The sequence below is a fragment of the Geotrypetes seraphini genome, chromosome 1 (genome assembly GCF_902459505.1).
Source record: "Geotrypetes seraphini chromosome 1, aGeoSer1.1, whole genome shotgun sequence".
Classification (NCBI taxonomy): Eukaryota; Metazoa; Chordata; class Amphibia; order Gymnophiona; family Dermophiidae; genus Geotrypetes; species Geotrypetes seraphini.
In genome coordinates this window covers 148463060-149616492 of record NC_047084.1, presented here as the reverse complement: position 1 = coordinate 149616492, position 1153433 = coordinate 148463060, and the positions used below count along the sequence as shown (strand labels likewise).

General features: G+C 45.0%; 1 protein-coding gene across 7 annotated transcripts; it reads left to right on the top strand.

The window, feature by feature from the left end:
* The first annotated feature begins 230102 nt into the window (after positions 1–230102).
* On the top strand, positions 230103–1042862 carry INPP4B (inositol polyphosphate-4-phosphatase type II B). 7 transcript variants are annotated; one of them, XM_033939865.1, is made up of 23 exons: positions 230103–230249; positions 240818–240862; positions 300845–300963; positions 310712–310828; positions 471882–471932; positions 527857–527936; positions 601926–602037; positions 619550–619622; positions 649874–650021; positions 680753–680883; positions 697661–697765; positions 721661–721769; positions 787909–788086; positions 866318–866527; positions 883165–883309; positions 901621–901793; positions 905625–905748; positions 919949–920066; positions 941065–941205; positions 942814–942911; positions 976529–976641; positions 1009823–1009977; positions 1042523–1042862. In XM_033939865.1, exons 1-23 carry the CDS (start codon positions 230174–230176, stop codon positions 1042653–1042655), a joined length of 2754 nt encoding a protein of 917 aa, XP_033795756.1. In that variant the 5' UTR covers positions 230103–230173; the 3' UTR covers positions 1042656–1042862. The 7 variants fall into 7 exon arrangements, with proteins under 7 accessions (XP_033795756.1, XP_033795746.1, XP_033795765.1 ...); XM_033939855.1 differs by lacking the exon at positions 1042523–1042862 and adding an exon at positions 1037511–1038225; XM_033939874.1 differs by lacking the exons at positions 230103–230249; positions 240818–240862; positions 1042523–1042862 and adding an exon at positions 1037511–1038225 and having other exon boundaries at positions 300581–300963.
* Positions 1042863–1153433: the final 110571 nt, after the last annotated feature.

Sequence of the window (1153433 nt, the reverse complement as noted above, 5' to 3'; positions counted from 1 at the left end):
TACTTGGCACACGTAGGAGATTAAGAACATCCTTACTAGGTCAGACCAATGGTCCATCTTACTCTATAGCCCATCCTCACAGTGGCTAATCCAGGTCACAAGTACCTGGCCAAAACCCAAGGAGTAGCAACATTCCATGCTACCGATACAGGGCAAGCAATGGCTTCCCCCATGTCTTTCTCAATAACAGACTCCTACTTCTCCTAGACACTAATTTTTCTGTATAAAATTAACTTAAATAGGCACCTGGGAATATTCTTATGCTAGATCCCCCCCCCTTACAAAATTAACCTTCACAATCATTTATTTTCTCTACAGTCCCCCATGATGCCCATTTCTTCTTGGTTTGCCTTAATTTTGTTGATAAAGGTTCTGGTATTGTATAAAGCATAGTGGCGTAGCTAAAAACCTCTACATCTAATGCTCAACAGATTCTTAAACTGTAGTATTAGGACTCTATGTGGAAATTATAATCATATCTATGATTTAAGTGTATTATCAAAGCATGTGAAACTTGTTATTATAATAGCAGTATTCCGCTCTACCACAGATTTTTTGCATTTTGCAGGATAATTACAAGGTTTTTCATAGACACAAATTTCTGCATGAGATACCTCATGTTCCTACAATTATCTGAGAACCTTCTGCAATGAATTACATTTAGTTAAGGTACAATGTTTTCTTGCAGAATATCTTAGATATCCAGTGCCTAAGATATTTTGTAGATATTGTGATCTTTGTCTCAGAACAGTAAGAGCATCATGGTGACAGAGAGGGAGTGGATGAGGAATAGAAGGGCTTCACCTACATTCATGTTTATGAACCAGAACTGGATTTCTGAAAACTGGCAGAGATCTGTTCCCTATATTTGTATTTAAACCCAAAATTAAGGGTTGCTAGAATGTAAGCCACAGCTACTTGCAGCAACAAAAAGACTTTGCTAGCCACACAGCAGTGGGCCTCTACTAAAAATGAGGACAGATAAAACAAACAAAGGGAAAGGCGACAGGATTTGGCTAGGGTTACCAGAAGTCCGGATTTCCTCTTTTTGAAGTCTAGAAGATAGGAATAAGTTATTTAGCCAAATGGAAAATCTGTTAACCCTAGATTTGGCATACTGTCTTTCTGTGGTTACTATCAAAGCAGTTTACATATACGAGGGCAAATCAAAAATTAAAGGCAATTGTTAAATTACATGATAATCGGAACAGAGCTAGCGAAATGCAACATAAATACACATACATTGCCTGTTGGATTGTTCATCCACGCACAGTGCAGCACTCGGCCTTTTTCCGTGTTTCGCAGCAATAAGGTCAGAAACATGGACTCTCCATTGCAAGATTGCACCATGGAAGAACAATACATAGTAGTGCACTTTGGCCAGAGAGAGTGAAACCTGTGGAAATTCACCATCGGATACTGACTCAGCATGGTCATAGCACCGTGAATCAACGAAAGATTTATGAGTGGGTAAAAAGGTTTAAAGCAGGAAGAACAGGGGTAACCGACGAAGGTCATTCTGGTCGCCCATCAACATTGCGCACACAAGAGCACATTGACAGGGCGGATGCCTCGATTAGAGAAGACCGATGGATAACGGTGTCTCAATGGGCTGCAAATTTGGATATTAATATTGTGCTTATTAACATAAAACATAGTAACATAGTAGATGACGGCAGATAAAGACCCGAATGGTCCATCCAGTCTGCCCAACCTGATTCAATTTAAATTTTTTTTTATTTTTTTTTCTTCTTAGCTATTTCTGGGCGAGAATCCAAAGCTTTTCCCGGTACTGTGCTTGGGTTCCAACTGCCGAAATCTCTGTTAAGACTTACTCCAGCCCATCTACACCCTCCCAGCCATTGAAGCCCTCCCCTGCCCATCCTCCTCCAAACGGCCACACACAGACACAGACCATACAAGTCTGCCCAGTAACTGGCCTAGTTCAATCTTTAATATTATTTTCTGATTCTAAATCTTCTGTGTTCATCCCACGCTTCTTTGAACTCAGTCACAGTTTTACTCTCCACCACCTCTCTCGGGAGCGCATTCCAGGCATCCACCACCCTCTCCGTAAAGTAGAATTTCCTAACATTGCCCCTGAATCTACCACCCCTCAACCTCAAATTATGTCCTCTGGTTTTACCATTTTCCTTTCTCTGGAAAAGATTTTGTTCTACGTTAATACCCTTTAAGTATTTGAACGTCTGAATCATATCTCCCCTGTCTCTCCTTTCCTCTAGGGTATACATATTCAGGGCTTCCAGTCTCTCCTCATACGTCTTCTGGCGCAAAGATTATAAACAATGAGCATAGTCTAGAAGATAGGAATAAGTTATTTAGCCAAATACTTTGATAAAAGGTCAGCTATGGATCTGCGTTTGCCATAATGCATAATGACTTGGGATACAGGAAAGTCTGCGCACGATGGGTTCCCAAACAGTTTACTTGATCTGCACAAGCAACAGCGTGTGGAGGTTGCGACCCAGTCCCTGAAATGGTATGAAGAAGATCTGAGAATTCTGGAGAGAATTGTCACCGGCGACGAGACGGGTGCAATCACTGGGACCCAGAGACCAAAAGACAAAGCATGATGAAGTAAAGGAAGTGATGCTCACCCGGCTTTGGGAGCAACCGAGAAACTTCTTATCTGCAGGAATGCAGAAGCTATTTGAATGATACAAATGTGTTGTCTTGCATGGGGACTACGTGGAAAAGTGATACGTTCAATTGCTCACAGTTGCTTCTGTTAAAGTCGTTAAATGTATTTTGCCTTTACTTTCTGATTTACCCTCATATACAGGTGCTTATTTTGTATCTGGGTCAATGGAAAGTTAAGTGCCCAGTCACAAGTTGCTGCAGTGGAAATCAAACAGGAGTTCCCTGGTTCTCAGGCCACTGCACTAGCCATTAGTGGAGGAGTTTTAGGAAGGACATATAGATGTTGAAAAGGATAGGGGATAGTGGAGAGCCTTGCGGGACTCCACAATTCGGTTTCCAGGGGGAGGATGAGGTGCCATTCATGTTAACAATGTAAGAACGAGAGCGGAGGAATTTAGAGAACCAACCTAGGACTGTGGAGTTGATACCTATCTCAGAGAGTTGGTAAACAAGAATATAGAATATGGAATTCGTTGCCGGATAATGTGGTGAAATCAATTAGGTTAACAGGGTTTAAAAAAGGTTTGACTAATTTCCTAAAAGAGAGGTCCATAAGCCATTATTAAGATGGTTTGGGGAAAACCACGGCCTATTCCTAGGATAAGCAGCATAAAATCTTTTTTTCTCCTTGGGATCTTGCCAAATACTTGTAACCTGGATTGGCCACTGCTGGAAACAGGATTCTAGGCTTGATGGACCTTTGTCCTGTCCCAGTGTGGCAATTCTTATGTTCTTATGATTACACCAAGATCACATATGCCATCTTTTTGGATTCCCTTTGACCTAAGCTGGATGTGATCTGGTGAAGATGGAGGCATCTAATAACCACTTTCGCTTCCCAGTTAAACATCAAAGCAAAGCACCTTGGAATGTGTTATCTTCCAAGATTAACAACCAGAATCTTATAAAACTGTAAACATTTTATTGAATTCCAGTTTGTCATTAGATTTAAGAGCTCAGAATATGCCATCCATTCTCCACTAAAGAATTCAGACTCAAGCTGACTGTCAGAGCTGGTTCTTTTCCATCATCATCTAGGCCAGGGGTAGGGAACTCCGGTCCTCAAGAGCCGTATTCCAGTCGGGTTTTCAGGATTTCCCCAATGAATATGCATTGAAAGCGGTGCATGCAAATAGATCTCATGCATATTCATTGGGGAAAACCCGACTGGAATACGGCTCTCGAGGACCGGATCTAGGCCATAGGCAGTCGATGGCTCTGCTTCTTGGGAGGCTAAGTTGGGGGTGGGGAGAAGGTGAAGTGGGACGGGATGTGGCAGGGCATGTTAGAATCCTTAGAGTGGGGGGGAGGGAGGGGGTAACACCTATGTTAGCAATAAATGGACAGTGGGGGGCACTGTTGAACACAGCAGGGAAGGACCCTTCACTGTATAACGCTACAGAAGCACTAGGACCCGGATTCTCTAACCAATGCTGATATCAGCAGTCACTTAAAAAGTGGCCGCTGATCGTGTGTCAGTCACACAACGGCACCATTTAGAGAATGGCGCCTCCAGGAAAGATAGGTGCCAGAAACGTAGGCCGGAGTTTTCAAAGGACTACATTTCTGGCGCCTATCTTTACCGTGAATTGCGCCTACATAGGCGCTTTATATGGCACCTAATGCCACTTCCGGCATTAGTGGTGTTAGGCGCCAGTAGGCACCTCCGGCGGTGCGATTATGGCCCCTTTAGTGTAGACGCCGGTCGACGCTTTAAATTTAACATTGCTTGCTGTTTCAAATGGCATTTCCCAATTAAATTAGGCGCCTTTTATAGAATTTCCCTCTAGCTGCCTCCCCCAGAGCCTCTGGTATTAGGCACACTGAACGTACTTCAGGGAATTATGTGTGGGGGGGGAAAAAAAATCTAAAAAGTGCACCAAAATAATGCATGGCATTCTCAGTGTTGATTAGCTTTCAATCAGTTTCATATTCAAATTCAAAAAAAATGCGATCATGTAACGCCCCCTACTGCTCAAAGCGCACTGGCTTCCCATCTCACATAGAATTTCGTGTAAAATAATCATAATAATAGTAACTTTATTCTTCTATACCGCCATAGTCGTGAGACTTCTGGGCGGTTCACACCGAAGAGAGCTGGACAGTCAGCGAGTTACAATATGTAGAAATCCGGGATACAGTGTTTAGAAAACTTACAAAAAAGCACTTTCAAAACCCTACAAACAAATGTCCCAGAATTCATAAATAGACTCCTATTTCCCTACACACTCTCAAGATCACTCCAATCTCAATCCCATCATCTGCTGACAATTCCTTCATTATGCCACATAAATTATGACACAACCCAAACTTCTATTTTTTTCAGTAACTACCCCCCGACTGCGGAATTCTATACCGATCCATAGAAGAGAAGAACTCCTCCTAGACCGCTTTAAATCAAAGTTGAAGACCTTCTTATTCAAGGACGCCTTCGATGTAAGCCGTTGACAGAATTCCTTCATATTGTAGTCACCTTAACTGTCTCACTGTCCTATTTACCGATGGATCTAATCTTCCATTTGTGAGTTGCACAAACCTATACAAGCTCAAGGCGACAGATCAAAGAGGAAGAAGAAAAAGGAGAGGGAAGGGGCCTCGGAGAAGCAGGGGAGGGGCCTAGGAGAAGGGAGTGATATACAGAAGCTGAAACAGAGCTAGATTCACGAACCTACCCGATCGGGCCTGATCCGGGCCCGATCCAGGAAGGTCCAATGAATTCCCTAATATGCAGATGGGGGCGATCGGAGGAATGCCACCATCTGCCGGCACGGATCGCAGGTCTGCGATCCCAACACATGCGCAGACCATCTGTAGATGGTCTGCGCGTGCATCTAGACCCGACCAGCTGCAACTTTTTTTTCTTCACGCCCGCTGACTCTCTTGCTCTCCCCTTCCAGCCAGTCTTGCCGCCCAGACTCTCCTGCTCTGTGCCGCCTTCCCTTTAGTGCGAGCCCTTGGGTTTAAAACGGGGCTGCACTGTGGCATGCAGCCCCACTTTAAACTCACGGGCTCTCACTAAAGGGAAGGCGGCAGAGCTGGAAGATCGGGACTGGACAGGCTTCTTTTTTTAAATTCTGAAACAGGCTCATAAGTGGAGTAAAGATTAAATGTGGGATCCAGAACCATTTCTACCACCTTTGCGCAACTGTCCAGTTATTGGATAGAAAACAGAGGGTAAGGTTACATGGTCATTTTTCTCAATGGAGGAGAGTAAACAGTGGAGTGCCCCAGGGGTCAGTTCTGGGACCGATGCTATTTAACTTATTTATAAATGAACTGGAAATTGGAATGACGAGTGAGGTGATTAAATTTGCAGATGACACTAAACCGTTCAAAGTTGTTAAAGCGCATGCGGATTGTGAAAAATTGCAGACAGACCTTAGGAAATTGCAAGACGGGGCATTCAAATGGCAGATGAAATTTAATGTGGACAAATGCAAAGTGATGCAGTCCCATAATAAGAAAGTCCTGGTTTTCTGTCACCATCCCCCGTCTTTCCTGATTCCATTTTTGTGCGAGCAGCAGAATTGCAAGTGCCACCGTGTATTGGGATGTGAGTCTGACAAGATTCAGTGCAGGAACTGGCGGCTTTCACAAATGTTTGAAGGGAAATGAAACGCTTAGGAAGTGCTAGCTAGACCCACAAAAGCCATCTTTTCAAAAGTTCTATTGAAATTCCGCTGCTCCATCCCTTATCTTCCTTCTGGCATTTGAGGGCACGCTTGATATAAAGGTGGAAAATAAACAAGACCCTATTCCTGCCCTCTGTGAATTTGTACAGTAGTATCAATGAGCATATAGAAAAAAATAGGCTGATGAGAACAAGCCAGCATGGTTTCTATACTGGAAGATCTTGTCAAACGAACCTACTGCACTTCTTCGAGGGGATAAGCAAACAATTGGACAAAGGTGACCCCATAGACATAGTATACCTGGACTTCCAGAAAGCCTTCGACAAGGTACCTCACGAGCGCCTACTAAGGAAACCACGGGGTGGAAGGGGACATACACAGATGGATCAGAAACTGGCTGGCGGACAGGAAACAGAGGGTAGGAGTAAAGGGACACTATCCTGACTGGAAAGGGGTCACGAGTGGCGTCCCGCATGGGTCAGTGCTGGGACCACTGCTGTTCAATATATTTATTAATGACCTGGAAACAGGGACCAAGTGCGAAGTTATAAAATTCACGAATGACACAAAACTCTCCGGTAAGGTTAGATCTGTAGAGGAATGTAAAGAACTTCAAAGGGACCTGAACAAACTGAGTGAGTGGGCAAATAAATGGCAGATGAACTTCAATGTAGAAAAGTGTAAAGTCATGCACATAGGGAAAGGAAACCCAATGGGGGGGATGATATTGAGGAAGGCAACCTAGAAAAGGATTTGGGGGTTTTGGTAGATAAAACAATGACACCGGCGGCACAGTGCGCATCGGCCTCAAAAAAGGCGAACGGAATGTTGGGCATTATCAAAAAAGGTATCACTACCAGAACCAAGGAGGTTATCCTCCCGCTGTATAGGGCGATGGTGCAACCGCATCTGGAGTACTGCGTTCAGTACTGGTCGCTTTACCTTAAGAAGGATATGGCGATATGCGAGAGGGTCCAGAGAAAAGCAACAAAAATGATAAAGGGCATGGAAAACCTTTCATATACTGAGAGGCTGGAGAAGCTGGGGCTCTTTTCCATGGAAAAGTGGAGACTTAGAGGGAATATGATAGAAATTTATAAGATCATGAAGGGTATAGAGAAGGTAGAGAGGGTCAGATTCTTCAGACTGGCGGGGACAACAAAAACTAGAGGGCACTCAAAAAAATTGAAGGGAGATAGGTTCAGAACAAATGCTAGGAAGTTCTTCTTCACTCAGAAGGTGGTGGACACCTGGAATGCGATTCCAGAGGAGGTGGTAGAGCAGAGTACGATTTTGGGTTTCAAAATGGGATTGGACGAGTTCCTGAAGGAAAAGGGGATTGAGTGGTACAATTAGAGTGTTACTATACAGTACAAAATGCTTTAGAGTAATAGATCACTTACAGGTTATTGACCTGGGGGGCTGTCGCGGGAGCGGACTGCTGGGCATGATGGACCTATGGTCTGACTCGGCAGAGGCGATACTTATGTTCTTATGGTGTATTCATGACAGTAAAGTTTTTAGCTTCAAAAAATTCCCCAAGACTGAAGATCGGAGCAGAGTGCAGGGCGGCAGTGGAAGATCGGGGCAGAGTGCAGGGCAGCAATGGAGCAGGAGAGTCGGCAGAGACGTGTGCGACTGGTCCCCAGCAGTCACTCCTATTCTTGATCAGCCAGCCCAATCGGTGTACTAAATTTGTTTGGTGAATCGCGACCCTGCCCACTTTGCATGTGTTTCCCCTCATTTGCATGCACGGATTTGAAGCGGATCACAGGATAGGTTTGTGAATCGGGCCGGAAGGAAATCTGCTCGCTAAGGGGTCGCAAACCGATCGGTTTGCTTAGTGAATCTAGCCCTTAGTTGGTAAAGAGGTGAGCTCCCCCCCCAACTTCATGTCCCTTGTACATCAGTCTTGACCCACAAGTATGTATTACCCCCCGATTATATATTTCTGTACCCCGCTTAGAATTATGATAAGCGGAATAACAAATGTTAAATAAACATGGAAACTTGGTATGGGATAAGGGTACAACCATAATGGTTTACATATAATCAGGCAGGATTAATTCTTCGAGGGCCCCTAGGCACACAAGTACACCGGGCCCCCCTGGGCCTGCCCCGCCCATGCCCCGCCCCCATTTATCTGTTTTCATTTCCACTTATATTTTTTTTTAATTCAAAACAAAGATTAGCATACCAGTGCACAGTTTTTCTTCTATGCAATCCCCCAAACATCTCTGAACAAATCCCCCTTCCTTCCCTTCCTACCTACTTACTATCCGAAATATAAGTCTATATTAATAACTACATTTACACCGCCTAACTGCCTCACTCTACATCAGGGGTGTCAAACTCAATCACATAAGGGGCCAAAATCTGAAAAAAGGCTAAGTCGCGGGTCAAGTTTTTAATTAAGATACTTAGGGGCCCTTTTATTAAGGTACGCTAACTGATTTTGCGCATGCTAAATGTGCACCTTAATAAAAGGACCCCTAAGTGACTAAGGCTTAGTCTTAGCAGACATATAGGGTTACAAAATCTCCAACCCCACACCGGCTCTAGGGTGTAAACAAAATAAATATTGTAATCACAAAACAGAAAATAAAATTATTTTTTCTACCTTTTGTTGGTCCCAGGCTCTGGTTGTCTTCTGATCACTCACTTGCCAGGGTCTCCTGCCCATTTATCGTTTTCTTCTTTCTCTGTGCTAACCATCCATCTTCCATCTCTGTCCTCCCCTTCCGTTTCCCTTCCCTCCCTCGTCCATATCCGCAGCTTCAGCAGTGGACCCCACCATCCCCAAATCCACGATCTGTCCTTTTCTCAACTACCCTTTCATCCAGCATCTCTCCCTCCTTCCCCACCACCCCAAGGTCTGTCATCTCTCCATTTCTCTTCCCAACTACCCTGTCCTATGCCACTTCCATAAACTGTATGCCTCCCCTTCCATCTTTCCCTTCACCCCCATTGGTCTGGAATCCATCTTCTTCCATTCCCTCCTCCAATGATCTGGCATCTCTTTCCTCTCCTCTCCTCTCCTCTTCTTCCCTTCCCTCTCCCACACCCACACCCCCATGGTCTGGCATTTCATTCTCTTCTCTCTCTTCCCCCCATTTCCATCAGCATCTGCCCCCATTCTTTCTCTCCAACCTAAATCCATCCAGTATCCTTCCCCCTTGTTTTCCCCCTTTCCCTGCACACCAATTCCATCAACATTAGTCCCCTTTCTTTCCCTCTAGCCTAAATCCATCCAATATCCATCCCCCTTGTTTCCCCCCTTTCCCTGCACACCAATTCCATCAACATTAGCCCTCTTTCTTTCCCTCCAGCCTAAATCCATCCAGTATCCTTCCCCCTTTCCCTGCATACCAGTTCCATCAGCATATGCCCCCTTTCTCTCCTTTCACCACCCTTTCCACACGGCAACGGGCCCCCCTCTTCACTCCCTACACAGCAATGGGCCCCCATCCGATGATGACAACACCGCCCCCCCCCACAGCAATGGGCTCCCACCCAACGACAACAACGCTGGCCCTCCCCCCAGCATTGACCGACGGCAACGCAACCAATGAAGCTTGAAGAATATCCCACGATGACTGCGTCTGCTGGAAGAAGTAAGTGACGTCGGAGGGGGATGGACCGGCAGACGCATTCATCGCGGGATCTTCTTCAAGCTTCATTGGCTACATTGCCGTCCGTCGATGCTGGGGGGAGGCCGACGTTGTCATCGGGTGGGGGCCCGTTTCTGTGGAGGGAGGGAAGAGGAGGGGGCCCGTTGCCATTTGGTATGTCGTCCTTCAGTGGGCTCCCCTTACTATTTCAGGCCCTAGGCACGTGCCTAGTTGGCCTATTGGGTAATCCGGCCCTGCATATAATATAGAGGCCCATTCTCTGTCCCTAATGGGCTCACAATGTAAGTTTTGTACCTAGGGCAATAGACAGTAAGGAATTTGCCCAGAATCCAACCCAGAACTGGGTTTATGACTGAAGCTATATGCAGTGAGGGCCTGATTCTAGAAACAGCAGTGTAAGTTAGGCAGTGGTAAGCGCTGTACCACCGCCTAACTTAACATAACATCGTGCTTATCAACCACGTAGCCATAAGTTCAACGCAGTTTACAAAAGACTATAAACAAAGAACAATATTATTAAGAACAGAATAAATTATTTAACCAAGTATATTAATCGCGTTTAAGGAAGTGCCTTAGGTCAAAGTAGGCATGGTTAGGGGCAAAGATGACCTTAAGCGCCGTTAGAGGTGATTCTCAAAAGAATTTAGGCGTCTGCAATGTAGGCCAGTAGAACCTCGGCCCGCGTTGCAGACACCTAAGTTTTGTGGTCGGCGCTGCTAGCCGTGATTCTTCAAATGGCACTGAAGCATGATGGACATGCTGCTGGTGCCGTTTATGTGGGTAGCCGCCAATTTAGGTTTCATTTACAGCAGTGTTCTTCAACCGCAGAACTTTCCCACCAGTCTACAGGGCTGGCACGTGCATCGGGCCCAAGACAGCGTTCTTCAGCCGCCGGTCCACGGTGCGATCGATGCGGCGCTATCTTCGGGCCAGCTCCCTCTTCCTTAGTGTTGCAGTGCACAAAGCAGCGGGCAGCGGTTCCTACGCACGACCTGTGTCTGAACCGGAAGCCTTCTCTTTGATGTCGCAACGTCAGAGGGAAGGCTTCCAGATGAAGCGTGGGACGCGCGAGGAGCCTGTTTGCACTGCGTCAGTCAGGAAGAGGGAGCTGGCCCAAAGATAACACCGGGGGGGGGGGGAAGGCATAAAATGGCCAGGCGACAGCAGGCCAGAAGGTAAGGCACAGAATGGAGGGAGGGAGACAGGAAAGGTAGGGGGAATGATCTTACTTTGAAATTTAGTGATTGAATTGTGTCAGTTTTGTGAATTTACATCTGCTGTCTGTATTTTGCCCTGTTCAGGAATAAATGTATTTGTTTCTTTTTCTCTGGGGTTCTACTTCATGCAGAGTCTTGACTCTTAGGGTTTCATTTATATATATCAGTAGTTTTAGCTTTTAGTCCTGTATTTGAATGGGGTTATCTGTTTTCTGGTAGGAATGAATGTTGAGAAGCATACAGTGTGCTTTGTGTGGTTTAATTTTGTGGTTAACCATTATGTGTTGTTAATAAGATTATATTGTGTGTGTATATGAGAAAAATGAATAGAAAAAATGGTGTTACAATTAGTACTGTTATGGGGGCGGGGTCTGGGGTGGAGATTGGGCAGAGATGGGCGTGGTCTGTCCCATGACTTTGCCCGGTGTTCTTCAACCACCAGTCCACAAAATAATTCTTTTATTTCTGCCGGTCCATAAGTGTCAAAAGGTTGAAGAACTCTGGTCTACAGAATCCGGCCCTGAATGTTAAGCCAGTAACGTTGCGGGCTGCTGAAGATAAATTCCTGTATGTCCCCTTCCTCTCATCAAGTAACATAAAACATAGTAACATGGTAGATGACGGCAGATAAAGACTCGAATGGTCCATCTAGCCTGCCCAACCAGATTCAATCTAAAAATTTGTGGTTTTTTTTCTTCTTCTCCTTAGCTATTTCTGGGCAAGAATGCAAAGCTCTGCCCGGTACTGTTCTTAGGTTCCAACCCCTACCTTTGCCTACCACTGGTGTTTATTTCTCAACAGATCGCAACCTTATCATTTGGAGCGGGGGGGGGGGGGGAGGGGGAAGCAGAGAAAACATCTAATATGTATTAATTAGGCTGTGCTTACTATGCCACCATAAGAGTTCAAATTAGCTACGTACCAGCTGGTCAATCCTATTACACTTGAAGAACAATTAATTGAATTACTTCATTAAAGAAATGCTTAATTCACAAAATCGCCCATCTACTGGTTATTTGAGCCTGGCTGTCAATGTCTTTGGTCAATGGTATATAACACTAACACTGCCTAAATGTTGGCAACGTGTAATTTATAACATTTTATTGAAGGAAATAATTAAATATAATATCATACAAATAGATTTCATTTCAAATAGATTCACAATTATAATATTTTCATACATATTTCTATCATCCCTCCAAAATATATTTCCATAAGACCCATATCAACCCCCCCTACTACTCCCACCTCCCTTCCCCCCTTCCCCCTCCTCTTCCCCCCTCCTATTCGCATTGTATTGAAGTAATTAATGAAATTATAATAAAATATGAAATTTATCATTCCTTCAATAAACATTTCTATATGACCTATTTCATCCTACTGTTGTAATTGGATCAAATAAAAAGAGAAGTTTATTGCCAGAGAGTCCATAAATAGAATTAAACAAAGAACAGCAACATTTCAGCAAACTGTTTTCACAGTCGGTGACAAACCTGATATATTGACTATCTCACTAAAATAAACCATCTCTCTCCCCTTCAATCTGTTCAAAATTCTGCTGCATGGTTTATCTTTTGCCAGGGTTGCTGCACTCACGTAACCCCCTTCTCTTCGAGTTACGTCATCTGTTCCCTCTCCGTTTCTGTATATGGTTCAAACTCCTCTTCCTGACTCACAAGTGCATTCATTCTGTAGCTTCTCAGTCTCTCTCCTCTCTTATCTCAGTTCATCTGGTAAGTCACTCTTATCTGAACTCTTCTCCTCCAGTACCAACTCTGGACTCTTATTCCTTTTATCTTGCTTTGCCATATGCCTGGAATAGCCTTCCTAAGTCATTAGTCAAGCTTTTTCTCTGGCCCTCTTCAAATCTTGGCCAAAAAGCCCACCTTTTTGAGGCTGTTTTTAACTCTTAACCTCCTATTTCCCTGCTTTTATCATTCCCATAATAAGTAATTCCCTAGTCCCTTATTTAGCCTTTTCCAATCCCTGGGTTAGCTCCCATTTCTTTCTTTTTTTTTTACAGGTAAATAGTATATTTGATTCACTAGGGAATATTTTCAGGAGAAAATCTCAAATCCTCAATTAAATACTATTAAAATAATTCCATAGGAGTTATTCCCAAAGATTTCGAGAAATTCAGAAGACGCATAATCAGTCTATGATTATGATTTGCTAACTGCTCAATCTTTCAATTAAGTAATTTTTTTATCTTTTACAATACCAGGGGGAGAGTATGGCACAGTGATTAAAGCTACAGCCTCAGCGCCTTGAGTTGTGGGTTCAAACCCACACTGCTCATGACCCTGGGCAAGTCACTTAATCCCCCCATTGCCCCTGTTACATTAGATAGGTTGTGATCCCAGCAGAAAAGACGGAAAAATTCTTGAGTACCTGAATAAATTCATGTAAACAATTCTGAGCTCCCCTGGGAGAACAGTATAGAAATTTGAATAAATAGTGTGAAAAGGTTCAGCCTATGATAACCAGAGCTGGTATTGTGACATCATAATGCCTCATTCCACCAATGCCTCATGAGTGATGTCACAATGGCTTGATTGTCCTATACTTGGCTCACTTTTACTACTACACAGTGGTTAAAGCTAGATCCTTAACACCCTAAGATTGTGGGTTCAAACACACACTGCTCCTTGTGACCCTGGGCAAGTCACTTAATCCCCCCACTGCCCAAGGTACATTAGATGGATTGTGAGCCCACTGGCACAGACAGGGAAAAATGCTTGAGTACCTAAATAAATTCATGTGAACTATTCTAAGCTCCCTTGGGAGAACTGTATAGATAATTTTTTTTTTTTTAATTTTTTTATTCATTTTCAAGATTACATAAGTGTTAAAATATATTCAATCACATAAACAATAAATACATCACTTAGAAATAATCATTGACACATCTCACAAATTCTTATACCCATCCCTATCCCAACCCTCCCTCCCATATATTTCATTATCATATAAAACATGTGATAATAAAATACCCCCCTCCCTGCACCTTAAATTAACAAATAATATAAGGGAACCAATTTTAAATTAATCTTTACAATATTTCGTTAATGGTTTCCACACATTCTGAAACTTTTTAAGATAACCCCGCTGTACTGCAATAAACTTTTCCATTTTATATATATGGCATAAAGAGTATAGAGAATTAAATAAATAAATATTGAAGGCTTTCCATGCAATCCTTAACTTGCTTCAATTAGAAGAAAACTCTTCTTTTAAACCATCCCATTTTTTACCCCAAGCATCCACAGTACTCACAAGTAAAGCAACATTTTGAGACTTGGCTACTATCGTGTTCAACTTCAAGAGTGCGTCCCAAATGCTCTCCAGCGTCACCACCGCCAGTCTCGTCAGATGGGAGCAAACTTCTACTCCAGCTCCCAACTCTCTCTGCTCCCTCAAACTTCTCACAGTAACAGCCCCTCGAATTGGGGTTTCCCCCCGCAAAGGAAACTTCACAGGGTTCCCCTAGCTGAGCAGGGCATGGTGGCGGGACAGAATCTGGAGGAGAAAGCGGCATCTCTCCTTGCCGAGGAAACAGCGGACAACTCTCCGGAATCCCCATGCAAACCAGAGGCAGCGGTGAACTCCCGAATAGATTGTTGCACAGGGGGAAGAGGTCCTCGCCGCCGAGGGATCAGCTTGAATATTCCCTTTACGTTTAGAATGAGGCATGTCGATAGAAGCAGTGGCGTACCTAGCATATGTGACACCCAGGGCCCATCATTTTTTGACCCCCCCCCCCCATCTGTACAAAAAACATGATTTTTAGTAACAAGCCACACGTCACACATGAGTACCTAGGAAAAGGCAGCATCTTACATATTGCAGTGAGCAGTACAACATCAATACACCCATTGTACAACTAAACAAGCCAGACTAGTTTCTCCCCACTTCCATCATCTGCCCCTTCTCCCCACTTCCATCATCTGCCCCTTCTCCCCACTTCCATCATCTGCCCTCTTCTCTCTCCTCCTTCTCCCCACTTCCATCATCTGCTCTCTTCTCTCTCACCCTTCTTTCCACTTGCATCATCTGCCCTCTTCTCTCTCCCCCTTCTCTCCACTTCTATCATCTGCCCTCTTCTCTCTCCCCCTTCTATCATCTGCTCCCTTCTCTCAATCTCTCCATCCACCACAGGCCCATCTCTCTCCCTTCCTCTCACCTTTCCAATTTTGGCATCGGTGGTCCCCCCGCGATGCAATTCATGATTGGCAACGCCCCCCCCCCCGTGATGACACTTAATATCGGCAAGGGGCCGCCTTCTACCCCCGGCATCAATAGAACTTCAGAGCGGCAACACAGTTTTCAGTCCAAAGCTTCCCTCTGACTCAGCTTCCTGTTTCCGCCCAGGCAATTCAGTCAAGAGGGAAGCTTTTGACTGAGCACTGCATTGTCGATCTGAAGCACTGTTGATGCCGGGGGTAGGAGGCCCGTTGCCAATCTTAAGTGTCATCATGGGGGGGGGCGTTGCCAATCATGAATTGCATCGCGGGGGGGCCACCGATGCCGCTCATTGCCGTTGCAGCCCAGATGCTGCCGATGGCCCCAATGTGATATTGCCAACCCTGCGCGGACCGGCACCGGACGACCCGAATCTGGCTGGCTGTGCACTCCCCCTAAGGCGTGCACCTGGGGCGGACTGTCCCCCCTTCCTTGGTACACCACTGGATAGAAGGTAAAATTTTTGCAATCCTCTGCCAAGCTAAGTTGGAGACACTATCATCTTGCTGCCGCTATCTTGGACCTTTGAGGACCTGATTTGTAATCCATTCTGGGCTCCTGTGGGAGGACGGCTAAAAAAAATCTAATAAATTAATAAAATATTCAAAGCCATTCATCCAGATTTTCTTCATAATAACATTAGGGCTCTTTTACCAATCTGCAGTAAGTGTTAGGGCATGCTTACCACCATAGGAGCCATCTTCTGAAAATGTTTAGGGGTGCTCAATTCACGACAAATTTCCCTTCGCCCAGCAAAGATAAACAAGGGGGAAAAAAATACATCTGTAGCAAAAGGTAGTGGCAACCAGCCTGTACCTAAATGTCAAAAGCAAGGACGGGGAATGCAAATAAATCAAAAGCTATAGTCCAGTCACTCTCCCTCCCTCCCAGAGTGTCAGCATCATTCTCTCTCCCTCCCTCCCTTCATCCATTCAAGCCACATATAACAATTTTCTACAACCTTTTCCCTCAACCAGTGACGTAATAAGGGGGGGCAGTGACATATGATACAATGCTGTTTGGCACGTTATTGAGGGCCAAGAGTCCAATAACCTCATGCAATAATAGACTACTTTTCATCATGAGGGAAGTTGCCATACAGCTCATTTTAAAAATTGTAAAAATTGGGACACGTTAAACTATAGTTTTTGGTGGGAATCCTTGTGCCAAAGTTATAAATTTGAACGTATGAGTGCAATACAATTGGGACATTATAAGAAATCCAAGGAGGTTTGGGACCCATTCACAAAATTTTGTAAAGATTGAATATTAGTTTTAACCCTTTGATTATACACGTCCAGGATGGGTGGGTGGGAGGGGAGGGGGGATATGCCTTTAATCTATTATTTGATCGCATTTTGCTTGTCTTGATCATTGGTGTTACTCTTGATTTTCTTTATGCTGTATGAAAGGGTGGGTGGGTGGGGGAAGGGATATGTATTTATTATATCATTATATCATTTGATGGAATTATGTGCCGTTTATTTGTACATTGTTTGATAATTTATTGTACTTGATGTTAGTTTTTAAAATGAATAAAGATTAAAAAAAAAAAAAGAAAGTCCATCCGAGAACCGAGACAGTTCTCTAAAAAGAGGATATGTTTGGGTCTTCACGGTGCCAAGAAATCTCTAATTGTAAGAGCTCTCAGAAATATAAACTTGGCTTTCCCACTGTTAAAGGAATAAAAACTATGGCCAGTTTTTGTTGATCATTTTTTTTATTTGTAAAAGTTTGGAATGTCCTTCCTTCTATAAGTAGAGTTCTCTCTCATCTACTCACTTTCATGAAGTACTGAAGACATATTTATTTCAGAAATTTACTAATGATCCTTCTATTTTAAATAATCAATCATAAAAGATAAAATTCTGGCCTAAAAGATATACCATAGTTTCTGTTCTAATCTCCTGTATAATTTTATTAATATTTTGTTTACCGAATCAAGCCCTTCTGTTGGAATGAATCGGTATAAAAAATGAAAGATTAGATTAGAATTGCCTAGAAAGCAACTAGGTTGAGAGCAAACCAGAACAAAACCAAGATGTTATAGCACTGAGCACAGTTTTGATTTGAAAACAGAAGAAAATTCTAACTCTGGAATGCTAGTTGCAAATGTGATAAGTTAGCCTAATTAAAAAGTAGCTCGTTCAGCTTGTCTGTTGATTTTAAAAAGGATGAGCAAGGTTATTGTAAAACTCTAGGCTTGTCTTAGGGATGGAACTCTAAAGGCAATGAAGCAATGAACACCACTTCTGTTTAGTCTACCTCTGATAATATGGTATATAATATAGAAGTTATTCCTACATCTCCACTACCAGCTAAGAACATACATAGAATTATTTCAGCTTGAACTTGGATTTGAACGATGAAAGACCCAATTGTATTCCACTGAATTGTATGATGTAATGAAAATCTGACAAAATGAAAAATGTAAATCTTTTAAGAGCAGACTCAACACTTTTACTCAAGAAATATTTCTGGCTATATATCCACTCAGATGGGTTTTAAATTAGTAGTTTCTACACCACATAGCAGATTCCCTGAAAGAGAACAAATTGGCATGGATGACGTTGTTCCAAGTGTAGTCTAAACTGACGGTTTCCAATTCCCGCTCAAGGCACCAGGAGGCATCTAATACACAGTAGCACAGTAAATGACTGCACAGTCCATCCAGTCTGGCCAACAACATAACATAACATCGTACTTGTAAACCTTGTAACAGTAAGTTCAACGCGATTAACAAAAGATTAATAATAAAATGACATAAGAAACATATAAATTAATTCACCAGGTACTTTGAAAAAAAGGTAAGTTTTCAATTGAGTTTTAAAATGTTTGTAAGAATAAGCGCTACTCAACAAAGGTCGAAATTCCTTATCGTAGGAAGCAGCCTGGAATGCTAATGTATGATCCAAAGATTTCTTGCTTTCACAACCCTGAACAGATGGAAAAAGAAACAAAGCATGTGATCCTCTTCTAGGTTTATAAGATGCTACAAGGAATCTATCAGTTATATAGATCGGAGCAATACCATGCACAGTCAACCCAACTTAAACAAAATGCGAACCTCCACCGGAAGCCAGATAGAAGGGCATCACATGGTCATATTTCTTCAAACCATAAATTAATTTCATAAGGTGGCCAGAGTCACACCTTCTACTCTGTGCGGGCCCCAGCTACCCATGACTAAATCTGTTGCCATAACTTTAGGCTCAGCTTCCAAACAGTTACGCACAAATCTAACTTTCTTAGACAACACTTGTCTGAGCTCATGTTCCAATACCTAGCTTTTTGCTCATTTAGGCCCAGATTCTCTAAATGGTGCCGATATCAGTTTCCACCTAAAAATCTTTTGTCAGTCACGCAATGGCGCTGTTTAGAGAATCGCACCTCTGGGAAAGATGGGCGCCGGAAAAGTAGGCCAGAGTTTTCAAGTCCTACATTTCCAGTGCCTATCTTTGCCAAAAATTGGGCCTATATAGGCACTTTATGGTGCCTAATTCCACTTCCAGCATTAGCCATACCTATAATGGCATTTGGTGCTTGTAGGCGCTTCCGGAGGCACAATTCCAGTGCCAATAGTTACTTTAAATTTAACCAAAGTCAATCCAACAGAAGAAAACACAATATTTCCACAGTGAGTCAACAAACCAAAGCAAAAGAGACTGTGGAAAGGATGTTCTCGATGCAGGCTTTTATTAAATCTATATTAAAAGTAGTAACAATCCACGTAGAAAAGATGAAGGAGACCCAACACGGTCCATGCTTCGACTAACATGTCTTTCTCAGAGGTCCTAGTGTTTGCTATTAGATCAAAGAAACAAATGTGGACATTGAGAGATCAACACAAGCCCAGATGCGTGGATTGCGCTCCAAAGTCTGCATTCCGACAGAACGGCATCTTAAGTTTAATTACCGTTTATATAATTTCCCTCTTAGTGCACTAATCTTCAGGATCCCAGGTCTCCTGTGTCCAGAATATAGAAAGAGGATGGAAAGAGAACAAAACTGAGCAGAGCCTGCTCGGCAACTCCAGTGGTCAGGAACTAAGGCCGGTAGCGGGCAGATTTCTACGGTCTCTGACCCAATTATGACAAGACAGAGCTAGGCGGGCTAAAGTAGGCTTGAACAGTAACTCCAGCAATTGAAAATAAGGCCGGGCAGACTTCTGAGGTGTGTTTTCTGAAAATGGCAACGATGAATGAGGATCGAGTATGAGTATTTTATGTTCATATTCACATCTTACGACATGAGTTCAGGAGCTGGCGATGACATCGTAAGGTTAAAATTAGCAAATAAAATGGGTTGTTGGTTTAATCGTTAATTTACAATAAATGTGGTCAGGGTTGGTTCAAGGGTCTGTGACGCTTGGGCGGCGTCAACTTTTGCTGTGGTGCCTCCCCCACCCCTACAATCTGGTATCTCTCTCCTCTCCCTCCCCCCCCCCCCACACACACAACATTGGTCTGGTATCTTCCCCTTTTTCTCATGTCTCTCCTCCTGCTGGACCAGGTAAAGCACTGGCTCAGGGCACTGATGATAAAGGAAGCCTAAATCCCAGTCCAGCATCTATCCCTCTAGAAGTTTAAAGGTAGACTGGATTAGGATTTTGACACCTTTAATCACCAGCACCCTGGGCCAGGGCCTCACTTGTTCCATAGGTTGAGCCAGCCCTAATGAGGCTAAGCTGTGGACAAATACCAGCAGTGGAGACAGTCACCTCTGCACGAGTAGCAACAAGTCCAATGGAACCAAGCAGAGCGAGCCTGGTCTTCAATTCACACTTTAATAGCAACCAATGGTAAAAAAAAAAAAAAATCGTCTTGTCAATCATAAAAACATCTGGAAAATTATGGACTCGACTAATCTTCCTTTATTTTTTTTTTTTGAGAGGGATAACGTTCCACTATACTTTTAACCTTAAGGATCTGGCTTTCATTTTTGATTTGTAACTAACTAATAGGAACTCATGATGCAGGCATTTTATCCGAAACACGGTCAGTGTCGAGTCCATGATTTGCCAGATGTTTCTATGATTGACAAGCCAATTTTATGGGGGGGGTGTTTGTTTGTTTTTTAACCATTGGTTGCTATTAAAGTGTGACTTGAAGACCAGGTCCACACTGCTCTGTTCCATTGGTGTGGACAAAACACAAAACTACTCTTCCACGATTGCATCATACTCGTATCTAACTATCTTTCTGTAGCTGATGAATTGACAACTTCCATGTCTGTGATGCCAGTGTTTAACCATGTAAGAGTGTGACCTGCACAGTGTGGAGTACAGCTCAGGCCACCTTGATGGACAGACTGGTAACCTCTAATCTAGTGTTTATAAACTTCCAGACTAGTCCTACCCAGTGTCTTGCTGAGAGCAGAAAGGGCTTTAGCCCCTCCTTGTTCCTTGCACTCTGTCCAAAATATCCCAACAATAAAAAAGCTTTTTCCTTACATAATTTTCCCATTTTTCTGGTGCAGGGCTGACATAAGAATAGTCTGGGTCAGGCCAAAGGTCCATCACGCCCGGTAGCCCGTTCTCACAGTGGTCAATCCAGGTCACTAGTACCTGGCCAAAACCCAAAGATTAGCAAGATTCCAGCATCTCAAAGAAGAGCAAGATTCCGGAACACCAATGAGAGCAACATTCCAGAGCTGAGATTGTGATGTCATAATGCCTCATTCCACAGTGCCTCAGAGCCAACCTCATCAGTGATGTTACAATGGCTTCATTGTCCTTACTTGGCACACGTAAGAGGATAAGAACAGCCGTACTGGGTCAGACCAAAGGTCCATCAAGCCCAGTAGCCCATTCTCATGGTGACCAATCCAGGTCACTAGTACCTGGCCAAAACCTAACAGTAGCAAAATTCCATGCTACGAATCCAGGGCAAGCAGTGGCTTCTCCCATGTCTTTCTCAATAACAGACTATGGACTTTTCCTCCAGGAAATTTGCATTTCCTCCTATACAGACATAAGTAAAAATTGTCTTATCTCCTCATTTTACTATATTGGTTATTTTTTTATTCCATCTGCATCTTTGCTTTCCTGGCTATTCTACCAGCTATTCTTAGCTTTCCTGGATATTGTCTCCTGCCTTCCACTTTCTGTGATCTCTTGTAGTTTATGAAGGTTAACCTGTTTATCTTTACCTTTCCCACTACTTCTTTTGAAAACCAAAGTGGTCTTATTTTCCTCTTATTTTATTTACTGTCCTTACATAAAGGTTTGCGGTCCTTAAAATAGTTCCTTTCAGTTTTGCCCACTGCTTTCCTGCTTCTTCTAGATGTTTCATTCCAATTAACAACTTCTTGAGCTAATTCCCTATCTGAACGAAGTTAGATTTTTTTGACGTCTAGGACGTTCACTTTTGAGTGACCCTTCTCCACACCTGTCGTAAACCATACCAGCCGGTGATCAGTGGATATCAGATGATCGCACTCTTTTCATTTGTAAGCACTAAGTCCAGTATGGCCCTCTCCTGTGTGGGTTCCATTACTACACAGCAACAGTTCATCCTGTAGAGAATCCAGGACCTCCCTCATCCAAAGCGCCTACCTAAAATTGGGCGTGGTTAGGGGGCAAATCAAGGAGTGCTTTGGAGTTAGACACTATTTTGTGCCTAGCTTAGGTGCACACATTTAGACCAAGAAAAACCTTGCGTAAATATGGTGCATTTTAAAGTTAGGATACCTAGCAATGCCTAACACCGCTTAGGTAGCGCTAAGCATGATTCTGACCTTTATAGAATTGCACTTTATAGAATTGCACTAGTTGGCGCCAATTTTATAGGCGGCCTATATAGAATCGGGCCCCAGAATGTATAAATAATGCAACGATAACAACAAAAGACTGTGGATGTGGATGTTCTGAAAGGTCATTTATTATACGCTCTTCACAATAAAAACATAAAAATAAAAATAAAAGTCCGAGTTTATAGTACACGTGTGATTGTCCTACCGGACCCTACATGGTCCGTGTTTCGGCTAAACCGCCTTCCTCAGGGGTCCAAATAATATAGGGTACACAGGTAAAAATACGAAAATGGCTTGATACAAGTAGAGTAGTGTGTAAAATTACGATTTTACATGCTACTCTGCTTGTTTCAAGCCATTTTCGTTCTTCTGCTCAAAGAAGCATACATTGTTTTTAATTTGCATTTTTACCTGTGTACCCTACATCATTTGGACCCCTGAGGAAGGCGATTTTGCCGAAACACGAACCATGTAGGGCAGTGTTCTTCAACCGCCGGTCCACAGAAATTTTCTGCCGGTCCACAGGGCCCAAGGCAGTGTTCTTCAGCCGCCGGTCCACAGTGCAATCAACGCGGCGTCTTCGGGCCGGCTCCCTGAGTGCTGCAGTGCACAAAGCCATGGGAAAAGGCTCCTACGCGCAGTCTGCGCCTGAACCGGAAGCCTTCTCTCTGATGTCGCAACGTCAGAGGGCAGGCTTCCAGATGAGGCGTGGGACGTGCGCAAGGAGCCGCTACCCACAGCTTTGTGCACTGCAGCACTCAGGGAGCCGGCCCGAAGACGCCACGTTGATTGCACCGTGGACCCAAAGATAACACTGAGGGGCAGGCCAGAAAGCAAGACACAGCATGGAGGGAGAGAGACAACAATTATAGGGGGGAATACATTTATTATTTTTATTGATTTACATCTGCTGTCTGTTCAGGAAGAAATGCATTTGTTTGGTTTCCTCTGGGGTTGTACTGCTTGCAGAGTCTTGCATCTTAGGGTTTGTTTGTATATATTAGTATTTTTAGTTTTTGGTCCTGCATTTGCATGGGGTTATCTGTTTTCTGGTAGGAATGAATGTTGAAAAGCATACAGTGTGCTTTGTGCATTTTAATTTTGTGGTTAACCATTATGTGTCGTTAATACAATTATATTGTGTATATATGAAAAATGAATGGAAAAAATGATGTTACAATTAGTACTATTATGGGGGCGGGGTCTGGGGCAGAGATTGGGTGGAGATGGGCACGACTTAGCCCAGTGTTCTTCAACTGCCGGTCCACAAAATAATTATTTTATTTCCGCCGGTCCATAGGTGTCGAAAGGTTGAAGAACACTGGTGGAGGGTCCGGTAGGACAATTACACGTGTACTACAAATTCAGACTTTTTATTTTTATGTTTTTATTGTGAAGAGTGTATAATAAATGACCTTTCAGAACATCCACATCCACAGTCTTTTGTTGTTATCGTTGGATTGTTTTTACTGTGGAACATTGGGTCTTCCTTTTTGCTTTGCGGTATAAATAATGCATAAGAAATAAAACATTCAGAAATAAAATAAAAAGATTTCTCGAGCAAAAGGTCATGTAGGAGCTTGAAAGGAGATAGACTCAGAAGCGACTTCAACAAATTTTTACACTGACTGATTCACGGTGTCAGTGGCATAGTGAGGTCCCCTCCCCCACCCTCATCTCCACCCCCCCGCTAATCTAATCTAATACTTGGCTTTATATACCGAGTGTTCATTCTAAGAAAGCTCGATCTGGTTTACAATAGTTAACTTAAAAAAATATAAACCATAAAAGAAAAATTTCGAAAATAATTAATTTCCAAAATGTTTAGTGAATAAAGAACATAAGAACATAAGAATTGCCGCTGCTGGGTCAGACCAATGGTCCATCGTGCCCGTCCGCTCTCGTGCCCTAACCGAGACTAGCCTTAACAGCGCACGTTCTTGTTCAGCAGGAACTTGTCTAACTTTGTCTTGAATCCCTGGAGGGTGTTTCCCCCTATAACAGCCTCCGGAAGAGCGTTCCAGCTTTCTACCACTCTCTGGGTGAAGAAGAACTTCCTTATGTTTGTACGGACTCTATCCCCTTTTAACTTTAGAGAGTGCCCTCTCGTTTTCTCTACCTTGGAGAGGGTGCACAACCTGTCCTTATCTACTAAGTGTATCTCCTTCAGTACCTTGAATGTTTCGATCATGTCCCCTCTCAATCTTCTCTGTTTGAGGGAGAAGAGGCCCAGTTTCTCTAATCTTTCGCTGTACGGCAACTCCTCTAACCCCTTAACCATCTTAGTCGCTCTTCTCTGGACCCTTTCGAGTAGTACTCCAGGTGAGGGCGCACCATGGCCCGGTACAGCGATGTGATAACCTTCTCTGATCTCTGATAAAGTAGTCTTCAAAAGCTTATGAAAAAATAGAAGAGAACCAGAGCTTCTTATAAGGAACGGAAGATCGTTCCAAAGTTGAGAAAACTTAAAAATCCTCATTCCTCGAACCCCCCCCTGCTGTTCGCGCGCATCCACCCCCTTCCCAGTTGTTCACCACTGCGCTCAACAGCTTCAATGTGCTCTCCGCAACCGCATCCTCTCCCTCTGATATCACTCCACATAAAAAACGCTTCTATGAAGCAACTCCCATTCCTTGGTGTTTTCCCCCCACCCCTCATACCTCCATTTACTTTTATTCTTATGATATAATTATTAACTCTCCTTTTCCCCAACCCCTTCAAGTCCAGGGATGTCTTCATCCTCAACTACTTTATGGCTCGCCTTTTTTTTTACCCCATTTTTATATTTACTTTTATGCTTTTAGCTTTGTAAACTGGCCAGATATGCGTCGATGGACGGTATATTAAAATGTAAATAAACTTTGAAACTTCCTACGCAAAGCACCCAGAAGTGATGTCAGCGGGAGCCGACACGGTCACGGAAGGGAAGGGGAGCGCGCATTCGACGGGGGGAGGAGAAGAGAAGGGGTGCCAGTGCCCCCACCATGAAGGTGCTCGGGATCGACTCCCCACCCCCCACCCCTTACTGTGCCACTGCATGGTGCGCAAACAACGAGGCAATCAAGCACAACATGAGCTAAATGAGACGGAGAAAATGGTCTAAACCAGTGGTCTCAAACGCGTGGCCCGGGGGCCACATGAGGCCTGCCAGGTACTATTTTGAGGCCCTCGGTATGTTCATCAGAATCACAAAAGTAAAATAAAACAGTTTCTTGATCATAATGTCTCTTTAGTTATAAATGACAATATTATTATTAAGACTTAGCCAAAAAGAAAGATTTATAAACTATAAAGAGTTTTACCTCATGAAAAATTGTCATTTCTTTAATAAGACATGAGCTATTTTTTTCTGCGGCCCTCCAAGTACGTACAAAATCCAAAATGTGGCCCTGCAAAGGATTTGAGTTTGAGACCACTGCTCTAAACAATATAGACAAAGGGAAATGGGATGTCGGAGAGATGTAGGCAATCTTTGCATCTAGTTTTAAGCCTCATCACTCCACCCCAAAAAGTGTAGTTATGAAAAAAAAAAAACTCAACCCCCTCTCCTTACAAATTATGTAAATGGAAATAGCACTCAAAAAAAAAAAAAGGGAAGACTAGATGAAAAAGATTATATATACAACGGCACATCCACCCACAATATATTCAAAATTCATAGCACAGCTTCCCAGTGGAGGTAATTAAGGCAAAAATGGTTTTGAGTCCAAGAAACAAATACTAAATCATGGAATATTAGTCAGATACGAGGGACCTTCAATAATTTATCTACCTGAGCATGAAAGAAAGTAGCAAGCGTGCTGAAACAAGTCTGTGCATGTTGTGACATGTCTCAAGGCTACTCATGCACGGTTGCGGCTCAGTGCGAGTCTAACATTCCAAGAGACAGGATGTCAGGAGAGTCCTTCTGTGAATCAAGTAACAAACTGCTAGATCTGGAGCACTATTCGGTGATAAAATTTCTCACAAAAGAAGGAAAATATCCAAAGGAGATCCATGAACGCATGACTGCAGTTTATGGTGAATCTGCCCCATCATCCTACAAAGTAAACTTTTGGAGTAAGCAGTTTAAGTGGAGTAGAGAGTCCATTGAAGATGACCCTCACTCATGCTGGATAACCTGTGGAAGCAATTTCTACAGAAATGTGGAAGAGAGCCGACGATTTAATTTTTTCATTCAGACAAATTAAGGTTTCCCAGAATAGCTGAAAAAAATAAGCATCTCAGCAGGTACAGTTTGGAAAATAATTCATGAAAAAAGTTGGGCATATCCAAGGTTAGTGCAAGATGGGTTCCAAGAATGCTGACGCCAGATCAGAAGGCCATCCAGTGCTGTCAGAACAACTTGGAGATGTTCCATGAAGACCAAGTGAATTTTGTTCATCATTTGGTGACTGGAGACAAGTATATCAGATTTTAGGTCTATCACAGAGATCCTGAGTCCAAACTGGAGTCAATGTAGTGGAAGCATCTCCCACCCCAAAAAAGTTCAAGACAGAAAAACAACCATAACCAGCAAGAGTTACGCCAACATCATGATCGCTTTGCAGGAGTCAATCAAGGAGAAAAGATGAGGAAAAGTCACATGAAGAGGCTTGCTGCTTCTTCACAACAATGCGCCGGTGAACATGTCATGACGATCACAGGCTACCATCCGAGAATGTGGGTTTCAGCAACTGAACCATCCACCCTACAGTCCTGACCTGGCTCCTTCGGATTATTTCCTGTTAGACATAACTGGGGACTGCAAAGCCCAGGCAGTGCTTCTTTAGCTTCCAGCTGGCTTAGGGCTCTCTCTGACCAGTGGGCAATTGCCCTAGTTGCATTCCCCTAACACTATTCCTGTCATGTGTGGCTACGGTATTCTGTTAGCATGATATTTCTGTGTAGCATTCTGTAATAATTTGACTTATTCAGTTTTCTTGATAGTAGAGGGGATATATGTGAAGGGGAGGGGAGACAGGGGTTTTGTTGATCCTTGCTCTGTATTTTTTGTATTTATAAAATGACAATTATACAGAATATTGTTTCTATTTATAATTTAATAAAATCCGTTCAATATAAAATCATAACTATTTGAGGCTTGTGCGGATGGGATCAGATGGTTTGCAGGGACGGGGTGGAAACGTTTTTTTTTAAAATTTCAGTCTTGATAGTTTGCCAGTCCACAAAATAATTCTTTTATTTCCGCCGGTCCATAGGTGTAAAAAGGTTGAAGAACACTGCTCTAGAGCATATATATTCAGGTCTTCTCGTACATCTTTTGGCGCATACCCCCTACTATTTTCATAGCCTTCCTATGGTTTGGGAGTAACCGTCTGAATGCTAGCTTGTCCTGAGGAGTCAGATGAAGAAGTAGGTTTTTATTGCTTTCACTAGCTGATGCCCCGGCGTTGCACGGGTATTTTATTATAGCAATAACACTGTAAATGGATTCAAATAAAGATACTTTATAGTGGTGAATGAAATTATTTTTTAACAGCTTTATAAAAAGTACAATATTCAAATTATAATGTGAAATATTTGACAAAATGAATACAATACAACTAACACAAAACTTGATTATAAACAACATTTTTAGTTTCACCTCCAGGAGCAAGAACATATAAATTCTTGGGTGAACCCTCCCTTGAGCAAGCAACATAGAGTTGTCCATGGGAAAAACAGGGGGATCTTAAATCCACTCCACAGTATGTAATAGTCTGTCCCTGTGATTTGTTGATTGTGATAGAGAATGCAAGTCTCACTGGAATTTGCAATCTCTTAAACTGAAAAGGAAGATCTGTTGGAATAAGTGGCATCCAAAAGTTTCAGTATTGATTTAAACAACTCAATATGTGGAAACTCAGGTTGAAAAGAAACTCCATGCAGTTTTTTCCCGGTTCAGAATGGAACCTGTGTTCCTAGTTCAGCATATGTGAGTACTCATGTAATGTAATAACATTATGAACTGGGGTGCATGAAGGAAACAGTTACAAACACAGTTAGAACATACAAACTCTATATGTCTGGTGTCCGTGGTAGAATAGAAACGATGTCCCTAGTGGTTATAGTGTCATAGAAAGTGTTTTATAGTTGGAATTACTGTGAGAATGGCAGCTTTTTACATTTTTTCCATTGACATGAATGGGTGAAATCTGATTTTATGTTTGTAGCTCCGCCCACGTGTGCAGGTGGGACACGAGACCCCCAGAACATATCACCCCAGGTAGTGAGGGATCAGCATACCAAGTTTCGTTCAAATCGGTCAAGCTGTTTTTGATTTACTGTGAGAATGGCAGCTGTTTACATTTTTGCCATTGACATGAATGGGTGAAATCTGATGTTCTGTTTGTAGCTCCGCCCACGTGTGCAGGTGGGCTGCGAGACCCCCAGAACATATCACCCCAGGTAGTGAGGGATCTGCATACCAAGTTTCGTCCAAATCGGTCAAGCCGTTTTTGCGTGATCGCGGCACATACACACACACATACATACACACATACATACCTCCGATTTTATATATATAGATAAAGCTCAAAAGCTCATTAAGAGATCTGATGTTAGGAGGTATCACTTTTGTCCTTTCCCCAGGCCCCTGCATTTCAGTCACTTGAATATTGTTCTATACAGAGCTATTCCTGTACTTTTTTTGACCATCTCTGTCAAACAGTTCTGTAGGAGGGGCTAGCAATGAGTCACTGTGACAATCAAATTCTGCTGGAGTCTACCTTTTCTCTTTTATATCCAAATATCCCCAATAAATATAGCAGTTTCTGCAATGTAATCTCTATCTGCATATTAGACCAGCTGTAAGACTTAAAGCTCCTTTTTTTTTTTTTTTTTAGTTAAATCTTTTTTATTAAGCAGTGACAATAGCAGGATTGGCAATGGAAAATAAACCTTGCAGAGCTTATCTACATTTCAGGAACCAAGTTAGGAATTTTGAAAGACAAGAATCAGTTTGAAAAGTGTATCACCTAGCCAGAGGATGTGGTAAGAGCGGATAGCATAGCTGGTTTTAAGAAAGGTTTGGACAAGTTCCTGGAGGAAAAGTCCATAGTCTGTTATTGAGAAAGACATGGGGGAAGTCACTGCTTGCCCTGTATCAGTAGCATAGAATATTGCTACACCTTGAGTTTTGGCCAGGTACTAGTGACCTGGATTGGCCACTGTGAGAACAGGCTACTGGGCTTGATGGAGCATTGTTCTGACCCAGTAAGTCTATTCTTATGTTCTTAGTTAGCGAGGAGCTGACGACTGTACATTATAAGAAAATTAGGGCTTCCATTATCTCAGTGGCAGGAGTATTGTTATGGAACAATTTGGCAGGACCTCTTTGGTTGTTTACAGAAGGTTTTGAAGACAACTTTATTTGTAGAGGCTTTTTCTAAATGATTGATTGAAGAACATTTAAGAGTCTGAACTATGTTTTATGTCTTTTTTTGTTGTTTGACAATAATGTATGTGTTTGTGTGACCCGCTCAGGTGTAAGCAGGCTAAAAGAATTTTTAAATAAATAAATAAATAAAATTAATCCCTCCTTTAATTAAACCGCGATAGCGGTTATCAGTACAAAGAGCCACGCTGAATCTCCCGCGCTGCTCCCGACGCTCATGGAATTCCTGTGAGCGTCGGGAACAGCGCAGAGCATTCAGTGCGGCTCCCTGCGCTAATAACCACTATTGCAGTTTAGTAAAAAGGGGGGGGGGATTAGGTGTCAATCTAGGTGCCTCAGGGCCTGACTAATTCAGTTATATTCATATTTGAGATCCCCACCTAAATCTGGATACAGATTCCAGGGATAAGCTTGCCGTTTGGCACATCATTGCACTCATAGTAGAAGCAGACATCCATGCTTTCTGCATTGACCTTTTAGGCAGCTAAAGCTGACAATTTTGCTCTACAATTCACTGCTGTAGCAGTAGGAGCAGATGAGGGGAAAAGGAGGAAGAGGCAGGGGGCGAAACACACAGCAAAGAGACTCCTGCCCAGGTGTACAGTATTTGTGATTTTTTTTTTTTAAACTTTATTTTTATATAGGGTTACCAGACCGCTGAGTTTTGGCAGGCCTCCAGGTTGGGTCCACGTCTGATGGGCATCCACGCATGCTCGGAGACCTTACAGATGCAGCCCAGACTCGGGGAAGGAGAAGAGACTTTTTTTCCCTGAACAAATCTGGTAGCCCTATTTTGGTTTAATTTTTGTTTTTACAAAACTTCAAATTTTAACGCATTTATTCATGTTGAAGCTTTGGTTTTAAAAAAAAAAAAATAGCATCCACAGACTGCATTTTTCGCTCTGGCGAAAAAAATTGCTTTCTTTCTTATGCCTATAAATGTTAGATTATAATTACGGTTGTTCATTTTAACTGGCTAGAAGCTCACATGTTTTGGGCCTGCCCCGCAATCCAACAGTTTTGGAGACATCTTGGCCTATATACCACATCGCTTTGGGGAAGGCGATGGCTTCCGCAACCGAGGGCGTTATTTGGATTTTATAATAAAGCCTCGCCCAAACCCAGGGGAATGTCAGCATTTATCTCCAGAGCCCTTTTGATGGGAAAAAAAGCCATCCTCACCAACTGGCTCTCCCGCGATCCCCCGTCATATGCACAATGGAGATCCCTAATGATAATGAACGCAACACCGGAGAGACGCATGGTGGGAGACTTGACTCTTGGCCCGGGTCGCAAATTTTGTCAGGTGTGGGAGCACTTCTGGCAGGACCTCACACCGCGTGCTCGCAGTAGACTTTTGAATCTTTAAGATTTTATTCCCACTCTCAGCTGTTGGACTGGCCATGGATTCTTGGGGAGGGGAGGGGAGGGGGGGATGGGAAGGGAACTGATTATATTGTTGAAAATGTTCTTTCCTGAATGGTACTATTTTTGTATTTGCTTATTACTGCTGGAATAATAAAAATAATTTAAACATAACTGGCTAGAAGCCTTGTCTCTTAAACTAGCCAAATTCTGCTGTAACAAATTCATGGATTCCTCACCTCCTTGTCCCAAACGGAGGCCACTGTTTATTTCATCTTGTGTTTATACAGAGCTGTAGAAAGTGCAGATTAAGAGGGGCAGCCACTCCAGGCCCTTCTCGGAAGAGGGTGTCAGATAGGGTCATGACTGCTCATTTATTAATCCAGAGCTGGAACAGCTTGTAAACTTTCTAAGCCTTTATACCTAAATGGGGGAACTGCCTCACTGACATCCTGCTCCCAGGAGTCAACATGGCTTACTGGACTCGGATTTTTAACATAGATTAATGCATTCCTTGCCAGTTTTGTTACTGCGTTGCCATACGTGATAAAGATAGGGATGCCAAAACATGGAGCAGAAAACCTTTGGCAACAAGGAGCATCTCATACAGTGCATATTAAATTATTATTAATATTCATTTCCCCCTCCTTTTGTAGATAAGTGATTAAATTCCAGACTGTTCTTCCTTTCAGTTAGACTAACATGTATGCTCTTCGTGGGTTGCCAGTCCACCGTAGAATCCAATTTAAATGTGCAAGCACAGTATTCCAAATTTTGAATGGAATATTCTTGCCTCTAGTCCCCATTTCCTTTAATTCTCTTTGTACTCTAAGATCAAGAACTGTTTGAGGGGTACAGATAGGAGTAGAGGTAAGGTTAGAGGGATAGGATTAGAGGTAATTTGTAAAATTAGTCAGAGACCACTGATGGGCCGCTGCAGGAGCGGACCGCTGGGCGAGATGGACCTCTGGTCTGCCTCAGCGGAGGCAACTTCTTATGTTCTTACAAACTTTCTTTTCCCTCAATCAAGGGAATAAAAGTACTAGGCTCTATGTCTCTCGCTCCTTTGCATTTACCTTTACTTCTTTCTGGATCCCCCACACCCACACCCACCCCTTCCGTACTATGCCACTGCATGCATCCTCACGGTGCTTACCCAGTCTGGTCATGTATTTTGGCTGCTAAACCCCAAGGGCAGTTTGGGTGAAGAACTTGGGTGCATGAAAGAGGAGCGGGACATGGGTGGGATTGTATGTGGTGATCTCAAGGTGGTCAAACAGGTTGAAAAGATGATGGCGAAAGCTGAAAGGATGCTTGGGCATGCGTAAGGAGAGGAATGGCCATTAGGAAAAAGGAGGTATTGATGTTCCTGTATGGTGAGACCTCATTTAGAATATTGTGTGCAATTCTGGAGACCATACCTTCAAAAATATATTGTTTGATTGATTCAATTTTCTATACCGTTATCCCAAGGGAGCTCAGAACGGTTCACATGAATATAAAAAAGGTTGGAGTCGGTCCAGAGGAAGGCTGCTAAAACGGTTCCCAACCCTGTCCTGGAGGACTACCAGCCAGTCGGGTTTTCGGGATAGCACCAATGAATATGCATGAGAAAGATTTGCATGTAACGGAGGTGACAGGCCCGCATATCTGGCCCATCCATATTCATTAGGACTATCAGAAAATCTGAGTGGCTGGTGGTCTTCCAGGATTGGATTGAGAACCACTGGTCTGCATCACAAGGCATACGTGGACAGACTTAGAGAGGAGGAAATGCGAGAGACGGGAAATATGAAAGATGCAGAGGCGCTTTAAATACTTATGTGGCTTAAACGTGCATGAGGTGATGTTCTTTCAATTGAAAGAAAACTCTGGAATGAGGGGGCATAGGATGAAGGTGCAAGGTGATAGATTCAGATGCAACCTCAGAAAATACTTTTTCACGGAAAGGGTGGTGAATACTTGGAATGGAGGAGAAGGAGACAAGAAAGTGTATCTGAATTCAAGAAAGCTTGGGATAAGGACGTGGGATCTCTAAAGAAGAGCAGGGGATAGTAGATGGCACGGTTAGGCAGACAAGATAGGCCATAAGGTCTTTATCTATCTTAATTTCTTTTTATGTTTCTGTCTCTTTGTTATTTCCCAGTTGCACAAAGAATCAGTTTATTCCAAAGCTGGCCTTGTGATATGTAAATCCAATCAGTAATGCCCAAATTTCCAATCCCTTCTTGTGGTGTATTTAATTTTTTTTTTTTTCCCCTCACCTTCTACCTGAACAGAGGAAGAGGAAGTGGCTTAATGGTTAGAACTGAGGGCTGAGAACCAGGAATACCAGGACTACAGGTCTTGCTTCTATGTTCTATTACTGATACTGTTTGTGACCACAGGGCAAGTCACTTTGAGGGTAGTCCTAGAACTGGGTGCTTTAGAGCATCGGCAGGAAAATTTCCATGAAAGTAAGACTGGTTAAAAAGAGATTTACTTGCAAGGAAACCTTTTGTGCATCTGGTCCAACTTACTAACATCCTAATCATAAAATGCTTCCACATACTGTGGGAGCTCCACACACTAAAACCATTATTTGACTTCACTTCATTCAGGCTGTTGGTCCAATCTCTGGTCCTAAGCAACATAATCTACCTAGGATCTCACAAAAAAACATCAAGAAATTGAGATTTATCTAGAACACAGCCGTCCGACTTATCTTTGGCTTGAAAAAATCTGACCACATCACCCCATACTACAAGAAACTCCACTGGTTACCTATAGAGGCAAGAATAATTTTCAAATTCGGAACCACACCTACCTACCTCCTAAATCAGTGTTCTTCAACCTTTTTACACCTATGGACCGGCAGAAATAAAAGAATTATTTTGTGGACTGGCGGTTAAAGAACACTGGGCTAAGTCATGGGCAAGAACCTGCCCATCTCTACCCAATCTCCACCCCAGACCCCGCTCCCATAATAGTACTAATTGTAACACAATTTTTTTCCATTCATTTTTCATAGATACACACAATATAACAACACATAATGGTTAACCACAAAATTAAACTACACAAAGCACACTGACAGCAGATGTAAATTCTCAAAATTGACATAATTCAATCACAAAATTCAAAAATAAAATCATTCCCCCTACCTTTGTTGTCTCCCTCCCTCCATGCTATGCCTTACCTTCTGGCCTGCTCCCTCCTGGCCATTTTATGCCGCCCCCGGCGTTATCTTCAGGCCGGCTCCCTCTTCCTCACTGATGCAAAGCGCAAAGCTGCGGGCAGCGGCTCCTTGCGCGTCCCGCGCCTCATCTGGAAGCCTTCCCTCTGATGTTGTGATGTCAGAGAGAAGGCTTCCGATTCAGGCGCAGGACGCGCGTAGGAGCCACTGCCCGTGGCTTTGTGCACTGAATCAGTGAGGAAGAGGGAGCTGGCTCGAAGATAACTCCGCATCGATCGCACCGTGGACCGGCGGTTGAAGAGCACTGTTTTGGGCCTGATGCACGTGCCGGCCCTGTGGACCGGCAGGAAATTGCTGTGGACCAGCACCGGTCCACGGACCGGTGGTTGAAGAACACTGTCCTAAATCACCTCACCCTGCTGGACAATCTCCACTTCTCACACAGAACACTGCTGGTCTCACTCCCTTCTCCCAAAGGACGCAAACTCACAATGTTTCCTCAACAGAACACTCTCCTTCAAGTTTAATAGTTTCAAGTTTAATATTCATTTGATTAATCGCTTATAACAATATCTAAGCGATGTACAATTTAAAAACCATCAGAATGTGGTAATACATTTAATTTACAAATATGAAACAAAAGACAGACAAATTTGGACAAACAGGAAAGGGTGGGGAGGAGAGGGGAAAGTTACAATTTTGTTATGTATTAGAATTTAACATCAAAAGGAAAGCACATTGGGTAGTAATGGGTTAAAAATGAGATAAGAAGAATGCGGGAACCATGAAATGTTGCGTTTTATGAATCAAATGCATCTTGAAATAAATATGTTTTTAAAACTTTCTTAAAAGAGACAAGATCTGTTTCGTTTTTAATAAAATTTGGAAGGGAGTTCCACAATGTAGGGGCTTTCACGGAGAACATATCATTACGTCTTGTGCCTATAGTTCTTAGTGAAGGGATTGAGAGCAATTGTGATGAGGAAGATCTTAAAGAACGAGGAGATTTATATGGGACAATCATTTTGGCTATAAATTGGGGTTCATTGAAGCTCAATGTTTTGTATACCAAAAATAAAATTTTGAAAGTAATTCGATGAGTTATAGGGAGCCAATGTGATTTAATAAGTAAAGGGGGTGACGTGGTCGAATTTTTTTGCATTGTGAATTAATTTAACTGATGTATTTTGGATGATTTGGAGACGTCTATTTTCTTTCTGGGTTATGTTGATTAGAAGAGAATTACAATAGTCCAATTTAGAGATAATAAGAGAATGAACTAAGATATTGAGTGATTTAGAATCTAAAAAAGTAGAGATTGAACGTAGGAGCCGTAATCTGTAAAAGCATGATTTGACTATTTCGCTAATATGGTTATGAAATGAAAGATCTACATCGATTATTACACCGAGAATTTTCAGCTTAGAGACCGATTCTATAGAAATGTTATCAAGCAGGGGTCTGGAACAACACCTTAAGTGACCTTATCCTGAACTCCCTAACATACCACTCTTTCAGAAAAATCACTAAAAACCCACCTATTCAACAAATTTATCTGATCCTCCAAATCTGCGCCACACCTACCTCATTTTACACACCTCTTCCTCCTTCCCTCTACCACCTCATCACACAACTGTCTTTCTACCCCTCCCCAATTCCAACTGATGTTACCTCGCTGATATCTTAATGCATTCTGCTTCATTTTTTCAATCAAGTTCCTTATATTCAACTTGATGTATTTTATCTGTTCTATGTATTACTTTTTTCCCTGCCATGCCGGTATTTTCTGCATTGTATTGCAAATGCTTTCTGTCTTTATCTGTTTTTAAGTCCATTCCTCTAATTTGTATTTTATCTGTATCCCATGTATTAGCTCACCTTGTTGTGAACCGCCTAGAACTTTTTCGGTATGGCGGTTTATATGAATAAAATTATTATTATTTTTACAGCACCTCTTGTACACCTTCTTGAACTGAAAAGGTATGATGGGATATAAATTATTATTATTATCATTATTACCAGGTCAGTGGGGTTTAACCAGGTGGGAGCTTCTCCTGCCCAGTTAATATCTTTTAAATATTTGATCCCAAAGAACATAAGACTATTAAGTGTGGCTATTTACCTGATCCACTGAACTCCCCAAAATCCTATTTGAGGTCTAATGTTAGCCTTGCAGGCCCTTTGCTAAGGATTCCCTGTGTTTTTCCTATTGCTGTGACATCCGGTATCATTTCAATATACAGTATCTTCTGCTTGTCAAGAATATAATACAATACAATACAATAAAGCATTAAAGTACTTATATTCTGTGATTATCCATCAGTTTGGTTCAGTCTGGATCACAATTTAACAGAGACTAGAATAGCTGCTTTGGTTGTACCACAAAAAGACGGTATATTAAATCCACAACCCATTTGTAATACTTAAAGTAACATTTAGGGTTTTCCAACATAAGTAATCTATCACTGTACAAGTTTCTTACAAGGAATGTTTTCAGTTTTCTGTGAAACCACATTTAATTGGTTTCTAGTATTATATCCAGTGACTGACTGATTAATTGCCATCAAGTCAAAGCTGACTCCTGGCGACCATATAGATTGACTTTCTCCAGAATGTCCTGGCTTCTATTTGCAGAAACATAGAAAAATGATGGCAGATAAAGGCCAAATGGCCCATCTAGTCTGCCCATCCACAGTAATCATTATCTCTTCCTCTCTCTAAGAGATTACATTACATTACATTGGTGACTTCTATTCCGCCTGTACCTTGCAGTTCTAAGCAGATCACAGTATAAAATAGCTGGACATCTCCAGGAAGTTACAATTTAGGGGGGCGCTTACACAGTAGATGCAGGGGAGTTACAATTTTGGGGGCGTTAAATAGAAGAGGCGAAGGGGAGAAATTGAGGAAGGGGGAGAATTGAGGATTACTAGAAGGGAAGATGAAGTTTAGGGTTGGTTACTTGATAGGGTCATTGGGGAGATATTAGTGGAGGGGTAGGAGGTCAGCGGTAGTTTGCATAGAGGGGGGAGGATGCGAGGGGGGGGATGTGAAGGTTGTATAGTCTTTTTGAATAGCAAAGTTTTGATTTCTTTCCGGAATGATTTAAAGTCACTTGAAGTTGTCAACAGAGATCCCACGTGCCTATCCCAGGCTTTCTTGAATTCAGACCACCTCTTCTGGGAGACTGTTCCACACATCTACCACTCTTTCTGTACAAAATGTATTTCCTTAGATTACTCCTGACCCATCCAGTCTGCACATCCACAGTAACCATTATCTCTTTGTCTTTCCGAGAGATCCCACATGCCTATCCCAGGCCCTCTTGAATTCAGAAACAGTCTCTGTCTCCAGCACCTCTTCCGGGAGACGCTTCCACGCATCTACTACCCTTTCTGTAAAAAAGTATTTCTGTACATTATTCCGGAGCCTATCTCCTCTTAACTTCATCCTATGCCCTCTCATTGCAGAGTTTCTTTTCAAATGAAAGAAACTAGACTCATGCGCATTTACGTAGGTATTTACGTATCACGTAGGTATTTAAACGTAGGTATTTAAACGTAGGTATTTAAACGTAGGTATATCACGTAGGTATTTAAACATCTCTATCATATCTCCCCCTTTCCCGTCTTTCTTTCAAAGTATACAGACTTAAAGATCTCAATCTGTTTACTTTGGAAGAAAGGTGGAAGAAAGGAGATATGATAGAGATGTTTAAATACCTATGTGATGTAAATGCGCATGAGTCGAGTCTCTTTCATTTGAAAGGAAGCTCTGGACTGAGAGGATGTACAAAACAGCGCTATCCTACTCCTAAAAAACTTGGGCTTCCGAGACCATGTCGCCCCTGCACTAGCATCCATGCACTGACTGCCTATCCAAAAACGATGCGCCTTTAACCCTTTCAGGACCAAGGGACATATTTGTCCCATAACTTTAAAATCCTATAAATTTTGATTGGGATAGTCTACAGTTCTAAATTTGATATGTACGGATTCCATATGATACTGCCTTTATGTAAACAAACTGGTTCCGACATTCATTCATTAGCGTCGTTGCTAGATTGACGAGAAGATTCACTTGCCACACTGTCCATAAGCCAGAAGTGTGATTTTTTTAAATAAAAATAATGATATTTCACCAAAAAAAATCAATTTTTTGGCATCTGCAAGCCCTTTTTACCATAAAAATGTCGTCAAAACCACAAAAATTGGCCTACGATCCTTATGGTCCTGAAAGGGTTAAAGCTTTGGTGTTAGCCTCCAAGACTTTCCACAAAATGACACCAAACTACATTGCATCAAAACTACAAATTTATGTCCCCAACCGATCTTGCCACTTGGCCACTCACTCACGTCTGAGACAGCCTGAAGACGATCGTATTCTCACTACCTACCCAGAATGTGGCACATCATCCCCCCCCCATCCATTAGATCACTAGACAATCTTTGGAACTTCAGAAAAGCCGTGAAAACCTTCCTCTTTACAAACTCAGCTCCTTGAAGACCCACGTCTACACCCCCGATGGATGGATCTCAAAGACATGACCTAATACTCTAAACGGAATCTCTCTAATACTCGCATGCCACCGCAAATATAACCTGAATTACTACTACATTCTCCGACGACAAATATGCACCCACTTGCTAAGAAAGCTATAATAACAGTTTATATACCGCAGGACCGTGAAGTTCTATGCGGTTTGCAATGATTAAAAATGCTACAAATTGAGTAGAACTAACAAAAGTTAAAAACTAGTGACCAACAGCTCCAGAGATCAGTTATTGTGGGAAAGATTGTACAAATCAGCTACCTAAGTAATTCAGGAACAGATATGTTTTTAGGTGTCCAAAAACTGCTTTAAGTTAAGCAATTTTTGGATTTTCTAATATTTATTTGGTATGAATTTGGCACAAATTTGGCACTATTTAATGCTTTAAAGTATGAAAGATTCAGCAATGATTTTCTGGTAATGCTCTGATATTATAATACAGTACATTCATCTTTAGCATTAACTTTTAACATTCAACGTTCTTCCATTTTTCTGCTTTCTTCTCAAAATCTACTTTGCCATGTCTTCCCATCTATCCATGTGTACCATCTCCTCCCTCTTTCTTCTCCCCTACTCCTATCTATTCATAAGAAGCATTTCTTCTTATCTCTTCTGTGCTGCACCCATTGCTGTGCACCATCTCCTTCCTCTGTCTCCCCTTTCCCTCTATCCCTATGCACCATCTCATCCCTCTCTCATGGTCAGGCATCTCTGTCCTCCCCCTTCCCCCTCATATGGTCTGGTATCTTTCTCCTCTCCTTCCCCATGGTCTGGCATCTCGCTCTTCTTCCCTCCATCTTCCCGAGGTCTAACATCTCTCTCCTTTCCTTTCTACCATCTGGCATCTCTCTCTCTCCTCCTTCCATTCCATTTTGTGGTCTGGCATATCTCTCTCTCCTTCCCATTCTAGTGGTCTGACATCTCTCCCTTCTTTGGGTCATCTCGTCTCCCTCCCAGTGTAACATTTCTCCCTTCCTCCTCTCCACCATTATCATGTCCAACAATTCTTCCTCTTTCTTCCTTTCACCATATACATCATCTCTCTTTCTCTCTCACGCCACACACCTATGTCCAACAATTCTCTGTTCCTTTTTCCTTCCCCACCAGCAGGATTTCTTTCTCTCCCTTCCCACTACACCTGTGCAGTATCTTTCTTTTCCTCCTTTCCTAACCCTCCCATCTGAGCATTTGTCCTTCCCAACCCTCACCCAGTATGTGACATATCTGTCTTCCCAACCCTCTGAACATCTGTCCTCCCTGCCTTCCCAACTCCCTACCTCCTGCACCCAGCCTCTCCCTGCCAGGCTCTGCACCCAGCCCCCTTCCCTCCCCCCTGTCAGACTTTGTACCCAGCCTCCTTCCCTCCCCCTATCATATTCTGCACCCAGCCCCCTCCCTGCCCTGCCCTTCTACTTTGCTGCTAACCCGGTGGGTGGTGGCAACCGCAGGATGCGTTTTCTTCTGCTGCTCAGCAGCGAGCATAAGCGCACTTTGGTGCTTCTGCTCGGCACTGAGCGGCTTTTTGACTGGCTCCCGCGAATGTTCATGATTCATGAGAATACGTGGGAGCCAGTCAAAAATACTGCTAAGCGCCGAGCAGGAGCACCAAAGCGCGTTTGTGCTCATTGCCACTGAGCGGCAGAAGAAAACCCATCCCGAAGCTGTCACCACCCACCAGGTTAGCAGCAGGCAGGAGCGCGGAAAGCTTGCTTCTGCCCGCTGCACCTCTGGACCATCAGGGCTAAATTTTGGGGAGGCCACAGCCCCTGTGGCCACTTCTGTTCCAACGTCTATGCACTCATCGATGTTACATGGTAATACTTTTAAAACGATTAGGAGGAAATATTTTTCACTCAATGAATAGTTAAGATCTGGAACTCGTTGCCAGAGGATGTGGTTACAGCAGTTATCTTATCTGGGTTTAAAAAAGGTTTGGACAAGTTCCTGAAGGAAAAGTTCATAGTCTGCTATTGAGATAGACATGAGGAAAGCCACTGCTTGCCCTGCAATTAATAGCATGGAATCTTGCTACTATTTAAGTTTCTGCTAGGTACTTGTGACCTGGCTTGACCACTATTGGAAATACGATACTTGTCTAGATAGTAGAGAATGACAAGGGGACACATTTATCCCCGGCCCCGTGGGAACTCATTTTCCTGTCCCATCTCAGAGAGTTTTTTTCCTGTCCCTACCTCATTCCTGCAAGCTCCGTCCTCATCTGCAAAAGCATCAAACACTTTAAAATCCTAAGTAGCAACATTCTAGAGCTTAGATTGTGATGTCATAATGTCTCGTTCCACCAATGCCTAAGCTCCGTCCTCATCTGCACAACCTCAAACACAATAAAATCCTAAGTAGCAACATTCTAGAGCTCAGATTGTGATGTCATAATGCCTCGTTCCACCAATGCCTAAGCTCTGTCCTCATCTGCACAAGCCTCAAACACTTTAAAATCCTAAGTAGCAACATTCTAGAGCTCAGATTGTGATGTCATAATGCCTCATTCCACCAATGCCTAAGCTCCATTCTCATCTGCACAAGCCTCAAACACTTTAAAATCCTAAGTAGCAACATTCTAGAACTCAGATTGTGATGTCATAATGCCCCATTCCATCAATGCCTAAGCTCCGTCCTCATCTGCACAAGCCTCAAACACTTTAAAATCCTAAGTAGCAACATTCTAGAGCTTAGATTGTGATGTCATAATGCCTCGTTCCACCAATGCCTAAGCTCCGTCCTTATCTGCACAAGCCTCAGTTTAAAATCATAAGTGTTCAAGGCTTGTGTGGTTAAGGCAGAGCGTACAGGAATAGGACAGGGACAGCAACAAAACTCACGGGGATGGGACGGGGAAATTGAGTTCCTACAGGGAGGGGGACGAATTTATCCCCGTGTCATTCTCTACTAGATAGACTATCAGTCTGACTCAGTATAGCTGTTCTATGCTCTAATATACTGTAATGTGCATAATTTGAAAAACGTGTGGGCCTCTATGATGAAAAGGGGAGCTACCCAATCAATCCTTCTCGCTTTGCATAATAATCTTGCAGCAGTGCTTTGCACTTAATCCCCCAGTGCCCCAGGTACATTAGATAGAGTGTGAGCCCGCCGGGACAGATAGGGGAAAATGCTTGAGTACCTGAATAATTTGTAGGGTATGCGGAATATAAATTGTAAAAAAATAAAATAAATCTTACATTAAAAGCATTGCATTAATCCAGCTGCATAAGAATCAAAGCCAAGTCTGAACCATCATTTCAAATTGTTTTGAAATCAGTGGAGTTGTCTCAACTTAATAATAATAATAATACTTTATTTTTATATACCACCATACCCGGAGTTCTAGGCGGTTCACATCAATCAATCATTATACATAAAGTACAAATAGATATTTAAAATTGAAATCATCTAAAATTTCGGCAAAGTTAAAAGCTTACAGTGGGAAGACACAAACAATTTAAAATGAGATAAAAATTATAAGTAAGTAATAAGATACATTAGGTTGCCAGTCTATTGAATAATTGAGTTTTTATCTGTTTTCTAAAATCAAGATAAGAGGAAGCTTCTAACGCAATTTTGGCAAGCCATGTATTTCAGTGTGGCCACCTGAAAAGGTTCTGTCAAGGAACCAAATGACAGGATTTTATTGAGGGATATGCAAACAAGTGTACTCTTCGAGAGCTCTTATTAATGTAACTCAGGGTAAAATGAGGGGTAAGATAGCCTGGCAGCATGCCAAATACTGCTTTGTAGCAGATACATGGGAACTTAAATAAGACTCTGGATTCCAATGGCAGCCAATGAAGCTTTTGATAGATTGGAGTACCGTATTTTCACGTAGATAACGCGCACCCTTGTAAAACGCGCACACGGGTATAGCGCGCGGGAAACCGACATATATATGTAAAAAAAAAATTTATATACCGCGCACACCCATATACCGCGCATGCTGCCCCGACTCTCCCGTCGCCACCTGACTCTCCTTTCGCCCGCCCCAACTCTCCTCTGACCACCCCGACTCTCCTTTCCCCCGCCCCGACTCTCCTCTCCCCCTTGAAGTCCTGTCCCCACCCTGAAAGCCTGATCCCCCCGCCATCCGATTCCCCCCCCCCGCAGGACCGCTCGCACCCCCACAGCCTCCCGACCCCCCCCCCCCGCTCATCATGTAGAAGCTCCTACCGGTGTCCTGCTGCTTCCTCTTGGCGGTCCTGGCCCTTCTGTGAGCCCTGCGTCTGCGCTGCTTCGTCTTCCGGCGGTCCCGCCCTTTCTCTGACATCAGAGAAAGAGCGAGACCGCCGGAAGACGAAGCAGCGCAGACGCAGGGCTCACAGAAGGGCCGGGACCGCCAAGAGGAAGCAGCAGGACACCGGTAGGAGCTTCTACATGATGAGCGGGGGGGTCGGGAGGCTGTGGGGGTGCGAGCGGTCCTTCAGGGTGGGGGTGCGGGTGGGAGTGCGTGCGAGCGGTCCTTCGGGGTGGGGGTGCGGGTGCGTACGAGCGGTCCTTCGGGGTGGGGGTGCGAGCGGTCCTGCGGGGGGGGGTGAATCGGACGTCGGGGGGGGAACTATGTAAAAAAAAATTTTGTAAAACGCGCTCACGCATATAACGCGCAAGGTTATGCACGGTTTGTAAAAACCGTGTATAACGCGCATGTTATATGCGTGAAAATACGGTAATATACTCCCATTTTTTTAAACCCTAAATAAGCCGAACAGCCGTATTCTGAACTACTCTCAACTTTTTGAGAATTTTCTTAAAAGCACCCAAATATATGATGTTACAGTAGTCCAGAATACTTAAAATGGAAGATTGAGTTAACAAGCGAAAAGAAGCTTCATCAAAGTACTTCTTGATGGTACGGAGCTTCCAAAGCACTGAAATGCTTTTTTTTTAAATATTAAATCAGAATGTTTATCCAAAGTTACTCCCAATATTTTTAAAGACCTTTTTGTATCAATATGAATCCAATGTAATAACCAAAATCTTCAAAGTAGAATCAAGTGGAAATTTTATGTCGCTAATTACCAGGAGTTTCAAAAGCAACTCATTCACAGAACGGCCACCAGGATGGTCTTGGGGCTCAAGGATCTCACGTATGAAGAAAGATTTAAAAAATTGCGGCTGTACTCACTTGAGGAAAGAAGAGAACGGGGAGATATGATTGAAACATATAAGTACATCACGGGACGTATCGAGTCAGAAGATGATATCTTCTGGCTCATGGGACCCTCGACCACCAGAGGGCATCCGCTGAAAATCAGGGGAGGGAAGTTTCATGGCGACTCCAGGAAGTATTTCTTCACCGAAAGAGTAGTGGATCATTGGAACAAACTCCCACTCCAGGTGATAAAGGCCAGCAGCGTGACGGATTTTAAGAGAAAATGGGATACTCACGTGGGATCTTTAAGGGAGTAAATTCAGGGGAGGGGATCCTTGGAATGGGCAGACTTGGTGGGCTATAGCCCTTTTCTGCTGCTTTTTTCTATGTTTCTAATCCTAACTCCTTATTCAGCTTTAAATTGTTAAGAGCCAGCCCATTTTTCTACTCTGACTAAACATTCCTGTATTCATAATGAAATCTTTTCTAGGGACAAGTAAAGCGATGTCATCTACATAGGTAAAGAAATTAGCTTCTTTGTATTTTGTGCACTGTCAGGGTCTTGAAATATCTATATGATATTAACATCCATTGTCTCTGCCTTCCTCCTAGATGAATATGCATGTGTGGTTCTGTGGTGAGAGCAACAGCCTCAGCACCCTGAGGTTGTGGGTTTAAATCCCACACCGCTCCTTGTGACCCTGGGCAATTCACTTAATCCCCCATTTCTTCAGGTACATTAGATAGCGTGTGAGCCCACCAGGACAGATAGGGAAAATGCTTGAAGTACCTGAATGTAAACCACTTAAATTATAAGTAGTATATAAATACTGAAATAAATATTTCTCTTCTTATAGAATAATGATGCAAATTCTCCTGGATTATCTCTATTTTATATCAATGCAGAGATGTGGCCTCCAGAACTAGACAGACAAGGTCACACTAATTTCTTATATACTTTTTCTCTTCTTGATCCCTTCTGTCAGAACTTGGATTGTTTCATTCCAGTGCATTTGGGCTGGGTTTTTTTTTCCCAAGTGCACAATTTTCTCGCCTCAGCCACACTCGCCTGTCATGATGTCATGCATCTTCATGTTCATATCATCCATGGAGATTGCTTTTTGGCACGATTAACCTTTCCTTCCTGCCGTATGAACTCTATGTCTGTTGATCAAGTAAAATCTGTTTCCATATTTCCTAACTGAGTCTTTTCTGTCCTCTCAGAGGACAAATTTCCAAGTCATTCCTTTGGTAAGAAACATTTTGCTAGTGTTAATTGGCTGTCTGAAAGTTGACCTCCATCAATGCTGCTAGAAGTCCATGCAGTCTTCCTCAATGAACGTACTTTTAGCTACTTTGAGTAGAAGCATTCGCAAGTGTATGTTTAGGTCAGAGGCAGGCAAGAGGAATAATGGGTAGAATGCATTTTCAACGCTGTAAACATTATTGATCATGAGAAAAGTACATGTATATTTTGTTCACACAGCAAATATCAAACCCTGAAGGACAATTCTATGACTGGGCACCTGCAATTTACATGCCCCCTCTGCAGGGGCGCTCTATAATGAGGCCAACTTGAGGCGGCAGCCTCAGACAGCACTGTTGAGCGAGCCATCTTGCTGCCAGCCAGCCTACTTGCTGGTTGGCTCTCTCTGCTGCGCCTCTTCCCGGCGTCTAATGCTTTCACCCTTCTCCTCCCGCCCCCAATCAGTATTTTCCCCCTCCCCCCTCGCATCTACCTTCAATTTGGCGTAAAAGTTGCCTATACGGCGGTAGCAATTCACAGAGCTACCCTGCTGCCAGTCCCGACGTCTTCACTCCACTGCGGCCCACCCTCTCTGACAACTTCCTGTATCTGCTGGGGTGGGCCGCAGTGGAGAGAAGACGCCGGGACCGGCAGCAGGGTAGCTCTGTGAATTGCTACTGCCTTTAGGCAACTTTTACGACAAATTGTGAAAGCGGAAAGCCTAATAGTTGGGACAACCCTTGTCCCATCCCCCTTGTCTCCAATATGTCTGTAATGTCCTGTCTGTTTAGATTTATATTATTAGTTTGTAATTCTCCTGATTTTTTTTGTTTATTTTATATTCTGTATACCACTTAGAAGTACGATAAGCGGTATAACAAATTTAAATAAACTATAACTATATAGGGGAAGATGTAAAGTCGTAATAAGAATTTGTAATAAAGAATCATTAAAACTCTCCCACTGTTGAAACAAGTTATTGTAATGTTGCAGTAATTTAGTTCCAACTCATATGCTAGACAGAGCCCCTGAGGAAACTTGGAGTGAAACGGCTGGGTAGCCGTCGGGCTCAAGCGAAGTGCTCGTCTTTATCGAATATATTGAATTTATACTCCAGATTGTTAAACTAGAGCCTGTCACAAATGATTCAAGTCTATAGCTTCAAGTTTGTCTATTTTTGATATACCGTCTATCAAAACAAATGTCTAAACTGTGTACAATATTTAAAAAATTGTAGAAAACTGTTAAAATGGGTAAATAAAAACAATATTTTGTCATATATTAGAATACTAGGCAAATTCACATTAACGTACATGAAACAAAAGGGAAGTTGGGAAGGGAGAAGTTGTTTAAAATACATCGAAGTAAAATTAATTAAAAAAGGGGAGGTAAAAGGGGAGTGGCAAGCCATTAGGGAGGGGATTGCTTCAGAAGAACATAAGCAATGCCTCCACTGGGTCAGATCTGAAGTCCATCGTGCCTAGCAGTCTGCTCACGTGGCGCCCCAACAGGTTCAGGACCTGTGCAGTAATCCTCTATCTATACCCCTCTATCCCCTTTTCCAGCAGGAAATTGTCCAATCCTTTCTTGAACCCCAGTACCGTACTCTGCCCTATTACGTCCTTTGGAAGCGCATTCCAGGTGTCCACCACACGTTGGGTAAAGAAGAACTTCCTAGCATTCATTTTGAATCTGTCCCCTTTCAAATTTTCCGAATGCCCTCTTGTTCTCTTATTTTTCAAAAGTTTGAAGAATCTGTCCCTCTCCACTTTCTCTATGCCCCTCATGATTTTGTGAGCCTCTATCATATCTCCTCTAAGTCTCCTCTTCTCCAGGGAAAAGAGACCCAGTTTCTCTAATCTCTCAGCGTATGAAAGGTTTTCCATCCCTTTTATCAAACGTATCGCTCTCCTCTGAACCCTCTCGAGTAACGCCATGTCCTTTTTAAGGTACGGCGACCAATATTAGACGCAGTACTCCAGATGCGGACGTACCATCGCCCGATACAACGGCAGGATAACTTCTTTCGTTCTGGTAATAATACCCTTCTTGATTATACCTAGCATTCTATTCGCTCTCTTAGCGGCCGCTGCGCACTGTGCCGTCGGCTTCATTGTCATGTCCACCATTACCCCCAAGTCCCTTTCTTGGATACTCTCATTCAATAACATCCCTCCCATTATATAGCTGTACCTCAGGTTTCTGCTTCCCACATGTAGTACTTTACATTTCTCAACGTTGAACTTCATCTGCCATCTCGTCGCCCATTCCCCTAGTTTGTTCAAGTCCCTTTGCAATTCTTCGCAGTCCTCTTTAGTCCAAGCTCCACTAAAGAAGCTTTTGTTTCAGATGTTTCAGAGCTTCACAGAAATTAGAAGTTTGAGAAGCGGAAGCTGGTACTAAAGATTAAAGGCATCTTTAAAGAGAAAAGTTTTGAGCTTGCTTTTAAATTTTCCAAGCGAGTTCTCTAATCGAACATCTAATGGGAGGGCATTCCACAAGCACAAAAACAGAGTGGAATTGTCCCAATCAGAATGGTGAGCACCAAAAAAGTGTCCTTCAACTCATCTGATACATGCAAATGCCGTTATTCTTCCAAAATCTCGTATATACATCCAATGACTCAACAACCCGACATGCACATGTCTTTTAGGGCATTCCACAAGACCTGTGATAAACACGTTACCCCAGTAAGGACACGAAAACAATTAAGTAATGTCTTGGGTGTTTGAGGTCTTGGGAAGAAATCATTTGAACTCTGCATCAGTTTGTTCTCTGTTTGTTGCTATTATCATGGTTTTGAACAAATTGTTGTTTTCCATATTCCGTCTCTATAAAGGGCAGCCAAAGTTGCACACGATCCTGAATGGCACACGCAACTAATTGGCTAACACGCCAATTAGGGCCAATAATTGGGCGCTAACGATCAATTCTTGGCATTAATTTGGCAACATTTTGGATTTGTGCTGTCCTATACAACTCCACATGCAAATCCTATGGTGTGCACGTCAAAAGAAGGCGTGGCGGGTCGGTACCATTCCCTAAAGATGCGTGCAGTATTACTGAATTCTTGAGATCCATGTCCAACTTGAGCGCTGACATTTACACCGGGTTTCAGCAGGAATAACTCCGGCGCCCAAATTTATGGGCAAGATTCACGCTTAAGACACCGTTCACTCCCCCCCACCCCAAATCAGAGGCCTACAGTGCAAGAAAATATATGATGGCCTACTTGCCACTCAAGCAGCAAAACTAGACCACCACCTCTCCAATCTACTGATCACAACACGATTTACAATTGCTGGCCTATCTGGAGCATTCTCAATCAGGTTTTAGGCCTCTATTCATAACGAGACAGTATTGGCTTCTATTTTGGACAGTTTGTATGGTTGGTTCAGTAAGGGTTCTAGTGTCCTGATAATGCAGTTAGATTTAAGTAGTGCATTTGACCTAGTTGATCAAATGTTAAATGTTAGAATATCTGGATGCCATTGGTGTATATATGGTGACGTTCTTGAATGGCTTGAAGGATTTCTCACATCGTGTACTTATCAAGTCCAGTTCAATGGCGAAAATTCCAACAGCCGGAGTAATTTCAGTGGTGTACCGCAGGGTTCTCCACTGTCTTCTTTGCTCTTTCATGTTTACCTGTCAACATTGGGTAATAGATTTCCTCATTTGAAGATCAAATTATTTAGTTATGCGGACAATATCACCATTTTGATTCCTATTTCTGTTTCACTTTTGCTGATTAGCAGTACACGTGCTGAGATTTTTCAGATAATTGAGCAATGGATGGCTGAGTTTAAATTAAAGCTCAATTCAGAAAAGACGAAATTCTTTTACGCGTCTCCGTATCAGAATTGTATTGAGACAACGGCAACGTTAAATAATAAAATCTATTCCATCCAACCCACCATCAAGATACTGGAAGTAGTTCTGGATCGGAGTTTGTCTATGAAGAATCAGGTTGATGCCCTGGTATGAAGAGGTTTCCATATTTTGTGGAAACTGCGCACCATTAGAGCATATTTTAATCCGTCATCTTTTAGGCTTTTGGTGTAATCCCGGGTTCCTGGTTCTGAGCCAGCTTGACTATTATAATATAGTCCATCTTGCGGGTACTCAAAAAATTCTTTATAGACTATGTATTATTCAGAAAGCAGCAGTCCATATGATTTTTGGTCTGAATATGCTTAACCACGTCACGCCTTCTTTTAGGCAAGTGCATTGGTTGCCAGTTGAGGCCTGTGTAGTGTTTAAATTTGGTTGTTTTTGCTTCAAGGTGTTTGGCAGGTCTTGCACTGAATTATCTTGTTGATTCATTTACATCTTAGGCATTCTCATGCTTTATTTTTCTTTCCATCAGTCAAGGGCTGTAAACTTAAAAAGTATCAACGCCTTTTCTCCTAGCAGGCAGCATCTTGGGGCAAGGACCTGAATCATTTACGTAATTCTGTCTTCAGACACCTATCATCAATTTAAATGACTTTTAAAAACATATTTGTTCTCTAGATTTTTGGGGGTAATTGATGCATCCACTTATTATTTTCACTAATTCTTTTGTAAACCGCATAGAACTTAACGGTTATGCGGTATTCAAGTGAGTTTTTATGTTATGTTAAGAACATAAGAATAGTCTTACTGGGTCAGAGCAATGGTTCATCACCGTTCTCACGGTGGACAATCCAGGTCACTAGTACCTGGCCAAAACCCAAAGAGTAGCAACATTCCAGCATCTCAAAAAATAGACAGATTCCGGAAACCCAATGAGAGCAACATTCCAGAGCTGAGATTGTGATGTCATAATGCCTCATTCCACAGTGCCTCAGAGCCAGCCTCATCAGTGATGTTACAATGGCTTGACTGTCCTTACTTGGCACACGTAAGAGCACAAGAACAGCCATACTAGGTCAGACCAAAGGTCCATCAAGCCTACTAGCCCGGTCTCACGGTGGCAATTAGTACTATTATGGGGGCGGGGTCTGGGGTGGAGATTGGGTAGAGATGGGCGGGGTCTGGCCCACGACTTAGCCCAGTGTTCTTCAACCGCCGGTCCACGGACCAATGCCAGTCCACAGAATAATTCTTTTATTTCTGCCGGTCCATAGGTGTAAAAAGGTTGAAAAACACTGCTATATAGTATAGCACGCCACATCGATTTTCAACACCCAAATTTGAGTACCAATTACTGAATCTACCCCTTTTGACTAGATTGAAGGGGTAGATTTTCATACAGATATTTCAGCAGTATAAATCACAATTTACTCATGCAAAGGAATTTACTCTCATAAAGTGAATCAATTTTTTGTACTCCATCAAAAATGACAAAGTTACTTTTAAAACCAATAGGAGGAAATATTTTGCACTCAGAGAACAGTTCGGCTCTGGAGCGCGTTGCTAGAAGATGTGGTAACAGCGGTTAATGCAGCTGGGCTTAAAAAATGTATGGACAAATTCCTGGAGAAACAGGCACTGGGGAAGCCACTGCATGCCCTGGGATCAGTAGCATGGAATCTTGCTGCCATTTGGGTTTCAGCCAGGTACCTATGACCTGGATGGGCCACTGTGGAAACAGGAAACTAGGCTAGATGGACCAATGGTCCGACACAGTATGGCTATTCTTGTTACTACTACACTTCCCCCTCCGTATTCGTGAATTCCATATCTATGGATTCGCTTATTCGCGGTTTTAAATCAAAAATTTTATTTTAATTTTTCGGGCTATTTTAAGCCCTTCCCCCATTCCCCCCTTAAGCCTTACCTGATGGTCTAGCGTGTTTTCGGGGTAGGAGCAATCTTCCTACGCTCCTGCCCCGTGCAGATCGCTCACACGAAATGGCTCGGGAGACTACGGGAGCTCAAGGCAGCCATTTCCTGTGAGCGATCTGCATGGGGCAGGAACGTAGGAAGATTGCTCCTACCCTGAAAATCCGCTGGACCACCAGGTAAGGCTTAAGAGGGAACCTTCAGGGCTTAAAATAGCCGGGGGTTAGGGGCAGAACCGGCCCAAATATTATTCGCGGCCGGCTCTGTCCCTAACTCCCGTGAATACGGAGGGGAAAGTGTACTTCTACTATTAATTATTTCTATAGTGATACCAAACGCACGCAGCGCTGTACAGAGTCACAAAGAGTAAGAAGACAGTCCCTGCTCGAAAGAACTTACAATCTAAACAGGCAAGACAGACAAACAGGATGCCATGGATACAGTTATGGGGAAATGGTTAATCAGCTGGCTGGGTTGGAGGGCAGAGCGGAGTACAGGACAATCAAGCCATTGTGACATCACTGATGAGGTTGGCTCTTATTGGTGGAATGAGGCATTATGACATCACAATCTCAGCTCTGCTTCCCAAAGGCAAACAGGATGTCATGGATACAGTTAAGGGAACATTTAATCAGCTGGGTTAGAGGGCAGAGGAGTAGGGTTAAGGATTGAAAGCTATATCAAAAAGGTGGGTTTTTCAGTCTGCTTTTAAACAAGGGAAGGGAAGGGGCTTGACGGACAAACCCGGGTAATTTATTCCTGGCATAGGGGGCAGCTAGATGAAAGGAACGAAGTCTGGAATTGGCAGTGGAGGAGAAGGGTAACGCTAAGAATCACTTATCTGAGGAACAAAGTTCTCTGGGAAGTGTGTAAGGAGAGAGACGCGAGGAGAGATATTGAGGGGCAGCAGAATGAACATACTTGTAGGCCAGCAATAAGATCTTGGACTGTTCTTAGTTCCTAAGGCATTGAACCAACCACAGTATTGCATTAGATTACACACCTCTAATTTCAAAATGTTTCCATACAGTGGGAAGAGTAGCCGAGCCATTTCTCTGGCGCAGGTGAAATATGTGCTGCCGTTTTTACAAGGTGCAAAGTACGTGGAAGGGCTCCGTCTCGGCTGCAGAGATGGAAATGAGTGTCTGAGGCCTCAGGCATTTTAGTTCGGAACATCCAAATTCAATCTTTATCTGGAGAACAAACACACATTCTTCTTTGATTTGATTTCTTGTCTTTTATACTTCTTTCAAAACATAATCAGGCCCTGGAATCAAGAAACTACAAAGCTCATAATCCCAGACAGAATCCGAACAAGAGGCATAAAGTGCAGGGTGATAGTGCAAGCCTGTGTGTTCGAGGAGCGTACAGGAGAATGGGAAGGGGTAAAACGCGGACCTCACGGACCTGACGGACCTCGCGGATCTAAACCCGTACGGCCTTAAAAATCTGAGGTCCGTGTCAGTCCGTGTCCCTGCCGCTTGTACTTTCTGTCGCTGACAGATCTTGATTGAGATTTGAGCGCTGACGGATCCGTCTCAGCATAGGGAGGGAAAAGTGTTAGGATCCGTCAGCGCTAAAAATCTCTTTGAGGTCTGTCAGAGCCAGAGACTAGTGCTGGAGCGGCAGAGCAGAAGCCAAGAGAGCGGGGAAAAGAAGTCTCCAAACTCCAGCACTAGTCTCTGGCTCTGACAGACCTTGAAGAGATTTTTAGCGCTGACGGATCCTAACACTTTTCCCTCCCTATGCTGAGACGGATCCGTCAGCGCTCAAATCTCAATCAAGATCTGTCAGCGACAGAAAGTACAAGCGGCAGGGACACGGACCGACACGGACCTCAGATTTTTAAGGCCGTACAGGTTTAGATCCGCGATGTCCGTCAGGTCCGTGAGGTCCGCGTTTTACCCCTTCCCCAGGAGAATCTTTCAAGCTGTGTCTTTTGTGCCGTCGGCACGTCGCCATCTGAAATATTTGCTAGAAATCCTCTACGCTGCTAAGCTGAAGACAAGCAAAGTTATTGATTATAAAACGCTTCTATGTCATATAAATCAATCATATTGCATTCCTCTAATCCAGATACATCAATACCACCATACAAAAATATATTTGATTTCATGATTGCCTTAGCTATCCACCATATTGTTTCCAATTGTAATGTAATGTAATGTAATTTATTTCTTATAATCTTTTGTAATCCGCCTTGAACCGCAAGGTAATGGCGGAATAGAAATCCCTAATGTAATGTAATGTAATGTAATATACCGCTAATTTCTAGGTTCTAAGCGGTTTACAGAAAATATACATTAAAATTATAAATAAATAAGAAAGGTACTTAGAAATTCCCTTAGTGTCCCAAAGGCTCACAATCTAACTAAAGTACCTGGAGAGTAATAAAGAAGTGAAAAATAGAGACAGAGGAAAAAATAAGAAAATAAACATTCTAACAAGACTGCATTGATCTAAGTACTTTGGAAGGTAGAAGAGAGGAGAGAAAGGAATAGATGCAGAATGGAGGAACCATTGAACAATAGAATTCTGGAGAAATTTAAATGATAAAAATAGAACAAAACAAAACAAGTGGCAAAACAATGAATAAGATTAAAAATAATTCATAAACTGGAAAGAAAAAGAAAATTAAAAACATTGTCTTCAATCCACGGTTTCAGCGTCAGTGATGAAGTGGAGCAAGTAAGTTTAGGAGGAGCGATGACGTTCCCAGAAAAAGGGCTTCAATTCTAGGCTTCATTTTTACGAATGGTGGCATCACCTTTGTGTCATCAGAAAGTAGGAGGAAATAATAGCATTCTATCAAAATAACATAGCCAGATTCACAAAAATTTGGACCCCCCCCCCCCCTCTTGACGAATATGTAAGGACTCATGCAAATCCTAATTAACTTTACTTTGCATATTAACTATACTATGGGCTCCTTTTACAAAGGCGTGCTAGCGGTTTAACGTGCGTAATACCGCACGCTAAAACGCCGGCCACGCTAGCCGCTACCGCCTCCTCTTGAGCAGGCGGTAGTTTTTTAGGCCAGCGCGGGGGTTAGCGCGTGATGAAAAGTCGTGCGTGTTAACCCCGCTAGCGTGGCATAATGAAAGGAGCCCTATATTTTGCATATTATTATATATATTTTGGTGTCTGCAGCTTATTGTTTTGTTTCGTTCTTATACTTTTGTATTTGTAAAATTTCAATTAAAAAAAATAAAAATAAAAAAAAAGCGCTTTTATAGTTTTATAAAGAGCAGAGGTCTGTGATTTTTGTTAGTGCACTTGGAAATTTGGAAATAATGGTCAACAAATGCATTCTTTTTATTGGAAGAACTTATATCTTTGGCAAGCTTTCAGGGGTCATTCTCTGTTCATCAGGTCAGTGGCAAGACAATACAATTACACTGGCTTTAATTAGCCCAGACTCATCTAGATCTCTGTCTGTTTGCAAATGCAGTAAAAGGAGATGAAGAGTAGACAAAGCTGACGAGATTCAGAGGAAAGGGAAAGGGACTTCGGTACTAGAGAATGACACGGTGACAAAATTCATCACCGTTCCCGTCCCCGCGGATAACCGCGGGAAATAATCCCATGTCATTTTCTAATGTCTATTTCAACCTCGGTCCTTCTACACCAGCATTCTTCAAAGCAAAGCTTGCGGGTCAGTGGTTGTGGCCATTCATACTCTGATTCTTATGTGAGCCAAGGATAATGAAGCCATTGTGACATCACTGATGTGATTGGCTCTTAGGCACTGGTGGAATGAGGCATTATGACATCACAATATCTGCTCTGGATACCAGAGACTGTCATTCTTTAGTGTCTATTTCAATCTCAATCCTTCTACATCCTTCAAAGCAAAGCTTGCGGGTCAGTGGTTGTGGCCATTCATACTCCGATTCTTCCCTCTCTCCTTAAAGAACGACATGAAGATGGTTTCTCGCGGTTATCCGCGGGGACGGTGATGAATTTTGTCACCGTGTCATTCTCTATTCGGTACCAACTTTTTCTAGTTTTACAACCACAGTCAAAGCAGTTAACATACAGGTACTTCAAGCATTTTCCTTATCTGTGCCAGTGGGCTCACAATCTGGGCAATGGAGGATTAAGTAGCTTGCCCAGGGTCACAAGGAGGAGTGCAGGGTTTGAACCCACAACCTCAGGGTGCTGAGGCTGTAGCGCAAACCACTGCACTACACTCTCCTCCAGTACAATATCAGAAGTGAGCCAAGTATAGAACAATGAAGCCATTGTGACATCACTGATGAGGTTGGCTCTTATTGGTGGAATGAGGCATTATGACATCAGGGAAAGAGATTGGGACTTGTATACAACCAAAGAGGTTTACATACAGGTACTTCAAGCATTTACTCTGTCTGTCCCGGTGAGCTCACAATCTATCTAATGTACCTGAGGCAGTGGAGGATTAAGTGACTTACCCAAGGTCAGAAGGAGCACTGAAGAGTTTGAACCCACCATCTCAGGGTGATGAGGCTGAAGCTCTAACCACTGCGCTACTGCACTGGTCAGCCAGGCGGCTAGGAGAGGCACATTTAGGAGAAAAGATAAGGAGTTCCTTCTTGGCCAAATTTAACTTCAGATAGTGCTGCATGGCAGAATTCTATAAATGGCACCATACCAAATGGCGCCTATGAGTTAGACTATTCATAGAATCAGAGTCTTTAGGGGGAAATTCTGTATAGAATGCCAGTTTGTGAAGCTGCCTGAGAAGCGGCTGAGAATTGTACACTGGCATCCTATACAGAATCACATCTGCCCAAAGGGACAGATTCCCAAGCCCGCCCATGTCACAGGCACCGGTTAGAGAATTGTGCCTGATCCCTTCCCATCAGCTGATCACAGCAAGGGAATTCCCCTGCCACGATAAGCTGAATGAATACGGCAGGGAACCCCCGAACCCATCCCCTTGAACTCAGACAGCAGAAGAAATGCCCAATCCCTCCCACCACCACCCCCGAACCCCTACCCAACACTGTTTGCAGCAGGAGGAATGCCCAATCCCTCCCGCCGTCACCCACGAACCCCAACCTGACACTGTCTGCGGCAGGAGGAATGGCCAATCCTCCCCGCCTCCACCCCCAAACCCCCCCCTTTGAAGTTTCCCAGCAGGATGGATGCCCACTCCCTCCTGCCAGACCACTGAAACCACTCCCCCTCCACTTGCGATAGGCAGGAGAGATACCCACTCCCTCCTGCGAGCAGGCCTCCCCCTTGAACCCATGATACCACCCCAACAAACCCAAACCCCCACCCCTCATTCTAGCACCCCAAAACCCACCCCAACACTCCCCACCCAGTACCTTCTGTCCACAAAGCCCATTTCTTCACAATGGCGGGTCTTCCCCTTCACGGTGCATCCATGGGCATGGCCTTTGGTATCTGGCCAATTGGAGTCTTAGGCCACGCTCAGTGCATCAGAGAGGGGCCATAGGCATCTGAGACAATCAAGATACGGGGGAAGGGAAGGGGGGCACACGCGGCAGGGGGGATCAGGGAAGGAGCGGTGGGACAGAGGCGAGGGCAGGGGGAGGAGCGCCACCACTCCAGGCGCCTCTCACCCTCGCTAGGCCACTGATATTCGATGTGCATCCTCCACCCACATTCAGAAGTAGGTGCACATTAAGAGAGGGAAAATGAAGGTCATTTCAATTGCAACAAGACTGATAACGTGTAGACAGAATTCCGAGTTTAGTCTAAAACAGACATGGGCAACTCTGATCCTCGAGGGCTGAAATCCAATCGGGTTTTCAGGATTTCCTCAATGAATATGCATTGAAAGCAGTGCACACAAATAGATCTCATGCATATTCATTGGGGAAATCTTGAAAACCCAATTGGATTCCAGCCCTCGAGGACCGGAGTAGAGAGTTGCACGGGGACAGAAATCCCACCCATCCATGCCCGTCCCCGCCAGGATCCTCTCCGTCCCCACCCGTCTCCACCAGGATCCTCTCCGTCCCCACCCGTTCCCGTCAGGATCCTCTCCGTCCCCACCCATCCCCACAAGGAATTACCTCCAGCCCCGCCCGTCCCCATAAAAAGCAGCAATTACTTCTGACAGGATCATCAATTCCACAGTTTCCTTGTGGAATCTCTTTGGTGGAACCCTTTTTTTGTTTTCTGTTCAGGTAATTAACTTATAAACCCCCCTCTTTTACTAAGGCTGACGTGTCAATTATATTATATGGACAAACCCTGCTTCCAAAGCCTTCTATCCCCGTGGGAGTCCCGTTGGCTAGAGGGGGGTCCCCGTGGGAGTCCCGTGGGTTAAGGGAGGGATTCCCGCGGGAACCCTGTGGGACCTGCGGGATTCCCACGATCCCCGTTCCCGTGCAGACCTCTAGACTAGAGTTGCCCATGTCTGGTCTAAAACCTTGTTATAAACAAAAGTAGTTTATTTGTTTTTCCTGAGTTACTTAGGGCCTCTGGGAATTATCTTTTTAAAATAAAGAATGTGATTATTTTTATTTGCAAAAGTAGTCAAATGCATTACTAGTGAAAAAAAAAGTTCTAATTCACAGATTTGCCAGAATCAAGCGTAATAAAATGGCTTATAACTCTTAACGATTTGATCTTGGAATGTCTGAAGAATGGATGATGAGATTAACTAGAACATGATTTTCTCCTTTATTTAAAAAAAAAAACAAACCACAAGATGTAGACATAGTATAGGTAAAAATTTCCATCCTTGAACAGATATACATTGGCGAGGAATTTTAAAAAAAGCCTGGAGAAAAGGAGATTTCCATGTTTTCTGTCTCAATAATTCCAGAGGCGCAACGGTTTTAAAGGGAAATTTTCGTATTACCGGCAGCGTTTGCTTTTTGTCTGCAGGCCTACAAACCGCGTTACCTTTTGAAAATTCAGAACACCAGGAGAGCGTAGGAGTTTTGTACTAGTGTACTTGCATCTGCTTTGAAGCTTGTCAAAATGAAATCCCTGAGGGGGGGCCATGGCAGCTGGTTAAGAAGCAGCCGTGCAAACTCCACTGCCCATGGCCATTTTTTGCTACTGATATCCTCTCCTGACATTTAAGTTTAGGGAAGAGGAAGAGACAGACTAGACAATGTCCCTCCATACTTATTGCAAGTCTTGTGTAGAAATAAAGTCCTCTTTGAGGCCTGTCAGGCTTGATCTGCTTCCTAGAAGGTTGTTTCTTTTGCTGCACTTTCTGCAGGGGTCAGAGGTAGCAGTGTAGAAGGGGCATCCTCGAGTCCTAGTAGTTCGGAAAGTGTATTTCCATCTTCAGTTAGTGAATGGACTTAGGTCTTCTTTGATGGCTCCTCTGTTTAGGACAGTGCTGCAGACGATGGTATTATCTGTTTTTGATTATTGTCGCCTGGTGTTCCTGGGAATGCCGCCGTCAGTTTTGGGTGCGCTACAGGTTCCCAGAATTCGGTGGTATGATCTCTGTTTAGAATGGGCAGACGTGAGAATGTAACGGAGAACTATATAAGTTTGAATTGGCTGAAGATAAGGGACAGGATATGTTATAAGTTACTGGTAAATATTTTCAAGTGCTTACAGAAGTTAATAACATAAGAATTGCCGCTGCTGGGGTCAGACCAGTGGTCCATCGTGCCCAGCAGTCTGCTCCCGCGGCGGCCCTTAGGTCAAAGACCAGCGCCCTAGCTGAGACTAGCTTACCTGCGTACGTTCTAGTTCAGCAGGAACTTATGTAACTTTGTCTTGAATCCCTGGAGGGTGTTTTCCCCTATAACAGCCTCTGGGAGAGCGTTCCAGTTTTCTACCACTCTCTGGGCGAAGAAGAACTTCCTTACGTTTGTACGGAATCTATCCCCTTTTAACTTTAGAAAGTGCTACCTCTCGTTCTCCTTACCTTGGAGAGGGTGAACAACCTGCCTTTATCCACTAAGTCTATTCCCTTCATTATCTTGAATGTTTCGATCATTTCCCCTCTCAGTCTCCTCTTTTCAAGGGAGAAGAGGCCCAGCTTCTCCAATCTCTCACTGTACGGCAACTCCTCCAACCCTTTAATCATTTTAGTCGCTCTTCTCCGGACCCTTTCAAGTAGTACCGTGTCCTTCTTCATGTACGGCGACCAGTGCCTGGACGCAGTACTCCAGGTAAGGGCGCACCATAGCTCAGTACAGCGGCATGATAACCTTCTCTAATCTGTTCGTGATCCCCTTCTTAATCATTCCTAGCATTTTGTTTGCCCTTTTCACTGCCACCGCATATTGCACAGACGGCTTCATTGACTTGTCGACCAGTACTCCCAAGTCTCTTTCCTGGGGGGTCTCTTCGAGTACTGCACCAGACATCCTGTGTTCATGTATAAGATTTTTGTTACCAACATGCATCATCTTACACTTATCCACATTAAATCTCATTTGCCATGTCGCAGCCCATTTCTCGAACGTATTTATGTCACATTGCAGGTCTTCGCAATCCTCCTGCATCTTCACTACTCTGAATAACTTCGTATCGTCTGCAAATTTAATCACCTCACTCGTCGTACCAATTTCCAGGTCGTTTATAAATATGTTGAAGTTGGCTCCCAAATACCTGATCCAGAGTATCTTGCCACACGATTCGCCTCAATTGCTTCGGTCTATTGACCATTGTGATCTGCAAATTCCATCTGTGCAGGATCTGAGGCTATTGTCATCCAGGGATAGTGTTTTCCATTGCATTGGTCCCAGAGAATGGAACAACCTTTTTAAGAAATTACTCAAAAGATAGCTGTTCTGTCAGATGAAATACGAGGGTCTGAGACTGGTTAATTGAGGAGGAGTGGAGACTGTTGAGTGCAGGGTGCTGGTCACTGATGTATTCTATGGTCTGGACTGTTTTATGGTTATAGTGATGTTTGTTGTTGATGCGACCTGTATATCATTTTATAATAATAATAATTATTTATATGCCGCCATACCGGGGAGGTTCTAAGCAGCTCAAAGCATGAAAAAACAATACATACATTTCAATAAAAAATCTTAATAAAATACAGCAAAAAAGGCAATACATACATTTCAATAAGATTGATCAGAATAGAAGTACCGACATTTCAGTAAAATTGATCAAAATAGAAGTGCAAACCATGCAGGTAAGAAACGTAGGAATGAAATGCAGCATGGTTGAAATGAAAAGAACAAGACAAAAACATTACGATATCAGCCTATTAAATTTGTAACAGATGCAAGAAAACTTAAACAATATTCTAGACTCCACTGGCAGCCAGTGCAGTTTGTGATAGAAAGGGGTGATATGCTCCCATTTTTTTAAAACCAAAAATGAGCCCGTTGGTGCCAGGATCTGGGGATAGCACGGGACGCTTTAGATCTCCCTTCCTTGATTGCAAGAATCCCGGGAGTCTCCGCTAATGCAGATCTACGGGAGTGTCAGTTTAGGGTTCTTCATCGGGGCTATTTTACGAAAAGTCAGTTATATTATTCGGGTTACACGGACTCTCCTTTATGCCCTAAGTGTCTCCAGCAACCCCATTCGTTTATCCATGCCTTCTGGTCTTGTGTGAAAATCAAACGTTTTTGGCGGCAGGTTGTAACTTATGTGGAGAGCGTCTTAGGCAATGCATTACCTTTCTCTGCCGCTGGTCTCTTGCTGGATAAGTATGAGGCCTTCCGCTTGTCTGATTCGGGTCAGCGGCAGTTTATGAGACGGGTGGGTGTCTTGGGGAAGAAGGTAATTCTATCTGTTTGGATTGGGGAACCTTCTCCATCCTTTTGGGACTGGAGGAATCGTTTGCATGCTCTGCTGCTGCTGGAGTGTAAAGATGCGTCTTACAGCTTACGACGAAGGCGACTCTTTCTTCGGATCTGGGATTCTTACCTTTTTTCATTATCACCACGGGCTAGAAGTGACATTCTAAATTCCTTGTGACTTTTTCTGAGACCTGGGCTTGTTTTCCATCTTTGAGGGGCGCCAGGTATACTTCTCTTTCTTTCTTCTCCTTCTTTACTCTCTTTCTTCTTTCTTTCAGGGTTGGTGTTACTCATTGTCTTGGGCAGTGGGCTATCTGAGTCCAAGCCTACTGCACTACACTTTTTCTCGTTTCAGACTAGGGGGTTTGGGGAGGGGGGGTGGTGCGGGTGGGATTGTTGGATCTCCTATTTTGTTTCTGATGTTTTCTTCTGTTACTGTGGTTCTGACATATTGGTCTGTTCTGTGTTATTTGATAATAAAAATCGATTCAACATAAAACCAAAAATGAGGCGAACAGCAGTATTCTGGACTACTCTTAATCTCTTTAGAATTTTCAAATAAGACCCTACATATACAATGTATATTTTGTACGTAAGTGTATAACTCACCCTGGATAACGGCAGGGGTTAAACAAACAAACGAGCAGGCCAGAAGCATTACCTGTGAGGAGTTTGCTCCAGTTACTGCTGTCGAAGGGACATCCTGGGCTGTGGTCCTCTCCTGTGGAGAAAGCAGATTTGGGGGAAGGAGTTGTGCAGTTACATTTTTTAAATTTATTTATTCGATTTTCTATACCGTTCTCCCCAGGGAGCTCAGAATGGTTTACATGAATTTATTCAAGTACTCAAGCATTTTTCCCTGTCTGTCCCGGCGGGCTCACAATCTGTCTTATGTACCTGGAGCAATGGGGGGATTAAGTGACTCGCCCAGGGTCACAAGGAGCAGTGTGGATTTAAACCCACAACCTCAGGGTGCTGAGGCTATAGCTTTAACCACTAGGCCACACTTTCCCCTCTCCATCAGACTGTGAATTATCTCGTCAAGGGGGATGGGGGTGAAATGCTTCTAGATGGGGGGGGGGTAGAGAAATTTCAAAAACCAGCCACTGTAACTTGAGAGTCGCTCTCCATTATCAACCGAGTTTGGTAAAGTTTTTCTAGGATAAAACTGGAATTTGAAACATCAAGTTTCTACCCTGTTTCCCCGATGATAAGGCAGGGCCATCAAATAAGACAGCCCCCCCTTTTTAGAAAAAAATGTAAAATAAGGCACCCCCCCGCAAATAAGCCACCCACCGATACCTGCGCTTACCCGAATCGGGTGGTACGGTGGGTGACTCCGTGTGGTCCCTCCGTCTACCGTATTTGCCTCCATGGCTGCGTGCCGCGCCTCGTCATGAAGTGAAGAGGAGGAAGTGACAGGACTGCAGCGCGCGCACGTGACTCCACGCAAGGAAACACAGGCAGGTTCCCTCATCCCTCCCTAACGGAGACTGCAGGAGTTTGTTCACGGCCAGAACATCCAAAAGTGAGACACGCAGACAGGTTTCTTTTGCTGTGAGCAATACCACTTACTGTATATAAAGCCTGTTTAAAATGCATACGGTATATAAACAATGGTTTCACATTGTCAAGTCCCCTCTAATGCTGCACTACAGAATAATCTCTTTACTGTGTTTCCCTGATGGAGAACATTGGGGACATTAAATGGTACAATATATGGTATGATGGATAAAGCTGGCCATACACGGTACGATTTTTCGGCCGACCGATTCTTCAGCCGTCAAATAAGACAGCCCCCCCCTTTTTAGAAAAAAATGTAAATAAGGCATCCCCCCGAAAATAAGCCCTAGAGCATATTTTGGCCTTCCAAAAAAAATAAGACAGTGTCTTACCATCGGGGAAACAGGGTAGGATTGGTTCTTTATTTAGTATTTATAAGAACATAAGAATAGCCTTACTGGATCAGACCAATGGTCCATCTAGCCCAGTATCACATCTTCACGGAGGCCAATCCAAGTCACAATTACCTGCAAAAACCCACATAGTAGCAGCATTCCATGCCACTGATCCAGGACAAGCAATGGCTTCTCCCATGTCTGTCTCAACAGTAGACTCCAGGAATTGGTCCAAACCTTTTTTTTTAAAAACCAGCTATATTAACCCAGTGGTTCCCAACCCTGTCCTGGAGGAACACCAGGCCAATTGGGTTTTCAGGCTAGCCCTAATGAATATGCATGAAGCAAATTTGCATGCCTATCACTTCCATCATATGCAAATCTCTCTCATGCATATTCATTAGGGCTAGCCTGAAAACCCGATTGGCCTGGTGTTCCTCCAGGACAGGGTTGGGAATCACTGCATTAACCACTCTTACCTCTAGCAACGCATTCCAGAGCTTAACTATTTCTGAGTGAAAAAAATATTTCCTCCAATTAGTTTAAAATATATTACTCTGTAACTTCATTGAGCATCTCCTCATCTTTGTAAATCTTGATGCAGTCCAAAAAAATCAGTCCACTTATACGCGTTCTACACCACTCAGGATTTTGTACACTTCGATCATATCTCCCCTCAGCTGTCTCTTTTCCAAGCTGGAAAGCCTAACTTTTTTAGTCTTTCGTCATATGAGAGGAGTTCCATCCCCTTTATCATCTTGGTCGCTCTTCTTTGAACCTTTTCTAGTTCCACTATATCTTTTTGAGATAAGGAGACCAGAACTGAATGCAATCCTCAAGGTGAGGTCACACAACTGAGGCATTATAGCATTCTTAGTCTTGTTTACCCTCCCTTGTCTAATAATTCCCAGTATCTTGTTTGCTTTCTTGGCCACTGCCGCACATTGGGCAGAAGGTTTCAGCATATTGCCCACTTTGACACCCAGATCGTTTTTCCCAAGGAGGACCCTAGCATCTGATAACTATGATTTGGATTATTCTTCCCAATGTGCGTCACTTTGCATTTGCCCACATTAAATTTCATCTGCCATTTTGATGGCCAGTCTTCCAATTTCCTAAAATTTTTCATAGTCTGCAAGCATTTTACAACTTTGAACATATTAAAAATTAAAAAGATCTTCTTTCTTTTAAAAAATCCTTAAAAACGCACCTTTTTAAAGATGCCTTTAATACTCAATATTAATATTTTTATTTTTTAATTTTTTAACTACCCCCGTTTCCTTCTGTTTTTTTCCATATTTGGTTTTCTCGATATAACAGATGTAACTTTTGCCCTTCTTCCCTCCCCAGTTCAAGTCTGTCTTGTCTTAAATTTGATGTTAACGAATTTTTTAATTTGTATCTTTATAATCTTATCCTTTTTTTACTTGTGTACATTGCTTTGTAAACAGATTCAGCGATACATCAAATATTACCGTATTTTCACGCATATAACACGCGCGTTATACGCGTTTTTACCTACCGCGCATACCCCTCGCGCGTTATACGCGTGAGCGCGGTATACAAAAGTTTTTCTACATAGTTCCCACCCCGCCCGACGCCCGATTCACCCCCCCCAGCAGGACCGCTCGCACCCCCACCCCGAACGACCGCTCGCACGCGCTCCCACCCGCACCCGCATCCACGATCGGAGCAAGAGGGAGCCCAAGCCCTCTTGCCCGGCCGACTCCCCAACTCCCCGACAATATCGGGCCAGGAGGGAGCCCAAACCCTCCTGGCCACGGCGACCCCCTACCCCCACCCCGCACTACATTACGGGCAGGAGGGATCCCAGGCCCTCCTGCCCTCGACGCAAACCCCCCTCCCTCCAACGACCGCCCCCCCAAGAACCACCGACCGCCCCCCCAGCCGACCCGCGACCCCCCTGGCCGACCCCCACGACACCCCCACCCCCCTTCCCCATACCTTTGGTAGTTGGCCGGACAGACGGGAGCCAAACCCGCCTGTCCGGCAGGCAGCCAACGACGGAATGAGGCCGGATTGGCCCATCCGTCCCAAAGCTCCGCCTACTGGTGGGGCCTAAGGCGCGTGGGCCAATCAGAATAGGCCCTGGAGCCTTAGGTCCCACCTGGGGGCGCGGCCTGAGGCACATTATCTTCGTGAAAATACGGTAATAAACCTTGAACCTTGAACCTTTAGTGTCATCTGCAAATTTAATCACCTAACTCGTCGTTCCAATTTCCAAATCATTTATAAATAAGTTAAATAGCACCGGTCCCAGTACAGATCCCTGTGGCGCACCACTATTTACCCTCCTCCATTGAGAAAAATGGCCATTTAACCCTACCCTTTTCTGTCCGATAACCAATTCCTAATCCACAACTGAACGTTGCCTCCTATCCCATGACACTTTAATTTTCTCAGGAGCCTCTTGTGAGGAACTTTGTCTAAAGCTTTCTGGAAATCTAGATATGCTACATCAACCGGCTCACCTTTATCCACATGTTTATTTACGCCTTCAAAGAAGTCAAGAAAATTGGTGAGGCAAGATCTCCCTCGGCTGAACCCATGCTGACTCCATCTCATTAAATCATGTTTGTCTACATGTTCCACAATTTTATTTTTTATAATTGTTTCCACCATTTTGCCCAGTTCTGTTGTTAGGCATACCGGTCTGTAATTTCCCAGATCTCTCCTGGGACCCTTTTTAAAAATTGGCTTAACATTGGCCACCCTCCAATTTTGGGCACTATTTCCCAGTGTTTTAATGCAATCTGCAGAGATGGCATAGAAGGGAGGCAAAAGCAATCTGCAGTGTTAAAATACATACAAATATTCAGACCTTCATGTGGGACTAAAACTAGACATTGTAGCATCTGGGCAAGTTGCAAAAAAAAAAAAACCCAACAAACCATACCCTAGCTCCACCTCAACACATACCCACCCACCACACAAGTATTTCTATTTTACACTGGAGTTGAAAGGTTGGCCAAGGGCACATCCACCAATATGCAGTGTAAATCTTGGTGAATAAGATAGGAGCAGATCTCCGGTATTCAGTAATACTATGTGCATCTTTAGTGAACACCCCTGACTCAGCCATGCTCCTCCCACAGCCCTGCCCCCTTTAAACAGTGCACTATAAGATTTATGCATGGATCTTTTATAGAATAGTACTTAGCAAGATGTGCACCCAAATCTACATTGTTACCAATTAATGCCATTATTTGATTGCTAGCATCCAATTTGTGGTGCTAATTGGCTCGTTAGCCATAAGAACATAAGAGCTGCCATACTGGGACAGACTGAAGGTCCATCATGCCCAGTATCCTGTTTCCAGCAGTGACCAACCCAGGTCCCAAGTACCTGGAGAAACCCAAAAAGTACCAACATTCCCAGAGTTCAGATTGTGATGTCATAATGCCTCATTCCACCAGTGCCTAAGAGCCAAACTCATCAGTGATGTCACCATGGCTTGAATGTCCTGTTCTTAGCTCATATAAGAGCATAGCTGCTATACTGGGACAGACAGAAAGTCCATCATGCCCAGTATCCTGTTTCCAACGGTGGCCAATCCAGATCCTATGTACCTGGCAGAAACCCAATGAGTAACAACATTTCAGAGCTGAGATTGTGATGTCATAATGCCCCTCATTCCACCAATGCCTAAGAGCCAACCTCATCAGTGATGTCACAATGGGTTGATTGTCCTATACTTGGCTCACATAAGAACATAAGAGCTGTCATACTGGGACAGACTGAAGGTCCATCAAGCCCAGTATCCTGTGTCCAACAGTGGTCAACCCAGGTTACAAGTATCTGGCAAAACCCCAAGCAGTAAAACAGATTTAGTTGCATTCACATCTCAGGATAATGTGCAGTTTTACAATGGAAATTTTGTACACCATTTATAGAATCCAGAGGCAAATGTTTAATATTCTATCCTTAATGCTTAGCTTATATTTGATATACACTTCCCCCTCCATATTCACGGGAGTTCGGGGCAGAGCCAGCCCACAAATATTTAAAAAATGTGAATAATATTTGGGCTGGTTCTGCCCCTAACCCCCGCTTCTCCCAGCTATTTTAAGCCCTGAAACCCCTTCTTAAGCCTTACCTGGTGGTCTAACGGGTTTTCGGGGCAGGAGCGATCTTCCTATGCTCCTGCCCCATGCAGATCGCTCACAGGAAATGGCTGCCTTGAGCTCCCGTAGTCTCTTGAGCCATTTCCTGTGAACGATCTGCACAGGACAGGAGCGTGGGAAGATCGCTCCTGCCCCGAAAACCCGCTAGACCATCAGGTAAGGCTTAAGGGGGGGGGGGGGGCTTACAGGGTTTAAAATAGCCTGAAAACCGAAAATGTATTTTTTGATCTAAAACCGCAAATAAGCGAATTCGTAGATACGGAATTCAGGGATACAGAGGGGGAAGTGTACATCTTTAGTAATTTCCATGTGTGGGTCAGACTAGCGTGTCTCATTATCTTTTAGTGCAGTTTTCCTGGGATGTTTTCCTGGGATGTTTCTTCCTGTCTGAGGTATCAACTGATTTCGTCTCAGTGAACTTTTACGTGTTGCTGTTGAAAGAATAGGATATTCAGAACAGCAGAACGCACAGGTACCCACGGCAAAGACCATGCCATTTGGATTAAATTCATATCTCTGGAATAGAGATCTGTCCTAGGCAGGATGCCAGCCGCAACTACTATCTCCTGGGAATAATTAGAGTAACGGTTGCGTAATTAGGTGGCAACTTCAGTAGCAAATGATGAAGCGGCAACTGTGGATTCGAGTAGAAAACTCATTCTTTTGGGACGCGCTGGGGATAATCTACTGTAAAGCTAAGGGCTCCTTTTACTAAAGTGCACTAGCGTTTTTAGCGCACACACAAGATTAGCGCACGCTAGCCGAAAAATTACCGCCTGTTTAAAAGGAGGTGGTAATGGCTAACGCTCTAGAGTTTAAAGCGGCAGTGGCTTTTTTAATTGGACTAAAATGATACTTTAGTCTCTTTTTTTTTTTTTTATAATTCTTTATTCATTTTCACAAATTACATTAAGTGTTAATATTTTCATTCACAGTAACAATAAATACATCACTTATACACAATCATTGGTATATTACATAGATTCTTATCCCTTTCCCTATCCTAATTTGGGACCAAATTAATAATTTATTCGAGAACCCAACGGCATTATCCTATGATACTGTGATATTTGGTATGGATATGAGAGCAAAAAGTCAGATTTCTGCGAATAACAATAAATTATTACTAATAATGACAGGGGTTGCCATTCAACAAATCACATATAATTGGAAAGACTGGAGGAGATTAAATTATAACTTTTGGTGGAATTCTTTATGCCATATCTATAAAATGGAAAGATTTACTGCGTTACAAAAGGGATATTTTAAGAAATTTCAGGATGTGTGGAAACCATTAACAAAATATTGTCAGGATTAAGAAGTATTTCCCTTATGTTTATCAGTTTATGAGGTAGGGAGGGGGGTATTTTATTATTACATATATCATTCAATAATGGAGTATATGGTTGGGAGGGATGGGAGAGGGATAGGGATAAGAATCTATGTAATATACCAATGATTGTGTATAAGTGATGTATTTATTGTTACTAATACTTTAGTCTCTATTTAAGCCCTTTTATGTGACTTCTGTAATGCTGATAATTCTTTTTTAAAAAAAAAAATATATATATCTTTATTGGAGTAACAAGAAATATACATCTCCACAAAGACAACAATAATGCACAATAAACAGGGTCATCAACAGCAGAAAAATACAAACATGTGTGCCAAAAACCAGTCTTATGTTTTTGTTTAAAAAAAAAAAAAATTTATATTCCGCTTAATCTTCAATTCTATGCGGATTACAAATTATTCAGGTACTCAAGCATTTTTCCCTAACTGTCCCGGTGGGCTGCCACGCTATCTAATGTATCTGGGGCGATGGGGATTAAGTGACTTGCCCAGGGTCACAAAGAGCAGTGCGGGATTTGAACCCACAACCTCAGAGTGCTAAGGAAAGTGAGATCCTGCTTCCATCATCATCACTTTGCTGTCCTCGTACAATCCATCATTCTTTCCAGACTGGATTACTGTAACTCTATCTACTTAAGCCTGACAAAGAAAAGCCGTCACAGACTCCAGCGGATCCAGAACACTGCGGCTAAACTAATCTTCGCAAAAAAGCAAATTTGACCACATCTCCCCGCTTCTGTCTAAGCTTCACTGGCTCCCAGTAATCCTTAGGGTTCACTACAAATGCGCCTGCCTAACCTTCAAGTCTCTACACGGTATCCTGCCTCCCCTTTTTCCACTATCTTGGAACTCCTCTAATCCCAACACCACCAGATCCACTCAAAAAATTCAAACTATCCTTCCCCTCTTTAAAAGGCATATCCCATACAGGAAAACTAGGGACTTCCCTCTCCTTCAGGATCACCGAACTCTGGAACAGTTTTACCACCCCGCTTCATAAGAACATAAGAACATAAGAACTGCCATCTCCGGATCAGACCTTCGGTCCATCAAGTCCGGCGATCCGCACACGCGGAGGCCCTGCCAGGTGTACACCTGGCGTAATTTATAGTCCACCATATCTTTATATGCTTCTCTTAAGGAGATATGCATCTAGTTTGCTCTTGAAGCCTAGGACGGTCGATTCCGCAATAATCTCCTCTGGGAGGGCATTCCAGGTGTCAACCACTCTCTGAGTGAAGCAGAACTTCCTGACATTAGTCCTGAACCTGTCCCCCCTTAGCTTCATTACATGTCCTCTAGTCCGTGTCAATTTGGACAGTGTAAATAATCTTCTCTGCTCTATTTTGTCGATTCCTTTCAGTATTTTGAAGGTCTCGATCATATCCCCACGCAGTCTCCTTTTCTCAAGGGAGAACAATCCTAGTGTTATAAGTCTATCCTCATATTCCAGTCTCTCCATACCCTTCACCAGTTTTGTTGCTCGTCTCTGCACCCTCTCCAGCAGTTTTATATCCTTCTTTAGGTAGGTGCCTGTCCTCCCTCCAACTCTTCCGAAAACATCTGAAAACTTGGCTCTTCTCCAAAATGCAATGACCTCTCCCTCATCGATTTACTAATTCCCTCTAAACCTCTCTTTCTTAAGCCCTTCTACTTTTCATTGTAGTTTCTTTCTATACCAATTACTGTAAACCGTGGCGAGCTCTACTTCTGTGGAGATGATGCGGTATACAAACTTAAGGTTTAGTTTAGTTTTTAGCATGTGGATCATAAAGTCATCATTACTATGGCCTAGTCTTGTTCTCTCTTAAAACCCTCATTCTGTTTGATGGGGGATTGCACTTTTTTGGGGGGGGGCTACATCTTCGGTTCTAAATAATACAGGACCAGTGTCCATTTTTTTTTTTTTTTTTTTTTCAATTAGCAAATGATATTCACTTGTTCCTTTTCTGTGATCAATTCGTGGTCGATATTTAAAGTGATCCTGGGCTAACTGCAAGCTTTCTGTGTCACTTAACCAGTTACAGGCTGATTCTGTATAGGACGCTGGCCTAAGCAGCTGCCTTAGAAGCGGCTGAGAACTGCACGCCGGCGTCCTATACAGAATCGGTCATACTCTCACTTTTTACCGAAGCACTGGAATCGTCTACTTCCTAACATCAAATCAGCCTTAGGAAAGCAATAAGAACCTACCTCTTCACCTGACCCCTCAGGACAAGCTAGCATTCAGACAGTCACCCCCAAACCACAGTATATATTCAACTGACTCTCTCCCTTTGCACACACCGACTCGCTTCCTGGGCATGCTTCAGGCTCCAAGTGTCTGCTAATCCAGAACAACTGTACCCTCCTGTCGCCTTGGTCTTCTGTTTCTTGTTGTTAACTGTTATGTGTCTTCTTTGCTACTGTTATGTATGTTACACGTTTTCTGGGGCTCCTCAGGGAGGACGAGCCAAAAATCGAACTAAATAAATAAATAAAACCAGACACCTTACCTCCCGATTCTGTACCCACGGCAAGGGAATCCCCGATCAGCTGAGCCGGCTTCGGGGATTCCTGCCGGCTCAGCTGATCGGGGGAAAAAATACCCCAGATGACATCAGCAGGAGGGATGCCCACTCCCTCCTGCCAGAACCCCCGAACCCCTCCCCCCCCCCGTGAAATAGGTCGGCAGGAGGGATGCCAAATTATAGGCCGTGTATAATAATTAATTGTTAATGCAGCAGATAATGAAGAGCAGCTAACACCACTTCACGAGATGTAGCTGACCACTACGCACACTGTATTGCTGGGAACGCTCCCGACAGCTAATCCAGAGGCTTTACAGGTACTGCATGTTAATTTGACTATTAATGTACGGTAACCTTAGAAAATAGAGACTTTCCATGCATGGAAAAAATATCATTATATTTGGTCCTTGTTACAATTTTATAGTTCTTCCAGAAAAAAAAGGGTTATTTTTTTTTGTTTTAGCAGGAGAATAATATTAAGAAGAGTGATAAATCTAATTAGTTAGATTGTCAGTGAAGAAAAACTGATTTACTGACTGAGGACAACACCGAGGCCTATTAAATCACTGTGAGTGATTATCAGACAGTGAATAATTAATGGAGTTATCATTTTGCCTTGCACACCATTTCAGGCTTTGGTGATATGGCGCACTCTGACATATTCATGTCCAGTGGTTTATTTTCAGGCTTGCCAGGTCAATCTAAGTTGGGGGAAACAGCATTTAAGGGTCCTTGAGGGCAGGGGTAGGGAGTCTTATCCATTGTCAGACACTCAGGGAGCATGCATACCCGGCTCTTCGAGGAGTTGCAGTCCGTAGCCCTTGGCCAAAAACTATTATTCAAATGGCTGGGTTAGATGATTTAGGCCCTCTTTTACAAAGCTAAGGTAGAGGTTTCCACAGCCCGGAGCGTCACATGCGCCAACACTGCTCCGACGTTCATGGTTGGAGCAACGTCGGAATATTTAGCACTCTAGGCCACAGTGGCCAATCCAGATCAAAAGTACCTGGCAAAAACCCAAAGAGTAGCAACATTCCATGCTACCGATCCCAGGGCAAACAGTGGATTCCCCTATGTATGTCTCAATCGCAGAATATGGACTTTTCCTCCAGGAACTTATCCAAACCTTTTTTAAAACTAGGTACATTAACCGCTGAGTGAAAAAATATTTCCTCCTATTATTTTTTAAAGTATTTTTCTGTAACTTCAAGTGTCCCTTAGTCTATGTAATTTTTGAGGGAGTAAAAACATCAATTCATTTGTAAATTAATGTTCATGGTGTCATAACTCATTACAGACTACTTGCCATTCAGCTGAAAATCTGATCTACCCTCATTTCTTCCCCACTCTCCTGCAATGAAAGTCAAATCAACAATCCAGCAGTAAGGGAACACAGTAAATATGCACTCCTAGAACATTGTAGCATCATGGCAGATAAAGGCCAAATGGCCCATCCAGTCTGCCCATCTGCAGTAACCATTATCTCTTCCACTTTCTAAGAGATCCCAAGTGACTATCCCAGACTTTCTTAGAATCAGACACAGTCTCTGTCTCCACCACTTCTTCCGGGAGACTGTCCCACGCATCTACCACCCTTTCTGTAAAAATGTAGTTTCTTAGATTACTCCGGAGCCTATCACCTCTTAACTTCATCCTATGCCCTTTCATTCCAGAGCTTCCTTTCAAATGAAAGAGACTCGACTCATGTACATTTATGCCATGTAGGGATTTAAACATCTCTATCATATCTCCCCTCTCCCGCCTTTCCTCCTGATCAATGTGCTGCTTTTTATCCCCTTATACTTCCTGTTTAAAAAGGAAGTGAAATTTTTGAATAAAATTGAAGTCAGAAGCAGCAGGATGCCTTTTTGTTGGTGGGGCAAACCTCCACTCATAACCCAGCATCTCTCCTCTTCCCTCCCATAGTTCAGCATCGCCACTTTATTCCCACCCCCCCTCCCATGGTGTCTAGCATCTCTCTCCTTCCCTACCCATCAATACCCCACAATGTGATGTCCAGCATTTTCTCACTCACTGACTGTCAACTTCCCCCTCCCCTCCATGATCTCTAGCTTCCTTCCATCTCTTTCCCTCCTTTTTTTTAGGTGTCCATCATCTTACCTCCCAGGGCAGTAATGCATTACATAAGATACATCACAGCTGCCTGTGTGCAGTGCTGTGCTAGTTACTGTAAAAAGTTACTAGTTACATGGAATAAAAAGTAAATAGTTACTGATTTCAGTTACTCTTCACTAAATGTAAATAATTACAGTGGAACCTCGGTTTGCGAGTAACCCGATTTGCGAGTGTTTTGCAAGATGAGCAAAACACTCAGCAAACTTTTGACTCGCAAACCAAGCACTGCCCCGATAAACGAGCACTTACAGCCCAGGAAGCGCCGCTTCGGGGGATTCCTCTTCCATCTTCTGGCCAGCCTTCCACGTTGGGTGCCTTCCGCAGGTTGGAGGACCTCTGTCTGGGCCTACGCGGCTGGGTGCCGTCCCGCCTGCGCGTTGCGTGTGACGCGCACAGCGTCAATCATCAGCGTTGTGCGTGGCGTGCGGGTGGGGCGGTGCTCAGCCACGTGGGCTCGGGTGGGGGCTCTCCAGCAAGCGGGGGGCATTCGACGTGGAGGGCTGGTCGGCGGATGGAGGAGGCATCCCTCTGAAGCGGCACTGCGGAGTTCTTCGGCGGCTGGCGGACATTAGAGGCATCCCCCCTCCCCGAAGCGGCACTGTGGGGTTCTTCTTCGGATGACGGATGGAGGAGACGGCGCTGCAGCACCCGGCACCCGACAGATACAGACCCCGGGTTCTGGAACGAATCGTCAGTGTTGCCACTATTTTCTATGGGGAACTTTGCTTTGATAAACGAGCATTTTGGATTACGAGCATGCTCCTGGAACGGATTATGCTCGTAATCCAAGGTACCATTGTACTATTAAAGTACCATTGTACTAAAAAGGTACCATTGTACCAAGGTACCATTGTACTAAAAAGAATTAACTAGATAGTTAATATTTACTTTGTTTATTAATTATAATTATATGAACTATAGGAAAATTACAATGAGTACTTTATTTTTCAGTGAGTTTCTTATTGGCTCTGAGCATTGAAAACATGTCAAAATGCTCATCAGTTAAAGTTCCCGCTTGGTGTAAGAATCTATCCATTGATGTTGAAAAGTCTCTCCACTAGTGCGCTTGATGGAAAGTTCATATTCTTCAGGATAAACACTTTTTTTTCACAGGTGGATAGCACTGAAGACTGGATATATCACGTGCAGCATCATTCAAGAAGTGGTCTAGTTCTGACTGCATAGCGTTATCCCCTTTATTTGATTCACAGAAGTAAAAAAAGCTGATGTCTTCATAAGAACATAAGCAGTGCCTCTGCTGGGTCAGACCAGAGGTCCATCATGCCCAGCAGTCCGCTCACACGGCGGCCCATCAGGTCCAGGACCTGTATAGTGATCCTCTATCTATACCCTTCTATCCCCTTTTCCTTCACTGGAAGTTGGTGCTGCATTCGGAGTACGGTAGTGCTTGCAGTGTCAGCCTGAGTCTGCATTGCTTGCATCAGCAAGTATTTGGCACCGGTTCTGGCAGCATCTGACTGGATCCAGCGCAGCTTGAATTGCGGATGTGAAACGCTTGCTACGGTCAAATCATCCTTAGCTTCAAATGGATCAAAGTGCTTCATGATTCCATTCATTAGAGCATGAACTAGTGGACTGGCAAATTTGAGCAAAGGCTTGATGGAGGTAAGATGTGCACGCAGGGAAGAAATCATTGGCAGAAGAAATCCCATGAAACACTGGTCTTCAGCCTCCAGTGTGTCCAGTGCCCCATAGCAATCAGTTTCATCGCTTTTTTTTTTTTGTAAATCTTTATTAGTTTTCAATTATTAACAGTGCAATACAGTGAATTTAAACATAAACGAATCAAACAAAAGCACTTTAAATATACAAATATTTCAACAACAAACATTTTCACCCCCCTCCACTTAACTAATGAAAATAAAACCACACGTATAATTTCAATAAAATAGATATAATGAATAATAATTATAATGTTTTCCCATCTCCCTCCCTCCCACCCTGGATGTGTAAGGAGGACACCTTTCATCACCTTAATATACTCTGCCATGAAAGCAATTTCATTTGAGCAGAAAGCTGTTAGGGAAAGCTTCTCACAGAATACAATTTGCCAACAGCATAATAGAATGAATGCCATCTAGTAACATTTGGTAAACCAAGTGTGGTTTCTGAAGTTTTGTACACTATTTCAGCTGCTTGTGCACTTTTACTGCACTTGTTCCAGAGGGCACTGAATTTTGCCAAGGGTCTACAGCTTAGCTTTTTGGGATTTGCATCTTCGTTGGCCCCTTCTGAATCAGACACAGCAATCGAGTTCATTGTGTGGGGTACTACAATGATGGTGAGATGGAAGGGCATACTCTGTTGCTTCTGCATCTATTTGGTTGTCTAGGATGTCTACAATGTTTCTGAAGGTTACCTCTCCATTGTTTTTTTGTGAGGGCACAACTTATGTTGGCGCTATGCCCATTGTTTCTGTCTCTGAGAATGCCTTGAGTGCCTTAACAAAGTTTGATTTGTTGTCAGTAACTGTGCAGAGAACTTGGTCAGTGATACGAAATTTGGAGTGGATCCTTCTCGAGTGTGGGTGCAATCAGGTCGAAAGTATGTCGTCCTCGCAAACGTGAACATGCCAATGCTGCAGACTTTTGTTTCAGTGTGCTGATCTCGATCCAGTGTAATAATAATAATAATAATAATTTTATTTCTTATATACCGCTATACCATAAGTTCGAAGCGGTTTACAAAGAAGGTCGTGCAGTGTTTACAGCAGGAGACATATGTTTACAACAAGATACATATGTTTGGAACAGGAAATAAGCTAGGAATTGGAACCAGGGATTTGAGATACATAGGCTAAGTGGAAGAGTGTGCATAATAAGTCGGAATTACAATGAATAATATACAGGGAATTACAATTTGGAAGCGATAATGGGGGAAGTTTACAGAGAGGAGAGGATATTGCAAAGAGAGCAGGAACAAGATACAGGAACAGGAGATGATTACAATGCGATACAGGTTAATACAAATTGAATAGGATATTACAAGGTGAACAGGAACAGGAGAAGTTTACAATACGATACAGGTTAATACAAAGTGAGCAGGTACCGGGGAGGTTTGCCATAGGATAAAGTGATTTACAGAGTGGACCGGTACAGGATTTTTACAGTAAGATACAGGATATTACAATTTGAACAGGATGCAAGAGTTAAACGCTGAATTACGGGAGGAAATAAACAATGTGACAACTCCAAAAAAAGCTTCTGTATGTCAGATGTTGTGCAGACTTCAGTCACAAGTGACAGTTTATTCTGAAAGCTGTCTGTCATCTTACAATACTGGCCCTCAACGTGTCCAATAAGAGCCTTGCGAGTCAATAGGGTTTTGAATGGTTGAAGACCAGTGACCAACTGAATGAATTCTGGTGATTCAACCACTGAGAAGGCTTGCATGTCCCCCAATAACAAAATTTGTGATGAGATCATTGATCCTTTTCTGTGACGAGGCAAAACACAGAAAAATCCAAAAGGTTTGCAGTAAAAGGCGAAGACCAAAAACAAAAAAAAGGACTGCAAAATGGAATGTACAAGGTACAGGAATGTTTATTAAAAGTCTATACAAAATTGTAATCCAAAAAAATGGTTCTCATATACATTGAGTTACGGAGCCAACAAGGTCCGTGTTTCGGAGAAACACTCCTTCCTCAGCGGTCCAAGATATCCTATGTATCACAATTGGAGAGTCTTATGGAGAACAACGTAGTTGGATAAAATGATAAAATTCTTAAGTCTCTCATATCAAGCTCACACGCTTCTGTGACACAATGATGCCCCCGTTACTGCTCCATGAAGCAGCCAAAGTTTGCTGTTTCTTTGGCAGGGATTCTGATGCAGCTGATGAAAAACAGCTTTGCTGATCTCTTCAACGAAGGCGGTTTATCATGCGCAGCCAGGTGGATGTTTTGCAGATGTTTCTTAAGATTTGCTTTAGTATTGATTGCACAGCTGTAGGTCTGCTTCAAAGCCGGCAGACAAAGTTTACAACATACACAGATATTTGTGCTGTCTGATCCCAATAACAAAAAAAAAATTAAGTGAAGACTGAACGCTCAAATGAGCTTGCATTCTGATTATCATTTTTCTCCACTGTGGGCCCTATTGAGGGTTAGGCCACAGGCAGCATTCATTTCCTCAAAGTTCACCCGGAGAGTACCAGGATTCTAATAAGGTGTTGTTCCAGTCCACAGGTCTTTGTCACCGCCTCCTTTTTTATCTCAGGGTGAGAATATCTTATGTCCACAGTAGTCCTTCTTGGAGGCTTCCTTTTGGAATGAGGGGAACTCCCCCTCCCCTTTTGGGGTTCTCTCCCCAGTGTTTAGGGCCTCTTAGCCAGTTCAGAGACCCTTTTTATTACTGATAGCAGTACATGCAAATTAGTCTCTTTAAGTGTGCAAAAACAGTCCAGCCCTTTATGAAGCAATTTTTTTCATTTCAGTAGAGCCCATTGTGGCTGGCTGTCACCACTGATAGCCAGTACATGGAGAGTTACTGTAACGCACTGTGACGAGGCAAGAGAAACGAGTTGAATTGGAGGCTTAATCAGTAAAATAGCACGAATGGTTATTTGCCATCAATTGTTCTGCAAGCTATGTAAACAGCAACGCAAAAGTAATTTGTAAATTTTGTTAGTAGTTACTAAAATAAAGTAACTAGTTACTTAATTTTGTCAATCTTATGGAAAAAGTAACTAGTTACTGTAATTAGTTAACTTTTTAGGTAACTAGCAATGTAACTACCCAGCACTGCCTGTGTGGAAACTTGAACATCTATCTATATACGTATGCGGAAGGCTTGCTGTCACCCAACCCCCTCCAAACTTCAGGCTTCAAATATTTCTGTAATGTAGTGTTGCTGCGCCCGGGTGAGGGGAGAAAAAATTGCTGGTTCTGTGGAATCTGTAGCGTCCATCGTTATACCCCATTCTCGTCCAAAATTTTTTCCAAGTCAAATACGCCCAGAACAAGACCTTTTGGACGTGGGCAGGGTCAGCAAAGTGATGGACTGGACGCCCAGACATTGCACCAGAGTAGTGGGGTGCCTTACAGGGCACTGCTGTGAACTTCACAAAAAGGGTGCCACATAAACATCTTACCACAACTCCTTTTTAGGTCATGGTGAGCCCCCCCCCCCAAAACACCCCTAGATCCTACTAGACCCACCTGTCTACCACCCCAATAGCTCTTATGGCTGCAGGTGCCACTTATATTACATTACAGTGGTGCCTCACACAACGAACTTAATCCGTTCCAGGAGCAAGTTTGTTATGTGAAACGTTCGTTGTGTGAAACGCGTTTTCCCATAAGAATACATGTAAAACAAAATAATTCGTTCTGCAGCCCTGTTTTCCCATAAGAATACATGTAAAACAAAATAATTCGTTCTGCAGCCCTACATTTCCCTCCCTCCACCTCACCTTATATGCAGAGTTTGCCAGCTTTCTTTTTCACCCAGCCGCACGCTTTCAAAAAGCTGTGCACGCGCAGCTGCTGGAGTTGATCAATGTTCTCCTCTCCTGCAACTTCCGGTTTCCGGTTGCGTCAGAGGAGAAGATTGAACAACAGAGCATGCGCGCATGTGCTGCTCTTTGAAAGTGTGTGGCTGGCCGAAAAAGAAAGCCGGAAAACTCGGCATCTAAGGTAAGGTGGAGGGAGATGATGGAACACTGCATTCAGACAGGAGGGTGCTGCTGTTCCCGGCTCACATTAGGAAGCGGCGAGAGTAGTTCCGCCCCCCCCCCCCGGGCCCCTCGGGCGACTTCGTTGTGTGAAACGAAGTTCGTTATAGGGAGCAAGACAAAAAGTTCGTTATGCGCAGCGTTCGCTGTACGAGGCGTCCGTTATGCGAGGCACCACTGTACATTACATTAGAGATTTCTATTCCGCCTGTGCCTTGCGGTTCCAAGCGGATTACAAAATTGGGTGAAAACTGGACATTTCCAGGGAGTTTACATATCAGGTATATAACATATACATAACAAGTTTACATAACAATAGCAATACATACAAATTAGGAAGATTATTACATAACGTTGAGGGACGGAATATTCTGGTTACAGATGCAGGTTGTTTGATCTCCATGTACGAGAGATGGGATCACTGTGGTGAGTCTTAGTGCAAGTAATTTAGCCATAATTTTGTAGTCCAAATTAAGAAGAGAGATAGGACGAAAATTTTTAACCAGAGTAGCATCTTTGTCTGGCTTGGGAATAACTACAATCGTGGCCTCAGCAAAATTAAATTGTTTGTCCGGAGTGGAGTGAAGGAAATCATAATATGCAAGGAGTTGAGGAGTCAATAGGGTTCGAAAGCATTTGAAAAACTCATTTGTAAAGCCATCCGGGCCAGGAGCTTTCTGTATATTACTTATAATATTCAATAAAATTAATGAACTAAAAAAAAAAAAATTATATATACAGATGCAGGTTGTTTACATAGTATTAAGGGAAGCAATATTCTGATCCCGGGTGGAGGTTGTATTTTTAGGTTTCTGAGTATGATTTTGGGGAAGGTTTGAAGAATTTGGCTAGGGGATACTATAGGGGTGGTGTTTATGAAGGGGTATGCGTGTGCGTGTAGGTTAGAATGATGGAAGGTGTTTTTTGAATAGAAGAGTTTTGATTTCTTTTCGGAAAAGTTTGATGTCTGTTGTTGTGGTCAGCAGTTTGGAGACGGTTGGGTCAATTTTCGCAGCCTGTGTCGCTAGAAGGTTGTCGTAAAGTTTCTTGCGTTGAGTACCATTGAGAGGTGGGTGTATGAATAGGCTTTGAGTTGTCCTTGTTCTGTGTGTGAGGTTTTGGTATAGACGGTTGTTAAGGTAACTTGGTGCATCTCCATGGGTTACTTTGAATAGTAGACAGTAGAATTTGAATTGTGATCTTGCTTTTATCGGAAGCCAGTGCGAGTCTAAGTATGCATTAGTGATGTGGTCAAATTTGCTAAGAGAGTAGATGAGTCTGAGGGCTGTGTTCTGAACGGCCTGAAGTTGTTTTATCATGTTGTTTGGGCATGATAAGTAGAGACTGTTGCAGTAGTCTACAATGCTAAGCACCAGGGATTGGACGATGATTCTGTATTGATCTTTGTTGAAGAATTTTCTGATTTTTCTTAGGTTTCGCATGGTGAAGAAAGCTTTTTGGATGATTTTGTGGATTTGTGTCTGCATGGTGCAGCGTCTGTCTAGTTGTATTCCCAGTACAAAAGAGTTTTGGGGGATTTGAGGGGTGCACATGTTTCACCATGAATGCAGTGATTAGAGCCTGCGTCCTCCTCTCCATTGTTCACTAACCCTTCCCCAAGACCACTTATGCCACCTCTATGCAGCTCTACTAGACTTTCCTATGCCAGGCTTGCAAGTGCTGATGTACTGGAGGCTTTTATTACATTTTTTATGGTGGAGGAGGGGTCTGTGATCACTGGGGCAGTGTGTGGGGGTCTGTATCTGCAGTGCTTTTCTGGTCACTTTGGCTACCTTTTTGCCACTTTGACCTGTTTTTACATGGCCTAAGTCACAACGTACAACTTCTGTCCAGGCAGCCTCATTAAACTTTCAGTTATACTTGCATTCCGACTAATCTTAGATCAGCCCACGTCCACCCAAATCCCGCCCTCACCACTCCTCCTAAAACACCCCTTTTAGTTCTGGTCGGACAGCAGCACTGACAAGGCCTAAGTTGTTTTTAAGTACGTCTAAAGCCCGTTTCAATTATCAGCACTTGGAGAACTTGTCTTACTGATCGTTCAAGTGCCGATTTAGGCCAGTTTTTAGACGTATTTATTTTTTGATTATGAGCCCCCTAGGCTATAAGCGGTGTAGAAATTTTTTAAATAAATAAATAAATGAGTTGAACAGTATTTGGCTTTGATAATTTTTCAATGCTATCCTGTGTCTTTAAGTTCCTACTGATAATTGAAATCACCCTTTATTATACTGTTGCCCAATTTGCCTGCTTTCCTAATCTCTGAAAACATTTTTTCATCTGTCTGCTCATTCTGTCCTGGGAAATGGTGTATAACTCTACCTAAATATTCCTTCCCTTCGCACATGGAATTTTTATCCATATGGATTGCACACTGCTATATGGCATGGAGAATGTTTATTTTGTTTGATTCATTTCCCTCTGTAACATTCAATTCCCTCTTTAACATAGCGCAACCTCCCCTCCAATTTAATCTTCTCTGTCCTCACAATATAATTTGTACCATAAGTAACATATTGTCTCATTGATTGTCCTCTTTTAACCAGGTCTTTGAGATGACTATTATATCTACCTCATTATTCAGTGCTATATAGTCTAACTCTCCAATTTCATTTTTTAGGCTTCTAGCATTTGTGTACAGACATTTCAAATTGTGTTTTCCCCTTGTATCTACAGGCTGCTGAGAAAATGACAGGGATAATTTGAGTCCTTTACTCTGCCTTCTTCTTAAACACTCCTGTGTTAGTCTTCTACCTTTTTCTTTGTAATCACTGCATTCCTTTTAAGAACGAGCTGCTAAAATATTGTTTACTTAGCACTTCTCAACATGGTTGTCTCATCCTGTCATTTCCCTGTTGAACTGCACTATACCCTACAAACCAGTGGGAGCACAGATGGAGGTCTGAAATATGAAAAAAGAAGATGATAAAGATTCCAAATCTATCCAGGTTTTAATATTTCAGTTAGAGGTGAAGCAAGGAGGAGAAGCAGACATGGCACTACTGCTACCCCCCTGCAAATCTCATGGTGAATATTCCAGCTAGATGGGCAACAGAATATAAGTAGATAAGTTGAAGCAAGACTTGCTATAACCCACAAGGAGTTACAGCTTTGCTGCTGAGTGCTTATCATTACTGTTTGTTGCTTAGTGATGTTGTCAGGTCCTGTGATCTGTGACTGGAACGTTGTCTGCTGCAGCTTACATGCAGATAATAGCCTCATGAAGAGAAGGGAAAAGCACTAGACCAGAGAGATCCTTGAGAACGTAAATAATCCTTCTCCTACACATGAAAGGGAAATGGTTTATATTGGGCTCTCGTGATATCCAATCACCTCCTTAAACTATGGATATTCCTATACCTCAGCTATATTTGTGGATTACAGCTACATTCAAGATCTGTATTGATTTCGCTGTTTAACCCTTGCATTTCTGGTGCCATCATTATACCCCATGGGGAGAAGGTGAATCCCTTTGTATGAGGCTCATTTTCAAAAAGTGCAGATGTCCCAAAAAAAAATGGTATAAGCCATCACTTGGACATTTTAATTGCCAAAACATCTAAGTGCCGATTTTCAAAACTACATTTTTAGATGTCTTGCAGGGCATTCACCTTCCAGGACATCCATATTGTAAGGGAGCATGTAAAAAGTGTGTTTTGGACATCTTGTAGGGATACTCAAACCTTTTTTTCAAGACATCCGGGGTGTCATTTGGATGTTCAGAGTTAGACCTGTTTTCAAGCATCTAAGTGCCAGATGACCACTGGAGGGATGAAAGCATGGCCCTTCCACGCTCCACCAGCGGTCACTGATCCCCTCACCCCCCCCAAAGATATGAAAGAAATAGTACATACCAGCTTCAGTGCAGCTGCAGATAATACAGGACATCCTAGAATAGCAGCAAGCAGGTGTAGTGAACGGTTCATAGACAACCCCGCGAAAGACAAAGGCGCGCGCCGACAACTGAGCGTAAGACGGAGGCGCGCGCCGAAGAAAATTACAGTTTTTAGGGGCTCCGACGGGGGGTTTTGTTGGGGAGCCCCCCCAGTTTACTTAATAGAGATCGCGCCGGCATTGTGGGGGGCTTGGGGGGTTGTAACCCTCCACATTTTACTGTAAACTTAACTTTTTCCCTAAAAACAGGGAAAAAGTGAAGTTTTCAGTAAAATGTGGGGGGTTACAAACAACCCCCCAAACCCCCCACAACACGGCGCAATCTCTATTAAGTAAAGTGGGGGGGTTCCTCCCCACGCCCCCACGTCGGAGCCCTAAAAACAGTAATTTTCTGTGGCGCGCGCCTCCACGCTGCGCTCAATTGTCTGCGCGCGCCTTTGTTCCGGCGCGCTTTTGACCTGACACCGTAGTGAACCATAGAGAGGGGGGATCCTGGCCTCTACCCCACACTAACCACCACATTTATAGAGGTAAGTGTGAGCCTACTAAAACCCACCCAACACCTACTGTACTGCCATATTGGCGACACCTAAGAACATGAGACCATAATAGCCTTACTGGGTCAGACCAATAGTCCATTTAGACCAGAATCTCGTCTTCACAGTGGTCAATACAGGTCATAAGTACCTGGAAACCCCCCCAATAGTAGCAACATTCCATGCCACCAGTCCAAGGCAAGCAGCCATAAGGGCTATTGGGGTGGGGATAGTAGCTTTTGGAGGAGTTTTGAAGGGTTCACCATACACTAAAAGGGGGCTCTGGTGAAATATATATCTGGCACCCTTTATGTGAAGTTCACAGCAGTGCCCCTAAGGTACCTCATTGCCCTGCTGGCATGTCTGTGTGGCCATTGCATTAAGATGCTGGTCCCTCCCTCGTCCAAATGGGCTCGATTTGGACATTTTGAAATTTGGACAATTTTGTATTTGAAAATGGCTCCAAAACATTAGACATCCTAAGGGTTTTGAAAATGGACATCCTAAGTGGTTTTGAAAATGGACATCTCCCCACCCAGGCATTTGGACCTCTTGCGGGAATTGTTCAAAGCTGGATTTAGATGGACTATTGAAAATGCCCCTCCGTGTATTTATTTATTTGTTTAATTTCCATTCTGCTTGGAACCTAAGTGGATTACAATAAAAAAAGACACAGACATTACATATCAACTTAACAACAACAATTACAAATCTCACAAACTCTTCCTTGCAAGTCCATCTAATGAAATTATGGAGTCCTCTTTAGTGATAAATGGAATTAATCATATGCCAGGCTGCCAAGTGCTGATGTTCTGGAGGAGATATGTAAAGTTGTTATTCTCATTTTTATGGCAGTGGGAGGGGGGAGGTTAGGGTTAGGGGGGTCAGTGATCATTGGGGGAGTGTGTAATGGTCTGTACTTTGTCCCTACAGTGGTTATCTGGTCACTTTGCATACCTTCTTGTGACTTAGACCTGGTTTTAGATGGCCTAAGTCACAATGTCCAAGTTCCGTCTAGACAGTGATGTAAAACTTTCGATTATACATGCAGTATGACTAAATCTAGGACAGCCCACGTCCCGCCCTCACTACTCCTCCCAAAACGTCCCTGTTAGCTCTGGGCGTACTGCAGCACTATGAAGGCCTAAGTCATTTTTAGATATGTCTAAAACCAGCTTCAATTATCGGCACTTGGACGACTTGTCTCACTGATCATCTAAGTGCCGATTTAGGCTGGTTTTTAGACGTATTTCTGTATCGATTATGAGTCCCATAGACTCAGAAGTAACCTGAAGAAATACCTCTTCATGGAAAGGGTGATGAATTCATTGATCAGCCTTCTGGTGGAACTGATGGAGAAAATTCAAGAAAGCTTGGGGCTAATGCACATAGGATCTCTAAGTGAGAGGAAGGGTTAGTAGATGGCATGAATGGGAAGACTGCATAGGCCTTCATTTTTCTATATAAAGCATTGCATTCAGTCACTTCTTCATATCTTGCAGCAAAGTGGTGGAATACAATTCCTGTTGAATTGAGATGTATACCCTCATTACTATACTCCAGAAAGCTCTTCAAACCTATTTTTTCAAAAGTACGGTATGTGACTTGAGGATAAGTGATGATGAAGGATAATCTGTAAATGTTGAATTCTTTATTCTGTTGTAATTCCTAGTTATGACAACTTATGACCAGTTTTTATTATTGTAAATCGCATTGAATTCCCACTTGGGACATACTAGCGATTAATTCGAATAAATGTAATGTAATCTTTTAGAAGTCAGATGAAGTGGGAAATAATTTTTTTAATTGAGAGATAAGTGTAGACGGGGTGTCCTAGGCATCAAGAATTTTTAAAAAGATATCAGGTAGAAGATTGTGTGGGTGACCCCTAGGTCAGATGGGGGAAGGTTGACCTAGACGTCAGGGTATTTTTTTACTTTTTAAATTTTAAGTCAAGATTGAGGGAGAGTCAGTCGGGTCCAGTAGGGGCCTTAGGGAGGTTGCTGGTGCAGAAAGATAACCAGCAAGGAGATCAGGTCAGGCTATGCTTGTCCTGAACCTGGCGAAACATTTTGCATGATAGCAATGTGTCGGAGGCTATGTTTGTTTTGGGCATCAATGCAGCATATCTAATGACCTCATATGCATTCATTTGAATGCATTCTGCAGGCATGTGTTCCACACTGATGTAAACCCACGTAACTTATGCAACCCCTTCCTGCGCTGCTCATCGGCTAATACCTTCCAGTATTCACGTGACTTGAGTTTGCAGTAATTTTCTGCATTGGCCCTCACAGACAGTAACTTGGAGAGATGCACAGGCTTTTACTTTAAGCCCAGAAGGTGACTTTTCCTTCTAAAATTAACCCCCTTTTATTAAACATAGGAACATGACAGCAGATAAAGGCCACATGGCCCATCCAGTCTGCCCATTCCACAGTAACCATTATCTCTTTCTCTCTCTGAGAGATCCCACATGCCTATCCCAGGCACATAGAAACATCCGCAGCATCCACTGTCTCCTCCTCTCCCTATTGGCTAAGGCTCTTAACATTTGCATCTCCTCTTCCTATAGGCTAAGGCTCTGTGCACCTGCATTGTGAGGTCATCGAGCTGCCCATCCACAGTAACCATTATCTCTTTCTCTCTCCGAGAGATCCCACATGCCTATCCCAGGCACATAGAAACATCTGCAGCATCCACTATCTCCTCCTCTCCCTATTGGCTAAGGCTCTTAACATTTGCATCTCTGCTTCCTATAGGCTAAGGCTCTTTACAACTGCTTTGTGATGTCATAGAGCTTTATGGTTATAGAAACATGATGGGAGATAAACTGAGCGCTTAAGCATGCTTAAGAGCAGCGATTCTGCAATAAGGGGCCTAATACGTAGCCACGCCCATGCCAAATAGGCGTAGCGCCTATTTTTTTTGAAGGCTGCCTAAATTTTTAGAGGCGCCTTATTGCAGAATCGCTCTTTCTTGCTAGGCGCCCAAGTTTCAATTATTGCTGATTCAAAAGCTTAATCAATTTAGCTAGGCGCCTATCTAGTTGGCGCCTCCGAAATAGGAGCCTAACATTAGGCGCCGGTTACAGAATTTGGGCCTGAGGCTATAAGTGGTCTATACGTGCTTAAATAAAACAAATATTCTCAGAATGATTCAGAACTTGCTCTATGGGTGAAAGATCATCTTCTTTAGAAAGGGAAAATGTGCATCATTTTATTTAGTACCTTGATGAGAGCTAAAAACCAAATATCTAATCGAAATAACAAACTTCTGTTTCTAATGACAGGGGTTGCCATACAGCTCATTTTAAGGAATTGGAAGAATTGGGATCGATTAAGTTACAATTTTTGGTGGGAATCTCTGTGTTACATTTTTAAAATGGAACGTTTCATGGCCATACACCAAGGGCGTTACAGAAAGTTTATGGATGTTTGGGAGCCATCGGCTAAATTTTGTAAGGAAGAATAATTGATTTTATTTTATAGGCTTGTAAACATACACATCCAGGGTGGGTTGGGAGAGGTGGGGGAAGGGAGTTGCATTGGAACTTGATTCAGAGTATATATGCCCTGATTTGCTCTGCCGTGTCGGGCAGAGCAAAGCTGCGAAGCAGCGTGTTTAGAGTGCTGCGGCCGCTGCTGGAATCAAGACATTTGTCGGGACCGCGGGAAGGAAAGAGGGGCGGCAGCAAGGGACTAAGGGAGCCGGCCAGACTGCGGAAAGGGAGGGTCGGATGGGAGGCTGAACGGGGGTTTGGGTGTGTCGGGGAGAGGGGCGAAGACGCCGCCGACAACCGTTACAATTGGGGCCTTGACTCCCTTAGTTCTGACCGAAGTTATTTTTAAGTTCTAAGCCGCAGCAATGGCTTCTCTCACGATCCCTGCTTGTGTCGGAAGCCTTCTCCAACGCAGGTGCAGCTCATGAGAGGAGCCGCGGCGGCGGCTTAGAACTTAAAAAATAACTTCAGGTCAGAACATTACCTTGGGTTCCGCAAGTGTGGTACAATTTTTCCTGGTCTCTGATCGGGTCCTATTTGGTCTGCCACTGCCTGGAGGAGCTGAAGAGCAGGGAGTCCCGCGTACAGATTCTCTGCCGGCCACTGTCACCGCTAGGCGCGCATGCGCACTCCTGTGGCCACAGACCTACAGATCATGGAAGCACGCAGTTTAGAGTGCGCATTCGCGGCTAGGGTTTTATTATTATTGATTGGGTTGGAGGGTGGGGAAAAATTTAATTGTATATTAATGTCTGAAAGTTTATTGTGCTTGTCTTGTGATATTTTATGTATATGAATTACTTGTTGCACAATTGTAGTTTGAAAATCTAATAAAGATATCAAAAAAAAGAAAGGGAAAGGGAAAATGCTACATATAAAGAATCCTTTTACGCCAGATCCAAAAATTATATCTCACATGTTCGCATTCTGGATTGTGGAATGGACAGAGGCATTTCTCTGTCAGCTGGTGATACAAGTGGCTCCATCCTCAGCATCTGTTCTTTCAGACTCTGTATTTGTTAATTCCCAGATGACAAGGACTTGTGGTATTCAGATGCACAAATGCCAGTCTGGCTCCCCAATCAGATCCCTAACACCGTGACACTCATTTCCTCCACAGACATGTATTCCTCAGGCAAGGCGTAAAATTGGAATAAATTACCATATGAAATTGAGCTTTGATAGATTTGCCGTGCTCCGTAAAGCTCGTTAAGACAGTTATTCTCAGTTGCTTTTTAACAATTTTATTTATGATGTACAACTCTGTCTTATTTTTGTGATCAAGACTTGTGATCATTTGCTTAATTTGATTTATTTTGGTTAGTACTGTATTAATTTGTACAGTTTGGGGTGTTTTTTTAATGCAATTTTACAAGCTTTATAGTTATCTACTAGCTGATTACCCGGCGTTGCCCGGATATTTATTTATCCCAAAATGTCCAACCTCCTACATGTCCCACCCCACTATGTCCCACATGTCCCACCCCCCACGTTACCCCCCCCCCCCCACATGTCCCATATGCCCCACCCCCATGTCCCAACCCCCTACCCTCCACATGTCCCAAAGGAATGTCCCTCTCTATGGGGCTGAACTTAGACTTAAACGGCATCAGGAGTGTCGGTATTCATCTCTGCGAGCCCGAAAACTATGGGTTGGACATTAATATCTGTCGCTTTTGATAATAGTAACATATCACCCCCTTCCCACCCCCACAGTATTTTACCCCGTCCCACCTGCACAATATTTTTCCCCAGATAGTAAGTCATATGTGTACCAAGTTTGGTTGAAATCTCTCCATGCGTTTCAGAGTTATGCTGAGTATTCATCTGTGAGCCCGAAAACAGTATGGGGTAGATACTAAAATCTGTCATTTTCAATCATTTTTACATATCCCCCCCTTCCCACCCCCACAGTGTTTGTCCTCAGATAGTAAGTAATGTGTATGTCAAGTTTGGTTGAAATCTGTCCATGCATTGAAGAGTTATGCTGGAACATACATACATACACACATACACATATATTCAAATTATAATGTGAAATATTTGACAGAATGAATACAATACAACTAACGCAAAACTTGATTATAAACAACAATTTTAGTTTCACCTCCAGGAGCAAGAACATATAAATTCTTGGGTGAACCCACCCTTGAGCAAGCAACATAGAGTTGTGGGCCGCGAGACCCCCCAGAACATATCACCCCAGGTAGTGAGGGATCTGCATACCAAGTTTCGTTCAAACCGGTCAAGCCGTTTTTGATTTACTGTGAGAATGGCAGCTGTTTACATTTTTTCCATTGACATGAATGGGTGAAATCTGATTTTCTGTTTGTAGCTCTGCCCACGTGTGCAGGTGGGCCGCGAGACCCCCAGAACATGTCACCCCAGGTAGTTGGAATTACTGTGAGAATGGCAGCTTTTTACATATTTTCCATTGACATGAATGGGTGAAATCTGATTTTCTGTTTGTAGCTCCGCCCACGTGTGCAGGTGGGCCGCGAGATCCCCAGAACATATCACCCCAGGTAGTGAGGGAACTGCATACCAAGTTTCGTTCAAACCGGTCAAGCCGTTTTTGAATTACTGTGAGAATGGCAGCTTTTTACATTTTTTTCATTGACATTAATGGGTGAAATCTGATTTTCTGTTTGTAGCTCCGCCCACATGTGCAGGTGGGCCGCGAGACCCCCAGAACATATCACCCCAGGTAGTTGGAATTACTGTGAGAATGGCAGCTTTTTACATTTTTTCCATTGACATGAATGGGTGAAATCTGATTTTCTGTTTGTAGCTCTGCCCACGTGTGCAGGTGGGCCGCGAGACCCCCAGAACATATCACCCCAGGTAGTTGGAATTACTGTGAGAATGGCAGCTTTTTACATTTTTTCCATTGACATGAATGGGTGAAATCTGATTTTCTGTTTGTAGCTCCGCCCACGTGTGCAGGTGGGCCACAAGACCCCCAGAACATATCACCCCAGGTAGTGAGGGATCTGCATACCAAGGTTCGTTCAAATCGGTCAAGCCGTTTTTGAATTACTGTGAGAATGGCAGCTTTTTACATTTTTTCCATTGACATGAATGGTTGAAATCTGATGTTATGTTTGTAGCTCCGCCCACGTGTGCAGGTGGGCCGCGAGACCCCCAGAACATATCACCCCAGGTAGTGAGGGATCAGCATACCATGTTTCGTTCAAATCGGTCAAGCCGTTTTTGAATTACTGTGAGAATGGCAGCTTTTTACCTTTTTTCCATTGACATGAATGGGTGAAATCTGATGTTCTGTTTGTAGCTCCGCCCACGTGTGCAGGTGGGCCGCGAGACCCCCAGAACATATCACCCCAGGTAGTTGGAATTACTGTGAGAATGGCAGCCTTTTACATTTTTTCCATTGACATGAATGGGTGAAATCTGATTTTCTGTTTGTAGCTCCGCCCACGTGTGCAGGTGGGCCACGAGACCCCTAGAACATATCACCCCAGGTAGTGAGAGATCTGCATACCAAGTTTCGTTCAAATCGGTCAAGCCGTTTTTGAATTACTGTGAGAATGGCAGCTTTTTACATTTTTTCCATTGACATGAATGGGTGAAATCTGATTTTATGTTTGTAGCTCCGCCCACGTGTGCAGGTGGGCCGCGAGACCCCCAGAACATATCACCCCAGGTAGTGAGGGATCAGCATACCAAGTTTCGTTCAAATCGGTCAAGCCGTTTTTGCGTGATCGCGGCACATACACACATACACACACACATACACACATACATACCTCCGATTTTATATATATAGATTCATTGCATGTTTATAATTTTGTACATTTTGTAATACTCGGCCTGGAAGACCGTGGGGTGCCGCAGGGCTCGGTGCTTGGACCCGTGCTCCTCAACATCTTTATAAACGATCTGGACATTGGTATGACGAGTGAGGTGATTAAATTTGCGGACGATACAAAATTATTCAGAGTAGTGAAGACACAGGGGGATTGCGAAGATCTGCAACGTGACACAATCAGGCTCGAGGAATGGGCATCGACATGGCAGATGAGATTCAACGTGGATAAGTGTAAGGTGATGCATGTAGGTAACAAAAATCTCATGCACGAATACAGGATGTCCGGGGCGGGACTTGGAGAGACCTCCCAGGACAGAGACTTGGGAGTTCAGATCGACAAGTCGATGAAGCCGTCCACACAATGTGCGGCGGCGGCAAAAAGGGTGAACAGAATGCTGGGAATGATAAAGAAGGGGATCACGAACAGATCTGAGAGGGTTCTCATGCCGCTGTACTGGCCATGGTGCACCCTCGCCTGGAGTACTGCATCCAGCACTGGTCGCTGTACATGAAGAAGGACATGGTACTCGAAAGGGTCCAGAGAAGAGCGACTGAAACTACGTATTATTCGTTCCCTCAGATCTCTTTTAACTAACGACTCGATTAACATACTAATTCATTCCCTAGTCATCTCACACTTAGACTATAGTAATTCTCTTCTCAATGGACTCCCCCAAAAAGAACTACGACGGCTGCAACTTGTTCAAAATACTGCTATTAAACTCATTTACAATGTCGGCAAGTTCGAACATGTTACTCCTCTTTTCAAAGAGGCTCATTGGCTCCCCATCTCTCATCGGATACATTATAAAATTATACTACTTACATTCAAAATTAAACATTCACGCCTACCTCTATTTCTTGATAAACTTTTAATCCCCCAAAGTTCTTCTCGTTCATTAAGATCATCTGATCAAAAACTCCTTTTCATTCCCTCTCTAAAAGAATCCTTTTACACCAGGAATACTAACTTCGCCATAACTGCACCCACATTATGGAACTCTCTCCCCCAATTTCTTAGGGACGAAACTCAATTACCAAAATTTAAGATTATTCTTAAAACTTATCTATTTAAAGATGCCTACGCCAATTCTTAATCTTTTTCTCGTCCATTCGTTGATTTCTTTTTCAATCTAATTATCATTCTCAGAGCATATCACTCATACCAGGCACCCCCGCCCCCCATGTTATATCCCTTCCCTCTATCTCATTTCTCCTACGACTATGTAACTTTTTCCTAACCCTCCCACTTACCCTCACTGTCAGGTCTGTCTATACGTATTATATGTTTCTATTTTTCTCACTACTCTCTCTAAACACAATTAAATATATCTTGCTTTCCTTTTTAAATTTTATTGTTAACCGGTCAGATATTTGTTTTTATGATCGGGGTATAAAAAACCAATAAACTTGAAACTTGAAACTTGTTAAGGGGCTGCAGGAGTTGCCGTACGGTGAAAGATTAGAGAAACTGGGCCTCTTCTCCCTCGAACAGAGGAGATTGAGAGGGGACATGATCGAAACATTCAAGGTACTGAAGGGAATAGATTTAGTAGATAAGGGCAGGTTGTTCATCCTCTCCAAGATAGGGAGAACGAGAGGGCACTCTCTAAAATTGAAAGGGGATAGATTCCGTACGAACATAAGGAAGTTCTTCTTCACCCAGAGAGTGGTGGAAAACTGGAACGCTCTTCCAGAGGCTGTTATAGGGGAAAACACCCTCCAGGGACTCAAGACAAAGTAGATAAAGACAGACTGTTCACCCTCTCCAAGGTAGGGAGAACGAGAGGCACTCTAAAGTTGAAAGGGGATAGATTCCGTACGAACATAAGGAAGTTCTTCTTCACCCAGAGAGTGGTGGAAAACTGGAATGCTCTTCCGGAGTCTGTCATAGGGGGAAACACCCTCCAGGGATTCAAGACAAAGTTAGACAAGTTCCTGCTGAACCAGAACGTACGCAGGTAGGGCTAGTCTCAGTTAGGGTGCTGGTCTTTGACCAGAGGGCCGCCGCGTGAGTAGACTGCTGGGCACAATTGACCCCAGGACCCCAGCAGCGGCAATTCTTATGTAACATTTCTCCGTTGTTCTTTCATGCAGAAGACCTTGCGTTTTATGAGCATGTAAAAGAACTGATCTGCCAAGGTTCCAAGAGATGATTTGCAATGCATGTGTCCATATCTACGATGTGGCAGGGAAAATCCTGAGAACACCGAAGTGCACAGGGTAAAGCAGGCTTTAAAGAAAAGTAGCTCCTGCCCTGTTCCAGACACCTAGAGCTAGCAAGCCAGTGCCCAGCCCTAGGGCATGTAATACTGGTGCCCTTAAAGAAGTATAACACGATATCAATTTTCAGTAGCATTGTAGACAATTTCATTATGCTACAAGCAAGTTCATGCTGATGCCTGTGGGATTTCAGACCACCCCCCCCCAAACTTCATAACTCGCTGGGGTTCAATTCCTCATTCGTCCCGGCAGTGCAGAAAATGAGATACAGTAAAACCTTGGATTGCAAGTAACTTGGTTTGCAAGTGTCTTGCAAGACAAGCAAAACATTTTATTAAATTTTAACTTGATATACAAGCCAGGTCTTGCAATACGAGTACATAGAATATACACGTGTCACATCATCACCACTGAGCCGATGGTTCTTCTCTCTCGGACGCTGCGGGAGTGTAGTGACTGTTCTAAACGAGCGAGGTCTTGCAATACGAGTACATATAGTATACACGTGTCACATCATCACAACTGAGCTGATGGCTCTTCTCTCTCTGACGCTGCAAGAGTGTAGTGACTGTTCTAAACGAGCGAGGTCTTGCAATACGAGTACATACAATATACACGTGTCACATCATCACCACTGAGCCGATGGTTCTTCTCTCTCGGACGCTGCGGGAGTGTAGTGACTGTTCTAAACGAGCGAGGTCTTGCAATACGAGTACATATAGTATACACGTGTCACATCATCACAACTGAGCTGATGGCTCTTCTCTCTCTGACGCTGCAAGAGTGTAGTGACTGTTCTAAACGAGCGAGGTCTTGCAATACGAGTACATACAATATACACGTGTCACATCATCGCAACTGAGCCGATGGTTCTTCTCTCTCTGATGCTGCGGGCGTGTAGTGACTGTTCTAGATGAGCGAGGTCTTGCAATACAAGTGCGTATAGTATTTTGGATTAATGTTTTTGGGTTGTGGAAGAAATCGTCTGAGTTTCCATTATTTCCTAGGGGGAAATTCGTTTTGACATACAAGTGCTTTGGATTGCAAGCATGCTTCTGGAACAAATTATGATCCCAAACCAAGGTTTGACTGGACTTAGTGGCCCTCAGAGTTTGACTGGACTTAGTGGCCCTCACAGCCAGTAACTTGGAGAGATGCACAGGCTTTTACTTTAAGCCCAGAAGGTGACTTTTCCTTCTAAAATTAACCCTCTTTTATGAAACATAGAAACTTGGATAAAGACAAAGCGAAACGCGTTGGTATAGGGGAGAATTTTGCTGAAATGCTGAAAAGCTGTTATTTATTTTAAACTATTTATTTAAATTATGAAGTAAAGAAAATTAAATTAAAATATATGTAAGCTTTTGCAACTTTGGGAAGAATGAGGAATTGAACCCCAGCGAGTTATGAAATTGTTTACAACGTTACTGAAAACTGATCTTGTGTTGTACTGACTGAAAGTGAATTAATAAAGGGAAGATGGCTCAGATGCACTTAAAGAAGGACAGTCACAAGAGAAAGGGTTTCCTACTAAACAGGCCTATTTTATCCTTTCGTAAGGAAGCTACCAGCATGCCAAGGAAGTTCCAGGCAGTGGCGTAGCGAGGGTGAGAAGCGCCCCTCCCCGCCCTCATTTCCACCTCCGCTTCTTCCCCAACCCCCCCGCCGCGTGCGCCCCCTTCCTTTCTACCTCTAGTTGTTCACCGCCGCGAGCGACAAGAACTTCAACATGCTCCTCGCAACCCCATCGGCTCCCCCCCTCTGATGTCACTTCCTGCGCATGGCATCCGGAAGTGACGCCAGCTGGAGAGTTGACGTGGACGTGAGGCGCACGTTGAAGTTGTTGCTTGCGGCGAGGGGAGGCAAGAGGCGGAGAGGAGGAGGGGTGCCAGTGCCCCCATCAACACGGTGCCCGGAGCCGACTGCCCCTCCCACCCCTTACCACGCCACTGGTTCAAGGAGACTCGCAGACCAGGGGTAGTGCAGGAAGATTAACACTTTATACAGGATGTGATTCAGAGTCGGTCCACCCTGGTAATAACATGCATGAGCGAGATGGACAAGATGTTGATAATGAAACTTTACTTCAAAAACAGGTTAATGAAATTTTGTGGGGATTTGGTTAGGATATTTCCGGATGTATCTAGAACCACTCAGTTGAGGAGGAAAGAATTTTTGAAATTGAAGGATAGAGTGTTGGCACTGGAGGCATCCTTTTACCTGAAATTTCCCTGTAAATGTTTGGTTAAGTTACAAGATATTGAGTACGGCTTTTGGGATCCTATACAACTACAACAATTTTTAGTTGCAAGAGAATAGAAATGAGATTTGTTTCACCTAGCGGAGAATATGAGGAGATTTAATATACTGTAAATAATATCCCATCTTAAGGAATGATTCAAGGTTCTTTAGTGTGAACCAAGAATTATTGTCCTTTATTTTCTTAAACTTTATTTAATTAGAAATAGTAAGATGTACTCCCCATTAATGTGGGCTTAAAAGGAATTATGTATGTATGATTTGATTATGTATTGTTTTACGTGGATTTCCTTTTTTCCTTTGAATTATTGGATATTGTAAATGTATTCAAAATTATAAATAATAAAAATAAATAAAAAAAACACTTTATACAAGTCAGCAGACTGTTTCGGTCAAAGCTCCAATCTTCAGGTCCCATGGATGACGTTAATGATAGTGTAAATAGGGAAGAAGTTGGGGGGGAGGGTCCAACATCATCATGGATCCTGGAGTTGAAGGCTGCTGGCCTGGGAAAGAGCCAGCAGTGAAGAGGGGAAAGACACTGTGCAGGCTGCAAGTGGCAGTGAAAAAGAGCCGGCAGCCAAGAAATAGGGAGTCGCCAGTGTCAAGGAGGCCCAAGGTGGAGGCTGCTGGCTCGGGGCAGGATCCATCGGTAAGGAGGAACCCTGGTGTGTAGGCTGCTGGTGGTAGAGAGGAGCACCCAGCAGCCAGGCAGGAAGAGCAGCCAACAATCTCCCTCCCTGCCCCCCCCCTGCACGAACCCAAAAATTCAAATTGGTGATCAACGGACTCTTCTGCCTCATTCACTTCAAGCCCCAACCAATTGGTTTTCAGGACCAGCTATATAAAGACAAACTGCAGACCTCACAGCATACCCTGAAGAAAACCACAGCATGATGGTTGACGCATTGGTCCTACCTGACAAGACACAGCGAGACCCGGAAACCTGCAACAAACATAAGAGCTGCCATACTGGGACAGACTGAAGGTCCATCAAACTCAATATCCTGTTTCCAACAGTAGCCAACCCATGTCCCAAGTACCTGGCAGTAACCCAAAGAGTAGCAACATTCCAGAGCTCAGATTGTGATGTCATAATGTCTCATTCCACCAATGCCTAAGAGCCAACCTGATCAGTGATGTCACAATAGCTTGATTGTCCTACACTTGGCTCACATAATAATATAAGAGTTGCCATACTGGGGCAGACTGCAGGTCCATCAAGCCCAGTATCCTGTTTCCAATAGTGGCAAATCTAGGTCATAAGTACCTGGCAAGATCTCAAAGAGTAAAACAGATTTTATGCTGCTTATCCTAGGAATAAGCAGAGGGAAAGATGTTGGACCAGGGGGAAGAGGGATGGGGCATCTTTTAATCATGTGATTAAGCGTGATTAAAAATTTTAAACTTCCTGCAGTCCTACTATTTCCCCCCCTACCAAAAAAAAAAAACAACCCTTCTCCGTCCCATCTTAATAGTAATCTACTTCACTGCCCATTTTCATAAAACGTAAAATTAAGAAACCTGAATACCTGCAGTGTAGTTATATTAAACAATTAATATATTTTATAAATTAAATAGCAGAATTGTACTTTCTGAACATTATAATTCTGTTACTTTATTTCCCCATGCCACGAAAAAAAAAAAAAAAGAAATGCTCTAGAGAATCTTCCATGGCATTAACAGGATTTATAATTGAAATTTGAAAAGAACAGTCTGTCTGTTTTTTATTCTCTGTCTCGATAATTGATTATAAAATGATTTTACTCACCATGCTTCATGATATGAATCTTTAAATTATTTTAGCAAGGAACAGTTTGCTGTAAAAATTAGACTCCAAAGCTCTTGTCATAGGTAACCGCTGGTAAAGGGAAATGGATTTTTTTGGGGTTTTTTAAAAATCATCTTTCTTTATTCCAAGTTCATAGAAACATAGAAAAATGACGGCAGATAAGGGCCATAGCCCATCAAGTCTGTCCACACCACAGACCCCCCCCCCCCAAGTCTGCTCTCCTGGAGATCCCTCTCCTAATGACCCATCCTTAACTCCACCCTCTTAGGGACCCCACATGGGCATCCCATTTACCCTTAAAATCTGGCACGCTGTTGGCCTCGATTACCTGTATCGGAAGCTTGTTCCAATGATCAACCACTCTTTCGGTGAAGAAATACTTTCTGGTGTCCCCATTAAATTTCCCGCCCCTGAGTTTAAGCGGATGCCCTCTTGTGGCTGAGGGTCCTTGGAGAAGGAAAATATCTTCTTCCACCTCGATACATCCGGTGATGTATTTAAATGTCTCGATCATGTCTCCCCTCTCCCTACGTTCCTCGAGAGAGTAGAGCCGCAGTTTGTTCAGCCTCTCTTCGTATGAGAGATCCTTGAGCCCCGAGACCATCTTGGTGGCCATCCGCTGAACTGACTCTGCACATTTTACGGTAATGTGGCCTCCAGAATTGCACACAGTATTCCAGATGTGGTCTCACCATGGTTCTATATAACGGCATGATGACCTCAGGATTCCGGCTGACGAAACTTCTGCGGATACTACCTAACATTTGTCTTGCCTTCGATGAAGCCTTCTCCACTTGGCAGCTTTCATATCTGCACTGATGATCACTCCCAAATCTCGTTCTGTTACAGTCCTAGCTAAGGTTTCACCATTTAAGGTGTAAGTTCTGCACGGATTCCTACTGCCGAGGTGCATGACCTTGCATTTCTTGGCGTTGAAGCCCAGCTGCTAAACCGGAACATACGCAGGTGGGGCTGGTCTCAGTTAGGGCACTGGACTTTGACCTAGTGGCCGCCGCGTGAGCGGACTGCTGGTCACGATGGACCGCTGGTCTGACCCAGCAGCGGCAATTCTTATGTTCTTATGAAATTGCTACATATTGAGCAAGTGATATGGAGGGTAATATTAAAACAGGTTGCGTGGGTCTAAAGGTCAAGTACCGAAGGCATCTATTTCAACGCAATCTCATAGTCAAACGACAGAGAGGGTTTAAAGTAGAAAATACAAAATCAAAGCAGAAACGGAAAGAACAAGGGATCCAAGATGGCAATTTGAAGTGAGGACGTATTTGTTTGAGCTCTTGTCCTCCGACGCTGTAGATGTCAACATAAGAACATAAGAATTGCCATATTGGGACAGACCGAAGGTCCATCAAAAGTATCCTGTTTCCAAAAGTGGCCAACCCAGGTCCCAAGTAGTAAAACTGATTTTATGCCGCTTATCCTAGGAATTTGCAGTCGATTTCCCCATCTCAATAAAGGCCTAGGGACTTCTCTTTTAGGAAAGTATCCAAACCTTTTTTAAACCCTGCTAAGCTAACTGACTTCACCACATTTTCCGGCAAAGAATTTGAGAGTTTAATTACACACTGTGTGAAGAAATATTTTCTCCGGTTTGTTTTAAATCTACTTAGGGCTCCTTTCACGAAGGTGCGCTAGCGTTTTTAGCACACGCACCGGATTAGCGTGAGCTAGCCAAAAAACTACCGCCTGCTCAAGAGGAGGCGGTAGCGGCTAGCGTACGTGGCATTTTAGCGTGCGCTATTCCGTGCGTTAAGGCCCTAACGCTCCTTCGTAAAAGGAACCCTTAGTAGCTTCATCGCATGCTCCCTAGTCCTAGTATTTTTGGAAAGAGTAAACAAGCGATTCACAGCTACCCTTTCCACGTAAGAGTTTCCCTACTGGGACAGACCGAAGGTTCATCAAGTCCAGTATCCTGTTTCCAACAGTGGCCAACCCAGGTCCCAAGTAGTAAAAGCATGTCAAAGCAGCTCCTGATTGGTGTAGCCCGACTTTAGTACAGGAAGAGGCGGTCGGAGCATACCGCGAGTGATTTTCTTCCCTTGCCGGTGCTCCAGCTGCCCTCTCCTGCCTCCCCAGGAGAAAAATCATATTTGCAGGGGAGTACTGTACCTGAATGTAAACCACTTAGGCTATAAGTGGTATATTTTTTTTTAAAAAGCTGAAATTACATTACATTAGGGGCTTCTATTCCGCCTATACCTTGCAGTTCAAGGCGGATTACAAAAGAGCTAACTGGACATTTCCAGTGAAGTTACAACGGTATTGGTTGGGGTTTTTTTTGGTTACAAGGGAGGAGAGGTAGCTGGATTAATTCCGGAAGAACTTGCAAATTTTCAAAATTTTAAATTGTATTCGAAATATAATTGGGATCCAATGCAGTTTCTTTCAAACTGGAGTAATGTGCTCAAAGCGTGATTTTCCCATCAGAAGCCAAGCTGCCGAGTTCTGTACAATCTGCAGCGCCTTCAGTCGGGCAGAAGGAAGCCCTAGTTAAGCTTCGAAAGCACCATGGATTGTTACACTTGTCTAAAATCCCAGTCTGGCAAAAAAAAATATATATATTCTTCAATTGCAGTAGCTCTCCCGTTGTAAAATACGCAACCTGTACCACTCTCGCTGTTTGCGATTTTAATGATAATTTTGCATCAAGGATTATCCCCAGTATTTTCAACTCTTCCCTGATCACAATCAGATGTTCATTCAGAGACATTTCACGGGGCCATTAATGCTCATTGCATTCTCCTACAATCAATAGTTCCATTTTCGCCACATTCAAAATGAATCTATTGCCATACATCCAGTCATTGGTCTTATTCAGTTCGGAAATTATCAAGGATAGCAGCAATGCGTGGATGGATAAATGTTCCAACATTGAGTGTACAGAGTGGTTCTATCTTAAAATGAAGAAATAAGAGAATACAATCTGTGATATGAGTACGGAACTACAGTTCATTGTCAAAAGTGACCCCCCTGGAATCTTGATGGAGATTTTGATTGGGAGACTCCTTAGTCAACTGTAGAGCAGGGTAATCATGCTGATTGTCTTTGGCTAAATGCAAAACTAGGCAAAGTACCTGAAAGAAATTGCCAACTGTGGGAATCCAGCCCTTTACGAGCTGGCCCAACACATTTTGAAGATCAGGATTCCAATTAATTGCCCTTCTGGATGTAGGCCAAGGCCTTCGCCGAGTTGCAGAGCTGATTTCTTTAATGGATTTTCCAAGAAATCCTCTTTTTTTTTTTTGCCATTTTCTATTCGTTGCTAATAAATGTTCTATATTTTAAAACCATATCTAATGCTTTATATTGTAATAGGATGTATTTCCATATTTTAGTAGAGAACTGTAAAATACTTCTGCTAGGCATTTGAAGGTATGCTGTAGCATTAGAAGAGGTGCTGCATATTAATTCTTCATAGAAATTACTTTTATGTCTGGGAGCAGGCATTTATGACTCAACAAATTGTACATCCGTCCGCTGAAAGTAGATGCCCTATATCAGTTAGATATCTGAAAGTAACTTAATTCCGTTACGTCTACATCTAATAGTTTCTGGTTTTCAAATCGGTATATTTTTCAGTGAAAAACGAAGTACTACATGTTCTTACTGTTTTATTGTTTTCAGTGCACCATAAATGGTCCAGCTGCCCCACAGCCACCCAGCCCAATTCCTGATTTAATTTTACTTTTTATGAATCATCCATGCCCATACTCTCGTAACCTCACGCTTAGACTACTGCAACCTACTTCTAACAGGTCTCCTGCTGCACTGCCTCTTCCCCCTGCAATGTGTACAAAACTCTGCCGCACGACTCATCTTCTACCAACCTCGCTACCCTCTCCTCGCTCCTCTCCTCCAATCACTTCATTGGCTCCTTATCCGCCTTCGCACACAGTTCAAACTCCTATTACTAACCTACAAGTGTGTTCGTTCTGCAGCCCCTCAGTATCTCTCCTCTCTCCTTATACACCTCCGTTCCTCAGACACCTTGCTTATAGTTGTACCCTTCTCCTCCACTTCCAGCTCCAGATTTCGTTCCTTTCAGCTCACTGACCGTACGCCTGGAATAAACTACCCGAGTCTGTCCATCACTTCCCTTCCTGTGCTCAAAAGTAGTCTGAAAGCCCACATTTTTGGGACAGTGTTCAACTTAGGCCCTCTTTTACTAAGGTGCGCTAAGCGTTTTAGCGCGTGTTTAGTGCACACTAAATCAACGTGTGCACTAACTGTTAATGCATCCATAGTAAAAGAGGGGGTCAGTGCCATAGCAGGAGTGAATGGTGCCCCTCCAGGGATTCAAGACAAAGTTAGACAAGTTCCTGCTGAACCGGAACGTACACAGGTAGGGCTAGTCTCAGTTAGGGCACTGGTCTTTGTCTAGAGGGCCGTCGCGCAAGCGGACTGCTGAGCACGATGGACCCGGCAATTCTTATGTTCTGCCCATGCCTCCCCCACTCCTTCCCCGATGCCCCCCTGCTACCCACGTGCCCCCTTCCCTTCCTCTGTATCTCTTGTTGTCCACCACCACAAGCAACATTAACTTCAGTGTGCTCCTTGTGACCTTGTTGGCTCTCCCTCTGATGTCACTTCCTACACATGGCATCCAGAAGTGACGTCAGCAGAAGAGATGATGCGGTCACGAGGAGCGCGTTGAAGTTCTTGCTCACAGCGGTGAAGAGCTAGAGGTATGGGGGAAGGGAAGGGGCACACGCGTGGCAAGGGGAAGAGCGGGAAAGGGTGGAGAGGAAGTGGGGTGCCGATGCCTCACCAACATGGCCCCCAGGGTGGACTGCCCCCCCTTACTATGCTCCTGCTTCAACTCATAACCCTACTCCCCTCTGCTCACCACCCTAGCCAGCAGTTTAACCATCCCCCCTAACTGTAACCCCTACCCTGGCATCCTGTTTGTCTGTCTTGATTAGAAACATAGAAACATAGAAGATGACGGCAGAAAAGGGCCATGGCCCATCAAGTCTGCCCACTCTAACAACCCCACCCCCTTGAATTTACCCCCTAGAGATACCACATGTGTATCCCACTTCCATTTTTACCCCCCTAGAGATCCCACATGTGTATCCCATCTCCTTTTAAAATCTGGCACGCTGCTGGCCTGAATCACCTGAAGTGGAAGTTCATTCCAACGATCGACCACCCTTTCGGTGAAGAAGAACTTCCTGGTGTCGCCATGAAATTTCCCACCCCTGATTTTCAACGGATGCCCTCTTGTGGCCGAGGGACCTTTAAGAAAGAAGATATCATCCTCCACCTCAATAAGGCCCGTGATATATTTAAACGTCTCTATCATGTCTCCTCTCTCTCTACGTTCCTCGAGTGAGTATAGCTGCAATTTATTCAGCCTTTCCTCATATGGGAGGTCTTTGAGTCCCGAGACCATCCTGGTGGCCATTCGTTGAACCGACTCAACTCTCAGCATATCTTTTTGGTAATGTGGCCTCCAGAATTGTACACAATATTCCAGATGAGGCCTCACCATGGATCTGTACAACGGCATTATAACTTCGGGCTTCCGGCTGATAAAACTTCTATGGATACAACCCATCATTTGTCTTGCCTTTGATGAAGCCTTCTCCACTTGATTGGCAGTTTTCATGTCTTCGCTAATGATCACCCCCAAATCACGTTCCGCCTTGGTCCTAACTAAGGTCTCACCATTAAGTGTGTAAGTTTTGCATGGATTCCTGCTGCCAAGGTGCATGACCTTACATTTTCTAGCATTGAAGTTTAGCTGCCAAGTTGAGGACCAGTGTTCCAATAGAAGTAGGTCCTGCGTCATACTGTCTGGTAAAGTGTTCTCACTTATTATGTTGCATAGTTTGGCATCATTGGCGAATAATGTGATTTGCCCCTGAGTCAGATCTCCCACAAATATGTTGAAGAGGATTGGGCCCAAGACTGAGCCCTGCGGCACTCCACTGATCACCTCTGACATTTTTGAAGGGGCACCATTCACCATCACTCTGTAAAGTCTACCGTTTAGCCAATCACTGACCCATGTAGTTAATGTCTCTCCCAGTACCATTGATTTCATCTTGCTCAATAGTCTGTGGTGTGGGACGCTATCAAAAGCTTTACTAAAGTCCAAGTACACGACATCTAGGGACTCACCCACATCCAGTTTCCTTGTTATCCAGTCAAAGAAACTAATTAGATTGGATTGGCAGGACCTGCCCTTGGTAAATCCATGTTGGCGGGGATCCCGTAGATTCTTCTCATTCAGGATCGTATCCAATTTATGCTTAATTAGTGTTTCCATGAGTTTACACTATGGATGTGAGACTCACCGGTCTGTAATTCTCAGCCTCTGTCCTGCAGCCCTTTTTGTGGAGTGGGATTACATTGGCTATTTTCCAGTCCAAGGGGACTCTTCCCGTCCTCAAGGAAAGATTGAAGAGCACAGATAACGGCTCTGCCAGGTCATCACAGAGCTCTCTAAGCACCCTGGGGTGTAGATTGTCTGGTCCCATGGCTTTGTTCACTTGGAGTCTTGATAGTTCACAGTAGACGCTGCTGGGAGTAAACTCGAAATTCCAGAACGGGTCTTCTGATCTTTGTTTAGATTGTAAGCTCACTTGAGCAGGGTCTGTCTCCTTTGTGACTCTGTACATTGCTGTCTGGTAGCACTCTAGAACTAATTAATTAGTAAGAACATAAGAATAGCCTTACTGGGTCAGACCAATGGTCCATCAAGGCCAGTAGCCCATTCTCATGGTGGCCAATCCAGATCCCTAGTACTTGGCCAAAACCCAAAGAGTAGCAATATTCCATGCTACCGACCCAGGGCAATCAGTGGCTTTCCCCATCTCTTTCTCAATAACAGACTATAGTATCTAATAGCAGAGTTCTTATGTTTAATTACATCCCTTCAAGCCATTTTGGAAGCAGGTTTGGGATCTAGTGCCATAAACTAGAGAATAACACAGGGACCGTTTACCGTGGTAAACTGTGAGTCACCGCAGTAAATCCGCAGGAATGGAGACTTTTGCAACTGGTTTACCGCAGGAATGGGGACAAGACCTTTCACCGCCCAGTGGGAATAGGGATAAGACCTTTTATCGCCCCGTGGGAGCGATGCAAAGTCTTACTCCTGTGGTAAAAAAAATTACGCCCGTGTCAGACTTGGCATCTTCTCCCCAGCTCCTCTTGCGCCTATTTTACCTTCAGGAGACAGCAAAGGATGACGTTAAGAAATGATAGGCTCAGGAGTAATTTAAGGAAATACTTTTTGACAGAAAGGGTGGTGGAGACAAAGACTGTGTCTGAATTCAAGAAAGCATGGGAAAGGCATTTTTAGGGTTACCAGATTTTCCCATAGGAAAATCTGGACCCATGGCCATGCCCCCCAGGCCCATCTAGTTCCGCCCCATTCCTCCCCCAGCCCCACCCCCAGACGGCATCCGCGCACGCGCAAACGCGATGCAATGATGTCACCTGCACACATGTGTGTGATATCACCGCATTGTGTCTGTGCATGCACGGATGTCCCTTTCCAACGCAATTTTGACAGGAAGCTTATCAAAACCCAGACAAAGTGCTGGGTTTTGAAAAGCAGTCTGGACTCCTGGACATGTCCTCAAAATGTAGATTTGCATCTTCAAGGAGGGAGTGCATGCAAATCCATCTCGTACATATTCATTGTGGATATCCTGAAAACCTGACCTGGCTCCTGCTCTCGAGGACCACGATTGCCTACCCCTGTTCTAGATGTTTTTGCCTCATTGAAAGGAAAAGTGTCAAGAAAAGTGCGGAATAACTTGTAAGTTTCATGGCTCCACATTATTCTCTTCTGGGCTGAGCAGATAATTTTTCAGTGGCTCCTCATATTGTGATGTCATAATGCTTCATTCCACCAGTGCCTAAGAGCCAATCTCATCAGTGATGTCACAATGGCTTGGTTTCTCTTTACTTGTGCTCATTTACTAGATCAGGGGTAGGCAATTCCGGTCCTCGAGAGCCGGAGCCAGGTCAGGTTTTCAGGATCTCCACAATAAATATGCATGAGATAGAGTTGCATCTCAAGGAGGCAGTGCATGCAGATCCATCTCATACATATTCATGGTGGATATCCTGAAAACCTGACCTGCCTGTGGCTCTCGAGGACCGGAATTGCCTACCCTTGTTTAATGTGATTGAAACAAGCATGGTCAGTAGGGTGAGCAGCAGGAGAGCTTTTGTTGGACATGTGATGTATTGTTGATAATTATTTTGTATGTTGATTGTAAACTGCCTAGGTTTTTAGGCGGTACACTTCTCCCTCCAGATTCGCGGGGGATAGGGGCAGAGCCGGACCGCGAATGGCGAAAAACCGTGAATATCTGGCTCTGACCCACCCCCGCCTCCCTCCCGCCTTCCCGGCCTTCCCTGGTGGTCTAGCGGGTTTTCGGGGCAGGAGCAATCTTCCTACGCTCCTGCCCCGTGCAGATCGCCATTAGGAAATGGCTGCTGTGAGTTCCCGTAGTCTCTCGAGACTACGACGGGAACTCCCTACAGCTATTTCCTAATGGCGATCTGCACGGGGCAGGAGCATAGGAAGATCGCTCCTGCCCCAAAGGCCCGCTAGACCACCAGGTAAGGCCGGGATGCCGGGGGAAGACTTAACAATGGGTTTTTTTTTCTTTTTTCCTCCTCCCTCCAAAATCTCAAATATGTGAAATCGCGATTACTGAAACCGCGAATGGGGAGGGGGAAGTGTATATAATTATTAAAAAAAAATAATTAGCAACATTGGCTCAGGTGGTTTTCTTGGAGAAGTCCGTCTATAAGTTTGTGAGCAGTAAGGTTTATAGAATCACGCTAAGCGGCAGGTTTTTTTTTGGTCACCAATTATTTTGCCATCATATATAGAATTTGGTCCTAAATGGACAAAAACTCAGTCTGCCCAACAAGGTGGCCAGAGCTGCACCCACTACTCTGTGTAGGCCCCAACCACCCAATTGTATTAATTAATGTTATAAATAGGATTAGCAGATTTTCGGGAATGAAAATCCAGACCCATGGCCCCGCCCGTTCTGCCTGAGTCATTCCACACCCCCAGCCCCACCCCCTCGACCTGGCCTCATGGCAGGAAGGCATCTGCGCATGCGCTGGGAGAGCGCGATGTCACCGCATGGCATCTGTGCATGCGCAAATGCCGTACCGACGTCGCTGCTAGCTGGAAAGCTTTTCAAAACCTGGACATCTGGTAACCCTAGTTATAAAAAATATTTCTGTCCTTCAGACAACTTATTGATGTAGAATGAATGCCTGTCTCACCAAACATGTTCCTTGTTCATGTATGTTACATTTATTCTCCACCAACACATTTTTTTGTTTTAGAGCTGATCTTTGAGATTGTTGATATGGTCTTGTCTTGCTAGAAATACAGTGAGTCATGTGTACATAGAAACATAGAAAATGACGGCAGAAAAGGGCCATCTAGACTGCCCACACTAATGGCCCACCCCCTAACTACCTCCATGAAGAGATCCCACATGCCAAATAGAAACAGAACATGACGGCAGAAAAGGGCCTCGGCCCATCCAGTCTGCCCACCCTAATGGCCCACCCCCTAACTACCTCCATGAAGAGATCCCACATGCCAAATAGAAACATAGAACATGACGGCAGAAAAGGGCCTCGACCCATCCAGTCTGCCCACACTAATGGCCCACCCCCTAACTACCTCCATGAAGAGATCCCACCTGCCAATCCCATCTTTTCTTAAAATCTGGCACGCTGCTGGCCTCAATTACCTGTTGTGGAAGATTATTCCAGCGGTCAACCACCCTTTCGGTGAAGAAATATTTTCTGGTGTCGCCATGAAATTTCCCACCCCTGATTTTCAACGGATGCCCTCTTGTTGCCGTGGGTCCTTTAAGGAAAAAAGAGATCCTCTTCCACCTCGATACGGTCCTTGACATATTTGAACGTCTCGATCGTGTCTCCCCTCTCTCTGCGTTCCTCGAGTGAGTACAGCTGCAACTTACCCAGTCGTTCCTCAAACGGGAAGATCCTTGAGACCTGAGACCATCCTGGTGGCCATTCGCTGAACCGACTCAACTCTCCGCACATCTTTTTGATAATGCGGCCTCCAGAACTATACACAGTATTCCAGATGGGGTCTCACCATGGATCTGTACGACGGCTCCATGGTGAGACCCCATCTGGAATACTGTGTACAATTTGGAACTACTTCATATTCAGCAGGGAAGTTTTTGTGGCCACTTAATCTACCAATGAGAAGATCTGACATCATGATACTGAATTTTAATATAGAGGAAATCGTTAGGCCACTTTAATAAAACAATCAGTCTGAAATCTATGGCCAAGCTTGTTTGTTTAAAATTGTATTGCATCTGTAGCACTTGACGATTAAGGCAATTTTTCCTAGTGGCTTTCGGGTTTCAACAAAATGAATGTTGATCACATTATAATGAAAATTGACTGTCCTGCTTTTTTGAAAAAGACACATCCATCTGCAGCTTTTGTTGTTTTTTTTCCCCCAATCAGCTTTAATTTCCTGAGGGTTGCTTAAATGGCTCCCTGAAGCAAAAGAGCTAATGAAGTGCATAGGTTTTGCCTGTGTCAACACTATTTCACATTTAACGACCAGAGTCTTGAGCTGTCGGGATGCCACAAGCCAAGGTTGTAAAGAAGGCGACAAGTCACGGAAAAACATATCCTTTTGCTCGGTATATGCTCCGCACCTGCAGACAGAAGGGAAGAGAAGGATTCTTTTGTGGTTACATTTTTTAAAGTTATATTTCCTCCTCACGCAGTCCTTAACGGAAAGCGCTGAGCAATCATTTCTGCTGGAAAATAACAGAGCCAGCAGCACAGATGACGAGGATAAAAATAAAGAAAGGAACTAAATCCATCTCCGAGGCAAATTAATGTAATTAGTTTGCCACTAATGTCACACCGAATACTTGTTTTCTTATATTTTTTTTCCTCAACGTTCAGATTGTGTACAGGGGGGGGGTTAAGATGTTTAAGTGTATCTTTCCATGTAGGATTCATGGCGGGATATATGCATCCAACCATCGGCACAATGCGCGGCAGCGGCAAAGAAAGCAAACAGAATGTTAGGCATGATAAAGAAAGGAATCACGAGTAGATCGAAGAAAGTCATAATGCCGCTTTATAGAGCAATGGTCAGACAGACCACACTTGGAATACTGTGTCCAACATTGGTCTCCCAACCTAAAGAAGGATATAAAACTGCTGGAGAGGGTGCAGAGACGAGCAACGAAGCTAATAAGAGGTATGGAGAACTTGGAATATGAGGAACGACTCAAGAAACTGGGACTGTTCTCCCTTGAGAAGAGGAGGCTGCGAGGGGACATGATCGAGACGTTCGAAATACTGAAAGGCATCGATAAAATAGAGCAGGAAAATAAATTATTTACATTGTCCAACGTGACACGGACAAGAGGACATGGTTCGAAGCTAAGGGGGGACAAGTCCAGGACAAATGTCAGGAAGTTCTGCTTCACGCAGCGAGTGGTAGACGCCTGGAATGTTCTCCCAAAGGAGGTTATTAAGGAATCCACTGTGCTAGGATTCAACGGCAAATTAGATGCACATCTCCTTACGAGAGGCATAGAGGGATATGGGTGACTAAAACTACATCAGGTGTTTACCTGAGTGGGCCTCCGCGTGTGTGGATCGCCGGACTCGATGGACCATGGGTCTGATCCGGAGATGGCAGTTCTTATGTTCTTATGACCATGGTCTTTAGACCTATGCTGTCACCCTTTGATTCCCGTACAGTTGTTCGAGCGATGGTTTTGTCAAGGCTTGACTACTGCAATGCCTTGTACCTTGGAATAACCAAGGCAAGGTGCAGGGCATTGCTAGTTGCCCAGAATGCAGCAGCAAGATTGCTGAAGATAAGGTGAAATGTGATCATATTTCGATCTTCCTGTTATCAATTGGCGGCCAGTTGTTTCCAGAATTCAGTATAAAGCAGTAATGATTTGCCATCAATTTCTGTATGGTATTATACCTGAATCATTTCAAAGCAACAAGACCGATTAACCAAATAGATGTTTGTGTTCCGAAAACTCAGCTTTATTGAAAACTAAATGCTAATCCAAAATACGTTGAGCCCAGTAAAATGACCTTCTGTTGTGCAGCCAGACATGGGCAACTCCGGTCCTTGAGGGCCAGAATCCAATTGGGTTTTCAGGATTTCCCCAATGAATACGCATGAGATCTATTTGCATGCACTGCTTTTTCAATGCATAGTCATTGGAGAAATCCTGAAAACCCGATTGGATTCCGGCCCTCGAGGACCGGAGTTGCCCATGTATGGGTTAGAGTACCAGGGGTAGGAAACTCCGGTCCTCGAGAGCCGTATTCCAGTCGGGTTTTCAGGATTTCCTCAATGAATATGCATTGAAGGCAGTGCATACAAATAGATCTCATGCATATTCATTGGGGAAATCCTGAAAGCCCGACTGGAATACGGCTCTCGAGGACCGGAGTTCCCTACCCCTGGATTAGACTGTGGAATTCACTTGTTAGCCAATTACGAAAATGTTGCAAAGAGGGCAGTTTCAGAAAACTACTTAAAACGCAGTTATTTGTAAACGCCTTTTTCTTGATAATGATTCTTTATGACTGCTGCTGGTTGAAGAATTTTTTAATGACTCTTTGCATAAGCCTTTTGGCTTTCATTCTTATAGTTGGTTTTCTGAGGATTATTTGTTTGTCTGACTAATTTTATTTCTTTTATTGCATTGTGTATGTAAACTTATGTAAACCATTTAGGTCTAAACATAGAAACATAGAAATAGACGGCAGATAAGGGCCAAGGCCCATCTAGTCTGCCCACCGCAATGACCCTCCCCTACCTATCTCTGTGAATAAATCCCACGTGTCTATCCCATTTGGCCTTAAAATCAGGCACGCTGCTGGCCTCAATGACCTGAAGTGGAAGACTATTCCAGCGATCAACCACCCTTTCAGTGAAAAAGAATTTCCTGGTGTCCCCGTGCAGTTTCCCGCCCCTGATTTTCCACGGATGCCCCCTTGTTGCCGCAGGACCCTTGAAAAAGAAGATATCTTCTTCCACCTTGATGCGGCCCGTGAGATACTTGAATGTCTCGATCATGTCACCCCTCTCTCTGCGTTCCTCGAGTGAGTACAGCTGCAACTTATCCAGCCGTTCCTCGTACGGGAGATCCTTGAGTCCCGAGACCATCCGGGTGGCCATTCTCTGGACCGACTCCAGTCTCAGCACATCCTTACGGTAATGTGACCTCCAGAATTGCACACAGTATTCCAGGTGGGGCCTCACCATGGATCTATACAATGGCATAATGACTTCAGGTTTACGGCTGATGAGACTCCTGCATATGCAACCTATGATTTGCCTTGCTTTGGAGGAAGCTTGCTCCACTTCATTGGCAGTCTGCATGTCCTCACTGATGATCACGGTATAAAATTTTTTAAAATAAATAAAGAGAAGTCTACCCTTTGCTCCTTGGTCTTTTATTAGTTTTTGCATGTATGAAATAGAGAATCAGGGCTTTTAGTTTAGGGCTACTATATTCTCATTTTAGGTGAGTTACAGTTAAGTTTATCTGATATACTGCTTTTCTTAACAATTTTTGTCAAATCAAGGCGGTTAACAAAGTTAAAATAATAGGCACATTAAAACTACGCTCTCTGTCCCAATTGGGCCCACAATCTAAACCAGTGGTTCCCAACCCTGTCCCGGAGGACCACCAGGCCAGTCGGGTTTTCAGGATAGCTCTAATGAATATACATGGAGCAGATTTGCATTCCTGGCACCTCCATTATATGCAGATCTCTCTCTTGCATATTCATTAGGGCTATCCTGAAAACCCAACTGGCCTAGTGGTCCTCCAGGGCAGGGTTGGGAACCACTGATCTAAGCTAAGTGCCTGGGAGGAAAACAATACCTTTGTAAAAAATAAGTTAGGAAAAGGAGAAGAATCCCCAGAGGAAGCATAGGATATCACTATAAGGAACCCCAGTATCCCAAAAAAAAAGTAGATTTCATAAGGATAAAATGAAAAATAACAAAATAAATGTATAAATCAAAATCAATCCAAAAAGAAGAGTCGTCAAGGTATTTTCCCACTAACATAGCAAATTGGAAAAAAGCCCTGATAAATTAGTTATTTGGGAAGCAGTTCTATAAGTGATTGCGTACTTTCAGTACACCGTCAATAGTGCGCAGGACATTGGTGCGCCGACAATGCCGCTCGGTCAAATGTGTGAAGCGACAAGCGTGCGCGTGAAGGGAGCTGAATTGTCGAGGCGGAATTGTCCTCCCTGGAGCGAGTTTTACATGATGAGAGCGCGAAATGTAAGTGCAGTGGGGGTATTTCCCCTCCCCCACACCCCCTGAATGAAAGCGCAAGTTTTTTAATGACTCTTTGCATTGTAGTGCAGGGTTCCCCCTCTCCCCACCCTACGTTAGAACGCGCGTGAGTTGTAAGTGTTGTGGGGGTTTTCCCCACACACACACCCTGAACAAGAGTGCAATTGTGTAGTGGGGGTTCCCCTCCCCCCACTCCCCCCTCAGAGCACAAATGGGAAGGCACAGAGAGGCATAGAGCAGCGCGCGCATTAGTCCTGCGTTCAAATATAGGTTGCATACGCAGGGGTTTCGTCAGCCGTAAGCCAGAAGTCATTATGCCATTGTATAGATCCATGGTGAGGCCCCACCTGGAATACTGTGTGCAATTCTGGAGGCCGCATTATCGCAAGGATGTGCTGAGGCTGGAGTCGGTCCAGAGAATGGCCACCCGGATGGTCTCGGGACTCAAGGATCTCCCGTACGAGGAACGGCTAGACAAATTGCGGCTGTACTCGCTCGAGGAGCGCAGAGAGAGGGGGGGACATGATCGAGACGTTCAAGTATCTCACGGGCCGCATCGAGGCGGAGGAAGATATCTTCTTTTTCAGGGGTCCCGCGACAACAAGGGGGCATCCGTGAAAAATCAGAGGCGGGAAACTACGAGGTGACACCAGGAAATTCTTTTTCACTGAAAGGGTGGTTGATCGCTGGAATAGTCTTCCACTGGAGGTGGTTGAGGCCAGTAGCATGCCTGATTTTAAGGCCAAATGGGATAGACACGTGGGATCTATTCACTGGGCAAAGGTAGGGGAGGGACAGTAGGGTGGGCAGACTTGATGGGCCGTGGCCCTTATCTGCCGTCTATTTCTATGTTTCTAAATGTCGGGGCGGAATTGTCGGCGTTCCAATGTCCTGCGCTCATTTGATAGGTCACCTTATTTTCAGGTGTGCTGTTGCCATGTAGAGCAGGGATGTCAGTCCCTCCTCAAGGGCCGCAATCCAGTCGGGTTTTCATGATTTCCCCAATGAATGTGCATGAGATCTATTTGCATGCACTGCTTCCATTGTATGCTAATAGATCTCATGCCTATTCATTGGGGACATCCTGAAAACCCGACTGGATTGCGGCCCTCGAGGAGGGACTTTGACACCCCTGATGTAGAGGAAGCCAACTACAACATCATCTGGCTGGCATAAGTGCATGCAACTAATTTTATAGATACACATTTTCACTGCTGCTCTGGTATTCCTTAGTAGGCCTGTCACAGTTCAGCCCTTGAAGGCCGCTAACTGGCTAGATTTTCAGGATTTCCCTAATGCAGTGTGTCGCAAACTGTGTGCCGCGGCGAGATTCTGGGTGTGCCGGCTGACTGCTTACTGGACGTGCCTCTCGCGGTTCTGTAGGCAGTCAGCCGGCGCCTCTCCTCCTCCAGCGCCCCCCACCGGCATAGGGATAGCAAGTAGAGAATGACACGGTGACAAAATTCATCACCGTTCCCGTCCCCGCGGATAACCGCGGGAAACCATCTTCATGTTATTCTTTAAGGAGAGAGGGAAGAATCAGAGTATGAATGGCCACAACCACTGACCCGCAAGTTTTGCTTTGAAGAATGCTGGTGTAGAAGGACTGAGGTTGAAATAGACACTAGAAAATGACATGGGATTATTTCCCGTGGTTATCCGCGGGGACGGGAACGGTGATGAATTTTGTCTCCGTGTCATTCTCTAATAGCAAGCTCAGGGCCCCATCCGGAGGGTCTCCGTGCATGCGCTGAGGTCAACGTGATGCCCTGTGATGTCACTGCGTCGACGCCCCCCCCCCCCCCCCCCCGTTTCCGTATGCCATCAAGCCGCGGCGTCAAAAGGTTTGCGGGATGCTGCCCTAATGAATATGCGCCAGCGAGATTTGAACAAGTCTTCTATACAGGAAGGCAGTTGCCCACACTTCTTTTCAGAACAGGATCCTTATCAGGTGCCCAGTTATAGAATTACCTCCCATGTGTCTGGTCAGTTGAAAGAAAATTCTATTAATTTATTCTACTTAGATACAGTAAAGTCATCTTTCTGCAGAATCATGAGTCATTAGCTTAGAATAAATACAACCTGAGTCAATAGCAGTGTATGGGAAGCACAAGCAAAGCCCGGTGGTGAGAATGCTTTGGTAAGTAATATTTTTTTCTCTCTATCATTCTGAAAACTATTTTGGACTGGGCTATTTTAAAGAAAGCTCAGCATCCTGACATGTAATAATTTATCCAGACTGTGTTCAGAGACAAGTAAGAAGTAATTCCCAAGAGCTTTAAATAAAAGAAGTCCAAGAAAAAAAACAAAGTGAGATTATCCAAGCCTAGAGTGTAAGGAACAGAAACTGGTAATCGGTTTTTACAAGCGCAGACAACACAGGGATTAAGTGTAAAGCATACAAATAGAATCTTATATAAAAGATATTATTAAAACCTGTTGAAAAATGTATAAGGGTAGCAGATATGCAGGAAAAAGATACAATTACAAACAGGTAAGCATTAAGTTGGTAGCAACGTCTATACCCGATTCAGCTCATGCTAAATCCCTGTACAATTCTGGAGCCAGCCCCCTTCAAAAACATAGAAACAGGAGGTCCAGAGGTGGCAACTAAAAAAGGTCAGTGGTCTGCAATAGAGAGGCATTTTCAATATGACGTCTAAATCTGAGCTTAAGACTTTTTGTGGAGCACGCACAAAAATCTAGTACCAAACATGGCCATTTTCAAAACTGCGAAACATCTGTCTTGGGGGTTTTTTTGTGCTCAGTGGATCTATCTTTTTGATCCATTTTCAAAAAAGCATGTTGTGGTCATGTGATCGGGCTGAGTGGTCAACATCCCTTACACATCTGTCTCCAGCCACCGCTGGTCTTCCTTCTGGGCTCTTCTAAAACAACAACAATAGTTAACATTTCTAAAACATGTGACCAGGTCTCTTCAAACACTTCCTGGTCTCCACCAAGTCCTTTGGGTCCTCATTGGCCCTCTGGGTCTCCTTGCAGCTTCTGGTACCATTTAACAGTCTCTGCCAATCGCCACTGGTCACTCGCCAGTAACCTATGGCCAGCGTTCTCCTGGGTCTATCAGCTGGTTGCCATCGGTCCCGGTGGTCCTTATGTTGGTCACTCTCCAGACCCCTCTCAGCCTAGGACCTCTATTCTTCTGACTGTTCTTGTGGGGCCACCGCCAGTCCCTTACTGCCCAGCCTCCTGGGTCCCCATGGATCCTGGATACTTCACCAGTCCCACCGCCGGTTGTCAAGCATAAGCTCCCCTGGACTCAAGGCTCTACCAGGCCCCCAGCTACTCCTTCTCCCAGGCCCTTCCCAGCCAGTCACTCTGTGAGGATAACCCCATCACTCACTCCCCTTGTCATATACACAACTCCACCAGGCCCCCTGCCGGTCGTCAAGCTTGAGCCCTCCCTTGGACTCCAAGCTCTACCAGGCAGGTCGTCATACCAAGGGTTAGGCCGGCTTACCAAGGGTTAGGCCGAAGCCAACATTCCTCCCTTTGAGGGTCACCTGACTCCCACAGGAGCTCCTATTTTTACATAGAAACATGATAGCAGATAAAGGCCAAATTGCACATCCAGTCTGCCCATCCACAGTACCCATTATCTCTTCCTCTCTCTACGAGATCCCATATGCTTATCCTCCGCTTTCTTGAATTCAGACACAGTCTGTCTCCACCACCACTTCCGGGAAACTCTTCCATGCATCTGCCACTCTCTCTGTGAAAAAAAATATTTTCTTTGATTATTCCTGAGACTATCATCTTGTTAACTTCATCCTATGCCCTCTCATTCCAGAGTTTCCTTTCAAATGAAAGAGACTCGACTCATGAGCATTTAGATATTTAAATATCTCTATCTTATCTCCCCTTTCCCGCCTTTCTTCCAAAGTATACATATTGAGATCTTTAAGTCTGTCGCCATAGGCTTTATGATGACCAAGCACCATTGTAGTAGCCTTCCTCTGGACCGACTCCATCCTGTTTATATCGGTTTGAAGGTGTGATCTCCAGAATTGTACAGAACAGCAGAAAGAGGCACTGGAGATGTCACAACCAACAAAGGGATACAAGTCTTTTATTGAAGTAAAGCTACTATAATATGTAAAAACAAACGAAATCCCAACTAGGACCCAGTTTCGGCAACTGCTTCGCCTTCCTCAGGGGACAATATCAATCATGTCGGCATCTCTGATTCATGAATGAGGCGCCAGGAGCCTCTTGACGCCTCATTCGTGAATCAGAGACGCCAACACAATTGATATTGTCCCCTGTGAATCAGAGACGCCGACATGATTGATATTGTCCCCTGAGGAAGGCGTCACAGTCGCTGAAACTGGGTCCTAGTTGGGATTTCATTTGTTTTTACATATTTTAGTGGCTTTACTCCAATAAAAGACTTGTATCCCTTTGTTGGTTGTGACATCTCCAATGCCTCCTTTTGCTGTTCTTTTCATAGTAGCTCGAGGCTTTGTTTCTTCTTTTTTTGTTCTCCAGAATTGTACACATTATAATACCATTCTCTCCTCTGCTCTAGATACCCTTGCTCCTCCAGGCATGCCAAACCCCAACCCTGGCTCACACCCTAAATCCACTACCTGTGTTAAATCCCATGCACACGTCAACTTCATACACTTCAAATTCATGCTGACATCATTCCAGCCTGCCCTTTCGCTGGCCAAACAGAATCCACTTAACCACTTCTCTTAGCTCCAATCCTTGCCATCTCTTTAGCACATTAAACTCCCTACTCAAAGCAATCTCACCGCCTACCCCCCTTAAATTTCTCCCCAGACAAAGGCAGAGTTCTTCTACAATAAGATTCAGGTTGAATTGTTTAACAAATATTTGTGTTCCGTGTTCACGGCTGAAGTGTCGGGAGCGGGACCACAGAAGATAAACATGAATAGGGATGGAGGAGTGGTAGACCCTGATCAATTTTCAGAGGGCTGTGTTCGTGAGGAGCTAGCTAAAATAAAAGTAGACAAAGCGATGGGGCCGGATGGTGTACATCCGAGGGTGCTGAAGGAACTTAGGGAAATTCTGGTGGCTCCGCTGACTGGCCTTTTCAATGAGTCTCTAGAATCTGGAGTGCTACCGGACTCTATGGTTCACTGCACCACCCACTAGACTACTCCAGGAACCTGTTTGCTGCTGTACTAGGACTGACCATAACACCTGAACCTGTCATTCAGACAGGTATATACTGTTTCATTCACATTCCACACTGCTTCTTGTGATCCTGAGCAAGTCACTTAATCCCCCCATTGCCCCAGGTACATTAGATAGAATGTGAGCCCGTCAGGACAGACAGGGGAAAATGCTTGAGTACCACTTAGGCTATAACTGGCATTGTAAATACTAAAATAAATAAAAATCTTAGGAGGGAGGAAGGAAAGGGGTCAGTGACCACTGGCTTTGTTTTTTTTGGGGGGGGCATGCCTACATCCTCCACTGGTCATCTGAACAGTTTGGGCACATTTTTGGCACTTAATCATTATTAAAACAGGTCTAGCCGCAGACATCTAAATTGTGCTATGGATGTATTCTTTAATTTTCGATTATGGCAGAACGTCCAAATCATAAACCCTCCAAAAAGTCACAAAAAAAAAAAAATCCAAGTTGTTAAGATGCTACAAACAAGCAGCACAGCTCAGAAGACTGCAATGTAGGCTGGATTTTTTGTGACTTTATGTTTTTATATTTAAAACAGCCAAGGACCCTATAAGACCCCTGAGGAAGACATTTTTATTTTGCCGAAACATGGCCCGTGCTGGGTCATTTTCATTTTATACATTATTTGGTTTCTATCCTGTGGGTCACTTGTGATTGTACGTACCCTTTGTGTATTGTTTTTAAGATGATTGTTTTTTAAGTTATTTGAGCGCTTATTAAACAGCAGGCTGGTACATCCGATCTTTTGTTCCACAATCTTTTTGTTGTTACGCTGCTATCCACAAGTACACACTCAGTGACTCCCCAAAGAACCAAGTGCCTCTTGTCAGAGCAGAGGTATTCTTTGTGGAGGGTCACAATATATTTTTAATGTTTAAAATTTTCAATAAAAAGAGGGGTTGTACTTAGCCTCCACTCGGTGGTTGTTGGGAAGAACTGCAATACTCAGACACTGGGTGAGGGAACTAATTACTGTAGACCATGATGCTCATGTTATAATGCTGGAAAGTTAATCTGTTTCCGTCGCAGTCCTGTCTCAATTCAATTATCGTGTGGCTCACTTCCCATAAGCTTCAACTTAATCCTGAGGAAACAACAGCACGTTGGATCTCTGGGTCTCTGCACCAGCCCCCCTGAAGATTTAGACACACTGGAGACAAAACAACCAGAAAGATATCTAAAAAGTCAGTTTTGAAAATGCCCACTTGGATGTTTTGACTAGTAAGATGTCCAAGTGGCGATTTAGGCCATTCTTTTTGGACGTCTATGTTTTTTTGAAAATCAGCCCCACAGCGACTCATCCTTTTCTTGTTTCTAAGACTATTGCAATTCTATCTACCCTGGTCTGCTGATATGTCAGATTGCACGTCTTCACGTCTCTCCACTTCTTCGTGTGCACCTTAGAATCTAGTTTAAGATCCTCATACTTGCACATAAAGCCTTCTAGTCAGGCATTCCTTCCTATCGCTCACCTTTTACCATTCCCTAAGCTCCATCTGGTGCTTTAGCCTCTAAAGAATGGTTCTCCCAGGCAGTGGCGAAGTAAGGGGGCAAGGGGGTGGACCGCCCCAGGGGTACACCATCAATAGCGCGCAGGACAATTGCGCCCTGACAATTCCGCTCCATCAAATGCGTGTAGCAAGTGCGCGCATGAAGGGAATGAGATTTTCGGGGCACAATTGTAAGTTTACTGTGGGGGGTGGGGGGCGGTTCACCTTTATCCACATATTCTTTCACCCTTTCAAAGAAATGCAGTAGATTAGTGAAGCAAGATGTTCCTTAAGGCGTCTTTTCTAGAATCAGGGCCGTTGTGCCTTTACAGAATACGACTGTACATGTTCCCAGCTTTTGGGCAGCCAGATGCTGTATTTTTGATGCCCTATTGGTGTCTAACATTTATAGAATTGCCTAAGGGTTTTCCCTTTATAACCTCAAAGGGAACTCTAGCAAACAACCCTTTCAAATGCCAGACTTGAGAAACCAAAGTGTAAACGGTGACATCTGTCTTAGAGAGTTGCACGGGGACAGAAATCCCACCCATCCCCACCCGTCCCCACCAGGGTCCTCTCCGTCCCTACCCGTCCCCGCCAGGATCCTCTCCGTCCTCACCCGTCCCCGCCAGGATCCTCTCCGTCCCCGTCAGGATCCTCTCCGTCCCCACCCATCCCCGCAAGGAATTACCTCCATCCCCGCCCGAAACCCATAAAAAGCAGCAATTACTTCTGACGGGATCATCAATTCCACAGTTTCTTTTGCTGTTTTCCTTGTGGAATCTCTTTGGTGGAACCCTTTTTTTGTTTTCTGTTCAGGTAATTAACTTATAAACCCCCTCTTTTACTAAGGCTGACGTGTCCATTATATTATATGGACGAACCCTGCTTCCAAAGCCTTCCATCCCCGTGGGAGTCCCGTTGGCTAGAGGGGGGGGTCCCCGTGGGAGTCCCGTTGGCTAGAGGGGGGGTCCCCGTGGGAGTCCTGTGGGTTAGGGGGGAATTCCCGCAGGACCCCCGCGATTTCCGCTATCCCCGTTCCCGTGCAGACCTCTAATCTGTCTGAAATCCCTGAGAAATTTGTAGTTATACCAGCACCAGGAATAAGAACAATTAAGTGAGGACTAGAATTGTTTTATTTAAACCTGAAGCATTTGTTTCACTGTAGGGTGATTTAAAAAAATAGAAATAATAATTAAAAAAAGGTGACCACCCTATAGAACAAGTGATCTTGAATTACAAGCATCACTTAATGTGTTTTGAGAGACTATCGAATTAGCCTGCCAAACAGAGTTCCAGGCACTATTTTTAAGCATCATTTGAGAGGCAAACAACGTTTACTTATTTTTTTCTACAGGATAAATAGCAAGTTCCACTTATTTTGTTGCAAGTCAGATAATACGCAAGGCATGCATTTAAAATAAGGCGTATGGTTATAACCCTATATGTACCTTATTAACCGGAATTCATATTTTACTGTCCCTTTGCTCTCCTAATGAAATTGCATGCTTGTGCCCTGCAAAACATAGACTTTAAAAATATGATTGATATGACTGAAATTCATTTAGAAAAGCTGTTGGCTCCACGGGGCTCAGACAGCAGGGTGCTTGTTGGGATGAGATCATAACTCTTGTCAGCTATAAAAATATTCAAGCCTAGGGATCGCATTACTGGCTGGAGCCAGACGCGGCTGTATAGACTATTTAAGTACAAAGTTGGGTTTGGCTCTCTGGCAGGGTTATAAGTAAGTGTTAGAATCATGTGACTAACAGAGTTTGATACTAAGACGGAGGAGCTATTTGCATGTTACTAACAAATGCATCCTAACGGGCCAAGCTTAGGAGAATTTGAATGGAGCACGAGCGTACATACGTCGGAAAGCTGAGGCACTAGAACTCAGATATCAAACTTAGCATAAAGTCACACATTTGATTTCAACACAATAGCTAAAAAGGGTCGGTATGCTTAAATCCTGAAATTCTCTGCCTGCTGCCATAAGGGAGAGAGCCCATGAAGGGGAGTTTAATTCCAAACAGAGAAATTCATGGCAAACATTAGTATTATAAACCAGTGTCTCTCAAACTGTGTGTCATGGCACAGTGCTGTACCCCAAAGAGATTCTGGGTGTGCCATGAGACGTTTCCAGAATTCTATTTTTAAAAATTCCCTTCGTAAGTATACACTAGAATCATGCAAGAGTGCGTCAATGCCCAGTCAAGCATCATTCTTTGACGTGACTGGTCCTTGAAAACTAATGGCAAGGAATTTTAGTTTTATTTTTTATAAGAATATAAGAATAGCCTTTCTGGGTCAGACCAATTGTCCATCTAGCCTGGTATCCCGTCTTCACAGAGGCCAATCCAAGTCACAAGTACCTGGAAAAAACCTTTTTTAAAACCAGCTACTTTAACTGTTCTTACCAAATCCTCTGGCAATGCATTCCAGAGCTTAACTATTCTCTGAATGAAAAAATATTTCCTCCTGTTGGTTTTAAAAGTATTACTTTGTAGCTTCATTGAGTGTCCCCTTGTCTTTGTTGGTGTAGTGAATAATCGATCCACATGTACCCGTTGTACTCCACTCAGGATTTTGTAGATTTCAATCCTATCTCCCCTCAGCCGTCTCTTTTCCAAGCTGAAGAGCCCTATCCGTTTTAGTCTTTCCTCATACGAGAGGAGTTCCATCTCCTTTACCATCTTGGTCGCTCTTCTTTGAACCTTTTCTAGCGCCGCTATATCTTTCTTGAGATAAGGAGACCAGAACTGAACGCAATACTCAAGGTGAGGTTGCACCATGGAGCAATACAGAGGTAGTATAACATTCTTAGTCTCGTTAACCATCCCTTTTCTAATAATTCTTAGCATCCTGTTTGCCTTCTAGACTGCCGCCGCACATTGGGCAGAAGGCTTCAGCATATTGTCTACAATGATACCCAGATCCTTTTCTCCTGCAGTAGTCATCCTAACTTGAGCAATCAAGGCTTTGTTACAGCTTGGGTCTTCTTATCTTTGAGAATTTGGATTTTCAGCTTTGACAGAAATTAAAACGATTGCAGATGGTGGATGATGAAATGCATATTTTCTTGTTGACTATCAAGCCATGTTTTGAGTTTATTTGCACTCAAAAATAAGCACATCCATTGCATTGATAGCAGTTCTATTCCATCTACTTTAGTTTCACCATTGTTATGATGGCGCTAATTGAATTAAGCAGGATATAAAGAAGGGGACCCCCATAATCCTATGTGTATGTGACACCCCTTGCCTAGAACTTGAAAAGACACTAATATGTATATATTGTCACAAGCCCGACTCCCATACCAGCCTTGTGCCAGTTAAAAGACACAGAAATAACCCCAAAGCTGGTTAGGGCAGAATCCAGAATATTATGATCTCACTGAGCCCAGACCGAACACTAGGCACAGAATACTACCTGCACTACATTACAAGCACAGCCAGGGAAAAAAGGACTCTGCTCCTTTAAGTACATCCATTTTGAAGTTGCTGACTGGACAGATTGGGAGGGAGTCAGAGCTGAGGAGGGACCATCCCCAGCGCAAGGCTGGGCGTGGCTCTGCAGCTCTACAGGATTTAGATGCCTGGAAAACTCAAGTCAGGGGAGCAGCACGGGGAAGCTCCCATGCAGGAGAACCACTGCAGCCACAACAGCCAGAAAATATTGAAATGGTATTTCCTTTTGTGAAAATAGTTTGAGTGAGGACTCCATGATTGGCCTGCTCTGCCAGGTCAGGAAAGCCCTGTGTTTTTTTTTTGTTGTTGTTAAGATATGATCTGCTTTATTTCCTGAACAATCTTGTTTGGAAAATAAATGAACATATTGAAAGCTTACCTGTTTGCCACTCTGACCTTTGTTTATTGTGGTAAGCCCACCTGTACAGGGACTTCCTCCTATTTGGGAAAGCATGCCGGGCCCATATTGTTGCATCATGCTGATCTCTGCTGTACCCTCAGGGACGGCCAAGCTACAATATGAAGAGGTAAATGAATGATAGAAATGCTTCAGAGATTTGTGACACAGCGTAGTATAAATAAGGTGACCATACGTCCCATTTTGAATGGGACAGTCCCGTTTTCAGATCCCCTGTCCCGTTGTCCCCACACACAGCTTCGGGATGCCAAAATGTCCCGTTTTCAGGGACAGCGTCCTGAAGCTGTGCGTGGGGACAACGGGACAGGCGATTGCTTCCTGTCCCTCCCCTGCCGCACCAAAAAAAAAAAAAAGCCACCCTCCAGGCCCGATTTAAACTTCTCCCCTGGTCCACTGCCACTGCTCCTCTGCTGCCACTACTCGCACCCGGAAGCCTTCTTACCAACGTCAATTCTGACGTCGGAGAGGACGTTCTGGGCCAGCCAATCGCAGATGAGCAGCGGCGGTGGACCGGGGAGGAAGTTTAAATTGGGCCTGGAGGGAGGCTTTTGTTTTCCGTGGGGGGAGGGAAAGGAGGTAGGCAGGCTGGCTGGCTGGCTCTGGGGGAGGGAGGTAGGTAGGCAGGCTTTGGGGGAGGTAAGCAGGCAGGCTTTGGGGGAGGCAGGCAGGCTCTGGGGGAGGTAGGCAGGCAGGCAGGCTGGCTGGCTGGCTGGCTGGCTCTGGGAGAGGGGACGGGAACGGTGATGAATTTTGTCACCGTGTCATTCTCTAATTCCCATGCAAGTGTATGATTAAGTACTTGGGAGTGAAATATATCTTCTATGCACCAGAACAACTGAGAACATTCTTGGATGTGAAGAAGTTGGTGACGTGAATGTTTGGGAGAGATTAAGAGCTGCTCTTATGGATATTGGAACCTTCCGTTAAGCCCTTTTGGGTCTTAAATGTGATTCTCTTCTCTTTACCAAGATTTGTCCTCCTTATTAATGGGGTCTGAGGAAGATAGTAATTTTCATGTTAATTGAAGATTTCATTTATTACTTTGATTTTCTTTCTGCATTTCTTGTGCAAGAGTTTATCTTGTTGAATTTGTTAAATTTCAAAAAAATTAAAAAAAAAAAAAAAAAAAAAAAAGGGCTGCGAAAAGTGCTCTGTTTAGTGTGCCGGAGCTAAAAAACACTCTGAGAGACATTATTATAAAAGAAACTTATTAAGGAGATACAGGGGTTAATTTTCAAAACAGAAAAACGTCCAAACAATGGCACATTCACATTTTTCACCCAAATATTCAAATCGCTATTTTTGAAACCCATTTTAAGACTTTTTTTTTTTTTCTGAAGTTCATCCAAAGGCGATCTAAATTTCAAGGCGCTATGTTGGGGATATGTTTTGGGTGGGACTAGAGCAGGCTTATGAGATGTCTTTCTGCAATAAAGGAACCTTGCAAAATAAAGTGGCACGGACCTCAGGACAAAAGTTTTGCCACTTTTAGTCTCAGCATAGGGAGGAGAAGCATTAGGGTCCGTCAGCGCTAAAGTGTCATGGAGGTCCATCAGAGCCTTGACCTATGCTGAGACAAAAAGTGGCAAAACTTTATTATTTCACAAGCTAAGAAAGTAGCCTAGAGGTTAGGACAGCTGTCTTGGGCCCTGCTGATCTGTGTACAAGAGAGGGTTGAACCAAGCAAAGATGCATTTTCCTTACGCAGCTCTGGGGTAAAACGCAGATCTCCCTTAGCTGAAGTGTTTCCTCAAATTAATTATTATTAATGAGACTGTCAGCACAGATCCGTGGGGACAGAAACGGCAACAGTTACAGCGGTGGAATGAGGGGCTACAACGTGGACCTGCAGACATGAAATCTGAAACCTCAGCTGTCAATAAATGAAGATTTTTAAGGACGTGCGGTTGAGATCCTCAAGGTCCGCGTTTTACCCCTTCCCTAATACTTTTTGAATGACAGAAACTCAAGTCAGCTGCGTGTGATCACTGAACTAGAGGCGTAAACATCTTGCAAGGACTGTGCCACCTGGAAATCTAACATAGTAACATAGTAGCATAGTAGATGATGGCAGATAAAGACCCGAATGGTCCATCCAGTCTGCCCAACCTGATTCAATTTATATATATATATTTTTTTTTTCTTCTTAGCTATTTCTGGGCAAGAATCCAAAGCTTTACCCGGTACTGTGTTTGGGTTCCAACTGCCAAAATCTCTGTTAAGACTTACTCCAGCCCATCTACACCCTCCCAGCCATTGAAGCCCTCCCCTGCCCATCCTCCACCAAACGGCCATACACAGACACAGACCGTGCAAGTCTGCCCAGTAACTGGCCTAGTTCAATATTTAATATTATTTTCTGATTCTAAATCTTCTGTGTTCATCCCACGCTTCTTTGAACTCAGTCACAGTTTTACTCTCCACCACCTCTCTCGGGAGCGCATTCCAGGCATCCACTACCCTCTCCGTAAAGTAGAATTTCCTAACATTGCCCCTGAATCTACCACCCCTCAACCTCAAATTATGTCCTCTGGTTTTACCATTTTCCTTTCTCTGGAAAAGATTTTGTTCTACGTTAATACCCTTCAAGTATTTGAACGTCTGAATCATATCTCCCCTGTCTCTCTTTTCCTCTAGGGTATACATATTCAGGGCTTCCAGTCTCTCCTCATACGTCTTCTGGCGCAAGCCTCCTATCATTTTCGTCGCCCTCCTCTGGACCGCCTCAAGTCTTCTTATGTCTTTCGCCAGATACGGTCTCCAAAACTGAACACAATACTCCAAGTGGGGCCTCACCAATGACCTGTACAGGGGCATCAACACCTTCTTCCTTCTACTGACTACGCCTCTCTTTATACAGCCCAGCATCCTTCTGGCAGCAGCCACTGCCTTGTCACACTGTTTTTTCACCTTTAGATCTTCGGACACTATCACCCCAAGGCCCCTCTCCCCATCCGTGCATATCAGCTTCTCTCCTCCCAGCATATACGGTTCCTTCCTATTATTAATCCCCAAATGCATTACTCTGCATTTCTTTGCATTGAATTTTAGTTGCCAGGCATTAGACCATTCCTCTAACTTTTGCAGATCCTTTTTCATATTTTCCACTCCCTCTTCGGTGTCTACTCTGTTACAAATCTTGGTATCATCTGCAAAAAGGCACACTTTTCCTTCTAACCCTTCAGCAATGTCACTCACATACATATTGAACAGGATTGGCCCCAGCACTGATCCCTGAGGGACTCCACTACTCACCTTTCCTTCCTTCGAGCGACTTCCATTAACCACCACCCTCTGGCGTCTGTCCGATAGCCAGTTTCTGACCCAGTTCACCACTTTGGGTCCTAACTTCAGCCCTTCAAGTTTGTTCAACAGCCTCCTATGAGGAACTGTATCAAAGGCTTTGCTGAAATCCAAGTAAATTACATCTAGCATATGTCCTCGATCCAGCTCTCTGGTCACCCAATCAAAAAATTCAATCAGGTTCGTTTGGCACGATTTACCTTTTGTAAAGCCATGTTGCCTCTGATCCTGTAACCCATTAGATTCAAGGAAGTACACTATCCTTTCTTTCAGCAACACTTCCATTATTTTTCCAACAACTGAAGTGAGGCTCACCGGCCTGTAGTTTCCTGCTTCATCCCTGTGACCACTTTTATGAATAGGGACCACATCCGCTCTCCTCCAATCCCTAGGAATCACTCCCGTCTCCAGAGATTTGTTGAACAAGTCTTTAATAGGACTCGCCAGAACCTCTCTGAGCTCCCTTAGTATCCTGAGATGGATCCCGTCTGGTCCCATCGCTTTGTCCACCTTCAGTTTTTCAAGTTGCTCATAAACACCCTCCTCCGTGAACGGCGCAGAATCTACTCCATTTTCTCGTGTAACTTTGCCAGACAATCTCGGTCCTTCTCCAGGATTTTCTTCTGTGAACACAGAACAGAAGTATTTGTTTATCACATTTGCTTTCTCCTTATCACTCTCCACATATTTGTTCCCAGCATCTTTTAGCCTAGCAATTCCATTTTTTATCTTCCTCCTTTCACTAATATATCTGAAAAAAATTTTATCTCCCTTTTTTACATTTTTAGCCATTTGTTCTTCCGCCTGTGCCTTCGCCAAACGTATCTCTCTCTTGGCTTCTTTCAGTTTCACTCTGTAGTCCTTTCTGCTCTCCTCTTCTTGGTTTTTTTTATATTTCATGAACGCCAACTCTTTCGCCTTTATTTTCTCAGCCACTAGGTTGGAGAACCATATCGGCTTCCTTTTTCTCTTGTTTTTATTGATTTTCTTCACATAAAGGTCCGTAGCCATTTTTATCGCTCCTTTCAGCTTAGACCACTGTCTTTCCACTTCTCTTATGTCCTCCCATCCTAACAGCTCTTTCTTCAGGTACTTTCCCATTGCATTAAAGTCCGTACGTTTGAAATCTAGGACTTTAAGTATCGTGCGGCCGCTCTCCACTTTAGCCGTTATATCAAACCAAACCGTTTGATGATCGCTACTACCCAGGTGAGCACCCACTCGAACATTAGAGACACTCTCTCCATTTGTGAGGACCAGATCCAATATCGCTTTTTCCCTTGTGGGTTCCGTCACCATTTGTCTGAGCAGAGCCTCTTGAAAGGCATCCACAATCTCCCTACTTCTTTCCGATTCCGCAGACAGTCGGAGGTCTGTAGACTACACCCACGTAGATAGAAGTTCCATCTTCTCTTTTCAGAGCAATCCATATCGCTTCTTCCTCTCCCCAGGTCCCTTGCATTTCGGTCGCTTGGATATTGATCTTTACATAGAGAGCTACTCCTCCACCTTTATGACCATCTCTGTCCTTCCTAAAAGGATTATATCCCGGTATGTTTGCATCCCATCCATGTGATTCACTGAACCATGTCTCTGTGATAGCAACAATATCTAGATATGCCTCTAATATCAGGGCTTGCAGATCATGAACTTTGTTGCTTAGACTGCGAGCATTTGTGGTCATTGCTTTCCAGCTATTTTTCAGCGATAATCTCCTTTTTCGTATGGATTTTTGTGTCGTTTCACTTTCTGTTGCAATACTAAGAAATGAGTTGCTGATATTGCTTATGTTGCAGCCTTTACTACTATCACATCTTTTCTTTTGCTGGGGGTGGTCTCTATAATTGTCCTTCGTACATACACCACCCCCACCTTCTAGTTTAAATGCCTAGAAAAATATTATCTAAATTTCTCTGCAAGGTTTCTTTTTCCTGCTGTAGTAATATGTAGCCCATCAGTGCAATATAGCTTCTTGTCCTTCCATGTATTTCCCCATCCTCCTATGTACCTGAAGCCTTCTTGATGACACCAGGCTCTGAGCCATCTATTAAAGTCCTCTGTGTTTTTCACTCTTTGCTCTCCCTTTCCATATGCACTGACAGGGCTGGATTTAGATGAAAAGAGCCCTAGGCTATTCCACTTATGAGGCCCTTTCATCTCCCATTTTTAAGTTTGTAAATTACATGAGAGATAATAAAATACATCATTACTCTGATATATATCAATATGTTAAATGAAACATGTTGTTATTGGTACTAACCTTTATAAAAAATGTGACAAGGATAATAAATAAAAAAAAGTCGAGAACACTTATTTGAACATTTATTCTCAGCACCATATATAGTACTTGTAACAATAACTAATCAAACATAACACACAACATTGCCCCTTTCTATGTCCATAGTGCCCCCAGTGCGTCCTTCCTCACCTCACCCCCCCTCTGATGCCCGCCTGCCTCCCATCCCTCTTCCATTGAACACCCCCCATGCCATCCTGCCTGCCTTCCATTAAACCCCCCCACTCCCCCTCCGATGCCAGCCTGCCTGCCTCCCATCCCCCTTCCACTGAAACCCCCCCCATGCCAGTCTGGGCCGCCCTGTCCTGACGGATCCACGTTTTGCCTCTCTCCCCGCGGGGCTGGGCTTTGCCCAGCTGTTTCCGGACTGATGTCTTTCCCTCTCCGATCCTCCTCCCAGGGCGAGAAAAAGAAAGGGAGAAGCCGAGTCGGCGCCCTGTTGCGGCCGGAGTTCCGAACCCGAAGCGTAGAATTTCTCCTTATTTTCGGTTCAGTGTTTTAGTGTTCACTGTTTTTAGAATAGTGTAATTTTAATTTTGCTAACAATTTGAATGTAGGCCCCTCTTGATCTTGAGGCCCTAGGCTGAAGCCTAGTTAGCCTATAGGAAAATCCGGCCCTGGGCACTGAGAGCTTGAAACCCACATCCTTGATTAAGGTTCTGTCCTGACAGGAATTAAACCATAGAGAGAGCTTTCATGAGCCTCTCACCACAAGAAATGATCCAGGCTGCTAGAAGATCTAACCTGCAAAAGAGGCTACAACGGAAGGCACCCATTACACGTGAATTTTAATCTGTTTCAAGTTTCTTCATGGCTTGATATACCGACCATCACATGTAAAAAGGTCTAATATAATTTTTGATTTAGGTGAGATAAAATAAAAAGAGGGTAAATAAGAGACTAGATGTGTCTTATTATCAAAAGATGGATATGTTCACTTCAGTTTATTTACCACATCAAGCATGTCAAACTCAAAGGCTGACACGAGCCAAATAAACGAGGTTTAAGTTTATGTGGGCCGCAGAAAAGCAAAAACATCATTTTTCATAGAAACTTAGGGTGCCTTTTACTAAGCTGCGATAGCGGTTTTAGTGCGTTCTAAATTGCTGCGCACACTAGTCGCTAACGCCAGCATTGAGCTGGTGTTACTTCTAGCCACGTATAGTGGGTTTAGCGCGCGCAGCAAATCTGCGTGTGCTAAAAACACTATCGCAGCTTAGTTAAAGGAACCCTTAGGTTTCTTTAGAAAAGTACAGTATATATATAAAAAAAAGAACAAGAGCAAAGATAAAATTAATGTTTTCTTCCTGACACTTGGCTTCTCTTCTCTGCTACTATTTTACCTTTTTCAGGGGAAATCTTGTCCTCAGTGATTACTTTTAAAACTGACCCAAGGTAATTCTGGATCTGATAGGAGACTTATTGCCTTTCATAAGTGTAAATAACTGCTCGATGCCGATGAATTGCGGGAGAAATTTCGCAGTTATCATGGGCGACTTCAATTATCTGGGGATAGACTGGAACCTAGGCACCTCCGGCTGCGGTAGGGAGACCAAGTTCCTGGATGCTGTAGGCGATTGCTTCCTGGAACAACTTGTCAAGGAAAATACGAGAGGAAATGCGATTCTGGACTTAATTTTAAATGGACTATGAGTACCGGCACAAGGTGTAGAAGTAGAAGGGACGCAGGGAAGCAGGGATCACAATATGATCTGCTTCAGCCTGGACACAGGGGCATAACATCGATCCAGAACGACGGCACTGAACTTCTGAAAAGAGAATTACGAAAGGATGAGATTCATGGTGGGAAAGAAGATAAGCACTGTAAAAATGCTAAAGTAAGCATGGTCCCTTTTTAAGGACACTGTCACCAAGGCGCAGAATCTATATATACCACGTATCAACAAGGGATCCAAGAGGAAAAAGAACAAGGAACCAGCGTGGCTCACTGTAGCAGTGAAAGAAGTGATCAGAGACAAGAAGATTTTGTTTAAGGAATGGAAAAGGTCAAAAACGGACATAAACTGAAAAAAGCAGAAACAACATCAAAGCAGATGCCATGAGACGGTAAAAGGGGCCAAAAGAGACTAAGAGGATAAAATAGCCAAGGAGGCAAAAAACTTCAACCCGTTCTTTCGATATATTAAGGGGAAACGACCTGTGAAGGAAGCGGTGAGGCCGTTGGATGATCATGGAATAAAGGAGTGCTAAAGGAGGACAAAGCCATCACCGACAAACTGAACACTTTTTGTGTCTGTATTTACCAAAGAGGATATACACAACATACCGGAAGCCGACAGGCTATACACAGGAAACAAAGACAGGAAACTGACTGGGTTGACAGTCAGTCTAGAAGAGGTATGCAGGCAGATTGATAGGTTTAAAAACGATAAATCTTCTAGACTGGATGGCATCCATCCAAGGGTAATCAAGGAATTGAAAGGGACTATAGCTGAACTGCTTCAACTAATAGCCAAACTGTCCATCAAATCAGGAAGGATTCTTGAAGACTGGAAAGTGGTGAATGTTACGCCTATCTTCAAGAAAGGTTCGAGGGATACTACAGACCTCGATACCGGGAAAGATGGTAAAGGCGCAGATAAAGGACCGCATCATTGATCACCTAGATGGACACAATCTGATGAGGACCAGCCAGCACGGCAGCACGGCTTCAGCAAAGGAAGATCTTGCTTGACGAACTTGCTGCACTTCTTCGAGGGAGTAAACAGGCAGATAGACAAGGGTGACCCTGTCGACATTGTATATCTGGATTTTCAGAAGGCATTCGACAAGGTCCCACATGAACGACTACTTCAAAAAATTGCGAGCCATGTAATTGAGGGTGAAATACTCACGTGGATTAAAAACTGGTTGGCAGATAGGAAACAAAAAGTGGGGGTAAATGGACAATACTCGGACTGGAAAAGCGTCACTAGTGGAGTGTCGCAGGGTTCGGTGCTTGGACCCATGCTCTTCAACATATTTATAAACGACCTGGAAATTGGTACGATGAGCGAGGTGATAAAATTTGTAGACGATACGAAGTTATTCAGAGTAGTGAAGACACAAAGGATTGCGAAGACCTGCAACGTGACATAAACACGCTCGAGAAATGGGCTGTGAGGTTTAATGTGGATAAGTGTAAGGTCATGCATGTCGGTTACAAAAATCTTTTACACGAATACAGGATGTCTGGTGCGGTACTCAGAGAGACCTCCCAGGAAAGAGACTTGGGAGTACTAGTCGACAAGTAGATAAAGCCATCTGCGCAATGCACGGCGGTGGCAAAAAGGGCAAACAGAATGCTAAGAATGATTAAGAAGGGGATCACGAACAGATCGGAGAAGGTTAACATGCCGCTGTACTAGGCCATGGTACGTCCCCACCTGGAATACTGCATCTAGTACTGGTCACTGTACATGAAGGAGGACACAGTACTACTCAAAAGGGTCCAGAGAAGACCGACTAAAATGGTTAAGGGGCTGGAGGAGTTGCCGTACAGTGAGAGGTTAGAGAAACTGGGAACATGATCGAAACATTCAAGATAATGAAGACTTAGTAGATAAAGATAGGTTATTTACCTTCTCCAGGGTAATAATAATAATAATAATAACTTTATTTTTATATACCGCCATACCACAAACAGTTCTAAGCGGTTTACAAGGGAAGAGACTGTATACAGACAGCGACATTACAGCGAACTTTCGAAATTACATTGGCATGTTAAGTTTAGTCAGGTTTATCTGGAAGTGTATTGGGAGTACATCAGGTTGAGGTGGAGTCAGAAAAATTTGTCAAAGAGATAGGTTTTTATTGACTTTCTAAACGTTTGGTACAAGAGTGCGTTTGAGATGAAGTTGGTTAAACATTTATTCCATTTGCCTGCTTGGAAAGATAGTGTTCTGTCGAGGTATCACTTGTAGATGCAGCCCTTTAGGGATGAAAAACGAACAAGTAGGTACTGCGTGTATTAGTTGCACCTGGGAATTCGAATTGGTGGGATAGATAGGTTGGGGATGAGCCTGTCATGGTTTTGAAGTGAAGGCAAGCAAACTTAAAAAAGACCCTTGTTTCCGCAGGCAGCCAGTGTCGTTTTCTGTAATATGGACTTACATAGTTTGATTTCTTGTGGCCATAAATGAGACGGACTACAGCATTTTGGACGACTCTCAGTCATTTGATGGTTTTTTGAGAGATCCCAAGTATATAATGTTGCAGTAGTCTAAGGTACTTAAATTCAAGGATTAACCAGCAGTTGAAAGGAAAAGAAATCGAAGTATTGTTTAATGGTACAAAGTTTCCATAGGGTGAGAAAGCATTTTATGACTTGAGCATTAGTGTGATCTTCAAACGTCGGGTTTCGGTGCAGGGTGACGCCAAGGATTTTGGTTGTGGGATTAATTGGGTAGTCTGCTCCGTTTAGTCTCAAGGAGGTGTTCACGATCTTGTTATTGGGACTTGCCAAGAAAATCTTGGTTTTTTCGGGATTTAGTTTTAGTTTGGAGTGCATAGTCCAATGTTCAACCTTGGTAAGGACAGATGAGATGAGTTGTTCTGTCTCTTGGGTCAATGAGGTTATGGAAATGATAATTGTTATATCATCCGCGTATAATAAAAGGGAAGATTTCAACTACCCCAATATTGACTGGGCAAATGTCACAGCTGACCCAGGAATCAATGAGAGGAAGCATTTTAGATGTGATCTTGAGCAGAATACAGTATTTGGTGTAAGATGTAAAGGTAATAGGGAATGGGAACTAATATATTGCTTTTTTGTGTTGTTAGAATCAAAGCAGTTTACATATTTTTTTGGAGAGATAATTATTTTGTATCTGGGGCAATGAAGTGTTAAGTGACTTGCCCAGAGTCACAAGGAGCTGCAGTGGGAATTGAACTCACAACCTCACGGTGCTGAGCAGCTGTTCTAACCACTAGGCCACTCCGCCACTCCATTACTTAATAACTGGATGGAGGGACACTATAGAAAAACTACTATATTAGCATTGAGCTTTCCTGCCAGGACAGAGAGGTAAAAATGCTTAAGTTGCTGAATAAATTCATGTAAACTGTTCTGAGCTCCCCTGGGAGAATGGCATAGAAAATTGAATAAATAAATAAGGAAAGTTTGGGAAAAACACACTAAAAAGGAACAACTGAGCTTACATCAGGCATAGATATAGTTTAAAAGTGCCATATTGGAAGCACAGAGTCAACGTATTCCATAAAATAAGGTTGAAAAAAAGCCAAATGACTTCCGCTGTAGTTAAGATGTGAGATAAGAAAGGCTGTTATAATAATAATAAAAAAAATCTTTTATAAATGCAAAGTGGATACAAATGGAGAAACTAAGAAAAGCATTAGTACTGATATGCTAGATTCAAAGCTCTGAAAAGACAGGCAAAACGGGAAAAAAAAAAAAAAAAAGAATCTTTCTGATGCCTGCCATAGAGAAAAAAGCTAATAAAGGTTTTTCAGGTACTTTCAAAGAAGTCATGAGACTTATTCTGAACCAATATGTATTTAAGGCTCTTTGCTTACTATTTAAATGACTGGGTGATGCCGGTCCCGTGGTGGTGCGTTCGATGCTGCACTTTTATCAGCCGTCACTTACCTTATGTTCAAAGGACGCGTGATGTCTGGATGTGCCCTTCTTGACTGTAGTGAAACGCTCGAGCTACCGTAAGTCGATGTTTTCTGTGCAGGAACCCACCTGGGTTGGAAGAAGCTACCAGTAGATCTTAAGACAAGCCTCCTCTGTATTACAGTTCAGGAAAGGGCTTAAAAAACTGTCCTGTTTTCACGCATTTTTATAAACTGAAGCTGTGAGTCGCATGCCAATAGCCATTTCTCAGTCACCAAAAGATATCAGGGGTAAATACTTCAAACTACAAAGTTGTAATTGTAGAGTGACCAAAGAGATATAGTGATGCTTAAAAAAAGTCACTACAACGCCATCAAGACAATGTAAATTCAAAAATAACTTATTGACAATTTTTTCTTTTTTGAACTCGTGACTTTAAGAAGAAGTACATGCTTAGCGAACCAGTTTTTCAAATCTATGTGACTTCACCTCCAGCTTTAAGTTAGCTGTCTTGTCGGTTCCCTGACGCAGCAAGGAAACGTGGCACGTCGGACCCAAAAGCAGGAGGTAAAAATGTATTATTTTAGGGTTGCTTTCATTTTGTTTTTTTTACTTTTTATTTTAATGTGTTTTTTGGGTATTTGCAAGGTTATAATTTGTGATCTGTTATGTCTTTTTTTATTTTGGATGTTTTATTTGAATCCGCATAGAATTGCAGGATATATTGAATCTAAATTTTTAAAATAAATATTGGGAGACCATTCCACAAGATGAGAGCTACTATGCTGAAGCAATGTTGTGTCTGGTCTAACTGCGCTTTCTGATGGGAATGTCTAACCAAAAGAGACGAGCTGAGTAATATGGAATTAGTGAATTGAAATGGAATTGAGCCTGAATAGAATGCTTGGCTTGTGATAGTGAGAAATATGTTAGTATGATGTAACAAGGGCAAGGCCAAAGGAGGAAATCTAGCCACCCTGACTTTGCTGGGCACCGACCACTCTCTTATGACTATCTTGTTGACAGACATCACAACTCTTGCATTACACAGTCTGCTATTGTACCAAAGCACACAAATATGAGCTCTGCACTCAAACCAAAAGCTTTTTTAAAGTAACCAGCTGTCTTGAGGTTCACTTCAGATCCCATGTGTGAGGCTTACATGTATATGCTTTGGAAGCTGGAGGATTAAAAAAAAAAAAAAAAAAAGGAGCAGAGGCAGCTCAGTTTAGCACAATTAGGCTCTTTAGCTTCTCCTAGGGAAATACCCATGCAGGGAGAACGAGAGGGCACTCTCTAAAGTTAAAAGGGGATAGATTCCGTACAAACGTAAGGAAGTTCTTCTTTACCCAGAGAGTGGTAAGAACATAAGAAGTTGCCTCCACTGGGTCAGACCAGAGGTCCATCGCGCCAGCGGTCCGTTCCCGTGGCGGTCCATCAGGTCTATGACCTGTGAAGTAGTTCCTGACCATTTTTATAACCTACCTCTACTTCTATCTGTACCCCTCAATCCCCTTAACCTTTAGGAACCTATCTAAACCTTCCTTGAACCCCTGTACTGTGTTCTGGCCTATCACAACCTCCGGAAGCGCGTTCCATGTGTCCACCACCCTCTGGGTAAAAAAGAACTTCCTAGCATTTGTTTTAAACTTGTCCCTTTTCAGTTTCTCTGAGTGACCCCTAGTACCTGTGGTTCCCCACAGTCTGAAGAATCTGTCCCTGTCTACCTTCTCTATGCCCTTCAGGATCTTGAAGGTTTCTATCATGTCTCCTCTAAGTCTCCGCTTCTCCAGGGAGAACAGCCCCAGCATTTTCAATCTGTCAGCGTATGAAAAGTTTTCCATACCTTTTATCAGTTTAGTCGCTCTTCTCTGGACCCCCTCAAGTACTGCCATGTCCTTCTTGAGGTGTGGCGACCAGTACTGGACACAGTATTCCAGATGTGGGCGCACCATTGCACGATACAGCGGCATGATGACTTCCTTCGTCCTGGTTGTGATACCCTCTTTAATGATACCCAACATTCTGTTCGCTTTTTTTGATGCTGTCGCACACTGTGCCGATGCTTTTAATGTTGAGTCCACCATCACCCCTAGCAATGATCCCCCCATTTTGTAGCTGAACATCGGGTTCTTTTTCCCTACATGCATGACCTTGCATTTCTCTCTGTTAAAACTCATTTGCCACTTTTTTGCCCATTCTTCCAGTCTCGTTAGGTCCCTTTGCAGGTCTTCACAGTCTTCCGTGTTTCTAACCCTGCTGCAGAGTTTGGTGGAACGCTCTTCCGGAGGCTGTTATAGGGGAAAACACCCTCCAGGGATTCAAGACAAAGTTAGACAAGTTCTTGCTAAACCAGAACGTACACAGGTAAGGCTAGTCTCTGACCTAAGGGCCGCCGTGGGAGCGGACTGCTGGTCATAATGGACTACTGGTCTGACCCAGCAGCGGCAATTCTTATGCTCTTATGACTTATTGGATTACATCGGCTGGGCCGCAAAGATATTTGTTGTGGGCCGCGAGCTTAAACTACATGGTCTTTTCTCTTAATACAAAGCCCTCTTTTCTTTTGACTTCTTTAGGCTACAAAGACACTGCCTTCTATTAGTCTAATTGGTAGTTAGCATCAAAACAATTGACTTTTCATTTGCTTTGCTGAGCCGCACAATGCTTTAGGACCGCTTCTCTTGCCTGCTTAGAGAAGTCTGACCTCCCTGACCCTCCTTCTCTTCTCTCTCACAGAGCCCCTCAAAGAGAGCTGTACTCCATTTTCTGACTATTGTTTACAATCAAGCTAGGCTCTGAAGGGAATTACAGTATGAGCAGTAACGCAACATAAATCTTTTAAATAAAAAGGAAGCATATTTGTAAATCCTCTGTATGCCTAAGGCCACAATATTCCCAGAATAGTTTTCCCCTGATTTTTTTATATATATATATACATCAGATTCCAAGTGCTGCGGCATAAAAAACATCTATTGCTTTGTAAACTGTTTCTAGTTCTACTGGCTCTCTGCTCTTGCTGTTATACCTCAGAAGCACCCTGCAACCTTGAAAACCACAAATAGGAGACAAATGCACTAGGCTTAGATTCATGGCCTTCAAGGAAAGTTCATAAAAGGGGTACTCTGACTTTTACAGTGGTCCTTTCATATCGTGATCATTTTTGTGAAGTATCTGTAAACAAAGGCTTGACGTGACACGAGTATGAAACTCGGGCCCAGCAGAACTGCTCCTCAAGGTTTCATTTTTACAGCTTTCTTGAACATTAGCATTAACCTTTTCGCCCCCGCTTTGAAACGCATCCTATATTCATCTCCAAGTAGATGACTCCTTTTAGGTGCTCCAGTTCGGGCGCCATGAGAGCCTATTCTAGATTTATTCCAAAAAACAGGTAATAGATGTTTGACTCTAAGAGAGGAAATAGGGTCTCAGAAACCTGCTCAGATACTGATAGAAATCAAAATGGATTTAAGTCTGAGACTTATCAGTTCCAGCTTTGACTGATGGACCCTCAAGAAACCTCTCATGTATACAGAAACTCCAACCTAATAAGTTAATATGTGAACCTTAAATAAATAATCTAATAGTGAGTTGAGTGTTTCTTATAGATACTCTTTCATTCTTCTCTAATATTTATTTTAATATAGTATTTTACTATTTTTTAATTTGATTTTTCTTTCAATCTTTTCCTCACTAATAGTGTATTAAAGTGCCAATAATGATGTGTGTTTATCACAATATGTAACACTTCAACTACATCTGAACGCTTATAGCAGTAAACAGCAATGCGGCAATATAGTCAACCACTCGTAGGTATCAAAGATGGCAAAGGCTTGAAACCATCATAACTATTCTGACGTTAAATCAAATGAGTGCCTGTGAACGTATCTTCAGTTTCAGTCCACTCCCGATGGAGCCCATTTCTCCGACTAAAAGTCAGCTTCATCTGAGGATTGTCTGCGGACTGAGGCGCATCCACAATTATTCCATTTTCTCACTGCTCTTGCAGTCTCAGACTTACATCATTTTGATTTCTATCAGTATCCGAGCAGGTTTCCGAGACCCTTTTTCCTCTTTTACAGTCAGACATCTATTACCTGTATTTTTGGATAAGCCACTATTCAGTTCAAGTGCAGACTTTGGATTGGCTTTTGATTCCATCTCGGTTACAGTACAGGGTGGCCACAAAAACACTCCTTGATTCTTCGGTTTGGGAGGAGGACTCTTTAAGGGAGTGGGGGGAATTGGGATTCATTTTGCAATTACTTTTTATTATTGATTTATGCTGCTCTATAGATTTTACTTTCTGCTCTGTATTGAGTGTATTTTTGTTACTAGAATGTTATGACTATTGCATAAGATCTATATGAAAATCTTTAATAAAGAAATGTGAAAAAAAAAAAAAAAAAAAAGGAGGAAATATTTTTTCACTCAGAGAATAGTTAAGCTCTGGAACGCATTGCCAGAGGTTGTGGTAAGAGTGGATAGCGTAGCTGGTTTTAAGAAGGGTTTAGACCAGTGGTCTCAAACTCAAACCCTTTGCAGGGCCACATTTTGGTTTTGTAGGTATTTGGAGGGCCACAGAAAAAATAATTAATGTCTTATTAAAGAAATTACAATTTTGCCTGAGGTAAAAAACTCTTTATAGTTTATAAATCTTTCCTTTTGGCTAAGTCTTAATAATAATATTGTCATTTATAGCTCCCTCTCTCTGGAATAACCTTCCATTAGACATCCAAAGTGAGCTTACTTTTAAAAACTTTAAGGTAAAGATAGAAACTTTAAAAGGTTTAAAAGGTTACAAAACCAACATTTATTGGACTATTCTTTCACCTTTGAGGCTACAATTTCATCAACTCCTAAAGTTTCATATGGTATCTGTTGATTACATGCACTCGATGTGGTCCCGCCTGTTACTCGGCTAACATCGACGCGATAATCGAGCTTGGACCAGACTCTCCGAAGCATATCCGGCGTGATCGCGTTTATAGCTTCAGCGATGCATTCCTGCAGATCAGAGCCAATATCTAACTACTTCCTCAGATGGTGATATGGTAATATGAATGAAATGATAACTATATATGCATCAATGCACTGGCATGGTAGGGATTTTCAGACATCCACCTGAGTAACATAGCTCATGGTAGTAGAGATCCTCATTACTCCCACCCTAGCATTTAAAGCGTTTTAACAATTTTTTTTTCTTCTTCTTTTTCTCAATAAGTACTTTTTTCAAGAAATATTCTTTCAATATACTTCATATAAAATTGGTTAATGTGAAGCTTAACTTAGTTTAACCCTTTCAGGACCATAAGGATCGTAGGCCAATTTTTGTGGTTTTGACGACATTTTTATGGTAAAAAGGGCTTGCAGATGCCAAAAAATTGATTTTTTTTGTGAAATATCATTATTTTTATTTTAAAAAATCACACTTCTGGCTTATGGACAGTGTGGCAAGTGAATCTTCTCATCAATCTGGCAACGACGCTAATGAATGAATGTCGGAACCAGTTTGTTTACATAAAGGCAGTATCATATGGAATCCGTACATATCAAATTTAGAACTGTAGACTATCCCAATCAAAATTTATAGGATTTTAAAGTTATGGGACAAATATGTCCCTTGGTCCTGAAAGGGCTAATGTGTAGTTAATATCCCCTTGTCGACCCGTTTCGCATTTACTTCTTCAAGGACGGGGAATCTTAATTCATCTTTGCTTCTTGATTCACATTGCCTGCAGATCATCCATAGTTGCAGGTAGTGGAGGTACCCCCCAAAGGAAAAAGTCACAAACAGCAATGTCCCATGATCTCAGGGGGGCCACTTGAGGATCACCTGGTCATTTTGTCACGTTGCATTGTCTGAAGGTTGCAACTTCTGCACCATATTGTACTGTTTTCTGTTATGATGTTTTATTTATATTGTGCTGATATTACAAGTTTTGTAATTTGTGTATTTCCAAGTGTACTTCACTGTGTTAATTATGTATTTGGTCATTTTATAGTGTCTAAAGTTAGATATGCAGGGGCCTGGTGCAGAAACCAGGTGGGGGCCTCTGCAGACACAAATCATACATGTTGTAAAAGGAGCGTTCTTTCAATTTACGGTTGCACTTCTCCCTCCGTATTCGCGGTTTTGATTATTCGCTGGCTCCTCCCCCCAATTACATCAGCTTGCACAGAGAAATCTATGATTCCCAGCGTGCACAGAGACAGTCGCCGATTCCCAGCACTTTCTTCACCGTGTTTTGCCTCTCCTTCAGGAACAGGCCAGGTCTCCCACCATGTTATTCGCGGTTTCACCATATCCACGGATGGCTTTTAATAGAAAACAGCGAATAACATATGAAAAAGTTATTCGCCATTTTTCTGTATTCGCGGGTCTGTTAATCCCCCGTCGCAGCGAATACGGAGGGAGAAGTGTACTGTCAAGAGTGAGAAATATGATGTCTAGGTTAGATTTCCAAATTGTGGGGCGGAGCATGGTGCTGTCCAGGCTGGATTTTTGCAAATCTTTACTAATAGGCATTGCAAAAAATCAAATCAAAGCACTCCAGGTTGCGCAAAATGCAGCGTCAAAAATTATTAAGGGGTTAGGAAAGAATGAGCATACAACACCAGTATTGAAAAGTCTAAGGCAGGGATGTCAAAGTCCCTCCTCGAGGGCCACAATCCAGTCGGGTTTTCAGGATTTCCTCACTGAATATGCATGAGATCTATTAGCATACAATGAAAGCAGTGCATGCAAATAGAACTCATGCATATTCAGTGAGGAAATCCTGAAAACCCGACTGGATTGTGGCCCACGAGGAGGGACTTTGACACCCCTGGTCTAAGGGAACAAGCTTCAGATCACGGAGTTTTACCCATTGCGGGTTTTCTCAAAGAGACAGACAAATCTGTTCTCTTACTCCTGCTTACATCACCGGCTTGAGCCCATCCGCCCTACCTTTAACTCAATTAATTAATTTATTACTTTAATTCATTATTCTTTTAATCTTCTATTAATCAGTGGTAAAATTCATCTGAATTAATTCTCTCAATTCATACTACAGTAAATACTAAAAACCTACAGCTCATTTCAGAACCCAGAACCAACAGAAAAAAAGTTTTACTTATCTTGAAAAAGTGCACTGGTGCTTTTAAGTGCTTTATTGAAAAGTGCAATTGTTCTGTAAACTGCTTCAATTCATTTCCAGTTTTTGTAGGTTAAAGCAGTGATTCCCAACCCTGTCCTGGAGGAACACCAGGCCAATCGGGTTTTCAGGCTAGCCCTAATGAATATGCATGAGAGAGATTTGCATATGATGGAAGTGATAGGCATGCAAATTTGCTTCATGCATATTCATTAGGGCTAGCCTGAAAACCCAATTGGCTTGGTGTTCCTCCAGGACAGGGTTGGGAACCACTGGGTTAAAGTGCTTAGCTCTTGCTCTAAGGCAGTGGTGTCAAAATCTCTCTTCGAGGGCCGCAATCCAGTCGGGTTTTCAGGATTTCCCCAATGAATATGCATGAGATCTATTAGCATACAATGAAAGCAGTGCATGCAAATACATTTAATACATATTCATTGGGGGAATCCTGAAAACCCGACTGGATTGCGGCCCTCGACTTTGACAGCCCTGCTCTAAGGTAACCAAGGCCGTTGCTTTTTACTTTCAGTCATCCAACGCGGCCTGCGTTTTGCGGGATACAATACACCCCCGCTGCTTCAGAGAAAAGTCTCTCTAGCAATGCTTCTCTAGGCTAGTGTTTTTCAACCTTTTTTGGGCAAAGGCACACTTGTTTCATGAAAAAAATCACGAGGCACACCACCATTAGAAAATGTTAAAAAATTTAACTCTGTGCCTATATTGACTATATATAAAGTAATTCTCTTGAATAGGAATCAAATAAATACAAAGAAAGTATTTTATAATTACTTTATTATGAAATATTAAGTAAACAGAATAGTGAAAAATTATAAAATACTTTATTCAGTGCGAAACCTGGGCCTGTTTGGCTGAACACAAAGCTGATATTCTGGCTGGAATCGAAGAAAGACACACACGTAGCTCTTCGTCAACAGCTCTCAGTCTCTCTCTGGATTTGGTTTTTATAGCATACAAAAATAGACAAATATACCCTCCATCCTTTTTATTAAACCACAATAGCAGTTTTTAGCGCAGGGAGCTGCGCTGAATGCCCAGCGCTGCTCTTGACGCTCATAGGCTCCCTGCGCTAAAAACCACTATTGTGGTTTAGTAAAAGGTGACCATATTGTAAAATATAGACAGCAGATATAAATTCAGAACTGTGCATAGTAAGTGAAGGGAAGTTTTCATCTCTGGGAATTTACCCAGTTAACTATTAAGTTATTTGGGCAAATTCCTTTGAAAACTGTGGTAATACTGCCTCCACTTTGCTAAATTTAAAATAAAATCATTTTTCCTACCTTGTCTGGTGATTTCTGGTTGCACTTTCTTCTTCTGACTGTGCATCCAATCTTTCTTCCCTTCTATCAGCCTGTATGCTTTCTCTCCTCCACACCTCATTCCCTCCCCCAACTTTTTCTTCCTCTCTCCCTGACCTTTCTTTCTTTTTTTCTGTTTCTCTTCTTTCCTTCTGTTTCCCTGCCTGCTCCCTTTCTTTCTTTCTCCCTGCCGTTCCCCAAGCCACTGCCACTGCCGCTGCCATCGGGGAACAGGACCCACCAATGGATAACAGGCCCCAAAGCCGACGCCGACGCATGCTCTTCCTGACGTCAATTCTGCAATCGGAGAGGAAGTTCCGCCCAGCCAGGCAGCGATTGGCTGGCCCCAAATTCCTCTCCGACTGCAGAATTGACATCGGGGAGAAGAAGACTTATCGGCTCGATAGATTAGATCGCCAAGACAAAGTGAGTCCTGGGTGATCGACTCACTTTGCCTTGGCGAGCTACTGGCGCCCCTGCCTCGGGCCCCATGTCAGCTCCGGGCCCCTGAATGCAGGACTGGTAGTACTGCCCTGATGGCGGCCCTGCGACACACCAGGCAACATCTTGCGGCACACTAGTGTGCCGCGGAACAGCGGTTGAAAAACACTGCTCTAGGCTATAAACATACTCCTGCTGGTTCCGAGCAATCTGGGCCATCTAATATAATAAAATGATAGGCCGCGCATGCGCATTAAAAAACGTGTTCCCTGATCCCGTCGCGGAAAACACGAGTGCGCATGCGCGGGTTTCACGTCACAGCCACCTCACAATATGGAAGTTTCTTCACACGCTGACGATCGCCTCCACAAGCCTTCTCCCAGCCAGCCGACGATCGCCTCCACAAGCCGGGACTGGGGTACAAAGACCGCCTCCTCCCCCCCCCCCCCGAGACGAACCAAAAAACTGACCCCGCCGCCCGGGACCCAAGTCCTTTGCCACCCCACCCTTCCCTTCCCGCGGACCCCAGGAGGAGTTGGTTTCCGTGTCGTCATCGCCCCATCCCCCCCCGGCCCACACGAACCCCTTCACGCGGTCTGACCGCTGCCCTTACTCCCTTGCCGCCCCCCTTCACGCGGTCCCCACAAACCTCTCGCCTGTAGCAGCGGCCGCAGCACTCTACACACGCTGCTTCGCTGCCTTCAACTGCCCTGATTGCTCCACCGTGTCCCTGATGACATCATCAGATATGCGGCAAATCAAATCAGGGCAGTTGAAGGCCGTGAAGCAGCGTGTGTAGAGTGCTGCGGCCGCTGCTACAGCCGAGAGATTTGTGAAGAGTTGCTGCTGACCAGGGGAGCAGGGAAGAGAGACCGGGGGAGCAGGGAAGATGTGCTACTGACTGGGGGAGCAGGAAAGAGGTGCTGCTGACCGGGGACGCAGGGAAGAGGTGCTGTTGGACCGTGGTGGGAGGGAGGGGCGTAAAAATGGGTTTGGAGCTGGGGCTGAAAATAGGGCACATGTGAGGGAAGGAGGCTCTACTAGCACCCGTTAATGTAACGGGCTTAAACACTAGTATTCTATAAACGGCGTCCACTTAATTGTTTTAATTGACTTTAGTCGTTGTGGTAATTGATTGCGTCGTTGATAACTCGTTTAAAAAAAAAAAAAAAAAGGTGCCGGGGGCATCTACAGCATAGGAGCTGGAATCGCCTTTACAGAAGGATGCCTAACGCCACCTTACGACTAAGTGGGTGAAGTTGGGGCTGAACAGGACTTAGGCACTGTTAAGCACGATTCCCTAAAGAACTGAGACACCTGCAATGTAGGCCAGTATAACGCTGGCCAACGTTGCAGGCGTCCTAAGGTTTTTTTCCTTAGGCGTCATGAGCCGTAATTCTGTTAATGGCGCCTACGTGTGATTTGACATGTGGCCGGCGTCCGTTTTCGTAGCTGCTGCTGATTTAGGCGCTGTTTAGAGAATCTGGCCCTCTTTGCCGAGATGTTACCCATGCATGTCGTTCTTAAATATAATCAATCTTAAAAGTTTGGAAACATCATATCCAACTTAGCCATGGTTTTCTTTCAATTCTGCATTTAAGTAAAATAATACATTTCCCTAGGGTTGCCAGATTTTACTAAAGTAAAATCCGGACCTCCCTAGACCCGCCCCAAACAATTCCACCCATCCCCTCCCCGTTAAGCCCCAATCCCCTCCCCCCCCCCCCCCCCCGATGCCTGCTCTCATCGGGCAGGAGGCAATCTGCTCATGCACGGATGCCACACAATGTAGAGGAGGCTTTTCAAAACCCGGACGCCTGGTAACCCTACACTTCCCATCCCCAAGCCAGCCTTAAAAAAATGTGTTGGATTAAGCCTCGTCTTGAATTTTAACTTTCAAGGGTTTATATTTTGATTTGATTTCGATTTTATTTCTTATATACCGCTATACCGTGAGGTTCAAAGCGGTTTACAATGAAGCAAGCCTGGGGACTAGCGCCTTCATACCTACAAACTCACTTCAGCCTACACAACCCCACTAGAACGACCAGAAAGAAAAACATCTTTGCTTACCCAAAGATTACAGGCTGCAGATACAAATCCTTCTTGGACAGAACCTTTAAGTTCCAAGCGAACAGACAGCAAATCTGGCTGAAAAACCACATAAACGAACCCAATACGACTTATAATGCATTCCGCAAATCGATCAAAACCGCCCTATTCGCAAAATTCATTGACTAAAACAGTCCCCTCCCCCTCTAAGACTCCCCTCCCCAACAAACGCCCTTCTCTCTCTCAAGAAGCCCCTCTTTTTCTGATCTCCTCTACCCTTAGAACTCCAACTTATGGATGTCCTAAATCTCTCAGATACTCTTCGCCCATAGTTCTCCAATTTAACACGTAAGTTTCCCATTTAGACTATCGTACTGCATTAAGACTCCTTGTACGGTATTATATTTAGACTTTTATATGTTATTGTATTTAGACTCACTGTATTATATACTATTGTATTTAGACTGTATTATATGTTATTGTATTTAGATTCACAGTATTGTATTGTAAGTGGATCTATGATATCGTATTATATTAAGATTTCTGCTATTCGCTGAATGTCCAGCCTTCTTATAATGTAAACCGCCTAGAAGTCGCCTGACTATGGTGGTATAGAAAAATAAAGTTATTATTATTATTATTATTATTATAGATTAAAAGATACATTAAAATTAAAGAAATAAAAATGGTACTTTGGATTTCCCTAGCTGTCCCGAAGGCTCACAATCTAGCTAAAGTACCTGAGAAAACAATAAATAAAAATGAAATAAATGAAATCAAGTAAATTCCAGTCAGACAATAGGATCTGATGTTAGAAGTTCATAAAGACGATATGCCAAGGAGCGAAAGCTGGTATGCTCCTTGAGCCCTGCAATGTTCCCTCTAAGCTGAGCGCATGAGCGATTGCTCACTATTTTCATTGGCATCGCTCATAATTTTTCTCGTGTCACTCACTAAAATACGCAGTGGGCGCGACTGGAATCGAGCGCGGGCGGAGGTGAGAGGAAGCGGCGGCGGCTCAGGCCCAACGCCGGTGCGGCACCGCGAAAGGGGACGGAAGCGGCACGAGTCTGGCGCTTGTCGTTCTCCTCGGGCGACGCCGTGCCTGCGCATCCTCCTCAGAGCCTTGTTTTTTTCCATCTGCCGCTCCGCACCGCCGCCTGAAATGTTTTTTGAAGCTTCGGTCTGCCCTGCTCGCCTTAGTGTATTTTAAGTTGAAAGATGCAGCGGCGGCTCCTCTCAAGATCCCCGACTGCATCGGACTTCCGACGCAGGTGGGGATTGTGAGAGGAGCCGCTGCCATGTCTTTCAGCTTAAAAATACACTAAGGCAAGGCAAGGAGCAGGGCAGACCGAAGAACAGCATGAACATACCAGTAAGGCTGGGGACTCGCGCATGGGGACATGATTGAGACCTTTAAGTATATTACTGGGCGTATAGAGGTGAAAGATGATATCTTCAGTCTTATAGGGCCCTCAGTAACCAGAGGTCACTCGCTGAAAATCAGGGGAGGGAAATTTCAGGGTGATGCGAGGAAGTACTTCTTCACTGAAAGGGTGGTAGATCATTGGAACGAGCTGCCTCAGAGGGTGATTGAGGCCAGCAGCGTGTTAGATTTCAAGAGAAAATGGGATATTCATGTGGGATCTCTAGGAGAGTAGGAATCAGGGAGTGGGTCATTGGTATGGGCAGACTCGATGGGCTATAGCCCTTTTCTGCCGTCAATTTCTATGTTTCTATGTGCACTCCTGCGGTCACGGACCTATACCTCACAGAACACGCAGATAGGAGCGCGCATGCACACCTGCTCATAAATTTGTGGAGTATGTAACTTGTCGCTCATGCATATTTTTTTTTTGCACACACCTCATCAATCCTTAGAGGGAACATTGGCCCTGACGTATGCAGCCAAGTCAACACACAATATTACAGCCATGAGGTTTCCCAGGAAGTAGTAATGAGTGCCAAAATACAGGCTAATTTTCCATATATCATTGGCCCTATATATTATATATGGTGGTTGGGGTTTTTTTTTGAATTTTTCAAGTTATTGTGGAAGAAAGGATATGAATATTTCACGAGATTTCCTCGATAGCTCTGCTATTCAAAAGTGTCCTGTAAAGTGAATGCAAATTAGCAGCATTATATTGTCAGCATGATGTTGGTAGCTTTTGGCATTGCATGATGGATTAATCATGGTGGTTAGGGCATTGTCTGCTCAAAATGACGGAGTATCTTTCAATGAGCTGACACAGTCTGTTAAAGCAGTGTGAGACAACTAGCAGTTCATTGCTTTTTGCAGACTAATTACACCATTTAATCAGGCCTTCCTAGAACACGCTCTGATTACATGGTTTGGGTCATGAAGGTGTAAAATTCGTAGGATCCTAGATTAGAACAAAGGCCTGGAAAACATAAAAGGAAGAATGGCGAGACATTAAACAAGAGTTTAACAGCGGAAAGTTAAGCGTCGTAGATTCTCGGTGAATTATATTCAGCTAGCTTTGTAAAACGTTAGTTGGCAGTCGTACAGTGAACTAAATTTAAATTTTATTTCCATTTTGCTTTTCTTTCATACGCGCAGATGTTGCCTGGTGGACCTTGCACAATAGTTCGGTGGTCCGTGTAGAAAGGTGGCTTTTGTTCTGTGAAACTTAACCAGTTGGTGCAGCTTGTGAGTTGTCTGAGGCCCATCCACTCCCCTGGATGCCACCTTCAGATGTTCCCCCGCCTTTGGGCAGCTCTAGGCCTTCCCTTTCCCCACACCATATTTCTCACATCTAGCATCTCTTCTTCCCTTCTGCACCCTTCCATAGTCCAGCATCTCTCCTTTTCTACAACCCCCCTTTGTGTCTAACATCTCTTTCCTTCCATACCTGTCCTTCAATATGTGGTGTCTAGCATCTCTCTCCTCTCCCCACCCCAATGCCAGCGTTTCCCTATGTATTTGTGGGTATATCCATGTGCCATTGTTTCTCTGTGCATGTGTGTGTGTGTGTGTGTGTGTGTGTAGTGTGTGTGCGGGGTGTGGGGGGAGGGGTGTGTGTTTGGGGGGTGGGGTGTGTGTGCCATTGTTTCTCTGTGTGTTTGTCTTTGGGGGGGTATATGGGTATCTGGATATGTTCTATGCTAGTGTTTCTCTGGTTGTGGGTGTTGGTGATGTATCTTTCCTCTCTTTCCCCCTCCCTTCTCTTTCTTTCTTTCTTTTTTTTTATTTATTGAAAAATAATGCATTTAAAAACATCTGACTTATACAATTGTATACAAAACAATACGTTAATACATTATGGGGCTCATAATCGAAAGAGAAAAACGTCCAAAAACCGGCCTAAGTCGGCACTTGGACGAACATTGTCAAAATACATCCAAGTGCCGATAATAAAAACGGGTTTTGGACATATTTCTAAACTACCTAGGCCACTATCCCCATTGCTCTTCAACGTCTACATGTCCTCACTGAGCACGAAGCTATCCCAGCTGGGGATAAAACTATTTAGTTATGCAGATGATTTTACGATTATCATTCCATTCACCAATTCTGTCTCCGAAACTATTCCCAAAGCTTCAGAAGCTATAAACATGATGGAACAATGGATGACAAACTTTAGGCTCAAACTTAATTCAGATAAAACGACTTTTTTCATTGCTTCACCACATCCACTTGACATTAAATCACCCCTCTGTATCAATAACCTTAGTTACCCTATCCAGCCCTCCATAAAGATACTAGGTGTAACTCTGGATCAATGCCTAGCCATGAAAGACCAAGTAGATTCCTTAATCAGAAAGGGATTTTTCACTCTCTGGAAACTCAGATCCCTTAAAGCTTATTTTGTTACATCGGTTTTTAGAATCCTAGTCCAATCCCTCGTACTAAGCCTGCTTGACTACTGTAACATCGCCTATTTGGCAATTTCCCAAAAAAATATGCGACGCCTACAACTGTTGCAGAATGCGGCAGTCAGACTAATCTTTGGACTAAAAAAAAATTTGACCACGTGACACCCTACTACCGGCAGCTACATTGGCTGCCGATGAAGGCACGCGTAAAGTTCAAATTTGCCTGTTTCTGCTTTAAAGCATTACACGGACTTGCCCCCAAATACATTACTGACCTTTTCTCCTTCTCAACCAACAGACACAAGAGAAGTTCACATTCCAACTTCGTTTCCCCCCCCCCAGTGAGAGGTTGCAAACTGAAAAAACACCATGAATTCCTTCTCTCACACCAAGCAGCATCATGGGGTAAAGACCTAGAACAATTACTTTCGCCCTCTACTTATGAGGAATTTAGGAAACGTCTAAAAACATCTGGACAACTGATCCACTTATCTCTTTCCCCTCAATAGCGACCTACTGTCCTTTTGATCACTTTTCTCCTCAACAATGAATTTCCTGTCTAATTACTTCCCCTCTTGAAGTCAGTCAATTTGTACCTTTGCTTAATCTTTTGTAAACCGCATAGAACTTCACGGTATTGCGGTATATAAGCTGTTATTATTATTATTATTATTCATAGTGCCGCTGAACGACCAAACGGTGCGATTCAGGAAGAGTGTCGAGGGCGGGATTTGGGAAGGATGTGGGCAGGCTTAGACTTAGTCATTCTGCATGTATACAGCACAGGATCGACAGAACTTGGACCTTTTGACATTTAAAACATGGTCTAATTCACAAAAACCCACCTAAAGTCACCAGATAAGCACGGCAAACACATAATACAGACCCACACACACTACTCCAGTGATCACCGACTCCACCCCCATCCCCATAAAAATATTAATCACATCTTGAAAATTGTGCCTCCAGAACGTCATCACCTGGCAGCCTGGCATAGGGAAGCCTAGTCATGCTGCACAGAGGCGTCTTAAGCCGTCTTGGGGATGGGTTAGGGACCCATGGAGAGGAGGACCCATGCCCATAAGCCCCTGTAATCACTGCATTGATATTGAAACATGTGCACTCCCCTATATGCCCCCCCAACCCTTTTTTACTGGCATATGAGTGGCTCCTGCAGCCCTAAGGGTTATTGGGGTGGTAGATAATTGGGTCTAGGGCAGGGGTAGGCAATTCCAGTCCTTGAGAGCCGAAGCCAGGTCAGGTTTGCAGGATATCCAAAATAAATATGCATGAGATAGATTTGCATCTCAAGGAGGCAGTGCATGCAGATCCATCTCATACATATTCATGGTGGATATCCTGAAAACCTGACCTGGCTGTGGCTCTTGAGGACCGGAATTGCCTACCCCTAGTCTACGGGATTCTGAAGGTGGTTTGGTTGGGCTCATCATGACCTATAAGGGAGCTGTAGTGAGGAGAAGACATGGCACCCTTTTTGTGAAGTTCACAGCAGTGACCTGTAAGGTACCCCACTATTTAGGTGCCATGTCTGGGTGTTCAGTCCATCACTTTGTAGACCCCTCCTAGGCGTTTTTGACTTGGACGGAAATGTGGTATAAAGATGGACGATTTAGCGACTTGGACGATCAGATTGGCAGGACGTATACTTAGACGATTTTCGAAACAAAAAATAAATGTGGACATATTTTTCGAAAATGTGTCCTAAGCTGTTTTTTTACTATGGATGACTTGTGACTTAGACGAAAATGGACTTAGACGTTTCTTTCAATTATGCCCCTCCACATATCTTATTATATAATAAATACTAAGAATTTTCAAATTGTCAATAAATCTAATATATCTCAGTCCTCCCACCCCTGCCTCCCTCTCCCCAACCCCGGTGGAAGGATGTGTGCAGGAGATTCATAAAATATAGGGAAAAGATTACATGTTAAGGATCAATGGGGCTATCATTTTGGGAATTAATCCAAGTTTCATAAGCACTCCAAATGGTGTTATAATTCTGTATCTGGTTTCTCCGGAGAGCAGTTAACTTAGACATCTGCTGTATATATTGAACTTTAGTCAATAATACTCGTAACACTGGTAAATCTAATTATTTCCAGGCTGATGCCAGGACCTTCTCTCCCTTTCTCTTCTATTCTTGTCTCTAGTTCTTTTCTTTCCTTCTCTTTCCTCTTTTTTTCCTCTCCCTTTCTTTTCTATTCTTCTCTTCTTTCTTCTCTTTCTTCTTTTTTTCTCTTCCTTTCTTTTCTATTCTTCTCTCTAGTTCTCTTCTTTCCTTCTTTCTTCTCTTTCCTCTTCCTTTCTTTTATTTCTCTATATTTTCTCTGATCTCTTTTTCCCTTTTCTCTCTTTTCCCCCCTTCCTTTCTTTCTTTCTTTTTTCCACATGACCCTCTTATCAGCATTCTCTACATTTTTATTGCTGTTTATCTTGCCTTTGTCCGAATACAATAGCTCAATTTTATCTTTATTATTATGAATGTTGATTTTTCATTTTCAACTTTTTTAGAATGCTGCATTTCTATTTTTTGTGGTTTCATAAGAACAGTGTGTTCCAAATCAGTGAGCCTCTGTCGGTTCGGCCTTTTGGAACTTGCACCATTTTATTACCTTCCTCGGCTTTCCAATTAAATATCACAAGGCCTACTCACTGAATGATGATTGTCCGATGTCGCTGCGATCATCGTTGAGTTTATATCAGCCAAGGCGGAATCTTCGTTGCATGGCCAAGTTGTGTCTGGATGTGCCGTCTTTGAGTGCAGTACGGTTGGCAGGGATTCGGAAAACCGTGTTCTCGGCGCAGGGGCCTGCGTGTTGAAATAAGCTACCGTTGGATTTGAGGCAGGCCAGCAGTGTGTTACAGTTCAAGAGTGAATTGAGGACAGTGTTGTTTGTGCACTCATTTGCTGTGTTGCTGTGTTCACTTAGCAATATTGTGGTTCAGGTCAGGGCAGGATTAATTAGGCCCCGCCCCACCCCACCATGCACCCAGGCGGAAACAGGAAGCTGCGTCAGAGGGAATTGGGCAAGCAGCACCGCTTGCACAATTGCAGATCCCGTTGCCTTTCTTACCCGCGTTGCTTGCTTGTCTTACTTTCCGTCGATAGGGGGGGCTGCGTTACCGATCGGGGTGGGACCCGCGTTGTCCATCGCCGTTTGGAAAAAAACAATGTTGATGCCCTCCTTCATTGGGGCCCCCCTCCTGACCTTTTCGGGCCCTAGGCACGTGCCTACTTGGCCTATTGGTTAATCCTACCCTGGTTCAGGTCCTTGATGGGAATGTTAGGAGCAGGCTGCGTTTCACTACGCAAAGACCAGCCCACTTCCAACTGCCCTAAGTCGCAATTTTAAAAGTCTCGCATGCAAATTCTATAATGTGCAACATACAAGGGGGGGGGGGGCTGTTAATGTGGGAGGGGCATGGGCAGGTCAGGGACTGCCTAGATGTTAAGCACACGTGTTATAGAATATCAGGAGTTATGCATCAAACTGTCAACAGACGCAAGCACTTACATAGACAAAAGAACATAAGAATAGCCTCACTGGGTCAGACCAATGGTCCATCATGCCCAGTAGTCCATTCTCATGGTGGCCAAACCAGGTCCCTAGTACCTGGCCAAAACCCAAAGAGAGCAACATTCCACCATCTCAAAGAATAGCAAGATTCCGGAACCCCAATGAGAGCAACATTCCAGAGCTGAGATTGTGATGTCATAATGCCTCATTCCACAGTGCCTCAGAGCCAACCTCATCAATGATGATACAATGGCTTCATTGTCCTATACTTGGCTCACATAAGAACATAAGAATAGCCCTACTTGGTCAGACCAAAGGTCCATCAAGCCCAGTAGCCCAATCCAGGTCAATAGTACCTGGCCAAAACCCATGGAGTAGCAAAATCCATAGAGTAGCAACATTCCATGTCACCGATCCAGGGCAAGTGGTGGCTTCCCCCATGTCTTTCTCAATAACAGACTATGGACTTTTCCTCCAGGAACATGTCCAAACCTTTCTTAAAACCAGCTATGCTATCTGCTCTTACCACAACCTCTGGCAACACGTTCCACAGCTTAACTATTCTCTGAGTGAAAAAAAAATTTCCTCCTATTGGTTTTAAAAGTATTTCCCTGTAATTTCATCGAGTGTCCCTTGGGACTGAAGACTTATGTATATTTTACTAGTACAGTGGAACTTTGGTTTATGAGCATAATTTGTTCCAGAACCATGTTCGTAAACTAAAATACTCGTATATCAAAGCGAGTTTCCCCATAGGAAGTAAGGCAGGGGTGCCCAACGCGTAGATCGCGATCGACCGGTAGCTCTGGAAGGCAACGTGAGTCGATCGCAGAGCCCATCCCAGGCTCTGTGATAGACTCTTGTTGCCGTCCCGATCTACCGGGCCTATCAGCCTTCCTCTCCCCGACGTCAAAGATGCCGACGCCGGGCATTAGGCTGTTTTTTGTCATTTCGGGGGGGGGGGGCGTAGTGGCGTGGCGGCGGCGGCAGCAGCAACAGCCTGAAAAATAAATCATCCTGGCCCGGGTCGGTGTCATACTCCGGAACTTCTACCTCTTCCAGCAGCCCTCTCCCTTCTACCTGCTTCCGGCCACACCCCCTGCCCCGCGGCTCTCTTCGGCAACTCAGCAGCAGCGATCGACACAAGCTTCTGACGTAGGGGCCTACCCTCTGCGAGTCCCGCTTGTTTCAACTTCCTTTTTCCACAAAGGCGGGACTCGTAGAGGGAAGGCCTCGATGTCGGCAGCTTGTCTTGATCAACGCTGCTGACGAGTTGCTTAAGAGAGCCGCGGAGCAGGGGGGTTTTGCCAGGTGCAGGTAGAAGGGAGAGGGCCAGATGCAGGACTCGTGGGTGAGGAAGCAGAAGAGAGAGAGAAAGAGAGAGAGAGGGGAGGGAAACAAAAGGAAATATTTCATACTGGGCTGGGCCGGAGTGGAGGGAGGGTGGAAAGATTCTGGCTACAGGGTGCATTAACAAAGGAAAAGGGGGGAAAGCTGAAAATGGAGATAGTGACACAAAGAAGAGAAAGAGAACATAAGAACATAAGAACATAAGCAATGCCTCTCCTGGGTCAGACCTGAGGTCCATCATGCCCAGAAGTCCGCTCACCCGGCGGCCCAACAGGTCCAGGACCTGTGCAGGAATCCTCTATTTATACCCTTCTATCCCCTTTTCCAGCAGGAAATTGTCCAATCCTTTCTTAAACCCCAGTACTGTACTCTGCCCTATTACGCCCTCTGGAAGCGCATTCCAGTTGTCTACCACTCGTTGGGTAAAGAAGAACTTCCTAGCATTCCTTTTGAATCTGTCCCCTTTCAACTTTTCCGAGTGCCCTCTTGTTCTTTTATTTTTAGAAAGTTTGAAGAATCTGTCCCTCTCTACTCTCTCTATGCCCTTCATGATCTTATAAGTCTCTATCATATCCCCTCTAAGTCTCCTCTTCTCCAGGGAAAAGAGACCCAGTTTCTCCAATCTCTCAGCGTATGAAAGGTTTTCCATCCCTTTTATCAGACGTGTCGCTCTCCTCTGAACCCTCTCGAGTAACGCCATATCCTTCTTAAGGTACGGCGACCAATATTGGACGCAGTATTCCAGATGCGGGCGCACCATCGCCCGATACAACGGCAGGATAACTTCTTTTGTCCTGGTTGTAATACCCTTCATGATTATACCTAGCATTCTATTTGCTTTCTTAGCGGCCGCTGCGCACTGTGCCGTCGGCTTCATTGTCATGTCCACCATTACCCCCAAGTCCCTTTCTTGGGTGCTCTCATTTAATAACATCCCTCCCATCGTATAGTTGTACCTTGGGTTTCTGCTTCCCACATGCAATACTTTACATTTCTCAACGTTGAACTTCATCTGCCATCTCGCCGCCCATTCCCCCAGTTTGTTCAAGTCCCTTTGCAATTCTTCGCATTCCTCTTTAGTTCCAGCTCCACTAAATATTTTTGTATCGTCCGCAAATTTTATTATCTCACACTTCGTCCCTGTTTCTAGATCATTTATGAATATATTAAATAGCAGCGGCCCGAGCACCGAGCCCTGCGGAACACCACTCGTGACCCTCATCCAGTCCGAGTAGTGGCCCTTCACTCCTACCCTCTGTTTCCTACCTGCCAACCAGTTTCTGATCCATCTATGTACGTCTCCATCCACCCCATGATTCTTCAGTTTCTGGAGTAGACGTTCGTGAGGCACCTTGTCAAAGGCTTTTTGGAAATCAAGGTATATGATGTCTATGGGGTCTCCCCTGTCCATCCTTTTGTTAATTCCTTTGAAGAAGTGCAATAAGTTAGTTAGGCACGATCGCCCCCTGCAGAAACCATGTTGGCTTGTTTTCAGAAGTTCGTTTCTATCCAAATGTTCATCGATATTTTCTTTTATCAGTGCTTCCGCCATTTTCCCCGGAACCGAGGTCAGACTCACCGGTCTGTGGTTTCCCGGGTCACCTCTTGATCCCTTTTTAAAGATGGGCGTGACGTTGGCTATCTTCCAATTCTCCGGGATCATGCCTGTTTTCAAGGATAGGTTGCAAATTTGCTGCAGTAGTTCAGCTATCTCCTCCTTTAATTCTTTCAAAACCCTTGGATGGATTCCATCCGGACCAGGGGATTTGTCAGTTTTAAGTTTTTCTATCTGCCTGTGTACATCATCAAGGCTCACTTCCATGAATGTTAATTTTTCTGCTTGATTTCCATTGAAGATTTGCTCAGGTTCCGGTATGTTGGTTGTGTCTTCGTTTGTAAATACAGACGAAAAGAACATGTTAAGTCTTTCCGCGACTTCTTTCTCCTCCTTCACCGCTCCCTTCCTGTCTCCTTCGTCCAGCGGTCCCACCTCCTCCCTAGCTGGCTGTTTCCCTTTAACATATCTGAAGAACGGTTTGAAATTTTGTGCCTCCCTGGCTAGCCTCTCTTCGTACTCTCTTTTGGCTTTTCGAACGACACTGTGACATTCTTTTTGATACTTCCTATGCTCTTTCCAGTTCTCCTCAGTTTTGTCCTTCTTCCATTTCCTGAATGAATTTTTCTTATTGGCTATCGCTTCCTTCACTATTTTAGTCATCCATACCGGGTCTTTTGTTCGACTCTTTTTGCACCCCTTTCTGAATCTGGGGATGTACAGATTTTGTGCCTCGCTCACCGTGTCCTTGAAAAAAGACCAGGCATGTTCTACCGTTTGCCATTTCTTGGAAGTGTTCCTAATTTTCTTCCTTACCATTTCCCTCATTGCTTCATAGTTTCCTTTCCTGAAGTTGAAAGTTGTCGCTATGGTTCTCTTTCCGTTCGGTATTCCTACTTCAACCTTGAACTTGATCATATTATGATCGCTATTTCCCAACGGTCCCACTACTTCCACTTCCTTTGCAGGTCCCATTAGCCCATTTAGGATTAGATCCAAAGTTGCATTTCCTCTCGTCGGTTCTCTAACAAGCTGCTCCATGAAGCAATCTTGTATAGCCTCCAGGAATTCTGTCTCCCTGGCGCATCTTGAGCTTCCAAGACTCTAGTCTATCCCGGGGTAGTTGAAGTCTCCCATAACAACCGTGAAACCTCTTTTGAATTCTCGCTTCATCTCGGCATCCATTTCTTTATCAATATCGTCCACCCGGGCAAACCAGAGGGTTTGCCCGGGTGGACGATAGTATAAGCCCATCTTTATTTCATGCCCTTTCCTACCCGGTATTTTAACCCATAGCGATTCCAGTTTGTTGGTCGTCTCCGCTGTGTCCATTCTTGTCGATTGTATGCTTTCTTTTACGTATAGGGCTATTCCTCCTCCTTTCTGTCCTGACCTGTCCTGGAGATAGAGCTTGTATCCCGGCAGTGCTGTATCCCATTTGTTTTCCTCATTCCACCACGTTTCAGAGATTCCAATGATGTCTATGTCCTCTGCATTGGCCATGGCTTCTATTCCTCCATTTTGTTTCTTAGGCTCCTTGCATTAGCATATATGCAATTTAGATCCTGGCATTTCGTCCTTCTCATTTCCTTTCCCTGTGCTTCGGTCTTTGGTGTCTTCTCTTTTGCTACAATCTTTCTAACCTCCACTTCTGGGTTAGTCGACTCCTGTAATTTGTCCCTTGTTTCTTCCCAGACTTTTTTCCCCTTAGTATCTTCATGGGATACCGTCTTCCGAATCGTCGACGCTAGGTCGACTGTCAGCTTTCCCCTTCCTCTTAGTTTAAAGTCTGTTCTATTCCTCTCTTGACGTTGTTTGCTAGAAGTCTTGTTCCCGCCGCGCTCAGGTGCAGTCCATCTCTCCTGTAGAGCTTGCTCTTGCCCCAGAACGTTGTCCAGTTCCTCACGAAGTGGAACCCTTCTTCCTCACACCATCTCCTCATCCACGCATTTATTGATTGTAGTTCTTCCTGCCTTTTCACCTCTGCCCTTGGTACCGGTAGGATCTCTGAGAATGCTATCTTCTGGGTCCTCATCTTCAGTTTCCTTCCCAGAATCTTGAACTGTTCTATCAGCGTGCCTCTTCTGTAGTCTCTCCTGCTGACATCATTCGTCCCGATGTGGATCATTACTGCGGTCTCTTCCGTCTCCGCTCCTTCCAGGACCTTCCCAATTTTGTCCACGATGTCCTTGGTTCTCGCTCCTGGGAGGCAGGTCACCAGTCGATCCTCTCTTCCTCCTGCTATGTGGCTGTCCACATGCCTCAATATCGAGTCTCCCACCAGGATCGCTGACTTTCCCTTCTTCAATTTTCTTATCGGTCTCAGGTCAATGTCCTCGGTGTGCTTCGCTCTCTCTTCTTCTGGGCATCGACTAGCCAATTCTTCCCCCTCGTGTGGTATTCTTCTGTGGATGTCTTCTTTGAGGTCATCTGCTTCTTGCTCCCCCTTCCATGTTGGTGTTGCATCATCTCTCATCTGGAGTTCGTTCTCTTCCACCCTCCTCCTGTATGCTTCCTCAATGAATTCCTTGAGTTCCCTGACTTCCTTCTCGATGTGTTTCTCACTCCTGAAGTCTTCAAATGCCCTGGTAGGGTCCTCCGTGGTGTAAAGTTCTTCTAGCTCCTGTATCTTGTCCTCAAGTCGCTTGACTTCTTTCCTCAAGCTTTTCAGCTCCTGACACCGACTGCATAAGTATGACTGTCTCCCCGAGGGGAGGTAGTCATACATATGACAGTCCGCGCAGAACACTGGAAAGCTCATCTTCTGGTTACCTTCTGCTTCCATCAGGGTTACTACTTTAAGAAAACAGATAAGTTTACGTGTTCCTTCGGTGCCTGCTTCCTTCTGCACCTGCTTCTTGCCTTACTGCCTTCTGCCTTTGTATGGACTGCCTACGCTCTACCTTTCCTTACTTTTGTTTGTGTGATTGTTCTTTCTGTGCCTGGTGCCTTTACACAACCTTGCCTAACTTTTCTTGAGTGTGGTTGTTCCTTCTGTATCTGCTTCTTGCCTTGCTGCTTTCTTGTGTGTGCTGTCTTTTCTCTTCCTTACCTTACTGCTGCTTGTGTGTTCGTCTCTTCTGCGCTGCTTGCCGCTTCCTTACCTTTCAGTCCTTCCCTGTGCTCTTGGGTGTAGTGACTTGGCCCTTCTTGAGGCCCTTCGCAAAGGCGCTCTCGCTAAGGCGAGCGCCTTTGCCGCTCGCCTTCGCCGCGCGCCTAACGGCTGTGTGCCATTGGCTCCGCCCCCTTTTATGGGGGGTTCGGGTGCTGACTCTTCCGACGCGGTGGGGGTGGGCGGAGATAACATGGTATGGTTCAATATCAGGAAAGGTTTCACTAAATCTACTACACTAACCAAAGTCCTCAAATTCAAGGACACAAATTTCAAAGAAATGGGAGACTTCGTTCACCAGGCGCTACAAAGCCAAGAAGAAACCGATAACGTGGAAGACATGTGGTCAACTTTGAAAGCAACCATACAAGAAGCAACAAACCGCTATGTAAAATCAGTAAGTAAACGGCGAAGGAACAATAAGCCACAGTGGTTTACTGCGGAGATCTCAGACCTGATCAAGGAGAAGAAAAAAGCATTCATCTCTTACAAACAATCAGGGAAGCAGGACTCTAGAGCAGACTACCTGGCCAAATCAAAAGCCGTCAAAACAGCAGTCAGGGAGGCTAAATTCCTCATGGAGGAGTCTCTAGCAAAGAACATCCAGAAGGGAGATAAATCCTTCTTCAGGTATATCGGTGATAGAAGAAAAAACTCAGGCGGGATTGTACGTCTTAGGAAACCAGACGGAGACTATGTGGAAAAGGATTCGGAAAAAGCCCAACTATTAAATGAATACTTCTGCTCAGTCTTCACCCGAGAAGCGCCAGGGCTCGGCCCTCAGCTACAGACAAGGGTTGGCTCAGTTGACCCGTTTAGTAACTTTGAGTTTACACCCAGCAGTGTCTACGGTGAGTTGTCAAAGCTCAAGGTTAACAAAGCAATGGGGCCGGACAACTTGCACCCCAGGGTGCTTAGGGAGCTGAGTGATGTCTTGGCGGAGCCATTGTCCGCGCTCTTCAACCTCTCCCTTAGTACAGGCAGCGTCCCGTTGGACTGGAGGACGGCTAATGTCATTCCACTCCACAAGAAAGGCTCAAAGATGGAGACAGCAAACTACAGACCAGTGAGTCTAACATCGATAGTGAGCAAACTAATGGAAACTCTAATCAAACACCAATTAGATAAGATCCTGGATGAGGAGAATCTACGGGATCCCTAACAACATGGATTTACTAAGGGGAGATCCTGCCAATCCAACCTGATCAGCTTCTTTGACTGGGTGACGGGGAAGCTGGATATTGGGGAGTCCCTGGACATCGTGTACCTGGACTTTAGCAAAGCATTCGATAGCGTACCACACCGCAGGCTACTGAGCAAGATGAGTTCTATAGGATTAGGTAACACATTGATGAAATGGGTTGGGAGCTGGCTTGGAGGTAGGCTCCAAAGGGTGGTGGTGAACGGCACCCCCTCCGAAATGACGGAGGTGATTAGTGGAGTACCACAGGGCTCAGTCTTGGGCCCAATCCTATTCAACATCTTTATAAGAGACTTGGCAGAAGGGCTTCGAGGTAAAATAACATTATTCGCCGATGACGCCAAACTGAGTAATGTAGTGGGCAAATGCACAACAGACGAAGATTCAGTGCCCGACAACATGATGCACGACCTATTCCTACTGGAGCGATGGTCTAGGACATGGCAACTCAACTTCAATGCCAAAAAATGCAAAGTTATGCACCTGGGCAGCCAGAATCCATGCAAGTCTTATACCCTTAATGGCGAGATCCTAGCAAAAACGGTAGCAGAACGAGACTTGGGGGTAATCGTCAGTGAGGACATGAAGTCTGCCAATCAAGTGGAGCAGGCTTCGTCCAAGGCAAGACAAATCATGGGCTGCATACGAAGGGGTTTCGTCAGTCGTAAGGCGGAAGTCATTATGCCATTGTATAGATCCATGGTGAGGCCCCACCTGGAATACTGTGTGCAATTCTGGAGGCCGCATTATCGCAAGGATGTGCTGAGACTGGAGTCTGTGCAAAGAATGGCCACCCGGATGGTCTCGGGACTCAAGGATCTACCATATGAAAAACGGCTTGACAAATTACAGCTATACTCGCTCGAGGAGCGCAGAGAGAGGGGAGACATGATCGAGACGTTCAAGTATCTTACGGGCCGCATCGAGGCGGAGGAAGATATCTTCTTTTTCAAGGGTCCCACGACAACAAGAGGGCATCCGTTGAAAATCAGGGGCGGGAAACTACGAGGTGACACCAGGAAATTCTTTTTCACTGAAAGAGTGGTTGATCGCTGGAATAGTCTTCCACTACAGGTGATTGAGGCCAGCAGCGTGCCTGATTTTAAGGCAAAATGGGATCGGCACATGGGATCTATTCACAGGGCAAAGGTAGGGGAGGGACATTAAGGTGGGCAGACTGGATGGGCCGTGGGCCCTTATCTGCCGTCTATTTCTATGTTTCTATGTTTCTATGCCCTGCCCCTAGCCTCCTGCTCTCCTCTGTCTCCCTCCTCTGCTCGTTTTTGCTTCTAAAACTGCTTTTCTCCCTTGCTGCTTCTACTCCTCTTGCCTGATGCTGTGCACCACGTTCGTCGTTGGCTCCGCCCCCTTTTATGGGGGGTTCGGGTGCTGACTCTTCTGACGCGGTGGGGGTGGGCGGAGCTAACTCTCGCCCTGCCCCTAGCCTCCTGCTCTCCTCTGTCTCCCTCCTCTGCTCGTTTTTGCTTCTGAATAAGGATAGAGATACAGAGGGGACATGAAGAGGAGGTGAAATAGAGACATAGAAGTAATGCTGAAAAAGTGTGTGGAGGGGGGAGATAAAGACATTGAAAGGGCAAATGGTGATCATGGGGTAAAGACAAGGACAGAGACAAATGAAGATTCTGAAAAAGTGGTGAGATAGGGATATAGGTGAGATGGACACAAAGAAGGGTGAATCTGGAAAATAGGTGGAATGGTAATTCTGACATACACAGAAGGGAAATGCTGGATCAAGGAGAGATGGGGCTCAGGCTGGATGGAATGAGGAGAAATGCCTTGTTGGCCCGGAACTTCCTCTCCTACGTCAGAATTGACGTCACGGAGCGGAATGCTGGTCAGCGCGACGCTTCTGCAGGGAAAGCTTGGGACGGCGGTGGCTTGGGGGCTGTTCCCCGATGGCGGTGGCAGCAAACCGAGTGGCTTGGGGGAGGGCAAGGAGAAAGAAAGAAAGGGGGCAGACAGGGAGACAGAAAGAAGGGGGAACAGGGAGACAGAAAGAAAAAGTTGGGGGAGAGAATGAGGTCTGGAGGAGAGGAAACATACAGGAGGCTGAAAGAAAGGAAGAAAGATTGGATGCACAGTCAGAAGAAGAAAGTGCAACCAGAGACTCATGAAATCACCAAACAGCAAAGGTAGGAAAAATGATTTTATTTTCAATTTAGTGATCAAAATGTGTCGGTTTTGAGAATTTATATCTGCTGTCTATATTTTGCACTATGGCTCCCTTTTACTAAACTGCAATAGCATTTTTTAGCGCAGGGAGCCTATGAGCATTGAGAGCAGCACGAGGCATTCAACGTAAATCCCTGTGCTAAAACCTACTATTGTGGTTTAGTAAAAAGGGAGGGGGTGTATTTGTCTATTTTTGTATTTTGTTACTGAGGTGACATTGCATAGAGTCATCTGCCGTGACCTCTTTGAAAAAACCTGGAATATGAATAATTAACATTTTCTCTGCCTTTCAATGTGCTTTGTGTTTTTTTTAAATTTTATTGTTGGTAGATCATTTTGACTTAGTCATTATAAAAGTAGCTCGCAAGCCCATAAAGTGTGGGCACCCCTGAAGTAAGGGAACTCACTTGATTGGTTCCACCTCCCCTCCCCCCAGCCACTGGCGCTGCTCCACCCCACCACATCTCCAAAAGACCCCCCACCCCCGAGGCCACTGGTCTGCTTCCACATCCTCCCCCTACGAACCGGCATCGTCCCCCCCTCCCCCCGCAGGCAAACGCCGACCCCCCGCAAACTCCTCTCTGCAACACATCGCTCTCTCTATCTCTGGAACCCGAAGCTTAGACCATCACCCTCCACCCCCCCCCCCTCCTTTCTCTCTCTGGCTCTCCCTAGAACATCACCTTCTCTGTCTCTCTTTCCTCTGGACTCTATAAGGCAGGGAAACTGCTTTGCTCTCTCCTTAATTGTAATGATTAATTGTAATCTTTATGAATATTGCTTTTCTGTAAGCCTATTTCTATAATATATTCTTTATGCCATCACTTCTGGCTGTGCTTATCATTTGATTCTACTTCCTGGTGAATCTTTTGTGAGGGTATTGAACTCGGGACCTTGCGGAGTATAAGGCCGCTTCAATATAACCTCTCCAACCTTACACCGGCATCGCCCCCCCCCCTCATGAATGCCCCCCTCCCCCCCCCCCCCCGCGTGAATCGGCATCCTCCGCCCATCCAAACTGAATGCTTACCCCAATGTGGCACCGGCATGCAGCACCAACCACAGGAGGTGCCCGAAGATCGTACCTCTGCCCTGACTGGGCCTTGAACATCTGTGCATGCTCAAGGCCTTCTGGCTCTCGTTCTCTCCGAGAATCTCGGAGAGAGGCGGGATCCAGAAGGCAGTTCCATGTGAAACCATCATTTCACTTAGAGTGCATCATCTTGGTGCCTACATTTTGGGACTCTTTCTAGAAATCTACCTCTGTCTGTGTTAGCAGAAAAGAAAAATCTGGGGATAGTTATGGATGCTTGACCAGTTCAGTCTCCAAAATTTCTACTTCAGCCTGACAGCTTTGTATTGGTCCTGCAAACTATGATCATTACTCATCCACACTGTTGCAATGCATTATGTATCTTGGTTTTTAATGCGAGCAATCCAGCTGATTCATAACCTTGCAACGCGTGCACTGACTGGCAACAAATACCATGAGCACATCTCTGTAATACCCTACAATCTGGCTACTAGACCTTTGGAGAATGAAATTTAAAATTGGAACGCTCATTTCCGGTGCTTAAAGGATAACTTCATTGCTTGTGTTCTATCTCGTATGAGGATGTCTTTACAAGAAATTTTTGCATCGAACAATTGCATATCAGGCTGCTAGTTGGGATTCGGAGCTGCATATTTTGTTTGCTTCTTCAATTTTCATATATGCATTTCCGAAAACTATTAAAGACATCTCTTTTTGTAAAATTCTTAGGAAAGTAAGGAAGATGATATTTCTCTTGAACTTCACTCTTGATGATGTAAACCACATCGACCTGGAAGGTATTGCAGTCTAGAAATGTATTTTAATGTAATGTAATGCTGTTCCTCATTTTACTTAAAAATGGTTTCCCAGAATGCTCCCCTGTTTGCCAGCTACGATCTGCTTTAAAGACCTTGTTCACTGTTCCTACTGTGAAAAAGCAAGGTAGATATTCAGCTGGTGGAGCTCACACTTTGCTGAATGCCGCCAGCATTTTCTCCAGAAATTTAATGCCTGGTCATGTCTGGGCTCTGACATTTAATTTCCGAGTATGTGCAGGTGGCAAAAAACATGGCTGCTTAAGTACAATATTCAGCACTTACTGAATATTGCTATGGCGAATAGCTGTGGCGAATCATATAACTAGGACAGTGTATTATGCAGTCTTATTTATTCAATTATCCTAATAGCATAAGTGCTGAATTTCAACACTTAATCAGCTAAGGGCTGACTACCCCGGAAACTCCCAACAAAATAGCCAGTTCTGGCATAGCAGTAGTGTAGCAAGAGAGGTTGGCACCCGTCACCACACTATGTGCCCCCCCCCCCCATTCTTTCCTACCACGCCATGCACCCCCTCCCCATTCTCTCCCCCCCCCCCCCCCCCGCATACCTCATGAAGCATTCGCCAGCATGACCAGTATCTTGCACCTGCTGCACACACCAGCTTCGGCCCCCTTCTGATATCACATCCTGGTCCCGCAACCAGGAAGTGATGTCAGAAGGGAGCCGAGGCCAGCACAAGCAGCAAGTGCAAGATGCTGCACTTGCCAACAAACTTTTAAAGAGGTAAGGAAGCTGGAGAAGAGGAGAGGTACTAGAAACAACCCCCCCCTAAAGACGGCATCTGGAGCAGTCCATCCCCCCCCCCCCCCCCACTACTATAGCCAGGCATTTTCAGCAGCCCTGTCCGGTTAAGTGCCACTGAATATGCCATTTCCGGCTGTTTAAATCACTTTCAATCCCTGTCCCAGCATGACTAGTTGAAACCCATTTTCAGTTTCTCCTTTGCTGGCTCCAGCCTATGGCATAGCTTTTCCTTGGATTTCCACCTCACAGATGTGTACTGTATTTTCACGCATATAATGCGCATACGTGTATAACACGCATATGCGTATAGCGCGCGGGAACAACGCATTTATGTAAAAAAAAAAATTCTATATAGCACGCACACGTGTATACCGCGCATGCTGCTAAAACCTCCTCCCGCCACCCCCGCTTTCTCCCTCTTCTGGCCCTGCGAACCGGCATTCTCCCCCCCCCCCCCGCTTGCGTCACCCCCGCATGCTCAAAGCCCAGTCCAGCCCAGCACAGGGAAGAGGGAGGATCTCCCTCGCACTGCCCAGCCCAGCCCAGGCGAGGGAGGATCTTCGGGCACTGGCACGTCCTGTGCATTGATGCTGGTGCCGGTGCCCAATCGGGGTAAGCGATGTCTTTGCGGTGCTGGGGGGGATGTAGGATCGCGAGGGAGGGGGGGTGATGCGAGCAGGAGAGGATGCCGGATCGCAATGAAAAAAAAATTGTATAACGCGCTCACACATATAATGCGCATGATTATGCTCGGTTTGTAAAATCGTGTATAACGCACGCGTTATATGCATGAAAATATGGTACACACTCTTTGGAAAATAACTGAAATATTTCTTCTCAAACCTGGGGCTCTGTGTAGCCAGTCTCTGTCTCTTGGACTCGATTTCCCTAACCCTGTTAGTTTTAACTGCATCTTTTTGTTCCTGAAATCATTGCTCATGTTTTACGGCAAGATCCTGGAATATTATTTTGTTGGATGCATTCAAGTTGATGTATTATTACGCATTCTGCTGAGTTTGCAATATGTGGGATCAGCAGACTATAAGTATGCAAAATAAGTACAGTCAGCCCTTTGGCATATAAGTTAAATGCTAAGAAAGCAAATAGAATGTTAGGAATTATCAGGAAAGGAATAGAAAACAAATATGAAAATGTTATAAGACCCCCTTATATCGCTGTATGGTACGGCCACACCTCAAATACTGTGCGCAGTTCTGGTCGCCATATTTCAAAAAAGTTATAGCAGAATTAGAAACGGTACAGAGAAGAGCGACAAAAATGATAAAAGGGATGGGATGGCTTCCCTACGAGGAAAGACTAAAGCGACTAGGGCTTTTCTGCTTGGAGAAGAGACAGCTCAGGGGTGATATGATAAAAGTCTATAAAATAATGAATGGCGTGGAAAGGGTAGATGTGAATCGCTTGTTCACTCTTTCCAAAAATACTAGGACTAGGGGACATGCAATGAAGCTACTAAGTAGTAAATTAAAACCAAACCGGAGAAAATATTTCTTCACACAACGTGTAAATTAAACTCTGGAATTCGTTGCTGGAGAATGTGGTAAAATCAGTTAGCTTAGCGGGGTTTTAAAAAGGTTAGGATAATTTCCTAAAAGAGAAATCCATAGGCCATTTTTGAAATGGATTGGGGAAATCCACTGCTTATTCCTAGAATAAGCAGCTTAAAATCAGTTTTACTACTTGGGATCTGGGTTGGCCACTGTTGGAAACAAGACAGTGGGCTTGAAGGACCTTCGGTCTGTCCCAGTATGTCCCAGTATCCTAACCCTTCCAGTTGGTAGTACACTAGATCTGTTTCTTGTTCCCTCTGTAGCCCCTACCCTCTCTACCTCTATCTACGTTAGATAGATTGTGAGCCCACCGGGACAGAGAGGGAAAATGCTTGAGTACCTGATTGTAAAAACCGCTTAGATAACCTTGATAGGCGGTATATAAAATCCTAATAAATAAAAATCCCTTTTTATTTCCTTCCATGAGCAGCATATATTGATTCACCCTTTGTTCTGTGTCCTGTAGACTGTAAGCTCTTTTGAGCAGGGACCACCTCTTATGTGTTTAATGCACAGCGCTGCGTGCATGTGGTAGCGCTATAGAAATAATAAATAGTAGCAGAGATCCAGCCCCTTGTTCTAGAAGCTGTGGGAATATATAAAAAGGTCAAAACCACCCTGGTAGAGCCACTGGAATAGGGACGGGCCACCTCAGTCACAGAGCCGTAACCAAGTGGGGTTTTCAGGATTTCAAAAGATCATATGCTAGACACGTACCCCGGTCTGACTAGTCACTAGAACCCCCCAGGGTGTCTAAAGTTAATCCAGACTAGAGCAGCACTATCAGACCTCCGAAGAGCACCCAACATCAATAGAAAAATTTTGAGTGGACCAGCAGAAAGCAGAACATCGCTGGATCCTGCACAGAAGCTAAGTGCCCCCCCCCCCCTTCCGCTTTGGCTATAAATAGCAGTGCTGTGTTTTTTTTGTGATTTACAGCACATTTTGATGTTCAGCGGTCTTCTGGGACTTTCCCCTGAGGATGTGAATTGAAGACTTTAAGAACATAATCTATTAAACCGAGCCAGTAGCACCAATTGTGGAGTTTTTTTCAGACCCAGGAAGCCCTTTAACTGAGGTCTTTTTCTTCTCCCCCCCCCCCCAATTTTTCTATTGATGTTAGGTGCTCTTCAGAGGTCTGATAGTGCTGCTGTAATCTGGATTAACTTTAGACACCCTGGGGGTTCGAGTGACTAGTTAGACCGGGGTACATGTCGAGCATATGATCTTTTGAGATATATATATGAGTGAAACATTATATGCTTCTCAATTTTTAAAATAGTAAGTTTTCAGGATTTCCCCAATGAAAATGCATGCGATCTATTTGCATGCATTGCCTGCCATTGTATGCAAATAGATCTCATGCATATTCAGTGGGAAAATCCGACTGTGCTTGCCCACCTCTGCACTTGAGGTCTGCTCTCAAAGGAGCAGAGCCTTGGTCCCGCTTCCCAGTTTATAATTATTTAACATGTGCTGCAGGAAAAAAAAACCACAACACTCTCTAAGTTACATTGCTGATACTTTTCTTAGCAATTAATTTGCCTGTTATTGCTTAATGAAGCTTAATACATAGTGACCTAATGTAAATCTTTTGGTTTTCTTTGTGTGTTTTGTGCTGTCAATTCAGATTTTTTAGGCTCCTTCGGGTACAGTCGAAATAAAACCCCATTAAACTGTGACTGCGGTAATAATTTATGATACATGGTTAAGTATTATGCAGCGACACTGTTTTGCTCAAAGAAGTTCATGTAGCGATATACTGCAAGATGTCACCGTACAACATGCAGCAACTTCTAAATTAACTCCTGTCTACCCTGTACAATGAAAACGCGTGGTCTAGTATTTAAAATGTTGAACCGTGTTTCAAGCGAAGACTTGGAGTAAAAGCCTGTCCTCTGATGCCGAATCTCTGACCTTGGGCAAGTCGTTTTGTGTCCCTGTGCCTCTGGGATCTGGTCAAAAGTATGGCGTTTGTTTCCCTCTGGGCTTTCTCAGTCAACAAATTAAGTTTGTAGTTCGTAGTTCAGATCTTGTCAGCAATCATAAACTATAAGAACTTAGGGGAGGGGAATTCATCAAGCAGTGCTAGGGCCTTCAGGCTGGCATTAGGGCCTTAATGCACACTAAATGCTAAGAAACCATGGCGCCTTAATATTTACAGGTCGGCGCTCAGAACCTAATGCCGTTGCTAGAGGCAATTAGCGCTGGATATAGGTTGCACACAATGTTCAGAGGGCACCAGCGCAGGGAACAGCATGGGTGCTGAAGATCAGCGCAAAAAGTATGTAGATGTATTCAAATGAGCTGCTTAGTATTCCCTCCCAGTGCTCAGTAACAGCACGCAAATCAAACTCTGTCCTTACCGCATGAAACCTAATGCCAGCTTGGAGCTGGCGTTAGGATAGCATTTCAGGGAAGCTAGAGCTAAGGGTAATCCTGTCTGCACTTTCTCCATCTTCAGCACACTCTGGTCAAACTCCGAGAAAAGGATCCTTCAGCTGGCCTCCCCCTCATCCTTCTCCACCAACGTGTGAAGATGAATGAGCCACTCTAGGGATTGTCCACCCCTGCCTTGGCCTCTGCATGAGGGAGGCAGCAGAGGCTGAGGGCTCATCACTGTTCTTGCGTTTGCATGATGGTGGCAGGTCACTGATCATGCTCAGTCCCAGATAGTCTGCAGTGGGGGCCTTCTTGTGGCAGCATGGGTTTACCACTTCTTGGTACATGGGATACATGCAAGGGCTAGCAAGAGAAATGTGAAAAGACAGGCTGAAAATCTTTTCATAAACAACTGACCTTGCAACAATCCAATTGCTGTTATAATTTAGCACATTGGGCTAAAAGGATAACATACATACAAAGTGTCCAACTTCTTTCATGGATCCATTCCCACCCCTTATTTTGTCATCCGGAATGCCACTTATATACTTTAGTTCAGTAGCCTAGGGTACCAACTAGTTACAGATTACATACTCACTTTCCTTTGGTTTGTCACATGCATCATTTCTATTGGCTATATGGTCTATACACTTATCATGGAGCCATATTGAAACATGACATCACCTAGTGTCAAAAATGACCTTTCTATTTCCCTGACACTGCATTCTTAATACTAGGGTCAATAATTTCTGAGAGCCAGCTTCCTTTGTCCTGAGCTTGATAATAGTTCTGATAATTCTTTGGTAGGACATTTTATCCTGTACTGTTGCTTGAGTTTATCCAATGATGTCACAGTCAGCAGATTTCTGCCAGTTACTAGAGCAAAGGTGAATCTCATAGAGTATATTGTCTCCTGCTGACAGGGAGAAATATGATTGTCCAGAAACTTGAATTCAAAAGCACAATGTCTCTCTTAAAAATATAACTTTTTGGGGTCTCAGGGGTCTTCGCCTACATTTTCATGTAGGTCTTATTCCTGATTCTTCCTCAGGTGGAGATGATGTGTTGCTTTGGCAAGATGCTCAATGATCAAGGTTATAAAAGGGGTGGCAGACAGGGGGCCAGGGTTCTGAGCATCGGCCTGAATGCGCTTGTTAATTCCCTTAACACATGTTAAGGCCCTAACATCTGCCCAAAGGCCCTAACACTCCTTGATGAATTTCTTCCCCCTAAATCTCACAATGAAGTGGAAGTACAGCACTCGAGTTGTGGAATCTACTACCTCTAGATAGGGTTACCAGACGTCTGAGAAAACCCCAATGTGTCCTCTTTTTAGAGGACTTTCGGAGCTCCTGGATGTATTTTTCAAAACCTAACATTTGTCCGGATTTTGGAAAGCCCCTACAGGCTCCAGCCACATCTGGAGGGCTTCTGAGCATGTGCAGATGACGTCGCACACATCCGCATCTGCTCCAGGCCCTCCAGACGCAGCCAGAGCTTGTTGCAAAGAGAGGAGGCTTTATGGGGGTGGGTCTGGAGGGCAGAATAGGGAGAGAGGCGGAACCAGGCAGGGCTGGAGGCAAAATGGGGCGGAGTCATGTGTCTAGGGTTTTCTTTTTTTTAAATATGATAACCCTACTTTTAGAGCTTTGGAAACAGGAATCATATGTTTTCTTTAATCAATTGCTCCATAAGACGCACCCTAGATTTAGAGAAGGAAAATAAGAAAAAAAACATTCGGAACCAAATTCTCCCTGCCAGGCTCTGCATCCAACCCCACACTCTTTGCCAGGCTCTGTACTCTGTCCCCCTCTGGTGGTCTAGTGGTAGGCTGGGACAGGGCAGACCTAGTGACAGGCAGGCAGGCAGGGCCCCCCACCCCGAGGCAAGCAGACAGGCAGGGCTCTCCCCCCATCTTATTTTTGTTCCTCTGGCGGTATGGTGGCCTGCCTTTCCCTCCAGCTTAATCTCGAACTAGCTGCAGCAGCAGCGGCACAAAAAGGCAGACACAAGGGTTAAGTGACTTGCCCAAGGCCACAAGAAGCATCAATGGGAGAAGCAGAATTTGAACCTAAGCTTCCCTAAGTCTCAATCCACATTGCTCTACACCTCTGAAAGAAATGCCATTTTTTTCTTCTTTGATTTCTCTCTGCAAGTAAAAATCGCTGCACTATTGAAAATCGCTGCACAGAAATGGCTGACTCTGGATGCTGCTTCCTGGAGCAGCTTTGGTGTTGCGTAAACTCAAGACAGTCCCAGCCCACAGTCCTCGATCCTCAATCTGTGCCAATCCATGCCAGTGTTACCTACCAGTTTCCTGGGCCCACTATACAAACTTTCCAAGGAGCAGCCATTCTCAGTGGTGAGACAGGGCAGGTGCACTGACAAAACCGCCCCCAGTTTTTGGAGAGCCTGAGCCAACCACAACGCCTAGGACCCACCCCTCTCCGCCCCACCCTCCTCCCCCCGGCTCCACATTTTCTCCTTTGCAACAGTGAGCGGAACAGGGCTCCGTCCACTGTGTCATTTAGCCTCCACCCCCACGCACTGATTGGCTGTTTCCTGTCTATTTCCGCCCTATTGCCTTTAAAGGAAGATGAATGCGTAGCGCCCGCCCTCACGTGAGGTCTGTAAATAAAGTCGCTTTCTGCTTCCAGTGCAGCTCGGAGTGTAAAAATACATTAAACACATTTGTTGATAGGGAAGGGCAGGACCGCCGAAGGAACTAAAACAAGGTAAGGGTATTCGCGCCATAAGGTTGGGTATTCTCACCATAAGACACACCCTTATTTCCACCCAATTTGGGGGGGGGAAAAGTGCGTCTTATGGAGCAAAAAATATGGTAAATCGGTTTCAGTTTAAGAAAGTTAAAAACTCAGCTGTTTGTTACTGCATTTTTGTGATCTATTAGTAGGTATTTGAAGAAAAGAATCTGTTTAATCATATTTACTGTTTGTAATCTTGCAATTTATTAGGTGACATTTGAAGAGAAGAAATTGTTTAATTATGCAGATTTTATAACATGGTTTATTTTTATCTTATGTATGTTTTAATTGATATAAACCGTTTAGTTTATTTGTAGACTAGTGTTTAAGCAAATGATAGGCTGTATCAAGAGAAGCTTCGTCAACAGGAAACCTGAAGTCATGATGCCACTGTACAGAGCCATGGTGAGACCACATCTGGAATACTGTGTTCAATTCTGGAGGCCACATTACCGTAAGGATGTGCTCAGAGTCGAATCGGTTCAGCGGATGGCCACCAGGATGGTCTCGGGACTAAAGGGTCTCCCGTACGAAGAAAGACTGAGCAAATTGCAGCTCTACACTCTCGAGGAGCGTAGGGAGAGGGGAGACATGATTGAGACATTTAAGTACATCACGGGACGGGTAGAGGTGGAAGATGATATCTTTCTTCTCAGGGGACCCTCGACCACAAGAGGACATCCGCTCAAGCTCAGGGGAGGGAAGTTTCGTGGAGACACCAGGAAATACTTCTTCACGGAGAGAGTGATTGAGCATTGGAACGAGCTTCCAGTGCAGGTGGTCGAGGCACGCAGCATCTCAGACTTCAAGAACAAATGGGATACCTATGTGGGATCCCTACGAGGTCATGCCAAGGGACAGGGTCACTAGGACTGAATGAGCGGGTCAGTAGAGTGACAGTATAATTACAATTATTCTTTAGGGGGTCAGTAGATTTAAGAGGGTGGGTAAATAGTGTGGGCAGACTTGATGGGCTATGGCCCTTATCTGCCGTCATCTTTCTATGTTTCTATGTTTCTAAGCCCGTTAGATTAACGGGTGCTAGAATATATGTGCAGACTTAGGCTTTTCTTTTCTTTCTTTCTTTTTTTCTTTCTCTCCCCCCTGTCCAGCGGCACCCCTTCCCTGCTCCCCCTGTCCAACAGTAGCCCTTCTCTCTTGCTTTTACCCCCCCTGTCCAGTAGTACCCTTTCCCTGCTCCCGTTCTCCCTTGCTTTTACCTCCCCCCTGTCCAGTAGTACCCTTTCCCTGCTCCCCCTGTCCAGCAGTAGCCCTTCTCCCTTGCTTTTACCTACCCCCCTGTCCAGTAGTACCCTTTCCCTGCTCTCCCTGTCCAGCAGTAGCCCTTCTCCCTTGCTTTTACCTCCCCCCCTGTCCAGTAGTACCCTTTCCCTGCTCTCCCTGTCCAGCAGTAGCCCTTCTCCCTTCCTTTTACTTCCCCCCCTGTCCAGTCCTGCTTTTACCTAACCATATTCAAGAAACCCATTTCCCCTTTACCTTATCTATTTCCGTCTGGTGCTGTTGGGATTTGGGCTCCGGGGGAGCTGGCTTCTGCATCGTTTGCTAACGCACTCTGGCGCAGGGCCTCTGCTGGGCCATGGGGAGCTGGTTTGGCCACACTGCATCTGTGGAGTTCGTTGTCCGGGCCGCGGGAGGAGTAGGTTGTGTGTGGGAGCCGACAGGATAGCGCCATGGCTCCCTTCATCCCTTGCTGCCCCGCCCCCCGCCTCCCTTCCCTTCCCGTGGTCCGGTTGACACATTTTTGGATTTGAGGGTGCCGGGTGTCTTCTCTCACGATCGCGCCTGTGTCGGAAGCCTTCTCCAACGCAGGAGCGGCTTGTGGGAGGAGCCGTCATGGCGTGTTCTTTTAAATTAAACTCCGGACTGCGCGAAGTGGAGAGCAGGCAGGAAACTGGCACAGCTAGGCGTGCATGCGCACTCCTACCTGCAAGAGACCTACAGCTCACGGAAAACCGGCGCACGCAAATGGGAGTGCGCATGCGTGGCTAGAGCTTTATTATATTAGATGATATAAAAAAAGGTTTAAATAAATCAATCAAGGCTTAAAATCTGCCTATATGAATGTTACCTTGAAACTGACTTTTACTACCTGTTTCATAGTCTTATCTTTTAAAAAATGAATATTCAGGGTGGACTTCATCAAGGGACACTAACCAATTTAGCGCACACTAATTATTCGCATACGTTAAATTGGTTAGCGCCCCTTGATGGATTTCCCCCTTAATGGCTACAGAGAGATTAGGGATCATGTTTATTTCTAGATTGATTAAAGATATATTTTTATCTATAAATGATTTAACTACTGTTTGGCCTTATGTATTTGAAATTGTACAATTTTTGTGAACCATTAGGCCAGGGGTAGGCAATGCCGGTCCTCGAGAGCTGGAGCCAGGTCAGGTTTTCAGGATATCCATTATGAATATGTATGAGATGGATTTTCATGCACTGCCTCCTTGAGATGCAAATCTATCTCATGTGGATATCCTGAAAACCTGACCTGGCTGCAGCTCTCGAGGACTGGAATTGCCTACCCCTGCATTAGGTGATTGTAGATTTATCTTTAATTTGATGATTAAGCTATTGATTGATTGATAAAACTAGCCCCTAGTGTGCAAAACTGAAAAGGGGGCGTGGCCATTGGGAGGACCATGGACATATGAGCGTTTCTATAATCTATGCATCCTGTATAGAATACACTCGATACATGTACAAGTTAGGTGCAGGTATTTAGGTTTGATTTTTCTTGGCCTAAATGGATGCACCTAAAAGTTATGCCCCACAGTGGCATTCAGCGTGAATCTGTGGCATACCTTTTTAAAGAATTGCTCTAAAGACTATTCTAGTCGGCACCGATCTATGGCCCTCATTGTGTAATTGAACTCTGGAGTTTCTTGCCAGAAAATGTGGTACATAAAAGGAGTTAGCTTAGCAGGGGAGAGTGTGGCACAGTGGTTAAAGCTATAGTCTCAGCACCCTGGGGTTGTGGGTTCAATCCCACACTGCTCCCTGTGACCCTGGGCAAGTCACTTAATCCCCCCATTGCCCAAGGCATTAGATAGATTGTGAGCCCACTGGGACAGACAGGGAAAAATCTTAAGTACCTGAATAAATTCATGTAAACCATTCTGAGCTCTCCTGCGAGAACAGTGTAGAAAATTGAATAAATAGTGTGAAAATTTTCAGCCTCTGATAACCAGAGCTGGTATTGTGACATCATAATGCCTCATTCCACCAATGCCTAAGAGCCAGCCTCATCAGTGATGTCACAATGGCTTCATTGTCCTATACTTGGCTCACTTTTGCTACATTTGGATTTCTAGAGTATTGCAATGGTTAAAGATACAGCCTCAGCACCCTGGGATTGTGGGTTCAAACCCACGCTGATCCCTGTGACCCTGGGCAAGTCACTTAATCCCCCCATTGACCCAGGTACATTAGATAGATTGTGAGCCCACCAGGACAGACAGGGAAAAATGATTGAGTACCTGAATAAATTCATGTAAACCAGGGTCTCAAAGTCCCTCCATGAGGGCCGCAATCCAGTCGGGTTTTCAGGATTTCCCCAATGAATATGCATTGAAAGCAGTGGATGCACATAGATCTCATGCATATTCATTGGGGAAATCCTGAAAACCCGACTGGATTGCGGCCCTCAAGGAGGGACTTTGAGACCCCATTGTAAACCATTCTGAGCTCTCCTGAGAGAACGGTATAGAAAAGGGAGGTGGGGGGGGAAGTGAATAAATAAAAAACATTTGGACAACTTCCTAAAAGAAAAATCCCCAAGCTATTATTGGGAAAATCCACTGTTTACTTCTAGGATAAGCAGCATGTAATCTGTTGTACTCTTGCCAGGTGTTTGAATCTGGATTGACCACTGGCGGGGAAAAGGGCTTGAAGGACCTTCAGTCTGTCCCAGTACTTAGCTGCTTGCATGGTATCCTCTCCTCTGCTGTGGCTATTCATTTACACCTTTTGAAGAGAATTTTTGATGCTTCCCCTGCGTTCTCATAGTCAAGGCCTTGGGCCTGAAAACCGGTTCACAAAGGGGAAGAGACGAGTGCTTGTGTTTTCCTTTGACAAATTAACACCACGACGAGTTTGTGGCAAGAATGAAATTAGTGCATAGCGTTCATATTTAAGAAACTGATTAAGGAGAAAAAATGATTCTGTTCTGTAGCCTTTGTGCCGAATTATTCAGCCCGTTATATCAATTAATGGTTTTTTTTTTTAAACTAATATAATTTTAATCAGCCCTACTGTTTTAAATTGGCCTTATTAAAGCAGCGTGTACGAGTGAACTATGCAAGATGAAATAGCAGGTGCTTTTTGCTGATGGCTTAATATCAATTGGAAACAAAATAAGCCTGACTAATTTCCATATAAAATACGAAACAAGTCAGACTTTTTTTTTTTTTTTTGTTTCCCTGTCTGTACAATATCTCTTGCATTAGAATTTGGTGAGCTTGAGGAGAATGGCATAGCACAGCAATTAAAGGCTCGCTGTCTGGAGCTTATCACCTTTGTCGCCGCTTTTCATTTTAATAGGCTGTATTCACAGATCACAGATATTCCCTGTAAGCGCAATCATGAGATGGGCCCGTAAGAGCACCCTAGGCTAAGGTTTTGTCTCTTCTTGCCCACAGAGCGCTGAAGCTTTTGAACTTGCTGTGTTGTCGGATTCAGGAGTACAGCGAATGCAGCCCTTAGTCTCAGTAAGTCACGTCTCCACATTTATTTATTTTTTTTTTTTTGCTTCATCCGACAGTCTTCTTCCCAGGAGTCTAGGGACAGTGGAAGCAGTTATATGGACTCACAGACGCTGTCTTGCAAGCATGCACGAGAAAACTTAGTACAGAATAAGGGACCATTTGATGAGCTTGCTTTGTTCATGCTGTGTGCTAATTGAAAAATCACAGTTTATTTCAGAAGCGCATAATGATGAATTGCTTGGTTTCCTCTTTGCTGGAAGGAAAAGTCATTTTATTGTCCTTTAGACAGTAAATACGGGTTCCTGTTTTCTTTGCATATGATTTTTTTTTTTTTTTTAAAAATTAAACACAAGGTACAATGTAAGTGGAGACTCAAACAAGCAACACAAAGAGCTAGCTTCACAAAGCAAACCGATCGTGTACCGATCGGTTTGCGGCCCCTTTGCGACCAGATTTCCCTCGGGCCCCGTTCACTAACCTCTCCTGCGATCCGCTTCGAATCCGTGCATGCAAATGAGGAGAAACGCATGCAAAGGAGACAGGAACGCGATTCACCAACCAAAATTTCCAAACCGACTGGGCTTGGCCGATCATTCCAAGAAGCGACTGCTGGGGACCAGTCAAAAACGTCTTTCTGACTCTCCGAAGCCCTGTTCTCTGCTGCCCCGAATCTCTTCTCCTGCCTGCCCCGTACACCTCCTACAGCCCCTATTCTCCCGCTGCCCCAGGAGGTCCAGCGCATGTACTGGGATCGCTATAGAGCGATCCAGGCAGGCAGATGGCATTCCTCCGATCGCCTCCATCTGCATATTTTAGTATGGGGAATCTATCGGACCTGCACGGATCGGTCCCGATCAGGCAGGTCGTGAATCTAGCCCAAAGTTCAAGTTCTAGAATCAGTGCTTGCGAGCATGGAGCCATGAGACATGATAACACTACAGAGGGGGAAAAACTGAATGTTGCCTGCCTATATTTCATCAGAGATGCGGCAGAGCAAATCAGGGCAGTAGAAGGCCCCGAAGCAGCGTGTGTAGAGTGCTGCACACGCTGCTGGAATCGGCAGGTTTGTAGTCGGGACCGTGGGAAGGGAAGGGGGGGGGCAGTAAGGGAGCCATGTCTCTGTCTCGCAGCGGGCTTGCCGGCTCCGGCCAGCCAAAGTTCATTTTTTAGTTCAAAGCCGACGCTGCGTCTCCTCTCTCGATCCCCGCCAGAGTTGGAAGTATATATGAGACAACTGATCCACTTATCTCTTTCCTCTCAATAGCGACCTACTGTCCTTTTGATCACTTTTCTCCTCAACAATGAATTTCCTGTCTAATTACTTCTCTTTCTTCTTCCCCTCTTGAAATCAGTCAATTTGTACCTTTGCTTAATCTTTTGTAAGCCGCATATAACTTCACGGTATTGCGGTATATAAGCTGTTATTATATATATATCCTAGTGTTTAAGCCCGTTACATTAACGGGTGCTAGAATAGATGTGTAGACTTTTAGCACAATGGGGCGCTGAGGCGTTTCTTTCTTTCTGTCTGTCATTCTTTCTTTCTTTCTGTCTGTCTGTCTGTCTGTCTCCCTGGCCCCCTGTCTGTCTGTCTGTCTCCCTGGCCCCCTGTCTGTCTGTCTTTCTTTCTTTCTGTCTGTCTGTTTCTTCTCCCTTCCTTTTACCTCCCATGTCCAGCAGAACCCCTTCCCTGTTCCCCCTGTCCAGCAGTAGCTTTTCTCCCTTCCTTTTACCTCCCCCCTCTCCAGTAGTACCCCTTCCCTGTTCCCCCTGTCCAGCAGTAGCTTTTCTCCCTTCCTTTTACCTCCCCCCTCTCCAGTAGTACCCCTTCACTGCTCCCCCTGTCCAGCAGTAGCTTTTCTCCCTTCCTTTTACCTCCCCCCTCTCCAGTAGTACCCCTTCCCTGCTCCCCCTGTCCAGCAGTAGCTTTTCTCCCTTCCTTTTACCTCCCCCCTCTCCAGTAGTACCCCTTCCCTGCTCCCCCTGTCCAGCAGTAGCTTTTCTCCCTTCCTTTTACCTCCCCCCTCTCCAGTAGTACCCCTTCCCTGCTCCCCCTGTCCAGCAGTAACCCCTCTCCCTTCCTTTTAACTACCCATATTCAGGCTCCCATTTCCCCTTTTACCTTCCCTATTTCCACCTTTTTCTTCCCATCCAAACTTTGACAGTGCAATACAATTAATTGAACATAAAATACTGCATAAAACGCACTATTAACTACACAAATAATACATAAAACAATCATTTTCTCCTACCCTCCTCCCAATTATTAATACAATATGACATATGATGTGATTACAATATTCTCTCTATCCCTTCCTCTGTATCTTAATTTCTCTTCTTATCCTTCAGTTCAGTCTCTTTTTTTTTCTTTCTCTCTTATCCTCTGTATCATCCCCCCACCTTTCTTTCTGGCTCCCTGGCTTCTTCATCAGCTAGAGGGAGCAGTTTCCTCAGCTGTTGAGTTACTTGCCGGATCGGATCGCTTCTCTTTCCTCTTCTAGCCCTGTCCTCAGCCCATCCTTTCCCAGCACAGCCCGGAAACAGAGAGGCAGGGACACGGTCGCTGGAGACACTGTGGCTCGCTGCCACTTTCCTTCGCGTCCTCTTGCGTTTGGGAAGCCAGGCTTCAGCCATCTTCCGCTGCGGCCTGCAGCCGCAGCGGCCGACATCCGCCTCGTGGGATTCTGGCGCATGCGCACGCCTACCTGCGGTGCCCTACAGCGCACGGAAAACGGGAGCACGCAGGTGGGAGTGCGCATGCGCACTTAGGGCTTTATTATATTAGATATGTATATATATATTTTTTTTTTCTGTGCAGGGGTATAATCATAAAAAACATCTAAGTCCCCTTTTGGCCTAAGGCCTTAAACGCTGAAAGTAGCAGGGAAAATGTCCATTCTCCAAAAAAAAGTCCAAAATGAGGGGGTTTTTTTTGAGAATGGCCTACCTCTATTTTCAGCAGTTTAATCGCCCAGACCACCACTATGTCTAAACTTACAACACATTATCAACCAAAAAATAGCCCAAGTCCCAAATGCCCAAAACAAGACCTTTTAGGTGAAGGAGGGGCCAGTCCTGTGGACAAGGATTAGGATTAGGATTTTATATACCACCTATCAAGGTTATCTAAGCGGTTTTACAGTCAGGTACTCAAGCATTTTCCCTATCTGTCCCGGTGGGCTCACAATCTATCTATCTAGGCTTTAGGTGCATGGCCCAATCAGGCCTTAAGTCCCACTATTTGGAGGATGGCAAGCCTGCCAGGTGGACAGGCTTGGGACCCGTCGATCGAACTTACCGTAAGTGAAGGGGGGCAATCAGGGGTTTGAGAGGGTGTTCGCGGGGGGGAAGGGTGCGCCGTGGGCAGGAGGGCCTGGGATCCCTCCTGCCTGTATTTTAGGGGGGTGCACTGTGGGCAGGAGGGGTTGGGCTCCCTCTTGCCCGTATTTAGGAGGTGCGTCTCAGCAGGAGGGGTTGGGCTCCCTCCTGCCGATATTGTGTGGGGGAGGTGGATCGCGATTGCGTCAGGAGAGATTGGCCATCTTTCCTGTCGCAATTGTGGCAGGGGAGATAAGGCATCTATCCTGCCGCGATCGTTACGGTGGGGGGGTGGGCAGGTTGCTGGGGCCGCTGATCTGATAGCGGCAGCCGCGATAAGTTCAGCAACCCCTTTTCGGAACTTATACCTGTTTTGACTTGGTCTAAGTCAAAACGTATACGTTCTAACTGGGCAACCTGCTCAAGTTTTTGGTTATACTTGCTGTACGACTAAGTCTAAGTCGGCCCACCTCCCGCCCTTTCCCCTCCTCTAAAAACGCCTCTTTTCGCTCTAGGCGTTTAGAGGCAGGGGAAAGGCCTAAGCTGGTTTTAGATACGTCTAAAACCAGCTTTGATTATCGGACGATCTGGCGTTTTGATCGTCCAAGTACCGATTTAGGCCACTTTTTGGATTTTTTTTATTTTATTACTAGCTGATGCCCCGGCGTTGCACGGGTATTTAATTATAGCAATAACACTGTAAATGGATTCAAATAAAGATACTTTATAGTGGTGAATGAAATTATTTTTTAACAGCTTTATAAAAAGTACAATATTCAAATTATAATGTGAAATATTTGACAAAATGAATACAATACAACTAACACAAAACTTGATTATAAACAACATTTTTAGTTTCACCTCCAGGAGCAAGAACATATACATTCTTGGGTGAACCCACCCTTCCCACGTATGCAGGTGGGCCGCGAGACCCCCAGAACATATCACCCCAGGTAGTGAGGGATCTGCATACCAAGTTTCGTTCAAAGCGGTCCCACAGCTTTTTACATTTTTTCCATTGACATGAATGGGTGAAATCTGATTTTCTGTTTGTAGCTCCGCCCACGTGTGCAGGTGGGCCGCGAGACCCCCAGAACATATCATCCCGGGTAGTGAGGGATCTGCATACCAAGTTTCGTTCAAATCGGTCAAGCCGTTTTTGCGTGATCGCGGCACATACATACATACATCCGATTTTATATATATAGATGAGCCCCATACTGTATACATACAAAGTCATTGTTTGAAAAACTCCACTCTCTTCAATTTCAAAAACACTTAAAAACATGAAAAGACTTCCTGTCTGTAAAACTCTTCACACACTTGAGCGCTTCAAATGTTAACAGCCAAAGAACCGCCGCTCTCTTTATTTTTGAAGACGCCGCCTGATCGCATACACAGCGTGGTGACGTGGGATCTGTCAAAACACAGCCAACGAAATACTTGTGAAAACCCACCGAGTTTCTTTCAATTTATGATTTTCCTGTCATGTATGAGCAAGGGTTTCCCTGTTTTGGGGGTTTTGACACAGACTCACACTTTCCACCATAAACGTAGTAGTTAGTGTCTTATGGACCTGGGTCTTCACCTCATGAGCCCACCCACCAGGCTACGTAAGACACCTGTGTGATGCTCTACTAACCTTTCCCATAACAGAAGCTGCTGTTTTACAGACAGATCTGTACTTTTCCATTCAGAGTTGCCATATAAGTGCCACCTGCAGCCATAAGGGCAATTGGGTTGGAGACAGTTGTTTATAGTAAGTTTAGAGGGAGTTTTGGAGGGAATGCCCATTTGGACATTTCTAAATTGGACTTTTAAAAAAAAAATTATGCTCAAAAATGATGAATACAGTTAGACGTCCCAGTGGCCTGGATGATTTTGCAGCCAAGACATCCAAGTAGGAGATTTTTTTGGGGAAAAAAAATGTATTGGACGTCTTTGTTTGAAAATGGCCGTTTCTCCGCCTCCGACTTTGGATGTTTTGCGGGAAACATCCAAAGCGGGACTTAGACTTCCTGTCGAAAAAAGCCTTCCACATCACATGACATAGCCAGTGATCGGGCTAGCATCTGACTGAGATATTCAGCGAGAGGTCGCCAGCTATGTCCCGCTGAATTTCGACGGTTAGCTAGCTTAGCCGGCCTGGAGCTGCTCCCAGCAGGCTACATAACACTGAATATCGGGAGGAGTGAGGATATTGGAGGTCTGAAAAGTATGAGCCAGGGATCTGAAGTGCTCCAACATCATTGGCAGAAATTGAAATTAAAAATTTGGTAGGAGAGGACCACACATACCAAGGAGACAAGAGAGAGAGGTTCATAAGATCATTTTCTTCTAGGTTTAAAATGAGAAACTGGAGCTCTACAGCTGAATCTGTTCTTTTCTGTCTCCAATAGAGTTCATAGCTTGCATTTCCACCCCCCCACACACACACAAGTTGTCTGCGGGGAGGGCAAGTTGCCTTGGTAACTAATTTTCAATTTTTTTCTTTGCATGTTTTATTACCTATTAGAATTTATTACTAAACTCGGAGCTCAATTCACTCTTACAAGAAGCAACGATGAATAACTGTTCGGAAGGATCAGATGGGATGTGAAAAAGGGATGCCAAGTTTGAGATGGTTGGTTTCAAGAGGTTGATAATGATTGTATAATGAGGTGTACGTGCCCAGGCTAACTCCAAAGGGTAAATTATTACATTACATTACATTACATTACATTAGTGATTTCTATTCCGCTTGTGCCTTGCGGTTCTAAGCGGATTACATTAGAAGATGGCTGGTCATTTCCAGGCGATGACAATACAATTATTTGTATAACTTTACAAACTTTGCATACCTAACTTTACATAACTTTTCGTACATAACTTTACATAACTTTACGTGGGTTACTTTGCGTTACTTTACATTATCCTTACCGTGCTTGCATAACTTGCATTAAGTTTACATAATTTATCTTATATAACTTTACAAGACTTTACGTATGTTATTTTACCTTATTATTCCAGTACATTGCATAACTTACATTACATAATATTACAAAGCATAACCTTATGTTATATTACAACGTATAACCTTATGTTACATTACATAATGTTACAAAGTATAATCTTATGTTACCAAAAAATCGTCTGTTCATAGGTTGTTATATCTGATTTTTTCGGTATTTGGGGTGACAGTGTTTCTAGATATGAATTGGCTTATCGCCCATTGCGACTAGATTGGAAGTTGCCTATGGGGACGAAATTGCAGTAGGTTGTGAGTTGCAGGAGGTTATGAAGGGTGAGACGATGAGGGTATATTATAATATTGGGATGTGTTTTTTGAATAGTATAGTTTTTATATCTTTTCGAAACGCTTTGTAGTCCGTAGTTGTGGTCAGCAGCTTGGATATGATGGGGTCAATTTTCGCGGCTTGTGTAGCAAGTAGGTTGTCATATAGCTTTTTGCGTTTTGTGCCTTTGAGTGAGGGGTAGGTGAATGGGGTCTGGGTTCTCCTTACTCTAGTTGAGAGGTTTCGGATTAGGCGGCTGTTTAGGTAGAGAGGTGCTGTTCCGTTTATTGCTTTGAATAATAGACAGTGTAGTTTGAATTGAGTTCTTGCTTGTATCGGAAGCCAGTGTGAGTCGAGATAGGCATTAGTGATGTGATCGTATTTTCCTAGCGAGTAGATAAGTCTGAGTGCTGTGTTCTGTACTGTCTGTAATTGTTTGGTCATGTAAGCGGGGCAGGATAGATAAAGGCTGTTGCAGTAGTCTACAAGTCCTAGTACAAGTGATTGGACTAAGATCCTGTATTGTATTTTGTCAAAGAATTTTCTTATTTTTCGCAGGTTGCGCATGGTGTAGAAGGCTTTTTGGATGGTTTTGTTAGTATGAGTCTGCATTGTGCATCTCCTGTCTATCGTTACTCCCAGGATTTTGAGTGCTGGCTGTATTGGGTATGTGATTGCATTTGTCATCAGATCAGTTAAGGTAGGTTCTTTGTCTTTTTCTAGCAGCAGGAATTTGGTTTTATCCGTGTTCAGTTTCAGTTTGTGGTTGGTCATCCATGTTTCTACCGTTTCCAGAGTTTTATTCAGTTGTCCTGATGAATTGGGGTCTTGGGTATTGAAGGGGAGGAGGATTGTTATGTCGTCTGCGTAGCTGAATGAGACTATATTTAGGGAGTCTAGAGTGGTGCCCAATGAGGATACGTATAGGTTGAAAAGTATGGGTGATAGTGGAGATCCTTGCGGTACTCCACAGGGGTTTGACCAAGGGTCAGATATGTGGTCTTTTGTCTTTACTTTATAAGTTCTAGTTTTAAGGAAGCCTTGGAACCAGTTGAGTACCAAACCTGAGATCCCTATGGCGTCTAGTATCTGGAGAAGTATGTTGTGATCCACTAGGTCGAAAGCTGCTGAAAGATCTAGTTGGATAAGTAGTATCCTGTTCCCTTTGCTGAGGTGTTGGCGGGCTATATCCATTAGAGATACAAGTAGTGTCTCTGTGCTGTGGTTTTTTCTGAATCCTGATTGTGATGGGTGTAGTATGTTGTGGTCTTCTAGGTAGTTGGTGAGGTATTGTGCTACAAGACCTTCTTGTAGTTTGATATATAATGGAATTGAAGCGATGGGTCTGTGGTTGGCTGGATTATTGTTTGGAGCTTTGGAATCTTTCGGTATGGGGGTGATAATAATTTCGCCTAGTTCAGGTGGAAAGTGACCATCTGTGAGCGTGGATTGTAGCCAGTTCATGAGGTTAGCTTTGAACTTGATGGATGCGGTTGTTAGCAGGTACGATGGACAGCTGTTTAGTTCACAATAGGTTTTACTATATTTGTTGTATAGTCGAGTCATGTCGTTCCATTGTACTTTGGGGAAGTTAGTCCACGTTCTGTCAGCTACTAAGGCATCATCTACTGTTGGTGTTGTTATAATCTCATCGAGGAGAGTTAATGAATTGTTGAATGTGGATCTGATGTTGGTGATTTTGTGTTTGAAGTAGTCTGCTAATTGGTGGGCTGAAGGAGATTGGTTTCCTTGTGTCGCTAGGAAAGGTTTGGTGTCCGTGAGTTTTCTTACTATATTGAAGAGTATTTTTGAGTCTGGGTTTTCAGTGCCTATTAGTTTGGAGTAGTATGCTTTCCTTTTTTCCTTTAGTTTGATGTTATATTGTTTGATTTGGTTTCTCCATGCTACTTTTGTTTGGTCTTGTTTCTGTTTTTTTTTCCATATTCTTTCGAGGTGTCTGCATTGTATTATAGTCTTGGCCTTGTTAAAATATGCATAAAGATCACTAACGGAGCAATTTTGTGAGCGGGATCCTAGAAGTACGTGCCATTTGCGTGCATCGTTGGCGCCAATGATCAGCGGTGATGCAAGTATGAGTACTAAGCGCTAATCGGTAAGGCAGCGTATAAGTGTACAAGTGTGTGGCGCAGTGGTTGGATCTACAGCCTCAGCACCCTGGGGTTATGGGTTCAAACCCCGCGCTGCTCCTTGTGACCTTGGGCAAGTCACTTAATCCTCCATAGCCCCAGGTACGTTAGATAGATTGTGAGCCCACCAGGACAGATAGGGAAAATGCTTGAGTACCTGATTGTAAAACCGCTTAGAAAACTTTGATAGGCGGTATATAAAATCCTAATAAACTTAAACTTAAACTTAAGTGTACAAAAGAGCAGAGCGCAGGCATGTCACCAAACATGCTTACGTTTATTTTATTTAAAAATTTATATACCGCATATACTATGCGGTTTCCATATCACATACATAAAATTTTTGTTTCCCTACGATTATCACATATAACATAGACATGTCTAATAATCGTCCGTTATAAACAGGGAGAGCGCGCAAATTCAATCAGTTCAGAAACACAACCAAGCTTTAAATCGTAAATTGCAGTCTATAAGGTGAATATCAACTGAAATATATCTTAGCATAAGAAGGCATTTGGCAAATAATTGAGTTTTCAGCATTTTCTTAAAATTCATCCTCCCCATACAAAACCACAGGATACCAGGCAAGACATTCCATAGTTCTACGCCAGCCACAGATATCATTGATGTTCCGATTCTGGCATGCGTGGTCGACATTCTACCCTCCAAACTTAATTTCATCCCATTTATATCTCTAAGCTCTCTTCTCGGTTTATAGATCTCAAAGAATTCTTGTTGGATCAGGCGGCAAAAAAGGGCAAACAGAATGCTAGGAATGATTAAGAAGGGGATTACAAACCAATCAGAGAAGGTTATCATGCCGCTGTACCGAGCCATGGTACGCCCCCACCAGGAATATTGTGTCCAGCACTGGTCGCCGTACATGAAGAAGGACACAGTGCTACTCGAAAGGGTCCAGAGAAGAGCAACTAAAATGGTTAAGGGGCTGGAGGAGTTGCCATACAGTGAGAGATTAGAGAAACTAGCCCTCTTCTCCCTTGAAAAGAGGAGACTGAGAGGGGACATAATCAAAACATTCAAGATAATGAAGGGAATAGACTTAGTAGATAAAGCCAGGTTGTTCACCCTTTCCAAGGTAGGAAGAACGAGAGGGCACTCTCTAAAGTTAAAAGCCGGACACCTCCCCCTCTCAGGTCAGCTGATGACATATATATTCGGTCCTTCTGCGGCGCACGCCGCAGAGGCGCGCGCCTCTGGCGCGTGCCGAAGGAGCGCGCAAAAGGAGCAGATCCTGCTCCTTAGTGCGCTCCTTCGTGCGCAACCAGAGGGCGCCATAAATTTTACACTACATGGCATCAGTAAAAAAACTACAATACTATACATGCTCTGTATATTAACTTTGGTATTAATAGGCGGTTATTTTAAAGTCAATCATCATTCTGATCTAATCCAATACACTCATTCCATCATGCTAACAGAAACAACAGATAACAATATTCCTTCCTTTTGGGGACATCGCCCTAAAACATACAAAACAACTGTCCCTTTATATTCTTCTCTCTTAAATATTCCCATTACTTCAATTACTTGCAATAATACAGAAATACCTTATACAAACAATACGCGAATTGGCCTTATCAATGTAAGAGCAATTAAAAATAAATATCATTTAATAAAAGATGACATTGTTAAAAATAAATTACAAATACTATTTATCACAGAAACTTGGCTTTCAGAAGGCGAGGAAGCTTATCTTTCCTATTGTTGTCCCCCTAACTACAACTATATATCTAACCATCGTCATTACCGAAAAGGAGGAGGCATTGCTGTCATTTATAAATACAATATTCTAAAATTATGTGTTCAATCCCCAAAAGCTGCTTCAATTGAATTCCTTCACCTAAAATATACCATTAACAACCAATTCGATTTTCTCTTACTTTATGTTCCTCCTCCTATAAGTTCAAATAAACTTTCACTTCTTCAAGATCTTTTATTTGATTTTTCTTCATCAACAACCAACCCAATTATCCTAGGTGATTTCAATATACATTTTGATGACCCTTACAATTCCAATACTAGGGATCTTCTAAACATTCTCACACCTCTCAATATAAAACCACAAATAAATTTCCCTACACACAAAGCTAATCATACACTTGATAATATTCTTGTCACGTTTTCCCAGCAACCGAACATTTCAAATCTTTCAGCTTTGCCAATCCCTTGGTCTGATCATTACTTCATAACCTTTTCTTATTTTTTACCTAGTCCTAGTCCTATACAACTCTTACCAAAAAACAAGGTCATTACAGTCAGAGATTTTAATAAGCTGGACAATACAGACTTATCTTCATTTTTGGACTTAAATATCATAACTTCTTTTCCCGATTCCATAGAAGATCAATTAACGGCCTGGAACTCATCATTGACGTCTCTTCTTGATATAGTATCTCCATTAATATCAAAAACCATTTCACTTCGTAAAATCATCAACCCTTGGTTTACAGCAGATCTAAATATGGTTAAACAACAAGTACGTTCGCTAGAAAGGAAATGGCGACAAAATAAAACATCAGATAACTTACAAGCATATAGGGAAAAAGTTTCACTTTATAAGACAAAAATAAACCAGGCAAAAAAATCATATTACTCCAAAAAAATTGAAAAGGCAAAGAATTCTTCCATTCTTTATAATATTCTAAAATCAATCGATCCAAAAAAAAAAAATAAACAGTTCCACTCAAAGATCAACTTTAAAAGCTCAAGAACTATCTAATGCTTTCATACAAAAAATAAATAATATTCGCAACTCCTTTTCCCAAAACACATTAAATAATCGCATTACTACTGACCAAACAGAATTCATACCTATAGCTAAATGTTCAAACTTTAAAATCCCATCCCTACAAGATATCAATTCATTATTACAACAAGTAAACTTAAAAAATTCCCAATCTGAAATCATTCCACCTTTCTATTTGAAAAAACACTTCCTACATTTTGGTCCTTTCATACTGTCACTCATTCAAAAGAGCCTTCTTACTTCTACAGTTCCACTTCAATGGAAGACTGCATATATCACCCCCATTCTTAAAAACTACAAAATTGGTATTGATGATTTATCCAACTATCATCCGATAGCTAATATACCTTTTATAGCTAAATTAACAGAAAAATGGATCTTCAATCAACTCTCTGACTTCATTGAGAACACAAACGCTTTACACCCAAATCAGACTGGTTTCAGAAAATTCCATAACACTGAATATTCGTTATTAGGCTTAACATCTAATATACAATACTTCCTGGATCATCATAAATCTGTAATACTATTTTCTTTAGACATTTCAGCAGCATTCGATACCATAGATCACGAATTGCTCATCAATAGGCTTGCGGAAAAAGGAATCACCGAGAATGTTTTAGCATGGTTCAAATCGTATCTTTCAAACCGTTCTTCCTCTGTTAGATTTAATAATGAAGTTTCCGCCCCCCACACTTCCACATTTGGTATACCCCAAGGATCAATTTTGTCCCCGTTACTCTTTAATATTTTTCTTTCACCGCTATTAGAAATTTGCCAATCCATAGGCTTTATTCCATTTTCATATGCTGACGACATACAATTAATTCATCCTCTTGATCCAAATAATACCACTGAAGTTTCTTCTATCAATTACAAACTTGAACAAATACAAGACTGGCTTACCTCAAATAAATTATCATTAAATATTAACAAGACCAAAACTATGTTATTTAATTGGAAAAAAGACATTCTATTATCAAAACCATTTGTACTTAACAATATTACTCTTAACCTAGTATCCACTGTGAAAATACTCGGAGTTTTTTTAGATGATAATCTGACTTACCATGAACACATCTCCCACATAGTCAAAAATTGTTTCTTTAAACTACGGCAGATTAGATCAATTTCCAAATTTCTAAATTTACCATCTTTAAAGATTCTAATACATTCTTTTGTTATATCGAAAATTGATTATTGTAATGCCTTATTTCTTAATATTACACAAAAAGAAAAAAGGAGATTACAGACCATCCAAAATACTGCTATAAAAATAATATATAATGCAAAAAAATACGATCATGTCTCCCCACTACTTAAAGACGCTCACTGGTTACCTATAAGTCACAGAACTCTATTCAAAACAATGCTTCTCATCTTTAAGACTTTATTATACAATGAACCACAATTTATTTCAAAATCATTAATCCCTTACACAACCCAACGCCCATTACGATCATCGGAACAAAACCTGTTAACAGTACCGTCACTGAAAATCATAGGTACACGAAGAGCTGACATGTTTACAGTAATGGGGCCACAATGGTGGAATGCAATTCCCCAGTATATCAGAATGGAACAGGATATTACAACTTTTAAAAAATTGTTAAAAACTTATTTATTTAAAGACGCTTTTACTTCTGACTGACCTAAAAACGCTTTTTTAATATAGGCTTGAAACTTATTGTTTTATCTTTTTTAAATTACTTACTTAAAGAGTCTTTTGAATTTCAAAGCGTTCACTTCCTTTAAAGACAGCTTAGCTTGTGTTCTGATATAGTTAAACCTATCCTCTTGTTTTTTCCCTTTTTTTCCGAACCCACAGTGTAACTTTATGCTACTCCTTACCCCTCATGTAGGTTTTATATAAAGTGTAATGTGTAATTTGTCAATATTTGTTATATTTTAGCCTCTTGAATACTTTTATTTTGTTAATGTACATCGCCTAGAAATTTTGTAATAGGCGATTCATCAAATATTCAATAAAACTTGAAACTTGAAACTTGGGGGGCAGGGAGGTATTTTTCTGGAACTTCATGCCAAATTTCATCCCCTGCTGTTAAATTTTCAGTGTTATTTTGCCCCCAGACAGACATTCTCAATCCATCTTGTATAATTCTTTCCAACATCCGTTGGGTTAGAAAAAAATTAAAATAAAGGCAGGTCTTTTTCAAAATGTTTAACAATTTCCCAAAACATATAAAACCAAGAATCATCTTGAGCAAGCAAAGGAAGATAAAAATGCAAGGAAGAACCATGGGGTGGAAGGAGACGTACATAGATGGATCAGAAACTGGTTGGCGGGTAGGAAACAGAGGGTAGGGGTGAAGGGCCACTACTCGGATTGGAGGAGGGTCACGAGTGAGGTCCCGCAGGGCTTGGTGCTCGGGCCGCTGCTATTTAATATATTCATAAATGATCTAGAAATAGGGACGAAGAGTGAGATAATAAAATTTGCGGACGACACCAAACTATTTAGTGGAGCTCGGACTAAAGAGGACTGCGAAAAATTGCAAAGGGACTTGAACAAACTAGGGGAATGGGCGATGAGATGGAAGATGAAATTCAACGTTGAGAAATGTAAAGTATTACATGTGGGAAGCAGAAACCCGAGGTACAACTATACGATGGGAGGGATGTTATTGAATGAGAGTACCCAAGAAAGGGATTTGGGGGTAATGGTGGACATGACAATGAAGCCGACGGCACAGTGCGCAGCAGCTGCTAAGAAAGCAAATAGAATGCTAGGCATAATCAAGAAGGGTATTACAACCAGAATGAAAGAAGTTATGCTGCCATTGTATCGTGCGATGATGCGTCTGCATCTGGAGCACTGCGTCCAATATTGGTCGCCGTACCTTAAGAAGGACAGGGCGTTACTCGAGAGGGTTCAGAGGAGAGCGACGCATCTGATAAAGGGGATGGAAAACCTTTCATACGCTGAGAGATTGGAGAAACTGGGTCTCTTTTCCCTGGAGAAGAGGAGACTTAGAGGGGATATGATAGAGACTTACAAGATCATGAAGGGCATAGAGAAAGTGGAGAGGGACAGATTCTTCAAACTTTCAAAAAATAAAAGAACAAGAGGGCATTTGGAAAAGTTGAAAGGGGACAGATTCAAAACGAATGCTAGGAAGTTCTTCTTTACCCAACATGTGGTGGACACCTGGAATGCGCTTCCAGAGAGCGTAATAGGGCAGAGTACGGTACTGGGGTTAAAGAAAGGATTGGACAATATCCTGCTGGAAAAGGGGATAGAGGGTTATAGATAGAGGATTACTGCACAGGTCCTGGACCTGATGGGCCGCCGCGTGAGCGGACTGCTGGGCACGATGGACCTCAGGTCTGACCCAGCAGAGGCATTGCTTATGTTCTTAAGTACATGCTGACAAGTTCTTGGTAGCTTATTCCGCCAGGCAATAAAAGGGACAGAAAAGCACAAAGTGTTACAGGACTGATAAAGAGATAACTATTACTTATAGGCATAATGACAGGCAAATCAGAAATAACCTGTTATAAAGAGAATAATTATTTATAGACACCATGGTTTATTATACCAAAGTCTGCAATAATATCTGGCAAACATTTGCTATCTAGAAAATTCTTAAATTACATAACTCATAAAATATGTATCCACTATCAGGCAGCTTCCCAGAATATCTATATGGAAATCTGAGAAGTAATTTCCTAATGAAAGAGCTACGGGGCAACCCAGTAAAGAAACACCTAATGGGGCACCACAAAATCAGCACCAAAACTCATGGTGCTAAGTGGTATTGTGTAAGGCAGAGCTGCAGTACACCAGTGTGCCGTGGTGAGATTCCGGGTGTGCCATGAGACGCCGGCAAGGAGGAGAGGTGCAGGTGCTGGATGACTGCCTACAGGATGTGGCTCTCGCGGTGAGAGGCACGTCCTGTAGGCAGTCAGCCGGCATCCGCACCTCTTCGCCTCGCCAATGCTTCTCTTCTTCTCTGTGCCTCTCCTGCTCCAGCACCCCCCACGGGTGGCCCCGTCTGGAGGACCTTCGCGCATGCACGGACATTGACATGATGATGTCACGCATCCAGCCGCGGCCCGGAGTTTACTGTGCCGCCGAGTAAAAATGTTTGAGGGACACTGGGTTAGTTCATGATTGACTACTGGAACACAGTGCCACTTAAAGGCCAACATGTACCCGTGTTCACTTATGCCATGTGAATAGATAGCATTAATGTTTGCAAGACAGGCAAACAGAAGAACACCTCGCCTTGGGATATATGCAAAATAAACAGAAAGGCAAGGGAGGTGTCTGATAGACAGGACCCTGAAGCCATCGGCTCAATGCACAGCGGCGGCAAAGAAAGCAAACAGGATGCTGGGCATGATAAAGAAGAGAATCACGAGTAGATCGGCGGACATCATAATGCCGCTTTACAGAGCAATGGTCAGACCACACTTGGAATACTGTGTCCAACACTGGTCTCCCTACCTAAAGAAGGACATAACCCTACTGGAGAGGGTGCAGAGATGAGTCACGAAGATAGTAAAAGGAGTGGAGAATTTGGACTACAAAGAATGCCTCGAAAAACTGGGTTTGTTCACCCTCAAGAAGAGAAGAATGAGAGGGGATATGATAGAGACTTTTAAAATACTAAAGAGTTTTGACAAGATAGAGCAAGAAACACCATTGTTCACATTGTCAAATGTGACTCGGACAAGAGGATATGGGCTGAAACCGAGGGGCAACAGGCCAAAGACAAATGTCAGGAAATTCTGTTTCTCACAGCGAGTGGTGAACGCTTGGAATGCTCTCCCGGAGGAGGTTGTGAGAGAGACCATTATTCTGGGATTCAAGGGCAAATTGGACGCACACCTTCTTGCGAATCACATTGAAGGATACGGGTAAACAGGGTCTCCATCAGGGAGCACCTAGCTTGGCCTCCGCTTGTGCGGGTCGCCGGACTAGATGGACCTAAGATCTGATCCGGTGAAGGCATTTCTTATGTTCTTATATCTTTTCAACCAATGATCGAATCTTTATTGAAAGCAAATGGTCCCAACCAGGATCCCAGTTTCGACGTGTAACAAACGCCTTCCTCAGGGGACACTGTTGGAAATATACATGTAGATGAACATTTAAAAACGTCATACAAATATATATATATCAATATAGGGCCTCTTCTATCAAACTGCGCTAGCAGAGAGCTGCACTGAATGGCGCGAGCTGCTCCCGACGCTCATAGGAGCTCTATGAGCGTCGGGAGCAGTGCGGGCCATTCAGTGTGGCTCACCGCACTACAAACTGCTAGCGCAGTTTAATAGATGTCCATAGTGACAAAAAACCCCAAACATTGACCGCATGAAAACAGTATCTGCAGACACAGAATGAAACAATCAGATATCATGTATGTATACTGAAATGGAACATATACTATAGAAATGTCATTGAGAAAAAAATAATAAACACAGGGACAAGTGAGCCAAATATGAGTAAATAAAGAAGCCCGAAGTCATCATGGCGTTGTACAGATCCATTGTGAGACCTCACCTGGAATATTGTGTACAATTCTGGAGGCCACATTACCAAAAAGATGTGCTGAGAGTCGAGTCGGTTCAAAGAATGGCCACCAGGATGGTCTCGGGGCTTAGAGATCTCCCGTAGGAGGAAAGGCTGAATAAATTGCAGCTGTACTCACTCGAGGAACGTAGAGAAAGAGGAGACATGTTTGAGACGCTTAAATATATCACGGGCCGTATCGAGGTGGAAGATGATATCTTCTTTCTTGAAGGACCCTCGGCCACAAGAAGGCATCCACTAAAAATCAGAGGAGGGAAATTTCATGGTGACACCAGGAAGTATTTCTTCACCGAAAGGGTAGTTGATCATTGGAACGAACTTCCACTGCAGGTGATTGTGGCCAGCAGCATGCCAGATTTTAAAAGTAAATGGGATAAGCATGTGGGATCTCTAGGGGGGTAAAGTCGAGGGGGTGGGTCATTAGAGTGGGCAGACTTGATGGGCTATGGCCCTTTTCTGCTGTCATTTTCTATGTTTCTATGATGATTTTTCACATAACATAAACGTGGCATCATGCATTGAGGAAAAATAATTTGAAGATTAAAAGATTGCAGGAGAATAAAAAGAAGTGTAATCAAGTGCTTAAGATGGAACCCCCGCGAATTTTGAAAAACCGCAAATGCAGTTTATTCGCCTGTCAAAAGGCAGGGGAGGCAGGAGAGGATAGCTGGAGCGCCGGCGGATGAAGAAAATCACTCGCAGTCTGCTCCGACCGCCTCTTCCTGTAGTAAAATCGGGCTACACCAATCAGGAGCTGCTTTGACATGCATCTCCCGATTGATGTAGCCCAACTTTACTACAGGAAGAGGTGGTCGGAGCAGACCGTGAATGAGCGAGTCCGCGAACTGCAAATTTGCGGGGGAACACTGTAAAGAATTTCCCCTTTAGCATGCAACTGCCAGGGGGGCATACATGTGGCCAGTGCATGGGCATGTCACCAAGCCACTCGGGCAACTTATAGATACTATCAGTTGAGCAATCGCATGGTACGCATAGGTATACCAACTTACACCAGCCACTAAAATGATATAAGTTGGCACACCGATGTCTCGGCAAGCCACAATGGTGGTATGCTAGCAGTGGCGTAGTAAGGGTGAGCGGTGCCCGAGGCGGTGGTACCCCTCCCCTGCCCCCTGCCACACGCACACCCCCTTCCCTTTCCCTGTACCTTTTTAACTTCTCCGGCGTGAGCTGCATGCCCACATCGGTGTCAGCTCGCCCTTTGATGCCACTTCCTCGGCACGGGTCCCAGAAGTGATGTCAGAGAGAGCGCCAATGCCGACGTGGGCAGCAACCTTGCACCAGGGAAGTAAAAAAGGTAGGGGCGCGTGGGCAGCAAGGAGAGGTGCAGGGGGGGCAGAGAGAAGGAGGGGTTCCACGCCCGGGACAGATAGTCCCCTTCCCCCGCACTCCTCTTACTATGCCACTGCTCAGAAGTCATTATAGAATTGGCGCTAAGCATGCCTCATTGTGGCACCAACCTCTTGGCACCAGTTTGTGGACTTTGCCCAGTAAGCACGTCTTGCACTCAGCAGACTGTTTTCCGGATAGAGGATTGCACCAAAAGTACAGAAATCATAAAACATGTCACGATGTCAAGATATTTGCCACAAATGTACCCTCCGTCTCCCTGTATTTTCTGCAGAATCCCTTTTCCTCCTTTTGTCTCCGATTTGAAAATGTTGAAAGCAATCTAGACAGAAAAGATTGAGGTAATTGCGACAATCATTTTTGGACACAGAGCTTGTTGTTTCCCTCTCCAATAAATCTTCACGTACACAGTCTATGCCGTTATGATCACAGTTCATTTCTGAGAGTAATACTACAGGAATCCCCCAATCTCTGGTCCTTCAGGCTTGGCTCTTGAGAGGCTAACTTTAATTTATCATGGCTTTGTAAGAAAAAGATGATGGATACTGTGTTTTGTTCTGTTTTTCACTGTCTTGGATAGCTCCTACTATTAAAGCGAGCATGCTATAGGAGATGCTAGTTTTTTTCTCATTTGAGGGGGCCACTGAAAAGTTCTCAGCCCAGCCAACAAAGCTGAAGCAATCTCCATCGAGGGCTATACACTTAGACCGCCTTTTATTAAACCGCGATAGCGTTTTTTAGCGCAGGGAGCCGCGCTGAATGTCTTGCGCTGCTCCCGACACTCATAGGAACTCTACGAGCATCGGGAGCAGCGAGGGGCATGTAGCGCGGCTCCCTGCGCTAAAACCCGCTATCGCGGTTTAATAAAAGGGGGGGGGGTCCTTAGTCCAGGGATTTTCCACGTTTTTTCATTCCATCAGTAAAATATGGAACGAAAAAAAGTGGAAAATCTCAGGACGCAACGGAGACTGCCCCAACTTTGTTGGTCGGGCTGAGAACGTTTCAGCAGAACCTTGTACACATTTCACATTTTCTTCCAGTGCAAATGAATGAATGCTTTGGCACACAATGACGTTTTTTTCTTAGCTAGAGAAATAGAAATGCTTGAGTATCTGAATAAATGAATGTAAACCGTTCTGAGCTCCCTTGGCAGAATGGTTTAGAAAATTGAATGAATGAATAAATAAAACAGAGAAAATCCGAAGCACCACTGTTTGGGAGTTTATTTTCTGTTTCCACATGGTGAATGGAAGAGCTTAGCCAAGGTCTGGAAGAGTACAAACGGTTCCAAGAAGCCTGCCAAGCAAGCATGAAATTCTCTATACCAGACAACAGCAAGGTCTTTGCAGCCTGATACTAGTTCAGTAAATATGTTCTTTGACCTTCTTCAGTTCTTTCACTGCTTTTTTTTTTAAGTTCAAAAAGTTTTATTGATTTTAGAAAAGATGAAATACAAAGCCAACAATATGCGTGCTCCAACAAGGAGCACATTATAACAATGTCATTAACAAATGTGAAGTGCATCCACAGTGGAATAATAGTCATAAATGATTGAATGACTTGTACGGTCTGCATCTGTGTATGGCCGTTTGGAGGAGGATGGGCAGGGGAGGGCTTCAATGGCTGGGAGGGTGTAGATGGGCTGGAGTAAGTCTTAACAGAGATTTCGGCAGTTGGAACTCAGGCACAGTACCGGGTAAAGCTTTGGATTCTCGCCCAGAAATAGCTAAGAAGAAGAAAAAAAAAAAAAAAATTAAATTGAATCAGGTTGGGCAGACTGGATGGACCATTCGGGTCTTTATCTGCCGTCATCTACTATGTTACTATGTTATGTTACTATGAATGCAACAGAAAGAAAATAGAAGTTGAGAAGACATAAGTTCAGGAAAAGGGAATAAGACATAATAGGTGCTAAGTTCTAACAATGTACCAGAGTAATCAGTTTAAATGATCCAAGCATAAAATAAAGAAATTGACATAAACAATATTAAATGAAACATGGTAAAACCGGAGAGGTGCCTGAAATTAAAAGACTAAGGGTGAGGCAAGATACAAATTATACTAATGAGTGCAGTAGTCAAGGGTCTGATTTACAATATTCAAGCAAGGGGGACCAAATTTTTGCATAAGAGGACATGGAATTATTGTGTTCGGCAAAATGACATTGATATTTCACGAGGAGACAAATTGAGTTCCACCATTGATTGACATGTAATTTAGTGGAATCTTTCCAATTGTGGAGAATAGTGGAGAGAGCAGTAAATAAAAGTACAGTGGTGCCTCGCATAAAGAACGCCTCGCACAGCGAACGCTGCACACAACGAACTTCATGTCATGATTCATACAACGAACTTCGTTTCACACAACGAAGTCGCCCGAGCTTCCACGATCGCTGCCGATGTATTGCATCCTTCCGCGCAGGCACTGCAGGCAGTCGTTAGTCACTGCGCTTAACTTAAGCACGTATCACGGCAGTCGTCCTTTTAAGATAAACTCAATATTTTTTATATATCATGGCTTCTAAAAAAAGCAGGAAGGTGATTTCTGTTGAAATGAAACGGGAAATAATTAGAAGGAGTGAATGTGGGGTAAAACAGTGTGACCTCGTCAAAGAGTTTGGCCTCAGCAAGACCACCATTTTCACCATTTTGACAAATTTATCTTTTTTTATGTCATCTTAGCATATTTTATGCTGCAGAACGAATAATTTTTTTAAACATGTATTGTTATGGGAAAACGCGTTTCACATAACGAACTTTTCGCATAACAAACTTGCTCCTGGAACGAATTAAGTTCGTTGTGTGAGGCACCACTGTATAATTAACAACCGTTCATGAGTAATGGATAAGGGGGAAGAGAGTATTGAAGAGCCATTAAACAATAAGTCAAAGGAAAACGCATCAGTAATTTGCAAGATACGGGCAATTGTAGACCATACATTCGACCGGAAAGATGAGACAGTTATTGGTTGTTAGATCTACACATTACAGAAAACTTCCCCTCCCCCCACTCACTCTCACACACACACACACACACTACAGAAAACATCCCCTCCCCCACTCTCACAAACACACACACACACACGAAAAAAACTACACGACAAGGATATTGCTGTGATCGGGAAGTAACCCGAGGCCTGTGGGACTTTTGTGGTTGTTGCTGTTGATTTGCCATGAGAAATCATTAGCAGGCCGGTAAGCAAGCCCGGGTTGTTTACATTTCTGCTTTTGGAATTTCGGCTTGTTCCATTTTGTTGTGGTTGTGGTTTGTTTTTGTTTTTTTGTGTGTATGTGGGGTGTTTTGTTTTTGGGGTTTGTTTTTTTTTGGGTGGTGGTGGTGGTGGGGGGCGCCTCTTTGGCATTAAAAAAAAGAAAAGAAAAGAGGGGACCGAGGCTGAAACATTTATTTATTTTTTTTCAATTTTCTATACCATTCTCCCAGGGGAGCTCGGAATTGTTTACATGAATTTATTCAAGTACTCAAGCATTTTTCACTGTCTGTCCCAGTGGGCTCACAATCTATCTAATGTACCCAGGACAGTGGGGGGGATTATGTAACTTGACCAGGGTCACAAGCAGCAGCATGGCTTTCAATACCGAAAAATGTAAAGTCATGCACCTTGGCAGCCAAAATCCATGCAAGACTTACACCCTTAATGGTGAGATCCTAGCGAGGACTGTAGCAGAACATGACTTAGGGGTGATCATCAGTGAGGACATGAAGACTGCCAAGCAAGTAGAGAAAGCTTCATCTAAGGCAAGACAAATCATAGGTTGTATACATAGGAGTTTCGTCAGCCGTAAGCCCGAAGTCATTATGCCTTTGTATAGATCCATGGTGAGACCCCATCTGGGAATACTGTGTACAATTCTGGAGGCCGCATTACCGCAAAGATGTGCTGAGACTTGAGTCGGTTCAGCGAATGGCCACCCGGATGGTCTCGGGACTCAAGGATCTCCCGTATGAAGAACGGCTGAATAAATTGCAGCTGTACTCGAGGAACGCAGAGAAAGGGATGACATGATCTAGACGTTCAAATATCTCACGGGCCGTATTGAGGTGGAAGAGGATATCTTCTTTTTCAAGGGCCCCATGGCAACAAGAGGGCATCCGGGGAAAATCAGGGGCGGGAAACTACACGGTGACACTAGGAAATACTTCTTCACCGAAAGGGTGGTTGATCGCTGGAATAATCTTCCGCTACAGGTAATTGAGACCAGCAGCGTGCCTGATTTTAAGACACAATGGGATCGTCACGTGGGATCTCTTCACAGGGAAAGGTAGGGGAGGGTTATTGCGGTGGGCAGACTTGATGGGCTGTGGCCCTTATCTGCCGTCTGTTTCTATGTTCTATGTTTCTATGAATCCACAACCTCAGGGTGCTGAAGTTGTAGCTTTAACCACTGCCCCACTCTAGAAATCAAAATGGAGTAGAAGTGAGCCAAGTATAGGACAATGAACCATTGTGACATCACTGATGAGGTTGGCTCTTAGGCATTGGTGGAATGAGGCATTATGATGTCACAATACCAGCTCTGGTTATCAGAGGCTGAAACTTTTCACACTATTTATTCAATTTTCTATGCTGTTCTCTCAGGAGAGCTCAGAACGGTTTACATGAATTGATTCAGGTACTCAAGCATTTTATCCCTGTCTGTCCTGGCGGGCTCACAATCTGTCTAATGTAGCTGGGGCAATGGGGGGATTAAGTGACTTGCCTAGGGTCACAAGAAGCAACCATGGCTTTGAACCCACAACCCCAGGGTGATGAGGCTGTAGCTTTAACCACTATGCCACACTCTCCCCCCCCCCCCATCCTGGGATGTTCCTCCCAACTTTATACTCAAGGTTTGGCCATACTATGGAACAATACTGAGGCATTACGATATTCTCCATTTTATTTTCTATTTTTTTGCAATAATTCTTAACATTGTTTGCTTTTTTGACTGCAACTGCACACTAATCAGAGGATTTCAACTTACGATTGTAAATGATGAGGCATAGATCCTTTTCCTGAGAGGTAATGCCTAATTTGAAACCTAGTCTCATATGTTCTAATTTAGATTATTCTTCCCAATGTGGTATTACTTTGCACTTGTCCACCGTAAAATTTATTTGCTACTTAGATGCCTACAAGGTCCTCCTGCAACTTATTACAATCCAATTATGATTTAATAGTTCTGAATAATTTTGGGTTGTCTGCAAACTGAATCACCTCATTCAATGCTTCCATGTTCAGATTATTTATAAATAGATTATAAAGTATTCACTCCAGTCCAGATCCCTGGAGACACTCTACTCTTCACCTTTCTCCATTAGAAAAGGCACCTAAGTCTCTGAACTTGTATCCTTTCTTGGGCTCTTCAGATAATGCCCCGTCTGGGCTTCAGCATTAAATATCCATTTTTTTCTTGAGCTAACATAGAGCTCCTCAAGTCAATATTCAGCCCCTCACCACATAAACCAAACCGGTTAAAGTTAGGACTTCTTTTTGTGTGGCCCAATTTAAGCAGGTTACTTAAACAGTGAAGGGCTGAATTTTAGCATCTTCTAACCCGATTCTGCCCCTAGAACGCCCACAAGTTAGCTGCTTTTGAATTCAATGCTAATTGGTCATTTTGAGTGAAGATAACTGGTTAAGTGCTGCTGAAAATTACTACTACTAATATCTACTATAATAAAATGCTAAGCATGCATGCGCCGTGTTCCCTGATCCCTGATCTGTAGTTCCGTGGCCGGCAGAGTGCGCATGCCAGACAAATTGGAAAGCGCTGGCTTTTCTGCTCGCGCAGACCTCTTACACTTAAAAATAACCTTCGCTGGAGAGAGCCCTGGAGCTGGCAGGAGGGGGAAGAGGTGCATGTGGCGTACGCCATTACCCCGACGCCCTGGATCGCCATCTCGGTGGCGGCTTTTTTTTCCCCGCCTCGACTCCTTCCTGGCGAATGGAGGGCTGTTCCACGGCACGGATGGAGGAGCGAGCGAGGCTGGGGAGGGAGGGGGAGTGGCGAACGGAGGGTTCAAATCCGCCCCTTCTACTGTCCGGACAAGTCACCCCACCGCGTCTCTTCCCAGGGCTCGGAGGACGCCTCTGAAGGTGATTTCCAGCTGGGGAGGGGGAGGGGAAGCGGATGGTCGGGGCCCGGGCTGTTTGGTCCTTGCGGCTGCCATCAAGCGTGGGAAGGGAAAGGAGCTGCCAGCGGATACGCCCTGGATCGCCATCTTGGCGGTGATTTTTTTTCTTTTTTCAACCTCGACTCCTTCCCGGCGAGCGCGTTCCAGGATTAGGGATCGGCCTTTTCAGACGGTAAGCCCGAACGGAGGGTTCAAATCCGCCCCTCTGAAGATGATTTCCAGAGGGGGAGGGGAAGCGGATGGTCGGGGCCCGGACAGCTCAGTCCGTGCAGTCGCCCTCAGGCGTGGGAAGTGAAAGGAGCTGCCAGCGGGTACCCATCGCCTCCGCACCCAGGGAAAATGGATGACACTTTCCCATAACCTAATTTCTTTAATATACATGGGGGGGGGGGTTCATAAACACAAAGAGACATACAGAAAGAAAGATAGGGGGCCAGGAAGATAGAAGGGGGCAAGGGAGAGAGACAGAGATAAAAAAGACACACAGCCAGCAGCCAAGGAGAGAGAGGCAAAAACATCCAGTGGCCAAGGAGAGAGAGAAAAAGAAAGATTGACAGACAGACAGCCAGCATCCAAGGAGGGAGAGAGAGAGAGAGAAAAAAAAAACCCCCAGATAGAAAGACAGCTGCCAAGGAGAAAGAGATAAAGAAAACAGACAGCGTCCAAGGAAAGAGAGAGAGAAAGAAAAAAAAAAAAAAAAAAACCCAGACAGCGGCCAAGGAGAGAGAGAGACAGACAGAAAGAAAGACAGACAGACAGACATCTATTCTAGCACCCGTTAATGTAACGGGCTTAAAAACTAGTTAATAATAATTTCTATAGTGCTACTAGACATACACAATGTTGTATCTCAAAACACAGAAGATACAGTCCCTGCTCAAAAGAGCTTTAAATCTAGTCAAGACAGACAAACTGAACAAGACAGTGCATCGATACACTGAATCTTGAATGCATGAGTAAATATCTTCAACTGGCTAGTTAGAATGACTGCTGTATTAGGTAGCAATTGTGCTTACCATACTTTGCCTTACAGACAGGGCAGAATTAACCAATAGGCCAAGTAGGCACGTGCCTAGGGCCCAAAATGGTCAGGGGGGCCTGATGAAGGAAGGCATCAACATTGTTTTTTCCAAACGGCGATGGGCCCCTCCAGCATCGATCGGCAACGCGGGTCCCACCCCGATCGGCAACGCAGCCCCCCCCCCATCGACGGAAAGTAAGACAAGCAAGCAACGTGGGTAAGAAAGGCAACGGGAACTGTAATTGTGCAAGCGGTGCTGCTTGCCCAAAGCTTCCCTCTGACACGGCTTCCTGTTTCCGCCTGGGCGCATGGTGGGGGTGGGGTGGGGCAGGGGGCCCAGTGTACTTGTGTGCCTAGGGGTCCTCGACGAATTAATCCTGCCCTGCTTACAGATGGACATGGGGACCCGTCCAATTGTGGCAGGGGGAGTGTGAGTTCACTGAATCTTTCAAAGTGCAGAAAACTGTACATTATATAGACTCCTCCTACTGCCAAAAGCAGAGAACTAATTGACTGTTTTGAAAGATTCAGATCTTTTTTTTTTCAGCCTGAGCGTGTAGAAAAAATGACAGAAAGCAATTGGCGTGAGAAAGGGAAGTGAGCAGTTGGGAGTAGGAGAAACAGTTTGTCTCTCTCTTGTTAATAGTTTTGTGGGAGCTGGTAGAAAATATCTCTAAGCAGCAGGTTACCTCTGTACATATAGTTCTGGGGATCAGTGTCCCAGAATCATTAATTTTCTAAAGACTCCAATTTCCTTCTCAAATTTATATTATCTCTCACTAATGTTTCTGTAATCTGTTTAGAGGCAACATTAGACTTTTTAAGGTCTTGTAATTCAGTTTTAAGACTTTTAATATCAGTTTCTTGAATTTTTACTTTTTGCTCCAGCTGAACCAGTTGGGGCAGACCTGGCAGCATTTCACGTTAGTATAGCGTGTTGGATTAAGGATGTGGGTGGAGACTAGAGCTCTTTGGAACTACTTCAGGACATTTGTAGAGCAGCAGATTGGTCCTGTTTGCAGTCTTTTGCTAGGCGCCACCATGTAGATATTTTCTCTCTTGTTAGGATGCGACTTTTGGGCCTTGGATATTTGAGTTGGGGCTACGAAGGTCCTACCCTTAATGCTCACTGCTTTGTTACTTCCCATCTGTCTAGGCCAGTGTAGAGGGATGCTAAGGAAAGAAAAATTAGACTAAAGGAAAGCAAATTAACAGGTAGTTTTCCTTTAGTCTCTCCAGAACCCAGGGGGGGGGGGAGGCAGGCCTTCAGAGGGGAGAACATGCAGGCCTCTGGGAGGTGGAATATGCAAGCCTTCAGGGGAGGGGGGTCCTGGTGTAGAAGGGGGATTCAAAGAGACGTGCATATACCAGACCGGGGGAGAAATAATGGGTCTAAAAACAGAGGAGAGGGAGAGAGATGGTGGACAATGGGATTTAGGGAGGGAAGGAGCAGAAAGGGAGAGAAGTTGGACACAAGGGAGGTGTGGAGGGGGGTAGAGATACTGGATAGGAGGGTAGTTGGGAAGAGAAAGGGAGAACGCGTAGACCCTGGGGTGGTGGGGAAGGAGAGAGAGATGCTGGATGAAAGGGTAGTTGAGAAAAGGAGAGATGGTGGATCTGGGGATGGTGAGGTCCATCGCTGCAGCTGCGGGGATGGAGATGAATAAAAGGAAAGATGCCAGACCTCCGGGGGAGGGAAGGGAAACAGAAGGGGAGGACAGAGATGGAAGATGGATGGTTAGCATGGAGAAAGAAGGAGACCCTGGCAAGCAAGTTATCAGAAGACAACCAAAGCCTGGGACCAACATGATTTGAAAGCAAAAGGTAGAAAAATAATTTAATTTTCTGTTTTGTGATTACAATATGTCAGACTTGAAATGTGTATCCTGCCAGAGCTGGTGTTAGACAGTGAGTGTGTGCTAGGACCCAACAGAGAGAGGAAAAGTCTTTTGTGTTTGTTTATTTTGTTTACACCACAGCGCCAGTGTGGGTAGGAGAGGGCAAAGGGGGTGAAGAGGCTATAAAATAAACCCACCAGGATGTTTGCAAAAATACACCCAATTGGGCAGGAAAATTGAATCACATTGAAAAATCGATTCAATAGGCTGAATTGAATCGAATTGAAACTTTTTTTTCCTAAATCAGGCAGCACTAGCAGGCTCACTTTGAAATCTTTTTCTGCCACTGAGCACCAAGAGGATAAACTGTTAGGTTTGAAATCTAAGGAATTTGTTGCCTGTGTGCAAAATCTTACAAAAGGCACCCTCAAAACTGAGGCACAATAATCCCTGCCCTGCCCCCCCAAGATACCTTTTTTGTGCATGGCCAAAAGAACCCACTGTATCTGCGAGTTGGTTAACTTGATTTTTATCTGTTTAAAAGGCACCTAAGTTTCCGAACTTTTATCCTTCCTTGTGCTCTTCGGAAAATGGCATGTTGGCCTCTGGGAAAAAATGTTAATAGTTAAATAATAAGTAGGCGGGAGTGAAAGATAACGGTTGAAGAGTCTTTAGGGTCTTCATCCTTTCGCTCTTTTTCAAATGTGTTCAATGTTGCTTCACAAAGGATTAAATGTCTCACATGCACAAAAGTCAAGTAGCAATCCATCATTTCCATTCTCTGATTTGGGATCACTTCCTGCTGTCAAACCATGACCTAAGGGACCATCACATCACAACTGGACATCTTTCCTAAACTTGTTCTTTTTTTTTTCTTCCTTCAATGTGGCTCAGACCAAAAACCTAAAGATGAGGAAATAAGAGGAATTATCAAGCTGCAGAATGTAATAGGAAAACACTAAATAATATATTTATTTCAAGTGCGTTTTGGATTCTGTTTGTGCGACTCTCTGGGGAACGAAGCTGCCTGAATCATAGCAACTGGTATAAATTTATCCAGAGCCTAGAAAATAATAATAATAATAAAAAAAAATCGGCAGCAAAGATAAAAGTTTAATTAAATTCTTTTCTTGAACTGAGAATGTAACTCTCAAAGGAAGAATGACATTACATCACCAGTAACTGTGGCACAATTTCATCACTACTCATCTGAACATGAAAAACATCAGTCTGTGGAAATTCAGGCAGTTTTATGAATAAGAGCGTGTGGAAAGCTGACTGGCTTTAGCAGGCTGGCCTGGAATGCCAGGAGCGATCAACACATTGATAGAAAGTAGAACACAAGCTTTATTGCCCACAATTTTGAATTTAATAATATTGGCTTACCTCAGCCAAGTCACCAATAGTCCAACCCACAATTGTCTCGTCTGGACAGTCTCTCTCAGTGGGAGCTGTCCTCCTGGATCGCCTTTCTGTGCTTCCCGAGGCTTGTGTCAGCCTCGGTGACAGGTTAAAAGCGCGCGCCGACAAAGGCGCGCCGTGACAACTGAGCACAAGGCGGAAGCCCGCGCCGAAGAAAATCTGTGTTTTAACCCTTTCAGGACCAAGGGACATATTTGTCCCATAACTTTAAAATCCTATCAATTTTGATTGGGATAGTCTACAGTTCTAAATTTGATATGTACGGATTCCATAGGATACTGCCTTTATGTAAACAAACTGGTTCCGACATTCATTCATTAGCGTCGTTGCCAGATTGATGAGAAGATTCACTTGCCACACTGTCCATAAGCCAGAAGTGTGATTTTTTTAAATAAAAATAATGATATTTCACAAAAAAAAATCAATTTTTTGGCATCTGCAAGCCCTTTTTACCATAAAAATGTCGTCAAAACCACAAAAATTGGCCTACGATCCTTATGGTCCTGAAAGGGTTAAGGGGCTCCGACAGGGGGTGTGGGGGGAAACCCCCCCCTTTACTGAATACAGATTGCGCCGGCGTTGTGGGGGGGGTTTGGGGGGTTGTAACCCCCCATATTATACTGAAAACTTAACTTTTTCCCTAAAAAACAGGGAAAAAGTAAAGTTTCCAGTATAATGAGGGGGGTTACAACCCCCCAAACCCCCCACATCGCCGCACAACGCCGGCGCAATCTGTATTCAATAAAGTGGAGGGGTTCCCAACCAACACCCCTCCCCCCCGTCGGAGCCCTTAAAACACTGTTTTTCTTCGGCGCGGGCTTCCGCCTTGCGCTCAGTTGTCTCGTCGCGCCTTTGTCGCCACGCGCTTTTGACTATGAACCATCAGCCTCTAGCTAGGGAAGCTTTCTGTCTCCCAGGGACCCCTCCCTCACTAACTCCTGCTATGCTATTTAACCCTCATCATGACTGAGCCCCCACCTTTCTGACGCAGCAGGATTACATCAGCCTCCCAGAGTGCCTCAGTACTGAGCTGTAGAACTTGGAGCACTTTGAGACATGTAGTAGAGAATGACACGGTGGCGGTTTACCCGCGGCCACCGCATTTTAGCCGCGGGTCACCCGCCGAAAACGGGGAAGAAAACTAGCAGTCGCTGCGGCGACGGGGACAAGGCCATTCACCGCCCGCGGGGCGGTGAATGGTCTTGTCCCCCGCAGTGAGGCATGAAGGATCGCGCGGTCCCCGCAGCTCACACCCACCCGCCCAATCGATTCCAGTGTCCAGCCAGCTCTCTCCCCTCTCCTCACCCCAGTCCGCAGATCCTCCTCCTCGGCGACCCGCACGCTACCAGAGAGCCGCGCACACCCGCCGCTGCTCAGCCTCGATCTTCTGCTCTGACGCAACCGGAAACAGGAAGTTGCAGCAGAGCAGAAGATCGAACACTGAGCAGCCGCGCGTGTGCGGCTCTTTGGGAAAGCGCGCAGGTTGCCGAAAAAGAAAACCCACAAACCAAGGTGAGGAGAAGGGAGAGAGCCGGCCAAACACCAGGATCGACCGGGCAGGCAGGTAGTGGCCGCGGGGACCGTGCGATCGCTAGTGTTCCCGGCTCAAATTGGAAGGAGGGAGTGAAAGGAAAAAGGCTTATATGGATGCAGCGGGGACGGTGACGGGGCGGTGAATGGGATGGCAGTGGCGGTGACGGGGCGGTGAAAGGGATGGCGGTGACGGTGACGGGGCGGTGAAGGGATCGGCGGTGACGGGGCGGTGCAGAGGATGGTGGGCCGGTGACGGGGCGGTGACGGGGACAGATTTTTTCCCCGTGTCATTCTCTAACATGTAGTTCACTTTAGCGGCCCCTGCTGACCAATGATATAATTGAGCCCATGTTGAAGGAAAACCCCTAAATTTGTTAGTGTCTGATGTTTGTATTAACATACCATAAAACTCACTTGTATACCACAAATACCATTAAGTACTTTGCAGTTCACATCCAATATCTAACTTCCAAAAGATTCCCTAAAAAGATACGTTTTTGATTCCCTAAAAAGATATGTTTTTAAGGCATGTCGAAATTGTTGATACGAATTTGGAAATATGAATATATGAGTTAAATCCCTAGTCCATAAGGCTGCCTGAAAAGATAGCAATTGTTCCTGAAATTTCTTATATTTACATCCCTTTACAGAAGGGAATGAAAATAATGAATGAGATTTTCTAGAATGTTTAAAGTTTGTAATGATAAAAAGATTCTATAAGATATTCAGGAATTAAGCCTGTTAGTGGCCTTAAAACAAATACAGCCGAGCTTAAATTTAACCCGTGCCTCAACTGGAATCCGCCAGTGCAATCAACGATAAAAATCAGTGACATGATCATACTTCTTTAAGTTGAAAATAAATCTGACTGCTGCATTCTGAATTATGCGCAGTCTATGAAGATTAGACATATGGGTCCTGATTCTATAAAATGAGATGAGATGACCAAAGAAGACAACAGGGCACCCAGATGATCTGATCACTTTTAATGAAAAGCTTCAATACAAAGTTTCAAGTTTATTTAAATTTGATAAATCGCTTATTACATACTAAGCGAGTAACAATAAAATATATGTTATACAGCTTTAAAAGGGGATAAAAACAGACTGACAAAACAGACAGACTCAGATACGTGAGGGAAGGGAAAAGAAAGGGAGGAAGTTACAAAATTACTATTATTCAAATGAGGAGAAAGGAAAAGCCAAATAGGGAGAGAACATGAGGAGTGGGATAAGATTATTGAAATGAATTCTTTAAAGATTAAATGCGTCTTTAAAGAGAAAAGTTTTTAAATTAGTTTTAAATCTGCTGAGGTCTTTAACTTCTCTTATATATAAAGGCAGGGTTGTTCCAGGTAAGAGGGGCCGTTACTGAATAAATATCATGACGTCTGGTTCCAATGATTTTCAAGGAAGGAACCGTAAGCAACCCCTAAGTTGTGGATCGGAGAGAACGTGCCGTGTTGTATGGGATTAGTAACCGGTCTATAAATTGAGGTTCGTTGGTAGATAGTGTTTTAAATACTAGGAGCAATATTTTATAAGTTATACGTTGATTAATGGGAAGCCAATGTGAGTCTATTAAAAAGGGAGTTACATGATCGAATACAAAGGTGAGAGGGGAGGAATGATGCTGCATGGGGGGGGGGAAGAAAGGAAAGAGGAAGAATTGGGGTAGAGGAGAGGAAGGGAGAGATGATTGTTGCACATGGAAAAAAATAAGGCATCCCCTGAAAATAAGTCCTAGTGTGTTTTTGGACCCAAAATTAATATAAGACACTGTCTTATTTTCAGGGAAACACGGCAGTAGTAGGTTGCAGGGTGGACTTAGAAGCAACACAGTAAGCACAGTGGAGATAACTAAAGAAGACAACAGCATGCCCAGATAACTTGATCACTTTGGTGACGGGACTAAATTGCATGAGACACGGCGCGCCGACAACTGAGCGCAAGATTGACGGCGCGCCGAAGAAAAGCACTATTTTAAAGGGCTCCGACAGGAGGTGTGGGGAGGGAACCCCCCACTTTACTTAACAGACATTGCGCTGGCGTTGTGGGGGGCTTGGGGGGTTGTAACCCCCCACATTATACTTAAAACTGAACTTTTTCCCTAAAAAACAGGCAAAAAGTTCGGTTTCAAGTATAATGAGGGGGGTTACAACCCCCCAAACCCCCCACAACGCCAGCGCGATGTCTGTTAAGTAAAATAGGGGGGTTCCCCACCAACACCCCCTGTCGGAACCCTTTAAAATAGTGCTTTTCTTCGGCGCGCCATCAACCTTGCGCTCAGTTGTCTGCGCTCAGTTGTCGGCGCGCCGTTGTCTCGCGCGATTTTGTCTATGAACCGATCACTTTTAATGAAAAACTTCAATACAAACTCAAGACAGCCACGTTTCGGCCACTAGGTCTGCATCAGGAGTCTGGTCAGCGATCTACAATTTGAAGGAGCCGTCCTTGAAAGGTCCTTTCATAAATTCTTTGGAAAAAAAAAAATCTTTGTGCATGGACATGCCTAAAAGTGTTTACCCAGTAGAAAAACAGTCGGCATAATGATTTTTTTCAAAGAATTTATGAAAGGACCTTTCAAGGACGGCTCCTTCAAATTGTAGATCGCTGACCAGACTCCTGATGCAGACCTAGTGGCCGAAACGTGGCTGTCTTGAGTTTGTATTGAAGCTTTTCATTAAAAGTGATCGGTTCATAGACAAAATCGCGCGAGACAACGGCGCGCCGACAACTGAGCGCAGACAACTGAGCGCAAGGTTGATGGCGCGCCGAAGAAAAGCACTATTTTAAAGGGTTCCGACGGGGGGTGTTGGTGGGGAACCCCCCTATTTTACTTAGCAGATATCGTGCTGGCGTTGTGGGGGGTTTGGGGGGTTGTAACCCCCCTCATTAGACTTGAAACCGAACTTTTTGCCTGTTTTTTAGGGAAAAAGTTCAGTTTTAAGTATAATGTGGGGGGTTACAACCCCCCAAACTCCCCACAACGCCAGCGCAATGTCTGTTAAGTAAAGTGGGGGGTTCCCTCCCCACACCCCCTGTCGGAGCCCTTTAAAATAGTGCTTTTCTTCGGCGCGCCATCAACCTTGCGCTCAGTTGTCGGCGCGCCGTTGTCTCGCGCAATTTAGTCCCGTCACCAAAGTGATCAAGTTATCTGGGCATGCTGTTGTCTTCTTTAGTTATCTCCACTGTGCTTACTGTGTTGCTTCTAAGTCCACCCTGCAACCTACTACTGCCGTGTTTCCCCGAAAATAAGACAGTGTCTTATATTAATTTTGGGTCCAAAAACACACTAGGACTTATTTTCAGGGGATGCCTTATTTTTTTCCATGTGCAACAATCATCTCTCCCTTCCTCTCCTCTACCCCAATTCTTCCTCTTTCCTTTCTTCCCCCCTCCCCCCCTATGCAGCATCATTCCTCCCCTCTCACCCATCCCCTTATGCAGTAGAACCTCACCGAACCTCCCACCGTGAGACTGACATACCTCCAGTCCGAGGCCTCCTAAAGCAGCTGAGCTGGAGGTTGCTGAATTAATGAGTCTGATTTTTTTCAGCAAATCAGGCAGCACTAGTGTCAAGGTTGGAGTCAGGAATTGTCGGGGACATTCAGGTGGTGGGGGGCTTAAAAGGTCGATCATAACTAGGGCTTATATTTTGGGGTAGGGCTTATATTAGGAGCATCTTTAAAAATCATGCTAGGCTTATTTTCAGGATAGGTCTTATTTTCGGGGGAATAGGGTATTACTACGATTTATCATTTCTATAGCGCTGAAAGGCATAAGCAACGCTGCAACCGCAACTCATATTAAAAGTTTCTACCAGGATTTGCACTGTTTGCCAGTGGAAGCATGTATCATCTTTATATGGAGTTGCATTTACTAGAAAAATATCTCTAGGTCAGGGGTGTCAAAGTCCCTCCTCGAGGGCCGCAATCCAGTCGGGTTTTCAGGATTTCCCCAATGAATATGCATGATACGGAACGGCTAGATAAATTGCAGCTATACTCACTCGAGGAACGCAGAGAGAGGGGAGACATGATTGAGACGTTCAAGTATCTCACGGGCCGCATCGAGGTGGAAGAAGATATCTTCTTTTTCAAGGGTCCCGCGGCAACAAGAGGGCATCCGTGGAAAATCAGGGGCGGGAAACTGCACGGTGACACCAGGAAATTCTTTTTCACTGAAAGGGTGGTTGATCGCTGGAATAGTCTTCCACTTCAGGTGATTGAGGCCAGCAGCGTGCCTGATTTTAAGGCCAAATGGGATCGACATGTGGGATCTATTCACAGAGTAAAGGTAGGGGAGGGTCATTAGGGTGGACAGACTGGATGGGCCGTGGCCCTTATCTGCCGTCTATTTCTATGTTTCTATGTTTCCAGGAGACCTATTAGCATACAATGAAAGCAGTGCATGCAAATAAATCTCATGCATATTCATTGGGGAAATCCTGAAAACCCGACTGGATTGCGGCCCTCGAGGAGGGACTTTGACGCCCCTGCTCTAGGTCAAGTTCCGCAATATCTGGCTGAACCTTTTTATATATCAGCACCAAAGGTGTCCTCGAAAAATTCATCCTCTTTTCACATTTCCATCCGTTTCAGGTTGTAAATTTTAAAAAATATCATGAGCGCACACTTTCCTATCAAGCCGCCGCTTGGGGCCTCCTTTTACAAAGCTGCGTTCGCGGTTTTAGTATGCGCTAAATGGCCGCGCGCACTAGACGCTACCGCCAGCATTGAGCTGGCGTTAGTTCTAGCCGCGCAGGTTTAGCACTAAAATTCTGCGTGCGCTAAAAACGCTATCGCAGCTTTGTAAAAGGAGCCCTTGGCGGGATAAGGAGTTTAAGCATCTATTACTATCTTCTGCTTCTTGTTTACATTTTAGGAAATGATTAAAAACTTATTTGTTCTCCAAATATTGGTGTAATTAACCACAGACTTCCAAGGTCCATTTGTAGTCTTATTGTTAACCGCATAGAACTTAACGGCTATGCAATCTAGAAATTGTTTTTATGTTATGTTTTTATATTCTCTAGTTCCATGGCTTTACAGTCACCTATACAAATGTTTCTGAGTGATTGCTTTTATTTATAGATTTATCTCATCCCTTTTTACTAGTAGGCCAGGGCAAGATACATTCTATACTTTCCAGCAATTTTAGAAGGTCCAGCAATTGATTCAGGATCTTTCAAATGAAACAAAATATCATCTGCATAAGCCAAAACTTTATAGCAGGAGGGGCCTTAGGTGCCTGGGCCAATCCAGCCCTAGGATCCTGTGAGTTAGGCAGGGGAGGGGCAGGCCTGCCTCATTTGGACGGAGGCAGGCCTGCTGGCCTGACAGTGTGAGGACCTGTCCGGCCAACTTGCGGGTAAGCCCGAGGGGGGGTTCTGGGATAGGGGGTTTCGTTGGGGGAGGTCCGGAGAGGGGGGGTCAGGGTATTTTGATGGGGGTTCGTTGGGGGGTCCAGTAAGAGGGGTTGGGTACTTACCTGCCAGCGATCTTCGGGGGCAGGGCCTACCAGCAGAAAGGGTTGAGCACCTTCCTGCTGGCGATCATGGGGTTCTGTGGGCAGGAGGGTTTGGGTACCCTCAAGCATTAAGAAGGTGCAACCTCACCTGAAGTATTGCATTCAATTCTGATCTCCTTATCTCAAGAAAGATATAGCGGCGCTAGAAAAGGTTCAAAGAAGAGCGACCAAGATGGCAAAGGGGACTAAAACGGTTAGGGCTCTTCAGCTTGGAAAAGAGACGGCTGAGGGGAGATATGATTGAAGTCTACAAAATCCTGAGTGGAGTAGAACGGGTACAAGTGGATCAATTTTTCACTATCAAAAATGACAAAGACTAGGGGACACTTGATGAAGTTACACAGTAATACTTTTAAAACCAATAGGAGGAAGTTTTTTTTTCACTCAGAGAATAGTTAAGCTCTGGAACGCGTTGCCAGAGGTTGTGGTAAGAGCGGATAGGGTAGCTGGTTTTAAGAAAAGTTTGGGCATGTTCCTGGAGGAAAAGTCCATAGTCTGTTATTGAGAAAGACATGGGGGAAGCCACTGCTTGCCCTGTATCAGTAGCAAGGAATATTGTTACTCCTTGGGTTTTGGCCAGATACTAGTAACCTGGATTTGCCATCATAAGAACAGCCTACTGGGCTTGATGGGCTATTGGTCTGACCCAGTAAGACTATTCTTATGTTCTAAGGTTATTCTATAACTGGGCATCTCGGGCTAAAACCTGGGGAGGTTCCAAATATACATGCACAAATCAATAACATAATAGCACATATTTAAAGCATATAAATATCACAAACATTCGCAATAAAATCTACATTCCAAGGCTTTTAAGTCCCATTATAGAGTAGCAGAATAATTCAGTATCAAGTCATGCAGGGCCGGATTTAGATGAAAAGAGGCCCTAGGCTATTCCACTTATGAGGCCCTTTCACCTCCCATTTTTAAGTTTGTAAATTACATGAGAGATAATAAAATACATCATTACTGTGATATATATCAATATGTTAAATGAAACATGTTATTGGTACTAACCTTTATAAAAAATGTGACACGGATAATAAATAAAAAAAAGTCGAGAACACTTATTTGGACATTTATTCTCAGCACCATATATAGTACTTGTAACAATAACTAATCAAACATAACACACAACATTGCCCCTTCCTATGTCCATAGTGCCCCCAGTGCGTCCTTCCTCACCTCAGCCCCCTCCGATGCCCGCCTGCCTCCCATCCTCCTTCCATTGAACACTCACCATGCCATCCTGCCTGCCTGCCTTCCATTAAACCCCCCCACCCCCCCTCTGATGCCAGTCTGGGCCGCCCTGTCCTGACGGATCCACGTTTTGCCTCTCTCCCCGCGGGGCTGGGCTTTGCCTAGCTGTTTCTGGACTGACGTCTTTCCCTCCCCGATCCTCCTCCCAGGGTGAGAAAAAGAAAGGGAGAAGCCGAGTCGGCGCCCCGTTGCGGCCGGAGCCGGTTCCGATCCCGAAGCGTAGAATTTCTCCTTATTTTCGGTTCAGTGTTTTAGTGTTCACTGTTTTTAGAATAGTGTAATTTTAATTTTGCTAACAATTTGAATGTAGGCCCCTCTTGATCTTGAGGCCCTAGGCTGATGCCTAGTTAGCCTATAGGAAAATCTGGCCCTGAAGTTATACCTAACATTTGGGCACCCAGCCCTAGAGTTGGTGCAAATGTGAGGGCCTAAATATGGAATATTCTGTAAGTTTTTGTGAACGGGCTGAGCAGTCATCTCCCGTCACATTACCATTACATGTAGTGCTTTTTGCCAGGTTTTCTAATAACCCTTTGTGTATTCACACACACACACACACACACACATTCTAGACCAGGGGTCTCCGACATGCGGCCCAAGGGCCGCATGTGGCCCCGTGAAGTATTTTGTGCGGCCCCGGTCGAGGGCGATACAGTGTTTTCCTCTGCTGTCCCTGGGTGTTTACCGTCTTGCTGGCTCCCTCCTATGTCTTGCTGCAGCGTTTGCGCATTTGTGCGGCCCCAGAAACATTTTTTTCAGCCAATGCGGCCCAGGGAAGCCAAAAGGTTGGACACCCCTGTTCTAGACACTCTTGGAAGATATGATGAAACATTTTTATTTATTTACAGGACCTGAGTTTGTTCGTTCACAGACCAGGGAGAAAAATCACTTTCAGTTCAACCCTGTAGTCTGGTTCAATACCATAATTCTTCATGTCTCATAAGGTTCACAGGAATTTTCCAAACACTCCTTTGACCCATAAACATATTCCACAGTTCTCAGAATAATAAGTGGGGCTTACCTTAGCCAGCCAGGAACAAAAAAAACCCTCACAATACCAGCTCTTTCAAACAGTCCTTTCCAGTCTTCTCAGCATTCTCCTTAACCCACAGCTTCTGAGCCTTCTCTGCTCAAGGAAGTCTCCTCATGGAGGCTCTTGGCCTCCCGCGGGGACCTCTCTGAATGAATACTAGACTGTGCATATGAAGCTCTTCCTGCCTGGGTCCAACCCCATGATATCAGAAGGGTAGCTTGTTCATACAGTTCAGTGTCACCTGCTGGAGGAGGGTTGAGCTTTGAGCTACAGCAGTGGTCTCAAACTTGTGGCCCGGGGGCCACATGCGGCCCGCCAGGTACTATTTTGAGGCCCTCGGTATGTTTATCATAATCACAAAAGTAAAATAAAACAGTTTCTTGATCATATGTCTCTTTAGCTATAAATTACAATATTATTATTAAGACTTAGCCAAGAGGAAAGATTTATAAACTATAAAGAGTTTTACCTCATGCAAAATTGTCATTTTTTTAAATAAAACATTAACTATTTTTCTGAGGCCCTCCAAGTACCTACAAATCCAAAATGTGGCCCTGCAAAGGGTTTGAGTTTGAGACCACTGGGCTACAGCGTACACTTCTCCCTCCCTATTCGTGGGGGTTAGGGGCAGAGCCTGCCCGCGAATAGGGAAAAATCGCGAGTAACTTTTGGCCGGCTCTGACCCACCCCCGTACCTTGGTGGTCTAGCGGTGATGCGGGGCAGGAGAGATCTTCCTGCACTCCTGCCCCGTGCAGAACTGTGCTGCTGAGTTCCAATGTTCTCACGAGACTACAACAGGAACTCCTGAGATTGTGATGTCATAATGCCTCAGAGCCAACCTTATCTGTGATGTTACAATGGCTTGATTGTCCTTACTTGGCACACGTAAGAGGATAAGAACAGCCATACTGGGTCAGACCAATGGTCCATCAAGCCCACTAGCCCGGTCTCATGGTGGCCAACGCAAATCCCTAGTACCTGGCCAAAACCCAAAGTGTAGCAACATTCCATGCTACCGATCCAGGGCAAGCAGAGGCTTCCGTTGAAGTTAGTAAACATTAAAACCACAAAAAGTAGAAGATAGAAAGTGAGGTCATAGGAACACTCCTCAATTTCAGAATACCCTCACTTATAATGGTTAGGTTGTCAAGATATTGCTTAGTTGATTGGTGTCAATACATCATGAGTTTTTGTCAATTTTCAAATTGAAGAAATACTTTCTGACACCAATCAACTAAGCAATATCTTGACAACCTAACCATTATAAGTGAGGGTATTCTGAAATCAAGCAGAGGCTTCCCCCATGTCTTTTTTTGAAAAATTCTTTATTTATTATTTTGAAAATAAATGACAAGTAATACACCTGTTTAAGTAACACGAAAAGTAATAATACATTGAAAGAAAATTCAATTAAAGGAAATATCAGTTAACAATCTTCTTAGACCCCAAAACATTGTAGGGGAGAAGTCCTAAATATAAAGAGACTTAATTTAACCATCAGAAAACACAATAAAGGAAATGGCTTAATGGGAATAACTCCTCAGTTCATAATCACACCCTTTAAACCAGGGGAGCCCAAAAGGTCAATCGCAATCGACCGCAATCGATCACGAAGGCAACTCGAGTCGATTGCATTACCTTTGCGTTCTACTTGCTTCCCGACTCAGAAGCGCAGAACTGACCAACTTCCCCCAAGCTACATCATTTCTAATGTCGGAGAGGAAGTTCTGGGCCAGCCAATCTGTCCCAGAACTTCCTCTCCGACTTCAGAAATGACGTCGGGGAGAGGAAATCTGATCGGACCAACGGTTCTGTGTGGGGAAGCAGGGAGAGATTGGGGTGGCGGTGGTTTGGAGGCCTGTTCCCCGATGGCGGCGGCAGTGGCTTGGGAGCAGGCAGGGAGACAGAAAGAAGGGGGAGCAGGGAGACAGAAAGAAAGAAGGGGAAAAGAAAGAAAGGGGGGGACAGGAAGACAGAAAGGGGGCATGGAGAGAGAAAGACAGACAAAGAAAGGGGGGCAGGGAGACAGAAAGACAGAAATGGGAGGGGGCAGAGAGAGAGAGGAAGAAAAAGTTGGCAGAGGTAATGAGGTCTGGAAGCATACAGCAGGCTGAAAGAAGGGAAGAAATATTGGATGCACAGTCAGAAGAATAAATTGCAACCAGAGACTCATGAAATCACCAGACAACAAGGGTAGGAAAAATGATTTTATTTTCAATTTAGAGATCAAAATGTGTCTGTTTTGAGAATTTATATCTGCTGTCTATATTTTGCACTATGGCCCCCTTTTACTAAACCGCAATAGAAGTTTTTAGCGCTGGGAACCTATGAGCATCGAGAGCAGCACCCTGCGCTAAGAAAACGCTATTGTGGTTTAGTAAAAAGGGAGGGGGTATATTTGCCTATTTTTGTATAGTTGTTCCTGAGGTGACATTGCATAAAGTCATCTGCTTTGACCTCTTTGAGAAAACCCGGCGAATATAAATGATAATTAACATTTTCTTTGCGTGCAGTGTGCTTTGTGTTTTTTATAATTTTATTGTTGGTAGATCATTTTGACTTGGTCATTTTAAAAGTAGCTCGCAAGCCCAAAAAGTGTGGCCACCCCTGCTTTAAACCCTGGAGATCTTCTTCATGTCCAGAAAGCTCCAGAGATGGTCCGTAACAAAGAATGTATATTTTGTCCCCAAATATTTAATGAGGAACTTGCATGGATATGCCAATTGGAACGTAGTGCCTAAATCTTTCGTCTCTTGTCTCATTGTGAAGAATATTTTCCTCCTTTCTTGAGTTGTTTTATTAACGTCAGGGTATATCCAAATACGCTGACCAAGAAAAGGAGTGTGCGAGTTCCGAAAATAGAATTTTAGAACAGCGTTGAGATCTTGCTGAAACACGAACGAGACAAGTAAGGTAGCTGTCTCTTCCAAAGTTGCCACAGATGTTTCCAAAATAGCTGATATATTCCTAAATCAGGAGGTTGGTTCTAAGGACCTTGAAGATTTTCTAAAGTCTCCCTCCCATTTTTCTTTACAGGACCAGGTAAATAGTAGATTTTATTCAAAGGAGGGATGTAATGTAATTGTAATTTATTTCTTATATACCGCTAAACTCAGTTAGGATTCTAAGTGGTTTACAGAAAAAAATACCGTATTTTCACGCAAATAACGCGCACCCGTATAAAACGCGCACACGGGTATAGCGCGCAGAAATCACGATAATATGTACAAAAACTTTGGTATACCGCGCTCACGCATATAACGCGCGAGGGGTATGCGCGGTAGGTAAAAACGCGTATAACGCGCGCGTTATATGCGTGAAAATACGGTAGACAATAGGGTGCATTAAAATTATAAGTAAAATAGGTACTTAGATATTCCCTTACTGTCCCGAAGGCTCACAATCTAACTAAAGTACCTAGAAAAATGACAATTAGTAGAGTAATGAAAAAATAAAATAGAGCTAGATGAGAAAAAATAAGAAAATAAACATTCTAATAAGACTACAATGGTCTAAAGGACTTTGAAAGGTTGAAAAAAGAGGGGAGATAGGAAATAGAAGTAGGAGGGAGAACCGTTGAAACTATAGAATTCTTGGGAAATTTAAATGAAATTTAAATAATAAAGTAGGAAACAAAAACCAAGTGGCAAAACAATGAATGAGATTTAAACTTAATATTTGTAGTAAATATTTCCTAAACAATTCCACTGAGGAAATCTCTGATGATCTAGGAAAATTCAATATTCTCAAATTCAATCTTCTATTATGGTTCTCTAATTGCTCTATCCCCCATGTCTTAATAATAGACTATGGACTTTTCCTCCAGGAATTTTTCTAAACCTTTCTTAAAACCAGCTACGCTATCTGCTTTTACCACAACCTCTGGCAACGCGTTCCAACTTTTTCCCGCTTCCAACTTCCACCCCGCAACTTGCCACTTATATGTTCTTTTAAGTACCCTGATATTTGCGGGGGTTCCATTCCAGGAACCCCCGCGAATCTTGAAAAACCGCGAATACGTTTTTTAGCGGGGGAGACAGGAGTGGGCAGCCAGAGAGGCAGGAGAGAGCAGCTGGAGTGCCGGTGAGTGAAGGAAATCACTCGCGGTATGCTCCAACCGCCTCATCCTGCACTAAAGTCGGGACTCACCAATCAGGAGCTGCTTTGACACGCAACTCCTGATTGGTAAGGCCTGACTTTAGTGCAGGAAGAGGCAGTCAGAGCATACCGCGAGTGATTTCCTTTACTCGCCGGCGCTCCGGCTGTCCTCCCCTGCCCGGTCATTTGCGGTCGGAAAGCACCGAGAATGACCAGGACCGCGAATTGCCAACCGCGAATGACCGGGGGAACACTATAAAATCCATTAATATCAGGACTATAAGCTTGCTAATGTGAACGGAAATGCAGCTCAGAAAAGTGATGGAGAAGTGCTGACAAAATCATCGTTACAGAATACTTAGGTAGAAAGTTGTCACGGGTGCTCATATGTGCACACACCGTATTCTAAACGCTCCAAAATCACAAGCGGTTAGTGGGATTAATCTAATCCATATAGATTAAAAAATAATCCCCATAATTGTGCTCCAGTGCAAGGCTAGTGAGCATATATTTTCAGCGCATCAGTATAGAAAAACCCAAATATATATCCGGGGTAAGAGAAAGATTCAGAATATAAATGGATACAGTATGCCAGAAGCCCTTTTAAATTCAATCATAGACTTATAAAACCTCCCTGAATTTTCTTCAAATATACAGCAAAATATGTTAGCGTGTTTTATGAAACTTATTGGAAAAAAACAGCCCTCCCCTGACATTGTCCAGCATTTCACAGAACTGTGTCAGGGAAATCAAGCCACCATCAGGACATTTTTGTTAGAAAATGTTACGAGGCCTGACAGTCCCTTGAATTCCCTGATGCAGCGGGAAAAAGACCCCTTGCCTTCTATTCAGCTTATTACATGGAAGGATGTTCCGAGGCCTTCAGCTTCTTCTGTCCTCACGTCACTCTGTTATTTTTGCTACCTTATCTTTCAGAGGGACCCTGGCTCATTGATATTCCAGGCATTTACCCTGGCCCAGGGAACGTTTTGAAATTCCTGCCTGCCACGTCAGGGAGTCTTATGACCACTCTCAATTTTTTTTGTTATTTTTGGTAGCAAGAGCATTTAGGGGACATTGCTTGGAAATATATTAAATCTGAGAAGGTTATATTCAGCTCTAGGGGCTCTTTTTACTAAATTGCGTTAGCGTTTTTAGCGCACGTTAAACCTGCATTATGCGGCTACATCTAACGCAAGCTCAATGCTGGCGTTAAGGTCTAGCGCGCGCGACAATTTAGCGTGTGCTATTCCGGGCGTTAAAGCCCTAACATGGCTTAGTAAAAGGAGCCCTAGGTGTTCACTAGGGACATAAAGCCAAAAAAAAAAAATGTTGTTAGTCTTTGTTCTAAACAAAGCTTTCTGCAGTTTTTCAACTTTTGCATTTACAGTATCTTACAAGCATAAGTCTATGAACGAGAAACAAAAAAGCTCAAGATACGTAAACATCCAAGACATGGAATAAGGCAAGCTTTCTACAATTTTCATGTGTTTTTCTGTCATGTTTTTTCACACAGTTGTGATTTTTACACGTTTCGTATGAGCACAAGAACTTTATTTCTCATACGAATTGAACGTGTGAATGTTAATTTGTGGGTGTAGGTGTATACAAGTCGTAATCTTTCATACTCAAAAGTGCGTTTTTGGCTAGTCTTTTGTGGGTGTGCGAGAGATCCCGGGTACAGGCCTCACGAGGAGCAACAGGAAGTAAATTAATGACAATGATAGCCAAGAGTGGTTGCATAAAGAAAATATTTTATAGAAATAGGCTTAATATTACAGAGGTGCAGTGCTTTAGAAGAAAGATACACCATATATATGCTTGTTACTAAAGTACAGAAATATATTTTGTTATGGAGCTGCTTTTGTGTGTGTGGAGGAAAATATATGGCTTTCCCAGAACAGAGAAAGACTGTGGTTTACCTGCACGAATGTGTGTGTGTGTGTGGCTATGACATGGGAGAGAAAGGAGGCAGAGAGAACCAAAAGCCAAGAACCGATAGAGAGCCCAGAGAGAGGGGGAGGTATTTATAAGTCTGAGATTTGTTCTAAAAATAGCATCTATTGTTGTTGAGTACATATTTTCCAGCATCTTACTCTGCCATACGTTAGTACAACGGCCCTTAATTGATAAAGAAGGTGTGACACTTGCAGGAATGGGAGATGTTATCAGTCTGTCTGACATCGTTTGTTACTGTACTTAACATATCTTCTTGATAAACAGTCCAGGCTGGATACTTAAGCTATGTGGCTGGATACTTAAGCTATGTGGATTCTGGGCAGGAGATTTTAGGGTCTATCTGCATTAACATTCCAGAGTTAGAATGTTTAATATAATATCCCAGAGGCCTTTGCTGACACTCTGGTTAGGGCCATGCTGACAACCAGCATTCAGTAATCTAAGGCTGATACAAGTTATTTGCACAAATTTTCATAAGCTAGTGTTCAGCCTGCAGCTTTCAGTGATTTTTAAAATCAGATGTTGTGACACCTCATTTACAATATTGTGTACAATTCTGGAGGCCGCACCTTCAAAAAGATATAAAAAGGATAGAGTCGGTCCAGAGGAAGGCTGCTAAAATGGTATGTGGTCTTCATCATAAGGTGCATGGGGACAGACTTAAAGATTGCAATCTGTATACTTTGGAGGAAAGGCGGGAGAGGGGAGATATGATAGAGACATTTAAATACCTACGTAATGTACATGTGCATGATTCGAGTCTCTTTCATTTGAAAGGAAGCTCTGGAATAAGAGGGAATAGGATGAAGTTAAGAGGTGATAGGCTCAGGAGTAATGTAAGGGTGGTAGATGCAAGGAACAGTCTCCCAGAAGAGGTGGTGGAGACAGAGACTGTATCTGAATTTAAAAGGGCCTGGGATAGGCACGTGGAATCTCTTGGAGAGAGAAAGAGATAATGGTTACTGCAAATGGGCAAACTAGATGGGCCATTTGACCTTTATCTGCCATCATGTTTCTATAACCATAAAGCTCTATGACATCACAATGCAGGTATAAAGAGCCTTAGCTTATAGGAAGAGGAGATGCAAATGTTAAGAGCCTTAGCCAGTAGGGAGAGGGGAGATATGATAGAGATGTTTAAATACCTACATAATATAAATGCGGATGAGTCAAGTCTCTTTCATTTGAAAGGAAACTCTGCAATGAGAGGGCATAGAGCTCCAGTATAACTATGACACTCACAATGAAAAATGAGATGCTGGTAGACCACAATAACAAACAATGTGTGGCAGCGGCCAAAAAAGCAAACAGGCAGTGGCATACCAAGGGTGGGTGGGGGGATGCGGTCCGCCTCGGGTGAAAGCCCTGAGGGGGTGCTCCCGGCCTTGAAGCCATTGGCATCCAGTCCCCCCCCCCCCGACATCCGGATTCTCCCCACGTCCCCCCCCCGCACCGTTTGCAGTGGAGAAGCAGCCTGCAGTGGGATCGCGATGCCAGTGATCCCTGTGCTACTTCGGCGCAGCTTCCTCCACCGCGATCCCACCCCTCCTCTGACGTCAGAGGAAGCAGCGCCGAAGCAGCGCAGGGGTCGCTGGCATCGCGATCTTGCTGCGGGCTGCTTCTCTACCATAGGTGGTGCAGGGAGGCCAGGGGGATGAGCGGTTCTTCAGGGTTGGGGAGCGAGCGGTCCTTCGGGGTGGGGCATCAGGCCTTCAGGGTGGGGCGGGCAGGCTGGCCTTCAAGGGAGGGAATAGACCTTCAAGGGTGGGGGACAGACAGGCTTTAAAGGGGGGGACAGGCAAGCAGGCCTTCAAGGGGGACAGGCAGGCAGGCCTTCAAGGTGGGGGGACAGGCCTTCAAGGGGGGGACAGGCCTTCAATGGGGACAGACAGGCAGACCTTCAAGGGGGGGATAGGCCTTCAAGGGGGACAGGTAGGCAGGCCTTCAAGGGGGAGGGACAGGCCTTCGGGGGGGTGCAAGCCTTCAAGGGGGGGGACAGGCCTTCAAGGGTGCGATGCAGACCTTTAAGGGGGGGACAGGCCTTCAGGGGAGGGTGGGCCCTGGTGTAGAAGTACACGGAGGAAGGGGGAGGGGTTCAAAGAGACGCGCATATGCCGGACTTTGGGTGGGAAGAAATAATGGGTCTGAAAATAGAGGAGAGGGAGAGAGATGATGGACCATGGTTTTTAGGGAGGGAAGGAACAGAAAGGTAGAGTAGTTGGACACAAGGGATGGTGTGGAGGGGGGGATAGAGATACTGGATAGGAGGGTAGTTGGGAAAAGAAAGGGAGAGATGGTGAACCCTGGGGTGGTGGGGAAGGAGGGAGAGATGCTGGATAAAAGGGTAAAGAAAAGATGGATCTGTGGAGGGAGATGAAAAAATGAAAGACGCCAGACCTCCTGAGGAGGGAAGGGAAACGGGGAGGACAGAGATGGCAGATGGATGGTTAGCATGCAGAAAGAAGGAAGAAGGAGACCCTGGCAAGCAAGTTATCAGAAGACAACCAGAACCTTGGACCAACAAGATTTGAAAAATAACCCTACAACAAAAGGTAGAAAAACAAATTTTATTTTCTGTTTTGTGATTACAATATGTCAGATTTGAAATGTGTATCCTGCCAGAGCTGGTGTTAGACCGCAAACGTGAGCTAGGATTTAACAGAGAGAGGAAAAGTCCTGTTTGTTTCTTTATTTTATTTACACCACAGCACCAGTGTGGTTAGGAGAAGCCAAATGGGGTGAAAAAGCTATAAAATAAACCCACCAGGATGTTTGAAAAACAAAAAACACCCAATCGAATCGAAAAAAAATTTTTTTCCCCCTGAATCGGGCAGCACTAGTTTGCACTACTGTCTTAGACTTTAGGACCTGGGATTGGGGAGAGATGGCATCCTCAGTACTTTATAATGCAAGTGAAACGAAGATTTGGTCAGACTTTTGAAGGGTATAGGCCGGGGATATGAGACAGCAGGAAACGGGAACTTTTCTTCCTTCTATTTTTGTGAATGGCAAGGCTGAGGATGTCAGAGAGTTCAGTTAAAATATGTGCTTTATAAGAAAATATAATAATGTGTTTTATAAAGTTTATAAGCATTGCTGGCCTACCCTGTGAGGTTTTCCTAATGGTGATGGTGGTGGCAGCAGCAGCGTGTCAATGTGTTGAGAGGAAGGGGTGGTCTGGGAAATTCTGCTGAACAAACTCTGGGCCCATTTCTATCCCCCAGTTAGTCCACTCCAATCAACTGGTTCACACACTGAGTGGATCTTTGAGTGTTGTTTTGGGATCTCTTCCAGTGGTTTGTCAGTATCTCCTTGTGGTCCAAGGAAGAAAACTTTGTTAACCTTAGCATTGACCTTCAGAATATGTTTGTAACAGCGCTGCTTGTGTGGCATTAGGCTATGTAGTGATTGAAAGAAAAAAACACACCTTTGCACATTTTTGCACTATATGGTGGGTGTATGAGGAGATTCACATTTCCTGCACAGCTAAGTCCTTGTGAAGTTACCTTGTTCTTTCTGTATTTGACATCTAGCAAGATCTCTGTTTGGAAGGAAAGATCTAAGCTTAAAAATGAAGTGGCCAGAAGTTATGGTAAAAGCAGATAGCGTTGCTGGTTTTAAGAAAGGTTTGGACAAATTCCTGGAGGAAAAGTCCATAGTCTGTTATTAAGACATGGGAGAAGTGTCTGCTTGCCCTGGATCGGTAGCATGGAATGTTGCTACTCTTTGGGTTTTGACCAGGTACTAGTGACCTGGATTGGTTACCATGAGAATGGGCTACTGGGCATGATGGACCATTGGTCTGACCCAGTTAGGCTATTCTTATGTTATGTCCTCATCTGTAGGGGCCTTTGTTTTCACTTCTTATTTTAATGTATTTTTTTTCTGGGAACTTATCAGTGTTTTTTATAATGGGAACAAAAATGGAAGAGAATTAATGTGTGTGGAATTGGGGGGGGGGTAACTAATTTCTTCAGCTAAATAATTCAATCCACTTCAACCAGATATAGGAGAACTCACGCACCATTCACACACCCTCCAACCAAAAATGTCAAAAGAAAAAAAGCTGTTCGACAACCTCCTAACACTCGACCCCCAACTCTACAACCTATTGACCTCGACCACAGACTACAAAACCTTCAAAAAAGAAATAAAAACCCTTCTATTCAAAAAACACATAAAACCGAACTAACACAATCAGAACTGTCCCAAGCATCACCTGTAACTACTCCATATGTACTTCTGATGTCATGACAATTCAGATATAATTTATGTTATGTTTGTTATGTTATGTTATGTTTGGAATAATAGATACATATATGAGGTTCAATAAAAGAAAATTTTCACTGCCTTTTTTATTCTGACCATTTATTCCGTTTCATGGTTATTACAAAAAATATTTTTTTACATGGAGGGGGGATGTCAAAAAATGATGGGCCCCGGGTGCCACATACCCTAGGTACGCCACTGCAAACTGGATGCTGGGAATTATTAAAAAAGGGATGGTTAACAAGACTAAGAATGTTATAACGCCCCTGTATCACTCCAGGGTGTGACCTCACATGGAGTATTGCGTTCAGTTCTGGTTGCTTTATCTCAAGAGAGACACAGCCGATATAGCCTTGGCTGCCGATATTGTTTCGTATCCAATTCAAAGTTTTAAAACTTGTCCAACACGGTGTTTATGACATTCTGCCAAATTATTTGGCAAAATGCCTAATTCTCTATACTCCGCCAAGGACGCCGAGGTCACAGAATTGTTGGTTGCTAGACACAACAAAGGGGAATATTTTACAATATGTACGATCCATTTATATGGATGTGTTGACTGGTACCTCACGGGTTTTGTAAAAATCTAATGCAATTTAGAAAGCTGCTTGTTTGTGCAGGCTTTTCTAAGCTAATATCCTGCTTTTCTAAGTTAATATTCTATCTTCTGAATGTCATCTTCTTTTGCAGCTAATTAGATCTGCTTTGCTTTATTGTGAAATAATGGTAGTAGATGAATGGCTGAGAGGAAATCTGTAGATTCACATGATATAATCTTATGATTTTTACTGATGCGTGTGACTTTTTAAGATGTTCAGACCTGAATTGTGTATGTGATACTGTGAACCGCCTTGAATAAAGGCGAATTAGAAATCTTTTAAATAAATAAATAGAAAAGGTTCAAAGAAGAGCGACCAAGATGGTAAAGGGGACGGAACTCCTCTCGTATGACAGTTAGGGCTCTTCAACTTGGAAAAGAGAGGGCTGAGGGGAGATAGGATTGAAGTCTACAAAATCCTGAGTGGAGTATAACGGGTCCAAGTGGATCGATTTTTCACTCCGTCAAAAATGACAAAGACTACGGGCTCCTTTTACTAAGGTGTGCTAGCGTTTTTATCACGTGTGCTAGCTGAAAAATTACCGCCTGCTTAAAAGGAGGTGGTAGCGGCTAACGCGTGCGGCATTTTAGTGTGCGCTAAGCACGCGCTAAAACCGCTAGCGTGCCTTTGTAAAAAGAGCCCTAAGGGACATAAGAACATAAGAATAGCCTTACTGGGTCAGACCAATGGTCCATCAAGCCCAGTAGCCTGTTCTCACGGTGGCCAATCCAGGTCACTAGTACCTGGCCAAAACCTAAGGAGTAACAATATTCCATGCTACCAATCCAGGGTAAGCAGTGGCTTCCCCCCTGTCTTTGTCAATAACAGACTATGGACTTTTCCTCCAGGAACTTGTCCAAACTTTTTTTTAAAACTAGCTACGCTATCTGCTCTTACCACAGCCTCTGGTAATGCATTCCAGAGCTTAACTATTCTCTGAGTAAAAAAAAATGTCCTATTGGTTTTAAAGGACACTCGATGAAGTTACAGGAAAACGCTTTTAAAACCAATAGGAGGAATTTTTTTTCACTCAGAGAATAGATAAGCTCTGGAATGCATTGGCATAGGTTGTAGTAAGAGCGGTTAACGTAGCTGGTTTTAAGAAAGGTTTGGACATGTTCTTGGAGGAAAAGTCCATAGTCTGTTATTGAGACAGACATGGGGGAAGCCACTGCTTGCCCTGGATCGGTAGCATAGAATATTGATACTCTTTGGGTTTTGACCAGATACTAGTGACCTGGATTGACCACTGTGGGCTACTGGGCATGATGGACCATTGGTCTGACCCAGTAAGGCTATTCTTATGTTCCCAGTAAGGCTATTCTTATGTTCTAATCCAATACAAAATATAGTCTATCAAATATACTCTCCCCCCTTTACTAAACCACGATAATGGTTATTAGCGCAGGGAGCCACGCTGAATGCTCTGCGCTGCTCCTGACGCTCATAGGTAGAGATTGTCGTACCATGCAGTTAAAGAGGTAGTTTGCTATAACTATGCATGCTGCAGGAAGTATATTAAATGAACATTTAGGGGAGGAATAAAACAGAGCAAGAGAGTTAGTACTTACCAATTCAATACATTTCCAACATTTCAAAAATACTCCTGCTGCTGAAAATAGGCAAATATCTAAGATTCAGGCTGCCACATGAGATCCTCTATGAGTTTTGGGAGGAGGAGGGGGGGGTATTTTCATAATGGTTCGGGGGTTGGTCTTTTTATTTTCAATTGCCACCTGATGTTTTTAAAGATAGTGGGCCTAACATTTTTGCATTGCTAAAGTCAGGATTGCGCAATCTGCCAAGGTACTGGAACCACATAGTAAATTCATGATGTGACTCAGAAACTTGCAGTGCTGTGGAAAATTTTCATGTGGCAACAATTTGCTATTTTACTATGGCTTAGTACATGGGGGCCTTAGGGAACAGGGGAATACTTAGAAATAGAGAATGACACAGTGACAAAATTCATCACCGTTCCCGTCCCCGCGGATAACCGCAGGAAACCATCTTCATGTCATTCTTTAAGGAGAGAGGGAAGAATCAGAGTATGAATGGCCACAACCACTGACCCGCAAGCTTTGCTTTGAAGAATGCTGAGATTGAGCAGCAACATTCCAGAGCAGATATTGTGATGTCATAATGCCTCATTCCACCAGTGCCTAAGAGCCAATCACATAAGTGATGTCACAATGGCTTCATTATCCTTGGCTCACATAAGAATCAGAGTATGAATGGCCACAACCTCTGACCCACAAGCTTTGCTTTGAAGAATGCTGAGATTGAGCAGCAACATTCCAGAGCTGAGATTGTGATGTCATAATGCCTCATTCCACCAGTGCCTAAGAGCCAATCACATCAGTGATGTCACAATGGCTTCATTATCCTTGGCTCACATAAGAATCAGAGTATGAATGGCCACAACCACTGACCCGCAAGCTTTGCTTTGAAGAATGCTGGTGTAGAAGGACCGAGGTTGAAATAGACACTAGAAAATGACATGGGATTATTTCCTGCGGTTATCCGCGGGGACGGGGACGGTGATGAATTTTGTCACCGTGTCATTCTCTACTTAGAAACACAGAAACATGACGGTAGATAATGGCCATATGGCTTATCCAACAATCTGCTAATCCATGCTATCTGCGTCTCTCCCTTAGAGAGACTGAACTCTGAGGACTTTCTTAGAGATCAGACTCCACAGGTGACCCTTGAGGGGAGGAATGCTGGCCTAGTGCCTCAGTAAGCCTGGTTCTAAGAGAGAGGTTGTAGAGGCTCAGCATTAAAGATAGTTTTCACAGCAACCTGTGAACTGCATATATAATTTGCATATACAGTACAGTCAAACCTCGGTTTGCGAGTAACGCGGTTTGCAAGTGTTTTGCAAGATGAGCAAAACACTCTCGCAAATCTTGCCTCACAAACCGAGCCCCACCCCCAAGAACCGGCATCGCCCGTCCAAACCCTTACCGCGATCGGCACGCAGCACCAACCCACAGGACGTGCCGGTACCGAAAGAGCCTGCCACTGAATCTCTGCTGGTCCTTGAGCATCTGCACATGTTCAAGGCCTTCTGGCTCCTGCTGTCTCCGAGATTCAAATGAGATTCTCGAATCTTGGAGAGAGCAGGCGCCAGAAGGCCAGCAGAGATCAGTGGCAGGCTCTTTTGGCACCGGCACGTCCTGTGGGTTGGTGCTGCGTGCCGCCCGATTGCAGTAATGGTTTTGGGGGGGGGGGGGCGATGCCGGTTTTCAGGGGTTCCCAAAGGTGAGGTGTCTTTTTGGGACGTGGAATGAATCATCCAAGTTTCCCTTATTTTCTGTGGGGAAACTCGCTTTGATATATGAGCACTTTGGTTTACGAGCATGCTTCTGGAACGAATTATGTTCGCAAACCAAGGTTCCGCTGTGTTTTCTTGAGGAGAGAGCTGTTGACTAAAAAGGTTTCTTTGGATCTGTTTAGGACCTTTTTAAGACTGGGAAGTGGGAGAGATGCCTGGAAAACTGTTAAGTCAGGCCAAGCACACTAGACTTCATAGGGAGATGGGGGAATACTCTCAACCCTAATCCTGAAAATAGCTCACCTTGATCTTTGTGTTCAAAAAAGAAGTAAACCGCTGCAAAACTAATCGACCAATTCCTACAGCGTGGGGTACCTGTTCAGGTAGCTTCTATGATGGACCAGATCAAAACCAAAAATAAATCCTCACTAAGTAGGTTGGGAAGTAGCTAGAATACATCAAACATAAAGGACTTATCTCTGCATGCAGCTCCTGATTGGATAAGACCCGTCTTAGTGCAGGAAGAGGCGGTCGGAGCGTACCACGAGTGACTTCCTGCACTCGCAGCGCTCCGGCTGCTCTCTCCCGCTGCCCTCTCCTTGTCGGCAGCTCGCGGTCAGAAAATACCACAAGTGGCCGGGACCGCCAACCGCGAACCACCGGGGGAACACTGTATATAAATGAAACCCTAAGATTCAAGACTGTGCATGCAGTACAACCCCAGAGAAAAAAGTACCAGCAGGATCTGGATAGGCCCTGCTGTCTCCCATATATTCTCACCCCCACTCCCTTTGGTATCATGACCCTTCCCTTCCCTTTTACCACAAAAACGCTATTGAATTTTTGATGGAAAAATTAGCCGTAGCTCAGTTTATTAATCATAATACTTTAACATATAACTTCAATTAACATGAAAACAAAGAGCTCCTCCCAAGCTACCTAATTAAAACTTTCAGTGCCCTCAACCCCGCCACCTCAGCAAGGGTCAGAGGGGTGGCATGTCCCTCATGCCCCTTTATCTGGGTCACCTGACCCACCAGGCATGGCACCCCGCCGGCCCAACGCTCATCACCTGATAAGCCCCAATGACCCAGTAGCTCGGGAGATCCGCCCCAAGCTACCCTCCACTGCCTAAATCACGGGTGGGTAGGTGGGAAAAGCCACCCTGGAGGACCCTAAATGGCTGAGTCCTCCACGGTCCCCTCCTTAAAAAATCTCGCCCCCGCGCGCCACCCATCTTCCCTCCAATCAATTCAAAACTTTCCTGCCTGACAGGCCCTCTACCCAATCCTACCTCGTTGCTACTCCCCTTCCCCGTGTTATCTTCCGCCCATCGACATGGGATCTCGAGCTCCCATAAACAAATGCATTTCTTCCTGAACAGTGCAAAATACAGACAGCAGATGTAAACTCTCAAAATTGACCCAATTCAATTCCCCCTACCTTTGTTGCCTCCCTCCCTCCCTCCATACTGTGCCTTAACTTCTGGCCTGCTCCCACCTGGCCGTTTTATGCCGCCCCTGGTGTTATCTTCAGGCCGGCTCCCTCTTCCTCAGTGACACAGTGCACAAAGCCACGGGCAGCGTCCCGCGCCCGATCTGGAAGCCTGCCCTGTGATGTTGCGACGTCAGAGAGAAGGCTTCCGCTTCAGACGCAGGAAGTGCGTAGGAACTGCGGCAGTGAGGAAGAGGGAGCCGGCCCAAAGATAACGCCGCATCGATCACACTGCGGACCGGCAGCTGAAGAACATTGTCTCGGGCCCGCCGCATGTGCCGGCCCTGCGGAGCAGCAGGAAATATCTGCGGACTGGCAACGGTCTGCGGAAATGCGGTTGAAGAACACTGATTTATATGACCTAAGTCTATTGAAATCAGGGCTGCCAGTCTCATAATGCATCAGGATAGGGTGCTCAGAAATCCAGAACTGATCCCCAAGCCTGGAACCGCCTATAACATGCAAATCCCTCGTAAACATCCTTAAAATTCACAGGACAGATGTTCAGCGTATTGCAGCAGAGAGATGGTCAGGCTGCCCTGAAGAGGCACTTTTTAAAAGCCGCTGTATTTTCTCGATACAGCTGATTGATTTTGCTCGGCTTCTTTCTTGGTCATAGACATCGCATTTAAATGTCACAGAGAATCTGTAACGCTGTAAGACTGCCTACACTAGAGGCTTTTAAGCGCCTGAAGACGCCTTTTCTTTGATGCAGCCAGCTCTGATCTGATGAGGTAGTCCACGCTGCCAGGGGAACCTATACACTTCTTGGTCATGGTTTTTTTTTTGTTTTGTTTTGTTGCCAGAAAGCCTGATCATTATCATCCAATTAAGACTTGTATCAGGCAGATCTGCAACACTCTCCACGGGTAGTGATGGGGTCGGCGGCTCCCACATCCAACCTGTTGGCTTCTCCCAAAAAACAGCTGCTCATCTTGATGGGGATGAACGGGTAGAAATGCCGGAGCCCCGCCGGTTCTTTCTGTCGCGATGCTACGACATATCATGACTCGCTTAAGTTAACAGCTAGCTGCAAAAGCCTTACCAGAAGAGCATTTCACTTTTTTTGTGGGTTTTTGGTTTGTTTTTTTTCAATCTAGTTTTCCAGTGCATTAAGTGCTCTCTGGACCTAGTGCTGCATCGGGGGAGGGGGGCTTGACTGGGTGTGTGGGGGGGAGGATCTGTGATTGGCATAATAAATATAGAATGTGGGACTTTATACACAGCATCGGTCCTGCCACTTGCTGCCCCCGCCCCTTCTCTGGACCTAGTGCTGCATCCGGGAGGGGGGAATTGACTGGGTGGGGGGAAGGGTCTGTGAGTGGCATGATAAATGTAGAATGTGGAACTTTATACACAGCATCGGTCCTGCCACTTGCTGCCCTACCCCCTTCTCTGGACCTAGTGCTGCATCCGGGGGGGGGGGATTGACTGGGTGTGGGGGGAGGGTCTGTGAGTGGCATGATAAATGTAGAATGTGGGACTTTATACATCATCGGTCCTGCCACTTGCTGCACCCGCCCCTTCTCTGGACCTAGTGCTGCATCCGGGAGGGGGGGAATTGACTGGGTGGGGGGGAAGGGTCTGTGAGTGGCATGATAAATGTAGAATGTGGGACTTTATACACAGCATCGGTCCTGCCACTTGCTGCCCCCCCCCCCGCCCCTTCTCTGGACCTAGTGCTGCATCCAGGGGGGATTGACTGGTGTGGGGGGAGGGTCTGTGAGTGGCATGATAAATGTAGTATATGGGACTTTATACACAGCATCGGTCCTGCCACTTGCTGCCCCTCCCCTTCTCTGGACCTAGTGCTACAACCGGTGGGGGGGGATTGACTGGCTGGGGGGGGAGTCTGTGAGTGGCATGATAAATGTAGAATGTGGGACTTTATACACAGCATCGGTCCTGCCACTTGCTGCCCCCGCCCCTTCTCTGGACCTAGTGCTGCATCCGGGGGGAGGGGAGGGATTGACTGGCACTTCTGGCCCCCCTGCCGCTCCCCCTCCTGAAGGTGTGTTTTCCTGTTGTCTCAACAGCAGAGTTCCAGAGTGTCGATACGGACTTTACCTCGAGGCTGCCTCCGAGCCGGACCCTGACCAAAGCGGGCACCTCCGGGGGCTGATCATGGAAATAAAGGAGGAAGCCCAGCCAGCCGTCGCCCCCGTGGAAGCCGAGGTGCTGGAGAAGCCTCAGCTTGCAAGTAAGTGCACGCCTGCCTCTTCCTTCTCGCATGCAGTAGTGAGGGAAAGCGGCTTTCCTGCCAGTGCATCGTGCTGCAAAGCTGACTCCCCATGTTTGCTGCCGGGCTGACATTTTTAAGATGAAAGGGTCGCTCTTGCTACCGTAGTTAAGCGAAACTCAACAGATGGGCACTCGGTTTTAGCCCAGGTAGCTGGCTGGTTTGCGCATGCGCTAAGCTTGGACCGAAAATGGCAAAAAAGTTTGACAACATACTGGATACACAGGAAAGGGCTCTTTGTTTATCCCGGGTGAAAGAATTTAGCTGTGTTTTTCAAATTTTGCAAAATCATAGTGCTTCTAGCCACAAAAGGCTGTGATTGACCATTTTGCTCTCTAAAGAGTTCACAGGGCATCTTTTTGGTGGTGGGAGGGTGTGAAATCCTATCGTTCTTTTAAACAGTTAATTGATAAAACTTCTTCCCCCTCCCCCACCTGCAATTGCTCATCTTCCTCATCTACATTTTACCATCCTAAACTTAGGACATGTTTAAGTTACAGAAGTGTAATAAAATGCCGGACATTTTTTTTTTTTTTTTTAATCTTTATTCATTTTCAATCTTACATCAAGTGTATAATCAATAAAACATTACAATTAAACACATCACTTGATAATCTTTCGAAATTGTCTTACAATACATAAAATTACCACCCTCCCCACCCATTATTCCTCTATTATTTTCCCAATATGAATAATAAAAAAATTATTATGCCGGACATTTCTTTGATGTTTCTGGCATCTTCAAGATGGTAAGTAGAAAAAGTCTTGATGGTAGAAAAGTTGTAATGGGGAGCTGTAGAAAATCCGACCGATGGGAAGGGGCGGAGACTAAAGACTGAGGATTAGGGGGAAGCAGGGGGAAATGGGTAGGGCTCGGGCATGCCCAGTGGGGCCCGGGCACTGCGCGTGCTCAGAGAAAAAAAGAAAGAAAAAAAAAAAAATCTCTCTGAGCTATTGGAGAGCTTATCCGCAAATTGGGAGCTGTTGGGACAACACCCATATGTGGCTGACTCGTCCTGCTTGTCCTAGGAGAATGTTAAATACAACTTTTTGATTAGATACTGAAGAATGTGATTTTTAACTCTGCCTTGTTACAATCTATATAAAGCAGCTAATAACACTTTTCACATATATCTCCCCTCACACCATGCACTGACACTTAAGGCACAGCTTCCTAACACAAGCCTAATGCAAAATTTATAGCGCTTCTGTGCAATAACAAATAGCATGCAGATTATCCCTGTGCACTGTCAGAATACAACAGCATACACCGCAGTGGCAGTATGTAGCCTTTTGAGCACAGATTCTCCCTTCCTGTTAGTGCATGAGCGGGTATTGGCTCACACACTTTTGGGGTTAAAAAAAATCCTCTCCCCTCCGCCCCCCCCACAACAAGGCCCAGGGCACCATCAAAAAATGTGGTGTAGTCCAGTGTTTCTCAACTCGGTCCTGGAGTACCCCCCCTTGCCAGTCGGGTTTTCGGGATATCCGAATGAATATGCATAAACTTGATTTGCATACGCTACCTCCATTAGACGCATATTCATTGCGGATATCCTGAAAACCTGACTGCAGTGGCGTACCTAGCATATGTGACACCCAGAACCCATCATTTTTTGACACCCCCCCCATCTGTACGAAAAACACAATTTTTAGTAGCAAGCCACATGTCACACATGAGTACCTAGGGAAAGGCAGCATCTTACATATTGCAGTGAGCAGTACAACATCAATACACCCATTGTAAAACTAAACAAGCCAGACTAGTACAGACCAATCCTACAGTCAAGCCTAACAAAAAACCATGTCTTTCGAACACACAGAACACAGAAAACACCTTCGCCTAGTATGGAATATGTCATCACAAACTAACCCCTCTTTTACAAAACTAGTGTGGATTTTAGCCTCGGTGGTAACATCTCTGACGCTCATAGAATTCTGAGCATCAGAGCTGCTACCACCACGGCTGGCACTATAAAACGCTCCACAGTTTTGTAAAAGGGGGGATAAAATAGAAATACATAGACAAAGGTTAAATTGAACCAGCAAGAAGCTGGACTCTGCATACAATGCAACACCACAGAAACAGTGACACATGTCTCCTAAAGCAATAAATAAATAGAACATTTTTTTCTACCTTTGTCTTCTGTGGTTTCTGCTTTCTTCATCTTCTTGTAACTCTCTTCCTTCCATCCACTGTCTGCCGTCTCTCTTCCCCTATATGGCATCTTCTCTCCTTCTATGCCCCTTCCAGAAACTGTATGCCTCCCCCTTCCATCTCTCCTTTCACCCCCATTGGTCTGGCATCTCTCTCCTCTCCTTCCCTCTCTAGATTACGTTCTTACTACCCTCTCATCAATGTCCTTTTTTACTGTCTACCTAAAGCTTGCCACCTCTTTCCCTTACCCCTCCAGTATTTTCCTAACTCAATCCTTTTCTCCCCATCATGTGCCCTCCTTTTATTTATCCCCTACTTCCATCATGTACCCTTTTTCTCCAACCCTTCCATCTAGTACCTTCTCCTCTCTTTGTCCACTTCCATCCAGCGTCTGCTCCCCTCTTTCTCTCCTCCCATTTCCTTCCTGCATTTTGCTCCCTTATCTCTCCCATCTGCACTTCCATCCAGCATAGGCTCCCCACTACAATCCAATGTTTGCACTTTCTCTCGCCATCCACCCCTCTTCAATCAGCATCTGTCCCCTTTCTTTCTCTCCAATATCCTTCCCCCTTATGTCTCTCCCCTTTCTCTGTACATCAATTCCATCAGCACCACCCTTCCATACCACCCTGCCCCCTTTCTTTCCCTCCACCACTCTTCCATTCCAGCAATCCTGCTCCTTTCTCTCCCTTCATGCAGCAAGGTCTCACGATGACTGTAGCTGCTGGCTGCCAGTCCACCCCACTCCGACGTACTTGCTCTGGAGCAGACTCAGCAGCCGCATGCTGGAAGGTCCTGCGATAACTCCTCTGCTGGCTCTGCTCCGGAAAAAGTAAGTTACATCGGAGGGGGTGGACCCGGCAGACGAAGGGAGTTGTGGCAAAGTCCCGCAATGACTGCGTCTGCAGGGTCCACCCCCTCCGATGTAACTTACTTCTTCCGGAAAAGAGCCGGCAGACGAGCCATTACGGAACCTTCCTGCACCTCAGTGCGGCTGCCGACTCTTCTGCAGAGAAAGTAAGTCAGAGGTAACGTGACCATTTATTTTTTTCATCAAAAGGGGATATCTATTAATTGACTATGTATCCTTTCTTTCATTTCTTTCTTTCTGCACTCAGGCCCAACAATTGTCCCTTTCTATTCCCTCCCTCCTTCCTTCCCATGTCCTTAGTACCCCCAGTGCCTCCTTCCCATGTCCTTAGTGCCCCCAGTTCCTCCGTCCTGTGTCCTTAGTGCCCCCAGTGCCTCCGTCCTGTGTCCTTAGTGCCCCCAGTGCCTCCATCCCGTGTCCATAGTGCCCCAGTGCCTCCTTCCCGTGTCCATAGTGCCCCCAGTGCCTCCTTCCTGTGTCCATAGTGCCCCCAGTGCCCCCGTCCTGTGTCCATAGTGCCCCAGTGCCCCCGTCCTGTGTCCATAGTGCCCCCAGTGCCTCCGTCCTGTGTCCATAGTGCCCCCAGTGCCTCCGTCCTGTGTCCTTAGTGCCCCCAGTGCCCCCGACCTATGTCCTTAGTGCCCCCAGTGCCCCGTCCTGTGTCCTTAGTGCCCCCGTTCTGTCTCTATGGTGTCCCCAGTGCCTCCTTCCTGTGTCCATAGTGCCCCCAGTGCCTCCTTCCTGTGTCCATAATGCCCCCAGTGCCCCCTTCCCATGTCCTTAGTGCCCCCAGTGCCTCCCACTACCTTCCAGATTTTGTCCACCCCCCCAAAGCCAGCCTGCCTACCTACCTACGTATCTCCCTCCCTCCCTGCTGCATTAAAGCCAGCCAGCTTGCCTGCCTACATCCTTCCCTCCCTGCTGCAGAAAAAAAAAGCGCCTCTCTCCTTCCTTTCCTCTGGTCCGTACCTACAATATTACCTCCCCGCTGCTGCTGCTAATCGCCGATTTCCTGGCCAGCCAATTCTTGTCGGCGATTAGCAGCAGCAGCGGGGAGGTAAGATTGCAGGCGCGGACCGGGGGAAAGGAAGGACAGGAGGACCTGGACTTGGCCGGCTGTGCACCCCCCCAAGCCGTGCACCCGGGATGGACTGACCCCCCCTGGCCCCCTTTGTACGCCACTGCCTGACTGGCAAGTGGGTTTCTCTAGGACCGACTTGAAGAACACTGGTTGTAGTCTAATGAACTTCCTGACACCCAAAATAAAATCCGTGGTGGTCTAGTGCAGTGGTTCCCACCCTTTCCTGGAGATTCACTAGGCCAGTTGGGGGTTTGGGATAGCCCTAATGAATATGCATGATAGAGATTTGCATATAATGGAGGTGACAGGCTTGCAAATCTGCCCCAAGCATATTCATTAGGGCTATCCCAAAAACCCGACTGTTCTGTACACTTATGGACGCCATTGATATATAAATGTGAGAGCCCAGGTATAGAACTGCCCTTTTCACGCGTGCTACATCCTATATTAACTGACAAGCGTGGAACGAGGCAGAGAATGGAGGGCATTGCACCTTACACATAACAAATGGTATGGTACCACACATTAGCTGCAATTAATCACCACCGTAAGTGGTGTGAAGTACATATATGTCCACAATGCAGTTAACCCTCAACCTCACTTTGGTTCACGGACACCCTAAAAGCGGAAAATCAGTCTTGGAGAAGACATGAATGACAATGGCAAAAGAGCAATGAGTGGAAATCTGGAATGGGCTTCCAGAGGGTGTGATAGAGCAGGGTATGGTATTGGAGTTCAAGAAGGAATTGGACAATTTCCTGAAGGAAAAGGGGATAGAGGGCTACTATACAGGTCCAGGACCTGATGGGCCGCCGCGTGAGTGGACTGCTGGGCATGATGAACCTCTGGGTCTGACCCAGAAGAGGCATGGCTTATGTTCTTATGTTCAATCTCCCAGAACCCAAATTCATGTGGAGATCAGCCATCAACAAATACAAATTCCATATTGCTAAGGCAATAAAGCCAACAACACTACACTCTTGAAATGGACATCAAAAAGTTATTCCACCTAATGTGTACCATGACCTCACCCCCCAGTTTTACGTCAGTCGGACATTGATTCCCACCCTATTGCGCAGATCTTAGCAGTCTTCTTCTAAAACAAAATTTAAAAATCAGAAGTCAATAAAACTGCCGTCACTGCCCCTATATCTCTCCAAACAAATTGTACACCTCCAGAATCAAACCCAGCAAGCCACATCTGGAGCACTTTCCTGCCTCTGTCCCAAACAACTACTAGTACTCTCATGAAAAAACTGTCCACTTGCAACAGCCTACTTGACTGATGCCCCAATCATCTACTTGATGAAACCCATGACCACATCATAGAATGGCTAACAAAACTCTTAAACAATCTTCTTCATCACGGCCAACTACCATCTCAAATGGGACAAATTGCCCTCACGCCGTTCCCCAAAGCCTAGAATGTTGGCCTTTCAAGCCCCTCAAATTACTGACCCATAGCTGGAATCCCAATACTAACCAAACTTTTAGAAATGCACGTCGGTAAACAACTCTCCGCCTACATTGAAGAACAGTCTTGCCTCCGTCCCACTCAGTTTGAATCCTGCTCAAATTATAGCACCAAAATCAAGCAGTACTTGAGCATTGGCTGCCAAACAATCCTCCTTCAATTTGACATATCCGCCGCCTTCGACCTGGTTGACCATAAACTATTACTAGCCAAACTCTATGAAATAGTCATCGTAGGAACCATCCTGAAGTGGTTCAAAGACTTCCTACAAAACTGACAATATCTTGTTTACAAAGATGAAGCATTTAAAAAAAAAACCTGTCAAGTATTCTGTGGCTTACTGCAAGGATTACCATTATCCCCGATCCTCTACAACCTTTTCATGAGTTCACTAGGCCATATCAAATTCGACAACAATGAATGCATAGTCTCATACAGAGATGACATTCATCTACATAGCCCAATTAATTGTGACTAACAATACTACGCTGATAATATCAAATGGAATAGATAAAATACGGACCTGGGCCGCATCCAACAAACTCAAACTAAATGTGAACAAAACCAAAGTTCTATGATTGCATAACACTATACACATGGTTTCGTCCACTGTAACTTTTTTAACAGCAGGACCCACACTGAATATCAACAAGATGTCCAAGGTCCTTGAAGTTATACTCAACTCCACCCTATCATACGAATCTCAAGTATCCAATCTAAGGAAGAAAACCCTCTACAATATGAGAAGACTAAGACTTATCCGGCCCTTTTTTCAAGAGCACCACTTTGCTGTACTAACGCAAATGCTTATACTGTCCCAGCTGGATTACTACAACTCCCTCTGTGCGGGTCTAAACTCTACTCTCCTGAACAAACTACAGATGATCTTACACTGGCTTCCTATCAAAACTCATATCACCTTCAAACTATCTTGTATAATGTTCCAAATTCTATATGCAAAAATTGCAGAGCCACTCATAAATGTATTTGTCAATTCCTGGTCAACATCAGCCAGAAAACTAGCTCCTTCCATCTCCCAAAGGAGTTAAATACAAACCCTCATTTGACTCGCTCTCACTTATCTTGGCACCAAGACCTGGAACAATCTCCCAACTAACATTAGGATGGAAACATTCTACAACAGATTCAGAAAAAAATTAAGATCTCTCTTCTTTGAAAGCATACACCAGGGCTGCCCAAGTCCGGTCCTCGAGATCTACTGGCAGGCCAGGTTTTCTGGATATCCACAATGAATATGCATGAGAAAAGATTAGCCTGCACTGCCTTCTTGGTATGCAAATCTCTCTCATGCATATTCATTGTGGATATCCTGAAAACCTGGCCTGCCAGTAGATCTCGAGGACCAGACTTGGGCAGCCCTGGCATACACACTATAGACAACTAACTCAAAATACCTAATATCACTAAATCCCATACTCAACTCAAGTGTTATACCTATACAGTTATGGAACCTCAATCCTCCTTTCCCTGTCACTTCATTCATAACTTTGCTGAAATCCAAGTAAATTACATCTAGCATATGTCCTCGATCCAGCTCTCTGGTCACCCAATCAAAAAATTCAATCAGGTTCGTTTGGCATGATTTACCTGAGTTCAAAGAAGCATGGGATGAACACAGAAGATTTAGAATCAGAAAAAATATTAAATATTGAACTAGGCCAGTTACTGGGCAGACTTGCACAGTCTGTGTCTGGTGGAGGATGGGCTGGGGAGGGCTTCAATGGCTGGGAGGGTGTAGATGGGCTGGAGTAAGTCTTAACAGAGATTTCGGCAGTTGGAACCCAAGCACAGTACCAGGTAAAGCTTTGGATTCTTGCCCAGAAAAAGCTAAGAAGAAAAAATTAATTAAAAAAAAAAAAAATTTAAATTGAATCAGGTTGGGCAGACTGGATGGACCATTCGGGTCTTTATCTGCCGTCATCTACTATGTTACTATGTTACTATGTAACTTGGTCCTCCTAATATAATGTAGTATAGCCATCTGTAATTCCTAATATTGCAAGTCGCTTTTAACCTGTTTAGGCAGAATTCAACTCAGAAACACTAGATCAGATTAGTTAATTTGGTAAGTGTATTGCTTGGTATGGAAAGATGCTGGGCACGCCCCCCAGCATTCAACAATGTGAAGTCTGGCTATTAATACATAGTACAGAACTACTCGGGAGATTATTAAATTTCAATGTAGAATTCTCTAAATCAGTGGTTCCCAAACCTGTCCTGGGGGACCCCCAGCCAGTCAGGTTTTCAAGATATCCCTAATGAATATGCATGAGAGAGATTTGCATATCTGTCACTTCCATCATATGCAAATCTCTTTCATGCATATTCATTAGGGATATCTTGAAAACCTGACTGGCTGGGGGTTCCCCCAGGACAGCCACTGCTCTAAATCAATCAAATGAATTCTATTGGAATTCAAAAATATAATTTACAAAAGAAAAAACGGTGTATAACAAATACAAAAAATGCTGAATAAATGATATAATAGTGCTCAGTCTAACACACTCATCTTGCAGCGGCAGCTCTGTAACATGTAGGTGTTAATTGAACATCATGGCACCCCCCTCCCCCCCCGCCTACCAACCATTGATGACTATCAAATATCAGCCTAAAGCAGGGGTGTCAAAGTTCCTCCTCGAGGGCCGCAATCCAGTCGGGTTTTCAGGATTTCCCCAATGACTATACATGAGATCTATTACCGTATTTTCACGCATATAACGCGCACCCGTGTAAAACGCGCACACGGGTATAGCGCGCGGGGAACACAAATTTATGTTTAAAAAATTTAATATAGCGCGCACACGCGTATACCGCGCATGCTAAAACCTCCTCCCGCTTACTCCGAACCGGCATCCTCTCCCCCCCCCCCCCCCGCTCACCCGCGTTTTACAACTTTTTTTTTCAATCCGATCCGGCATCCCCCCTGCGAACCGGCATCCTCCCCCCTCGCTCGCGTCACCCCCCCTCCCCCGCGATCCTACATCCCCCCAGCACCAAACATCTCTTACCCGATTGGGCACCGGCACCAGCACCAATGCACAGGATCGAGAATCTCGGAGAGAGCGTGACCAGAAGGCTTTGAGCATGCGCAAATGCTCAAAGCCTAGTCCAGCCCGGCGCAGGAAGAAGGATTATCTCTCCTGCATCGCACCGCCCAGCCCAGCCCAGCCCAAACCAACGAGGGAGGATCTTCAGGCACTGGCACGTCCTGTGCATTGGTGCTGGTGCCGGTGCCCAATCGGGTAAGAGATGTTTGGTGCTGGGGGGATGTAGGATCGCGGGGGAGGGGGGTTGATGCGAGCGGGGGGGGGGAGGATGCCGGTTCGCAGGGGGGATGCCGATCGGATTGGAAAAAAAAAGTTGTAAAACGCGCTCACGCGTATAACGCGCAAGGTTATGCACGGTTTGTAAAATCGTGTATAACGCGCGCGTTATATGCGTGAAAATACGGTAGTATACAATGAAAGCAGTGCCTGCAAATAGATCTCATGCATATTCATTGGGGAAATCCTGAAAACCCGACTGGATTGCGGCCCTCGAGGAGGGACTTTGACACCCCTGGCCTAAAGCATACGTTCAATTGTATGTATGTTTAAAAAATAAGATGATCCCAATTATCTTATTGACGACCGGCTGAAAAATCCTGGTAGTTGAGCTATCGCTGCAAAATGCTGTGTCCAAACGAAAACCTCTGGGTCCCAAATAGTGAAAACGAAAATTCAAAAATACACCTGTAAAAAAAAATCCCTAAACAATCCCTCGATACATAGGGCTCCTTTTACTAAGGTGCGCCAGGGCTTTAACGCGCACGCACTACATTGCCACGCGCGCCAGACCTTAACGCCAGCATTGAGCTGGCATTGGTTCTAGAAGCGTAGCACGCAGTGTGGCGCACGGTAATCTCCTGCGTTGCGCTAAAAATGCTAGCACACCTTAGTAAAAGGAGCCCATAGTAACTGCTAACCTTTAACACAGCTTAGTAAACGGGGGCGTTTGGTTGTTTTTTTTTTCAGTTTTTCTGAATTCTGCTTGCAACTTCTTATTTTCGATAAGATGCCCACCGTATCAGAATGAGAGCGTGAGACCATTTTAATTTTTCCTTTTCTTTCTGGGTTTTCTTTTTGTCATTTCATAATATATGATTATATCAATAGTTTCAATGTAATGGTACTTGTATGTAATATTGTGATGGGAGGGGAGGATTTTCTATTTAATAAGAATAATTTAAAATATTAGGTTTATTACATAATATTTAAAATATTATAGAATATTAATTTGTAATGAATTGTTATACTTAATGTATTATATGAGAGTTAATCAAGTGTGTATTTTTAAGTTCATATGAGTGTATCTGCTACACTTGTTGTAACATGCAAAAATGAATAAAGAATTTAAAACTTTTCTTTCAACACAACAAGCACTGAATAGAGGGAAATCTTCCTCACAGTTGCGACCGAGGTGCATTTTCTCTACAGAGCCAGGCACGCTACATGGCAGAACAGGTTTCCCCTATAAAATAACTTCGTGTCTCAAAACACAGAACACTAATGGTTTCCTCCAGGCGGCAGCCGCGGGGGGGGGGGGGGGGGGGGAGGTTTGATTCCAAATACAGTATTTGAAATGCCTCCTCTCCAAAATCACGGGCCTTTGGAACGATCTCACTGTCCCGCTGCGGAATCTGGGCTCCCTCCAACCATTCCGAAAACAACTGAAAACCTGGCTTTTCTCTAGCATATAACTTCTCTTCCCCTGTTTACATCCCTCTTTTTACATGCTTTGTATATCCTTCCCCTCTCTCTTCCTATTTTTTATCTTTATGCTTTGTAAACCGTGTCGAGCTCCACTTCCGTGGAGATGATGCAGTATATAAACCTAAGGCTTAGTTTAGTTTAGTTTAATCTTGTTTTCTCATCTTCATCAACAGGTGTTCAGAAAGTTGTGAATGATCCTAAGCTGGAATTCAGTATTGGTGAGCTGTACCATTTTGCCATTCATTCTGTTCTGTGTATATATGAAATGTTAATCCAATCGTATATGCTAGTATATCTACTAATATCTCCTGTTCAAAGGCTAACTTTAGATCAAGAGGATCTTTTACATGTAAGAGAGTGTTTACTCGATCATATCAAGAGTGAAGACCACTGATCTCAAGTGTTCACTGTCAATTACCAGAACTAATCTTGGTATATTGACCTTTCATGTGAACTATCATTGATCTGAGTCTGCCCTTTTTATTCAAACTTTTTTCATTTTTATTTTTTACTGTTTAAACCTCTGTTTTGTTACTGTTGTTCTTTATGTTCAATAGTATTCTACAATACTTAGCTCGGGTGTTGTATGTCGCCCGACTGGCTGACTCTGGCTTATGTCGCCCGAGCCAGAGTCAGCCAGTCGGGCGACATAAGCCAGAGTCAGCCAGTCGGGCGACATAAGCCAGAGTTAGCCAGTCGGGCGACATAAGCCAGAGTCAGCCAGTCGGGCGACATAAGCCAGAGTCAGCCAGTCGGGCGACATAAGCCAGAGTCAGCCAATCGGACGACATAAGCCAGAGTCAGCCAGTCGGGCGACATAAGCCAGAGTCAGCCAGTCGGGCGACATAAGCCAGAGTCAGCCAGTCGGGCGACATAAACCAGAGTCAGCCAGTCGGGCGACATAAGCTAGAGTCAGCCAGTCGGGCGACATAAGCCAGAGTCAGCCAATCGGACGACATAAGCCAGAGTCAGCCAGTCGGGCGACATAAGCCAGAGTCAGCCAGTCGGGCGACATAAACCAGAGTCAGCCAGTCGGGCGACATAAGCCAGAGTCAGCCAGTCGGGCGACATAAGCCAGAGTCAGCCAATCGGACGACATAAGCCAGAGTCAGCCAGTCGGGCGACATAAGCCAGAGTCAGCCAATCGGACGACATAAGCCAGAGTCAGCCAGTCGGGCGACATACAACACCCGAGCTAAGTATTGTAGAATACTATTGAACATAAAGAACAACAGTAACAAAACAGAGGTTTAAACAGTAAAAAATAAAAATGAAAAAAGTTTGAATAAAAAGGGCAGACTCAGATCAATGATAGTTCACATGAAAGGTCAATATACCAAGATTAGTTCTGGTAATTGACAGTGAACACTTGAGATCAGTGGTCTTCACTCTTGATATGATCGAGTAAACACTCTCTTACATGTAAAAGATCCTCTTGATCTAAAGTTAGCCTTTGAGATATGAAATATTCACATGTGTGACGGTCCTAAAGTCCTTCATAGAACTCTATGGTATATAGTTTTCCAAAAGTCCCCTGTTAACCCCACTCTCAGTAAAGGTTACAGTTAAATTGGCTCTGAAAATACATAGAATTTCTAGATATACTAATCTCCTCTTTTACAAAGGTGCATGTTATCCGTACGCTAAATCCGCGCTGAAACACTTAGGGCGCCTTTTACAAAGGTGCGTTAGGGCCTTAATGTGCGCTAAATTGTCACGCGCGCTAGACCTTAACGCCAGCATTGAGCTGGCGTTAGTTCTAGAAGCGTAGCGCGGGTTTAGTGCGCGCTAAAATCCTGCATGCGCTAAAAACGCTAGCGCACCTTAGTAAAAGGATTTCAAGGCTCATTTATCCATATTTGGTGGAATTGCCCTAAGGCACAAATTTTGGGGGATCAGGTAACAAATTTTGTATTGGGGTGTTGGTGCTTCAGACATGTAAGACTAAGGAACTCTGTTTGTTAAATATGGTTACATCAGTAATACCAATAGATCAAGGGAAATGGATTGGATTGATAATGACAACAGCACGTATGGTATTAGCTGCATATTGGAATTGAAAACAATTACCATCGACTAAGATAGTTCAAGATAAGGACAAATTTATCTATAATATATCTAAGCTAACTGCCATACGAAGAAATCAGTTACCGTATATACTCGAATATAAACCAGGATTTTTGGGCCAAAAAATTGGCCCAAAAATGTGGGTTCCGGTTTATATTCGAGCCAATACACCCACCCCCCCCTTTCTGAAATTTTTGCAGGCCGACACCTTTCACCCTGCCACCCTCCCTGTCCTAGACTTAGGCTCATACTTCTACTGATGATCGTCGGTGGAGGTGCAGCAGGTAGGAGCCAACTTTCCAAGTTCCTGCCCCGCTGTTAACGGGCTTCTGTGAGTGTCTTCGGCCGCGCTGAGAAGCACGAGCAGGTGCGCGATTTTGCGCTGCTGCTCAGTGCTGAGCGGCTTCCTTAATGGTTCCTGCGAATTCTCGCAGAGCCTGGCAGAGCGCTTGAATATTATGCCGCCCGACTTATATTTAAGCCAACCGTTTTTCCTCCTTTTTGGGGGGGGGAAATGGGGGCTCGACTTCTATTCGGATCAACTTATATTCAAGTATATACGGTATCTGTTTCAAAAAGTATGGTCCAAATAGAAAATGTGGGCAGAATCTATCATCTCGGAAATAGATTTGAATGCTTTGAATGTTAAGTAGATATGTCACCTCCTGACCTCTAAGGGTGGGTGGGTGGTGGGGAGAGAGCTGTGGGCGGTTTGGTTTTATTTTAGGATATGGTGGGATTTGAATATATTTGCAATTTGAATATTGGATGACTAACCCCCTCTTTTACTAAGGTGCGCTATGCTTTTTAGCGCGTGGTAAATAATAGCACTCGCTAAACACCAACACGTGCATGTTATCCTATGGACGCATTAGCGGTTAGCGCACATGTTGATTTAGCCCGTGATAAACGCGCACTAAAATGCTTTGTGCACCTTAGTAAAAGAGGGCCTAAGTTTGTATTGAGAATTTATTTCAATAAAGAATATTTTGAAAAAACACACAAAATCAATTTCTATACAGTACTCCCCCGATATTCGCAGGGGTTCCGTTCCAGGAACCCCCGTGAATCTAAAAAAAACCCGCGAATACGGTTTTTCATGGGGGAGCCTGAAGAGGGCAGCAGGAGAGCAGCCGGAGCACCGCATGTGCAGGAAATCACGCGCGGTATGCTCCGACCGCCTCTTCCTGCACTAAGTCGGGCCTTATCCAATCAGGAGCTGCTTTGACACGCAGCTCCTGATTGGATAAGGCCCAACTTAGTGCAGGAAGAGGCGGTCGGAGCGTATCGTGAGTGATTTCCTGTACTCGCAGCGCTCCGGCTGCTCTCTCCTGCCTCTCCCGCTGCCCTCTCCTTGTTGGCGATTCGTGGTCGGAAAATACCGTGAATGACCGGAACTTTGAACCGCCAACCACGAACGACTGGGGGAACACTGTATATATTAGGTCAAAGTGTATCAAATATCGTACATTCAATTCTTGCTGGCTATTCTGAAAAAACAACTGCAGAGTCACCATGAGTCGGGTTACCAGATTTCATCTTTAAAAAAGAGGATAATTGGCCCTGCCCCAGTCCGCCCCCAGCCCTGCCCTGTATCCACCTCCAGCTCCGCCCCAGCCCTGCCCCTCTCTATCCCCTAGTCCCACCCCCACACAAACCTCGTGGCTCCATGTGTGCGCAGACCTCGGTGCGATGACATCACATGCATGCGTGTGACATCATCACGCTGACTTTGGCACAAGCGCAGAGGCTCTCCAGAGGCGGCCCCAAGCTCAAAGCCTTCCAAAACCCAGACAAACTGGTCAGGTTTAGAAGCATAAAATCTGGTAACCCTAAATCAGTGTCCTGCAAACTTTGTCGAGCCGCAGCACACTAAACATAGTGGCTGCAGCTCGAGGCATCCGTAAGTGCGCGGACGTCACTGTGATGACATCACATGCATGCATGATGTCATCATGTCAACATCCACGCATGCGCGAAAGCCCTCCAGATGTGCTCCGCGTTGCCAGTGGGGGGTGCCAGTAGGGAAGAGGAACGAAGAGGAGAGGCGCTGGCTGATTGCCTATAGGACATGCCTTTTGCTGATGCCTCTCCACCTCCCCAGTGTGTCACGGCACGCCTGAAATCTCAGGAGGCACGATACACAGTTTGAAATACACTGCCCTGAATTATATACATAATAATGTATAAACGAAACAAAACATTACATAGCATGCTTGGAGAATGAATTCTATTTGCATTAATTAACTCAGGCCTATAATTTGCTGAATTAAGGGAGCAAATTTTCAGTAGCCCGCCTTGCTGAAACATACTCGTACATGGGTACTTTTCTAACTGCAGACCATTTAACTGATTTTCAAAGCAGTGAAAGAATTAAAGTGGAGAAAGAATTAAAATAAACCATCTCAACAAAAAAAAGTAGCTGGAAAGACTGCCCTAGCATGATTTTTAAAAATGCTCCTAATATAAGCCCTACCCCAAAAATAAGCCCTAGTTAGATTGACCCCCAAAACTCCCTTCCATCACCCCCCCCCCCACGATTGTCCCCGACTCTATCCCTGAGACTAGTGCTGCCCGATTTGCCAAAAAAAATTGAACTCATCAATTCAGCGACCCCCCCCCCCCACTCCGGTGAGACCTGATATACCTCCCGCTCTGAGGCCTCCTAAAGTGGCGGTGGCGGCAGCGCTTTGAATGGGCTGCTTCGTGGCCTTCCCCGCTGGGGCCTTCCCTCTGCCGGGTCATGGTGGGAGGGTCTGTGAAGTTCTGCTGCACATGGAGGTTGGGAGGGAGGAGTAGAAAAATGCTGTAGAGGGAAGACCCAGCCCCGGCGGGGAAGACTGCAAAGTAGCCCATTCAGAGCGCTGCCACCGCTGCTGTTTTTGGAGGCCTCGGAGCGGAGGCATGTCAGTCTCACGGTGGGAGGGTCGGTGGGGTTCTGCTGCACAGGTGGATGGGAGGGAGTGATAGAAAGATGTTGCATAAGGGAATGGGTAGGAGGGGAGGAAAGATACTTCACATGGGGGGGGGGGAGAAAGGAAAGAGGAAGAATTGAGGTAGAGGAGAGGAAAGGAGAGATGATTGTTGTACATGAAAAATTCAGACATCCCCGAAAATAAGCTCTAGTGTGTTTTTTGGACCCAAAATTAATATAAGATATTGCCTTATTTTAGGGGAAACAGGGTAGAAAGCTACATGCACAAATTTTTGCAGTCTGTATAACAAAGTTCATAATTTGCAAGCTTTGATGTTGCAGGTAGATTTGCATATTGTTTCTATCACAGAGACCTGGTTCAATGACTCCCACGAATGGGATGCAAACATACCGGAATGTACCGTAGTCAGGAAAGATAGAACCGGTCAGAAAGGTGGAGGGGTAGCTTTATAGGTGAAAAACAACATTAAAGTGCTTGTTGCAGGTTTCCGGGTCTCGCTGCGTCTTTGTCGCAGCGAGACCCGGAAACCTGAAGCAAGCACAACGCCAGCTGCAGAAACCCTGAGAGAACAACATTAAAGTGGCTGAAATGCAGGGGTCCTAGGGAGAGGAAGAAGCAATATGGACTGTCTTAGAAAGAGAAGATAGAATATCCATCCATGTGGTATTGTTTACAGACCTCCAACACACGGTGTCAGGTCAAAAGCGCGCCGGGACAAAGGCGCGCCCAGACAATTGAGCGCAGCGCGGAGGCGCACGCCGCTCTAAATTACTGTTTTTAGGGCTCCGACGGGGGTGTGTGGGGGGGCAAACCCCCCCACATTACTTAATAGACATTGTGCCGCGTTGTGGGGGCGTTGTGGGGGGTGTGGGGGGTTGTAACCCCCCACATTTTACTGAAAACTTAACTTTTTCCCTGTTTTTAGGGAAAAAGTTCAGTTTACAGTAAAATGTGGAGGGTTACAACCCCCCAAACCCCCCCATAACGCCGGCGCGATGTCTATTAAGTAAACTGGGGGGGGTTCCCCAACAAAACCCCCTGTCGGAGCCCCTAAAAACTGTAATTTTGTGCGGCGCACGCCTCCGCACTGCGCTCAATTGTCGGCGCACGCTTTTGTCTTTCGCGCCGTTGTCTATGAACCCCAACACACACACAGAAGTTGGACAAAGATTTGGTCATAGATATTGAAAAGTTGGGAATGAAGGGGGAGACGCTATTGTTGGGGAATTTCAACCTGCCGAATGCCGATTGGAAGGTCCTGCCTGCAGAATCGGAAAGAAACAGAAACATTGTTTTATGGTTTAATAATCAGTCATCTTTGGTCCCTAAATTGATTACATTGGAATCTAGAGCTTCTCTTAAAGTTGAAAGAACAACCAAAGTGTAAGGGGTGTGACAGATTAAGGGGTTTTCCCGCCTCCATGCACATATTATACTCCTGGGCAGCAGGAGGTGCTAATCAAATATGGAACGCGCTCAGTGTTGTCACAGGGGCAGGACTCACAGGTTCATTCTAGAGAGGTCCCCGTGGGAGAAAGAGGAACTCTCAAGTTTTCCCTAGACATAGGCGGAGGCAGGCCTTGGGAAAACAGACTGATGCCTGTAGCAGCTGGCTGAGGTAAGCCACAGCCATATTCTTTGGTTGGTGTGAGGCAAACAATAAAGCAAAGTGTTTTTGTTTCTGTGAAAGGTGTTTGTGTGTTAATCGCTCCTAGTAAGCCAGGCTAGTCTCCCTCAAGGGGTTATTTTAGACCCCTCCTTGACATACAGTACAAGGATCAAATCACAGATTTATGGAAGAAAACCATGTATTTAATGAGATAGTTGAGATTGGAGAAATCTTTTTTTTTTTTTTACATCATTTTGCATTGATGGTTCAGATGTTGATATTATCACAACTAGATTAGTGTTTCTCTGCACACAGTTCCTTCCTTTCTTCTAAAGGTAGTTGTTTGCACATCTTTCATCCTAAGGGTTCGGCGAAACAGGATAGACTCTTGCAGAAGCTGGATGTATGCAGAGCCCTGTTTTTCTATCTGGAAAAGACAAATAATTCCAGGCTTTCTGATCATCTTTTTGTACTGGCCAGCCACTCGAGATGTGGCAAGCCAGCCTCCAAGGCTTCCGTTGCCAGAAGGATTCGCACGGCAATTTCTTCTTCCTACATTGCTTGTGGGAAACAGCCTCCTATCTCTCTCACAAGTGCATTCAACAAGAGGTGTAGTAGCTTCTTGGGCAGAGTCCCAGGCTGTCTTGCCTGATGAAATCTGTAGAGCAACCACTTGGGCTACTCGCCACATTTTCATGAAGTACTACAGAATGGATGTGGCGGCTCAAGAGGATGCTGCTTTCGGATCCTTGGTTCTGAGGGCAGTTTCATCTGTCTCTTCCTTGACGTCTGGTACTACTTTGGTATGTCAGCTAAAGTATGGACTCCAATGTAGATGTAACAGAATGAAAGATTGCGTTCTAACATCTTGTTCCAGTTAATATACACAGGAGTCCATACAGGGTCTCTAGCTACTACTAGTTTAATTTAGCAGGTTGGTTCCTAGCTACTTATATGTGTGATTTGTTGTTCAATGTTAAATTGTAAACTGTTTATTGATTATTGTTCTACTAGTTTTTAAGCCTGTTACATTAACGGGTTGTAGAATAGATGTGTATGTCTTTCTTTCTTTCTCTCTATCTCTCCTTGGCCACTTTCTGTCTCTCTGTCTATCTTTTTTTCTGTCTCTCTCTTTGGCTGCTATCTGTCTGTTTCTCTTTCTTTCTTTCTGTCTCTCTCTCTCTTCGGCTGTCCACCAACAACCCTTGCTTGCTCCCCCCTGTCCAGCAGTAGCCCTTCTACCTTCCTTTTACCTCCCCCCTGTCCAGCAGCACCCCTTCCCTGCTCCCCCTGTCCAGCAGCAGCCCTTCTACCTTCCTTTTACCTCCCCCCTGTCCAGCAGCACCTCCTCCCTGCTCCCCCTGTCTATCAATACCTGCCCAGCAGCACCCCTTCACTGCTCCCCCTGTCCAGCAGCAGCCCTTCTCCCTTCGTTTTACCTCCCCCCTGTCCAGCAGCACCTCTTCCTGGCTCCCCCTGTCCATCAATACCTATTCCCAAACCGCGGCTGCTTCCGTTGCATGGTCCTCTTAGAGTGAGTGAAGGCGGGAGGGGGGAGTCGCTGGTGTGTTCTACCTGCTCCCAAACCGCAGCCCCTTCTCCCTTCTCCGTTGCGTGGTCCTCTTAGAGTGAAGTGAGGGTGGGAGCGGGGAGTCGCCAGTGTGTTCTCCGCCTCCTTGCGTCCGTGGTCGCCATTTCAAACTCCGCATGCACAGTAGGAGCCAGAAAACCGCCACAGGCTCATTCTACTGGCATGGAGCTACGGATCACAGACACAGGGATCACGAAGTTTGAAGTGCGCATGCGCGCTTAGGGTTTTATTATAGTAGATTGCCTAAGTTTCAGAGCACAACAGAATAAGTTTGTTGCCGGGGAAGCTCCTCCATGCCTCACCTTCTCTTTTCTTCTGTTTCAGTAGAGTTTGATTGCTTTGGTACCTACTATAGAGGGAGCTGTTCTCCACTGCAGAAGGGGAGGAGTTCAACATTTTAAAGTGACACCCTTCTGCAGATTCGCAGTTAGTGGGAATCGACAGCAAAAGTACGGACTCCTGTATATATTAACAGAAACAAGATTATCACGGTAAGAAATCTTTCATTTTAATATGTCTAATCACAGTCTAGACCTAGATACACTCTGTGTAGTTGGCTTCTATCTCAACTCCTCTCCTTTCTCTCCTAGTGCGCTTTTAGGGCTCCTTTGACTAAGGTGCGCTAGCGTTTTTAGTGCACACAGGGAATTACTGCGCGCTACGCTTCTAGAACTAACACCAGCTCTATGCATTAAGGTCTAGCGCACGGGGCAATGTAGCATGCGCTATTCCACGCGTTAAAGCCCTAGCACATCTTAGTAAAAGGAGCCGTTAGTGTATTTTGTCAGTCACTATATCCTAAGATCCCTCTTATCTTCTGTCTTTGCACTCATTCCCTTGGTGATCTAACCTTTCATATTTCGAGATCAGCTTTATGTGCTGATAACACTCAGATGTCTCTTTTCATCAAAACTTTCACCTGAAATCCTGTTTGGATGTCCTTTTGAAACCCTAAAATTATATATCAAAGGCTGAACTACTTATATTTCTTCTTAGATTCAGTCCTTTCCTTCTGTATTTTTCCCTATCTCAGTGGATTATGCCATCCCCCTTCCTGTGCCCTCAGCCTACCAACTTAGGGTCTTCTTTGACCCCTTTCTCTCTCTCTCTTTTTTTTTTTTTTTTGTTCTGTTCCTATTCAAAACATTGCCAAGATGTGTCATTTCTTTCAACACAAAACCCAACATTTTCTGAAGACACTATAAAAAACTTTATCCACTCGTCACCTACTTTTTGGGCCAATGCCAGTGCTGGAATGATATATTTCAGTGCTCAGGACATGCAGCTGGACTAATAACAGCTCTGAACTTACCCCTTCAAAGCAGTGCTTTGAAGCACCTGCTAAAATACAGTGCTTGAGGCGAAACGCCAGTCACTCCTCCCTAGTTCCAGCCCTGATAACTGCAGTTTCCTCCTTGGTTCTTCCATTGAACGGTCTCTCTCTGTTCTATCCAGAATTTAGCTTCTTCAGTTATCTTCCTCAAATGTCTTTAGAATTGTTCTGTCCCTCTTTTCGGGGTTTTGTGCTGGCTCACTATCTCCATCCTCTTTCAGCCTGGACTACTTCCCGTTTACACACAGGGCAGCATTAATTCTTCGAGGGCCCCTAAGCACACGAGTACATTGTGGCTACCTACAGCTTGCCACTACTTTCCCTCACCCCTTCCAGTATCTAACTCTCTATCCTCTTCCCCCAATCCAGCATGTGCCCTTTTCTCTTTCTCCTCTCCACTTCCTTCCAGCGTCTACTCCCTTCTCTTACCCCCTTCCATTCAGCATCGATCTCCCCTCTCTAACCCCCACTTCCTTCCAACATCTGCTCCCCTCTCTTACCTCCCCTTTCATTCAGCATCTGTCCCCCCTCTCACCCCTACTTCCTTTCAACATCTGCTCCCCTCTCTTACCTCCCCTTCCATTCAGCATCTGTCCCTCCTTTCTCCACACAATAAATCTAAAGCGCCACTCAACCTCTTCCCCTTATCAGGCCATCTCCCTCCCTTTCCGTCACCTTCACGGACGCTTTCCAAAACCAAAGTTCTCTCAGACAGACTCTGATGAGGAAGCCATTCTCACTAGTTGCATGCGGCTGCCCCAAACCTTCTCCTCTGATGCAACTTCCGGTTTCTGCTGGATAGCGTCTTTGTACGGGACCTGCCTCAGGGACTTCGAGGTAAAATTGCATTATTTGCCGATGACGCTAAACTGTGAAACATAGTGGGCAAAAGCGCCGTGCCCGACACTATGACGCAGGACCTACTCTTACTAGAACAATGGTCCGTAACTTGGCAACTGAGTTGTAATGCCAAAAAGTGTAAGGTAATGCACCTTGGCAGCAGAAACCCACGCAGAACTTACACCCTGAATGGTGAGACCTTAATAAGAACTGTTGCAGAATGGGACCTAGGAGTAATCATTAGTGAAGATACAAATACTGCCAGTCAAGTGGAGAAAGCATCATCCAAGGCTAGACAAATGCTGGGTTGCATCCGTAGAAGTTTTGTCAGCCGAAAGCCCGAAGTTGTAATGCCGTTGTACAGGTCCATGGTGAGACCTCATCTGGAATATTGTGTTCAATTTTGGAGGCCACATTATCAAAAAGATGTGCTGAGAATGGAGTTGGTTCAGCGAATGGCCACTAGGAAGGTCTCAGGACTCAAGGATCTCCCATATGAAGAACGTCTAGGTAAGTTGCAGCTATACTCTATCGAGGAACGCAGAGAGAGGGGAGACATGATAGAGACGTTCAAATATGTTACTGGCCGTATTGAAGTAGAAGAAGACATCTTTTTCCTTACAGGACCTACGACAACAAGAGGGCATCTGTTAAAAATCAATGGTGGGAGATTTCATGGGGACACTAGGAAGTATTTCTTTACGGAAAGGATGGTTGATCATTGGAATGATCTTCCACTTCAGGTAATTGAGGCCAGCAACGTGCTCGATTTTAAGAAAAAAGGGGATAAGCATGTGGGTTCACTTCAAGGAAGTGCTTAGGGGGGAGGGTTCTTAGAGTGGGCAGACTTGTTGGGCCAATGGCCCTTTTTTGCTGTCATATTCCATGTTTATATGTTTCTAGAGAAGAAGCTTTGGGGCAGCCATGCGCATACCACTAGTGAGAGTGGCTGGCACATCAGGGCCCTTCTGAGAGAGAAAACTAGTTTGGGAAAGCACTACGAAGGTGAGGGGAAGGGAGGGAGGTGGCCCAACAAGGAAAGAGATGCCCGGACAGTGGGGCCAACTGGAGCTGCAAATCCTAGGACAGCTGCCTTGTTTGCCCTCCCCTAATGCTGGCCCTGGTCATAGCACCATACCGGCAGGCCCCTCTGATGTTTTCGGGCCAGAGGCATATGCCTACTGGGCCTACCCTTTAATCTGGCCCTCTCTACACATGCAGCTCCATGCTACCTTGCCTCTCTTATCTTTCTCGGTGTTCTTTCTCATGACTTCTGTTCACCGGGCAAGTTGCTCTTATCTGGGTTTCTCTCTTCCATGGCCAAGTCCAGATTTTGGGCTGTCTGTTTTGTTGCACCATATGCCTGGTATGATCTTCCAGAGTAGCCGTGTCTTATTCTATCTCTGGCTTATGTTCAAGACCCATTTGAATGGAGACCATTCTTAAATTCAAAAACAACGACTCTTCCTGAGCTTAACTCTCTCACATTACCCTTTTAATAACTGAATACAATACAATACAATTTTTATTTGTATACCGCCAATACCTCTTGGAAGTTCACAGCGGTTCACAAACAATTAAATATCTACTATTAGGCGCTTGGAACTTCCCTATCTGTCCAAAAGGCTCACAGTCTAACTAAATCACTAGAATGAACAATTACATACTAAAGATATAACAAAGGAAAAAATTCATAAACAAGACCCCAGAAAGGGTTAAAACAAAAAACAACATAGCAAAAATTAATTCTAAACAAAAACAACCAGAACAAAATAAATAAAAATAAATAAGATAAAGCCCTGTTAAATTAGACTACCAGCATTTCGAACAGTACAGAACAAAAGTCATTGAACCAGGCAAGAATCATCTCCTCAGCGGCTGAGCGCTGGATATCAGCTAAAGCACCCATCTCCTCCTAAAGGAATCTCCCCACAGACTTTGCGCCAGCATCGCAGAGGAAAGAAGGACCCATAAACAGCAGAGGCGGGGGCCCAACCAACGTTCGATTCATGAAATCACAGCCGGAAAAGACACTTTCAAAACGCCCTCGGTCCTCAGTGGCATCAGAAACAGGCAAGAGGGGCTGGAGCGAAATGAATCCAAGGCCCGGCATGGGTAACTGAAATTCGGCAGTCTGTGCGGTGGGACCCAACGATGACAGCAGACTCCACGACGCAGTTGGAAATGAAAAAAAAAAAAAATCAGCACGGAACAGTGGTGCAATCGGCTGCGATCTTCCCCAAATTTCCCCACCACTGATAGCAGGTCCTCTGCCAGCAAACGTTAACGGTCTTGCATGGTAAAATTGAAATGGCCAAAAATCATTAATAATATTTACACAGCCCACTAATGATATTTAAAGAATAATGGAAGAACTATGATCGACTTAACTTTACTTTCTGGTGAGCGAACTTATGCTCCAGCTATAAATATGAAAAAATGAATGCTGAAATTTTGGGGCATAGCAAGGTATTTAACTTGGTGTGGGGCTCATTGGCATCTTTTATTGCTTCTATATAGTTGTTATTTCTCTTTAATTTTTGTCTGATTTCCTTACACATCCAGGGTGGGAATGCACTACTATTTTAATTAAGACTAGGTTATTGGAAGATTATATGCATTTGTATTTTTGGTTAATGATTGCTTTTGAATATTTGTAAGTTCAAAATGCTTTTCTTGATTTGTTATACGTTCAGATTCATATGTATTGCACTGCTACTACTTGAAAATCAATAAAGATTAAAAAAAAAAAGAATTATACCAACAAAACAGAAAAACTTAAAGCAAATTAGAAAAGATTAAAGGCTCCTTTTACTAGGGTTTTAGCGCCCGCAGGATTTTAGCAGGCGCTAAACCCACGCTACGCTTTTAGAACTAACGGCAGCTCAATGCTGGCGTTAAGGTCTAGTGCGCGTGGCAATTCAGCGCACGCTCTTCCGCGGGTTAAAGCCCTAACGCACCTTTGTAAAAGGAGTCCTAAGTAAACAGTCTAAAGAGAAACTGCAAAACAGAAAAAGAAATAATGTAGATGGCGATTTAAGGAATTGGCATTAGGATGTAGCTAATAAGCCACAAGAGTGAGGCCAACCCCCCCCCCCCCAAAAAAAAAGGAATCCAAAAGAATCAATCTTCACAATAGCACATTTTTATTTTAAAGGGTAACCATTTCCACTTAAAAGTCGCACTATATAAAAGATCCACGATCTTAAAAGTTGCTGACTAAAACAAGTGGGCAAATTGAACCGACAGGGGCCGTGTTTCAGCACTGTTGCCTGCGTCAGGGGTCCTGTACACTATTGCACTGTATTCGCATCATCTGAACAAATTGCCCGATCGCATAAGCTTCCAGCTGAATGTTAGATTTGTTCATCTACCCAGAATGGTAATGAGCAGACTCGGGGGGGGGGGGGGGGGGCAATTGGTCTTTATCTGCCATCAATATTCTTTTAACTGTGCTACTTTGTCCTCTGCAAATACTTCTAAAAAATCATTTCTGTGTGGTTCCAAGAAATGACTTCAACTTATTCTGCTGAAACAGCTGGTGCACAAAGTGAATACCTGCAGTATCGCCAGTCTTTGCTGTAGAAGCTCTCGTCGTTAATTTTTTAAAGTTGGAATTTTCCAAGTAAGAAATCTGGCAAAATATAATATTTTGTGATCTTCTCTCCGCGTCTTCTTAATGACTGATATTAGTTTCTTTAGCAACTCTCCAGACTGGTATAGGCATCTTACAAGCGGATTTATATCTCATCATGACCTTCAGGTGGAGACTGAAACAAAACTGTGGAATTAGTACATAATAGGTACTTTCCCCTATTCCTATCAGTCTTCTTTCAGTCTCAGCAGGTGAGAGGAGCTTTACCCATCTCCCTTGGTAGGGCTGTTGGAATTTGTTTAGGGGTCCTGGTCCCCATTTAAGAACATAAGAACATAAGAAGTTGCCTCCGCTGGGGCAGACCAGAAGTCCGTCTTGCCCAGCGGTCCGCGCCCGTGGCGGCCCATCAGGGCTAATTGCCTGAACAGTGCCCCTGACTAACTTTGTAACTGCCTCTAATCCTATCCCTATAACCTACCTCTACTCCTATCTATACCCCTCAATCCCTTTGTCCTCCAGGTACCTATCCAAACCTTCTTTGAAGCCCTGTAGCGTGCTCCTGCTTATCACATCCTCCGGCAGCGCGTTCCATGTATCCACCACCCTCTGGGTGAAAAAGAACTTCCTGGCGTTTGTTCTAAACCTTCCCCCTTTCAATTTCTCTGAGTGTCCCCTTGTACTTGTGGTTCCCCATAATTTAAAAAATCTGTCCCTGTCTACTCTTTCTATGCCCTTCATGATCTTGAAGGTTTCTATCATGTCTCCCCTAAGTCTCCGCTTTTCCAGGGAGAAAAGCCCCAGCTTCTTCAGTCTGTCAGTATATGAGAGGTCTTCCATACCCTTTATTAGCTTAGTTGCTCTTCTCTGGACTATCTCAAGTACCGCCATGTCCTTCTTGAGGTACGGCGACCAGTACTGGACGCAGTACTCCAGGTGCGGGCGCACCATTGCACGGTACAGTGACAGGATGACTTCGTTCGTCCTGGACGTGATACCCTTCTTAATGATGCCCCACATTTTGTTTGCCTTCCTTGAGGCTGTGGCGCACTGCGCCGACGCCTTCAATGATGTGTCTACCATCACTCCCAGGTCTCTTTCAAGGTTACTCACCCCTAGTGGTGATCCCCCCCATTTTATAAGTGAACATCGGGTTCTTTTTCCCTACATGCATTTCCCTATGTTGAAGCTCATTTGCCACTTTTTGGCCCACTCTTCCAGCGCTGTCAGATCTTTTTGGAGATCTTTGCAGTCTTCTGTATTTTCAACCCTGCTGTATAGTTTGGTGCCAGATTGAGCTTGGGTGGGCTCTGTTTGGGGTCCTTCTGACCTTGGGGGTGTCAAACCTGGCAGGTCTTGTGCTGGGTCCCTCCCCCCTTTCCTCCACCTCCCCAACTTTTTTTTTAGAGGTGCCTCAACTGTAAGCCGTGCTTTACTAAAGCTTAGCGTTTGCTAAGTGCCAGCAGGGCTGGCATTAGGGGAGGGGGGGGGGCAAACTAGGTCCCATACTTCCAGGAGGCCCCCATGGGCTGAGATCCAACTTGCCTATCCCAGGCTTTCTTGAAATCAGACAGTCTCTGTCTCCACCACCTCTACCAGGAGACTGTTCCACATATCTACCACCCTTAGTTAGTGGATGCACAGGGAAGGGGAAGGCCCTCCATTTTGAAGAGGCGAACCTGCTGGCAGGAGGGAGTGGGCATCCCTCCTGCCAATTTTATCTTTTTTTTTTAAGTGTGGGGGTCAGGATGGGGGAAGATTGTTCCGACATGGAGAGAGTTGATTCTGGTATGACTTTTTTTTTTTTTTAAGGGCTGCACCCTTTATAAAAAGCTGCTCTCTGTCCTCTGATTAATTGAGCTGCAGGACTCGCCGAGGCTGCCAGCAGCTTCAGGGCTTCCCCTGCCGCTCAGATGTTAACGGCTGAGTCAGCAGGGGAAGCCCCGAAGCCACTGGCGGCTTTAGGGAGTCCTGCGTCTGAGTTGATCAGGGCAGGGAGAGCAGCCTGGCAGGAGCTGTACCTAATGCTTGCTCTTCTGAGCAAGCGCCAGGCACATTTCCCCCCCCCCCTCCCTTTTACCGGCAATTTTCAGCACGAATAGCATGCATATAATTTGCATGCTATTGTGCTGAGCATCGCCAGTAAAAAAAAAAAGTTTCCACCATGGCATTTTTTACCGTGCTGTTGGCGCTTTGTGCATCTGGGCCTCAGAGTTTAATACTTCCCTTCAAATTTTAAGTTTCAGCTCTATTAGGCCACTTTCTCAGAACAGACCACCCTCTGTTCAGATTTGATTGTCACTTTTCTGAAGCAGGGGCTCAGAATGTTCTTCCTGCAACTGCATAGAAAGTACATTTTGACAGCTTGCTCCAAATACAAAGGACATTACTGTGGTAGCTTTTCAAGAAGATTCCATATGTGATATTTCCAACAGGGCTGTTAAATTTCATTTCTCAAAATAATCTACTGAACCCAGCTGCCTCACTGAGCTTAGAACATAATGAGCTCTGGAAACAAAAGGAAGCAAAGAACAGTCCAGCTAGAGAATCTCTACAAAATACCTTTCTAACATTTTTGTTGTTAAAAAAAAAAAAAAAAAATCATTTTACAAAATAGAAAAGGCATATATTCCAAGATGTTCGACTTTATTTTCTAATGCGTAAATCGGTGCCAAATTAGATACCTCCAGAGCCTCTTTAAAGACTTAGATGGAGTGGAGATTTTGACTGCTGTCTTGCCTAAATATTTATCTAACTCCCAAGGAGATTTCGCTGCGGCAGAGCAGGGAACGAATCTCCTTGGGGGTTACTGTGGCGATGGGAGCTGCATAATGTTGGTGGAGAAGGAGGAAGCCCAGCTCAAGGGGGCGAGGTGATAGAAAAAAAGAACCCATTAAGCATAATTAGGGTCTTTGGTTGCCTCCCCCCACCCCCCCCCCCTCCTCCCGAGAGCCTGAACACCAAGGAGGAATCCCAGACCTGGGGGTGGGGGTGGGGTGGTGGATCTCTGCAGCTGCGGGTCAAGTTTAACCTCTGCTGAGAAGGAGAGGCATTAATAGGGTTACCGTATGGCTCCAGAAAAAGGAGGACGGATTGAGACATCCGTGTTTTACTTCCAGTACTTCATTGGAAGTAAAACCCAGATATCTCAATCCATCCTCCTTTTTTCTGGAGTCATATGGTAACCCTGGGCATTAAGAGCCAGTTTTCCTGAACGGGAAGCCAAGTAGTAAGTAAGTAAGAAAGGAGCACCTGGAGGAAAAGGGATAGAGATTGGGACTTGTATTTCGCTTTTTTTGTAGTTATACAACCACAGTCAAAGTGGTTTACATCAGGTACTTCAAGCACTTTCCCTGTTTGTCCCGGTGGGCTCACAATCTACCTCAGGGATCTCAAAGTCCCTCCTTGAGGGCCGCAATCCAGTCGGGTTTTCAGGATTTCCCCAATGAATATGCATTGAAAGCAATGCATGCACATAGATCTCATGCATATTCATTGGGGAAATCCTGAAAACCCGACTGGATTGCGGCCCTCAAGGAGGGACTTTGAGACCCCTGATTCTACCTCATGTACCTGAGGGAGTAGAGGATTAATGACTTGCCCAGGGTCACCGGGAGCAGCGTGGGGTTTGAACCCACAACCTCAGGGTTGCTGAGGACATCTCAGGCAGGAGGAGAGTGGATGTGGAAAAGCCCCACTCTCAGTGTAACTTTACTTAGCATTAAGCAGGGCCACTGGTCTGGGACTGACAGACTAAAGATGGACTTTTCCTACCGATGAACTATATATACTGATCCCGTTGGATGAATATTTGACCGTTACATGGACCTTTTTGAGTTAAATCAGTACTGAGGTTTGAAGTTCAGCTGCTGTGAAAGGTTCATTAATTTCTACACATGAGTCCCTAAGAGAATAGGGTGGGTTACCCTCTGGACTACTGGAGATTTCTTCTGCGCCGGCCTACCAGAGAAGACTTCAATATTTTTGTGAGCCCAAGTCTGGACTGTGTCACAAAGAGCTTAGTCAGGAGTTCAGATCTGCATCTCAAGGGTGGAGAACTTGGCTAATTTCTCACCTAAATACCGGCATGATTGTGACAAACAACAAGATATAATACTCTCCATGCAGATAAAGTCTCCAAATATTTATATTTGAAGCCAGTCACAGAAATATCATAGATACTCTCTTTTTGCTTCTTTCCCCTTCCCACCTCAAAGAGCTAGACAGGAAGCTAAGAGTAGGGCTGCCCGATTTTACTATAGTAAAATCCGAACTCCCTAGACCCGCCCCCAGGCATGCCCAGTTCCACCTGTCCCTACCCTGTTATGCCCCAGCCCCGCCTCCCACTGCCTGCTCTTGTCAGGCAGGAGGAATTCCAGGCATGCGTGGATTTCCTCCTGCCCGACGAGATTTAAAGGAGGCTTTTCAAAACTCAGACAAAGTGCCAGGTTTTGAAAACCCATCCGGACCGCAGGACATGTCCGGGAAAATCCGTACGTCTGGTAACCCTAGCTAAGAGGATGAGGGCTTTATTCCTGGCCAGGTCCAGTACTGTGGAATTCAGCCCCTAAAATGCTATATAAATATAGAAACACAGAAAATGGAAGCAGATAAAGACCGCATGGCCTATCAAGTCTGCCCAGCCGTATTATCTGCTGTCTCTTCTCCCCCTTAGAAAGCCTGTGTGCTTGTTCCATGTTTTCTTGAACTCGGTATAAAGCAGTGATGATTTGTCATCAATTCTTATGCGGTACGATCCCTGAATTCTTTAAGAACAAGATGACTGGTCACCAACCGACAAGATCATTGCGCTCTGAAAATTCTGCGCTGCTGAAGGCGAATGTTAATCCAAAATATGTGGAAACCAACATAATGACCTTTTGTTGTGTCAGGGGTAAGACTGTGGAACTCCCTCGTTGGGCAAATACGGAAATGCGGCGATGGGAGCACATTCAGAAAACTACTTAAGGGGGGTTACCTGTGTGAGGTGCAGCGTTTTCGGAGGTGTTTCTGGGCCCTGGACGACAGCAGCACTTTGATTACATCTCGAGTGGCTGACTTCAGTTCCTGAATCTCGGCGGGCACCCGCGGAGACAACAGCCCTGACGTCAGCCGGGTCCTGCACGAGCAAGTGAAAAGGACGCCGCTACTGCCTGCCTGTGGGGGTTACCTGTGTGAGGTGCAGCGTTTTCGGAGGTGTTTCTGGGCCCTGGACGACAGCAGCACTTTGATTACATCTCGAGTGGCTGACTTCAGTTCCTGAATCTCGGCGGGCACCCGCGGAGACAACAGCCCTGACGTCAGCCGGGTCCTGCACGAGCAAGTGAAAAGGACGCCGCTACTGCCTGCCTGTGGGGGTTACCTGTGTGAGGTGCAGCGTTTTCGGAGGTGTTTCTGGGCCCTGGACGACAGCAGCACTTTGATTACATCTCGAGTGGCTGACTTCAGTTCCTGAATCTCGGCGGGCACCCGCGGAGACAACAGCCCTGACGTCAGCCGGGTCCTGCACAAGCAAGTGAAAAGGACGCCGCTACTGCCTGCCTGTGGGGGTTACCTGTGTGAGGTGCAGCGTTTTCGGAGGTGTTTCTGGGCCCTGGACGACAGCAGCACTTTGATTACATCTCGAGTGGCTGACTTCAGTTCCTGAATCTCGGCGGGCACCCGCGGAGACAACAGCCCTGACGTCAGCCGGGTCCTGCACGAGCAAGTGAAAAGGACGCCGCTACTGCCTTGCCTGTGGGGGTTACCTGTGTGAGGTGCAGCGTTTTCGGAGGTGTTTCTGGGCCCTGGACGACAGCAGCACTTTGATTACATCTTGAGTGGCTGACTTCAGTTCCTGAATCTCGGCGGGCACCCGCGGAGACAACAGCCCTGACGTCAGCCGGGTCCTGCACGAGCAAGTGAAAAGGACGCCGCTACTGCCTGCCTGTGGGGGTTACCCGTGTGAGGTGCAGCGTTTTCGGAGGTGTTTCTGGGCCCTGGACGACAGCAGCACTTTGATTACATCTCGAGTGGCTGACTTCAGTTCCTGAATCTCGGCGGGGCACCCGCGGAGACAACAGCCCTGACGTCAGCCGGGTCCTGCACGAGCAAGTGAAAAGGACGCCGCTACTGCCTGCCTGTGGGGGTTACCTGTGTGAGGTGCAGCGTTTTCGGAGGTGTTTCTGGGCCCTGGACGACAGCAGCACTTTGATTACATCTCGAGTGGCTGACTTCAGTTCCTGAATCTCGGCGGGCACCCGCGGAGACAACAGCCCTGACGTCAGCCGGGTCCTGCACGAGCAAGTGAAAAGGACGCCGCTACTGCCTGCCTGTGGGGGTTACCTGTGTGAGGTGCAGCGTTTTCGGAGGTGTTTCTGGGCCCTGGACGACAGCAGCACTTTGATTACATCTCGAGTGGCTGACTTCAGTTCCTGAATCTCGGCGGGCACCCGCGGAGACAACAGCCCTGACGTCAGCCGGGTCCTGCACGAGCAAGTGAAAAGGACGCCGCTACTGCCTGCCTGTGGGGGTTACCTGTGTGAGGTGCAGCGTTTTCGGAGGTGTTTCTGGGCCCTGGACGACAGCAGCACTTTGATTACATCTCGAGTGGCTGACTTCAGTTCCTGAATCTCGGCGGGCACCCGCGGAGACAACAGCCCTGACGTCAGCCGGGTCCTGCACGAGCAAGTGAAAAGGACGCCGCTACTGCGGCGCGGCCGCAGGGCGCGGCCGCAGGGCGTGGCCAAAGGGGCGTGCCCTAAGGGGCACGTTCTGCCCCTTGGGAGCCCCTTTGGAGACACTGGGAGACATTGGACAAAGGATTGCTGGAGCTGTATGCTAGTAAGTCAGTAAGTTGAATAAATTAAGCAAATGGGGAAAAGGAAAGCTAAACCCAAAGTATCAACTCCAGTAATAGTTGGCCCTATAGATAGACATTTTATGTCTTCCGATGTCAGAGGAGGTAATCAGGATGCTGCATCTTTGTCAGGGGCATCGCTCAGCCCTCTGGAAAGAACTCCTCCTCCTCTACCAAAAACAACTGTGGGTTTGGATTCCCAAAGAGGTTCCAATTCTCAAACTGTGGTTTCTATGGAACAGGAGGCATCTTCTTCATTATTTTATGAGGAAATGCCTAAAGCTATCTCTTTTCAAAGGGAGGCTTTTGCTCCATTAGAAACCCGGAATGAGCCACAGGAAATTTCCCTCAAAGATTTATGGTCAATTAATGTTAGAGTAGAAGAGTTGTTAACATCAGTGGTAACACAAAATGTTAAATTTTCAAAAGAAGTAGTTACTAAATTAGAAAATATTGATTCAAACTTGAAAATTGTTGAGAAACGTACTCTGATTATGGAATCGCAAGTATCAACACTACAAACTTTGTCATCTTCTGTCCTTAAAGATTCACATATTACCTATACAAAGTTTGAAAAAATGGAGAATTTACTTAGGGCAAGGAATCTAAGATTTGTCAATTTTCCAAAAACTCATTTATTGACTTCAGAGATTTTGATTCGTAAGTATTTTAAAGAAATTTTGGGATTGGCAGATCCAGATTCCTTGCCAATAACAAATATGTATTATATTCCACAGAGAAAGAAAGTTTCGGCAGAAATGGGATTAGACCAGTTGGAACAGATAGAATTTGACTTGACAGGTTTTTTGGAAGATTCACAAGATGTAATCCAAACTAGGTCTACGCTATTAATAACTTTTGCTAGGGAATTAGATAAATCTTTAATTATGAAGGCTTATTTTCAAAATAAGCAAGCAAAGTTTTGTGGATATAATGTGTTAATATTTCCGGATGTAGCCCAGGCTACACAACTTAGAAGAAAGTCATTTTTGAATTTAAAATCACGACTGTTGGCCTTGGGAGCTACGTTTTATTTAAAGTTTCCATGCAAATGTTTAGTGAAATTTAAGGAGAATGATTATATATTTTGGGATTCTATACAATTAGAGCAGTTTTTAAAACTTAATGAAACACAAGTAATTGCCACTTGATTTAACTGTAATATGAGTTCAGTAGAATAATGCACTGTTTAAATTGATCTTGGTTTTAAGATCTTGATTATATTTTTGATTATAGTTGAAGTTAAGATCAGGATAATCCCCCGTAATGAGGACTTGAGGACAAATGAAAGTAATGTAAGATTAATTCTTTAATTTCTGAAAATTGTGATATTATGTTCCTTGTATTATTATTTGTATAAATGATAATGTTTAAAATCAAATAAATAAAAAAAAAAAAATAAATAAAAATAAAAAAAAAAACTACTTAAAACACAACTGTTGTTAAATGCGTTTCTTTAAGTAGTGGTTTTCCCTGTTCGCTGATGTTCCGAAGGATTTGATTATTATTTGTGTTCGTTTGTTTTATTTGTTGTAAAATTTTATGTATGTAACATTTTTGTAAACCGTTTTGGTTTAAAACGGTATTGACATTTTTTTAAATAAATAAATAATAAATGTTGGTCCTGTGTTTGATCTTCCATAAGCAACGTAAAGAAAGTGTGGGGGTTTTTTTTTTGGGCAAAGCTGATGCCTAGTTTTACAGTATGTTGTAATCTTTTATTTTAACGAAATCTGCTCCATGTGTTTTTTAATGGTTAGTGTTTAGCTGTTTTATTTGTGAGCTGCCTTGAGTCAACGGGAAAACAGGAGTTATCTCGGCCTCCCAAAGGCTCGTATCGCTTTTCTCTTAATGAAATTCAAAGCTAAATATAATCAGCGTAAATAACATTAAAACTCAACTGCCTGATATCATCGGCCAAGAGAGATATTAACAACTAGTGTTCCTTCTAGGGCAGCACTTTTCAGCCGGTGTGCCACGGCAGTGTGCCATGATGGAGCGCTGAGACCATAGGAATCCCACTGGAATTCCCTGCAAGTCTGCAGAGATCCCTGCAATGAGACGGCATAGGATGAAGAGGAGTAATCCGAAAAAAATACTTTTTTACGAAAAGGGTGGTAGATGCATGGAACAGTCTTCCGAAGAGGTGGTGGAAACAGAGACTGGCTACTAAAATGGTGCGTGGTCTTCGTCATGAGGCGTATGGGGACGGACTTGAAGATCTCAATCTGTATACTTTGGAGGAAAGGCGGGAGAGGGGAGATACGATAGAGACATTTAAATGCCTATGTAATGTAAATGTGCATGAGTCGAGTTTCTTTCATTTGAAAGGAAACTCTGTAATGAGAGGGCATAGGATGAAGTTAAGAGGTGATAGGCTCCGGAGTAATCTGAGGAAATACTTTTATACGGAAGGGGTGGTAGATGCATGGAAGTGTCTCCCGGAAGAGGTAGTGGAGACAAAGACTGTCTGAATTCAAGAGGGCCTGGGATAGGCATGTGGGATCTCTCAGAGAGAGAAAGAGATAATGGTTACTGCGGATGGGCAGACTAGATGGGCCATTTGGCCTTTATCTGCCATCATGTTTCTATAACCATAAAGATCTATGACATCACAATGCAGGTATAAAGAGCCTTAGCCTATAGGAAGAGGAGATGCAAATGTTAAAAGCCTTAGCCAATAGGGAGAGGAGGAGATAGTGGATGCTGCGGATGTTTCTATGGGCCTGGGATAGGCATGTGGGATCTCTCAGAGAGAGACAGAGATAATGGTTACTGTGGATGGGCAGCTCGATGACCTCACAATGCAGGTGCACAGAGCCTTAGCCTATAGAAAGAGGAGATGCAAATGTTAAGAGCCTTAGCCAATAGGGAGAGGAGGAGACAGTGGATGCTGTGGATGTTTCTATGTGCCTGGGATAGGCATGTGGGATCTCTCAGAGAGAGACAGAGATAATGGTTACTGTGGATGGGCAGACTGGATGGGCCATTTGGCCTTTATCTGCCATCATGTTTCTATCCCGTGGACGAGGAAATAGTTCCTGCAGGGTTGCCGTTAAGAGAGCCATTAATGAAATAAATAGAAAATTGGGGGAGGGGGGAGGAGGGTGTTTATAGCCATGGTGAAAATAGCCTTAGAGCGTGAGAATGACCCTTGTTGCTGCAGCATACTAAAAGGCAGTGGCGTAGCGAGGGTAAGTGGTGCCCCTCCCCTTCCCCCGTACCTTTTTAATTTTCCAGGTGAAAGCAACAGCATGAACTTGCTGCCCACGTCGGCTATCCCTCTGGGCCCGGAAGTGACATCGGAGAGAGGCGACACAGACGCGGGCAGCAAGTTCATAATGCTGCTCGCGCAGGAAAAATTAAAGCGGTATAAGGGAAGGGTACATGCATGCAGCGGCGAGGGGGCAGGAAGGAGGGAGATGGGTGCCTGCTCCCTTTTCAAAGACCGAACCCGGGGCGGATCCCCCCCCTTTCTACGCCAGTGGTAAAAGGACTCCTTTATTCTGAGGTCTACATTTTTATGGTGGAGAAATTCATTCAAACAATAACCGAAGAAACAAGAGAAAAAGGGGATAATATAACTTTTAAAAAACCGGGAGGGTATTTACAGAAAGCACAGTTACTTACCGTAACAGGTGTTATCCAGGGACAGCAGGCAGATATTCTTAACTGATGGGTGACGGCAGTGACGGAGCCCCGGTACGGACAATTTTAGAGTGATTGCACTCTAAGAACTTAGAAAGTTCCAGCAGGCCGCACCGCGCATGCGCGAGTGTCTTCCCGCCCGACGGAGGCGCGCGGTCCCCAGTTTCATAGTTTCCGTGGAGCTAAGAAGATGCGTTTTTTTTCAACGGCCGTTGAAAATCCTTCTTGCCTTCCCGCTCGCGCGTGTTTCTGTCTGGAAGTTTTTTTCTTCCTCCTTTTCTTTTTATTTATTGTTGTAAAATAAAAAAATAAATTTGTTCTTTTTTTATTTTTTTCTTCGCCTCGCCCCGGCGGGGCCTGTTGGCACAATCAAAGTCTCCGCCTTCGATTTAGTGGAGGCCGTGTTCACCTTCATGCCCCCGCAGCCAGGTTTCAGTGTGCGCGGCCCATCTCTTTGACCGACCCCGACAACTAGTGCCTTCAGTGCCTGGGTCCAGATCACAACGCCTCCTCTTGCACCCGTTGCGCTTCTCTTAAAAAGCGCACCTTGAAGAACCGGCAAATCCAACAACGACTTCTCTTCGGTGCCGGGATGGAACCATCGACATCCACTCCGACGTTGGCTGCCCCTTCTAAATCGGCACCGACTCTTTCGACACCGCCGGAGCTTCCTCCGGTGTCGCATCCCCCAGGTAAGCCGGCTAAGAAGCCTTCCTCTTCCCTGGAGCGTCTTCCTGCCGATCCTGCAGTGATCCCAGTCCTGCCGGCCTCAAGGCGCCCCCGTAAGCGCTCCGCTCCCATTGAGGTGAGTGCCACATGGGTATTTACAGAAAAAATAATACAGTCCTAGCACCAGACAATGTAATTAGCCACTACACTAGCAATTAATCACTTTATAAATAGTCATCCACCAGTGCCCATATCTTAGCAGCTGTTTTCCTTCTCTTATTCTGAAGCAGTGACCTGAATTGTTTTTTGTGGGTCTGCTCCAGTTGAAGGTTCCATTCCAGGTCAGGAATAAACAAAGGTTAGATCTGACGCTGGGCAGAAGAACAGGCTGGGGAAGACCCCCTGCCTGTCTGTTTCTGGCTTCCTGCACTGAACCGTGCCTCGCTGCCTGAAATAACAGATGTTGCCAGGAGCCTGCAGAGATGATAATAGGGCAGCGGCTGGAGAAGTTTTCCCCGAAAAGAAACAAAACACAACCGAGACACTCGTGGGCCTTAAGCTCTAGGAAAAACGCTTTGCTTTGCTATTAAGATGAGGCAGTTCTCACTTAATTGATGACTCGAGCGCTGTTTCTTGTTTGTTATACATTGTGATTAAAAAAAAAAAGAAGATTTTTTTTAAAATGAAATTTGTAAATTTCAAAGACAGAAAACATAAATCCAAGTCAATACGTTCATGTGTGTGATAAATAATAAGAGATGAGCATGCAAGAAAGTGTGAGGTTGTGGGTTCAAATCCCTCGCTGCTCCTTGTGACCCTGGGCAAGTCACTTAATCCCCTCATTGCCCCAGGTACACTAGAAAGGGTTTGAGCCCACTAGGACAGATAGTCCACTCAGGATATAAGTGGTATATACTAGAGAATGACACGGTGACAAAATTCATCACCGTTCCCGTCCCCGCGGATAACCGCGGGAAACCATCTTCATGTCATTCTTTAAAGAGAGAGGGAAGAATCAGAGTATAATTGGGCACAACTACTGACCCACAAGCTTTGCTTTGAAGAATGCTGGTGTAGAAGGACTGAGGTTGAAACAGACACTACAGAATGACAGTCTCTGGTATCCAGAGCAGATATTGTGATGTCATAATGCCTCATTCCACCAGTGCCTAAGAGCCAATCACATCAGTGATGTCACAATGGCTTCATTATCCTTGGCTCTCATAAGAATCAGAGTATGAATGGCCACAACCACTGACCCGCAAGCTTTGCTTTGAAGAATGCTGAGATTGAGCAGCAACATTCCAGAGCAGATATTGTGATGTCATAATGCCTCATTCCACCAGTGCCTAACAACCAATCACATCAGTGATGTCACAATGGCTTCATTATCCTTGGCTCCCATAAGAATCAGAGTATGAATGGCCACAACCACTGACCCGCAAGCTTTGCTCTTAAGAATGCTGGTGTAGAAGGACCGAGGTTGAAATAGACACTAGAAAATGACATGGGATTATTTCCCACGGTTATCCGCGGGGACGGGAACGGTGATGAATTTTGTCACCGTGTCATATACTGAAAATAAAAACATAAATCTTCAAAATTGCATTGTATTTTATTTCCCTTGCAAATTTTTGGGGGGAAGAAGATGTGTGTTTGTGGCAATAAAGAACTACCTTCTGCTTCTCAAAGTGGATCTGATTTTGGACTTATACACCATAGAGAGAGCCAAATTATAGCCATTGCTGATAGTAATAAGTGTCCCCTTTAGAAAGCTGAATCTATTAGTATCATGGTAGCAGCAGCCATGTTTTTGGGAGCAGCAATGCCGGTATAATTTCATGATAGTCACCCAGACCTGAAGCACATTGAACTGGCAAAACGCCGGCCATTGTCGGCAGTGGGACTTTGGCAAATGGATTTAAGTCATGATTAAAATGAATGGCGTAGTGAGGGTAGGGAGCGCCTGGGGCGTAGACGCACCTCCACGTCCCCCCGCTGCCAAAACCAGGACCTTCTTACATCCCCCCAACAACAAGTGCCCCCCACCTTCTGATCACCCCTCCCACGAAATCCTGGCAGTCTAGTGGGCTGGGGAAGGTTCAATAAGACACCCCATAGCTATCGGTTCCTATTTAGAGAGTGAATGTCCTCAATTTTATTATCCCAAATTTTTGTTAAGCAACGCGTAAAATTAATCGCAAGCAAGTTTTAACTTTAGGTGCTGTCACGATTTAATAAACTGTTTAACCATAAACCTCATTGTGTAAGAGAGACCAGGCAGACTTTCTTTGTAACTGGACAGATACCGGACGACTGGAGGATAGCGAACGTCACCCCAATTTTCAAAAAAGGATCGAGAGGGGAACCGGGCAACTATAGACCTGTGAGTCTTACGTCTGTCCCCGGCAAGATGGTTGAAGCACTGATCAAGGATAGCATGGTCCGGCACTTGGACGCACACGACTTGATGAAACCCAGTCAACACGGATTCAGGAAAGGGAAATCATGTTTGACGAATTTACTCCAATTTTTTGAGACCGTGAACGAGCAAATTGATAGTGGGAAGCCGGTGGACATAATATACTTGGACTTCCAGAAAGCGTTCGACAAAGTTCCACACGAAAGACTTCTCAGGAAACTACAAAGCCATGGCATAGAGGGGGATATACAAAGATGGATAGGCAAATGGCTGGAAAACCGAAAGCAGAGAGTGGGCATAAATGGGAAGTTCTCTGACTGGGAGAAAGTGACTAGTGGAGTACCCCAGGGCTCGGTACTTGGGCCGATCCTTTTTAATATTTATATCAATGATCTGGAGGAAGGAACATCCAGTGAGATCATCAAGTTTGCAGACGATACAAAACTATGCCGGGCGATCAGATCGCATGAGGATAGAGAGAAACTCCAGAGCGACTTGTGTCGGTTAGAAACATGGGCGGAGAAATGGCAGATGAAGTTCAATGTGGAGAAATGCAAGGTAATGCATTTAGGCAATAAGAATAAGGAATACGAGTACACAATGTCAGGTGCAACTCTGGGGAAGAGTGAACAAGAAAAGGACCTGGGTGTACTGATAGATAGGACCCTGAAGCCGTCGGCACAATGCGCGGCAGCGGCAAAGAAGGCAAATAGAATGTTGGGCATGATAAAGAAAGGAATCTCGAGTAGATCGGAGAAAGTTATAATGCCGCTTTATAGGGCAATGGTCAGACCCCACTTGGAATACTGCGTCCAACATTGGTCTCCCTACCTAAAGAAGGATATAAAACTGCTGGAGAGGGTGCAGAGACGAGCAACAAAACTGGTGAAGGGTATGGAAAAACTGGAATACGAGGACAGACTTATAACACTAGGATTATTCTCCCTTGAGAAAAGGAGATTGCGTGGGGATATGATCGAGACCTTCAAAATACTGAAAGGAATCGACAAAATAGAGCAGAGAAGATTATTTACATTGTCCAATTTGACACGGACTAGAGGACATGTAATGAAGCTAAGGGGGGACAGGTTCAGGACTAATGTCAGGAAGTTCTGCTTCACTCAGAGAGTGGTTGACACCTGGAATGCCCTCCCAGATGAGATTATTGCGGAATCGACCGTCCTAGGCTTCAAGAGCAAACTAGATGCATATCTCCTTAAGAGAGGCATGTAAGGATATGGTGGACTATAAATTACAACAGGTGTACACCTGGCAGGGCCTCCGCGTGTGCGGATCGCCGGACTTGATGGACCGAAGGTCTGATCCGGTGATGGCATTTCTTATGTTCTTATGTTCTTATGTTTATAGTTTTTTATAATTTTTTTTAATTTATGAAATTTCATTTATTTAAGAAGCATTTAACATCTTGTACTGAAAAGTTTGATACAGCCACATAATTTCTCAAAAGAAGAAAAAGGAAAATAATGAAAGAAACATTATTGACTAATTAGTCTCAAGTCAAGTCCACAATTCGGGATCCAAGATGACTTTATAGTGGCTTATCATAAAGAAATTACTAGAACACTCTAGAGCAGGGGTGTCCAACCTTTTGGCTTCCCTGGGCCGCATCGGCCAGAAAAAAAATTTCTGGGGCCGCACAAATGCGCAAGCGCTGCAGCAAGACAGAGGAGGGAGCCGGCAAGACGGTAAACACCCGGGGGCAGCAGAGGAAAACACTGCATCGCCTCGACCGGGGTCGCACAAAATAATTCACGGGGCCGTATGCGGCCCTCGGGCCACAGGTTGGACACCCCTGCTCAAGAGCAGTAGTTCTTAACCTTGTTGGAGGTACTGAACCTCACCAGTTTCATATGCGTGTTCACCGAACCCTTCTTTATTCCCTTAGTTTTGCCGGAGCTAGACTAGAATTACTCAACTTGGCATTGCAAATCATGCAATTAGGACGCTAACTCCCATCACGTTCCGTTATACATGTGAATCCATATTGTACATATTTGTCCGACCACTTTCGTATTTTGCTCGACATAGTAAGGGATTAAAATATTAAGATAGGTATCGCACGACGTACCATCACAACAGTTACAATTCGACTACTGTGCGCATCAAATCCCCTGCAGCACAGATAGGCCAAGCGATGTTGCGTGATCACCTGCAGCCAATTATGGACAAGCGGGGCGTATCATCACGAATTATAAGCGCTTCGGTCACGTTCAATCATCTATCAGTTAAATCACAAATTTTGATCAGGAATTGATTGATGTATATAAGGCGTTAGTTACAGATTGATAGATCAAGAAACCGAGTACACGATCAGTCTTGATCAAAATCACTGAATAACTGATAGATGATTGAACGTGACCGAAGCGCTATATGAGTCGGAGGTGTGTTTTGACCTCCGCCGAACCCGCGAGACTGACTCACCGAACCCCTGGGGTTCGGTCGAACCCAGGTTAAGAACCACTGCTCTAGAGGGAAGAAACAAACCATCTGATGCCTGGAACGAGAGAACTAATCTTTTTCGTTAAAGAGTTCAAAATTCGTTCTGCCGCGAGGCATTTCAAGGATAAAAAAGCTGTTAGTTTGGGAAGGTTCACGAAAGACATAGGGCTCCTTTTACGAAGGTGCGCTAGCGTTTTTAGAGCAGGCTACCATGCCGCGCGCGCTAGACGCTAACACCTACATAGAGCTGGCGTTAGTATTTTCCGTGTAGCGTGGGGTTAGCGCACGCGGCATTGTATCGCTCGCTAAAAACGCTGGCGCACCTTCGTAAAAGGAGCCCTTTTCTGCCGTCATCTTCTATGTTTCTATGTTTCTTCTATATTTCACTCAGTGATGCTTTACTATATATTTACATGGGTATCTCAAATAGAAAGTCCCTCCTATTAAAGGAACTCCAGCTTTCAAAAGTCAAAAATTGACACCTCCGCTTTGGGGAACACGGGATACATGTTCGTATAATTTTAACTTGGTTTTAAGATACTGGTGGTGTTTAGGGGCAACAGTAGGGGGCTAACTCTTCTTTTTTTGAGTCTAAGGGGCACAGGGGTCTTTTTACTAATGCGTGCTAAATGCTAACGTACCCATAGAATATAATGGACACGTTAAATCAGTTAGCACGCCTTAGTAAAAGGACCCCTTAGTTACTGACAATTTTATCACTAATTTACCACTAATATTTTCAAGTTGTTTTTTTTTTTTTTCAAGTTCAAGTTTTATTTTAGTTTGATGAATCACTCATTTACTTTCACTAAGCGAGGTACAAAATTGATAAAATATAAACATATATTTAGACATACAATTTAAAATTTAAAATAATGGGTTATAGACCTACAGACCGACTAATACACAAGGTAAGAGGGAACAGAACTACAATTCAGTGTTTTAAGGTACAGAGGAGAACCATGTATGGAGAAAACAATAGGGAGGGAAAAGTGCAATCAAAAAAGAAAACTAATCTAAAGTTTAAACATAATTTAAAGGTTAAAAAGCATCTTTAAAAAGAAAACTTTTTAAGTTACTTTTAAAACGACTCAAGTCATTTTCCTCTCTTCAATGCTGAGGCATGGTGTTCCAAAGCTGCAGTGCCATCACTGAAAACATATCATGTCGTTGAGTTCCAATAACTTTCTAAGAGGGGACTACTATAAGCTTTTGATAAGTAGACCAGAGAGAACACAAATTGTTATAAGGGATAAGTAATTTATCAATGAATTGAGGTTAATTAGTGGAAAGGGTTTTGTCAAAGTGTGCACTGAACCCTGTCCCTGGTCTATCATGGTTAGCATGAAGCCAGTATTCCTCCCCTTCCTGCTTTTCTTAGCGCTTTGCTTTAGAACTATCCTTTTCAGCACCTTATTTCACTCAGGGTGAGTACACAGCTCCCAGATACCTTTGCAAGATCTCTATGCAAATGAGCTTCACACAACACTGCTCAGGCTCCCTCTGCTGGCTTGTGATAGGAACTTCACTCTATCCTTTGGCACACTTTATAGAATGCCCTCCCCCTAATATTTTATTTTTTATTCTAGGAATATCAAGTGGTTAAAATGCTAAAGATAAAATGGAATTGTTGAGCTCTTATTGTAAGCAGCAAACTCCAAGTGATGCTAAGATACTCTTTTTTTTTCTCTTCTCAGTGATTTTTGCTAATTGTCGTGATGACATTCAATTAGCTGAGGCCAAATACCCACCCTAGCTCAGTGTGCTAAACCCAGCTGTTGTGTGGCCTTCTAATGACAACATTTACTGATTGGCTGACCTGTTCGCCTCATTTTCTGTGAAATAATATAGAAATAAAATGTGTTTAGCTATGTTTTTGTTCTTTTCTTCTAAGGGAAGTAGTGTTTTCCTTTCTTCCTATGGGATTATCTGTGTATGAAGGGTTTTGCTTTTCACAGCCTCAGCTGCCACATCGAGCTTCTTGGAAACGGTAATGGAGTCTGGGATGAATTATTACACAAGGTGCTAGTCTAAACAAAAAGCTGGTAGTTTGCAAGACTGATTAAAACTATTCAGTAGGTTTATAACTGGCCACACAGGGCTAGTTTTATAGAGCCATAACCTCAGTGTCAGAATTTAGGGATTGATTATATAGAAGGGAAAGGGGATGGCACTTGATATACTGCCTTTCTGTGGTTACCATCAAAGTGGTTTGCAAAATCCTGAGTGGAGTAGAACGGGTACAAGTGGATCGATTTTTCACTCCGTCAAAAATGACAAAGACTAGGGGACACTCGATGAAACTGCAGGGAAATATTTTTAAAACCAATAGGAGGAAATATTTTTTCACTCAGGAAATAACTGAGTTCTGGAACGCAATGCCAGAGGTTGTGGTAAGAGCGGGTAGCATAGCTGGTTTTAAGAAAGGTTTGGACAAGTTCCTGGAGGAAAAATCCATAGCCTGTTATTAAGAAAAGGCATGGGGGAAGCCACTGCTTGCCCTGGATCGCTAGCATGGGAATGCTGCTACTCATTGGGTTTTGGCCAGATACAAGTGAACTGGGTTAGCCACCATGAGGATGGGCTGCAGAGCAAGATGGACCATTGGTCTGACCCAGTATGGCTGTTCTTATCCTCTTATGTGTGCCTAGTAAGGACAATGAAGCCATTGTATGAGGTTGGCTCTGAGGCACTGTGGAATGAGGCATTATGACATCACAATCTCAGCTCTGGAATGTTTGTTCTCATTGGGGTTCCGGAATCTTGCTCTTCTTTGAGATGCTGGAATGTTGCTACTCTTTGGGTTTTGGCCAGGTACCATGGTTTGGCCACTGTGAGAACGAGCTACTGGGCTTGATGGACCAGTAAAGCTATTCTTATGTTCTTATATATAGGTTCTTATTCCTTTATGTTCCTGGGGCAATGAAGGGTTAAGTGACTTGCCCAGAGTCACAAGGAGCTGCAGTGGGAATCAAACCCGCTTCTCCGGGTTCTTGTACTTCTGCATTAACCACTAAGCTACTCCTAGTTGGGTCCATGAGAACCTCTAGAAAAATGAAGTATAGAAGATAGAAAGTGAGGCTCAATGGAAAAATCCGCAAAAAAGAGAGTAACCTCACTTATCAGGGTTCATTCATAGATTATGAAAAATCTTATTTAGTCAATGAGACATAATTCAAATTTCAAAAAAGGCAATCAACCATTGGTGAATCTTCATTCAATTATTCTTTATTGTTGTATACTTTGCTTGCCCCAACAATTGTATGGGGCAAGCAAAGTATCTAATATAATAAAACGCTAGGCCGTGCATGCGCACTTCCTATGCGTGCGCCGGTTTTCTGTGAGCTGTAGCGACCCATAGGAAGTGCGCATGTGCGGCTTACGGTCTGGCCTGCTCCCTGTTGAAAGACGCAGCGGTGGCTACTCTCACGATCCCCGCCTGCGTTCCCTCCCTTCCTGTAAGTTGGCCGTCCCCGCCGCCGTCATTCCCTTGCGCACTGTACTCTCTCCGCTCTCTCTCTTCCTCCCCCCCCCCGAGGCGGATGTCAACCACGGCGGCCCGAGTCGGATGTCGGCCGCGGCGGCTGCTGGCCGCGGCGACTGTCGGCAGCTGCAGGCCGCGGCAGCCAAACCCGGAAAGCATTTTAACATGGAGTTCAGGAGGAAGGTATGGGGGGAGGAAAATACTGCACAGGGAAGTGGGGTGGGAGGGAAATGCTGCAACACACGGAAATGGAGGGGCAGAAAAGGGGTTGATGGACAGGGGAAGAGGTGCTGATGAACAGCGAGGGGGGTCAGAAAAATGAAGACAGGCCTACTGCTGGACAGGGGGAGCAGGAAGGAGGTGATGATGGATAGGGGGAGGTAAAACAAAGGGAGAAGGGCTTCTGCTGGATAAGGTGAGCAGTGATGGGATGGTGGAGGACACAGGGGAGGTAAAAGGAAGGGAGAATGGACAGGGGGAGCAGGCAAGGGGTGGTAGTGGACAGCCAAGGAAAAAAAAAAAAAAAAATGACAGACGGAAATACAGAAAGCGGCTAAGGAGAGAGAAAAAAAAATAAAGACAGACACACACACATATATTCTAGCACCCGTTAATGTAACGGGCTATAAGACTAGTACAACAATAAAGAATAATTGAATGAATATTCACCAATGGTTGATTGCCTTTTTTGAAATTTGAATTATGTCTCATTGACTAAATAAGATTTTTCATAATCCATGAGAACCTCCCCATGTGCAAAATGGAGGAAAAGACAAGTGCTAAAAGGGTCCCTTCCAGAGTTTGAAAATTAAAGAATAACTTCAGTGCATAATTGGCAAAAATTGTGACATTGCCGCTATTGGAATCATCAAACTGGGAGGCCGTTTCTCCCATGTTATGTAAATGCATCTCAAAGCAACCCCAGCAGTTCTAGGAAAGCCCAAACTTGTCATGTCTCAGAAAAGAAACCGGGTCAGTCTCAGCTAATGCCTGGATGGAGGATTAATGGGGGAAGACCAGGTGCTGTGGGCTACAGAAGGCAAAGGCAGATTTTGTGCAGTTTTCTGCTGGAAAATGCCACAGTCACCATGATAGAGCTGTGATTTTCAAGGTCTGTAGCAAACGAGGTGCCTGATGTCCGGGAAAACCCAGACATATCCTGTTTATACAGGACTGTCCGGGTGCCTGGATGGATTTTCAAACACTGGTAGTTGTCTGGGTTTCCCTAGCTCGGGACCACATTTGGAGGGCCTCCAACCATGCACGGATTCGACGCGATGACGTGGGATATCATTGTACACATCCGTAAATGCTCAGAGGCTCTCCTGACGCAGCCCTGAGCTTGGGAAAGGAGATTAAGGGGGAACGGTCTAGGGATGGAACAGGGTGGGGCCACGTGCCCTCTTTTCCTTGAGAAGAAATCTGGTAACCCTATACACTTCCCCCTCCCCATTTGCAGTTTCCACAGTCGCAGTTTCACAAATTCGCAGTTTTTTTTGGGGGGAGGGGGAAAATCCATATTTTATCACGTTCCCACCTCTCTCCCGCCTTCCCCCCGCCATCCCGGCCTTATCTGGTGGTCTAGCAGGCTTTCGGGGCAGGAGCGATCTTCCTACGCTCCTGCCCCGTGTAGATTGCCAATAGGAAATGGCTGCCGTGAGCTCCCGTCGTAGTCTCGAGAGACTACGGGAACTCACGGCAGTCACTTCTTATTGGCGATCCACATGGGGCAGGAGTGTAGGAAGATCGCTCCTGCCCCGAAAGCCTGCTAGACCACCAGGTAAGGCCGGGATGCCGGGGGGAAGGCGGGAGGTAGGGAGGGGTGGGTCAGAGCCGGATAAGATATTCGCGGTTTTTCTCCATCCGCGGTCCGGCTCTGCCCCTATCCCCCGCGAATACCGAGGGAGACGTGCACTCACTTTCTGTGAGAGTTTGTTAACCACGTCGCTGGAGTTTTCTCGTTGGAGTTCTCTCCATATACCAGTTCTCACGTTTTTTTTATTTTTAACGTGTATACAAGAATTACAGCGTTAGTGTTTTCATACCTATGCGCCCAAGCATTGGATCCGTAGGAGATATCAGCCAATTATCAATGCCATCATCTGTGTGGCCAAGATTCCTGAAGAAGGTATAGTCTTCTATATCGATAAACTTGTGGCGTAGAGTCATTCACTACAGAATTGTACCTATTTTCCTCAATAAAGATTTTATTTGGAAATATCCCAGTTGACCCACATGTTTCTGCTTTGACCCTATACTCAGTATCACCAGCTAATGGCACTTAAAATAGGCGCTAAAATATATGCACCAATTAACATGCATAAATGCTTACAAGGATCATATTCAGCTTACAGCGCTCAGCATTTTACCACCTGCGGCCAGCGGTTAAAAAGGTGGATATTCAATGCTGGGCCATATTTGGGCTTCGGCATTGAATATCCAGTGTTTGCAGAGTCTGCTAATGCACAGCCAGTTAAGTCCGATATTCAGTACTTAACTGGCTATGGACCATTGCATAAATATAGGAGCGACTTTTATCCGGTCCTGTTTGTATGGTTAACCTGGCTAGTTAAGTGCTAAATATTGGCACTTAACCGGTCAAGTGCTGATTGTACCCCATACAAGAATAGTAGTTTTTTACTTTGGTGCTAACCGGTTATTTTCAGCGGCCCTAACCAGGTAAGAGCCGCTGAAAATTAGAGTCAACCCCAAACAGTGATTTAACTGGTCAGATGCTGTTTCTGTCTGGTTAAATTACTCTGAATATCAACCCCTTGAATGGTTGCATGTATGTATATGTATGCCAATGCGCTATTCTGTAAACATGTACATATATGTGATAATGTATATTTACAGTTATGGGCAGAGGGAAGGTTTCCGGGTCAGCCGCTGCTCATTGCTTTGTGATGAGAAGTGCGGTTGGGAGGAGGGAGCCAACTAGAGAAGGTAAACACCTAAGGGAGGGAGGCACAAATTTGGGACACAGAACAGTGGGAGGGAAGGACGATGAGGGGAGCATTGGGACATGGGAGGGAAGAGGAGTTGTGTGTTAAGACAGGAAGGGAGGAAGAGGGGCGTGTTGGCACAGGGAGAAGCAGGATCACGTTGGGACATGGAAGGGAGGGAGCACAAACTTCGGACAAAGGGTGGAAGGAAGGAGGGAGGGAGCATGAACTTGGACAGAGAATGAAGGAAGGGAGGGGAGCATGAACTTGGAACATAGCATGTAAAAATGGAATGCGGGAAAGAGATGCAGAGGTGGGGAGGGAATAGAAAGGAAGAATTGTTGGGTATGGGTGTTTGAGTGAGAGGGAAAGAGAGATGGTGCACATGGGGAAATGAGGAAAATTGTTGGGCATAGGGAGGGAGAAAGAATTATTGGTCGTGGTGGGAGAGGCGTGAGGTACAGATGCATGGGGAAGAGAGAAGAGAGGGAGAAATGTTGGATGTGGTGGTGGAGAGGGAACAGTGGGATGGATGAAGAACGAAAGCAAGTGTAAACCTCCATTGGATCGGGCTACAGGCAGCATCTGTGTATCGCTGCTGCTGCCATCAACTTTTGAAGAGAGAGACATTTTAAGGTAGACTGGGAATGGGGCTGGCTGAAGGGCAGGTGATGTGGGCAACTGTTGGGTGAAGAGAGGGCTGGTTGAAGTCAATGTGGGTTATTTTGTAATGAAATTTGGAGGGGGGGGGTGAGTGCTGATGCAGCAGGAGAATTCTAATAAGGGGGAGACGCATATTTTTCTCCAGGAAACCCCGGGCACATGATCCCGCTCTGTTCCACCTCCAGCCACACCCCATTCTGCCCCAACTCCTTCCCCCACAAGCCTCCTCCCTTCTTCCGGATGAGCTCCAGCTGCATCTGGAGGTCCTGGAGCATGTGCGGATGTGTGTGATGTCATCCGCGCATGCTCAGAGGCCCTCTAGATGCGCAAAAAGCTTGTCGGGGCTTTCCAAAACCTGGACAAATGCCGGGTTTTGGAAAGTCCATCTGGGAGCCCAGACAGTCCTCTAAAAAGAGGACTTGTCCAGATTTTCCCAGACGCCTGGTAACCCTATGTATTGGCCGCCCGGAAATGAACGCATAACTCCAGTAATGTTTAGTCTGTTTCATCCATCTTCCTTTAGACAAGAAATACGTCCACACCTGCCAAATTATGTTGCAGCTTGTTTATTGATCATTGGATTTTTCATACTTTTCTGCATCCAGAAGAGCTAATTCTGTTATCCCTTGCTTAGCAATTACTGTCTTGGACCAGCGGCACTTGGCATAACTCTTGGAGCCCAGTTTGTTGGAGACTATTGCCACAGGTGCTATATGGATGAACAGATTAAGTGGGGAGAAAAAAATGAGTCGACTAATTGGGAAAACCCACGTTCAGTTCGAGGCTCTGAAAACTTAATGGCTGGCTCCTTTCCAGTAAATTTCCACATCGACGTGCATTTTCAAATGCTAACGACAAACTGTTGGGAGAAAAAAAAAAAAAAAAAAAAAAAGTTGTGGATGTGTGAGCTTGAAAAGCCATTGAACAGCCGAAAGGATGCTGTCGGGACTGACTGGTTTTACGAGCACGGTTCTGGAGTGCCGCAGCAGATAATGCAGTCTGAAGCCTGACGAAGCTGCATTGTGGGCATAGCTGTTCTCTGCTTTCTGATGCCACGTAAGAGGGCTGCTGCTGTTTAGGGGATCGACAAGTACAAGGGGGCACTCAGAGAAATTGAAAGGGGAGAAGTTTAGAACAAACGCCAGGAAGTTCTTTTTCACACAGAGGGTGGTGGATACATGGAACGCGCAGCCGGAGGATGTGATAAACGGGAGCACGCTACAGGGGTTCAAAGAAGCTTTGGATAGGTACTTGGAAGACAAAGGGATTGAGGGGTACAGATAAGAGTAGAGGTAGATTATAGGGATGGGATTAGAGGTAAGTTACAAAATTAATCAGGGATCACTGTTCAGGCACTAGGCCTGATGGGCCGCCGCAGGAGCGGACTGCTGAGCAAGATGGACCTCTGGTCTGACTCAGCGGGGGCAACTTCTTATGTTCTTATGAAGACAGATGGGCGGCTGTGCTAACATCTGGTCCTTTTAGAAGGCTTTGTCATTTCTATAGCGCTACAAGGCGTACGTAGCGCTGTACATTTAACATACAATAGATGGTCCCTGCTCCGAAGAGCTTACAATCTAATTTAACAGACAGGACATCTCAGGGTTGGGGAGATTATGGTAGAGGAAATGATACGGCGGGTCTAGGTATCTGACAGCAGCGAGAGGGAGTTAAGACGCATTGATTTATTTGTTTTTAGGGACAGAGCCAGGACCAGCTTAGCAGCTGGAGTCCCGTAGCAGGCAAGTGCCAGACACACTCTTCACTTCCCAAATGAATAGACCACACCAAAACGTACCAAGTCCAAATCTCCAACTTCACTCGTCCAAGAGCTTGAACAGTGAACAGGAACGTTGCAGAACAAATTCTAACTATAAACAGATTCTCCCTTCAGGTTTCAAGTGTACGATCCAAATCTGTCACTCTAGAGCAGTGTTTTTCAAACGCGCGGTCCGCCAGATACTATTTTGAGGCCCTCGGTAGGCTTATCATCATCACAAAAGTAAAATAAGTTTCTTGATCATATGTCTCTTTAGATGTAAATGACAATATTATTATTATTAAGACTTAGCCAAAAGGAAAGATTTGTAAACTATAAAGAGTTTTACCTCATGCAAAATTGTCATTTCTTTAATAAGACATTAACTATTTTTTTTCTGCGGCCCTCTAAGTACCTACAAATCCAAAATGTGGCCCCGCAAAGGGTTTGAGTTTGAGACCACTGCTCTAGAGTGAAAACCCTCTGTGTTGGTTGGGTTCTCTGATCAGATGGTTGGGGGATCATCAAACGCAGTGTTGTCAGATATCTTCTTATAGTTCCATCCAATTACTTTGAAAAAGCAGCCCCCAAAACAGCCCAGTGTACAAGGGGGTGCTGAAAAGTTCTCAGCCCAACTAACTTCAGTTGGGCCAGTTTCTATCGAGGGCTATACACTTAGTCCAGAGAGTTTCCACTTTTTCGTTCAGTACTTTTCCGACAGAACGATCAAAGTGGACACTCGCTGGACTAAGTGTTTAGCCCTTGATGGAGACTGCCCCAACTTTGTTTGGATGGGTTGAGAACTTTTCAGCACAACACAAATAAATATTTTCAGAGATGTACTGTACATTTCCCAAAACAAACAGAAAACATCCAAAAACAAACAGAAACCCCCCCCCCCAATGGAGAGAAACAATTCTGGTGAACCGGGAGAAAAAGCACTTTTGCACTTGTGAACTTATAAGTTAATTTTGAAAGAGATACCGCACATGTACACAAAAAACTTGAACACTTTATACTTGCCTTAACTAGGGTAAAGGCCATATTTATTTGCAAATCAAATCCGTTGTATGCTTCCTCTTCTCTTCCTGAGCCCTGCAATGTCTCTTTTCCCTCTATGCTTAAATCTAACCATTGTTTTTTGGGGGGAGAGGTATAAGGGGGAAGCAATTTTACCTTCTAGGGTTTAGCTGGAAAACGTTTCTCCTTATGCCAGAGAACTAATGGACAACAAACTTCAAGTAATGGTAAGGTGGCCATACATCCCATTTTGAACGGAGCCAAAACTTGTTCTGATCCCCTGTCCCGTTGTCCTCACGCACAGCTTTGGGACTCCAAAATGTCCTGTTTTCAGTGATGGCGTCCCGAAGCTATATGTGGGGACAACGGGACAGACTATCGTGGGATAATGGGCTCTCTCCCTGCTTCCCTGCCCACCGCTGCAACAACAGCTGGAAAGGCATGTCCAAGTGCTGGTCCAGAAGCCTTCTCCCCAACGTCAATTCTGACATCGGAGAGGAAGTTCTGGGCCAGCCAATCACCTGGTTGGCCCGGAACTTTCTCTCTGACGTCGGGGAGAAAGCTTCTGGGCCGGCGCCTGGACATACCTTTCCTGTGGTTGTTGCGGCAAGGGCAGGAATAAGCAGCAGGTGACGGATCGGGGGGAGCATAATTGGGTAGGCTTCGGACCCCTCATGCTAATGACCTCCCCCCCAACTAACCTCCCTCCCCCAACTAACCTTTAAATGTTGGTCGGCTGGACGGGTCTTGCTGCCGTCCAGCCGACAGGCCCGCCTCGTCGAAATGAGACGGGCCTGCCCTTTCCCGGCCCATCCCCGCTAAGTCTAAGGCCTGATTGGCCCAGGCTCTAGAAGCTAGCTTCTCACTTCCCTGGCTTCCAGAAACTGCTGGGAGCCATTAACTGGGTCTCCAACCATCTCCTGGAGCCAGCAACTCTGTAAACCCTCTCTGACTCCTGTTGACTAATGCTGCCCGATTCAGGGAAAAATGTTCAATTCGATTAAGCCTATTGAATCAATTTTTCGATTCGATTTTCCTGCCCAATTGGGTGTTTTTTTCAAACGTCCTAGCGGGTTTATTTTGTAGCCTCTTCACCCACCCCACCCCCTTTGCCCTCTCCTACACACGCTGGTGCTGTGGTGTAAACCAGTGTTCTTCAACCACCGGTCCATGGACCGGTGCCGGTCCACAGAAATTTCCTGCCGGTCCACAGGGCCAGCACGTGTATCATGCCCAAACAGTGTTCTTCAACCGCCGGTCCAAGGTGCGATCGATGCGCCATTATCTTCGAGCCAACTCCCTCTTCCTGACTGATTCAGTGCACAAAGCCACGGGCAGTGGCTCCTATGCGCGTCCTATGCCTGAACCGGAAGCCTTTTCTCTGACGTTGCAACATCAGAGGGAAGGCTTCCAGATGAGGCACGGGACGTGCAAGGAGCCACTGCCCGTGGCTTTGTGCACTAAATCAGTCAGGAAGAGGGAGCTGGCTCGAAGATAATGGCGCATCGATCGCACCTGCCTGCAGCTTTGTGTACTGCATCAGTAAAGAAGAGGAAGCCGGCCTGAAGATAACACCGGGGGCAGCAGCATAAAATGGCCAGGCGGGAGCAGGCCAGAAGGTAAGGCATATCATGGAGGGAGGGAGACAACAAAGATAGGGGGGGATGATTTTATTTTTGAATTTAGTGATTGAATTATGTCAATTTTGAGAATTTATTTCTGCTGTCAAGGTGCTTTGTGTAGTTTAATTTTGTGGTTAACCATTATGTGTTGTTAATAAGATTATATTGTGTATCTTTGAAAAATGAATGGAAAAAATAGTGTTACAATTAGTACTATTATGGGGGCCGGGTCTGGGTTGGAGATTGGGTGGAGATGGGCAGGGTCTGGCCCACAACTTAGCCCAGTGTTCTTCAACTGCCGGTCCGTGGACTGATGCCGGTCTACAAAATAATTATTTTATTTCTGCCGGTCCATAGGTGTAAAAAGGTTGAAGAACACTGTTGTAAACAAACTAAACAAAAAAAACACCAGCTCTGGCAAGATGCACATTTCAAATCTGACATATTGTAATCAGGAAACAGAAAATAAAATTATTTTTTCTACCAGTTTTGTAGTCCATGTTGTCCACCTTTTGCTGTCCATGCAGGTCCCAGGCTCTGGTTTCTGCTTGTCTTCTGTTAACTCGCTTGCCAGGGTCTCCTGTCCATTTGACGTTTTCTTCTTTCTCTGTGCTCACCATCCATCTTCCATCTCTGTCCTCCCCTTCCGTTTCCCTTCATTCCCCTGGAGGTCTCCTTTCTTTTGTCTCCATCCCCGCAGTTCAGTATTTTTCTAATGACCACTCCCCTCCATCCAGTATTTCTATCCCCCTCCCTCCACACCATCCCTTGGATTCAACTTCTCTCCCTTTCTTTTCCCTTCCTCCCTCCATTGTCCACCATCTCACTCCCTCTCCTCTGTTTTAAGGCCCATTATTTCTTCACCTCCCCCCCCCACCCTTAGGCCGGCATATGCCCCTCTCTTTGGACCCCCTCCCTCTATCTACTTCTAATATCTACACCAGGGGGTCCCCCAAAGGCCGGCATGTCTCCCCCCTTCTCTCCACTGTTGTCCGGCTTCCCCCGGCATCTTGGTCTCACTTTCAAAACTAATTACAGCCTGCAGAGGATTGCCGGTGATGTAAAGATTTTAGCAGCCTGCAGTCAGCCTCCGCTGCACGTTCCCTCTGCTGTGGTTCCACCCCTCCTCTGACGTCACCTCCTATTTTGGTCTGGGATGGACCACGGCAGAGGGAACATGCAGCGGAGGCCAATGGCAGCCTGCTAGATTCGCTACATCACCAGGGATGCCGTAATTAGTTTTGAGACCTGGAGGCCAGGGGGAATCCGGACGATGGTGGGGAGAAGGGGAAAACATCCTGGACTTTGGGAAACCCCCTAAAGCCGCGGAGCCGAGGGTGCCCACAACGCTGGCGCCTATGCAGCACTTCCCGACCGACACCACCACCACCGTGAACTCTGACATCGAGCCTCCTAAAGCAGGAGCGGAAGCGGATGGCCGGCAAGAGGCAGCGTTCAGGACAGACTTTTCGCTGCCAGAGCGCTGCCGCTCCTGCTTTAGGATGCCCGAAGGTATGCGGGGAGGAGGGTTGGTCAATAAATCGAAAATCCCCAATTTTTTTTTTTTTTTTAAGACAACGAATCAATTCACTGATGTGAATCGATTCGAATCGGACAACACTACCATTGACCTTTTTCCCATCTCCAGGCAGGTGCAGATAGGATTACCTAGCAGTCATAAATTCAACTATAAGCCTCCTTATTGTTTAAGGTGTGCAAACTGTTTAAATGCAGAAACCCACAGCACTGATGATTTTTAAAACTTTTCAGTCAGTCGTGTAAAATATATACACCACACACTCCACCCTTACGGTGCATAATATTTTCCATCCTGCCACATAAGCTACGCGTGTTTTCTTTTATACCACCAGTCTAGAAGATTTGATAAATACATAAATAAATGTTATTTTTCTGCATATAGCATTTATACAAACCTAAACCCCCAATTTGTTATATGCTAATACACACGCTTTCAAGCATGGTGAATCTACTGTATTAAGCCGTCAATTCAACATACAGCTCTTTACTGAGCCTTATTTAGACATAATTATATAAACAGTGAGGAATAAAATTTCTACTGTGACTGATTAATTTAAGCACCTGAGACCTAAAAATCATTCATTTACTTCCATGATGAAACTGTCTGACCTTTAAAACATATCTTTAGAGTTGGGAGTGGTGCCTGAAGACCACGGATGGGCGGATATTATTCCTCTGAAGGTCTATTTGTCTGACCTTTGTGGTGAGTAGATTAATGGAAACCAGGGCCGGCCCCACAATTTATTTATTTCGTTTTCTATACTGTTCTCTCACGGGAGCTCAGAACGGTTTACATGAATTTATTCAGGGACTCAAGCATTCTTCCCTGTCTGTCCTGGCGGGCTCACAATCTATCTCATGTACTTGGGGCAATGCGGGGGGGATTAAGTGACTTTCATGGTCACAAGGAGCAGTGGGGGTTTGAACCCACAACCTCAGGGTGCTGACTCTGTAGCTTTAACCACTGCAACACTCTAGAAATCAAAATGTAGCAGAAGTTAACCAAGTATAGGACAATCAAGCCATTGTGACATCACTGATGAGGTTAGCTCTTAGGCATTGGTGGAATGAGGCATTATGACATCACAATACCAACTCTGGTTATCAGAGGCTGAAACTCTTCACACTATTTATTTATTCGATTTTCTATACTGTTCTCCCAGGGGAGTTCAGAACAGTTCACATGAATTTATTCAGGTACTCAAGCATTTTTCACTATCTGTCCTGGTGAGCTCACAATCTATCTAATGTACCTGGGGCAATGAGGGGATTAAGTGACTAGCCCAGAGTCACCAGGAGCAGCGTGGGTTTGAACCCACAATCTTGGGGGTGCTGAGGCTGTAGCTTTAACCACTGTACCACACTCTCCACACAAGACTAGGTGGTTGCCTAGGGCAGAAACATTAGATCAGTGTCTCTTAAACTTTTTTAGTTCTGGCACACTAAACAGAGCAAATGTATTTTTACGCACGTTATAATTGAAATTATAAAATTGCATAATCAACAAAATTAAATTTGAGAGTTATTTATTTAATGTTCTTTAAGCTATGTATGGGTAATTGTAATAACGGTGAATGGTGAAACAAAAGTAGATAGAACTGAATTGCTAATTAAGGCGATGGATGTGCTTGTTTTTGAGAGCAAATTAACTCAAAAACACAGCTCGATAGTGGACAAGCAAACACGCATTTCATCATCCACCAATTGCAGTCGTTCTCTATTTTTTTTTTTTTTCAATTTAATTTCTGTCAGAGCTGAAAATCCATGTTCACAAAGATAAGAAGATCCAAATGGTTACAAAGCTTTGATTGCTAAGTTAGGATAACTACTACAAAAATAAATAAAAAATAAAATAAAATTATTTGCTGTTAGTTTTCAAGGACCAATCACATCATTTAGGTAACCCCAGTTTTCAAGGATCAATCACATCACTTAGGTGAGTGTCTCTCAAACTTTCTCGAGCAGGGGCACACTAAAGGTAGCGGCCATAGCTTGAGGCACCCAGAAGCGCGTGGATGTCGCTGTGATGACATCACGCATATGCGTGACATCATCACGTCAGTGTCCGTGCATGTGCAGAGGCCCTCCAGATGGGCCCTGAGATGCCAGTAGGGGGCGCCAGCAGGGAAGAGGGCCGGAGAGAAGGAGAGGCACTGGCGCCAGCTGATTGCCTACAGCAGTGTTTCTCAACTACTTCAAGCTAAGTACCCCCTAAGTCTAACAAATATCAACTGGGTACCCCAACCACAGACCTCCCTAGGCCCGCCCAAGCTCTGCCCCCAAATCCCATCCCCTTTACTAATTGTAATGCAATTTTTCCCATTCATTTTTCATATGCAGACAATATACACAGCAGATTCTCAAAACTGACACATTTCAATCACTATATTAAAAATAAAATCATTTTACCTACCGGCGATCCTCTGCAGGCTGCTGTAATTAGCTTTAAAGGTGAGACCAGGAGGCTAGGGGGGAAGCTGGAGGACACTAGAGAGAAGGTGGAAGCATGCAGGCCTTCGGCGAATCGGGACTAAATTGCGCGAGACAACGTCGCGCCGACAACTGAGCGCAAGGTTGACGGCGCGCCGAAGAAAAGCACTATTTTAAAGGGCTCTGACGAGGGGTGTGGGGGGGAACCTTCCCACTTTACTTAACAGACATTGCGCTGGCGTTGTGGGGGGTTTGGGGGGTTGTAACCCCCACATTATACTTAAAACTGAACTTTTTCCCTAAAAAACAGGCAAAAAGTTCGGTTTCAAGTATAATGAGGGGGGTTACAACCCCCCAAACCCACCACAACGCCAGCGCGATATCTGTTAAGTAAAATAGGGGGGTTCCCCACCAACACCCCCGTCGGAACCCTTTAAAATAGTGCTTTTCTTCGGCGCGCCGTCAACCTTGCGCTCAGTTGTTGGCACGCCGTTGTCTCGCGCGATTTTGTCTATGAACCATCGGGCAGCGTTGGTGCTGTACCGCATAGGGAAGTCAGCTGGCAGGCGCCTCTCTTTCTCCTCAGTGCCGCAGCACTTAGAATACACTGACTTAGGTAATCCTAAGTGTGATTCCATAGTGCTGTATAGCTCACTTTTCTTTTCCTTTGTAATCTCAGGGTTTCAACTGAATGCTATCCATACCTGTTGTATCTAATTCTCTGGAACTCAATACTAGGTGGTACCTAAGGTTACCAGGCGCCCGGATTTTCCCAGACTAGTCCGGAGGTCCAGATGGCTTTTCAAAACCTGACACTTTGTCCGAGTTTTGAAAAGCCTCCTCTCAATCGCGTTCAAAGCAGGCGGCGGGGGTGGGGGGCGGAGCTAGGGTGAGACTGTGGCGTTAATAGGCGGGCCTGGGGGGCGGGTCTAGGATGTCCAGATTTTACAATTGTAAAATATGGCAACCCTAGGTGGTACCAGCAGCGATAGAACACTAAGGCCTTGCTGAGCACTGCTTCATAATTTGATGAAATCACAAATGCCACAGAACACCGTATGCACATCCTTGATGCGTCATTAGCTACAGCAATGATTAATGGCTATTGTACGAACTTTGTAGAATAGATGATACATTTTCTGGAGCTATATAGAGGAAATGTAGATTGGTTTTCGTAGCCTAAGGGGAGAGTGTGGCGCAGTGGTTAAAACTATACCTCAGCACCCTGAGGTTGTGGGTTCAAATCACCACTGCTCCTTAGGACCCTGGGCAAGTCACCTAATCCCCCCATTGCCCCAGGAAAAATGCTTGAGTACCTGAATAAATGCATGTAAACCCAGGGGAGAACGGCATAGAAAAATGAATAAATAAAATAAGCAGAAATGAAACCACTTTGCTAAAACTGATACTGTTTTGTGAGAAAGAAATGGCTTTGGTTTAAATACAGGCTAGAATGACACGGGGACAAATTTGTCCCTGTCCTCGCAGGAACTAAATTTCCCCATTCTGTCCCTGTGAGTTTTGTCGCTGTCCCTGCCCCATTTCTATAAGCCTTAACCACACAAGCCTCAAACACTTATGATTTTAAAGTGTTTCGGGCTTGTGCAGATGAGGACGGAGCTTAGGCATTGGTGGAATGAGGCATTATGACATCACAATCTCAGCTCTAGAATGTTGCTACTTAGGATTTTCAAGTGTTTGAGGCTTGTGCAGATGAGGACGGAGCTTAGGTATTGGTGGAACGAGGCATTATGACATCACAATCTGAGCTCCAGAATGTTGCTACTTAGGATTTTAAAGTATTTGAGGCTTGTGCAGATGAGGACAGAGCTTAGGCATTGGTGGAATGAGGCATTATGACATCACAATCTGAGCTCTAGAATGTTGCTACTTAGGATTTTAAAGTGTTTGAGGCTTGTGCAGATGAGGACGGAGCTTGCAGGAATGGGGCAGGGACAAGAAAAGAACTTGACGGGATGGTAAAATGAGTTCCCACGGGGACAGAGAAAAATTTGTCCCCGTGTCATTCTCTACTAAAAACCCACCATTTTTAGAGACTGCTTTTAACTCTAATGGCTCCCTTTACTTAGCTGTGGTAAAAAAAAAAAAGAAGTGGCATTAGCGCACCCTACCAGTGGTTTAGTAAGGGAGGGAAGATCACCCTGGGCGCCGTCTTGGTGGGGGAACCAGCACCTTTTCTCCTCTCTGCAACCCCCCACTCCTCCCCCGCCAGTTGTGCGCCGGCCTCTAAGCTGCCTTCTAATGCTACTTCCAGGTCCCACAACCAGGAAGTGATGTCAGAGGGAGAGCCACCGCTGACGCAGGAGCAAATTGGAGATGATGCTCGCACTGGGAAAGCTAAACAGGTACGGGGATTAGGGAAGGAGCAGGGGGTGGAGAAGAGAGTGAGGGCAGTGCCATGGTCCCGGCGCCTCCCACCTCGCTATGGCGAGTTTTTCCTGTGCCCTAAGGCCGTTTTAACCTTAGCCAGAAAATGGCCAATTTTCCGAATTAACGGACACCCACTGAACATAAGAATTGCCGCTGCTGGGTCAGACCAGTGGTCCACTGTGCCCAGCAGTCTGCTCATGTGGCGGCCCTTAGGTCCAAGACCAGTGCCCTGAGTCTAGCCTTGTCTGCGTACGTTCCGGTTCAGCAGGAACTTGTCTAACTTTGTCTTGAGTCCCTGAAGGGTGTTTTCCCCCTATAACAGCCTCCAGAAGAGCGTTCCAGTGTTCCACCACTCTCTGGGTGATGAAGAACTTCCTTACGTTTTTACGAAATCTATCCCCTCTCGTTCTCTCTACCTTGGAGAGGGTGAACCCTGTCTTTATCTACTTTGTCTTGAATCCCTGAAGGGTGTTTCCCCCTATAACAGCCTCTGGAAGAGCGTTCCAGTTTTCTACCACTCTCTGGGTGAAGAAGAACTTCCTTACGTTTGTACGAAATCTATACCCTCTCGTTCTCTCTACCTTGGAGAGGGTGAACAACCTGTCTTTATCTACTTTGTCTTGAATCCCTGGAGGGTGTTTCCCCCTATAACAGCCTCCGGAAGAGCGTTCCAGTTTTCCACCACTCTCTGGGTGAAGAAGAACTTCCTTACGTTTGAACGAAATCTATCCCCTTTCGTTCTCTCTACCTTGGAGAGGGTGAACAACCTGTCTTTATCTACTAAGTCTATTCCCTTCAGTACCTTGAATGTTTCAATCATGTCCCCTCTCAATCTCCTCTGTTCGAGGGAGAAGAGGCCCAGTTTCTCTAATCTCTCGCTGTACGGCAACTCCTCCTGTTATCATTAGAGTGCAGTTATTACAAAAAAATGTGTTTGTGAGCCTCACCACCCCCTTCCTAGTTTATAAGGGGTAAGTGCTCGCATGCTAACCCCACGTTAATCAATGTGCGATATGTGGCTGCCTCGCCCCCCCCATACACACCCTCGCCGAGCAAAATGAAGGAACGTTTTTAGTGCGGGGGTTTGTGTTTGTACATATCCCATGACCACAGCTCAAATAAAAGAGCCCTAAAACCCTTATTCACTTGTTTTATACCCTTAATAAATAAAACCTCCAAATTTCTTATTTGTCCTGCTTGTCTGTCTTGCGTTTTGGAGCACAGACTGTCTCTTGTAATGCTACAGAAGTGATGAGTGGTAGCAATTTTAGGGAGACAGGGAAGGAGCAAGGCAGTTTGAGCTTAGCAAATAGTATAATTTTTCAAGCCAATCAGCATATGCACATTAGTGCTGCCCCATTTCCAGTTCAAATCGATTCAGCGATTCGAAATAGGTGAAACGATTCAAATCATTTTGTTAAAAAAATAATCGGTTACCAACCCTCCCCCCTCAAGCAGGAGCGGCAACCCTGCCTCTTGCTGGCTGTCCACACTACGCCAACCTACTTTTGGTCATTTTCTGCTCCGGCCAGGCTCACATTGCTGTTCCTGCTGAAATCCTGCTTCTTCTCAACGGTTAAAGATCTGCCAAGTCTCCCACACTTCCGCTGGGAGGCAAAGAGCTCCCGTTCTGCAGCCTCCCTTTCCGTGGACAGCAGGGGATGCATTAATAAGTCATTTGCTGAAAGGGGACTGCTCTCGCAATATTTCATACAGCTTACTGTAAGACTGATCTCGTGGCATTAGGAGTTGATGCTTTCTTAAGGCACTTCCTGCTGCCTGATCTGGAGGTGACTTATTGATACCACAGCTGTGGAACTGAGAGGGTGGCAGGGGTGGAGCCAAAAGGTGAAGTGGGGCGTGGCCAGGAAGAATGGTACAGAGCTGGGGCATGGATTAAAGGCTCCTTCTCAAAACTTGGGCCCAGTTGGCAGTTCTGCAGTTGTTAACCATCAAGGGGCCTCTGTGTCACAAGGTGGCAATTAAGATAAAGGGGATGGGACTTATATACTGTTTTTCTGCACGTGGTTACAATCATAGTGGTTTGCTTATTTTTTACACACGTCGTTGAGTTGCTTTGGATGTTTGAATTGGTTTGGATGAATAAAGATCATTGGATTTATCAGATGAGTTGAAAGACACTTTTTTGTGCACCATTCTGATTGGACATTTCCACTTTGCTCTTGCTTGCATATTTTTTAGACAGGTATTTATTTTGTAGGAAGGCGTGGCTCACTAGTAGAGCTGTTGCCTCTGCACCCAGAGGTTGTGACATGAAATCCCTTTGCTGTTCCTTGTGACCCTGGGCAAGTCACTCAATCCTCCAGTGCCCACCACTTTGAATGTCAGCTTTGAATTGCCACAAAAAGGCAATATACAAGTCCCCGTTCCCTTCCCCTACCTGACGGAAAAACACCGAATCAGCATCCACTCTTTCGCAGACGACTTACAACTCTACCTCCCACTAGGCCGACACCGAGACACACAAATCAAAAATCTCCAGCCCAAGACAGAACTTCTCTGGATCCACAAAGATCTTTGTGTATACCCCGTCCATCCTTTTCCTGGGGCACAAACACCCTTGCACCCAAGGAAAACGCCCGCAGCCTAGGAGTAACTCTCGACTCAAACTTATCCATGACAGATCACGTATCCAAACTAGTATCTTCCTCCGCCAGCTAAAAACCATACGTTCATACTTCTCAGAACCCAAATTCGCCCAACTACTGTGTGCTTTTGTACTATCCGGCTTAGACTATTGCAACACACTACTAGAGGGCCTGCCTACCCAAAACTCTCTCCCGCCTCCAAAGGATGCAAAATGCTGCAATCCGCCTCCTGAAAAACCTTGGCATTCACGACCACGTTACCCCTGCATTAGCTCCCATGCACTGGCTGCCCGTTCAAAAACGCTGCGCCTTCAAGGCCCCGATGCTCACGTTCAAAACCTTCCGCGAAACGATTCCACACTACAAATCTACTTCCCAAAGCGACCAGAGGTTCCCAGGGAGGAAAACGACTGACCATACCTCCTGGCTGCTCCTTCGAAACTGAAACAGCCCGCAAACGCCCCTACTCACATTTCATACCCAGACTATGGCATCTGTTAGAACACTAGGTGGACTCTGGAGCTTCAGGAAGGCCGTGAAAACCTTCCTCTTCACAAACCCAGCGCTTTAAGGACATGCGCCCAGAAATGCCATTCAGAGTCAACGCACCTACGCCACCTCTCACCAGATGCTGCTTAATGTATATGTTTTATTGTCATGTCTATATTGTAAATTATAACAAAAGTAGAAAAAACTTGATGGTTACCTATCAAGTTTAAATACAATATATAGAACCACCAAAATAAACCGGCAGGAGTTCGTTTGTAGCCCATATAAGCATTGCAAAAAGACTCTTCCCTGATGCAGCAGGGAAGTAATTTGATCCCGCGAAACGCAGGCCACGTTGGACTGAGAGTAGCAAGCAACGGTCCTGGTTCTTAAAGAGCATAAGAACAAAGCTAAGTACTTTAAGCTCTATGAGGTTTAAAAGTTTACAGCACATATGCACTTTTTAAAATGGCACCTTTAAGCACTAGTACACTTTTGCACTAGTGAACTTTCTGTCGGTCCAGAGTCTCCGAAATGAACTGTGAGGTTTAAATAGTCTGTATTATGAAGTAATTAAATAATAATAATAATTTATTCTTATATACCGCCATACCCAGCGAGTTCTAGGCGGTTCACATCAATTAAAATTGAGTATCAAACAGTATTAAAAAGTATTAAATAGTAGTTTTAATGAAAATTATTGAAGAAATAAAATTTAGACTTAATGTTAGAAAAAAAAAAAAAAGGTAGGGAGGATGGGTTCAAGGCAGTGATGTGAATGTGAGTAAGAGAAAGAATCCTGAATGGGTGACAATCTAATACTCAAAATTCTGAGGCTTGTCCCCGTCTATAAATAGAGGAAAAAAAAGAGACTATATCCAGTGTCATTTTGGTGGTTCTATATATTATATTGTAAATTATGTCATCTCTGTCCTGTCTTGATTATATTGTAGATGTACTTTGTAACCCGTTCTGGGCTCCTTTGGGAGGATGGGCTAAATAATTGAGTAAATAAATAAAGCGTTAAGTGACTTGCCCAGAGTCCCAAGGAGCTGCAGTTGGAATTGAACTCACAACCTCAGGGTGTTGAGGCCAGATGCTCTAGTCTAAACAGTTCCTTTATGTGGAAACAATTTATTGATATATTATTATTTGTCTCTCATCTTTCTAGGTGCACATTAGGACTCCTGAGGCAGACAGTTAATGCCAAAACACGGCCCCACGTCAAGACTTTCACTTATGGCGTTTTTTTTTTTTTTTAAATAACCATTCAACCTTGATTTACCTCAAACTGAAATCCTTCCCGACATGTTGCAGAAAACGCTGCATTCTTCCTCTCCTCATTAGTAGCAGTCATACGCGCATCTTGCATCGATCCTTATGTGCAAATAGTTTGTGTTTGGCAGCCTCAGGACCCAGCAATGTGTGCAAATAATTACGTGTGTTCATTCCTTGCTTTCTTATTTCTTTAACAGACATCCATTTGTGGGAGGGGCTTCCTTCCCAGTGCTTAAGGTTTGCTCAGAAATGTGATCAGGCTGGTAAAGTTTGCTTTAAAAACACATATATATTATGTCTTATTTGGTATTTTGAGGGGAGGGAGGAGGAAAGGGGACTGACAGTCACTTCCAGCCTATTTGGAACTGTCTGCAACCCACTGTCTGCATGACTAGGCATCATTTAACTCAGTAGTCTCAAACTCGCGGCCCGCCAGGTACTATTTTGAGGCCCTCGGTATGTTTATCATAATCACAAAAGTAAAATAAAACAGTTTTTTGATCATACGCCTCTTTAACTATAAATTACAATATTATTATTAAGACTTAGCCAAAAGGAAAGATTTATAAACTATAAAGAGTTTTACCTCATACAAAATTGTCATTTCTTTAATAAGACATTAACTATTTTTTTCTGAGCCCCTCCAAGTACCTAAAAATCCAAAATGTGGCCCTGCAAAAGGTTTGAGTTTGAGCCCACTGATTTAACTCAACCCAGAGAAACTGATCAAGTCCTGATTTTGCCTTGACGGATGAATGGATTTTACAGCAAAGAAAATATATAGAAATAAAACAAAAGGAATAAAGGTGATATCTTTTTTTATTGGACTGACTTACTCCCTCCATAACAAAGCCGGGCTAGTGCCGGCAGCCATGGTAACAGTTCCGATGCTCATATGTTACCACGCCGGCCAGTGCTAAAAACGCTAGCGCGGCTTTGTAATGGAGGGGGTTAGTGCATTGTTTGGTTAGCTTTCAAAGGTTGCACTCAGTCCAATAAAAAAGGCATCACCTGTATTCGTAGGGGCAGGGATCTCAAAGTCCCTCCTTGAGGGCCGCAATCCAGTTGGGTTTTCAGGATTTCCCCAACAAATATGCATGAGATCTATACGCATGCACTGCTTTCAATGCATATTCATTGGGGAAATCCGCCTCTGAGATCCCTGCATAGGGGTTAGGGGCAGAGCCGGCCTGCAAATATGGAAAATTCACGAATAACTTTTTGGGCCGACTCTGACCGACCCCCGCCTCCCTCCTGCGTCCCGGAACTCCCCCAGACCTTACCTGGTGGTCTAGTGGTGAGGTGGGGCAGGAGCGATCTTTCTATGCTCCTGCCCCGTGCAGAGCTGTCCTCAAAAATGGCTCCCGTAAATTTAAGGGGGGAAAAAAAAAAAGTAATCTAATCGAAACAATACAATACAATACATAAGAACATAAGAAGTTGCCTCCGCTGAGGCAGACCAGAGGTCCATCTTGCCCAGCGATCCGCTCCCGTGGCAGCCCATCAGGCCCATTGCCTGAGCAGTGGTCCCTGACTATTTCTATAACCTACCTCTACTCCTATCCCTATAACCCACATCTATTCTTATCTGTACTTTGTAAATGGCTCCCACACATCCTGAAATTTCCTGAAAAAAAACACGCTGTATTGCAATAAATCTTTCCATTTTATAGACATGACATAAAGAATTCCACCAGAAATTATAATTTAATCTACTCCAATTTTTACAATTATACGTAATTTGTTGAATGGCAACCCCAGTCATTATAAGTAATAATTTGTTATTATTTGTAGAAATCTGACTTTTTGCTCTCATTGCCATACCAAATAGCACAGTATCATATGATAATGCCACTGGATTATCTAATAAACAATTAATTTGATCTCAAATTGATTTCCAGAAATTCATAATAAATGGACAATAGAATAATAAATGATCTAAAGTCCCTGCTTCGAGATGACAGTTTGATTGTGAGGGGGGGTAAATTTATTGTTACATATTGTATAAGGTATTGATTATATGAAAAGGAAGGGTGGGAGATAAGAGCATATTATTTGTACCATTGATGATTATTAAGTGTTATATTTATTGTTATTTGTTTGGATATATTGTTACACTTATTGTAAATTTGAAAATGAATAAAGAATTAAAAAATAAAAAAAATGGCTGCCGTGAGTTCCCATTATAGTCTTGTGAGATCACGGGAACTCATGACAGCCATTTTTGATGACTGCTCTGCACGGGGCAGGAGCGTAGGAAGATCGCTCCTGCCCCGCGTCACCGCTAGACCACCAGGTATGGTCCGGGGAGGTCCAGGCAGCCTTTAAAACTTAAAAACATCAGGCGGAGGAATAAAATCACAACCGAATTCGCAGGTACTAAACCCGTAAATTCAGAGGGAGACATGTATATATATTACCTTAAAAAGTGGACTACCATGGCTAGCAGCGAAGCTGGACCCCCATCTTCAACCTGCTGACAACTACAAGTGACTTTAAATCATTTGGAAAAGAAATCAAAACTCTGCTATTCAAAAAATCTATACAGCCTTCTTACCCCCCCTCGCATCCTCCCTTGCATCCTCCCTCCTCCTTGCAAATTTCCAGCTGACCTCCTACCCCTAATATCTCCTCAATGACTCTATCAATTAACCAACCCCAAACTGCATCTTCCCTACAAGTACAGTATACCTCAATTCTCCATCCTTCCTTCTATCTCTCACCAATGCCTCTACTATGTAACCGACCCTAAATTGTAACTTCCTGGAAATGTCCAGCTATCTTCTACTGTAATCCGCTTAGAACTGCAAGGTACAGGCGGAATAGAAGTCACTAATGTAATGTAATGTACTACACCTTTCCATAGCAAAAGAAGAAAGGAGGACACAAAAATCCAAGCAGCAAGACAAGTGAGCAAGAAATGGCCTTAGCTCAGTAGAACTGCGTGGTTTATTGTCCAACAAATTACCCGACACGGCCGTATTTTAGTGTGCCTGCTTCAGGGGGTCTCAGAATCTATATAAAACTATTAATATATGTACATATAAGGAAATATAAATAGCATGCATAACGTGCATGCTCTGTTTATGTAACTACAGGAAATTATACGTGTGGTTTATTTAAATAGATTCCGAGATCCCTGATGCAGGTACCACTCGCCAAAACGCAGCCATGTAGTCATTTATTGAACAATAAACTTTTCACAATTCGGCTGATCTCTAGCCCAGTGGTTCCCAACCCTGTCCTGGGGGACCAGCAACCAGTCGGGCTTTGAGGATATCCCTAATGAATATGCATGAGAGAGATTTGCATACCTGTCACTTCCATTATATGCAAATCTCTCTCATGCATATTCATTAGGGATATCCTCAAAGCCCGACTGGCTGCTGGTCCCCCAGGGCAGGGTTGGGAACCACTGCTCTAGCCATAAGAACAAAAGAAAAACCTTCCTGGGTCAGACCATCAAGCGCAGTAGCCCGTCCTCATGGTGGCCAATCCAGGTCACTAGTACCTGGCAAAAACCCCCAAATAGCAACAATCAATGCTACCGATCCAGAGCAAGCAGTGGCTTCTCCCATGTCCGTCTCAATAACAGACTATGGACTTTTCCTCCAGGAACTTGCCCAAACCTTTCTTGAAACCAGGTACATAAGTTGCTCTTAACATAACGTCTGGCAGTGCGTTCCAGAGCTTAACTAGGTTATAAAAGTATTTCCCTATAAATTCCGAGTGACCCCTAGTCTTTGTCATTTTTGATGGCGTAAAAAAATCAATTCACTTGTACCCGTTCTATTCCACTCAGCCATCTCCTCTCCTTTGTGTTGCTGCAATGGATTTATAATTCCGATTTCCTTTTAAAAAAAAAAAAAGCAAGGCTGTGGTATATTTCTTGACTATTCAACTGAGCAAACCTAACAGTAGAAAACCTTCTTTGTTGTAGCTAGGTTTGCCGGATAAAGGGGGCTGAGGTACCCTTGGCCCTCATTTATGGCCACCTGGAGGTGTTCCTCACTCACAATCACTCTCATGTGTTTCACTCATAGCAGTAATGATGCCAAAGTCCCTCCTCAAGGGCCGCAATCCAGTCAGGTTTTCAAGTTTATTAGGCTTTTATATACCGCCTATCAAGGTTATCTAAGCGGTTTTACAATCAGGTACTCAAGCATTTTCCCTATCTGTCCCGGTGGGCTCACAATCTATCTAAAGTACCTGGGGCTATGAATATGCATGGGATCTATTAGCATACAATGACAGCAGTGCATGCAAATAAATCTCATGCATGATCATTGAGGAAATCCTGAAAACCCGACGAGATTGCGGCCCGGGTCTGTGACACCCCTGTCCTATGGAGTACAGAACTTGGTTGCCTCCAAATCTGGGTGCCAGATACTCTGTGTAAGGCTAGCAGTTCATATAATTGGCAGGCAAAGAATGGGGCTCTGTCAGCCAAGCAGCAGGAGCCAGGCTTAGCTCAAACTGGTATTTCCTGGGCACTGCAGCTGGGTCATTGAGTGCTTCAAGTATCTCTACTTAAAAGGACCATGAAAGCAACGTAGCTACTTGGGATTGTATTAAGGTTGTTACAAAAAAAAAAAAAAAAAGCCAGATCTTCAAAGGCATTTATCTGGATAGCAACTGTTATCCGGAGAAATGCGTTAGTTGGAACTAACCATTAATATTTATCAGCCAGGGCTGGCTCAAGGGACTGTGATGCTCTGAGCCAGCTGGCATCAGTGTGGCTCCCACATACAGCACATTGCTTCTATCCCCTTCCTCGTGCCGGTTTGGCAACTTTTCTCCTCCTTCTCTCCTCGTCCCTCCCCAGTCTTCTGGCCTGGTCTCCCTCTTTCCCCTCCCTGTTAGTCTGGCATTGCTCCTTCTCCTCTCTCTCTGTCCAAGTTGCCAGCAGCCTGAAAACAGGCTGATTTCAGCCGAGCCCCGAGTCTTCCCTCCACCAAGCTCCACCTCCTCTGATGCAACTTCCTGTGGGTGGGATGTTTCCAGGAAGATGTTTACAGGATCATGGGAAGGGGGTATGGAGGGAAAGAGGAGAAAGAGTGATTCCAGATTTGTGAAGAAAGGAGTGCCGGGAAGGGGGGGGGGGGACAGAGGGGAACAAACCCTGGAGCAAAGAAAGGATGAAGAGATGCCAGATCTGCGAGGGGGAGGAGGGGGGATGTCCATGTGTCACAAGAGGCTGGGGATTTTGGTGCCTTACATCACCAGTGCCCTCAGCCTGTGCCTCACCCGGTCCAGTGATTAAGCTATCCTTGTCAGCAGCATTATCTGGATAATATCAAGGCGGTTTTGGGGAAGAGCAAGGGAGGAGCAGGAAGTGAATTGGTTAGTGATGATATTCGCTAATCAGATTATGATTTGGATAAATTTAAGACAGCAAAATGGCTGGCCTAACTTTATACCCTGTTAGCTACTAAGGTCCAGATGCACTAAAGTCAGCGATTGTCGCGAAACCAGTTTTGACTGCTTTAGCGATGAACGCATTTGCCGACCCGATGCACAAAATGGCTCACCACATGTTTTTCCCCTCGATCGCCCATTTTACGATCCGGCTATGCAAGCTAGCCAAGCAACTGATGCACTAACATTGATTGGTTATGTACAACCCCCCCTCCCCAGGGTTTTTAACGATCCAAAAAACGCGACTGGTCAAGACCAGTACAACCCCTTTTAAAAAAATGGGCACAGATATGTGTGTTACACACCCACACACAATATCTGTCTCATTAAAAAGAAAAAAGCCACTCCTCCCTCGCTGATGAGGACCCCCCACCACGTACCCCCAATGCACCAGGAACCGACCCCCCCCCCCCCCAGCGGATATAGCAGGAGGGATGCCCACTCCTTCCTGCCATGTCAACCCCACCCCCACGCTAGAAAAAATGGCAAGAGGGATACCCACTCCCTCCTGCCATCATGACCCCCCCCCCCCCCGGCAAGAAAAAATTGGCAGGAAGGATGCTCATTCCCTCCTGCCAGCGGAGACCCCCCCTTGCACCAGGCATCCCACCCCTGAACCATCCCCTAACCCCCTGAACCCACCCAGTACCTTATTCACAAGCTGGGAGCAGGAAATGGTGAGCCTTTTCCTCTCCGGTGCATCGTGTGATGCACGGGGAGGGGCCTAAGGCTCTGATTGGGTCAGACACTTAAGGTCCCTCAAAAGGGACCACATTGCTCCTGCTCCCAACTTGTGAAAATGTTTTTTTTGGGGGGGTGGGGTTTGGGGGAGCATTTGGTGGGCAGGAGGGAGTGGGCTTGCTTCCTGCCTTTTTTGGGGGTGGGGGGAAGGTAGGAGATGGTTCGATGGGGTGGCACTTGGCATGGGGGGCCTCCGTTGGCAGGAGGGGGGTGGGCATCCCCTCTGTCATATTTTTCTCACGCATGGGGTGTGGGTCTGCAAGGCAGGAGGGAGTGGGCATCCCTCCTGCTGATTTTTTTCTCGCCTGACGGGGGCGTCGTCAACGGCGGGTGGGGGCTTTTTCCTTTTTTTAATAGGGCAGATGTCGTGTGTCAAACATAGCCTTTGTGCCTATTAAAAAAAAAAAAAATAAAAATAAAAATGTTTTCTGCCCTTAACAGCTGAGTGGCAGGAGGTTGCTTTGGGGCTTCTCCTGCCTCTCAGTTGTTTGGGGTTCCCCTGCTGGCTCCGGGCATATGTGAGAGTCACTTTCGCAGCGATCGATTGGATGGGAGAGAGGGGGGAATCACGACCAACCTCCGGGGAAGGGGTAAAATGCGGACCTCTCGGATCTAAAACCGCACGTCCTTAAAAATCCCAGGTCCATGCATTGACAAGACCGCCTTTGCTTTCTCTGCAGCTCAGCTCAGGCCCTCGGCTCCCTTGCGGACCTCACGGATCTGAACTGCACGTCACGGTGTCAGGTCAAAAGCGCGCCGGGACAAAGGCGCGCAAAGACAATTGAGCGCAGCGCGGAGGTGTGCGCCCCAGAAAATTACAAGTTTACAGTAAAATGTGGAGGGTTACAACCCCCCAACAACGCCGGCGCGATATCTATTAAGTAAACTGGGGGGGGCTCCCCAACAAAACCCCCCGTCGGAACCCCTAAAAACTGTAATTTTCTTCGGCGCGCGCCTCCGTCTTGCGCTCAGTTGTCGGCACGCGCCTTTGTCTTTCGCTGACTTGTCTATGAACCGCACATCACATCCTTAAAAATCCAAGGTCCGCGCCACTTTTAGTCTCTGGCTCTGACATAGCTCTATGACAATTTAACTCTGACGGATCCTAATGCTTTTCCCTCCCCATGCTAGGATCCAAGAGTTAAATTGCCATAGAGCTCTGTCAGAGCCAGAGACTAAAAGTGGCGCGGACGTCCGGATTTTTAAGGACGTGTGGTTTTAGATCCGCGAGGTCCGCGTTTTACCCCTTCCCCAACCTTCGCATGAATCATTTACATGCAAAATTTTTAGTGCATCAATAGCTCTTTTAGAATCGGCCAAAAATCGGACCCGCACGGTCTTACCGATCCTGTTTAGTGCATCTGGTCCCCAATGCGTTCTATTACTGCCAAGGTAGCCCACACTCGTGTGTGTATATGGGAACATTTCGTTTCTTGGGTAAGACCCATTAAACCACATCAGGCAGAAAATCAGGAGGAAAGAGGAGAGAAGTCCCTGTGAGGCCGACTGATCCGATTTCATTGTGGGTTGGCTGGAGGTTACAGCGTGTGTTATGTCTGTGCCCTGCCCGGGGCAGAAAAGGCCTTTCCACGAATGCACTTCATGGAAATAAAAATCCCAATCCTGCTCTTTGGCATGTGACTTCCTATTCCTTTAAAGGTTTTTCCAAAGGGACTTCCTTTGCTAAATCGACTCCAGTCCGATCTGAAGCTTAGACTGAATGTTGTGTTGCTGGTTTTCTCCCTCCATAAATTTCACTTTATTTTATTTTTTTCTTTTTACCCTGCTGTTCTGATGCCCTTTGCAGCCTGCAAGGATCTCGTGACTTGTGCCCGCGATCGCAAACTCAACACGTTCGTGCAGGTCTCGGTGCTCCAGCCGGCAGAGCAGAACCTGGCCCGATATTTCAGCACCGAAGTGGTGGAGGTGAGGGCTTTTTTTTTTTTTTTTTTGTTTCTGTCTCTCTCTCTCTGCCGCCCAAGCCTATATTCATGATTGCATTTCAGATTTTGCAGCATGCAAAAAAAAGCCGACCCGAGACAAGTCCCTGCATGAGAGAGCTAGCTAGCTAAGCAAACAGTAAAGGCATACCTGGAAATACTATGCCAGGGAAAACACTCGGAAATTAAAAACTTGCCTTTTCGGGCGAGATCTGTTTCGCTTTTAACCGACGAGAGGCACCAAGACCCGGGATGGCTCGGACACTAGCGGATCGTGTGCGCGAAGAGCAGACCTGAAGCCCTCCGCCCGGCTTGCTTGCAGGACTTTTTTATTTTTTTTGACCGGGGCAGGCTGAGCGCTTTCTGCATCCTTCCTGGCCATCGTTCCACGAGTTCTGCCTCGCCTCGACTGGGAAGTTTGACCTTGGGGAGCCTGAGGAATGTGCTCATGTTTTCACGCTCCGAAAAGGAGGGTATGTATGGATTTCGTCGCCCCTTTTGCTAGCCTAAAAAAGCTTGGGAGAGAGGCAGGGGCTTAAAAACTTCAGCCCTGGGTTGTAAGACGCATGCTCTGAGGAAGAAAAGAACCTACAGATTAAGTATTCTTTGAAAGCTGAAATAAGAAAATGCATTTCTCTTTTTAAGAAAAAAAAAAAAAACAAGGGGGGAGGGGAACCAGGAAGCTTATTGAGCTGCAGTTATGTTAAGGTGTTGTAAAGGTGTAATTGAATATCTGAAGTTGCCAAGCAGGTAGGGGTGTGACCTAGGCCATGTCAGTCACCAGCTGATTGGCAAGGGACTTGTTAGGAGGTGATGGGAGCTACTATATATATACTGTATATATTTTTTCCTATTGCAAATGCAAGCAGTGCATTCCAGCTCACCACACAATTGTTTCCCACGTACTCACCTTTATAGGACCCCCAGGGACTCCTGAAGAAGACTTTTTGTCGAAACGCGGACCGTGTTGGGTCCTGTATCCCTAGCGGACTAGGTCCTTTAAGGCTCTTATGTGGATGATTTATTTTTATGTGGATGGAATTATTTTATGTGGATGATTTCGGTGAACCTTTGGAACTTTGACACTTTTTCAAATAAAGTCCATTTAGGAATATTGTCGCTCCAGAGTTTTTTTGGGTCTTTTCCAGATAAGCCCTGCCACTAATGCAAAAAGTGCACGGGCGAAAACTTAAGCCCCGCCACCACAAATGCAAAAAGTGCATGGGCAAAAACTTAAGCCATGCCACCTTATAAATTATTAAACTATTGAAGCCCTCGGAGGAAATTATTCACATGATTTGAATAATGACTCGGGGGAGGGGTAAAGGGGGGGCAGAGCCCCCACGTGTATATCACTTTCCCCAAGTATTCACTTAGCATGGTGTTAGCTAAAACTGTGGCGGGGGTTAACTTTTTGGCGGGGCTTATCTGGAAAAGATCCATTTTTGGGGGGGGGGTTTCACAAGACAGAGACAGCCCTAGCTGGAGGGGGTGATGGGGGGAGGGGAGACTCACTTCCTCTTGTGGAGCAGGCCCAGAATCTACAAAGTTTGCCTTGCTAAAGCTCTGCACACTTTAATGATCAGGGGGGGATTTATTTAGCCATTCATAACTATTTTTTTAAAAGGAAACAATCTTTCATGAAATCATTATTCCGGGATCGCAGCAGTGGGCATGGAGTTTTTTTTGGGGATAATTTCGGGTCCCCCTAAGCACATTTTTTTTTTGTGGGTAGGAAAACCTGATCTGTCGCGTGCATTTAAACTTGTGTTGGAGTAATACGCTGTCTGCAAATCCACGATTATGTCATGACACTTAATATGTTGTATTTGGCTGCCCTGATTCCCTCCTTGCTGTGAGGTTTTATTTCCCATTAAGGATCCAGGAGTGGCCTGTTTAGCACCGAAATAGCTGCTGGCGGCTTAGCCAAGTGATCCAAAATATTCCTGTGTATTCCAAGCAAACTGTAATACTAAGGATGTGTTTTTATATGTGTGTAACCTGATCTCATGTGTATACAATGATGCTGTGGGTGTTTTCTGCATGAAAGTCAACTTATGCAAATGAACAACAAATTTATGCACAAAATTAAAGAAACAAAATAACAAAAACAATTACCCTATAAAAAGCAGTCTCGCAAATTTTATCAAGCTTTTTTGCGCTCCAGCCTGGGCCCACGCCGCTCCCTGAATGGCTGCCGTCAGTTCTCGTGGGACTCGCGAGAACTGACGGCAGCCATTCAGGGAGCGGCGTGGGGCCAGGCTGGAGCGCGAAAAGCTCGCTCCTATCTTGTGCACCATTGGCCCCAAGATATTAAGGAGGCAGCCGTCCAGCGAAGGAGGGGCAGGAGCGCAGAAAGCTCGATACACTGCTGGACCCCCAGAATTTAAAGGTGCCGGGGGGGGGGGGGGTTTCTGGGACTGAACTGTGTAAGCAACAGAAGCTTGATTCAAAATAGATGGTTTATCTTGGGACCTTGTGTACAATTTAATCCTGGAGGTCAGGCCAGACTCCGGCTTGGTTTTAATTTATTTTGAAGACAAAGACTAGTGCACATTCTTGCTAATGCAGCTACAGTGGGACTGCGTAGGGGCTAGGATTGCCTACCACCTAGACCTGCCCTGTGCCATTATACCAGGTTGAGAGCCTGGCAGGGAGGGGAGGCAGGGTGCAGAGCCTAGCAAGGAGTGTGGGGTTGGGTGCAGAGCCTGGCAGGGAATGAAGGAGGCTGGGTGCAGAGCCTGGTATATATTAGTACTCGATTCGGTTCAGAATGTTTTTTTCCTTGTGTTCCTCCTCTAAATCTAGGGTGTGTCTTATGGTCAGGTGCGTCTTATAGTGCAAAAAATACGGTACACCTGATTTCAGCTGGCACCCACATTGGGGCATGGAGTCAGCATTATGTGCTATACTAAAAGGGGCAAAACGTTAAGGGGAGAGATTCAAAAGCACAGAATACATTGAACCAAACAAAATAACACAAGTGGCCAGAAATGGAAAAAAAAAACTGCAGAAAGTTTATTAAGATGGCCTGACACAGCCCATGTTTCGGCTGATTAGCCTGCATCAGGGATCTGCTTGTATATAGTGCATCTCCAATTAATCCAACATACTTTGAAGCTAAGGCCCTCTTCTATTAAACTGCGCTAGCAGTTTTTAACGTGGTGAGCTGCGCTGAATGGCCTGCGCTGCTCCCGATGGTCATAGAGTACCTATGAATGTCGGGAGCAGTGCGGGCCATTCAGCGTGGCTCTCTGCGCTACAAACTGCTAGCGCAGTTTAATAGAAGAGGGGGTAAATCTCAACTAAAACAATTATATAAAATTATCTAATATTAAAAGAGGCAAAAACTCATAGCAATTTTTTTAGGTCCATCAGAAGCAGAAAACCTGTGAGGGAATCTGTGGGACCGTTGGATGACCAAGGAGTGAAAGGGGTGCTCAGGGAGGATAAGGCCATAGCGGAAAGGCTAAATGAATTCTTTGCTTCGGTCTTTACGGAAGAAGATGTAAGAAATCTACCTGAACCGGAAATGCGGAGGAACTGAAAAAAATCTTGGAAGATGCACTAAGCCAAATCGAGAAGTTAAAAAGTGATAAATCACCAGGACTGGATGGTATACATCCCAGGGTAATAAAAGAACTCAAACGTGAAATTGCTGACCTGCTGTTAGTGATCTGTAACCTGTCGCTAAAATCGTCTGTAGTACCTGAAGATTGGAGGTGGCCAATGTTACGCCGATTTTTAAAAAGGGCTTCAAGGGAGATCCGGGAAATTACAGACTGGTAAGCCTTACTTCAGTGCTGGGCAAAATGGTAGAAACAATTATAAAAAATAAAATTGCACGGGAGACGCAAAGGCGCCGCCGTGAATTTCTTCTTTTGAAACCTGGGGTTTTATCCTTGGGGGCAACTTTTTATTTGAGACATCCGTGTAAGTGTATTGTATATTATCGTACGTTTAAATATGTGTTTTTTGAACCATCACAACTGACCAACTTTGTGGCTATGTCTCGTCTGAATGTTAACAATCTTTGAGCCCTATAATTTAGATATTGTGACCCCTATCTCAATGCTATAGCTCTCAGTTTTCTGTTATTATTACTGTTCTTTTTTTTTTTTTATTCGCCAAGTTTCTTTAATTCTTGGATCTTAATTTGTGGACTTGAGCATAAATAGTATATTTGTTAACTTAGGAACTATATTACTATTGTATTTGATATCCATTCTATTCTTGCTTTCTGTACAAGTGTAATACTTGAAATTTAAGTTGAAAATAATAAAAATATAATAAAAAAATAAAATAAAATTGTGGAACACGTAGACAAACATGATTTAATGAGACGGAGTCAGCATGGGTTCAGCCGAGGAAGATCTTGCCTCACAAATTTGCTTTGACTTCTTTGAAGGTGTGAATAAACATGTGGATAAAGGTGAGCTGGTTGATATTGTATATCTAGATTTTCAGAAAGCTTTTGATAAAGTTTCTCAAGAGAGGCTCCTGAGAAAATTAAAGTGTCATGGGATAGGTGGCAAAATTCAGTTGTGAATTAGGAATTGGTTATCAGATAGAAAACAGAGGAGGGTAGGGTTAAATGGTCACTTTTCTCAATGGAGGAGAGTAAAAAGTGGAGTGCCGCAGGGGTTTGTACTGGGACCGGTGTTATTTACCTTAATTATAAATGATCTGGAAATTGGAACTCCAAGTGAGGTTATTAAATTTGCAGATGACACTAAACTGTTCAAAGTTGTTAAAACGAATGCGGATTGTGAAAAATTGCAGGAGGACCTTAGGAAACTGGAAGACTGGACGTCCAAATGGCAGATGAAATTTAACGTGGACAAATGCAAAGTGATGCACGTTAAGAAGAATAACCTGAATCGCACTTACCGGATGTTAGGGTCCACCTTGGGGATTAGCACCCAAGAAAAAGATCTGGGTATCATCGTAGACAATACGATGAAACCTTCCCGTGCAATGTGTGGTGGCGGCAGCCAAAAAAGTAAACAGGATGCTAGGAATTATTAAAAAAAGGGATGGTTAACAAGACTAAGAATATTATAATGCCCCTGTATCGCTCCTTGGTGTGACCTTACTTGGAGTATTATGTTCATTTCTGTTCAAGAAAGATAGAGGCACTAGAAAAGGTTCAAAGAAGAGCGACCAAGATGGTAAAGGGGATGGAACTCCTCTCGTATGAGGAAAGACTAAAACGGTTAGGGCTCTTCAGCTTGGAAAAGAGACGGCTGAGGGGAGATAGGATTGAAGTCTACCTAATCCTGAGTGGAGTAGAACGGGTATAAGTGGATCGATTTTTTTCACTCTGTCAGAACATACAAAGGCTAGGGGACACTCGATGAAGTTACAGGGAAATACTTTTAAAACCAATAGGAGGAAAATTTTTTTCACTCGGAGAATAGTTAAGCTCTGGAACATGTTGCCAGAGGATGTGGTAAGAGTGGATAGCGTAGCTGGTTTTAAAAACGGTTTGGACAAGTTCCTAGAGGAAAAGTCCATAGTATGTTATTGAGAAAGACATGGGGGAAGCCACTGCTTGCCCTGGATCGGTAGCATGGAATGTTGTTACTCCTTGGGCTTTGGCCAGGTACTAGTGACCTGGATTGGCCACCGTGAGAACAGGCTTGATGGACCATTGGTCTGACCCAATAAGGCTATTCTTATGTTCTTAATCAGAAATATCATCTATAGAATGGAAAACAAATATGGACCAAAAGACCACATACATAATTAATATTCAAAATGACAATGAGATCATATAAAATATAAATGTCATTCTTCACAGGGCAAACATCTTTAAACTCACCAGAGTCTTTTCCGTTCTATGGGAAAAAGAGACCAAATGACTTTCCCTCCAAATTCAAAATTAGTGACCAACAGACTTTCTTGCTTCATTCACCTCAGGCCCCGACTAATCAGGTTTGAGGACCTACTATTTAAAGACAGACAGCATGTCCCGAAGAAAGCCACAGCATGATGGTTGAGCTGCCAGTTCTACCTGACAAGACGCAGCGAGACCCAGAAACCTGCAACAAGCTTGATGGCAGCTGCGGAAACCCTGAGAGAACATAAATATGTCATTACTGACTTCAGATGTAATCTCACTCGGATGTTTCAGAAGGACACCAATCTGAAAGAAAAAAAAAATCTATTTTACCATATATACTTGAATATAAACCAACCCAAATATAAACTAAGGTAACCTTTTTATCTCGAAAAAAGGTTGACTCGATTATAAGCCAGGGGGGTTAATATTCAAGTGCGGTGCCTTGCCCTGCCCTGCCCAGCTCTGCAATCTGTGTTCTCCCACCCTCGCTGCTCTGCCAGGTTCTGCAACCAGCCCCCTCACTCACTCCCCTTTCCTGCCAGTCTCTGCACTCAGCCTCACTCCCTCCCTGCCAGGTTCTGTAGGTTCATAGACAAAACCGCAGAAGACAAAGGCGCGCGCCGACAACTGAGCGCAAGATGGAAGCGCGCGCCAAAGCAAATGACAGTTTTTAGGGGCTCCGACGGGGGTTTTTGTTGGGGAGCCCCCCCACTTTACTTAATACAGATTGCGGCAGCGTTGTGGGTGGTTTGGGGGGTTGTAACCCCCCCTCATTATACTGTAAACTTAACTTTTTCCCTGTTTCTCCCAAACCCCCCACAATGCCCCCACAACGTGGCGCAATTTGTATAAAGTAAAGTGGGGGGGTTCCCCCCCACACCCCCCCCGTCGGAGCCCCTAAAAACAGTTATTTTCTTCGGCGCGCGCCTCCACACTGCGCTCAGTTGTCGGCGCGCGCCTTTGTCTTCCGTGGTTTTGACCTGACACCGGTTCTGTACCCTGTCCCCCCCTCCCTCCCGATGACTTGCAGGCCTTCACCAGGCCTGCCGTGAGACCTGGTGGTCTAGCGGTGGCCGGGACAGGAGGGATCCCTCTCGCCTCCAGTCCCAGCTGACTCTAAGAGTTTTTACCTCCCTCCTGCCTCCCCCCATAGAAACATAGAATATGACGGCAGAAAAGGGCTGTAGCCCATCAAGTCTGCCCACGCTAATGACCCACCCCCAGACTTCACCCGGCTAGAGATCCCACATACATATCCCATTTCTTTTTGAAATCGAGCACACTGCTGGCGTTAATCACCTGCAATGGAAGTTCATTCCAATGATCGACTACCCTTTCGGTGAAGAAATACTTCCTGGTGTCGCCATGAAATTGCCCACCTTTGATTTTCAGCGGATGACCTCTTGTGGTTGAAGGTCCTTTAAGAAAGAAGATATCATCTTCCACCTCGATGCGGCCCGTGATATATTTAAAAGTCTCAATCATGTCCCCCCTCTCTCTACGTTCCTCGAGCGAGTATAGTTGCAGTTTATTCAGTCTTTCCTCATATGGGAGGCTCTTGAGTCCCGAGACCATCCTGGTGGTCATTCGCTGAACCGACTCGATTCTCCGCACATCTTTTTGATAATGTGGTCTCCAGAATTGAACACAATATTCAAGATGAGGTCTCACCATGGATCTGTACAGGGGCATTATGACTTCGGGCCTCCGGCTGACGAAACCTCTACGGATGCATCCCACCATTTGTCTAGCCTTGGATGCAGCTTTCTCCACCTGCTTGGCAGTTTTCATGTCTTCACTAATGATTACTCCCAAATCTCGTTCTGCCCTAGTCCTAGCTAAGGTCTCACCATTCAGAGTGTAAGTTCTGCATGGGTTTTTGCTGCCAAGGTGCATGACCTTACATTTTTTGGCATTAAAGCCCAGCTGCCAAGTCGAGGACCAATGTTCCAATAAGAGCAGATCCTGCTCCATACTGTCGGGTAAGGTTATCTACTATGTTGCATAGTTTGGCGTCGTCGGCGAATAGTGTTATTTTACCTTGAAGCCCTTGAGTCAGGTCTCTTATGTATATGTTGAAAAGGATCGGTCCCAAGACCGATCCCTGTGGCACTCCACTGGTCACCTCCGATGTATTGGAGGGGGTACCGTTAACCACCACCCTCTGGATTCTACCGCTTAACCAATCATTGACCCATGTCGTCAATATCACTCCCCCCATGTGCCTTTAGTATCCCTGGTGGTCCAGCGGTGAATCGCAGCAGGAGCGACCTTCCTTCGCTCCTGCCCGTGCAGAGCCGCTAGCTGATTGGCATCAGAGCAGCACCGAGCATTCAGCGCACCGGCCAGCGCTAGAAACCTCTTGTGCAGTTTTGTAAAAGGGGGAGGTATGTTGGCTTGATTGGCGACCTATACAAGGTGTATATAATTTTATGTGTGTTCAAATTTTCAAGCCGTGTTGGGTCAGCTTAATAAAATTTTTGCAGTTTGTTCCATTTCGGGCCACGCGCGCTATTTTGTTTGGTATGCTAGAAAGGGTGCCATTTATTCAATCTGGTCCTGAATGAAAAATGTTTTAAAAAGTCAAACAAAATAAAGGGATTATTACACACCCTGTGTATTACAGGGCTTGTTTTGTTTTCCATTAAATGAATTTGAGATGCAGTCAAACTTGGGTGAGCTTTGCGGTACAGGAGGCAAGTATTTCTGCCATTCAACTAGGATTAACATACAGTCCCATGTCAGTAGCGTGAGGCTGAGTCAGTCTTAGTTTTCCGCTCTTTGCAAGCAGGAACTTCTGTTTTCCTGTCTTTTGCGAAAGTAGGAGCTATGAGTGGGATTGGGGCTGAGAGGGGGATGTTCAAAAGATTTGTGGTAGAGGGAACTCTAATGCAAATTCAGTACATAAAAATCAGCAAGGCATGCTCAGAGTAATGAGCATGCAAATTCATGCCACATTAAAACTGTGGCAGTAATTTGCTGCTCATTACCCTGGGCTAGCTTTCCTGTCAGTGCCTGAGTACTGATTGGCTCAGGCACTGACAGGAAAAACAAACCCCTCCCCCAAACCTAAAAAATCCCCAGTGGTAGACTCTTCCTAGCTGCCTGTCCGTCAGAGAAAGCCTGTGGCCCAGCGATTTTGTCGGGAAGCTTTTCAAAACCCGGTGAAAGTGCCGGGTTTTAAAAAGCTGTCTGGACCCCCCCCCCCCCCGGGCATGTCCTCAAAAGGGGGAAATCCTCACATCTGGTAACCCTAATTATGGGACCTGCAGCCCTGATTTCAATGGCCAGGATAAGGCACTACAAATCCCACACTGCTTTGGGATATAAGTTCAAAACCAGGACTGACCAACACGGTCTCCAATTTGGCATCGCTGGTTTCGCTTTCTGACAAAGCTTTGGGGGGATGGAATGGAATACACCAGCGGAATATTTTGCTTGGCTGAGTTGACAGGACAAGGATATTTGTATTTGCCCGGTTGATTTGCCCAGCCGACCTTTCTCTGCCACGGAAACTAGTGTCCACTTGAATGGATAAAACCCTCACAGCAGCCAGAGCTGAGGAAGTGCTCCTGTAAACCGTGCTGCCTGGTCGGAATGTAAATTGTTTACCCCCACAAAGCTCTGATAAATGGTATCAGCCAAAGAAGGGTGTTTTATTATCCTCCTGCAGCTCCCTTCCCCCGTCTTTTATGGTTTAATATAAATTCTTCATGTATTTAAGTTTTCCAGCACTGACACTGAAGCTGCATTGATCCGCTGCAGAAATGTTTCTTTAAGACAAAAACCAGCATGCTTTTTCTTGTTGCCTCTCATGTGTCGGCTGCATATCTCGCTGTCTCCCAGCTGCTACCTTGCCCTGTTACAACTGTGTGCTTGTGCCGTGTAGGGAACAAGGGATCCACTGTTCCTGACTGGGGTGACGTTGCCACCGGAGTATCCCATCTATGAGGAAACGAAAATAAAGCTAACAGTCTATGATGTCAAGGAGAAATCTCAAGAAACTGTGAGTACCCCGGCAACTTTTCATTTCTCTTTGACTGAATTGTTGCCATTCTTGAGCTTTGAGACGAGGCAAAATCTGTATGCATTGCCAGAGGTTGTGGTAAGAGCGGATAGCGTGGCTGGTTTTGAGAAAGGTTTGGACAATTTCCGGGAGGAAAAGTCCATAGTCTGTTATTGAGAAAGACATGGGGGAAGCCACTGCTTGCCCTGGATTGGTAGCATGGAATGTTTGGAATTCTAGAATCTTGCTACTCCTTGGGGATTCTGCATGGAATGTTGCTGCTCTTTGGGATTCTAGAATCTTGCTACTCTTTGGGGATTCTGCATGGAATCTTGCTGCTCTTTGGGATTCTAGAATCTTGCTACTCTTTGGGGATTCTGCATGGAATCTTGCTGCTCTTTGGGATTCTAGAATCCTGCTACTCTTTGGGGATTCTGCATGGAATCTTGCTGCTCTTTGGGATTCTAGAATCTTGCTACTCTGGGGATTCTGCATGGAATGTTGCCACTCTTTGGGATTCTAGAATCCTGCTACTCTTTGGGGATTCTGCATGGAATGTTGCTACTCCTTGGGTTTGTCCAGGTACTAGTGACCTGGATTGGCCACCATGAGAATGGGCTACTGGGCTTGATGGACCATTGGTCTGACCCAGTAAGGCTATTCTTAAGTTCTTATGTTCCTGATTAGAGGTGGTCCCTACTACCCGATCTTTTTCCTGTCTAGCTGTGCCATCACTAAGGGAGAAAGTTATCAATGTGGGCTATCACTAAAGAGCGTTATTTTATTGTTCATTTAGTAACGTGGAGGGGCATTTTCGATAGGACATCTAAGTCAGAGTTTGGATGTTTTGAGAAAGACATCCTGAAATTCAGTAGTAAAAATGTCCATTCTCAAAACTGCCACACATCTAACTTAAAAAAACAACAACCCAAAAAACAATTATCTAGGCATCTTTACCCTTAGTACATCTATTTTTTTCTGACATTCCCAACTATAAAGACGTCCCCATGAAAAACGCATAAAAGCAAACTGTTCGGATGTGGTACCAAATTGTCCTACCCCGTCAGAACAGCTTGCCATCAGCTGATCACAGCAAGGGAATCCCCATCAGCTGAGCCAGTTTCAGGGATTCCTGCCGGCTCAGCTGATGGGGATTCTCCTTGTCAGAAATTTCACGAGGATCTTTGCACTTATTATTTCTTAGCACTTGTTTTGTCACAATCACATCTATCTCTGTATCTATGGTTTTTAGAAATTTCACGAGGACCTTTTTGTATAGTAATTCACACCTTAGTTCATTTTTCATTCATTGTTTGTATGGCTCTGTATAATTTTTATTAATTTCTCGGTGAACACTTAATTCACTTAATTTCACCATTATTTCTTTACTATCTTATAATTTAATGACTTCAGTCCACATAATTGCGATTATACTTTCGTCACTAGGACCCCTGAGGAAGACAGGGTTGATCGAAACACGGGCCGTGTCAGGTCCCATATTACTAAGAACATAAGAATAGCCATACAAGTCCAGTAGCCCATTCTCACGGTGGCCAATCCAGGTCCCTAGTACCTGTCCAAAACCCAAGGAGTAGCAACATTCCAGCATCTCAAAGAAGAGCAAGATTCCGGAACCCCAATGAGAGCAACATTCCAGAGCTGAGATTGTGATGTCATAATGCCTCATTCCACAGTGCCTCAGAGCCAACCTCATCAGTGATGATACAATGGCTTCATTGTCCTATACTTGGCTCACATAAGAACATAAGAATAGCCCTACTTGGTCAGACCAATGGTCCATCAAGCCCAGTAGCCCAATCCAGGTCAATAGTACCTGGCCAAAACCTATGGAGTAGCAAAACCCATAGAGTAGCAACATTCCAGCATCTCAAAGAAGAGCAAGATTCCGGAACCCCAATGAGAGCAACATTCCAGAGCTGAGATTGTGATGTCATAATGCCTCAATCCACAGTGTCTCAGAGCCAACCTCATCAGTGATGTTTCAATGACTTAATTGTCCTTACTTGGCTCACGTAAGAGGATAAGAACAGCCATACTGGGTCAGAACAATGGTCCATCAAACCCAGTAGCCCGTTCTCACGGTGGCCAATCCAGGTCACTAGTACCTGGCCAGAACCCAAGGAGTAGCAACATTCCATGCTAGCGATTCAGGGCAAGCAGTGGCTTCCCCCGTGTCTTTCTCAAAAACAAACTAAGCGCTCTTTCCATATCCTTTGGCAATTATAAGTGGTTTATTTGTATGCAACAGTTTGTTCATTAGTTTATCATCAATTTTGCCAGCATCTTGTCCACCTGTCTGCAGTCCTTTTCTTTGTCCTTGGTTTATTGTTTTTGACTGCAGTTCTATTGGATTTTCTTCTTTGTCTTTACGGACCGTTTTCTTTATCTTACCTGCGTTGCCTAGATGTTCTTACTTGTTGGCTTTTATGTACCAAAACACTTTTATCGAGAACATCAATTCCATTCTTGTTTTAGCTTCTTCCTTATTTTCTGTGGAATTGTTGGGTGTTTTTGTTGTTGTCGTTGACTTTTATGCAATAACGATTGCACATAAAGGGAATGCATGCACTCCTCCCTCCGTATTTGCGGTGGTTAGGGGTGGAACATAACCGTGAATACTGGAAAAAACCATGAATAACTTTTTATATGTTCGCTTTTTTTTTTTTTTTTGTAATAGCCACCATTAATATATTGAAATCGCGAATAACACGCTGGAAAGCAGCGATTTTCTCTGTGCACGCTGGGAAGCTTAGAAGTGATTTTCAGGGTGAAAGCTGGGAAGCGCCAAACCTTTTATCGGTACAATACTTTACTCATGACATAATTTGGGCGGGAGGAGTCAGCATGCGAAAAATCGCGAATAAGCGAAACCAGGAGTGCTGAAACCGCGAATAAGGAGGGAGAAGTGTCCTTTAAAGAGCTATTTGTTGATTTTCCATTTTGGTTAGCAGTTTTTCCAAGTCTGTGGTCTTTAAGTAATGCAGTGGGTTTAGTAGTCAGTTTTTGTTCTGTAGACGGCTATTTTCGATAGGGCATCTACACTTCCCCCTCTGTATTCACAAATTCCGTATCTACGGATTCGCTGATTCGCGGTTTTAAACAAAAAAAATCACTTTCATTTTTTTGTGCTATTTTAAGCCCTGTAAGCCCCCCCCTTAAGCCTTACCTGGTCGTCTAGCGGGTTTTCGGGGCAGGAGTGATCTTACCATGCTTCTGCTCCGTGCAGATCGCTCACAGGAAATGGCTCGAGAGACTACGGGAGCTCAAGGCAGCCATTTCCTGTGATCGATCTGCACGGGGCAGGAGCGTGGGAAGATCGCTGCTGCCCCGAAAACCCGCTAAACCACCAGGTAAAGCTTAAGGGGGGGGCTTTCAGGGCTTAAAATAGCCGGGGGAAGCGAGGGTTAAGGGTAGAACTGGCCCGAATATTATTCGCAGGCCGGCTCTGCCCCGAACCCACACGAATACGGAGGGGGAAGTGTAATTCCGACTCTGGACTTTTCCTGACTTTCTAAAGAAGCTTTTGAAATGAAGACACTGCGAGCGTTGTAATTTCATTTTGTGACAATCCGTCGCTGGTGTACATTCAGTTTTGCGAGACGTTGCTCCTTCCAAATCTTTAAAAGCAAGAATGGATTTTATGATTCAAAGACCCCTGACACAGCCTTCGCGCTGAAACACGGGCCATGTCGGGTTGCATGTATTAAAATTTTATTTTGTCCCTATTCTTCAGGCTGTTTTCAGGGTTTGCAGTGGTTTAGAAATATACATTCAACCACTTCTGAGCTACTAGTTTCAATGTTTAAACTCTGACAGGTTTCAAAAGGAATGTGGGTCAGGAAAGCAACGTTATCATTTCTTCAATTTAGCATCTGCCATTCAAAAAGAGGATGTTAACATGCATAGGAGCTAACTTTTCAAAATAATTGGAGATGTTAAACTCAACAGTAATTACCCCTCCCTGGACACAATCCAGGAGTTTGCTTAATACTGGAGATGCACAACCACCCACTTCACCCACACGAAAGATATAGTGGCACTAGAAAAAGTTCAAAGAAGAGCAACCAAGATGATAAAGGGGATGGAATTCCTCTTGTACGAAGGTTAGGGCTCTTCAGCTTGGAAAAGAGACGGCTGAGGGGAGGTAGGATTGAAGTCTATAAAATCCTGAGTGGAGTAGAACGGGTACAAGTGGATCGATTTTTCATTCCGTCAAAAATGAGAAAGACTAGGGGACACGCGATGAAGTTACAGGAAAATACTTTAAAAACCAATTGGAGGAAATATTTTTTCACTCAGACAATAGTTAAGCTTCGGAACGTGTTGCCAGAGGTTGTGGTAAAAGCGGATAGCGTAGCTGGTTTTAAGAAAGGTTTGGACAAATTCCTGGAGGAAAAGTCCATAGTTCTTTATTGAGAAAGACCACTACTTGCTCTGGATTGGTAGCATGGAATGTTGTTACTCCATGGGTTTTGGCCAGGTACTAGGGAACTGGATTGGCTACCGTGAGAACGGGCTACTGGGCTTGATGCACCATTGGATCTGGGTTACCAACTTTGCCATGTCATTCCATGCTACCCATGCTCACCATTCTATTTCTCACTATACCATGACCTTATTTGTCATATTATGATTTGTTAACTATCCCCACACCCCTTTGCGGAAGAGGTTTTTAGTACTTGCTGAATGCTCTGTGCTTCTCCGACGGTCATAGAGTTCCTATGAGCGTTGGAGCGGCACAGAGAATTCAGTACACCGGCCAGAGCTAAAAACCTCTTCTGCACTTTTCTAGAGAAAGGGTGTTGGTGGTAGGCTTTCAAGACGGTGTGCGCCGTGCTATCTCCTACCGTATGTCTGAGAGTGTGGTGCAGGGGTTAGAACTGCAGCCTTGTGCACCCTGTGGGTTCTGACACGCACTTCTCTGTGTGACCCTGGGCAGTTCACTTAGTCCCCCCAATGCCCCAAGGTATATTAGATAGATTGTGAGCCCACCGGGTCAGACAGGGAAAATGCTTGAATGCCTGAATGAATTAAGGTAAACCGTTCTGAGGTCCCCTGGGAGAACGGTATGGAAATCTGAATAAATACAATGAAATCGAGGAGGGTAGGATGTCAGTTGTGCATGTTAGGATTGGAGCATCAATGATGTCGGTGGCCGGTGCGAAACTTTGGAACGCCCTGCCTGGTATTCTGCGATTTTTGTGCCGGGAAGATCAACTTCAAGAAAATGTTGAAAACGCCGCTTTTTGTTAATGCTTTTTTCCTATGCTAATATTTCTGCAGTCGCTTAATTTTAAGATACAGGGTTCAAGAGTATTTTGTCTCGAACTTAATATTCAAAGTCCTTCTGCAGTTTTAGTGTTGAAATCCTGATTTGATAATGCCGGTATTGCGTTATCTACCTTGGGGGGGGGGGGGGAAATTTGCATCTGTCTACTGTTTGTGTCATATGTGTGAGACTAAGGGCTCCTTTTACTAAGGTGCGCTAGCGTTTTGAGCGCACGCAGGAAATTACCGCACGCTATGCGGAAAAACTAACGCCAGCTTAATGCTGGCGTTAAGGTCTAGCACGCTATTCCGCGTGTTAAAGCCCTATCGCAGCTTAGTAAAAGGAGCCCTAAAGGGTATGTAAGCAATAGTTAGCTTAGTTTTATGCGGTATATAAAATTTTATATAAAAAAAATAAAATGTTAACTCAGAACCAGCTCTGTAGATGATGAGCATCCCCAATTATTTTGAAAAGTCAGCTCTTATGCATGCTAATATCCTCTTTTTGAATGATAGAGGCTGGCAATCTGAACTGACATTATAAGAAATGTATCTTCTGTAAGTAGAGCTTCAAAAAAAACAGAAGTTCCTGTGTGAACTTGGATTTTGCCGAATGTGCTGTGCTTTAACTAAACTTATTTAAGAACATAAGAATTGCTGCTGTTGGGTCACCGGCCCCCAGGTCAAAGACCAGAGCCCCTAACTGAGATCAACCCTACTTCCGTACGTTCCGGTTCAGCAGGAACTCGTACAACCTTGTCTTGAATCCCTGGAGGGGTGTTTTCCCCTATGACAACCTCCGGAAGAGCGTTCCAGTTTTCTACCACTCTCTGGGTGAAGAACTTCCTTATGTTTGTACGGCATCTATCCCATTTTAACTTTAGAGAGTGCCCTCTCGTTCTTCCTACCTTGGAGAGGGTGAACAACCTGCCCTTATCTACTAAGTCTATTCCCTTCATTATCTTGAATGTTTCGATCATGTCCCCTCTCAGTCTCCTCTTATCAAGGGAGAAGAGGCCCAGTTTCTCTAATCTCTCGCTGTACGGCAGCTCCTCCATCCCCTTTACCATTTTAGTCGCTCTTATCTGGATGGACCGTTCAGGTCTTTATCTGTTGTCATTTACTATGTAAATGCTTAACTAATTACCGTATTTTCACTCATATACCGCACACCCGTGTAAAACGCGCACACAGGTACAGCACGCGGGAAACTGTAATTTATGTAAATAAATTTTTATATACCGCGCACACCCGTCAGAGAAAGGGCGGGACCGCCGGAAGAGAAAGCAGCGCAGACGCAGGGCTCACAGAAGGGCCGGGACCGCCAAGAGGAAGCAGCAGGACACCGGTAGGAGCTTCTACATGATGGGGGGGGGGGGCCGGGAGGCTGTGGGGGTGCAAGCAGTCCTTCAGGGTGGGGGTGCGGGTGCGAGTGCGTGCGAGCGGTCCTTCAGGGTGGGGGTGCGAGCGGTCCTGCGGGGTGTGTGAATCGGACGTCGGGGGGGGGAACTATGTAAAAAAAAAGTTGTAAAACGCGCTCACGCATATAACGCGCAAGGTTATGCACGGTTTGTAAAAATCGTGTGTAACGCGCGCGTTATATGCGTGAAAATTCGGTAATTAAGTTGAACCCTGTGGTTATAGTTGTTTCTGTGAGATTAAAAAATAGAATTAGACAAAGCAAAACATGAAAATAAGAGGATACCTTTTTATTGGACTAAGGAAGAATATATTGCCTTTGAAAGCTAGTCCACAAAATGCACGTATGTCCAATAAAAAAAGGCCTCCTCTTATTTTCTTGATTTGTTTTATTGCTATCAGCTAACCTTAAAAGTGGACTAAGCGGGCTACCGCACCATTTTCTGTAAAATAAAACAAACAGCACGACGCAATTTGTGTTTCGAAGAGTTGGCTTCAGGCCCTTGTAGAATTTTCATGGATGTAAGGGGTCGGCCAACAAGCTGGAGGTGATGCCTTTTTAAAATTGGACTTGGGCCCTATTTTAGTAAGGTGTGCTAATCGATTTAGCATGCGCTAAACGCTAATGCGTGCATGTTAGTCTATGGCCACGTTAGCATATAGCGCTCGATTCGATTGGCACGCGCTAATCGGTTAGCGCACCTTAGTAAAAGAGGGGGTAAATATATCCATGACAAGTTTAGAGATGGTGTTCTCGCGTCCTTAGGGCAGGGAAGAAGCACTGTAGTTGCACTGGATTTAAAGAATACAGAGCTATCTAGGTCAGTGTTTTTCAACCTTTTTACACCTATGGACCGGCAGAAATAAAAGAATTATTCTGTGGACCGGCATCGGTCCGTGGACCGGCGGTTGAAGAACACTGGGCTAAGTCGTGGACCAGACCCCGCCCATCTCTACCCAATCTCCACCCCAGACCCCGCCCCCATAATAGTACTAATTGCACCTTGCACGTCCCGTGCCTCATCTGGAAGCCTTCCCTCTGACGTTGCAACGTCGGAGGGAAGGCTTCCGGTTCAGACGCAGGACGCCCGTAGGAGCTGCTGCCCGTGGCTTTGTGCACTGAATCAGTTAGGAAGATGCAGCTGGCTCGAAGATAACGCTGCATCGATCGCACCGTGGACCGGCGGTTGAAGAACACTGTTTTGGGCCTGATGCACGTGCTGGCCCTGTGGACCGGCAGGAAATTTCTGTGGACCGGCACTGGTCCATGGACCTGTGGTTGAAGAACACTGATCTAGGTCTTGGGCTTCCTGCTTATGTAAATACATAAGAACATAAGCAATGCCTCCGCTGGGTCAGACCTGAGGTCCATCACGCCCAGCTGTCCGCTCATGCGGCAGCCCAACAGGTTCAGGACCTGTGCAGTAATCCTCTATCTATACCCTTCTATCCCATTTTTCAGCAGGAAATTGTCCAATCCATTCTTAAATCCCGGTACCGTACTCTGCCCTATTACGCTCTCTGGAAGCGCATTCCAGGTGTCCACCACACGTTGGGTAAAGAAGAACTTCCTAGCATTCGTTTTGAATCTGTCCCCTTTCAACTTTTCCAAATGCCCTCTTGTTCTTTTATTTTTTGAAAGTTTGAAGAATCTGTCCCTCTCTACTCTCTCTATGCCTTTCATGATCTTCTAGGTCTCTATCATATCCCCTCTAAGTCTCCTCTTCTCTAGGGAAAAGAGACCCAGTTTCTCCAATCTCTCAGCGTATGAAAGGTTTTCCATCTCTTTTATCAGACGTGTCGCTCTCCTCTGAACTTTCTCAAGTAACGCTATATCCTTCTTAAGGTACGGCGACCAATACAGCTCAGTAAAATGCAAGGGGGTAGACTGAGGTAATGGGAAGATAGCGGAAAAGGTCTATACAGCTCTCCCTCCGGATTTGTGGTTTCACTACTGGCAAATTCGGTTATTCACGATTTTTTTAATCTACTTTTTGCTGGCTGCCCTAATCTCCCTGGACCTTATCTGGTGGTCTAGCGGTGACACAGGGCAGGAGCGATCGTCCTGTGCTCCTGCCCCGTGCAGAGCCGTCATCAAAATGGCTGCCTTGAGTTCCCGCTCTAGCCGCAAGAGGCACGTCCCTTAGGCATTCGGCCGGCGCCGCGCCTCCTCCCCAGATGTGTCGTGGCATGCCTGAAATCTCAAAGGCCACGGCACACAGTTTACGATACAGCGCCATACACGGTCCAAATCTCTGAGTGCACGGACCGACAGAGCTGATAGCCGTGCACTTGCAGACCCACCCCTCCCCTCCCCCCCACTGCCTGCATCCAAGGCAGACTGCCCCCCACTGCCCCGCTCTTGGTACGCTAGAGGAAGGGACAGTGGCGGGTATGATAAACACCCCTCTTTTACTAAGGCGCGCTAATGGAATTAGCTCACTCTAAACGCTAAAATGTCCATAGACTAACATGCAGGCGTTAGCGTTTAGCGCGCGCTAAATCGATTCACGCATGCTACTTGGTTAGCGCACCTTAGTAAAAGAGGATTCTGGATTCATGCCCCCCAGAAATCATGAAAGCGGCACCTTTAAAATTTAAACTATGGCTGATGCAATTCTTGGCTCACAACCTAAAAACTGGGAAGTTTCTCTCTAATAATGGTCACATAATAATAACCCCAATTCTAAAAAATCGAAAAGAATCTTCAGCCCTAATATCCAACTACAGACCGGTAGCATCCATTCCGTTTATTGTAAAAATTATGGAGGGATTGGTACACATCCAACTGATGGATTATCTTGATCAGTTCTCTCTCCTACATGAAACCGTTATTCAGTACTGAGACAGTAATTGCGGCTATCTTAGACAATCTGCGCCTACTGTTTAGTAAGGGCCTTAATGCCCTGGTTATGCAATTCGATATGAGTTCTGCCTTTGATCTAGTAGACCATGAGAAACTGCTGCAATGCCTAGACGCCATTGGTATCAGGGATGAGGTGCTGAACTGGTTCCGTGGCTTCCTTATATCCTGCACTTATCAGGTACGTTTAATTATGAGCTTTCAAACACCTGGAGCAATCCATCCGGTGTGCCACAAAGGTCTCCACTATCTCCATTGCTCTTCAACGTCTATATGTCCTCACTGGGCACGCAGCAAACCCAGCTGGGAATAAAACTATTTAGTTATGCAGATGACTTTACGATTATCATCCCATTCGCTAATTCTGTCTCTGAAACTATTCCCAAAGCTTCAGAAGCCATAAACATGATGGAGCACTGGATGACAAACTTTAGGCTCAAACTTAATTCAGAAAAAACAACTTTCTTCGTTGCTTCGCCACATCCGCTTGACACCAAATCACCACAATAAACTTAGTTACCCTATCCAGCCCACCATTAAGATACTAGGTGTAACTTTGGATCAATGCCTAACCATGAAAGACCAGGTAGACTCCTTAATAAGAAAGGGATTCTTTACTCTCTGGAAACTCAGATCCATTAAAGCTTACTTCGATACATCAGCATTCAGAACCCTAGTCCAATCCCTCGTACTAAGTCTACTTGACTACTGTAACATCGCTTATTTAGTAATTTCCCAAAAGAACATGCAGCGTTTACAATTGATGCAAAATGCGGCAGTCAGACCGATCTTTGGGCTGAGGAAGTTTGACCACGTGACACCCTACTACCGGCAGCTACATTGGCTGCCAATGGCTGCGCGCGTAAAGTTTAAATTTGCCTGCTTCTGCTTTAAAGCACTACACGGACTTCCCCTAAATACATAACTGACCTTTTCTTCTTCTCAGCCAACAGACACAAGAGAAGCTCGCATTCCAGTTTCGTTTCCCCCCCAGTTCGAGGTTGTAAACTGAAAAAACACCATGAACACCTTCTCTCACACCAGGCAGCATCGTGGGGTAGAGACCTAGAACAATTGCTTTCGCCCACTACTTATGGGGAATTTAGGAAACGTTTAAAAACACACTTGTTCCTAAAGCATCTAGACCACAGTTCTTCAACTGCCGGTCCACAGAAAATTCCTGCCGGTCCACGCAGGGCCGGCGAGATGACGCCGTTAAATTTGCTGCCCCGGTGGTGTTCGCGGAAATCTTCTGTTCCTCCCAGCCTCGGGCGATCAAGACAGGCTGCCAACGTCGGGTATTCCCTCTGTGAGTCTCGCCTATGCAGAAACAGGAAGTTGAAACAAAATAGGCGGGACTCAGAGAGGAAAGATCCCGACGTCGACAGCCTGTCTTGATCGCTGCCCCTGCCGAGTCGCCAAAGAGGGCCGCGGGAAAGCTGCAAGTAGAAGGGAGATGGTCAGCGTGCGCGGTGGGGGGCAGCGTGTGGATTGGGACCATCAGCAGCGTCTGTGCTGAGAGTCTGCCCACGTGCAGGATGCGGCGGGTAGGGGCCTCCGGCTCGTCTTGGGCGGCAGGGCCTGCATGCAAAGCTGTTTTTGCCGGCTTGGGGGGGGGGGGGGTCGCGAATATGCAGGGCACAGCAGGAGTAAGATCATGGGGAGCCTTCAACAGTGGCTGTCTCCTCTCCTAGCAGCCATGTACTTACCAGGGCAGTGATTCACTTTGGTAACTTCCCCTTTCCTCGGGGGGGGGGGGGCAACGGACCCAAGGCTGCCTAAGGAAATCACTGCTGCAGGCAAGTACTGAGAGCTGCTGGAAGGAGAGGAAGCCACTGTTGGAGGCTGGGAAGCTGCTGGATAAAGGGAGAGCTGCTACTGCACCTGGAGGGAGGTAGAAAGAGAGATGCTGCTGGGAGGGGAAGAGGGAAAGGGATGGGAAGAGAGCTACTGTTGGATAGGGGGGAGGAGGGAAGGGAGAAGGAAAAAAGGAAGGAAACAGCTGGTAGGGAGATTAGAGGAGGGAAAGGGGAGAGACAGGAATGAGAAAGTAGAGAGAGATTGATGCTGGAAAGGGGGTCAGCAGAGAAATGAGAGAGGGATAAAGATGCTAGATCTGGTGTAGGAGAGATAAAAATAAAGAAAGCAGTGAAGTTGGAATGAATGATGTAAAAAGGAGAGAGGAGGCACAGGCTGGATGGAAAGGGGAGAGGGGCATAGAAAGAAGTCAGATACATATGGAAGGGGGAGAGGCCAGACAGTGGATGGAATGGGCAGACGCTGGAAGGAAGAGTGGAAAGAAAATGAAAGCAGAGACCACAAAAGGTAGAAAAAAATCATTTTATTTCTATTTTGTCATTACAATATATCAGATTTGAAATATATATCCTGCTAGAGACATAACTGGGGACTGCAAAGCCTAACACTATTCTTATCATGTGTGACTGCAGTATTCTGTTAGCATGATATTTCTGTGTAGCATTCTGTAATAATTTGGCTTGTTCAGTTTTCTTGATAGTAGATATGTGAAGGGGAGGGGAGACAGGGGTTTTTGTTGGTCCTTGCTCTGAATATTTATATTTATAAAATGACAATTGTGCAGAATGTTGTTTCTTTTTATACTTTAATAAAATACGTTCAATATAAAATCATAACTGAGGCTTGTGCAGATGGGATCAGATGGCTTGTGGGGACCGAGCTTGCGGAGACAGGGCGAAAATGTGTTTTTTTTATTTCGGTCTTAGTAGTTTGCCGGTCCACAAAATAATTCTTTTATTTCTGCCGGTCCACGGGTGTAAAAAGGTTGAAGAACACTGATCTAGACAACTGTTCCTCTCTTCTCTCTCCCCTCTATAGCGATTAACTTGTCCTTTTGATCACTCTCTCCTCAACAATGAATTTCCTGTCCTATTAATTCTCTTTCTTCCTCCCCCTCTTAAAGTCAATTCAATTTGTTACCTTTGCTTAATCTTCTGTAAACCGCATAGAACTTCACGGTATTGCGGTATTTAAGCTGTTATTATTATTATTAACGTCTGAAATATATCGATAAACAAACAAACCTTTTCCAAAAAACGTGAAGGTTACAGTAGGGCCTGAAATAAAACTGCAAGGAGGGAAACTTAAGAGCAACACCAGGAAATACATTCACAGAAAGGGTGGTGGATGCCTGGAATGCTGTCCTAAGAGGGGGGGGGAGGGGACGGGACAGAAACTGTGACAGAATTCAAAAGGCGTGAGATGAATGGAGAAAATCATTCCTATATGTCTGAAAGATGGAATACAACTATAGAAAACTGTAATTCCATTCAAATCAAATCAGAAACGACTTTTCACACTTATATGAAAGACGCAGAGGTGGGGGAGGGAAACTTGCAGAAAGCAACAATTACAGCAACCACGGCCACCTTTCTGGGCAGACAAATGAACCATGCCGGTCTTTGCTCTGCCATACTTTATCTAGTGTGCTTAAAAAGTCTTTTTTTCCGCTGCCTCCATGTTCCCGGAAGGTTGGTCTCGGTTACATCCTGGTTGAGACAAATATGAGCCGCCTTGTTCTAAAAAAAAACAAAAACCCTCCTGTTTTCATCAGCGCTGCTCAGCTCAAGTGCTGACTGTTCACTTTGACAAAACAGTGATGTGGGATTTTGTCGGACGTGTGCAGTAAATTAAACACTGTAGCCGTGGCAGCGACGTTATTTTGTGCCAGTGTACCGAAGGAAAGAGTTTCAGACTGTTTATGCAAGCTGGTGCTAAAAAAAAAAGTTAATAATAATTCAAATTCTACATTTTTAAAAGTCTTGTCACGGGAGACCATGAATTTAAAGCACCAGAGCGCTGGATGCTGTCATGTTCTTTTTAAAATTGAATGGCGAGGCCGGTTTTCACCTCCCAAAGGCTCTTTTCTCACTCTGCCACAAGGCATCCTGTTTGTGTTTCATGGGGGTGGGGAGAGAGCGTGGGACGTTGGGCCAGCCGGAAACTTTCCTACTTGAATTTCTGTCTCATACTTGATCTGCAGCTGTTCTTTGGATCAATTTACTAGAAAGCCGAAAGATGTGGTCCTGAAATACCGCGCCATAGCAGATGACAAGCAGACATTTGACACCTTATTAAACTTTCCAAGCTGAGTTTGTTTCGGACTAGTCCGTGCGGTAGGATTGTCCAGAAAAACCTAAAGTTGGGAAAAAAAACCTGCGAATTGACTGTTCATCTTAGAATTCGATTTACATGCGCTTGTGTGATATTCAAAAGTATCCATGGTCTATTTTTGCCTATAGTCCCACTGACATGGAATTCTCTTCGGTCTGTTGTGTCAAGGAATTCTCAGAAGTACAAACTTTAATTTTCCTTCCGTGACAGGGATAAAACGTGTTGGTAATATCTCTCGCTCCTTTTCATATAGGTTTACAACGATTTGAAATGAAATTCCTAGTTATATTTGAACTCTTTTCTCTCTCCAAATTTTTCGTAAATTGATGAAGACAACGCTATTTCAACAGTTTTGGGGAAATGGTACTAAGGAGTGTTAATTGTCTTTTGTTTAGTAATTCACGTTAGTTAAACTGATTTCGCTGTTTATTGAGGTCTTATGTAAACCGAGTCGAAACCCTACTTCAGGAGATGATGATACAGTAGATAAATCTAAGACTTAGATTAGATTAGAAGTCGGTTATCAGTTTAACGCTTCGCTGGACTGTGTCGTTAACCACCCTCATTGTGTTGACAAACTATTCAGCAGTATGGAAGGTGGTTAACGACACAGCGAAGTGTTAAACTGACAACTGACTTTGCCACTGGCATCACCACAGATCCAGTGTAGCAGTGAGGCCTTGTTGCAAAAAGTTGAACAGCATTGCAGGCTTTATCCGAGCTCAAGAAGACATTGAGGGCTAGATTCTCAAAACTTTGCGGTAAAAACCGCTGTTGCAGCCGTTATTATAGGGATTTCAGAGAGACATAGAAACACGATGGCAGATAAAGGCCAAATGGCCCATCTAGTCTGCCCATCTGCAGTAACCATTATCTCCTCCTCTCCCTATTGGCTAAGGCTCTTGACATTTGCATCTCCTCTTCCTATAGGCTAAGGCTCTGTGCACCTGCATTGTGAGGTCATCGAGCTGCCCATCCGCAGTAACCATTATCTCTTTCTCTCTCCCTATTGGCTAAGGCTCTTGACATTTGCATCTCCTCTTCCTATAGGCTAAGGCTCTGTGCACCTGCATTGTGAGGTCATCGAGCTGCCCATCCGCAGTAACCATTATCTCTTTCCAAGAGATCCCACGTGCCTATCCCAGGCCCTCTTGAATTCAGATACAGTCTCTGTCTCCACCACCTCTTCCAGGAGACACTTCCACGCATCTACCACCCCTTTCTGTAAAAAAGTATTTCCTTAGATTGCTCTGGAGCCTATCACCTTTTAACTTCATCCTATGCCCTCTCATTCCAGAGCTTCCTTTCAAATGAAATAGACTCGACTCATGCGCATTTACATTACGTAGGTATTTAAACATTTCTATCATATTTCCCCTCTCCCGCCTTTCCTCCAGAGTATAAGGTTGAGATCTTTAAGTTTCCAAGTTTTATTTAAAATTTGATATACTGCTTAAAAAATTGTCTAAGTGGTGTAAAGTCTGTCCCCATAATCCTTATGATGAAGACCGCGCACCATTTTAGTAGCCTTCCTCTGCACAGACTCCATCCTTTTTATATCTTTTTGAAGGTGCGGCCTCCAGAATTGTGCCCAATATTCTAAATGACGTCTCGCCAAAGTCTTATCCAGGGGCATCAATACCTCCTTTTTGCTACTGGCCATACCTAGGAAAAAGGAGGTATTTCAAAAAAGCGAGTTATTCTGAAAAAAAAAAAAATATGCACATGCAAACGAAGTTGACAGAGAGTAGTACTTTCCAGAATTCATTTCAAATGCTCCTGCCTGGCTTTCAAGATCATTCACGGCATCCTTCCGCCCCTAATCCCCCTATCCTTCCTCGCTCTGACGCCTGCTACCACCAGATCTGCCCACAGACATAAACTATCCTTCCCCTCTTTACACGGCATCCTCCACGCAGGTAAACTGGGAAGATCCCTCCTCTCCAAAATCACGGGCCTTTGGAATGATCTCACTATCCCGCTACGGAACCTGGGCTCCCTCTAACCATTCCAAAAACAACTGAAAACCTGGCTTTTCTCTAACATATAACATCTCTTCTCCTGTTACATCCCCTCTTTTTATATGCCCTTGTAAATCTTTCTCCTCTCTCTTCCTATATTTTTAAGCTTTGTAAACCGTGTCGAGCTCCACTTCCGTGGAGATGATGCGGTGTATAAACTTAAAGTTTAGTTTAGTTTAGTAGTAAAGATTTGCTAAATTTACTTGAGATGAGTCGTTTGTGATATGATAGGCACATGCGCAGAATACATCCGGAAAGAGGCGTAATTGTGTGCGTGTGACGAGAAAAGCAACGCTATATGCACGCATGGATGAAGGGAAGGGAGGGGAGATGCAATGTCGACTTTGAACAAGCACGCATTAAACGTGCCTTTTCTCCCCTCAAAACTACTGTAGTTCATGTAAATCATATCATTTGTTTTTAATGTCTAATTTTATCATGAACCACAGCCAGAAACACATAAAACACGGCTATAATATACGTGCTCAAGAAGCGTGTTTTGGTCCACCCCCCCCACAAAAAACAAAAAAAAAGACTATAATTTATGTGAATCATGTAATTTTTATTTTGTTTCATTAGATCACAGTCAAAACACACGCCACAAGATGCACTTTTCACAGTACTGGCACCCCTGGACCAGTCCTTGATTTCTGATCGCCAAAAGCCTACGCCGCACTTGGGGAATCACTCGGTGATGTTGAAGAGTCCACTGGAGTGCTCGTTTAAATATTGATGAGCCCATTTGCAGGGCAGAATCAGAGACTGCTAGGAAGCTCGGAAAAGTGTAGAAAGGTTGCTCCTGCCTCGCTTCACTGCTAGACTACTAGGCTTTAAAACAAGGTGTGGAGAGGCCTGGGAGGCGGGAGGGAAGCAGGGGTGGGTCAGAGTCAACCCTAAGTAAGGTGTGGAGAGGTCCAGGATGCAGGAGGAAGGCGGGGGTGGGTCAGACTTGGTACTATGTAAGGTGAGGAGAGGTATGGGAGGTGGGGGTTGGTCAGAGTCAGCCCTAAAGGGCCCTAGGAGAGAGTGTGGCACAGTGGTTAAAGCTACAACCTCAGCACCCTGGGGTTGTGGGTTCAAACCCACGCTGCTCTTTGTGACCCTGGGCAAGTCACTTAATCCCCCCATTACCCCAGGTACATTAGATAGATTGTGAGCCCACCAGGACAGACAGGGAAAAATGCTTTGAGTGCCTGAATAAATTCATGTAAAGTAGGTGTCTCAAAGTCCCTCCTTGACGGCCGCAATCCAGTCGGGTTTTCAGGATTTCCCCAATGAATATGCATGAGATCTATGTGCATGCACTGCTTTCAATGCAAATTCATTGGGGAAATCCTAAAAACCCTATTGGATTCCGGCCCTCAAGGAGGGACTTTGAGATCCCTGATGTAAAGCATTCTGAGCTGTCCTGGGAGAACAGTATAGAAAATTGAATGTAAAAAAAAAAAAGTTATTCACAAATTTTTCTTATTCGCGGGCTGGCTTTGCCCCTAACCCCTGCAAATATGGAGGGAGGACTGTAGATTGATAAGAAAAGTAAATATGCATGAATCCATATGCAAGATAATATTTAAAATTTTTTAAAGGGATAAGCAGCCGTTTGCCCAAATAAAAAGCCCCTGAGGATTGCCCAGCGCTCTCTGTGGAGAGAAGAGTGTATCGCAAACTGTGTGCCGCGGCAGATTCCGTGGTGAGACGCCGGCAAGAAGGAGAGGCGCCTGTAGACAGTCAGCCGGCACCTCTCCTCTTCTCCCCACACCTCCCCTCCTCCAGGATCCCCCACCGGCGAAGTGACAGGTTCAGGGGTCGCGGCCGGAGGGCCTCCGTGCATGCGCAGACGTTGCGCGATGATGTGACCCATGCGCGCAACATCATCGCGTCAACGTCCGTGCATTTCCGGATGCCTTCTGGCCGCGGCACTGAGGTTTAGCGTGCTGTGGCGCCAAAGAGTTTGCGGGACATTGGACAGAGCTCTGGGTGTATTGGATAGAGTTCTGCAACCTTTTAAACCAGCTCCTATTAGAAGCAGCTGCGAAGTTGCAGGAATCGTCAGCTGTCTAGGGCTCCGGGATTTATGGCAGCTTCGCTAATTCTTATCCCTTCATCTATTCTGAGCTGTCTTCTTAGAGTGATTTATAAGGGCTGAGGGTAAAATTAAATTTCAACAGGAAAGTTTTATCTTTTATTTACTAGGCGTTTCAATTGGTCAAGATTACGTTGACCACTGGGATGCTAAATGTAGGAAAAGGTAGGCGTTCTCCCAGAGAGCGATTGGTTTAAAAGCAGGTGTTCGTCAAGAAAATAAATGTATGCGTGCTGAGGGTAGTAGTGGCATTTTGGTTTTCACTGTGCATCTGCTTTTAACGATGTGGCATGCTAAGTGATTTATTATTGTATCCATTTAAACTGTATATAGACATGGAAATGTTAGGGACTGGGGCCAAAGTCGATTCTAGTGCACTGCCCTGTTCCCGTGTGAATAACTATTCTCCCATATTAGAGAATGACATGGGGACAAATTTTTCCTCGTCCCTGCGGGGACTCATTTTCCCGTCCCCAGGAGTTTTTTCCTGTCTCTGCTCCATCCCTGCCTGCTCTGTCCTCATCTGCACAAGCTTCAAACACTTTAAAATCCTAAGTTGCAACATTCTAGAGCTGAGATTGTGATGTCATAATGCCTCGTTCCACCAATGCCTAAGCTCCATCCTCATCTGCACAAGCCTCAAACACAATAAAATCCTAAGTAGCAACATTCTTGAGCTCAGATTGTGATGTCATAATGCCTCATTCCACCAATGCCTAAGCTCCGTCCTCATCTTCACAAGCCTCAAACACTTTAAAATCCTAAGTAGCAATGTTCTAGAGCTCAGATTGTGATGTCATAATGCCTCGTTCCACCAATGCCTAAGCTCCGTCCTCATCTGCACAAGCCTCAAACACTTTAAAATCCTAAGTAGCAACATTCTAGAGCTCAGATTGTGATGTCATAATGCCTCGTTCCACCAATGCCTAAGCTCAGTCTTCATCTGCACCAGCCTCAAACATTTTAAAATCCTAAGTAGCAACATTCTAGAGCTCAGATTGTGATGTCATAATGCCTCATTCCACCAATGCCTAAGCTCCGTCCTCATCTTCACAAGCCTCAAACACTTTAAAATCCTAAGTAGCAACGTTCTAGAGCTCAGATTGTGATGTCATAATGCCTCGTTCCACCAATGCCTAAGCTCTGTCCTCATCTGTAAAAGCCTCAAACACCTAACATAACATTGTGCTTATTAACCGCGTAAGCAGAAGTTCAGCGCGGTTTACAAAAGATTATAAAAGTAAGCATATTGCATAAAATAAGATGATTAGTTAGTCAGTCAAGTGCTTAGGAAAAAAGATAGGTCTTCAATTGTCTTCTAAAATGTCTGTAAGAACGGGTTGTGAGCAGTAATATTCGAAATTCATTATCATGAATTGCTGCCTGTGATGCCAAAGTATGATTAAGAGATTTCATACTCCTACAACCCTGGACAGATGAAAAATTAAACAGAGGATGAGTTTTTCTACTGTGTCTGTAAGAAGCCAAAGAAAATCTGTTGACCAGATAAAAAGGAGCTATACCAGTGGTCTCAAACGCAAACCCTTTGCAGGGTCACATTTTGGATTTGTAGGTTCTTGGAGGGCCTCAGAAAGAATAGTTAATGTCTTATTAAAGAAATGGCTAAGTCTTAATAATAATAATAATATTGTCATTTATAGCTAAAGAGACATATGATCAAGAAACTGTTTAATTTTACTTTTGTGATTATGATAAACATACCGAGGGCCTCAAAATAGTACCTGGTGGGTCGCATGTGGCCCCTGGGCCGCAGGTTTGAGACCACTGAGCTATACCATAAACAGCCTTATAACGGAAACAGCCCAACTTAAACAACACCTGAGCTTCCATAGGCAACCAATGCAATTCACAATAAAAGAGTGTGATATGATCATATTTTCTCAGGCCATAAATCATTCTGACCGCTGTATTCTCTATTAGTATAAGTCTTCCTAATTCTTTCTTAGTGACTGTCAGATAGATAATATTACAGTAATCAAGAAGACTTGGTAATAACGATTGAACCAATAGTCTAAAAGCAGTAAATTCAAAATAAGATCTAATTGTTCGTAATTTCCATGAGGTGAAATGGCATTTACATACTACAGTATCTATCTGAGCTTTCATTGTAAGATGCTGGTCCAGAATAACTCCTAAAATTTTAATCGTTGGATGAATTATATACTTAGCTGAATTTATACTGCTAGAAGGTTCAAAGGCGATTTTACTAGAGGTCGCCACAAAAAAACTTTGTTTTGCCGGAGTTAAGTTTGAGTTTAAATTTCTGCATCCAAGAATCCATTTGTTTCATTACAATTTCAACTTTGGTGGTAATCAGGGATAAAACTGAAGTAAAAGGTATGACAGTAGTGATGTCATCAGCATAACTAAACAGTCCTACATCCAGACTACCGTATTTTCACACATATAACGCGTGCGTTATACACGATTTTACAAACCGAGTATAACCATGCGCGTTATATGTGTGAGCGCACTATACAATTTTTTTTTTTCGCATTGCGATCCGGCATCCCCCCTGCGAACCGGCATCCTCCCCCCGCTCTCGTCACCCCCCTCCCCCGCGATCCTACATCCCCCCCGCACCGCAAAGACATCGCTTACCCGATTGGGCACCGGCACCATCACCAATGCACAGGACGTGCCAGTGCCCGAAGATTTCCCTCGCCTGGGCTGGGCGGTGCGAGGGAGATCCTCCCTCTTCCCTGTGCTGGGCTGGTCTGGGCTTTGAGCATTTGCGCATGCTCAAAGCCTTCTGGTCTCACTCTCTCCGAGATTCTCAGATTCAGAATCTTGGAGAGAGCGAGACCAGAAGGCTTTGAGCATGCACAAATGCTCAAAGCCCAGATCAGCCCAACACAGGGAAGAGGGAGGATCTCCCTCGCACCGCCCAGCCCAGCCCAGGCGAGGGAGAATCTTCGGGCACTGGCACTGGCACGTCCTGTGCATTGGTGCTGGTGCCGGTGCCCAATCGGGTAAGCGATGTCTTTGCGGTGCTGGGGGGGATGTAGGATCGCGGGAGAGGGGGGGTGACGCGAGCTGGGGGGGGGAGGATGCCGGTTCGCAGGCCAGAAGAGGGAGTAAGCGGGGGTGGCGGGAGGAGGTTATAGCAGCATGCGCGGTATACGCGTGTGCGTGCTATATAGATTTTTTTTTACAGCAATGCTTTGTTCCCGCGCGCTATACGCGTGTTATACACGTATGCGCGTTATATGCATGAAAATACGGTACTCAAGAACGAGCCCAGTGATGAAAGGTAAACATTAAATAACGTGAGTGACGCAGTTCGCGTGTCATCAAGTGGAACATTATGTGGGATCCCTCGACAGAGCACAATTGCGCAAGCATCTGGGGGCCAGGCTGCGGGAGTTGTTTGCTCGGGAGGAGGGGGAGTCCCTCTGGTGTCTAGCATTCATGCTAGTTTGCAAGAGTTACAACCAGCCAAGGACTATCAAATCATTCGGAGTAAATGGGAGGGGAAATTGCAGATTAATTTGGGACACTGGGACGTAGCCCAAACCTTGAGGGCGACGCCTGGGGTGACCCCGTGTGCTTGGTTGCAAGAAACGCATTATAGGGTGACCTTATGTGCTTATTACACTCGTACACAGTTGTATTATAGTGGAGGTCTCCCTACCCCACTGTGTCATAAATGTGGGACGGGGACACACACTTTGGGACATGCCTTTTGGTCCTGCCCCATTATCCAGCGCTTCTGGAGGCGTATAATCTCTTACATATCAGGGTTAATTGGGAGAGCCTTGCGCAGTACTCCAGCCCACTTTGTCTTGGATTTGCCAGAGGCTTTTTGGCCATTTGCCTAGGGGGCATCGGGCTCTGTGTAGGAAAATGAGCTTACTGGCCCGGAAATGTATTCTTCAGTGCTGGATGGTCCCTGACCCTCCGGCGTTTTGGCATTGGCGGAACTAGTTGCATCAGTTGCCCATCTGGGAGGCGCGAGATGCCGGAGGGGCTAGGAAGCGAAAGATGATGTTCTTGACTATCTGGGAGCCATATCTGCAATCCTTGCATCCCAAGGGTCGCAGTGCGGTTTTAAGATGGGTGTCCTAATCAGGGCGCTCAGTTTGTAGGGATGGGAGAGCAATGGTGAGTACTGGTGGGGCGGGGTGGAGAGTACCACTGGGGGGGAGAGGGAAGGGGGGATTGGGGAGGGGAGGGGGGTATTGAATGGTTTTAGGCACTTAGTTACGGATTGATTTTTGGGGTTCGCTGGGGGGAGGAGGTGGTGTGGCATCTTTGGGGCTCATCAGAATCCAGGGCCTCGGAGTGCCTTTCCACCCCCCACTGGTCTCGCTTGCCCTATGTAGATTAGTACGGGGGAGGGGGGGGAGTTTGGTTGTTGTTACTCTTCTTCTGTAACTGATTGTTATATTGTTGTATACGATGCATCATTGAGGTGCTCTGCTGTTGTATTTGCTGTTGCTTGCATCAATAAAAAATTGTTTGAACCTAAATAATGTGGGTGAAAGTAGAGATCCCTGGGGAACACCACAAGGGGTTTTTCCAGATAGAAGAAAGGTGGGTCCTGAACCTAACCTAACTTGGTACAATCTAGGCTCCAGAAAACCTTTAAACCAAGAGTAGACATTTCCTTGACGGCCCAGGGCATCCAAACAAGTTAATAAAGTAGAATGATCCAGAAGATCAAAGGCGCTACTAAGATCGAACTGGAGCACCAGTGCGCTTCTGCCTTTACTTAATAAGCTTGCTAAGTAATCCAGTAGTGCTAAAGTGGGATCTAAATCCCGATTGTGAATCATGGAGTAAAGAGTGTTGTTCAAGATATTTAGTCAGTTGGATAGGAACCAAACCTTCCATGATTTTAGCGAAGAAGAGGATCGATGCTATTGGTCTATAATTGAGGCTTGTACGGTTAAGGCAGAACTTACAGGAATGGCGACAAAACCCATGGGGACGGGGAAATTGCGTTCCCGCGGAAACGGGGACAAATTTGTCCCCGTGTCATGCTCTAACCCATATTTAACATTGGAGCCTTTTGCCGGATGAACCCTTTGGGCTACAGCATTGCATCGACACCTGTGGCATTCCCATTACTTCCTACAGGAGTTCTTTTGGAATAAACATAGAAGAACTATTAAGGGAGAAAAGACTCTGGTTTTACTCTCCCCTAACACCGCCCAAACCTTCTCTTTGTCATTCTTAACTGGTTTGGGTTGTATTTCAACTTTTCATGGCGGCATCTGCTGGAGAAATGGCAGCATGAGTTCTGATGGGTTCATAGACAACGGCGCGAAAGACAAAGGCGCGCCCGGACAATTGAGCGCAGTGCGGAGGTGCGCGCCGCTCTAAATTAATGTTTTTAGGGCTCCGAAGGGGGGGGCGTGGGGGGAACCCCCCCCCCCCCACTTTACTTAATAGACATCGCACCGGCGTTATGGGGGGTTGTAACCCTCCACATTTTACTGTAAACTTAACTTTTTCCCTAAAAACAGGGAGAAAGTGAAGTTTTCAGTAAAATGTGGGGGGTTACAACCCCCCAAACCCCCCCAACGCCCCCCCCAACGCGATGTCTATTAAGTAAAGTGGGGGGGGTTCCCCCCATGCTCTCCCCCCCCGTCGGAGCCCTAAAAACAGTAATTTAGAGCGGGGTGCGCCTCCGCTCTGCGCTCAATTGTCTGGGCGCGCCTTTGTCCCGGCGCGCTTTTGACCTGACACCGTTCTGATGTTTCTCTTTCTGCCTTGCTGTTGTGATCTTCAGTGTCTCGGAGGAGATGCAGAAGAGGCAAGGAAAGTCCAAAACTTACCCCCGTTGAGTCTTGTCAGATGTCTATTCTGAGGCAGGCGGCATTTGAGGCTTTTGAGCTCTCCCATTTCCTTTCCTCTTGCTCCGATAAGGCAACTAAAAATTATAGCATTGCTCAACAGGCCTTAGCAGTCTCTTTAATAACCTGGTTTGTGAAAAAAAAAATCTATATATCTATCTATATATATCTATATATATATATATATATAGTAACAGCTATAGATATGAAAAAATGAATGCTGACATATTGGGGCATAGTATTTTTTAAAAACTGGTTTGGGATCCATTGACGTCTTTTGTTACTTCACTGTAGTTATCTTTGGTTTTTGTTAGTTTCCACAACACAAGCAGCAAAAATCAACCATTCCATCTCCAATCTTATGACAATATCAGACAACTTCAAAACATTCAGAAAAGAAATCAAAACCCTGCTTTTCAAAAAATTCATCCAAATATCTTAACCCCTCCTCTTTTACCTCCAGAAGATTCACCTACCTTCAGATAACCTTCCCCCAAATTACCCACCTTAACACCTTCCAATTAAACAAATACCATAAATAAATTGTAACCTACCCTCTCTATGTATGTATGTATTTTCATATGTATTTTTCATACAGTTCTTCACTGTCAGTTTAATTTCCATCCTATAAGTTCACATAGAATTTTTCTTTTTTCAACCATCTTTATTTTCTCTTCTTTATTAATTTCCAGGTACTTTAGTTAGATTGTGAGCCTTCGGGACAGTAAGGGAATTTTTTAAGTACCTTCTTACTTCTCATTTATAATCTTAATGTATATTTTCTTCAAACCGCTTAGAACCTAACGGATGTAGCGGTATATAAGAAATAAATTACATTACATTACACATCCAAGGGTGAGGGGGATACTTCTATCTTAGTTGGGTCCTTTGGGAATATACATCCAGGGTGGGATTAAATTATTTTTACTTATTTAAATTATTAAGAGGATGGGTGGGTGGGGGGAAAAGGTTGTGTAAGATGAATGTGCTTTTCTTGTTATATTTGTATTTTGCGCTGTTATTATGTGGAAAATCAATAAAGAATTTTTTTTAAAAAAACCCAAAAACCTGGTTCATGAAAAATATATAAATATATATTAACAGAAAGAAGCGGCTTTTTAAAATGCTTTCATGCAACAAAAACAATTCTGTTTTCTTGGCATGCATGCATATTTTGGAATATGTAATTGGATGCTTCTTTGCAAATTTTTAATCTATATGTCACAGACTGCAAAGGACATTTTCTTTCTCAAGTACCAAAATGACATCTGCCTGAGTTAGGAACGTCCAACTTCTCCGGAGCAGTGTTTTTCTCAATACTTTTTGAACCTGAATCATCTGTCCATTGTCCATTGATAATTAACTTTTGGAAGTCAATATGGAGTAAGATTAACAACATATTGGAATCATCAATTCCACTGACATATGAGGCGGTCATATGTGGAGCATTAATAATAATTTTATTCTTATATATTACATATCAAGCCCCCTATGGATCGATATCAAAGCCGTCTTTTCGTTATGACCGGGATTGCCGTGCAGATGGTAACCTGAAATTGGAAGAATTACGATCATCTAAATTTCCCTTTCTGGTGAGCAAATCTGTGCTCCGGCTATAGATATGAAAGAATGAATGCCGAGAGTTTGGGACACAGTAATTTCTTTAAATTCGTTTGGGGCCCGTTGACATCTTATATTACTTCACTATAGTAGCTCTGGGATTATGAGTTAGTTTTTGTTATTTTCGTACACTTCCAGCGTGGAAGGGGGGGTTATTTCTGTTCTAATTTTGTCCTTTGAATATTCACACTTGGGGCGGGTAGGAGGAGGGGAGGATATTATTAATTTTAATTGGGTAAGATTATTGCATTTATTGATTAATCATTGGGGGATGGGTGGGTGGGAGAAAATGGTTTGGTTAGGTATTTCTGTAAGTTGACTGTGCTTTTATTGACTTACTATATGTTATATATTTGTGTATGTATTGAAGTTTGGAAAATCAATAAAGTATTTTAAAAAACCAAAACTTTTTGAACCTCCCTTCACGAGCTGAGTGTTTGAATTGAACCGTTTGGGCCGTGTACTCGAAAAGAAGATGGCCAGTTGTCGCACCAGCCAAGCCTGCAAATATTCTTAAAGCTCTAGCCCAGGAATGTTAACAAAAGCGCCAGTGGCATAGCGAGGGTGAGAGGTGCCCCTCCCCCGCCCTCTTCTCTGCCTCCCTCCCCCCCCCCACTTCCACACACTCCTTGCCCGCCCCCTCCTGCCACACGTGCACCTCTTCCCTTTCCCCCCGTACCTCCGTAACGTTCCCGGTGCCAGCAGCAAGCTGCTGTTGCCGACGTCACATCCTAGGCGCGGGTCCAGGAAGCGACATTGGAGGATGAGCTGGCGCGAGCAGCAGCTTGGGGGTTGCTGTGCGCGCTGGGAACATGATAAAGGTACGGGGGAAGGGATGCGGCGTGCAAGCGCAGCAGTGGGAGGCGGGAAAGGAGCAGGAGAGCACGGGTGCCTGCACCCTCACCAAGAGGGCGCCTGGAGCAGCCCCCACCCCATTTACTACCCCACTGAAAAGTGCTAAGAGGTGATTTTATTTATTTATTTAATTATATAACCACTTATCTTAAGTGGTTTACATTCAGGTACTTTTTCCTATTTCCCTATCTGTCCCACTGGGCTCAAACTCTATCTAGTGCAGTGTTTAGTGTGCCGCGAGATGTTGCCTGGTGTGCCGTACGGTCAGGGCCGCCATCAGGCAGTACCACCAGTCTAGGGAGAGGGGCGGTCCGCCCCACGTGGACAGGAGAGAGCTGGACGGGGGACCCGCGGAGTTCAATACATCTCGAGCCGCGAGGCTCGTCTTCTGTTCCTGCCTGCCCAGCAGCTAACATATAGCCGATCGCAAGCGTTCCCCGATGTCAGCGCTGACGTCGGAGGGAGGGCTTAAGCAAAGCCTGCCCTCCGACGTCAGCGCTGACGTCGGAGAATACTTCCGTTCGGCTATTTGTGCGCAGCAGGGCAGGCAGGAAGCAGAAGACAAGCCTTGCGGCTTGAGCTTCGTTTTGCTGAGAAAGTTGCAAAGATGGGCTGGGAGGCAAACATGGAACACAAAAGGGGGGAGGGAGTGCGTTTTGGACACAAAGCATGAACTTGGGAGAGAGGAAGGGAGGGAAAGAGATGCTGAGGTGGGGGAGGGAATGGGTTTTTGGACACAGAAGGCATGGACTTGGGAGAGAGGAAGGGAGGGAAAGAGATGCTGAGGTGGGGGAGGGAATGCGTTTTTGGACACAGAAGGCATGGACTTGGGAGAGAGGAAGGGAGGGAAAGAGATGCTGAGGTGGGGGAGGGAATGCGTTTTTGGACACAGAAGAAATGGACTTGGGAGAGAGGAAGGGAGGGAATGAGTGTTTGGACACAGAAGGCATGGACTTTGGAGAGAGGAAGGGAGGGAAAGAGATGGTTGTGTACACGGGGAATAGAAAAAAGGAGAATTTTTGGTCATAGGGAGGGAGTGAGGTATAGATAGTGGCATACCAGGGTGGGGGGGGGCGGTCTGCCCCACCCCAGGTTTACGTCCCAAGGGGGTGCACAGCTGGCCACCCTCCAGTGTTGTCCCTAGGCCGGCAAACTGCGGCTCTTTAGCCACTTGAGTGCCACCGCCGCCAACGGTGTTGTTGGCGGTGGCAGCATTATAAAATACTTTCTTTGTGTTTATTTGATTCCTATTCAAGAGAATTACTTTATATATAGTCAATATAGGCACAGAGTTAAATTTTTTAACATTTTCTAATGGTGGTGTGCTCGTGATTTTTTTCATGAAACAAGTGTGCCTTTGCCCAAAAAAGGTTGAAAAACACTGATCTAGTGTACCTGGGGCAATGAGGGGATTAAGTGTCTTGCCCAGAGTCACAAGGAACAGCGAGGGATATCTCTTTTTCATTTTTTTCCATGCAAAACAGCTCCCTTTTGTCTAGGGCTGTGGAGTCGGTAGATAAATGTTCCGACTCCGACTCCTCAGTTTTTTGTACTTCAGACTCCGACTCCGGGTACCCAAAATTTCCTCCGACTCCTCGACTCCAACTCCGACTCCGACTCCACAGCACTGGTTAATTTCCAGATCGTTAAAATGGAATGTCAAGTTGAGAGAAATGAGCATTTTCGACACCACCTTCTTTTTGCTTTTAATCAAGGTTCTAAGGCCGCAGAAGCTGCTCGCAACATTTGTGCTGTGTATATAGTGGGTGCTATAGCTGAAAGAATCGCTCGTGATTGGTAGGCCAAGTTCAAAAATGGAGTCGGTAGATAAATGTTCCGACTCCGACGCCTCAGTTTTTTGTACTTCTGACTCCGACTCCGGGTACCCGAAATTTCCTCCGACTCCGACTCCACAGCCCTGCTTTTGTCCGGTGTTTAAAGCTTTCTGCTTTAGATTTTAGTCTAAATTAGATTAAACCAGCGGCCAATGAGCTATCTTAAGCTGTTATGAACTGTCTGGAACGCTCCAGGGATTCAAGACAAAGTTGGACAAGTTCCTGCTAAGCTGGAACGTACGCAGGGGAGGCTGGACTCACTTGGAGCACTGGTTTTTGACCCGAGGGCCGCCGCGCGAGCGGACTGCTGGGCACGATGGGACCTTCGGTCTGACCCGGCAGCAGCAATTCTTATGTTCTTAGGTGACCTCGACTCGCGCTCGAGTCGTAGCATCTTGATGAATTGCAGATCTAAAAAGAAATTGGTTTTGTGCTAGTCCGGAAAGGTCCTCCAGCGTCATCCCCACGATTGTTTTCAACGTGCCCAGCCATCTGATTGCAGGCCGCCCTCGTCCTTCGATCTTCCCAAACATGATGTCTTTTTTCCAATTCTTTCTGCTATTCATTGTACACCAAATATCGGAAGCAAGGGAAGGAAAAAATGAGTCTTTTTGGGGCCTGGCCCTTTCTTTTCGTTCCTTTGGGATCGGTTGTAAGAACATAAGAGCTGCCATACTGGGACAGATCGAAGGTCCATCAAGCCCAGTATCCTGTTTCCAACAGTGGCCGACCCAGGTCCCAAGTACCTGGCAGAACCCCAAAGAGGAGCAACATTCCAGAGCTGAGATTGTGATGTCATAATGCCTTATTCCACCAGTACATAACAGACAACCTCATCAATGATGTCACAATGGCTCGATTATTTCTATACTTGGCTCACAAAAGAGCTGCCATACTTGGACAGACCAAAGGTCCATCAAGCCCTGTATCCTGTTTCCAACAGTGGCCAACCCAGGTCCCAAGTACCAGACAGAAACCCAAAGAGTAGCAACATTCCAGAGCTGAGATTGTGATGTCATAATGCCTCATTCCACCAATGCCTAAGAGCCAACCTCATCTGTGATGTCATAATGGCTCGATTGTCCCATACTTGGCTCACATAAGAACAAAAGAATTGCCATACTGGGAGAGACCAAAGGTCCTTCAAGCCCTGTATCCTGTTTCCAATAGTGGCCAGGACAGGTCCCAAGTACCTAGTTAGATCCCAAGTTGTAAAACAGATTTTATGCTGCTTATCCTAGGAATAAGCAATGGATTTCTCCAAGCCATCTCAATAATGTTTCCAAGTTTATTCCATACTTGATATATCATCTATCAGGTTTAGGTTTCAGGTTTATACCGCCTTATCAAAATTCAAAGCGGTTCTATCAACTTGTACCTAGATGGTTTACAATACTAAAAAAATTTAAAAGAAGGTAAAAAATAAAAATATATATATGTTCAATAGACAAGACATAAACGTACAGAAATATCGAGATAAATAAGTAAACGAGGGTGGTGAGAGGTCAGGGAGAAAACAAAGACCTAGGAAATTATTCAAGCCTTTTTTAAACCTTGCTGAACTAACTGATTTCATGATCCTTCATTCACAACTATCGACGGAATCTCTCCCCTATTTCATATAGCTTCCCCCCATCCAACACAACCTGCTCCTTACTCGACTAGAAGAATTAGGAATAAGCGAGAATGTTCTTTCATGGTTCAACTCGTACTTACTCAACCGCACCACTTCAGTCAGGTTTAACAATGAAGAATCCACATCTTATTCATCCTCTTTTGGAATCCCTCAAGGATCTATCTTGTCCCCATTACTGTTCAATATTTTTCTCTCACCTCTACTAGGTATCTGCCAATCTATCGGTTTTATACCATTTTCGTATGCAGACGACATTCAACTCCTTCACCCATTGGATCCAGAAAATATTACCGATATCACATCTATCAACCACAAATTGGAAAAAATCCAAAACTGGTTTAACACAAATAAACTAGCATTAAACATCAATAAAACAAAAACAATATTATTCACTTGGAAAAAAGATATAACCTTGTTAAAACCTTTTATCCTTAATAATATTTCGCTCAACCTGGTTTCTTCCGTTAAAATACTAGGTGTAACTATAGATGATAAATTAACTTACCATGAACACATCTCTCTTACTGTTAAAAGCTGTTACTTTAAATTACGACAGATACGCTCAATCGCTAAATTTCTCAGTTCAACATCGATAAAAATACTCATTCACTCCCTAGTAATTTCAAAAATTGACTACTGTAACGCTCTTTTACTCAACATCACCCAGAAAGAAAAAAGGAGACTGCAGGTAATACAAAACACGGCCATCAAACTCATATACAACGCTAAAAAGTTCGACCACGTTACTCCTTTTTTAAAAGATGCACATTGGCTACCAGTTAGCCATAGGATTACCTTTAAAATTCTACTACTTATTTTTAAAACACTAGCATCTAACGAACCACTCTTTGTCTCTCGATTTCTAATTCCTTACAATTCTCAACGTTCTCTTCGATCATCAGGCCAAAACATGCTGTCAGTACCCTCTTTGAAAATTATTGGTACACGTAGATCTGACATGTTCACAGTCATGGGACCACAGTGGTGGAACGCCCTCCCTCAATACATTCGATCTGAAAACAACATCGTATCTTTTAAAAAACTTTTAAAATCTTACCTATTTATAGATGCTTTTAATCACTAAAACTTTCACAGAACAGTGCTTTAGATTTTAGCCCCTTACCTTTTGTTCTTTACCTTCTTTCTACCAATACTAAGATTGTAAACTTTAATCCTTCCCTACCCCTTCCTGTTTGTATTTTATGTAATTATATTGTTAATTGATAGTTTCTCTGTATTATTTTCTATATGGATTTTGTACATCGCCTAGCAATTTTAATAGGCGATTCATCAAATGAATAAATAAACTTGAAACTTAGTTTGGTCTTTGGAGGTATAATCCTGGTCCAGTGGTTACGCAGCAGACTTCTTCATGGACCCTGAATCAAGGACCAGAACTTTTTTTTTCCTTCAGGACCATAAACACTGCCTCTGCAGAATTAAAATGTGGCCCGAGAGCTTGTCTCGACGGGCATAGGGTAACACGGGGCTGGGAGGGCCCATGTGTCGCCCGTGAAGACAAGCAGGTAGTGTGGGAGGGGGGGGTGTTAAGGTAAGGGGATTGAGTAGAGGGTTTTTCCCGTGGCAGTGAGGTTAGTGGATTGGAGGATGGCGGAGAGTGACGGCTCGGGGGCGAGGTTTTAAAACGACTTTTTCCCACCCGCCCGCCCTTGCTGTATGGTGAATGGTAGCTCAAGAGGGTGGGTCTCCCGAGCTACTGGCTGTTGGGGCTCATCCGGCGATGAGCGGTGGGCCGGCTGGGAGCCGTGCCTTGGGGGTCAGGCAACCCGGTTAAAGGGCCATGGGGTCGTGCCACCCCTCAGACTCTTGCTGTATGTGGCGGGGTCGAGGGCAATATCTTGCAATGTACACCTGGTGATGTTGTTATGTTAAGTTATATGGCTTATTATTGATCCATAAATAGAGCTGCGGCTATTTTTCCACATCTGAGTGCGTCGAATGTGGGAGGAGCGTTGGGTTTGGGGTGGGGGTGGCTAAGGGCGGCAACTGGGACTATCCAGATCTCGCTGGAAAGCCTTACCAAGGGCTGTGCAAGAAGTGCGGTCCACAAGGCGTGAGGGGTGCAAACATTTGTTCCCCGTCCGCTGTCTCTCCCTTGATGGCCTGGTCTGCTTCTAATCTGTGCAGCTTGTATTTTTTTTTTTTTTCTTCTCGAGGTTCAGTTTCAGGAAAATGATTGTAGAAATGGTAATTTTTTATTTTTTTTATTTTTGGTGTTTATGACTTTAATTCTTGAGTTCATTGGAAATTTGAATACTTTTCCAGCTCGTTCTGCCTCCTAAGTGGATGCAGTCCTAGTAGATAAATACAGCATTTTCACGCATATAACGCGCATACGCGTATAGCGCGCGGGTCCAAACTATTTGTATAAAAATTTTTTTATATAGCACGCACATGCGTATACCGCGCATGCTGCTATAACCTCCTCCCGCCACTCCCGCTTACTCCCTCTTCTGGCCTGCGAACCGGCATCCTCCCCCCCGCTCGCATCATCCCCTCTCCCCCGCAATCCTACATCCCTCCCAGCACCGCAAAGACATCGGTCGCTTACCCGATTGGGCACCGGCACTAGCACCAATGCACAGGACGTGCCAGTGCCCGAAGATCCTCCCTCATTGGGCTGGGCTGGGCTGGGCTGGGCGGTGCGAGGGAGATCCTCCCTCTTCCCTGTGCCGAGCTGGACTGGGCTTTGAGCATTTGCGCATGCTCAAAGCCTTCTGGTCTCGCTTTCTCCGAGATTCTGAGAATCTCGGAGAGAGCGAGACCAGAAGGCTTTGAGCATGCGCAAATGCTCAAAGCCCAGTCCAGCCCGGCACAGGGAAGTCCTGTGCATTGGTGCTGGTGCCGGTGCCCAATCGGGTAAGCGACCGATGTCTTTGCGGTGCTGGGGGGGGATGTAGGATCGCGGGGGAGGGGGGTGACGTGAGCGGGGGTGGGAGGATGCCGGTTCGCAGGGGGGATGCCGGATCGCACTGAAAAAAAATTTGTATAACGCGCTCACACATATAACGCACATGGTTATACTCGGTTTGTAAAATCGTGTATAACGCGCGCGTTATATGCATGAAAATACGGTAATTGAGAAACTAGGACTCTTCTTCTTTTTTTAAATTTTAATTCCAAGACAGCACCATTGATATCGTATGTCTTTTTAAATACAATCTTGTTAAAATGGATTAACAGGTAACAGTTTAAAAGGAGCTTCCTTCTACTTGCATTTTCGGAATGAGGGAAGTGTTATTGAAATCTGAAAGGAAGTAGTTAACAGGCAACTGGCACCCACACTGACTTTGGCATGAAACTGATGCCCGGAAGGAGAATGGGAAGATGATTACCTGCGAGGAATGTCATAAGTCACAAATAGATCCTAGCGTGCTTACACAGCACCTTAGTCCAAAGACATTTGTGGGCACATTGAATGATTAGTTCTTGCCTATTACAGCTAATACTCATCTTCTCGGAAAGATTAAAGCAGGCCAAGTTGAAGATTTGAGCTACGGTTTTTCCCTTAAATGTTGTAAACCCACGACTGGGACAGTTGAGCAGTCCATCCAGTTTCCCCTGCGAGGACAGAACTATTTTCCAAGGGTTGGCCCACCTGAAATAGAAGGCAAATTTTTTTGCATTTTAGGAAGTTCTTTTAAGTTTATTTATTTGAAGAAGGTTATAGGCTGATTGTTGATGATTAACTTTACATTTGTTAATGGATTGCATTTTGGCCCCCTTTAATCAAGCTTCATCATATATTTTTTTTTGATCCCCCTCAGTTACGATTTTTTCTTGAGGCTAAAGGAGTAATTCTGTCCAGGGCTCCCACAGTGGAATAAGGTCTAGTTTTCATTTATTTGAAGAAGTAACACTGCATTTTTGTATGGTTTTTTAAAATTTCTGTATAATATAAGGCCCTACCGATGTGAATTGCTTTTCCCATAATGAGGACTTTTGTTTGAGAGATGATTGATATTGTAACGGAATTTGTTTAATTCTTTTCTTTTAATTAATATGTTAAATCTCTCTTTCCTATATACATACTGTATGAATGTATATTTATAAAATTAAATAAAAAAAAATAAAATTCAAGCTTCATTAGGGTTTTTTTTTTATTGCGGGTTGATGCGGTGAAAGCTCCGACGCTCATAGGAATTCTATGAGAGTCGGAGCTTTTACCACAGTGGCTTTGATGAAAAAAATCCTAATATAGGGGGGGATAGGGCTACCATATGGCTCCAGAAAAAGGAGGAGGGATCGAGACATCCGGGTTCTACTTCCGTTGAACGCAATGGAAGTAAAACCAGGATGTCTCAATCTGTCCTCCTTTTTCTGGAGCCATATGGTAACCCTACCCTAATGTGGCTTGATAAAAGAGGGCCTTAATTATTATTGGGTGGTTTAAATCTTTAATGTACTCTATATACTCGAATATAAACCTAGATTTTTGGGCAAAAAAAAAAAGGTCCAAAATTTGGGGTCTCAGTTTATATTTGAGTCTTACTACATAGCATTTCTATAGTGCTGCTAGAAATACACAGCACTGTACGTTAAACATATGAAATGATCCCTGCTTAATAGAGCTTATAATCTAATTATAGTGTGACCATATGGCTCCAGAAAAAAGGGGACAGATTGAGACATCCAGGTTTTACTTCCATTGAAAGCAACCAAGATGTCTCAATCTGTTCTCCTTACTTCCATTGCTTTCAATGGAAGTAAAACCCGGATGTCTCAATCTGTCCCCTTTTTTCTGGAGCCATATGGTCACACTATCTAAGACAGACAAACAGAACAAATAGGGGTTCGGGAAATTCTCACAGAGGGAATGATAAAACAGACATGGACCTATCTCAGGTCTCTCCCCAGGCCTACTTTAAACTTTGCTGGTCCAATGGTGAGCCAGGGCAAGAGCAATCCTCCTATGCTCTTGCCCCATGCAGTGTCACTCCTCAAAATGGCTGCCAAAAGTTCCCACGGTCACCTTGTGAGACTACCGTGAGTTCGGTTTATGTTTGAGTCAACCTTTTTTCCCTCTTTTTCGGGGGAGGGGGGGAAAAGCTTGCCTTGGTTTATATTTGGATAGGTTTTTATATTTGAGTATATACGGTAATCTACTTTGTCACTTTTGGGAAAGATGGTCTATCAGATAACACAGTGGTCAGATTTACTTTGATTTCTTCCTTTTGCTATGTCAGTTTGCCATGAAGAATTATTTTCTTTCTGTATATAAGACTGTGGGATTTCTGCACTATGGGCTCCTTTCACAAAGCCACAGTAGTGATTCCCCCCCGTGGCAAATGCACCAAAGCCCATTCAGTTCCTATAGGCTTCAGTGCATTTGCCGCGGGAGAATTGCTTTATAAAGGAGCCCTGTGGTTTAGTGTATATGTAGTATATGGGAGAATGCTTAGAGTGATAATGCAAATATAATATGATGGAACACTGTTGTGAAATGGGAGGGAGAATAAGCTTATTTTTATATTTATAGTGATTTTAAGGCCCTTTTTATCAAGCTGCGCTAGAGGCTTTAAGTGTAAATCGGAGCGGTAAATACTCCAGTACTCATAGAATTCGTATAAGCATCGGAGCACTTACCTCTAGCACAGGGGTCTCAAAGTTCCCCACTTGAGGGCCGCAATCCAGTCGGGTTTTCAGGATTTCCCCAATGAATATGCACGAGATCTGTGCGCATGCACTGCTTTCAATGCATATTCATTGGGGAAATCCTGAAAACCTGACTGGATTGCGGACCTCAAGGAGGGACTTTGAGATCCCTGCGTCTAGCACAACTTGATAGAAGGGGGGAGGGGGTAATGTTCATGGTACCTGGGCTTGTTATGTCACTGGGGCTTGCGCGCATCTGAGAAGCTGAAAGCCATGCCGTCGGTAGTTTCACTTCCAGCAGGGCCTCCCAGGGTGGACAGGCTTTAGGGGAGATATCATTCTAACACTGTACCTCCCGTCTGGGCAGCAGCAGATGGGCAATGTTGGAGACTTTTAATGCGACAATAACAACAACATTGGATTTATACTGTGCAAAAACTTGATGATGTTCATCAAGTCGCTAGGCTCGAACACGAGTCGATGGCACCTACAGAAAACACAGGCTTGACAGCAGAAGTCCAGCTTGGGCTGTGACATTGCAGATCCCGCCCACTCCCCACACACTATCTTGCCTGTGTACCAGTTTTGATGTCAGCAATAGCGAAAGACACGGTGACAGAATTCATCACCGTTCCCGTCCCCGCAGATAACCATGGGAAACCACCCCCATGTTATTCTTTAAGGAGAGCGGGAAGAATCAGAGTATGAATGGGCCCAGCCACTGACCCTCAAGCCTTGCATTGAAGAAGGCTGGTGTAGAAGGACTGAGGTTGAGATAGACACTAGAGAATGACAGTCTATGGTATCCAGGGCAGATATTGTGATGTCGTAATGTCTCCACCAATAAGAGCCAAGCTTATCAGTGATGTCACAATGACTTCATTATCTTATACTTGGCTCACCTAGGAATCAGAGCATGAATGGGCCCAGCCACTGACCCTCAAGCTTTGCATTGAAGAAGGCTGGTGTAGAAGGACTGAGGTTGAGATAGACTAGGGGTGGGCAACTCCGGTCCTCGAGGGTCGGAATCCTGTCGGGTTTTCAGGATTTCCCCAATGACTATGCATTGAAAGCAGTGCATGCAAATAGATCTTGGGGAAGTCCTGCCCAAGAAACTAGCTTTGCGCATAAAAGCAGCGCACCCAGGGCATTTCGGGAACATAGTACGTCTCAGAGTAAAATGGAACGTGGGTTGCAGCTGCTGTGAACAAGACCAACATGGCCAAAAGGAAGCAATGTGAGAACAATGCCAAAATATGTGACCCAAAGTAGCGTGAGGCGAGATGCGTTTTGGGCAGCAGTCCGCTGCAATGAGGTGTGTTCTAAAAGCCCTATTTGGGGCAAAGTATGCTCGAGTAAGAAATTTGTAGTGCCGTTCCTTCCAGAGCAGAATTATTTTTTTAAGTCCTGTTGTGCCAACACCCACAAGCCATTATATGGATGTCAGCACACTACAAACCGTAAAATGTTTGGCTTATGGTACTATTATAAGACTTCTTCTCATCTACCAGGCACGTTAAATAAGCAGTACTAAATTTACTGTCCCTATAGATTACTAAATGACATTTTTACGCACCTAATGCTGGAGCAGTAATTTCAGATAATTATGCAACAGTTTATTTATAGATTTCAGTGTGATTTACGTCGTGGTTCATAATAAATGTATCTAAGTCTTCCCTCCCCCTCAGTTTTTAGTACTCATAAAATGTAAAGTTTGTATCTTGGCCTCAAGACAGTAGGTAGGATGTGGACAACCACTTAAAAATTATTATTACAAGTACATTAATGTAATTATATTGTAGACTGAGATGAAGTCGCACATAGTGCCGGAAAAAAATATACTTGATCATTCATAATGCACGTTAATAATTTTGCAGATGACACCCATTAGAAAATGTTGTGCTAATTAAAAAAGGAAGCAAACACTGATGCATGGGAGGGGATATAATTAAAGCCATGCAGTCTATGCGTCAGTGAATCCTGGCTGCATTTCCAGTGCACATGTATTTCTAATAAGCTGCCCCATAAAATTACTAAAGCGGGCGCATATTGCATTTCAATGATGTGCGCTGGTGTCTAAACCAGGGGTGGGCAACTCCGGTCTTCGAGGGCCGGAATCCAGTCGGGTTTTCAGGATTTCCCCAATGGATATGCATTGAAAGCAGGGCATGCAAATAGATCTCATGCATCTTCATTGGGGAAATCCTGAAAACCCGACTGGATTCCGGCCCTCCAGGACCGGAATTGCCCACCCCTGGTCCAAACTAAAGGGGTGGAATGTTTGACAACTTGCAGCTTATGAGCTGCTGATACTGTTACATTGCTTTTGCTTTTGAATATCACGTCATTAGCATTTTTTTGTTATCATTAATCATCTCTGCTGGCAGGAAAATATATGTATGAGTTCTGCTTCTCTCCTTATTGTTCGCTTTGACACTTCTCGGTGTGTACCGCATTTGAATCCATAATTGGAGATGATGGTGGCTGTTAGTATGACGGGTCTGGGAAGATTCATCACAGCCAGTTCAGCGCGGTCATTTTACGGTGGCCGTTTTGGCGCTGAATCGTCCCATGAAACGTACCACAATGAATTTGCTATAAAAAACCAAACAACCCACCCCACCCCCCAGCAAATAGGCTGCCCTCACACACCAAGCACTCCTCCTCACCCTCTAAAATTCTATTCTCCTCCTTTCCTCCCTGTCAAAATTCCAGGACCTCTTCCTCAAGCATTCCAACCCCCCTCAGCGTTTGGGGGGGGAGGTGATCTCCCCACCCCCCCTCCAAAATTCTACCCTTCTCCCTGTCCGTGATCCGGCAGCTCTCCCTCAAGCATTCCCACCCCCTCAGCATTTGAGGATGATCCCCCCCCAGACCCCCAATATTCTACCCTCCCCTTCTTCTCCCTTGATCCAACACCTCTGATTCAAGCACTCCCACCCGACTCAAGGGGAGGGGGATGCCCCTCCACCCCTCCAAAATGCTACCCTCCCCCTCTTCTTTCTACGAACCAGCACCTTTCACTCAAGTACTCTCATCCCATTCATTGTTTTGGGGGGGCGATTTCCCCCACCCCCCTTCGAAATTCTATTCTCCCCCTCTCCTACCTGTTCGCAATGCGTCACCTTTCCCTCAAGCAGTTCCACCCCCCTCAGCATTTGGGGGATGATGCCCCCCAGCCCTTCCCAAATTCTAACCTCCCCTTCTCCGTTCCGCGATCCAGCACCTCTCACTCAAGCTCTCCCACCCCCTCCAAAATTCTACCCTCCCCTCCCTTCCACGACCTTTCACTCAAGCACTCTTTCTCCACTTATTGTTTAGGGGATGATGTCCCCCCCACCTCCTCCAAAATGCTACCCTCCCCCTCTCCTCCCTTCCACGATCCGGCACCTCTCACTCAAGCACTGCCACCCCACTCATTGTTTGGGGGATGGTGATGCCCCTCCACCCCCTCCAACATTCTTCCCTCCCCCCTCTCCTCCCTATCTGCAATCTGGCACCTCTCCCTCAAGCACTCCTTCTTCCCTATCAAACTCATACCTGAGGGAGTCTACCAAAAATACCACAGCTTTCCTCTCCAGTGTCCCGTCCCCTGTCAGAATGGGATGATTCAGCGCAGCCATTTCAGTGCGGCAGTCATGAAACTTCCTGTGAACTGGATGGAGTCAGTCAAGAGGAAGGCTACTAAAATGGTGTGTGGTCTTCGTCATAAGGCGTATGGGGACAGACTTAAAGATCTCAATCTGTATACAGTGGTACCTTGGATTACGAGCATAATCCGTTCCAGGAGCATGCTCGTAATCCAAAATGCTCGTTTATCAAAGCAAGTTTCCCCATAGGAAATAATGGAAACTCGCTTTGATACGTTTCCCCCCCACGAGAACCGGCATTGCTCCCCCCGAAGGCCCCCCCCCCCGCGATTGGGCACCCCCCCCGGCACGATCCGACACCCCCCGGACGCGATTGGGCACCCCCCCGGCCACGATCTGACCCCCCCCCCCGACGCGATTGGGCACCCCCCCGCCATGATCCGGCACCCCCCTCCCGACGCAATTGGGCACCCCCCCCCCCCGCCGCTTTTTACCCTCATCTGGGCACAGGCACCGGCATGTCCTGTGTTTAGTGCCGGTGCCCGAAGGTCGGCCTCCTCTTCTGCTGTGCCTTGAGCATCTGCGCATTCTCAAGGCCTGCGAGTTCATGTTCTGAGCTCAGATGCTCAAGGCCCAGCAGAAGAGGAGGCCGATCTTCGGGCACCGGCACCAAACACAGGACATGCCGGTGCCCAGATGAGGGTAAGAAGCGGCAGGGGGTTGCCCAATTGCATCGGGGGGGGGTGCCGGATCAAGGGGGGAGGGTGACAGATTGCGGGGGGGAGGGTGCCGGATTGCGGGGGGGGTTGCTCGTAAATCGAGCCATGCTCGGTTTCCGAGGCACCGATTTTGCAAATGTTTTGCTCGTCTTGCAAACCGGTGCACTCGTAAACCGAGGTACCACTGTACTTTGGAGAGAAGGCAAGAGGAGGGGAGATATGATAGAGATGTTTAAATACATACATGACGTAAATGTGCATGAGTTGAGTCTCTTTCATTTGAAAGGAAAATCTGGAACGAGAGGGCATCGGATGAAGTTAAGAGGTGACAGGCTCAGGAGTAATCTAAGGAAAATACTTTTTTTACAGAAAGGGTGGTAGATGCGCGGAAGAGGTGGTGGAGACAGAGACTGTGTCTGATTTCAAGAAACCCTGGGATAGTCACATGGGATCTCTTAGAGCACAGGTGCCAAAACTCAAGGCCCGCAGGCCAAATCCGTCCCGCCTGGTCGTTTTATGCGGCCTATGGTCCGATACCCCCAGTTTTACCTTGTGGCCAGCTCTCTCCTCCTCCTCGCGTGTCCCACACCTCATCCAGAAGCATTCCCTCTGACGTTGAGACGCCAGAGAGAAGGCTTCCAGTTCAGGTGCAGGATGCACGAGGAGCCGCTGCACGCAGCTCCGTGCACTCTACGGCTGTGAGGAGGAGGGAGCCAGCCTCAAGATGACACCGGGGGGCATCGAACCGCGGGCCTTATTAAATGGCCAGGTTAGACACCCGCCGGAGGGAGGCACAGCATGGAGTGAGGGAGATAACAAAGGCAGGGGGAATGGTTTTATTTTCAAGTTTGAATTGTGTCCGTTTTGAGCATTTTAATCTGCTGTCTATCTTTTGCACTGCTCAGGAAGAAATTCATTTGTTTCTTTTTCTCTGGGGGTTGTACTGCCTGCAGAGTCTTGAATCTTAGTGTCTTTTAAAATATATTAGTACTTTTAGTTTTTGGTCCCTTATTTGCATAGGGGTTATCTGTGTGTGTATATATGAAAAATGAATGGAAAAAATGGTGTTATAAGTAGTATTATTATGGGGGCGGGGTCTGGCCCGCGACTTAGCCTGTGTTTTTGATTTCGGCCCCTTAATGTGATTGAGTTTGACACTCCTGTCTTAGAGAGAGGAAAGGATAATTGTTACTGCTGATGGGCAGACTGGATGGGCCATTTGGCCTTTATCTGCCATCATATTGCAATGTTTCTATAACCATAAAGTTCTATGACATCACAATGCAGGTGTAAAGAGCCTTAGCCTATAGGGATAGGAGAAGATAGTGGATGCTGGGGATGGGCAGACTGGATGGGCCATTTGGCCTTTATCTGCCATCATATTGCAATGTTTCTATAACCATAAAGTTCTATGACATCACAATGCAGGTGTAAAGAGCCTTAGCCTATAGGGATAGGAGAAGATAGTGGATGCTGGGGATGGGCAGACTGGATGGGCCATTTGGCCTTTATCTGCCATCATATTGCAATGTTTCTATAACCATAAAGTTCTATGACATCACAATGCAGGTGTAAAGAGCCTTAGCCTATAGGGATAGGAGAAGATAGTGGATGCTAGGGATGGGCAGACTGGATGGGCCATTTGACCTTTGGCCATGTGACCTTTATTGCCTATTTAGCAATTTCTCAGAAGAATATGCGGCGGTCAGGTTGATTTTTGGGCTGAAGAAATTCGATCATGTAACACCTTCTTATCGACTTCTGCATTGGCTGCCGATGGAGGCGCGTGTGAAATTTACGTTGGGCTGTTTTTGTTTTAAGGTTTTGCCCCAGGTACATTAGATAGATTGTGAGCCCACTGGGACAGACAGGGGAAGATGCTTGAGCACCTGAATAAATTCATGTAAATCGTTCTGAGCTCTTGTGGGAAAACGATATAGAAAATTGAATGAATAAATAAATTTGGGTTAGCTCCTAAATATATAACTGACTTTTTTTCTTTTTCAACCACTAGACACAAGAGAAGCTCGCACTTGAATTTTGTTTACCCATCGGTTAGAGCAGGGGTGTCAAAGTCCCTCCTCGAGGGCCGCAATCCAGTCGGGTTTTCAGGATTTCCCCAATGAATATGCATGAGATCTATTTGCATGCACTGCTTTCATTGTATGCTAATAGATCTCATGCATATTCATTGGGGAAATCCTGAAAACCCAACTGGATTGTGGCCCTTGAGGAGGGACTTTGACACCCATGGGTTAGAGGATGTAAACTTAAAAAAATATCATCAACATCTTTTTTCGTATCAGGCAGCATTATGGAGTAAAGATTTGGAAAAATTGCTTTTGCTTATTATTACTTATGAGGAATTTAGGAGACACCTAAAAACATATTTGTTCTTGAAGCATTTAGGTAGCTGATTTGCAAAATCTTATACAATAACTGATTTTTTAAGGTTTTTAGTTACTAGTTTTTTAACTTTGTAATGTTTTACTCAATTTGTAGTATTTTTAACTATTGTAAACCGCATAGAACTTTACAGTCCTGCAGTATATAAACGGTTACAATGTTTCTGTAACCATAAAGTTCTATGACATCACAAAGAATGTGTAAAGAGCCTTAGCCTATAGGAAGTTGAGATGCAAATATTAAGAGCCTTAGCCAATAGGGAGAGGAGAAGATAGAGGATGCTGGGGATGGGCAGACTGGATAGGCCACTTGGCCTTTATCTGCCATTATGTTTCTTGCCTTGCTGAATCATCCCATTCTGTGGTATGCCTAAGGCAGGGGTAGGAAACTCCGGTCCTCGAGAGCCATATTCCAGTCGGGTTTTCAGGATTTCCCCAATGAATATGCATTGAAAGCAGTGCATGCAAATAGATCTCTTGCATATTCATTGGGGAAATATACTAAAAACCTGACTGGAATACGGCTCTCGAGGACCGGAGTTCCCTACCCCTGGCCTAAGGCAATCCTGCAGGTGTTCTACATGCAAGACCAAATTCAGGAAATGGTGTCCATTTGAAGTAAAGCATCTTTAAAATCCACACTGAGTGCCAGTTATATAAGGTTTGGTTAGCAGTAAGCAACTTTTATAGAATAATGTTTAGTGCGGATTCCTGCACTCAACTTTGGGTGAGAGGACTTTCGTCTACCAAAAGCTGGTGTAAATTCTCATGCCCAACCAATGGCAGTTGGGCGCACAAATCTAAGTATTCTGTAACATCGTGCCTAATTTCTGGGGATGCCCCTGACTCATCGTTTCTAATTTCTGGGGATGCCTCTGACTTATCGTGTCTAATTTCTCGTGTCTAATTTCTGGGGCGTATCTAATTTCTGGGGATGCCCCTGACTCATCGTGTCTAATTTCTGGGGATGCCCCTGACTCATCGTGCCTAATTTCTGGGGATGCCCCTGACTCATCGTGCCTAATTTCTGAGGATGCCCCTGACTTATCGTGTCTAATTTCTGGGGAGTATCTAATTTCTGGGGATGCTCCTGACTCATTGTGTCTAATTTCTGGGGAGTGTCTAATTTCTGGGGATGCCCCTGACTCATCGTGTCTAATTTCTGGGGATACCCCTGACTCATCGTGTCTAATTTCTGGGGATGCTCCTGACTCATCGTGTCTAATTTCTGGGGAGTGTCTAATTTCTGGGGATGCCCCTGACTCATCGTGTCTAATTTCTGGGGATACCCCTGACTCATCAGGGATTCAAGAAAAGGTTGGACAAGTTCCTGCTGAACCGGAACAAACACAGGTAGGGCTGGTCTCGGTTAGGGCACAGGTCTTTGACCTGGGGGCTGCCGCGTGAGCGGACTCCTGTGCATGATGGACCACTGGTCTGACCCAGCAGCGGCAATTCTTATGTTCTTATGATGAGTTAGGTCACCTTGTGGCGGAGATGAAGCTGGTTGCAATTCTTGGTGAACAAAGACACACGTCTGCACCACAACAAACTGCTGCAGATCCCATGGAAAATTTTACATTGCAGAATTTTTAAACCGAAGGGTTGTCACGGATTCGAAATTCTTGTATCGATTTTTTGAAGCTATTCAAACAGAGTTTGCCATTGGATGAAAACTTTGTTAGAACGACGGCAGACGACGATTCCAACTTTGCAAAATCCTTCATCATGATGATGATGAAAGCGAAGAGGCAAGTAATGAGTTAAACTGCACCACTTCTGTATGCAGGTGATAACGATGATAAAGAATTCTTTGCTTTACGGAAGTCAAGTATTTTAGATGGAGAGTCCATTGATCAAAACCTGCAGACCCTGCTAAAATAGGGTTATCAGACGTCCGGATTTCGCCAGACATGTCCACCTTTTGAGGGGGGGGGTCTGGGGACCCGGATGACTTTTCGAAACCCAGCACTTTGTCCGGGTTTTGAAAAACATCCCCCAAAATTGTGTCGGGCAAGACAGCATCCGGATGCCCTCTTGCCCGACCAGAGCAAGCAGCAGGGGCAGGATTGGGGCGTAACAGTGCGGGAACGGGAGGGCCGGGGGGGGGAAGGATCTAAGAGACAGGATTTTACGAATGTAAAATCTGTCAACCCTATGCTAAAAGGCATCTGCAGCCTGGCGTAATTTGAAGAAACTTTTTATCTGCTTCCTGCTAGTTCAGTTGCTGAACACATAAGAACATAAGAATAGCCCTACTGGGTCAGACCAATGGTCCGTTCTCACGGTGGCCAATCCAGTTCACTAGGACCTGGCCCAAACCCAAGGGGGAAGCAATATTCCATGCTACCGATCCAGGGCAAACTGGATTAATGACTCACGTGAGTGACAGTCATTTTCAAAATTTAGTAACATAGTAGATGACGGCAGATAAAGACCCGAATGGTCCATCCAGTCTTCTCAACCTGATTCAATTTTTTTTCTTAGCTATTTCTGGGCAAGAATCCAAAGCTTTACCCTGTTCTTTGCCGAAATCTCTGTTAAGACTTACTCTAGCCCATCTACACCCTCCCAGCCATTGAAGCCCTCCCGTGCCCATCCTCCACCAAACGGCCATACACAGACACAGACCGTGCAAGTCTGCCCAGTACTGGCCTTAGTTCAATATTTAATCTTATTTTCTGATTCTAAATCTTCTGTGTTCATCCCACGCTTCTTTGAACTCAGTCACAGTTTTACTCTCCACCACCTCTCTCGGGAGCGCATTCCAGGCATCCACCACCCTCTCCGTAAAGTAGAATTTCCTAACATTGCCCCTGAATCTACCACCCCTCAACCTCAAATTATGTCCTCTGGTTTTATCATTTTCCTTTCTCTGGAAAAGATTTTGTTCTACGTTCTAGAAACAAAGTGGATTGAATTGAACAATAAAGTTGTGGTGCAGTGGTTAGAGCTACAGCCTGAAGTTGTGGGTTCAAACCCTATGCTGTTCCTTGTGACCCTGGGCAAGCCACTTAATCCTCCACTGCCCCCAGGTACATTAGATAGATTGTGAGCCCACCAGGACAGATAGAGGAAAATGCTTGAAGTACCTGAAAGTCAATCACTTAATACACCTTGTCCAAGCACTATATATATATATATATATATATATATATATATATATATATATATATTGTTAACATTTTGGGGGATTATTTTATATATATATAGAGAGTTATATATAGTTATATAGTTATATATATATATATATATATATATATAAAATAATCCCCCAAAATGTTAACAATAGTTATATTCATTGTAGTTATGGTATTTTTACAATTTACTCAAAAAGTATTGTATTTTATTTAAAACTTTATATACTGATCCAGACGTCCGGATTTTCCCCGGACGTGTGCGGGGGTCCGGACGGCTTTTCAAAACCCGCCACTTTGTCCGGGTTTTGAAAAGCCTCCTCAAATTGCGTCGGACAGGGAGAAAGTACGCGCATGCGCGGATGCCACATGCGATGATGTCACATGGCATCCGCGCATGCGCGGACTTGCTCCCTAGCTGACAAGAGCAGGCGGGGGGGAGGGGTTAGGGTGGGATGGATGGGCGGGACTTGGGGGGCAGGTCTAGGGGGGTCCGGATTTTCCAATTGGAAAATCTGGCAACCCTAATCCAACTGGCAAAGCAGAACAATCTAAAATGGAAAAAGGAAAAGAACTGCAGTAATGATAGGATAGAATTACTCGCGCGCAGGATCTAGGGTACAAGAAGCATAGGTCAAGGAGGATAACAGCTAGGAGTAAGGAAGGGGGAGGGGAGCACCTGTTTCCGGATACCTGGCAGGAGTCCCAGAACCCAAGTTCCAAGTATTGGAGGGCTTAGCCCAGGGATCTCAAAGTCCCTCCTTGAGGGCCGCAATCCAGTCGAGTTTTCAGGATTTCCCCAATGAATATGCATTGAAAGCAGTGCATGCGCATAGATCTCGTGCATATTCATTGGGGAAATCCTGAAAACCCGACTGGATTGCGGCCCTCGAGGAGGGACTTTGAGACCCCTGGCGCCTTAGCCCAATAATTAACTCCAGAAGTCTGCAGGTGTAAGGGGCCTGTTTCCCGCAGGGCAGAATCGGAGGGCCCCAAATTACAAAAGCTTCTACACGACAGCCAAAGGATACAGGCTGCTGTTCAAAGCATTCAAAAAAAAGTAACTCATTAACCTCTTTCCTGGAGTTATTATGGGATTCAAACTTGTGCTAATTCAGTCCCTCAGTGGGGGGGGGGAGGGGGGAATGAGAAACCGCAGGTTCCAGTAGTGGTTGGCATCTTCCAATCTCACTACTAGCTGACTGCAGAGCATTAAATTATCTTGAATTAAAGCAGCATTTGTGAGCTCCAGATATCCTGTTTTCATGCTGCAGCCATTAACCCTCACCTGCCCTTTAGAACCTCTGAGCGGAATTCTTATGAAGACATAATTGGCCCCTTGTGTTTGCCTCCATTCGGTTCATTGAGTTCTACAGTGAGTGCAGTGAATGGAGAACCAGGAGGGACGAGGTTCAGTTCCCACCGCTGCTCCTTGTGACTCTGGGCAAGTCACTTAACCTTCCAGTGCTTCAGGGGGCCCCACTCTCTACTGGTTCTCACATCGCACCTCCACTGCTCTCCCACTATCGATCGGAGTACCCCAGTGCTGTGTCGTGGGACCTCTTCTCCATCAATACTCATTCCCTTGGTGCTCTGATCGCCTCCCCTGGTTTTCAATATCACCTCTGTGCTGATGACTGCATGATCTACCTCTCTACATCTGAAATCTGTACAGGAATCCAAGCCCAGTTTGCTTGTCCGACATTGCTGCATGGACTAATTATCCTTCTGCTCATACCTACATCTCATCTCCTCCCCCCATCACATTCACTATCTCGGTGGATAACACTCTTATCTTCCCTGTCTCATCAGCTCGCAACCATGGTGTCATCTTTGACTCTTCTCTCTCTGTCTCTGTGCAAATCCAATACACCACCAAAATCTGTCACTTCTTTCTCTGTAAGATCATCAAAATCCAACCTTTCCTGTCTGCGCACACTATCAAAACCCTTATTTATTCCCTTGTCACCTCTTGCGTAGACTATTGCAACGTGCTTCTCACTGGCCTCCCACGTAACCATCTCTTTCCCCTTCAATCTGTTCAGAATTCTGCCGCACGACTTATATTCCACCAGTCGCTACTCTCACATCACCCTTCTCCTCAGGTCACTTCCCTGGCTCCCCATCCATTTCTGCATATACAGTGGTACCTTGGTTTACGAGCATAATTCGTTCCAGAAGCTTGATTGTAAACCAAAATACTCGTATATCAAAACGAGTTTCCCCATAGGAAATAATGGAAACTCGCTTTGATATTTCCCCCCCCCCCCCCGATAACCAGCATCGATCCCCCGCCCCAAGAATCTCGGAGAGAACGGGAACCCGAAGGCCTTGAGCATGCGCAGATGCTCAAGGCCCAGCGCGAAGGAGGCAGATCTTCGGGCAACGGCATGTTCTGTGCGTTGGTGCCGGTGTCAAACGGGGGTAAGAAAAGTGATCGGGTGAGTGGGTGGATGCCTGTGGCATGCCGGATCGTGGCGGGAAGGGGATGCGACGCAAGCGAAGGGTGCCGGATCGCGAGGGAGAGGGTGTCGCATCGGGGCGGGGGGGGAGGTCGCTCGTAAATCGAGGCACGCTCGGTTTCTGAGGCGCTGATTTTGAGAATGTTTTGCTCGTCTTGCAAAACACTCACAAACCGGTGCACTCGCAAACCGAGGTACCACTGTAGTTCAAACTCCTCTTATTCATCCTTTAGCTCCATTAAAATCTCTCCTCTCTTGTCTCCCTTTGGAACTCTCTCATCTGTTCCCTTCTCCTCTACTGCCAACTCTGGACTGTGCCCATTCTCTCTTGCTGCACCTTATGCCTGGAAGAAAGTACGTCAAGCTATGTCCCTGGAACTATTCAAATCCAGAGTAAAAGCCCACCTCTTCGAGAATGCATTTAAACTCATAACCCCCTCACCCTAAGCCCCCCGTGAAACTCCGTAAACCTCTACTTGTCTTGTCGTCTGTTAATTTAGATTGTAAGCTCTACTGAGCAGGGACCGCCTCTTAAATATGAGTCCAAGGACACTTAGATCTACAAACCACCATCTCCTTACAATTCCTTCTTTAAAGGTCGTAAATACCAGGCGTGCCGCTATCTTCTCGGTTACAGCTCCCCAGCAATGAAATTACTTATCTACTCATCGTAGAGAAGAAATTATATTAGAGGGATTTAAATCCTCAAAACCTTCCTCTATATTGACGCTTTTGATAAACAATAAGATAAAAAAACAGAAAAACTTTAAAATCAAAAAACATAAACTTTATTATACACAATCATCGTTCTGTAATGTTTATAATTCAGCCTTATTCTAGGCACTCCTTATCCCTCCCCTAATTGTTTTTCCTTTATTTGTTCCTCTTTTTTTTTTTTTAACAAAAATGTAATTCTTCCCTTTTACCTAAATCTCAATTTAGTCATGATTTATGTCTGTCTCTTATATGTTTCTATATGCCTATTTTATTAATGTAAATCGCTTAGAAATTTCTAATAAACATTTTTATTCAATTTTAAATAATATAAAACTTAATTTATAATTTTTAAATTATATTACGCATATCCTACAATTATCCCAGGACAAGCAGGCAGCATATTCTAAACATGTGGGTGATGTCATCCATGGAGCCCTAGCATGATTTTCAAGGTAGGTCTTAATATAAGCCCTACCCCTGAAAATAAGCCCTAGTCGCCGGCAGCAGCAGTGCTTCCCCCCCTCCCGCTGTGCACCTCCACCCCTGCTGACCCATCTCTCACTCCCATACGAACCGCGAGACAGGAATTCCTTATAACAAACCGGCAGCGTCGGCACTCGGCAGCAATCTACACAGGCTGCTTCGCAGCTTTCTATCTCCTGGATGTTCCTCTGATGATGATGTCATCAGCATGCCGAGTGCTGACTCTGCTGGTTTGTTATAAGGTGGAAAATAAGACACTGTCTTATAATAATTTGGGGCCCAAAAAAGGCACTAGGTCTTATTTTCGGGGAACCTAGGATTGCGAGTGTTTTGCAAGATGAGCAAAACACTCCCACAAACTTTAACTCGCAAACCGAGCATGTCCCGATAAACGAGCACCTTCCCCTGCTCAACTGGCATTGCGTCCCCCGAACCGGCATCGCACCCTACCCCCTGCGAGAACCGCATCGCACCACCGTGCTGGAGGCGGCATCCACCCTCCGTCCCTCCCAAACGGTGACAGATCAAAAGTGAGTGCCGACAAAGGCGCGCTGAGACAACTGAGCACAAGGCGGAAGCTCACGCCAAAGAAAAACTGTGTTTTAAGGGGCGCCGACGAGGGGTGTGGGGGGGAACCCCCCCCCCCACTTTACTGAATACAGATCGCGTTGGGAGGGGTTTGGGGGGTTGTAACCCCCCACATTATACTGAAAACTTAACTTTTTCCCTAAAAAACAGGGAAAAAATTAAGTTTCCAGTATAATGAGGGGGGTTACAACCCCCCAAATCCCCCACAACGCCGCACAACGCCGGCGCGATCTGTATTCAATAAAGTGGAGGGGCTCCCCACCAACACCCCCTCCCCGTAGGAGCCCCTTAAAACACTGTTTTTCTTCGGCGCGGGCTTTCGCCTTGCGCTCAGTTGTCTCGGCGCGCCTTTGTCGCCTTGCGCTTTTGACTATGAACCCTCCCAAACAAGCTCCTTACTCCATCTGCTGCTTGCCGGTGCGAGTGACAGAAAGATCCCGCCTCTTGCCTGGGCTTGGCCTTGAGCATCTGCGCATGCTCAAGGCCTTCTGGCTGTAGGGAGAATGAGAGGGCACTCTCTAAAGTTGAAAGGGGATAGATTCCGTACAAACGTAAGGAAGTTCTTCACTTGAGAGTGGTGGAGAGCTGGCACGCTCTTCCGGAGTCTGTTGTAGGGGAAAACACCCTCCAGGGTTTCAAGACTAAGCTGGACAAGTTTTTGCTAAACTGGGACATACGCAGGTGAGGCTGGACTCATTTAGAGCAGTGTTTTTCAACCTTTTTACACCTATGGACCGGCAGAAATAAAAGAATTATTCTGTGGACCGGCGATTGAAGAACACTGGGCTAAGTCATGGGCCAGACCCCGCCCATCTCTACCCAGTCTCCACCCCAGACCCCACCCCCATAATAGTACTAATTGCACCTTGCACTTCCAGTGCCTCATCTGGAAGCCTTTCCTCTGACGTTGCAACGTCAGAGAGAAGGTTTCCGGTTCAGGCGCAGGATGCCCGTAGGAGCCACTGCCCGTGGCTTTGTGCATTGAATCAGTTAGGAAGAGGGAGCTGGCTCGAAGATAATGCCGCATCGATCACACCATGGACAGGCGGTTGAAGAACACTGTTTTGGTTCTGATGCACGTGCTGGCCCTGTGGACCGGCAGGAAATTTCTGTGGACCGGCACTGGTCCATGGACCGGTGGTTGAAGAACACTGATTTAGAGCACTAGTCTTTGACCTGGGGGCCGCCACGTGAGTGGACTGCTAGACATGATGGACCACTGGTCTGACCCAGCAGTGGCAATTCCTATGTTCTTATTGACTTTGTTCTTGTTCTTATTGATTTTGGTCCATGTGGAAATATTATACTGAAGCACTTATCTTCCAGATCTCGCAGTTGATCCTTAACAAGTTACATTTTTGAATCATATATGGACATTTTTATTTGTTTTGGGTTTTTGTCTATCTTTTTTTTTTTTCCCAAGTAGTTTACAATTCAGGATGCTTTTCAGCAACTTTGCATCCAATGTTACCTTGACGGGGTGGGGGTGGGGATTTTCTTCATTACGATTGCTGTTTATGTTGGGTTGGGGGAGTGGGAGCTTTATGGATTTGTTTTGGTTTGTTCTGTATTCCTGGAAGTGGGGGGCTTGTAGGGTGGGGTAAGAACATAAGATTTGTCGCTGCTGGGTCAGACCAGTGGTCCATCGCGCCCAGCAGTCCGCTCACGCGGCAGCCCTTAAGTCAAAGACCAGTGCCCTGATTGAGTCTAGCCTTACCTGCGTTTGTTCTGCTCTAATAGGAACTTATCCAATCTTGCCTTGAATCCCTGAAGGGTGTTTCCCCCTTTAACAGCCTCCGAAAGAGCGTTCCAGATTTCTACCACTCTCTGGGTGAAGAACTTCCTTACGTTTCTACGGAATTTTCCCCCTTCTATCTTTAGCAAGTGCCCTCTCGTTTTCTTCACCTTGGAGAGGGTGAACAGTCTCTCTTTCTCTACTAAGTCAATTCCCTTCAATATCTTGTACTTGTTTTCAAAAAAGGGCAAGCTATATGTTGTGGGTTCCTTCTGGTTCCCTTGATTGTATTGTCTTTTTACCTTGCTTTTACCCAATAAAACAATTTGAATCTAAAATATTTAAGTATATCTATTTAGTACTTTTTGTTTTGTTTTCTTTTTACATCTTTGTTTTAGTCTTCCATTTGCCGTTGATTGTTTTCTCTCTCTTCTCATTTTTGAAGAACTGACCTATCAAATGCATCGCAGTGGTCTCCTGGCAGTAATTATCTTGTTCAGAATGATATCGGTCGTATGTTCTGCCTCGGGCATGAAAGGGAAGCTTAAAGGATTGTTTTGTATTTTGATTGAGAGCTGAGATTAGAACCACTTCCTGATCCACTGGCTTGGTTGTTACAGATGAGATGAGCGCTCATGTTTTCTCTGATTTTTTTTTCGATTGCTGAAGAGCAACGTGATAACTTTGCTTTGGGGCTTTATTTTGATATCAGAGGCCGTGAAGTGCCTGATACTAAGCAGCACTGATGAAAAAGGCCCCTATTTGAAGCCTCATTATTGCCTTTCAGTAGCAAAATAACAGAGCATTTATAATACACAGTAACATCATTTTATAAGGCAACATAGATGCCCACGTACCTCGATCAAATCGGCATACAGATCACGTCCCAAAAGCAGTGCATACATGCCAGCGCACATGTTTACTCGAGCTTTGGATCAGGTCTGAGGGCGACATGTGTGTGTATGTGGGTGTACATGCACAAGGCTGTGTATGTATGTGAGTGTGAGTACATACATGTGTGTGTGTGAGTAAGTGCACATGAGTGTGCACATGTACTATATGTTTGTGAGTGCAAGTGTAGGTGCACATGTGAGTGCACATTTACTGTATATATCTATGTGAGTGCAAGTGTAGGTGCACATGTGAGTGCACATTTACTGTATATATGTATGTGAGTGCAAGTGTAGGTGCACATGTGAGTGCACATTTACTGTATATATGTATGTGAGTGCAAGTGTAGGTGCACATGTGAGTGCACATTTACTGTATATATGTATGTGAGTGCAAGTGTAGGTGCACATGTGAGTGTGTGCACATTTACTGTATATATGTATGTGAGTGCAAGTGTAGGTACACATGTGAGTGTGTGCACTTGTGCTGTATGTGTGCACATGTGAGTGTGCACATGTACTGTTTGTGAGTAAGTAGGTGCACATGTGAGTGTGCACAAGTACTGTATGTGCATGTATGTGAGTGTGAGTGTAGGTGCACATGTGAGTGTGTGCACATTTACTATATATGTGAGTGTGAGTAGGTGCACATGTGAGTGTGTGCACATTTACTATATATGTGAGTGTGAGTAGGTGCACATGTGAGTGTGTGCACATTTACTGTATGTGTGAGTGTAGGTGCACGTGAGTGTGCACATTTACTGTATGTGTGAGTGTAGGTGCACATGAGTGTGCACATTTACTGTATGTGTGAGTGTAGGTGCACATGAGTGTGCACATTTACTGTATGTGTGAGTGTAGGTGCACGTGAGTGTGTGCACATTTACTGTATGTGTGAGTGTAGGTGCACGTGAGTGTGTGCACATTTACTGTTTGTGTGAATGTATGTGAGTGTATATGCACATGTAAGTGTATATGTGCCTGTGTTTGTGTGCATGCATTTGTGTGTGCACAAGTGTGCATGTTTGTGTGTATATGTATGCACATGTACGTATGTGAGTGTACGTGTAAATGTGCTCTATATGTGCTTGCATATATTACAAAATGCATGGGTGCCTCATAAATTCATCCCTGCTGTACCCAACCTAGAGCCCTGGGAATGGCTGGCTACATGTGGCAAGTGAATATGTAGCACCAGATAATGAGGACAAAACTATATGAAATGGATTTTTCCGCTAGAGCTCAAACACCCAAGGTACTACTTAGTATTGTATTCGTACCCTTACTGGGGTGGTGTTTTCATCACTGGTCTTAGCAAGTAGCATGTGCAAAAAAAAAAAAAAAAAAATTATATCAATTAATTTTCTCTTCTGGCTCTGCATAAATTATAAAGTGCTTAGAGTGCTATAAAGTGCTGAAAAGGAAAGGCACTTATCTTTATGCCCGACGGCTGCCCAACCGTTTCACTCCTAGTTTCATCAGGGGCTATTCCTCCTTTAATACAGACACCATCATTTTTAGTTAAGAAAGCCCTTACTTTGAGCCAAAAACGCCGCTATTTTTAGCACTGCACTCAGCCGATGGACAACAATGGGCAGCCGTCGGGCATAAAGATAAGTGCCTTTCCTTTTCAGCACTTTATAGCACTCTATGCACTTTATAATTTATGCAGAGCCGGAAGAGAAAATTAATTGATATAATTTTTTTTATTTTTTTTTTGCACATGCTACTTGCTAAGACCAGTGATGAAAACACCACCCCAGTAAGGGTACGAATACAATACTAAGTAGTACCTTGGATGTTTGAGCTCTAGCGGAAAAATCCATTTAATATAGTTTTGTCCTCGTTATCTGGGGTTTATATCTATTTGGACATTTCTAGAAGTTTCCTTATTTGATGTGTATAAGTAGCACCATCGTGTCAGTGCATGTAAGTGTATACCACAGGTTGATTTTTTTAAAGGCCTTTTTTGTACCTAAAAATATCTTATAAAATTGCCCCCATAAAATTCCCAGAAGACTTGGGTTCGGAGGATTTATCGAGGGATGATGCTTAGCTATCACCCAGGAATTTCTTTTTGCCAACGTGCAAACATGATGCAAGATGCCAAAAGTAACTGTGAATGACTGATTTAATCTACCTTGAAACTAAGCTTCTTTTGTTTATCTACTGATGTTATTGCTGTGGTGCCCTAGTTATATTTTTTCCAAATTGTTAATTTGAGGGAAATAATTCTTGAATGTATACCGTTAAACATTTTGATTGTATGAGGGGGGTGCCAGAAAGTTCTCAGCCCAACCCTATACCCTAGAGGAAAGGAGAGAAATACCCTAGAGGAAAGGAGAGACAGGGGAGATATGATTCAGACGTTCAAATACTTGAAGGGTATTAACATAGAACAAAATATTTTCCAGAGAAAGGAAAATGGTAAAACCAGAGGACATAATTTGAGGTTGAGGGGTGGTAGATTCAGGGGCAATGTTAAGAAATTCTACTTTACGGAGAGGGTAGTGGATGCCTGGAATGCGCTCCCGAGAGAGGTGGTGGAGAGTAAAACTGTGACTGAGTTCAAAGAAGCGTGGGATGAACACAGAAGATTTAGAATCAGAAAATAATATTAAATATTGAACTAGGCCAGTTACTGGGCAGACTTGCACGGTCTGTGTCTGTGTGTGGCCGTTTGGTGGAGGGTGGGCGGGGGAGGGCTTCAGTGGCTGGGGGGGGGGGGGGTGTAGATGGGCTGGAGTGGTGTCTTGGCGGAGATTTTGGTGGTTGGAGCCCAGGCACGGTGCTGGGTGGAGCTTTGGATTCTTGCCCAGAAATAGCTAAGAAGAAAAATTACAAAAATAAAATTAAAAAAAAAAAAAAAAAAAGAAATTGAATTGAATCGGGTTGGGCAGACTGGATGGACCATTCGGGTCTTTATCTGCCGTCATCTACTATGTTACAACCTTCCTAAATTCTGAGCGTTATTTTGCTACTGTAGCTGAAAAGAGTGTTATTATATTTTGCAAAGTGCCAATTTGAAGAATTGTAATGCTGTGCTTTGACATGGCTTCAGATCACTGATTGAACCATGTCAACGAAAAGTGTGGAATTTTCAAGTGTGGAACTTTGAGCCGTCTTGAAGTTCCAAATCCTGCAGAAGAAAACTCCAAAGGAAATCCACTGGAAATTAACTGTTTGAAAGATAGTCAGTCATTACAACACCTTCCCGATCCCAAAACACGGTGAGGGGCATAATCGAAAGGGACGTCTAAATCCGTTTACGTCCAACTCGCAAATCGTCCAAAGTAAAAAAATAGCTTAGGACACATTTTTGAAAAATACGTCCAAAATTTTTTTACTTTCAAAAATTGTCTAATTATATGTCCAAGTCGCTAAATCGTCCATCTTTATACCATATTTTCATCTAACTTTTCGTCCAAGTCCAAAACGTTTAGAACAAGCCCTGTTGGACATGGGAGGGGTCTGCAAAGTGATGAACACCCAGACATGCCACCTAAATAGTGGGGTACCTTACAGAGCACTGCTGTGAACTTCACAAAAAGAGTGCCATGTCTTCTCCTCACTACAGCTCCCACATAGGTCACGGTGAGCCCCTCAAACCACCACCAGAATCCCCTAGACCCACTTATCTATCACCCCAATAGCCCTTATGGCTGCAAGAGCCACTTATATGCCAATACAAAAGTGTTTTGGGGGTGTATAGGGGAGTGCACATGTTTAAGTATCAATGCAGTGATTACAGGGGCTTATGGGCATGGGTCCTCCTCTGCATGAGTCGAATTAAGCTGCCTCTGTGCTGGACGACTAGGCTTTCCTATGCCAGGCGGCCAGGTGATAATGGTCTGGAGGCTGAATTTTAAAGGTGTGATTAATATTTTTATGGGGGTGTGGGATGGTCAGGAATAACTGGGGTAGTGTGTGTGGGTCTATTTTATGTGTGATTAATATTTTTATGGGGATGTGGGATGATCGGGAATAACTGGGGTAGTGTGTGTGGGTCTATTTTATGTGTTTTCAGTGCATATCTGGTGACTTTAGATGGGTTTTTGTGACTTAGACCATGTTTTACGTGGTCTAAGTCACAACATCCAAGTTCCGTCGATCGTGGGCTGTATAACTTTCGGTTATACATGCAGTACGACTAAGTCTAAGCCGGCCCACGTCCCGCCCAACTCCCGCCCTCGACACGCCTCCCAAAGCGCCCCATTTAGCTTTGGTCATTCAGCGGCACTATGTAGGCCTAGGTCATTTAGAAATACGTCCAAAACCCGTTTTTAGTATCTGCACTTGCATGCATTTGGGAAATGTTCGTCCAAGTGCCGACTTAGGCCGGTTTTTGGACGTTTTTCTCTTTCGATTATGAGCCCCTGTGGCTATAACCATTTCTGCTGACTTTTTGGTCTTGAATTTCCTTGGTCTTGGAGAACCTGAGTGCATGGACTTTGCTTTGTGTCAGGATCACAGTGGTGTAACCCATGTTTCATCAACAGTAATTAGTAGTTCCAAAGTGATCGCACCGGCTTGTTGAAAATGCTGTAAAATCAACTTGGAAGTGTCTACTGAATGCCATTCCTTGTTGGCATTCAAACATTTGGACACCCACTTGGCTGATAGCTTCTAGTGGATTATACACCCAACCCGTTCCCTGGATATCTATAGTGTCTCAGCGATTGTATTAGCCGATATTCACTGATTTGCCAAAAATTAGGTCATGGTCAACAATTTTAGGAGTTTGACACCATTTGAGGCCTCCCAGACCTTGCTATATCTTCGGTCTTGAAATCTCCACGCTGAAAGTCTGCACACCACTTCTTCACTGTGGAGAGTGACGGGCAATTGTCTCTCAGTGTTTGCATCGTACAAGAAATTTCTCGACAGATCCCTTGCATTCCAAGCGGGCAAATGGAACAAATGCCTCACAGCACTCATCTCCAATTCCCCCCCCCCTACCAAATGTTCAGGAAGTCAATCAAAACCTACCTTTTTGATAAATTCCTCTAACTTCCCCCCCCCTCTTCCTTGCCTCCTCCTCGGACCTTGACTTACCTCAGACTCTCGACTCCTCCAATCCTGTCAGCCACCAAATGGCTTAACAAAATGGATCACCCTATCCAACTAATCACCCCTTTTTCATTACCTCCCTTACTAAATGCCTCTGCTCTGCTTTATCGAACTCCGCAATATATATCACCGCCGTATGTAACACTACTGTATGAACTCCGCTATATATATGCAACTTACAACAAATGTAACTTCTCTGCAATAGTAACAGACCTGAAAAATAAATTCACCGTAAATGTAGCATCGCCGAAAATGTAAATGTAGCTATGCCCAAAAAAAGTGTAACTTGGCTGTAATGTACAGTCTCTTCATCTGTTAACCGCATTGAACTTCCATGGTAATGTGGTATACAAAAATAAAGTTATTATTATTATTATTATATTCATGGATTTCCTTTGGCGTTTTCTTCTGCAGGAATAGGAACTTCATGATAGCTCGGAGTTCCACCCTTGAAAATTCCACAATTTTTGTTGATATGGTTCAATCGGTATCTGAAACGATGTTGAAACATAGCATTATGATTCTTCAAATTGGCACTTTGCAAAATAAAATAACGCTCTTTTCAGCTACAGCGTCAAAATAACACTCAGAATTAAGAAGTTGGTTGGGCTGAGAACTTTTCAGCACCCCCTCGTGGGTGGTTTTCACAGGCTTTTTTTTTCTTTTTTGCTAGAACAGTTAAATGTTAAGAAACGTGGCAAAAAAAAAAAAAAAAAAAGAACTCCCCCTGAGAAATGAAAACAAAACACAAACAAGTCAATTTTCATGTCATACGCTGGAAAGAGAAGCTGCCAGCTCCATCGGAAAACTGATTAAGTTTAATGGCTGTGTAGGTTGGAACAACCTGTTTGAAACTGAAGCACAGACAAAACTATGTTTAACATATTGATGGCTGAGACAAGAAAATATACCCAATACAATCAAATACGAGAAAAGACCCATTTGCACACTGTGTAATAAAAAAACAAAAATCATCAGAACTTGTTAACAGAAAAAGAAATAAGTGTGTAGGTAATTGTATTGTGCTATTGAGCTTTTCGTACATAATAGCAAGACTAGTGTTTATGGCATTCAGGTTACTTTCCATTTTGTTTCTATTTGCAAGTTATTAAGCACAGGTCAGCACCTGTGTAGTAACTGTCCATCAAATAGCTTTATTCCTTCCAGGAGGAGTGTGTGGCGCGGTGGTTGAAGCTACAGCCTCAGCACCCTGGGGTTGTGGGTTCAAATCCCACACTGCTCCTTGTGACCCTGGGCAAGTCACTTAATCCTCCATAACCCCAGGTACGTTAGATAGATTGTGAGCCCACCGGGGCAGATAGGGAAAATGCTTGAAGTTCCTGTCTGTAAACTGCTTTGAGTGTGGTTGTAAAACTATAAAAAGGCTGCATACAATTCTGAATTAGAGGTCTGCACGGGAACGGGGATCGCGGGGATCCCGCGGGTTCCCCCCCTGGCCCACGGGACTCCCACGGGGACGCCCCCTGGCCCACGGGACTCCCACGGGGATGCCCCCCTGACCCACGGGACTCCCACGGGGACGCCCCCTTGCCCACGGGACTCCCACGGGGATGAAAACAACCTACCTAAATTCTGGCGATGCAGCTTACAAGTCTGGCGTCGCGTCGGGAAATAGCCATGTTGAGCAGTGAGCTCAGCACGTACACAGATGAAAGCCTTGCTTGCTGATTGGTCCGGTGGCCCCGCCCCACCGTGCCGCCGGACCAATCAGCAAGCAAGGCTTTCATCTGTGTACGTGCTGAGCTCACTGCTCAGCATGGCTATTTCCCGACGCGGGCATTAGGCTGTTTTTTGTCATTTCGGGTGGGGGATGGCAGCGGCAGCAGCAGCCTGAAAAAGAAATCATCCTGGCCGGGTTCGGTGTCATGCTCCGGAGCTTCTACAGCCTTCCTATCTCCCTCTCCCTTCTACCTGCGGCTCTCTTCGGCAACTCAGCAGCAGCTTCTGACGTCGGGGCCTACCCTCTGCGAGTCCCGCTTGTTTCAACTTCCTTTTTCCACAAAGGTGGGACTCGTAGAGGGAAGGCCTCGATGTCGGCAGCTTGTCTTGATCACCGCTGCTGACGAGTTGCTGAAGAGAGCCGCGGAGCAGGGGGGTGTTGCCAGGTGCAGGTAGAAGGGAGAGGGCCAGATGCAGGACTCGTGGGTGAGGGAGGAGAAGAGAGAGGGGAGAGAAACAAAAGGAAATATTTCATACTGGGCTGGCCCGGAGTGGAGAGAGGGTGGAAAGATTCTGGCTACAGGGTGCATTAACAAAGGAAAAGGGGGGAAAGCTGAAAATGGAGATAGTGACACAAAGAAGAGAAAGGGTAAGCAGGACCTTCTGAATAAGGATAGAGATACAGAGGGGACATGAAGAGGAGGTGAAATAGAGACATAGAAGTAATGCTGAAAAAGTGTGTGTGTGGGGGGGGGGAGATAAAGACATTGAAAGGGCAAATGGTGAATAGGGGGGGAAAGACAAGGACAGAGACAAATGAAGATTCTGAAAAAGTGGTGAGATACGGATATAGGTGAGATGGACACAAAGAAGGGTGATGCTGGAAAATAGGTGGAATGGTAATTCTGACAGACACAGAAGGGAAATGCTGGATCAAGGAGAGATGGGGCTCAGGCTGGATGGAATGAGGAGAAATGCCTTGTTGGCCCGGAACTTCCTCTCCTACGTCAGAATTGACGTCAGGGAGCGGAATGCTGGTCAGCGCGACGCTTCTGCAGGGAAAGCTTGGGACGGCGGTGGCTTAGGGGCTATTCTCCGATGGCTGTGGCAGCAAACCGAGTGGCTTGGGGGAGGGCACGGAGAAAGAAAGAAAGGGGGCAGACAGAGAGACAGAAAGAAGGGGGAACAGGGAGACAGAAAGAAAAAGTTGGGGGAGAGAATGAGGTCTGGAGGAGAGGAAACATACAGGAGGCTGAAAGAAAGGAAGAAAGATTGGATGCACAGTCAGAAGAAGAAAGTGCAACCAGAGACTCATGAAATCACCAAACAGCAAAGGTAGGAAAAATGATTTTATTTTCAATTTAGTGATCAAAATGTGTCTGTTTTGAGAATTTATATCTGCTGTCTATATTTTGCACTATGGCTCCCTTTTACTAAACCGCAATATTGTTTTTTAGCGCAGGGAGCCTATGAGCATTGAGAGCAGCGCGAGGCATTCAGCGTAACTCCCTGTGCTAAAACCTACTATTGTGGTTTAGTAAAAAGGGAGGGGGTGTATTTGTCTATTTTTGTATTTTGTTACCGAGGTGACATTGCATAGAGTCATCTGCCTTGGGAAATGTATATGGCAGATATCTTTATTTTGTGTTCAAAAGAAAAGGAAATGCATTTCTGGTTTTATTTCTACAGTGTTGAAGTACTTGTTGGCCCTTGCTGTGACTGGTGGGGATCCCCAAGCACCGCCAGCAGAGGACCTCCTCTAGAGATGGTCAGAACTCCCCTCCACCAAGCGCAGCAGTCGCTGGCAGCATCCATGAGCCACTGAGGTGCCAGCATCTGTGACTCAGGGACGCTACTGCTGTCTGCCAAGCTTGGCAAAAGGGACCCCAGGCCAACTGCAAAGGAAGTCCTCAGCTGACAGTTTGTGGGTTCTCATCAGCTGAGTATTTATATTTTATATTTACATTAGAGGTTCTGGTAGAAACCCATTTACAAAGTATGTATTCTTCCCAATTAATATTTCCAAATTAATAGTCTCTTTGCTTATTTGTAAATGGGTCTCTACCAGAGCCTTTAATTCAGTAGCATAATTAAATAAAATAACTATTTCTGAAGTTTATAGGGAAGGATGGTGACGGAGGGGATTCCTCGCGGGGACGGGTGGGGACGGAGGGGATTCCTCGCGGGGACGGGTGGGGACGGAGGGGATTCCTCGCGGGGACGGGTGGGGACGGAGGGATTCCTCACGGGGACGGGTGGGGACGGAGGGATTCCTCACGGGGACGGGTGGGGATGGGTGGGATTTTGGCGGGGACGGGTGGGGACGGGTGGGATTTCTGTCCCCGCGCAACTCTCTATTCTGAATCCCTTTCCCTGATGTCATAATGCCCCATTCCACCAATAAGAGCCAACCTCATCAGTGATGTCACAATGGCTTCATTGTTCTATACTTGGCTCACTTCTGATAGTGTATTGGAGGAGAGTGTGGCGCAGTGCTTGGATCTACAGCCTCAGCACCCTGGGGTTGTGGGTTCAAACCCCGCGCTGCTCCTTGTGACCCTGGGCAAGTCACTTAATCCTCCATAACCCCAAGTACGTTAGATAGATTGTGAGCCCACCGGGACAGATAGGGAAAATGCTTGAGTACCTGATTGTAAAACCGCTTAGATAACCTTGATAGGCGGTATATAAAATCCTAATAAACTTAAACTTATGAACACAATACTTGCAAAGTAGGATAAAATGCTCGTTTGCAACAGACGCCATAATTAAGTTAAAATGTTTTCTTTCTGTTTATGAATGGTTCAGTTTTGTTTGCTTGCATTGCCTGCATCTCAGTTTATGCTGGATATTAATTAGCAGATGTCTGTCAGTTCTCAAAAAAAAGATACAAGAGAGTTTGCAAATTACACAGCCGAGTCACATTATGGCCACCTGCTCATATCCAGAATAACCGCCTCTGGCAGTGTGGATGGCAGCCGGACGCCTTGGGAGTGACCCTAGGAGCTAACTTTTCAAAATGATTGGGAGTGCTCAAGCTCCGCCCCTGACCCCACCCCCATAATAATACTATTTGTAAAGCCATTGTTCCGTTCCTTTTTCTTATATACACACAATATAATCTTATTAACAAAATGGTTAACCACAAAATTAAACTACACAAAGAACACTGTATGGCACTTTTCATCATTCATTCCTAGCAGAACACCTGGCCTTGGTCACACATGCAGAACACAGATAAATGCTATGCAAATACAGGCCTAACCACAAACTAAAAGTCCTAATATACACAAACGAGACCCTAAGATGCCAGACTCTGCATGCATGCAGTACAACGCTAGAGAAATAAAAACAAATGCATTTCTTTCTTGATAGTAACAATTTTTTCAGGTACATCAAAAGCAGAAAACCTGTGAGGGAATCTGTGGGTCTGTTGGATGATCAAGGGGTAAAAGGTGTGTTCAGGGAGGATAAGGCCATAGCGGAGAGACCAAATTAATTCTTCGTTTCGGTCTTTACGGAAGAAGATGTAAGAAATCTTCCAGAAGCGGAAATGGTTTTGAAGGATGATGAGGCGGAGAAATTGAAAATAATCTTGGTGAACCTGGAAGACGTGCTAAGCCAAATCGACAAGTTAAAGAGTGATAAATCACCTGGACCAGATGGTATACATCTCAGGGTACTGAAAGAACTCAAACATGAATTGCTGATCTTTTTTAGTGATCTGTAACCTGTTGCTAAAATTGTCTGTAGTACATGAGTGAAGTAAACATGCTGCCTTTGACAGCTCAGAAACTTTCCCTGTGCTACTGCTTCGCAGGGCCAGGAAGCAGTAGCAGAGGGAAAGTTTGCAGCTGGGGAAGGCTGCCAGCAGCCCGAAGAGTGAAAGAGCAGCTGCAGCAATGGCTCTCACCTTCCCCGGATCCATCATCTCTCCTTTTCTCAACTACCCTTTCATCCAGCATCTCTCCCTCCTTCCCCACTACCCCAGGGTCCACTATCCAGCATCTCTCCCTTTCTCTTCCCAACTACCATCCTATCCAGGATCTTTATCTCCTATCCCTTCATACCACCCCTTGGGTCCAACTTCTCTCCTTTTCTCTCGCTCCATCCCATTGTCCACCATCTTTCTCTCTCTCCCCTGTTTCCAGACCCATTATTTCTTTCTCTTCATATCCCCCCTCCCACCCTCAGTCCGGCATATGCTCGTCTCTTTGGGCCCCCTCCCTCTGTGTACTTCTAATAGCTACAAAAGGAGTCCCCCTTCTCTCCATCGTCGTCCGGCGTGCCCCCCTGCCTTCCCAGTCTCACTTTAAAAACTAATTATGGCCTGCAGAGGATCACCAGTGTTGCAGTGATTCTAGCAGGCTTCCTTCTACCATCAGTGCCAGCAAAGAAATAAAAAACGTGTTCAATCACATTGGTTAATCATAGGGTTCCAGGTTTGAAGTGTCATTTAGAAATAGGTCCAGTGACAGTTTCCTCGTAGCAAGGCACTGTTTTTGAAGTTAAACACCTGCTAATGCTTTAACTAAATAGCTCCCATTACAACAAAGGAGCAATTGCATTTCAAAATGTTTGTCATTCTGCATCTTTTTGGAGTCAAAATTTGTCCTCCCATGCTGAAAAAGCCTTTCAATAGTAGCACTTCAAGGCCCAACCTATTCTGCTTCAAAAACAGTGCCTTGCTACGAGGAAACTGTGATATACGGATTACTTCATGGGAATTGTCATTTCTTAATAGATTCAGTCCAGCAGCAACATCACTTCTGTCACTGACATCAACATTCTGAAAACAGAAGAAGTTATCTTCATTACCACAATCGCTACTGGATGAAACTGGTGCAGTTTGTTCTGGTAACAGCTTCACTGTCTTCATTGCTTTGAAAAGAAGTTCTTTGTATTTCATTTCTAGTTAGATTGTGAGCCTTCCGAGACAGATAGGAAAAATACTTAAGAGTACCTGAAAAAAGAGAAATGTTAAAACCGCATTGATCCATGTTGGAAAATGTGGTATATTAAGCACCAATAAACCATCTTCAATGTATCGCCTTCAACCCGTTGAAGATGGAAATGTTGCAGCGTAACTGCAGCCAGAGTCAAATCTTTGCTCTCAAGATAATGACCAAAACACTCATCGAGCCCATGTTGAAGTACACAAGCCAGAGGTGAGGCATATTTAAGGTCTGTCCCAACTTTGGTCAACTTCATTTTCAAATGACCAAAGTGGGCAGCACAAAGCCCAAGAAACATTTAGCTCCCAAAGGAGCCCAGAACGGTTTACAAGAGTACATTCACAGTATAAGCAGAACAAACTTTGGTGGGAAAAACAAACTTGGGGGTCCTTTTATCAAGGCGCGGTAGGGGGGGGAATACCGCGCATTAAACCCCTGCCGCGCTAGTCGCTAACGCCTCCATTGACCAGCGCATGATGAAATGTCTGCGCTAACCCCACTAGTGCGGCTTGATAAAAGGACCCCTTGGTGTACATAGAGGTATAAATTTCAGCTTTTACAGTATAATAATAATAATAATTTTATTCTTATATACTGCCAAAGCCGTGATAGTTCGAGGTGGTTTACAACAAAGAAGAGCTGGATAATCAGCGAATATAGGTACAATGTAAGAACATCAAAATGCAGGAGAGCATTATACAGAGGTGAGGCATGAGAGAACTTGGGAACAATTCAGTTGGAGATGGAGAGGTAGGGCTTAAGAGGACTTGGTTACAAATTGGTTGAACAAGTTTGTTTTTATAAGTTTTCTGAAACTTAGGTAGGAAGAGGAGTGCATGATAATGCTACCCAACCAATCATTCCATTGACCTGCTTGGAAGGCAAGTGTTCTGTTCAGGTATCTTTTGTAACGGCAGGCCTTCAGTGTTGGGTGGTTGAATAGATGGACTCTGCATGTGGGTCTGGATGGACATTCTAGGTTGAAGTGGGGAACCAAGTACAAGGGGGCCGAACCTAGAATGGATTTGAAACAGACAGGCAAATTTGAATATCACTGTCGCTTCGAGGGGCAGCCAGTGGAGTTTTGGTAGTAGGGAGTTAGGTGTTCCCAGTTTTTTAACCTAAAGATCAATCGGATTGCCGAGTTTTGGATGATTCGGAGTTTTAGAAACATAGAAACATAGAAAAAAGCGGCAGAAAAGGGCTATAGCCCACCAAGTCTGCCCATTCCAAGTATCCCTCCCCCCTGAGTTTACTCCCTTAAAGATCCCACGTGAGTATCCCATTTTCTCTTAAAATCCGTCACGCTGCTGGCCTCTTATCACCTGGAGTGGGAGTCTGTTCCAATGATCCACCACTCTTTCGGTGAAGAAGTACTTCCTGGAGTCGCCATGAAACTTCCCTCCCCTGACTTTCAGCAGATGCCCTCTGGTGGTCGAGGGTCCCATGAGCCAGAAGATATCCTCTTCTGACTCGATGCGTCCCGTGATGTACTTATACGTTTCAATCATATCTCCCCGTTCTCTTCTTTCCTCAAGTGAGTACAGCCGCAATTTCTTTAGTCTTCTTCATACGTGAGATCCCTGAGCCCCAAGACCATCCTGGTGACCGTTCGCTGCACCGACTCGATCCTCAGCACGTCCTTTCGGTAGTGTGGTCTCCAAAACTGAACACAGTACTCCAAGTGAGGCCTCACCATGGCTCTGTACAACGGCATCATAACTTCAGGTCTCCTGCTGACAAAACCTCTGCGGATACATCCCATCATTTGTCTTGCCCTGGAGGTAGCCTTCTCCACTTGATTGGCAACCTTCATGTCCTCACTAATGATCACTCCTAGATCGCGTTCCGCCGTGGTCCTAACCAAGGTCTCACCATTTAGTACATAAGTTCTGCGCGGGTTTCTCTTACCCAGGTGCATTATCTTGCATTTTTTAGCATTGAAGCCTAGCTGCCAAGTAGTCGACCATTGTTCCAGAAGCAGTAGGTCGTGTGTCATATCATCAGGTAATAAGCTTCTGCCTACTATGTTGCAAAGTTTGGCGTCGTCGGCGAACAGTGATACCCTTCCTCTAAGTCCCTGCGTCATATCTCTTATGAATAAGTTGAATAGAATCGGGCCCAGGACCGAGCCCTGCGGCACTCCACTGATCACGTCCGATGCTTCGGATGGGGTACCGTTCACCACCACCTTCTGAAGTCTACTGCTCAGCCAATCCCCAACCCATGTAGTTAGAGTGTCTCCTAATCCTATCGATTTCAGCTTGTTCAGTAATCTTCGATGAGGGACGCTATCAAATGCTTTACTGAAGTCCAAATATACCACGTCCAGTGACTCTCCGGCGTCCAGTTGTCTAGTAACCCAGTCAAAAAAGCTAATCAGATTAGATTGGCAAGATCTTCCCTGGGTGAACCCGTGTTGGTGTGGATCACGCAGTTTTTTTTCGTCTAGGATTGTGTGTTTCCATGAGTTTACACACTATAGACGTGAGACTCACTGGTCTGTAGTTTGCTGTCTCTGTCCTGCAGCCCTTCTTGTGGAGTGGGATTACGTTAGCGGTTTTCCAGTCCAAGGGGACTCTTCCTGTGCTTAGGGAAAGATTGAAAAGAACAGATAATGGTTCAGCCAGGACTTCCCTTAACTCCCTGAGCATTCTGGGATGTAGGTTATCCGGTCCCATGGCTTTGTTTACTTTGAGTCTTGATAGTTCTTCGTAGACGCTACTGGGCGTAAATTCAAAATCTTGAAACGGGTCTTTCTGGTTATCTCCCGTCTGCAGCTGTGGACCAGCTCCCAGCATTTCGCGGGTGAACACTGAACAGAAGTATTGGTTTAGTAGTTCTGCCTTCTCAGAATCTGATTCCGCAAAGTTACCGTCCGATTTCTTCAGGCGTACTATCCCATCTTTATTTCTTTTCCTGTCGCTAATATAGCTGAAGAAAGATTTATCCCCTTTCTTAATTTTCCGTGCTAGCTCTTCCTCCATTCGGAGTTTGGCCTCTCTGACTGCTGTTTTGACAGCTTTAGATCTGTCTAGATAGTCCTCTTTTGCCCCCTCTCTGCCTAAATGTTTGTAGGTGATAAATGCGTCTTTTTTCTGTTTAACTAGGTCTGAAATTTCTTTACTGAACCATTGGGGTCTTTTGTTTCTCCTGCGTTTACTTACTGTCTTTATGTATCGGTCTGTTGCTTCGTGTAGTATGGACTTCAGAGACGTCCACATGTCCTCCACATTGTCAGATTTTGCTTGTTTATGTAGCTCCTGATGGACAAAATCTCCCATGCGGTTGAAGTCTGTGCCTCTAAAGTTGAGAACCTTTGTTGCTGTGTTTGTCTTAGGGAAACCTTTCTTGAGGTTGAGCCATACCATATTATGGTCGCTGGAGGCTAGTGTGTCTCCTACTGAGACTTCCGTGACGCTATCTCCATTGGTGAGAACTAGGTCTAGTAACGCCTGGTCCCTGGTGGGCTCCAATACCAATTGCTTGAGATGTGCACCCTTTATGGAGTTTAATATTCTTTTGCTGCTACCCGTAGTCGCGGAGAGTGTGTTCCAATCTGCATCTGGCATGTTGAAGTCTCCTAGCATTACTGAGTCCCCGCGCAGTGTGATGTTTTCGAGTGATTTTTTTGAAAGACCCCAGATAAATGATGTTACAGTAGTCGAGTGAGCTTAGAATGAAGGATTGCACCAGTAAGCGGAATGAGACAGCATCAAAGTATTTTCTGATAGTTCTTAATTTCCACAATGTTGAGAAGCTTTTTCTGACCAGCAAGTCGGTGTGAGCTTCAAGGGTAAGGTATAGTCATACCATACAGATTTGGAGATACAGTGGTACCTCGGTTTACGAGTGCACCGGTTTGCGAGTGTTTTGCAAGACGAGCAAAACATTCGCAAAATCGGCGCCTCGGAAACTGAGCGTGGCTCGATTTACGAGCGCCCCCCCACAATCCGGCACCCTCTCCCCCGCGATCCGGCACTCCCCCGACGCGATCCGGCACCCCCTCGCCGCTTCTTACCGTCATCTGGGCACCGGCATGTCCTGTGCATTGGTGCTGGTGCCCAAAGATCGGCCTCCTCTTCTGCTGGGCCTTGAGTATCTGCGCATGCTCAAGGCCTGCGAGTTCACGTTCTATCTCGGAGAGCAGATGCTAGGGGACTGATAACATGGCAGTACTCACTCAGAAAAATTACTTCATGCTGTCTAATTAAAATCAACAGTTGATTGGACAAGATTTTCTTTCTTTCTTGGCATTGATACCACTTCATCACTCTAAAGTTGTGGCTTACCAGACACAACGTGAACCTAACACAAATACTATCTTTTTCACTTACTAAATCAAAATTTTGACCTAAATAGAGCACTTTCATATCAAAGACTCAGCTATCTTTATCACCTTGTGCTGTATACCTGAATAACTACTCAAAAGGAATTTTTCTGGAAATCAGAAGATGAATAATGGGGCTAGTGGCACAAAGAAAATCGGATGGGTGTTACTAAAAAGTAAACTATATAAAGTAACTAATAGAAGCCATTCAAAATATTTGTAAAAGAGGAAGATTTTAGTATGCCAGATGTTGACTGGAATATCCCTATTGTGGGATCTCCTAGAAGTAGGAAGATCCTGGATTCAAGGAGAGCAGTTCCAGTAGTTGGAAGTGGAACCCATGTGAGATAGGGCCATAGTGGACTTAGTGCTTACAAATGGGGGAAGTGTTTCTGATGTTACAGGATAGTGGACGATCATTTGGCATGGTGGTATAAAAAAAAGTAAGAGGAAAAGAAGGCTGCTTTGGTTCTCAAAAGTAGTAGCTGAGAAGATAAAGAAAAAGAGATTCGCTTTCATAAACAATAAAAGATCAGAGAAAGAAGAGAGGCAAAAATATCTGGAAAAGCGGCATTATAACTTTCTCTAATCTACTTGTGATTCCCTTCTTTATCATGCCTATCATGCTATTCATACTCTTGATTCTTCCTTCTCTCCTTAAAGAATGACATGGGGATAGTTTGCCATAGTTATCCGTGGGGACGGGGACAAATTCTATCACTGCTATTCTCTAGGTTAGAGTGCTTGAGGGTAGATAGCATGCTTAGATAGTACTTTATTTCATCTGAACAAGTTGTGTAATCTAACATATGTGGTTTAGTGAACATTTCTCATTGTTTTATTTCTGGTAAGCATAGGTTTGTACACTTCTCCCTCCGTATCCACGGTGGTTAGGGGCAGAGCCAGCCCGCAAATATTAAAAAACCGTGAATAATATTCGGGCCGGTTCAGCCCCTAACTCCCGCTTCCCCCCCCCCCCCCCGACTATTTTAAGCCCTGTAAGCCCCTCCTTAAGCTTTACCTGGTGGTCTAGCAGGTTTTCGGGCAGGAGCGATCTTCCCACGCTCCTGCCCCGTGCAGAACGCTCACAGGAAATGGCTGCCTTGAGCTCCCGTCGTCTCTCGAGACTACGACGGGAGCTCAAGGCACCCATTTCCTGTGAGCGACCTGCACGGGGCAGGAGCGTGGGAAGATTGCTCCTACCCCCAAAATCTGCTAGACCACCAGGTAAGGCTTAAGGGGGTGGGGTGGGGCTTACAGGGCTTAAAATAGCCCGAAAAAGGAATTTTTGGTTTAAAATCGCGAATAAGTGAATCCGTAGATACGGAAACCGCGAATACGGAGGGGGAAGTGTATATTCTTGATGATGTTTTTTGCAAGGCAATTATTTGGATTTCAGCACACTGTCAGCTCTCTTTTTTTTATTCTCCTACTGGAACCTGCTTTGAAGGTTCTCGGTATGGTTTCATTAAATATGTGAATTTAATAATGTTTGGCATGCATGCGTGGTGTCTCCTTCTGCAGGCAAAAATGAAATTAGAATACGCAATAAAATGTGACAGTCTAAACTCAGAGAGTCGTAAATTTTTATAGCTTCTGTGTATTTTGTTTTCTTTTTTTCAAAAGAGCGAATTAGATTTATCGGTGTCTTGGAGAAACAACGCATTTCCCAAAAGAGAAGATGCGCCGTGGTGAGCGGCCTAGCGAGTCTTCTTTCTCCTTAGCACTGGGGGGGGTCCAAGAGACATCGTCATATCAGTGGTCATACCCCCCAGGAGAGAGACGACTCTGGGCATCACCAGATGGCTTATTGCACTGGGACCCCCAATTCCACATAGGTTGCCTAAAAATCTACGCTAACTAGTGCAGCGCTCAAGCAATTCTATCAAAGTTAAGTGCGTTGTATAGAATCATGCGTAGCATCGCCTAAGCAGCAGTAGGTGTCTTAAGAACATAAGAATAGCCGTACTGGGTCAGACCAATGGTTCATCTAGACCAGTATCCTTGTTTCCACAGAGGCCAGTCTAAGTTATAAATACCTGGCAGAAGCCCAAATAGTAGCAACATTCCGGAATCCCAAAGAATATCAAGATTCCGGAACACCAGGGCAAGCAGTGGCTTCCCCCCATGTCCGACTCAATAGCAGACTATAGACTTTTCCTCCAAGAACATGTCCAACCCGTTTTTAAAAATCCATTTGGGTTAGTCGCTGTCACTAGGTATTCAAATTTTAGCGCAGTGCATTTGTTAGAGTTTTCTTGGCCTTAATGTGTATGCCTAAGTTAGGTGCCCAATGGCACCTAATTCGAAAACACACCCATGATCTGCCCCTTAACCACGCCCACTTTTAGGTAGACATTTTGAACTAGGAGCTAGATTCACAAAGCAAACCGATTGCAACCTCTTAGCGAGCAGATTTCCCTCTGGCCCGATTCACAAACCTCTCCTGCGATCCGCTTCAAATCTATGCATGCAAATGAGGGGAAACGCATGCAAAGTAGGCAGGGACGCGATTCACCAAACAAATTTAGTACACCGATCAAGAATAGAAGCTGGCCGATCAAGAATAGAAGCGACTGCTGGGGACCAGTCGCACATGTCTCTGCCGACTCTCCTGCTCCATTGCCGCCCTGCACTCTGCCCCGATCTTTCACTGCCGCCCTGCACTCTGCCCCGATCTTTCACTGCTGCCCTGCACTCTGCCCCGATCTTTCACTGCTGCCCTGCTCTCTGCCCCGATCTTTCACTGCTGCCCTGCACTCTGCCCCGATCTTTCACTGCTGCCCTGCTCTCTGCCCCGATCTTTCACTGCTGCCCTGCATTCTGCCCCGATCTTCCACTGCTGCCATGCACTCTGCCCCGATCTTTCACTGCCGCCCTGCACTCTGCCCCGATCTTTCACTACCGCCCTGCACTCTGCCCCGATCTTTCACTACCGCCCTGCACTCTGCCCCGATCTTTCACTGCCGCCCTGCTCTCTGCCCCGATCTTTCACTGCTGCCCTGCTCTCTGCCCCGATCTTTCACTGCTGCCCTGCATTCTGCCCCGATCTTCCACTGCTGCCATGCACTCTGCCCCGATCTTTCACTGCCGCCCTGCACTCTGCCCCGATCTTTCACTGCCGCCCTGCACTCTGCCCCGATCTTCCACTGCCGCCCTGCACTCTGCACCGATCTTCCACTGCCGCCCTGCACTCTGCCCCGATCTTTCACTGGCGCCCTACACTCTGCCCCGATCTTCAGTCTTGAGGGTTTTTTTGAAGCCTGTCCAGTCCCGATCTTCCAGCCCTGCTTTCTCCCCCATATGTCCTCTCTGCTCCGAACCCCGGATCTCTGCCGCCTTCCCTGCTCTGCGAACCCGCGGGTTTAAAGCGGGGCTGCACGCCGCAGTGCAGGCCTGCTTTAAACCCGCAGGCTCGCACAGCAGGGAAGGCAGCAGAGAGCAGGAGAGTCTGGGCGGCAAGAGCAGGGCTTGGCTGGAAGGGGAGAGCAGGAGAGTTGGCGCGCGTAAAAACAAAACAAGACCCAGCAATTAAAAAAACCAACCCCAGACACAAAACGCATGCGCAGACCATCTGCAGGGAAAGCAGATGGTCTGCGTATGCGTCAGCATCGCACACTCGCGATCCGTGAGGTCGGAGGGGGCGTTCCTCTGATCGCCCTAATTTGAATGTATTTGTGTTGTGAAATCGTCGGGCCTGCTGTAATCGGGGTATCAGGTCAAAACCGCGAAAGACAAAGGTGCGCGCTGACAACTGAGCGCAGCGTGGAGGTGCGCGCCAAAGAAAATAACTGTTTTTAGGGGCTTTGACAGGGGGGTGTGGGGGGGAACCCCGCCACTTTACTTTATACAGATCGTGCCGCGTTGTGGGGGGTTTGGGGGGTTGTAACCCCCCACATTTTACTGAAAACTTCACTTTTTCCCTAAAAACAGGGAAAAAGTTAAGTTTACAGTATAATGAGGGGGGTTACAACCCCCCAAACCACCCACAACGCCGCCGCAATCTGTATTAAGTAAAGTGGGGGGGCTCCCCAACAAAACCCCCCGTCGGAGCCCCTAAAAACTGTCATTTTCTTTGGCGCGCGCCTCCGCCTTGCGCTCAGTTGTCGGCGCGCGCCTTTGTCTTCCGCGGTTTTGTCTATGAACCGTAATCGGCCATGGATCGCTCCCGGAGAAAAGGTTAGTGAATCTGGCCCTAAGTGCCTTTTTACAGAATCGTGTTTTCCGAGTTAGATGCTAATTTTCAATTAAAAGTTCAGTTAACGGCAATTATGAGGTGTTAGGTGGCAATTATCGGTGCCAATTAAGCCTTTTAATCAATTAAATCAGGCACACTTTATAGAATTTGAGGTTGATCCCTAAGTGGATTATAGGTCTTATCCTTGGGATATAAGGAAAAAAGGTTGCTGCTTAGCTCTAGAACAGGGGTGTCCAATGTTGGTCCTCGAGGGCCGCAGTCCAGTCGGATTTTCAGGATTTCCTATACATGAGGTCTATTTGCATGCACTGCTTTCATTGTATGCTAATAGATCTCATGCATATTCATTGGGGAAATCCTGAAAACCCGACTGGATTGCGGCCCTCGAGGACCGACATTGGACACCCCTGCTCTAGAAACATAGAAACATGATGGCAGATAAAGGCCAAATGACCCATCTGCAGCATCCACTGTCTCCTCCTCACCCTATTGGCTAAGGCTCTTAACATTTGCATCTCCTCTTCCTATTGGCTAAGGCTCTTTACACCTGTATTGTGAGGTCATAGAGCTTTATGGTTATTGACCAGGGCTGCCCAAGTCCGGTCCTCGAGATCTACTGGCAGGCCAGGTTTTCAGGATATCCACAATGAATATGCATGAGAGAGATTTGTCTGCACTGCCTTCTTGGTATGCAAATCTCTCTCATGCATATTCATTGTGGATATCCTGAAAACCTGGCCTGCCAGTAGATCTCGAGGACCGGACTTGGGCAGCCCTGCTCTAGATGGATGGATTGTAGGTGTGGGAATAAAGTATAATTTCATTTAGGGCTCCTTTTATCAAGGCGCACTACGGGGGTTAGCGCGTCGGACATTTCATCACACGCTAACCCCCGCGGCAAGCCTAAAAACTAACACCTCGTCAATAGAGGCGTTAGCGACTAGCGCAGCAGGCAGTTGAATGCGCAGTATTCCGCGCGTTAAACCGCCTAACGCACCTTGATAAAAGAAGCCCTTAATTTTTGATCTGATCCAACATTTCTATTTTGCTTAACCAATAAGGGCTCAGAGTGAGATATATAGATACTAGAGATATATAGCCCAACAATTTTCATTTCACTTTCTCGTATTATTTGTTGTTTGTTTGTTAGGCGCCATCGACTTATGTTTGAGTCCTAGCGACTTGATGAACATCATCAAGTTTTTGTGGCAGAGTACAGTAGATTCCCGGGCCTTTCTTCTGTGCAGTATAAATTTCATGTTTCCACCGTTGTTGCATCAAATACGATCCTTCGCCTCTTACACTGCCCATCTGTTGCTGCCCAGATGGTCGGTACATCATTAGTCTGGCATTTCTGCTGAAATCTGTCCACCTTGGGAAGCCCTGCTGGTAGTGAAAGATAGTCAAATAGAATGATGCAATCTTATATCCCATATTTTATTTGTGTTTGTTAATTTGTAATGTTAGTTCTTGAAATTTATGCTTGTCTTTTATATTTTGTAGAGTACAGTGGCACATGCATCACCGTTTCTCTTTCTCTTGTGTTGCACTGTATGCAGAGTTTGGCTTCTCAGGGGTTCAGTTTAATTTTTGTCTACATATTTCTAGTTTTAGTTTGTAGTTACTTATTCTATATTAGGTGACTGTCTATATTCTGCGTGGTTTTCCATTAGCATTGGACTGTGCTAGATCAATCTGTAATCATCTAGCTTGTTTAGTTTTTCATTAGGTATATTGACGTTTATGATGTTCCCATTTCTTAGGTAAGCCCTTGTTTGACATGTGGAAGTTACTGCTATTATGGCATGGTATACTTGCTCTGTAGATCTCTCTCAGGGGTAGTTTGTCCTGAGTGATATTTGTAGTGTTTTGTATTATTTCACAGTATGCCTGGTACTGGATTTTGATTTTGATAATACCTTTCTCGGTAGTAGCTCAAGGAAAGTTACATTCAGATACATCAGGTATTTTCCTTACTAAGTGTTTTATTTTGTTTTTACATAAGGCAGTGGAGAGTTAGGTGATTTGTCCAAGATCTTGAGGAGTAGAAGTGAGATTTGAAATCTTGCCTCCCTAGTTCACAGTCTGTTGCTCTAATCAGCATGGATTTGATTTAAATCATGCCTGTGACATTATGAATGGCTTAATGGAATTCATTTACTAAAATATTTAAACATTTCATGAATATATGGGTGTGAGAGGGAAAGTTCTTGAGTGGTTTTCATCTCATTTAATGGATCGTACAATGCAAATTCTGAGCAAAAGTGAAACATCTGAAATAGTGAAAGGATCTGCCTTATCTGATCTTCTTTTTAATGTGTACATGGCGTGTATAGGTGAAAGTTTTAGAAGCTTGGAAAAGAGACGGCTGAGGGGCAATAAGTCTACAAAATCCTGAGTGGAGTAGAACGGGTACAAGTGGATCGATTTTTCACTCCTTCAAAACTTACAAAGGCTAGGGGACACTCAATGAAGTTACAGGGAAATACTTTTAAAACCAATTGGAGGAAATTTTTTTTCACTCAGAGAATAAGCTATGGAACGCATTGTCAGAGGATGTGGTAAGAGCAGATAGCGTAGCTGGTTTTAAGAAAGATTAGGACAAGTTCCTGGAGGAAAAGTCCATAGTCTGTTATTGATAAAGACAGGGGGGAAGCCACTGCTTACCCTGGATTGGTAGCATGAAATGTTGCTACTCCTTAGGTTTTGGCCAGCTACTAGTGACCTGGATTGGCCACCGTGAGAACAGGCTACTGGGCTTGATGGACCATTGGTCTGACCCAGTAAGGCTATTCTTATGTTCTTAGGAATGTTGAATACAGTACTCCCCTGAAATTCGATGGGGGGTTTCGATCCAGGAACCTCTGCGAATTTCAAAAACCGCAAATGCAGTTTTTCGCCTGTCAAAAGGCAGGGGAGGCAGGAGAGGGCAGCTGGAGCGCCGGCTGGTGAAGAAAATCACTTGCAGTCTGCTCCGACCGCCTCTTCCTGTAGTAAAATCAGGCTTCACCAATCAGGAGGCTTCACCAGTCAGGCTTCACCAATCAGGAGCTGATATGATACACAGCTCCTGATTGGTGTAGCCTGACTTTACTACAGAAAGAGGCGGTCGGAGCAGACTGCGAATGAGTTCGCGAACCGTGAATTCGGGGGGAACACAGTAATTAGAAAGAAGCAATAAAAGAGGTCTTCTTTAAAGTGCAAATTTTCTTCCAGCTATGGGATGATTAACTGAACATGATAAATATCGTTATCCAGTGGCATAGTAAGGGGGAGGGGGGCAGTCGGCCCCGGCCGCCATTTTGCTTGTGGCGCTGGTGCCCCTTCCCTTCCTCCGTACCATTTTAACTTCGGCGCGAGCAGCCCACTGACTTGCTACTCTCGTCAGCCGCGGCGCCTCTCTCTGACGTCACTTCCGGGACCCGCACCTAGGAAATGACGTCAGAGAGGGCCCGAAGCCGACGCGGGCTGCGAGTCGGTGGGCTGCTCGCGCCAAAGTTAAAAAGGTAGGGGGAAGAGGCGCGCAGTAGGGGCAGGGCAGGGGCACCACCGCCCCGGGTGCCGCTCCCCCCTCGCCACGCCACTGCTGCTCATCAACAGCATTATTTGAACTATCACAAAATGGTTATTCCGTCGCAGAACTGTTTTCAAAATGCTCAGATATCATGAGAGAGAAAACAAGAGTGAATTATAGAAGACGGCAATAAATTCCCATCAATAACAGTGGCTTCAGAGGCTTTGGTACCAATGATTGACAGTAGGAGAGAGAAGGAACCCCAAGGCTACCTGTATATTATTTATTGTTCACTGTGCGGCCGATGTAATAAGCCGTGTACTACAACTGTGATTTGCAGTCCAGCAGTTTCTTAACACGTGTTTATGCCCTGCTTAGAGGTGCAGAGACCTCTAGGGCTAGGGTTTCCAGATGTCTGGATTTACCCAGACATGCCCTCTTTTTAGAGGATTGTCCGAGCGTCCAGACAGATTTTCCAAAGTCCAGCAGTTTCTCCGGGTTTTGAAAAGTGTCGAGCTTGGGGGCTGCGTCTGATGTGACGTGATGACGTCATACACGTGCACAGAAACCCTCCAGACGCGGCCTTGAAGAGATGAGGTTTATAATAATAATAATAACAGTTTATATTCTGCAATACCGTTAAGTTCTATGCGGTTTACAAAAGATTAGTGGAGTACAAGTTGAGTTGACATACAAATTGAGTTAACTTAAGGGATGTGGGAACAATGGGGAGAAAGGGCAAGAGAGGGGAAAGAGGGAAGTGGGTCAGCTTATGTGGGCTGGGGGAAGGGGGGGCTGTGAACAGAATAGGGCAGGCTGGGGGGTGGAACGGACACTAGTGCAAGGGTGGTGGGCCGGAATGCAGTCGGGTTTTCAGGATTTCCCCAACGAATATGCATGAGATCTATTTGCAGTCACTGCTTTCAATGCGTATTCGTTGGGGAAATCCTGAAAACCCAACTGGATTCTGGCCCTCGAGGACCGGAGTTGCCCACCCTTGGGCTAGGACCACACATCCTCTTTTTTTGAACAAAAATTCTGGTAACACTATCTAAGGTTCTACCAGGTTATTTAAAATGCTGACATTTTCACTGGAGAAGGGGCTGTTTGTCCTGAGTAGGATTTGACACCTCTCGTAGGGAAACCGTGATGGTGTTTATATTAGGCCCAGAGGGAGTTGTCCTGTCTTTGGCCCAAGCTTCTGCATGGGGAAGAAACTAGGCTCTTACCTTTCCAACTAAAAATACACTTACTGAAGAAAAGAGAAGAGAGTCTGTGGTTAGACTAGCCTTTAGACCTGAAGAGTGATAAAAGGGGAACAAATTAACTTGTGTAGAGAATGACACGGGGGACAAATTTTTCCCCGTCCCCGCGGGAACTCATTTTCCCATCCTGTCCCTGCCCCCGTTCCTGCAGGCTCTGTCCTCATCTGCCCAAGCCTTAAATCCTTAAAAATCTTAAGTATTCAAGGCTTGTGTGGTTAAGGCAGAGCTTACAGGAAGGGGACAGGGATGGCCACAAAACTATGGGGAACGGGGAAAAATTTGTTCCCTTGTTATTCTCTAGACTTCTTCGCCTGCATCAGGAGAAGTCTCCATCATAAGCCTGTTAAAGGAGAAGGAGAAAGAATAACAAGATAAAGCCTTAGATAACAGTAGGAAAATAGAAAAGAGTCCCAGGAAACTGCAAGGTTAGACATTGGGGCTGATATTAAGAGTGGTTTAAGCGGGCCAGAGAGACTATGGCCCACTGAAATTGCTGATCGCCACCCAAACGCTGATATTCAGTGGCTCTAAGCTGGGCAGGCCAGGGAACAGTGCTAGGGAGGAGACAGCACTTATGCAGGCACTGGCAATATTCGGTGTGTACAGGATAGAGTACCTGACCAACAGAACATATGAAGTATGGAAGGGTAATGACAAATCTCAAGCCTGAAAAGCCTTTTGTGGCATGCCTTAAGGCTCACCGCTGTCTCCATCCTTGTTCAGAGCATTAGGTGGGAAATTCTCACTTCCACAAATCCACATATTCTCCTGTGCCGACGATATTTTCTTGTTTTGTCCAATGAAGGACACCTTTGAGGCCACCAACCAATATACAGTGGTGCCTCGCATAAAGAACGCCTCGCACAGCGGACGCTGCACACAACGAACTTCATGTCATGATTCATACAACGAACTTCGTTTCACACAACGACGTCGCCCGAGCTTCCACGATCGCTGCCGACGTATTGCATCCTTCCGCGCAGGCACTGCAGGCCGTCGTTAGTCACTGCGCTTAACGTAAGCACGTATCGCGGCAATCGTTCTTCATTACGAATTAAATCACGCACGCACGCACGTATCACGGCAGTCGTCCTTTTAAGATAAACTCAATATTTTTTATATATCATGGCTTCTAAAAAAAGCAGGAAGGTGGTTTCTGTTGAAATGAAACGGGAAATAATTAGAAGGAGTGAATGTGGGGTAAAACAGTGTGACCTCGTCAAAGAGTTTGGCCTCAGCAAGACCACCATTTTCACCATTTTGACAAATTTATCTTTTTTTATGTCATCTTAGCATATTTTATGCTGCAGAACGAATCATTTTTTTTAACATGTATTGTTATGGGAAAACGCGTTTCACATAACGAACTTTTCGCATAACAAACTTGCTCCTGGAACGAATTAAGTTCGTTGTGTGAGGCACCACTGTATATAGGAAGGGTTGTTGAAGATCTCTGTGTATGGACAAAGAAAAACTCTCTCAAACTCAACAAACCGAAGATCAAGGTCCTCTGGTTTGGAAACTATAACTCCTTGCCTTAACACAGAATTGATGTTGGTAATCGGAGCAAAACTCAAGATCGAGAGAACATCAAAGGTGTTGGGTGTAACAGAGGAGACTGAGAGGGGACATGATTGAAACACTCAAGGTACTGAAGGAAATAGACTTAGTAGATAAGGACAGGTTGTTCACCCTCTCCAAAGTAGGGAGAACGAGAGGGCAATCTCTAAAATTGAAAGGGGATAGATTTCGTTTAAACATAAGGAAGTTCTTCTTCACTCAGAGAGTGGTGGAAAGCTTGAATGCTCTTCCGGAGTCTGTCATAGGGGAAAACACCCTCCAGGGATTCAAGACAAAGTTAGACAAGTTCCTGCTGAACCGGAACGTGCTCAGGTAGGGCTAGTCTCAGTTAGGGCTCTGGTCTTTGATCAGAGGGCCGCCACGTGAGCGGACTGCTGGGCACGATGGACCACTGGTCTGACCCAGCAGTGGCAATTCTTATGTTCTTAGACTCAGACCTAACCTTTGCTGACAAGATACATTCATTGGTTAGAATATTTTTCTACAGACTAAGACAATTAAGCGCAATTAGATCTGCTCTTGAATCAGACTAGCTTCAGGACAGTAGCGCAAGCTGTCCTGCTCCCTTACTTAGACTATTGCAACTCTTTGTATTGCGGTATTACTTGAAAAGAACGTAGAAGATTACATCGGTGTCAGGTCAAAAGCGCGCCGGGACAAAGGCGCGCGCAGACAATTGAGCGCAGCGCGGAGGTGCGCGCCGCAGAAAATTACTGTTTTTAGGGCTCCAACGGAGGGGGCGTGGGGGGAACCCCCCCCACTTTACTTAATAGAGATTGCGCCGCATTGTGGGGGGTTTGGGGGGTTGTAACCACCCACATTTTACTGAAAACTTCACTTTTTCCCTGTTTTTAGGGAAAAAGTTAAGTTTACAGTAAAATGTGGAGGGTTACAACCCCCCCAAACCCCCCACAACGCCAACGCGATCTCTATTAAGTAAACTGGGGGGGCTCCCCAACAAAACCCCCCGTCGGAGCCCCTAAAAACTGTAATTTTCTTCAGCGCGCGCCTCCGTCTTGCGCTCAGTTGTCGGCGCGCGCCTTTGTCTTTCGCGGGGTTGTCTATGAACCGATTACATCTACTCCAGAATACGGCTGCCAAACTAATCTTCCAACGAAGCCATTTGAGAACGTTATCCTGCTCTTAAAGGAATTACACGGGCTACCTGTAAGAAAGAGAATTCAATATAAAATTGCATACATGGTCCACAAAATAATGGGGAAATTTCCATAGGCCATCATTGTTACAAACTCTTTTTTTTTTTTTCAGCTTGAGAATGACGTAACACATAAAGCAGGGGTGTCAAGTCCCTCCTCGAGGGCCGCAATCTAGTCAGGTTTTCAGGATTTCCCCAATGAATATGCATGAGATCTATTATCGTACAATGAAAGCAGCGCATGCAAATAGATCTCATGCATATTCATTGGGGAAATCCTGAAAACCGACTGGACTGCGGCCCTTGAGAAGGGACTTTGACACCACTGACTTAAAACTAGCTTTCCCTGGTTCATAGACAACGGCGCAAAAGACAAAGGCGCGCCCGGACAATTGAGCGCAGCGCGGAGGCGCGCGCCGCTCTAAATTACTGTATTTAGGGGCTCCGACGGGGGTTTTTGTTGGGGAACCCCCCCACTTTACTTAATAGACATCACGCCAGCGTTATGGGGGGTTTGGGGGTTGTAACTCTCCACATTTTACTGTAAACTTAACTTTTTCCCTAAAAACAGGGAAAAAGTTAAGTTTTCAGTAAAATGTGGGGGGTTACAACCCCCCACACACCCCACAACGCCCCCACAACGCGGCGCGATGTCTATTAAGTAAAGTTCCCCCCCGCCCCCCCCGTCGGAGCCCTAAAAACAGTAATTTAGAACGGTGCGTGCCTCCGCGCTGTGCTCAATTGTCTGGGCGCGCCTTTGTCCCAGCGCGCTTTTGACCTGACACCGCTTTCCCTTTCCCTTTGCGTATACACCAAAAGAAGTTATATGAACCCACTTTTGCATTCCAAAGTCCACAAATTTGGACCGGCCTCCCACAACACCTGCATCAGCTGGACACATATTATTACTTAAGGAGCATGCTAAAGATTCATATTGTCTGCCTTTTAGGATTGTGCATGTTTGTTATGTACACCGCTTAGATTTTAGCGGTTTATAAATCTTAAAAATAAATAAATAAATCTCTTCAAGCTTCTAATTCAAAATGCAAAGACATTTTTACTTCTTCAAACCTGTAATTCATTGTTCATGGCCATTGATTAGAAACCTTGAAGCATTGAATCTTTGTTGAAGCTTGCAGTCTAGAAGAAAATGTATGGTATGGTACAGTACCCCTGAGTCAGCTTCTCTCCCCTACCCCCTCATGTCTTGCATCTCTCACTTATCCCTCTCACTCTCCCCATCACCTCCCAAGCCAGAATCTCTCACTTCCACCCCTAACCCCCCCTAGCCAGAATCTGACACTGTCTCCCTCAATCCCCCTAAGCCAGCACCTCTCTCCCCAGCCAGTGTCTCTCACTTCCACCCCTAACTCCCCCCAGCCAGAATCTGACACTGTCTCCCTCAATCCCCCTAAGCCAGCACCTCTCTCCCCAGCCAGTGTCTCTCACTTCCACCCCTAACCCCCCCCCCAGCCAGAATCTGACACTGTCTCCCTCAATCCCCCTAAGCCAGCACCTCTCTCCCCAGCCAGTGTCTCTCACCTTCTCTCAACCCTGTCCCCCCCCAGCCGGCATCTTTTACATCCCTTTATCACAGGGATAACTCTGGTGGCAATCCCAATCCTTTAACTGATACCAGTTCAGAAATTAAGGATTGGGGGGGGGGAAATGAAATGGTGTGAGAAACTGAACAATCATACACAGACTTCAGGATAGATGTATTCCTGACACGAAAATGAAGTTGAGCGGCCAGATGGACCCCTTGAGGTAGCATGAGTCATGAGTACTAAAGCATTTGGAACTCTTCATTCGCTGAGCCCTGTTTTACTTGGGGGTTGACACCTGTTCTGTTTTATTTATTTATTTTTTTTTTTACATTTTTAAAAAATGTGTTCCCTTTGAGCCAGAGTGAAATATGCAGAAGGTTTTGGGGAGTATTGTAATTTGGTTTTGCTGGTGTGTATGGAATATGATGAGGTTAGGATATACCGATACTCTTTTTGTAATTCAGATAACTTTATTGGGGTTTTTAAAAATAAGTTTTAAATTTTAAATTTTGTTCTTTCTATCTTGTTTGTAATTGAGTACATATGAATGGGGTTATCTTTGGTATGGGATTTTGTTGTTGTCACCCTTAGAATAGTTTTGCTGTAGAAACAGAATATAGATAGTGTTACCAAATGAAACTGGCTTACCAAACAGAAGTTCTGTAGCCCCAAAATAATGGCAGAACTGAGACCTGCTTAGGACAGATTGCGTAGGGCATACCCCCTTGTTCACAAAGCCCAGTAGCGCAGGCCGCTGCGGTAACTGCCCCGAAGCCCATAGGGATTTAAAGGGCTTTGGGGCTTTTGCTGCATGGCTTTGTAAAGTGGGGGGAGGAATAGTAAACGGTCCATCCAGGCTGCTTTATAAATGCATGATTATATTAAATTGCCTTTTTTTCTTTGATATATCTGGACCATAGACCGTGAAGTCCACCCGGTACTGTCTTTAGGTTCCAACCACTGGAGTTGCCATCAAAGCTCACTCCAGCCTATCCAGCCATCTTGTCGGCAGTACTCGTCTCCAATTTTTAAGACGGGGCCACTTTGGATCCATATGAGCTGAAGGAGAGTCGCCAAATATCTTCCATGCAAGACCTCAACACTGCTGATCAGTGTGTGTGTTAATGACTTCCAACCAGGGCCAGCTCAAGGGACTGTGGTGTCCTGAGCCAGCTATTGCATTGGGGTCCCCCCTTATCCCTGCAATCAGATTTGTCTCTCATTCATTCCCCCCCCTCCCCCTAGTCTATTGAGAAATACAATGGGGGAAGCCACTGCTTGCCCTGGATCGGTAGCATGGAATGTTGCTACTCCTTGGGTTTTGGCCAGGTACTAGGGACTTGAATTGGCCACTGTAAGAATGGGCTACTGGGCTTGATGGACCTTTGGTCTGACCCAATATGGCTCTCTTATGTGTGCCAAATAAGGACAATCAAGCCATTGTAGCATCACTGATGAGGTTGGCTCTGAGGCATTATGACATCACAATCTCAGCTCTGGAATGTTGCTCTCAGGGTTCTGGAATCTTGCTATTCTTTGAGATGCTGGAATGTTGCTACTTTTTGGGTTTTGGCCAGGTACTAGTGACCTGGATTGGCCACCATTAGAACAGGCTTGATGGACCATTGGTCTGACCAACTAAGGCTATTATGTTCTTATGTCCCCCTCCCCCCCCCCCGCCCACTTGTGATCTAGTACCTCCCCACTTTTTCAAATCTCCCTCTCCTACTGGACCAAGTGAGGCACTGGCTTTGGGCGCCGGTGATATAGGATGCCAAAATCCCAGTCTGGCATCTATCCCTCTTGAAGTCTCAAGGTAGACTGGACTGGGATTTTGGTGCCTTTTATCACTGGCACCCTGGATTAGGGCCTCACCTGGCCCATAGGTTGAGCCAGCCCAGCTTCCTCCCTCCCCCCAGGCTGCCTTCAAACTTTGGATTGTGTGTTTCCTCAAGGAGGGTATCTTCCAAATGCCTTGTCCTTCGAGCATGTGGCTCTTCTGCCAATGCACTTCTCCGTTTCAGCCATGAGCTTGAGAAGAGAATAGCGGAAAAATATAAAACAGAACGATGATGAGAGCTGCCCCAAAGGTCTTTAGAGGCCACCATTAGCCTCAGGAGGTAGTCGAGAGAGAGATGGCTAAACCCGGAAAGACTCCCCAGTTTAAGAAAAAAACAAAAAGAGGACATGTCTGGATTTTTCCAGACATCTGATAACCCAAGATGCCTGAAGGGGCACAATGAACAGCTGGAGAAAAGAGAGCTAGAGCTTATGTTTATGTTGCTGTGTTTCTGGAGAGCGACAAAACACACTCCAAAAATTACTGCCACAACCTCGTACCTCATTGTATGGAATATGGACACAAGTTTGTTGATCTATCATGGTTTGTCCTTGAGCAAGTACCTAGGGGACTTTAGGGGTGACAGACAAGCCCACTTGAACCTTCGAGAACAGTATTGGATTTTTCATCTACAGTCTGTTTCTCCTAATGGGCTCAATGAGAGTGTCGAATGGCACACTTATTAGTTAGCCTCTGTTTATTTATCATTTTTTTGCATTTTTTCCCACGTTTTTCCTCATGGAGTATTGGTGCTGTCGTGTGATTGGTGCATGCGGGTATGACGTTGCTTGCTGCCTGCTCTTTAGCGTGGGTGCGTTGCTCCTCGGCCGCCCCGCCCTCCAGCCGCCCACATTTTTCTTCGTCGGGTTCCTGGGTTCCTGAAGAAGGGTTCTTCCCTGAAACCAGCTCGGTTGAACCTGTTTTCCGGACGCGCTTCATTTTGTGCCTTAGAGATGAGTTCCTGCTTCACTTTTCAGTTAAGTTACTTTTTTCTGATTTTTTTTTATTTCGTGCTGGGGGTTTGGCTGGTAGGGTTCATTCAGGGGTCGCTCAGGTCTCACCTGTTATTCGCCTTAGTTGACTCGCTTGCTTTTGATTTGTGAACATTTTCACTTTGATTTATTGCACACCCAGGGTGCTCAGTGATATACATAGTAACATAGTAGATGACGGCAGATAAAGACCTGAATGGTCCATCCAGTCTGCCCAACCTGATTCAATTTAAATTTTTTTTTTTTTTTTTCTTCTTAGCTATTTCTGGGCGAGAATCCAAAGCTTTACCCGGTACTGTGCTTGGGTTCTGGTGTGCGGGTGGGGGTATATTACCTCTACCTGAGTTATGAAGTATTGGAGCTTGTCTCCTGTTACTGCTTGCTCACACTGAAAGCACTCTTAATATTTCATATCATCTTGTTAGTTTTCACGCGTTTTGCGTGGCGTGCACAGTTTTGGTTCCTGAGTGCCCCCTTTGTGAACCCTTTTGACTATTTCTGCCCTAGTGTTTCTGGAGAGGACACACTCGTATCAATAAAGCTTTTTTTAAAAAAATCTTGGCTGGAATGAAGGATGCACATACAAGTGGAGGAACATCTTCAGCCTGTTAACTATTAAATTACTTGGGCAAATTCCTTCAACACTGTCCTAACACTACCTCCACTCTCCCTGTATCCTTTCAGAAGCAATAAAAAAAGCTAAATTATTATTATTATTTTTTTTTGGTTGGGGGGGGGTGTCATTTGTGAAACTTTTTTCACTTGTAAATTTATATCCTGTGCCCATTGCCCTTAAATCCCACTCTTTTGAGCAGTCCATCCTTGGCATCTCTGGTTTTAAATTTTTAAAAATAATTTTAAAATATAATTTAATTCAGATAACCTGGGAGTCTCCCGCTGAATGTGGGAGACTTGGCATTTGGACTTCAGGGGTGCAGCCCACTTGAGATTTTTAAAGCAATCCACTAATTATTTGCGTGTTTGTAATTAAATATAGAAGCGCTCATATGAAATTATTATTATTTTATTATATATATATACCACGTATATTCGTCCCTTCAGCCTTGCTGCGCCCTATGCTTGGAACAAGCTGCCCAAATCCCTACGGCGGCCTCTGTTTCTGGCAGTGTTCAAGGCCCAATTAAAAGCCCACCTCTTCGAGAGTGCTTTCGACTCCTAACTCCTCTCACCTTGGGTTCTGCATCCCCAACCCTATATGTCGTGTCTGTCTGTCCAAGTTAGATTGTAAGCTCTTTTGAGCAGGGACTTTCTATAAATGTCAGCCCACCTCTTCGAGAGTGCTTTCGACTTCTAACTCCTCTCACCTTGGGTTCTGCATCCCCAACCCTATATGTTGTGTCTGTCTGTCCAAGTTAGATTGTAAGCTCTTCTGAGCAGGGACTTTCTATAAATGTCAGCCCACCTCTTCGAGAGTGCTTTCGACTCCTAACTCCTCTCGCCTTGGGTTCTGCATCCCCAACCCTATATGTCGTGTCTGTCTGTCCAAGTTAGATTGTAAGCTCTTCCGAGCAGGGACCGTCTATAAATTTCCCTATCTGTCCCGGTGGGCTCAAACTCTTATCTAGTTTACCTGGGGCAATGGTTGGATTAAGTGACTTGCTCAGGGTCACAATGAGCAGTGAGGGATTTGAACCCACAACATCAGGGTCCTAGTAAGGGTGAGCAGCGCCCATAGCAGTGGCTCCCCTCCCCCACCCTCTTCCCCGCCCCCCCAGCCAATCATGGCCTCTGGCCCCTCCCACTGCATCCCAAGATGCACTGGGAAGGGGAATCCCCATCATTTACAGCACGTGGCCCTGTAGGCAGGAGCGAGTGAGCTTCCCTCCTTCCGTTTGCACTTCCAAAGGTATGGGGGGGGTTCCGGGATGTGGGAGAGGGGCCAGGAATGTGGGTTGGAGGGGCGGACATGCCAGTGGATGTCAGGGGAGGTATGAGATATCAGGATGTGAGGGGGGATGTGTGGGATATTAGGGAGATGTTGGGATGTCAGGGGAGGGGTGTAGGGCTCCACGGCTCAGCTGATCCAGGCAGGGGGCAACCCCATCCGCTGGGCCACCAGGAATCCCCGAAACTGGCTTATCTGATGGTGATTCCTTCTGCCGCGATCAGACAAGGTAGCTGGTGGGTACGTCTACAAAACTTGCTTTTGTATGTTTTTTTGCGTGGATGTTTTTATTTTTGAAAATGGGCAAAAAAAGGGAGACATCCTAAAGAACAAAACTTATACCTAGCTCATTTTCAAAAATAAAAGAAAGATGTTTGGCAGCTTTGAACATGAACATTTTTCCTGCTGGATTTGTGGACGTCTTGCACAAAACGTCCAACCTCAGACTTGGGCACATTTTTGATTATGCCCCTCCATGGACTTTTCTTCCAGGAACTTGTCCAAACCTTTCTTAAAACCAGCCACATTAACTGCTCTCACCACATCCTCTGGCAACACATTCCAGAGCTTAACTATATTCTCTGAGTGGGGAAAAAAAAAAAAAATCTCCTGTTGGTTTTTAAAAGTATTTCCCTGTGACTTCTTTGAGTGTCTCCTAGTTTTTGTAATTTCTGACGGAGTGAAAAATCGATCCGCTTGGACCCGTTCTACTCCACTCAGGATTTTGTAGACTTCAATCCTATCTCCCCTCAACCCTCTCTTTTCCAAGCTAAAGAAGGATATAAAACTGCTGGAGAGGGTGCAGAGACGAGCAACAAAACTGGTGAAGGGTATGGAGAAACTGGAATACGAGGACAGACTTATAACACTAGGATTGTTCTCCCTTGAGAAAAGGAGACTGCGTGGGGATATGATCGAGACCTTCAAAATACTGAAAGGAATCGACAAAATAGAGCAGAGAAGATTATTTACATTGTCCAATTTGACACGGACTAGAGGACATGTAATGAAGCTAAGGGGGGACAGGTTCAGGACTAATGTCAGGAAGTTCTGCTTCACTCAGAGAGTGGTTGACACCTGGAATGCCCTCCCAGATGAGATTATTGCGGAATCGACCGTCCTAGGCTTCAAGAGCAAACTAGATGCATATCTCCTTAAGAGAGGCATATAAGGATATGGTGGACTATAAATTACGACAGGTGTACACCTGGCAGGGCCTCCGCGTGTGCGGATCGCCGGACTTGATGGACCGAAGGTCTGATCCGGAGATGGCAGTTCTTATGTTCTTATGTATGAAGAGCCCTAACCTTTTTAGTCTTTCCTCATACGAGAGGAGTTCCATCCCCTATATCCCCTCGAGGTTATTTTAGCTAGGGGCATCTCTCCATATTTTTGACAACTAAGCATGTGACAGCTCTGCGGGCGGGGGAGGGGGGGGCGCATAACATTACTGCACCTTCCCCCCCAGGTCTTTCCCTCTCTCTATCTCCTGCTGCGAGATGATTCGTGCAAGGTTTGTACCAAAAGAAATAAATAAGAATTCCTGCTGACTTATTTCATCAGCAAAGGAGGACGATAGAGACAGGTCTGGAGAATGAGGCAAAGAAAGGCTTTTGATTTCCTGTGGGACTCGCGCTGCGTGGTCAGAAGCTCGACTTGATGCTTTCCGCGGAAGCAGCAAACACCGTAAGTGAAGATAAATAACAGTGGGGTATTAGATGGGATCCCATCGTGGTCTGGTGCTTATCCTTAACGTGAGGCGTTTTAAGGAGAAATGACAGTCTGCTTGTGAATCTGAATTGTCAGGAACAGCAGACTGCCAGCCCTGCAATGGATTTAGTTATGCTCCAGAGTCATCATCTGTAGCGTCTTAGACTGTGTAAAGATTTTAAAGAGCCCCTGTGACTTGGGGGAAAGGAGACTCTAGAGAAGGGGGCGGGGTCACTTATAATACACAGAGGACCTCGGGACTATCATTATTATCCATGGTGGGCCACAACATTATGTAATATGAGAAGGGGAGAGTGTGGTAAGAACGTCAGAATTGCCGAAGCTGGGTCAGACCGGTGGTCCATCGTGCCCAGCAGTCTGCTCGCGCGGCGGCCCTCAGGTCAAAGACCAGTGCTCTAAGTGAGTCCAGCCTCGCCTTCGTGCGTTCCCAGTCGAGCAGGAACTTGTCCAACTTTGTCTTGAATCCCTGGAGGGTGTTTCCCCTATAACAGACTCCAGAAGAGCGTTCCAGTTGTCCACCACTCTCTGGGTGAAGAAGAACTTCCTTACGTTTGTACGGAATCTATCCCCTTTCAACTTTAGAGAGTGCCCTCTCGGTTCTCCCTACCTCCTGGCTCCACCCCCGGCACAGCTCAGTTCGGTGGCCACAGCACCAACGAGCCACCTCTTCTTGCGGTAGGAGACGCCTTAATAAAGCGTCATCTCCTGCTACTGTGGGACCAATCTCATGATAAGAGCTGTCAGAGTTTGCAGCCGTTATCACAACATTGGTCCGTGGCAGCAGAGATGATGTCTTGCTAACGCTGTTAATGGAGGAGGACGCTGCTGAGCCAGAGCTCGTGACTCCCCAGCAAGAGTGCGGGAGATGACCCATGAACCTGGGAGTCTCCCGCTGAATATGGGAGACTTGGCATTTGGACTTCCAGCCCACTTGAGAGTTTTAAAGCAATCCACTAATTATTTGCGTGTTTGTAATTAAATATAGAAGCGTTCTTATGAAATTATTATTTTATTATATTTATATATATACTACGTATATCCGTCCCTTCAGCCTTGCTGCGCCCTATGCTTGGAACAAGCTGCCCAAATCCCTACGGCGGGCTCTGTTTCTGGCAGTGTTCAAGGCCCACCGCTTTGAGAGTGCTCTTGACTCCTAACTCCTCTCACCTTGGGTTCTGCATCCCCAACCCTATATGTCGTGTCTGTCTGTCCAAGTTAGATTGTAAGCTCTTCTGAGCAGGGACTGTCTATAAATGTCAGCCCACCTCTTCGAGAGTGCTTTCGATTCCTAACTCCTCTCACTTTGGGTTCTGCATCCCCAACCCTATATGTCGTGTCTGTCTGTCCAAGTTAGATTGTAAGCTCTTCTGAGCAGGGACTTTCTATAAATGTCAGCCCACCTCTTTGAGAGTGCTTTCGACTCCTAACTCCTCTCGCCTTGGGTTCTGCATCCCCAACCCTATATGTCGTGTCTGTCTGTCCAAGTTAGATTGTAAGCTCTTCTGAGCAGAGACTGTCTATAAATGTCAGCCCACCTCTTTGAGAGTGCTCTTGACTCCTAACTCCTCTCACCTTGGGTTCTGCATCCCCAACCCTATATGTCGTGTCTGTCTGTCCAAGTTAGATTGTAAGCTCTTCTGAGCAGGGACTGTCTATAAATGTCAGCCCACCTCTTCGAGAGTGCTTTCGATTCCTAACTCCTCTCACTTTGGGTTCTGCATCCCCAACCCTATATGTCGTGTCTGTCTGTCCAAGTTAGATTGTAAGCTCTTCTGAGCAGGGACTTTCTATAAATGTCAGCCCACCTCTTTGAGAGTGCTTTCGACTCCTAACTCCTCTCGCCTTGGGTTCTGCATCCCCAACCCTATATGTCGTGTCTGTCTGTCCAAGTTAGATTGTAAGCTCTTCTGAGCAGGGACTGTCTATAAATGTCAGCCCACCTCTTTGAGGGTGCTCTTGACTCCTAACTCCTCTCACCTTGGGTTCTGCATCCCCAACCCTATATGTCGTGTCTGTCTGTCCAAGTTAGATTGTAAGCTCTTCTGAGCAGGGACTGTCTATAAATGTCAGCCCACCTCTTTGAGAGTGCTTTCGACTCCTAACTCCTCTCGCCTTGGGTTCTGCATCCCCAACCCTATATGTCGTGTCTGTCTGTCCAAGTTAGATTGTAAGCTCTTCCGAGCAGGGACCGTCTATAAATGTCAAAATGTACAGTGCTGCGTACACCTTTCAGCACTATATAAGTGATAAGTAGTGCGGACTTTATCATATTTCCCTACCTGTCCCGGTGGGCTCAAACTCTTATCTAGTTTACCTGGGGCAACGGGCGGATTAAGTGACTTGCCCAGGGTCACCATGAGCAGTGAGGGATTTGAACCCACAACATCAGGGTGCTGAGGCTGTAACTCTAACCACCGCGCCGCACACTCCTCACTGCCACTGATCAAGGCGATAATTTGTATCGCACTCTCACCATGTTATAATCATTGTACTTCAAAGTCCCAATCCATTAAAAAATAAAAAAGCATTAGTTAACAAATCGTGAAATAGGGCACTTGCCTGAAAAAAGTAGCGTGATGCCAGATGTCATTCCACTCATGCATTCCAATAAAGTACTTCAAAATTTTATGCTCTTTACAGGGACCATACGAGCACATCCATATTTAATTACAAATATGCAAATAATTAGTTGATTGCTTTTAAAGATTTAATTTTCAGCTGTGGGTTCAGCAGATTTGCACAGTTTTCTCCCAGCTTTGACATTGCTTAATTCTGTTGGATTTTGGGGCACTTGAGGTTTTTACCTATTTATCTAGCACACATGATTTTAATGCTTTACAGAGAACATAGGAACATAAGAAGAGCCATACCGGGTTAGCCCAATGGTCCATCTAGCCCTGTTTCCAACAATGGCCAATCCAGGTCACAAGTACCTGGCAAAATCCCAAGGAGCAGCAACATTCCATGCTACCAATCCCTGGGCAAGCAGCGGCTTCACCCAGGTCTCTCTCAAGAGCCGATATGGACTTTTCCTCCAGGAACTTGTCCAAACCTTTTATAAGCCTAGCTATACTCACCACTGTTAACACATCCTCCAGCTATTTGATAGATCTGAAATCAGAATTTCAGATTCTGATGAGGAAAACCATGTAATATAGACAAAACAAAATTAATGCAGCCTGCACAGCCAAGGTTTTGTGATCACACCACTCATTGTTGAAAAAGCTTGGATGCCCTTGGCCCAGTGGCGGAACCGCTTTGGGTCCAGGCCCTTTTCAAACCTGCAGCGCCTGCTAAATGACTGATGGGATGCCGAAGAGATTCTCAGCCAAGCCGCTCCCTTCCTCCGCTGACACCAGGACTCTTCGCACATGCTCAGTTTGTGCAAGAACTGAGCATGCTCAGGTTGTCCTGGAGTCGGCAGCTGGAGGCACACCATTGACTTCCTGTTTCCCCTTCTCCTGAGCACTTTGGTATCTCTTTTCCCCTCCCCTTCCCCCACATCAGAAAAGATGGGACATGACAGAGGGAAGGTCCTGGGCTGGCCGGTCTGGATTTATCACTGTTGGTGAAAAATATCCACGTTTGAAGGGTGAGGTAGAGATACTGGACCCCCAAAGGAGGTGGGCGGGAAGGAAGGAAGGAATAAAGAAACGGCAGACTTATGAAGGGGAAGGGGTGGCAGGCAGAAAGAGATAAGGAAAAAGTAGCACTTGATTTCAACTCCTCCAGTCCCGACTCCTCCAGAACTGCCCAAAGGCTTAAACTAGCCTTCCCCTCTCCACGCGGCATCCACTATTCAGGCAAACTGGGAAAATCCCTTCTCTTCAAAATTACAGGTCTTTGGAACGACCTCACCACCCCGCTGCGGAACCTGAGCTCCCTTCAGTTATTCCGCAAACAACTGAAAACCTGGCTTTTCAGCAAATTGTAGCTCTATCCTTCCCCCCTTTCTCTCCCCCCTTCTACACATAAGTTTATGTAATCCTTTTTCTTCTTCTCTACCCACTATTTTAAGTTCTTGTAAACCGTGTCGAGCTCCATTCTCATGGAGATGATGCGGTATATAAACTTAAGGTTTAGATTAGATTAGATTAGATTGATTGGCTGCCAGGGTGGATCTGAGCTAAAAATAGGTAGACCTGTGCCCTTTGAGGCTCACTTGTGGCAGTTCCCCTAGAATGAGATAGAAAATGGGGAGGGGTGTGTGAAGTCCCCCTGGTAGTTTTGAATAAAGGCTCCCAGCCCTGGTTCCACCTGAACAGGAAGCAGTGGTATACCTAGTCTATTTGGCGCCTGGAGTGGGTGGGCATGAGACACCTCTCATACTTGGCATCCCCCAAACCTGCAGGCAATCCGTTCTCTCTTAAGCCCCCCCCCTTCCCCCCCTCCCCCCGCGTCGGCATCCCCCAAACCTGCAGGCAATCCGTTCTCTCTTAAGCCCCCCCCCTTCCCCCCTCCCCCCACGTCTTCTATGTACCTTTTAAGCAGTGAGCAGTGACTCGGACACATTGTTTGTGCCAGCCTCAAAGCCTTCCCTGTAATCGCATAGGAGGGTCCACATCTGGAGCCAATGCAAGCAGTATATATAAGTCACTGTTCGCTGGCGGTAAAGAACTGAAGTGACTTTAAAGGGTGGGTGGGGGTGAGAGATTAAGAGACTGGATTGTTCACTGGGATGGCACCCCTACACCCGGGGTGGACAGCCTAGAAGAACAGGAGGAAATATCCAGTAAAAAATGTGACATAATAAGGTGAAAATGGCTGCGGTGAACCCGACATAACTGTTACAAACAAGCCTTTGACAAATGTACCTATGTGTGGACCCTGACCTGGTCTGGACAAGTTCCTGGAGGAAAAGTCCATAGTCTGTTATTGAGAAAGACATGGGGGAAAGCCACTGCTTGCCCTGGATCGGTAGCATGGAGTATTGCTACTCCTTGGGTTTTGGGCAGGTACTAGGGAACTAGATTGGCCACCGTGAGAAAGGGCTACAGGGCAAGATGACCCAGTATGGCTACAGGGCAAGATGACCCAGTATGGCTGTTCTTATGCTCTTATGTTTGCCAAGTAAGGACAATCAAGCCATTGTGACATCACTGATGAGGTTGGCTCTGAGGCACTGTGGAATGAAGCATTATGACATCACAATCTCAGCTCTGGAATGTTGCTCTCATGGGTGTTCTGAAATCTTGCTATTCTCTGAGATGCTGGAATGTTGTTACTCCTTGGGTTTTGGGCAGGTACTAGGGACCTGGATTGGCCACCATGAGAACGGGCTACTGGGCTTGATGCACCATTGGTCTGACCCAGTATGACTGTTCTTATGGGTAAGACCCCTTTTAAATGTTTTCCTAATCTAGAAAACTTTTCTAACCTGAAGCTATAAGTATAGGTGAAAACAGAAAAGCAAAATCTCAATTTATTTCAGCATGATTGACTGTTTTCGTTGGTGCAGGAAAGCTGTCAATCCTGCTGACTTAAATCGATAATTCTTTCTGTGTATTTTTCTGCATGCCCGGTTTTCACTTGATTTCATATAGATTGCAGTCTTCCAATTCCTTCTTTTTCTGTCCTCCCCTCCCCCCCCACAAAGAACTCTTCTCTCTTAAGTTCATATTTTGCTTCTTTGGATAGAGATGAAACTTCGAGGTTTGTGACGGTCTTTCTTTTTGAAATAGGAGCAGGAGGACTTGGCTCTAGCTGTGGAGCAGGGTCCAAAGGTGAATTGATTCCCTCTTCTGAAAAGTTGACCTTGCACAGTGTGTGGAGAGGTGATAAGGTGGAAAGATGACAGGAATTCAGTTTCTATAAACCGCCACGCCAGCCCCTGTTCCTCCTTTTACATGTGGTTTTCCTGCTGTGTAGTGGCTAGAATAGTGTACCATTCTGTTTATTTTTTTTTACATTTTCATTTTATTTATTTCTTTCTTATTCTGGTGTGGAGAATAACTACATTTGCTGTCTTCTGTGCTTCACTTATTCAAAAGGCCCCCAACTTAAAGGCAGTAAAAAAAAGTCTGTGAATTCTGAGAGCGGTAATCTGATAATTAAAGACTTGTGTGCGAACAGCACGCAACCGTGCAAGCAATTAAATCATAAAATTTGTTGTGAAACGGGGTATCCTCCGTGCGAGAGGTCAGCAAAGGGAGACAGTCCTCCAGCGCTTTACAATCTGGGGCAAAGGTAAGCAAACCCCTGCCAGCACGCCATCATCAGACGTGTGCACGCCATCACCTCACGTGTGCGCAACAGAAATCGTGAAGTGAAAATTCAAACGGTGATATACTTAATAATAATCACACGAGAATAATAAATCAGAAAGACCACTCTAAGAACCCCCCCCCCCCGCCAAGTCCCAAAATGGACCCAGACTTAGCTTAGAGATGTATTCATCGATCTTGAGGAAAGAACGAGGGGTATCGCAAGTCCAGAAGCCCCTTGTAGCTGGGTCCATTTTGGGAGTCACTTATTCGCAATTTTAAACTTAAAATTCCTTTTTTGGGCTATTTTAAGCCCCCCTCCCCCCTTAAGCCTTACATGGTGGTTTAGCGGTTTTTGGGGGCAGGTGCGATCGTCCCACGCTTCTGGCCCGTGCAGATCGCTCACAGGAAATGGCTTGAGAGACTATGGGAGCCATTTCCTGTGAGCGATCTGGAACTCTTCTGGAACTGTCCAGATAACTTCTTTTAAAAGGAAATGGGATACACATGTGGGATCTCTAGGGAGGTAAAAAATGTAGAGGGGATACACATGTGGTATCTCTAGGGGGGTAAATTCAAGGGGGTAGGGTTGTTAGAGTGGGCAGACTTGATGGGCTATAGCCCTTTTCTGCCGTCATCTTCTATGTTTCTATGTTATGTAATCCGTCTTGAACCGCAAGGTAATGGCGGAATAAAAATCACTCATGTAATGTAACGCAGCCTTGCTCTGACACTTTGCTTGATGCACTGACTGGGATGCCATCAAGACCAAGGGCCTCTTCGATCAAACTGCGCTAGCAGTTTTTAGCGCAGAGAGCCACGCCGAATGGCCCACGCTGCTCCCGACGCTCATAGGAACGCTGAGCGTTGGGAGCAGTGTGGCTCATCGCGCAACAAACTGCTAGCGCAGTTTGATCGAAGAGGCCCCCAAGTGACTTCTCCTACCAGTAGCGTGCAGTGAGGGCTTTCAGGGGATTCAGTGAATCCCCAGCTCTGCAGCCCTGCTTTTTATTTTGTTCACTTTTTGCATGATGCAGTTTGATTGGTTGAGTAGGCAGTCAAACTGCATCAAACAAAAAGTAACCCCCCCCCCCAAAATAAAAATAAACAGCAGGGCTTTTAGGCTGGGGATTCTCCCAACTCTCTGAAGGCCCTGCAAGTACTGATCTGAATTTGATTGGTTGAATAGAATCTGCTTGTTGCCTGCTCGACCAACCAAATTCAGAGTAGTGCCCTCGGGGCTTTTAGGGGGTGGGGCGAATCCCCTGAAGGCCCTGACCGCACGCCACTGTGTCCAAAGAGTGCTCAGCCAGCAAACCAATATTTATTTATTTAATTTTCTATACCGTTCTCCTAAGGCAGGGGTAGGAAACACCGGTCGGGTTTTCAGGATTTCCCCAATGACTATGCATGAGATCTATTTGCATGCACTGCTTTCAATGCATATTCATTGGGGAAATCCTGAAAACCCGACTGGAATACGGCTCTCGAGGACCGGAGTTCCCCACCCCTGTCCTAAGGGAACTCAGAACAGTTTACATGAATTTATTCAGGCACTCAAGTCTTTTTCCCTGTCTATCCTGGCAGGCTCACAATCTATCTAATGTACCTGGGGCAAGGGGGGGGGGGGATTAAGTGACTTGCCCAGGGTCACAAGGAGCAGCGTGGGTTTGAACCCACAGCCTCAGGGTGCTGAGGCTGTAGCTTTAACCACTGCGCCACGCTCTCCCCTCTGTGGGAGATAGCTGGCTATCTCGCACTGAATATCTCGGTCACTGACTAAGTTGCGTAATATAGCTAGTCAGCGCCAATATTCAATGACTGACCGGCTAAGCCTTGCAGCCACATAGACCCGCCTATAAAGCAGGTCTGTCTTTAGCCTTTATGACTTAGCTCCCGGCAGGCAGGCAGGCAGCTGAAAGGGGAGAATTAAATACACCGCCACGGTAGGTAAGTTCACACTGACAAGTCAATATTGGACCAATAGTTTCCCCGAGTCATTAGTAGATGCCACACAGCGATGATGCATTGTTATAAAACTGCCATATCCGTAGTCAGGAAAAGTGCCTAAATAACCTTTTAGAAGGCAGTCTGTCCGGAGCGTAGGATAACATCCCTAGTTATAGTTCAGAAGGTCTACAGCAGTGGTTTCGCGTCCTGGAGGCCACATGCAGCCCACCAGATACTATTTTGAGGCCCTCGGTATGTTTATCAGAATCACAAAAGTAAAATAAAACAGTTTCTCTATCGTATGTCTCTTTAGCTATAAGTGACAATATTATTATTAAGACTTAGCCAAAAGGAAAGATTTATAAACTGGAATACTGCATCCAACACTGGTCGCCGTACATGAAAAAGGACATAGTGCTACCGGAAAGGGTCCAGAGAAGAGCAACAAAAAAATGGTTAAGGGACTGGGGGGAGTTGCCGTACAACGAGAGACTAGAGAAACTGGGCCTCTTCTCCCTTGAAAAGAGGCGACTGAGAGGGGACATGATCGAAACATTTAAGATATTGAAGGGAATTGACTTAATAGAGAAAGAGAGATTGTTCACCCTCTCCAAGGTAAAGAGAACGAGAGGGCACTCGCTAAAGTTAGAAGGGAAAAGATTCCATACAAACGTAAGGAAGTTCTTTTTCACCCAGAGATTAGTAGAAATCTGGAACGCTCTTTCGGAGGCTGTTATAGGGGAAAACACCCTTCAGGGATTCAAGACCAGGTTGGATAAGTTCCTACTGGAACAGAACATACGCAGGTAAGGCTAGACTCAAATAGGGCACTGGTCTTTGACCTAAGGGCCGCCGTGTGAGCGGGCCGCTGGGCACGATGGACCACTGGTCTGACCCAGCAGCAGCAATTCTTATGTTCTTACCTCATGCAAAATTGTCATTTCTTCAATAAGACATTAACTATTTTTTCCTGAGGCCCTCTAAGTTCCTACAAATCCAAAATGTGGCCCTGCAAAGGGTTTGAGTTGGAGACCACTGGTCTACAGTGAGTTTGTGTGGGTTGTTTTGGGGCTTTTTTCTGTGAAAAAATATAATTGTAACACTGCTATAATTTCATGCAGACTATGTGAATTGAAAACTGTGGGAAGTCAGGTAAAATGTTATGCACTGGTTCTGGGATTCAGAGTCCAATGCTGCATGCCTCTGCGCCTCATTGGCTCAAAGTTTAATGCTCAGTAAGCCCAAGGGGACAGGAACCTTCTTATGGTGAGGCCCTGCCCACATAAGCTTCCTCATTTTCAAGGTAAGTGGAACTGTTGGAAATCTTACCGAGTTTGATGGTCGATAAAATTCTTCTTCCTGCTGTCACAGAAATCAGTCTGAAAATGACTAGTGTAGAGTGTCCAGAATTACTGAGTAACCCACTTTGAAAATATAGTCCTTCGTACTGATGACAATTTTTTATTTATAGAGCAGTGTGAGCACACTGTGTCATCAGATGATTCAGAGGATCACAGCATTGCTGGTACCCCAAACCTACGACCGTGCATGAAGAAGTTTATATGATGCATTTATGATCACGAAGCTAGTGTTACATAGCAGATATGAACGGAGTTTGCAGTACGGCGTATCAGAAGAACAGTTGTATTGTGGGTGGCTGTGGCTTTGTCATGTTTGCCTCATTTTGTTTAGTTATTTTAACCTTTGATTGATTGATTTTTTTTTTTTTTATTGGAGTCATTTGTAACCCCAGTAGGGAGTGGTTTATTAAACATTGGTTGTGGCATTTAAAAACAAATAAGTTCGCGGCAAGCGAGACGCAAAGAGAAAACTGCAGACTAGTATGTACAAGATGCAGGCTGTGTTTATTATACCAAATATTTAATGCAGTTAAATGTCACCACCTTATTACAAACCAAGAGACCCGACACGGTCCGTGTTTCGGAGAACACGCCTTCTTCAGGGGTCCATGGTTGACACGGTTTGAAAAAAAACCCGCAATAAAATGGTATAACACAATTGCCTGTTTAAAAGAAGGTCACCGGCCAGCAGTGCAGCGCTAAATAAAACTGAAACGAAACAAATAAGTTCAGCATCGCTGTCCCAATAGGTGGTGGGGACTGAGTGTTCACGGAGATCGCCGGCCGCTGGTATCTATCTTCCCCCGAGATTCAGAGAGATTTAAGAGGGCAGGAGAAGCTCCAGGCCACTTGAATCGTTCTGAGCTGCCTGACAATATTCAGTATAGTCCAAGCCCCCCCGAAATCTCGTTGTATACCTTTAAAGTGTCTTTATTCAGTGGCACTAAACTGGGCATTGTGCTGAAAATTGTCTCCGAGTCTGACCACCTAAGTCAAAAGTGGAGAGGTCAGAGGTGGTACGGGACTCACTTGTAGAGAATGGCACAGGACAGAATTTGTCACCGTTCCCATGGATAACCGCGGGAAACCATCTTGTGTCATTCTTTAGTGTCTGTCTCAACTTCAGTCCTTCTTCAATGCAAGGCTTGAGGGTCAGTGGCTGGGCCCATTCATACTCTGTGAGCCAAGTATAAGATAATGAAGCCATTGTGATATCACTGATGAGGTTGGCTTTTAGGCATTGGTGGAATGAGGCATTATGACATCACACTATCTGCTCTGGATACCAGAGACTTTCATTCTCTAGTGTCTTTCTCAACCTCAGTCCTTCTACACCAGCATTCTTCAATGCAGGGCTTGAAGGTCAGTGGCTGGGCCCATTCATACTCTGTGAGCCAAGTATAAGATAATGAAGCCATTGTGACATCACTGATGAGGTTGGCTCTTAGGCATTGGTGGAATGAGGCATTATGACATCACACTATCTGCTCTGGATACGAGAGACTTGTCATTCTCTAGTGTCTCTCTCAACCTCAGTCCTTCTACACCGGCATTCTTCAAAGCAGGGCTTGAGGGTCAGTGGCTGGGCCCATTCATACTCTGTGAGCCAAGTATAAAATAATGAAGCCATTGTGACATCACTGATGAGGTTGGCTTTTAGGCATTGGTGGAATGAGGCATTATGACATCACACTATCTGCTCTGGATACGAGAGACTTGTCATTCTCTAGTGTCTCTCTCAACCTCAGTCCTTCTACACCGGCATTCTTCAATGCAGGGCTTGAGGGTCAGTGGCTGGGCCCATTCATACTCTGATTCTTCCCTCTCTTCTCAAAGAATGACACGGGGATGGTCTCCCGCGCTTATCCGCAGAGATGGGGACGGAGACAAGTTCTGCCACAGAGTGATGACAGGATGGGATCGGCCTGACCAGTGAAAATAAACCTAGCTGGCAACTCTACCGAGTTGCCAGAGTCTTTGAGAGGGAGCTGGCTAATATTTTGAAGGCCCAATGCATTTATATTCTTAAATTGAACTCTTTGAAAATATACTAGGGCTGACCCCCAAATTCTATATATCTAAACATTTGGCCCCGATCAGAGCTGCGTTTAGTCCCATTCTATAAAAGGCACCTGCTAGAATCGTGCTTATCAGCTATACAGAGAATAACACTTAGGTTCACCCATTTATGCCAAAGAAAACCAGACCTAAATACCTGCACCCACGTTGTGCATGGATCAGGCGTATTCTGTAGGAACAGCAGCAACAATTTCGTATTTCTATAGCGCTACCAGGCACACATTGTACTTGCAAGAGACGGTCCCTGCTCAGAAGAGCTTACAATCTTTAATATGACAGACACACAGGCCAAGAAGGGGAGTCAGAACAAATGCTCATGTGGGGAATTAGAGGGGGGCTGATGAGGTGGAATCACATAGAACAAAGGGGAGTCTGAACTTATTGCTCAAGAAGGGAATAGGAGGGGGCTGAAGAGGCAGTAGGGGACCATTGAAGGGATGATAGGGTTAGGAGTTAAACGTAGCTTCAAATAAGTGGGTGTTCTGTCTGGAATACCGCCAGAGATGGAGCCTGAAGTAACGAGCCAGGCAGGTTGTTCCAAGCATGCGGTGCAGCAAGATAGAAGGGGCGAAGATGGGAGCTGGAAGTAGAGGAGAAGGGTACCGACAGGAGGGACTTGTCTGCTGAACGGAGTTCCCGGGGGGGGGGGGGGGGGAGTGTAGGGAATAATAAGAGAGGAGAGACACTAAAGAGCTGCAGAGTATGTACACAAACGTCAGTAAGAGGAGTTTGAATTATACGCGGAGACGGACAGGGAGCCAGTGACGCGACTTAAGGAGAGGAGAAATGCGGGTATAATGACCCTGGCGGAATCGGAGGCGTGCAGCAGCGTTTTGAACAGATTGAAGGGGAGAGATATGGCTTAGTGGAAGACCCGCGAGAAGCACATTACAGCAGTCCAGACGCGAGGTAAAGAGAGCGTGAATGAGGGTCTTGGCAGCGTGCTCAGAAAAGAAAGGATGGATTTTTAGCAATATTATAGAGAAAGACATGATAGGTTTTGGCAGTCTGTTGGATATGCGGGGAGAAAGAGAGCGACTAGTCAAAGATGACCCTGAGGTTTCGAGCCAACGAGACAGGGAGGATGAGAGTGTAATCCACTATAACAGTGTGCCTGACTTTTAGGAACACCCACAATCCTGCCCATGTTCCACTCCTGGCCACACCCCCTTTTAAAGTGACACACAACACTTTTATAGAGTGTGCCTACAAAGTTGTGCGCTTCTAATTAGTGTTAATTAGCATCAGTAATTAGTTAATTGCCAATTATTGGCTTGCTGAACAATTAAGTTGAACATGCAGATTGGTTATGAGCACCGATTTGCGTGCCATGGCCGGGCGTAGGCGTCGGAACAGGGGAGGCCACAGGGGCCATGGCCTCCCCCAAAACTGATGCCCGCCCATCCTCCCGACTACCAGGGTTTAACTTAAAATGATCGGGCTGCTGCCGCCACGCAGCTTCAAGGATCAGGCTGATGCTGCGCAGCAGCTGCCCGATCATTTAAAATGGAAGCTGCCGCACGATTTTGCTGGGGCTAGGGCAAAATGCCTCCCCCCCCCCAAACGACAGCATTCCGCTGCCCCTGGGCGTGACTAAGTGAGTTGAGCCCCGTGACTGTCCAGCACACTGACCTGACCAAGTGGATTTTGGGGTTGGTAGAAACTAGGATCCTGTGCCACAATATTTTCCTTTTAACAAGTTCCAAAAGTACTGCTTTTATCGATGCATTAACTATATTTTCAAACAGTTAAAAAAATGGTTTTACTGGAACCAAAATAGGAACCTTTTCCAACATAGACACCGAGGAGGGAGTGGAAAACATGAAAAAGGATCTACAAAAGTTAGAGGAATGGTCTCGTATCTGGCAACTAAAATTCAACGCAAAAAAGTGCAGAGTGACGCATTTGGGGATTAGAAATCAGAAGGCGCAGAATGTGCTGGAAGGTGAGAGGCTGATACGCACGGATGGGGAAAGAGACCTTGGGGTGATAGTGTCCAAAGATCTAAAGGCAAAGAAACAGTGTGACAAGGTGGTGGCTGTTGTCAGAAGGATGTTAGGCTGTATAGTAGAGAATGACACGGGGATAAAAAAATCTGTCCCCACCACTGCCTCGTCACTGGACCCACCGTCCCCTTCAACGCCCCGTCCCCATCCCCGCAGCATCCACCCTTCCCTCTCGCCACCTCACCGCCCTTCAGCGGCCCGAGAATCTCCCTCCCTCCCCCATACCTTCACGGAGCGTTAGTAAAGAAACTTAAGGGAGGGAAAGCGCGCGGTCACCGATAGGGCACAGCCCCCTGTCCCTTGCCTTCGCAGCGCTTTAGTAAAGAAACTTACTGAAGACGGCGAAGCCTGCCTGTGCCTGCAATCGCGTGTGTGTTGGCGGAAGCTTCTCCTCTGACGCAACCGGAAGTTGCGTCAGAGGAGAAGCTTCCGCTCTCACACACGCGACTGCGGGCAGGCAGGCTTCGCTGACTTCAATAGGTTTCTTTTCTAAAGCACCGTGAAAGTAAGGGGGAGGGAGGGAGGGGGCCGCGCGCGATCGGTGACTGCGCGCCTTCCCTTCCTTAACTGCGGGGACAAAGCCTTTCACCGCTCCACGGGACGTTAGATGGCCATGTCCCGGTGCCCGCAATGGACACTTTTTCCCTCCCACCGTTTCGGCGGGTTACCCATGGCAACCTGCCACCATGTCATTCTCTACTGTATAGAAAGAGGCGTTACCAGTAGAAGAAACAAAATAAAATATTTTTATTTAAAGACGCTTTTGAGCTTTAATGCAACACTTTTCCTCTTATCTCCTCTTATGATTAACACTTAGAGAAGGGTCCCATCCAGTTGTTCTTCCCATTATTGTCTCTATTTCCTATAGTTCTACCCCTCTACCTTGATGGACCAGTATGTCAGTATGTCTTATAGTCCATGTCCCCAAGATTTTACTTTGTAATGTAGACTCATTTGAAATCCAATAGGCGGAATATCCAATTTTTAATGAAAGTTGAAAACGTGAAGGTGTCGATGCTTTCTGTACAGGGCAATGGTGAGGCCCCACTTGGAGTATTGTGTTCAGTTTTGGAGACCGTATCTGACAAAGGCCATAAGACTTGAAGTGGTCCAGAGAAAGGCAATGAAAATGATAGGAGGTTTGTGCCAAAACACGTATGAGGCGGGACTGGAAGCCCTGACTATGTATACCCTAGAGCAGCGCTCTCCAACTCAAACCCTTTGCAGGGCCACATTTTGGATTTGTAGGTACTTGGAGGGCCGCAGAAAAAAAATAGTTAATGTCTTATTAAAGAAGTGACAACTTTGCATGAGGTAAAACTCTTTATAGTTTATCAATCTTTCCTTTTGGCTAAGTCTTAACAAAGAGACACATGATCAAGAAATTGTTTGATTTTATTGTTGTGATTATGATAAACATACCGAGGGCCTCAAAATAGTACCTGGCGGGCTGCGAGTTTCAGCCCACTGCTATAGGCTAAGGCTCTTTACACCTGCATTGTGATGTCATAGAACTTTATGGCAGATAAAGGCCAAATGGCCCATCCACTATCTCCTCCTCTCCCTATTGGCTAAGGCTCTTAATATTTGCATCTCCTCTTCCTATAGGCCACTGGTCTCCAACTCAAACCCTTTGCAGGGCCACATTTTGGATTTGTAGGTACTTGGAGGGCCTCAGAAAAAAATAGTTAATGTCTTATTAAAGAAATGACAATTTTGCATGAGGAAAAACTCTTTATAGTTTATCAATCTTTCCTTTTGGCTAAGTCTTAACAAAGAGACACATGATCAAGAAATTGTTTGATTTTATTGTTGTGATTATGATAAACATACCGAGGGCCTCAAAATAGTACCTGGCGGGCTGCGAGTTTCAGCCCACTGCTATAGGCTAAGGCTCTTTACACCTGCATTGTGATGTCATAGAACTTTATGGCAGATAAAGGCCAAATGGCCCATCCACTATCTCCTCCTCTCCCTATTGGCTAAGGCTCTTAATATTTGCATCTCCTCTTCCTATAGGCCACTGGTCTCCAACTCAAACCCTTTGCAGGGCCACATTTTGGATTTGTAGGTACTTGGAGGGCCGCAGAAAAAAAATAGTTAATGTCTTATTAAAGAAGTGACAACTTTGCATGAGGTAAAACTCGTTATAGTTTCTAAATCTTTCCTTAATTGCTTCTGATCATTTCAGCTATACACACCTGAAAGCAGTGCAACATGCAGAAAGTGAAGTTTAGATAATTTTTTTTACTTTCTGCATGTTGCACTGTGTATAGCTGAAATGATCAGAAGCAATTAAGGAAAGATTTATAAACTATAAAGAGTTTTACCTCGTGCAAAATTGTGATTTAGATTCTAATCTAAAGTATCAATTGCAAGAGAAGATTTTGGTGTAGTCCTCTAGGTTTTTTTGTAGAGGGGAGAATCAATATCCGACTTGCGCCTGGAAAACTTGTGCCTTAAGGGTCCGGTAGTCGCGTCCGCAACCGCCTTCAGCTCTCACCTCCTCCAGCACCGGACACAACCGGCATCTTACATCAAGCAGTCACCGCCAGGAGAGGTGCCGAATTTCACGAGGTTTTGTGCACACGCACAAGCGGTACTGCCTCCAGTCGTTACCTTGCGTTCTGGAACGTTGCCCGCTTCACTGCTTTAACTTCACGCAAGCGCTTTCCTGCGTCTGAACGCGACCTCACAATCACGTACAGACGCAGGAAAGCGCTTGCGCGAGGTTACAGCAGTGAGGCGGGCAACGTTCCAGAACAATGGTAACATACCGAGGGCCTCAAAATAGTATCTGACGAGTTTGAGACCACTGATGTAGACTCTGCTCTTGGAATGCCCCCCCCTCCCCCCCCCAGATATCCAGTTTTGGCTTGGTTCTTCAAATAAAAAAAAACAAAACAGCCATCTTTCCTGCTCAGCCCTTCTTTGGCTCCAGCCACCGCGAGGGAAGGAGTTGGCCGGCGTGGGAGCCCAACTCCACCCCCCAACAGCTCTTGCTGAGCCGTTCTTCAAATAAAAAAAAAAAAAAAAAAACAGCCATCTTTCCTGCTCAGCCCTTCTTCGGCTCCAGCCACCGCGAGGGAAGGAGTTGGCCGGCGTGGGAGACCAACTCCGCCCCCAACAGCTCTTGCTGAGCCGTTCTTCAAATAAAAAAAAAAACCAGCCATCTTTCCTGCTCAGCCCTTCTTTGGCTCCAGCCACCGCGAGGGAAGGAGTTGGCCGGCGTGGAAGCCCAACTCCGCCCCCAACAGCTCTTGCTGAGCCGTTCTTCAAATAAAAAAAAAAAAAAAAAACAGCCATCTTTCCTGCTCAGCCCTTCTTCGGCTCCAGCCACCGCGAGGGAAGGAGTTGGCCGGCGTGGGAGACCAACTCCGCCCCCAACAGCTCTTGCTGAGCCGTTCTTCAAATAAAAAAAAAAACCAGCCATCTTTCCTGCTCAGCCCTTCTTCGGCTCCAGCCACCGCGAGGGAAGGAGTTGGCCGGCGTGGGAGCCCAACTCCGCCCCCAACAGCTCTTGCTGAGCCGTTCTTCAAATAAAAAAAAAAAAAAAAAACAGCCATCTTTCCTGCTCAGCCCTTCTTCGGCTCCAGCCACCGCGAGGGAAGGAGTTGGCCGGCGTGGGAGACCAACTCCGCCCCCAACAGCTCTTGCTGAGCCGTTCTTCAAATAAAAAAAAAAAAACAGCCATCTTTCCTGCTCAGCCCTTCTTCGGCTCCAGCCACCGCGAGGGAAGGAGTTGGCCGGCGTGGGAGCCCAACTCCGCCCCCAACAGCTCTTGCTGAGCCGTTCTTCAAATAAAAAAAAAAACCAGCCATCTTTCCTGCTCAGCCCTTCTTCGGCTCCAGCCACCGCGAGGGAAGGAGTTGGCCGGCGTGGGAGCCCAACTCCGCCCCCAACAGCTCTTGCTGAGCCATTCTTCAAATAAAAAAAAAAAAAAAAAACAGCCATCTTTCCTGCTCAGCCCTTCTTCGGCTCCAGCCACCGCGAGGGAAGGAGTTGGCCGGCGTGGGAGACCAACTCCGCCCCCAACAGCTCTTGCTGAGCCGTTCTTCAAATAAAAAAAAAAAAACAGCCATCTTTCCTGCTCAGCCCTTCTTCGGCTCCAGCCACCGCGAGGGAAGGAGTTGGCCGGCGTGGGAGACCAACTCCGCCCCCAACAGCTCTTGCTGAGCCGTTCTTCAAATAAAAAAAAAAAACAGCCATCTTTCCTGCTCAGCCCTTCTTCTGCTCCAGCCACCGCGAGGGAAGGAGTTGGCCGGCGTGGGAGACCAACTCCGCCCCCAACAGCTCTTGCTGAGCCGTTCTTCAAATAAAAAAAAAAAAACAGCCATCTTTCCTGCTCAGCCCTTCTTCGGCTCCAGCCACCGCGAGGGAAGGAGTTGGCCGGCGTGGGAGACCAACTCCGCCCCCAACAGCTCTTGCTGAGCCGTTCTTCAAATAAAAAAAAAAAAACAGCCATCTTTCCTGCTCAGCCCTTCTTCGGCTCCAGCCACCGCGAGGGAAGGAGTTGGCCGGCGTGGGAGACCAACTCCGCCCCCAACAGCTCTTGCTGAGCCGTTCTTCAAATCAAAAAAAAAAAACAGCCATCTTTCCTGCTCAGCCCTTCTTCGGCTCCAGCCACCGCGAGGGAAGGAGTTGGCCGGCGTGGGAGACCAACTCCGCCCCCAACAGCTCTTGCTGAGCCGTTCTTCAAATAAAAAAAAAAAAAACAGCCATCTTTCCTGCTCAGCCCTTCTTCGGCTCCAGCCACCGCGAGGGAAGGAGTTGGCCGGCGTGGGAGACCAACTCCGCCCCCAACAGCTCTTGCTGAGCCGTTCTTCAAATAAAAAAAAAAACCAGCCATCTTTCCTGCTCAGCCCTTCTTCGGCTCCAGCCACCGCGAGGGAAGGAGTTGGCCGGCGTGGGAGCCCAACTCCGCCCCCAACAGCTCTTGCTGAGCCGTTCTTCAAATAAAAAAAAAACCAAAAAAAAAAACAGCCATCTTTCCTGCTCAGCCCTTCTTCGGCTCCAGCCACCGCGAGGGAAGGAGTTGGCCGGCGTGGGAAACCAACTCCGCCCCCAACAGCCCTTGCTGAACAGTCCGCTGCCTCCAATCTGCCTGCCTGGCTTAAGTCTCCATGCACAAATTCAATTGTGAATTGTTCAGTTAGTTAATTGCATTATCAAGGCTCCTACCCGATTAGCTACCGCCAAGCTCCTCCGCTGGAATTTGTCCAGTTACTAGACTCTACCCATTGCTAAGGCTCTTTCTAGACTTTAAAAAAAAAAAAAAAAAATTTAATTATAATAACATAATCACTACCTTAACCAGCCCCCCTGATATCCTCCTGTTTCAAACTTTCACTCTGAGATTAATAGGTCCCCCGCTTACCCTGAGCTGCCTCCTTTAATCCACCCCTCTGCTTGGAGATTTCATTTAAGCCAACCAAAAAAGCCCACCATGAAGTCACCCCTTTGGGTCCTTCTCCTCCTACTCTTCTCATCTCTCAACACCTCCCTCTGCCTGAATCCTCCCTCTCCCAACCTGCTCGACTCCCCAAATAGTCACAATATTGGCCCTGGCACCAGAATCCCCACCCTTACGCGCCCCAGGAATCACCCCACCAGAAAAAACCCCAGCAAAGTCAATCCCACCTCTCTAAAGCCTGTCCCCCATGCTAACCTCCCCTGCCATGCCTCTAACTCTCTCATCCCTGTCCCGACCCTTTACTGCAACGCCAGATCCGCATGCAATAAGACTCAAATTCTGAAGGACCTCCTCGAAGACCTTGACCCTGGATTCCTGTGCATCACAGAATCATGGATCTCAAAAGACAACCTCTTCACACAAAACGAACTCTGCTCCCATGGCTACCAAGGCCTCTTCTCACCCAGAATCAATCGTAAAGGAGGTGGCCTGGCTCTCCTCTACAAATCCTTCTTTGATGTCCAGCTCCTTGAAAGAGGCTGCCACGCTTCATTAGAATATATGCTAGCCTCAGTCAATGACGAGCTCCGCCCTCACCCACTGGGCATCCTGTTATTATACCGTCCACCTATCCCTTGGTCCAATTCCTCTGACCTCGTCTTCGAGACCATAACTAACGCCTTTCTCAAATTCCAAAGATTACTAATCATCGGAGACATTAATCTCCACCTTGACGACACCACCAGCAAGGACACGATAGAATTCAATGACTTCCTCACCTCCTTAGGTTTCTTCTCCCCCACTTCCGCTCCTACCCATGAAAAGGGGCACACCCTAGACTTCATCCAGTTCCTCGACCTCACCGCTTATAAAACGTCTGCAGAAGACACCCGTTGGGAACACGTCCCATGGTCAGACCATCTCCTAGGGGCCTTCTGCCTCCCCATCTTCATGTCTCATCTTGGATCCCCTCCCCGATCCCCCAATTCTATTACCTTCCGGAAAAAAATCTCGAGCGATCTGTTCTGGACCAAATTCCTCAACCACCTCCCCTCCATTCCCAAGCTTGCAGACTCTGAAAACAATTGGCACAACTGGATCGCCCTCTCCAAGTCTACCTACCACTCCCTCGCCCCCCAAACCACTAAATCCATCACCTATCCCCATAAAGCCCCTTGGTACCTTCCACTCCACAGAGACCTGAAACAAAAATGTCGAGCCTTAGAGCGAAAATGGAAAAAATCCAAATCCCCATCTGACAGACAGGCCTGGAGTGTCAATATCAAGCTCTACAACTCAATATTAAAAAAAGCAAGGAAGAACTTCTATGGAGACAAGATCTCCAAATCCAACAACCAGAATAGCACACTGTTCAACATTTGGCGCTCCCTAACCACTAAAAATGACTCCACCCTTCTCCCCTCATCTCCTTCAGCTGATGTCTTAGCAAAATTCTTCAATGATAAGATCTCTATCTTAAGGCGCTCCTTCCCGCCTGCAGTCTCCTACAACTCTCTGGTGCCCCCCGAACCCAACCCCACCCTAGCTGCTCTCAACCCCATCCCTGCCGACAGATCCTGGACTGCCTTCGAGCTCATATCTGATTCTCAGACCCTTAAACTTTGCCTCAAGTTAAAATCATGCAATTGCATCCTGGACCCATTTCCTTGCTATCTATTTGAGAAAATCCCCACACAGGCCATCACATCTCTTACCAAACTCATAAATTCTGCCCTATTATCAGGCCTATTCTCCACTGAAATGGGACACATCGCACTGACCCCTTTACTGAAAAAAGCTGACCTAGACCCCTCCATACCATCCAACTATCGTCCAATAGCAAATATCCCTCTCCTCACCAAGCTGCTCGAGTCCATCATATCTACCCAGCCTCTCTTCCTACTTAGAAAGATTCTCTATCCTCCTACCTTACCAATATGGCTTCAGATCCAACTTCTGCACCGAATCCCTATTGGCCTCTCTAATCTCTAAGGTTCAGCAACTGCATTCTCGTAACAAGTTTGCTGTTCTCCTACAATTCGACCTCTCCGCAGCTTTTGACGTTGTCATAGAAACATAGAAATAGACGGCAGATAAGGGCCCACGGCCCATCTAGTCTGCCCACCTTAATGTCCCTCCCCTACCTTTGCCCTGTGAATAGATCCCATATGCCGATCCCATTTGGCCTTAAAATCAGGCACGCTGCTGGCCTCAATCACCTGTAGTGGAAGACTATTCCAGCGATCAACCACTCTTTCAGTGAAAAAGAATTTCCTGGTGTCACCTCGTAGTTTCCCGCCCCTGATTTTCAACGGATGCCCTCTTGTTGTCGTGGGACCCTTAAAAAAGAAGATATCTTCCTCCGCCTCGATGCGGCCCGTAAGATACTTGAACGTCTCGATCATGTCCCCCCTCTCTCTGCGCTACTCGAGCGAGTATAGCTGTAATTTGTCAAGCCGTTTTTCGTATGGTAGATCCTTGAGTCCCGAGACCATCCGGGTGGCCATTCTTTGCACCGATTCCAGTCTCAGCACATCCTTGCGATAATGCGGCCTCCAGAATTGCACACAGTATTCCAGGTGGGGCCTCACCATGGATCTATACAATGGCATAATGACTTCCGCCTTACGACTGACGAAACCCCTTCGTATGCAGCCCATGATTTGTCTTGCCTTGGACGAAGCCTGTTCCACTTGATTGGCAGACTTCATGTCCTCACTGACGATTACCCCCAAGTCTCATTCTGCTACCGTTTTTGCTAGGATCTCGCCATTAAGGGTATAAGACTTGCATGGATTCTGGCTGCCCAGGTGCATAACTTTGCATTTTTTGGCATTGAAGTTGAGTTGCTATGTCCTAGACCATCGCTCCAGTAGGAGTAGGTCGTGCATCATGTTGTCGGGCACTGAATCTTCGTCTGTTGTGCATTTGCCCACTACATTACTCAGTTTGGCGTCATCGGCGAATAATGTTATTTTACCTCGAAGCCCTTCTGCCAAGTCTCTTATAAAGATGTTGAATAGGATTGGGCCCAAGACTGAGCCCTGTGGTACTCCACTAATCACCTCCGTCATTTCGGAGGGGGTGCCGTTCACCACCACCCTTTGGAGCCTACCTCCAAGCCAGCTCCCAACCCATTTCGTCAATGTGTTACCTAATCCTATAGAACTCATCTTGCTCAGTAACCTGCGGTGTGGTACGCTATCGAATGCTTTGCTAAAGTCCAGGTACACGATGTCCAGGGACTCCCCAATATCCAGCTTCCCCGTTACCCAGTCAAAGAAGCTGATCAGGTTGGATTGGCAGGATCTCCCCTTAGTAAATCCATGTTGTCGGGGATCCCGTAGATTCTTCTCATCCAGGATCTTATCTAATTGGTGTTTGATTAGAGTTTCCATTAGTTTGCTCACTATCGATGTTAGACTCACTGGTCTGTAGTTTGCTGTCTCCATCTTTGAGCCTTTCTTGTGGAGTGGAATGACGTTAGCCGTCCTCCAGTCCAACGGGACGCTGCCTGTACTAAGGGAGAGGTTGAAGAGCGTGGACAGTGGCTCCGCCAAGACATCACTCAGCTCCCTAAGCACCCTGGGGTGCAGGTTGTCCGGCCCCATTGCTTTGTTAACCTTGAGCTTTGACAGCTCACCGTAGACACTGCTGGGCGTAAACTCAAAGTTACTAAACGGGTCAACTGAGCCAACCCTTGTCTGTAGCTGAGGGTCGAGCCCTGGCGCTTCTCGGGTGAAGACTGAGCAGAAGTATTCATTTAATAGTTGGGCTTTTTCCGAATCCTTTTCCACATAGTCTCCGTCTGGTTTCCTAAGACGTACAATCCCGCCTGAGTTTTTTCTTCTATCACTGATATACCTGAAGAAGGATTTATCTCCCTTCTGGATGTTCTTTGCTAGAGACTCCTCCATGAGGAATTTAGCCTCCCTGACTGCTGTTTTGACGGCTTTTGATTTGGCCAGGTAGTCTGCTCTAGAGTCCTGCTTCCCTGATTGTTTGTAAGAGATGAATGCTTTTTTCTTCTCCTTGATCAGGTCTGAGATCTCTGCAGTAAACCACTGTGGCTTATTGTTCCTTCGCCATTTACTTACTGATTTTACAAAGCGGTTTGTTGCTTCTTGTATGGTTGCTTTCAAAGTCGACCACATGTCTTCCACGTTATCGGTTTCTTCTTGGCTTTGTAGCGCCTGGTGAACGAAGTCTCCCATTTCTTTGAAATTTGTGTCCTTGAATTTGAGGACATTGGTTAGTGTAGTAGATTTAGACCTTTCCTGATATTGAACCATACCATGTTGTGGTCACTGGAGGCCAATGTGTCGCCCACCGAGACCTCTGTGACACTTTCTCCATTGGTAAGTATCAGGTCCAGTATTGCCTGATCCCTTGTCGGTTCCAACACCAGTTGCCTGAGGCTTGCTCCTTTCATAGAGTTTAATAGCCTCCTGCTGCTGCCGGAAGCAGAGGTAAGTGTAACCCAATCCACATCAGGCATGTTGAAGTCACCTAGCAATACTGTGTCCCCACGCAAGGTGATATTTTCTATATCTTCGATTATTTCCATATCCAGGTCATCCTGTTGTCTTGGGGGTCTGTAAATTACGCCAAGATACAAGCATTTGTCCTTCCCTCTGGCCAAATTAACCCAAAGGGATTCCCCAGTATACTGGACATCTGAGATTCTCGTGACCTTAATGTCATCTTTAGTATATAATGCTACACCCCCTCCCTTCCTACCCTCTCTGTCCCGGCGAAGCAAGTTGTAACCCGGTATGACCATGTCCCACCCGTGGGAGTCTGTGAGCCAGGTTTCGGATATCGCCACCACATCCAGGTCGGCATTCCTTATTTCTATTTCCAATTCCAGGATCTTGTTTCCTAAACTGTGTGCGTTGACGTACATAGCCCTCCATGTTATATTTTTGTTATGTCTCAGTGGGCATATTCCTGTTTGAGCTATTTGAACACCTTTAGCATTGTTTGTGTTATTTGTGCTTTCCTGAGGCTCAGAACCACAATGTGTACTCCCCATATACCCAGAACTACAGTGTGTACTCCCCCTAGACCCGGAATTACAATGTGACCCATAAATATGATGTGACCCTACTCCCGACTCAAAAGTGTGTGCACTCACCCCTGACCCAGAATTTCGGTGTCTACTTTCCTCAGCCTCATAAATGTATTGGCATTTTAGTTCGCCTGGTATGTTGTTTGTGCCTGTACCCTCCCCCGACTTACCTAGTTTAAAGCCCTGTGGAGTAGGCGGGCTAGGCGGTGTCCAAGGACATTCTTCCCTCTTCTGGTTAGGTGTAGCCCGTCGTGTCCCTGTAGTCCTTGCAATGCTTCTCCATGGTGCAGAAACCCGAAGTTCATCTCCTTGCACCATCCTCACAGCCAGTCGTTCGCCCTTTGTATTCGATCCTCTCTGGCTCTGCCCTTGCCCCTCACTGGGAGAATCGAGGAGAAGACTACCTGCACATCCATCTTCCTCAGCTTCTCCCCCAGGGCCCTGAAGTCTTCAGGTATGCTGTCCGGGCTGCTCCTTGCGGTGTCGTTGGTTCCGACGTGGATTAGAACCATGGGGAAGTGGTTTCGGGGCTTGATGAGTCTGTCAATGCAAGCAGTGACATCCCGGATCCTGGCCCCTGGCAAACAGCAGACCTCTCTTGATTGTAGGTCTGGTCTGCAGATTGGTCCCTCGGTGCCCCTCAGCAGCGAATCTCCAATGACCACCACTCTGTGCTTCTTAGGGGTGGGCTGTACTGTTGATTCCGGAGTTGGAACCGTCTGCTGAACAACTACTTGTAGCTCTTTCTCTGGACCTTCCTGTAGCAGCTGATATCTGTTCCTCAGGGCGATATGAGGTGTTGATGTTGAGCTGTCCTGTATGGGGGAAAAAGAGACAGAGTTAGGTCCTCTGCATTTTCTCCACCACGACATTCTAATTTTCCAACTCTCCGAGATAGGCATTAGCTCCATAGTTCTTGATTGGTTCTCCAAATTCTTACGCTCCCGCTCTTATATGGTTAACATGAGCGGCACCTCATCCTCCCCCTGGACCCTGACTTGTGGTGTCCCACAAGGTTCACCCCTCTCCCCAATCCTCTTTAACATTTAAGTCAAGTTTCAAGTTTCAAGTTTATTAATTGATTTGTTCAATCGCTTAATCTGATTTCTAAGCGATGTACAATAAAATATGCATACATAAGGAGACAAAAACATTACATACACTTATTTAATTATAAACAAAAGGAAAGAGGGGATGAAATCCATTTTTTATAGTAAAGAAAGGACATACATGGTAAATACAAAAGGAAACTGGGAAGAGAAAAAAAGAAATAAAAAATAAAATAATAAAATAACACTCTATGATAAAATTTAATTAAGTAGCAAATGCATCTTTAAATAAAAAGGTTTTTAATTCGCTTTTAAATTTCCCAAATACCTTCTCCTCCCGTAAAAACATGGGAAGCGCATTCCAAATCTGGGGAGCTGTACATGAAAAGATAAATTGTCTTCTTGTACTAATAATTTTTAGTGAAGGAATTGATAAAAGGTTCCGTTCACTAGATCGTAAGGTTCTTTTAACTGAATATGGGATAAGCAACCTAAATAAAAATGCTGGAGTCTTATTTTCTAATGTTTTAAAAATAATTGTACATAATTTATGCGTAATTCTATGAATGACATGTCCTCCCTGAAACTACTCCAACTATCCCCCCTTGAAACTCTTTACACTTATGCTGATGACATCCTCGTCCTCCTTGAGACCGACTCGAACCTCACTAACCTCTCTACGAACATATCCTCATGCATAACGAACCTCCAATCCTGGGCATTCACAATGCAAATGAAACTGAACGAGTCCAAAACAAAACTCCTTTGGCTCGGCCCAAAATTAGTCCATTTACCCTCCTCCATCCCATTGTCCTCCGGCTCCTCATTACAGCTCGAGTTCTCAAGCAAAGTCCTGGGTGTCACCTTAGACTCTTCTCTATCCTTCAACGACCATCTCCAATCCTTGGTAAAAAAAATGCTTCTTTAGCCTTCACATGCTAAGGAAAGTCAGACCCTATTTTCACCAAAAACACTTCGCAGTCCTAGTACAATCCATCATCCTCTCTAGATTGGACTATTGCAATTCTATCTACCTCAGCCTAACCAAGAAAAGCCTCCACAGACTTCAGCGGATTCAGAACGCCGCAGCTAAGCTTATTTTCGCGAAAGGCAAATTCGATCACGTCTCGCCACTCCTGTCTAAGCTCCATTGGCTCCCAGTAATCCCCAGGATCCACTTCAAATGTGCGTGCCTAGCCTACAAGATCCTACATGGCATCCTTCCTGCCGTAATCCCTCTATCCTGGAACTCCCCAACCCCTACCTCCTCCAGATTGTCCCAAATTTTTAAACTATCCTTCCCTTCCACAAAAGGTATCTCCCATGCAGGCAAACTTGGTTCATCCCTCCCCTTTAGAATCACTGAGATCTGGAATAACCTCACCTCCCCGCTCCGAACCTCAAGCTCCCTCCAACTTTTCCGTAAACACCTAAAAACCTGGCTATTCTCAAAACTGTAACACTTCCCCCCTCTTAGGCCTCTCCCCCTTCCTCCACCCTTTTACACCTAACTCTTAATCTCTCCACTGTAGTTCCTCTCTCATCCTACTTCCTGTAAACCGTGCCGAGCTCTGCATCCGTGGAGATGGTGCGGTATATAAACCCAAGGTTTAGTTTAGTTTAGTTTTAGTTTAGTATTTTCAGTGGCACTAGTGGTTAAATGCCTGGTTAGCCTGGACAGGCAATTCAAACAGCCAGGAGCCTCTCCCGAATATTTAAAAAGTAGCGTACCCTTGTAAATGCGTAGTAAAATTTGCCCAGGTTAAATATTTTTTTTTTCAGCCGGATCAGCTAAAATCATTTCTGGAGCTTAAGAAAATTGCTGTTGTTTAGCGGAAATTTATTATAATGCAGAGTATGTTATAGCCTTTCATTGATTGGTTCTTTTTTCTTTGTGTTTTAACTTCTTAATAATAACTGCCGTCACTCCCCTTCATTTTTTGTGGTCTAAGGAAGCGAGAATTTTACTTTCATACCTGTTTATGAATGTGATGTTTGGGTTCATAGACAACGGCGCGAAAGACAAAGGCGCGCCCGGACAATTGAGCGCAGCGCGGAGGTGCGCGACGCTCTAAATTACAGTTTTTAGGGGCTCCGACGGGGGGTTTTGTTGGGGAACCCCCCCCACTTTACTTAATAGACATCGCGCCGGCGTTGTGGGTGGTTTGGGGGGTTGTAACCCTCCACATTTTACTGTAAACTTAACTTTTTCCCTAAAAACAGGAAAAAAGTGAAGTTTTCAGTAAAATGTGGGGGGTTACAACCCCCCACACCCCCCACAACGCCCCCACAACGCGGCGCGATGTCTATTAAGTAAAGTGGGGGGGTTCCTCCCCCCCACACGCCCCCGTCGGAGCCATAAAAACAGTAATTTAGAGCGGCGCGCGCCTCCGCACTGCGCTCAATTGTCTGGGCGCGCCTTTGTCCCGGCGCGCTTTTGACCTGACACCGATGTTTTAACATTAACTCCGGCTGTATTTCCTTAGCAAGAATGTCAGTTTCTTGTAATAGATTGAAAATTTCAAATAAATAATAAGTTAAAAAAAAAAGAAAAGAAAATTAAAGAGGTATGGGGGAAGGGAAGGGGGGTCAGGAAGGAGCTGGGGTGGGGGTGGAGAAGAGGTCGGGAGGGGCACTACCGCCTCGGAGGCCACTCACCCTCACTACGCCACCATCTGTCTGAGATGTACTTATGCTTTATTTACGCTATGTGTACGTTAAATTTAGCTTGCTTTACTGAGCATCGTTTTTTACATAGAAACATAGAGTATGACGGCAGAAAAGGGCCGACGGCCCAACAAGTCTTCCCACTCAAGAACCCTTCCCTCCCTCCAGCGAGAATCCTCTTGAGCGACCCCCACCTGTCTGTCCCATCGTCCCTTGAAGTCAAGTGTGTTACTGGCCTCGACTACCTGACGTGGAAGACCATTCCATCGATCAGTTACTCTTTCGGTGAAGAAGTATTTCCTGGTGTCCCCATGAAATCTTCCCCCTCTGAGCTTTAGCGGATGCCCTCTTGTCGCCGTGGGACCAGTAAGAAAAAATATTTCTTCCTCCACCTCAATGCGGCCTGTGATGTATTTGAATGTTTCTATCATGTCCCCCCCTTTCTCTGTGTTAATGCCCAGCCGTTTAGCATAATTCTGCATCTCATTTGTACTCCATCAAGAATGACAAATACTAGGGGACACTCAAAGAAGTTTCAGCGGAATACTTTTCGAACTAATAGGAGGAGATATTTTTTTCACTCAAAGAAAGGTTAAGCTCTGAAACTTGTTGCCAAAAGATGTGGGAACAGATGAGTTTTTCAAAAAAGGTTTGGACAAGTTCCTGGAGGAAAAGTCTGCAGTCTGCTATTGAGACAGACTGCTTGCCCCGAGATCAGTAGCATGGAATGTTGCTACTCTTTGGGTTTCTACCATGTACTTATGGACAGGATGGGCCACTGTGGAAACAGGACGCCGGGCTAGATGGACCATTGGTCTGACCCAGTATGGCTGTTCTTATGTTCGTTTGCATAGATTTTGTCCTAACGTTAATTCAAGGTAGCAAATGTGTTTTCATAGCAGAACCATCAACATATTTTAAGTACATTGGGCCTCTATGGGTCTGATTAACAAAGCTTTTTTCCCCACAGAGACAGTTTTACTAAATCAGCCCCTTCTAGACCTTAGTAAAAAAAAAAAAAAGTCAAGAATGATGAAAACAGTAAGGGGAAGGGATTGGGACATGTATACCACATTTTTGTAGTTTTTTTACAACCACACTCAAAGCAGTTTCCATAGAGGTACTTCAAGCATTTTCCCCATCTGTCCTGGTGTGCTCACAATCTATTTAAGGCTCCCGGGGCAGTGGAGGATTCAGTCACTTGTCCGGGGGGGGGTCACACAGGGAGCAGCGTGGGGTTTGAACCCACCACCTCAGGTTGCTGAAGCTGTAACCATCACACCACACTCTCCACCACATGAATAAAAAAAATACCTTTTTACTTCTCAAAAGCCTGTGGATCACATCATATTGCAGGCATGGGAGTTGTTGGTTACCAAGCACTTCTCTGTTTTGCATTTGTGGTTTCTTTGGTGGTTTGAGGCTTCTTTCCTACTATGACTAAGCCATAATTCCCTGCTAAATTCAGAGATAGTCCATTCCGGTTCCTTAGCTATTTATATGCAGTAGACACAGGGAGTGCTCTTGAACTTTAGAGACGCCCGTTCTGCAGTGCTGCTTGGAACATTCAGAGCTAAATTCTTTAAATAGCGCAAACAAGATAGCAGTTAGCACTATTCCATACATAGCGCTCAAAGTTAGGCATTGTTTATACGTAGAATAGCGCTTATGTTGGGATCCGTGACTTTCTTTAGTCGCAAGGATTTTACCAACTCAATGCCGGTATAAACCTTGTGCCTAATCCCCCCCCCCCCCCGTTTGACAAAACCATAGTTCGGTTTTTAGCGCCGGCCGTGGCGGTAACAGCTCCGACGCTTATAGGGATTCTATGAGCGTCAGAGCTGATGCTGCCGTGAATGGCGCTAAAAACTGCTTGACGGTTTTGTAAAAGGGGGGGTTAAATTAGGCATTGATCCCTGTTCTGGAAAACATAGAAACTGACGGCAGAAAAGGGCCACGGCCCATCTAGTCTGCCCACACCAATGGCCCACCCCCTAACTACCTCCATGAAGAGAGCCCACATGCCAAATAGTAACATAGAACATGACGGCAGAAAAGGGCCACGGCCCATCCAGTCTGCCCACCCTAATGGCCCACCCCCTAACTACCTCCATGAAGAGATCCCACGTGCCAATCCCATTTTTTCTTAAAATCTGTCAGGCTGCTGGCCTCAATTACCTCTAGTGGAAGACTATTCCAGCGATCAACCACTCTTTCGGTGAAGAAATATTTTCTGGTGTCACCATGAAATTTTCCACCCCTGAGTTTCAACGGATGCCCTCTTGTTGCCGTGGGACCTTTAAGAAAAAAGAGATCTTCCTCCACCTCGATACGGCCCGTGACATATTTGAACGTCTTGCTCATGTCTCCCCTCTCTCTGCGTTCCTCGAGTGAGTAGAGCTGCAACTTATCCAGCCGTTCCTCATACGGGAGATCCTTGAGTCCTGAGACCATCCGGTTGGAGGCACGCCCCTCATCCACCCATGGCCCTCCCATGTGCCCATTTTTTGGACCTGCAGGTAAAATTAACATAAGGATCACCTAAATTTGCATGCATGAACACCTAAATTTGCACGCATGAATTTAAATGAAAGCAAGTTAGCAGTAATTGATTTGGTAGATCCCAATTATCAGTGCTAATTTTTTGGTTCAATTAAATTATGTGTGCAGATTGGGCGAACACCCGAATTTGTGTGCACAATTCTTAACACCGTTTATAGAACTCGAGGGTTAGTGCAGGCAAAATCAGTTTAGTAACAAACACATATTGCGTCATAGAAAGATCAAGACATGTTAAGCTTTTTTAAAAAATAAAATAAATGGCAAAACTTGAAGAATGGTCTGAAATTTGGCAGCTAGAATTTAATGCTAAGAAATGCAAGGTCATGCATTTGGGCTGCAAAAATCCGAGGGAACGGTACAGTTTAGGAGGTGAAGAACTTATGTGCACGACGGAAGAGCGGGACTTGGGTGTGAATGTAGGTGATGATCTTAAGGTGGCCAAACAGGTTGAAAAGGTGATGGTGAAAGCTAGAAGGATGCATAAGGAGAGTTATTGAAGCCACTGTATAAAACTCTGGTGAGACCTCATTTAGAATACAGTGTTCCCCCGGTCGTTTGCGGTCGTCGGTTTGCGGTTCCGGTCATTTGCGGTATTTTCTGACCATGAACCGCCAACAAGGAGAGGGCAGTGGGAGAGGCAGGAGAGAGCAGCCGGAGCGCCCCGAGTGCAGGAAATCATTCGTGGTACGCTCCGACCGCCTCTTCCTGCACTAAGTTGGGCCTTATCCAATCAGGAGCTGCTTTGACACGCAGCTCCTGATTGGATAAGGCCTGACTTAGTGCAGGAAGAGGCGGTCGGAGCGTACTGCGAGTGATTTCCTGCGCTCGCGCGCTCCGGCTGCTCTCCTGCTGCCCTCTTCAGGCTTCCTCATGAAAAACCGTATTCGCGGTTTTTTGAGATTTGCGGGGGTTCCTGGAACAGAACCCACGCGAATATCGGGGGAGTACTGTATTGTGTACAATTCTGGAGGCCGCACCTTCAAAAAGATACGAAAAGGATGGAGTCGGTCCAGAGGAAGGCTACTAAAATGGTGCATGGTCTTCTTCATGAGGCGTATGGGGACAGACTTAAAGATCTCAATCTATATACTTTGGAGGAAAGGCAGGAGATATGATAGAGACATTTAAATACCTGCATAATGTAAATGCGCTTGATTCCAATATTTTTCATTTGAAAGGAAGCTCTGGGAAAAGAAGGCATAGGATAAAGTTAAGAGGTGATAGGCTCAGGAGTAATCTGAGGAAATACATTTTTACAGAAAGGGTAATAAATGTGTCAACAGTCTCCCGGAAGAGGTGGTGGAGACAGTCTGAATTCAAGAGGGCCTGGGATAGGCATGTGGGATCACCTATTGTGTTTCCCTCTTACAGTGCTCTTTTCTTTAAAGATTGCGGTTCTTGCCCTTTTTTCCCCCCCATTTGTGTGAAGTAAGTTTTTATGTCTTGTTATGTGTCTTATTAACCTACCCTGGTCTTGTTTAGTATTTCTAATTTTAATTTGTTTTTATGGAATTTTTTTTTACTTTGTACACCGCTTAGAAATTTGATTAAGCGGTATAAAAACATTTAATAAACTTGAAACTTGAAGAGATAATGGTTACTGTGGATGGGCAGACTGGATGGACTAGGGTTGCCATACCGCTCCAGAAAAAGGAGGATGGATTGAGACGTCCGGGTTAGCAATGTTACTTACCGTAACAGTTGTTATCCAGGGACAGCAGGCAGCTATTCTCACTAGTGGGTGATGTCATCAGACAGAGCCCCGGTACGGACGTCTCACAAGCACGTGTTGCTTGTAGAAACTTAAAAGTTTCTAGATGCCCGCACCGCGCATGCGCCGGTGCCTTCCCGCCCGGAGGTCCGGGCGTGTCTCCTCAGTTCAGGTAGCTAGCCTGAGAAGCCAACCCAGGGGAGGTGGGTGGGACGTGAGAATAGCTGCCTGCTGTCCCTGGATAACAACTGTTACGGTAAGTAACATTGCTTTATCCCAGGACAAGCAGGCAGGTATTCTCACTAGTGGGTGACCTCCAAGCTAACCTCAGTGGGATGGAGGGGGAGTTGGCGACTTAAGAGAATAAATTTTTCAATACTGTTTGACCAAACTGTCCATCCCGTCTGGAGAGAGTATCCAGACAATAATGTGAGGTGAATGTGTGAACCGAGGACCAGGTTGCAGCCTTACAAATTTCCTCGATTGGTGTTGATCTGAGGAATGCTACTGAGGCTGCCATTGCTCTGACCTTATGGGCTGTGACCTTACAAGGAAGTGATAATCCAGCCTGGGCATAGCAGAAAGAGATACAAGCCGCCATCCAATTAGAGATGGTGCGCTTTGATACGGGTCTTCCCAACTTATTAGGGTCGAAGGAGACAAAAAGTTGAGGAGTGGTTCTGTGTGGCTTGGTGCGATCCAGGTAGAAAGCCAACGCACGTTTACAGTCTAGAGTGTGAAGGGCCGATTCTCCGTGGTGAGAATGGGGCTTAGGGAAGAATACTGGAAGTACAATGGATTGGTTGAGATGAAATTCTGAGACCACCTTAGGCAGGAATTTCGGGTGAGTGCGGAGGACCACCTTGTCATGATGGAATACTGTGAATGGTGGATCCGCCATCAATGCCTGGAGTTCGCTGACTCTGCGAGCGGACGTAAGGGCTACCAGGAAAAGCACTTTCCAGGTGAGATACTTAAGAGGGGCCCTGTTGAGTGGTTCAAACGGGGGCTTCATGAGACGGGAAAGGACTACATTGAGGTCCCAAACTACTGGGGGTGGTTTGAGAGGAGGGTTAACATGGAAGAGTCCTTTCATAAATCTGGCGACCACCGGATGGGCCGAGAGGGGTTTCCCTTGTAGGGGCTGGTGGAACGCCGCAATAGCGCTCAGGTGGACTCGTATGGATGTAGACTTGAGCCCGGATTGAGATAGGTGTAGGAGATAGTCCAGCACGGAGGATAAGGAAGCTCGCTGAGGTTCCTTTGATTTAGAAACACACCATGAGGAGAATCTAGTCCATTTCTGGGAGTAGCATTGTCGAGTGGCGGGCTTCCTGGAAGCTTCCAAGACCTCCCTCACTTCTTGAGAGAATTGGTGAGGGGTTACGTTGAGAGGAACCAAGCTGTCAGGTGGAGAGACTGCAGGTTGGGATGAAGCAGTGATCCTTGATGTTGAGTAAGTAGTGAAGGAAACACTGGAAGTGGTACTGGTTCCCTGCTGCTGAGTTGAAGTAGGAGGGAGAACCAAGGTTGTCTGGGCCACCGAGGAGCTATTAGAATCATGGTGGCCTGTTCGAGTTTCAGCTTGACCAGAGTCTTCTGGATCAGCGGGAATGGTGGGAACGCATATAGAAATCGTTTCCCCCAGTTCAGTAGAAAAGCATCTGCCTCGAGGCGATGAGGGGTGTAGATCCTGGAGCAAAACTGAGGCAGTTTGGAGTTGTGGGGAGCCGCAAAGAGGTCTATCTGAGGCGTCCCCCACTGTGTGAAGATTTGGTGAAGGGGGCTGGAATGGAGAGTCCATTCGTGCGGTTGTAGTAGACGACTCAGTTTGTCTGCTAAGACGTTGTTCTCCCCCTGAATGTAGACTGCTCTGAGGAAGGCGTTGTGGCGCACCGCCCAGTCCCAGACTCGTAGAGCTTCCTGGCAAAGGAGGGCCGAGCCCGTGCCTCCTTGCTTGTTGATATAATACATGGCGGCCTGATTGTCTGTGCGAATGAGGATCACCATGTCGTGAAGTAGGTGTTGGAAAGCTTGGAGCGCATTGAAGATGGCTCTGAGTTCCAGTAGATTGATTTGGTGTAGTCTTTCCGCACTGGTCCAGAATCCTTGGGTGCGGAGACCATCCAGGTGGGCCCCCCATGCATAATTCGACGAATCGGTTGTGAGAACTTTCTGATGGGGGGGAGAGTGCATCAGCAAACCTCTGGATAGATTCGAAGAGGTCATCCACCAAAGTAGAGACTGCCGAAGAGCAGGTGTGACTAAGATGTGTTTGGATAGTGGATCGGACGTCTGATTCCACTGTGATGCCAGGGTCCACTGGGGGATCCTGAGATGGAGTCTGGCAAAGGGTGTCACATGTACTGTGGAGGCCATATGGCCCAGGAGCACCATCAGTTGTCTCGCCGGTAGGGTTTGGCGAGAAGACACCGACTGGCAGAGATGAAGAAGAGACTCCATGCGTTGCAGAGGCAGGAATGCTCGGAGTCGGGTGGTGTCCAGGACCGCTCCGATGAAGGGGAGGGACTGGGTGGGTTGTAGATAAGACTTGGAAAAGTTGATCTCGAAGCCCAAATTCTGGAGGAAGTAGGTTGTAGCCAAGGTCGCCGAAGTGACCTCTGGGGCTGACGGGGCCTTGATGAGCCAGTCGTCGAGGTATGGGAACACCTGTAGACCCCTGTCCCGGAGTGCCGCGGCCACTACCACCAGGCACTTTGTGAAGACTCTGGGGGACGAAGATAGGCCGAATGGTAGCACTCGATACTGTAGGTGCAGATTTCCCACCCGAAATCTGAGGAACTTTCGGGAGGCCGGGTGAATGGGGATGTGAGTGTAGGCCTCCTTGAGATCCAGGGAGCATAACCAGTCGTTCTGCTCGAGGAGGGGGTATAGAGAAGCCAAAGTCAACATGCGAAACTTCTCTTTGACCAGAAACTTGTTGAGGGCCCGAAGGTCTAAAATGGGTCGCAGGTCGCCCGTTTTCTTCGGAACGAGGAAGTACCGGGAGTAAAACCCTCGGTTCAATTGGTCTGACGGGACCGGCTCGACAGCCCGAAGCTGAAGTAAGGTTTGGACTTCCTGAAGAAGAAGGGCGGTCTGCGTCGAGCTTGAAGGATACTCTCTTGGAGGATGGTCCGGGGGGACCCGATGGAATTGAAGAGAGTATCCTTCTCTTATGATGGTAAGGACCCATAGGTCCGTGGTTATGGCCTCCCATCGATGGTAAAAAAGATGGAGGCGGCCCCCTATGGGAGAGGCTGAGTGCAGAACGGTGTCGGTTATGCTCCCGGGAGGGGAGTCAAAAGGGCTGGGGAGCCTTAGGTGCAGCCGGTGGCTGAGGTTTTTGCTGAGATTTCTGGGGAGGTTGTCTCTTCGCAGGTTGTCTCGCAGCAGGCGTTTGTCTGGGCATGTAACGCCGCTGGTAAATCAGGGGTGGCCTGGAAGGTCGAGACTGTTGAGGTTTGGGTTTGGGCCGCAGGATGGATTGAAAAGATTTTTCATGATCCGACAGCTTCTTGGTAACAGTTTCGATAGACTCATCGAACAGGTCAGCTCCCGCACATGGTACGTTGGCGAGTCTGTCCTGGAGGTTGGGATCCATATCGATTGTACGGAGCCATGCCAGGCGACGCATGGCTACCGCGCTTGCGGCAGCACGTGCCGAGAGTTCGAATGCATCGAAGGAGGATTGCATCAGCTGGAGGCGTAATTGGGAGAGGGAGGCTACCACTTCCTCGAACTCGAATCGAGCTTGGGTGTCTATGAACGGAGTGAACTTGCGGAGCACCGGCAAGAAGAACTCCAGATAGGAAGAGAAAAAGAAATTGTAGTTCAGCACCCGTGACGCCATCATGGAGTTTTGATAGAATTTTCTACCAAATTTGTCCATCGTTCTCCCCTCTCGGCCCGGCGGTACAGAGGCGTAGACCTGGGAGGGATGAGAGCGTTTAAGAGAGGACTCGACCAGTAGGGATTGGTGGGAGAGTTGAGGGCCCTCAAACCCTTTATGGTGCACGATGCGGTATCGAGCATCGAGTTTGCTGGGAATCGCCGGTATGGAGTACGGTGTTTCGAAACACTGCATGAAGGTCTGATCCAGCAATTTATGCAGGGGGAGCCGAAGCGACTCCGTTGGAGGGTTAGGTAAATGCATGGTGTCCAGATACTCTTTGGAGTATCGGGAGCCCGTGTCAAGGGTCACATCCAGATCATCCGCCATTTGTCGGAGGAATGATGAGAAAGACAATTGATCCGCCAGCGTCGGTCTGTGGGACGGGCTGGAGGAGGAGGAGGCCTCCGGGTCCATGGACATCGGGGAGTGGCAAGGAGAATCGGGTACGGGTGTCTCCTCGTACTCCGGTCCCTCCGGAGGGGACACCTCTGATGAGGAGTATCCCATACGTTGCAGTTTTTTCTGCGGTGACACCTCCGAATGGCGTGAAGAGTGCCAGGATGAGTGTCTTGATCGGTGCCCGTCTCGGTGGCGGGACGGGGATCGGGATCGTCTGTGCATCGCATGGTCTCCCGAGGCCCCCAAGTGGTGGATAGGGCTGGAAGCGGTGGATCGCAACTGGGGTTGCGATGCGGATTCTTGCGATGCTACCCAAGTCTGGTAAGGAGTACGGAAGAACTCTTCCTGACTATGCCCAGGGCTTTGAGTATCGATCGGGAGGTCTGGTCCCATGTTGGCGCGGAGGCGTAATGGGCTCTAATGGCGGCATATCGGTAAGCGAGGCTTGCCGCATGGGCATCGCCGCCCTCCCCCGTTCGTCCTCGTCGGTTTTCGAGGTCGAACGGCGTGGAGGAGGGGGAGGGGGCGGACCGCCCCTTTGGACCGGTACCGGGAGGTCACCCTGTATGGCAGCGATGAGCCCGGGTCCGATGGTCTGCATGAGCTCAACGAATTGAGCTTCCAGCATGGACCGTAGCGAAGCCGATAAGGAGGGATCCGCACCGAAAGGGGGTCCTCCTGCACGGTCATCGCGCTCCTTCGAGGTCGAGTGCTTCTGCTTAGTAGCTTTCGGCACTTTGATGACCACTGGTGGCACTGTGGAAGGAAGAGGTACCTGAACCGAGGAGACCGGGGCAGGCACCGACGTCGAGCTCGTGGATGGTGTCGGGATGAACGATGCCGGTTTCACCACACTCGATGCAGGAGGGGTCGATACCGGTTTCGCCCGAACCGGGGAGGTATCAGATGAAGTGGAGGCTGAGGGATCCTTAGCTGCGTCCATCTTGAACATCGATTCCCACAATAGGCAACGCCGCTTGAATGAGCGTGCCGTAAGGGTCGAGCAAGGCCTGCACGATTTCGGAATGTGGTCAGGGCCCAAACACTGCAAACAGCGCCGGTGAGGGTCCGTGAGTGAAATCGCGCGTTGGCACTTGCTGCACTTTTTAAACCCGGTGATTGGCCGGGACATAGGCCGGAAAATCTCCGCCGCGAGGTCGAAGCCAGTGGGCCTGAGCCACGTGGCCGGCCAGTTCGACCCGCCGGAGGAAATAATCTTCTTTTTTTTTTTTTTTTTTTACTGAAAAAGAAAAGTACTGTTAACTGTAATTAAAAGAAAGCGAAAACGCGGACAAGGAAGGCAAATTTAACTGAATTCAGCTAGCGCATGATGAAGTTGAACTTCTCAGCTCCGCGGAAAGAAAAGAACTGAGGAGACACGCCCGGACCTCCGGGCGGGAAGGCACCGGCGCATGCGCGGTGCGGGCATCTAGAAACTTTTAAGTTTCTACAAGCAACACGTGCTTGTGAGACGTCCGTACCGGGGCTCTGTCTGATGACATCACCCACTAGTGAGAATACCTGCCTGCTTGTCCTGGGATAATTACTTATACTGAAAACAATGGAAGTAAGGAGGTCAGATAGAGACGTCTGGGTTTTACGTCCATTGAAAGCAAAGGAAGTAAAACCCGGATGTCTCAATCCATCCTCCTTTTTCTGGAGTCATATGGTAACCCTTGAATGGACCATTTGGCTTTGATCTCCCATCGTGTTACAATGTTTCTATAACCATAAAGCTCTATGACATCACAATGCAGGTGTAAAGAGCCTTAGGGAGAGGAGGAGATAGTGGATGGGCGGACTGGATGGGCCATTTGGCCTTTATCTGCCATCATGTTTCTATGTTTCTAGTAAACTGGAAAAAAACATTAAAAATATGGCAAAAAGCTCAAATAACCCCTCAAATTTTTCCTATGCACATCTCTAGCTTGCATGAAGTGTAGAGCTATATTTGTTCAGTCCCACAGTAACTTGTACTTTTGAGATCTGTCTGGGCCATGAAGACGAAAGAAACAAGGTCTGCTGCCAAGACACAAGGTCTGCTTTTCGAGCAGGAGCAGCCTCTGCCAGCCCTCTAGATCCACTGTGACAAAAAGCGGAACTGGGGTAATGAAATGCTGAAAGATACACGGCTCAAGTTGCACATTTAAGATCCACTCTGAAAATTGTCAGCTGCCACGCGTCAGTTTCTGGCCTGGGAAAACCACACAATTTGTAGTTAAAACTGCTTATACACACAGATATATTTGAGTTGGAAATAGGGCTCTTCTGGGGGAAAAATAAAGCAGATTCATACAGTTGACAAAAGTAAAGTGCCTTGTACACGTTTTTACACTGGTATGTAAAAAATACAATTCAAAATAGTCTTCAGCTTAGAAAAGCTTGGAAAAACTGAACCCATGGCTAGCCCAAATAGTACTCGAGGCTCCCACATACCTCGGCTTCAGAAAATTACTCAAAACTCACCTATTCTGCGAACAGGAGTCAGGTCAAAAGCGCGCCGGGACAAAGGCGCGCAGACAATTGAGCGCAGTGTGGAGGCGCGCGCCGCTCAAAATTAATGTTTTCAGGGCTCCGACGGGGGGTGTGGTGTGGGGGGGAACCCCCCCACTTTACTTAATCGCGCCGTGTTGTGGGGGGTTGTAACCCCCCACATTTTACTGAAAACTTCACTTTTTTCCTGTTTTTAGGGAAAAAGTTAAGTTTACAGTAAAATGTGGAGGGTTACAACCCCCCAAACCCCCATAACACCGGCGCGATGTCTATTAAGTAAAGTGGGGGGGGTTCCCCAACAAAACCCCCCGTCGGAGCCCCTAAAAACAGTAATTTTGAGCGGCGCGCACCTCCGCGCTGCGCTCAATTGTCTGGGCGCGCCTTTGACGCCGTTGTCTATGAACCCTGCGAACAGGACCCTTAACCCCCCTCTACTCCTGCAATAAAACCTCCCCCCTCACACTGCTCTTTTCCTTCCTTCATGATATCTTCTCTCTTCCTTACCTTCTATCCTCACCCTCTTGGCTCCTTGCAATTCTGATAAAATGTTGTAAATCTGCGTGTCATCGCGGATCTTAATTAATGGATGTGAACCGCCTAGAACTCGCTGGGTATGGCGGTATACAAGAATAAATTATTATTATTATTATTATATGATTCAAGTCTACAAAATCCTGAGTGGTGTAGAATGGGTACAAGTGGATCGATTTATTTTTTTTTTTACTACGTCAAGATTTACAAAGATTAGGGGATACTCGGTGAAGCTACAGAGTAATACGGTACTCCCCCCAAGTTTGCGGGGGTTCCGTTCCAAGAACCCCTGCGAATTTCAAAAAACCGCAAATACGATTTTTTTGCCTGTCAAGAGGCAGGAGAGGGCAGCTGGAGCGCCGGCGGGTGAAGAAAATCGCTCACAGTCTGCTCCGACCGCCTCTTCCTATAGTAAAGTTTGGGCTGCACCAATCAGGAGCTGCTTTGACACGCAGCTCCTGATTGGTGTAGCCCGACTTTACTACAGGAAGAGGCGGTTGGAGCAGACCGCGAATGAGCGAGTCCGCGATTCGCAAACCGTGAATTCGCGGCGGAACACTGTACTTTTAAAACCAATAGGAGGAAAAAAAAATTTCGCTCAGAAAATAGTTAGGGTCTGGAACGCGTTGCCAGAGGATGTGGGGAGAGCAGTTAATGTAGCTGGTTTTAAAAAAGGTTTGGACAAGTTCTGGGAGAAAAAGTCCTTGGTCTGCTGTTGAGACAGACATGGGACGGTAGCATGGAATGCTGCAACTATTTGGGCTTTTGCCAGGTACTTGTGTCTTGGATTGGCCTCCACAAAGACGGGATATTGGGCTAGATGAGCCATTGGTCTGATCTAGTAAGGCTATTCTTATATTCTTTAAACTAGTCTTTAAGCCCGTTACATTAACGGGTGCTAGAGATGTCTATCTGTCTGGGTTTTTTCTTTGTCTCTCTCTCCTTGGACGCTGTCTGTCTGTCATTCGTTCTGTCTGTGTCTCTCCCTGGCCCCCTGCCTCCTGCCTCTGTTGCGCCATGCCTGTCTGTATCTCCGTGGCCCCCTTCTGTGTCCCCCCCTTCCCAGAGCAAAGCATGATTGTTTTGTGCCCCCCAGCAGCCCCCTTTCCCTCTCCCCTTGTTGTGCCATGCCTGCGTGCTCCGTGGCCCCCTTCCCCCCAAATCAGCCCCCTTTCCCTCTCCCCTGGTCCCCGTTCTACCATGCCTGCGTGCTCCGTTGCCCCATTCCCCCCAAAGCAGCCCCCTTTCCCTCTCTCCCTGGTCCCCTGTTATGCAATGCCTGCCTACTCTGTGGCCCCCTTCCGTTTCCACTCATCCCCTCCCATTCTTACCCTCCCTCCATGCTTCCAACTGGAGCTGGCCCTCTCGGCCCAGATCGTCGTGCAGCAGGCCCAGCGTCCTGCCCCGGTACTGCTTGTCGTTGAGAAGGTGGAGAGCGGCCTTGCTCGCCGTCGGGAAGGTGAAGAGCGGCCTGCAAGGTTCGCTACAGCGGCTGGCGAACCTCAGCAGGCCGCTTTGAAGAGGAGCGGCAGCGGGAGGGAGGAGTCGCTGACACAAGCGCCTCCAGCTAGCGCAGGCGCCGTGAGGACTGCCACAGAAGCACACCTCACGGCACCAGGAATCACGCAGTTTCAACAGCGCATGCGCGCTTAGGGTTTTATATATAGAGATAAAAGTTTGTTTCACTCATCTCCATAGTATAATGTACACTTTCATAGTGGACGAACAATTATAGAAATATTTAGAAAGTAAGAGTAAGAAACTTAAAAGTTTAGATTGCATAAGACTTTGTCATAGAAGTCCAAGCAAACATAGCAAAAGCTTAGCAAACCCATATGATCTGCTCATAATAATAAGTTAAATAGAACCCACCCATGCCCATTCATAGTAGCTGAACTGGTTTAAATAATTCTGGATAAAAGAACTGACAAAAGAAATCTAGAATAAAGTAATTCAGTGGTGCAGATTGGAGGAGACAGTAAGAAAATTTCACCCCCCTTTTTTACAAAGGTGCGCTAAGCTTTTTAGCGCGCGCTAAAAATCACTAATACGTGCATGTTATCCTGTGGACGCATTAGCGATTAGCGTACACGTTGATTTAGCGCATGCTAAATCCGCGGCAAAACGCTTAGCGCGCCTTTGTGAAAGAGGGCCTCAGTGTATTTGAACGTCTTATTATGGTGCTTTCGGACTTAGAGCTGTCAAGTGGAAACGGTTTGGTACCACCAGGACACTACCTCAGTCAGGGTGAAGGAAACCGCTGAGGAAGGTCACTTTGAGGAAAGAGATTACTTTAAAGCAGGGGTAGGGAACTCCGGTCCTCAAGAGCCGTATTCCAGTCGGGTTTTCAGGATTTCCCCAATGAATATGCATGAGGTCTATTTGCATGCACTGCTTTCAGTGCTCTCAAGGACCGGAGTTCCCTACCCCTGCTTTAAAGGAATTACAGATGTTTCTGCCTGAGACTGTGGAAAATAGTGAACAAATTCAAGATTACTCCACGCACATGGCCTGTAGGAGAGGGTGGCAAGAAGGAAGCCATTACTGAACAAATTAGAGCCAACTGACATCAATATTTGAGTGTTAACAGCCAATCATTGATTTGTAATGGCTCATTAATTTATTTCCCTGCAGATCTCAGGACTGTGAACAATTTTGGGGGCACCGTTTATATGGTGACGGGACAAAAAGCGTGCGAGACCGTTGGAGCTCTTTAAAAGTAACTTATTAGGTGGCGTGCTGGGGTCTTGCGCCAATTTGTCTGCGCTGCAATGTCGGCACGCCGAAGTCCTGCACGCGAATGACTATGAACCCTTCCTTTCAATTGAAAGAGACTATCATCCAGATTATATAAACGGTTCATAGTCATTCACGCGTGGGACTTCGGCGTGCCGACAAATCAGTGCAAGACTCCAGCGCGCTGCCTAAAAAGTTATTTTTAAAGAGCTCCGACGTGGGGTGTGAGTGGGGAACTCCCCCAGTTTACTTCATACTCTTTGCGCTGCCGTTGGGGGGTTGGAACCCTGCATTATAGAGTAAACTTAACTTTTTCCCCAATTTTTTAGGAAAAAGTTAAGTTTTCTCTATAATGTGGGGAGTTGCACCCCCCCCCATGGCAGCGCAAAGAGTATGAAGTAAAGTGGGGGAGTTCCCCACTCACACCCCCTGTCGGAGCTCTTTTAAAAGTAACTTTTTAGGCAGCGCGCTGGGGTCTTGCGCCGATTTATCAGCGCTGCAATATCGGCACGCTGAAGTCCAGCGCCCGAATGACTATGAACCGTTTCTATAATCTGGATGATAGTCTCTTTCAATTGAAAGGAAGCTCTAGAATGAGCGGACGTAGGTTGGAGATAGATTCAGGAGTAACCTCAGAAAATACTCCTTCATGGAGAGGGGGGTAAATGCTTGGAACAACTTCCCAGCCGAGGTGGTGGAGACAAAGAGGCCTAAATTCTCTAGCGCCCTACCGCTGCCTAACTTAATTGGTTTAATTGTTTTTCATCCTATATAATAAAAGCTTACCGGCGCATGCGCATTGAAAACATCGTGATCTCTGCCGCTGTGGTGTATGATCCATGGCCGTGTTCCATTTTAGAACCCGGCGGCAGGGAACATTCTGGCCACTCCCCTCCTCCCGCCCTCACTCACCAACCGCTGGAGGAAGCCGTCCATATTTGGCAGCTTGAGGAGGCGGCGCTGGCGGCGGCTGCCGGGAGGAGGGCTTCGATCTGCTGAGGGTCGGGCGCTGCTCCAGTGAGGATCATGGCCGGCTCTACTAAACTTCACAGCCGCATAGCACCTCACGTTTCCTCTGATGTACGCGATCGCTTCAGAGGGAACGTACTTCTGAGGGGCAGAGCAACCTACGAGGTTCACAAAAGCTGGCCGCGATGCTCACAACGCTTCATACTGGACCGGGGAAACAGGTAAGGGGTGCTGCTGGAGCAGGGAAGAGGTGCTACTGGGCCGGGAGAGCAAGGAAGAGGGACGGGGAGCAGGGAAGAGGTGCTATTGGACCGGGGGAGCAAGGAAGAGGGACGGACAGCAGGGAAGAGGTGCTATTGGACCGGGGGAGCAAGGAAGAGGGACAGGGGGAGCAAGGAAGAGAGACGGGGAGCAGGGAAGAGGTGCTATTGGACCAGGGGAGCAAGGAAGAGGGACAGGAGGAGCAGGGAAGAGGTGCTATTGGACCGGGGAGCAAGGAAGAGGGTCAGGGGGAGCAAGGAAGAGAGACGGGGAGCAGGGAAGAGGTGCTATTGGACCGGGGGAGCAAGGAAGAGGGACAGGGGGAGCAGAGAAGAGGTGCTATTGGACCAGGGGAGCAAGGAAGAGGGACAGGGGGAGCAGGGAAGAGGTGCTATTGGACCGGGGGAGCAAGGAAGAGGGTCAGGGGGAGCAAGGAAGAGAGACGGGGAGCAGGGAAGAGGTGCTATTTGGACCGGGGGGAGCAAGGAAGAGGGACAGGGGGAGCAGAGAAGAGGTGCTATTGGACCGGGGGAGCAAGGAAGAGGGGTCAGGGGGGAGCAAGGAAGAGAGACGGGGAGCAGGGAAGAGGTGCTATTGGACCGGGGGAGCAAGGAAGAGGGTCAGGGGGAGCAGAGAAGAGGTGCTATTGGACCAGGGAGCAAGGAAGAGGGTCAGGGGGAGCAAGGAAGAGAGATTGGGAGCAGGGAAGAGGTGCTATTGGACCGGGGGGAGCAAGGAAGAGGGACAGGGGGAGCAGGGAAGAGGTGCTATTGGACCGGGGGAGCAAGGAAAAGGGTCAGGGGGAGCAAGGAAGAGAGACGGGGAGCAGGGGAAAGGTGCTATTGGACCGGGGGAGCAAGGAAGAGGGACAGGGGGAGCAGAGAAGAGGTGCTATTGGACCAGGGGAGCAAGGAAGAGGGACAGGGGGAGCAGGGAAGAGGTGCTATTGGACCGGGGGAGCAAGGAAGAGGGTCAGGGGAGCAAGGAAGAGAGACGGGGAGCAGGGAAGAGGTGCTATTGGACCGGGGGAGCAAGGAAGACGGACAGGGGGAGCAGAGAAGAGGTGCTATTGGACCAGGGGAGCAAGGAAGAGGGACAGGGGGGAGCAGGGAAGAGGTGCTATTGGACCGGGGGAGCAAGGAAGAGGGTCAGGGGGAGCAAGGAAGAGAGACGGGGAGCAGGGAAGAGGTGCTATTGGACCGGGGGAGCAAGGAAGAGGGTCAGGGGGAGCAAGGAAGAGAGACGGGGAGCAGAACGACACTGTTTGTAGAATTTGGCCCAAAGTATATCTGAATTCAAGAAAGCTTGGGACAAGTACATTGGATCTCTTAAGGGCGAGGAGGGGGTTAGTATATGGCATGGGTAGGCGGAGCAGATACGCCGTATGGTCTTTATCTGCCTTCATTTGTCTAGGTTTGTAGGCTTCAAATAATTATACGCTGTGTTATTGAATTTGGAGGCTCTACACCAAAGTTACATGCCAGGATATACACTAGGTTTCAGGTGGTGCAAGTCCTCGTGCCCAAAGCTCGAAGCTAAAATATGAGTGCTCAGCCAGAGCACCCTTTATGTACAGGGATCTCAAAGTCCCTCCTTGAGGGCCGCAATCCAGTCAGGTTTTCTGGATTTCCCCAATGAATATGCATTGAAAGCAGTGCATGCACATAGATCTCATGCATATTCATTGGGGAAATCCTGAAAACCCGACTGGATTGCGGCCCTCGAGGAGGGACTTTGAGACCCCTGCTTTATGAGTATAGTATGGTGCTGAGCATGAATTTTTCCAAGCATCTACTTCTCAGTGCCGTTTACTGCGTGGGCCATCGGAGCTGGGATTAGGGGAAAATGCTGAAATTCTCTATATCAGGGAATCACTCAAAAAGAAATCCGGAGCCTTCAGATTATTCAAAATTATTTCTCAGGCCCAAAAATTCGAGCGCGTTTGGAAAAGGCACACCGGCTCCCAATATCCCAGCGAATTATGCTTAAAATACTTTTTCTAACCTTGACGGTACTTTCCAACTGCTCGCCTGCTTTCGCTGATAGACCCCCTAGTGCTGCATACAACGTCCAGACCACTTCGATCGACCCAACAGGCCGTTCTTGCAGTTCCCTCCGTTTGGCAATTATTTTATGACACCGCTACAGAAAACAATTTTTACAGTTGTAAGCCCTAACGTGGAATACGCTGCCACTTATTCTTAGGCGAGAATCCAATTTTTCCAAATTCAAATCAATGCTCAAAACCTCTCTCTATAAAGAAGCATGCGAGACCTAGACCTTGAGCTTGACTTCAACTCGGTATGGCCCTTTGTCCTTTCCGTCCCCACCACCTTTTTATTGCATAGCAATGGATCCCTACCCCCACCTGGAATACTGTGTGCAATTCTGGAGGCCGCATTACCGTAAGGATGTGCTGAGACTGGAGTCGGTCCAGAGAGTGGCCACCCGGATGGTCTCGGGACTCAAGGATCTCCCGTACGAGGAACGGCTGGATAAGTTTGCAGCTGTACTCACTCAGAGAGAGGGGTGACATGATCGAGACGTTCAAGTATCTCACGGGCCGCATCGAGGTGGAGGAAGATATCTTCTTTTTCAGGGTCCCGCGGCAACAAGGGGGCATCCGTGGAAAATCAGGGGTGGGAAACTGCTACGGGGGACACCAGGACATTCTTTTTCACTGAAAGGTGGTTGATCGCTGGAATAGTCTTCCACTTCAGGTTATAGAGGCCAGCAGCGTGCCTGTTTTTAAGGCCAAATGGGATAGACACATGGGATCTATTCACAGAAAAAGGTAGGGAGGGTCATTGGGGTGGGGCAGACTAGATGGGCCGTAGCCTTTATCTGCCGTCTGTTTCTATGTTTCTATGTATGTTACCATCAGGTGTAGCTGCTTATTAGATTTGTCTATCTGTGTATATGTGTTTGTAACTCCCATAATTTTACTGAAACTTAATGGGGTGGCTGCCCCAGCATTAAGTGGCAAAGGACTTCAGATCACTTTTCGTTCCAAAGTAGTTCCTGCTTCGATCCCCCTTCCACCCCCAGCCACAAGATTGACATTTAGTCTTTGGGGGTCTGTTGAAAGACAAATGCCTACTCCAGCATCAGAGGACCTGCTTATCTTGGTCAGAGCGCCAACCTAGTTCTCTCCCTTAACGACCGTGCATGTTAACGGAGCTGTGGTAATTAGCACACCTAGTAACCTATGTTAAATTAGCATTACGCTCCTTACTTCATTTCCTTGTCTTTCCAAACAGTCTTGGATAGTTGGAGATTTTAAATTACACGTAAACAATTTGTCGGATAGAGAATGTAATCCCTATATAGAGAATGACACAGTGATAGAATTTGTCGCCATCACTGTGGATTACGAGGGAAACCATCCCATGCCATTCTTTAAGGAGAGAGGGAAGAATCGGAGTATGAATGGGCCCAGCCACTGATTCTCAAGTCTTGCATTGAAAAATGCTGGTGTAGGACTCAGGTTGACATAGACACTAAAGAATGATAAGTCTCGGGTATCTAGAGCAGATAGTGTGATGTCATAATGCCTCATTCCACCAATGCCTAAGAGCCAACCTCATCAGTGATGTCACAATGGCTTAACTGTCCTATACTTGGCTCAAATAAGAATCAGAGTATGAATGGGTCCAGCCACTGACCCTCAAGCCCTGCATTGAAGAATGCTGGTGTAGAAGGACTGAGGTTGAGAAAGACGGGATGGTTTCCCGTGGGGATGGTGACGATGACAAATTCTAATTATTACTAAAGGGAGTAGAGAAATAGCCTAATTGTTAGTGCAGTGGCCTGACAATCTGGGGAACTGGGTTCAAATCCCACTGCAGTTCCTTGTGTCTCTAGACATGCCACTTAACCCTCTGTTGCCCCAGAAATTACAGTAGTATGGGTACTGCACTTCCAGACATGGGCAACTCCGGTCCTCGAGGGCCGGAATCCAATCGGGTTTTCAGGATTTCCCCAATGAATATGCGTGAGATCTGTTTGCATGCACTGCTTTCAATGCACATTCATTGGGGAAATCCTGCAAACCCGATTGGATTCCGGCCCTCGAGGACCGGAGTTGCCCATGTCTGAACTAGACCCTTGTGTGATTCAGCAAAACTCCCACTGTCAGAAAATAAAATATACAGTGGTTGTCAGTGTGAAAATGAGTATTTGTGTTTCTAAATTAATAATGTGATGCTGAATGGAACGACCTAATGTATTACTACTTATTTACAGTATATTCCCATAGCAATAATATTTGCCTCATAATTACAGCACATAGCATTCACTTATAAAATTGTTTTATGGATCTTCAGTATTGGACTCAAGCCACCAACTATCAGAGCTTTTAAAGCATTTTGTAGAGTAACGATCGGTTTACTGTTGGTGCTTGGGTTTTTTTTTTTATTGGTAATTAAAAATGATCTTATGTCAGACAGAAAATATATTTAACAAAAGGTATTTTGCTCAGCTAGCTTTATTACAAACATGTTTGGCTAACTGTTGATAATGATTTGCGACTGAGCATTAACAGGGCAACTCTGTCAGCTGCCATCTAGACTAGAGAATGACACGAGGACAAAGTTTGGATCTTTTCCAGATAAGCCCCGCCACTAATGGAGAAAGTGGACGCGCCGAAAGTTAAGCCCCGCCACCTTTTGCCAGCGCACGCAACCTTAACCAGTGAAGTTCTCAGCACAACGGCCCCACAACGCGGCGCAATCCCCCCCCCCGTCGGGAGCACCCAAAAAAGATTATAAAAAAGAGGATATGAAACTTAACATTATAAAAAATAGGATAAACTGTCGACCATTTTTTTTAAGGGCTCCGACGGGGGGCGTAGGGGGGAACCCCCCACTTTACTTTCTACAGATCGCACCTCTTTTTTTATAATTTTTTTTGGGTGGCGGGGGTTAACTTTTTGGCGGGGCTTATCTGGAAAAGATCCCAAAGTGTCCCTGTCCCCACGGGACCTCATTTTCCTACCCCGTTCCTGCATGCTCCGTCCTCATCTGCACAAGCCTCAAACCCTTTAAAATCATAAGTAGCAACATTCTAGAGCACTGTTCTTCAACCGCCAGTCCGCGGACTGGTGCTGGTCCTCAGGAAATTTCTGCCTGTCCGTGCAGGGCCGGCAAGATTAAGGTGACCATAGGTCCCGTTGTCCCGAAGCTGTGCTCGGGGACAACGGGACAGGCGATCATTTCCTGTCCCTACCTGTCACGCAAAAAAAAAAAAAGCACCTCCCTCCTTCCTTTCCCCGGGTCGGCTGCTATCTTACTACCCTGCTGCTGCTGCTGCTGCTGCTGCTAAAGCCGATAGGAAGTCTTCTTTCCAACATCAATTCTGACATCGGAGAGGGCATTCTGGGCCAGCCAATCGCTGCCTGGCTGGCCCAGAAAGTCCTCTCTGATGTCAGAATTAAAATCGGAAAGAAGACTTTGTGTCGGCTTTAGCAGCAGCAGGGCAGTAAGATAGCAGCCGACCTGGGGAAAGGAAGGAGAGAGGCTTTTTTTTTTTTTATTGGCGCGGCAGGGAAGGAAGGAGGTAGGCAGGCAAGCAGGCTGGCTTTGGCCAGGGAGGGAGGGAGAGAGATAGACAGGCAGGCAGGCTGGCTTCGGGGGTGGGACAAAGTGTGGGAAGGCAGTGAGAGGGACATGGGAAGGAGGCACTGGGGACACTAAAGACAGGAAGGGGCACTAAGGACATAGGAAGGAGGCACTGAGGGCACTAAAGACATGGGAAGGAGGCACTGGGGGCACTAAAGACATGGGAAGGAGGCCCTGGGGGCACTAAAGACAGGAAGGGGCACTAAGGACATGGGAAGGAGGCACTGGGGGCACTAAAGACATGGGAAGGAGGCACCAGGGGCACTAAGGACATAGGAAGGAAAGAGGGAGAAAATAGAAAGGGACAATTCTTAGGCCTGAGTGCACAAAGATAGAAATGAAATAAAGGATACACAGACAGAAGGGAACGCAACCAGAGACTCATGAAATCATCACCAGACAGCAAAGGTAGGAAAAAATGATTTTATTTTCAATTTAGTGATCAAAACGTGTCAGTTTTGAGAATTTATATCTGCTGTCTATATTTTGCACTATATTTGTCTATTTTCTATAGTTACTGAGGTGACTGAGCTCGCAGAGATGGGGCGGAAACGGGGTTTAAAATTTAGTCCTAGTAGTTTGCCGGTCCACAAAATAATTATTTTATTTCTGCCGGTCCACGGGTGTAAAAAGGTTGAAAAACACTGTTCTAGAGCTCAGATTGTGATGTCATAATGCCTCATTCCACCAATACCTAAGCTCCGTCCTCATCTGCACAAGCCTCAAACGCTTTAAAATCCTAAGTAGCAACATTCTAGAGCTCAGATTGTGATGTCATAATGCCTCGTTCCACCAATGCCTAAGCTCCGTCCTCATCTGCACAAGCCTCAAACGCTTTAAAATCCTAAGTAGCAACATTCTAGAGCTCGGATTGTGATGTCATAATGCCTCATTCCGCCAATGCCTAAGCTCCGTCTTCACCTGCACAAGCCTCAAACACTTTAAAATTATAAGTGTTTGAGGTTTGTGCGGTTAAGGCAGAGCTTACAGAAATGGTACAGGGACAGTGACAAAACTCGCATAGACAGGACGGGGAACTTGAGTTCCTGCGGGGAGGGGGAAAAAGTTGTCCTCATGCCATTCTTTAATCTAGACGTAAACATGCCAGTACTTGTTATTCTATAAGGTAGCAATAAGCGCTATACCAGTAGCTCATAAACCAGTCCTGAGGGACCCCCAGCCAGTTGGGTTTTCGAGATATCCCTAATGAATATGCATGAGGCAGGTTTGCAAAGAATAGAGGTGACAGGCATGCAAATCTGCCTCATGCATATTCATTAGGTAGTCTTGAAAACCTGGCTGGTTGGGGGCCCCTCAGGCCAGGTTTAAGAACCACTGTGTTATAGCATTTAACTGGACGTGAGTAGAGCAGTGGTTCCCAACCCTGTCCTGGAGGAACACCAGGCCAATCGGGTTTTCAGGCTAGCCCTAATGAATATGCATGAAGCAAATTTGCATGCCTATCACTTCCATCATATGCAAATCTCTCTCATGCATATTCATTAGGGCTAGCCTGAAAACCCGATTGGCCTGGTGTTCCTCCAGGACAGGGTTGAGAATCACTGGAGTAGAGCATTGGGCTATGTGCATGTCACCAAGCAATGCCCATAACTTACAGAATAATACAGTCAAACCTCGGTTTACGAGTGCACCGGTTTGCGAGTGTTTTGCAAGATGAGCAAAACATTCGCAAAATCGGTGCCTCGGAAACCGAGTTTATTCGATTTACAAGTGCCATCCCCAGCGATCCGGTATCCTCCCCCTCCCCCCTGCTCGCACCGAAACGAAATCCCTTACCCCTATTGGGCACCAGCACCAACGCATAGGACATGCCGGTGCCCAAAGATCCTCCCTCTTCTGGGCTGGGCGGTGCGTCAGAGGAGATCCTCCCTGTTGCCTGTGCTGGGCTGGACTGGGCTTTGAGCATTTGCGCATGGTCAAAGCCTTCTGATCTCGCTCATCTCTCCGAGATTCTTGGAGAGAGCAAGATCAGAAGGCTTTGAGCATGTGCAAATGCTCAAAGCAAAGTCCAGCCCAGCACAGGCAACAGGGAGGATCTCCTTTGACGCACCGCCCAGCCCAGAAGAGGGAGGATCTTCGGGCACCGGCACCGGCATGTCCTATGCGTTGGTGCTGGTGCCCAATCAGGGTAAGGGATTTCGTTTCGGTGCTCGGGGGGTGATGTAGAATCACAGGGGAGGGGGGGGGCGACGTGAGCGGGGGGGAGGATGCCGGTTCGCAGAGGGGGATGCCGGATCGCGGGAGGGGGGTATGGAGCAGCATCGGTGGCTTCAGGGGGGGGAACAGAGCAGCGCCAGTAGCCTCGGGGGGTGGGGGGGTGGGACGAGATGGAACAGATCAAAGCGAGTTTCCCTTACTTCCTATGGGGAAACTCGCTTTGATATACGAGCAATTTGGTTTACGAGCATACTTCTGGAACGATTTATGCTCATAAACCAAGGTTCCACTGTATTAGTTATGCATGTTGCGTTGGCACACGTAGGTGTGCCAACTTATGCCAGCCACTGACTTGTCATAAATGTCAGTGATAAGTATGCCTCCTTGTGGTGCCCGTAATGAGATCACAAAAGAAAACCTCCCCAAAAAGTGGGAGGTAAAATATAAAATAGTGAAAAAAACTCACCCTAATCTCAATTGCAATCTTTGCTACCAAATACTCACCCCCTCTTTTACAAAGGTGCGCTAAACGCTAACACGTGCATGTTATCCTATGGACGCATTAGCGGTTAGCGTACGCTAAATCCTTGCTAAAATGCTTAGTACGCCTTTGTAAAAGAGGGCCTCAGTCACCGTCAGTTGTTAAAATAATTATTCAGCTGCTCATCACTTGCTATTATAATATTATCGAGAGGGGACCCATTAACATATAGTAACATAGTAAATGACGGCAAATAAAGACCTGAACGGTCCATCCAGCCTGCCCATTACTTAACAGAGTTCACCTGGCGGTATCTTATATTGGTCGCGCTACTTGAGGGTTAGCCGTAAGTCCGCACCTTAATCTCTCAATATATCCCAGTGCTATGTCTATGAAAGAAGAGCGACCAAGATGGTAAAGGGGATGGAACTCCTCTCGTAAGAGGAAAGACTAAAATGGTTAGGGCTCTTCAGCTTGAAAAAGAGATGGCTGAGGGGAGATATGATTGAAGTCTACCTAATCCTGAGTGGAGTAGAACGGGTACAAGCGGATCGATTTTTCACTCCATCAAAAATTACAAAGACTAGGGGGACACTCGAAGTTACAGGGAAATACTTTTAAAACCAATAGAAGGAAATTTTTTTCACTGGAACTCATTGCCAGAGGATGTGACAAGAGTGGATAGCGTAGCTGTTTTAAAGAAAGGTTTGGACAAATTCCTGGAAGAAAAGTCCATAGTCTATTATTGAGAAAGACATGGGGGAAGCCACTTCTTGGCCTGGATTGGTAGCATGGAATATTGCTACTTCTTGGGTTTTGACCAGGTACTAGTGACTGGATTGGCTACCGTGAGAATGGGCTACTGGGCTTGATGGACCATTGGTCTGACCCAGTAAGGCTATTCTTATGTTCTTATGAAATTTCAGCATCCAAGTATTCATACTATTGATGATTTCTAAAATCAGTAGGTGAAAGAGAGAATCAGTCTAAAAAGATTTTCTTGAGTAACAATTCACAATTCAAAACGTTTTTTCTTGTCCCGGCCCAAAGTGTGAGCACAAAACCTATCTGTGGGATCCTCAAAAATATCTATTTCTCTACTCCTTCAGTAATAATTAGAATTTGTCATCGTCACCATCCCCACAGAAAACCATCCCGTGTCATTCTTTAGTGTCTATCTCAACCTCAGTCCTTCTACACCAGCATTCTTCAATGCAGGGCTTGAGGGTCAGTGGTTGGGCCCATTCATACTCTGATTCTTATTTGAGCCAAGAATAGGACAGTTACGCCATTGTGACATCACTGATGAGGTTGGCTCTTAGGCATTGGTGGAATGAGTCATTATGACATCACAATATCTGCTCTGGATACCAGAGACTGTAATTGTCTAGTGTCTCTCTCAACCTCAGTCCTTCTACACCAGCATTCTTCAATGCAAGGCTTGAGGGTCAGTGTCAGGAAAGTTAGGTGAATGTGAGTACTTTTGCTATTGAAGATGAAATGAGTAGTAGCGCTGGAAGGTAAAGCTTTGTATTCAGCTGAAGGCCAGGGACTGCTCAGACAAATATAATGCAGAGATCACTTGGGTTAGGTTTTTTTTTTTGTTTTTATCATTACAAAGTTTTACCTCCATCCTGAGCTGGATATACCTGTGGTAGCAAATAATTTAAATCTGCATTAATAAGGCAGAAGGGGTAGGAGGAGGACTATTTGCTTGATTATAAGGAAGGATCAAGTCACCACCTTACAAAATGCATTTGTTTCCTTCTAGGAGTGATTTTGACCATCCTTTAGTTTAGTTTAGTTTGTGAATTTTCAACTGTGGTGAATTTCCAGCAGTTCAAGCAATGAGATACTGATTGTATCTACTGTAACATCTACTTATTTATTTTAGCATTTACTGTTTTTTTCGCTCCACAAGACGCACCTGACCATAAGACGCACCCACCTCTAGAGGAGGAAAAACCAAGAAAAAAAAATTCTGAACCAAATGTTGTGCCCTGTACCCTGTCCCCACTCTAGTGGTCTAGTAGTAGGCTGGGACAGGGTACAGGGCACATCTAGTGGTAGGCACGTCTAGCGGCAGCCAACCAGCTCCCAAACCCCCAGCCAGTGCCAAGCCAGCCCCAAGGCAGCCAGCCAACCAGCTAACCCATCCCCAAGCCAGCCAGCCCCAGTTAACCCAGCCAGCCAGCCAGTCCCAAGCCCAGCCAGCCCAAAGGCAACCAGCCAACCCACTCCAAGCCAGCCAGCCAGCCCACCCCAAGCCAGCCAGCCAGCCCCCCCCCCCAAGCCAGCCAGCCAGCCCCCAGTCAATCCGGCCAGCCAGCCAGTCCCAAGCCAGCCAGCCCCCAGTCAACCTGGCCAGCCAGCTAGTCCCAGGCCAGCCAGCCAGTCCCAAGCCAGCCAGTCCAAAGGCAACCAGCCAACCACCCCAAGCCAACCAGCCAGCCCGCCCAAAGGCAAAGGCAGACAGGCAGGCCCCCTCTCTCCCCCGGTACCTTTTTTGGCATTCCGGCAGTCAGAAAATACTGCGAATGACTGTGTCCGCAATTCGCGAACCAGTGAATTCGCAGGGGAACACTGTATACGAATGTAAGAAATGCAATACTGGGTCAGACTAAAGGCCTATCACCCCAGAATCCTGTTTCTAAAGTGGCCAATCCAGATCACATATACCTGGCAAGATCCCAAAAAGTAGATTCCTTCCTACTTACAGGCTTAAACAGCTGCTCTCCCCAGGTCTCCCTTAATAACAAGGTATGAACTTTTCCTCCAGAAACTTGTTCACACCTCTTGCCAACTCAGCAACACTGCCATGTTCTCAGGCCACAAATTCCACAGCTTAATTACTCACTGTGTGAAAAAATATTTCCTCCAATTAGTTTTTAGAACATTTCTTATTAGTACTATTTGAAAGAGTAAACAGCTGCTCCTTGTTTACCCTCAATTAATGTATTTGCATGGAATAGACTCGTAAATAGTAGCTGGCTCATCTTTCTGGATTCAATTAAATTCTGTAATGATATTTTACTAAAAACAGCTGATTCCTCTCCTCTGCTGTCTGCTCTCTGTCCCTCTGTCTCTCTTTCTCTCTCTCGACAATTGGATTGCAACCAGCAGGCAAAAGTATACCAGAATTGCTGAGGGAGGGAATAAAGTACAAACTTAAGAGTGTGAGCTCTTTGAAGACAGGGAACCTGAAAGTAGCCTAACTTGAACTACTACTGAAAAAGGTATGAGCTACATCCAAGGCAGGGATCTCAAAGTCCCTCCTTGAGGGCCACAATCCAGTCGGGTTTTCAGGATTTTCCCAATGAATATGCATTGAAAGCAGTTCATGCACATAGATCTCATGCATATTCATTGGGGAAACCCTGAAAACCCGACTGGATTGTGGCCCTCAAGGAGGGACTTTGAGATCCCTGCCCTAGCTCAGGGGTAGGCAATTCCGGTCCTCGAGAGCCGGAGCCAGGTCAGGTTTTCAGGATATCCACAATGAATATGAATGAGATGGATTTGCATGCACTCCCTCCTTGAGATGCAAATCTGTCTCATGCATATTTAATGTGGAGATCCTGAAAACCTGACCTGGCTCCACTCTCAAGGATCGGAATTGCCTACCCCTGCCTAGCTAAATCCAAATCAATCAATCAATCAAGGAGCAACACCTCAAATAGCTGCTAGTATAGCTGCTGACCTCTAATGGAAAGCAGGGAGAACTGCGGGTTTTGATTTGTCCTGCTGCTTCAATACAAGAGGAGCATACAGTGTCTTTGCTGTGTGCTAAGTCTGTATGGATCAGTGGTTCCCAAACCTGTCCTGGGGGGCTCCCCAGCCAGTCAGGCTTTCAGGATATCCACAATGAATATTCATGGGAGAGATTTGCATGAATATTCATTGTGGATATTCTGAAAACCTCACTGGCTGGGGATCCCCCAGGACAGGTTTGGGAACTACTGGTTTAGATCATCTAGGACAGAAAAGGCCTGATTCTATAAACGGCGTGAATGTCAATGACACTTTAATGTCAACCAATATAGCATGCACAAAGTATCATCGAAATTAACAGGGGAAGCGACGCGGGCTGTATTTCGGTGGTACAGCCTGTAGTCTCTACCGTCGAAACATGGCCCGTGTCGAGTCCCCTATAGCAGGCTCTACCGTCGAAACATGGCCTGTGCCGAGTGCCCTGTAGCAGGCTGTACCGCCAAAACACAGTCCGTGTCGAGTCCCCTGTAGCAGGCTCTACCGCCGAAACACGGCCCATGTCGAGTCCCCTATAGCAGGCTCTACCATCGAAACATGACCCGCGTCGAGTCCCCTGTAACAGGCTCTTCCGCCGAAACACAGCCCGTGTCGAGTCCCCTGTAGCAGGCTCTTCCGCCGAAACACAGCCCGTGTCGAATTCCCTGTAGAAGGCTCTTCCGCCGAAACACGGCCTGTGTCGAGCCCCCTGTAGCAGGCTCTACTGCTGAAACACGGCCCGTGTCGAGTCCTCTGTAGCAGGCTCTACCGCCGAAACACGGCCTATGTCGAGTCCCCTGTTAATCTCGATGATACTTTGTGCATTCTATATTGGTTGACATTAAAGTGTGGTTCACTTGAAGACCTGGCTCACTCTGCTCCTTTTTTTTGGATCATCTGGAATTCGGGCAGAGTGAATATTCTCAGTTGTTTGGTGGTTGTCAATCATACATTGGAGGCGGTGCATGCAAATCAGTCTCATATATATTCATTGTGGATATCCTGAAAACATGACTTTAGGACTGACTTGGAAAACACTCTGCTAATACATGTGTTACTGATTTTTTTTTAGAAATATTTTTGAGAGGGACGTGTCATGGGCAGAGAGTGGGAATTTATACATATATACATTGTTATATACATTTGTATTTCTTTATTTATACCCCGCCTTTCCCAAGGCGGGTCACAATAGAGTACATACACAAACAGAACTACATACAGTACAACAAATAGAATGTCAATAAAACAAAATAATGATAATGTAAAGCCTCCTAAAATTACAAAGAGTCTACCAGCACCTCACATCAAAAAACTATACATCAAGTCCCACATTTCATCTTACAGAAGAGATCTTTCTTCAACATTGTCTTAAAACTACTCAAACTTGTTTGCTGTCGTAAATATCTCGGAAGCTTATTCCACTCCCCAGGACCCACACACGAAAGCACGCTAGCTCTGGACACAGCTAGCCGCAGCGGTTTCACTGTCGGAATATGTAGGTCATCGTGAGTCACCGAGCGCAACATGCGCTGTGGTTCATATGGCAGAATGCCATCCAGCAAATGCTTCGGTGCCTTATTGCGTAATTATGCAATATTGATGATATACACAGATGCTCCATAATCAATAATTTATAAAGGATTCGATGTTCTAATTTTAACCAATACAAAAGATATATAGCATTCTGTCACATGATCACTCTTTCTTAATCGAAACAGAGTTCGAACAATCGCGTTCTGGGCTACCTGCAGCGCACTCAGTGCTGATGCAGGTAGACCCAGAAGCACCGAATTGCAGTAGTCTAGACAGCCCTAAACATAGAGGCTGACAAATATGGCCGCAAACTGCTCAACAGACGCAATTTAAAAAATACCTTTTTTTACCACTGCACATACATACCCCTTGAACATCGGTCAAGAATCTAGTAAAACCCCTAAATATTTTACCTCCGTGGATATTGCAACAGTAGTGTCTAATAGGTCGATTTTAAGCATATCCCATTGAGCGAACAAAAAATATAACCTTCGTTTTCTGAACACTCAATTTCAATCTGTTACAATTCATCCAGCTATTAATCTCTGTCATCTTCTGCAGCCGCTGAACAGCCTTTCCAAAATCCCCATCAATGGGGAGCATAAACTGAACATCATCCGCATAAAGCCGATACGAGAACTGCGTGGACCGCAGCAGTCTACAGAGGGGGATGAGAGAGAAATTAAACAAAATAGCTGACGGGGCTGAGCCCTGTGGTTCACCCGTCGTAACGTTCCGCCGACGGGACAATACGCCATCCGCAAGAAGGCGGAGAACCTTGTTAAAACTGCTCCTCCATTTCCACAACCTTTCAGTCTATCAAGTAAAATAACACGATCCAGCGTGCCAAACGCAGCCAACACATCAAGAACTATTGCCATGATTAACATGGGAGCACGTGGCGTGACTAAATAAGGGGTGGTAAACGCTGCCGCAGTAATTCTTTACAAGTACTTAGGGTTAATAGAAACATTTATGCATGACCTGTAATCAGTGGCGTATTTATTTTTAAAATTTCTATTCCGCCTATCAACTAGGTCAGGGGTAGGGAACTCCGGTCCTCGAGAGCCGTATTCCAGTCGGGTTTTCAGGATTTCCCCAATGAATATGCATTGAAAGCAGTGCATGCAAATAGATCTCATGCAGATTCATTGGGGAAATCCTGAAAACCCGACTGGAATACGGCTCTCGAGGACCGGCGTTCCCTACCCCTGAACTAGGTCGTTTTGCAAATTCACAAACATAATTTAAATGACGTACATAAAATGTTCAAATTCTACATCTATGCACAATCTAAAACAAGATAAAAACATCAAGGCCTCAATGCAGAATTTGGTCTGTGTGAGAGAAGTACCGACATCTCCTTGCTTATAAAAAGCTTTAACAAATACAGTGGTGCCTCACACAACGAACTTAATTGGTTCCAGGAGCAAGTTTGTTATGCGAAAAGTTCGTTATGTGAAACGCGTTTTCCCATAACAATACATGTAAAAAAAAATAATTCGTTCTGTAGCATAAAATATGCTAAGATGACATAAAAAAAGATAAATTTTTGGTTATTATTTTTATTTAGATACATCTAAAAACATAATTGTTTTTTAAAACAACACACATTTTTTAAATTTAAAGACAGACTAAGTAGAGTCTAATTTTACAGTGAGAGAGGGCAGAGTCTCAGCAGCAAAAACACTTAACTGTTCATTTTTTTTTTCTTGGCTTATTTTTGGTTGGCCCGGTGGTTTTCATGTTCTGTGGTGTTAGTTTTTTCTCTTTTTCGGTGCAGTAACATGGCAGCAGAGGTGGTTAAAAGTTGTTTCCGGTGTGGGAAGCGATAAAGGCCGGTCAGAGGGCAGTTGTTTCTGCAAGGCAGATCTCTGCTCTACTGGCGGGGCAGCTCACAGTCCCAGCATTTGCCGTTTTCCCCCGAGTTTGTGCTGCTTTTACATAAAACATTTCTTCTTCTGAGCGCTCACCCTTCCCGTCATGGGGAAGCGGCGAGAGTAGCTCCGCCCCCCCCAACGCATCAGCAGTAGGCGCCGGGCCCCTGCGAGCCGACGGTCCGCCACTGCACAGGGAGCCAGGCGGAGAGAGGGCAGTTAAGCGCGGTGCCTGCGCGGAAGGATGCAGCTCGGGCGACTTCGTTGTGTGAAACGAAGTTCGTTGTGGGAAGCAAGACATGAAGTTCGTTGTGCGCAGCGTTCGCTGTGCGAGGCGTTCGTTATGCGAGGCACCACTGTAGATGGGTTTTCTGCAGTTTTTTTTAAAAGGTTTGAAATCGGAACTTAGGCCCTCTTTTACAAAGGCGCACTAAGGGCTCCTTTTACTAAGCCGCGGTAGCGGTTTAACGCGCGTAATAGCGCGTGCTAAACCGCCAGCCGCGCTAGCCGCTGCCGCCGCCTCTTGAGCAGGCGGTAGTTTTTTGGCTAGCGCGGGGGTCAGCGCGTGATGAAAAGTCGCCCGTGCTGAAGCCGCTAACGCGGCTTAGTAAAGGAGCCCTAAGCGTTTTAGCGTGGATTTAGCGCTCGCTAAATCCACGCATGTGCTAACCGCTAACGCGTCCAGAGGATAACATGCACACGTTAGCATTTAGCGCATGTTTAGTGCACGCTAACAAGCTTAGGGCACCTTTGTAAAAGAGGGGGGATAATCTCAACGAACCTTTCATTGCATTCCTTAGTCTTAGGCCGGCTACCGGGATCGCCGCCATCCAGGTCTTTTTATAGTGCACATCATGAGACAATCTCGTGGCCATTTGTGAGTGTAATTCGTGTTTTGGCGTATATTTTCTCAATAATAATAATAATAATAACAGCTTATATACCGCAATACCGTGAAGTTCTAGGCCTGAATCAGACGCTGTGTTGTGCTGGGAATGTAAAAATGGTACAGGGGAAGGCAAGAGGCGTGCGATAAGGAGAGGAGTGAGGGGGAGCGGAGAGAAGGAGACTCTTAGCAAGACAGCACCTGGGGCGGACAATCCCCCCCCCCCTTTTTTTTATAACTGCCTGTAATTGCAACAAAAGGAAGTGCTCTATTCAGTCTGGGCTTAGTGCATGGGAAACGGTGTTGAATAAAACTATCAAACAAGAGTACACTTCAAATTCTATTGCCTACTATTGAAAGCTATTAACGGAGACAGGCCAACCTACTGGAACAACCGACTAATTCAAGCCACCTCAACCAGACACAGGAGAACCCACTCACTATTCACACACCCGCCAACCAAAAATGTCAAACGAAGAAACCTATATGACAACCTAATGGCCACCAGAGCAGCAAAACTAGACAGACAACTCGCCAATATGCTTTCTTCGACTACAGATTATAAAACCTTCAAAAAAGAAACCCTACTCTTCAAAAAATACATAAAACCTATTTAACATGACCAATTCCTTCCCAAGCTCCACCTACCACACTGTCTACTCCTATCAAATCTAAATGTTCAAATTACCCAACATGTATTACCTTAATTTCTCGACAATTCTTATGTAATCCGCCTATATATCTTGTAACTTCATGACAATTCTTAAGTAATCCTCCTTGAACCACTAATGTAATGTATCACTAAAGGAAAACTGGGGACCTCCCTTCCCTTCAGAATCACCGAGCTCTGGAACAACCTTTCCTCCCCTCTTCGGAACCTGAGTTCCCTCCAACTTTTCCGTAAACATCTGAAGACCTGGCTATTCTCAAAAATCTGATACTTTCTCCGTCTCTGGCATTCTAAGCCCTCAAAACATCTCTTCATACTTGGTCCTCTAACCCTTCACTGTAGTTCCTTTCTATCCCATATCCTGTAAACCTCTGCCTTTCATTGTAGTTCCTTTCTATTCCATTTCATAGAAACATAGAAACATAGAAGATGACGGCAGAAAAGGGCTATAGCCCATCAAGTCTGCCCACCCTACTGACCCTTCCTCTTAAGTCTATTCCTAGTGACTATTTATTCAGATTGACTCTCTTAGGGATCCCCTATAGGCATCCCATTTATTTTTAAAGTCCCATTTATTCTTAAAGTCCAACACGATGCAGGTCTCGATCATCCCATCAAGTCTACTGACCCATCCTCTTAAGTCTATACATAGTGACTGATGTTCCCGTTCAACCCTTGTAGGGATCCCACATAGGTATCCCATTTATTCTTAAAGTCCAGCACGCTGCTGGCCTCGATCACCTGCGCTGGAAGCTCATTCCAACGGTCAATCACTCTTTCTGTGAAGAAGTACTTCCTGATGTCGCCATGAAATTTCCCGCCCCTGAGTTTGAGCGGATGCCCTCTGGTGGCAGAGGGTCCCCTGAGAAAGAAGATATCATCTTCCACCTCGATACGTCCTGTGATGTATTTAAATGTCTCAATCATGTCTCCCCTCTCCCTATATTCTTCTAGAGTGTAGAGCTGTAGTTTGTTTAGTCTCTCCTCGTACGAGCTCTACAAATGTGGAGATGATGCGGTATACAAACCTAAGGTTTAGTTTAGTTTAGTAATATAGATAGACCTCACAAGCCCAACATTAGTGAAACAGAAAAAGAAAAAAAAAACAACAACCTACGAGTGGAGAAAAAGACCTCAATAATCACAGTACTCAAGGATCTAATGAATAACCCCGAGACTCTATCATCATCGGTTTAAGAAAACTCCACTTAATATCAGAATAATTCACACAATATATAATTTCATGTCAATTTTTCAAAGTTCATAGAATGTAAATGTGCTGCTTGCAAAGGTTATATTTCTTGAAAAATAGAGGCTTGGGAGTCACTTCACATATATTAAATTCCTCTTCTTACCAGGCCTTTAGAAGACCGTTAAAAGCGTATCTGTTTGATAAATATGTATATTTTAGATAAGTTAATTATACTATAATGCAATTTTTCATGTGCTATGTATTTCAATTTAACGCTGTAAATTTGCTGTGTTTTACACTTTTACTTCTTATTGTGAACCGCATTGAGCCGTGAGGTATTGCGATATATAAATACATTTATTATTATTATTATCTATATAAATATCATGCCAGTTCATCTAAAAGCAAGCAGGCAAACAAACTTATCTGGAATATGTATTCTTTAACTCATCTCTGTTCCAGATCGCCACAATTGCCACAAATACTCCATAGCGGTCACTAGTTCATCCCGACAAAAGTATTTGCTGTTTCGCCTATTGATTAAGCTTCTTCAGGGGAAAATAAAACAAAACAAGGAGAACTTCATCCCCTGCACATTATAGCTTCTGAATATGGCTGCCGGCACCTTCAAAAATGGCGCTCTGCATTAAACCCAGATTACTTCAGCATTAGCGAAAAAAGCGTCTTAGGTTTTAGTGGCTAAAATGGGGCCTGTGTTGAAATGTCAGCTAAATACGAAAGTGTTATTGCTGAAAAACACAAGTCCATGAGCTCATATGTCAAAATCTGGAACCCGGTTAACTCCTTTTGCACCATAAAGTACACTTCCCCCCTCCGTATTCGCGGGGGTTAGGGGCAGAGCTGGCCCGCGGATATTAAAAAACCGCAAATAATATTTGGGCCGGTTCTGCCCCTAACCCCCACTTCCCCTGGCTATTTTAAGCCCTGAAAGCCCCCCCTTAAGCCTTACCTGGTGATCTAGCGGATTTTTCAGGCAGGAGCGATCTTTCCATGCTCCTGCCCTGTGCAGATCGCTCACAGGAAATGGCTGCCTTGAGCTCCCGTAGTCTCTCAAGCCATTTCTTGTGAGCGATCTGCACGGGACAGGAGCGTGGGTAGATCGCTCCTGCCACGAAAACCCGCTAGACCACCAGGTAAGACTTAAGGAGGGGCTTACAGGGCTTAAAATAGCCTGAAAAATGAAAATGCATTTTTTAGTTTAAAACCGTGAATAAGCGAATCCGTAGAGGGAAGTGTAAAGACATTCAGTTCTTGAGTTCTAATCATATTGACTGCAGCTGAACCAATGCTTCCATCTTCTGGCTCAATCATATATAATAAAGCGCTAAGCGCGCATGCGCACTCGCGCCGCGTGTTCCCTGATCTGTTGCGGTGGCACGAGTGCACATGCATGCTAGACAAGCTTCCCTGTTCTCCACCTCACAATACGGAAGTTTCTTTAGACGCTTGCCTCCACAAGCCTGCTCCCAGCCAGCCGACGATCGCCTCCACAAGCCGGGACTGGGGCACAAAGAGCGCCTCCTTCCCCCCCCCCCCCCCGCAATGAACCGAAAAACTGATCCCGCCACCCGGGACCCGAGTCCTTTGCCACCCCCACCCTTCCCTTCCCGCGGACCCGACTACGAACCATGCGATTCCAGCGTGTGCAGCAGTCTTCACACGCTGCTTCGGGCCCTTCTACTGCCCTGATTTGCTCTGCCGCGTCTTTGATGATGTCATCAGGGACGTGCCAGAGTAAATCAGGGCAGTAGAAGGATCCGAAGCAGCGTGTGAAGACTGCTGCGCACGCTGCTGGAATCACCAGCTTTGTAGTCGGGACCGCGGGAAGGGAAAGGGGGGTAGAGGAAACGCTAATGTTGCTGCACAGGGCACCCATTAATGTAATGGGCTTGCTTTCGGGAGGGGGTAGGGAGACAGAAGGGGGCCACAAAGAGACAGTCAGGCATGGAACAACAGATAAATACAGGTAGGCAGGGGGCCAGGGAGAAAGACAGAGAGACATACAGAAAGAAAGACAGGAGGCCAGGGAGAGAGACAGGCATAAAGAAAGACAAACAGACAGGGGGCCAGAGGGACAACAGATAAATACAGGTAGGCAGGGGGGCCAGGGAGAAAGACAGAGAGACATACAGAAAGAAAGACAGGGGGCCAGGGAGATAGATAAAATAAACACAGACAGACAGCAGAGAAAGAGAGAAAGAAACCTCCCCCCCAGACAAACACTAGCCAAGGATAGAGAGGGAGAAAGAAAGAAAGAATGACAGACAGGGGGCCAGAGGGACAGACAGAAAGAAAGACAGACAGAGAGACATCTATTCTAGCACCTGTTAATTTAACGGGCTTAAAGACTAGTTCTCTAAATAACCGTTGATCTCTAGCGCTGTGTCTCTCTGCTACAGATATATATATATTTCCACATACCGATCTTTATGCTGATATTCTTGTATAAGGATAGGTATGGGCCAGCTTGTTGTATTGTGCGTGCACTTAGCCTTTGTCCAATCATTTTCATCAATGCAACTTGATTGTGCTATACCATGTCATCATATTTTCCTTTTTTTTCCCTCTGTATTTGTATGTTACACTCAATAAAATTTTGGAACTAAAAAAAAAATAAAAAAATAATAATAATAATAATCACGTTAGTGCTAAAATAACACATCCTTAACGATAGGCCAGGTTAATCATTATGCCCTAAAATGTCCTTAATTGTGAAGGCACGAATGAAATGACAGAGGACTAATGATCAACTGGACGGTAAGATTTTGGAGGCTCATTTGCATGTTCAGTCCCAGAATTATCTGTGCTCTAGATCTTTTTTCTCTCTTAGATACATTTTTATCTAACTTAGATCATCTTATGTTTAATTTCCCATCTATGACAGGTATTAAATTTTTTTAAAAAAAAGCTCTCATTAACTTTTCCGTATCAAGCCACATTCATTTACAATTCTCTCCTGTTAGATTAGAAACAGATTACGTGGGGTTTTGAAAGAAATTAAAAACAAGACTTTTTTCTGAAATGTATAGCTAGATGAGCAATTTTGCATAGTGAAATCTACATATTTATTATAATTCCTAGTATTGTTCTAGTCAGTAGCGTAGCTGCTGGTGACGTCATCAGTGACGCGACAGAGGGACTCAACTGCAGGAGAAAGCTGTGAAGCAGCCTGTTTAGCGTGCTGTGGCTGCCAACGCTGGAGGGAGGTTTGTTAAGGTCATGTCGCATGGGAGGGAGACATAAGAGAGTCCGCTTTAATTGAGGTTCCCTATCCGCTGCGCATTCCTCGCATTCCACAGCCCGGGCCCCCCTGTTAACGAGCCCACGAGTCTTCCCCCCCCCTCCCCGAGTAGGCGGCTACTGTGATACTCGCAAGAGTCGGCTACTGCAGCTGAGCCACGTGCAGCTGGCCCGGAGACGCAGTTCCGCTGTCCTTACTGCAAGGCTCTGGCTTTTTGGAGCTCGCTTCCCCTATCGCTCAAGTGGGGCTGTCGGCCACCTTCTTATCGTAGGTGCAATTCTGCCTGTAACCGTAGGGGGAGGAGGGCATTCCTCTACTCTGATTATAGCAATTGCAGCCTCTGGCCTAGGGTTGAAAGGTGTCTTTAAGATGTGATCCAAAGATACACCAGTTTTATTTAAAAAGAAACATTAGAAATACCTCATAGAAATGACGAAACAGAGGTGACTTTAGCTTATATTTTTTAAAACCAATTTTAACAATTTGTGGAGAGAGACAGACAGAAAGAAAGACATACAGACAAAGGGGGCTAGGGAGAGAGACAGACAGACAGAGACAGAAAGACAGACAGATAGCGGCCAAGGATAGAGAGACACACAAAGAAAGAAAGACAGACAGACAGCAGCCAAGGAGAGAGACAGACAGAAAGAAAGACAGACAGAGAGCGGCCAAGGAGAGAGAGAGACAGAAAGAAAGAAAGACAGACAGCGGCCAAAGAGAGAGACAGAAAGAAAGAAAGACAGACAGACACATCTATTCTAGCACCCGTTAATGTTAATGGGCTTAAAACACTAGTATAATAATAACATGATACATAATAAAATTCTAAGTAACTAGTACAAGCATTAAAACTAATGAATAAGGAAAACACAATATAAACTAAGGACTCCTTTTACTAAGGAAATTACCGCGCACTATACCGTATGCTACGCTTCTAGAACCAACGATGGCGTTAAGGTCTGGCGCATGGGACAATGTAGCGCGCGCTATTCCATGCGGTAAAGCCCTAGCGCACCTTAGTAAAAGGAGCCCTAAAATAAGCATAGATAAAAAGATTAAGGGCTCCTTTTATCAAGGTGCACTAGCGGGGTTAGCGCGTCGGACATTTCATCATGCGCTAACCCCCGCGGCAAGCCCAAAAACTAACGCCTCGTCAATGGAGGCATTAGCGACTAGCGCGGCAGGCGGTTTAACGCGTGGTATTCCGCACGTTAAACCCCTACCGCAGCTTGATAAAAGGACCCCTAAAAGGACATTATAACTACATGATAATATGAAAATCAGTAATCTTCTATCTATATATATAAAATCGGAGGTATGTATGTATGTATGTGTGTGTGTATGTGCCGCGATCACGCAAAAACGGCTTGACCGATTTGAACGAACCTTGGTATGCAGATCCCTCACTACCTGGGGTGATATGTTCTGGGGGTCTCGCGGCCCACCTGCACACGTGGGCGGAGCTACAAACATAAAATCAGATTTCACCCATTCATGTCAATGGAAAAAAAGTAAAAAGCTGCCATTCTCACAGTAATTCAAAAACGGCTTGACCGATTTGAACGAACCTTGGTATGCAGATCACTACCTGGGGTGATATGTTCTGGGGGTCTCGCGGCCCACCTGCACACGTGGGCGGAGCTACAAACAGAAAATCAGATTTCACCCATTCATGTCAATGGAAAAAATGTAAAAAGCTGCCATTCTCACAGTAATTCCAACTACCTGGGGTGATATGTTATGGGGGTCTCTCGGCCCACCTGCTCACGTGGGCGGAGCTACAAACAGAACATCAGATTTCACCCATTCATGTCAATGGAAAAAATGTAAAAAGCTGCCATTCTCACAGTACTTCAAAAACGGCTTGACCGATTTGAACGAAACTTGGTATGCAGATCCCTCACTACCTGGGGCGATATGTTCTGGGGGTCTCTTCACCCAAGAATTTATATGTTCTTGCTCCTGGAGGTGAAACTAAAATTGTTGTTTATAATCAAGTTTTGTGTTTGTTGTTTTGTATTCATTTTGTCAAATATTTCACATTATAATTTGAATATTGTACTTTTTATAAAGCTGTAAAAAAATAATTTCATTCACCACTATAAAGTATCTTTATTTGAATCCATTTACAGTGTTATTGCTATAATTAAATACCCGTGCAACGCCGGGGCATCAGCTAGTGTATATTATATTATTTAATTAATTGGGTTTTAAGATCTTTTCAAAATTGATAGTAAGTAAAAAATGGAGAAACAAGAAGATTCAAACATGAATTCATTAATCCTGCTTGGACTGCTAAGGTCCTATCCAAAAAATTTTTGTAACGAAATGCATTTGTGCTGAAGGAAAAGAAAACCAACCAGTTCTACGAATATTTTTCTTATAAAATTTAAAAAAAAAACCTAAAATGAGAAACAAGGTAAGCCGGCGCTAAGCCAAATAAAACTTTAAAACAAATGCATCCAAATTTAAATAACACTCTAGCCTCAAATGGTAGCCAGTGAAGCTTTTGATAATATACACTGATACGATCGTGTTTTTTCAGATTAAAAATCAAACGAATAGTTCCCCTGCCCTCGTCTCCGTTCCCCCGCTCCCCCTTGCCACACGGCACCCCCTTCCCTTCCCACTGCAGTTAAACACAATTTACAGGACATTAAAGCCCAAGAAAAGGTTTTGAGATAACTTTGTGCCCCTGCCCTGACAGCACACAGTAGCTATCCAAAAAGTGTTACTGAGCATATTTGTAAGTCGTTAATTTTACTGGGGGGGGGGGTGGGAGGAGGGGGAAAATCACCATGCAGACGTGACTTCATTTTTTAAAGCATAGCATCCAGCTTGATGCACTTTAATTAATCATTCGTCATGGATCATTCCAGAACTCTTGGGCCACTGAGCAGCTACTCGGCAGTAGTTTTTCAAGGGCAGCCGGCCTTATCCATGTCCTCTAGAAGTCCTGTATGGGGTGTAGTTTAGAAAATGGTCTTCTGCCTTAGGTGCAGCAGTGCCAAAGCCGGGAGTATTTGATAGATTGTTCTAAACTCTGAGTAGCATGCCTGACCAGTGCTGAATGCATAGCCGTCCATTTATCTCTGCGACATGGGAAAGACACTATTTCAAATCAGTGGGTATTTTTTTTGAAGACTGAAATGGTAAAAATTGGTTTGGTGGTCCCTACAAGCTAACATGTTCGTGTGGAGTAAAAAAAATTAATTTTAAATAAATGGGTACTGTTAAAAAAAAAAACCAAAACACTAGAGCATTTCACAATACGAAGTACTAAGACACTGGAATGTCATTCTTTGTTGCAGTTTTCTGCAGACATTTTTCAACTAAAATCATTACGCACGGGCAGATTCCTCAGAATTTATTTAATTTAATGAGACACATCCTTTATCTAGTAACAGTACAGTGGACCTGTAACACAACTTAACACAGACATATGTAGATAAAATATATTCCCTGTCAAAAAACCATGGGTAAGATTCCAATTTCTGAAGTACTCAAATTAAGTTTTGCAGTTTCTTTGTGATGTTTTGGCTTTCAATTTTCTTCATACTGAGAACATAAGAATATAAGAATTGCCATACTGGGACAGACTGAAGGTCCATCAAGCCCAGCATCCTGTTTCCAACAGAGGCCAACCCAGGTCCCAAGTACCTGGCAGAAACCCAAAGAGTAGTAACATTCCAGAGCTGAGATTGTGATGTCATCATGCCTCATTCCACCAATGTCTATGAGCCAACCTTATCAGTGATGTCACAATGGCTTGACTGTCCTATACTTGGCTCACATAAGAACATAAGAATTGCCATATTGGGACAGACTGAAGGTCCATCAAGCCCAGCATCCTGTTTCCAACAGAGGCCAACCCAGGTCCCAAGTACCTGGCAGAAACCCAAAGAGTTGTAACATTCCAGAGCTGAGATTGTGATGTCATCATGCCTCATTCCACCAATGTCTATGAGCCAACCTTATCAGTGATGTCACAATGGCTTGACTGTCCTATACTTGGCTCACATAAGAACATAAGAATTGCCATATTGGGACAGACTGAAGGTCCATCAAGCCCAGCATCCTGTTTCCAACAGAGGCCAACCCAGGTCCCAAGTACCTGGCAGAAACCCAAAGAGTAGTAACATTCCAGAGCTGAGATTGTGATGTCATCATGCCTCATTCCACCAATGTCTATGAGCCAACCTTATCAGTGATGTCACAATGGCTTGACTGTCCTATACTTGGCTCACATAAGAACATAAGAATTGCCATATTGGGACAGACTGAAGGTCCATCAAGCCCAGCATCCTGTTTCCAACAGAGGCCAACCCAGGTCCCAAGTACCTGGCAGAAACCCAAAGAGTAGTAACATTCCAGAGCTGAGATTGTGATGTCATCATGCCTCATTCCACCAATGTCTATGAGCCAACCTTATCAGTGATGTCACAGTGGCTTGATTGTCCTAAACTTGGCTCACATAAGAGCTGCCATAATGGGACAGACCGAAGGTCCATCAAGTCCAGTATCCTGTTTCCAACAATGGCCAACCCAGGTTCCAAGTACCTAGCTAGATCCCAAGTAGCATGGCTTCTTAACACCTTGTATAGACTACTAGCTGATGCCCCGGCGTTGCACGGGTATTTAATTATAGCAATAACACTGTAAATGGATTCAAATAAAGATACTTTATAGTGGTGAATGAAATTATTTTTTTACAGCTTTATAAAAAGTACAATATTCAAATTATAATGTGAAATATTTGACAAAATGAATACAAAACAACAAACACAAAACTTGATTATAAACAACAATTTTAGTTTCACCTCCAGGAGCAAGAACATATAAATTCTTGGGTGAAGAGACCCCCAGAACATATCACCCCAGGTAGTGAGGGATCTGCATACCAAGTTTCGTTCAAATCGGTAAAGCCGTTTTTGCGTGATCGCGGCACATACACACACACATACATACATACATACCTCCGATTTTATATATATATAGATTGTAACTCTATTTATGCTGGTATTCCATCATCTCAGACCAAACATCTTCAAATAGTTAAGATTTGTAAGAACATAAGAACTGCCTTACTGGGACAGACTGAAGGTCCATCAAGCCCAGCATCCTGTTTGCAACGTCGGCCAACCCAGGTCCCAAGTATCTGGCAGAAACCCAAAGAGTAGCAACATTCCAGAGCTGAGAATGTGATGTCATAATGCCTCATTCTACCAAATCCTAAGAGCCAATCTCATCAGTGATGTCACAATGGCTTGATTGTCCTAAACTTGGCTCACATAAGAACATAAGAGCTGCCATAATGGGACAGTATACTGTTCCCAACAGTGGCCAACCCAGGTCCCAAGTACCCATCTAGATCCCAAGTAGCATGGCTTCTTAACATCTTGGATAGACTATTGTAACTCTGTTTATGCTGGTATTCCATCATCTCAGAACAAACAACTTCAAATATTTAAGAATTGTGCTGCTATGTTACTCTGTAGGTTCAATAAATTTGAGACGAAAACAAGAGGATTGACCCAATGATCTCCACAGACAAATCCAACAAGAGAATTGACCCACTATCACCACTATTCCTGCGTTTGCATTGGCTCTATTCATCTTCGGATATAATATTTAAAAGTTTTGATTCTGACTCACAAAGCATACCATTAGGGACTCTGTCATGTCTTTCAGCCATGACTATTCCATATACTCTTTCTCCTTCTCTTTGCCCTCTCAATACACACTGGTTAGTCGTACCCATCCCAAAAAAGGTCTTTTTGAATCCACTAGATGCTTGGCTTTTTACTTCTTATCCTCAAAACTCTGGAATGATCTCCCAGCCAACAATTGTAGGGAACAATCTTTTCCAAAATTTAAATCTTGACAAGACATATTTTTGTGATACACTCTGTGTGTTCTCGGAGGGGGGTGTGACTTGAGAGGTATGGCATGGCCTGTGACACCACTAGCAATCATTGTGCATGTTCTCGGTTGACTGTTCTTACTTTCCTTTTTAATTTTTGGCGTTCCTTTCTTTTATGTAATTTTATTGAATTTTCGTTTGTACATCTCTTAAAACCCTATGTTTGGCATATGTGGAATAGTAAGTTTTATTAAACAGTGAACTGTAAATGGCTGTACATCACATATGTACTGCATAAAGTCTCTAAATTTTTACCATATTTTTCGCTCCATAAGACACACTTTTTCTACCCCCAAAAGGGGGTGGAAAAGTGGGTGCATCTTATGGAACGAATACACCTCCCCCCCCCGCCTCCAAGTACCTTTTTTTAACGGGCAGCGGTCCAGCGCGGTCTCCTGCTGGATGGCTGCTTTTCTCCTTGCAGTACAGCGCACAACGCAGGAGCGCGACCTTTGTGCTTCCTGCCTGGTCTCACACTGCTCTGTGATTGGCTGCTGTCAGTGAACTGAGACTTCGTGGGACCGCCACCTGTTAAAAAAAGGTACCTGGGAGCGGAGGGAGGTGTATTTGCTGCTGCTGCGGGCTGCTTTGGGCTGCTGCTTCCCAGCACCACACCACCAGACCCACCTATGTGCAGATCTTTCTTAAGAAATGCTCATATATCGATGTCAGATATTTTTTTTTTCAATTTATCTCTGCATGGAGGGAGGGAGGGAGGGCTGGAGAAAATAGCATGGAGTAGGGTAGTGCTAGATGGGAAGTGAGAGACAAACAGCAGGAGAGGAGGTTGGAAGGAGAGAGAGAAGCACCCGTAGGGGAGGAGGATTGGAGGAAAGGAGAAAGAGAGAGGAGCACTAAAAGGATATAGAGGATGGGAAGGGGGACCAAGGAAATGGATAGAGTGTGGACAGTATGGGTAGGGTCATGTGTCCTCTTTTTTTGTCTTCCCAAAATGGTAACCCTGATACTTGGGCCTGTAAGAACCATAAGCACTATTTTCTAAGGGTGCACATAAGTGAAACAGTGTGTAAAAGCAAGGGAGCAGTATATGTGGGTGGAGCATGTTTCCTGGTTACATGTGTTACATATAGAATATTATGTGTGACCTACACATGGCAGTCTCTTCCAGACTTACTCCCTCTCCCCACTGCTGCCCAAGACCCTCAAAAATTGCCTTTGGAACTTGGGTTACCAAATGGCTCCAGGTCAAGGAGGACAGATTGAGCCAGTCTGGGTTTTATTTTCATCCCCCCCCATCCCTAAATCAGTCCCCAGGCTTTCTGGGAATCCCTAGTATCTAATGGGGCAGGAGTGACGCCAAGGCTCAAAGATGGCTACTAAGACTTTTAGCAGCAGTATTGCATTATTGCTAGGGTTCAGGCTCCCATATATGGCTGATAGAGGTCTTGGTGGATATTTTTGAGTCCTGGTGGCCATGAGGCAGGACTAAGTGGGCATTGTTCCTGCTCCATTAGACACCAGAGACCTCCAGTAAGCCTGGGAACTGGGTTAGGGCGTGTAGGGGCCTTGTGGCTCAAGGGCAATTTTTAAAGGCTTTGGGGAGGGTAAGACTGGAGGAGACCGTCACATGTACAGCTGTCAGGGTTGCTGACTTATTGTGGTGTCAGGGGGTCAAGTAAAATTGTGGGGGGAGGGTCTACTTCTGATGCCAGGAGGGTTTGCTTGTGATGTAGTGAGGGTCAGATGGAATTGAGGGAGCTGCTTGAGATGGGGGAGATGCTTGTGATATCAGGGGTTGAGAAGCTGGCATCTGGGTGAGAACATGATGGGGGGGGTATCATGGGGACTGGTAACTTTAATTTTACAGCTGTCCTACAATAGATACTTAGATGTGCCTTAGAGCAGATATAAATTCCAACATTCAGGTTTCCTGATGCAGATGAGGATCATCATCTATGTGAAATAGGGTTCGTAGACAACGGCGCGAAAGACAAAAGCGCGCGCCGACAATTGAGCGCAGCGCACCCTGCTGCGCCGCTCTAAATTACAGTTTTTAGGGGCTCCGACCGGGGTTTTTGTTGGGGAACCCCCCCCAGTTTACTTAATAGACATCGCGCCGGCGTTATGGGGGGCTTGGGGGGTTGTAACCCTCCACATTTTACTGTAAACTGAACTTTTTCCCTAAAAACAGGGAAAAAGTGAAGTTTTCAGTAAAATGTGGGGGGTTACAACCCCCCACACCCCCCACAATGCCCCCACAATGCGGCGCGATGTCTATTAAGTAAAGTGGGGGGGTTCCCCCCCACGCCCCCCCCCCCGTCGGAGCGCTAAAAACAGTAATTTAGAGTGGCGCGCTGCGCTCAATTGTCTGGGCGCGCCTTTGTCCCGGCGTGCTTTTGACCTGACACCGTGAAATAGAGTGGGTATTGTCTCCCCGCTTCCCCCATGCACCCTTACTTTCAACATACTCCGTTTTACCACATCTGAATGGCCCACGTTCTGACATTTCTGGGCCTCTCCAGACGTTCAAATGCTGCCATTTGGACGTGGGGATGCTTTTAAAATGGGAGCCTATGTGGTTGTAAAGACAAGGAGTGGAAGAAGCTGGCAATTTAGCCAAATCATGGACAAATTTAGAAATACAGTACTTTCATTCTTCTTTTCCAGGTCTGCACAACTCTTCTGCCCGAGCCCAAGGAGTCGAGAGCTGAGCGTGGGGTAAGCTCTGTATCCTCTTAATTTAAGCAATTTTGTATATTAACCAGGGCACAGATAAGGCTTTGCATAAGTGCTCGTTGTTATGCTCCCTTGATATGAATTTTAAGTATGCCAGCATGAACTTTTATTAAATAGAGATTGCCTGGAGTGGAACTGGGAGGCTGAGTGACAGGATTTCAGTACTCTTATTTATAAGGGTTTTTGGGTTTTTTTAATGAACGGGCGCTATCAGAGCACCCCCCCTCCCCTTACAACTGGTATATTCTGATACTAATGTGTGATGTGCTTTATGAAAGGAACAGAAAAAGTTGTTTAAAATATATTCAGTTCTGGAGTGATCTGGAAAATTACAGATCGGTAAGCCTGATTTCAGTTCCGGGCAAAATAGCAGAAACTATTTTAAAGAATAAAATTTAATAGGGCTCCTTTTACTAAGGTATACTAGGGCTTTAACGCGTGGAATAGCGCGCACTACATTGCCGCTGGCATTAGTTCTAGAAGCGTAGCGCATGGTAATTTCCTGCGTGCGTTAAAAACGCTAGCACACCTTAGTGAAAGGAGCCCATAGACATGCATAGTTTATAGGGACAGAATCGGCATGGGTTCACCCAAGGGAGGTTTTGCCTCACCAATTTGCTCGATTTACGTGAAGGTGTGAATAAACATACGGATAAAGATGAGCCGGCTGATGTAGGGTATCTAGGTTTTCAGAAAGCTTTTGAAAAAGTTCATCATGAGAGGCTCCTGAGAAAATTAAAGAGTCATGGTATATGAGGCAGTGTTCTTTTGTGTATTAGGAATTGGTTATTGGACAGAAAACAGAGGGTAGGGTTAAGGGAAGATTAGGTACTTACCTCAAGAATCTTCTTTCTGGAAAAAGGTCTTATGTTTCCTGATGATAGGTGAATTTCTGATACTCGCGATTAGTTGCAGAAGGAAGAAATTTAGCTCCATCTCCTTTAATGCTATAGAGCCCCCTTCAGTTCATACCGAAGCAACCGATCAGCACTACAGGAGAAAAACATAAGGAGGGAGTTTGGGGAGTATCCCCGCTAAAACAGTTCTATTCAGCCCTGTAAAAAAAATAGTAAACAAGGATAACCCAGGAGGAAAGAACAAACCACCCCAACAAAATGTAACCATCATAAAACTAAGGAGCTCACAGAGTCTCATTTACTGCTTTGCTGTTTTCAAAATTTCTTTCTATTTTTATTATTTTATTATCTGACTGCCACAAGAAAACTCCAGAACTAGATACACTTGTTTGTCTGAAACAGTAGGCAGGCGAACTCTAGATTGACAGGGTGGGTGTTTCAGGAATCATATGCTTTTTTTCCAGAAAGAAGATGGAAAGCAGGAAATCTGACTTTTTGATTGATGTGGAATTTTGACACCACCTTTGGTAAAAATGAAGAGACTGTACAAAGTGACACTCTTTGGTCAATCTGAGGAATGGCTCCCTGCATGACAGAGCCTGTATCTCTGAAACCTCTCTCACTGAGATGATGGCTACCAAAAAGACTGTCTTCATTATTATATTCAGCAGAGATGCCTCCTAAAATGGTTCAAAATGCACCTTACTGAGCAGTTCGATGTTAAGGTTTCACAAGGGAAACGGCTGCTAGGCCTCATGGCTCTGCATTTTGCTCTGTCTCCCCCAACAGGTTCTTCTGTGGTCCTTTTTCTCTAACAAGGAGATGTTTGTGATCCTCCAGACTGGTAAGGGCTAAGCCCAAGGCTCCCATCCCCCTCACTTGCACCGTGGCACATGGGACACGGCTGCTGTTCAAGCAGCCATCCATTGCAAATCTTGCATGAAATAGGGGTTTCTCCACAAGAGGAGTCCACCCCTAGTGATTTTGAGGCAAATGAGAGGTTTTAGGGAAAGATGGAGACTTTTAATCAAATTTGGGAAAATTGATGGATCTTCCTGTGTCCAAGTTGCCGCCTCTGCCATCACCTCCCCGTGAAGGCCTTCCCCCCCCTTTGAAGGCCTGCATCCCCCCGAAGGCCAGCCTGCATGTCCCCCCTGAAGGCCTGTCCCACCCCCACCCTGAAGGCCTGCCTGCCTCTCCCCTTGAAGGTCTATCCCCCCTGAAGGCCTGTCCACCCCCTTGAAGGCCTGCATGTCTCCCCCTGAAGATCTACAACCCACCCCTGAAGGCCTACACTCCATCCCTGAAGGCCTGCCTGTCTCCTCTGAAGGCCTGTACTCCACGAAGGTTACACCCCCCCGGAAGGCCGCAAAGGACTGCACACACACACACACACACCCTCGTAAGGCCTGCGTGTTCTACCTGTTCTCTGGAATCAATTCTCCTAATTTCAGCAGCATGCAATAAGATCGCTGGCGTTAGCGATCTTTGCAAGCTGCCATACGGCTTCGGAGCGTCTTCTCTCTGCTGCAGTCCCGCCCCTTCTCTGACATCAGAGGAGGGGCGGGACCGCAGCAAAGAGAAGACGCTAGACCACCAGGTAAGGTTCCGGGGATGCATGAGAGAGGCGGGAGTAGGTCAGAGCTGGCCGAGAAGTTATTCACGATTTTTCACACTTCGCGGTCTGGCTCTGCACCTAACCCCTGCGAATACCGAGGAAGAAGTGTATATGCATGCCCTCTAGTAGTTAATCTCTGGCATAGGCAGCGGAATGATTTTTTGTTTTGGGGGGGGGCCCAAAAGCTCTGTCCTAGCCCCAGCAGGATCCTGCGACACGACGACTCCACCACCTACCTTCCCCGGTTGCTGTAATTTTAAATCTTCAGGCAGCCGCCGTGTCGTATCAACGAGCAGGCCTGCCCTGGAAGTCTTCATTCTACCGCGACACTGCGTGGTGGCTGCCCACAGATTTAAAATTACAGCGGCCAGGAGGTGGGTGGGGGAGTAGAGCCATAACTGACTCTTCTGACTGCCAATTTTTGCGGAGGCCATGTCCCCCTGTGGCCTCCCTCATTCCGACGCCTATGATCCTTTTCAAATCTCGTCTTTGCTTAATAGTGTTCTGATTTAGATTAGATTGTTTGGTGTGATTGTAGCTTTCTTTCCGATTTTTATTTTTAAAGGCATTCCATTTCTTTATCTAGCAGTCAGAGAGGCTAAGCTCCAAACAGAAGAAGATCTAGCATGGAACATTAAAAAAGGGGATAAATCCTTCTTCAGGTACATTAGCGACAGGAAGAGAAACAAAGATGGGATAGAACGCCTCAGGCAATCAGACGGAAACTTTGCAGAATCTGATTCTACCAAGGCAGAACTACTAAACGAATACTTTTGCTCAGTATTCACCTGTGAAGCGCCGGGAGCTGGTCCACAACTACAGACAAAAGACAGCCAAAATGACCTGTTTCAGGATTTCGAGTTTACGCCCAGTAGCGTCTACTACAAACTTTCAAGACTCAAAGTAGACAAAGCCATGGGACCAGACAATCTACACCCCAGGGTGCTCAGAGAGCTGTGTGAAGTTCTGGCCGAACCACTATCCGTGCTCTTCAATCTTTCCATGCGCACGGGAAGAGTACCCCTGGACTGGAAAATGGCTAACGTAATTCCACTCCACAAAAAGGGCTGCAGAACAGAAACAGAAAATTACAGACCGGTGAGTCTCACATCCATAGTGTGCAAACTCATGGAAACACTGATCAAACAGAAACTCGACAAAATTCTAGACGAAGAAAATCTACGTGATCCACACCAACACGGATTTACCAGGGGAAGGTCCTGCCAATCAAATCTGATTGACTTCTTTGACTGGGTGACTAGTCATCTGGATGCCGGGGAGTCCCTGAACGTGATATATTTGGACTTCAGCAAAGCTTTTGATAGCGTCCCACACCGCAGGCTGTTGAAGAAACTAAAATCGATGGGATTAGGGGATACACTCACTACATGGGTTAAGGATTGGCTAAGCGGTAGACTCCAAAGGGTGATGGTAAACGGTACCCCCTCCAAAACGTCAGCCGTGACGAGTGGAGTACCACAGGGCTCTGTCTTAGGGCCGATTCTATTCAATTTATTCATAGGAGATATGACCCAAGGGCTCAGAGGAAAAGTATCACTGTTTGCCGACGACGCAAAACTATGCAACATAGTAGGTAAAAGCAGTGTGCCTGACAGTATGACACAGGACCTACAACAGCTTGAACAGTGGTCGTCAACTTGGCAGTTAAGCTTCAATGCTAAAAAATGTAAAGTGATGCACCTAGGAAAAAAAAATCCACACAGAACTTACACACTAAATTGTGAAACCTTAACCAGGACCATGGTGGAACGTGATCTAGGAGTGATCATCAGTGATGATATGAAGGCTGCCAATCAAGTGGAGAAGGCTTCGTCCAAGGCAAGACAAATGATGGGCTGCATCCGTAGGGGTTTTGTCAGCAGAAAACCTGAAGTCATAATGCCGCTGTACAGATCCATGGTAAGACCTCATCTGGAGTATTGTGTTCAATTCTGTAGACCACACTACCGGAAAGATGTGCTGAGAATTGAGTCGGTGCAGCGAATGGCTACCAAGATGGTCTTGGGGCTCAGGGATCTCACGTATGAAGAAAGGCTAAAAAAACTGCGGATGTACTCACTGGAGGAACGAAGAGAGAGGGGAGACATGATTGAGACCTTTAAGTATATTATAGGACGTATAGAGGTGAAAGATGATATTTTCTGTCTTACAGGGCCCTCGGTCACCAGAGGGCACTCGCTGAAAGTCAAGGAAGGGAAATTTCATGGTGATGCCAGGAAGTACTTCTTCACCGAAAGGGTGGTCGATCATTGGAACGAGCTACCTCAGAAAGTGATTGAGGCCAACAACGTGTCAGATTTTAAGAGAAAATGGGATATCCACGTGGGATCTCTAGGGGAGTAAAAGTCAGGGAGTGGGTCATTGGTATGGGCAGACTTGATGGGCCGCAGCCCTTTTCTGCCGTCAATTTCTATGTTTCTATGTTTCTATTTGTAAAGCTATTATATGATGTAAAATCATCTTGTCATGCCAACAGGAAGGATGATATATTAAGAAAAGTAACATATTAACATGCATAGTAGATGATGGCAGATAAAGACCCAAATGGTCCATCCAGTCTGCCCAACCTGATTCGATTAAAATTTTTTCTTCTTAGCTATTTCTGGGCAAGAATCCAAAGCTCTACCCGGTACTATGCTTGGGTTCCAACTGCCGAAATCTCCGTCAAAACCTACTCCAGCCCATCTATACCCTCCTAGCCATTGAAGCACTCACCAGACCATCCTCCCCCCAACGGCCATATACAGACCGTGCAAGTCTGCCCAGTACTGACCTTAGTTCAATATTTAATATTATTTTCTAATTCTAGATCCTCTGTGTTCATCCCATGCTTCTTTAAACTCCGCCACCGTTTTCCTCTCCACCACCTCTCTCGGGAGCGCATTCCAGGCACCCACCACCCTCTCCGTAAAGTAGAATTTCCTAACATTGCTCTTGAATCTACCTCCCCTCAACCTCAAATTATGTCCTCTGGTTTTACCATTTTCCTTTCTCTGGAAAAGATTTTGTTCTACGTTAATACCCTTCAAGTATTTGAACGTCTGACTCATATCTCCACTGTCTCTCCTTTCCTCTATGGCAGTGATGGCTAACCTTTTTGAGCCCGAGTGCCCAAACTGCCGCACAAAACCAAAGAATTTCCTCAAAGTGCCAGCACGTCAATTAAACCTTAATAACAAGATTTTAGTATCTAAAAACTCTTTATAAAGTTGCCTGAACTATGTAACATCATTTTTAAAGGTTGGAATCTTTGTATTGTCAGAGAATCAATTTGATTCACAATCCTTTGGTTTTCATTTCAATTTATTGGCAATTTATAATGTTTTAATGATTTCATTCAATTTAATGAATTTAGGAAGAATTTGATTCAGTTACACAATATATTTTAAATGTATTATTCACATAACATGTCAAATGTATCCTGAGTAAAAAAAAAAGATAAACTTCTTAAAACTGTTAACTGTGTCAAGACTCGGTGTGTATTCCCAAAGAGTCTATACATGTTTTTTTGTAAAATTTACAATTAAATTAGAAAATAGTTAAATCATTACATTTCTAATAATATGATGTAAAGAAAACAAAAGAGCTTTCAATTAAACCAACCGTTTTTATTGGAAATTCCAGATTGGAATACAACAGGGCCATGTAAAGTCCCTTTTTTAAATAACATCTTTAAATAATATTTAAATAACTTAGAAAGTGTCTTAACTGCAAACTGAAAACACTGCTTCATGTAAACATATGCATTGGGCATGCTCTGAAAAAAATTAATGTGATTTTTGTTGTTGCATGCATGCTGATAACTTGTTAATCCTTGGCTCATAGTGCGTTAATTTCAGAGCAACACATGCAGCACTCATGTCATCCGTTAATCTGTTTCTAGCATCAGATTTTATATGATTCAAAGCCGAAAACAGCTGCTCACAAGCATAGGATGACCCAAACAAAGTAAGAAGAGCAATCCCAAGTGCTTTCATGGACTTAAAATTGTCTGGCAGAGAATTCCACGCTTTTAGGATTTCATTTTCAGAACTGCTAGCAGTGATTTCATTTGTCACCCTTTCACACTCAATACGTTCAAGAGCCGCACGCAGGTCATTGAATTTACTTTTCCAGATAGAGCTTTCTTGAAATTCCAGTAGCTCCATTTCCAAATTTTGAATATCCAACCACTGTAAGCAGGAAAGATCAAGATTTTCAAATGTGGACTTTTCTGGGGAAGTTATAAATGAAAGGGTTGTCTCCATCTTACGGAACTGAGAAAATCTTTTACTAAAATTCTTCTTTGCTTCGGCTACAATGGTGGAATATGCTTTGTGGATTTCCTGGTGTTTTTTATGACTGTCCACAAATGTTGTAGAATTATCCAAATGTATTTTTAGGTTGGGAAAATATTTTAGCTGTCCACTCTCAAGGTCTTTTTCAAAAACATGCAATTTTCTCTCAAAAGCTTTGATGTCACTAAACATCTTTCTGCTGTTTTTCCCATGCCTTGTAATTTTTTGTTTAGTACATTAAAGTGGTTAGTAAAATCTGTAAAGAACATGAGGTTGGTAAGCAAGGCCATGTTGGTGAGTTGAGGATAGTCTTCCCCCTTTTCGTTCATAAATAGCCTAACTTCTTCCAAGCAGGCCACAAATCTCTCTAACACTCGTCCTCTGCTCAGCCACCGGACATTATTGTACATCAGTAAAGTGTTATATTGTGCCTGAACCTCATCAAGAAGGGCTTGAAATTGTCGAAAATTAAGAGCACGCGCCATGATGAAGTTCACCATTTTTGTTACATCTTTGAGGACATCATCAAGTTTTTTGCTGCTTTCTTTGGCGCAGAGAGCCTCTTGATGTATTATGCAGTGAAATTGAATCAGTGGATGTTTTGCTTCCTTAGCAAAGAAATGAATGAATCCTGATGTTGTCTCCACCATGCTAGGTGCTCCATCGCTAGTAACTGAAACCACTTTTTCTGGACTTATGTCTAGTGATGAAAAAGCCTCCATCACAGCAAGGATATCTATCCCTTGTGTTCTTCCAGGCAAAGACAGCAGTTTTACCAGCTCTTCTCTCATGATGTCACCAGTAGCATAACGCAAAATGAGTGCTAGTCTTGCATGGTTAGTAATATCTGTACTTTCATCCAATCACATGGAGTAGAAGGGTGCTTTTTGTAAGTCGCAAGTAAGCTGTTGACTAACATCAGCAGCCATTCGCAGAACCCTATCTTTTGCAGTATTTCTGCTTAGCGGCATCTCAGAGATGCGCTGCACAATTTTATCCTTGTTTTGGAAATCATGGAAGAGTGAATTACTTCCAGCCAAAATTGCCTTTTTGATAAAATCTCCATCAGAGAGGGGCTTACCATGTTTTGCCATGCACAGTGAAATTTGAAAGCTGGCAACTGTAAGATGATTAGTTTTTGAAAGATAGTTGCTAAAACTAAGAGACTGGGAGTGATATTTCTTTAATTTTCCTACAAGGAACTCTTTTCTTTGAGCTAAACCAAGTTCAGCAACACTGTTATGGTTGGTCTCAAAGTGACGTTTGACACTTGATGTGCGAGACACAACACTTTCATTACACATAATACACAATGCTTTCCCACTGCGTTCAATCACTCCATATGTACTCTGTCCAGGCCTCTTGGAACGGTCTTCCACTATCTGTTTTTGCTTTTTTTGCTGTACTCATTTTCTTTGTTCAAGACTTCAAGTCTACAAAAAGATAAAATTTGTATAATAAAAAAAAATCTAATGAAGTGCTGTATACAAATCCGTCCCCATAAAAAATATGTGATTGGGGAATTTTACTAATTGTAGACATCCGTTTTGGTCAAAAAATATACTGTCCGGGTGAAAACCGGACTTGTGCAACCTGAGTGTATGGGAAAAGGACTTTTATTTTTCATTATTGGAGCCTTTGTTATTTTATTATGATGTTTACAAAAGCACTGTGAAGGGCCACATATACACTTTACTGTTTTTTGCTATATTGAGTTTTCCATAAGGTACAGCGCAGAGGATTAGTGTGTTGGTTGTTCATAGAGAGCCCAGCCCTCCTCTCAGCTTACTGAACTTCTCTATGCAATCATCATAAGCAGCTTTTTTATTTCCTCGAATTTAGCATGTCCCCCATGGAAGATACAGAGGTTTTTACAGAGGAGCACATTATTAGACACATTAACATCCCCCCTTATCCTCACCTCTCTAGCATGGGAGCACTAGGAACTGTTCCTGATTACAGATGTCACATGTGGAGTCACACTACAGCCTCACTGAGTTCCTGTGACAGACTCAGTGTGAAGCTTCTCTTCCTCCCCCCACTTCCCCCTCACACACTGCCTGGCTCATAGGATACTAAGGGGAAGACAGGCAGGCTAAACATCCACTCACAGGACTGCAGCCAGCACAGGAGGATGGGCCGCGGCTGCTGTAAGAAGGTAATTTAGATTCGCGGTTAAGGGCAGGGAGGTTTGTCGGACCGGGGCTGTTGTCGGTCGGTCGGGTTAGCGCCACAAAAGTAAGGGGACCTGGCCGGCTGTGCTGCACACGGGGCGGGGCGGACCGCCCCCCTCCCTTGGTAGCCACTCGAGCTGCGAGGCTACTCCTCCTTACCTACCCTGCCTGCAGCACAGAGCCGAACGGAAGTCTTCCCGACGTCAGCTGACATCGGGAAGACTTCCGTTCGGCTCTGTGCTGCAAGCAGAGCAGGTAGGGAGAAAAGCCGCGCGACTTAGTACATCCAGCCCCGCAGGAACCCCGCGACCCTCGGAGGCGTCCCCATGGGATCCCCGCGACCCTAGGGGGCGTCCCGTGCAGCTCTCTATTGCGGACCTTCCCGTGTGCCAGCTGCAAGGCCTTCGCGTGCCACAGCTGGCACGCTTGCCATAGGTTCGCCATCGCTGCTCTAGGGTATACATATTCAGGGCTTCCAGTCTCTCCTCAAACGTCTTCTGGCGCAAGCCTCCTATCATTTTCGTCGCCCTCCTCTGGACCGCCTCAAGTCTTCTTACGTAATCCATAACTAAAAAATAGCAGACCTGCCTTTTAATGCTTTTAACACCGCACCTGCTTAAACCTGCTGGCCAGTAACACGGATTAATACAATATTTTGTACTGTACTGCAAATGAAATAATAATGAGCTGCAAAACAGCTCATTATTATTCAAAATGAACAACGCAGCTTGCAGTAAATTTCACAAGAGGTGTTATTCCTGAAAATTAACTTCCCCTTGGGAATACTGGCTACTCCTAATCATTTCTGTAGGGCTACAAGAAGTATGCAGTGCTGTGTACATTATATGCATGTATTTTCTCTATCCTTAATGGGCTCACAATCTAAGGTTTTGTTTTGTATCTGGGGTAGGGTTACCAGATTTTATGCCAGTAAAATCTGGACCCCTGGCCCTGCCCCCAGGCCCACCCAGTTACAGCCATCCCTGCCCCATTACACCCCAGCTCCTCCCTCAGTTGTGCCCCGAGCCCCGCCCAAGCCCCGCCCCCTGTTTGTGAGGCAGAAAGGCGTCCGCACATGCACGTACAACTGATGTCACCGCGTTGCGTGTTCGGATGCCCCCTCCCGACGCAATTTCTTTTCAAAGCCCGGACAAAATGCCGGGTTTTGAAAAGCCGCCCCCCTCCCCCCCCCCCGGACATGTCCTCGAAAAAGAGAACATGTCCGGGGAAATCCGGACGTCTGGTAGCCCTAAGTAGAGGGATAGATAACTTGCCCAGGCTCACAAGGTGCTGTGGTGGGAATTGAACCCAGCTCCCCAGGATCACAGTCGGTTCATAGACAAAATCGCGCGAGACAACGGCGCGCAGACAACTGAGCGCAAGGTTGATGGCGCGCCGAAGAAAAGCACTATTTTAAAGGGTTCCGACGGGGGGTGTTGGTGGGGAACCCCCCTATTTTACTTAACACACATCACGCTGGCGTTGTGGGAGGTTTGGGGGGTTGTAACCCCCTCTTTATACTTGAAACCAAACTTTTTGCCTGTTTTTTAGGGAAAAAGTTCAGTTTTAAGTATAATATGGGGGGGTTACAACCCCCCAAACCCCCCACAACGCCAGCGCAATGTCTGTTAAGTAAAGTAGGGGGGATTCCCCCACACACTCCCCCCGTCGGAGCCCTTTAAAATAGTGCTTTTCTTCGGCGCGCCATCAACCTTGCGCTCAGTTGTCTGCGCGCCGTTGTCTCGCACGATTTAGTCCCGTCACCATCACAGTCTGCTGCGCTGACAACATTAGGTGGCTCCTCCACTGCCACCGACTGTTTTATACAAAGGATGCCCAGAAAGGGGAAAATGACTTATTGTGCTTTCCAGGCCTGGCCTTTCCAAAATAGTGGGTCCCAAGTGGGCCACTATTTTTGTGTTGCTGCATTTGAGAGAGCATGTGATGTTCCCAACTGCAAGAAAGCACAACAAATTTACTGCAGGTTTTGCTCACCCAGAGAACTCTGGGTTAGTGAATCCCACCGTAAATCTGTGCATTCTAACATGCTGTTTTACAACTGATTAATGAATAGGCTTTTGATTGGCTTAGCTTTTTTTTTTCTCATGGCCAGATATCGGAAGACTGTAATGCGTGATGCTGTGTCTTCGCAAAGGGCTCCATATACAGTAGCATATAAGATCCAATTCAAAATATTACTTCTCACTTACCAGTTTATTTATTCTGCTTTATCAATATTCTTAACCGTAAATATTTTTATTTATAACGTTTATATTATTTTTTTAATTAATAGGAACAATTTTAATAATGATAATAGCTTTATTTATATTCTGTCATACCTTTTCAGTTCAAGACGGTGTCAGGTCAAAAGCGCGCCGGGACAAAGGCGCGCCCAGACAATTGAGCGCAGCGTGGAGGCGCGCGCCGCTCTAAATTACTGTTTTTAGGGCTCCGACGGGGGAGCGTAGGGGGGGGAACACCCCCACTTTACTTAATAGACATCGCGCCGCGTTGTGGGGGCGTTGTGGGGGGTTTGAGGGGTTGTAACCCCCCACATTTTACTGAAAACTTCACTTTTTCCCTGTTTTTAGGGAAAAAGTGAAGTTTACAGTAAAATGTGGAGGGTTACAACCCCCCATAACGCCGGCGCGATGTCTATTAAGTAAAGTGGGGGGGTTTCCCCCCCACGCTCCCCTGTCGGAACCCTAAAAGCAGTAATTTAGAGCGGCGTGCGCCTCCGCGCTGCGCTCAATTGTCCGGGTGCGCCTTTGTCTTTCGCGCCGTTGTCTATGAACCGTTCAAGATGGTGTATAACAGTGGTCTCAAACTTAAACCCTTTGCAGGGCCACATTTTGGATTTGTCGGTACTTGGAGGGCCTCAGAAAAAAAGTTAATATCTTATTAAAGAAATGACAATTTTGCATGAGGCAAAACTCGTTATAGTTTATAAATCTTTCCTTTTGGCTAAGTCTTAATAATAATATTGTAATTTATAGCTAAAGAGACATATGATCAAGAAACTGTTTTATTTTACTTTTGTGATTATGATAAACATACCGAGGGCCTCAAAATAGTACCTGGTGGGCCGCATGTGGCCCCCGAGCCGCGAGTTTGAGACCACTGGTGTGTAATAACAGCAGAGTACTTTGAGCTCACCGTGCAAATAGGTAGGCATAGATATTACAGCATTAGATCAGAGTGGGAACATACAAGCAGAGGTTACAGCATTGGATTTGGCGTGGGGTTGTACACGCTGCTGGGATTTATACAAACTGGAATTATACAAGTGCGGGGGGGGGGGAAAGTTGCTTAGGTAGTGGAGGTCAGGTGTAGGCAATTCCGGTCCTCGAGAGCCGGAGCCAGTTCAGGTTTTCAGGATATCCACCATGAATATGTATGAGATGGATTTGCATGCACTGCCTCCTTGAGACGCAAATCTATTTCATGCATATTTATTGTGGCTATCCTGAAAACCTGACCTGGCTCTGGCTCTCGAGGACCGGAATTGCCTACCCCTGGTGTAGGTTATAATGTGCAACCACACTGATGTTGCCCTGGGGACCATCACATCACATAACACCGGATTTCTAGACCGCATAACCGAAAAGTTCCATGCGCTTTACAAAACTTTATCAACAAGATACAATAAAAATATTAGATCAGAAATTTGGGAAAGAGGAAAATTTTCAATTATGTTCCAAATTATTCGTAAGAAATTTTGAAAAAAAAGAAAAGTTTTCTTAATTGTTCATAAGAAGAAAATGTACGTATTAAATGCCGAAAATCTTTGTCATGATGTGCTGCTTGATAGTCCAGCGAATGGTCAAGGTATTTCTTACTTTTGCATCCCTTAACTGGTGGAAAAGCAAACAGAGCGTGTGACTGTCTACTATTCTTTTAAGGTGCTTTAAGAAATATATCAACTAGATATGATGGAGCTAATCCAAAGGCAACTTTATAACGCAGACATCCCAGCTTGAAAACAACTCGTGCCTCCACTGGGAGCCAATGCAGCTCACGATAAAGTGGTGTCACGAGGTCATATTTCTTCGGACCATAAATTGGTCTGACCGCAGTATTCTGTATCATTTTAAGTCTGGCCATATTTTTCTTGGTACTTGACAAGTAGATGATATTACAGTAGTCAAGAAGGCTCATCAATAAAGATTGAACAAGAATTTTAAAAATAGAAATTTCAAACTATGGTCTGATAGAAACATAGAAGATGAGGGCAGAAAAGGGTTACAGCCCATCAAGTCTGCCCACTCTGCTTACCCACCCCCTGTCTATGCCCTAATGACCCAATTTCCTTATCTTGACCCTCGTAGGGATCCCACATGGGTATCCCATTTATTCTTAAAGTCTGGTACGCTGTCTGCCTCGATCACCTGCACTGGAAGCTTGTTCCAATGATCAACCACTCTCTCTGTGAAGAAATACTTTCTGGTGTCGCCATGAAATTTTCCGCCCCTGAGTTTGAGCGGGTGCCCTCTTGTGGCTGAGGGTCCCTTGAGAAAGAAAATAACACGTAATTTCCACAAAGTGTAATATCCCTTACGAATCACAGCATCAATCTGATTCTTCATCGTCCCGATCGCCAAGTAGAAGTCTTAAAACCTAAGTGAAAATTTAACACTAAACTAAAAAAGTGTTTATGTTCAATTAATTGTATGGCACTGTCAAAGTTTGAAAATCAATAAAGATTTATAAAAAAAAAAAGTAAAATAAAATAAACTTGTTAGCGCGTGTGCTCTTATTATTCTTATATCACGGCGGTCAGGTAGTCCCTAATCCAGACGGCAATGACAGAGTGGCATTTATAAACTCAAAGAACTATTCTCCATGCTAAATGTGTTGAAAGCCCCTCGACTCGAGTTTCGTTTCCTTCGTCAGGAGGGGATGCTGCAACTCATTACGGCAGCCTAGGACAGGAGAATTCACTTTTTTAGTTCAGTGTGAAATTTTCACATAGGTTTTAAGACTTCTATTTGGCGGTCGGGACGATGAAATACTGTGATGGTCCCCAGGGCAAATGTCAGTGTGGTTGCACATTAACCTACATGGTTGCGGGTCTGAGTATTTAAAAAAAATAATATAATTTTATAAATAAAAATATTTATAGCTAACACTGTGGTATTAGTATTTTAGTGGGTTAAATTGAATAATCCCTATAAATTGGTGATCGTTATCAATATTCTTGTAATATAAGAACTAAAATGGACAGAGCCTAGTAATTCAGCCAAATTCGTTATTCTCAGTACTGCAATGCACAGACAGACCTAAATTGAAAATTAAATACTAAAACAGAGGAAAAACCCGCAGAGCCCCACCTCCAGCATTACATTTAGCAAGGCTTTATGGGCAATTACTTCGTAGGCATGAAAACCCCACATGAATGATTCACAATCAGCTCTGTGCAATGCAGAAATTCCAGTGGAAAACAAAAATCATTAGAAATAGAAACATAACTTATCTTCTTGGTCTTAACAATTGATTTGTGCTCTCATTTAGGTTTGTGCGTGCATCTGCCTATGCTCTCTTCTATAACATTGGGGCCCTGACTCTGTAAAGCAGGGGTGCCCACACTTTTGGGGCTTGCGAGCTACTTTTAAAAAAACACAAAGCACACTGTACACAGAGAAAATGTTAATTATCATTTGTATTTGTTTTTTTTTTTTTTTTTCCCAGAGGTCAAGTCATATGACTTTAAAATATGCAATGTCACCTCAGGAACCGTGATAGTGTTTTTTTTAGCGCAGGGAACTGCGCTGAACGCCCCTCGCAGCTCCTGATGCTAAAAACCACTATCGCGGTTTAGTAAAAGGGGGCCATAGTGCAAAATATAGACAGCAGATATAAATTCTCAAAACGGACACATTTTGATCACTAAATTGAAAATAAAATCATTTTTCCTACCTTTTTCTCTGGTGATTTCATGAGTTTCTGGTGGCACTTCCTTCTTCTGTAAATCCAATTTTTCTTTCTTTCTGCCTTTCTGCCTTTCTTTCTGCCCCCTCCCTTCCCCTTTTCTTTCTTTCTCCCCCTGCCCCCTTCTTTATTTCTGTCTTTCTTTCTCTCTCGCCCGCCCCTCCAAGCCATCGTGCCGTTTTTTCCACTTCCCGATTCTTTCTCTCTCCCTGCCCCCCTCTTTATTTCTGTCTTTCTTTCTCTCTCCCCCGTCCCCCCAAGCCATCGTGCCGATTTTTCCACTTCCCCGATTCTTTCTCTGTCCCTGCCCCCCCTAAAGTCACCATGCCGATTTCTCCTTGCTTCCCCGAGCCAGGCCCGGCGCGTAACAAACGCTGGGCCCACAAGCCTTTCCCCCTGATGTGAATTCTGACATCAGAGAGGAAATTCCAGGCCAGCCTGACAGCGATTGGCTGGCCCAGAACTTCCTCTCCAACATCAGAATTGACGTCAGAGGTGAAGGCTTGTGGGTCCGGTGCTTGTACGCTTCCTGGCCTGGCTTGGGGAGGCAGTGAGAACAACATTGCAAAGGCAACGTGATCGACTCGCGTTGCCTTTGCGATCTACTGGTCGATCGCGATTGACCATTTGGGCACCCCTGCTGTAAAAGATGCCTACAGTTAGCTGCCTAAATCAGCATGCTTAGCTGATCCAGGTTCCTCTCCGTGGCCCCGTTTTATCAAGCCACGTTAGCCCACGGCAATTAAAGCTCCGAATCGTGTAGAATTTCTATGAGTATCGGAGCTTTTAACCGCCACGGCCTATGACAAAAAACCCTAATACTGCCTTAATTTTTTTAACTGGCAGCAGTAATAGTTGAAAGATCGTAACGGCATTAATTACAATTGCAGTAGAAAAAGAAAAGCAATACAAAGCGTAGCACCTTTCCCCACCGAAGACTACCATATAGTTCCTGGTGGAACTTCTTCAGTTCAAGTACAGGTACACCACTGATTTGACGACATGCCCGGTTCCAAACCTTTGCTGAACCTTTAGGAAACGTTCTAACCCTGGCACCTCTCCTCCTCTTCATCTCCCCCTCCCCCTGTACCTCTGATGTCACTTCCTGGTCGCGGAACCAGGAAGTCAGGTCAGAGGGAGAGCCGAGACCGGCGCGAGCAGCAGGTTGCAGATGATACTGGCCGCCGGACCAAAGGCGGTGCCTGACCATCCACTGCGGGGAAAATCAGTGTGGCACCTGCAAAGGTAAAACCATCATCTCCCTTAATTCAGTATAAAGAGGGAATGAATAACTCACATGCTCTCCTCATCTTCTTTGAAGGAACACAGCTTGCTGCTTATGTATGCAAACGTCTTCCTGCGGGATGTGCACGTCCCAGGCACTTTAGACACTTAAAGCCCTAAAACAGATGCTAGTGAACAAACGGTTCGACTGGCATCCGCCCTGGGAATAGGTAGAACATCTTGACAGCCCAATTTTTTTTTTTTTTTTTTCTTTCAATCATTGCCTCGCTCCACTGCCTCTGGCAGTACACAAATAAAAGCAGTCATCTTCTGGTTCAGTTTAATAAAGGTGAAGGTGGACATCCTAACAAGGCAGTGGTCAAACTGTCTGTTGTTTACTTGCAATCCCAGTTCCTCCATTACCCCTGTCAACAATTGTTTTGGGATTTTGGGTATTTATTTATTTATATACCGCTTATATCCTAAGTGATTTTACTTTCAGGTACTTTTTCATATTTCTCTATCTGTCCCGGTGGCTTCAAACGCTAGCTCAGGGATCTCAAAGTCCCTCCTTGAGGGCCGCAATCCAGTCGGGTTTTCAGGATTTCCCCAACAAATATGCATTGAAAGCAGTGCAAGCACATAGATCTTATGCATATTCATTGGGGAAATCCTGACAACCCGACTGGATTGCGGCCCTCAAGGAGGGACTTTGAGACTCCTGCAATAAGGGGTTGTGAGGGAGAGGCTAAGGCAGGGTTGGGCAACTCCGGACCTCGAGGACCGGAATCCAGTCGGGTTTTCAGGAGCTCCCCAATAAATATGCATGAGATCTATGTGCATGCACTGCTTTCAATGTATATTCGTTGGGGAAATCCCAAAAACCTGACTGGATTGCGGCCCTCAAGGAGGGACTTTGAGACTCCTGCAATAAGGGGTTGTGAGGGAGAGGCTAAGGCAGGGTTGGGCAACTCCGGACCTCGAGGACCGGAATCCAGTCGGGTTTTCAGGATCTCTCCAATGAATATGCATGAGATCTATGTGCATGCACTGCTTTCAATGTATATTCGTTGGGGAAATCCCAAAAACCTGACTGGATTGCGGCCCTCAAGGAGGGACTTTGAGACTCCTGCAATAAGGGGTTGTGAGGGAGAGGCTAAGGCAGGGTTGGGCAACTCCGGTCCTCGAGGACCGGAATCCAGTCGGGTTTTCAGGATCTCCCCAATGAATATGCATGAGATCTATGAGCTTGCACTGCTTTCAATGCATATTCGTTGGGGAAATCCCAAAAACCCGACTGGATTGCGGCCCTCAAGGAGGGACTTTGAGACTCCTGCAATAAGGGGTTGTGAGGGAGAGGCTAAGGCAGGGTTGGGCAACTCCGGACCTCGAGGACCGGAATCCAGTCGGGTTTTCAGGAGCTCCCCAATAAATATGCATGAGATCTATGTGCATGCACTGCTTTCAATGTATATTCGTTGGGGAAATCCCAAAAACCTGACTGGATTGCGGCCCTCAAGGAGGGACTTTGAGACTCCTGCAATAAGGGGTTGTGAGGGAGAGGCTAAGGCAGGGTTGGGCAACTCCGGTCCTCGAGGACCGGAATCCAGTCGGGTTTTCAGGATCTCCCCAATGAATATGCATGAGATCTATGAGCTTGCACTGCTTTCAATGCATATTCGTTGGGGAAATCCCAAAAACCCGACTGGATTGCGGCCCTCAAGGAGGGACTTTGAGACCCTCTTCTCTAGAGGGCCCGTGAGCTTGCGCGGATGTGACCCAATGATATCGCATGTGTGCGCATGATGTCAGTGTGTCGCCTTTGCACATGCTCAGAGGCAGGGACTATCACCAGTACACCACCACCGAAACCTGAGCCTGTCCCAACCTGTGAAAACAAAACCAAAAACTGTGGATACTGATGTTCTGGAGATAATTTATTAAACACTGACATATAAAACCATGAAAATTCAATTTAAAAAAGTACAATGGTAAAAAATACTGTGATAAAAATCCATTTTGCTTTGTTGTCCTGTCCCAACCTGGACATCTCAGTGCTGAGCTCTAGATTCTGGGGAGAACGGGGTCCCACGTGTCCACGTCACTCCCTTGGTCACAATTGCAGCAAACCGGCGACTTGTATCTTACATGTGATTTTACATTCTGTATGTAAGTGTGTAATTTGTTTAACAGCGGTGTTTGTTGTTGATGCAACTTGTATATTAACGGCCTCTTTTACAAAGCTGCACTAGCGGCCCCGAAGCCCATAGAGATTTGAAGGGCTTCGGGGCTGTTGCTGTGCGGCAGCCGCTAATGCGGCTTTATAAAAGAGGCCGTAAATGTAATCTTATGTTTTGTATGGAAATGTGTAACTCACCTTGGATAAGGGCGGGGGATTAACAAATAAACAAAACCTGCCTCTCCTCATGTATAGGGTTGTCAGATTTTCCTTTCTGAAAATACGGCCCCCTAGCCCCGCCTCCAGGCCCCCCTAGTTCCGTCCATCCCCGCCCTAGTCCCTCCCCCAAGCCTGCCCTAGCCCCACCCCCCCACCGCCTGCTCTTGTTGGGCAGGGAAGAAGTCCGCGCATGCACGGATGCTACGTGATGACATTACGCGCGCAAATGACATCATCGCGTGCCGGCCGCACATACGTGAGCTTCCTCCCTGCCCGACACAGCTTTTGAAAACCCGGACAAAGTGCTGGGTTTTGAAAAGCCATCCGGGGAAATCTGGATGTCTGGTAATCCTACTCATGTGTGTATCCCTGTTTTGACAGCCCTCCTCCCCCCCACACACATACACAGTGGAGTAGGAAGTTGGGGGGGCGGACCATCGTCTTGATGGGGGCACCGGCACCTCTCTGCCCTACCACACCATGCTTGCACCCTCCCTTCCCCCTCCCCAACCGGTTCCGCTTTAAAATCTTTCCCCCACGAGCAACTTCTCTGGCCTGCTGCTCATACTAGCCTGGCTCCCTCTGAAATCACTTCCGGGTTGTGGGTCCAGGAAGTGACGCCAGAGGGAAAGCCAATGCCAGTGCGAGCAGCAGGCTGCAGAAACTGCTCACGCTGGCAAAGATTTAAAGAGGTGTGGGGGGCGGGAAGAGAGGGTGCGAGTGTGGCATGGGGGCGCGCAAGGAGCGGGAGGGAGCGGAGGGGAGGGCACAAGGGGCGCCTCCCACCCTTACTACGCCACTGCACGCACACATTCACCTATCAACTGCTCACACTAGACCAGGGGTGTCAAACTCAATCACATAAGGGGCTGAAATCTACAACATAGGCTAAGTCGCGGGCCAAATTTTTTATTAAGATACTTAGGGCTCCTTTTATTAAGGTACGCTAAACGATTTAGCACACGCTTAATGCATACCTTAATAAAAGGACCCCTTAGTCTTAGTATGAAGTATAGGGTTACAACCTTTCCAACTCTACGCCGGCTCTGTGAGGTAAACAAAATAAATAAAAAAGCTTTTCCTCTCTCTTTTAGGTCCTAATTCACACGTATTGCATTCAATTACCCTCACATTCTCCCACACCCATGCACTCCTCTTCACCCGCGATCGGCAATCAGGAACTTCTCCGTTGTCCAGCATGTTTCTCCCTCTACTCCCCGTCCGCAGTCCTGCGCTTATCCTCCCGGCAGCTCTCAAACAATCTTGACAAGGGGACGTCAATGAGGTCAAAATCGCCCCTAAGTCTCAAAGTGCAGCAAGAGGCAAAGCGTAAGACGCACTCAAAAACATGAACGCACCCCCCTCCCCCCATCTGGTAGCGGTACCTCTCTCAAGCCCAGCCCCTCCAGCTACGCTACGGGATCTCTCCCTCATGCTCCAAACTCGCCACCCCCGCGTCCCACCTTCAAACTTATCTTTCAAGGCGCTCGTGACCAGCCCCGCAGTTTTCCCTCCGCTGCGTCCCGCCGGTAAAAGGAAGTGGCAGGATACCTGAGAAGAAAAACCTGTGGGGGTCGTTACGGGCGCTTGTACCTGGCTGCTGGCGGGCCAACTTAAGTTAAAATTTTTGTGTTTGTCTGGCGGGCCAAATTTTGTAACACCGCGGGCCAGAGTTTGACATGGCTGCACTAGATTATTTCTCTGTGGCTCAGAGAATTCTTCCTGGCCTGAGGCCACAGAGTTCTCAGAAAGAAACGTTGGCATGGACAACTTATTCATGAATACTGAGCTACAATAGTGCCTCAACTGAATCACTAATCAGTCTTTGACACAGAGCTAATAAACTAGCACGTTTTATTATTCAAAGAGGATGAGCAATGAATATAGATAGATTAAAATCTACTGCAAATGGATTTGAGATCGGTAGTAATGCGTTAAGCTGTTCCCCCCCCCCATTCAGTTGAATCTGAAAAGCGTGAGACAGTTTCTCCAGCCCTCTAGATTGAGTGGCATGCTGAAGCGAGAGGCAGACACAGGTTACCCTTAGAACTCCCTGTCAGGTTTGTTTCTGTAAAATGTCCTGACAGCCCCAGCTGAAAGGGTGTCTCTTTCAGTCCGATCTCTCTCTGTCTCTCCAAACATCATTAGCAGCTGTAACCAATTGCCTTTTTCAGCCACTAGTCTGGCGCCCCTGCCTCAGAACAGCAGGAGATTAACCCCGTCGATGCTGACAGCCAGTGACCTCAGCAACGTCTGTACAAGAAAGAGAACTCCAGGCAAACGCGGAACAATGGCAGATGTGCTAACATGTGGATTTCTGTACCTTGAGCACTCTTAAAACATACTAAAAATGTGTCTAAAGCAGGGGTGGGCAACTCCGGTGCTCGAGGGCCGGAATCCAGTCGGGTTTTCAGGATTTCCCCAATGGATATGCATTGAAAGCAGTGCATGCAAATAGATCTCATGCATATTCATTGGGGAAATTCTGAAAACCCGACTATTGCGCGTGTGCGTGCCTATTCCCATGTGCCTCTTTAACCCCAACTCGCTGCTTGTGCCAGCATCAGCACTTCCTCTGACATCACTTCCTGGACCCTGGAAGGTGTGGATAACATAAGGCAGGATCTAGCGAAGCTTGAAGAATGGTCCGGTAATTGCAGGGTCATGCACTTGTAGTCTAGGGGGTGAAGTACGTCTGTCCTCTAAAGAAGAGCAGGACATGAGGATGACGATGTCTCATGATCTTAAAAGTGGCAAAAGCAAAAGTAGAAAAGGTGATGGTTAAAGTCAAGAGGATGTTCGAGGACGTAGGACAGGGGTGTCATATGTCGGTCCTCGAGAGCCGCAATCCAGTCGGGTTTTCAGAATTTCCCCAACGAATATGCATGAGATCTACTTGCATGCACTGCTTTCATTGCATGCTAATAGATCTCGTGCGTATTTGTTGGGGAAATCCTGAAAACCTGACTGGGTTGTGGTCCTTGAGGACCGACTTTTGACACCCCTGGAGAAGGAAGAGAAAGGGTCAAAGCCTGGAGGATTCTTGGGCGCATAGGGAGCGGAATGGCCATCAGGAAACAGGAGGTGATAATGCCGTTGTATATAAGTCTCTGGTGAGGCCCCATTTGGAATACTGTGTGCAACTCTGGAGAACGTACCTTCAAAAAGATATAAATAAGATGGAATCGGTCCAGAGGGCTTCTGGTCTTTGTCATAAAGCATATGGGGACAGAGATCTCAATATGTAATCTCTGGAAGGAAGGCGGGAGAGAAAGGATATGATAGATATGTTGCAACCAAGAACCCTTAAACCCTCTACTGCACTCCTTTTCACATCTTCTTGTTTCCCCCACATTGTGACTTTATGTAACCAAAATCCTCACTGTTATTTTTTTCTTCTTCGCTGTATCCAAAATCTCCATTGCTATTTTCCTTCGCTGGCTGTCCAGCTCTTCTTGTTGTAAACCGCCTCGAACTACTATGGCTTTGGCAGTATATAAAAATAAAATAATAATAATAATAATTATTATTATTATTAATATACCGGAGGCGGGCCTTTTTCAAATGAAGGAAAACTCCGGAATGAGAGGACGTAGGATGAAGTTAAGAGGTGATAGGCTCAGGAGTAATCTAAGGAAATACTTTTTTTTACGGAAAGGATGGTGGATGCGTGATGGAGACCAAAGGCTGTACCTGAATTCAAGAAAGAGTGGGACTGGTACATGGGATCTCTTAGGGAGAGGAGGAGATAGCATATGCTGCTGATGGGCAAACTGGATGGGCCATTTGGCCTTCATCTGCCATCACGTTTCTATCTCTAGAGCTAGAATGAAATGAGATGGGATCACAGATGCAGTTTCTTCTGGCAGCCTGGCTCTCCTTGCTCGGATCCAGGGAATATCCACTACTTCCTTTCCTTTTTAGGACCAGGAGCTCTCTGCTGCTTTTCTGTACTCCATGGCTGCTTAACTTCTTTCTTTGGCCTTAAAATCTGAGGTGTGCTGGTGCAATTAACCAGATCACACTTTCAATGGTGGTGAAATGGCCAGGGAACCAGAACCCAAAGGCAAGTTTTCAAATGAAGCCGAGGTTTTATACCAGTACCAGTTTCCTTACAAAAAGGGTAATTTTATATCATTACCTCATTGGTCAGGAGAGTCCTTTTCGTCTTTTGGAAACTGCAGGTCACGATGCAGTATTGTAGTAGAACCACTAGAGGTCTCTGCCATTCAGACTAGGCAGGACCTTAGACATCTCTACTAGAGGTCTGCACGGGAACGGGGATCGTGCGGGAATCCCCCGTAGCCCACGGGACTCCCACGGGGACCCCCCTCTGGCCCACGGGACTCCCACGGGGACCCCCCTCTAGCCAACGGGACTCCCATGGGGATGGAAGGCTTTGGAAGCAGGGTTCGTCCATATAATATAATGGACACGTCAGCCTTAGTAAAAGAGGGGGTTTATAAGTTAATTACCTGAACAGAAAACAAAAAAAGGGTTCCACCAAAGAGATTCCACGAGGAAAACAGCAGCGGAAATACAAAAGAAACTGTGGAATTGATGATCCTGTCAGAAGTAATTGCTGCTTTTTATGGGGATGGGCGGGGATGGAGGTAATTCCTTGCGGGGATGGGTGGGGGACGGAGAGGATCCTGACGGGGACGGGTGGGGACGGAGAGGATCCTGGTGGGGACGGGCGGGGACGGAGAGGATCCTGGCAGGGACGGGCGGGGATGGGTGGGATTTTTGTCCCCGCACAAACTTTCTAATCTCTACATATGCACGCTGACACATGATTATAACGTGTGCGTTGCCAGCATTAAGAGTGTAAAGCTTTCTGTGAATTCATCATTAATTGCTGTTAATTTGTGCATTATAATTTGCTCGTTAATAACTGTATTTAATGCAAACTCTTTACCACACCTCTAGAGATAACAGTTCAGTTTTTGCATTAATGGCTGTGCGAGCCTCCACAAACGCATTAACCCTAAATGCCATTTTAATGAGCTGATAACATAATTTTGAATATTAATCAGCACAATTAAGTTTTAACACAAATTCCATGTTAATGGAAAAAATAATGTGTTCTTGGTGTGTATTAATGCTGCTTTAGTGCATTTACAGTGATAATGCAGGCTTATTCAATACTTTAACACTTCATTTAAATATGTGCCTCACAAAGTTTTGGGCCTCTTCTGGAGAACCTTCTGGAGAAAATCCAATCTAATCCTTAGGTTTGTATACCGCATCATCTCCACGTTCGTAGAGCTCGACGCGATTTACAGTAGGAGAAATAGGAAGGAACTACAACAGAGGGTTAGCGGTAGAAGTGTGAAGAAAATTTAGAGGACTTGGGATGCCAAGATATAAGTGTTTCCTTGATTCCTAAGTTGGAGGGAGACTTACATTTTTTGAGAAAAGCCAGGTTTTCAGATGTTTGCGGAAAACTTGGAGAGAGCTCAAGTTCCAAAGAGGGGAGGTAAGGTTGTTCCAGAGCTCAGTGATTTTGAAGTGGAGGGAGGTCCCTAGCTTTCCTGTGTGGGAAATGCCTTTTAGCGAGGGGAAGGATAGTTTTAATTTGTGGGAGGATCTGGTGGTATTAGGGTTTGAGGAATTCCAAGAAAGAGGGATAAAGGGAGGGAGGATACCGTGTAGGATTTTGAAAGTTAAACAGGCGCATTTATAGTGGACCCTGGCGATTATCGGAAGCCAGTGGAGCTTGGCCAGGAGCGGGGAGACATGGTCAAATTGACTTTTAGCGAAGATGAGCTTGGCCGCGGCATTCTGAATCCGTTGGAGTCTGTGGAGGTTATCATTGTAACTGTGAGGGAAGAGGGTATCCTTTAAGGAACTCGGAGAATCCTTACAGCTGTAAAGTAAACTGACACGGCCAGCATTTATTTAAGACAGAGCAAAATAACAATAAGTAAAACCCCGGAGAAGCAGTACATGTTCAATGAACAACCGCATCTGTCACTCATCAAACCTAGAGCGATTTCACAGAGCAGCTAAGCTCCCGTTTACGTCTGTTCTTTGCTCAGTCTTACTTCCTCGGGCGCCCTGCTGGGTTCATCACCAGGCCGCGTGCGCTGAGGCCGCGCTAACCATCCTTTACGAAAGACCTCAGGCTGCATTAAAAAAAAAAAAAAAAAGTTCGTCTGCCATTGTAACATCTAAGTGGAAGACGCAGAAAAAAAAAAAACTGTTCCCCCGTCTCTTCCCTGCACCTGCATTTTCCAAATGGCAATAAAGCAGACCCTATTATTTTCGGAGCTGTCGGACTCCGGTCTCGTTCCTTCGCACTTCGGGTGGCGGTTGCCAGCAAAGCTGCTCTAGCCCTTCTCATCAAGCAGCCAGAAATGTTCTGCGGTCATTAATCAGACATTCCCCCGTGGGGAGGTTAGTCGCGAGAAGAGCAGACAGAGCAGATTAAATTAGAGAGGAGCGGCTCCCACTTTTAACTCTCAGGCATGTTGAGAGGAGCATTCTTTCAGACTGTGGCAGTAATATTAGCGTGTTGTCTAAGAAAAAAAAAAATAATAAACAGAGAGGGTGTAGTATCCATGCTGTTCTGCTTTGATGGACAGACCCATTATCTTTGTGTGCAAGTGGCTGGTTATAGAAGCCATGTCGTCCCCAAATTACTTTTTTTTTAAAGGGAAAAGAGGGCGGTTTCTTTCTCTTCATTCCTTTTGAACCATGATGTGATATTTCTTTTATTCAATGTATAAACAAATGCGGGAGACAAATTGCCAACACCTATAATGATCACGTTGACCAGTGTTCTTCAACCTTTCGACACCTATGGACTGGCAGAAATAAAATAATTATTTTGTGGACCGGCACCGGTCCGCGGACCGGCAGTTGAAGAACACCTAGCCCATCATGGTGCCCATCTCCACCCAATCTCTGCCCCAGACCCCGCCCCCATAATGGTACTAATTGTAACACCATTATTTCCATTCATTTTTCATATATACACACAATATAATTGAATTAACAACACATAATGGTTAACCACAAAATTAAAATACACAAAGCACACTGTATGCTTTTTAACATTCATTTTTACCATAAAACAGATAACCCCATGCAAATGCAGGACCAAAAACTAAAAGTACTAATATTTACAAACCCTAAGATGCAAGACTCTGCAAGCAGTACAACCCCAGAGGAAAAGAAACAAATGCATTTCTTCCTGAACAGACAAATCAATAACTAAATAATAAAAACCAGACAAATCCATCACTAAATAAAAAAAATAAAAGCATTTCCCCTACCGTTGTTGTCTCTCTCCCTCCATGCTGTGCCTTGCCTTCTGGCCTGCCCCCGGTGTTAGCTTCAGGCCGGTCCACGGTGCGATCAACGCAGGGTCTTCGGGCCGGCTCCCTGAGTGCTGCATTGCACAAGCTGTGGGAAGCGGCTCCTCGCGCGCGTCCCACGCCTGATCCGGAAGCCTTCCCTCTGACGTTGTGATGTCAGAGAGAAGGCTTCCGGGTCAGGCGCAGGCCGCGGGTAGGAGCCTTTTCCCACGGCTTTGTGCACTGCAGCGCTTAGGGAGCCGGCCCGAAGACACCGCATCGTTTGCACTGAGGACCGGCGGCTACAGAACAATCTCTTGGGTCCGATGGAGGTGCCGGCCCTGTGGACCGGTAGAAAATTTCTGTGGACTGGCACCGGTCTACGGTGGTGTTAAGGACGGGTCGCCAGAATGTTTTTGTGTTGGTTTTTTCCCTGTTGTTGTTGTTTTGGAACAAATATGGTTACGTGTGCAATTTTCCCCAATAGTGTGAGCACATGCGAACCATCACATTTAGGGAACCATTATACAGGTGTACACTATTGGAACTTTTTTTTAAATTTCAAATCCAGACAGTCCCCGAGTTAAGAATGAATTGCATTTTTAAAAAACTGTTCTTGTCAGATTTGTATGTAACTCAGAATTTGTGGATTTTAAGATTCTTGCTGCTTACCTCTGCTCCCAGCTGACAAAGGGCCAACTGTCCCTTCCAGTGTTCCCTCTAAGGTACAGCAGACACAACCACACACTGTTGTTAATGTGGCCCTGCATCATTCCTGAATCTGCTACAGGAGAAGCGAAGGAGTCAAGGCCACTGGAAATACTGCTCAGTGAAATCAAATGAAGCCGCAACCCAGTTCTTAAATATGAGTCAAACTTAAGATGGGCGTCTGTAACTCGGGGACTGCCTTTACTTGACTCAGATAAGAACACAAGAGTTGCCGTATTGGGACAGACTGAAGGCCCCTCAAGCCCACTATCCTGTTTCCAACAATGGCCAACTTAGGTCACAAATGCCTGGCAAGATGCTAAGTAATACCTACAGTCTAGAGCTGATATTGTGATGTCATAATGCCTCATTCCACCACTGCCTAAAAGCCAACCTCATCAGTGATGTCACAACGGCTTGATTACTCCTATACAGAAAGTCCCCTGGTTATGAATAAGTTACGTTTTTAAAGCTGTTCTTAAGTCGGATTTGTATGTAACTCAGAACTTGTGGATTTTAAGATTCTTGCTGCTCACCTCTGCTCCCAGCTGACAAAAGGGCCAACTGTCCCTACCAGTGTTCCCTCTAAGGCAGTGTTTTTCAACCGCTGTTCCGCGGCACACTAGTGTGCCGCGAGATGTTGCCTGGTGTGCCGTACAGTCAGGGCCGCCATCAGGGCAGTACCACCAGTCTAGGGAGAGGGGCGGTCCGTCCCACGTGGACAGGAGAGAGCTGGACGGGGGACCCGCAGAGTTCAATACATCTCGAGCCGCGAGGCTCGTCTTCTGTTCCTGCCTGCCCTGCAGCTAACATATAGCCGATCGCAAGCGTTCCCCAATGTCAGCGCTGACGTCGGAGGGAGGGCTTAAGCAAAGCCTGCCCTCCGACGTCAGCGCTGACGTTGGAGAATACTTCCGTTTGGCTATTTGTGCGCGGCAGGGCAGGCAGGAAGCAGAAGACAAGCCTCGCGGTTTGAGCTTCGTTTTGCTGAGATAGTTGCGAAGATGGGCTGGGAGGCAAACACGGAACACAAAAGGGGGGAGGGAGTGCGTTTTGGACACAAGGCATGAACTTGGGAGAGAGGAAGGGAGGGAAAGAGATGCTGAGGTGGGGGAGGGAATGCGTTTTTGGACACAGAAGAAATGGACTTGGGAGAGAAGAAGGGAGGGAAAGAGATGCTGAGGTGAGGGAGGGAATGCGTTTTTGGACACAGAAGAAATGGACTTGGGAGAGAGGAAGGGAGGGAAAGAGATGCTGAGGTGGGGGAGGGAATGCGTTTTTGGACACAGAAGAAATGGACTTGGGAGAGAGGAAGGGAGGGAAAGAGATGCTGAGGTGGGGGAGGGAATGAGTGTTTGGACACAGAAGGCATGGACTTTGGAGAGAGGAAGGGAGGGAAAGAGATGGTTGTGTACACGGGGAATAGAAGAAAGGAGAATTTTTGGTCATAGGGAGGGAGTGAGGTACAGATAGTGGCATACCAGGGTGGGGGGGGTGGTCTGCCCCACCCCAGGTTTACGTCCCAAGGGGGTGCACAGCTGGCCACCCTCCAGTGTTGTCCCTAGGCCGGCAAACTGCGGCTCTTTAGCCACTTGAGTGCCACCGCCGCCAACGGTGTTGTTGGCGGTGGCAGCATTATAAAATACTTTCTTTGTGTTTATTTGATTCCTATTCAAGAGAATTACTTTATATATAGTCAATATAGGCACAGAGTTAAATTTTTTAACATTTTCTAATGGTGGTGTGCCTCGTGATTTTTTTCATGAAACAAAAAAGGTTGAAAAACACTGCTCTAAGGTACAGCATACACAACCATACACTGTCGTTAATGTGGCCGTGCATCATTCCTGAATCTGCTACAGGAGAAGTGTAGGAGTCTAGGCCACTGGTAATACATCTCAGTGAAATCAAATGAAGCTGTGACTGCTTTCTTAAGAATGAGTCGTACTTAAGTTGGGTGTCTGTATTGCAATTTCAAGTATATGATTGTGAAACAATTATTTAAATAAACAAATGTAAAATAGTTGTATAGAATTTTTCACTAGGCAAATGACTTTAATAACATGACACCACTAAGTCAGTCATGAAAAATGTGGCATATTCTATCCAATAGTGAATCACTACTACCAGTGCAAAGGTGTCAAGTTCCAACTCGAAACAGTCACAACTATAAAGAACTTGTGGGACTTGACTATACTAGCAACGGCAGAGTGTATTGGAAGCATCAGCGGTTCACACAAAAGATAAGTGCCGCTAAGCTATATATATATTTTTTGAGTCACGTATAACACATTGACCATTAAATATAAAAAAAAGGTTTTAATGCATAATTTATAAAAAAAACTAAAATTAAAAATATGAACACCCAATGAAAGAGAACTGCCCACCTGCCATCAGCTGTTACAGTAATCATACTTACATTACATTACATTACATTAGTGATTTCTATTCCGCTTGTACCTTGCGGTTCAAAGCGGATTACATAAGAAGAAGCTGGACATTTCCAGGAGGGTACGTGACATTTAGGGTAAGACATAGTTACAGAATGAGTATAGACTTGGTAACATTGGATGAGAGCAGTTATATTACATTACATATCAAATCTTTTTCCAGGCGTTGGTAGGTAATATGAATCGGTAGGATGAATTAGGGTTTTTTTTTGGTCGGTTGAGGATATGGTGTCAGGGAGTGGGTAACCTGGTTGGTGTATGTGGAAGAGGAGATTAGGTGTTTTGAATATGCTTTTTGAAAAGTAGCGTTTTGAGTTCTTTGCGGAATGCTTTGAAGTCAGATGTTGAGGTTAACAATCTGGTTATGGAGGGTTCGAGTTTTGCTGCATGCGTTGCTATGAGGTTATCGTAAAGCTTTTTACGATGAGTGCCGTTGAGTGGTGGGTATGAGAAACAGCGCAGGAATCTGAGGGGTTCATATTAACTTAATACTCGATTTGGGAAAGTTGTTTAGCCAAGTCCCACAAGTTCTTTATAATTGTGAATATTATATCCAACAAATATTCAAAGTAGAACTGCTAATAGTGGAAGGTAACAGGTTGAAAGGCAAGTATCTAACATGGAGAAAAAAAACCTCAGTGTTTCAAGGAAACAATCAAGAAACTATATGGCCAGTTATAAACTGTCATAAAAAACACATCCTAGGTCAAAAAACTCCATGAGGAAAGTTTTGTAGAAATACAGTTTAAGATACAAAAGTTAAACTGCAAATGTCAGTGCCGGGCTGCCATTTTCCCGCGGAAGATTCTTTGAAGCTGTTGCTCTTTTTCTAAAAGATATTCCCCTGAAGCAGCCAACTGGCGAAACAGGGCCTGTCGGGAATACTGAGTTCATAACTTGAAAATTGAATCTGGTTCCTTACTGGAGCAACGGATATCTAATCTAACTGCTAGTCGGGAGATGTATGGAAGATAAGTGCAAGTTCTTTATTGTTTTTTTACTGATATTTGCAGTTTAACTTTTGTATCTTAAACTATATTTCTACAAAACTTTTCTCATGGAGTTTTTTGACCTAGGATGTGATTTTTATGACAGTTTATAACTGGTCATATAGTTTCTTGGTTGTTTCCTTGAAACACTGAGGTTTTTTTCTCCATGCTAGATACCGTACTTGCCTTTCAACCTGTTACCTTCCACTATTAGCAGTTCTACTTTGAATATTTGCTGTAATTTTTTGATTTTTTTTGATATTCAGCTTGTATATATTTTTTGATATTATATCCAACAACAGAACTCCAACTGTGATAAGTTGAGATTAGTTATTTATAAAAACATTGTATAAACAGTTATAGGATGTTCTAGCCTCAATGATTGAACACCTCCACTGTCTATTCAGCAAAGGCACAAGTGCCCTAATTCTCCAGCTAGATCTTAGCAGAGCCTTTGACCTAGTAGATCATGAGATCCTGTTGGGAAGGGTTTGGAGCTGGTTTCAAGGTTTTCTGAAAAAAAGATCTTACTAAGTGGTTAGTGACCGCAATTATTCTCATTCTTGGAGCAACCCATGTGGTGTGCCCCAAGGTTCTCCTCTGTCGCCCACTTGGTTCAACATCTGTATCTCTTCACTTGGACATCTATTGCAGAGTTTAAACCTGAAATTTTATATAATTGCTGACGACATCACCATCTTGATTCCTTTAAATAATTTTGCTATTGAAGTCATAAATCAGATATCGTTCATTAAGACTCAGATAGAACAGTGGACTATCAATTTCAAGCTGAACCTCAATAATAATAATAATAACTTTATTCTTGTATACCGCATTACCATGGAAGTTCTATGCGGTTAACAGGTGAAGAGACTGTACATTTACAGCGAAGTTAAAATTTCGTTTATGTTACATTTACATAATAGACTATACATTTTCAATCATATTACATTTACATTTTAGACGATAACTTTACGGTGATGTTATTTTTACAGCTAGGTTGTATATTCGGAATAGTTACATTCACTATAAGTTACATACAGCGGTGTTACAAATGGCAGTGTTACATACGGGGGTAAAGAGTCTGGGGGTGAGTCGAGGTCAAAGGAGGAGAAAGGAGGAGGGAGGGTAGATCAGAGGAATTTGTCAAAAAGGTAGGTTTTGATTACCGTATTTTCACGCATATAACGCGCGCGTTATACGCGTTTTTACCTACCGCTCATACCCCTCGCGCGTTATATGCGTGAGCGCGGTATACAAAAGTTTTAAAACATAGTTCCCACCCCGCCCGACGCCCGATTCACCCCCCCAGCAGGACCACTCGCACCCCCACCCCGAACGACCACTCGCACGCGCTCCCACCCGCACCCGCATCCACGATCGGAGCAAGAGGGAGCCCAAGCCCTCTTGCCCGGCCGACTCCCCGACGTCCGATACATCCCCCCCCCCGGCAGGACCACTCGCACCCCCACCCCGAAGGACCGCCGACTTCCCGACAATATCGGGCCAGAAGGGAGCCCAAACCCTCCTGGCCACGGCGACCCCCTAACCCCACCCCGCACTACATTACGGGCAGGAGGGATCCCAGGCCCTCCTGCCCTCGACGCAAACCCCCCTCCCCCCCAACGACCGTCCCCCCCCAAGAACCTCCGACCGCCCCCCAGCCGACCCGCGATCCCCCTGGCGACCCCCACGACCCCCCCACCCCCCTTCCCCGTACCTTTGGTAGTTGGCCGGACAGACGGGAGCCAAACCCGCCTGTCCGGCAGGCAGCCAACGAAGGAATGAGGCCGGATTGGCCCATCCATCCTAAAGCTCCGCCTACTGGTGGGGCCTAAGGCGCGTGGGCCAATCAGAATAGGCCCTGGAGCCTTAGGTCCCACCTGGGGGCGCGGCCTGAGGCACATGGGCCCAACCCGACCATGTGCCTCAGGCCGCGCCCCCAGGTGGGACCTAAGGCTCCAGGGCCTATTCTGATTGGCCCACGCGCCTTAGGCCCCACCAGTAGGCGGAGCTTTAGGATGGATGGGCCAATCCGGCCTCATTCCTTCGTTGGCTGCCTGCCGGACAGGCGGGTTTGGCTCCCGTCTGTCCGGCCAACTACCAAAGGTACGGGGAAGGGGGGTGGGGGGGTCGTGGGGGTCGCCAGGGGGGTCGCGGGTCGGCTGGGGGGGCGGTCGGAGGTTCTTGAGGGGGAGCGGTCGTTGGGGGGGAGGGGGGTTTGCGTCGAGGGCAGGAGGGCCTGGGATCCCTCCTGCCCGTAATGTAGTGCGGGGTGGGGTTAGGGGGTCGCCGTGGCCAGGAGGGTTTGGGCTCCCTTCTGGCCCAACTACCAAAGGTACGGGGAAGGGGGGTGGGGGGGTCGTGGGGGTCGCCAGGGTGGTCGCGGGTCGGCTGGGGGGGCGGTCGTTGGGGGGAGGGGGGTTTGCGTCGAGGGCAGGAGGGCCTGGGATCCCTCCTGCCCGTAATGTAGTGCGGGGTGGGGTTAGGGGGTCGCCGTGGCCAGGAGGATTTGGGCTCCCTCCTGGCCCGATATTGTTGGGGAATCGGCGGTCCTTCGGGGGGAGGGATGTATCGGACGTCGGGGGGGGGGGCATCAGGCTTTCAGGATGGGGACAGACCTTCAAGGGGGGACAGTGCACGGAAGTCAGGGGGGGTGAACGGAGAGTCGGGACAGCGCACGGAAAGTCAGGGCGGGCGAAAGGAGCGTCGGGCAGCATGCGCGGTATACCCGTGAGCGCGGTATACCAAAGTTTTTGTACATATCAGCGTGATTGCTGCGCGCTATACCCGTGTGCGCGTTTTATACGGGTGCGCGTTATTTGCGTGAAAATACGGTAATTTCCTGAATGTTTGATAGGGGGGGGAATTGGAGATGAGAGTAGAGAGGCATTTATTCCATTTGCCCGCTTGGAATGCTAGAGATCGGTCGAGGAATTTTTGTAAAGGCAGCCCTTCAGGGAGGGAAAGGAAAACAGGCAGGTATTTTGAGTACGAGAGGGGCCAGCAATTTCAAGGTGCTCAGATAGGTAAATTGGTGAAGAGCCAGCTAAGGTTTTGAAGCAGAGGCAAGCGAATTTAAAGATGATTCTTGCCTCCACCGGCAGCCAGTGGAGTTTAGTGTAGTAGGGGCTAATGTGGTCATATTTTTTGAGGCCGAAAATGAGGCGGACAGCTGCATTTTGTACTATTCTTAAACGCTTGATGGTGTTTTTGTAGGCTCCTAGGTATATGATATTACAGTAGTCCAGTATGCTTAAGATTAATGATTGGACCAGTAAACGGAAGGCGAGGTGGTCGAAGTGGCGTTTGATGGTGCGAAGTTTCCAGAGGGTGCAGAAGCATTTTTTGACCTGGGCATTGGTATGGCCTTTGAAGGTCAAGCATCTATCTAGGATGACTCCAAGTATTTTTATGGTGGGGTTGATAGGATAATCTAGGCCGTTCAGTTTCAGGGAACTGAAAAGACTAAATTTTTCTTGGCCAGTCCTAATGGTAAAATAACAGATACGTTACTTCATCTTAATGGACATGACTACCCGATAACTACTACTAGCAAATCCAACACAAGCTCCTCGAAAGACCAAAATACTACAACCAGTGGGATTCCGCTCTTTAAGTTATTTCCAGACATAGTGGTTCATATCCAAGGTGGATTGTAGTCCACCTGCATTGCACAAGGCTTTTGTCTTTATTGAAATATTATCGAGGAGGTTTTTTATGCCAGTGACTGCACTTTACCCCAGTAAATCTTCACCTGTTTACAACTTGAGTTCATCAGTTTGGTGGAGGGGGGGGATCTGAGGCTTTTTCCTCCTCTTGATAATTTTCATAGAAGAAGCGTTGTTGAAGTGCTGTTTGTGGGCTATCCGGTCTTTGTCTTAGAATCCTGTGTCTGTAATAACACGAGGACTTCTTTTCATAGATTCCATTGGTTTTTCATGATTAGCTATACTGTGCTGAAAGCCAGGTCGAAAGTGTGGTTGTAGTACCCAATAACTACTTCCATCAAAATTCTGGATCGCCATCTAACTTTCGTCGAACACACTAATTTAATGGTAAAAAAATGCTTTTTTGTTTTGTGGAAATTACGGACCATAAAAAAATATTTTGACCCAGTATCATTTAGACTATTGGTACAGGCATTAATTTTATCTATCTTGAATTTATCTATCTGGGATCCTCTAAGAAAATCTTAAGGAGACTGAGGATAATCCAGAATACGGCTGTCCGACTGATCTTTGGGTTAAAAAAGAACGATCTTATACAGAGATTAAATCATTTAAATTAAATAGTTTGTAAATACAATATCAAAATGTGAATCATGGCTCCATAGGTGCTTTAGGCCACCTAATGCCATTTCTGGCATTAGCCACGCCCACAGTGGCATTAGGCGACCCAAAGCAACTGTGGAGGCACGATTCTGGTGTCTTGAAACTCAATTAAAAATTAAAGGAGTCAAGAACTTTAGCCTTTCTTTGGCTTTTAAATTTACTGAATTCTGGAATGAACTCTCTTTAATTTTGAGATGCCCTAGTCCTTTCCAATTCTTCCGTAAATCATTAAAACTTTTTTTATTTGCTAAACATTTCAAAAATTAATCCACTTGTAATTTTAGCATATTGAATGTTACTGCATGTAAATTTTGGCCAGGTAAGGTACTAGTGACCTGGAGTAGCCACCATGAGGATGGGCTATAGGACAAGATGGACCATGGGTCTGACCCAGTATGGCTGTTCTTATCCTTTTACGTGTGCCAAGTAAGGACAATCAAACCATTGTAGCATCACTGATGAGGTTGGCTCTGAGGCACTATGGAATGAAGCATTATGACATCACAATCTCAGCTGGACCTGGATTGGCCACCGTGAGTACTGGGCTTGATGGACCATTGGTCTGACCCAGTATGGCTGTTCTTATCCTCTTATGTGAGCCAAATATAAGACAATTAAGCCATTGTAACATCACTGATGAGGTTGGCTCTGAGGCACTGTGGAATGAGGCATTATGACATCACAATCTCAGCTCTGGAATGTTGCTCTCATTGGGGTTCCGGAATCTTGCTTTTCTTTGAGATGCTGGAATGTTGCTACTCTTTGGGTTTTGGCCAGGTACTAGGGACCTGGTTCGGCCACCGTGAGAACGGGCTACTGGGCTTGATGGACCTTTGGTCTGAACCAGTATGGCTGCTGAGGTTGGCTCTGAGGCACTGTGGAATGAGACATTATGACATCACAATCTCAGCTCTAGAATGTTGCTCTCATTGGGGTTCCGGAATCTTGCTATTCTTTGAGATGCTGGAATGTTGCTACTCTTTGGGTTTTGGCCAGGTACTAGTGATCTGGATTGGCCACCGTGAGAACGGGCTACTGGGCTTGATGGACCTTGGTCTGACCCAGTAAGGCTATTCTTAGGTTCTTATTTCCGAGTGATTATCCGAGTTTGTTGGCAAGAAAAAATCAGCAACTGACCCGGAGGTGCTGGTATTGTGCCAGCACTGTGAGAAGCTCATCTCTGCTGTGTGTTTTGATAGTGACTAATGAAACAAAATAAAAATGACATGATTCACATAAATTAAGGGAACAAAAGCACGCTTCTTGAGCGCACGTATTATAGCTATGTCTTATATGTTTCTGGCTGTGGTTCATGCTAAACTTTGACATTAAAATCAAATTACACGACTTACATGAATTATAATAGTTTTTATGGCTACAACCGCACGTGTCGCATGCCTCTGACGTGAGCATGTATTATGCTCAAATAAGACAGGCGCGTGATATGTGTGCTTACGGCGTTGCTTTTCCCGGCACGTGCGCACATTTACGCCTCTTTTGTGGTGTATTCTGCGCACGTGCGGCTCACTTTCACCGGTGACTCAATCTCATGTAAATTTAGCGAGCCTTTGCGACTCTCCGCCAACCTCATTTGCATGCACGGTTTTCTGAGAAGGACACGCCTTTTTGAAATCACTACAGTAATCGGCTGCGACTGCGGCCTGTCGGTTTTTGAGAATCTAGCCCCTGGATTCTAGTATATATGGGGCTTTGTTTTGTGCACGCACCGAATTTGCGAGTGCAAAATTGAATAAACTATTTATTGAATAAACCTATTTATTTATTCATTCCGTTTTCTATACCGCTGTTCTTCAACCGCCAGTCTGCAGACCGGTGCCGGTTCGCAGGAAATTTCTGCCGGTCCGCGCAGGGCCGGCAAGATTAAGGTGACCATAGGTCCCGTTTTCAGACCTCCTGCCCCATTGTCCCCACACACAGCTTTGGGACAGCGTCCCGAAGCTGTGCTCGGGGACAACGAGACAGGCGATCATTTCCTGTCCCTACCTGTCGAGCAAAAAAAAAAAAAAAGCCTCCCTCCTTCCTTTCCCCGGGTCGGCTGCTATCTTACCGCCCCGCTGCTGCTACTGCTAAAGCCGACACAAATTCTTCTTTCTGACGTCAATTCTGATGTCAGAGAGGACGTTCTGAGCCAGCCAATCGCTGCCTGGCTGGCCCAGAACGTTCTCTCCGATGTCAGAATTAAAGTCAGAAAGAAGATTTTGGGTCGGCTTTAGCAGTAGCAGCAGCAAGGCTATAAGATAGCAGCTGACCCGGGGAAAGGAAGGAGGCAGGTGGGGTTTTTTTTTGCTCAACAGGGAGGGAAGGAGGTAGGCAGGCAAGCAGGCTGGCTTTGGCCATGGAGGGAGGGAGAGAGATTGACAGGCAGGCAGGCTGGCTTCGGGGGTGGGGGTGGGACAAAGTGTGGAAGACAATGAGAGGGACATAGGAAGGAGGCACTGGGGGCACTAAAGTCATGGGAAGGATGCGCTGGGGGCACTAAAGATAGGAAGAGGCCCTAAGGACATGGAAAGGAGACACTGGGGGCACTAAAGACATGGGAAGGAGGCACTGGGGGCACTAAAGACAGGAAGGGGCCCTAAGGACATGGGAAGGAGGCACTGGGGGCACTAAAGACATGGGAAGGAGGCACTGGGGGCACTAAAGACACAGGAAGGATTCACTGGGGGCACTAAAGACAGGAAGGGGCCCTAAGGACATGGGAAGGAGGCACTGGGGGCACTAAAGACATGGGAAGGAGGCACTGGGGGCACTAAAGACACAGGAAGGATGCACTGGGGGCACTAAAGACAGGAAGGGGCCCTAAGGATATGGGAAGGAGGCACTGGGGGTACTAAAGACATGGGAAGGAGGCACTGGGGGCACTAAATACATAGGAAGGAAGCACTGGGGCACTAAAGACAGGAAGGGGCACTAAGGACATGGGAAGGAGGCACTGGGGGCACTAAGGTAATGTAATGTAATGTAATGTAATTTATTTCTTATATACCGCTACATCCGTTAGGTTCTAAGCGGTTTACAGAAAATATACATTAAGATTAGAAATAAGAAAGGTACTTGAAAAATTCCCTTACTGTCCCGAAGGCTCACAATCTAACTAAAGTACCTGGAGGGTAATAGAGAAGTGAAAAGTAGAGTTAGAGGAAAAAAAAAAATAAAATAAACATTTTAACAAGACAGCATTGATCTAAATACTTTGGAAGGTAGAAGAGAGGAGAGAAAGGAATAGAAGCAGAAGGGGGAGCCGTTGAACAGTAGAATTCTGGAGAAATTTAAATGATAGAAATAGAACAAAACAAAGACAAAAGGCAAAACAATAGATAAGATTAAAGATAAATCATAAGCTGGAAAGAAAAATAAAATAAAACTTTGTCTTCAATCCACGGTTTCAGCGTCAGTGATGAAGTGGAGCAAGTAAGTTTAGGAGGAGCGATTGACGTTTCCAGAAAAGGTCATGGGAAGGAAGCATTGGGGGCACTAAAGACAGGAAGGGGCACTAAGGACATGGGAAGGAGGCACTGGGGGCACTAAAGACATGGGAAGGATGCACTGGGGGCACTAAATACATAGGAAGGAAGCACTGGGGACACTAAAGACAGGGGAAGGAGGCACCGGGGGCACTAAAGACACAGGAAGGATGCACTGGGGCACTAAAGACAGGAAGGGGCACTAAGGACATGGGAAGGATGCACTGGGGGCACTAAATACATAGGAAGGAAGCACTGGGGACACTAAAGACAGGGGATGGAGGCACCGGGGGCACTAAGGACATAGGAAGGAAAGAGGGAGGGAATAGAAAGGGACAATTCTTGGGCCTGAGTGCAGAAAGATAGAAATGAAATAAAGGATACACAGACAGAAGGGAACGCAACAAGAGACTCATGAAATCATCACCAGACAGCAAAGGTAGGAAAAATGATTTTATTTTCAATTTAGTGATCAAAACGTATCAGTTTTGAGAATTTATATCTGCTGTCTATATTTTGCACTATATTTGTCTATTTTTCTATAGTTACTGAGGTGACCGAGCTCGCGGAGATGGGGCGGAAACGGGGTTTTTAAATTTTAGTCCTAGTAGTTTGCCGGTCCACAAAATAATTATTTTATTTCTGCCGGTCCACAGGTGTAAAAAGGTTGAAAAACACAGTTCTATATAGTTCTCCCAGGGGAGCTCAGAACGGTTTACATGAATTTATTCAGGCACTAAAGCATTTTTCCCTGTCTGTCCCGGTGGGCTCACAATCTCTCTAATGTTGGCACTGATAATTGGTCACTAAAAAGCATAAATTTCCACACTTAAAATTTACGCACAGTGCCAAAAAGGGGCACAGAAATGACTGCATTTATTGAGTCATTATAACTGTCATGTACTTTTCCTTTTATTTGACTTCCTTACACATCCTGGGTGGGTGGGTGGGTGGGGGAGGGGAATGTATTATTGTGTGCTATACTTAGAGCTCCTTTTATCAAGCCATGCTAGTGGTTTAACGCTCGTAATAGCATGCGTTAAACCATTGGCCGCGCTAGCCGCTAACGCCTACCTTGAGCAGGTGGTAGTTTTATGGCCAGCACGGGGATTAGCGCATGATTAAAAGTCACGCGCGCTAACTCCGCTAGCGTAGCTTGATAAAAGGAGCCCTTAATTATATATATTATTGAAATAAAATATGTACTTCTATTAATTAGGGGGAGGAGGGGGGAGAAAATGATTGTTTTTTGAATTATTTGTGTATTTAAAGTGCATTCTGTGTAGTGTTTATGTTTAAATTCATTGTATGAAAACTACACAGGAGGAAAATAACTTCAAAAATCAAAAAGCGTGAAAAAATTCAAGAAAATAAACAAAAAACACGCTAGTGTAATTGCTGTAACTTCTTAAAAGTCCTCTTGAAACTCCATATTCCTTATACTTTAATCAGTGGATAGATTGTGCTCAGAGACATGGAGGAAAAAGGGGACAGAAGTCCCCCAAAAACCTCACCACCCAATCATTGCAAAACTTCCACCTTAACACACTTTTTATATGTGCATGACTTGAAAGATTGTATTATTGAAAAAGCACTTATCTTTTGTATACACTTCCCCCTCCCCATTCGCGGTTCCTGCACTCGCGGTTTTATGTAATCGCGATTTTTTTCTGGGGAGGGGGAAAATAAAAAAAACAGTCTTCATGTAAAAAAAAAATCCATCTTTTTTTCATCCCTGCTGCCTTCCCGGCCTTACCTGGTGGTCTAGAAGGCTTTCGGGGCAGGAGCGATCTTCCTACTCTCCTGCCCTGTGCAGATCGCCATGAGGAAATGGCTGCTGAGAGTTCCCGTAGTCCCCGAAAGTCCTCTAGATCGCCAGGTAAGGCCGGGAAGGAGCAGGGAGGTGGGGGTGGGTCAGAGCCGAATAATCGCAGTTTTTGGCATTCGCGGTCCGGCTCTGCTCATATCCCCCGCGAATGACGAGGGAGAAGTGTATAGTTCTTTGGCCTCGACGTGGCACGTTTCAAAATTTCTTCAGGAAGCCAAATGGTAACAGCGAAAGACTCTTAAGTGTCAGTCTCTGGTCTAGCTTGCAATTCAGCTTTCAGTGAACTTCTGATATCTGCTGAATTTCATTGTATGGCACTGTTAACATTTGAAAATTAATAAAGATTTATGAAAAAAAAAAGGGGCACAGAAATGGTTCGGTCATGGGCACAGAATTGTAGAGTAAGGAGCTTCAGAATCATCCATGGGAAATCAACTTGAGGCCATAAATACTCTTTTGCACAAAAACAGACGGTTACTGTCAACTCAAAAGATAAAAAAAAAAAGTAATGTTCTAGGTTGCACAGCTGAAACCATATAGATTTCCTTCCTGAAGAGAAATTTGCATTTTTACAACAAAATGCTCAAATGAACCTTAATGAGGTGTTATAAAAGCTATTGCTATACACTAAAATTATGTATTTATTTATGACTGGCTCTAAAATTCTAGCTCTGGTTCTTATTTATCTGTTCCCTGAGTACAGATCAGGCTCTGGATGCAAAATTAGTCATTCTTGGGGTAACTATTACGCTTTTTTTGTATCTAAGCATCCTTGTCTTGCAGAGGTCTAAACACGCACAAGAAGTTGGCGCAGTTTTAAATTTTTTTTTTTTTTACATGAGCGCGGTCTGGATGGAGCTGTGGTCGAGTTGCAGTCTATGGCCCGGATACTGTAAACGGCGCCTTTATCGGTGGCCGCCTTAAAAATGGCCACCGATCACGTGTCAGTCGTGCTATGGCGCCGTTTACAGAATTGCGGCTACATGGAAGATAGGGGCTGGAATTGTAGGCCAGGGTTTTAAAGTCCTACATCCCTGGCACATGTCTTCCACGAGAATTGCATCCACATAGGTGCTTTGTGACGTCTAATGCCACTTCCGATGTTAACCATGCCTATAGTGGCATTAGGCATTGTAAAGCACCTAAGTGGACGGGTTATCGGCAGCCCTTTAGGAGGCGCCCTTAGGCATCTCCAGTTTAAAAAAAAAATTACGTTTTAATTGGTTTTTAATTGGCGCAACCAATTAGTGTGCCAATTAAGCCTCTTCCCACTCCTACCCTTGCCATGCACACGCCCCCTTCCCTGCACCTCTAGTTGTTCACTGCCATGAGCAATAACTTCAGTGTGCTCCTCATGACCGCGTCATCTCTCCCGCTGACATCATTTCTGGGTGCCACACGTAGGAAGTAACGTCAGAGGGAGAGCCAACGGGGTTGCGAGGAGTGCGCTGAAGTTCTTGTTGCTCACAGCGGTGAACAGCTAGAGGTACTGAGGAAGGGAAGAGGGGAGAATGTGCGGCAGAGGGGAGCGGGGGTGGGGACGAGGGCGGGGGCGCCTCTCACCCTCGCTGCACAATGGGCCTGGACTTCCTTTCTTCTCAGGATATTTTTGACCCGCTTCAAGCGGACTTTTGTCCTCTCCATTCCATGGAAACTGCCCTTGCTAAAGTCTCTATCATCTTGCTCCTGGCCAAATCCAATGGCCTCTACTCTGTTCTCATCCTTCTCGATCTGATACTGTTGATCACCACCTGATCCTCTATATGCTGTCCTTGCTGGGATTCCAGGGTTTTGTGTTACTCGGTGCAGCGCCCGCGACAGGAGAGGCTCACGCCGGTCTTCTTCGATATTTTGTTTGTTCTGTTCAATCTGGTTTCTTGACACTCTTTGTATTGATTATCCTGGACCCCTGAGGAAGAAGTGTTTTTCGAAACACGGACTGTGTTGGGTCCGGTATAGATGAAAACAAGAACCAGTGTTTGGATATACAGTGGTACCTCGGTTTACGAGTGCACCGGTTTGTTAAGGGAACTCACAGCAGTCATTCTGATGAGGCTCTGCACAGGGCAGGAGCATCGGAAGATCGCTTCTTCCCCGCTTCACCACTAGACCACCAGGTAAGGTTCCAGGGACGCAGGAGGGAGGCGGGGATGGGTTAGAGCCAGCCGAGAAGTTATTCGCAATTTTTCACATTTCGCGGTCCGGCTCTGCACCTAACCCCCACGAATACCGAGGGAGAAGTATTTTATGTTCAACCTTTTTTTTTGTTTTTAACCCCTACTCTTAAATTTTTTTTAACGTTTTTAGCTTGTAAACCGGCCAGATACATGATGATGGTCGGTATATTAAAATGTAAATAAACTTGGAAACTTTTTTTTTTTAATAATTCTTTATTCATTTTCAAAAATTACATTGTGTTAAATATTTTCATTCACAGTAACAATAAATACATCACTTATAAACAATCATTGGTATATTACATAAATTCTTATCCCTACCCCACTCCCTTCCCTCCCAACCATATACTCCATTATTGTATGATTATATGTAATAATGGAAACTTTGAATGTTAAATGTACAGCGCTGCATATGCCTTTCAGCTCTATAGAAATAAACAGTAGTACCTGTCTTGGCTGTTTAGATTGTAAGCTCTTTCGAGCAGGGACAGTCTTCTTTGTGACTATATATAGCGCTGCGTAAGTCTGGTACCACTATAGAAATAATTAATAGCAGTTGTAGTAGGGTAAGGTTGTACCAAATCTAGATTGAAATGAAGGCTCTATTTGTGATTTACAAACAGTTCTACACAATATTGTCCCTTTTTATACTTTATTAAAAAGATTTAAACATAAAATCATGTGTTCGAGGTTTGTTCAAATGAGGGCAGAGTCGGGGGGTAGGGCAGGGATTTGGGGGACAGAGCTCTCGGGGACTGGATGGGGTCAAAAATGGAACTTGCGGGGAAGGGGATAGAGCCTCAGGGACAGGGACAAACTTTGTCCCCGTGTCATTCTCTAGAGCACAGGTGTCAAAGTCTGTCCTCGAGGGCCGCAATCCAGTCGGGTTTTCAGGATTTCCCCACTGAATATGCATGAGATCTATTAGCATACAATGAAAGCAGTGCATGCAAATAGATCTCATGCATATTCAGTGGGGAAATCCTGAAAACCCGACTGGATTGCGGCCCTCGAGGACCGACTTTGACATCCCTGCTCTAGAGGCATGCTAAGTGCAAACTACATAAGGAGAGCACTGTGCACAGCTGCTATTATGGAATGTTGCTACTCCTTGGGTTTTAGCCAGGTACTAGGGACCTAGATTGGCCACCATGAGACCAGGCTAGTTGGCTTGATGGACCATTGGTCTGACCAGTATGGCTGTTCTTATGCTCTTTGCCAAGTAAGGACAATCAAGCCATTGTAACATCACTGATGAGGTTGGCTCTGAGGCATTATGACATCACAATCTCAGCTCTGGAATGTTGCTCTCATTGGGGTTCCGGAATCTTGCTCTTCTGTGAGATGCTGGAATGTTGCTACTCCTTGGGCTTTGGGCAGGTACTAGGGACCTGGATTGGTACTAGGGACCTGGATTGGTCTCACCCAGTATGGCTGTTCTTATCCTCTTATGTGTGCCAAGTAAGGACAGTGAAGCCATTGTAACATCACTGATGAGGTTGGCTCTGAGACACTGTGGAATGAGGCATTATGACATCACAATCTCAGCTCTGGAATGTTGCTCTCATTGGGGTTCCGGAATCTTGCTCTTCTTTAGGATTCTGAATGGAATGTTGCTACTCTTTGGATTTTGGCCAGGTACTAGGGACCTGGATTGGCCACCGAAAGAACGGGCTACTGGGCTTGATGGACCACTGACCTGACCCAGTAAGGCTGTTCTTATGTTCTTATATACGAGTGTAAGTCGGCATTTATGCATCTAGCTTTAGGCATGAGCAATTATGCCAGCTCAAAGGCTGGCGTGAATGCTCATGCCTAACTGTGCACAGCTTGGTGTGTAAATGCAGGAGACCTGCCTGTGCGTCTTCCAGGTTCACACCCCACTTGAAGTTGCACATTCTGGAATTCGACTACACAACTTATAGAATACCAGCTAAGGGCAGCTACGCGTGTAATCAGTGGCGTAGTAAGGGTGAGCGGCACCCGTCCCTTGCCCCCCAGCCACGCCCGCACATCCCCTTCCCCCGTACCTTTTCTAACTTCTGTGGCATGGCCGGCATACCCACGTCTGCGTCGGCTCGCCCTTTGACATCACTTCCTGGGCACAGGTCCCGGAAGTGACATCAGAGAGAGCGTTGATGCCGATGTGGGCAGCAAATTCACGCCAGGGAAGTAAAATAGGTATGGGGAAAGGCAAGGAGCTTGGGGGGGGCACCCTTAGGAAGGCTGCGCCCAGGATGGACTGCCACCCCTTACTATGCCACTGCGTGTAACTACTAATTGCTGCTAATTAACACCAATTAATGACAAGTATAGCCTATTAACAATTAATGGCTCATAAATTAAATTATGTGCGCTACTGATCTGTAATTTCTGTGCCGGTCGCAAATTTGGACACACAATGTTTTGTAATTAGGGGGAGATTGAAGGAATTAGTGCACTAGTGCGAGTTATTGTCAGAGCCTGTTTTATAAAGGCACTTGTGTTGCTTTTTAATTTAAAAGAAAAAAAAAAAAATAGATGCTTCCTTTCACATCTTACACTGCGCCTTTGCTAAAAAAAAAAATAACCCTCAAAAAGTCTAACTTTTTGATCGTAGCCCATATATTGTACTTTCCCCTTTGGTTTTATCTGGATGAAGACTTGCCCATCTGTTATTTGAATGCTTTGGTTCCCCCATTGATTTTAGATACAAAGAGCAATTTTATGGTCCAGTTATCCAAAATTTATACACGATCTAGCTGAAAGGGTGAAATTGTCTGTAACATGGGCAAGGAGAATTAACATAGTTAGAAGGAATGATTTTTAAAATCCCATTCAGGTACTTTATATTGAACGCTCTATTAATTTCCGACAAGATAAAGTAGATTTGTAGAATTAGTCTCTTATTGACAATACTTTAAATATAGTTGGCAGCCTGAAGGTCCTTGAATAAGTCCTTGGAAGACTTTGAGGCAAAATACTGCCACTTCAGTATTCAAAGACTTCAGCGGATCCAGAACACTGCGGCTAGGTTGATCTTCGCCAAAAGCAAATTCGATCATGTTTCCCACTTCTGTCAAAACTTCACTGGCTTCCAGTGATTTCTAGGATTCACTATAAATGTATCCGCCTAATATTCAAGATCCTACATGGCATTCTTCCTCCCCTAATTCCACTATTCTGGAATTCTTCGAGACCGGACATTACCAGATCTGCCCACAAACTCAAACTATCTTTCCCCTCGTTAAAAGGCGTCATGTATGCAGATAAATTAGGGAAATCCCTTGTCTTCAAATTCACTGAGCTTTGGAATAACCTCCCTGCCCCGCTGCGGAACCTAGGCTCATTCCAATTATTCCGAAAACATCTGAAAACCTGGCTTTTCTCCAAAACATAAAGCTATCTATTTAAAATGTAAAGCTAGCTATCCTCTTCATAACCTCTAATTTCTTATTATGTCCTTTCCTCATTTATTGAATTACCTGTAAACCGTGTCGAGCTCCATCTTTATTTAGATGATGCGGTATAGAAACTTAAGGTTTAGTTTAGTTTAGTGTATATAGTTTAAAGTAGGTCTAGCATAGAACAATAAGTCCAATAGACCTTTCATAGTCAGGGAGGGCAATTCTTTAAGAGGGTGTCAATAAATGTGCTAATTTAGAGATTATTCTATGAAGAAACATAGGCCGGATTCTATAAACGGCGTCCCAATTGTAGGCAGCCAATTGCTACCTAACCAGCCAATCGAGACGCAAGAAAAACCTCCTGAGGCAGGCCATCTACTTTGGAGGCACCCCCGGGAGCCTAGGGAGGCGCGCAAGCCCGTCTAAGCTCGCCTAAGGCTAGGCGTTGGCGTGGTTTGGCCAGGAAGTAGCCTTAGGCGGACCATTTGAACTACCCGGTTGCCCAACACAAAGACGACCCTAGGGTAGATATGGCCTGGAATAACTTCAGTACACCATCCTGGCAACAAATATTACGCAAAATATGCCGTTTCCTACTGTAGATTAGACTGCTGCTCCCCAAACATTATGAAAGTCGCTCCAATCTCTTTCAAAGCCAAGTTATACAACTGGCTCTCCTCTCTCTTACTAACCGGTACTTTCCCTGAGGATCTAGGCCAGATTTTGATCACCCCAATCGTAAAAAACCCTAGAGAATCTACCAAACTGAAATCTAATTATAGACCAATTGCGAGCACTCCCCTATTCGTCAAGCTAATGGAAGGACTGATCAACCAGGATCTAGTAATGTATCTGAACAAATTTAGCATATTGCATGACAATCGAAACTGTCATGGCATCACTACTAGACTTCCTCCATACCTTATTCAGTCAGGGTACAAGTGCTCTTATTGTGCAACTAGACCTAAGCAGTGCCTTCGATCTAGTTGACCATGCTATTCTAATTACCTGTCTGGAGTCAATTGGTTTTTCAGGTAACATATTAAAATGGTTTCAGAGTTTTTTGAGCAAACGGTCATATCAAGTATACAGTGACAATAAAAAATCCTTTAGTTGGGTTAACTCTTGCGGAGTCCCGCAGGGCTCTCCTCTTTCTCCCACATTGTTCAACATCTACCTTGCCTCATTGGGGAATTTACTACAAAGCTTAAAGGTTAAATTTTATATCTATGCTGACGATATCACCATTGTTATTCCCCTTACTACTCTGACCTCCGAGACAAAGATTCATCTATCATCCATTCTAAAGGAAATCGAACGATGGATGACCGATTTCAAATTGAAGCTCAACACCGACAAAACTAAATTTTTCCTGGCAAGCCCTAATGACAAAATCAAAGACTCTTCGATCTCCTTGAATGGTCAGAACTTCCCTATTGACCACTCCATTAAAATCCTGGGACTCACCCTGGACCGCCACCTCACTCTAAATGCTCACACAGACTTACTAGTTAAAAAATGCTTTTCGGTTCTATGGAAACTCAGAACCATCAGAAAATACTTTGATGCACCATCCTTCCGCTTACTGGTTCAATCATCCATCCTTAGCTTGCTCGATTATTGCAACATTATTTACTTGGGTTCCTTCAAAAAACCCATTCTAAGACTCAGAGTCATTCAAAATTCGGCAGTTCGACTGATCTTTAGGCTGAAAAAATGGGAACACATAAGCCCCTACTATCAAAGACTCCATTGGCTGCCCCTAGAGGCGCGAATCCTGTTTAAGTTCGCTTGTCTATGTTATAAACCAATATTTGGTCTGGCTCCCACTTACCTGGTTTCCCACTTCAATCTGGCAAGTTATCTTAGGCCCACACGAAGAATACATCTGTTCACCTATCCGACAATAAAAGCCTGGGTGTCAGGTCAAAAGCGCGATGGGACAAAGGCGCAAGCAGACAACTGAGCGCAGCACAGAGGCACGCGCTGAAGATAAAGACTGTTTTTAGGGGCTACGACGGGGGGTGTGGGGGGAACCCCCCATTTTACTTTATACAGATCGCGCCGCGTTGTGGGGGGTTTGGGGGGTTGTAATCCCCCACATTTTACTGAAAACTTAACTTTTTCCCTGTTTTTAGGGAAAAAGTTACATTTTCACTAAAATGTGGGGGGTTACAACCCCCCAAACCCCCCACAATGCCGCTGTGATCTGTATTAAGTAAAGTGGGGGGGGGGCTCCCCAACAAAACCCCTCGTCGCAGCCCCTTAAAAACCAGTCTTTTTCTTCGGCGCGCACCTCCGTCTTGCGCTCAGTTGTCGGCGCGCGCCTTTGTCTTCCGTGTTACTGTCTATGAACCAAAAGCCTGCCACTACAAAAGATTCTTGGACAGAACTCTTGCCTTCCAGGAAGGCAAATGGAACGACTGGCTTAGTAACGTTTTCGCACACTCTTCATCCTACTTCAGTTTTAGAAAACTATTAAAAACAAGTCTGTTCAATCGATTTGTTAACTAAGAATCTACTCACCACTTCTTATTCAATCCTGTAACCCTATGAACCTTTTAGCTTTCATATTCTTTATTATGTAAGATTGTATTGCTGACTTTGATTGGAACCTCTTGCTATAAACCGCCTCGAACTTACATGGCTTTGGCAGTATATAAGTATAAAATTATTATTATGTGCCTCTCTAGGCCAGCGGGAGACACATACAATGTAGGTCAGCAAAGTGCTGGCCTATATTGTAAGTAGACGCGGCCGCTGAGCTTATCGCAGCAAGGGATCTCCCTACTGCGATAAGTTTTGCGGCCACGGCCATCCATCCCCCCCCCCCCCAAACGATCGCGGCAGAAGGGATGCCCAGTCCCTCCTGCTCGGCACCCCCCTCCGGTAGATCGCGCAGCAGGAGGGATGCCTAATCCCTCATGCCAGAAATCCCCCCCCCACACCCGTAGATCACGTGACAGTGGACAGTATATTTCCTTATATCGGGTTGCAAAAGTTACGCTCAGCAACACAATGTAACCTGGCGATTTTGTCAAGAAAACAGCTGAACCTGCAGGCGGTGAGAGTGGCGGCATTTTCATGTTGGATGCCTTTAAGAAACTGTTGAAAAGACATCTGATCTGTTGTATGAAATGCACAATATGAGATGTTGGTCGGTGAATTTTGAGTTGTGTTGGGCAGCTTGAGATTGATTCTTGGTATTGGAAAAGTGATTGTATTGCTATTATTGTCAGGCTGGCATTTTATTTTGATTTTATGCTGAATATGATGTATATTGCTGTTGTTTTTTTTGTAAGATGTCTGAAATGTCTGTGAAGTATTATTATGTGCGTGCTGTTATACTCCGCCGTGAAAAAGGCGGATTGTAAATAAACAAACCATAAACCATAATATACAGCCTCATGCTATGCTACATAATTAAATAAGAATCCTTATTTCATGATGAATATCTTTTGGTCTATAATGTATTTTAAATAGAAAACTATTTTTAGGTAGATTTTTCCTCAAAAAAACATTTTATTAAAAAAAAATCTGATTTAAATTTAAAAAAAAAAAAATCAATTTTTAAAATTTTGTTTTAAATCATTGATTTATATCCACCCTGAGAACAAGCATACTATAAGAATAACATGTGGCTGGAATGTTGTCTCTTATGAGGTGTCAGGTCAAAAGCGCGCCGGGACAAAGGCGCGCGCAGACAATTGAGTGCAGTGTGGAGGTGTGCGCCGCAGAAAATTCCTGTTTTTACGGCTCCGATGGGGAGGGCGTGGGGGGGAAACCCCCCACTTTACTTAATAGAGATTGCGCCGCGTTGTGGGGGGTTGTAACCCCCCACGTTTTACTGAAAACTTCACTTTTTCCCTGTTTTTAGGGAAAAAGTTAAGTTTACAGTAAAATGTGGAGGGTTACAACCCCCCATACCCCCCACAACGCCGGCACGATCTCTATTAAGTAAACTGGGGGGGGGCTCCCCAACAAAACCCCAGGTCGGAGCCCCTAAAAACTGTAATTTTCTTCGGCGCGCACCTCCGTCTTGTGCTCAGTTGTCGGCGCGCGCCTTTGTCTTTCGCGGGGTTGTCTATGAACCCTCTTATGCACGTGTGAACAAACGTACGCATAGAAATGACTAGAATACCGGCATTTAAGTACAGTGGTGCCTCGCATAACGAACGCCTCGCACAACGAACGCTGCACACAACGAACTTCATGTCTTGATTCACACAACGAACTTCGTTTCACACAACGAACTTCACACAACGAACTTCGTTTCACACAACGAACTTCGTTTCACACAACGAACTTCGTTTCACACAACGAAGTCGCCCGAGCTGCCGATGTATTGCATCCTTCCGCGCAGGCAGTCGTTAGTCACTGCGCTTAACTGCCCTCTCTCACTGTATACAGTCGTCCTTTTAAGATAAACTCAATATTTTTTATATATCATGGCTTCTAAAAAAAGCAGGAAGGTGATTTCTGTTGAAATGAAACGGGAAATAATTAGAAGGAGTGAATGTGGGGTAAAACAGTGTGACCTTTTCACCATTTTGACAAATTTATCTTTTTTTATGTCATCTTAGCATATTTTATGCTGCAGAACGAATTATTTTTTTTAACATGTATTGTTATGGGAAAACGCGTTTCACATAACGAACTTTTCGCATAACAAACTTGCTCCTGGAACGAATTAAGTTCGTTGTGTGAGGCACCACTGTATGTATATTTAAATTGGGAAGGCTCCTTGTAGCATTAAACTCATGCTTTTGCTAGGTTCTGCTACAGAAAATGAGCTAGGCCTTCTGTCTCATATGGACTGTGTCAAGTGCCTACTGGCTCAATTTTACATATGTAGTGTCTTGGGCTCCGTTACTGAAGTGCTTTTCTCATCTGCGATTCCTCAGAAGCACTGACCAAGCTCACTCATGGGTTCTCTGTGTTTCTACACCAGGCCAGACCGTGTCTATTGCACAGTCCTGGCGCTCCAGAGCTGCGTTTGGTAGCAGGAGCCATCTTTTGTTGGTTCATCTCTCAGCTTGAATGTAATTTATTGGATGGCATTTCTGACAGGTGGTGCCTTATAGTTTATTACTTTTTCTGTTAAATGGCTGAGTGAAATGCAATAACTCTCATAATGTAAACGGGTTGAATCACCCGCGTTGAGAAACGGTTGCATTCAGATATGGTAATGTTACAGGAGACACACCAAGATGTGGATAATGGTATGGTTCTGCCTTCCTTGTAATTCTTAAATAAATGCCTTAAAATAAAAATTAAAAAAAGGTAAAGATAGAATTGAATTGCATCACTTACTAATACAGGTGGTTTTTTTTTTGAAGGGACTAATGAGAGCTCACAAAGGGGTGGCCAGACAAGATTTATCTAACGTCTGCAACCGTGAGCACTTGAAGTCTCTTTTCACCCCTGGGCTACGGATATTGGCAATAGAATTACAAGGAAGACAGAACCATACGATTATCCATATCTTGGCGTGTTTAATAGTCTATGACAGATATTTAAGAGAAGGATTTCTATAATGTTACAGGAGACTCGTTAAACTCAGTATCAGGGATTATACCACTCATGTTTCTTTGCTTGCAATAAGCAAAAAAGACCGAGTTTCCATATTTTTAAAGCATCCCTACCGGTACAGATGACTAAATCTCCATCTGACGAACATAGTAGGTGGGTATTGGTGTGTTTCATGAAACATCAGGTAACATATACTTTTCTTCATATCTACATCCCTGGTTGTAGGTTTTCTTGACTTTGTTAGAGAAACTTACTTAAATTTATTAAATAATATGAACATAAGAATAGCCACACTGGGTCAGAACTATGGTCCGTCTAGCCCAGTTTCCAGCGTGGCCAATCCTGGTCACAAGTACCTGGCAGAACCCCAAATAGCAGCAACATTCCTGAATCCCAAATAGCAAGATTCCAAGCTCCTGATCCAGGACAAACAGTGATTTCTCCTTTTTCTGTCTCAATAGCAGACTGTGGACTTTTCCTCCAGGAACTTGTCTAAACCTTTCACCTTGCACAGGCGTAAATGTGTATGCCTAATTTACATGTGTACTGGTGTATCCTACAGATTTCATACAAACACTGTCCCATCCAAAATATGTCCCCGGGAATGCTTGCAAATAGATTATATAAAATTAGGCACACTTTTTTTCTATGCAAACACATGTGGTCGACAGTTTCATAAATGCCTTATCTGGAATGTGAAACAGGCTGCACTGTGGTGCGTTCAAAGTTTTGCAAAAATCTCCTATACTTGTTCTCTCTGGGGCCAAAATTCAGACTGCGCAGCCTGGCTGCTTCTCGCAGTTATCGGCGAGCCCGGATATTCAGTGCTGGGGCTGTATCCGGCCACCAGCATTGAATTTCAGGGTTAAAATCAGCTGCCGAAGACTTAGATGGCCAAGCCGATATTCATGCCAAAGTTATGCCTGTTTTTTAGATGGGTCTGTCTGGCTAATCCGCTGAGCAGGATATTTACTAGGAGACAGACAGCGGGAGAAAGACTGCTTGCTCCTGCTGAATATTGGTGGTTAGTCAGCTTAGCTGGCTGGGAGCTGTTCCCAGATGGCTAAATATTGTTGAATATCATAAGAACATAAGAATAGCTTTTGTGGGTCAGATCAATGGTCCATCTAGCCCATTATCCTGTCTTTGCGGAGGCCAATCCAAGTCACAAGTACCATAGTAGCAGCATTCCATGCTACCATCCCATACCTGTCTCAGTATCAGACTATGGATTTTTCCTCCAGGAACTTGTCCAAACCTTTTTTAAAACCAGCTATGTTGGTCCGTGTTTCGATAAAAGTGTTTTCCTCAGGGGTCCCTGAAGGTCCTGATACAGAAACTCGTGGATCAAAGGCTAAAAATGACTCTTGGCAAAACTCTGAACAGTCCCCGACGTTTTGGTTCCTAGGTATTACTTTTGTGGATTACTGGATTGAAAGTTTAGGGTGTCAAAGTCGGTCCTCGAGGGCCGCAATCCAGCCGGTTTGTCAGGATTTCCCCAATAAATATGCATGAGATCTATTTGCAGGCACTGCTTTCATTGTATGCAAATAGATCTCTTGCATATTCATTGGGGGAAATCCTGAAAACCTGGCTGGATTGCGACCCTCGAGGACCTCGAGGAAATAAAGCCTGCATCTTGAACATCATCTCCACAGTGTTTTTGTTTTTATCAGATTTTTTATTTCTGTGGATCATTAAGGGTCAACCTTTTGTTTGTGAACATGGGAAGATAACTTCTGTTCTCTGTCCAGGAACTAACATGTACTTCATTTTGCATATTATGAAATAGCTAAAAAGAGCTTCAGTTCTTCTCTAAAGTGCATACTGTAAAACAGCATAAGTCCATTTGGGGGGGAGGGGTCAAAGATGAACTCGGGGGACCAGGTATTCTCCCCCTCCCCCGCCGCATTAAAGCATACCCTTACTGGCAGGGTGCCAAGTCCCACCGGCTGAAGTGGTCTCCTGAGTGAATCCCTGCATGTGCCGTCTGGAATACTGTGTACAATTCTGGAATACTGTGTACAATTCTGGAGGCCGCATTATCAAAAAGATGTGCGGAGAGTTGAGTTGGTTCAGCGAATGGCCACTAGGATGGTCTCAGGACTCAAGGATCTCCCATATGAGGAACGACTGGGTAAGTTGCAGCTGTACTCACTCGAGGAACGCAGAGAGAGGGGAGACATGATCGAGACGTTCAAATATGTCAAGGACCGTATCGAGGTGGAAGAGGATCTCTTTTTTCCTTAAAGGACCCACGGCAACAAGAGGGCATCTGTTGAAAATCAGGGGTGGGAAATTTCATGGCGACACCAGAAAATATTTCTTCACCGAAAGGGTGGTTGACCGCTGGAATAATCTTCCACAACAGGTAATTGAGGCCAGCAGCGTGCCAGATTTTAAGAAAAGATGGGATTGGCATGTGGGATCTCTTCATGGAGGTAGTTAGGGGGTGGGCCATTAGGGTGGGCAGACTGGATGGGCCGAGGCCCTTTTCTGCCTTCATGTTCTATGTTTCTATTTGGCATGTGGGATCTCTTCATGGAGGTAGTTAGGGGGTGGGCCATTAGGGTGGGCAGACTGGATGGGTCGAGGCCCTTTTCTGCCGTCATGTTCTATGTTTCTATTTGGCATGTGGGATCTCTTCATGGAGGTAGTTAGGGGGTGGGCCATTAGGGTGGGCAGAGTGGATGGGCCGAGGCCCTTTTCTGCCGTCATGTTCTATGTTTCTATTTGGCATGTGGGATCTCTTCATGGAGGTAGTTAGGGGGTGGGCCATTAGGGTGGGCAGACTGGATGGGCCGAGGCCCTTTTCTGCCGTCATGTTCTATGTTTCTATTTGGCATGTGGGATCTCTTCATGGAGGTAGTTAGGGGGTGGGCCATTAGGGTGGGCAGACTGGATGGGTCGAGGCCCTTTTCTGCCGTCATGTTCTATGTTTCTATTTGGCATGTGGGATCTCTTCATGGAGGTAGTTAGGGGGTGGGCCATTAGGGTGGGCAGAGTGGATGGGCCGAGGCCCTTTTCTGCCGTCATGTTCTATGTTTCTATTTGGCATGTGGGATCTGTTCATGGAGGTAGTTAGGAGGTGGGCCATTAGGGTGGGCAGACTGGATGGGCCGAGGCCCTTTTCTGCCGTCATGTTCTATGTTTCTATTTGGCATGTGGGATCTCTTCATGGAGGTAGTTAGGGGGTGGGCCATTAGGGTGGGCAGACTGGATGGGCCGAGGCCCTTTTCTGCCGTCATGTTCTATGTTTCTATTTGGCATGTGGGATCTCTTCATGGAGGTAGTTAGGGGGTGGGCCATTAGTGTGGGCAGACTAGATGGGCCGTGGCCCTTTTCTGCCGTCATTTTCTATGTTTCTATGTTTCTAAGTTGGTGGCGCATTTCAGCGGCCAACACTTGGCATTTCCCAAGCATGCTTAGTCCAGTGGTTGAACTCAGCAACTCGGCCTGTGTGAGAGCGCTGGCATTAAATGCTACTGGGCGCGTGCAGGAGACCTCTTCAGCTGGCAGGGCTTGGCATCCTTGCCAGCCATTAAAGCAGAGGGTCAGACCTCAGAACCCCCCCTCCCCCACCCCCGCGGATATGCTACTGCTGTTAAAACTAACTTAAGTAGCAGTAAAGTAAAGCTTGGGTGTGTCTGTCCTGAACTTTCACCTTTTTCGGGACGTTTTCGGTGATTATGTAGACCCTCCCGCCACGTCTTCGACTTAAGTCTTGTAATTGCCAGGGTTCCTGCTCCCTCTCCGAGCGCTGACACAGGAACATCAGAGCAAAAAGCACTTACAAACGTACGATAATTCTTTTCCTCCTCATAGATTATTCATACATCATAATGAAGGAAAACTGGTTTTCTCTTAACATCGCAGATAACATACCCACGGCTCTTGTGATTAATTTTTGTGTAAGAGTTTGGATGTGTTTCTGAGTATTTATTCTTGTAACAAATGCATTCCGTTATCCTGCAATATTTATGTGTCACTGAGAAAGATATGGGAAGCCAAGACAGATTCGCTGAGGCCGTGAATCATTCTTGCTCCTCGTGCCAGTTAAAGCAGCAACACTGAGATTATCCACAGTCGTAATTGGTATCATATGAATGAAAGCCAGGTTTGGTTTCCTAAGAAAGGAAGTTGTACGTTTACTATTAGTAGGGTTACCAGGCGTCCCCAGATATGGCCTCCTTTTCGAGGACATGTCCGAGGGTCTGAACGGCTTTTCAAAACAGGACTTTCCATACATTTGGACTTTTCCATGTGATTTTCTATGGATTATAGTTGTAAGTTGATTTATACAAATAAAGATTGGCTACCCCAAGGTTGACGTGGTCTATCCCACTCCCCACTTGCTCTCCTGTTGTTTGACTTTTACGTGGGGGTTTCTGTCCCTTTTGTTTGGGTTCCATATGTGTATTTTATACCACATTCATTTCATATCTGAGAACAGGTCTTCCATATCTCATAGGGAGGGGAAGACATCTTATAGTGGAAATTAGCAAGTAAAATGTAATAATAATATACTGGATTGTTGGTTCAGCATTGTCTTGATAATGAATTTGACTGCTGGGCAAACTGGAAGGGCCACACAAGTCTTTTATCTGCCATCATTTACTATGGGGCTCATTTTCAAAGCACTTAGACACACAAAGTACCATAGTAGCCTAGGGAACTTTGGGCTCCTTTTACTAAGCTGCGCTAGCGGTTTTCTCGCGCGTGCTAGACGCTAACGCCACCATTGAGCTGGCATTAGTTTTTACGCGTAGCGCAGGGGTTAGTGCGCGCTAAAAATGCTAGCGCACCTCAGTAAAAGGAACCCTTTGTGTGTCTAAGTTCTTTGATACTCTGTTAACATTGCTGGCGGCCATTTTTAATTTTCTTTTGCCAACTTACCTGCTTTGTCGTGAATAAACATTGAAACAAGATGGCAGATAAAGGCCAAATGGCCCATCCAGTCTGCCCACCCACAGCATCCACTGTCTCCTCCTCTCCCTAAAGAGATCCCACGTGCCTGTCCCTTTGAAAACTGAGCTGTACAAATTATTCATAATCGTTGTTTACTGATCCATTGGAGACATTCTACATCAAAACAGCAGATTAATCCACTACACTCCAATTTAATATCTCATTCTTATGACCACAAACAATGATATTGAACTGATTAAAGCACCGAAAATTAATAATTATACCTCTCCTTTTTCCTGTTTCTTTTCTAGAGGAGCTTCCTGGGCTGCACTACCTTTAAAGTAGGGGACCTAGTGAAATCAAAGGAGCTTCGACTGACCCTCAGCCTGAGGTAGGCCTTTTGTCCTTTGGATGCCATTTTAAACGAACAGTCAGTGACATTCAGTGACAATTGCTAAACTGTGCTTGACCCTCTCTGAATTACAGTATTTCTCATGTAGGTCAGCGTAAAGTGCCTATTTCAGTTTAGTGAAAGGCCACTTATTTCAGCTAGAGCTTTCCTTTCACTGGGTTAGAAAAGTTACTGAAATAGCAGAAGCCTTTTAAGGTAACCAAAGGCAGCTCCTCAATAGTTAATTTATTTTAAAAATCTATCTTCTGCATCTACCTATGCGGATTACAATATAGTGCATGTAATCTAAAAAAAGACACCACATACACCAATAAAATTGCGTCCTTCAAAGTGCTTGCATAAACCGTGGTAACCACAGTCTCCAAAGAAAATCATTGCCCTTCAGAATGCTGGCACAAACAAATGTGTTTTCAATGATCTCTTAAAATTACTCTGAGAAAAACATCCGTAATAGTCCTGGATGGCCATTCCACCATAATGGGTGCTACACAAGAAAAAGAACCCAGTCATGTGCTCTGATAATGTGCCCTATGATAGTGTTTTCAAACTTCTTCTAACAAGTATCAGCTGAGTTCCCCCGCCCAAGTTCCGCCCCAGACCCACCCAAGACCTATCCCTGACCTGCCCCTGGCCCCACCCCCATAATGATAGTACTAATTGTAATGAAATTTCTTCCGTTCATTTTTCATATACACACTATATAATCTTATTAATACATAATGGTAACCATAAAACACAAAGCACACTGTTCACAGAGAAAATGTTATTTATCATTTATATTCGGGGGGTTTCAAAGAGGTCAAGGCAGATGACTTTAAAATTTGCAATGTCACCTTGGTAACAACTATAGAAAAATAGACAAATATAGTGCAAAATATAGATAGCAGATATAAATTCACAAAACTGACATATTGCAATCACTAAATTGACAATAAAATCATTTTCCCTACCTTTGTTTGGCAATTTCATGAGTCTCTGGTTGCACTTCCTTCTGACTGTGCATCCAATATTTCTTTCTTTCTGCCTCCTGCACGCTTCCTCTCCTCTAGACCCAATTCCCTTCCCCAAACAACATCTCTCTCTCTGTCCCTCCATGAGTCCAACTTTTCTACCTCTCTCCTCCATCCCTATTGGCAACATGTCTCCCTCTCTCTTGCTGTCCAAGAGAGAGAGAGAGAGAGATCCAGGGTGCATCTCTCCCACCCCCTCTACTGCCACATCCAACATTTCTCCCTCTCTCATCCCCCGGATCATGTGCAGCATTTTTCACCACTGCCCACCAGCCTCGTGCCCATTTCTCCTTCTATCACCCCTCTCCAGGACAATGCCACATCTCTCCCTCCATCACTATGTCCAACATTCTTCCCCCTTGCATCCCCTTCAGTCTGCCCTCTCCACCACCATATCCAGCATTTCTCCCTCTCATCCTTCCATTTCCCATGCATCTCTACCTCACTCCTCTCTCTTTATGCCCAATTTTCCTTTCTTCCTTTCTCCATGTGCACCATCTCTCACTCACACCCTCATGCCCATCAATTCTCCCTTTCTATTCCCTCCCTTCTGTGTCCCATGTTCTTCCCCTTCCCTTTCTTGCCCCTCCCCCTCCCTGCCTTCCAGCTTTGTCCCAAAATTAAGTTGCACGCGGGGGATCCCTGTGTGTCCCACCCGCCCTCCTGCACCCTCTCTCCTCTGAAGCTGACCCACCCACAGAAGCCGTAGGTGGGGATCCCTCCCTGCCTGTCTGCTCGCCCGCCGCACCACCCCCCTATCCCCGAAGCCGACCCTCTTACTTTGTTGGAGCCGGACTCACTCCAACCTCCCCAGCAGCAACTCCGTTCAGGGACGGCGCATGCAGCGATTCACACGCTGCACGTGGCTGGCCCACAAGCCTTTCCTCTGATGTCAATTTTGACGTTGGAAAGAAGGTTCCGGGTATTTAGTATCCTCCCCCTTTTACTAAGCCACAGTAGAGATTTCTACCATGGCCCAGAGCGCTAAATGCTCCGACGTTGCTTTGAAGCATTTAGCGCCCTGGGCCACGGTGAAAACCTCTACCGCAGTTTAGTAAAAGAAGGCCATAGTCTCTCTTTCAACCTTTAAAAAAAAAGTTACTCTCTGTCCGTAAACAGGATTGAATTTTGTTAGCCTGTGTTAATTTTATCTTCAGCAAGGTTTTTGTTTTGCTCTGTTTTTCTCTTCTATTTCTTAATCCTATTTAATGTTTTTGGGGGTTTTTTTTGCGACATGAATGTACATTTATGGCTCCTTTTGCTAAGCTGCGTTAGGGCTTTAACCCGCGGAATAGCGTGCGTTACAATGCCCCACGCGCTAGACGCTAACGCCAGAATCGAGCTGGCGTTAGTTCTAGCCGCGTAGCGCAGGGTTAGCGTGCGCTGAAAACGCTAGCGCACCTTAGTAAAAGGAGCCCTTAGAGCAATGGAAAGGGAAGGGCTGTGGCTACATTTATTTCTGCAGCCTAATCATCCTTTGCTGTACGGCATAATAAACTTTCTAAAGCTTTTTACGGACTTACCTTCACTTCCCTGCTGAGTCAGATAAAGGTGACAAAGATGGTACACTCTAGAAAAACTCTGACCCTGATGTAATTTGGGAGAAACGAACTGATTGTTTGAGTTGCGCCTTTAACGGCTCCTCTTGATAATGGCTGATACCCAGAATAGAAACCTTAGACATTTGCCTCGTTAAAGACATATTCCCTGGTTTATAGAGGAAATTCAGTCTCTTAAAACCCAGGTTCACAGGCTTGAATGGCGATAGCTTAAGACCTAATCAGAGGTGACTAGAAATTCATGTCTATATAACAAGAAAATTATTCCATCAAAAAGGCCTATTATTCAGGTCAGAATACGCCAAAGGAATTATTTAAGATTATAAATGGCCTGTTACTTAGCTCTACGATTTCTTGATTCAATAATGATATCAGTCTCTTGATGTAATTGTCTCATTAGTTTCGTTCAGGATAAAATTAAACAGCTAGCGGGTCAATATTCCAACCGGTGATCACTGTATATTTTTAAACACTGGCCTTTGGGGGGGGGGAATGATTACTTTTGAATATCTGTAAGTTAAATGTGCTTTTATCCCAGGACAAGCAGGCAGCATATTCTCTACATGTGGGTGATGTCACCGATGGAGCCCCCTAGTGGACGTTTTCGCCAGCAAACTTGCTTGAAGACCTTCAAGCTTGCGATTGGCCCGCACATGCGCGCGTGCCCCTCCCGCCCGACCTAGGGCATGCGTCTCCTCAGTGTGGTCTCAGTTCAATGTTTTCCGCGGAGTCAGAAGCACTGCTCCCTTGCTGCGCGCGATCTCATTGTCCCTCTTGCACCGTGGCTTCCTTTTTAGTTTTGTTTAAGTCACTGTGCTTGCGTCTTTCTTTTTCTTTTTCTTTTGTGTTTTTTTGACCGGACCTCCGGTCTTACTCTGGCCGCTTGGCCCCGTGGGGCTGCGTCCGTCCTTTTGCTTATGTCCCGGCCTCATTCCGGGTTCAAAAACTGCACTAAGTGAAACCGAGTTATATCCATCACCGATCCCCATTGTTGGTGTGTGGAGTGCCTAGGTGCGGAGCACCGTGCTGAGTCGTGTCTGCGTTGTGCAACTTTGCAACCGTGGGTTCTTCGTCGGAGGGTGGCCAAGATTCTTCAACTGTTTGGCCCTATGGATCCTGCGGGACAGGCCCCGAGCTCGGCCTCGGCCCCGGCATCGGGGACCTCGGCCTCGAAGTCCCCCTCGGTCTCGAAGACCCCAGCCTCGGTTCCTCCTACTACCCCGGCCTCGGGTAAGTCTCCTCGGAGTCTCATGCGAGTGCCGCTTCATTGGCCTCTTCGAGACAACATTCAAAGCGTGCCTCCTCACATAGGGAATACTCTTCCTCGAGGTCATCCCCGAAGGAGCGCACTGCTGCACTCCAGACCCAACCTCCCTTGGTCTCGGTGCCGATGTTCGAGGACATGCTTAAGGCTATCCTTACCTCACAGCTTTCCTCGGTGGTGAGCCAACTGGTCCCGGCCTTGACGCCTCTGACCTCAGTCTCGACCCGGCCCCCTTCTGACCAGCCTGACCGTACCTCGCTTGTGTCTCGGGGCCCCACGCGCAAGACTCGCCGGATTCCCTCGAGTGATTCTTCGTCCCCGGATTTGGGGCCTGTGACTTTCCGAGGTCCTGTGACGGGGACCCATTTTTCACCCACTACTTTGTCGAGGTTTGCTCCTCCTAAAAGGCTGCAGTCCTCCCTGCCTCTTCGAGGCAGGTCTCCGACCGCAAAACCTTCCAAGCACATCCTTGTCCTCGAACTTGACTCTACCGTGCATTCTCCCTTGAACATAAGAACATAAGCAATGCCTCCACTGGGTCAGACCCGAGGTCCATCGTGCCCAGCAGTCCGCTCACGCGGCGGCCCAACAGGTCCAGGACCTGTGCAGTAGCCCTCTATCTATACCCCTCTATCCCTTTTTCCAGCAGGAAATTGTCCAATCCTTTCTTGAACTCCAGTACCGTACTCTGTCCTATTACGTCCTCTAGAAGCGCATTCCAGGTGTCCACCACACGCTGGGTAAAGAAAAACTTCCTAGCATTCGTTCTGAATCTGTCTCCTTCCAACTTTTCCGAATGCCCTCTTGTTCTTTATGTTTTGAAAGTTTGAAGAATCTGTCCCTCTCTACTCTCTCTATGCCCTTCATGATCTTGTAGGTCTCTATCATGTCTCCTCTGAGTCTCCGCTTTTCCAGGGAGAAGAGCCCCAGTCTCTCAAATCTTTCAGTGTATGAAAGGTTTTCCATGCCCTTAATCATTTGTGTCGCTCTCCTCTGGACCCTTTCAAGTATTGCCATATCCTTCTTAAGGTACAGTGACCAATACTGAACACAGTACTCCAGGTGCGGGCGCACCATTGCCCGATACAACGGCAGGATGACTTCTCTTGTTCTGGTCGTAATACCCTTCATAATAATACCCAACATTCTGTTTGCCTTCTTCGCGGCTGCTGCGCATTGTGCTGTTGACTTCATTGTTGTGTCCACCAGTACACCCAAATCTCTTTCAAGGTTACTTCCCTCTAATACTAATCCCCCCATTTGGTAGTTGAACATCGGGTTCTTTCTCCCTATATGCATGACCTTGCATTTCCCTACATTGAAGTCCATCTGCCATTTATTCGCCCACTCCTCCAGTTTGTTTAGGTCCCTTTGTAGGTCCTCACACTCTTCCGCATTTCTAACCCTTCTACAGAGTTTAGTGTCATCCGCAAATTTGATAACTTCACACTTCGACCCCGTTTCCAGGTCATTGATAAATACATTGAACAGCAGCAGTCCGAGTACAGACCCCTGCAGAACTCCGCTCGTGACTTCCTCCAGCCCGAGTAGTGACCCTTCACTCCAACCCTCTGCCTTCTGCCTGCCAACCAGTGTTTGACCCATCTGTGCACGTCCCCTTCCACCCCGTGCCTCCCGAGGGTCTTCTTCAAAACCGATGGAAGAATTTTCCTTTGCCCCGTCTTCTCCGAGGCTCTGCGTGAGGGTCCCTCGGACTCCGGGGTCCTCTCCATCCCATCTTATGAGGGGATGTTCCTCGACGCCCCCGAGCCTCCTCGATTTCCCAGTCCCAGGACTCCAAGGCTCCAGCGTGCTACTCGAGGGAGATTTCTCCCTCCTTCTCTGCTGCCCCAAGATCTCGTTCGTGATCCCCTCCTGAAGATGAGTCTTCTTCTCGAAACTCTTCCTTCACTCGTTTCATTGCTGATATGGGCAAGGCTTTGAACCTGGACCTCCAGTCGGAGTCCCGTTATAACCAGAAATTCCTGGTGGAGATGGGGGTTGCTCATCTGCTCCGTGAAGCGCTACGCTTACCTTTGCATCAGGTTCTCAGGCAAACTTTTCTCCGGAACCTGGAGACCCCTTATGCAGTCCTGGCTATTCCCTCCAAATTGGAGTCCCGTTACTGGATGATCTCGGTCAAGGGATTCAAAAGTTTTCAGCTTTCTCACCAATCCTTGGTAGTTGAATCTTCCTTGAAAAAATCCAACCCCTCGAAGGTATACGAATCCATCCCTCCGGGCCGGAAGGGCTGTACCATGGACAAGTTTTGTCGCCGTCTTTATTAAAACTCAATGATGGCAAACCGTGTCCTCAACTATAACTTTATCTTCACGTCCTACCTTCGGTTCTGTGTGGAAGCCCTCCACTCGTTCCAGGCGGATGTGCCGGATTCTTGTCGTCAGGAGTTTTGTCTCTTCAAGGAGACTCTCTCCCAGCTCCACCTATATATGTTTCAGGCAGCCTATGATGCCTTCGAGTTGTCCTCGAGGGTCACAGCTTTTGCCATCGCCATGCGTCGCCTCACGTGGCTCAGGATTGTGGATATGGATCCGAATCTCCAGGATTGTCTAGCCAATCTCCCTTGCGTGGGTAATGAGCTCTTTGACAATTCCATAGAGGCGGCCACCAAGCGCCTCTCGGAACACGAACGTTCCTTCGCCTCTCTGGTGCTCTTTAAGCTGAAGACCCCTCCGGCTCGGCAGTACAAAATCCCTCTCTGTAGGTATCTGCAGAAAACTACTCCTGCGTTTTCTCAGCCTCCTTCAAAGCGGCCGCAACAGCAGCAGCAGCGCCAGGCTAAGGCCCAGCCGCCGGCTCCGGCGAAGCCTGAGCCGTCTTTTTGACAATTCTGGTATGAGCCTTCGGGCTCTCTTCCTCCTGGAGACTTCTCCCCTCCTCATCGGGGGGCGTCTCCATCATTTCTACAATCAGTGGGAAAGTCTTACCACTGACAGTTGGGTGCTTTCCATCATCCGGGAGGGGTACTCCCTTCACTTCAGTCACATTTCCCTGGACCGTCCTCCAAGAGAGTTTCCTTCGGACCATTGGAATACGGGATTCTACTCTTGGTACTTCCAAGACGGGGGATCTGTGTCCAATCCTGGACCTCCATGCTCTGAACAAGTTTCTGGTCAAGGAACGGTTCAGAATGCTCACCCTCCCTACACTGACTGTTCTAATCATTAGGCCACTCCTCCCTATGGAATGCTGCAAGCCCATTTTACAATGCGGTTATGCCTTTGCTACCACATAGTCATCCATGTCCCTTGTTTGGCATACCATTGTATGGAGTTAGGGCATTGCTACCAGAGCTTCAATTATGATAAGTGATTTACTTAGGCACGCTTTTTCAACGGTGGTTTTGTTAGGAGATACAGTGTCCATTTTCTTCACTGAATTTTTCACTGGGGATTTGATTCCCCTTTATCACAAATTTCACGGAGTTCCAGTTTGAGAGATATATTACATACATAAAGACACGTATGTTTATTTGTAGAGGAACAAAATGATGTGAATTGTTGGTGACAACGGAGTCCATTGAGCACGTGCAATCACCGAGACCTCCTCGTTTTCACAAAAAATTTTGAAAACTCCAGTTATTTATTTATAATTGTCGGTGTACCATCTCCCCGGCGACACTTTCTTATTTTCTTTTTAGGTAGGGTTAACAGACGTCCAGATTTCTCTAAACGTGTCCTCCTTTTGAGGACATGCCCGGCGGACCGGACGGCATGGCTAGGGCAGGATTAGGGGCAGGATTTGGGCGTAAAGGGGCGGGGATTGGCGGGCCTGGGGACGGGTCTAGGGGGGTCCAGATTTTACAAATGTAAAATCTAGCAACCCTATTTATAGGGGAGTTTGTGCTTTGTCCGTTCATAGTTTAGACATTTCAGTTTGTAAAATAGATGTTCTTTGCTGGTCCTAACACTTCGACGTCCATTTCTCATGTATTTTAAGAACATAAGAATTGCCGCTGCTGGGTCAGACCAGTGGTCCATCGTGCCCAGCAGTCCGCTCACGTGGCGGCCCTCCGGTCAAAGACCAGCGCCCTAACCGAGACTAGCCCTATCAGCGTATGTCCTTGTTCAGCAGTAACTTGTCTTGAATCCCTGGAGGGTGTTTTCCCCTATAACAGCCTCCGGAAGAGCGTTCCAGTTTTCCACCACTCTCTGGGTGAAGAAGAACTTCCTTACGTTTGTACAGAATTTATCCCCTTTTAACTTTAGAGAGTGCTCTCTCGTTCTCTCTATCTTGGAGAGGGTGAACAACCTGTCTTTATCTACTAAGTCTATTCCCTTCAGTACCTTGAATGTTTCAATCATGTCCCCTCTCAATATCCTCTGTTCGAGGGAGAAGAGGCCCAGTTTCTCTAATCTTTCACTGTACGGCAGCTCCTCCAACCCTTTAACCATCTTAGTCGGTTTTCTCTGGACCCTTTCGAGTAGTACCGTGTCCTTCTTCATGTACGGTGACCAGTGCTGGACGTAGTACTCCAGGTGAGGGCGCACCATGACCCGGTACAGCGGCACGATAACCTTCTCTGATCTGTTCGTGATCCCCTTCTTTATCATTCCTAGCATTCTGTTTGCCCTTTTTGCCTCCGCCGCACGTTGCGTGGATGGCTTCATTGACTTATCGATCAGAACTCCCAAGTACCGCCCCGGACATCCTGTATTCGTGCCTGAGATTTTTACCGACATGCATCACTTTACACTTATCCACGTTGAATCTCATCTGCCATGAACCAGCTGTTAGCAGATCTGGTCTAAAGTACATGCGAAATGGTATTCCATATCTGACTTATACAGTAGATTGGGATATCTGTAGTTTGAGCTGGACACCTTTCTAAAATTCCACTCCACATTACTGTGCTACTGTGTTCCATTAGAGGTCCTTCTTGGGATGAACCAACTGTTAAAAATGGCTCAGAGACCTAACCCTGACCATACATCTATTTATTTATTTTAAAATTTTCTATACCGTTTAAAGCCTAAACAGTTTACATCAGTGGTCTCAAACCCGCAGCCCGCCAGGTACTATTTTGAGGCCCTCAGTATGTTTATCATAATCACAAAAGTAAAAATAAAACAGTTTCTTGATCATATGTCTCTTTAGCTATAAATGACAATATTATTATTAAGACTTAACTAAAAAGAAAGATTTATAAACTATAAAGAGTTTTACCTCATGCAAAATCGTCATTTTAAAAATAAGACATTAACTATTTTTTTCTGAGGCCCTCCAAGTACCTACAAATCCAAAATGTGGCCCCGCAAAGGATTTGAGTTGGAGACCAGTGGCCTATAGGAAGAGGAGATGCAAATATTAAGAGCCTTAGCCAATAGGGAGAGGAGGAGATAGTGGATGGGCCATTTGGCCTTTATCTGCCATAAAGTTCTATGACATCACAATGCAAGTGTAAAGAGCCTTAGCCTATAGCAGTGGGCTCAAACTCGCAGCCCGCCAGGTACTATTTTGAGGCCCTCGGTATGTTTATCATAATCACAAAAGTAAAATAAAACAGTTTCTTGATCATAATGTCTCTTTAGCTATAAATGACAATATTATTATTAAATAATACCTTCTATAATCACAGTTGCACTTATAATTATATGTCGTGAAAGTCTCAGACCCAAAACCCGTGACTGGTGTTATCACCAAAATGGGGTTCATTTAGGGGACCATCATAGATTTTCACTGTCCCCACAGCCATCCAACTAAAAATTATATAAATACTTTATATAAATATATTATATAATTTTATTATATTATATATATATTTTATATATATTTTATAAATATATTATATTATATTATATATATATATATATATATAATATATTATATATATTTTATAAATATATTATATTATATTATATATATATTTTATAAATATAATATATATATTGGCTGTCTTAATATATTTATAAAAATATAAATATATTAAGACAGCCAAAAGGAAAGATTTATAAACTATAAAGAGTTTTACCTCATGCAAAATCGTCATTTTAAAAATAAGGCATTAACTATTTTTTTCTGAGGCCTTCCAAGTACCTACAAATCTAAAAGGTGGCCCTGCAAAGGGTTTGTGTTTGAGACCACTGGTTTACAAGATATTACATACCTAAGTTTATAAAACAAGATAAAAACACATAAACTGAAGCAAACAAAAATTCTCCAAAAAACAGCAGCAGGACAATCGATACCAGAAAAGGCCAATACGAGCAATTCCATACAGGGCTCCTTTTACAAAGGCGCGTTAGGGCCTTAACGTGCGGAATAGCGCGCGCTAAATTGCCCCGCGGGCTAAGACCTTAACGCCAGCATTGAGCGGACGTTATTCTAGAAGCTTGGGTTGGGAACTGGCTTGGAGGTAGGCTTCAAAGGGTGGTGGTGAACGGCACACCCTCTGAAATGACGGAGGTGATCAGTGGAGTGCCACAGGGCTCGGTCTTGGGCCCAATCCTATTCAACATCTTTATAAGGGACTTGGCAGAAGGGCTTAGGGGTAAAATAACATTATTCGCCGATGACGCCAAACTAAGTAATGTAGTGGGCAAATGCACAATAGATGATGTTTCAATGCCCGACAACATGATGCACGACCTACTCCTACTGGAGCGCTGGTCTAGGTCCTGGCAACTCAGCTTCAATGCCAAAAAATGCAAAGTTATGCACCTGGGCAGCCAAAATCCATGCAAGACTTACACCCTAAATGGCGAGATCCTAACAAGAACTGAAGCAGAACGTGACCTAGGGGTGATCGTCAGTGAGGACATGAAGGCTGCCAATCAAGTGGAGCAAGCTTCATCCAAAGCAAGACAAGTCATAGGTTGCATACGCAGAGGCTTCGTCAGCCGAAAGCCGGAAGTCATTATGCCATTGTATAGATTGTGGTCTTGCCGGCGCCTGTGGATAAGGTAGGCTCCGGTCCAAGCACACAAATACTCACACTTGACGTGCTTCCATAAAGTTGGAAGTCCTGCTGGGCTCAATGTTCATTGGTAAAGTATGAAAACAAAAATTCAAAAGAGTCAGTTTTATAGTTCATGCTACCAGTCACTTTTATTGGCGCTTATATTGGGAGCCAACTTCCCTTCAGTCTGCACTCCAAGTCACCAATACAAATACTTCAGGACAAACTCAGAGTAGATGAAAACCAGTATGTCTCAGCTCTCCTCTCCATACAGGTAAGTAACCAAAACCCTTTACAAAAACGTTTGTCATCAGTGGCCAAGATAAATCTTCAAAATAATACTGCTATCTTCAAAAAGAGAGGCAGTTAGCAAGGTTGCTATTAGCACTGCCTATAGTGCTGTGTCCAAGCCTGAGAGTAAAATAGGCTTGGCCCCAGCCAGCTCCAAAGGAGTTGGTGGGGGAGGGGAGTAAGCGAATCCACCAAAATATCTGCTAACACAGAATGCCCAAATGGCCCCACAATCCCATCCAGATGTACAGTGGATTCTCCCCACACTTACTTCCTCATTCTTCAGCATTCAAACACAAAAGTAAACTTAACAGAGCAGATTTCTGCAATTAAAGAAAACGTTTTTTTTTTCTTTTCAAAAGTTCCCCTAAAGGGAGAAGTGCAGCACTGCTCTCTTTCTTCCCTCAACTGTCAACAGCTGCAGAGAAGCAGTTCAAACAATTTGCTCACCTGAGCTGGAAGAAAAAACCAAAAGTTTCACAAACATGTATCCTATTATTCTTCCATAGGCATACCTTCAGGACAAACTGCAGATTCCTGGCAATCCATAAATTCAAGCTCTGCTGGTTGGTTAGTCTCAGGGTCAGTATCAAACTCTAGCATTTCCACATCAGCAGAGCTGTGAGGATCAGGAGCATTGTCCTGGATACCTCCTTCCTGAGCAGGCTCAGGGCAGACTGACTTCCTTCCCCTCAGAGCAGCTTCTATTACGTTCAGCCGGGCACGCCCAGTTCTCTGAGGGGGAGGGCCAGCCTGCAGCTTTTGCCTAACTCTCTTAGGAGCAGCAATCAGCTTTTGCAGCTGAGAGTTGGTAGGAGAGGAGGGAGTGTTCTCAGGCTGTTCCAGGCTGTTACATTGATCAGCTCTTCTGACAGTTGTAATAGGTTTAGACAAACCCCTGCCTGGCACAAACCGAGCTTTAAGGCTAGGGGTGTGACATACCCTCACCCTAAAAATGATGACCGTCCTTTGATTTAAGGAAAAGAGGGTCATCATCCTACATTGTCCTTAAGTCTGGCCATGTCCTCTGGGCAAACAGGACTTAATGTTAGTAACGTCTCCTTGGTTTATTACCTTTTTTTGCTAGCTCTAAGGTTGGTGGATCGGGGTCTTCAAAGTCCTCGGGCCATCTCAAGATCGGTGGCTGATATGGTTTTCCTAAAGCCTCATCAACCTGACTCTTGGCCCCTTCCAAACCATCCACCCTCTGAGCCAATGCAGCTATCACCTGGGTTATACCACCCAATTCTCCTTTCTGCATGTTTTCCAACTGCTGTCTCACTTCCTCAAGGTCCTGGTCCATATCTTTAAATGTATCCAGAACCTTTTCGAAATGTTGAGCGTGCTGTTCTATTTGCTCATCCTGCAGCTTCTGTTTCGCCAACCAACCTTCTGTTGTGTCAGTTCTGGTGGTTAGCTCACCGCAAGTATTCTTAATTTCCCTGACACTATTTTGTATCACTTGTTGTTGAGTCTGACTTTCCCTAACTTGCTCTTGGACCACCTTGAGCTGGGAATTCACCTGTTCTATGAGGTTAGTCAGTTTCTCCGCTTCCCTCTGGAATTGGGCAGTGCTTTCATCCCTAGCCTGCTGCCTATCCCTGTCCACCTGATCTGCCCAAGCTTGATCCTTGGTTACTGCTTGAGCTTTTCCTTTGGCCTCCCAATCCTTTCTGGCTGCTGTCAACTCATCTCTTAATTTAAGTATTTCAGCATCCAGGAAGGCCAGCTTAGCGGTCTCAATCCCTTCCTTCGGGTGGAGACTTAAGTCTGAGGGTGTTCCTATTTCCAATGTCTTCACCCCGGTGGACCCAAATCCCTGTTCTCCCCTTTCTGTATCTGGGAGCCTCACCCGTTGCTCCAACCTGGCGTGCCAAATTCGCTCGCACACCATCTGAGCGATGGGATCCCCGGGCTGGACCCTGTATTCGGTATCCCCCTGGTTAACCAGTACCACTGCCAAGTTCCCTCTAAAGTCAGGGTCGATTACTCCCGCAGCCACATCTATGGAGTGTTTTAATGCTAACCCTGATCTTGGCGCCACCCTAAGGTAAGCACCTGGCGGGGGCGACACTTGAATGTCGGTATTTATCAGGGCCCTTCCTCTAGCCGGGACAACTTGGTCATGAGCCGCATATAGGTCATAACCTGCAGCTCTAAGGTATGCCCGTGTGGGAGCCCTGGCTTGTTCCGACAGTGGGGCCCACCTAATCGTAGGCTTCCACTGCTTTAGTTTCTGCGCTCGTGATTCACATGCTTGGGCAGTTCCTACCACCCTTCCTCGATCCTCTGAAGTTCCCCACACATATCCTCCCTGTCTTTCACAGCCATTGAACCCCCCTGTCTGAGCCTGTACAAGCCAGTCCCGACCCAATATCAATGAGTAGGGTACCGCTTCTACCACGGCCACAGGCAACTCCATTTTTTTTTCCTTATACTGGAGGTTCAACTGTTTGAGAGGGTATTCATAGGACTTCCCATGGACACATGTTATGGGAACCTTCTCCAGTCCTGGGCTTGGACTTCCCCCTAACTGTTTCCATAACTGCTCTGATACCACCGATTGCTCGGCCCCTGTATCCACTAGTGCTGTTATCTGTTTGTTCGCTACTAAGACCTTTACCCTGTACTCTTTAGGAATCCTAGCAGCCTGTCCCCGGGTTATCATCAGATCCCTGGTAACCCTACAGGTCCTTTGGATATGGCCTGCTTTCCCGCAGCGATAACACCTAAGTGTTTCTTTCTGCTGGGGTTCCTTGGCCTTAGGGAGTTCTGTGGTTCTACTTTGGAAGCCTTGTTCCCTGTCAACCTTCCCCTTTCCACGCATCAGAGGCATAGTAATACGTTCTTCCTCATAGGCACCCTGAGCATCAATATAGGCCTCTGCCACCTCAAGGGTTTGGCCTAGAGTTTTACAGCCCTGTCTTTGCACCCATCCTCGCAGGTTCTTCGGGGCGGACTGCAAAAATTGCTCACGTATCACCTCCAACACTAATGCTCTGGGGTTCCCCAACCATGGGCCAAGCCACCTCTCTGCCAGTTTGGTTAATTTCTGTACAAGCGCTTTGGGCCTCTCCTTATCCTGCATTACCGTCGCCCTAAAACGCTGACGGTAATGTTCAGGCGTATACCCCAGATATTCTAATATATGATTTTTTACTGCCAGGTAGTCATTCGCCAATTCAGGGGCTAATGTCTGAAAAGCAGACAGAGTTTCTCCCGCTAAACAGGGTAGAAGCCTAACCGCCCACTGACCCTGAGGCCAACCAGCAGCAGTAGCTACCCTCTCGAATGCGACCAGGAATTCATCCGGCGCATCGGCTGGAGTTATCTTACACAGATTTACCAACGAGAGGGGGGTAGCTGCTCCTGTGGTTTGATGAATGGCACTCAGTCCTGAGTCACTACCCGTAGCTGGCGGGGGTCTTTGCAAAATTTGCGAAAGTACCTTGGTTTGCTCCCCCATGGCCAGTACCATCTCATCATGTTGACGGCGAGACAGCTCCTGGGATCTGTACCAAAGTTCTTGATTGGTTTTCAAGACAGCCTGCAAGTCCTCGCTTTGTTTCTGTCTCTCCGCTGCCAGGAACGCCATCAGTTGTTGCTGGTCCATCTTCTCCCCGGCCTGAAACAGAAACAAAGAGAAAGACCAACCCAAGTGCGATACTTTTTACTGAGGTAGCCAATCTCCCTCACCCCCCCCCCCTGGTCAAGTACCTTACCAGAGAGAAAGGTGAGTCTACGCCTTTTGTTTTTAGGCCTCCTTGGCCCCCAGTCGCCTACTGCGTTTTTGTCCTCTTATCAGTGTTGAGGTCCTCCTCCGACTCAGGCTCACGACCGGCACACTTGGATCCTTCTGGTCGCGTGTTCCCTCTGTACTCCCCGTCGTACGACTCTGGATACTGGGCACACCCGCACAGGAACCAAAACAATAAACTAAAACAACAAGCTAACACAACAAATTAGCCAAAGTCCAAAAACTTTTTTTTTTTTTTCTTCCAAAAACCTTATTTTTTTTTTTTCCTCCAATAATATCAAAAAAAAATTTTTTTTTTTTTCCCCAACAATTCTCCAAATGTCCAGCAGGAGGCGCTCTATCCCACTCCTGATACCAATTGTGGTCTTGCCGGCGCCTGTGGATAAGGTAGGCTCCGGTCCAAGCACACAAATACTCACACTTGACGTGCTTCCATAAAGTTGGAAGTCCTGCTGGGCTCAATGTTCATTGGTAAAGTATGAAAACAAAAATTCAAAAGAGTCAGTTTTATAGTTCATGCTACCAGTCACTTTTATTGGCGCTTATATTGGGAGCCAACTTCCCTTCAGTCTGCACTCCAAGTCACCAATACAAATACTTCAGGACAAACTCAGAGTAGATGAAAACCAGTATGTCTCAGCTCTCCTCTCCATACAGGTAAGTAACCAAAACCCTTTACAAAAACGTTTGTCATCAGTGGCCAAGATAAATCTTCAAAATAATACTGCTATCTTCAAAAAGAGAGGCAGTTAGCAAGGTTGCTATTAGCACTGCCTATAGTGCTGTGTCCAAGCCTGAGAGTAAAATAGGCTTGGCCCCAGCCAGCTCCAAAGGAGTTGGTGGGGGAGGGGAGTAAGCGAATCCACCAAAATATCTGCTAACACAGAATGCCCAAATGGCCCCACAATCCCATCCAGATGTACAGTGGATTCTCCCCACACTTACTTCCTCATTCTTCAGCATTCAAACACAAAAGTAAACTTAACAGAGCAGATTTCTGCAATTAAAGAAAACGTTTTTTTTTTCTTTTCAAAAGTTCCCCTAAAGGGAGAAGTGCAGCACTGCTCTCTTTCTTCCCTCAACTGTCAACAGCTGCAGAGAAGCAGTTCAAACAATTTGCTCACCTGAGCTGGAAGAAAAAACCAAAAGTTTCACAAACATGTATCCTATTATTCTTCCATAGGCATACCTTCAGGACAAACTGCAGATTCCTGGCAATCCATAAATTCAAGCTCTGCTGGTTGGTTAGTCTCAGGGTCAGTATCAAACTCTAGCATTTCCACATCAGCAGAGCTGTGAGGATCAGGAGCATTGTCCTGGATACCTCCTTCCTGAGCAGGCTCAGGGCAGACTGACTTCCTTCCCCTCAGAGCAGCTTCTATTACGTTCAGCCGGGCACGCCCAGTTCTCTGAGGGGGAGGGCCAGCCTGCAGCTTTTGCCTAACTCTCTTAGGAGCAGCAATCAGCTTTTGCAGCTGAGAGTTGGTAGGAGAGGAGGGAGTGTTCTCAGGCTGTTCCAGGCTGTTACATTGATCAGCTCTTCTGACAGTTGTAATAGGTTTAGACAAACCCCTGCCTGGCACAAACCGAGCTTTAAGGCTAGGGGTGTGACAAGATCCATGGTGAGGCCCCACCTGGAATACTGTGTGCAATTCTGGAGACCGCATTATCGCAAGGATGTGCTGAGACTGGAGTCGGTTCAGAGAATGGCCACTCGGATGGTCTCAGGACTCAAGGATCTCCCATACGAGGAACGGTTAAACAAATTGCAGCTATACTCACTCGAGGAGCGCAGAGAGAGGGGGGACATGATCGAGACGTTCAAGTATCTCTCGGGCCGCATAGAGACGGAGAAAGATATCTTCCTCTTCAAGGGTCCCACGACAACAAGAGGGCATCCGTGGAAAATTAGGGGAGGGAAACTACGAGCTGACACCAGGAAATTCTTTTTCACAGAAAGGGTGGTTGATCGCTGGAATAGTCTTCCACTACATGTGATCGAGGCCAGCAGCGTGCCTGATTTTAAGGCCAGATGGGATCGTCACGTGGGATCTATTCACAGGGCAAAGGAAGAGGAGGGATCTATTCACAGGGCAATGGTAGGGGAGGGACATTAGGGTGGGCAGACTGGATGGGCCTTGGCCCTTATCTGCCGTCTATTTCTATGTTTCTTAGCGCGCGGTAATTTTGTGCGTGCGCTAAAAACGCTAAGCGCACCTTAGTAAAAGGAGCCCACAGAATCTCAAAATATCAGGCGTCAAGAGGAATCGATGTCTAGAAGAAGGCATTTGCAAACAATTGTGTTTTAAGTATGTTATTTATTTATTTCTTAAAAAATTTATAGACCTCGTACATTTTGAGGTAAAACTCTTTTTTTTTTTTTAAATTCTTTATTCATTTTCACAAATTACATTAAGTGTTAATATTTTTTCATTCATAGTAACAATAAATACATCACTTATAAACAATCATTGGTATATTACATAGATTCTTATCCCTATCCCTCTCCCATCCCTCCCAACCATATACTCCATTATTGAATGATATATGTAATAATAAAATACCCCCCTCCCTACCTCATAAACTGATAAACATAAGGGAAATAATTTTACTTAATCCTGACAATATTTTGTTAATGGTTTCCATACATCCTGAAATTTCTTAAAATATCCCTTTTGTAACGCAGTAAATCTTTCCATTTTATAGATATGGCATAAAGAATTCCACCAAAAGTTATAATTTAGTCTTCTCCAGTCTTTCCAATTATATGTGATTTGTTGAATGGCAACCCCTGTCATTATTAGTAATAATTTATTGTTATTCGCAGAAATCTGACTTTTTGCTCTCATATCCATACCAAATATCACAGTATCATAAGTTAATGCCACTGGGTTCTCTAATAAATTATTAATTTGGTCCCAAATTGATTTCCAAAAATTCATAATGTATGGGCAATGAAACAATAAATGATCTAAAGTTCCTGCTTCTAAATGACAATGCCAACATCTATTAGACAAAGAACTATCTAATGTACCTTGTACATTTTATATATCACATACATAATACATTACATTACATTACATTAGTGTTTTCTATTAGAGAATGACACGGTGGCGGTTTACCCGCGGCTACTGCGTTTAGCCGCGGGTAACCCGCCAAAAACGGGGAATGAAAATTAGCAGCCTCTGCGGGGACGGGGACAAAGCCATCACCACCCCGTGGAGCGGTGAATGGTCTTGTCACCGCAGTGAGGCATAAAGGATCGTGCGGTCCCCGCAGCCCCCACCCGCACGCCAGCTCGATCGTTTAACCAGCTTCCTCTCTCCACCTCACCTTAGTTTGCCGGCTTTCTTTTTCGGCGACCGGAACGCTTTCAAAAGAGCCGCGCACGCGCGGCTGCTCAGTATTCAATCTTCTGCTCTGACCCAACCGGAAACAGGAAGTTGCAGCAGAGCAGAAGATTGAACTTTGAGCAGCCGCGCATGCGCTGCTCTTTGAAAGCGTACCAGTCGCCGAAAAAGAAAACCGGCAAACTAAGGAGAGCTGGAGAGCAGTAGCGTACCAAGGGGGGGGGCGGGAGGGGCGAAAAAGGTAATGGCGCCAAGCCTTGGAGCACCGAGGCAGACCGCTTCTCCCCCCTCCCAGCCGAACCCCGCTGACCCTTCTATCTCTCTCCCCCCCAAGTGAACCTTTCCGACCCTCCCAGCAAAAGCAGCAAACCTCCCTCCAGTAGCGTCGGCTTTCTCCTCCCTCTGCCGCATCACTGATGACGTCATCAGTGACGCGGCAGAGGGAGGAGAAAGCCGCAAAGGAGGTTTGCTTCTCTCGATGGGAGGGTCGGAAAGGTTCACGGGGGGGGGTAGATAGGAGGGTCAGCGGGGGTACGGCTGGGAGGGGGGAGAAGCGGTCTGCCTCGGTGCTCCATTACCTTCTTCGGGCAGCAGCAGCGTTTACAATTCGCTGCTGTTGCCGGCTTCAGGCCTTGTTCTCTGCCGGGTCCTGCCTACTTCCTGTTTTCATGAAGACAGGACCCGACAGAGAGGAAGGCCTGAAGCGGGCAACAGCAGTGAATTGTGAATGCTGCTGCTGCCCGATGAAGTTCAGGACATCAGGACATCGGGGAAGGAGCAGGGAGAAATCGGCTGCTGGCTTGGGGGTGAGGGTAGGGAAAGAATTGTGGAAGTGGAGAAATTGGCACGATGGCTTTGTGGGGGCTAGGGGGAGAGAGAAAGAAAGGAAAAAATAAAGAGGGGGGGCAGGGGGAGAGAGAAAGAAAGGCAGAAATAAAGAGGGGTCAGGAGGAGAGAGAAAGAAAGGCAGAAAGAAAGAGGGGGTCAAGAGGGAGAGAAAGAAAGGCAGAAAGAAAGAGAAGGGCCAGGGGGAGAGAGAAATAAAGAGGGAGGCCAGGGGAAGAGAGAAAGAAAGGCAGAAATAAAGAGGGGGTCAAGGGGGAGAGAAAGAAAGGCAGAAAGAAAGAGGAGGGCCAGGGGGAGAGAGAAATAAAGAGGGAGGCCAGGGGGAGAGAGAAAGAAAGGCAGAAATAAAGAGGGGAGCCAGGGGGAGAGAGAAAGAAAGAGGGGGGGGGGGCAGGAGAAGAAAGAAGAAGGACCAGAGACTCATGAAATCACCAGACAAAAAGGTAGGAAAAATTATTTTATTTTCAACTTAGTGATCAAAATGTGTCCGTTTTGAGAATTTATATCTGCTGTCTATATTTTGCACTATGGCCCCCTTTTACTAAAACGCAATAGCGGTTTTTAGCGCAGGGAGCCTATGAGCGTCGAGAGCAGCGTGGGGCATTCAGCGCAGCTCCCTGCGCTAAAAACCGCTATCGCAGTTTAGTAAAAAGGGAGGGGGAATATTTGTCTATTTTTGTATAGTTGTTACTGAGGTGACATTGCATAAAGTCATCTGCCTTGACCTCTTTGAAAACCCGCGGAATATAAATGATAATTAACATTTTCTCTGCGTGCTTTGTGTTTTTAAAATTTTATTGTTGGTAGATCATTTTGACTTGGCCACAAAGGTAAGGGGGAGGGAGGGAGGGGAGTTGCTGAAAGACATCTAGTAATCCTTGCAGGCTTGACTGTGCAGGGAATTATTTTTGTAAAATCATGTTTTGTTATGTGACTGGCATTATCTAGACTTTAATTTCTATGAATCAATAGAATGAAAATGATATAAAATTACTTGCTAGCGGGGACCGCGTGTTCCGGCTCACACATGGAAGGAGGGGGTGAAAGGGAAAAAGTTTATCTTCCTTGGAAATAGATTCTGAAGTGACCTCATCATAGAAGACCAGCACCAAATGTACAAGAAATCCCTTAAACAATGTCAAAAGAGCCCAAAATAGAAAACTGCTACTGCCTTGAGACTCCATTATTGAAGGAATCAACTTGAAATCACAGAAGAGACAGGAAAAGGTTAAATGCCTCATGGAATCCTCAGGTACAAAACACAAACCAAATTGTGAATGAAATCAGAGCAGACAGTAAGAATTATAAAATTGATGTCATTATCCATCTGGAAAAAAAGGCGTACTAGAAATAATGCCTCAGCAATACAATTTTCAGAAGTTCTATTTGCTCATGGTAAGGGAGAAGAGAGACTGCTAGTGATGGTGGGGGGACTGATAGAAGATATGAAAGAAGGGTGGTAGAAAGGAACAGATGGTAAAGGAGGGAGGGAAGGGTGGTGGTGGAAAAGAATAGAACAGACATTGAAAGAGGGTAGAGAGGAACAGACCCTGAAAGGAAATGTGGAAGGCAGAGTGGGGAGAAGACGCTGGAAGGGAAGAAGACAGATGCCAGACTATGGGGGAGCGGAGGGAAGAAGATGGGTGCTAGACGGGGACGGTGATGGGGCGGTGAATGGGATGGCAGTGGCGGTGACGGGGCAGTGAAAGGGATGGCGGTGACGGGGCGGTGAAGGGAACGGCGGTGACGGGGTGGTGCAGAGGATGGTGGGCCGGGGACGGTGCAGTGACGGGGACAGATTTTTTCCCCGTGTCATTCTCTAATTTCTATTCCGCCATTACCTTGCGGTTCAAGGCGGATTACATCCAAACTAAAACAAGAATTACATTCAAAATATGAAGGAATAGAATAAGCGATGACATAAAATTTTTAAGGTAATAAAAATGTTGGGTAAGATAGTTATCAACGGGAAGTAGAAGTTTTTAGGAGATAGGAATAGGGTGAATTATGGGGTTTTAGATAACGTTTGGTAAATAAAAGAGTATTAGAGAGTATTAAGGGTATAGAGAGTGTTGGATGTTGGATTGGGATTGGTCGTGCTGGATAGGTTTTATGTATTTTCTGAAGAGTATGGTTTTAGTATCTTTCTTGAAGGTTTTGTAGTTTGTAGTTGAAGATAACAGAGTGGTGATTTGTCTGTCCAGTTTAGCTGCTTTGGAGGTATAAAGTTTTTTTCGTTTGACATTTTTGGATGATGGGTGGGAGAATAGTGAGTGGGTTCTTCTGTGTCTGGTTGAGAAAGATTGATTTAGTCGGTTATTCCAGTAGGTTGGGCTTTCTCCGTTGATAGCCTTGTAAAGTAAGCAGTAGAATTTGAAGTGCACTCTCGTGATCCATAATACCTTACGTTCCCTGCGATTTCCACATGTTTATTATCATTTGTTATACCCCATCACCATATTACAGACCTCAGCGGTTTATATTCTGAATTATATTAAATAATAATAATAATGAGAACTTTATACAAATAAGAGGAAAAAGTAGTTTCCTAAATGTGCCTTTTTCACCACATTTTCATATTTGCCCCACAAGTGAGTTCCACAGTTCCACCCCTGCACATCAATTGGCCACGAATTTGGACTTGGAGATTGAAATGTACAGCGTCAGCATCTATGAGACAAACATGGTTATTTTTGTTACATAGGATTTTCTGGACCCCAGTTCAATTAAATAAAATAGATAGTTCTAAGTCTAATACAGGGATCTCAAAGTCCCTCCTTGAGGGCCGCAATCCAGTCGGGTTTTCAGGATTTCCCCAATGAATATGCATTGAAAGCAGTGCATGCACATAGATCTCATGCATATTCATTGGGGAAATCCTGAAAACCTGACTGGATTCGGCCCTCAAGGAGGGACTTTGAGATCCCTGATCTAATAGATGCTGGCATTGTCATACTGGTATAGGGACTTTGGATCATCTGCTGTATTTTTGTCCGTTTATATTAAAATATTGGAAGTCAATTTGGGGACAAATAAATTTAGTACTAGATTCAAATGTTCCAATGTCGTATGAGGCTATAATTTGTGGAACAATTTTACATGTGAAACCCACTCTAGATAAATATAAGAGTCGTCTATTTATGATCCTAACAGGTATAGCCATTTAATTGATTACAAGTAATTGGAAAAACCATGATAGAATTAATTATACATTTTGGTGGGTGAATGTGTGTACTACATACAGATACAAACGAATTAACGCAGAATGTAGGGGTTTTAGTGAGGTATTTAATAAAATTTGGAGCCCATTGACTAAATTTGTAAAAACATAATAATGTATTTTCATCATATCTCTTCTTTTCTTTGGTTTATTTATCTTTACACATCCAGGGGGGTGGGGGGTTGGAGGGAGGGGAATAAATATTGATAGTGATATTTGGGTAACTTTATTCTTTATTTGTATTGTATATTAGGATATAGTACGATATTATTATATGCAGGAAAATGAAATTATTGAATGATATTTATGTCAATAATAGTGGAATATGTGGAATATCTTTTGTTCTTTCATTTGTATGACACTGTTTTTGATTAAAAACCAATAAAGAATTAAAAAATAAAAAAGTCATTGCGCTGGTTTTCAACATATTTTGGATTAACATTTGCCCTTAATAGGGCTGAATTCTCAGAGCGCAATGTTTTTTGGGTAGATAGTTGGCCATCTTACTCTTACAAATTAAGGGGGGGTCTTTTACTAAGGCGTGCTAGTTGTTTTAGTGAGCGCTAAATGGTAACGCGGTCCATGGAATCTAAATCTAAATCAATCGGCTAGCGCGTCTTAGTAAAAGACCCCCTAAGTAAACCCTTTTGACCAGGGATCTCAAAGTCCCTCCTTGAGGGCCGCAATCCAGTCGGGTTTTCAGGATTTCTCCAATGAATCTGCATTGAAAGCAGTGCATGCACATAGATCTCATGCATATTCATTGGGGAAATCCTGAAAACCCGACTGGATTTCGGTCCTCGAGGACCGGAGTTGCCCAACCCTGCCTTAGCCTCTCTCTCACAACCCCTTATTGCAGGAGTCTCAAAGTCCCTCCTTGTGGGCTGCAATCCAGTCGGGTTTTCAGGATTTCCCCAATGAATATGCATTGAAAGCAGTGCATACACATAGATCTCATGCATATTCATTGGGGAAACCCTGGAAACCTGACTGGATTAGGCCCTCAAGGAGGGACTTTGAGACCCCTGCTTTTGACTGAGAGCAAACTTTGTGGCCAGGACTGAGTTGTTGTACGTCGGACGAGTGCTCGGCGAGCGGATTGTCTTAGCCAGCGGCCTTCCAGTGAAAGCTGGTCTCAGCCCTGACCTCCCTATAAACTATTACATTCTACTGAAGAAGCTCACCCGGGTGAAAACAGCATTCTAGAGGAAATGCGGCACATTGTTTGACGGAAACGACTGGAAGTCGTTTTTTATTTTTTATTTTTTCCAGCATTCGCTCTGTTCTTTCATTTATAATTTACCAGGCAATGCAAATAACGCATTCTGGTTTGTCTTGTGTCTCGATGTTTTCAGGCCCCTTTCATGAGTGGGAAGGTATGGCCTTGGGAGCCAATTAGCAGCTCTGTGTTTGCTTGTTCAAAAGGTTTATTAATAATCAATAAGTATGAAACAAAAGTGGACTGAAGCTCTAATCCTTACAGAGACCATCAGCACCTAAGATACAAGTTTTACAAATAAATATTTGAAAACTATTCAAATAGGAAACGCAGACACTGCATTTCATTAACAGAGGATGACAGTTTGGGGATTTTTATTTTTTTTTTAACGTGTTTGTGTATTCAAATCGCTTTTACCATTTTACAGTGAAAAAAGGCCAGCTTAAAGTACTGAGGAAATCTGGCGTGCGCGTGAACCGAAAATATAAACATACCCGCAAATGAAGAAATTTGGAAGTAGTGTTGCTCTCACCAGAGGCGAGTGAAATCCCCGCAAGACAAATATTCGTTATAGATCAAGTTCTAGCAAAACCAGATCTTTACCTAAAACGGACACGGTCAGGCAGCGAAAGGAGGGCGGGCTGTTCGGAGCACATATATAAAGAGGAAACGTAACCATAGTAACGAAAATGCATTCACGTGACTAATATTCAAAACGCAAAAGAGGCAAGGGAACCATATTGATAACGTAGTGACATGATCACGTGTTAACGGTACTGAACGTGCGCGGGCCCTTCGTTCGCCGCGTGCCATTTTGAGGTGCGCTGAATTGTTGTTGCGCTGAGTTATCCTTGCGCTCAATTGTCTCCCGCGCTATTGTCTTTGCGCGGTATTATCTTTGCGCTGATTTGTCTTCGCGTTTTTGTCCGCGCGCTGTTGTCTTGCGTGCATTTGACCTGTCGCCTTACAAAACGCACTGCGCTTTTTGTAAATTATAAGCGGGGGTTTCTCTTCTTAGCTGTTCATAAATTGCGAGGTCAATTTTCAGCGGTGGCGGTGACTGAAATAATTTAAACCTGAACGTGGCGTCTACATTGTTACATACTCAGCACCGTTTGCAAAGCGACAGTTCTGAGGTCATTTTGTAGTGGGGCATTGTGGGTAAGTGCTATGGGCCATTAACCGCCTTTGAAAAATGACTAAACTAGGGTTACCAGATTTCGCCAGTAAAAAGAAAGAAGGCACGTGACCCCCGCCGTTCCGCCCCACCCTGCTTTGCCTCTTCTTCCCTCCAGATGCAGCCCTGAGCCACCCTTTTCTATGCCACTGCATCCTGCAGTCAGTCAGCCGGCGCCTCTGATCCTTCTTCTCACCTCTCCTTCTTTACCACCCTCCCCCCACCGGCAATAATATGAAACTCAGGGCCGCAGCTGGAGGACGTTTGTGCATGCGTGAACATCATTGCATCGACGTCTGCGTATGTACGGGCGCCCTCCAGCCGCGGCCCCCGAGATCAGTGTGCCAACAGCTTAAAAAGTTTGCGACACACTGCTACACACAGTACCTGGTGGCACCTCTCTCTTAGGCCCTGCCCGGCATGGTTATCAGTCAGCCGCTAGGCACCGTTTGTAGGCGCCAGCAGGTGTCATAATGTGAGGCGCCAGTATATTAGGCCAGGATTTTCTTGGTGCCTAACGTCGACACCTACTAGCGCCTAGGGCAATCTATGCCCAAACTCTGCCCCTAAACACAGAAACAAGAGGCAAAAGAGATGTCAAACTATCGTAGACGGATGGACGGCCAACATTTCCAGACAAACTCCTGAATTTCCTCAAAGCTGTATTTAAGAAAGGTTTGGACAAATTCCTGGAGGAAAAGTCCGTGGTCTGTTATTAAACACATGGTGGAAGCCTCTGCTTGTCCTGGATCGGTTCATGGAACGTTGCTACTCCTTGGGGTTCTAGAATCTTGTTGCTCTTTGGGATTCTGGAATCTTGCTATTCTTTGGGATTCTGTATGGAATGTTGCTACACTTTGGGTTTTGGCCAGGTATTAGTGACCTGACTTAGCCACCGTGAAAACGGGCTACTGGGCTTGATGGAGAACAAGTAAGGCTATTCTTAAGTTCTCATGAGAGAAATAGAGATGTGGATATGGGAGTGAATGAGAGGAAGGGAGAGATAGATAGGAGAAAAAGAAATATGTTGGATCCAAAAGCAGAAGAGAGTGATGCCAGACAATGGGAGTGAGGGGGTGCCTGGTGCAGGAGGGGGGGTCCATGGCATGGGGGTGGTCTGTGTGACAGGAGGGATCCAGAAGCAGAAGAGAGTGATGCCAGACAATGGGAGTGAGGGGGTGCTTGGCGCAGGGGGGGCTGTGTGGCAGGAGGGAGTAGGCATCCCTCCTGCTTATTTTGGGGGAAGGGGAGGGGGTTGGTTTGTTGGAGGGGCTTTTTTTTTTTTTTAATGGCGTAGATAATGTGTGTGTAACACACATACACACATCTGTGCCACTAAAAAAAGAAGCCCTAACTGCAGTGACAGGAGGCTGCTTTCCCTGTTACTGCTGTTAGTCTGCATATGTGTCAGTCACTTACTGAACTTGATAGCACATCAATTGCTGCTTGAGAATCAGCCAGAGATTCGGCCAACAGTGATCCAGTCGGTATCTTTAGTACATCTAGTCCAATGTGTCCTCTTATAAGAACATAAGAATAGCCTTACTGGGTCAGACCAAAGGTCCATCTAGCACGGTGGCCAACCCAGATCACTAGTTCCTGGCCAAAACCCAAGGAGTAGCAATATTCCATATAGAATCCCAAAGAATAGCAAGATTCTGGAATCCCAAAGGGCAACAGGATTCTAGAACCCCAAGAAGTAGCAACGTTTCATGCTCCTGATCCAGGGCAAGCAGTGGATTCCCCCATGTCTTTCTCAATGACAGCCTATGGACTTTTCCTCCAGGAACTTGTCCAAACCTTTCTTCAAAGTACCTACCCTGTCCACTCTTAGCACAATTCAAAGCGATTCAGAAATTATACAGTGCCGGGTTTTGAAAAGCAGTCGGGATGCCTGAACAGTCCTCCAAAAAGAGGAAATGTCCGGGTAAATCCGGACCTCTGGTAGCCCTATATAAAGAGGATTGAATTGTGATCATTATGAAAAGGGACTGTGCATTGTATTTGTCAGCCCCAGGGCTTTAGGAGGATTTTACTATGTTATATTGTATTTCTACTTGTTTTTCCGGTACCTCTGTTTGTGAAAATTAAAGCTTAAACTACAAAAAAAAAAAAGGTAAGGTTGATCCCATTTGCCAACCCACCCACTTCAATTTGCTTCAACTTAAACAGAAGTCCATGTGCTGCTAAATGTGTTATCAGTGGCATGTCAACTGTTTAGGGTATGCATGATTTGTCCTACCTGCCATCTTGGCATGACTTTATGGAGATGCTTGGATTAATTTTCAAAGCTGTTGTATCTGACATACCATCTGTTACGATAATTAAAAATAAATGGCCTAGCTGTCATATTCTACATTCTGTTGTGATACATTTATTTTATTACAGCAGATAATGTCATACTACTTGAAGGGGCTTTATATTAGGAAGATTTATCATCCCTGACATTCCATGAATAAAGAAAGACATAGAATACTCTCAACTGCAGGAAGTTATCTTAGGGTCTGGTATAACGGAATAGCAGGTAAAGCTATCATGAACCATCAGGTTAAGCAAAACAAAAACAATAGCAATCTACGCCCAGTGTAGGTTGAATGAATAATTCCCTCAAGTGTGCCACACGCATAGATTGCTATATCCACAAACTCTCAGAAGAGAACTGTCAGGACCCCTGAGGAAGACCTTTTTGGTCGAAACACGGATCGTGTTGGATCCTCTTCATTGACTAAAGTTGTGGATGGACTTCATTGCTTTTAACATTCTTTAATGCAGGGGTGTCCAATGTCGGTCCTCGAGGGCCGCAATCCAGTCGGGTTTTCAGGATTTCCCCAATAAATATGCATGAGATCTCTATATATGCTAATAGATCTCATGCATATTCATTGGGGAAATCCTAAAAACCCGACTGGATTGCGGCCCTCGAGGACCGACATTGGACAACCCTGCTTTAATGGGTGCTCATCTTTGGGTGTCCATCATAGAACAGCATTGAGTGTCAACATTTTTGGTGCAGGTTTTTGAAAGCCATTTACTAAATGTAGCCCTTAGGGACTGATTCTACAAACGGACATCCCGATCGTAAGCAGCGGTTTGTTCCAGTCCCGATGTGGACTGGAACAAGCCAGCGGCTACAACCAGCAGCAGCAAGAGGCTGCTAGCCTCCATGCAAGGAGCACGCCTCAAGCAGATAGTATTAGAACCCACCAGGGATCTGGCATTGGACCTATTGCTCACCAACGGTGACAATGTCACAGAGGTATCGATGGGAGATACCTTGGCCTCCAGCGACCACAACATGCTGTGGTTTCATCTCAAGAAAGGAACCACTAGGTCAAATACATTGACTAACATCCTAAATTTTAAAGGAACTAACTTTCAGGGCATGGGAGACTATGTCTACAAAGTGCTGCAAAACCAAAGCACGACGGACAGTGTAAAGGTTCTTTGATTGGCTCTGAAATCTATCCTACAAGAAGCAACCAACATATACATAAAAACCGTGAGCAAACGACGCAGAAAAAATAGACCACAGTGATTCTATGCGGAGATCTCAGAACTAGTAAAGCAAAAGAAAAAAGCTTTAATTACCTACAAACTATCACAACGAAGCTAAAGAAACTTATCTGGCGAAGTCTAGAAAAGTTAAAACGCAAGTCAGAGAGGCCAAACTCCGGATGGAAGAAAACATAGCTAGGCAGGTAAAGAAAGGGGAGAAATCCTTTTTTAAATACGTTAGCGACAGGAAAAAGAACACAAGCGGTATTGGGCGCCTAAAGAAACCTGACAGCAACTTTACAGACTCGGATGCCGACAAAGCAGAACTACTCAATAACTACTTCTGCTCAGTCTTCACCTGCAAAGCGCCAGGATCCAGTCCCCAGCTACAGACAAAGGGGAGCTCGGAGGACCCATTCTGGGACATGGAATTTACTGCATGCGACGTCTACCATGAGCTATCAAAACTAAAAGTAAACAAAGCTATGGGCCCAGATAATCTACACCCTAGAGTACTTCGAGAATTGAAAGATGTCCTGGCAGAACCGTTAGCCGAGCTTTTCAATCTTTCCCTAAGCAAGGGAAAAGTGCTCCTCGACTGGAAAACTGCCAACGTTATCCCGCTCCACAAAAAGGGATGCAGGTCAGGCTGAAAATTATAGACCGGTGAGTCTCACATCGATAGTGAGTAAACTCATGGAAACGCTGATTAAAAAGAGATTGGACACGATTCTGGATGATGAAAGATTAAGGGATCCCCACCAGCATGGCTTTACAAAGGGAAGGTCTTGTCAATCCAATCTGATAAGCCTCTTTGACTGGGTAACAAAAAAACTGGATGGGGTGAGTCCCTGGACATCGTATATTTAGACTTCAGTAAGGCTTTTGATAGTGTCCCACACCGTAGGTTACTGAACAAGATGAATTTATTAGGACTAGGAGAAACACTGACAGCATGGGTAAAAGACTGGCTTAGCGAAAGACTTCAAAGAGTAGTGGTAAACGATATTCCCTCAAAAACGTCGAAAGTGACCAGTGGAGTGCCACAGGGCTCGGTCTTGGGCCCGATGCTATTTAATATCTTTGTAAGGGATCTGACTCAGGGACTTTGAGGCAAAATTATGTTATTTGCCAACGACGCTAAACTATGCAACATTGTGGGCAGGGCAACAGAACCTGACAGCGCAACCAGGCCCAACACTATGGAGCAGGATCTACTTTTACTGGAACAATGGTCCAGTACTTGGCAACTGAACTTTAATGCCAAAAAATGTAAAGTAATGCATCTTGGAAGCGGAAATCCATGCAGAACATACACCTTGAACGGTGAAAATGTACAAGAACTACTGCAGAAAGGGACTTGGGAGTACTCATACGGGAAGATCTGAAGGCTGCCAATCAGGTGGAGAAAGCTTCAGCAAAGGCTAGACAAATGCTGAGTTGCATTAGAAGGAGCTTTATCAGCCGAAAGCCTGAAGTCATACTGCCGTTATAAAGATCCATGGTGAGACCTCACCTCGAGTACTGTGTCCAGTTTTGGAGGCTACATTGTGAAAAGGATGTGAAGAGAATGGAGTCAATCCAGAGAATGGCCACTAGAATGGTCTCAGGACGTAAAGATATCCCATATGAAGAACTTCTGACCAGATTGTGCTTATATTCTCTCGAGGAGCGCAGAGAAAGGGGAGACATGATAGAAACATTCAAATACATCACGGGCCACATTGAAGTGGAGGAAGAAATCTTTTTTCTTAAGGGTCCCACGGCGACAAAAGGGCATCCGCTAAAACTTAAGGGGGGAAGATTTCATGGTGACACCAGGAAATACTTCTTCACCGAAAGGGTGATTGATCAATGGAATGGTCTTCCATGCCAGGTGGTTGAGGCCAGTAGCGTGCTCGATTTCAAGAGTCGATGGGACAAACAGGTAGGATTGTTACAGAGTTATGCTTAAAAGATGGATTCTCAAGGGAGGGAGGGTTCTTGAGTGGGCAGACTTGTTGGGCCGCCGGCCCTTTTCTGCCGTCATACTCTTATGTTTCTATGTCTGGCAGCCATTCGGGATGCACGTTTTTAGAGAAAAGCTCCCCAAGGCAGGATGTCTACATTGTAGGCGTTTGTCATGAGTATAGGGAGATTCGTAGGGACACTTAAGCTCGTCCAAGGCTGGGTGTGGGTGTGGTTTCACCCAGAAGTAGCCTTGGGCGAGTTTAAGCAGCCCTAGGCATCTCTCTAGAGCCGTGATAGACACCTGATATGTAGGCCTGCAAAATGCTGGCCTACATTTCAGATGTTAAAAGTAGATGTGGCTGGCTGAGCTGATCACGGCAAGGGAATCCCCGATCAGCTGAGCCGGCAGGGCTCCCCGAAGCCACGGCTTCGGAGAGTCTTGCCGGCTCAGTTGATCAGGGGGAAGATACCATGATCAGCTCAGCCAACCATGGCTATCGATGGATTTTTCTCCTTAAGCAGCAGCTGTGTCTGTGAAACAAGAACCTTGTTGAGATTTAGGATTCTCTCCCCTTACCTGAGTGGATTGTAATTTTATCCGGTCGATGGACGATTGAAAAGGGAGCAACTGTGAATTGACTCATTCATTCTAAGATAAGTACTGTTGGAGGAGGGTTTAGGCGTTTCTTTGCTGATATTGCTTCAAGGAGCCTTTATTTTTCAAATATCTGCGGGTCTGGGTTTTTGAAGAACAGACTTTTCTCAGGTGATTCTGAGTGTTTATCTGCTCTGTTTTTCCTGACCTGTCTAAGAGCCAATGATTATAAATGGGCCTTTATTGAGTACCAGATACATTGGAAGTCTGTACCGGAAGCTTTGAGGCTCCGTTGGTTTAAATGAATTTAATTTGGTTCCTAGTGGCATAAGCAGTAAGTTATTTTTTTCAGTAACATTTATTTTGAATTTTCCAGCAATTCCCAATCCAGTCCTCAGGGCACACCTATTCCCTTCGGGTTTTCACGATATTCAAAATGAACATCCATGAATTAGATTTGCATACAATTGCGGTAGTGGATAATTAATCTAAAACCCGATGGGCTTCCCAAGAGCTGGCTTGGGAAGGGCTTTGTAAGAGTAGAATCCTGACTACCAGAAAAGTACACACCACGATTTGATGGCGCATACTTTGACGGTGGGCTTGTGCATGGGTGCAGTTGGGTAGAGTGTGAGCAAGTAAACTTATACGTTGTAGAATTCTATCTTTCATACATGCAGTGGTGTAGAAAGGTGGGATGGACCGCCCTAGCACCTCTCCGCCCCTCTCACGCCACGCTTGCGCCATCCCTTCCCTGCCTCCGTATCTCTTTAAAATCTTTGCCAGCACAAGCAGCTACTGTGGCCTGTTGCTCGCGTTGGCCTGGCTCCCTCTGAAATCACTTCCGGGTCGCGGGGCCAGGAAGTGACGTCAGAGGGAAAGCCAACGCCAATGCGGACCGGAGAAGCTGCTTGTGCTGACGAACATTTCCAAGTTTCCAAGTTTATTATATAATTTGATTAATCGCCTATCACATTTTCTAGGCGATGTACAGTTTACATAAATAATCAAATATAGGGAACAGAACAAACAAAGAATATTCAAATCAAATTAAAATACTGACTACAAACATTTCTATACATAGTTTAACTTATACATATAATATCGAGGCAAAGGGAAAATTATTAATGGGTTACAATCAATATTAATTTAATAACGTTTAAGGAAAGAACAATAGGAAGGGCAACAGGTAAAGTTAATAATAATATACAAAGTAGAAAGAAAAAAGAAAATAAGTCTTTGTGATTTATTCATTAAAAGCATCTATAAAAAGGAAACTCTTAAGTTTGGATTTGAATTTATCTAAGTGCTTTTCCTCTCTAATAAATAGTGGGAGGTCATTCCAAGATTGGGGTGCTGTTATTGAAAAAATGGGGTGACGCCTCGTATTAATAACTTTCAGTGAGGGAATGGCCAATAAGTGTTGATCTTGGGATCTTAACTGTCTCGAAGTAAGATGAGGAATTAAAACTCTAAATATAAAAGCAGGGGTTTTAAATAATAATGATTTAAAAGTAAGCAGGCATATTTTATATAAGATTCGGTGTTCAACTGGGAGCCAATGTGCCTTTTTAAGCAATGGAGAAACATGATCGAATTTTTTGGCTTTATAAATAATTTTAACGGAGGCGTTCTGAATAATTTGCAGACGTCTAATTTCTTTTTGCGGTAAACCTTTAAATAGTGCACTACAATAATTTATTTATTTAGATTTATATCCCGTCCTCCCAGTAGCTCAGAACGGTCTACAAGTAAACATACACAATGGAAGTAATTAGACAAATAAGATGTACAATAGGTTTAGAAGCTTGGACATATAAGACTGTGCAGTATTTATCAGAGTACAAACAATTTTTCAGGGTACAGATAATATCAGAGTACAGACTAAGAGGGGACTATACTGAAATTTAGGGAGAAGTTAAACAGGGGAGAGAAGAGAGAGGGGGGTTTAAGGGGGGGTTTAGACTGAGGGAGACCTTTAGTTGAAGAGGAGGGTCTTTACCATTTTACGGAATGTCAATAAAGAGTTCTGTTGCCTGAGTTGGGGGGGAGTTGATTCCAGAGACGTGGGATGAAGTGGCTGTAGGATCGTTTGCGGGCAGTTTCTGAGAGGAGTGACCTTCCAGGGGGAATGCATAGGCGTATTTCCGATTTTGAGTGGAGGGTGCGAGTGGGGGTGTAGATGGGAAGCTTGGATTTTATGTAGGAGGGGGTGGTGGCATAGATTCTCTTGTGGGCTACTGCTAGGGCCTTGAAAGCACAGCGCTGGCTAATTGGGAGCCAGTGTTCAGTGCGGAGTGCTGGGGAGACGGGATCATGGTAGTTGAGGTTGTGTAGGAGGCGGATAGCTGCATTTTGGACACGTTGGAGGCATTTGAGATTATTTTTGGTTAGTCCATTAAATAGGGAGTTACAGTAATCCATTCTGGAGAGGACATATGCGTAGAGGAGTTGGGCGAGGTCAGGTGTGGAGATATAGGGTTTGATCCTTTTCAGTTGGCGGAGGTAGTAGAAGGAGATGGAGATTACTTGGGATATGTGGGCAGATAGGGATAGGTGTCCATCTAAGGTTACTCCTAGACTGCGTACCTGATCTGTTGCCGTTAGTAGAGTGGAGTCCCATGCTAGGGTAGGACGTGTGAATTTGGAGCTTTTTTTCCTGATCCATAAGAGTTCTGTTTTAGAGGCGTTTAGTTGAAGTTTTGGAAATTACTAACGAATGAATTAAAATATTCAGAGATTTTGCACATAAAAATTTGGCCACTGAACGAATTTGACGGAGTCTGTAGAAAGAAGATTTAAAGAAACAAAGAAACATGATGGCAGATAAAGGCAACATGGCCCATCCAGTCGGCCCATCTGCAGTAACCATTATCTCTTCCACTCTCTAAGGGCTCCTTTTACTAAGGTGTGCTTGGGCTTTAACGCGTGGAATAGCGCGCGCTACATTGCCGTGCGCGCTAGACCTTAATGCCAGCATTGAGCTGGCATTAGTTCTAGCCGCGTAGCGTGCGGTAATTTCCTGCGTGCGCTAAAAATGCTAGTGCACCTTAGTAAAAGGAGCCCTAAGAGATAAGTACATAAGTACATAAGTAGTCGCCTCCGCCGGGGCAGACCAGAGGTCCATCCAGCCCAGCGGTCCGCTCACGCGGCGGCCCATCAGGCATATTGCCTGAGCAGCGGTCCCTGACTAATTTTATACCTACCTCTACACTTATCTCTAAACCTTCCACTGCTCTTATCTGTACCCCTCAATCCCTTTGTCTTCCAGGAACCTATCCAGGTCATCCTTGAAACCCTGTACTGTGCTATTTCTTATCACGGCCTCCGGAAGGGTGTTCCATGTGTCCACCACCCTCTGTGTGAAAAAGAACTTCCTTGCGTTTGTTTTAAACCTGTCCCCCTTCAATTTCATCGAGTGTCCCCTTGTTCTTGTGGTTTCTTTCAAATTGAAAAATCTGTATATAATTCTTATTTCAAAAGTTTTGGGATGGTGATTTTTGAAATAAGAATTATACACATTAAAAATATTACGTGGCGTGACTTTTGTTCTTGATCCCACGTGCCTATCCCACGTGCCTATCCCAGGCCCTTTTGAATTCAGACACAGTCTCTTTTTCCACCACCTCTTCCGGGAGATTTGTTCCATGCACCCTTTCGGCAAAAAAGTATTTCCTTAAATTACTCCTATGCCCTCTCATTCCAGAGCTCCCTTTCAAATGAAAGAGACTCGACTCATGCACACTTACGCTACATAGATGTTTAAACGTCTCTATCATATCTCCCCTCTCCCACCTTACCTTGTCCCCATACGCCTCATGACGAAGACCACACACCGTTTTAGTAGCCTTCCTCTGTCTAGACCAGTGGTCTCAAACTCGTGGCCCGAGGTACTATTTTTAGGCCCTCAGTGTGTTTATCATAATCACAAAAGTAAAATAAAAGTTTCTTGATCATATCTCTCTTTAGCTATAAATTACAATATTCTTATTAAGACTTAGTCCAAAAAAAGATTTATAAACTATAAAGAGTTTCGCCTCATGCAAAATTGTAATTTCTTTAATAAGACATTAACTAATTTTTTCTGAGGCCCTCCAAGTACCTACAAATCCAAAATGTGGCCCTGCAAAGGGTTTGAGTTTGAGACCACTGGTCTAGACCGACTCCACCTTTTTATATCTTTTTGAAAGTGCGGCCTTCAAAATTGTACACAATATTCTAAATGAGGTCTCACCAGAGTCTTATAGATAAGAAGTTGCCTCCACTGGGTCAGACCAGAGGTCCATCGCGCCCAGCGGTCTGCTCCCGCGGCGGCCCATCAGGCCTATGACCTGTGAAGTGGTCCCTGACTATTCCTATAACCTACCTCTACTTCTATCTGTACCCCTCAATCCCCTTATCCTTTAGGAACCTATCTAAACCTTCCTTGAACCCCTGTAGCGTGCTCTGGCCTATAACAACCTCCGGAAGCGTGTTCCATGTGTCCACCACCCTCTGGGTAAAAAAGAACTTCCTAGCGTTTGTTCTAAACCTGTCCCCTTTTAATTTCTCCAAGTGCCCCCTATTCAATACCTCCTTTTTCCTACTGGCCATATCTCTCTCTATGCACCCTAGCATCCTTCTAGCTTTCGCCATCGCCTTTTCAACCTTTTTGGCCACCTTAACATCGTCACGTACTATCACTCCCAAGTCCCGCTCTTTTGCCGTGCACATAAGTTCTTCACCCCCTAAACTGAGGTACAGGGGTGGGAAGAGAGGGTGCGAGCGTGGCGTGGGACACAGGATTGGGGAAGGGGGAATGATAGTGTAGAAGGAGCAGGGGGTGAAGAGGAGGGCAAAGGGGGGTGCCACGGCCCCAAGGCACCTCCTACCCTTGTTGCACCACTGTATATACCTGGTTATGGTAACATCTAGGTGCAGACTTAGTCAATCTATGAATGGGGAAAACCACTCTGTGGGGAAAAATAGCTCAATGAGGGTGAACTAAACTGATATGATAGCAAGAACAAAAGTCACGCCACGTAATATTTTTAATGTGTATAATTCTTATTTCAAAAATCACCATCCCAAAACTTTTGAAATAAGAATTATATACATTAAAAAATATTACTTTCATATTTTTGCACTTTTTACAGTGGCGTGACTTTTGTTCTTGATAACACCTAGGTGCAGGCATTTACAACCACTGTAGGGCTGATGTTGGCGATTGTATCTTAAATATGTAAGCAAGTTCTTATAAAAGTGATACCGGCAGATTATTTCAAGGTACTGCAGGGAAACACTTTCAGTCTAGACAGTTTGTACTTCATCAGGAAGATTGCTTGATGTATCTATATTATACAGAACATTGGTAAGGATGAAATGATTTGGCCTGAGGGTTAATAGCCAAGAGCCTCAATCAACAAACCACCTTTCCAAGGGAAGGAAAGATGTGAAGAAATAAAACTCCTAACAATTTGATCAGTAAATGCAATCACTGCAATATCAGTCAGGTAAAGTAGTTAAGTGTAGAAATAAGAAATGTATTGTTTGCAGGTCACTATTCAAAGGGCTCTAGAGCACTGTTCTTCAACTACCGGTCCGCGGACCGCTGTTGGTCCGCAGAAAATTTCTGCCGGTCCGCACAGGGCCGGCGAGATCAAGTCGGCAGTTAAATTTCCTGCCGACTGCGGTTCCTCCCAACTGCGGTTCTTGCCGACTGCTGTTCCTCCCAGCCTCAGGCGATCAAGATAGGCTGCCGACGTCGGGGCCTTCCCTCTGTGAGTCTCGCCTGTTAGGAAACAGGAAGTTGAAACAAAATAGGCGGGACTCATAGAGTGAAGGTCCCAACGTTGGCAGCCTGTTTTGATCGCTGCCCCTGCCGAGTTGCTGAAGAGGGCCATGGGGAAGTTGCAAGTAGAACAGAGAGAGGTGCAGGTGGAGGGAGATGGTCAGCGTGGCTGTCTCCCCTCCCACCAGCTCTCCTACTTGCCAGGGCAGTGATTTACCGGCAACTTCCTGCAGGCAAGTACTGAGAGCTGCTGGAAGGGGAGGAAGCCACTGTAGGAAGCTGGGAATCTGCTGGATAAAGGGAGAGCTACTACTGGACTTGGTGGGAGTTAGAAGGAGAGATGCTGCTGGGAGGGGAGGAGGGAAAGGGATGGGAAGAGAGTTAATGTTGGATAGAGGGAGGAGGGAAGGGAGAAGGAAAAAAGGAAGGAGGGAAGGGAGAAAGAAATAGGAAGGAAACAGCTGGCAGGGAGATTACAGGAGAGGAAGAGGGTCAGGGTGGAATGGAGAGATCAATTGAGGGAAAGGGGAGAGAGGAATGAGAAAGTAGAGAGACATTGATGCTGGAAAGGGGGCAGCAGAGAAATGAGAGAGGGATAAACATGCTAGATCTGGTGTAGGAGAGATAAAAATGAAGAAGGCAGTGAAGCTGGAATGAATGATATAAAAAGGAGAGAGGAGGCACAGGCTGGATGGACAGGGGAGAGGGGCATAGAAAGAAGTCAGATACATATGGAAGGGGGAGAGGGCAGACATTGGATGGAACGTGCAGATGCTGGATTGAAGAGACAGGGCAGACGCTGGAAGGAAAAGAGTGAAAAGAAGATGAAAGCAGAAACCAGAGACAACAAAAGGTAGAAAAAAAAATTTATTTCTATTATGTCATTAGAATATATCAGATTTGAAATATATATCCTGCTAGAGACATAACTGGGGACTGCAGTATTCTGTTAGCATGATATTTCTATGTAGCATTCTATAATAACTTGGCTTGTTCAGTTTTCTTGATAGTAGAGGGGATATATGTGAAGGGGAGGGGTGACAGGGGGTTGGTCCGTGCTCTGTATATTTGTATTTATAAAATCACAATTGTTCAGAATATTGTTTCTTTTTATACTTTAATAAAATACGTTCAATATAAAATCATAATTGTGGCTTGTGCAGATGGGATCAGATGGTTTGCGGAGACCGAGCTCGCAGAGATGGGGCGTAAACGGGGTTTTAAAATTTTAGTCCTAGTAGTTTGCCAGTCCACAAAATAATTATTTTATTTCTGCCGGTCCACGGGTGTAAAAAGGTTGAAAAACACTGCTCTAGAGAGCTAAGTATAGGCCTAACTAGGCCAATAAAAGACTCTGATAATTGACTAGCGATTGAATGCTCTAAAACCCGCGTCAACATCCTGTGGGTCGCTGTGATGCCGGTAAATTGTCCGATTAGAAAGACAGTGATCGATGTTGAAACAGTTTTCCATGCAAATGAGTTTTGCAGAGGTCTGCCTTAATCCCATCTGATCAGTCATTGGAGAAAGCAACTGATGCAAACGCAGAGCCAGAGCCGATACCCACTGTATCATTTCCTCTACCATAATCTCCCCAACCCTGTAATGTCCTGTCTAAATTAGATTGTAAGCTCTTCTGAGAAGGGACTGTCTATTGTATGTTAAAATGTACAGCGCTGCGTATATGTTTGTTTAGCGCTATAGAAATAATAAATAGTAGTAGAAGCCCCGAACAACCGTTCGGCTGGGGAAGTTTCAAGTTGTTGGTTTTTAAAAAAATATCTTTAGTCATTTTTAAAGAAACTAAAACAGTGCGTATAGGAATACATACAGAAACAGTTATACATCACTGATATTTTACAGAATTTTTCCACCTAAAATTATTTTCTCCCCCCTCCCTCCCCCTATTACAACACACTCATGAAAACCAAATAATATTACTTGCATATTCCCACATCACAATCCCAAAATCATATCATAATCACCCTCTTCCCACTCCCCTCCCTGGATGTGCAGTTATAGCTAACAGGATAAGTGTTTATCCATTCATTGCAAAATTTTAGGAAGTTTCAAGTTTATTAAAAATTTGATTAATCGCTTATTCAAAATTGTAAGTGATGTACAAAAATTAAAATGACAAATTTCAGGGGAACAGAATAAACAATTTGGACTAACCAGACAGAACATATCGAAAAAAAGGGAAAAGAAATACAATTGTTGATAGTGAATAAGACAAATAAGGAAAAAAACAACAAGGAGGGTAAAAGCGGAAGACTTGAAATAAGTCAGAACATAAAATTTGTTAAAGGATCCTAATCTAGCTTACTAACAGTCAAATGCACCTTTAAAAAGAAAGCATTTTAACTTGCTCATGAATCTGTCAAGAAGGTGTTCTTCCCGTAAATAAATGGGGAGGGAATTCCACGTTTGGAAGCCCTGATGCAGCCTCCTGCCACTCAGCTGATCAGGACAGATATTGTTCTTGTGTAACACATGGAGAAATCTGTGCACATAAAAAAAAAAAAAAGCTGCACTTTAACACTGTTGGAGATTTCACACTGTCAAAGATTTCAGAGCGTTAAAAACCAGTTCTTCATTTTGTGCATCATCTGGGCATCGGTTGGACTGCTCATTTCAATATTGATTAGCTCGCTGTAACCATTTGTATTATCTGAGACTGCTACAAACCACAGAAAAGACCGCAGTTAGCCATTTTGGGCATCGATAACCGAAATACTGTACTTTGATGCTAAACCGATTTGAAACTGAGAGAGGTGGTGGAGATGAAAACGGTGACGGAGTTAAAAAAAGCGTGGGATGAACACAGAGGATCTAGAATCAGAAAATAATAGTAAATATTGAAGAACTAAGGCCAGTACTGGGCAGACTTGCACGGTCTGTGTCTGTATATGGCTGTTTGGTGGAGGATGGGCTGGGGAGGGCTTCAATGGCTGGGAGGGTGTTGATCAGGGGTCTCAAAAGCCCTTCTTGAGGGCCGCAATCCATTCGGGTTTTTAGTATTTCCTCAATGAATATGCATGAGATTTTTGTACATGCACTGCTTTCAATGCATATTCATTGGGGAAATCCTGAAAACCCGAATGGATTGCGGCCCTCAAGGAGGGACTTTGAGATCTCTGGTATAGATGGACTGGAGTGAGCTTTGACAGAAACTTCAGTAGTTGGAACCTAAGAACAGTACCAGGCAGAGCTTTGGATTCTTGCCCAGAAATAGTTAAGAAGAAGAAAATAATAAGAAAAATTTAAATTGAATCAGGTTGGTCAGACTGGATGGACCATTCGGGTCTTTATCTGCTGTCATCTACTATGTTACTATATTTAGCATCGATCATTAAAGGCATGGTGAGGTTTGAGCATATGGGCCTGGGTTAATCAGCTAAATTTAACCCTTCAAATTCTTGACAAACCCAGAAAAGGTATTAAGACCTGGGAAGAAAATTATACAGCTAGTGCTGTCCTTCTATGTTGCTTGCAGAAGACATCAATCATTTTCTTCTCTCCGCCCCCTTGTCTCTCTGGACAGCGCCGACTCTCCTCAGGCTTAATTTGTGCAAGTGAGTTGAACTGTCTTTTCATCTGCTCTCCACTAGATTTTTTTTATTTTCGGGATTTAATCTGATATTTTTTAGAGGCTTCCCTGTGCTAAGAGGTTCCATGGGACATCTCTGCTGGGCCAGACTTTGGGGTCTGTTGCCAGGAGGGTCATACTTTTAAAAAGAGCACCTGCCTGGCTGGCCTGCGTTAACACTTGGGAGCTTGGGGCTAGGTCCCCTGGGTGCGATGCTTGCCCCTGCTGAGTTAGATGCTTGAGCACAGGCTGATTTCATCTTGCGACTGGCCTGGAAGATTTTCCTCCCCCCCCCCCCTCCTCCTGAAGAATCGTGTGGGAGTGTGAGGGGTCGAGGGTTTTGGAACCTGAATAAAAGGCAGCACGATGAGACAAGCCGCTGGAGCTAGAGAAGCTGATACAGGCACAGCATATGACAGATCTGGGAGTACAGCTCATTACCATCTATGGGGAAATCAGGGTGGGTCTGAATTACGCAAAACTAAAAATAGACTATTATGGGCTCCTCAGGTGGTTTAGATCCCATATCATGCCAAATTTTCCATGGATGGCCAGATGAGGAGCGTCCTTGTACTGTGCACTGAGAGGCATTGGAGGGGGATGGGAGCCATGAGCATAGCCCCCTCTGGTCACTTCATGAGTCAGGAGGTGCAGAAAGGTCAAGATCTGGGCCATAAAGCCTTGTTAGAGCCTCTTAAACATGACTCAGCATCGCCAGCAAAACGCTTTTTGCGCAGGTGACGCAGCAGCGGGAAGGCTGCAAAGCAGCCCATTCAGAGCGCTGCCGCCGCTGCTGTTTTGGAGGTTTTGGAGTGGAGGTACGCCAGGCTTACGGTGGGAGGTGCGGCATTTTAGCGCGTTCTATTCTGCGCGTTAAGGTCCTAACGCGCCTTCGTAAAAGGAGCCCTTAGGCTTTTCAGACAAAGGAGCTGGGTCACTGCTCTCCTAGCCGAGTCACTACTCTGCTTTTCTAGCTGAGTCATTGTGGAATAGAACAGGTACAAGTGGATCGATTTTTCACTCCGTCAAAAAATGACAGAGACTAGGGGACACTCGATGAAGTTACAGGGAAATACTTTTGAAACCAAAGAGGAGGAAATTTTTTTCACTCAGAGAATGCATTGCTCCGGAACACATTGCCAGAGGTTGTGGTAAGAGCGGATAGCGTAACTGGTTTTAAGAAAGGTTTGGACAATTCATTGGATTAAAAGTCCATAGTCAGATAGAAAGACATGGAGGAAGCCATTGCTTGCCCTGGATCAGTAACATGGAATGTTGCTACTATTTTAGGTTTTGGCCAGGTACTAAGGACCTGGATTGGCTACTGGGCTTGATGGACCTGTGGTCTGACCCAGTGAGGCTATTCTTATGTTCTTACATGAGCCAAATATAGAACAATCAAGCCATTGTAACCAGTGGCGTACCTAGGGTATGTGGCACCCGGGGCCCATCATTTTTTGACACCCCCCCCCATGTAAAAAAATTTTTTTTTTTTTTTGCAATAACCATGAAATGGAATAAATGGTCAGAATAGAAACAGGCAGTGAAAATTTTCTTTTATTGAACCTCATATATGTAACCATTATTCCAAACATAACATAACATAAATTATGTCTAAATTGTCATGACATTAGAAGTACATATGGAGTAGTTGCAGGTGATGCTTGGGACAGTTCTGATTGTGTTAGTTCGGTTTTATGTGTTTTTTGAATAGAAGGGTTTTTATTTCTTTTTGAAGGTTTTGCAGTCTGTGGTTGATATCAATTGGTTGTAGAGTTGGGGGTCGAGTGTTGCAGCTCGAATGGTTAGGAGGTTGTCGAACAGTTTTTTTTCTTTTGACGTTTTTGGTTGGAGGGTGTGTGAATGGTGCACAAGTTCTCCTATGTCTGTTTGAAGTGGATTGAATTATTTAGCTGAAGAAATTAGTTACCCCCCCATTCCACACACATTAATTCTCTTCCATTTTTGTTCCCATTATAAAAAACACTGATAAGTTCCCAGAAAAAAAATACATTAAAATAAGAAGTGAAAACAAAGGCCCCTACAGATGAGAACATAACATAAGAATAGCCTAACTGGGTCAGACCAATGGTCCATCATGCCCAGTAGCCCATTCTCATGGTAGCCAATCCAGGACACTAATACCTGGTCAAAACCCAAAGAGTAGCAACATTCCATGCTACCGATCCAGGGCAAGCAGACACTTCCCCCATGTCTTAATAACAGATTATGGACTTTTCCTCCAGGAATTTGTCCAAATCTTTCTTAAAACCAGCTACACTATCTGCTTTTACCATAACTTCTGGCCACTTCATTTTTAAGTTTAGATCTTTCCTTTCAAACAGAGACCTTGCTAGATGTCAAATACAGCACAAGGTAACTTCACATGGACTTAGCTGTGCAGGAAATGTGAATCTCCTCATACACCCACCATATAGTGCAAAAATGTGCAAAGGTCTGTTTTTTTCTTTCAATCACTACATAGCCTAATGCCACACAAGCAGCGCTGTTACAAACATATTCTGTAGGTCAATGCTAAGGATAACAAAGTTTCCTTCCTTGGACCAGAAGGAGATAAACCACTGGAAGAGATCCCAAAACAACACCCAAAGACCCACTCAGTGTGTGAATCAGTTGAGTGGAGTGGACTAACTGGGGGGTGGAAATGGGCCCGGAGTTTGCTCAGCAGAATTTCCCAGACCACCTCTTCCTCTCAACACATTGACACGCTGCCACCATCACCACTAGGAACACCTCACTGGGTAGGCCAGCTATGCTATAAACTTTATAAAACACATTATTATATTTTCTTATAAAGCACATATTTTAACTGACCTCTCTGACATCCTCAGCCTTTCCATTCACAAAAATAGAAGGAAGAAAAGTTCCCATTTCCTGCTGTCTCATGTCCCCGGCCTATACAATATTTTTTTTCTGCAGACCCTTCAAAAGTCTGACCAAATCCTCGTTTCACTTGCATTATAAAGTACTGAGGATGCCATCTCTCCCCAATCCCAGGTCCTAAAGTCTAAGACAGTAGCGCAAACTAATGCTGCCAGATACAGGAAAAAAAAATTTTGATTCGATTCAGCCCTATTGAATTGGTTTTTCAATTCGATTTTCCTGCCCAGTTGGGTGATTTTTTTCAAAACTCCTGGTGGGTTTTATAGCTTTTTCACCCCCTTTGGCTTCTCCTAACCACACTGGCGCTGTGGTGTAAATAAAATAAAGAAACAAAAAGGACTTTTCCTCTTTCTGTTAAATCCTAGCTCACGTTTGCAGTCCAACACCAGCTCTGGCAGGATACACATTTCAAATCTGACATGTTATAATCACAAAACAGAAAATAAAATTAATTTTTCTACCTTTTGTTGTCTGGTTATATTTCAAATCTTGTTGGTCCAAGGCTCTGGTTTTCTTCTGATAACTTGCTTGCCAGGGTCTCCTTCTTTCTGCATGCTAACCATCCATCTGCCAACTCTGTCCTCCCTTTCCATTTCCCTTCCCTTCCCAGGAAGTCTGGTATCTTTCCTTTTTTTCATCTCCCTCCACAGATCCACCTTTTCTTAAATACCCTTTCATCCGGCATCTCTCCCTCCTTCCCCACCATCCCAGAGTCCACCGTCTCTCCCTTTCTTTTCCTAATTACCCTCCTATCCAGTATCTCTATCCCTCCTCCACACCATCCCTTGTGTCCAATTTCTCTCCCTTTCTGTTCCTTCCCTCCCTAAATCCCATGGTCCATCATCTCTCTCCCTCTCCTCTATTTTCAGACCCATTATTTCTTCCCCCCCCCCCCAAAGTTTGACATATGCATGTCTCTTTGAACATCCCTTCCCTCCGTGTACTTCTAAATCATGGTCCCCCCCCAAAGGCCTGTCCCCCCTTAAAGGTCTGCCTGTCCCACCTTGAAGGCCTGCACCCCCCTTGAAGGCCTGTCCCTTCCCCTTGTAGGCCTGTCCCCCCCTTGAAGGCCTGTCTGCCTGTCCCCCCCTGAAGGTCTGCACCCCCCGAAGGCCTGCACCCCCCCGAAGGCCTGTCCCCCACTTGAAGGCCTGTCCCACCCCCTTGTAGCTTCTCCCCCCCCCTTGTAGGCCTGTCCCCCCTTGAAGGCCTGCCTGCCTGCCTTTCCCCCCTTGAAGGCCTGTCCCCCCTTGAAGGCCTGCACCCCCTTGAAGGCCTGCACCACCCCCCTCGAAGGCCTGCACTCCCTTGAAGGTCTGCACCCCCCCCCTCGAAGGCCTGTCCCCCACTTGAAGGCCTGTCCCCCCCCCCCTTGTAGGCCTGTCCCCCCCCTTGAAGGCCTGCCTGCCTTTCCCCCCTTGAAGGCCTGTTCCCCCCCTTGAAGGCCTGCACCCCCTTGAAGGTCTGCACCCCCCCCAAAGGCCTACACCCCCCCCCGAAGGCCTGCACCCCCCTGAAGGCCTGCCTGCCCCCCTTGAAGGCCTGCACCCCTTGAAGGTCTGCACCCCCCCCCGAAGGCCTGTCCCCCCTTGAAGGCCTGCCTGCCTGCCTGCCTGTCACCCCCTCCCCCTTGAAAATTTACATGTACAGCATAGATTTTTGTGTGTGAACTTTAGGCCCCTTGGTTTTCTAAGAATATAAATAAGGAAACTCTTTAGTTTCTGGGTTTTTGCTTTTTTAAATCTGTGAAATACAGAGGCACTAAGATGGCTTCTCCAGGGCAGACCTTGCATAGCTGACTTTCTCTGTTCCTCTATGTGCAGCAGACGGGAAGATCAGAAAACCAGATCTCCTCCTCCCGTACGCTCCTCTAGTACTGCACCAACTTCCTCTCCGACGTCAGAGGCATCGCTTGCCTGCCCGCCCGCCCCACCCTGAAGGCCTGATGCCCCGACCCACCCCGAAGGACCGCTCGCCCCCCTGGCCTCCCCGCACCACCTATGAAGCAGCTGCAGCAGGATCGCGAAGTCAGCGTCAGCGATCCCTGCGCTGCTTCCTGCGCCACGGTCCCGCCCCTCCTCTGACGTCAGAGGAGGGGCGGGATCGCGGCGCAGGAAGCAGCGCAGGGATGCTGACGCTGACTTCGCGATCCTGCTGCGGGCTGCTTCACAGGTGGTGCAGGAAGGTCAGTGGGGCGAGCGGTCCTTCGGGGGTGGCGGGGGACTGAACGGCTAGGCCGGGAACACCCCCTTAGGGCTGGCACCCGGGGCGGCCCGCCCCCCCCTAGGTACGCCACTGATTGTAACATCACTGATCAGGTTGGCTCTGAGGCATTATGACATCACAGTCTCAGCTCTGGAATGTTTCTCCCATTGGGGTTCTGGAATCTTGCTACTCTTTGGGTTTTGGCCAGGGACTAGTGACCTGGATTGGCCACCGTGAGAACGGGTTACTGGGCTTGATGGACCTGTGGTCTGACCCAGTGAGGCTATTCTTACGTTCTTAAAGAAACACAGCACTGTACTGTAGAAACCTTTCCTCATGGGAGTTGGGAGGAAAAGGCAGGACTTCCCTCTGTCACGTCCTTACTCTCACTGATGTCATTTCCTGGGGGAGCCTGCAGAGGCCAGCACAGGCTGCGAGGATGAATCACTGCAGCTGCCAAGAGCCTTCGGGGTGCACTGGGGAGAATTTTCGGACCCTTGGCGGAGCGGAGAGAGACAGGGGAGTGAGTTGCTGTTGCTGGGTGGGCCTATGCCAACCCAAGCCCACCTGTAGCCACATGACTGCAGTACAAATACTGTACTGTATAATACTTAGCATTCAGTTTTTTGTCAAATCTTCTACATAATCTTTGTATTGTACTGTATTTTTCTTTAATAACCTGTCTGCAATTTGCACGCTACAGTACAACGTACTCGACTGCGCTTTAAAATTTAAGGCCAGCACCAGTTCGGATAACTGGACATCCAGATAATTGAAGTTCGGATAATCGGCATTCCATTGTATTTTGAAAGGGGATCAAGTGATGGAGAGACTGGAGTTGGAGGGTAGTATTTTTTAATAAGCGCTGGCCTCATTAAATTTCTTCTGAGAAGCAACAGGTTGATGAAAAAAGCAGTTGCATGCTATAGTTAGTCTTTCCAGGAATAAATATAGCTTGCAACTCGTCATTTAATGTTCTGCCATGAAATAGTTCCGTTTTAAACGGCATTGGTGGCAAATAGCGTATGTGATTGCCTTAACGAAACTCAGTAAATAGACTTGTTACATCGTAGGTCCTCTGGGGATAGGGGAATACATACTCATCACGAATGTAACTTTCCCTGAGCCTACTGCTGCCAAGGTGTGAGCTAAAACCAAATTAAAGCGTGGAAATGCATGACACTGACAAAGCAAACTCCCCCCAAAATAGAGGCACTGAAATCAGGAAGAAGGAAATAGACGGAGATGGAGCAGCAAGAAAATGAGAGTTAGACAGTGAGGAGGAGAATCGATGAAGCCGAACAGCAGCAGGTCAGACGAAATTGCTTATTTTGTCCTGCAAAAAAGAACTTATGACGTTTTGGGTTTTTTTTTAAAATTTTTTTACAAATAAAAACTGAAAGAAATATGATCTGCTTTGTTCTCGTGTATGGGGCTCTCTCCTGGCAATTGTACTAGAGAGTTGCGCGGGGACAGAAATCCCACCCATCCCCACCCGTTCCTGTCAGGATCCTCTCCGTCCCCACCCGTTCCCGTCAGGATCCTCTCCGTCCCCACCCGTTTCCGTCAGGATCCTCTCCGTCCCCATCCCCGCAAGGAATTACCTCCATCCCCGCCCGTCCCCATAAAAAACAGCAAATACTTCTGACAGGATCATCAATTCCACAGTTTCTTTTGCTGTTTTCCTTGTGGAATCTCTTTGGTGGCACCCATTTTTTTGTTTTCCGTTCAGGTCATTAACTTATAAACCCCCTCTTTTACTAAGGTTGACGTATCCATTATATTATATGGACGGACCCTGCTTCCAAAGCCTTCCATCCCCGTGGGAGTCCCGTCGGCTAGAGGGGCGTCCCCATGGGAGTCCTGTGGGTTAGGGGGGGATTCCTGCGGGATTCCCGCGATCCCCGTTCCCGTGCAGACCTCTAGATTGTACCTAGCGCTGTGCAAAGAAATTTCAAAGGAAATCAGCGTGTTATTTTGATTCCATATATGTGAATATAGGAAAAGTATTGACATGGCCTCCAACTGAGATCAGACCAATAATTTACACCACAGGTTGGATTCAAGAAAGAATGCCAAAAAATTAGGGGCCAAAAAATATGGTTGCTAAGCGTTAGGAGCAGATTCTATAAACGGCGTTCCGATTTTAGGCTGCCTAAAAAGCCAATTGGGACACATGTTGTTGAAAAAGAACCTCTCGAGGCAGGCCGCCTACATTGTATGCACCTCCGGGAACCTAGTGAGGCGCGTAGGGCCGCCTAACCTCACCTAAGGCTAGGCGTGGGCATGATTTCACCCAGGAGTGGCCTTAGGTGAGCTTAGGTGGCCCTAGGCGCCGCATTTTGCTGGCCTACATTTCAGGCACCTTCAAGTACATGCGGCCGTTGAACTGATCGGCAAGGGAACCTCCCTCCCGCGATCAGTTTAGCGGCCACAGCAGGGACCCGTCCTCTACCACGAAGACTACCGGCAGGAGGAATGCCTAGTCCCTCCTGCCAGGACCCCGAAGCCGCCCCCCCCCCCCACTCCCAAATGTTTGCAGCAGGAGGAGTGCCTAATTTCTCCTGCCTCCACCCCACTGACACATCCCCTGGCAGGAGGGATGCCTAGTCTTTCCTGACAGACCCCCTACCCCTCCATAATGACCACAGCAGGATGGATGCCCACCCCCAAAAAGGTAGGCCACGGACCTCCAGCCTGAATCCTCCCCCTCCCCCCCGTGGACCAACCCCCATACATTTAGTAGTTGACTGGCCGGCCGGATGCTTCCTTCGTCCAGCCAGCAGGCCCACCTTCATCTGAATGGTGGATTTGCCCCTTCCCGGTGCATTGTGGGATGCACTGGGGAGGGACCTAAGGGCTTAATTGGCCCAGGCGCCTAAGGCCTCTTCCATAGGTGCCTGGGCCAATCAGAATCTTAGGCCTATCTCTCAATGCATTGTGGGATGCGTTGGGAGTAACCTAAGATTCTGATCCCTTAAGATCCCTTAAGGGATCCCTTAGGTGATGACTAGGTATCCCTTAAGATTAAATTAAGATCCCTTAAGATTAAATTTGTGCTTGACTCCTGGAGATGCTTTTAAAAAATATTTAGTTGAGATTTTGAAATACTCTCCTGACCAAATTCCACTGTTAAAAAGGATTTATTACTTACCTTTATCCTTAAAATGACCCAGAAGGTCCCTACAAATAGGGAAGGGAATTTTGAAAATTCAGAAGTGCAGAAGGAACTACTAGAAGTTTCTTCAGATTTAAATAATTTGACCAATTTTCTTAAAAGTTCTCAATGTGAAGTGTCGGAAAGATATATAGTAACATAGTAGATGATGGCAGATAAAGACCCAAATGGTCCATCCAGTCTGCCCAACCTGATTCAATTTAAATTTTTTTAAAATTTTTTTCTTCTTAGCTATTTCTGGGCAAGAATCCAAAGCTCTACCCGGAATCCAAAGCTGCCTGATTCACGATTTGAATCGGTTCACCGATTCACTTCGGGTGAATCGATTTGAATCGATTTAAATTTTTAAAAAATCGGCTTCCCGATTCGGACCCTCTCCCTTCGCCCCCTAAAGCAGGAGTGGCAGCGCTGCTCTTGCTGGCTGGCCGCTGCTGCACCTGTTTTAGAGGGCGAGGAGGGAGGGTCAGTCGGGAAGTGCTGCAGTCCGGCTTCCCTCCTGGCCTTCCTGAAAGACTGCCCCCCGAAAGACTGTGCACCCCCACCCCGGGAAGGCCTCCATGTTGCTCCTGGCCTCCCCGAACCGTTTACCTTATTGCTGGAGCCTGCAGCCAAAGATCGCGGTTACAGCGTCTTTGTGCTCTGAGCTGTTTCCTCTGCTGCGGCCCCGCCCTTCCTCTCACATCAGAGGCAGGATCGCAGCAGAGGAAACAGCTCAGAGCACAAAGACGCTGTAACTGCGATCTTCAGCTGCAGGCTCCAGCAATAAGGTAAACAGTTTGGGGAAGCCAGGAGCAACACGGAGGCCTTCCCGGGGGGGGGGGGGTGCACAGTCTTTCGGGGGGCAGTCTTTTGGGGGGCAGTCCTTCAGTGTGTGGGACAGGCCTTGGGGGGGTGCAGGCCTTCAAGGAGGGAACAGGCCTTTAAGGGGGGGACAGGCCTTCAAAGGGGGACAGGCCAGGGATGGTGGCATAGGCCTTCAGGGGGAACAGGCAGGCCTTCAAGGGGAGGGACAGGCCTTCAGGGATGGGGGTACAGGCCTTCAGGGGAGAGGTGCAGGTCTTCAAGGGGGAACAGACCTTCAGGGGAGGGGGGTCCTGGTGTAGAAGTACACGGAGGGAGGGAAGGGGGGGTTCAAAGAGACATGCATATGCTGGACTTTAGGGGGGAAGAAATAATGGGTCTAAAAATAGAGGAGAGGGAGAGAGATGATGGACAATGGGATTTAGGGAGGGAAGGAACAGAAAGGGAGAGAAGTTGGACACAAGGGATGGTGTGGAGGGGGGAGATAAAGATACTGGATAGGAGGGTAGTTGGGAAAAGAAAAGAAGAGATGGTAGACCCTGGCTTGGTGGGGAAGGAGGGAGAGATGCTGGATGAAAGGATAGTTAAGAAAAGGTGGATCTGTGGAGGGAGACGAAAAAAAGAAAAGATGCCAGACCTCCGGGGGAGGGAAGAGAAACGGAAGGGGAGGACAGAGATGGAAGATGGATGGTTAGCAGGGAGAAAGAAGGAGACCCTGGCAAGCAAGTTATCAGAAGACAACCAGAGCCTGGGACCAACAATATTTGAATAATGACCAGACAACAAAAGGTAGAAAAACTAATTTTATTTTCCATTTTGTGATTACAATATGTCAGATTTGAAACGTGTATCCTGCCAGAGCTGGTGTTAGACCGCAAAGTGGGCTAGGATTTAAGAGAGAGAGGAAAAGTGTTTTTTGTTTGTTTATTTTGTTTACATCACAGCACCAGTGTGGTTAGGAGAAGGCAAAGGGGGTGAAGAGGCTATAAAATAAACCCACCAGGATGTTTGAAAAAAACACCCAATTGGGCAGGAAAATCAAATCGAATCGAAAAACCAATTCAGCAGGCTGAATCGAATCGAATCAAAATTTTTTTTTCCTGAATAAGGCAGCACTACTACCTGGTACTGTGCTTGGGTTCCAACTGCCAAAATTTCTGTTAAAACCTACTCCAGCCCATCTACACTAGAGAGATGCACGGGAACGGGGACGGCGGGAATCCCGCGAGACCCGCGGGCATCCAACGGGTTCCCCCTTCGGGTCATGGGGATCCTGTGGGGACGCCCCCTAGGGTCACGGGAATCCCGTGGGGACGCCCCCAAGGGTCGCGGGGATCCCGTGGGGACGCCTCTGAGGGTCGCGGGGTTCCTGAGGAGCTGGATGTACTCAGTCGCGCGGCTCTTCTTCTCCCTACCTGCTCTGCTTGCAGCACAGAGCCGAACGGAAGCCTTCCCAACGTCAGCGCTGACGTCGGAGGGGAGGGAGGGCTTAAACAAAGCCCTCCCTCCCTCCGACGTCAGCGCTGACGTCAGGAAGACTTCCGTTCGGCTCTGTGCTGCAGGCAGGGCAGGTAAGGAGGAGAGTAGCCTCGCGGCTCGAGTGGCTACCAAGGGAGGGGGGCGATCCGCCCCGGGTGCAGCACAGCCAGCCAGGTCCCCTTACTTTTGTGGCGCTTCCCCGACCGACCGACAACAGCCCCGGTCTGACAAACCTCCCTGCCCTTAACCGCAAATCTAAATTACCTTCTTACAGCAGCTGTGGAGTGGGGGGAGAAGGACGCTGAAAGCACATGGGGAAGACAAAGGGGTGGAAAAGGACACTGAAAGGACATGGGGAAGACGGGAGGGTGGAGAAGGACACTGAAAGGCCATGGGGAAGACAGAGGGGGGAGAAGGACTTTGAAAGCACTGGGGAAGACAAAGGGGTGGAGAAGGATGCTGAATGGCCATGGGGAAGACGGGGGGGGGGAAGGACACTGAAAGCACATGGGGAAGATAAAGGGGTGGAGAAGGACGCTGAAAGGACATGTGGAAGACGGGGGTGGAGAAGGACGCTGAAAGGACATGGAGAAGACAGAGGGGGGAGAAGGACACTGAAAGCACATGTGGAAGACAGAGGGGGGAGAAGGACGCAGACAGGACATGGGGAAGATGGGGGGAGAAGGACACTGAAAGGAAATGGGGAAGAGAGAGTGGGGAGAAGATGCTGGCAGGGAAGAAGACAGATGCCAGACTATGGGGGGAGCGGAGAGAAGAAGATGGGTGCCAGACCAATTTGGAAGGGGGGAGAAAGGGAGAGGCACAGTAACAGAGCAAATGGAAGATGCAGAAGGAAGAGAGCCAGTGGATGGAAGGAATTGAATGAGAACATGAGGCAAGCAGAAACCAGGCAACAAAGGTAGGAAAAGAATTCTATTTCTTTTTTTTTTTTTTTTGCTTCAGGATAAAGTAGTATATTAGTTGTGTTGATAAAAATTTATAAACATTAGAGGCTCTGGTAGAAACCCGTTTGCAAAGTATGTATTCTTCCCAATTAATATTTCCAAATTAATAAAGTCTTTTTGCTTATTTGTAAACGGGTTTCTACCAGAGCCTTTAATTCAGTAGCATAATTAAATGAAATAACTATTTCTGAAGTTTATAGGGACGGGCGGGGACGGAGGGGATTCCTCACGGGGACGGGTGGGGATGGAGGGATTCCTCACGGGGACGGGTGGGATTCCTCATGGGGATGGGTGGGACTTTGGCGGGGACGGGTGGGGACGGGTGGGATTTCTGTCCCCGCGCAACTCTCTAATCTACACCCTCCCCAGCCCATCCTCCACCAAATGGCCATATACAGACACAGACCATGCAAGTCTGCCCAGTACTGGCCTTAGTACAATATTTAATATTATTTTCCGATTCTAGATCCTCTGTGTTCATCCCACGCTTCTTTGAACTCAGTCACAGTTTTACTCTCCACCACCTCTCTCGGGAGCGCATTCCAGGCATCCAATACCCTCTCTGTAAAGTAGAATTTCCTAACATTGCCTTTGAATCTACCACCCCTCAACCTCAAATTTTGTCCTCTGGTTTTACCATTTTCCTTTCTCTGGAAAAGATTTTGTTCTACGTTAATACCCTTCAAGTATTTGAACGTCTGAATCATATCTCCCCTGTCTCTCCTTTCCTCTAGGGTATACATATTCAGGGCTTCCAGTCTCTCCTCATATGTCTTCTGGTGCAAGCTTCCTATCATTTTCGTCGCCCTCCTCTGGACCGCTTCAAGTCTTCTTACGTCCTTCGCCAGATACGGTCTCCAAAACTGAACACAATACTCCAAGTGGGGCCTTACCAATGACCTGTACAGGAGCATTAACACCTTCTTTCTTCTACTGGCTACGCCTCTCTTTATACAGGCCAGCATCCTCTGACAGTTGCCACTGCCTTGTCACACTGTTTTTTCGCCTTTAGATCTTCGGACACTATCACCTCAAGGTCTCTCTCCCTGTTCGTGCATATCAGCTTCGTACCTCCCAGCATATACGGTTCCTACTGATTATTACCGTATTTTCACGCATATATCGCGCATATGTGTATAACACGCATACGCGTATAGCGCGCGGGAACAAAGCATTGCTGTAAAAAAAAAAATCTATATAGCATGCACACACGTATACCGCGCATGCTGCTATAACCTCCTCCCACCACCCTCCGCTTACTCCCTCTTCTGACCTGCGAACCGGCATCCTCCCCCCCCTCGCGTCACCCCCCCTCTCCCGCGATCCTACATCCCCCCCAGCACCGCAAAGACATCACTTACCCGATTGGGCACCGGCACCAGCACCAATGCACAGGACGTGCCAGTGCCAGTGCCCGAAGATCCTCCCTCGCCTGTGCTGGGCTGGGCTGGGCTGGGCTGGGCAGTGCGAGGGAGATCCTCCTTCTTCTCTCCGAGATTCTGAATCTGAGAATCTCGGAGAGAGTGAGACCAGAAGGCTTTGAGCATGTGCAAATGCTCAAAGCCCAGACCAGCCCAGCACAGGGAAGAGGGAGGATCTCCCTCGCACCGCCCAGCCCAGCCCAGGCGAGGGAGGATCTTCGGGCACTGGCACGTCCTGTGCATTGGTGCTGGTGCCGGTGCCCAATCGGGTAAGTGATGTCTTTGCGGTGCGGGGGGGGATGTAGGATCGCGGGGGAGGGGGGTTGACGCGAGCGGAGGGAAGGATGCCGGTTCGCAGGGGGGATGCCGGATCGCAATGAGAAAAAAAAAAATTGTATAACGCGCTCACACATATAACGCGCATGGTTATACTCGGTTTGTAAAATCGTGTATAACGCGCGCGTTATATGCGTGAAAATATGGTAATCCCCAAATGCATTACTCTGCATTTCTTTGCATTGGAATTTTAGTTGCCAGGCATTAGACCATTCCTCTAACTTTTGCAGATCCTTTTTCATGTTTTCCACTCCCTCTTCGGTGTCTACTCTGTTACAAATCTTGGTATCATCTGCAAAAAAGCACACTTTTCCTTCTAACCCTTCAGCAATGTCACTCCCAAACATATTGAACAGGATCGGCCCCAGCTCCGAACCCTGAGGGACTCCACTATTCACCTTTCCTTCCTCCGAGCGACTTCCATTAACCACCACCCTCTGGCGTCTGTCCGACAGCCAGTTTCTAACCCAGTTCACCACTTTGGGTCCTAACTTCAGCCCTTCAAGTTTGTTCAACAGCCTCCTATGAGGAACTGTATCAAAGGCTTTGCTGAAATCTAAGTAAATTATATCTAGCATATGTCCTTGATCCAGCTCTCTGGTCACCCAATCAAAAAAATTCAATCAGGTTCATTTGGCACGATTTACCTTTTGTAAAGCCATGTTGCCTCGGATCCTGTAACCCATTAGATTCAAGGAAGTACACTATCCTTTCTTTCAGCAACACTTCCATTATTTTTCCAACAACTGAAGTGAGGCTCACCGGCCTGTAGTTTCCTGCTTCATCCCTGTGACCACTTTTATGAATAGGGACCACATCCGCTCTCCTCCAATCCCCAGGAATCACTCCCGTCTCCAGAGATTTGTTGAACAAGTCTTTAATAGGACTCGCCAGAACCTCTCTGAGCTCCCTTAGTATCCTGGGATGGATCCCGTCTGGTCCCATCGCTTTGTCCACCTTCAGTTTTTCAAGTTGCTCATAAACACCCTCCTCCGTGAACGGCGCAGAATCTACTCCATTTTCTCGTGTAACTTTGCCAGACAATCTCGGTCCTTCTCCAGGATTTTCTTCTGTGAACACAGAACAGAAGTATTTGTTTAGCACATTTGCTTTTTCCTCATCACTCTCCACATATTTGTTCCCAGCATCTTTTAGCCTAGCAATTCCATTTTTTATCTTCCTCCTTTCACTAATATATCAGAAAAAATTTTTATCTCCCTTTTTTACATTTTTAGCCATTTGTTCTTCCGCCTGTGCCTTCGCCAAACGTATCTCTCTCTTGGCTTCTTTCAGTTTCACCCTGTAGTCCTTTCTGCACTCCTCTTCTTGTTTTTTTTTTTTATATTTCACGAATGCCAACTATTTCGCCTTTATTTTCTCCGCCACTAGTTTGGAGAACCATATCGGCTTCCTTTTTCTCTTGTTTTTATTGATTTTCTTCACATAAAGGTCCGTAGCCATTTTTATCGCTCTTTTCAGCTTAGACCACTGTCTTTCCACTTCTCTTATGTCCTCCCATCCTAACAGCTCTTTCTTCAGGTACTTTCCCATTGCATTAAAGTCCGTACGTTTGAAATGTAGGACTTTAAGTATCGTGCGGCCACTCTCCACTTTAGCCTTTATATCAAACCAAACTGTTTGATGATCGCTACTTCCCAGATGAGCACCCACTTTAACATTAGAGATACTCTCTCCATTTGTGAGGACCAGATCCAATATCGCTTTTTCCCTTGTGGGTTCCGTCACCATTTGTCTGAGCAGAGCCTCTTGAAAGGCATCCACAATTTCCCTACTTTTTTCCGATTCCGCAGACGGAACATTCCAGTCCGCATCCGGCAGGTTGAAATCTCCCAACAGCAGAACCTCCTCTTTCCTTCCAAACTTTTGGATATCCACAATCAGATCCTTATCAATTTGCTGCGATTGAGTCGGAGGTCTGTAGACTACACCCACGTAGATAGAAGTTCCATCTTCTCTTTTCAGAGCGATCCATATTGCTTCTTCCTCTCCCCAGGTTCCTTGCATTTCGGTCGCTTGGATATTGATCTTTACATAGAGAGCTACTCCTCCACCTTTATGACCATCTCTGTCCTTCCTAAAAAGATTATATCCCGGTATGTTTGCATCCCATCCATTTGATTCACTGAACCATGTCTCTGTGATAGCGACAATATCTAGATCTGCCTCTAACATCAGGGCTTGCAGATCATGAACTTTGTTGCTTAGACTGCAAGCATTTGTGGTCATCGCTTTCCAGCTATTTTTCAGCGATAATCTCCTTTTTCGTATGGATTTTTGTTTTGTTTCACTTTCCGTTGCAATACTAAGAAATGAGTTGCTGATATTGTTTATGTTGCAGTCTTTACTACTATCACATCTTTTCTTTTGCCGGGGGTGGTCTCTATAATTGTCCTTCGTACATACACCACCCCCACCTTCTAGTTTAAATGCCTAGAAAAATATTATCTAAATTTCTCTGCAAGGTTTCTTTTTCCTGCTGTAGTAATATGTAGCCCATCAGTGCAATATAGCTTCTTGTCCTTCCATGTATTTCCCCATCCTCCTATGTACCTGAAGCCTTCTTGATGACACCAGGCTCTGAGCCATCTATTAAAGTCCTCTGTGTTTTTCACTCTTTGCTCTCCTTTTCCATATGCAGGCAGTATTTCAGAAAAAGCTAAAGTCTTTACAAAAGGTTTCAAACCCTCACCAAGCTCCCGAAAAGCTTTCTGTGCTGCAAGTGTGGAGTTGTTGGCCAGGTCATTTGTTCCCAGATGGATAACAACATCAGTGTTAAAATCCTTAGTTTCTTCCTTAATTATAGTCAGTATTTGCCTGGAACTCCTGGTAGCTGAGGATCCTGGAAGACATTTCACTATTTTGGTCTCCTCGCCCTGTGTTCCAAGGTTAATGCCTCTGATGATGGAATCCCCCCAACAGTAATAGTTTTCTGTTTTTGGCTTTTTTATTTGTACTTAGGGTGCGCTTGTTCTCTTGAGTTACCTTCATTGGTTCCAGTCCCACCTCCCTTCTGTTTTCCTGAGTATCGCAGTGCACTAGTGGAGCGAAGGAATTCTGTAGAGGTAATATTAGTGAAGGTGGATGTTTCTGTGTTACATGTCGCAGTCTTCCTGAGCCTACTGTGACCCATTTATTCCTGGGCTGTTTTATTCTTTGAGGTAGAGGTGGTAAGTTGGTATGATTTTGTGGAGTGATGGAAGCTGCTTTAATTGTATTCAATTCCTGTTTAAGTTTGCAGAGCTCCTCCTTAATACTGGCAAGTTGAAGACAGATGGGGCAAGTCTTAAGCCTCCAAATAGTATGTCTTAGAATTAAAGCACCACAGTGATTGCATAGAATAAAGGTCATCTTGATTGACTGTGAAGTTGTGAAGATCAACTTTATTGGTGATGTTTGAATTCGACCAAGATATGAACAGTTTATTAAGAATATTAGTATTTTAGCCCGTTACATTAACGGGTGCTAGAATATATGTCTGTCTGTCTGTCTTTATTTCCATCTCTCTCTCTCTGTCCTGCTGTCTCTTTCTGTCTGTCTCTTTCCCTGGCCCCTTTTGTCTGTCTGTCTTTCTGTGTCTCTCCCTGTCCCTGTGTCTTTCTTCTGTTCTTTCTGTCTCCCTTCCTCCCGCTGGCGGTAGAATATATGTCTGTGTTTCTTTCTGTTTCTCTCCATACTCTCATTCATCTTGTCATCTCCCTTTTGACCTCATACAAATGGCTCACCACTTTCAGAATACCCCTCCCTCTCTCCACTGGTCAGGCTATATCTCCCTGTCTCTTTCTTTTCATCCCCTTGCATCTTCTTATCCCAGCTCACTGCCCACCCATGGATTCTTCTTTCCTCCATTTTCTGTTGTTCTTCTTCCTTCCCCCCTTGATGCTGAACAATAAGATGGAGGGAAAAAAAGAGATGCTGCATCTCTCTCCCCTTTCCACCCCCAGACCTAACATTTCTCCCTCCCTTCCTTCCCTAGGTCCAACTTCCCTCCCCCAGGTCCACCATCTCTCCCCAATAGTCCTCCCTTCAAGTATCTCTTTCCCCAGATCCAGCTTCTCTCCCTTCAGATCATTACCTACCATCTCTCTCTCTCTCCTCTGTTCCTGGCCCCATAAGCTGTCCCCCATGCCCAGTCTGGCACTTCTTTTAATACTCTCCCCCTTTGTACTTTTTAAAAATAAAATAAAAGTTAGTCCAGGGAATTTTCTCGGCCCAGCATATTCTCCCTCTTCTCTCCATTCCATTCCGATATTGCCTTCACCTTCTGTCTCGCTGAAAAATCCGCTGGCCTCAGCTGTGATTCAGGAACGTTGGCCGTGGCTCCCCTTCCTGCTTTCAATCTGCCGCGGTTCTCCCCCCCCCCCCCCCCCCGGCGGAATTTTTCTGAATCGCTGCCAAGGCTGGTGGATTTTTCAGCAAAACAGAAGGCTAGGGCGACATCAGACCGGTCCCTTTCTCCCTATCTCCTTCCCTACTTCCCTGTGCAGCAGCCACAGCATTCCCTCTCCCTCCATTAACCGCGAGAGGAGCCTGCACAGACCTAACAGCCGAGGGAGAGAGAACCAAGAAGAGATTGACATAGATATGGTTCAATCAATGATCTGAAACAATGTAGAGAACACATAGAACTCTTTTCAGGTACAGTGACAAAGTAACCCTCATATAATTTAGGAAATTAGTTGGTTGGGCTGAGAACTTTTCAGCGAACCCCTCTACTTCTTCAATAGATTCACATCATGAAGATGCGGTTCCTATTTAACTTCATACATTCTCTTGCCCTACTTCCCCCCCCCCTCTTTTCTCCCACTGCTGGTGACAATTTGGAACATTTCAGGGATGCCCTCCACAGACAGAACCCAACCCCCTCCCCCCCGAGTGCTGTGCTAATGAAAAGCCAATACCGCTTCAGCTGGGATAGACGCTACCAACTAAAGAGTTAGGACAGGAGCACCTCAAGCACAAACATGAAGAAGCTCTTTCATAAAGACACTATCAAAGAATGGCAATCACATTGCGTTGCAAAATGCACTCGGAACTTTACAGAAAGATCCTTACTCACAAAAGCAATGTGATGTGTGAGTGTGTGTCCATTCATTAAAATACCGAAAGAAAACCTCGGGTGCACATGCAAATAAAGAGGGACCTCGATCGTTGTTGTAAACAATCTTTCTAACTCCTCAGTGGTGTCACACGACTCGCTCCTCTTCCTACAGTACAGAATCCGGACTGTCTCTGGCCAAAACGAAGGAGAAGAGGTTGGTGGGTTTTTGTGTTTTTACCTGGTTCCCGTGGGATGGTTCTCCTGGATCCAGAAGCGCACAACCCCATCAAGAGAAGCAGGCAGGGCAGCGCTAAGCGCGACCATCCCCCAAACAGAAACATCTGCGTGCACTGCGTGTGCACTGAAGAGGAGGAAAAAGTTGGAAAAGTTTTCTGCTGCTTTGTAATCGAACGGGTCTGGCTGCCGACAGCCGCCGCAGCCGACATCCGCCTTGCCGTATTTTTTTTTTTTAGTTGAAAGACGCGACGGTGGCTCCTCTCATGATCCCCACCTGCTTTGGAAGTCCAACGCAGGCGGGGATCGTGAGAGTAGCCACCGCCGCGTCTTTCAAAGAACCTTAAGCCGCGCATGCGCACTTCCTATGGGTTGCTACAGCTCACGGAAAACCGGCGCACGCATAGGAAGTGCGCATGCGCGGCTTACCATTTTATTATATTAGATATTTTGGGAAATCAAAGGAATTCTTCCATGACCAGAAGATTTGAATATTTCCAAATGTAATGAAGAAGACCTAGGAGAGAAGGAAAATATTTCTGTCTTATAGATAAGAAGTTAGAGATATTGGTGCTTCTTTCTTGTTATCTTACCCCTGTATCTGTAACTCAAAAGGCTCCTATTAATTCAAAATACAGTCATAAAACTTATAACAGGTCATAAAAAAATATGATCATGTAACACCGCTACTCAAATCGGCACATTGGCTACCAATATCACATCGAATTATGTACAAAATTCTATTGCTAGTGTTTAAAATCCGCTCCACAGGCACACCATTATTTCTCAGTAAATTTCTGACACCCTACACTCCATCTCGAACGCTAAGATCCCTAAATCATAATCGCTTAGTAGTTCCTACTTTTAGAGAAATATTTCTTGATTCAATACGTAGCTCAATATTTTCCGTTCAGGGTCCAGAATTATGGAACGCTCTTCCTAGTAACCTCAGACTTCTCTACAAATATTTTTTAAAAATCTCAAAACAAATTTGGTCTTGGAGGATGAGATGTACAGTGTCGGCATCTATGAGACAAACTTGTTTTTTTCTGTTACATAGAGCATTATGGACCCCTGTTCGGTTACAAAAATTGGATAGCTCTAAGTCTAATAAATGTTGGCACTGTCATCTTTAGATCATTTATTATTCTACTGTCCATTTATTATGAATTTTTGGAAATCAATTTGGGACCAAATTAATTGTTTATTGGACAACCCAGTGGCATTATCATATGATACTGTGCTGTTTGGTATGGCAATGAGAGCAAAAAGTCAGATTTCTACAAATAATAACAAATTATTACTCATAATGACTGGTGTTGCCATTCAACAAATTACATATAATTGGAAAAAGTGGAGTAATTTCTGGTGGAATTCTTTATGTCATGTTTATAAAATGGAGAGATTTATTGCAATACAGCGGGGATGTTTCAAGAAATTTCAGAATGTGTGGGAGCCATTCACAAAGTATTGTACTGATTAGATGACATTGTTTCCCTTAAATTTACGAGTTCAATGGTGAGGGGGGAGGGGGGTATTTTTATTATTACATATTGTACAAGATATTTGATTATATGATAGGAAAGGGTGGGAAGGATGGATGATAAGAGCATATTATTTGTACCATTGATGATTATTAAGTGATATATTTATTGTTAATTTGTTTGGACATATTGTCACATTTATTGTAAGTCTGAAAATGAATAAAGAAATAATTAAAAAAAAATAAAAAAATCTCAAAACGTTTCTATTTTCTTTTTTTATAAGCAGCAGTTCTTAGAATCTGTGATATCAATCTCACCAGATGAAGTATATAGACCGTACCTATACCTCATGTGTTATCCTTCCCTTATACTTTTCTATTATAAATTGTATTTCTTCCCTTATCCTCCTGTGTTATATATTGTATTATAACTACCGTATTTTTTGCTCCATAAGACACACTTTTTTCCCCCCAAAAAAGTGGGTGGAAATAAGGGTGCGTCTTATGAAGCAAATTTACCCCCCACCCCCCCAGTGGTACCTTTAAATTTTGCAGGTTGGTGGACAGCTGCCTGCTGCTTGTCGGGGCCCGTGGCGCACAAGCGCGCTAATGCCTGGGCCCGTGACACTTCCTAATTGTGCCGGTCGCTGGTGCTTCACTGGACGGCTGCCTGCTGTTTTCCGGCATGTCGGGGCCAGCGGCGCATAAGCGCGCTGCTACGTGGGCATGCACCATTTCTGAATGGATGCCTCTGTTCTCGTTAGCCCCTCGCAAGAACTGAGGCAGGCATTCAGAAGTGGCGTGGGCCCACCCAGCAGCGTGCTTGTGCGCCACGGGCCCCGACACACAGCAGGCAGCCGTCTGACTTTCACAATTTAAAGGTACTGCCAGGGGGCTGGGACGGGATTTAAAGGTAACGGGAATATATTAGTATACAATTTGGTTCAGATTGGGTTTGACATATATTGCTAAGGTGCTACCTGGCTGTGTCCAGTAGTGATCCTAGTAGTGTTTCTGTGCTGTGATTGGTCCTAAATCCTGATTGTGAGAGGTGAAGTAGGCTTCTAGGTAGTTTGTGAGGTATTGTGCCACTAGGCCTTCCATTAGTTTGATATATATTGGTATAGAGCAGTGGTCTCAAACTCATACCCTTTGCAGGGCCACATTTGGGATTTGTAGGTACTTTGGAGGGCCTCAGAAAAAAATAGTTAATGTCTTATTAAAGAAATGACAATTCTGCATGAGGTAAAACTCTTTATAGTTTATAAATCTTTCCTTTTGGCTAAGTCTTAATAATAATATTATAATTTATAGCTACAGAGATATGATCAAAAAACTGTTTTATTTTACTTTTGTGATTATGATAAACACACTGAGGGCCTCAAAATAGTACCTTGCAGGCCGCATGTGGCCCCCCAGGCCACGAGTTTGAGACCACTGGTATAGAGGCTATGGATCTGTAGTTGGAAGGAAGCCCGGTAGGATCCTTGGGATCTTTCTTGAGTTCCTGTGGGTATTGGCCATCTGTGAGCAATGATTATACCCATTGTATGAGTTGCGTTTGGAATTTAGGAGTGGAGGTTTTTAGCAGGTAAGAGGGACTCTTGTTGAGGTTGCATGCTGCGTGGCTGTATATTTTTATAGGGTTGGTTTAGGTCTGACCCATAGTATAGTTGGAAAGTCAGTCCGTGTTTTGTTTGCTGCAGCTGAATCTCCATCGGTGGGTCAGAGTATTACCTCCTCTAGGAGGCTTGGGGTGCTGTTGAAGGTGACCCTGGCAGTTGTGATTTTTGTTTTTGAAGAATTCTGCTAGTTGGGTGGCTGAGGGTGGGTGGTTTCCAGTGGTAGCGAGGTAGGGTTTGGTGTCTGTGAGCTCTTTGACTAGTTTGAATAGTCTTTTTGTGTCCTGGACGTCTTGTCCTACCCTGTTTGGAGCAGAATGCTTTTCTTTTCTTCTTTAGTTTAGCTTTGTATTGTTTGATTAGGCTTTGCCAAACTGTTTTTGTGGTTCTTCTTTCTCCATTCTCTTTCAAGTTGTCTGCATTATCTTTTGAGTAAGAGTAGTCTTCTGTGAGCTCAATCAATTGAAGAGGTTTTTTGGGACATGAAGAATTTCCCCATAAACACTACAGCCACAGGATAATGTAATTGAGCAGGGAATTATCTAGTCAATATCTTTTCCTCATCATCCCCCTCTTTTATGAAGGCACGTTAAGAGTTTTTTATCGCCGGCTGTGGAGATAAAAGTTTCGATGTTCATAGGAATTCTATAAATGTTGGAGCTTTAACCACTGCGGTTGGTGATAAAAAAAGGCTAACACAGCTTCATATAAAGGGGGTGGGGAGGTATATTTGCCTTTAAAAAAGGGCTCCACTTTATCCTTTTTTAAATCCGCCCTCAATTTAATTGGGGGTCTAATTAAGAATTTGATTTTTTTTTCCTTTGATATAATGTGAAAGAACTTAATATTGTTGCAAGCTCTATTTTTCTTTAAGCAAGGTTTACTTGTGTGAATATTTGCATAAAATCAATAAAGAAAATAGGAAAAAAAAAAGAAAATTATATAAAATTCAGTAAATAAAAATACATTAAAATTGTAAATGCAAAATTTCACACTGACCCCTGACTAAATGCAGCAGCTGGTGATTGCCGTGGCCTACGAGACTCAAATTTGTCTGCTCTGATATTTTGCAGCGATAATGAACTTGAGCCCCTGGGAACAGGGGGGAAAGATTGCTTTGACAGGGCAGTCTCTGATGCACGGGCATAACTCTGACCTTTCTGCTTCAGGAAATCATTGTCATCTGAGAACTTAGCCAACAAGTGTGTGAATTTTGCAGGCTGTGACGGAGAGAGAGCGGGGGCTCCGTTAGAATCTTCTGGACACTCCCGAGTGACTGGAGAATGACCACTATTAGAGACAGTAGCATCTCGTATGGGTTTAATAAGGTGCTTGAGTCTAAAGTAACCAGGGAAATAAAGCCTTTTTATTGCATTAACTTCCTCCCTCCCCCTTTTACAAAACCGTAATGCAGATTTTACATAGAAACATAGAACATGACGGCAGAAAAGGGCCACTGCCCATCTAGTCCGCCCACCCTAATTGCCCACCCCCTAACTACCTCCATGAAGAGATCCCACATGCCAAATAGAAACATAGAACATGACGGCAGAAAAGGGCCACGGCCCATCTAGTCCACCCACCCTAATGGCCCACCCCCTAACTACCTCCATGAAGAGATCCCACATGCCAAATAGAAACATAGAACATGACGGCAGAAAAGGGCCACGGCCCATCCAGTCCGCCCACCCTAATGGCCCACCCCCTAACTACCTCCATGAAGAGATCCCACATGCCAAATAGAAACATAGAACATGACGGCAGAAAAGGGCCACGGCCCATCCAGTCTGCCCACCCTAATGGCCCACCCCCTAACTACCTCCATGAAGAGAGCCCACATGCCAAATAGAAACATAGAACATGACGGCAGAAAATGGCCACGGCCCATCCAGTCTGCCCACCCTAATGGCCCACCCCCTAACTACCTCCATGAAGAGAGCCCACATGCCAAATAGAAACATAGAACATGACGGCAGAAAAGGGCCACGGCCCATCTAGTCTGCCCACACTAATGGCCCACCCCCTAACTACATAGTAACATAGTAACATAGTAGATGACGGCAGATAAAGACCCGAATGGTCCATCCAGTCTGCCCAACCTGATTCAATTTAAAATTTTTTTTTTATTTTTTATTTTTTTCTTCTTAGCTATTTCTGGGCGAGAATCCAAAGCTTTACCCGGTACTGTGCTTGGGTTCCAACTGCCGAAATCTCTGTTAAGACTTACTCCAGCCCATCTACACCCTCCCAGCCATTGAAGCCCTCCCCTGCCATCCTCCTCCAAACGGCCATACACAGACACAGACCGTACAAGTCTGCCCAGTAACTGGCCTAGTTCAATCTTTAATATTATTTTCTGATTCTAAATCTTCTGTGTTCATCCCACGCTTCTTTGAACTCAGTCACAGTTTTACTCTCCACCACCTCTCTCGGGAGCGCATTCCAGGCATCCACCACCCTCTCCGTAAAGTAGAATTTCCTAACATTGCCCCTGAATCTACCACCCCTCAACCTCAAATTATGTCCTCTGGTTTTACCATTTTCCTTTCTCTGGAAAAGATTTTGTTCTACGTTAATACCCTTTAAGTATTTGAACGTCTGAATCATATCTCCCCTGTCTCTCCTTTCCTCTAGGGTATACATATTCAGGGCTTCCAGTCTCTCCTCATATGTCTTCTGGTGCAAGCCTCCTATCATTTTCGTCGCCCTCCTCTGGACCGCCTCAAGTCTTCTTACGTCTTTCGCCAGATACGGTCTCCAAAACTGAACACAATACTCCAAGTGGGGCCTCACCAATGACCCGTACAGGGGCATCAACACCTTCTTTCTTCTACTGACTACGCCTCTCTTTATACAGCCCAGAATCCTTCTGGCAGCAGCCACTGCCTTGTCACACTGTTTTTTCGCCTTTAGATCTTCGGACACTATCACCCCAAGGTCCCTCTCCCCGTCCGTGCATATCAGCTTCTCTCCTCCCAGCATATACGGTTCCTTCCTATTATTAATCCCCAAATGCATTACTCTGCATTTCTTTGCATTGAATTTTAGTTGCCAGGCATTAGACCATTCCTCTAACTTTTGCAGATCCTTTTTCATATTTTCCACTCCCTCTTCGGTGTCTACTCTGTTACAAATCTTGGTATCATCTGCAAAAAGGCACACTTTTCCTTCTAACCCTTCAGCAATGTCACTTACATACATATTGAACAGGATTGGCCCCAGCACCGAACCCTGAGGGACTCCACTAGTCACCTTTCCTTCCTTCGAGCGACTTCCATTAACCACCACCCTCTGGCGTCTGTCCGACAGCCAGTTTCTGACCCAGTTCACCACTTTGGGTCCTAACTTCAGCCCTTCAAGTTTGTTCAACAGCCTCCTATGAGGAACTGTATCAAAGGCTTTGCTGAAATCCAAATAAATTACATCTAGCATATGTCCTCGATCCAGCTCTCTGGTCACCCAATCAAAAAATTCAATCAGGTTCGTTTGGCACGATTTACCTTTTGTAAAGCCATGTTGCCTCGGATCCTGTAACCCATTAGATTCAAGGAAATACACTATCCTTTCTTTCAGCAACACTTCCATTATTTTTCCAACAACTGAAGTGAGGCTCACCGGCCTGTAGTTTCCTGCTTCATCCCTGTGAACTACCTCCATGAAGAGATCCCACAAGCCAAATAGAAACATAGAACATGACGGCAGAAAAGGGCCATGGCCCACCCAGTCTGTCCAACCTAATGGCCCACCCCCTAACTACCTCCATGAAGAGAGCCCACATGCCAAATAGAAACATAGAACATGATGGCAGAAAAGGGCCACGGCCCATCTAGTCTGCCCACCCTAATGGCCCACCCCCTAACTACCTCCATGAAGAGATCCCACATGCCAATCCCATCTTTCCTTAAAATCTGGCACGCTGCTTGCCTCAATTACCTGTTGTGGAAGATTATTCCAGCGATCAACCACCCTTTCGGTGAAGAAATATTTTCTGGTGTCGCCATGAAATTTCCCATCCCTGATTTTCAACGGATGCCCTCTTGTTGCCGGCTACAGTGGTAACAGCTCCGATGCTCTTAGGAATTCTATGAGCGTCAGAGCTGTTACTGCCATGGCCGGTGCTAAAAAAAACCATGCTATGGTTATGTAAAAGCGGGGGGTGGGGTTTAATATATTTCTGATTGACTTTCAAGAGCTGTATTTATTCCCTTCCTTAAGTTAAAACTAATGAAAAAGATAAAGCTCTGAAAATTGACTCAGATATACATTAATTCCACAAAATTGTACCATCTATAGTTTGCTAGCCTTTCCTTTCTTTTTTTCTTTTTTTTTGTTGTTTAAATCTTTTATTATTTTTCTATTTAAATTCCAAGTATTACACTTGTACAGAAAGCAAGAATAGAATAGATATCAAATACAATACAAATATAAATCATAGATTAACAAATATACTATTTATGCTCAAGTCCTCAAATTGAGATCCAAGAATTAAAGAAAATTGGTGAAATAATAAAAAAAATCATAATAATACATAAGAAACTGAGAGCTATAGCAGTGAGGTGAGGTCATCAATATCCTAATTATAGGGCTCAAAGATTATTTGCATTCAGACGAGACATTGCCACGAAATTTGTCAATTGTGATGGTTCAAAAAACACATATTTGAGAGTACGGTAACACACAATACATTTACACGGATGTCTCAAATAAAAAGTTGCCCCCAAAGATAAAACCCCAGGTTTCAAAAGAAGAAATTCACGGCGGCGCCTTTGCGTCTCCCGTGCCAAATCTGGAAACATTTGTATTTTGTAACCAAGAAAACTTTTTTGTCTATTTTTAAAGTAAAGTTTTAACAACCATGTTTTATCAATTGGCAAAGCTAAAGTAATGATCATAGTGATGCTAAATCCTTCTCAGATGTCTCTAAAATCTGTGAGATGTTTAAGGGTTCTTGATCTGAGGATTTTGCTTTTTGTTGTTGATTTTGTTCTTTGTCAGGCAAATAATAAACCCGTGAAAATGGTGGTAATGATTCTTCAGGTACCTCCAAATTACTAGATATCGCTTAAGCGTATCTCTAGGTGTTACCAAATCAAGTCTAGATTCACTAAACTCACCGTTGTTGGGCGATCCGTGGCCAAGTCTTGCCGAGCGACCGGTTCACAACAGCTTCAGCATGCAAATGAGGTGATAATAATAATAATAATAACAGTTATATACCGCAATACCGTGAAGTTCTATGCGGTTTACAAAAGATTAAGCAAAGGTACAAATTGACTGACTTCAAGAGGGGAAGTAATTAGACAGGAAATTCATTGTTGAGGAGAAAAGTGATCAAAAGGACAGTAGGTCGCTATTGAGAGGAAAGAGATAAGTGGATCAGTTGTCCAGATGTTTTTAGACGTTTCCTAAATTCCTCATAAGTAGAGGGCGAAAGTAATTGTTCTAGGTCTTTACCCCATGATGCTGCTTGGTGCGAGAGAAGGAATTCATGGTGTTTTTTTCAGTTTGCAACCTCTCACTGGGGGGTGGGGGGGAACGAAGTTGGAATGTGAACTTCTCTGGTGTCTGTTGGTTGAGAAGGAGAAAAGGTCAGTAATGTATTTGGGGGCAAGTCCGTGTAATGCTTTAAAGCAGAAACAGGCGAAGCCAATGTAGCTGCCGGTAGTAGGGTGTCACGTGGTCAAATTTTTTTCTAGTCCAAAGATTAGTCTGACTGCCGCATTCTGCAACAGTTGTAGGCGTCGCATATTTTTTTGGGGAAATTGCCAAATAGGCAATGTTACAGTTAGGTGATCAGACGCACGCTCTACAGAGGGGGAGTACTGTATTTCCTTCCTGGTGTTGATGGTTGTTCCAAGTTTTGAAGGCGACATAGGTAAACAGAGAATTGAAAATACATTTGTACTTAGTTCCTGTGGGAGAGGGGAGAATCATCAGTGAAGCGCTGGAGATTCAGGCAGATGTGAAGTGGAGCTCTGAGGCTACATAGATTAGAGTTTCCAAGGAGTAAATTGCACCCCTCGTGCAATTCTGTGCTATAAACCTTCAGGTCTATGGAGGTCTATGACCGGCATAAATGATACACCCAGATGCAGCGTTTACACATTTAATTTATAGCTTTCTGTAAGTTATGCACATAAATATTTTGACCCGGGAGCTAATCTAATCTAAGGCTTGGCTTTATATACCGAGACATCAATCCAAGAAAGCTCGACTCGGTTTACAATAGTTAACAAATAAAAAACATAAAGAGTACAATACCTAATTCTATCTCGACTAAACTACTGTGACACTGTCTCTGAACTCAAAAGCTTTGCTACCCCGCTTGCAACTAGCCCACAGTGTAGCAGTTAGGCTTATATTCAGACTCTGGAAATTTGAACACCTATAGCCCTACTATTAAAAAAAAAAACCCACTACACTGGTTGCCCATAGCAGCCAGAATTAAGTTTAAATTAGGCATTACAGCTTAAGATTTTGTCGGAAAATGTCCCCACCTATTTAACTGAACTGGCCACCCCACGCCGGGATGCTTCCAACAGACACTCCAATGGAAACTTGATGCAGCTGAAATTTCCAGCCTGCAAAAACATCAAGTCCTCGAAACGATTCACTTCATCTATTCTATACCAACGAACGCAGTGATGGAACCAACTTCCAGTCACACTATGTGGTCTGTGGTCACTAGCTCAGATTCAGAAAACTTCTAAAAGCTCGTTTGTATCAAGATGGCGAGTCAACCATGAAAGCCTTGCAATTGTAGCTGGATCGATGTCATAGACAACTCGGCGAAAGACAAAGGCGCACGCCGACAACTGAGCGCAAGATGGAGGCGCGCGCCAAAGAAAATTACAGTTTTTAGGGGCTCCGACGGGGGGTTTTGTTGGGGAGCCCCCCCCCAGTTTACTTAATAGAGATCGCGCCAGCGTTGTGGGGGGTTTGGGGGGTTGTAACCCTCCACATTTTACTGTAAACTTAATTTTTTCCCTAAAAACAGGGAAAAAGTGAAGTTTTCAGTAAAATGTGGGGGGTTACAACCCCCTACACCCCCCACAACGCCCCCACAACGCGGCGTGATCTCTATTAAATAAAGTGGGGGGGGTTCCCCCCACGCCCCTCCCCGTCGGAGCCGTAAAAACTGTAATTTTCTGCGGCGTGCACCTCCGCGCTGCGCTCAATTGTCTGCGCGCGCCTTTGTCCCGACGCGCTTTTGACCTGACACCGGATCGATGACCCACTACTAGCTACCTAAGGAAACTCCCTGGGTATGTTGTTGAACCAACTTTGTAACTATAATCACTTTGAATGTTCGGGCCAAACTGTACTTTGTAACCTCCTGAGTAATTTGAGCCAGCCTGTAATCTGACCTTGAACTGAATAGGTAAAGGGGGAATGGAAAACTTGATTAACATAAAATAATATTTTGCACGAGCCCATTCGTACTCATCCATCTACCAGTCTGACCCATGCTGACTCATGTAATGATTCAGCAATGACACTAATTCCCTTCCCAATGCCTTGATCAGAAAGAAAAACTGCACATCATCTGTATAAAAGCGAAAATTCACCCCAGATCCTCCAACAATTTGCCTTAAGGGGCTAAATAAATATTAAATAACATTGCCAATAAAGCTGACCTCTGTGGGACACCTCTTCTAATCGGCAATGCTAATGATACCGCCCCTCCACTGCACACACACATTGACCACTCAAACAAATAAGATATAACCCATTTGAACACAACCCCTTCTTAACTTCTTTAATCTGCCTAACAATAACTCAGAAGGCCCTGATTGGTTCAAATTGAAAATTTTGAGCCAATCAGGGCCTTCGGCCCCTCCCACTGCATCCCAAAATGCATTGGGAAGGGGAAGCCCCGTCATTTGCATCACGCAGCCCTGTAGGCAGGAGGGAGTGGGCTTCCCTCCTGCCGTTTTCTCATCCGAAGGTACAACGGGTCCAGTGATATGGTAGGGGTGGCATGTTGGGGGGGCATGGAGGGGGGGGGACTAAGATGTCAGGGAGAATCCCTATCAGCTGAGCCGTCAGGAATTCCCGAAACCAGCTCAGATGATGGGGATTCCTCTGCCACGATCAGACAAGGTAGTTGGTGGGTACGTCTACAAAACTTGCTATGGTGTGTTTTTCACATGGACATTTTTATTTTTAAAATGGACAAAATAGATAGACGTCCTAAGCACCAAAACTTACATCTAGCTCATTTTCAAAAATAAAAGATAGACATTTGGCAGCTTTGAAAATGGACATTTTTCCTACTGTGTTTGTGGAAATCTTGCACATAAGGTCCACCCTCAGACTTAGACACACCAGGATCATCTTTAAATTCGCCTGCCTCTGCTTCAAAACCTTAGCAGGCTCTTCACCAATCTACCTATCTGAGCACCTTGAAATTGCAGGCCCCTCTCGTACACGAAACACTTACCTGTTTTCCTTTCCTTCCCTGAAGGGCTGCCTCTACAAGAAATTCCTCGACAGATCCCTAGCATTTCAAGCGGGCAAATGGAACAAATGCCTTACAGCCCTCATCTCCAATTCCCCCCCCTATCAAATGTTCAGGAAGTCAATCAAAACCTACATTTTTGACAAATTCCTCTAACTTCCCCCCCCCCTTTCCTGGCCTCCTCCTCTGACCTCGACATACTTCCAGACTCTCCGATTCCTCCTGTAGGGTCATGAAATGGTTAACTGTTGTTTAAAATATTGCTCTGGTCTACATAGCTGAAGAAAGTGTACAATCTATTGACTTCATCTGCCTGAAATGTATGTCCCTACCTTACCACATTGTAAGCTGAATAGATAAGAGTTTGAGCCATGATGTACCCTGCCCTTCTGTACATTTAACATTTAGAACTGTAAGAGTTAGATAAGTGACCTGCTAGTGTGAGCTTAGGACCAATAATAATTGTAGAAAAGTTATAGAAGTAACAAATGAAAATTGTAGTTTTTGCATATATTAGTTTGCAAAAAGGGCATAAAAGTCCGTGTATTTCCTGTTTCTGACACTCTAGTAGGCAGGCTGTTAACTGCACTAGAGTCCGGTATACCGTAATAAATTTCTTGTACTTTCTTCACGCCTCTGACTTTGTGTGTCCAAGTGACCTTTTACTCCGATCTTGTTAACCACTAAATGGCTTAACAAAATGGATCATTCAATCCAACTAATTATCCCGTCTTCGTTACTCCTCATACTAAATGCCTCTGCTCTGCCATATGTATCACCGCCGTATGTAACACTGCTGTATGCAACACCGCTGTATGTAACTTACAGCAAATGTAACTTCACTGTAAAAATAACTTCACTGTAAATGTAGCATCGCTGAAAATGTAACTTCACTGTAAATGTGCAGTCTCTTCATCTGTTAATCGCATAGAACTTCCATGGTAATGCGGTATACAAGAATAAAGTTGTTATTATTATTATTATTATCACTTAGGCCCCTCTTAGAGCTTCTTTTACTAAGCTGCGATGGCGGTTTTAGCGCCCGCTAAATTGCAGCGCGCACTAGACGCTAACGCCAGCATTGAGCTGGCGTTAGTTCTAGCCGCGTAGCGCGGGTTTAGCGCGCTAAAATTCTGCGCACGCTAAAAACGCTATCGCAGCTTAGTAAAAGGAGCCCTTAGGGCTCCTTATATGAAGGCGCGTTAGCGGGTTTAACGCGCGCGACTTTTCACCACGCGCTAACCCCCGTGCTAGCCGGAAAACTACCGCCTGCTCAAGAGGAGGCGGTAGCGGCTAGCATGGCCGGCGGTTTAGTGCGCGCTATTATGCGCGTTAAACCGCTAACGCGGCTTCGTAAAATGAGCCCTTAGTGTTTAGTGCATGCTAATCTCATAAATTTATTTGTATTTATTTATTTTTTTTTATTTAAAACATTTATATCCCACTGTCCAAAGTTCCATGCGGATTACAGATATAAGATACATAAATCATAACATACAAATAATTATACGTGTTATTTCTTCAGCCCTAAACACATTAAGCATGCTAAATCAGTACCCCTTAATCAATCCCCCCTTAATGTCTGCCTTTTCTGCTGCCCATTTTTTGATCACCATTTATAGAATCTGGCCCATAAAGTTTAATTTGGTGAGTCCCCTCCCCCCCACACACACACACTTTGGTAAGGTTAGGGTTACCGGATGTCTGGGAAAACCCGGACATGCCCTCTTTCTAGAGGACTGTCCGAGTTCCCGGACGGACACCCTAACGAGCTCCGGCCGCATCGAGGGGGCCTCTGAGCATGTGCGGATGACATCACACACATCCATAGAAACATAGAAGATGACGGCAGAAAAGTATAGCCCATCAAGTCTGCCCACTCTAGTGACCCATCCCCTTGTCTATGCCCTAATGACCCAATTTCCTTAACTCGACCCTCGTAGGGATCCCACATAGGTATCCCATTTATTCTTAAAGTCTGGCACGCTGTCTGCCTCGATCACCTGCACTGGAAGTTTGTTCCAATGATCAACTACTCTCTCCGTGAAGAAATACTTTCTGGTGGCGCCATGAAATTTCCCGCCCCTGAGTTTGAGCGGGTGCCCTCTTGTGGCCGAGGGTCCTTTGAGAAAGAAAATATCATCTTCCACCTCAACATGTCCCGTGATGTACTTAAACGTTTCAACCATGTCTCCCCTCTCCCTACGTTCTTCGAGAGTGTAGAGCTGCAATTTGTTCAGTCTCTCTTCGTACGAGAGACCCTTGAACCCCCGAGATCATCCTGGTGGCCATCCGCTGAACCGATTCAATTCTGCGCACATCTTTACGGTAACGTGGCCTCCAGAATTGCACACAGTATTCCAGATGAGCATGCTCGAGGCCCTCGACGCAACCAGAGTTCGTCGGGGAAGAAGACGAGGCTTTGAAGGGGCTGGGCTGGGGGGTAGAATGAGGCGGGGCTTGAGGTGGAACAAAGCGGGGCTGGGGGCAGAATGGGGCAGTTCCATGCATCCAGGTTTGTGAGGCTTCAAATATGGTAACCCTAGGTAAGGTTATATATTGGAATTTGGAGCCTTCACTGATTCTGCCTAACTGTATATTACTAAACCTTCAAGTAAAGGGCAGAGAAATATGAAACCTTTTAAACCTGATACTTCTTAATTTGTAATTGTGGAAAAAAAAAATTTTTTTTATTATTCCATCTGCTTTAGGGCATTAAGTTTGTGACTCACTCTCTTTTATAGAAGAATTAAAAGAAAACCAATCAGGGCAGACGGGAGGGAAAAAGCTTTTCCATCCTATTTTTATAGCCTGTTCAGGATATTATAGCACAACCAGAGGAGGGCATCGTGTGTTGGCCAGTGGCCAGACCAGAGGAAGGAAGGTTCAGGGAAACGAACAGTGTGAAGGGACAAGGAAAGGTTAGACAAGGGGTCGTGCTTTCGTGTTCTGCCTCGTTCTGTACCTGGGCTTTGAGAAGACGGCAGAACCGAGGTGCAGAAAGTTTGAACTGAAGGAACGAGATTCATTAGCCGAGCAGGAGCCTAAGGGACATTTGCAGGCGGCATCTCCACACGGTGAAATAGCTGCAGGCAAGGCTCCGTTTTTGGACAAATTTGAGGGCAGCAGACTCCTCCCCATTTTTGGCCGTACACGAGGGCCTCTGTGGCCTACTTCTTTGAAAACGACGCCTCTCAGGAGCAGGGAATGGAGCTGTGGTTTTGCAAATGAATAATCGAGTGGGCATGAAATGTCCTCTGAAGGGAAACCGGGAGAAAGGGGAAATGTTCAAAGTTCTGCTTCCCTGTGCAGTTACTTGAAAATTCTGTTCTGTGCTGGAAAATTTGTTTTGGACTCTCTAGATGGAAATACCACCTGGCACAGTTCTTTCCTTGCTGGTTTTCAGCAGTTATTAGGCTTCGCAATTACTGTATTATTTTGCTTGCATGTTTATCGGTTGCACTTGTATTGAACATTAACCTTATCAGATCACACTGCGTTGCCCGCCTAGCTCTTTCCGGATGAATGCATTTCCATCTGTCAACATTGTAACCTGTTGAGGATTTATTTGAGATTGACTTGAATATAAATATTTATAACGTACGTAATGTGTGTGTATATATATATATATATATGCATCAGTGTTTTGATTCAAGCATGTAGCCGGGGGGTCATGATACTGTACTGAAACGTATTATGGTTTCTTTCCAACATACAAAATTGTTTTTAACAGGTAGTTGAAAAAAAATGAACGCTGATTTTTATTCATATTTTCATTGTTTTTGGTTTTTTTTTCTTTTAAATTCCAGAACTTTAAATGGTGGCAAGCCAGCTGGTACTGTTGAAGTTACCCTGGTAAACATGGGGGAGGCAGAGGATGGGGAAACGGACCATATCACCACAGATGCGCAGGGACAAAAGGTAAGAACTTTGGACTGTTGTACAAATTAAATTAGGAACGATCGACTGTGCCAGATGCCAATAAAAACGCATGGAGGCAGAGATGGTGAATCATCCTCATTATTCAGAGAAAGAACTGAATGAAAATAAAGCCATGAAGTGAAGAATATGTTGCCCGACAATTGTCTCGCAAAACAAGTACGTTTGCATATCCCAGAAGTGTCTCGGGCAGGGAAAAGCATTGCTGAGCTGTGTTTGGTTTAAATCAAAACTTTCAAACCGGTTTTATTTATTTATAGCCTAAGTGGTTTACATTCTGCTGCTCAAGTAGTTTCCCTGTCTGTCCCAATGGACTCACGCTCTATTAATAATTGGGAGGAGGGTGGGAGAAAATGATTGTTTTATGTATTACTTGTGTAATTAATAGTGCGTTTTATGTTCAATTAATTGTATTGCACTGTCAAAGTTTGAAAATCAATAAAGATTAAAAAAAAAAAAATGTACCTGGGACAATGGGGGATTAAGTGACTTACCCAAGGTCATATGCAGCAGCATGGGATTTGAACCCACAACCTCCCAGTTTATTATAGCTTTATAGCCATCAGCTGGAGAACTACATAAACATGCTGACCAGGATTATTTCTTCCCCCAACACTTTGCCCTCATTAAACAGGAATTTGATTTTTAATGACAGTTCACTTTCTTATGTAAGGGTGTGAAGGAGTACATAGGTGCCAACATTTCAAAATTATTGGGGAGGTGCCAAACATGGTACAAATTATCCTTCCTTAGACACAGTGAAAGAGCTTCTCAGCATTGAGAGTGCTGAGCCTGAGTCCTCCACCTGCCAGTAGGGGGTGCTGTTTCACGATCATTTATTTATTTAGATTTTTATCCCGTCCTCCCAGTAGCTCAGAACAGTTTACAAGTAAACATTCACAATGGAGTGAATTGGACATACAAGATTATACAGTAGATTTAAATACTTGGACATACGAGACTGTGCATCAGTTTAGATATAGGGACTATACAGCAAATTAAGAACAGTAGTTTAAATATAAGTAGTTTAGTTTAGATACGAGTTATTTGAGTATAGGCTGAGAGTGGACTATACAGAAATTTAGGCAGAAGATTAGAATGGAGAAAGAAGGGTAGAGGTGGAGTTTAAGGGGGTTGGGTGTAGACTGAGGGTGACCTTTAGTTGAACAGGAGGGTCTTTACCATTTTCTGGAATATCATTAGTGAGTTCTGTAGTCTGAGTTGAGGGGGGAGTTGGTTCCAGAGTTGGGGAATGAAGTGGCTGTATATGCAATAGTGAGGGAGGGACAGGCAATCTCTGCAGGACTTTAGGGAGTCTGCCTGCCCCTAGTGATTGAAAACACAATATTGAAGCACCAGCTTGCAGGGGATTGGGATTAGAGAATGACACGGTGACAAAATTCATCACCGTTCCCGTCCCCGCGGATAACCGCGGGAAATAATCCCATGTCATTTTCTAATGTCTATTTCAACCTCAGTCCTTCTACACCAGCATTCTTCAAAGCAAAGCTTGCGGGTCAGTGGTTGTGGCCATTCATACTCTGATTCTTATGTGAGCCAAGGATAATGAAGCCATTGTGACATCACTGATGCAATTGGTTCTTAGGCACTGGTGGAATGAGGCATTATGACATCACAATATCTGCTCTGGATACCAGAGACTGTCATTCTGTAGTGTCTGTTTCAACCTCAGTCCTACACCAGCATTCTTCAAAGCAAAGCTTGCGGATCAGTGGTTCTGGCCATTCATACTCTGATTCTTATGTGAGCCAAGGATAATGAAGCCATTATGACATCACTGATGTAATTGGCTCTTAGGCACTGGTGGAATGAGGCATTATGACATCACAATATCTGCTCTGGATACCAGAGACTGTCATTCTGTAGTGTCTGTTTCAACCTCAGTCCTTCTACACCAGCATTCTTCAAAGCAAAGCTTGCGGGTCAGTGGTTGTGGCCATTCATACTCTGATTCTTCCCTCTTTCCTTAAAGAATGACATGAAGATGGTTTCCCGCGGTTATCCGCGGGGACTGGAACGGTGATGAATTTTGTCACCGTGTCATTCTCTAATTGGGACTTGTATACTTTCTGGTTTCCTTATCTGTCCGGTAGTCTTACAATCTATCTAATGTTCCTGGGGCAGTAGAGGATTCAGTGACTTGCCCAAGGTCACAAGGGGCAGTGCAGGGTTTGAACCCACAGCCTCAGGGTGCTGAAGATGCAGCTCTAACCACTGCACCACACTCTCCTCCTGCCAATGTAGTTGAAGGATGCCCACTAAGCTTAGAGGGAGCAGAGCTGTCTTCTATGAAGGGGTATACAGGTGAGATCTGTGGTCCAGGCGCGTCGCCAACGGCAAATGCGCCCTGTGTGACACACCCTCAGCTGTTCGTGTTGCACTTCCGCCCTGTCCATTTTGGTAACATCAGTAAGGGAAGCCAATGGACAGTGCACAGTTCTTCCTTTGTGCCCTGTGTGGCTGCACATAGCTAGCTACGACCATGCTGTGGTCCTCCTTAAAAGACAAACAATCTTATCTAATCTTTGGTTTATATATCGGGTCATTTCCCAGTGGAGCTCGACTCGGTTCACATATAATTAAGACTAGAACATAGGAGAAGGAAGAACTAATTAAAAACGAAAGTACATAAGAAAAGCTTAAGAAAAATAATTATTTCGTTGAGGCTGTAGTTAAACCATTTAAAAATTGCAAGAAAAGCAAAGTTTTCAGAAATTTACGAAATAATTGCAGCTGGCCTAAAAGCCTAATGGAGTCGGGAAGTTCATTCCAGATCTCTACAAACTTGAAAACAAAAGATTGACTGAGCTTCCCAGCGGATTTAATTCCCTTAAAGGAAGGGAAGGCTAACATATCTTTATGTGTTTCTCAAATGGCAAAGTCTAAGGGTATTCCAACATAAGGGGACAAAAGGATCAAACTAAACTAAAACTCTAGACTAAACTAAAGCTTAACTTTGTATACTTGAGTCATCATTCTGAGAAGGCTTGACTCGGTTTAGAGAAGCTTGAAGAACCTAAAGCGAACTGGGAGCCAGTGAAGCTTTATCAATAAAGGGAAAACATGATCATACTTTTGTTTCCCCAAAATGAGCTTAGCTGCAGTATTCTGTATTAACTGAAGTCGTTTTAGACTGCCCAGATAAACTGAGTTACAATAATCTAGCTGAGAAAGCACAGTGGATTGTACCAACACTGAGAAATGTTCTTGATGGAATAGTGATTTGATCTTTCTCAACATGCGCAGACTAAAAAAAACACTTTTTTGTCAAATAATTTATCTGTTCATGAAATGTAAGTGATGAGTCCAAGTTTACACCCAGGACTCTGGATGAAAAATCTATATGCAGTGAGATACCTGTTTTCAGTGTAACAGAGGAAGGGAGGTTTTCTAATCTTGACCCAATCCAAAGCAATTTGGTTTTGGCAGCGTTCAGTTTCATTTGAATAGACAAAGCCCACAGTTGAAGTTTAGAAATGCAGCAGCCTATACTAGGGACCAGGTTGTTAAGATCAGGATCAACTTGTAATAAAATGAAAATATCATCTGCATAGGTATATGAAAGGCAAAATCTTTTCAGAGAAGTCATATATACGTTAAACAAGATTGTCAACAGCGGAGAGCCCTGTGGCACCCCATTTCCAAGTGGAGGAAGTCTCACCCTCCAAATATACCTCATAAGATCGCAATGAAAGGAATTTACTAAACCAATTCAGTACAGCTTGGTTTAAACCAATATCTGATAACATACGAATCAGGATGTCGTGATGAACGACATCAAACGCAGCAGACGGATCAAATTGCAACAATACCGCACATTTATTTTGTATCTGTAAATTTTGAATCTTTGAGATTAACGATAATAGGAGAGTCTCTTTACTAAAGTTTGGTCTAAACCCAAGTTCAAATGGTAACAAAATAGAAAATTTCTCCAAGTAATTGGAAAGTTGGCTAGAAATAATTGACTCCATCATTTTTGTCAGAAGGGGCATATTTGCGATTGGACGATAATGAGAGGGAACTGTAGGGTCCAGATCGGAGTCAAAGTTATGTTCCCCATACTCAACGAAAAGTAACCATTTTCAAGCAAATGATTTAATAGTGAAGTCAACCATATAATAGCTTGTAAAGGAATATTCCCAAAAAGATAAGAAGGAAAAGGGTCCAATTTGTTAACTATTCACATAATATTGAAACATAAGTTTCTGAGACTGGATCAAAGGTGTTCCAAAAACGATCCACTGGAATTACCGTCGGCCTATTGGGGCTTAAAAGGAAGTCGTCAGGGTTTATAGCCAGAAATGTATCTCTAATGAGTGTAATTTTACTATTAAAAATTTTTGCTAACTCCTCTGCAGTTGGAATACTTTGATTACTTTGATTATCTGAACTAGTAATTTTTTTTTGCAATTCTAATTTCTAAATGATATTTCTTGATGTTAACTCTCCAAATCTTCTTGTCAGATTCTGAATTAGTTTTTTTCCACTTCCGTTCCAATCTTCTACACTCCTGTTTTAACTCTCGATGATAAGATGAAAACCAGGGCGCCTTCCGTGCATAACTCACTGATTTGGTTGCTAAAGGGGAGAGAACTTGAAAGGTACTTTTTGATAATCCCTTCCAGCCTTTCCATAGATTTTCTGACAGCTTATCAGAAGATATGCAAGATAGCACCACCTTAACAGGTGCGTAGCCGGGGAATCTGACCTTAAGGGGAGGATGTTGAAACCCCAGGTTCAGAATGAAGCAGGGCAACCTAGATGAGGAGATGGAGCGTTCCAGGTTTTGAAGTCGGTATTTTCTGATATTTCAAGGGCTCCCCAGGAGAGATGGAAGCTTCTCCTAGCTTGTAGGCAGAGAGTGATTTCCGTAGCTGCTATGTTCGTGTCACGATGTCCTTGTGTTTGTGTAATCAAGCTTTAGAGCTTGAAATGTATTTTCTGTGATCCTGGCCAGCAACAATATTTCTTCGACAATAGAAATGTGGTTCTGTGACTCCTTGCTTACTATTTATAAACTGTGAATTAGGAGGAAATTTTCCACAAAAGCCTGTCCTTTTTTCTCTTTCTCTTTTCCCTTTTGGTTTGATAAAGTAAAGTTGTCTCTCTTGCTCCGGATTTTTGGGGGTCTTGTTCCCTGGGAATGTGGTCTTTCTACAGGAGCACAAGGACACTGCACCTTTTCTCTCCTCCTCCAGAATGTAAGCCCTTTTGAGTAGGGACCGTCTCTTTTTTAAAGCACAGCCCTGCTTGTGTCTGGTAGTGCTTTACAAACAATATTTATTTATTTCAAAAAATGTCTATACCGTCTAATTCCTAGGTGGTTTGCAAATTATCCACATATATAATAGCTAAAACGGCACAAAAGAGGAACCAATCATCAGGAATTTCAGTGCACAGCGATTCCTCAAACAGGACGAGTCGGACCCTATAAAAAAGCATTAACAGACAATTGCACTTTGAGGAGCTTCCTAAAAAGTTCCTCTATCAGTGCATTTTCTCAACTGCCCTACCAGCGAATTCCGTACTGCTCGAAAGGGTCCAGAGACAAAATGGTTAAGGGACTGGAGCAGTTGCCGTACAGCGAGAGATTAGAGAAACTGGGCCTCTTCTCCCTTGAAAAGAGGAGACTGAGAGGGGACATGATCGAAACATTCAAGATAATGAAGAGAATAGACTTAGTAGATAAAGACAGATTGTTCACCCTCTCCAAGGTAGAGAGAACGAGAGGGCACTCTCTAAAGTTAAAAGGGGATAGATTCCGTACAAACGTAAGGAAGTTCTTCTTCACCCAGAGAGTGGTGGAAAACTGGAACACTCTTCCGGAAGCTTTTATAAGGGAAAATACCCTCCAGGGATTCAAGATAAAGTTAGAAAAGTTCCTGCTGAGCCAGAACATACACAGGTAAGGCTAGACTCAGTTAGGGCACCGGTCTTTGATTAAGTCCTGGTGGTCCAGCGGTGAGCCGGGACAGGAGCAATCTTTCCAGCGTCCTGTCCCGGCCAACCACCCCACCTCCTAGACTCCTGTACAACATACCTTTGAACCCTGGTGGTCTAGCGGTGAAGTGGGGCAGGAGCTATCTTCTTTCGCTCCTACCCCATGCAGAGTTGCAATCAGAAATGGCTGCTGGGAGTGCCTGCAACTGTCTTGCAAATTCTCACAGTCTCACGAGACTACCCCAGGAAATTTACAGCAGCCTTTTCTGATTGTAGATCTGCACAGAGTAGCAGCGAATGAAGATAGCTCCTGCCTCGCTTCACCGCTAGACCACCAGGGTTCAAAGGTATGTTGTAGAGGGGTCCAGGAGGGAGGTGGAGTGGGTAATAGTTGGCAGGGACAAGGATGTAGTAAGATTGCTCCTGTCCCGGCTCACCGCTGGACCACCAGGGCTTAATCAGGCCCACGGAAGGCCTGCAACGGATCAAGGAGGTGGGGGAGAGGCGGGAGGGAGGCAGGGTGGTTAGCACAGGAAAGATCCCTCCTGTCCGGGTGGCCAGGAAAGGACAACTGGGAAAGGGTGTCTGGGAAAGCCGCTGGACCACCAGGGCTTAAGGCAGACCTACGGGAGGCCTGCGGTGTCAGGTCAAAAGCGCGCCGGGACAAAGGCGCGCGCAGACAATTGAGCGCAGCGCGGAGGCGCGCGCTGAAGAAAATTACTGTTTTTAGGGGCTCCGACGGGGGGGGCACAGATCGCGCCGCATTGTGGGGGGGTTTGGGGAGTTGTAACCCCCCACATTTTACTGAAAACTTCACTTTTTCCCTGTTTTTAGGGAAAAAGTTAAGTTTCCAGTAAAATGTGGGGGGTTACAACCCTCCCAAACCCCCCACAACGCCGCCGTGATCTGTATTAAGAAAAGTGGGGGGGCTACCCAACAAACCCCCCCCCCCGCCGGAGCCCCTAAAAACAGTAATTTTCTTCGGCGCGCACCTCCGTCTTGCGCTCAGTTGTCGGCGCGCGCCTTTGTCTTCCGCGATTATGTCTATGAACCGAGGCCTGCAACGGGTCCTGGTGGGGAACGCAGAGACCTGAGGACCCAAATATAAACCAAGACCCCCATTTTTGGGCCATTATTTTGGCCCCAAAATCTTGGTTTATATTTGAGTATATACGGTAGGTGTCGCTAGGTGTCTGAGAGAGGTGTTGGTAAATTAGGCTAGGCAAAATCTCCCAAGACAGAAAGGGAAATGGGACCCAAGAATGGGTCTACCCTACCCACCTGTGCATTGTCTTCCGGTTGAAAGGAGAAGTTAATTTGTAGCACTTCTTACTTTCTGCTTACTCCTCTGCAGTCAAAACTACGCAGGGCTTCTTTTATGGGGATTTTAAAAATTTATTTATATTATAACGGGGGAGGGGGGCCATGCCCTTGGGTTGCCTAGGACCCACCGAAGGGTCAATCCCGCCCTGTGCAGTGGGAAGTAGTGTTTGTCAGATAAAGGACAGCAGTTGCAACCTGGCTGTGGATTTTCAAGAAAGTCTGATCTGTTCCTGGGTTTATCCCATTTCCTTCACAGGCATGTCATTTGACGGCTGCAGTTGCTTTCCCTTGGAACAACAGACTGCAGTTCCTTGCAGGCTGTGAGGGTCAGATCAGGACTGGCATGAAATTCTGGAGCTTCTGGCAGCATGTTTGTGCCAAACAGGAAGGAAACCAGAATATGTGAGTCTAGGTGATTATGTGGTGGCCAGGCATTGGGGGTCTTGCGGTGACTTGTTTATCTTCCATCACTGCCCTCTTCTATGATGGCAGATGGCTGTTCCGTAAGCACCATTTTTTTTTTTGCTTTATTGTCTAGAACTTCTCTTTGTGTTCCCCTGAAGTTTAATTTGCTAGATACCCCTTCTCTGCCAACTCAGTTACTCTAATTGCCTCTATAATGGTACCAGGTTCTTTTCCCTTCAGATGCTTCAAGTTATCCCAAATATTGCGGTCAAGCTTAGTGTATTATGCCCTCAAATTTAATCAGCATCCAACATGAATGAACTAACTAAAGCACACTCATCATATACCTCTTACAAATATATCATCCAGATCCTCAGCGATGCCACTTTTGGCTCCCGTAAGAGGATAAGAACAGCCATACTGGGCCAGACCAACGGTCTATCAAGCCCCGTAGCCCGTTCTCACGGTGGCCAATCCAGGTCACTAGTACCTGGCCAAAACCCAATATTCCATGCTACCGATAGTTTTTTGTTAGCCCATCTTTCGGAAAACGCCTAGAATGGGTTACAAAATACAGGCATAATCAATTTCATAAAAAAACAATAAAAACAATAACGATACAATCACATATCAGAAAAATAAAACAATTTTCTGGGCAGCAAATCAACACTAATTAACCCCCCCCTTTCACGAAGCCACATTAGGCATTGTTATGGCCGGCCATGGCGGTATTAGCTCATAGGAATTAGCGTTGGAGTTAATACCGCTGATGCCAGCGATAAAAAAGCCTAACGCGGCTTCATAAAAGAGGGGGGGGGAGGGTAAAATAGAAACATTTTAATAGCGTTTCTAAACTCCAGTAAATCGACCCACAAGAGGAAGGAGCTTTGCTCCATAAATGAACAATAGAATGGGAGTAGGTGTAACTAACCTACTCATTCAAATCGTAATGATCTAATTGAGGGGATCTAAAAAAGTCTCTTCCCTGGAAAGCACGTAGAATGACTTGAGACATAAATTGGCACTTTCCTCAAACAATATCCAGGAGCAATTCCGTGAAGCGTCTTGAAGGCTGAACTCGGAGGCAGATTCTTTAACGTGCTTGCTAAACTGGTTCCAGACGGTTTAGCATGCTTGTATTTTAACGGCAAAACAGCTCATCGAGGTCTTTTCCAAGTTTTCTAGCAGTCTCCAATACTGTCATGCAAATTAATATTAAAATGATCACTCCAAGCGATTCTCTATAATCGCCGAGTGATTCTGTAACCTCGTTGTGCTAATTTTGCCAACAGGTCTTGAGCTGTCATTGCCTTACTTTCTGATCAATTCTTAGGCACTGACAGGAATTAAGGTTTGATAGCTCAGACCCCCCCCCAAACAAATTAAAATAATTAAAAAAAAAAAACCAACAAATTGAAGATCAGCAGGAGAAATGCCCACTCCCTCCCACCACCAAGCATTGAACCCATTCACACCCCCCAGGCAGTAGGAGAGATGTCCACTCAATCCCACCGCTGATGTCAAGTGACCCGTGACCCCCCCCCACATCCGGCAGCGGGAGAAATGCCCACTCCTTCCTGCCACCATGCAACCTCCCCGACACCCTCCATGCCTCCAACAACATCCACCCCCCTCTCCCTTAATTACAATGACTGGCTGGAGGGATGCCTACTCCCACCGACCAGCAGGCCCGCCTCTTCAACTTGGTGGGCTTTCCCCTTCCCGGGGAGGGGCCTGAGGCTCTGATTGGCCCTGGTTGTTTAAAGGCCTTTCCTATGGGAGGGGCCTTAGTTTTCTGGGCCAGTCAGAACCTAAGGCGTCTCCATGGATGCACTGTGCCTTAGAGAAAATACAGTCCACATGCTGACACCATCTGGGGGTCGATATTCAGTGGTACAAATGTGAGTAGGAGTGCCTCAGGTTAAGCCAGCTGCTGATTTTAGTAACATTATGCAGATGCTACTGCTAAAATCTTTGTTGACCTCCGCAACACTGTCTGGATAATACTGAGATGGCCTCTGGATGGAGCCAAGGAAGAACTGGAAGTTGTCTAGATCAGTGTTTTTCAACCTTTTTACACCTATGGACCGGCAGAAATAAAAGAATTATTCTGTGGACCGGCATCGGTCCGTGGACCGGCGGTTGAAGAACACTGGGCTAAGTCATGGGCCAGACCCCCCCCCCCCCATCGCTACCCAATCTCCACCGCAGACCCTGCCCCCATAATAGTACGAACTGCACCTTGCACGTCCTGTGCCTCATCTGGAAGCCTTCCCTCTGACGTTGCAACGTCAGAGAGAAGGCTTCCGGTTCAGGCGCAGGATGCCCGTAGGAGCCACTGCCCGTGGCTTTGTGCACTGAATCAGTGAGGAAGAGGGAGCTGGCTTGAAGATAACGCCGCATCGATTGCACCGTGGACCGGCAGTTGAAGAATACTGTTTTGGGCCTGATGCACGTGCTGGCTCTGTGGACCGGCAGGAAATTTCTGTGGACCGGCACTGGTCCATGGACCGGTAGTTGAAGAACACCGGTCTAGAAGACACCAATATTCTGAGTTGGACAAGTGAAGACAGTAGAATATGTGGTGCAGAAAGTCAGCAGGGTCCACATAAATTGTGGCAGCGGGCCCTATACTTGGAAATTCAGTGACCCAGCATTGAATATCAAGGTATAAATGTAAGCCCTTCACTGTGGGCCTGATATTCAGCCCATGGTGGTAAGAGGCATGTAAGTTGCTCACAGCTACAGGTTGAAATAACCCAGCATATTCAATGCTGGGACATTTGCAGCTTCTAGCATTGAATATCTGGAAGTTAACTGGGCACCAATCGATGTTCAGACTGGTACCTGGCTAACTCGGTGGACAAAGTTAGGACATCCTTTAGGCTCCTCTAACTTTATCAATATACAGGTAGACTCCGAGTTATAGACACCTACTTAAGTACGACTCATTCTTAAGAACGCAGTCACAACTTCATTTGATTTCACTGAGATGTATTACCAGTGGCCTAGACTCCTACACTTCTCCTGTAGCAGATTTAGGAATGATGCAGGGCCACATTAAGAATAGTATGTGGTTGTGTCTGCTGTACCTTAGAGGGAACACTGGGACAGTTGGCCCTTTTGTCAGCTGGAAGGGAAACAGCAAGAATCTTAAAATCTACAGGTTCTGAGTTCCATACAAATCCGACTTAAGAACAACTTTAAAAACGTAACTCATTCTTAATCTGGTGGGGACTGCCTGTACAGGAATAATCAAGCCATTGTGACATCACTGATGAGGTTGGCTTTTAGGCAGTGGTGGAATGAGGCATTATGACATCACAATATCAGCTCTAGAATGTAGGTACTCCTTAGCATCTTGCCAGGCTCACCTCTCTCTCCTATCCTTTTCAACATTTATATGTCCTCCCTCAAACTCCTCCATCTCTCCCCCCTTGAAACACTTTACATTTATGCAGATGACATCTTTGTCCTCCTTGAGACCGACCGGAACCTCACCAACCTCTCTGCGAACATATCCTCATGTATTTCGAACCTTCAATCCTGGGCCCACACTCTGCAGATGAAACTGAACGAATCCAAAACAAAACTTCTCTGGCTCAGCCCAAAATTGGACCAACTGCCCACCTCCATCCCTCTGTCCTCTAGCCCCACTCTGCATCTTGAATACTCAAGTAAAATTCTGGGAGTCATCATTGACTCTACACTTTCCTTCAATGATCACCTCAACTCCCTAATAAAAAAATGTTTCTTCAGCTTTCACATGCTGAGGAAAGTGAGAACCTGTTTCCATCAAAAACACTTTGCCGTCCTTGTCCAATCCACCATCCTTTCCAGACTGGACTATTACAACTCTATCTACCTAAGCCTAACAAAGAAAAACCTTCAAAGACTCCTGCGGCTTCAGAATGCCGCTGCTAAGCTTATCTGCGCAAAAAGCAATTTCAACCACGTCTCACCGCTTTTGTCCAAGCTCCACTGGCTTCCGATTATCTCCAGAGTCCACTTCAAATGTGCCTGCCTCACTTTCAAGATCCTACACGGTATCCTCCCTCCCTTCATTCCTCTTTCTTGGAACTCCTCTAACCCCAATTCTGCCAGATCCACCCAAAAACTGAAACTTTCCTTTCCCTCTCTAAAAGGCGTCTCCCTTGTAGGAAAACTAGGTTCCTCCCTCCCTTTTAGAATCACTGAGCTCTGGAACAACCTTACCTCCCCTCTTAAGAATCTGAGCTCCCTCCAACTCTTCCGTAAACATCTGGAAACCTGGTTATTCTCAAAAATGTAACTCTTCCTCCCTCTCTATTTACTCTAGTCCTCTAAATTTCCTCTTCATTTTTCCCTCCACTGGAGTTCCTTTCCACCCTAATTCTTGTTAACTGTGTCGAGCTCTGCGAATGTTGACATGATGCGGTATAAGGTTTAGTTTAGTGACTTAAGTTGGCCACTGTTGGAAACAGGATACTGGGCTTGAGGGGCCTTCAGTCTGTCCCAGTATGGCAACTCTTATATTCTTATGTGAGTCAAGTACAGGTAATCCCCGAGTTACAGACGCCCGTCTTAAGTATGACTCGTACTTAAGAACTGGGTTGCGGCTTCATTTGATTTCACTGAGCAGTATTTCCAGTGGCCTTGACTCCTTCACTTCTCCTGTAGCAGATTCAGGAATGATGCAGGGCCACATTAAGAACAGTGTGTGGTTGTGTCTGCTGTACCTTAGAGGGAACACTGGTAGGGACAGTTGGCCCTTTTGTCAGCTGGGAGCAGAGGTGAGCAGCAAGAATCTTAAAATCTACAAGTTCTGAGTTACATACAAATCCGACTTAAGAACAGCTTTAAAAACATAACTCGTTCTTAACCCGGGGACTTTCTGTATAGGAGTAATCAAGCCATTGTGACATCACTGATGAGGTTGGCTTTTAGGCAGTGGTGGAATGAGGCATTATGACATCACACTATCAGCTCTAGAATGTTGCAACTCCTTAGCAATTTGCCAGGCATTTGTGACCTGGGTTGGCCACGGTTAGAAACAGGAAACTGGGCATGAGGGACCTTTGGTCTGTCCCAATATGGCAACTCTTATGCTCTTATGTGAGTCGAGTACAGGTAGTCCCCGAGTTACAGACGCCCAACTTAAGTATGACTTGTACTTAAGAACTGGGTTGCGGCTTCATTTGATTTCACTGAGCAGTATTTCCAATGGCATAGACTTCTACACTTCTCCAGTAGCAGAATGATGCAGGGTCACATTGAGAACAGTGTGTGGTTGTGTCTGCTGTACCTTAGAGGGAACACTGGTAGGGACAGTTGGCCCTTTTGTCAGCTGGGAGCAGAGGTGAGCAGCAAGAATCTTAAAATCTACAAGTTCTGAGTTACATACAAATCCGACTTAAGAACAGCTTTAAAAACGTAACTCGTTCTTAACCCGGGAACTGCTTGTACCCAGCTGATTAGTGGACTGAATCCTTACTAAGGGCCTGATTCTATAAATGGCGGCTAACTTGGTAGGCACCTAGGAAAATGCATGCCATTCAAAGTTAGACGCTATTTGTAGAATTGCGCCTAGTGGTGCCGGTGGCGTTTACAACTTAGGTGCCACTATATTAGATCAGGGTTCTCCTGGCCTAAAATATTGGCACCTAATTCAATCCATGCCCAAACTCCGTTCCCTAGCCACACCTACTTTCTGGGTAGGCGCCTCGTTGTAGAGGCCTACATTGTGCCTACCGAGTTAGGCCCCAACCAGCAAATACATTTTTAAAAATTGGTTTCAGTGGCGCTTTTCAATTAACAGCACCGATTGAACCAATTAAACCAGGGGTCCCCAAAGTCCCTCCTTGAGGGCTGCAATCCAGTCGGGTTTTCAGGATTTCCCCGATGGATATGCATTGAAAGCAGCGCATGCGCATAGATCTCATGCATATTCATTGGGGAAACCCTGAAAACCCGACTGGATTCGGCCCTCAAGGAAGGACTTTGGGGACCCCTGAATTAAACCATTAAGTTAGGCGTCTAGATCGGCTCGACGCGTCAATCTAGGTACCTGATGGTAGGCGCTTTTAATCGAATCAGGGCCTATCTGGCTAGGTAGTGGCTCTGTCCAAGCTCCACCTCCAGATCACTCTAGCCCGGCTGGTTAGGGAATGACTAATTAGCAGTGATAATAAGCGGCACTACCTGGTTAAGTGCGGCTGAATATCAGCAGTTGTTCAGCTCAGCGGGGTTTAACCAGGCAAGTTAAACCTCCTGTGTTTAACTATCAGGGTGCATGCTTGTGTACATGCTCACTATTACCGCTATTAATTATTTCTATAGCGCTACCAGACTTATGCAGCGCTGTACAGAGTCACAAAGAAGACAGTCCCTGCTCGAAAGAGCTTACAATCTAAACAGACAAGACAGACAAACAGGATGTCATGGGTACAGTTAAGGGGAACAGTTAATCTGCTGGTTGGGTTGGAGGGCAGAGGAGAGTACCGGACAATCAAGCCATTGTGACATCACTGATGAGGTTGGCTCTTATTGATGGAATGAGACATTATGACATCACAAGCTCAGCTCTGCTTCCCAAAGAATGAAACTCTTAAGAACATAAGAAGTTGCCTCCGCTGAGGCAGACCAGAGGTCCATCTCGCCCAGCGGTCCGCTCCCGCGGCGGCCCATCAGGCCCATTGCCTGATCAGTGGTCCCTGGTTATTCCTATACTTGCCTCTCACTCCTATCCCTGTACCTATCTCTACTCTTATCTGTACCCCTCAATCCCTTTGTCCTCTAGGAACCTATCTATAAGAACATAAGAAGTTAGTGCCTCCGCTGAGGCAGACCACTACTACTACTACTATGAATTATTTCTATAGCGCTATCAGACGCACGCAGTGCTGCACAGTCAGAAAGAGTAAGAAAACAGTCCCTGCTCGAAAGAGCTTACAATCTAAACAGGCAAGACAGACAAACAGGATGTCATGGATACAGTTAAGGGGAACAGTTAATCTGCTGGTTGGGTTGGAGGGCAGAGGGGAGTACAGGACAATCAAGCCATTGTGACATCACTGATGAGGTTGGCTCTTATTGGTGGAATGAGACATTATGACATCACAAGCTCAGCTCTGCTTCCCAAAGACTGAAACTCTTCACACTACTACTACTATTATTTCTATAGTGCTACCAGACGTACGCAGCGCTGTACAGAGTCACAAAGAAGACAGTCCCCGCTCGAAAGAGCTTACAATCTAAACAGACAAACAGGATGTCATGGATACAGTTAAGGGGCACAGTTATGGATTGTTATGGATTCGATCTGTGTCGAAATTCTTGGAACCCAAATTGTTAAATATTTTAATTCATTCTTTAGTGATTGCCAAGCTCGACTATTGTAATTCACTATTGCTGAATATTACCCAAAAGGAAAAGAAACGACTACAAATAATACAAAACACCGCAGTTAAAATTATTCACAATGGAAAAAAATTTGATCATGTCACTCCTTTCCTTATTGATTCACACTGGTTGCCTATCAACCAACGTATAATTTACAAAATTTCCCTATTAGTATTTAAAACATTAACTACGCATGAACCACAATTCATAGATAGGTTACTTATTCCCTACAATGCAATACGATCCCTCCGCTCTTCATCGCAAGGACAATTAATGATTCCATCCTTAAAGATAATTGGCACCAGACGATTAGACATATTTTCTGTAATGGCCCCCCAAATTTGGAATAATTTACCACTATATATAAGAGAAGTTAAAGATCTTAATAAATTCAAAACCATTTTAAAAACTTTTTTATTTAAATACGCTTTTAACATTTAAAAACGCATTATATTTAAGTTTCTATTTTCAAAATTACTTTTTATCCTATTTTCACATTCCCTTTCCGCATGTTTTTTCCTGCCCCCTCTTCTTCTTCTTTAGATTATGAAAAAGATTAAATATTGTAACTATTCCCTCCCGTTTTCTTTCCTCCCTGATGTATCATGTCAGTCTGTTTTGTCTGTTTGTATTAGAACCCAACTTACTGTAATACTTCTAAAATTCTATTTATTTTAAATAAATTGTTCATCGCTTAGTTTGTAATAAGCGATCAATCAAATATTAATAAACTTGGAAACTTGGAAACTTGGATTGAAGGCTATATCAGAAGGGTGGGTTTTCAGTCTGCGGAGAGTGTGGCTCAGTGGTTAGAGCTACAGCTTCATCACCCTAAGGTTGTGGGTTCAAACCCTGCATTGCTCCCTGTGACTGTGGGCGAGTCACTTCATCCTCCACTGCCCCAGGCACAATAGATAGATTGTGAGTCCACCAGGACAGATAGGGAAAATGTTTGAAGTGCCTGTGTGTAAACCGCTTTTGTGTGTGATTGTAAAACGACAAAAAGGCAGTCTACAAATCCCTTTCCCTTTTAAACAAGGTAAGAGAAGGGGCTTGGCAGACAAGCTCGAATAATTTATTCCAGGCATAGGGGGGCAGCTAGATGAAAGGAACGAAGTCTAGAATTGGCAGTGGAGGAGAAGGGTACAGATAAAAGCAACTGATCTGAGGAACGGAGGTCTCTGGGAGGTGTATAAGGAGAGAGAAGCGAGGAGAGATATTGAGGGGCCGCAGAATGAACCCACTTGTAGGTCAGCAATAGGAGCTTGAACTGTATGCGAAGGCGGAGAGGGAGCTAGTGAAGTGATTTCAGGAGAGGGGTGACGTGAGCGTAGCGAGGTTGGTAGAAGATGAGTCGTGCGGCAGAGTTTTACACAGATTGCAGGAGGGGGGGGGGGTGGGAGAGGCGGCACTGCGGGAGACCAGTTAAAAGTAGATTGCAGCAATGTAAGCGTGAGGTTACGGGAGCTTGGACAAGGGTCCGAGTAGTGTGCTCAGAGAGGAAGGGGCGAATTTTGGTGATGTAGATACAAACAGAGGGCCTGTATACATCTCTGCAAAAAGTATTCATATTAAATACTGAGTAACAAAGTCAGGACTCTATGTTCATTGCAGTGGATTCCGACTGCTCCCCCCCAATCTCTCACTGACCACAAGATTAAACCATCCCCCCCCCCCCAGGAAAGCTAGAAACATAATTTGAGGTTGAGGGGTGGTAGATTCAGGGGCAATGTTAGGAAATTCTACTTTACGGAGAGGGTAGTGGATGCCTGGAATGCGCTCCCGAGAGAGGTGGTGGAGAGTAAAACTGTGACTGAGTTCAAAGAGGCGTGGGATGAACACAGAAGATTTAGAATCAGAAAATAATATTAAATATTGAACTAGGCCAGTTACTGGGCAGACTTGCACGGTCTGTGTCTGTATATGGCCGTTTGGTGGAGGATGGGCTGGGGAGGGCTTCAATGGCTGGGAGGGTGTAGATGGGCTGGAGTAAGTCTTAACAGAGATTTTGGCAGTTGGAACCCAAGCACAGTACCGGGCAGAGCTTTGGATTCTTGCCCAGAAATAGCTAAGAAGAAAAAAAAAACAAAAAAAAAATTTAAATTGAATCAGGTTGGGCAGACTGGATGGACCATTCAGGTCTTTATCTGCCGTCATCTACTATGTTACTATGTTACAGGACAACTTGCCATTAGACAGCGTGCTACAAGGGAAGTGGGGGGAAATGGAAAATTAGTAGAATAATTTTAAAAGCCAACATGCGTCAGACGTAGGCGTGTTTTACAGTATATCTTTCTTTGCCAGAAGCCTTTCATCTGAAAACTACTTTGGATTTCTTGGCAACAATAATTAAAAAAAAAAATAAAAAATGGTCTACTGGAGATTTAATTTATCTTATTGTGACTTTTTCCCCCCCCCCCCCCAGTGCATGCAGGTTTGTGAATGTTCTTCCCCTGGAGGCAAACGTGACACGGACAGCTTACCTCTGCTAAATGCAGGTAAGTGTTTCTGGAACAGCTCCGATGACTATTTTGGCGTATTGAAATCATCTACCCACCAGCCCCAGGCAAATGATGAACTTACTGTTCTCTGCTGGAATCCTTGTATTTTAAAGCACATGGAGAGTGAATCCGGTTGCTTGCATAGCCTTCTCTGGGAGATTACAATAGGATGTAATGCCCTGATCCTCCCGGATGCTGGCAGAGGACACATAAAGTTATTTTATTTGTTGAGGACCAGAGCAGGAGGCAACTTCTACAGTTGGACTCCACAGTAGAGAATGACACGGTGACAGAATTCATCACTGTTCCCGTCCCCATGGATAACTGTGGGAAGCCATCCCCATGTCATTCTTTACTGTCTATGTCAACCTCAGTCCTTCTACACCAGCATTCTTCAATGCAAGGCTTGAGGGTCAATGGCTGGGCCCATTCTTACTCTGATTCTTATTTGAGCCAAGTATAGGACAGTTAAGCCATTGTGACATCACTGATGAGGTTGGCTCTTAGGCATTGGTGGAATGAGGCATTATGACATCACACATTCTTTAGTGTCTATGTCAACCTCAGTCCTTCTACACCGGCATTCTTCAATACAAGGCTTGAGGGTCAGTGGCTGGGCCCGTTCATACTCTGATTCTTCCCTCTCTCCTTAAAGAATGACATGGGATGGTTTCCCGCGGTTTTCCGTGGGGACGGGAACGGTGATGAATTCTGTCACAGTGCCATTCTCTACTCCAAAGCAAGCATGCACCAGACTTCCACTTGCCCTCCAAATGATGTTAGAGCACACAAGTACCGCAAATTGCTGAATAACTCAAACCTTTTACTTCTCCTCGGAACAGAAACGGGCAATACACTTGAATAGTAACAAGTTTCTTTCAACAACTTCAGACTTATGTACAAAGTCCAAATCAGATGTGACTAGTTCAGATACACTGGGATCCTCCTTGTTGGATTGATCTTACTGCAAGTCCAAAGTCAAGGTCTAACTCAGGGGTAGGGAACTCCGGTCCTCGAGAGCCGTATTCCAGTCGTGTTTTCAGGATTTCCCCAATGAATCTGCATGAGATCTATTTGCATGCACTGCTTTCGATGCATATTCATTGGGGAAATCCTGAAAACCCGACTGGAATACGGCTCTCGAGGATCGGAGTTCCCTACCCCTGGCCTAACTAGTGGGTGATAGACCCAAGGTACCAGTTTTGTGATTTCACTCCTGTTACCAGCTGCTTAGTAAATAGACCTCTTTGGTCAGTCTAAAATTGTTGTTAATATATGTGGGGAAGGGAAAGAAGGTACCAGGCCTCGAGGCAAAGCAAAATCAACAGAGAGAGGCACTGGCGATATCACATCCAACCTGTGATCACTGAGCCTTTATTTATTTATTTATTCATTCATTTTTATAGCCCATCCTCCCCAGAAGTCCAGAACGGGTTACAATAAAATAAAATTAGGTACTTAGAACTTCCCTATCTGTGCCGAAGGCTCACAATCTAGCTAAAGCACCTAAGTAAATAATTAATAAAAAAAATTAAAGATATAACAAATTTCCAAAAATGGTGAGGAAAGGGTATAATTCAAATTTAAAAAAACAAAAAGATGTAAAAAGAATAAAAGTAAAGTAAATTAAATTAAAAAGACTCCAAGTCCCAAGCAGTCCAAAGCAAGACAGATGACGTCTCTAAGTACAGGGGAGCATTACATCACACCCGACACTGGCAAGAAGGGCCCTGGGCCGAGGCAACCGAAGGCAGCAGATGACCTAGAAGACAACTGCAACCCCAGAGCCAATCTTCGCCTGGCATCAAGCATCAGCCAGCAGCACCTCATTTCTACCAATTTGCAGCTTCAGTCCATCCCAGCTCAGCATCCTTCGCCCCAATGAGCAAGACAGCACCACTGGGCTACTCCCCACCAATCACCAATAGCTGCCAGATCGTTACCGGAGGAGGGACAGCAGCAGGGCCGATGCATCAGGATCTCTGGCTGTGCGATGTCACCGATCACTGCAGGGCCCTCTTAACTTCCCGCCAGCCAAGTTCAAGGGCTGTCCTCTCTCCAGAAGCGCAGTCTTCGAGCTCCCTCTGATGCGTCATCCTCCCGGCAAGCTGACCGCATGGAGAAACGCCCCCTCCTCCACCACACCTCACTGCAGCCCACAATCTTCCCTGCTGCCAAAGGTAAGGGCCCACTGCCATTAAGACCGCTAGAACCGGTCCCATCCAGCCTTGAGAGATCAGAATCAGGACAAAAACAAAAGAATAAAAACTAACTTAAGATGGGGGTAATTATGCTCAACTGCCTTGACTCCATCGGCATCTCCGGACAGGTAATAGATTGGTTCACAGGCTTCCTAACCAACCGTACCTACCAGGTCCACAGTAATGGAGCCTTCTCCCACCACTGGCGTAACCCTTGTGGAGTCCCACAAGGCTCTCCCCTATCCCCCTCCCTATTCAATATTTACTTGACCCCTCTGGCACGAAGCCTAGCAAACTCTAACCTAAAATCGTTCATATATGCAGATGACATCACCATCATTGTTCCCATTACCTCACTCACTCTAGAAACGGAAAAACTCATCGCATCTATCCTCACCAAGTTAGAACTGTGGACCTCAAAACTCAAATTAAAATTGAACTCTGAAAAAACCAAAATCTTCCTAGCGAGTCCCAACCACAAATTAACAAACACTTCCCTCAGATTGAATGGGCTAGATTACCCTATCTTACCCACCATAAAAATCCTTGGAGTCATCCTGGACCGCACCCTAACCTTCGATGACCATACCAGTGCCCAGGTGAAAAAATGTTTCTGTACCCTCTGGAAACTGCGCACCATCAAACGCTACTTCGACCACCAAGCCTTCCGTCTACTCGTTCAATCTCTGGTATTAAGCATATTAGACTACTGCAACATTATTTACCTGGGATCCTATAAAAATACCATCAAACGTCTTAGAACAGTCCAAAATGCGGCCGTCCGCCTCATCTATGATCTCAAAAAATACGACCATGTTAGCCCCTACTACACCAAACTCTATTGGCTTCCAGTAGAGGCAAGGATCATCTTTAAGTTCGCCTGCCTCTGTTTCAAAACTCTAACAGGATCTTCCCCAATCTACTTGTCTGAGCACCTTGAAATAGCAGGCCCCTCTCGCACACGAAACGCCCACCTATTCACCTTTCCCTCCCTAAAAGGCTGCCTCTACAAGAGATTCATTGATAGAACCCTAGCATTCCAAGCGGGCAAATGGAACAATTGCCTTACCGCCCTCATCTCCAACTCCCCGCCCTACCACCTGTTCAGGAAGTCACTAAAAACCTACCTCTTCGACAAATTCCGCTAACGCTGCCTTCCCTCCTTCCCTGCACCCTCCTGACCTCGACATGCCTCCATTCCCTCTGACTACGCCCCCCTCCCAAGCCACTATGGCCTCTCTTTCTCAATCTCTGTTTTATCTAATTGCCCTGCCTTTTCATTGCCTCACATTTAACATCACTGTAAATGTATCTCCGCTATAACATGTAACATCGCTGTATACGTACAGTCTCTTCTTTAGTATATGCCTTTTTATTACTGCTATTTATGTAATATCTCTGTAAATGTAACAACACTGTAATATGTATCATCGCTGTAAATGTACAGTCTCTTCTATTGTTAACCGCATTGAACTTCCATGGTATTGCGGTATACAAGAATAAAGTTATTATTATTATTATTATAAAAACTAGAAATAAAATCAAATTAAGACAAACAAGGAGGAAGGCACTTTCTCCAACTACCTATCCCGGCGCCATCTTGAAAAATTTCATAGAAAGTCTTAAAACAAGTAAAAAAATTTTAAAAAACAACAAAGTACAATTCTGGAGTCTGCACCTTCAAAAAAGATATAAACAGGATGGAGTCGGTCCAGAGGAAGGCTACTAAAATGGTATGTGGTCTTCATCATAAGGCATATGGGGACAGACTTAAAGATATATCATTATGGTAGAGGAAAGATGGTGGAGTGATAATATGATAGAGACGTTTAAATTCAAAATTCATAAACAAATGTTATTAGCCAAGTGGTGGGGGTACCCCCTAAAAAATCATTTAAATTCAATGGAGAAAAAGCTTCAACTAATAATGATATGCAGACGGCAACCCAATGAGTTTTTTTAGCCGTTCTAATTCTGTATCACAGGCAAGAAACTCCACAAAGTTTCAAAACGTAATTTTTCAAAATGGGAAAAATCCCATCACTTTGCACAGGGAACAAAGGAAAAAGAACAAGAGACACGGTTCACTTATCTTCGTTGATGTCAACCATTCAGCATAACAGGCTTCATCCAGCAAAACAATCTTCCTGCTATAGCAAACTTCACACTGGAATGAAGATAAAGAACTGGCTGTTTAAATCCAACAAGGCTCTCGTTTCGCCATCCAGTGGCTGTGTCAGGGAAGCTCCCGTTCTCTCCTGCTCCGTTCACTTCTTAGCTCAGAATGGCGCTTGGTTTTAAACTTCTAGTTACGTGACGTCATTTCCGCCGGGATTCAAACTTGCGTATTCTGATTGTTCCTTTGTTCCCTGTGCACAGTGGTGGGATTTTTCCCATTTTGAAAAATTACATTTTGAAACTTTGTGGAGTTTTTTTTGCCTTTGATACAGAATTAGAACGGCCAAAAAACTCATTGTGTTGACGTCTGCATATCATTATTAGTTGAGGCTTTTTTCTCCACTGAATTTAAATGATTTTTCAGGGGGTACCCCCAACACTTGGCTAATAACATTTGTTTATGAGTTTTGAATTTATATTTTCTTTTTATTATTAGTATTCTGGAGAGACATTTAAATACCTACATGGTACAAATACAGATGAGGACATGGGATGAAGTTAAGAGGTTATAGGCTTAGGTGTAATCTAAGGAAATACATTTTTACAGAAAGGGTGGGAGATACGTAGAATAGTCTCCCAGTGGAGGAGGTGGAGACGAAGACTGTGTCTGAATTCAAGAAAGTGTGGGACAAGCATGTGGGATCTCTTTGGGGGTGGAGGAGATAGTGGATGCTGTGGATGGGCCGACTGGATGGGCCATTTGGCCTTTATGTGCTTTCCTATTTCTTTGTTTCTGTATGACTGATTTAATACATCTATTAACTAGTCGCAATACTTATAATTTGCACAGTTCATAATTATTATGTTTTCCTTCAATAAGAAAAACTGTGTCTATGAAATTGCCAACACTATCATTATGATATCAAACTGTTTCTGTGTGGAACTCTTTGCCATCTTCTATTAGAGCAAAGAGGTCTTATCCAATATGTAGAAGAATTTTTAAAACTTTACTATTTAGCCAGGATTTTGGTAAGGACGTTTAAAGAATGGATTCTGTGGGTTTATTTATTGCAATTTTTGTAATTGTAATTGCCTTTATGAGGTTTTTATTATTATTATTGTAATTCATGAATAATTGATGGTTCAACTTCTTGTCGGTGAACTATGTAGAAAACCGTGGAATATTAAACTCATATAATGTAATGCGAGTTTGCGTCAGCATGCTGTAAATGCAGTGGCGTACCAAGGGGGGGTGGGGGGGTGATCCGCCCCGGGTGCAGCCTTAGGAAGGGTGCACAGCCGGCCAGGTCCGGAAAATTCCTGGGCTGCAATGGCGACGGCACTCAGTGGCTGAGTGCCGTCGCAGAGGTGGGGGGGAGCTGAGGCCGCTGAGTGCCGTCGCCGGGGCGGACCACCCCCCCGAACCCCCCCTTGGTACGCCACTGTGTAAATGTCAGGTGAGGCTGTGCCTGCCGTTGATCACACATAACCCCACTTTTCATCCCTTGCCAACGTAAGCAAACAAGGCTCTTCAGTGAGCTTTGCGCAATACCATATGTCACTCTGCATCCCCCAAGGGCCGCCTCTGATAGCAGGACCCATTTTTAGTACTGTTCTGCCACTGCTCGTAGCCCCAAATACTTGTACAAATTCAAAAACCAAAACGTAAAGAAGAATAGATAGCAAGGTATTTAAATCTAAGAAATTCTTCATAAACCGCCAAAATATATCGGGCGATTGGTACCAAATCCCAAAAGAAGGGATTATAATAAATATCAATTTAAATGTGAAGTAAGGTCCTCAGTTAATGCAACTCGATATAATGGGACAAGCCCTGAAAATAGAGTTGTAAGCTGTGTAGAACCCACACGGGTTAATCAAGCATGTTACATCCCCTTTGTGCTCACGTGTTCAAACTTAAAGTGCAAAAATCACACACAATAATTAAAACAGTGCTATAATCTCTCCGATATATTTGTGCAAAAAAAATTTTTTTTTGCTATATGTTTTCTTATTGTTGGGGCCAGTTTCCCACAATGTTCTTGTGAGAATCGCGCCTACGCAAGTGACTTTAGGCCAGTGGTCCCCAACCCTGTCCTGAAGGACCACCAGGCCAATCGGGTTTTCAGGCTAGCCCTAATGAATATGCATGGAGTGGATTTGCATGCCTGTCACTTCCATTATATGCAAATCTCTCTCATGCATATTCATTAGGGCTAGCCTGAAAACCCGATTGGCCTGGTGGTCCTCCAGGACAGGGTTGGGAACCACTGACATAGGCAACCTAGCACTACTTCTGGCATTGGGCACGCCTGTTTTGGCATTCAGTGGCCTAAAGCACCTACATAGGTGCAATTGTGGCACTGATTTTCTAGGTTTGTGCCTCAAGTCAGTTAAAAATGCCGTTTGGACGGTGTTTTTAATGGAGGTATGGGCACCTACCCACACCTAGAAAATTGGCACCAGTTTGAGAATCTGGGCTTAAGCGAATTAGCTCGCCCTAACGATTAGAGCACGCTAAATACTAAGGTGCGCTAGCATTTTTAGCGCACGCAGGAAATTACCGCACGCCACGCTTCTGGAACTAATGCCAGCTCAATGCTAGATCGTGCGGCAATGTAGCGCACGCCATTCCACGCGTTAAAGCCCTAGCGCACCTTAGTAAAAGGAGTCCTAAAATGCCTATTATATTCCTATGGGTGTCTTAGCGCTTAGCGTGTTCTAACGTGGTTAGCATGCGCTAAATCGCTTAGCGCCCACTGATGAATTGCCCTCCAAACTCGCTGAAGTGTCTGTGGTGACAGGGCATTTGAAATGCTCATTCTGGGTTCTGTGGCTTATCGTGCCCTGACAAACCGCGCTCTATAGTCACATGTATTAAATGCTGCAGCTATTTGAAATGGTGTACCATATTTTCACGCAGATAACGCGCACCCGTGTAAAACGCGCACACGGGTATAGCGCGCAGAAACCACGATTTTATGTACAAAAACTTTTGTATACCGCGCTCACGGGTATACCGCGCATGCAGCCCGACTGTCCTTTCGCCCGCCCCGACTCTCCTCTGGCCACCCCGACTCTCCTTTCGCCCTCCCCGACTCTCCGTGCGCTGTCCCGACTATCCGTTCACCCTCCCTGACTTTCCGTGCACTGCCCCGCCTCTCCGTGCGCTGTCCCGACTCTCCGTTCACCCTCCCTGACTTTCCGTGCACTGCCCCGACTCTCCGTGCGTTGTCCCGACTCTCCGTTCACCCTCCCTGACTTTCCGTGCACTGCCCCGGTCGGGTTGGGCCCATGTGCCTCAGGCCGCGCCCCCAGGTGGGACCTAAGGCTCCAGGGCCTATTCTGATTGGCCCACGCGCCTTAGGCCCCACCAGTAAGGGGAGCTTTGGGACGGATGGGCCAATCCGGCCTCATTCCGTCGTTGGCTGCCTGCCGGACAGGCGGGTTTGGCTCCCGTCTGTCCGGCCAACTACCAAAGGTACGGGGAAGGGGGGTGGGGGTGTCGTGGGGGTCTGCCAGGGGGGTCGCGGGTCGGCTGGGGGGGCGGTCGGAGGTTCTTGGGGGGGGACGGTCGTTGGAGGGAGGGGGGTTTGCGTCGAGGGCAGGAGGGCCTGGGATCCCTCCTGCCCGTAATGTAGTGCGGGGTGGGGGTAGGGGGTCGCCGTGGCCAGGAGGGTTTGGGCTCCCTCCTGGCCCGATATTGTCGGGGAGTTGGGGAGTCGGCCGGGCAAGAGGGCTTGGGCTCCCTCTTGCTCCGATCGTGGATGCGGGTGCGGGTGGGAGCGCGTGTGAGCGGTCGTTCGGGGTGGGGGTGCGAGCGGTCCTGCTGGGGGGGATGAATCGGGCGTCGGGCGGGGTGGGAACTATGTAAAAAAATTTTTGTATACCGCGCTCACGCGTATAACGCGCGAGGGGTATGCACGGTAGGTAAAAACGCGTATAACACGCGCGTTATATGCGTGAAAATACGGTAATTGTACCGGATTGGAGCTGTAAAGATGTGAATGCATTATAACGCAGGTGCTGATTGACCAGGAATAAATATTGCCTCTCAAAGGAGCTCAGCCACTGTTTGATTTTAAGCTCGAAGAGATTCGCCACCTCATTTATAGAATGTACAAGCCAGGGACTCCTTCGCCAGTCACGCTAAAAGAAAAGTAAATATTTGTTTGATGTATTGAAGGATAAGGCAAAGAGGCAGAGAAAAGACGGGTGAGCAATTATAAGGATCACTGGCAATGTATTCTCTACTTGTCTTTGGTGTGATGTAGGTGTTGTAACAAAAGAGATGCTGCATATAAAAATAATTTGAAAATTTTTTTTTTATTTCAGTGAGATTTTGACTACATATAACTTAATAAAAAAAGAAAATATATCTACAAACACACACAGAGAGAAAGTGGAAAGAAAACTAACCCTCCCTTTTACATAAACGTAGGGCGGATTCTAGCGCCGGCCGCGGTGGCAACAGCTCTGATGCTCATAGAATTCCTCCGAGCGTCGGAGCTGTTTTCGCTGCGGCTGGAGCTAAAAAACCGCGCTACAGTTTTGTAAAAGGAGTGGGTAAGAGCGACGTATCCCCTATAGCAGTGTCTCGCAAACTTTTCGGCATTGGGGCACACTAAACTCTGTGCTGTGGCCGGAAAGCACTTGGAAGTGCACGGATGTCGACGCGATGACATCACGCACGGAGGCCCACCGGCCGCGACCTGGAAGGTGCCGGCAAGGAGGAGAGTCGTTGGCGACGGTTGCAGCCCATGGGACATGCCTCTTGCCTCGAGAGGCACATCCTGTAAGCAGTCAGCCAGCGCCTCTTCTCCTTGCTGGCGTCTCACGGCAGACTTGGAATCTGCCCTGCAAACATGGAATCTGCGGCTGTTAAGATTATTTTATGTAATTTGTTCTGAACCCCTTTTAGCTTTGTTAACTCCAGTAGTCAACGTTAATTATAGGAAGCACACTTTAAAAACCGGGGCTGTTTTCCCACCTTGGTTTGCGAGCATAATTAATTCCAGAAGCATGCTCGTAAACCAAAGTGCTCGTATATCAAAGCGAGTTTCCCCATAGGAAGTAAGGGAAACTCGCTTGATTGGTTCCACATCCCCAAAACAGACCCCCCTCCCCCACAAGGCCACCAGCGCTGCTCGCTTCCACCCCACCCCACACCATCACATCCCAAAAGACCCCCCCCCCCCCCGAGGCCACTGGTGCATCCCACCATTGAGAACTGGCATCACCCCACCCCAGGGATTCTCTCTCACGAACGATGCTATTATATCAATGGGCAGTAGAGGGCGCTGGTTCATTGAGCTGGCAGGCTACCCTCCAGGAGGTGCCACTAATTGGCCAGAACAGGTCCTGCCTAACTCAGAAGGGTGGGACTCAGGCAGAGGGCAGTATATCTGTTTCTGTTTGGAATTCATTCAGAGAGGTCCCCATGGGAGGAGAGGTCCCAGAAGGAAGAGATTTCTACAGGCCTAATAGAGGGTGATTGCAACTTGTAATACACTATATCTGTTTCTCATTCCCTCTGTAGCCTCTCTACTTCTTCATCCCTTGTTTGTCCCTTCGTGAGCACCATATATTGATACACTCTGTGTCCTGTGTGTCTAATAACTTAGAACTTAAGCACTTGTGTGTTTAATGTACAGCACTGTATGCATCTGGTAGCACTATGGAAATAATAAATAGTAGTAGTAGTGATTGACTTGATAATCCTACAGTTGCCTTCATTACCTCTACTGAAGGGTTACTTTTACTCCCTGGACTAGTGTTCTGCAACTGCCAGTCCGCAGAAATTTCCTGGCGGTCCACGTGCATCAGGCCCAAGACAGTGTTCTTCAACCACCGGCCCGTGGTTCGATCGATGCGGCGTTATCTTCTGGCCGGCTTCCTCTTCCTATATACTGCCGCAGTGCACAAAGCCACGGGCAGCGGCTCCTACATATGTCCTACGCCTGACGTTGGAACGTCAGAGGGAAGGCTTCCAGATGAGTCATGGGATGTGTGAGGAGCAATAGGCTGCGGCTTTGTGCACTGTGGCAGTGAGGAAGAGGGAGCCGGCCAGAAGAGAACACCAGGGGCGGCGTAAAATAGCCAGGCGAGAGCAGGCCAGAAGGTAAGGCACAGCATGGAGGGAGGGAAACAACAAAGGTAGGGGAATGATTTTATTTTTGAATTTAATGATTCAATTGTGTTAATTTTGAGAATTTTCATCTGCTGTCTATATTTTGCACTGTTCAGGAAGAAATGCATTTGTTTCTTTTTCTCTGGGGTTGTACTGCATGCAGAGTCTTGAATCTTAGGGTTTCGTTTGTATATATTAGTACTTTTAGTTTGTGGTCACATATTTGCATAGGGTTATCTGTGTTCTGGTAGGAATTAATGTTGAGAAGCATACAGTGTGCTTTGTGTAGTTTAATTTTGTGGTTAACCATTATGTGTTGTTAATAAGATTATATTGTGTGTGTATATGAAAAATGAATAGAAAAAATGGTGTTACAATTAGTATTATTATAGGGGCGGGATCCGGGGTGGAGATGGGTGGGGTCTGGTCCACGACTTAGCCTGTGTTTTGGATTTTGGCCCCTTAATGTGATTGAGTTTGACATCCCTGCAATAGACCTTACCAAAGTGGAGAAGCTATGTTTGTGCAATACAGAAACAAACACTCCAGTAAAGCAGAACAGTGTCTGAGGGGGGGAGTTTAAAGAAGATTGAAAGCGATTTTGTAGAAGAGGAGATTTGGTTGCTTTTGTTGTAATAAACTTCATAATTACTTTCAAATTTAAGTCTACAAAGCAGTACTATGACAAGAGTTATGCTATATACCAGTGTTCTTCAACCGCCGGTCCGCGGATCGGTGCCGGTCCACGAAATACTGTATTTTTTGCTCCATAAGATGCACCTGACCATAAGACGCACCCTAGATTTAGAGGAGGAAAACAAGAGAAAAAACTATTCTGAACCAAATACTCCCTGCCAGGATCTGTACCCAACCCCATACTCCTTGCCAGGCTCTGTCCACTGTCCCCCCTCCCTGCCAGGCTCTGTCCACTGCCCCCCTCATGTGGTCTAGTGGTAGGCCAGGACAGGGCACAGGGCAGGCGGGAACAGGGCACAGGGCAGTGCCTAGTGACTGGCAGGCAGGTAGGGACAGGGCACAGGGCAGGCAGGGAAGTCTGTCTGTTTCCTGCTCAGCTTTGGAAAATGCACATCTCTAATACCTTTACTAAACTAAACTAAACTAAATCTTGGGTTTATATACCATTTCCTCTTTTTATAATTTTTTTTAAAGCAATTTACATGTCCAGCACAAGGCCTCTTGCCTCAGCTGTACATTTGTTATAAATTTAAATTAGTGATTAAATTTACTGCAATTCCAGAGGGAGGGCCCCCTTCCCCGGTACTTTTCTGCAGAACCCCACTTCCCTCCCCCCGGTACCTTTCTGCAGAACCCCTCCCTCCCCAGTACCTTTCTGCAGGACCCTCCCCCCTAGTACCTTTATGCAATCCTGGTGGTCCAGCGCTGCATCGGCAGCCTCCCCTGCTGGACGGCAGCCCAAGTCCCCATCTGTTGCGGCAGTGAGAAGCAGGCACGAGCCCCGAGCATGCCTGCCTGGTCCTGTGCCGCCACCCGAATGGTGCCATCAGCTCCCGTGAGTCTCGCAAGAACCAACAGCACCATTTGGGGGGGCGGCGCAGGACCAGGCAGGCTCGCTCGGGGTTCACGCCTGCCTTTCACTTCTGCGGCAGATGGGGGAGGCTGCCATTGCACCGCTGGACCGCCAGGATTACATCAAGGTGTGGGGGTGGGGGCACGTGGCATTTGCTGCATAAGACACATCCTTATTTCCACCCACTTTTTGGGGGGGAAAAAGTGCGTCTATGGAGCGAAAAATACGGTAATTCTTTTATTTCCGCCGGTCCATAGGTGTAAAAAAATTAAAGAAAACTGCTCTAGACCTTGAAAACTTGCAATTTCAAAATTGCCGAACTCCAGCCCAGCCTATCAGAAAAGTGTATACCATCATGTCATTATGATATGATTGAAACAAAATTCTGAGTGGAGTAGAATGGGTAAGAGTCGATCGATGTTTTTAACTCCGTCAGAAATTACAAAGACTAGGGGACACTCGATGAAGTTACTTTTAAAAACCAATAGGAGGAAATATTTTTCCACTCAGAGAATAGTTAAGCTCTGGAACGCATTGCCAAAGGTTGTAGAAATAGCGGATAGCGTAGCTGGTTTTAAGAAGGGTTTGGAAAAGTTCCTGGAGGAAAGTCCATAGTCTGTTATTGAGAAAGACATGGGGGAAGCCGCTGCTTGCCTTGGATCAGTAGCATGGAATGTTGCTACTCTTTGGGTTTTGGCCAGGTACTAGGGATCTGCGTTGGCCACCATGAGACTAGGCTGCTGGGCATGATGGACCATTGGTCTGACCCAGTATGGCTGTTCTTATCCTCTTACGTGTGCCAAGTAAGGACAGTCAAGCCATTGTAACACCACTGATGAGGTTGGCTCTGAGGCATTGCGACATCACAATCTCAGCTCTGGAATGTTGCTCTCATTGGGGTTCTGGAATCTTGCTATTCTTTGAGATGTTGGAATGTTGCTATTCCTTGGGTTTTGGCTAGGTACTAGGGACCTGGATTGGCCACCGTGGGCTACTGGGCTTGATGGACCATTGGTCTGACCCAGTAAGCTTATCCTTATGTACACTTTTACATTGGTCAGAATTGGTCTTTTATGCATGTATGAGTCTAGATACACATGAAAATGACGTTGAGTAAAGGGAACATTTTTACAAAAATGGGGATTTTATGTTGTAATCTCCATTTACTGTGAGATTTTACTTTCCAAGGCAGTCTATCTTCTAAAGCTATTACAGAAAAGAATCCAAACGCCTCAGGTGAGGAAAGATTGCTTCAAAACCCGGTGAAGCTCAATAAAACTGTGGGAAAGATATTGCTTGTAGGTTTGGGTCTGTCAGTCAATATCCCCTCTAAATGATGCTCTGGAGAGCGACCAAGATAGCTAAATAAAAACTGCCTTCCCAGCGTTATTCTCTGTGGATCTCTTGAACAATAAGGTTGTGTTTATCCATTTGGTGAATTTCTAAAAGTTGAAGGAAAGAAAAAAGGAAAATACAAGCAGCGAAGCATTAGATCAGTGATCTCCAACATGCGGCCCCTGAGTTCCACCATCGCGGCCTCAAAATGCTCTTCGAATCCTGCAAATGCATTCATTTCAGTCTTGCCCACTTGATATAGGGAACTGCAAACCATCTCTTAAGTGTAGGGTTAACAGATTTTTCATCTGGGAAAAGAGGATGCACGACTCCGCCCCGTTCCACCCTCCTGCCCCGCCCCCAAACCCTGCCCCCCCCCCCACAAACCTCATCTCTTTGGGCCAGGACTGGAGTGCATCCGCGCTTTCGCAGATACGCCCCGGCCCCGATCTCACCAGCTTTTCAAAACCCAGACAAAGTTGCTGGGTTTGAAAAGCCCGTCCGGATGCCCAGACATATCCGGGGAAATCCAAACATCTGTTAACTCAGGTGTCTCATTTATGTAATTTGTTACTGTTGACAATCCAAAATAAATTGAGTTTTAAAAAAAAAAAATATACCCTTGAGGTATTGTAGAATCGATATTAGTATTAATTTTTCATGTTTAATACCCAGTCTGGACAAACAGGTCAAGGCGGTTTACAAAATTAGTATTATGTGTAAGCTTGAAATCTTTTGGTTTACTTCAGAGCTTTCTTGTATGTGGGGGGGGGGGAATCAAGCAACCTCTTCTCGCTCTTTTTTTTTTTTTTAAGGCGGCCAGGGAAGGAGAGAGAAGAACCCTTTATTGGGGGGGAGGGGGAAAAAAAAAACCAAACCAACAACTCCAAAACAGGGTCTCTTTTCTTCTCGCCCTTCACCGTCCCCACCGATCGATTTGGCGCATCAGACCCTAACGGGGAGTGCCCTTGCGGGCTGGTGAGTCCGGTGTTCAGGCCAAGCGGTTCCTCCCTCGTTGTGCAGGTCTTTTCTGAGTAAAGAGGATTGCGTGCGGCCAGGTCACGGCCCCCGTAGTCCGTCTGCGGCGAAGCGAGGCCGAGAAGTTCCGGCAACCCTCTACGTGAAAAGGGTTGGAGACCACTGCATTATGTCATCCCAAAGCTACATGTTATGTTATAAATGTAAATGGGATGGGATTTGATATGCCGCTTCTTCTGTGTGGTTTACACCAGTGTTTTTCAACCGCTGTTCCGCGGCACACTAGTGTGCCGCGAGATGTTGCCTGGTGTGCCGTACGGTCAGGGCCGCCATCAGGGCAGTACCACCAGTCCTGCATTCAGGGGCCCGGAGCTGACAGGGGGCCCGGGCTCCCCCAGGGTCCTAGGCCACAGTCTAGGGAGAGGGGCGGTCCGCCCCACGTGGACAGGAGAGAGCTGGACGGGGGACCCGCGGAGTTCAATACATCTCGAGCCGCGAGGCTCGTCTTCTGTTCCTGCCTGCCCTGCAGCTAACATATAGCCGATCGCAAGTGTTCCCCAATGTCAGCGCTGACGTCGGAGGGAGGGCTTAAGCAAAGCCTGCCCTCCGACGTCAGCGCTGACGTCGGAGAATACTTCCGTTCGGCTATTTGTGCGTGGCAGGGCAGGCAGGAAGCAGAAGACAAGCCTCGCGGCTTGAGCTTCGTTTTGCTGAGAAAGTTGCAAAGATGGGCTGGGAGGCAAACACGGAACACAAAAGGGGGGAGGGAGTGCGTTTTGGACACAAGGCATGAACTTGGGAGAGAGGAAGGGAGGGAAAGAGATGCTGAGGTGGGGGAGGGAATGGGTTTTTGGATACAGAAGGCATGGACTTGGGAGAGAGGAAGGGAGGGAAAGAGATGCTGAGGTGGGGGAGGGAATGCGTTTTTGGACACAGAAGAAATGGACTTGGGAGAGAGGAAGGGAGGGAAAGAGATGCTGAGGTGGAGGAGGGAATGAGTGTTTGGACACAGAAGGCATGGACTTTGGAGAGAGGAAGGGAGGGAAAGAGATGGTTGTGTACACGGGGAGTAGAAGAAAGGAGAATTTTTGGTCATAGGGAGGGAGTGAGGTACAGATAGTGGCATACCAGGGTGGGGGGGGCGGTCTGCCCCACCCCGGGTTTACGTCCCAAGGGGGTGCACAGCTGGCCACCCTCCAGTGTTGTCCCTAGGCCAGCAAACTGCGGCTTTTTAGCCACTTGAGTGCCACCGCCGCCATCGGGAACAGGCCGGCGCCAAGTTCTCCCTGCTTTTCCCTGTGGGGCCGGCCAACTCTCGCCACTCGCGTCAATTCTGACGTCGGAGAGGACGTTCTGGGCCAGCCAATCGCTGCCTGGCTGGCCTAGAACGTCCTCTCCGACGTTAGAATTGACGACGGGTGGCGAGAGTTGGTCGGCCCCGCGGGGAAGAGAAGCAGGGAGAACTTGGCACCAGCCTGTTCCCGATGGCGGCGGTGGCACTCAAGTGAATTACTTTATATATAGTCAATATAGGCACAGAGTTAAATTTTTTAACATTTTCTAATGGTGGTGTGCCTCGTGATTTTTTTCATGAAACAAGTGTGCCTTTGCCCAAAAAAGGTTGAAAAACACTGGTTTACACAATCAAAGCAGTTTATACATTTTAAACAGGTGTTTATTTTATACATAAGAATAGCCTTACTGGGTCAGACCAGGGTCCATCAAGCCCAGTAGCCCGTTCTCATGGTGGCCAATCCAGATCCCTAGTACCTGGCCAAAACCCAAAGAGTAGCAAGATTCCATGCTACTGATCCAGGGCAGGCAGTGGCTTCCCCCATGTCTTTCTCAATAACAGGCAATGGACTTTTCCTCCTGGAACTTGTCCTAATCTTTCTTAAAACCAGCTATGCTATCCGCTCTTACCACATCCTCTGGCAATGCATTCCAGAGCTTATTCTCTGAGTGAAAAAAAATGTCCTCTTATTGGTTTTAAAAGTACAGTGGTACTTCGGTTTACGAGTGCACAGGTTTGCGAGTGTTTTGCAAGACGAGCAAAACATTCGCAAAATCGGCGCCTCGGAAACCGAGTGCACCTCGATTTGCGATCGCCCCCCCCCCGCTAACTGGCACCCTCCCCCTCCCCCGCGATCTGGCACCCCCCCCCCGCCATCAGGCACCCCCCTGCCGCCATCGGGCACCCCCTCGCCGCGAAATGAGGTCCCCCAACCCACCCGAACCCTCTTCTTACTTCAGTGTAGCCTCCGCACCAGCATATCCTACCGGTGCCCGAAGAACTGCCTCCTGTGCTGGGGGTGCCAGATCGTGGGTGGGAGGATGCCGGTTCGCGGGGGGGCCTTTGGGGGGAGCAATGCCGGTTCTCGTGGGGGGGGGCAGCGCTGCTGGCTCGGGGGTGGGGTGGAGGTATCAAAGCGAGTTTCCATTATTTCCTATGGGGAAACTCGCTTTGATAAACGAGCATTTTGGATTACGAGCATGCTCCTGGAACGGATTATGCTCGTAATCCAAGGTACCACTGTATTTCCCTGTAACTTCATCAAGTGTCCCCTAGTCTTTGTAATTTTTGACGGAGTTAAAAATCGATCCACTTGTACCAGTTCTACTCCACTCAGGATTTTGTAGACTTCAATCATATCTCCCCTCAGCCGTCTCTTTTCCAAGCTGAAGAGCCCTAACCGTTTTAGTCTTTCCTCATACGAGAGGAGTTTCATCCCCTTTACCATCTTGGTTGCTCTTCTTTGAACCTTTTCTAGCGCCGCTATATCTTTCTTGAGATGAGGAGACCAAATTTGAACACAATACTCCAGATGAGGTCGCACCATGGAGCGATACAGGGCATTATGACATTCTTAGTCTTGTTAACCATCCCTTTTTTAATAATTCCCAGCATCATGTTTGCTTTCTTGGCTACCGCCACACACCGAGCGGAAGATTTCATCGTATTGTCAACGATGATACCCAGATCCTTTTCTTGGGCGCTAATCCCCAAGGTGGACCCTAACATCCAGTAACTCTGGTTCTTGTCATTCTTCCTGTGGCAATAAAGTGTTAAGTGACTTGCCCAGAGTCACAAGGAGCTGCAGTGGGGAATCAAACTCACAACCTCAGGGTGCTGAGCCAGCTGCTCCAACCACTAGGCCACTTCTGAATACAGTGCATGGCAAAAATGGGAAAAAAAAAAAAAGTAATTAACCCTATCTCTTATAATAAAACCCTAAGCGTCGCAAGCGCACTCCTACCTGTGTGTTCCGTATGTCTGTGGCAGGCAGGAGAGCGCATGTGCGCTTACAACGGGTCCACACTCGAGCACTGTGGCCGACTAAGAAGACGCACCTGTTCAATTTATTAAGAACGATACTGCTTCTCCTGCACATACCGGCAGAAACCTCCCTCCAGCATTGGCAGGTGCAGCACGCTAAACAGGCTGCTTCGAGACTTTCTCCTGCTGTTGAGTCCCTCTGCCGCGTCAGTGACGCAGCAGAGGGACTCAATGGCAGGAGAAAGCTGCAAAGCAGCCTGTTTAGCATGCTGCGGCTGCCAATGCTGGAGGGAGGTTTGTTATTAAGATCATCTCACTGGGAGGGTCGCATGGGAAGGAGAGATAGCAGAGTCAGCAGGGGTTGGGCTGGGAGGAGAGAGAAGCGGTCTGCCTCGGGTGCTTCAAGGCCTGGCTTCTTCGGGCAGCAGCAGCATTTAAAATTCGCTGCTGTTGCCGGCTTCAGGCCTTCCTCTCTGGCGGGTCCTGCCTACTTCCTGTTTTCATGAAGACAGGACCCGCCAGAGAGGAAGACCTGAAGCCAGCAACAGCAATGAATTGTGAATGCTGCTGCTGCTGCCCGATGAAGTTCAAAGAGGAAAGGGAGCAGAGGGGGAGAGAATGGCTTGGAGGGAAGAAGAGATGGCAGGGCATGGAAGGAGGAAGGTATGCCAGACCAAGGGAAAAGGAAGGGGGAAAGGAAGGAGGAGATGCCATATGGAACAGAGAGAGAGAGAGGGCAGACACTGGATGGAAAGAGAAAAGAGGGCAGTGAATGAAAGGGGCAAGACAGAGGGTGAACAGTAGATGGAAGGGGTAGAAAGAGGGAGACAGACACTGAATGGAAGTGTGGAGTACAGGGGAAGCAGCCGTTGGAAGGAAGTGGGGAGGAGAAAGAAAAGAGGCCACATGCAGGATTGAGGGAAGATGACTGAGTTAGAAATAAAGATAGACAGACAGGGGGCCAGGGAGAGACACAGACAGAAAGAATGACAGACAGACAGCGTCCAAGGAGAGAGACAAATAAAAAAAAACAAAAAAACAGACAGACATCTACTCTAGCACCCGTTAATGTAACGGACTAAAACACTAGTGTTGAATAATATGCCATATAAAATGTGTTTGTTTTTTCTGTGATAGTGGGAGATTTATGCACATTAGCTTGTCTGTAAGACCATTAATGAATTGTTTTGATCACTGAAGTTATAAATCTTCAGATACAGTCTGACATAGTTACATTCCATTGATGGTTACTAATTGGAAATTAGACCATGCGCTTGATCTTCATGCTGATGGGTCCATCCGTAACTTTAAAACCCTTTAAGTGAGCTTTTGCTCCACGATTTCTGACTATGAATCACTGCTTGGCAGTCCTACCCCACCCCCGTTGTGTTTTGTCTGCTAGTTATCTTTGTACGACTGATTCTCTGATTGTTATTTTAGCCTGTAAACCACTTAGGGCTCCTTTTTACGAAGGTGCACTAGCATTTTTAGCGCACGCACTGGCTTAGTGCGCGCTAGCCAAAAAAACTACCGCCTGCTCAAGAGGATGCGGTAGCGGCTAGCGCGCGGGGAATTTTAGCATGCGCTATTAAGAACATAAGAAGTTGCCTCCGCTGAGTCAGACCAGAGATCCGTCGCGCCCAGCGGTCCGCTCCCGCGGCGGCCCATCAGGTCCATGACTTCTAAGGTGATCCTTTGCCTAAAACCCTTCAATCCCCTTTTCCTTTCTATCTAGTAACCTTCATAATCCTAACCCTACTTCTATCTGTATCCCTCAATCCCCGTATCCTTCAGGAATTTATCCAATCCTTCTTTAAAACCCCGTAATGTACTCTGTCCTATCACAACCTCCGGAAGCGCATTCCAGGTGTCCACCACCCTCTGAGTGAAAAAGAACTTCCTAGCATTGGTTCTAAACCTGTCCCCTTTCAATTTCTCCGAGTGCCCCCTTGTTCTTGTGGTTCCCAATAGGCTGAAGAATCTGTCCCTCTCCACCTTCTCTATGTCCTTCATGATCTTGTAAGTCTCTATCATGTCTCCTCTGAGTCTCCACTTCTCCAGGAAGAAGAGCCCCAGCCTTTCTAACCTGTCTGCGTATGAAAGGTTTTCCATAAGAACATAAGAAGTTGCCTCCGCTGGGTCAGACCAGAGGTCCATCGCGCCCAGCAGTCCGCTCCTGCGGCGGCCCTTCAGGTCCATGACCTGTAAGGTGATCCTTGTTTAAATCATTTAAGCCCCCTTGTCCTTCTATCTATGCCCTATCATAACCTGTCTCTACCTCTATCTGTTTCCCTCAATCCCCCTGTCCTTCAGGAATTTATCCAATCCTTCTTTGAAACTCGGCAGTGTACTCTGTCCTATCACAACCTCCGGGAGCGCATTCCAGGTGTCCACCACCCTCTGAGTGAAAAAGAACTTCCTAGCATTAGTTCTAAACCTGTCCCCTTTCAATTTCTCCGAGTGCCCCCTTGTTCTTGTGGATCCCAATAGGCTGAAGAATCTGTCCCTCTCCACCTTCTCTATGCCTTTCATGATCTTGTATGTCTCTATCATGTGTCCTCTGAGTCTCCGCTTCTCCAGGGAGAAGAGCCCCAGTCTTTCTAACCTGTCTGCGTATGAAAGGTTTTCCATACCTTTTATCATTTTTGTCGCCCTTCTCTGAACCCTCTCAAGTATTGCCATGTCCTTCTTTAGGTACGGTGACCAATATTGGACACAGTACTCCAGGTGTGGGCGCACCAACGCACAATACAGCGGCATGATGACTTTCAAGGTTACTTTCCCCTAGTACTAACCCCCCCCATTTTGTAGCTGAACATCGGGGGTTTTTCCCCCCTATATGCATGACCTTGCATTTCTCTACATTGAAGTTCATCTGCCATTTGTTTGCCCACTCCTCTAGTTTGTTTAGGTCCCAATGTAGGTCTTCACATTCCTCCGCGGTTTTAACCCTGCTACAGAGTTTAGTGTCATCCGCAAATTTGATAACTTCACACTTCGTCCTTGTTTCTAGGTCATTTATAAATACATTGAACAGCAGCGGTCCGAGCACCGACCCCTGCGGAACACCGCTCGTGACCCTCCTCCAGTCCGAGTAGTGACCCTTCACTCCAACCCTTTGCTTTCTGCCTGCCAACCAGTGTTTAACCCATCTGTATACGTCCCCTTCCACCCCTTCGTAAAAGGAGCCCTTAGTCCTGCTAGTCAGTTAAAGCAGTATAGCAAATTGTGAATACATTTTTAAAAAGAGTCAACTTCTCTTTAAAATTTCTCTGTATGTTTTTCCAAGAGTGCTACCAGACGTGCCAATTTGTTATAGTAGCCCTTTCAGGACCAAGGGACATATTTGTCCCATAACTTTAAAATCCTATAAATTTTGATTGGGATAGTCTACAGTTCTAAATTTGATATGTACGGATTCCATAGGATACTGCCTTTATGTAAACAAACTGGTTCCGACATTCATTCATTAGTGTCGTTGCTAGATTGACGAGAAGATTCACTTGCCACACTGTCCATAAGCCAGAAGTGTAATTTTTTAAATAAAAATAATGATATTTCACAAAAAAAAATCAATTTTTTGGCATCTGCAAGCCCTTTTTACCATAAAAATGTCGTCAAAACCACAAAAATTGGCCTACGATCCTTATGGTCCTGAAAGGGTTAATTAGAACAGTGGTTCCCAACCCTGTCCTGGAGGACCACCAGGCCAATCGGGTTTTCAAGCTAGCCCTAATAAATATGCATGAGAGAGATTTGCATATAATGGAAGTGACAGGCATGCAAATCTGCTCCATGCATATTCATTAGGGCTATCCTGAAAACCCGATTGGCCTGGTGGTCCTCCAGGACAGAGTTGGGAACCACTGAATTAGAACATTCCACAAGGTTTAGGGGCAGATTCTCAAAACTAAAATCTGCCTTTAACTTCTATGCTAAACCGGTTCCAGCCGATTTAGGCCCAGATTCACAAAAGATAGCGATTCAGTCTCTGTTGGCCGATTTTGAAACAGCAATTGATTCACTTATCTTTTTTGCATTTTGAGCGATTGAGTCGGAATAGAGCCCTGACAGTAGTGACAGGAGAAGCAGCCTCACATATCTGCCCAATTTAAAAACAAAAGAAAAGAAAGCCCCCCCCCCGACAAAGAGCCCCACCCCCCTGAACCAATAAAAATGCCTGTCACCGCCTGCCGCTGCTCGCTGCCGCCACTAATGAATAGCAGGAGGGATTCCCATTCCCTCCTACCATCGTCCCCTCTTCTCCCCCCTCCCCCTTGGAAGGGGCCTAAGAAAGTCAAATCAGTGGCCAATCAGAGAATTCCTCAGGCTCTCTGATTGGGAGCCTGAGGCGCCTGAGCTAATCAGAGCCTTAGGCTCCCTCCCCATGCATCATATGATGTGCCAGGCGGGGCCTAAGGCCCACAGTTTGTCAATACTAGAGTCCGGAGGAGCAGGAGGGACTGAGCACCCCTCCTGCTCCCAACTAAAGGTACGGAGAGGGGGCAGGGGGCGTCGGTGGCTGTTGTCCGGTGGCAGGAGGGAGTGGGAATCCCTCCTGCCATTCATTTGCGGTGGCAGCGGACATTTTGTTTGGTTCAGGAAGGGAGGGGGAGGAGCATTTTGTTGGGGGGGGGGCTATTTAAAAAAATTTTTTTTATTTGGGCATTGATATTTTGCGTGTGTAATACATGCAAAATATCAGTGCCATGAAAAAAAACAGATGTCTGGGAAAAGCCAGATATGCCTTCTTTTAAGTGGACTGTCTGGGTACTTGGATGGACTTTCCAAATCCCGGCTGTTTGTCCAGGTTTTGGAAAGCCCTGCACTCCGGCTGCTTCTGGAGGGCCTTCAGCAAGTATGCATGGATGACGTCACACACATCCATGCATGTTGGGCTTTCGGGACAGGAGCTCACGGCAGCCATTTCCTATGAGTGATCTCTATGGTGCAGGAGCCTAGGAAGATCGCTCCTGCCCCGAAAGCCCGCTAGACCACCAGGTACGGTTCTGGGGAGTCTCAGAGGGCTTAAGGTAAGGCCTGGGATTCCGGGGGAAGGCGGGGGGCAGGGTGGGACAGAACCGGCCCGAATATTATTCGCGTTTTTTTAATATCCACGGGCCGGATCTGCCCCTAACCCCCGCGAATATTGAGGGAGAAGTGTATGTGCAAATATTGTCATCCCTTGGGCTAGGCAGACGCCTAGCCATGGAGTGCAACACCAGGTTTGTTTCCAGATGATCTCAGCCAGCAACTGTTTATAAAGGGAACCTACTATCCCTTTCTTCGTTCACCCCAATATAGGGAGGCCGTCAGGCTAATTCCTGCCCAAAACAAAACTTTATTGCATCCCAGCTAATGAGGAACAAAATTGAAGTCCAAAAAAGGAACAACTCTTTAAAAAAAAAAAAAAAAAAAAAGGGTAAAATTCCTTTAAGCAGCTGGTGCGTAACTCATTCAGCTGTTTCAAAAAGTCAGCTCCTCAAGCGTGCCAGAGTTCATATTGCTATTAAAATTCAACTCAGTTCCAGTTCAATTCATTAACCTCCTTTTGTTTCCCAGTTCCTTAAGCAAACTCTTTCGGTTCCTTCTTCATGTAGCCTCTTATGCCGAGCCTTAGCTTCTGTTCTATAACAGCAAACTTTTATTTAAAAAAAACAAAAAAAAACCCAACAACCCACACTGCACCACTGCATGACAAATATCATAGAAACATAGAAAGATGACGGCAGAAAAGGGCTATAGCCCCTCAAGTCTGCCCACTCTACTGACCCACCCAGTTTAGTCTGTGTGCTAATGACCCAACTCCTTAACTCGACCTTCGTAGTGATCCTACGTAGGTGTCCCATTTATTATTAAAGTCAGGCACGCTGGTGGCCTCGACCCAGTTTAGTCTGTGTGCTAATGACCCAACTCCTTAACTCGACCTTCGTAGTGATCCTACCTAGGTGTCCCATTTATTCTTAAAGTCAGGCACGCTGGTGGCCTCGACCACCTGCACTGGAAGCTTGTTCCAGCGATCTATCACTCTTTCCGTGAAGAAGTACTTCCTGGTGTCGCCATTAAATTTCCCTCCTCTGAGTTTGAGTGGATGTCCTCTTGTGGCCGAGGGTCCTTTGGGAAAGAAAATGTCATCTTCCACCTCGACACGTCCTGTGATCGTATTGCCTTTAACTATGTCCACCCGTTCCATCAAGGCAAAACTGAAATGGGGGAAGGGAAGAACTCCACCCGAACTGCTGTGCAAGTCAGGCCCTCCCACATCCTTTTCTTGACAGCTAAACTTTCTGAAGGTTTTTATCAGTTCCAAAACCCTGCTTGTGTGCATGCCTCAGACATAAGAATAGCCTTACTGGGTCAGATCAATGATCCATCAAGCCCAGTAGCCCGTTCTCACGGTGGCCAATCCAGGTCCCTAGTACCTGCCCAAAGAGTAGCAACATTCCATTCAGAATCCTAAAGAGTAGCAAGATTCCGGAACCCCAATGAAAGCAACATTCCAGCATCTCAAAGAAGAGAAAGATTCTAGAACCCCAATGAGAGCAACATTCCAGAGCTGAGATTGTGATGTCATAATGCCTCATTCCACAGTGCCTCAGAGCCAACTTCATCATTGATGTTACAGTGGCTTGACTGTCCTTACTTGGCACACATAAGAGGATAAGAACAGCCATATTGGGTCAGACCAATGGTCCATCATGCCCAGTAGCCCGTTCTCACAGTGGCCAATCCAGGTCCCTAGTACCTGGCCAAAACTCAAGGAGTAGCAACATTCCATGCTACCGATCCAGGGCAAGCAGATGCTTCTCCCATGTTTTTCTCAATAACAGACTATGGATTTTTCCTCCTGGAACTTGTCCAAACCTTTCTTAAAACTAGCTACACTATCTGCTCTCACCACATCCTCTGGCAACACATTCCAGAGCTTAACTATATTCTCTGAGTGAAAAAAAAATCTCCTATTGGTTTTAAAAGTATTTCCCTGTAACTTCATTGAGTGTCCCCTAATCTTTGTAATTTTTGTCGGAGTGAAAAATCAATCCACTTGTACCCGTTCTACTCCACTCAGGATTTTGTAGACTTCAGTCATATCTCCCCTGAGCCATCTCTTTTCCAACATCCCAAACCTTTTTAGACTTTCCTCATATGAAAGGAGTTCCATCCCCTTTGTCATCTTGGCCGCTCTTTGAACCTTTTCTAGTGCCGCTATATCTGTCTTGAGATAAGGAGACCAGAACTGAACGCAATACTACAGGTAAGGTCGCACCATGGAGCGATACAGGGGCATTATAACATTCTTAGTCTTGTTTACCATCCCTTTTTTAATAATTCCTAGCATCCTGTTTGCTTTTTTGGCCGCCGCCACACATTGGGCGGAAGGTTTCATCGTATTGTCTACGATGATACCCAGATCCTTTTCTTGGGCACTAGCCCCCAAGGTGGACCCTAGCATCCGGTACCTGTGATTCAGGTTATTCTTCCTAACGTGCATCACTTCGCATTTGTCCACATTCAATTTCATCTGTCATCTGGATTTTCCTCCTTGCTGATTAATCAGGGCCATTCCAAATCCATAGGAGGATTTTCAGGCTCACCTTCCTCAGGCTGTATATTCTAGCTCCTTATTTCTTCCTCTGGCTCTTGTATTTCCATAGGTACAGCTTCTTCATACATTTCCTGGTCTGCCTTTCTCCTTTCCCATGGGCTCTCGACGCTTTAACCCGCTTACGCTGCAGCCTTCATTCATAAAAGCAGATGGGTGAAAAACTGATAGCTCATAGATAAACATTATACCTCGACCCTGAAGAAGTGGTTGAAACGTGACTTGTGTCAAGAGGGGTGTTGCTGCACGAGAAGTTAAGTTATCATATTAACAAAGTAAGAATGCTTTATAGAGAAAAAAATTATTAATTAAAAATTGAAGGATATATTTGGAAAATGGAAGAGGATCGGTGAAGAATGGGGCCATTATGCAGTTACATTACTCTAGTGGCCATCTGAGGATCCCCGTACAAAAAGTACCGAGTTTGCTATGAAAAAGTTAGTGTTCTTAAAGGTTTTGAACATATTGTGTGATGTAATACCTACAGTGGTGCTAGACGCCATTAAATGCCTACAGAAGCACAAAGGTAGGTGCCGGAAATGTGGGCCTGGAAAACCCTGGCCTACATTTCTGGCGCCTATCTTTGCCTGAGATGCGATTCTCTAACCAGCACCATCACATGATTGACACACGATCAGCAGTTACTTTTAAGGTGGCCGCCGACAACAGCGCCGGTTAGAGAATCCAGGCCTATCTATATTGTGTAACATAATCAGCTACACACAGGTATTCTATACGAGTGTTTCAAAACATGTGGTATGCATACCCTTGGGGGTACGCGAACCTTGTGTTGGGAGTACGTGGCACTGGCCATCGCCAAGGATATTGCCTGCCCGGTCATCCACCGCAGCCGCAACCAAGGATCCTTCCTTCCTGTCTGCCGAAGCTGCTGGCGGGGATCCTTTCATCAGCAACGCAGCACAGCAACACCCCGACAGTAGAAGGCCCGAAGCAGCGAGTTTAGATTGCTGCTGCGACGCTGCCGTTTGGATGAAGGTAATGGTATGTCGGTCTCGGGGTCAGCATGGGGAGGGAGAGCTGGAAGGGTCGGCGGGGGTGCGGCGGGGGGAAGGGTTAGAAAGATGCTGTGGGTTTGTGATTGGGCATTGTTTCCCTGAAAATAAGACCTAGTGGGTTTTTTGGCCCAAAATTAATATAAGACAGTGTCTTATTTTCGGGGAAACACAGTAGGGAAGTGTGGATGTTTTCAAAACAACTAGACCATGTTCATGAGCCTGAAATAGGTTTTGCAGCCCTCTCAATTTGATTTGATTCTATTCAAAGAAATTAGGTTTAGCATGTATGATGTGAATTGTATGAATCTCCTGTAAATATGATTTTTTTTTTTTTTCAAACTTTTCCTTAAATCTTTTGAGAAAAGTTCAGTGGATCCGAGTAAAATAGAAACATTCTCTGAAACGCCAAATAGGCTGATTTGTGCCAAAGTTTCACTTTTAACTTGAAATTCTTTGCCTGTCCTTTAATCATTTATTTGTGATATATAAACCTAATGGATCTTTACGATCCGAAATTCAAAAGCTGTTCATTCCAATAGCGCAGGGAGATTATGCAGATACTAGAGCGATGACTTTCTGTATTGCTGGTGTTAAAATGTGGTGGATTAATTGCGACTGTTTGAAAACCGGTTTCAATTTAAAGAAACAGTTAAAAACGTAGTTGTTTCTTACTATACTTTTTTGATTTATTCATTGGTGTTTGAAGAAAAGAATCTGCTTAAATCGCAAGAATACAACAGCAAACATGGTTATTAGTTGACATTTGCAGAGAAGAAATTATTTAATTATGTAGATTTTAGGATGTGGTTTGTTTTGATCTTATGTATGTTTTAATTGATGTAAATCAGGGGTGCCCAAAAGGTCGATCGCGATCAACCAGTAGATTGCGAAGGCAACGTGAGTCGATCCCGGAGCCCATCCCGGGCTCCGTGATAGACTCGTATTGCCTTCCGTTCTACCTGCTTTCCGACCCTGTAAAGAGGACGCTGAAGCACTGGGCCAGCCAACGTTCCTCACTCGACGTCAATTCTAATGTCGGAAAGGAAGTTCCGGGCCAGCCTATCGCTGCCTGGCTGGCCCGTAACTTCCTCTCCGACGTTAGAATTGATGTCGGGTGGGAAAGGTTGGTCGGCCCGGTGCTTCAGTGTCCTCTTTACGGCGGCGGCTTTTTCCTTGATAGTGGTAGCGGTGGTGGCCTGTTCCCCGATGGCAGCAGCGGTGGCTTGGGGGAGGGCAGGGAGACAGAAAGACAGACAGGGAGACAGAAAGAAAGAAAGGGGGCATGGAGAGAGAAAGACAGACATACAAAAATAAAGTAGGGCAAGGAGACCGAAAGAAAGAAAGGGGAGGAGGGCAGGGAGAGAGGAAGAAAAAGTTGGGGGAGAGAATGAGATCTGGAGGAGAGGAAGCATATATGAGGCTGAAAGAAGAGAAGAAATATTGGATGCACAGTCAGAAGAAGAAAGTGCAACCAAAGACTCATGAAATCACCAGACAACAAAGGTAGGAAAAATGATTTTATTTTCAATTTAGTGATCAAAATGTGTCTGTTTTGAGAATTTTTATCTGCTGTCTATATTTTATCTGCTGGCCCTCCTTTTACTAAACCGCAATAGCGGTTTTTAGTGCAGGGAGCCTATGAGCATCAAGAGCGCGCAGGGCATTCAGCGCAGCTCCCTGCGCTGAAAACCGCTATCGCAGTTTAGTAAAAAGGGAGGGGGTATATTTGTCTATTTTTTGTATAGTTGTTCCTGAGGTGATATTGCATAAAGTCATCTGCCTTGACCTCTTTGAAAAAACCCATGGAATATAAATGATAATTAACATTTTCTCTGCGTACAGTGTGCTTTGTGGTTTGTTTGTTTTTTAATTTTATTGTTGGTAGATCATTTTGACTTGGTCATTTTAAAAGTAGCTCGCAAGCCCAAAAAGTGTGGGCACCCTTGATGTAAACCATTTAGGGGTTGTTGTTTTTTTTGTAAACAGTAAAAAAAAAAAAAGAAGTTTTAAATAAATAAATAATAATAATAATAACAGTTTATATACCGCAGGACCGTGAAGTTCTATGCGGTTTACAATGATTAGAAATGTTACAGATTGAATGAATAAACAAAGTACAGATTTAGCGACAGGTGGTTCTTGCGCTCGGTTGTTAAGGACTAAGATTGAATAGGTTGGTTTCCTAAGTATTTCAGGAATAGATATGTTTTCAGGCGTATCCTGAATTCTCCATAGGTAGTAGGCACAAGCAATTGTTCAAGGTCTTTACCCCATAATGCTGCTTGATGTGCGAGAAGATGTTGATGATGACTTTTAAATTTACAACCTCAGTGTTCAATTATAAACAGTGAACAGCAAACCCAACAACAAAGGTGACCAATTGGGGTTCGGTCTCTTTTATTAAGATGGACTCGACACGATCGTGTTTCGGCCCACAAAGGGCCTGCCTCAGGAGTCTTTTTGTAATCAAATCGTACAAAATCCGCTAAATTTTGATCCTGTTCAACATCTACATAAGAGACTTGGCAGTAGGTCTCCGAGGTAAAATAACACTATTCGCTGATGACGCCAAACTAAGCAATGTAGTGGCCAAGAGTACAACAGACAAAAACTCAATGCCCGACAACATGATGCACGACCTACTACTACTGGAGCGCTGGTCTAGGTCCTGGCAACTCAGCTTCAATGCCAAAAAATGCAAAGTCATGCACCTGGGCAGCCATAATCCATGCAAGACTTACACCCTAAATGGCGAGATCCTAACAAGAACTGAAGCAGAGCGTGACCTAGGGGTGATCGTCAGTGAGGACATGAAGGCTGCCAATCAAGTGGAGCAAGCTTCCTCCAAAGCAAGGCAAATCATAGGTTGCATACGCAGGAGTTTCGTCAGCCGTAAGCCTGAAGTCATTATGCCATTGTATAGATCCATGGTGAGGCCCTACCTGGAATACTGTGTGTAATTCTGGAGGCCGCATTACCGAAAAGATGTGCTGAGACTAGAGTCGGTGCAGAGAATGGCAACCCGGATGATCGCTGGTCTCAAGGATCTCCCTTACGAGGAAAGGCTGGATAAGTTACAGCTCTACTCACTCGAGGAAAGCAGAGAGAGGGGAGACATGATCGAGACGTTCAAGTATCTCACGGGTCGCATCGAAGTGGAAGAAGATATCTTCCTTCTCAAGGGTCCCACGGCAACCAGGGGGCACCTGTGGAAAATCAGGGGAGGGAAACTGCACAGTGACACCAGGAAATTCTTTTTCACTGAAAGAGTGATTGACCGCTGGAATAGTCTTCCACTTCAGGTCACTGAGGCCAGCAGCGTGCCTGATTTTAAGGCCAAATGGGATAGACACGTGGGATCTATTCACTGAGTTAGGTGGGGGAGGGTCATTGCGGTGGGCAGACTGGATGGGCCGTGGCCCTTATCTGCCGTCTATTTCTATGTTTCTATGTTTCTAAATTTCAGCACATTCTATGGAAAACTGCAACTCAAGCGACTAACGTCTACTACTATTAAAAAGAAATAAAAACTACATTCTTCAAGAAATTCCTGAAACAGCCCCAACTTCAAACTTACCGTCCTTCCTCCCCCCCCTCTTCCCACCACACAGAAACTACATAACCTACTCTTTACCTCTCTAGAAAGGACAAATGTTCTTCCATTGTAACCCTCTGTTTTTTATCTCTTTTGTAATCCGCCTTGAACTGCAAGGTAATGGCGGAATAGAAATCTCTAATGTAATGTAATGCAATGTAATTAACCGTGGGCAGTAGTAGACGCTAGTCACTTGAGCTGCAGTTTTCCATAGAATGTGCTGAAATTCGGCGGATTTTGTACAATTTGATTACAAAAAGTCTCTTTGTGGGCCGAAACACGATCGTGTCGAGTCCATCTTAATAAAAGAGACTGACCACCAATGGTCACCTTTGTTGTTGGGTTTGCTGGTCACCTTTGTTGCTGGGTTGGTGTTCACTGGTGTGAAGGCAGTTTCTCCTGTTTGTTTCCAATTATAAACAGTCCCGTAATTTTTTTGCCCGCAGTGCTGAAAAATCCTATATGCAAATTGTATAGCTTTCCCACGTCTGACAACAAGTGGATGCACATCCGGGAACAAATGTCTGAGAGCATTATGTCTTTTCATATTCCCAAGGAAATACTCGGCCTCTACGTAGCGGAAGACACGAGGAGGTAAGGAAAAGGAAACTTCTTATAAAGAAGCGGAAGTACCGTAAATCAAGTATCTTTTCAACTATTAAGCCTTGTCGTTACAAGAGATTCTTTGATAAATTGCTTGGTTTTCAGGCAGGTAAAATGGATTCATGGCCCATTCATACATGTTCTTTAGGAAACTATTGAAAACAGATTTATTCGAAAAGTTTGTAAATTGATGTTTCAGAATATGGATTGGAAATTTGCACATTGATTTTACAGTTGTACTTTTTAGAGAATTATCTATTTTTGTGAATGCATTTTATTCAATTATTGTATAATTTTAGTTGTTTTTAGATTTCGTACTTGTATTCATTGTTTGTATATTTTTAGTACGGTATGTGAACCACCTAGAACTATGTGACAGGGCGGTATATAAAAATAAAATTATTATTATTATTAGTGCAGAGACACATTGCATCATCTCTATTGATTAAAATATGCCAAGTGCTTTTGAAATCTTAGGGCACAACAAAGGGTTCCCCTAAGGTATGATATAATAATAATAATAATTATTATTTATTTATAACCCGCTATTCCTTAACAGTTCAGAGCAGTTTACAACAAAGAGAATTTGCCAGACGCAGATGAAATACAAATGGAATTATATAACTTGCATGGTGGGGTTTCTTTAGGCAAAATTGTCATTTCCTTAAACATTTGGTAATTGGTAAGGGAAAGAATTCACAAGTAGAGGTTTCTCAAACAAATTTGTCATAGAAATAAGATTTCACAGATTTCCTAAACATTTGATAAGACGATGAATTTATAAATAATAATAATAACAGTTTATATACCGCAATACCGTTAAGTTCTATGCGGTTTACAATAGATTAAGCGAGGTACAAATTGATTGAATTTAAGAGGGGGGAAGAGGAGAGTTAATAGAACTGGAAATGCGTTGTTGAGGAGAAAGAGATTAATAGAACAGAGGAATCACTATGGAGGAGAAAGAAGATGAGTGGGTCAGTTGTCGAGATACTTTAGGAACAGTTGAGTTTTTAGACGTTTTCTGAATTCCTCATAAGTAGTGGGCGAAAGCAGTTGATCTAGGTCTTTACCCCACAATGCTGCTTGAAGTGAAAGAAGGTGTTCATGGTGTTTTTTCAGTTTACAACCTCTAACTGTGGGGGAAACGAAGTAGGAATGAGAGCTTCTCTTGTGTCTGTTGGCAGAGAAGGCGAAAAGGTCAATTATGTATTTAGGGGCAAGTCCGTTTAGCGCTTTAAAGCAGAAGCAGGCGAATTTAAACTTTATGCGTGCTTCCATCGGTAGCCAATGTAACTGCCGGTAGTAGGGTGATACATGATCGAATTTCTTTAGTCCGAAGATTAATCTGACCGCTGCATTTTGCACTATAGCCTGGTAAGCTAAAGTTTTGTCCAGGAATCTTTTTACAATGCATCCTTTTAGTGTAGGAAAAGAGAATAGGTGGTTGACAAGATAAATGGGAGCAAATCCTGCCAATGTTTTGTAGCACGTACGTTTGAAAATAATTCTGGCCTCCGCTGGCAGCCAGTGTAATTTCCTATAGTATGGGGTACCCCAGCTTTAAGCTTGCTTTATCAAACATCTCCCGCTCATAGGAGTTCCTGGTTATACTGCGCAACAAATTTTAACTTTTTTTTCTGGGGTAAGAAGAAAACGAAGTTTACTTTATAGAATTTGACCTCCTGTGCATGAAAATAGCTTCAGTTTTCTCCTATCACATATAGTTTTTGAGCAAATTGCAAATATTTATAGCATGAGAAGTCATCATGTAACGCATTATACCAATTTAAGAGTTCCTATAAATATTATTTTCTAGAATCGTTTTGCTGTTGTAGTGTGTTTATAAACAAGATTAGGAGCATCTCTAATTAATGTCCAATGGTCAGCCAGCATTGATGAATTCAATCTGCCCTGATATCGTTTCTCCATTGTAGCAATGTCGTGGTGAAACCTTTCCCCATGCTCATCACTAAGGGCTCTTTTTACTAAGGTGCGTTAGGGCATTAACGCGCGGAGTAGCGTGCACTACAATGCCGCGTGCGCTAGACGCTAACACCTCCATAGAGCTTGCGTTAGGATTTTCATCTATCGCGCGGTTTTGCGCATGGTAATTGTCAGCGCATGCTAAAAATGCTAGCGTACCTTAGGAAAAGGATCCCTAACACTGCCAAGATTATCGGGGAAAAAAAAATCTAATTTGACTCAAACTGATTGTTATAACGTTTACTCCAAGCATTAGAAAAATGTAGCGAAAATGTTAATTTTTGCATTTTAATGCTCTTTTGCAAAAAAAAAAAAAAAAAATCTGAGGATTATACCGAAAAATTAAGGTCAGATTTGAATTCAGCGACTCCAAATCACTATAGAACACCCCACTACAATTCATGCCCCAAAACCTCTGTTTCACAGTGTTATCAGGCAATAAACTTTCACCGCTTTACTCTGGCCTATCCTGTGATAGCGAGCCTGAGCCTGTGGGTCATTTTGTGGGTTCCAGTCAGTAATTCCTTGCGCATCTCAGTTATTCGACTGCTCAAAAGCAAACAAAATAAGAAAGCCTGTTCAGGGATTTTTTTTTCAAGCAATAAGCGGATGATACGATAACATTGTGCCTATTTTTAGTCAACAAAAACATGCATAAATGACCCTAATACAGTGGAACGCCCATTATCCGAACTCCAGTTATCCAGATTGCTTCGGGGTCTATTCCTATTACTTTCCCTCCCACTAGTGCTCCTTCTCTGCTTCTGCTGCCCATCCCCCATCAGCCCATCCCCCCCCCCCCCGACCCAGGAGACTTTCCCCCACCGTCAGCACGCCCTTGCAATGAGTAGCCTCACAAAACTGCCGCTGGAAGTCTCGGCAGCTATTTTTGTCGCTGACAGAGCATGGGCAGGAGCAAGTAGGATTGCTCCTACCCCAGCTCTGCCGCTAGACCACCAGGGAAACAAGATAGGACTGGGGTCTTTCCTCTAGGTTCGGGATGGGGTTGATGGTGCCTGTTCAGGGAGGGAGGGAGAATACTACCTTTTCTTGTCGGGGACAGGGGTGCGCTGAAGGTATTTTTTTAAATTAAAAACAAAAGAAAAAACTTAACGTCCAGTCATCTGGATTTTTGTGTGGGACCATTTACAGAATCAGGGCCTTAACGTGCCCTGCTCAGAAGGGCAGTTTTGTAAAAGGCCGCCATTGTTTATGTCTTCAAATATTTTGTTTGTTTTTTTTTTATTTATTTATTTATAAAATTTTTACAATATTTCCAAGCATATACATCTTGTACAGTAAAGTGAGCTCAAAAGAAGAAATAAAATTACAAAATTAATATTTACTTCAAAGAAATACTAATCTAACTGATCTCACACTAGTCCTCAATATTATTGGATCCATAATCAAGAGTAGAACATATATAATTCAAATTAATTAAACAAGAAAAATCCTTATCTAACCAAAGTGCAGGAAACTAACTTTCCTTGGACGTTGTTATTCCTTTTTCTAGACGTTTCACTGAGAGAAAGCTAATCAGTTGAGATGGCTCTGTAAATATATACTTCAATGATAGATATCTAACTACACATTTACATGGATATCTCAAAAAGAAAATACCCCCTATTTGTGTCACTCCAGGTTTTAGAATTAAAAATTCTTTCCTTCTTTTTTGAGTCTCTCTAGAGACATCAGGGAAAATCTGAATATGCTGTCCCAGGAAGTCTTTGGATCTATTTTTAAAGAAAAGTTTTAATATCCAATCCCTGTCTGGAGCCAAAGCAACAGACAACAAGAGAGTAGCTGGAACAACCAATTCTCTATCCGATTGTTCCAGTATAGCCGAAATGTCCAATGACCTCTCCCGATGTCTTCAAATATTTTGTAATTCACAAGATGTACTACCTCCAATTTATTTGAATAACAGATTTGTTTTGAAAGATAATATAAAATCTAGGAGAGTTCAAACGTCTTTTACTTTTCCAATAATTAAGGGAAAAAGAATTAAAACAATATTATTTAGGAAATATGGCCCTTTATGAATCTGTTAATGTTTTTTTAAAATTATATTTTAACTGTAATTCACTGGAAATGACTGGTTGATTTTCTTACCGTTATCCGCAAAGTTAACTGATCAGTTTATTTCCGACTGGCATTTTTATCTTTACCATAGGACTTCATGGGGACCCCTGAAGAAGGCATTCTGTCAAAACACAGACCGTGTTGGGTCCAGGTCCAAAGCTTTTCAGCGGACTGCGTCCTAGAGGTTTTTATGTGGTTTGCCAAGGTTTTTTTTTTTTAATAATAATTTTTATTAAATTTTTTGGGTATATAAATTCAAGCAATACCAACATCAACTAACAAGAGAAAGAGCAGGAACAGTCAGGTCATTCGTGTCATTCCTTCACGAAGACCCACAGAAACCAACCCCCCTCCAAGCCTCATCCCCCCCCACTCAAGTGTCAAAAGTTCAGTAAAGAACTTCGAGCTCTAGGGGACAATCCCTCCCAAACGGGAGACCATATTCTCCTGAATTTCCTCCATGGCCCAGGACCTCCCCTCCGAACATCCAGATATTGAAATTTCAACAAAGTAAACAATTCATTTCTCCACATAGTAAAGGTAGGTACTTCAGCTTGGCGCCACAACAAAAGGATACACTTCCGGGCCAACAAAGAGGCCTTTTGCAATAACATGTTGCCCCCTCTAGACAGACCCAAATGAACCCCCTGAGAAAAGAGCAGAGCGTCTGCCCTCAAGGGAATCTGCTTGCGCAGGGCAGACTCCAGGTACAGTGCTACAAAAGGGTTGCCAAGTTTTAATATTAATAAAGTCCATCTCAGGAACATCATTTCTCCACATTGGTTTTTGTTTTTCCTATTGTTTTTTATGTACATCAAAGCATTTTAGGTTGGGTTTGGGTTTTTTTTGCTTTCTTTAACAAATTTGGGCAGTGGTTAGCAAAAGTTTTTTGGATTAATGAAGGGTTTTCCAGGTACAGTGATATTTTGGTTACCCTATTAAGAGAGTGCCTGTTATTTTGAGTAGCTGCTTTTTATCTTTGCATTTTGGATGGATCAATAAAGTACCATCATAATAACTGTTGATCTAGTCAATAATAGTCCCAGAAGAATTTTTCTGAGTAATGGTTATTTTTAGCCAGAAGTCGCCCGGGTCATTAAAAGGACTCTGTGGTTGCACCCTCCGGTACGTTCCACTTTCCCTTAAGAACATAAGAAATTCCTCTGCTGGGTCAGACCGGAGGTCCATTGCGCCCAGCAGTCCGCTCATGCGGTGGCCCATCAGGTCCAGGACCTGTATAATCAGTGTTCTCCCCAGGGCCTTTCAGCCGGGCGCTCCGCCCAGCTAATTTAGATGAGCGCCCGGCTGTAATCTCAATCGCAATCCTGCTGCTTCTGCCGCCTTCTGCTCAACATTTTTAAAAAAAACCTTCTCACCGGCTTGGAGATTTGCCGGGCTGACTCGGCACAGCCTGAATCGCAGGAGCCTGACTTTTTTTTTTTTTTTTTTAAAGTTTTTAACGCCAGCAAGCGACTTGAACCCATGCTCCTGGGCTCTAAAGTGCATGCCGCTTCCCTCCGAAACCGGAAGTCACGTCCCGAGGGGGGAAGAGAAGGGAAGTCGGCATGCACACGCCCCGGAGCATGGGTTCGCTATAGGAGACAGGTCAGCTTACAACTTGCTCTTGCTTGCTTCGGGCTTTCCTCGCTGCCGGGTCCTGCCTACTTTCTGTTTCCGGCAACGAGGAAGGCCCGAAGCAAGCAAGAGCAGCGAGTTCTAAGCTTCCCTCCGTTGCTGACTTATGGAAGATAGGTCAGCGATGGAAGGAAGCTTACAACTTGCCTTAGTCCAGCCCTGCACAACATGCGGCCCAAAACGGATCTCACTGCCGATATTGGCTCTCACTCCGCTCTCCTTTGAAGATTAGCTCAGGAGGCAAGATTTAGCCCGAGATCAGACGAACATTAAAGGGCATCTGAGCAGATTGAGGAGAACATGTCCTGTTTTTCCTTGCCTAAAAATACCACCTTGTCTAATGTAATCTCTGATCAGATCCTTAAGAGTGATGCAACTATGTATGCTGGACAGTCTCCTCCAGTAAACAGAGCTTTAAAGCCTGCAGCCATACAGAACTAGATGGTCAAAGGGCTCCGAAGTGTAGTATTGCCAAGGGATCTGTCTCACAAGTTTCTGCTGCTGGCAGATATAAACACAGCACAAGAAATAGAGACTTGTGGCATTCTGTGTGGAAAGCTGATGCATACCCATGTAATAGTGCCAAAGCAGTCTATGGACCAGACTACAGTACAGTGATATGGGGAATATGGAAGAATTATTCAGTGTTCAAGATCAACATGATCTCCTCACAGAAGAAAGATGGAGAGAAAGAGAGAGGCAGATACTGGAGAGGGGGAGAGAGAAGGGAAGGAGATAGAGATGTCAGACCATGGGGTGGAGTGGCAAGGAAGGAAGGAAGGAAAGGAGAAGAGAGAGATGCCAGAGTATAGGGGAGGGGTGGAGACAAAAAATGGAGAGGGGTTGAAGCTGAAATAAATCATGTACAAAGGAGAGAAAGGGCACAGGATATAGAGTTTACTGAAGAGACATAGAAAGAGGGAAGATACCATATGGAACAGAGAGAGGGCAGACACTGGATGGAAAAGGCAGAAAGGGTGGACAGTGGATGCAAGGGGCAGAGATAGGGTGGACAGTAGATGGAAGGGGTAGAGAGAGGGTAGAGGCTGGGTGGAAGGGGCAAAGAGAGAGGACAGATGTTGCATGGAAGGGAGCGAGGACAAATGCTGAATAGAAAGATGACTAAAGCAGAAACGACAAAAGGTAGAAAAAAAATATTTTTTTTGCTTTACGTAGAATCAAGTAGTATTGTAACTGTATTGATAAAAATTTATCAATAGGAAATGGAAATAAGGCAATTTTGAGGGGACTAAACCCCTTTTCTCAGATCAGGACAGGATACCATAACAGCTGTATACTGTACTGTCTTGAAGAAAGATTTGGCCTCTGAAAGCTAATTGAAAAATGGATTAGTCCAATAAAATGGTATTTTCATATTTCTCATTATTTGTTTTATTTCTATTTGTTAATTTGTAAAGTGGTGACTGTTATGTAGAAGTTTTTTTTCAAATTTACATCTACTGTCTTTATATTTTGCACAGTATTAGGGGACATGTGTCACTGTTTCTGTGGTGTTGCATTGTATGAAGAGTCTGGTTTCTACATATTTCTATTTTTAGTTTGTGATTATTCCATATTGGGCGAGGGTGTATCTGTGTTCTGTGTGTATGAAAAGGACATGGCTTTCTGTTAGCATCGACTACAGGATCAATTGAATGTGTAGGATCTGGTTTGTTTAGTTTTACAATGCGTGTGTTGGTGTTCTAGTGCTCACTGCAGTGTTTAAGATGCTGCCTTTTCCTAGATGCACCCTTATTGTGTGACTCATGGATTATTACTAAAAATATATTTTTTTATATAGAGGAGGGGGTTGTTAAAAAAAATGATTAGCACTGGCTGTCATATATACTAGGTACACCACTGGATTTAATGACCCTATTCTAACTTTACTGTTGACGTAGGTGTTGTCCCCCCCCAACACACAGACACACACATTATAAAGAATTAAATTAAAGTTGTATTATCATCAAGCAGCTTTCAAATGACATTATAAGCAAATAAAAATAAAATATTTTTAATACATTGCTAATTATTACCTGCATCTTTACCTATACTGTTTTGCCCTAGCTCTTACTTTGCACTATAGCAAAATAAAAAAGAAGCAGATAAAGATCAATCACACAGGTGCCCTTCAAGGCTCAGTAACACCTCTCCATAAATTATGTGGAAGAGGTCTGGAAGTGGGGATAGCATCTATTTCATATCCTCAGTGAGACCTCAGGAAGGAACATAGTGATCAAAACATTATTAGATGTGTTGTACAGCCATTTCTTGTATGACTGGATGAGCTATATTTATCTTTTTTTTTTTTTAGTTGTTTAAATTCATGCAAAAATAAATGGTTAGATTGAACCTAATGACTTCATTAACACATTTCCCTTTTTTAAACCTCTATACCATTTGAAAGAGGGTGAATATCTAATTATTCACTTCTAGAATTGGATACTTCTTAGATTTAGTAAAAATATTCTGGCACAAGTGTCAAACCTTAAAAAAGGAGGTCATATCGAGCATTGGAAAATAATAATAATTAACTAATAAAAATAGTATACATTTAATTTTTTCCACTATCAAATTTCCCCGCCCTGCCCCACCCGGCTACTTTTTCATGCCACCCGGCTGGAAAAAATTTCTGGGGAGAACACTGATAATAATCCTATATCTATACCCTTCTATCCCCTTTTCCTTCAGGAAATTATCTAATCCCTTCTTGAAACCCAATAGTTTACTCTGTCCTATCACACCCTCTGGAAGCACATTTCAGGTGTCCACCACCTTTTGGGTGAAGAAGAACTTCCTAGCATTGGCTCTGAATCTGTCCTCTCTCAATTTTTCCGAATGCCCTCTCGTTCTTTAGTTTTCGAAAGTTTGAAGAATCTGTCCCTCTCCATTTTCTCTATGCCCTTCATGATCTTGTAAGTCTCTATCATGTCCCCTCTAAGCCTCCTCTTTTCCAGGGAAAAGAGCCCCAGTTTCTCTAATCTTTCAGCGTTGCTCTTCTCTGAACCCTCTCGAGCATCGCCATATCCTTCCTGGAACTTTAACATCTGTATGAGCCTTCCTTATAGGAGGCTTCCTTTTTGGATCTTACAGTCAAGACAGTGTTCCTAGTAGTGATTACGTCAGTGATTACAAGCTCTTTCCTGCAGGGAGCCATTCCTTAGGTTCACAGAAGCAAGGCTGTCCTTATGCACAGTTCCATCTTTCTTAACGAAGTACGTTTATCTGATTTTTGCCCTACTGGGTCTAAGAAAAAGGATAAAGCATTGCATTTGCTGGATGTCATGCAAGTACTTCTTCTGCACCTCAAAGTTACCGAGTTTCGCTTTTCAGGTCACTTTTTTGTTTTCACCAGTCATGCCAAGAAACGGAGGCCGGCATCTAAAGCCTCAATTTCCAGATGGATTAAAATGGCCATTTCCTCCTTGTTTGTGGGCTGTGGTAAACAACCACTGATCACATTGAAAGCACGCTACACTTGTGGGTGGAGACTAGGGCTGTCTCGCCTGAGTAGATTTGAGAGCGGCTACATGGTCTGCCCTTTATACCTTAACCATCGTGGACATAGCATCTGGGAAGGATGCCGCTTTTGGTGCCTCTATTTTAAAGGCAGACACAGCAGGCACACCCTAGACTCTGGGGACTGCTTTGGTATATCTCTAGCATTCAGGACCTCTAGACACATTGCAGTAGAAAGAAAGATTAGGTTCTTACCTCAGTAATCTTCTTTCTTGTAGATGTGTCTAGTGGTCCTGAAGCCCCACCCTGTCTATAGGCTTTGTTTCAAGTTTCAAGTTTATTAATTCTTTTGATTAATCGCTTAATCATAGTTCTAAGTGATGAACAATTTAAAATACATTCAAAGGGAAACAATACAATACAATACAAACTTTGAACAATACAATATGGTTAAAAATTAACTCATCATATTCATAACATAAGGTAAAAAGGGGTAGTGAAATACAATTTAATATAGGAAAGCAGAATAAAAAAGGAAAGGTACATGAGGGAAAAAAATAAAAGCATATTAATAGAATAAAATCGATGACCTGGGTATTAAGAGATTAAATATCAAAGGTATCTTTAAAAAGAAATGTTTTTAAATTACTTTTGAATCTTCCCAGATCCTGCTCCTTTCGTAAATAGATTGGAAGAGCGTTCCAAGTCTGTGATGCGGTTACTGAAAAAATAAATTGTCGTCTTGTGTTTATAATCTTAAGTGAAGGGATAGTTAATAAATTTTGTTCATTTGATCTTAAAGCTCTGACAGGATTATATGGAATTAGGCATTTATATATGAATGCTGGTGTTTTATTGAGAAGAGATTTGAAGGTAAGCAAACAAAGTTTATATGTTATCCTATGGATAACTGGAAGCCAATGTGCATTTTTTAGAAGAGGTGTAACATGATCAAACTTTCTAGAAATGGTAATAAGTTTAATGGAAACATTCTGAATAATCTGAAGGCGTTTAATTTCATTTAATGATATTCCCTTGAAGAGTGCATTACAATAGTCTATTTTAGAGATCACCAAGGAGTGAATTAGAATATTTAATGACGTTGGACATAAGAATTTGGAGATTGAACAAATTTTATGTAATCTATAGAATGTTGTTTTAACGATATTGCTGATGTGATTGTGAAAATTTAATTTGTTATCGAAAATCACCCCTAAAATTTTTATATGATTGACTGATTGTAGGGGGGTGTTTTTTATAGAAATTGGAGCGGGAAGAACGGAACTTTCTTTCCATGGAAATAACATAATATTAGTTTTTTTAATATTGAGTGCCAATTTATTCGTGTTCAGCCAGTGATAAACTAGATCCAGTTTCTCATTAATATCTTGGATATCAGATGTTTTATTAGTATCTATTGGATGCAGGAGCTGAATATCGTCTGCATATGCATAAATCTGAAATCCCACGGATTGACATAATGTGATTAGAGGAGCAAGAAAAATATTAAATAGTAAAGGAGAGAGAATAGACCCTTGAGGCACCCCGTGAGTGGAAAATGAAGATTTTGATATTGCATCTTTGAAGAAAACAATAGATGTACGATCTGTTAGGTACGATTCGAACCAAGAAAGAACTTGGTCTGTAATACCAATGGATTTAAGTCTGTTAAGAAGAAGTTGATGGTCAATTGTGTCGAAAGCCGCAGAAAGATCAATAGAGATTAACAAAGTTGATTGGTGATGATCTCTAGAAAGTATTGAATGGAGGTAGTCATTCCAATTAATGAAAGTTCAGTGCTATGATGATGTCTAAAACCAGTTTGGTTAGGATGCAATACATTAGTCTTTGCCTGAATATGAAGAATGTTCTGTCTCTCAGAGTTGCTGAGAGGGGAAAAAAAAAGAAAGGTGATGCATAGGTAAATCATCATAATCATACAATCTAGTTTAAGTCTTTGATAACAGATCATGTGAGTAGCTACGAACTCTACACATAATTAGTACTGTTTGCACAAGTTTGGATGTTATAATGTTTTCTTCTATGTTACAGAGAAGAACCAACTTGTAGTGTCGGGGAATTTTTCCCATTTTCCTCCTTCCTGTCATGTCTTTTATTACAGTGCTACTTGATTGCTTTGTACAAACTGAGGAGGCAGGAGCAGCTCCCTGGGAAGGAGATGGAGTTGGAAAACATGATTGACAGTTTTCTACATGCAACTTTCTAGTTCAGATACAAAACCCTAGTGTTCAGGACCAGTGGACACATCTACAAGAAAGAAGATTGCGGAGGTTAAAAAAAAAAAAAAAACAACCCTAATCTTTTTATCCCTTATTCTTCTGCATGATCTACAAATCATTTTGAAGGGAACAAAAATAAAATGTATCTGCTTTCATTAAAAAGAAAAGTAAACATGTCTAGATAGATCTGAGCATAAAGAAAAATACACCAAGATAAGCTGTAATTTTCAACAGTAATATATTATCTGCTCCAAAGCACAAGATGCAATTAAGATGACTTGATTCATTGCTACCTCCCAGGAAACTCAAACTTTAGAGCAATGAGAGTGGTATGACACAACAAAAAAATCTGCAATCTTTTTTGTTTCTAGAAATCCAGCACTTGACTCAATCGATGTGCTTTCGGATACAGCTGTCCTTTGCCTGCACCATTCAAAATGATTTTAATTCCACCTCCACCTCTTTTGTTTCCTAATGAGCTTAGGCTTAACTCCAGTTCTTAACAGCGACATGAGGATGCCTTTGTCCTTCTTTGGAAACCATCACCTAGCTGTGTCTAATGCAAGTGTCCTCAACCCATTACTGGGATATATCTAGCCCATGTGGTTTCAGGATATCTAGATTAAATATGTGTGTGATAAATTTCGATACAATAAAGGCAGTACATGCAAATACGTTTCACTCATAGTCATTCTGGATATCCTGCAGACCATACTGGCTGGATGTGCCAAGGGCTGGACTGAGAATGCCACATCTAGTCTGTAAGAAAAGGTTAAGGAGGGGTCTAGGAAAGCTCTTACCTGGTAAAGTAACAGGTGCTTGGAAGTACCCAAAATATTTTAGAGTACTGTATTTCTCGCTCCATAAGATGCACCTGACCATAAGACGCACCCTAGATTTAGAGGAGGAAAACAAGAAAAAAATAATTCTTCATACTGAAGTTACCCTCATTACAACCTCACCAGAACTACTTTCTCCTAAGGAATCTTCTTGAGGTCTCATCTGGTTAAACAGATGTAATAGTACATAGCCACACTAAAATCTTGGTGAGCTTAACATTGTACAACACACGTCCCTGCATTGTGCCCACAGACACATGTATATGCTGCAGAGTCGGCAATTGGTAAAAGAAAGGATAACCTTATCTTTAATGCACAGCTTATTACCCCCCCCCCAATGCACCCATTCTCTCTCTCAGTGTTGAAACATTTTATTGAATTTAATATAGCACACAAAAATCCAACAAACAAGTAACAAATACATTACAAAATCAGCCCCCCCCCAACAATCCCATACGGTACACATGCCAAAATACCATAGACCCAAAAGGCCATACTTCACAGTCATAAATTAAGAACCCAGGAATCTGGATTCTTATAATCCCCAGATCACGACTGCCAACACTGGCCCAGAGATCCACCATAGACAACCCCCCCCCACAACAGTGACAGCCAGGCTAACTCAACATTCAGGGGTAACAGCCCCCCCAACCAACCAAAACACTCAAAAGATTAAACAACCTATCATGCGACCCATCCCTAACCCAGAAAAGACCACCAAACCCACTATTCTCTTAGGAAGAATATACCGGTGAGCAAACAGAAAGAGGGGGTGCATATGAGCATGCTCTGGAACCTGCTCGGCTCCCTGGAAGCAGATTTTACAGATGCTGATGTTGTTGCTGTGACAGACGGAGCCCGCCTCGTATTTGGGGATTCTGCTTTGGCTGGGGGATGCCACTGCCCCCGTCACTGGCTCCATCCTTCGTCCTCGGGCTCCGCCTCCTCCCCGAGCAGGAGGACAGCTGCGGTCCTGCCCCAGAAGTTGTTGATAGAGGCCGGCGGTTGCGGATGTGGCGGTGCCTGCGCTCTCCTCCAAGCACATCACAAACGGAGGGCAAGATCAGCTGTGAGGGCTCAGCCCCACTATCCCGGCCTCCTCACCCCGTCCTCACTCATTCACCCAGACACCAGCAGAGCCGCGGCGCATGAGGGCAGTGTCCAGGGACCCGGGAGGGTGTAATTCTCTCTGGGGCTGGGTATATTCACTCCATAAGATGCTTTTGGGGGGAAAAAATTGCATCTTGTGGAGCGAAAAATATGGTATTTTAGCATGTCTGGGGCAAATAGAAAGGGCACTGGTAACTGCAAAATGTTAGGGCAGATCTGCTTCCCAGTAGTACCAGATGAATATCAGGTAATCTTTTGCATAAGCAGAAGCCACACCCAGCCTTCAGGGTTGCCATTTCCATCTCAACTATATTGTTCTTGTTTGGATTTCCTGAATTCTTGTCTGCTTCTGGGAAAATCTAGAGCTGCAGGGATAGAGGGCTTGTGGGGCTCCTATGGTCCCTCACTATCTGCACTGGGACCCATTCTTCTTTTTTCAACACAAATCAATGGCACCTGAAGGCAGGGTTGGCCCTACCACTCAACAGATTAGGCAATACAATGTTGTATAGTTGCATACACACAAAAACACAGCACAGGAGACAATAACCAATGAAATTGGATAGGAACTCTATAGTCAGTACTAGTGCTGTCCAATTCAGAGAAAAATATTTCCATTTGATTTGATTCGATTCACCCTGTTGAATCGATTTTTCGATTCGATTCGATTCACTGTTAATGACACAGCTTTTTAAGTTTAAACATTTTATTTAACCAAGGCAATATCATATCAAAAATTCCCAGCTTCCATCCCCAGCCCCCCAATACTCACCAACCCCCCTGCCAATTCCCAGCTTCCATCCCCAGCCAAGACTCACCAGCCCCCTGCCAATTCTCAGCCCCCCTGCTGATTCTCAGCCCCCCCCTGCCGATTCTCAGCCCGCCCCTGCCGATTCTCAGCCGCCCTGGTGACTCTCAGCCCCCCTGCTGATTCTCAGCCCTCCCTGCCGATTCTCAACCCCCTGCCGATTCTCAGCCCTCCCTGCCGATTCTCAGCCCTCCCTGCCGATTCTCAGCCCTCCCTGCCGATTCTCAGTCCCCCCTGCCGATTCTCAGCCCCCCTGCCGGTTCATATACTTACTCGACTGGATGTGGAATTGTGGGGAAGAGAGGAGAAATGCGGAGAGAGAGACAGCAAAAAATACCGTTTGCTTCTGAGGTCCGCTGCACGAGGTCTGCTCACTCCCCCCTCAACACTCCCACGTCCTTTCATTTCTTCTGATGTAACTTCCTGTTTCGCAAAACCGGAAGTTACATTAGATGGGAACGAGTCTGGCAGCCGGCGATGAAAAAAATAATGAACTTCAATCAGGGCTGAATCGGTGAGTCTGGCTTTTCACAAAAACGAACCGATTCGAATCGATTCACCTGATTCGAATCGGTGAACCAATTCGAATCGTGAATCGGGCAGCACTAGTCAGTACCATAATGGGACTCTACACGAGTCATGTTTCGGCCGAAGGCCTGTTTCAGGAGTCCAAAGCTTGTGAATGTTCCAAAATTATTCCAAATCGTTTTAGTTTCCAATACCAGCTGGTGCTAAAAAAAGTCTCTGATAGAATGCAATATAAAGCAGATTATCAAGCGTAGTAGTGGCGAATGTTGCTTCTAGAAAGTGTCAACACGCAAGAGAAAATCCAACGGGTCTGCCGTGGGGGCTCCTTTTACTAAGGTGCGCTAGCGGTTTTAGTGCACGCACAAGATTAGCGCACGCTATAGTGCACGCTAGCCAAAAAATTACCATCTGCTTAAAAGGAGGCGGCAGCAGCTAGCGTGCAGCATTTTAGCGCACGCTTTTCCATGCGTTAAGGCCCTAACGCACTTTTGTAAAAGGAGCCCTGAATGTAGTAAGAGCAAACGCAACAAGAAAACTGCAGAACAGATGTACATGATGCAGGCGCTGTATTAAGTCAATAAAATGTTGTGTAGTTGCATACAACAGGTCAAATGCTCATATGCTTTAGGTCCGTGTTTCGATTAAAACATCTTCCTCAGGGGGTCCCGAGAAATCTGTATTTGAAAAGAGAAAGCCAAAGTGGATACGCAACAAATGTGCAGAAAAATCTGGTTCCTATGTTTGATTCGAACCAAAATTAGGCAGCTGCCGTAGTAAGAGAATCGCCTGATGCAAAGCTATAGACCAGTGTCTCGCAAACTTTCCGGGCGGCGGCACACTAAACACAGTGCCCTGGCCAGAAGGCACCCGGAAGTGCGTGGTCATCGACGCAATGACTTCACGTGCGGAGGCCCATCTGGCCACGACCTGCTTCTGTGGAGGGATCCGAGAGGAGGGGAGGAGCGGGGAGAGGAGGACAGACGCCGGTTAGGAGGAGAGTCATCCGTGCCGGCTGACTGCCTACAGGATGTGCCTCTCGCGGTACACAGTTTGCGATATACTGTTGCAGGGGGAGAGTGGTGACAATGGTGGCAGATCTGGCAGCAGAAAGGTAAAATGGAGGAGATGCTGAATTTAGAGGGGTAGAAGGAGGTAAAGAGAAAGAAGATGCTGAATGTGGGGGAGGTGACAAGGGGGGGTAAAGGGAACACTATAGAAATTTATTTATTTATAAAATTTCTACACCGCTTAAAACCTACGTGGTTTACAAAGAGAACACAAAAGAAAAAAACAGCTGGGAGATCAAAAATTCTATAAAAAAATTGAATTTCAAAACAAAATCACTACTATCAAAATTTTTTAAAGTATCTAAAAACAACAAAACTTTTTTTTGTATAGAAAACAACTCCATCGAATAAAAGTACTACATAAAATTGTAACATGATTAAAACGCATCTAATTCTATAGTGAATGCTCAGTTCAAACACCAAATCCATTCAAGAGCAGCGTCATAATAATAATAATAATAATAACTTTATTTTTGTATACGCCATACCCAGTGAGTTCTAGGTGGTTCACATTAATTAAACATAGTTACATACAGTTAAGTATTAATTGAACAGAGATGCAGTCAACGAAGTAGATGAAATTGGGGAGCAGGATAGAGTCATAATTCTGGTGTTAAATCAAGAAATCTGGTGTTAAATCAAGAAATCATTGCACCCACCTGCCTGCCCTAATCATTGCTAGTAAGTGAATAAATCTCAATGAGTCCATCAAAGCACTACACTTCCCCCTCCGTATTCATGAATTCCGTATCTACGGATTCACTTATTCACGGTTTTAAACACAAAAAAGCATTTTCATTTTTCAGGCTATTTTAAGCCCTGTAAGTCCCCCCCCCCCCCCCTTAAGCCTTACCTGCTGGTCTAGTGGGTTTTCGGGGCAGGAGCAATCTTCCCACGCTCCTGCCCCATGCAGATCGCTCACAGGAAATGGCTCAAGAGAGTATGGGAGCTCAAGGCAGCCATTTCCTGTGAACGATCTGCATGGGGCAAGAGCGTAGGAAAATCGCTCCTGCCTGAAAACCCGCTAGACCAGGTAAGGCTTAAGGGGGGAGTATTTCAGGGTTTAAAATAGCCGGGGGAAGCGGGGGTTAGGGGCAGAACCGGCCTGAATATTATTCGCGTTTTTTTCATATTCGCTGGCCGGCTCTGCCCCTAACCCCTGAGAATACGGAGGGGGAAGTGTAGATGTTCACAGGCTAATAAAAATATAGAATATAAAACTGTTACTTAGCTTGAAATAAAGTCATTCAGTGGGCAGCTTCCGGCAGGAGTTAATGTGAAAATAATGTCGTCAATCGAGTCGTTGCTATTGAAATTAGGCAAAGTGATGAAAAAACGTGAAAAAATCCCAAACTATCAAAACCAAAAACAATAACCCCAAAATTGTGAAGTGTCCAAATATCCAAAACTTTCTTTCCTCTTCCTCTTGAGATACTTTTTTGAATTTTGATAGTAGTGTTACAAAGAGAACATACATAGTAGTCATGCAAACACACGATTAATAGGGGTATTACTAGTAATACTGGACTCTTTAATAAGTTATCTATGATACGAAGACAAATAAAAAACAGAGCTAGCGAAAAGCAACATATGCAAAATCCATGCAAGACACCCTTAATGGTGAGATCCTAACAAGAACTGAAGCAGAACGAGACTTAGGGGTGATCATCAGTGAGAACATGAAGACTGCCAATCAAGCTTCATCCAAGGCAAGGCAAATCATAGGTTGCATATGCAGGAGTTTCGTCAGCCGTAAGCCTGAAGTCATTATGCCATTGTATAGATCAATGGTGAGGCCCTACCTGGAGTACTGTGTGCAATTCTGGAGGCCGCATTACCGTAAGGATATGCTGAGACTGGAGTCGGTCCAGAGAATAGCCGCCCGGATGGTCTCGGGACTCAAGGATCTCCCGTACGAGGAACGGCTGGATAAGTTGCAGCTGTACTCGCTCGAGGAACGCAGAAAGAGGGGTGACATGATCGAGACATTCAAGTATCTCACAGGCCGCATCGAGGTGGAAGAAGATATCTTCTTTTTTAAGGGTCCCGCGGCAACAAGGGGGCATCCTTGGAAAATCAGGGGCAGGAAACTACACGGGGACACCAGGAAGTTTTTTTTCACTGAAAGGGTGGTTGATCGCTGGAATAGTCTTCCACTTCAGGTTATTGAGGCCAGCAGCGTGCCTGATTTTAAGGCCAAATGGGACAGACACGTGGGATCTATTCACAGAGAAAGGAGGGGAGGGTCATTGGGGTGGGCAGACTAGATGGGCCGTGGCCCTTATCTGCCGTCTATTTCTATGTTTCTATGTACTCGTACATTGCTTGTTGGATAGTTCGTCCACGCACAGTGTGGCACTCGGCCTTTAGTCAGGTGGCAGCTACGAGGTCAGAAATATGACCGCTCCACTGCAAGATTGTACCATCGAAGAACAACGTGCAATAGTGTCCTCCACCAAGAAAATCATATTAACCTTCTTTTGGGACATGAAGGGGCCTAGTCTGGCACATTTCCAAGTGCACGAGCAAACAGTGAAAATTATTGTGCATTGCTGCAAAATTGACTTAAACCCGGAATTTGCTGCAAAAGAAGAATGTTGTCCAAAACAGTCTTGCTGTACCATGACAATGCACATCCTTGCACAGCGACAGAAGAGACAGTGCAACAGCTTGGGTTCAAACGTCGTCCACATCTTCTTTGCAGTCTGGATCTGGCGCCTGAAGGAAATGCTGCGAGGCCTAAGATTCCGAGATGTCAGACTGGGAAGGGGGGAAAGGAAGAAGAGAGATGTCAGATCACTGGGGGGAAGGAGGGAAGGAGAGAGATGCCAGACTACTGGGGGGTGGGGAGGAGGGAAGGAGAGAGATGTCAAACCATGGAAATGGGGAGGGAAGGAGAGAAAGACAGGAAGGGAAGGAAAGACATGGAAAAGTAGATTTTGAGAAGAAAGCAGAAAAGTGGAAAAATTGAATGTTAAGTTAATGCCAAAGATGGATGCAGCGTAGAAAGTGAAGAAGGAGAGAAAAAAAAAAATGGATAAGAAGGCCCTGGAAACATAGTTAAAAGCACAGAAAAATAAAGTCACCAGACAACAAAGGTAGGGAAAATTATTTTATTCTCAATTTAGTGATTGAAATGTGTCAGTTTTGATCATTTATATCTGCTCTATTGTGTGTATATGAAAATTGAAAGGGAAAAATTGCATTACAGTTAGTAAAGGGGGTAGGATGTGGGACAGTGCTTGGGTGGGTTTAGGGCGGAGCTTGGGAGATCTGTGATTGGGGGTACTTAGCTTGAAGTAGTTGAGAAACACTGCTGTAGGCAATCAGCTAGCGCCAGTGTCTCTCCTCTCCCGCCCTCTTCCCTGCTGGCACCCCCTACTGGCGTCTCAGGGGCTGTATGGAAGGCCTTTGCGTATGCACGGATGTCGTCATAATGATGTTATGCATGCGTGTGATGTCAACACGGCAACGTCCGCGCACTTCCGGGTGCCTCGAGCCGTGGCCACTACCTGTGGCCCTCGCTACATTTTCCGACTTGAGTTGTGCAGGCCTGTGTTAAGGAGAACTTAACCAGTGTGAGTAGGCATCATGCTGATTCGGGCCATGACTTAATAGCTGTCAAAGAGGAGGTCATACAGAATATTCTGCTTTGACAGTTTTTGGCCTGTACCTATTTCCTTTGTTCTCTGTTAAGGAAGTATCCTCCTTTGCTGGTGTCTCTCAAATGGAAGTATTTTGCATTGTCTTTCATATTAATCTTACTACATGTACGAGAGCTGGATCCTTTCCAAATAATGTTGAGATATTTGTGATCCTTGGCTCACAAATGTTGTAAATGGGACATTAGAAGAGGATTGCCTTGAACACTTATGATTTTAAAGTTTTTGAGGCTTATGCAGATGAGGACAGAGCTTGCAGGGATGGGGCAGAGACAGGGACAGAACTCGCGCGGACGGGTTAAGGATGGAGATAGATCCTACGGGGATGGGGACAAATTTGTCCACATGTCATTCTCTACTTCAGTGATTCCCAACCCTGTCCTGGAGGAACACCAGGCCAATCGGGTTTTCAGGCTAGCCCTAATGAATATGCATGAAGCAAATTTGCATGCCTATCACTTCCATCATATGCAAATCTCTCTCATGCATATTCATTAGGGCTAGCCTGAAAACCCGATTGGCCTGGTGTTCCTCCAGGACAGGGTTGGGAATCACTGCCCTAATGAATATGCATGAAGCAAATTTGCATGCCTATCACTTCCATCATATGCAAATCTCTCTCATGCATATTCATTAGGGCTAGCCTGAAAACCCGATTGGCCTGGTGTTCCTCCAGGACAGGGTTGGGAATCACTGCCCTAATGAATATGCATGAAGCAAATTTGCATGCCTATCACTTCCATCATATGCAAATCTCTCTCATGCATATTCATTAGGGCTAGCCTGAAAACCCGATTGGCCTGGTGTTCCTCCAGGACAGGGTTGGGAATCACTGCCCTAATGAATATGCATGAAGCAAATTTGCATGCCTATCACTTCCATCATATGCAAATCTCTCTCATGCATATTCATTAGGGCTAGCCTGAAAACCCGATTGGCCTGGTGTTCCTCCAGGACAGGGTTGGGAATCACTGCCCTAATGAATATGCATGAAGCAAATTTGCATGCCTATCACTTCCATCATATGCAAATCTCTCTCATGCATATTCATTAGGGCTAGCCTGAAAACCCGATTGGCCTGGTGTTCCTCCAGGACAGGGTTGGGAATCACTGCCCTAATGAATATGCATGAAGCAAATTTGCATGCATATCACTTCCATCATATGCAAATCTCTCTCATGCATATTCATTAGGGCTAGCCTGAAAACCCGATTGGCCTGGTGTTCCTCCAGGACAGGGTTGGGAATCACTGCCCTAATGAATATGCATGAAGCAAATTTGCATGCCTATCACTTCCATCATATGCAAATCTCTCTCATGCATATTCATTAGGGCTAGCCTGAAAACCCGATTGGCCTGGTGTTCCTCCAGGACAGGGTTGGGAATCACTGCTCTACTTAATCTGTGCTTATGCATATGTTCTGTCATTTATAACAGTCTCTGCCAATATCTTCAAAATTTCAAAAATATTTTTAGACTTATCTGGCATTTGAAAAACTCTAGCTTTGAATATTGGGGGTTAGATCACAATGAAAATGGTTTGGAAGCTGTTTAGTGCTGCAGGCTTAATATCCTCCCCTCTCTTATATACAACATTTATTGACATTTTATCATTTTCTTCAAAACCTCAAGTAGGCCCAAGACAAATTAGAAACAAATGCATAAAAGCAATTAAAACCCTCATTTAAAGCATTGCCTTTAGGCAGTGCCCTTTGGCTTGCACCCGGTTTATCGGATTCACTTATCTTTGCTGACCCAGAAACAACCAGGTTTTAACTGATCCTTTTTAACCCTTTCAGGACCAAGGGACATATTTGTCCCATAACTTTAAAATCCTATCAATTTTGATTGGGATAGTCTACAGTTCTAAATTTGATATGTACGGATTCCATAGGATACTGCCTTTATGTAAACAAACTGGTTCCGACATTCATTCATTAGCGTCGTTGCCAGATTGACGAGAAGATTCACTTGCCACACTGTCCATAAGCCAGAAGTATGAGTTTTTTTTAAAAAAAAATAATGATATTTCACAAAAAAAATCAATTTTTTGGCATCTGCAAGCCCTTTTTACCATAAAAATGTCGTCAAAACCACAAAAATTGGCCTACGATCCTTATGGTCCTGAAAGGGTTAAGACATTTTAATAATCTGTTTCCATTCCTGTGGAAAATTAGTGGTGAGAAAGCATGCTTACTCAAACAGCCCACACACCTTAATATTCATGCAAGTGGCACTGGGGGGGGGGGGGGGGGGGGGGTTTCGTGCCTGTACATTTGAAAATTCAGATTCACTATTCTACTCACTCATCCTAAATGTACCCCTAAAAATGCCTCTTTTTTATCCTGGCTGAAAATATGACTACTGTTCATCAGGCCAAGGAGAGGATTCTGGGATCCTGCCAAGACAAGTACCGTATTTTCACGCATATACCGCGCACCCGTGTAAAACGTGCACACGGGAAACCTAAATTTATGTAAAGAAATTATTATATACCGCGCACACGCGTATACCGCGTATGCTGCTCCATGAATTTAAATCTCCTTCTGCTGTCCCGACTCTCCTCTCGCCGCCCTGCCCTCTGCCCCGAGTCTCCTCTCGTCCCGACTCTCCTATCGCCGCCCTGCCCCGAGTCTCCTCTCGTCCCGACTCTCCTTCCGCTGCCCTGACCTGCTCCCAGCTCTGTAAGCATGCGCAGACCATCTACAGACAAAGAAGATGGTCTGAGCATGCTTGCCGCTCAGTTTTCTAACCACACTGGCCCCCCCCCACCCCTTGAAGTCCTGTCCCCCCTTGAAGTCCTGTCCCCACCCTGAAAGCCTGATGCCCCACCCCGAAGGACCGCTGGCCCCCCCACCCTGAAGGACTGCTGGCCCCCCCACTCCGAAGGACCACTCGCACCCCCCCTGACGTTCAATTCATCCCCCAGCGCCCCCCCCCCCCCCCGCACGGAGAAGCTGCCTATCGTTGGTTCCCGATGTCAGCGAGCCCTGCTGCTTCCTCTGCCGGCGGTCCCGCCCCTTCTCTGAGCCCTGTGCTGCTTCCTCTGCGGCAGTCCCGCCCTTTCTCTGACGTCTGCGTGAAAATGCGGTACTCGTAACCTGGATTGGTCACAGTTGGAAACAGGATACCGGGCTTTTAGTCTAGCGGCTAGCCCATTATAAAGTTTTTGACTAAGCCCTTTTACCTGGCTCTGTGGCTGTGAACGTTTTCTTTCCTTTGAACTGTCCCAGTACTGATTTAAAGCAATGTCAAGCTGTAGAGTTTTAATGAACTGAGGAACTCTGGGGTTTTCTGTGTGTTACCATGGAAACCTGTGATCAGCGCCATTAAACTCAGTGACAGCTGCAGCAAGTTATCAAAACTGCAGGACTGCCATCGATAGCCAGCCCAGAACGCCGCAGTATTATGGTGCTGAGGTTGCCAATGCAGTCCATGGAATAGCTATTTGGTAGAATGGGGGAGGGGACCAGCAAGATAGAGAGACACTAGAAGAGAATCACAAGGCCCGAGGCAGGATATGAGGACAGAAATGATTAGGAAATTATCAAAAGTCCAGTTGCAGAATTTATGTGTTATATATGTAGCCCTGTTTTCCCGCCTCCGCCAGGTGACGCAGGGCTCCGGCCAACTCTACAATGATGGTGGTTACAGTCACTCACTGACTCACAGATCACATTTGTGTTTGGTCATAGGCCAGGGCCGGAGGATGGGCAACTCCAGGGTCTTACTCACCCCACTCAAACTCTTCACCATCCGCTTGGATAAACAGCAGCTCATTCCGAGGTATGAGTGAATCAAACTGGAACTTTATTCAAAGTTAATTAAAGAACAGTCTTTGAACTATTTACATTCACTCAGTGAAAGGCAGATACTCCGGGTCCATCCAAAGATTTTCCTTTTCACTTTAGATTCACAGTCTTGTCAGTTCCCTCCCAAATGACTCTTGAGAGTCTCCCTCAGTCTTGGGCTTTGGTGGGAGAGAGGAACAACCAAAATCCAGGATCATACCCTTTATAACCTTCCCCCTGCCTCCAGGGAAAAGGGCCTCCAGCTCATCCCACAAAGTTTCTCTAGCCACAGTCAAAATTCAGTTACTACCTGAAAATTCCACCATCATTTTTTACAGTGTAGGGCTTAAAGAACACAGATTTTTTAAGAGAAGTAAAATGTTTATGGAAAAGTTTAAAAAGTTGATTAATACAAACTAATATGAATGATGTTCTCTCAGGGTTTCCGCAGCTGGCCTTGTGCTTGTTGTGGGTTTCCAGGTCAAGCTGCATCTTTGTCAGGTAGAAACCGATGTTTCAGCAATCATGCTGTGGCTTTCTTCAGGGTATGCTCTGAGGTCTGCAGTGTGACTTTGGAAATAGTGGGTTCACTGACCTGATTGGGAACAGGGCAGTCCACCAATTTGAATTTTGGCGAGAAAGTCAGAGACTTTTCCATTCTATGGACTGGTTGAGTGGAAGATGGCAGAGGGTAATGATTAATGGAGATCGTTCTGAGGAAAGGGATGTTACCAGCGGTGTACCTCAAGGTTATGTTCTTGGGCCTGTTCTTTTTAACATTTTTATAAGCAATATTGCTGAATGGCTTTCAGGTAAGATTTACCTCTTTGTGGATGATACCAAAATCTGCAATAGAGTAGACACCTCGAATGGTATGAATAACATGAAGAAAGACCAGAAGAATGGTCTGAAATTTGGCAGCTAAAATTTAATGCTAAGATATGCAAGGTCATGCATTTTGGCTGCAAAAACCCAAAGGAACGGTACAGTTTAAGGGGTGAAGAACTTATGTGCATGACAGAAGAGCGAGACTTGGGTATGATTGTATGTGATGACCTTAAGGTGACCAAACAGGTTGAAAAGGTGACAGTGAAAGCTAGAAGGATGCTAAGGTGCATAGGGAGGGTTCATAGACATAATCGCGGAAGACAAAGGCGCGTGCCGACAACTAAGCGCAAGACAGAGGCGTGCGCTGAAGAAAATTACAGATTGCGCCACGTTGTAGGGGGTTTGGAGGGCTGTAACCCCCCACATTTTACTGGAAACTTAACTTTTTCCCTAAAAACAGGGAAAAAGTGAAGTTTTCAGTAAAATGTGGGGGGTTACAACCCTCCAAACCCCCCACAACGCGGCGTGATCTGTATAAAGTAAAGTGGGGGGGTCCTCCCCACGCCCCCCAGTCGGAGCCCCTAAAAACTGTAATTTTCTTCGGTGCGCGCCTCCGCACTGCGCTCAATTGTCTGCGCACGCCTTTGTCCCGGCGCGCTTTTGACTTGACACCCATAGGGAGAGGTATGGCCAGTAGGAAAAGGGAGGTATTGATGCCTCTGTATAAGACTCTGGTGAGACCTCATTTAGAATATTGTGTACTATTCTGGAGACTGAACCTTCAAAAAAATATAAAAAGGATGGAGTCAGTTCAGAGAAAGGGAGGACTAGGTGAACCCGAGCAGCGATGGCAGCCGGGAGGACCAGGTGAAACCAAGCGGTGCCTGCACCAGGAGGACCAGGCGAACCTGAATAATGCCAGTAGCCGCCACTACCGTGGCGCAGAGGACGGCGCTCGTGAAAAGCAGTGGTGATCACCAGTGGCAATAGATAGCGTAACCGTGTTGGCCCTACTTCCGCAGTCGCTGCCCCATTCCTACACCTGGGCAAAACCCTGAAGGAAATCTGGAGAGTTGCCACCTCCACCCTCACAAGCTTACCCACCATCTGCGTGAAGGACGTCTCGTTGGAGCAGTATGTGAGCTATTGAGTTAAAAAAATTTGTAGTGGGAGCCGATTGGGTAAAGAAAATGTGTACCGGTAGCCGATTGGGTAAAAAAAATGTCTCCCGGCGGACTAGCTTAAATACAAATTTGTTATTGTCTCGCGGGCCAAACAAATATTATTACACCAAGGGCCATATTTGACACCCCTGCTTTAGAGGAAAGGTGGGAGAGGGGAGATATGATAGAGATGTTTAAATACCTATGTGGCATAAATACGCATGAGTCAAGTCTTTCATTTGAAAGGAAGCTCTGGAATGAGAGGGTATAGGATGAAGTTAAGAGGTGATAGGCTCCTGAATAATCTAAGGAAATACTTTTTTTACAGAAAGAGTGGTAGATATGTGGAACAGTCTCCAGAAGAAGTGGTGGAGACAGAGACTATGTCTGAATTCAAGAATTTGTGGGATAGCCACGTGGGGGGATTTCTTAGAGAGAGGAAGAGATAATGGTTACTATGGATGGGCAGACTGGATGGGCCATTTGGCCTTTATCTGCCATCGTGTTTCTAAGAAAGACTTTGGACATTTATATAAGTCAAGGATCCCAAACTCTGCAGGGTTTTTCTCTGCAGGGTAGTTGACTTGTTAGCTAATTATTTAAGCTCCTGATTCCAATCAGCTAATTCATTCTGCTAAGAAAATTGAGAGCTCACTTACTATTCCACATCAGTTTTGAATTAGTCTTATTTTTTCTGCTTCTGCTTTGCACACTGTGTTTTCAAGAAACGTGTCTTTGTTGAATTTAGACCCTTTTTATTGCAAAAGAAGATTGGTTTCAATTAAGTAAATGCACCGTGGTAAAAAAAACCTTCCAAGTCTCATTTAATCTGGGGCTCACAAACTTTTTCTCTGCACTTTCACACTGTACTGTAAGCAAATGGGAAATGCATCATGGCAGCTGGGCAGATTAGTTGAAAATACCATCAACATCTCACTTTTACTCCTCTCACTGAAGCAATGGGAAGCCAGCTGTTCATTTAAGGATATCCTCTTTGGGTTTCATTGCCAGATTAGGTTTCCACAGTCTTTGTGTTTTTGTCCATTGAATATAACAGCAGAACCAAGGTGAGTGTGTTGGGGGAAGGGGGGGGGACGGAGAAAACAGGCGTGCATGCATCAGCCCTGTGCCAGTGTTCCCCTCGTCTCGGCTTAGATTGACTACATAATTTGTAGTTATTTTTATAGTGTGGCATGGATACAATGAAAGGCAAGCCCAGGATATATAGGCATAGTAGATAAGGCAATTTCTCAGCTCCAAGGAGCTAAGGGGAAAGCAGAATTAGTCACAGCCACAAACCGTTCAAAACCAACATTTGTTTTGTCCTCGCCAGAAACAGATTTAAAGCAACAGCTGAATATATTAAGAAGAAGAAAAAACGCACACTTTCACTTAAGGTTTCCAAAGCAAATAAACAAAGAACAATCCTTTGTTTTTGGAAGGGGGCTTGATCTGGCATTTCCTTCCCCAGGACCAGGATTGCACCTTAAACATGTAATTGCTTGAGGCAGCCCTTGAGTTTGAAATGGATATGAAAAAGGGAAAACCCCTCAAGTCAGTGGTTCCAAAACCTGGCCCTGGAGGAACCCCAGTCAGTCAGGTTTTCAGAATATCCACAGTGAATATTCACAGTATCCATAGTGAATACTGGTCGCCATACCTCAAGAAGGACATGGCAATACTCGAGAGGATCCAGAGGAGAGCAACGAGGATGATAAAGGGTATGGGGAACCTTTCATATGCCGAACGGTTAGACAGGCTGGGGCTCTTTACCCTGGAAAAGCGGAGACTGAGAGGGGACATGATAGAGACTTATAAAATCACGAAAGGCATAGAGAAGGTGGAGAGGGACAGATTCTTTAGACTAGCAGGGACAACTAAAACAAGAGGTCATTCAGAAAAACTGAGAGGAGAAAGATTCATAACGAATGCAAGGAAGTTCTTCTTCACTTAGCGGGTGGTAGACACCTGGAACGCGCTTCCCGGAGAGGTGATAAGACAGAGTACAATTCTGGGGTTCAAAAAGGGACTGGATGACTTCCTGGAAGCGAAGGGGATAACAGGGTACAGATGGAGGTTTACCTTACAGGACATTGAGCGAATAGGGTTATGGACATTTTAGGTTAGGGAACACTTTCAGGTCATGGACCTGGAGGGCCGCCGCGGGAGCGGACTGCCGGGCGCGATGGACCCCTGGTCTGACCCGGCAGAGGCAATGCTTATGTTCTTATGAGATATTTGCACGAGGCCTGGGGAAAACCACTTCCTGTCCTGGATCAACAGCATAAAATGTTGCTACTGTTTGGGTTTAGGCCAGGCACTATTGATCTGGATTGAATACTGGGCTACATGGACCATTGGTCTGTCCCAGAAAGTCTATTCTTAGGTTCTTATTCTTATGATTGGGGGTAGTACTTGCATATAAGCCATTGCTTTATGTTTAAGTTAACATTTTTCCCCTAAAGAGGGGGAGGGGGGGATGTTATCTTGGTTTATATTCAAGTATATATGGTACATTATGCAAGAACACTGTACACTTCTCCCTCCGTATTCGCGGGGGATGCGGGCCGAACATAGCCGTGAATACCGAAAAACTGCAAATAACTTTTTTGCATGTTATTCGCGGTTTTCGGTAAAATAGACCTGAAAAAGATACTAAACCGTGAATAACCCGACCTGCGATTTGCTCTGTACCACGCCGGGAGCAGCGATTTCCTTCAGGAACCACCGGGAGCAGCGATTTCCAATGTGAAACGCCAGATTCAGTGATGAAAATTAGGGGGCGGAGTCAGCAGCCGAAAAATCGCGAATAGGTGAATCCGCGGATACGGAAACCGCGGATACGGAGGGAGAAGTGTATGTTGGTTGTGAAAAATATTGATGAGAAGCCCATGGTGCATCATCCACCTAATTTTCTTAAATGAAGCGTGTAAATAATTCACCAGCATCCTGCCTCATCTGTGGAAAAAGGAAGACATGCCTTAGAGCCGTGTTCTTCAACCGCCGGTCCGTGGACTGGTGCCGGTCCACAGAAATTTCCTGCCGGTCCACAGGGCCAGCACGTGCATCAGGCCCAAAACAGTGTTCTTCAACCGCCGGTCCACGGTGCGATTGATGCGGCATTATCTTCTAACCAGCTCCCTCTTCCTCACTGATTCAGTGCACAAAGCCACGGGCAGTGGCTCCTACGGGCATCCTGCGCCTGAACCGGAAGCCCTCTGACGTTGCAACGTCAAAGGGAAGGCTTCCAGTTGAGGCGCAGGACGCGCAAGGAGCTGCTGCCCGCAGCTTTGTGCACTGCATCAATGAGGAAGAGGGAGCCGGCCTGAAGATAACGCCGGGGGCGGCATAAAATGGCCAGGCGGGAGCAGGCCAGAAGGTAAGGCATAGCATGGAGGGAGGGAGACAACAAAGGTTAGGGGGGAATGATTTTATATTTGAATTTAGTGATTGAATTATGTCAATTTTGAGAATTTACATCTGCTGTCAGTGTGCTTTGTGTAGTTTAATTTTGTGGTTAACCATTATGTGTTGTTAATAAGATTATATTGTGCATCTGTGAAAAATGAATGGAAAAAATAGTGTTACAATTAGTACTATTATAGGGGCGGGGTCTGGGTTGGAGATTGGGTAGAGATGGGCGGGGTCTGGCCCACGACTTAGCCCCAGTGTTCTTCAACCGCCGATCCACAGACCGATGTCGGTCCACAGAATAATTCTTTTATTTCTGCCGGTCCATAGGTGTAAAAAGGTTGAAAAACACTGCCTTAGAGAGCTGACCTAGAGGACTTGGCCTGTGACCACATGCTTTACAGGTGGAAAAAGCGTAATTAAATTACTTATTTGATTTAAATAATGAATAACAGGGATGCACTGTTATAGAGTTTAACAAAAGATGTATTATATGCAGTATATAGGTCCAGATCTATGTAAACCAAAGAGAGAACGGGGAAGGGACTGAACACATCAACCTAAGGAACAAATGTAATTTTATTATAAATGAAAATAATGTAAAATCATGTCATATATGAAAAACCAAGCCTTATGAAAAGTCCAAGTCTTGTTGATTTATTAGGCCCAACATGGTCCTTGTTTCGGCTTCTGTGGAAAAGCCTTCCTCAGGGGTCGACCTTAAAGGCTGGTAGACCAGGGTCAAAATGGTCTTATAATCTGTTTCTTATACATTATAAGCCACATGAAGACTGCAGCAGACAAAGTGGATTACCAAACCCAGATCAATGCACATACAGATCTATGTAAATCATTTGGGATGACTAATTGGGATCATCTTTCGCATATGAAACAGTTTCTAAGTTTAGTAACTGAACCTCAAAGTAGAGAATGACACGGTGGATGTTACCTGCGGCTAGCCGCGGATAACCCGCCAAAACGGTGGAGGGGGAAAAGGTGCTCACCCCAGGTATGGAGACAAGGCCATCCACCGCCCCGTGGAGCGGTGAATGGCCTTGTCCCCGCAGTTAAGGGAGGGAATGTGCACGGTCACCTCTCTCCTTCCTACATATTCACGGAATCCTCCCTCCTCTTATCCCACTGTCTTTCAACTCCTCCAGTCCCGACTCCTCCAGAACTGCCCAAAGGCTTAAACTAGCCTTCCCCTCTCCACGCGGCATCCACTATTCAGGCAAACTGGGAAAATCCCTTCTCTTCAAAATCACAGGTCTTTGGAACGACCTCACCACCCCGCTGCGGAACCTGAGCTCCCTTCAGTTATTCCGCAAACAACTGAAAACCTGGCTTTTCAGCAAATTGTAGCTCTATCCTTCCCCCCTTTCTCTCCCCCCTTCTACACATAAATTCATGTAATCCTTTTTCTTCTTCTCTACCCACTATTTTAAGTTCTTGTAAACCGTGTCGAGCTCCATACTCATGGAGATGATGCGGTATATAAACTTAAGGTTTAGATTAGATTAGATTAGATTAGATTAGATTACCCACCCAAATCTATCTATCTCCCTTCCTAACCCCTTACCTATGCGGCGTGTTTTAAGGTTTCAGACTTGTTGAAAGCCGCCGGAGCGTACGTGCATTCGCATGCGTAGAAGTTTCTCCTCTGATGCAACTTCCGGTTGCGTCAGAGGAGAAGCTTCCGCCCACACACGCACATGACTGCACGAACACTCCGGCGGCTTTTAACAAGTCTGAAACCTTGAAACGCGCCGAGAAGGTAAGGGGGAGGGAGGGAGATGCACGGACCGCACGAGGGGTGCCGAAGGGCAGTGAGGTGGCAAGAGGGAAGGGTGGATGCTACGGGGACGGGGCGGTGAAGGAGACGGTGGTCCGGTGATGGGGACAGATTTTTTCCCTGTGTCATTCTCTACCTCAAAACTGGTAATCTGTCAGGCTAAGAAGTCAAATTTAAACCAAGAGTTATAATTTTTTTTTTTTTTTACACAGGATAGAAAAAAAGGCAGAACTATTTTTGCTCTGCATAAAAGATTTTGGACATTTTTCTGATGGGCAGTACTTTGCAACTCAGGCCATTGTATTTTGCGTTTTGATCCAGAATCCAGGAGCTGAAAGAGCTTGGCGACCTCTCTCCGCACTGGGACAGTCTACGTCAGAGTGTCATTTCCCACTACGAGCAGATGGTGAGCACGTATCAGGACACGCTTACAGAGCTCGGCAAATGTACAGGTAGGATAATAGTTTCTACACATCCAAGACCCCATGCAAAAATTTCTCATTTTATTGATGTAGACATTTGGGGGCTGATTCTATAAATGGGCAGCCCGATTGGAGGCGGTAGGATCCTATCGCCGTCTGACAGCCAATCATGATGCACGTTTTAAAAAAACCCCCAAAAACCTGAGACAGGATGCCTACACAGTAGACATTTGTCACGGGTCTAGGGAAACACTTTGGGACACTTAAGTTTACCCAAGGCTGGGCGTGGGCATGGTTTTGCCCAGAAGTGGCCCTGGGCGAACTTTAGCATTCCTAGGCATCTCCCTAGGATTGCGACAGGTGCTTGAAATATAGGCCAGAAAAGTGCTAGCCTACATTTCCAAATTTAAAAGTAGATGGAACCGGCTGAGCTGATCGCTGCAAAGGAATCCCTAAACAGCTGAGCCGGCAGGCCTTCCCGAAGTCACGGCTTTGGGGAGTCCTGCTAGGGCGCATAGGAAGAGTAGGAAAAAGGAGGTATTGATGCCCCTGTTTAAGACTCTGATGAGACCTCATCTAATATAATAAAAGCCTAAGCCGCGCATGCGCACTCTTAACTACATGCTCCCGTTTTCCGTGCGCTGTAGGTCCCCGCAGGTAGGAGTGCGCATGCGCGCTTAGCTGTGGCAGTGGCCGATTGACAGAGGCAGCAAACACACCGCGACTCCCCCTCCCGCCCTCACTCACCCACCACCAGAGAAACATCGCTATGGCTGACCACATTGGACCGCGAGGAGGTCATTGGGAGTACTGGCGGCGGACACGTGCACAGAATTGGCACTCGGGGGCAAATAAAATGGGAGACGGGCCTTATTTGCAATCTTATACTTGGTGGCCACAAAACAAATTGGAAACCGCTGGCCTCCCTGCTCTCCACCTCGCGCAAACCTAAATCCAAGAAAAACGGCACTACCGGTAGAAGTTTATTTTTAAGATTAAAGGTGCTGCGGCGGCTCCTCTCACGAGCCACACCTGCATCGGAAAAGGCTTCCGACGCAGGCAGCAATCGTGAGAGGAGCCGCGGCGGCAACTTTAAACTTAAAAATAAACTTCTACCGGTAGTGCCGTTTTTCCAGCTGTGCCCTCTCAATCTCCTTTATCACAGTGAGTGTGATGGTAGGCCAGACCGTGGGAAGCAAATGGGGGGTGGGGGGGGTTGGGGGTAATGCTGCTGCACAGGGACCTGTAGGGGAAGGTAAATACCGCTGCTGCTGCTCAGAGAAGTGGACGGAGAGGGAAATACTGCTGCTGTTGCTGCACAGGGAAGTGAGGTCGGGGGAGGGAAATGCTGCTGCACAGGGAAATGAAGGGGGAGGGGATGTTACATATGGAGCAGGGAGGGAGACAGATAGAAATAAAGACAGACAGACAGCGGGAGGGAGGGAGACAGAAAGAAAGGAAGAAAGACACAGGGGCAGGAAGAGGGACAGAAAGACAGACAGATAAAGGGGGTCAGGGAGAGAGAAATACAGCAGGAGGTAGAGATTCAAAGAAAGAAAGACAGACAGACATCTATTCTAGCACCCGTTAATGTAACGGGCTTAAAGACTAGTTTAGAATATTGTGTACAATTCTGGAGGCCGCACCTTCAAAAAGAGATAAAAAGGATGGAGTCGGTCCAGAGGAAGGCTACTAAAATGGTATGTGGTCTTCGTCATAAGGTGAATGGGGACAGACTAAAAGAAAAAAAAAAAAAAGATCTCAATCTTTATATATTGGAGGAAAGGTGGGAGAGGAGAGATATGATAACGACGTTTAAATACCTACGTGTGGGGAGAGTGTAGCGCAGTGGTTAAAGCTACAGCCTCAGCACCCTGGGGTTGTGGGTTCAAACCCACACTGCTCCTTGTGACCCTGAGCAAGTCACTTAAACCCCCATTGCCCCAAGGTATATTGGATAGATTGTGAGCCCACTGGGACAGACAGGGAAAAATGCTTGAGTACCTGAATAAATTAATGTAAACCGTTCTGGGCTCCCTTGGGAGAACGGTATAGAAAAATAAATAAAATAGCAGGAGTTGAGTCTCTTTCATTTGAAAGGAAGCTCTGGAATGAGAGATCATAGGATGAATTTAAGAGGCGATAGGCTCCGGAGTAATCTAAGGAAATACCTTTTTACAGAAAGGGTGGTAGATGCGTGGAACAGTCTCTCGGCAGAGGTGGTGGAGACAGAGACTGTGTCTGAATTCAAGAGGGCCTGGGATAGGCATGTGGGATCTCTCAGAGAGAATGAGATAATGGTTACTGCGGATGGGCAGCTCGATGACCTCACAATGCAAGTGCACAGAGCCTTAGCCTATAGGAAGAGGAGATGCAAATGTCAAGAGCCTTAACCAATAGGGAGAGGAGGAGATAATGGTTACTGCAGATGGGCCATTTGGCCTTTATCTGCCATCATGTATCTATGTTTAACTACTTATTTCTGTAGCGCTGCCAGACGTATGCAGTGCTGCACATTAAACATGTAAGAGACAATCCCCACTGAGCAGAGCTACAATCTAATCAAAACAGACAAGTGGGACAAATAGGGGTAAGTGAATTTCTCAGAGATGGAGTGGTAAGAGTTAGCTCCATTGAGAATATTGACAATTTAACTCTGTTTTAACTCTGTTTTCTAAACTAAACTAAACCTTAAGTTTGTATAACTTTTAATCCGTTCTTAATCCATAATAGGACATTACCTCCTATCCCATGACTTTCTAATTTCCTCAGCAATCTTTCATGAGATACTTTGTCAAATATTGACTGGCTCACCTTTACTAACATGTTTATTTAACCCTTCAAAGAATTGTAGTAGATTGGTGAGGCAAAATTTCTAAATCCATGTTGGCTTTGTCTCATTAATTCATTATTATGTATATTCTCTGTAATTTTGTTCTTTATAACAGCCTTTACCATTTTGCCCACTGCGGACATCAGACTCACCGGTCTATAATGTCCCAGAACACCTCTGGAATCCTTTTAAAAAATTTGCGTTACGTTAGCCACCCTCCAGTCTTCTGGATTTTAAAGATAAATTACAAATTACTAATAATAACAGGTTCATTTTTCAATTCTGTCTGTACTCTGGGATGTATACCATCCGGTCCAGGAGATTTTCTACTCTTCAATTTGTCAAATTGCTCTATTACATCTTCCAATGTTAGAGATTTATTTCAGTTTTTCTGACTCATCAGCATTGAATACCGGAGATCCAAGATGGCGACAGGATAGGTAGCCCGTGCGTTTGCTCCCGATAGCCTCCCTGAAGCGGTCTATATTTCTGGAGGTGAATACAATTTCCTACTTTTGAGATGCCCAAGCGAAGAGGGAGAAGCGCCGCTGCGGCCTCGCGGCGCTCCGAGACTTCTGCGGTGGGCAATATTGAGGAGCTTATCTGGCGCATGCAGGGAACGTCGACTTGCTCAGGGCTCCCCCCGTTGGAGACGCTGCAGGAGAACGGCATGCAGCAGCTCTCCCTGGGGCTTGAAACCACCTTCAGCCCTGAAATGCGAGCTCCACCCCCACATCCCCGAACAGCCAGTTCCCCGAGGGAGGGGGAGCTTCCGAGAGTCGGAGAGCTTCTTCCTTCAGAGGCAGTGGAGATCAGTCCGGGGGACGGAGATTCGGGTTCTCAGTTTTCTTCTGGGAACCTGAGTATGGCGTTGGAGGCCTCGACAACTGCGGGAGAGGGATTGATCCAGACTGAACAGTTTGTGGAAGACTTGCCAGTGGGTGAGCACAAGATTTTACATTTACATTTTCAATTTCCTCAGTTAAACAAACCCCAGGAAGTAACATTGGATACCCTGTGGGACTTGGTTGCCTCTATTCCCAAAACTATAACATCTCAATTAAATCAAGTAGAAGAACGGTTTAATATGTATGATAAGAATATTTCAGAATTACAGAAAATTACTATTGATAATAAATTGCAACTAGAAAATCAACAACAGAATATAAATTCTTATAAAGCAGTACAGGAGGCACTAATTAAAGATAATACAAACTTAAGAAGAAAACTTGAATCAATTGAAAATTCCTTAAGAACTAATAATCTTAGATTAATCAATTTTCCAAAGATTACAACAGTAACTCCTAGAGAAATGATTACTCGCTATTTAATGGAAATTTTGGAAGTTTCTGAATCTTCTATACCACCTTTCACTCAGGTTTATTATCTTCCTGTTAAAGACACTAAAGATAAGAAAAATCCACAAGAAGCAAATCAAGAGCCTTTGGATGTGACGGCTTTATTAGAATCCTCAGATAGGGAAGTAGCCATTCCGGCAACTTTGCTTATTTCAGTGGCTCTTACAATGGACAAGACATGGTTATTGAAACTATATTTTAAAAATAAACATAAAGAATTTCTAGGTCTGAGAGTTCAAATGTTTCCTGATTTGGCCAGAGACACACAGAGGTGGAGAAAATAATTTTTGATATTGAGACCAGCAATTACTGCTCTGGGTGCTACCTTTTTTTCTTCGGTATCCTTGTAAATGCATAGTACACTATAAGTCGCATAAATTTGTTTTCTTTGAACCCTCACAACTGACAATATTCCTATCACTGTCAAGGCTGGAGAAAGCTCAAGATGGATAAAATGATAAATGACTTCCTTAGCACGGTTTTACCTATAACTGTTTTTTCTTTCCTTTTTTGATTACTTAAATTCGTTTTTACTTAATCTTGGATTTCAAATGATGAGGACTTGAGTGAGGTTTAAGATAACCTTTTTTCCTTTCATATATTATATACTAGCTGATGCCCCGGCATTGCACGGGTATTTAATTATAGCAATAACACTGTAAATGGATTCAAATAAAGATACTTTATAGTGGTGAATGAATGCAAGTCTCACTGGAATTAGCAATCTCTTAAACTGAAAAGGAAGATCTGTTGGAATAAGTGGCATCCAAAAGTTTCAGTATTGATTTAAACAACTCAATATGTGGAAACTGAGGTTGAAAAGAAACTCCATGCAGTTTTTTCCCGGTTCAGAATGGAACCTGTGTTCCTAGTTCAGCATATGTGAGTACTCATGTAATGTAATAACATTATGAACTGGGGTGCATGAAGGAAACAGTTACAAACACAGTTAGAACATACAAACTCTATATGTATGGTGTCCGTGGTAGAATAGAAACGATGTCCCTAGTGGTTATAGTGTCATAGAAAGTGTTTTATAGTTGGAATTACTGTGAGAATGGCAGCTTTTTACATCCTTTCCATTGACATGAATGGGTGAAATAAGATTTTCTGTTTGTAGCTCCGCCCACGTGTGCAGGTGGGCCGCGAGACCCCCAGAACATATCACCCCAGGTAGTGAGGGATCTGCATACCAAGGTTCGGTCAAATCGGTCAAGCCGTTTTTGCGTGATCGCGGCACATACACACACACACACATACATACATACATACATACACACATACATACCTCCGATTTTATATATATAGATTATGCTTGAATTATTTTCTTTATTCTTGAATTTTGCTTTCTGTACAAGTATACACTTGACTGTTATATTTGAAAAATTTATAAATAAATAAATTAAAAAAAAGCATTGAATACCATTTTTGGCACTGGTATCTCCCCCACTAATTCCTCGGTGAAGACCAAAGCAAATAATTAATTTAATCTTTCTGCTATAACCTTGTCTTCCCTGAGTATCTAGCAACTGATACTTTTCCCGGCTTTTTGCTTCTAATATACCTCAAAAAGTTTTTACTGTATGTTTTTGCCACCAATGCAATCTTCTTTTCATGGTCTCTTTGCCTTCCTTATCAGCACCTTACATTTTGCTTGCCATTCCTTTTGCTGTTTCCTATTACAGTCAAACCTCGGTTTACGAGTGCACTGGGTTTGCGAGTGTTTTGCAAGACGAGCAAAACATTCTCGCAAATCGTGACTCGCAAACCGAGATTCTCGGAGAGAACGAGAGCCAGAATGCCTTCAGCATGCTCCTCGGGACCCCTGCGGATCTCTCTCTTTGATGTCACTTCCTATGCGCGGCACCTGGAAGTGACGTCAGCCGGAGAGATGACGCGGTTACAAGGAACATTTGAAGTTGTTGCCTGTGGAGGTGAATAGCTACAGGTGATGGGGGAGGGGAAGGAATGGGAAGAGGCGGATGGGCATAGAGGAGAAGGGGTACCGGCGCCCCCACCAACATGGTGCCCGGGGTGGACCCACCTTCCCTTACTGTGCCACTGGGCTGGGTATATGTACAGGACTAGGTTAAGGACCACTGTTTTAGGGGGATGGGATGGGATGGGGTTGAGCTTGCTAATTTTCAAGATCCTACATGGCATTCTTCCTCCCCTAATCTGATGGAATTGTTCAAGACCTGACACTACCAGATCCACCCACATACTCAAACTATCTTTCCCCTCGTTAAAAGGTGTCATGTATGCAGGTAAATTAGGGAAATCCCTTGTCTTCAAATTCACTGAGCTTTGGAATAACCTCCCTGCCCCGCTGCAGAACCTAGGCTCATTCCAATTATTCCGAAAGCATCTGAAAACCTGGCTTTTCTCCAAAACGTAAAGCTATCTATTTAAAATGTAAAGCTAGCTATCCTCTTCTTAACCTCTAATTTCATATTATGTCCTTCCCTCATTTATTGAATTTACGTGTAAACCGTACCGAACTCTATATTTCTGGAGATGATGCAGTATACAAACTTAAGCTTTAGTTTAGTTTAAAAAGAGAGAGAGAGAAAGAAAGAGAAAAAGAAAGAAAGGAAGGGAAAGAGAGAGAGAGAGAGAGAAAAAAAAAAGAAAGAGGAAGAGAGAAAGAAAGAGAAAAAGAAAAAACTTTGGAATAACCTCCCTGCCCCGCTGCTGAACCTAGGCTCATTCCAATTATTCCGAAAGCATCTGAAAACCTGGCTTTTCTCCAAAACGTAAAGCTATCTATTTAAAATGTAAAGCTAGCTATCCTCTTCTTAACCTCTAATTTCATATTATGTCCTTCCCTCATTTATTGAATTTACGTGTAAACCGTACCGAACTCTATATTTCTGGAGATGATGCAGTATACAAACTTAAGCTTTAGTTTAGTTTAGTTTAGTTTAAAAAGAGAGAGAGAGAAAGAAAGAAAGAAAGAGAAAAAGAAAGAAAGGAAGGGAAAGAGAGAGAGAGAGAGAAAAAAAAAAGAAAGAGGAAGAGAGAAAGAAAGAGAAAAAGAAAAAACTTTGGAATAACCTCCCTGCCCCGCTGCTGAACCTAGGCTCATTCCAATTATTCCAAGCATCTGAAAACCTGGCTTTTCTCCAAAATGTAAAGCTATCTATCCTCTTCATAACCTCTAATTTCTTATTATGTCCTTCCCTTATTTATTGAATTACTTGTAAACTGTGTCGAACTCTATCTTTATGGAGATGATGCAGTATACAAACTTAAGGTTTAGTTTAGTTTAAAAAGAAAGAAAGAGAAAAGAAGAAGAAAGAGAGAAAAAGAGAGAGAGAAAGAAAGAAAGAGGAAGAGAAAGAAAGCGGAAGAGAAAAAGAAAGAGAGAGAGAAAGAAAGAAAGAGAAAAAGAAAAAGCTTTGGAATAACCTCCCTGCCCCGCTGCTGAACCTAGGCTCATTCCAATTAAGAACATAAGAAGTTGCCTCCGCTGGGTCAGACACGAGGTCCATCGTGCCCAGCAGTCCGCACCCGTGGCGGCCCATCATGCCCATGACCTGTAATTTGATCCTTCTATAATCCCTTTTATCCTTCTATCTATACTCTGTCTAAAACCTATCTTAACCCCTATTTGTATCCTTCAATCCCCCTATCGGTCAGGAATTTATCCAAACCTTCCTTGAACCCCCGTAGTGTACTCTGTCCTATCACAACCTCCGGAAGCGCATTCCAGGTGTCCACCACCCTCTGTGTAAAGAAGAACTTCCTAGCATTGGTTCTAAAATTGTCCCCTTTCAGCTTCTCTGAGTGCCCCCTGGTGCTTGTGGTTCCCAATAATCTGAAGAATCTGTCCCTTTCCACCCTCTCTATGTCCTTCATGATCTTGAAAGTCTCTATCATGTCTCCTCTGAGTCTCCTCTTTTCAAGGGAGAAGAGCCCCAGCCTTCCCAACCTGTCTGTGTATGAAAGGTTTTCCATACCTGTTATCATTTTCGTCGCTCTTCTCTGGACCCTTTCAAGTATCGCCATGTCCTTCTTGAGGTACGGTGACCAATACTGGACACAGTACTCCAGATGCGGACGAACCATCGCACGATACAGTGGCATGATGACTTCCTTCTTCCTGGTCGTAATGCCCTTCTTAATAATACCCAACATTCTGTTTGCTTTCTTGGAGGCCGCTGCACATTGTGCCGTTGGTTTCATTGTAGTATCTACCAGTACACCCAAGTCTTTTTCAAGATTACTATCCCCTAGCACTGACCCCCCCCATTTTGTAGCTGAACATCGGGTTTTTTTTTCCTAAATGCATGACCTTGCATTTCTCTATATTAAAGCACATTTGCCATTTTCTTGCCCACTCCTCCAGTTTGTTTAGGTCCCTTTGTAGGTCTTCACATTCTTCCGTGGTTCTAACCCTGCTGCAGAGTTTGGTGTCATCCGCAAATTTTATAACTTCACACTTCATCCCTGCTTCTAGGTCGTTTATGAATACATTGAACAACAGCGGTCCGAAAGCATCTGAAAACCTGGCTTCTCCTAGGACAAGCAGGATGAGTCAGCCACATATGGGTGTTGTCCCAACAGCTCCCAATTTGCGGATAAGCTCTCCAATAGCTCAGAGAGATTTTTTTTTTTTTTTCTCTGAGCACGTGCAGTGCCCGGGCCCCACTGGGCATGCCCGAGCCCTACCCATTTCCCCCTGCTTCCCCCTAATCCCCAGTCTTTAGTTTCCGCCCGTTCCCATCGGTCGGATTTTCTACAGCTCTCCATTCCAACTTTTCTACTCATCAACTTGAAGATGCCTGAATCATCTAAAGAAACAACTGGGATGCAGGAGGAGGATGAACACACTGGATCCTCATGAATTGTGCGCCCACTGATTGGATCCGGCGCTCGAGGTTTCCGTGTTGCTTGCATTGTGCGCACATGTCACCACGTGCACGCAAGCTAAGGAAGAGGGCACTGAGAGACTTCATGAAGAGAAGTGAGGCCCGAGAATCTTCCTCCAGCAGCCATCCTCATCGGATTGCAGCAGCGGGGGATCCACAAGCTACAGCGGCAAGGAGCCTCCAGGATGCCCTGGCTCAGCTAATCCCCCCGCCTGCACTTGGCCCGGTAGAGAAATATCTCCCGGAGTCCCTGCATGTTGCCACTTACAGCCAGCCTCTGCAGGGCAGCCGATAGGAGTCTCACCAGACCGAGAGATCTCTCCAGGAGTCCCTGCATGTTGCTGCTTACAGCCAGCCTCTGCAGGGAATGAAGAGAAGTGAGGCCCGAGAATCTTCCTCCAGCAGCCATCCTCATCAGAATGCAGCAGCGGGGGATCCACAAGCTACAGTGGCAAGGAGCCTCCAGGATGCCCTGGCTCAGCTAATCCCCCCGCCTGCACTTGGCCCGGTAGAGAAATATCTCCCGGAGTCCCTGCATGTTGCCGCTTTCAGTCAGCCTCTGCAGGGCAGCCGATAGGAGTCTCGCCAGACTGAGAGATCTCTCCAGGAGTCCCTGCATGTTGCCACTACAACCAGCCTCTGCAGGGAGCAGATCGGGGGTTCAAAGGTAAGTCCTATCTGCTTGTTTTTGGGAAAACCTCTGATAATCTGTTGCAGCCCCGAGGGCTCTGCCCCACCCTCCTCCCAATCTGAATTTAAGGAGAAAGAATCTCCCATGCTTCTTTCCCTTGGAGGGGACCTGCAGACCTCTCCCCCCAGTAGGAGACATGCTGCCCCAGAGTTCAGCTTGTAAAGGACATGCTGGAGAAAAAAAAAAACCCCAACTCAATGTTTCTTTCCCTCTTGGGGTCCTGCAGAGTCTGCAATTCACACCTCTCCCACCCCGCCCCCCATCCCCCTCTCATGTTGGGAACGAGGAGTCTGCCTTTCTCAGCAGGGTGCTGATATCATCAGAGATGCGGCATGTCAGACCATGCCTCTCCAAAGGTGGGGGTTTGAAACTCCTCAGTCTAAAAAGCTGTTTGCTCTTCATAAAACCTAGGCAGAGTGCTTTTCCAGCTAGCATGAGGGACTATGATACTATTCATGATTTCTATAGCACTGAAAGGCATATGCAGTGCTGTACAGTTTAATATACAATAGGCAGTACAGCAGGAGAAGCCCACTCAAGAGGCATTATCACTCCTCTTTCTCTGCCTCCAGGCACAGTGGGAAACGCAGCCAGGAGCACTGGCACAGATGAAGGGGTGCATCCTGCCCCCTCTCTGCAGGCTCTCCCCCCCTCTCAAGAAGGACAGAGAAGGGTGGTGGGGTACATGGAGCCACCCAACCAGTCAAGTGGAACAGCACATGAACCTGCAAACCACCAGGGGTGGGACCAGCAGCCACAGTTAATCCTGCTGACCCACTCTCTCTCAGCGGGCTACACTCCCCACAATGCCCCCCTTTAGAGGGAGCCACGCACAACAACATGGCGCGGTCCAGTGGCATGCCATGCACCCAAGCAACGGAGGAACAAGCTACACACCAGCCTCCAGCCACGCCCCGAGTCACCATCCACAAAAATAAATAAATAAATAAATAAATAATTCACTAAAAAAAAAAAAAAAAAAAAAAAAAAGAAAACCCACAAACGAGGACTCACCCCAAGTCCCTCCAGAAACTCACAGCTTTTCTCAAGATCCACGTGGGTGGACAACAAGTACCCAAGACAGATTACTACAAGGCCTGAACTACCAGTACCAGTACTTCACGCAGGCAGTGGCGATTCCAGTCCTCAAGAACCTCCTGGACTGCAGAGACAAGATTTGGCTGACTCCCTCCTCAGGGCAACCAACATCAAGGAGACTGGGATTGAAGTACTAGATCTTTCCAGCCCAGGGATTCGACAACCCGCAGCAGCCATACATGGACATTGCGGTAGCTTAAGAGAAACAGGGCAGCACGACCCCCTCCCTCCAACCCCTGTCAGGGAAGGACCTGAAAAACCCTGGTTTCCACGGGGAAAAAGACCTTCGAGGGCGCAATGCTGAGCGCACGAATTGCTGCACTCCAGTTCCAGATGCGGCTTTATCAGGAGGCCAGTGAGAGGAAATAAATAAATAAAATAAAAAAGGGACTCCAGCTCACTACTGAGCCAGTCCACACTGGCAGCAGTCTGTGCCCCAGCGCTCGCAACAGTAACATAACTGCTACGCAAACAAGCACCGCCTGAGGGGCAGGGGCATCCAAGGGCAGCCCTCTCCCCAAGGCAAAAACAGAACCTTGACCACCCTCCGACCCAGCAGGATCAGATTGTCTGCGAAGGCTTGGCCCAGGATCACCAACCAGTGGGCCCTCAGTATCATCAAGCAGGGATTCCGAATTCGTCTCCACTCCCGCCCCCCCCCCGAGTGGGCGGGGCACCCTCCATCTGACGACCCAATTTTCCTGCAGCAAGGAGAGGACCTGCTTCGGCAGAATCAATAGAGGCGGTGACGAATAGAGGAGATCACCAAGGGGTTTCTACTCCAGGAACCCCCGAGTCACCATGGACAAGGACAACGCTCGTTCCTGGATCTCTGCAAGCTCAACAGGTGCATACACAAGGTCCAGATGCACTCTCTGGTTGCAGTCTTGGCCCTGTTACAGCCCGAGTATTGGCTAGTATCCCATGCACCCAGCCCACAGGAGGCATCGTCGCTTCTATAGCCAAGACAGACGCCTCCAGTACAAGGTCCTGCCCCTTGGACTCTCAACGGCTCCAAGAGCGTTCACAAAGTGCGTGGCAGTGGCACATCCTCGCCTTCAAGGGGTGCGCGTCCTATCTTATCTCGACAGCTGGCAGCCCCGTCAACCACCATAACCCTCCTCCAAGAACTGGGGTTCCTCAACTACATGAAATCCCACCTGATACCCACCCAGGGGATATCGTTCATCTGGGCAGTCAAGGACACCATGCAGACCAAGGCCGTCCTACGGGACTACCAGATCGACGCCATGACATCCCTGGCCCAGTGCATCCCTGCCAGCAGCTCATCGTCGGCACGCTCCGGTCTTTGTTGTGCAGCACACCAGACTACTCATGAGATCCCTGAAAGGGCACCTCAGACGTCACTGGGACCAGTGTACCCAACCTCTGACCACCCCCTATTGGAGCTCAGGGCCATAGGGAATGCCCTCGAAACCTTCAAACAGGCAGGGCAGTACTCACCCAAACAGAAAACCAGGTGGCCTTGCACTATATCAACAAACAGGGAGGGACAGGGTCAACCTCGCTCTGCAAGGAAGCTTGCCACATGTGGGAGTTCTCTAACTCTATTCAATGCCCCATCCAGGCAACTTACCTCCCGTGGAAGCAGAACGACCTGGCAGAAAGACTCAGCCACCAGCTGGATCCCGATGAGTGGTGTCTCAACCTAGCGGCGATGAAGAAGATCTTCAGCACCTGGGGCACACCGAGCATCGACCTGTTTGCAACCGAACCGAACTCAAAATACTCGACCTTCTGCGCAAAGAGATCAACCCATCGCCGTCTCAGCCCCGACGGCCTGTCTGTGAGTTGGAACCACGGACTCTTATATGCCTACCCGCCACACCCTAAGTCCTGCAGAAGATTCTTCAGGACAGAGCAACGGTGATCATGATTGCCCTGTTCGGGCCCCTGCAACCATGGTTCCCGTTCCGGCAAGGGATAGCAGTTCACCCACCTCTCCCCCCTCCCGATCAGTGCAGTTCTCATTACACAACGCGGGAACCTTACCCTCCACCATGACCTGCGTTCCTTAGCCCTGACCGCATGGATGATGAGAGGATGAACCTACCACAAGACGTGGAGCACACTCTTATGGTAGCCAGAAGACCTTCAACCAGAAAACGCTATGGGTTGAAAGGGAGAAGGTTCCGCTACCAGTGCACAGACACGCAGCGAGACCCCTACAACTGCCCCATACCGGACATCCTGCAGTACATACTGAGCTTATCTCAGGGGGACCTAAAACCCACTTCCATCAAGGTCCATCTAAGTGCAATCACGGCATACCACGCTGGCCTAGACAACAAACCAGTGTCGAGGCATCCAGTAATCACAAAATTTCATGAAGGGACTGTCCAATCTGCACCCACCGGTCAGACCACCACCGCCCGGATGGGACCTCAACTTGGTGCCGCATCAGCTCACCTCGACCCCTTCAAACCTTTGGGGGAGGCAGATCCCGTATTCCTGGCCGGGAAAACCCTGACCATCGTGTCGGCCGACACACTCCTCCATGAGAACAGGGTGGTACCCAGAACCCACCCCAGCAATCCTATCTTGCCGAAGGTGGCTTCAGCGTGCCTCCCGGCACTCTACATCTCCCCACAGGGAGGCACACAGCCACCTCAGCAACACCTCCTGGACTGTGTGCGGGCCCTGACTATGCAGCAGATTCGACAAGCCTCAATTGTTCGTCTCCTACGACCAAAACAGACCAGGACTTCTGGCCACCAAACTCAGGCGCTCGCGCTGGATATAAGAGTGCATCCCCATCACCTATAGAAAAGCGCAGCATCAACCGCAGGTGGGAGCCAACGCCCACCAGCGCAGAACCATAGCCACCACAACGGCTCATCTGCACCACACACCAATAGGGGACATCTGCGATGCAGCCACTTGGTCCTCCATGCACACCTTCACCAAGCACTACTGCCTCGACATAGCATTCCACGCTCCAAATGCATTCAGCCGAGCAGTCTTGGAAGTGGCTCTTCCCTCCCGGGAGGGACAGCAATCACTAGCACAGCCTTGACAAACACTGATCAAGTAGGGTGTTATAAATATCTACAAACACTGATCAAGTAGGGTGTTATAAATATTGATTAAGCAGGTCTTCCAGCATTCCTGCCTAGACTGAATGTGGAATAGGCAAGTATGAATTCTCACATGCAAGTACGAATTGTCACTGTTGACCAGTTGGTTTCTCACTGTTCATTGATTGTCATTGACCAGTTTCGCTGTTCTGTGAGTTAAGTAGGTCTTCCAGCAATCCTATCTAGTCTGGATGTGGAATAGGCAAGTATGAATTCTCATATGCAAGTACGAATTGTCACTGTTGACCAGTTGGTTTTCTCACTGTTCATTGATTGTCATTGACCAGTTTCACTGTTCTGTGAGTTAAGTAGGTCTTCCAGCAATCCTGTCTAGTCTGGATGTGGAATAGGCAAGTATGAATTCTCATATGCAAGTACGAATTGTCACTGTTGACCAGTTGGTTTTCTCACTGTTCATTGATTGACATTGACCAGTTTCGCTGTTCTGTGAGTTAAGTAGGTCTTCCAGCACTCCTGCCTAGACTGAATGTGGAATAGGCAAGTATGAATTCTCACATGCAAGTACGAATGGTCATGTTGGCCAGTTGGTTTCTCACTGTTCATTGATTGTCATTGACCAATTCACTGTTCTGTGAGTATTATTGCTCAGTTAACACAGCACTTTATCTAAAACCTTGGTTCCACAACTTCACCTGCTTTGCCTGATTACCCTGCCCGGCTCGGCCTCCACAGCCAGGCGAGGGATGCACAAAGCGCTAAGGCGCAGGTCCAGTCGGTACATCCCTCGGCTAGGGAGTCACCCATATGTGGCTGACTCATCCTGCTTGTCCTAGGAGAAAGTGTAGTTACTTACCTGTAACGTAGGTTCTCCGTGGACAGCAGGATAGTCAGCCACACAACCCACCCGCCTCCCCATACGGCCGACCCGGCCACAGCTAGGAACATCCTGGGGATTAGGGGGAAGCAGGAGGAAATGGGTAGGGCTCGGGCATGCCCAGTGGGGCCCGGGCACTGCACGTGCTCAGAGAAAAAAAAAATCTCTCTGAGCTATTGGAGAGCTTATCCGCAAATTGGGAGCTGTTGGGACAACACCCATATGTGGCTGACTATCCTGCTGTCCACGGAGAACCTACGTTACAGGTAAGTAACTACACTTTTTCTCCAAAAAGTAAAGCTATCTATCCTCTTCTTAACCTCTAATTTCTTATTATGTCCTTCCCTCATTTATTGAATTACCTGTAAACCGTGCCGAGCTCTATCTTTATGGAGATGATGCGGTATACAAACTTAAGGTTTAGTTTTAGTTTAGTTTACTGTATTCTTCATGCTAGCTGCAGATGATCCTGACGGGCAGGTTTGGTCCTTTCAAGTAAATAACCCCGAGATATTCAGGCAGTAATGCAGCTATTCCGATACTGCGAATCAGCCACATTCTGTGTTAAATATGGCATCATTTCCATCATGCTGAGTGCCCATTTTAGCCAGTGGGAAGCAGAGCTGGCATTTTAAAACATAAGTTTTTACTGTGCCTTAAAAACCTCCATGTGGGCCGCGATAGAGATACATGCTGAGAGGCACTTAGGAAGTCTTTTTCATTTACTTAAACGTCAAATGCTCATTAAAAGAGGCTGAAGGGGGAACAGCCCGGTGGCTGAGTGACCGATTCTGTATTCTGCCATGCGGAGGACCTGGAATTCCGTTCCAGGATCAGGACTCTGGTTTACAGGAATGGGGCAGGGAAAAGAAAAGAACTCGCCAGAACGGGAAAATGAGTTCCCGTGGGGACGGGGAAAAATTTGTCCCCGTGTCATTCTGTATGAAAGCAATAGGATAAGTGGGAACCCATGCTGTTGCAAATGAAGGTGCCTGGCTTATTCAGTTTAATTTAACTTGCAAGTCCAAAGGTGTCGGCTGAGACTAAAGGAAACTTAGGCCCAAATTCTGTAACCAGCGCCTAAAGTTAAGCACCTATTTCAGAGGTGCTCAACTAGTTTGGCGCCTATCTAAATTGAATAACAAGTTCAATTAAGCTTTTTGATTAGCACTGATTGAAACATAGGCGCCTATCAAGAAAGCGCTTAAAAATTTAGGCGTCCGACAAAAAAAAATAGGCGCTATGCTGTTAGGCGTGGGCGTGGCTATGTGTTAGGCGTCTTCTTACAGAATCGCTGCTCTTAAGCGTGCTTGAGCGCTCGCATGGACGCCTAACTTTTAGTTATGCCTAGAGCTGGCCTATATAATGGGCGCCTCCAAAATAGGGGCCGCTCAGCGTGATTCACTAAACAGCACCCAATTTTACTTGAATGGCGCTGAACAGTGCCTAAATAGGCACCTAACATTTGGACGCTTCGCATAGAATTTGTCCTTTAATAATTAAAAGGGTTCATAGACGTCAGCACGCTGACAATCCAGCGCCGACAATTCGTCGCAAGACAGAAGCGCGCGGGGGAAAAAGTAATTTTTAAAGAGGTCCGATGGGGGGGTTTAGGGTGGCAACCCCCCCCCCCCACTTTATTGGTTAGTGTTCGCGCTGCTGTTGGAGGGGGGGGCTCGGGGGGTTGGAAACCTCCATGATAGCGAAAACGGAACTTTTTCTGATTTTTTCGGGAAAAGTTCCGTTTTCTCTATAATGTGGGGGGTTTCACCTCCCACCACCCCCCCCCGCAACGGCAGCGCAAACACTGACCAATAAAGTGGGGGGGTTGCCACCCCAAACCCCCCCGTCGGAGCTCTTTAAAAATTATTTTTTCCCCCGCGCGCTTCTGTCTTCCGCCGAATTGTCGGCGCTGGATTGTCGGCGCGCGATTATCCCGTCTCCAATTAAAAGCACTGTGCTTAAGACTGCAACACATCTGCCTAGAGCTTATGAAACTCTTCTTTTTCTTTCTTCCTAGGTTCATCTTTCAAATCAAGCTGTAGCAAAGGGGAAAAGGCACTAGAATTTGTTCCAGTAAACTTACATTTACAAAGGATGCGTGTGCACCATAACGGGGCCAAAGGTAAATACCTGGTTTTTGTGTGTTTTCTTTTCTCTTCTTTATTCATTTTTAATCTCTTAACAAGTGTACAAATTAAACCATACATATACAGTGGTACCTCGGTTTACGAGTGCACCTGTTTGCAAGTGTTTTGCAAGGCAAGCAAAACATTTGCAAAATCGGTGCCTCGGAAACCAAGCACGGCTCGATTTACGAGCACCCCCCCCTCCCCCCGCAATCCGGCACCCGCCCCTGCGATCCGGCTTCCCCCCTGCCTCGAACCGGCACCCCCCCCGCCACGATCCGACCCCCCCAACATGATTGGGCATCCCCCCGCCACGATCCGAACCCCCCCCGGCCGATTTTCAAGAGTGCCCAGATGAGGGTAAGAAGCGGCGGGGGGGTGCCCAAATGTGTTGGGGGGGATGTCGTATCATGGCGGGGGGGGTGCCCAATTGTGGTGGGGGGGGTCGGATCGTGGTGGGGGGTGCCAGTTCGAGGCAGGGGGGGTGCCGGATCGCAGGGGGGGGGCCTTCGAGGGAAGCAATGCCGGTTCTCGGGGGGGGGGGCGGGGAACGCATCAAAGCGAGTTTCCATTATTTCCTATGGGGAAACTCGCTTTGATAAACGAGCATTTTGGATTACGAGCATGCTCCTGGAATGGATTATGCTCGTAATCTAAGGTACCACTGTACATGAAAACATCACTTGTATATCTGATAAGAATAACAAAAGGTATATATATATAACCCTATACCCCACCCCCATCTCCATTATTATATTATACACAATAAAATAACCCCATCCCCCTCTTTATTATTTATGGTATATATTCCAATAAAATAGAGTAAATGGTGTCTAATCATCACAAAAAGATGTCATACCAGTTTTACATCCTTGGGCTAAACCAGTTTCCGTTCCAGCTGGCTCACTGTGATAGTAAGAGTGGATGGAGGGTGAGGCGTCCTCACAAACAGCGCCAAACTACGATTGTGGAGAGAGCATGAATTGCGTGTGGTTCAAAAGACACAACATTCAGAAACCTGCTCCTCTCAACAGCTGCTAATTCAGGGGCATACTTATCCCCTAATTTTATTAATAAATTATGCCCTATTGGAAACCATAGAAGGGAACCTACCTAGACACTACCAGGTCTACCCACTGCACTCATACAAAGACCCACTCATTCACTTAACACACAAAAAACAAGAAAAAAAGTGGAGAAGTCCAACGCAGGCGGGGATCGTGAGAGGAGCCACCGCCGTGTCTTTCAACTAAAAAATACAATACGGCAAGGCGAGCAGGGAGCAGGCCAGACCGAAAAACAGAACCCTAAGCGCGCATGCACACTCCCTGCGGGTCCCTACAGCTCACGGAAAACAGGCGCACGCAGTGGGAGTGCGCATGCGCGGCTTAGGGTTTTATTATATTAGATGGGAGAATTGGGGGTAGTTTGTAAAACAGATGTTTTAGGGTTTTTGAGGATAGGGTTCAGGTTGCCCATCTCCCCAGATCCAAACTCGCTCAGTTTTATTGTTGGAATGTCTTTATTTTTGCCATTTTTGGCGCGAATTTGCTGGCAGCGGCCATCTTGGATTTTTATCGATCTTTCTTCAAAGCTTAAATTCTGCCTCAAAACTCGTTGATTTTGTTCAAAATCGGTAGGGATGGATTCTTTGGCCCCTAATCTATCGGTTACATGTTTGGATTGCACCAGATAGCTGGTGCAGGAGCATCCATGTACCTCGTGCCGCAGCTTGCTAAGAGAGGGGGTGGGAGTTTTGGACCCTCTCTGCTCTGGGTCCTTGAGAGCTGAGGAGCCAGCATGGACCCGGCATCTGGGTTGAAAACCCACCAAATGCCCATTTTGGCTGATGGCACTAGGCGCCTATGCACTTAGTTGGGGGGGGGCGGCGGTTCCCTTCTGAATATCGCCAACAACTCTGCGAGACCCGGCTGCTGCTCCCGGGTATGGCTTTTCTCTAGAATTGATTCCACTGCTCCAGCTCTTTTGACATGGCAGGTGAGCGCGTCTTCTGCCGCTGGGCAAAAACATATAAGTGAGGCGCCACACATGTAGGTTAAGGTGCTTTCCGCATTTAGAGGGAAGATTAATTTTACAAACCTAAACGTTGAAAATGTATATGAGGAAAGCTCAGGGGCTTACATATCTGTATGCTGCCACTTGAATTGCAAAATGGCAGCTTAGTTTAATTTAATTTTGTCTATTAAGCATTTGATAAATCGCCTTTCAAATAACATCAAGACAGTTTACAATAAAGCAGATTTCAAGAGGACAGTCAGAAAAATCTGACAGAGTAGGAACTATATATGTGTCCAGATATCCCATCGACAAACAATCCCCCCTCTTGATTAGCTGCTGCCCCCGAAGCAGACACCCCTCGAATAGCAGTACCCCAGTCTGATTCCCCCTTCTGATCATCGGTGCCCTCATCTGGAGTCGCTCCTCTTACTTCTCCTGGGCAGCCTGGATCTTCTGATTGGGGGAGTGAGCTATTAATCGAGAGGAGTCTGCTGGTGGGGGGGCCTGGTAATCAGATTGGGGGAATGGGATCGTGAACAAGTTATGGCGAGGCGGCAGTTTGGGCAGGAGGTAAATGCAGCCATAGGAGCCAGCAATATGGGGTGCTGTGAGTGCTTCCCTATTGAGCAACCTCTTATAGAGCAACCCATATAGAGTGCTTCCCTATATGGGGTGCAGTGAGTGCTTCCCTATTGAGAAACCTCTTATAGAGCAACCCATATAGAGTGCTTCCCTATATGCGGTGCTGTGAGTGCTTCCCTATTGAGAAACCTCTTATAAAGTAACCCATATAGAGTGCTTTCCTATATGGGGTGCTGTGAGTGCTTCCCTATTGAGAAACCTCTTATAGAGCAACCCATATAGAGTGCTTCCCTATATGGGGTGCAGTGAGTGCTTCCCTATTGAGAAACCTCTTATAGAGCAACCCATATAGAGTGCTTCCCTATATGGGGTGTTGTGAGTGCTTCCCTATTGAGAAACCTCTTATAGAGTAACCCATATAAAGTGCTTTCCTATATGGGGTGCTGTGAGTGCTTCCCTATTGAGAAACCTCTTATAGAGCAACCCATATAGAGTGCTTCCCTATATGGGGTGCAGTGAGTGCTTCCCTATTGAGAAACCTCTTATAGAGCAACCCATATAGAGTGCTTCCCTATATGGGGTGCAGTGAGTGCTTCCCTATTGAGAAACCTCTTATAGAGCAACCCATATAGAGTGCTTCCCTATATGGGGTGCTGTGAGTGCTTCCCTATTGAGAAACCTCTTATAGAGTAACCCATATAGAGTGCTTTCCTATATGGGGTGTTGTGAGTGCTTCCCTATTGAGAAACCTCTTATAGAGCAACCCATATAGAGTGCTTCCCTATATTGGGTGCTGTGAGTGCTTCCCTATTGAGCAACCTCTTATAGAGCAACCCATATAGAGTGCTTCCCTAAATGGGGTGCTGTGAGTGCTTCCCTATTGAGCAACCTCTTATAGAGCAACCCATATAGAGTGCTTCCCTTTATGGGGTGCTGTGAGTGCTTCCCTATTGAGCAACCTCTTATAGAGCAACCCATATAGAGTGCTTCCCTTTATGGGGTGCTGTGAATGCTTCCCTATTGAGCAACCTCTTTGACTGTCCAGTGAAAGGTGATTTCCATTGGGTTTAGCACCCATAATCATTTTGAAAAGTTGGCCCCTACGAGGGTAGCCTTTCCTCCCTCTGACACCAACAATTACCATAACTAGTTCATGGGTTAGTGCAGGTCTAAATCTTGATGTCGAGGTGTTGGGGTATGCACGTTTCTTCCCCTTATTGATAAAGAGAATAGATGTGTAAAAGTTCTGCCTGCCCTAAACCACTTACAGACTGCCCAATCTGCACCCTCTTTTTGCCTAAACGTGGCTAGGAACTCCACAGGTTAGTACTGTCTTTCTAAAATGGGATTTTATCCAGTCATGCTTTATACACATGTGATTGCCGGGATTTAGGGCCATAATCGAAACACTCCTTCACCGATGTGGCTGTTAAGCTGCCTTCCAGCAGGTGGCGCTAACTTGAGGAACCAGAGGCTGAAAAAGAGCCGATGTAAACCTAGGAATGTTAGGGTGTCTAGCCAGAGGAGTGGGGCTCAACAGGGAGCAGAAAGTAAAAACCCTCTGGTGGGGCAGATCAAGGGGGCGCCGAGGTTAGAGGCCCAAGGAGAAGGGAAGTTGCCCTGTAGTTTGGGTCTCCCCTGCTTATGTGTAAGTCACTAGAACAGTGTATCGCAAACTGTGCCCTGACACACTAGTGTGCCGCGGCAAGATTCCGGGTGTGCCGCGAGACGCTGGCGAGGAGGAGAGGCGCCGACTGCCTAAAGGATGCACCTCTCACAGTGAGAGGCATGTCCTGTAGGCAGTCAGCTGGTGCCTCGCCTCCTTGCCGGCGCCTCTCCGCCGCTTGGCCCCCCTCCCCCCACTTGTGTTGTAATAGCGTGCTGAGGGAACCATCTGGAGGGCCTCCACACGTATGGACGTCAGCAAGATGACATCACACATGTGTGTGACATCATCATGTCGACCTCTGTGCCTTCCAGACGCAGCCCCGAGTTTAGTGTGCCCTGGCTTCAAAAGGTTTGCGAGATACCACGCTAGAAGACAGCTAAGGTAAGCCAAGCTTTAACGTTGGCTCTTCAATAATCCTCTTTAGAAGGTCTAGTTGAAACTAGAGAATGACACAGTGACAATATTCATCACCGTTCCCGTCCCCGCGGATAACCGCAGGAAATAATCCCATGTCATTTTCTAGTGTCTATTTCAACCTCAGTCCTTCTACACCAGCATTCTTCAAAGCAAAGCTTGTGGGTCAGTGGTTGTGGCCATTCATACTCTGATTCTTATGTGAGCCAAGGATAATGAAGCCATTGTGACATCACTGATGTGATTGCCTCTTAGGCACTGGTGGAATGAGGCATTATGACATCACAATATCTGCTCTGGATACCAGAGACTGTCATTCTTTAGTGTCTGTTTCAACCTCAGTCCTTCTACACCAGCATTCTTCAAAGCAAAGCTTGTGGGGCAGTGGTTGTGGCCATTCATACTCTGATTCTTCCCTCTCTCCTTAAAGAATGACATGAAGATTGTTTACCGCAGTTATCCACGGGGACGGGAAAAGTGATGAATTTTGTCACCGTGTCATTCTCTAGTTGAAACCAAGCCCGTGTTTGTGGAGCCTTGCATGCAGCTGGATGTACTGTGGATTTGAGGACTGGGTAGAGTTTGCCTTTGAACTTAGAGACATTATTCTTTATTTACTGTGCCTGTGAGGTAACAGGGTTCAGCTTTGTTCAATAAAGGGGCATTTGTTTCACTTTGGGGCTCATTTTCAAAGCTCTTAGACTCGCAAAGTACCATAGGTTACCCTGGTACTTTGCATGTCAAAATGCTTTGAAAATGAGCCCCTTTGTATCTTTGTCCGACTGTGTTTCATGAAGGCCTTGCTCCCACATCATTCCCATGTTACTGCATGCCCTTACGATGCCTTGGAGCGAACGCTCAGGCATGACAGGTAGAGTATCTTGGACTGGGTGGTTCATTGCAGTGGTTGTAGCATGGAAACACACATCGTCCCGCGAGAACTGACGCAGGCATTGAGGAAGTAGTGCAGCGCCGGCTGGATGCTGAAAAGAATGCTCCTGCCCCGCCCTGCTGGCCGTGACGAGGGAGGAGGCAGCCGGCGATGGTATTTACTGGGAGGGGGAGGGATGAATAGGCCGCCCCATTGTATAGGCCGCTTTAGGTTTTAAAACGCATAGATAAGCCGCGGCTAGTAACATGGGGCGGCTTATCTAAGAGTTTTAAAACCTAAATCGGCATTTCCTGGGGCCTATACATGGGGAAATACGGTAGCTTCCCCCCCACGATTTGTTCACCCATTGTATCCTCAGCCTTTGGTTCTCTCCTACCGTCGTTGAATGGTTTGCGTAATGGCAGATTACTCAAAACCTAACACATGACAGTAAAGTTGTAATGTAAGTACATGGATTTGGAGCTATACTGTAACGGAGCAGAACTAATGTTGTTATGTCTCACGCTGACAGACTAAATAACCTCCAGTTGGCTCAGGGAACTCTTGTGCCTTGGATTTAATTTTTCATCCTTATTCATTATGCAAATGTTTCTGGTATCATCAGATACCATCACGTTAGTTATGGAAGACAGTGGGAGACAAATTCCTACTGAAATTAAAAGAGCATCATGTTGACTAATGATTCTTACATCTTGAACGCTGTGCAAGGCGACCTCTCGCTAAGGGGGTTAAGGATAACCCCGGAGGTGTTGGAGCATTGGGCTGATAACCAGGTAAGTCTGGTTCAAATCCAGCTGCTGCTGGTTTCAAGTTTATTTAATTCTTGATATACCGCCCGTCGAGAACATCTGAGCAGCGTACAACATAGCAAATCAAATGGAGAGAGAGAGAGAGAAAAAAAAAATAGAGGGTTAAGAGGGGAACAGAGATTAACAAACTATGATGAAATACAACAATTGATAGGAAAGAAGAGTAGGAAGCTGGTTTTAAGAAAGGTTTGGACAAATTCCTGGAGGAAAAGTCCATAGTCTGTTATTAAGACATAGGGGCAGCCTCTGCTTGCCATGGATTGGTAGCATGAAATGTTGCTACTCCTTGAGTTTAGGACAGTGAAGCCATTGTAACATCACTGATGAGTTTGGCTCTGTAGAATGAGGCATTATGACATCACAATCTCAGCTCTGGAATGTTGATCTCATTGGGGGTTCCGGAATCTTTCTCTTCTTTGAGATGCTGGAATATTGCTACTCCTTGGGTTTTGGCCAGGTACTAGTGACCTGGATTGGCCACCATGAGAACGGGCTATTGGGCTTGATAGACTATTGGTCTGACCAAGTATGGCCGTTCTTATGCTTTTATGTGAGCCAAGTATAGGACAATTAAGCCATTGTAACATCACTGATGAGGTTGGCTCTCAGGCACTGTGGAATGAGGCATTATGACATCACAATCTCAGCTCTGGAATGTTGCTCTCATTGGGGTTCCGGAATCTTGCTCTTCTTTGAGATGCTGGAATGTTGCTACTCTTTGGGTTTTGGCCAGGTACTAGGGACCTGGATTGGTCACCGTGAGAACGGGCTAATGGGTTAGATGGACCTTTGGTGTGACCCAGTAAGGTTATTCTTATGTTCTTATGTACACAGGCCAGCTTCATTGGAGAGTCTCTATGTAGCCACTCATAAAAGTAGCAAGTAGCTCTCGCAAACCTTTGAATAAAGGAAGTGATTAAATCAAATGCGCTGGTGAGCAAAAAAGCCTTAAGTGCCATTTTGAATCTATCCAGGGAAGCTTTCATTTGAAGGGAGGTCAGAAGGGCATCCTGAAGGGTAGGTCTGGTGCCGATAAGTGTCATGAGTGACTAAAAGATTTTGCCGAAGAGAGCGAAGGGTTCAAGATATAAGATATTAGCCAACAGTCCAGGAAAAATGGGGTGTGAGTTTGTCATATTTTGGAAACCAACAGCAGAATTAAGTATGTTGATCTATAGGCAATCGGGAACCTATGGGCTGATTTCAGAAGAGGAGTGATGTGATCGAATTCCGTTGCCCCTTCTGCTTATTAATGGAAGTCATTTAAACTAGAGAATGACACGGTGACAAAATTAGTCACCGTTCCCGTCCTCGCAGATAACCGCGGGAAATAATCCCATGTCATTTTCTAGTGTCTATTTCAACCTCAGTCCTTCTACACCAGCATTCTTCAAAGCAAAGCTTGCGGGTCAGTGGTTGTGGCCATTCATACTCTGATTCTTATGGGAGCCAAGGATAATGAAGCCATTGTGACATCACTGATGTGATTGGCTCTTAGGCACTGGTGGAATGAGACATTATGACATCACAAGATCTGCTCTGGATACCAGAGATTGTCATTCTTTAGTGTCTATTTCAATCTCAATCCTTCTACATCCTTCAAAGCAAAGCTTGCGGGTCAGTGGTTGTGGCCATTCATACTCTGATTCTTCCCTCTCTCCTTAAAGAATGACATGAAGATGGTTTCCCGTGGTTATCCGCGGGGACGGGAACGGTGATGAATTTTGTCACCGTGTCATTCTCAACATCCATTACCTCGGGTAGAGACTTGGGGCCCGGTATTCAGACCGTGGGAGGCAGCCTGGCTATCAAGGTCGGGCCGTATCTGGTGACAGGCATTGAAAATTTCCAGGGGTTTTTTGGCCACTGGAAACATAGCCGGTTAAATCAAATATTCATCGCCTGGCCGGCTAAGTTGTAACAGCCAAATATAAGCGTAGTATTTCTGCAGGTCTGTTTGGCTGCGAAAGCTGGTTAGCCAGTAAATACATGACATAGCCGGTGACGGAGCTAGCCGCTATGGACTAATATTCAATGGCCATCTCACGCTGAATCGTACTATTTAACCAGCCAGAAGCCATTCCTGGCCACTTATTACATTACAAAACCACATTACTAAAAGTTCTATGCGGTTTACAAAAAATTATCAATTATGACATATTACCTAGAAAGAGTGGATTAATTAGTCAAATATTTAAGGACATCTCTTTCATCATTGTTACTTTTCCACCTTAGTCCAGTCAATTATTTTATCTTGTCTCGACTACTGCAATGTTATTTACCTTGGTGTTACAAAAACATGCCTCTACAGCAGGGGTAGGGAACTCCGGTCCTCGAGAGCCGTATTCCAGTCGGGTTTTCAGGATTTCCCCAATGACTATGCATGAGATCTATGTGCATGCACCTCTTTCAATGCATATTCACTGGGGAAATCCTGAAAACCCGACTGGAATACGGCTCTCGAGGACCGGAGTTCCCTACCCCTGCTCTACAGATTGCAATTAATTCAAAATACTGCTGCGAAATTGATTTTTTGGGAAACGTAAATTTGATCACGTGACGCCGTTGCTTCAAAGTCTTCATTGGCTCCCAGTTTGTTTTAGAGTTCAATTTAAGTGTTGCCTGTGTTGTTTTTAAAATTTTACATGGTATTTTTACTCCTCTCCTTCCTCTATCCTGGAATGTTTATAGATCTTCTGTTGCAAGAGGTGATCAACATTTCAAATTATTTCTTCCTTCCAAAAAAGGGATTAAGGGAGTTAAGTTTTTCAGTCACTCTTTGATTTTTAAGCCATCTCAACTGTGGAACGACCTTCCACTTCTTTTAAGGAGTTCCGGCTCACTTCAACCTTTTCGCAAATCCTGAAAAACGACTTTATTTGCTAAACACTTTGAAAATTAACTTTACCAAACTTAGTCTTATTCTTTTCTGGTTTTTTATTCGATAACTTAAATATTGTAAACCGAGTCGAGCTTTCCTTGAATATATATATTCAATATATATTCGATATATAAAGTCAAGCATTAGATTAGAAAAAAATAGGTTTATAGCTTCATCAGCGGAAAGCAGCAAGGAATGAAATTCCTTTTCATGAGAAGCTGCCTGGAATGCTAGGACATGATTGAGAAATTTCTTACTTTTACAACCTTTTACGGGAGGGAAATTGAACAAAGTACAGTAGTACCTTGGTTTACGAGCATAATTCGTTCCAGAAGCATGCTCGTAAACCAAAATACTCGTATATCAAAGCGAGTTTCCCCATAGGAAATAATGGAAACTCGCTTTGATACGTTCCCACCCCCCAAGGCCAGCGGCGCTGCTCTATCCCCCCCCCCCACAAGAACCGGCATTGCTCCCCCCGAAGGCCCCCCCCTGCGATCCAGCACCCCCCCTGCGATTCGGCACCCATCCCCCCGCCGCGATCTGGCACACACACACACACCCCCGCCACTTTTTACTGTCATCTGGGCCTCGGCACCGGCATGTCCTGTGCGTTGGTGCTGGTGCCCGAAGATCGGCCTCCTCTTCTTGCTGGGCCAAGACAAAAAGAGTGGGGAAGAGACACCACACATCAGCCGCAGAGACAATCAATTTATTGCAAACATATAAATGATAAAAGCATATATATATATATATATATATAAATAGCTAAAACATGAGGCAAACTTCACAGAGATGGCTGTGTTCGTTTGACCTAGGCAACACACAAGCTTTTAATCATGGATTGAGAGCATTACTTTTAGGTTTTTTTACCAGTACACTGGCGCCATCTGCTGGATTTTATCTATACACACCTGAGGAAGGCTTTTTCAAGCTGAAACACGGACCATGTTGGGGATCCAGTACAGAAAGGATTTAAAGACTCTCTGTGAAGTTTGCCTGTTTTAGGTATTTACAGAACTCCCCCGAAATTTGCGGGAGTTCCGTTCCAGGAACCCCCGCGAATTTAAAAAAATCATGAATATTTTGAGTCTGTAAAAAGGCAGGACAGGGCAGCTTGGGGCACCGGCGGGTGCCGTAAATCATACCTGGTATGCTCCAGGGGGGGTGGAGAGGACATAAGAACATAAGAAGTTGCCTCCACTGAGACAGACCAGAGGTCCATCATGCCCTGCGGTCCGCTCCCACGGCGGCCCATCAGGCTTATTGCCTGAATAGTAGTCCCCGACTAATTTTATAACTTACCTCTAATCCTATCCCTATAACCTACCTCTACTCCTATCTATACCCCTCAATCCCTTTGTCTTCCAGGTACCTATCCAAACCTTCTTTGAAGCCCTGTAGCGTGCTCCTGCTTATTACATCCTCCGGTAGCGCGTTCCATGTATCCACCACCCTCTGGGTGAAAAAGAACTTCCTGGCGTTTGTTCTAAACCTCTCCCCTTTCAATTTCTCTGAGTGCCCCCTTGTACTTGTGGTTCCCCGTAATTTGAAAAATCTGTCCCTGTCTACTCTTTCTATGCCCTTCATGATCTTGAAGGTTTCTATCATGTCCCCTCTAAGTCTCCGCTTTTACAGGGAGAAAAGCCCCAGCTTCTTCAGTCTGTCAGTATTTGAGAGGTCCTCCATGCCCTTTATTAGCTTAGTTGCTCTTCTCTGGACTCTCTCAAGTACCGCCATGTCCTTCTTGAGGTACGGCGACCAGTACTGGACATAGTACTCCAGGTGCGTGCGCACCATTGCACAATAAAGTGGCAGGATGACTTCCTTCGTCCTGGCCGTGATACCCTTCTTAATGATACCCAACATTTTGTTTGCCTTCCTTGAGGCTGTGGCGCACTGCACCGACGCTTTCAATGATGTGTCTACCATCACTCCCAGGTCTCTTTCAAGGTTGCTCACCCCTAGCTGTGATCCCCCCATTTTGTAAGTGAACATCGGGTTCTTTTTCCCCTACATGCATGACCTTGCATTTCCCTATGTTGAAGCTCATTTGCCACTTTTTGGCCCACTCTTCCAGCGTTGTCAGATCTTTTTGGAGATCTTCGCAGTCCTCTGTGTTTTTGACCCTGCTGTATAGTTTGGTGTCGTCCGCAAATTTAATGACCTCACATTTTGTTCCCGCCTCCAGGTCGTTAATGAATATGTTGAACAGGAGCGGTCCCAGCACCGACCCCTGTGGAACTCCGCTCGTGACCCATTGCCAGTCTGAGTAATGGCCCTTTACTCCAACCCTCTGTTTCCTGCCCGCCAGCCAGTTTTTGATCCATCAGTGGACCTCCCCTTGCACCCCGTAGTTCCATAGCTTCCTTAGCAGTCTTTCGTGTGGCACCTTGTCGAAGGCTTTTTGGAAGTCAAGGTAAATGATGTCTATGGATTCCCCTTTATCCATCTGGCTATTCACCCCCTCAAAGAAGTGTAATAAGTTCATGAGGCATGACCTGCCCTTGCAGAAACCATGCTGGCTTGACATTAGCTGCCCATTGTTTTCGATGTGTTCCCAGATGCTGTCTTTAATCAGCGCTTCCATTATCTTTCCCGGGACTGAGGTCAAGCTCACCGGCCTGTAGTTTCCTGGGTCTCCCCTTGAGCCTTTCTTGAAGATGGGCGTGACTTTTGCTATTTTCCAGTCCTCTGGAATCTCTCCAGTTTTTAAGGATAGGTTGCATATTTGTCGAAGTGGCTCAGCTATTTCGTTCCTTAGTTCCTTGAGTACCCTTGGGTGAATGCTGTCCGGACCTGGCGATTTGTCGCTCTTTAGCCTGTCTATGTGCCTGAGGACATCTACCTTGCTCACCTCTAGTTGGACCAGATTTTCATCCTGATCTCCTTTTACGATCTCTTCGGGTTCCGGAATGTTAGTTGTGTCCTCCCTCGTGAAAACTGACGTGAAGAATTCATTTAACCTGTCAGCTATCTCCTTTTCCTCTTTTACCACTCCCTTTCTGTCTCCATCATCCAAGGGTCCCACTTCCTCCCTTGCTGGTTGCTACCCCTTAACGTACCTGAAGAATGATTTGAAGTTTGTCGCTTCCCCCGCCAGTCTCTCTTCATATTCTCTTTTTGCTTTCCTAACCACTCGGTGACACTCCTTTTGGTGTTTTTTTATGCTCCTTTTGGTTGTCATCTGTTTGGTCCTTTTTCCATTTTTTGAACGATGCTTTCTTGTCACTTATCGCCTTTTTCACTGCATTTGTTATCCACACTGGGTTTTTTGTTCTATTTTTTTTTGCACCCTTTCTTGAACTTGGGGATGCACAGGTTCTGTGCTTCGTGCACCGTGCCCTTGAGTAGGGTCCAGGCTTTTTTTACAGACTCCATCTTCCTTGTGTCGTCGTTGAGCTTCTTTCCCACCATTTTCCTCATGGCCTCATAATTCCCTTTTTTGAAGTTGAGTGCCGTCGTTGTAGTTCTTTTCACCTTGGATGTTCCAAATTCTAGTTTGTACTGGATCGCTGTTTCCTAGTGGGGCTAGTACCGCCACCTCCTTAGCGGGTCCCCCTAGTCCGTTGAAGATTAGGTCAAGAGTGGCATCTCCCCGTGTTGGTTCCGTGACCAGCTGTTCCATGAAACAGTCCCTCGTGACCTCCAGGAATTTGGTCTCCCTCATGCAGTTTGAGTGCCCGATGCTCCAGTCTATTCCCGGGTGGTTGAAGTCCCCCATCACCACTACACTTCCGCTTTTGCATACCTGCCTCAGTTCAGCCTCCAGATCCTGGTCGATTTCTTCCGTTTGTCCAGGTGGGCGATAGTACAAACCCAATTTTATGTCTGCTCCAGTTCCTCCTTGTAGCTTAACCCATAGTGATTCCAAGTCATCCGCCCTTACTGTTGTTTCCATCCTGGTTGAAGGTATGGAATCTTTTATATATAGCGCTATTCCTCCTCCCTTTTTGTGTGACCTATCTCTCCTGTAGAGTTTGAACCCTGGTAAAGCCACATCCCATTTATTGTCATCAGTCCACCACGTTTCTATGACTCCAATTATGTCTAGGCCCTTTTTGCTGGCTAAGACTTCCAGCTCTCCCATTTTAGCCCTTAGGCTCCTAGCGTTAGTGTATAGGCAATGTAAGTCCCGGCTGTTCGCCTTTCTTGCTGGTTTTCCTCGTGGTTTGGCACTCCTGGCAACCCCCTCGTGAGTTTCCAGTCCCCAAGCCTCTTGTCGATCATCCTCCTCCTGTGGTGTGTCTGTTTCGTCCTCAGCCTGTTTCCCCATTTTTGGTTGTCCCTCTGGATTCCTTTGTTCTCTGTTAGTCCTGCTTACCAGTTGCATTTGTGCCCTAGACCCCTGCAATTTGTCCCTAGGTCCTTTTTCAAAAAATTCCCACTCAGTCCTGAGCCCTCTATTACAGTGTCCTTGTTCAATATCCTTGGCCCTGGTCCCCTGCATTGCGTCCTTAGGTTCCTTTTCCAAAAATTCCCACTCAGTCCCGATCCCTTTTTTACAATGTCCTTGCTCAATGTCCTTGGCCCTGGGCCCCTGTATTGAATCCTTAGGCCCTTTTTCCAAAAAGTCCCACTCAGTCCCGAGCCCTCTGTTACAATGGAGGATTCGGCTATGCAGAAGGCTGTTTGGCTGGCCAGGGGGGAGAGGAGGAGGAATCGGTTGTTCAGAAGGCTGATTGGCTGGCTAGGGGGGAGAGGAGGAGGAATCGGTTGTTCAGAAGGCTGATTGGCTGGCTAGGGGGGAGAGGAGGAGGAATCAGTTGTTCAGAAGGCTGATTGGCTGGCCAGGGGGTAGAGGAGGAGGAATCGGCTGTGCAGAAGGCTGATTGGCTGACCAGAGGGGGAGAGGAGGAGGAATCAGTTGTGCAGAAGGCTGATTGGCTGATCAGGGGGGAGAGGAGGAGGAATCAGTTGTGCAGAAGGCTGATTGGCTGATCAGGGGGGAGAGGAGGAGGAATCGGTTGTGCAGAAGTCTGATTGGCTGGCCAGGGGGGAGAGGAGGAGGAATCGGCTGTGCAGAAGGCTGATTGGCTGACCAGAGGGGGAGAGGAGGAGGAATCAGTTGTGCAGAAGGCTGATTGGCTGATCAGGGGGGAGAGGAGGAGGAATCAGTTGTGCAGAAGGCTGATTGGCTGATCAGGGGGGAGAGGAGGAGGAATCGGTTGTGCAGAAGTCTGATTGGCTGGCCAGGGGGGAGAGGAGGAGGAATCGGCTGTGCAGAAGGCTGATTGGCTGACCAGAGGGGGAGAGGAGGAGGAATCAGTTGTGCAGAAGGCTGATTGGCTGATCAGGGGGGAGAGGAGGAGGAATCGGTTGTGCAGAAGTCTGATTGGCTGGCCAGGGGGGAGAGGAGGAGGAATCGGCTGTGCAGAAGGCTGATTGGCTGACCAGAGGGGGAGAGGAGGAGGAATCAGTTGTGCAGAAGGCTGATTGGCTGATCAGGGGGGAGAGGAGGAGGAATCAGTTGTGCAGAAGGCTGATTGGCTGATCAGGGGGGAGAGGAGGAGGAATCGGTTGTGCAGAAGGCTGATTGGCTGATCAGGGGGGAGAGGAGGAGGAATCAGTTGTGCAGAAGGCTGATTGGCTGATCAGGGGGGAGAGGAGGAGGAATCGGTTGTGCAGAAGTCTGATTGGCTGGCCAGGGGGGAGAGGAGGAGGAATCGGTTGTGCAGAAGTCTGATTGGCTGGCCAGGGGGAAGAGGAGGAGGAATCGGTTGTGCAGAAGTCTGATTGGCTGGCCAGGGGGGAGAGGAGGAGGAATCGGTTGTGCAGAAGTCTGATTGGCTGGCCAGGGGGGAGAGGAGGAGGAATCGGCTGTGCAGAAGGCTGATTAGCTGACCGGGGGGGGAGAGGAGGAGGAATCGGCTGTGCAGAAGGCTGATTGGCTGATCAGGGGGGAGAGGAGGAGGAATCAGTTGTGCAGAAGGCTGATTGGCTGATCAGGGGGGAGAGGAGGAGGAATCGGTTGTGCAGAAGTCTGATTGGCTGGCCAGGGGGGAGAGGAGGAGGAATCGGTTGTGCAGAAGTCTGATTGGCTGGCCAGGGGGGAGAGGAGGAGGAATCGGTTGTGCAGAAGTCTGATTGGCTGGCCAGGGGGGAGAGGAGGAGGAATCGGCTGTGCAGAAGGCTGATTAGCTGACCGGGGGGGGGAGAGGAGGAGGAATCGGCTGTGCAGAAGGCTGATTGGCTGATCAGGGGGGAGAGGAGGAGGAATCAGTTGTGCAGAAGGCTGATTGGCTGATCAGGGGGGAGAGGAGGAGGAATCGGTTGTGCAGAAGTCTGATTGGCTGGCCAGGGGGGAGAGGAGGAGGAATCGGTTGTGCAGAAGTCTGATTGGCTGGCCAGGGGGGAGAGGAGGAGGAATCGGCTGTGCAGAAGGCTGATTAGCTGACCGGGGGGGGGGAGAGGAGGAGGAATCGGCTGTGCAGAAGGCTGATTCACGGACTCATTCCCTGTATTTTCTGACCGGAAGAGGCAGTCAGAAAATACCACGAATAACTGAGTCCACTATTTGCGAACTGCGAATTCGCGGGGGAACTCTGTATATGTATATGCTTTTATCATTGATATGTTTGAAATGAATTGATTGTCTCTGCGGCTGAAGTGTGGTGTCCCTTCCCCACTCTTTTTGTCTTGCATTGCTACACGTGGGGTTGTGCTTTTTTTTTGTTGTTGTGTACAAGTCACTTAACCCTCCATTGCTCTAGGTACAAAATAAGTCCCTGTATATAATATGTAACCACTTTCATTGGAACCACAGAAAGGCAGCATATCAAATCCCACCTTCTTTCTTTTCTAGACTCTTGGCATTAAAAAGAAGCCCAGAGCTTCTGTAGACATGGTCTGTTACCCTTCGCTCCAGTCTCCACAGCAGGACAAGGACAGATTAGGTGCATGGTCTCTGGAATTTTTCTCCCTTTAGCAGACATAATTATATACCATGGGTACCAAGGGTACATGAGTTCCTCTGTCCTATCCTCTATGTGCCCCACACAGTTAATTATTTTCAGTATTTTATGGATGGGCCAATTTGTAAACATTTATAGCAGCAGAAATGCTATTTTAATAGGACACCTTGTGATAATATTCAGTAAGTACAAGCAGCCTTATTCTTCCTTCCTGGATGCCTATTTCACTGAACAAGTCAGGTATGGTGGAATCCAACTCCTCACTTCAGCAAACAAGTCTGGTTGTTCAAGATATGTACAATAAATATTCATGAGGATTACTTTCATGTGCTTACCCGGCTTTGAGTAACCACAGTTAATTTAGATATTTTGCTATGTTCTGGAAAGCCAGAAATCAAGCAAGGTAGCAGGAAATCAGTTGGATAGACTAAATGAAATTTAAGGCTTTATCTGCCATCATTGTCTGTTTCTGTGTTGCTAACGGACACCTTGATGGACCTTTGGTCTGACCCAGTAAGGCTGTTCTTATGTAGATCTGACCTGGGACTGGCGCTATTTACTGTATTTTTCGCACCATAAGACGCACCCTAGATTTAGAGGAGGAAAACAAGAAAACCCCCCATTCTGAACCAAATTGTGTACTAATATATACCAGGCTCTGCACCCAGCTCCCCTCACTCCCTGCCAGGCTCTGCACCCAACCCCACACTCCTTGCCAGGCTCTGCACTAGAGTATGACATGGTGACAAAATTCATCACCGTTCCCGTCCCCGCGGATAACCGCGGGAAATAATCCCATGTCATTTTCTAGTATCTATTTCAACCTCGGTCCTTCTACACCAGCATTCTTCAAAGCAAAGCTTGCGGGTCAGTGGTTGTGGCCATTCATACTCTGATTCTTATGTGAGCCAAGGATAATGAAGCCATTGTGACATCACTGATGTGATTGGCTCTTAGGCACTGGTGGAATGAGGCATTATGACATCACAATATCTGCTCTGGATACCAGAGACTGTCATTCTGTAGTGTCTGTTTCAACCTCAGTCCTTCTACACAGGCATTCTTCAAAGCAAAGCTTGCGGGTCAGTGGTTGTGGCCATTCATACTCTGATTCTTCCCTCTCTCCTTAAAGAATGACATGAAGATGGTTTCCCGCGGTTATCTGCGGGGACGGGAACGGTGATGAATTTTGTCACCTTGTCATTCTCTACTCTGCACCCTGTCCCTCCTCCCTGTCCTGTCCCCCCTCTGGTGGTCTAGTGGTAGGCCAGGACAGGGTACAGGGCAGGGAAGGAGGGTGTCCCTGAAACAAGGAACATAAGAGATAAACGTCTAATCTTAATTTGCTTTTCTGGTGCGTGTCTACTGAAGCCTATAATGTATCATTCTGAGCTGAAAATAATTTATTCAGCAAATATTTTTATTTTCAGAGCAATATATCCACACCCACAGTGTCTTTGTGAAAAAAGAATTGCTACACCTTCAGTCATGGAATAAATTAATCCTCACACCTCCATGTGAGAATCCATGTCAAATGCAGCTTCCCTCCCCCCCCTCTTTTCAATTCCGGTGGTCCAATGGTGTATCGGCAGGAGCGAGCTTTCCACGTTCCTGCCCCTCCCTCGTTGGACGGCTGCCTCTTCATTATGTCGGGACCAGTGGCGCACAAGGCAGGAGCGAGCTTTTAGTGCTCCAGCCTGGGCCTACGCCGCTTTATGAATGGCTGCCATCAGTTCTCACAGGACTCGCGAGAACTGACGGCAGCCATTCAGGAAGCGGAGCCATTCATGGGGGGGTATATTTGTGCCATAAGACACACTTTCATGTCCACCCTCCAGGGTTTCAAGACAAAGTTGGACAAGTTCATGCTAAACTGGAACGTACGCAGGTGAGGCTGGACTCATTTAGAGCACTGGTCTTTGACCTGAGGGCTGCCGCATGAGGGTGGGGCCTTATGCATATGGGCCAATCAGAGTCTTAGGCCCCTCCCCGCTGCCGAGGGGAGTTTGAGGAGGAGGTGTTGGTTGGTGCCGGGAGACGCTAGGCATCTCTACCGCTGCCTAGCGGGGGGGGGGGGGTCTGTTGGCAGTGGGAGAGATTGGGCAGTGGGAAAGATTGTGATTTGTTTGGTTTGGGTTTTTTTTCATTTATTCTGAACATGTGCCCATCACTATAACCAGTGATGGGCACATGCAAATTTAGCGAGTCTTCGCTACTCTCCGACAACCTCATTTGCATGAGTGTTTTGGGGAGAATGACTCGCTTTTAAAAAATCGCTACTACTGTTTTTTTCACAGTTTTTTTTTAAATCTAGCTCTGAGTGGAAGGACCCTGCTGGGAGCAGAAGGACATTTTGAAATGTTGTAACAGATTTCACATGCTAATCAGGTGACAGAGAAAAAAATGAAGTACTGTACAGTAAAAACTTGGATTGCAAGCAACTTGGTTTGCAAGTGTTTTGCAAGACAAGCAAAACATTTTATTAAATTATATCTTGATAAACAAACAATGTCTTGCAATACAAGTACATACAGTATACACACATCACATCATCACAACTGTGCTGATGGTTCTTCTCTCTCTGACATTGCAGGAGTCTAGTGACTGTTCTAAACGAGCAAAGTCTTGCAACACGAGCACATACAGTATACATGCGTCACCTCATCATAACTGAGCCGATGGTTCTTCTGTCTCTGACGCTGCAGGAGTGTAGTGACTGTTCTAAACGAGCGAGGTCTTGCAATACAAGTACAGTCAAACCTCGGTTTACGAGTGCCGCGGTTTGTGAGTATTTTGCAAGACGAGCAAAACATTCGCAAAATCTGCGCCTCGGAAACCGAGCTTGACTCAATTTACGAGCCCCCCCCCCCTGCAATCTGGCATCTCCCCCACTTGTGTCGCCCCCCCTTCCCCCGCCACGATCTGACATCCCCCACCCACCCACCCAAACACATTCTCTTAACCCTATCTGGCACCAGCACCAACGCGCAGGACATGCCGGTGCCGGTGCCCGAAGATCTTCCCTCTTCCTTGTGCTGGGCCTTGAGCGTCTGTGCATGCTCAAGGCCTTCTAGTTTTTGCTGCTGAGGATCCAAGATGGCTGCTGCTAGCTGGACACGCTGAGCGATTCGCATCAGGATAGCGTTTTGACTGGATGGAATTTTCCTAGCGGTAATTTACTTACTAGCTATGCCGAAGAGAAGAGGCCGGAGCGCTGCTGGTGTCTCGCAGCGCACCGGAGTGCCTAGTCTTGGCAATATTGAAGAACTCCTGAGGAGAATGCAGGAGGTTTTGACGGCATTGCTGGGGACACTGAGGGCTCAGGGAGGTGAGCCCGTAGCGGTCCCTCTTGGGCCAGATACAACACTTAGCCCCGATGTAAGGGCGCTGCCCCCACAACCTCAGGTTACCCCAGAGCCCGTGGTGTTCTCTCCTCCTGAGGCAAGCACAGATCTAGCAGAAGGCTTGGAGGCTGGCGCTCTTACTCAAGGAGCCCTAATGGAAATATTTGGGGCAAATTCATCTTTGAGGGAATTAATGGCCAGAGGGCAACTCCGAAAGAAATTCTACAGAATGGTGAGCACTTTACTACTATACAAGCTTCAGTTTCCATGGTTAAACCACCTGAGGTAACCCTAGACTCTTTATGGGTTCTTATGGCTAGCTTTGTGAAGATCAGAACTCCTAATTTTCAACATATTGGAGAAAAAATTAAGGACCGTCTCTAAGTCATCCATTCAGAAATTTGAACAAGAAGTGCGTACATCTAAACTCCATCTAAATTTGAGGCGGTCCAGAGGAGAGCGACGAAAATGATAGGAGGCTTGCGCCAGAAGACGTATGAGGAGAGACTGGAAGCCCTGAATATGTATACCCTAGAGGAAAGGAGAGACAGGGGAGATATGATTCAGACGTTCAAATACTTAAAGGGTATTAACGTAGAACAAAATCTTTTCCAGAGAAAGGAAAATGGTAAAACCAGAGGACATAATTTGAGGTTGAGGGGTGGTAGATTCAGGGGCAATGTTAGGAAATTCTACTTTACGGAGAGGGTGGTGGATGCCTGGAATGCGCTCCCGAGAGAGGTGGTGGAGAGTAAAACTGTGACTGAGTTCAAAGAAGCGTGGGATGAACACAGAAGATTTAGAATCGGAAAATAATATTAAAGATTGAACTAGGCCAGTTACTGGGCAGACTTGTACGGTCTGCGTCTATGTATGGCTGTTTGGAGGAGGATGGGCAGGGGAGGGCTTCAATGGCTGGGAGGGTGTAGATGGGCTGGAGTAAGTCTTAACAGAGATTTCGGCAGTTGGAACCCAAGCACAGTACCGGGTAAAGCTTTGGATTCTCGCCCAGAAATAGCTAAGAAGAAAAAAAAAAAAAAATTTAAATTGAATCAGGTTGGGCAGACTGGATGGACCATTCGGGTCTTTATCTGCCGTCATCTACTATGTTACTATGTTACTATGTTACTCCAAGAGACTTTAATTAAGGACAATATTATTTTGAGGAAAAAAATTGAAATACTTGAGAATAATTCTCGTAGTAATAATTTAAGGCTGATTAATTTCCCCAGGCTTGCGATGGTAACCCCTGGGTAAATGCTGAAGAGCTCTCTAGTGGAAATTTTAGAAGTCTCAGAAGAAACGTTACCACCATTTTCACATGTGTGTTATTTACCTGATAAAAGCCATAATCAACAGCAAAAAAGATCTTTAGAACAAGAACCAATAAATGTTTCAGAATTATTAGAGACTTCTTTTTTTTTTTTTTTTAATTCTTTATTCATTTTCAAAATTACATTAAGTGTTAAATATAATCATACACATTAATAATAAATAGATCACTTAAAAACAATCATTGGTACATTACATAAATTCTTATCCCTTCCCCTTTCCCATCCCTCCCAACCATATATTCCATTATCATATAAAATATGCAATAATAAAATATCCCCCTCCCCACCCCTTAAACTGATAAATATAAGGGAAACAATTTCAATTAATCCTTACAATATTTTGTTTTTTGTTTTTTTTTATCATTTTAATATTTATTAATTTTCATTTTCATAATCAACAAAAATCAACATTTTAACAGTTACATTTCAAATTAGCTAAAAGTAAAATATAATTAAATCATTAAATAAAATTTTCAATTGTACTGTTATTTAGTCCACAATATTGAGGAGTGAGCTTAAGAAAAATCGGTATAATTATAATTCTCTATACATTCTTGGGTAAACAAAGAGTAGACCTGAATCACACCTAGGTCCCTACTAATTAAGAAGCTTCTTGTTGCAAGTTGCTAGGGTTAACAGCAGTAGAAACCTCTTTAGCTGAAATAAATCTTGACAATTGTGAAGATTCAAAAAACACATATCTAGCTCCCTGGAAATTAACTATACATTTACATGGAACAATATTTTGTTAATGGTTTCCACACATCCTAAAATTTCTTAAAAATATCCCCGTTGTAATGCAATAAATCTTTCCATTTTATAGATATGGCATAATGAGTTCCACCAAAAGTTATAATTTAATCTCCTACAATCCTTCCAATTATATGTAATTTGCTGAATGGCAACACCAGTCATTATAAGTAATAATTTATTGTTGTTCGCAGAAATCTGACTTTTTGCTCTCATTTCCATACCAAATATCACAGTATCATAGGATAATGCCACTGGGTTATCTAATAAGTTATTAATTTGGTCCCAAATTGATTTCCAAAAATTATTAGAGACTTCTGATAAAGACTTAGCATCGCCAGCATGGTTGTTCAAACTTTACTTTAAAAATAGACAAAAAGTTTTTATTGGCCATTAAATACAGATGTTTCCGGACCTTTCACGGGAGACGCAAGAGCGCCGCCGTGAATTTCTTCTTTTGAAACCTGGGGTTATATCCTTGGGAGCTACATTTTATTTGAGACATCCTTATAAGTGTATTGTGTGTTATCGTACTGTTAAAAAGGTGTTCTTTGAACCAAATCAATTGACAACTTTTGTGGCAATGTCTCGTCTGGATGGAGACAAATCTTGAGCCCTACAATTTGATCGAAATATGGAACCTTGTTTTCAGCATCCTTTTAATATACATTTTGTATTTTTCTTTTACTTATTTTGCTGTTTCTGAAGTCTTGGATCCAGAGGAGGACTTGAGCATAAATAGTTAAATGCTATTTTCTTTATTGTTTGAAAAATCAAATTAAGTAGACTATTATTGCTTTCTGTACAAGTGCAATACTTGAAACATAAGTTGAAAATTAATAAAGATATAGGGCTCCTTTTACTGAGGTGCGCTAGCGGTTTTAGTGCACGCTTAGCGTGCGCTACAATGCCGCGCACGCTAAACCCTAACACCTTCATAGAGCTTGCGTTAGTATTTTTCGTTTAGCGCGCGGTTTGTGCGCGCTAATCTTAAGCGCGCGCTAAACGCTGACACCTCCTTAGAGCTTGCGTTAGTATTTTTCATTTAGCGCACGGTTTGGCGCGCTAATCTTAAGCGCGTGCTAAACACTAACACCTCCATAGAGCTTGCGTTAGTATTTTTCATTTAGCGCGCAGTTTGTGTGCACTAATCTTAAGCGCGTGCTAAACGCTGACACCTCCATAGAGTTTGCGTTAGTATTTTTCATTTAGCGCGCAGTTTGTGCACGCTAATCTTAAGCGCGCGCTAAACGCTAATACCTCCATAGAGCTTGCGTTAGTATTTTTCATTTAGTGCGTGGTTTGGCGCGCTAATCTTAAGCGCGTGCTAAACGCTAACATCTCCATAGAGCTTGCGTTAGTATTTTTCATTTAGCACGTGGTTTGTGCACGCTAATCTTAAGCGCGTGCTAAATGCTGACACCTCCATAGAGCTTACGTTAGTATTTTTTGTTTAGCACACGGTTTGTGCGCACTAATCTTAAGCGCGCGCTAAAAACACTAGCGCACCTTAGTAAAAAGAGCCTATAATTACAAAAAAAAAAAAAGTTTGGAGTTGTGGAACAAATTGTCTGAGTTTCCCTTATTTTCTTTGGGGAAATTCGCTTTGATATACGAGCGCTTTGGATTACGAGCATGCTTCTGGAACGAATTATGCTCGCAAACCACGGCACCACTGTATATTTAGATCAGGGGTCTCCAAAGTCCCTCCTCGAGGGCCGAATCCAGTCAGGTTTTCGGGATTTCCCCAATGAATATGCATTGAAAGCAGTACATGCACATAGATCTCATGCATATTCATTGGGGAAATCCCGAAAACCTGACTGGATTCGGCCCTCGAGGAGGGACTGTGGAGACCCCTGATTTAGATAGATGTTTCTCCCTGGAATTGTTTGAATGTTTCCCCCTCTTGAAAAGATTTCACTTGAACAAAGCTTAAGCTACAGTTGGGCTTTGCTATGCTTTCAGATGAGCAAATTAGAAAGTCAATGAAGTGGCCAGTTTGCACTGCGGTTGCTTAGCTGCTTCCTGTTGCTCTTTTGTGGCATATAATTGTGATGTGGCGGTAAATCAGGGCACTTTTATAATGTGGTTAAGGTGTGCAGTGAAAGAAGATATGTGAGGTCTCTCTGCCCCCCCACCCCCACTCCCCGGGAACCCAGATGTCTGCTCGTGTTTTGGAAGTTGAAACGAATTCCCTCATTCTCATAAGCAGGTGATGGAATTGTGGCAACGTACCCCCTTGATGTGCAAATGTCAGCGTCTGCTCTGTTTTCGTTCCAGATGCTGTCTATGACGTCATCACCATGGGAGCCCCGGCAGCACATTTTCAGGGATTTAAGCATGGCGGCCTTCGGAGACTGCTGAGTAGATTTGAATTGGAAAAGCGCAAGTAAGTACTGATCCGACAACCGAGGCATGCAGACCCAAAGCAGGTAGATGTGTGTGTGTGTGTTGTCTGCCAGTCGTACAAGGGTAATTAATAAAAACCAGCAGTTGTGAAGGTCATGTTCCAGAGCAACAAAAAAGAAATCCAACCAAATCTGCAGGAAAACCACCGGAACAGGAAAACCAAACAAAAACTGCAGACAATATGCACGATGCAGGCATGAATTTATTGTACTAAAGTTAAAATTTACCAACCAAGAGACCCGACACGGTCCGTGTTTCGGACAACACGCCTTTGTCAGGGGTCCATGGTAAATAAGGTATAAAATATACCGCATGAAATGAAGATAACAACAAAAGCCTGACTGTTGAATACGCCAAAAACGCTGCCAGAAATAAAGCCACTCACAAGTGGAAAAAGTTCCAGACATCTGCATACTGTTCTCTGGTCATCCTTTTTATTATGTTACTGCAGTATATATTGTGTTACAGAACCTCTTCCTATGCATACACGGTGGGTGGTCCCCGCACCGAAGGAGGTGCACTAAGGGCTCATGCGCTAATCTTGCACTAATCAGTGCTGATGCACTAACTAATTAGAGCATTGGATGTGATAATAGCGGTTAACATAGCTGATTTTTAAAAAAATGTTTGAACAGGTTCCTGGAGGAAAAGTCCATAGTCTGCTAAAGACCTGGGGAGGCCACTGCTTACCCTGGGATCAGTAGCATGGAAACTCACTACTATTGGGGCTCTGCCAAGTACTTGTGATCTGGATTGACCACAGTGCAAACAGGAAACTGGGCTAGATGGGCCATTGGTCCGACCAAGTATGGCTATTCTTATGTTCTTTTATATGCTGTCCCCATGCCATAAACGTGAATCCTCAAACACACGTTACAAAACCCCGTTCAACTCCCTAAGTTGCTGGCTTTGGGCTTCTAATGTTATAAAGACGTGGGGCTAGATTCACTAACTAAGCCCACCTTACCTTTCCGGTCCATGTCCAATCCGTGGCCAGGCACCTGATTCTACAACGTGTCCTCATGCTAATCAGGCCGATCGGCTGCACACCCCAAACCGACCACACGGATCGCTGGAGAGCAATCCTGACGCAGACCATCTTCTTTGCCTGTAGATGGTCTGCGCATGCTGTCTGCGCAAGGAAGAGCTGGAAACTTTTTTTAGGTCCCTCTGTGCACCTGGCTGGAGCCACTGCTTGTCATCCAAAACACGGAAGGTCTGACGAAAATAAGCTGGCAAGGTCTGCTTAATTTTCCCTGAAAGTGGCTCTATGCGTCAGTACATGGGTTTTTAAAAAAACCCAAATAGATGTGCAAAAATGGAGAAAAGTGAAATCCCTTCTGTCAGCGCCGCTCACCGCTTTGGGACTCCATCCTTTTTATATCTTTTTGAAGGTGCGGCCTCCAGAATTCTACACAATATTCTAAATGAGGTCTCACCAGAGTCTTATACAAGGGCATCAATACTTCCTTTTTCCTACTGGCCATACCTCTCCCTATGCACCCTAGCATCCTTCTAGCTTTCGCCGGCACCTTTTCAACCTGTTTGGCCACCTTAAGATCATCACATACAATCCCACCCAAGTCCCGCTCTTCCGTTGTGCGCATAAGTTCCTCATCCCCCTAAACTGTACCGTTCCCTCGGGTTTTTGCAGCCCAAATGCACGACCTTGCATTTCTTAGCATTAAATTTTAGCTGCCAAATTTCAGACCATTCTTCAAATTTCGCCAGGTGTTTCTTCGTGTTATTCACACCATCCGGCGTGTACAAGCGCCACATCATCTGCAGATTCGCGCGGCCTGCAGAGGAGCGCTGGTCGGCAGTAGCGATCCTAGCAGGCCACCGTAGCCTCAGCTGCACGTTCCCTCTGGCGCGGTCTCGCCCCTTCCTCTGACGTACGGGACCGCGCCAGAGGGAACGTGCAGCTGAGGCTACGGCGGCCTGCTAGGATCGCTACTGCCGACCAGCGCTCCTCTGCAGGCCGCGTGAACCTACAGATGATGCAACGTGCAGCTGTACTGTAATGCAAAAAATATCTAGTTTATATTTTATTGCTGCATGTGTATTATGTATCATTATTATAATAGTAATAATAGCAATAATAATAAACAATAGGATAGATGTAGAAACAGCGAAAAATGAAGGCAGATAATGACAATCTAGTCTGCCCAACCGTGCCATCCACTATCACCTCCGCTCCCTTAGAGATCCATATACAGTGGTACCTCGGTTTACGAGTGCACCGGTTTGCGAGTGTTTTGCAAGACGAGCAAAACATTTGCAAAATCGGTGCCTCGGAAACCGAGCATGGCTCGATTTACGAGCACCCCCCCCTGCAATCTGGCACCCCCCCTGCGATCCGGCACCCCCCCCGCCTCGAACCGGCACCCCCCTGTCACGATCCGACCCCCCCCCTCGACATGATTGGGCACCCCCCCCCCCGACACGATCCAACCCCCCCCGACACGATCCGACACCCCCCCCACCGACACAATTGGGCACCCCCCCGCCACTTCTTACCCTCATCTGGGCACTCTTGAAGATCGGCCCTCGTCTGCTGGGCCTTGAGCATCTGAGCATGCTCAAGGCCCAGCAGACGAGGAGTCCGATCTTCTAGAGTGCCCAGATGAGGGTAAGAAGCGGCGGGGGGGGGTGCCCAATTGTGTCAGGGGGGGTCGGATCGTGTCAGGGGGGTGCCCAATCGTGTCGGGGGGGGGGGTGGTCGGATCGTGGCGTGGGGGGTGCCAGTTTGAGGCAGGGGGGGTGCTGGATCGCGGGGGGGGGGTGCCTGATCGCAGGGGGGGCCTTCGAGGGGAGCAATGCCGGTTCTCGGGGGAGGGGGGGAACGCATCAAAGCGAGTTTCCATTATTTCCCATGGGGAAACGAGCATTTTGGATTACGAGCATGCTCCTGGAACGGATTATGCTCGTAATTCAAGGTACCACTGTACAGAAGTGTGATATAAGGACAAAAGTCTTTTTTATTTATTTTGTTTACATCCCAGAGCCGGCGTGGGGTTGGAGAGGTTGTAACCCTATACTTCTACTAAGGGCTCTTCTTACTAAGCTGCGCTAGCAGTTTTAGCGTGCACACTAGACGCTAACCTCAGCATTGAGCTGGCGTTAGTTTTTGGCGCGAGGTTAAGAACATAAGCATTGCCTCTGCCGGGTCAGACCAGGGGTCCATCGTGCCCAGTAGTCCACTCCCGCGGCGGCCCCCCAGGTCCTTGACCTGGAAGTGATCCTTTACCTAAACCTTTTATTCCCTAATCATTTAATATCCTGTATAGTAACCCTCTATCTATACCCTTCAATCCCCTTCTCCTTCAGGAAATCATCCAATTCCTTTTTGAAACCCAATGTCCTACCACCTCCTCTGGAAGCGCATTCCAGGTGTCCACCACCCTCTGAGTGAAGAAGAACTTCCTAGCATTTCTTCTCAATCTGTCTCTTTTCAATTTTTCTGAATGCGTCCTTGTTTTTGTTGTCCCCGCTAGTCCCTCTCCACCTTCTCTACGCCTTTCATGATCTTATAATACGTCTCTATCATGTCCCCTCTAAGTCTCCGCTTTCCCAGGGAAAAGAGCCCCAGCTTCTCTAGCCTTTCAGCATATGAAAGGTTTTCCATGCCTTTTATCATCCTTGTTGCTCTTCTCTGGACCCTCTCGAGTATCGCCATATCCTTCTTAAGGTTCGGCGACCAGTATTGGACGCAGTACTCCAGATGCGGGCGCACCATCGCCCGATACAGTGGCAGGATAACTTCCTTCGTTCTGGTAGTGATACCTTCTTTGACAATGCCCAACATTCTGTTCGCTTTCTTTGAGGCCGCTGCACATTGCGCCGCTGGCTTCATCGTTGTATCCACCAATACCCCCAAGTCTTTTTCCAGGTTGCCTTCCCGCAGTACCATCCCCCCCCCATCGCGTAGTTGTACATTGGGTTCCCTTTCCCTATGTGCAAGACTTTACATTTCTCTACATTGAAACTCATCTGCCACTTGTCTGCCCAGTCACTCAGTTTGTTCAGGTCCCTTTGTAGTTCTTTGCATTCCTCAACAGTTCTAACCCTACTGGAGAGTTTTGTGTCGTCTGCGAATTTTATAACTTCGCATTTCGTCCCTGACTCCAGGTCATTAATGAATATATTGAACAGCAGCGGTCCCAGCACTGACCCCTGCGGGACGCCACTCGTGACCCCTTTCCAGTCAGAGTAGTGTCCCTTTACTCCTACCCTCTGTTTCCTGTCCGCCAGCCAGTTTCTGATCCATCTGTGTATGTCCCCTTCCACCCCGTGGTTCCACAGTTTCCTTAGCAGGCGCTCATGGGGTACCTTGTCAAAGGCTTTTTGGAAACCCAGATATACAATGTCTATGGGGTCGCCTTTGTCCAATTGTTCGCTTATCCCCTCAAAGAAGTGCAGTAGGTTCGTTTGGCATGATCTTCCTTTATAGAAACCATGCTGGCTACTATAAAGGAAAGATCATGCGTGGCGTACCTTAGTAAAAGGAACCCTAAGTATCTAAAAAAAAAAATTTGGCCTGCGACTTAGCCTTTTTTCTTCAGATTTCGGCCCCTTATGCAGTTGAGTTTGACACCCCTGCCTTAGATCATACATATCCCGAGGCAAGCCCTAACGTTTTTGTATTGTGACTATTCAAAGCCACTGGCATTTTAGCCCTACAGGGACTTTTCCTCTTCACACACAGCCCTATAATACAATATATATACAGTGCTCCCCCCGGTCATTCGCGGTCGGCGATTCACGGTCCCAGTCATTCGCAGCATTTTCCGACCGCGAATGACCAGGCAGGAGAGGGCAGCCTGAGCGCCGGCGAGTGAAGGAAATCACTCGCGGTATGCTCCGACCCCCTTTTCCTGCACTAAAGTCGGGCCTCACCAATCAGGAGCTGCGTGTCAAAAAGATATAAAAAGGATGGAGTCGGTCCAGAGGAAGGCTACTAAAATGGTGCGTGGTCTTCGTCGTAAGGCGTATGGGGACAGACTTAAAGATCTCAATCTGTATACTTTGGAGGAAAGGCGGGAGAGGGGAGATATGGTAGAGACGTTTACATACCTACGTAATGTAAATGCACATAAGAACATAAGAATAGCCTTACTGGGTCAGACCAATGGTCCATCAAGCCCTGTTCTCACGGTGGCCAATCCAGGTCACTAGTACCTGGCCAAAACCCAAGGAGTAGCAACATTCCATGCAACCGATACAGGGCAAGCAGTGGCTTCCCCCAATCTTTCTCAATAACAGACTGTGGACTTTTCCTTCAGAAACTTGTCCAAACCTTTCTTTAAACCCGCTACACTATCCGCATGAGTTGAGTATCTTTCATTTGAAAGGAAACTCTGCAATGAGAGGCCCTAGGATGAAGTTAAGAGGTTATAGGCTCCGGAGTAATCTAAGGAAATACTTTTTTACGGAAAGGGTGGTAGATTCGTAGAACAGTCTCCCAGAAGAGGTGGTGGAAGCAGAGACTGTGTCTGAATTCAAAAAGACCTGGGATAGGCACGTGGGATCTCTCGGAGAGAAAAAGAGATAATGGTTAATGCGGATGGGCAGACTGGATGGGCCGTTTGGCCTTTATCTGCCATCATGTTTCTATGATATTAGCAGCCAACAGCCCACTGGGGTTTGTAATTGCAGCTCCTATCTCTCCTTATTGCCTTTAACGGAGTCCCCCTATGGAGCAATATCTTTTGGATTAACCCTTCGGAGTGCGTATTTCTCCCCCGAGTCCCCTCCCTGCATAAAGCATGTATTCATCCTTTTCCAGTGCTGAATCAAATGGGATCAGCAGAAGTTGTCAACGCTCTATAGTCACCAGATTTATAAAATACTCCAAGTGCACTGAGCCTTCAGCTAGAGAGATTTTCTGCAAGATTAGCAGCACCAGGGTCTATGCAAAGGAGACGGAGGAGAGAATTTATTTGCGAACTGTGTTACTGAGAAACTGTCTACTTTCATTTGAGCGTGGTAGAATTATGTGACGTGTGTGTCTACCTCTGAAAAGATACCAACCTATTCCTCTTTTGTACTTTTAAGTTTAAGAGCAATCATTCTCATCGGCCACAGAAATCACAGAAGTATACGGTAGAGAAATACAGAAGAATCAACGCTATCAAATCAAATAGGAGAAATGAAATGCTTAGCAACCCTGATGAAAGAGAATTACACACATACCTCCTAATTCTATATATCATATTTTTCGCTCCATAAGATGCACCTTTTCCACTAAAAAGGGGGTGGAAATGTGGGTGCGTCTTATGAAGCGAATACACCTCCCCCCCTGCCCCAGTACCTTTTTTTAACTGGCGGTGGTCCAGCGCTGTCTCCTGCTGGACGGCTGCGTTTCTCGTTGCAGAGCGGCGCACAACACAGGAGCGTGACCTTTGTGCTTCCTATCTGGTCCCACGCCGCTCCATGATTGGCTGCCATCAGTTCTCATGAATCGTGAGAACTGACGGCAGCCAATCATGGAGCGGCGCGGGACCAGGCTGTAAGCGCAAAGGTCACGCTCCTGTGTTATGTGCCACTCTGCAATGAGAAAGGCAGCCATCCAGCAGGAGACCGCGCTGGACCACCACCTTTCAAAAAAAGGTACTGGGGGGACTGCGGGCTGATTCAGGCTGCGGGCTTCGGGCTGCTTTGGGCTTCCCAGCACCAGACCACCAGAAGCACCTACATGTAGAGGAGGAAACCCCCCCCCCCCCCAAAAAAAAAAATTCTGAGCCAAATTTTTTTCTTGGTGTTTCCTCCTCTACATCTAGGTGCGTCTTATGGTCAGGTGCATCTTATAGACTGAAAAATACGGTATATTACCCAAAATTTGGCACAGAATTCAGTAAACGAATTAGTTGGTTGCTAAAAACCAATTAGCAGTTTTAATTGGAGTTATAACGTAAGAACAATTCAGAGTTCCCTTTAAGCTGAGTGGAAGTCCTCCACTTACTGTCCTGCCAGTAGGGGGTGCTGTTTCACTATCATTCTCCATAGTGAGGAATAGGCAACCTCTGCAGGGAACCTGCCTGTCCCTACCAATTGAAAGCGCAATATTGAAGCAACACCCCTTACTAACAGCAATGGAAGTAGAAAATTCCTGCTCGGCTTAGAGCAGTAGCTCCGAACCCTGTCTTAGAGGAACACCAGTCAGTTAAATTTTCAGAATAGGCCTGATGAATATGCATGAGAGATATTTGCATATAATAGAGGTGACAGGCATGCAAATCTGCCCCATGTATATTCATTAGGGCTATCCTGAAAACCTGACTGGCTGGTGGTCCTCCAGGACAGGGTTGGGAACCACTGGTTTAGACAGACCAGTTGTTGCAAAAGATCCATCAAGCCCAGCATCCTGTTTCCCACAGTGGCCAATCCAGTAAAAATTATATCCTGCTTATCCTAGAAATAATTAGTGGATGTTTTCAGGTCCCTCTTAATAATAGCTTGTGGACTTTTGTTTTAGAAAATGGTGTACACCTTTTTAAACCCTGCTAAGCTAACCACTTTTTTTTACCACATTCTCTGGCAACGAATTCCAGAGTTTAATTACATTTTGAATGAAGAAATATATTCTCTGGTTTGTTTTCTAGCTTCATTGCATGCCCCCTTAGTACTAGTGTTTTTGAAAAGAGTAAACAAGTGATTCACATCTACCCTTTCCATTCCACTCAGTATTTTATAGACCTCGATCATGTCTCTCCCGAGCCATCTCTTCTCCAAGCTTAAGTTAACTGACTCTTATTTTCACACTAATATATAGTTACGATGACATCTGCTTAAGCACTGTTCTAGAACACTGCACACCCAAAGTCACATGCAGCCAAAAGAGGATATTGGAGGGACATAGGTGGGTCAGAGGTGCTTCTGACATTTAGGTGCAGTGTTTTAGAATATCAGGGTTGCATGCCCAACTTGTGTGCCAGGATTTACACCAGTCTTCACCAAGAGTAAGTGCTCGGTACAGGAATCTGCTCTAAGCACTTATCTACAAAGGGTACGGGTTATCCAAAATACAGCCATCAGACTGATATTTAATCTGAAGAAATTCAATCATATATCGGACTATTATCAAATTCTGTCTCATAGGCAAAAATAACTCCACCAAGTACAAAATGCTGTTTTCAAAAATGGGTTTTTAACCCACACCACTGTGCACAAGAAAAGAGCAGACGAGCCTTGTTGGAATAATAATCCTTCACCACAGCGTTGTGGATTGGTTGAGACGTGATTTCAACATGAACAGCTGTGGGCCCGATTGCAAAGGTCTGTGAGCAAGGATGCCAGCTAGTGACGATAAGTTTAGCATTTTTCCTGTTCTTCTGTTGTTTTCTTGTGCACAGTGGTGTGGGTTAACAACCCATTTTTGGAAACAGCATTTTGTACTTGGTGGAGTTTTTTTTTTGCCTATGAGGCAGAATTTGACTGGCTTATAACCCGCTGGGTTGCCATCTGATATTGAAAGCATTTTTTTTTAATGCAGTTGAGGCTTTTTTCTCTACTATTAGTAAATGTGCTTCAGTGGGTATCTTCACCGCTAGGCTAATAACATTGATATATTTTCTGAGATTTATATGTCTCTGTCATATCTCCCCTCTCCCGCCTTTCCTCCAAAGTAGGCCGACTCCATCCTTTTTATATCTCTTTGAAGGTGCGGCCTCCAGAATTGTACACAATATTCAGTTATGTGTGCAACTGCAACATTTTAGAGCTCCTTTTACTAAGCTAGACCAGTGGTTCCCAACCCTGTCCTGGAGGACTGCCAGGCCAATCGGGTTTTCAGGCTAGCCCTAATGAATATGCATGAGAGAAATTTGCATATAGTGGAAGTGACAGGCATGCAAATCTGCTCCATGCATAGTCATTAGGGCTAGCCTGAAAACCCGATTGGCCTGGCGGTCCTCCAGGACAGGGTTGGGAACCACTGCGCTAGGCCTTAACGCCAGCATTGAGCTGGCGTTAGTTCTAGCCACGCAGCGCGCGGTAATTTCCTGCGTGCGCTTAAAGCGCTAGCGCACCTTAGTAAAAAGAGCCCTTAGTTGCAGACATTTAGACCAGCCATTGACCTGGTCAAAGCGGTTGAACTTAAATGCTGCCACAAAACTGCAGACTTACGCTAGTTTTCTATACAGTCAATTACGTGTGTAATTGACAATACAGAATATGCACTTAGCGAGTAGGATTGTAGCGCCTAATATTGGATTGGATTTATTACGTGATATACCTAACGTGACCATACGTCTCGTTTTGAACGGGACCATCCCGTTTTTAATTAGCTTGTCCCGTTGTCCTGAAGCACAGCTTCGGGATGCCAAAATGTCCCATTTTTGAGCAACCCACTACAGTGTTCTCCCTAGCGCAGGGGTGCCCAAAACGAAGGCAACGCGAGTTGATCACCCGGGAACTACACCTACACAGGAACAGATCAGGTGCGTGCAGCGACTGCACAAGCCTTCTCTCCCCCCCCCCCCTCCGATGTCAATTCTGGCTGGCCCGGAACTTCTTCTCTGACGTCAGAATTGACGTTGGGAGGTGGGAGGGGGAGGCTTGTGCAGTCGTTACACACACTTGGCCTGTTGCTGTGGCTTGGAGAACTTGGCGGCAGCTGGGGGGGTAGAGAGAGAGCGAAAGACAGAAAGAAAGGGGGGGCAGGGAGAGAGAAAGAAAGAAAGGGGGGGGCAGGGAAAGAAAGAAAGAATGCACAGTCAGAAAGAAGTGCAACCAGTGACTCACCAGACAAAAAGGTAGGAAAAGTGATTTTATTTTAAATTTAGTGATCAAAATGTGTCAGTTTTGAGAACTTATATCTGCTGTCTATATTTTGCACTATATTTGTCTTTTTTTCTATAGTTGTTACTGAGGTGACATTGCATATTTTAAAGTCATATACCTTGACCTCTTTGGACCCCCCCCCAAAAAAAATATATATATATATATATAAATGAAGATTAACATTTTCTCTGCATACAGTGTGATTTGTGTGTGTGTGGGGGGGGGTAATTTTATGGTTACCATTATGAATTAATAGGATATTGTGTGTACATGAAAAATGAATGGAAGAAATTGGGGGCGGGGTTAGGGCAGGACTGAAAATTAGTAGATGTCAGATGTCCCATTTTGAGGAAAAAAAATACATGGTCATGTTAGATATACCGCATATCTCAAAGTATTAAAGTGGTGTACAATAAAAAAAAACAACAACAACCAATATCCAAGACAAGAAAACAGTTGTACTATAGCTGACTACAGAGCTGTAAATAACACTAGCCAACACTCATTTTGGTGGCTGCTGATTCCAAAAATGGCACCGGTTTTCTCCCATCAGTTCTAGTTTTTGAAATTCAGAACATGTACCATATACCACTCTTCACTCTGCTTGCCCATTCAAAAATCAGGATATTTTAATGGAGTGTTCAAATTAATATCTTTTAAGCATGAATGAAACATGAAAAAATAAAAGAAAATTGTACAATATGAAAATGTACTTATTTCATACCAAAAGCACAAGTTTATGACTTGTACAATCTTTCCAGTCATTTGACACACAAGAAGCTCCATTTGTAAGACTTCCGAGAGTGGGATCTGCCAGGACAATCCCACATAAGATTCCTACCATAGTCTGTCGTCATGTGTGCATCCCATTTTCCTTGATATCTGGCTTCCATTGGTTTTATGTCTTGGTGAAATCTTTCACCTTGCTCTTTGCTTAAGTCACCAAGGTTCTCTGGAAAGCAATCTAAGTGACTGTGCGGATAATGGACTTTAACACTCATGTTACATCCAATCCTTTTGAAATGAAAGAGCATGTCCTCTACTAATTGTGAGTAGCTGTCTGCCTTCTTGTTGCCAATAAAGTTTTTCTCAAAAAGAACAAATGAAGACCAGGTACATAATTCGATTTCATTCACTGATGCTATGAAATGTTGATCTTCTAAAATTTCTGCCTTCTTTTTTTTCCATAGTAAGTCCACGTAACATATGGGATGGGCAGACTAGATGGACCATTTGGCCTTTTATCCGCCATCATGTTTCTATGTTTCTATTCAATGCATGAACTGTCTTTATTCAAAGCCTTTACAAATTGTTTCATCAGGCCTAGCTTTATATGTAGTGGTGGCAATATGATTCTCTCTCGTGCTACCAAAGGTTCATTGATTACATTTTGTCCTCCAACCATATATTCCCTTGGAAGCCAATCTTTTTATGCCCAATGTTCATGTTTGGCTCTACTGTCCCAAAGGCATAAATTCAAACATATCTAAGGAACTAGAGTTGATGTAATCTAATGCAATTTTTTGAATCAGCACCTCAAGTAACCCCAGGAACAGGTTAAAAAAAAACCCCAAGGCACCAATAATTTTTTTTTTATTGTCCTGTGTTATTGAACAATCAGCCTAGCAAAAGCTCACGTTGAAAATCCAAGTCTTCAGTACTTTGTGGAAGCCTAAATAGCTACCGTGTTTCCCCAAAAATAAGACCTACCCCGAAAATAAGCCCAAGCATGATTTTCGGGATAGGTCTTAATATAAACCCTACCCCCAAAAATGAGCCCTAGTCGCCAGCAGCAGCAGCGCTCTTCCCCCCCCCCCCCCCCCCCCGGCTGACCCATCTCTTCCTCCCATCCAAACCACGAGACCTAATGTACCTTAAAACAAACTGGAAGCATCAGCAGCAATGTAGACAGGCTCCTTCGCAGCCTGGACCATTTCTCTGCTGATCAGCCGGGGGGGGGAGTGATGGGGGGGATAGAAAGATGGGGGATAGGAGGAAGGGAGGGATAGAAGCTGCAAGGGATGAGAGGGAGGGATACAAGCTGCAAGGGTTCTGCTGCACAAGGTCTGAGCTGTCTTCGGGGGCGGATCGGATAGGTGTTGCGTGCTGCGTGCAGGCCTGACTCTGCTGCCAGTGTGTTGGGTGGGGCCATGGTTGCCTGGCCTGCGGTAGCGACTGGCGGGGAACGTAACAGGGTGGATCGGCAGCCCAGTAGGTGATGGCTCCTGGGTCATTGTCAGAGCTGCGCATCGAGCGATGGCAGGGAACTGGGATTCAAGGGGGGCCCATGTTTTATGGTGCGTTTGGGTGCCGGTCAGCGTGGGGGCGGCTGGCTGTGCCTCCATAATAATTGCGGTCCGGGCTGTCTTTGGGGGGGATCGGACAGGCGCTGCATGCTTCAAGCAGGCCTGACTGCTGCCGGTGTGTTGGATGGGGCCATGGCCGCCTGGCCTGTGTTAGTGGCTGGCGGGGAACGCAAGAGGGTGGATTGGCAGCCTCCGGGCTGGTGATGGCTCCTGGGTCAGCGTTCAGAGCTGCACGTCGAGTGACAGCAGGGAGCTGGGGTTCGAGGGGGGAGTCCCTGGAGTTGATGGTCATGTGCAGAGTGTTGGACACAGTCCAGCTCTGGGGTATGGCTCCTGCCATTTTCTGACCACCGGTGCTGTAGAGGTGCTGCACGTGGCTTTCGCGGGATCTTAGTGTGGGTGTCCTCACACCTGCTGTCGGGGTTGGCGCCTCCTCCAGGGGGCCTAGCTTAATTGGAGGCAGGGTGGAGGTTCAGTAATGGGCAGAGCAGGCAGATAACCCATTGTGGTGGGAGTACTGTGCGAGTTGCTGCTTCTCTTCTTTGCTGGGATTAAAAACAGGTAAAGGGGGGGGGGGGTCCTGCCTGCCTGTCTGCCATGTGCCCTGTCCACCTTGTACCCTGTCTTGGCCTACCATTAGACCACCAGAGGGGGGACACTGTACAGAGCCTGGCAAGGAGGGGCTCAGGGTGCAGAGCTTGGCAAGGAGTGTGGTGTTGGGCGCAGAGCCTGACAGGGATGGGGGACAGGTTGTAGAGCCTGGCAAGGAGTGAGGGGGGCTGTGTGCAGAGCCTGGGTTCAGAATGTTTTTTTTTTTGTTTTCCTCCTTTAAATCTAGGGTGCGTCTTATGGGCAGGTGTGTCTTATGGAGCGAAAAATATGGTAGTTGCAGGAAATATATTCAACAGTGATGATTCCAAATAGCAGAAAGCTTGCTTCCTAGTTGAGGTCAATTTAACCATTTGAAGTGAAGGAAGCTGAAGTAGATAAGCCTTTACTGTCTGTAGAACTAGACACACACTGTGTCTCTTGAGCCGAGACCCCTCCCTCTGTAGCTCCCACCTCTTCTGAAGAAACTTTCTGTTGAGGGGAGGGAAGGAAGGAGATGGTGCCCTTAGAGGGAAGGGAAGAAGAGAAGAGATGACGTTCTTGGAAGGGGAAATGGGAGGAAGAGAAGGGAAGAAAGAAGAGATAAGATTGTGCCTTTGGAGTGGAGGGAGGAATAAGAGAGAAAATTGTGTCCATGGAGGAGAGGAGATGGTGCCCATGGAAAGGAGGAGAAGGGAAGAAAGAAGAGATGAGATGGTGCCCATGGAGAGGAGAGGAATGAAACGGAAGAAAGAAAAGAAGAGTTAGAGCCTGGGGAGGGGAAAGGAAGAGAAACGGGAGATGGTGCCCATGAAGGGGAAGCAAAGGGAAGAGAAGGAAACTACACAGATTTCAAGAGGAAGAAAAATGGAAGGAAGTTGAACTTAAAAGACAGGGGGCAGGAAGTGAAGAAGAATGAAAAGAAATAATGTTATGGATAGGATGCTCTGGAAACAGAGTTCAGAGCACAGACAGAAGGAAGCAGAAGCAGGGAATAAGTGATTATAAAAATAAAATCACCAGACAACAAAGGTAAGAAAATTGATTTTATTTTCAGTTACTGAACTACTGTATGCCAGTTTTGAAAATTTACATCTGCTGTTTATATTTTGCACTGTACAAGAGGAAATGTGAGGGGGACCCTTTATGCGATTAATTATGTGATTAAAAATTTTAATCACAATCGTGTGATTAATAATTTTAATCGATGAATAGCCCTAATGAATATGCATGAGGCAAATTTGCATGCCCCACTCCATTCTTTGCAAATCTCATGCATATTCATTGCAGATATCCTGAAAACGACTGTCTAGGTGTGTTCCATGGACAGGGTTAAGAACCACAGTTTAAGTCAGGGGTGTCAAAGTCCCTCCTCGAGGGCCACAATCTAGTCAGGTTTTCAGGATTTCCCCACTGAATATGCATGAGATCTGTTAGCATACAATGAAAGCAGTGCATGCAAATAGATCTCATGCATATTCATTGGGGAAATCCAGAAAACCCGAATGGATTGCGGCCCTCAAGGAGGGGACTTTGAGACCCCTGGTATAGTACTATGGATTTTCTGCAGGATGAAACTTATATTTTCATGTATGATGAAGCACTATAAAAGAGCCTCTGAGTTAATTACTGCACGTGAGAGTATTTTTGATAGATGTTTTGACTTATTAATTCTCTCACAGCTGAACTGTCTTTTATAAAGCAGTCACCACTTATGCACCTATGTGCATCCCCTGCATAACATTCTACAATGAAATTAACTCTCCCTATGATTTTGAAGGTGGTATCCAGAGAGAAAACAGGAGACACGCAGATCCTAAAGAGCCACCTTAATGTGCTTTCTGAGCCATAGTCAGAGACGTGTTCATCGCCTGAAAGCAAAAGCACCATATGTACAAGTTTTGCATGAAATGAGATGTATATTTCATTTCACTGCCGTAAGATCTTCTTGAATGCCAAACTTGTTCTGATACTTTACTACTGGGTTTGGGGTTTGTTTGTTTTTTTACCATTACTGTAAAAAAAAAAAAAAAATTAACATTTTATACACTATTGATAATTTATAATCGTGTTAAATTTCACTTCTTATTTTCTCTGTTTCACATCAAGGACACATATGCTATTTTTGCTTTCAGGCAATAAGTATGACTGCGGCATTCTGCACTCGCTGGAGCCGGTTTAAGGATTTTTGCAAGAGACCTATATAAAGTGCTTTGTTGTTATTGGTGGAATTGTGACATAGGAATTAATAAAGATCTACTGAATTTAATATACGGGTTTATATGATTCTGTCACTGAAGCCTGATAAATGCATGCTTAAACATGGCTACTTAGATAGCTACAGTTGCTAACTTACCCCCTGTTTTACAAAGCCCAATAGCGCTGCCCTGAAGCCTATAGGGATTTAAAGGGCTTTGGGGCTTTTGCCTTGCAGCAGCCATTAGCATAGCTATGTATAAGAGGGGGATAGTGTCTAAAAGTAGAGAACGACACAGGGGAAACATTTGTTCCTGTTCCCGCGACTACCATCCCTGTCACCGCCCTGTCCCTGCGACCACTGACCCTGCAGCATCCATACAAGCCTCAGTACGGCACTATTTAGCTTATTCCTTCCTTATAAATAAAAGTTCTGGCTGCTGAACTAGAGAACGAGATGTTCAGCTGGCAGGGCTTTGTTTATAAATTTATATCATCACAGCTAATATACTACTTTATCCTAAAGCAAAAAAGAAAATAAATAGAATTTTTTTTTCTACCTTTGTTGTCTGGTTTCTGCTTTCCTCATCTTCTCATTCCAATTCCTTCCATCCACTGTCTGCCATCTCTCTGCGTCTTCCATTTGCTCTGTTACTGTGCCTCTCCCTTCACCCCCCCTCCCCAATTGGTCTGACACCCAAATTCTTCCCTCCGCTCCCCCCATAGTCTGGCATCTCTGTCTTCTTCGCTTCCAGCATCTTCTCCCCACTCTCTGTTCCCCATTTCTCTTCAGCGTCTTCTCCCCACTCTCTCTTCCCCATTTCCTTTCAGCGTCTGTTCCTCTCCACCCCCCTTCAGCGCCTATTCCTTTCCACCACCGCCCTTCCCTCTCGTCACCCCCCTTCCGTGTCTGTTCCTTTCCACCGCATTTTACTTTACAGTGTTCAAGCCGCCGGAGCCTGCCTGAAATCGCGTTTGTCTTTGGGCAGAAGCTTCTCCTCTGATACAACTTCCAGTTGTGTTAGAGGAGAAGCTTTCACCCGCAGACAAACAGGATTCCAGACAGACTTTGGCGGCTTGAACACTGTAAAGTAAAATGCGCCAGAAGGTAAGGGGGAGGGAGATAGATAGACAGATAGATGTGGCCAGTAGGTAGGAAGGAAGAAAGGAGGGAGGGGACCGCGCGCATTCCCTCCCTTAACTGCAGAGACAAGGCCAATCACTGCTCCATGGGGTGGTGGATGGCCTTGTCCCCGTACCCGCAGTGAGCACTTTTTTTCCTCCACCATTTCGGCGGGTTACCTGCGGCTAGCCGCGGGTAACAGCCACCATGTCATTCTTTATCCAAAAGGACATTTTGTTTGAGCACAATTCCATTTTCTCCTCCATGCACAAGTAAGACCTCAGGTTTCTCAGAAGTTATCCTCAATAGATTCATCTAGCCCACCCCCCCACCCCCAACCTTTCTCAATTACTGTCTTGTGATCTTGGGCAAGTCACTTTACCTCAGGCACAAAAGCTTAGATTGTAAACCCACTAAGGACAGAAAAATGCCTGCATACGAGGTCTGACCATTAAGTTTGAACTCATCCTAGAAAAAGTGCTACATACCTCATTACTGAATATCACTACGGTCACCTTTGAAGTACAGTACTCCCCCCAAATTTGTGGGGATTGCGTTCCCAGAGCACCTGCGAATTTTGAAAAACCGCGATAATTGGATGCGGTTTAGGAGCGGGGGTCAGAGGCAGGAGAGGGCGGCTGCGGCAAGTACCGATGCGGGCGGTGGCGCTTGCGGCTTTGACCTGGGCCGTGATTGCTAGTCTGGCAAAGCAGATTGGGGTGCCGGAGAATGCGCACGGCGGTGTCCCGGGTCGCAGAAGAGGTGGACGGAGGATATTTTTGCGGAGGGAAAATAACCGCGAATGACTGGGGCTGCGAACACTGAACCGCAACGTCGCGAGGAAGTACTGTATTCCCCATAGGAAGCTAAGCACCGACCTGCAAAGCAATTTTGGAACTCTATGTCTCAAATGGCCAGCAGAGCTGTCGTTGTATTATCCTTGATGTCCTGAATGTCATCAAAATGTCTTCCTTTCAATATTTCCTTTATCTTCGGGTAAAGAAAAAAGTCACTGGGGGCCAGATCAGGTGATCAGGGAGGGTGTTTCAATACAGTTATTTGTTTTCTGGCTAAAAACTTCCTCACAGACAGTGCTGTGTGAGCTGGTGTATTGTTGGGATGCAAGAGCCATGAGTTGGTGAAATTTCTGGCCATTTTTAGCAGACTTCTTCAACTCTAAGACACAGAAACTAAGATCATCGTTAACTTCCCCCCCAAACCCCCACGGGGACTTCCCTATCCTGCCGGACACAGACAGGACTACACTAGACCCAGGGTCCAGAACGGACCTAAGCTGGAATCAATTCATTACCATCGACTGGCATACCTTCAACAAATACTTTAACAAATACACCAACGCCTTCTGCAGACTGGATACCTGCCCCCACACATCCTGAAAACTGCACCGATCCACTTCAAAGCCAATATGCTGGCTTGGACAAACCACCTTCTATCCACAGGAAGCTTTCCAGCAGAACAGGGCCACATTTCGATAACCCCAATCATAAAAAACACAAAAGAACCACCCAATTCACCGTCTAATTACAGACCAATTGCAAGTATCCCACTATTCACCAAAATAACTGAAGGGGTGATAAATACCGAGCTAACCACATATCTGGAAAAATTTAATATCCTAAATGAAAATCAATCAGGTTTCCGCTCTGACCACAGTACCAAAACCATCATAGCCTCTCTACTAGACAATTTACACACACTCTTTAGCCAGGGCTCCAGCGCATTGATCGTGCAACTCGACCTGAGCAGTGCTTTCGACTTAGTCGACCACAACATTCTCTTAGACTGCCTTGCACTCATCGGCATCTCCGGCCAGGTCCTCAACTGGTTCCAGGGATTCCTAAGAAACAGATCATACCGAGTATTTAAAAATGACTCCTTTTCATACAGCTGGGACAACTCCTGTGGTGTTCCGCAGGGCTCCCCCCTGTCCCCCACCCTATTCAATGTCTACCTTGCCTCCCTGGGCAATCTTCTGCAGAGCCACAAACTCAAATTCTTCATCTACGCAGATGACATCACAATAGTCATCCCGCTATCCAGCTTCACACCAGAATTCCTCACCTCCCTCTCAAATACACTCAACCAGATAGAACTCTGGATGCAATCCTACAGACTGAAACTAAACCCCGACAAAACAAAATTTTTCCTTGCTAGCCCCAAAGACAAAATCTTAGACACCAGAATTCAAGTAAAAGGATCGACCTTTCCCCTCGAACAAACCCTAAAAATACTAGGAGTCACACTGGACAAACACCTAACCCTGGAGAAGCACACCGACAATACAGTTAGGAAAAGCATCTCGGCGCTCTGGAAATTACGCATCATAAAAAAATATTTCGACGACACGTCATTCCACCTTCTAGTCCAATCCTCCGTTCTTAGCATACTAGACTATTGTAATATCATTTACCTGAGCTCCACGAAGAAAAACACCAGAAGACTCAGAATGATCCAAAACACCGCTGTCCGCCTTATATTCGGCTTGAAAAAATGGGACCATGTTACCCCTTTCTACCACAAACTTCATTGGCTGCCATTGGAATCCAGAGTCCTATTTAAATTCGCTTGTTTCTGCTACAAAACAGTATTCGGCCTAACCCCAAACTACATCAACCCACACTTCATCCTAAATAACAGAAACAAGAACTCCCGCAGAATCCAGTTATTTGCTTTCCCCTCCGTAAAACTCTGTCACTCCAATAAATTCTTCGACAAAACCCTTGCCTTCCAGGCTGCCAAGCTAAACCCATGGATAGCCCAATTAATTCTCGAGGCTCCAACCTACCTCAGCTTTAGAAAACTACTCAAAACACACCTCTTCCAACGCCACGACACTTAATGGCCCCCCTCCTCATAGATCCCTCCCTTCCCCCCTTCTATCTCGCCCTCCCCCCGACCCACCTTTTCCTGCTCCACAATCTTATCTTCTCCGCTGCCTGCATCCCTGCTCATTTCAACACCTAACTTCACGCAACTCTGTTCAATTATTACTTAACTGCATGTAACTATGTTTAATTAACGTGAACCGCATGTAACGATGCACGTAACTATATTTAATTAATGTAAATCTGTTCAACCAACTCTTAACTGCATGTAATCCATGTTTAACTAATGTGAACCGCCTAGAACTCACTGGGTATGGCGGTATACAAGAATAAAGTTGTTATTATTATTATTATTTATTATTATTTTTGTCTAACTTTTTCATGCAGCCTTTCAGCACTTGGTTAACTGTCCAAATTCATAATGAACAATCCCTCTGATATCAAGAAAGGAGAATAAATATTTATAGTGATATTTGGGTAACTTTATTCTTTATTTGTATTGTATATTAAGATATATTATGATGTTATTTTATGCAGGAAAATGAAATTATTGAATTATATTTATGTTACCTGTATAGATAATAGTGTAATATGTGGAATATCTTTTGTTCTTTCATTTGTATGACACTGTTTTTGATTAAAAATCAATAAAGAATTTAAAAAAAAAAAAAAAAGGTTAACAGCATCATTTTGATTCTTGATTTGGACTGGTGGAACTTTTTTGGTCGTGGAGAATTGGCTGACTTCCATTGTGCATGTTGACGCTTTGTTTAAGGGTCATATTGGTACACCCATGTTTCAATATAAGAACATAAGATTTGCCACTTCTGGGTCAGACCCGTGGTCCATCATGCCCAGCAGTCCGCTACCGCCGCAGCCCCTAGGTCAAAGACCAGTGCCCTAACTGAGACCAGCTCTACCTGTGTACGTTCCGGTTCAGCAGGAACTTGTCTAACTTTGTTTTGAATCCCTGGAGGGTGTTTTTCCCCCTATAACAGCCTCCAGAAGAGTGTTTCAGTTTTCCACCATTCTCTGGGTTAAGAACTTCCTTACGTTTGTACGGAATCTATTTCCTTTTAACTTTAGAGAGTGCCCTCTCGTTCTCCAACCTGTATTTCTCTACTAATTCTATTCCCTTCAGTATCTTTTCAAGGGAGAAGAGGCCCATTTTCTCTAATCTCTCACTGTACAGCAACTCCTCCAGCCCCTTAACCATTTTAGTCGCTCTTCTCTGGACCCTTTCGAGTAGAACTGTGTCCTTCTTCATGTACGGCGACCAGAGCTGCTTTGATGCTGTTTGTGCTTTTTCCAGTTTTCATCCGTTTTCGATCTTTTCCATTCCTTAAAGGAAGGCTTCTTGTCTCTGATTGCTTCCTTCACCACTACAGTAAGCCACGCCGGTTCCTTGTTCTTTTTCCTCTTTGATCCCTTGTCGATACGCAGTATATATAGATTTTGTGCTTCGGTGACTGTGTCCTTAGAAAGGGACCATGCTTGTTCTAGCGTCTTTACAGTGCTTATCTTCTTCTTAATCTTCTTCCCCACCATGAGTCACATCCCTTCGTAATTCCCTTTTGGAAGTTCAGCACCATGCCCGTCGTCCTGAATCGATGTTTCGCCCCTTTGTCCAGGTCGAAGCGGATCATATTGTGATCACTGGTTCCCAGCGCCCCCTCTACTTCTACACCTTGCGCTGGTCTTCGTAGTCCATTTAGAATTAAGTCCAGAATTGCGTTTCCTCTCGTATTTTCCTTGACAAGTTGTTCCAGGAAGCAATCGCCTACAGCATCCAGGAACCAATGATAACACGGCCCAAAAGCTCTTGGCAAACTTCGACTCTCCTTTGCTTTTGTTCATCAGTGAGCTCCTTCAGGACCATTTTGGCACACATCTTTCTCATGTCAAGATTTTCAGTTAAGATTTTCCTGTTTCTCTATCGCCTGATTTTAAGGTCAAATGGGATAGACACATGGGATCTATTCACAGGGTAAAGGTAGGGGAGGGACATTAGGGTGGGCAGACTGGATGGGCCGTGGCCCTTATCTGCCGTCTATTTTCTATGTTTCTATGATGTTTATTTTGTCTGCTATTCTTCTTAGTCAGCCAGCGATTTTGACACACAATTTGACAAATTTTTGCAATGTTTTCGTCGGCTCTGCTCATTACTGGCCGCCCTGACCTTTCTTCATTAGTGATGCTTTTTCTCCCCTCAGAAAAGCGTTCAGTCCATTTGTACGCTGCCGTTTTCTTCATGGCATTACCCCCATAAACTTGGACTATCATGTCCCTAATTTCACTTCCATTGTTGCCAAGTTTAACAAGAAATTTAATGTTTGTTCGTTGTTCGAATTCAAGCTTTGACATTCTTGCGACAGCACACAAAAACACACAACAATAATAATGAACGCCACTCAGCAAGACACTGCTACACGTCGACACGAACACAGCTGTGAGACACTGGTATATCAAGGTTATGAAACCTTACCGAGTTGTTTGTATAGTGCTACCAACATAAGGGCACAGAGACAAGTTCACTTCTCCCTCTGTATTTGCGGTTTCAGCAATCAAGGTTTCGATTATTCACGGTTTTTAGCTTGCTGGCTCCTCCCCCCAAATTACATCCGCTTGCATAGAGAAATTGCTAATTCCAAATGTTTACAGAGAAAATTGCTGATTCCCGGCACTTTCTTCACCGTGTTTTGCCTCTCTTTCAGGAACAGACCAGGTCTCCCACCATGGTTTTCGCAGTTTCACCATATTCACGATGGTTTTTAATAGAAAACAGCGAATAACATATGGAAAAATTATTTGCGGTTTTTCTTTTTAAAAAATTTTTTTTATTATTTTATAAACTACAACAGTGTAATACATTTGAATGAATACAGAAAAATATTACAGAGATTACACCATTTTATACAATGAGTATATAGAACCATAACTTTACCTACCCACCCTTTATCAATTAACAATAATACAATAAATCTTTATTTATTACATTGATATGAAGAATTAATATCAATTTCTCAATTACCTCTCCCTCCCCTACCCCCCACCCCCACCCCGGATGTATAAGGAAAAACTTAGAAGAAAAGTACATAAACCATTAATGTGAAGCAGCAAATAAAGCCAATGGACTCCATACTTTGTTAAATGAAACACTGGACCCCAAACATTCTGCATTCATTCTCTCATATTTGTATGTATTACACACATTTGTCCACCAAAATGTGTAGTTTAATCTATCATGGCTTTTCCAATTTTTCGTGACCAATTGAACAGCTATTCCAGTCAAAACCAGGAAAAGATGGCGGTGACGGGACTAAATCGCGCGAGACAACGGCGCGCCGACAACTGAGCGCAAGGTTGACGGCGCGCCGAAGAAAAGCACTATTTTAAAGGGCTCCGACGGGGGGTATGGGGGGGAACCCCCCCACTTTACTTAACAGACATTGCGCTGGCGTTGTGGGGAGTTTGGGGGGTTGTAACCCCCCACATTATACTTAAAACTGAACTTTTTCCCTAAAAAACAGGCAAAAAGTTCGGTTTCAAGTCTAATGAGGGGGGTTACAACCCCCCAAACCCCCCACAACGCCAGCGCGATGTCTGTTAAGTAAAATAGGGGGTTCCCCACCAACACCCCCCGTCGGAACCCTTTAAAATAGTGCTTTTCTTTGGCGCGCTGTCAACCTTGTGCTCAGTTGTCGGCGCGCCGTTGTCTCGCGCGATTTTGTCTATGAACCAAAGATGGCTTTTATATTTATCAAGGGGAGGTTTAACGTGTAACATAGTACCACAAATTATGGCTTCATATGTCAAGGGAATATCCGATTCTAAACCAATATTTATTTGTCCCCAAATTGACTTCCAGAAACTAAATATCAGTGGCCAAAAAAATAACAGATGATCTAACGTCCCTATATCAGCATGACAGTGTGGTTTTTCTGCATTCGCAGGTCACAGCGAATACGGAGGGAGAAGTGTAAACCACTTTGGTTATAACCACGGAGAGAGGCGGTTGGTTACCCTTATCTAGTTAAAGCCAATCTCTTACTCATGCCTGCAGCACTATTGCAGGTTAAATTTGCTCATGTCTTTGGTCATGAGTCTCGGATAAATAGACTCCTCGGAACAGTGCCCTAATGGGTTAAAATGAACTCTCCCTGTTAGAGAGGGCTTCAGCCATTTCACAGCACTGCCCTCCACACTGACAGCCCAATTATTAAGATGTCATGGCTGACAGTGTGGAAGGCAGCAGGGAAGGCCTCACTTTTGTGAGGGGCTCTCAAAAGATATGGAACGCAGGCGAGAAATCAAGTTTCAAGTTTATTGTATTTTGATTAAACGCTTAATCCAAATTCTAAGCGATTTACAAATTACTAAAATTACAAATTTGAGGGAAAAATACATTAAAAGACAGACAATACATTAAAAAACAAGATACGTGAGGAAAAATATGGGGAAGAGTTACAATATGTTTAAAGAGTAAGGAACAAATAAGGGAAGCACAAAAGGGAAAAGGGAAAAAATTAAAGCTTCAATGAAGCTTATGAGTAAATAATATACTGTGATAAAAAATTAGATGGTTAATTAGCAAAAACATCGTTAAAGAGAAAACTCTTCAGTTTACCTTTGAATTTTTCTATATTGGATTCTTCCCTTAAATAGATAGGGAGAGAATTCCAAAGTTGGGGAGCTGATACAGAGAAAATTACCTGCCGACGGGTGCTTATGATTTTTAGAGATGGGATTGATAATAAATGTTGTTCTGTGGATCTTAATGTTCGGTTGGTGGAGTATGGAATCAAATATTTATAGATAAATGCAGGAGTTTTGAAGAAAAGAGTCTTAAATGTAAGCAAACAAATTTTGACCGTCGGTCGCTACTATGCCACAATCGATTTATCGGCTCCCATTTGAGAAACAAATCATCTTTAAATCGGTGCGCCTGTTTTAAAGCAGTGCCAGCGAATATCCTTCATTATACGGCAAATCTTTTTCATGTTGATGCCCTCTCTCGTTTGCCTTGATCTTTTTATCAGGCAGTGCTTGATGTTTTGGCCCTCGTTCATTAGCAGAGTACTTCACAAAGAGCTTTGACCTTTTAGGTTCCAAATTGTAGAATTCACAGCCTTTCATTACTCAAAAAGAGCAAATGACACGGGGAAAAAAATTTGTCCCCGTCCCCGGCCCACCGTACCCTTCACCGCCCCGTCACCGCCATTCCCTTCACAGCCCCGTCACCGTCACTGCCATCCCATTCACCACCCCGTCACCGTAGCATCCATTTAAGCCTCAGTACTGCAATATTTAGCTTATTCCTTCCTTATAAATCAAAGTTCTGGCTGCTGAACTAGAAAAAGAGATGTTCAGCTGGCAGGGCTTTGTTTATAAATTTTTATCAACACAACTAATATACTACTTTATCATAAAGCACAAAAAAAAAAAGGAAATAAATAAATAGAAAAAGTTTTTTATATGTGTGGTTTCTGCTTTCCTCATCTTCTCATTCAATTCCTTCCATCCACTGTGTGTCTTCTCTCTGCGTCTTCCATTTGCTCTGTTACTGTGCCTCTCCCTTCACCCTCCCCCAATTGGTCTGGCACCAATCTTCTTCCCTCCGCTCCCCCATAGTCTGGCATCTGTCTTCTTCCCTACTCCCCACTCTGTTTTCCACATTTCCCTTCAGGGTCTGTTCCTCTCCACCCTCCTTCAATGTCTGATCTATTCCTTTCCACCACCACCCTTCCCTCCCTCCTTCACCATCTGTTCCTTTCTACCACCCTTCAGCTCCTCTCGCATGGCCTATCTATCTATTTACCTTCCTCCCTCTTACTTTCGTGGCACGTTACAATGTAATTTGTGCAAGCTGCTGGAGCCTGCGAGCTCGGTCCCCAAAAAATCTCGCTTCTGTGTTCCTATTTTCCCCATTTCTAATATCTCCCCTATGTATCTGGCATTGCCCCCCTCCCCGTGTCCATATACCATCCCCATGGTATGTATGTCCCCTTTATGTCTCTGTCCCTATGCACATAATTTCCCCTCTGTTTCTGTTACCTTCCTATGTCCAGATTTCCCTCTTTCTTCCCCCCCCCCTGCTTCCAGCATCTGGCTCACCTGCCTGTCCTCCCCTTTCTTTCCTGCTGTGGGTTTCTTTCTCTCCCTCTTCATCCCCTTGGCCCAGAATCTCTTTCCCTTTCACTCCCTCCTTCCTAATGTGAGCCGGGAACATGCACAATCGCGCGGTCCAGCAGCCCCCTCCCGCCCGATTGCAGCGTTCCGTCAGCTCCCTCCCTCCACCTCACCTTAGATGCAGAGTTTGCTGGCTTTCTTTTTCGCCCAGCCGCACGCGTTCAAAATGCCGCACACGCGTGGCTGCTCAGTTGTTCAATCTCCTCTGACGCAACCGGAAACAGGAAGTTGCAGCAGAGGAGAAGATTGAACAACTTGAACAGCCGCGCGTGCGGCTGGGCGAAAAATAAAGCCGGCAAACTCTGCATCTAAGGTGAGGTGGAGGGAGGGAGATGGCGGAACGCTGCGATCGGGCGGATGGGGGCTGCTGGACTGCGCGATCCTTGATTGCCTCACTGCAGAGACAAGACCATTCACCGCTCCATGCGGCGGTGAATGGCCCTGTCCCCGTCCCCGCAGCAACCACTATTTTTTCTTTCCCCGTTTTGGCGGGTTATCCGCGGCTAGCCACGGGTAACAACCACCGTGTCATTCTCTATTTTAATTATAAATAAACGTGAGTGCCATCAGCATAGGCTGTAAAATGACAGACTGTGTGAAGAACTGGTTGCATGGAAGACAACGGAGGATAGTGGTAAATGAAGCTTACTCTTAAGGAAGGAGATGTTACAAGTGGTGTGCCGCAGGATTTATTTCTTGGGCCACAAAGGCAGCAGAATGCTTTTTGTTTGGTGGGGGGGGGGGGGGCCATAAGCTCCGCCCTAGATCTGTCTCTCCAGCTCCCGCCTCCCCCACCTACCTCCTCCCCGAATGAGCCTGCTGCCGAAGATTTAAAACATTTTTGTAAATGATATGGCTGAAGGGCTGTCTGTTATGGTGGCTTGTTTGTGGATGATGCCAAAATCTGCACTAGGTTAGACACCTCTGATGGTATGGATGGATCTGGCAAAGCTTGAAGAACGGTCCAAAATTTAGCAGCTATGCTAAAAAAATGCAGGGTCACACATTTGGAGTACAAAAGTCCAAGGGCATGGTACAGTTTAGGGAGTGATGAACATTTTGCTCAAGAGAGGAGCTGAACTTTTGTGTGATAGTTTGTGATGATCTTAAGGTGGCCAAAAGGTGATAGCAAAAGCCAGAATGATTCTTGGGTACATTGGGAGAGGAATGACCAGTAGGAAAAAGGAGGTGATAATACCTCTGTATAAGACTCTAGTGGGACCTCATGTAGAGTGCTGTGCACAGTTCTAGAAACAGCACCTGCAAAAAGATATAAACAGGATGAAATCGGTCCGGAGGGTGGCTACCAAGATGGCCAGTGGTCTTCATCATGGAGACAGATTTCAAAATCTTAATACAGTGGTACCTTGGATTACGAGCATAATCTGTTCCAGGAGCATGCTCGTAATCCAAAATGCTCGTTTATCAAAGCGAGTTTCCCCATAGGAAATAATGGAAACTCGCTTTGATACGTTCCCCCCCCCCCCCCCCCCCGAGGCCAGCGACGCTGCTCTATTCCCCCCCCCAGAACTGGCATTGCTCCCCCCGAAGGCCCCCCCTGCGATCCGGCACCCTCCCCTCCATGATCTGGCACCCCCCCTGCGATTCGACCCCCCCCCCCCCGTCACTTCATACTGTCATCTGGGCACCGGCACTGGCATGCCCTGTGTGTTGGTGCCGGTGCCCGAAGATCGGCCTCCTCTTCTTGCTGGGCCTTGAGCAACTGCGCATGCTCAAGGCCTGCGAGTTCACGAGATCTCAGACAGAACGTGAACTCGCAGGCCTTGAGCATGCGCAGATGCTCAAGGCCCAGCAAGAAGAGGAGGCCGATCTTCAGGCACTGGCACCAACACACAGGACATGCTGGTGCTGGTGCCCAGATGAGGGTAAGAAGCGGCGGGGGGTGCCCAATCGTGGCGGGGGAGGGGGTGCCGGATCACGGGGGGTGCCGCTCGCAAATCGAGGCACGCTCGGTTTCCGAGGCGCCGATATTGTGAATGTTTTGCTCGTCTTGCAAAACACTCGCAAGCCGGTGCACTCGTAAACCGAGGTACCACTGTATATATACTTTGAAAGAAAGGCAGGAGAGGGGAGGTATGATAGAGACGTTTAAATACCCCCATGGCATTAATGAACAGAAGGCAAGTCTCTTTCAATTGAAAAGTTGCTCTGGAATGAGGGGCCATAGGATGAATGTGAAAAATAGGCAGACTCAAGAGTAACCTAAGGAAACGCTTCTTTATGGAAAGGGTGTTGAAACTGTGCGGGTGCAGATATTTATTTATTTAACAAATTTCTCAACCGCCTATTACTAGGCGACTGTATTTGGATTCAAGAAGCATAGCGCGCAGTAATTTCCTGCGTCGGCTAGTGCACCGTAGTAAAAGGAGCCCTTAATCCTCCCAGGTACATTAGATAGATTGTGAGTAGAGAGTTGCGCGGGGACAGAAATCCCACCCATCCTCGCCCGTCCCCACCCGGATCCTCTCCGTCCCCACCCATCCCCGCAAGGAATTACCTCCATCCCCGCCCGTCCCCATAAAAAGCAGCAATTACTTCTGACAGGATCATCAATTCCACAGTTTCTTTTGCTGTTTTCCTTGTGGAATCTCTTTGGTGGAACCCTTTTTTTGTTTTTTTGTTCAGATAATTAACTTATAAACCCCTTCTTTTACTAAGGCTGACATGTCCATTATATTATATGGATGAACCCTGCTTCCAAAGTCTTCCATCCCTGTGGGAGTCCTGTGGGCCAGAGGGGGGTCCCCATGGGAGTCCCGTGGGTTAGGGGGGATTCCCGTGGGACCACCGCGGGACCCGTGGGATTCCCGCAATCCCCGTTCCCGTGCAGACCTCTAATTGTGAGTCCACCAGGACGGACAGAGAAAATACTTGAAGTGTCTGTATGTAAACCGCTTTGAGTGTGGTTGTAAAACTACAAAAAAGGCGGTATACAAATCTCTTTCTCTATTAATTATTTCTAGAGCATTACCAGATGTATTCAGCACTATATAAGGTCATGAAGGAGACAGTCACTGATCGAAAGAGCTGACAATCTAGACAGACAAACAGGATGCCAGCATGGGGGATACAGTGAGGAGGGCTGGTTAATCTGCTGGCTAGACCCAGCAATTTCCAAATTAGGACTTTATAAGTCAGCAGCTCTCTTAAACTCAAACTTTCAATTATTTTACCCTCTATATCCATTCAGTAGTTTTTTCAAGTTTCAAGTACAGTTGAAGGTGTGGACAGAGAGGTGTTAGAAACATAGAAACATGATGGCAGATAAAGGCCAAATGGCCCATCTGCAGTAACCATTATCTCCTCCTCTCCCTATTGGCTAAGGCTCTTGACATTTGCATCTCCTCTTCCTATAGGCTAAGGCTGCATTGTGAGATCATCGAGCTGCCCATCCGCAGTAACCATTATCTCTTTCTCTCTCTGAGAGATCCCACGTGCCTAGTCTCTGTCTCTACCACCTCTTCGGGGAGACTGATCCACGCATCTACCACCCTTTCTGTAAAAAAGTATTTCCTCAGATTACTCCAGAGCCTATCACCTCTTAACTTCATCCTATGCCCTCTCCTATGCAGAGTTTCCTTTCAAATGAAAGAGACTCGACTCATGCACATTTACATTACGTAGGTATTTAAACGTCTCTATCGTATCTCCCCTTTCCCGCCTTTCCTCCACAGTATGAGATCTTTAAGTCTGTCCCCATATGCCTTATCACGAAGACCACATACCATGTTAGTAGCCTTCCTCTGAAACGACTCCATCCTTTTTATGTCTTTTTGAAGGTGCGGCCTCCAGACTTGTACACAATATTCTAGAAGAGGTCTCACCAAAGTTTTATACAGGGGCATCAATACCTCCTTTTTCCTACTGTCCATACCTCTCCCTATTATTGTTTTTCATCTTAGAGAGCTTACATGGATTCTAGGAAGCTTTAGGAAGTAAGACTGTTTAACTGAAGCAGAGAGTGAACCTGTTAAATTTCAAACACTCCACATTTCCCCAGTGTTGTGAATCCAGAGTTCAACTTTGCTCCTTCCTCTAGTTTTTTTTTCCCAGCCCTAAGCATCTAGGACTCTGTCCCATTCTAAGATAGTTGTGGAACTTCGACCCTGCACGAGGGAGGGCTCCTATTTTAATGATTATCTTTTCCAGCATTCACTCTTCATCAGTGTAACCCACTGGGTGTGTAATTGCATGTATTAGTTGCATCCAGTGATATTGTGAGCCTGGTAAGGACTTGAAAAGGCTGTTGGTAAATTGACCTATGGCCCAAATATTCCTACTCTGCCATAATCTCCAGATGTCTTTTTAATTAGTTATCTTTTAACAAAATACGAGACGGGTATACTCTGGATAGCACCAGTACTGACAGCCTTATCTCCCTAACTGGATAGTAAGATAGTAGATGATGGCAGATAAAGAGCCGAATGGTCCATCTAGTCTTCCCAACCTGATTCAATCTAAAAATTTGTTGGGTTCTACTTCTTCTTCTTAGCTATTTCTGGGCAAGGATCTAAAGCTCTGCCCGGTACTGTTCTTAGGTTCCAACTACTGAAGTCTCCGTCAAAGCTCACTCCAGTCCATCTACACCATCCCAGCCATTGAAGCCCTCCCCAGCCCATCCTCCCCCAAATGGCAATATACAGACACTGATCGTACAAGTCTGCCCAGTACTGGTCTTAGTTCTTCAATATTTACTATTATTTTCTGATTCTAGATCCTCTGTATTAATCCCACGCTTCTTTGAACTCTATCACCGTTTTCCTCCCCACCACCTCTCTCGGGAGCGCATTACAGGCATCCACCACCCTCTCTGTAAAGTAGAATTTCCTTACATTGCTCTTGAGTCTCCCACCCCTCAACCTCAAATTATTTCCTCTGGTTTTACCATTTTCCTTTCTCTGGAAAAGATTTTGTTCTACGTAAATACCCTTCAAGTATTTGAATGTCTGAATCATATCTCCCCTGTCCCTCTAGGGTATACATATTCAGGGCTTCCAGTCTCTCCTCATACGTCTTTTGTCGCAAACCTCCTATCATTTTCGTCACCCTACTCTGGACCGCTTCAAATCTTCTTACGACCTTCGCCAGATACGGTCTCCAAAACTGAACACAATACTCTAAGTGGGGGTCTCACCAATGACATGTACAGGGGCATCAACACCTTCATTCTTCTACTGGTTACGCCTCTCTTTATACAGCGCAGCATCCTTCCGGCAACAGCCACCACCTTGTCGCACTGTTTTTTCGCCTTTAGATCTTTGGACACTATCACCCCAAGGTCCCTCTCCCCATCCATGCATATCAGCCTCTCCCCTCCCAGCATATACGGCTCCTTTTGAGGTTGAGGGGTGGTAGATTCAAGAGCAATGTTAGGAAATTCTACTTTACGGAGAGGGTGGTGGATGCCTGGAATGCGCTCCCGAGAGAGGTGGTGGAGAGTAAAACTATGATTGAGTTCAAAGAAGCGTGGGATGAACACAGAGGATCTAGAATCAGAAAATAATATTAAATATTGAACTAAGGCCAGTACTGTGTCTGTATATGGCCGTTTGGGGGAGGATGGGCTGGAGAGAGCTTCAATGGCTGGGAGGGTATAGATGGGCTGGTGTAGGTTTTGACGGAGATTTCGGCAGTTGGAACCCAAGCAAAGTTTCCTTTCAAATGAAAGAGACTCGACTCATGCGCATTTGTATTACGTAGGTATTTAAATGTCTCTATCATATCTCCCCTCTCCTGTCTTTCCTCAACGTTATATAGATTGAGATCATCCTCAGGAAAGGAGTTCCTGAGCTTTCTTTTGAGTGAAAAAATTATTTCCTCTTATTTCTTTTAAAAGCATTTCCATGTAATTTCGTTTTGAAAGGGTAAAAAATTGATTCACCCTTACCTGTTCTGCACCACTCAGGATTTTGTAGATTTCAATCTTATCCCCTCCAGCCTTCTCTTTTCTAAGCTGAAGAGCCCTTTCCTTATATCAGGCGTTCCATTCCCTTTATCATTTTGGTTGCTCTTTTTTCAACTTTTTCTAATTCCGCTATATCTTTTTTGAAATACAGTGACCAGAACTGCGTGCAATATTCAAGGTAATGTCGCACCATGGAGCGATACAACCTCCTGTTTTCTAAGCTTTGCACCATTACCACTGGTGTAGTAAGGGGAGTGTGAGGATGGGGAGGGGGCGGTCCACCCCAGGCACTGTCTTTGTAAAGGGCACAGGCACCTATCCTCCTCCCCGCCCCCTACTCCCTCCTGCCCCCCCCCCCCCCGCCACCCACATGCGTCCCTTCCCTTCTCTCGTATCTCTTTCATTTTTCCTGCATGAGCAGCATTACAAACTTGCTGCCCGTGTCGGTGTCATCTTTCTCTGATGTCCCGTGCCTAGGAAGTGATATCAAAGGGATAGGTTTGGATAAGTTCCTGGAAGAAAAGTCCATAGTCTGTTATTGAGAAATACACGGGGGAAGCCACTGCTTACTCTGGATCGGTATCATGGAATATTACTACTTCTTGGGTTTTGGCCAGGTACTAGGGGCCTGGATTGGCCACCGTGAGAACGGGCTACTGGGCTTGATGGACCTTTTGGTCTGACCCAGTAAGGCTATTCTTATTTTCGTGCTGTTGTTTTCGCCTTGAAAAATAAAAGGTACGGGGCAAGGGAAGGAGGGCGTGTGTTGCAGGGGGGAGGGGCGCCATTTACCCTCGCTATGCCACTGGCTGTTACCAGGCTAGAAGTCCAATTTCGCTGCCCATTAGATGTTTCCCTTACACGAGGTTTGGTAAACCTATAGCAACAAAATCACATTTTTCAAAGCTTTATCAAGCTGGGAACTAAATTTCTCTCAAAGATGTTTTCACAGCATGCTGCTCCTGACTGTAGCTTTTGCAAGAAGTAAGCCTCTTTTTTTTGTGCTATATTGATTTTTAGCACTATATAAGCCTACAGAACTAGCTGTTTATTAAATGGTCTGGGAGCAATCCTGTGAGGCAGACATGGATAATAAACTAAACTGATGCAGATATAGTCTCGGGGGTCGGGGGATGGGGGGTCAGGTTTTGTTTTGTATCATACGAGATTATTGCTATTTTTATATGATTTCCTTATGAGAATGCAAGACACTATGCCAATATTTCTATCTATAAAGGTGACAAGTGGATGGAAATAAATGAAATGCAATACAGGTTTGCACTGAGTATTGATTTAGCAATCAATAAGAAGGAAAAACTATCAGTAGAAAATGTAATCTGACAGACTTCATAAATCCTGTAATGGAGGGAACCATTTCTCACTCACACTGAATTCTGGATATGTATCAGCAGCCTATGGGGTATAAATGGTTATTATATATGATAAAAGACTTAAGGCTCCTTTTATCAAGCCGCGCTAAACCGCCGGCCGCGCTAGCCACATCCTCTTGAGCAGGCGGTAGTTTTTAGCCAGGTTAACGCGTGATGAAAAGTCACGCGCGTTAACCCCGCTAGCGCGGCTTGATAAAAGGAGCCCTTAAAGAACTGAGGCTAAACAGGAGAAATATGGACATTTTAAATCCTTAAAAGAGTAAGGAACAAAAGCGACCTTTTCCAAAAGCAGAGAAGCTATATAGAACCAGAGGACATGAAACGAAGTTACAAGGATTTAAAAAGTAACGTCTGGAAGAGGTTGGTGGATGCTTGGGATGCTCTTCTCTGGGAAACGGTGGGGTCCAAAACAGGGTCAGAATTCTAAATGGCATCGGATGAATACAGATTCCTCTGTAAGGCATGAAGATGGAACGAGAGTAAAACTTAACTTTCACACTTTAAAGAAAAAATAAATCCGAGATACAGGGGCTGGATTCACTAAAGATAGTGACTCAATCGCTGTTGGCCGATTCTCCAACAGCGAATCATTTGCACGCAAACGCAACCGATTCAATCTGACTGACACATGCGTGGAGCCCTAACAGCAGTGACAGGAAAAGCAGCCTTCTGTCACTGCTGTTAGGGCTTCTGTTTTTTTTTTTTAAATGGCACAGATGTGTGTCCCATTAAACCCCCCCCCTCGCTCTAGCATCCCTGAGCCACTGCCCCTCCCCTCCGAACCCCAAAAGATGGCAGGAGGGATGCTTACTCCCTCCTGCTATCCCGAATGACTCTCCACCCTTCCCCACAGTAAAACGGCAGGAAGGACACCTACTCCTTCCTGCCAGGAAAGATCTCTCCTCCCTCAAAGAAAAAGGCAGGAGGGATGCCCACTCCCTCCTGCCACTGAAGGCCCCCATCCCCCTCCAGGCCCCTGTGCCCCGTATCTTAAAAGTTGGGAGCAGGAGGTACTGAAAATACCTCTTGCTCCTCCTCTGTCACCGATGACACTAGGCCTTGAGAGGGGCCTGGGGCATCTGAGCCAATCAGGTACTTTCTTAGGAAGGAACCTAAGGAAGTTCCTGATTGGGGCCTGATTGATCAATCAGGAACTTCCTTGGGCTCCTTCCTAAGGAAGTCCCTGATTGGCTCAGATGCCTCAGGTCTCTTCCAAGGGAGGAGCCCGAGGCTCCTCCCCTAAGGCCCAGTGTTGTCGGCGAGAGAGGAGGAGCAAGAGGTGTTTTCAGTACATCCTGCTCCCAAATTTTAAGGTACAGGGGCCTGGAGGGGGCCTCCGATGGCAGGAGGGAGAGAGCATCCCTCCTGCCATTTATTATAAGTTTGGATGGGTCGCTGTGATTTTCGGGGGTCGTTAGGGGAGGGCTGTTGGCGACGGTGGGGGATTTTTATTTTATAGGACAGATATTTTCTGTGTGTAATACATGCAAAATATCTGTGCCATTGAAGAAAAAAAAAATCAGGCAGACCACTAATTTGCATGGGTTGAGTCATAAGAACATAAGAATTGCCGCTGCTAGGCCAGACCAGTGGTCCATCATGCCCAGCAGTCCGCTCGGTCAAAGACCAGCGCCCTAACTGAGACTAGCCCTACCAGCATACGTCCTTGTTCAGCAGGAACCTGTCTAACTTTGTCTTGAATTCCTGGAGTCAGATCGGAAAATGGGCGATCAAGGGGAAAAACATACAGTGGGCTGTTTAGTGAATTGGGTCGGTTAGCAGAGATCGTCGCTAAACCTGTGAAAACAGGTTTAGCGATGATCGCTGACTTTAGTGAATCCCCCCCCCATAGAGAAGGATAGTGTAAATAGGGAAGTTACCTTGCCCCCACCCCTCCCCCTCCCGGGGAAATAGATTGCACTAGGTGATAGTTATACAACTTTAAAGGATGGGGAAGGGGTAACCCGCATGGAGTTTCACGCACTACATTGCCTGCCTTTCTGGGCAGTCAGGATGGGCCATACTGGTCTTTATTTAGGGAAAGAGGATGGAATTTGATATACTGACTTTCTCTAACTACAATCAAAGCAGTTTAAATGACCTTCCCTCTTGCCAAGTCACTATAGGCTCTGCCGGTCTCTGTCAAAATCAGGGGGGCGGGATCGAGACCGGCAGAGCTTATAGTGACTTAGCAAGTGGGAAGGCCCCTGTGGCGTCTGGCTTCTTCATTTCCAGCCAGTTTCGCAGGACCAGGACTGAAGGCCGGGCTCATCGCAATCCAGATGCACTGCTGACTCCTCACTCCCCCCCCTCCTCCCTGCGGCCATGGTGGTCCACCATGCTGTTTGCCAGCCGCCGGGAGGAATCAGCTGCCTGCCTCACCTTTCGGGCCTGTTCTGGACCCGCAACTCCATTCCCCACAGCCAGACCCTGGTAGGTTTAATTTTTTTGTTGTTGTTGTTAGAGAAGTACTCGAGTGTAGACTTGAATATAAACCAAGACCCCCATTTTTTGGGCCATTTTTTTGCCCCAGAATCTCATTTTATATTTGAGTAAATATGATGCATATTGAGATCTTGCTTATTTTGTACCTGGGACAATGGAGGGTTAAGAGACATGTCCAGTCACAAGGAGCCGCAGCAGGAATTGAACCCAGCTCCCCACATTTTTGGCCATTGAACTAACCACCAGGGTACTCCTCCATGCCATTTGCTGCCATTTACTGTGGGGTTAATAGTCAAAGCTATTTGAACAGCTCCTGGCCGGTTACATTTCTAACTCTAGCGCATTCATTATTCATGTCTAAATTAGATTATGCGAGTGTTGTTACCTGGTCTGTCTCACAGGAACCTGGGAAGGCTTCAGAATTTGCAAAATATGGCTGTGAGGTTGGTAGGCAGAGTGGGTAGGTACGAGCATGCCACCCCTCGGCTAATTGAAAATCATTAGCTCTCGGTATACTACCATATAAGATTTAAGATCCTAGTTATCTTATATAAGGTGTTAAAAAAATGGGAATACCTAGTACGTTGGCTAAATTGATTTACATCTTAGGTCCCATCTCACATATTGCATTCAAGTCAGGCCTCTTTGCTCCAGATACCAGCAGTGAAGGAGGCACATATAAGCTAGGGTTACCTCCTTTTGAGGACATGTCGGGGGGTCCGGATGGCTCTTCAAAACCCAGTACAAATTTATTTTTTTTGCAAAAGGTTTTGTCCTGACACGACACATACTAGAGATCTAATACCCATAAATGATCTAGAAACAGGCACGAAGTGTGAGATAATAAAATTTGCGGACGATACAAAACTATTTAGTGGAGCTGGGACTAAAGAGGAATGCGAAGAATTGCAAAGGGACTTGAACAAATTGGGGGAATGGGCGGCGAGATGGCAGATGAAGTTCAACGTTGAGAAATGTAAAGTATTGCATGTTGGAAACAGAAATCCGAGGTACAACTATACGATGGGAGGGATATTATTGAATGAGAGTAACCAAGAAAGGGACTTGGGGGTAATGGTGGACATGACAATGAAGCCGACGGCACAGTGCGCAGCAGCCGCTAAGAAAGCAAATAGAATGCTAGGCATAATCAAGAAGGGTATTACAACAAGGACGATTGTATCGGGCGATGGTGCGCCCGCATCTGGAATACTGCGTCCAATATTGGTCTCCGTACCTTAGGAAGGATATGGCGTTACTCGAGAGGGTTCAGAGGAGAGCGACACGCTTGATAAATGGGATGGAAACCTCTCATATGCTGAGAGATTGGAGAAACTGGGTCTCTTTTCCCTGGAGAAGAGGAGACTTAGAGGGGATATGATAGAGACTTATAAGATCATGAAGGGCATAGAGAGAGTAGAGAGGGACAGATTCTTCAAACTTTCGAAAAATAAAAGAACAAGAGGACACTTGGAAAAGTTGAAAGGGGACAGATTTAAAACGAATGCTAGGAAGTTCTTCTTTACCCAACGAGTGGTGGACACCTGGAATGCGCTTCCAGAGGGCGTAATAGGGCAGAGTACAGTACAGGGGTTTAAGAAAGGATTGGACAATTTCCTGCTGGAAAAGGGGATTGAGGGGTATAAATAGAGGATTACTGCACAGGTCCTGGACCTGTTGGGCCGCCGCGTGAGCGGACTGCTGGGCATGATGGACCTCAGGTCTGACCCAGCAGAGGCATTGCTTATGTTCATATGTGTAATATACAGTTTATAGGTTAAAATTATCTCTGTTACAGTACAAGATGTAGCAATACCAATTTCTAAGGAAATTAAGGATAATTCAGAATACAGCTGTTCGATTGATTTTTGGTTTAAAAAAGAACGACCATATTAGTCCATATTATCGTTTACTTCATTGGCTGCCTTTGGAGGCAAGAGTATTATTCAAATTTTCCTGTATCTGCTTTAAGCTGATATCGGGATTGTCTCCAACTTACCTTTTTCCTCATTTTGTGTTGCATAGACCATCAAGAGAAACTAGAAATTTCTACGTATTTGCTTATCCAAAAATTAATGGGTGTAGATATAAGACCTTCTTAGATAGGACCCTAGCATTTCAAGATGCTAGACAACAATCTTGGTTAGGTAGGCAAGCTATGTTATCCTATTGCTGTTTACGGAAATTAATTAAGACCACTTTGTTCGATAAGTTTATTACTTAATGAGAGTTCTATTATTGAAATTCTATTTTACAAATATTTATATTTTTTACTGTATTATTGTATTTCGCTGATTGTCCAGCTCTTTTTAGTGTAAACCGCTTAAAACTTTTGGTTATGGCGGTATAAAAGAATAAAATTATTATTATCCTAGCATGACACCTACGGAGGATCTGGTTTCAATATACATTTCTTTGTAATCTATAGGTGGGTGGGGGAGTTAGGGGAAGTGGTATGTTTTTATTGTTTTTCTTCAAGTGATCTTACCCGCGGGGGCAATCGATTCCAGAGGGTCGGTATGAAGTAGGAGTAGGAATGTCATTTTGGCGATTTGCAGTTGAAAGGTACGACCAGGGGGTGTTTTGAGGCATTATTTCATCTTCTGTTTCCTTCTGAGGATCTTGTTTCTCCTTCTGCGTACGCCTTTCTTGTGATGCTCTAGCCGAGGTCTCCCCTTTGTCGCTCCGCTGTGTTAGGATGTTATCGATATCGCTCACATACTAATTTTCTTTTGATCTTTTACATTTAGGGATCTTCAGCTTGCATCAGTCACTTTTTACAACCCTTCTTGTGATAATATTCCTCTTTCCCTAAGTTTTTGGATAGCTCTCTTGATTTACTCTCTTGGTTGAAATTCAGGCTTTGTAGGAGCATGGAGGGGCATAATCAAAAAAACCGTCTAAGTCCCTTTTTGGCCTAAGTCCTTAAATGTTCAAAGCAGAAGCAGGGAGAGTGTCCATAACCAAAACAAATGTCCTTGTTTTGATTATGGCCTGCCTCTACTAAACGCCCTGGTTTGACTTCGTCTAAGTCAAAAAGGTCTAAGTGCTGACTAGGCAACCTGTCAACTGTTTTGGTTATATGTGTTATGCGCATAGGTGTAGGTCGGCCCACCTCCCACCCACTGCCCGCCCTTTCCCCTCCTCTAAACACAACTCTTTTCTCTCTGTGTGTTTAGAGGCAGGGGAAAGGCCTAAGCCAGGGGTGCCCAATACGTTGATCACGATCGACTGGTAGCTCAGGAAGGCAACGTGAGTTGATCGCGGAGCCCATCCCGGGCTCCGTGATAGACTCGTGTTGCCATCCTGATCTACCGGGCCGATCAGCCTTCCTCTGTGTTCTCCCTAGGGCCTTTTAGCTGGGCAGTCCGCCCAGCTGTCATCTGCTGCTGCCGCCGCTGCTGAACATTAAAAAAAAAACCCAGCTTGGAGATTTCAGCCCGTAGCGAACTTATGCTCTGGGCTCTAACGTGTGCGTGCCGGCTTCTCTTCTCTTCCCTCCGAAACCGGAAGTTATGTCCGGGAGGGGGGGGGGAGAAGGGTAGCCGGCACGCACATGTTGAGAGCCCTGAAACAAGCATTCGCTACGGGCTAAGGTGGGAGACAGGTCAGTGAAGCATTTGCTCTTCTTGCTGCCGGGTCCTGTCTACTTTCTGTTTCCGCGAAGGCAGGACCCGGCAGCATTTCCCCCAATAGGTCAATCGCGATGCTGGTCGGCCGAAGCAAGGAGAGCTTGGGTTGGCATCAGCTTTCGGGCCTGTTATTGGTGGCGGTTTGGGTCCTGGTCCCCGATGGCAGTTTGGGTCCTGGTCCCCGATGGCAGTGGCAGTGGCTTGGGGGAGGGCAGGGAGAAAGAAAGAAAAAGGGCAGGCAGGGAGACAGAAGGAAAGAAGAGAAACAGAAAAAAAAGAAAGGGAGGCAGAGAGAAAGAAAGGGCAGGGAGAGAGGAAGGAAAAGTTGGGGGAGGGAATGAGGTCTGGAGGAGAGGAAGCATACATGTTAAAAGAAGGGAAGAAAGATTGGATGCACAGTCAGAAGAAGAAAGTGCAACCAGAGACTCATGAAATCACCAGACAAGGTAGGAAAAATGATTTTATTTTAAATTTAGTGATCAAAATGTGTCTGAATTTATATCTGCTATCTCTATTTTACACTAAGGTCCCCTTTTACTAAACCGCAATAGAGATTTTTAGCGCAGGGAGCCTATGAGCGTCGAGAGCAGCGCTGGGCATTCAGCACAGCTCCCTGCGCTAAAAACTGCTATCGTGGTTTAGTAAAAAGGGAGGGGGGTATATTTGTCTATTTTTGTATGGTTGTTACTGAGGTGATAGTGCATAGAGTCATCTCCTTTGACCTCTTTGAAAAACCCTGGAATAGGAATGATAATTAACATTTTCTATGCGTACAGTGTGCTTTGTGTTTTTTTTAAATTGTATTGATGGTAGATCATTTTGACTTGGTCATTTTAAAAGTAGCTCGCAAGCCCAAAAAGTGTGGGCACCCCTGGCCTAAGCTGTTTTTAGATACGTCTAAAAACCAGCTTTGGTTATGGGTACTTGGATGATCAGGCTTTTTGATCGTCCAAGTAGCCATTTAGGACACTTTTTAGACCTTTTTTTTTTATTATTATGAACCCCATACTGTTTATTTATTTAAGACACTTGTAGCCCGCATATCAACCATCTATGTGGATAACAGTGATGTATCTTTACTGTAAACCGCTTTGAACTTCACGGTATAGCGGTATATAAGAAATAAATTATTATTATTATTATTTTATACATTAAAACAAAACGTTACATAAATGATCAAACAAAACATAGCAGATTATTAAAATAACAGCATACAATAACATAACTTTATTCTTCTATACCGCCATAACCAAACGATTTCTAGGCGGGTTACACAGAAGAAGGCTGGACAATCAGCGAAATAGAAATAGTTAAAAATACAACAGCTACTTAGATATACTCAAAGTAGAGTTTTACTAACAATAGTACCCACATTTAAGAAATAAATTTATCAAACAGCGCTGAATTAATTTCTTTACGAAAAGCACCATAAGACAGCATAGCTTCACCAATATATTTACCCAGCTAAAATTGCTGTTTACCTGCTTGAAATGTGAGAGTCTTATCCAAAAAGTCTTGTATCTGCAACCAGTAATTTTTGGATAAGCAAATAAATGTGAATTCCAAGTTTTCCTTATAGGACTATACAATATGAAATGAAATAAAAGATAAGTTGGGGACCAATCCCCAAATCAGCTTAAAACAGACAAGAAAATTTGAATAGTATTCGCGCCTCCACCAGCAGCCAATGCAGCAAACGATAGTAAGGACTGATATGGTCATGTTTCTTCAATCCATATATTAGTCAAACAGCCGTATTCTGTACTATTCTCAATTTTCTCAATGCTTTCTTTGGAGCTCCCAAATAGACAATATTGCAATAATCCAGTAAAGATAAAACCAAAGCCTGCACCGATAGTCTAAAGCAGGGCCCCGTGAAATATTTTGTGCAGCCCTGGTTGAGGGCGATGCATTGTTTTCCTCTGCTGCCCCCTGGTGTTTACCGTCTTGCCGGCTCCCTTCTCTGTCTTGCTGCAGCATTTGCACAGCCCCAGAAACATTTTTTTCAGCCAATGCGGCCCAGGGAAGCCAAAATGTTGGATACCCCTGGTCTAAAGGATAAAGATCGAAGTAATTTTTTATGGTCTTTAATTTCCATAGTGCAAAAAAGCATTTTTTAAAATCACTGAATCCGTGTGTTCTGTCACGGTTAGATGGCAATCTAGTGTGACTCCCAGTATATTTAGACAACTTACACGTGGGCCTTAAAATAAAAAGTCAAGCAATTACAAGACGACAAAGTAACCAAATTTGAAAAGGCAACTCGAAAAAAAAGGGCTTTCAAACTTTTCCGAAATGCCCCCAAATCAGAGGTCAGACGGATAGAATCTGGAACGGAGTTCCATAGTAAAGGTCCGGCTACTTGGAACATACGTGATCGATTTGCAACTTTGGAGACAGAGCGAAGAGTGGGAACAGCCAAAAAAGCTCTGGTCTTGCGATCTCAAAGAACGAGAAGGCACATAAGTCTGCAGCAGATAATCAATCACCTCGGGCAATAGATCCTGGACACAAAAAGAGGCATGCTCACACACACTACTATCTTCTCTTTATCAGCAGGAGTCCAGTTAATTGTAGCTATCATCCAAACTTTTTCATTGTCGCTTATCTCCCGCTGCAGTGGGTAAATGAGCAAATCCACCATGGAGTTTATCTGCGCTGTCAGTACCGCCTTCTCTAACCCTAGTGTATAAACTATGGATGGGAATCGCTTTATCCTGGGCAAATTGTGACCAGCATATATTCTTCCTTTTCCTTCTAACCATGCTTCAACTGTAGTGCAGTGGTACCTCGGAATCCGAACGTGAACAACTTGGAGTCCGAACTATTTTTTAAATTAAATTTTGCCCAGGAATCCGAACGCTGCTTTGGAATCTGAACGTATGGGAACTGCAAGCGTTGCTCAGCCCCAAAGCGTCCCCTCTGACACAGCTTCCTGTTTCCACCTGGGCGGTTCGCATCAGAGAGAAGCGTTGGGCTGAGCACCGCTTGCCGTTACCGATCTTGCTGTCTGTGCCGGCGGGGGCCCGATCTTGCTGTCTATGCCGCTGGGGGCCCGATCTTGCTGTCTCTGCCAGGGGGGCCCGATCTTATGGGACCAAGGAACAGATTAATCCAGTTTCTATTATTTTCAATGGGAAAAATTGTCTTGGAACTCGAACGTTTTGGAACTCGAACAGGGTTCTGGAACGGATTAAGTTCGGATTCCGAGGTACCACTGTATCACTTTTCTGAGATTAGGTACAGTACATGAAGACTTGAGGAGAAGACCTTATTCGCTCTCCATCAGAGATGCAATCCACAATTTTAATGCTGCATTCTCTTTTAACCCCCTATAAGCCAGCCTAGATATCCAATCTACATACTATATATACTTGAATATAAACTGAGATTTTTCGGCAAAAATAGGGATCTCAGTTTATGTTTGAGCATCTCCTCCTCTCCCCACCATCCCCCCCCCCAGTGACCAAAATGTCTTTCCCGCAGTGACTGGCATTTCTTTTCCCACATATCCTTCCCTCCGTCAGCCCCCATTTCTTCCGCTACCCCTGATGACTGGCACTTACCTAACTTCCTCCTCTGGCTGACACTGAAGAACAAAGTTGTGCTCTGGGCCATGAGCATGTACAGATGCTCAAGGCTCAGCGCAACAGCCCAGTGCCCAGGGAGCGGAGGGGGTGGACTGCCTCAGGCGCTGTCTTGGTGGGAGCACCAGCATCTCTCCGCCTCTCCCCATGCCACGCTTGCACCCTTCCTTCCCCACACTCCCCCCCTCCCCCAGTACCATTTTAAATCTTCTCCAGTGCGACTAACTTCTATGGCCTGCTGTTCGTACCAGCCTGGCTCCCCACTGAAATCACTTCTGGGTCACGGGGCCAGGAAGTGATGTCAGAGGGAAAGCCATCGCCGATGCAAACAGCAGGACGGAGAAACTGCATATTTAAAGAGGTACGGAGGAGAAGGGATGATGCGAGCAGGGAAGGGGAAGGAGTGGGGGGATGGAGAGGAGGGCACGTGGGGCACCACCTCCCTGGGTGCCTCCTACCCTCACTCCGCCACTGCCAGGGCCCAACCTTGTTCTTCAGCATCAGCCAAAGAAGAAAGTTAGGTGAGTGAAATGCTTGTCACTGCAGATGGAGGAAGAAATTCTGGCCTGGAGGGGGTATGTGTGGAAAAAGAAATGCCATCATCAAGTTTTCCCTTTTTTTTTTTTTTCTTGGAGTTGGGGGGAGGGGGAAACTGTTATCTTGGTTTATTCTCAAATAGGTTTATATTCAAATATATACAGTATCTTTCATCGTAGGCATGTTTTACCCAAGCAAATTTGCCTATTGAGAAAGCTCTACGTGACTGAACTGTATATTAGAGAATGACACGGTGACAAAATTCATCACCGTTCCCGTCCCCGCGGATAACCGCGGGAAATAATCCCATGTCATTTTCTAGTGTCTATTTCATCCTCGGTCCTTCTACACCAGCATTCTTCAAAGCAAAGCTTGCGGGTCAGTGGTTGTGGCCATTCATACTCTGATTCTTATGTGAGCCAAGGATAATGAAGCCATTGTGACATCACAGATGTGATTGGCTCTTAGGCACTGGTGGAATGAGGCATTATGACATCACAATATCTGCTCTGGATACCAGAGACTGTCATTCTGTAGTGTCTGTTTCAACCTCAGTCCTTCTACACCAGCATTCTTCAAAGCAAAGCTTGTGGGTCAGTGGTTGTGGCCATTCATACTCTGATTCTTCCTTCTCTCCTTAAAGAATGACGTGAAGATGGTTTACCGCGGTTATCCACGGGGACAGGAACGGTGATGAATTTTGTCACGGTGTCATTCTCTACTGTATATCTTTCCTGTACACATAAGCACAAAGGCAGACACACGCATGCACAAAGACACAAAAAGATGCATTCTCACACCCCCACAGACACACATACAAACCCCTTTTACCGTGACTTTTCACACCCAGTATCCGGATAGGCACCTATGAGTTCGCAAATGGAGGAAGGTGAAGCACATAATTTTGTCACACGAGAAGCATTCACTTTTCAATTTGTTTTCTTTTTTTTTTTTTTTCTGTTCTCACATTCTCCCAATTTATTCTGTCTTCCTCATTTGGGTCTCTTGAGAGTTTGTAAGGCTGCTGCTTTTGTTGGTTTATGATATGCTAAGCATGTCATTCCAGGATAATCTCATAGTAAATAAATTCTGCTCGTGGAATAGCAATGCAAACTTGCTTTTTTTTTTTTTTTACCCAGAATAAAGTATAAAAGTTTGCAAGAAAAAAGTAGCCCCTAGGACACCACGATTACCCGAGTCCAAATATACTGTATGTATAATGAAGATACTGGATCTTTCATTTTACTTTTAATATGTTCAGAGCTAATTTAACAGCTTTGGAAATGTCTCCAAGATGGGCTCCTGCTGTTCTATTCTGTACCTACTGAGCAAAGCTTATTTCATTAAAAATATCGGTGCCAGCGGTTCTTCAAGTCTTCTGGTGTTAAGGATAACCAAAAGATCCTAATCTACTTTGGAGATGAATATTCAAAGGGTTCTATAGGCCAGTGGTCTCCAACTCAAACCCTTTGCAGGGCCACATTTTGGATTTGTAGGTACTTGGAGGGCCTCAGAAAAAATAGTTAATGTCTTATTAAAGAAATGACAATTTTGCATGAGGTAAAAACTCTTTATAGTTTATAAATCTTTCCTTTTGGCTAAGTCTTAATAATAATATTGTAATTTATAACTAAAGAGACATATGATCAAGAAACTGTTTTATTTTACTTTTGTGATTATGATAAACATACCAAGGGCCTCAAAATAGTACCTGGCGGGCTGCGAGTTTGAGCCCACTGCTATAGGCTAAGGCTCTTTACACTTGCATTGTGATGTCATAGAACTTTATGGCAGATAAAGGCCAAATGGCCCATCCATTATCTCCTCCTCTCCCTATTGGCTAAGGCTCTTAATATTTGCATCTCCTCTTCCTATAGGCCACTGGTCTCCAACTCAAACCCTTTGCAGGGCCACATTTTGGATTTGTCGGTACTTGGAGGGCCTCAGAAAAAAAATAGTTAATGTCTTATTAAAGAAATGACAATTTTGCATGAGGTAAAACTCTTTATAGTTTATAAATCTTTCCTTTTGGCTAAGTCTTAATAATAATATTATAATTTATAGCTAAAGAGACATATGATCAAGAAACTATTTTATTCTACTTTGGTGATTGTGATAAACATACCGAGGGCCTCAAAATAGTATCTGGTGGGCCGCATGTGGCCCCCGGGCCACGAGTTTGAGACCACTGCTATAGGCTAATATTGTAAAGCACCCACTCAAAATCTGCACAAAATTTTTAGCACAGATTTTTGTTATTTAAGTGCTAATTTTTTTTAAAATTACTTTTATTGTAATAAAATAATGACAGGCACAGCACACAAGTTAAAATTATATTATTAGATTGGAAAAACACCGAAAGTGAGTTAAATCTATGGTGAGTTATCAAACCAAACCCTCACACTCATATTCTTTTTATTATTATTATTATTTATTCATTCTGAAAATAATATCAAGCAAATTACACTTGTTAAGGAAATATGAACAATAAATTTTTACAAAGAAAAATAATTTCATAGGAAACGGTACAACTTCTTCTTAGACCCCCCCCCCCCAATATAACCATAGGGGGAGAATCCAACATTGAGACTTAAAATTCAAACAGCAAGAAACAATAACAATAAAGGCTTTAACAGAACTATTCCTCTCATATTTATAACACCCATTTAGTCCCTGATGATCTTTTTCATATCTAGATGTTCCAGAACAAAAAAGGTATATTTCGTCCCCAAATGTTTTACGAGGCATTTACAAGTGAGTCAAATCTATGGTGAGTTATCAAACCAAACCTTCACTCTCATATTCTGTAAGGGTTGCTTCAATTCAATTTGCATGCAAAACGCTGAGTGCAGTCCTGAGATATGCATACCGTTTTAGTTAATGAGCCTCCGGAACAAACTACAGTGGTACCTTGGATTACGAGCATAATCCGTTCCAGGAGCATGCTCGTAATCCAAAATGCTCGTTTATCAAAGCGAGTTTCCCCATAGGAAATAATGGAAACTCGCTTTGATGTGTTCCCCCCCCCCCCGAGAACCGGCATTGCTCCCCTCGAAGACCCCCCCCTGCGATCGGGCACCCCCCGCCACGATCCGGCACCCCCCCCCCCGATGCGATTGGGCACCCCCCCGCCACGATCTGGCACCACTCCCTGACACGATTGGGCACCCCAATTGCTCAAGGCCCAGCAGACGAGGAGGCCGCTCTTCGGGGTGCCCAGATGAGGGTAAGAAGCGGCGGGGGGTGCCCAATCGTTTCGGGGAGAGTGCCGGGTCGTGGCGGGGGGGTGCTGGATCACGTCGGGGGGGGTGCCGGATCGTGGGGGGAGGGTGCCGGATTGCGAGGGGGGCGCTCGTAAATCGAGTCATGCTCAGTTTCCGAGGCACTGATTTTGCAAATGTTTTGCTCGTCTTGCAAAACACTCGCAAACCGATGCACTCGTACACCGAGGTACCACTGTACTTACCTGCATCAGATTGGTAGAAAGTCTACTGTGCTTCAGAAAGGCAATAAAAATGCACCTCTTCCTCTGACCATCTGTGAGAGTGCGCCAATCAAATTCCCCGAACCTTCTGACAAAGTGCCCGACCCTCCACTGTCTCATAGATGGCCCATCCAATCTGCCCATCCACAGCATCCACTATCTAAACTAAGGAGTCCTTTTATCAAGCCGCGCTAGCGGGGTTAACGCGTCGGGCATTTCATCACACGCTAACCCCCGTGGCCAGCTAAAAAACTTAACTCCTGCTCACTGCAGGCGTTAGCAGCTAGCGCGGCAGACGGTTTAACGCGCGGTATTACGCGCATTATACCCCTACCGCAGCTTGATAAAAGGACCCCTAAAGCTTAAGTTTATAGACTGGGTCATCCCCAAGAATATGGAGCTCGACTCGGTTAACAGTCATAAGTTTGATAATAATAATAATGACTGATTAAAGTAAAAAGGAAGTCATAGAGATGACGTTAAAAAGGGAGTGGTTTGTTAAATATTTAGAAAATAATAATGTTTTCAGGCTAAGGCTCTGTACACCTGCATTGTGATGTCATAGACAGAGCATCATTGTTATAGGCTAAGACTCTTTAACACTTGCATTATGAGGTCATAGAGCTTTATGGTTATAGAAACATGATGGCAGATAAAGGCCAAATGGCCCATCCAGTCTGCCCACCCGCAGTAACCATTATCTCTTCCTCTCTCTTAACAGATCCCAAGTGCCTATCCCATGCTTTCTCAAATCTAAAATGCTATGTGCTTCGTCCTAGATCTGGCCATGCCATTTTTTCTCATACAATTTTCTTCCATACTCTGTCCTACTATTCGCCATTTTTGTCCTATACTATGCACTGTATTTACCATATTATGTTTGCCACACAGTCTACCATGCTTCAATCTCTCATGCCATGTCTGCCACACAGTGTTTGCTGGTCCATATCTTCTGTGTTGTGATTCATCACGTACGCTTACTTTACCAGTTTTACCATATCGTGTCATCCATGCTTTGTAATACTAGGCTCACCATACCATGTTTGTCATATTATGTTTTACCATGCTTTGTTAACGATGTTTTGCCATCCCTGTCAAGACAATGTTTGTGCCATGCTAGCTCTTACCATACTATGAGAGTGTGACACAGGGGTTGGAACTGCCTCGGCACCCTGAGGAAGTGGGTTCTGACGTGCAGGTTCTTGTGACCTTGAACAGGTCACTTGGTCCTCCAGTACCCCAGGTACATTAGATAGATTGTGAGCCCACCGGGACAGACAGAGCAATGTAAGGAAATTATTTTTCACGAAGGGGGTGGTAGATGCCTAGAATGCCCTCCTGAAGGAAGTGGTGGAGAGGAAAACGGTGATAGAATTCAAAAAAGCGTGGGATAAACATAGAGGATCTCTAATTAGAAAACGTAGAATGTAAATTAATGAGCTAAGGCGGGTACTGGATAGACCTGCACAGTCTGTGATCCATATGTAATGATTTGGTGTAGGATTGGGCTGAGGAGGGCATCGATGGGAACTCCACTGACTTGGAACTTGAGGATGTTACTGGCCAGACTTTATGGTAGATATCTTGCAAACAGGATGGTTGGATAGGCTGGAGTGAGCTTGGACGGCAACTTCAGCATTGGGAACCTAGGACAATACCAGGTGGACTTTATGGTGTAAGACCCAGAAATATCAAAGAAGAGACAAGTTAATTTAATCATGTATTTTTAATGGGTATAACTAATGGGCAGACTGGATGGACCATTCGGGTCTTTGTCTGCCGTCATTTACTATGTTACCTGGCAGAAACCCAAAGAGTAGCAACATTCCAGAGCTGAAATTGTGATGTCATCAGTGTTCCCTCTAAGGATTGATGAGGTGTGTGCAAAAAAAAATATGCATGAGCGACAAATTACATACTCCACAAATTTATGAGCAGGCGCAGAGGACGCATTTTTAAACAAATGTAGTTTATCCTTGTACTCCTTATGTAATTTTAATCATCTATGGATATGTTTGTATGTTTATTGTTCAAATGGTTTTATTTATTTCCCAAAATTTATTTTTGTTATACACATTGAAAATATTTGATATTGCGTTTAAATCAAAATCTCAATAAACTTGAAACTTGAAACGAGTGCCCATGAGATTGTGGGAGGGTTAAATACTCAAAACTTAGAAGAATAACAATTTACTTAAAGTTTTTGCTTCGCCAGCTTTCTGGTATCTTTACATAATGCAGTGGTGTACCTAGCATATGTAACACCCGGGGCCCATCATTTTTTGGCACCCCCCCCCCCCATCTGTACGAAAAACGTGATTTTTAGTAACAAGCCACACGTCACACATGAGTACCTAGGAAAAGGCAGCATCTTACATATTGCAGTGAACAGTACATCAATACACCCATTGTAAAACTAAACAAGCCAGACCAGCACAGATCAATCCTACACCGTCAATCCTAACAGAAAACCATGTCTTTCGAACACACAGAACACAGAAAACACCTTCGCCTAGTAAGGAATATGTAATCACAAACTAACCCCTCCCTCTTTTACAAAACTGTAGTGTGGATTTTAGCTACGGAGGTAACAGCTCTGATGCTCATAAAATTCTGAGCATCAGAGCTGCTACCACCAAGGCTGGTGCTAAAAACGCTTCACAGTTTTGTAAAAGGGGGGATAAAATAAAAATACATAGACAAAGGTTAAATTGAACCAGCAAGAAGCTGGACTCTGCATACAATGCTTCACAGAAACAGTGACACATGTCTCCTAAAGCAATAAATAAATAGAAATTTTTTTCTACCTTTGTCTTCTGTGGTTTCTCCTTTCCTCATCTTCTTGTAACTCTCTTCCTTCCATCCACTGTCTGCCGTCTCTCTTCCCCTATATGGCATCTTCTCTCCTTCTATGCCCCTTCCAGAAACTGTATGCCTCCCCCTTCCATCTCTCCTTTCACCCCATTGGTCTGGCATCTCTCTCCTCGCCTTCCCTCTCCCACACCTCTCCTCATAGTCTGGTATCTCCCCTTCCCTGATTCTCTGGCATCTCTCTCCTTTCCTTTTCTTCCATCTTTCGCTCCCCCTCCATGCTCTCACATCTCCCCCTTCCTTTTCCCTTAGACTGCCATACCTTCCTCCTACGCTCCAAGCCCTGGCATCTCCTTTAATTCCCTCCCTCATCTTCCTTCTCCCTCCAGCTGGGTACCGCAACACTCTTCCCTGCAGCTCTGCACTTCCCCACAATTGCCATGCTTCGGTTCCTCTTCTTCCTTCCTTCCTCCCCCCCCCCCCCGCGGGACCCTGCGGCACCATCAACTCTTACTCCCTCTAATGTCGGCCCTGCAGCTCCAGACTTCCTCGCACCTTCTCCCCTCCCCCTTTGGATCGCTATTATTTTAAATGTTATAGCCGCGGAGCTGTATCCATCAGTGGAGATGTCTAACCTCGGCCTGCCCCGGAACTCTTACTGCAGCAGCCGCCCGTCTAGGAAGGAACAGGAAGTCACTGTTGCAGTAAGAGTTCCGGGGCAGGCCGAGGTTAGACATCTCCACTGATGGATACAGCTCCGCGGCTATAACATTTAAAATAATAGCGATCCAAAGGGGGAGGGGAGAAGGTGCGAGGAAGTCTGGAGCTGCAGGGCCGACATTAGAGGGAGTAAGAGTTGATGGTGCCGCAGGGTCCCGCGGGGGGGGGGGGGGGAGAGGAAGGAAGGAAGAAGAGGAACCGAAGCATGGCAATTGTGGGGAAGTGCAATCCCCCCAATGCGTCCCCTTACCTTACCTCCCCTTACCTTTGCGACGCGTGTGTGCGCTGTGAAGAGAAACTTGTGCGCTGCGATGTAATATTTTGTGCGCCAGCGCAGGCCAGCGCAGCTTAGCGGGAACACTGCGAAAATGCCTCATTCCACCAATGCCTAAGAGCCAACACCAGCAGTGATGACCCAATGGCTTGATTAGATGGCAACTTCAGCATTTGGAACCTAGGACAATACCAGGTGGACTTTATGGTGTAAGACCCAGAAATATCAAAGAAGAGACAAGTTAATTTAATCATGTATTTTTAATGGGTATAACTAATGGACAGACTGAATGGACCGTTCACTTCTTTATCTGCCGTCATTTATTATGTTACCTGAATTAATTCATGTAAACTGTTCTGTGCTCCCCTGGAGAACAGTATAAAAAAACTGAATAAATAAACAGTCAATGGTTGCTGTTGACGTTGTTTAGTACCAATCAAAATTTGCACACGCATCTTGGTCAAACCCCTCCAAATTTTACACAGCTTGAATTTCAATTAACTGCAGTGTGTGTTTAGTCGTTCACTGTTTGTTTTCCAAGGTGTCTTGAAGCTACACATCCCATCACAGCGTTCCCATTGCCTGCGATTTCTAAACCTCAATTACGATTGCTCTTTCACAATTCTAACCTGCAATGATATAATAATAATGATAATAATCACAGAGCTCGGCAAAAGATCTAATTACAGCTATTATTGTCAGTGGAAAATCACAGACTGCCACTCTGTCTCTCATGAACACATCTTCTTGAAGTAAACGCAGGAATGAGTAGATGTGGGCACATTAATGAGGTTACGTACAAAAAAATAATTTGAAGGATTTCTTCTGCTATCAAGCTGTTTATTCTTGGCTCTCTCTTCCATCTGGGTTATGAGCCTCGTTGTCATTTCATTCCGTAAGAATCTAAAAACGTATCTGTTTAATCGATTTCTTTATTAAGGGCCCCTTTTAACAAGCTGCGCTAGAGGTTTTCAGTGCGGGCTGGCGAGGAATTCTATGAGCGTTAAAAACCTCTAGCGCAGCTTAATAAAAATTGTTGATGGTTGCCTTGATTCTTCTGCTTCATCCTGCTATATTTTTTTTACTCTTTTATTATAGAAACATGATGGCAGATAAAGGCCAAATGGCCCATCCACAGCATCCATCTCCTCCTCTCCCTATTGGCTAAGGCTCTTAACATTTGCATATCCTTTTCCTATAGGCTAAGGCACTGTTTACCTGCATTGTGAGGTCATAGAGCTGCCCATCTGCAGTAACCATTATCTCTTCCTCTAAAAGATCCCACGTGCCTATCACAGGCTTTCTTAAATTCAAACAGTCTCTGTCTCCACCACTACATCTGGGAGACTGTTCTACGCATCTACCACCCTTTCCGTAAAAAAGTATTTCCTCAGATTACTCCAGAGCCTATCACCTCTTAATTTCATCCTATGCCTTCTCATTCCAGAGCTTCCTTTCAAATGAAAGAGATTTGACTCATGCACATTTACAAAACTTAGGTATTTAAATGTCTCTAGCATATCTCCCCGCCTTTCCTCCAAAGATACAGATTGAGATCTGTCTGTCCCCATATGCCGTATGACGAAGACCACACACCATTTTACTAGCCTTCCTCTGGACCAACTCCATCCTTTTTATATATTTTTGAAGGTGCAGTCTCCAGAATTGTACACAATATTCTAAATGAGACTCACCAGAGTCTTATACTAGAGTATCAATACCTCCTTTTTCCTACTGGCCATGCCTCTTCCTATGCACCCTAGCGTCCTTCTGGCTTTCGCCGTCACCTTTTCAACCTTTTTGGCCACCTTAAGATCATTGCATACAATCACACCCAAGTCCCGCTCTTCTGTCTTGCACATAAGTTCTTCACTCCCTAAACTGTACCGTTCCTTTGGGTTCTTGGAGCCCAAACGCATAACCTTGCATTTCTTAGCATTACATTTTAGCTACCAAATTTCAGGCCATTCTTCAAGCTTCGCTAGGTCTTTCTTCATGTTATTCACACCATCCGGGATGTCTACTCTATTGCAGATTTTGGTATTATCCGCAAAAAGACCAATCTTACCTGACAGTCCCTTCAGCAATATCGCTTATAAAAATGTTAAAAAGAGCAGGCCCAAGAACAGAACCGTGAGGCACACCACTGGTAACATCCCTTTCCTCAGAGCAGTGTTGTTTAACATTTACATGTCATCTCTTGGGTGGGTTTTCCAAACTCTGGGGGTTCAATAAAGGATCTATGCAGATGATATCCTCTTCTTTTTTCCGATTGAAGGTCAACAGAGAGAGGTTGAGATACGGTTGAATGGATGACCCAACATGGTCTTAAGCTGAATGTGAACAAAACAAAATTAATGATTGTAAGGAGAGATGGTGAGTTGGGTGTGATGGCGAGTATGGATGAGTTGATACAGGTAAAGAAGGAAATCACCGTTTTGGGAGTTTACCTAAATATGTCATTGACTGTTGGGCAACAAGTTTTGAATAAGGCTCAAAAGGTTCATGCTCAACTTCGTCTATTATATAGACTGAAACCTCTCTTGACAACTAATGATTTCAGAACGGTGGTACAATTGTTGTTTTTAAGCAGGCTTCACTACTGTAATTCGTTGTTACTGGGATTAGCGAAAGCTAAGCTGAGAGCTTTACAGGTTATGATGAACTCAGTGGCTAGATTGATTAGTGGGGTAACGAGAACATCTCATATTATCCCTGTAATGAAAAGTCTTCACTGGTTACCAATTGAGCAGAGAATTCATTTTAAAGTGTAATCTTTGGTACACCAAATTTTACATCAAACAGTACCATATTGGTTCCAGTGTCTTTAGGAGATGTTACAGACCCGGTAGAGCTGTGCAATCAATTTGTAGTATGAAGTTAGTATGTCAATCAAATATGAATATAAGATATGTGTCTACAAAAATGAAAGTGTTTACGACTGTTGGGATGTTTTTGTGGAATAACTTATCAGGTCAAATAAGATTATGTGTGGAACACTCTACCTTTTAAAAAACTGCTTAAAACTAAGCTATTTATTGATGCTTATTTATGATATGATATGTGAATTATTTCTCTGAAATTGTGCTGTTTTCCCTTTACCGTAGTTGATGAGCAATTGCTTGAAAGTGCTTTTAAGTGCACTTCTGTTATGTCGTTAGCTATATCTATGATGATTTGGGTCATTGTGTAACAGTTTGTGTATTTAATGTTTTTATGTATGTATTTTGGAAACCGCTGAGAGTTTTGGTGGTATAAAATTTTTTAAAATAATTCTCCACTGACCACTACCCTCTGTCATCTTCCACTCAACCAGTTTCTGACCCAGCCCATCACTTTGGGGCCCATCCTGAGGGCATTCAGTTTATTTATTAGACGTCTAGGTGGAACACTGTCAAAGGCTTTAATAAAATCTAAATACACTACATTTAGCGCACTCCCTCTATCCAGTTCTCTGGTCATCCAGTCATTTGATCAGATTTGTCTGACAAGACCTACCTCTAGTGAATCCATGTTGCCTTCGGTCCTGTAATGCACTGGATTCTAGAAACTTCATCATTCGCTCTCTTAAAAGCGTTTCCATTAATTTACTTACCACAAAAGTTAGACTTAGTGGCCTGTAATTCCCTACATCTTCCTTACTTCCACTTTTATGTAGAGGAACCACATCCACCCTTCTCCAGTACTCCGGTAGCACTCCCAACTCTTGAGTAGAGAGTTGCGCGGGGACAGAAATCCCACCCGTCCCCGCCAAAGTCCCACCCGTCGCCACCCGTCCCCGCGAGGAATCCCTCCGTCCCCACCTGTCCCCGCAAGGAATCCCCTCCGTCCCCGCGAGGAATCCCCTATGTCCCCGCCCGTCCCTATAAACTACAGAAATAGTTATTTCATTTAATTATGCTACTGAATTAAAGGCTCTGGTAGAAACCCATTTAAAAATAAGCAAAAAGACTTTATTAATTTGGAAATATTAATTGGGAAGAATACATACTTTGTAAACGGGTTTCTACCAGAGCCTCTAATGTTTATAAATTTTTATCAACACAACTAATATACTACTTTATGCTGAAGCAAAAAAAAAAAAAAAGGAAATAGAATTTTTTTCCTACCTTTGTTGCTTGGTTTCTGCTTTCTTCATGTTCTCATTCAATTCCTTCCATCCACTGTCTCTCTTCTCTCTGTGTCTTCCATTTGCTCTGTTACTGTGCCTCTCCCTTACTCCCCCCTCCCAAATTGGTCTGGCACCCATCTTCTTCCCTCCGCTCCCCCCATAGTCTGGCATCTCTGTCTTCTTCCCTGCCAGCGTCTTCTCCCCACTCTCTCTTCCCCATTTCCTTTCAGCGTCCTTCTCCCCCCATCTTCCCCATGTCCTGTCAGGCAGCATCCTTCTCCGCCCTCTGCCTTCCCCATGTCCTTTCAGCGTCCTTCTCCCCTCTCTGTCTTCCCCATGTCCTTTCAGTGTCCTCCCCCACCCCCGTCTTCCCATGTCCTTTCAGCGTCCTTCTCCACCCCTTTGTCTTCCCCATGTGCTTTCAGCGTCCTTCTCCCCCCTCTGTCTTCCCCATGTCCTTTCAGCGTCCTTCTCCCCCCTGTCTTCCCCATATCCTTTCAGCGTCCTTCTTCCCCCCCCTCTTCTCCATGTGCTTTCAGCGTCCTTCTCCCCCCTCTGTCTTCCCCATGTGCTTTCAGCGGCCTTCTCCCCCCTCAGTTTTACCCATTTCCCTTAAGCGTCTTTTCTTCTCCACTCCACCTTTCCTCCCTTTCTCCCTCCCTGCCCCTTACCTTTGTGGCGCTTCCCCACCCGACCGACAACAGAACAGGCCCGGTTGGACAAATCTCCCTGTCCTCTAGCCGCGAATTTAAATTATCTTCTTACAGCAGCTGGAGTAGTGAAGCTGCTGTAAGAGGTAATTTAGATTCGCGGCTACAGGGCAGGGAGGTTTGTCGGCCGGGCCTGTTGTGGGACGATCAGGGGACCTGACCGGCTGTGCACATTCCCCGGGGCGGAGCGCCCCCTCCCCCTCTTTCGTACGCCATTGCCTTCTCCCTACCTGCCCTGCCGCACACAGCCGACCGGAAGTCTTCCTGATATCGGCGCTGATGTCGGAGGAAGGGAGGGCTTTGATTAAGCCCTCCCTCCGATGTCAGCTGACATCGGGAAGACTTCGTTCGGCTGTGTGCTGCGACAGGGCAGGTAAGGAGGAGGAGGAGACTACCTTCGCGGCTCGAGTGCACTGCGATCCAACCCCGCAGGAACCCCGCGACCTTCGGAGGCGTCCCCACAGGATCCCCGCGACCCTAGGGGGCATCCCCACGGGATCCCCGTGACCCAAAGGGGGAACCCGCGGGATCCCCGTCATTCCCGTTCCCGTGCAGCTCTCTACTCTTGAGAAGCATTGAAAAGGTCAGTCAGTGGAGTCACTAGAACTTCCTTAAATTCCTTCAGCACCCTCGGATGTACACCATCCGGCCCCATCACTTTGTCTACCTTTAATTTAGCTAGCTCCTCATCAGCACAATCCTCTGAAAATTGATCCAGGTCTACCACTACTCCATTCCTATTCATGTTTGTTTTCTGCAGCCCCGCTCCCAGTGCTTCAGCCGTGAACACAAAACAGAAATATTTGTTAAGCAATTTAGCCTTTTCTTGATCAACTTCTACATATTTTTCCCCTTCACTTTTGAATCTCACAATGCCGCTTTTGCACTCTATCATTATATCTAAAAAATGTTTTGTCTCCCCATTTTACCATATCAGTTATTTTTCCTTCCATTTGTAACTTTGCTTTCCTGACTACTCGACTAGCATCTCTTAACATTTCCAGATATTTTTGCCTGTCTTCCTCTTTCTGCGATCTTTTTTATTTTATTTATTTATTTAGATTTTTATCCCATCCTCCCAGTAGCTCAGAACGGTCTACAAGCAAATATTCACAGTATGGAGTATGGCTCTCAAAAAAAATCTTAATCGTTGTACTGCTGGGGTATGGCTCTCAAAAAAAATCTTAATCGTTGTACTGCTGATTTTGGCTCTTTTGACTAATGAGTTTGCCTACCACTGCCCTAGGGCCTTTTAGCCGGGCGCTGCGCCCGGCTAATTTAGATGATCGCCCAGCTGCCATCTATCGCGAATCCTTCCGCTGCTCAACATTTAAACAAAAAACAAACCCACCTCTAACCGGCTTGGCAATTTTCCACCTAAGCCCATAGCAAACTTATGTTTCGGGGCTTTAAGGTGTGTGTGCCAGCTTCCCTTCTCTTCCCTCCAAAACCGAAAGTTACGTTCCGGGGGGGGGGAGGAGAAGTGAAGGCATGCACACGTTCGAGCCCCGGAGCATGAGTTCGCTAGGGCTACTAAGGTCAGCGACGGAGGGAAGCTAAGGGAGACAGGTCAGCGACGGAGGGAAGTTAAAACTTGTCTTGCTGCTCTTCCTTACTACGGTTCTTCCTGGCTGCCAGGTCCGCATGGGGGGAAGGAAGGGAAACTAAAGGAGACAAAATGCCAGACCAGAGGGAAAGAAAGGAGAGGAGGTGTCAGATGGAGAGATAGGAGGGAGATGCCAGGGCATGGGGGAGAGAAGGGAAGGAGATAGAGATGCCAGACCATGAGGTGGAGTGGGAAGGAAGAAAAGGGAAGAGAGAGATGCCAGAGCATAGGGGAATCATGTACAAAGGAGAGGAAGGGCATAGGATATACAGTTTATTGAAGGGACATAGAAAGAGGGAAGATGCCATATGGAACAGAGAGAGGGTGGACAGTGGATGCAAGAGGCAGAGAGAGGGTGGACAGTAGATGGAAGGGGCAAAGAGAGGGCAGATGTTGCATGGAAGGGAGAGAGGACAAACGCTGTACAGAAAGAAGAGAGCAAAGAGAAGATGATTAAAGCAGAAATGACAAAAGGTAGAAAGATTTTTTTTGTTGCTTTACTTAGAATCAAGTAGTATTGTAACTGTATTGATAAAATTTTATAAATAGGAAATGGAAATAGGGCAATTTTTTGAACTAAAACCTTTTCCTCAGGTCAGGACAGGATACCATAACAGTACTATTCTGAAGAAAGATTTGGCCTCTGAAAGTTAATTGAAAAATGGATTAGTTCAATAAAATGGTATTTTCTTATTTCTCATTATTTGTTTTATTTTTATTTGTTAATTTGTAAAGTGGTGATTGTTATGTATCCGTTTTTTCAAATTTACATCTACTGTCTTTATATTTTGCACAGTATTAGAGGACATGTGTTACTGTTTTTGTGGTGTGATGTTGCATTGTATGCAGAGTCTAGTTTCTTGGCTGTTCAGTTTAACTTTTGTCTACACATTTCTATTTTAAGTTTGTGATTAATCCATATTGGGCGAGGGTGTATCTCTGTTCTGTGTGTATGAAAAGAACATAGTTTTCAGTTGGCATTGACTGCAGATCAATTGACTTTGCGGGATCTGGCTTGTTAATTTTACAATGTATATGTTGATGTTCTAGTGCTCACTGCAGTGTTTAAGATTCTGCCTTTTCCTAGGTACACTCTTGTTGTGCGATATGTGGATTGTTACTAAAAATCATATTTTTCATATAGATGGGGGGGGGGGGTCAAAAAAATGATGGGCCCCAGGTGTCAAATATGCTAGGTACGCCACTGACTGTACCCTTCTCCTCCACTACCAATTCCAAACTTTGTTCCTTTCCTCTAGCTGCCCCTTATGCCTGGAATAAATTACCCAAGTTTTTCCGCCAACCCGCTACCCTTTTTTAAAAGCAGACTGAAAACCCACCTTTTTGATATAGCCTTCAAATCCATAACCCTACTCCCTACTGCCCTCTGCTCACCAACCCAGCCAGCAGATTAACCATTCCCCTTAAGTGTATCCATGACATCCTGTTTGTTTTGTCTGTTTAGATTGTAAGCTCTTTCGAGAAGGGACTGTCTACTTTGTGGTTCTGTACATCTGGTAGCGCTATAGAAATAATTCATAGTAGTAATAGTGTGAAGAGTTTCAGTCTTTGGGAAGCAGAGCTGAGATTGTGATGCCATAATGCCTCATTCCACCAATAAGAGCCATCCTCATTAGTGATGTCACAATGGCTTGATTGTCCTGTACTCCCCTCTGCCTTCCAACCCAGCCAGCTGATTAACCGTTCCCCTTAACTGTATCCATGACACCCTGTTTGTCTTTGGGAGCAGAGCTGAGATTGTGATGTCATAATGCCTCATTTCACCAATAAAAGCCAACTGCATCAGTGATGTCATGTAGTAAGATTTATGGTGCACTAATCAGTTACATAAACAAATACGTGCCTGTTAGTATTCTAGGGAAGACCATAATATCTCATCCAGGTTCAGCTTTCTTTGCCTACTTACACGACACCAGACCCAGGCTAATGAGAAATACTTTTATTATGAAAATAGAAAAATATAATTCAGAAGCCAGCAGCAATAACTAATTATTGTTCACAAAATATCCGATTACATATATGAAACTCAGTACATAATTATTCCAACACACTTGCTAGATAAATAAGTAAATTAATTCTTACACTCTAAATAATTCCTTATAATAATAATTCCTGTTTAGCAGCAATCTATTACAGTTATCACCCAGAGTAAGTAACAACTCCTTTCCTGAAAACCAATCAGAGATCTACCTTTCCCCACTGAGAAGAAAATATAATTCCTTGCTTACTATCCCTAAGGTAAAGCTTCCTCCGATCAAGGAGATGGAAATTTTCTTCGGCGTAGCACGTGGTAGAATTTATTTTGGTCAGTAAGAGTCCGTAATTTACTGCAGTGAGCTGTAAAGTCTGTCAGCAATAGTTCCTTAAGTGATGTGAAAACCAGGTCTGGATAAAAGTCCTGTTACTTCACTCCCTGAAAGAGAGCTAATCACAAGAGGTACTTTTCAGGTCTTAATTATTATAGAAAGTTTGCTTGTAGAGAGCACAGCGCTAAGATCCCAGCTTCCCCACACCCTAGCACCGACTAATTATAAGTGCTCACCTTCTCTCTGGTTCTAGTCAGATGACCTCTCAGGACCAATCCAGAAACAATCCCAATTAGCAGTCTTTCACCAATTAGTGGCAATTCTGTATCTTTGTGTACCAGCCTTCAGAGAGGTGCCTCAGTAGATATCAAAGAGACACATACCTATCATGGAAGCTAATTCCTCCTACAACTTTCTCAGGAGCTGAGCCGGGCAGATGTCCTTGACTGGAGAAACACAGAGTTCTTGTAAACAAGTCCAAAATGCACCTGGCAGGCAGCAAAGATGATTCCTTCTTTTCTCCTCTTGCAAAAGATGGTTCAGGCTGGAATGATTTCTTACAGACAATGGTTCAGGCTTTATGAGGCCTAACCTTCAGGTGTAAACAAGGAAACACCCCTACAGTCACAATGGCCTCTGCCCTCCAACCCAGCCAGCAGATTAACCATGCCCCTTAACTGTATCCATGACATCCTATTTGTCTGTTTAGATTGTAAGCTCTTTGGAGCAGGGACTGTCTTCTTCGTGACTCTGTACAGTGCTGCATACGTCTGGTAGCGCTATACAAATAATTAATAGTAGTAGTTCTCTGTGGGTATCTTGTTTTAGGCACCCTAGGCGGTGAAAGCCTAGTCACTAATGACATCTGGGGGGGACAGGTTTAGGACAAATATCAGGAAGTTCTGCTTCACGCAACGAGTGGTAGAAACCTGGAATGCTCTCCCAGAAGAGGTAATTGCGGAATCCACCGTTCTAGGGTTTAAGGGTAAGTTAGATGTACACCTCCTTATGAGTGCCTTAAGGTGACATAGGTAAGATAGATGCGCATCTCTTATGAAAAGCTTAGAGTGATATGGGGTCTAATACTATGCCAGGGTACACCTGGCGGGGCCTCCGCGTGTGCGGATCGCCGGACTTAATGGACCTAGGGTCTGTTCCGGAGATGGCACTTCTTATGTTCTTATGATTCTGTTAAAAAAATACTAGCATACTTTGACATTTTTGCATACCTTACATTTACATACACGCAGCCATTGTCAGAATGCCACGTACAACAACTTCAACTAGAGGGTATGGGGGAAGGGAAGGGAGAAAAATGGGAAGAGGTGGGGGGCAGAGGAGGAGGGTTGTTGGCTCCTCCACCAACATGGCGCCTGGGACGGACCACCCCCCATACTACGCCACTGAGTAGAAGGCAATAAACCAGGGGGAATATACATGGGATTAGTTGACAGGTCAGCGGATAATGCATGACGACATACGTTCATCCATATTCTCCACTACAGCCCTTCCGTTATAGAATTCAATGCCTAGTCACCGGGAAGAATCCAACCTCGAACGATTTAAATCAAATCTAAAGTCTTTTCTCTTTTAAGACGCAATCTCTTTCCATCCTCTACCACAGACGTTAATTCCCCCACCTATTAGTATTACGCTTTTATGTCTTACTATCCTAGTCAAAATTGTATTTCTCCCGCTCCCACCTCCTGTAATTATTGTCAGCCCATAGTGTCTGGCACACCGACAAATCTGCGCAGGACAATTCCGCTCAGACAAATGCACCCCGACAGTTGCGCACACGGACAAGTGCGCGCAGGAGACTTGCGGCCCATGAAGGATATGTGGAAGGCCCTGATTTGCTGAGACTCCTCAGGCCCCTCCCAAGGGACGGGGCCTGAGGAGTCTAAGCCAATCAGGGCCTTCCACATATCCACTAAAAGGGTTCCCATAATCATGCTGTAAACCTAACCCTAACACTAGGTAAGAAGTGAATCTTTTAAGTGTAGTGGGGGGTGTCCCCCCAACTCCTCAAAAAAGAGGGTTACTTTGTAACCCTCAAAAAGACAAAATGGTATCCTGTCGGGGCGGACCTCCCATTCAGTGCGTGCAAATGTCACAGCACAATTGTCGGGGCGCGTTTGTCCTGCACACATTTGACGGGTCACCGTAGTGTCCATGTAAATACATATACTGTTTTTGTAAAATAAGAAATGTTTGTTATTTCGCCCTTCTTTTAGAAATTTTATCGTAATACCGCTTAGAAATCTGATAAGCGGGATAACAAATTTTAATAAAACTGGGAAACTTAGGTAAGATAGAGACAGAGAGAAATGAAGGCAGATAAAGACCCTGGGCCTGATATTCAGCCAGCGACAATCCGTGTTTTGCTGACTGCTACCAATATTTGCTAGATTTGTGAAATTTGCCACGCAATAACCGTTTTTCAGCCCATGCAGGTTTTTGAAATTGATGTTCCTACTCTATGTGGCTTTTGTAAAACGGAAGGGGGGGGGTGCCAAACCTCCCAACCTGAATATTCAAATTCATAGGTTAGGACAGTGGTGTGGCCACAGGGAAGGGGTTCCTCAGGGGCCCGGGCCCCCTCACCTTTGGCTCTGGACTAGAGAGTTGCGCGGGGACAGAAATCCCACCCGTCCCCACCCGTCCCCGCCAAAATCCCACCCATCCCCACCCGTCCCCGTGAGGAATCCCTCCGACCCCACCCGTCCCCGTGAGGAATCCCTCCGTCCCCACCCGTCCCCGCAAGGAATCCCCTCCGTCCCCACCCGTCCCCGCGAGGAATCCCCTCCGTCCCCACCCGTCCCCGCGAGGAATCCCCTCCGTCACCATCCTTCCCTATAAACTTCAGAAATAGTTATTTTATTTAATTATGCTACTGAATTAAAGGCTCTGGTAGAGACCCATTTACAAATAAGCAAAGAGACTATTAATTTGGAAATATTAATTGGGAAGAATACATACTTTGTAAATGGGTTTCTACCAGAACCTCTAATGTAAATATAAAATATAAATACTCAGCTGATGAGAACCCACAAACTGTCAGCTGAGGACTTCCTTTGCAGTTGGCCTGGGGTCCCTTTTGCCAAGCTTGGCAGGCAGCAGTAGCGTCCCTGAGTCACAGATGCTGGCACCTCAGTGGCTCATGGATGCTGCCAGCGACTGCTGCGCTTGGTGGAGGGGAGTTCTGACCATCTCTAGAGGAGGTCCTCTGCTGGCGGTGCTTGGGGATCCCCACCAGTCACAGCAAGGGCCAACAAGTACTTCAACACTGTAGAAATAAAACCAGAAATGCATTTCCTTTTCTTTTGAACACAAAACAAAGATATCTGCCATATACATTTCCCAAGGCAGATGACTCTATGCAATGTCACCTCGGTAACAAAATACAAAAATAGACAAATACACCCCCTCCCTTTTTACTAAACCACAATAGTAGGTTTTAGCACAGGGAGTTACGCTGAATGCCTCGCGCTGCTCTCAATGCTCATAGGTTCCCTGCGCTAAAAAACAATATTGCGGTTTAGTAAAAGGGAGCCATAGTGCAAAATATAGACAGCAGATATAAATTCTCAAAACAGACACATTTTGATCACTAAATTGAAAATAAAATCATTTTTCCTATCTTTGCTGTTTGGTGATTTCATGAGTCTCTGGTTGCACTTTCTTCTTCTGACTGTGCATCCAATCTTTCTTCCTTTCTTTCAGCCTCCTGTATGTTTCCTCTCCTCCAGACCTCATTCTCTCCCCCAACTTTTTCTTTCTGTCTCCCTGTTCCCCCTTCTTTCTGTCTCTCTGTCTGCCCCCTTTCTTTCTTTCTCCGTGCCCTCCCCCAAGCCACTCGGTTTGCTGCCACCGCCATCGGGGAATAGTCCCCAAGCCACCGCTGTCCCAAGCTTTCCCTGCAGAAGCGTCGCGCTGACCAGCATTCCGCTCCCTGACGTCAATTCTGACGTAGGAGAGGAAGTTCCGGGCCAACAAGGCATTTCTCCTCATTCCATCCAGCCTGAGCCCCATCTCTCCTTGATCCAGCATTTCCCTTCTGTGTCTGTCAGAATTACCATTCCACCTATTTTCCAGCATCACCCTTCTTTGTGTCCATCTCACCTATATCCGTATCTCACCACTTTTTCAGAATCTTCATTTGTCTCTGTCCTTGTCTTTACCCCATATTCACCATTTGCCCTTTCAATGTCTTTATCTCCCCCCCCCCCACACACACTTTTTCAGCATTACTTCTATGTCTCTATTTCACCTCCTCTTCATGTCCCCTCTGTATCTCTATCCTTATTCAGAAGGTCCTGCTTACCCTTTCTCTTCTTTGTGTCACTATCTCCATTTTCAGCTTTCCCCCCTTTTCCTTTGTTACTGCACCCTGTAGCCAGAATCTTTCCACCCTCCCTCCACTCCGGCCCAGCCCAGTATGAAATATTTCCTTTTGTTTCCCTCCCCTCTCTCTTCTCCTCCCTCACCCACGAGTCCTGCATCTGGCCCTCTCCCTTCTACCTGCACCTGGCAACACCCCCCTGCTCCGCGGCTCTCTTCAGCAACTCGTCAGCAGCGGTGATCAAGACAAGCTGCCGACATCGAGGCCTTCCCTCTACGAGTCCCGCCTTTGTGGAAAAAGGAAGTTGAAACAAGCGGGACTCGCAGAGGGTAGGCCCCGACGTCAGAAGCTGCTGCTGAGTTGCCGAAGAGAGCCGCGGAGCAGGGGATGTGGCCGGAAGCAGGTAGAAGGGAGAGGGAGATAGGAAGGCTGTAGAAGCTCCGGAGCATGACACCGAACCCGGCCAGGATGATTTCTTTTTCAGGCTGCTGCTGCCGCTGCCATCCCCCACCCGAAATGACAAAAAAACAGCCTAATGCCCGCGTCGGGAAATAGCCATGCTGAGCAGTGAGCTCAGCACGTACACAGATGAAAGCCTTGCTTGCTGATTGGTCCGGCGGCACGGTGGGGCGGGGCCGCCGGACCAATCAGCAAGCAAGGCTTTCATCTGTGTACGTGCTGAGCTCACTGCTCAACATGGCTATTTCCCGACGCGACGCCAGACTTGTAAGCTTAAGCTGCATGCTTGCATCGCCAGAATTTAGGTAGGTTGTTTTCATCCCCGTGGGAGTCCCGTGGGCAAGGGGGCGTCCCCGTGGGAGTCCCGTGGGTCAGGGGGGCATCCCCGTGGGAGTCCCGTGGGCCAGGGGGCGTCCCCGTGGGAGTCCCGTGGGCCAGGGGGGGAACCCGCGGGATCCCCGCGGGACCCGCGGGATCCCCGCGATCCCCGTTCCCGTGCAGACCTCTACTCTGGACCCCTCTGGCTTCATGGCTGGCGGGGATGCCAAGCTCCACCAGCCGAAGACATCGCCTACCTGAGATGCGCCTGCAACGGCACTTTATTCACTCAGGCACGTTTTGGCTGTCAGTGCCGGCTCTCTTGTGCACGTTCAGTTCAGGCCTAACTGAGCGTGCATAGGAGAGACGCCATTAACGGCCGAAGCGTGCCTGAGTGAATGAGGCGCTGCTGCAGGTGGGACCCGGGCAGGAGATGTCTTTGGTTGGGGAGGCACTTGGTCTGGGATTTGAAAAGCTTCCAACAAATCCCCGTTGGGCAGGAGGGCATGCGCGGATGCCCTCCTGCCCGACGAGAGCAGGCGAGATTGGGGGCGGTAATGGGGCGGGGGTGGGTGGAACTGGGGGCGGGTCTCGTGGTCTGGATTTTCTGTTTGGAAAATCTGGGAACCCTATGCTGGCGGGCAGGTAACCAGTGAGGTGGAGAGAATATCGGGATCCAGGGTTCATAGACAACGGCGCGAAAGACAAAAGTGCGCGCCGACAATTGAGCGCAGCGCATGCCGCCGCGCTGCTCTAAATTACAGTTTTAGGGGCTCCGACAGGGGGTTTTTGTTGGGGAACCCCCCCAGTTTACTTAATAGACATCGCGCCGGCGTTATGGGGGGTTTGGGGGGTTGTAACCCTCCACATTTTACTGTAAACTTTACTTTTTCCCTAAAAACAGGGAAAAAGTGAAGTTTTCAGTAAAATGTGGGGGGGTTACAAACCCCCACAACGCCCCCACAACGCGGCGCGATGTCTACCCCCCACACACCCCCGTCGGAGCACTAAAAACAGTAATTTAGAGCGGCGCGCTGCGCTCAATTGTCTGGGCGCACCTTTGTCCCGGCGCGCTTTTGACCTGACACCGTGACCCACAGTCCATTTTTTGGAACCTCTCCCCCCCAAAATGGATTTCTGGCTACACCCCCAGGTCAGCATTCTGTGCAAAATGGGGGCTTTCTGATTTTTTAAGAGTTATTTTGGGAGATGTATGCTGCTTTTTGGAGGAAGGAGGAGGGTAGGGTAGGTGGGTAGGAGGAGAGAAAACAGGGTAAACAAGACTACTTATCTTTTTATCAAAATAAGTTTCTCCCTCCAAATTCCAGCCAGTTGTCTAGATATTGCCTTGATTTTTACTCACAAAACACGCTGCAGTTATACTCTACAACAGGGCTGCCCAGTTCCGGTCCTCGAGATCTACTGGCAGGCCAGGTTTTCAGGATATCCACAAGGGATATGCATGAGAGAGATTTTCCTGCACTGCCTTCTTGGCGTGCAAATCTCTCTCATGCATGTTCATTGTGGATGTCCTGAAAACCTGGCCTGCCAGTAGATCTCGAGGACCGGAATTGGGCAGCCCTGCTCTACAAGATATTAAAATAACCCATGGTGTGTGCATGTACAATAGTGACATTATATTGAATGCAGCTTTCTTAGAGGGGGTTGAGATTCCAATTACACTTCCCCCTCTGAATTCACTGGGGTTAGGGGCAGAGCCGGCCCGCGAATATGGAAAAACCGCGAATAATATTTGAGCCGGTTCTGCCCTTATCCCAGGCTTCCCACGGCTATTTTTAGCCCTGAAAGCCCCCCCCCTTAAGCCTTACCTGGTGGTCTAGCGGGTTTTCAGGCAGGAGTGATCTTCCCACGCTCCTGCCCTGTGCAGATCGCTCACAGGAAATGGCTGCCTTGAGCTCCCGTAGTCTCTCGAGCCATTTCCTGTGTGCGATCTGCACGGAGCAAGAGCGTGGGAAGATCGCTCCTGCCTGAAAACCCGCTAGACCACCAGGTAAGGCTTAAGGGGGGGCTTACAGGGCTAAAAAAAAAAAAAAAAAAGCTCAAAAAATTAAAATTTATTTTTTGGTCAAAAATCGCAAATAACCGAATCCGTAGATACGGAATTCGCGAATACTGCGGGGGAAGTGTATGTTACCTAGGACAGAATAGGAGTGATCTGTCGATTAATCAGGCAGTAGCAGTTGGTGCCCTGCGATCTAGTCTTCAGACCTTTGGGAGATTAATAGCGAATTGCAAGATTGTGATTAAAGATTCAGCCAACTGTTCCAGTTTTCAGCAAGGCCGCACCTGTGTAAGGCAGCGATGCCTTGGCTTTTCTTAAACACTAACATTGTATTTTGCTTGCAGTTTAATATTAATGGTGTCTCTGCATTTATGCTTTACAGCGCCGGCTACCAATGTATTTATTATTCTCCCGAAAACACAGCAAAGGCAAAAGAAATCCTTAGCAACATCCATCAAATAAGGCCTCTCATATCAAGCCGAGCAGACCTCCTGCTTAATTCAGCAAGGCAGCGCTCTCCAGACAGCTTGAGGAATTCTTTAAAGATGCTCTCGGAAAAAGTAAGATTCAAATCTTTTCTGTTATTAAAATTGAAATGGCTCAAGTCCCCTTCTGGTTCCCTTTGTGAGTGCGTTATGCCTGCATAAATTGCATTTCATAGTGTCATGAAATATGAAGTCATTTCTGATATCTTCTGGAAAAAAAAAAAACGGGTTTCAAAAAATGTTCCTAATAAAAGTTGAGTCCTATTTCTTTTCACAGTGATTCTGAGGGGGTAAAGCTTTGACAAGCTCTTCTGTGTGTTTTTGTGTGTATGTTACCTATAGTTTAGTTCAGTGGTTCCCAAATATTTTCAGTTCATGGCACCCTTACTGTGTCAGGTTTTTCTTTTCACTTAGGCACACCATTAAAAAAAATACTAACAGTTCTCTCCCCCACCCCATTCCTCCATGGTCTGGCATTTTTCTCCACACACCCCAATCTGGTATCTCTCTCCTTAGGGTTGCTGCACGTCCAAAGATTTCCCTGGACATGTCCTTCTTTTGAGGACATGTCCGGGGGTCCGGACGGCTTTTCAAAACTGGTGCTGTGTCCGGGATGACATCCACGAACGCGCGGATGCAAAGCAGTGACATCATGCATGATGTCATTGCCTTGCGTCCATGCATGCATGCAACGTCATCACGTTGCATCCGGGCATGCGCGGATACTGTCCCGACACACAAACAGGTTAAGTGTGGTGGGGATGGGGTGTGGCATGGGCAGAACTGGGCGGGCCTGGGGGTGGGGCCATGGGTCTGGATTTTCATGAAGGAAAATCTGGAACCCTATCTCTCCTTCCCTCCTTTCCTGCATGATTTAGCATCTCTCTCATCTCCTCTCCTTCCCTTCTTTCTTTCTCTCCACCCCCCAACTTGCTATCTCCCTCCCTCCCCCGTAGTCTGTCATCCCTTTCTCCTCTACCTTCCCTTCTCTTTCCTTTCCTTCCCTGGTCTGTCATCTGTCTCCTTCCTTCTGTCCCCCAATTTGGCGATTTTCTCACTTACACCTCCCAGTCTGGTGTGGCATTTCTCTCCCCATAGGATCCAGTACCTCTCTCTCCCTTCCCCATGCTATAGCTTGCAATCTTCAAGCCACCGGCAGCTTAAACACACTGACTTCAGTGTTCCCCAGAAGCTCTCTCCTATGCCTGAACTTCCTGTCCCCAAAGAGGCAGGATGCTACAGCAGAGGGAACGCTTTTGGGTGGTTGAAGGCTGCACATTTAAGCTGCTGGTGGCCTGAAGATTGTAAGCTGCAGCGTGGGGAAGGGAGGTGGAGTGCCGGATTTGGAGCTTATTGGCATCTTCTTCTGGCACACAGTTTGGAAAACACCGGTGGTAAAACGTGTGCAGCCAGTTCGACAGCTCACCTTGATTTGTGCCTCTGAGAGGGCAGATTTATAAATTAACGGTTATTACATTACATTACATTACGGATTTCTATTCCGCCTATACCTTGCAGTTCAAGGCGGATTACAAAAGATTTGACTGGAAATTTTCCAGTGAAGATCACATTACAGAAGATTTGACTGGACATTTTCCAGTGAAGATACAAATTTTTTTTTTTTTTTTATTATTATTATTATTTTTTTTTTAGGGGAGTAGCTGGATAGAATTCTAGGGGAACTTACGGGTTGGATAGTAAACTGACAGTGCCGAACTGTGTGATATTAGCAAATGGAATACAGTTAGAGTAGGTAAGATTACAATCTATTTTAGGGGTCTGTTTACTTGGAAGGTGTTGAGGTGGGATATTTGGGGGAGAGTTATCTGGAGGTAGGTGAATTCTCTGGAGGTAGGTGAATTAACTGGAGGTAGGTGAAGAGGGGTTAAGATATTTGGATGAATTTTTTGAAAAGCAGGGTTTTGATTTCTTTTCGGAATGTTTTGAAGTCGTCCGATGTTGTCAGCAGATTGGAGATGGAATGGTTGAGTTTTGCTGCTTGTGTTGCCAGAAGGTTGTCATTTTCTTGCGTTGTGTGCCTTTGAGTGGGGGGGAAGGCAAAAGGGTTTCAGGGTTCTTCTGTGTCTTGTGGTGGAGATCTGGTTTAAGCGGTTGTTTAGGTAGGAGGGGGAAGAGCTGTGTAACGCTTTGAATAATAGGCAGAGGAATTTGAATTGAATTCGTGCTTGTATGGGTAGCCAGTGAGAGTCTAAGAAGGCAGTTGTTATGTGATCATATTTTCTAAGTGAGTAGATCAGTCTGAGGGCGGTGTTTTGTATGGTCTGGAGTTGCTTTATCATAGTGGCTGGACAAGGAAGATATAGGGAGTTGCAATAGTCCAGCAGACCTAAGACTAAGGATTGTACTATTAGTCTGAATTGTGTTTGGTTGAAGAATTTTCTGATTTTACGTAGGTTTCTCATGGTTAGAAAAGCTTTCTGGGTCGTCTTGTTGATTTGGGACTGCATTGTGCAGCATCTGTCTATTGTAACTCCAAGGAGTTTTAGTTCGGGTTGTATTGGGTATTTGGTATTTTTGATTATCAGATCTGTGATGGTAGGAGTTTTGGCCTTTTTGAGCAAAAGGAATTTTGTTTTTTCTGAGTTTAGTTTTAGTTTGTGATCCATCATCCATTTTTCTACTGTATCTAGGGTGGTTTCCAGCTTTGCTGTGGTGGTGGGCTCTGATGGGTCGAAGGGGAGGAGTATGGTGATGTCGTCTGCATAGCTGAAGGATGTGACATTTAGGTTATCTAAGGTGGCTCCTAGGGTACATTGTGCAATAGTTCCAGATTGCATAGGATGTTACTGAGTTTTCCTTTCATCGTCAAGATATTAAAATAAATCATGCATTAGGTCTGTTCAAAACGTTCCAGGACAGTTTAAATTGCACACCAACGGGAAGTTCTTTGGAGACGCGCCAGGCGGTGTTGAGTAGCTTGAAACCTCACGAGTAACCTCCATTTTTTTCTCCTTGTTCATATCTGTTTTCATCTCTGAGCTACAGTAGTTTTTGTGAAAGCGATCGGCTATTTTTCATCACGTGCGACCTCAAAGAGCAGCACTAAAGCCTGAAGTTCTGTTTTAAATTGGGTACGACCACTGTAGAAACTTATGAAATGTCGAAAGTGGCTTACGGGAAACATGTCATGAGTCGTGAAAGGTGTTTTGAATGTGTGAAAATTTGAGAATTTTGCGCCAAAACGCGATGACAATTCTTCCCCAGCCACCTTACTCTCCTGACTTGGTCCCCGCTGGCTTCTTTCCTAAACTTAAATCCACACTGAAAGGAAAACAATTCTACACCATTGAGGACATAAAGCAAAATCTGACGCAGCAACTTTTGGCGATTCCTAAAGATGCGTTTAAGGACTGTTTCCAGAATTGGAAATGACATTGGGGAAAGTGTATACCAGGGGTGTCAAACTCAATCACACAAGGGGCCGAAATCTGAAAAAAAGGCTAAATCGCGGGCCAAATTCTACAATTAATTGGCAAACATTTTTTTTAGATATTCATAAATTATGCTAAATTCATTGCTATAGATGTTTTACCAAATTGAATCAAGTTTCATCAAAATTGTAAGAGATTATTGTCTTATGATCTTAAGGTGGCCAAACAAGTTGAAAAGGTGACGGCGAAAGCTAGAAGGAGAGGTATGGCCAGTAGGAAAAAGGAGGTATTGATGCCCCTGTATAAAACTCTAAGACCTCATTTAGAATATTGTGTACAATTCTGGAGGCCGCACCTTCAAAAAGATATAAAAAGGATAGAGTCAGTCCAGAGGAAGGCTACTAAAATGGTATGTGGTCTTCATCATAAGGCGTGTGGGGACAGACTTAAAGATCTTAATCTGTATACTTTGGAGGAAAGGTGGGAGAGGGGAGATACTACACGAGTACCAATCAGGATTCCGCTCTAACCACAGTACAGAAACCGCCTTAGCCTCCATTGTGGACCACCTCTCCCACACCCTCAGCACAGGAAACCAGGCAGTAATACTCCAATTCAACTTGAGCAGCGCATTTGACCTGGTGGATCACGATATACTCCTCAGCTGCCTAGACAACATCGGTTTCTCGGGCCACGTACTCAACTGGTTCAAGGGATTCCTGAAAAGCAGATCCTACCAAGTCATCAGCGAACAAACCCACTCACAATCATAAGAACATAAGAATTGCCGCTGCTGGGTCAGACCAGTGGTCCATCGTGCCCAGCAGTCCACTCACACGGCGGACCTTAGGTAAGGGACCAGAGCCCTAACTGGATCTAGCCTTACCTGCGTATGTTCTGGTCTAGCAGGAACTTGTCTAACTTTGTTTTGAATCCCTGGAGGGTGTTTTCCCCTACGACAGCACTCAGAAGAGCGTTCCAGTTTTCCACCACTTTCTAGGTGAAAAAGAACTTCCTTACGTTTGTACGGAATCTATCCCCTTTTAACTTTAGAGAGTGCCCTCTCGTTCTCCCTACCTTGGAGAAGGTGAACATCCTCTCTTTATCTACTAAGTCTATTCCCTTCATTATCTTGAACATTTCGATCATGTTCCCTCTCAGTCTCCTCTTTTCAAGGGAAAAGAGGCCCAGTTTCTCTAATCTCTCGCTGTACCTCTGGGTTCCCCTCTTTCCCCAACACTGTTCAATCTATACATGGCCTCACTAGGCCATACACTATCTAAACTGAACCTCAAATCTCACATCTATGCTGATAACATCACAATCATTATCCCCATTTCCACCCTTTCGACCGAATCCAAATTCCTCATCTCTTCAGTCATGAACCAGTTTATACACTGGACAAAAAACTTGAAACTTATACTAAATCCAGAAAAAAACAAATTCTTCATGGCCTCCCTGCCAAATAGAGCCATTGAACCCTCAATCGACCTAAACGGAACAAAATTCATCATCAATCCCACAATAAAAATCCTAGGATTCACCCTCGACCAACATCTGACACTTGAGGCCCATACCAACATCCTAATCAAAAAATGCTTTAACATATTGTGGAAACTACGCACACTAAAGCCTCTCTTCGACTTCACATCATTCAGCTTGCTAGTTCAATCCCTCATCCTAGGATCTCTAGATTACTGCAACATCATTTACCTTGGATCCCACAAGAAATCCATCAAGAAACTGAGGTTAATCCAAAACACGGTGGTACTTTTGATATTTGGCCTGAAAAAATTTGATCATATCGCCCCTTACTTCAAAAAACTTCACTGGCTTCCGATCGAGGCAAGAATCATATTCCAATTTGGCTGCCTCTGCTACAAAACACCATCCGACTCTGCTCCAACCTATCTCCTGAACCACTTTTCCCTACAAGACAAACCCCGCCTCTCCCAAACGACCTTTACTTTTCACATTCCCTATGCCAAGAGGCTGTCATTTCAAAAGATTCCTGGACTGAACTCAGGAATATGGAACAACACCCTAAGTGGCCTCCTCCTGAACTCTCCGTCATACCATTTATTTAGAAAAGCACTAAAAACCAACTTATTCGACAAATTCATCTAACAGCCCGAGCCTCTGCTCCAGCCATTTTCCCCTTCCAGCTATTCCCCCTCCCCCCACGCCCCATCCCACTTCCTAAGCTATATGCCCTCCCCACACCGGAAAACCCTCAGTTTGCATAATCCCCACAAATCGTTCAATCCCACGCCAATCCCAAAGCGTATCCTCTGCTTGCTCTTCCCATCTCTAATCCAAGGATGCAATCAAAGGCACCTCTCTTCATCCAATGCCATTTCTCTTTCATTGCTATAAGATCTACTTGTTTGTTCCCCTTCTAATCGAATGCTGTAATATCTATGCCTAACTATTCGCACAGCAAGTTCACTGTATCCTGTGATTATTGTACACCGTCTTGAACTGAAAAGGTATGACGGGATATAAATAAACAACCAATCAATGGCTATACGGCAAGCGACCAGTTAAACTCCAAAGCACACACGCTATCTTGCCATGTATTGACTCGGAGTGCAAAGAACTAAACAATGTTATATGAACACAATTCACCCGGTGTATATCAGAACTAATTTTTTAACTTATTTTGTATTCAAATTGAGCTCTTAGCCTTTGATGCAAACTTTCGTTCTACTTTCTTTAAACCTTTATGTCCTTGTGTCTTTTCACGATTATATCAATATTTCTTCTTCATATCTTATATAGAACTTTAATCTTATCATTTAAACGTATTCATTCAGGTATTCCATTCTTTAAAATTCAATAATGGATAATGCACTTAACTTATGCATAGACTCTGTGTGGCCGCACTATTTCCCCACCAACGCATTTCGCCTTCTTCATCAGGACGGGGCTAGTGCTGCGACTGTATAAAAACACACAGATTGCCTTATAGCATGCTTACAAAGATAACCTTGCACATTCAATTAAAACAAACTTACTAACCTGTTGACTTGCACCATTCCATTCATCCCGCGACCATTTTGAAAGCCACATATGGCCACGGCGTTCCTTGCACGCAATTTGTACCACACCCCCATGACGTCAGTAAATCCGCACCAATCAACAACATCTATCCCGCAATCAAGCTTCCAAGGGATATAAATAAAGTCATTATTATTATCATCATTATGATAGAGACGTTTAAATACCTACGTGGCGTAAATGCGCATGAGTCGAGACTCTTTCATTTGAAAGGAAGCTCTGGAATGAGAGGGCATAGGATGAAGTTAAACAGGGACAAACTCAGAAGTAACCTGAGGAAATACTTGTTCACAGAAATGGTGAATTTGTGGACTGGCTTCCCAGCGAAGGTGATGGAGACTAAAAACTATATCTGAATTCAAGAAAGCTTGGGACAAATATGTATGATCATAAGGGGAGTGGAAGGGAAAGTAGATGGCATGGATGGGCAGACTGGATAAGCCATGTGGTCCTTATGTGCCTTCATTTCTCTCTTTTTCTATGTGTCTATTACTGGGATAAGAGCACGGAAACTCTGTCACCATTCAGCCAAGAGACAGAGTGGGGAGCACTAGAGAGATACCGAAAGCTAAAATCCACCAAAATGAATCAGGGGAAGATTAACGAAGAGAGACTTTGATATCTTCCCGAGAGTTGTATTTGACCATCTTTGCAGTCGGCTAAACATCTGAAAGCAGCATCTTTCATATGCTAAGCAGACTGCAAAGATGCTGGAATGGAAAGTGAGTGAAGTTACACCAAAGAGACGTAGAAATGGTTCTTTAATGAAACGTGTAATGATCAACGTTGCAACCAATTTACTTTAAGGGACAATTTGTATTTTACTTTTTCTTCTTCTGCAAATATTTTTTTTAATGCTGGCATGCTCATTGCAAGGGCTTTTCATCATAAGGCCAGCAAGATCTCCCGTTTTCCTATTTTTTTTGCTCTTAACTACTCTTTTATACTTAAATCTCTTCTAAGTATTACAGTGTGCTCGCAAACTCTCTGCTGTGAAAATTGGAGTGAGAAGTGTATAGACAACTAAGGTTTTACCTGGGCAAGGACTACCAGAATCTTCAACACTAAAAGCAGATCTGATTTTCACTAATCCTTCAACTTCCAGAACAGGGTCTGAGCTTTCCCTGACCAGGCGATCCTCACGCCCATCAGCCACCCAGGAATTAGTTATCGGATAGATAACAAGAAGGTAGGATTAAATGGTCATTTTTCTCAATGGAGGAGAGTAAACAGTGGAGTGCCATAGGGGTCTGTACTGGGATCGATGCTATTTAATTTTTTATTTTTTTTAAATCTTTATTGATTTTCATATATCAACAGTACAATACAGAAGTATATAAACATATAATAAATCAAGAAAAGCACATTCATCTTACAGACATACATGAGCATTTAAACCCACCCATCCAATAACTAGTCAACAAAAACATAAATACATAAGGCCTCTTTTACAAATCCGCGCTAGCGGCTGCGCTGCGCTAAAGGCCCCGAAGCCCTTAGAGATTTAAAGGGCTTCGGGGCTGTTGCCTTGGCTTTGTAAAAGAAGCCAATAGATTCTTTCAGTAACCTTTCCCTATTTAAAGTAGTAACATAATCCCACTGTCCTCCCACCCACCTTGATGTATGTATTCAAAGGGCTAAAATTAAGATACAAGTATTCCTCCCCCCAACCTCACCCTTCCCTGGATGTGTATGGAAATAAACAAAAATTAAAGACAAAAAACCAACTATAATGAAGAAATAAAAGATGTCAGTGGTCCCCAAACCAATTTAAATAAATTGCTATGCTCCAACATGTCAGCATTCATTTTATATTTAACTTATTTATAAATGATCTGGAAATTGGAACGACGAGAGAGGTGATTAAATTTCCAGATGACACTAAACTATTCAAAGTTGTTAAAACGCATGCGGGCTATGAAAAACTGCAGGCGGACCTTAGAAAACTGGAAGACTGGGCGTCCAAATGGCAGATGAAATTTAATGTGGACAAATGCAAAGTGATGCACATTGGGAAGAATAACCCGAATCACAGTTACCGGGTGCTGTGGAAGAGTGGAGTACAACCTGCTGGTACCGGTTTGCTCTATAGCAGTGGTCTCAAACTTGTGGCCCGGGGGCCACATGTGGCCCGCCAGTTACTATTTTGAGGCCCTCGCTATGTTTATCATAATCATAAAAGTAAAATAAAACAGTATCTTGATCATATGTCTCTAGCTATAAATTACAATATTTTTATTAAGACTTAGCCAAAAGGAAAGATTTATAAGCTATAAAGAGTTTTACCTCATGCAAAATTGTCATTTCTTTAATAAGACATTAACTATTTTTTTCTGAGGCCCTCCAAGTACCTCCAAATCCAAAATGTGGCCCTGCAAAGGGTTTGAGTTTGAGACCACTGCTCTATAGTGATTTTTAGAACAGTACGATACAGATGGTGGGTTCATTCTGTTCCCTAAAGGCAACTGAGATAGATAAGATAGATATGGCTGCTATAGTCATGATATTAAGTTGTCTGCTGCAGCTATATCATACATATGGGTGTGCCATCAAGCTAGGAAGAACATCTGCATCATTTAACTGGCTGCCACGGCTGTACCATGCAGGTACTTCAAAAAATAGGAACCCCCCCCCCCACCTGATGCAATGCTAATACATCCTAAGTGGTTTTAAATCCAGGTACTTTATCATATTTCCCTATCTGGGCTCAAGCTCTATCTAGTGTACCCAGGGCAATGGGGGGATTTGAAACCACAACCTCAGGGTGCTGAGATTGTAGCTCAAACCACTGTGCCGATGGTGAATAGAGTGCTCAGGACCTTGTTGGTAAAGAGACCACAATCGGGGTCACACCCCTAAATGTAGCTCTTTCATTCAGTCACAGCACGTCAAAAGACTTTGTTTCCTATGTAATTTGAGAGGGGACATGATTGAAACATTCGAGGTACTGAAGGGAATAGACTTAGTAGATAAGGACAGGTTGTTCACCCTCTCCAAGATGGGGAGAACGAGAGGGCACTCTCTAAAGTTGAAAGGGGATAGATACCATAGAAACGTAAGGAAGTTCTTCTTCACCCAGAGAGTGGTAGAAAACTGGAACGCTCTTCCGGAGTCTGTCATAGGGGAAAACACCCTCCAGGGATTCAAGACAAAGTTAGACAAGTTTCTGCTGAACCAGAACGTATGCAGGTAAGGCTAGACTCAGTTAGGGCGCTGGTCTTTGACCTAAGGGCCGCCGCGTGAGCAGACTGCTGGGCACGATGGACCACTGGTCTGACCCAGCAGCGGCAGTTCTTATGTTCTTATGTTTTATATTTATGCAGATGACGTCACAGTAATTGTTCTGTTAACCTGTTTGTCATCTGATTTTACTAATTCTTTGGCAAATATTTTAAATCAGATCGAGCATTGGATTATTGATTGCTTTTAAATTGAAATTAAATACTGAAAAAACTATTTTTAATTTTTTTTTAGCAACGCCCAATGAAAAGATAAAAGAAATCACGATTCACGTTGAGCAATCCATAAAAATATTGGGTGTAACTCTGGATAAACATCTGACCCTAGAAAAACATACAGACCTATTGTTTAAGAAATGTATTTCGGCTCTCTTGAAGCTCCACACCATCAAGAAGTTCTTTGATGAAGCCTCGTTTCGTTTGCTGGTTACAGTCATCCATTTTGAGTATTTTAGATTACTGTAATATTGTATATTTAGGGGCTTACAAAAAAAATACTCAAAAAACTCAGACTGATCCAGAACACGGCTGTTCGCCTCATTTTTGGATTTAAAAAATGGGAGCACATTTCTTCCTTCTATCAAAAACTTCACTGGTTGCCGGTAGAATCCAGAGTTTTATTTAAGTTTTCCTGTTTTTGTTACAAAGCAGTTTTTGGGATGCTACGAGACTATCTTGCTTCTCACTTTCTTTTTTTAACTATTCCAACAAGAGCACACCTAGAACAAGTCTACCCTTCTATAAAATCCTGTCAATACAAGAAGTTCTTTGACAGAATTTTTTCATTCCAGGCAGCTAAACTGAATACGTGGCTTGGAAAACCAATACTAGAGGCTACTTCCTATTCAGATTTTAGAAAATCGTTAAAGATACGTCTGTTTGACAAGATTATATCATAGCTGTGTTACTGTTTAACTCATCGTTGTCTCAATAGATGTCTTTTAATTTTTAATTGATCAATTTTATGTCATCTTTTAACTTCATTGATTGTAATTTTTGTTGTGAACCGCTTTGAACCATCTTTGGTATAGCGGTATACAAAAATAAATTATTATTATTATGTATTGTATATATTTGAGTGTTTGGTGAACTTATCTGATGCTATCTGTTGATAAATGCTTGCAGGTTCTGACGTTGCGCCAAACCAGCTCCTTCAGAGAACTCACTTCGACAGCAACTTCAAACGCCGAGTGGACTACCAAAAACAAAAACTCAAAATCACTCAAAAAATAAAAAGTAACAGATAAAGCAGTTACCAAACATCTCACAACATGACTGGAGGGTGTCTCATGTTCTTTCCATTATACGAGGGTCATTTCATAAATAATGCACACTATTTTTTTTTTTTATTTACATGTTTTATTTTTTTTTTCAAGTATTTCTTTACAGTCCTTCAATATAGTCTCCCTGCTTTGCAATGACCGAGTCCTAATGTCCGGGAAACTTCATTATTCCATCCAAGACACCATTTTAGGTCAGTTGCTGAATGACTCGGGTACCGGCGGAAGAAAGCTCTTCCAGAGATGCAAAATGATGTCCACGCATAGGTTGGTGCAACTTTGGAAAAAGGTCAAATTCTGGTGGACTCATGTCTGGGCTGTAGGGAGCATGAGGTAACACCTCCCAGCCATATTCGCGTAGTTTTTCAATAATGAGTGGAGAATTCCATCTTCCCCACAACCAAAAAAATTTCGATGAGCTCAATCAAAAGTCAAACAAATGATGATTTTTGCTTATGATCATACATCATCACAGACAAAGTTCCATGTAGATGAAGTGTCACAGAAGTATATTATTATGATTTTTTGCAAAAAAAAGCACAGAAAAATGCACAAAAGCCGACCTCAGTTGCTCTTGGCTGAGCGACTCATTCTTCACAACGCTCGCCCGCACATAGGGAATGTCATTGAAAAATTACACGAACAAGGTTAAGGGGGGAGTTAGTGCCGGAGAGACTTTTGTAGCCATCTCTTCTTGCCTGGTATCATCAGCGATGGATTGGATTTTGCCTGTTCTCTCCTCCAGCCCCTGCCTAGCTTCCTCCTGGGACAGTGTGAAGCCCCGCCCACCGTGACATCACAGCGTGGCGAGAGGTTGATAAGAAGGGAGTCAGTGCTGGAAGTCGTGCGCCGACTCTGTCACACCGACGAAGTAGCGTGACAAAGAAGCACTCCTTTGTGCACTCCTTCATGCGGATTTCGGAGGACCGAGGAGGTGTGATTAAAGTCTTGCAGGATTTTTGTAGGTATTTGTTTGTAATTGAGCTATTTGATCAGGGGTTATAAACCAGTTTGTAGGGGAACTATGGGATTTTTAATGAGAGGAAACAGTTTCAAATTTTGTATAATAATTTGATTCAGATTGAGACTATTGATTCTGCAAAATCTATAGATTTTACAGCTGTTCTGAACATATTGTTGGTTAATTCTCGCTTAGTGAGAAACAAGATTGTAATTATTGATGACCTTCTTTCCAGTGCCTATCTGAATGTGTTGTGTATTACAGAATCGTGGTTGTTGGATTCTGATGGTGTATTGCTAAATCAATTGTACGTGATGGATTACGTGGCCTTTTCTAAGCCTCAAGGCATCAAGAGGGGATTTGTTAATTCTAGCTAAACAGAGTTGTTTGTTCTCCTCTGTTGAATTGCATAATAATAGCGGAATTGAATTTTTGTTGCTGGCCTCTGAGAATTAATCTTCTGTTAAGCTACTGTCCCCCTGGATTGTTGCTTTCTGACATGGCATCCTATTTTGATGTGCTACTTGAGAATAAAATTGATTCGGGTTGTACCATCTTGTTAGGGGATTTTAATGTTCATGAAGATCAGGTTAAAGTGAATTTGCAGGCTGCAACATTCTTTAATGCTCTTGAAGGTTTAGGAAGGCTTCAAATTGTTTCGGCTGCCACACACAAAGCAGGCCATGTATTGGATCTTTGGTTTGTAAATCCACAAATATTGAACCCTACAGGTTTATCTATTACATCAGATTAGGATTACCAGATTTTACGAATGTAAAATCCAGACCCATAGACCCGCCCTCAGGTCAGCCAAATACCACCCATCCCCGCCCTGTTTTTTGCCCATGCCACACCCTAGCCTCTAGCCCCGCCCCCTCAGCCTGCTTGTCTCAGGAGGGCATGCGCGGAAGCCCCTCCCGACGCGATCTGCTTTTCAAAACCCGGACAAAGTGCTGGGTTTTGAAAAGCCGTCCGGATAAATCCGAACGTCTGGTAACCCTGCAGTAGGAGGGGGTGGGGAAGGAGCGGTTGGGCGTGGGAGACGGAGAAGAGGTCGGGGAGGGGTTCCACCGCTCCAGGCATCTCTCACCATTGCTACGCCACCGGTGTCATGATCATTAGCTGAGGGCTGTAGGCCTAGTAGACTGAAGAAAGCAGGAGTTCACCCTTTGTTAAACAATCGGCCGAGGGGTCCAAACTAGGGCATTGTCACCCAATGCTAAAGTATTTGAGAAGGTTGTGCTTTCCCAGCTTCAGGATATTCTTGCTAAGCTTGACGATTTGCAGTTTGGATTGTGTCCTAAAACTCTACAGAGTTGCTGTTGGTGTCCACTCTGGATGTTATATGAGTGGGCCTTGATCATGGCGATTGTTTTTTCATGATTGCGTTGGATATTACGTCTGCATTTTGATACAATCAATCATCAGATTTTATTGTTGAGGTTGAGATCTTTGGGTATGGGAGTTAGGGTTTGGTTTTTGTTCCTTTTTCACTTATAGGACTTGTGTTGACGTCTCTCAGGATTGTTCTGACTGATTTGCACTTACAAAAGGCGGGCCTCAAGGGTCTTCCTTATTGGCTGATCTTTTTAACATCTACTTGCTGTCTCAGGAACTCAGAAAATTAGGTATAAATGTTTAGCCTTCTACTGATCGAAAAAGAAACAGGGGAAACAAAACCACAAACACAAAAGTACAGAACAAAAGTGGAATTGTCCCAATCAGAATGGTGCACAAAAAAAGAGTGTATTTCAACTCATCTGATAAATCCAAATGCCTTTATTCATCCAAAATTCATATAATGACTCAGCGACCCGACATGCACATGTTTCGGCCTACTCGGCCTGCCTCAGGAGTCTAACGAGTCTTCTGGTGTATAAAAATGATGCACAAAACCTGCTTTGGAAAGACGTGTAGCAATGCTAAACACTGCGACCTAGCTAGCATTGCTACACGTCTTTCCAAAGCAGTTTTTAGAGGTTTTGTGCATCATTTTTATACACCAGAAGACTCTTTAGACTCCTGAGGCAAGCCGAGTAGGCCGAAACATGTGCATGTCGGGTCGCTGAGTCATTATATGAATTTTGGATGAATAAAGGCATTTGGATTTATCAGATGAGTTGAAAGACACTCTTCTTTTGTGCACCATTCCGATTGGGACAATTCTACTTTCGTTCTGTACTAGCCATCTACTGATGACATACAGGGCTCCTTTTATAAAGGTGCGCTAGCGTTTTTAGCGCACGCGCCGGATTAGCGCGTGCTATAGCGCGCGCTAGCCGAAAAACTACCGCCTGCTCAAGAGGAGGCGGTAGCGGCTAGCGCGCGTGGCATTTTAGCGCGCACTATTCCGCGCGCTAAGGCCCTAACGCACCTTCGTAAAAGGAGCCCACAGTTTCTGGCTCCAGTCCAGGGATCTTTGACGAATGCTCTTTTGCAACTAGACAACTGTTTACAGATGGTTAAAGATTGGACGTTTCAGAATCATCTTAAACGTACTCCCTCCTTTACTAATGCGTAGCGCGGGTTTTAGTGCTAGCAGTGGCGGTAACTGCTCCGATGCTCATAGAATTTCTATGAGCATCAGAGCAGTTACCGCCACTGCCAGCGCTAAAACCCGCGCGAGACGATAGTAATGAAGGGGGTTAATGTGACAAAGACTCAGATTTTATATTTGTACTAGCAGACTACCTGGCGTTGCCTGGATATTTATTTATCCCGAAATGTCCCATCCCCCACATGTCACCCCCTCCCCCCCCACACACACATAGCCCACATTCCCCAACCCACCCCCATATGTCACCCCGCACAGGAATGTCAAATTCATTGTCATTTCTTTTTTGGTGGAATTCAGTATGTATGATCGGGAAATATGAAGCAGCTATTTTTGAAAAAAGGGGGGAAAAAGCAAAATTTGACAAAATATGGTTGCCAGTTAATAAGTATGTGGGAAATAAAGGTTAAATGTAATGGATGTGTATAAGTGGATATAGAAACATAGAAGGTGATGGCAGAAAAGGGCCACGGCCCAACAAGTCTGCCCACTCTAATGACCCACCCCCTAAATTCTTCCCTGAAGTGATCCCATATGCTTATCCTATTTTCTCTTGAAGTCCAGCGTGCTGCTGGCCTGGATTTCCTGCAGTGGAAGACTATTCCAATGATCTACCACCCTCTCGGTGAAGAAGTACTTCCTGGTGTCACCATGAAATCTCCCACCCCTGAGTTTCAACGATTGTCTTCTTGTCGCCGTAGGTCCCTTAAGAAAAAAGATATCCTCTTCCACCTCAATACGACCCGTGACATATTTGAACGTCTCAATCATATCCCCCCTCTCTCTACACTCCTCGAGTGAGTATAACTGCAACTTACCCAGCCTTTCCTCATACGGGAGATCCTTGAGTCCTGAGACCATCCTGGTGGCCATTCGCTGAACCGGCTCAACTCTCTGCACATCTTTTTGATAATGCGGTCTCCAGAATTGTACACAATATCCCAGATGAGGTCTCACCATGGATCTGTACAATGGCATTATAACTTCGGTCTTCCGGCTGACGAAACTTCTTCGGATACAACCCATCATTTGTCTAGCCTTGGATGAAGCTTTCTCCACTTGGTTGGCAGACTTCATGTCTTCGCTAATGATTACTCCCAAGTCCCGTTCTGCAGTGGTTCTTGCTAAGGTCACAACATTTAGGGTGTAAGTTCCGCATGGATTTCTGTTGCCAAGGTGCATTAAAACTTAGTTGCCAAGTTGCGGACCAATGTTCCAGCAAGTGTGGTAAGTAAGTGTACGCATGATACTACACTCTCTGCAAGGGGGGGAGGGTTGTTTTTGTGTGTAAGATGCATATGTATCCCTAGCTTATATTTATGACCGTTGTATGGAAATATTTTGAACTGCATATTCTTCTGTCTGAATGTTTTAAAAAATTTTCAAAATAAAAATTATTTGAACTAAAAAAAAAAAAAAAAAAAGGAATGTCCCTCTCTGTGGGGCTGAACTTGGACTTAGGCCTAGATTCACAAAAACTCACCGATCTGTGCAATCAGTGGCCGAGTCTTGCCGGGCGACCGATTCACTACAGAGACCTCATGCAAATGAAGTGATCAGACACCCCCCCCACAGCGACCTCATGGATCGCTGCAGAGCGATCCAGACGCATGCGCCGACCATCTTAAACTAAACTAAACTAAGCCTTAAGTTTATATACCGCATCATCTCCGCGGAAGTGGAGCTCGGCACGGTTTACAAGCTTAAAAAATATAAGAAGAGAGAGGGGAAAAATTTACATGAGCATGTATATAGAAGGAAGAGAAGGGGGGGGAATAGTGTTATATATTAGAGAAAAGCCAGGTTTTCAGTTGTTTGCGGAATAATTGAAGGGATCCCAGGTTCCGCAGCGGGTTCCTTTTTGCCTGTAGATGTGATCCATGCATGCGCCTGCTCTCTGCACAAGCTTGAGGTCAAAATGAAAGGGAGGAGGGGTGGCTGCACTCGCTGGCCCCACGAGAATCATTTCACTGGAACAGAACACGCTTTGCAGAACACGCTGTAGTGCAGTCCCGCTTTAAACCCGCGGGTTAAAACCATGGGCTTGCAGGGCGGCAGAGAACAGGGGGCTTTTTGCACTTAAGGGAGATGTTTTACTTTTGACACTGGGATTTCAGGGCGGCAGGGCTGGGATTTCAGGGCGGCAGAGAGCAGGACCCTCGGCAAGGACGTGAGCGGTCGCTTCTTTTTGGATCGGTAAGCCCAATTGGTGTTCCTTCTTCTGTTTAGTGAATCGTTGCCTTCCTACTTATGCAGGCAATTTCCCCTCATTTGCATGTGCGGATCGGATCGGGTGCAGATTGGATCAGACAGAAGGTTAGTGAATCAGGTCAGGGTCGGAGAAGGCTTGCAAACTGGTCGGGACACGATGAGCTTAGTGAATCTAGCCCTTAAACGGTATCGGGAGTGTCAGTATTCAACTCAGTGAGCCCGAAAAGTATGGGTTAGACCAGGGGTGTCAAAGTCCCTCCTTGAGGGCCGCAATCCAGTCGGGTTTTCAGGATTTCCCCAATGAATATGCATGTGATCTATTTGCATACAATGAAAGCAGTGCATGCAAATAGATCTCATGCATATTCATTGGGGAAATTATGAAAACCCGACTGGATGCGGCCCTCGAGGAGGGACTTTGACACCCCTGGGTTAGACACTAATATCTGTTGTTTTCAATAATATTTACATGTCACCCCCTTCCCACTTGCACAGTATTTTATCCCAGATAGTAAATGTACCAAGTTTGGTTGAAATCTCTCCATGCATTTCAGAGTTAGGCTGAGTATTCATCTCAGCGAGCCCGAAAACTATGGGGTAGACACTAAAATCTGTCGTTTTTCATAATTTGTATGTGTCACCCCCTTCTCACCCTCACAATATTTTTCACCAGATAGTAAGTCATATGTGTACCAAGTTTGGTTGAAATCTGTCCATGCGTTTATGGATTAGACATTAATATCTGTCATTTTTTATGTCACCCCATCCCACCCCCTTAGAAACATAGAAACATAGAAATAGACGGCAGATAAGGGCCCACGGCCCATCTAGTCTGCCCACCTTAATGTCCCTTCCCCTACCTTTGCCCTGTGAAGAGATCCCATGTGCCGACCCCATTTGGCCTTAAAATCAGGCACGCTGCTGGCCTCAATCACCTGCAGTGGAAGACTATTCCAGCGATCAACCACTCTTTCAGTGAAAAAGAATTTCCTAGTGTCACCTCGTAGTTTCCCGCCCCTGATTTTCAACGGATGCCCTCTTGTTGTCGTGGGACCCTTGAAAAAGAAGATATCTTCCTCCGCCTCGATGCGGCCCGTAAGATACTTGAACGTCTCGATCATGTCCCCCCTCTCTCTGCGCTCCTCGAGCGAGTATAGCTGTAATTTGTCAAGCCGTTTTTCGTATGGTAGATCCTTGAGTCCCGAGACCATCCGGGTGGCCATTCTTTGCACCGACTCCAGTCCAGACTCCCTTCCCCCCCCTCCACCCCCACACACACATGGTATTTTTCCCTAGATAGTACCAATTTTGGTTGAAATCTCTCCATGCGTTTCAGAGTTATGCTGAGTATTCATCTCTGCGAGCCCGAAAACTATGGGGTAGACATTAAAATCTGTTGTTTTTGTTCATTTTTACCTGTCATCCCCTTCCCACCCCCACAGTATTTTTCCCCAGATAGTACCAAGTTTGGATGAAATCTCTCCATGCATTTCAGAGTTATGCTGGAACATACATATGTACATCCGATTCTATATATATAGATGTGGTAATCAGTTGGCTATTTTCCATCTGAGATTGCTTTTGATGATGCGAAGATCTCTGTCCTTAGCCAATGCAAATATTTGAGGTGTCGCCTTTGATTCTACTTTATATTTTAAACCGCAAATTAAGGCTTTGGTATCAAAAACTTTTCTTAAGCTTCGTTTACTAAGAAGACTGAGAGATTTTCTCTCATTGGACAATTTGCAAACTGTGTGACTTTTGTAATTCGCTTTTGTAAGTTATGCCTTACACAGAAAGCTCCTACACGGATTTTTATGTGTGCATCCGAATTTGACCACATTATGCCTATTTTTTTTGCGTGACTTGCATTGGCTACCCCTTTTATCTCACATTGAATTTAAAGTGGTATGTTTGAGTTTTAAGGTATTAAGGACAGTGGTTCTGTTGTGTTAACGTTCTTTATTTCGTAAATACCATCAAACACAATCACGACATTCTGAGAACCAAATGTTGCTTGAAATTCCTTCATTTAAATCTGTGACTCATTCAGCTTTTCGGAGCTCTGTGATTTCGATACAGGGTGTTTTGCAATTGAGGACAGTGTTCTTCAACCACCGGTCCATGGACCAGTGCCGGTCCACAGAAATTTCCTGCCGGTCCACAGGGCTAGCACGTGCATCAGGCCCAAAACAGTGTTCTTCAACTGCCAGTTCATGGTGCGATCGATACGTCGTTATCTTCGAGCCAGCTCCCTCTTCCTCACTGATTCAGTGCACAAAGCCACGGGCAGTGGCTCCTACGGGCATCCTGCTCCTGAACCGGAAGCCTTCTCTTTGACGTTGCAACGTCAGAGGGAAGGCTTCCAGATGAGGCACAGGACATGCAAGGTGCGATTAGTACTATTATGGGGGCGGGGGTCTGGGGTAGACATTGGGTAGAGATGGGCAGGGTCTGGCCCACGACTTAGCCCTGTGTTCTTCAACCGCCGGTCCACGGACCGATGTCGGTCCACAGAATAATTTTTTTTATTTCTGCCGGTCCATAAGTATAAAAAGGTAGAAAAACACTGGTTTAGGACATATGTGACGATAATCTTGTTTAAGAAAGCTTTTCCTTCTTAGTCATTTTTTAATTTCATGATTGTTTATGTTGTTTTTCTGATTGTATGTTTTGATTTTATTCTTTGTGTTTTATTGTACCTCTGCGCAGAATTGCAGGATGCTGTGGGGTAATAAATTTTTAAATAAGTAAAAATTATACCGTGACCCAGTGTCTCACAAACTTTCCATCCGGCGGCACACTAAATTCAGGGCACCAGCCGGAAGGCACTCAGATGTCGACGCGATAACATCACGCACGTGCGTGATGTCATCGCATCGATGCATGCACGGAGGCCCGTCTGGCCGTGTCATTCGTCAGTGGAGGGATCCTGGAGGTGTGGGGAGAAGAGGAGAGACGCCAGCCAGGAATAGAGTCATCTGTGCCGGCTGACTTCCTACAAGACATGCCTCTCACTGCGAGAGGCACGTCCTGTAGGCAGGCAGCCAGCCGGCGTGGACGACTCTCCTCCTCGCCAGTGTGTCGCAGCACACCAGAAATCTCAGGAGGCACGCTGGTGTGCCACAGCACAGAATTTGCAATACACTGCCTTAACCAGTATTGAAGGCCTGATCAGTCAAGGCCTGGAGCTCAGGATTTATTTGTAGGACAGCAGAGGACAATTTTCCCCCCAACTAAGTTCTTTTATACTCTTCATTGACATCATCACATTTCCATATCTCTTCCTATGGCCTATGCACAAATACAGGATGTCCAGGGCGGTACTTGGAGAGACCTTCCAAGAAAAAGACTTGGGAGTTCTGATCGACAAGTTAATGAAGCCATCCGCACAATGTGCTTGAACAGAATGCTAGGAATGATAAAGAAGAGGATCACGAACAGATCGGAGAAGGTTATCATGCCGCTCTACCAGACCATGGTGCACCCTCAACTGGAGTACTGCGTCCTGCACTGGTCGCCGTACATGAAGAAGGACACGGTACTACTCGACAGTGTCCAGAGAAGAGCGACTAAAATGGTTAAGGGACTGAAGGAGAGATTAGAGAGATTACAGAAACTGGGCCTCTTCTCCCTTGAAAAGAGGAGACTGAGAGAGGACTTGATCGAAACGTTCAAAATACTGAAGGGAAGAGACTTAGTAGATCAAGACAGGTTGTTCACCCTCTCCAAGGTTGGAAGAACGAGAGGGAACTCTCTAAAGTTGAAAGGGGATAGATTCCATACAAACGTAAGGAAGTTCTTTACCCAGATAGTGGTGGAAAACTGGAACGCTCTTCCGGAGTCTGTTATAGGGGAAAACACCCTCCAGGGATTCAAGACAAAGTTGAACACGTTCCTGCTAAACTGGAACGTACGCAGGTGAGGCTGGACTCATTCAGAGCACTGGTCTTTGACCTGGGGGCTGCTGCATGAGCGGACTTCTGGGCACAATGGACCACTGGTCTGACCCAGCAGTGGCAATTCTTATGTTCTTATGTTCATATCCATTCCCACTATTATATTTTATGGACCTGATATTCAACCCTCAGCAGTTAGCGGTTTTTAGGCCACTGACAGCCATGGAGTTAATCCCAAGTATTGAGTATCTGGGTAAGTGCGGTCACCCGAAAGTCAACCAGACACTGGCCGACTTTCAGACCATTGCCCCGTTATCTCAGCAGAAAAGGTTAGGAAAGTATTTCTCAATTTTTTTTTAGTTTCGGCATACTAAACAGAGCAAATGTTTTTCATGGCACATTATAACTGAAATTATAAAATTGCAAAACCAACAAAAAATTAAATTTGAGAGTTATTTATTTAAAGTTCTTTAAACTATAGGTAATTGTAACAAAAGTGAAACTAAAAAGGAATAGAATTGCTAATCAATGCGATGGATGAACTTGTTTTTGACTGTAAATTAACTCAAAGCGCGACTTAATAGTCGACAAGCAAACACGCATTTCGTCATCCGCCACCTGCAGTCGTTCTCTTTTTTTTTTTTTTTTTTCAATTTAATTTCTGTCGGAGCTGAAAATCTAAGTTTGCAAAAATAAGAAGATCCACACGGTAACAAAGCCTCGCTTGCTTTATTGCTCAAGTTAAGATAACGACTGCATTAAAAAATCAAAAGCTCCTTTTACTAAGCTGCGCTAGCGTTTTTAGCGCACGCTGCACGGCCGCGCATGCTAACCCCGCGCTATGCGCCAAGAACTAACGCCAGCTCAATGCTGGCATTAGCGTCTAGCGCACGGGGCAATTTACCGCTAGCGCAGCTTAGTAAAAGGAGCCCCAAACGACTTGCCATTAGCTTTCAAGGACCAATCAAGTCAAAGAATGACGCTTGTCTGGGCGGTTGTGTCTTTATGCACGTAGACGCTCATAACATTGACAGACTCTTGCATATGCGACGTGCAGGCATCTCTTGGGGCACCCCACTGTGCGGCGGTACACAGTTTGAGACACACTGGGTTAGAACATCCTTTTTGCTGTCCTGATTTTTTTGCACTTACTTAGGCAGTGACTTAAACTGAATATCACCACTAGCCAGTAAATAATAATAATAGTAGCTTTATTTATATCCCGTCATAGCTTTTCAGTTCAAGACGGTGTACAACAAGAGGTGCTATTAGGACAGCGGGGTAACATCAAATTAGAATTGGGGAGGGGTAGAAAGACAGTTGTGTGATGAGGTGGCCTAGGATAGGAGGAAGAGGTGTGTAAGATTTGGAGGATCATAGAAACATAGAATATGACGGCAGAAAAGGGCTATAGCCCATCAAGTCTGCCCACTCTAATGACCCACCCCCCTGTTTTTACTCCCTTAGAGATCCCACATGAATATCCCATTTTCTCTTAAAATCTGCCTCAATCACCTGCAGAGGTAGACTGTTCCAATGATCCTTACGAGGGTCGAGTTGAGGAACTAGGTCATTAGTACTCAGACTTGATGGGGTGGGTCAGTAGAGTGGGCAGACTTGATGGGCTATAGCCCTTTTCTGCCGTCATGTTTCTATGTTTCTATGATCGACCACCCTTTCTGTGAAGAAGTATTTTCTGGAATCACCACGAAATTTCCCTCCCCTGATTTTCAGCGGATGCCCTCTGGTGGTCAAAGGACCGATAGGCAAATTTTGGCGAATAGGTGGGTTTTTAGTGATTTTCTGAAAGAGTGGTATGTTAGAGAGTTGAGGATAAGGTCACTTAAGGTGTTGTTCCAGAGCCCTGCTTGGAAGGAGAGTGTTCTGTTGAGGAAATTTTGTGAATTTGCATCCTTTGGGAGAAGGGAGTGAGACCAGCAGTGTTCTGTGTGAGAAGCGGAGTTTGTCCAGCAGGGTGAGGTGATTTAGGACAGTGTTCTTCAACCACCGGTCCGTGGACCGGTGCTGGTCCACAGCAATTTCCTGCCGGTCCACAGGGCCGGCACGTGCATCAGGCCCAAAACAGTGCTCTTCAACCGCCGGTCCACGGTGCGATCGATGCGGAGTTATCTTCGAGCCAGCTCCCTCTTCCTCACTGATTCAGTGCACAAAGCCATGGGCAGTGGCTCCTACGCGCGTCCTGCGCCTGAACCGGAAGCCTTCTCTCTGACATCACAACATCAGAGGGAAGGCTTCCAGATGAGGCGCGGGACGCGCAAGAAGCCGCTGCCCGCAGCTTTGTGCACTGCATCAGTGAGGAAGAGGGAGCCGGCCTGAAGATAACACTGGGGGTGGCATAAAATGGCCAGGCGGGAGCAGGCCAGAAGATAAGGCATAGCATGGAGGGAGGGAGACAACAAAGGTAGGGGGAATGATTGAAGAACACTGATTTAGGAGGTAGGTGGGTGTGGTGCCGAAAAGAGTCTTGAAGCAGAGGCAGACGAATTTGAAAATTATTCTTGCCTCTATAGGTAACCAGTGGAGTTTCTTGTAGTATGGGGTGATGTGGTCAGATTTTTTCAAGCCAAAGATGAGTCAGACGGCTGTGTTCTGGATAATTCTCACATTCTTGATGGTTTTTTTTGTGAGATCCTAGGTAGATTATGTTGCCATAGTCCAGTGTGCTTAGGACCAGAGACTGAACCAACAGTAATGTAATGTAATGTAATTTATTTCTTATATACCGCTACATCCGTTAGGTTCTAAGCGGTTTACAGAAAATATACATTAAGATTAGAAATAAGAAAGGTACTTGAAAAATTCCCTTACTGTCCCGAAGGCTCACAATCTAACTAAAGTACCTGGAGGGTAATAGAGAAGTGAAAAGTAGAGTTAGAGGAAAAATAAAAATAAAATAAACATTTTAACAAGACAGCATTGATCTAAATACTTTGGAAGGTAGAAGAGAGGAGAGAAAGGAATAGAAGCAGAAGGGGGAGCCGTTGAACAGTAGAATTCTGGAGAAATTTAAACGATAGAAATAGAACAAAACAAAGACAAAAGGCAAAACAATAGATAGGATTAAAGATCAATCATAAGCTGGAAAGAAAAATAAAATAAAACTTTGTCTTCAATCCACGGTTTCAGCGTCAGTGATGAAGTGGAGCAAGTAAGTTTAGGAGGAGCGATTGACGTTTCCAGAAAGGGCTTCTTCAGGGAAGAGACTTGGCAGACAGTCCCAGAATGCCTATGTCTCCTCCCCTGCGATGTTCTCCCATCCATGCATTCCCTCCCAGACAGTCTGAATGAAGTGCTGGCTCCGCCCTGGCATTAACCAGAAAGCGCTACTGCAGTCTGACAATATTCACTGTCGCTGACCAGCTTTAACTGGGCCCGATACCGCTGTTAAGGATAAGGTGATACCACAGCAGCACACAAGTAATAATAATAATTTTATTCTTATATACAGCCTAAGTCATAATAGTTCGAGGCGGTTTAAAACAAGAAATACTGGACAAGCAGAAGAAAAATACATATCATCCGAAATACAGTATTAAAATAAGAATAAAAATGAGTTAAAACAGTGAGGGGCTCATAATCGAAAGAGAAAAACGTCCAAAAACTGGCCTAAGCCGGCACTTGGATGAACATTTCTCAAAAATGTCCAAGCGCTGATAATAAAACCGGGTTTTGGACGTATTTCTAAATGACCTAGGCCTTCATAGTGCCGCTCAACATCCAAAGCTAAACGGGGCATTTCGGGAGGTGTGTCGAGGGCGGGACGTGGGCCGGCTTAGACTTAGTTGTACAGCACGTATAACCGAAAGTTTAACAACAGAGCCTAGACGGAACTTGGACGTTGTGATTTAGACCATGTAAAACATGGTCTAAGTCACAAAAACCCACCTAAATTCACCAGATAAGCACTGAAAACACAGAACACACCCCCCCACACACTACCCCAATGATCACCAACACTTCCACCTCCATAAAAATGTTATTCACATCTTTAAATTTCAGCCTCCAGACCATCATCACCTGGCCGCCTGGCATAGGAAAGCCTAGTCATCCAGCCCAGAGGCAGCTTAAGTTGTCTTGGGGGTGGGTTAGGGACCCATAGAGAGGAGGACCCATGCCCATAAGCCCCTGTAATCACTGCATTGATACTGAAACATGTGCACTCCCCTATACACCCCCAAAACCCTTTTGTACTGGCATATAAGTGGCTCCTGCAGCCCTAAGGGCTATTGGGGTGGTAGATAAGTGGGTCTAGGGGATTCTGGAAGTGGTTTGGAGGGGTACACCATGACCACCTTCTCTCACATCAGGCAGCATTATGGGTTAAAGATCTAGAACAATTGTTTTCGCCCACTACTTAAGAGGTATTCAGAAAGCGCCTAAAAACACAACTGTTCCTGAAATATCTAGACAGCTGACCCGTACATCTCTTTCTCCTCAATACGGTTCTCTTGACCTATTAACCACTTTCTTTCACCTCTTTTAAGTTCAATCAACTTGTAACGGCTTTTAATCTTTTGTAAACCGCATAGAACTTCATGGTACTGCGGTACATAAACTGTTATTATTATTACCTATAAGGGAGCTGTAGTGAGGAGAAGACATGGCACCCTTTTTGTAAAGTTCACAGCAGTGCCCTATAAGGTACCCCGCTATTTAGGTGCCTTGTCTGGGTATGCAGTCCATCACTTTGCAGACCCCTTCCACGTCCAACAGGGCTTGTTCTAGGTGTTTTGGACTTGGACAAAAAGTTGGATGGAAATGTGGTATAAAGATGGACCATTTAGCGGCTTGGATGATTAGATTGGCAGGACGTATAATTAGACGATTTTCGAAAGTAAAAAAAAGTTGGACGTATCTTTCGAAAATGTGTTTTAGGCTCTTTTTAACTTTGGACGACTTGCGAGATGGACATAAACGGACTTAGACGTCCCTTTTGATTATGCCCCTCCACACCTTCAAATTATAAGTCGATCAAACAGCTGGGTTTTTACTAATTTTCTAAAAGATAAGAAGACGCATGCATAAAGATATTACCCAACCAGTTATTCATTCTGCCAGCTTGAAAAGAAAGGGTTTGATCAAAAAATCTTTTATACCTACAAGTTTCAATTTAATGGCGATTTGATTAATCGCTTAATCATAATTCTAAGCGATGTACATAATAATAAAATTACAAAATGTGGGGAACAATACAATAAATAACAAAAATCAGGTCTGACAAGACTATTGACAAACGTAACAAAACTAAGAACATAAGGGAAGAGAGGGATAAAAACTACAAATTATTTAAAAGTTAAAGAGACATATAAGGGAGATACAGAAGGAAAGGGAAGTTAAACATTACTTCAATAAAATTAGAGAGAAAAAGTAAAATTGGTTGGAAGACTAAATGGCTAATTTTCAAAGGCATCTTTAAAAAGAAAGCTCTTTAGTTTACTTTTGAATTTTTCTAAGTTGTGTTCTTCCCTCAAGTGAATAGGAAGTGAGTTCCAAGTTTGGGAAGCTGTGACAGAAAAAATCAATTGCCGTCTGGTATTAATAATTCTAAGAGAGGGAATCGTCAGCAAGTGCTGTTCAGTAGATCTTAACGTTCTATTGGAAGTATATGGAATTAATAACTTATAAATGAAAGCTGGAGTTTTGTAAAGAAGGGATTTGAATGTGAGCAAACATAGTTTATATGTTATCCGGTGAGCAACTGGAAGCCAGTGCGCTTTATTGAGAAGGGGTGTTAAGTGATCAAACTTCTTGGCTTTGAATATGAGCTTGATAGAAGCATTCTGAATAATTTGTAGACACTTGATTTCATTTTGAGCTATTCCCTTGAATAGGGCATTGCAGTAATCGATTTTGGAAATCACGAGAGAGTGGATAAGAATATTGAGGGATTTAGTGCAGAGAAATTGTGAAACTGAGCGAATTTGGCGAAGCCTAAAGAAAGTTGATTTGATAATGCTACTAATGTGATCATGAAAGGATAGTTTGTAATCAAGCTTTTACTGTTGGAAAAGTGAACAAATGAATTTGACGTGTGGATCTGTTAGAACAGTCCAAAGAAAAATGCGAAACCAGGTAGGCAGATGCCATACCAAATAGTGATTTAAAACAGATACAAATAAATTTAAATAAAACTCTTGACTCGATTGGCAACCAATGCAATTTTTTTTAAATAAGGGCTAATATGTTCCCATTTTTTCAAATCAAATATCAGTCGAACTGCTGAGTTTTGAACAACTCGAAGTCTATTAAGGGTTTTCTTGCAAGTTCCCAAATAAATATTACAGTAGTCTAGCATACTTAGAGATCCTTTTACTAAGCTGCGATAGCGGTTTTAGCGTGCGCAGAATTGCCGTGCGTGCTAGATGCTAACGCCAGCATTGAGCTGGCGTTAGTTCTAGCTGCGTAGCGCGGGATTGGCGTGCGCTAAAAATGCTATCGCAGCTTAGTAAAGACTGAACCAACAAACGGAACTAAAATGCATCGAAATATTTTTTTAGGGTTCGAAGTTTCCACAAAACCGAAAAACATTTTTTAACTAATTGATCAGTATGTTCTTCTAAAGTAAGATGTCGATCCAACGTCACACCCCAAATTTTTATTGTATCGACTTTAGGCAGTAATTTCTTAAGGCAGCATTAACACAGGAAAACGGTGTCAGGTCAAAAGCGCGCCGGGACCAAGGCGTGCGCAGACAATTGAGCGCAGCGCGGAGGCGCGCGCCGCACAAAATTACTGTTTTTATGGCTCCGACGGGGGGGGGCATGGGGGGAACCCCCCACTTTACTTAATAGAGATCGCGCCACGTTGTGGGGGGTGGGGGGGGGTTGTAACCCCTCACATTTTACTGAAAACTTAACTTTTTCCCTGTTTTTAGGGAAAAAGTTAAGTTTACAGTAAAATGTGGAGGGTTACAACCCCCCAAACCCCCCACAACGCCGGCGCGATCTCCATTAAGTAAACTGGGGGGGGCTCCCCAACAAAACCCCCCGTCAGAGCCCCTAAAAACTGTAATTTTCTTCGGCACGTGCCTCCGTCTTGTGCTCAGTTGTCGGCGCGCGCCTTTGTCTTTCGCCGACTTGTCTATGAACCCAGGAAAACAGGTTACCGCAAAATGCAGTTAAAGCGTCCTGCAGTATTTGACCTATTTGCAAGTGCTGCATCTTTTTTTTTGTCTCGGTTCCATTTTTTCTATTATTGTTTCAAAATTCACAATGAACAGTAAAGAAATATATTCAACATAGCCTTAGCGTTAAGGGCTCCTTTAACGAGGGCACGGTAGCAGTTTAACGCGCGTAATACCTGCGGGCTAAACCGCCGGCCGCACTAGCCGCTACCGCCTCCTCTTGAGCAGGCGGTAGTTTTTAGGCTAGCGCGTGATGAAAAGTCGCGCGCGCTGAAGCCGCTAACGCAGCTTCGTAAAAGGAGCCCTAATTTACAGTAAATGCATTATTGTGGGTTGTGCTTATGGTCAACTTTTTGACCACAGTGATTTTTCTGGTGTACGTATTTAGATGCGATACAGGACCATGTTTAACCCTTTCAGGACCATAAGGATCGTAGGCCAATTTTTGTGGTTTTGATGACATTTTTATGGTAAAAAGGGCTTGCAGATGCCAAAAAATTGATTTTTTTTTGTGAAATATCATTATTTTTATTTAAAAAAATCACACTTCTGGCTTATGGACAGTGTGGCAAGTGAATCTTCTCGTCAATCTGGCAACGACGCTAATGAATGAATGTCGGAACCAGTTTGTTTACATAAAGGCAGTATCCTATGGAATCCGTACATATCAAATTTAGAACTGTAGACTATCCCAATCAAAATTTATAGGATTTTTAAGTTATGGGACAAATATGTCCCTTGGTCCTGAAAGGGTTAAAAAGGATCAGTTAAAACCTGGTTGTTTCTGGGTCAGCAAAGATAAGTGAATCCGATAAACCGGGTGCAAGCCAAAGGGCACTGCCTAAAGGCAATGCTTTAAATGAGGGTTTTAATTGCTTTTATGCATTTGTTACTAATTTGTCTTGGGCCTACTTGAGGTTTTGAAGAAAATGATAAAATGTCAATAAATGTTGTATATAAGAGAGGGGAGGATATTAACCCTTTCAGGACCATAAGGATCGTAGGCCAATTTTTGTGGTTTTGACGACATTTTTATGGTAAAAAGGGCTTGCAGATGCCAAAAAATTGATTTTTTTTTTGTGAAATATCATTATTTTTATTTAAAAAAATCACACTTCTGGCTTATGGACAGTGTGGCAAGTGAATCTTCTCGTCAATCTAGCAACGACGCTAATGAATGAATGTCGGAACCAGTTTGTTTACATAAAGGCAGTATCCTATGGAATCCGTACATATCAAATTTAGAACTGTAGACTATCCCAATCAAAATTTATAGGATTTTAAAGTTATGGGACAAATATGTCCCTTGGTCCTGAAAGGGTTAAAAAGGATCAGTTAAAACCTGGTTGTTTCTGGGTCAGCAAAGATAAGTGAATCCGATAAACCGGGTGCAAGCCAAAGGGCACTGCCTAAAGGCAATGCTTTAAATGAGGGTTTTTAATTGCTTTTATGCATTTGTTACTAATTTGTCTTGGGCCTACTTGAGGTTTTGAAGAAAATGATAAAATGTCAATAAATGTTGTATATAAGAGAGGGGAGGATATTAACCCTTTCAGGACCATAAGGATCGTAGGCCAATTTTTGTGGTTTTGACGACATTTTTATGGTAAAAAGGGCTTGCAGATGCCAAAAAATTGATTTTTTTTTGTGAAATATCATTATTTTTATTTAAAAAAATCACACTTCTGGCTTATGGACAGTGTGGCAAGTGAATCTTCTCGTCAATCTGGCAACGACGCTAATGAATGAATGTCGGAACCAGTTTGTTTACATAAAGGCAGTATCCTATGGAATCCGTACATATCAAATTTAGAACTGTAGACTATCCCAATCAAAATTTATAGGATTTTAAAGTTATGGGACAAATATGTCCCTTGGTCCTGAAAGGGTTAAAAAGGATCAGTTAAAACCTGGTTGTTTCTGGGTCAGCAAAGATAAGTGAATCCGATAAACCGGGTGCAAGCCAAAGGGCACTGCCTAAAGGCAATGCTTTAAATGAGGGTTTTAATTGCTTTTATGCATTTCTTACTAATTTGTCTTGGGCCTACTTGAGGTTTTGAAGAAAATGATAAAATGTCAATAAATGTTGTATATAAGAGAGGGGAGGATATTAACCCTTTCAGGACCATAAGGATCGTAGGCCAATTTTTTGTGGTTTTGACGACATTTTTATGGTAAAAAGGGCTTGCAGATGCCAAAAAATTGATTTTTTTTTTTGTGAAATATCATTATTTTTATTTAAAAAAATCACACTTCTGGCTTATGGACAGTGTGGCAAGTGAATCTTCTCGTCAATCTGGCAACGACGCTAATGAATGAATGTCGGAACCAGTTTGTTTACATAAAGGCAGTATCCTATGGAATCCGTACATATCAAATTTAGAACTGTAGACTATCCCAATCAAAATTTATAGGATTTTAAAGTTATGGGACAAATATGTCCCTTGGTCCTGAAAGGGTTAAAAAGGATCAGTTAAAACCTGGTTGTTTCTGGGTCAGCAAAGATAAGTGAATCCGATAAACCGGGTGCAAGCCAAAGGGCACTGCCTAAAGGCAATGCTTTAAATGAGGGTTTTAATTGCTTTTATGCATTTCTTACTAATTTGTCTTGGGCCTACTTGAGGTTTTGAAGAAAATGATAAAATGTCAATAAATGTTGTATATAAGAGAGGGGAGGATATTAACCCTTTCAGGACCATAAGGATCGTAGGCCAATTTTTGTGGTTTTGACGACATTTTTTATGGTAAAAAGGGCTTGCAGATGCCAAAAAATTGATTTTTTTTTTGTGAAATATCATTATTTTTATTTAAAAAAATCACACTTCTGGCTTATGGACAGTGTGGCAAGTGAATCTTCTCGTCAATCTAGCAACGACGCTAATGAATGAATGTCGGAACCAGTTTGTTTACATAAAGGCAGTATCCTATGGAATCCGTACATATCAAATTTAGAACTGTAGACTATCCCAATCAAAATTTATAGGATTTTAAAGTTATGGGACAAATATGTCCCTTGGTCCTGAAAGGGTTAAAAAGGATCAGTTAAAACCTGGTTGTTTCTGGGTCAGCAAAGATAAGTGAATCCGATAAACCGGGTGCAAGCCAAAGGGCACTGCCTAAAGGCAATGCTTTAAATGAGGGTTTTAATTGCTTTTATGCATTTGTTACTAATTTGTCTTGGGCCTACTTGAGGTTTTGAAGAAAATGATAAAATGTCAATAAATGTTGTATATAAGAGAGGGGAGGATATTAACCCTTTCAGGACCATAAGGATCGTAGGCCAATTTTTGTGGTTTTGACGACATTTTTATGGTAAAAAGGGCTTGCAGATGCCAAAAAATTGATTTTTTTTTGTGAAATATCATTATTTTTATTTAAAAAAATCACACTTCTGGCTTATGGACAGTGTGGCAAGTGAATCTTCTCGTCAATCTGGCAACGACGCTAATGAATGAATGTCGGAACCAGTTTGTTTACATAAAGGCAGTATCCTATGGAATCCGTACATATCAAATTTAGAACTGTAGACTATCCCAATCAAAATTTATAGGATTTTAAAGTTATGGGACAAATATGTCCCTTGGTCCTGAAAGGGTTTAAAAAGGATCAGTTAAAACCTGGTTGTTTCTGGGTCAGCAAAGATAAGTGAATCCGATAAACCGGGTGCAAGCCAAAGGGCACTGCCTAAAGGCAATGCTTTAAATGAGGGTTTTAATTGCTTTTATGCATTTGTTACTAATTTGTCTTGGGCCTACTTGAGGTTTTGAAGAAAATGATAAAATGTCAATAAATGTTGTATATAAGAGAGGGGAGGATATTAACCCTTTCAGGACCATAAGGATCGTAGGCCAATTTTTGTGGTTTTTGACGACATTTTTATGGTAAAAAGGGCTTGCAGATGCCAAAAAATTGATTTTTTTTTTGTGAAATATCATTATTTTTATTTAAAAAAATCACACTTCTGGCTTATGGACAGTGTGGCAAGTGAATCTTCTCGTCAATCTAGCAACGACGCTAATGAATGAATGTCGGAACCAGTTTGTTTACATAAAGGCAGTATCCTATGGAATCCGTACATATCAAATTTAGAACTGTAGACTATCCCAATCAAAATTTATAGGATTTTAAAGTTATGGGACAAATATGTCCCTTGGTCCTGAAAGGGTTAAGGCCTGTGGTGAAAGGATCTCTCTGTTTCTGCCATCTGCATTTCATATTTGCACTTAAGAAGCAGAGAATTCCACCAGAACAGCTCATTAACTCCTCTCTTTTATTAGAGCCAGTAGCGCAGACCAGCGTGGTAAATGGTCCGACGCCCAAAGGAATTGAGCTCCTGCAGCTTAGTAAAAAGGGGCTTAAGTAAATTAGCATTTCTAAGTGACTTTATTATTCATTGTAATGCAATGTCAGTAAGTATAAGTAATAAAGTTTCTCTTCGGTTAACTGAAATAAGTCCGGATGCAGGTTGAATATTAATTGCATACAACTGTACCCTAATATGCAAGATATTTTGAATTTGTAACCATATGTTCTTCCACTATACCTGTACCACATTGAAACATTAGATCATATATTTTTTTGAATGCAAACTGTTGAAGGAACAGGTCCAACAAAGTTAGAGGGGTCTTTACATATTCTGTGCAGTTCATCTGGTTTCCAAACTATTCAGCATCCAATGTCGTACCATATTTCCCCATGTATAGGCCGCCCCTTTGTGTAGGCCGCAGGAAACGCCTATTCTCGTGTTAAAACGCCTAGATAAGCCGCCCCATTAGATAAGCCGCGGCGCTACTGGAGTCCCCCATACCTTTTGAAATAGCTCCCTCGTTGGACGGCAAATCTCTTTATATTTTACCCCTTTCTGGTTTGGAAAATGTTACATTAAACATTAAATTGACTGAAACGGAGGGGCACCAGGCCCAGGACAAATATCAGAAAATTCTGTTTCACACAACGAGTGGTGGACGCTTGGAACGCTCTCCCGGAGGAGGTCATGATGGAGACCACCATTCCGGGATTCAAGGGCAAGTTGGATGCACACCTTATAGCAAATCACATTGAGGGATACGAGTAAACAAGGTTTCTCAGCAGGGAACACCTGGCTTGGCCTCCGCGGGTGCGGGGGTCACCGTACTGGATGGACCTAGGGTCTGATCCGGCGAAGCCATTTCTTATGTTCTTATGTAACATAATTTGGAAGACAGATGGGGCACAAGCATAATCATATATTCCATATAAAATTATAAACACCACAGTACATACCTTAAAAACTATGCATGCTTGTATTGATAGCTCCCTCGCTGGATGGATGCCGGCTGCATGCTCCAATTTCACGACCAGCAGTGCAGGGCAGGCGTCCAGCCTGGCTCCGTATTGCTTCCTCAATACCTGCTGTCAGTTCTCGCGGGACTCGCGCAATCTGACGGTGAGGAAGCAGCGCGGGGCCAGGCTGGATGCCGAAAAGGTCGCTCCTGCCCTGCATCACTGACAAGGCCACCCCATATAAGGAAGCCGCATCCATTGCACAGGTTTGTAGTATAAGCCGCGGCCTATACATGGAGAAATTCGGTATATTGTTTATAATGAAGATGCAGATTGTGTGCATCTTAGGGCTCCTTTTACGAAGCCGCGTTAGCGGTTTAATGTGCGTAATAGCACGCTAATTTGCCGGCCGCGCTAGCCGCTACCGCCTCCTCTTGAGCAGGCGGTAGTTTTTCGGCTAGCGTGGGGGTTAGCGCGCACTAAGAAGGTGCGTGCGATAAAGCTTCTAACGCGGCTTCGTAAAAGGAGCCCTTAGTCTTTTACTTCATCAGTATTTCCTTTGTTCATCTGTAATTCAGTATTCAATATATGAGAATATATCAGTTTTAAGCCCTATTTTGGGTGTGTCCCTCATTGTATTTTCTTATGTTTTGAGCCCATTAAAATCATAGAGGGGCATAATCAAAAAAACCCGTCTAAGTCCCCTTTTGGCCTAAGTCCTTAAACGTTCAAAGCAGAAGCAGGGAAAGTGTCCATAACCAAAACAAACGTCCTTGTTTTGATTATGGCCTGCCTCTACTAAACGCCCAGATCACCACTACGTCTACAAGTACACCCCCACGACGTCTACACTTTTTGCCCATAATGAACCAAAAAAATGCCTAAGCCCCAAACGTCCAACAGAAGGGCTTTTAGGCGAAGGAGGAGCCAGTCCTTCCCCTAAAAGCTGGATTCTGTAACCGTTGTCTGTCAAAAACAATACCGGTTACAGAATCCCCCCACCCCCAACGATCCAGGGCCCAAGCCCTCCTGCCATGTCGAACCGCAAACCCCCCCCCCTGCCATGTCGAACCGCAACCCCCCCCCCCCCCGATGACATCGGGGCAAGAGGGAGCCCAAGCCCTCTTGCCCCGGCGATCATGCTCCCCCCCCCCCCCCCGACTCGATATGGCCAGGAGGGAGCTCAAGCCTTCCTGGCCCTGGCAACCCCCCTCCGACACAACGGGCCAGGAGAGAGCCCAAACTCTCCTGGCCCCGGCAACCCCCTCTCCGACACAACGGGCCAGGAGAGAGCCCAAACTCTCCTGGCCCCGATGACCCCCCCCACCCCGACTGGATTGGGCCAGGAGGGAGCCCAAGCCCTCCTGGCCCCGTCGGCCCCCCTACTTCCCACCCCACACTACAATACAGGCAGGAGGGATCCCAGGCCCCAGGCTTGGCACCCATCCGTCTGTCCAACGTTAAAGGTACGGGGAAGGGGTGGGGGTGGGGAGGTCGTAGGGTTGGCCAGGGGGGTCGTGGGTCGGCGGGGGGGGGGGGGTCCGATCGGAGGTTCTTGGGGGGGCGGACGTTGGGAGGGGGGTTGTGTCAAGGGCAGGAGGGTCTTGCTCCATTATTTGGAGAGGACTAATGAGTTCAGGCTGTCTGATTTCCTTTTTGTGCCTGCTGTGGTAGGCCGGCGTTCAAGTTCTTGATTGCTCGATGGATTCAAATGGCCATTTCTGTGACTTGCATCGCCCGCAGTATGCAGCTGCCAATTTCGCTTAAAACACTCTTGACGAGAGGGTGGACGGAATCTCGCGTAATTCTGCCTGATGAACTTTGCAGGGCAGCTCCGTGGTCCTCTCTTCATACTTTTACCTGCTTTTACTGAGTGGTTGTGGCGGCACATTCTGTTTCTGTTTTTTGGGACCTTGGGTTTGAGGACAGGCTGTTTTGTTCCTCCCTATCTAACGTGGCTTTGGTATGTCACCTGGCGTATGGAATCCTCCAGGGACTAACATAAAGAAGATTATCGAAGATATAAACCTAATCTTCCATTCTTGTATTGCTTTGAGCAATGGCTCTAGAGCAGTGGTCTCAAACTCGCGGCCCGGGGGCCACATGCGGCCCGCCAGGTACTATTTTGCAGTCTGCAGCCTCTACTAGTGCTGCTCGCTCTTTGCAGTATCCTCTGGCTCCCCTCTGGCCTCCCACTCTTACCTTCAGATAATTACCGCGGCCTGCAGAGAGGATTGCCGGTGCTGCAGCGATCCTTGCAGGCTGCCGTGGTCCTCGGCAGCATGTTCCCACTGCCGCAATCCTGCCCCTGACGTCAAGGAGGGGCGGGACTGCGGCAGAGGGAACGTGTTGCAGAGGCCGATGGCAGCCTGCAAGGAACATTACAGCACCGGCGATCTTCTCTGCAGGCTGCGTTAATTAGCTGAAACTAAGACTGGGAGGCCAGGGGGGAAGCTGGAGGACGCTGCAAAGAAGTGGGGAACATGCAGGCCTTCAGGGGAGGGGGAAGATTTATAAACTATAAGGAGTTTTACCTCATGCAAAATTGTCATTTCTTTAATAAGACATTAACTATTTTTTCTGCGGCCCTCCAAATACCTACAAATCCAAAATGCGGCCCTGCAAAGGGTTTGAGTTTGAGACCACTGCTCTAGAGCTATGTGAAATAGGATTGGTGAGAGACTGCAACCTTGTGTGCTGCCTCTTATGTAGTCCAAACATTTCAGGCAGAATATTATTGGCATATAATCTTGCCCTGGAGATTTATATTTACCTACGATCATAGCAAGAAACTTACCCAAACCAAGCTAACACAATACCTTAAACGTTGTAGTCCCATTCAACCTTATCAAATGCTTTGCATCTAATGATACAGAGAAAGCTGGTATGTTCAGTGTTTAGCAATTTGCATTAGGTTCACACACAGCCTGTATTATTAAATGAATGCCTATTTCCAATAAAGCCTTTCTGGTCCATTCGTATAATTTTTCCCATTAGAGATGCTAGCCTTAATGCTAGAATCTTGGCATATATTTTAGCATTTATAGTGTATTAATGAGTGAAAGAAGTTTATAGTTGGTTACATCTTAAGAGTCTCTGCCAGGCTTTGGTAGTTCTTTTGTCATTGAAAAGAGGAGACTGAGAGGGGACATGATCGAAACATTCAAGATAATGAAGAGAATAAACTTAGTAGATAAGGACAGGTTGTTCACCCTCTCCAAGGTAGAAAGAACGAGAGGACACTCTCTAAAGTTAAAAGGGGATAGATTTCGTACATACATAAGGAAGTTCTTCTTCACCCAGAGAGTGGTGGAAAACTGGAGCGCTCTTCCGGAGGCTGTTATAGAGGGAAAACACTCTCCAGGGATTCAAGACAAAGTTAGACAAGTTCCTGCTGAACCAGAACGTACGCAGGTAGGGCGAGTCTCAGTTAGGGCACTGGTCTTTGAGAGCAACGGCAGGAGGGTGTCGTACAGTGAGATATTAGAGAAACTGGGCCTCTTCTCCCTTGAAAAGAGGAGATTGAGAGGGGACATGATCAAAACATTCAAAATACTGAAGGGAATAGACTTAGTAAATAAAGACAGGTTGTTCACCCTCTCCAAGGTAGAGAAAACGAGAGGGCACTCTCTAAAGTTAAAAGGGGATAGATTCCGTACTAACGTAAGGAAGTTCTTCTTCACCCAGAGAGTGGTAGAAAACTGGAACGCTCTTCCAGAGGCTGTTGTAGGAGAAAACACCCTCCAGGGATTCAAGACAAAGTTAGACAAGTTCCTGCTGAACTGGAACGTACGCAGGTAGGGCTGGTCTCAGTTAGGCACGAGAGCGTACTGCTGGGCACGATGGACCATTGGTCTGACCTAGCAGTGGCAATTCTTATGTTTTTATATAGGGTTACCAAATGTCCGGATTTCCCCGGAGATGCCTGCCAGCACCTAACACTGCTATAGGCGTGTCTATTACCGGAAGTGTCGGTAGGCATCGGTAGGTGCCTCCAGAGGTGCGATTTACATCCAAGAAAGACACCGGAAATGTAGGCCTAGGAAACCCTGGCCTACATTTCCAGTGTCTATTTTTTGCCAGAGGCACCATTCTCTAACCGGCGCCATCGTGTGATTAACCTGCGATCGGCGGCCACTCTTAAGACAGACACCGACAACTGTGCAGGTTACAGAATCCAGGCCAAAGTGCCATAGAAACCTATGGTACGTTATGTGTCCATGTGCTTTGTAAATGAACTCCATTATCTCTCCCCCTTCTGATATAATAAATACAAATACAGAGATTAAGGAAACAACTTTGAGTATAACATATTAACGTTACTATTTAGTACAGTTTCAAAAAATTAATAGAGTATAATAGAAACATGATGGCAGATAAGAGCCAAATGACCCATCTTCTCATTTATCAACTATTGGTTTTAACCAATTATAAGTATCATGGCTCAGCAGTAATGACACTCTTTAAGAACATAAGAATTGCCGCTGCTGGGTCAGACCAGTGGTCCATTGCCCCCAGGTTGAAGACCACACTGCCCTAACCGAGACCAGCTTCACCTGTGTACATTCCGGTTCAGCAGCAACTTGTCTAACCTTGTCTTGAATCCCTGGAGGGTGTTTTCCCTTATGACAGACTCTGGAAGAGTATTACAGTTCTCCACCACTCTCAGTGAAGAAGAACTTCCTTATGTATGTACAGAATCTATCCCCTTTTAACTTTAGAAAGTGCATTCTCATTCTCTCTACCTTGGAGAGGGTGAACAGCCTGTCCTTATCTACTGAGTCCATTCCCTTCATTATCTTGAATGTCTCGATCATGTCCCCTCTCAATCTCAATCAAGCTATGTTTACAACCTCTTGGTTATCATTTCAGTCATTTAATAATGAAGGAGTAATGTCCTGTAAGAAAGAATGTACCTTTGATAAGAACATAAGAATAGCCTTACTGGGTCAAACCAATGGTCCATCAAGCCCAGTAGCCTGTTCTCAAGGTGGCCAATCCAGATCACTAGTACCTGGCCAAAACCCAAAGAGTAGCAACATTCCAGCAACTCAAAGAATAGCAAGATTCCAGAATCCCAATTAGAGCAACATTCCAGAGCTGAGATTGTGATGTCATAATGCCTCATTCCATAGTGCCTCAAAGCCAACCTCATCAGTGATGTTACAATGGCTTGATTGTCCTTACTTGGCACACGTAGGAGGATAAGAACAGCTATACTGGGTCAGACCAAGGGTCCATCCTTCCCTGTAGCCCATCCTCACGGTTGCCAATCCAGGTCACTAGTGTTTGGCCAAAACCCAAAGAGTAGCAACATTCCATGCTACCGATCATGGGTCATCAAATTTGTAAGTTTTATGGCAGTAAGTGATTTTTAGTTTGGCAGGGTAAAATACTCAATTTTGGGCCCCCAGTTGTTTCAAATGTGGGTAGACACTTTTGTTTTTGTAGTCTCTTTTGCAAAATCTGGCAAAATCCATTGTAGCTCTGGTTTTGTTTTTGCCACCTTTAAAAATTCCAGCATTTGCTGGTACCACAGAATTTTGAGGACAATTGGTCTCAAGGCCCTGCACCTGCCCGGTACAAAACATTGGTGCCAGCTTCTTGGAGCACTGACATGGTAAGCATAATGCCAGCTGGGTAGAGGGAAGACAGTAGCTCCAGACATTAGGGGATAGAGGTTTGTGGAGGAAAGTAGTGTTTGTGGAAGGATTGGGTTTGTGGAAGACAGTATGTTGGTCATCGAGGGAAAGGGGTTTGTGGAGGCAAATGCCGGACATCGGGGGGAGGGTGGATAGCAGTTCCACCAATGATTGGATTGGATCGAGACCCCCTTTTATTGGCCATTTTTTGTGCCCCCAAAACTGTTAATATTCGAGTATATACGGTAGATATAGCCAGAAACATCCATCGATCTATGTTTCTATGAGTGACAAATACTGTACATTGAGTAACCGTATAACTTCATGGAACAAGCTGAACCAAATCCTGGTTTTGCCCCAGCACATGCATAGGAAAGTGGTTACCATTGCTAATACTGCTTTTCATTTCTAGAGCACTGCTTGACGTATGCAGCGCTGTTCTGATTTCCCTATTAAGTTCAGGAGAAAAGCAGGATGACAGCTCCGTGAATACACGGAGCGGGAAGCAGGACTCGCTTGAGCCATAAAACTTGCAGATTCAGCACGCCTGCAACCTCTGCGGAAAAAGTCATTGCGTCTTTTCCAGGGCTGTGGAGTCGGAGTCGAGAAGTCGGAGTCGGAGGAAATTTCGGGTACCTGGAGTCGGAGTCGGAGTCAGAAGCACAAAAACCTGAGGAGTCGGAGTCAGAACATTTATCTACCGACTCCATTTTTGAACTTGGCATACCAATCACGAGCGATTCTTTCAGCTATAGCACCCACTATATACACAGCACAAATGTTGCGAGCAGCTTCTGCGGCCTTAGAACCTTGATTAAAAGCAAAAAGAAGGTGGTGTCGAAAATGCTCATTTCTCTCAACTTGACATTCCTTTTTAACGATCTGGAAATTAACTAGTGCTGTGGAGTCGGAGTCGGAGGAAATTTCGGGTACCTGGAGTCAGAGTCTGAAGTACAAAAAACTGAGGAGTTGGAGTCGGAACATTTATCTACCGACTCCACAGCCCTGGTCTTTTCAGTGCCGAGCACTGATGCTACAGTTCGATCCTTTGCCTCTGGTATGTGATCTCTCGACATATAGGGGGCACCTTTCTCCACAGCCTGTATTTGCTGATTCAGATTTGGGAGATTGGGTTGGAGTAAAAGGGCAGGTTTCTTTTCTTTTTTGTTTGTTTTGTTGTTGTTTGCTTTTGCCAAGGAAACATCTGATAGTCTGCTGAGGTGCGCTTGCAGACTTTGTGGCCTGCAGGAGACTTTAATCTGTAGTCTCAGTTGTGTATTTAAAGCCTAGGACAGCTGGATACAGCGATTTGGAACTGTGCCAATCATGTCATGGCTGATTCTTGGGCTTAGCTATGAGCTGGAGTTTTTCCTTCTCTGCTGGAGCTCAGTGCCGTTAACCAGGTTTATTGTTGCTTTGTATGCTCACAAGCAACTATAGGCTAGGTGAGTAGGAATGTCACTGGAATATAGCCTTGACAGTGGTAAATATATGAACTTGCTGGGGCTTTGCCAGCTCACATTTTCATGGAAGCAGCAAATAACGACAGACCCCATCTAGGCTGTCCATTCCTGGTGCAGTACTGATCTCAGGGGGCTCTGTGCTTATCTGATGCTTTGTTTCTAAATGTTATCACAGTTTTGCCCTTCACCATTTTCCATGGGTGGCTGTTTCATGCTATCTGCCATCTTTGCTGTGAAGTAATTTCTTTGGTATCGCGTAAGTCAAGCGTAATGTCATTGGCAGCCTCTAGGGGGCATTGCTCTCTACTACAGTGGTACCTCGGTTTACGAGTGCACCGGTTTGCGAGTGTTTTGCAAGACGAGCAAAACATTCGCAAATTTGGTGCCTCGTAAACCAAGCTTGCCTCGCTGTACGAGCGCCCCCCCCCCCCCCGATAACCGGCACCCTCCCCCCGCGATCCGGCACCCCCCCCCCCCGCCGCCATCGGGCAGCCCCCCGCCACCACCTGAGATCCCCCAACCCACCCGAACCCTCTTCTTACTTCCCTCCGCATCGGCATCGCTGGCATCAGCATGTCCTGTGCCCGAAAATCTGCTTCCTGTGCGCGCATGCTCAAGGCCCGGCACAGGAAGCAGATTTTCGGATCGCAGGGTGAGGGTGCCCGTTCGCGGGGGGGGGGGCCTTCGGGGGGAGCAATGCCGGTTCTCGTGGGGGGGGGGGGGGAAGGTTTGGGATGGGAACATATCAAAGCAAGTTTCCCTTACTTCCTATGGGGAAACTTGCTTTGATATACGAGCATTTTGGATTACGAGCATGCTCCTGGAACGGATTATGCTCGTAATCCAAGGTACCACTGTATTTCTTTATTGTTCTTCCCTACAATCCATGTGGGCAGACATATGTTTTTGCAGTCTCTTTGGCAAAATCTGGCAGAGAGCCATTCCATTGTAGCTCTGGTTTTGTTTCTTTCTCTCCTCCATGCCTCGCCTGTGGTTCTTATTGACTGGCAGAGTTGCCAAGCCCAATATTATGAGTATAGTAACATAGTAGATGACGACAGATAAAGACATGCATGGTCCATCCAGTCTGCCTAACATATGTTTACTTAGGGCTCCTTTTACGAAGGCGCACTAGCGTTTTTAGTGCACGCACTGGATTAGCGCACGCTAGCCGAAAAACTACTGCCTGCTCAAGAGGAGGCGGTAGCGGCTAGCGCGCAGGGCATTTTAGCGCTTGCAATTCCGTGCGTTAAGGCCCTAACGCGCCTTCGCAAAAGGAGCCCTTGGTCTTGACCGATCCTTGCCATTTTCAAGGAACAGCGGGGGAAACTCTGTCTAGGACGCCCATCTCAGCAGCCACCTAACAAGCGTAACAAATTTTAAAAGCCCTTTTCGTGTCTAAATTTTCACGCTTAGGAATCGCTGGATCCTTTTTACCAAATGGTGGTAAAAAGTATTCTTTGATCGCCCTTAGATGGGTCATTACTGTGCACTAACGGCCTCTTTTACAAAGCCGCGCAGCAAGAGCCCCAAAGCCCTTTAAATCTCTATGGGCTTCGGGGCCGTTAGCGCAGCGCAGCCGCTAACGCTGCTTTGTAAAAGAGGCCGTAAGGCTATTTTCAATGTGGGATAAAATGGATGATGTTTCAAATTTTTGTATTAATAGCTGTGGGCTAATTTTGCTATTAGTATGTGACTATTAGCACATAGCGATTTATTAAGGTCAAAACAAAATGATTAATAAATATATGAAAAATACGTTTTGTAAAATCTAGTTATTAGTAGGGAATTAGTAGTTATTAGTAGAGTACCTTCTTGAGAGGAGTCGGCTTCACTACCAACAAATTGTAAGAAGCATGGAGACAGCAGAAGATGGCCTTTTTCCCCTGAAGTAGCCCTTGTCAGGCGAAACAGAAAGTCTTTTCTGTCGGGAGTATGAGTTGGAAGCCTTTGGTGAAAAGCCTTTTTCAGATGAGTGTATTTTTTCCGTATTGTTTTTGACTGTGTGCTCCATACCTTTAAGAACTCTTACACTAATGTAATTAAGCTGTAGCCCTTGCTAATTAATTCAGTTAAGTTTGGGATTCTGGCCTGTATTACTACACACTGACGTTTATACACAAAAAAGACTTTGAAGAAAAAAGAAGAAAAACTATGACCAAAATAAGATTTTGTATGAATGGAAACGAGTGAAGCAATTACTTATATATATGTTTACGGAGTTTTTTTATAAACCCGTGATGATGTGTGGATGGTTGGGCACTTGTGTAGTCCCAACCTCCCTCAATTGAGGTTTATTTTTTCTCCATTTCTATTTTTGGTTTATGTGTTGTCAGCTTTGGTTTTGGTATACATGACCTGGATGTTTCCCTACTAATAACTAGATTTTACAAAACGTATTTTTCATATATTTATTAACTATTAGCACATAAACATAGAAACATAGAAATAGACGGCAGATAAGGGCCCACGGCCCATCTAGTCTGCCCACCTTAATGTCCCTCCCCTACCTTTGCCCTGTGAAGAGATCCCATGTGCCGATCCCATTTGGCCTTAAAATCAGGCACGCTGCTGGCCTCAATCACCTGTAGTGGAAGACTATTCCAGCGATCAACCACTCTTTCAGTGAAAAAGAATTTCCTGGTGTCACCTCGTAGTTTCCCGCCCCTGATTTTCAACGGATGCCCTCTTGTTGTCGTGAGACCCTTGAAAAAGAAGAAATCTTCCTCCGCCTCGATGCGGCCCGTAAGATACTTGAACGTCTCGATCATGTCCCCCCTCTCTCTGCGCTCCTCGAGCAAGTATAGCTGTAATTTGTCAAGCCGTTTTTCGTATGGTAGATCCTTGAGTCCCGAGACCATCTGGGTGGCCATTCTTTGCACCGACTCCAGTCTCAGCACATCCTTGCGATAATGCGGCCTCCAGAATTGCACACAGTATTCCAGGTGGGGCCTCAACCATGGATCTATACAATGGCATAATGACTTCCGCCTTACGACTGACGAAACCCCTTCGTATGCAGCCCATGATTTGTCTTGCCTTGGACGAAGCCTGCTCCACTTGATTGGCAGACTTCATGTCCTCACTGACGATTACCCCCAAGCCTCGTTCTGCTACCGTTTTTGCTAGGATCTCGCCATTAAGGGTATAAGACTTGCATGGATTCTGGCTGCCCAGGTGCATAACTTTGCATTTTTTGGCATTGAAGTTGAGTTGCCATGTCCTAGTCCATCGCTCCAGTAGGAGTAGGTCGTGCATCATGTTGTCGGGTACTGAATCTTCGTCTGTTGTGCATTTGCCCACTACATTACTCAGTTTGGCGTCATCGGCGAATAATGTTATTTTACCTCGAAGCCCTTCTGCCAAGTCTCTTATAAAGATGTTGAATAGGATTGGGCCCAAGACTGAGCCCTGTGGTACTCCATTAATCACCTCCGTCATTTCGGAGGGGGTGCCGTTCACCACCACCCTTTGGAGCCTACCTCCAAGCCAGCTCCCAACCCATTTCGTCAATGTGTTACCTAATCCTATAGAACTCATCTTGCTCAGTAACCTGCGGTGTGGTACGCTATCGAATGCTTTGCTAAAGTCCAGGTACACGATGTCCAGGGACTCCCCAATATCCAGCTTCCCCGTTACCCAGTCAAAGAAGCTGATCAGGTTGGATTAGCAGGATCTCCCCTTAGTAAATCCATGTTGTCGGGGATCCCGTAGATTCTCTTCATCCAGGATCTTATCTAATTGGTGTTTGATTAGAGTTTCCATTAGTTTGCTCACTATCGATGTTAGACTCACTGGTCTGTAGTTTGCTGTCTCCATCTTTGAGCCTTTCTTGTGGAGTGGAATGACGTTAGCTGTCCTCCAGTCCAACGGGACGCTGCCTGTACTAAGGGAGAGGTTGAAGAGCGAGGACAGTGGCTCCGCCAAGACATCACTCAGCTCCCTAAGCACCCTGGGGTGCACCCTTCTGCTGCCTTTTTTGTAGGCACTTGCACATTAAACTTGCGCTAATCAGCATGTGACAATGCCCACATGCTGATTAGTACAGAACACACCCATTCTCCGCCTCCCAGCCTGCCCCCAGTGCAAAAATAAATACATTTTATTTTTTACGTGTGGGTAATGCGTGCATGTCTAAAGCGAAGATGAAGATGAAGAGTGAGGCAATTTGGAAACTCCCACAACGAATAGCAACCCCACTGGTTGGGAATTGATTGTAGAAAGGCCTAGAAACTTATCATGTTCTTCTTTAGATGAAGGTTCCGGCCTACCATAGAATGGTAGCAATTCTGCTTGCTCTATTAGCTAACAAGCTTACTATTCCAGTTCACTGTTATCTACTAAAAGAAGATAACCACGACTGTTGAGTCTTTTTACTTATCCTTTAATGCAGTATCTCAAGCATGCCCCGACGGGACCCGTTTTGCCCATACAGGCTTTTTCAAGGGTTCAAACAAGGAGCTCTTATTTCAGCCTCCTCTCTGTTCTGGGGCATGCTTGAGATACTGCATTAAAGGATAAGTAAAAAGACTCAACAGTCGTGGTTATCTTCTATTAGTAGATAACAGTGAATTGGAATAGTAAGCTTGTTAGCTAATGGAGCAAGCAGAATTGCTACCATTCTATGGTAGGCCGGAACCTTCATCTAAAGAAGAACATGATAAGTTTCTAGGCCTTTCTACAATCAATTCCCAATCAGTGGGGTTGCTATTCGTAATGCGTGCATATCCCCAAATTACTACAAGATACCTCACTGCACCATGCAGCTCGTCCCCTTTTATGGGGGGGAGTTTGGCTGGTGACGTCAGGGGTGGACGGAGTTAGCTCTCGCCTCTTCCCCTGCTAGCACCGCCTTCTCTGCTTCTTCCTGCTAGCACACTCTCCGCTCACTGTTCTGCCATGTGCTCAGGACTCTTCTACCATGTGCTCAGGACTAGGCACAGCTCCTACAGTCTCCCTTCCGCTGGCCTTGCACTGTGGATTCTCTGCCGTTGGCTCGTCCCCTTTTATGGGGGGAGTTTGACTGGTGACATCAGGGGTGGGCGGAGTTAGCTCTCGCCTCTTCCCCTGCTAGCACCGCCTTCTCTGCTCCTCTCTCTGCTTCTTCCTGCTAGCACACTCTCCGCTCACTGTTCTGCCATGTGCTCAGGACTCTTCTACCATGTGCTCAGGACTAGGCACAGCTCCTACAGTCTCCCTTCGGCTGTGTGAAGGACACAGGGGCAGGAAGAGAGACAGACAAAGGGGGACAGACAGAAAGAAAGACAGACAGCGGGAGGGAGAGAGACAGACATATATATTCTAGCATCCGTTAGAATGGACAGGGGGAGCAGGCAAGGGGTGGTGGTGGACAGCCGAGGAAAGACAGAAACAAAGAAATACAGAAACAGGCTAAGGAGAGAGAGAGAGAGAGAAAGAAAGAAATATAGACATACACACACATATTCCAGCACCCGTTAATGTAACGGGCTATAAGACTAGTAAATAAATAAAATAGCGGGCACACCCACAAATTACATACCAAAAATATAAAACATACAATCAGCACTCATACAGTCATGGAGCAAACCTAGAAAATAAAAATATGTTCAAGAGCTTCCCCAAAACTATGGGCTCCTCTTACAAAGGCGCGCCAGCCTCTACCGCCTCCTTTTAAGCAGGCGGTAATTTTTCGGCTAACGCGCGCTAATCTTGTGCATGCGCCAAAAACACTAGCGCACCTCGGTAAAAGGAGCCCTGTATAATTCGAAGCACCCCTCAACTGGGCCGGTAAAAGTCTCCACTTTTGCTTGCCCACCGGTGTTATCAAGCTTTATGGAAACGGGCCTTAACTTTATGTCCCGGCTTGGAGACGGAGACCGCGGAACCCATGCTTTGACTCTTTTTGGAGTGGATGCCGTTCTCTTCTTCTTCCTTTTTTCGCCCCCCTGGAGGGGCTGCACCTGGGTGGTTGCAATTGTGTGTTCGGTTGTTTGGGGGTATGACTGCGGGGTGTTTGTGGTATGACTGTTGAGACTTGGAGCCGGGTGTATGCGGTCCGTGTGTGTTTGCTTGGGGTTTCTTTTTGCTATTTCAAACTGTTAATTGTGATGGGCATCCAGCCATAGGGTTTCTGTGCTATGAATCACATGCTGTTCTGGTTTTCACTTGTTGTTTTCTCTGGCTGTTGTATTTGTCTGCGCTTTCTTCTTACTTGGCTGTATGTGCCCTTTGCAATTGCTAATAAAGATAAATTTTAAAAAAAGGAAAGCAAATGAAATAATTGCATAAATAAGTGTTAGGCGTGCTGATTACTGGGTTATGCTAATATTCTATAACTTAACCTAAACCGGGGGTGTCCAACCTTTTGGTTTCCCTGGGCCGCATTGGCCGGGAAAAAAATGTTTCTGGGGCCGCAGAAATGCGCAAACGCTGCAGCAAGACAGAGAAAGGAGCTGGCAAGATGGTAAACACCCGGGGGGGGGGGGCAGCAGAGGAAAACACTGCATCGCCCTCGACCGGGGCCGCACACAATACTTCACTGGGCCGCAGGTTGGACACCCCTGACCTAAACACTTCGATTCTGTGATAAAATAGTCTTCTTTTGCCTGTTCTTGAGGTGGCCCCTGTGACTACTGCGAAACATATGAACCCCTGTGAATTCCCAGCCCCCCCTCCCCCCCCAAATCTCAAGAGTTTTCCGGCTGGCGTGCCAGCACTCGGGCTCTGCTCTCGGCAGACGCCAGCTGTGACTCTGAAATATGCAGAAGCTCCCTTCCGAGGCCATGCGCAGTCACGCGCGTCTCTCTCAGGTACAGCAGGAGCCCTGGAGTGTGGAATTAATGGGTAAATGTTCTGTCTTCACAGTAATTTATGTTCCATCGCTGTGCTGTATTTATTTCAGCGTTCTGCGTGCTTAGGCCTTGTTTATGGGACCTGCTCAGCACCACAGTCACATCGGTCGGTCTGCTTTTCACAACAGCCTTTTTTTCTTTTGTGCTCAGCTAGTTTCATGGTTGCTGCCTTTTATGATGTACAATAATTACGCTATTTTCACTCGTGTAATTGCCGATTATGTACTGTTTTGCTACTTAATGGCTGCCTTTGCTTTATGTATCGATAGCTGGTAATTTGATTGCGCTGTGTATTCTGTGCATAACTGTGTGTGCGTGCTGAAAAAATGCAAAGGGTTTAGAAATTTTTCAAAAAGGATAATACTTTTCTTTTTTTTCCTATTCTTTCTGCATCCTACCCCACTCTTGTTCCTATCCTGCTTGTTTTTCCCCTTAAGATATGGCCCTTTTTGTCCTCTTGTGTCTAGTTTGGTTAATTTGTGTGTGTATATTTTCCCTGGTTATGTTTTTATGTTAAATATTGCCCACGGTTTTTATTTATCGTACACCGCTTTGATTTGACTTTTTGGGGGTGGTTAAAAATGGCGGTATAGTGTTCCCCCCGCAAATTCACAGTTCGGGAATCGCAGACTCAGTCTTTCGCAGTATTTTCCGACTGCCTCTTCCTGGTACTGAAGTCAGGTTACGTCAGATAGCGTGTCAAAGCAGCGTCCTGATTGGCGTAGCCTGACTTCAGTACCAGGCAGAGGCGGTCGGAAAATACCGCGAAAGACCGAGTCTGCGATTCCCGAACTGCTAATTCGCGGGGGGGTGGGGGGGGGAACACAGTACCAGGAAGAGGCGGTCGGAAAATACTAAGCATGATCTCGCACCCGACGTCCAGCGCCCCAGCTGTCCTCTCCTGCCTTCGATCCGCTACTAAACGGCATTTGCGGTTTCTTGAAATTCGCAGGTGTTTCCTGGAGCGGAACCCCTGCGAATTTCAGGGGGGGAGGGGGTACTTTATATCAAATAAAATCACTGTACCTGTATGTTTATGCTAGGAAAATTGTGCCAAGTAGTTCATGCGTGCGACCAATGTATGCAGATCTAATTTGTGCTTATTCATTGTAAATGTCCTGAAAACCCAGCTGTTCAGGTGGCTCCTGAGGACTGGTTTGAAAAGCATCGTTCTCTAGGCTGCGCCTCCACATCTGTGTATTTCTAGCATCTGTGGATGGAGATGTTTGGAGTATGGGAGTATTGCAGGAACTGAGGGGACAGGCAGTGGCATAGTGGGGGTGAGTGATGCCCGGGGGGGTGCCACCCCTCATAAAAACATAGAAAAATGACGGCAGATAAGGGCCACAGCCCATCAAGTCTGCCCACTCCTGGAGATCATGCTCCTATGACCAATCTTTAACTCCACCCTCTTAGGGACCCCACATGGGCATTCCATTTACCCTTAAAATCTGGCACGCTGTTGGCCTCGATTACCTGTATCGGAAGCTTGTTCCAATGATCAATCACTCTTTCGGTGAAGAAATACTTTCTGGTGTCCCCATGAAATTTCCCGCCCCTGAGTTTAAGCGGATGCCCTCTTGTGGCTGAGGGTCCTTGAAGAAGGAAAATATCTTCTTCCACCTCGATACATCCGGTGATGTATTTAAATGTCTCAATCATGTCTCCCCTCTCCCTACGCTCCTCGAGAGAGTAGAGCTGCAATTTGTTCAGCCTCTCTTCGTATGATAGATCCTTGAGCCCCGAGACCATCCTGGTGGCCATCCGCTTAACCGACTCTACTCTTAGCACATCTTTACGGTAATGTGGCCTCCAGAATTGCATACAGTAACATAGTAACATAGTAACATAGTAGATGACGGCAGATAAAGACCCGAATGGTCCATCCAGTCTGCCCAACCTGATTCAATTTAAAATTTTTTTTTTTTTTTTTTTTTTTCTTCTTAGCTATTTCTGGGCGAGAATCCAAAGCTTTACCCGGTACTGTGCTTGGGTTCCAACTGCCGAAATCTCTGTTAAGACTTACTCCAGCCCATCTACACCCTCCCAGCCATTGAAGCCCTCCCCTGCCCATCCTCCTCCAAACGGCCATACACAGACACAGACCGTACAAGTCTGCCCAGTAACTGGCCTAGTTCAATCTTTAATATTATTTTCTGATTCTAAATCTTCTGTGTTCATCCCACGCTTCTTTGAACTCAGTCACAGTTTTACTCTCCACCACCTCTCTCGGGAGCGCATTCCAGGCATCCACCACCCTCTCCGTAAAGTAGAATTTCCTAACATTGCCCCTGAATCTACCACCCCTCAACCTCAAATTATGTCCTCTGGTTTTACCATTTTCCTTTCTCTGGAAAAGATTTTGTTCTACGTTAATACCCTTTAAGTATTTGAACGTCTGAATCATATCTCCCCTGTCTCTCCTTTCCTCTAGGGTATACATATTCAGGGCTTCCAGTCTCTCCTCATATGTCTTCTGGTGCAAGCCTCCTATCATTTTCGTCGCCCTCCTCTGGACCGCCTCAAGTCTTCTTACGTCTTTCGCCAGATACGGTCTCCAAAACTGAACACAATACTCCAAGTGGGGCCTCACCAATGACCTGTACAGGGGCATCAACACCTTCTTTCTTCTACTGACTACGCCTCTCTTTATACAGCCCAGAATCCTTCTGGCAGCAGCCACTGCCTTGTCACACTGTTTTTTCGCCTTTAGATCTTCGGACACTATCACCCCAAGGTCCCTCTCCCCGTCCGTGCATATCAGCTTCTCTTCTCCCAGCATATACGGTTCCTTCCTATTATTAATCCCCAAATGCATTACTCTGCATTTCTTTGCATTGAATTTTAGTTGCCAGGCATTAGACCATTCCTCTAACTTTTGCAGATCCTTTTTCATATTTTCCACTCCCTCTTCGGTGTCTACTCTGTTACAAATCTTGGTATCATCTGCAAAAAGGCACACTTTTCCTTCTAACCCTTCAGCAATGTCACTTACATACATATTGAACAGGATTGGCCCCAGCACCGAACCCTGAGGGACTCCACTAGTCACCTTTCCTTCCTTCGAGCGACTTCCATTAACCACCACCCTCTGGCGTCTGTCCGACAGCCAGTTTCTGACCCAGTTCACCACTTTGGGTCCTAACTTTAGCCCTTCAAGTTTGTTCAACAGCCTCCTATGAGGAACTGTATCAAAGGCTTTGCTGAAATCCAAATAAATTACATCTAGCATATGTCCTCGATCCAGCTCTCTGGTCACCCAATCAAAAAATTCAATCAGGTTCGTTTGGCACGATTTACCTTTTGTAAAGCCATGTTGCCTCGGATCCTGTAACCCATTAGATTCAAGGAAATACACTATCCTTTCTTTCAGCAACACTTCCATTATTTTTCCAACAACTGAAGTGAGGCTCACCGGCCTGTAGTTTCCTGCTTCATCCCTGTGACCACTTTTATGAATAGGGACCACATCCGCTCTCCTCCAATCCCCAGGAATCACTCCCGTCTCCAGAGATTTGTTGAACAAGTCTTTAATAGGACTCGCCAGAACCTCTCTGAGCTCCCTTAGTATCCTGGGATGGATCCCGTCTGGTCCCATCGCTTTGTCCACCTTCAGTTTTTCAAGTTGCTCATAAACACCCTCCTCTGTGAACGGCGCAGAATCTACTCCATTTTCTCGTGTAACTTTGCCGGACAATCTCGGTCCTTCTCCAGGATTTTCTTCTGTGAACACAGAACAGAAGTATTTGTTTAGCACATTTGCTTTCTCCTCATCACTCTCCACATATTTGTTCCCAGCATCTTTTAGCCTAGCAATTCCATTTTTTATCTTCCTCCTTTCACTAATATATCTGAAAAAATTTTTATCTCCCTTTTTTACATTTTTAGCCATTTGTTCTTCCGCCTGTGCCTTCGCCAAACGTATCTCTCTCTTGGCTTCTTTCAGTTTCACCCTGTAGTCCTTTCTGCTCTCCTCTTCTTGGGTTTTTTTATATTTCATGAACGCCAACTCTTTCGCCTTTATTTTCTCAGCCACTAGGTTGGAGAACCATATCGGCTTCCTTTTTCTTTTGTTTTTATTGATTTTCTTCACATAAAGGTCCGTAGCCATTTTTATCGCTCCTTTCAGCTTAGACCACTGTCTTTCCACTTCTCTTATGTCCTCCCATCCTAATAGCTCTTTCTTCAGGTACTTTCCCATTGCATTAAAGTCCGTACGTTTGAAATCTAGGACTTTAAGTATCGTGCGGCCGCTCTCCACTTTAGCCGTTATATCAAACCAAACCGTTTGATGATCGCTACTACCCAGGTGAGCACCCACTCGAACATTAGAGATACTCTCTCCATTTGTGAGGACCAGATCCAATATCGCTTTTTCCCTTGTGGGTTCCGTCACCATTTGTCTGAGCAGAGCCTCTTGAAAGGCATCCACAATCTCCCTACTTCTTTCCGATTCCAGATGTGGTCTCACCATGGTTCTCTTCCCCCATATCTTTTTAACTTTCCAGGTGGGAGTGACATCACGAACTTACTGCCCCGCGTGGTGTCGGCTATCCCTCCGATGTCACTTCCTTTTAAGTTTTTATTTCATTTTAACGGTATTTTGATCATTGTAAACCGTTTAGATATGTTTCTGATCAACGGCATATCAAAGATTAAATATACTTGAAACTTGACATAAGAGAGAGGCAACACCAACGCGGGGAGCACGTTCGTAATGCTGCTCGCACAGGGAAAATGAAAGAGGTACGAGGGGAGAGAACTGAAGGGGGCATACACATGCGGCAGGAAGGAGCAGGGAGCGGAAGGGAGGATGGGTGCCAGCGCCCTTACCAAGACCGCGCTCAGGGCGGACCTCTCCACTCCCCCCCTTACTACACCACTGGGGAAGGTCAGAGGGAGGAGTACTAGGATGGGGAGAAGCTGAGAGTAGAGAGGAAACAGGATTTAAGGCAGTGAGAAGCAGATGGGCCAGGAGTGAGCATCTGTGAGGGTCTAGGATTGAAAGGCAGCTGAGAACAGAAAAGTAGCTGAATGAGGAAGCCCCAAAACAAGATGCCCCTCTGTCTGACAGCTGGGTCAAAATGTGGCCAAAGTGTTGTGTTTTTTTTAAATGAACTGGTGGAAGTAGCACGTTGCTGTTATTTATTGTAATACATGATGTAGTCTGCATCTTGGTGAGGATAGCCCAGAAGCATTGCATAAAAGGAAATTTTTTTTTTTTTGGGGGGGAAAAGCCTGCCAATAAACATAAAAACCAGGTTTGTGAAAAGAAATTAAAGGGTTATTTATTACCACTACTACTGCTACTACTTATCACTTATATAGCGCTGAAAGGCATATACAGCGCTGTACATTTTGACATTTATAGACAGTCCCTGCTCGGAAAAGCTTACAATCTAACTTGGACAGACCGACATGACTTTATAGGGTTAGGGATGCAGAGCCCAAGGTGAGAGGACTTAGGAGTCCAAAGCGCTCTCAAAGAGGTGGGCTTTTAACTGGGCCTTGAACTCTGCCAGAGACGGAGCCCGCCGTAGGGATATGGGCAGCTTGTTCCAAGCATACGGCGCAGCAAGGCAGAAGGGACGGAGTCTGGAGTTGGCAGCCAAAGAGAAGGGCACAGAAAGAAGGGACTTAGCAGCTGAGTGGAGCTCACGAGGGGGGGGGCACAGGGGGAGAAAAGCAAAGAGAGATCGTGAGGGGCAGCTGAGAGAGTGCATTTGTAGGTCAGTAAAGAGGAGTTTGAATTGTATTTGGAAACGGATGGGAAGCCAATGAAGTGATTTTAGGAGAGGGGTAATGTATAGCGGCTCTCTCGGAATATGAGTCGTGGAGCCGAATTTTGGATGGATTGGAGGGAAGCAAGATGGCTAAGTGGAAGGCCTGAGAGTTGTGAGTTGCAGTAGTCTAAGCGCGAGGTGATGAGGGTGTGGATAAGTGTTTGGTAGTGTTCTCAGAGAGGAAGAGTTGAATTTTGGTAATGTTATAGAGGAAGAAGTGGTAGGTTTTAATAATATGTTGTGTCTGGGTGGTGAAGGAGAGAGAGGACTCAAAGATGAGCCCGAGATTACGAGCAGACAAAAGAGGAAGGATGAGAGTGTTGTCCACAGAGACGGAGGATGAGGGAAGCGTTAAAGTGTGATAAAAGTCAAAACCTTTATTTCTTATGGCAGTGGTTAGCCTCCCTTAGAATATACTGAAAATAGCACTACTTCCGATCAATCTTGCAAGTAACATTATTTATACTGCCTGAGACCTTCAGGCTACTAAGCTGTGGCCTGGTGCCCCTGGTCACTCCTTGAAGGTGCTGGCCAAACTTCAAGGAAACTCCCTCTTTCAGCCCTAGACGGTTTTACATAATACTTAAAACCAGTGTTTTTCAACCTTTTTACAGCTATGGATCAGCAGAAATAGAAGAATTATTCTGTGGACCGGCATCAGTCCGTGGACAGGCGGTTGAAGAACACTGGGCTAAGTCGTGGGCCAGACCCCGCCCATCTCAACCCAATCTCCACCCCAGACCCCACCCCCATAATAGTACTAATTGCACCTTGCATGTCCCGTGCCTCATCTGGAAGCCTTCCCTCTGATGTTGCAACGTCAGAGAGAAGGCTTCCAGTTCAGGCGCAGGATGCCCGTAGGAGCCACTATCCATGGCTTTGTGCACTGAATCAGTTAGGAAGAGGGAGCTGGCTCGAAGATAACGCCACATCGATCGCACCGTGGACCGGCGGTTGAAGAACACTGTTTTGGGCCTGATGCACGTGCTGGCCCTGTGGACCGGCAAGAAATTTCTGTGGACCGGCACTGGTCCATAGACCGGTGGTTGAAGAACACTACTTAAAACAATACAAAAGGACATCCCAGATTTAAATTGACAATAAATCTTTGATCAAAGTGAATCAGACCTGATAAATAAGCAATGACAAACAGTTGTGTTTTTAAGGATTTTCTAAAAGTTCCTCTGTCAACACATTTCCTTAACTGTCCTACCAGCGAATTCCAAAACTTTTTACCCCAGCACAACAAAAGATTTCTACGTATTTCTAACTAACATTACCCTTCAGCATAGCTGAATTTTCAGAACATAAGGGTCTTTTAGGGTGGGAAGCCATCATCCTATCCTTGAAATACTCTGGAATGGTATCATACAAGAATTGATGACAAGATCTGGGGAGAGGAGGAAGCGATATGGATCGCTCTGAAAAGAGAAGATGGAACTTCTATCTACGTGGGTGTAGTCTACAGACCTCCGACTCAATCACCACAAATTGATAAGGATCTGATTGTGGATATCCAAAAGTTTGGAAGGAAAGAGGAGGTGCTGCTGTTGGGAGATTTCAACCTGCTGGATGTGGACTGGAATGTTCTGTCTGCGGAATCGGAAAGAAGTAAGGAGATTGTGGTTGCCTTTCAAGAGGCTTTGCTCAGACAAATGGTGAAGGAACCCAGGAGGGAAAAAGTGATATTGGATCTGATCCTCACAAATGGAGAGAGTATCTCTAATGTTCGAGTGGGTGCTCACCTGGGAAGTAGCGCTCATCAAACAGTTTGGTTTGATATAATGGCTAAAGTGGAGAGCAGCTGCACGATACTTAAAGTCCTAGATTTCAAACGTACAGACTTTAATGCAATGGGAGAGTACCTGAAGAAAGAGCTGTTAGGATGGGAGGACATAACAGAAGTGGAAAGACAGTGATCTAAGCTGACAGGAGTGATAAAAATGGCTACGGTCCTTTATGTGAAGAAAATAAATAAAAACAAGAGAAAAAGGAAACCAATATGGTTCTCCAAACTAGTGGCGGAGAAAATAAAGGCAAAAGAGTCGGCGTTCATGAAATATAAAAAACCCCAAGAAGAGTACAGAAAGGACTACCGGGTGAAACTGAAAGAAGCCAAGAGAGAGATACACCTGGCGAAAGCACAGGTGGAAGATATATAGTGTTGACTGGGTCACCCTTGTCTATCTGCCTGTTTGCTCCCTCGAAGAAGTGTAGCAAGTTCGTCAAGCAAGATCTTCCTTTGCTGAAGCCATGCTGGCTGGTCATCATCAGATCGTGTCTGTCAAGGTGCTCAATGATGTGGTCCTTTATCAGCGCCTCTACCATCTTTCCCGGTACCGAGGTCAGAATCACCAGTCTGTAGTTTCCAGGATCTTCCCTTGAACCTTTCTTACATTACATTACATTACTGGCTTATATTCCGCCTGTACCTTGCAGTTCTAAGCGGATTACATCAGAAAGATAACTGGACATTTCCAGGAAGAGAAATACAATTAAAGAAGTTGGACCTAGTATAACAAAAAAGATAGCTGGACTTTTCCAGTAAAAGGAATACAATTAAAGGCGTAACATTTGACACTTTCCAGTCTTCTGGAATCCTTCCCGATTTGATCAACAGATTGGCTATTAGTTGGAGCAGTTCAGCAATAGCCCCTTTCAGTTCCTTGATTACCCTCGGATGGTCTATCTTTGGCCGTTAGACTTAGCCAGCCAGCTGCTTCAAAACTTTTATTTTTAAAACAATATTTATTAAATTTCTCAAAAGCAAATTACATCACTGCCTGCATGGTGAGTCGGCTTGCCTGACTGTCTAGTCATATGACATTCTGCAACACACCCTCTTAACACTTCTCCCGCTCCAACCATTTCCCTCGATAATACGAAAGTATGGAAACGTTTTTAAGTATGGAAACGTTTTGTGTGTCTCAGCCTAGTCCTAAAGGTGTAATGTACAGTGCCAAACAAAGCTGATGGGACAGAAAAAAAGTATCTGCATTTAAAAGATGTAAACCTCTTTGACTGTATCCCACAGAAAGGTGATATTTCAAGTCTATCGGCATTGCATGTTACACCTTTGGGACTATTATGGTTTATTAGTCTTGTTATACCGCTCGTTCATTTTACTGGCCCAAGCGGTTTTGATAGCAAAGCAACGGTTTCTGTTTATTACTTATACTTGCATTTTACACTTCCCCCACCCTATTCGCGAATTCCGTATCTACGGATTCGCTTATTTGCGGTTTTGGATCAAAAAATACATTTTCATTTTTCAGGCTGTTTTAAACCCTTTAAGCCCCCCCCCCCCCCCTCTTAAGCCTTACCAGGTGGTCTAGCCTTACCAGGTGGTCTAAAAAACAGGCAAAAAGTTTGGTTTCAAGTATAATGAGGGGGGTTACAACCCCCCAAACCCCCCACAACGCCAGCGCGATGTCTGTTAAGTAAAATAGGGGGGCTCCCCACCAACACCCCCCGTCGGAACCCTTTAAAATAGTGCTTTTCTTCGGCGCGCCGTCAACCTTGCGCTCAGTTGTCGGCGCACCATTGTCTCACGCGATTTTGTCTATGAACCGGATTAATCCGTACCTGGGTCTCACAAAACTCAGATTTTAATAGTAAATACAATAGATTTTAAGGTAAAATATTAACAAAATAATAATAATACAATACAGTATCTTCCTCACTACACTATACAAAGGCAAAAATCACACAAGATGCTTTCACTACAGTGTCCGACAATGAACTAAATGACGTATGGGTGGCCCGAGCACTGGGGAAATGTACGCACAGACACACACAGACGACATGCAGGTCATTCGGATTCCAAAGCAGCGTTCGGATTCCGGGGCAAAATTTGCTTGAATTTTTCGTTCAGATTCCAAGTTGTTCGAGTACTGGGCTATTTAGATTCCAAGATACCTGAATGTACAACACTTTAATTTATTATTTAATTTATTATATACATCCTGGTCGCCGTACATGAAGAACATAAGAACATGAGAAATGCCTTCACCAAATCAGACCTTAGATCCATCTAGTCCTGAACTATTGACTGTCAAATTAAAATAATCTAATTTGTCTAAAAGAAGGAATATCCAACAGTTGTGCTGAGAAGATTGTGGACTAGGCAGAGGCTTATACAAATACAATACAGTTGCCAAAGTCACAGGACCATCATTATTCAAAATTAAAAAAAATTAAACACTGAATCTTGAAGCTGATGCGCAGTGGTTAATGCTACAGCCTCAGCACCCTGAGGTTGTGGGTTCAAATCCCACGCTGCTCCTTGTGACCCTGGGCAAGTCACTTAATCCCCCCATTGCCTCAGGTACATTAGATAGATTGTAATCCCACCAGGACAGACAGGGAAAATGCTTGAGTACCTGAATAAATTCATATAAACCGTTCTGAGCCCCCCTGGGAGAACAGTATAGAAAATTGAATAAATAAATACAGTAGTGTGAAAAGTTTCAGCCTCTTGACAACCAGAGCTGGTATTGTGACATCATAATGCCTCATCCACCAATGCCTGAGAGCCAACCTCAGCAGTGATGTCACAATGGCTCGACTGTCCTGTACTTGGCTCGCTTTTACTACATTTTGATTTCTAGAGTGGCGCAGTGGTTAAAGCGACAGCCTCAGCACCCTGAGGTTGTGGGTTCGAACCCACGCTGCTCTTTGTGACCCTGGGCAAATCACTTATTCCCCCCATTGCCCCAGGTACATTAGACAGATTGTGAGCCCACCAGGACAGACAGGGAAAATGCTTGAGTACCTGAATAAATTCATGTAAACCGTTCTGAGCCCCCCTGGGAGAACGGTATAGAAAAAAGTGAATAAATAAAAACCAGTGCAATTTTTCCATGTAACATGAACACTTCTAGAAACATTTCTAGAGCTGTTTTATCCCGATTAATCTTGTAGCCAGCTAGCTGGGAAAAATGACTGTCAATAGCCTGGGTTACAGTAACAAAGGTGATAATGTCATCTGCAAATATTAATCCTATACAGGATTAAACTTGGAACGCCCTCTCCCAAAATCAAAGAAAAATGAGGCAAAATAAAATGTTTGGAGCATTTCATCGGAGTGAAATGAAACCAATAAGCTCGCGTTCCGATGAATTAAAAAGGAGTTTGTGGAGCCATTGCTTTTACTCGGTTAATTATCTTGAGATATTTTAGGTACACTTTGTGGGGTTTTTTTCCGTACAGATATTTGATATAGAACTTTAGTCATACTTCATTAAGGAAATTAACGGCTGTGATGTGAGGAATAAGATTTGTATCCAGCTAACAAATTGGCATGGCTCTTATGTTCACTGTATGTAAATTCAGTAGGCATTAAGCCTAATTAAGATTCCGCTGAGTCCTCTTTAGAAATTTGTTATTAATTAAGAGAGTGGGCAAGTGTAGCATAAACGAATGTAGCTTTCTTGATTGCTTGCGTTCTGGATAAATAGATATCATAATATTTTAAATTCCTCATCCCTTTGTTACTGGACTGAAAACTGAAGGAAGAAATTGAGATATTTTTCTGCTGAAAGACAGCTTGGCTGTGCTCCCAGGGAATGTGGAGCAATCCAGTTTTTGGAGGGAGACTTTCACGTCCCTTTTCCAGTCCATTCTAGCACTTGCAGCGTTAGAAACATAGAAATAGACGGCAGATAAGGGCCACGGCCCATCTAGTCTGCCCACCCCAATGACCCTCCCCTACCTTTCTCTGTGAATAGATCCCACGTGTCTATCCCATTTGGCCTTAAAATCAGGCACGCTGCTGGCCTCAATAACCTGAAGTGGAAGACTATTCCAGCAATCAACCACCCTTTCAGTGAAAAAGAATTTCCTGGTGTCCCCGTGCAGTTTCCCGCCCCTGATTTTCCACGGATGCCCCCTTGTTGCCGCGGGACCCTTCCATCTGTCCCAGTATGGTAATTCTTATGTGAGCCAGGTATAAAACAGTCAAGCCATTGTGACATCACTGATGAGGTTAGCTCTTATTGGTGGAATGAAGCATTATGACATCACAATCTCAGCTCTGGAATGTTGCTGCTCTTTGGGTTTCTGTCTGGTACTTGGTTTGGCCACTGTTGAAAGCGGATATTGGGCTTGATAGACATAGAAACATAGAAATAGATGGCAGATAAGGGCCAGGGCCCATCTAGTCTGCCCACCCCAATGACCCTCCCCTACCTTTCTCTGTGAATAGATCCCATGTATCTGCCCCATTTGGTCTTAAAATCAGGCACGCTGCTGGCCTCAATAACCCGAAGTGGAAGACTATTCCAGCGATCAACCACCCTTTCAGTGAAAAAGAATTTCCTGGTGTCCCCGTGCAGTTTCCCGCCCCTGATTTTCCACGGATGCCCCCTTGTTGTCGCTGGACCCTTAAAAAAGAAGATATCTTCTTCCACCTCGATGCGGCCCGTGAGATACTTGAATGTCTCGATCATGTCACCCCTCTCTCTGCGTTCCTCGAGGGAGTATAGCTTTAATTTATCCAGCCGTTCCTCGTACGGGAGATCCTTGAGTCCCGTTAGTTGCGGATCGAAAGAGCAAGACCACAAATATTACAATGCACTGGCATATTCCCAATAACTGTCTCATTTTAAACGCAGCCCCCCCGAACCCGGGAAATAAGTACCGTATCTGACTGTAGACCACTTTAATAGCCTTCAGGTTGGAGATGGGGTGATCCATTAGTAGTGGGTTGTGCTCCTGAGTTTGCCCCTGAAGAAGGTCATGAAACGGGGGTCCTCTGTAGGGCAATCAGCCAAGGCACCCCTTTCATGAGACATGGACAATTGCATGCATCGCTAGGTAAGTTTATCGGATTTCTTTTGATTTTGAATTTTGATGGGAACTTATCTCTTGACATAATTATGGGAATAAGTGATACTGGTTGGTTTTTTTTTTTAAATCTTTATTGATTTTCAAACTTCGACAGTGCAATACAATTAATTGAACATAAAATACTGCATAAAACGCACTATTAACGACACAAATAAAACATAAAACAATCATTTTCTCCCATCCTCCTCCCAATTATTAATACAATAAGACATATGATGTGATTACACTATTATAATTAAGTAATTGACATTCTCAAAATACATTTCCCTCCCCTCCCCCACCCACCCTGGATGTGTGAGGAAATCTAATAAGTGATACTGATTTTTGAGGTTTCCTGTTCACACAACACCTTTGAAAATGATAAATAATTTTGGGTGAATATAGATGACGTTTTTTGGGTAATACCCATAGTGCGTTTTAGGGTGCACAAATTCTGTGGGATGCACCCTGGTGGAGGCTTAATTGCTACACGCACTAAATGCTAACCCGTGCATGTTATCCTATGGACGCGTTATCGGTTAGCGCATGCGTTGATTTAGCGCGTGCAAAATCCGCGCTAAAACGCTTAGCGCGCCTTTGTAAAAGAGGCCCTATGCGAAAAGGTTGTCCACCCCCTGAAACCGATTATTTACCGTAAACAAAACAATTTGGGAGAGTTAAGTTGGATTACACAGCGTTTACAGTCCTGTGTGTTAATTCAGAAACTAGGAGCAGGTTTATTTTTGCGAGTGCCTTATTTTGACCTCCTCCAGAGTTTTTGAGGCTTTTTGGAGGTCAAATATTTAGGTGCAGTAGGTGTATGTCTGTTTCTGGAGGGCTCACAATTCAAAGGAAAATAAAGAGAGAGCTGGAGAAAAGGATGTGATGTCAGACGGGAGCTGAATCCGTCGCGAGCAGTGGGTGGAAGATGCTGTTCGCACCGGAGAACATTCCAAGAGGTATGCGGACGGTAGAGGGGGGCTGCAAGTGTCGGGGGTGCATTGCACGGAGATGCTGGGCACCACCGCCCCGGGCGCCAAGCTCCCTCACAACACCACTGAGTATAGGGAGAGACGCTGAGGAGCTGCAGAGGCCCCTCGCTAAAAATAATAGGGACGCAGCGGCAAGATATTTTCTCCGTGACCGCGCCTCGGCTTTGGAACGGGATGCCAACGCACTTAAGAGAGGAAGAAAATTGAATGCGTTTCAAAAGTAACTTGAAAAGCTTTTTATTTAAAGACTAGTCTTATAGCCCGTTACATTAACGGGTGCTAGAATATATGTGTGTGTGTCTGTCTTTATTTTTTTTCTCTCTCTCCTTAGCCGCTTTCTGTATTTCTATCTGTTTTTTGTTTGTTTGTTTTTCCTTGGCTGTCCACCACCATCCCTTGCCTGCTCCCCCTGTCCATTCTCCCTTCCTTTTACCTCCCCTGTGTCCTCCACCACCCCATCACTGCTCACCTTATCCAGCAGAAGCCCTTCTCCCTTTGTTTCACCTCCCCCTGTCCATCATCACCTCCTTCCTGTTCCCCTTGTTCCCCCTGTCTTCATTTTTCTGCCCCCTCCCTGTTAATCAGCACCTGTTCCCCTGTCCATCAACCCCTTTTCTGCTCCTCCATTTCCGTGTGTTGCAGCATTTCCCTCCCACCCCACTTCCCTGTGCAGTATTTTCCTCCCCCCCATACCTTCCTGCTGAACTCCATGGCCTACTTATGTTAACGGCCTGCAGCCGCCGCCAGCCGCCGCAGCCGACATCCGCCTCGGGCCGCCAGAGAGAGAGCGAGCTTTGGGCGGTCAGCAGCCGCCGAGGCCGACATCCGCCTCGGGCCGCCAGAGAGAGAGCGAGCTTTGGGCGGTCAGCAGCCGCCGAGGCCGACATCCGCCTCGGGCTGCCAGAGAGAGAGCGAGCTTTGGGCGGTCAGCAGCCGCCGAGGCCGACATCCGCCTCGGGCCGCCAGAGAGAGAGCGAGCTTTGGGCGGTCAGCAGCCGCCGAGGCCGACATCCGCCTCGGGCCGCCAGAGAGAGAGCGAGCTTTGGGTGGTCAGCAGCCGCCGAGGCCGACATCCGCCTCGGGCCGCCGCGGTCGACATCCGCCTTGGGGGGGGGGAGGAAGAGAGAGAGAGAGAGAGCTTCGGGCGGCCAGCAGCCGCCACGGCCGACATCAACTTGTCTTGCCTTGTGAGGCCAGACCGTAAGCCGCGCATGCGCACTTCCTATGTGTGCTACAGCTCACGGAAAACGGACGCACGCATAGGAAGTGCGCATGCGCGGCCTACCGTTTTATTATATTAGACGCCTATAACCTATAACACTTTCTAAACAGATATCGCTGCTCACTCCCTTACTTTTTTTTTCCCACCCCTTTCCCTGTTGTGATCTCCACATATGTTACCTCCTCAAAAACAGATTGTAGTTCTACCCCCTTTTCCCTTTTCTACCAGTTAATATGAGTGTTTCTATAGTTCATGTTATGTACGATACGTAGTTAAAACTGTGCGAGACAACCACGTGCAGACAAAGCCGGGCAGACAGTCGCACGCAGGACATCAGCACGCCGTGTTTAAACTCAAATTGAAAGCGCTCGGAGGGGGGCTGTGGTGGGGGGAACCACTGCACTTAACTTATTAGTGTTGGCGCTGCTGTTGGGGGGGTGTTGGAGGGGGAACCTCCCATTATAGAGAAAACAGGCTTTTTCCCAATTTTGGGGGGATAAAGTTCAGTTTCCTCTGTAATGAGGGAGGGTTCTCCCACTCCCCCACGATATCGCCAACACTACTAAGTTAAGTGGGGGGTTGCCCCCCAAACACACACCCTCGGAGCGCTTTCAAATTGAGTTGAAATCCGGCGCGCTGATGTCTTGCGTGCGATTGTCGGCCTGGCTTTGTCTGCACCCGGTTGTCTTGCATGGTTGTGATGCGTCACTGTTAACGTTTTGTTTTTTAATTGTATTTCGCTTCGTAAAACAAGATAAGCGATTAAATCAAATTTTAATAAAACTTGAAACTCGAATGCACTTGCGAGTCAATAAGAGGACTTGGAACTGTAGGTGGCAATGGATAGGGGAGCCAATGGAGTGACTCGAGGAGAGGGGCGACTCTGGCCGAACATAAGCCGTGCGGCAGAATTTGGAATGGTTTGAAGGGGAAGAGAGATGATTGTGCAGAAGACCTGTGAGAAGTGAGTTGCAGTAGTCTAGGCGAGAGATGATGAGGGTGTGGATAAGGGTTTCGGTAACGGGGCATCTGAACATTTAGGAGGAAGCTGTCACTCAGAAACATGACATTGGGAAATAAAATCAGCGCTAAGTGCAATTCTGTAAAGGGCATGCACCCATGCCTAACTTTTTGGTGCCAGGCTTGCACCTACCGAAACTGGTACACCGACAGATCCGCGCGGGACAATTCCACTTGGTCAAATGCGCCCAGACAACTGTGCGCATGGACAAGTGCATGCAGGACAGTTGCGGCCCTTGAAGGATATCTGGAAGGCCCTGATTTGCTGAGATTCCTCAGGCCCCTCCCAAGGGATGGGGCCTGAGGAGTCTTAGCAAATCAGGGCCTTCCAGATATCCAATAAAAGAGTTCCCATAATCATGCTGTAAACCTAACCCTAACACTAGATAGGAAGTGAATCTGTTAAGTGTAGTGGGGTGGGGGTGGTGTCCCCCCGGACCCTCCCAAAAAAGAGGGTTACTTTATAACCCTCAAAAAGACAAAAATAGTATCCTGTCGGGGCGGACCTCCCATTCAGTGTGTTCTGGTTTCTACCTCGTTTCGACCTATGAATTTACTCCATATATGCCTCTCCAGCGGTACAGCGACAAATCCGAAAATAGTATCCTGTCAGGGCGGATCTCCCATACAGTGCGGGCATTTGTCTGTGCGCACCAATGTCGGGGCGCAATTGTCGCCGTGCGTTTGTCCTGCACGCATTTGACGGGTCACCACCGAAACCTGGTGTAAATGCTGGCCCCCGAGTTAGGTCCGCTGAGGCAAGTAGTCTGAAACTACACATGCAACTTTTTCAGGAATATCCCCGGCGTGCCCGTGCCCTCTTTTGAGCTACACACTAGTATATTTAGGCGCCATTCCTTATGAAAGAGCGTGCAGCCAGATACGCATTCAAATTCTAATGCATGCCGATTAACTTCAACAACTGGTTGTTGGCATCTAATTATTGCCAATTGTGGGAGGCGTGCCCAAATTTTGGTGCACAAAAACAGATACCATATATAGAATCCGGGGTTAGCGCGCACTAATTCTGTTAGTGCATGCTAAGCTTTGGTAAAAGGGCTTATTCATTATTTTCTTTCTGTTGTATCATTAGAAATGTCTGATTTATATTCTTTCGCGATTCACCTTGGGCTGCATAAGTAATAAGGAGAATATTAGTACTGAATATCAATAGGATTTGGAAACCTTTTAGCCGGGTAATTTTCAGACAAGTCAGTTCACCCAGGTAACTCACTTTTTCCTTGGTTAAGTGGCTCTGAAAACAGCCCTCACAATTCATCACAAGCATTACAGCCACGCCAAGCATCACATTTCATGGCTTCGGTCAGATACGGCTGAAATGATATTCAGACAAAGCTGAGCAGATAATTGCGTAATAAATATGAGACATTTGGAGGCTAAAATTGTGTTTTATGGTCCTCATGATGCCAGTCAAGATATTACAAGGAGTTAAGAAACATTAGGAGACTAGATCCAGCCTCCAGGTTAGGCAGAATTATGGCTGCTTCTCTGGCTGTCTGGCCGCGGGCCAGCTTATTGTATCATGTAAACCTGAGCTATTCTATTAAACATTAGAGAATAGGGAGGCTGAGATGTGCAGTATATCAGATCAAATTATAAGTATGGAATTATGTTTTCCTTACAGCACTTATTGACTGTAAGCTGGAGGAAGAATTTCACTTTTATTTAATGAAGAAATTGCGTTGTCTTGCACAGTATTAGAGAATGACACACGGGGACAAATTTGTACCTGTCCCATTCCTTTAAGCTCTGCCTTGATCGCACAAGCCTCGAACACTTATGATTTTTAAGTGTTTGAGGCTTGTGCAGATGAGGGCGGAGCTTGAAGGACTGGGGCAGGGACAGGAAAAAAACTTGCGGGGATGAGACGGGAAAATGAGTTCCACGGGAATGGGGAAAACTTTGTCCCCGTCTCATTCACTACTTGGGAGAACTGTATAGAAAATTGAATAAATAAATAGAGTGAAAAGTTTCAGCCTCTGATGGCCAGAGCTGATATTGTGACATCATAATGCCTCATTCCACCAATAAAAACCAACCTCATCAGTGATGTCATAATGGCTTCATTATCCTATACTTGGCTCACTTCTATTACATGTTGCAGTGTAGAGCACAGTTCTTCAACCGCCGGTCCGCAGGAAATTTTTGCCGGTCCGCGCAGGACCGGCAAGATTGACTCATTTGAACTTCCTGCCGGTCCGCGCAGGACCGGCAAGATCAGCATCGGAAGCGTGCGCTGGGCCGGAGAAATCTTGGGGAGCCTCCGACAGTGGCTTTCTCCCCTCTCTGCAGCTCTCCTTTACTTCCCAGCGCAGCGATTCACGAAGGCAGCCTCGGGGCTTTTGCTGAGTCGCGGCTGCCTCTGATGATGCAACTTCCTCTTTCCTCAGAGGCGGCGCGACCCAACAAAGGACCCGAGGCTGCCTTCGTGAATCGCTGCGCTGGGAAGTAAGAAGAGCTGCTGGCAGGGGAGAAAACCACTATCAGTCTGGGAAGCTGCTGGGCAGGGGAAAAAAGGGACAGCTGCTACTGGAGAGGGAGAAGGAGAAGGAGAGATGCATCTGGGAGGGGAGGAGGGAAAGGAATCTGGGAAGCTGCTGGGCAAGATAAAAAAAGGGACAGCTGCTACTGGACAGGGAGAAGAAGAAGGAGAGATGCTTCTGGGAGGGGAGGAGGGAAAGGAATCTGGGAAGCTGCTGGGCAAGGAAAAAAAGGGACAGCTGCTACTGGACAGGGAGAAGAAGAAGGAGAGATGCTTCTGGGAGGGGAGGAGGGGAAGGAATCTGGGAAGCTGCTGGGCAAGGAAAAAAAGGGACAGCTGCTACTGGATAGGGAGAAGAAGGAGAGATGCTTCTGGGAGGGGAGGAGGGAAAGAAATCTGGGAAGCTGCTGGGCTAGGAAAAAAAGGGACAGCTGCTACTGGAGAGGGAGAAGGAGACGGAGAGATGCTTCTGGGAGGGGAGGAGGGAAAGGAATCTGGGAAGCTGCTGGGCAAGATAAAAAAAGGGACAGCTGCTACTGGAGAGGGAGAAGAAGGAGAGATGCTTCTGGGAGGGGAGGAGGGAAAGGAATCTGGGAAGCTGCTGGGCAAGGAAAAAAAAGGGACAGCTGCTACTGGAGAGGGAGACGGAGAGATGCTGCTGGGAGGGGAGGAAGGGAAGAGAGTTACTGCTGGACAGGAGGAGGAGGGAAGGGAGAATGAAAAAAGGAAGGAAACAGCTGGCAGAGAGATTAGAGGAGGGGAAGGGGAGACACAGGCATGAGAAAGTAGAGAGATTGATGATAGGAAGGGGTCAGCAGAAAAATAAGCAGAGGGACAACGATGATAGATCTGGTGTAGGAGAGATAAAAATGAAGAGAGCAGTGAAGCTGGAATGAATCATGTAAATAGGAGAGAGGGGCACAAGCTGGATGGAAAGGAGAGAGGGACATAGAAAGAAGACAGATACCATATGGAAGGGGGAGAGGACAGATAGTGGATGGAAGGGGCAGATGCTGGATTGAAGAGACAGAGAGGGCATACGCTGGAAGGAAGAGAGTGAAAAAAAGATTGAAAGCAGAAACCAGAGACGACAAAAGGTAGAAAAAAATAATTTTATTTCTATTTTGTGATTAGAATATATCAGATTTGAAATATATATCCTGCTAGAGCTGGTGTTAGACATAACTGGGGACTGCAAAACCCAGGCAGTGCTTCTTTAGCTTTCAGCTGGCTTAGGGCGCTCTCTGACCAGGGGGCAGTTGCCCTAGTTGCACTCCCCTAAAACTATTCCTGTCATGTGTTACTTCAGTATTCTGTTAGCATGATATTTCTGTGTAGCATTCTGTAATAATTTGGCTTGTTCAGTTTTCTTGATAGTAGAGGGGATATATGTGAAGGGGAGGGGAGACAGGGGTTTTGTTGATCCTTGCTCTGAATTATTTGTATTTATAAAATGACAATTCTACAGAATATTGTTTCTTTTTATACTTTAATAAAATACATTCAATATAAAATCATAACTGAGGCTTGTGTGGATGGGATCAGATGATTTGTGGGGACCGAGCTCGCGGAGATGGGGCGGAAACGGGATTTTTAAATTTTAGTCCTAGTAGTTTGCCGGTCCACAAAATAATTATTTTTTTTCTGCCGGTCCACGGGTGTAAAAAGGTTGAAGAACACTGGTGTAGAGAATGACACTGGGACAAATTTGTCCTCATCCCCGCAGGAATTCAATTTCCCCGTCCCGTCCCCGCAAGTTTTGTCCCTGTCTCTGCCCCTGCCCCATTCCTGTAAGCTCTGCCGAAACATGCGCATGTCGAGTCGTAGAATCATTTTATGAATTTTGGATGAAAAAAGGCATTTAGATATATCAGATGAGTTGAAAGACAATTTTTTGTGCACCATTCTGATTGGGACAATTCCACCTTTGTTCTGTGCTTTTGTGACTGTGGTTTTGTTTCCCCTGTTTTATCCCACTGCCAACACTTCCACCATGTTAATGGCTGGTGTAAATGTTTACACCTATATGGGATGACATTTGTGTGTAAATTACAGTACCTTGGATTACGAGCATAATCCGTTCCAGGAGCATGCTCCTAATCCAAAATGTTCGTTTATCAAAGCAAAGTTCCCCATAGAAAATAATGGCAACAGCAACGATTCGTTCCAGAATCCGGGGTCTGTACCTGTCGGGGCCGGGTGCTGCAGCGGCGTCTCCTCCGTCCGTCATCCGAAGAAGAACCCCACAGTGCCGCTTCGGGGGGGATGCCTCTAATGTCCGCAAGCCGGCGGAGTACCTCGCAGTGCCGCTTCGGAGGGATGCCTTCTCCATCCGCCGGCCAGCCCTCCACGTCGGATGCCCCTCGCATGCTGGAGAACCCCCACCCGAGCCTACGCAGCCGAGCGCCGCCCCACCCGCACGCCGCGCACGGCATGCACAACGCCGATGATTGACGCTGTGCGCGTCACACGCAACACGCAGGCGGGACGGCACCCTGGCCGCGCAGGCCCAGACAGAGGACCTCCAACCTGCGGAAGGCACCCGATGTGGAAGGCTGGCCGGAAGACGGAAGAGGAATCCCCCGAAGCGGCACTTCCTGGACTGTAAGTGCTCGTTGATCGGGGCAGTGCTCAGTTTGCAAGTCAAAAGTTTGCTGAGTGTTTTGCTCGTCTTTCAAAACACTAGTAAACCGGGTTACTTGCAAACCGAGGTTCTACTGTTCTGTAAGTTACCATTATTTGGGAGACCCACCTAAGCTCCACCCTCATGCACTCCCCTTTCCACATACGCCCTAAAGAGACTCCCTGCTAATATTACAGAATCCCAGATAGCTTGTACGCAGGTAAGTCTCAATTAGTGGAGCTTTAATTGGTGTATAGCATACGCAAGTATGTGGCTTCTAGCTTTGCACACTGCTCTGTTAACTTGCCCTTAAGAGAGATTGATATATGGTCTGAAGATATATGACAGTGTTTCTGTATTTTATAAGAAACTTCATTGGCTGCCTATAGAGAAACGTATAAGGTTTAAAACTGTTTGTCTAATTCATCATTTTATATAGACAGAGGCTTCCGATCATCTCACTTTGTTCTTTTCACATTTAGAGATATGCGCATTTTAAACGTCAATTTGATTTTTTTACATATGCTGCTATTGTTATTTGGAATGATTTCCCTGTACAAATAAGGCCAGAAGTTAAGTTATTGGAAATTTCGTAGAACGTTGAAAACATTTTTATATGATAGATTGTAAAGTTAGTATTTTTGTTAAAGAATTGTAAGGACATCAATTTATCCAAAGAATTGTATTTTCCCATAGAATTATTATGGCTTCTTCTTTTTTTTTTTTTTTTTTTTCAGTTCAATCATCTTTATTGAAAATTTTTGTAAAATATACAACAATTGGGTAACAATGACCAATAAACTGAGCAATTAACAGCAGTATTAAGGCATTTTGACTATCATTACCGCAAAAGGAAATCTAGGGTAGGAAACGTCATAGAAACATAGAAAAAAGCAGCAGAAAAGGGCTATAGCCCACCAAGTCTGCCCATTCCAAGTATCCCCTCCCCTGAATTTACTCCCTTAAAGATCCCACGCTGCTGGCCTTTATCACCTGGAGTGGGAGTCTGTTCCAATGATCCACTACTCTTTCGGTGAAGAAGTACTTCCTGGAGTCGCCATGAAACTTCCCTCCCCTGATCTTCAGCGGATGCCCTCTGGTGGTCGAGGGTCCCATGAGTCAGAAGATATCATCTTCTGACTCGATGCGTCCCGTGATGTACTTATACGTTTCAATCATATCTCCCCGTTCTCTTCTTTCCTCAAGTGAGTACAGTGAAAAAGAGAAAGAAAAAAAAGGCTTCTTTTTGATGTAAATCGCCTTGAACTAAATGATATTACACTTCTCCCTCCGTATTCGCGGGGGATGTGGGCAGAACATAGCTGTGAATACCGAAAAACCACAAATAACATTTTGCATGTTATTTGCGGTTTTTCAATAAAATAGACCTGAAAAAGATAAACCTTGGATAACCCGACCTGCGATTTGCTCCATACAACGCCGGGAGCAGCGATTTCCTTCAGGAACCACCGGGGGCAGCGATTTCCAATGTGAAACGTCGGGTTCAGGGACGAAAATTAGGGAGTGGAGTCAGCGGCCAAAAAATCGCGAATAAGCGAATCCGCAGATACTGAAACCGCGGATGCGGAGGGAGAAGTGTAGAGCGATTCAGAAATCTTGAATAAGAGTAGATTAGAAGTTCAGAAATGGTCAAAGACAGATGGCAGTCCCCTATTGGCGAGAAGCTACTTCCAGACCAGCTTTTACATCAGCCACAAATGGAAATGTCATCGTTGGACAATTAAGGGCAAATTCTATAAGGAGTGCCGAAAAGTTAGGCGCCTAATTAGGCACTGTTCAGCGCGATTCAAGTAAAATTGGGCGCTGTTTAATGAATCACGCCGAGCGGAACCTATTTTTGAGGCCCCCAAGAAATAGGCCAGCTCTAGGCACAACTAAAAGTTAGACGCCTAGATGAGCGCGTAAGCACGCTTAAGAGTAGAAATTCTTCAACAAGGCGCCTAACATGTAGCCACACCCACACCTAACATGCATAGCGCCTATTTTTTTGAAGGCTGTCTATATTTTTAGAGGCGCCTTGTTACAGAATCGCGCTTTCTTGATAGGCGCCTATGTTTCAATCGGTGCTGATTAAAAAGCTTAATTGAGCTTGTTCTTCAATTTAGATAGGCGCCATTCTAGTTGGGCGCCTCCGAAATAGGGGCCTAACTTATAGGCGCTGGTTACAGAATTTGGGCCTAAGTGACAATCGGTTGCATTTCCTACTGAAATGTTTCCCAATGAAAATATACCTCAGAGTATAACTCTTGTAGATGTATGGAAAGTGGTTAAGAGGTCCAGTTGCCCATCGTATAATGTACGAATTATGTCTGCTTACTTTTAAGTCTTTGACATTTAAAACTCCAGCGTTTATTTATAAAGTTTTAATTCCATATACTTCATCTAGAGTACTAAGGTCAAATACCGTATTTTCACGCATATAACGCGTGCGTTATACACGATTTTTACAAACCGTGCATAACCTTGCGCGTTATACGCGTGAGCGCATTTTACAACTTTTTTTTTACATAGTTCCCCCCCGACATCCGATTCACCCCCCCCGCAGGACCGCTCGCACCCCTACCCCGAAGGACCGCTCGCACACACCCGCACCCCCACCCCGAAGGACCGCTCGCACGCACTCCCACCCGCACCCCCACCCCGAAGGACCGCTCGCACCCCCACAGCCTCCCGACCCTCCCCCATCATATAGAAGCTCCTACCGTTGTCCTGCTGCTTCCTCTTGGCGGTCCCGGCCCTTCTGTGAGCCCTGCGTCTGACGTCAGAGAAAGGGCGGGACCGCCGGAAGAGGAAGCAGCGCAGACACAGGGCTCACAGAAGGGCCAGGACCGCCAAGAGGAAGCAGCAGGACAACGGTAGGAGCTTCTACATGATGGGGGGTGTCGGGAGGCTGTGGGGGTGCGAGTGTTCCTTCGGGGTGGGGGTGGGGGTGGGGGTGTGGGTGCGGGTGGGAGTGCGTGCGGGTGGGAGTGCGTGCGAGCGGTCCTTCGGGGTGGGGGTGCGAGCGGTCCTGTGGGGGGGGTGAATTGGACGTCGGAAGGGGCATCAGGCTTTCAGGGTGGGGACAGGACTTCAAGGGGGAGAGGAGAGTCGGGGCAGGCGAAAGGAGAGTCGGGGTGGCCAGTGGAGAGTCGGGGCGGGTGAAAGGAGAGTCGGGCGGTGACGAGAGAGTCGGGGCGACACGCGCAGTATACGGGTGTGCGCGGTATATAAAAATTTATTTACATAAATTACAGTTTCCCGCGCGTTTTACACGGGTGCACGGTATATGAGTGAAAATACGGTAATCAACATTTATTGGCCGTTCCTTCTTTAAAATTTATTAATACACGGCGGCAATCTATCTTCTCAGTTATGGCCCCTCAAGCTTGGAATGCCCTTCCAATTTATTTAAGAGAAGAAAGGGTTTTGGAATAATTTAAGAGCAAACTTAAGGGTTTTCTTTTTAAAGATGCATTCAAGGATTAAATGAATTGCCTATGCCTTTAATTTATCCACAATACTTTAATGTCTTGTCTCTTCCCTTTCCCAATGTTTTTTTACCTTAATTGTTTCTTTTATAACCAAATTGTATTTCTCTCTAACTTTCCTTATGTTTGATTTTATATGTATTTATTGAATTTTAATATATTTAGTAGTATGAGTTTCTGTTAGTTATGTCCGTTCCCCTTAACTCTGTAATTTTTATTAATTGTACATCGCTTAGAATTTTGAATAGGCGATAAATCAAATTTTATAATCAACTTGGTAAACTTGGTAATTGTTATTGCAGGGTCCAGTGCAAAAGCTTTGTGCTTTTTCAGATCAAGTAGTGCCAAAAATGAAAGTAATGGATGAAAAAATTAACACCTTAGAAACTGTAGTAAAGAAAAAGGAATCTCAGATAAGTTTATTACAGCAAACTAGTACTTCAGCCATTAAGGATAGTCTGTGGTTGCACAGGCAGTGTGAAACGATGGAAAATCATATGAGAGCTTCTAATGTGAGAATATTAAATTTTCCTGTATGTCCATTATTATCTGCGGAGATACTATTTAGAAAATATTTTAAAGAGGGTTTAGAAAACTATGATACTGAATAGATGTTTCTATCTTCCAGTTAGAGGTGCAATTACTCGGGAGGGAGGCACTTTCAATGGATCAGAATTGAAGAAAGATCCAAATTTAACAGTTTCTTGAAACTCCTCAGGTTGAAATTTCTGAACGCGCCACTCTCCTAGTAACTTTTTCCTCACCGAATGATAAAGCCATTGTGTTGAAAAGATATTTCCCGAAGAAAGATTTCTTGTTTTGTGGTCAGAAATTGCAAATGTTTCCCGATTGTTTGTAGAATTAGGCGAAAACCGATCGTCCCAAATTGCTAACCTACAACAATGCCTATCTGACATGAAAGCTTGGATGTCAAACAACAAACTGCAACTTAACGCCTCTAAAACCGAACTCTTATGGATCAGGAAAAAAAGCACCAAGTACACACGTCCCACACTAGCATGGGACTCCACTCTACTAAAGGCAACAGATCAGGTGCGCAGCCTAGGAGTAACCTTAGACGGACACCTATCCCTATCTGCCCACATATCCCAAGTAATCTCCACCTCCTTCTACTACCTCCGCCAACTGAAAAGGATCAAACCCTACATCTCCACACCTGACCTCGCCCAACTCCTTTACGCATATGTCCTCTCCAGAATGGATTACTGTAACTCCCTATTTAATGGCCTAACCAAAAATAATCTCAAACGCCTACAAAGGGTCCAAAATACAGCTATCCGCCTCCTACACAACCTCAACTACCATGATCCTGTCTCCCCGGCACTCCGCGCTGAACACTGGCTCCCAATTAGCCAGCGCTGTGCTTTCAAGGCCCTAACAATAGCCCACAAAAGAATTTATACCACCGCCCCCTCCTACATACAATCCAAACTTCCCATCTACACACCCACCCGCACCCTCCGCTCAAAATCAGAAATACGCCTATGCATTCCCCCTGGAAGGTCCCTCCTCTCAGAAACTGCCCGCAAACGATCCTACAGCCACTTCATTCCACATCTCTGGAACCAACTCCCCCCCACAACTCAGACAACAGAAATCATTATTGACATTCCGTAAAATGATAAAGACCCTCCTCTTCAACTAAAAGTCACCCTCAGCCCACTCCCCCTTAAACCCCCCCTCTCTCTTGCTTTCCCTGTCCAACTTCTACCTAAATTTCAGTACATTCCTCTCTTAGTCTGTACTCTGATAAACTGTACCGAAACTCAACTAACTTGTACTAAACTAAACTACTCATACCAAACTAAACGACTGATACCAAACTAAACTACATATACTTAAACTCTTCTCTTAATTTACTGTATATTCCCTGTATTTAACTACTTCGTAGTCCTGTATGTCCAAACATTTAACCTATAGAACATGTTATTTGTCTAATTACTCTCCATTATGTATGTTTATCTGTAGACCGTTCTGAGCTACTGGGAGAACGGGATAAAAATCTAAATAAATAAATAAATAAATAGAATTACCCAACATAGGAGGAAAGAATTCCTTCAATATAAATCTCGGGTTTTGTTGTTGGGGGTAAATAATTCGTATGCTTTCTTTGAACCTGACCAGTTAGAAAGATTCCTGTTAGATAAAGAGCCGGATGTTCAAAATGAGATCTAAACTTTGTTAAAGAAAGGCAATATTTTTTATATGCGATGTGAATATATTTCTCTCCCTTGATGTGGACTCTACATTACTTTAGAATATATATATATATATATATGTATCATTACCGTTATAATCAAATAATAAAAAAAAGACAGATGGCTGAGTTCACCAGTCCAAAGTACCAAAAATATAGAGTATGGAGCCAACATAGCTAAATCCACACTGTATGGTTTGTCATTTATTTATTTATTTTAGATCTCGAACTTCCCAAAGAGCTCAGAACGGATTACACTTTTTACAATTATAGTGTATTATTACATAAGGTAACACTTTCACACTGGTGGAAGAGGATCTCTTTTTCCTTAAAGGACCCACGGCAATAAGAGACAATCCGTTGAAAATCAGGGGTGGGAAATTTCATGGCGACACCAGAAAATATTTCTTCACCGAAAGGGTGGTTGACCGCTGGTATAATCTTCCACAACAGGTAATTGAGGCAAGCAGCGTGCCAGATTTTAAGAAAAGATGGGATTGGCATGTGGGATCTCTTCATGGAGGTAGTTAGGGGGTGGGTCATTAATGTGGGCAGACTAGATGGGCCGTGGCCCTTTTCTGCCGTCATGTTCTGTGTTTCTGTGGGTTACAGATTATCCTGCTTGGGGTTCCTACTTTACAATCAGGTAGGTGATACCGTCCAGGTGGATCTGTCTAAGATTACAGTCTAGACGTAGAAGTTCTGCTGAGATTGATCGATCCTAGTATGGGCATGACACATAGTTTGGCCACTCTGTTTTATGATGTGAGGGCAACCTTTGTGGTCAATATCTTCTTAAATACTTTATTGCCAGAGGTGGTGGTAAGAGCGGATAGTGTAGCTGGTTTTTTAGAAAGGTTTGGACAATTTCCTAGAGGAAAAGTCTATAGTCTGTTATTGAGAATGACATGGGGGAAGCCACTGCTTGCCCTAGTTTGGTAGAATGGAATGTTGCTACTCCTTGTGATTCTAGAATCTTGTTACTCTTTGGGATTCCAGAATCTTGCTGGTTTTTTTTTTGGGGGGGAGGGGGTTGCCAGGTACTAGGGACCTGGATTGGCCACCATGAGAACAAGCTACTGGGCTAGATGGACCATTGGTCTGACCCAGTATGACTGTTCTTATCCTTTTACATGTGGCAAGTAAGGACAATCAAGCCATTGTAACATCACTGATGAAGTTGGCTCTGAGGCAGTGTGGAATGAGACATTATGACATCACAATCTCAGCTCTGGAATGTTGCTCTCATTGGGGTTCCGGAATCTTACTATTATTTGAGATGCTGGAATGTTGCTACTCTTTGGGTTTTGGCCAGGTACTAGGGATATGGATTGGCCACCGTGTGAATGGGTTGCTGGGCTTGATGGACCATTGGTCTGGCCCAGAAAGGCTATTCTTTTGTTCTAAAGCATACTCCATTGAGGCAAATAGAGCGTAGTGATTTTTGAGGATGAGTGAGTCGGGCTAGGCAAAAAGGTAGGTTTTTATAGTTTTCCTGAAGTTTAGGAGTCCCTCAAGGAATGTGATGCGGGGGTAGGTTTTTCCAGAGGATTGGTAGGAAATGGGAATAGGATCATTTTTGAGCTGTTTGAAGCTGGAGAGCATTTCTTGGGGGGGGGGGAGGGGTGTTTAGGTGTATTTTACCTTGGAAGTGTAGCGGTCTCTTTGGAGTGTAGATTGGAAGTTTATGTGAGAAGTATCTGGGTACCACGTTGTGGAGAAATTTGTATGCTAGCACTGGGCTTTTGAAGATGCAGCATTTAGTTATGGGCAGCCAGTGGGCCAAGGTCAGTGCAGGGGAAATAGGGTCATGAGCTTTTAGGGTTTTCAGTAGACTGATGGCTGCGTTTTGAACTCGGAGTCAATGGATGTTTTTTTGATGTAAGTTTGTTGGACAATTAGTTGCAGTAATCCAAGCGAGTGAGGACGAAGGCATAGAGTAGTTGAGCAAAGTCTTGTTCAGTGAAGTAGTTTCTTATGTTCTGGAGCTGGCGGAGATAGTAGAAAGAGGTGGAGACCACATGTGAGATATGATTGGAGAGTGATAGATTTGAGTCGAGCATAATCCCTAGGCTTCGTACTTGGTCTTTCGCAGTCAAGGTGGTGGATTCCCAGTTTAAAGAGGGGCAGATGTAGTTGCATTTTTCTTTCCTGATCCATAATAGTTCTGTTTTGGAGGTGTTCAGTTTGAGTTTGTTCGTTGTCATCCTCTTTCAAATTTTGGATAATAATAACTTTATTCTTTTATACCGCCATAACCAAAAGTTCTAGGTGGTTTACACTAAAAAGAGCTGGACAATCAGCGAAATACAATAATACAGTAAAAAGCACAAATATTTGTAAAATAGAATTTCAATAACAAAACTCACTAAGTAATAAACTTATCGAACAAAGTGGTATTAATTAATTTCCCAAAACTGCAATAGGATAACATAGCTTGCAGAATACATTTACCTAACCAAGATTGTTGCTTACCAACTTGAAATGCTAGGGTCCTATCTAAGAAGGTCTTATATCTACACCCATTAATTTTTGGATGAGCAGTTGTGTAGAGTTATAATCTGGGTATCGCGATTTGCTCTTCGTGGTAGGTAAAGTTGAATGTCGTAAGTGAAAGAGTGAATTTTTATTTGGTATTTTTGGGCTATGGCTAGGACTGGTATGATGTAGAGATTGAAGGACAGGGGGGATAGTAGAGTCCCCTGAGGTACGCCATATTTGATTTGTTTCAGGTTGGTTTACCGCTTGGGATTTTTGGCTCAGAAAGGAGTGGAATCAGCATAATGATGTCCCGCAGATATCTATTTACCTCTTTAGAAAAGATCAGGGCTTAATTTGTAGACAGCAAGGAAGTAGAACTGTGGAAGTGGTCAAGTGAACCAGGGGCTGGAGCAACAGGAGAAGAGGGGCTGGACGAGGAAGTAACGAGAGTGACCGTTCTCTGCTCTGCTCCAGGAACCACCCCCTCCTCTTTCTTGCAGGCTACTTGGAAGGGAAGGGCTGGAGCAGGACCTCCTGTTTGCTCTGAAGTCTGAACTTAATTGGTGGAACTGTGTTCCAATCCATTCACCCATAATTAGTCCCGGCGAAGATGTGGGAAAAGTGGGACTTCCTTGACTTCCCCTTGGTTTATTTCTCACCCAGTGGCCCTGGCAGAACATTCTTCTCTTCCCCTGACAAATTGTTCAGGTGTCTGGGTGGTAGACAATCTTTCTGTCCTTTAGATATGGGAATGAGAACTGTTTGGAGTCGGGGGGGGGGGGGGGGGAGCTACCTGGATTCTTCCTGGTGCTGCTAGTTGGGATTCTATAACCACCACCTAGCGGTTGATTGACAACCGCACCGAGCGGCGCCTACAATATATAGGGGCCATTTATAGAATCTGGCCCTTACTGAAGGCTAATGTTGGTTAGCACACACTAAGCTTTAGTAAAGGGGCTCCTTAGAGGTGCATTTTCGATATGACGTCTAAATCCGATGCTATGAGTGTTTTGAGAAACACGTACAAAAATCCAGTACTTCCAAAACTGCAAGACACCTATTTTGTTTCATTTGAAAATGGATGTGCTTATGTTCAGTGCACACAGAAGAAGCCATTGGGACATAGGAGGGACCAGCATTCTTAGTAGACTGGCCACATAGAAATCCTAGCAAAGCAGTGGGGCACCCTAGGGGGCACTGCGGTGAACCTCCTATAAGTCCCAGCTACATATCACCATATCCCACTTATAACGTATGGTGAGTTCTCCAAAACCCACCCAACACTCATGTACCACATCAATAGCCCTTATGCCTGCAGGTGACGCCTATACTCGTATGTGGGTACAGAGAGATTAGGGTAGGGTTTGGAAGGCTCACATATTCCCCTCCCTGCCTTACCAGGCTTTGCTCCCAGCCCCACTGCCTCCTTCCTTGCCTTCCTCCCATGTTCTGTCAGGCTCTACATCCAGCCCTCTCCCTTCCTGCCCTGCCAGGCTCTGCACCCAGCCCCCCTCCTTCCCCTGATGCCTTGCAGGCCTCCACTGGGCTTGCCATAAGTCCTGTTGGACCAGTACGAGGAATCTCTCCCGCCTCCTGTCCTGGCCAACTTTGACACATCTCACCTCCCTTCCACCTCCCAGACTTTAAAGCCCTGATGGTTCCAGCGGTGAACCAAGACATGAATGATCTTCCTATGCTCCTGCCCCATGCTGCTATCTGAAATGGCTGCCATGAGTTCTCGCTGTAAACTTGTGAGTTCCTGTGGTCTCACGAGTTTGCTGAGAGAACTCGAGGCAGCTGTTTCAGATAGCAGCTCTGCAATGGGCAGGAGCATAGGAAGATCACTCCTGGCCCAGTTCACCGCTAGACCACCAGGATTTTAAAGGTAGATTTTTTAAAAGTCTGAGTGGCGGAAGGGAGGTGGGATTTGTCAGAATCGACCGGGACAGGAGGTGGGAGGGATTACTCCAGTCCTGGCCCACTGCTGGTCTACCAGGGCTTATGGCAGGCCCAGGGGAGACCTGCAACAGGTCCGGGAGGAAGAGCGGATGGCGCTGACCCAAATATAAATGAGATCCCCATTTTTGGGCCTTTTTTTTGCCCAAAAATCTCAGTATATACGGTAACCTTTGTGCATTTATTACTGCTGATGAGCAAGATCATCGAAGCGCATTGTTCTAAATAAAGCCTTTGTTTTCTTTCCAGACGGAGTCGTTTGTACATGCATTTAAGGATCAACTGGTTAATAGTGCGCTTCTAGCACTGTACACGGCTCGTCCTGGCTGTGGCCACAGAAAAACAGTAGAACCCACGAAAACCAGAGAGGAAAGCGAGTTGAACCCTCAGGAACTTCCGTCTCCAATTTTAAGACAAGACTCCATCCCTCATCATTCGGACTATGATGAGGAAGAGTGGGTAAGTGGCTTTCTCATGTTCCTCTAGTCCTTACAAAGATTTCCCCACTTTTTGCCACCAGTGGCCTGTCCACTAAATTCTGGCACTTACGTGGGGATTATTGCACATTCATGTAAGTACCGATTTTAAAAAGCCAATGTTTACATGTGGAGATCCCCATCATGCAGAGATTCTAAGGAGAATGCTATGAGTGCAGTTTAGTATCAGTGGAAGGGGGGGCAGACCGTCCTGGGCGCCGTCTTCACGGGGGGTGTCGGCATCGGCGACTCTCCGCCTCCCCCCATACCTCTTTAAATGTTCGCCAACACAAGCAGTATCTTCTGTTTGCTGCTCGCACTGACGTCAGCTCCCTTCTGATGTCATTTCCTGGCCACGGGATCAGGATGTGATGTCGGAAGGGAACCAAGGTCGGCGCAAGCAGCTGGTGGAAGGTGCTGCTCACACCGGCAAACTTTTCAAGAGGTACGTGGAGGGCGAGGGGGGTTCTCAAGCGGCAGGAAAGAGTAGGGGGGGTGACCAAGTGACTGGGGAGAGTGGGGGAGGGGTGCAAGGTGCGGCAATGTGGGTGCCAACCTCCTATGCCACTTTTGAGCATGACTTGGGAGAGACTGGAATTTACTTATGTATTCCACATTTTAAAAAGGGAATATACATGTATGTGGAAAAAGTTCCACATTGGGTTTTGCACCAGCTCAAAGGCACTCAAAAAGGAGTTTAGAAAAAGGGCTTTACGTGAGGAATTAAAGGAGTCTTTCTTCTTAATCCCATATAATTTATTTCCTCCTCCAAAATGAAACCAGGGGGTTCTTTTACTAAGGTGTACGCTGAACGATTTAGCGCACGGTAAATCGGTTAGTAACATAGTAGATGACAGCAGATAAAGACCCGAATGGTCCATCCAGTCTGCCCAACCTGATTAAATTTAAATTTTTAAATTTTTTTTCTTAGCTATTTCTGGGCAAGAATCCAAAGCTTTACCCGGTACTGTGCTTGGGTTCCAACTGCCGAAATCTCCGTTAAAACCTACTCCAGCCCATCTACACCCTCCCAGCCACTGAAGCCCTCCCCATCCCATCCCCCACCAAACGGCCATATACAGGCACAGACCGTGCAAGTCTGCCCAGTACTGGCCTTAGTTCAATATTTAATCTTATTTTCTGATTCTAGATCCTCTGTGTTCATCCCACGCTTCTTTGAACTCAATCACAGTTTTCCTCTCCACCACCTCTCTCGGGAGCGCATTCCAGGCATCCACCACCCTCTCCGTAAAGTAGAATTTCCTAACATGGCCTTTAAATCTACCACCCCTCAACCTAGCGTGCCTTAGTAAAAGGACCCCCAAGTTAAATTTGCAGTCTCACTTTTTAACTGGCAGCAATTGCACGGGTTGGTTTGTAAAGTGAGACAGCTACACGTGGAAGTGGAATTCTCTCTCTCTCTGTTGATTGCCCGTCTTCCCAAAGGAAACCATTCTCTGTTAATGAGACTTAGCCCCGAGGTATAAAATGTTTTAACACAGGAACGGTTTAACAATTTTTATAGTTTCTTTTTCTCTTGGTTTACCTTGGAAAACACAGCCTTGCGTATTCAGTATTTTCTTAGGAAAACATTATTTCATCTATTTTTATATGGATTATAATGTCTACCTGGAAAAAAAAAAGAAAACACCGTACATTATCAAACAGTCTTAGCCTTTTGGGGAATCTAAGACAAAGAAAATCTGTTCAAATGAAGGGGAAAAGTATCGTTCTCTCTTTTCTCTGCTGGCTACAGCATGTTCGTCATAATGGAAAATTAATTGTATACTATTGCAATAATTACCTAACTTTAATGAAATCTTGGTTATAGAGCAGGAGAAGTCGATTCTCCAGAAAATGTTGCTTAAGAATGTAAGAGGAGTTCTCATTGTACACCGAGGTCTAGTCGTCACGAGACAGGCTTTGTTCTATCTTGGATGTTTCTTAGTTGATCTAGTTCAAAGTTGTGCAACCACAAAAACAGCACAAAGGCCTAACAAAAACTGGGATTCACAAAAGACCCAACACGGTCAGTGTTTCGGCTGAAAGCCTGCATCAGGGGTCTTAAATATATACAATAAAACATTGGTTTGCGAGCATAATTTGTTCTGAAAGCATGCTTGTAATCCAAAACATTCATATAGCAAAGCGAATTTCCCCATAAGAAATAATGAAAACTCCACGACCCAGAAACTTTAATACAAAATACTGTATGTACTCGTATTGCAAGGCTTCGCTCGTTTAGAACAGTCACTACACTCTTGTAGCGTCAGAGAGAGAAGAGCCATCGGCTCAGTTGTGATGATGTGACACGTGTATACTATATGTACTCGTCTTGCAAGACCTCGCTCGTTTAGAACAGTCACTACACTCCCGCAGCGTCAGAGAGAGAAGAACCATTGGCTCAGTTGTGAAGATGTGATGCGTGTATACTATATGTACTCGTATTGCAAGACCTCGCTCGTTTAGAACAGTCACTACACTCTTGCAGCGTCAGAGAGAGAAGAGCCATCAGCTCAGTTGTGATGATGTGACACGTGTATACTATATGTACTCGTCTTGCAAGACCTCGCTCGTTTAGAACAGTCACTACACTCCCGCAGCGTCAGAGAGAGAAGAACCATTGGCTCAGTTGTGAAGATGTGATGCGTGTATACTATATGTACTCGTATTGCAAGACCTCGCTCGTTTAGAACAGTCACTACACTCTTGCAGCGTCAGAGAGAGAAGAGCCATCAGCTCAGTTGTGATGATGTGACACGTGTATACTATATGTACTCGTATTGCAAGACCTCGCTCGTTTAGAACAGTCACTACACTCTTGCAGCGTCAGAGAGAGAAGAGCCATCAGCTCAGTTGTGATGATGTGACACGTGTATACTATATGTACTCGTATTGCAAGACCTCGCTCGTTTAGAACAGTCACTACACTCTTGCAGCGTCAGAGAGAGAAGAGCCATCAGCTCAGTTGTGATGATGTGACACGTGTATACTATATGTACTCGTATTGCAAGACCTAGAGCCATCAGCTCAGTTGTGATGATGTGACACGTGTATACTATATGTACTCGTATTGCAAGACCTCGCTCGTTTAGAACAGTCACTACATTCCCGCAGCGTCAGAGAGAGAAGAACCATTGGCTCAGTTGTGAAGATGTGATGCGTGTATACTATATGTACTCGTATTGCAAGACCTCGCTCGTTTAGAACAGTCACTACACTCTTGCAGCGTCAGAGAGAGAAGAGCCATCAGCTCAGTTGTGATGTGTGTCTACTGTATGTACTTGTATTGCAAGACCTTGCTTGTATATCAAGTTAAAATTTAATAAAATGTTTTGCTTGCCTTGCAAAACCCTTGCAAACCAAGTTACTTGCAATCCAAGGTTTTACTGTAGATCTAAAAAAATATGAGCACCTTTTTACAGAGAACGAATATATAAAGGAAAATGTTTTGTGACGGCTGGAATATCATTAGCATTTCGCACTACTGCTGTTTGGGTAGGGGGGTGGGGGAACAACCCCCCACATTTTAGAGAAAACTTAACTTTTCCCTTAAAAAATCGGGAAAAAGTTAAGTTTACTCTATAATGGAGGGTTCCAACCCCCCCCCCAATGGCAGTGCGAAGAGTATGAAGTAAACTGGGGGGGGGGTTCCCCACTTACACTCCGCGTCAGAGCTCTTTAAAAGTCACTTTTTAGGCGGCGTGCTGGTGTCTTGCGCTGAATGACTATGAACCGTTTGAAAAGACAGTGATCCCATCTCTCATACATGGAGATCAAACTGGATTCATCAAACATAGATACATAGGGGATAATCTTCGTTTATTTCATCATATCAATGCTCACGCCAAATCAATGTCGGATCCTGTGATTGGTCTAGCCATTGATGCTGAGAAGGCCTTTGACCGAGTGGAGTGGCTTTTCTTATTCCGAGTACTGAAATGGTACAACTTTGGTTCTTTCTTTACAGACTGGATAGAAACAATATACAGACAACCCACGGCGCGTATCCTGATAAACAACTCTCTCTCTAATAGATTTTCCCTCCATAGAGGTACCCGTCAAGGCTGTCCCCTTTCACCACTATTATTTGATTTAGCATTGGAACCTCTATTGTTAGCTATCCGACAATGTTCCTTAATTAAAGGTATTCCCTCGTCCAGTCGAGAGATTAAACTAGCAGCTTACGCTGATGATGTTCTTCTCTTTCTCAAGGATCCTCTTGTCTCTTTACCTCATTTTATCCACATCGTCTCTCAATATTCTCAAATATCTGGATATTCTGTTAATTGGGAGAAATCAGAGATCTTTCCGCTAAATGATCACATTTCCTCCTCAGATCTAGCTCAATTTCCTTTTTCATGGTCACAGGGAGCCGTAAAATATTTGGGGATTTTAATACATAAAGATCCATTACTTGCTCAGGATCTCAATATATCTAAAATCAAAAACTTGGTTTCAAGTACTACATCTCGTTGGTCCCCGCTTTATTTGTCCTGGTGGGGTAGAATAGCCTCCATTAAAATGACCTTAGCTCCACAAATTAATTATACTTTATCTATGCTTCCCCTTCTCTGCCATAAACCGTTATTTCATTGGCTTAATATGAAAATTTCTGAATTCATCTGGAACAAGAAAAAACCTCGTATTGCTCTCGCCAAGCTGAAGGCCTCTAAGATTAAAGGTGGCTTAAATTTACCTGATTTTTATTATTACTACATCGCATCCTTAGCCAAATACGGAGCTCACTGGATTGTTGACTCTTATCCACAGGATCAACCAGCATGGTTTGAAATGGAATGCTTTTTATGTGCACCATTACACATCTCCTGCTTCCTTACAGTGTCGATACCTAGACACTTGAGAAAGTATTCTTTGCTGAGCGCAACACAACATGCTTTTCATTTATTAGATGCAGTGGCTGAGATCTCTGTTGCTGAAGGCCCACTCATGTCCCTTTGGAATAATTCTAAAATTCAAAATAAGGGTAGATCCCTTTCATGGAAGAGGTGGCAGCGGGCGGGTGTGTGGTTTGTTCATCAATTGATCTCCTCCTCTTCATTTGTCCCATTTGATACTTTTTGTTCTGTAAACTCACTCCCATCCTCTGTATATCCTCAATGGCTTACGCTTACTAGAATACTATCTAATGTGCAAATGCGCCCTGACTTTATGACCTCTCATCAAACTATTCGTCACTGGTCTACCTTGGCTTTACTGAAAGGTAGGGCGATATCTCTTTTTTATAGTATCTTAAGAGATCACACCTTCACTTTTACGCCTCAATACATGAACCACTGGGGCTCTATCTTAAAGACCACGCTTTCTGAAATAGATTGGGAACTCTTCTGGTCATCTACAAATCGTCCTCTATTATCCTCAAGAGTCTCGCAATCAATGTTCTTTGTTATGTGGAATGCAGTATGGATTCCGTTTCGAATGTGGAAAGCGAAACTGAAACAAGATCCTACTTGTTGGAACTGTTTGAAAGAGCCTGGAACTCTTGATCACATGCTTCTTCACTGCACTATGGTTCATTCCTTTTGGATTCGTATCTGGGACACCATAAAATCTATTACCAAATGTTCAGAACCTATTTCCATGGACATTATAATCCTTCGTTCTCAACACCCTTGCTTCGCACTATCAAACTGTCCTCCTAAACTCATTGACACCATGTTTGTGACAGCTCTTATGCACATTTTAAAAAATTGGAAATCATCTACATTACTAGACTACACCTTTTGGTGGAACTCTTTGAGCATGTACCATAAATTCGAATCATATGCATATGAAAAGAACATGATATCTCGTTTCTCTACAAAATTGATGCGAAATAAATCACCTTGGTCGTTCTTAGATTCATATGTTCATTCTGCCTCGTAGACACTTCTACCTCTCTCTTTTTCTCCCTCTTTCTCTTTCTCCTTCTTTACCTTTCTTTTTTCTTTTACTTCATCCTCACTTTCTTTTTTCTTTTACTTCATCCTCTCTGCTTATCTACCCTTTCTATTTCTTTTCTTAGCAGTTTCAAATACTCTGAATTCTTCTTAATAATTTGTTATATGCAAATGAATGCAATTATGGTTTCTTTTGTTTCTACATCACTATTTCTTATTCAATTTTCATGTACTTGAACTGCTTTCTGTATATTATTTATAATATTCAATAAAATTATTGAACTCAAGAAAAGACTCCTTTAAAAACCTGTATCTCAGCTACATGAATTTTTTCTCAAGTGACTACATATATTCAGGATATCAATACAGGTACTCGTCGACTTGCGACCTATTCGAGTTACGACTGTTCGACTTCACGACGCGTTTACGACAGTTTCCCCCACCAGCTGTTAGCAGCCCCAGTCTCCCGCACTCCCAAGTCTCGCTACGCAGCAGTAACAACGTAAAGAGGAGGAGGCGCCACGATGAATGTTCACCACAAAGGGATTGTGCTGGGCTTGACTTAGGGGTCCTTTTATCAAGCTGCAGTAGGGGTTTAACGCGCGTAATACCGCGCGTTAAACCGCCTGCCGCACTAGCCGCGAACGCCTGCATTGGGCAGGCGTTAGTTTTTTAGCCGGCCGCGGGGGTTAGCGCCTGATGAAATGTCCGACGCGCTAACCCCGCTAGCACGGTTTGATAAAAGGAGCCCTTAGAAAGTAAGAAAATGTTGATAAAATATGACTTTAAGATGATTACAGTATCATTACCCAGTCTAATACAGTAGTCTTACCGTAGTCTAGCATAGGTCGACTTACGTCCCGACCAACCTACGACCTGTCAATCGGTACCAATTACGGTCGTAAGTCGACGTGTTCAGATCGGATCTTAATTAATTGATGTGAACCGCCTAGAACTCATTGGGTATGGCGGTATACAAGAACATAATAATAATAATAATACTATGATTTTGAAACTGGATGGCCATTTGACAGATTTTTTTTTTTTTAATTAAACTTTGAGAGGAGGGGGGGGAGAAAACAATTGTTTTATGTATAAATTGTGTATTTAATAGTGCGTTTTATGGGAGGGCGTGGCTTGGAACACGCACAAGATGGAGGTGTGATCACATTGCTCTGCTCCCCCAGGCACTAATTCTGAAGAATTTGCTGTAAAATAAAGTTTCTTGTATCAAAAGAACTTACTATAAAGTCAGAGGATGGCAACTTCAAGGCAGACGAAACTTGAGACGGCTTTTGTGGGCACTGCTAAGCGTGTCAAGCATGATCATGTGACGCCGGCAAAGACTGCACTCCCGGATGAGGAAGAAATTGATAAAAAAGAAGTGATGACAGCGCTGGAAAAAATACAGCAGATGCTACAAAAGAACACAGATTACATACAGGAAGTAAAGGAAGAGGTTGTCAACATAAATAAGCAATTGGAATTGGCAAACCAGAGAGTGACAACACTGGGAAAAAAAATGGAACAGTTGGAACTAACAGAGGTTCAGTTTAAATCTGAAAGAAAAATCATTTCAGAGATGCAACAACAACTGGAAAATTATGAGAATCGTGGACGTCGGAAGAACATAAAAATAATTGGGCTGGCGGAAAAATTGGAGGGAGATAATCCCATAAAGTTTCTGGAGACTTTAATACCAAAACTTTTTCAGCTGAACTCTAAACAACCTCTTGAAATTGAAAGGGCACACAGAATTCCCTTCCAACGGTCAGAAAGTCAGTCAAAGCCCAGACCGCTTATCTTTAAACTGTTAAGGTTTCAGCAAGCCTTTGAAATACTGAAGTTGGCAAAATCAGACAAAAATTTGACATATAAAGGATCAAAATTATTATTTTTGCCTGACTTTGCAAAAAAAATACAGCAGCATTGAGGCAGCAGTTTCTGCAGTTAAGACCACAGCTTAAAGACAAAGGATATAGATAGGGTTTATATTTCCCTGCAAAGATGAGGATATCCTATGGGAGTAAATCACTATATTTTGAGGATCCAGGGAAGTTGAAAGACTTTCTGAATAACTCTGAACCAATGACTATGTAAGGAAGAAAAGGTTTAGAAGACAGAAATATATTAATAGGAGTGGAATATAAAAGTAAGACTGGAATAGAATGGATGGAATGCTAAGGATTTATGAAAATGTTACATTTCTTCTTTTATGTATGTATGTAGTGAATATGAAATTGAATGAAATGGTTTAGAACTCTAATATAAATATATTTAAAGAAGCATATTCATAAATAAATTAAAAGAAATATAGATATTATGCTGTGAAAGTGGGATGAGATGAACTTAAGGAGGATTTATAAAATATGTAAAGTTTTGAAATGTTCATTTATTAATATTGAATATGGGGGAACTTAAAAGATTTAAAAGAGAATTGATAAAAAGGTAAAGGTGGTATTTGACCATTTTGGAAATTGGGTTATATAAAAGTATGGAAAAATAATGAAATAAATGGTTATGTTAATATTTAAAATACGTGGAAAAATGCAAGGTCATGCATATAGGGAAAAAGAACCGTTGTTCAACTACAAATTGGGGGGGGCATTGTTGGGAGAAAGCAATCTTGAGAGAGACTTGGGTGTGCTGGTGGATGCATCACTGAAGCCATCTGCACAGTGCGCAGCGGCCTCGAAAAAAGCCAACAGGATACTGGACATCATAAAGAGGGGCATAACTACCAGGTCGCGGGAAGTCATCATGCCACTGTATCGAGCGATGGTGCGTCCGCATCTGGAATACTGCGTTCAATATTGGTCGCCGTACCTCAAGAAAGACATGGAGGTACTTGAGAGAGTCCAAGGAGAGCAACGAAACTGGTAAGAGGGCTGGAACACTACCCATATGCTGAGAGGTTGGATAGGCTGGGGCTCTTCTCTCTGGAAAAAAGGAGGCTCAGGGGTGATATGATAGAGACCTTCAAGATCATGAGGGGTATAGAGAGGGTGGATAAGGACAGATTCTTCAGGCTGAAGGGGACAACAGGTACGAGGGGGCACTCGGAGAAACTGAAGGGAGATAGGTTCAAAACGAATGCAAGGAAGTTTTTTTTCACCCAGAGGGTCGTGGACACTTGGAATGCGCTACCGGAGGAAGTGATCAGGCAGAGTACGGTACAGGGATTCAAACAGAGACTGGATGGATTCCTGAGGGATAAAGGGATCATGGGATACTGAGAAAGCTAACCAGAAAATAAATGTAGAAACCCAACCAGGTCGTGCAGGTGCAAGACCGGAGGGCTAGGACGTTGATGGGAAGATAGGACTCAATTAGGAAACCGAGGTGGCATGGGGGCCCCTTCTGGTGATTTAGACAGGTCGTGACCTGGGCCGCCGCGGGAGCAGACTGCTGGGCAGGATGGACCTATGGTCTGACCCGGCGGAGGCACTGCTTATGTTCTTATGTTCTTATGTCATGGTAGTAAGATATAAGATGGGAAAAAGTACATTTATATGTGGGAGACAATGTATAAATGCCTGGGGGGTGGAAGTGGTTGCATATCCTATGCGTGGTTCAAGTTTATCCATAATGAAGGGAGGGGTGGGAGGGATATGGGGAGGGGGGATATTTAAGAGTAAGGGGAAAGAATATCTGTGTAGTAGGGGATATTATATCATATTCTTATATTTTATGGATGTTATGGGAAGGATGGTGTCTAATCAATTTCATTTATATAAACTGGAGTGTCAATGCTGGAATTCTATTGAGTTGAAAGATGGAGACTAAATTCTACTCTTTAAATGTCAATGGCCTGAATCACCAAATTAAAAGGAAAAAAATGTTAAATTTCCTTAAAAAGCAACAGGCGGATGTATATTTCATCCAAGAGACCCATCTGTCCACAATAGAATCTAGAAAGCTGGAAGGGGGATGGATTTCAAAAGTATTTTTTGCTCCAGCAAATGGGAAAAAGGCTGGAGTGGCCATTTTAATTAATAAAAAATGTACAGCTGATTTTAAGATGGTAGAAATGGATCCATTAGGAAGGTGGGTGCATATTGAAATGAGCATGGAAAATAATACCCTGGACTTATTTAACATCTACGCTCCTAATACGAATCAGATGGAGTTTTTTAAGAACCTACTACAAATTTTAATGCCACTGGCTGCTTCTAATTTAGTGGTGGCTGGAGATTTCAATGCTGTAATGGATTCAATTATGGATAAAAATCCAAGTAGAGTTATGAAATCATTAGGGCTAGATAATTTGGTAAAATCTTATGATTTAATAGATATATGGCGTATTCTTCATTTTAATGATCGGGAATTCTCTTTTTGTTCACAGGTCCATAATTCTTTTTCAAGAATTGATTATATTTTTGTTTCAAATAATTTAGCGAAAAATGTAATAAGAGCTATTATAGATCCTATTCTCTTATCTGATCATGGTGCTGTATGGATTGAGTTAAAGGATGGTGAAAAGGATTATTCTAAGCCGGTTTGGAGATTTGATAATTCTTTGGTAGTAGATTCAAATTTTACTGAAGATTTTAAAATAAAAATGATTGAATTCTTCCAAATTAATGATACTAATGATATAAATATGGAAGTATTATGGGATGCGTTTAAAGCAACCATGAGAGGTAATATTATTTCATATTCAGCATACGTTAGGAAACAGTTTACGAAACAATTTGTTGATTTGGAAAAGGAAATTAAAGTATTGGAAAGTAATTTAATTAATAGATGGGAGTGGAATACTTTGCAATTATTATTAAAAGCAAAAGTTAAATATAATGAGTTATCCTCTAAATTTGTAAGGAATGATTTATTTTCTCAACAAACTCAATACTATGGAAATTCAAATAAGGCGGGTAGGATGCTAGCAAATTATCTTAAAGCAAGGAAAAGAAGAACAAAAATTGTAATAAAAGATAAAAATGGAAAATCACATAATAAAATTGATCAGATTCTAAAACAATTTTTTAGTTTTTATAAAGACTTGTATTCTTCTGAATCTTACAGAGATAGAGAAAAGGATGGATTGGAATTTTTAAGTTCACTTAAGGGGCCTCAAATTCCTGAACATATAAAAGGAAGTTTAGAAGAACCTATATCTTTAAAAGAGTTAGAAACAGCATTGAAGTCTCTTAGAGTTGGATCCGCTCCAGGTGGTGATGGATATACGGTAGAGTTCTATAAATTATTTCAAAATACTTTGTTACCCTATTTGTTAAAATTATATCAATACCAACTGAATAAAAGTTGTATATCAGGTACTATGGCAGATTCATTAATTATTGTCTTACCAAAACCAAACAAAGATCATACTTTGGTATCAAACTACAGGCCTATTTCATTAATTAATGTAGATGGTAAACTTTTAGCCAAAGTTTTGGCATTAAGATTGGCCAAAGCTCTCCCTTTTATTATTGATACTCACCAAACAGGATTCGTTGCAAGAAGACATTCTTCCAATAATACCAGACTGGCTTTTCATACTTTAAATTTAACAAAAGATATTCAGGATCCGGCATTCTTAATTTCTTTGGATGCAGAAAAAGCCTTTGACAGAGTTGAATGGTCTTTTATGTATCAAGCATTAGAATGGTTTGGTATAGGGACTGGTTTTATTCAAATGATTCAGACATTGTATAGCTCCCCTGGTGCTAGGCTATATATTAATAATAATTTATCGGATAGATTTAGTTTACAAAGGGGGGTTAGACAAGGTTGTCCTTTGTCTCCTTTGCTTTTTGATGTTGTTCTGGAACCCTTGTTGATAGCTATTAATCAGGCAAAGGAGATACAAGGAATTCCGTTTTCAAGTTGGGAATATAAGCTCTCCGCTTATGCGGATGATATTCTGCTTTATTTGAGGAAACCAGAGACTACTATTCCATGTTTGCTTGAACTGATTGAAAAATTTGGAAAGTTTTCTGGGTACAAGATTAATTGGAGCAAATCGGAAGTGCTACCACTTAATGTACATTGTACCAAAGGATTATTTGATTCATTTACATTTGTTTGGAAAGAAGATGGATTAAAATATTTAGGAATCAATATCAAAAGTACTATTGAGGATACAGTAAAGGAAAATGAAAAACTTTTATTAAAGAAAGTAACGGAAATGTGTGAGCAATGGAATCCTTTATATTTATCTTGGTGGGGGAGAGTTCAAACAATTAAAATGATGATATTGCCTGTGGTTTGTTATCAAATGAGTATGATACCAGTTTTTTTTCAGGGGTCATTTTATAAAAAGTTGAATGATATTCTTACAAAATTTGTTTGGTTGGGGAAAAGACCTAGAATTGCTTTAGTAAAGTTACAAAAAACAATTGTGGAAGGGGGGTAAATTTACCAAATTTTTATAGGTACCATCAAGCCTATATTTTAAGACAGGGTATGTATTGGGTCCTTCCAGAGCTCATGGAGAATGTCCCAGACTGGTTGTATTTAGAATGGTGACTCATGTTTCCTATACATTTGGTTCATCTTTTGAGTATACCAATGCCTAATAGATACAAAGGGAATAGAATTTTGATTGATACTTGGAAGACTTTGAGATATGTTACTAAATTATCACCTATTCCAATTTTTAAATCATTAAATCAATCCATTTGGCTAAACTCCAAGATTAAAATAGGCGGTCATAAAATTCTCTGGAAACAATGGATCATTGCAGGAATAAGAACTTTAAATGATGTTATTTCAAATGGTAAGCTGCTTAGTTTTTCACAGCTGCAACATAAATATGGTTTTACTAAGTCACAAAGTTTTAAATGGTTGCAGCTGAAGCAGGCTATTCAGGAGGGGTTCCCTGAATGGAAAGATCTTGATACTCAATATAGTTTGGAAATCCTATGTTTCCAGGCGGATTTCTTGGGTCACCAAGCCGCTAAGTGGGGGTCACCAAGCCGCTAAGTGGTATAAATTGATATATGGTTTTACAAATAAAAAACAAAAAACGGGTCTAAGAGACATTTGGAGCATTGAGATTAAGCATCAAATTTCTGCTTCTCAATGGCCACGAATTTGGTCTTGGAGAATTAGATCTACAATGTCGGCATCTATGAGACAGACTTGGTTCTTTTTGTTGCATAGAGCTCTTTTGACCCCAGTACGTTTACAAAAGTTTGATAGCTCTAGATCTAATAAATGTTGGCACTGTAATCTAGAAGCAGGGATTTTGGATCATCTAATTTTTTATTGTCCTTGTATTAACGCCTTCTGGAAGTCAATTTGGTCTCAAATTAATTATTTTCTAGAAAATCCAGTTGCTATGTCATATGATACAATTTTGTTTGGAACAATGATGAGAGCAAAGAGTCAAATTTCAGCAAATAACATTAAATTACTAATGATTATGACAGGAGTTGCCATTCAGAATATAACTAGAAATTGGAAAGATTATACAAGATTTAACTATACTTTTTGGTGGAATTCTATATGTTATATTTATAAAATGGAACGAATTCTTGCTATGCAAAAAGAAAATTATAATAAGTTTTAAAAAATTTGGGGGCCATTGATTGAATATTTGAATGATTAGACACTTTTTTTTTTTATAGAAGAATAATATGATATGGGATTGGGAGGGTATAATGTGTGAGATTCAAATAAAATGTTGATATGTGTGGAAGGGAAGGGGAGAGGGGGATAATATAAGATTTAATATTATATGAAGTATACAAGTGAATTGTATGAATATTGAATGATTATTGTATACTTGTTATGAGATATGAAAATGAATAAAGAATTGGAAAAAAAAAATAGTGCGTTTTATGAAATGTTTATGCTCAAATGATTGTATTGCACTGTCAAAGTTTAAAAATCAATAAAGATTTATTAAAAAAAAAAAAAATTAAACTTTCAAAACATCTTATGCAATCCATAGAACAGTAAAGAAAATGGAGATTGTTATTACATCAATCCAAGGGAAAATTGCCAAAATTTTAAAGAATAGCCATCAAGTCCTCGTCAAGGGAGAAATCTTTCTTCAGTTTAAAGGAAACAAAATCGATAAAATAATGACTGGATCAAAAGATCAGCGATACTAATTAGTTTTATTCCATTCAGGACTGTACATTCTTATGGTCTTTTAGAAACTGATCTAATTGTAGCGGGTCCCAAAATACAAAATCATTATTCTGAAAATTCAGGACACATTTGCAGGGGAATATTTTTTTTTAAACATAGCTTTCAGGGCAACCACTCTAGGGGCTTCTCTTACTAAGGTGCGCTAGGGCTTTAACGCGAGGAATAGCGCGCGCTACATTGCCCCGCGGGCTGGACCTTAACAGCAGCATTGAGCTGGCGTTAGTTCTAGAAGCGTAGCGCGCAGTAATTTCGTGCGTGCACTAAAAACGCTAGCGCACCTTAGCAAAAGGAGCTCTAGGTTTCAAGGCCAAAAAGGCCTTCCGCCTAAGTTGAGTCGCCCTCAGCACGAAGAAGGCCCAACTGCCGAGCTGATCACTAAATGCTGGACTCCCTTAATCGCCGGCAAGGGAATTCCTCAAGGCGGTTTGCTGCAGCAGGCAAGGACACTTCTTCCTCAGGGGTCCAAGATGTTATAAACCTCAATTATGGAAAACCATTTGGAGTGCAGCTGGTTTGTAACAGCCTGATTGAGGAATTAGGAGTATTTATTTATTCAATTTGCTATACCATTCTCCCAAAAGAGTTCAGAACGGTTTACATGAATTTATTCAGGTAGGCATTTTTCCCTGTCTGTCCTGGTGGGTTCACAATCTATCTAATGTACCTGGGCCAATGGGGGGGTATTAAGTCACAAGAGTCACAAGGAGCAGCGTGGGTTTGAACCCACAACCCCAGGGTACTGAGGCTGTAGCTTTAACCACTGCGCCACACACTCCCCCTGTAGTTATCTGTCGCAGTGAAGTTTTCCGTAATTGAGGTTTATAACATCTTGGACCCCTGAGGAAGAAGTGTTTATCAAAACACGGACCGTGTCGGGTTCCGGATTCTACCACTGAGAACCTAACTGGAAAACAACAGGGTTTTTTTGTTTTTTTTTAATTAATCTTCAATAAAGTTCCTGAATCCTGTACATCACCTCTGCAGTTCTTCTTTGTGCTTGGCAGATGTGTTGTATTTCTTTTTGTTTTGTCTTCTGGACTTAAGTAAAAGATGCAACTCCATTCGTGAAAAGACTTGTGTTTTGGTTCTTCCCTGTCTACCTCACTTTTTGTACTGTTACCATAATGCCAGCAGCAGCAGCAAAAAAAAAAAAAATTTGCTGACCACCTCTGGCTATATATTCACCCCTCAGTTTTTAAAAGTTGGTCTACGTTCTTTTGTCTAATATAGGCGCCCTTTTATGAAGCCTTATTAGGCTTTTTTATTGCCAGCCACGGTGGTATTAGCTCAAATGCTTATTGGAATTCTCCGACTGTTGGAGTTCTTACGGCCGCAGCCGGCGATAAAAAAAAAACCCTCACACCTTTGGCATTGGAGGAATCAATTTCATCGTGTACTTATGTTTGAGGTTTGGGAGGTTCGTCGCTCTCCCAGGCGTACTTGTCTTTTTATGCAAATTTGGGATCCCTACATTCAAAAACTTTCACCTAGAGCTTAATGATTTAAGTTGACTGTTTTTTTTAATACCTTCATTGTTTAAGTCACCTTCCATCAGGGGGGGGGGATAGAATATATTAAACTTAAAAATTTTGAAGGATGCGTAGTATGACTTTACTTAATATGATTTTTTTTGTTAATATTGTATACTTTGATATATTCTTTGGATGTATACTTTCTTCCTTCAATAAAAACAGTTTAAACATAAAAACTTCATAAAAGTGGGGGGAGGGGAGATTTTCTTTTAGTGTTGACATGGAAGCGTATGAAATGCTGTGCTAATAGTCAGTAGTTCCCAGGTTATTTTGTACCATAATCTTCGTGACAGATGAACAGATTCGATTGAATTGACTGGGCGGGACAAGATTTTCATGGGTACATGCCTTCATTTACTATGCATGGAGATTTCTATCTTTTTTTTTTTAAGTTCCAGTAATTTTATTGGTTTTATAAACAATAGAGTTACAGAAAAGTAAGATAAGCTTCCGAAAACTACGGAAGAAATCGAAAGAGAAGGACACCAGCCAGTATATCACATTGCATAACAATGGAGAGTGGGTTATAAAGAATAATCAATAATACGATACAGCAGGTATATAGGAATACATCAACTATCAATAATGAGCATGAATATAAAAGAGATACGAAATATAATATGATGTGTGACGATTTCTATCTTAATGTGGGCCTAGTAATTCTAGTTCCCAATAACAAACTGCTATGTGTCATATGAGGTACCTAAAGATTGAAGTTGCTTTATGTAACTGCAAGCCAGTCACTTGCAGGGACCTACAGAAATGCCAAGTTACCCAATTCCAGGCTGTAGACGTTTGGGCCAGGCCTGGTTTTGAACGTACATCCCAAAGCAGTGTGGGATTTGTAGTGCTTGATGTTGCCTTTTTTTTTTTTTTTTTTTTGCAAGTCCCATAATGCACCTGAACTCCAGGACTGTCCCCAGAATCTCCAGCCAAGGACTTGGTAACTTGTCATCTTTGCACCTAATTGGGTCAAATTCTCATATTAACATTCTGTCTGGCCAGTGTTTCATGACACAAGTGAAGTATCTTTGCCCCTCTGTGGATTTGCTGTTAATGTTTAGTGATACTGATGCCCTTTTCAGGACAGGGTGTGGGCCAATGTCGGCAAGAGTTTAAATTGCATCATTGCAATGTCAGATAAACTCCTCGAAGAAGACAGGAACAGCAATATCAAAGCTGATGAAATAGAACCTGAAGCAGCCTCTCTCACCGCAGCCCAACCAAGCGGTAAGATATCTTTTCTCTTTTTTTTTTTTTTTCTACCATTGATCGAGCAAATAAAGTCAAGAAGTAAAGATAAAACAAGACAGAATGAGGAGAGTCAATAGTGGATTTGATGACAGCTGCTGACAATGTGCTTTTCAAACAGCTGAAGTCTTGTGAAATTGTACCTTTCTGCCACTGTGTAATCAGATCTCCTATCACGGTTCCTTTTTTTTTTTTTTTTTTGCTCGGCACGAACTACCTGTAGATAACAATAACTTCCTTTGAAGTCTTTTTGGTGTTTTAATAGACTTCATGCTTTCTTGGCAATTGACAGGTAAAACAGTGACAGCATGCATTAACACTTTCCTATTCCATTAAAATGGAAAGACTCTTGTGGCAATGATTTAAAATGGTGGGTTATATTGATAAAGTCATGTTTCCAGCTTTGGCATTTGTTCATTTTCTTTTTCCATGAGGCTACTCTGGCTTGTGTGATGTGTACGAATTAAATGGGGTACCTCAGCTGGCAGGATTGGGTGGAGAGCCAAGAAATTCACTAGAGCAGTGTTCTTCAACCACCGGTCCATGGACCAGTGCCGGGCCACACAAATTTCCTGCTGGTCCACAGGGCCAGCATGTGCATCAGGCCCAAAACAGTGTTCTTCAACCACCGGTCCACGGTGCGATCGATGAGGCGTTATCTTCGAGCCAGCTCCCTCTTCCTAACTGATTCAGTGCACAAAGCCACAGGCAACAGCTCCTACGGGCGTCCTGCGCCTGAACCGGAAGCCTTCTCTCTGACATTGTAACATCAAAGGGAAGGCTTCCAGATGAGGCACGGGACGTGCAAGGTGCAATTAGTACTATTATGGGGGCGGGGTCTGGGGTGGAGATTGGGTAGAGATGGGCAGGGTCTGGCCCACGACTTAGCCCAGTGTTCTTCAAACGCCGGTCCACGGACCAATGCCGGTCCACAGAATAATTTTTTTTAATTTCTGCCGGTCCATAGGTGTAAAAAGGTTGAAAAAACACTGCACTAGAGGAAAGTGAACAAAAGGTAAACTAGACATTCTAATGTGCCGAAAAATGTAAGCACATTGGAAAAACCGAAGGGTCCATCAAGGCCACTATTCTGTTTTGACCAATCTCGGTCCATGTTACTGTGAAAATCCCCAAAGAATATAATTGATTTTATGCTGCTTATCCCAGAAATAGGCACTGGGGTTTTTTTACATTACATTGGTGTCTTTTATTCCGCCAGTTGTAGGCGGATTACGAAAAGAGGTGTTCTGGTCATAGTATCTACTATAATAAAACCCTAAGCGCACATGCGCACTCTTACCGGCGTGTTCCGTGATCCCTGATCTGTAGGTCCGTGGCCGGCAAGAGTGCGCATGCGCGCTAGAAGACACCAGGACTCCTCCTCCAGAGCACCAGCCACGCTGACCGGCTTTGGCCCCGCGGGCCTCTCATGGAGCCCACCTTCCCGCCCAGCATGGATGGCGGCGGTGGCAGCGATGCCGGTTACAGGACAGTACCAGAGCGACTTGAGGCGGCTGTCGGATTGAGGCGCGCTTTGCTGTTGCCTAAACCGCATAAAGACCCTGAACAAGCAGGTTCCTGTCGACCTATTTCCTTATTGAATACGGAGGTTGAATTGTTAGCGAAAATCATGGCAAAGCGGATGGCTGCTGTGCTTCCCTCCCTTATACATGAAGCTCAGGTGGGATTTGTGAAAGGACGAACTATATAGCTAAAAATGTAAGAAAATTGTTGCTGTCTTTGGAACAGTGGACGGAGAGCAATTTCTCACCTGTGCTGGTTAGTTTTGATGCCGAAAAGGCGTTTGACAGGGTGAGGTGGGATTTTCTTTATGATACTTTAGTGGCCTATGGTTTTGATGGGTTTTTTGTATCGGCGGTTCCTGATTTCTAGGGGGACGAGACAGGGTTGGCCCTTCTCGCCGTTGTTGTTTGTGCTTACATTGGACCTCCTAATTTGGGATATTTATGCGATGCCATCTATAAAGGGAATTGACATCGGAGCTACCTCTTAAGTTATCAGCCTTTGCGAATGATATTTTAGTATATCTTACAGATACTTTGCCTTCTTTGACAGCCTTACTGGACTTGATAAAAGAATATGGTGAATATGCAGGGTTTCGCTTAAATGTGGATAAATCGGAGGCGTTAGCATCCTCTGTGGCGGTTCAGGCCCAATGGGGGAATGGATTTCCGTTGACATGGGTGCCTGGGCAGTTTGTGTATTAGGGGACTTTGATGACTATGCAAGTTCCCCATTTGTATTGTCTTAATGTGGATAAGCTTCAGCAACAGACGGAGCTCTTGCTGGAGACATGGAGAGCATTGCCCCTTTCTCTGATGGGGCGCATTTGTTTGGTTAAGATGTTCATCTTTCCCAAATGGCTGTATGTTTTGCAGACTTTGCCGTTGTGCTTGCTAAAGAAAGATTTACGCATTCTTTATAAAGGGGTTACTCGTTTTTGTTGGGCGGCTAAGAAACCTAAATTGAAGGTGCCTCAGTTGTTGGGGAATTGGTATAGGGGAGGATTAGGATTACCGGATGTACAGATTTATAATTATGCGTGTCTGCTTCGTCATTTGGGAGGTTGGGTGAATATGACTAGCAATTATACCCCTCTTCTGATGGAACGTGAGTTTTTTGCTCCCTATGATGTGTTTGCATTACTACATAGTTCTCGGAGGGCACTGCCCCCTTCTATCAGATCCAGTGTATTATTTAGCGCATTGCAAGCGGCTTGGTGTTGGCTTGTGCATGACTTGGGAGGGGATCCTACGGTCACTGATCTCTCCGGGACAGGAATCAAGAGAATATCTGTCCTGGAGAGCGAAAGGAGATACAAGTTTAGAACATATTTTGGGGGATGATGGGGAGTTGTTGACATGTGCAGATTTACTAGCTAAGATGGAGGAGACCTGGGGAGCGCAGTTTGCATGTCATCAAGTAAAAACACTATGTGAGATCCCTCAACAGAGCACAATTGAGTTTGCACTTGGGGGGCCAGGCTGCGGGAGTTGTTTGCTCGAGAGGAGGGGACGTCTCTTACGGTCTCTAGCATTTATGCTAGTTTGCAAGATTTACAACCTGCCAGGGATTACCAGAGCATCAAGGGTAAATAGGAGAAGGAATTGCAGATTAATCTGGGACATTGGGATGTAGCCCGTACTTTGAGGGCGACGCCTGGGGTGACCCCGTGTGCTTGGTTGCGGGAAACGTATTATAGGGTGACCTTACGTGCTTATTACACTCATACACAGATGTTTTATAGTGGAGGTCTTCCTACACCACTATGTCATAAATGTGGGATGGGGGGGGTCATACTTTGGGACATGCCTTTTGGTTCTGCCTCGTTATTCAGCGCTTCTGGAGGCGTATAATCTCTTATGTGTCAGGGTTAATTGGGAAAGTCTTACGCAGTACCCCGGGCCACTTTGTCTTGGATTTACCTAGGGGGCATCGAGCTTTGTGTAGGAAGATGAGTTTACTGGCCAGGAAATGTATTTTTCAGGGCTGGACAGTTCCGGACTCTCCGGCATATTGGCATTGACAGAACCAATTGCATCAGTTGGTCATTTGGGAGGTGCGAGATGCCGGAGGGTCTAGGAAACGAAAGATGTTTTTGAATATATGGGAGCCTTATCTGCAAGTCTTACATCCTAAGGGTCGCAGTGCGGTTTTAAGATGGGTGTCCTAATTTGTTAGTTAGTTGGGTTGGGAGAGTAATGGTGAGTACTGGTGGGGCGGGGTGGAGAGTATCATTGGGGAGGAGGGGAGGAGGGGAAATGGGGTGTATTGAAGGTTCTGGCAATTAGTCAAAGATAGGATAAGTGGTTCAGGTGGGGGGGGGGAGGGGTGGTGTGACATTTTTGGGGTTCATAAGAGTACAGGACTTTGGAGTACCTTTCCACCCTCATTAATCTCACTTGCCCTATGTAGAGAAGGAAGGGGAGGGAGTTTGGTTGATGTTACTCTTTTATTGTACATGCTTGCTCTATTATTGTATATGATGCATTATTATTTGTACTGTGCACCTTTGGGGTGCACTGGTGTTGTATTTGCTGTGTTTGCATCAATAAAAATTGTTTGAACCTAAGACTAGGGAAGGGAAGAGACAGACTGGATTGGGGTTTGGAACAGAGGAGGGGAGATGCTGGGTCCACAGATGGAAAGAGGTAGTTATGCTAGACCAGGGGTACCCAAATGGTCGATCCCGACTGACCAGTAGATCGCAAATGCAACGCGAGTCAATCGCGTTGCCTTTGCGATCTCGTTCTTCCTTCCTCCCTCCCCGAGAGGAAGTTCTTGGGGGGGGGGAGCATGAACTGGGTGTCTGTGCTACTGGAGGGAGTGGGAATGAGAACGTAAGCTGGGGTACAGGAGCAAGGGAAGTTTGTGCAGGAGGCGAAGATAAAAAGCTGGAGAACAGTAGAGACTTCAGTTGGGAGGAAGTCCTCCATGGTAGACAACTTCTGGGGTGGGGAGTGTATGCCACAGGTGGGTATATGTGGTGGTGATTGACAGAGGTATGGGTGTGTGCATGCTGGAGGGAAGCAGAGAGAGAAAGAAAGCTGTGTGTGTGTGCATATATGTGCCGGGGGTAGGCAGAGAGAGCTATGGGTCTGTGTAGGTGTGTTGGGTGGAGACAAAGAGAGAGCTATGAGTGTATGTGTGCGTGCACTGGGGAGGGATGATGCAGAGAGAGAGAAAGCTGGGTGTATCCACCCCAGAGACAAACCCACTTGAAGCCACCTTGATCAGGAGGCTACTTGGAACACAAGAAACCACAGAAGCAGCTCTTGAGGAGCATTATTGCTAAGTATGTGATTCTCCAGCTGCCCTGTTGGGAGGATAAATTTAAAAGAATCTTTTTTTTTAGGGGTGAGTGAGGATTGAGAGAAGCTACTGTTACAGGGGGGGAGGGGGGTAGAGGAAAGATTCAGAGACTACTGCATTGGATGGGGATGTGAGCCAAGGCTGCTGCTGGGGTGACTGGATAGCCGATGAAGAGTGTGTTTGCTGGAAGTGGATGTCTCTAGCAGTGAGGAGGGGTTAAAACTGCTGCTGCTTGGGGCAAGTGGACAATGGAGAAAGGAAAAGGCTGCTGCTTTTAGGGGTAGGTGGGTAGTGGAACCGTTCCACCCATCTGTAGTAGTTGCAGATTTTGCTTCTCTCCTATTGCCCCACACCACAACCCCACACCACAACCTAAAGCCTCTATCCATTGCCAGATAAAGCTGTAGGTGGTTGGAGAAAAGGGAGAACAATTGCCTCCAATCTACTCCTTCCCTGCTGCTGTGTATCATCTTGAGCACATTATAGAAAGAGAGAAAAATGAAGGCAGATAAAGACCATATGGTATGTAGTCTTCCTTCCATGCCATCTACTATCGCTTCATCTCTCTTAGAGATCCAATGTACTTGTCCCAAGCTTTCTTGAATTCAGATACACTTTTCAACTTCACCACCTCCACCAGGAGGCTAGTCCATGTATTCACTACCTTTCCATGAAAGTGTATTTTCTGAGGTTATAAATGAGATTATAAATATGCACAAATGAATAAAAATTCTAGTCTTTATAAAGTCTGGCTCCTAGATCCTAAGAAACTTTGTCAAGCCCTGCCTTATGGACTTTTGTTTTCAAAAGTGGTCCACACCTGTTTTTTTTTTAAAACCTGCCAAGCTAACTTCTTTTACCATATTCTCTGGCAACAAATTCCAGAATTTAATTGCATGTGTAAAGAAATATTTTCTCCAATTTGTTTTACATTTAGTACTTAGTACCTAGGTGCAGATGCGCTGGTTGACGATGAGTTAGTAGTGAGATGTTAGTGCTTTGTCTGTTATAGACATTGACGATTACAGCCCACCATGAAACATTGATTCTTCTTGGTAAGACACTACTAGCTTGCCATTTCCTTCTGGAAACATGATATGAGATCACTACTGGAACCTAGTGTGAGGGATAACAATGGTGGGCTCACTTGGCAATGCTGATCATAACATGGTCAAATTTGTCATACTCACTGCAAGAAAGATACAAAAAGAAAATTATTGCTGTAGCATTTAATTTTAGAAAGGGGGACTGATAAAATTGGAAAATAAACCCAACAAAAAGCAATTTGTCAGAGTATAAAATTTGCATGTGGCATGAACATAATGCAGAAATACCATTTTGGAAACCCAGATAAAATATATTACATGCATTTAAAAAGATTGAAGGAAGACTAAGGGGATCATTTTCAAAAAAATGTAAACATCCAAAAAGTGGCCTAAAGGAGCAGATGGACATTTTTCTCATCAAACACTTCCAATTCACTATTTCAAAACCTTTCTATTTATTTATTTATAATTTCAACAACTTTTTACAAGAAAAATCTTGTTTACAGAAAAGCAGTAAGAATAATGTTACATCACATTATAAAATTAAATTATTTAGGAATCACCTTTAAACCCTCCTTAGACCACAATATTTGGGGAGGGGAGATTGGCAGAAAAGTTGAGAGGAAACTTTAAACAAAAGAAAAAGATGAATACAATAAAGGAAACAAGCCTAACACTCACCTCCTCTTTTACTAAGGTGCGCTAACCGATTAGACAAGCATGCACGCGTTAGCGTTTAGCACGTGCTAAATTGATTAGCGTGCGCTAATCGGTTAGCGCACCTTAGTAAAAGAGGGCCTCAGTTCCAGCACTCTTGATTGTAAACCGCCTAGAAGTCGCAAGATTGTGGCGGTATAGAAGAATAAAGTTATTATTATCATTATTATTATTCTGCATAATTACTTATTTACTCGGTTCTTTTGGGGCAATTCTTTTGAGCTTCAAAAAAGCCTTCAGATGCTCCGTGAGGAAAAAAACACAATTTACTGGAAGGTATTTCACAACACACTTGCAAGGATATGCAAGTAGAAATGAAGCCCTCAGGGATCTGGTTACTTGTCGCAGGAGAAGGAATTGCCTTCTTTCCTGTGTGGATTTCGTGACATCCTGGTAGACCCAGATTCTTTTACCGTGGAATAAATTTTTTGAGGAACGAAAGTATTGCTTCATGAACGTCTCTAAGTCTTGCAGGAAAACGAATGATACCAACCATGTTGTTCTAACAGATATCCAAAATGGACTCCTCCAAAATAGCTGAGATATTTTGAAGATCAAGTTGGGAAGATTGAATATTCTATTTCTCCATAAACTCATGGGATTCCTTAACTGGTAAATAGTATAACTTGTTTAATGGAGGTATACAGTCCGGAGTGTACCGTATTTTTCGCTCCATAAGATGCACCTGACCATAAGATGCACCCACCTCTAGAGGAAGAAAAACCAAGAAAAAAAAATTCTTAACCAAATGGTGTGCCGTGTACCCTGTCCCCCCTCTGGTGGTCTAGTGGTAGGCCGGGACAGGGTACAGGGCACATCTAGTGGTGGGCACATCTAATGGTAGGCAGCCCCAAGCCAGCCTGCCCCCAGCCCCAAACCAGCCAGCCAGCCCCACCAGCCCCAAACCAGCTAGCCAGCTCCAAACCAGCCAGCCAGCTCCAGGCCAACCATCCAGCCAGCCCCAGGCCAGCCAGCCAGTCCCATGCCAGCCAGCTAGCCTCAGGCCAGCCAGCCAGCTCCAAGCTAACCAGCGAGCCCCAGGCAAGCCCCCCCCCCCTAAGTACATTTTGAAATTCTGCCCAGCAGCTCCAGCCGGCTTCTCTCCCTCCCTGCCTTCGCTCTTCTGGGCTCCTCATTTCCCAGCCTTGACGGGTCATTTCTTCCAGGCATAGTGGACAGCTGGATGAAAGGAAGGAAGTCTGGAATTGGCAGTGGAGGAGAAGGGTAAAGCTAAGAGCAGCTGATGTGAGGAAGGGGGGTTCTCTGGGAGGTAGTGAAGTAAATGGTTGCCATTTTGAGGGTGATTCTGCATAGAGGGGTAGCCGCTTTCGTGTACTAGAACCTGTGCAAATGGTGAGGCCTAGACGGACTCCAGGCGTACGCGCGTGGCCTTTCCGAATGTGAGATCTCAATGTTTCTCCTCGTGCGCGTGCCTCAAGCCTCCTGGTCCTTGCGTTGCGGGGCGAAAGTGCATCAGCGGAAGGGCGCACAGCAGCGGATGTTGAGCAGCGGCAGCGGCGCTTCCCGCTCCGCCGCTTGGGCTGTGAGTGAGGGCAGGAGCAGAAGTGGATCAGAGAGGTGGCGCTCGAAAGTAAGCAGAACTGAGGGCCTCTGGGGCGACAGCCATCTCCCGCCCTTTGAGTGCTGGACTCCTCCTCCTGGGGCTCGGCCCTTCAGCCTCGTGCATAGACTTCCTCTCCCTAGTCAAAGGCGGGGATCCGCGCTGCTGATCTCTGCGCCAAAAGGGAGGACGATGACATGGGGGGATGACTATGGACAGGCGGGCGGGGGGTGTTTTTAAAAAAAGGTGGTGTGGTGGCAGTGGGCGGGTGGGCTTAAAAAGGTGGTGCAGCGGGGGTAACAAAATTTGTACCTTCGCTTCATAAGACGCACTGAGATTTCCATCCAATTTTGGAGCGAAAAATATAGTACTTCAAAGTCTCAACAAGATAAGCCTTAAACATATCATATGAAGATATCCCAGGGGATTTAGAGAAATTAAGAATTCTGACATTTAACCTCAGTTTGTATTTGGGTGATTTAATTTTTCAATTCTAAGTTGGATTGCTCCAAACTTTTAGAAATATCATCCATTTTTCCCCCAAGGGCTTTTACCTCCTTTGATGTTTTCAGGGTCGCTGCATCCAGCTTCTGGAGCACCTTCCAAATTGCCTCTAACGTCACCTCTCTGGTTGGGCTGATGCCCCTAAGATGGTATCCCTCAGTAGAAGCTCATCTACCAAACCTTCCTCCAAAGCAGGGTCTTGAGACACAACTTTGGCGTCCTTTCTCCCAGCCATGTGCACAGGGAGGTGCAGCCAGAAGTGGTGGAGACAGTGAGATCTCATGCCCCAGTGAGAGAGGCTCCTCTCCTGCCTCTCTCGCAGCGGGGCTCATTCTGCCTGTTTGTATGCAGACTACTGGCAAAAAAATGCTCAATCAGATGTTGCCGCATTGGTAGTAAGGGCGTCGAGGAGGTAGACACCTTCACATTTCCCTTCCATTTATTAGGCATTACTTAGGAGGCAAAAGAATCAGCAATCCCGAGAGTGATCTTACAAATGCTCAGAGAGTGCCGCCATCTTTGCCACTCCCCCCCTCAAAACCTGTTTTCTAGACGGATATCCATGTTGTTCATCCATAGTTCATCTAAATCTCAAGGAGACGTGTTAGAGGCATGGTGTGGATGGGGCTAGGGCGGGCTTATGACGTGAACATTTTTCTGTCATAATCAAACATATAAGAATATGTCCGGGGCACAATTTGGACATTTAGGGCTAGACCTGTTTTAACAACAAATAAATGCCAAAAAGGGGCCCAAACTGATCAGATGACCACTAGAAGGATTCACGCATAATCCCCCTTCCCCAAAGATGTCAATGAAACAGTACATACCTGCCTGTATGACATCTTCAGATGTTATGGGCAGTCCTAGTGGAGCAGCAGCGGGTCTCTGGAGTAACTTGGTAGTCATTGCAGTGGACTGCAGAGAATGGGACCCATGTCCTTATCCCACTCTAACTAGTACACTTGTGGTGGAAGGTATGAGCTCTCCAAAACCCTTCCAAAACCTACAGCACCCACATATAGGTGCCACTTGCAGGCATAAGAGCTATTGGTGTGGTGTGCAATTGGGTCCAGTAGATATTTGGTGGGTTTTGGAGCACTCACCATACAAGTTAACCATCTCTCTTTTAATAATTCCTAGCATCCTGTTTGCTTTTTTGGCCGCCGCCGCACATTGGGCGGAAGGTTTCATCGTGTTGTCGACTCAAACCCACTTTCGATATGTCACAGACTAACACCAATAATAATTCTACACTATGGGCTTGGTGGTAGCCAAATTGAAATATATCTAGACAGTTCAGCTATTGATCATGATCATCTAATTGCCTCAGAACTACTCGCTCCATAATTTTACCGATAAATGGAACAACTGATATGGGACAAATAGAGTGCTGCAGGGTTCAGTGCTTGGGCCCGTTCTCGTCAACATATTTATAAATAACCTGGAAATTGGTACGATGAGTGAGGTGATTAAAATTTGCAAATGATACAGTTATTCAGAGTAGTGAAGACACAGAAGGATTGCGAAGACCTGCAATGTGACATAAACACACTTGAAGAATGGGCCGCAACATGGCAAATGAGGTTTAACGTGGATAAGTGTAAGGTGATGCATATCGGTAACAAAAATCTTATACACGAATACAGGATGTCCGGCGTAGTACTCGGAGAGACCCCCCAGGAAAGAGACTTGGGAGTACTGGTAGACAAGTTAATGAAGCCATCCTTGCAATGTGTGGCAGCGGCGGCAAAAAAGGCAAACAGAATGCTAGGAATGGTTAAGAAGGGGATCACAAACAGATCGTAGAAGGTTATCATGTCGTTGTACCGGGCCATGGTACGCTCTCACCTGGAATACTGCATCCAGCACTGGTCGCCGTAAATGAAGAATGACACGGTACTACTCGAAAGGGTCCAGAGAAGAGCGACTAAAATGGTAAAGGGGCTGGAGGAGTTGCCGTACAGTGAGAGATTGGAGAAACTGGGCATCTTCTCCCTTGAAAAGAGGAGACTGAGAGGGGACATGATCGAAACATTCAAGATAATGAAGGGAATAGACTTAGTAGATAAAAATAGGTTGTTCACCCTCTCCAAGGTAGAGAGAACGAGAGGGCACTCTCTAAAGTTAAAAGGTGATAGATTCCGTAGAAACGTAAGGAAGTTCTTCTTCACCCAGAAAGTGGTGGAAATGTGGAACGCTCTTCCTGAGGCTGTTATAGGGGAAAACACCCTCCAGGGATTCAAGACAAGGTTGGACAAGTTCCTGCTGAACCAGAATGAACGCAGGTAGGGCTGGTCTCGGTCAGGGCACAGGTATTTGTCCTGGGGGTGCTGCCGCGTGAGCGGACTGCTGGGCGCGACGGACCGCTGGTCTGACCCAGCAGTAGCAATTCTTATGTTCTTGGGTGAATCTCTTCATAAAGGTGGTTAATAAATCTCAAGAAATAAAGCGATCTCCCCCCTGGTGTTTCTACTAGGAGAGTAATGACTCCGCAGACAATCTGATCTCAGTTCTTGCATGGACTCCTGCTTTATGCCACCCAGGACCGATCAGCAAAAGCTTGGGCCAATAAATATTAACCAGCCACAGAACCTTCTTGAGAACTACGGTCAGTTTCTTGCAGTTTTATGCTTCAAAGAGCAATTTCTTTTTAGGCTAATTAGATACTTTTTGTGAACTACTGCAGGAGAGATGTTAGAGTTGAACATTCTATTCTAATTAGCTTTGATAAGTCAGTCGAGGCAGTCTCTGCGGTTCCCAAGTTTCACACAAGGCTCCTGTCGATCAAAGCAAAGAGTTTTGACGCTTTTTTTGTCTCCGGAGAAGAATCAGCTACAGACTCTGAACTGTTCTTTAAAGAAAAGGCTGGGGTTTTTTTTTAAATTATTATTATTATCATTAAATATTAGAAATAAAGACTTTATGCTCAGTGTGTGAAGTAATTTTGGATTTTTCTCTTGAATCTGATGCTGCTATCAAAGAAAGTGTTTGCAAGTAGAGAACGACATGGTGACAAAATTCATCACCGTTCCTGTCCCCGCGGATAACCGCGGGAAACCATCTTCATGTCATTCTTTAAGGAAAGAGGGAAGAATCAGAGTATGAATGGCCACAACCACTGACCCTCAAGCTTTGCTTTGAAGAATGCTGGTGTAGAAGGACTGAGGTTGAAACAGACACTACAGAATGACAGTCTCTGGTATCCAGAGCAGATATTGTGATGTCATAATGCCTCATTCCACCAGTGCCTAAGAGCCAATCACATCAGTGATGTCACAATGGCTTCATTATCCTTGGCTCTCATAAGAATCAGAGTATGAATGGCCACAACCACTGACCCGAAAGCTTTGCTTTGAAGAATGCTGGTGTAGAAGGACCGAGGTTGAAATAGACACTAGAAAAATGACATGGGATTATTTCCCACGGTTATCCGCGGGGACGGGGACGGTGATGAATTTTGTCACCGTGTCATTCTCTATTTGCAAGGCATTATTTCTTTCCATTCTTTCCGAGACTGGAAAATTGGTCCTGTACAATTCAAGTTTCCAGGTTTATTAAACATTTGATATAACTATTAGTTTTAGCACAAAGAGCTTATTATGTAACAATCACAGCAGGTAAAATATGCTAATACCAGAGCCATGGTCATTTCAGTGGCAGGAATGAAGTTGTAGAGCAATCTGGTTGGACGGTTACGACTGATCAATGATATACAGTGATTTAAAAAGTTTTTCAAAACATCCCTATTTGTAGAAGCTTTTTGTTTAGGTGGGTGAGAAGTAAGAACCTAAGAATAGCTTTACTGGGTCAGACCAATGGTCCATCAAGCCCAGTAGCCCGTTCTCATGGTGGCCAATCCAGGTCACTAGTACCTGGCCAAAACCCAAAGAGTAGCAACATTCCAGAATCTCAAAGAATAGCAAGATTCCGGAACCCTAATGAGAGCAACATTCCAGAGCTGAGATTTGATGTCATAATGCCTCATTCCACAGTGCCTCAGAGACAACCTCATCAGTGATGTTACAATGGCTTCACTGTCCTTACTTGGCACATGTAAGAGGATAAGAACAGCCATACTGGGACAGACCAATGGTCCATCAAGCCCAGTAGCCCGTCCTCATGGTGGCCAATCCAGGTCACTAGTTCCTGGCCAAAACCCAAGGTGTAGCAATATTCCATGCTATAGATACAGGTCAAGCAGTGGCTTCCCCGTGTCTTTCTCAATAACAGACTATGGACTTTTCCTCCAGGAACTTGTCCAAATCTTTCTTAAAACCAGCTATGCTATCCGTACTTACCACATCCTCTGGCAACGCGTTCCAGAGCTTAACTATTCTCTGAGTGAAAAAAAAATTTCCTCCAATACAGGATGAGTAGTTATTATACTGTGTAGTATTTTTATTTTATGAATTTTATTTTGTTATGTTTTTAATTTTGTATGTATTTTTGGAATCAGCTATGGTTTAGTCAGGCTGTATGTTTTATAAATGAATATCTTTCTTCTATGATGACACCCTATGTGCTTCATAGGTACTAATATCAATCTGATCACAAGGTGGTAATTCCTACTCCTTCTAAGGCTTAGTGGGAATAAACTCACAAAAATGCCTTTTTTGGCTAGTACTCATACTATGAAATGGTTTATCAATGGCAATTAGGGTGGAGAGTTCCCTGAAAAACTTTAAGACTTTACTAAAAACATTTTTTTTTTCTGTAAGCATATGGGGGCTGATTCTACAAATGGCGTTCCGATTGTAGGCGGCGGTAGGCGTTCTACCGCCATCTCAGCAGCTAATTGGGACACGCAAAAAAAAAAAAAGAATGCATTGAATGACGCTTATATTGTAGACGTCTGTCTCGCGCCTATGGAGACGCATAGGGATGCTTATGGACACCCAAGTGGCCTGGGGCATCTGTAAGGTTCCCTGCGGGTCTCCGTAGGCACGGGTCAGATGCCTTAAATGTAGACCTGTAAGATGCTGGCCTACATTTAAGGCCTCTGTTAGAAAAGAAGACGTGATTCTGTAAAGGACGCCAATGTGTGATCGAAAGCATCCGCCGAGATCGGCATCCTTTAGAGAATCAGGGCCTAGAATTGCGCAGAATTGAATCGGTTCAGCGGACGGCCACCAGGATGATCTCGGGGCTCAAGTGTCTCTCGTACGAAGAGAGACTGAACAAACTGCAGCTCTACACTCTCGAGAAACGTAGGGAGAGGGGAGACATGATCGAAACATTTAAGTACCTCACGGGACGTGTCGAAGTGGAAGATGATATTTTCTTTCTCAAGGGACCCTCGGCCACAAGAGGGCACCCGCTCAAACTCAGGGGCAGAAAATTTCATGGCGACACCAGAAAGTATTTCTTCACAGAGAGAGTGGTTGATCATTGGAACAAGCTTCCAGTGCAGGTGATCGAGGCAGACAGCGTGCCAGACTTTAAGAATAAATGGGATACCCATGTGGGATCCCTACGAGGGTCAAGATAAGGAAATTGGGTCATTAGGGCATAGACAGGGGGTGGGTAAGCAGAGTGGGCAGACTTGATGGGCTGTAGCCCTTTTCTGCCGTCATCTCCTATGTTTCTATGTAGTCATTTAAATGAAATTTCACTTATCCCCCACACCCCCCCCTCTTTTATTGACAACCATGGCGGTAAAAGCTCCAACGCTCAAAGAATTCCTATATATACAGTACTTATATATACAGTATATATACACTTATATATATATACACTTATATACACTTATATACACTTATATACACTTATACATACTTATATATACACATATATACTTATACAGTATATATGTACTTATATATACAGTATATATATACACAGTACATATATATATATATATATATATGATCTGGAAATTGGAACGAGTGAGGTGATTAAATTTGCAGATGACACTAAAGTGTTCAAAGTTGTTAAAATGCATGCAAACTTTGAAAAAATGCAGGCGGTCCTTAGGAAACAGAAAGACTATTGGGCTCACTAGCTAGCCCGGTAACCAGCTATGTCACGTGACATAGCTGGTCAACGATTTTCATTGGCTGGCTGGCTATCTAAGGCACATATTCAGATAGACCCACCTAAAAGGCAGGTCTGTCTATGGCTGCTTTGCCTTAGAAGGCCAGCCAATGAAAATCGACTTAGCCAGCTAGATATAAGCCGCTGAACTTTGCCCCGGATATTCACTTCCAGGCTGGATACAGCCCTGGCATTAAATATTCAGGTTCGCCGTGGCCCGCAGCAGGTATGCAAGTTGCCTCCCATGGGCTGAATATCGTGTCCCTGGTGTTTATGTGGGTTCCAGCTGATGATCAGCCGAGACCCACATAAGTAAAAGGACCCCAAAGTTAGCTATGTAGGGGTATTTTATCTGAGGTTTCCAGTTATAACCAAAAATTTGAAGTCCTGTTTATATCGTATACATATATGTAATGGCATAACAGTTTAATTGTATGTATAATATACGTTTCAGCTGTTTATTTTTTTTATTTTTTTTTTAATGAACACAGATTAGAAAGAAATAGCACCCTCTTCTGATATGGATGAAAATGTGAATGATCAAAACATTTGTGCTGGAGACTAATAAACCAGCACCACCTACTGGATCTGGCAGAGAATGTATTTTATATGTTTTTACCATGATCTTTAAGGACCGATAAGTGTGCTATGTCAGCTGCTCTGCTGGATGCAAAAATATTCAGAGAGTTTTAAGGATGACAGTAAAAGATATAAAAGACAAAAAGAGTGGGGAAGGGACACCACACATCAGCCTCAAGTTTATTAAAAAATTTGATTAATCGCTTATTCAAAGTTTTAAGCGATATACAAAAATTAAAATTCCAAATTTCAGGGGGACAGAATAAACAATTTGGACTAACCAGGCAGAACATACCAAACAAAAGGGAATAAAAGGGGAAAGAAATACAATTGTTGATAGTAAATAAGACAAATAAGGAAAAAAACAACAAGGAGGGTAAAAGCGGAAGACTTGAAATAAATCAGAACAAAAAAATTTGTTAAAGGATCCTAATCTAGCTTACCAACAGTCAAATGCATCTTTATAAAGAAAGCATTTTAACTTGCTCTTGAATCTGTCAAGAAGGCGCTCTTCCCGTAAATAAATGGAGAGAGAATTCCACATTTGGGGCGCAGAGAAGATAAATTGTCGACGTGTGTTGATGTTTTTGAGAGAGGGAACAATTAATAAATGTTGGTCGTTTGATCTAAGTATTCTTGCTGGGGGTGTAAGGAATCAAGAGTCTGAATGAAAGCGGGGGTTTTATAAAGGAGAGACTTGAGAGTTAGCAAAAATATTTTATATGTTATGCGATGAGCAACTGGAAGCCAATGTGCTTTCTTAAGGGGTGACATACGGTTGAATTTCATGGCTTTCATGATAAGTTGAATTGAGGCATTTGAATAATTTCTTGAGAACATATAAATTGTGAAAACATATAAATAGCGAAAACATAAAGCAAGTATTACAGAGAGTCTTTAGTCTTTTTGTACTGGCCTCCTTGAGGCTGATGTGCGGTGTCCCTTCCCCCCACAGTAAAAGAAATAAGGCACAATACAAAGGAGGTAAGGGTGGGATAACATCAGGCACACTTTACACTTGATGTGGAAAGCTGGTCGGGGACATGAGACAGCAGTCTTGATGGCGCTAGACACCGAGAAAGCTTTTGATAGGGTCTCTTGGGAATTTTTGTGGGCAGTAATGACTAGAATGGGAGGTCCGTTTTGTCCTTGGGTAAGAGCGTTTTACACTTCGCCTAGGGCATGCCTTAAGATCAATCGGGAGTACACTGACTTTTTTCCCCATAGCGCGAGGGACCCGGCAGGAGTGTGCCTCCTATCACCACTGCTTTTTGCAGTCTCTATAGAGCCCCTGACTATTCAGATCCGGAATCACTTAGCCTTACGGGGGATTTCCTTGGCAGGGGTAGATCATCGCATTGCTTTTGTTTGCTGATGGCATTTTGCTATAGATCACAGAGCCTGAGACATCTAAACCTACGTTGTTATCCATCTTTGAGGAGTGTGGCACAGTCTCCGGATTCAAAATAAATTTCGATAAGACTGAGTTGTTGAATCGTACGCCGGCAGAGAGAGCTGTTCAGTCGTGTTAACAGCAATTTCCCTTTCGATGGGCGAACAAGGGGATAAAATATTTAGGCATTCACATTCCCCGAGATTTAACTCAACTGTATGCAGTGAACTATGAACCGGTGATTCGGCAGATTTGTGGTGATTTACAGCGGTGGCACGGTCTTTGGCTATCCTGGTTACATGCGGAATTTAAGTGTGAGATATGGCATCCAGAATTGAATTCAGTACTCAAGGTGAGGTCACACCAAGGCGAATGTTTGCTAAGAGATGCACATGCCTAGTAAGAGCCTCAAATAAGATTCCCTCCTTCTTCCTTCTATCTTTGTATCTAACTTCAGTTAGAAAGCTGCAAGTTTTAAAGGAAAACATTAGACCTCAAGTTCCTTTACAAAAGGCTAAGCATAGAGGCCTATTTTAACTCTGACTACAAGAACCTGGAGTTAGATTTTTCATTCTAATAGCATTCCGTAAAGAAATCAAAACTCTCCTATTCAAAAAGTATATTCAATCTACTTAAACTCCCCCTCCTCCTATCCCCTCTATAACTTTCCCAAGTATAGCCTACACCCTGGTACCATCTTCTCAACGTCCCAAAAAAGTAACCGGAAACCCAAGTAATCAACCTGATTCCTAACATCGCCAATTAAAACCATCTACCTAACATCGTTAGGAACCAGATAATCCTCTATGTAACGTAACCAGAAATAATTTCCATGTAATGTAATCTGAACCTCAATTCCGTAACCTGTATCGGTAATTTTCCAATGTAATGCATCCTCCTGGAAATATCCAGCTCTCTTCCACTGTAATCCGCTTCGAACCGCAAGGTATAAGCGGAATATAAATCACTAATGTAATGACATGTCTGTACATTAGGGAAAAGGGGGTCATGGGTTTGATGTGGTACAACCAAAGCAGATTTACATATGTTATATGCAGGTACTTTGGCAGAGTATGAAGCCTCTAAAGCCATGTCTCGCAAACTTTCTGGCCGGCGGCACACTAAATCCAGTGCCCTGGCCGGAACACCCAGAAGTGCGTGGATGTCAACACGATGACATCGTACGCATGCGTGCCATGATGGCATCGACATCCGCGCATGTGGGGAGGCCCATCTGTCCGTGACCCGCTTCGGTTGAGGGATATCCGGGAGGTGCGGGGAGAGGAGGAGAGACGCCGGCTAGGAGAAGAGTCATCTGTGCCATCTGACTGCCTACAGGACGTGCCTCTCGCCGCAAGAGGCACGTCCAGTAGGCAGTCAGCCGGCGTGGATGGCTCTCCTCCTCATCAGTGTGTCGTAGCACACCTGAAATCTCAGGAGGCACACAGTTTGCGATACACTGCTTTAAAGGGTTAACTGCTCACCTGTCTTCCATTATGTTCTCACATGCCACGGGTGGGCTGTTGGGTTATTTATTGAGTAGGTAACATTTCGAACCATAATTATATTTACAGCAGCGCTCTTGTTTATTTTTGATCTTTGGTTCAATTCTTTCTTCCAGGAGACTGGCACGAGCAGCTGTGCCCTCTGGTGGCGACGCTGAGGGACTGCATGGAGGAGGTGGTGCAGAGGGCGAAGTTGTCCATGACCTTTGTCCTGCTGCAGGAGCTCGCTTGCAGCTTGCCCCAGTGCCTGCTGCTCACCCTCAGAAGAGATGTCGTCTTTGCTCAAGCAGTAGGTGCTTCTCACATCATGCTGTTCCTAGATCAGCTGTTTCTAGATTTAAGTCCATTATTGGAGACCGTATCTGACGAAGGACACAAAAAGGCTTGAAGCGGTCCAGAGGAGGGTGACGAAAATGTTAAGAGGTTTGCGCCAAAAGACGTATGAGGAGAGACTGGAAGCCCTGAATATGTATACCTTAGAGGAAAGGAAGGACAGGGGAAATATGATTCAGACGTTCAAATACTTGAAGGGTATTAACGTAGAACAAAATCTTTTCCAGAGAAAGGAAAATGGTAAAACCAGAGGACATACTTTGAGTCTGAGGGGTGGAAGACTCAAGAGCAATGTAAGGAAATTCTTCTCTACGGAGAGGGTGGTGGATGCCTGGAATGCGTTCCCGAGAGAGGTGATGGAGAGGAAAACGGTGACTGAGTTCAAAGAAGCGTGGGATGAACACAGAGGATCTAGAATCAGAAAATAATAGTAAATATTGAAGAACTAAGGCCAGTACTGGGCAGACTTGCATGGTCTGTGTCTGTATATGGCCATTTGGTGGAGGATGGGCTGGGGAGGTCTTCAATGGCTGGGAGGGTGTAGATAGACTGGAGTGAGCTTTGATGGAGACTTCAGTAGTTGGAACCTAAGAAAAGTACAGGCAGAGCTTTAGATTCTTGGCCAGAAATAGCTAAGGAGAAGAAGAAAAAAAAACCCCCAACAGATTTTTAGATTGAATCAGGTTGGGCAGACTAGATGGACCATTCGAGGCTTTATCTGCCATCATCTACTATGTTATGTATGCTACTATTATATTTCCAGAAATATAAACAGTATGCACAGTAAGGGCCCGATTCTATAAACGGTGCCTAAGTCATACCACACCTATTCTGTGCCCCCTAACCACGCCTATTAAACCAATTTAAAAAAAAATTAAGTTGCTACTGTGGGTGTCCTCAATAAGGACGCCATTTATGGAATCAGGCTCTAAGAGGCTGAGATTGTCCACTAGTTTCATAGAGTTTATTCATTTCTATCATGCTTTAGTCAAAATCTTTTTTATTGTTTTACAAGAGAACAGCATATAACAAGTTGCATAAGCATAATAACGCAATACGTCGACTCATGATCCCAAATTCCCCGAACAGGCCCCTTAATCCCTCAACGCCATCACACACACACAGTGTATCCTGCTTTATACAAAGCAAATACATACACAGTATTTTTTTTAAAAAAACCAAAATACTAATTTATACTTAAGAGAAAAACAAGTGGATATCTTTTGTTTCATGAGTAAATCAAGGAAACTTTTTGTTGTTTACCTGCAATTACATCATTTTCTTTTCCAGAGATAAATAAATAAATAAAAAAAGATTTGATATCGATATGTGAACATTTAAGAAAAAACTGAATATTTCATGGGGTGTCCTAATTTTTTCACACGACTGTTACTGGGAAGAATTCCTTCTGGGTCGGCTTCGGCAGAGGGGGGCATGCAGCTGGAGCTCAGGAAGGAGGCCTGTTTATAAATGGGATCCCCGGCAGTGGTGAATGCATGGGGTGTGAGGGTGGAGAACTGTTTGACCCTTGATAGGGATGGAGGGTGGCTGCTGGACTTGCGAAGGGAGGGGTGGGAAGGGGGGCAACTCGTGGTAGAACTTTTACTGCGGGGACAAGGCCATTCACCGCTCCAAGGGGCGGTGAATGCCCCTGTACCCGCAGCAAGCAGTTGAATTTTTCTCTCTTTCCAGCGGGTTAGCTGCAGGGAACGGTCACCATGTCATTCTCTATTCACAGCCTCAGGGTGCTGAGGCAACTGCTCTAGCCATTAGGTCATGAAAAGCTAAAATGATTTCTTTTGCTTATGAATAACGTTTGGGTATAAGGGAGGAGGGATATTTAATGCGAGTTAGAATTTGATGATATATTAAGTGATGTTTAAGTATAAATGATTGTATTATATGTTACACTTATTGTGAGCTTTAAAAATGAATAAAGATTAATTAAAAAAAAAAAAATCCTAGACACATGGCCACACCCTGTTTTGCCTCAGCCCTGCCTTGTTCTGCCTCTAGCCCCACCCCATTCATGCCCTATCCCCGCCCCCAGAAAGCTTCATCTTTTAATTCCTGACCCCTGGCCCATGTCCGAGGGCCTCCGAGCATACATGAACGTCTGTGAGATCCATCTGTGCATGCTCAGAGCCTCCCCAGATGTGGCCAGAGCTTTCCAAAACCCGGACAAATTGCTGACTTCTGGAAAGTCCATCGGTGCACCCAGACAGTCTTCTAAAAAGAGGACATGTCTGGGTTTTCCAGGGCATCTGGTAACCCTACGTAGGGGAGTTAGCAGGTGGGGAGAACTCTGGGGTGGTGATATCATTTCTGGAGCCATAAGAAGTGTGGGAATGCTATTCCATCCCATTCTAGCACAAATTACGGCAGTGGTCTCAAACTCAAACCCTTTGCGGGGCCACATTTTGGATTTGTAGGTACTTGGAGGGCCGCAGAATAAATAGTTAATGTCTTATTAAAGAAATGACAATTTTGCATGAGGTTAAACTCTTTATAGTTTATAAAACTTTCCTTTAACAGTTAAAAGGAAAGATATATAAACTATAAAGAGTTTTACCTCATGCAAAATTGTCATTTCTTTAATAAGACATTAACTATTTTTTCTGCGGCCCTCCAAGTGCTCTATTTTTTCTGAAGCCCTCACATTTAAAGTTTAATATCTTTTCTTTCTCAAAACTGGCACATTTCAATCACTAAATTGAAAATAAAATCATTTTCCTACCTTTGGTAATTTCATCAGTGTCTGTCTTTCTTTGATTTCGTGTCCCATTTTTTGCTTTGTTTCTGGCTCCCTGTCCCCCCCCCTTCTTTCTTTCTTCCTTTCTTCCTTCCTGCCCTCCCCCACGCCACCGCCGCCGGGGAATAGGCTGCTGTCGCTGCCGCCATTGGGAACAGGCCGATATCTCCCTCTTTCTCTTCTCCACGGGGCCGACCAACTCTCGCCGCCCGACGTCAATTCTAACATCGGAAAGGACGTTCCGGGCAGCCAGGCAGCGATTGGCTAACCAGAACGTCCTCTCAATGTCAGAATTGATGTCGGGCGGCGAGAGTTGGTTGGCCCCGAAGAGAAGCAGGGAGATCAAATAACACAGTGCCGGCCTGAGAAGGGAAGGGAAGCAGGTTGGGTACCACTGCTCTAGACGAGCCGCACTCTAGGGAGAACAGTGTACCACCCCCCCCCCTTGGTACGCCACTGGAGCAGCAGCGTGTCTGGCCGGCTCTTCCGTGGATAGCGCAAGGAGCCGCCAACCCGTGGCGTTGAACAGAACAAGCCGGCCAGACACGCTGCTGCTCCAAAAGGAAGATAATGATCCAGTCCAGACTGCGGGCCGCAAATAAAATCTGGAGAGCCACATGCGGCCCGTGGGCCACGTGTTTGAGACCGCTGAATTACGGTAAGCCCAGATTGTGAATATCCTAAAAACCTGATTGGATGGGTAGGTCTCCAACTCTTGCTTTAGCCACATTAAAAAGAGGAATACTCACATCTGCGTTTCAGGTGAGGGAGTAAACTGTGTTCATACATTTGGTTTTTCAAATATTCACATGCTTTTTTTACCCCCCTTCAGTCACCCATATAAATATCAACCACTTTGTAGAAGTGAAGGCACTTTTTAGAGCTCTCTTGCCTGATTTATTTCCCTTAGAAAATTAGCTACAAGACTTGTGTACTGTAAACAGTTTTCTCCCATGTAAACGGCAGGCTGTGTTGCTCTTACATCTCTGAAATTGCATTAGTTAATCCAAATATTTTGTTTTCCTAATGTTTTAGCTGGCTGGATTAGTCTGCGGCTTTATTATCAAGCTGCATTCAAGTTTCCACGATCAAGGCTTCCTGCAGCAGCTCCACACCGTGGGGATGTTAGTACAATACGAAGGTCTTCTTAGTACATATAGTAAGTATTAATCTCGGTTCCAAAATTTTATTGACATTTTAGGAAAGTTACCAAAAACCATCAATAGGAAACATATCAATAATTCAGAACAAATGTGGTTGAAATCGAATAATTAAACTCTCTAACGTGATGCTTGCCAATAATCGCCATCTTACATATAGAGAATGAGGGAAAGAAAAGACGAGATGAAAATTAAAGGAAGCACATACAGAGATGGTCATTCCAAGCAGGCAAATGGAACAAACGTTTAACCAACTTTATTTCAAACGCACTTTCTTATCAAACTTTCAGGAAGTCGATCAAAACTTATCTCTTTGACAAATTTCGCTGACTCCACTTCTGCCTTGATGCACTCCTAAAACACTCCCAGATAAGCTCGATTAATCTTAAGATGCTAATGTAATTTTGAAAGTTTTTTTGTATTATCGCCGTCTGTATGCAGTCTATTTCCTCTGTAAACCGCTCTGAAATATTTGTGATATTGCGGTATAAAAAAAAATAAAGTTATTATTATTACTAGTATTATTATTGAATAAGGTTTTTCTGCACACATTGGTCCAGAAGAGCCCAAGGTGAACAGTTCACAGATGACGATGAAGACGTATCTTCAGTACACGTAGGATACCAATTGCAAGTAGAAAGTCTATCAACTTAGGTGGGCATTCAGAGTCAGCAAAGCGGGGATGTTGCGAGCGAAGAGTAATCACGTCAAATGTTACGTCTACAGGACAGTTGGCAATTTTTTTTTAATGGTTTTCCAAATTTGAGACCAAAAAGGTTGGATGTTATTACATCGAAAGAGCCTACGATCTAAGGTTCCATCGTCCGTGTTGCGGTGCCAACAAGTGGCATTTGGTCTTCGTTTCGCTTTCCACATGCGAAAAGGAGTCCAATTAGCACACCACATGAGAAAGTAAAGGGATTGCGATATTCGTGAAGAAAGTAGCGGGCGATTAGTTGTGGACCAAAATCTGTAATGTAACAATTTCATCTGTTATTCATGAACCATTCTTGCTGGCTGGAATTTGCTTCTTTGAATTCTATACATTGTAGCTTTATGGAGGCTGCAACATAGGGCTCCTTTTACGAAGCCGCGGTAGCGGCTTCAGCGCGTGCGACTTTTCGGTGTCAGGTCAAAAGCGCGCCGGGACAAAGGCGCGTGCAGACAACTGAGTGCAACGCGGAGGCACGCGCCGAAGAAAATGACTGTTTTAAAGGGCTCCGACAGGGGTGTGTGGGGGGGAAACCCCCCCCACTTTACTTTATACAGATCGCGCTGCGTTGTGGGGGCATTGTGTGGGGTTTGTGGGGTTGTAACCTCCCACATTTTACTGAAAACTTCACTTTTTCCCTAAAAAACAAGGAAACAGTTAAGTTTCCAGTATAATGAGGGCGGTTACAACCCCCCAAACCCCTCACAACGCCGCCGCAATCTGTATTAAGTAAAGTGAGGGGGATTCCCCAACAAAAACCCCTGTCGGAGCCCCTAAAAACACTCTTTTTCTTCGGCACGCGCTTCCGTCTTGCGCTCAGTTGTCGGCGCGCGCCTTTGTCTTCGGCGGTTTTGTCTATGAACCGACTTTTCATCATGCGCTAATCCCAGTGCTAGCCAAAAAACTACCGCCTGCTCAAGAGGAGGTGGTAGCGGCTAGCGCAGCCGGCGGTTTAGCGCACGCTATTACACGCGTTAAACCGCTACCGCGCCTTCGTAAAAGGAGCCCAAACTGACAGATGTTGAACCACTGGCATGCATCAGGGATGATGATTCATTTTGCACTGGGAATCTCACAGATTTCCGTGTGGGACGTGAAATGGTCATCTCTTTGGCCCTTTTTTTTTAGTAACCATCTGTTTGAGGCGCAAGAGAGCAGTATTAAGGCTCATTTGTGTGACCGGGATTCCCAGGGTCATTGTTAGACATGCTGGGGCCCAGGGCATAAATTAAGGAGGGGGCTCCTGTTCTCCATGCCCCCCCCACACACACACAATTTCTCTACCCACTATAAAACAACTTTAAATGACTTCACACACAAAACACAGACAGACCCTCACCAAATATAGACCAATAGATCACAAATTAGAAATAGAAATACTAAAACTGAATTGGGAACCCCCCAAAAGTTTATCTTCGGCAATTACTTCATTTTGTACTGAACAGAATCAGAGGTGTAACCATGACGGCGGGTTAGGCCCCCCCCCCCCCACTTTGAGCTTAGGCCTCCTCAAAATGAAAATCTCCTTTGCCGTAGCTAGTGGGGGATCCCCAAGCCTCACCTGATGATTGCCGTCTCTTCTCCCTCCTCAGGTCAGGTGACCAGAACTCCCCAGGTTTTGCAGGTGGCATAAGTATTTCAGAGCTGCTGCTACCCACCTCCCTACAACTGCATGGCTTGTGTTGGGGGGTGGCAGCAGTGGCATCTGAGGAATACTGCCACTGACGTCAAAGCTTGGCAATTTCTGGTTGCTGGACCGGAGGAGGAGGTCTTCAGGGGCAGAGCTCAGGAATCTCTACTAACTCAGATATTTATATTTTGCATTCAAGCGGATTGTGAAAAATTGCAGGCAGACCTTAGGAAATTGGAAGACAGGGCGTCCAAATGGCAGATGAAATTTAATGTGGACAAATGCAAAGTGATGCACATTGGGAAGAATAACCTGAATCACAGTTACCGGATGCTAGGGTTCACCTTGTGGGTTAGCACTAGAGAATGACACGGTGACAAAATTCATCACCGTCCCCGTCCCCGTGGATAACCGCGGGAAACCATCTTCATGTCATTCTTTAAGGAGAGAGGGAAGAATCAGAGTATGAATGGCCACAACCACTGACCCGCAAGCTTTGCTTTGAAGAATGCTGGTGTAGAAGGACTGAGGTTGAAATAGACTCTAAAAAAAGACATGGGATTATTTCATAGAAACATAGAAGATGACGGCAGAAAAGGGCTACAGCCCATCAAGTCTGCCCACTCTGCTTACCCACCCCCTGTCTATGCCCTAATGACCCAATTTCCTTATCTTGACCCTCGTAGGGATCCCACATGGGTATCCCATTTATTCTTAAAGTCTGGCACGCTGTCTGCCTCGATCACCTGCACTGGAAGCTTGTTCCAATGATCAACCACTCTCTCTGTGAAGAAATACTTTCTGGTGTCGCCATGAAATTTTCCGCCCCTGAGTTTGAGCGGGTGCCCTCTTGTGGCCGAGGGTCCCTTGAGAAAGAAAATATCATCTTCCACTTCGACACATCCCGTGAGGTACTTAAATGTTTCGATCATGTCTCCCCTCTTCCTACGTTCCTCAAGAGTGTAGAGCTGCAATTTGTTCAGTCTCTCTTCGTACGAGAGACCCTTGAGCCCCGAGATCATCCTGGTGGCCGTCCGTTGAACCGATTCAATTCTGCGCACATCTTTACTGTAATGTGGCCTCCAGAATTGCACACAGTACTCCAGATGAGGTCTCACCATGGCCCTGTATAACGGCATTATGACTTCAGGCTTTCGGCTGACGAAACTTCTATTGATACAACCCAATATCTGCCTTGCCTTAGATGAAGCCTTCTCCACTTGATTGGCAGTTTTCATGTCTGCACTGATGATTACTCCTAAATCTCGTTCTGCTGAAGTCCTAGTTAAAGTTTCTCCGTTCAAGAAGTACGTCCTGCATGGATTTCCGCTTCCGAGGTGCATGACCTTACATTTCTTAGCATTGAAGCCTAGCTGCCAGGTTGAGGACCAACTTTCCAATGTAAGCAGGTCCTGCGCCATATAATTCTGTAAACTGCATTCACTTACTATATTACATAGTTTGGCGTCATCGGCGAATAGTGTTATTTTACCTTGAAGCCCTTGAGTCAGATCCCCTATGAATATGTTAAAAAGGAGTGGACCCAGGACCGAGCCCTGCGGCACTCCACTGGTCACCTTCGATGTTTTAGAGAGGGTACCATTAACCACCACCCTCTGAAGTCTGCCACTCAGCCAATCATTGACCCATGCAGTTAGTGTCTCTCCTAACCCCATCGATTCCATCTTGCTTAGCAGCCTGCGGTGTGGGACACTGTCAAAAGCTTTCCTGAAGTCCAGGTACACGACGTCCAAAGACTCTCCCAAGTCCAACTTTCTTGTTTCCCAGTCAAAGAAGCTGATGAGATTGGATTGGCAGGACCTACCCTTGGTGAATCCATGCTGACTGGGATCCCGAAGATTCCCTTCATTCAAGATCGTGTCCAATTTGCTTTTAATTAGTGTTTCCATGAGTTTGCACACTATTGATGTGAGACTCACCGGTCTATAATTCGCAGCCTCTGCCCTGCAACCCTTTTTATGCAGAGGAACGACATTAGCTAATTTTCAGTCCAGGGGAACTTTCCCCTTACTTAGGGAGAGATTGAATAGCTCAGCCAACAGTTTCGCCAGGACATCGCTCAATTCTCTGAGCATTCTTGGGTGCAAATTGTCTGGTCCCATGGCTTTGTTCACCTTGAGTCTTGCCAGTTCACTGTAAACTGTAAGCGGTTATCCGCGGGGACGGGAATGGTGACGAATTTTGTCACCGTGTGATTCTCTAATTAGCACCCAAGATAAGGATCTGGGTGTCATTGTAGACAGTATGATGAAACCTTCCACCCAATGTGTGGTGGCGGCCAAAAAAGCAAACAGGATGCTGGAAATTATTAAAAAAGGGATGGTTAACATGACTAAGAATGTCATAATGCCCCTGTATCACTCCATGGTGCAACCTCATCTGGTGTATTGCGTTGAATTCTGGTCTCCTTATCTCAAGAAAGATATAGTGGCGCTAGAAAAGGTTCAAAGAGGAGCGACCAAGATGGTAAAGGGGATGGAACTCCTCTCGTATGAGGAAAGACTAAAATGATTAGGGCTCTTCAGCTTGGTTGCATGGAATATTGCTACTCACTCATCTTCTTGTCATCCCCCTTTTGACCTCTTCTACGTGGCTCCACCATTTCCAGAATCCCCCTCAGGCAATGAGAGTGGGGTAGGCTATATCTGCTTGTTCTGTTCTCTCCATCCCCTAACATCTTCCTAACCCACTTCTCCTTCCTCCTGCCCTCCAACTGGTCCATTTCTCCTCTCTCTTATCTTATCCTCCATGGTCCAACATTACTCCCTCTCTTTTCTGTTGTTCTTCCCTCCCCCCCTTGCTGCTGAACAATGGGAAGGAGAGAACAAAAGAGATGCTTCCACCCCCAGATCTAACATTTCACTCTCCCATCCCCTGATACAACCTCTCTCTCTTGCTTCCAGGGTGCCTTCCTATCCAGCATATCTAGCTCCTTCTCTACCTTCCCTCCCTTTCTCTTCCCAACTGCTTTCCCATCCCATATCTCTCCCTCCCTTCCTACTTACCCACCAACCAACCACTCCCAGTCCACCACCTCTCCCTTTCTCTTCCCAACTATCCTCCCCTCTTTTTCTCTCTGCTTCCACACCACCCTGCGTCCAACTTCACTCCCTTTCTCCTCCCTCCTTCCAGATCATTGCCCACCATCTCTCTATCCCTTTCATCTGTTTCTGGGCCCATAATTTCTTCCCTTTCACCTCCCCCCCAGTCTGGCATTTCCCTTTAATTTGAACCCCTCCCTGTTCTATTTTTAACAAGAAGGGCAGCAAAAAAGGGCAAGGTAGGCGTCTTATCAGCCAATAGAACATTCTTTATTTTAATAGATGTTCTTTTGGCCGATAGGATGCCTCCCTTGCCTTTTTTTTGCTGCGCTGTTTGTATTTTGGGGCTTCCTTGGATCAGCATATCTTCCCTCTTCTCTCCCCATCTGTCCAATGTTGCCCTCACCTTCCAAAACCCATTTTCCCAGGGACTGCCAGCCATGGCAATGATTCGAATGTGCTGCCTGTGGCCCCCCTCCATGTTTTCCTTCTGCCGCACGCTGCTCCAGTGATGTAACTTCCTGTTTCCGCCTGGGCAGACTGTAGCAGAAGGAAGGCAAGGAAGGCAGAATCACTGCTGCGGCCAGTACTCTCCATGAACAAATATGGATTTTGCCAGGAAGACTGGGAAGGTGAGGGTAACGTCAGGTGCAGAGGGAAGGGGGAAGACATTGGCCCACGGGGAACCCTCAAAGCTGTGGGGCCCAGGGCAACTATCCTTTATGCCCTCCCTGCAACCCCCCCCCCCCCCCACCATGCCAGTCCTGTTGATTCCTAACTTGCTGTATAAATACCTTATGAGTTTTGCATGCACTTGCTTTACAAAGTATCCAGTATCATTGTTTGCAACCTCCTATTTGTTCTCACCCATCCTGGGTCGTTCATTGGCCACAGTGTTTGTCCCGTACTGTGTCTATGAAAAGCTGAGGATTCTATCCACAGTTGGAGTCCATCCAAGTTTCGCTTTGTCTGTGGTCATCTCACAGGAAGTGAAAAATGCTTTCACTACCTTCCACGTCTCGCGAGAACTTGCAGCAGCCATTTCACATTGCGGCTCTGCACGGGGCAGGAGCATAGGAAGATCGCTCCTGTCCCAGTTCACCGCTGGACCACCAGGGCTTTAAAGGTTGGCTATTTAAAAGTCTGGGAGGCGGGATGTGTCAAAATCGACTGGGATAGGAGGCGGGAGGTATAAGAACATAAGAATTGCCACTGCTGGGTCAGACCAGTGGTCCGTCATGCCCAGCAGTCCGCTCACGCGGTGGCCCTCTGGTCTAAGACCAGCACCCTAACTGAGATTAGCCCTACCAGCACACGTTCTTGTTCAGCAGAAACTTGTCTAACTTTGTCTTGAATCCTTGGAGGGTGTTTTCCCCTATAACAGCCTCTGGAAGAGCGGTACAGCTCTCTACCACTCTCTGGGTGAAGAACTTCCTTACAAATCTATCCCCTTATCCTCTTATCCCGACCCACCGTTGGACCACAGGGGATTATGGTAGGCCCAGGGGAGGCCTGCAACAGGTCTGGGAAGGGTGGGGCTGACCTGAATATAAACCGAGACCCTCATTTTTGGCTAACTTTCTGGGCCCAAAAATCTCGGTTTATATTTGAGTATATTCGGTATGCCTCAAAAATAAGTAAAAAGGCAAAGTAAATATTGTAGTAAACTTCACTCTGTTCATGTCAAGCACTGTTTGTGGGGTGGGGAGGAATAAAAATAAATAATGTAAAATTATATAGGATCATGGATTTTTAAAGAGAATTTGGGTCCCTTTTGCTAAAAAACATTAAGCAATTAATATATGAATTAGAACATAGGGTTAGTGCTAGAGAATGACACGGTGACAAAATTCATCACTGTTCCCGTCCCCGCGGATAACCGCGGGAAATAATCCCATGTCATTTTCTAGTGTCTATTTCAGCCTCAGTCCTTCTACACCAGCATTCTTCAAAGCAAAGCTTGCGGGTCAGTGGTTGTGGCCATTCATACTCTGATTCTTATGGGAGCCAAGGATAATGAAGCCATTGTGACATCACTGATGCAATTGGTTCTTAGGCACTGGTGGAATGAGGCATTATGACATCACAATATCTGCTCTGGATACCAGAGACTGCCATTCTTTAGTGTCTGTTTCAACCTCAGTCCTTCTACACCAGCATTCTTCAAAGCAAAGTTTGCGGGTCAGTGGTTGAGGCCATTCATACTCTGATTCTTCTTTCTCTCTTTAAAGAATGACATGAAGATGGTTTCCCACGGTTATCCGCGGGGACGGGAACGGTGATGAATTTTTTCACCGTGTCATTCTCTAGTTAGCGTCCAGGCACAGTAATAGCATAGAGGCTTGACATTGCACACTAATTCATATGTTAGCTGCAGCTTACAGCTGGCACAGAGCGTCTTGCCACGTGCATTGGGATGCCTAAGCGACACCTGAGTTAGGTGTGATTCTATAAACCACACCTAGCAGTTGATTGACAAACACGCTGAGTGGCATCTAGGAGTCAGGCATTTTTATAGAATCCGACCTTTCTAGATTCACTGAGCCCACCGATCGTGTTTGCGATCGTGTACCGACCTGATTTTCCTCCGACCCGATTCACTAACCTCTGTGTCGACCATCCTCCAATCCGACCCGCGCATGCAAATGAGGGGAAACAGCATGCAAAGTAGGAAGGCAGCGATTCACTAACCAAAATCAGGAACTCCTGGGTTGGCCAATCAACAAAGAAGCAACTGCTGGGGACCAGTCACTCACATCCTTTCCAACTGCCCTGCTCTCTGTCCCGATTCTCTTGCTCTCTGCCGCACCGCTTTCTGCCCCGACTCTCCTGCCCTTCCCCACAGTGCGAGCTCATGGTTTTAACCCGCGGGTTTAAAGCGGGTTAAAACCACGGGTTTGCGAATTAAAAGTTAAAAAAAAAAATTTAAGTTTCCAGCTCTGAAAGCATGCGCAGACCATCTACAGGCAAAGAAGATGGCCTGCGCATGCGTCAGGATTGCTCTGTAGTGATCCATGTGGTCGGTTGGAGGAGTGCCTCCGACTGCCCCCATTTGCACGAGGACACGTTGAGAATCATTCGGCCTTCCATGGATCGAGTAGGATCGGTGGGCTTAGTTAATCTAGGCCTTAATGCTTGTTTTGTGGTATTTTCTCCTTTTTTTGTGCTCAAGTTTTCTTTTTTTTTTGGGGGGGGGGAAAGAGGTGTGACATGAGTGGTGAATGTGTGTGAAAGCATTAACCAGCTTGCAAATTTGGATTTGCATATCAATTGGCTACTACAGAGTTAACTTAGGAGTATTTAGCGCTTCCTAAATTGGAGATGGTAAGCGCGCCCACATTAACTTTTTACAGGTAACGAGTGCTAACATGAACCTGGCCTGATAAAAATATATGTTTTAAAAAAGCCTTAAATTGTGCCACATTAAATCTGGGCTTAGCATGCGGGGGAAAGTCCTCTGTTAGAATACATTAAACCCAGATTTTAGCACGCTTTAGTCAAAGGGCTCCTAATGCCTTGACATTAAGAACTAGGGGCTAGATTCACGAACCTGCCCGATCAGGACTAACCCGTGCCCTATCCGGGCAGGCCCAATGGAATCTTGAAATTCTAATATGCAGATGGGGGCGATCGGAGGAACACCTCCATCTGCCGGCACAGATCGCTGGTGTGCAATCCCGACGCGTGCTCAGACCATTTGTAGATGGTCTGCGCATGCCTCTAGACCCATCCGAGCCGCATCTTTTTTTTAAAACTTTTTTTAGCCCATTGAGCCCTTGGTTAAAATCATGGGCTCACAGTGCGGGGAAAGGCAGGAGAGATTAGGAGCGGCAGGCAGGAGAAAACCGGGGACGAGCAGGATGGTGATTCGGGGCAAGCAGGCAGGAGAAATTGGGGCAAAACAGGGCGGCGATTTCGGGGCGAGCAGGCGGGAGAGATCGGGGCAGAGCAGGGTGGCGATTCAGGGCGATCAGGCAGGAGAGATCGGGGCAGAGCAGGGCGGCGATTCGGGGCGAGCAGGCAGGAGAGATCTAGGCAGAGCAGGGCAGCGATTCAGGGCGAGCAGGCAGAGAGATGGAGCAGAGCAGGGCAGCGATTTGGGGCGAGCAGGCAGGAGAGATCTAGGCAGAGCAGGGCAGCGATTCGGGGCGAGCAGGCAGGAGAGATCTAGGCAGAGCAGGGCAGCGATTCAGGGCGAGCAGGCAGGAGAGATGGAGCAGAGCAGGGCGGCGATGCGGCTATTCGGGGCAGAGCAGGCAGGAGAGATCTAGGCAGAGCAGGGCAGCGATTCAGGGCGAGCAGGCAGAGAGATGGAGCAGAGCAGGGCAGCGATTCGGGGCGAGCAGGCAGGAGAGATCTAGGCAGAGCAGGGCAGCGATTCAGGGCGAGCAGGCAGGAGAGATGGAGCAGAGCAGGGCGGCGATGCGGCTATTCGGGGCAGAGCAGGCAGGAGAGATCTAGGCAGAGCAGGGCAGCGATTCAGGGCGAGCAGGCAGAGAGATGGAGCAGAGCAGGGCAGCGATTCGGGGCGAGCAGGCAGAAGAGATCTAGGCAGAGCAGGGCAGCGATTCAGGGCGAGCAGGCAGGAGAGATGGAGCAGAGCAGGGCGGCGATGCGGCTATTCGGGGCAGAGCAGGCAGGAGAGATCTAGGCAGAGCAGGGCAGCGATTCAGGGCGAGCAGGCAGGAGAGATGGAGCAGAGCAGGGCGGCGATGCGGCTATTCGGGGCAGAGCAGGCAGGAGAGATCTAGGCAGAGCAGGGCAGCGATTCAGGGCGAGCAGGCAGAGAGATGGAGCAGAGCAGGGCAGCGATTCGGGGCGAGCAGGCAGGAGAGATCTAGGCAGAGCAGGGCAGCGATTCAGGGCGAGCAGGCAGGAGAGATGGAGCAGAGCAGGGCGGCGATGCGGCTATTCGGGGCAGAGCAGGCAGGAGAGATCTAGGCAGAGCAGGGCAGCGATTCAGGGCGAGCAGGCAGAGAGATGGAGCAGAGCAGGGCAGCGATTCAGGGCGAGCAGGCAGGAGAGATGGAGCAGAGCAGGGCGGCGATGCGGCTATTCGGGGCAGAGCAGGCAGGAGAGATCTAGGCAGAGCAGGGCAGCGATTCAGGGCGAGCAGGCAGAGAGATGGAGCAGAGCAGGGCAGCGATTCAGGGCGAGCAGGCAGGAGAGATGGAGCAGAGCAGGGCGGCGATGCGGCTATTCGGGGCAGAGCAGGCAGGAGAGATCCGGGGAGGACCATCAGGGCAGCAGGCAGGAGAGATTTGGGGCCGCAGAGAGCAGGGCGTGCAGAGAGCAGGGCTGCTATGGAGCTGGAGAGTCGGAAAGACGTTTTCAACTGGTCCCCAGCAGTCGCTTCTTGGGTTGATCAGCCAGCCCAGTCGGTTTTAAAAATTTGTTTGGTGAATCGCATCCCTGTCTACTTTGCATGCGTTTCTCCTCATTTGCATGCATGGATTTGAAGCGGATTGCTGGAGAGGTTAGTGAATAGTGCAGGAGGGAATTATGGTTGCAAAGGGGTCACAAACCGATCGGTACACGATCGGTTTGCTTTGTGAATCTAGCCCTAGATTTAGTAAATAGCACCTAAATTTGGGCACTGAAAAAAATATGCGCTGGGCACTATTCTATAAAGAGTTTTTGCATGGGTGCCATGTATAGAATAGCCCATAGTGTTGGCATTTACACCTAACATTGGGCATGAGGATATACACCAACCAGTGGCGTATCCATACCCAGTATTTTGGATGGGCCCACAGTTAGCTTAGATAAGCCCTTTCACACACACACACACCCTCCCGGTTTTTATGCCTACCCTATACTGGTTTTTATGCCTTCCCTGCATCAAGCATCTCTTCTTCTTTCGACTCTGCGGCCTCCATGCACTGCCGCCTTGAGATGCAAATCTATCTCATGCATATTTATTGTGGATATCCTGAAAACCTGACCTGGCTCCGGCTCTCGAGGCCCGGAATTGCCTACCCCTGGTTTACACAATATCTTAATGGCTTACCTACTGAACTGACGAATTGATAGCACTTTAACATTCTCTTTTTCATGTTCATAGAAACATAGAAATAGACGGCAGATAAGGGCCACGGCATGGGCCCATCTAGTCTGCCCACCCCAATGACCCTCCCCTACCTTTCTCTGTGAATAGATCCCACGTGTCTATCCCATTTGGCCTTAAAATCAGGCACGCTGCTGGCCTCAATAACCTGAAGTGGAAGACTATTCCAGCGATCAACCACCCTTTCAGTGAAAAAGAATTTCCTGGTGTCCACGTGCAGTTTCCCGCCCCTGATTTTCCACGGATGCCCCCTTGTTGCCGCGGGACCCTTGAAAAAGAAGATATCTTCTTCCACCTTGATGCGGCCCGTGAGATACTTGAACGTCTCGATCATGTCACCCCTCTCTCTGCGTTCGCCTCTTTTTATTTATTCTGGTCTTAATTATTTGTGAACCGAGTCGATCTCTGCTAGGAGATGACCCGGTATATAAACCGAAGACTAGACTAGACTAGACTAAACTTAGGCGCATAAATTAATTGAAGAATGGCGTTAGAAATGGCCAAAAAAAAACCCCTGGAGAGGTTGAAGCATTTACCACCACCTAAATAAAAGGCTCCAGAATCACACCTAAATAGGCGCTTTAGGCTGCCGAACACCAAAGTAGGCGTGGCCAATGCCAGATGTTGGGTTAAGTGGCCTAAAACACCTACGTACGTGTGATTCACATGAAGATAGGCACCGGAAATGTAGGCCGCGGTTCTGAAACCAGCGCCGATGCATGATTGACATGCGATTGGCGGACGCTTTTAAGGCAGCCACCGATATCGATGCCAGTTACAGAATCCATCCTTAATCGGCTCATTAAATTGCGCAAATTGGACGCAAGCTTAAATTTGCAAGCGCAGTTTTGAACGCCCTATATGGAATCCAGGGGTAAGTGATCTGCATTAACTCTTTTGCAATTAACTGCATGGGCAAATGCTGTCAATGCCCCAACAGTTAACAAAGAGGCTTTTAAGTTATTGCATGGCAATTTGGGCATAAAGCGTGAGCAGTGGCATAGCCACAGGTGGACCCGGGTGGGCAGGTTTCTCTTCAGGCCCACCCAGTGCTGGCACACATTGTTAATGTAGCTGGCGAGGATTCCTAGGACCCGCCAGCTGAAGAATCCCAAACAGACTCATTCTCCCAGCAGTCAGCCACGCGCTTCCAGCTGCCAACGTGGCACTCCCCCTCCCTCCGTGGAGTGACGATCTTTATTTGAAAGTGTCAAAGTTCCAAAAGTACATCGAAATCATCCACATAAAAATAAATTCATCCACATAACAGCCTTAAAGGACCTAGTCCGCTAGGGATACAGGACCCAACACGGTCCGCGTTTCGACAAAAAGTCTTCTTCAGGGGGTCCCTGGGAGTCCTATAAAGGTGAGTACGTGGGAAACAATTGTGTGGTGAGCCGGAAGTGAGACACTGCTTGCATTTGCGGACCGCGTTGGGTCCTGTATCCCTAGCGGACTAGGTCCTTTAAGACTCTTATATGGATGATTTATTTTTATGTGGATGGAATTATTTTATGTGGATGATTTCGGTGTACCTTTGGAACTTTGACACTTTCAAATAAAGTCCATTTAGGAACATCGTCACTCCACAGAGGTTTTCTTGGTTTTCTCTGGATTTTCTTCTTTGTGGATATTTTGGGGTCAATTCCTTTTGTTTTTTACTCCCCCTCCCTCCAACACACGCTCATTTCATTTGGAATCCCCCCATATCTGTGCATGAGGGATGCCGATAAAACAGAATATGCGCCAGGGGGAGGGGGGAGTGCTGGTGTCAGCAGCTGGAAGCATGCTGCTGACTACCGGGAGGATGAGTCTTCTCCAAGGATCCCCGCCAGCCAAAGTATTTATGGGTCATGTCCACCCAAAAACTGAGGTCTGGCTACGTTTCTGAATGGCAGAGTGAGACTTCTACACACGTTGTCCTGTTTTCAAGTGCTCTCAAGAAAATATAATCTCAAAAGCTATTTAATATCTCTGCTGAGATGCCCAGCCTGGGAAGTCAATAAAAGATTATCCCTCCCCACACACTTTTAAAAGAGGGCCTATGTGTGATGTTTATCAGATATGACAGGCCTCTGGAAACCCGTCCCAATCACCTGTGTCGTCCTGCCCGCCCCAGAAATTTAAAATTGTTCTTTTTGATAGCGGAACTGGAGAATTGAGAGGTGCGGAGCAAAATGCAGTAGCGCGTGAAAGCAACTTACAACAACAGAGTGCAGCGCCTGGTCAAACTATTCCCACTAGAGAATGACACGGTGACAAAATTCATCACCGTCCCCGTCCCCGCGGATAACCGCGGGAAATAATCCCATGTCATTTTCTAGTGTCTATTTCAACCTCGGTCCTTCTACACCAGCATTCTTCAAAGCAAAGCTTGTGGGTCAGTGGTTGTGGCCATTCATACTCTGATTCTTCCCTCTCTCCTTAAAGAATGACATGAAGATGTTTTCCCGCGGTTATCCGCGGGGACGGGGACGGTGATGAATTTTGTCACCGTGTCATTCTCTAATTCCCACCCTTTATTCTTTTCACATTTTGCACCTAAAAGGCATTAGAACAGGCGCTCATTTCACTGATCTGCATAATATGCTCAGCACCTTCTCCTTGGCGCAAATGGGGCTTCACCGCCTCCCTTCCCCTCTTTCCCAGTACTTTCCTGGTCTCTCCCAGTGGCTGTGCACATTGCTTAGCAGCTGACATGCTCTAATTCTAATGTCTCCCCCTGCAGGTGAGGAAGTCGGGATGCTAGAGGACATGGTTCTTGGCATTTCAGATCTACAGCGTGTAATGTTCAAAATAGTGGAAGCCCAGTCTGAGGATTTTCTACCGGTGGTTAGCGGAAGGCGGTAAGTGCTGTTTGTGCCACAAAAGCAGAGGTCCGGGTTGTGCATGTGGATAAGACCTCCATATTCATTTGCACCCATTTGATTCTTTGGTACATCTTTAAAAACTTAGGGGTTGATATTTAATACAAAGAAACATGAATATATAGTACACAGAAACTATAATACATGGTATAAATACAATTTAATAGGATTTAACCGGGGACGGAGATATGCAGGTCAGGATTAATTCGTCGAGGGCCCCTAGGCACACAAATACACTGGGCACCCTGCCCCGTCCCACCCCACCATGCGCCCAGGCGGAAACAGGAAGCTGCATCAGAGGGATGCTTTGGGCAAGCAGCACCACTTGCAAAATTACAGTTCCCGTTGCCTTTCTTACCCGTGTTGCTTGCTTGTCTTACTTTTGGTCGATGGGGGGGCAACGTTGCTGATCGGGAGGGGGGGCTCGCATTGCCGATCGGGGGGGTCCACGTTGCCAATCGATGCTGGAGGGGCCCATCGCCGTTTGGAAAAAACAATGTTGATGCCCTCCTTCATCGGGCCCCCCTACCATTTTGGGCCCTAGGCACGTGCCTACTGGGCCTATTGGTTAATCCTGCCCTGGAGATAAGGCGCAGCAGCAACTTAGCCGGTTAACGTGAGATTCAGTCCACTCTGAGCACATAGGGGCAATATTCTTTAAACAGTGTCCCAATTATAGGCGGCCGTAGGTGTCCTACCGCTTTATAACCCGCCAATTGGGACGTGCATTTTAAAAAAACGCCCCGAGGCAGGCCGCCTACACCGTGGGTATCTGTTGCGGTTGAGGGAGACGTGTAGGGACGCTTAAGCTCGCCCAAGGCTAGGCATGGTTGTGGTTTTGCCCAGAAGTGGCCTTGGGCGAACTTAGGCAGATCTATGCATCTCCCTAGGGACGCAATAGGTGCCTGAAATGTAGGCCAACAAAAAAAGCTGGTCTACATGTCAAATAGACACGACCACTATGCTGATCGCGGCACAGAAATCTCTCTGATGCAATCGGCTGAGCAGCTGCGGCAGGGAACTCGCACCCCCCAGTGAAGTCAGGTGGCAGGAGGGATGCCCACTCCCTCCTGCCACTATCCCTGAAGCATCTTCCAACAGAAGGAGTGCTCATTCCCTCCTGTCAAAACACCTCCCTGAAACACCCCCCCCCACCCAACCACGATAGGCAGAAGGAATGCCCACTCCCTCCTGTCAGAACACTCTCTCCACCCAGTGATCAACCGACCCCCACCCCCACAACCTGGCAACCACCCTTCTATCCGTCAACTCCCCCACCCACCCACCTGGCGATCCCTCTAAAGGGGAGAGACCACCACCTCCCCCCGTCAAGCTGGAGGGAAGCATATACTTCCAGCTGGCAGGCCCGCCACTGGAAAATGGCGGGCCTTCCCCTTCCCGGTGCATTCTGGGATGCTCCAGGGAGGATCCTAAGACCCTGACTGGCCAATCGGAATCAGGCACCTGGGCCAATCGGAGTCTTAGGCCCCTCCCTGTGCATCCCAGAATGCACTGGGATGAAGGCCTAAGACTCTGGTAGGCCCAGGTGCCTAAGGCGCCTCCTATGGCATCGTTATTAGAATAGCACTTAGCACCAGGATCCATGCCCAATTTTGGGTGCAAAGATTTACACCCAACTGAGAGCTGGTAGAAATCCTCACACCTGAATTAGGCAGGGATCCCCAGATTCTGTAATACTGTGCGCATCTCTAGTGAATGTTCCTGACCTGCCCATGGCCACACCCCTTTTCAGTTGCACGCTAAAACATTTACATTCGAATCTTTATAGATTAGCAGCTAGCAGGATGTGCGCATAAATTCAAATTTTTGCCAATTAACATAATTGTTGGTTAGTGCTAATTGTCTTATTATCCAACTTTGTACACGCAGTTTTGACGGCCATTTGTAGAATTGGGGGGAATGGGTAATTTTGTAAGGGAGCACCAGTTTAACAGGCAGAAATTTAAGAGTGTGTTGAAGACAACCTGCCCGTTTTACATAGGCTAACTTATAAAATCGCCCTCCTGACTTATAAAACTTTACAAACCAATGCTCCGGCATTTATAGACTGTTGATCCCTCATGACCCCCCTAGAGCCTTAAGATCAGCCTCCAGGCATACCCTTAATGTCCCATCCCTGAAGATAATCGGCACTCGTCGCACCCTTATTTTTTCAGTAACCGCTCCTTTGATCTGGAACTCTCTTCCTCTGTATTTAAGAGCCGAACGAAACATGCAGAAGTTCAAGAGCAGTTTAAAGTGTTTTCTCTTTAAGGATGCCTATAACTGCTAATTAGTTATCTCCCTACTTTAAAAATTTTAACTGTTTCTAATTTCCATTCCACCAATTCTTAATTATTATTATTATTTTTTTTTTTTTAATTTTATTTCCCATTTCCTATTGTATTTTCCTTTTATGTATCCTTTCTATAAAAAATTGTATTTCTGCCCCCTTTTGCTATTGTTTAGTCCTGGTTTGTCCAATAATTGAATACATATATGTCTATAATGCAGAAATGTTTGTCTTCCTGTAATTTTTAAATACTTTGTTCAACGCTTTGTACTGCTGGATAAGCGTCCAATCAAACACTTTGAATAAACAATTATTTGTAGAGGCTTTTTCTTGAAAATTCTCTTGTTTTTATAAATTAGTTTTTGAAGAGTTTTTACATGACTGTAAGTTATATATTTGTTGTAATTGTTGTTGTTTTTAGTTTTTTAAAAAAATTCTTTATTCATGTTTAAAACTTTCAATAAGTGCAACATAAGATACAATCACTTTACACTTTAACATCACTTAATATTCCATCAAAGTCTAATTCACATCAAATATCCCTCCCCCCTTATACCCAACAATTGTTCTTAAGCATAAGAAAACATAAAGTTATCCCCTCCCCACTCTGGACGTGTATGAACAAAGGGAAAAAATAATATTCATTATGTACAATATTTTGTTAATGGCTCCCAACCATCCTTAAATTTCTTAAAATGCCCCTGCTGAATGGCCTTTACTCGCTCCATTTTAAAGATGTGGCACAACGAATTCCACCAAAAATTATAACTCAGCCGATTCCAGTTTTTCGTAATATGCTGTATGGCAACCCCGGTCCTAATGAGTGAAAGTTTGTTATTATTAGAGGATATTTGGCTCTTAGCTCTCATTGATGTACCAAATAACACACTATCATACGATAATGCCACCGGATTTTCCAGTAAATTGTTCATTTGACCCCCAAATGGATTTCCAAAAGCTAAGTATCAATGGACAATAGAATAGTAAATGATCTAATGTCCCAGCTTCGAGATGATAGTGCCAGCATCTATTAGACTTAGAGCCATGGCAGGATTAACCAATAGGACAAGTAGGCACGTGCCTAGGGCCCGAAATGGTCAGGGGGGCCCGATGAAGGAGGGCATCAACATTGTTTTTTCCAAACGGCGATGGGCCCCTCCAGCATCAATCGGCAGCGCGGACCCCACCCCCGATCGGCAACGCGGGCCCCACCCCCGATCGGCAACGCAGCTCCCCCCATCGACGGAAAGTAAGACAAGCAAGCAACGCGGGTAAGAAAGGCAACGGGAACTGTAATTGTGCAAGCGGTGCTGCTTGCCCAATTCCCTCTGACGCAGCTTCCTGTTTCCGCCTGGGTGCATGGTAGGGTGGGGCGGGGCAGGGGGGCCCAGTGTACTTGTGTGCCTAGGGGTCCTCAACGAATTAATCCTGCCCTGCTTAGAGCTATCTAATTTCTGTAAATAAATTGTATTGTTTGATTATGTATGTATTATGTGAACCGCTTAGGTTTAAGTGGGGTACAAGTTTTTAAATAAATAAAATTAAATACCTGCTTAGGCGCTATTGAAAAAAAAAATAGGGGTCCTTTTGCCAGAGCACATTACATCCTTAACACACAGTTAGTGGATGGAAACGGTGACGGGTCTTAAGTGCGAGAGACAGACGCGTGCCGACAAACGAGCACCGACAATTCAGCGCAGGACTTCATGGCGCCGAAGAAAAGCCTTCTTTTAAAGGGCTCTGACAGGGGGTGGGAGGGGACCCCCCACTCTACTTAATAGGGATCGTGCTGGTGTTGGGTGTGTGTGGGGGTGTAACCTCCCACATTATACTGAAAACTTAACTTTTTCCCTAAAAAATAGAGAAAAAGTTGAGTTTACAGTATAATGTGGGGTTACAAACCCCCCCAACCAACCCCCAACACCAGCGCGATCACTATTAAGTAAAGTGGGGGGGGGGTTCCCCACCCCTCGTCGGAGCCTTTTAAAAGAAGGTTTTTCTTCGGCACGATGAAGTCCTGCGCTGAATTGTTGACGCTCGTTTGTCGGCGCATGTCCGACTATGAACCGATGGAAAAGGGCTACCATGTGACTAGAAACATAGAAGATGACGGCAGAAAAGGGCTACAGCCCATCAAGTCTGCCCACTCTGCTTACCCATCCCCTGTCTATGCCCTAATGACCCAATTTCCTTATCTTGACCCTCGTAGGGATCCCACATGGGTATCCCATTTATTCTTAAAGTCTGGCACGCTGTCTGCCTCGATCACCTGCACTGGAAGCTTGTTCCAATGATCAACCACTCTCTCTGTGAAGAAATACTTTCTGGTGTCGCTATGAAATTTTCCGCCCCTGAGTTTGAGCGGGTGCCCTCTTGTGGCCGAGGGTCCCTTGAGAAAGAAAATATCATCTTCCACTTCGACACGTCCCGTGAGGTACTTAAATGTTTCGATCATGTCTCCCCTCTCCCTACGTTCCTCGAGAGTGTAGAGCTGCAATTTGTTCAATCTCTCTTCGTACGAGAGACCCTTGAGCCCCGAGATCATCCTGGTGGCCATCCGTTGAACCGATTCAATTCTGCGCACATCTTTACTGTAATGTGGCCTCCAGAATTGCACACAGTACTCCAGATGAGGTCTCACCATGGCCCTGTACAACTACATTAAGGGTAGTTGGCTGTTTCTGCTCAGCAAACCACACTTTACTACATTTTTCAAATGTTTTCCTTCGGGGGGGGGGGGGGGGCATTGCATGGGCAGAGAGTGGGATCAGAAACATTAGCCAGCTTGCACGCTAGCTTCTAAATAGGAGGCAGTAAGGCCCAGATTCCCTGAATGGCACCATTTACGGCGGCCGCCGGTCATATGCCAGTCACGTGAGAGCGCCGTTTAGAGAATCACGCTTTTGGGAAAGATAGGCGCCAGAAATGTAGGCCAGGGTTTCCAAGGCCTGCATTTCCGATGCTTACCGTTGGCGTGAATCGTGCTGAGGTAGGCGCTTTATGGTGTTAACGCCACTTCTGGGGTTAGCCACATCTACAGTGGTGTTAGCTGCTGTGAAGCACCTACATAGGTGAGATTCCAGAGCTGGTTTTTTAGGTGTTGCTTGGAATTTGTTTTAAAAGGTCTTTTAAATGGTCTTTTGCTGTTAACGTAGGCGCCAAGGTAAGGCACCATTTGTAGAATACGGTATTAAAAGGTCTTTTAAATGGTCTTTTGTTGTTAACATAGGTGCCAAGGTAAGGCACCGTTTATAGACTGTGGTCTTAAAAGGTCTTTTAAATTGTCCTTTGCTCTTAACGTAGGCGCCGTTTATAGAATATGGTCTTAAAAGGTCTTTTAAATGGTCTTTTTCTCTTAACGTAGGCACCAAGGTAAGGCACTGTTTATAGAATATGGTCTTAAAAGGTCTTTTAAATGGTCTTTTTCTCTTAATGCAGGCGCCAAGGTAAGACACCGTTTATAGAATATGGTCTTAAAAGATCTTTTAAATGGTCTTTTGCTCTTAACGTAGGCGCCTAAGGTAAGGCACCATTTATAGAATATGGTTTTAAAAGGTCTTTTAAATGGTCCTTTGCTCTTAACGTAGGCGCCAAGGCAAAGCACTGTTTATAGAATATGGTCTTGAAAGGTCTTTTAAATGGTCCTTTGCTCTTAATGTAGGCGCCTAAGGTAAGGCACCGTTTATAGAATATGGTCTTAAAAGGTCTTTTAAACTGGCTTTTTCTCTTAACGTAGGCACCAAGGTAAGGCACCATTGATAGAATATGGTCTTAAAAGGTCTTTTAAATGATCTTTTGCTCTTAACGTAGGTGCCTAAGTTAAGGCACCGTTTATGGAATATGGGCTTAAGTGGTCCTATGTTAACTCTCAGCAGGTACCACATGCTAATGGGGACATTAATGCATAACCTTGCAATAAAAATAGTGGGAACGTCCCCAAAAAGTATCACGTAAAATTTGGTGTTATAACGCAGTAAAATCTTGCATCGAGCCATGGCAACTGCGCATTTAATTGTATTTTAGTTAAAGGGCCCCTTAGATGCCTGTGGGCTCATTTTCAAACCAGAAAAAACATCGGACAATGTCACAAAGCGGCAGAAAGACAATCTAAGCTGCAATTTTCAAAACTTAGGGCTTTTACTAAGCCGCGTTAGCGGGTTTAACGCGGGCGACTTTTCATCACGCGCTAACCCCCGCGCTGAACGAAAAACTACCGCCTGCTCAAGAGGAGGCGGTAGCGGCTAGCGCGGCCGGCGGTTTGGCGCGCGCTGTTATTCGCGCTAAACCGCTAGCGCGGCTTTGTAGAAGGAGCCCTTAGATTTGAGACTTTTTCTTGACAGTTCGTCCAGATATCATGGGGATGTGTTGAAGATGTGTTTTTGGGTGGGATTTGGGCATTGCCTAAAGTTAGACCGTCACGTCTGAAGCTGTCACAGAGCCTGATACGTTCTGCCACTTCATACATAGCCCAATAAACACCGTAAAGTGAAAAACAAACAATATACGAGTATAACAAATAACTCTTCTATTTATTTATTTATTTTAGATTTTTATCCCATCCTCCCAGTAGCTCAGAACGGTCTACAAATAAACATACACAATGGAGAGTAATTAGACAAATAAGATGTACAATAGATTAAATGTTTGGACATACAGGAATGTGCAGTAGTTAAATACAGGGAGTATACAGCAAATTAAGAGTAGAGTTTAAGTATAAGTAGTTTAGTTTAGTATAAGTCGTTTAGTTTAGTATGAGTAGTTTAGTTTAGTACAAGTTATTTGAGTTTAGATACAATTTATCCGAGTACAGACTAAGAGAGGACTATACTGAAATTTAGGGAGAAGTTAGACAGGGAAGGGAAGAGAGAGGTGGGGTTTAAGGGGGGGGTGTAGACTGAGGGTGACCTTTAGTTGAAGAGGAGGGTCTTTACCATTTTACGGAATGTCAATAATGAGTTCTGTCGTCTGAGTTGAGGGGGGAGTTGGTTCCAGAGATGTGGAATGAAGTGGCTGTAGGATCGTTTGCGGGCAGTTTCTGAGAGGAGGGACCTTCCAGGGGGAATGCATAGGCGTATTTCCGATTTTGAGCGGAGGGTGCGAGTGGGGGTGTAGATGGGAAGCTTGGATTTTATGTAGGAGGGGGTGGTGGCATAGATTCTCTTGTGGGCTACTGCTGGGGCCTTGAAAGCACAGCGCTGGCTAATTGGGAGCCAGTGTTCAGCGCGGAGTGCTGGGGAGACGGGATCATGGCAGTTGAGGTTGTGTAGGAGGCGGATAGCTGCATTTTGGACCCGTTGGAGGCGTTTGAGATTATTTTTGGTTAGTCCATTAAATAGGGAGTTACAGTAATCCATTCTGGAGAGGACATATGCGTAGAGGAGTTGGGCGAGGTCAGGTGTGGAGATGTAGGGTTTGATCCTTTTCAGTTGGCGGAGGTAGTAGAAGGAGGTGGAGATTACTTGGGATATGTGGGCAGATAGGGATAGGTGTCCGTCTAAGGTTACTCCTAGGCTGCGTACCTGATCTGTTGCCATTAGTAGAGTGGAGTCCCATACTAGTGTAGGACGTGTGTATTTGGTGCTTTTTTTCCTGATCCATAAGAGTTCGGTTTTAGAGGCGTTAAGTTGAAGTTTGTTGTTTGACATCCAAGTTTTCATGTCAGATAGGCAGTGTTGTTCTCACCAAAAATAGGGCACCGAACGAAAACTTCACTGTAATTAGTACTTATCCAAACATAGCATGCACAAATTAATTAACGGGTCCTTTGACTAAGGCGCGCTAATCGATTTGGCACGTGCTAAAGATTGGTGCTCGTTAATTGCTAAGGCGCCCTTAGACTATAATGGGCACCTTAGCGTTTCGCGTGCACTAATCTTTACCGCGCGCTAAATCGATTAATGTGCGCTAAATCAGCACACGTTCGCTAAATCGGTTTTACGCGCCTTATTAAAAGGACCCCTAAAACGTAAAAAGGAGGAAAAAGCCTCGGAAAACACAGTACAAGCCAGCCGCCGTAGCGGCTCAATGCCAGACCGGACAATACCGCATGGGCACAGAAAACCTCCTTGATGGCATTCACTGCGCTAGCAGGCATGTACAGGGGTGGAGTTTGGGTGGAACGCAGGTGGGGTTTGCAAGTATACGCATAGGCTTTAAAACAGTGGTCTCACACTCAAACCCTTTGCAGGGCCACATTTGGGATTTGTAGGTACTTGGAGGGCCTCAGAAAAAAAATAGTTAATGTCTTATTAAAGAAATGGCAATTTTGCATGAGGTAAAACTCTTTATAGTTTATAAATCTTTCCTTTTGGCTGTCTTAATAATAATGTTGTTATTTATAGCTAGAGAGACATTATGATCAAGAAACTGTTTTATTTTACTTTTGTGATTATTATAAACATACCGAGGGCCTCAAAATAGTACCTGGCGGGCTGCGGGTTTGAGCCCACTGCTATAGGCTAAGGCTCTTTACACTTGCATTGTGATGTCATAGAACTTTATGGCAGATAAAGGCCAAATAGCCCATCCACTATCTCCTCTTCTCCCTATTGGCTAAGGCTCTTAATATTTGCATCTCCTCTTCCTATAGGCCACTGGTCTCCAACTCAAACCCTTTGCAGGGCCACATTTTGGATTTGTAGGTACTTGGAGGGCCTCAGAAAAAAATAGTTAATGTCCCCTACCTCTTGACCTACCCTTTCTACCAATATAAGATTGTAAACTTTAATCTTTCCCTACCCTTTCATGTTTGTTTTTATGTTATTACTTGTGTTAATTGATAGTTTCTTTGTATTATTCTCTATATGGACTTTGTACATTGCCTAGCAATTTTAATAGGCGATTCATCAAATGAATAAATAAACTTGAAACTTATTAAAGAAATGACAATTTTGCATGAGGTAAAACTCTTTATAGTTTATAAATCTTTCCTTTGGGCTAAGTCTTAATAATAATATTGTCATTTATAGCTAAAGAGGCATTTGATCAAGAAACTGTTTTATTTTACTTTTGTGATTATGATAAACATATACCGAGGGCCTCAAAATAGTACCTGGCGGGCCGCATGTGGCCCCCCCGGGCCGTGAGTTTGAGACCACTGCTTTAAAACATACTAATTTATACACATAACACCCCCTCTCCCCTTTTTTATGAAGCATTAGGGCTGCATTGGGTTTTTTAATCGCCAGCTGCAGCGGTATTACCTCCATGCAAATGTATATTTTCAGTAGTGCATGAAACAAAGAATAGGCGCTTTCTAAACCTAGATATCGCGGGAGGGAATTTAAAAGCGCTGGGGCCAGGAAATAAAATGCAGTAGATCTGACCAATTTCCTTCGAGCTTTAGAGGAACTAGGTAGGACAAGCCTGTTGTCAGTGAGAGAATGGAGAGTACATGTAGGGGTGTAAGGATTGATGAGCAAAGCTAGATAGGAAGGAGGTTCCAGTATGTAAACACACATTATTTTATTAATTTATTCAATTTTCTGTACTGTTCTCCCACGGGACCTCAGAACGGTTTACATGAATTTATTCGGATACTCAAGCATTTTTCCCTGTCCTGGTGGGATCTCAACCTATCCAATGTACCAGGGGCAATGGGGGGATTGAGTGACTTGCCCAGGGTCACAAGGAGCAGTGAGGATTTGAACCCACAACCTCAGGGTGCTGAGGCTGTAGCTTTAATCACTGCAACACTCTAGAAACCAAAATGTAGCAAAAATGAGCCAAGTATAAGACGATCAAGCCATTGTGACATCACTGATGAGGTTGGCTCTCAGGCATTGGTGGAATGAGGCATTATGATGTCACAATACCAGCTCTGGTTATCAGAGGCTGAAACTTTTCACACTATTTATTTATTCAATTTTCTATACTGTTCTCCCAGGAGAGCTCAGAATGGTTTACATGAATTGATTCAGGTACTCAAGCATTTTCCCTGTCTGTCCTCAGGAAATCGGACGGGAATTATGCAGAATCGGATTCCACTAAGGCCGAACTACTAAATGAATACTTCTGCTCGTTTTTCACCTGTGAGGCGTCGGGATCCGGTCCACTTTTACGGACAAGGGAAAGCCAGAAAGACCCGTTTGAAGACTTCAAGTTTACGCCCAGTAGCGTCTACTACGAACTTTCAAGACTCAAAGTAAACAAAGCCATGGGACAAGGCAACCTACACCCCAGGGTGCTCAGAGAGTTGAGGGAAGTCCTGGCGGAACCATTATCTGTGCTCTTGAATCTCTCCCTAAGCACGGGAAGAGTCCCCTTGGACTGGAAAACAGCTAACGTTATTCCACTCCACAAAAAGGGCTGCAGGACAGAGACAGTGAATTACAGACCGGTGAGTCTCACATCCATAGTATGCAAACTCATGGAAACACTGATCAAACAGAAACTTGATACAATCCTGGATGAGGAAGATCTACTTGATCTCCATCAGCATGGATTTACCAAGGGCAGGTCCTGCCAATCAAATCTGATTAGCTTCTTCGACTGGGTAACAAGACAACTAGATGCCGGGGAGTCCCTGGACGTAGTGTATTTGGACTTCAGCAAAGCTTTTGATAGCGTCCCACACCGTAGGTTATTGAACAAGTTGAAATCGCTGGGATTAGGGGAAACACTAGCTGCATGGGTTAAGGATTGGCTGAGCGGTAGACTTCAGAGGGTGATGGTAAATGGTACCCCATCCAAAACATCGGATGTGACCAGTGGAGTGCCGTAGGGCTCGGTCTTGGGCCCAATCCTATTCAACATATTCATAAGTGATATGACCCAAGGGCTCAGAGGAAAAATATCATTGTTCGCCGACGACACCAAACTGTGCAACATAGTAGGTAAAAGCACTATGCCTGACAGTATGACGCAGGACCTACTACTATTAGAACAATGGTAATCGACTTGGTAGCTGAACTTCAATGCTAAAAAATGTAAAGTGATGCACCTGGGTAAAAGAAATCTGTGCAGGACTTACACGTTAAATGGTGAGACCTTAGTTAGGACCACGGAAGAATGGGATTTAGGAGTAATCATTAGTGATGACATGAAAACTGCCAATCAAGTGGAAAAGGCTTCCTCCAAGGCAAGGCAAATGATGGGTTGTATCCGTAGAGGTTTTATCAGCAGGATGCCAGAGGTCATAATGCCACTGTACAGGTCCATGGTGAGACCTCATTTGGAATATTGTGTTCAATTCTGGAGACCACATTACTGGAAAGATGTGCTGAGAGTTGAGTCAGTTCAGCGGATGGCCACCAGGATGGTTTCGGGGCTCAAGGATCTTCCGTATGAAATAAGGCTGAATAAATTGCAGCTGTACTCACTTGAAGAACGAAGAGAGAGAGGGGACATGATTGAGACATTTAAATATATCACGGGTCGTATCGAGGTGGAAGAGGATATCTTCCGTCTTATGGGACCTTCGTCCACCAGAGGGCATCTGCTGAAAATCAGGGGAGGGAAATTTCATGGTGACTCCAGAAAGTATTTCTTCACTGAGAGGGTGGTCGATCATTGGAATGAACTCCCACGGCAGGTGATTGAGGCCAACAGCGTGGCAGATTTCAAAAATAAATGGGATATTCATGTGGGATCTCTAATGATGTAAGGGCAGGGGGTGGTGAGCAAAATCAAGAAGGGTCACTAGAGTGGGAAGACTTGATGGGCTTTGGCCCTTTTCTGCCGTCATTTTTCTATGTTTCTATGTCCTGGTGGGCTCACAATGTATCTGGGGCAATGTGGGGATTGAGTGACTTGCCTAGGGTCACAAGGAGCAGATTGGGTTTGAACCCACAACCTTAGGGTGCTGAGGCTGTAGCTTTTAACCACTGCGCCACACTCTCCCCGTTAATCCATAGGTTAGCGTGCATTAAATTGCTTCATCATGCTCTACGTTTTTAAGCCATGGTAAAGATGAAAATGTGCTGACAAATACATGTCTCTGCGGCGTCCCCTCTGTCTGCTGCCTTCCTAGACAGCTAAGTTATTGTGTTTGTCATCCTAATGGCTGAAGGTGAAAAAGGCCAGGAAATGAACAAGAGGTCAGTGTAGAAGGATATTAAATAGGGCGAACAAGTTAGATTAATAACACTATAATATTCTGAAATTCACCAGCTGCAAAGTAAATTAGAGGAGATTTGTGGCATATGAAGGCCTAATATTTTTTCATTATTGACTACCGTATTTTCACGCATATAACGCGCGCGTTATATACGATTTTACAAACCGTGCATAACCTTGCGCGTTATACGCGTGAGCGCACTAAATAAAATTTTTTTTACATAGTTCCCACCCCCCCCCCGACGCCCGATTCATCATCCGGAAGGACCGCTCGCACCCCCACCGCTCGCACTCCCACCCCGATGGACCGCTCGCACCCCCACCCGAAGAACCGCTCGCACCCCCACAGCCTCCCCCCCTCCCCCATGGAGAAGCTGTCTACCTTGTTTCCGGATGCCAGTGAGCCCAGCTGCTTCCTCTGCCGGCGGTCCTGCCCCTTCTCTGAGCCCTGCTGCGCTGCTTCCTCTTCCGGCGGTCCCACCCTTTCTCTGACGTCAGAGAAAGGGCGGGACCTCCGGAAGAGGAAGCAGCGTGGCGCAGCGTGGGGCAGCCAGAGGAGAGTCGGGGCAGCGAACGGAGAGTCGGGGCAGCCAGAGGAGAGTCGGGGCAGTGAACGGAAAGTCGGGGCGGGTGAAAGGAGAGTCGGGGCAGCCAGAGGAGAGTCGGATCAGCGAACGGAAAGTCGGGGCGGGTGAAAGGAGAGTCGGGGCAGCCAGAGGAGAGTCGGGGCAGCCAGAGGAGAGTCGGGGCAGTGAACGGAAAGTCGGGGCGGGTGAAAGGAGAGTCGGGGAAGCCAGAGGAGAGTCGGGGCAGCGAACGGAAAGTCGGGGTGGGTGAAAGGAGAGTCGGGGCAGCCAGAGGAGAGTCGGGGCAGCGAACGGAGAGTCGGGGCAGCGAACGGAAAGTCAGGGCGGGTGAAAGGAGAGTCGGGGCAGCCAGAGGAGAGTCGGGGCAGCGAATGGAAAGTCGGGGCGGGTGAAAGGAGAGTCAGGGCAGCGAACGGAGAGTCGGGGCAGCGAACGGAAAGTCGGGGCGGGTGAAAGGAGAGTCGGGGCAGCCAGAGGAGAGTCGGGGCAGCGAACGGAAAGTCGGGGCAGGTGAAAGGAGAGTCGGGGCAGCGAACGGAGAGTCGGGGCAGCGAACGGAAAGTCGGGGCGGGTGAAAGGAGAGTCGGGGCAGCGAACGGAGAGTCGGGGCAGCCAGAGGAGAGTCGGGGCAGTGAACGGAAAGTCGGGGCGGGTGAAAGGAGAGTCGGGGAAGCCAGAGGAGAGTCGGGGCAGCGAACGGAAAGTCGGGGTGGGTGAAAGGAGAGTCGGGGCAGCCAGAGGAGAGTCGGGGCAGCGAACGGAGAGTCGGGGCAGCGAACGGAGAGTCGGGGCAGCGAACGGAAAGTCAGGGCGGGTGAAAGGAGAGTCGGGGCAGCCAGAGGAGAGTCGGGGCAGCGAATGGAAAGTCGGGGCGGGTGAAAGGAGAGTCAGGGCAGCGAACGGAGAGTCGGGGCAGCGAACGGAAAGTCGGGGCGGGTGAAAGGAGAGTCGGGGCAGCCAGAGGAGAGTCGGGGCAGCGAACGGAAAGTCGGGGCAGGTGAAAGGAGAGTCGGGGCAGCGAACGGAGAGTCGGGGCAGCGAACGGAAAGTCGGGGCGGGTGAAAGGAGAGTCGGGGCAGCCAGAGGAGAGTCGGGGCAGCGAATGGAGAGCCGGGGCGGCATGCGCGGTATACCCGTGTGCGCGGTATATAAAAATTTCTTTACATAAATTTGTGTTCCCCGCGCGCTATACCCGTGTGCGCATTTTACACGGGTGCGCGTTATCCACGTGAAAATACGGTAATCTAAAACTTTGGATGTTTTCAGTGTTGCAGGGTTGTTGTTGTTTTTTTTGGAGGGGGAGGAATTGTCTTAATAGGGTCATGTATCTTAGATGATTGCAAATTAAATTCAGTACAAAGAGCTACAGTTTCCAGGAAAAAAAATGCATTTCTTCCACTGGGCTGGGGGAGGGTTAATCCACATCCCTATTCTTCTTCATTATTCCTGACAATGCACTTTCAATGCGGGAGCTTCCTAAGAACGTATTAAAATGAATAGCTAGGATAGTCACAGTGTGGTGGGCAGACCGTCCAGACTAATTAAGAAAAACGAGGTCATTGACACGGGCAGAAGAAACGCATCTTCTTGTAAATGCTTCCCACAAGGAGTCTTTTTTTTTTTTTGCCTTTCTAACCTGAGTTTATTTATTTATTTTAATATTCTTTATTCATTTTCAAGATTACATTAAGTATTATAATATATTCATTCACATTAACAATAAATACATCACTTACAAACAATCATTGATACATTTCATAAATTCTTATCCCCTCCCCTATCCCACCCCTCCTTCTCACATATTCCATTATCATATAAAACATGTAATAATAAAATCCCCCCCTCCCTGCGTTGTGGACCCCTGTTAGGTTACAAAAATTAGATAGTTCTTTGTCTAATAGATGTTGGCATTGTCATCTGGAAGTAGGAACTTTAGATCATTTATTGTTTCATTGCCCATGTATTATGAATTTTTGGAAATCAATTTGGGACCAAATTAATAATTTATTAGATAACCCAGTGGCATTATCCTATGATACTGTGATATTTGGAATGGAAATGAGAGCAAAAAGTCAGATTTCTGCGAATAACAATAAATTATTACTTATAATGACTGGTGTTGCCATTCAGCAAATTACATATAATTGGAAGGATTGGAGGAGATTAAATTATAACTTTTGGTGGAACTCTTTATGTCATATCTATAAAATGGAAAGGTTTATTGCATTACAGTGGGGTTATTTTAAGAAGTTTCAGGATGTGTGGAAACCATTAACGAAGTATTGTAAAGATTAATTTAAAATTGTTTCCCACAAGGAGTCTTGAGAAATGCAGGAATAATTCTTTCTGGCCCGGCGCTACCGTTGAACATTTTGGAGCTCGACACAAGCAGTGGGACGCTTTGGTTTTGTAAAAAAGACTCAGCCTTCAAAGCGGTGTAGACACTATGTACCACCGAGCAGGATAATTTCTGTCACGAAAAGGACGAGTTCTCAGGAGCTCTGATTTCCATACTGCGTTTGATCAGCGCCATAAAGACCGAGAGAGGGCTGGGCACTATTTTTGTGTAGCTGTTAAAATTCTTTAAAAAAAAAGAAATGAAGTAAGGGGACACAAGATGAAACTGCAGGGAAATGCTTTTAAATCCAATAGGAGAAAATATTTTGCACTCAGAGAATAGTTAAGCTCTGGAATGCCTGTTTCCGTTTTTCAAAGAATTCGATTCTTCTTTTTTACTTAAAGAATTTGTTTCCCCTACCTACTGTATTTCCCTTTTTCCTGTTCTTTCTTTGCTATCAAAAATGTATTTCTACCCTAATTCCTTTTGTTCCTGTTTTTGTTTAGTAATTTTGTTCTTGCCTGTTATGAGTCTGTTGATTTTTATTTTATGGGTTTTTTTGCCTTGTTACTTTTTTGTAAAACCCTTTTTATTGCTCTGTAAACCGCTAAGAAGTTTTGATTTGGCGGTAAAACAAATTTTTAATAAACTTGGAACGCGTTGCCAGAGGTTATGGTAAAAGCGGATTGCGTAGCTGGTTTTAAGAAAGGTTTGGACAAATTCCTGGAGGAAAAGTCCATAGTCTGTTATTAAGTCACTAGTCTTATAGCCCGTTACATTAACGGGTGCTAGAATATATGTGTGTGTGTCTGTCTTTATTTCTTTCTCTCTCTCTCTCTCTCTCCTTAGCCGCTTTCTGTATTTCTGTCTTTCTTTTTCCTCGGCTGTCCACCTATTCTCCCTTCCTTTTACCTTCCCTGTGTCCATCACCACCCCTTACTGCTCCCCTTCTCCCTTTTTTTAATCTCCCCCCTGTCCAGCAGCACCTCTTTCCTGTCCCCCTGTCCAGAAGTAGGCCTCCCTTCCTTTTTCTCCCCCCATCTCTTCCCCTGTCCAGCAGCACCCCTTACTTCGCGTCTGCCCTCCGCAGATAGCCACGGCGGCCTATGGGCGCCGACAGCCGCCGCGGCCTGCAGACGCCAAGAGCCTCTGCGGCTGACATCCTCCGCGCTGCCTGAAGCCGATATCCGCCTTGGGAGAGAGAGAGAGATGCGTGGAAGCGCGCATGCGCACTCCTACCTGCGGGGACCTACAGCGCACAGAAAACGGGAACACCCTGGTAAGAGTGCGCATGCGTGCTTAGGCTTTTATTATATTAGATGGGGGAAGCCTCTGCTTGCCCTGGGTCGGTAGCATGGAATTTATTTATTTATTTTATTCAATTTCTATCCCGTCCTTCCAGGAGTTCAGAACGGGTTACAAGCGAATATTCACAGTGGAATACATTTGAACAATACAAAGACTATACAGCAACTTAAGTATAGGAGAAGTGGGTGCAGGAGGAAGGGAGCATTTTAGAGGACGATGGGGGTTGATTGCAGTTGGAATTTTAGTTGAAGAGGAGGGTCTTTACAGCTTTCCGGAAGGTCATCAATGAGTTCTGTAATCTGATTTGCGGGGGGAGTTGGTTCCAGAGTTGGGGGATGAAGTGGCTGTAGGAGCGTTTGCGGGCAGTTTCTGAATGTTGCTTCTCCTTGGGTATAGGACAGTGAAGCTATTGTAACATCACTGATGAGGTTGGCTCTGAGGCACTGTGGAATGAGGCATTTTGACATCACAATCTCGGCTCTGGAATGTTGCTCTCATTGGGGTTCCGGAATCTTGCTCTTCTTTGAGATGCTGGAATGTTGCTACTCTTTGGGGTTTTGGCCAAGTACTAGTGACCTGGATTGGCTATTGTGAAAACAGGCTACTGGGCTTGATGGACCTTTGTTCTGACCCAGTAAGGCTATTCTTATGTTCTTAAATATGCAGGAGTGTAGAGGAAAAATAGACAATCATTCTATTTCCAAAATGGTCTTCTGGTCTCATAGAAGATTAACACTAGAACTCAGAAATCTCTTTGATTGTGTAAAACTTCTGGAACTCCCAGAAGACAGCAGTAATTTCTGACCTCATTCTCATGATTTTTTTTTATATTGGTTCTTGAAGCGATATCTCACAGAAAATAAAACAACAAAGTAAATTAGAGCAAGCATAATTTTATGGTGTACACAAATTAATTTCTATAATCAAATTAATTGCCAGCAGAAAGAGTTCTTATACTGATAAGAGACTGCAGGAAGCAACACGGGTAGCTAAGTTATTCGAATGCAATAAGCTTGTCCAGCAGGAACACTAGGATTCAAAGACGTTCATATAATTAATTTTTTTGTTAGGGCGAGAACAGTAGGTGTGGCATAGGGTGGCAAAGAGTGGCAAGTGCAACCCCCCAAAAATGGGTTGCCACCATAGTTCTGGAGCGTATATCCCAAGGTGGAGTCCACCCAGTGTCAGAAAAACAGATTTAAATCATGGCTCCTGCTGCCCAGCGCCATAACCAGTGTGCATGAAGTGCCTACACACTCTCCCAGTTGCCCTTGGCTCCAGTCCTTCTAGTCACACCATAAATTAGGAGATAGAAGTCATGGGGTCTTCCCTATTGCCTGTGCTGCCAACGGCTCTGCTGGTCCCAGGCCTGCCTCTCAAAAACAGGAAGTGACTTCAACGTGGGATAGAGGCCAACTGAATTTCAGTTACCGTGCTGAAACTTGGCCCAGAACCCATTTTCTGTCTAGTTTCGGCCAAAAAGCTATGGCCATGGTTTCGGTTTTGGCCAAAACTGACTTTAAAAGCCCCCCAAAATTGTGCTTTATCCTGTTTGTCACCCTCCCCTCCGAACAGGAGTTGTGTCTCCTTCCTGCCCACCTCCATCAGGCCTATCTTACAATCCCTGGCAGTCTAGGGGTGTAGTCAGCGCAAGAATGATCCCCTGTTGCTCCTGCCCATGATGGCTCTGCTTTCAAAATGGCTGCCATTACCTCTAGTGTCAATCTTACGAGATTGCTGCAGGAAGTGACAACTACCATTTTGAGAGTGGAGCTGGCATGGACAAGAGTGACTGGGAATCACTCCTATCCTGGCTACACCACTAGGCCACAGGGGATTGTAAAGGGGGGGGTGCTACTTTTTTGTATTCTTTATTTTTTTTGTATGTGTAATGCGATTCCAAGTAATGCAGTTATAATCTTGTATAGTAAACAGAGTTCTCCAAATAAATGCTTTTGATATTAAAGTTTAACAGGAATTTAAAATTATGGATAATAAACTCTTTAGGAATTAGCCTTCCTGGAGATATGACATCCTTGGAATACTGCGTCCAGCACTGGTCGCCGTTCATGAAGAAGGACACGGTACTACTCGAAAGGGTCCAGAGAAGAGCGACTAGAATGGTTAAGGGGCTGGAGGAGTTGCCGTACAGTGAGAGGTTAGAAAAACTTGGCCTCTTCTCCCTTGAAAAGAGGAGACTGAGAGAGGACTTGATCGAAACGTTCAAAATACTGAAGGGAATAGACTTAGCAGATAAAGACAGGTTGTTCATCGTCTCCAAGGTAGAGAGAGGGAACTCTCTAAAGTTGAAAGGGGATGGATTCCGTACTAACGTAAGGAAGTTCTTCTTCACCCAGAGAGTGGTAGAAAACTGAAACGCTTTTCCGGAAGCTGTTATAGGGAAAAATACCCTCCAGGGATATAAGACAAAGTTGGACGGGTTCCTGTTGAACCAGAACGTACGCAGGTAAGGCTAGACCCAATTACGGCACTGGTCTTCGACCTAAGGGCCGCCGCAGGAGCGGACTGCTGGGCACGATGGATCACTGGTCTGACCCAGCAGCAGCAATTCTTATGTTCTTATATAAGTCTGCAATATGCTAATATCGAAGGATCAAGGAGTAAACAAAGAAGTTCCAGTACTGAGCGTTTTGCTGACCGTCGCTTGCGTTATTCCCAGATATTCAATGCCAGGTCATTTCCGGGCTTCAGCATTGAATATTCAATTTATGCAGCACCAACTAACACATGGCCATGGATTGTGGCATAAACATAGGTCTGATTTTTATGGGGTTCCATTTTTTTCCAGTTACCTTGGTCACTTAAGCAGTGAATATTGGCACTTAAGCAGCCATTGGGTAGCTCTGCCCCAGATTGCCCCCAGAATAGCCGGCATTCCCTTAGGTACTAACTGCTCATTTTCAGTGGAGATAACCACTTAAATGCCACTGAAAATTGGTAGATAGCCCTGAACGAGCGATTTATCTGGTCAATGGCCATTTCTGGCCAATCGTATTATTTTGAACTAGTCTTTAAGCCCGTTACATTAACGGGTGCTAAAGATGTCTGTCTGGGTTTTTTTCTTTGTCTCTCTCTTCCTCCTCTGTTATGATCTTCCATCTCTCTGTTCTTCCTCAGGGTCTCCCCTCCCCCCCCCTCCCTGTCTGCACCTCTCATAGTCCAGCATCTGCCTCCTGTCTTTCCCCTTTGGTCCAGACCTTTCTGTGTTTCTTATGCTTACAACCCCCACCCCTTCTCTGCCTCTCTTTCCTTCCTTCCTCCCTATGTCCCCTTTACTGTCTTTCAGCCTTTGTCCCACCCCTCCCCTGAAGCCAGCCTGCCTGCGTCCCTCCTGCGCCCAAGCCTGGCCTATCTGCTGGCTATATTTCCTCCCCCCGGTCTGCTGCAACTCGCCGCCCTTGGCCGCCTTCCTGCCTCCTCCCAAGCAGACATTGACTCCATCGTCACCCCGCCCTCTGGCGAGAAATCGACGGCTCGGCGATCGACCGCTGCGAGACTCGAGCCCTCCGCCATTTTAGGCAGGGACGACAGGGGGCGGCGCTTGGGCAGCGTTAACTCTTCATTTGTCTGCGCAGAGCCTGGTTACGGCGGCGAAGCCCTTTTATTTATGTTTACTAAGCGGCGGACTTGGCCACGCCACAGTGCTCACGCCAGCTGAGAGGCTGAGGCGGGAAAACGCAGCCCGTCGCGAGCGCCGAATCCCCCTGTGGAGACGAAACTTTTTTGTCCTTCTCACCTTGGGAGGACGATTGAGCCAGGAGGGAGGAGTCACTGGCACACGCGCCTCCAGCTAGCGCAGGCGCCGTGAGGACTGACACAGAAGCACACCTCACGGCGCTAGGAATCACGAAGTATGAACAGCGCATGCGCGCTCTAGGGTTTTATTATTATAGATACTGACCATTATGTGTTGAATTCTCTTTAAAAAAACAATGTTAAAACACGTAATAGAGCTTGGCAAATAGCTCACAGAAAGGCATTAGAACTTGGAAATTGTTGGGTACCTCTGTTTGCTGTAGGCATGTGCACAGGCCAAAAATTAATTATTTTGTTTTTAGATTGACTGATTGTTCTTTTTCTCCCCGAATCTCCCGGTTGCTTTGGTTCATTTCACCCATTCATTTTAATAATATATTTTTTAGCGTGTATTTGAACTTTTTAACATACGGGTTTGCAAATTGGTTGTATGTGCATTAGTTCGTAGGCTACCATGCATTAACATGAGTGTGTGTGCATTAAAAATTTTTCTGATGCATTAGTGAACTAAATGAGTGCTAATGAGCGTAAATCCCTTTGTAGTTTAACGAGAAGCCGGTGAGGAATTCTGTCGAACAGGATGTTCCCATCCCATATGGCTTCCTGTTTTTCTTTCAGGGACCATTACGTCATAGAGGTCAAGCTTCCAAGGAAGATGTTTGAGTTGCTGCCCCAAGAGATCAAAGGAGGGAAGTTGCTTCATGTGTGTCCGGTATTATTTAATATCGGCATTAACGAGCAGCAAACACTTGCCGAGAGGTAAGGATGTGGTGTAAGGATGGAAATCACTTCCAGAGATTTTTTGCATCTCATATGATTCAAAATTCACAATACCGTGCAAGCCGAAAGCAATGTGCACAGATGGTGGTTGCTTTAATCAAGGGACTGAAGAGTCAGCTAGCCTAACTTCCACTTTGCGTGCAACTGTTGAGTTTAATTAATTGAGGGCTCCTTTTACAAAGTTGCGTTAGGGCCTTAACGTGCGCAACTGCCTCCTCTTGAGCAGGCGGTAGTTTTTCGGCTAGCGCGCGCAAAAAAACGCTAGCACACCTTTGTGAAAGGAGCCCTGAATCTAGTGGCTCAGCAGACAAAGACGAGGACTTAAATTCACCTCTCAAAATAAAAGACATACAATGGTGTTTGGACATTGGAATGCGGTGCGTGTAACTCTTTAATTTTAGAAGGTAAGAACATTTCGGCCCTGATTCTATAAGTGATACCTAGGCTAGGCGCCGGTAGGCTCCTAGATCGACGGCGTCTGGCGACGACTAACCGATTTGTGCGCGGAATTCAAAATTGTTTGTTTTAAATGGCGTGAAAACACCATTAAAAGCCATTTAATAAAGATTCATTTAAGTTCGGTGCAAAAATCGACATGGCGCCTCGCAGAACCTATACTGAGGCACCTACCCCAAAAGTGGGCGTGGTTAGGGGGCAGAGTTTGGGCATGGAATGACTTGGGCGTCAGTAAATGTCTATGTTAGGCACCAGTAAATTAATTAATCTAATCTAATTAGACAAGCCCAGGCACCTGACATTATGATGCCCACCGACACCTAAGTTTAATTTGGTGCGGCTACGCACGATTCTATAAACGGCGCCTTAATTTGACATTCAATAGGGGCTGTTTTCGACTGTGCCTACCGATTTTAGACACCATTTATCGAATCAGGCCCGTCATGTCCTAGAAATGAACAGACTGGTTTACTAGCATTCAAAAGAGTCAATGCGTCAAATAAGCTCTTATGAGGAATGTCTACGAAAAAGTTTCTAGCCAAGTTCACAATCCTGTGAACTTTGACGGTTGACCCACAGCATGCAAGACAGTTTCTCAAAGTCATGTATCTGCCATCCAAGATGGAGAAACATCACTGGTAATACTAAAAAGTTTGCATCCAGCTCCCAGCCCACGACTTCTTCTGGAGTCCCATGGGAGGATGGTCCACCTCTTTTCGTTCTGCCATCTCAAGAGCGGGCTGGCGGAGCTGCAGCGTTTGGTTCCAGCCTTTCTGGAGCAAGGAAATTGCGGCACACTATTCTATAATGTTGGGTGTCCAAAAGAAGACATCACCATGGGAGGGACATGGGCGTGTCAGGGGCATCCCAGGAAATTGCGTTGTTAAAGAATTCTGGGTCAGCGTGTCCAACTTGAATGCCAGCATTTACACCAGGTTTCAGCAGGCGTAAGTCTGCCAGCACTAAGCACAGTTCTGTCAAGGGTATGGGCCCTTTATATAATTGCACCCTTTCTGGTGCCCTTGTTAGAGCACAATTTAAAGAATCCGGCCCAGAATAAATGCCTTAACTGAGAACAGTGTGACGATTGCATTGTGGAAGTATGCTTCTCGTTTCTATCTGCCATTTCAGGTTTGGCGACATCTCTTTGCAAGAAAACATTAACCAGGAGAATTTTGAATCCCTAAAGGAATATTACAAATTATTCACAGAAAAATTGCCTCCTGACTGTAAGTATGAAATTAATCGACCTGGGTCAAAACCTGCAATGAAGTAGCATTTTGTCTTTTAGGCAGTTTCCATGCCATGAGACGAGGAGTGTTAATTGGGTCACCTTTTTTCTTTACCATATTCTTGAGTCTTTTTTCCTAATCTACAGGATAGTAGCAATTGCTGTTTCCTCTGTTGTGCTGTGTGTTTATTTTCTTCAATTGCTTTTTGATGGAGATTATATTCGGATGGATAAAAAAATAAAAAAAATAAAAAGTTAAAAAAAATAAAATTATTGAGCTCAATTTTCATAACTGCTTATCCAAGTAGTAATGACTTGGACCAACAATTAATTTTCAGCTGAAAATTGTTATGGAAAAAAATTGTTGTTGGAAAAATAATGGAAAGAAAGGATAGTGAACGTCCTAGAATCTAATGGGTTACAGGATCCGAGGCAACATGGCTTTACTAAAGGTAAATCGTGCCAAACGAACCTGATTGAATATTTTGATTGGGTGACCAGAGAACTGGATTGAGGACATGTGCTAGATGTCATTTTCCATATTTTTCGCTCCATAAGATGCACCTGACCATAAGATGCACCTTAGATTTAGAGGAGGAAAACAAGAAAAAAACATTCTGAACCAAATTCTCCCTGCCAGGCTCTGCACCCAACTCCACACTCCTTGCCAGGCTCTGCACCCTGACCCCCTCCCTGCCAGGCTCTGTACCCTGTACCCCTCTCTGGTGGTCTAGTGGTAGGCCTCCACCCTCCCCCCCGGTACCTTAAATCATCCCCCTATACAACCACATGCCCCCAGTACCTTAAATCATCCCCCATACAACCATGTGCCCCCAGTACCTTAAATCATCCCCCATACAACCACGTGCCCCCCAGTACCATAAATCATCCCCCATATAACCACGTGCCCACCAGTACCATACATCATACCCCCATGTGCCCCCAGTACCTTAAATCATCCCCATGTACCTTAAATCATCCCCCATGTGCCCCAGTACCTTAAATCATCCCCCCATATAACCACGTGCCACCCCAGTACCTTAAATAATCCCCCATACCCCCACATGTCTCCCAGTACCTTACATCATCCTCCTGTTCAATCCTTCCTGCTCCAATGCCTCCCGTGACAAGTCTGAGGCCTTAGGTCCTGCCCCGGTACATCATGTGATGCGCGGGGCCTAAGGCCTTGATTGGCTTAGGTGCCCTGGGCTCCTCCCTTGTGAGGGGCCTGAGGCACCTCAGCCAATCATGGACTTCCTTAGTGAGTCCCTGATTGGCCACTCAGGGATTTCCTTAGATACTCCCTAAGGATAACACTGATTGGCTGAGGCGCCCCAGGCCTCTCCTAAGGGAGGAGCCCAAGGTGCCTGAGCCCATCAGGACCTTAGGCCCCACCCCATGCATCACATGATGCACCGGGGCGGGGCCTAAGGCCTCAGACTTGTCGCGGGAGGCATTGGAGCAGGAGGGATTGAGCACCCCACCTGCTCTGTTAAAGGTACGGGGAGGAGACTGGGAATGGGAAGGGAGCGTCCAGGTGGGATGGCAGGAGAGAGTTGGCATCCCTCCTGCCATTAGTTTTTGTATGACTGGGTGGGACCTTTGGCAGGATGGAGTGGGAACCTTCCTGCCATAATTTTAAATGATGGCTGCGGGGCAAATTTGGGGGGGTTTGGGGAGGGAGGGGTGTTCGGAGCACTTGTTCGGAGGGGGGAGTTTAATTTTTTTAATTTTTAATCGGGCAAATATTTTGCATGGCCCACAGGACTCCCACGGGGATGGAAGGCTTTGGAAGCAGGGTTCGTCCATATAATATAATGGACACATCAACCTTAGTAAAAGAGGGGGTTTATAAGTTAATTACCTGAACAGAAAAAAAAAAAAAGGGTTCCACCAAAGAGATTCAACAAGGAAACACAAAAGAAACTGTGGAATTGATGATCCTGTCAGAAGTAATTGCTGCTTTTTATGGGGACGGGCAGGGATGGAGGTAATTCCTTGCGGGGATGGGTGGGGACGGAGAGGATACTGACGGGGACGGGTGGGGACGGAGAGGATCCTGGTGGGGACGGAGAGGATCCTGGCGGGAATGGGTGGGATTTCTGTCCCCGCACAACTCTCTAATACACACCCAAGCACACACACACCATCTTTGACGAAACTGCGATAGCAGTTTCTAGCACAGAGAGCCTCGCTGCTCCCGACGCTCATAGGAACTCAATGAGCATCGGGAGCAGCGCAGGCTAGTCAGCACGGCTCCCTGCGCTAGAAACTGCTATCGTAGTTTCGTTAAAGGAGGCCACAGTCTTTTTCTTTTTATGGCAGCTTCGACATGGAACACTCTTCCAGTTGAGAGCAGAAGTATTGACTCCTATAGTTTGTTTCACTGTAACCTTAAGACTTTCTATTTAAGAAAATCTTTGATTTAATATTAGCATCTTACATCTAATATTTTTTTTAATTACGTACATTGTTAACTTTGTAAACCACTTTGGGACGCTCTGTTAAGGTAGAAGTGCTATAAATAAAACAAACAGACACAGATAAATGTACATATAGATATATTCATAGACACACACAGGGCTGGAATAAATATTCCATGACACATGCTGGTCCGCTAAGAGCCCTTATGGACCATCAGAAGTTTAAGAAAATGCTTACGACTATGCTCTTTGTGGAAGCATTTTGATAAATGATGATTCAAGATCAGACATGGGCAACTCCGGTCCTCGAGGGCCGAAGCCAATCGGGTTTTCAGGATTTCCCCAATGAATATGCATGAGATCAATTTGCATGCATTGCTTTCAATGCATATTCATTGGGGAAATCCTGAAAACCCGATTGGATTCCAGCCCTCGAGGACCGGAGTTGCCCATGTCTGTTCTAGATTATAATGGTTTCTGTATAGGCATACATTTGAACGCTGTAAATAATGTTCTTTTTGAATGATTTGAAATGTTTGTTGTTTGAATAAATTTTGTGTTTTTTTTCCATGTTTTTATTTTACGTATGTTTTTCCTTTTAAAACCGCCTAGGAATAGGCGGTTAAGAAATCCTTTAAATAAATAAATGCTGTATCCTTTCCCCCATCAGGAACCCCTTTGCTGCCATATATCTATTCCTACTAGACTGACTCCCCCCTCCACCCCCCTTTTAGAAAACCGTAGCGCGGTTTTTAGTGCCGGCTGTGGCAATAACAGCTCTGACGCTCATAGAATTCCTGAGTGTCAGAGCGTCAGAACTGTTACCGCCACGGCCGGCGCTAAAAGCCACGCTGCGGTTTTGTAAAAGGAAGGGGGGGGATTGTTAATAATTTATATGCACATTTTATTTTCTTAAATAAAATTCTTAAATAAAATTTTCTTGAATAAATTCAGCTGTGAAACCTTGTGACCTATCTGCCTGAATCTACCACCCCTCAACCTCAAATTATGTCCTCTGTGACCACCTAAGCAATGATATTCAGCTTAACCGGAGAGTGCCACTGAAATCACCACAGACTGCATTATTTAGGTGGTGTTGGGGAGGTCCGTGGGTGGAAGTTGAGCCGAGTGTGGAAGGAGCTGCATCGTAATTAGTTAAGTAAGTGGCTAATGTCGTTTTTGTTGTTAGGTGCCATTGAATCGTGCTCGAGTCCTAGCGACTTGAAGGGTTGCGGATCTAAAAAGAAATCGATTTTGAGCTAGTCCGGAAAGTTCCTCCAGCGTCATCCCCCATGGTTGATTTCAACGTGTCCAGCCCTCTGATCGCTGGTCGCCCTGTTCGCCTGGTTCCTTCGATCTTCCCGAACATGTTGTCCTTCTCATGGTGTGACCAAAATAAGACAGTCGTAACTTCATCTTTTGGGCTTCGCGTGACGTAGCCGGTTTGATCTCTTCCAGAATTGATTTGTTAGTTCTTCTGGCAGTCCACGGCACGCCTAAAATCCTAAAAACTGTCCTAATAATAATAAATTTAATTTTTATACCGCAGTACCTCTCAGTTCTATGCGGTTTACAATAAGGAAGGAGGAGTGTGTGGTGCAGTGGTTTGTAGCTACAGCCTCAGCATCCTGGGGTTGTGGGTTCAAACCCCGCGCTGTTCCTTGTGACCCTAGGCGGTCACTCAGTCCTCCATAGCCTCAGGTACGTTAGATAGATTGTGAGCCCACCGGGACAGAGAGGGAAAAATGCTTGAGTACCTGATTGTAAAACTGCTTAGATAATCTTGATGGATAATACAGCAGGGGTCGCCACGATCCCCATTGCTTTTCAATGTGTACATGTCTTCATTAAGTGCGCAATTGTCCCAACTGAGGATAAAATTATTTAGCTACGCAGATGACTTTACGATCATTATCCCATTCACTACCTCTCTCTCGGAAGCTACCCCTAAAGCAACAGAAGTACTAAATTTGATGGAGCAGTGGATGATTGAAGTCAGACTAAAGCTTAATTCAGAAAAAACAAAATTTTTTGTAGCGTCGCCACACCCGCTTGACACTAAAGCATCAATGTGCATCAATAATCTTAGCTATCCTATTCAATCTACTATGAAGGTATTGGGAGTAACATTGGACCAGAGCCTGACCATGAAAGACCGGGTGGAGTTTTCACACCCTCTGGAAGCTTTGGTCCATTAGAGCATACTTTGATGTGTCGTCATTTAGAATTCTGGTACAATCCCTCATACTGAATCAACTTGATTACTGTAATATTGGTGTCAGGTCAAAAGCGCGCCGGGACAAAGGCGCGCCCAGACAATTGAGCGCAGCGCGGAGGTGCGCGCCGCAGAAAATTACTGTTTTTACGGCTCTGACAGGGGGGCGTGGGGGGAACCACCCCACTTTACTTAATAGAGATCGCGCCGCGTTGTGGGGGCGTTGTGGGGGGTGTGGGGGGTTGTAACCCCCCACATTTTACTGAAAACTTCACTTTTTCCCTGTTTTTAGGGAAAAAGTTAAGTTTACACTAAAATGTGGAGGGTTACAACCCCCCAAACCCCCCACAACGCTGGCGCGATCTCTATTAAGTAAACTGGGGGGGCTCCCCAACAAAACCCCCCGTCGGAGCCCCTAAAAACTGTAATTTTCTTAGGCGCGCGCCTCCGTCTTGCGCTCAGTTGTCGGCGCGCGCCTTTGTCTTTCGCGGGGTTGTCTATGAACCGTAATATTACCCATTTGGCAATTTCCCAGAAGAATATGCAGCGATTGCATCTGGTACAAAATGCGACGGTCAAGCTAATATGTGGGTTGAAGAAGTTCGATCATGTAACGCCTTCCTACCGACTTCTACAACGGCTGCCGATGGAGGCGCGTGTGAAGTTCAAGTTTGGATGTTTTTGCTTTAAGGTACTATACGGTTTGGCCCCTAAATATATAACTGACCTTTTCTCTTTCACAACAAACAAATATAAGAGAAGCGCACATCTGAATTTTGCTTCCCCACCGGTTAGAGCAGGGGTGTCGAACTCAATCAGAGAAGGGGCCAAAATCTAAAATCCGGCCTAAATCGCGGGCCGAATGGTTTACTGAATAGTCATAAACTGACAATGTTAACCAGAAATGTGAATTTAAAATGAGTGGAACAATCTTTTCCTTAACAGTGCTGTTAACCAACTCACATGCTATCAAGCAAAACAGTAATATTGGTATCAAGCAAAACAGTAATATTGGAATGTACCTAAAATGCTCATTGTTTTGTTTTCTGGCTAGATGTCTGACACCGTTTTCCCCGTATCAATGAGTCAATGTTCGGTTTTATTTCTTGGGCTGTAGCAACCCGCAAAACAGCATGGAGGTTGTCATCGGTAATGCGTGATCTGTGCTTGTTTTTGTTCAGATTCATTATTGAAAACATCTGTTCACAAAGATAGGTGCTCCCGAACATGGATAGAATACGGGCAGCATGAAGTCGGAGCTCTGGCATTGAGTCAGGGGGCAGTAGAGGGTAGAAGTCCTCAATTTCAACATCCTGAAACCTTGATTTCAGGCCACTGTCAGACTGAAGCTCGTTTATCTCCATCTGAAGGTGATGGGGCACATTGTTGACATCAACTGTAAAAGGATTGGCAAAGATGTCAAAGCCTGAGTGCTGTGTTCTAAAGTCAGAGAAGCGCCGCTCAAATTCACTTAGTAAACGGCTAACTTTGGTAGCCAGCCGACTGCAAGGAAAAGTACCAGAAATAGTGGTTGAGATACTCAAACAAACGGGAAAGTGGGCAAGATTGTCCTGTTCCAGTTGGGACTTCCATAGTTGAAGTTTACGCTGGAATGCTGTGATCATGTCAGACATCTTCGTGATGACTTGTTTGCGTCTCTGCAGCTTCAGATTCAGTTGGGCGAGATGCTCGCATATGTCACACATCATAGCAAAATCACATAGCCAGGCGGGATCCGACAGTTCAGGCAAGGGCTTTCCTTTACTTTCCATGAAAAGAGCAATTTGTTCTCTGAGCTCAAAAAATCTTTTGAGGACTGCGCTCTTGCTCAGCCATCTTACTTCTGTGTGGTATGGCACGTCTCCATGCTCTGCACCCACCTCCTGTAAAAACTGCTGGAGCTGGCGATGATTCAGGCCACGTGCCCTTATAAAGTTAATAGTTTTAATGACTGTGGTCATTATGTCATTCATGTCCAGAACTTTTCCACACATAGCCTCTTGGTGGATAATGCAATGATAAGTAATCAAGGGTGTGTGGCAGTGACTTTTTTGCATTCTTTCCTTCATTAGTCCAACCAAGCCTTTCTTTTCTCCGCACATTGAAGGTGCGCCATCGGTAGTTAGCCCCACCAACTTTTCCCAGGGTAATTTAAAATTATTTATAGATTTCTCCACAGCCTCAAATATATCTCTACCAGTCGTCGTCCCATGCATGGCAGCTACATCCAAAAGTTCCTCAGTGACAGAGAGGTCGGTCTTCGTAGCACGTATAAAGATGGACAGCTGCGCTGTATCAGTGTTGTCTGTGCTTTCATCGATAGCAAGTGAAAAAGCGAGATAACTGCATGCCTGTTCGGCCAGCTATGATGATAGATTTCCTGAGAGTTCTTGAACTCTGTCTGCAATGGTGTTTCTTGACAAACTGACAGTTTGAAAACTCTGTATCTGGTTTTTTTTACATAGTTCCCCCCCCCCCCCCCGACGTCCGATTCACCCCAAGCAGGACCGCTCGCATGCACCTGCACCCCCACCCCGAAGGACCGCCGACTCCCCGACTCCCAACACGATCGGGGCAAGAGGGAGCTCAAGCCCTCTTGCCCCAGCCAACCGCGGCACCCCCGACACGATCGGGGCAAGAGGGAGCTCAAGCCCTCTTGCCCCCCCGACTCCCCGACACGATCGGGGCAAAAAGGAGCCCAAGCCCTCTTGCCCCGCCGATTCCCCATCTCCCCGACAATATCGGGCCAGGAGGGAGCCCAAGTCCTCCTGGCCCTGGCGACCCCCCCCCCCCGCTAGTTGTTCGGGCCAGGAGGGAGCCCAAACCCTCCTGACCACGGCGACCCCCTACCCCCACTCCGCACTACATTACGGGCAGGAGGGATCCCAGGCCCTCCTGCCTTCGACGCAAACCCCCCTCCCCCCATCGACCGCCCCCCCCAAGAACCTCCGACCCCCCTGGCCGACCCCCACGACACCCCCACCCCCCTTCCCCGTACCTTTCTGTAGTTGGCCGGACAGACCGGAGCCAAACCCGCCTGTCCGGCAGGCAGCCAACGACGGAATGAGGCCGGATTGGCCCATCCGTCTCAAAGCTCCGCCTACTGGTGGGACCTAAGGCTCCCAGGTCTATTCTGATTGGCCCAGGCGCCTTAGGCCCCACCAGTAGGCGGAGCTTTGAGACGGATGGGCCAATCCGGCCTCATTCCGTCGTTGGCTGCCTGCCGGACAGGCGGGTTTGGCTCCCGTCTGTCTGGCCAACTACAGAAAGGTACGAGGAAGGGGGGTGGGGGTGTCGTGGGGGTCGGCCAGGGGGGTCGCGGGTCGGCTGGGGGGGCGGTCGGAGGTTCTTGGGGGGGGCGGTCGATGGGGGGAGATAGATAGCAAGTACGGCCAGCGGGGGGATGGGGGGAGATCACAAGCCTCCTATGTCACCGCGCGTCATTGTGATGGAACGCAGCGGCGTGCAGTGATGACAGCGCGGTGCGGGCCACATTGCAAGGCCTGGCGGGCCGGATTTGGCCCGCGGGCCTTGTGTTTGACACATGTGGGTTAGAGGATGTAAATTTAAAAGTCTTCATCAACATCTTTTCTCACATCAAGCAGCATTATGGGGTAAAGATCTGGAACAACTACTTATGCATACTACTTATGGGGAATTTAGGAAACACCTAAAAACATATCTGTTCTTGAAGTATTTAGGTAACTGACCTATACAATCTTAGTCCACAACAACTGATCCCCAGAACTGTTAATCACTAACCCTTAACTTTGTTAATTGTACTCAATCTGTAACATCTTTTAATCATTGTAAACCGCATAGAACTTCACGGTCCTGCGGTATATAAACTGTTATTATTATCAGATGGGTTTATCAAAAAGATAAGTTTTAACATTTTTCCTAAAGGTTTGGTAGGAATTAGAGGCCACAATCAAACGTGCGCCAGTCTGAATGCTGGTTAACCTGTGATAGAAGAGACAACACAGATGTTATTGAATGAGAGTACCCAAGAAAGGGACTTGGGGGTAATGGTGGACATGGCAATGAAGCCGACGGCACAGTGCGCAGCGGCCGCTAAGAGAGCGAATAGAATGCTAGGTATAATCAAGAAGGGTATTACAACCAGAACAAAAGTAGTTATCCTGCCGTTGTATCGGGCGATGGTGCGTCCGCATCTGGAGTACTGCGTCCATTATTGGTCGCCGTACCTTAAGAAGGATATGGCGTTACTCGAGAGGGTTCAGAGTTGAGCAACACGTCTGATAAAAGGGATGGAAAACCTTTCATACGCTGAGAGATTGGAGAAACTGTGTCTCTTTTCCCTGGAGAAGAGGAGACTTAGAGGGGATATGATAGAGACTTACAAGATCATGAAGGGCATAGAGAGAGTAGAGAGGGACAGATTCTTCAAACTTTCTAAAAATAAAAGAACAAGAGGGCACTCGGAAAAGTTGAAAGGGGACAGATTCAAAACGAATGCTAGGAAGTTCTTCTTTACCCAACGTGTGGTGGACACCTGGAATGCGCTTCCAGAGGACGTAATAGGGCAGAGTACGGTACTGGGGTTTAAGAAAGGATTGGACAATTTCCTGCTGGAAAAGGGGATAGAGGGGTATAGATAGAGGATTACTGCACAGGTCCTGGACCTGTTGGGCCGCCGCACGAGTGGGCTGCTGGGCACGATGGACCTCAGGTCTGACCCAGCAGAGGCATTGCTTATGTTCTTACAAACAGATTCCCAGGTACAAGTGCAAATACATCTGCACATACAAACTTACACATGCCCACATACAGAGACATGTGCATACTCGTCATGCATGTATGCACATGTGCATGGATGCAGAGCAGCTGGAACTGGAATTTCATGAGCCATACTCCTCATGCTTTCCCCTCTCGTTTAATTCAGATTAGAAATGTTTAATTTCCATCGGCCTCACGCTTGCCAAGTGAGATAAAGGAATTGTTTAGCCATGAATAGCAGCATCAACTACAATGCTCATTACTTTAATGGCTCGCTTAAGTAGCCCCCGAAGGGGTGCAATTTCTCCCACTTGTTTCTGATTAATAGGACAAGATGAATGCTTTCCTCATCTCCAATGTCTCCGACTGCAACAGCTACGCATCCATGTCGCTCTAAGAGTCTGTGACACAGATGTGGATCACGTCGTAATTTTACGCAGTTATTTTGTGCTCAATTCATTTAGTAACAAATTTACTATTTAAAACTTTTAGTCATTTGAGTCATCTTCAGATTCCTACTTAAAATGAAGTTGTTTATCAGCACTGCCTCACAGAAACATAGAGGCATGATGGCAGATAAAGGCCAAATGGCCCATCCAGTCTGCCCATCCACAGTAACCATTATTTCTTCCTCTTTCTAAGAAATCCCACGTGCCTATCCCACACCTTGAATTCAGATGTAGCCTGTCTCCACCACTTGTTCCAGGACACTGTTCCATGCGCTACCACCCTTTCTGTAAAAAAGTATTTCCTTAGATTACTCCGGAGCCTTATCGCCTCTTAACTTCATCCTATGCCCTCTCATTCCAGAGATTCTTTTCAAATGAAAGAAACTCGACTCATGAATATTCAGTGGCCATCAGGCTGCGAAAGCTGGACACTACAGAAACAAGACAGAAAGAAGATTGACTCATTTGAGCTTTGGTGCTGCAGAAGGATTTTAGGTGTGCCGTGGACCACCAGAAGAACTAACAAATTGATGCTGGAAGAGATCAAACCGGCTAAACTTATGTTTATTGTGCATTTGATATCCCGCTTGATGCAAAAGGTCAAAGCGGCTATGTCACTTGAAACCCAAATGATGAAGTTACGACTGTCTTATTTTAGTCACACCATCAGAAGAGAGAGATCAGTGGAGAAGGACATCATGTTTGGGAAGATCGAAGGAACCGGGCGAAGAGGGCGACCTGCAACCAGATGGCTGGACACGATGAAAACAACCATGGGGATGACGCTGGAGCAGAACTAACAAACTGAAGAAGAACTAACAAATTGATTCTGGAAGAGGTCAAACCGGCTATGTCACTCGAAGCCCAAATGGTGAAGTTACAACTGTCTTATTTTGGTCACCCCGTCAGAAGAGAGAGATCAATGGAGAAGGACATCATGTTTGGGAAGATCGAGGGAACCGGGCGAAGAAGGCGACCTGCAACCAGATGGCTGGACTTGATGAAAACAACCATGGGGATGACGCTGGAGCAGAACTAACAAACTAAAGAAGAACTAACAAATTGATTCTGGAAGAGATCAAACCGGCTATGCTTATGTTTATTGTGCATTTGATATCCCGCTTGATGCAAAAGGTCAAAGCGGCTATGTCACTTGAAACCCAAATGATGAAGTTACGACTGTCTTATTTTGGTCACCCCGTCAGAAGAGAGAGATCAATGGAGAAGGACATCATGTTTGGGAAGATCGAGGGAACCAGGCGAAGAAGGCGACCTGCAACCAGATGGCTGGACTCGATGAAAACAACCATGGGGATGACGCTGGAGCAGAACTAACAAACTGAAGAAGAACTAACAAATTGATTCTGGAAGAGGTCAAACCGGCTATGTCACTCGAAGCCCAAATGGTGAAGTTACAACTGTCTTATTTTGGTCACCCCGTCAGAAGAGAGAGATCAATGGAGAAGGACATCATGTTTGGGAAGATCGAGGGAACCGGGCGAAGAAGGCGACCTGCAACCAGATGGCTGGACTTGATGAAAACAACCATGGGGATGACGCTGGAGCAGAACTAACAAACTAAAGAAGAACTAACAAATTGATTCTGGAAGAGATCAAACCGGCTATGCTTATGTTTATTGTGCATTTGATATCCCGCTTGATGCAAAAGGTCAAAGCGGCTATGTCACTTGAAACCCAAATGGTGAAGTTACAACTGTCTTATTTTGGTCACCCCGTCAGAAGAGAGAGATCAATGGAGAAGGACATCATGTTTGGGAAGATCGAGGGAACCGGGCGAAGAAGGCGACCTGCAACCAGATGGCTGGACTCGATGAAAACAACCATGGGGATGACGCTGGAGCAGAACTAACAAACTAAAGAAGAACTAACAAATTGATTCTGGAAGAGATCAAACCGGCTATGCTTATGTTTATTGTGCATTTGATATCCCGCTTGATGCAAAAGGTCAAAGCGGCTATGTCACTTGAAACCCAAATGATGAAATTACGACTGTCATATTTTGGTCACCCCATCAGAAGAGAGAGATTAGTGGAGAAGGACATCATGTTTGGGAAGATCGAAGGAACCGGGCGAACAGGACGACCTGCAATCAGATGGCTGGACACGATGAAAACAACCGTGGGGATGACGCTGGAGGACCTTTCTGGACTAGCACAAAACCAATTTCTTGTTAGATCTGCAATTCATCAAGTCACTAGGACTCGAGCACGAGTCGATGGCACCTCACAACAACAGCAGACTATGTCGCAAACATTCAAGGTCTGGCTGGCTAAGTTTAGTGACCAAATCAGGCCGCATAAATAGCGGGCCTATAAGAACATAATAATAGCCTTACTGGGTCAGACTACTGATCCATCTACCCCAGTATCCCATCTTCACGGTGAGCAATCCTGGTCAAAAATACCTGGCAAAAAATCAGATGATAGCAACATTCCAGAACCCCAAAGAGTTAGCAAGATTCCATAAAGAATCCCAAACAGTGACAACATTCCATACTACCGATCCAGGGCAAGCAGGGCTTCCCCCATGTGTGCCTCAATAGCAGATTATGGTCTTTTCCTCCAGGAACTTGTCCAAACCATTTTAAAAGCCAGCTGCATTAACTGATATTTCTGCACTAAACTTAAAGAATGAGGGGATAAGAAACTACTTTGGTTTTCAAAAGAAATGGCTGATATGGTAAGGGCAAAAAACGTTAGCCTTCATAAAAAAAAGAAAACAATATTAGAAAGCAAAGAGAAACTAGGAAAGTAGGCAGGAGAGCAAAGACACAAATAGGAAAAAAACCTATTACAGTAAAACAGAAGCATCGCACTTACCCCCTCTTCTACAAAGCCGCACTAGTGGCTGCCGTGCAGTAACGGCCCCGAAGCCCAAGAAGAGGGGGTTAGTTATATTGGTAAGAGAAAAGAGTACAAAAGCAGAATTGTAAAAGTAAGAGGGGAAGAGGAGGAGCTGAACAGAGGTGGACAAGAAGAAACAAAATTAAATCATCTTCTACAGTGAAGACATATGATGAAAGGTTCTGTCACAGTCTTCTCTAACGAAGCTCAGCAGCATCTCAAACATGCCAAGATATCTGTTAGAGCATTTAAATGTCGTGAACTTCAGTGGCTTCCGACTTGCAAAGTCTTTAAATTGGCTGAGGGTCGGCGCAACATGGAAATTTTTCCCATTCTCCCTTGACAATTCAGCCTGACAAACAAATGCTTTCAAAGACTTTAACATGTCATTATATTTCTTAGTATCCTGAGCTTCAGGAAAAAAAAAAGGAAACCAGCTCAACTATTTCAATCTTCTGCTTGCAATTTGTGGGGGTTTTTTTGCCTCTATAGCACTGATCTTGAAAAACATGGGGGAAAGCGTGTTCTAAACTAAGGGCTCCTTTTACAAAGGCATGCTAGTGGTTTTAGCGTGTGCTTAGTGCGTGCTAAAATGCCACGCACGCTAACCGCTACAGCCACCTCTTGAGCAGGTGGTAGTTTTTCGGCTAGCGCACACTAATCCGGTGCGTGCGCTAAAAACGCTAGCGCGCCTTTGTAAAATGAGCCCTAAAACTTAGATTTGTAGACTGGGTCATCACCAGTAGGAGCTCGACTCGGTTAACAATAAGGAAATAATAGATAGATGAACAAAAGAAGAAGAAAGTAATCAATACCCACTATAACCTCCCCAACCCTGAAATGTCCTGTCTAAATTAGATTGTAAGCTCTTCTGAGCAGGGACTTTTCCATCGTATGTTAAAATGTACAGCGCTGCATATGCCTTTCAGCGCTATAGAAATAATAAATAGTAGTAGTAAATTATGAAAAAGGTTAATAAAATTGATTTTCAAAATATTTAGCGAACGAGATTGTCTTCAGAGCCTTCCAAAATGAAAAGAAGGGGCTTAAACTCCTTAATGGAAGTGGCGAGCTATTCCAAAGTTCTGTCAGTTTGAAAGAGAGAGTGACTAAATCTTTCAATGGAATTAATTTTACCCTTACAAGAGGAAAGGAAAGTTTCAATTTTTGAGAACTTCTGTTTATAATATTTAAGAACATAAGACTAGCCTTACTGAGTCAGACCAATGGTCAATCAAGCCCAGTAGCCCGTTCTCACGGTGGCCAATCCAGGTCACTAGTACCTGGTCAAAACCCAAAGAGTAGCAACATTCCATTCAGAATCCTAAAGAGTAGCAAGATTCCGGAACCCCAATGAGAGCAACATTCCAGAGCTGAGATTGTGATGTCATAATGCCTCATTCCACAGTGCCTCAGAGCCAACCTCAGCAGCCATACTGGTTCAGACCAAAGGTCCATCAAGCCTAGTAGCCTGTTCTCAAGGTGGCCAATCCAGGTCCCTAGTACCTGGCCAGAACCCAAGGAGTAGCAACATTCCAGCATCTCAAAGAATAGCAAAATTCCGGAACCCCAATGAGAGTAACATTCCAGAGCTGAGATTGTGATGTCATAATTCCTCATTCTACAGTGCCTCAGAGCCAATCTCATCAGTGATGTTACAATGGCTTGATTGTCCTTACTTGGCAGACGTAAGAGGATTAGAATACCAATGGTCCATCAAGCCCAATACTCACGGTGGCCAATCCAGGTCACTAGTACCTGGACAAAACCCAAGGAGTAGCAACATTCCATGCTTCCCCCATGCCTTTCTCAATTACAGACTATGGACTTTTCCTCCAGGAACTTGTCCAAACCTTTCTTAAAACCAGTTACACTATCCGCTCTTACCACATCCTCTAGCAACGTGTTCCAGAGCTTAACTATTCTCTGAATGAAAAAAAATTTCCTCCTATTGGTTTTAAAAGTATTACTCTGTAACTTCATCGAGTATTCCCTAGTCTGTGTAAATTTTGACGGAGTGAAAAATTGATCCACTTGTACACGTTTTACTCCACTCAGGATTTTGTAGACTTCAATCCTATCTCCCCTCAGCTGTCTCTTTTCCAAGCTGAAGAGCCCTAACCGTTTTAGTCTTTCTTCATACGAGAGGAGTTCCGTCCCCTTTACCATCTTCTTTGAACCTTTATCAAACTGTGCTAAAGGTTTTTAGCGCAGACCAGCAAGGTAAGTTCTCTGAATTCTATGAGCATTGGAGCATTTACTGCGGTCCGCCCCGCCCTGTGTGCAGCACAGCCGGCCAGGTCCCCTTACTTTTGTGGCGCTAACCCGACCAACCGACAACAGCCCTGGTCCGACAAACCTCCCTGCCCTTAACCGCGAATCTAAATTGCCTTCTTACAGCAGCTGTAAGAAGGAAATTTAGATTCGCGGTTAAGGGCAGGGAGGTTTGTCAGACCGGGGCTGTTGTCGGTCTGTCGGTCGGGGAAGCGCCACAAAAGTAAGGGGACCTGGCCGGCTGTGCTGCACCCGGGGCGGGAGAGAAGGAGGGGGGAGAAGGACGCTGAAAGCACTGGGAAAGACAAAGGGGTGGAGAAGGACGCTGAAAGGCCATGAGGAAGACGGGGTGGGGGGGAAGGACACTGAAAGCATTTGTGGAAGACAGAAGGGGGAGAAGGACGCTGACAGGACATGGGGAAGACGGGGGGGGGGAGGAGAAGGACGCTGAAAGCACATGGGGAAGACAAAGGGGTGGAGAAGGACGCTGAAAGGACATGGGGAAGATGAGGGGGGTGGAGAAGGACGCTGAAAGGCCATGGGAAGACGGGGGGTGGAGAAGGACGCTGAAAGGCCATGAGGAAGACAGAGGGGGGAGAAGGACGCTGACAGGACATGGGGAAGATGGGGGGGGGAGAAGGACGTTGAAAGGAAATGGGGAAGAGAGAGTGGGGAGAAGACGCTGGCAGGGAAGAAGACAGAGATGCCAGACTATGGGGGAGCGGAGGGAAGAAGATGGGTGCCAGACCAATTTGGAAGGGGGGAGAAAGGGAGAGGCACAGTAACAGAGCAAATGGAAGACGCAGAAGGAAGAGAGACAGTGGATGGAAGGAACTGAATGAGAACATGAGGAAAGCAGAAACCAGGCAACAAAGGTAGGAAAAGAATTCTATTTCTTTTTTTCTTTTTTTTTGCTTCAGGATAAAGTAGTATATTAGTTGTGTTGATAAAAATTTATAAACAAAAGAGGCTCTGGTAGAAACCCGTTTACAAAGTGTGTATTCTTCCCAATTAATATTTCCAAATTAATAAAGTCTTTTTGCTTATTTGTAAATGGGTTTCTACCAGAGCCTTTAATTCAGTAGCATAATTAAATGAAATAACTATTTCTGAAGTTTATAGGGACGGGCGGGGATGGAGGCGATTCCTCACGGGGACGGGCGGGGACGGAGGACATTCCTCGCGGGGACCGGTGGGGACGGAGGGATTCCTTACGGGGACGGGTGGGATTCCTCGTGGGGACGGCTGAGGCTTTGGCAGGGACGGGTGGGATTTCTGTCCCCGCGCAACTCTCTACCCAGGTGCTGATATTTATCAGGGGCAAGAAAATTTTCTTAGATATTTTTAAAATAGTATTACCACATATAACATAAAAATGTATTTGTATACCGCAATACCGTAGGAGTTCTATGCAGTTTACAAAAGAAAATTGAAACTGTGACAATAATAACAAATGACCTAGAAATTACAGAAATTTCTTAAATAAGTCAGTTTTCAATAATTTCCTGAACTGCTAGTAAGAGACAGAGCTAGGAGATTTACAAACTCTTTATCACAAGAAGCTGCCTGAAAAGATAGGAGCCTTTGAAAATAGCTCTTGTATAAGCGACCCTTTATCGATGGAAAATCAAACAAATTACTATTACGTCTTGGGCGTTGTGGATTAATGAATAAAAAATGATCCACAAGATAATCAGGTGCTAAACCATGTAAGATTTTATAGCAGGGCTGTCCAAGTCCGGTCCTCGAGATTTATTGGCAGGCCAGGCTTTCAGGATATCTACAATGAATAAGCATAAGAGAGTTTTGCCTGCACTGCCTTCTTGGTACGCAAATCTCTCTCTCATGCATATGCATTGTGGCTATCCTGAAAACCTGGCCTGCCAGTAGATCTCGAGGACTGGACTTGGGCAGCCCTGCTCTATAGCATATACAAGCAAACTTAAATCTGACTCTGGCCTTGACAGTGAGTACGTTAGGCTGCAGTACCCCCTACTCAACAGAGAATGACCACCAGAGACTTGCACAAGTATATTGAAATTTCTCTTTTATTTAACAATTTAAATGATATTAGACAGCTAATATAGGATTGTTTTACTAAGGCGTTCTGACCAATTTATCGCTAAATGCTAATGCACCCATAGAATATAATGGGCGCCTTAGCATTTAGCACGCGCTAAATCAGTTAATGCGCCTTAGTAAAAGAACCCCATATTTTGTATATAGTTGTGCCAGGGAGATGTCTCTCTAAATTTCAGAGCTGACTGTCTCCATTCTGTATTGCTGTGCTGTCTTTTTTTAATAATTTTCTCTAACCTACCGTGTTTCCCCGAAAATAAGCCCTAGCATGATTTTTGGGGTAGGTCTTAATATAAGCCCTACCCCCCAAAATAAGCTTTAGTCACCGGCAGCACTTCCCCGTGTACCCCATTGCCGACCCCCCTGCCGACCCTTCCATCTCTCCCGCCGACTGCGAGACCAAAATACTGTACCTTGCAACAAACAGCAGTGTTGCAGCAATGTAGACAGGCTGCTTCGCGGCCTTCTCCTGCCCAGGCATTCCTATGCCACATCACTGATGATGTCATCAGCATCGCAGCACACGTGCCCGGGCAGGAGAAGGCCGTAAAGCAGCCTGTCTACATTGCTGCGACGCTACCGTTTGTTACAAGGTTCAGTATTTCGGTCTCGCAGTCAGCGGAAAGTTGGAAGGGTTGGCGGGGGGGGAGAGAGGGATGCAAGCTCTGCAAGGGTTCTGCTGCACAAGGGATAGGAGGGAGAGATACAAGCTGCAAGGGTTCTGCTGCACGAGGGATTGGAGGGAGGGATACAAGCTGCAAGGGTTCTGCTGCACAAGGGATAGGAGGGAGGGATACAAGCTGCAAGGGTTCTGCTGCACGAGGAATAGGAGGGAGGGATACAAGCTGCAAGGGTTCTGCTGCAGGAGGGATAGGAGGGAAGGATACAAGCTGCAAGGGTTCTGCTGCATGAGGGATAGGAGGGAGGGATACAAGCTGCAAGGGTTCTGCTGCACGAGGGATAGGATGGAGGGATACAAGCTGCAAGGGTTCTGCTGCCCAAGGGATAGGAGGGAGGGATACAAGCTGCAAGGGTTCTGCTGCACGAGGGATAGGAGGGAAGGATACAAGCTGCAAGGGTTCTGCTGCACGAGTGGTAGGAGGGAGGGATACAAGCTGCAAGGGTTCTTCACAGGGAAATGGGTGAGAGGGGAGGAAAGATGCTACACGTGGGGGAGAGAAAGGGCATAGGAAAAATTGGGATGGAGGAGAGGAAGGGAGAGAGATGATCATTGTACAGTACACGTATAAAAAGGAGTCCTACCCCAAAAATAAGACCTAGTGCCTTTTTTGGGCCCAAAATGAATATGACAGTGTCTTATTTTCGGGGAAACACGGTATCTGTGACGTGTCTTGTTTGCACAATGCTTAATCTTTAGCTTTTAAATTGTTTCTTGCATTTCTATGAAAGCGACGTCTGAAAACTGGCTGTACTCTGCCGGTGTTTTTCAAGTGTTATCAGTGTTGTCATCGCTGTGCTTTTGATTTCCTTTTGCGCTCTTGACTTTGTCTCTCTGCTTTTGGTAGTAACTAATTATGTTTCTTAAATTTGATTGTGCTCCTGTCACTGCTTTCAGGGCTTCATTCTTCTCTCATCACAAATCTCAGGAGCTCACTGTGACCTCACCCTGCTCTATTATTTTTTATTTTTTTCATTTAGCCAAATATCATAAGTACAAATGTTCAAGAAATACAGAAATCCAAACAGCGTAGAGCAAGAAATCAAAGAATAAACTAATGGAAACATCCCTAAAGGGTTTAGATTCTTCCTTAGACCTCCATAAGTGCTGCAAGAGGGAAGAATAGGAAAATAAGAGAGAATTTATAACAGAATTACCTCAAAGAAGAAATTGGCTTAGAAGGCTTCCCTCACGGTATATTAACTTGAGCCTCTGACCGTTCCGCTGGTCAAGTCCTTGAGATCCAAAAAGGTTCTCAGATGTTCGGGGAGAAAAAAAATGTATTTCAAATCCAAATATCTGACGACCTATTTATTTATTTATTCAGTTTTATATACCGTTCTCCCAGGGGAGCTTAGAACGGTTTACATGACTTTATTCAGGTACTCAAGCATTTTTCCCTCTGTCCCGGTGGTCTCACAATCTATCTAATGTACCTGGGGGAATGGGAGGATTAAGTGACTTGCCCAGGGTCACAAGGAGCAGCGTGGGTTTGAACCCACAACCATGGGGTGCTGAGGCTGTAGCTTTAACCACTGCGCCACACACTCCCAGGATAAGCAAGGATAAGCTAGTGAAAAGGTGGCTTCTAATTTCTTTGTTTCTTCCCTCATGACTAGGAACTCTCTACGCCGCTCCTGTGTGGACTCGGTAACATCAGGGTAAATCCACAATTTCCGACCACAAAAAGGAGTTCCACCCTTTTTGAAATACATTTTCATAACCAAATTTAGATCTTGTTCAAAGACAAAATTCACTATTAAAGTTGCTCTCTCTTTGACTTCAGGTGGCAAATCTTCTAATATTGCTGTGAGATCTTGAAGGCTACCTTCACCCAGTACATTTTCTGTCGTATGTCCAGTAATAGATTTTTTTTATTCTTGGGAAACGATAGGTAATAAGCTTTATTTAATCTTGAGATAGGTTCAAGACAAATGCAAGGAAGTTTTTTTTCACCCAAAGGGTCGTGGACACTTGGAATGCGCTACCGGAGGAAGTGGTCAGGCAGAGTACGGTACAGGGATTCAAACAGGGATTGGACGGATTCCTCAGGGATAAAGGGATCGTGGGATACTGAGAGAAGTATCCAGGAATTAAGTATAGAAACCCGACCAGGTCGTGCATGTGCAAGACCGGAGGGTTAGGACTTCGATGGGAAGATAGGACTTAAATGGGAAACCAAGGTGGCAAGGGGGCCCCTTCTGGTGATTCAGACAGGTTTGGGCCGCCGCGGGAGCGGACTGCTGGGCATGATGGACCTAGGGTCTGACCCGGCGGAGGCACTGCTTATGTTCTTATGTTAATGGTGGAATATTGTCTGGAGGAAAATTCACGTTTTCTGTAAGAAATTTTCTAAAAACTTCAACTGGAGACATAGCTTGAATCTTTGGCCAATTTAAAATTCAAATTCAAACGTCCATTAAAGTTCTCAATCTGCTCAATTTCACGGTGGATAGAGTTTTGATCTTTTATAACCTCTGCTACTGAGTTGTTCAAGAATCCAGTCTCGCTCTGAATCTTGTCTATACAGCTCTATTGACTTCTTACACCATAACCACTTGCTAGCCCCTCAACTGGTAACCAATGTAAACCTCTCCCTCGGTATTCGCGGGGGGATGGGGCAGAGCCAGACCGCGAATTGAAAAAAAACCGTGAATATCTTCTCATCCGGCTCTGACCCACCCCCGCCTCCCTCTTGCCTTCCCCCGGCATCCCGACCTTACCTGGTGGTCTAGCAGGCTTTCGGGGCAGGAGCGATCTTCCTACGCTCCTGCCCCGTGTAGATCGCCAATAGGAAATGGTAGCACTCTGGTATGAGGATTTCCAGGTGGAGGTAAGGAGTGGCTAGGCGGTAGAGCTGCTGCCTCAACACCCTAAGGTTGTGGCATCAAAGTCCCGCACTGCTCCCTGTGACCCTGAGCAAATCACTTAATCCTGCCCTCCTAAATCTCCTGTCACCGCCTACCCCCTGATATTCAGCAGCTGCAAAGCATACAGTGCCGCTGAATATTCCCTCTGCCAAAATAGTGGGTTTGCTGAAATTATTGTTTGTTGATGTTTCTCTGTGTTTCTATGGACAAGTGCGTTGGATCTCTAAGGGAGGGGAGAGGTTAGTAGATGAGAAGGATAGGCCATGTGGTTTTATCTGCCTTCATTTTTCTCTCTTTCTATGAATTGTCTCCCTCGTTCTATAACTTGGCATCTACAATTATCAAGTGGAGGCTTATTGACGAATACTAACACAAGCATCAGATGCTCCAATAATTGGTATTTACGTTCATAAGTGCTAGGAGCTATTCTACAAAGCAGTGGTTCCCAATAGAGAATGACATGGGGACCGTTTACCGTGGTAAACCATGGTCACTGCAGTAAGTCCGCAGGAATGGAGACATTTGCAACTGGTTTACCGTAGGAATGGGGCAAGACCTTTCACCGCCCTGCGGGAATGGGGACAAGACCTTTTACCGCCCCGTGGGAGCGGTGAAAAGTCTTGCTCCTGTGGTAAAAAAAAAAAAAAAATTGCTCCCATGTCAGACTCGGCATCTCCCCAGCTCCTCTTGCACCTATTTTACCTTCAGGAGCCAGCCATGCCATGTTGAAGACAGAAGGAACCCAAAGCCAAAGCATGAGACCAATGTGATTTGAAGAATAAAATTACCAGACAACAAAAGGTAGAAAAAAATACATTTATTTTGTGACTTAGAATATTTCAGATTTGAAATATGTATCCTGCTAGAGCTGGTATTAGACATCACTGGGGACCGCAAAGCCTAGGCTGTGCTTCTTTAGCTTCCAGCTGGCTTAGGGCTCTCTCTCTGACCAGGGGGCAGTTGCCCTAGATCCTCTCCCCTAACACTATTCCTGCCATGTGTGACTGAAGTATTCTGTTAGCTTGATTTTTCTATGTAGCATTCTGTAGCAATTTGGTTTGTTAAGTTTTCACAATAGTGGAGGGAATATTTATGAAAGGGAGGGGAGACAGGGATTTTGTTGATCCTTGCTCTATATTGTTTATAAAATGACAATTATACAGAATATTGTCTCTATACTTTAATAAAATAAGTTCAGTATAAAATCATAACTATTCGAGGCTTGTGCGGATGGGATCTGATAGTTTGCAAGGCAGGGATAGGGACTGAGCTCGCGGGGACGGGGCAGGGATGGGGACCGAGCTCACAGGGATGGGGCAGGGATGGAGACAGAGCTCGTGGAGATGGTGCCCCATCCCATCCGCACGAGAGGCTTGTGCGGATGGGATCTGATAGTTTGCAAGGCAGGGATAGGGACTGAGCTCACGCGGACAGGGACCGAGCTCACGGGGACGGGGCAGGGATGGGGACCGAGCTCACAGGGATGGGGCAGGGATGGAGACAGAGCTCGTGGAGATGGGGCAGGGACAGGGACCGAGCTCACGGGGACGGGGCAGGGATGGGAACGGGGTGGGAACGGTGATAATTTTTTTTCTCCGTGTCATTCTCTGGTTCCCAACCCTGTCCTGGAGGACCACCAGCCAGTCAGGTTTTCAGGATAGCCCTAATGAGTTTGCATGAAAGAGATTGTGATTGGAATGCAGATCTGCCCCATGCATATTCATTTAGGGCTATCCCGAAAACCCAACTGGCTAGTGGTCCTTCAGGACAGGGTTGGGGACCACTGCTATAAAGTGCACGCCCATGTCACTTAACACGCACCTGCGAGGGAGCATGCGTGGGAGTAGATCATTGGCAGGCCATGGGATTGACACCAGGTGATGAGTGCAACTTATAGTTGCATTGACGTCAACTTACATCAGCCATTGACTTGTCATAAGTGGGTGTGACTAAATTATAGGCACTATCTCATCTTATTGTAGAAGGATGGTAGCTTCCTATTTTGAAAATGATTCGGGATCTGGGCGTTAAGATCGATTCTACTGTGTCCATGAATGTATATATATGGGATACGTTGAGTCTATTTTCTACAAATTGTGTCTGTTGCAATGACTTAAAAATCATTTTTGGAACTAGATAAATGGGTCAATAAACTAGCAGACTGGCTAACTCCCGTGATCAGCGCTAACCACGGATATTCAATGCCTGGCTATTTTTTAAGGCTATAACCTAAAACCATTCAACCCAGCAGTATCTATCACAATCACAAAAATAGTATGAAATACCACTTATTCAAAACAATACACATCAGTATTGTTAGCCCATCAAAGTTTATAGGCTTACTTTAAGGCCTCAGAATCGGAGCCTACGCAAAGCAGTTAAATCACAAGCTGAGATGATCCGCGTAGTTGTAATACTCCTGCTCCAATCATTGGCCAATAGTTACTTTTTTAATGGTGTTTATATAAAGCTAATTTAAACCCTTCACCAAACACTTCTGAAGATAAACTAATTCTTCAAAGACACTCAAAAATCTTCAGAAGAGTACTGTGCATATGTTTCCAAGATTTGAAAAAATAGACCACAAAACTTATCTTATTGTTGGAGTCTTTTTAGACACTTCATGTCATTAATGTCTGTCTGCCAAATGCTATTGAAAAGGAGGAAAAAGTGAGATCTCTTTGTTTGAGAACAGGATTTGCACTAAGGGTATATGCAGGGCCGGGTTTAGATGAAAAGAGGCCCTAGGCTATTCCACTTATGAGGCCCTTTCACCTCCCATTTTTAAGTTTGTAAATTACATGAGAGCTAATAAAATACATCACCCGGGGCTGAGACCGATTCCCTTCCGGAGCCGGGAAAGGGGTGTGGGGGGGGGGGAGAGAGGAGCAGCGGGATCCAATCCAGAGCTGGAGCACGTGTGCAATTCGGATTCCCCACCCCCGGCTGAATTTTGATGAATCGCTGGCGCAGGCGCCGTGAGGAGTGACACAGAAGCACACCTCACGCCACCAGGACTCGCGATATTTCAACAGCGCATGCGCGCTCTAGGATTTTATTATTTATGATATAATCATGAAAATATAAAAGCACGTAATATACATTTTAAAATATGCAAATTAAAACATATGTTAAGAACTTACTTAGAATTCCGCGAAATGAAGATATTGTCACAAAAATTTTTTTCAATAGTCTATAAACACTTCACTAAAGTATTGAACCTACTGAACTCAAAAGGCGAGAATTAAATGATCGTGTACGCAATCCTAAAATAAGAATCTTTTCTCATAACATTAACACGTGTTTCATATTATCGAAGTAACACGAATATAACCGAACGTCGGGATATCAATAGGTCTGTTCGTTTGTCTGTTCCAATTAGAGAATGACACGGTGACAAAATTCATCACCATTCTCGTCCCTGCGGATAACCGCGGGAAATAATCCCATGTCATTTTCTAGTGTCTATTTCAACCTCAGTCCTTCTACACCAGCATTCTTCAAAGCAAAGCTTGTGGGTCAGTGGTTGTGGCCATTCATACTCTGATTCTCATGTGAGCCAAGGATAATGAAGCCATTGTGACATCACTGATGTGATTGCCTCTTAGGCACTGGTGGAATGAGGCATTATGACATCACAATATCTGCTCTGGATACCAGAGACTGTCATTCTGTAGTGTCTGTTTCAACCTCAGTCCTTCTACACCAGCATTCTTCAAAGCAAAGCTTGCGGGTCAGTGGTTGTGGCCATTCATACTCTGATTCTTCCTTCTCTCCTTAAAGAATGACGTGAAGATGGTTTACCGCGGTTATCCACGGGGACAGGAACGGTGATGAATTTTGTCACGGTGTCATTCTCTACTGTATATCTTTCCTGTACACATAAGCACAAAGGCAGACACACGCATGCACAAAGACACAAAAAGATGCATTCTCACACCCCCACAGACACACATACAAACCACTTTTACCGTGACTTTTCACACCCAGTACCCGGATAGGCACCTATGAGTTCGCAAATGGAGGAAGGTGAAGCACATAATTTTGTCACACGAGAAGCATTCACTTTTCAATTTGTTTTCTTTTTTTTCTGTTCTCACATTCTCCCAATTTATTCTGTCTTCCTCATTTGGGTCTCTTGAGAGTTTGTAAGGCTGCTGCTTTTGTTGGTTTATGATATGCTAAGCATGTCATTCCAGGATAATCTCATAGTAAATAAATTCTGCTCGTGGAATAGCAATGCAAACTTGCTTTTTTTTTTTTACCCAGAATAAAGTATAAAAGTTTGCAAGAAAAAAGTAGCCCCTAGGACACCACGATTACCCGAGTCCAAATATACTGTATGTATAATGAAGATACTGGATCTTTCATTTTACTTTTAATACTTTTAATATGTTCAGAGCTAATTTAACAGCTTTGGAAATGTCTCCAAGATGGGCTCCTGCTGTTCTATTCTGTACCTACTGAGCAAAGCTTATTTCATTAAAAATATCGGTGCCAGCGGTTCTTCAAGTCTTCTGGTGTTAAGGATAACCAAAAGATCCTAATCTACAGAACCAGTTGCTCTTCTGGCAGTTTCAGACATAGCTGAGCATTGCTTGAATATAACCATCAGTCTGACTTGATCAACCAGACTAGAGAATGACACGGTGACAAAATTCATCACCGTTCCCGTCCCCGTGGATAACCGCGGGAAATAATCCCATGTCATTTTCTAGTGTCTATTTCATCCTCGGTCCTTCTACACCAGCATTCTTCAAAGCAAAGCTTGTGGGTCAGTGGTTGTGGCCATTCATACTCTCATTCTTCCCTCTCTCCTTAAAGAATGACATGAAGATGGTTTCCCGCGGGGACGGGAACGGTGATGAATTTTGTCTCCGTGTCATTCTCTAGTTCCAATCTGCACTTTATTTATGCAAGAACAAACCAGACTTTAGTAGCATAAGGCACGTCAATATTTGCCATAGCAATCAGTGAACGTATGAACTATACTTTGGTGCAATCTAGTATATACAAACAAACAGACCCAATGAGCCGAAACGCGTTGATCTTAACCAATACATTTTTAGGTTTGTTTATTAGCCATATGCATAGAATTTCTCCTTATTTTCGGTTCAGTGTTTTAGTGTTCACTGTTTTTAGAATAGTGTAATTTTAATTTTGCTAACAATTTGAATGTAGGCCCCTCTTGATCTTGAGGCCCTAGGCTGAAGCCTAGTTAGCCTATAGGAAAATCCAGCCCTGGGTATATGAGTTTCTGGGATTAAGTGCCCAGGATTGTGGACCGAGAAGTGCCTGGAGAACGGCAGCAGCCGCGTGGTTTTCTTTCTCATTGGCCTGTTTTGCTTGATTCTAGACCGCAGTGCTTTAGTGCCCCTCGTCCACGCTTTCACGTTTTGGGGTCGTGTACCCCGGGTGCTGTTGGACATTACTCTGCAGGCTATTATAGTGCTTTTTTGCACTACAGTTTTTGTGTGCATGCAGGAGTGTTTTGTAGAAGTGGAGTTTTTTTTTCTCCACTTCTTTCTTCTTTTTTCTGGTTTTTCTCGTGTTCTCCTGCTGGTTTAATACTTGTGCTGTATGAATGTGTGTGAAAGGCCTTTTAGTGTTGCAGAGGTTGTACCTTTTTCCATATAGGGTTTTGAATTAATGTTATAGTGTTATAAGCTGACCCTTTATCCCTAGGTCAAGAGTTCAAAGTTTCAAAGGGTTTTTTTTCAAAGTTTTTATTAACATTTGATGAATCGCCTATTTGAATTGCTAAGCGATGAACAACATTTAATAAGAGCATGAGTCATATAACAACAAACAAACTAACAAAAATTCTTCAATAAAATACGGACGTGAGACGAAAGGAAAGGAGGAAAAGTTACAATTTTGTCTTGCATTTAACTGACTGTTTGACCAGTCAGTGCCGTTTCTGGCCAGTTAAATAGCGCTGAATAATGGCTGGTATATGTGCACATTATTCCAAATGTTAATCCTGTCTTATATGGATTGTTGTGATGGCGTGAGATAAGAAAACACACACACTAAAACAGGGGAAACAAATCCACAAAAATCAAACAAGCAAGAGCAAAAGTGGAAATGTCCAATCAGAATGGTGCACAAAAAGTGTCTTTCAACTCATCTGATCAATCCAAATGTCTTTATTCATCCAAAATAACTCATTCATCCAAAGTAACTCAATGACTCGACATGATCATGTTTCGGCCACCCGGCCTGCATCAATTGGATAAATATGCTCTAAAACACAACGATCAAACAAGATTCGGAGCAACAGTTTGATCGTTGTGTTTTAGAGCATATTTATCCAATTGATACCCTAAGACTCCTGATGCAGGCCGGGTGGCCGAAACATGATCATGTCGAGTCATTGAGTTACTTTGGATGAATGAGTTATTTTGGATGAATAAAGACATTTGGATTGATCAGATGAGTTGAAAGACACTTTTTGTGCACCATTCTGATTGGACATTTCCACTTTTGCTCTTGCTTGTGAGATAAGAAAATACATTCTTTCTGTGGAACCCTCTGCTAGCCTATTACAATTTAAAGTTTAGGCACGCTTTCCGAGTGCCTGATAGATTGAAACTGATTATGTTCATTAGCTGCAGAATGTGGAGATATGTAATGTGCATGGTCAGTGTTTTTATTGTGATTTTATTTGCTTTTATTTCCGTCCTTTTATATCTGTTTTAAGTTCAAAGTGTCGTGTTCGGTTTGAACTGTATTTATGTGTGTGTTGTAAATTGCTTTCAACTTTGGAAGCAGCTCGATTTAAGTTAAATAAATAAATAAAAGTAACTGAGCATCCTTCGTATTGCTAGGATGATAATAGTCTGTGTGTGTGTGTGTGTGTGTGTGGATTAATGCATAACTCTAACACACCACCAGTTATGCTGCGTTCTGTCGCCAGAAATTTCACACTGCCGAATACCACAAAAGCCAGAAAGGGAAAAGGCCTCAGAAGCCACGGGATGCGTTAACACCAGGGCTGAAACTTGGGGCGCCTTTTACTAAGCTCCGATAGCGGTTTTAGCCCGCGCTAGACCTTAACGCCAGCATTGAGCTGGCGTTAGTTCAAGCCGCGTAGCGTGGGTTTAGCGTGTGCTAAAATCCTGTGTGCGTTAAAAACGCTATCGCAGCTTAGTAAAAGGGGCCCACGATCTAAGCTCTCCCCACGCTTCGATCATCAGCCAGAAAAATCCTTTCTTACTGCAGCGATTGTGCTGTACTTAAACCATTCATTTGAAATTGAGTAATGCAAAAAAAAGGACTGAACTTATCTTTATATTGATATGGTGTGGTTGCTAATGCAGGCCAACATTGCTGCCACAGTCCCAAATGTGACTGCATTAGCAACTACGCCATATCAATATAAAGATAAGTTCAGTCCTTTTTTTTTGCATTACTCAATTTCAAATGAATGGTTTAAGTACAATCGCTGCAGTAAGAAAGGATTTTTCTGGCTGATGATCGAAGCGTGGGGAGAGCTTAGATCAAGTTTCAGCTCTCATTCATAGCCGTGGCTTCCGAGGCCTTTTCCCTTTCTGGCTTTTGTGGTATTCGGGAGAGTGAAATTTCTGGCGACAGAACACAGCATAACTGGTGGTGTGTTAAGAGTTATAGGTTTCTTTTTTACCCCAGTTCCTGCACTGTGGAAGATGTTTTGTGTATGGATTAATGCACAAGTAACCTACAAAACTAACAAAATAGGGAATGGAGGGAAAAATACAAAAAAAAAAATACAAAGAAACTCACTCCATTAGGGAAAACTGCTATGCATCAAAGTAATATTAACCACGAAAGAAAAAGGCCTCAGACAACAGGAGAGGTGAACCCACGCTCTGCCACCCAAGCATCATAGGCAAAAAAAAAATTTTGCTTGTGGTTAATTGTAGCAAATGAGAACTTTACCAAGCAATAGTTAGCAAAAAAAAAAATGCTCGTTGCGGTGAAGCACACTAAGGGTTCCTTTTACTAAGCCGCGTTAGGGCTTTTACACGCGGAATAGCGCATGCTACATTGCCACGCACGCTAGACCTTAACGCCAGCATTAGTTCTAGAAGCGTAGCGCGCGGTAATTTCCTGCGTGCGCTAAAAACGCTAGCGCACCTTAGTAAAAGGAGCCCTAAGAAAAGGCCTTCATTACAACTAGCATTTTTTGCCAACTATTGTTTTGTAAAGTTCTCATTTGCTACAATTAACCACAAGCGAAAGTTTTCATACCTAGGATGTTTGGGTGGTAGGGCGTGGGTTCACCTCTCCTGTTATCTGAGGCTTTTTTTCTTTCATGGTTAATATTACTTTGGTGCCTAGCGGTTTTCACTAATGGAGTGAGTTTCTTTGTTGTTGTTTTGTTTTTTTTTAATTTATACTTTTCAATCATTTATATTTGTCATAATAAGAACATAAGCAGTGCCTCTGCTGGGTCAGACCAGAGGTCCATCATGCCCAGCAGTCCGCTCACGTGGTAGCCCATCAAGTCCAGGACCTGTATAGTAATCCTCTATCTATACCCTTCCATCCCTTTTTCCTTCAGGAATTTATCTAATCCCTTCTTGAACCCCAATACCGTACTCTGTCCTATCACACCCTCTGGAAGCGCATTCCAGGTGTCCACCACCCTCTGGGTAAAGAAGAACTTCCTAGTATTGGTTCTGAATCTGTCCCCTCTTAATTTTTCCGAATGCCCTCTCGTTCTTGTAGTTTTCGAACGTTTGAAGAATCTGTCCCTCTCCACTTTCTCTATGCCTTTCATGATCTTGTAAGTCTCTATCAAGTCCCCTCTAAGCCTCCGCTTTTCCAGGGAAAAGAGCCCCAGTTTCTCTAATCTTTCAGCAAATGAAAGGTTTTCCATACCTTTTGTCAATCGTGTCGCTCTTTTCTGGACCCTCTCGCGTATCGCCATATCCTTCTTTAGATACGGCAACCAATAGTGGACGCAGTATTCCAGATGCGGGCACACCATCACCCGATACAACGGCAGGATTACTTCTTTCGTTCTGGTTGTAATACCTTTCTTGATAATACCTAGCATTCTATTCACCTTCTTAGAAAAAAAAGGCATTCCTTAACTTAAAAGCTTTACCATAATCAATTCCATACATAATTCCTTTTCAAGCCCACATAAATGGAGAGACATACTAAATTTTCAAATAAGAATTTATAGGTAACGATAAGAAATAACGTCCATTCATTATGAATTTTTGGAAATCAATTTGGTACCAAATTAACTGTTTATTAGATGACCCTGTGGCATTATCATATGATACTGTGCTGTTTGGTATGGCAATGAGAGCAAAAAGTCAGATATCTACAAATAATAACAAATTATTACTTATAATGACTGGGGTTGCCATTCAACAAATTACATATAATTGGAAAAATTGGAGTAGATTAAATTATAATTTTTGGTGGAATTCCTTATGTCATATTTATAAAATGGAGAGACTTATTGCAATACAACGGGAATGTTTCAGGAAATTTCAAGATATTTGGGAGCCATTAATAAAGTATTGTACAGATTAGAAAAATCTTTTTTCCCTTAAATCTACAAGTTCAATTGTGAGGGAAGGGAGGGGGGGTAATTTTATTGTTACATGTTGTATAAGGTATTGATTATATGATAGGTAAGGGTGGGAGATAAGAGAATATTATATGTACCATTGTTGATTATTAAGTGATATATTTATGGTTAATTTGTTTGGATATATTATCACACTTATTGTAAGTTTGAAAATGAATAAAGAATTTAAAAAAAAAGAAAGAAATAACGTCCGGGTCCACCCTTGTGAATAATCCCTAACTAAATTAGGGATTATTCATTTTCTCCTCTTTTTCTCAGTGGTGAAACAAAAATCATCATTCATAAATATTAAGTCATTTCTTTTGCGATTAAACATTGTTGCAGTTGTATAGGATCCCAAAATACAAATTCTACTTCTTATAACTTAACAAGGCATTTATACGGAAATTTTAAATAAAACGATGCCTCAAGAGCTAAAACTCTAGCTTTTAATTTCAAAAATTCTTTTCTCCTTAATTGAGTACCTCTGGAGATATCGGGAAAAATCCTAACGAAGGGTTCCTTTTACGAAGCCGCGTTAGCGGTTTAACGCACGTAATAGCGCGCGCTAATTTGCTAGCCGCTACCACCTCCTCTTGAGCAGGCGGTAGTTTTTTGGCTAGCGCGGGGGTTAACACACGCTAGAAATGTGCGTGCGCTAAAAACCCTAGCGCGGCTTCGTAAAAGGAGCCCTAAGTCATGTGGAGAAGGCTTCATCTAAGGCAAGCCAGTTGTTAGGTTGCATCCGCAGGAGTTTCGTCAGCCGGAAGCCTGAAGTCATAATGCCTTTATACAGAACCATGGTGAGACCTCATTTGGAATACTGTGTGCAATTCTGGAGGCCACACTACCGAAAAGATGTGCTGAGAGTAGAATCGGTGCAACGGATGGCCACCAGGATGGTCTCGGGGCTCAAGGATCTATCATACGAGGAAAGGCTGAAAAATTTGCGGCTGTACTCACTCGAGGAACGTAGAGAGAGAGGAAACATGATCGAGACGTTTAAGTATATTACCGGCCGTATCGAGATGGAAGAAGAGATTCTCTTTCTCAAAGGACCCTCAGCCACAAGAGGGCATCCGCTCAAACTCAGGGGCGGGAAATTTCATGGCGACACCAGGAAATATTTCTTCACCGAGAGAGTGGTTGATCCTTGGAACGAGCTCCCGGTGCAGGTGATCGAGGCAAACAGCGTGCAAGAATTTAACAGCAAATGGGATGCCCATGTGGGATCCCTTAGAGGGTTAAGCCAAGGGAACCTGTCACCAGGAGTGAGATCCCTAGGATAGTAGACTTGGGGGTGGGTCAGTAGAGTGAGCAGACCTGATGGGCTATGGCCCTTATCTGCCGTCATCTTCTATGTTTCTATGTTTGTTGTTGTTTTATACATAAGTATGCATACACACAGACAAACATTGTTCTGTACCATATATACTCAAATATAAACCAATCCGAATATAAACTAAGATAACATTTTTCCGCCCTTTTCGGTGGAAAAATGTTAATTCAAATATAAACCGAAGGTTTATATTCGGTTGTCCCCTTTGGAATATTGGAAGGTATGGCCCAGGTTCTATAAATGATGCCGACAATTAGGTGATTAGATCAGCGCACCTCACCGATCTGTGTGCTTAACATAATTATTTAAGCACCTTAATTAGTGCTGATAATTGGCAATTAACTTGTAATTGACATTAATTGCACTTAATTGGTTGGTAAGTGCTTATCTTGGTAGATGCCTACCATTTTCAGGTAGGTGCCTAGTCCAAGACACCTACCAGAAAAGAGACGTGGTTAGGTGATGGGTTGTGGGTGTTTATTACCTGTAGGCACTTGTTTTGGACTTAGGGGCCAGTATTTATGCCTCAGGATGCCTATTGACATCTAAAAGCACTTTAGGCACTGCTAAGTGTGATTCTATAAAGTGTGCTTAACTTTTATAGAATCATGCTTAAGTGCCACCACATTACTTGGTGGCTACATTTTAGGTCAAATCAAATAATCTCAGAAAACAACTTGCTCAACTAAATAAAGTCAGATAAGCATACTGAAGGGGATAGACTTAGTAGATAAGGACAGGTTATTCGCTCTTCCGGAATCTGTCATAGGGGAAAACACTCTCCAGGGATTCAAGACAAAGTTAGACAAGTTCCTGCTGAACAAGAACGTTCGCAGGTAGGACTAGTCTCAGCTAGGGCGCTGGTCTTTGACCAGAGGGCCGCCACATGAGCGGACTGCTGGGCATGATGGACCACTGGTATGATCCAGCAGCGGCAATTCTTATGTTCTTATATTCTTAAGTAATTATGAAACCAGATAAACTGATATCACCGATGAAGTGAGACTGTGAACTTCAAACACCTATAACCAATCGGTGCTTACTGGGGTATGAATGTCCTCACAAGTTCACAACAAACTCCTAAGAGGCTGTAATTCAAAAAAAAAGTGCTGGAGGTGTAATTTACTTAGACCAGGGGTAGGGAACTCCGGTCCTCAAGAGCCGTATTCCAGTCGGGTTTTCAGGATTTCCCAAATGAATATGCATGAGATCTATTTCAATGCATATTCATTGGGGAAATCCTGAAAACCCGACTGGAATACGGCTCCCGAGGACCGGAGTTCCCTACCCCTGACTTAGACTGTAATGTAACAAAAATACTTAGCTTCACCCAATGGGAACTCAGCCCTTTTGCTTGTTAATGTACCTACATTCTAGGTGTCGTTTATAAAACCGGACCCTATGCTCTTAAGTTATGCTCCTAAATTTGTGCCCTATTTTCAGTCTAACTAAAAGCCTAAGTTTTCAGCTGAAAATTCATCTTAATTTAGGAGCTTAAAGGTTAAGGGGTTGATATTTAACTGGGCAAGAGACTCTCCTGTCTAGTTAAATTGCTTGGCTCTGCCTATCCACTGATATTCAGCAACATTTAGGCCTGTGTTCTCAAAACAACGCCGGAATCGACCAGCGCCAAGAAAACCAGCAACAGTTGCACATCACTCAAACTACGGCACCATTTTGAGACTCATGATCTGCGTTAAAGATAGATATCAGAAATGTAGGCCACGGTTTTACAGGACCTACATTTTCTGTGCCTATCATCGACATAGAATCACCCTAAGTGGCGCCAAACATCAACCCCACCCATAACCATGCATCTTTTGATGTTTAGTGCTAGTAAGCGTCTGCGTAGACATGATTCAGGTGTCTTTTTTTGTAGGCGCCTCGTGGCACCTATTTTTTTTTCTTAATTACTTTGTAATTGGTTTGCAATGGCGCAGTCAATTACTGCACCGTTAATTACCAATTAAAACACGGGCCCCATTCGGGCGCCTACCGGCTTCCTTATGAGAATCTGGGCCTAAATCTTTTACAGGGCCTAAGGTGCATTTTCCTTGTAAGACAGCTTTTTTTGAAACTAACATTCCTGGTTGTATTGTTTTTTCCTTTCAGGCCTACCACATTTTCAAGAACAGAACGACCTGAAAGAATTGCTAGAAAGTCTTCACCAAAACATTCAGGCCAAGAAAAGAAAAAACGTAGAAATCATGTGGCTAGCAGCTACTGTAAGTTACTTTGATTAAACCCCTTCCAGGTATTTCTTATACTCTACCCTGTTTAAGGAATTATTACAGATGTGAATTTTCAGTGTGATTTAGGGGTTCATTTTCAAAGCACTTAAGCACACAACGTACCATTCATTACTATGATACTTTGTGTGAATAAGTACTTTGAAATTGAACCCCTTAGTTTGTCAGTGTGCCTTGCAACAATTAGGACCAGATTCCATAAATGACGCCTAGCTCGTTAGGCGCTTGTAAAAACAGCACCTATCGCATGTCATTCAAAGTTAGGAAGCATTTATAGAATCCTGTCTACCAGCACCTAACTCTATCCGGGCCCAAACTCCACTCCTAACCATGCCTACCCAGCTAGGTGCCTGCTGGAAAATTAAATTTTAAATTGTTTTTTCTTGACACTGTTCAATTAACAGTGCTGATCGAACCAATTAAAAAATTAAAATAGACGCCTAGATCAGCTAGGCATGCTAATCAAGGCACCTAATGGTAGGCGCTTTGTATTGATTCAGGGCCTTAGTGCATGCAGAATTGATTTAATGCACATTAACTTAACAAATTAATGGGAGTACAATTGTATTGCATTTGTTAAAAAGTTTGAACGTGTGTTAAAAAAAAACTTGCATGAAATGAGCAAAAAAAAAAAACCCACCTGGAAAACAAGAGTGGTGTAGAATGGGTAAGAGTGGATCGATTTTTTTTTATTCCGTCAAAAATTACAAAGACTAGGGGACACTCGATAAAGTTGTTGGGAGATACTTTTAAAACCAATGGGAGGAAATATTTTATATAACGTAGAAACATTTAGTTCACATTACCCCATACTTTCATGCTGTGCCATCCCTATCTGTATTTCACTTAAAAGATGGCGTCATTGTCCTCATGCTGTGTCTGTCAGCTGGTTGACAACAACTAATCACATACCATATCAGAGACATCCATTCAATCTCCTAACGGTGCTACAGTATTCAACGTATACATCCATTTCTGTTCTTTGTTCTGTGAGAGCCCATGAGAGGCACTTCTGAAGATCTTGCGCAAAACTTTAAAAGTGATTACCGAGTACTGGTATTTTGAACATTCTCATAGTAAATGTGCATTATAGTATTGTGCATGCACTCACTTCAACAGTATATGGGCGCTATATACATAGGGGGAAATTCTATGTCTTAACTTAGGCACCAGTAGGCACCCTACCGGTGCCTAAGTTAAGAGGGAAACGCCGTTTTAAACTGTCCTTAAGTAAAAATTCAAAGCGCCTAAACAAAAGGCACCAGATTCATGTCAAAGATAGGCACCGGAAATGTAGACCTGGAAAACCCTGGCCTACATTTCCGGCACCTATCTTTGCCAGACGTGCGATTCTCTAAATGGCGCCATCGCGTGATTGACGTGATGAGTGGCCGTTTTCTTTTTTTAACTGTTTGCTTATTCAGTAAAACAAAACATGAAAGCACCGTATTTTTTTACTCTATAAGATGCACCTGACCATAAGACGCACCCACCTGTAGAGGAGGAAAATCCAAGAAAAATTAATCTGAACCAAATGGTGTACACTGTCTCCGCTTTTATGGTCTAGTGGTAGTCCGAGATAGGGGACAGGGCACCAGGCAGGTCTAGGGGTAGGCAGCCCCCTCCCTCCCCGGTACCTTTTAAAAAATCTATTGGTCCAGCGTTGTATCGGCAAGAGCTTTCTGGGCTCCTGCTCCTCACTCGTTGGACGACTGCTTCCATCTCTTGCGGCAGAGCATCCCAGACCCCTGAGGAAGAAGTGTTTTTCGAAACACAGACCATGTTGGGTCCGGTACGCATGAGAACTAGAACCAGCCTTTGGATACAATTATTTTATCTATGTTGTCTATATATGTTTTTATGACTTTTATTGAATAAATTCCTGCACCTTGTACATTTTTCTGCAGTTTTGGTTTTTTTTTTTTTTTTGTAAACTCAAGAGTAACATTAGGAAATTCTTTTTCACTGAAAGGGTGGTGGATGCCTGGAATGCCCTCCCTAGAGAGGTGGTAAAGAGCAAAACGGTGACAAAATTAAAAAAATAGCTTGGGACAAACACATGATCTCTAATCAAAAAGTGAAGGGTATAAATTGAAGAACTAGGGCTGAAAATGGGCAGAGTTACACAGTCTTTATTCTGTATATGGCTAATCGGTTTAGGATGAGCTGGGGAGGGCTTTGGGAATTCCAGTAATTTGGGATGGTTTAGAAAGGCTGGCGTGATCTTCACTACCGGGCAGACTTCTACAGTCTAAGACCCAAAAATATAAGATAACTTAATCATCAATAATAATAAAATGCTAGAGGCGCATGTGCTCTTGAAAATTCGTGAGCGCTGACGCCCTGAGGTGTGCTTCTGTGGCAACATTCTAAACCTCAGGGCGCATGCGGGGGCTGGAGGCGCGCGACTGTGGAGCATTTGGCGGTTTGCAGTCTGCCGCTGATTTGGAGGGGGAGGGGGGCACAGGCGCACCTGCCAGGATCTTCTCATCCTCCTCACCCACCCGCCGCGGCTCCTCTCTCGAACCGCACCAGGCGGGGATCGAGAGAGGAGCTGCGGCGCAGGCGGGCGGCCCGCAGACAGGAGCCTGCCGAAGCCGGAAACGAAGCTTCACGGGGGGGGGGGGGGGACGGACAGCGCCATTTTCTGCCATGTAACTGAGGAGCAGAGCTGCCCACCTCAAGTAAGACCCCTGAAGAAGCTGGAGACAAGGCGAAACAGGTCCCGTTGGGCAAAATGGATATCATATCATTCCACAACCGACAGCATGTTAAGATTAAGTGCTGTTTTTTGTTTCATTTGCACAGAGTTGTTTGCAAAAAGCATTTGCACTTTAGTAAAACGTAGAACTCAGTGAATGATATCTTTAACCTGTACAAGCTGTTAGGAGAAATCGTATATGATTTAACAGCACAGGTATCTGAGAGTTCTACAATATATTGTAGATATTATTGTATTTACAAGTCCTATTTCTTGGTTGATCTGTGGACTTGTTTCCATTGTATGGTTTTTGAGTGTTGTTATTAAAGAAATGACAATTTTGCATTCGGTAAAACTCTTTATCTTTATAAATCTTTCCTTTTGGCTAAGGCTCTCTTTTACTAAGGTGCGCCAACCGATTAGCACGCTAATTGAATTAGCGCGCACTAAACGCTAACATGTGCATGTTAGTCTATGGACGCGTTAGCGATTAGCGCAAGCGCTAATTGGTTAGCGCACCTTAGGGCCTCTTCTACTAAACCACGCTAACGGTTATAGCGTGGGGAGCCGCACTGAGTGGCCCGCACTACTCCCAACGCTTATTGAGTTCCTATGAGCGTTGGGAGCAGCGCGGGCCATTCAGCGTGACTCCCCGCGCTAAAACCGCTAGCGCGGTTTAGTAAAAGAGGGGGGTACGCCTTAATAATATTGTCATTTATAGCTAAAGAGACATATGATCAAGAAACTTTTATTTTACTTTTGTGATTAAGATAAAACATACCGAGGGCCTCAAAATAGTACCTGGCGGGCTGAGAGTTTGAGACCACTGCTATAGGCTAAGACTCTTTACACCTGCATTGTGATGTCATAGAACTTTATGGTTACAAACATAGTAACATGATGGCAGAAAAAAGCCAATTGGCCCATCCACAGCATCCACTGTCTCCTCCTCTCCCTATTGGCTCTCCCTATTGGCTAAGGCTCTTAACATTTGCATCTCCTCTTCCTATAGGCCACTGGTCTTCAACTCCAACTCTTTGCAGGGCCACATTTTGGGTTTGTAGGTACTTGGAGGGCCTCAGAAAAAAAAATTAATGTCTTATTAAAGAAATGACAATTTTGCATGAGGTAAAACTCTTTATAGTTTACAAATCTTTCCTTTTGGCTAAGTCTTAATAATAATATTGTCATTTATAGCTAAACAGATGTTTGAACAAGAAACTGTTTTATTTTACTTTTGTGATTATGATAAACATACCGAGGGCCTCAAAATAGTACCAGGCGGGCCGCGAGTTTGAGACCACTGATTTAGATGGAATGTTGACATATGTGTGTATGCAATTGTTCTTTTTTGTTTGTTTGTTTAAATGTCTTTATTGAATTTCATAAGATACAATAATTCAACACAACAATTGATCTAATGACATTTGAGCCCTTCCCTCCTCCCCCCAACAAAATTGTAAAACTAGACGAATTGGAAGTACACACCAGAAAGACAAGTCAATTCGCATCTATTCTACAGTAGTCATCTGAAAGAGCCCAAACCCTCTTAAAATGCAATTATTCTAATGAATCGGTATGTAACTGTTAGCATGTACTTAATAGAATTAAGAAGAGTGTGGCGTAGTGGTTAAAGCTACAGTCTCAGCATCCTGAGGTTATGGGTTCAAATCCATGCTGCTCATTGTGAGCTTGGGCAAGTCACTTAATCTCCCCATTGCCCCAGGTACATTAGATAGATTGTGAGCCCGCCAGGACAGACAGGGAAAAATGCTTGAATACCTGAATAAACTCATGTAAACCGTTCTCAGCTCTCCTGGGAGAACAGTATAGAAAATTGAATAAATAAATACTGTGAAAAGTTTCACCTTCTGATAACCAGAGCTGGTATTGTGACATCATAATGCCTCATTCCACCAATACCTGAGAGCCAACCTCATCAGTGATGTCACAATGGCTTGATTGTCCTACACTTGGTTTACTTTTATTGCATTTTGATTTCGTGGCACAGTGGTTAAAGCTACAGCCTCAGCACCTTGCTGCTGCTTGTGACCCTGGGCAAGTCACTTAATCCCCCCTTTGCCCCAAGTACATTAAATAGATTCTTGAGCCCACCAGGACAGAGAGGGAAAAATGCTGGAATACCTGAATAAATTCATGTAAACCGTTCTGAGCTCCCCTGGGAGAACAGTATAGAAAATTGAATAAATAAATAATAATGCTGTTAAATGAAACTGAGGGTGTCAGGTCAAAAACGCGCTGGGACAAAGGCGCGCCCAGACAATTGAGCGCAGCGCGGAGGCGCGCACCGCTCAAAATTACTGTTTTTAGGGCTCCGACGGGGGTGGGTGGGTGGGGGAACCCCCCCACTTTACTTAATAGACATCGCGCCGCGTTGTGGGGGCGTTGTGGGGAGTGTGGGGGGGTTGTAACCCTGTTTTTAGGGAAAAAGTTAAATTTACAGTAAAATGTGGAGGGTTACAAACCCCCCATAACGCCGGCGCGATGTCTATTAAGTAAAGTGGAGGGGGGGTTCCCCAACAAAACCCCCCAACGGAGCCCCTAAAAACTGTAATTTTCTTCGGCGCGCGCCTCCATCTTGCGCTCAGTTGTCGGCGCACGCCTTTGTCTTTCGCGCCGTTGTCTATGAACCGAAACTGAGGATACAGAAATGTGTAAAGAAAAAAATATTTACTGTGAAAGGGTTAAGTTTGGAAGGCCAGCAAAAGCACAAACTCTCTCCGCACTGACAACCATAGAATCGATAGAGGTTGTCATGGGTGTGCTCTGGTGGGAGAAAGTCAACAAAAGTAGCTTTATTATTTATGTCCATAATAAATAGTGTGCTGGTTTTATGTCTGTACAAGGTGAAAGGAGCCCACATATGCCTATGTAATTAAATCGTTGAATTATGGCCCAGACCTCTCTTTATGTGAACAATAAACATATGGACCTTTTACTAAATGAAGTACAATATTTTATGTTTATAGAAAATTCTAATTAAGTAGGAAACATCTAATTTTCAAAATTGTACAAGTTGCTAATTATATAGTGTATTATGCTATCACAAGATTAAACATAGTTTAAATGTGCTGCATATGTAAAGAAGATAAGATCAATCTTCTGATACATTGTAAACAGTGGTCTCAACGTCGCGGCCCGCCAGATACTATTTTGAGGCCCTCGGTATATTTATCAGAATCACAAAAGTAAAATAAAATAGTTTCTTGATCATATGTCTCTTTAGCTATAAAATTACAATATTATTATTAAGACTTAGCCAAAAGGAAAGATTTATAAACTATAAAGAGTTTTTCCTCATGCAAAATTGTCATTTCTTTAATAAGGCATTAACTATTTTTTTTCTGAGGCCCTCCAAGTACCTACAAATCAAAAATGTGGCCCTGCAAAGGGTTTGAGTTGGAGACCAGTGGCCTATAGGAAGAGGAGATGCAAATATTAAGAGCCTTAGCCAATAGGGAGAGGAGGAGATAGTGGCTGGGCCATTTGGCCTTTATCTGCCATAAAGTTCTATGACATCACAATGCAAGTGTAAAGAGCCTTAGCCTATAGCAGTGGGCTCAAACTCGCAGCCCGCCAGGTACTATTTTGAGGCCCTCGGTATGTTTATCATAATCACAAAAGTAAAATAAAACAGTTTCTTGATCATAATGTCTCTTTAGCTATAAATGACAACATTATTATTAAGACAGCCAAAAGGAAAGATTTATAAACTATAAAGAGTTTTACCTCATGCAAAATTGCCATTTCTTTAATAAGACATTAACTATTTTTTCTAAGGCCCTCCAAGTACCTACAAATCCCAAATGTGGCCCTGCAAAGGGTTTGAGTTTGAAACCACTGATCTTGAGGCAGGGACCCTCTTAGCTCCCAATCCCAATTCTCTGTAATAACTCTCCAACCCCCCCCCCCTGCTCTGTCTATGAGAAGGTTCTTCTGTTAAAGGCAATTAGTTGAAGCCCCTGGATCAGCATTATTCCCTTCAAGTCTGTTATATCTTCAGATTTACTTCATCAAACACTTTTTCTAACAAAAATTTTAACGATTTTCTTCTGAACTTTTGTGGTGGCCATGATTGATGTCACATGAAAGAAATGTTCCATAGTTTCACCTATCTTAGTAAAGAATACCATCTTCTGAAGGCACTAAGGACCTTTATTTTTTTAACATACGTTCAAGTTCATTAGTGAGCATTAAAAAAATATAGGGGGGATGTTTATTAAACTGCAATGCACAGCACCAGATTTAGTGTGCAGTGAGTAAAGACCCATGATAATGCTACTTAGTGTAAAAATCCCAAACCAGCTGCTTAACGTGAAAAGGGCAGGTCATGGGCATACTGGTTTATTTACTTTTCCTAATCCCAAAAATTGCCGTTAGAAAAAATATTTTGATCGATCTTTGGCTTATCAAGCAGGTAAAGTTCAAGTATGGTTAGACGACCTGATTCAACAATCTGCATTTTATTGCACCTTTAGAAAATTGGTTAAGACCTATTTGTTCAAAAAATTTGTTACTTGACCGATGACTATGTCATAGTTTCTTATTGTATTTTTCACTATTGAAATATTGAACTGCTTTTCTGTGTGCTTTGTATCATCACAGGACTGTCCAGGTCCTCTTTATTCTGTGAACCGCCTAGAACTTTTTGGGTGTTGGCGGTATAGAAAATAAAGTTATTATTATTATTAATAAAATAAAGCATGGCCAGCACCGACACATAGCTCATAGGTCGTTAACAGCACATTAGCTGCCTTGAGAGATGGCACTGTGCTTTCAGCAGTCTGGTACACGGCCATGGTCCAGCAGGAATATTCCAACTTACAGAAGACCCCCTGATCATACATCTCTCAACAGAAGCCTCCCTGTTGATGCTTCCCCAACAGTGACGGGACAAAAGCGCGCCGGACAAAGCCGCGCCGACATTTCAGCACAGTCAATTGCGCGCGAGACTCCAGCGCGCCGCTGTTAAAAGTTAATTTTAAAGAGCTCCGATGGAGGGTGTGGGGGGGAACCCCCCTCCCACTTTACTTAATACTATTTGCGCTGCCATTGGGGTGGGTGCAACCCCCCGCATCATACAGAAAACTTAACTTTTTCCTAAAAAATAGGGAAAAAGTTAAGTTTCCTCTATAATGGGGGGGTTCCAACCCCCCCTCAAATGGCAGCGCAACACTATAACTGGGGGTTCCCCTCCCCCACACCCCCCATCGGAGCTCTTTAAAATTAACTTTTCCGGTGTCGCTTTGCAGTCTTGTGCCCAATTGTCAGCGCAGCTTTGTCCCAAGCGCAAATGACTGTGAACCTTCCCCAACACAAGCCTCGTAAATAGAGAGCTCCCTTCAACAATCCTTGAGCCTTCCCCAACTCACCTAGGGATTGTCTTGATAGTGTAGTGGATGGGGAAGGAGCAGCCTCCTTTTTTTTCCCATGCTGTAGCTGCTCTAGATTCAAAAAGACCACTGTGACCCTTAGCAGTAGTCTCTTGGTACGATCACTAGCGATCAATCCGCTATATAAGGAATGATTGCCCTTTTATGGCAGATTCACCTCAACAGTTGTATTGTGAGACTGCTGCTTGGGGTCATAGTGGATAATTTGAGGTTGGCATAGCAACAGAGTCGAATAGGAGAGAGGCAACTCCCATTAGATGAGTTCTGGGGCTTTGGGGGTCAAGGATTGTTGAAAGGAGGTCCTCTGCTTAGGAGGGGGTATAGGCTTGTGTCTAGGGAACACCTAATGGACGGTTGTCTTGTATTGAGGAACCTGATGGGGTTTGCATAATCAAGGGGAGGTTTTTGTTGTAGGAATCCTCTCCACAAAGCCTTCTGTTCCTTCCTTCCTTTAGGCAGATTTCCTTAGAAGCCCATAGGCATTCCAGTTTCTCAGCTGTGGTCTCCTACGCTATGGAACTCTCTCCCTCTCTGCCTTAGGATTGAATCCTCTTTTGCAAAATGTAAATCTTTGTTAAAAGCATATTCTAATCAGCTTTTGAAGATGAACTTAATTTAACCCTTATGGAGGCATAATTTCCCCTTATCAGCGCTATTTTCTCCCTTCCTCCGTTTGGTTATTTTTCTTCCCTTCATACCCTTGTTTAATTTATTATTAATAATAATAATAATAATAATAATAGCTTTATTTATATCCCGTCATACCTATTCAGTTCAAGACAGTTTACAGTGAAGCAGTGAGCAAAGTAGTTAACAAGGTACAGTATTGCATGTATACTGTATTGCAGCTAACAGAGTGATTACAAGGTGAGGGAAGATCCAAGAGAACAGGGTTGTAGCTTGTATATGAGTATCAGAGTTTGGGTGGAAAAGAGGGTAGGTGAGAGAGGGGGGATTGGAGAAGTTGGAGGGAGAAGACAGGTTTGAAGGAAGGAAGTTCAAACAAATTTGTCGAATAGGTAGGTTTTCATTGCTTTTCTGAAAGATTGGTATGTCGAGGAATTCAGGAGGAGGTTGCTTAGGGTGTTGTTCCTGCTTGGAAGGATAGTGTCCTGTCAAGGAATCTCTTGTAATGACATCCCTTGGGATTAGGGAAGGTGAATAGTAATGGTTTACGAGAGAGGCGGGGTTTGTTCTGTAGTAGAAAGTGTTTCCGAAGGTAAGTGGGTGAGGTCCCGAAGAGTGTCTTGTAACATAGGCACCCAAACTTGAAGATAATTCTAGCCTTGATCGGTAACCAGTGGAGTTTTTTGAAATATGGGGTGAAGTGATCTGATTTTTTTTAGTCCGAAGATTAATCGTACCGCCGTGTTTTGGATCAATCTCAGTCTTTTCAAGGTTTTTTTGTGGGCTCCAAGATAAATTATGTTGCAGTAATCTAGTGAGCTGAGGATTAATGATTGTACTTGTAATCTGAACAAAGTAGGGTTTTAGTGTGCGTAGTTTCCATAAGAGGTTGAAACATTTTGGTTAAGATGTTGGTGTAGGCTTCGAGTGTAAGTTGTTGGCCAAGGGTGAAGCCAAGGATTTTTATGGAGGGGTCAGTTGGGAAGATTTTCCCGTTAATTGACCTCACTGACTCTTTGTTGGGGTGGACATAAAGAATTTAGTTTTTTCTGGGTTTAGTTTGAGTTTGAGGTTTTTAATGTGATGTCTTATATACCGTTAAATCTCCCAAAGGATTGGAAGCAGTTTACGAAACAATTAAATTGACTTAAGTAAAGGCCAAAAATCTAATCAGGTACTTTGAATTTACCTCTCTGCCCCAACGGGCTCACAGTCTAACTATAGTACCTATGAAAGAAATAATTAGGTACCGGTACATTTACCTATATAAAGAGAAGGAAGAAACTCCAAAGAAAAATCCTAAAAATAAAAGCAGGAAAAAAATACCATAATTAAACAAGCCCAACAAAAATAAAACAAATTAAAAATAAACCTCAGTCATTCTCACCACCTTCAGTCTCAGTCAGCTTCTAATTTCATGTCCCCAGGCCAGCCCGGGCCAGTATCACAAAAGCAACCACTCCGCTTCAATTTCCCTGCTCCTGAAAGGCTGGAACCAAAAGCTCCAGCTCCGCCAGCCTGCTCTGAGATGGCAGAACAAAGAGAGGTGGACCATCTTCCCATGGGACTCCAGAAGAAGTCGTGGGCTGGGAGCTAGATACAAGCAGAGGCTCTGGAGTGTAACCTTTCCTGATCCTTTTTCCTCTTGTTTCTGTGAAACCTGTTTTGTCCAGTGTTCATGACCAACCCCTTCCCCGGTTTTTCTATTTTGTAAACTGTGTATATTTTACTTGTTTGCAGTAGATCAAATAAACTGAACTGATGCTGTCCATTGGGGGTTGGGTTGTGCCAAGGGGACAGCAACATAAGTTGGCTTTTTGTGTCAGGGTCCTCTACGCAGGTGCACTTGAGTGGCCAATGCAAGTAATCTAGGGCCTTGCGTTAAGTGTCTTCACTGTATGCTAAATGCAGGGGAAATCCTGGCCGTGGTCAGGCTTTGGACTTACTAAACCTCAAGTTTAACTTACCACACTTTAGTATACGTGCTCCATGCAATACACAAAATTGATTTAACATGCCTTAACCTAAAATCGAGGAAAGAAGAGAACGGGGAGATATGATTGAAATGTATAAATACATCACGGGACGCATAGAGTCAGAAGATGATATCTTCTGGCTCATGGGACCCTCGACCACCAGAGGGCATCCGCTGAAAATCAGGGGAGGGAAGTTTCATGGCGACTCCAGGAAGTACTTCTTCACCGAAAGAGTGGTGGATCATTGGAAAAGACTCCCACTCCAGGTGATAAAGGCCAGCAGCGTGACGGATTTTAAGAAAAAATGGGATACTCTTGTGGGATCTTTTAGGGAGTAAATTCAGGGGGGGGGATACTTGGAATGGGCAGACTTGGTGGGCTATAGCCCTTTTCTGCCGCTTTTTTCTATGTTTCTATGTTTCTAAAGTTGATTTGTATGCAATAAAAAATATTCTAATACATGGTTGGAGTTATTTTACCATTTTTTAATGGGAGCAGCAAAAGAAAGGAGAAGGAACCTTGCCTTAAAGTAATAGAAATCAGCAAAATAAAGGCAAGTCAGATATCTCTGCCACCTGGTAATCACATTTATTATGAAAAGAACATAAAACAAAATCTCCAATAAAGTCTATATGCAGCAGAGTCCTGAACTGGTAGATGGAATCAAATTAGTCCATTAGGCAAACGTCTCGACTAGGATCCCAGTTTCGGCATTTATGAATTGCCTTGCTCAGGGGACACTGACATTAGATGTCATAAAAATCTCTGCAAAACGATATCGGCAATAAACAAATGACCAAACGGAGCCTGTAGGTGGTAAAGTATCATTAAAAAAAGGACTGCAAGTAAACGAAACTTACAGAGGTAAAAGTAGGTACCTCCACAGCCTTGCTTGGACTCATAAAAATTCTTTATAAAATGACTCCTTTAGTGGCTGAAAACATATATGCATAATAGTTATATGTTTTCTGGCTATTGATAAATGTATAACTCTAAAAATTGACCTCTTATAGCAAAACAAAGGTAGATGATGGCACACGAATTAGCTTTAGATTTGGCCAAAACAGATGTAATGTTGATTGGAAGAAATGAGGATCCAATGTGGCCCCAATGTATAAAGGTAGACAATATGCAACTTGGGGATACATAAAAACTGAAAATTTTGGGAGTGTGGCTAGACTAAACTAAACTAAACTTTAAAGCTTATATACTGCATCTTTTACGCAACATTAAGCACGAAAGACCAAATGGCTGTGACTAAATCTACAATCAGAAATCTCGAAAAACTACTTGCGTCTAAATCTTCTGTGGTCATTTTTATATAACTTCAATATAAATACATGTTAATTGTGATTCATATGTTGCTTTTTATGACTTTATAAGAATGAAAAGATGAAAATGTGGTGTTTTCACATTTTAAATACAGTATATACTCGAATATAAGTCGATCCGAATACAAGTCGGGCGGCTTAATATTCAAGTGCCCTGCCCTGTCAGGCTCTGCACCCAAACCCCCTCCCTTACCAGAAACAAAAGTGTTACATTGTGATGTCAGCCAATGCCTGGTTAAGTTCCGCGTGACTGCTGGGACCCAGATATTCATCGCTAGGAGCCACGCATGCCCTGGTAATGAATATTCAGGGTCAATACAGCCTGCAGCTGTGAACGACTCAGACACCTCCTACCGCCACTGGCTGAACATTAGATGAATATTGTTTTTCTCTAAGTGTTTTGTTCACATGATATTTCAGGAGGACAAGGGACAGATTATTTGGAAGGATATTTCTTTTATGAATCGGTGCTAATTTTTTTTTTTTATATATACTTATGTTAAGCCAAACGTGTTCCAGTGTTATACTCATAGGTCAATCTGTTTTGCTATGACGTTCCTTTCTATTTTAATCATTTTGTACTTTGTAAACCAATGATCTTGACAAGGTGTTTATTTAAGACAAGTTGAATAAAAATAATACTAAAAGAAGAATTTCCACTTCATGAAAAACTGACGTATGATGTACTACGGACCCTACATGGTCTGTGTTTCGGCAAAGAGCCTTCTTCAGGGGTCCAGGTCAGTATTCATTCAATGGTATAAGAGGAATAACAAATATGGGTAAAACAAGAGATACCTCGATAGAACATTATCATTCCAAGCAAGCAAATGGAAGAAATGTTTAACCAACTTCATCTCAAGCACACTCTCGTACCAAACTTTTAGGAAGTCAATCAAAACTTATCTCTTTGACAAATTTCTCTGACCCCACTTCAACCTTGTTGTACAGTGCTCCCCCGGTCATTCGCAGTTGGCGATTCGTGGTCCCGGTCATTCGCGGTATTTTCCGACCAGGCAGGAGAGGGCAGCCGGAGAGACAGGAGAGAGCAGCTGGAGCACTGGCGAGTGAAGGAAATCACTCGCGGTATACTCCAACCGCCTCTTCCTGCACTAAAGTCAGGCCTCACCAATCAGGAGCAGCGTGTCAAAGCAGCTCCTGATTGGTGAAGCCTGACTTTAGTGCAGGAAGAGGCGGTCAGAGCATACCGCGAGTGATTTCCTTCACTCGCCAGTGCTCCAGCTGCCCTCTCCTGCCTCTCCGGCTGCCCTCTCCTGTCTCCCCAGCTAAAAAACGTATTTGCAGTTTTTTAACATTTGCAGGGGTTCCTGGAACGGACCCCCCGCGAATATTGGGGGAGTACTGTACTTCCAAAACACTTCCAGATAAACTTGACTAACCATAACATGCCAATGTAATTTTGAAAGTTCTCTGTAATGTCGCTGTCTGTATACAGTCTCTTTCCCTGTAAACCACTTTGAACTGTTTGTGGTATGGCGGTATATAAGAATAAAGTTATTATTATTAACACCTTGTCCGTTGAGTCGCAGAAGTGTTTTATTTTATTTCAGCGACTCAACGGACAAGGTTTTACCCATATTTGTTATTCTTCTTTTATACCATTGAGTGAATACTGGCCTGGATCCCTGAAGAAGGCTTTCCGCCAAAACACGGACCGTGTAGGGTCCTTATTGCATCATATGTCAGTTTTTCCTGAAGGGGAAATTCTTCTTTTTCTATTATCTTTATTCAACTTGTCTTTAATAAACGCCTTGTCAAGATCACTGCATTCCGAAGTCTTTTCTTCTGTTGTGTTTGGACTTCGTTCTCTGACTGTGGAATGCCGGGGCCTTTGTTTTGTTTGCTATTTTGTAAACCACCATGATCACTTACTGCCGGGCAGTATAGAAAATTTGAATAAATGATAGGTTAACGTTGTCATTTTCTTACTTAAATTGTAGGGCTATTTTCTTGTTGCTCTATAATTAAGGACATTTTGAATGCTGTATGTTTCTTTGTTTACTCGTCGTTACTTGCAATAGAGGCTGATAGATTGATGTAATTGCATAAGAACATAAGAAGTTGCCTCCACTGGGTCAGACCAGAGGTTCATTGCGCCTAGCGGTCCGCTCCCGCGGTGGCCCATCGGGCCCATGACCTGTGAAGTGGTTCTTGACTATTTCTATAACCTACCTCTACTTCTATCTGTACCCCCTCAATCCCCTTATCCTTTAGGAACCTATCTAGACCCTCCTTGAACCCCTGTAGTGTGCTCTGGCCTACCACAAACTCCGGAAACACATTCCATGTGTCCACCACCCTCTGAGTACATTTCACAATATTTTTGTGCATTTTGAAAATGTCTAAAATTTTGAACGGAAAGGGTTTTGGTTTTTTTTTTTTGTAATCAATGCACGTAAACCGTACCTGATCTGTGATGCATGTATTTTAGCATTAGATAAAACCTTTGACAGCATGGCCAATAAAGCTCCGGCATAGCGGGCCATCAGTTTTCACTGAATTATTTTGATAGAGATTTTCAAGATTAAACTGGAAACATTCCAAGCTAGTTAAAAAAAAAAATAATAATAAATGAAAGGATTTAGTGATGTGTGAACAGCAAAATCAATGATAGGCGTCTTGGGCACTCTAGATAAAACAGTGTGGCTACCCTGCTAGTCTACGTGGAATCATTCAGTCTTCTGTATTAAATTAATCCAATAATGAGGTGTCACTTACAGCTTGTTTGTTGCCCTGTAGTTCTATGGTCAATACATTGAAGAAAGCGAAACATGTTTTCTCTTTTTCTGTATCCTAAAGATTCTCACTATTGTGTTGTCGTATATTAAATCCAGATTCTTAGTCCCCCTCTGTCCTCACCTGCTCCATAGCCTGTTTACTCATATATACCTTCATATAGGTTGCAAAATTTATATCCTTTCTTAAGGTCAAAAGTTGGGGACGGGGGGGGTGGGGTCGTCTTCCAGCATTTCTATACCCATACCAGTTCAAACACCTCCCTTCCCCTTCCTATCCCTCACTCTTCACCCCCAGAATTTAGTGTCATCTCCCAGACTCTCCTGCCAGCAGATTCTCTCCTCTGCCTTCCCTATTCAACCACTTTCCTTCATGTTCCAAAGCTGTTTTTGGACTGGCACAGGGGACCTTCCTTACAGGCCTGCCCTTAGGTGTGCTACTATATCTGCCCCCTCCCACACCCAACAGGAAATACCTCATAAGAATTGCCGCTGTTGGGTCAGACCAGTAGTCCATCATGCCCAGCAGTCCGTTCACGCGGCGGCCCTCTGGTCACAGACCAGCGCCCTGAGACTAGCCTTACCTGCGTACGTTCCGCTTCAGCAGGAACTTGTCTAACTTTATCTTGAATCCCTGGTAGGTGTTTCCCCCTATAACAGCCTCCGGAAGAGCGTTCCAGTTTTCTACCACTCTCTGGGTGAAGAAGAACTTCCTTACATTTGTACGGAATCTATCCCCTTTTAACTTCAGAGAGTGCCCTCTCGTTCTCTCTACCTTGGAGAGGGTAAACAACCTGTCCTTATCTACTAAGTCTATCCCCTTCAGTACCTTGAATGTTTTGATCATGTCCCCTTTCAATCTCCTCTGTTTGAGGGAGAAGAGGCTCAGTTTCTCTAATCTTTTGTTGTACAGCAGCTTCTCCAACCCCTTAACCATCTTAGTCCCTCTTCTCTGGACCCTATCGAGTAGTACCGTGTCCTTCTTCATGTACGGCGACCAGTGCTGTACGCAGTACTGCAGGTGAGGGCACACCATGGCCCGGTACAATGGCATGATAACCTTCTCTAATCTGTTCATGATCCCCTTCTTTATCATTCCTAGCATTCTGTTTGCCCTTTTTGCTGCCGCCGCACATTGCGCGGACAGCTTCATCGACTTGTCGATCAGAACTCCCAAGTCCCTTTCCTTGGAGGTCTCTCCAAGTACCGCCCCAGACATTCTGTATTTGTGCATGAGATTTTTGCTACCAACATGCATCACTTTACACTTGTCCACGTTGAACCTCATCTGCCATGTCACAGCCCATTCCTCGAGCCTGATTATGTCACAGGAGTATCCATGATACTTTTCCTGTTAGAGCATGGACATGGCTGTGAGAACAGTCTGTCTTTCTCTACTAAGTCTATTCCCTTCAGTTTTTTGAATGTTTCGATCATGTCCCCTCGCAGTCTCCTCTTTTCAAGGGAGAAGAGGCCCAGCTTCTCCAATCTCTCACTGTACAGCAACTCCTCCATCCCCTTAACCATTTTAGTCGCTCTTCTCTGGACCCTTTCGAGTAATACCACGTCCTTCTTCATGTACGGCGACCAGTGTTGGATGCAGTACTCCAGGTGAGGGCGCACCATGGCCTGGTACAGCGGCATGATAACCTTCTCTGATCTGTTCGTGCAACACTTTGGAGTAAAGAGGGGGAAGAGGATAAGTGTAGAATATGTTTTAAAGAAATTGCAAGAAATGGGTTCAACTGATCGCCAGTCAGGAAGCGGCAGGGCCCGATCAGTTCATACTGACGGTTGAAGAACCTGCTAGTGAAGTGATGTTGTTTAGGTGAGCTGGCCAGCATGAGTATAGGCTTGTTGTGAATTTATTCAGGATGATATAGGGTGAATCTCCTTATAAAAGCGGTTAATAAATCCAAATAAATAGTACAAATTTTATTGAAATTGGTCGTTTTGACAGAGGAGTTATGCAGAAAACAAGTTTTGGAGCAATGTAGAAGGTTCTATGGGCAAGTATATATTTATTTATTCCATTTGTGCGTTGCACATACCTATACAAGCTCTTGGCGACATTACAGAGGAAGGGATTAGAAGAGGGTAGGGAGGACAATGGAGGGCAGGAAGATACAAGAGGAGAAGAGGATACAAGTGATTAGGTGTCAAATAGATGAGCTTTCAGTTTCTTACGGAATTTGATGTGGTTAGGTTCCGTCCGGGTAATTTCAGTAAGGTCATTCCAAGTTTTTACGCCTAGAAAGGTGAACATGGAGTGGAAAGCATGCTTGTATTGTAGATTTGGGGGGGATATATCTTTGTGTTTAAGTCTTTTTTATTAAAATCATTATAAAGCATAGTAAACATATGGAACCAAGAATATGATATCAAATCCAAATTGAACATGTAGAAGGGCATTTTCAAAAGAACATCCAATTCAGAACTGGGACATCTTGCTCATAACATCCAACAAAATGCAGTGGAAAATGTCACTATTCTGCCTTTTGAAAATTGCAATGTGGACATTTTCGGCAGGTGGACCTTTTTTTTTTTTTTTTAGCCATTTTGAGACATCCATCTGCTTCAAAAATGAGCACCATAGTAGATTCAAACATAAACTGAGACCCCCAATTTTGGGGCCAAAAATCTCAGTTTATATTCAAGTATATACGGTAAGCACCCCTGCGCCTATTTCAACTATATCTGGAAAGGTACTGTAAAACTTTGTGCTCTATGACAGTGTTTTTCAGCCTTTTGAAACCTATGGACCGGTGGAAATAAAATAATTATTTTGTGGACCGGCACCAGTACACGGACTGGTAGTTGAAGAACGCTGGGCTAAGTCGTGCCCATCTCCACCCAATCTCCGCCCCAGACCCCGCCCCCATAATAGTACTGATTGTAACACCATTTTTTCCATTCATTTTTCATATATACACACACATACAATATAATCGTATTAACAACACATAGGGGCTCAGTCATAATCGAAAGAGAAAAACGTCCAAATACCGGCCTAAGTTGGCACTTGGATGAACAATTCTCAAAAACGTCCAAGTGCCGATAATAAAACGGGTTTTGGACGTATTTCTAAACGACCTAGGCCTTCATAGTGCCGCTCAACGTCCAAAGCTAAATGGGGCTTTTCGGGAGGCGTGTCGAGGGCGGGAGTTGGGCGGGACATGGGCCAGCTTAGACTTAGTCGTACAGCATTTATAACTGAAAGTTATACAGCCCAGGATCAACGGAACTTGGACGTTGTGACATAGACCAGTGTTCTTCAACCACCGGTCCATGGACCAGTGCCGGTCCACAGAAATTTCCTGCCGGTCCACAGGGCCATCACGTGCATCAGGCCCAAAACAGTGTTCTTCACCCGCCAGTCCACGGTGCGATCAGTGTGGTGTTATCTTCGAGCCAGCTCCCTCTTCCTAACTGATTCAGTGCACAAAGCCACGGGCAGTGGCTCTTACGGACATCCTGAGCCTGAACCGGAAACCTTCTCTCTGACGTTGCAATGCCAAAGGGAAGGCTTCTAGATGAGGCAAGGTGCAATTAGTACTATTATGGGGGCGGTGTCTGGGGTGGAGATTGGGTAGAGATGGGCCGGGTCTGGCCCACGACTTAGCCCAGTGTTCTTCAACCGCCAGTCCACGGACCGATGCCGGTCCACAGAATAATTATTTTATTTCTGCCGGTCCATAGGTGTAAAAAGGTTGAAAAACACTGACATAGACCATGTAAAACATGGTCTAAGTCACAAAAACCCACCTAAACTCACCAGATAAGCACTGAAAACACATAACACAGACCCCCATCCCAGTGATCACCAACCCCCCCCCCCCACCCCCATAAAAATTTTATTCACAAATTTAAATTTCAGCCTCCAGTTCATCATCACCTGGCCGCCTGGCATAGGAAAGCCTAGTCGTCCAGCACTGAGGCAGCTTAAGTCATCTTGGGGGTGGGTTAGGGACCCATAGAGAGGAGACCCCATGCCTATAAGCCTCAGTAATCACTGCATTGATATTGAAACATGTGCACTCCCCTATACACCCCCAAAACCCTTTTTTACTGGCATATAAGTGGCTCCTGCAGCCATAAGGGCTGTTGGGGTGGTAGATAAGTGGGTCTTGGGGATTCTGGAGGTGGTTTGGGAGGCTCACCATAACCTATAAGAGAGCTGTAGTGAGGAGAAGCCATGGCACCCTGTTTGTGAAGTTCACAGCAGTGCCCTGTAAGGTACCCCACTATTTAGGTAGCATGTCTGGGTATGCAGTCCATCACTTTGCAGACCCACTTTGCAGGGCTTGTTCTAGGCGTTTTGGACTTGGATGGAAAGTTGGACGGAAATGTGGTATAAAGATGGACGATTTAGCGGCTTGGACAATTAGATCGGCAGGACATATAATTAGACGATTTTTTAAAGTAAAAAAAAGTTTGACGTATCTTTCAAAAATGTGTCTTAGGCTCTTTTTATCTTTGGACGACTTGCGAGATGGACGTAAACGGACTTAGACGTACCTTTCAATTATGCCCCTCATAATGGTTAACCACAAAATTAAAATGCACAAAGCACACTGTATGCTTTTCAACATTCATTCCTACCAGAAAACAGATAACCCCATGCAAATGCAGGACCAAAAACTAAAAGTACTAATATTCACAAACAAACCCTAAGATGCAAGACTTTGCAAGCAGTACAACCCCAGAGGAAAAGAAACAAATGCATTTCTTCCTGAACAGACAAATCAATCACTAAATTAAAAAAAATAAAAGCATTCCCCCTACCGTTGTTGTCTCTCTCCCTCCATGCTGTGCCTTGCCTTCTGGCCTGCCCCTGGTGTTATCTTCGGGCCAGTCCACGGTGCAATCAACGCGGCATCTTCGGGCCGGCTCCCTGAGTGCTGCAGTGCACAAAGCTGTGGGCAGCGTCCCGCGCCTCATCTGGAAGCCTTCCCTCTGACGTTGTGATGTCAGAGAGAAGGCTTCTGGTTCAGGCGCAGGACGTGCGTAGGAGCCTTTTTCCATGGCTTTGTGCACTACAGGACTCAGGGAGCCGGCCAGAAGACGCCGCGTAGATCGCACCGTGGACCGGCGGCTGAAGAACATTGTCTTCTGCCCGATGGACGTGCCGGCCCTGTGGACCGGCAGAAAACGGACCGGCGGTTGAAGAACACTGCTCTATGACATCTATTTTTTGATCCCAGAGGCAGTTGTAAGTGATGTGATCATCCTACAATTTGGGGCCCGATTATTCCAAATGAATTAAAAGACCAGGAGAAGCTCCTGGCCACTTAAATCACCTTTCTGGGGCTAATGGTATTTTGTCAGTGGCACCTTAATGGATAATGCTGCTGAAAATGCCAGGTTAGCACCCAAACCTAGATCGGCTATTTGGGGGCGTTCTGAGAGCAGAGTCAACACTTAGCCAGTTAAGATAACCCCATACATAGGACTACATAACACACAGTTCTTCAGAGCCTGTTAACTGCCAACTCTCACACTTAGCTGGCTATTTTTTTTTTGCTGACCCTTTCATACCCAGAACCTGGACATGGCCTAGCATCGAATGTCTAGGTTTAAAACTGCTGGCAGCACTGATTGCTGCTAGCTGAATATCAAGCCCTTGGCTATTAACTAGAAACTGTTTACTATTAATCAGCTTTATGGCTTGTCCTGTGGATTACAACTGAAAGATAAGTACTGTGCCAAATTCCAAAGAACATATTCATAAGTGATATGACCCAAGGGCTCAGAGGAAAAATATCATTGTTCGCCGATGACGCCAAACTGTGCAACATAGTAGGTAAAAGCACTTTGCCTGACAGTATGACGCAGGACCTACTACTATTAGAACAATGGTCATCGACTTGGCAGCTCAACTTCAATGCTAAAAAATGCAAAGTGATGCACCTGGGTAAAATAAATCTGTACAGGACTTACATGTTAAATGGTGAGACCTTAGTTAGGACCACGGAAGAATGGGATTTAGGAATAATCATTAGTGATGACATGAAAACTGCCAATCAAGTGGAAAAGGCTTCCTCCAAGGCAAGGCAAATGATGGGTTGTATCCGTAGAGGTTATATCAGCAGGATGCCAGAGGTCATAATGCCACTGTACAGGTCCATGGTGAGACCTCATTTGGAATATTGTGTTCAATTCTGGAGACCACATTACTGGAAAGATGTGCTGAGAGTTGAGTCAGTTAAGCGGATGGCCACCAGGATGGTCTCGGGGCTCAAGGATCTTCCGTACGAAATAAGGCTGAATAAATTGCAGCTGTACTCACTTGAAGAACGAAGAGAGAGAGGGGATATGATTGAGACATTTAAATATATCACGGGTCGTATCGAGGTGGAAGAGGATATCTTTCGTCTTATGGGACCTTCGTCCACCAGAGGGCATCTGCTGAAAATCAGGGGAGGGAAATTTCATGGTGACTCCAGAAAGTATTGTCAATATCTCTCTTACTAAGGCTACATTCGAATTGTGTATGCTGACTCGTGTTGAATAACAGAATCCAACTTGTAGTGTTTTTTGTAGAACACTGTACAGTGCTCCCTCGGTCATTTTCGGTCGGCGATTCGCAGTCCCAGTCATTCGCGGTATTTTCTGACCGCGAATGACCGGTCAGGAGAGGGCAGCCAGAGCGCCGGTGAGTGAAGGAAATCACTCGCAGTATGTTCCGACCACCTCTTCCTGCACTAAAGGCGGGCCTCACCAATCGGGAGCTGCTTAAGGCACCAGTACTTTACCTGACTTGAGACTAGATTCACTAACCTCACAGATCCGATCCGTGAGGTGGTCGGGCGTCAGATTCACAATGCGTCCGCATGCAAATTAGGACAGTCAGAGGCACACCCCAAACTGACCACACGGATCACTGAAGAGCGATCATGACACATGCGCAGACCATCTTCTTTGCCCTGCAGATGGTCTGCGCAGGCGCTTTCTCTCCGTACTTTTTTTTGGCTCTCGGTGCAGATTTTACTCGCTGTGGTTTTAACCCACGGGTTTTAAAGCGGGGCTGCACTGCGGCGTGTTCTGGAACTTAACAGGAGCAGGAGAGTCGGGGCAGAGAGCAGGGTGTTTTGCACAAGCAACTGGTCCTCGGCAGTCGCTTGTTTTTGGATCGGCCAGCCCAGTCGGTGTGCCTGAAAATGTTTAGTGAATCGCTGCGGGCTACATTTGCATGCCATTTCCCCTCATTTGCATGCGCGGATCGAATCGGAGGTTGATCGGCGCCAAGGTTAGTGAATCGGGTCGGAGGAAACTCGGGTCGGTACACGATCGGTGGGTAGGCTTAGTGGATCTAGCCCTTGGACAATATTCCATAATGATTAGACCACAGGGGACTAAAACCAGGTGCATTCTCAGTCTAATCTGCATCTAGGGCCTAGATGTGAAGGTAGAGAGACTGAATTAATAAAATAGCTTTCTTCTGCAAAATGCAGTCTGCATAGATTTCAGAATGTTAACCTAATTTAGTCTGCTCTAATTTCACATCTAGGCAGGCTAATAATGACATCTACAATCAATTAAAATCAATAAAAACTTCATTATGCATAAACCCTCAGCTGAATTGATTGATTTTATTATATGATTTGTGAGCCATTTAGAGATTTATTGACTTTATCAATTTGTTGATTGGTTTATATTGCTCTTTTTCTCATAGATTTAGCACTTCTGATAACTAAATGATGCTGCAAATGCCTTTAATTGTTTCCTAAAAGAAAAGTTCCAAAGACGTTTGAAATTAAGGTTGCTCACTATTGGGTCCTTATACTATGGAGTGATAACGGATTTAGTGTAGACTAATAAATTACTGCACGTTAAGCATGTACCGTGCAGCCTAGGTATGCATAACATTTAGGTCCTGATTCTGCAAAGTGCATCCCAGTGGTAGGCAGCGGTAGACATCCTACTGCCATCTCTCAGCCAATAGGGAAGCAAGTTAAAAAAAATTAAAAAAAAAGAGGTGGGGGAAGCACACCTACATTGTAGGCATATGTTGAGTGCCTACGGAGACACTTACAGATTCCCAAGGTGTGGTGTGGGCGTGGTTTCTCCCAGAAGTGGCCTTAGGTGTTGGTAAGAATTCCTGTACGTCTCCATAGGCGTGAGACAGACGCCTTGAATGAAGGCTTCTAAAATGCTGGCCTACTTTTAAGGTGTCTGTGAGAAAATTAGACACGATTCTCCATAGGACGCCGAAGCGTGATTGACAAGCGATCGGTGGCCGCTGATATCGGCAGCCTATAGAGAATCATAAGAACATAAGAATAGGCTTACTGGGTCAGACCAATGGTCCATCAAGCCCTGTAGCCCGATCTCAGGGTAGCCAATCCAGGTCCCTAGTACCTGACCAAAACCGAAGGAGTAACAACATTCCAGCATCTCAAAGAATAGCAAGATTCCAGAACCCCAATGAGAACAACATTCCAGAACTGAGATTGTGATGTCATAATGCCTCATTCCACAGTGCCTCAGGGCCAACCTCATCAGTGATGTTACAATGGCTTGATTGTCCTTACTTGGCACACATAAGAGGATACAAACAGCCATACTGGGTCAGACCAATTGTCCATCAAGACCAGTAGCCCGTTCTCAGGGTGGCCAATCCAGGTCACTAGTACCTGGCGAAAACCCAAAGAGTAGCAACATTCCATGCTACCAGGGCAAGCAGTGGCTTCCCCCATGTCTTTCTCAATCAGGCCCTTAGTGCACAGTAAGGCCCCAGCTCTGTAAACAGCATGTAAAAGGTGCCGAGCAACGTGGTGCAAAGTGGCTGTCAATCTTCAGTTAGATGCCATTTATAGAATCGAACCTAGTGGCACCTAAATTCAACTTAGGCACCAGTAGGGTCAAAATCTTAGGCACCCCCTATTTATGCCAGGGTTTTCTTGGGATGCCTAAGTTGAATTTAGGTGCTTAGAAGCAAAACACACCCATGATCCATCCTTAACCATACTCACTGTCTAGTAGGTGCCTTGGCCTAGGTGCCTGTCTGAACGTCATAGGCACCTACCACCCAATTAAGTTTAATTTTTGCCAGCTATCAGTTCATTATTGCTCATTAGATCGGCTAGGCACGCCAGTCTACTTGACTAACTTCAGGCATTGTTTATAGAATCTGGGCCTAAATGCATTAGCCCACCTTAGTAAAAGGACCCTTATATTAAGAAATTCTGCCCACCTTTGAAGGCCACTTGGTACCAAGATTACTTCAGCATCTTCTGTCATCCCATACAACATATATTTAGGGTTGCCAGATTTTCCAATTGGAAAATCCGGACCCCTAGACCCGTCCTGAGGCCTGCCTAGTTCCACCCATCCCCGCGTTGTAATGTCCTAATCCAGCCCCCAGTCCTGCCCTAGTCCCGCCCCCCCACCGATTTCCTCCCTGCCCGATGCAATTTGAAGAGGCTTTTCGAAACCCAGACAAAGTGTCAGGTTTTGAAAAGCCGTCTGGACCCCCAGAACATGTCCTCAAAAGGGAAATCCGGACGTCTGGTAACTCTACATATATTGCATGGCTTCTATGTAATAAGTCAAATGAAAATGAAGAAAACAAAAATTTGTCCAAAACGAAAACGAATATACAAATCAGAGAACAATAAGTAAGAGTCTTGTCACACTGTTTTTTCGCCTTTAGATCTTCGGACACTATCACCCCAAGGTCCCTCTCCCCGTCCGTGCATATCAGCTTCTCTCCTCCCAGCATATACGGTTCCTTCCTATTATTAATCCCCAAATGCATTACTCTGCATTTCTTTGCATTGAGTTTTAGTTGCCAGGCATTAGACCATTCCTCTAACTTTTGCAAATCCTGTTTCATATTTTCCACTCCCTCTTCGGTGTCTACTCTGTTACAAATCTTGGTATCATCTGCAAAAAGGCACACTTTTCCTTCTAACCCTTATGCTGGCTGTAAACAGTCCATTGTCTACTGCTTGCTCTTTAACAGCCCAGCAGACAATATTATCTTCGCATTATTCTGGGCTCCTTTTATCAAGGCGCGGAATACCGCGCGTTAAACCGCTTGCCACGCTAGTCACTAACGCCTCCATTGACAAGGCGGTAGTTTTTGGGATTGTCGCGGGGGTTAGCGTGTGATGAAATGTCCGACGCGCTAACCCCGCTAGCGCACCTTGATAAAAGGAGCCCTCTATGTCCAGTGTATGAGAGAGTGCCCAAGAGCATTGTTAAATGACTTCTGCACCTTGATATTTGGTGTCATTCCAGGTCAGCTTTGTGTGTGTTTGTGTATATAAAATTTAATTCCTTATTTTACTCTTTACTAAGTACAGTGGTACCTTGATTTACGAGCATAATTCGTTCCAGAAGCATGCTCGTAAACCAAAATACTCGTATATCAAAGCAAGTTTCCCCATAGGAAATAATGGAAACTCGCTTTGATACGTTCCCCCCCCCCCGAGGCCAGCGGCGCTGCCCCCCCCCCCCCCACTCGCAAAGACCCCCACTCCTCGCGAACCGGCACCCTCCGCCTGAACAACTTAAACTTACCCCCACGTCTGGCACCAGCACGCAGCCCACAAGACGTGCCGGTGCCGCTAGAAGATCTTCCTGCTTCTGCCGGCCTTGAGTATGCATCTGCGCATGCTCGAAGACTTCTAATTCTCCCTCTCGCCGAGATTCTCGTCTCGTCTTGCAAAACACTCGCAAACTGGGTTACTCGCAAACCGAGGTTTGACTGTATATGCTCTTTACTAAGTATATACAGTACTAAGAACATAAGAACATAAGCAGTGCCTCCGCCGGGTCAGACCATAACATAGAAACAGAAACATAGAAATAGACGGCAGATAAGGGCCCACGGCCCATCTAGTCTGCCCACCTTAATGTCCCTCTCCTACCTTTGCCCTGTGAATAGATCCCATGTGCCGATCCCATTTGGCCTTAAAATCAGGCACGCTGCTGGCCTCAATCACCTGTAGTGGAAGACTATTCCAGCGATCAACCACTCTTTCAGTGAAAAAGAATTTCCTGGTGTCACCTCGTAGTTTCCCGCCCCTGATTTTCAACGGATGCCCTCTTGTTGTCGTGGGTCCATCCTGCTCGGCAGTCCGCTCCCGCGGCGGCCCAAACAGGTCACGACCTGTCTGAATCACCAGAAGGGGCTCCCTTGCCACCTTGGTTTCTCATTGAAGTCCTACCTTCCCATCGAAGTCCTAACCCTCCGGTCTTGCACATGCACGACCTGTTGGGTTTCTATACTTATTACCTGGTTAGCTTTCTATACTTGTGTTACATCCCAGCTCCTCCCTCAGTATCCCACGATCCCTTTATCCCTCAGGAATCCGTCCAATCCCTGTTTGAATCCCTGTACCGTACTCTGCCTGATCACTTCCTCCGGTAGCGCATTCCAAGTGTCCACGACCCTTTGGGTGAAAAAAAACTTCCTTGCATTTGTTTTGAACCTATCTCCCTTCAGTTTCTCCGAATGCCCCCTCGTACTTGTTGTCCCCTTCAGTCTGAAGAATCTGTCCCTATCCACCCTCTCTATGCCCCTCATGATCTTGAAGGTCTCTATCATATCTCCCCTGAGCCTCCTTTTTTCCAGAGAGAAGAGCCCCAGCCTATCCAACCTCTCGGCGTATGGGCAGTGTTCCAGCCCTTTTACCAGTTTTGTTGCTCTCCTTTGAACTCTCTCAAGTACCGCCATGTCCTTCTTGAGGTGCGGCGACCAATACTCCAGTATTCCAGATGTGGACGCACCATCGCTCGATACAATGGCATGATGACTTCCCGCGTCCTGGTTGTTATGCCCCTCTTTATGATGCCCAGCATCCTGTTGGCTTTTTTCGAGGCTGCTGCGCACTGTGCAGATGGCTTCAGTGATGCATCCACCAGCACACCCAAGTCTCTCTCACGTCTGCTGTCTCCCAACAATGCCCCCCCCCAATTTGTAGTTGAACAACGGGTTCTTTTTCCCTATATGCATGACCTTGCATTTTTCCACGTTAAAGCGCATTTGCCATTTGTTTGCCCAGTCTTCCAGCTTGTCCAGGTCCCCTTGCAGGTCCTCACACTCCTCCCTGGACCTAACTCTGCCGCACAGTTTGGTATCGTCTGCAAATTTTATAACCTCGCACTTTGCCTCCTTTTCCAGGTCATTGATAAATATGTTGAAGAGTAACGGCCCCAGCACCGATCCCTGTGGCACACCGCTTGTGACTCCCCGCCAGTCAGAATATTGGCCCTTCACTCCGACCCTTTGCAGTCTACCCGACAACCAGTGCTTGATCCATCTGTGCACATCCCCTCCCACCCCGTGGTTCCACAGCTTCCTAAGCAGCCTTTCATGTGGCACCTTGTCGAAAGCCTTTTGAAAATCGAGGTAAATGATGTCTATGGGTTCCCCATTGTCCACCCGACTGCTTATTCCCTCAAAGAAGTACAGAAGGTTCGTTAGGCACGACCTTCCCTTACAGAATCCGTGCTGGCTTGTTCTCAGTAGGCCATTCCTCTCGATGTGCTCGCAAATGCCGTCCTTGATCATAGCTTCTACCATCTTCCCTATAATTGAAGTCAGGCTCACCGGCCTGTAGTTCCCGGGGTCACCCCTCGATCCCTTCTTGAAGATAGGTGTGACATTCGCCAATTTCCAGTCCTCTGGTACCTCACCAGTTTTCAAGGATAGGTTGCAAACATGCTGGATTGTGCCCGCTATTTCTTGTCTTAGTTCCTTCAGAACCCTTGGGTGGATCCCGTCCGGGCCCGGTGATTTACCGCATTTTAACCTGTCTATCTGTTTGAGGACATCCTCCTTACTTACCTCTATGTGCTCCAATTTTTCGGCCTGTTCCCCACTCATGAGCTCCTCTGAGTCCGGTATATTAGATGTGTCTTCACTCGTGAAAACCGACGAGAAGAACGTGTTCAACCTCTCAGCTACCTCTTTATCCTCCTTAATCACTCCCTTCCTATCCCCATCGTCCAACGGCCCCACCTCCTCTCTCACTGGTCGCTTCCCCTTTACGTAACTGAAGAATGCCTTGAAGATTTCGCCTCCCTGGCCAGCCCCTCTTCGTATTCCCCTTTCGCTTTTCTAACCTCTCGGTGGCATTCCTTTTGGCATTTCCTGTGCGCCTGGTGATTTTCCTCCGTTGGGTCCTTTTTCCATCTCCGGAAGGATACTTTTTTGTCATTTATTGCCCTCTTCAGTTGACATCCAAACCGGGTCCTTTGATCGCTTGTTCTTGCAGCCTTTCCTGAAACTGGGGACGTACATTCTTTGTGCTTCCTGCAGGGTGTCCCTGAATAGGGTCCAGGCGCTTCCCACAGTCTCCATCCTAAAGATGTGTCTGAGCTTCCTCCCCACCATTTCCCTCATAGCAACATAGTTCCCTTTCTTGAAGTTGAGCGCAGTTGTTGCGGTCCTCCTTACTATGGGTGTCTCCCTTTCTAATGTGAATCTGATCGCGTTGTGATCACTGTTGCCTAGTGGTCCTCCCACTTCTACCCCTCTTGCAGGCCCCCCTAATTCATTTAGGATGAGGTCAAGAGTAGCACCCCCTCGCGTCGGTTCTTTGACTAGTTGCTCCATGAAGCAGTCCCTCACAGCTTCTACAAATCCTGCTTCCCTAGTGCAGTTGGAGTGACCCGTACTCCAGTCTATTCCCGGGTAGTTGAAGTCCCCCATCACTGTTACACTTCCAGTCCTGCATTCCTGTCTCAGTTCCGCTTCCAAGTCGTGTCCGACTCCTTCTTGCGTACCAGGTGGGCGATAGTACAGCCCCAGTTTTATGCCTGCACCCTTGTTTCCCAGCAATGTGACCCAAATCGATTCCAGCCCCTCTGCCTTCGTTGCCATATCCATCCCGACCGAGTGGATAGAGTCCTTTATATATAGTGCTATGCCTTCCCCCTTCTTGTGGGTCCTGTCCCTCCTGTAGAGCTTGTACCCCGGCAGCGCCACATCCCATTGATTTTCCTCTGTCCACCAGGTTTCTGCAATTCCAATTATATCTAGGTCCTCTCCCTTGGCCACGACTTCTAGTTCACCCATCTTGGCCATGAGGCTTCTTGCATTTGCGTATAAGCACCGCAGGTCCCGTAGGTCCCGTCGTTTTTCCTCCACCTCTGCATTTACCTAGGCCGCCTGCCCTTGGATTTCGGGCAGTTCTCCCGTTCCCTGTGCTTCTGCTTTGCCCTCAGCCTTTACCCTCTTAGCTTTCAGCTTCCCCACATTCCCGCCCCCACTTCCCCGCTTTTCCTCTGGGTTTTCTAGCCCTACCGGCCCCCTCCTGGGCTATCATCCCTTGAGCCTCTGTTTGATCCCCCTCGCCTTGTGGTACCTCTATATTGCCCTCAGCTTTCGCCCTCGTGCCACCCAGTCCCCCTGTGTCTCCATGCCCCTTAGTCTTCTCCCAGCAAGCTCCCTTTACCTGATGTTTCCCTCGCTGTCTGATCATAAGATCCTCCGGTCCCTCTGCTTTCTCCCTGCAGTCAGCCCGTTCAGCATCTGTTCTGGATACTGTTGTCCGAAGCGTCAACATCAGATCAGCTGTCGGCTTTCCCCCTCTCCTCAGTTTAAAGCCCTCTCGATCTCCTTCCTCACATTGGCTGCCAGTAGTCTAGTTCCCGCTGTGCTCAGGTGCAGGCCATCCCGCCGGTAGAGCTTGCTCTTTCCCCAGAAGGACGTCCAGTTCCTCACAAAGTGGAAGCCCTCCTCCTGGCACCATCTCCTCAACCATGCATTCACAGCCTGGAGGTATATGCTGTGCGAGTGCTGACTATGGTGGCTCCATTAAAGTCCTTGAAATAAGTTTGGTGCAGTAATATAAGGAGGCATAGCCCCTGATGAAACAAAGCATGAAACGGTTGGGCAGCCGTCGGGCACAAAAGATGAGGGCTCTCCTTTTCAAGCACCTTATGCACTCATTGCACTTTATATTTATTGGAAATTGATATTATAAATATTTAAACAAATTTTCATAGCACAAGTCACTTTACCATGAGCAATGATGAATTTACCACCCCAGTAAGGGCATGAAAAACCAGTCAAGTAGTGCCTTGGGTATTTGAGGTCTAGTAATTCAATACAACCTGATGTGAATTTGTTCTCTTGTAGGGTCATGAAATGGTTAACCGTTGTTTAAAATATTGCTCTGGCCTACATAGCTGAAAACAGTGTAGAATCTGCTGACCTCATCTGCCTAAAATGTATGTCCCTACCTTACCACATTGTAAGCTAAATAGATAAGAGTTTGAGCCATGATGTACCCTGCCCTTCTGTACATGTAACATTTAGAACTGTAAGATTTAGATAAGCAGAGAAATGAGCTAGTTCCCTATAGGACTATAAGTTGTAGCCCTGAACCTATCATAAGTTCTGGCTTAGGAACAATAATAATTGTAGAAAAGTTATAGAAGTAACAAATGAAAATTGTAGTTTTTGCATATATTAGTTTGCGTATGCTTAGTGAAAAGGGCATAAAAGTCCGTGCATTTCCTGATTCTAATACTCTAGTAGGCAGGCTGTTAACTGCACTAGAGTCCAGCATGCTGTAATAAACCTCTTGTACTTTCTTCACACCTCTGACTTTGTGTGTCCAAGTGACCTTTCACTCTGATTTGTATATTCTATGTAATAAGGCCATATCTTCATATAAGAGCATTCTCATAGCCTTAAGGTAGAGCCCCACAGCAGTTCTCTAATGCACATGTGCAGAGCATTGTAAAATTCAGCAGGTGTCAGTAGGTACCATGCATAAGATGCATTCAAATAATTCAATGGTTGATGCAAAAAGCTGCTGCAGACCTAGCCACTCAATTACCTAGGGTTGAATGAGAGTTATAAGCAATGCAGAGAGGGTTTCAGCACAGATGTTAAACTGTGTGAAATACATAGCCACACATTGCATTAAGATGAATGCTAATGAGGCCAGTGAGTATTCTACACCAATGCAGAGAGGTAAATCGGGGTTTTTGATGCGTGGTTACTGTGAGAAGTTTCCAACAGGTTCGGGTCTGTGTTCAAGGATTTGCAGAGAGGATTTCATACCAGTTTTGGTTTTTAGCTGTTGGTTTGATCTCCCTTTGCAATCTGAAGGAAGCCCCTGAAAGGTTCAAATGCAGACAGGAAGTTACAGACATATGCACACATCTGAACAAAACCAAAAGTGAAAGGACACATCCAGGGCCGCATTGGGGGGTGGGGAGGAGAGGCACAAACAAGGCAGTTGCCCTGGGCCTCACAGCTACAAGAGGCCTCCAACTGCCTGGTGAAGTGAGATACCCTCTCTTTTCTGTCGCCGCCGTGGCAGATTGCAAACAAATCCAACCCGTGCAGTGATGCCTTAATGCTGTGCATGTCGCTATTGAGTTCCATCCTCTTCCCTCCATGAAATAGGAAGTTACATCATGAGGAAGGAGGAAGGAAGCCGTCAGTGGCACAGGTTAGTTTTGTTTGCATGTGGCGGCAGTAAGAGGGAGAGCAAGTGAGTGACAGGAAAGATTGGGAAGCTGGCAGTGGCACACACAGGACTAGGGCCCAGGAACATGGGTGACAGGAAGGGAAGTGAGCTCCCAAGAGACAGATGATGCTGAATGAGGGGAGACAGGCAAGGTAATGCTGGGGGATGAGAGACAAAAGGGCATTTTAGATGGAAAAGAAATAGAGAAGATGTTGGATTGTGGGAACGTAAGAGAGAGACAGACAGAGGAGATCCTGGAGAAGAGAAGAGATTCTGAATGGAGGGGAGTTAAAGGGGCAACACTGAATGGAAGTGGAGACGGGGGGGGGGAAACTGTGAATGTAAAGGGAGAGAAGGGGATGCTGGTTGAAAAAGAAAGGCGGAGGAGACTGGATAGAACAGGAGGAGAGACAGAAGAGGGAAGGAGGAGAGGACCCAGTTAATGAAAGTCTAAGAAATATGAGGAAGGAGAAGGAAAGAGATTGAGACCTTTGGGTAGATGTAGTAAAAAGAAAGAAATTGAAGACTGGGTGGTAATAATGGAATCTGGACAGAGAGGCAGAAATGAAAAGGAAAAGATCAATGCTGGAGATGGATGTAATGGAGGAAGTGAAGGAGGCAGGAGACGAGAGAAATGGCAAATGGGCGGGAAACCCTGGCAAGACAGAGTTAGGAGAAGACAGAGGAAGGCAGAAACCAGAGACTGGAATCAACATGATTAGAAAAATGAAATGACCAGACTACACAGCTATTTTAAATTTAGGATAAAGGTTAATAGATAAAAAGACAACAATTAAATGGAACCCTTAAAAAGCCAGACTACACATAATGCAACACCTCAGAAAGAGAAACAGTGACTTGTGTCCTCCTGTTTGATGGAAAATATAGAATTAACAGCCAGGGGGGGCAGGGTGGGGTGCCCAAAGAGGAGAGGGGATCGAGGGGCCCCCTTTTTAATTCTGCCTTCAGCACTCCAAAGTCTAAAACCGGCCCTGTGCACATCGGGGCCTTTTTTTCCAAGTACATTTTTGAGAAGCTCATATTTCAGCACAGAAGATCAGTCACTGATGTCTGCCGGGGCTTCTGTTTTCTTTTGGACATGTGCACAAGAACCTTTCTGTCTGTGCGTCTGGCACATTCTCCCTCCCCCCCCCCCCTAAATAGCAAAGTTTCTAAGCATAAAATTAGAAGAACAAACTTTAAATCCAAACTCAGAAAAGATTATAAACTCCGGTGGAGCAAGCTGATGCAACTAGTGCAGGGGTAAGCAATTCCGGTCCTCAAGAGCCGTAGCCAGGTCAGGTTTTCAGGATTTCCACCATGAAAATGTATGAGATGGATTTGCATGCACCGCCTCCTTGAGATGCAAATCTATCTCATGCGTATGTATTGTGGGTATCCTGAAAACCTGACCTGGCTCCGGCTCTCGATGACCGGAATTGCCTACCCCTGCACTAGTGCTACTGTAATACATTTTGAAAGAGTTTCAGGGGGGTTTTCAGTTTGGCCGATGATAGAAGTGTGCAGGGGAGCTAGTATTTCAGCGAGCTTTTTCCCTTCACAGCTTCGGGCGAGTGTTGTCTCCCACAGCTTCTGATGCCCTTCTCCTCCTTAAAAGGCACCTTATTCAGTCTCCACCGGAGTTTGTAATAATTTATAAAATTAGAAGAAAAGATTTACCTTTCTGCATGGCGTGGTATATTACACTTATGGTGGAAGCCGAGAGCTCAGATATCTGTACGTGGGTCTACCGCAAGCCTTTCTGCATCAGCCCCTCAGGACTTAAAAACTGACTTTCACTGCTACTGCCCTGACAACTCTCTCAGCACCAGAAGTGGGATGGGGTTTGCATGGAGGAGAAATAGATTCCTTTAGTGCTGTAAGGTAACCGAAGCTTGTCGGTGTTCTAGGTTTGTCGAAAAATGAATGGGATTCGCTTCACCTGCTGTAAAAGTGCCAAAGACAGGACGTCCATGTCTGTAACGCTGGAGCAGTGCTCAATCCTGCGAGATGAGCACGACTTGCATAAAGATTATTTTAGCCGTGCCCTTGACTGTATGAGAAGGTAGGTATCCGCTCTTGTTTGTGTGTAGTAACGATAAGCATTATTCGCCTGAATATCGCATTACCTGATATGAGAGATTAATTCACGTTAAAGGTCATTTACCAGTCTTGATTGCTGGCAATTGCAGACGCAACGTGAGTCAGCGCCTGGGTGTCAGGTCAAAAGCGCGCCGGGACAAAGGCGCGCCCAGACAATTGAGCGCAGCGCGGAGGCACGCGCCGCTCAAAATTAATATTTTTAGGGCTCCGACGGGGGGGTGTGGGGGGGGAACCCCCCCACTTTACTTAATAGACATCGTGTGCGTTGTGGGGGCGTTGTGGAGGGTGTGTGGGGGGGCTGTAACCCCCCACATTTTACTGAAAACTTCACTTTTTCCCTGTTTTTAGGGAAAAAGTTAAGTTTACAGTAAAATGTGGAGGGTTACAACCCCCCATAACGCCAGCGCGATGTCTATTAAGTAAAGTGGGGGGGTTCCCCAACAAAACCCCCGTCGGAGCCCCTAAAAACAGTAATTTTGAGCGGCGCGTGCCTCCGCGCTGCGCTCAATTGTCCGGGCGCGCCTTTGTCTTTCGCGCCGTTGTCTATGAACCCAGCGCCTGTCACTAAGCAGATTAGTTGCAGCTAACGGACTGTTGCTTTCTCATTCTGTTTACTAGGCCTTTGCAGAAAACAGCACCTAAGTCTCAAGCCTGTGTCCAGATTTGTGACATTGAAACATTATGTGGTCAATTATTTTCTTAAAGTAATGGCTGATATTTTTCCCCCATTAACGAAAGTTCTCTGAAAGTGTCAAATGCCGTTGCCCGCCTACTCCATGAATTTAACCCCCTGTTTGACTAACGCGTAGCGCGGGTTTTAGCGGGCGGTGACTGCTCCGACGCTCATACAGTTCCTATGAGCGTCGGAGCAGTTACTGCCGCTGCCGGTGCTAAAACCGTCGCTACGCGTTAGTCAAAGGGGGGGGGGTAAGTTAGCTAAAGATGAAAGAAAAATAAGCTTCCACCTTTTTTTTTTTTTTTCAACAGTGTAGCGCGCTTTTTAACGCCAGCCATGGCAGCTTCGATGCTCCTAGGGATTCTACGAGCGTCAGAGATGTTACTGCCGCAATGGTTCTAAAAAACCGCGCTACGCTTTTGCTATGATAAACGAGAATGCAATTTGCAGACACATTAAAATTGTGTCAATAATGTGCAGCTCATTGATAAAATGGCATTCAATGTAGATTCAAAGGCCATGTTAGGAAATTCTACTTTAAGGAGAGGGTGGTGGATGCCTGGAATGCGCTCCCGAGAGAGGTGGTAGGAGAGTAAAACGGTGACTGAGTTCAAAGAAGCGTGGGATGAACACAGAGGATCTAGAATCAGAAAATAAGATTAAAAACTGAACTAAGGCCTGTACTGGGCAGACTTGCACGGTCTGTGCCTGTATATGGCCGTTTGGTGGAGGATGGGCTTCAAAGGCTGGGAGGGTGTAGATGGGCTGGAGTGGTTTTTAACGGAGATTTCGGCAGTAGGAACCCAAGCACAGTACCGGGTAGAGCTTTGTTTGGATTCTTGCCCAGAAATAGCTAAGAAGAAAAAATTTAAAAAAAATTAAATTGAATCAGATTGGGCAGACTAGATGGACCATTTGGGTCTTTATCTGCCGTCATCTACTATGTATAAGGCTTCATTGTCTTATACTTGGCTCACATAAGAATCAGAGTATGAGGGGGACATGATGGCAACATTCAAGATAATGAAGGGAATAGACTTAGTAGAGAAAGAGAGATTGTTCACCCTCTCCAAGGTGGAGAGAACGAGAGGGCACTCGCTAAAGTTAAAAGGGGGTAGATTCCAAACAAATATAAGGAAATTCTTTTTCACCCAGAGAGTGGTAGAAATCTGGAACGCTCTTTCAGAGGCTGTTACAGGGGAAAGCACCCTTCAGGGATTCAAGACCAGGTTGGATAAGTTCCTACTGGAACAGAACATACGCAGGTAAGGCTAGACTCTAATTGGGCACTGGTCTTTGACCTAAGAGCCGCCATGTGGCACGATGGACCACTGGTCTGACAAAGCAGCGGCAACTCTTATGTTCTTAATGGGCCCAGCCACTGACAGAGCCTCAAGCCTTGCATTGACGAAGGCTGGTGTAGAAGGATTGAGATTGAGATAGACACTAAAGAATGACACGGGATGTTAATCCGCTGGATGGGGACAAATTCTCTTCCAGTGTTATTCTCTACAGCTGCCAGGACAGATAGGGAAAATACAGTACTTACGAGTGCCTGATTATCATTTAATGCTTTGGGTAAATCTCTTCATGAAAAGGCAGTCAGTAAATTCTAATAAATAAATGTGCGTGTGAGAGTGGGGAGGCAGGAAACTACTAGGGAAATCTTTTCATTGTAGGTTCAGGGAGCGTCAAGATGGGGATGGAGGTGGGCCTTTATACAGGATTTCGCTTTGGGAGGAAGATGCCAGTAAGTTGGGTTTTTTACAATGTTACCCTTCCTGTCAGTGCCTGAGCCAAATCAATGTTCAGGCCCGATAGGAAAGGTGGCATTTTATCAACGAGCTGCACATTATTGACACAATTTCAATGTGTCCGCAAATTGCATGCTCGTTTATTATAGCATGCCGTGGTATTTTCTGTGTAGTATTTTGCGGTAGAGATGCAGCTTGCAGCATTCCCCTCCCCCCCCTTGTTAGAGGAAGCTAGGTGTGCTTAAAAAAATATACCATGATCTTCATTGCTTATTCCACTGATGGTTTCCGATATTCGAGTCTACCTCTTAGTTAAATGTTTCTAGGTACTGAGGATTGTTTTATTTGTCTTCAAAAACCTTAAGTTTGTCTTTCTGAGACTTCAGTGAATAAATGCCCCACTCCTGACAAAAAGTGGGTGAGCCAAGCGGCATAATAAACAGCATGAATTGAATATATTTTATCCCAGGACAAGCAGGCGGCATATTCTTAACGTATGGGTGACGTCACCGACGGAGCCCCCGGTACGGACCTTTTTAACTAGAAAGTTCTAGTTGGCCGCACCGCGCATGCGCGAGTGCCTTCCCGCCCGACGGAGGAGTGCGTGGTCCCCAGTTTCTTCGTTTCCGCGGAGCGAAGAAGTCGCATGTTTTTCAACGGCCGTTGAAATCATTAGTTTGCCTTCCCGCTCGCGTATTTTTTCCGAATTTCTTCCTTTTTTCCCTTTGGATTACTTTATTTTTCCTTAAAAAAAAAAACTCGTCGAGTTTTCTTTATTTTTTCGAGCCGGCCCCGGCGGGGCCTGTTGTCACCATACTGGCCTCCGGCTTTGATTTTGCGGAGGCCGTGTTTCCCTTCATGCCCCCTCAACCGGGTTTTAAGAAGTGCCAGCGGTGTGCACACCCGATCTCTCTCACAGACCCGCACAATTGGTGCCTCCAGTGCCTGGGTCCAGAGCATCGGGCTGACACCTGCACCCGCTGTGCTACGCTTAAAAAGCGCACTTTGAAAAATAGGCAGATCCAGCAAAATATTTTGTTTGGTACCGGATCTGCCCTGGAACCTGCCGTGACGTCGACGGCACCCCAAAAGTCGGCACCGACGACGTCGACACCACCGGACCCTTCCTCGGGGTCGTTGGGCCCAGGTAAGCCGGCTAAGAAGCCTTCCACTTCCCTCGAGCGCCCTCCTGCCACGGTTGCGACACCGGCCATTCCGGCGCCGCACCGGCCCCGCAAACGCTCCGCTCCGATCTCGGTGAGTGCCTCATCATCGGCCTCCTCATCGCCGGAGCGTAGAGCGGCACCTATGGTACCGAAGAAGAAAAAAGCGGTACCGGTGCCTCCCCTGGATGACCGCATCGCAGCCATACTCCAAACACAGTTACAGGAGCAGCTGCAACAACAACTCCAACAACTGTTGCCGGCGTTGCTGGCACCGCACCTTCCGGTACAGGACCAGTCCGAGCCTCGCACTGTCCCATCGGTGTCGACCCCCTCGGTACTGACTAATACCTCCATGCCGGTGCTCTTGGCCGAAACACCTACGGTGCATACCCGTGCTACTGCTGACCCTGTCCGGTCCCAGGAACGACATCGGTCTTCCTCACCCGGTACCGCTTCGGTGCGCTCAGGCAAATCTCTCTCAAAGACCCGCCATGCCGAGCCCTCCACGCCGATGTCCAAATGTACGCACCCCGAAGTTAGGGACCCAGACTTGTGGGAAGACTCCCCTCACGGTACCGAAGAGGACGCTTCGTCAACCGACGAAGAACCCTCCATGACCGACACCGCCTCCAAACCAGAGCAATCCTCTTTCTCTAAATTCCTTAGGGAAATGTCAGCAGCTCTTTCCATGCCCTTAGAGTCCGACTCTAAGAAGTCTCAGGCTTTCCTCGATGCCCTAGACTTTGAGCAACCTCCCAAGGAATTTCTAAAGTTGCCCGTCCACAACATCTTACGGGAAACTTTCTATAAGAACTGGGAGACTCCCCTCACTGTTCCTGGAGCCCCTCGTAAATTGGATAGCTTGTACCAGGTTATCCCAATCCCAGGGTTTGACAAACCTCAATTGCCCCACGAGTCCCTCCTGGTGGAATCTACTTTGAAAAAATCTCAGGGTTCCAGTGTATATGCCTCCACCCCTCCTGGCAGAGAGGGAAAAACCATGGATAAATTTGGTAAGCGCCTTTTCCAAAATTCCATGCTAGCCAATAGAGCCAACAACTACACCTTCCACTTCTCCTTCTACATGAAGCATCTGGTGCAACAGCTCTCCTCCTTTCAGAAATATCTTCCTGAACGTAAGGTCCCTCTGTTCCAGCAACAAATTTCCAGCCTCTTCCAACTCAGGAAATGTATGGTTCGCTCCATCTACAACTCATTTGAGCTGACCTCTCGCGCCTCTGCCATGGCGGTGGCCATGCGCCGTTTGGCATGGCTGAGAGTCTCTGACCTAGACATTAACCACCAGGACCGCCTGGCTAACGCACCTTGTCTGGGCGATGAACTCTTCGGAGAGTCCCTGGACTCAACAACCCAGAAACTCTCAGCACATGAGACCAGGTGGGACACTCTGATCAAACCTAAAAAGAAAACTCCACCTGCTCGTCCCTACAGACAACAGTCTTCTTACCAGCGTAGGTTCTCGGCCAGACCTCTCAATCCGCCTCAACAACAGTCTCGCCGTCCTCGCCACCAACATCAGACTCAGGCTCGCCCACAGACTCAACCTGCCAAACCTCCTTCATCTAAGCCGTCTCAACCTTTTTGACTCTTTTCTCCAGAGCATAGCCATTCTCCCACCATCGCTGCCTCTCCCTCAACCTATCGGAGGACGTCTTCAGCTTTTCCTCAGCCGTTGGGAGGTCATCACTTCGGACCAGTGGGTCCTCAACATCATTCGCCACGGCTACTCTCTCAACTTCCAGACTCTTCCACCAGACCATCCTCCCGTAGAGTCTGCTTCTCACTCCTCCCAAACCCCCCTCCTCCTGAGGGAGGTCCAATCCCTCCTTCTCCTCAATGCCATCGAAGAGGTACCTCCGGACCAAAGGGGTCAGGGATTCTACTCCCGCTACTTCCTGGTCCCCAAAAAAACAGGAGACCTTTGTCCCATCCTCGATCTCAGGGACCTCAACAAGTGTCTAGTCAAAGAGAAGTTCAGAATGCTCTCCCTAGCCACTCTTTACCCTCTTCTCTCCCACCACGACTGGCTATGCTCCCTAGACCTCAAGGAGGCCTACACTCACATTCCAATCCATCCGACTTCACGTCGCTACCTACGGTTCCAGATACATCACCATCACTATCAGTACAAAGTGCTACCCTTTGGCCTCGCATCATCGCCCAGAGTGTTCACCAAGTGCCTTATTGTGGTGGCGGCCTTCCTCAGGTCTCACGACCTTCAGGTGTTCCCCTACTTGGACGATTGGCTGGTGAAAGCACCTACGTCTCCGCTTGTACTTCAAGCCACTCATCACACCATCTCGTTCCTCCATCTCTTAGGTTTCGAGATCAACTACCCCAAGTCGCATCTGCTTCCCACACAGCGACTTCAGTTCATTGGAGCAGTTCTCGACACCACTCTAATGAGGGCATTTCTCCCCTCCGACTGCCATCGAACTCTGCTCCACCTCTGCCGTCAGGTGCTCCTTCATCACTCCATTCCAGCTCGGCAGATGATGATCCTCCTGGGCCACATGGCCTCGACGGTCCATGTACTTCCTCTGGCGCGACTCCACCTCAGGACACCTCAGTGGACTCTAGCCAACCAATGGTCACAGACCACCGATCCTCTTTCTCATCCCATCTCTGTGACATCGTCTCTTCGGCAATGTCTTCAATGGTGGTTGAACTCCTCCAATCTTTCCAGGGGTCTACTCTTTCATCTACCCTCTCACTCCATGATCATAACCACAGATGCCTCCCCCTATGCATGGGGAGCTCACCTGGGAGATCTTCGCACCCAGGGACTCTGGACCCCTCAGGAGCGTCAACATCACATCAACTTCCTCGAACTCAGGGCCATGTTCTATGCTCTCAAGGCCTTCCAGCACCTTCTCTACCCTCAGGTTCTTCTCCTGTGCACAGACAACCAAGTCGCCATGTACTACATAAACAAGCAAGGCGGCACCGGATCTCCCCTCCTCTGTCAGGAGGCCATCTGCATCTGGACCTGGGCCACAGCCCACAGTCTCTTCCTCAAGGCTGTCTATATCCAGGGCGAACAGAACTCCCTGGCCGACAATCTCAGCCGCATCCTTCAACCTCACGAGTGGACCCTGGATCCTCCCACACTCCACTCCATCTTTGCTCTCTGGGGCACTCCTCAGGTGGACCTCTTTGCAGCTCCTCACAACCATCAGCTGCCCCAGTTCTGTTCCAGACTCTTCTCTCCTCATCGTCTGGCCCCGGATGCATTCCTGCTCGACTGGACGGATCGGTTCCTCTATGCCTTTCCTCCCCTACCTCTGATGTTGCGGACGCTCTTCAAACTCCGCAGGGACAGAGCCACCATGATCCTCATCGCCCCTCGGTGGCCTCGCCAACACTGGTTCTCCCTCCTGCTTCAGCTCAACTCCAGGGAGCCCATTCCTCTTCCTGTGTTTCCTACTCTACTTACACAGCAGCATCAGTCTCTACTACATCCCAATCTGTCCTCGCTCCACCTGACAGCTTGGTTTCTCTCGGGCTGACCTCTCCAGAGAATCTGTCTCAGCCCGTCCGTTGTATTTTGGATGCTTCCAGGAAACCGGCCACCCTCCAATGTTACCATCAGAAGTGGACCTGGTTCTCCTCTTGGTGTTTCCTTCATCATCACAATCCCACCTCACTGGCGGTGGAAACTGTACTGGACTATTTGCTCTCTCTCTCCGACGCTGGCCTCAAGTCGACCTCAATCAGAGTCCACCTCAGTGCCATCACTGCGTTTCATGAGCCTATCCTCGGAAAACCTCTTACGGCTCATCCCCTGGTTTCCTGGTTCATGAGAGGCGTCTTCAATGTCAAACCACCTCTGAAGCCTCCAGTCGTCTGGGACCTGAATGTGGTTCTCTCAGCCCTCATGAAACCTCCATTTGAGCCTCTTGCCACAACTTCACTCAAATTTCTTACGTGGAAGGTGCTTTTCCTCATTGCCATCACCTCTGCCAGGAGGGTTAGTGAGCTGCATGCACTGGTTGCCGACCCACCTTTCACTGTTTTTCACCATGACAAGGTGGTTCTGCGTACCCATCCTAAATTTCTGCCTAAGGTGGTCTCGGACTTCCACCTCAACCAGTCCATTGTATTGCCTGTTTTCTTCCCTAAGCCCCATTCCCATCCTGGGGAACAGGCGTTACACTCGCTGGATTGTAAGCGTGCCCTTGCATACTACCTGGATCGTACCAGGGCTCACCGCTCGTCTCCTCAGCTCTTTCTGACCTTCGATCCTAACCGTCTAGGTCGTCCTGTCTCTAAACGGACGCTTTCCAACTGGCTTGCTGCCTGCATTTCGTTCTGTTATGCTCGGGCCGGTCTCTCACTGGAAGGTGCTGTCACGGCCCACAGAGTCAGAGCTAGAGCTGCTTCTGTGGCTTTCCTCTGCTCCACGCCCATCGAGGAGATCTTCAAAGCTGCCACTTGGTCCTCAGTTCACACATTCACTACTCACTACTGTCTGGATGCCTTCTCCAGACGGGATGGGCACTTCAGCCAATCTGTGTTACAAAATCTATTTTCCTAATGGCCAACCATCCCTCCGCCCTCTCTGTTAGCTTGGAGGTCACCCATACATTAAGAATATGCTGCCTGCTTGTCCTGGGATAAAGCACAGTTACTTACCGTAACAGGTGTTATCCAGGGACAGCAGGCAGATATTCTTACGTCCCACCCACCTCCCCGGGTTGGCTTCTTAGCTGGCTTATCTTAACTGGGGACCACGCACTCCTCCGTCGGGCGGGAAGGCACTCGCGCATGCGCGGTGCGGCCAACTAGAACTTTCTAGTTAAAAAGGTCCGTACCGGGGCTCCGTCGGTGACGTCACCCATGCGTTAAGAATATCTGCCTGCTGTCCCTGGATAACACCTGTTACGGTAAGTAACTGTGCTTTTTCCCATCAGCACTGAGCACTGTGTGCTTCATTTATAGGAGGTCAAAACTTCATATCTCTAGCCATCTATAGCTAGACTCTGACACCTATTGGCCAAACTCAGGCTTCTTTTGTACCAAGCCAAAGAGAATTGTGATCTTGTGATAAGAACATAGAATAACCTTACTGGGTCAGATCAGTGGTCCATCAAGCCCAGTAGCTTGTTCTCATGGTGGCCAATCCAGGTCCCTAGTACCTGACAAAAACCCAAGGAGTAGTGACATTCCAGCATCTCAGAGAATAGCAAGATTCCAGAACCCCAATGAGAGCAACATTCCAGAGCTGAGATTGTGATGTCATAATGCCTCATTCCACAGTGCCTCAGAGCCAACCTCATCAGTGATGTTACAATGGCTTCATTGTCCTATACTTGGCTTACGTAAGAACATAAGAATAGCCATACTGGGTCAGACCAATGGTCCATCAAGGCCAGTAACCCGTTCACATGGTGGTTGGTCCAGGTCACCAGTACCTGGCCAAAACCCAAAGAGTAGCAACATTCCAGCATCTCAGAGAATAGCAAGATTCCAGAACCCCAATGAGAGCAACATTCCAGAGCTGAGATTGTGATGTCATAATGCCTCAATCCACAGTGCCTCAGAGACAACCTCTTTCAGTGATGCTACAATGGCTTGATTGTCCTTACTTGGCTCACGTAAGAGGATAAGAACAGCCATACTGGGTCAGACCAATTGTCCATCAAGCCCAGTAGCCCATTTTCACGGTGGCCAATCCAGATCCCTAAATAACTGTCCCTGTGGGGTAGGAGTATAAAAGTATGCAAAAGATCATTTTAAACAAAGAGAGCACTATACAAATATTCATCCATTTGGTCACCTTCACATAATATAAGTACCTATGCATTTATTTTTTACTGAATGTTCTGATTTATTCTATATTTAGAGATAGTATATTTATCAGAAAATAAGTTCATGAACAGAAGCTGGAAATAGGTGCAAGTCATGACCAAATCTTAAGCTTTTTATTGTGTTCACTTTTTCGTTGAAATCATTTTTATTGAAGATTCATTTAAAAAATAATTCCCCGGAGCCATTATATAGCACCAGGTTTAAACAACAACAAAAAAAAAATAGAACAGCAGGGTTGCAAGAAGTGCAAAATCCAATACTAAGTGCAACCTTAGCAGTGTAACCATGGGACTTCCCCCCCCCCTCCTCCTCCCCACCTCTCACCTCCTCTCTCCATTCCGCCCATTCCAAATCGTGAAGGAGGCAGTGCAGTCACTGCTCTGTACAAACTTAAACCTGTAAGTGAAGCTTGAAGAATGTTCTGCTAATTGGCAACTAAAATTGAATGCTAAAAAGAAAAAATGCAGGGTCAGGCACTTGGGCTGCAAAAATAGTATAGTATAGGAGGCAAGGACCTTTGGTGCATGGAGCGGGACTTGGGAGGGATTGTGTCTGATGATCTCAGGGTGGCAAAACAGGTAGACAAGGCAACAGGCAAAGCCAGGAAGATGTTTGGGTGCATAAGGAGAGGAATGGCCAGTAGGAAAAGATAGGTGATAATGCCCTTGTATAAGGCCCCATTTGGAATACTGTGTGCAGTTTTGGAGACCCCATCTTCAAAAAGATATACATTTCTCTCTCCGTATCCATGGGGGTTAGGGGCAGAGCCGGCCCACGAATATTAAAAAACCACAAATAATATTTGGGCCGGTTCTGCCCCTAATCCACGATTCTCCCCGGTTATTTTAAGCCCTGTAAGCCCCCCCCCCTTAAGCCTTACCTGATGGTCTAGCGGGTTTTTGGGGCAGGAGCGATCTTCCCAAAAACCCGTCCCAAAAACCTGTCCCAAAAACCCGCTAGACCACCAGGTAAGGCTTAAGAGGGGCTTACAGGGTTTAAAATAGCCCAAAAAATTTAAATTTTTTGTTTGTTTTAAAATCACAAATAACCGAATTCGTGGATGCTGAAACCGCGAATTCGGAGGGGGAAGTATAAATAGAATAGATTGGTTAGTGGCCTTTGTCATAAATTATATGGAAACAGACTTAGAGAATTTAATATGTATACTCTGGAAGAAAGACAGGAGAGAGGGGATATGGCGGAGATGTTTAAATATCTCCGTGGTGTTAATGTAGAGTTGGTGAGTCTTTTCCAAATTAAGGAAAATTCCAGAAGGAGAGGGCATACGATGAAGCTAAGAGCTGATAGGCTCAGGAGCAATCGTACTTTGAAACTTCCTCATTTAGACTTATGGTTCAATCATTAGTACTGAGTCTTCTGGACTATTGTAATATTGCTTATTTAACTACGATTAAGCAAAATATTACCAGATTACAATTGGTCCAGAATTCTGCGGTCAGACTGATTGTAAAAAGAACAAAGATAAAAAAACAAAAACAAGAGGTTTAAATCAAAATATCATTAAACCAAAGAAACAGGTGAGAGCAGAAACCAAAATAATAAAAACAAACCAAATAAGGTCCAATTAAGTCCAGTCTGTGTAGCATTTAAAATGCAAAGTGGTGATATGATTTATTGAACGATTAGGTAGATCTGCAGGCCAACCTAACTCTTAACAACCTAACCCTATCATTCCCAGCTCTGAAAGATATAAACAAAAGACATCTCACAGCAGATCGTTCAGCTAGTAAAATGGTAAAAGTGTGAAACTCACTTCCCATCGAAATTCGTACAACCACAGAATGCGCAACTGTTTCACAAAAATCTAAAAGCAAGGCTTTTTAAGAAATCCCTACCAGGGGTGCAAAGAGACTCAGACTAGTACTACAATTCTTTGTAACATATTTAACTCTATACAAAATTCAGTGTGACAATATGTTGCCTGTAGCCCACCTAGAATTCTAATTAATGAGGATTTGGCAGGATATATGATTGCATATAACATAACATAAATTTATCAACAAAGCAACCGCTGGTAAATGAAATGAAACTGAAGGTATTCTTTTTACAAGGGTAACAAGCCTCAGATGGTGGAGCCGCGCAATCACTTCAGATTCTCGTGTGAAGGTGATTTTTTTTTCCCCTGCTGCGTTGGAGGATTGATTAAGAATAGTAAAACAAGCAGCTGCTTGAGGTTTACAGATACGGAGCACGAATCGAAAGCACTTAAGGATTTACTTGAACGTAAACTAAGGCCCTCTTTTACAAAGGCGCATTAAGACCCTGATTCTACATAGTGCGTCCCGATTTTAGGCAGCTGTAGGCGTCCTACAGCTGTCTAATCAGCCAATCGGGATGCACGTTTTTTTTTTTAAATGCTCCCCCGGCAGGCTTTCTATATTGAAGGCGAGGCCTGCAAGACACCTAAGCTCGCCTAAAGGCCTTAGGCGAACTTAGGCGGCCCTACGCGTCTCCCCAGTAGAGGAAGAGATACTTACAATGTAGGCCAACAAAATGCTAGTCTACATTGTAAGTAGACGCGGCCGCTATACTTATTGCGGCAAGGGATCTCTCTGCTGCTATAAGTATACCGACCGCCCCCCCCCCCCCCCCGACACTACCGATCGCTGGCAGGAGGGTGCATAATCCCTCCTGCCAGAAGATGCCCCCCCCCCCCGACACTACCGATCGCTGGCAGGAGGGTGCCCAATCCCTCCTGCCGGAAGACGCACCCCCACCGCCCCCCCCCCCCCGCACTAACAGCCCTCAAATCTCCCCCCAACCAAACTAACCTTTCCTTGTTGGCCAGACGGGACTTGCCCGTGCAGCCGGCAGGCCCGTCTCGTCGAAATGAAGAGGGCCCGCCCCTTCCTGGCCCATCCTTCCGAAGCCTAAGGCCTGATTGGCCCAGGCTCTAGAAGCCTGGACCAATCAGGCCTTAGGCATAGCGGGTCCGCCCATCCCCACTTAATCTAAGGTCTGATTGGCCCAGGCTCTAAGGCGCCTGGGCCAATCAGGCCTTAGACTTAGTGGGGATGGGCGGACCCGCTATGCCTAACAATCAGGCCTTAGGCTTCGGAAGGATGGGCCGGGAAGGGGCGGGCCTGCCTCATTTCGACGAGACGGGTCTGCCGGCTGCACGGGCAAGTCCCGTCTGGCCAACAAGGAAAGGTTAGTTTGGTTGGGGGTTGGTTTGAGGGCTGTTTGCGCGGGGGAGGGGGTGCGTCTTCCGGCAGGATGGATTGGGCACCCTCCTGCCAGCGATCGGTAGTGTCGGGGGGGGGGCATCTTCTGGCAGGAGGGATTGGGCACCCTCCTGCCAGCGATCGGTAGTCGGAGGGGGCGGTCGGTATACTTATAGCAGGAGGGATTGGGCACCCTAGGTTCGCCTAAGGCCCGCCTAAGGCCCTTAGGCGAGCTTAGGTGTCTTGCGGGCCTCGCCTTCAATATAGAAAGCCTGCCTGGTGAGCATTTTTTTTTTTTTAAAACGTGCATCCCGATTGGCTGATTAGACAGCTGTAGGACGCCTACAGCTGCCTAAAATTGGGACGCACTATGTAGAATCAGGGCCTAAGCGTTTTAGCGTGGATTTAGCGTGGTTTGAATCAACACGTGCGCTAACTGCTAACACATCCATAGGATAACATGCACGCGTTGCCGTTTAGAGCGTGTTTAGCTCATGCCGTTTAGAGTTTAACAATTCTCTGATTGAAAAAAAATTCCCTGCTATTGGCTTTAAAAGTATTTCCCTGTAACTTCATTGAGCATCCCCTAGTCTTTGTAATTTTTGATGGAGTAAAAAATTGATCCACTTGTACCCGTTCTACTCCACTCAGGATTTTGTAAACTTCAATCATTTCTCTTTTCCAAGCTGAAGAGCCCTAACAGGGATGTTCCCAAGCTAGGCTCCACACATAGGAGGAAATTCTGGAAATTGGCACCTAAATTTAGGCACTGGTGGGTACCCTACTGGCACCTAAGTTAATTAACAAACGCCATTTAAAACAGCAAAAACGGCACTGTTAAAGTGCCTACCGGTGCCTAAATAATTCATGCCGGAATCATGCCTACATAAGCGCTTTAGGTCACCGAACGCCAGTATGGACATAGCTAACACTGAAAGTGGCATTAGGCGGCCTAACACGCCTATATAGGCGTGATTCATGGCAAAGATAGGTGCTGTAAATGTAAGCCTGGAAAACCCTGGCCTGCATTTCCGATGCTTATTTTGCAGAGGCACAATTCTCTATAGGGTGCCATTGCATGATTGACAAGCGATCAGCGACCACTGATATTGGCACCCTATAGAGAATCTGGGCAATAATGCTTGAGTTGCAGCTATGTGAAATGATCCACAGCTGGCAAGCCAAATTCAATTTGTAGATCCAAAAAAGTAACACTGGATGATATAGTGGATCAATTTGAGAAATTGAACAGTAGCAAATCACCTGGACCAGATGGTATACATCCCAGAATGCTGACAGAATTGAAAAATGAACTTGCAGAGGTATAATTTGTAATTTTTCTTTAAAATCCAGCATAGTATCAGAAGACTAGAGGGTGGCCAACATGACGCCGATTTTTAAAAAGGGTTCCAGAGATGATCTGGGAAATTATAGACTAGTGAGTCTGATTTTTGTGCAGGCAAAATGTTAGAGACTTTTTTAAAGAACAAAATGACAGAACATATATGTAAGCATGGATTAATGAGAGAACGTCAACATGGATTTAGTCAAGGGAAATCTTGCCTCACCAATCTACTGCATTTCTTTCAAGGGGTGAATGAACATGTGGATAAAGGTGAACCGGCTGATATTGTGTACTTGGATTGGCAAAAGGCATTTGACAAAGTACCTCCTGAAAGACTTCTGAGGAAATTAGAAAGTCATGGGATAGGTGGTAATGTCCTTTTATGGACTGAGAACTGGTTGAAAGACAGAAAACTGAGAGTGGGTTTAAATGGTCAATATTCTCAATGGAGAAGGGTAAATAGTGGGGTTTCCCAGAAGTCTGTGCTGGGACCGCTACTTTTTAATATATTTATCAATGGTCTAGAGATGGGAATAACTAGTAAGATCATTATATTTGCTGTTGACACAAGGAGGATTGTGAAAAATTGCAAGAGGACCTTGTGAGACTGGAAGACTGGGCGTCAAAATAGCAGATGGCATTTAATGTGAGCAAGTGCAAAGTGATGCATGTGGGAAAGAGGAACCCACATGCATCACTAGAGCTACGTGATGCTGGATTCTATGTTAGGAGTCACTGCCCAGGAAAAGGATTTAGATGTCATTGTTGAGGATATGTTGAATCCCTCAGCTCAATGTGTGGCAGCGGCTAAGAAAGCAAATAGAATATTAGGAATTATCTGGAAAGGAATGGAAAACAAAGATGGAAATATTATGATGCCTTTTTACCACTCTATGGTATGGCTACAACTTGAATACTGTGTGCAATTCAGGTTGTTGTATTACAAAAAAAGATATAGTGGAATTAGAAAAGGTACAGAGAAGGCAAAAAAAATGATGAAAGGTTTGGGATGACTTCCTTATGAGGAGAGGCTAAAGCGGTTAGGGCTCTTCAGCTTGGAGAAGAGATTGTTCAGGGGTGATAATGATAGAGGTCTATATAATACTGAGTGGAGTGGAAAGAGTAGATATGAATCACTTGTTCACTCTTTCCAAATATACTAGGACTGAGAAGCATGCAATGGCGCTACTAAGTAGTAGATTTAAAACAAGCCAGAGAAATATTTCGACACACAACGTGTAATTAAACTCTGGAATTCATTGCCAGAGAATGTAGTGAAATCAATTAGCTTAGTGGGGTTTAAAAAAGGCTTGGAAATCCACTGCTTATTCCTAGGATAAGCAGCATAAAATCTGTTTTATTACCTAGGATCTAGCTAGGATCTTGGGACCTGGGTTGGCCACAAGTCACCATATCTCCTTTCTTTTCACTTAAAATTTGTCATCTAAAAATTCAGTTTCTTTCCCTCCCCTTCCCCTACCAGCATCCCTGTTCAATGTCTCCCGTCCCTCCCACCCCACTACTGTTTCCAAGGACAGTGGCAATGACAATAGAACAAAAAAAAGGATGCACAGCCTTTGAATTATGTGCATGTTGATGTTGGCTTTTCCAGTTCTGCCCCTTAGAAAGAAAAAATCTATGTTGGAGGGGTGGGACAAGCAGAGCCATCAGTGATATGCCCAGACCCAAAGGCTTTGTGCCTTTTTCTGTTTTATTGTTGCAGCCATATGTCCCCAGAAGCAGCAGTGATGGAGGGGGGAAGAAGATGCTGAACATGTGCCACAAGGACCAATTGGAGTGTTTTGGGGATACACTTTGTCACCTGATGTAACATCTTTACTTGGCCTAATGATGAATCTGATCCAGAGATGAGAAGTTAGGATGTGGTAGAACAAGAGAGATGAAGGATGAAAAAGGAGATAGGGGTAAAGGAGAGAGATGAAGGATGAAAAAGGAGGTAGGGGTAAAGGAGAGAGATGAGAGAACGAGAAGAGATAGACGGTGGTAAGGAGAATGATAATGAGGGATAAAGAGAAGAGAGAGGGAAAGAGGTGATGGGGTGGAGTTGAAGTAGAAGGTGATAAATGGAGATAAGGTGAATGCCGAAAGAGGAGGGATGCACAGGAGGAGAGGAGCAAGAAAGTGGTGCATGAAATCTAATCTAATCTTCTATTTTTGTGTCGCTCATATCTAGGTAGGCTCAAGGTGACTTAAAGAGGGGGGTGAGAAAGGAGAAGGGGAGGAGGAGTGGGAGAAGAGAAGAGGAGGGTAGGAGGGGGTAGGGAGAGGGGTGGAGGGGTGGAGGAGAGGATACAGGTGATTGTCAAATAAATGAGTTTTCAGTTTCTTCCGGAATATGGTGTAGTTAGGTTCCGTCCTGGTCATTTCAATAAGGTCATTCCAAGTTTTTACACCTAGAAAGGTGAGCATGGAATGGAAAACACGTTTGTATTGCAGATTTTTTGTGGAAGGGAGATTTAGAAGAATTCTGTTGAGGGTTCTGCGGGAAGTAGACCATGCCTTAGAGAAGAATTGGATGAGAGGAGCCGTGGAGTTTCCGTAAAGTAAAGTATACGAGATTCCTTGAGAGATCTCTGGCATTCCAAGCAGGCAAATGGAATAAATGTTTAACCACTCTCATTTCTAACTCACCCTCCTACCAAACTTTCAGGAAATCAATCAAAACCTATCTCTTTGATAAATTTCTCTGACTCCCTCCCCGCCTTGTAACCCTGCCTTGTATCTCCGACATGCCTCTGGATTTACTGACTAATCCCGACGTGCTAAGCTAAGCTGATTGACTTGTTTGTAACATCGCTGTCTATGTGCAGTCTCTTACTCTGTTAACCGCTCTGAACTGTTATGGTACTGCGGTATACAAAAATAAAGTTATTATTATTACATAAATGTAATTTCCAAACCCCCCTCACCAGGGTTCCAGTGTCCTCTTTCCCCCATTTTCCCTTTACAGTGTCTGCAACTGTCAGTGAAGCTGGGTATAAGGCTTATTCTTGTTCTGTGCTTCTCTTGGAACAAGAGTCATAGGAGTTGGCTTCATTCAGTGAAGGCCACCTGAGGTGGTCCCATCCCCAATGGATCGAAATAGGGCTATTTAATGTCTTCACTTAATTATAATTGTGTATCACACTGACCACTTATATAAATGCGCTGTCACACAAATGTCTTACATAGGTATTTTAGAGAAAAACAGGGGTCTCAAGTGCTCACGGCCAGAGGCTTGAGATATACTTCAAAGCCACTGACTGATGTTATGAGCTATCATCGGTCCCGTTTATATTCTCTATACCAATGGCTGATGATTTTTTTGTATTTCTTTGAATCTTTTTTTCAATCTTTTTTTATAATAAATATTTTTTTATTGTAAAAAAATTTTTTACTATTCTTTTACCTATTCATGTAATTCAAAATTACTTAGCTGTTTTCTTTTATCTTTTATAGTTCAAAATTACTTAGCTTTTTTCTTCCACATCGACTCTGTATTCTCTCTCTCATTTACTTTCTACGGAAGATCTCCGTTTCGCACCCATATATTAACAAGGGGCTTCTTCAGGAAAACACCACAGGCCACTCTTAGTGTCCTTGGTTTGGTTCTACTTCTTCTCTATTTTGAGACAAATCTCTTCTCTCGTGGAATTCTCACAGCATACATAACAGACTATTTAATGTCTTGACTATTGATAGAGATCATCAATTTCCCAATTGATGACTTTTTTTTAATAACATAAAATTTGCAATACGTGCGTGGAACAACTGTGTTCAGCATGACAGCTGTAAATAAGTTCCACAGCTTTCGTCATTAGGAACTAACTACAAAGCTAAGATCTGCACAGCCTTTTCAGGACAGCCTTTCCTTATCGATAGGGTTACCCGATTTTCGGGAACGAAAATCCAGACCCATGGCCCCGCCCCCAGACCTACCCCGTTCCGCCCGAGTCATGCCCTATTCCACCCCGCCTCCAGCCCCGCCCGCTCAACCTGTTTGCTCCACGCATATGCTGGTGATGCAATGATGACATGCATGTGACGTCGCCGTGTTGCATCCACGCACGCGCAGATGCTGTCCCCCATGTCTTAATAACAGACTATGGACTTTTCCTCCGGGAATTTGTCCAAACCTTTCTTAAAACCAGCTATTAAATCAAAACCAAAACCTGTTGTTTACTGCATCATCTTAACACAAAAAGCATATGGTAACTTGTCTATGCTTCTAAGACAAAACTCTCAGATGCCTGCACTGTACAGTCATAAAAGACTGAAATAACAGCTTAAGCAGGACAGAGGTATCTTTCATTGAGTATAGTCTTGTTAAATAAGGTGAGTATACTTTTCAAACTTAAATTAGTGAACAAAGGCACTTATCTTAGTAGTTAGATTAAGTGCCGTGTTTTAAACTAAACTAAACCTTGGGTTTGTATACCGCACCATCTCCATAGTTGTGGAGCTCGGCACGGTTTACAGGAATTGTAATGAGAAAGAAACTCCAGGAACGGCTAGAAGAGATCAGAGGAGAGAAGAATGTTAGAGGGCAGGGAAGTCAGAAGAGGGGGGGAGTGTTAGGTTTTAGAGAAAAGCCAGGTTTTCAGATGTTTACGGAAGGGTTGGAGAGCACTCAGGTTTCGAAGAGGGGAGGTAAGGTTGTTCCAGAGCTCAAGTCCCCAGTTTTCCTGGGTGGGAAATGCCTTTTAATGAGGGGAAGGATAATTTCGATTTTTGGGTAGGTCTGGTAGCACACTGTGAAAATGCCCAACGGGGACCCGTTTCACCTCTTAAAGGCTTCTTCAGGGGTCATAACAATTTCTACAACCAAAAAGATAAGAGTGGCAAATCAGTGAAATGCTAAAAGCTAATAATATTAAGTCTTAAGATAATATAAAAGTTAAAACATGAGGTAGCTTACTGTGCAGCTTTGCTCCGGTTCACGAGCGAAAATGGCGCTGACAACTTACAACGCCAGCGCATGCGCTTTCAAACTGTTACAAAGACTATGATGTCATTACATATTCGAGCGCTAATAACTCGTGTGGCAATGAATTCAGGAATACTGATTTACAAAAATGCTTTCCAGTCAATGGACACGTTTAGGCCAGTTGGTTTTAAAGAGTTTAATCTAAATATCCACCGTGATTCTCTCTGTAGTAACTTTTTTTGTCTGTTACCTCCTCGCACCGATATAGGTTCGTAATCGATACAGAGACATCTAAGATCTGAAAATTTATGTTTGAAAGCTTTGCAGTGTTCGGCTAAAGGAGCATTTCAATCGTGCGACTCGTTGCAACATTTTACATGGGAGGGTTTTTATGTTTAATTAAAGGTTTTTGCATAAATGACACAGTTATGAAATAGTGAATTTTGAATATAAAAGATGACATAAATTGCAAAAAGTACAACTGTGACTAATTTTAGACAATTTAAAATAAATTAAATAATTTCCTAAAGCCCTGCTACTATGGTCCCTTTCTGGATCCATGCATAAAAATTTATACGTGAATCTTTAGAGACCTGTGACTATAAAGTTTCTAAGTTTTATTCAAATTTGATAAAAACGCTTATAAAAAATTTCTAAGCGATTTACAGTAGTAATAAAATATTCTTTGAGACATATAAACAACAGACATTACTCATGACATACTTTTAGGAGAGGATAGAAGTCAGAACTTCAGTTTAGATGGGAATCCCATAAAAAAGGAGAAAACACCAGGAAGGGGTCAGGAATTAACTAGAAGTAATACCATGTTTCCCCGAAAATAAGACAGTGTCTTATATGAACGCACTAGGGCTTACTTTCGGGGATGTCTAATTTTTTGTCATGTATAACGATCATCTCTCTCTTCCTCTCCTCCACCCCAATTCTTCCTCGTTCCTTTTTCCTCCCCCCCATCCCATGTGCAGCATCTTTTCCTCCCCTCTCACCCATCCCTTTGTGCAGCATCTTTCTATCCTTCCCTCCCATCCCCCTGTGCAGCAGAACCCCACCAACCCTCCCACCGTGAGACTGACATACCTCCACTCTGAGGCCTCCTAAAGCAGCAGGGGTGGGGGGGTTGCTGAATCGACAAGTCTGATTTTTTTTTTTCAGCAAATCAGGCAGCACTAGTGTCAAAGATGGAGTCAGGGACATTCGGGGGAGGGAGGAGCTTCGGGGGTCAATCTTAACTAGGGTTTATTTTTGGGGTAAGGCTTATATTAGGAGCATCTTTACAAATCATGCTAGGGCTTATTGTCGGGATAGGTCTTATTTTCGGGAAAACAGTATAGTATTTGTTTAGGCCTAGAATAGATTATAATTATGAAGAAGAGAGTTAGTCTACCTAAGCATTCTTGTTATCTTTTGAAAGCGTCTGTACAAAGGAAGCATTTGAGGGAGCCTTTAAATTTCTCCAGGGTAGATTCTTCTCTAAGGTAAAATGGTAGATGATTCCAGATTTGGGGAGCAATAATCGAGAAGATCTCCGTACGTCTTGTGTTTATAACCTTTAATGAGCGAATAGATAAGAGGTGTTGATTTGTGGATCTTGAGTATCCTCGGGATTGAGTATGGAATGAGGAGCTTATCCAAGAAAGCTGGTCATTTTGATTGTTGAATTTTAAAGGTTGTGATGGTTGTTTTTTAGGTGATTCTGTGAGGGATCGGTAACCAATGAGCATTTTTAAGCAGTGGTGTGGCTTGGTCGAATGATGCACAGATACATTCAATTTATTGCCAATCAGCACCGATATTTGATTGTTCGCACCTGATTATCACCACTAATGAGGCTCACGTGCAATTAAATTGTGCATGCATATTGGGCACGCACACAAATTTGTGGACAGAGTTTTTTGCGCGCCATATATAGAATTAGGAGGAGTGTATACAAAACTAACTCATTTGAAAAAATTAGCCCCCAAGAAAACAGTATATTGCTGACAGGAATATAACCCACTTCCTGCAGGCTCAGACTATCAAATCTCCCTTTATTTTTCAACTTTGAAAGGAAAGAACTGCGTTGTTTTTGGGGTGTTTTTGTTTTTTATAAATCTTTGTTCATTTTTTAAACTCACAATAAGTATAAAACAAATACAGTCATTTTATACTTTAACATCACTTAATATATCATCAAATTTTAACTGGTATCAAATATCCCCCCTCCCTCATACCCAACAATTATTCATAAGCATGAGAAATCATAAAATATTTCCCCCCCCACCCCACCCTGGACGTGTATGAACAAAAGGGGAAAAAAATTAATATTTATTCTATGCAGTGATTTCAATCTTTACAGTATCTTGTTAATGGCTCCCAAATAACCTGAAATTTCTTAAAATTTCCCTGCTGCATGGCAGTTACCCTTTCCATTTTAAATATGTGACACAAAGAGTTCCACCAAAAGCTATAATTCAGCCTATCCCAATTTTTCCAATTATTCGTAATCTGTTGTATGGCAACCCCTGTCATAATGAGTAGAAGCTTATTGTTATTAGAGGATATTTGGCTCTTAGCCCTCATTGACATGCCAAACAATACGGTGTTCATAGAATAATGGCGAATGGATTATCTAACAAACTATTTGACCCCATATTGATTTCCAAAAAGCAAGTATTAATGGACAATAGAATAACAAATGATCTAATGTCCCAGCTTCAAGATGACAGTGCCAGCATCTATTAGATTTAGAGCTATCCAACTTCTGTAAACGAACCGGGGGTCAAAAATGCTCTATGTAACAGAAAAAAAACCAGGTTTGCCTCATAGATGCAGACACTGTACATCTCAGAACATCTACAGGATTTTAACAGCAACTTCAGCCCAACAGGTTGGGGGCCACAGTTTATTACATCTTTTTATTTCAATGTCGGTGATTGACTGCCTGTTTGTTTGTTTTTAACGCAGCCATTGAAGAGAGAGATTTTAGACAAGCAGATGGAAATAGGTTTGAGAGGGAGAGTTACAGAGATGTTAACGTAAATTCATTCAGCTCTGCCTGGATGAAAATGCGTTGGTTTGCTTAGCTGAGAACTTGCTGTGCCTTTTTGGGTTTTTTTTTTAATAAAGCTTTCTCCTTTAGACAATGCGCGTTTACTGTTAGCATGGAGGTCTACACAGCTGCGTCTCTTATCACTCCTGGGTTTCTCAAAGCAATAAACCCCAATTTATGTGTGGATTATAGCATAACAATGTATGTGCTGCATCGCCAAACTTAATTAAATGTCCCCAGTGTACCAAGACATTAACGATCTCAACAGTCTGACCAATGAGTAAAATCATTGTAATCTGAAGTGATGTTTCCAGACATCAGCAAATCAACTTTGCTACTCATGCATAGAGGTTCTACATGTTCATTTAAAAAAAAAAAATCATTTATTAGGTCTTTTAAGAGAAATAATAATCTCTGCAATGCTTCTCAGCAGGGGCTCACTTCAAATTAGTGTTTAAATCCAACTAATTGCGCCCGAGGGAGGAAGAGTGGTTAGAACAATGGTTTCGCAACCAGAGCAAGGCCGAATTCAAATCCCAGTTCTCTCACTAGCAATTTCTGTGACCTTGGACAAGTCACTTTACTAAATGAATATATTTCATTGCCCATACTGAAATGGAGCTAGATGTTATTGGGGGATCACAAGCAAATATGCACACATGCATGCAGCACATATATGCAGAATCATAGAAACATGATAGCAGATAAGTGGCCCATTTCTTGAGGGATGCTCTGTATGCTTTCACCACATGTCCCGCCCACAAAATGCTGTCACAACCCTATTCCTGCCAGGTTGGCTTTTTGTGATTCAGATGTGTGTTTAACATTCTTTGTTATAGAAACATGATGGCAGATAAAGGGAGGGGAAACGGAAGGGGAGGACAGAGATGGAGGACAGTGAGGGTGGTGGTTAATGGTACCCTCTCTAAAACATCGGAGGTGACCAGTGGAGTGCCGCAGGGCTCGGTCCTGGGTCCACTCCTTTTCAACATATTCATAGGGGATCTGACTCAAGGGCTTCAAGGTAAAATAACACTATTCGCCGATGACGCCAAACTATGTAATATAGTAAGTGAATGCAGTTTATAGAATTATATGGCGCAGGACCTGCTTACATTGGAAAGTTGGTCCTCAACCTGGCAGCTAGGCTTCAATGCTAAGAAATGTAAGGTCATGCACCTCGGAAGCGGAAATCCATGCAGGACGTACTTCTTGAACGGAGAAACTTTAACTAGGACTTCAGCAGAACGAGATTTAGGAGTAATCATCAGTGCAGACATGAAAACTGCCAATCAAGCGGAGAAGGCTTCATCTAAGGCAAGGCAGATATTGGGTTGTATCAATAGAAGTTTCGTCAGCCGAAAGCCTGAAGTCATAATGCCGTTGTACAGGGCCATGGTGAGACCTCATCTGGAGTACTGTGTGCAATTCTGGAGGCCACATTACAGTAAAGATGTGTGCAGAATTGAATCGGTTCAACGGACGGCCACCAGGATGATCTCGGGGCTCAAGGGTCTCTCGTACGAAGAGAGACTGAACAAATTGCAGCTCTACACTCTTGAGGAACGTAGGGAGAGGGGAGATATGATCGAAACATTTAAGTACCTCACGGGACGTGTCGAAGTGGAAGATGATATTTTCTTTCTCAAGGGACCCTCGGCCACAAGAGGGCACCCGCTCAAACTCAGGGGCGGAAAATTTCATGGCGACACCAGAAAGTATTTCTTCACAGAGAGAGTGGTTGATCATTGGAACAAGCTTCCAGTGCAGGTGATCGAGGCAGACAGCGTGCCAGACTTTAAGAATAAATGGGATACCCATGTGGGATCCCTACGAGGGTCAAGATAAGGAAATTGGGTCATTAGGGCATAGACAGGGGGTGGGTAAGCAGAGTGGGCAGACTTGATGGGCTGTAGCCCTTTTCTGCCGTCATCTTCTATGTTTCTATGATGGGTCATTTGGCCTTTATCTGCCATCATGTTTCTATGTTTCTATAATCAGAAAGTTCTATGACATCACAATGCAGGTGTAAAGAGCCTTAGCCTATGGGAAGAAGAGATGCAAATGTTAAGAGCCTTAGCCAATAGGGAGAGGAGGAGAGAGTGGCTGCTGCAGACACCAGAAAATATTTCTTCACAGAGAGAGTGGTTGATCATTGGAACAAGCTTCCAGTGCAGGTGATCGAGGCAGACAGCGTGCCAGACTTTAAGAAGAAATGGGATACCCATGTGGGATCCCTACGAGGGTCAAGATAAGGAAATTGGGTCATTAGGGCATAGACAGGGGGTGGGTAAGCAGAGTGGGCAGACTTGATGGGCTGTAGCCCTTTTCTGCCGTCATCTTCTATGTTTCTATGTTTCTATGAAGATGAATGGTTAGCACCAAGAAAGAAGAAAACGACAAATAGGCAGGAGACAACCAAAGCGTGGGCCCAACATGATTTGAATAATGACCAAACAAAAGGTAGAAAAAATAATTTAATTTTCTGTTTTGTGATTACAATATGTCAGATTTGAAATGTGCATCCTGCCAGAGCTGGTGTTAGACAGAGTGAACTAGGACCTAAAAGAGAGAGGAAAAGTCTTTTTTGTTTATTTTGTTTACACCATAGCGCCAGTGTGGAAAGGAGAGGGAAAAGTGGGTGAAGAGGCTATAAAATAAACCCACCAGGATGTTTGCAAAAAAAACACCCAATTGGGCAGGAAAATTGAATGGAAAAATCGATTCAATAGGCTGCAGTGAAAATCATATAAAAGGGCACAGGTACACATCTAACCATAATTCCCTTATAGTGCATGGTGAACCCTCCAAAGCCCTCCCAAAACCTGCTGGGCCCAACTTCACCACACCATGTCACCTGCAGGTGGCGCCTATAGGTAGGTGCAGTGGGATTTGAAAGGCTTACAGATTTTACCATGTGTAGTCGTTAAAGTGAGATATGGGCCTGAGTCCCCCCATCTCTATAGTTCACTACATCTACTAGGAATGGCCATAACTCTGAAGCTATATATTGTTTCATTCACATCTTTGGGGAGGGGGAGGAGGTCAGTGACCACTGTAGGAGTATTGGGGGGGGGGGGGGTTTGCCTTCATCTCTCCAGTGTTCAAATCAGTTTGTGCATCTTTTTGGCACTTGTTTGTTGTTAAACAGGTGTTTTCTTGTTAAACAGGTGTAGCCCCAGAAATCCAAATTGTACCCTGTACGTTTTAAACTAAACTAAACTAAAGCTTAACTTTGTAAACTGAGTCATCATTCTGAGAAAGCTCCACTCGGTTTACAGCAACTAAATAAACAGGGAATGATTTACAAATGATAAATAGAATTAATTTTCAAAATGTTTGGCAAATAGAGTAGTTTTTAAAGATTTACGGAAAAATTGAAATGAACTGGAACTTCTTAAAAAAAGGGGAGGTCATTCCAGAGTTGAGAGAGTTTAAAGACCAAAGATTGACTGAAGATCTTGACTCCTTTAATCCCTTTTTTAGAAGGAAGGGAGAGTTTAAATTGTTGGATACCTCTTGCGAAGGAGAATCGGTAAACATTCCAAAATAAAGGAATAAGAGGATTAAAGATACCATGTAGAATTTTAAAAGAAATACAGGTGCATTTAAATTGAATTCTAAAATAAACCGGGAGCCAATGAAGACTCTGAAGCAAAGGGGTCACATGGTCAAATTTACATTTTCCAAAGATCAGCTTCGCAGCAGTAATCTATGAAGCCAAATTTTTCCTCTCTTATAACAGTCTAACCTTCCTCTTCAATGTGATGTAACTATTTCCCCATGATACTGCTTTAGCCTCTTATCTTGTAAATCATTTTGAACCTGTACTGGATAAGTGCAATTATGAAATCCTGGTTAGATTAGATTTGATGAGATAAGCACCGTGAAATCTGTTTTTCTACTTGGGATCTAGCTAGGTACTTGGGACCTGGGTTGGCCACTGTTGGAAACAAGATACAGGGCTTGATGGACCTTTGGTCTGTCCCAATATGGTAATTCTTATGTGAGCCAAATATAGGACAGTCAAGCCATTGTGACATAACATCATAAGGTTGGCTCATAGACATTGGTGGAATGAGGCATTATGACATCATAATCTCAGCTCTGGAATGTTGCTACTCTTTGGGTTTCTGCCAGTTACTTGGGACCTGGGTTGGCCACTGTTGGAAACAAGATACAGGGTTTGATGGACCTTTGGTCTGTCCCAATATGGTAATTCTTATGTGACCCAAATATAGGACAGTCAAGCCATTGTGACATCACATCATAAGGTTGGCTCATAGACATTGGTGGAATGAGGCATTATGACATCATAATCTCAGCTCTGGAATGTTGCTACTCTTTGGGTTTCTGCCAGTTACTTGGGACCTGGGTTGGCCACTGTTGGAAACAAGATACAGGGATTGATGGACCTTTGGTCTGTCCCAATATGGTAATTCTTATGTGAGCCAAATATAGGACAGTCAAGCCATTGTGACATCACATCATAAGGTTGGCTCATAGGCATTGGTGGAATGAGGCATTATGACATCATAATCTCAGCTCTGGAATGTTGCTACTCTTTGGGTTTCTGCCAGTTACTTGGGACCTGGGTTGGCCACTGTTGGAAACAAGATACAGGGTTTGATGGACCTTTGGTCTGTCCCAATATGGTAATTCTTATGTGAGCCAAATATAGGACAGTCAAGCCATTGTGACATCACATCATAAGGTTGGCTCATAGACATTGGTGGAATGAGGCATTATGACATCATAATCTCAGCTCTGGAATGTTGCTACTCTTTGGGTTTCTGCCAGTTACTTGGGACCTGGGTTGGCCACTGTTGGAAACAAGATACAGGGTTTGATGGACCTTTGGTCTTCCCAATATGGCAGTTCTTATGTTCTTATGACAGCTTGCTGTCACAAAGAGCGAAAGGAGAGATTAAAAAGTGGGAAAATGGAAGAAGGGTAAGATAATGGTGTATTTGTCATTAATTCATGATTTGCCAAATATCCTCTGTGGACAGACTGGGTTGTAAATAAGTGCCCAAAGAGATTTGGATTTTAAATGCATTCCTTTGTTTTTCGAAATCCAAGCTGTGGTTTATTTTGCTACACAAACTGGCCTCCAATCCGAGCTGATGGAAGTTGAGATGACGCACCCGAGGACTAGGAGAAGCGGGATTTAAATCCTGGCTTCCACTTGAGGAAAATGGTTGAATTGTTAGAATCTATGTCAGGTTTTCTACAGCTGTTGCCATGATACCAACTCATGTTTTCCCCCTTCCATACATGCATGCGTTTTCCTCCCTTCCGACATGAGAAAATTTGTCACCTTCACTGCTCTCCCACTAATTTAAATTCACACGTTTTCATAATCAAAGGATTCCGTCTCAAATATTTCATTTGTTGTACTTGCTGTCTTCTGCCAGTGCCTGTTAGACAGAATGAGAAACTTTCTATACATGTTAGCGCACAATGGAGAGTCTAATGTCTCTTTAATATCAGATGTGCATGTTGACTTTCACTGCTACTAAACCCTGTTCTGTCTGTTCCTGACTTACCCTGTCTAACTGCAGACGACCCCAAGGAGCACTGAGCGAGTCGGACGATCCTGAAACCGGCTGCCTAAGTGATAACAAGCCAACTTCTCGTCACTTCTACCCCGTCGCCTTGCTGCTCGTCAGCTCCCACTTGCTGGTCGTCTGGCTCATTTTAAGCCTCGCTTTACTGTTGGCCAAATACCAATAGAGCTGCACTTGGCGGTTGCTCCTTTTGTAAGAACAGCTGCGTGCGTCTCGTTTCCAATGTGATATTTCTACAGTTTGCTGACCCCAGGATCGGTCTGGCCGACGACGCCCTCCCCCTCGCCACAGAGCAAACAAAAAAAAAAAAAAAATCTGAAAGGCGACAATGGAAGTCAACATTTCAAGATCTGTATTTCACTTTAATTTAGCAATAGGAATTATTGGTTATTGCACTACTCTCTTGTTTGATGGGGAAAACACACCCACTGTAGAAAAAGCACAGCAAACTGGAGGTGATTTCTTCCATTGTGACCATCTGTTTCAAAGAGACTAAAGCAGAATTTTTTTTGGGGGGGGGGAGGGGGATGGATCCTTTCTTTGTCCCCCATACGTTCAATACAGTAGGTCAGTTAACAGTCGGAAGGAATGGATTTGCACAAAACCTATTTGAACTTGACTGGGACAATTCTGGGCTTGCCGTCCTCGTGATAAATGTGTCGGCTGACTGGTTCGTCTGCTTCCCAGAAAAATTCTTAACTCCTTCACCACCACTAACCCTTCTTTGTCAGACACTAACGGAGTAACAAAGCCTCTGCTCTGTTTTGTAATTAAATTGACTTCTTTGTTATCATGGCGTCTGTTGGTTTTCTTCTGTTGGACACATTTTCTATTCTTTTTACCTTCTCTTACGCAGGATGGTGTCTTTTGTACTATAACTGAAGGAACTCTTTTGTCTTTGTGCAAGCAGAGGCTGGCGGCCAGCTTTTTGGAACGCTGTTTTCTGATCGCTGTTTATTTCATTGCAAAGCAAGGGAATTTGTACCAAAATATGGAGGCTTGTCTTTACAGACGCAGAATCAGACTTAGAGGTCTATTTACTAACCTGCTATAAAATAGCCCCTTATGTGATACTTTACCGTGGGATTCACTAACCTATGGTTCCTTAGTACTGCAGATTAGTGAATCCCAGAATAAATGTATTTGTATACTGCTGCAGCTGGGAATAATTTGCATTTATAGCTGCAGCAACGCAAAAACAACAGGCTCCAAGTTGCGCCTTCTATCTTTAAAAATACAAGGATGCTGTTTAGTTAAAAAGAAATACTCCCCTCCCCCATCCTTTTTCAAACTGCTCTTAAATTTACTCACCCTCTGCAGTCCTCTGGCATCTCCTGGGAGCAGTGGCATAGCGAGGGAAGGAGGCGCCTGGCGTGGTGGTTCCCCCCCCCCAGTGCCCTCTTTGCCCCCTTCCTGCTCCTTCCCCGCCCCCTCACCACACTCATGCCCTCCCTTCCACCCCCCGTACCTCTAAATCGTCGCCAGCGTGAACAGTTTCTCCGGCCTGCTGCTCGTGCTGACGTTGGCTTTCCCTTTGACATCACTTCCTGGTCTCGTGGCCTGGAAGTGATTTCTGAGGGGTGCCAGACCGGCACGAGTATCAGGCCAGAGAAGTTGCTCGCGCTGGTGAAGATTTAAAGAGGTATGGGGGCAGGGAAGGGAGGGCACAAGCATGATGGGGGGTGGAAAGGTTCTGGTGCCCCCACCAAGATGGCGCCAGGGGCTATCCACCCCACCCTCCCTTACAACGCCACTGCCTGGGAGTGATGCTGGGGGGATTGCGAGGAGTGGGATAAAAGGGGATTTGTGGATGAAGAGATTTGAAAAGGATTCTCAAGTGGGAGGGGGTGTTTGAAAAGAGATTTGGGCTGAGAGGTTCCAGAGAGAGGTTTAAAAAGGGATCCAGAAGGGATCAGAGGGATCTTAAAAGGGATCAGAGCTGAGGGGTGTTTCTTATTAAACACTGGGAGCACTGGTGGCCTGATGTTTCTGTGGAGGAAAGTTAACATATCTCCCTAAGTGGTGTTCCCTTTCCATGCATAAGACAGTTTGCAAAGTTTAATAATGCAAGCAAGCCATGTTATATATTTTGCATAATAATGAGTTGCTTTGTACATGCATTTGATACAATTAACATTCGATAGAGAATTTTGGCATGTATCAGTTGCTTTTTAATTCACACTATTTTTTTTTTATCATTAGCAATTTTAATTGCAACCAAAGTATATGAAACATCCTATTGTCATAACACAGCTTAGTAAATAGTCCTCTTTTGGGGGGGGAAATTATCAACGTTAAGAAGAATTTTTTTTACCCTTAACTTCAGTTGTTAGTAACTAGGCCTCATTGCATTAAATGGGACCTGAGCTAAAACAGTATAAGTTAGTGGAAAAATAACAGTAGCCCACGTTTAATGACTATGCCCCTTAGAGGGAAATTATCAACACGAGCTACCATGAAAACGGGTTATTTTTGCACAGGTCCCTTTTTATTCGATGAGAGCCTAAGCTACAATAGCATAACTTGTAAAAGGGCCCATCTTCATGGTAGCCCCCATTGGTAACTACAGCCCTTAGGGGGAAAATGATCAAAGTGGGTTCACTGTTAAATTGGGTTATTTTAGCGCAAGTTATTTTTAAGCACAGAGCCTTAGGGCAGGAGTGTCAAAATCCCTCCTCGAGGGCTGCAATCCAGTCGGGTTTTCAGGAATTTCCCCAATGAATATGTATGAGTTCTATTTGCATGCATTGCTTTCATTGTATGCTAATAGAACTCATGCATATTCTTTGGGGAAATCCCGAAAATCCAATTGGATTGCAGCCCTCGAGGAGGGTCCTTTCACACCCCTGCCTTAGGGGCTGATCCCGTCAGTGGTGCCTGCCGCCATGCTCCGCTTTCAGAGTCAGGGAAACCGGTGCCTTGCAAGGACCCTAGGTGCCAGAAACGTACACCAGGGTTTTACAAGCGACGGAGGCTAAGAAAGCAAATAGAATGTTAGGAATTATCAGGAAAGGAATTGAAAACAAAGATGAAAATGTTATAATGCCCTCGTATCGCTCTATGGCAGTGTTTCTCAATTCGGTCCTGGAGTGCCCCCTTGCCAGTCAGGTTTTCAGTATATTCACAATGAATGTGCATAAACTTGATTGCATACATTGCCTCCATTATATGCAAATTTATTTCGTACATATTCATTGTGGTTATCATGAAAACCTGACTGGTAAGGGGTACTCCAGGACCGAGTTGAGAAAAACCGCTCTGTGGTACAGCTGCACCTCAAATACTGTGTGTAGTTCAGGTTGCGGTATCTCAAAAAAGATATAGCAGAATTAGAAAAAATTATTGTAAACCGCTTTGAACTTCACGGTATAGCGGTATATAAGAAATAAATTATTATTATTAGAAAAGGTACAGAGAAGGGCAATGAAAATGATAAAAGGGATGGGACAACTTCCCTAGGAGGAAAGGCTAAAGCGGCTAGGACTCTTCAGCTTGGAGAAAAGATGGCTCAGGGGTGATATGATAGAGGTCTATAAAATAATGAGTGGAGTGGAAAGGGCAGATGTGAATCGCTTGTTCACTCTTTATAAAAATACTAGGATTAGGGGACATGTGATGAAGCTACTAAAGATTTAAAACAAACTGGGAAAAAATATTTCTTCACACATGATGTAATTAAACTCTGGAATTCATTGCCGGAGAATGTGGTGAAATCAGTTAGCTTAACGGGGTTTAAAAAAGGTTTGGATATTTTCCTAAAAGAGAAGTCCATAGGCCATTATTGAGATGGCTTTGGGAAATCCACCGCTTATTCTTAGGATAATATTTTGTAACTTTTTCCCCTCTTATAACCGTATAACCTTCCTCTTCAATGTGATGTAACTATTTCTCCATGATACTGCTTTAGCCTCTTATCTTGTAAATCGCCTTGAACCTGTACTAGATAAGTGCGATTAAGAAATCCGATTAGATTAGATTAGATAAGCAGCATAACATCTGTTTTACCACTTGGGATCTAGCTGGGTACATGGAACCTAGGCTGGCCACAGTTGGAAACAGGATAATGGGCTTGATAGACCTTTGGAGTGTCCTAGTATGACAATTCTTATGTTCTTAAGCCTACATTTCTGGCGGCTAAGGTCCTTGCAAATCCGTCTAGCATCGCCTAGTGATGCCAAAGCCTGGCACTGCCCCTAAACACACCCACTTCCAGTCTTCAACATCACTAGGCAATGCTAGGCACAAACAATTATCATGCCATTTAGAACCAATTAAAACCCATTAAGTTAGTCGCCGGTAGGCACGATCTAGGCACCTGTCGGAGACTACGTTTCAGCGGCTTTTCAAGAATTCGGCCTTGACTGCATAAAGTGGGACCCCCCTGTGCTATAATAACCCAAATTGTGGCAAAATATCCTGAATTGTGGTAAAAACACCCAACCTAACTATTTTCTTTCTTTTTAAAAAAAAAAAAAAATTCATAACTCACACTATCTTACAATTCCTAGAGAGTTTTACAATAAAAACATTCACAGTAAAATATACAAATTCTTCATAAATTTAAAAAAAAAAACTACCAAATAGCAATGTTGATAATGTTTCCCCTTACTTTGTTATGTGTGTACTTAACGAAACGGGTATTTATTTTCCAGAACATAAAATCTATGAAAAGGTACAAAAGCAAAAAAAAAAAAAAAGTTTTAACGTGGAAATAAGAACTGTGTCAAGAAAAACATGCGATCCCCTGTTCCTAAACTGTAAAATGAAACCTTCCTTGCAGATAACGATTGTCATTGTCTGGCTCTGAGGGCGATATCGGCATTGGGCCGGGCCTGGAATTTAATTTTGTAAGATGTATCATCACTTGTGGGGGGTGGGGGGGGATGTACAATTAAATCCTTGTTATTTTTACTCCAAAGCTATTGCTGCAACTCTGCGATGAGCAAATAAAAAAGCCTATTTATTTTATTCCCTGTTTCACCAAGTTGTGTTTCTCTTTTCACCAGAGAAGGATGCCGCATAGAAAACGTGGTGAAGAATATCAAATGCAGAAAGTATGCATTCAACATGATACAGCTGATGGCTTTCCCCAAATTCTACAGGCCGCCAGAAGGGACATATGGCAAAGCTGATTCCTAAGCTTACAAAGGTGCATTCAGAGGCACATACCAGTGCTAGTTGGATATCCTACACGTTAATTTATGTTGGCCATTGAACACAACACAACACCTGCCGCTCACTCCCTAGGTTGCTTTTCATAAAAATGAAAAGAAAGAAAAAGAAAAAAAAAAAATCCCACAGGCACTTTGCTAAGAAGGAAACCTTTGCAAAACAGATTTGTGATTTCAACACCAGGAAAAGAGAATAAGGAAATATTTCTGAAGTAAATCTTGCCCAATCTATTCAAAAGCCAAAGCCTGCAAATGTTTACTTGAATAATGAAAGACATTTCATTGAGAGACGGGTATTTCTGCTTGTGTGTGTGCTCAGGAAGAGCTTGCGTTGCTTTACTGTCCTCTCTTTAAGGAGCTCCGGGGCTGAAAATGATATGGTACGGGTAAATCCATAATTCAGTACCTGATTTCCCTCTTCAAAAATCCCCCTGCCCCAAGAGCTTCCCTTTCTACAGCATATTATGAAATTATAAACCATTTCATTTTATGTACTGATTTAAGCAGCTTAAAATTCCAGAAGAAATGCATGTTTTTCAAGGCAATCCATTTTTCCTCGCATGGCAGGAGCCTTCTAGGTTTTATTGGTTTCTGCGGAAACCTGAGAAGAAATTCTGTGCAACCTCAGTCATCCAGATAACGGGAAATTCCGGTGAGATTTATTATCGTTGGATTGCCGAGGCTGCTTTCTTCTTTGTGTTTACTTTTTGTGATGGCTTCTCACCCTCTGCTACACTCTCCCCCGAAGAAATTCTGTGCTACTTTAGATGTTCCAGCTAACCAATGATTCAGAGTATATTTTTATCTTAAAAAAAAAAAAAAAAAAAAATGCATTGTCAGTCCTTATTACTAAAGAATGACACGGTGATAAATTTTTTCTCCATCGCCGCAGGAACTCAGTTTTCCCGTCCCGTCCCCATGGGTTTTGTCATTGTCGCTGTCCCTGCCCCATTCCTGTAAGCTCTGCCTTAACCACACAAGCCTCAAACACATGAGGTTTTAAAGTGTTTGAGGCTTGTGCAGATGAGGACGGAGCTTGCAGGAATGAGGGGGGGGGGAACATAGAAAGAACTCACGGGGACGGGAAAATGAGTGCCCGCGGAGACAGGGAAACATTTGTCCCCGCTACTTTTTACTAAAGAGGTCCTTCTAGTTTGTGCCTCCAGAAAAATCCAGCGTAAATTAAGCCCTTTGCATCTTGCTGCCAAATGGAGGAACAACTTTTCTGGCTTCAGGTCATTGAAGCAGAGCAAGGTGGATCTTCAGCATTCTGCGAGCTCCTCATTATAGGAAAACTTTGAGAATACACTAGAAAATCCAGTGACTCAACATATATATCCAGGGTCCCCAGCTTTTCAAAAGAAGGCCTTCACAGGACATTTTGAATCACCAAAATGGTAATTAGGTGGGGGATTGTCATTACAGTATCCCGAATGGGACGTTACTGTGCCGTACTGCCATCATTCTCTTGAGTTGGTGGAGGCTGGGAGCCCTACTGGTCTTGCCGTGCTTCAAAAATGAAAAAAAGGTATAAAATTCTCCACAGGCCAAATTCAGCCAATTAAAGTGTACCAGGCCAGAAAATTGAGCCCCATAGGTAGCATCCAGCCCATGGGCTCTTGTCCGGGAACTAAGCCAAATGGTCACCTCAGCTAAAGGGGTTCATAGATGAAAGCGCGCGGGACAATCGCGCACGGACAAATGCGTGCAGGACATCAGCGCGCCAGATTAAAAGTTAAATTTAAAGCGCTCTGAGGGGGGATGTGGGGGGGGGAAACCCTCCCCCAGATTACTTGGAAGTGTTGGCACTGCCGTTGGTAAGGTTCGGGGGGGTAAACCCCCCCCCCCCCCCATTACAGAGGAAAGTGTCATTTTTCCCTGTTTTAGGGAAAAATGACAGTTTCCTCTGTAAGTGGGGGGATTTCCCCCCGAAAAGGCAGCACCCCCCCCGGAGTGCTTTAAATTTAACTTTTTAATCAGGCACGCTGACATCCTACGTGCATTTGTCTCAGCTCATTTGTCCATGCGCAATTATCTGGCGCGCTTTAGTCCCGTCACCGCTAAAGGATACCGGGATAACCTGTAATCCATATCAGTGACTGAATGCTTAAATCACCCTGTACAACATATGACAGCAAATTAGAGAGCCCTTTACTAAGCTGTGTTAGGCACTACCATGACCTTAACACAGCAAAAATGGCGTAACAAAGGACTTGCTAAAGCATCCTGTGTTACTTGTGGCATTTGTAAGTGCTAAGTGTGCAATATATATATATATATATACAGTGATGCCTTGGAATCCGAACTTAATCCGTTCCAGAACCCCGTTCGAGTTCTAAAACGTTCGAGTTCCAAGACAATTTTTACCATTGAAAATAATGGAAACTGGATTAATCCGTTCCTGGGACCCACAAACTTAAATTTTAACAGTAAATACACTGGATTTTAGGGGCAGAAACACACACATACAATGTGCCGGGCGTTCGGATTCCAAAGCAGAGTTCGGATTCTGGAGCAAAATTTACTACAAAAAAAAGTTTGGATTCCAAAACGTTCAAGTTCTGGGGCGTTCGGATTCCGAGGTTCCACTGTATTTGTAATTTTTATGAAAGGGCATATTGGGCGGAGAATGGGCAGAGGCACTCACTTGTTATTGCAGGGTTAACACTGGAGCCTTTACTGCCTCTGAAAATGACTTTGTGCTAATAGTAGCACCTGGCCATAAATGAAACAAATGCAAAAAAGGCTTTTCATGACTGCACAAGAAACGCTCGTATAAACTAAGCCCCTTTCCTTTACTGCAGCTTAGTAAAAGGGCCCCTAAATTAGCATACATGTGCATTTTTTGTTTTACTTTTTTCTATTTCCTGTTAGCCCTCTGGACTTATCGTAACATTGTTTACCTCGCAGGTTACCCAAAAAACCTATACAGGCTGCATATTCCACAGAATACCGCTACACTTTTCCCTCAGAATTCGTGGGGGATAGGGGCAGAGCCGGAGAATGGAGAAAAACTGCGAATGGAGAAAAACCGCGAATATCTTCTCGTCTGGCTCTGACCCACCCCCGCCTTCCCCCCAGCATCCCGGCTTTACCTGGTGGTCTAGCAGGCTTTCGGGGCAGGAACGATCTTCCTACGCTCCTGCCCTGTGCAGATCGCCAATAGGAAATGACTGCCATGAGTTCTCGAGACTACGGCGGGAGCTCAAGGCAGCCATTTCCTATTGGCGTCCTACACGGGGCAGGAGCATAGGAAGATCGCTCCTGCCGCGAAAGCCTGCTAGACCACCAGGTAAGGCCGGGATGCCGGGAGAGAGGCGGGAATGTGATCAAATATAGGGGGTTCCCCCCCTCCCCCAAAAAATCACGAATTTGTGAAACCGCAAGTGTGGAAACCGCGAATGGGTAGGGGAAAGTCATATTCGTCTGATTTTTAAATTGAAGAAATCAGACCATATAACGGCTTATTAACTTAGGTTACACTGGCTTCTTGTAGAGTCCAGAGTGGTCTTTACATTTGAATGCATTTGTTATGAAGTCCTGTATGATCTCACTTGCTAACTATCTTGCTGACCATTCTGCGTTTGCTAATTCAAGACGCTCTGCGCGTATCTCTGCCTTGTTTACATTTCCACCTGTCAAGGGCTGCACACATAAAAGATATTTTCAGAGGCTTTTCTCATACCAAGCGGCAATTTAGGGATAAAGAACTTAAGCGCCTGATTCTCGAGTCCTCTTCCTATTTACATTTTAGGAAATCTTTGAACGCACCAATTTGTTAATTTTTTTGTAATAATTTTTACATAATGTATTGTTTGTTTATTCTAATTTTGTTGTAAACCGCATAGATCTGCAAGGTGTCGCAGTATACAGTGGTGCCTCACACAACGAACTTAATTCGTTCCAGGAGCAAGTTTGTTATGCGAAAAGTTCGTTATGTGAAACGCGTTTTCCCATAACAATACATGTTAAAAAAATGATTCGTTCTGCAGCATAAAATATGCTAAGATGACATAAAAAAAGATAAATTTGTCAAAATGGTGAAAATGGTGGTCTTGCTGAGGCCAAACTCTTTGACGAGGTCACACTGTTTTACCCCACATTCACTCCTTCTAATTATTTCCCGTTTCATTTCAACAGAAATCACCTTCCTGCTTTTTTTAGAAGCCATGATATATAAAAAATATTGAGTTTATCTTAAAAGGACGACTGTATACAGTGAGAGAGGGCAGAGTCTCAGTGGCAAAAACTGGGACTTAACTTTTCTTTTTTTTTTTTTTTCTAGCATCGGGGAAGCGGCGAGAGTAGCTCCGCCCCCCCCAACGCATCAGCAGTAGGCGCCGGGCCCCTCCATAAAAGGAGGCGAGCCGACGGTCCGCCACTGCACAGGGAGCCAGGCGAAGGTCTGTGAGAGAGGGCAGTTAAGCGCAGTGACTAACGACTGCCTGCAGTGCCTGCGCGGAAGGATGCAATACATCGGCAGCTCGGGCGACTTCGTTGTGTGAAACGAAGTTCGTTGTATGAATCAAGACATGAAGTTCGTTGTGTGCAGCGTTCGCTGTGCGAGGCGTTCGTTATGCGAGGCACCACTGTATAATAAATTTGTTGTCAGGGAGAAATAGACCTTTTGTGAAAATAGGCACCGGTGTAAGGCTGAAGGGCTGAGCCGCCTAGGCGCTATTTCATTCACAATCCATTTGGGGGAGCAGACACTTCCCTTGCGACGCACCTTGGGCCTCTGGGTGTGACGCAATGTTACATATACACACTTGATTTCTCTATGCCATTTTTAGGACAAAGAATGTAAACGTCTGCCCGGCACTGAACCTACTCCCCAATTACTGGAGAACTGTGCTACCGCCACGGCTGGCGCTAAAAACCGCACTATGGTTTTCTAAAAGAGGAGGGTAACTTAGGTGCCTAGATTTAGGGCTCCTTTTATCAAGGCGCACTACGGCGGTTAGCGCGTCAGACATTTCATCACGCGCTGACCCCCGCGGCAGCCCAAAATCCTAACGCCTTGTCAAAGGAGGCGTTAGGTACTAGCGCGGCAGGCGGTTTAACACGCGGTATCCCGCACGTTAAATGGCTACCGCGTCTTTGTAAAAGGACCCCTTAGACGCCGTTTCTAGTGTTCCCCCCTAAATGCACTGTAAGGAAGCAGCTCTGGGAGTGTAGAACTTGAGTCCAAATTCCGACAGGACATCCTGATTTGAGAAGAGCAATATTCTGCTGCAGAATGCTTACAACTTCCGGTTCTCTGCATTCAAGTCAATCTATTTCTCCTGAAAAGGTTGTTTGGAAGTCCATGTTTATTGGCTTACGGAAGAATTTGGAAGATAGTTTTTGGATGAAAAAAGCACCTTGGTTAAATGTTCGCTCTATCATTTGGGAGTTATTTCTGAAATCATATTTTTGTACAGATTTGGGCATTTGATGAAAATAGTAAGTTCAGTGGAACCTTGGTTTGCGAGCGTAATTCGTTTCAGAAGCAAGCTCGTAAACCAAAGTGTTCGTATATCAAAGCAACTTTCCCCATAGCAGTTAGTGGAAACGCGGACAATTCATTTCACATCCCCAAAAGACCCCCTCATCCCCCCCCCCAAGGCCACTTGCGCGTTTCCACTACACCCCACCACATCCCCAAAAGATCCCCCCACGCCCGAGGCCACTGGCGCACTTTCCACCCCATCCCCGGGAACCAGCTTCGCCCACCCCCGACAATCGGCATCGCCCATCCGCCTACCCAAACCCTTACCGCGATTGGGCATCGGCACACAGCACCAACCCACAGGAGCCTACCGGTGATCTCTGCTGGGCCTTGAGCATCTGCGCATGCTCAAGGCCTTCTGGCTCGCGCTCTCTCCGAGATTCTAATGAGATTCTCGGAGAAACCCTGCTGCCTGTTGTCGGTGGTGTAGTGAGAGTGAGAGGTGCCTGGGGCTGTGGTGTCCCTCCCCCCGTTCCTTCCCTGATCCCGCCTGCCACATGCGCCCACCCTTCCCTTCCTTCTTACCTCTAGTCGAAGTTGTTGCTCATGGCAGTCAAAAACGTTCTCCTCACGATCCCGTCAGTTCTCCCTCCGACGCCACTTCCTGTGCGCGGCATCCAGAAGTGACGTCAGTGGGAGAGACGATGCAAATAATTTCAGCTAGCAAATAATTTCAGCTAGAGGAATGGGGGAAGGGATGGGGGCACACGCGTGGAGGGGAGGAATGGAGAGAAGAGGGGTGCTGGTGCCCCCACCAACATGGCACCCAGGGCGGACCGCCCCCCCTACTCCCCCTTACTTCGCTACTGCCTGTTGTCACACACGATTTAAAAAAAAAAAATATTATGCAGAGGGGGCACGCCCAGAGCAGACGCTCCTGCATTATCTGACTAACTCAATCTAATTAGCACACACTAGGGGCACCGGAAAATTCCGCACTGAAGAAACATACACACTTAGCACTATTCTTTAAACTGCACCCAAAGTTAGACGCAATTTAAAGTGCATACGTAGCGGCCAGCTCCGCAACTAAAATTTAGGCGTGACTATTCATGCCAGTGTAAACCTGGTACAAATGCCCATGCCTAAATTCTGCATGAATTGGGCTTATTCGATAACACCGCACGTAATTAGTACTGTAGGAATGTGCACACCCCTTCCGTGGCCTCACCACCTTTTCAGATCTGTGCAGTAGAATTTATTAGCATCGCTTCAACGAATACACAGTGCTGATAACTGCTTGCCAGTGGTCAATTTTCGGCGCTGATTGGCTCATTAGATAATTAAATTGCGTGTGCAATATGACTGCCATATATAGAATCTGGGGGGGGGAGAACTGGATAATTCAGACTTAACAAAAGAGCACTTAGTGGCAGATTCTGTATAGTGCGGCCAAAGTTGCACGTGCAACTTAATTGTTTAACAAGCCAATCAGAGCCATTAATTGCCAATTAATAAGCAATTATTGACACTAATTAGAATCTATGCGCGCAATTTTCTGAGACTATTCTATAAAGCGGTCTGCGTAAATTCTAGCACGTGGATCTCAAGAGAGGGCATGGCCAGGGGGAGGAGCATGGGCGGGTCACGGGCCACTCCTTAAAGTCATGCGCTCTGTTATAGAATGCGCACGATCCGCGCACAAATTAGGCGCAGGCATTTACGCCGGGTTTTAATTAGCATAAAGCCCTGCGCCTCGATGTTAGAGGCGCGGATGGGTGCTGCACATTCTGTAAACCGCATATAACTGGAGGCGGTTTATAGACTCGTGCTAAGCGCCGATCTTTTTGGCTTCTGTTGTTTAGGCAACCCCTTAGCGCCGTCTAAAAAGGAGGCGATAAGTACACCCGCATTAATGTTTTCCAGGTCTCACATTCTAAAGGCATCAGCACACAACCTGGAAATAAACAAAAACCCTAAAAAGTGCCGCATTTAATCTGGACTCAGTGCGCAGGAAAGTTCTGCATTTTTTTTTTAATCCCCACTAAGGCATGTCTCTCTCCTGTATTTTTTTTAAACCCCGCTAAGGCATGTCTCTCTCTCTCTTCTGTATTGATGTCCCCAAACAATGACTGACTATGTAATTACAGAGGCAACTAGTATTTTTTCATTTTCGCATGCTACAACAAAGACAACCCGCCCAGGGACCTGATTGTCCCTTGCCCCCGGGTCTTTAGTCCTGTGTATAAATATTTGCTCTCCTTAAGAGTTTCTTGGAATCGAGCCACTGGTATAAAGAAATGTGTTAGAAAGAATTAGGAAGCAGTGTGTGAATATGAGCTGAAGGCCAGGTGTATATCCCTGTCCCAGCCACTGGTCCATAATCACATTGGGTCACTCTAAATCAGGGGTGTCAAAGTCCCTCCTCGAGGGCTGCAATCCAGTCTGGTTTTCAGGATTTCCCCAATGAATATGCATGAAATCTATTAGCATACAATGAAAGCAGTGCATGCACATAGATCTCATGCATATTCATTGGGGAAATCCTGAAAACCCGACTGGATTGCGGCCTTCGAGAAGGGATTTTGACACTCCTGCTCTAAATCCTTATGTGCAGGAATAATGTTAAAGTTACGTTTTGTTTTTATTTGGGCTTTTTTTTTTTTCTCACTTCTCTAGACCGACAGTTTTGTTCTATTCCAAACACTATAGCCCAGGTTTTGCAAAGAGACAAATCATTGTATAATCATTGTAATTTTTGTTATGGCTATATTTTTGTTTTGTTGTCTGTAAGCCATGACCATTGTACACCGTGTGTATACTTTTTATTTAAATAAATGTGGCTTTTATTTTTTACGTTTCTGACTTTTTGTGGGCGTGAGTGTGACTGGTGCTCATCTTCATTGCCATCGGTGCATTGATACTTTTTTTTTTTTTTTAATGGTATTCAAGCCATGAGCGTTTCAATTCAGTTTAAGCAAAATGGCAAATGAGAACGGATTGCGTTCACTTTCACTACAGCGTTCACCAGGGAGATACCGTGGAGCCCTTTTACTAAACCATGGCCCCCCCCACCCTTTTATCAAGATGCTGTAGAGCGTTTTAGCGAGGGCCGGCGAGGTAAATGCTCCAATGCTCATTCAATTCCTATGAGAATCGGAGCATTTACCTCGCCAGCCTGTGCTAGAACGCACTACCGCAGCTTGATAAAAAGAAGGGCCTAGGCTAAGCAGTTAACATGCAAATTAGAAGGTTAACTGTTATAGCAGGTGACGGGATAATCGCGCGCCAGCGCGCCAACAATCCAGCGCCGACAATTTGGCGGAAGACAGAAGCGCGCGGGGGGAAAAATAATTTTTAAACAGCTCCGACTGGGGTCCCCCCCACTTTATTGGTTAGTGTTCGTGCTGCCATTGCGGGGGGGGGGGGTGAAACCCCCCACATTATAGAGAAAACGGGACTTTTCCCGAAAAAAATCAGAAAAGGTTCCGTTTTCGCTATAATGGAGGTTTCCAACCCCCCGAACCCCCCTCCAACAGCAGCGCGAACACTAACCAATAAAGAGGGGGGATTGCCACCCAAAACCCCCCGTCGGAGCTCTTTAAAAATTACTTTTTCCCCCACACGCTTCTGTCTTGCGCCGAATTGTCGGCACTGGATTGTCAGCGTGCTGACATCTTGCGCTCCACTGTCTATGAACCGTTATAGCAGTGGTATGGTCAGTGTATTCTAATTCACACGTTAACTACATGTATTGGGGATGAGAATTAGGCGGGTGATAGGTGGGAAATGGGCGTGGCCTACATCCTACGGTTAGCTTGCTGCACTTACGTGTGCTGTCACGTTTCCAGTTCGTGCAGATTCACTAAGGGGTAAATTCACTAAATGGTGCCCAAATGAATACACACACAAAAAAAAAAAAATAGCACTAAATGCTATTCCATAAACAGCATTTCTGGTGTAAATTAGGTACAAATCTACCATAAGAACATAAGAATTGCCATACTGGGACAGACTGAAGGTCCATTAAGCCCAGTATCCTGTTTCCAACAGTGGCCGACCCATGTCCCAAGTACCTGGCAGAACCCCAAAGAGTAGCAACATTCCAGAGCTGAGATTGTGATGTCATAATGCCTCATTCCACCAATGTCTATGAGCCAGCCTTATCAGTGATGTCACAATGGCTTGACTGTCCTATACTTGGCTCACATAAGAACATAAGAATTGCCATATTGGGACAGACCAAAGGTCCATCAAGCCCTGTAACCTGATTCCAACAGTGGCCAACCCAGGTCACAAGTACCTGGCAGAAACCCAAAGAGTAGCAACATTCCAGAGCTGAGATTGTGATGTCATAATGCCTTATTCCACCAGTACATAACAGACAACCTCATCAATGATGTCACAATGGCTAGATTATTTCTATACTTGGCTCACAAAAGAGCTGCCATACTTGGACAGACCAAAGGTCCATCAAGCCCTGTATCCTGTTTCCAACAGTGGCCAACCCAGGTCCCAAGTACCAGACAGAAACCCAAAGAGTAGCAACATTCCAGAGCTGAGATTGTGATGTCATAATGCCTCATTCCACCAATGCCTAAGAGCCAACCTCATCTGTGATGTCATAATGGCTCGATTGTCCCATACTTGGCTCACATAAGAACAAAAGAATTGCCATACTGGGAGAGACCAAAGGTCCATTAAGCCCAGTATCCTGTTTCCAACAGTGGCCAACCCAGGTCCCAAGTACCAGACAGAAACCCAAAGAGTAGCAACATTCCAGAGCTGAGATTGTGATGTCATAATGCCTCATTCCACCAATGCCTAAGAGCCAACCTCATCTGTGATGTCATAATGGCTCGATTGTCCTATACTTGGCTCACATAAGAACAAAAGAATTGCCATACTGGGAGAGACCAAAGGTCCATCAAGCCCTGTAACCTGATTCCAACAGTGGCCAACCCAGGTCACAAGTACCTGGCAGAAACCCAAAGAGTAGCAACATTCCAGAGCTGAGATTGTGATGTCATAATGCCTTATTCCACCAGTACATAACAGACAACCTCATCAATGATGTCACAATGGCTCGATTATTTCTATACTTGGCTCACAAAAGAGCTGCCATACTTGGACAGACCAAAGGTCCATCAAGCCCTGTATCCTGTTTCCAACAGTGGCCAACCCAGGTCCCAAGTACCAGACAGAAACCCAAAGAGTAGCAACATTCCAGAGCTGAGATTGTGATGTCATAATGCCTCATTCCACCAATTCCTAAGAGCCAACCTCATCTGTGATGTCATAATGGCTCGATTGTCCCATACTTTGCTCACATAAGAACAAAAGAATTGCCATACTGGGAGAGACCAAAGGTCCATCAAGCCCAGTATCCTGTTTCCAACAGTGGCCAACCCAGGTCCCAAGTACCAGGCAGAAACCCAAAGAGTAGCAACATTCCAGAGCTGAGATTGTGATGTCATAATGCATCATTCCACCAATGCCTAAGAGCCAGTGATGTCACAATGGTTTGATTTTCCTTTACTTGGCTCTCATAAGAATTGCTGAACTGGGACAGAACGAAGGTCCATCAAGCCCAGTATCCTGTTTCCAACAGTGACCAACCCAGGTCCCAAGTACCTAGTTAGATCCCAAATAGTAAAACAGATTTTATGCTGCTTATCCTAGGAATAAGCAGTGGATTTCCCCAGGCCATCTCAATTTATTAGAAGATTACCAGCGTGAAGTTCATTCTAAAATATGTTGTGTATAGCAGTGGCGTACCTGCATTGGTTACCACCTGGCGTGGAACATCCCCCCTCCAGGCATAAGGGGTGCGTGGAGCGGTTGTGGGGCTTCAGTCTGGCGAGTGTGTCAGTCCCCCGCCCCAAAACAGGAAGTTGACAGAGGGAGCGGGGCTGGCAGAATCAACAGCCATGCACATCAGACCCCCAGCTCCATGGCTTCTCACTGCACCCCTTTACTGACTGCCCCGTCCCCACCGCCCTGCCCTTGGTACACCAGTGGTGAAAAGAATGCTTATGTGTTCGCTATGCATGGCAAGAGCATCTCTTTTAGAATCATAAACATTTATAATATCAATAGATCATGCGTGTTTACTTTATTAAATAGGAACATGAATGTTTATATGCAGGAACAATTTTTGTCAGCCATGTTAGAAACAAAATTTTTTTCCTGAAGCCGAAACAACCCAGACTCCCATGCCAGATTTGTTTTCAGAGAGGACATCAACCACAGGGGGATTAAAATGGATAACCTCCCCATACCTCCCCAAATCCCTCTAGTGCTCAGTAGACACACTTTTCTGAAACCTAGATGGTCCTGGGATGTTGTTGTTCTTAGGTGTCATTGAGTCCTAGCGACTTGATGAATTGCGGATCTAAAAAGAAATCAGTTTTGAGCTAGTCCGGAAAGGTCCTCCAGCGTCATCCCCATGGTTGTTTTCAACGTATCCAGCCATCTGATTGCAGGTCACCCTCTTCACCTGGTTCTTCGATCTTCCCAAACATGATGTCCTTCTCATGGTGTGACCAAAATAAGACAGTCGTAACTTCATCATTTGGGCTTCGAGTGACATAGCTGGTTTGATCTCTTCCAGAATCGATTTGTTAGTTCTTCTAGCGGTCCATGGCACGCCTAAAAGCCAAAAGTGGAAATCCCAGTCAATGCCAAAAAATGCAAAGTTATGCACCTGGGCAGCCAGAATCCATGCAAGTCTTATACCCTTAATGGCGAGATCCTAGCAAAAACGGTAGCAGAACGAGACTTGGGGGTAATCGTCAGTGAGGACATGAAGTCTGCCAATCAAGTGGAGCAGGCTTCGTCCAAGGCAAGACAAACCATGGGCTGCATACGAAGGGGTTTCGTCAGTCGTAAGGCGGAAGTTATTATGCCATTGTATAGATCCATGGTGAGGCCCCACCTGGAATACTGTGTGCAATTCTGGAGGCCGCATTATCGCAAGGATGTGCTGAGACTGGAGTCGGTGCAAAGAATGGCCACCCGGATGGTCTCGGGACTCAAGGATCTACCGTACGAAAAACGGCTTGACAAATTACAGCTATACTCGCTCGAGGAGCGCAGAGAGAGGGGGGACATGATCGAGACGTTCAAGTATCTTTTGGGCCGCATCGAGGCGGAGGAAGATATCTTCTTTTTCAAGGGTCCCACGACAACAAGAGGGCATCCGTTGAAAATCAGGGGCGGGAAACTACGAGGTGACACCAGGAAATTCTTTTTCACTGAAAGAGTGGTTGATCGCTGGAATAGTCTTCCACTACAGGTGATTGAGGCCAGCAGCGTGCCTGATTTTAAGGCCAAATGGGATCGGCACATGGGATCTATTCACAGGGCAAAGGTAGGGGAGGGACATTAAGGTGGGCAGACTAGATGGGCCGTGGGCCCTTATCTGCCGTCTATTTCTATGTTTCTATGTCTCTTTAGACATAGGCATGTATTCCCCTTCTGAAATGGGGAATTCATAATTGATTAGACCCACCCACAACACACTCAGACCACGCCCCCTCACCCTGCATATATTTCACAGTTTTAGAAGTGTAAAATCAGGATTTAGATGCAAATGCGTGTTGAAAATCCAAATAGTGCTTCTAAAATAAGAACCAAGGGGCAGCTGTTAGCGCTCTTTACCTGGCCGGAAATGACTCCTGCCCAACTAATCGCGCTTAGCCGCACTTAAGCATGCTTAGGCAGCATTCACAGTCCTAACATTTAGACGCACCATATTTATGCCAGGGTTTTCTTCACCAAAGTGCCAATATTGGAGCCTAATGTCAGCTAATTCACAAAGAGGTGCCTAACTCGAAAACATGCCTATGATCTACCCCCTAACCACGCCTAGTTTTAATGTAGGTGGGTTGGGCTGGGAATTGTCTGTTTTTAAAACGGTGATCAATGTTGAACCGACTTTGCCCACTCCCTCCTGCCAGCAGGCCCTCCTCTTCAAAATGGTGGGCCTTCCCCTTCCTGGTGCATCCTGGGATACACTGGGAGGAGTCTAAGGCTCTGTCCCAGATACCTAATGCCCTTCCCTTAGAAGGGGCTTTAGGTTCCTGGGCCAATCAGGGCCTTAAGTCCCCTTCCCAATGCATCCTAGGATGCACCGGGAAGGGGGGTCTAAGACTCCAATTGGTTCAGATACTGACAGCCCATTCCATAGGAGGGGTTTATGGTATCTGAACCAATCAGAGTATTAGACCCATTTCAGTGCATTCCAGGATGCATGAGGAAGGGGAAGGCCCAACATTTTGAAGAGGTGGGCCTGCCGCCAGGAGGGAGTGGGCATCCCTCTTGTCAGATTTGTACAATGTACACGGGGGTGGTTTGGGTGTGTGTGCTTGAGCTGAGGGGGTTCTGACTTGATTCCCACCAGCCCACTAGACCACCAGGCCCATCTCTTGGGGACTTTGTGGGTTGGTGGGAGGGTTCATAAGGGAGGGCCTTGGTGTCAGGGGGAGTGTGGGTGAGTGGGGGGGGGGTCCAGGTGTTGGACAGTCAGAGGTGTGTGGATGGTCCAGGTGGCCAAGCAGGAGGGAATGGGCATCTCTCCTGTCAAAATCTTTGCAGGGGGGAGTTTGGGACGAGGGGGGTTCTGGTAGCCACAATCTTTGTGGGGGGGAAGTTGGGGTTCAGGTTGCTGCATTCTTTGGGGGGGTTTACAAAGCAGGTAGTAATGGGTATGCCTCCTGCCTCTCATTTGGGAGGGGGGCGTTTCCAAGGCAGAAGGAAGTGGGCATCCCTCCTGCCTCTCTCTTTTTAGGGTTAGGGTTAGGGTTAGGCTGACTATGGCAGACCTGTCAGCAACACAGTTATGGGAGGGGCCCAAGACTGATTGGTTCAGATACCTAAGGCTCCTCCCATAGGTCTATAAATGTCAGCAATTTCAGGTCATTTGTAGTGGATGCTAGATTTAGTACATGGCTAAGCAATGTTAAGGCATCGACTGGGATTCTCATATTAATGATCTCATTTTAATACTAATGAGTTCGTTTGCATGGCAGAGTCAGAGGCTGCAAAGAACACATGGAAAAGCCTGCAGTGAACCATTGTGGACACTGGTTGGTAAATTATATCCGCCACTACACCGGTTCAACTGGTTTGGCGATAATTGTTAGACACACGGTGAGTTTACTGCGTCCGAGCCTAGGGGACAGTTGATGAAGTTACAGAGAAATACTTTAAAAACCAAAAGGAGGAAATATGTTTCCACTCAGAGAATTGTTAAGCTTTGGAACGCATTGCCAGAGGATGTGGTAAGAGCGGTTAACATAGCCGGTTTTTTAAAAAAAGGTTTGATCAAGTCCATAGTTTTCTATTGAGACAGACACAGGGAAGCCACTACTTACCCTGGATCGGTGACATGGAATGTTGCTACTCTTTGGGTATAGGACAGTGAAGCCATTGTGACATCACTGATGAGGTTGGCTCCGAGACACTGTGGAATGAGGCATTATGACATCACAATCTCAGCTCTGGAATGTTGCTCTCATTGGGGTTCCGGAATTTTGCTATTCTTTGAGATGCTGGAATGTTGCTACTCCTTGGGTTTTGGCCAGGAACTAGTGACCTGGATTGGCCACCATGAGGACGGGCTACTGGGCTTGATGGACCATTGGTCTGTCCCAGTATGGCTGTTCTTATCCTCTTACATGTGCCAAGTAAGGACAGTGAAGCCATTGTAACATCACTGATGAGGTTGGCTCTGAGGCATTATGACATCACAATCTCAGCTCTGGAATGTTGCTCTCATTGGGGTTCCGGAATCTTGCTCTTCTTTGAGATGCTGGAATGTTGCTACTCCTTGGGTTTTGGGCAGGTACTAGGGACCTGGATTGGTACTAGGGACCTGGATTGGTCTCACCCAGTATGGCTGTTCTTATCATCTTATGTGTGCCAAGTAAGGATAGTGAAGCCATTGTGACATCACTGATGAGGTTGGCTCTGAGGCATTATGACATCACAATCTCAGCTCTGGAATGTTGCTCTCATTGGGGTTCCGGAATCTTGCTCTTCTTTGAGATGCTGGAATGTTGCTACTCCTTGGGTTTTGGGCAGGTACTAGGGACCTGGATTGGTACTAGGGACCTGGATTGGTCTCACCCAGTATGGCTGTTCTTATCCTCTTATGTGTGCCAAGTAAGGATAGTGAAGCCATTGTGACATCACTGATGAGGTTGGCTCTGAGGCACTGTGGAATGAGGCATTATGACATCACAATCTCAGCTCTGGAATGTTGCTCTCATTGGGGTTCCAGAATCTTGCTATTCTCTGAGATGCTGGAATGTTGCTGCTCTTTGGATTTTTGCCTGGTTAGATGGACCCTTGGCCTGACCCAGTAAGGCTATGTTATTAACATGCAAAGCAATTTGTGCAGGGCAGAGGTTCCCACTGACAAACATCATTTTGCATTCTTATCTGGCTGGTGCTAGCTGGTGTGAGGCAATGATCTTGATACAGTAGCTCAAAAAGATCTGCCATTGACAATGAACAAAGAGCGCAATCTCAGCCTGCCCACAACAGACTGAAACAGAATGACACATTAAGAAAACAATCTTTTATGTACCCTGCAGTCAGCGAGTCTCCTCCAGCTTTTTAACCCACTCGGTAACTGAAGGAATTTCTATTAATTCTCTTTCAAACTCATACTTTTCTTTTCTTTTGGTAGGTACCCTTCCTACAGAATAGCAACCGATTTTGTACCAAGGCCCTAATTATTTTCTCTCTCTCTTGCGATGTCTTTTCCAGTTTGGGTAACATTTTGGCACTTAGACACTTTTAAATCAGGTCTAGCCTTATATGTCTAAGTTCCATCCGGGACTTCTTGGGAAACGTTTGATTATCGCTGCAAGACGTCCAAATCTAAGCCCGCCCTGAACATGCCTCCAACACGCCCCCTTGAGTCATGGATGAACAGCAGTTAGAACACCTCACAAGACATCCAGAAAGACAAGTTTTGAAAATGAACCCTTGTACATCCTGGTGATTAGGATGTCCTAGGATGTCCAAGTGGTGATTTATACCGGTTTTTTTTGGACATCTGAGTTTTTTGAAATTCCCCTAAAAATGACTTTTCTAATAGGGCTTTTGTCTACCTCTTACAGCCTCTCTCTGTACATGTGCAAGGATCCTGTAACAAAGGGATCTCAGAGTCCCTCCTTGAGGGCCACAATCCAGTCGGTTTTCAGGATTTCCCCAATGAATATGCATTTAAAGCAGTGCATGCACATAGATCTCATGCATATTCATTGGGGAAATCCTGAAAACCCGACTGGATCGCGGCCCTCAAGGAGGAACTTTGAAACCCCTGCTGTAACACATTACAAAGTCCACCTGGCTGTTCCTGGTCAAATCTAAAGAAATTACAGTCTCTCCAGAGCACTGCTATGTGGGCAAAACTACCAGACCATTCAGGGTCCGTATGGCGGAACATAAGTCTTGTATACACTTATAGCGCAATGAGGCGCCCTTAGTCACACACTGCCTGCAATACCATCATACATTTGAACAACTGAAATGTCAGGTCATTGATCAAGTAGAGCAGAGGTGTCAAAGTCCCTCCTTGAGGGCCACAATCCATTCGGGTTTTCAGGATTTCCCCAATGAATATGCATGAGATCTATTTGCATGCACTGCTTTCATTGTATGCTAATAGCTCTCATGCATATTCATTGGGGAAATCCTGAAAACCCGACTGGATTGCGGCCCTCGAGGAGGGACTTTGACACCCCTGAAGTACAGGAATCCATAAGAGGAAGAGATAGGGGGAAAAAACTTTTACAAATAGAGCAGAGAAAGCTCTACTGTCTCCAGTGTCTACATCCTAAAGGTCTTAACACTACAATTAATTGGCAAACATTTTCTAATTTTTTTAAAGTACTGTTAAAGTTGTTGCAGTGTCTTTAGATCTTCTATTAATTTAATAGTTTATTAGATATCTAATCAATTAATAATTTGGAATTAAGTTCTGGGTTTTCTACAAATATTTCATCAGGATATCTATAAATTGATTAAAAATTAATTTGATTAATATTTATTAATTTAATATTTAATATTTGATACAATTGCATTATATGAAAATTTCGCTAACAATAATCTTTTACAAAAACAGAGTTTAGCAAATAAATTAATGAAATAATTTAGAGTGACTTAAAAAAAAAAAAAAAAATAAAGGTCAATTAACGTGTAAATTGAATGTTACAATTCAAAGCCACTTTGCGATAAAGATTACATAAAAGCAAGGTATTGCCTAAAGGCTTCTAGCGCTAAATGTACGTCAAAGGACGTTGGCTCAGAGGACGTCAACACCCAACAACTTGTATATGGAGAACGTTAAAACGTAGGTGCTTCCATAATGAAATTCGCTAGCAAAAATTTCTCTTCAACACTAGCGAGGAAGACGCATCCCTCTTCAGAGGATTTATTCCAGGGGTGTCAAAGTCGATCCTCGAGGGCCGCAATCCAGTCGGGTTTTCAAGATTTCCCCAATGAATATGCATGAGATCTATGTGCATGCACTGCTTTCAATGCATATTCATTGGGGAAATTCTGAAAACCCGACTGGATTGCGGCCCTCGAGGACCGACTTCGACACCTGTGATTTATTCTATAAGAATTTAATTGTTCGCGGCCAGTAAGTAACTCCATCTAAGGCAGGGGTCTCAAAGTCCCTCCTTGAGGGCCGCAATCCAATCGGGTTTTCAGGATTTCCCCAATGAATATGCATGAGATCTATGTGCATACACTGCTTTCAATGCATATTCATTGGGGAAATCCTGAAAACCCAACTGGTTTGCGGCCCTCAAGGAGGGACTTTGAGATCCCTGATCTAAGGTCATTATAGGCATCGGCACTTGAATTATACTAACTGAAAGTACAGGTTAGTCGAAGGTTTTATGAATTTAATGAGCAGGTTTTAGAGAAAAAAAATGTCAATTTGAATTGTTGTTGGTGTAGGGCAGGGGTAGGCAATTCCGGTCCTCGAGAACCAGAGCCAGGTCAGGTTTCCAGGATCTCCACCATGAATATGTATGAGATGGATTTGCATGCACTGCCTCCTTGAGATGCAAATCTATCTCATGCATATTTATTGTGGAGATCCTGAAAACCTGACCTGGCTCCGGCTCTCGAGGACCAGAATTGCCTACCCCTGGTATAGGGGTATTGCTAGTGATAATAATAATAATAATTTTATTCTTATATACCGCCAAAGCCATATAAGTTTGAGGCGGTTTAAAGCAAGAGGCACTGGACAATCAGCGAAGAGGTTACAATCAAAGTCAGCAATACAATCTTTACATAATAAAGAATATGAAAGCTAAAAGGTTCATAGGGTTACAGGATTGAATAAGAAGTGGTGAGTAGATTCTTAGTTAACAAATCGATTGAACAGACTTGTTTTTAATAGTTTTCTAAAACTGAAGTAGGATGAAGAGTGTGCGAAAACGTTACTAAGCCAGTCGTTCCATTTGCCTTCCTGGAAGGCAAGAGTTCTGTCCAAGAATCTTTTGTAGTGGCAGGCTTTTGGTTCATAGACAGTAACACGGAAGACAAAGGCACGCGCCGACAACTGAGCGCAAGACGGAGGTGCGCGCCGAAGAAAAAGACTGGTTTTTAAGGGGCTGCAACGAGGGGTTTTGTTGGGGAGCCCCCCCCCCACTTTACTTAATACAGATCACAGCGGCATTGTGGGGGGTTTGGGGGGTTGTAACCCCCCACATTTTAGTGAAAACGTAACTTTTTCCCTAAAAACAGGGAAAAAGTTAAGTTTTCAGTAAAATGTGGGGGATTACAACCCCCCAAACCCCCACAATGCCCCCACAACGCGGCGCGATCTGTATAAAGTAAAATGGGGGGTTCCCCCCACACCCCCCGTCGTAGCCCCTAAAAACAGTCTTTATCTTCAGCGCGTGCCTCTGCGCTGCGCTCAGTTGTCTGCTCGCACCTTTGTCCCAGCGCGCTTTTGACCTGACACCCAGGCTTTTATTGTCGGATAGGTGAACAGATGTATTCTTCGTGTGGGCCTAAGATAACTTGCCAGATTGAAGTGGGAAACCAGGTAAGTGGGAGCCAGACCAAATATTGGTTTATAACATAGACAAGCGAACTTAAACAGGATTCGCGCCTCTAGGGGCAGCCAATGGAGTCTTTGATAGTAGGGGCTTATGTGTTCCCATTTTTTCAGCCTAAAGATCAGTCGAACTGCCGAATTTTGAATAACTCTGAGTCTTAGAATGTTTTTTTTTGAAGGAACCCAAGTAAATAATATTGCAATAATCGAGCAAGCTCAGGATGGATGATTGAACCAGTAAGCGGAAGGATGGTGCATCAAAGTATTTTCTGATGGTTCTGAGTTTCCATAGAACCGAAAAGCATTTTTTAATGTAGATTTCCCAGAATGATGTAAGCTTTAACCCTTTCAGGACCATAAGGATCGTAGGCCAATTTTTGTGGTTTTGACAACATTTTTATGGTAAAAAGGGCTTGCAGATGCCAAAAAATTGATTTTTTTTTTGTGAAATATCATTATTTTTTTTTTAAAAAAATCACACTTCTGGCTTATGGACAGTGTGGCAAGTGAATCTTCTTGTCAATCTGGCAACAACGCTAATGAATGAATGTCGGAACCAGTTTGTTTACATAAAGGCAGTATCATATGGAATCCGTACATATCAAATTTAGAACTGTAGACTATCCCAATCAAAATTTATAGGATTTTAAAGTTATGGGACAAATATGTCCCTTGGTCCTGAAAGGGTTAATTAGGTGAACTTAAAATCACAAATAACAAACAAGCCATAGAACTTGTGTGAAATATTTAGTAAGAAGGCTTTTTATTGAAATTGTTCGCATTTCCTTATAGTTTTTCCCAGTGTAACGTTCCGTTATAGAGAGTTTCTCCTCTTTCTCTTTTTTTAAAATAGCGATTGCTAAAAGGAAAGAGTAATAAGATCTAACCACAGCAAATCTTCTGATGAAGCTCTTAACGGAGTGAAACGGAGACGCTCCGTTGAGCGAAACGCGTGAAACAAGAGCATTCATGACTCAGCCAGGATTGGTGAACATCAGCTGAGCCATTTGATACAGCTTTCCACTATAGCTGCGATCTGCCAGAGCTACTATAATAGCCGGATCTTAAATCTAAGTATCATAGGCTCTATGAAATAAGAAAGCCTTGATAAATTCTGGCAGAAGTAATGAATTGAAAATAGCAATATACGGTAGTTTTGAGTAGTAGCTGACAGATTTTCATCAATAAAGGCTTTAGTTAATAAAATATAATATAAAGTCTAAAAAAACACACTAAAAAGAAAAAAAGAGTGTTAATAGAAAGGCAATTAAGACCAATGATAGTTCACAATAGGCTTGTCTTGGTAGGATTATTTTCAAATCCAGATACACTTCCCCCTCCATATTCACAGGTTCGCTTATTCACGGTTTTAAACCAAAAAAATGCATTTTCATTTTTAAGGCTATTTTAAGCCCTGTAAGTCTCCACCCCCCCTCCCCCCTTAAACATTACCTGGTGGTCTAGCAGGTTTTTGGGGCAGGAGTGATCTTTCCACGTTCCTGTCCCGTGCAGATCGCTCACAGGAAATGGCTCGAGAAACTACGGGAGCTCAAGGCAGCCATTTCCTGTGAGCGATCTGCATGGGGCAGGAGCGTAGGAAGATCGCTCCTGCCTGAAAACCCGCTGGACCACCAGGTAAGGCTTAAGGGAGGGCTTTCAGGGCTTAAAATAGCTGGGGGAAGCGGGGGTTAGGGGCAGAACCGGCCCGAATATTATTCGGGTTTTTTAATATTCGCAGGCCGGCTCTGCCCCAAACCCCCGCAAATACGGAGGGGGAAGTATAGCTGTGAACACTTGAGCCTTTTAGCCTTCAAAAAACCAGAAACCCTTATATATATATTTATATACAGTATATGCATAAAAATACAATGGGTTTTGTGACTAAGAACTCTCTTTCATACATCAATTTTCTAGGATTATTTTTTATGCATGGAGATTAGACCATGTTTCCCCCTGGTTTTATAAACACCACTGGCTCCTAGTTGATAAATGAATAATCATTAAGACTCTTAAAACTCACCTTTAAGGCCTTTAGCATGGGCCTTCCTCTAATCTGCTCTTACTATCCCATATTCTCCAGTTAGACTACTTCAGTCCATCAGTGATCATCGTTTACTTCTCCCTGTCCCCAGACATACCTAGTTAGAATCTACTAGACACTGGAGCCCTGATTCTGCAAAACATGTCTAAAGTTAGGCACCGTTTAGACATCTAAGATAGGCATCCTTTGTAGAATAGCGCTCAGCCTAAGTTCCGTCCATAGAACTCGGATCTATTTGAAGCCCAGACTAAGCTCAAAAGTAGACCAGGTTTTCATTCGCCTACAATGTAGGCATGAGATGGACGCTCTAGGTCGCTCAGCATTATGTAAATGAATCAAAGGATGCCTATATTGAAGCCTCGCCCAAACCACGCCCACACCTATTGAGTTAGGCGCTAGTTTTACAAATGGGCGTCCATGAAATTCTGAACGCATTTACAAAGTGACATCCACATCCTTTGGATGCCTAAGTGACAATTATCGCTCGTTAAGGCTCTTAAATGGCTCATTAACCACTTAGTTTGGACGTCTAAGTCACGCTCAGCGTTAGGCGTGATTTAGGCACTGTTTACAGAATCAGGGCCTTTTTTGCTGCCCCTTTCTTGTGGAACTCCTTGCCTCTTCATTTCAGCCCTGAAAACTTGACTTTTTCATAAGGCTTTCAGAAGGCTCACATTTCACCATAAGTGTATTAATTAAAGTGGGATATCAGTCTAAGTCCCCACCTCTATAGTTTATTATACTGCCCACTAGACTATTCCAGGAACCCACTTGTTGAGCTACTAGGTCATAACATCTGTATGTTCTATTTTATTATCATTGGGGGTCGGAAGGGGAGGGTCAGTGACCACTGGGAGAGTATGGAAGGTCATGCCTTCATTCCTCCATCTGGTCAGATTGGGCCACTTTTTAGCATTTATTCATTGTTAAAACAGGTCTAGCCCCAAACGTCCATGTTGTGCCCTGGACGTTTTCTAAAATGTTTGATTATTCCAGAAAAACTTCCAAATCATAAGCTCGACCTAGTCCTACCCAAATCGCGCCTCTAACGAATCCTCTTGAGATTTAGATGTACTGTGGACAACCACCATAGACATTCATCTACATAATGGGTTTCAAAAATAGAGAATTGGAAGAGTTTGGGGAGGAAAAACGTCCATCTGCTCCCTTCTGTCACATTTTGGACATTTTTCTCTTTTAAAAATGAAACCCGTAATATAACAAAAGGAATGTACTGTCGAGTCTAGCATCATTGTGGCCAATTCAACATGGCTGTTCATCGCTGAATCGTCCAACTTCTTGTGTACTCAGTGTAACCAGGCTATCACCAATAGTAGGAGCGCCTCCCCAGTGCCCCCCTCCACCCGATGACTTGTGGGGAGGCTGTGCCCCCCCACTTCCCCACACACACAAGGAGTGCCCCCTCACAGCTGACATCTTGTGGGGGGCTATGCCTCCCCAAAGTAGGAGCATCCCCCTGCATCACCCCCATGGTAGGACTGCCCCCCCTGTCCTGCATACCTGTAGAAAAGTCTGCTGGCACGAGCAGCATCTTTGACCCCCCCACTGCTCACGCCAGTCTCGTCTCCCTTCTGACATCACATCCTGGTTCCACAATTAGGAAGTGACGTCAGGAGGGAGCCAAGGCTGGCTGTGCAGGGGTGGAAGATGCACTGACAAACCTTAGAAGAGAGGGGGGATCAGGAAGGAGGAGAGGCGCTGGCGGTGGGTGGATAAGAGGAGAGGCACCGAAAGGATTCATCATGGTTCATTGCAGAGAGGACGATTCATTGTGGCCATTTCTTCGCAGCTGTGTTGAAATGTCCGGCGACGAATCATCTCTTTCTGGTACTATCTGCTCACAACACCCCCCCACTGGAGGTTGCCACAATGGTTTTTCCAGCGTTCACTACAATGTGCCTTCCTACATAGCTAGGGTTACCAGATGTCCGGGGGTCCGGATGGTGTATCAAAATCCGGCACTTTGTCCGGGTTTAGAAAAGCTTCCGAAGGCAGGACGGCATCGGCGAACACGCGGATGCAACGCGGTGATGTCACGTGCACAATGTTATCGCATGCGTGCGATGCACGAACAGGTTAAGGGTGGCTTTGGGTGGGATGTGGACAGAACTGGGAGGTCCTGGGGGCGTGGTCATGGGTCCGGATTTTCCTTTGGGAAAATCTGGGAACCTTATACATAGCGAGAGGATGAGCATTCTAGGTCTGTGCTCCAGTCAAACTGATGAGGTGTAGTCCGCTCTGGGGGAAACCCTGCAGTAAATGTGCCTGAGAATTTGGAGAAAAGTATAAGACTGGACGTAAGGAGTTGCCCAAGACTCTCCCTTCTTGCCGTCCCATAGAGGGAAGCCCTTATAATCATCTGAGAAAAGTATAGTGGACCTTGGTCTTCTAACACAGAGAGAGTCCCAGGGATTTGCTGTGTGCGGAGAGTCTGCTTAATGGGTGAAGGAGCAGGAGTGAAGGTCAAGATGTATCACATGCCCTATCCTGAACAAGGCTATCTGATAAGGAGGAGAACGGATGCCAGAAGTCCTCTACATATCAGAGGAACTTATGAGGAGCATAGAGGTTGCAAAGCCTGTGTAAACCCTGAGGTCCCCCTTTTTTTTTTCTTGCCCTGAAGGAGGCAGTCCCCAATGTTCAGTTTTTTGGATGTCTTCACTGGGACCGAGTTCTAGCCTCCAGGACTTGGAATCAGAGTCCTAGGACTTATGCCTGATAAAGTGTAGATGGCTGGTATCAAAAGAGATGTTTGTTCCGTGTGCTTTGAGTCTTTGACAAGCCCCTTTGCACCCAGAATGTACCAGAGAAGAAACAGTGCTCAAGAGAACAAACAACCTCAGTGGCATAGACTTAGTAACTGTACTGAACTGTAGCCTAGAACAGTATTTACAAAAAATACGTGTAAGCGACACATTAACACAAAGCATTATGATTAGTTGCGGTATAAAGGTACACTGGCCGCAGAGCACTGGTGAACAATGGTAGTGTCAAACCAAATATTCAGCAGCAATAGCTGGTAGCCAAAAGCTGCTGAAAGAACAGAAACAGAAAAAATTGAGTGAAGCATTCTGATGGTGTGTGCACCATAGTATCTCGCTGGGGCCCTAAGAGATATGTTATGCGGTTTACCTTTTGTAACTAGAAAGTATCTGCGGAAGTGCCTCTGTGTAGTCTCTGTCTTCAGGATCTCCTCCCCGGGAACTCTCTTCACCGGGTAAGTCTCTCTTACCTGTACTCTTCTCCTCTCCTGCCAACGCCAGACTCCCTCCCTTCTATCTTACTGCTCCGTATGCCTGGAACAGACTGCCTGAGTAGTCTCTGGAAGTGTTCAAATATAGGCTAAAAGCCCCCATTTTTTTCGAGGCTGCTTTTAACTCCTAGCTCTTTCCAATGTCTGTTTTGTTATTCCCTCTGTAGGAAATTCCCTAACCCCTATTTGTCCCGTTTGTCTGTTTTGATTAGATTGTAAGCTCTCCTGAGCAGGGATTGTCTCTTACATGTTTAATGTACAGTGCTCCGAATGTCTGGCAGCGCTACAGAAATGATAAATAGTCGTAGAGAAGTTCAACTCTACGGTCGAAGGAGCCTCCTAGGTGGATGCAGGCACATACCTTTCTATTTTGGTTGAACTGAAGCTCTGTAGCAGTTCAGCTCTGATTGTTGAAACCCCTGGAGTTTGGGGTTAAGAGTTCTATGAGTTTCTGCAACCTAACTGCACCTTCTTCCCTCTTGGTTCTCTTTCAGCTGCCAACTTGATTATTTCCAGATTGCATCAGAAACCCTTCAAGAGCTCAAAATGTCATATAGAAGAAAACAGTCACTTCTGGGAGGGGCTGAGTGAGTTCAGTCAGTTCCTGTGGATGTCACTGACGTGGTTCAAAGAAATCTATCGCAGGTTTTGTCCTTAGCTGTCTGCAGGCTCTTCTCGAGTCCTAAAGGAAGCAATAATAGGAAAACTCCAGAAACCTGGTAATTTTAATACAGCCCCCTACTAATTGGGACAAAGCGAGTGACTAAGGTTTACTGTGGCGCTTTGAGTAGGAACGTTTTGCTGTTTTTACTGTATTGGACTGGCTGGCTAAACACCCCCCCCCCCCCCCGGTGTTTTGAACCTGAGAAATCCACAATCAAAGGGTTTGTCAAACTACGTTTTGGAATTAGCCAGACTAACCCTAAGGGGGTAGGGTTACCAGTTTGCCCAGGTTCTGGAAAGCTCCGGCCGCTTCTGGAGAGCCTCTGAGCACGTGCGGATGACATCACGCGTGTTCGTGCATGGTCGGAGGTCCTCGAATGCAGCCCGGAGGTCAGGAATAAAAAGATGAGGTTTTCTGGGGGCGGGGCCGGGGCAGAATGGGGCGGGGCCATGTAGCCAGGATTTTACAGCGCAAAATATGGTAACCCTCCTAAGGGGGGGTCGATATTAAAAGCAATTTAGCTGGACAAAAATGGCTCCTGGCTGGTTAAATTGCTTGTTAGGGGCTAAGCAGTAATATTCAGTGGCACTTAAATGGTAATTGCTGCTTAAAATGTCCAGATAGGACCCGATTCTGTACTGTATATGCCACCTTTATTAGGTGCCGCCCGCTAAGTTTCACACGTTACTTAATTTTTTAATGAGCTTAATTGACATGGCTATTGAATTATGTCATTAAAAGCTCATTAAACATATTTAATTAAAATTTATTTGAGTTCTGCTTGGAACTCAACAGAACGCCTATCTGTGCCTACATGTAGGCGTCGGTAAGCACCTGTCGATGTCTGGCAGCACCTAATGCCTAGATGTAGGAATGGTTAGAGAGCAGAGTGTATGCGTGGAAAGGCTCAGGCACCACTAAGGACCTGCAGGCCAAGGGAAACCCGTGCTTACATTGCGGATGCCTGCAATACTCACCACTACTGGCGCCCAACTGCATTTAAGCGCCGGTAGGTGTGATTCTATAAATGGCATCTAGATTTGACTATCAAATCAATGTATACAGTTAATGACCCCTGCGGGAAGATGATCTCAATCACCCAAAAAAGTGGAGAGAAAGAGACCTCCTAAAAATGACCCCCCCCCCCCCACCACACACACACATACACATAATACAGCACATTAAATCGTGCAAATTGGGGCTACAACATAGCTATCAGTCTCTCAAAAAAAACTCCACCAATCACACAGCTTCAAAACTATCGTTCCGTAGAGATTGCCAAGCGATGCTCTTCCACATAGAAGTACTGCGGCTTTGTGTGGGGGAGGATGAATTTTAAGAAAATGCTGAAAACTCAGTTATTTACCAATGCCTTCTTATGTTAAGGTATATTTCGGTTGATAATCGCCTTTTAGAATTCTTTTGACAGCAATGTACGATTTAAAGCTTGATTGTATTTATGAACTGATTGAATTTGCGCTCTATTCCTGTTTATAACAGGGACGATTAATGATGTTGTTTAGACATGTCTATGTTATATGTGGTAATCGCAGGGAAACAAGATTTTGTATGTATGTGATATGGAAACCGCATAGTTGTATGCGGTATATAAATTTTTAAATAAATTAATAAGATGTGGGCTTGATGGTATTTCAGATTTTCTATGACTGATTTAAGTTGCATTAAGAAATAAAATTTCTATATTTTTTTGAGTAAATTCCCATATCCTGTATACTTGTTTGGATACGTTAAAAAATTTCAATAAATAAATGAGAAAAAAAAACCTCTTTGTTGTAAGGAAGCAGTTGCCAAATCCAAGTTTTACCAGCCAGACTCAACAGCGGCCCTGTTTCGTCCACAGCTATCTCAAGAGTCCTGGCCTCTGTGCTCTTCACAAAAACACATCACGAGAGAAAAACTAATAATAGTCAAAACGGAAAATGTCCCCAAAAAGGCTCACCAGTGGTTAGAAGCTCTCGTTCACCGATTTAATGCGCTGTATTATATTTGGAAAATCTGGTAACCCTGTTACCATGACTATTATTATCACTTCTATGGCATTGGCGGATGGACTTAGTACTCTACAAGCAAGTATGCAAGCACTTTCTCTGTTCCTATGGCTCACAATGGAGGGTCAGATGACCTGCCCAGGGTCACAAGAAACTGCAGTGTGAACTGAACCCATTTCTCCAGGAGCTCAACCCACTGCTCCAACTGTTAGGCTACTCCACTCTACGTTGATTTAGCGTGCGCTAAAACGGTTAGCGCACCTTTGTAAAAGGGGTTAAGGTGTGCTAGCCAATTTAGCGTGCATAGAATGCAATGGATGCATTAGCGTGCAGCGTGTGCCAAATCGGCTAGCGCACCTTACCCCTTCTTTTACAAAGGTGCGCAAAAGCTTTTTAGCATGCGCTAAACATTAGCGCACGCTAAATACGCGCTAAACACTAAGGCGTGCATGTTATCCTATGGATGCGTTAGCGGTTAGCGCACATGTTGATTTAGCGCGCGCTAAAACGGTTAGCACACCTTTGTAAAAGAGGGCCTTATTAAAAGGACCCCCATGGTTTGCTCTTCAGATGGGGTGAGTCTTTCAGTCAATCTATAATAATAAAATGCTAAGCGCGCATGCGCACTCTTACTGCCGTGTTCCCTGATCCCTGATCTGTAGGTCTGTGGTCGGCAGGAGTGCGCATGCGCGCTTACAACGGATCTCTCTCTCGCAGACCCCAAGGTGATGTGCGGGCTTGCCGGCTCTGGATGCCTTACACTTGATGGACAAAGTTTATTTTATGCAGACGGGGATCGAGAGATGAGCCGCGACGACGACTTTGAACTAAAAAATAAACTTCGCAAAACAACTAAGGAAGCCATTCCGAAAGCGTCGCACCCTTCCTTTCCGCCATCTGACCGGCTCACTTAGTCCCTTGCCGCCCGCCCCTTCCCGTGATCCCAACAAACCTGCTGACTCCAAACCTGCCGACTCCAGCAGCGTCCACAGCACTCTACACACGCTTTTTCGGCGCCTTCTACTGCCCTGATTTGCTCTGCCGCGTCTCTGATGATTTCATCAGGGATGTGCCAGAGTACATCAGGGCAGTAGAAGGCCCCGAAGCAACGTGTGTAGAGTGCTGTGGACGCTGCTGGATTCAGCAGGTTTGTCGGGACCGCAGGAAGGGAAGGGGGGGGTGGCAAGGGACTAAGGGAGCCGGCCAGAAGTCAGGAAGGGAAAGTGGGGTAGGGGTAAACGCTGCAGCTGCACAGGAAAGTGGTGTGGGCGGAGGGAAAAGGAGGGGGAGGAAATGATGCTGCGGCTGCTGTACAGGGAAGTGGGGGAAGGGAAATTCTGTTGCTGCTGCACAGAGAAGTGGGGTGGGGGAGGGAAATGGAGGGGGAGGGAATGTTGCTGCAGTTGCTGTACAGGAAAGTGGAGGGGAGGGAAATGCTGTTGCTGCTGCACAGAAAAATGGAGGGGGAGGGAATGCTGCTGCTGCACAGGGAAGTAGGGTGGGGGAAATGCTGCACAGGGAAATAGAGGGGGGAGAGAAATGCTGCTGCATAGGGGGCAGGGAGAGAGACAGATAGAAAGACAGACAGCAGGAGGGAGGGAGACAGAAAGAAAAGAAGAAAGACACTAGGGGCAGGGAAAGACACAGGAAGACAGACAGACAAAGGGGGCCAGGGAGAGAGACAGACAGAAAGAAAGATAACGGGAGGAAGAGAGACAGAAATAAAGAAAGACAGACAGACATATGTTCTAGCACCCGTTAATGTAATGGGCTTAAATACTAGTTGCTTACATAAATAGGCAAAAAAAAATATATCCCTGTCAAAAAAACAACAAAATATAGGCATGTAGATATACATTTTCTTTTCTTTTTTTTATTATCTTTACTAGCTGATGACCCGGCGTTGCACGGGTATTTAATGATAGCAATAACACTGTAAATTGATTCAAATAAAGATACTTTATAGTGGTGAATGAAATTATTGTTTTACAGCTTAATAAAAAGTACAATATTCAAATAATAATGTGAAATATTTGACAAAATGAATACAATACAACTAACGCAAAACGTGATTATAAACAACATTTTTAGTTTCACCTCCAGGAGCAAGAACATATAAATTGTTAGGTGAACCCACCCTTGAGCAAGCAACATAGAGTTGTGGGCCGAGAGACCCCCCAGAACATATCACCCCAGGTAGTGAGGGATCTGCATACCAAGTTTCGTTCAAATTGGTCAAGCCATTTTTGAATTACTGTGAGAATGGCAGCTGTTTACATTTTTTCCATTGACATGAATGGGTGATATCTGATTTTCTGTTTGTAGCTCCGCCCACGTGTGCAAGTGGGCCGCAAGACCCCCAGAACATATCCCCCCCCCTTGTATTTTTTTTTTTTTTTTTTTTTTCAAGTCATCACCCCAGGTAGTGAGGGATCTGCATACCAAGTTTCGTTCAAATCGGTCAAGCCGTTTTAGATTTACTGTGAGAATGGCAGCTGTTTACATTTTTTCCATTGACATGAATGGGTGAAATCTGATGTTCTGTTTGTAGCTCCGCCCACGTGTGCAGGTGGGCCGCGAGACCCCCAGGACATATCACCCCAGGTAGTTGGAATTACTGTGAGAATGGCAGCTTTTTACATTTTTTCCATTGACATGAATGGGTGAAATCTGATGTTCTGTTTGTAGCTCCGCCCACGTGTGCAGGTGGGCAGCGAGACCCCCAGAACATATCACCCCAGGTAGTGATGGATCTGCATATCAAGTTTCGTTCAAATCGGTCGCACAGCTTTTTACATTTTTCCCATTGACTTGAATGGGTGAAATCTGATTTTCTGTTTGTAGCTCCGCCCACGTGTGCAGGTGGGCCGCGAGACCCCCAGAACATATCACCCCAGGTAGTGAGGGATCTGCATACCAAGTTTCGTCCAAATTGGTCACAGTGAGAATGGCAGCTTTTTACATTTTTTCCATTTACATGAATGGGTGAAATCTGATTTTCTGTTTGTAGCTCCGCCCACGTGTGCAGGAGGGCCACGAGACCCCCAGAACATATCACCCCAGGTACTGAGGGATCTGCATACCAAGTTTCGTTCAAATCGGTCAAGCCGTTTGTGAATTACTGTGAGAATGGCAGCTTTTTACATTTTTTCCATTGACATGAATGGGTGAAATCCGATTTTCTGTTTGTAGCTCCGCCCACATGTGCAGGGGGGTCGCGAGACCCCAATAACATATCACCCCAGGTAGTGTGGGATCTGCATACCAAGTTTCGTTCAAATTGGTCAAGACGTTTTTGAATTACTGTGAGAATGGCAGCTTTTTACATTTTTTCCATTGACATGAATGGGTGAAATGTGATTTTCTGTTTGTAGCTCCGCCCACGTGTGCAGGAGGACCGCGAGACCCCCAGAACATATCACCCCAGGTAGTGAGGGATCTGTATACCAAGTTTCGTTCAAATCGGTCAAGCCGTTTGTGAATTACTGTGAGAATGGCAGCTTTTTACATTTTTTCCATTGACTTGAATGGGTGAAATCTGATTTTCTGTTTGTAGCTCCGCCCACGTGTGCAGGTGGGCCGCGAGACCCCCAGAACATATCACCCCAGGTAGTGAGGGATCTGCATACCAAGTTTCGTCCAAATTGGTCACAGTGAGAATGGCAGCTTTTTACATTTTTTCCATTGACATGAATGGGTGAAATCTGATTTTCTGTTTGTAGCTCCGCCCATGTGTGCAGGAGGGCCGCGAGACCCCCAGGTAGTGAGGGATCTGCATACCAAGTTTCGTCCAAATTGGTCACAGTGAGAATGGCAGCTTTTTACATTTTTTCCATTGACATGAATGGGTGAAATCTGATGTTCTATTTGTAGCTCCGCCCACGTGTGCAGGTGGGCCGCGAGACCCCCAGAACATATCACCCCAGGTAGTTGGAATTACTGTGAGAATGGCAGTTTTTTACATTTTTTCCATTGACATGAATGGGTGAAATCTGATTTTCTGTTTGTAGCTCCGCCCATGTGTGCAGGTGGACCGCGAGACCCCCAGAACATATCACCCCAGGTAGTGAGGGATCAGCATACCAAGTTTAGTTCAAATCGGTCCCACAGCTTTTTACATTTTTCCCATTGACTTGAATGGGTGAAATCTGAAGTTCTGTTTGTAGCTCCGCCCACGTGTGCAGTTGGGCCGCGAGACCCCCAGAACATATCATCCCGGGTAGTGAGGGATCCGCATACCAAGTTTCGTTCAAATCGGGCAAGCCGTTTTTGCGTTGGCAGCTGTTTTACATTTTTTCCATTGACATGAATGGGTGAAATCTGATTTTATGTTTGTAGCTCCGCCCACATGTGCAGGTGGGCCGTGAGACCCCCAGAACATATCACCCCAGGTAGTGAGGGATCGGCATACCAAGTTTCGTTCAAATCGGGCAAGCCGTTTTTGCGTTGGCAGCTCTTTACATTTTTTCCATTGACATGAATGGGTGAAATCCGATTATCTGTTTGTAGCTCCGCCCACGTGTGCAGGTGGGCCGCGAGACCCCCAGAACATATCATCCCGGGTAGTGAGGGATCTGCATACCAAGTTTCGTTCAAATCGGTCAAGCCGTTTTTGCGTGATCGCGGCACATACATACATACATCCGATTTTATATATATAGATTGAATCTTCAAAGTCATACAATAAACAATAGTAGTGATTTGGGCCATTTCGGGCCTTTGTCATCTTTGGAAGTTATTCTGAGTTCTACCTCATTGCACCCTTTTTTTTTTATTTCTTCCTGCACTTCTCTTTTAAACCATATGCAAATGTAAACTGCCATAGCAGCCTAGAAAGTGATGAGTATGACCTTCATATCGGAGAGGCCCGTATAGGATTTCGAATGGGTCGTTTCATGCGGTCTTTTAATAGAAAACATTAAAACAGCCACCAGCTGGTTCGTTGTTTCTTCTGTAATATAAAAATTAGGCAGGAAGCTAATTTAATTCACTCCCTGCTCATATTCCTGCCATTTCAAAATGATGTAATACGCCTGTGGGACCGGTGGACAGAGGAGTAAAAGTTCAGTAATTATGTAGGAGGCTAATTCCTTTCTTTTTCTAAATCTGGACTTACAGTATGCTGTTGTCAGCAAGGCAGAATTAATTACAGCTCAGAACAGAGATCACTTAGCAGAGCCGGAACCAGTCTTCCTTCTGTGACACTTATTTTAAGGCTTCTCTAGCATAATTCCTTCAAGTTCCTTCTGAGATCTTTATTGGCAGCAGAATAATAAATGATGGTGCGAAAGCTCTAGGGCCTGAGAGACAGGGATGGGTTATACTTGTAGGGCTAGATTAGAGCTGGGCATCTCCAGTCGTCGAGGGCCGGAATCCAATGGGGTTTTCAGGATTTCCCCAATGAATCTGCATGAGATCTATTTGCATGCACTGCTTTCAATGCATATTCATTGGAGAAATCCTGAAAACCCCACTGGTTTCCAGCCCTCGAGGACCGGAGTTGCCCACTTCTTTGTAAACCTTTTTGGTTGAGGTGGAAGGGCCCTTTCTGAGGCTTTTTCCTTCATTTTTTGATTGAGTTTATAGCCTATGCTGTTCTTATTTCATATCATTGGACATTACCACCATAACATACTATAGGTACGCCACTGTCTCTAACTGCTAGGTCAGTGGTTCCCAACCCTGTCCTAGAGGAACACCAGCCAGTCGGGTTTTCAAGATATCCCTAATGAATATGCATGAGAGAGATTTGCATACCTGTCACTTCCATTATATGCAAATCTCTCTCATGCATATTCATTAGGGATATCTTGAAAACCGGACTGGCTGGGGGTCCCCCGGGACAGGTTTGGGAACCACTGATCTAGGGCAGTGTTCTTCAACCACTGGTCCATAGACCAGTGCCGGTCCACAGAAATTTCCTGCCGGTCCACAGGGCCAGCATGTGCATAAGGCCCAAAACAGTGTTCTTCAACCGCCGGTCCACGGTGCGATCGATGCGGCGTTATCTTTGAGCCAGCTCCCTCTTCCTAACTGATTCAGTGTACAAAGCCACGGGCAACAGCTCCTACGGGCGTCCTGCGCCTGAACCGGAAGCCTTCTCTCTGACATTGTAACATCAAAGGGAAGGCTTCCAGATGAGGCACGGGACGTGCAAGGTGCAATTAGTACTATTATGGGGGCGGGGTCTGGGGTGGAGATTGGGTAGAGATGGGCGGGGTCTGGCCCACGACTTAGCCCGGTGTTCTTCAACCGCCGGTCCACGGACCGATGCCGGTCCACAGAACAATTCTTTTATTTCTGACGGTCCAACAAGTATACTCACTCCTACTGCCATCTGGACACATGCCCACCAAAAATCATGAGAACGGCCCCCCCCCATTTTAAAGCAAAAATGATGACATGGGTTAATTACCTATTATCCAAAGGTAACTTCCCATCGGAGCAGGGTCAAATAATGATCACCCCAATTTTAAAAAATGAGAAAGAACCACCTAACTCCCCTTCTAATTATAGGCTGATCGCCAGTATCCCCCTATTTACCAAAATAGCGGAAGGGCTGGTAAAAGCGGAACTTTCCGCATACCTTGAAAAATTCAACATTCTAAGTGACAACCAATCAGGATTTCGGGCGGACCACAGCACTGAAACCATCATAGCCTCCCTTCTCGACCACCTCCTCACACTCTTCAGTCAAGGCTCAAGTGCCCTGATCATACAACTCGACCTGAGCAGTGCTTTTGACCTGGTCGACCACACCATTCTCCTGGAATGCCTAGCGCACATAGGCATCTCAGACCAGGTCCTCAATTGGTTTCAGGGGTTCCTACAAAATAGATCATACAAGGTACTCAAGAATAACTCTTTCTCATACTGCTGGGACAACACCTGCGGGGTCCCACAGGGCTCCCCCCTATCCCCCATCCTATTCAACATTTACCTTGCCTCACTAGGTAAACTCCTACACAACCTAAATCTCAAATTCTTCATTTATGCAGACGATATCACAATAACCATTCCATTAACCAACTTTTCACAAGAACTACTCGACCACATCTCAAACACTCTCAACCAGATAGAACTCTGGATGCTTTCATTCAGACTGAAATTAAACCCAGACAAAACAAAATTTTTTCTAGCCTCCCCCAAAGATAAAATTAAGGAAACCACAATTCAACTAAAAGGAAAGACCTTCCCCCTTGATCCGACCATAAAAATTCTGGGAGTCACGCTGGACAAAAACTTATCGCTAGATAACCATACCGACCTCATAATTAGGAAAAGCTTCTCGGTACTTTGGAAACTTCGCACCATAAAAAAACACTTCTATGACAATGCATTCCGCCTACTTGTACAATCCTCCATCCTCAGCACCCTCGACTACTGCAATATCATCTACCTTAACGCCACTAAGAAAACTACCAGGAGACTAAAAACAGTCCAAAATACCGCTGTGCGCCTCATCTTTGGCCTAAAGAAATGGGAACATGTCACCCCTTTCTATCACCAACTACACTGGCTACCATTTGAATCTAGAATTCTCTTTAAATTTGCATGCTTCTGCTACAAATCGGTTAACGGCTCCTCCCCAAGTTACATAAACACACACTTTAACCTCTACTGCAGCAACAGGACATCACGGAGAACTCAATTGTTCGCCTTCCCTTCGCCTAAACACTGCCCTCTCAAAAGATTCCTGGATAGAACTTTTGCCTTCCAAGCAGCCAAGTCGAACCCATGGCTAGCACAGATGATACTCGAGGCCCCACTTACCTATCATTCAGAAAACTACTAAAAACGTACCTTTTCAGCAAACACGACCCTTAATAACCCATTCACCTCACAGGACACTTACCCCACCGCTGCCCCCTTCCTCCTTCACCAGTCCCTCCCTCCCCCACTCTCTACCTCCCCTACCTAGCTCGGTCAAACCTGCAATTTCTGTAATATTGATGTAAACCTGCCCTCTGTGCAGACAGTTAAGAATCGCTGTAACTTCACGGCTGACTGCGGCAAATCACTGTAATTTATCGTAATTCGGCCTGCAATTTACTGTCAAAAATTCTTCTAATTATGCTGTAAATCTGCTTCTAATTTTGTAAACCTACTTCTAATTTTGCTGTAAATCTGCTATTCAATGCTGTAAATCTGCTTCTAATTTTGTAAACCTACCTCTAATTTTGTTGTAAATCTGCTATTCAATGCAGATCATTTGCTAATTGATGTAAACCGCCTAGAACTCACTGGGTATGGCGGTATATAAGAATAAAGAATAATAATAATAATAATAATAAAAAGGTTGAAAAACACTGATCTAGGGCATCGCTACCAGAATAAAGAAGATGATGACGTGCGATTAAATGGAACCTTCCACAAATATAGATCAACCCACTTCAGGGTGAACTTTATAGGGAAGGGGGCAGCACATACATATATAATGTTGGCATTAAAAGGGTTAGTGTCGTAATCATTAACCCTTATTGCCACCTCCTCCTTGAGGTTTTGCAAAAATCTTACTGTTGCTAATGTACTTTAGGATTGAATTTTAATAAAGCATTGTCGCAGTGAGTTTTGTCACTTTTCTTTATTATGCAGAATTACTAGCCAGCCCGACGTGACCCGCTTCGCCACACAATGGCTTTATCAAGGGTTCGAGAGGAGCTCTGCGTACAATAAGAAAAACATATTTCAAGCCATTATAGCACACATCATAAACACACTCAGACTGTATTAAAACTTCAAGTGAATCAATTTAATTCATTATAATTTCCTATTAAATAATTAAATACATACAATTCATCTTAGAATCCATATGGTGTTTCAATTTTTTTTAGAAATTCATTATTAACTAATCCATCATTCAATATACCCAAACTCCATGGCCATTTGTGAATATAATTAAAATATTTCTTTAAAATTACTATTAATTCATTACCAACGCACTTTTTTCGATTATAGATCAAATAAGGTCTATTCATTAATCTAAAATACCTTCTTTTCTAGCATGTTTTAAAACTATAATGTTATATATGCACATTAAGTTAATAGGAAATTATAAGTATAATGAATTAGATTTATTCACTTGGGGCTCCTTTTACTAAGGGGACCTTTTATCAAGCTGCGGTAGGGGTTTACCGCGCGTTAAACCGCCTGCCGCACTAGCCGCTAATGCCTGCATTGAGCAGGCGTTAGTTTTGCAGCAGGCCGTGGGGGTTAGCGCGTGTTGAAATGTCCGACGCGCTAACCCCCGCTAGCGCGGCTTGATAAAAGGACCCCTAAGCTGCAATAGCGCTTTTAGTGTGCGCTCAATTGCCGCGCACGCTAGACGCTAACACCAGCGTTGAGCTGGCGTTAGTTCTAGCCGCGTGGCAGGGGTTTAGCGCGCGGGCCAATTCAGCACGCGCTAAAAACGCTAGCGCACCTTAGTAAAAGGAGCCCTTGGATTGATTAAGACACTAAGGGGTCCTTTTACAATGGCACGGTAGCGGTTTAACGCGCGGAATACCCCGCGTTAAACCGCCTGCCGCGCTAGTACCTAACGCCTCCATTGACGAGGCGTTAGGATTTTTAGGCTGCCGCGGGGGTTAGCGTGTGATGAAAAGTCCGACGCGCTATCCCCGTAGCGTGCCTTGATAAAAGGAGCCCTAACTTTTTTAATTTCAACATCATATATGTATGTGCTGCCCCCTTCCCTATAGAGTTCACTGAAGTGGGTTGATTTATATTTGTGTAAATCTAGGGACCACCCTGCAACTGGGACACCCTTCTAACACATTCACACCCCTAGAAATTGGTAATATATCGCTTCAGATGTTCCTGCTTAATTTTCAAGATCCTATTTGCCATATGTTCTTCCCTTGTGCCTCTTTCTTGGAACGCTCAAAGAAGGTGACAGGTCAAAAGCGCACAACGACAAAGACGCGCCAACAACCCAGCGCAGACAACTGAGCGCAAGGCGGAAGCGCGCCGAAGAAAAACAGTATTTTAAGGGGCTCCGACGGGGGGTGTTGGTGGGGAACCCCCCCCACACACTTTACTTAACAGAGATCGCGCTGGCGTTGTGGGGAGTTTGGGGGGTTGTAACCCCCCACATTATACTGAAAACTTCACTTTTTCCCTAAAAAAGAGGGAAAAAGTTAAGTTTCCAGTAAATGAGGGGGGTTACAACCCCCCAACCCCCCTCCCAAGGCCGGCGCGATCTCTATTAAGTAAAGTGGGGGGTTCCCCACCAACACCCCCCGTCGGAGCCCCTTAAAATACTGTTTTTCTTCGGTGCGCTTCTGCTTTGCGCTCAGTTGTCTGCACTGGGTTGTCAGCGCGCGCTTTTGTCTATGAACCCCGCAAAAATTCAAACTGTCTTTTCCTTCTTTTAAAGGAATTATTTTTACTGGTAAATTGGGGAAATCTTGTCCTTTCAAACTAACAGAAACATGGAACGATATTCCTCTAAGGTTAAGAGAATTAGGTTCATTCCAACTTTTTCATAAAAACTTAAAAACATGGTTATTCTCTAAATTATAAACTTATGCTCTTTCTTAATTGAGGTAAACCGAGTCGAGCTTTATTACATGACAATAACCCGGTTTATAAAACTAAAACCCTCTTTTACTAAGGCGTGCTAAGCGTTTTAATGTGCGCTAAATCAACGCGTGCGCTAACCGCTAACGCGTCCATAGGATAACATGCACGCATTAGCGTTTAGCGTGCACTAATATTTAACGCGTGGTAAAAAGCATAGCGCACCTTAGTAAAATAGAGGGTAAGTTTTAGTTTAGTTTAGAGCATGCGCACATCTCGGATGAGGTTGAGATGAAATGGGGGTTCCCCCTCCCCCCCCCCCGACTTTATATTGTGGATGGATATGAAGAGAAAATAAACAAAGAAATAAACTTCTTGACAAATTATAAGATTGACACTGTGTCTGAGGTCCTTGGCTAAATTCAATTACAAAACCAGTAAGTGATACGAGTTTTAATCTCAGTGTGTCTCAGAGAAAAGGGAGGCGGACTGAATTAAACACTGCAGACCATATATAAAAAATAATTGCTTTTCCTCTTGCAAAAAATACTTTTATTTAAATGATGAAATTAAAGGTAGAGTGTCTCAGTAGTCCTAATCTAGTGCCGAAGACTGAAAATATCCATTTGGATTTCATTATCATGAAAATTAAGGGACACGACGCGCACGAAATGAATTTCCTAATCAGTCAAACTTGTTTTGTTAATCACGCCTTCCTCGGTGGAGTCTCTTTGTACATGCAGTACAGCGACCATGAAGAAATGAGGGTTTTTTCCCTGAAAGAACAAGCAATCCATAACACACAGCGATGGAAAATGCAGTTTCAGGCATGCAGACAATAAGCTGGAAGGAATGGAAGGGAGCACAGTATCCCAAGCTCATCTCCACCAGTAGCCATGTGGTAGGTCTTTCTGGGTGTTTGCTGGGTTTTGAGGTGTCGAATCAAGATTGGAACTAGAGAATGACATGGTGACAAAATTCATCACCGTTCCCGTCCCCGCGGATAACTGCAGGAAATAATCCCATCTCATTTTCTAGTGTCTATTTCAACCTCAGTCCTTCTACACCAGCATTCTTCAAAGCAAAGCTTGCGGGTCAGTGGTTGTGGCCCTTCATACTCTGATTCTTATGTGAGCCAAGGATAATGAAGCCATTGTGACATCACTGATGTGATTGGCTCTTAGGCACTGGTGGAATGAGGCATTATGACATCATAATATCTGCTCTGGATATCAGAGACTGTCATTCTGTAGTGTCTGTTTCAACCTCAGTCCTTCTTCAAAGCAAAGCTTGCGGGTCAGTGGTTGTGGCCCTTCATACTCTGATTCTTATGTGAGCCAAGGATAATGAAGCCATTGTGACATCACTGATGTGACTGGCTCTTAGGCACTGGTGGAATGAGGCATTATGACATCATAATATCTGCTCTGGATATCAGAGACTGTCATTCTGTAGTGTCTGTTTCAACCTCAGTCCTTCTACACCAGCATTCTTCAAAGCAAAGCTTGTGGGTCAGTGGTTGTGCCCAATTACACTCTGATTCTTCCCTCTCTCCTTAAAGAATGACATGAAGATGGTTTCTCGCGGTTATCCACGAGGACGGTGATGAATTTTGTCACCGTGTCATTCTCAAATTGGAACATATGCGAGTCAGCCATACTATGTTCGGCCATTCTATGCTCCCCAAATAATGTTTTGTCTCCCAACCGTGTTGCCCTCCATATCCTTTCTGGTCTGAGGAAGTTGAACTGAAACAATCCAGGCAGGCTCGTCCTGCAGAGCTCCTCCGGCTCAACTAGGCCTTTAACAAATGGATGACTTTATTTTTTAGTACATTTTTGGTATCTCTGCTTCATTTAAATAGACTTCATAAATCTTAGAGAACAAACTGCTGCTTGATTTGAAATTTTAATCAATCTATTAATCCATATTAACCAAACTAGACGAATGCTGTCTGGGCAGAAACTACTGTTTTGTGATACCATCTACATGGCTATTATCATAATTGATTTTTGTCATCAATTTACTTCCTCTAGGGCCACTGTAGAGAAGGCATTTAGTGGAATAAAATGGTTTTCCTTTTATAGAAAATGGGTAAAGCATTTAGAAAAATGGTCCAACTGCTCTGAAGCTTTCAGACTGGGCAGCTTGACGGCAGCCCAGTGGCAAATTCAGGTCTGAGCTCTGTTATTGTCAGGCTGCTGGTGAAGGTGCCAACTTACCTGAAAAATGTGGGTTGATGCCAAAGCAATGCAACCTGAAGAAAAGACAGAGAGGCAGGATGTCAGCCAGCTCCGGGACTGGAGTTTATTCATTAATTTATTTCGATTTCTATCCCGTTCTCCCAGAAGCTCAGAACGGGTTACAAATTACATTCCCCATCGTTTGAAGACGGCCTAGAACAATAGAACAAATAGGTTACAGTAGACAATCGCAGAGCTTATTCTAGAGACCAGACTGGTCATAGCAAAGATCACAGGCTGCAAATACAAATCCTTCCTAGACAGAACCTTCACGTTCCAAGCAAACAGACAGGAATCCTGGCTGGGAAACCACATAAACAAAGCCAGACAGACCTACAACACATTCCGAAAATCAATTAAAACCATTCTATTTGACAAATTCCTTGCCTAATCAGACGACCTCTCTCAGATATTCTTCCCTTTATTACCCCAATGTATTAGGTAATTTCTTTCTCTCATGTATTCTTTCCCGATGCTCCCCTAATTATTATGTAACTTCCTTCTTCTTGCATTGTGTAATTCGCTGATTGTCCAGCCTTCTTTCTATGTGAACCGCCTAGAAGTCAGTTTGACTATGGTGGTATAGAAAAATAAAGTTATTATTATTATTATTATTATTACTTGGAGAAGTATCTTGAGGAAGCAGTCATTGATGGCCCGATTGGCGGAAGAGGAAAGTCTTTACTGCTCTACGGAAGGTCATTAGTGAGTTGGTATATTGCACTCTTGTACTAACTGCCGGGATAATTTATTTGTAATTTCTCACTTGAATTTTTTAAGAAAGGTGTCAGGGCTGGTCCTACCACTAGGTAAATTGAAGTCTGGATATTCACAGCTTCCCTAGTATTTCACAAAACAATTGTGAATGCGAGGCCTTTTGTAAAATACATATAAGGACACAGGAAATACACATGCATTCAAACTCCTCTTACTGACCTACAGATGCACTCACTCAGCTGCCTCTTACTATCTCTCTTCACTTATCTCCCCTATGATCCTCCCCCCACCCCACCCCCCGTGAGCTCCACTCAGCTGGTAAGTCCCTCCTATTGTGTCCTTCTCAACTGCCAACTCCAGACTTTGTCCTTTCTGCATGCTGCGCCATATGCTTGGAACAAGCTACCAGAATCCCAGCGGTGATCTCCTTTTCTGGCAGTGTTCAAGGCCCAGTTAAAAGCCCACCTCTTTGAGAGTGCTTTCATCTCTTAACTCCTCTCCTCTCACCTCACCCAACCCCAACCCTATACGTCATGTCTGTCTGTCCAAGTTAGATTGTAAGCTCTATCGAGCAGGGACTGTCTATAGATGTCAAAATGTACAGCGCTGCGTACACCTTTCAGCACTTTATAAGTGATAAGTAGTAGTAGTAATAGAAACATAGAAACATAGAGTATGACGGCAGAAAAGGGCCGACGGCCCAACAAGTCTGCCCACTCAAGAACCCTCCCTCCCAACAAGTCTGCCCACTCAAGAACCCTCCCTCCCAACAAGTCTGCCCACTCAAGAACCCTCCCTCCCAACAAGTCTGCCCACTCAAGAACCCTCCCTCCCAACTAGTCTGCCTACTCAAGAACCCTTCTTCCCTGGAGTATCTATCATTTGAGCATAACTCTGTAGTACTCCCACCTGTTTGTCCCATCGACATAGAGTATGACGGCAGAAAAGGGCCAACGGCCCAACAAGTCTGCCCACTCAAGAACCCTCCCTCCCAACTAGTCTGCCTACTCAAGAACCCTTCTTCTCTGGAGTATCTATCATTTGAGCATAACTCTGTAGTACTCCCACCTGTATGTCCCATCGACTCTTGAAGTCGAGCACGCTACTGGCCTCGACCACCTGGAGTGGAAGATCATTCCATCGATCAATCACCCGTACGGTGAAGAAGTATTTCCTGGTGTCACCATTAAATCTTCCTCCCTTAAGTTTTAGTGGATGCCCTCTTGTTGCCGTGGGACCCTTTAGAAAAAAGATTTCCTCCTCCACTTTGATGTGACCCATGATGTATTTGAATGTTTCTATCATGTCATGTAATAGTAAATTAGAGAGCCACCAAGGTTGGCAACATATGGGCGAATGACCCAATCCTTGCAAGATCAGCAATAGGAAGTCCTGCTCAGTGGCGTAGAAGGGGTGGCAGGAGGGAGATAGACTGCCCAGGATGCCGTCTTTGGGGGGGGTTTCTGGTATCTCTCCTCCTCTTTGCCCCCCCCATACCTCCTTAAATGTTCTACTTGCTGCTTGTGCCGGCCTCAGATCTCTTCTGACATCACTTCCTGGTTGCGAGAGGTTGCTAGGCCATGGGCAAGGTAGGATGACAGCAAGTGCCAGATCTAGGGGCAGAAAGAGAGGCGGCAGGGGATAGTTTGGGAAGGCCCACCTAACATAACTCGTAGAAGTCCCATGTGCACAGGATGTAAACCTACTCTTTCACCCCACAAATAAATTTCAGGCACCTGAAAAAAAAAATGTTAATTTTCTTTTTTCTTTCCTATTTTAATGGAGTTGATTGAGTTATGTTGTAAACCGCATAGATCCTTTTTGGCTGTATATGCGGTATATAAAGATTTTAATAAACATAACCATATATCACAAATGTAACTCATTGTGCTGTAAGCCACAATGATTCCCTGTTGAAAATTGCGGGATATAAGAAGTTGAATTGTTTACTTGAGGATCTTCAAGTGGACGTCATTTTTATCACAGGCTGGGCAGGTTGTGAAGGGAGCGGGATGCTTTAAGGGGCTAGGGGCTCAGCTATCAGGGTGCTCAGAAAGGGAATCTGGTGTTTTTCTATGGTGATTGGGAGGGGGAACAAGATCAAGGGGGGGAATGGCTTGGGGGTCATCAAGGGGAGCAGGCCTAGGCAGTGACCGCTGCCCTATCCAACAGGCACTACTTGTGTGCCTTGGGACAGCTGTAAATAGTTTTCCCCAGAGACAAATATTCCCCATGTAAGATGGAGAATTCAAGTCTGTACCATAGTCCCACTCAAGCCACTCCCTCTCACTGCAATAACCACACCTCCGGCATATCTGCATATACTCAGCATTCCCACTTGGAAAATAATTTCTTTCCAAAATAGTATTGTCTCCTGTATGCTTTTAAAATAAGCCCATAATATAGACAAATTTTCAGAAAAAAACCCAAGATTGTAAAGCCTACTTACCACTATGTAGGCTGCACTGTCACCTTTAAGATAAGTGTAAATATATATAAGAATTCAATGAAAAAACAAAAATAATTTATTCTTTAAAAACCGTGTAGTATAAATTAAATATTAAATATTATGAGTGCTCAGTTTAAAAACACCATCTAAACACAGCAGTAGTGTTAACTAATGATGTTAGAACAAGACATCGTCGCACCCACCTTCCTGCCTTCAACATTGATGTACTTAAGAACATAAGAAGTTGCCTCCGCTGAGGCAGACCAGAGGTCCATCTTGCTCAGCGGTCGACTCCCGCGGCGGCCCATCAGGCCTACTTGCCTGAACAGTGGTCCTTGACTAATTTTATAACTTACCTCTAATCCTATCCCTATAACCTACCTCTACTCCTATCTGTACCCCTCAATCCCTTTGTCCTCCAGGTATCTATCCAAGCTTTCTTTGAAGCCCTATAGCGTGCTCCTGCTTATCACATCCTCCGGTAGCGCGTTCCATGTATCCACTACCCTCTGGGTGAAAAATAACTTTCTGGCGTTTGTTCTAAACCTTTCCCCTTTCAATTTCTCTGAGTGCCCCCTTGTACTTGTGGTTCCCCATAATTTGAAAAATCTGTCCCTGTCTACTCTTTCTATGCCCTTCATGATCTTGAAGGTTTCTATCATGTCTCCTCTAAGTCTCCGCTTTTCCAGGGAGAAAAGCCCCAGCTTCTTCAGTCTGTCAGTATATGAGAGGTCCTCCATACCCTTTATTAGCTTAGTTGCTCTTCTCTGGACTCTCTCAAGTACCGCCATGTCCTTCTTGAGGTACGGCGACCAGTACTGGACACAGTACTCCAGGTAAGATCATATGTTATATAGAAGTTGCACTTAACTCTGATGGAAGTGCTCCGTGATCAACTTCCGGTCAGGGGTACCAGAGTCTTAATGAATAAAGTCTGTACTGCTGTGTTTAGATGGTGTTTTAAACTGAGCACTCATAATATTTAATTTATACTACACGGTTTTAAAAGAATAAATTATTTTTGTTTTTTCATTGAATTCTTATATATATATTTACAGTTTTTTGTGAATTCAGTTTTTTGTGATTTTTCTTTTTTTGACCTTTAAGATAAGAACATAAGAATTGCCATCAAGCCCGGTGTCCTGTTTCCAACAGTGGCCAACCTAGGTCCCAAGTATCTGGCAGAAACCCAAAGAACAGAAACATTCCAGAGATGAGATTGTGATGTCATAGTGCCTCATTCCACCAATGCCTAAGAGCCAATCTCATCAGTGATGTCACAATGGCTTGATTGTCCTATACTTGTCTCACATAAGAACATGAAGGGGAAGGAAGGCTACATCATCTCCCCTCACTGCACCGGATCCTGCTCCCTGCCTGCTTCTTCGGCAGGAAGCCCCCGCCCACTTTAAACTCGGGCTCTCTTAAGCCCTCTCTCAGCTCCATTAAAGGGCTCAGAGGGCCACCGCGTATTTCAGAACCCAGCACGGTGAAGGGAAGGGAGCCAATCGTCCCTCTCTCTGCACCGAGACTCCAATTCAAACTTTCATCTTTGGGAAGCCCCGCCCCCTTCTCCCCAGATCCTGCCTGCTTAACCTCAGCCCTTTAAAGGTCTCAGGGCTCCAGTGGGGTTTTTTTTTCCACTTTAAAGCTTCAGCACAGTGACTTTTGCTGAAACCGATGTCCCATCTCATAAAGCAAACTTAATCAGGAATCTGCTGCCAGTCATACCAACCCGCTAATTTTAGCTTCTAGTATCTGGATTTCCCCCCTTAATCTTAGAGCTATTATGGCCGATGTCCTCTACTTACTAGGTACGAGAAGTCTGATATCAAGAGCTTTAGCATTTGAATCAATTCAAACTCACTTTACATGGGACAGAATCACCAGGTCCAAGTAATCTTTTCGCCCCTCTCGCCACCTTCATGACTGCACAGAAACGGGTCCCTTTCCAATCCCTGTGGTTAACTCTTCCTGCCGTCCCTTAAGACCTATGCACAAAAGACAATGACTCTTAAAAAACCTACAACACTCAGAACCTTGCAAACTCGGTAGCCGGTGCCTACAACTTTAATTTATACCTCGAACAGATAGACAATTCCAATGTAACTGACCTACTTTCCTTCCTTACATCATTAGGGTTCTCCAAACCATCCCTGACTAAAACCCACCAAAACGGTCACCACTTAGATCTGATCACATTCCTTTTTTAATTCCCCAACGACCCCCAGTATAAGTCTCAAAGGTGAAACCTGGTCGGCCCATCTCTTAGGCAACTTTGAACTATGCTGGATTAAAAGACAACTTAAAACAAAACCAAGGAACAACTTCAAAGAGAAACTATTTGCACAAGAGGACAGCTGAACCCAGTAGAATTTTGGACGCACTATAGCTTAATCTCCAACCCAGCTTTTGACCCTAACTTCATTTTAGGATGGAAAAACTTTAGTGATCAGGTCTTAAACGACATAGCCCTTCTGAAAAAGCGTAAAAAAAGACGACGTTTATAAGACAACTGGTACGATACCGACTTAAAGCAAATTGGAAAGAATATGATGCAAAACAGGGAAAGATGAGGATAGATTTACTTGGCGACTAAAGGTTAAAGAATACAAAATAATGATCAAAGAAAAGTGTAGCAAATATTACTCCCATAAAATTAATTCTCCCACTTTAAATAGTCATGAACTCTTCAAAATAGTCAATTCTTTGATATTGAATTCCACAAGTGCTCCAATACAGACTCTCCACCCCCTGCAGCGATCTTAGCTGACTTTTTCGCTACAAAAATCCACAAATTGAGATCGTCTCTTGCAGGTTCAAGCATAGATTTACCTATCATGTTTCCTGCCTTAGACAAAGAAGGTAGAGCTGTTGGCCTCAAGAAATCAGACCATGTAAGCCCATATTACAAAAAACTACACTGGCTGCCTGTGGAAGCAAGGGTCATTTTTAAGTTTGCTTGCCTTTGCTTCAAAATCATGACAGGTTCATCCCCATCCTATCTGTCTCACCAATTCGAATTCCCAGGCACAACTAATACACACAGTACCTACTTGTTCGCTTTTCCATCCCTACAGGGCTGCACCTACAAGAGATACCTCGATAGAACACTATCATTCCAAGCAGGCAAATGGAGCAAATGCTTAACCAACTTCATCTCAAATGCACTTTCGTACCAAACGTTTAGAAAGTCAATTAAAGCTTATCTCTTTGACAAATTTCTCTGACCCCACTTCAACCTGATGTACTTCCAAAACACTTCCAGATAAACCTAACTAAACTTAGCATGCCAATGTAATTTTGAAAGTTCTCTGTAAAGTCGCTGTCTGTATACAGTCTCTTTCCTTGTAAACCGTTTAGAACTGTTTGTGGTATGGCGGTATATAAAAAAGTTATTATTATTATTATTATTATAATAAATATTACCATACTGGAACAGACCAAAGGTCCATCAAGGCCAGTGTCCCAAGTACCTGACAGAAACCCAAAGAGCAGCAACATTCCAGAGCTGAGATTGTGATGTCATAATGCCTCATTCTACCTATGCCTAAGAGCGAAACTCATCAGTGATGTCACAATGGCTTGATTGTTCTATACTTGGCTCACATAAGAATGTAAGAGCTGCTATACTGGGACACACCAAAGGTTCATCAAGCCCATTATCCTGTTCCCAACAGTGGCCAACTCAGGTCCCAAGTACCTAGCTAGATCCCAAGTAGTAAAACAGATTTTTTGCTGCTTATCCTTGGAATAAGCAGTGGATTTCCCCAAGCCATTTCAATAATGGCCTATGGACTTCTCGTTTAGGAAATTATCCAAGCCTTTTTTAAACCCTGCTTTGCAATTCCTAACTTAGTGACAGTAATTAACACCAGCCACTTTTCATCTTAACTCAGGGGCCTAATTGCAATTGCAAAACGCTCTGAGCACAGCTTGAATTTTGAGACCTTTTTTCTGAACACATTCTATGCCCCAAATCACTGAAAATGTTTTCCTTGCAATGCCGACCATTTCTTCAGCCAAAGATGCTTCTCCTTAGAGACGTCCAGACACCAATAAGCTTGTTGCATGATTGATTCTGTCAACATCAATGGATGCTCTTGCTATTATCAACTCGTTCAGCAGTGTAATACGCCCTATAGTCTCAGCTATTAATCCAAAGCACCTCTGTTGTATAATTCAGTGCCATGGAACAAATCAATCTATATTCCTTGATAAACGTGGCTCATGAGGATACAGCAATCGTACTGTAGAACAGCTCATAAAAGATGACTTGAAAAATTAACCTTGCATAAGGCTTGATTCACCCCTGGAGTATTAGGTCTTCAGTTGTGGAATAGCTGCCAAATTTCAGGTTTTTGACAATATTAGCTGTCATAAAAGGGAACATTTATAGCTGTTTGGTGTGTACTACTACTATTTATTATTTCTATAGCGGACAAAGCACTGAAAGACAGTCCCTGCTCAGAAGAGCTTAGATTGTGATGTCATAATGCCTCATTCCACAGTGCCTCAGAGCCAACCTCATCAGTGATGTTACAATGGCTTCATTGTGCTTAGATGGCACATGGAGAAGGATAGGAATAGCCATACTGAGTCAGACCAAAGGTCCTTCAAGCTCAGTAGCTCGTGCTCACAGTGGCTACTCCAGGTCACTAGTACCTGGCCAAAACCCAAAGAGTAGCAACATTCCATGCTACCGATCCAGGGCATAAAAAATATACAGGGGTGACCAATTCAAACCGTTGGTATTATAGAGTGACTAAAGAGGTCAATAGAGAAAAATAAAGTCACTGCTGAATCATTAAACAGTATACTTTATACATTCAAGAAACTTGTTTTGTACTTAGAACTCTGCTCAGAGACATGAAGGCTGATTACTCCGCCTCACCCACCAATCATTGCAGTGTTCACAAAAATGGTTTTTATAAGATTTTCAATAAATAAAGTGCTAGCCTTCACAGCAGAGCTGTGACATCACAATCTCAGCTCTGGAATGTTGCTCTGGAATCTCAGCTCTGGAATGTTCACAGCAGAGCTGTGAAGGCTAGCACTTTATTTATTGAAAATCTTATAAAAACCATTTTTGTGACCACTGCAATGATTGGTGGGTGAGGCGGAGTAATCAGCCTTCATGTCTCTGAGCAGAGTTCTAAGTACAAAACAAGTTTCTTGAATGTATAAAGTATACTGTTTAATGATTCAGCAGTGACTTTACTTTTCTCTACCGATCCAGGGCAAGCAGAGGCTTCCCCCATGTCTTAATAACAGACTATGAACTTTTCCTCCAGGAATTTGTCCAAACCTTTCTTAAAAACCAGCTACGCTATCCACTTTTACCACAACCTCTGGCAACGCGTTCCAGAGCTTAACTGTTCTCTGAGTGAAAAAATTCTGCGGGAATTTCCGTTCTAAAAAGAAACCCAGTATTTGGCCGTCCCTCACTTAACAGACCAACTCCAGGATGCACCATATGGGTAGAGCACCACCATTTTCAAGATAAGAACATAACAATTGCCATACTGGGACAGACCGAAGGTCCATCAAGCCCAGTGTCCTGTTTCCAAGAGTGGCCAACCCAGGCCCCAAGTCCCAACTGCCTGACAGAACCCCAAAGAGCAGCAACATTCCAGAGCTGAGATTGTGATGTCATAATGCCTCATTCCACCAATCCCTAAGAACCAAACTCATCAGGAGAAAGAGGATGATGGGTCAAAGGGAGCCACTAGATGCCAGGGAAGCCTTTTCTTAAGTCAGGAGGAATGAAGGTTAAGTTGAGCAGTGGTGGGCAGCCACTAAAGCACAGATTTTTATTTTCAATTTCATGAACAGGTGATTGTGGATATCCTGAAAACCTGACCTGGCTCCGTCTCTCAAGGACTGGAATTGCCTACCCCTGCCCTAGAGCTTGAGTGGACAACTCCGATCTTCGAGGGCTGGAATCCAGTTGGGTTTTCAGGATTTCCCCAATGAATATGCATGAGATCTATTTGCATGCACTGCTTTCAATGCATATTTATTGGGGAAATCCTGAAAACCTGACTGGATTCTGGCCCTCGAGGACCGGAGTTGCCCACCCGTGCCCTAGAGGAAAGGAGGGACAGGGGAGATATGATTCAGATGTTCAAATACTTGAAAGGTATTAACGTAGAACAAAATCTATTCCAGAGAAAGGAAAATAGTAAATAAAAACCCAGAGGACATAATTTGAGGTTGAGGAGTGGTAGACTCATGAGTAATGTTAGGAAATTCTTCTTAATGGAGAGGGTGGTGGATGCTGGAATGCGCTCCCAAGGGAAGTGGTAGAGAAGAAAACGGTGACAGAGTTCAAACAAGCGTTGGATGAACACAGAGGATCTCGAATCAGAAAATAATGGATATACATTGAAGGAACTAAAGCCAGTACTGGGCAGGCTTGCCACGGGTTCTGTGTTTCATATATGGAAGGGCTGGGGAGGGCTTCGATGGCTGGAATGGTTAAGATGGGCTGGAGTGAGCTTTGATGGAGACTCCAGTAGATGGAACCTAAGCACCCTACTGGGCAGAGCTCTGGGTTTCTGGCCCAGAAATATCTAAGAAAAAGGACCATTTAAATTAAATGATTAATTTATGGAGCATTTATGGTTGGGCAGACTGGATGGACCACTCGGGCCTATATCTGCCGTCATTTACTATGTTACTATGCTATTAGGTTCGTGGTAGCTTCCTGTATCTGCCTCTGGGACAGCCTCCTTTTAGTTGCACGACAGAAGGCTGTCAAAAAGAAAGGCTACTTTCCTAGTGAACTACGAAAGCAACTCTCTTCCTTCCATGAATGGGAATGCGCCCACAGGAGAGGTATAAAAAAAATGCAAAGGTCACACCAGGTAAGTTTTCACCGAGAGGCAACTGCAAAAATAAGAGATCTCATATGATATCGAGAATTTCCCAAGCTCTTTCACTGTGACATCTGAGCGTGGAGTCCAGGTAGGCAAAGGGCAGGTCTATTTCCCCTTCTGTAGTAACCCTGACAATTGGAGAACAGATGTTTCTTTAGCCGGTTATCTGCATTCTAGACACACAGATCTTCTTATGAGGGGCCACTAAAAAGTTCTCAGCCCAGCTAAGAAGAGAATGGTGTAGAGCAGTGGTCTCAAACTCAAACCCTTTTCAGGGCCACATTTTGGATTTGTAGGTACTTGGAGGGCCTCAGAAAAAAAAAAATAGTTAATGTCTTATTAAAGAAATGACAATTTTGCATGAGGTATAACTCTTTATAGTTTATAAATCTTTCCTTTTGGCTAAGTCTTAATAATAATATTGTTATTTATAGCTAAAGAGACATATAATCAAGAAACTGTTTTATTTTACTTTTGTGATTATGATAAATCATGTACCAAGGGCCTCAGAATAGTACCTGGTGGGCCACATGTGGCCCCCGGGCCGCGAGTTTGAGACCACTGGTGTAGAGCCATGAAACTTACAAGTTATTCTACTTCTCTTGACACTGTTCGTTTCAATGAGGCAAATGGACACAGGTATAGGGAAGCCAAGCCATTGTGACATCACCGATGAGGTTGGCTCTTAGTCATTGGTGGGATGAGGCATTATGACATCACAATATGAGGGTCTGCCGAAATGTTCTCAGTCCAGCTAAGACGAGAATGATGTGGAGCCATGAAATTTACAAGTTATTCCTCAATTTTCTTGACACTTTTCATTTCAATGATATGAAATGAATTGAAAAGTGTGGAATAACTTGTATGATTCATGGCTTTGCATCATTCTCTTCTTAGTTGGGCTGAGAACTTTTCAGCGGCCCCTTGTACAGTATGCATGTTGCAGGCTTCCAGGTATGGCTGTATCTTGTCAGATAGAAACTGACGTTTCAGCCACCGTGCTGTGGCTTTCTTCAGGGTATGCTCTGAAGTCTGCAGTTCAACTTTGTAAATAGTGGGTTCACTGACCTGATTGGGAACAGGGCAGTCCACCAATTTGAATTTTGGCGGGAAAGTCAGTTGGTCAGAAATTTGAATTTTGTGGTGAAAGTCCATAGAATGGAAAAGTCTCTGGTAGGTTTAAAGATGTTCTCCCCGTGGAGCTGGGTTAGATGTTCTCTCAGGGTTTCCGCAGCTGGCATTATGCTTGTTGCAGGTTTCCGGGTCTTGCTGCGTCTTGTCCGATAGAAACCGACGTTTCAGCCACCGTTTCTTCAGGGCTTTCTTCAGGGTATGCTCTGATGTCTGCGGTTTCTACCTGACAAGACGCAGCAAGACCCGGAAACCTGCAACAAGCACAATGCCAGCTGCGGAAACCCTGAGAGAACCCCGTACAGTATGTTCATATGTTGTACTGTCCCTAGTAGCTGTACTGAAAATTAGATGTGCAGGTTTGCTCGGTGTATCTGACAGCACTAATTGGTAGTCGTTGCTTTGATTAATGAAGTGTAATGCAAGAAGCTATGTGATGTGGAAAATGTAGGCTCACTCTGTGAGACTCAAACCCCCCCCCCCTTCCCATTTTTACAAAGCAGCTTTGGGTTACGCTGGCAGCATCTGCTACCTGTTTCTGAGACCCCTTGAGAAGCATTGCTTGATCAACTGGTTCAGCTGGATATATTTTTTTAAAGGCCTTGCTCACCTGTTCCAGATTTATACAACCTGGGGAGAGTAATAATAATAATTATTATTTATATGCCGCCATACCAGGGAGGTTCTAAGTGGCTCACAGCATGAGAAAAACAATACATACATACATTTTCAGTAAAAATCGCGATAAAATACAATAAAAGGCAGTACATGCATTTCGATAACATTGATCAAGATAAAAATGCAAGCCATGCAGGTAAGAAACATAAGAATAGAATGCAAACATGGTTGAAATAAAAGAAAAGGTAAAACCAGGGGTGTCCAACCTTCGGCCCAAGGGCCACATGCGGCCCCGTGAAGTATTTTGTGCGGCCCTGGTCGAGGGCGAGGCAGAGTTTTCCTCTGTTGCCCCTGGGTGTTTACCGTCTTGCCGGCTCCCTCCTCTGTCTTGCTACAGCATTTGTGCAGCTCCGGAAAAAAATTTTGGGGCCAATGTGGCCCAGAGAAGCCAAAAGGTTGGACACCCCTGGGTAAAGCCATTACGATGTTGGCTGTTAGGCTCTATGGAGCTCATCTTCAATAAAGAAAAACGTCCAAAGTGTGGCATGAAGGGGCAAATAGCTTTATTTATTTTAAAATTTCACATGCCGCTTAAACCTAAGCGGGTGACAAGTTAAAAACAAACACATCACGTATTTCACATATTTAACCAAATGAGCATTATACGTGATGATCTTAAGGTGGCCAAACAGGTTGAAAAGGTGACGGCGAAAGCTAGAAGGATGCTAAGGTGCATAGGAAGCAGTGGCATGGCGAGGATGAGTGGTGTCCGGGGCGGTGGCACCCCTCCCCCGCTCCATCCCGAACCCCCACTGCCGCACGCACCTATCCCCTTCCCGCCTACCTTTTTAATTTTCTAGGCGTGAGAGCAACATCATTAACTTGCCGCCTGGGGCCTGGAAGTGACGTCGGAGAAAGGTGACGCCAGCGCAGGCAGCAAGCTTGTAATGCTGCTCGTGCAGGGGAAAATGTAAAAAGTACGAGGGAAGGGAAGGGGCTCACGAGCGCGGCAGGGAGGCAGGAACTGTTGTAGAATGAGGGCTATGTGTGCTTGAGTATTAAAGAAAGGTGGGATCGCAGCCTTCACGCCATTACAGCCGTTCTCTTTAAATATCTGCAGTTTTAAATCCCACCAAATCCCGCCTTAGTGATGTTTTCTGTCAGCAGAGGCAGGAACAGCGGAGTAGAAGACGTTTTACTTGATGGAGGACCCTTATGACCTCTCTGAATTGGCTTTTCGCCAATTCGGGCCGCCAGGCTCTGTTCCCCACCTCATCATGTCACTCTACACCAGTGGTCTCAAACTCAAACCCTTTGCGGGGCCACATTTTGGATTTGTAGGTACTTGGAGAGCCTCAGAAAAAAAAATAGTTAATGTCTTATTAAAGAAATGACAATTTTGCATGAGGTAAAACTCTTTATAGTTTATAAATCTTTCCTTTTGGCTGTCTTAATAATAATGTTGTCATTTATAGCTAAAGAGACATTATGATCAAGAAACTGTTTTATTTTACTTTTGTGATTATGATAAACATACCGAGGGCCTCAAAATAGTACCTGGCGGGCTGCGAGTTTGAGCCCACTGCTATAGGCTAAGGCTCTTTACACTTGCATTGTGATGTCATAGAACTTTATGGCAGATAAAGGCCAAATGGCCCATCCACTATCTCCTCTTCTCCCTATTGGCTAAGGCTCTTAATATTTGCATCTCCTCTTCCTATAGGCCACTGGTCTCCAACTCAAATCCTTTGCGGGGCCACATTTTGGATTTGTAGGTACTTGGAGGGCCTCAGAAAAAAAATAGTTAATGCCTTATTAAAGAAATGACAATTTTGCATGAGGTAAAATTCTTTATAGTTTATCAATCTTTCCTTTTGGCTAAGTCTTAATAATAATATTGTCATTAATAGCTAAAGAGACATATGATCAAGAAATACAGTAGTTTTATTTTACTTTTGTGATTATGATAAACATACCAAAGGCCTCCAAATAGTACCTGGTGGGTCACATGTGGCCGCCAGTTTGAGACCATTGTTCTACACCATCTTCTATTCAAGCACACGACAGGTCTCCTGAGCAGAAAACATGCCAGCAAGCTGTCTGGTTTTCAGCGGTTTACCAGGTCCCTCAGAGATATTATGTAGTGAGAGCGTACGGCTGGAATTTGAATAATTTGTGTGGAGCAATGCCGTTTGGGTTCAGAAACTTCCTCTCGACAGCTGCAGAGGAAAAGCCCGACTGCACAGAGCCAGAGCGGATGATTTCACTTCCCTTTTTCTGCATAACAAAGGCTAGAAAAGAGAAAGACGCCACAAAGCGCTGCCTGCGTTGCTGATGCTCGCTGTTGCGTATTGGATCTCTGCGTACAGATGGAGCAGCTGTTCGAGGGACTTGCAAGATCACCAGAAGGTTAAAAAGAGACTTAGGCACAAAGGAGCCATGAGAATTTCTGACTAAGACATACCGCAAGATCTCGAACTGGTTAGACAGGATGAAATCATGTTTTTTTGTTTCCTTTTTCTCTCTTTTCAGTACCTTCCTCCTGCTCCTTCAAGCTCAATTGGGAATTGGACTTTACGGGACCATGGCACCATAATAATTTTTTTTTTTTTTTTTTAAACAATTTATATTCCGCATATTCTACAATTCTGTGCAGATTACAAATTATTCAGGTACTCAAGCATTTTTTCCTTAATTGTCCCAGCGGGCTCCCACTCTATCTAATGTACCTGGGGCAATGGGGATTATGTGACTTGCCCAGGGTCACAAGGAGCAGTGTGGGATTTGAACCCACAACCTCAGGGTGCCAAGGCTGTAGCTCTAACCACGTCACCACACACTCCCACTGCCCAGGTCTTTCTTTCATTTTCCCACCTATATACCAGAGGGCGCAGAAAAGTCCTCGTCCCGACCAAAAAAGGAACGATGTGGAGCCATGGAACTTACAAATTATTTCACATATTCACCCCTAAGTTCAACACACTCGACACATCGGGTCTGAAGTTTCTGGAACTCTTCCCCAAAAAATACTCTAATTGGTCACTGAAATACTGCTCCAATGCTGCAATCACCTCCGAATCGCACAAAACTTGTCGCCCTTTCAAACTCTCTTTTGCAGGTCCACAATGGTGGAATTCCCTTCCCCATTATATTAGAATAGAAAGTGATATCCTAATATTCAAAAAGCTTTTAAAATCTCATTTATTTAAGGACGCCTTCGATCTATAATTTACCTTATGGACGCCATTTACCAATTTTTAATCCTCTAATTTGTTGATTTGGCTCAAACAATTATGCAAGAAATGCTTTGAATAAATTTTTACCCTACCTTTCGTTCTTCCCTGGTTTTTTGTTTTTTTTTTTCCTCTTCCCCATTGTAACTTTACCCTCCTTCCCTTTCTCTCATGTGAGTCACAATTTGATTTTATTGTAATTAGGTTAAAGTTTCTTTATTATATTATGTACATCGCCTAGAACTCTGAAATAGGCGATTCATCAAATGTGAAATAAAACTTGAACTTGAAACTTTAAGGTTTAGAAACAGAAGATAGTCAGATGGAGCAAGATGTGATGAGTACATAAGAACATAAGAATAGCCTTACTGGCTGGGGGCGGGTCAAGATGGCGGCGATGTGAGGAGCTGTGAGAGACGCGTTAAGATCTCTCCGTGTTTAGCTTTTCCTGAACTTTTTACCTCATTTTTCATGCCTCATTCGAAGAGAAAAGGGGTGGTCAGGGGACCTTCCTCGCCGGCCCTGGCGTCTACCCCTGGGCAGCAAACGATGGACAGCTTCTTTTCGGCTCTTCCGGCACCTGCAATATCCGGAGTAGAGAGCCCGGCGTTGGGCGGCGAAGAGAGGGAGTCGCTTGCCCTCTCGGGCATAGAAACATCACTGTCTCCTCTGGTTTCCCACACTCCTCCGTGTCCAGCGACTGCCGGAACGATGTGGCGAGAGACATCCGATCCCGGAAGTGGAGGCGCGGGGTCTCCCGACGAGGGCACAGCGTCTGGAGCTAGTCAGCTGATGGAAGCCAACAAGAGAGAGGGGGATTTGTCCTCTCCGACGGAGGTTTCCCTTCAAAGCATCTGGTCTTTACTTCAGCGGATGGAGACAAAAGTGGAAAAATCATCTGAAGAGGTAACAAAAATAGTGGAAAACTTGGACTCATTGACTAAAACTGTGGAAATAATGAAAAGGGATTCTAGTGCTCAAACTAAGCAGATGCAGGAGGATATATTGCATTTACAACAATTCAAGGTGGCTTCAATTAAAGATAGTTTCCTTATAAACAAGAAATTGGAGCAATTTGAAAATTTCAATAGGCGTCTGAACCTCCGTATTTTAAATTTTCCTCAAATTCCGGGTATATTGCCTTTTGACTTATTGAAAAGATACCTGACTGAAAATTTAAAGATTTCGTCAAATTGTATTCCCCCTATAAATAAAATCTACTATTTACCAAATAAGAAGATACCTGGAAGAGAAGAAGGAGAAAAAAAGATTGAGAAAGAGATAAGGAGAAAAAATAATGAAATAGAATTTGCTAATGTGACTGCTTTTCTTGAACAAACAATTACTATTGATACTGCTAGAGCTACGCTCTTAGTATCATTTGTTTTCGAGCAAGACGTGAACATGATTATGAAATTGTTCTTTAAAAACTCACAGAAATTATTTGGGGAGCAAAAAGTTTGGATATATCCTGATGTCGCAAAGTCTACACAAGAACGGAGGAAAGAATTTCTTTCTATGCGTCAAGATATTATAAAATTGGGAGCAACTTTCTTGTTAGCATACCCCTGCAAATGCTTAGTTAGGTATTTGGGAGTTAAATATACATTTTTTTTCTCCTAATCATCTGAAGGAATTCTTGGATGTAAAGAAAATCATCAAGGACTGAGGGAAAATAGAAATTAAATAGCTGGTGTTTAGAACATAAAGCCTAATCGTTTAATTAAATTCCTCTTTAAATTTCTCTCAAAAAAGTTTCGATTGACCATCCCCCTATTATAGTGGTCTAAGAAAGGAAAATTTATTTATTTTTACAAGTATGAATCTGTAATACTTCTGTATTGTTTTTCTTTCCTGTGTTTATTGTAACAAGATGTATTCTTGTAAAATTTTGTTGAATAATAGAAATAAAAGAATAATAAAAAAAGAATAGCCTTACTGGGTCAGACCAAAGGTCCATCAAGCCCAGTAGCCCGTTCTCATGGTGGCCAATCCAGGTCAGTAGTACCTGGCCAAAACCCAAAGAGTAGCAACATTCCATGCTACTGATCCAGGGAAAGCAGCGGCTTCCCCTATGTCTTTCTCAATGTAGGGTGGATGGTCTTTGCAATGAAACTCCAACTGCGTCAAAACAGCCATCGTTTTGCCAGCCTTGTGAGCCTTTCCGCAGGATTCTGGGTCTCGCTGCGTCTTTGTCAGGTTTTTACCTGACAAAGATGTAGCAAACCCGGAAACCTGCAACAAGCACAATGCCAGCTGCGGAAACCCTGAGAGAACCTCCTTTCCACAGTTTCCCTCTCCTTTTTTCTTTCAATGTCTCCTTTAATTGGGACAGAAAGTTACAGTACATTCTGCATTGACTTTTTCACCCAAAATATTGTGGCCATGACCTTTCCTGTTGATTTTTGGGTCTTGGATTTCCTTGACCTTGGAGTGCTGCCATTACACGGACTGTTGTTTTATCTCAGGATCATAGCAATGTAACCATGATTCATCAACAGTAACTAGTCGTTCCAAAAAGTTGGCACCAGCTCACTGAAAATGCTGCAAAATCAACTTGGAAGTGTCCACTTGACATCGTTTCTCATCAGCATCCAAAACATTTGGGTTCTCACTTGGCTACCAACTTCTGCATACCCAGCTGATTGTGGATTTAAACACTCAGCACGTTGCCTGGATATATGTAGCCTCTCAGTAATTGTTTTAGCCGATATTCGCCAATCTGCCCAAATCAAGTCATGGACATGGTCAACAATTTCAGGAGTTGACACCGTTTGGGACCTCCCAGACCTTGCTACATCTTTGCTCTCAAAATGTCCGTGCTGAAAGTCTGCACACCACTTCTTCACTATGGAGTATGATGGGAATTTATCACTCAATGTTCGCATCATACATTCATGGATTTCCTTTGGAGTTTTCTTCTGCAGGAATGGGAACTTCATGACGGCTCGGAGTTCCACACTTTTCATTGATATGGTTCAATCAATGATCTGAAACAATGTCAAAACCTAGCATTATAATTATGCAAATTGGCACTGTGCAAAATAAAATAACACTCTTTTCAGCTACAGTGGCAAAATAACGCTCAGAATTTACGAAGTTGGTTGGGCTGAGAACTTTTCGGCAGCCCCTTGTAGTGTGCCACTTTAGCAGCAGTCCCCTTTGGAACATGTCTGACTCTCCTGCCCACCTGTGGGGTTGTGAATATCACCTTTGTGGGATCCTCAAGGGTTGGTCAGCCTTAGCAGAACCTAGGTTTGAAAATTCAGACCCTGGTCTCCCTCAAGATGGGGACAGAGTTGTATTATTGTTCCATTAGGCTACATTCAATGGAATAATGTTTGAGGACCTAGATTTTTTACTTTTTTAATTTTTATAAAACTATTATAACAATTTAAGCACATATGAATGTGCAGAAATAAAGACTAACCAAAAAAACAAAACGAAAACCAAGGGTGGGGGATTGAAATAACAGGATTTTATTTGGGATCAGTATTCAACCAGCAGCAGTCGCTGTTTCTTTAAATTAGAGAATGACACGGTGACAAAATTCATCACCGTCCCCGTCCCCGCGGATAACCGCGTGAAATAATCCCATGTCATTTTTTAGTGTCTATTTCAAACTCAGTCCTTCTACACCAGCATTCTTCAAAGCAAAGCTTGCGGGTCAGTGGTTGTGGCCCTTCATACTCTGATTTTTATGTGAGCCAAGGATAATGAAGCCATTGTGACATCACTGATGTGATTGGCTCTTAGGCACTGGTGGAATGAGGCATTATGACATCATAATATCTGCTCTGGATACCAGAGACTGTCATTCTGTAGTGTCTGTTTCAACCTCAGTCCTTCTATACCAGCATTCTTCAAAGCAAAGCTTGCGGGTCAGTGGTTGTGGCCCTTCATACTCTGATTTTTATGTGAGCCAAGGATAATGAAGCCATTGTGACATCACTGATGTGATTGGCTCTTAGGCACTGGTGGAATGAGGCATTATGACATCATAATATCTGCTCTGGATACCAGAGACTGTCATTCTGTAGTGTCTGTTTCAACCTCAGTCCTTCTATACCAGCATTCTTCAAAGCAAAGCTTGTGGGTCAGTGGTTGTGCCCAATTATACTCTGATTCTTCCCTCTCTCCTTAAAGAATGACATGAAGATGGTTTCCCGCGGTTATCCGCGGGGATGGGAACGGTGATGAATTTTGTCACTGTGTCATTCTCTACTTTAAATGCTAACCACCACCACACCAACTAAATTAGACCTGGATATTTAGTGCTGGGCTATGTCCAGGATTCATCAGCAGATTCAGGATTATGCAGGTGGTGGCCGATATTTAGTCCTGGTACCCACATAACTAACTATAATAATAATAATAATTTTATTTTTGTATACTGCCATACCCAGGGAGTTCTAGGCGGTTCACAACAATTAAATGCAGTACAAACAGTGTAGTTGGAATTGAAGAACATAACAAAGCAATCATAGAGTCAAACAAGTTATACGTCTACAATTTAAATGAAGGGGAAAAAAGGTACATACACGCCAATAGGAGGGAGCAACAATCTTAAAAGAATGGGGAGGGATAGTGATGGAGAGCGTTAAGGATTTGGTCTGTTGAAAAGTTGAGTTTTAATCTGTTTTCTAAAATTGAGATAAGAAGAGGCATCAAGCACAATTTGGGCGAGCCATGAGTTTAGGTTGGCCGCTTGAAAAGAGAAGGTTCTTTCGAAGAATCTTTTAAGATGACACGATTTCAGTGAGGGAAAAGCGAACAGATTTATTCTGCGGGAGCTCTTATTGTTGTAATTCAGGTTGAAGTGTGGATAAAGATAATCCGGTGACAGACCAAATATTGTTTTGTAGCAGAAGCATAAGAACTTAAAAAGGACTCTGGATTCGAACAGCAGCCAGTACAATTTGTGGTAGAAAGGGGTTATGTGTTCCCATTTCTTCAGGCCAAAGATGAGACGGACAGCAGTGTTTTGGACCAACCTCAACTTCCTGGTGATTTTCTTGAAGGCGCCTAAGTATATGATGTTGCAGTAGTCCAGAACACTCAGAATAACAGATTGTACCAACAGGCAAAAGGAGGCGTCATCAAAGTATTTTTTAATGGTGCGGAGTTTCCAAAGCACCGAGATACACTTCTTAAATACTAGGTCAGAGTGTTTCTCCAGAGTGAGATGCTTGTCTAAGGTGACTCCTAGACTAGGCAAAGATAGGACTGCTTTATATTGGCACTAACACTTAATGTCACTGGAGCTTGCATACTTTCCAGGTCCTCTCTTAACTATACCCAAAAACTACCCAAGCACTGCCCCGATTGTGCCAGAGCACTCAACGCTGATATTCAGTGGCAGTATCCTGATTAATGTTGCTGAGAATTGGTGGATGACCCGCTCAGTGTGGTTTAAGCAGGCAGAAGCCTTTCCTGCTGGCCTAAACTAGGGTCGCCAGATTATACGATTGTAAAATCCAGACACCCTATGCCCAGCCCCAAGCCTGCCCATCTCCACCCCAGTTCCGCCTCCCATCACCTGCTTTGGTCGGGCAGGAGGCAACCCACACATGCGTGGATTGCCACGTGATGACATCACACACACCTGTGTGACATCATCACACGGCAGCCACGCATGTGCCAATTGCCCCCCCTGCCCGACACGATTGAGAGAAGGCTTTTCGAAACCCGGACAAAATGTCCGGGGAAATCTGGATGTCTGGTAATCCTACCACCATGCCTGACCCCCCGCATACCTCTTCAAGCCGGCAGTGAGAAGCATCTCCTACCTGCTGTTCGCGCCAGCCTCAGCTCTCCCTCTGATGTCACTTCCTGGTCCCCTGAATAGTTCTTTAGTTGCAAATCCTTAACTAATTAATTACCATGCCGAAGTTCCTCAGTATGCGGACACAATGCAGGCATCACAATGCAATGATGTCACAGCGTTGCGTCTGCACTTGCGCAGATGGCCCTTCCCGACATGATTATGTCATAGAAACATAGAAGATGACGGCAGAAAAGGGCTACAGCCCATCAAGTCTGCCCACTCTGCTTACCCACCCCCTGTCTATGCCCTAATGACCCAATTTCCTTATCTTGACCCTCGTAGGGATCCCACATGGGTATCCCATTTATTCTTAAAGTCTGGCACGCTGTCTGCCTCGATCACCTGCACTGGAAGCTTGTTCCAATGATCAACCACTCTCTCTGTGAAGAAATACTTTCTGGTGTCGCCATGAAATTTTCCGCCCCTGAGTTTGAGCGGGTGCCCTCTTGTGGCCGAGGGTCCCTTGAGAAAGAAAATATCATCTTCCACTTCGACACGTCCCGTGAGGTACTTAAATGTTTCGATCATGTCTCCCCTCTCCCTACGTTCCTCAAGAGTGTAGAGCTGCAATTTGTTCAGTCTCTCTTCGTACGAGAGACCCTTGAGCCCCGAGATCATCCTGGTGGCCGTCCGTTGAACCGATTCAATTCTGCGCACATCTTTACTGTAATGTGGCCTCCAGAATTGCACACAGTACTCCAGATGAGGTCTCACCATGGCCCTGTACAACGGCATTATGACTTCAGGCTTTCGGCTGACGAAACTTCTATTGATACAACCCAATATCTGCCTTGCCTTAGATGAAGCCTTCTCAGGAAGCTTTTCAGAACACGGACAAAGTGCCAGGTTTTGAAAAGCCGTCCGGACCCCCAGACATGTCCTCGAAAGGATATCTGGTAGCCCTAACTTCAGGGTCCGTAGCGCTCTCCACTCCAAGCAGGTAACTAGTCGGAGTTTATTTTATAAAGCTAATTAGGGAGAGTGTGGCGCAGTGGTTAAAGCTACAGCCTCAGCACCCTGAGGTTGTGAGTTCAATCCCACGCTGCTCCTTGTGACACTGGGCAAGTCACTTAATCCCCCCATTGCCCCAGGTACATTAGATAGATTGTGAGCCCACCGGGACAGACAGGGAAAAATGCTTGAGTACCTGAATAAATGCATGTAAACCGTTCTGAGCTCCCCTGGAAGAACTGTATAGAAAATTGAATAAATAAATTATAAAACCAGCCTCACGTAACCTGCAAACTGCATATAAAATGCACCCACATATACAGTATATAGTCCTGTAAGGGAGCACATGTGAATGCACATGGGTGAAGTTCCAAATGTAGACATGGACGACCAATAAGCGCTGATCTGTAAATGCTTGGAGCAATACAAACAAGAATAATCCAAATCATAGTTATCGGATGCTAAGGTCCACCTTGGGGGGTCAGCGCTCAAGATACAGATCTGGGTGTCATCATAGATAATACGCTGAAACCCTCTGCCCAAAGGGTGGCGGCGGCCAAGAAAGCAAACAATATGCTAGGAATTATTAGAAAAGGGATGGTTATCAAGACTAGGAATGTTATAATGCCTCTGTATCGTTCAGTGGTGCGACCTCACCTGGAGTATTGCGTTCATTTCTGGTCTCCTTATCTCAAGAAAGATATAGCGGCGCTAGAAAAGGTTCAAAGAGGACGGAACTCCTCTCGTATGAGGAAAGACTAAAACGCTTAGGGCACTTCAGCTTGGAAAAGAGATGGCTGAGGGGAAGTCTACAAAAACAGATTGAAGTCTAAAAAAACCTGAGTGGAGTGGAATGGGTTCAAGTGGAACGATTTTTCACTGCATCGAGATTTACAAAGCCTAGGGGACACTTGATGAAGTTACAGAGTAATACTTTTAAAACCAATCGGAGAAAATATTTTTTCACTCAGAGAATAGTTAAGCTCTGGAATGGGGTGTGAGCGGTTAATGTAGCTGGTTTTAAAAATGGTGTGGACAAGTTCCTGGAGGAAAAATCCATAGTCTATTGTTGAGACAGACATACGGGAAGCCACTGCTTGCCCTGGATTGGTGTGGCATGGAATGCTGCTACTATTTGGGTTTTTGTCAGGTACTTGTGACTTGGATTGGACTCTGTGAAGACAGGATACAGGGCTAGATGGATCATTGGTCTGACCCAGTATTGGTGAACATATAATTTAAAATCTATGTCTGACATGACCATGTTTTGCCTAAAAATAGGCTGTGCCAGGGACTTATAACCAGAGGGAATCAATGAAAGGCACCTCCCTCCAGAATTAACAAAGCTTGTCAAAAAAGCCACAGTAGTCACACCAGGGATCCACACAGTGTCTGCTGCTACAGGTGAAGGCATGTGTCCAAGGAAAGATCCAAAGGATCAATTCTCCTTGTGGTGCCTATGTTGCTATCACTCCATCTCTTTGGGGACCCTCGTAATACAACTAAATAAATAAAAACACTTTAATTTGTATGTAAACTTGTAACCCATTCTGAGCTTCCCTGGGAGAATGGGATATAAAACCAAATAAATAAAATGTACAGGTTGTGGGTTCAAATCCCACCCTGCTCCTTTTGACCTTGGGCAAGTCACTTAATCCCCCATTGCCCCAGTGTGAGTCCTCTAGGACAGATAGGGAAAAGTTCTTGAGTACCTGAATGTACACCACTTAGGTCAGGAGTGTCAAAGTCCCTCCTCGAGGGCCTCAATCCAGTCGGGTTTTCAGGATTTCCCCCCAATGAATATGCATGAGATCTATTCTCAGGCACTGCTTTCATTCTATGCTAATAGATCTCATGCATATTCACTGGGGGAAATCCTGAAAACCCGACTGGATTGCAGCCCTCGAGGAGGGACTTTGGTTATAAGTGGTACATATATGGTTAAAAATAAAATAAGGGGCTTAACGCGTGGAATAGCGCGTGCTAAAATGCCGCGCACGCTAGCCGCTACCGCCTCCTCTTGAGCAAGGCGGTAGTTTTTCGGGTAAAGCGCTAATCCGGTGCGTGCGCTAAAAACGCTAGCGCACTTTTGTAAAAGGAGCCCAAAATGAACGTCATGACATTGCCCAAGCTGTGCCTAAGCTCTGCTCAAACTACGCCCCAAATGTATGTGACTATGAGTGTTTGCTGCTGGAAACCGCTTAGACAATAAGCGGTCTGTAAATGTTTTAAATAAATAAATACTTGTACACGGATAAACCATGGAGTAATTTTATGAGAAACCTGTTATATAGAAAACTAGCTGATGCCCCGGCGTTGCACGGGTATTTAATTATAGCAATAACACTGTAAATGGATTGAAATAAAGATACTTTATAGTGGTGAATGAAATTATTTTTTAACAGCTTTATAAAAAGTACAATATTCAAATTATAATGTGAAATATTTGACAAAATGAATACAATACAACTAACACAAAACTTGATTATAAACAACATTTTTAGTTTCACCTCCAGGAGCAAGAACATATAAATTCTTGGGTGAACCCACCCTTGAGCAAGCAACATAGAGTTGTCCATGGGAAAAACAGGGGGATCTTAAATCCACTCCACAGTATGTAATAGTCTGTCCCTGTGATTTGTTGATTGTGATAGAGAATGCAAGTCTCACTGGAATTTGCAATCTCTTAAACTGAAAAGGAAGATCTGTTGGAATAAGTGGCATCCAAAAGTTTCAGTATTGATTTAAACAACTCAATATGTGGAAACTCAGGTTGAAAAGAAACTCCATGCAGTTTTTTCCCGGTTCAGAATGGAACCTGTGTTCCTAGTTCAGCATATGTGAGTACTCATGTAATGTAATAACATTATGAACTGGGGTGCATGAAGGAAACAGTTACAAACACAGTTAGAACATACAAACTCTATATGTATGGTGTCCGTGGTAGAATAGAAACGATGTCCCTAGTGGTTATAGTGTCATAGAAAGTGTTTTATAGTTGGAATTACTGTGAGAATGGCAGCTTTTTACATTTTTTCCATTGACATGAATGGGTGAAATCTGATGTTCTGTTTGTAGCTCCGCCCACGTGTGCAGGTGGGCTGCGAGACCCCCAGAACATATCACCCCAGGTAGTGAGGGATCTGCATACCAAGTTTCGTTCAAATCGGTCAAGCCGTTTTTGCGTGATCGCGGCACATACACACATACATACATACACACATACATACCTCCGATTTTATATATATAGATTGACCAATAAAATCCATTTGGCATATTCATTCGGCTTATTCATGTCAACTGCTAAGGTCAACAATCCTTCGTGGGTGCTAAATCGTTTATGAAATTACTCCCACAGTTCTAGGAAGGTCTTTGCCCAGGAAAGTCTCACTCCTTGGCCTCACACCTAAACAGATGGACTAAACTGATGAGAAATTCAGAAGGCAGTCCAAAATAGATTCATCAACAGCCTTAAAATTACTGTCACCCTGCTACGCTTTGCTTTTTTTTATTTTTTTTGTTACTGCTTGGAAGAGATTCCTTCTCTCACAAGAAGAATAAACTCCTCCTGAACTCCCTTGCAAAAGGATACAAGTTGAACACGGCTCCCCTTGGTCTCCTACGCTGCTCCTTTATCTCTGTGGTCAGTGACTCATCCAGACCACACTGGGCTTTGACTTCCCTTTCTCAGTCTTCCTCTCCCATCATTCCTACTGCACTCTACTGAACTCTCTCAGAACTGGAAAGTTCCTAACATTAAGTATAGCCACAAGAAGACAATGGAAATATAATAATAATAACAATAGTTTATATACCGCAGGACCGTGAAGTTCTATGCGGTTTACAAAGATTAAAAGATGGTACAAATAGATTGAGCTTAACAGGGTGGAAGCTAGTGATTAACAGCTCAAGGGATCAGTTATTGAGGATAGAGAGTTGTACGGGTCAGCTGCCTAGATATTTCAGGAACAGATATGTTTTTAGGCTTTTCCTGAATTCCCCATAAGTAGTAGGCGTAAGTAATTGTTCTAGATCTTTACCCCATAATGCTGCCTGATGTGAGAAAAGGTGTTGATGGTGTCTTTTGAGTTTACATCCACTAACTGGAGGGGAAACGAAGTTCAAATGTGAACTTCTCTTATGTCTGTTGGCTGAGAAGGAGAAAAGGTCAGTTATGTATTTAGGGGCTAGACCATATAGTACTTTAAAGCAGAAACAGGCGAACTTAAACTTTACGCGTGCCTTCCTTTGGTAGCCAATCTGTCGGTAGTAAGGTGTCACATGATCAAACTTCGTCAGCCCGAAAATCAGTTTGACCGCTGCATTTTGCACTAATTGTAATCGTCGCATATTCTTTTGGGAAATTGCTAAATAGGCGATGTTACAGTAATCAAGTTGACTCAGTACGAGGGATTGTACCAGGATTCTAAATGCTGGCATATCAAAATATGCTCTAATGGATCGAAGTTTCCAGAGAATGAGAAAACCCTTTCTGATTAAGGAGTCTACCTTGTCCTTCATGGTTAAGCACTGGTCTAGGGTTACACCCAATACCAATAGACTGAATAGGATAACTAAGTTTATTAATGCATAGCGGTGTTTTGGTGTCAAACGGGTGTGGCGAAGCTACAAAAAATGTTGTTTTTTCTGAATTAAGTTTCAGTTTGAATTCAGTCATCCATTGCTCCATCAAATTTAGTGCTTCTGATGCCTTGGGAGTAATTTTTGAGAGAGAGTTAGTAAATTAAATGATGTACTTGGATTGAGCTCTAGGGATCTCCACAGGTTGGAAAAAGGAGGCAGCAGCTGTGAAATACTTGGCAGCATCAACAGAAGCAGTAAGCAGGAGGGAAGGAACTGAAAGAAATCTCCATGAATCTGCAAGATATACTAAGCCAAATTGGCAAGTTAAAAAGTGATAAATCACCTGGACCAGATGGTATTCATCCCAGGGTACTAAAAGAACTCAAACATTAAATTGATGACCTTCTATTAGTGATCTGTAACTGTCACTAAAATTGTCTGTAGTACCTGAAGATTGGAGGGTGGCCAATGTTATGCCAATTTTTAAAAGGGGTTCCATGGGAGATCCAGGAACGCTCGGAACGTTTGCCCACCATTGCATGTGGTTCTGCTTTCAGCGTGTTTAGTGAGTTTTTATTACAAGTGTCCCCCGAGGAAGGCATCTTGATTATGCCGAAACTAGTTTTCAAGTTTCCAAGTTTATTATGAAATTTGATTTATCGCCTATTCAAAATTCTAAGCGATGTACAATTAATAAAAAATTACAGAGTTGGGGGAAACAGACATAACTAACAAAAACTAATTCTATTAAACATATTAAAATTCAGCATATGCATACAAAATCAAACATAAGGAGAGTTAGAGAAGAAATACAATTAGGTTGTAAAAGAAACAATTAAGGTAAAAAGAACATTGGGAAAGGGAAGAGACAAATCATTAGAAAATTGTGGAAAAAATTAAAGGCATAAGCAATTCATTTAATCCTTGAATGCATCTTTAAAAAGAAAACCCTTAAGTTTGTTCTTAAATTTTTCCAAAACCCTTTCTTCTCTTAAATAAATTGAAGGGCATTCCAAGCTTGAGGGCCGTAACTGAGAAGATAGATTGCCGCCGTGTATTAATAAATTTTAAAGAGGGAATGACCAATAAATGTTGGTCATTCGACCTTAGTAATCTAGATGGATTATAAGGAATTAAAACTTTATAAATAAAAGCTGGGGTTTTAAATGTCAAAGACTTAAAAGTAAGCAAGCATAATTTGTACATTATACGATGAGCAACTGGAAGCCAGTGTGCCTTCTCAAGTAGGGGGGTCACATGATCAAATTTTTTTAGCTTTCTCAATAAGTTTGATTGAAGCATTCTGAATAATTTGTAAGTGTCTAATTTCTTTTTGAGCTAGTCCTTTAAACAAGGCATTGCAATAGTCGATTTTAGAAATGACCAGAGAATGAACCAGTATATTCAGGGATTTTGGACATAAAAATTTCGACACTGAACGATTTTGGCGAAGTCTATAAAAAGTAGATTTAACAACATAACTAACATGGTCGTGATAGGTTAATTTATCATCAAAGATAATCCCGAGAATCCTGATCTTGTGAATTAACTTCAGAGAAATACCTTTAATAGTGATTGGAGAGGAGAGTGTATGACTGTCTTCCTTGTTGGGACTACATCTATGAATAAAGATCTTCTCATTGGTTGAGTTGATGTCTCAACTCTTACCTTTCTTTGGACTGTCTGTATCTCAAGGCGAGATGTTGTTCTTCTTCATTGTGCCTACTCTAACTAGGGTTACCATTCTTCGGGCCGCAAAAATTCAGACACATGACCCCACCCTGTTTTGCCCTGGCCCGCCTAATTCTACCTTTAGCCCAGTTCCAGCCCATTTCGCCCAACCCCTCCCAGTTCAGCTTCTAGCTGCACCGCCACAAACCTCCGCTCTTCTTCCACAAGCTCTGACCGCGTCCGGAGGGCCTGGAGCATGCGTGGATGTGTGTGATATCACCTACGCATGCTCAGATGGCCTCTAGATGTGGCCGAAGCTTGTCGGGCATTTCAAAAACCTGGACAAACTGCCGGGTTTTGGAAAGTCCTTCTGGGAGCCAAGACAGTCCTCTAAAAAGAGGACATGTCCAGGTTTTCCCAGGACGTCTGGCAACCCTACCTCTGACCACATAAACCAAAATCAGCTATGTTGTGAGTGTCCCAAGAGTGGAGTTGGGGGTGTATGCAGTATTTAACTGGCTAAGGTTACTAGACTAATTAGATTGCACAAACCCCAGTCCTGTCTTTGTGCAGTTTCACTTGCCTTTTTAAGGGCTGAATATTGTCACAACCAGATAACTGTTGGCCATCCGCACATACATGAGTATTGAATACCAGTGCCTGAATATATATATTCCCACAAAATCCTTAAGATCTGAAGAAAAATCGTTGCTAGTAGTTCCCTGGTTAAAATTCATTTATTCAAGGAGGGATGTGATTTTCTCTGTTACAGCCCCTCAAATTTGGAATTCGCTCCCGATTAATATAAGAGAAGAAAAATTATTAAGCAAGTTTAAAAGTCTCCTAAAAAGTTGGCTTTTTAAGGATGCTTTTTAACTGATTAACCCTGCCAAGCAAAAATTAAGTGGGTAACGTTCCCCAACCTCATGTTTCATTACCTATCCTTTTTTATTTGTTTTTTAATTGTATTTAAGGCCCCTTTTTTTTCCCCCCGTCTCCCTTTCTCAAATGCATTAATTTACTAGAATTAGTACTTATTGCCTTGGTTTGTTTGTTTGTTTTCCGATTTTTATTTTAACCTAATTTTTAACTAAATGTAAATCGCATTGGATCTGGATTTTGCGATTAAATCAAATATTTTAAATAAACTTGATAAGCCTGAAACCAGAGGCAGTTAAAAAAAAATATCTCTGACCTCCGTCAGCTGAGTTTTTACCCCAAACTAAAACCAATACAGGACACGTAACAAACGCAAGCATAAAGGACAGACATACGGTATGTGAACTGAGGAGAAACCTATCCATTGACGGTTCATAGACAAAATCGCTAAAGACAACTGAGCGCAAAGTTGACGGCGCGCCAAAGAAAAGCAGTATTTTAAAGGGCTCTGACGGGGGGTGTGGGGTGGACATCGCGCTGGTGTTGTGGGGAGTTTGGGGGTTGTAACCCCCCTCATTATACTTGAAGCCAAACTTTTTGCCTGTTTTTTAGGGAAAAAGTTCAGTTTTCAGTATAATGTGGGGGATTACAACCCCCCAAACCCCCCGCAACGCCAGCGCGATGTCTGTTAAGTAAAGTGGGGGGGGTTGCCTCCCCACACCCCCCGTCAGAGCCCTTTAAAATAGTGCTTTTCATCAGTGCGCCGTCAACCTTGCGCTCAGTTGTCGGTGCGCCGTTGTCTCACGCGATTTAGTCCCATCACCTCCATTGACGCATGTAATAGAACACCCCTCTATAGCCCATGCCATACCAACATGTTACATGGGCAAGTTTGCAGACAAGGAGAAGTCACAATGCGGGGGGGGGGGGGAGTAGTCCTACTCACATATTGCAGCGCTCATTTCAAAGCCGATGGATGCAGTGGTATAGCGAGGGTGAGTGGCACCCCTCCCATGCCCCCGCTCCTTCTGAAATGCCCCCGCCACACACGCCCCCTATTCTTTCCCCATGCCTCTACTGTTCACCCCCGCAAGCAACAACTTCCGTGCACCTCTCGCGAACACGTCGGATCTCCCTCCGATGCCACTTCCTATGCACAGCATCTGGAACTGATGTTAGTGGGAGCTGAGGGGGTCGCGAGGAGCGCATCGATGTCGCTCACGGCGGTGAGTGACTGGAGGGACGGGGGACAGGAAGGGGGCACGGTGATGTTGTTGTTGACGGCGGTGAACAACTAGAAGTACAGGAGACGGGAAAGGGGGTGTGTGCGGCAGGGGGAGGAGTGGGAAGAAGTGTGGGGGGTGTGTGGAGAGGAGGAGGGATGCTGGTGTCCCCACCGTGATGGCGCCCGGGGCGGACGGCCTCTCCCTCCCCCCCTTACTATACCACTAGATGGATGTCTCAAAATGCCCCCCAAAACATCAATCTTGCGATTTTGGAATGGCAGAAATAGGATGGCCTACGCTGGAGTGCATCCAAATAGTACGGAGGCATGTTGTGAGTGGATTATGGGCGGGACTAGGGAGGGCCCAAAAGTAGGAAGAATCGAACAGGAAGAAACATCGTAAATGACAGCAAATAAAGACCAGAACAGTCCATCCAGTCTGTCCAGTAGTCAAACTCATGGTGTCAGTTCAAAAGCGCGCCGGGACAAAGGCGCGCCCAGACAACTGAGCGCAATGTGGGGGCGCGCGCCACACAAAATTACTGTTTTTAGGGCTCCAACGGGGGGCGGGGGGGAACCCCCCCACTTTACTTAATAGAGATCGCGCTGCGTTGTGGGGGCGTTGTGGGGGGTTTGGGTTGGGGGTTGTAACCCCCCACATTTTACTGAAAACTTCACTTTTTCCCTGTTTTTAGGGAAAAAGTTAAGTTTACAGTAAAATGTGGACGGTTACAACCCCCCAAACCCTCCATAACGCCGGCGCGATCTCTATTAAGTAAACTGTGGGGGCTCCCCAACAAAACCCCCCGTCGGATCCCCTAAAAACTGTAATTTTCTTCGGCGCACGCCTTCGTCTTGCGCTCTGTTGTTGGCGCGCGCCTTTGTCTTTCGCAGGGTTGTCTATGAACCCAAACTCATTATACATTCATGGTTCAAGTGGCTTTTGTTCAATATTTCTGGGCAATAGATCCTAGAAGTCCCGCCCGGTCCCGTCTTTAGGTTCCCACTGCTAGAGTTGCCATCGAAGACCACTCCAGCCTCTCCTAACCATCCTGTCACTGGAGCTTCTATCAAAGCCCTGCCCGGCTCATCCTAAACCAAATCACCGTATATTTAAATACTTGAAAGGTATTAATATAGAACCAAACCAGGCTGGAGCTGCTGCCTGCACTGGCGGAGAGCTAACGGCACAGGGGCAAGTGAAGGCAGTAGGAAGGGGTGAAGGGAGGAGGTGGGGTGGAGAGGAGGAGACGTGCTGGCGCCCACAGCCAATACAGCACCCATGGCGGCTCACCCCCCCCCTTACCATGTGACCTCCTTCCCCTTGCATAGATGGTGCCCTTGCCAGACAGCTACACTTCCCCTTCTGTATTCGCGGTTTCCGTATCTACGGTTTCAATTATTCACGATTTTCTGCCAAAAAAAATCACTTTCATTTTTTGGGCTATTTTAAGCCCTGAAAGCTCCCCCTCCCCCCCCCCCCCCCCCCCCCCGTCTTTAGCCTTACCTGGTGGTCTAGCGGCTTTTCGGGCAGGAAATGGCTGCCTTGAGCTCCCGTCGTAGTTACTACACGTTAAGTCTACTTTGGATAAATATAAAAGTCATCTTTTCTTGATCATGACGGGAATAGCGTTCCAAATGGTCACACATAACTGGAAGAGCCACGACAGACTAAATTACACATTTTGGTGGGCAAATGTGTGTATCACATATAAATATGAGAGAATGAATGCGGAATGTATGGGGTTTAGTAGTTCATTTAATAAAGTGTGGAGCATATTGACTACATTTGTTACCTCGCAATTAGGGTCATATATCTCTCCTTTTCTTAGATTTCCTTACACATCCATGGTGGGTGGGTGAGGGGAGGGAAATGTATTTTGAGGATTAAAATTACTTAATTATAATATTGTAATCATATCATATGTCATATTGTATTAATAATTGTGAGGAGAGTGGGAGAAAATGATTGTTTTATGTATTACTTGTGTAGTTAATAGTGTGTTTTATGTAGTATTTTATATTCAATTAATTGTATTGCACTGTCAAAGTTTGAAAATCAATAAAGATTTAAAAAAAAAAAAAAAAAAAAGGCAGCCATTTCCTATGAGCAATCTGCACGGGGCAGAAGCGTGGGAAGATCGCCCGAAAAGCCGCTATACAACCAGATAAGGCTTAAGGGGGGGCTCACAGGGCTTAAAATAGCTGGGGGGGGAAGTGGGGGTTAGAGGCAGAACCGGTCTGAATATTATTCGCGGGCCGGCTCTGCCCCTAACCACCGTGGATATGGAGGGAGAAGTGTAAATCAAAGACTAAGCTTCTGCCCCTGGGCTCGATATTTGTACTAGCCTGGTTTTCCTTCCACGGATGAATATTCCTTCTCCTAATCTGGAACTTATAGGGGTTAATGAAAGATCAAAACTGCTTTTATTCTCTTAAAAGTTGTGCATTTTCTTTTGCTCACATTTCAAAGTCCTTTTAAATGCAAAGTACTTCTGGTCTCCTTATCTCAAGAAAGATATAGTGGCACTAGAAAAGGTTCAAAGAGCGACCAAGATGATAAAGGGGATGGAATTCCTCTTGTATGAGGAAAGACTAAAACGGTTAGGGCTCTTCAGCTTGGAAAAGAGACGGCTGAGGGGAGATATGATTGAAGTCTACAAAATCCTGAGTGGAGTAGAACGGGTACAAGTGGATCAACTTTTCACTCTGTCAAAAATGACTAGGGGACACTTGATGAAGTTACAGGGAAATACTTTTAAAACCAATAGGAGGAAATATTTTTTCACTCAGAGAATAGTTAAGCGTTGCCAGAGGATGTGGTAAGAGCAGATAGCGTAGCTGGTTTTAAGAAAGGTTTGGACAAGTTCCTGGAGGAAAAGTCCATAGGCTGTTACTGAGAAAAACATGGGAGAAGCCTCTGCTTGCCCTGGTTCAGTAGCATGGAATGTTGCTACACTTTGGGTTTTGGCCAGGCTAGTGACCTGGATTGGCCACCGTGAGAATGGGCTACTGAGCTAGATGGACCATTGGTCTGACCCAGTAAGGCACATGTGTCAAACACAAGGTTCGGGGGGGAGGGGGTGCAAATCCGACTCACCTGGCTGTTTTATGCGGCCCACGGTTCAGGGCCGGCATTACAGGGGAGTAAACAGGGCTTCACAATGTTGCCTTGCTTTCTGTTTTGGGCCTTCACCTGACAGCAACAATAGCACTCATGGGCCGTGGTGATCATCAGCTTGTTGTCAGCATAGCTAAGCCTATTTCTATAATATATTCTTTATGCCATCACCTCTGGCTGTGCTTCTCATTTGAGTTTACTTCCTGGTGAATCTTCTGTGAAGGTATTGAACTCGGGACCTGGTGTTTGTAAGGGCGCCTCACATAACCCCTACAACCTTACATTGTGGGGGCGCTACCATCCTTACACTTGCGTGTGCCGGCAGCACAGCAGATATGAATTTAACTGTGCCAGCCCCAGCAATGCTTCCCAGCTGGGGCCGGCACAGCTAAATTACTGCTGAAGAGAGGAGGAAGCCAGACCATAAGAAAAAATTGAGGCAGCGAGGGGTGTGTGTGCGCTGATTATAACCGTAGGCTTGTCCTCCTGACTTCCTCCTCCAGCTCCACTTCCCTTTTGGTCTGGCCCAGCAGTACAATGTGCGCAGGGGTGGGGAGCATGAGTACCTCTCCTGCCTCCAGTAATATTCTGCACAGCTGCAGTGGTGAGGGAGGGAGACGGCAAAGGTAGGGGGAATTATTTTATTTTCAATTTAGTGTTTGAATTGTGTCAATTTTGAGAGTTTTAATCTGCTATTTTTATGCACTGCTCGGGAAGAAATGCGTTTGTTTCTTTTTCTCTGGGGTTGTACTGCATGCAGAGTCTTGAATCTTAGGGTTTCATTTTTGGCCCCGTATTTGCATAGGGGTTATCTGTGTTCTGGTAGGAATGAATGTTGAGAAGCATACAGTGTGCTTTGTGTAGTTTAATTTTGTGGTTAACCATTACGTATTGTTAATACAATTATATTGTGTGTGTGTGTATGTGTGTGTGTGTATATGAAAAATGAATGGAAAAAATGGTGTCATAATTAGTACTATTATGGGGGGGGGGTCTGGGGCGGAGATTGGGCGGAGTCTGGCCCACGACTTTGCCTATGCTTTGGATTTCAACCCCTTAGTGTGATTGAGTTTGACACCCCTGCAGTAAGGCTATTCTTATGTTCTTACTTTTCAGATCCAGTCATTAGGTCTTGCTTCTTTTTTTGTTTAACCTTTTGGTTCAACTTGCCCTACAGAGAAGTCCTCGTTCTTCTCAGAAACACCTGTTGACGGCTCCTTCTTTTAGGCAACTATTTCTCGATACTCATAGAAACTCGTCCCTTTCAGTTATGGCACCTACATTATGGAATTCCCTCCCTTATTATCTTAGAACAGAAACTTCATTTTTAAGACTTAAAGCCCAGTTAAAAAGCTTATTTCTCGCAAGCTTTTAATACTTAGATTCATTCTCTTAATCTAGTGGTCTAATTCAATTTCCTTTTCCTTATGTTTTTACCATCCTCCCTATGATGTATGAATTATTATAACCAACCCTCATATTCTACCCGTGTGCTCCAGTTTGTAATATTTTTGTTGTTTCTGTTTTATATATTTATTTAAAAAATGTATATACGGCATACAGCTATGCATACATAAAATCTTGTTTCCCTGCGATTACCACATATAACATAGACATGTCTAAACAACATCATTAATCGTCCCATATTGTGTATTGCTATTTCCCTCCCTTTTTAGATATATATATTTTTTAATTGCAAACCACTTAGATTTAAATTTGTATTTTTATATTTCCGGTATATCAAATAAACTAAACTAGAGTATTGCCCCAGGTACAAAATAAGTACCTGTATATAATATGTAAACTGCTTTGATTCTAACCACAGAAAGGTGGTATATCAAATTTATTTTATTATTTATATAACTACTTATATCCTATTTTATCATATTTCCCTATCTGTCCCGCTGGACTCAAACTCTATCTACTGTACCTGGGGCAATGAGGGGATTAAGTGACTTGCCCAGGGTCAGAAGGAGCAGCGAGGAATTTGAACCCACAACCTCGAGGTGCTGAGGTAGCTCTAACCCCTGCACCACACACTCCCACAAATCCTGTCCCCTTTCCCATCGGGTTCCCAGAGGAATGTCCAGGTGCCCGGGGTTTTTCTAAAACCCAGTAGTTTGTCCGGGTTTTCAAAGGCCCCGAGCTCGGGGCCACATATGGAGGGCCACCTCTGCCCCCCAAACGGCCCTTGCAGCACTACTGCCTAAAGCAAAGATCTCTTCAGGGCAGCTCCACTGCTGTCAGGAGCTGGCCCAGCTGACTCCAACTGCCGACGCTGCCGCAAGAGAAGGAGTTGGGGCAGGCATGGGAGACAAACTCCGCCCCCTCAACGGCCCTTGCGGCACTACTGCCTAAGGCAAGCCAAAGGTGTGCTCCTTTGGGCAGCGACCAGGGGCAGAAAAAAGTTACTCACAGACACAGAAACAACAACAACCAAACTTCATCACAGAAATCTCACTTAGCCTCACATTAGCCATTGATCACAGACAAACTTTGACACAGATTCATTCAGCCCATACAAACCACAGATTACAGACAACCATTGACACAAGGACTCATACAGGACACATCTTCACCAAACAAGAGCTGCGCCTTAGCCGCACCCCAGCCCTTGTCTTTACTGTTGTATTTTTAAAATACTTTTACACTTTGTACCAACAAAGAAGAGGGCCCACCATCTCCCAGTAAGGCTATTCTTATGTTCTTATGATTTTATGACATGCGACTTGTGGTTTCTGAGAATGGAGTCGATCCAGAGAATGGCCACTAGGATGGTCTCAGGACATAAAGACATCCCATATGAAGAACGTCTGACCAGACTGCGCTTATATTCTCTCGAGGAGCGCAGAGAAAGGGGGGACATGATAGAAACATTCAAATACATCACGGGTCGAATTGAGGTGGAGGAAGAAATCTTTTTTCTTACAGGTCCCACAGCGACAAGAGGGCATCCGCTAAAACTTAAGGGGGAAAGATTTCATAGTGACACCAGGAAATACTTCTTCACCGAACGGGTGATTGATCGATGGAATAAACTTCCACGCCAGGTGGTCGAGGCCAGTAGTGTATATGACTTCAAAAGTCGATGGGACAAACAGGTGGGAGTGCTACGAAGTTATGCATGAAAGAGGGGCACCAGGGAGGGAGGGTTCTTAAGTGGGCAGACTTGTTGGGCCACCGGCCCTCTTCTGCCGTCATACTCTAAAGAAGACATCAAAACCACCAGGATCACAGATGTCAAATACACCGGGGAGTCCCTCTGGGTTAACCTGGCAAGAGGTGGCAATAAATGCCTGTATCTTGGTGTGGTATACAGACCCCCAAGACAAATGGAAGACATGGACATGGAATTAATTGAGGACATAGAGAATATCACTCTATGGGGCGACACTGTACTGCTTGGGGACTTCAACATGCCTGATGCAGACTGGAACACATTTTCAGCAACCACCAGTAGCAGCAAGAGGCTTTTGGCCTCCATAAATGGTGCACAACTAAAACAGATGGTAACGGAGCCCACTAGGGCCCAGGCGATCCTTGACCTGGTACTCACCAACGGGGAAAGCGTCTCAGAGGTCTTGGTAGGAGATACACTAGCCTCCAGCGACCATAACATGGTATGGTTCAACCTTAGGAAAGGATTCCCTAAATCAATCACAAAAACAAAGGTACTTAACTTCCGGGGCACCGACTTCACACGCATGGGAGATTTTGTCCATCAGACGCTGCAGGACCAAGCAGAGACCGGTAATGTGGAAGCTATGTGGTCTGTCACAAACCCGGCACCAGAGTTAGGTTTGTGCCAGAGAAGGGACAAAAACCCCTGACTGTTAGGAGAGCAGACCAGTACAGCAGCCCTCCTACAAACAGTTCCCAGAGCTCTGTCAGTGGCAAGGGCGCCCTAGAACAAGAGGTCTGGGAGGAGGGGAAACCAGAGGAGAACATAAGGTTCTCTAAACCTAGAGTTGCTCCTGTTAAAACTTCCCATAGGAGACAAGCTCCTATCCAGCCCAGCCCCCATCTGCTTAGGCTAATAGTAAAACAGCTGAAAGCTCAGAACCAGGCTGCCCAACCCCCATACAGAGTAGGGCGTGGCTCTCTGAAGGCTGGACAAATAGAGCAGAGCAGGCTGAGTAAAGTCAGTCTGGATCTAGCTCTGGAAGAAGACTCATGGCCAGGTGCTTCCAGGTTCCAAACTGAGAATGAGATTGAAATGAGAGATCTGGATGAGCCCTCTCTACCAAGGTTACTGAATGGTGTGGAAGCCGAGGAGCCTATGGACATTCCCTGGGAGCCGGAGGAAACTGCTATGAAATAAAGCTAAGTTTCTCCTGGGTTTTTCTTTTGGCACTGCATTTTGTTTGGGACTTGTGCTAACTGCTTGTGAGTGGGAAGCATTGTTAAAGGCTCCACTCCTGAAGAACTCTCTTCAATTAGGGAAGGACTGTGAACTGTGCCTTTGAATGTGGGGATTTTGTTTTTCCCTCATGTGAAAAGAAGATTTTGCTACTGATTGAGGTTGATGGGAGTTGTGGGGATTGAATCCACAAAAGATCCTGGGTTGGGATTGTGGGGCCATTTTCTGGCAAGTTTTTTCAAGGTGGATTCAGCAACTCCCCACCCCCGCCAGCTTACCTGAACTGGCAGGGGAAAGCCTGTCCAATTCCAGGCTAACACAGTGGGCTGGAAGAAGCAAATTGACTTACAATTACCAATTATGGTTTTCCTTATCTGTGACTAAAACCAGTTAAGACTATTAGGGATATACCCTGAAGAGAAGGTTGCTCAGACCTTGGCTGACTTAGGCGCCATTTCTTCTGAGCTGTGTTTTGTTTTGAACTTGTTATTTTTGAATTTGAATTTTGAACAGTAGCTACAGTGTTGGTTTCCACGCTACTGTCAAATAAAGCACGATTTTTCATTGAACATTCAGCTAACTTGTTTTCTTTATATATTAGCTGACATTGAATCACCAGCAGGGCTTTTCATCTGAGAAAGGCACGTCTGGATTTTGGAGTCTTGCGCACGTCCCGGTAGCCATTCTGACCAGCCTGTACCGGGTGTGCGACAAGTCGTACCTGAAATCATCCATACACGAAGCTACTAATCGCTACATAAAATCGGTAGACAAACGGCAAAGAAACAATAAACCCCAATGGTTCACTGAGGAGATCTCGCACCTCATTAAGGAGAAGAAAACAGCATTTCTTTCCTACAAACGTACACAGAGAAGGGAAACTAAAGTAGAATATAAGACCAGGTCTGCAGCGGTCAAAACAGCAGTTAGGGAGGCCAAACTTCGAGTGGAAGAAACTTTGGCAAAAAACATTAAAAAAGGGGACAAATCTTTCTTCAGGTATATTAGTGTTAGGAAAAGGAACACAGACGGCATAGTACGCCTTAGAAGACCGGACGGAAACTACACAGTGGCGGATTCTGAAAAAGCCGAAATACTAAATGAATATTTCTGCTCAGTCTTCACCTGTGAGGCACTGGGACACGGACCACAGCTGAAGGCAAAACAAATTGCGGAAGACCCGTTTCAGAATTTTGAGTTCACACCTGAAGACGTCTACAGCGAACTGACAAGGCTCAAGGAGAACAAGGCCATGGGACCGGACAATTTACACCCAAGAGTGCTTAGAGAATTGAGAGATGTTCTGGCGGAACCGTTGGACTGGAAAACAGCCAACGTCATTCCTCTGCATAAAAAGGGTTGCAAGGCTGAGGCTGCGAACTATAGACCGGTGAGTCTCACTGCAATAGTGTGTAAACTCATGGAAACACTAATTAAGCATAAATTAGATACGGTCTTGAAAGAGGGGAATCTCCGGGACCCAAGTCACCATGGATTCACCAAGGGTAGGTCCTGCCAATCCAATCTTATCAGCTTCTTTGACTGGGTAACAAGAAGGCTGGACTCGGGAGAGTCCTTAGACGTCGTATACCTTGACTTCAGCAAGGCTTTTGACAGCGTCCCACACCGCAGACTGCTGAACAAGATGGAATCGATGGGGTTAGGAGTAACACTAACTGCATGGGTTAAAGATTGGCTAAGTGGCAGACTTCAGAGGGTGATGGTTAACGGTACCCTCTCCAAAACGTCGGAAGTGACCAGCGGAGTGCCGCAGGGCTCAGTCCTGGGTCCACTCCTCTTCAACATATTCATTAGGGATTTGACTCAAGGGCTTCAAGGTAAGGTAACCTTATTCGCTGATGACGCCAAACTATGCAATATTATAAACGGCTACAATCTGAAGGATACTATGGAACAGGACCTCCGTACTTTAGAAAGTTGGTCCTCTGTCTGGTAGCTGGGCTTCAACGCCAAGAAATGTAAGGTCATGCATCTCGGACATGGAAATCCATGCAGAACTTACACCTTGAATGGAGAAACTTTAACCAAGACTACGGCAGAACGAGACTTGGGAGTGATCATCAGTGCAGACATGAAGACTGCTACTCAAGTGGAGAAGGCTTCATCTAAGGCACGGCAGATGATGGGTTGCATCAAGAGAAGTTTCGTCAACAGGAAGCCTGAGGTCATGATGCCATTATACAGAGCCATGGTGAGACCTCATCTAGAATACTGTGTGCAATTTTGGAGGCCACATTACCATAAAGATGTGCTCAGAATTGAGTCAGTTCAGCGGATGGCCACCAGGATGGTCTCGGGGCTAAAGGGTCTCTCGTACGAAGAAAGACTGAACAAATTGCAGCTCTATACCCTCGAGGAGCGTAGGGAGAGGGGAGACATGATTGAGACATTTAAGTACATCACGGGACGGGTCAAGGTGGAAGATGATATCTTTCTTCTCAAAGGACCCTCGAACACAAGAGGACATCCGCTCAAACTCAGGGGAGGGAAGTTTTGTGGAGACGTCAGGAAATACTTCTTCACGGAACGAGTGATAGAGCATTGGAACAAGCTTCCAGTACAGGTGATCGAAGCCCGCAGTATCCCAGACTTCAAGAATAAATGGGATACCTATGTGGGATCACTGCAAGAGTCATACCAATGAATAGGGTCGCTAGGATATAGACTTAATAGAACAGGTCAGTAGAGTTAAGGGGGCCAGTAGACTTAAAAGGGGGTCAATGGTATGGGCAGACTTGATGGGCTGTAGCCCTTATCTGCCGTCATCTTTCTATGTTTCTCTTTGATTGGGTACATTACAATTAATATATCGGTGTCTCTCAAACTTTTTTTTACCTCTGGCATACTAAACGGAGCAAATGTTTTTCACAGCACATTGCAACTGAAATTGTAAAATTGCAAAACTAATATACGTAGAATTAAATTTTACTAATTTAAAGTTCTTTAAGCTATGTATGGGTAATTGCAAAAACAGTTAAACTAAATTAATAAGGGGGAGAGTGTGGCACAGTGGTTAAAGCTACAGCCTCAGCACCCTGAAGTTGTGGGTTCAAACCCACACTGCTCCCTGTGACCCTGGGCAAGTCGCTTAATCCCCCCACTGGCCCAGGTACATTAGATACTTTGTGAGCCCACCGGAACAGACAGGGAAAAATGCTTGAGTGCCTGAATTAATTCATGTAAAAAAACATTCTGAGCTCTCCTGCAAGAACAGTATAGAAAATTGAATAAATAGTGTGAAAAGTTTCAGCCTCTGAAAGCCAGAGCTGGTATTGTGACATCATAATGCCTCATTCCACCAATGCCTAAGAGCCAACCTCATCAGTGATGTCACAATGGCTTCATTGTCCTATACTTGGCTCACTTTTGCTACATTTGGATTTCTAGAGTATTGCAGTGGTTAAAGCTACAACCTCAGCACCCTGAAGTTGTGGGTTCAAACCCAAGCTGCTCCCTGTGACCCTGGGCAAGTCACTTAATCCCCCCATTGACTCAGGTACATTAGATAGATTGTGAGTCCACCAGGACAGACAGGGAAAAATGCTTGAGTACCTGAATCAATTCATGTAAACCATTCTGAGCTCCCTTGGGAGAACAGTATAGAAAACTAAATAAATAAATTAGATAGAATTGCTAATCAATGCAATGGATGTGTTTATTTTTTAGTGCAAATTAACTCAAAACACAGCTCGATAGTCGACAAGCAACCACGCATTTCATCATCCACCATCTGAAGTCGTTCTCTTTTTTTTAATATAATTTCTGTCAGAGCTGAAAATCCAAGTTTGCAAAGATAAGAAGATCCAAAGTTCCGGTAACAAAGTCTTGACTGCTTTGTTGCTCAAATTGGATAACTACTGCATAAAAAATAAAAATAAAACTACTTGCTGTTAGGGCTCTTTTTACTAAGGTGCGCTAGCGTTTTTAGCGCACGCAGGAAATCACCGCACGCTACACCATGCGCTACCCTTCTAGAACTAACGCCAGCTCAATGCTGGCATTAAGGTCTAGCACGTGCGGCAATGTAGCGCGCTATTCCGCACATTAAAGGCCTAACGTGGCTTAGTAAAAGGAGCCCTTAGTTTTCAAGAACCAATCACATCAAAGAATGATGTTTGGGCGGTTGTATCCCTACGCACACAGACGCTCCTAACAGAAATAAAGAGAGGGCAGGGGGAGAGAGAAAGACAGGCAGGGGGAGAAAGAAAGACAGAAATAAAGAGGGGGCAGGGGGAGAGAGAAAGACAGAAATAAAGAGGGGGCAGGTGAGAAAGAAAGACAGAAATAAAGAGGGGGTAGGGGGAGCGAGAAAGACAGAAATAAAGAGGGGGCAGGGGGAGCGAGAAAGACAGAAATAAAGAGGGGGCAGGGGGAGCGAGAAAGACAGAAATAAAGAGGGGGCAGGGGGAGAAAGAAAGACAGAAATAAAGAGGGGGCAGGGGGGCGAGAAAGACAGAAATAAAGAGGGAGCAGGGGGAGAGAGAAAGACAGGCAGGGGGAGAAAGAAAGACAGAAATAAAGAGGGGGCAGGGGGAGAGAGAAAGACAGGCAGGGGGAGAAAGAAAGACAGAAATAAAGAGGGGGCAGGGGGAGAGAGAAAGACAGAAATAAAGAGGGGGCAGGGGAGAAAGAAAGACAGAAATAAAGAGGGGGTAGGGGGAGCGAGAAAGACAGAAATAAAGAGGGGGCAGGGGGAGCGAGAAAGACAGAAATAAAGAGGGGGCAGGGGGAGCGAGAAAGACAGAAATAAAGAGGGGGCAGGGGGAGAAAGAAAGACAGAAATAAAGAGGGGGCAGGGGGGCGAGAAAGACAGAAATAAAGAGGGAGCAGGGGGAGAGAGAAAGACAGGCAGGGGGAGAAAGAAAGACAGAAATAAAGAGGGGGCAGGGGGAGAGAGAAAGAAAGAAAGGCAGAAAGAAAGAAATATTGGCTTTACAGAAGAAGGAAGTGCCACCAGAGACTCATAAAATCACCAGACAAAAAGGTAGGAAAAATTATTTTATTTTCAATTTAGTGATCAAAATGTATCTGAATTTATATCTGCTGTCTATATTTTGCACTATGGCCCCCTTTTACTAAACTGCGATAGTGGTTTTTAGCACAGGGCGCCTATGAGCGACAGGAGCTGCGAGGGGCAGTCAGCGCAGCTCCCTGTGCTAAAAAACGCTATCGCGATTTAGTAAAAAGGGAGGGGGTATATTTGTCTATTTTTGTATAGTTGTTCCTGAGGTGACATTGCATATTTTAAAGTCATCTGCCTTGACCTCTGATAAAAACCCCCGAATACAAATGATAATTAACATTTTCTCTGCGTACAGTGCGCTTTGTGTTTTTAAAAAAATTTTTTATTGCTGGTAGATCATTTTGACTTGGTCATTTTAAAAGTAGCTCGCAAGCCCAAAAGGTGGGGGCCACCCCCGCCATAGGACATTATGGGCTCCTTTTACAAAGGTGCGCTAGCGTTTTTAGCGCACGCAACGGATTAGCACAGGTTATAGCGCGCGCTGGCCGAAAAACTACCGCCTGCTCAAGATGAGGCGGTAGCGGCAAGCGCGCGCTATTCCGCGCGTTAAGGCCCCAACGTGCCTTCGTAAAAGGATCCCGATAACATTTCCATCCTTGTTTCCGCCTCACATACTATTTAAGTCGCCCTTAACACATGACGTTAATTCTGTCTTATACCAATTTACCTGAATATAATTTTAAAATCTATTTTACATTTCATTTAAATCATTAGGAACAATTATTCATAAATCAGGTCTTAAGCCAGAGTAATGAGCACAATTTTTTTAGCGTTTCGTGTTGACAACTAAGTTAATTGTTTAGCTTTTGTGCAGCGGAAAAGCCCTGAATAAACCAATGCAAGATATGCATTAATCAGAAGAAAGTGCTGGAACCAGAAATTAGCATGGGCAAACTCATTTATAACCTTATTATCATGCTCTTTGCCTTTTTAATCTGATTATTTATAAGTGGATGAATTGAAAATACTGTTAAGGAAAAGGATGGTGTATGGGGAGGGGAGTTTGTGTATTGAAATATGCGTAGCACTCATTGCCAGAAATTTCTCCATACAACACAATACAATAACAGGACTTGCCAAGTCTGGTTCATTGTGGATTCACAATCAAGTGTACCACCCATTTCTGGGAATATTACAATCCTCTCACTAAAATCAGATCCTTTCATCTAGCTGCCTGGAATAAATTACCTGAGCTTGTCCGCTAAGCCCCTTCCCTTGTTTAAAAGCAGACTGAAAACCCACCTTTTTGATATAGCCTTCAATCCATAACCCTACTCCCTATTGCCCGCCAACCTAGGCAGCAGATTAATCATTCCCCTTAACTGTATCCATGACATCCTGTTTGTCTGTTTTGATTGTAAGCTCTTTTGATCAAGGACTGTCTTCTTTGTGGTTCTGTACATCTGGTAGCGCTATAGAAATAATTCATAGTAGTAGTAGTAGTGGGAAGAGTTTCAGTCTTTGGGAAGCACAGCTGGTATTGTGATGTCATAATGCCTCATTCCACCAATAAAAGCCAACCTCATCAGTGATGTCACAATGGCCTCTGCCCTCCAACCCAACCAGCAGATTAACCCTTCCCCTTAACTGTATCCATGACATCCTGTTTGTCTGTCTTGGCTGTTTAGATTGTAAGCTCTTTCGAGCAGGTACTATCTTCTTCTTCTTTGTAACTCTGTACAGCACTGTGTACGTCTGGTAGCGCCAAAGAAATAATTAATAGTAGTAGCTTTGCAGCTTGGTAAAGGAAAACAGTGGAAAAAATTAATTTATATTTTATATTTTTTGCAGAGGGAAAATTCAAAATGAGTTGATCCTTTGAACAGGATATTCTGTTTTAAGAGGTCCAATGATCAATTGTCCCAAAAATTATTCTATGGACTAGGGAACAACTCTTAAAATCGACAAACTCCGCCCCCCAACAGCCCTTGCGGTGCCACTTTAAAAAGATTTTCATCTACAGAGCAGCTCCACTGCTATCGGGAGACCAGTGCCGTTCCAGCTCTTCTGCAGGCAGAGAAAAGAGGAAGAAGTCCCCATTTTGTCCATCCTTCCTCCGCCTGACCCCACTCCAGATCACCTTCAACCCTATTCATGGGCTGGCGAACACCATTCCAGCTCTTCAGCAGGCAAAGGAAGGAGGAACAAATCTTCCATTGCACCCCTTCTTCCGGACCTGTCTTTGCCCTACAGCGACGCAGATCGGACTTGACCTAACCCATCCCAGATCACCTCCAATCATACACCTCAGATCAGCTCCAATCATACACTCAATCCATTCATCTGCCACTAACAACCACTAAAAGAGAAAACTATATCCTAACCCCCAAAGAAGTCATCTGCTACCTCACGCCCAACCACCCCACAAAAATAATTACAAACTATCTTATTGATCACCTTGCTCCTAACAAGCCGGAAGGCAGCAGAAAACATCTCCCCAATACCAGTCATTTTAACCGCAAACAGAGGTCACCACCCAGCCAGGAGAATCATTGCAGACAGAAACATAATTAACTACCAGATCCACAAGCAACACATCATTACACCAACATGGGGGAGAAGACCAACAAGCCCACCTAGGACCAATCCACACCCACAACCAAGATCACTCATCTACCCAAAAATGGCAAACAATACTCAACAGAATACACCACACTATCATGTGCCTACATAATCATCAGAGCATTAGGCCCAAAGATAGACTGCATAAGAGACTGGATAGAAACTGAGAATCTAGACTGTCTCTTCCTCACCGAAACCTGGCTAACCTCAGACTCGGATCCCAGGATAACTGAAGTTTGCCCGCAGGGATACAAGATAAAAGTGGTCTGCAGAGAAAAAAAAAAGAGGAGGAGGTCTGGCCATCCTAGTTAGAAACTCCCTAAACTTAAACATACTAGACAAAACATCCACCCCATACATGGACCTCATAGCTTGCCAACTATCATGCTCCACACTAAAAGAATCCATAACCTGCATGCTCTGCTACATAACACCAGGGAACTGGAACACAGCAAGATCAGAATTTGAAGATTTTATATACCGAGACTCACTAACGGCAGTATACAACCTAATCCTAGGAGATCTAAACCTCCATCTATTGTCAGCATCTATGAGACAAACTTGGTTTTTTTCTGTTGCTTAGAGCGTTGTGGACCCCTGTTAGGTTACAAAAATTAGATAGTTCTTTGTCTAATAGATGTTGGCATTGTCATCTAGAAGTAGGAACTTTAGATCATTTATTGTTTCATTGCCCATGTATTATGAATTTTTGGAAATCAATTTGGGACCAAATTAATAATTTATTAGATAACCCAGTGGCATTATCCTATGATACTGTGATATTTGGAATGGAAATGAGAGCAAAAAGTCAGATTTCTGCAAATAACAATAAATTATTACTTATAATGACTGGTGTTGCCATTCAGCAAATTACATATAATTGGAAGGATTGGAGGAGATTAAATTACAACTTCTGGTGGAATTCTTTATGCCATATCTATAAAATGGAAAGGTTTATTGCATTACAACGGGGATATTTTAAGAAGTTTCAGGATGTGTGGAAACCATTGACAAAGTATTGTAAAGATTAATTTGAATTTGTTTCCCTTATATTTATCAACTTAAGGTATAGGGAGGGGGGAAGTTTATTATTATATGTTTTATATGATAATGGAATATATGGGAGGGAGATATGGGAAAGGGGAAGGGATAAGAATTTATGAAATATATCAATGATTGTTTGTAAGTGATGTATTTATTGTTAATATGAATGAATATATTTAACACTTAATGTATTTTTGAAAATGAATAAAGAATTAATAAAAATAAATAAATAAATAAACCTCCATCTCGAAGACCAATCCTCTAAACAAGTTGAAAACCTACTATCTTACCTCGAAGCCTTAACCTACAAAATTTTAAACCCACAAACCACACATGAGAAAGGCCACCAACTTGACATCGCCACCTTCATGACCCAACAACCCATTCTACCAGAGATCCACACCTCAAACGGAAATTGTTCCCGGTCTCTCTGGTCAGACCACTACACATACACCTTCAATATCAACTGGGCCAAAGGCAAACTCAAACCATAATCCCAAAGCTTAACCTATGAATCACGTAAATACATCGACCCCCCCTCCATATTCTGGAATAAAACAGACGCAACAATCCAAGAAAGTAACCCCCAAAATTTCATCTCACAATGGTGCACACTAAGCGCAGCTATCCTAGCTGAGCTAGCCCCAGTACAAACAAAAAACAGACGATCAGACAAATGGTTCATAAGAACATAAGCATTGCCTCTGCCGGGTCAGACCAGGGGTCCATCGTGCCCAGCAGTCTGCTCCTGTGGCGGCCCCCCAGGTCCATGACCTGTAAGTTCTCCACCACCTAAATTGTTTATACCCTAATCCTGAAGTAACCTGTATAGTAACCCTCTATCTATACCCTGTAATCCCTTTCTCCTTCAGGAAATCATCCAATCCCTTTTTGAAACCCAATATTGTACTCTGTCCTATCACCTCTCCTGAAAGCGCATTCCAGGTGTCCACCACCCTCTGAGTGAAGAAGAACTTCCTAGCATTCATTTTGAATCTGTCTCCTTTCAGTATTTCTGAATGCCATCTTGTTTTTGATGTCCCCGCTAGTCTTAAGAATCTGTCCCTCTCCACCTTCTCTATACCTTTCGTGATTTTATAAGTCTCTATCATGTCCCCTCTAAGTCTCCTACTCAAAAGACAATACAGACGACTAGAAAGAAAATGGAGAAAAAGCAACCAAGAACACACTAAAACATCATGGAGAAAACTAAACCAACAATATAAGCAAAAGCTAAAAGAAAAGAAAAGGACACACTACACCAACCAAATAGGCAAAGAAATTCAAGACACAAAAAAACTATTCCAATTACTAAAAGAACTCACAGACATTAAACCCTTCCTAGCCAATAACGACACTCTACCCCCTTTATCCACCCTTTCAACTGAATACTTTAAAAACAAAATTACAACTGCCAGGACTACCTTCACTGGAACCCCAACTCACCTAGAAGAGATCACAATGCCCCCCACATAAAAAGAATCAGCTGCAGCAGACAGAACCTGGTCCCACTTCTCCACTATACAATGGTCCGACCTTAACAAACTCTATAAAAAATACAGCCACGCAGCCTGCGACCTCAACCACTGCCCTCCATACCTGTTAAAAACCTCTAGTACTATATTTAACGCTCTCCTCTTTCAATGGATACAAACCGTGCTCACAGACAGCCTTTTCCTGCAAGACCTCAGCGAAATCATCGTCACCCCGATCCTAAAAAGACCCTAAAGGAGCAACAGATCAACCATCCAGCTACAGACCCATAGCCTCAATACCACTTTATGTCAAGCTAATGGAAGGCCTCATAGCTAAACTCCTCACCAACTACCTATAAAACCACAACTTACTCCACCCTACACAGTCTGGTTTCAGAACCAATTACAGCACAGAGACACTACTAGGATCCCTCCTGGACACAGCTAGACAACACCTCAACACAGGCAGAAAAATGCTGATTATACAACTAGATCTCACCACAGCATTTGACCTGGTGGACCATGACATCCTACTACAAATACTAGATTCAATAGGAATCACAGGTAAAGTACACACATGGTTTCAAGGATTCCTACAATCCAGGACATACAGAGTAAAGACAAACAAAGAAAAATCAGAACCATAGTCCAACACCTGCAGCGTACCTCAAGGATCACCTTTATCCCCAACACTCTTCAACCTCTACATTGCATCCCTCGGCACCTGCCTAGACAAATTAGGATTAACCTCTTATACCTATGCAGACAACATCACCATTCTCCTTCCGTTTGACCAACCAATACCCTCCATGACAGCCACACTACACAGAACACTAGAAACAGTAGCAACATGGATGAAAGATCACAAACTGAAACTGAATCCAGACAAAACAAAATTCATACTCCTCAAAAATAACAAAACCCCAACCATAACAAACCTAGTAATAAACTCTATCACATTCAACCCACTCAAAAACTTCTGGGAATGATGATTGACAGATGCTGTACCATGAAGCCACAAATCAACAAAACAATACAGAAATCATTCGCAGTCATGAGAAACCTAAGGCAAGTTGAAAATTCTTCGACAGAAAACAATTCCAGCTTATAGTACAGTCCCTAGTCCTAGGTCTTCTACGTTGCAACATCAGAGAGAAGGCTTCCGGTTCAGGCGCAGGATGCCCATAGGAGCCACTGCCCGTGGCTTTGTGCACTGAATCAGTTAGGAAGAGGGAGCTGGCTCGAAGATAACGCCGCATCGATTGCACCGTGGACTGACGGTTGAAGAACACTATTTTGGGCCTGATGCATGTGCTGGCCCTGTGGACCGGCAGGAAATTTCTGTGGACCGGCACTGGTCCATGGACCGGTGGTTGAAGAACACTGTTCTAGACTACTGCAAAATCCTCTATCTCCCTTGCCCTGCAACCATGATAAAACAACTACAAACAGTACAAAACAGAGATCTGAGACTTATCTATTCACTAAGGAAACACGACTACATCACAGCAGCATACTTCGAATCACACTGGCTCCCAAAACAAGCAAGAATACTATTCAAATTCTACTTTCTACTATTTAAAACCATTACTGGAGACAGCCCAGCCTACTTGAACAACCGCCTAATCCAAACTACCACTACCAGACATAGGAGAACCCACACACCTTTCACGCACCCTCCAATCAGAGACATCAAACGAAAAAAACTGTACGATGGCCTTCTAGCCACACAAGCAGCAAAACTAGACTACCAACTCTCCAATTTACTGATCACGACCCCAGACTACAAAACTTTCAGAAAAGAAATAAGAACATAAGAACATAAGAAGTTGCCTCCACCGGGATCAGACCAGAGGTCCATTGCACCCAGCGGTCCGCACCCGCGGCGGCCCATCAGGTCCATGACCTGTCAAGTGTTCCCTGCCCTAAAAAAACCTATCCTTACTTCTATCTGTATCCCTCAATCCCCTTTTCCTTCAAGAATTTATCCAAACCTTCTTTGAATCCCTGTAGTGTCTTCTGCCCCACCACTACCTCCGGGAGTGCGTTCCATGTGTCCACCACTCTCTGGGTGAAGAAGAACTTCCTGGCATTGGTTCTAAACCTATCCCCTTTCAGTTTCTCCGAGTGCCCCCTTGTACTTGTTGTTCCCCACAGTCTGAAGAATCTGTCCCTGTCTACCTTATCTATGCCTTTCAGGATCTTGAAAGTTTGTATCATGTCTCCTCTAAGTCTCCTCTTTTCCAGGGAGAACAGCCCCAGCTGTTCTAGCCTGTCGGCATATGAAAGGTTTTCCATACCTCTTACCATTTTCGTCGCTCTTCTCTGGACCCCCTCAAGCAATGCTATGTCCTTCTTGAGGTACGGCGACCAATACTGGACACAGTACTCCAAATGCGGGCGCACCATTGCACGGTACAGTGGCATGATGACTTCCTTTGTCCTGGTCGTGATACCCTTCTTGATGATACCCAGCATTCTGTTTGCTTTCTTTGAGGCTGTCGCGCATTGTGCTGATGCTTTCATTGTTGTATCCACCAGCACACCCAGGTCTCTTTCAAGGGTACTCACATCTAGCAATGTTCCCCCCATTGTATAGCTGAACATCGGGTTCTTTTTCCCAACATGCATGACCTTGCATTTCTCTATATTAAAACGCATCTGCCACTTTTTGGCCCACTCTTCCAGCTTCGTTAGGTCCCTTTGCAGGTTTTCACAGTCTTCCGTGGTTCTAACCCTGCTGCAGAGTTTGGTGTCATCTGCAAATTTGATAACCTCACATTTCGTCCCTGTCTCCAGATCGTCTATAAATATATTGAACAGGAGCGGTCCCAACACCGACCCCTGCGGAACTCCGCTCGTGACCCGTTGCCAGTCTGAGTATTGTCCCTTCACTCCAACCCTCTGTTTTCTGCCCGCCAACCAGTGTTTAATCCATCGGTATACATCCCCCTCCACTCCGTGGTTCCACAGCTTCCTAAGCAGCCGTTCGTGGGGTACCTTGTCGAAAGCTTTTTGGAAGTCGAGGTAAATTATGTCTATGGGTTCCCCTTTGTCTATCTGGCTGTTTATTCCCTCAAAGAAATGTAGTAAGTTTGTGAGGCAAGACCTTCCCTTGCAGAAGCCATGTTGGCTCTCCCTCAGCTGCCCATTTTTTTCCATGTGCTCGCAGATGCTGTCCTTAATAAGTGCTTCCATCATCTTACCCGGAACCGAAGTCAAGCTCACCGGCCTGTAGTTTCCCGGGTCTCCTCTTGATCCTTTCTTAAAGATAGGCGTGACATTTGCTATTTTCCAGTCCTCCGGGATCTCCCCAGTTTTCAATGATAGATTACATATTTGCTGGAGTGTTTCCGCTATTTCCTTTCTCAGTTCTTTTAGTACCCTTGGGTGGATTCCATCCGGGCCCGGTGATTTGTCGCTTTTTAATCTATCTATCTGTCGTAGGACGTCCTCATGGCTTACTTCTATTTGCTCCAGCTTTTCATCTAGATCCCCACTTATAATCTCCTCAGGTTCTGGTACATTGGATGTGTCCTCGCTCGTGAAGACCGACGAGAAAAACTTGTTTAACCTGTCTGCTACCTCTTTTTCCTCTCTTACCACTCCCTTTCTGGTTCCATCATCCAATGGTCCCACTTCCTCCCTTGCCGGTTGCCTCCCCTTCACGTACCTAAAGAACGGTTTGAAGTTTCTCGCCTCCCCAGCCAGCTTCTCTTCGTATTCTCTTTTTGCTTCCCTAACCACTCGGTGGCACTCTTTCTGGTGTTTTTTGTGTTCCTTCCGGTTTTCCTCAGTTTGGTCCTTTTTCCATTTTCTGAATGATGATCTCTTGTCGCTTATCGCCTTCTTCACTTCCTTTGTTATCCACACCTTGTTTTTTGTTTGGTTCTGTTTGCGCCCTTTCCTAAACCTGGGGATGTACATGTTTTGTGCTTTTTGCACCGTGTTCTTGAGTAGGGACCAGGCTTTCTCTACGGTCTCCATCTTCCGTGAGCTGTTTCTGAGTTTATGTCTCACCATTTTCCTCATAGCTTCGTAGTTCCCTTTTCTGAAGTTGAGTGCCATCGCTGTGGTTCTCTTCACTTTTGATGTTCCCATTTCTAGTTTGTACTGGATCATGTTGTGATCACTGTTTCCTAGTGGCCCTACTACTACCACCTCCTTTGCGGGGCCCCCTAGACCGTTGAGGATTAGGTCAAGAGTGGTATCTCCTTGTGTCGGTTCCTGGACCAGCTGCTCCAAGAAGCAATCCCTCACAGCCTCCAGGAACTTTGTTTCCCTCGCGCTGCTGGAGTGTCCAATGCTCCAGTCTATCCCAGGGTGGTTGAAGTCTCCCATAACCGTCACCCTTCCGCTTTTGCATTCCTGCCTCAATTCTGCTTCTAGGTCATTGTCACTTGTTTCTGGCTGTCCAGGTGGGCGATAATAAAGTCCCAATTTTGTGTCGGTTCCCTTTCTTCCTGGTAACTTAACCCATAGCGATTCCAAACCTTCTGCCCTTGTTGCCGTATCCATCCTGGTCGAGTGAATGGAGTCCTTTATGTATAGCGCTATTCCTCCTCCCTTCTTACATGTCCTGTCTTTCCTATAGAGTTTATAACCTGGTAGTACTACGTCCCATTTGTTGTCCTCAGACCACCATGTTTCTGTGATTCCAATTATGTCTAGGTCCTCTTTGTTGGCCATGACTTCCAGCTCTCCCATTTTGGTCCGTAGACTCCTTGCATTGGCGTACAAGCAATTTAAGTTTTGGTTTTTTACTTTCCCTGTTGTTCTTCCTTGTGGGTTGATTCTCTTGTCGTCCCCTTCTTGGGGTGCCAGCCCCTGAGTCCCATTTTGTTCGTCCCCTTCCCATGGTGTGATTTCTTTGTCCTCAGCTGTCTTCCTCATTTCTGCATGTCCTTTTAGTTCCTGCTGTTTTTCCTTCTTTTCGCTCTCTAATTTCACTTGTTCCTTGAACTCCTGTAGGTCGTCTTTGAGTTCTTTTTCGCAATTTTCCCGCTTGCCTTGGAGGCCTACTTTGCATTTTTCCCTTTCAGTGTCTTCCCTTGATATTCCTTCCCGAAGCGTCGACACCAGATCGACTGTCAGCTTTCCCCCTCTCCTCAGTTTAAAGCCTTGTCTATTGTGCTCTTGACGTTATTTGCCAGCATTCTTGTTCCTGTCGTGCTCAGGTGCAGTCCGTCCCTCCTGTAGAGCTTGTTCTTACCCCAAAAAGTTGACCAGTTCCTTACAAAGTGGAAGCCTTCCTCTTCGCACCATCTCCTCAGCCATGCGTTTATGGCTTGCAGCTCGGTCTGCCTCCTTACATCTGCCCTCGGTACTGGCAGGATCTCTGAGAAAGCTATCTTCCGTGTCCTCAGCTTCAACTTCCTTCCCAGGGTCTGGAACTGCTCGGTTAGTGTAGTCCTGCTGTAATTTCTTCTGCTGACGTCGTTTGTTCCAACGTGGATTATCACCGCTGTCTCCTCTGTCTCCGCTCCTTCCAGGATCCTCTCGATTCTGTCGGTGATGTCCTTCGTTCTTGCCCCTGGGAGACATGTCACTAGCCGGTCCTCTCTCCCTCCTGCTACGTGACTGTCAACTTCTCTCAGGATTGAGTCACCCACTATGACTGCAGATTTCCCCTTCTTCAGTTTCCTTTTTGGTCTTAAGTCTGTATCTTTGGTGTGGTCCTCTACTTCTCCCTCAGAGTTCTGGTGGGTCTTGGCCTCCTCTCTCTGCTCGGATATTCCACAAAGTCCTTCTCCCCCGGCGTCTGGTGGATTCCGTCCTCCATCTGGTGGATTCTGTCTTTCATCAGTTGGGTCCTGTCCGACTTGCTGGTGATCCTGTACCCCCACCATCCTGCAGGCCTCCTCGATGAATTTCTCGAGATCCCTAACTTGCTCCCCAATGTGGCTGTCTCTGGTGGGGTCCTCAGTTGCCCAGCACGGTTCTTCTAAAGTACGGAGCCCCTCCAGCTCCTGGACCTTGACCTGCAGTCTCCCGACCTCATTCTTCAGGCTTTCCAGTTCCTGACACCGACTGCATATGTACGCCTGCCTCCCGGAGGGGAGGTAGTCATACATATGACACTCTGTGCAGTAGACTGGGAAGCTCCGCTGGGTGCCTGCTGCCTCCATTTCTTCTTCTCCTTTCTTTAGTCTCTCAGTGTGTGTGAGGTGTAAAAGTAAAATAAAAACCATGCTATTCAAGAAATCCTAAAAGACAAACTAACACCGCAAGAATCATCTCAATCCCCTGTAACAACCCACTGCACTCTGTAATACCTCTGGAAATGTCCAGATAACTTCTTATGTAATCCGCCTTGAACCGCAAGGTAATGGCGGAATAGAAATCACTAATGTAATGTAATATACACCATAGACCCTATATACCATGGGGCTCATAATCAAAAGAGAAAAACGTCCAAAAACTGGCCTAAGTTGGCACTTGGACGATCATGAGTCAAAATGTCCAAATGCCAATAATAACAAAAACAAAAACTGTGGATACAGATTTATTAAACACTGACATATAAAACCATGAAAATTCAATTTAAAAAGTACAATGATAAAAAATACTGTGATAAAAATCCAACCGGACCATACACGGTCTGTGTTTCGGCAAACACGCCTTCCTCAGGGGTCCAATGGTTTGCAAACTCACATATAAGGAATTGGACTGTATTGTCTTTAAACATGTGAGCAAAGAACACCGCAGACAAGCTGAAGTAGCAAAAAAAATGCCCATCTGCAGTAACCATTATCTCTCTCCTTATTGGCTAAGTCTCTTAACATTTGCATCTCCTCTTCCTATAGGCTAAGGCTCTTTACACCTGCATTGTGAGGTCATAGGGCTTTATGGTTATAGAAACATGATGGCAGATAAACGCCAAATGGCTCATCTAGTCTGCCCAACAAAGAAAAAATGGGAAGACCCCATGATCCACAGTGAAAACAATCCACCGATGAAAACAAAAACTATGGATACAGATGTTCTGGAAATAATTTATTGAACACTGACATATAAAACCATGAAAATTCAATTAAAAAAGTACAATGATAAAAAATACAGTGATAAAAATCCAACCGGACCCTACACGGTCCGTGTTTCGGCGAACACGCCTTCCTCAGGGGTCCAATGGTTTGCAAACTCACATATAAAGAATTGGACTGAAAACAGTCTATTGTCTTTAAACGTGTGAGCAAAGAGCACCGCAGACAAGCTGCGATGATCAAGATTTTTTGGTCCACAGTTTTTGTTTTTGTTTTCATCGGTGGATTGTTTTCACTGTGGATCATCGGGTCTCCCCATTTTTCTTTCAAGTGCCGATAATAAAACCAGGTTTTGGATGTATTTAAAAACGACCTAGGCCTTCACAATGCCGCTAAACGACTGTAGCTAAACAGGGCGTTTCAGGAGGAGTGTCGAGGGCAGAATTTGGGCGGGACGTGGGCAGGCTTAGACTTAGTCGTACTGCATGTATAACCAAAAGTTATACAGCACAGCATAGACGGAACTTGGACGTTAAAACCATACAGATCTAATGCATTATGGTAGCAACGAGATATGAAAATGTAAACGAACTTAGAATTCTATCTCATAAAATGCATTGTTAATAATATATTTGTGTGCTATCAAGTGGCTGTTCTATAAAGTTATAAAATTGCATAAAATAACTCTGCTGCTTGGACCTGCAAAGAATAATTTTACAGGGAACCATACATACAGATGTAATAAAATGTTCGAGGATCTTATAGCACACTACTTATTGTACAAACCAGTCAATGGTTTTTAGTATGTATAACATTAAAATATGATTTTGAAAGAAAATGATACAAGTGTTTATAAGTAATAACAAATTGTATAAAGAGCTTTATATGAAAACAAGATGTAACAGGTTTTTATTTGTCCCCCCCCCCCCCCCGTTCTCACCTAGAGGAGGGGCCTTAGGTGCTTCAGCCAATCGGGGCCTTAGATTCCTCCTAGTCTATCACTAGGTCTGAGCCAATCAGGGTCTTTGGCCCCTTCCAGTGCATCCAGGATGCACCAGGAGGGGGAAGGGCCACCATTATGAAGAGGTGGCCCTTCAAGGCAGGAGGGAGTAGGCATCCTTCCTGCCTGATTCTTGATGAAAGATATGGGGTGAACAGTGTCAGGGGGTGGAGGGTTTTCGAGCTGGAGGGGGGGGTCAGATCCGAATACCCTCCCCCAGCCTACGAGAATACCAGGATTTTGTGGGAAGGGTCAGGGAGATCAGAAAGTGGGGGCGCTTGGTTCTGGGCTGTCAGAGGGAAGGCAAGATGCGTACAGCAAGGGGTCGGAGAGAAGGAGAGGTACCGGTGCCCCCACAAAGACGGCGCCCAGGGCAGATCTCCCCCCCACACACTTACTACGCCACTGTGTGTCAGTCACTCTCTCCAATGACTAATCTGATGGAATTTCCGTGTAACTCCGCAGAGCTCATTTGCATGCAAAGTTTTTGCAGCATCGCTCGTCTTTTTTCAAATCGGAAAATTTGCCGGCACCACAACAACCCACAGGATTTTAATGGCAAGTTTAGAACATTGGGCCCTAGTGTGCAGCAACGGGGAGTGGGGGGGGGGAGGGGGAGTGAAAAACCAAAGTGTAATCCCAAACTAATTGTTCAAAAAAGCTTTAAACGGTAGTTAAGCGACAGTTGTTGGCAGATAATTTAGCCACGGAAGTTTTGTTTTGTTCTCAGCGTAATTGAGAAATACTAAAAGCCTACAGGGGGACGCACAAGATTCTCTTCTCGCATCCATCAAAGCAATTATTCTCAGGTGTCATTCACACAGTATGCGAAGCGATTTCAGATAACGAATGAGCGAGGCTGGTAGCTGAACACCGACACCGGGGAAATCTATTTTATGAGAACAGTAGCAGTAAGAAAAAAAAATGTTACACGATCTGGAAAGAGGCATGTGTGTTATTGTTAGAATATAATGTCATGCTCTATTTATTAGACGAGAATAATATGATTTAACTGTTAATAGAGTGTAACAGAGGAGAACGGGTTTGGCATTGTTCGTAATTATCTATGTTGGCATCAAGAGGTTCTGCTAATATCCGCAGGTTATGAGAATGATTGTTAAGAGGTTTATCACTTAATAGAACCCCCAAGACTCCAATAGAGGATAGAGATGGATGGCAGTGTAGAAAGGACTTTGGGGAGGGAGGGTTTCAAACTGTTAAGAGAGGCAGCAAAAAACTATGGACCTCCTGAGACTCTTGAGTTCTGACATTGTCCTTCCACTAATTCTCTGTGTGAACACGATCGCTTTATCTTTCTGTGTCTCAGTGGGGAGTGTTTGGTGCAGCGGCTAAAGCTACAGCCTCGCCACCCCGAGATTGTGGGTTCAAACCCATGCTGTTCCCTGTGACCCTGGGCAAGTCACTTAGGGCCAGATTCACTAAACTTACCGATCTGGATCGTCGTTGGACGATTCTTGGCCGAGTTCTGCCAAGCGACCGATTCACGACAGATTCTACATGCAAATGATCTGATCGAACGCACGCCCTAGAGCAGTGGTCTCAAACTCAAACCCTTTGCGGGGCCACATTTTGGATTTGTAGGTACTTGGAGGGCCTCAGAAAAAAAATATTTAATGTCTTATTAAAGAAACTAGTATTTTAGCCCGTTACATTAATGGGTGCTGGAATATATGTCTGTCTGTCTGTCTTTATTTCTGTCTCTCTCTCCCTCCCGCTGTCTTTCTTTCTGTCTGTCTCTGTCCCTGGCCCCCTTTGTCTGTCTGTGTTTCTGTGTATCTCCCTGCCCCTGTGTCTTTCTTCTTTTCTTTCTGTCTCCCTTCCTCCCGCTGTCTGTCCGTCTGTCTTTCTATCTATCTGTCTCTCTCCCTGCCTCCTATGCAGCAGCATTTCTCTCCCATCACTTCCCTGTGCAGCAGCCAAAGCAGCATTCCCTCCCCCTCCATTTCCCTCCCCCCACACCACTTCCCTGTGCAGCAGCAGTAGCGTTTCCTCTACCCCCCTTTCCCTTCCCGCAGTCTGTCCGGCTCCCTTAGTCCCTTACAGCCCCCCCTTCCCTTCCCGCGGTCCCGACTTCGAACCTGGCGATTCCAGCAGTGTGAGCAGCAGTCTTCACACGCTGCTTTGGGTCCTTCTACTGCCCTGATTTACTCTGGCACGTCCCTGATGACATCATCAGAGACATGGCAGTGCAAATCAGGGCAGTAGAAGGGCCCGAAGCAGCGTGTGAAGACTGCTGCACACGCTGCTGGAATCGCCAGGTTCGTAGTCGGGACCGCGGGAAGGGAAAGGGGGGCGGCAAAGGACTAAGTGAGCCGTCAGACGTCGGGAAGGGATGGGAGGGTCAGACCGGCGAAAAAACCTTACCGAGTGGGGAGCCAGCAAAGGAGTGTTTTCTGCTGCCGCGAGCATGGGGGTCTGTTAAGCGCGCATGCGCATTCCTGTGGCCACAGACATACGGAATACGCAGATAGGAGTGCGCATGCGCGGCTAGCGTTTTATTATATAGGATGACAATTTTGCATGAGGTAAAACTCTTTATAGTTTATAAATCTTTCCTTTTGGCTAAGTCTTAATAATAATATTGTCATTTATAGCTAAAGAGACATTATGATCAAGAAACTGTTTTATTTTACTTTTGTGATTATTATAAACATACCGAGGGCCTCAAAATAGTACCTGGCAGGCCGCATGTGGCCCACGGGCCGCGAGTTTGAGACCACTGACCTTTAATGATCCCATGGATTGTTGTAAGAACAATCGAAACACTTGCACAGGGTATCCTTGTTGGTTATTGATGCAATCTACGCATGTGCTTGCTCTTCGCCTTTTATTATGTAGGTAATGGGCGGAGTTTATTCCTGCACATCATTGGCGGGCATCAAATGCACCGCCCGCAAAGCACAAGCGAGCTCAAAAAAAGGGGGAGAGGTGGCCACAGTTTTCTCATGCCCTACGATTTGGACATTTTTAAAAAAGAATGATTTGTGACTGACACAGTGAAGCCAGATTATCGAACAGAACACACTTTAAACCTGCGAATTAAAACCATGGGTTAAAACCACGGGCTCGCAATGCGCTTTTTACAGAATATATATAAAAGGAATTCTTACACATATGTAAAGTTAATTTACAGTTTTATCTTTAATTTTGATGATTGTTTTATATGGGGTTGTAACCTCGATACTGATATTTCAAGGCGGAACAGGGCAGGAGGGTTTCGTTTGTATATATTATTATTTTTTATTTGTGGTCCTGTATTTGTATAGGGATTATCTGTATTTTGCATGTGTGACCAAGGCCAGGTGTTCTGGTAGGAATGAATGTTGAGAAGCATACAGTGTGCTTTGTGTAGTTTAATTTTGTGGTTAGCCATTATGTGTTGTTAATAAGATTATATTGTGTATATATAAAAAAAATGGAAAAAATGGTATTACAATTAGTACTATTATGGGGTGGGGTCTGGGGCAGAGATTGGGTGGGATCTGGGATGTAGCTTTCAGCCCCCCCCCCAACAAAACAGCGTTCTGCTGCCTATGCCTTGAATGACTATTTGAATAAAGTTGGTAGCATCTATGAGGTGAAAATAACCAGGTGGATCACTGGAATGGTGTCTCAGGGTGAGGAAGGATCTATACTGCTACTAAGACTAGCCCCCTCTTCTACGAAACTGCACTAGCGGTTTTTAGCTCAGAGAGAAAACAGAGAGCCACGCTGAATGGCCCGCGCTGCTCCCGACGCTCATTGAGTTCCTATGAGCGTCGAAGGCAGCACGGGCCATTCAGCGCGGCTCCCCGCACTAAAAACTGCTAGCGCAGTTTCGTAGAAGAGGGGGTAAGTATCTTAATAAAAAATTTGGCTCGCAATTTAGCCTGTGTATTAGATCTCAGCCACTTATGTGATTGAGTTTGACACCCCTGACCTATACCGCGAATGCCTTGAAGAAGAGACTAATGCAGTACATAGAGCGGGAATTACAGCAATAGCATACACTTCTTCCCCCGTATTCGCAGGGGATGTGGGTGGACCATAGGCGCGAATACGGAAAACCCGCGAATAACTTTTTTTATGTTATTCGCGGATTTTAGGAAAAGCCTTCCAAATGGAAAGGGTGTTAGCTGTCCAAAAAGGGTATTATAACAAATTTCAAAAAGTGTGGAGGCCATTGATGGACTATTGTAAAGATTAAAAATATTCTTCTCTGAATAAAATGTTTAAGATATTAAGGGAGGGAAGGGGGGGGTATTTTTTGATTATAATTAAATTAATTCATCTTTATGAATGATTAAGGAAAAGATTTATTATATTAATTTATAAGAACAAATTATAAGATGCCAGGTGTATTTGAAAGGTAAAATGTTATTTATATTGATTGTACTTGATTTGAGTTGTGAAATGAATAAAGTTTTTGGAAAAAGAAAAAGCCTTCCATTTTTATTATTGGAACCGCAAATAAGTTTTCTACAGCAATTTCAGGGCAGGCATGCTGGGAAGAAGCCTTTCTCTCTATGGATGCTGGGAAGCAGTGTTTTTCTCAGTGTACACTGGGAAGCTTGGAAGCAGCAAATTTGTGGGAGAAAGCATGGTAGCAGCGAATTTCAGAGTGAATGGTAAGCGATACACTTTTTTATCGGTACAGTAAAAGGAAAAAGAACTTTAATGATGACATAATTGTGGGGGGTGGTGTCAGCTTCCCGAAAAATCGCAAATAAGCGAAGCCACAGATACAGAAACCACGGATACGGAGGGAGAAGTGTACTTAGAATACTAAATACAGATTGGCAAAATGCTGCAACAAGCAGTGAATTATCACATGCCTTGATTTACAAAGTTCAGACTAATAATCAAGTTATCAGCAGTTATTATAACCTGTTATAACAGCATTAAGCATTGAAAATAAATCTTTCTCTTATATTTCCATTAAATGCAGCCGCCAGGAACAAGGCAGTTAAGTATACAAAATCGGATCTTACTTGACGAAGCAAGGCACAAGTATCATAGATCATCAGTTGTATAAACCCTGAATTTGATTGGCCGCTTCAGCCCAAGCAATAATCCCGTTAGGAATTTTTTTGTTGTTGTTTCAAGTTTTATTGTTTTTAATATACCGACCATCAATAAGAATTAGAATAATACTTATAAAAGGGGGGAAGTGAACATTGAAGACATTGTACAATAACAAACATGAGAGTGGGGCTTGAGAAGAAAAGGGAGGGGTAAAGTTACATTGTTAGGAGAGAAAAGAAGAAGAGAGAGAAAAAAAAAGATTTTGAATTAAAGAGAAAAGAGAGGGAGAGGGATAAAACATTAGGGATAGGGTCGCTTCTTAAAAGCGGTTGGCAGGCTTAGTGATGAGAGGTTCAAAAGCTGTGGAATGCATCTTGAAATAAGAACGTTTTTAGTTTAGTCTTGAATTTATCAAGAAGATTTTCGTGGCGAAGTTGGGATGGCAGGGCATTCCATAAAGTTGGGGGCGACTACAGAGAAGGTGGATTTCCTGGTGTAATAGAATTCCTTAATAGAAGGTTCTGATCTGTTGATCTAAGAATCCGAGAGGGGTAAAAAGAGATAAGGAGTTTGTCCAGAAAGTTTGATTTTAAAGACCAGCATAAGTGTTTTATAGGTAATACGGTGTGTGATAGGTAGCCAGTGGGCTTCTTTCAAGAGGGGGGGGTAACATGATGTGCACGTAACAAAATGCTTAAACAAACAAGAAACTCAGTGGGTGGAAAGCAACGCTGAAGCAATCTGTTGTGAGGCAAAGAGCAAAGGAACACAGACAATTGACAGCGTGTTCTAGTAAGGGGATAATTGGGCAAAGAGCAGAAGGTGCTTATTATTAAGCGCAAAATGATGTGTGCAGAGGTGGAAGAGTAGAGCGTTGCAGGCCCAAAGCTGTGGCAGCCAAGACGATGACATTCCAAACCACATAAAATCAGACTCGATGCTTCCCATCTCAAAGTATTTTTTTCCTTGTGAATATCTGAGTACAGCAATTCTGAATAAATTGATATTTGGGGCATGTTAGTATTCTGCCACTCCAACCCCTGCTGAAGGAGACTAAATATGTACAGTATGGCGGAATACTGATGGGATAATTTGAAATATTTAATCTAGATGTTTCGCATTATTTGTATATTCAGTGGCACTGTGAGGGCAATTCTGTGCACCATGTGCTCACGTTTACATGCATGCTACATGCATAAATAGGAGTGATAGCTTAGCAGATCCCTAAGCTATCATATCACAAGGACACCTACCTGGAAACTGCTATAGCTCAATAAGTAAAAGCCCTGTGCTCATCTTCCAGAGGTCATGGCTTTGAGTCTCAACCAACTCCCCAGCACATATTTTAATTGTGGCATTCTACCTTGCAGGTGCACCCTGATGATCTCACAATGAGGTCACCATTGTGCAGCTGCAAACCTCCATTTGCAATGAAGTAGAAGCCATGCTAAGGTCTGTATCTGTTTTTTTCTGTTTTTAACCTTTTGCAAATGACGTTATGCATGCAATCTATATATATTTTGTCATGTGCTTTTTTTGCTTTCAAGAATGAGCTGATTGGAGCACTGTTTAGTCAGGGAAAAAAGGGTAGCTTTAGCATTTCCACTTGGAGTGACCATTTCCACTTGAGTGATCATTCAGGGTTTGAATTTCCACTTGGAGAGCTAATGCTCTGTGCTGCTTCCAGAGATGTAACGAGGGTGAGGACCCCCTCGTAGGCTAATGACCATGAATTATTTTGCATTCTGCCAGTTCCTGTAAAAACAAAAAAACAAATGAATTGTGGCTAAGTGTTTATAGTCATGGGGCCTTTTTTTTTTCCACTTTGATTCCGTTTTTGTTGCTGAATGAACATGCGGAGGTCTGTTTCCTCCATTGAGTAAACCCTGAAATGTGGAACTCTCATGTTAAATAGAAACAAATCCATTTCTTTCTAGGTGAACTCTTCAGAAACAGTTCTTTTTTTTAATAAATCTTTATTTGTTTTAAATTATTAACAGTGAAACACAGTGAATTTAAACATAATCAAATCAAACAAAAGCACTTTAAATATACAAATATTTCAAAAACAAACATTTTCACCCCCCTCCTCCCCTTAACTAATGAAAATAAAACCACATGTATAATTTCAATAAAATAGATATAATGAATAATAATTATAATGTTTTCCCAACTCCCTCCCTCCCACCCTGGATGTGTAAGAAGGTCAGATAAAAATAAAAAGTCCATGACAGCTATTGTGACTCAATAAATGATGACAGTGGGTTCCACACCCTTTCAAATGCACTACTATATCCTAAAAACAGCTCAGAAACAGTTCTAATAATATAGTATATCCCGAGTACAACAGCTTCTGAAACGTAATCATAAATATGGTGCAGACAAACCTGTCAACGCAAGTGAAATCCACAGGTTATTGTTTTTACATAAAAGCAATAATTACTTGAGGTTCCGTTCACTTCCTAATGGCACATTTTCCCTATGGGTAAAGCAAACAAAATACCAGAGAGAACATCCCAATAAAGAGAAGTCGAAACAAGGAACAACAATGCATACTTATGCGGGTGATGTTCTAATCTAATCTTCTATTTCTGGGTCGCTCATACCTAGGTGGGCTCAAGGCAACTTAAAGAGGGGGGGCGAGGGTATTAACGTAGAACAAAATCTTTTCCAGAGAAAGGAAAATGGTAAAACCAGAGGACATAATTTGAGGTTGAGGGGTGGTAGATTCAGGGGCAATGTTAGGAAATTCTACTTTACGGAGAAGGTGGTGGATGCCTGGAATGCGCTCCCGAGAGAGGTGGTGGAGAGGAAAACTGTGACTGAGTTCAAAGAAGCGTGGGATGAACACAGAGGATCTACACTCAGAAAATAAAGTTGCTTGGCTCGTCGGTGGGGGCGCTGAGTGGCCGCGATCCCTCTCCTCCCAGACACCCCCCCCCCCCCTCCGCTGGAGGAACGGATATCGGCGGTTACAGCCGCTGGCTTCGGCGTCTTCTATCCACTGCGGCCAACCCTAGCGGAAAGAGGAAGTAGTCAGAGAGGGCTGCCCGCAGTGGACAGAAGACAGCAAAGCCAGCGTTCTCTTCATTTAAAAGGGGGTGAGTCGGCGAGAAGGAGGAGGTGGTGGTTTTGGCAGTGAGTGAGGGTGGGAGGGGGGAGTCGCCGGCTGTGCTGTGCTTTCCCGATCGCAGTGGCGCTGCTGTTGGTGTCAGAGCTCGCCGCCTTGATGGAGAGTAGGGAGGCTGTTGTGAGGTAATACGCGCGCATGCGCACTCGTGCGGCCACATCCCGACAGAAAAGGGAACAGGGAACACGCTTGTCGCGAGTGCGCATGCGCGGGCTAGCATATATTAGAGTTTCCCATAGAGCTTGGGGGGAAAAAAGGACACCAAAGCAAAACTGGCCAAGGAGTAGGAAAGAGAATGGAGCGAAGGACAAGCAGGTGAGCCAGATGCTGGAAGTGGGGGGGGGGGGGAGAGAGGGAAAGAAGCTAGATGGGGTTGGAGAGGAGAGAGACACACTGGTGTGGAAGAAACAGAGGGGAAATTTTGTGCATGGGGGCATAGGGACAGAGACATAAAGGGGAGTTACATGGGGATGGTATATGGACACGGGGGGGGGGGGGGGAGCAATGCCAGACACAGGAGGGAATATACAGAGGGGAGATATTAGAAATGGGGAAAATAGGAACAAAGAAGGGAGATGGTTTGTGCGGATGGGATCAGATGGTTTGCGGGGACGGGACAGGGATGGGGACTGAGCTCGCAGGGACGGTGCGGAGTTGGGGACAAATTTTTTCCCCATGTCATTCTCTAGTGCACATCAAGCAAAGGGGTTGATGTTATTGGGAAGCAGTTTTTGTTCGTCATTATTAATCACTTCACAAGGGTTTGTTACAAAGGAGTAACAACTGGGGTTGAGACCATCAAACTTCACACAGTTTCACCCATCAGCTTCTATTACTTTAAGCTAAGTAAAAAAAATGTATTTTTGATCATTTTTAATTTGTTTCAAATCTGTTTGGCAGTACAGGACTATAGCGTGCTATGATGGTCCCGTTGCTACCTTTGCTCAAACCTTTTGAGCACACGGATAAGGTCTGAGCACTTTATGCACAAAAAAATATATTTTCTTTATAAACTTTTTTGACTTTGTTTCGTGATTTTTTTTTGTTTATAGTCTCTGTGGTTTGGAATGTGATTCAATAAATATTTATTAAAAAGTCAATAAAACAAGCTTTATCAATATTGTGTTCAATCTGTGTTGCAGACCCTACACAGTCCATGTTTCGGCAATGAGGCCTGCCTCAGGGGTACAAGAAACATCCAGTAGATGGCAGTCTTATACTATCGATGATTGTGTTAACAATACTTTTCACAGTGATTCGGGCACAATCCCAAAAAATAAAATCCTTCCAGGGGGAAAAAACGTCAATTCAAAACTCTGTGTCAGAGCGTCTTTTCAGACAATCCCTGGAGGGACTGTTTTATTGGCTTTTTAATAAATATTTATTCACTTATATTATCTCTGATTGATATGTACAGTTCCATCCCCACACCTTCATTTTCTGAAATTAGCATGTGACTGTTAATGGAAAATGGGAAATGTGGCTATTGTACAGCCGTGCTAAAAGTGGCCTCAGCATGTGGGAAAGCCGTGCTCTAGTGACAGCGCTGGTCACATTTTAGTGTACAACTCAGTTCGTTTATTGAATAGCGCTTTGCACCAATTATCTTCAGCGACGCTTTTCAGCACCGTTTCCTGAACCTAGTTCTATATTAGTGGTTTCAAACACGCAGCCCGGGGACCACATGCGGCCCGCCAGGTACTACAAATCCAAAATGTGGCCCTGCAAAGGGTTTGAGTTTGAGACCACTGTTCTATATAGACAATTGTAAGCATTGTATTGAAAATAATACAATAAATTAGACTGATGGTTAGACTGAAGAAACCATAGTGCTGGGACAAAATTTTTTGCTTCATATATGATGGTCCTTAAATACTTTTTGTCTAAATAGTTTGGTTTGGAGAGTTTGAGAGTAGGTTTTTTTTGATTATTGGATAAATGTTATGGACACTGGAAGTCATCATGCCGCTGTATCGTGCAATGGTACGGCCGCATCTAGAGTACTGTGTCCAGTACTGGTCGCCGTATCTCAAGAAAGACATGGCGGTACTTGAGGGAGTACAAAGAAGAGCAACCAAACTGATAAAGGGAATGGAAAATCTCCCATATACTGACAGATTGAAGCAGTTGGGACTTTTCTCCCTGGAAAAGCGAAGACTTAGAGGAGACATGATAGAAACATTCAAGATCCTGAAGGGCATAGAAAAAGTAGACAGGGACAGATTTTTTAAATTAAGGGGCACCACAAGCACAAGGGGGCATTGGGAGAAATTGAAAGGGGACAGGTTTAGAACAAACGCTAGGAAGTTCTTTTTCACTCAGAGGGTAGTGGACACATGGAACGCGCTTCCAGAGGCTGTTGTAGACAAGAAAACATTAAATGGTTTCAAAGAAGGTTTGGATAGATTCCTAGAAGAAAAAGGGATTGGGGGGTATAGATAGGTATAGACCATTGCTCAGGCAATAGGCCTGATGGGCCGCCGCGGGAGCGGACCGCTGAGCAGGATGGACCTATGGTCTGCCTCAGCGGAGGCAACTTCTTATGTTCTTATGTTTACAAAGCCATAGTAGCAATGCTGCTGCGGTAAACGCACCGAAGCCCATTCAATTCCTGTGGGCTTCTGCCTGTTGCTCACGCCAAGCCGGGCCCCCTCTGAATCACTTCCGGGTCATGGGCCAGGAAGTGACATCAGAGGGAAATCCAACGCTGGCACGAGGAGCATACTGCAGAAGCCACTCACATGGGTGATGATATAGAGGTACGGGGGGGGAGAGCGCAAGTGTGGAATGGGGGTGGGAAGGAGCGGAGAGGAGAGGAGGGCGTGGGGGGGGTGCAGGAAGGGCACCACCTTCCCAGACGCCTCCTACCCTTACTACACCAGGGTTACCAGAGGACATGTCCGGGGGTCCAGATGGCGTTTCAAAACCTGGCACTTTGTCCAGATTTTGGAAAGCTCCTCTCGATTGAATTGGGCAGGAGGCAATCCGCGCATGCCCAGTTGCAATGCGATGACAACACGTGCATGCGAGCATGCGCGTGATGTCATCACGTGACATCCGCACATGCGCAGAATGCCTCTTGCCCGACCAAAGCAAGCAGTAGGGGGCGGAGTTAGGGCGGGACTGGGGCAGAGATGGGCGGGTCTGGGGGGGGCGGGTCTAGGATGTACGGATTTTACAATCGTAAAATCTAGCAACCCTACTTTGGTGCATTTACCGCGGCAGCATCACTACCGAAGAAGCTTTATAAAAAAAGGCCTTAAGTCTGATGCCGGGTGGAAAAATTACTGGATGCGAGTTCTTTATGCAGGGCAGTAACTCTGTAGTCTTAGCATACACAAATAAAAAATCCTAATAAGGTGCAGTATCCATCAGTCTCCCTTTTTCAGAAGTGCAGCTACATAGGACAACTGAACGTTCCTCTGTCATGCTTATGCGGGTGCCAAATGATATTACTTCTCATTAAAAAAATAAATAAAAGCTAAATCAATTTTCTGCGTTGTCTGTGCCAGGGTTGTGTCTCATTAAAATGTCTGCACCAATAAAATCACATTAGAAATACTTCTTCATAATTAAACTATTTGAGGGAGGTTGTCTTTAAAACTGACACGCATCATTAGCATCCTCGAAAAATGCACCTCTTAGGGTTACCGATTGACTCTCTATTGTTGGGAAATATTGAGCTAGTCCTGGTTTTATTCCACTGCACGCAGGGCTTCTAATTGTGATTTTCCCATTGCAAGCAGTGGGAGTAAAACCAGGGATCCATTGAGCCTATCCTGAAAATCTGTAGATAGTGGGCAATTTTATTCACACTAAGATTTCCAAATATATATATTGTTTTAAAACCCAACAAAAGAAAAACAGAAAAATAAAGCAAAGTTTTCCAATGGTTTAACTTCTTATAAGGTTGAAGGAAAATCAAAGCCAAAAGAAAACTGCCCAAATAAATTTAAGGCAAATGCACCAGGGGACTTTTGCCCAAGGTTTGATCTTGGCCCTTAAGTTTTATTCCTCAGGTAATTTGGGGTTCAAATAGACCAGTGGTTCTCAACCCTGTCCTGGGGGACCTCCAGCCAGTCGGGTTTTCAAAATATCCCTAATGAATATGCATGAAACAGATTTGCATATAATGGAAGTGACAGGCATGCAAATCTTTCTCATGCATATTCATTAGGGATATCTTGAAAACCGACTGGTTGGAGGTCCCCCAGGACAGGGTTAAGGACCACTGAAATAGACCCACAGTTAAACTGCACTCCAAAATCAGAATCATAGCTTAAAAATAAAATATTTTAGATGTTTATGGTTATACAACAGAAGCTTCCACTGCACATAACCAGTGCATACTGTAAATATCGGTCAGCAAAATACGGAACAAAAAAAGGTGGAAAATCCCTGGACTAAGTGTTTAGCCCTCGATGGAGACTGCCCTAACTTTGTTGGTTGCGCTGAGATAGGGTTACCAGATTTTCCCGAAGGAAAATCCAGACCCATGGCCACACCCCCAGGCCCGCCAGGCTCCACCCTATTCCGCCTGTGTCACGCCCCCAGCCCCGCCCCAGACAGCATCTGTGCATGCGCAGACACAATGCGATGATGTCACACGCACATATCACCGCGTGGCGTCTCATGCGTGGATGCCCCTTACCGACGCAATTTTGACGGGAAGCTTTTCAAAACGTGGACAACCCGGGAAATCCGGACGTCTGATAGCCCTAGGCTGAGAACTTTTCAGCAGCCCCTCATATGGATTATTCATATTCATTTTTAGTGTCTCCATTTTGTTATAGAGTGCTACTATGACTCAATTGTGATCATATGGATGTATAGGACTCCTGATGAAGGCATTTTAGCCAACACACGTTCCATGTTGGGTCCTTCCTTGGAATGTAATACTGTTTTATTTGAGTTGCACTTGTGACTGGTTCAGCTAAGCGTCGGCACCATTTTTTTTATTCCTCTGGGATTCTTATTTGCAATCCTTACTTCCTACGGGGCGTAGTCTCCTTTTGAATACCCTGGCTTGAATTGCTGGTGGGTCAGCTAGATACCTAGCAGGAATTGATTTGCTCTACCCTTGGGGAGGGGGGGCATGGGGGTGGTGGCTGTGGATAGTTGAGTGCCCTCAGCGTTATAAGAAACCAGCCCTGGGATCTGTCGTTTGAGTTGCACTTTTAATAAGATTGTGATCCTTTACCCCTGGCCCATTCGATTGGTAGCTCCCATTCTCCATTGAACTCACTGCACTTGTTTTTTTTTTTGGGGGGGGAGGGGGTCTTCTCCTTTCTTTTTGGCAGTACATCCTCAAAATCTCAATTCCAACATCTATGTCCTTTATAAAATTCACTTCAAAATGTATAATAAAATAATCTGATCAAGAAATCAGCAGCATTTCACTGCCTCCCCGCCATGTCCCCAAAGACGTCACTCACGAATACTCAGATCGGTATTCAAAACAGCCAAAAACAGCCGCTGACCAGTTAAATTGCTTGTTTGGGGCTCCCTGCTAATTTCCAGTAGCAGTTAACCAATTATTTCCACTGAAACTTAGCAATTAGGACTAGGTTCTCTAAATGTAGGTGCGTAGGCAGGCGACACCTAGCACATGGCATTGGCAATCATGCGATAAACACTGTTTAGAGCACAGGTGTCAAAGTTGGTCCTCGAGGGCCGGAATCCAGTCGGGTTTTCAGGATTTCCCCAATGAATATGCATGAGATCTATGTGCATGCACTGCTTTCAATGCATATTCATTGGGGAAATCCTGAAAACCCGACTGGATTACGGCCCTCGAGGAGGGACTTTGACACCCCTGGTTTAGAGAATGCATCTAGTGACTAGGCGTTCTTAACTTTAGGCACTGCTATTTAGTCAGGGTTTTCTTGGCCTAAGTAGTGGCGTCTAAGCACATAAGAGCATAAGAATAGCCTTACTGGGTCAGACCAAAGGCCCATCAACGTCGTGCACACAAGAGCACATTGACAAGGTGGGTGCATTGATTAGAGAAGACCAATGGATAATGGTGTCTCAGTTGGCTGTAAATATGCATGACGACTTGGGATTCAAGCAAGTCTGCATACGATGGGTTCGCGTACTGCGTGTGGAGGTTGTGACCCAGTTCCTGAGACAGAATGAAGAAGATCCAAATATTCCTGAGAAAACTGTCACCGGTGACGAGACACGGGTGCATCCCTGCAACCTGGAGAGCTAAAGACAAAGCATGATGAAGCAAGGGCAATGGTGCTCACCTGGCTTCGGGAGCAGCCGGAAAAACTTCTCTGCAGGAATGCAGAAGCTAGTTGAACTTTACAACAAGTGCGTCAACTTGCATGAGGACTATGTGGAAAAGTGATATGTTCAGTTGCTCACAGTTACTTCTATTAAAGCCATTAAATGTATTTTGCCTTTACTTTTTGATTTATACTCGTTCTTGTATTTTCTGTTCAACATCTGATCATAGATTACTTCTATTAGCTCCTCGTTTTTGCACAACCAAAATTGACTAGACATTCAGCATTCTTCTTCATAGCTACAGCACTTTGGAATTCATTTCCA

Excerpts from the sequence above, each read along its gene's own strand:
- INPP4B (XM_033939855.1), top strand. The coding sequence starts at position 230,174 with ATGGAAATAAAGGAGGAAGCCCAGCCAGCCGTCGCCCCCGTGGAAGCC. Across the intron at positions 310,829-471,881 it reads AGGAGAAATCTCAAGAAACT|GTCTGCACAACTCTTCTGCC; the intron begins GTGAGTACCCCG and ends CTTCTTTTCCAG. Across the intron at positions 920,067-941,064 it reads CCGGTGGTTAGCGGAAGGCG|GGACCATTACGTCATAGAGG; the intron begins GTAAGTGCTGTT and ends TTTTTCTTTCAG.